Source organism: Vidua chalybeata, chromosome 1 (genome assembly GCF_026979565.1).
Source record: "Vidua chalybeata isolate OUT-0048 chromosome 1, bVidCha1 merged haplotype, whole genome shotgun sequence".
In the NCBI taxonomy this organism is placed as follows: Eukaryota; Metazoa; Chordata; class Aves; order Passeriformes; family Viduidae; genus Vidua; species Vidua chalybeata.
This window is the reverse complement of record NC_071530.1, coordinates 13,166,327-14,226,482: the sequence shown is the minus strand read 5'-3', so window position 1 is coordinate 14,226,482 and position 1,060,156 is coordinate 13,166,327. Positions and strand designations below refer to the sequence as shown.

General features: G+C 38.7%; 7 protein-coding genes and 1 long non-coding RNA gene across 49 annotated transcripts; 4 read left to right on the top strand and 4 right to left on the bottom strand.

Annotated features, from left to right (window-relative positions):
* Positions 1 to 289,450: 289,450 nt before the first annotated feature.
* On the bottom strand, positions 289,451 to 776,875 carry PARD3 (par-3 family cell polarity regulator). Of its 24 annotated transcripts, none has more exons than XM_053935524.1 (27): positions 715,476 to 715,547; positions 695,942 to 695,985; positions 693,147 to 693,293; positions 685,195 to 685,296; positions 584,862 to 585,042; positions 554,765 to 554,943; positions 539,770 to 539,901; positions 506,711 to 506,802; positions 503,670 to 503,753; positions 494,679 to 494,804; positions 492,916 to 493,295; positions 482,662 to 482,801; positions 481,035 to 481,163; positions 477,173 to 477,211; positions 464,628 to 464,816; positions 463,995 to 464,165; positions 453,859 to 454,009; positions 447,081 to 447,270; positions 442,099 to 442,250; positions 441,014 to 441,058; positions 434,516 to 434,743; positions 427,208 to 427,424; positions 405,095 to 405,205; positions 387,375 to 387,629; positions 304,506 to 304,626; positions 295,122 to 295,249; positions 289,451 to 291,733 (listed from the first exon to the last, which is right to left on the bottom strand). In XM_053935524.1, the coding sequence occupies exons 3-27, from the start codon at positions 693,276 to 693,278 to the stop codon at positions 291,340 to 291,342; spliced, it is 4,068 nt and encodes a 1,355-aa protein (XP_053791499.1). In that variant the 5' UTR covers positions 693,279 to 693,293; positions 695,942 to 695,985; positions 715,476 to 715,547; the 3' UTR covers positions 289,451 to 291,339. The 24 variants fall into 24 exon arrangements, 23 of the variants coding, with proteins under 23 accessions (XP_053791499.1, XP_053791509.1, XP_053791519.1 ...); XM_053935534.1 differs by having other exon boundaries at positions 442,102 to 442,250; XM_053935544.1 differs by having other exon boundaries at positions 441,014 to 441,055; positions 442,102 to 442,250.
* LOC128784271 (uncharacterized) lies at positions 617,765 to 622,576 on the top strand. The gene is made up of 3 exons (XR_008429421.1): positions 617,765 to 617,847; positions 622,158 to 622,348; positions 622,426 to 622,576. It is a non-coding gene; the product is annotated as an uncharacterized LOC128784271 (long non-coding RNA).
* Positions 733,671 to 771,261, bottom strand: LOC128796617 (translation initiation factor IF-2-like). The gene is made up of 3 exons (XM_053958464.1): positions 771,126 to 771,261; positions 767,311 to 767,413; positions 733,671 to 734,361 (listed from the first exon to the last, which is right to left on the bottom strand). Exons 1-3 carry the CDS (start codon positions 771,259 to 771,261, stop codon positions 733,671 to 733,673), a joined length of 930 nt encoding a protein of 309 aa, XP_053814439.1.
* A 2,881-nt stretch (positions 776,876 to 779,756) lies between the features above and the next one.
* Positions 779,757 to 821,433, bottom strand: CUL2 (cullin 2). Of its 3 annotated transcripts, none has more exons than XM_053942073.1 (21): positions 821,352 to 821,433; positions 818,013 to 818,151; positions 811,978 to 812,080; positions 810,053 to 810,147; positions 807,300 to 807,405; positions 804,327 to 804,409; positions 799,157 to 799,253; positions 798,950 to 799,060; positions 797,542 to 797,704; positions 796,246 to 796,370; positions 794,573 to 794,680; positions 792,466 to 792,525; positions 791,958 to 792,086; positions 791,765 to 791,851; positions 791,090 to 791,242; positions 790,602 to 790,679; positions 788,814 to 788,880; positions 787,533 to 787,735; positions 784,936 to 785,037; positions 784,113 to 784,229; positions 779,757 to 780,363 (listed from the first exon to the last, which is right to left on the bottom strand). In XM_053942073.1, exons 2-21 carry the CDS (start codon positions 818,129 to 818,131, stop codon positions 780,232 to 780,234), a joined length of 2,238 nt encoding a protein of 745 aa, XP_053798048.1. In that variant the 5' UTR covers positions 818,132 to 818,151; positions 821,352 to 821,433; the 3' UTR covers positions 779,757 to 780,231. The 3 variants fall into 3 exon arrangements, with proteins under 3 accessions (XP_053798048.1, XP_053798041.1, XP_053798031.1); XM_053942066.1 differs by lacking the exon at positions 821,352 to 821,433 and adding an exon at positions 821,016 to 821,102; XM_053942056.1 differs by lacking the exon at positions 821,352 to 821,433 and adding an exon at positions 820,807 to 820,931.
* A 10,793-nt stretch (positions 821,434 to 832,226) lies between these two features.
* Positions 832,227 to 866,236, top strand: CREM (cAMP responsive element modulator). Of its 12 annotated transcripts, none has more exons than XM_053940613.1 (11): positions 832,227 to 832,417; positions 835,353 to 835,432; positions 837,241 to 837,353; positions 837,903 to 838,020; positions 845,234 to 845,380; positions 850,112 to 850,203; positions 850,346 to 850,434; positions 855,765 to 855,908; positions 863,291 to 863,475; positions 863,771 to 863,927; positions 866,021 to 866,189. In XM_053940613.1, the coding sequence occupies exons 3-10, from the start codon at positions 837,313 to 837,315 to the stop codon at positions 863,909 to 863,911; spliced, it is 957 nt and encodes a 318-aa protein (XP_053796588.1). In that variant the 5' UTR covers positions 832,227 to 832,417; positions 835,353 to 835,432; positions 837,241 to 837,312; the 3' UTR covers positions 863,912 to 863,927; positions 866,021 to 866,189. The 12 variants fall into 12 exon arrangements, with proteins under 12 accessions (XP_053796588.1, XP_053796550.1, XP_053796557.1 ...); XM_053940575.1 differs by having other exon boundaries at positions 850,346 to 850,491; XM_053940582.1 differs by lacking the exon at positions 866,021 to 866,189 and adding an exon at positions 865,620 to 865,705 and having other exon boundaries at positions 850,346 to 850,491.
* Positions 866,237 to 891,921: 25,685 nt separating this feature from the next.
* Positions 891,922 to 1,012,153, top strand: CCNY (cyclin Y). 6 transcript variants are annotated; one of them, XM_053940532.1, is made up of 10 exons: positions 891,922 to 892,237; positions 965,058 to 965,132; positions 970,814 to 970,848; positions 981,559 to 981,659; positions 984,682 to 984,717; positions 988,481 to 988,538; positions 988,642 to 988,761; positions 999,756 to 999,922; positions 1,003,204 to 1,003,366; positions 1,005,439 to 1,005,536. In XM_053940532.1, exons 1-10 carry the CDS (start codon positions 892,084 to 892,086, stop codon positions 1,005,445 to 1,005,447), a joined length of 918 nt encoding a protein of 305 aa, XP_053796507.1. In that variant the 5' UTR covers positions 891,922 to 892,083; the 3' UTR covers positions 1,005,448 to 1,005,536. The 6 variants fall into 6 exon arrangements, with proteins under 6 accessions (XP_053796507.1, XP_053796497.1, XP_053796520.1 ...); XM_053940522.1 differs by lacking the exon at positions 1,005,439 to 1,005,536 and adding an exon at positions 1,009,070 to 1,012,153 and having other exon boundaries at positions 891,923 to 892,237; XM_053940545.1 differs by lacking the exons at positions 891,922 to 892,237; positions 1,005,439 to 1,005,536 and adding exons at positions 912,378 to 912,396; positions 1,009,070 to 1,012,153.
* Positions 1,012,154 to 1,026,472: 14,319 nt separating this feature from the next.
* On the top strand, positions 1,026,473 to 1,030,417 carry GJD4 (gap junction protein delta 4). Its single transcript, XM_053940510.1, has 2 exons — positions 1,026,473 to 1,026,536; positions 1,029,234 to 1,030,417. The coding sequence occupies exons 1-2, from the start codon at positions 1,026,473 to 1,026,475 to the stop codon at positions 1,030,415 to 1,030,417; spliced, it is 1,248 nt and encodes a 415-aa protein (XP_053796485.1).
* A 17,441-nt stretch (positions 1,030,418 to 1,047,858) lies between these two features.
* FZD8 (frizzled class receptor 8) lies at positions 1,047,859 to 1,051,133 on the bottom strand. The gene has a single exon (XM_053940499.1). The coding sequence runs from the start codon at positions 1,050,515 to 1,050,517 to the stop codon at positions 1,048,499 to 1,048,501; it is 2,019 nt and encodes a 672-aa protein (XP_053796474.1). The 5' UTR covers positions 1,050,518 to 1,051,133; the 3' UTR covers positions 1,047,859 to 1,048,498.
* Positions 1,051,134 to 1,060,156: the final 9,023 nt, after the last annotated feature.

Genomic DNA, 1,060,156 nt, shown 5'->3' with positions numbered 1-1,060,156 from the left:
CTATTATACTCTCTGTACACTTAATTCTTTCCTTTTTCAGATTCTGCTTCTGCCCCTGTCCATGCCCCTGCTTCTGCCCATGCCTGTGTCTGCAGGCAGACTAGAAACAGGCAGGCTGGAACTAGTCAGATTGAGTTATTGGGCTCAGTCTCATTTCCCCATCTTTAGGCAGTCTCTGGATCATCATTTGCAATACTTATGCATTTTCCTGATTGATTGGGATGTATATTTTATGGGTAGCACATTAAGCCCCCTTTATTTTTTCTTTTAGAGACATTCCCAGAACACGGGGGAAGGGGAGAGTTAACAGTGCTTTCTGATTATTAAAACTCATTCTGCTGGACCGTCCTTGAGATAAATGGGTTCTGAGCTGATCATAGTTTGACTGTTTGAGCAGTATAGCTTCTAAAATAAAGTAAATCTATTTTTGAAAACAGAAATTATCTGCTGATAGTTGCTTACTAAGGGTTTGCAGAAATATATACATGTTTGCTTTAAAACCTGTTTCAGAAACCAAGATTAATTCTCTAAGTGACAGATACCCAGAAAGCATGTACATCAAAAACATACACTTACTGCATGACAGTGATGGCCCTCTTGCTTTGGGATTAGCGTTGTCTGTCAGGTGATTTCTAGGAATCTGCAGAAAGGAAATAAGCATTGCCAGCTGTGTGCTGTAAAGATGCTACCAACCAACCAACCAACCAACCAACTAACCAACCAACCACTTGTTTCATCCATTTTTTTCCTATCTGATTAATAAGTTGCTTTTTGCAGATGGAGACATAGATTTTTTTTAGTAGCTAGTGAATTTTACACTCCTTTCCCTGGAAGAAAACACTTAAATGCAGACAGAACATGTACATTAGGGAAGATGGTACAATGTGATAAATTGTAAGATAATGATGAAAGTTGTTTTTATCACCTGAGCCTAGCCTGTAATCACTAATCCATATACCAAGGTTTATTTCAACATGCTAATGCTCAAATATCAGTGCTTCCTCTTCTTGCAGAAAGAGAGATGTGCAACAGGCTGCAAAGACAGCTGAACAGGAATGGCCTCTGTTGGGGCTAACATGGCCCGCAGAAGAAGATTTCTGCCCTTCCTCAGCACTGAGTTCAGGGATTTTGGATTCCACAATAGGACTTTATTTATTTATTTATTTATTTTCCTGTTGATGTTTCAAGGCCTAGCAAATATACCAGAGCCTGGTATATTAATGTCCTTCCCTATCATAACATGAATGACACTACTCTAATTTTTCCACCCATCTTTTTCTCTCTAGTTCATGGATATAAGCACAATTTTCTTCTATGTATGAATTGCCCTGGAATGACGAGTGAAGACATTCTATCCTTGGTTTACGTGTATTTACCTGAAAATGTTTAATCTTTAATAATCTTGAATATAAACTGACATCAAATGAAACATTCAGAAGTCTCTTTTTATAATCCACTTCTCATATTTTAGTCACGGAATTTTAGGTCCTGATCCTGCAACTGCTTACACATTTGTTCAGCTCTCCATTTTCACATCAGTAATGGGATTTTATAGCAATGATGAGTTAGTCTGAATCCAATGTATGTAAAAGTTAATGGAGTGGCTAGCTTTGGGGTTTGGGTTCAGGCCCATCTTTGCTTCATAATTTGACTTGGTGTTTATAATACTTTTTTGAAGATTGTCTACAGTTCTGTTATAAACCTGTTTCTCAAGAAGTTTATAATTCAGTCATAAAAAATATTTGCCTTGGGCTAAATAATGTAATATAAAACTTAGAATTCCAAAGGAAAAAAGCATTTTTCCCATTTTAACAATAGCAAAATGGAGCAACTTTGATGTTTGTTCCTTTATGTACTCACATAGCACATTTAATTAAAAACTAAGTTTGGCAAATGATTAATCAATGGCTGAAGACACCTTTCTTTGGTATTATTTTGAAAAAGAAACACAACAAATTAAACTCATCCATAATATTAAAAGCCTGAAAATGGAGACTTCCTATGAGTATTTAGTGCAGAATAAAAATATGTTTGCTTTATGACTGTGTCTACTAATATCTTTATATACAGTCTGATGCTCATTTATATCCTTTTCTCTAGTGTTCTCCTTTTTTTTTTTTTTTTTTTTTTTTTTCACTTATCTTCCCCAATAATCTGTCCAAAACTAGGCTTTTGTGTCATCTCCTGTCTGTTGTTTTGGCCATATGAATCACTACTTGACTTCCTGTTGCTTACTGTACTGAACCAAAGCTATTTACCCTTATCTTTAAGATCAGACATACATTTTACCTTGTCTATATCTCTCCTCTCTCAGCCCTTTTATCTCCTGCATCTTTTATCCTCCTACTCAGTCTCTCACACCCAATGCTTTTTTACCCTGTCCTCTCACATTACACCTCTTTTCCACACACAGCCACACACATCTAAATGATCCGACTTCTTTCACTGCACATTTTAGCTTTCTCTAAAGAACCACTGCAAATACATTTATTTTCATAAATTGTGCTATCTGATTTATACTTTATTTAAATTTGCATATGGCCATGTGTTGCAATGTACACTCATATCCTAGACTCCATTGGTTAGAGATCAGATTCATTTGCTTTTACATCATCTCCACACTGACTACATTGTTAGGGTCAGATTCATTTCACAAATATCTTACCAAACTCTTTGGAATCACAACTATGCCATGACATAAATGCCTTATCAATGTCCATCATCCTGTCTAAACACATTCTACTCCAAAAAATTAGCACAGCCCCAGGCTTTATTAGCTGATTATCTGATCATCAGAAGTCCAATGTTTTCATTTGTGTCACAGGCAAATTATCTCACATATCATTATACTCCCATTTTCAATTTGACAACAAGCTCATCAGGTCTCTCCACAGCCTAATTCTTCTATTGCTTGCATTGCTATAGCTGCCAAAATCTAGATACAGTCACCATGTTCCTCCAAATTGTCCCACTCCTCTTTTTTTTTTTTAATTTTCTTTTTTTTTTCTTCAGTAATATTTGTATATTCTCAGAGTAATCTGCTTTTATCTGAAATAGGAAGTAGACAGCATATACAACATATGATTTACAGTTATGTTTTTAATAATAATGCCTGACCAACTCAAGGGGTTCTGAAGTAGCTGTTTCTATGATTAAGGAAGTATTACATAGCAAATTCACCATATGGACTAAATATCTGACTATATTTCCATTGGTGGCAATGACAAAATCCCACTGACTTCAAAGGAGAAAAGCAGACCCTGTGTGATGATAATGGACCCTTAGATTATAAACTTGTTTTTATCAGCTTCAGTTGTTTCCATTTGCTTGCATAATGGGTATATCAGTGTCTATGTTTACACTAAGATAACTGCTGCAAAAAAACAAAAATAGCAGTTCTTTCAAAGTAAGGTTTTGCCAGACTGAAGGTTTATAATCATTAAGAAGTAGGTAAAAAACAGTGTTAGATGTACCTTTGTATTTCTTGTCTTGCTCTATTTTTGTCTGGAAAATTAGTGTCTTGCTCATATCATCTATTCATCCGTAAAGGTCCATGTAATTATATAATATTATTGAGAATTATGTGCACTACTTTATACCTGCCTCATCTGATAGAATAATACTAGGAAGGGTGCAATGTTATTAGGGGAATGGAAGCTGTCACAGCAACACTGCATGGTTGTCATGCATCCCCTTTAGCGACAGTGCAGCAATCGCCGTAAACAAGCAGTAGAACTGCGTTCGTTACAGATCAGATTCCCTTTCTCTGCCCTCTCTCATCATCTTCAAGAGATGCTCTCTATCATAATTTTCTTTGTCACTTATTACAGCTGATGTTAAATGGCTTTTCAGCTAAATGCTTGTTTGGGTTATTTATTAACGAGGGAACATTTACATTGGCAGACTTTGATGTTAAACATGCAATGGAGAACCCATTTGTAGGCTATAGTGGATTAACTAGAAATTCAGGGAATCGCATTCGGAGGGATTAACTCTTAGCCAGTGGATTACCTCCAGTCAGTTAGCTTCATTGGAGGAGATGGAAACAACCACACAGCACACAGATCTTTATTCAGGTGATTACATACAATGGTAGGAGTATTATTCAAACAAATAGAATAAACTTAGTTTATATGTCTGCTGCTCTTGTTCTTGCAGAGCAAGAATTTGGACTGAGATCTAGAAGGAGCTCTTGGGCTCTGCATGGGTAAATTTTGTTTTATATCAGTGCTTGGAAGTGTAAAACGAGAAATATACTGGTCTGATCTACAGGGTTCATTTCCAAAATGTTGGTTTCTTTCAGTATTTTCTCCTTGTTGCTATGTTTGTAGGAATATTGCTCTTAAATACCATGTTTCATAAAATTTCTTTGAAAAAAAATCCCACCACAATGTGGAATTTTGTTTTGTTACTTTATCAGGAAGATACAGTCAAAACAGAAAGACATTTTTGGTATGGAATACATGCAGAAATTTTTTTAAAACTGAATTTACAGGGGGCAGTAGCGAGATATCAGAGAGACACAATGAGAGTGTTAGAAAATTGGATTGGTAAACTCCCTGGTATAGAATTAGAAAAAGAAATTAAAAGACAGTCTGAACAAAGAATAGGAAATTATATTTTAAAAGGCCTAACATCTATTGGATATTTGTTGTGTTTGTCTTTTTTTTTTTTCCAAGCCTCATTTTTCTTAAAATATTTTGTTCATCTTTTTTCTCCATCCTGTCTTTTCTACTTTATTTTTTCACTGTGTTGAGACCACTTTGTTGCCAATAAAGTCATCTGAAGAACTCCTGTTTTGAGCTTTACCTACTTTGCTGGGGAAAAAAAAAGTTTGTAAAAGAAGCATCAAAGCAATAACCAAATCAGTTTTCAACATCCTTACAATCTTCTCAATCTTATTTCATGAAAAGGGTAACAGAATCGTTGTATTAGGTTTTTTTTTTTTTTTTGTCATCTTCCAGGTATAGCTTAGCATTTCTTACAGACCTTTCTGTAATCTATTTTTCATTGTGGGTTCATGACTTTATATAATTCAGACAGGTTGCCATGAGGAGAAACATAGTCGTTCAGGTTGTCATAGCAGTTAAAACTTTCTTTTTTGTGAAATCGTCACCAGGCCTTTGGCTTCTTGTAACCAAATCACCAGAAACATTATTAGTTTAATGAAGAAGCTCTCCAACAGGCTGTTTCCAAATCTGTAAGTTATCTGTCCAACAAGTATGTCACTGCTGTGTGCAGTATTTTATTCACAAAGGCCATCTGGACAGCCTTGACAAAGGATTCATATCATTTGCCAGAGAACATCTTGTTTGCTGTGAAAAAAAAATTAAATTCAATGTTATTTTAAATCTATCCAGAGACATTGCTTTTTTTTTTTGTTCTCAACTGTTCTGTTTGCTTTACCATGTTGAAGCTTCTTTGTCATCATTGCAGAATTTATAATCATGACATAGTCTCTTTTTTCATCCCTGTAGTTAAAGTCTTACACACACCTTTGTTCTTTAAGATCATTTCAGACTCTGATTAGTAACAGTCCTTGATTTATTCTAGTGAGATTTGTGTTTGGATGTAAACTCTCTGACATTTATATGCTATGTTGTTTTTGAAATTTCCTTCATGGTTTGTTCATCATGCCATAGCATATAAAACCTTCAATTATTTTCTACTCCTTTGGGGTAAATTCTTCCATCACAAAGATCTTAATGAGTAATAAACAGACAAAAACCAGGTACCACATATAGGCTAGAAAAAGGTCAAAGCCCACTTTAACAGCTTGGCAATTGCATGTAGTGAATCCAAAAGGTGCTTGGGTTTTATTGACTGGAATGAAGATGATTTCAGCTAGGCAGAAAATAGCATGCTGTGACCAATGGCCAAGAACCCCACTTCAAATTAATCCTGCAAGATACTGAGCAATCTTATAAAAGAGTGAGTAACCTGAGCTGTCATTCAACACCGAATAGTAGCTGATGTTTTTTCAGCTCCTTAGTACAACACTGAGCACGTTGCTGGAGAGCTCTGCATCCTTCATGCAGAAAGTTCACGTGTTAATGTAAATTCAAATGTTCTTTCACCCAATTACCCATAATTAGAAAAGGGCTTCCAGACCTTTGTGATGCAGTATCTGGCTGAAACATGAGAAAATTAATGAAGTTGATTTTTTGACATGTGCAGTATCTCTCCCTGAATCTAATTGAAATAACATTTTTGAGAACGACGAGAACTTACTGGATTTATTGAAAGGGCTTCTTTTTTATTTGTTGCCTTGATTTTTGTCTTTCAAGATAATTTTGTGGCACACATATATGATCCTGTTGCAATCAGTGAATAAATAACACATTTTGCATCCATTCTTATATTCAGGATCTCTCCAAGGCTCCATTGAAGTAAAGTATAGACACATTATTTTGAAGAGTTTAAGGTGAATTAAAATTTAGAACAAAAGTGTATAAATGGTTCTTAATTATGTAAATGTAGTACCTGAAGAAAAAAAAAATATTAAGTTCATCATGAGACGGTGGTAATAAACAATTTCTGCTTTTAAATGTAATTTTTTTTTTAATGGCTAAAGAAGATCAGAGACATGCCAGAGCTCATTTTTCCAAAGGCCCACACTTTTGCAGATGAAATGAGAAGATTTTCTGCATTGACTGCTTTAAAAAAGAAAAAAAGGTAGCTTAAAAGTTTGGTATCCCTAGACACAGTGACAAGATTGCCTGTAGATGCTAAAATCCAGCAGAAAGGCAGCAACAGGTATTTAGAGAGGCTGGGGATATTTGAGTGTAATATCTCCCTAGGTGAAAGGGGAGTGTTGAGTGGTGAAGCTCACTATTATGGTCTGTGGCTGCGTTCTGGCCCAGGCTGCTGCTCTGCCAAGAGACGCTCAGGGTCTTTAGCAAGACATTAACCTATTGACCCACTGCCTCAGGATGAGAATGCTGCCAGCCGTAGTTGGCTCTCATCTTAGAGTAAGGTATTGCAAAAAATGAAAAGAAACAATTCCTTGGCAACTAATCAGAAGATTTACCTAAGAAACACTCACTGAACTAAGTCAATCTTTCTGAGACTCTGCTGCTTGCCCATGCCCCATGGAAAATTGTCTTCTTCAAACTCAAATTCCTATGTATTAAAACCGATTAGGTTAATTTTATTCAGTTGCTAACCTGTTTTCCAGTCCAAAGAAAAGTTTCTTTGTCTAAAGGATAAATCAAGGATAGAGTGTTGCTCTGTAACTTGCAGTCATTCCAATCCCTACTTATGTCAACCTGAAGTAGCTTCATATTTCAGAATTAAGCAGGCCATAGTTAAACTGATACACTGATGAGGGTGTGGGGTGGATCTGAGCACTGCTGATAATTGTCATCGTGATTTCAGTGTGGTTTAATTCTGAGAGCTAGTGCATGCAGGCAGCGCCTAGGGGAATCAACACAGGTCAGGAACCATTCCCCAGAGGAAGTCTGGATGAAGCTGTCCTGCAGAAAGGAGGCTGAGTTAGTTGCCATCAGGCCAGGGCACAATCTCTAATCCATTCAGTCAACAAATATAGACACAGCTCTAGTAGCTGCACAGAAAATTACTACATCTTTGCAAAAACTGATCCTGTCCAGTAAATAGAAAACTAGTAATGTGAGAGTTAACCAAAATGAAGGGCTAGTTTAGATGAACATATTTTTGGTATGGAGAGGAAGCATTCAAAGTGAAGGGTGACCCTACATACTTGTTGCTCAGCTGCCCACTGTGGAGAGCAGTCCCTCTGCTGATACCTCCAGGAAGGGTTTCTACGAGGGTTTTGAGCATGAGGACATACAAAAGATTCATCTACCGTCCCCTTCCTATTATTCATCTACTAGGTGATAGCTCAGATTTCTGCGTAAAAACCAGGGTGCACAAGGCTTTTGGCTGCTCTGGCTGACAGGTCTAGGAAGCATTTCAGTATTCCACAGTGTGAGATCTTGCTCTTTGGCCAGGGGAGTGGGTACAGTGTCTGTTACTTCAAATGCTGGAGGGAGGAGGGTGTCTTTGAGAGGGACAGAGGGCACCACCCAGTGTTGCTCTGCTGATCTGTTCCCCACCACATCCAGGAGTGAATCTTATGCTTTCTAGAAGAGAGGCCTGCATATGTTACCACCCCCCTGTAGAAGACCCTCTGTGTGGTGGCAAGTTCTGAGAAAACACTGAAGGCAGTGGTAAATGACCCTTCTCATGCCATACCTCCTGGCTTCCTCTTCCAGGTCTCAGGCCTGTCCAGCACAGTGCCCATCCTGTGCCCGTTTGCTGGATGCTCACAGATATTCCCTATGCTTTGTGTAAGGCCTGCCTACATCCTTTGAAGCTCATCTGGGACAACTGTGAATGAGTTAAGTGCTGAAGTGTGAATAGGTATCAGGAAACTGTGTAAGGGGAAGGCAAGGAATGACTTTTGGATATCGCTGTTGGGATACTCTTGGGGTAACTACTGTTTTTTGAACTCATGTGGTGCTATTGGTATGGCCTGTGAATGGTGCAATACCCTGATGATTCCTTTGGGGCATCTGGCTGGCTCTCCCATCCTGGGCTTTCCTTTTGCACGCTGAAAGGAGGGTTGCTGTCTCTGTGAGGCCCAGGCTGGCTCCACAGTGTTCCTCAGTCATTTGTTGACATGGTGTTAACAGCACTTGTCGTCGGGCTGGGTCCACAGGCCAGGCTGCTAATGAGGAAACCGCCTTACAGCCTCAAGAGTGGGATTTTAATAAGTGTGAAGTGGAGAGTATACACATGCCCTGGAGTGTTGTGTGAATATTTTGGGTTGCATGTGAGAGTAAGAGGTCTTCTGGGTTAATGTTGGAGGATGGTGACAGATGGAGACAGCTAAACACAGTATGGCCTCATCCATGCTGCTCCTTGGTGGAAGCTAACCTCGGGATGAACCCAAGCTTCATGTTGAAGAGATGTAAAGGGAATAGTCCAAACCACTATGAAAGCGAATGCAGAGCAGACATCAAGGGCTGAGTGCTCAAGCTTGCACCCTCAGCCTCTTTGATTTCACAGGATATGGATATGTGCTGTCAGTCCTCCCTGGAACTACTGCTTTGACTTGGTAGGAAACATAACTCTATTGATTTAATAAATTACAGTATTATTTCTATCAGGCTAGAAACACCTTCTTAAAACAATTGAATTAAAAAAATCTTACGACATTGCCTATGATCCACCTCTGTGTACTGACACAAGAGGGTGTCTGAATTTCAAAGCTGGTGTTTGACTCACATCCTGGTGAACCACAGTCCCTATCGCTGCTGTATACCATGTTCTGATTGCTGTTTTGCAAAGACATTAATGAGTTTCCCAGATCAAAGCCGGCTCTTTCTCAGCATAGTTTAACATATATAAACAAAATCTGTTGCAGTAACTGTGAAATCATTTGCATTCATAATTATAGTGTTTTTTCTCATAAATTGCAATCATGTCCAAGAAAACATATAAAAATAGAAATACATTACTTATGCTTTATTGTTCAAAATGGGCTTCTGTTTTATCAAGCTGCAATGATAAAAAAAAAATACATTTACTCAAAACAAGAAACCTGGAATATCATACTGTGGCAAGGTGGTGACAGATCAAAATAAAGAGTAGTGCAGTTATCTCTTAAAAAAGAGCTAGAACCTTTGAAATCACTATCACTGCAGCATTAAAAGCCCCCAAATAAAAACAACACCATGCCATGTAGACATGAGATGACATTATTCTAACTGAGGGCCTCAACTGAACCAAAACATTTGAATTTTTTATAAGGTTTTACATTTTTGATGAAAATATCTTAGTAAGGAACTGTTAGTAGATTCAAAAATATGTCTGTCAGATAGATATTCAGGTCTGTTGTGTTGTGAAAGCTCTTGGAAGTGATGGCGAATGTGCAGTTGATCAAAAGTCTCAACCGATTTAAAATGCTCAGTAAAATCCAATTAAGCAAAGCAAAGACTGAGGAATCAAAATGTCTGCTTTTTCCATCCAAGCACCTGCATATCTTTAGGAATTTAAATTATTACTGGCATATGTAGTCCATATAGGAAGTAATGAAATATTTTTCCTTCCAAGAATTATAAATTACATCTAAATCCCATTTACTCAAAGTATTTGAGACAGAGACATTGTATTCAGATAACAATGTCTGAACTGGTCAGCTGGAGTAATGGAGGAAGGAATTAGATTCTTGGATTTATTATCATAAAAAACAGATCCTGCCACTGTTACTCTCATAAAGTCATAGCTCAGTCCTGAGTATCTTACACCATTTTGGCAGTTTCACTGCTGATGGAGAATAGCATTATCTGACGTGGATACAGATAACAATATTTGTCTAATAAAAAATGTTTCAGTATTCTGCATTAGATGGATTGTAGTAAAACTTCTGACAGGGGTATTCTGCTTAAACTGTCCCCTGTAATGGATGATTTGGCTGCAATAAGAAATGACAGGCTTTTCCTATCTTAAGACTAAACAAAAAGGTCTTCTGGAATTTGAGAGGAGTTTTTTAATGTTATAAGAATTTCTTTCTGTAGGTCCTGGTTTTAGCAAGAATTAGAAAAAGTAAGTGTTGAAATGTAATAAATAAGGCTACTCTCTTGAGCTTTCCAAATGACTTTGCTGACCCAAGAGGCAGGTCAGAAAAATATTGAATCCTGAAAGTGCTTATCTGAACCACACATTTTGAGGGGCAATGGGTCACGGATGGAATCTCTAAAATAAGAATCCAAAGTTCAAGCTCTTGGTGTCAGTTTAGTATAATTTCATGGGGAGTCCATAACTCCAGTGCAGTATTAATGATGTTGTTAAAAAGCTCATGAATACAGAGGCAATTACTACAGGATTCTCAAACCAGTCCATTGTGATAAGTGTGATGATAATCCAAAGCTAGGGAAAAGTGAAGGGTCATTTACTGTGCCAAGCTTAACACATTTTGGTCTCTGTTGGAGTAGTTGGGGAAGCCAATTTTGAAGCTGAGAGCTGTTTGTTTTAAAAGCCTTGCTACTGCCTCCTATTTGTTTAAATCTAGAGCTCTAACATTATACTGTCAGAAATTGCTTTGAGACTTCACTTGGCAGGAAATGTTTTTTCAAGAAGATAGGACCCAGGTCATTTAACACTAATTCAGTGTAGGAGCCAGTTTCAGCAGGGAGAGAACCATTCCTTTGATGGTGAGGAAAACAGAACTTTTGCCAGAGAAGCTATCTAGTATGTGCTCAGTGGTTCTCATTGCCAGCCAGGCAAGCAGCTGGTTTCAGCACGCACTATTGTTTCCAGTTGGTCCTCATCTGTAGCCCCATATAGAGCACATCACAATAATTAAGTCTGGAATTTAAAAAGGCATGGATTAGAGATGGCACTGTCCAAAGCCAAGAAGAAAGGTGATAGATGTCTAACTGAAGCAGATATGAAAATCTGTCTTGGGCCCTCAAAGCCACCAGCAATTTCAAATAGCAATAGGAATCCAAACGCACTCCAGGTCAAAATCCTCTCAAATGGGAAGTGGGAAAGAAATGAGATCACACCCATTTTCCCTTACACAATAGCCCCTCCTCCATCTTGTCCAAATGAAGCTTCTGTCGGCTTGCCCTTATCTAAGTATCAATCTCTGCCAGGCGCAGGCAAAGCAAAGATGCTGCACCATCTGGTTTTGATGAAAATGAGGCATAGAGCAGCGTGTCACCTGCATCTTGAAAGCACAACAGTCCAAACTGTGTTATTATCTCTCTCAGCATCACATAGAAGAGGTGCACTAAAGTATAGCCTTGCAGAACCTGTGTGAAAGTGTTCTTTGGGCAGATGAGCAATTGATCAAAATCACTTTCTTTCATCTCCTGGGGCCCAAACCTGTTTTAGTTGAAGCCTAAAGCAGTTTTGCAGTTGAGTTCAGTGGGAACTGGAGTTGGCGTTTAGAGAGGAAAGAACAAAATCACTCAAGTGAGTGATAGCATAAAAGCTGTGCTGTTTATCACAACCAAGGGTCATGGGTATCAAACACCATTGACTGATCTAAGAAATTACAACAGACATCTAAGATTTTGTCCACTGCTAAGGAGAAACCACCAATCAGTGAGACTAGAGCATCCTCTGTACTATTCTCCTAACACAAATGGACCTGAAAAAAAAGTTGAAGGACTCATTAAGGTTCCAAACTGGTTTGTTTATCCCCATCTTCCTTCTTGAAGATCCACAGAAAAGAGATTGTGGAGCAATCTAATAGCAGCAGAATTGCAAGGGCTGAGACATGCATTGTTTAAGACAACTAATGGTTATATAGTCTTGCGAAAATGCTGTCTTTAGGTCTTATGAGGAATCAGAAATATCAGGTCTATTGCATTTGTGCTCAACTCAGTTCCAAAATCCAGGCTGCAAAATTAAGTTGTTCCTCAGACTTCCAAGCTGCTGCTTAAACTGGCTGACATATTGCCAGAGAAGAAGTCACATTTATCTATTGCAGTCCCAGTGTGACCACAGGTGGATACACTGCCTGTCTTGGAGAGCACTGAGGGTGAAGGGTTATTTGTCCATCTCCTTTCCCCCAGGTAATCAATTACAGTGAAGTAGATTGGCTTGGCTTCCTCTGTAGGGTCACCTTTATTCTTCTGAATGGAAACCCAGCTTTCACTATCCTTCAGTGTCTGCACAGCTTAAAAGCCTTATGTATTTAACCTAGACTGACACTCAAAATGTGTATAAAAATGAGTGCTAGATACATACAACATGAAGAAATAGCTGCTTGTAACCAGATTTCCTCAGGTCTTACTTTTTTGTTAACCACAGCATGCAAGGTGTGCAAATGTCCTGCTGGAGTGAACACACATGTACTGCAGATCATGCTTTACATGAGTCTGAACGTTATGTCCTTTGAATGAGATAAAAGGTTCTCTTCTCAGCAGCCTGGCTTACAGGCTCACATGGGTTGAAAGGAAATCTTTGTGGTATTTTAATCCTAGCAATTTTCTGGAAATTTGTGAGGGGAAAAAAGATTCAGATTAAAAACTTAAGCTCTTATACTAGTTAAGAAAACCCAGCATTCTAACATGATTAACATTAATAAGTAGCGATTTTAAAAGTAGCAGAAGTGGCTAAGCCACAGTAGAACTGCATTTTAGGAATTTTAAGATAATAATTTCAGTATTAAACTGTGAAAAATCGGTCTGTACCAAGAAGGAAGCAGCAGGTTTGATAACTAATGCAGAACATGAAGAGGACAGAATCCTTTTCAGAAGTGATAATTTAATGTAATAATGATGTGGGGACATTCATTAAAAGTATGTACCAAAACAGCTATGACAGAAATGGCTATTTTAGAAAACAACTAGTTTTCATCTGATCCCTGAGAGATAAAGTATTAAAAGAATGAAAGAGAAAAGGATACTTTAACTCATGCTAATATATCTTTTTAATTTAAAAACAATTTTATGATAAGAACTACTTTCTTGGAGCTGTAATGGTATTTAAAAAAGAGTATGCACATTAGCTTTTATGGTGTCATCATGACCTGTAAGTATTCAAATGAAGAAAACATCCTAGTTTTGTAATTGTAGAAAGCAAAATCATTTAATAGCTATGGAGAGTAAAAATCATTAGATTTTGTATAGGAGGTAGCAGAAAGTCCTGGGTGTTATCTTCCTTGTGTTGCCATTCTTTTCAAAACTTTTTTTTTTTTTTTTTTTTTTTTTTTTTTTAAATTTTTAAACTCAGTAAATACCTGGAGCTGTAAGAAATAACACCAATAAATGAGATTTGTTTTTCACAAAATGATCCACTTTTGCGTTGGTGCAATTTTTATGATGTGATATGTTTCTTATGATTTTAGGCTTAGCTGTGCAGGCTGTATTCAATATACTTACATTAAGATTTTGATGACACAAAAGTCCAGAGTTCATTTTGCCTAAAGCATTCTTTCTCTATTGAGATTTCAGTGAAGAACAGTTAAATGTGACCAGAATAACCAAGTAATGACCAACCCCCTAAGTTATCAGAAAGATAAAAAGGATTAAAGTGGTACTTTGAAATATAGTTCAGAGTGTGGAACATGCTGAAGAAAACATTTTTGAAGAGAGAAAAGACTTTATAAACTACATAGAGATTAGCAAACTGCTGTTAAAGAGGTGGTTGAAAGGTGAGCTCAGTCCTGTCAAGAAAGGAAATAAACAGAGAAAAACAAGTCTTTCATAATTTGAAAACCTATATATGATCCATGCATACTTATAGTTTGTATAAATTAAGCATGTGGTTGTATAACATTGATGGAGAAACGCATCATACAAATTAGAAGCATTTTCTAGCCAAAAAACATTTTAAGGAAGATAACAGATCTCCTATCCTTCTCCTCTCACTGGAGTAAAATTAATTATGTCTGGCTGGAACCTACGAATAGTGAAAAAAACATTTAATCCAGGGATAAAATCAATTCCTCCAAATTTTAGTGCTTACATAGATGCTTTTTGTATTTTATTCTAGTAGTAGGTATATAAAATGCCTTTTCTTGGAACATTCAGTAACGTGAAGGGTACATGGTTGTTTCCAAAGGATTTAGATGTCTTACTGATGGGACTAGGCTGCAGGTGCCCTCCATATACTGGGATCTAAAGATGACAATTTAGAGTGAGGCAGGTGTAGGGGGAATTAAAAGGAATATTTGGAATCATTGTTCTTGTAATTACGTGGTCAGCATGCATATAGACATAATTACTTCTATCTGTGCATAATTTTCTCTTTTGAAATTGCCTAGAGCAGAAAAATATGAGAATTAGTTTGGATGAACAAATCTGGCATTTCTGCCCATCCTTCCCTAAAGAACCCTGTGTTGTAGGTGGGTTGAAACACACCTAGCACACTGGCAATACTGACATCCACACCACATGATGTTCACAACAAATGTGGGTGGCAGGTTACTAGAAACAGTTCATACAAAAGCCTGTTGAATAGCAGTCTACTCAGAAATTAAAGACCTGAACTTTGGGCATGGAGAAAACACCTTCTTTTCATATTTGAACTAGTCCCAGAGCTAGAGGTGAGCATCAAACCATGGCTTTATGCTGATATCCTGCTCAGGAAAGAGAGGTAAGAGCTGTGAATTTGAGATGCTCTGACCTCCAACAGCACAGGACAGGAGCCATCTCTGTGGTGGCATTCTGCAGGTGTTAGTGCACCTCTGGTGCTGAACAGTGTCAGGAGGAGATCAACACAGTGATCAGCAAAGTGACCAGGAATCCCATTTCGAATGTACTCAAGGCATAATGAACAGCAAGTTCTTCCTTCCAGCCTCAAATACTGGAAATCCCTGTCTTTTACAAAAAGAAATAATGAATTGGTTATGAGGTTATGAGAGGGCTGCCATAAGGTGTCTCTGACAACAGTTACTGAGATCAGTTCTACTTTGTCTCTGAGTATTCATTAATGTTTAAAAATCGGATTTCTGTAACTGTGTTTACTCACTGACCATGTTTACCTTCTACATACATGAAGTACATCTTGGGAGAAACATTCACAAAACAGTGAGAAAATGGTCTGAACTTCTGCGAATTCCATTTCATTCTGGTAGTGCCTGTTTTCTCTTCCACAGGAATTCTAGTTCAAGCAGTTTTAAGTTAATTTTGAAGAATTTATGATAACAAAAATGAAAAAAATAAAATCAAGTACACTCACATAAAAAAGGACATAGTGGTATCTATGTTATCAAAAAAAAAAAATTAGGATAACCTGCATATAAATTATTTTTCCACTATAATTTTGAATTGTAATGATCAAAGATACGCAATTAATTGTTCACAGATGAGTTACATACCAAAAATTATTTGACAAATAACTCAAAACAATGGTTACATTGAAGGAAGTTGTTACCTCTTCGTAGACATAAAAGAAAAGGCCAAATTATTCAAATAAATTATGCATTGTAAATCAACATCTCAGCTCTTATGATATCCCACCCCTTTACTGTAGCTCCATCTTTCACCATATGGAGAAATAAAATGCATTTCTAATTTGTTTTCTAATAAGTACTAATTAGTTCAGGCCTTTGAGATCCTTAAGGAAATAAAGTGTGTCCTTGTAGCCTTCCAAATAAAGCTCTAAAGCTGCAGCTGGTACAGTCCCACATTGCTCTTCCTTCCATCTTCCAAGTAAAAACTGAAATCATCCCTTATTTAGATTTTAATGTGAGATTAATTTAAAATCAAACTGACTGAAGTAGCAGCAGTCATTTAGTCAATGGGCAATGTATGGAAGCTACTCCTTTGTGGTGATGTAAAAGATGATGATCTGAAGGAAAACACACAGAAAATGTTAAAGTAGAAAGAAGCAAATTATTTTAAACTGCTTTTGTCAGATGCCATAATTAGCAGAAGTAATTTAATGGGTAAAGCCCATTTTGCTGTGCAGAACCACTCTGAAGCAGTGATTTGTGGGGCATGGGGAGCACCTCCCAGGAGTCACGCCTGGAGTGACCTGGGCATTCCTGGAGTCCATCCCCCTTGACCCACTGGAGAATTTCATCATGTATCCTTCAGCAAACTTTCAACTAAATTTTGTTATAAACCTGACTCTTTCTTTGAACTGTGGACACTTTTGTAAGGAATAATAATGTACTTGGATACTTCAACTTTTCCTCTTCTTCCAGTACTGGGCTGCTTTCTGGGGTATGTACTCTGGTGTATTTTTAAGGGTTTATCATGTCATACTGCGAATCTCTGCAAATGTACTCATGGTGTGCGAGAAAAAAAAAAAAGGAAGTGTTTTATCATATCCACTACTTCCTCTGCCTCCTTCAGCCAATTTTTTGGGGTCTCCACCTTGTGAGGTGGAAAGCTGAGAAAGGATGAAAAAGTTGAAAAAACACTTTATGATTTTTGCCTGCTCCACTCTGTATTGTTTTCTAGTACCTGTTCTGATTCACATGATCCCTCCAGCTATTCCCTCCAAAGTTTTGTTTGTTTCTTACTTCAAATGTTTCCTAAAAATCTCTTTTTGATCCAGGGAAAAATAACTGCTCATTAGTCCATTGTACAGAAACTGTATAGAGAAAGCTTATTTAACCTTTTAGAAAATTTTAAGATTTTAATAGTTTTTTTCCCCAGCATTAATTCAGAAAACAAAACAAAACTCGATGTGAAAACAAATCCACTTCTGCTGAAACTTTCATTTTTTAGAAGTCAGCAAGTTCTGAGGCAAAAATACTTCCCTGACACTTCTGTGACCTTAGGAAGGGTGGCTGTATCTGCGGGGTCCTGGGCGAGCACTCCCCATGGCACGAAGCAGTGCTCAGTAGTTGCCGGTGTGGTGGCACCAGTGTGTTGGTCTGTGGGGCACGAGATGCTCTGCTCTCCCATCCCTGCTGAAACTGGGCTCTGCCCCACTCAGCTGAGCATTAAGCACGTGCTAAACAGAAGCATGTGAGTCATCCTGCTGACATGAACTTGAGCTGATGAACAGCAAGTAGGAGAAAAGAAATAACAAATACTTTTCTTCATGCATGAAGCCCTTTGGTTGTGCAGGGATGCTGTTATCTGTGTGAGTAATACCATATCCAGCAATGTTTGTCTGAATGCCTGAGGAGAAATGGAAAAAGGGCAGGGTACTGATACCACAGAATTGTAGCTCTTGGAAATTTTACAGTTAAGGTCATTGACAAATACTTTTGTTACTTGGTCATCTCTTGTAAGGACCATCAATAACATTTTCTGGCATGCCTGATTTCTTTGACTTTACATTCCAAACTGGTCTAAGCCCAGTTTCTACTTCCACCTTCTTAGTATTATAAGTGCACCTTTAGTTGTTTTTCTTTGGTGGCACTAAACTTTTCTAGGTGCAGCCCCAAGAGCATTAGGGAGACTGTGATATGGACATCCAGTGTTTGTCAGTCTGGACATTCACAGCAATGAATAAACCCTAGGTCATCTAATTAATAACCTAAAGTATTACCATATGTTTATTTGTTAGAAGATTATTTGCCACCATTTCTGAAGAGTGTCTTTGTTTGCTGAGACCCTCATTCCATGCTCCAAAGGAAATTTAGATGGCTAAATATCTACTTCTACAGATATTATTGATAGAATTTTGCAGGAAGTAAAATTTGAATATGTAGAAATAGATGTCTGGAGGCACAGAGGGAGCTTTGTGAAAAAATAAATCTCTAAGAAATTCTGTCTGCTTTTGGGTTAGGTAGTGACCAGGGAAAAAGAATTTAGAATAGCATTTAGTGTTAAGGCTACTCAAGCCCCATTGTGTACACCTACATCATTTGCTGTATCTAGCCTGTGGGGATGTGCCAAATTTCATTTTACAGTCACTTTTGTTTTCCTCTTCTCTTTCTGAGGATGATAGTTTTTAAAAAGAACACTGGATGTCATAACCATTTTTGGTACATGGGATCTTAAAGGAGATAGACTGTGATGTGAATTCCTAAAAACTGGTTGTGATCCAAGTTCATGTTCTTTGCTTGTTTTTCATTTTTGCTGGTACCTATTTGGCTTCTAGCTGGTGTGTTACTTTTTCTGCTCATTTCCATAAATAAAATATTCTTTCTTTGCCATGTTGCTGTTCCCCCTGATTATTTCCTGCTGTGGCCTTGGTGTAATAGTGTTTCTTCTTTTACTTAAAACAGCATGCAATTGCATTTTGAGTTAAGTTAATGGGGGATGGAAAGGATGTAGCCAAATCTCTGCAGGGCTCCCTGAGTCTCACCACAGCATCTCTACAAAACCTTTCTATGGGCCTGGCTCAGTTTTTCTGCTGGTTTCTGTTGGCTTTGTTTATTACCAACCAGTGTAGAACATTTTGCATGTCACTTGCTATTTAATTAAATACCCTGCAGTAAGTTGGATTTCTAGTATTAGCTTCCAGGAAACCAGTAAGAGTCCAGTTATTGTTACTGCTATTAGGGGTGTATTGGTTCTTTGCCATCATTAAAAGAATGAAGTATTACATCTGCTAGGCTTGCATTACAAAGCAGCTTCATAAAGCTCAATGTGAGCTTTATTATCTGTTGGACTTCCCATAATGTCTAGCATACAATACAGTGCACCTATTTAGCAAAAAGGTTCCCTCTGCAATTGAACCTTCTCTTAGAAATAGAAAAGGATTTTCAGGCTGTGAATCTGCAGGTAGTAATTTTAATAGCCGCTAATGTGAATTAATAATTCTAATAGCCTCATTTCTGATGCATTATCAGAATACTGGAGAGTGGGTTGCCATGGCTGCTATATTTTATCACTCACAGCTGTGTAAACTCTTTTAGGCCAGCCTTTTTTTTTTTTTTTTTTTTTTTTTTTTTTTTTTTTTTTTGTCTAAGAAACCATTTGTGTGACTTCTTACTTTTAGAGCCCTCATTCAACACGGACTAACATGGCTCCTAGGAAAGTGTTTTATTCCCCTCTGGGAGGCTGAGCCATATTATTATCGGCTTAGAAAAAAATCACTATCAAGGGAAATGTTCAAGGTAAAACCAGTTGTCATCATGCTGGCATATTTATCATTAGGAATGCATGGTCTGCCTAATACTCTTCAAGAAATTCAGTTGTGCAGTGAAATAACCAGTGAGACAGAGAATATACTCTCCATTTCCCAGAATGCAGACAGCTTCAAAAAATACAACACATTCCTTGATTTGCAAAACTGTTATATGTGGATAAATTTGCATGGATATAAATTTTGCATTCTTTGTCTAATAGCAGGACAAATATTTAATTATGTGAATAACCTCATTCCTGCTTGGCAAAGCACTTGAGCATATGGAACTTAAGTCCTTGCTTAAAGTAAGCCCTTAATTGCTGTTTGTATGAGTTGCTCATCTGAGGTAAAAAAGTGAAAGCTTAGGAGGCACAGCACTCAGTTCACAGGCCTTTTTATCTCTGACATTTTATTTATCAAAATAAAATTATTTCTGTGCCATTTGTGGGCAACTCAGTGGTAGTGTTGATTTAGGGAGCATCTTAATCATGTTGGCTGGCATCACCAGTCCATTCATATTTATAAATCTCTTGAAAGCACTGCTGCAAACTCTCATGTCAAGGACATCCAACCAAATTTGTATGATAGTTATACTTCAATGTACTTCAACAGTCTAACCTGTTAATGGATAGACCTTAGAGTGGAGATTTGCATCTGGTAATGAGACAAACTTTCAATTCCTTATCTGAAGAACATCCAGATCTCTGCAGTCAGCAAAACATCTCCAAATCTTACAGCAACAGACTTTTTAGAGATAACGATGGTATTTCCCAGAAGGGCAAGAGTGGTCTTTTTCACAGAATTTTGGCACTGCTATTTCTGGCTCTGGACTTAAGAACAAAAAGGGAGGGGAAATTTTAAAAATATAATTCACTCTTTAAAACATTCCCTTTGTTTCTGTTTTGGTTCTACAAATAGGCACAGGGAGAGGAAGGGACTCACTCTCATATGCTTTCTATACACCCAAACCTACTTTACCTCAAGATTTTTAGTGAAGAGTTTTCAGGCAAATCTCTTTTCCTGTGCTGCAATTTCTGCTTATCTGAGGATGGGTTGCATTCTTAGAAACCTCTCTGCAGGTTTCTGCTATTTTGAGGCAGTGGAAGAAGACTTTTTTCTACAGCTCAGGGCTCTGTTATGCCGACTGCACTGCCCCCAGTCAATACTCCAGTTTGCTTCCCAGCCTCTCTGCTCTCATTTACAGCATATTCACCTTCACATGATGACTCATTTGCTTTCACAGTTGTTAAGAGTCACCTCAGGTTTTTTATGCACAGTTACAGTACATTTTGTACCCTTAAAACCCTCAAAGGATGACCATGGCAAAGCAGGGATTAAAAATGTTTGATGGATGACACCCTTCCTCTTCACAGAAAGCATTTTGTCTATTTTATATTAAGAAAGTCAGACAAAATAACATCTCTAAATGTCCCAGACTATGCCCTTTGTTACCATGAATCACACCAGCTACATAAGGCAGGCAGCACAGCACGAAAACAGATCCTCACAACACATCTAAGCAACTCTGCCTCCACTCACTTGGACTCCAAAAGACTATTTAATGTAATATAGATATAATGTACAAAAGACATGTACACATACGTACAGTTAATTTGAAATATAAACTAATATAAGCATACTCTATTTTTTAACTGTGGAAAAATTCCTTAGGTTTTTATTTTTGTGACTCATTCTGCTTCTTGAAAAAGAGTTGATAACTGAATCCTTTTAGATGACAAAAAAGGATCTTTTATAGCAAATATAGATGCCCACACACTGTCCCTCAAGAAATAAGTATATAATCGGATTAGAAGATATTTCAGATTTGGACAACTCTAATTAAATTACTTCTAACTTTTACTAGCCTCTGTGGATCAATCTCTTCTTGACCTTCACAGTCTGTCAATATAAGCAAAAGCAAAGCAAAAAAAGTCTTCTATCTGAAAAAAAAGTGTGCCTTTTTCTTATTTAAAAAAAATCCTTTAGTTGGCTGGATTTCTTTGGAACTTGACCTCATCATGCATTAACTTTAGCTTAAAAAACCCACACCTACTTTCTTTTCATTGAATTTATTCCATGGCACAATCCCTGTGTAAAGAAATTTCTTGTGCAATCTCGTTTTCTTTTGCATACATCATTTACCATCTTTCAAGGTAAGGAATTTAAATGTATGCTGATACCTTTATCATCTTGACAGTTTAAGGATAAAAGTTCTGTCCAATGTGATGAAGAAAAGACTTTTTCCCTTAAATGTATAAAGTAGAAGACATTTTCTTTAAATCTCTTAGAAGATTAAATGACACATAATATTTTGCATAACATTTAGGAAATCTTTTACTTGAGAAGCCCAGAGTATATGTCTTTGAGGTCCTATTCTGATCCTTTGCATTTACATCGTGTAATGGTAATCTGATCGTGCATCTCCTCACTTGCCACAGTAATGAATGAGGACATACTCCACTGGAATTCTGTCCTTTTGATGTAAATTATGTGCCTCAACAGTAGCCAATTTAAGGGGTCTGGAGGTAGGACTGCATATTTAGTTCCTTGGCTCCTGCTGTGACTGCATGTGCTTAAATTTTTCAATTTTAGCATTTGTATAGAAACAAAAGTAAATTAAAAGTTTTTTAAAGTTAGCTTTGTTTTATGAATTCAATTTAATTACATTGATGCCAGTATGCATTAAAGTGAATGTTGCTGCTATGAAACCACACAGCCAGAATCAAAACAATTCTTAGTCAACAATGTACAACCACTATATCAAATTTAATCTTGAAGTAAGCACAAGCCATCTCAATTAGAGATGTGATGTTCTGCCTGTCTCAAGGCTAATTTTTTTCCCACCAATTTTTGTGCAATGTAATGAGTGTATCTGGAAGAAAAATGCAGTCTCATGCCTTTGTCCTGTGTATAGAAATTATTAATCATATTCTTCACACTGTTAGTGCTGAGGATTGTGTATTGACCTTGGATGACCCTCATTCAGAAGGATGACCCATCTTCTAAAGTTGAGAAGTGTTCATTGTGTCACATTTAAGAATGTACAAAATATTATTTTGGACTGATAAAAAAATATGCAAGGTTCTGTGAAGTTTTGAAACTTCACTGAAAATGAAAACTACTTTTTTGCTAAAAACCAAAAAGGTATTTGTAAATATCTTTTTTTTACTGGTCTGAAAGATGAAGCTTGATTGTAAAATGAGATTTTCCACCGAAGTTCAAAGCCAGAACATTTATTATTTATTTTTTTCCACATTTGTAACTTGTTGGAGAAAAAAATCTTTAGTTGCTAGGAGAAATGTTACTGTTTTTCCTTCACAAAATGAAAAATGGCAAATCAGGCAAACTTGAGGTTTTTTACAACAGAGACTTCACAAAGACACATAACTTGGAGAAATAAAAGATAAATAAATAATTCCTTCACTTCTGTTGCTCACACTTTTCTTCTTCCCTAAATGCTAGTCTACACTTAGCTGTAGACTAGCTGTCTTCTTTCTCCAGATATTTTTTCTTCTTTTCTAGTCTCTTCTTTCTCACCAGGCAACTGAAAACATCTTTACTTGTTGCCCTGAGGGAATGCAGCCATTTAACATAAAATTACCCAAGGATTCTCCAAATGGAATGTAAGGGACATTTCCTGAAATACCAAGTGAACACTTTCTCTGCTGGTGAGTTGAGAAAAGAGACAGTTCCTGATCAGTTCCAAAACTCATCCAGGTACAGTATGATGGATATTGGGTTCATGAAGCCTCCGATGCCTTCCAAACCACTTATTCTTTAAACTTCTCTCTTCCTTTTTCTCTTAAATGATCACTATTATTGTAAAATCTAACTACACACATACACCATCCTTCTGCTGTCTGTACCACTCCTCATGAAGCTTCTGTTCTTCCTAATTTTAATCTAAGCAGGGTTAACACAAAAGGAGTTTTTCAGCAGTGACCATAATGACTGTAGAATTAACCCCCATGGGCCAGTTAGTTGCAGCACAACTTTGCAGCCCATTTGTGCTGGGGCTCTCCTGCAAGCTGTCTCTTGGGCAGCCTTGCTAACAAGCCACATAGCAGTCTGGGAATGTCACCAAATGCCTTTTCCTTTGTTTCAAAGACCCAATTGGTAAAGTATTCTCCATAAAATAATAGTAAACAGTGATGTGGGAGTAGTGGGGAAAATCCGCTATAAAACTTCCATTAGTTAATGAAAGTGGCTGTCACAATCATGTGAAAAGTTCAAGGAGACAATCTTGTTAAACAGCCATTTTGCATAGAGAAATTTATATTGCTATAGACCTTTTCAAATAACTTTGAGGTTTTCCAGAACAATTTATGAATGCTGAGCTTTGAAAGAAGAACAATCAATTCCACCACAAAATAAAGTTGGCTAGCAATGGACATTTGGTCCCAGCTCAGACACTCTATGTTCATTTATAATATATTTCTATACAACTCAGTAGGGATTTTTCTCTGCTGAAGAGCTCTACAAGCTTCAACTTCATTTTGTATTGGAAGTTGTTTTAAAACATCTCTGCAATCACATTAAATGCTCAAGCATCAAGCCAGAGTTCCTAACACTGATGACAAATTACTCTTAAATGAATAGCACCAAAGCTGATGGCCTCACCATCACTGTGTTTTCATTTGTATCGCCCTCTGAACCTGTCAAATCTGTCCTTGTCTTGAGGCGACCAGTCTTCTGAGGTTAACATTCTTACTTAGGACTCAAATTCTTGACCTACACAGACACAAAAACTGCAGACTTCAAAGAAGAAGTACAAAACCCAGAGTTTAATCAATTTTTCCAGCCACTCATCTCCCATACATCTAAATTTAACAGTTACTCCTCAAAAGTAACCAGCCAAACCAGCCCAATTCAATTAACAAAATGTTAACTCAAACACCCCAACACAGGTCCCTTTAAAGTTTTGACTTAGACAGTCTTTACCATGTAGTGGGCATATGTGGCTCTGAAATACAGGGTGAGGGCAACCAGTTGCTCTCATGGCAGTGTTATAATAAACACACCTTAAAACGAGCCTGTGTGTGGCACCTGTTATAGGTACAGCTTGATTACACTGGTACACATCTGTATCAGTGGGTAACTGTAATGCCTGTCTGGTCTTTGGTCCCCTCCTCTTCCTGCATTCAAGGATGTCTGGTACCTGGCTTTCTGAGGGTCCCTGCTGCACTGTTAGGATTGCTTTCTTCTACGTTGGTCCTGTTCACGTTTCAAACACCTTTCATTACAGAGATATTTTCAGGTAACTGTGGTCTTTTGATTCAGCTGCCTAACCCATGCATTCTCAAAGCTGCATTGACTGGTTGTTGCTGTGTGCCTGCTGCTTGGACAGCATTGTGAATGCTTTGGTCTTGCCTCAGCAGATACTGACATTTTGATAATTATTTGCAAATAAAATCACTGTAATATGCAAAAGTTTTTGATAAATGTTTTAATATTATAATGATACCTAGAAGATTCCCAACCCCTATTACAAAAAATGCAGTAAGTGGATGAAATAAGACATACAGTAGTTTAGATGCTGTGGAACTGCAAAATATATAATCCTATAAAAACATTGCTAATTGTTTCAAATTTTAATGCCCATGTTTTAACATTTTCCTGGATTTATTGAAGGTTCCCTTATTTTTGTTGGAATTCTATTACTGAATAGTTCATTATAGATGTAGGTATAAGGTTTTTTTCATAATTTCTTCCATCCATTGGCTCAGTTGGAGTAGTTTTAAATGAGCTTAAAGCCAGTGTGTTATTTTCAATTACAACAATGGCAAGTGTGAAAGTTTTATTATGCACTTGAAGCCATCTGACTGAGAGCACAGAGCACCAAACATCTTTGGATAAAGTTTGGTTTTCAATTACAAAGTGTGATCCAACTGCCAAGATACCACATGACAAAGTACATAAAGTGAGTGTTTTTTCCAGACTGAAAAAGATAACTTTTGCATTGAGTGATTCTTCATGGTGATGGATATTTGCTGTTATTCTCCCGAAGCAATAGAACAAATGTTGGACATTTCTAAAGCTACTTGATTAGTTCCTTGAAAACAAAAGAATCTTTCTACTAAATTAGTACATGCTTGCACGTACAGATTTCTAGTATTTTCATTATTGGTATATCTTCACAGTTAAAGAATTTATGGCCTCTACCATTTCTTAGTATTTCTTAAGACAAACACAAGGCCTTCAACTTGCACATATTTATTATAAAATATTCCCAATACAACAGTACAGAAACTGGTTTTGATCACAAATATAATGTTGTAAAGCTTCATGTAATGGTGTGCAGCCTTTTGAAATAGAACTTACTGAAGCCACCTTTTTTTCATTTTTACTCTTTTTAAATTTTGTAAAATTATCTTTTGTAACAAGGTTTGCATACCAGTTCATCACACAGGCCAGGTAACAATCCAGATAGATTCTTATGCAGTGTATATACCACTTGAAACTAATGAAAAGTAGATGTTGGAAAGAACATGGGCCTACTTTGTAATGTCTTAGAATGTGTAAACTTCTATTTTCCCATATAGGTGCTTTCATAATGTCATTGCCCATCAAAGATAAATGCAAATACATTAGATAAGTCCGGCAGCACGTCACTTTTCCTGCCCCGACCGGCTCCCGAGAATGCTGCTTGGCACCTCAGCTCCTCGTCAGGGTCCATGCCGTCGCTACTTTCGGGTGCTTCTGTGGCTGCACTCCGGGTGGGCTGGCCACGCTTCATCGTCGGCATGAGGGAAGGAAATGAAGAGGCAGGGAATTGTCCAAACCTGTCCGCATCGTGGCTGGGCGCTTTATTGGTCACAGGAGCTGCAATGGAGAAGCCGTGGCTGCTCCCAGCCTTCCTTGGACGAATCTGGCCCCAAGGCTGGGGTGCCGCGGAGGGATATAGGGGTGGGACAGGGGAGGACAGGAGCTCTCCGCCCAATGAACACAGACGCCGTGGTTGTGATGTTGCCACAACGGCCAATGGGCACATGACGGGGGCGGACACGGGGAATGGGGTGGGACCACGGAATGAGGTGACGAGCACGGAACTGCGGGGGACCGGACAGGGAGTGGTCACAGGAGTGGCATGGAAGAAGACCCAATGGCCGGCAGCCTGGGGCTAACTTCCATTGGGGATGGAAGACAGAGGGGACACAAGAGGATACATGGAACCGGTAAGCTAACAAAGACCAGAACCCCAAATCTGAACCCAAAACCCAGGCTGCAACAGATAAGCATGTGAAATCTATACTATTTAATGTCCCACTTACTACCCACACAATTCTCAATAAAGTACTTAGGTATCTGTATTTCCATCACACTCATGTATTTTTAAAATCCACTGTCTGCATGGATTTAACCCAAAATATGTTGCAGCTGATAACTCAAAAAATTGTGATCAAAGGAATATTTAAGTTGATTTGTGCAAAATGCAAGTATTTAAATTTGAAAAACCTTTCAGTTTTCCATGGATGCTTCAAATATGTAGGCTTCTCTCCATGGATTTCACATATGTCTGAGAATAACAATAAAACACTGAATTCCTCTCTTTTTGCCATTGCATGCTTTTGTCTGCATCTTTTAGGACCAGGCTAATACTTTCACTCTGTTTGCTGGATACACAGCTGCATCCATTACAGTCTTATCCATGATTCTCTTCACCTGTGAAATCTCTTAGACCCCTTTAGACATTGATTAGAGAAGACTACCACTTGAATAATATTGCACCCTTCCTCCCCACTTGTTTACTTGGTAGGATTTTGACTCTCACATTGTTCTCGTAAAATTTCTTCAGCTCTTCACATAATATCTACAAAATTCTCGAATTTCATGGTCGCTGGATTTATTGAGCTTCGTTGTCTCTTCAGCCTGCTTCAGTGCTTCATGTATGACTAGTGTGAAACCCTCTTTATAAATATCCACCAATGTTCTCAGTAACTAAACGCTGGCTCTGGTACCAAATAATTTATTTTCTTGTGTGTATCCATTGGTGATTTTAATTTGATCTTTATTCTGAGGGTGAAAAAATGTACCAACAATTTACCAGCACCTTAAATGAACTATCAAACCTATCAAGTTCCCTTACTTAATACACTTTTACCTTTTGGGTTACTTTGCAATTCTGAGTAAGTAAAGCCCAGCTAAAATTTGTTGGGGCTGGTTGATCAATTAAAGATTCATCTTCACTGTTTAGCCCTGCATATTCCTCCAGTGCTACTACCCAACTTGTACAGTTTTCCTATTTAAGGATCCTATGTCCTTTTTTGGTTGTTCTAACATGATCACTATCTAATTCTGCTGCAATAGTGACTTGTTAATTTGTCCTTGACTTGGAAATTAATTTGGTGATCATTAGTTTTGCTATTTCTTTTTTTATGTTTTAATGTTACTAATTTGCATACTCTTGTCAATGAAGAGAGTGTATGATATTCTTGTGGATTTACACTAAGTTCTATGAAATTTGGGTCATACAACATATTTCTATTCAAGTTGCTCTTCCTCACTTGTACAGCTGTTGCAATATCTATTTTTTATGCTTATGCTTTTAAGTTGATATTTTAAAAAATGCTTTCAGACTTTCATATTTCCTGGTAACACAGCATGTGATCATATTTCTCCTCTGATTCTGCTTTTTATCTTCCAGCACAACTTGAAAGTAGCCTGGGCGTCACTCAATTTTGGTTTAGTTCTTGCTTCCTCTTACAAGGATTGGTTATTCATTTTTATTATGGTATGTTACTTTTTCTAGAAACCTCAGCATTACTGCTTCTCACAGTCCTTTTCTGCTACATTGTCTGCATTCATTTTTTTCTACCTCCTGTTTCAATTTCCATAGTTCACCTTCTGGTCTTTGATTCTAATTATTTTTTAATCTTCTTTTGTTTAATATTCGCCTTCTTTGTTCTACATTGTTGGTGCTCTTTAATCCTTTTTTTTGGCCTTACTGTCTGTGGTTTTATTTTCAGTGTCTTCTACCTCTGGTTCCTCCTCCTGTACACTGTGATATCCAAATGTCTCATCTTTTGAACGCATTGTAACTGAATTTCTCATTTCATGTTAACACTTAGACATCAAGAACTCATACTGCATTTTCTAATGACCCATGGAAAACATCCTCCATTTGTGTGTTGGGAAAACATCCTCCATTGTGAGATCCATGATTCTAGCTGAGAATTCATTTTCCCCATTCCAACAGATGACAAGACAAAGCTTGTAATCATTTCAATCCATGGCTCAATTTTTGCTGTTATGGGTATGTTACAGAATCTGGTACTGATTCCTAATTTCATAGGATGTTTGGATACCTAAAACTGTTAGTACCTAATGGTAAAGGTGGAAAGTCAAATGTTTCAGTAGGGTACTTGGGCTGTGGGACTGAACTGCAGCTAGATCATGCAAGCAAGATAGAGGATGTTTCTGTCCTCATGTCATATTTTCAGTATTGCTTGGTTTCCTACTTGTCTACATCCTCCACCAATTGCTGCAAGCAGAGTTAAGTCAGGACCCAAGAGGAGTTGATCAGATCAGTCATGCATAATCAGGAATAACCAGGCATAAACAGTTATGTTTATGGCAGTAAGACAGTAATACCCTAGTACTAAACACTGTCATGCCACTACCACAGCATTAAGACAGGAGTTGAGGATAGGGTCTGAGCCATAATCGCACACCTGATTCTGAAGTACAGCATAAACACAAAAAATTGCTTTTGTTTCTGTTGTATTGATAAATCTTAAGGATACTCTACCTGTGCTACCCTTAAGGGCATCTACATATCTGTTTTAATCACCATCCCTGTGTCTGTCTGCTGGGTCTCTGGCCCCCTTTTCTTACTGTAGTTCCAAGGTCGTTGCTCTTCAGTTTTGTGGTTCTTTCTGTTGCCTACACTCTTATCCAAGAGCCACTGGTAGTTTTCTCTGTCTGACCATGGTGTTACAAAGCACATATGTATGTGCATATGCAATGCTTCCTTGACTTGTCATTGATATCTAATTCTGGTAATGTTATTATTGCAGATTTGGATTTGGTTCTTTTCAGGTTGTAACACCCAGAAGAGTAAGCACAGAATATTTACAGTAAAAATGAACAGTGTGGAACTGTGACAGATGGGCATTAATCTGTCATCAATTACATCGGACACAGAACAGAACAATGTTGGGAAGCTGTAAGAAAATATGAACCCTATATTTCTTAAAGGAAAAATGAACTGGACACAGACTGAAACCTCTAATCAGAATAAGTAGACTGTAAATCCTGATCTTTTTAAAGGGAGGATCCTGATGCAGATGTGGAAGCCAGCTCTAAAGAAAAGGCTTTATCCTTGCTCAGAGTCCTGTGACACAGGAGAAAAAATCCAGGATCAAAAATTCCCCATGTAACTGTGAGACTGTTGGTAGCATTTTCAGAGACTTTTTATATAACTGCATTTGAGGGCTGAGATAATGGAGGCAGAAAAAATTCATACTAAAGAGCATGACTGGACTTACCAAAAGAATGTGAGGTGGCAGTTAACCAATAGCATCTGTACCAGTGGTTATAGTAGTGCTGAGGTGCCTTTGTGACCAAAACACCAAACATAAATTAAGAAGTTGGGCCATAAGGGACTCTCTGTTCTTGCAGATTTTCTCTCACAGGGTTAATGTTTGCACTGTGTGAGTTGGGTGCAACCATAGTTTATTTTACTTTCCTTTTCCTGTCTTATTCATAGTAAATATTGTATTTCTGCAGTGTTTGAGGCTTGTGACTGTCATAATAGAATTGTCTACACATATAGACATATAAAACATATAAAAACATATAAAATCTTCCTGTCTACCTGTGTGTTTTGAATGATATTGTGTTTCTATCACTTGCCTAGCAGTTGTTGCTCAGAGAAACACAGAGTGAGCTCTACTCAGCCTAGGATACTTCACTGTGAAGTCTGGGAGTTGGCAGGTGAATGCACTATGTCCTGAGCTCAGCGGAGAGCTGAGCTTACAAGATTATAAAGGGACAAAACTGTATTTTGTCATATGTGTAAAACATATGATTCATACCTGCAATTACCTGGATAGATGTTTGCACTGATTTACCCCATGCATTTGTTTTTTCTCATATAAATTCGGGACTATCCTTACATTTAATGATAATTGTTTATAGGCTCACTGTAAAACTCTACCATTTTTGTAGACAGAAGGAACTCCAGGGTAATTATCAGTTCACATAAAAACATAAACAGATGCCCCATAGCAACACATATTTTATTGCTGAGAATGTAGATTTTATAAAAATATCCGGAGACAGCGCTGTGAGTAAGCAAGACTTGTGTGACTAGAATTCCAGATGCCCTCATGATATGGGCACTGCATCTGATTTTCAACAATAATAAAGTTTCTACTGAATTTACAGGGAGATTTGGAAACCTGGAGAATCTGGACTTTCAGAAACTCAGTCTGCTTCTTTTGTGGATCAAAATGTGGCACCATTTTTGCCAGAGTAAAAGCTCTTCTGGGTGAGGCTGTTATTGCTGAGCCACTTTGGGTGCAGCATTTGGAGCGGTGCTGAGCTCTGGCTGGTCACACAGCAGAGAAGCAGAGCTGGTTCCCTCAGGCACAGAACAACATTAATGTAATTATGCAGCTTTTAGGACTAGAGCTAATATTTCCAACAGAAATCAGAGCTGTGTTATACCAGATTGGCCAGTACTAACCCAAGGATCTCGTTGTGAGAGAGGATAAAGTCTATTCTGATGGATACAGGGATATCTTTCTTGTTTGTGCCAACACCTGATGCTAAGCAATTATATCACTGATATTGATGCTATCAGCAGATATCTATCACTGCAAGTGTTAAACATAGGACAGAAATCTCTCTTTTTAATAAAAAATAGGATTAGATTGAAACTAACTCCATTATATGATTCTGAAAGGTAAGACTGGAGGCATATTGCTAGGCCTGAGTCAGTAAGAACTATTTTTGCAGTATTACCTGTGCAAGAAGGGTACCCAATTACCTGTTAAAATTATCATCAGAGACAGAGGAAAGGAACAAATCCCTAAGGGGTAGAATACCTTTCTGAAAATACAAGCTCTGTATTTTTTGTCATGAGTGTATCCTCATACATCTTGTTCCACTGAAAAGAAAAAAATAAAGGAACATCTCTCATGAGTAACACAGCAAGACAGAGTTATATAGCACAGGTTAGCACAGCTAATTTTAGAGTCATCAAACTGAACAAAGCCTCTTTACTAAGCTTGAACTATCAAACTTATTTCGTTGTTGGCTTTGTACCATCATATCCCAATTATTGATTTATTTCTGGGGGATCCTTTTCAGATAGTGTCTGAGATATTTTGTGCAATGTTTCCACTGCACCACAAAGGGTTTGCCAGGTCAAGCAACACATACATTTTCCTGTCAAACAAAGAGATGTGTCCATCTGTTCAACCTTTAAAGGCATACTCTATCTGATCTTCACCTAATACCTGAGGCCTTGGAAGCATTTCAGAGATAAGGAGTTAAATAAGAAGTAGACTGTTTTTTTCACCAGGACTTCACAGTATGAAGTTCTGGTTCAGGCCACTTCTATTCTGCTCATGCCTGCATGGATAGAATGCATCTCCATCTGTCCTTGCCAAGCTGAAAGCAGCACACTATTTTGCCCTACTTTCTAAGCAATGATTTTTTTGGATACTCTTTAGCCACAGTAAATCTTTGTAGTGATAGGCAGGATCCTGGTGCATAGGACTTTTTTTTATAAATTCCATGTACAGGTGATGTCTGTATCTCCAGTAATTTTAACTAACTGGTAAGTGGCAGTGAAAATGCAGTAATGCAAAAGCCACTTACATTTATACAACATCTTTCAATCACAGAGCTGTAGATTTGTAACATTACAAAGCAGTGTGGAGTTTTCATTTAGTCTGTCCCTGCCCAAAGACCACATTGATCATATTTGCCATTCTTGGCAGGTGTCTTATCATTTAAACACTCCAGTGAAAAACATTATCCTTAAGAAATCTCTTACACTTCCCTGTTTGTGTATCGCTAGAATGTTGTTTATGCACGTGTTCAGTCTCCTTTTGTCTTTCACCTGGAGGTTGTTATTATGTGGCACCACAGACTTCCCTGGCTTTAGGCTGTACATTCCCTCTTCTGTCAATCTTTCCTGATAGCTCATATTTTTTGTTCCTCTGATTGTTTTTGTTCCTCTCCTCAGGGCTTCCACACAAAGTCCACAGGTGGTTTTTGGAGTGTAGTAGCCAAAACTAGTAGAAATATTTCTTGTAAATCCCTGTCATTGTTGAAGAGAAGTGACAGATTACTTAGTATATCCTATAGGCTACATTTCCACTTACAAATTCGCATCCTAGCAAAATGCATACAGTTTGGAGACATGACTCTACAGAATACAATATGGAGCATTCACTAAATCAAGCTGCAGCTACGTGATGCATAACAACATTGCGGTTTTTATTTTAAAGTTATGTTGTTAAATATCTTGTCCAGTTGTTACACCGTGAATCAATACCAACAGCATTCCAAGAGTTTTGCTTCTTATTAGCCAAAGGTAGATTTACATCACACTACAAATGACAAGCCTGGTCATTATTAATTCTGAGCACCCCTCAGTCGTACAACCTGTTCTCCTGCAGTCAGTGAGATTCTTCACACACAGAGGATGACTAAAGGAGGTAGCCAAAGGATTAACACTCTTTAGTTTTGAATGGATACCAACCTTTGTGAAAACTGAGGAAGAAAAAATGCCAAAATAACCAGTGGTGGCAAATTATGCAGTATTTTCTATGTGATGTGCTGATATCTCTCCTCTGTAATTGAAAATCAAGGATTTAACATGCAGTGTCTGACTGAAGCTTTCAAAGACCATGAATGCAGCTTTACTGCCATTGGGTTTTTATGCAATCTGAGTCTCTAAGCCAATACAGAGGTCCTTGCCTTAACTGGAGGCTTGGTGGTTATTGATAAGATGTTAGGAGAGAGCAGACATTAATTATCTGTGTTCATAATTCAAATTCATTCTTTAAACACTGCAGCATTTTGTCATTAAAAATATAGATGCTGAATGATTGGAGCCTAGACCCCCACAGAACTCATCAGCAGATTCCACAGTAGCTATTCCCTTTGGAATCAATTAAAAATATCTTCTACAAATCCATTTCTTCTTATCCACATTTAAAAGGAATGCACAAACAGTGTTGTAGGAAAAAAGGCTTTAACATCAATTATATCAAATTAGGTAAAGATTCTCCAATAAATTGCTATGCTTGGCACTCTATGAACATACTTAACTGAAACCTTAACTTGATATAATCAAAATATTCACTGTGTGTCATGAAAATAATTTTAATGGGTTTGCCATTAAGACTTCCACTGTTTTAGGAATGAAAAATGGACTTAATATTGAAATCAGTCCTTCAGACCCACTTTTTATGCCATATTTAGAGGTGACTACAAGCAAAATATCTGATTCTGCAAGTGTTTGAGCATTTCAGCATCTTAATTTCTGTGACTAATGGAACTCAAAGGTTATTTGTTTGCCTGGATGTTTATGGTCTTATGTCTGTTCAGACCGAGGTCATCAGGACTATTCTGGGCCTCTTCTGCTTTAACTAAGCTGTAATTGTATCTGAGTGTAAGTAATCAGTGAAATAATGATACTTCACTACTTTTTGCTTGAGAGACTACAACTTATTTTTCCCTTGCAAGTGGCAATATGTGCCATTAACTGCAGATGAATGCAAAGGCCTCTCTTCTGAGACAACTGAGGAATGGAGCAATGCCCTGGCACCAATCAACTTCTTCTCAGGCCTCTGTGCAACCTCAACATAAACAGGGTGAGAGATTGCCCCATTGGTCCTTTGTCCTACCCCTGTGTTTGGGGGCAACTGAAGTAGTTTCCCTTATTGGCTTCAGTTTCAAGACAGTGACTCCAAGTTCAGGGTAGTGTTCCCCCAAAGCATGTCTGATTTCTGTAGAACTGTCCTGGCTTTATGGACTTGAAATCCAGGCCCTCAGGGAAGTCTGCTCCAAAAAGAACAAAGTTTATCTTTGTTAGGTAATTAGACTATGAAGCATAGAATTGAATAAATTACTCCCATAAATAAAGAATCAGTTTTAACAAGAAATGGATATTACGGCAAAAAAGATAAATGGAGAATTATATTGTAGCAAAATTGTGTGTTGAAAGCTATGTTGAAGTTCCAGCGTATTTGTCTCATTAGTACAATGAATTTAAATAGTTGCTAACCTTACATATGTTTGTGTAACATGAAAAAAAAAATGTGACAAAATGTTTTTCAAGAAAAAAAATGCATCCTAAGCCTGACAATTCCAACCATTCATTAAATCAAGATTTATGACTAATATCATAGTTTAGTATACTTTAGGACTAGGAAAAAGCCCTTCAGTACAAAATCTCTGAAAATATTTTCTCTTAAAAGAGAAAAAAATCCCCCAACCTTGTCGATACTCTCCTATTCAAAGTTCTCTTGGAATAGACATGCTTTCCCCTTGCTGCCCCTTTTCCTCTTCTCAAGGGACTGCTGAAGACATTCCTTCCTGTCTACACCGAGGATAAGGAATATGACCTGGAAAGCAGAGACACAGAAGACTCTCTCATGGGAAAAAGTGCAAAAGGAATCTCTAAAGAGTTGTGAGACTTAAATATAAATGCCACATCATATTGGCCAGTTTTGTCCAGATCTGAACTGTGGATGCCAGCTCTAGGCATCTGGGAATACTTCCAGTACTTCTGCCCACAGCTCAGGGCAAAATCATTGATGATCAGATATATGCATTTCACAGCTTCCACACTTGTGCGTGCTTGGATTTCTGTCTGACCAGCAGGTCTCACAAGCCGTGTGTGTGGCTGTACGAGTTCAGAGAGCAGAGACTCATGGCAAGGCAATGAACTGGACAGTAAAAAGGAGACTGTTGCTTCTCAGAGCTGTGCTAAAAGGCTTCTGTATCTGGCAAAGTATAGAAACTGGTGTGCCAAACATTTCACAGAGTCACTGCTCACCAGAGCAGAGTGGGAAGTCAGGAGATTGAGGCCTTTGGTTAAATCTTATCACTGATCCTTACCTTTATATTTTCTAAACCTTAAACTATGAAGTGAAGAAAGGACACAAAATACTTTTAAACCTGGTTTGGGATTGAGTGGTAAAAAAATATATGTATCAGGAGACAAGAAGATATATGAAGTGTTCTAATATTTATAAATATCATGCAACCCAAAAAATTGTGTTTGTGATTGAAATACAAATTAATATTTTTTATACCTTCCCATGCTTTGATGATCCTTCAGATATTAAATATCATACACTATTCTCACACAACCAAATGTATAACCACTTTTTTTGTCAAAATAATTACCTTTTTCATATTACTTTCCAGCACTTATGTTTCTTATTTTCTTTGCTATTGAATGTCAAGAAAAAAAGGCACTCACATTCAGTTCTGTATACAGAGTCAATAAAAAATTGTGTATGCACAACTGGGGAAATCAGAATATTGTAACTGTCTTGATTACAGTTTTGATGCAGATATTAAAAATAAAAAATAGCATAGGCATGGTGTGCTTCCCATTGAGATATTCCTCATGGAGAGATTAACCTGTCTAAACAGAGACGTCCATTTGAGACACCATCTGGGGTGTCCAGGACAGTTCTAAGAGCCAGCATACACAGACCAAAATCTGCAGATACTTACACCCTCTTGGAGTGGCAACTGGAAACTGGGCAGTACACCCTGGTGTAAACTTCTTTCACATATGTGTCTTAAAACTGAGGTGTTTTTGACTCTGAAAATCTTTATAGGAAGGATAATAAATACAGTTCACATGTAACACTTCACATGAGAAAGACACTTCCAATCCTTCAAACATTCTTACCATATATTTCTTCTGTAAGACAGAAACATACATCAATTAACAATCCCTGAAATATGGATCCAAGTCAAGGTCTCACAAAATGTGTTGTTAACAACACATATTGGTAGTGTATTTCCATTGCACCAATTGTTTTAGTGATAAATAACCCTCACAAAGTGGAATGACTTGTTGACAGGCAAAAGCACCATCTAACAATGGACTATTTAGACTTGCAAATAACAGAACTTAATTATTCCAAAATAACATTTCCCTGTTAAACTATGATCATTAAATCCATCATCTTTCAGTTTATATGCATGAAACATTTATCATGTCTTCTACAAACAGGAGTCAGTCATCTCAATATAGATTTTTGGACCATTCATTTCATCATGGCATTTCATCGAAAGCCCAGGATTTCATTTATTTTCAGTAACAGAGATAAAGTGTTTGTAAATGATGTGATAAGACCATAAAGAAAAGTGAAGTGAAATTCTGCTCCATACAAAGATGATAAATACAATACCTACTTTGAACACTGGGATTATTGTGTGAGAAAAATGAGATATTGGAAGTCGGTAGCTATGTTTAAGATAAGAAATTTTTTGCCTGTGAATTTTTTCATTAAAGTCAGGGGCAAATAAAGAATTATCTGAATGATTCAATTTTTTTTTAATGGCCATTACAGACCTTAAACTAAAAAAAAACGCTACAAAATGTAGAACAACTGGAAGTAAAAGGAAGCAATTTCTGTGGTCCTTTACTTCTTGTATTGTGAAATTACTAAAGGACAGTTTTTCAGTTTAAAAAAAACCAAAAACATTTCTATTGCATTAACATGTTCTCTGGTGAGATGTGTGATTTTCAATGCTCATTCTAAACAATGAAGCTAGAATCCCTTTTTCCAAACAATATCTAATCTCTGTGTTTCTGGGAGTTTCCAGCAGAAGCCTGAACTTTCAGTTCAAAACCTTATTTGGGCAGTTTGCTGACACACACATTTGGGACATTCATAAGAGCATTTAATCTGTACCTCTTGGCATTTTGGCTTTACCTTTGCATGATTTCATTTTGGCAGGATTTATTTCTTTCATTGCCCCCACCCCTTTCCTCTCTTTTTCTATTTGGCAGAGTGGCAGCTTCACTCCAAATCACTGCACCCGAGCCTCTTTGAATGATTGTTTTTACTTTTGTAATGCAATCTAAATCATAACTCCCATAATGAGAATGTGCTTGCATAATTCCTGTGGGACTTATTTTGCACAGACTGCACATTGGAGAACATTTTTATTTTATTTGCCAAGGTAACAAAAGTAGTGTTTTCTATGCTTTTTCTTACTGCAACTATATACCAGATTAACCTTTTTCCTCTTTCTACCTGTGTTTTTTCTTAAAAAAAGAAAAGACCTAAAGAAGGAAACAAAATAAATAATGGATGTACAGAATGTTCTTGGCTTCTGTGTATGCCTACAGGTGTCCTTTCATCATATTCATTTGGCTGGCAAAGTGGAAAAGTGCTTGCAGCCTGAGGGTTAGCTTGCAAAACAAGCAAAATTCAAAATATGTTAGAGAAAGTGAAGAAAACATTAGCTTTGGTATATAGTTTCTTTTTGGGAGGAGAAGGGGAATCTAGAAATTAAACATGTATGTCTATCATACCAAATATTATATTGAGATTGTTAGAATTATAGAATGGTTGAGGTTGCAAGGGACCTCTGTAGGCCATCTTATCAAACCCTTTTAACAGAGACAAGGATTGAAAAGTGAGGGATTACTAGTTTTTAAGTGGGTCTGTGTAACCTTGTCTTTGCCCTCAGCATGCATTTAAACAGAACTTTGATTACGTGTGTTAAACTTATTTTTTTGCCCTCATATTATTTAATGCACTGGATTCAGAGAGCTCTCAAAAGAGGAATTAGATGTTGATGTTTTTTTAAGCTGACTCAGTTCACTTTGTGATGTGTCTAAGCCTTTGCTTTTAATACACGCTACTCAAACCTTTATCACTAACAAAAATCATTACACTTCCTCTTGTGTGTTTATATCATGATCAGAGGGTGGGAGCTCATTAGGATATTTTGGCCTCTAGTCCTCATTTTCAGTGCTTACAGAAGTGTAGATTTCTACCTCACTTGCACACTCTGGAGCTCTTGAAACGACAATGTTAATTCAAGCACTTTATCACTTCTGAATCCTTCAGAAGTTAATAACACTTCTATATGTCAATTCTCACCCTTTTTCCCATGGCTTCCTTAAATTTGTTTGTAAAGCACCCTGTGAGCAATATCCAATCCCTCCAGTGGGTTCAGCAAAGCTCAGGTCAAAGCAGTTGGCTGTTGTGGTCATAGGGACTGAACAGGGCAGCCCTCTGTGGTTTTGGGCGTGGCCCCTTTGAGACACGAGGCATTAGATACCTCGTGGGTTCACTGTGAGGTAAGTCTTGATGTAGGCTTAAGCATCCTAATTCATGATGCAGGTGTTTCCTGGTCGTTGTTGGAAGTGGTGCTGTCCTCATGGCTGTAACTAAAATCATCTCCATAGTCCCTGAGAAAGGCTGAACTCTAATGCAGTGGATAGATGGGTCTATAGGGCTATCATTCCTGGTATATGCAATGAGTACAAATGACAGGGACATATTTTTATATACATATATGTATGGATTTTTATATACATATATGTATGGATATTCTCCACAGAGAAAGCAAATATACGCTACGTCTCAGATGTCACAGTTGTATGAAAAGACAGCATGCTTACTGCAAATAGAGTATTTGGAGAATTTACATTTTAACAGAATATGAGTGTGTGAGAATTTAGTTTTTTAGGAGATTACAGCTGGATCAGATTTTCACAGGAGTGACAGAAGATAAGTCTTGACATCAAAGTAATTTCCTTACAGAGTTTCAAACTTCAGCTCCAAAAGTTAGACATGCTAGAGTCTCTCAATATGATGGTTGCAAGAGTTCTTAACATGACTAAAAGGATGTATTTTTATTATCTGTGTTCTTGGAATTATCTGAGCCATTTTAGTCAAGACTTTCCAAACCCAATTCAGTTAGAGACAGATACCCACCATGGAAAATTTAAGCTGTAACAGTTAAATTTTGGCAAACTGTATAAGAAATTGAAAGTAAGTTATTACAAATGAGCATTAGGCAATCTTAGCTAAAGGCATTAGTTTTCCTATTATGTATAAACATACATGAATAACTAATACATTTACTCCTGCTATGCAAGTACATATACATTATATATGCATATGTATAACAGGGAATAAGTGTAATAGATTTTAATGCAGCTGACAGTCAGGGAGAGACGGCTTTATGTGGAGCAGTGGCTTGTACTCTATAGGCAGAATCCTGAGGTTATTCACTAACTTCCAAAGCCTCCAAATTTTTAACGTAAGTTTAAAGTTCATGAAAAGTGTCAGCCCAATGCTTGTTAAGAAGGAAGTTCTTTGTTTGGGTACAGCTCAGGGCAGCAAGGAGAGCAGAAGCCCAAGCTTCCTATGTAGCTCTATCAGATATCTCATCCCTGACCTGGAATGCAGCGGGGGATGTGAAAGGTTAGTCCATTCTTCATGCTCATTCAATACTTCACTTCTCTGTTGAGTGCCAAAAGAGTATCAATTACTGCCAGTTGTGTGTTGCTTTTTGTAATGTGGACTTATGTCCATTAAGAATTGGACTGAGTCCACGAAACCATCTCATTGAGACTGTTGGAAAGTCATCTTGATGGCGATGGCTCTTCCATCATTTCCACAATTGTTGAATTTGAAACAGGTACCTGGATTTAATGTACTTCATTACTTGAGTCATACAGCTTCCCAACTTTTCATTTGTGTTTGGAGAGGAGATGTCAGGGCAGGAACTCTCTCTACTAATACTGATAAAATAGAATGGTAATTGCAATCTTTCAGTACAGCCAGGATGCCGGGTAAATCTATGCTTTTTTAGTCAGGACCTTTTTGTAAGAAAGGTCACAAAACATTATTCAGATAAAATTGCTCTAGTCAGGCAGTGTATGCACATTCTTGGTACTCCCTGCAACAACCTAATTTATGGGATACTGCAGTGAGAAACAGGCTGTGATGGTGCTAGTGTAACAGTATCTTAGCAGCAAATAAACACAGTGTGAGAAATTCTTCCTTTTAAAAACAATGTAAAGGAAAGACATTCAATCCCTCGGGCAATTTCTTTTCAAAGTGCTTGAATTCTACAATACCAGAGAGAGATTCTCAGTGTATCACATGGGGGATATGGACAAATGCCATCTATAAATTAATTAGTTTTACATATGCATTTCACAGACATAATTTCAAATACTTTGCCCTTACTTTCACTACTTTTTGGTCTGTGTGCATGTAATTAATCCTAAAACGGCAGAACTGCAGTTATAAGTGACAACTTTATCTAAGCAAGAATGCTGTACTAATTGAAGTCCAACCATTTTCTAACTGGCCATTGTTTCATTTCTGTATAATGCTATCAGGGATATCCTAGAGCACGGGATTTTAATCTTTCCAAGCACAGACTTTCTGCAGCCACTCCTGTTTTTCTCTCTTTGTTCTTCCCCATGATCCCTGTTTCAGACCTGCCCGTCTCAGATCTCTCACGTGCACATAGCAGCACTGAGATTTTACAAGCTCTCCCTTCCAAATGTTTGCCTCGGGAGTAGGAGGACCAGGAAAGCAATAGGTAATCCAGAAGAGAATGGCTGGTGCTAACAAAGAAAATTCTCTGGCAATGCAAAGACTCCACCCCAGCATGCTGCTGAAGATGGGGAGCTGTGCTGGGGGAATACTGCTGTGTTCACCCTGTTTCTGTACTCTTTTGTAGGCAATGGCTGTAGGACAGTATCAGAGCCAGGACACTGCTCAGGAGCCCTGTGTTTCAATCCTGACAATGTTGGCAGCAAATATTGAGCCTCTTTCTAAGCATGAGTACAGCTTGTTAAAGCACAGCACACGATCAGAGGTTGAAACTTTGGCCTGCTAATCAGCAAGGGCCTCAAATTGTGGGGCTCAAATCTGGATCCAAGCTCCTCTGGATTTTCAAGTTATTCAGGTCTATGGTTTTGGCTCTGGCTCATCTGTCCTAAAAACAAAGTGAAGTTGACAAATGTCTCTCTTAGGCAGCTGCCCCAAAGGACTGAATATCATTACAAAAAAGACATTAAAATACAAAAGGCCTTAGCAATTTGTATAGGGCCTCGTTTCCAGTAATGTTGTAAGAAGCCTGCCAGCATTTTGGTGAAAAGGGACTGGAGCACAAATCTTGTTAACCAAACTGAATGAGGAACAAAACAGCCTCGCTATGCACTCCCAGTGAAGTCAGTGGCAGAACTCCCACTGGCCGTGGCGGTGCATGATCCAGCCTTTTCAGTATGGAATACAAGCACTTTCCTTTTATTACCTGGTCAATAAGTTACCAAGGATTTTTCATTCTAAAAAGCAACTCCATTTACTGCCCTATTTATGAACCACATTTGGGATGAACCACATATGAACCACATATGATCTGAAATATAAATAGATACAAACCTGGTATTTTTTCTGAACATGAATCTCTGTGAATAGCAGTACAAAGTATAATGAATTAAAAGTGTGATTCAATCCAGGATCTGGTCATCTTCATAAAAGACTAACCATGCTGTATTCCAATGTGAAAATTATAGAATACTTTCCACTTAGCACTGAGTCTTCATGAAGAAGGGTGAAGCAAGTTTTACTCCTCTCTCAAAAGCAAGTAGTTACCTTACTAATTGCTTACTAACTGCTGGATCCACTGAGGTATTTAGGAACCAAAATCTTGCTAGCCTCAGTGAATCTGTGTGTGATAACAACATCCATTGAGAAGGTGAGAGAGATGTATTTGTTGCGCTCTAAATTCATGACCTAGATTACTATTAGTGACGTGATGGAGCAGAGTTATTGTTGATTGTGTTGATGGTCAGTACTGCTGGTTCTTACTGCAGGTAAGTGCCACCTCACTACTGTCACAGCAGCGCACCATGGGCTACAGACAATGCTGGAGAGAACTAATTTTTTTCCAGGTTTCTCTCAGATTGTGCTGATTAAAAAAAAAAAATGAACATGATTTCAATCAAAATTTTGACATTAATGAATCAATTAAAAGAACATCCTGTCCTGGATTCTGAGTTATTTTCATTGAAAAATGCAATTTACTCTATACTGATGATTAATTTTATTTATTTTGCTCTTTTTTAGTTCAATGATCTTCTAAAAGCTTTTCATTCTCTCCAGTCTTCTTCCACTGCCAACATAGCTCAGTATAACCCAGACTTCTTAGCAAACATTACTACACATGCCAGTATTCTGTCTAATTTTAACTAAACATTCAATAATACTGAGCTATTTTAATACCTTGGGCCCACATTCTCCAAGGTATTTAAGCACAGAACTCCTGTGAGGATCTTGGCTTTGTTGCTTTCTAAAAATGCTAGAATACATGCTAACAGGTCAGTGGTAAATGAACAACTAATTCTGCTGCTGTATTTACATAAACCTTTCAGTGTAGAACATGATTATTAATCATCCCATTCAGTTCTGTGTAATATGCAACTAAATAAGGAACACAGTGGACCCTTTGTAATTACTTACCCTAACTTCACTTTTAAAGCCAAACACATTGTGACATTATACTGATTTGGGGTTTATTAAACAGACTTCTATATTATATGAAAGAAAAGAGAAGGAAATGTTTACATAAGATTTTTTGACATTTATTAACCCCTCAAAATCTCTCTCCTATAGTAGTCAGTAAAACGTGCTGGGTGTACATATGGGCACAGTAATTAGCACGTATGTCAGAGTAACAAATGAACTCTTCTGTCAACACAGAAAAGGCCAGGAGAAGGGTAAATCAAGATTATTCTCTACTTATGTGGAATCCAGATAATTAAAAATAATCTGCTGTACTTAAATGCTACAAATTATTGAAAGCACTGAAATATTCAGGTTTATCTTCATGATTGTTCACTAAATTATTACCTCCCGAAGCTGTCAAACTGCTGACCTATTTCTCCCCTTCCACTGCCTGCTCCCCAAATCTGTTGCATTGCCTAATTTTCTCTTTCTTAATTAACATTGGCACTAAATTTAGAATTGTCAGAGCCTGAAAGGACAATTTACGATCTTTGCATTCCTGTATTAGCACTAATGGAAATAGAGCTTGGGGAAGTATTAATCTAAATTTGAACATTAGTTTAGGGTCATATTTTTCTCTGTCCTGCCTGGTATACTTGCAAGTAGATGACATGGCCATGCAGATAATAGACTTCAGATGAGAGACTTTCATCCACAGGAGCTCTAAAGCATTGGTTTGCATACAGAAGTATCATGCTTTGACTGGGTCAGTCAGGGGTATTTACAGCAGTTACAGCCAGGGGAATGCAGGAAGTTGTACTGACCTAGGAAAAAAAGCCAGGGCTCTTGGTGTTACACTTTCTGGAGGGCTACAATACAGCTTCATAAACAGTGCTGATGACTAAAGCAGAGAAACCTGCACCTCCTCTGCTCTGAGGCCCACTGAGGTGGGAAGCAGGAGAGTGCAATCCCTGTTTGGCTCTGCCAGCACCCAGCTGCAGGAGGGGAGAGATGCTGTGCCTGCGTTCCCCCCACACTGCTTGCCCAAACATAGCTCTCCTGTAGTCTGGCCCATAAAACACTTTTTTTGAGAATCTGCCCCATCTCTTGAACTATCTTGAGAGAATTGAGCTTTCTGGGGTTCAGCATCTAATAAATCCTGCCCCTAGGCAAGGAAGTGAATGGCCATTTCATGTTTTCTGCAGCTGCCCAGCCCGTGTATGCAGAGCAACATGAGGTGGGAGAGACAAGTACAAGAAGCAAATGATGATATAGGGAGAAGAGGGTTTATGCTTTTAAAATAGTGGACCAAATGAGGAGCTGAAAGGTGTCTATAGGCCTAAGAAGGAAGGGCCATTCAAACAGTAGGGGAGATGTGGGAGAATGAGAATCCTGGAAATTCGGAGTCGTACAAGTACCCTGAAAAAAAGAAAAGTGGGGGATGATGGGAAAAATGTGATGGAGAGATTAAATCCTGGAAGCAGATTTAGAAATAGTGATGTTAGTGAGGGATCAATAGGAGAAGCAGTGAGCAAAATTTAAAAATAATGTGGACCAAGAAGGGCTGTGCACAGAGCAGAGAGGAGCTGCTGTGGGAAGTACAAATAGGTTTCATGCAGGGAAATCCAGGAATCACCACCAAGGATCGTGTCTTGGAGGGCTTCCTGTGAGGCACTGAAGACATAAATCTGTGGTTTCTTTTAACTTTGTTGGTGTCACTGGTTGGGTTTTTTTTGTGTGTGTGTATGTGTGTGTGTTTGTTTGTTTGTTTTATTTTTTTTTATTTCCTCTGACATTAGTAGTTTCATGAAACATAATTGAGAATTTCAATAACTTTCTGTGAAAGGCATCAAAATGATTGAAAGGTAAAGCTTTCAGAAAATGTAGAAAGTCTTCAGGTGTCCTGCTAGGGGTTCAAATATTTTTCCAGGGAACATATTTTTTCTTAGAAAAAATGTATGCTTTCAGTCTTGTCAGAAAAATAAGTGAGCATCTAGCTTGATAGCCTGTTTAGTTGCCAGTGAGCAACAGTTCTCATGGACTACCTACAACTGTGTGTGGCTGGAAAGTCCACTCAAAAGAAAGGAGTTAAATTTGTCTCAGATATCTTCAAATTTGATGTGTTCTTCCAAAGAGCAATGCTTTGAGATGTATGTGGATATCATTAGCACAGCCTCCCACATAGAGGTTACTTGGACTTACAACAGCCGAGTAGATAAAAATAGTCTTCTTTGATACAAATTCTAAGTAATTAAAGTCTGTTTGCCATTACAGCAAGACAACTCTATCATTGGGCTACTTCTTTTTTATGCATTTTTGATCACTACTTATTATGCATGGGAAACATGTTCATGCTAAAAAACTACATTATCTTCTGCTTCAATGGCCTGTGGTCAAATGTATTTAAAAGCCCAACACTTATAATATATATCCTCTTCTTTTTTTGCCCTGATAGGTAACCTTAGGAAATGTTCTGAAATTTTTCAGATAATTTTGCCTCAGGAGAAAGCAATGTTCATTGAATACTGTTGGCTGAACTCATTTGGGTATGCCACTGTTTCTCATCTCACTGTCCCTGAGATAATACAACTTCATACTCCTTTGGTTTTCTGAGTCTGACAAAAGGCTTTTGATATTTCTTATGAATTTAGATTCTGCATCTCAATCATGTAGTAGCTGAATAGCCAGAAGTTTGAAAGATACCAACTATTAGTCACCATGACTAATTTTTTTAAAAAAGAGCTTTATGCCACATATGAGTGACTCCTTATCTGCAGTTTGCAGGAGGAAAAAAAAAAAGTACAGAGAAGTAAACATAGTGATCTGTTAAATTATGGATAAAGAATGCACTATTTTATGACTATTTATAAAAATAAAGAGCAAAGCATCAAAGAAACTTTGTCTTTGAATTCTAATGAAGAAGACATTATTTCCTTCCATTTTCCCCTATCACAATACACACAGAAAGAGGGACAAAGAATGCAAACCGTAAGAACAACTTACGGATTTTCAAGAACTTCTCCACAAATTGACGCAAGAGTTGCTACAAATGTTTGGATTTATGTATGGATATTAACCAAACTTTGGACAGTAGGAATACATGTCATGCATGGAGAGGGAAAGACTCATCTGATAATGTGAGCAATGAAGGCAAATGGTGAACTGCATATGAAGTATAAGCTAAACAAAACCACCATGTCAAATTTTTGTCTGCTTTTCTCTGCTCAGCAACAAGCACAGATAAAGACAGCTTAAACTATTCTTTGAAGATTTGTGGTTACTGATTTTATTATCTTTTATTATTCCACTGGAAATGGATTTCTGTTTGGAAAGGGGTCTTCACTGCCCATGTCAGTATATTTTATAATTTCCTTTACAGTAGTTTCTACACGTCTTCTAAATTTATGGGGTTAGCAGGTGCTTGTAGACTAAAACTATGTCACTACTGGGCATGAAATGAGTACACAGAAGCTTGGTAAGTTCAAAAGAGAAAAAGAGCAAGTTTTATTCAAACATCTGGTATTTATAGAATTCCAAAGGTGACTGTGGATTGGAGGATGGAATTACCACCTCTCCAACCACACTGGTCCAAAGATCAATCAATCATTTCTCTCCACCCACAGAGAAATATGTAAACTATTCTATTTATACATGAAATTGTGTGGGAACTCTGACTCTCAAATATGTAAACATTATCAGAAGGCTAAAGAAGTTTTATGAGAACTTTAAAACTTTCAAAATAACTATAAAAGAAAAACTAACACTTTTAAAAATCAGGGCAACAAAACTGGAAATCTATAAAAATAGCATTTGGAAGCATGGTGATCCACATCCAAATGGATATTGTCTGAACTCAACATTTTCACTGGATATTGTCCTAACTCAGCATTTTCACGATGCCTGCAGATAACTGATAGAAGAGTGTTGAAGTCTTTACAAAAAAGTTGATGGGTGAGGGTCTTTAGGAGAAATGGGTGTTAATGTCTTTGAAATGGGTCTTAATGCTCTGCCCAGTCAAATCCCACACATTTGTTACAGAACTCAAGACAGTTTGACTACAGTTTGAACTCCTGAACTTCAGGGTAATTGACAAATGGGTCCATGGAAAGCCTTTTGCAGAACCCAGACAATCGGAACTTCTGGTGGATCCACAGAACCCAGACAGCCTGAACTTCTGAGCTTTGGGGCAAAATGATATCGTCAAGGGGGGATATATATGGTAGGCGGTTCAGGAAGGCTGTACCTTCCTAGTACCTCAGCCAGTGGGAAAGAAAGAGGGCAACATGCAACCCAGAGTTCAGCATTTAAGGAGGCTGTGTCCTCTGAAACCTCAAAAGAGAAACCCCACAGGGGTATGCCCCAGTAGACTCTCTCCCGTTATTCAAATAAAGTTGAGGACTCCATTTTCTCCTTCATGGACATTGGCTTTTGACAGTGTGAGTCTCCACACAATACTGACGGTAGGTGCAGTAGCTCCAATAACAGACATGCAGGAGTAGAATAATGCTGGCTGAAAAGGATGGATGATTTGGATAAGGAGCCAAACCAGAGTATGTGCCTCTATTCATTAAATGACTGAATTTCTGCTACACATTTGTCCTATGTGTCAATGGAAGGCAAAACCTCCCACTCTTCTATATCTTCTTGCTAGAAGTCGGAATCAGTGGCTTCTTCCCAACCTAAAATTTAGCCTTGGCTAAGGATGTAATGAGCACCTCAATTCATTGTTGGTGAAATTTCCTGTATCTGGGACACTGCATGAAAACACTTCAGAGGCTATATTCAGGTTACTGCTGCTATGGGCTACAAAGAGCACATCACTGCAGCCTCAGCACTGCTCAGCATTACTCTCCCTTGGCCTTGATCCTGAAGCTGCTGCCAACTCCAGTTGCTGCTATCTCAGAGACTGACTGCCTGTCCATATCCCATGGTATCCATGGGGATCCCATAGCTTTGCAGATGTTATCCGAGGAGTGTCTGGCAAGTGATCACAAAGGGTTTTCTTCATGTGTGTGCTGAATGTGGTCTGGAGAGCCACAGCAGATCCCAAGTGGTCTTGCAGTATTGTTTTCTCCCTTTGAGTGGAGAGCCTACAAGCTAATCCTGGGCCATCAAGCACCACGGCCACTTGCACATTGCAGTCAAAGACTCTGTGAACACTCAGCAAAGCTCAATCTCCAAAGCAATTATGGAAAGTGAAAGGATACAGCACACCTGATGGGAGCCCATTAATAAAGCCACAACCTTTTTATTTTCCCTTTTTTTTTTTTTTTTTTTTTTTTTCAGCTTGGATGTTTGTGGCATAAAAGATATTCAAGAAGTGAGGTTTTTCCCTTACAGCACAGACAACCAGGTGGTTTCCCCAAGGCTCAGCATCAGTTGTGAAAGGGGCTGGTGATGAATACCAATCTGATGGCAATAAGGGGCAGATGATTTCAGCCAAGGCAACCCTGCCATGTTAATGTTATTGCCAGAGAATGGAGAGATTTGGTAAATCCATTGCTTATATGGCAAAATGCATTGCTAAAATAGTACAGCAGTATTTACAACAGGAAGTTTATTTGTCCCCAAATTGCTTTTGTTTTGCTATGCCATTACTATAATATTTCTTCTGCTTCCTTTCAACATGATTGTTTTTCAAATCCTAAACAAAAGAATAAGGCAAATTATTCTGCAGCAGTATATGAGTTGGCATAGAGTAACAGAAGGAGCTATTATGATCTGTCAGACAACTACTTATTTAGGGACTTTTGAAACTACTGATAATTGACTTAGTAGAATAAAACAGCTTTTCTGGAACTGATGGAGCCTATTGTTTAAGTACTTAACACATTTTCTGAAAGTCATTTAAAAATACTATTGACCCTGTTTAAACTACTACAGACATGAAGGAATGGTGAAAATGTGAGGTGCAGTGGTGCTATTTTAATATCATCTTACTAAACTGACTGCATAAAAAAGATTTGAAGTGTAAGGTGGTCACAAATTTAAACCCCAGTGGCAGAGTCAGTAAGAGTCAGCTGGAGACTGGAAGAAACAGATAATAATATGCAAGGCACTCGGCTGTGTCAGCCTGACAGCCTCTCTGTCTGCTCCACAGGACTCCTGTGAAGGTTGCCATGGGCTCAGATCCATGTGTCCCTGATGCATATTCAATACCAGACCCCATCTCACTCTCCGGAGTGAGAGGTAAGTTGTGCAGACATAGAAGACTGACACATGCATATAAGCAGTCACATCAGCTGGAGCAGGGAACTGGATGCTTAGTGATATCCAAGGACCTGTGGGAATCAGTCCCCTAGGTCCCTTGGAAGCACAGAAAACCTGAGAAGGCATTTGTAAATCTAAATCTTAAAATCTGGGCATCTTGTCAAACCATGCTGCATAGTCTCGTGGCAGCAGTTGCTGCTCATGGAGACAGATGTGGGCTTGCTTTAATGCAACCCAGCATAACTGGGAGATGCATTAAGGAGCTCAGAGGTTCCTCATTTCTATTTCTATGGTTAGGACACCCGTCTGGGAGGTGCAAAATAGGAGTCTGGATAATCTCCACCTGAGAAAGACACTGAACAAAGTCTCCCACATCACATGCTCCGCTCTCTGACAATTTTCATGCAAAAGATTCTGGTGGGAACTGCCTGTGCTTTGCACTAGAGAGGATAACAGGAGCAGTTCCCAATGAGAGGCCCTTGCTTTGCTTCATTAATGAGGGGGATGCAGGTAAGGACTCGCCGGCGTATTCTTTTCTATGTTTTCTCAGACAGGATGAAGTTCACAAGCCCAGCAGGTCCTGGCAGCCTCTGATCTATGTGGTTTACACTCATGTGCTCCCACAACCATTCAGTATGTTTGTGAGAGGTGCAGTGCTCTCTGCATTCTTTCTGAGCATTTGCTGTCCTCTTGATCCCCATACAAGCTGTTGCTCTGTTGCTGCTCTGATTTGATTGTTGGGCAAATCTTGTTTCTAATATAATCATGTGCACAGTCCTCAAATTCTACTTGAGCAAAATTTCTAGCTGCAAAAAAGTTCCTGTGTCTGCCAAAATATAGATTTAAAAAGCTTAAAAACACTAACAAAATTCTTGGGGAATTGTAAAAAAAAAAAAAAAATGCAAACCCTTTGTGGCTATTACAATGGTGAAATATTTTGGAACAAAAAACTCAGCACGCTTTGTCAATTTCAGGTTCCAATACTAATATGGACATCTTACCTGAAGCATGAAAATGTTTATGGGGGTGCATGTTTGTTGAAGGTGCTGTCAGTTACCACTAAGAAAAACAGAGACCCATCTTTTCCAAGTTGGGTATATATAGCATGGCATTGGGTATAGCAATGAAGAAATTATGAGTTCTGAATTTATCTTTACTGTGCTTGCACAAATCTGACTCACTTCAGTGGAATTACTCTAGATTTACACTGATATGAGAAGAGAATTTACCTAGCCTAGATTTTTACCTACACAAAACAAAATAAAGGCCAGTCTCAAACTCTGGATGCCCTTGACTCTGTTTGAAGAATATTAAATAAAACTGACTGGCTCCAGCAATTATCTCCAAATCATGATACTTCAGTACAGCATAAATTTAGCAAAAATTTAATTAGTCACACCAACAAAATCACTAACTTTTTTGCTTGCTAAAAGTGAAATATCTCTCTTCTCTATGACAATGTCAATGTTATGGGTAAGACTTGGATTCTTGTTGTAGATGAAAGCAATATTTATGGAAGAGGCCATTTATCAGCTGAAGACAATAAACACCATGATTAAATTCATAGGCTGAGACAGAGAAAACAGTACAGTTTTTATGAGCATTTTTGCAGGACTGTACATATATATTATGCTGACACTCTATGGATATATTTACCTACATGAAAATAAACATACATCTAAATCTAAAAATTGGATGTAAGGCAAAGGAAAGGAGTATTAAGAACATGAAACTTGGAGTATTAAGAACATGAAACTTGGAGCACTTTTTTTTCCCAAGTGAAAACCTGAGGAAAGGGCTAAGAGAAACTGGCCTACTGGGAAAACAGGTCACATCCCTATTTTTCAGGAACAGTCTGAGTGATTCACCTGAAATCTTTTGGAAAGAAGCTTACCTGACAGGAAAATCTATTCTGCAGCAAGCACCAGTCACTGACCATCAGGCATAATCAACCTTCTTCAAAGCAATTCCACGATTCCCTTAGGAGGTCAGTATGTCCACCTTTGATAAGGGATCTCCAAATGTATGAAGTGGTGAGGTATGGGGGCACTGTATTACATTTCCATCATGAGCCATCAGTGCTCATGCCTTTAGACCTGTTGTTTTTAGCCTGTTCTCTGGTTCAAATCTGGGTTGTGGGCATCTTTCTGGAAAGTGGCCCTTCCCTGCAGGAGGAAAAAAGCTGTGATCAGAAAAGCTGTTCACATGCAGCTCTTAGGACCTATTCCTGCCAGCTTTCACTACAGGCTGTTGTAATGAGCTTGGCTTTTCTGAGATGCTCTTTTCTCTTCTCACTATTCTTGTGGTTACCCAGGAATGTCAACATGTTCTCATGCTGAAATTGCAACAACAGTGTAAAAGCTCTTTCAAATCAAGGAGTGAGAATGAAACAGAAGGAAGAAAATAAGAGAGAAGAAAAAAGGAAAGAGAAAAAAAAATTAAAAAGAGAAGTTGTATCTGTTTTCATGTCTTTGTTTGGTTTTGTTTGTTTATTTGTTTGTTGTATTTTCCTGGAAAGAATATTCACTTAAAGAAGAACTTTGTTTAGAATTGGTGAATAGTGGTGAAAATCCATCCGTTTCTAGTAACATGCCAGGTACATTTTAGTCCATTTTAAGCTACAAATTATTTGGTCTGGAATGGATTTTTGTATGTTCCTTATTAAATCATTCTCAGAATGGACAGAATTAATTTGTAAACAAAATATTCTGTGAAAGAATATTGCATAAGTTTTACAATACATAACTTTCTCTTTGTCTTGTCTTTTTTCTTTTGTCATTAAATACAGCTTTTACCTACTATTTTCAGTTAAGTCTTATTAACAAGTACTGGGTTTTACAGTGTATTTGTAAGACAACTTATGTATGTGAATACATTTAGATGTACATGCAAATTCAACACAACCCTTAGGCTGTCAGAGTGGTAGATGTTGTATTTTGCTGCACAAAAGGCTAAGGACCTCTGGCTCAGAGGGAATTTTTATAGATGGGTAGTATAGGATACTAGCATTATCCTAAGTGGTGTTACTCCATAATGTTGCTCATGATTATTTCTTAGCATTAATTAGGGAGTGACAGATTAGTTTGGAAAAACCACAAGTGCAAGTTAAAGTAGAAATTTTAACCTTGTGCTCTTATAACTGCCCTGGTGAGAGTAATTTTCTGACTCCGCCTTCCACAACTGACTTACCCTCCCACCCAGACTTTTCCCTTGACATTTGACCCTTCTGTGGAAGAGCCATGCAAGCAATCAGCTCTTGGCTGTCTGCTGATGTCCAATGTTACATGCACTGTGATCTAGGGAAAAAAAAATATACAGGTTCAATATTATTATTCAGACTTTGCAGCATCTCTTACTGTCACATGGACAGTACAGTGGGACAAAAATGAGACGCTCTGTGGGGTTTGTCTGAAGACATATGAGGTTAAGGTAAAAGAGAAGCCTTTAAAGAGGGTAGGAAAGGTCTGAAAGACCCTACATGAGTCAGCCAAAATGCTTATTGAATTTACAATTCCACCAATAGACACAGCTGTTTGCAAGGTCAATGCAAAGTCAAAAAAGACAAAGACTACTGCTCAAAGACAATCTTCCTTAAAAGATTTGTGTGACAGAAGAGAATAGTTAGTAGAAGAACCAGAAAAATACTGGGACACACTCAGGGAATCTTATCGTTCCTGAAAAACAAGATTGCTCAACTGTTTGAAGTTTTCATCCCTAAAAATTATATGAATATTAACCTTAATAATACAAAATTGAAAAAAAAATCTCCTTTGTAGGTAGTAATTAAAGAGCAATATATTGCATGCTGGCTGCTAAATATTGTCAGGGATATAGGGAATCTATTTAATCTAAGAAAGCATTTTATCTGTTAGTTATAATAATTCTTCCAAAGTTTTATCACATGTGAGCAGACTGTAAATTATACAGAAAGCTATAGAAACCTGATTATTTTAGTAGTCTTTGGTGAATGGGAAAACCAGGAATAAGTAAGGTTCCCCTCTTAAAGCTATCAATCAGGTGGCATAAAAAATGGCTTGACTCTTAAATTTCATCTCAGAGATTTAAGTTTTGTTAGTGAGATTTTAAGGCCACCTACTGTTAATTCATTTCATAAGTGTATTAAAATATTATTTAAAGGTACTCCATTCATACCTGAAGACATAGAGAATAAACCTGTTGATGGTGTGATCTCTGTTCAGGTAAAAGGATCTCTTCTCTTGAAGAAATTGTCTATATTCATATTTCATATGTAAAAGAGAAAGAGTTCTCCCCCATCTCCTAAATTTTTAGGTAAAGTGGAATTTTTTTTAAAAAAGACAACTAAAGGAAATGTTTTAAAAATTAATTAAAAAAGAAAGAAGAAAACTAGAGTGAAGGAAAAACAAGAAAGTGCAAGTATATGGGCAAATTCTGGAATAAGTCTAAAAATCAAAATGTGATAAAGATATCCAGGAAAGAAGGTTAAAAAGGACCATAATCCTTGACAAGTTAAAACCAAAATCACAAAAAAAAAAAAACAAAAAACAAAAAAAAAAAAACCCAAACAAACAAACAAACAAACAAAAAAACACCCAAACCCCCCCCCCCCAAAAAAAACCAAAAAAAAAAAAAACCACCAAAATTTTGGAGAAGGAGAAAATAATCTTTAGTGAAGAGAAGCTACTTCTTATTCAAACCTATCAAAAAAAGAAAGCTAGCCTAGTTCCAAGATATTGTTAAAAAAGACTATTTTTCTAACAGGTAGTGATTGCAGTCAGGCTGACTGGATCATTCCTATATCACGATCATTCTATAAAGGGAATGAGCCTGAGGAAATGTTTCAGACTGATCTGTCAATGAAAGAGTTTTAAAATAAGTTAGCACACTTAAGAGTAACAAATCACTAAAACTTAGTAGCACTGTCTCTAGACTTCTTAAAAAAGGTAAATATAAAATTGTTGAGCTGCTAATTAACACTTGAGATTATTGTTTATATCTGTCTTATTGTCAGAGAAAAGAACATGAGAAACATGTCATCAAGCTTTAAAGTAAAGCTTCACTCATGATTCTGGGAAATATGAATCAGTAAATCTGATTTCTACAAAACCATTGAAATTAAATGACCTGATAATGAATAAATTTAGTAATGTAGTGAGGAATATGACATATTTGGGAATAGGCTTTTTGGTGAAAGTTTTATTACAGTTGAGAAAAGAATAAATGAACATTTGGATATGACTGATCCAAAGGACACAATGTATGTGAATTTTCAAAAGGCATTTGACATTATGTCTTTTAAAGAAACTAAGCACTCCTGGGATAACAGAGGAATTTTTCTTATGGATTAATGGGTGATCAAAGAAGGTTAGAAACAAATGTTTATACACTGGAGAAATGGAGAAGGCTTATGTACTCAAAAATTTGCAAAATCTTCTTAAGATCAGTACTGGGACATATGTAAGTTCAACATAGCCTGGAACTGAAAATGAGGATGAATCTGTTGTCAGTGACTTGTAAGTCTCTTCAGCACACAGACATTTTGGTATAGTCTGTCTTGAAGCTGACTCTGAAGAGTTACAAAAGGTTCTCACAGCCATGAAAAACTAGAGAATAACTTATCAAACTAAATTCAATGTCAGTGAAAGCAGGGAAGTGTGCATAAAAAAAGTAAGTTTTGCTCCAGGTACACTGTCAAGAGTTATAAACATATTTTTATGAGATACAATAATTGTGGGTAGTTCAACCTAATAGTAAATGACAGTAAAAAAGGTAAAAAGAAGACTGAGCAAATAAAATTTGTGGAAAAGTCTTTCTCTTTAAGTTGGCCAAATTACACCATTTTTTTAAAAAAAGGGATTAAAACTATCTGGAACACATCAGGTCACCAAATTCAAAGCTGCTTATCTAAAGAAAAACAGCATAGCAAAAGACATGCCAATCATTAGTTAATAATACCACAAAATGATAGAAATGTACTCACTGAACTGAGAGGTTTGGTTTCAAAAGAATTCTGCCTGCCCAATCATTCCTTGTCTTGGGGATGCATGCTTTCTAATGTGCACTAAGGTTATCTGTTTTCCAAAGTGTTTTTCCAAATTCTGACTGAAGCCAGCCAGCCCCTGAGAGTGTCTCCCCCCTCTGAAATGGGATGTTTGTAGATGCTCCTCAAAGCTGTCTCAAAGCTGACACTGGGCTGAGCATTGGCCTTTGGGGAGTTTGGGTTTTCACTCCCCTGTCTCCTTTCTGCTGGTATTCCACCTAGAAATAGTTGTTCTAAAGACAAATAACACAATCATACTTTTTAATATTTTTTTTTTCTCTGTAATGAGCAAGCTTTTGTACCATCAGGGCCCTGAGGGCACCCACAGGCCTTCACATCTGCCCTGGCCCTCCCTCAGCCTGTCCTGCCCCACCCATGGGATGCTGTCCCCAGCCCTGCCACAGCTGTGCCCTGCCCGGCCTCCTGCCCCGGGGAGCTCCCAGGGCTGATGTCCCACCCAGCCTTGGCCCCCCCATCCCCACCGAGCCTGTCCTGTCCCCTGCTCTCTGGGCTGGTTCTCTCTGCCCACTCCTGGGGAGCTGTGGAGCCCCAGCCCCTCTCCAGGCATGCCACAGCTCCCCAACACCTACATGTACTTCCTCATCCATGTACGTAAAACAAAGCGAGTCTGGAAAACAGGGTAAATGTCACTACCCTGACAAAAAAAAAAAAATCATATTCTCCAGCCTAAGTCCAACCAGAAGTCCCAAGCAGTGGTGGCCTGGGAGCATCTGAGCCTGAACCTTATTTAGATGGCAGCCAGCAGGCAGAAGAAAGCAGACAAAAGCAGGTTTTTGTTGTAAGAGGGAGAGTTGGGTCCTCAGTTTATTACTCTGCTGTGTAGCAGCACTGTGCCTTGTTGAACAATAGCTTTGTCTTTACACAGAAAGTGGCTATTATTTGTCAAAAGGGACATAGTGATTTCTGTGCAGAAGTGTGTATTTTTGTGCAGCATTTTTAAATTTTGAAGTTTTATTTTAATAAGTAACAATTCATAAACATTGCAACTCACTAGCAAGCCCTGAAACAATCATTACACCTAAACCATAATTAAAAAGAGGAAAAGTTAACTTGCTACCACTCCAGTTTTCTATTTGCATAATACAATTAAAGTTAAAAAGATTCTTCCCAGTGCATGTCAGGACCTATGCTTTCTTTCTTTATAGGAAATAGTGATACTCTTAAACTTCCCTGCCTATTTCACTTTAGAAGACCGAACTATGGAAAAGCAATGACCAATCAAACAACTGTTTAAGGTACTTATGGATCATGTTTTGTAAATAATTTTCATGGTTTTATATAGAGAAATCATCTAAGAGACAATATACTGAATTCCAAAGTGGGACTCTCACCACAGGTAGCAGGAGACTAAGATATAAACATTGATATAAGTAATTCTACTAATACCCTGAAATTCAAAGGCTTGCATTCTAATTGGGGATTCTAAATATTATTTCTTTAAAATAAAAGACAACTTGGCAATGTGGTTTGCAATGTATTGTGGCCTATTTAATAAATAAACACAGAAATCACTGATTGAAGATATTTAGTTAATTAGTGGAAAAGAGCTTTGACAAATGCCAGGAAATAATTTCACAGCCGAAGCATAGTTCTATCTCTGTTTTGAATAATTCATAGAAAATACTGCTCTAAAATGCCAAATATTTTATTCCTGGATAAAGCTGACTGCCTTATTGTCTACTTTGTAAGTCAGTTATAGATTATGTGTACTTTTTAATTCCCAGAAGGAAATGACATATTTTCATCCCCTTAAAGATTAACATTCACTTTGACCCTGTACTTTATGAAAATAAATTTAAAATGTTACATTTTTTGATAGCACTACAGCTCTAAATTTGCTGATTAATATCCATGGGCATATGCAACTCAGGCTACAAGCTAGTTAAAATAAAAAAGTGCTCCTTGTGCTTTGGTTGCAGCTCAGAGAATAGCAGGTGGCCACTGTTTACCCTGCTAAAGGAAGCCATTCGGTGAGAGAAAGCTCATTTTGGACCAAAGCTGAATGCCACGCCTGAGTGATTCTACTCCTAATAAAGCAGCCCAGAGTCTCATTCACGTTGTTTCATTTGAATGAGAATTAGCTACTGGCGGTGGCATGTCCAGGAGCTGCTATTTTAAAATGGTTCCCAGACATGTTTATTAGACTTTCAGCCTAAGAATTTGAGAGTAATCTGTTAATGAGTCCACACTTTCCAGGTTTGACTTTGCCTGTGAAAGTCACACAAATGCAGCTCAGGAAGGAGCAGGGGGAGTGGGGACAGACTGTCCTCTCCCAGTGACAGCCACCCTTGCTTCCTGGTGGGCACCATGGAGGTGGGGGGCTATATATTTTCATTAGGTAAAGGAAATGTATCTGCTCAGTGTGATTCCAGTGAAACTAGACAGGAACTCGTGCTCAGAGAGCACAGTGTCAATGCAATCACCATACATAACACCATGATCACTGCCAGATCTCGGGCAAAATGTAGAAACAAGCTGAGACACGAATGCTTTTATTTTTGTAGGCAACAGGTTCTCCTACAAGCATTTGAAGAAATCTGTCCTAGAAAGGCTGCTGGCTTTTGCCTGGTAGACCTTTGCAGGGCAGGAGAGTTTCACCCTACATCTCTGAGGCCTTATAAGAAGAGAGTCTGAGATGTCTCCTCTTGTGTGCATAGAATGTCAGAGGTCCTCCAAAACAGCAGTTCACATGCTCTAATCATGAGTGGCATACTTCTCTAACCAGTCCATGGCAAAATGAAAACTACTGGGGTCTAATTTCACTTTCTCACAGGCTACCAAAACAAGCTAAAAATTCTGCATGCCTCATGAACTCACCTTTTCAATTTGGATTACTATTTTTATTTTCTGTAATTTTTTTTCCTTCCATATAAAATATGGAATTAAAAATTATAAGATATTTAGACTGATGCAGTTGGTTAACTAACAAGAATCTCGGAAGTTATTGACTGTAGGGAAAATGGGAAAATGGTAAAACCCCTTATTTGATTTCATTCTAGGTACCTATGATATACAGGTCATCAGAAATAATGTTAAGTAGCTTCTACCCATGCAAACTAAATAGAAGGGAGGTTAAAAATTCAACTCTCCTAGCAGGTTTGAAGTGGTTTAGTTGATATCTTCAATCCAAAATAGAAGATTTTTTTTTAAATAACACGTGCATCTATGATCACAATTGAAAACACCAAAGTACTTTTAAACAGACTTGAATTTTGAGAACAGTCCAGATTGTGTGACAGCAACTAGTATTTGAAATCCTCTTAGAATTTGCAGCTTTTCAATCAGGCTGATGGCTAAAAGAAATGGATTGACCTTTAGCACATGCAATATTTATCTAAAAATTTCTGAAACATTGAGAATGTTTATTTCTCTTCCCCAATGTTTTTCTTTTTAAACATTTCTTCAATACTAAATTAATTTAGTCAAAGACTTCTTAGAGTCTTTGACAGTTTCCTGCCATTTAAGAAATGTTACAATCTTAGTTAACATGCTTATCATTGCAAGAACAGCACAATCTAATCAATCAAAGGCAAATATGGAAACTCGTTTGTGTGTTTTCTTTTAGTTTAGATCACATGACACTGACTGCTCTGTAGCTCTTGTAATGTCTTATCAATAAAGATTCACATCTTTTTTAGATTATTTTTTGCTTCAATTTAACAACAGAAGAATACTTAACTCCTTGGTAAAACAGTCTCTGATTAAATGATGAAAAATGCTTTGTGAGAATTAGGTATTACTGAACCAAGGGCCAAAATAATGATGGGTACAAAGAATCTCTGGCTTATTATGCTGTCAAAACTTGAAATCCTTCCATTGACTTCCAATCAAATTCTTTATTAACATTAAAAGTTTGCTTGATAACTCAGACATTTTCTTGGGTTCACATGTTTTAGAACTGCTGGAGCGACACACTCCATTTCTCCCTCTCTGATCTGCTGACTCATTCATTTCCTCTTATCAGTGAAGATAAGAGGAAGACTGCTGGGTAGAGCTTTTACTGTTCTTGTCCTATGCATTTGGCACTCTTTCCTTTAGAGATTAGACTATTTCCAGCTGGGGAATTTTTAAAATAGCAAATTAAAATCTCTTTTTGCTTAATAAAGTATTTGATTACTGAAACAATAGGATGAGGTATAGCCTCAAAATTATTGTAAAAGTTTCTTTCCTCTCCTTTAATATTTCATTTTTATTCACCCTTGAAAGAAATGAACATCATTTGTTTCCAGAATATATACACTGCCAAATTCCTTGATCTTTTCTGCTGCTCCCCTTCTGAAGATTTTTGCTTTTGCAATTAGAAATGGAGACACTTTCCCCTCTCACAGGTCTTTATGATAACTTAAACATACACCAACAATAGAACTTTCAACAGTGTATATATTCACAGAGGTTTTGACCTTCTTTCCAGATTAGCAAGTGACAAAAAAAATCATGGCTCTTAAAAAAAAATACCACCCACTGTGAAAACTATTGAAGGGCTCTTTAAAATGATTGGCAGGATTGAGGATTTTCTGCAGCATTTTTCAGAGAGATGACTCACAGCAGAAGGTGTTGGGTGGCCAGCTCTGCTGCCTGTGTGTGACAGGTAGGGAATAAAAAGCAAGATGCCAAGAGTGCAGGAGGAAAAGCACAGCTTGACAGGTGGCTGGGGATTCTTTCAGTCTCTGCAGAGGGGGAGCCAGAGGAAAAAGGGGATGTGAGTTGGGGAGTGTTCTGTTTCAGTGCAGGGCTTTCTGGCAGAGTTAGCGGCTGTTTGGAGCCTCAAGAATTATTGAGCTGTTTGATCTGAGATCACATTTGGACACTGATTGGGCTGGTAATCAGAAATGTGGTCATCACTCTATTGTTAACATTGGACTCCTGTTTTGATGGCTTCTTCTAACAGATGAAACTCTTGCTTGGACCCTGAGGAAGATAATTTCTCCTTCTATTGGCACTTTATTGATGGATTTTGACCCAGAGTTGGCTCCAAGATAACCCCTGCTGTGGCATTTCCCTTGGAGATCACACTGATTGCAGTCATCCAGAGCAGCTCCAGAGGCCCAGAAAGCAGGAGGATTGTCAAGCAAAGGTCACCTGACTGCAGCAAAAATATGGTAGAAATTCTAACACCCTTCACAACATTGGAACCAAAGAAGAAATTTCTTTCCCAAAGGATTTACTAAATCCCCCAGTTGTTTTAGGTTGCAGATATCTAGTAGGAAAATTTTACCTGGCTGTAGTCCATGACTGACATGAGGTACTTGAGAGAAAAATCAGACAGCTTTCAGATGGACTTTGCCACTGTGGAGTTAGTGCAATATTTCCCCAGCAGAAATGCTACAATATTTCTGCCTATTTTTTTTTTCTTGTCATGCTCTGTGTAGTAGGGAAGACATTGGTGACATTTGGGTCATGACTTAGAGGCTGAAACCATGAGTTTCACAGCTATTGAATCCTAGCAGGAGGCACTAGGTCCCATGTAAATGAAATAGTTACTTCAAGAGCCCAGGTCAGTAACTTAGCTTAAAACAGCAGTGATATGGCTGGTGAAGCTTGTATGGATATAAAGCTTATTGGCAAGGTCACAGTGAGACAAAAATTACAGGTTTTATCTCTGTATACTCTCACATATACAAATGCAATATATGCATATATATGTAATCAAAGCTTGTCATGGCATAATGTGAAGGCTGACTTTTGTTGGGCTGGCAAATGACTTTCCTTCTTCTAATGGATGAAGTCAGAGCAGTTCTACGTATCCCCTTGGCTATTCATGGGGTACTGTTAATATGTCTATAAACCTGAGTGGTGTGCACTGCTCTGCTCTTATTCTTTACCCAGAGAAAATCCTTGTGAGTAACCTCAGCAGCTGCTTTCTCTCCTTTGAGAACTATTGTGAAAGAGTTTATCCTGCTCTGTTTCCCTTGCTCAGCTTGAAAACAAGCTTTTGAAAGTGCTGGTGTGAAGTCCTGGTTAGCTGCCTTCATTGAACAGACACACATCAGCTTTTATCTTTTCTCTTCTCTGCTCCAGATGGCCCAGTTAAATTTTTGTTCCTGGGTCTGGTTGGTGTTGCCACGTGGTTATTTGAAACTTAATTGAGCCTTGTGTTGGATGATGATTGCTCTACTGGTATCTTCACAACTATACGTATCTTCCCTTAAGAGAGTGGTTGGGAGATGTGGGGCTTGAGGGAAGGGGAGGTGGTTCTTCCTCATCAGGCCTCTGAGCATGTTTGGACACAGTGATGAAGAGAGTGCAGGATGAACCTGGCAAAGGAACAGGGAGATGGAAGGCCAGTGCTGGGAAAAGCCAGCCCGCGCTCAGAGGCGAGGAAAATAACTCGTCTAGGACCCAAAGTGTACAGGGAAGAGTTTGTTTCTACTCCACAGTAAAGAAGCTTCCTGGAAGCAAAGATATAGTGGATGAGGAAAAAGATTATGTACAAAAAGCAATTCTATTCATTTGTGCTTGGTTACTTAATTTTCCTTATTTGAACAGTTGCATTAATATTTTTTTCCAAATAAAATTTGTTTGTTTTGTCTTTGGTCTTTCTTAAGGATTTCTTAGTATAGCAATGGTCCAGACCCTAGACCCTTAGTATAGCAATGGTCTAGTCCTATTGTAGTCAGTTTGGCATCATGTCACTATGCTCAAACCAGATTAAAAAAAATGGGATTATTATGAGGAATATATCTTTCTGTTGGATTGCAGGTGTTTTACAGTGATTTGATCTTTTGATTTACCAGTGAATAGACTGATTCAATTCTCAATTATTCCATGATTGTCATAGTAACAGCTGGAAAACCTTTCTTTACCTTTGTATGTGGACAAGTACAATCTTCCTGCATAGGTGCAAACCCACACTAAAATGATCTATGTAAACTCTGCTTCTTAAATCTGTTGGAATAATTTTGCTAGAACAGAGAAAAGGACTCCAGCTATTCACTGGAGAAATGTCGAGATTATTATATTTTGGGTGCCCTGTGATTTACATTGATTGTTTATTGATTTTTGGGTGGAGTTTAGTGTGTTGGTTTGGATTTACAATATACTAACTGGTTTCATTTGTCCCTTGAAACTACTTTCTGTCTGTGTGCATTACTGCTGCAGCAGAAATCTGTGCAGATGCATATTTTATCTTCTGAGCTCCATAAAACAGGAGCTGGTGAGTGGATGTTTATGGTTCATGAGGGGCTCTGTGTTCAGAACTTACTCATCTTCTATAAGGCGACTTCTAAGAAAGCCTGATTTTAAGATGTCCATTCAAAGCCTGGCATTTTGGGTGCGATTTTGAGGAAGAATTTATTCGTTGAGGAATGGTGTTCCACTTCAGGTTTGTGTGTTGGAAAGATTAACTTGCTTGTATTCAAACCTATGGTTCCACTAAGTCTGAGTATTTCAAGCCCAAAGCTAAGCTGGGGCTCAGCAAACAGCATATAGAAATAAAACAGGCTCATTTGCTTAGTTTTTGAGATAAAAAGAGGCTCAAGGTTATCAGAGAAGATAGTGGAAATTAGGAGATATTCATTGTTTGAATAATGTATCAGAAGTCCAGGACAAAAATTACAAACAAATATCAGAAGGTAGGAACAATGATAAAGGTGAAGAATGTATACAAATATACATGGACATTATAGGACTCAGAAGATAACACCATCTTATTGGATTTCTCTATTTCCCCACTGTGATAGCAGGTGAAATGTTATTTGCTGTATATTAATTTTCCATGCTTTTATGCATTTTCATTAAATGTATAAGTAAGCCATTACACATACAAAAACATGAAAAAAATGAAACTTCAGAAATAAATGGACAGAAAACAATGTTCACAGGTGAAATACAACATGAAAAAGAAACTACTAGCTCTTGATAAAATGCATAATATTTATATTAAAATATTAGTAAAAAATAACATTTTAAACACTTTATAATTCCTGCTTGAACAATAGACTCTTTTACAGGATAAGCATTATGGGTCAAATTATGACATCCCCTATTCTGCTGTACAGAAAGGACTGTAAAAAGCATCCCTGGCTGGGCAGTTGGAGATTCTCTTGGCACACAGGTGCATTGTGACATCCAAGGGATTGCACTGGAGGATGTGCTACAGGTACATTTGGAAAAGGAAGCAGGACCAGCTGTGAAATTCTTCTTCAGGACATCTCAGTCCCAGACCACACCAGAGTCCCTGGGGGGATGTTGATCTGTTCCCCAGATCATATTGTACCGCTGTTGCACCCAGCTTTCACAAAACTCTCTGTAGCAGGATTCCTCATGCTCCTCTCACAATGAACTCATGTGCTGGTTTGGCCAGATTGAAAAATCATGCCTTTATTAATGCATTGTAATGGAGAATATTTAAGGAGCCAAAAACATTTAGCTTTTTGCTCATAATCTGTCTGCCTATGTAAAGGAATGGTTTAGTCTGAAAATGTACAGTGGATTTCCAGCTGCTCTTTTCTGCAGTGATTGGGAAGCCATTGGGAAGACAGAGTCCTTAATAAGGAGCAGGTAACTGAGTCATCCTTGCATGCATTTGCAAGCACTCTGTTATGGGCCTAGCTCTCCAAGGCAGATCCATGACTTATTGCAAAAGGAATTCTATATCCCGCAAGAAAGAAGGCCTAGAGGCCCTCAAAAAGAACAGGTAACCTGAAATGAAAGTCATACTGACCCTTTAACTAGCAGAGGCATCACCACACAGCCTGCTACAAATGAAAACTGACAAATTCTCTTAGCAAGATACAGGCGTTCAATTTGCTGTGGTCTCACATTTTAGCAAGTCCAAGCTACAAGGATGACACATGCAATTGACATCTGTTACGGATGGACCTGTCCAAGGCAGGTGTGGGTTCAGCTGGAGAAAGAGAAGAAGTGGGGCTCCTGATTTTGCCATTCACTGGCAATAGAAGTCTTGTACATTCTTTTTTCCTGCTCTGGGAAAAGACCAGGAAAGTGTTTGGGAAGCTGAGAGCATAGAGATGTTATAATTAGCATGAGTTCTTTTGCCAGACATTCAAATTCCAGAAAGTGAGCCCCTCTAGGTCCACTTGGAAAAGTTTGCACACTCTTTTCTGTTTTTCTCTTAGATTCAAGGGGGAAAGCAGGTCTGAAAGCTGCCAGTACTTCTTTATTGGAATCAGCTGTTTTAGCTGAATCTGAGCCCAGCCATATAAACAAAGAAAGAAAAAGAGTTTTGTGAAAGCAAAACCAAAAATAGCTTCTTTGAAATATTCTTCTCTCCTTTTCTCTCTCTCTGCCTCCTTCAACTGATTTAACTTAATTAGGATCTATTTGCTCTCACAGATTAAAAAAAAAACAAACCAACCATCACCACCAAAAAAATAGACATGTAAAATAGTAAGAGATGATTTGCAATACTGGGTTTAGGTTTACTGGGTTTTGTTTGCCAAGATAAGCCTCAAGAGAGACAGCACCTCATTTTCACAAATATCCCTGGAGACAGCAGGTGCTTTCCAAATTGTCCACATTTGCATCTGTTGAGTTCAAACAGCCAAATTAGTCAAAGCAGTACTTATCCACTAAATCAAATATCTAAGATCCTTTCCTGTTATGTCCCACACTAGAAAATGTCATGGAAATGGACAGCTGTCCAACTGCAATTCCATTTGAAAGCATTGGATGTGAACAAAAATCTGTTCAAGCTGAAGGAACAATTCCCATTAATTATGCTTTATCTGTTTCACTGCAAAATGGGATATTTTCCTAAGTGTTGATGGGGTATTTGAAGATGTCTAACCAGAAATCTTCAAGATTAAGGGGCCAAGCTAGAGATTTCTGAAACATTCAATTTACCATTTGCATCCTTTTCTGGAAGGATGATAGCAATCTGCCCAAAGATATGAACGTAAACAGACACCTAATGAAGATAGCTTGCATTGATATTCTCTCCGGTCTGCTCAGGATACAGAAAATAAAGGTGGATTTGTTGGAAGAGATTGCACTGCAAACAAACACATTCACAGTCATCTCACTTAATCTTAGTTATCCACAGAGCAGACATCTGCATCCATACTGCTCACCCCAGGCTTCCATAAAACTAGATACACTAACCAGATACCAGATACTAGGGATAACCTGGGTAACAGTCACACTTGCATTTAGCAGAGAAATTCCCCTTACAGTCTCTGACACTGTTGATGAGCATCACAGTTAAGAAGAGCTCCTTTATGTATGGACTTGAGGCTGAAGCCCCACAGACTGGCTGGCATAAACTTTTTGAAAGCCACAATGCTTTCAATTACAAAATATGAGCAGTCATAATTAAAAAAAAGTAGTTTTGCCTGTCAAAAAAAACAGGCAATAAATTATAATGATCTTGGCACACATTGTTAATTATTGTGGATGTCTTTTGCTATTCTAACTCCCTTGTTACTCAATTAATTTTTAATTATTGACCTTTCCCCATGTGAAATTTGTGGCTGCTGTAGGTGAACTCCTTTGTTTGCCAGCAACCCAAGTACATTTGGTCGGTCTGCCACAGATGAACAGGCCACATGGAAACCCCCTTCATCAGATAATTTCTGTAGATACTGAGTCAAATGAGCAAAAAGTTGTTGATCTCTCAACCATTTCCTTTTCTTCATACTCACAAATATTTCTTATTTGGAGGATTGATGACTGGGAGCTCTTTTCTGCCATAACAGCTGGTGTTCTGGAGAGACACCCTGAAGCCCCTGACATTTCACAGTGTGGGATGCACACTGCTTTGTGAACGATGCTCTTTCATGAGAGAAAAAGAGAAGAGAATTTCCAAGTGGTTACGGATCTTTAACAGGGGTGGTGTAGGCAGGCTGACTGCACTAGAATCATGCAGGAGATTGGCTGCACAAGACCACACATAATTCTTCTTATAACTGCCATGCTCCAGGTCAGTGTGGCAAAAGGACCTCTTTGCAAACATTTTCCTTGCTTTGATTAGACTGATGCCACCAGACCTCTTGCAGAGCTGAAAAAGGAATGTTGCTAATTCAGGAACTGGGGACAGGCCAGGCATCCCTACAAACATTGTTTGGCCAAAGCACTTCCTGTGCCTCAGCCTCCAACTTATCTCCCCAGCAAACATGACCCAGCACTGTCAGATTGCAAGTGCTTATCTGCAGGGAGTGATGACTAACTGTGTTTTTACTCTCCTAAACAAGTTATTTTGGGCTTTGGCAGGGGAAGGGTCAGCATCACATGGGCATTCTCTCAAAGAGAGGGCCTATGTTTGCTCTCTCCAATGCTTATGGAATGCTCAGTCTCATCGCCGTGACTCCTCCAGGAACCCTGGTGGGTATTGCTATGATAAACAGTTGGACTCTGGATAATTGAAAACTCGGTTTTGGAGTTTTACAGCCTGGAGAAGTCAGGGGGAGGTTGAGAGGAGAAGGAGTGCACAAAACATGGATGGTTCTTGGCATGAATGCTGAAAACTTTGAAGTCTGAAGGGACTTGGGTGTCTGCCTAAGCCAGATAACAAGTCTGGGAGAAGGGAAGAGAGTTTTGTATGCAGATTTGGCCAACAGCTTCTATGTGAGGAGAAGACCAGTGGAAAAGAAAGTAAGAAGCCAAAGGAAGGTAAAGGAACATTTTCTCACATCCGACAACAATAATCTAAGTGGTTCCAGCTGTTAGTGTGTTGGCAGGAAGGAGCATCTACTGGTTGTACAGGATCAGGATGCAAAAAACGACTGCTGACTGGCAAAGTCCTAGTTCCTGAGGATCCACACACACTCTTTTTTCCCAGTTTTACCCAAGTCAGGTGCAAAATCTGCAGTACAATATGATTTGAAATTATGCCTTTGTAATCTGTACCAGCTTGTTGTTTGAAAGCAGTGGTGGCACCTTCAGCACTGAAATGATGATTAGTATCTCTTACCCACCTCAGAACTCATCTAAGTCCTTGCCCAAAGACTTCTGGCATCTCCCTGGAGTGCAATAGGTTTAGCAAATCCCACATTTTAAGGCCTGCTAGGCCTTTGCTTTCCTCCTAGCAAAGGAGTGAGTTTGAAAATCTTTACAGGTGTCCTGAAGGGATAAATTAGAGATTCACAGTTATCAGGGAGGTAAAGATATAGGTGGGATCGCAGAGTCCCCATCACTGGAATGTCTGTGGAGATGGAAAATGTGCTTCTGTGCCAGAATATGAAGTAGAAAATGACAGTCTCTGAGACATTAGAGTGTTAGAAATGTTAGAGAGCAGAAATTGACTAAGTAGGCCTGTGCTGAAAGGGTGCAAAGGAGTGGAGAAATTATGATGAAAATCATTAGGTGAATTAGAAGGGGACCATGTATAAGCACAATAGAAAGTACTATATTTTAAAGTGGTAAATTTGTTCCTGATGCAACTGGGAGTAAGTTTGCTACTATGGCTTTGTAAAACTAATTCACACCTTTTTTTGTTTCAGATTACTTGCTTTTAAACGGACCATCAACAATTTCCTAGTCGAAGGCCTGAAAAACATCACCATGACAGACATGATCACCAGGACCATTCCTCTCTTCCTAGAGAGGAAGAGGTTTCTATTGAAAAGCTGCAGATGAGGAAAATCCTCAACCAGGAGACCTGGGCAGAGAACTCAGGTTAATGTTTTAGGTTTCTACTAGTTTTTGTTCTGCGGTTTTTTCATATAACTAAGCTGATAATTTCAATGTTTTGTCTATCTCACCTTGCAAAACAACACATAAAAGACAAAGTTAAATGCTTGGCAGCAATCCTGTGGCACTACCCCGCAGCAGTGCTTCCTTACGCTGAACCACAAAGCACTCTTCCTGCTTCTGTGCGCCCGGTGGTTGCTGAGGTCTTGCCACGAAGCAGATCAATGAATTAATCTAGTTTGGTCCAGCTGAGGGCTTTTCGTTGCCTGCCCCCCCACCTCCAAATTATTTCCTTTGCTTCGTTCAGTCTGTAGCACCACAAAGACTGGTGGTGGTAACACTGGGCTAAGGGCTGGAGAAAGAATCCAGCCCTAAGGACTGTAATGGAGCCCCAGGGGAGAGCCAGTTCCAGTGGTTCAGCTGAGCTCTGTTAACCCAGTCATAAACAGCTCTGTGGCCAGATGTATAATACTCCTCTACACTTTACACTCCTTTCCTGCTGTTTACCACTCTTTACTGGTTTCATTTTGTCAACACTAAGGGGCTTTAAATTCCAAGTGAGACCACACCTGGGGAAGAATTTTCAGTGACAAGGTGTCTTCAATGTAGAACAAGCAGGTACAAAATTCTGCAGACTTTTGTTTCCAAGCAATGGATCTTGTTATCCTTTCCCTTAGATTAAAGAGACTTTTAATACCGAAAACATTCTCTGCACACAGCCTCTAAACCAATCAGGGTGTAATGTTTAAAGGTGCTAATGGCCTGCCATTAAAGGTCACTGATGTATACACATGCAGACCCTAATTAAAGGGACTGTGTAGCTAAAAGAGAGTCTTTTGTCTGACAATTAAAGCTCAGAGGTTCCTTTGTATTGCAAAGTGGCACAAGGGGAGAGCTGATATTCAGATCTCACCTTTGAAGGTCACAAGTTTCCAGCAGTTTTTAGGTGAAGGGCTTTTACAAGGGGACAGGAAGTTCTTGTCGACGTCTTCGATTTAGTGTGAAATTTTAGAAGAGATAAGAAACTTCAGGCAGTTGCCTGCTTGGGCAAATCAGTGAGGTCTGTGGTCTCTGTGAGCGGCAGGCTGCCATTTGTTAGCCCTGTTCACAATCTGCTCCTCCCCACAGAGGTGTGCCGATGAATATAATAAACTAATCACATCACAAAAATGGCTCTTTTAATAATGCCAAAAGGCCCCCCTGATTTATGATTTAAGCTATTGTTTAGGTAAAGCTACTATTGAGCTACAAAGCAGTAAGAGTATTAACAGTACTGGAAGAAAAAAGCACAAAACATTTAAATCTGTCTTTAGATGCAGTACAGGTTTTATATGTAACTTTAAAATTTCCAGCTACTGTGGAGCTGAGGGTAATTATCTTCATTTTAAAAGGTGGAAGGCAGAGGGGCTAATTTCTACCTTTTGAAGGCTTAGCACAAAAAAATGAGGTGCTTATGGCTGTATACAAAAACTATCCAGATTGATTAATTCTTAGAGTACTACAAGGAAAAGCTTTCTTGCATGATCCATGAAACTTTCAACTTTTGCTGGACTTGAGTTCAGAGCTATGAAAAATTATTGTTTAGGTAATATACTGAGCTAAGGTGGATTAACATTGGAGATAAGATAATTTAATATATTAGATAATTTAATATATTAGAAAACAAAACAGAGGAAAAAAAGAAGAGCAAATTGAAAAGTATACAGTCCATGTGCTTTACCAGAAAATTGAGATTATGATAATCTGTTGTCACAAGAACACTTTTTAGAAAATCTGTTTGATATCCTAATTTGATCAACGCTACATACTCGTAATATTCTGAGGATTTTCTTTTGAAGAGTTATATGTTGTTCACTTGCCATAAAATTTCTTTTGAAAGTGCATCAAAGACTAAAAAACTATATTAAAGATATCAAGCAATCCAGGTTCCAAGCCTTTCCTATCAGTTTGGAGAATAAGAATTACAGAATAAGAGAATAAGACATAAATGCAAACACCCAACTGAAAAAAACCTTGGGAAAAGTTTTGAAGGTAGGTCAGTAGACATCCTCAAGCGTGACATTCCAGCTCTGATGTTGCTCAGCTGCTCAGAGCTTCTGAATGAAGGTAAACTCAGGCCTAATTAGCACATTTTATGTCTGCCCCCACCAACCTTTGCTTCTAGGTGATTTTTTCATTGAAGTAGTTTTAAAAGCAAACCCACTCTGATGATGCCTAACTTAGGGCTGTCCTAGACTGGTATTTTGTATCTTCATGCTGATACAAAGAGTGCTGTTCTAAGAGCAGTCTAGACTGTAAAAGAATTGGCTGCTGTTGAAATAGTGATCTCCCCGCTGATTTCTTCCCCTACCCTGTTCCTAGTCCTGTGACCCTGCTTTCTCCTTCATACTTGCTGTGTCCTTTTCCATATGTGTCCCTGCTTTAACTCACTGAGCCAACAGAAATCTAACACTCTTCTCGTCCTGTCCCATCTTTTTCTCACCCTCTTTGAATTAGTTTCCTGCCAAAGTAGTGAATTAAACCAGCCCGGGTAAGGGAGGAGGGCTACCAAACCTGTGCCCCAACTAGCCCTAAACAGGAGGTAGTGGAGTAGAGTGGGATCTACCATTGTTGGTAGCAGTGAATTTTACTTCATACTACAAGACTATCTAGAAATTATTTTAGTGCTAAGAAATGTATGCCACTAACTTCTTGTAAGGTAATAAAATATATATAAATTGTGATTCCACACTTCTCATAATTTTGAACTATTCAACACCCCCTTTCCCTCCGTCTTCCCCACTTGGTGACCACTGGCTGAATAATCCCTCACATGCAAATCTCACACAGGGTCACCCTATCTGCTGGGACAGAGGCAGAGCAGAATATGAAGCTGGCCAAAGCAGGGATTTAAGAGTGCTCTTCTTCAAGGACTGATCTGATGGAAGTCTGTGCCATTCCCATGGCATTGGGCAGATCCTGGCAAAGACCAGGCCTCAGCACACCAACATACTATTCCTAAGCTGCCAGACCAAAATTCAGTTTGTGGTTAGTCTGTGATTTATAAATCAACATAAAGCCATGCATAATAAGAGAAAATGAAACTGAACTGCACATTTCCTAAGCAGAAAAGATGTGGAGTTAAAAACATGGGGAGAAGCAACTGTTGCAGCAAGGGGGAAGCAGTTCTCCTGGTGAAGATTTCTTTGGCATTAACTCTTCCTTCTCCCTTCCCAGAGGTGGAGAAGCTAGCAACTACTTGAGAAGAATTGCTAAAAGGATGGAAGGAAGTGTTCTGCTTTGCCTGTGATGTTCCCATCTGTAGGAAATGATGGACGCTAATTATGCAGATTTCCTTAGTGAATCATCTCTCTTCACTTTCTCTTACAGGAAATAATAGAAAGTAACAGTGTTCATTAAGTTGGGCTGCTATCCTTGGAGACTAAAATCTCCCTGGAATGTCTCATGTGGTACATACAGTGCAAGCTCTCCACATTAGCATGCTTCAGCCCTCCACAATTCACTCTGGACAGCCACAGGAGAAAAGTGCAATTTAGCACATGGAAGTGCACACATATTATTCCAGGAAACCCACATCTGTCCGTGGGGAAAAGAAAAACCACCCAGAAAAAACTGCCCAGATGGCACAGCCCCTTGGCCTGAGGTGAAACTCTGAGCTCAAGGGACTCCAATGTGCATCATTTCTCCCCAGAACAGTGACCTTTGTGTGTGTTTGTGTTTGTGCATGTGTGTGTGTGCAAGGCAGTTACTTTGTGATCGCTCCCCTCAGTTTGTGCCAGGTGATTTCCTGTCCTGGGCTACCTCTGTCTGGTGGGACAGAACCATGGGAACACTTTTCCATCAAGGACAAACGGCTTTCACCCTGGGCCCTGACTCCTCTTTTGCTCCATCCATCTGTCCTGGTACCTCAGCCCACTGCTCTTTGCACTCCTACAGCCTTCAGCATGCAAAAGAGACTGAAAGGGCTGGGAAGGGGAGGGAGAAATCTCAGCAATATAAGGGATGACAATGCAAGGAGCTTGTGGTGCAAATCCCGTGTGTGGCTGGAGATGATGGAAAACCTTGCTGCCAGTGGGCCTGAGGGGAGCTGGCTGCCTCCCTGCCCTCTCACACATCTCCCTTGCTTCTCCCTTCAGGCCTGTGAAACCATTTCTCTTACAGACCTGATTATTACCAAATGCCAATTAGCAATGGCTGTTTTCTGATTTTGACTAACACAGCCAAGAGTCAGAAGAGGCAGATCTGGGTACAGAGGCATCAGATGAGTTGTAGGAAGTCACTGGATGTCAATACCTGAACTGCTTGGTATCTAAAAGTAGATGTGTAGAGTACACATCTACTAATATGTGATAAACCCTCCTGCTTTTCTGTCTTTTGATTCAAGAGAAATGACAGTGGTGACATTTTTGGTCATATTCAAAGTTGAGGCTGTGACGTGTTGAGGGGAGGGGAACAATATCCTGAGAACTCAGTCTTCTGTGAAACACAAAGTTTCTATTCAGAATGATGGATTTAAAACCTTGGCATGTTTTTGATCTCATAAATACTGGCATAGCATACTTACAATATCTGAGGAGAACGTCTGGAATTCAGATTGTTTTATGTAGTGTTTAATATCGTTGGGGTAGATGTGGAGCACTGTGGGACACCATAATTTTCCACATGGAGTATTGTTGCAGGATGCTTCTAAAACACTCTGACTTCATCACCATCATATTATACTTGTGAAATAGAAGACATTAAATAGAAACAAGTGATTGCCCAGTGAGGGCAGGACGGATGGTACTTTTCATTTTGACACAACATCCAAAAAAGTGCATCCTGTCTGAGTGCTGCAAAGACTGTTAGAGTACAAGTGTTTGTTATTCAAGTGAGGCTGACATTAATCCCCAAAGTCAGTGTTATCCATTCCAGGCTGTGGGACTGCGTAGTGAACAGATGTGCCAGTGCATATGTGCAATCCTTATGTGAAAATACAAACCACTTGTATTTTGGAGGAGCAGGGCTCTGGTATTGGCATTCTCCCCTTGCCTTAGACAGACAGTCTTTCTAGATTAAAAGACATCTGCAAACTGTTTCTGTGGTAGTGGGGCAGGAAACATTTTATAGGCATTACATGACTGTACGGTATGAATATTCAAGCTACATTTTATTAAAGTACATAACTCCTCTGACATAACTGGGTTATTTCTTCCTCTAAATTTAGTATACAGCAACACTTATTTGCTTAATAAGGAGCAATATTTAAGGTTCCCACAATATTTACTTTGGGACCCAAATCAGTTTCTGATGACTTCAGTGGTGATTGGGTCAAATTCTTCCTTATTTTTGTGAAAAAAGATAGGACCTCTCTCACCATTTTTCCTTTCCAACTTAGAGAATACATATCAAAAGCAGATGTCCAAAAAGTGCTGCAGAAAGATTAAATAGGGAGGAGGTAACCTGGAGAGTAGATACTTTTATAATTGCTACATAGAGTTCATAGCCAGTTTTCCATACTGAGCTTATTATGAGAGTTCCCAGAAGATAGAAACCAATTAACTCTTTATTTTGTCAGTGATCATTCTAGGTGTTCTTTAATGGGCATTATTCTTGCTAAATTATGGATGAGCTTTATAGTAAGACAAATGCCATTATCAGAGTTATTTATTCATGGGCTGTCATCCATAACATCCCCACACTAGTTTTTTCTCAAAGTTTAGTATCGATCATTTGCTTTAATCAGATGCATCAAGGGACACTCAAAGAATCAGCAACTGCAACTTTGGATATCAGCATCTCTCTCTGGGTCTTTGCCATATCTATCAGCACTGAGGCCATGTCAAACATTAGGTAACAAGGGCAGTAAGTGGGAGCTTACTCTCCTTTCGTTAGGGTAAGTGTCTGTGTGTCCCCCAAACTTTAACTTGACTGATGATGAATCACAGTGTGCTGACATGCCCATTACTCTGCTTTTCCACTTTAGTCTCAGATCCCTCAGGGCTATGCAGGGACTGTGCCCTGAAGAATTGCTGGGAGTGCAGAAGGGTCTTGCTCACCCTAATGGTATTGACTGGTGTTTGTTCTGTCTCGCCAGGTAAAATCTTTTAAGACGAGAGTAAATATTCTCTGCTCCTTGGTAGCTAGGAGGTTCAAAACAGTCTAAAATCAGCATTACATTCGATGAGGCAATTTAAAATGATACAATGTCTATTACTGTTTATACTGCTTACAGAGCAGACAGGAGAAAAGCATGGTGTCAGCATCTGGCCTGTCTTAGTGAGTGCTTGCTTCTGCATCGATCTACATGTGTCAGAGACTGCCTTATTTTCACTCTTTATTTCTTTACTTGGAGATTCAGCTTTACCAGATACTAAATCCAAGCACATGCAGTAAGAAATCTAACCTTTTTCTTTCTTCATTGATTAATATACATGGGATCCCCAGAACACTCTGGTTAGCAGACATTTCACTTTAGGCATGAGAAAGTCAAAGTCTAGATCTGAATGAGTGACTTTAGATTTTTTCCAAACTCAATGAGAAGGAACAGGCATCTTAGGTGTCAGTTTTTCTAAGAAGGGCATTTAAGAGGCAGCAGATATACTTAAGCACTAGGATCATTTTTACACTACTAAACTGAGCCAGGCAATTGCACAGCCCTGTGCACCAGTGCATGACCATCCATATGGTCAGATTGTGAGCACCATCAGCAGCAGCCCAGCACTCTCCCAGACAGTGCCCACACACAGTTTGGGGCTCAGCATGGGCTGACACATCCTCAAAAAGCATGTTAAATGTGGACAGGCTGCTTTACAGGCTAAGAGAGTTTAATCACGTGGATGTGAAAAAAGCCCAGAGTGAAGCGCAGAGATTGGAGAATGGGTCCAATCCCGTGTAATTTTCTAATACAGAGTGTATCTTTAGAAGTCTGTAGCCAAAGATGAGCTGAATCCTACATAAGTGTAATTTTCAGTCTTGTGGAAGACACTATGGTACATCTGTGATATAGTGGTATGACTTCCTCTCAGAGCAGTATAAAGCAATCCTAAAGCCCTGAAACATGCACTTAGGATGGAGATTTGCTGTATTGGAATCAGATCAATATGACAGGAAGTTATCCTTTGAGGATAATTCTATTTTCATTTATCAGAGTACAGATCTAGAGCAATTTCACTGAGGTCCAAAAAGTTACCCTGGTGTAAAAAAATGCTGGAGACTCAGGCCTACTGACTTTTGAGTTTGATCCTTACACCAGCAAATGTCTTTCAGACTCAGGAAATCCCAACGACAAATTTCAAATTCAGCTCCATACTTGGACCTTATTTGTAAAATAGGACATTTCTCTGCTTTCCACATAGTTCACTTGACTTGTCCAGTATATGAAAAAAAAAACAAAAAAAACCCCCAAAGTTTGTTTCTACTTATAATTATTACCAGGATAATTAGCCCTGTATAAATTATCTATACATGGTATTTTTGTAAATATCTTCTATTGTTACTACTAAAGGCTTCAGCATGTTTTAAAATCATGGTTTACCACAGCTCATTGTATTTCAGTACAGCCTGACCTCCTTATCTTCTTGCTGGAAAATATAGTAAGAGACAGAGTGTACATATTCCTTTTAAAATGAGATACACAATTCCCTCTTTCCCTTGCCACTAACACACTTTTTTGAATTCCAAAGTCCCATCGTTTTGCGCAGATCCATCTGCTTCTATTTTGAGGCAACTATTCCTTTGGCTCTGGAGTGCTGGGTAGCACTCCTGCTAAAGTCTGTCACTGTCTCTGGTTAATCAGCTGGAGAAGCTGCTGCTGCTATCTCTGCAGCACTCGGTGCCCATGACAGCCTGGGGAACAAGAGGGTTGGAAGAGAACCTGTTTCTCCCACATGCTGGTGGAGAACAGATCACTTGGGTGCCAGTATTTTTTTCCCCACTTCCATGTATTTTTTTCTGTAGCAAATAATAGTCTTGATAGAGATGCACAGGAATTTAAGGTACAGCCATAAAAAAGGATTATGTATTATTTTTAAATAATTCAAACTTGAAATATCCAAGGCAAATGTAGACAGTAAAATGGCAGAGGCACTTAGGAGGCAAGGCTGTGTAGTTAATCAGAATACTAATTTTTTCTGGTTAATGGAATATATATTTTGAAGACACTTTAGTGTCTTCTACCCTTGTGCACACGCATGTAGAAATCCTACCAAAACAAAACTAAAGTTTTGAGCTGGATAAAACATTTGACTCCCCAGCCTTTCTAGGAGAAAAAAACCACATTTGGGGAAGAATGCCAAGCTTCACCGTGAGTCACTGGTGACAGGTCCAAGTGCGGATGGCCTGGGTTGGACCAGGCTGCTCTCAGCTCTCTGCCAGGCTGCCCTGCGTGGGTGGCTGCTCCTTTTCGGAGCCAGCTGCCTGTCTGCAGCACAGAGGAGCCCATGGTCAGGAGGAAGCTGTCTCCAGTTCCAGTTTGTTTAGCAGCACCACAGTGTCAGGCCCTGGTGCACAAACAGAGCAGCTGCCCATGCACTTGAGGTGCAGCAGGCTGCCAGAGGCATTATCCACAGCCAGAGTTTTGGGCTTAATTTTTCGTTCATACAAACCCCTCTTGCATGGATTCCACCTGGGTCCAGGAGAAGATCTATTTGCTCCAAAATTGCACTCTCTGGTTCACATCCATGACTTTTAGCATCTCCTTCCTGAACATGTGTTTAATAGGCATCTATACCACGTAAAACTAGGTTTGCAGTTCTAAAGCAGGCACACACTGTGGAAAATGTCATCTGCTTTCTTCAGCTTTGTGTTTTAAACTTCAACATGAACAGAGCCTTTTACATCATCAACGTCAAAATGGAAGCCCTATATTTTCATAAAAAGGAATTTTGTCATTTTCAGTGGTCATTTTTATTGATTTGTTTTCTGGATGTGTAGCAAACTTGTTCTTTTCTACTTCATTTTCTGCTTCCTGGGCTTTGCCAGGGCTCAGAATACTTTTCTTGTATAGTGTAGATAACATTTGATGAATCAAATGTTTGACAACATATTTCTGCTTGTCAGAAAAGGCATTCAGAGGACTGTTTTTATAAGACCAAATACAGCAGTAGCTGAACTTTCCTCTGTAACCTGCATATGATGGCTCTGCCTTCCTTCCTGCATTCTAATCTCTGGGCATATTCAGTGATGAAATTTCATGTATGCCATTTACACCTTTATTCTAAACGAGCTGCCGAAAACAGCCTTATCACCCTAGTGCTATTTTTCCTTTCAGAGCTTGAAATGCAATGTGTTAATTGCCAGCTATTACTTATTTATGATTATTGCACCACATTTGCTTTTTTTGTGATTCTAAAATCATGTTCTGGACCATTACTGTTATTATTGCAACAACTGTTATTTATTGTTCTTATAAATGGTGTAAATTATACTTTTCAACAAAAATTAGGAATCTTTTCTAGCTTTGATATATTTAGGCATTATTATTGCCGAAATAATGGCAATAATAATTTTAACACGCACACACCTTTAAACACAGAAAGATTGCTGACTGTGAAGTTTGGTGAAAGTACAGTTAGGGGAAAATTTTCAAGATACAAAGGGATTTGTGCATGCATCCCACTTGCACTAGTGGGAGCTTCACCAATAAATCCCTTGGGATGAATGTGAGCCTACATTCTTCAATGCTAGTAGAACAGACCTTCAGCAATCATTTTATTTCCACACTTTAATGTTCCCATTCTATACTGCAGCTCTCTATAATTTAAAAAAAAAAAAAAATTTATCAGTCTTGATCAAGTGTGTTACTTGATAAATGGTTGAGAGGCACAGACTACAAGGAAAGATGCAATGAGTCATGCTGTCTCCTAGAAACCAGCCAGCAAATAGCTTTCAACAACTATTTCAGCCTCCCCAAGTACCCTCCACTCCAGTGCTCTCTCAAGATCTAATACAGGCTTCCACACTACCTGGATGTTCACCTGCTCAGGAAAACTTGGGAGACAACTGTAATGAAACAACGTGGAGTCCTTCGATACCCACCCAGAGGAATGAAGCTTCTGGTAAAAGAAAACAAGAGAATGGTGACAAAACAGGTTGGTGAGGGAACTATTTCCTCAACCGTTTATCCCAGTCTGAATGTGGGTTTCTGCCAAATGCCGCAGTTCAGCTCTTCCCTTGTGCTCTGACCACACAGTCCCTTCCCTTAGGACTAGCTGTCATATCATCAACTGTGTGAATAAGCTGATTTGTCTGAAAAACTTACAGGAAAAAGAAAGAGATCTGTTTTCTGTGTTGGGAGGCTCTGTAATTGCTACTGCCAGCACAAGAGATTCTTCAAGAACATAAGGCAGGAAGCATGGGGCAAAGACTGCTTTAGGCTACAGTGCGGTCACAGGTTGTTCACTGTGAGAAACAACATCCTCAGCTAGAGTGGTTTATTTGAAGGAATAATTTTTAAATTTTACTAAAGAGTCTATCTGTGCCTAGAGGGCTGCAAGAGCAATCCCAGGGACCTTCCTGCTGTCCCCACGTGCTGCCCTGGTGCACAGGTATTGCACAAGATGTAGGATAGGACTGAGGATTTGTGGACTGACTTTTCTCAGATCCATCACTTGGTGAAGAGTCAGGATCTGCTGGGTGACACTCAGTTATTGCTGTAAGACACAAGCTGGGAAAGGTCCTTAGGCTGTGGGCATGCAAGGACTCCATAGGCCTGAGTCTAGCAGAGACGTTAAACCTCATTGAAAAGTGATTCCAAAAGCACTTGTGTTGTCTTCTCCAGTTGTCTGTCTGCACAAAAAAAGGCTTCCTCCTAGGATTCCAGTGATAAATTGCAATTTCTATTCCCATATAGCAGGTAGAAAATAAGGAAAAAACATAAATAATTTGCCTAAAAAATGGAGTAAAGCTTCACAAGAATTAATGTTACTGGACTCAAGAGGCCGAGACCCTCATTTCCATGGCCTTATGATCTGGCCATGTCTCTCTAGATCCTGTAGCAATAGTTTCTATGGCAATGACCTACAAGAAAAAAGTTATATTTGCATATGCCTTTACTGATCTTGCATTTCCTTCAAATTCTATTCGAACAGATTAGCAATAAAGGATAAATATTGGAAGAGCCCTGTGTGGAAATTATGAAGAGGAGCACCAAACCCTTCCTCCTTTTCTAGCTGCAGTACTCCTGTGAGCACTGGCATCAACTCCAAAGCTGCAGTGACTCTCAGGGGTCTCAGTCAGCCATAGCATGAACACACCAAGCATCTTGAGGTGCTCTCCTCTTCCCTCTTACTGAAGCAACTGTAACTAAAGCAAGAGTAGTACTGCGGTACCACTGACACCTGCCTGTGACCCACTGGGTCCCTGAACTCTTCAGGTGTAAGTGCCCTGCAGCAATTCCCATAGGAGACCCTTCACAGAGGTGTCAACAGTAATATGGCCAAGAAAAACCTTGTGGTACATTCTACAAAGATGAAATAAAAAAAAATATAAAATAGGCAGATGATAGAGGCTGAATTGAACTTCCTTTGTATAAACACATTTTATACATGTGGATTCTAGCTAGTTTACCTTGGCTGGTAGGAATGTGTTTTTACACTCATTACAAAAGAGATATTTTTCTGTGTTTTCCCTAAGAATTTGTTCTAAAAAGCTTTGCATCCTTATCTGACCTTTGGGTTTTTTTTGTTTGTTTGTTTTTGTTTTGTTTTTCATTGCTTGTTTGTTTGCTTGTTTTTGTGGGGTGGGGGTGTTACAGGGATGGGGTAGATATGAAGGGAGTCTTCAGTAGGTTCTTGACACTGAAGATGAGGTTACTAAGACACAGCAATCTGGAATCCAATCTCAGGTTTCCAGGACATGGGTAAGCCTGATCTTGAAAGGTCTGGGAGAATGATCTATTCATCTTCCCTGAGGATGTTTTGTTTCTCACGGAACCAATCTCTTTTTTCTGTTTGCTCCTACTTTGAGGTCGTAATCCCCTGTTTGTGATACCAGCAGGATTCCCACAGCAACAGATTATGATGCCACAAGCAGAGATTTATGAAGGCATAGGACAGACAAACAGGAAGAAGGGCTCTGTTGTGATACTGCCCTGTCTGCAAACTCCTTTTGTAGTAAAGTGAGAGGAAACCCATGTCACAGAAGTTATATTTTAACCTTCTAAGTGGCTGGTTATCAAAGTGTGACTGAGCATAGATATTCAGCAGCAGGTTTTCTGCTTTAGAGCCTGTTCATAAATCCTGACTAAATACACTAAAATCCTGCGAGGTAATTTCACAAATATCACAAACAAAATGAGGAAAATACATTGGCATGGACAACAACAATATAAAATGTCTCTGTAAAATGAAGGAAGAGACATTGGGAGCCAGAGAAGGCTGCTTAAGGAATATCTTGAGCTGTGACCATGCCAGAGATAGCCCCAGCTGGTTCATAGCCTCATGGCAAGCGGGGAAGTTTCCCCTTTTTCTGAAAAAAACATTACTTCTCCATGAATACTTCCTTGACTCTGTTTCAGCTGGGCTGCCTCACTTTGGCACTTCTCAGTGCCTATTGCAGACACATTCATGAGACAAGGACTCTAACAGGGCTCTGCAGGATTTCCTCCACCAGTGAATGAGTAACAGAGCTTCAGGTCTTGTGAGTGGTCAGCCACATGCTGTGGTGTAGGGCTCAGCTATGAAATTCAGCCTTTCTTGTCACAGGTCCCACCTCTGTCCTGAACAGAGATGATGGAAGATTTGTCTGTCCAGCTGGGCCTACCTAGCACCTGGCTCACAGATCAGGAAAGCTGTGTAGTTGAAAGGAGTCTGTTTTCCCATGTACATTTTGGGAACTGAGTGTGTGTTTACTCTCAGTGTGTGACCCTTGCCTGCCCTCCACAATCTTCCCTAACTTGTCCTTCTTTGACCCTACCTCAAAGTAACCAGAATATTGTTTTGAATCTAACTTGCACAGTAACTGGCAGGCGTTTGATCTGGCATTTTACTGAGATGTAACCAAATGTGACTTGTAGAAAAATTCCTCAACAATGGCACTTGTGCCCTTTTAGTGGTATTTTATTCCAAGTTCTGGACCTCAGCTTTCCCTGTGGTTTAGCTTTGGGTTGAATTCAAACAAGAAGGAACGTGTTTTCTGGATCAAAATCAGGTGCTGTAAAGAATTAGCTGAGTTTCCACAAGGACATCTGAAACACATAATTGACTTTGTCTTGCATATGAGATTTCTACCAGGCCAATACAACTGAGACCTCCTTTGATTTAAAAAATGCAAAAGAAGTCTATTTTCTTTCCAATTTGTTTCAAGAAAAAAAAAAAAAACAAAAAAACAAAGCCCTTATGAAAATCACATTAAAACTGTACATTGGTGTCAAGTCATTCTGTCGATAGGACCTCATTGCTGACTTTCCCTGGAGTTACAAACCATGCAATAAAAATAAAAAGGTGCATCTTGTAGTCATTCCAGTCACATAAACTACACATTCATAAAAACAATGCTTTTCTTCTCCTGCAGACGTAGGCTGCATTTTTGCACTGACACAAGTGAGTGCTGTCACTGAGAAGTCCCAATATCCTTTTAAATCTGCTGTTCATCACTATCTCCCCCAGGTCTTTCTGTAAATCTGGCAAAACCATTCTTCTGAACACTCTTATGAACTTGATCAGAGAAATCATAGAGTAATAGAACTACTTAGGTTAAAAAATAAGGCCTTTTTAATACCTGTGATGCTTTTGACTCTGTCCCACACTTACCCTTATCTCCAAATTGGACAAACAAGGATATGAAGGGTGGATGATTTGGTGGATAAGGAATTGTTGGATGGACACAGCCAGAGTCCATTGTGATCAATGTCTCTGCGTCCAGGCGAGGGCCAGTCATGTGTCTTGGTCTGTCTTGGTGACCTCAGCTGCTCCTCATATGGCTTCCCCTCAAGGCCCTTCACCATCTTCGTAGCCCTGTTCTGGGTGGTCTCTAATAGCTTTAAATCTTTGCTATGTTTTGGTGCTCAAAACTGCATAGAGTGGTCAAGGTGAGGCCACACCAGCGCATACAGTGGGACGTTCTGCTCATATCACTGCCTGTACTGGTCATATATCTATGATACTAAAATTTACCTGGAGTTTTTACAGACCTGCCCCAAAATTCTAGTCCTGGAACCAGCTACATCTTGATTTCAGTCTCAGATCTTTACTCCACATCCACTCCAGGTTAGACATGACCTGAACAACCACCATTTGACCTCAAGCCAGCCTTTGACCTTCATACGTGTAGAGTAAACCCAGGTAGAAGAGAAAAGGGTTTGGTGACTGCTGGTACACTTTTAAGATAATTCTGATTATGATACTTGATTCAGTGCTTCTTGTTGCAATTGGAGAGACATTCTGATTATGAACAAGCACTAAACAGCTGTGGCACTAAAAGAGATGGGCAGACACAGCAGGCAGAACCAACACATGGTGCTTGATGTAATTCTCTAAGATTGTTCTTGATACATGTTTTCGTGTCATTTACTTTAAGAAGGTCATTCTAAAAACCACTATTTTAAAAACTGTAGAGAATTAAGTAACCATTATACTGATATTTTTTGGAGTTCCTCTTTTCTTGAAAAACAAGTTGTCATGTTATTTTAATTTCATCACAAGTACAACCAGTAAGTAAATATAAAAAAAAACCCTTAAAGAGTATATTAATTTGTGCTCAAATTTCCAAAGTTTGTGGATTTTTACTTTGCTTATTTAAAACTTGTCTAACTTTCAAGAACTACTGCATCCTCAGTCACAGAAAAAAAACACTACAAATGTTAAAAATTATTCATTTCTAAATATTTTGAATGCCAAGAGGGAAATGAATAATGAAACAAAGAAAGTGTGTTTCTCGAACATGACTTATATTAGGCTTACACCCACACTTTCCTTAAATAACTCCTATAGTGCAACTCTAGCTATTTACTTTGCATATCTTTCAGCCCACACTAATGGTTCTTAGGACCCATAAAGTCCTATTTGAGGATGTGAGGTGACTTTACAAATATGATCAGATCATAATGAGTAGATAGATTTCATGATCTCCATTTCAGACATGTGGGTTCTGAGGCACAGAAGTTTAAGTGACATTCCCAAGGACACAGAGGAAGACAGTGAGAGAGATGAGAAGCCCAGAGTTCCTGACCTCTCTGTCCTGCTCACTAATCACAAAACCGCATGTCTTCTGCATACCTTAGAGATTTTTCCATTGCTGCTGAGGAACTGACTGTTCAGACACATCTGTGTACTTGATTCTTTCATCAAAATTCCCTATATAGCAAGTTTAATCTAACAAAGTTTTTAAGGGAAAAAGTGAAAGACCAGAATCAAATTTCTGCCACTTTAGCCTTAGGAAATTCAAGAGCACATTTCTTCTGAGTGGGTCTCTGACAGGTACATGTCACAGCAGCAGGTGTCCTTCTCCTTTGCAACAGCCCAGGGCAGGTACCTGGGAGAAGTAAAGATCTGTTATGGCTGAGAGTCCCGTGCTCCAGCACTAATTTTCTTGCTGAGTATAGAAACCAGCTAGACTGTATGCACTTCAGTGGTTACAGAAGTGCCAGAGTTGATGTACCTTTTGACAAATCACAAAGGATATGGCCCCCTGGGAATTAGTTCATAAAATCTACAAAGCCCTCTCCATCCCCTGATGAACACAAGCAGTCAGATTGTCCAATCCTTTCCATAAATTTAAAGTCCTTTTAAAAACTCCTTATCCTTTTTTAGTCATCTTTAGAAAGATGATCCGTAACTTTATGATTTTAATGGTTCTCTTTAATTTCTTAATGGCAATCACTCTTATTAATTTAGAATATTGTGAAAATGCTTGAGCTAATTTTAAACAAAGAGTCTTTGGAGCAATCTTGCTGAGCAGTAAGGCTCAGCAAGTGGTATCTTAGTTCTAATATCTAAGGTAAACCTCCTGACATAACTTCATGCCGTTCCCTTGGGTCCTGTCACTGGTCATCAGAGAGAAGAGATCTGTGCCTGTCCTACCACTTTCCCTCATGAGGAATCTCCCATTGAGCTTCCTTTAGTGGCAGGAGCTCACCAGAAGAGCTTTTGTCACATGTTCTAGACTAATTTAATCTGAAAGAAATCCATCTGATGCCTTCTATAACCATTTTGTGAGGTGAAGCAATCAGAGCAGGAGATCTGCTTCAAAATCAATCTGAATCCAAACACTGATGTTAACATACCTTTGCTTTCTTAGGCTAAATGGGCCACATGCATCTGTGTGTAATACAAATAAAACCACCCTTGCCATGCTCTGAGTAGGACAGATCTGACTCATCTGTAGTATGGAAGTGGAGTGCTGTGATCTGACTATTGTACCCTAAGGAGAGCTTAAGTCTGTCTCTATCTCTCACTTTGTCTTGTTCTCAGTCTCTTCTAAAATGAAACCCATTCTCCATGCAAAACTGGGAGCAATTTTCCTGGCCTGCACCAAATTTAATGTGTCTTTTTTGGAACAGGGATAAACAGAACTGGACATGCTACTCCAGATGTGGCTGGTGTTTGGAGCTTGTCACTTAGCTTCTGCAAATGCTGGTAGACATCACTGCATCAATTACAGGCAGTTCCCATTTCAAGGCTATTTCAGCAATTGTAAAAGAGAGAAATTTAGCCATCAGCTACAAATAAGGCAGGCAGACAATGCAGACCCAAAATAAAAGAATTGCAGTATTCTGTACTGCAGCTCATCAGCCTGCTCTGACCAGCATCCAGGCAAAATTATATGTATAGTTAGAATGATCCATAGTTAAGATCACATGAAATAGCCAGGACATATTTTCTATGAGCTATAACTATTCATCTGAAAGATGCTACAGAGGGTGAAAAAAAAAGCACAATGGGATAAGCACATGAATCTGATGTTATTTCCCCTAAAAGGTATTACTGGGACAGATTTTCTTTCCAACTGTTCAGATCTCAACACTCCTGCAGTTCAAAATGAACAATTGACAAGCCACTTAGGACTATGATGGGGCAATTAGGTTGATGAAAATGAATATTATAGGATTGCACATTTTCATCAAATTTCTGTTGTCTAATGGTCAACATAACCCTTCCTAGTATTTTGTAACCAGTATTTTGTATTTACACACACCAGGCAGAAAACTTAACTATCAGTAGGAGCAAATATGCCTAGTTGTGAGATAAAGGCTAGAAAGGACAAAGAATAATGGAAAAACTTCTATTTTTGACAGCCATACATCTTAAATACATAAAAAACTTAAAAGTTGGAAGGCAGCAGACTCCCAAACACTTCACAGTTGCTGTCATTGGGTGCTTTTTTTCAGAAATATGATTCTGACTGACATTTGTGGGAGTAGCATTCGCAGGAAGGATTGTACTGAACAGTAGCTTGAATTTGGCATATCTATATTGAACCATACAGTACATTATAGATATTCCTAAGCTGTTTTCTCATCTGTTTTCAGGATAATGTTGTGTCTTTGATAATTAGCCATGTTAAGGGGCAGAGTTATTTTGTTAGGATCCTGTGCTAAGTAAACGTACTTCTTCTGCCTCTAGTACCTGAGCTAGGATGTCAATATCAGGATTCTTTTGCTTACAATGGATTTAGGCAATAGCCAAAGGTGTAGTATTGCACTGGCAGGTGTGGAGGTGTCCTCAGCTGGTGATGCTGCAGAGAATGAAATATATCTGCACCACTTTCCCCAGTCTTTTCTTCCTATTTCTTCATTCAATATAAGGAGGACCTTTGGTGTACAGATGGTTTTACCTAATTTTAACCTAACTCAAACACTTCAGGTTCAAAAGTTTACTTTCAGTGTGACTGGCTTCATTTTCTAACAGGCTGAAACTGGGGTAGAAGACTCACAAAGCATAATTTCATATTAAAAAAAAAAAGAAACAAAAAAAGAAACAGGAATGAGCAAGGATGATACAGAATTATGAACAAACTTTGAGATTATTCTACACCTACCCAAAGAGATTCTACCTGAGATTCTACTACAACCTGTAAAGAGGTGATAGTGAAGTGGGACTTTGTCTGTTCTCCCAGGCAGTAAGTGACAGGACAAGAAACAATGACCTCAGATTGTGCCTGGGAAGATTTAGGCTGGATATTAGGAAAAAAAATATTGTTTGAAAGGTTGGTCAGGCACTGGAACAGACTGCCCAGAGAAGGAGAACAGACTCTCCTTGGAAGTGCTCAAAAAGCATGTGGGTGTGGCACCCGGGGTTGTGGTTTATTGGTGAATACGATGATGCTAACTTATTGGAACCAATGATCTTGGAGGTCTTTTTCAACCTTAGTCATTCTGTGATTCTATGAGTAGAATGAGAAAAAAGAAAAAATTGGAAAAGTAATACAATAGATATGGCCACAATCCATATGGCCACAGCAAGGTACAACCTGGCTTTAAAGACAGTCTCCTGCTGCTGACTTTTTTTAATCCTGTGTTGTGTGTCGATGTGGGTTTTTTTAATTGAGTAATTGAATCATTATGGAAACAAAATAGGGAGACTAGCAACCTGACAGCTCTCAGCAAATAGTTTTAGAGTGTCACAAAAATCTCTGTCATTCTTTCTTTGATTTCTAGCCGCCTCCTCGAAACTTTATTCCCACACTGTCGGATGGGTGAGAGCCCAGGGCTTATACACTCCGAGTTGGACTGCGGCCAGTGGTATTTAAACTGCACTTACTCTTTGCCAGATCTGCTGAGAACCTGTGACGACATTTTTGGAAGGGCAAGATGTCTCTCAGAGTTCAGGGAACGGGTAGATTATCTGTCACTGTAAGTGCATATGTGATCTAAATAATTGCTTGACTTCAGTTTGCAGTCTGGGCTAAGGTGCTGCTTCATTGCTCTGATCTCTGAACCAGGGAGTCTATCTCCAGAGCTCGGCACATGCCCTGCTTCTGTTCACCATACCTTCACAATAATTTTCTGAGTTGAAGGGAAGCTCTTAAAAATAAAAATATTTAGATGCTTTGTAGTTGTCTGTACCATAAAATGAATGAAACTTCCATGACCTTCTGGGTCTTCTACAAAGACCCTTGAAGTAGGGTTAGCCTGAGGCGTGGGTTAGCTGGTTGGCTGCCCAGCATGCTTAGGAGTAGAGTGCACAACTGAAATTCTAGGTTAATGTTTATCCCCAATCAATTAGCGTCTTGGAAAGGCATGAAATTCTGGCTTGCCCTGGGCACTGTTTGACTGAAGGCCAGCCACGGCTGGGAGCCCCAGAAGGTTGCAGATTTTGGCTCCGTGGGAGGCCTGGCTATACAGCGGCAAACAAGCTTTCCTCCAAAGACCCTCAGTGCTCTGTTCAAAAGAATTTTTCATTTTCCACCTGTGGCCATGAAAGAGGGTTGACAGATGGGCTGTTGTAATGGGCTATTGTGTAAATAGCATGCATTTAGCAGAAATGCTGAGGGTGTGTATTTACAGGGGACTTACATGGATTTTCACTGTAGATGAGGAGGGCTCCAGAAGAGCCATTGCAGGCCTGCTGCATTAATTCCCTACACAGAGTAAAGTATTTTGTTTTTCCTTATTAGATTCTGTCAGAAACAAAAAACAGCAGCTCAGGGAGGGAGGAAAGGAGTTGCTTTTAAATAACCTTTGGTCTGTATATTCATGGTTACTTTTTTAAAAGCTGGCCTCAGACTTACAACGGCATTTGTACTAATATACAAAAGTTTTGGGTGATTCTACCTCATCTCTGTCCTCCTCATTCCTGTGCAGAATATTCAGGAATAAAATAGACTGGGAAATCTGGAGCAACAGAGTGGAGAGGACTGTAAAGTGTGTATTGATGGGATAGAAGAAAAGATAAAGTAATGTGTGCAGGTGAGCTATAAAACTGGCTGCAGAGGGTTAGGAAGTTTGGAAGTGGAATCTGAGAAAAAACAGAGAAAATTAGAATGAGAAGAAGATGAGAAGAAAGAAAATATATTATTTTCCTCACAAAGCAGTGAGGAGCAGGAAGAAGATGATCCCAAATAAAAATGGACAAAAATAGAGGTGAGCTGGAGTAGCAGCAGTACTGGAAGGACTTGTCTGAAGGACACTAATGAAAAAGCAGGAGAGGTGACAAGTGCTGGTCCCTGAGTGACCCAAGAGGCAGGCAGGGACGGCTGGCCACCCTCTCCATTGCTGGCCTCAGCAGTGTGTCAGCTGGCAGGGCTGGGAGCTGGCAATACAGCACTGACAGGGGGATGAGCAACACATGGTTTCACTGGCAAAGGATCGCTGTTCCCAAGGGACTTCAAAAGTTTTGATATATATAGAAGCAGGTCTGGCTCTCAGGCATAAGGCCAACAAGTGAGGAAAGAGCCAGTACACATGTCCTTGTTAGTACTCCTTTCGAATGGAGACCCAGTCTCTGTGAAAACTCCCACTCTCAGGTCTGCCTAGAGCAGCTCCTGATTGCCATCAAGCAAGTTCAGTGTCAGGCCATCAGAGATTAAAGCATCTCCCAACTTTTCTCCAAACCCTGCAATAAGCCCACATTCTGTTTCCAGCTCAAGATTATGTACTCTGTCTGGCAGTGCAGAACAATCGCAGCCAACCAGGCAGCACCATGACAGTCCACAGGGATATTTTTGGAGGGTGGGAAAGTTTGCTGGAATCTATGCCAAATACCAATGGGTTCAGCCAGCAGGGAAATTTAGTGCCGCTCATCTCAGGTGCGTCAACTTTTCCAAGCCTTCACTGCTGATGTTTAGCACAGCAAAGGGTCGTCTCTGTGTGAAATATTTAGAGGGTGTGTTAATGTCCTTCTCGTGCTGTTCTCTGTGCTGACAGCAGAGCAGCCCTGTATTCTGGGAAGGTGGGAAAAGCTTTATGGAGAAGATCCCCCTTGCTGTCCCCAGACATAGAAGTTGTGTGAATTGATGGGGCACTGAATTGGTTTTGACTGGGTGGGGGATGAGTCATATCTTGTAACTCCCATCAAATTAGCAGAGAATCAGGATATCCAGGTCCTGTAGAAGAAAGGAAAAGGTCAGCTTTAGCTGATGTCTCAAGACTAGGCCTAAGGTTGTCTTCCTGGGCACTGGATTGCAGTTCCATTGCCACTCCCAAATGAAGGAATAGTGTACCTATTAAAGACAGTTGTACTTCCATGCCATTTAGTGAGCAATTTGTGCCTTCCAAAAACATGCAAAAAAGTACAGTTTTGTTGTTAATTTTTCTTTTCTGAATCCAGTCAATTGTTAATAATAATGTTGTCATTTTTTTAAAGAGTTGGCACCAAAACTTCATTCATTCCACATAGAAAGTACTACCACCAACTTATTACAAAGCCCGTGATTATCTCACAAAGTCATATTCTTGACATCTGTTAAGTAAAGGTTTATTTTACACTTCAAAAGTCAATCTGCACGGCTGACTAAACTTCTTCAGTAAAGTCTGCTCCTGTAAAATATTTGGGAAAATAACAGTTAGTTTAAGGAAATATTTGTTTTAGTTCAAAAAGGAGTCGCCTTCTTTTTTTCTGTATATGGGAAAACATGACTTTCCTTTGGAATTGAAGAAGGGAGTGGAAGAAAGATGAAACATTTCCTAAGTACTGTATGTGATTTTATCAGAACCAGACAATGACAGCTGAATCAGTTCATTGTACATTTAATTTCAGCTCTGCATTTTTAATTTTTTAGTTATAACATAATGTAATGTTGATGGGGATCAAGATAGGCTCCTGGATTATTTGCAGAGAAAGTTCTTGAAAATACTTGGTTCAGGAAATCTGTGATTTGCAATCAACTCTATGTCACAGGGCAATTTGGGCTTGGCTGTCAGACTTGGTAATGTCATTAATCCAGGTGCAACAATCTAATGTGTACCATTATAGGCCTTGGAAAGGATCCTTAGAAACACAAAAGTGACCTTAAATGTCATCTAGTTCCAACCCCCTGCCACAGGCAGAGACACCTTCCACTGCACCAGATTACTCAATCCACACCAGCCTCATCTTGAACACTTCCAGGGATGGGGAGTCCACATACTCTCCGGACAACATATTCAAGTTTCTTACCACCCTCACAGTAAAGAATTTCTTTCTAATATTTAATCGAAACCTACTCCCTTTCAGCTTAAAGCCATTCCTCTTTGTTTTATGTCCACATGGCCGTGTGCAAAGTCCTTCTCTAGCCATCTTGTAAGCTCCTTTCATGTACAGGAAGGCTGCTATAGGGTCTCCTTGGAATCTTTAAGCTTTTCCAGGACCTGATCCTAACCTATTTATTTTTCTTTATCCCTAGTTCTGGCCATGCATGTATGGTACTTGCTGGACAGACTTGACACTATTGAGAGCAATGACAATTGCTGCTGCAGACAACTCAGGTATTTTTTTTACCATCTCAGAACACACCTCTACAACATAGTGAAATATGTGCATGAGTATTTTTTTGCTCCAGATTGTACCTTTTTGACAACCTTGGCTGCAATGTGTAATTTTTAGAGAAAAGAAAAATCAGTTCCTGAACTAAAGAAATACACATTATTTGGGAATGCTTTTTCAGAATAATTTATTAAATTAAAATTAAATTTAAGCAAAATAAAAAATGTTCATTTCAGTTTTATTCCACTCTCTCACAGAAAAAAAAAATAATCTTGGGTTCTCTCAAAATGCAGGAGATCTGGAGAATTGACATTCCAGATATCTCTCATCTGTGCAGTCACTCTCTATGGTCACTTGTTGCAAGCAGGGAAGGAATCAATTTATCAGTCAGTGGCCAGCAGTCAGAGCAGATACATTTCTGATGATCACTGAGATAACACACGGATTCAGAAAATTCAGTTAATACGTGGCTATCTTCAATACAAAGAAATTTTGATTGGTTCTAGCCAGGTAGTCTTGAACCTTATCTTATGCCTTCAGGTCAGCTTTGGGTCAATGATATTGATAATGAATTGGAGCTTAGTAAAGTACATTACATCTGGCACAAATAAGCACAGCTTATCAGTGGAGTTAGGCCCTGAAAAGAACATTTTCTTGGGATTATACTGGTAGAGTCAAAGAGAAAAGTACAGGGAAGGCATGTGGACAGAAAAGAGGAGCTGCACTTCATATATCTTGCTGGAGTTGCAAGGTGAATTCTAAAGGGAAGATTTTGAATTTCTGTGAAAAATAAAAGAACAAGATTTTATTTTGCTTCAGTCCAGCCACAACAGATTGGAGCATAACCAGGAATGTTAAATGGGATTGGTCATTGCAGGTACTTAGATCTACAAATTAGCTCCACAACTCTTTCAGTAGTTCCTTAAACCTGAAGTGCATCTGTGATTTCAAGAGCAGGATTCATTTTGCCTTAACAGAGCCATTAAAAATGAGACATCTAATCTGAGTGGGTTGTTCATTCCCCTTCTATTGTCACTGGAGCAAACCAGGTATATTAGCAAGGTGTCGTTTATACAATAGCTGTAATGACTTGCTCTCTCAAAGAATACATTTCTTCAGGGCATTACAGAGCAATCCTAGACAATGTATATTAAACACGTTGCATGTTAGTAATTTCAAAGTTGGTGAGATTAAACCTCCTTGGTTCTCTTGAATTCCCACTCTAGACAGACTTGCAAAACAGTTCAAGACCTGTCCCTGGCCTAAATCTTGCCATAACTCACATGGATTCTTCCATCAGTATCAGTGTCTTCTAGAGTAAATCCTAACTGATCTGCTGCTAGGAATAATAAAACCAGGGAACAGGAATACAGCTAATGACTTTTTTCATCAGGACACCAATCCAGGAGAGAAGTTCAGCTTCTCCCTAGGTCAACTGGATTTTAGCCTTCATCTCCTGTCTCCTGGAATGTGTCTTCACCCCTAACCTGAGTGGGAAGGTGTGGACACCCTCATTCTCCCATATCTCAAAGCTCCTCTGCTTTATAGAAGCAACTTAAACATTCACTGAGAAGGACAGAAAGCAAGTACCAAGTAAAAGAGTTTGATCTAGGGAACTCTTCTATATACTATACTTTCAGTGGTCACTTCAGTGTCTATACTTTCAGTGGTCACTTCAGGTACCAATATCTAAACTTGACCACTGATTGGTTTGACCCAACTTTCTTAAAAAAAATTCACTTCTATGTCAAACCACGACATTATTATAATGTTTTACTATTACACAGTCCTGTGAGCAATTTAAACCCTGGGATTTAGAGTCAGATTGTTCTTTTTCAATTTGTTGTTTAAATGGGTCACATAAAATGGAAGAACTCCAGTATGAGGGAACAAAAACAACACTTCACAAACCTCTAAAGCCCTTCTTAACTAATATAGTGCCTTAGGTAGTTAGAATAACAGGGTTTAAATTAATTAGACAGAGAAGGGAGTTGAACTCAGAATGCTAGTCTCTAGATGACTGCTCCAGCCCCTGGAAGTTCTGTAAAACAGAGGTGAGGAATAATAGCATTTCCTTCTCCAGATGATTTTTAAAAGAACCCATTATAGAAACAGCTCTTTGCCTAGTTTTTGGAGAGAAATCAGCACAGCAATTGGAGGAATGTGTGCACAGACTTGGGGATCAAGAAGAAAGGGTGTGGTACTCATGTTTTTATTGTAATTTCTTAAAAAATCTCCAGTTAAGCAGACCACATTGTTTTCGGTAGAACTTCTTACAGGATTATCCATTACTTACAAAACCATTGCTTTGGCTACATAGCAATATATATGTATAAATAATTTATACATAGCATAAATTAAAGACTAGAGGCTACAAATCTAATCTAAAGTGCAATGGTCTTATTGACTTAATCTTAGGATTCCAGAATGCCAGGAAATCCTAGATAGTAATTTTGCATCAATTTATTTTGAATTTGATTTAAGGTTGAAGTTTTACCCTAGAATCCACTACCGATTTCTGTCCAAACCCATTCAATCTGAACTTTGGGTATTTTGACTACATTTCATGTTATTACACTTCTGTCCATTGCAGTTCAGCTCCTCAATATTGATTATAATTTCTGCTGCCCTTATGAAATTTGGGAGTAAAGTATTTTATAAAAAATGATGGGAATTTTCCATATCTACTAGTAAAGTGCTAGCACTGGGACATAAACTTTGTGTAAATTCAAGTGTTTTAGGTTTATTGCATCCTTTTATATACAGACCTATGTTATCATAATTTATTTAATGTATTTTTAAAACACAGTTGCATAGACTGTGCATCAAAGAGCTTTTCTTGCATGAGAAGATTGATTTTCTGAAAGCCTAAGGCTCAAATATGACTACCTGCTTAGTTTAATTTCTTGTGAAGTGTTGGCACTCTTATCCCACTCTTTGCACTTGTGTGAGGCAGCCCCTTTGCAGTGGTGATTGCATTATAGTATATGACAAAAGGCTGAGAGAGGTTTAATATAAGTTAGGATCAAGTAAATACAAAATGACCCACAGAATTTCCACAGGGACAGAACCTCATCCTTCAACAGCTGATAGAATAATTCCTTATGAAATGATAACATTTGGGATACCACAACTTCCAGTAGAGCATAATATATTAAATGTCAATCAACACGAGTTTATGAAAATAGCTCTTGTCAAACCAACCAGATGTCTCTCTCTGGTGGGATTACGAGCTGGGTTAATAAAGGTAAATAACATTGATATAATATACATGGATTTATGTCAAGCATTCATCTGAGTACCCAGCAAGCATTTCTTTAAGAAACTCTAATGACTAAAAATCAACACAGAACACATTGAGTTTATTAGAACTGACTAACTGTTAGGTCTCCAAATATAAACAGGGAATCTTAACTGAACAAATATGGTTTTGTGATGCTTGGAGTACTGAGGAGAAGTTGGGCCGCTATATCTTTATATTTTGTGTGGTTGTGACAACATTGATATGCTCAGTTCTGGGTTCACTATCTTATGTAGTTGCCTGCAAACTTGGGAGGGGAGGTGAGCAATCTGGAGGAGAAGTACAGGAATGGTTAGAGGACAAGAAAACAAGGTTTGCAAATTCAATGAGTTCAATCTGTTTAGTTTATCAAAGGAAAGGTTAACAGATGACATAATCACAGTTTATAAGTATCTCCATGGAGAAAATACATTTGATAATTAGGGGTTCTTCAGTTCAACAGACAAAGACATAACAAAATGTGGTAGATGGATGCTGAAGCTGGAAAAATTCCAATTTAGAGGCATTATTTTTATGAAGAGGATGATTAACCTCTGGAACAATTTAACAAGGATTACAGCAAAACTCTGTCTCTGGAAATCTGTAACTCAGAACAGTATGTCTTTTAGAAAGACTGAGTTAGATTAGCACAGTGGTTCCTCACAGTTTTATAATCTAAGAAATACTTGGGCGACTTAGCTATTCAGTCTGCTTATGTTTAAATGGATATTTCCCATTTATATCTTCACTATTTTGTACTGACTCAACAGTGGTAGCATGGACCAAGACTCCTCTTTCAGATGAGAATGTGTTTATACGCTGGTGCACTTTGTGGGCTGCCATAAAACTTAAACTACTTTTTAAAAGTAGTTTCAAATGAAATACAGTCTCTGGCAGCAGCAGGATGTACACAGCTGTAGCATGTGTGCCTGTCATGTCATACCCCTAGCAAACATTCAGATCCTGGCATGCATTTTCTTAACATAAATAGTTTAGAATACATGCTCACACTCTGAGAGAGAAAAAAACTGCTCAATCTACTGCAGTAGCCCTGACCAATGTGTGTTTAATGCTCTCCTTAGAGAAGCTGTCTCAGTAACACAACTCTACTGCCTTGGTCTTTCATTGACAGCTCTCAGAAGCAGCTCAATGGCCTGGTCACAATTTGGACTAAAGCTGCCCAAAGATAAAACCAGACTGTGTGCCATGTGAGGAGAGTATACAATCACTGAGGAGAATGAGACTTAAGGGTGTATTTTAATCACAGAATCACAGAATCTGGTTTATGTTTAGTGGCTAAGGCAACCCTTGTTGGTGCTTCTCCTCTCTTGTGGCCGGGCTGTTGGCAGCTCTGACACAGGGAAGGGAAGGGAAGGAAGAGGGCCTCATTCAGGCAACTGGCAGTGCTCATTCCCACAGCCTCACACCTGAATACTCCAACCTGTGCTTTGTTAGCAGGTTATGCATCTATGACTCTTCTTGTTGTCAAGTGGTTAAAGAGAAAACATGTGTATTGTGTTTTTTTGAGATTATTCCTGGCCTTTTGGCCATATTCTAACTTACATGCAATGGCATTTTCCCTCTACATTCTTCATTGAGTTTCAGTTGGTTTCAGTATTTCTTCATATTTGTTTCCTAATAATGCACAGCTACAACATGTAGAAAAAGCTCATTGATATTAAAAAAAAAAAAAAAGGACTAGCCATTTTATGAATTATTAGGGTAACTGTGGTTTCTCCAGGACATAAATCAATCCACATTCTTCAGAATATAAATCATGCACTAAATGGCTGAGACTTAAAGGAGAAACTTCCCTTCTGAACATGTTGTTGCATAATTGCCTATTATGGAAGTTTTATGTCTTCCTCTGAAGCATCTGGTACTGGTACCATTAGTTTGATCTGGAATGATAATTCCTGTGTGCCTCTGTGGAGCATTCCTATGACACTTTAGCAGCTGCTTGATTCCATCTTGTACAGGGCAACCAGATGTCCCACAGCTTTAAGGTTATCCCACTTTTCAGCATCCTATTCTGTTTCCTTTGCTTGCCTTAAGGAAAGGCAGCTTACCTTGTATTTGGACACACTATCTAATGCCTTTCACATTTGGAAATAAAGCTACCCACAATGTGACTGCAATGCAGGAGGAAACTCATCACAGCCAAGGAATTTTTTGAAATCTGGCACTCAGGAAAACACATAGAATAAGTTTTGCTTTCCAACTAATTCCATATTCTGTTTTATGTCTTACTACAAGCAGAGGTATGTGCTGTAAATCACAATCATGGCAACAATGATCACTGTAATTAATTTTGTATAATGTTTTCCATCCTGGACCTTTGTTTTCAGTAGTTCATAAATTTCTAAATCTTTTACTTATTGATTTTGATCAAGGGAAGGAAATTTTAAAAACTCAAAGAAAACAACCTATATTTTTTTCTCTGTTACTAAACAATTTTGGTCACTGTTTTCAAATGCTGCTCAAATGGTTGTGGGCAAACAGCTGAGATGGCTGTATCCATTTGAAAGTAGATTTTTAATTTTTTTTTTTTTAACTTGGAGCTCATGCTAGAAATTCTGAGCAGAGGATAAGTGTGATAAGTGAAGAAAAATTGCACATATTATTCGTGATGTCTGTCTTGGTTGACCTAAGATGAGTGAGATGACCTGGGGAGTCTTCCTGAGAAATTGTCCAAAGGTTTAAGCCAAGGTGTTTAAACTTTAGTTCCAATGAATGGATATCATCCTATACATTATTTAACTATTTCTAGACATGAACAAGGTGGACAGACTGAAGGTGAGGTCCAAAACAGCAGAACATGTCTACTTCTGACTAATTTTCCAAAATTCTTTATAGTTAGTGGTGATATAATCAATACAGTCATTGAAATTCTTTCTAATGTAGGTAAGTGAAAGATATTTTATTAATTGTTTCCTAAAAATACCCATCTTTGTTGGCTGAAGGGAGATTGGAATTAAGAGCTTTGGTGTCTACAATAGGATGCCCAATGTTTAAAGATATGCTCAAATCATACTAATTTTAATCCACATTACTTTTATCTTCTTCATGAGATTTCTTGGTTAACATTTCTACAGAGTTTGGTTAGTGGCCTACTCTTTTTTTTTTTTTTTTTTTTTTTTTTAAACTAGAGTGTCTTATGACAGTGATTAATCCAAGTAGGATACATTTACCTGTTCTTCTTTTCCCTATGCTTTGTCTTATTCATCATCTGGAACTCTATGTACACACTGGCCATGAAAGTTTATGTGTTGAGTGTTGCATTTAAAGTTGATATTTGAAATAGGGGAAAGCTTTAAATAGGCTAAGATTGTTCATTTACCTCAGCACTGGGGAAGTAGACGAATAAGCTGCCATATTCCTGCCTTCCCATTTAAAAATGGTCCAGTATAAAAAACTGCAGGTCATGTTCCTGATCCAGGTCACTGTGTCACCTCAGCCCAGGTCGTGGACAGCTATTCCAACCGTGCTGAGGGTGTGCAGCAGGTACCAACTGGTTAAACCAGCACTGCCTCAGAGAAAAATGTCAAAATTACCTGAAAAAGAAAGTAGGCAGTAAAATAAGAAAACATGCTGATGGCACAAAGTTATTCAGACCTGTAGGACAAGGGCAGACTGTGAAGTATTTCAAAGACTGAGTGACTGGGCAGTAAAATGATAGATGAAATGCAATGTAGATATATGTAAAGTGATGCATATAAGGAACAGCAGTCCCAGCTCTACTTATAAAATGGTCTCTGGGGTGTATTAGGATTTAAAAGGTCCACAAAAGGGCAACAAGGATGTTTCCTTTTTTTTCAGAAATGTTTTCTACATGAACAGCAGCTTCATAGGCTGGAGATCCTCAGCCTTGAAAAGAAACTTAAGGGTAATTTGGTGAAGCTCAATATAGTTATGGGTGACATGAAGATTGTCAGTGCATTTTATTTGCCTAAAATGAGAACTGAGGCCATCATGTTCAGACACAAGGGGCAGGTTCATAACTAACTAAAGAGGGTGGTTCTCCATATGATGAGTGATGGACTTGTGGGAGAGCTTGCTGGAAGACATTGTGCATAAAATTTACATGATATCAATAGGCAGTCTGGACAAATACTTGCAAGAATTGCCCTCTGGAGATGACTAGGAAAATCTGATTAAGATAAGGAATCCTTGAGCTGAAAATAGTAACAGTCTGAATATGCAAAGGACTACATATTCTTGCTCTTGTCTTGGATTATTACCTGTGGATACTGATGAACAGAAGATACTCAGCAAGCTGGAGTGTTGGCCTAAGTCAAAACAGCTGGTATTGTATTCATCTAACTATGGCCTTGTGAGTAGGAATTTTCCCTTTTGTTGTGTTTTGCAGCAGTCAGTCTGCTGGCTGTCATACAAATATGGAGTCAAGAGATAGTCCTTATCCCAAAAATCTTATCTTAATGGCAAGATATAACCTGTAGGGGTACATGGGAACAAGCCTAACCAAGAAACCAGTTCAGCAGGTTGTTCCACTTTACCATGTATGAATGTGTGAACAGGAGTATGAAGATAAATAGGTGTTAGTAGTTGTGTTTTGTTGAAGAGTTCTTAATGAATTTATTATTTCTAAGTCTTTTTACATCATTCTTAAATATCCCTATGAAAAATTTCATGCTCCAAAAAGTTTGCTGATAAGTTTGGGATGAGATGAAAAAGCATTCTAATGGAAGGCAAATATGTATGCTTTTAGGAGATACACCACCTCCAACTACCCAGAAAGACTGTCTCTGTATTATTCTCAGAAGCACCATATTCTGGCAGGAGTAAACTGTGAAAATTATTAAAAACTAGTGATGCTAAGACTAAAAGATTTCTAGGTAGATCAATGTATATTATATAGTGTATGTCACATATAATGTCATATGATTAACAAGGAATGCAAAAATGTATGCCTGAGCTAATACTCCTGTATGACTATAGGAATGTCTGTGTGAGTTGATCTGTTTGCATATATTTAGGTATTATTTTTATACTGACAAAGAATGCATATGTGTGAGCACTCGTGTTCCTACATATGGCTGAGCTACACCATTTTTTATTTTCTTTTCTTCCTCTAAAATTTAATTTACCTTCTGCTTCTCTCATATACAACGTTTTTTTTTTCTTTTTTATCAAAAAAAAAGGCAAAAAATCTTTTCTTCTTTTCAAGTCATATAGGATTTTCTTTCCAGAACACTACGGGAAAAATAATCAGCCATATAATTTCATGCAACTTAAAACCCCCGATATCAAAATAAACGTGAAAGAAACTGAATGGGGAAGGAAAACAGTACTGCAACTTTTGTCCTCTGATCAGCATTTTTGCTGTTCAAGACTTCCTGAGTGGTAAAATAGCTCAGCCACCCATGCTGTTAAGTCAGAGGGCAGAAAATTTTTATATTACTCAGATTTCCTCAAGGGGATGACCACGCTGTGACCTTTTTGCATTCTGCAAAGCTCTGTGACTCAGAAACGTTATGATGCTTCTATTTTAAAGAGTTTCTCCAGTGAACATGTAGGCTTTCCTTTGTGACACTTTTCAGCTCGAGGTGGGTAAAAGCATCTTGCCATATCTGGTAACCTGAGGTCATTCCTGGACTCCCAGTATTAACATTTCATTAGCTGCAATAGTCTCTGTTGCTGTCCAAACTGTGCTTTCTTTATGCAGCTTGACGCACTTGAGCAGCCCCACACATTTCAAGCTCTGATGTAAATGAATGACTCTACTTACAGAGTCATCCCATCTGTTTTTTTTCTAGTACAAGCCTGGTAAGCCTTTTTTAATTAATCTAAAAAAAAAATCCTTTAAGGCTTGTAAAATAGCAACATGTTCCTGTTAGGAAAAAAAAAAAAAAAAAAAGGGAAGAAAAAAAGATATTTCTAGAGCCAGATATAGGCTTCAGATATATTAAACAAAACCCAAAACAACAAAACAAGCAGTGAGATAGGTGAACTAACTTACCTTAAATTTATTCCCATTTCCAGGACTGAAGATTAAAGCATCCTAGGATTAAAGTAATTAAACAAATGTAAATGTGAATTTCAAGCTGAGATTTCCTTGTGACAAGTGCTGTAAGTTAAAATGAACAATTTTTCAGTATTGTCCTGATGTACTTCATTCTGTTGCCTTCTATTTTCATGGGTTTGTTACTTAACAAACATAGATATACACATTAAAGAGAGCATTTTAAAATCTACAGCAGATTTTTCTTATAATCATATGTATCCAAAATGTGAGTAGCAGAAGAAACCATTCCCATAGTTTAAGAAGCAGGACAATTAATATAGCTTTTGCAGCTTGATGCCATATATTAAAGTGATGATGGAGCAGTTTATGAGGAAATTGAAGTAGATACTGTGCACAGTATATGAACAAATTGAGAAATATTTGTTCAATCAGCTCATTGTGACACTTTTTCTGCTTTGCAAGGCTGCTTTAGCACTGATTGCATTGTAGCTTGTCAAAAGGAGTTGGTAAGGAAAACAAGAAACTCTCAATACATGCAGAAAAATAAGTGAGAGACGAGGAATAAGAAATAACCTGAGTATTTCCCATAACTTGCATGTCTCACAAGCTGTGGTCAGGTGGAAGACAGGTAGTATCCCACTGTTTTTCCTACATTCCAAAGAGCATGGAGCCAGGGTGAGACCTGCAATTGCATTTTCTTCTCACTTCCCTGTCAACCTCTATTCTGGACTTTGTGGACCTGGTGGTGCATAAACATAGAGAGGCAACAGTGCAAATGTCATTACAGCACAGGAAGAAATGTCACCGTCTCATACTTGAAACTGTGTGATCCTTCCATATTATTATGGGTTGTTTGTTGTAATATGTAAGAGCTAAGTACAATCTCTAGCATTTCTTAGACATGTTACGGATTTTAAATTAAAAAAATAAAATAAATCTAGATCATGGTATTGAGCATCTCACCAAAACACAGGCAAGAGGAGACATTAAAGAGTAGTTATTCAATAACATTGGTAAAATGCTTCCTTTGTCAAAAAAACCACCAATTCATTCGCCCATGTAATGACATCTAGTTTGATTTTATGCAACTCAGAATATGCTGGACACCAGTGCAGTTATGGTACAGGACCTAGGACAGACCCACAGCTTTCTGGAGAGGCCTTTGGAGGCCACACAGGATACTGGGTGTTTCTAACATCATCCTGCTGATTCCCCTTCATGTGTCTTCCAAAGGCTCATCATCTGGTTTCCAACCACTGTTAGTCATCTCTGTTATTCCAGGTGAGAACATCTTAATAGAGATGAATTTTCCTTCTTCTCATTATGGGAACCTAGATGATTAAGTAGAATAGTCCCTGATATGGTAAAGGGTAGGAGATGTCAATCTTGCTCCCTGTGCTAGAATGTTATTCAGTGTTGCCAAATCTGTATATGAGTTTGTCACTATGCAGTTCAGCTCGGTCATCAGTCATCCCATCAGACCATGGTTATAGCCCTGCTCTGACTGCCTGAACAGACAGGAGCAGGCTCAGCTTCTGCTCTGCTTGTGGCTCTCACAGGTAACTGCAAACATTGAAAGCAGGGAGGATCTGGTCCTGACACTGTCTTTCTGGGGCTGTCCAAAAGTAGTTAAGCCAGGTTTCTAAAGCTTAACTTCAAAGCTGGTTGATTATTTTATTTTGGTACACAGACATGGAGTTTCAGGTTAAAAAAATGCAGACACACCTCAGTTTATTGCCAATGAATGGGACTAAAAAATACCTGGAGGTTTAAGAAAGGGAAGACAACAGTTTGAAGAGAATATGTTTTCCAGTCAACTTTTATGGTGAAGCAGAGAAAGAAAATGATACTGAATATTTCCGAAGAAGAGAATCACAGATTCTGCTGAATTTTCTTGTCAATGATTCTGCTAAATCAGTCTCTGACTGATTGAATTATCCATTGCAAATAGTGTTTGTTGCTAATTTGGCCGTTTTGCAGTTCATGAATCATTCTGGAAACAATCCTGATTTCTACAACCACATTTGTTGTTTGTAAGTACTCATTGAACAGTTTTATATGAACAGATTTCAGCCTATTTTTTTGTTCTCAAATAGTTGCATCTATTCAGTATTTGAAGTGTTTGACTGGTCAACCAAATCACATACTATTGTCTGCACTTCCTGATTAGGTAACTGAGACTTATAAATACAAGTATAATGAATAGCAAATGATGAATAGCAAATAGGGTATAACAAACATTGGATAATCTGAAATTTCATGTTAGAAATACAGAATTAATGTAACATTTAGGACTGAAACATTTCCCTGAATACCTGGCAACTTCCTGAAGATCCTGAAACTAAGAGTAATACCTGTCAGAAATATCAGCAATTATGCCCTCCATTTTATTAGCATAACACTCAAAAATCAGGATGTCCATGGGTAAAGAAATGTTGAACCTAATGGCAAGAGTGCATTTATCTGCATTTTGAATGTAGATGTAATTCTACTACTCTTTTCCACCAATAATCTAAATATTTTGTTAAAGTAAGACTGTATGAACCTAGCACATGGCACTTTTCAACCAATAACAGGACGTGACTTCTTGGTATATACCAAAATGGAATAGAGGAAATGAGCAGGGACAGGGAATGTGTTTTAAATTGAGATTTGATGAGGCAGAAGGAAACAGTTCCAGATTTAAGGAGCTTCATGAAACGTTTTCAACTAACAACCTGTTTTAACATTGTTCTTAAATACTTGGTTTCTTTTTGAGGTCTTATATTTTGTTTTTAATCTTTTGTTTATTTTTAATTAAAATATGAATATTGTCTGAATTACTGATCATTTATTCTGTCTTTAGACACAAAGTTGCCACATATTTATGAATACACTCTGGCACAGTGAGATTTAATAACTAACTGATTATTAATGCTACCAGTAATTGTTTTGAAGGAGAAAATGCAAAGAAAAACAAGTGATGGTTAGTTATCTAACAATTCTTCATGGTTTAGATACAGAATGTCAATGTACTTAGTGCTGTGACCCAGTGGCCAGGAGGATGTTTTGGCTGGAAAAGGAAATTGCAATGGATAACTTCAGCAAGTTCAGTCTCCTCTCTTGAGATCCCAGGAGGTGAGTGAAAGGGTCTGTCTCTGCTAAATATAACTGAATGTTGTGTATGTAATACAGATACAACCAAAACAGCAGTCTGCTATTTCAATCCTTCATCCAATGTTTGGGTTCTCTTTTACTTTGGTCAGATCCAATCTTGTGTGAGAGTAAAAACATTTTCTCTAATTATATGAAAGGAAGGCTTGGAGACTAACTAAATATACAAACATTTTTAAAAACTCTATACACAAGTATGAAGTACAGTACTGCTGTCACGATCTGTTGATTATTTTAAGGCTATCAGTTAAAAGCACTGTATAAGATCAAAGTTGCATGGCTGTTAAACCTTTTGGCATGGCCCCTTACCCAAATGCCAGCAGCCTTGCTTTCTGTTTCAAGGACAAAGAGAAGGAAAACTGCTTGGATGTGTTCTTCAGTCCATCTTCATTTTGAAAGACCACAGGATCTTTCCTGGAGCTCTCTAGCTATAAACTGCCACTCTTCTGATAAGAAATTCCCCAGCCTTTCTTTCTACCAATTCCCATAACAAAACAATATTTCCTTCATTTCATTTGGCCACACCCATGGCACCTTCTCTCACTTTGATGGCTTTATATTCATATTTTCTGTTGAAATACCTGTCCAAAACTTGCCATGCCAGCCTTGTGTCCCTGCAGTTATAACCAGTCAGCCTCTGAGGCCACAGGTTGCAGCTTTTGATCAAGTCTTGTTGCTTCTAGGAATCTCACTAAATGTAGTTTAATTACTTCTTTCCTTGAGGATGAAGGATGGGTGTTTAACATGACCGTGGCTAAACCAGTTCAATAATTGTCTGGAGACCAAACAGTCACTCAAGAGCAGTCACTAATTTTTTCCAGGATAACAATATTATTATTTCCTGGCCTTGCCATATGAGTTGCATAGGAGTGGGACACAGCCAATTAACTGAGGCAAAGGTTTAACTTAAAGCAATAACGAGAGTGCATTTAGTGCACTTTGGAGCCATGGTTATTATTACTGAATTATAAATATTAATAACAGTTAAACACATAGTCAATGGTGCAGCCATTAAACATCTGCTGCCTCTGTTACATGGTGCTTTTTAGCTGGAGTGAAATCTCTACTTTGGGGCGTGTGGAAGTACATTGATATTTGTGACTCAATGCAACCCAGAATTCTGGTGTCTCTATGCTGGCATTTTTGACTACAAAATGGCTAAAATCACACATATGCTTCTCAGGAGTATCTGTTTTTCCTGACACTTGATGAGAATTGTTATTCTCAATGACAGTAGAAGCACTAGACAGGAACCATTGTTGCTTGCGTTGCAGGCTCAGGGCTTCAGGCACAAGGGCTGTGCCAATAGGATTTGGGCACCAAACTCCCTCTGCAGGAATAGAACACTTATCTTCTCCTCATCTATGCACTGTGGTACTATGAGGAATAGTATCTGTGCCTCAGAGTGGCCCACAAATGAGTTCCTTTAACGAAAACAATAATCTCATTTTTTTATCTAATAACATTTTGGAGGATGTTCTTGTATTCTCTCAGAATCTGATTTGCTTGATATCCACAAAAATGTCCTGAGCAAAAATTGTCAAATACAGATTATTCTGAGAGGAATCATTTATTTATAATCTTTCTTTCAGGAGTGAACACTTCAAACATTTTCTTTAATCTCTGAACACATAAATGAACATAAAACTGTGCATAATGCTTAGGAAGTGGAACAGCAAGAAAGAAACTTTACTCTGACAGATTTTATTTTTATAAGGGTTTCATTTGGTGCTTTTAACACAGGTAAATGTACCTTGACAATATGCCAGAAAAAGAAATAAAATAATTTCAGCTGCTGGATATTTTTCTCAAAATTACTTTGTTCCAAATCTAAGGCGTAGTGGGGAAGAAGTGATTAACTCCCAAGGCCATTTAAGCATCAAATTGTACTTCTGGCAATAAAAAAAGCCCTCTTAGAAGGAACATTCTCAAAAGAACATCTCATTCTGAGAGCAGGTGTAATCAGAATTTTGTAAAAGTGGAAAGAGAGGAAGCTGGGAAAGAAAGAAGTAAGGTATCTGCAGTCCTCCAAATTTTATAGGAGGCAGAGAACAAACCAGGCTCCAGGTCATAGGCAAGACATTATGTGAATGTATATTGTGCTGAATTGATTGCAGATCCAGAAGGAACAATCTATTCTGGTGGTCAAGTAAAAAATTAAGAGGTAGCTTTATCTAAAAGAAAGAGGCTATCTTATAGTGAATTCTTAAATTCAGAGGATGAAGTTCTGATAAGATAACACCAAAGCACTGGAAATGTTAGCTAGAGATGAAACATTTTTAATATGCAGTGGAAGCAGCTACTATAATAACTACCAATTATCAGAATCCAAAACCTTTATTAAGAAAATAATCAAGTGACCATGCAATATTTTTATACTAAGGACTCAAGGAAGTTTTATTGATTTGAATTTAAACACAGGCACATTTTGGATTCAGCTTTGAATCTCACTGTAAGCCAATTCTGCTACAAGCACTACATCTTTAGTGAATCACCAAGGACTTTTGGAGGTAATGATACTTACACATTTCTAATATCTTAGTTCTTGATTTACATCAAAATCCTATTAGTTAGTTCCCATGTATATCCAACGAAAAAGAAGAGTATCATTCAATATGCAATATTCATTTGAAGTGTAATCGAATCAATGGCATTAAATGTACAGATTAATTTAGCCACTACAGGATTATGGATAAAAACATATTTAGCAGAAGCAATAAAATGACAATTTAACATATTAAAGGGCAAGCAGCAATTTTTCAGAAATAAACCAGGACAAGAACAGATCCCAGCAGAAGCAGAAAGTGGAAATTGTGAAGTAAACTGTCTGGTTAAACGAGACATCACTACACAACAACACTGTATGTTACCAATGCAGAGCTCAGTTGAAGGTGTCACAGTGGAAATGTCAGGTCTAAAAAGATTTTGTATAATCTGGAAATTCATTGCAGTGATGTTAAGCAATTTTAAAGTAAATTGACAGAGTCGTATATGACCCATAGAAGGGTAAGTGTTCACCATACTTCAGTGGAGGTAAATGCCCTGAGAATATTAACTTAGACTTTGATTGTCTCCTAATATGTTTGGTTGCTTCTTGCAGTGATTTCTGTTTAGAACACAGGGGACTGAGAAAACTTCTAACTTAAAAAACAAAAAAAAACCCAAACCAAAAAAAAAAAAACCAAAAAAACAAAAACCCCAAAACCCCCCCCACAAAAAAAAAAAAAAAGATTAATGGAGGACTCTGTCCCCAATTTTCCGAATCATTCTTGATATCCAGGTAAACTGAGCAACTGTTTAACATCCACTATGATTTAGAGTTCACATTAAATGTTTCTTTGTACAGCATTTTGTAGTTGCCAACATTTGAAAGCCAAATCCAGCAATGATTTTGGCTAGAAAATAAGAGCATACTTCTGTATGTATTGGTTTGGTGGGTTTTTGGCAGGATGGGATGATGAATTGCTCCTGTGAGTGCACACCCAGGAGGTGTGTTACAAACTGCTTGCTGACCTTGCTTTGTCTTGAACTAGAAATTCTTGCACCATGAGTATCAAGTGGAAAGTTAGAAAAAAAAGGAACCACACTCTCACTGTGTTGATAAGAAGCATTACCCTGTGATACTTGCTAAAGGATTTAGTGCCACTAAATTCAGTCTAAAACTAGCTTGAGGATAATCTGATAAAGTTAAATTCACTCAATTTATAAACATTTGCATGTTATTTATTCATATCGTTTACATGTGTTTGCCCTGATAACACGAGCCTATGTGAAACAGCTGTCAGCAGCCACCAGAATTTGCTTGTTCACTGCTTTTTGCTGGAAGCCAAAAACAACTGCCCAGGCCCCATGAATGCATGCAGTTCATTTATTCCAATTAGAAACTAATTTCAGGCAAGTGCCACTAACCAAGAACAATGTGAGACAGAACAAGAGAAATTATCTACAGCAGTGCAGTAAAAGAAGAAAGAAATAACAAATGAATATTGAGATATTCCATAGAAAATAGAAAGTGATGGTTTTTATATTGCAAGTTACAGATAATATGTTTTTCTGGTACTGTGGTCTATATTATCTGTGCAGACACATCAGGCTCATATTATGAATGGAGCTGGAGTGTTGTTTCTGTGTTTGCAAAACTCAGGTGGGAGTCTTGCATGAAAATGCTTTCTCCTCTACCTGCATTCATAAACACCATGGGAATAGCCCACTGTCACACTGACCTCCTGCACTTGGCCAGCAAATCTAAGTCCTAAAACATTTAAGAGTTTCAAAACCACCTAATGTTTCTTTCTAGTTTGGACTGAGATTCTAGGAACCAGCCTCAATGGATGGCTGGTTCTTATCGCTAAGTTAAATCTGAGTGCCTAGACACACCTGATCCAGAGTTTGACCAACTGTGATTTCCTTTTTATTGCTTCTTTTAGTGCTGATCATAAGCTGTGATATATATTGAAAAGGCCAAGATCATCCAGCCTCTTATGCAGACATGTAAACTAAGTGAATGACAAAGCACAGATTTGACAGCTACTGCCATTCTACCACCATACAAACTTCCCTGTCAGGTTAGTAGGAATTCCACACATTTTTCCTTGTCTTTTTTTTTTTTTTTTAATTGTTTACAATTTTGCATAAAATGTTAGCAGCAGCAGTGTAGAATTATGGTACATCAGACAAAAACAGAGCAAAAGAGGTAAGAGAAGGCTGAGAAAGGAGAGGACCTGCCCCTGGTCACAGAGGGTTGGGTTGGAGATTGGATAGGCAGACTAAACACCCCTAAATCCTTGGGCCTTGATGGGATGCACCCACAGGTACTGAGGGGGCTGGCAGATGTTTTTGCTCTGCTGCTCTCCATTATCTTTGAAAAATCATGGAGAAATCCTAACAATTCTGTGATTCTGTGACTTAATTTCACATAATTTTAAAAATACCTACAAACATCCATTAATTGGTTCTAATTGAAATGCATCACCTTTTCAGGGACACAGTGTCACCCATGTGTATTATAATGAAACCATTTGACACTTTAAATTTCATTACAACACACATTCTAATGTAGCACATAAGTTATTCAGGGTATAATTTAGAGTAACAGTACTTTTATTAATATTAAAATATGTAACAAAGGATATTGAAAATATTACCAATCTTGTAAATACTACCAAACTTGTATACTATTTGACTTATTCTATAAATGAAACTGGTTTTTTGTCAGCCATTTCACTATAGGATAAATGAGAGATTCTAATCTGGAAAAGATGCTGAAGTATAATGAAAGTAAGTACAGCTCATACTAATTTTTAAAATACTATGCTAAGAAATGATGATATACCGCGCCACGACACCATAAACTAAGTAAATACAATCAAAGAATATGAAAAGAAAGTAAAATTCTAATTTTTCACTTAGTACAATTGTTTTGAAATTCTGTATGTGGAACATTTACTATTTTTCTGATTTGAAAAAAAAAAACCAACCAGGATCTCAAAAACACATTAAAAGTGGACTTCCAAATCTTGATCGTGTCCAATGGTAAGTGTACAAATTCTATTAGAAATAGAAGTTATCTTGGTCAAAACCAAACAAAATGTAAATAAATTTCCAGTAGCTTTTCAGTGCAAAACCTTGAGACAAATAATATTATAGCAGGCAAGGTAGCTACCACTAGACTATCAAAAAAAAAAAGATTAAAGTATTCATGAGACCTTCAAAAGTGTGTCCTGCTTCACAAGTATAGTTTGAATTTCAAATAACATGAACTAAGTAGATGCTACAGATCACTGCACTTGCCTGTCAGTGTTACATGTGATGCTTAGCAATTAGTTCTAGGACTTAAATTTGCAGGAAGAGATAATTATGTACAATAAAACTTAGGAATCCTTATTTGACATTGATGGCATGAGTGAAATGAATGAATGAAAATTAGGTTTTGTCCATCTTCCTTCCTTTCTTCCTTGCTTCCTTCCTTCCTACCCTCCCTCTCTTTCTTTTCTTTACTTCTCTCCCTTTCCCTCCCTTTTTTTCCAAAGCAGTATGCTTTACAAGCTTTTAGGGTAAGACAACTGGAAAGCAAAGTTAAAACACTTCTGACACCATCAGTATGCATCAATATATCAGCTTTATACAGCATTTAATAAATTCACTTGGTTATTTTCAAATATACTTTATGTCTTGCAAATAGGTACCTTACATACTCATTAGGGACAAAACTGGGTTGAAATGAGTTGTGCAATGTCATTTTTGTGTTATATAATTATTCATATATAATGAATGATGTATATTTTCAAAACAATTATGTGGCTCACTACTGACACAGAAATTACAGATGGCCTGTGTTAAATATTCTTTTTTTAAATTATGCATGAGGCTTATCCAAAAATCTTGAGCAGTGTCAGAATGAGATTCAAACAAAACTTTGTAGTATCATAATAGTCTCTCATTGCAAATGATACATTCTGTTTCCTAGTTTAGACAAAGGATACTAAGGTAAAGATAAAACGGTTTTGTTACTTGGTTGGCTGTACTAAAAGAATTGGAAAAAAAGAAGAATTGAAACTGAAGGTACAAGCTGCAGAACCACATAATGTTATTCCCAGGGTCAGGAATTAGCATGTCCTCAGTTCCCTTATGCTTTCTCCAGTGTCTTCTAGCCATCAAATCCTGGTTCTGTAACTCCAGACTTCAGGATTTTATAGTTGTTGTTGTTTGTTTGTTTGTTTGTTTGTTTAATGCTTTGGACATCATAAATACTAAAATATACTTTGATTTTCAGTGCTAAGATTTTGGAGGAGAAAGTTCATGTTCCATGAAATTGCACCAATGCCTTTATTAATTACCTCTTGTTTACACATCAAGGTCACATTGGAAACTGATTTCCTTTACTTAAAAAAGTGTAACATAGGCAGTGTTGATTGTTCAGATATTATTGGCTTCTAAGTTCAATTTCAGACCCATTCTTACATGACTGAGCACAGTACTCCAAGCCTCTGCTCTTGTCATGGTGAGTTTATGAACATTTTACAGTGAGATTTCTGTTAACCCTGAGGCTTTCAAACAGTATTTAAGATAAACCAGCACCTGATCACCACTGAACATTTGCCTACTTATAAAGAACAAAAGAGGAAACAGCAACAACAACAAAAATAAAATAATTAACAACTACTTCGTTCTCACACAGCAAAAACTAGATGTTAACTGATCAGTTCTTTATGCTTGCATATGCTTTTAAAATTATCTTTTTTTCAACAGCTATCCCCATCAGAACATGTTCTACAGTTGTAAATCAGTGCCAGTGAATTAAATTTTGCTCAGGGCATTGTGTACAGTTGCAATATGGCTATTAATGCAGGGAAAATAAACAAGGAAAAAATGCTTAACATGACACAACATCTGACTTATTAACTGATTCAGTATAAATGAATGTCAAGTAAATGACAGCCCTAGGATCCATCCAACACAAAGTGTTTGAAAAAGCATTTCGACAATAGCTTAGAATATGTTATTCTTTCATTCAGTTGCCTGTACTTCCAAGGGAGATAAACATACCTTCATCCAAAAAAAGAAAAAAAAGAAAAGAAACACACCACTTCTAGTAAAATATTCCATAAAAGAGAATTTCTATTTCAGAGGGTCAGGCTAAAGACAATGATTAACAGGAGAGAATGTCTGACTGAAGGGAAGGAAAGGAAGACTTCTTTTTAAAAAAGGGAATTGCTGAAGATGAGAAGCATGAAAAGCCCATTGCTATGGTGCTGGATGTGTTGTTGTTTCTTTTTGACCTCACCTTGTCCAGTCAAGATGACTAAAAGCCTTACTTTGTTATTTACTAGCTTTTAAGCATATAGTTTTTGACAGTCTTCATTATTCTTTAATAAGTTTCTTTTGTAGTGGAGCTCACCCTTTAGAAACTCAGTTAAGGAATTGAATTGAATGTTTCATCTAGAGCAGGTTCATTTTAATTTATTTAAATATGTAAAGACATTCTGTTTTGTTTTGTGGGTTTTCTAAAATACCCGTGGGCTTGCAGGCAGAGAGGTATATAGCCTTATCTCTGAGTGAAAATTCAGCTCCCAGTTCCCTGCAAACTTTTCCTTGCTCAAATTAGGGCATCTCAATGCAAGAGCTTGTTAAAGTTTCATGTTATAAGGGATGGGTTTGCCTTGGCAGATTAATTTAACAGCAGGAAAATCTACTTCTGTTTTTCTTAATGCCAAGTTTTAAGCCTGCTTACTTTGTGGGTGGTGTGATTCAAGAGGAAGCAGGGTAGCCACAGGCATGGGATCAGAGCTTCGTCCTTATGCAGGAGTGGGTGTGTGGGTGTGAGAGAAAAGGTATGAGGTTTCTATCCTTCCTCCTTGCACTCCAATCACTCCCTGGGCATCTCGGGCTGCTATGCATGTTTGTGACCAGACACACTGGGCCAGGGGGCTTCCCTCCACTTCTACTGGGCTGGGAAGCTTGCAGAACAAACAGGCTCCTGGGTTTGAACCAAGAGGACACAGAGGAAGCCATGTGAGCAGGCAGGAGCCTTACAGTCCTAAGGAGGCCACACAAAGCCCAGAGTGAATTCCACTGTGCCACACCACGGCTGCAGGATGGGACATGGGGTTCCCACCCAGCCAGGCCAGCACGTGCAGGGGAACAGCTCCCAAAGGCCCACGGGACACATGGTTTCCCAAAGGGCCAATATCACAGCCGACCCCACACAGTGCAGGCCTTTTCCCTTTTCCCATGCGCACCTATTTGGAAAGAGCTGTCAAATTAAAATGAGCCCTTTTGTATGTGCTGAGGCTAATTGTTAATGTAATAAAACTCAACAGCGTTCACAACATGAGCTGTGTGGAACCACGGAGCCAGAGTTTGTGGGCTTCTCCCCACCTGGTTTTCATATAGGTGTAATGATCAAAAGAGGCAAGTTAATAATGAGCCAGGCAGTGATACAAACAAACTTCATGCACACCAAAAGGAACCACAGTACCTTCACCCAGCACCTTCACCCAGCACAGGCAAAATCAGCTTTCCTTTGGGCCAGGATGTTGCCGTTTTAATTAATGGCAGGGGCTTGGTCAAGGTGTATACTCAGGCAACACTTTAGGTTGCTGCAGGTCCTGCTGACATATCTGGATGAAATTTTAAATCAGCTCTAGTGTTTTACAGAATCCACTCAGGGTCATCCCTGTGCTGCTGCCACTGTAGGTGCTGTGCTAGCTGCCCCCAGCCTGGACAGTCCAAAGGCACCTGGCATGTCTCAAGTCATGTTGCAACATGGAAACTCTCGGAGATATTCCTTTAAACCATAATAACTTGCTTTTACCTCTCCTAAGACTACCAGAGGCAAACATTAGGTAGTGTCTGGTTTAACAGTTTAATGGATCCCATTTGGCAGTTCTGACCACTATCAAATTTGAAATCATTAACCTGGACCTTTAGCCATGACAAGAAGAGGACAGAGACTCTTTTCTAGCTCTTAAGACCCAGAGACAGTAAGAAATAAGGCCCAGTGACCTTTGATGTCTAGTAGCCTGTTTACTGTAAGGAGAAGCTATAGGACTCCATTTACTGCATTGGTAAGAGAAAAAATCAGTTAGAATATAGCCTTCTTTGTTCAGCTTAGGTCACAATTTTCTGGTTTTTGCTAAAGCAGGATGAGAGTGGAATCCCTGACAGTAAAACTTGTCTTCTAGTTGCCTTTGCACACCTGTGACCACATATATATCTTACTTTTGCACTCAATTTTCTCTAATTTTTTTTTCCCAAGAAGCAGTCTCTTTCTAAAAATATCAATACAGGAGCATGGGGAGGACAGCAGAGAGCCCATTCAGTTCCAGCTTCTCCACTGGCCTGCACTGTGAGCTGTTTTGCTGCTCACAAGCTGAAGTTTTTCTCACCTTTTCCATCTTCTTCTACTTCGTCTAACTCCAGCCCCTGCACCTGCTACTGCAGGATATTGCCATCTCTAGCTTTCCAACACTTCATATGCTGATGAATAGTTGGCTTCTGGTTGCTTCAGCAAAAGTCCCCAACTGCTGCTGAATTCACTCTCCAAGTCCAGAACAGAAGGGACCTTTATTTACTGTAATGGGCTCTGAGGATTAACACTGCAGACAGTCAGGTGCCTGACTGTCTCCTCATACTGATTTCTGCCCTTGCTTTCATGACCTCTGGCTGGCAAAGAATTTATGCTCAAGGTGCTTGGATCTGTAAAGCATGATGTTCTTGGCTAACTGCAATATTAGGAAATTCCACAGGAAAATAAACTGTCCTATCTCTTATACAGATATCACTTAAAAATTCTCTCAAGAGAATCCCATAGTGACAGAGTAAAATGGACAGAATTTAGAGCAACAGAGCCTTCCATAGCAAAATGCTTAGAAATTAATTGTAAATAAATAAAAATTAAATCTATTAATTTTTAAATCCAGCAAAAATGCACTATCCTTTTCCAACACTGTCCACAGCTTAATTACTGTTAAGTCCTTTTTTTTTTTTAGTGGTGAATTTGCAGGTTGCTGTGCTAATACTACACAGCATTCCTTTAAGGCTTAAGCACATACATTTAAAAGCTGATAACATTTTTCCATTAGAAGAGCTTAAGTTCTTTTATGATATGTTCAGGAATCAAGTTTCACAAATTCAGTATTCAAGCCAACTAAAGTCAGATGTCCTAGTACCACAAAGCTTAATGAGTGAACTTTTGCCTCACTAAGGTCTGGAAGATAAGAAGAGATGAATACTTTAAAATAAAGGCAAACATTTGCTCCAACATGTAAATGTATTTGTTCAGACTGTAAATTAAATTCAATTAAGTTCAGAGAGTAGTATCTTAAGCATTTTGCTAATTATAGTTGTGTGTTTCAACTCATTAAACTCAGATAGTACATTTAAGAAAAGAGAATCTGCCAGGAAACTGCCCATTACACGGGCTGGTTATTTCATTTCCATTAAAGCACCACTAAAACTTTGAGATGTGCCTTCAAGACACTCCACAGGCGAAGAAGAGGAGAGAACCAAGGGTGTTTTTGCCAACAATAGCAAAACAAGATGAGCTGCAGAAAGGAATTTGTATTTTCTGGGTGTACAAAACCTATAGCTGCACGTCCAAGAATACTCTCATCCATGTGACTGCTGTCCTCAGGAGTCAGTTTGTGGTGCTGCCCACCTTGACAAACCCCTGCGACTGGCTGATGTCTCTCTGGTTAGAATCACACCTCTGCTCAAAAGAGAAAACTCATTTGAAAAAGCTACATTTTTCAGCAAATTAGGGCCAAATAAATACTCACTTTTGTAAAAAGTGCTAGCCTGGCCAGAACTTCAAGGCTTGATTTTGGTGTCATTTGGTCTAAAACATGAACAAAACTATGCCAGCAAGGAAGAAAATAAGAAGAGGAACTGGGGTCAAACTGTAAGTCTGATATAGGGTAGGAAAGGGCATGAGAACTGTAACTGGGGCACATGTAACCAAAACAGCATGAAGAGAAGATGGGAGAGTCCAGAAGAATGTAGTGGGAGCCTGCATGTTCTCCAATCAAGGGAGAAAACAGTATAAAGTGGAAGGAAACGGAATCTTTTCGAGTCCCTGGCATAAAGAAGCAAGAAGTAGGCATTGAAGGGAACTGGAAAAGTAAAAATCAACAGGAGGTTGACACATCAGGAGAGAGACAGGGAGGATTGCAGCCTCTGGAGACTAAGCCAAGAACATGGCTTACAGAAGCTGCAAAATGTGCAACCAAGTGTTTTCATAGAGGGACTAGCTAGTGTTGGCACAAGACAGCAAGTGTTAGCACTGGAAGACAGAAGAAGTGCTCAGTGTGTGACAGTGATGAAGTCCCACGCAGCCCTGCGAAAGTATGTCTGAGCTGCATAAACCACGAGCTCGCTTTGAGCTAGTTAGCCAAGCCTCAGAAGCAGTCTGTGCATGTTAACATTGCTTTAATTAATTTAACTGGGCTAATACCCCTAATTTGTTGGAGGTATCTGTAAACTGCACTTTGCAGGGTTAGGCAGACACGGTGTTCCTTTGTTAGAAAGAGTCACTCCAGAGACAGCAAAATAGGTCAGACCTTTACAAACCCATTCAAACCCTTAATTTCCCTACTGCATGTCCTTGGTCAGTGATTAGACTGAGCAGAGACTCCCAACAAGCTCAGGCTGCTGAATGCTGACCTCTCTTAACTGCTGCCAAAGCTAACAGCCACGGTTATGCTCGCACCAGGTGGTCTTCCTTTAAGAAAATGCTCTTTCACTTTTCTTCTTTGCTTAAAAAACATTTTATTGTATGATAGAGAAAATTTGCCCCAATGCATGCCATTTGCAGCAGACAAAAAGTGCTGCTTATATGATTTTTTGTGCGTTGTGTTTTCATACTGCTCTAAACCTTTTGGCTGGGTTTGAACTCCTGCCAACATTTTAGCATAGCAACTTGCTTTCTTCATGACATTCAGCAAGTGGTTTTGCCTCCTCAAAGACTTGGGCTGCAACCCAGGGAGAATTTTACATTATGGAAGAATGAAAAGTTGGTTAGAGCAGGAGCAGCAAAAGCCACACACCTCCTTCCCTCTGACCGCAGACTAACCCAGCACACTGTCTCTATGGTCTGGGTATGTGATATTATGACTGTGATCATGTGGGTCCAGCAGACAGGGGAACATAACTTGTTTTATGGAGCAGAGGCTATTCACAGAGCTACTGTGTGCTTGCTGCTACATGCATGGTTTTCATATGCTCCTGCTTACGTGTCTGACTTTGCACGCATTGCAGAGTAGAATAACACAGGTAGGAACTAGACATCCTGAAAAAGTGGGAAACCAGAAAGGCACATCTTCCTCTGTAGCCACCCAGCCTACCTGCTCCTGGCTGCCCTCTTCCCAAATCATGGGAATCACATGAAGAGGAGGGAACATTTTCCCAGGGGAAAAGGGAGGTTTGGGCAGGCCATGACCTAGATAAATTATCCTAGCAGCCTGTGGATGGTTGCAGAGTGTAGGTTAAACAATTCTGATATGCACAAGTACTGTGAGAGCCAAACCCCCTGAAACCAACAGAAAGCTTTCCATTTGCTTTAGGGAGTATTGGAACAAACATTATAGACAGGCAAAAGTGAAAATAAGAGACCTCTGTGTGTTGTTGGCACACTGACTGTAAATACCATTGGAACAGACACAACCACAGGATACCCCGAGGCTGCATGAGTGTTGCTGTCCAGTGATTGGATTTTATTTGTTCCCTACCTCAGTGGAGCTGCTCTACACCACTGGGTAAACCTGACCCTTACTCTTTGCTCAGGAAGGTTTCAGTCTAGTTACTTTCATCACTGGGCACAGGGTGCTCACGGTGCAGATTACACCAGGTAACAGGAGCAAAGTAACTTTAGGTAATTGTGCCAGCATGGGGAACAAAAGAAAGCATTCTCATAAAACTGATAGGCAAGACAAACTTGAAAACATTATTCCTGAGCCGGAAATAGAGATTCCTCTTCCAATAGTTGGTTTCCTGTTGGCTAGACTCAATGAGATAGCATTTGCAGGAAGGAACAGAGTCCTTCAGAGAAAGTTGTGCATATGACTCTTGATGCTGCATTGCTTTAGGCAGATTATCATTCTGTCCCTTCTTTTAAGCATCAGCTAGTGACAAGTTAGTGGTGATTTTATTAGCATCAGTTGTTGGGAATGGTGCCTTAATTTATGGGGATTTAATTTATGGGGACAGCAGGATAGAGTCTAAGCTTCTACTTCCTTTGGTGTATCTATTTCCACCTAATTCCCAAGACTGTCTTGTCCCCACTTCTTTGTCTACATAAAAAGCTAACATTAACCTGGTTTAAATAAATACAAAAAAGCCACCCCTCTTAATAATCTACTCCTTCTCTTGCATTCACTGTGTAAGAGCAAAATTTCAAGCTTCACCCAAGGCCTATGAGGATAAATTTCAAGAAGGGCAGGACCTTCCATTTTAAATAGCAAGATAGCTTTAATTTTAAAAACAAGAAATCTATACATTATTTTCATTCATTGGAATTTTGTGCCAGTTGCAAAATCAATCATTTTATTATTAAAGCACTTACATTCCCAGTAAAACACTTTGTGACATAGAATCTACATTAAGATAGAGCTGGACCATGCTCCCGGGAAGCCAGCAACTTTTATTGTAATCACAGATTTTGCATAGTAAATAGGAGAGTGAGTTTCAACTCCTGGAATTCCTTTTGAAGGAGCAGTGGGCCTGTAGCTTGGGCTACCTTCAGGAACACTGCAAGTGTGGGCAGTTTTGTACAGAGAAAATTGGACCTAGGACATGTAATTAAGATCTTCCCAGACCATAACAGAAAGTAATTTAATGCCTCTTGGCAAAGTCTGACATAACAAAAACACAAGATTCTGCAGAGGGAAGGGACAGTCTGACCAGATTTACTGTGATCAGGCCTGTATAGTGATGAAAAAGAAAGGTAGGGAGTCAAATAAAAGGCCAGGAATTTGGTTTGCACCAGAGTTTTGGTTTGGTTCTTATCTCTACTGAAAGTGATTGCTCTATTTAGTTTTGAATAACTGCTCTGCAAGTGGGATTAAATTTTCTTCTCTCCCTTGGTTTAATGTTGCAGCAGAGACAGTCTGTATTATACAGTGGCATAACACATGTCTTTTCGAAAAAAACTCTGACAACATGAAATTCCCATAGGTGCTATGCTCACAAAAAAATAGCATAATGATGCTAGGGAGAGGTCTTTGCTCTTATAGAAACTGTATCTGTCAGGGTCTTACATATAGGTTGCTGCAAACACTATAGAAATGAGAAACGAAACTGACACAATACAATTCTTTCAGTGATTGAGCAAAAATGTTTGAAATTGAGAAACTAAATTTCTTCCACTAGTATAGTTATATTTTTACTATGGCATTGCACAACTAAAGAAAGAATCAGAAAATAGAGATGGAAATTATAGGTCAGTGCCATATTACTATGAGACACTTTAAGGCCTAATTCAAATCCTTCTGAAGCCAGTGTTATATGTATCAGGTTTAATATTTATAATAACAGTAATAATGGTTGTTCTTAATAATTAAGGCTGATTATGAGGCACTTAGGGTAATGCTGCTATTTGCTTTCACCACCCATGTATTTGCTTATGTGGGAATAGATTCAACTGTGATGAACAGCTACAGTTGTGCATGTTCAGTTTTGATGACTGGAAAGTGCTAATTGATTCTCCTTGAGCTTTTTTCCTTGAGGCTCTTTTGACCTCCATCTTGTTCAGGATTTTGGCTCACAGACTGAGTTTTATCATCATACATCAGGATGGAATGGACTTTTCCCCCATTTATTGAAAAAAGATTCTGCAAGCTTCAAGGGATGAATTCAGCATGCAATCCAACTGGATTTTAGCAGAAAGAAAGAAAGGTCCCCTCCAGGGATGAAGAGCATCCGTGCTGCTTGCCCACCTCTGCACTGTCTGAGATCTTACCAAGAGAGCTACAGCATGGGTGCTTTTTTAGAGGATGAAGACCTGGGCCTCCAATCTGACCATGCCTGGATCCCAGTGAAGGCAGAACCATCCTGTTCTAAAATACAGCACCTGTGCACGCACAGAGCCCATCAAGGATTGCAGACATTATGACAGGCTGATAAAAGACAGCCACTGTACTGAGGAGGAGTCACAAGCCAAACACAAGATCTAGAGGACAGAGAGGGCTGTCATCTGCCAAGAACAAAGGACCAGGATAATTCTTTTAAAAAGGACTGATTATTTTTTCCCTGAGTTTTATTGTGTATAATGAACATGGCCACTGAAGGAAGAGGAGCGGGAAGAGGAAGATTAATAGATCACTTGCAGGTTAGTGTTATGAAGCTCTTTTACGGTATTGAACCACTGCTATCCATATAGAGAGGCATTCTAGTCTGAAATTAATGTCCCCCAGAGTAGATGGGGAAGAGATAGGGACATTCTTCTACAGTTCTACAGTCAGTGTCCCAGACATACATCCCCATTAATTCCCCAGTGGATTTCCCAGAGAAAATCAGAACATTTACAAGAAAGGTTTTCTCTGGCTCAAAGTTTCATGGAAAATTTTGATCCCATGGTTTATTCATTGGGGATTTCCCACAGTTCCGAGGGAAACCAAGAGACAAGGCTCTAAGGGAAAAGGTTCTTTTGCTTTCATCTATCCCACAGATCAGCCAGTTCTACATCTTCCTATGAGCTGTTGCTCATAAAGAGATATGGGCTTGAGGGACTATGAAATAATTCTTTGTTTTATTGATGAGTCTTTGTTTTAATTAACTCATTACATGAAGAATTAAATTAGAGGTGAAAGAAGAAAACCTTTCCTCAGCTGGACTTTTCTTGATGAGTTTTGTGAGTACATAGGTTCTGCTTACTGAGAAGGAAGGCCCTGAAAAAAGGTGCCTGTAAGTATGAAAGCCTTGGTCCAGGCACAAGTGCAACAATGCCATGAGCCTCCACTCCTACTCCTTTTATCCCTAGATCCCTTAAAAACTTTGACAAAGCAAGCCTCAATAAAGTAGCTTTATACCTTAATCCAAAGTATATTATATTCATAAACAATTTCCATCATTCTCTCTTCTTCTCCCTTTTGAGACAGAATAATGTACTACTAAAATAGGATTTCTGCTTTCCTGTTGAGAACATTAGGAGCAAGAAAATAAATAGTTATCTTCATTACCAAAGTCTCAGAGGAATGCAAACGGAGAAGAAGGAGCAAACATAAAACCTATTTCCAAGGTGTTCTGGAGTAATGCATCAGCCTCTGATCTTCAGATACACATCAGTAAATCCAGACTTTGATCTACAAAGCACTTAAGTACTTGCATAACTTGGAGCATATGAGTAGCCTCATCACTTGAGATTAGCATGTGGTTGGGTGCTTTTCTGTACTGTGGTTTTTCAAAGGAGTGTGCGGCTTCGTTATTATATATTTTCTAATGTGGGAAGTGGTGGGAGGAAGGCAGTTCGGAAGGCAGTTCTGAAGGCAGTTCGGAAGGAAGGAAGGAAGGCAGTTCGGAAGGAAGGAAGGCAGTTCGGAAGGAAGGAAGGAAGGCAGTTCGGAAGGAAGGAAGGAAGGCAGTTCGGAAGGAAGGAAGGCAGTTCGGAAGGAAGGAAGGCAGTTCGGAAGGAAGGAAGGAAGGCAGTTCGGAAGGAAGGCAGTTCGGAAGGAAGGCAGTTCGGAAGGAAGGAAGGAAGGCAGTTCGGAAGGCAGTTCGGAAGGAAGGCAGTTCGGAAGGAAGGAAGGAAGGAAGGCAGTTCGGAAGGCAGTTCGGAAGGAAGGCAGTTCGGAAGGAAGGAAGGAAGGAAGGCAGTTCGGAAGGAAGGAAGGCAGTTCGGAAGGAAGGAAGGCAGTTCGGAAGGAAGGAAGGAAGGAAGGCAGTTCGGAAGGAAGGAAGGAAGGAAGGAAGGAAGGCAGTTCGGAAGGAAGGAAGGAAGGAAGGCAGTTCGGAAGGAAGGAAGGCAGTTCGGAAGGAAGGAAGGAAGGAAGGAAGGCAGTTCGGAAGGAAGGAAGGAAGGAAGGAAGGAAGGAAGGAAGGAAGGAAGGCAGTTCGGAAGGAAGGAAGGAAGGCAGTTCGGAAGGCAGTTCGGAAGGCAGTTCGGAAGGCAGTTCGGAAGGCAGTTCGGAAGGCAGTTCGGAAGGAAGGAAGGAAGGAAGGCAGTTCGGAAGGAAGGAAGGAAGGAAGGCAGTTCGGAAGGAAGGAAGGCAGTTCGGAAGGCAGTTCGGAAGGCAGGAAGGCAGGAAGGCAGGAAGGCAGGAAGGCAGGAAGGAAGGAAGGAAGGAAGGAAGGAAGGAAGGAAGGGAGGGATAAAGGAACTTGGCTGAAGTTAGAAAACAACAAACCAAACTGAGTTTCCCAGCAGATCATAAGCCTGCTGATTTAGACAAAATAAAAACTAGATGTTTAATACATTGTAAAACATTTCAGAGCCTCTTGGCCTTATATTTAAACCATGACACTGATACATCCAGGAAAATTAAACTTTTATGAGAGAAAGAGGATGCCCACTGAGTACTTGGAGCTTCAGGACTATGTGGGATCAATTTTATTTACATGTCTTTCTTGGTCTGCCCTGCTTCATTAGCCATTTTACCAGAAATCCTGTCCCTCACAGCCTTCAGATGAGATGATTATATGGCATGCAGATTCTTTATTTTGGTCTAAACAATTTGAACTCATTTAAATTTAAGACCTGAGCTTGACCCTTTTTAAATTGAACAGGTTAGGGAGACTTAGCTCATATACTCAGCTTATGGATTATGCCCAACTCATATGAGCAGATGAATTGGCACACTGGAAGCAGAGATGGCCATGTGAAAACTGCCCGTAGATAAGGATGAAGGAGTTTCATGTCATGCAGTTAATTAGGCAGGGCCAGGGGACATTCCCAAGCACTGGAGCTTGATTATTTATACTATGAAATTGTTAGGATGATGTCTGGCATGTTTTTGGCAAAGGTACAAACATTCCATCTAACAGAATGCCAAGCAATTCCCAGGAACAGCATGGAGAAGAAATCCTTCTCCATAGGCAGTTTATATTCAGCCACCCTGTTCTGGAGGGTAAGTTAATTCAATAGTACAAATTCAGGCTGTTCTGCATCAGTTTGCCTCAGTGCCAGCAACTGTTCCTGGGCATGCTTAATTTACTCATAAATATGTAGCCATAGGTCCTATTCATGGACACAGGGCTGATTCAGTTGACTTCCCACTCTATTAAAATTGAGAAAGAGTTTGATTCATTGCAAGCAAGATAAATATTTAGAAATGCAGTAGAGGTGAAACCAGCAGGAGCCTGGGAAAAAAGTCCAGCTGCAGGAGGATCTGCTTTGAGAATAAACAGTAATAAAAATACACTGGCTACAGATATAAGTTCATCTAAGGAAACAAAATGAGAATGTGTTGGGCTGGCACAAGAAAACAATTATGTTGGTGAGCCATAGAATTAATGAAGTCTGATTTGCTATGATTTGTGTTTCTCAGTTGGTTGACATTGTGCAGCAGGAAAGCTATGATATAGTTGCCATCACAGAAGCAGGGTGGGATGACTCACACAACTGAGTGCTGCAAGGGTTGGCTATGAACTCTTCAGGAGGGACAGACAAGGAAGGAGATGTGGTGGGGTAGCCCTGGTATAACATGGTATGTGTTTGGGACAGTTTTGATTGCCTAGAACTAAATGATAGTGGCACTAGGGTTGAGTGTTTATGAATGTGAGTCACAGGGAAGGCCAACAGGGAATATCCTGGTGGGAACCTCTTACAGACCACCCAACCAAGATGAAGATGCAGACAAAATGTTCTATAAGAAGCTGACAGTAGATTCATACTCACTGGCCCTTGGTCTCATGCAGGACTTCAGCTTGCCACATCTCAGTTGGAATTACAGTGCAGCAGAGAGGAAACAGTCTTGGAAGCTCCTAGAGTATGTGGAAGATAACTTCCTGACACAGCTGGTGAGTGAGCCTCGGGAAGGACCTGCTATTTGTGAACAGAGAAGGACTGGTGGGTGATGTGGTGGTCAGAGCATGGTTTGGGCGTAGGAGAACCAAGGAGGGCAAGTAAGCAGAACTGCTACGTGGTCTTCCTGAGGAGAGACTTTGGCCTGTTAAGGATCCTGGTTCACAGAGTTCACAGAGTCTCTCGGGAGACAGTCCTAGAGGGCAAATAAAAGCCAATGGAGAAGAAAGCAGGCCTGACTGAACAAAAAGCTTGACTGGAATTCAAGGGGGAACAAAGGAGAGTTTATGATCTTTGGAAGAAGAGTCAGGTCACTCAGGAGGACTACAATACTGTCATGACGTTATGCAGAGACAAAATTAGAAGGACGAAAGTCAATCTAGAACTGAAATCTGCCTACTGCCATAAAAGACAATGAAATATTTTGATAAATAAATCAGCCATAAAAGAAGGGCTAAGGAGGGTTAAGGTTGGTCTGGCATTGAAACAGGCTGTCCAGGGAATTGGTGGATTCACCATCCTTGGAGGTATTTAAGAAATGTGTAGGTGTGGCACTTCAGAAGATGGTTTAGCGATGGACTTTGCAGTGCTGGTTTAACATCTACACTCAATGATCTAAGAGGTCTTTTGCAACCTGAACAATTCTATGTTTCTATGACTCTGGTTTTCAAGAAGATTTGAATAAAGGTCTCTTCTATCTTTGTATGGTCTCTCTTCTGCTTGGATTCTCTGAAGTTGGGTCACATGTGCTTATATAATGTTCCTTTCCTTCTGTCAAGTTCCTTAGAAGATCTCTCTGTATGTGGTGACTTGTTTTATTAAAGCTTGTAAGAACTTGGTTATCGTTGAGACATCTACCTCTCTGTCAAAATCAGTCAACATCTCCAAAATTTAGAGGAGTACAAGCCCAAGAGCTGACTGCAGAATCCTTGTTTCCATAAAAAATGGGACTGCAGAACCATGGTGCATTAGGATACAGCTCATGCTCTTAGCATAGAAACAAAGAGACAGCATGGAAACTCAGGTGGGGAAAATGTCAAAACCAATACATGGCAATTTGGTTATCAGAATTCACTAATACATGAATTTTTTAAGTTTCAAACACTTTTTCATTAATTTCTGATTCATTAACTCCTAGAAGCAGCACCCATACTGTTCAAAACATCTTTCCAAATGTACTGCCAAGGCCTTGAAAAGATTTAGTTTTACCAACACCAGAAAAAAAATATCTGGAAGAATAATAAAAAATGGATTAAAGAGAACAGAAATAATTTATCAACTGCAGACATACAGGAATAGAAAAAGATGACTACAAAAGACTCCTCAAAAAAATCAAGGAAAGAAAAGGAATTAAGTACAACTATCTTACACTAACAATACATCTGTGTGTCTTTGTCATTGTCACTGACAAGTTGCCTCTGTGCCTGTTGGTATGACAAGCTATTACACAACATAAAGAGTATAAGGCAGAGTGCTTCATTGGAAACGTGCAGATTTTTTTCAGATCAGATATCTAACAGGGTTGGATTCTTCTCATTTACATTGCATGAAACAGGAATAGCTCAGTCTAATTTCAGTATTTCAAAACCTGAAGAAATAGGAAGAAAAGAAGTTACCTTTTTATTTAAAACTTGTGCAGGGCAGGAAATGTATAGGACAACAGACCTGAAAAGTGTCCTTGGGACAGATGTACATTTGACTTCCCCGAGGCCCTCTTCTACCACTCTGTATATGTTTTTCTAAAATCAATCTCCTATTTATCCATTTCAATTTTTATTGGCTGTGCCTTTTCTTTCCAAACACTAGGTTTCCAGTTTGCGCTGGAATAAGAATGATGTGCTTGTCAGAGTACCGGTGACCATTATTGTTCTACATTAGAGAACTAAATTGCTTATCTGAGGCTACTCAGAGAAAGTTATTGGAAGAGCGTGAAGTCAAATTTGAGCTTTATGCTTCTGCCATTGGAGCTTGTGGACTTTAATAGAATTTCTCCCAACTAAGGAGTTAAAATGCTTGTTCTTGACAAATAGTGAGGCTGATCTCAGACTGTTCCCTTTGTAGATGCATATCACTTAACCTCTGTCTCAGCTTATTCTGCTTTAGGGCTGAATTATAATGTGATTAACATGGATATTTATGTTTATGTGTCTTTTTGATGAGACAAAGCACAAAATTATTCTCAACAACCTTAGATGAAAGTGGGAGAACCTCTCTTCATTCCTCCAGACAAAGGCCTTGATTGCTATAATGCTCCTGGGCTTATATTCAGTCTGATTTAACATAACTGTGGGAATAAGCAGGAACAACCTCACTCTCCCATGGGAAGGCATGCTTGGAGGCAGCAATGTGGCCCTGTGTGTACAAGATCACAGTATTTCCCAGCCTATGGAATATATTCCACATAGTGGAACAGATTTTGTCGAACTTACCATGATGTAGGCTCAGTGGTTCACTCAAATCCATTTCATTTTCTCACTTTATCTACCTCCTCTCTCATCTGTACACCCACTGGTTTCTTTATGATCCTGCCACTATGGACTACAGGTATAGAGGGCAAGAAAACCAAACCTCCTCCTCCAGCAGCATGTTATGTCAGACTGTCAGTTTAACTCACGGAACTGCAATGAACCATTGCAATGAACCAACAGACTGTTTTCTGCTGTTTTCTGCTGTGTTGGTTTCACATCACTTTCAAGCTTGTTCCAGCTTATCTTGGGTCAAAAGAGCATAAGAAGAACCATAGGGGAAGGCTGTGTATGCTAGGAGTCTGGAGGACAAGAGTAAGACTAGCCCTTGGGTGGTAGCCTGTTAGCAGGCAGAAGCAGCTGTCTCAGGGGATTGGGAGTCATTCTCTCAGTCTCCTCACCAGGGAGAGTCAGTCTGGTGTCACCCAGAGTGTGACGAGATTAAATTGGTGATAGCAGCAGGAAGACAGAGAGAAGAAGGAGGGAAGTCTCACCAAGACAAAAATAAGGAAGATTAACTGGAAGGAAGAAGGAAGCCAAGGGGAAACAGATTGAGAGTTGCAGGAGTTCAGTGCCAGCAGATGTTCAAAATCGGATGGGCTGAAGGAGCTCCATAGGGAAATGAGGGTTGGAAGGGAAATGCATAGGAGAACGGCAGGAACCCAGAGGGAATTGCTGCCAGGTTAGAAAAGGGAGCAGGTTGTGCTGACAGGCTTCTCTTAAGCTGCTTTTCTCCCACTCTGTCAGTCTGATTTGTTTATTTTGCCCCAGAATTCTTCAAGTCATTCTACAGTAAGGTTTAAGCAGAAAGAAAGGATAAGCTTCCGGCAGACCCATGCGTTTGACCCACAGTTCAGGATATATGCAGCTAAAAGCTGTTGCATCTATCACTTTTCAGGTATTTCATTATCTCTGAGTAGAAAGCCTGCATGTAATTTGGAAAATACCAGCAAGCCCTTAACCCCAGTAAAACAGTGGCAGAACAACTAAACCAGACAGACCCTTCAGTAACCCCTGAGTGTGTAAGGCAGAGTAAATGACATCTACATAGCACCCTGCAGCCACTCTGTACAACAGTAAGGGAATTTAATTTATTTCTGAAACCTCTGAAGTCCAGTGCAATGCATATTTATGGATTGTAAATGTACTCCCTTGCCTCTGTTTCACTGACAAAGATGCAGATTGTGCATGGTGGATGCTCCTTTCTCAAACATTGGAAGTACTGGAAACTAACTCAGTTTGGAGTTTTTCCTTCTATCCAACTCCATCTGGTTTTGTGTGGTGGTAAGTTTGAATAGCCCTTTTCCCATGCTCAAACCATGGATATCTAAGTGAAGAGAGCTGTGGAATCCAAAGATGATACAGCAATTTTTTTTTCCTGTTTTCAAATACAAATTTATAACCTTTATTATAAACTAAAACTAACCATCTAGAACTATTTATCGCTCCTTCAATTAATCATTCATTATGTAGCTCAGTTGTTGCAACATTGTCATAATTTCAACTTCACCTTTAAACACTATTTTGATTGAAAGGAAGGAGACAGACATCTTCTTTCATTCTTTCTTCTGGGCTCATTTTTACTCTTGGGTCTTAAAATTGAAAAAAAAAATTCCCATTCTGAGTACCTGGTGCAACTTGGATTGTACTATCATATCATGTTATGAAAGAGCTGTAGGTGCAGGATTTCCCAGATTAATTGTTAACTACATTTTGCAGGCTGAAGAAAATTGAGACAAGAGAGATAATTTTAAATTATATGACAGCCAGTGGAAAGAAAATTAAAAATATTACTTTAAAAAAGAAAAAAATTAATTAGTGTGATAATGTGCCCATCTAAATAAAATGAGTAGCATGGAATTTATTTCCCTTCTATGATGATTCTGTGGGTAGACAATCTTGTCCCAGATAATGTGAAATTATGTTCAGATTAAGCATGAAAATCAGAAACACTGAGAAAAACCTAGGATGAAAGCAAATTATGTTATTCAGACCCCCTAAATTTACACATTCTTAAAAGCAAGGCCAAGGCTGATATTTCTCTTGAGCTCCTTTTATTTACAGGGTAGATAATACCCAGGCAGTACTAATTTTCACAGCACTACAGGGATATCATGATCAACGACATCTTCCATGAGGAGTTTCTCTAATGAGTTAGTCACAAGCACATTTGTATTCCTCAGCACTCTGTGCCTCTTGTGCCCATTACATGAATCTCAGATTCCACCACATTTGTATTTTTAAACAAGTGCTCAAACGGTTAGTCATGTTCTAGAAAAAATATCAGTAACAATGAGCCAACTTTACTGCATCCCAGTTGTAAATAAAACGCAATTAACTCTGGAAATCTAAAGATAAGGCATCCTTTAGTCTGATTTTCTTTCTGAATAAAAATTAAATCAAGAGAGCTGTTCAATCAAAAATAAAATACTGGTCAAGAATAAGGTTGTTCTTGTGGATAAGCCAATGAAGAAGTTGCCACAAATTCTTTGAATGCCCTTGAAAAAGGCCACAAAAGTCTCCAAGCCTTAATCTTCCATTACTAAAGTAAGACTTATGTTACTTTATTTTTTCCATTCTTAACCTTTCTGGCCTATTTTTGAATATAAATAACCAAGAAGTAGGCACTACCTTATGGAATCAAAGACATCAAATGAAATTCCTTCCCTCTGGCAGTGACTAAGGGCAGATCTTCGTAAGACAGTAGAAGATACTCCAGGGAAAGGAGTGGAAGCATAATCTATACTTCTGAAAGATTCACTTTAATCCCTAGAAATTAGAGATTGACCTAAACCATGAAGCATGAAGTTTTCTGTCAGAACAAGTTTATTTTAGATACTATAAGATGCTCTTTTATTCATATCCATACCAAATTGTCTTCTAAATGCTGCTAAATAATGTGGGAATGCATTCTGCTGGATGGTTCTCAATGTCTGTCTGAATTATATCTATGCTATGGGGTGGCTGGGACTTTAGGTTGTTCATAAAAATATAAGTACTGGTAGGGAAGCAGTCAGGGGAGAGAATGGAGATAGTTCTTTCATATAGTTTTAAACTTCCTGTTCTTTGTATGCTGGCAAAAATTTAGTCATTAAAGAAAATGCTGAGTTGTGCATTTTGCAATGGAGTTCTTTGCTAAACTATATCAAACAAATGAGTTGGCTCTTTTGTATCCTCTTTCTAATTTGAGATGACTCTGAGACAGCTTTGCTTTAAGAAAAACAGGAAGTTTGGGGATTCCTTTCCTCTAAAGCTGACATTTTTTGATTTCTAAAACTGTCAGGATGAAGGATAAAACACCACTATCACCCAGTGTGGATTTTGTTCTGCCTTCATTTTGTCTGTGCAAGCACCTATGGTCAGTGCCAGGACCCCTAATTACTCACCCCATGTCTGGGACTGCAAGCTGGGCATCTTTGTGGGTACAAACCCCCAGGAAGAAGAACAGGTCAAACCTTTTCTCTCCTTCAAATGGTGTAAAGCAAGTCAAAGCCTTGTTTTCTTTCAAGAATTGAGCCTCTTCAAAAGCCTGCTTATGTGTGTAAAGTCTGCTTGTTTTTGTGGCTTCCTGGCCCCTGGAAGGAGGCAGGAGTAGGTTTAGATGTTGACAGAGCCTTTGGCAGCAGTGGCTCAGTACTGGGATGCAGCCCCAGGCACAGCACAGGGAGGGGACTGCACTCCCCGCTGCCACACACCCGAGATGAGGAAAAGCAATTTCAATCCACAGCATAAGGCTTACAAAATAAATTGCTCTGCACCACCCCAGATAATTTGCAGGGTATTAAATGGAATCCTTTTAACAGGAAAGGCTCATATCCTAGGAAAGAGCAGCAAGTGGGACTGGGGGATTGCCAGCCTTGCTTACAGGTACCGCAGGACAAAGATAAACTTTAAATGGATTCAGCAATTGAAATGAGGGCCAGGCAAAAGCCGCTGAGAGAAGGAGGGTATCTTCTACCTTCCTCCTATTGAGCATTCATCCAGGTCTCAATTTATTCCTCATCACACTATCTGGAAAAGGATTGTGAAAGAGCAGCAGCAGCCTAATGTTGGCCATCTCCAGCTGTTCCCCATTTGTCCCAGCCCTGTGTTTGGCATGGGCAGCATGGCAGACTGGGAAATGGTTTTTACTTGGCACATCACCAGGGCAAGGTGGAGAGGTGTCACCCTCAAGGGAGGCAGGGAGAGAAAACAGGTCTGTTAGGGCTCCTTGCTGCAAGCCAAGGGCAGTAAGGAGCGGAGACAAGGGGGAATTGCCCCATGAAGGGTAGATGGAAGTATTACATGGTTATATTGGATTAATATTCTTAGTGAAATTAGGTGAAGCAGTTAAATATTCAAAGAGCCGGGGAAAAGAGAGCAGACATAATGGAGCATCATAGACTTGGCTAAACTGGGAAGGCACCTTTGAAGGTCAGGAGCAGATTACTCAGGAGCACATCCAGTCAGGTACTTACCCAGCCCAATGACACCACAACCTCTGCTGCAGTGCCCAAAGAGTCCTTAAACTGGCTGTGCTGGCTAATATTGCAGTCTGCTGAGCAAATATTCTGGATAGTAATCTTGCAGGAGCTGGCTCACCCATGCTTATACGCACCTCAGTGACTGCTGCATAGAAACACCCTGGAGGATCTTTGGTCTTTCGGACAGACCAGGGTCATTGCCTTTATCAGGAGCCTGACCAGGTTATAGGCCAAGTGGGCCTAATAATGAAAGACCTAGAATGTTATTTAAAAAATAGCCTTTTAATGTGGCTTGGCCTATTGCAAAACATTGACAATTATTACGATTTGTTCAAAACCCTGGATGTAATCACTATTGCAGAGACTTATCTTTATGTTGTTTGTATAAATGTTTCAATCCACAATCCAAACATGTAAAAGGAAAAGCAGTGTAGAAAACAAGATATTGAAACATTTTATGTTTTCTTTATGTTGTTTTTAATGAAAGACCTACCGGGCCTACCTCTTTAACCGGTGAATATTTGAGTGAAAATGCTTCTGTTTAAAACTGCTTTCAGTAAACTGCAGCTCTATTTTTTTCAGGAGTGAGAAAACTCTCTGTCAAAGGACAGGGTTGCATTTCCATTACAATCTTAAAATCCAATTTATGTGCTGTGGTTGGCTTAAATGCACCCATGTTTCATTTGGATTTCTTCCTGAGTGAAAGGTGCGAAATCTATGTTCAGCTTGCATTTTTGAAAAGAGTTAACAAAAACATAAGTACAGATGAGTACAGCAGCTCTCTCTCCCATGAGAAAAAAAAAGAAATAAAGTGTTTAGTGAATATCTTTCCCATGTGAATTAAAAGGAAGATATATGTAAAACTGCTTTTAGTATGCAAACTCATAAATTCAAAAGGAAATTGTTAAGGATCTGAGCAGCTTTCACACATACTGATTTCAATAAAAATTGAGAAGACTCAGGGGAAAATACCATCATGCCCTTAAATTCACCGTTTTAAAACCTCTTGAACTTATATTCTGAGCACAGCTCAGAGCATTTTATCCATGCAAAATGGACAGTGACTGCTGCTAGCCTCCTACTGCCAGGGACTGGCCAGGAGAGCTAAACAACATCGTGCAAAGATAACCTGGCATAATTCTAGTGTTCACTTCTTAGGGGAAAAAAAGCTATGAAGTCTCCACTCTGATATCTTTCCAATCTTTTTTTGCAGCTATTCACAGATTAGTTCCATTCACAGCGACAGACTTCAGCAATATTAGACTAATGCCTATGTAAAGGGTATGAGAAACCACATCTTTTAATATACTTTATTGCAAGCTTTCTCTGCAGTTTACATGCAACACAACAAGTTAAAGACCTTTAGAGAAAATACCTTTGTCATCTAGATACTTTTCTAAGAGATAAAGTTATGAGATAAATAGGACAATACCAACAACACAGCGTTAAGGCCATTCCTAATGGCCTTAGCAAACTTAAGCAAATCCTTTTCACAATTCTGACACCATAAATGAAGTGTTTGAGATGGTATCTCCAGCATTTGAAAGAGCAACTCTGACACATACTTTGATTAGGGAAGCTGACATTTCTGTTAAAGTTCAGCAAGTCACAGAATCCTCTTAACATATGGCCAAATATTGCAATGTTCTCTTCTGAAAAAGGTGAGTGTGATTGCAGATCTCAAAAGTTTCGAAGGCAAAAACAAAACTTATTGCATCTGATTCACTTTTTCATTCTCAGAAAAACAAAGAAAGATGGGGAGACAGATAAAATACCAAAGCAGAATAATGATAATAATAAATCCCACAAATGTTTTGAAGACTTAGAGAAGACAAGAAAGCAATGTAAATTTTGCTATTATACAAATATTATGGTACTGAAATTGCTGAGATAGAAGTTGAAGTATATTTAGCATGATATTATCACTCTTCTGGTTTGATGACAAACAAGCCTCAAACCTAGAGATGGGACTCAAGCCATGGTGTGAGATTTACCCGCCAGTTTGGCCCATAGCTCAGATTACCTCCATCCATATCTCAAGATCTGAATGTCCAAAATATTTCTGCAAATTTAGAACATATGGAGTGGAAACTAGTAGAAATCCTGCAACCACAGAGCCTCCTGAAGTGTTGCAGTATTGCTGGGTTGTGACTAGATAGGTGCACTAACAGATTGCTCATCACAGGATTTGTTTCAACGAGAAAGTAGAATGCAAACTCTTTTATGTAAACATGTAAAAGGATTCAAAGTTTTTTTCAGTTTGAGTTCTGGGTAATGGATCTGGTCAGTTCACATTTATTTAAAGCAGTTAACCCAATTCTCTGCTTTGTTCTTCATCTGTCCAAAAAACATAAAAAGAGGGTTTCTGCAGGAAATAAAAAGAGGCATTGAAGTGTAGCATAAAGAAGAAGTATTTACACAGGGCTTACAAACAGGGTATCTTGAAGAGGAGGATTTATACCATTTATACCATCCACTAGCAAGCTGTCTATATAACTACACATCCTAAATCATGAGAATAAGGACCAATCTTTAGAATTGTTTAAAAGGTTTATAGATGCTTTTATTGAAATAAATGTACTGAAAATAACAGAATCACGAAACAGTCTGAAGACTATAAAGTTTGCATAAAGAAGCCATTATGAAGGTATGCCAATAGAATAATTGACATTGTATTACCAGTGCATCTTTTTTGTTGCTGTTGTTGCTATTGTTTGTTTTTGTTGTTGTTTAAAGATTAATTTTATCCAATGGCTTTTCCATTTAAAGAAAGAAATGCAAGAACTATTTCCTGAGATGCAAAGTGGAAATTTTCAAAATAAATACAAAAAATCTAATCAAGATTAGGCATCAGTCTGAAATGTGGCTGGCCTTTTTATTGGGATTTACCTTCACTCTTTGCCATCTCAGCTGCACTACCAGACTTGCCTCTCATGACATTTTCATTTTAGATACCATATGGAACCTGGAAATAGAGACAACATAAAAACCAGAAAAAAAGGACCCTGTAAATTAAAAATTTCTGATGATTTCAGATTAAGGAAAAGGGTTTGGCCTCTTTTATGATGATTCACAAGCCAAAGTGTCTATCAGGATGTCGGTCTTGGAGGAGGACTGCCCTGGATATACAGTAATGGATTGTACAAACACTTTACAAATATTTGCTGTTTTCTGGATAACTCAGAGCTGTGTCACCCTAAGCCCTTGGGATATTCTATCCAAATTTCTTGAGTGGATGCTGTAAATACTAATCAGAAAGACAACTGGCATTTTTGCCTCTTTCTATTTCCCGGTGTTGCTCTCAATGTCAGTATTCATACTGGAGAATCTGAGGATGATCCTAAACAAAGTATAAAGAGGAGGCAGAAAGGCAAAAAGCCACTTCTCCTTTCCTTTGTGCACTCACCTGCAAACCACCCTTTAACAAGATGACGTTTCAGCATTCAAGGGGAAAAAAAAAGCTGCCTGTAACTTACTGAGAGTAACAAGTAACTGTCTGCAAACATGTGAAACAGAATGATAACATCTTTTGATCATCACACCACAAAGCATAAAATACCTTGTATTCTCTGTAATTTATTACCTTTGGATTTTTTTTTTTTTTTTTTTTTTGAAACAAATGTTTTGTGAAAGATCCTAGGCTGGCAGATCTTCAAAGAAACTTCTTAACATGGGAGTCATGGCTCACTCCCTTATTTCCCCTCCCAGGCTCTGACAACTGTCATCCCAGTGGCCTTGCTGATGACACTGCTCACAGGGAAGGGGCAAAGGGGGCAATTAACACTCAGCCTCAGCATGGGCCCTTATAATATTTCTGGTGAGGGCCATGACTTGCTCCTTAGGTGAAAAATCTTTAACTGCCCCTGAAGATCAGGGCTAATGACATCATTTAAAATTCTTTGCTAGAATGTTCAGTGCCATATTGACTTTGATCTTCAAATTCTTTTTATAAATTCAGCTGTTGATCAATTTCTCCAAGACAAGTTCACAGTCACAGTTATTGGGGCTCTGAAGGGCCAGCAGCTGAAGGCTGGGCAACCAGCTCTGCTCTGTTGTGCTCTGGGGAATTCTGGGGAACAAGTGAGACTACCAACTCATCCTGATCCTTCAGCATCTGAGAGGAACACTTTGAAAGGAATAACAATGCAGCCAAGAGGATTGCTAGAGTAAAGAGGTAATGCAAATGCAGGATATGTTTGGGAGAGGGATCAGTACATGAAACATTCAGCTTCCTTTAATAAGCATTTTGCCTGACATTTTGCCTTCATAGTAATCTCCTGATTCCTAAGCATATTTCATATGAGATGCAGTGCAGGTAACCGTGTGCTCTGATGGCTTTCACTTTAACCTCTTTCTTGTACCAAAAATCTGTGGGACATTCTTGGCACAAGCTATCTGGCTCATACTGCGAGCAGGACAAATGTCTTTCTCAAGTTCTCTATTGCAAATGAACTGTAATCCCTTGATTTCTAGAGCTTGGGACTAAGTCTGTAATAAAACCACTTCTTCCAGTCCTCAGATGCTATTTTAGACTAACGCCCACAGGAAGTTTGACTTCCTCCATTAGGTTTGGACATGCAGAGGAATGTGAGCAGGAAAATCTACTAGAAATGGAAATACTGTTTCTGAGAACCAAGCAAAAGGGCCTGACAGCATTCCTCTGCTCACAAAAGTGAGGTCAGTATCGAGTCAGCACTGAATTTTAGGGTGCCTTAAGAAGAAGGGAATTTTCAAGAGCAGTAGAAAGGCAGCCAAAGTAACAGGCCAAAGTCTTACTCAGAGGAAACTCCCCCTAAGCTCAAAGGGAGTTTCCCTTGAGAAAGGGCAGCAAGGTTTAGCTCATAAACCCTGCATATGGATTTAGCAAAAAAAGGATTTGTCTGTTCAGATTGGAGGAAAAAAAGTTTATTCTCTTATGAACAAACTATACATATGGACCTTGTTAATTACTGGGAGTTCCATAGGATTTATCTTCTCACCAGCATATTTATTTCTCCTAACATCTAATGTACCTTTGACCTTTAATATAGTATCAATATTGAAAAATTAAACCAATAAAATAGCATGGTTACCAGAACTTATGAGTTTCTATTGTATTGTCAAAATACTCTCTTTGCAGTCTCACTCATTTCCTGTCAGGAGAGTTTGGCTCCAGTCTCCAGTACATAAACAAGCCCAGGAGCTGGCCCAAGCCAGACATTTTGGGCAGCTAACTACGGAAGATGCTTTAGAATAAAGAAAAAATAATTGTCCCCAAAGGACCTGATCTCTTTTTGGGTGTCCTATATCCCTTTGCCTGGCTATTTAAACATCCCCCTCTCTCCTTCTGGTTAACAGCCAATCAAAAGCAATTAGAAGGCTTATTATTTTGTTCTGCATTTCTAATGAATTCTTCAATTGACTCTAAAGACAGTTTCCTGATATGCATATGATAGTTCCTGATGCAAATGAGGCACTGGAATTGTCGTTCTTTTGCAGCTTGTGAAAGGACATTGGGGTGCAGCTCCTTGGGGGGACATATGCATTAGTTCAGGTAGTGAGGAAAGCCCATCTCCAAATTAATATTTGCCATTAGCAGAGTGTTGTGTCTTTATTGATGCATTGGGGATTTGAGGTAGGTTGTGGAGGGAGAATCAACCTTTGCTCCACAGCACACCATTTTCTCCTGTGGACATACCCATGCCAATGTCTAAGCCTGAGTCAGAAAGAAAATAAATTGCTCCAATAGCTTTTTCTCTTGAGTGCTCACTACAGAATAATCCTTTCCTCCCTATAAACTTTTATCTTTAATTGGTTTTTAGGGACTCTTATCCATCTACTTTTTATTCTTTGTGTGAATAATTCTGCCTTTCTCTTCTATGTTGCACCTCAGACCTACAGTCCAATTTGCTTTGTTTTCTGGGTTGGTCTTTAAGTAATGTGAGTTTAATGCTGATACTGCATTCATGATCAATCAAACCTGTGCCAAGAGCACACACTAAATAAATAAATAAATAACCCCTCTGGTATATTTTGATGTGCCTTTGAAAGGAGGAAAATTCCTTTCACATGGCCTCTTGTCCCTAGAAATCTACAAGTTTCTTTGTCTTGGCAAATAGCCAAGCAGCACGGTGATGTACCATTTTTCTTGGCCAGTGTTTTTAGGTCTTTTGAAACCGGACCAAGTGTTCACATGGTATTTCTTCATTTAACAGCTGCAAGACAGTGACCACAGCTGCATGTGCAGCTTCCATCTATAGCAAGGGACGCTGTGGGCTTGTTCTGAGATAGCTGACTAAACGAATTCAAACTCAGAACTGATACAGGCAGTGCTGTGGCTTCCTATGAAGCCATTTTACTCTACCTATGAAGCTCAGGGTTTCAGAAAGCACAGCCAGAGAGAGGCCTTTGCAGGGTGATTGTGTATAAACATGCTAATTTTCTGCATGCATAGGAACAAATTAGCATCTCCCAAGGTGAACACCATGAAGTGGACTGAATCTGAACATCTGTAGTCCACCTGGCAGCAATCTTTGGGAGCCCACACTGCTTGGTGCTTTCCCTCAACCCACTCCAAGTCCCTTGAGGTTACAGACTTGGCTGTCTGTTTAAATTGACCCTGTTTGGAGTGGTCCCTTATATAATTTAATTTTATAAGGTATAAACTAAACTATTTGTGGGATTGGCCTAAGTTGCTTGCTGACAAAATGCAATGATGCTTGTAAAAAAGGGGGAAAAAAAGAGAAAGGGGAAAAAAACCGTCAAAACACAGTTCATGTGTAAGGCAAAGTCAGCCAGGAAACATTTATGACGGATCCTGAATGATCAGACATTCTGGAAGTGGAAAGGAGGAACAAATGTTTCCTTGACTGCTTGTTAGGTGTTTCTGTGGTGTTCCAGTGAAGAGTAGTGAGGTTTATGTGGGGTTAAGATATCTGAAACTAAGCCTGGCAGGATGGAATGATTCTGCCTATGCTAAAAAAGAGACTGTGCCTTTGTGCACTAAAACATGCTGGTTTAAGACCATAATAATAATATTATTAACCAGTTGGTGGTGGTTTGAACATGAACTGAGAATGGAACAAACCCATTTTAAGAGACACAATAAAAACAGTATCCCAAAACATCTCAGGAAAAACTCCTGAGGAGTTTAATTTTTTTCCAAGACTAGAGGACTGGGGTACTAGTCAGTTGGGTGGATGTGGCTGCTTGATAGATTTGTTTATGTACAAGGATGTGTGTTAGGTTTTTATCCACTTGTTTAGGAATTGCAATGACCACATTGTGAAAGCAGAATTCCTGCCCAAGAGGTAATTTAATCTACACACAGTAAGAAATAGATAGATGGGACAAACTGACAAAGACTGCGTGAGATAACAGCTAAGGTCAGCAAAGCAATCGCAGTTTTCCTTTTGTCCAATTTATTTTCTGTTTTTGTTCTTGTAGAATAGCAGCGGCTGAAGCATCGGGAGTGTGGCTCCCCTACTGTGGTCCAGCGTGGGAGAAGCAGGGCAATGGCATGGGCAGGTCTGTGAGGGAACTCCACTGCTGTGTGAGGCAATCACAGGCAAGGAGGCTGGAATTGCCACTGGGGGTGGGGCACTGGGGAAGTGAGCAGTCACTGCAGACCACCCTGGCTCAGCTGTGACAGCAGGGCCCTGGGGAGCAGTTAGTGTTTCCTGCCTCTGAAACTCTCCTGGAGGTCCCTTTCCTTTTGGGTCTCTGAGGTGTGCGCTTCATGGCTCTCAGCCACAGAAAGATTTGGGCACATGGCTCGTAGGGTCAAAAGGAATGGCCACCCTTGTAGCAAAAATGAAGCTCATCTGTGTTTGTTGAATTCTTTTGGTGTGTTTCTTTTACTGAGGAGAAGCCTTCTCATGCTGTCAGCTCTCCCAGTGCAGGACACGGCACAGTTGCTCGACTCCTCCTGCAAACACACAGTATTCCCTCTGTTGGTTGTTTTTGCACTTATGGTTTTGCAAACTTGTCTAATAATGTGCTACCATTTTAAGCTTTGAAAGCAATAGATGGACAAAAATGAAAGAAAAAAAGATTACATGTTCTATAAGGATCTAGTTACAAAACACATTCAAAGTTTTGCTAACAATTCTATAGTCGTTTCAGGGTATGAGCACTCCAATGGGTCAACAGGTTGCTTTTATCCCTCCCTAACAAGAGCACCTTATACTGGTATGTTTATATCCGGCTGTGGCATAGCCCCTTGTGCCTATTATGTATTCAGACATTATTAATAATTGATTAACCCTTTACAAACCACTTAGATGTGGAGACTCTATCTGAAGTGGAAACAGGAGCTGATCAGAGAGGTACTTGTCAAAGAGGCTATTAGACAACATCCTTCCTGCCTGAAAAAGACCCACACTAATAAACTAACACATGAATTCAGGTTAATTCTGTTCCATTTTTATCTGGAGTTTCCTTCTGTGAATTCAATTCCTTCTTTGGCTCTTTCTCTGTTTACTCAAAAAAGATTTCAAGTACTCTAGGGGATTTGGGCTGTATTTTCTGTGAAAACATTTTCTTCCTGTGTCATTTATTAATTCACCAATCCTATATGGTCTTCTTTCCTCATGACACACCAGGAATTATGCACATGCACTGAGGGGTGAGTGGGCTGTAATGATTTCCCCATGTAAGGCTGCCAATATGTTTGTTGTTGAAATGTGCTACTATACAAAAACCCTGAGGAAAAAACATGTGTGTAAGTTGGATGAGTGGTTTTGTTTGAAGTTCTGTAACTATAAATGAATTGAATATATTTATGGGTTTATAGAATCATAGAATAATTTGGGTTGGAAAGGACTTTTAAAGATCATTTAGTTCCAACGCCACCACTCCCCCTCCTTCCATGGACAGGGACACCTTTCACACTAACAGATTGATCAGTGCTCCATCCACACTGACATTGAATATTCCAGGAAAGGGGCATCCACAGCTTCTCCAGGCAACCCATTCCAGCCTCCCCAACCTCATGGCAAAGAATTTCTTCCTTATGTCTAAACTAAAGCTATCCTCTTTTCCTTTAGAAGTTTTACACCTTGTCCTATCACTACAAGCTTTTCTCCATTTTTAATGACCTCCTGTAAATATTGAAAGGCAGAAATAAGGTGTCTCCAGAGCCTCCTCTTCTCCAGGCTGAAAAGTCCCAATTGTCTCAGCCTGTCTTGATAGGTGAGGTCGTATCCTTCTGATCATTTTTGTGCCACTCCTCTGCACCCACTCTAACAGGTTTATATCCTTCCAGAGATCACAGAAGTCACAAATGTGTCTGCCAGTGGCCAGGGCTTTGGTTTCAACATCCACACTGAACCTAGGGAGGTTATAATTCTTCCCACCTCTCCTCACAGGCTTCAATGAAAGGATCTCTCTTGTCCTCTCCCAGGCAATCTGCTGTAGCCTGCTGTTACAACCCATGCTGAAGCAGGGTAACAGACTTCTGTTAATAAATCCCTTGGGGTGAATTAGAGTGAAATGACACTAAATGACCAGTGTATACATGAGGCAAATTTATTTTAAAACAATTTAAATGCAGTGCAAAAGAAGTATGTGACCATCTTAGTTCTTTTCAATAAAAGTATAAAATTTTCAAAAAGAAAACACTCAAGGAAAAGATAGAGAAAGAAAGAAAAAGAGTAGATAGTGGAGAGAAAAGATATTACTAGTCATGGATCCCACAACAAGACCTGATTGCTTCTATTTCACTGCAGTAATGGTTACAGTCTTGATCCATTGCAAGTGTGGCCCACGAAACCAAAAGTTTGTCAGGTTACACAAAATCTAGATGGCATGGCAGCACCCAGATCCCTCCTCAGGAAGGAAATTCTTTGTTTCTGATGCAACACTATGGGGCATGTGTAGTCTTCTGATGGAGAGTTACCAGAAAGAGTCTGAGGGTGCTCTGGGGCCCTTGATGTCCCACCGGTCCCTCCAGGGACTGCTGTTTGACCCTGCTTCTTGCAACTGTGCAGCTGTGTCTTATGATGAAAAAGGGGACGTTGACATCAAAAAAGCATTGCCCCACCTCCACAGGATCTGCTTCTTACCAGCCATTCCCCTTAGCTGGTTTGAAACAGCTTCCTGAAGACCCCAGTTCCCAAGTGTCCTGGATGAAGATGACCAAGCAGCCAAGAGACAGTGGTTAAGCTGCCACGCTGCAGTGGCAGAGAAAGGACAAGCATCCATGATTTGCAGTAAATTCTGATGGAATACACTTGATGGCTCAAAAGCTTTCTATATAAGAATATTAATTCCTACTGACTCCCAACCAAGCCTTTTTTCCAGTTAAGAAGAACCAGCATGTGAGCTTGGAGGCACTGAAGTGACTTAGCTTGACAACAGAGGCTGAGTTCCACAATTGAAAGGTATTGCTGACAGCACACTCAGGGGATTCACTGTGGAGTTTCATAAATTTAAAATAAAGCACCAGCTTCTATGTTGAGTCCTCTATTTCTGTACTACTGTATGATCCTTTGAAACCAAAGATATTGATATATTTTGTGCTTCAGGGGAATCAATAGAAACTTTAATCACAAAATTAAATAAACCAAATCTACTGGCATTACATGCTAACACTTTTGGAAGGAGCAACATGACGTTTTATAGTCCTTCTGCAATTTGGCTTATTATTTACAAAAAAAAAAAAAAAAAAGGAACAATTCAATAGCTTCTTCAGAGCTATTGTGACAGAGAAAAAAAGACCTTCCCATCATTTTGAGGTGACATCTCAGTGGGCTTTAATTCAGTTTCAGAGGAATAGTAAGACATGTTCCTCTGTGATACAAATATTTTTGACAGAAGGAATTTGTTACCTCTTAGATCTTCATTGCCATCTCTGAATTCCCTTAAAAGATCTGTGCCACCCTCCTATCCCATTCATCCTTCATACACTTCCCAGGCCCAGCTGTGAAAAAACAGGTAGGGACTTGCCTGTGAAGCAGCAAGGTACTCTGTAGAGGCCCACTTGAATGACACATACAAGGATATGCACCTGAAGTTCCTACATTCTATCAAGCAAAATGAATCTAGAAATTAGTTTTGTCAGTTCTCAAGAATTCTGCAGAATGATAAGTAAACATAAAACTTAAAAATCCTTATTTGTAAAAAACAATAAATTCTTGTATGTGTAAAAAGTTTAAAGCTAAGAATTTCTTCAGCAAAGGTACCTGTTTTGAAACTAATTCTATTTCCCGGAAAAATGTTGCAAAAGTGAAGAATGAAGTCCTTTCACTTATTAAGTCATTTTCTGAAGAGAATAAGTATACATATAGTGGGAGCTTCCAAGTGGAAAGGCATGAAACCTCTTAATTCTATGTCAAAAATAAAGATTCTACATTCATGTTCTTCCTGGAAATTCATAGACAAATTCCACTTTGGGATTTTCTCTTTCCAGGGCAAATGTTTCAAAATGTGAACTATTTCTTTATAGAATTAAAAAAAAAAAAAAGGCAAAAAACAAACAACAACAACAACAAAACAAAACCACCAACAACAAAACAAAACCAACAACAAAACCCCACAAAAAAAAACAAACAAAAAACCAAACCAAATAAACTTTAAAATAAATAAAAGACGTATTTGTAAATAATTCTACTAGAACCATCTCAGATTTTTCATGTCAAATTTTGCAAGAAGTCAATTACTTTATGTATAAACAGATTTTTCATTTATAATCTTCATATTTCTTGGCATTATGGCTATTATTTGTGATAGAAGGAAAAAACATTGATTCATCTGAAAATGGTTAGAAGTTTTACACAACGAATAAATACATAATCTACAATAACAGAAGCATATAACTAGTGTTCTGTGAATCTGTAGTAGTTCATCCCACTTCTGAACTAATGGAAACTTGTGGAATAGGGATAAAAGAATTTTTATCTATAACCCAGGCAGAAGCAGGTCTTTTTTCCCTCTTAAATGAGCTGAAATATTCAGTTTTGTGGCATGGGTGCTGGGTGCTCACCAAGTTGCTCTATCAGCCCCTTCTCACAGGACAGGGAGAAATTATGAGGAAAAGCTCATAGGCTGATATTGGATCTAGACAAGGACAGGCAAATCATTTGCCAATTACCATCATGGGCAAAACGGGTTCAATTTAAGGGAAATTAGTTTAAGATATAGAGAATAAAACAGAATAGGATAATGAGAAATATGACTAAATTGTAAACCACCTTCTCAACCCCCTCCCATCATCCCAGGCTGAATTTTCTTCCTATCTCTTTCACCTGCTCCCTCCCAAGCACAGCAGGATGATGGGGAATGGGAAGGTTTGTCAGTTCCTTATGTTTCATCTCTGCTCTTCTTTACTCCTCATGCTCTTCCCTGCTCCAGCGTGGGAAGCTCTCACAGGATACAAGCCTTCACCAACTGCCCCAGGGAGTGTCCTTCCCATGGGCTGCAGTTCTTCTAAGGCTGCTCCAGCATGATTCCTGTCCATAGGGACCTGTCCATAGGGACCAAGTGCTCCACTGTGGGTTCCCTGTGGGGTAACAGGAACAGACTTCAGAACACAAAACTTTGTTTTAAATCCATTTTGGATTTATTCTGGAATGATGGACGGTTCCATAGCTTTTCGCATGGCTGGGACCTTTAACAACACGTTTCATGATCCAAGTCAAGAAGGAGACTTGTGCAACTCTCCTAGATAACCTTGCTTAATTCCTCGTTCACACCCATTTATTCTGAATATATCCAGAGACACTGTTCCCTTTTCCAAATTATCACAATATTCTGCAAAGTGATTCTCTGCAGGACTAACTTTGAATTCAGGAATAAAGAAGAGGCACCACCTGTTGAAAGATGTGTCCATGGAGTCATTTCCAGGATAGAGACTGGCTTCCTGAATGTTGTTTTTCATGGAAGTAACCTTAAGGGCAGAATTTATGTAAGAATCCATTAGGGACAGACACAATTGGATCTATCATAGCATATAATGACTTTCTGGGCCACATGTCACTTTGCTTTGCATCTTGCAGGCAATTTGTGAATGGCAGCTGGTGAGACAAAATCTGCTATTATATCTTTACAGTAGAATATTGAACGTGACACAATAAAGTCTGATTTTAATCTCAGGATAAATAATAAAAATAACATAGAAAAGCTGTTAGTCAATACTGTAAAAGGAAGTGCTTGAGGGTGTTTTCTGATAGTGTAGTTATTTATAAAACTCTCCTTCCCACATGCTAAAAGACTCATTAAGTATGGGGAATCTGGATAACAGCAATAGAGTGCAATGTGCAGTGGATAGCATGCAGTAAATATTCAAAAGGCACTGGAGAGTCCTTGTTCAGGGACCAAGCTCGGGAAGTGATGTAAACTCTTCACAGAGCACTTAATTTGATTCTCTCAGAGATTTATTTCAGCATGTGATTGATGGAAACTGACTAAGTGGTAGTGTGGCAAAAGTACAAAAGCTATTGAACTATTAATGTTATTTATAAGGACAGGACTAACCATGATAAGCAAGGACCAATATGAAATGTTTGTTTACTTATTTGGTGTGAAAACCCTTCTTTTTTGAGGAGCCAGCAAGACTGAACTCAGCAAGGCTGAGCAGAATGCAAAGACAAGTGCTGGCCTCCCAGAGCCATCATAGGCTCAGCTCCACTTACAGTGGTGTGGGAAGCAGGTTAGGGCTGAGAGCTTTTACAGCAGATTTTGGAAGCACTTTGTGCAAAATAAAGTATAAACACAAAGGCCCTGAACTTCCTTGGATTCAGAAAATGTTGTTCTTCATCTCTGACCTGTCAGCTGCACCGGGATTTGCCATTTCATCTCTCTTGTTAAGGACATCAGAAATGGGTAAGCAAAGTGGAGTAGCAATCAGTATTCTTTGTATTTGACAACCATTTCACCTCCCAAAGAAATCACCCCTTTCTTGGGTCCACATTTCCTGAGTGCTTGGAAATCACCACAACATAAATATATGCCAATCAAGTGGTTAACATAATAGTATATTGTGAAATTATATGTAAACATCAAACTACATTGATTGGGCAATTTCCTATCCAGTTATTCTTGAATTACCACTTCCCCGAATATGTCTTTTAGGAATGTCTCAGCTAGAAAGCTGTCTGCAATGTTTTATTCTCTTTAGACCTAGTTTATTCAAAATATTCCAACTCCCACACATTGGCCAATATATTGCAGGCCCCTGGGCCAGCAATAACAATACAAATGGGTAAGTTATTGGCCAGGTACAGAATGCATGGAGGAATATGGGTAATTGACCTGTAAATATTTGTCTGAAATAATTCAAGAACCTCTTGCTTGTCATTTGCTGCATGAGCTCAACCTCTAACCCATTTAATGCCATTATCCTGAACTCAAGCAGAGGGATTAGACACACCAAGATTCCAGTACAGGAATCCCTGTGGTACCATTTAACTTGGAGGAGGAAGGAAGGGTTGGATTTGCAGGTGGCCTTGCAATTCTTGGGAAACATCCTGCTTCACATGAAGGTTTCCTCAGTAACTATGCAAAGCCAACCAATGTGTCAATCAAATTGTAGTGAGTAGTCAGTCCAAACATCTGTCTTTTTTGTCTGGTTTCCCTGGGTGTTCTGCCTGGATTTTGTAGCATAGAAATACTTGACATGAAAACATTTGCTCAGTTCACAGAGAAAGGCACAGCAGCTTCTTGGACTCCTGTCTTATTTGCTTTAGCCAACCAGTCATCTGCATGACAGAGGACTGTTTTAATTTGATGCTGGTGCACTGATTAACAGTGCAGGTTCCTTAGACTTGCCAATCAGAAAGATTAGATAGTGAGCTTGTAAAAATTTACTTATGAAAAGTGACATCCTCCTATCAGTTCATGCTGGCATCTATGTGCTAAAAGAAAAATTAAACCAAATATTTTGTGTCATACAAATTAAAGTAGGAAAGAATTGGAGGAATGTGTGGCATTTTTTTTCCAGTGCATCATGCAGTTTTTTCCTAGATAATTATTAGATCTCTTTCATTTATTGATATTTTAGGCAGGATTTATGCAAAAAAATAAGCTTCTGAAGTAACATGTTATTCAAGATCTGCTTTCAATTTTATTCCAAGTTCATAAAGGCCAAGGAAAGTTTTGTCTTAACAGAGCTTTGAATCAGGAGTTGTTTTGCTCTAGGAAGCCTCTTAGCCACTCTTCAGTTATCTGCAAGATGTGTGATTTTTTTCTTGTGAGAACAGGCCTTCTGAAAGATCTTGTGGGTCAACAGGTCTAAATAACATCTGAATATCTCCCAACTGCCTGTGTTCTAATTCTGACCAGAATCAGGTTATATAGAAATTTCATTTTCACACAAATTTTGCTAAGGTATTTTTCAGAAGCGTACACACAAAAAGTGCTGGGCTTTTAGTTTAGACCAAACATTATCTCATCTGTCCTTGCAACCACATACCCTTCAAGGGTCTCTAGAAGTTAGGGAGAATACTTATGATAGATGATAGAATTATAAGCAGGAGTTCAGGTGAACCTTGAACTCACATTGCCCCCCCTTAGGTTCATATGGTCTAAATGCCAAGTGCCAGCTTGGCCACTGCAATCTTTGGCCATGTCTGCTCTATCAGAAGAATGAAACAATACCTAACAAAGCAGCATGACTATGCTCTTTCCTCCCTGATTCTCGGCTCTACCTGGGTTATCAGCTGGCCTCAGTGGGCTGCCCAGTGCCTGAGAAGATTTCAGATCCCCTGCTATTGGGCTGCTCTGGGTGTGTCCAGCCCTGTCCATACCCAACACACCCAGCATGTGAACAGGAGGCTGAACTCTGCTCGTCCCCAAACCTGCCTGGGCTGAGCAGACCAGCCCCAGCAGCTCACCAGGACAGACTTCACCGGGAGGCTCCATGGGGCCTGGGACTGTGACATCCATGTGACAGTGGGGACATTTGTCTGTGTGTCTTAATGAAGCAATTAAGAGCCAGGACCAGGGCACGGGTCATGACTGACCCCTCTGCTCACCTTTACAGGCTCCCAGGAGATGCTCAGACTCGTACAACAGCAGGAAGGGGCCAGGCACTGGTACCATCCCTGATGTCTCACCTGCAGGTGGGTTGGGGGGGGACATCTGGCTTTGGGAAAAGTCATTGTCCCTAGTTATGTATCAGCTCAAGACACCACCTGTTGCTGCTTATGTACGTGTATATAGCAAAACTTTATTGCATGATGTCTGAAATACTGGTTTAATACTGGTCTTTCTTGTCTGGTCCATACATTAATTTGACCGGGCATATTTTGCTCCTTTCAATCAGACAATCTTGAGTTTCTGTTACAGTGATAAAATGTCTCATGTGCTCTGCCAGAAACTGTCATATTCCCATTGTTTACTGATTCCAGGCAAGCTGAGTCATAGTGGCACTACAAAAAAAACCCTTGAAAAATAAGTTAGAATAGGAGATAACAATGATAGAACTGTCTTAGGACTTTAAGATTTCTATAATTTATCCTTCTCTGAAAAATATGCATTTTTTTTCTTCAAGTTCTGGATTCTGTGTTGTTTGTTGAGGGTTGCAGCTACTGCCTTCTGTCTTGGCTTTTTAATTTTTCTAATTGGTGAGGCAATAATACAGGGAAGATGGAATGTGCTATGCAAGTGCAAAACAAAATCCAGGCTCTGGTGGATTTTGGTGGAAATTTTATGCTTCTATAGCACATTCCATCTTCCACACTTTTCCATTTATGGGATAATGTCACTGGAGAGAATACTTCACATATACTTCTGTATTATTTAGCCATGTAATGTGTTAGTGATAAGATCAAGATGTTTGGCACTAAAATCCCAACTGTTTCAGCAAGTGCTTCATGGTTAGTTGGGGTGTCATATCTCTTAACAAGCTTGTTCATCATCTTTGCTTTTTTCTTGTGAAACAAGTAATGAGTGGTAACTCGTGTATCTCTTTCTCCAGTTATTCACTTCCCTGTTAAAGAAACAGTTGTCTTTCATCGGATAACAATAAATCTTTCCTTATATTTGGTATTTTGTTTATTGGGTTTGGGTTTGGTTTTTTGGGTTTGATTTGGTTGGGGGTTTTTTGTTGGTTTGTTGCTGTTGTTGTGGTTTTGAGTTTTTTTTCTTCATGTTAAATCTATAGACTAATTCACATAAGAGATTTTTTGCAGAACTTCAAAACTTGAAATGAAAAACTGTCTGGTGATTAAATAAAGGACAGGTTGGACTACCTGGTCTGATATAGACTATTATAATCATGGACCACTCACTTTACCAGTCTCTTTTTCCTAAAGATGGGGACAATCTAATATTTATCCTCTTTATGTAGTGGTAATGTTTCGTGACTTAGGAAATGTTTATAGCACAACACTGTTATTAGCATAGCATTGTTTACTTCTGCAAATGTTGATTAAAGACACTAAAATTATCTGGATGATAAGAATAAGGTACAAAAGGAAATGAAAATGAGGCTTTAATCACTCTCTCAGTGTATAAAGGAACACAGATAAGACCATTCCCAAACACAAGCTATAAATAGGAAATTACCCAGTGAGTATAATTTTGTCACATGTTTTCTCTCTGGGGATTGCATGTCAGCAGAACTGTGTCTTTGCTACCTGCTGACACAGGCTGTTAGCTTGGAACCATGATCTCAAATATGGTGAAAGGATAAAGACAATTAATGGCCACAACAGCTCGCATAGGTCTCACTTCCACAGATTTGCTTACCTTGAGGAGACCTTCTTTCAGTGGCATGCTGTGGCTTCAATTACATGGTTGCTGCTGTGTTACTGTTTTGCCTTCTGACACTAAGATATTGCCAGGATCCATACTGGCTCCTGAAGGTTTGCACCGAGTCAACTTCATGTACAAATCTAAGAGTGATGAAAATTTCTTCTGGATTAAACCAGTTAACATCGCTCTTGCTGACTCAAGCAATGGGAGAATCTTTTGTGATTCACTTACTAGAAATGCAGCTTTTGTCTTCCACTACTCAGGAGGCACAGCTTCAGCTCTCTGCTTCTTCTAATTTGGTTAGTCTCTACCTCAGCTTGCTATGATGCTTGCACATCCACCCATGTGTGTCTTTTCTTTGGTGAGCAACTCTGTTGCAGACTACATAAGTGACCAAATTCCAGCCACTACCCCCATTTTCATTTTTTTCTTGACAAATTCAAAAATTCTCAGAAAAGTCAAAAAATCATGGTGAAATCAACAAAAAGTTGTGACACAGTATCCATGATGCCTGTATGAGCTTTGAACAATTATATATTTACTTCACTAGTATTTTAAAACTTCACAGTTCATCACTGTTTCTTTCATAAGACGGGTTTTTCCTCACATCTCCTTCTCGTTAGGTTTTTGACTTTGGGTGTCTTGCACGTGCACACCAGCTGTGCACACACAACATACACTTTATGCAGAGCAGATGAGAAAGCAGCTTTAAGTGAGTACCAAGTATCTCATTCAGCGTCTGCCCTCATCAGAATTTCCCTACTGGAGCACAGGTAGGGCAGAGGAAAGAAAGAGATTTGTTGTGGATTCGCCCCTAGTTTCCTACTCAAATATCCAGTTACTACTCTAGCCCTCTGCCAAAATTATTGTTTGTAGTCCTTAATGATAAATTTAGGATGACCTAATCTATCACAGGATTAACAGTCTCTAACTCCATGAAATATAAACCACTCATCCACCCAGACTTCAGCAGTCCATTTACTGGAGCTGGTAGTTGAATTTGGCTTTCCTCCCCATGCCCTACAACCCTTCCTGGGACCGCACAGTTACCCCATTGCCAGTAAATCGAGTAAGGTCACGGTGCGTCCTAAGCACTGGCACAGCACTGCCCATGCTATAAAGCCATAAGAAAGGTACATGACGTGTCTTTGGACCAGACAATCCAGTACCCTTCCAGACAAGTAGTGGATGTGGCTCAGGTATCAGCACGGACTAGAATTCACAGCTTAGGTATAGTTGCCCTGCCTAGGAATTAGAGAAATGTTAGTTAGACATGAACTCTGCTGTATCAACTGGCTACAGGTGCATACACCTCAGTGTTTTAATTTAGATCAGACATATTTATTAAAAACTTGTTTCCTCATTGGTTCCCAGTTCCCCACAATCCTACTTGGAGTAGAAAAAAGACTTCAAATATCCTGTCACCTAGGGCAGTACTTCACCATGAAATAAAATTGTTGCAAGTATACTACCCTGCATAATTCCTAAACTACTATACAAAATGTTACTGTTTAAAAAAAAAGTATTTCAGAGTCTTGATATAGCTTTGAACACTGGATGTAACTTCAATAACAACATTGGACCTTATGACTCAAATATGACACCAGCTATTCCTTTTTCTTTGTGTTTCTGTAACACCAGTATCCTATGTAACAGTCTACTTCGTACAGGGTTTATCTAAAGACTCACAGCTCAAAGCACTGTCTTTGTGCCCAAAACCCATTGAGATTTATCCACAATCAAAAGCTGTCCTAGGTTAGTTCTGCAAAAGGTGCAGCAAGATCAACATGTGGACCATAATTCTTACTTGGCCACAAATATCAGGCAGTATTTAACTGCAAGTTTGCAATGATTTTATGGTCCTAGATGTTACTGCAACCTTTCTTCTAGTCAGGTATTTGTGGGATCTTCTTCTTAAAGGAAAATGCTGAAGAAGAATTGGAAAATGTGATGTCTTTTTCAGTTGTTATTTCCAATTTGCTCAGTTATCTGAAGTCCCAGAGAATATCTGTTAGGTTGTCTGATTTTTTTTCATTGAAATGTGGCCACTGTACTTTGAAAAACAGACAACAATAGCCTAAAATTCAGGCTGAAAAAGGAAGCCTATTTAGAGTAGGACTAGAGGAGTAGGTATCTACCAAAATCTTTGGTTAGTTTTAAGGACACGTACCATGATTTTCTATGCACAGCGTGGGTAACAAATTGATTCAAGGGCATATCTTGGGAAGGTCATTGTAGAACTTTGCAGGATGATCTGGACTGGCATTGAGATCAATGAGACTGTGCCAAGTGCTTTATATCAAATGATGCCCATCTTCCACATTTCTACAGTTCTTATTTTGCCACTCCTCACATGCCCTCACAAAGGCAAGCAAACAAGCAAATGGGAGTATGGAAATAAGTGCTAGAAGATAAGAGAGATTTAATCCAACAGATGCAGAAAAAGATTGCCTTGAACATGTTTGTAAAACAAGTTATTGTTTTGTATCGTGCAAGGATTAGATATCTTGGGATAATCTGTACTCTGAGGAATTACCACTTTGCTCCAGCCCTGGATCACATGTACATGAGACTATGAGAAATCCTCTTCTGGCTGTTCCTCTGTCCAGCAGATGGACGTGATAGATATGGGATATTTTTTTAAATTTAATTTTTTCCCTTTTTGTCTCTTTTCCTAAGTCCAGTTGGCATATCTTGTAATTTGCTGTGTTGACCCTTCCAGGGGCTTGATATTGAACCTGCCATCTGGCTAATAACAAGGCCAGCTGGACAATAACACCAAGATTCAGTCCCAGACTCACATCTTCTTCATCTGGCTTCTTTTTTATCTGTTCGTTCTAGTTATGTCTGAACCCAATTGACATCATGTTGTGCAAAGTCACACAAAGTTCTTAGCCAACTTTTAGTTTCTGGGTACACTTTATGATGGCAGGGGTGTTATTTTTCTGACCACTTAGGCAACATTTTATTGTTGTATGTGGACCATATAGGGTGACAAAAAGAGAAAATCCTGATGAAACTGCTCCCACTGTTAATAATCAGCAAGGTTTGCTGGTTGCAGCAATAGGTTCAAATAAATCACTGGATCATTTCCCTCGGAGTTTAATTGAACCGCTGCTCTTACTCACCAGTTTGATTGATGTGACAGCGTACACAGATTCTTGATTCATAAGTAAACATTTTTCTGTGGTTAAATTAGAGATTGTCCTCTAGGACATTCAGAACAATTGAATCTGATGAAGACTCTTGGTACACTGGACGTTATTGGGTCCACCTTAGTGGGACTGGCTGTCACAGACTAATATTTGTATGCTACATAAGCTTGCTTCGGGACTCCACCGTGTCTGCTTAGGTCATGTCATTACTGGCAGTCAAATGAGAGTTAGAGGATCTAGGTGTCTTTGCTGGACACAAACAATTGATCATACAGTCAAAGGGGTCTTTCTTACACTGCTGTTTAAGGAAAGGTGAGGCAGGAGCTGAGACAGCAGCAGAGCAGGCTGGGCTCACCAGCACAGCATCCCAGCAATGCAAGCAGAGCAGGTCCCAGTGACAGCAGCTACCTTCAGCCTAGAGCCAGGCTTGGCAGACAAGTCTGTAGGGATGAGGCAGGTTTGAATCCAAGCCAGGGAGCCAAGCCTGCTTGTCAGGGTCAGAACTCACATCAATGGGGTATATGGGCAGGCATAGCTGGAAATCTGCTGTGATAAGGACCAAGGCTTTTGTGAGACATGCTTAACAGCTCCTGCCAAAACACACAGGGTGAGAAGAATCAAATCTATTATATTTGTAAGTTTCGTTTTGGTAAGGCAACATAACAGACATCTCACTTTTGTAAGAGTATGAAGTAGCTATCCTTTTTTCATGAATATACTGAAAGGCATCCTCTTTATTACTTCACAGACAAGTGTTTATTAACATGACTTTGCAGACACTTTATCCATGAGAGGCTGAAAAGTCAATGTCCATGCTGTGATATCCTTGCTCCTATCCAATAACATGCCAGTGCTATATCTTCATGTAAGAAAGAGATCATTCTTCCCCAAGGGGAGAATCTTGCTCAACATCTACTTTATGTCTTCTGCAGCTCCTGCTGTTGCCTCTTATACAGAAAGGACCACTTTCAAGTGTAAAGACCCATTTTGAAAATGATCTGTTTCTTGCCAGCTGTTAAATGAAGTGCAGTGAAAGAACAATCCTTCACATGACCATGGAGATAAGTTAATGATACTATGCCAATCAGGTGTGTGTTGTCCCCATTTACCAAGCCTTACAAGGTGTATACCAAGGTTTGTTCTCCCTGAATCCTCTGAAGCTTGTAGTAGCAGATCATTGATTTATGCTGTTGTTGCCTTAGAAAGCACAGAAGGGTTCATGTTGCCAGGGATGTGGGATCAATCCTGTAATTACAGTCCATTAGCAGGGAAGCCACTGTTAGGGCTCTCTTGCATTAGAAATAGACCATCATTCCTAAAACTGTCTAAAACAATGAGGTCTATGAAAATAGCTCCCAGTTGTGAGGAAGAGGATTGTACAATCAGCTGGAGAGGTAATTGCACTGGAGCACAGGTCAGCACAGAAGGGAGATGGTCCTTGTCTCTGTGCATTAAAGGCAGTCCACTACGGTCTCAGAGTGATTTTTCAAGGCCACATTTGAAATCAATCTGCCTCCAGGTGGTTTTCTCCAGAAAGATTTCCCATTAGATTTCTACTTAGTGTTTTGCACCCTGCCTTCTGCTTCATCTGGGAAAACTCTAAGGAATTGCTTTCAGATTCACCATTTAGTTTCTTGTAGAACTCTTGTAGAGACACTTCCAGGCCTCCGCCTTACTGGTCTACATCTGTGACTTGAATTTTGAACCAGTGCACAGTCACTTGTCTCTTCTCCTATCCAAAACTCTGTTGATGAACTTGCTGTTGGAATTTTCCTCTGTTTAATACCAAAAGCTGAAGTACAGCTGTAGCTGAATGTGATGCTATTCATGGTCACATTGTCAAGAGCCAATTGCTGTTCCACAGTGTAATATACTGTTCCACAGTATAATATACTGTTTTGTGAGAAAAGGTGCCAGCCAGCTGACACAGGGTGCTGGGTGCTTGCAAGCTCAAACAGACAGGTTATTAAAATATTTTTAAAAGGAAAAGCTGGCTCTCAGTCATAAACGTGGCTGACACAGGCTGCCCAGCATGGCCAGACATTCAGAATGTTAAGGAGGAGATATGGCTGTTGGTAAATGATATAGCTCTAATTATATCAGTTCTAATCTTTACTGTTGACAGCAACCAAGCTGTCTTTATTCTGCTTCTACCCACTCAGAGAAATAGCAGACTGGGGACCTTCTACTCTTGTCCAAGGCTCCAAACCAGGGCCTGCAGTGAGATCGTATCTTGCATTTCTGAATTTGATCTTTTTCATATCACCTCCTGTCCTGTGCATTGACTGAAATGCAGCACTATTCCTCTGAATGTGCATTCAATGCTGCCTTCACCAACTCCTTTTTCTTTCTTCACCAAAGAACAAGAGAAAGTCTCGGAGAGAGAAATCTAGAGATTATTAATAGTGCCTTTTTACCTAGATCCCCTTTTACCCTACATAATAATTTAGTTATGACTCTACTTATCCAATCAGGCCAATCCATCTTTTCTTCTGTCAGTTCCCTGTCCAAGTGTCAGCAGTGTGAGGTACAGTGATGCTCAAGTCCCCAGGCTAGGTGGGCTCCAGCAATATATCCTCTGTTACTGGAATAGTTTATGCCAATATAGCTCTCTGGATTTCAGTCCACAGGCTGAACATGAAAAAAACTGAGATCAGCACTCTCTAGTCTCTAATTCCTAGCTTAGTCTCTGCACACTTATTGTAATCTTCCTGAGCAGTTCTAAAGGAAGGGCAATCTCACTCACTGACCTACAGCTTTTTTTCCCCTTTCAGCCAGGTCAGCAAGCAGCCTTAGCCAAGAAAGTGTTTAACCCCTTAGCGGCAAGAATGGCACTGGGTGACATTTCCCTGGCTCTTCTAGAGGAACAATGTCAATGACCGTTAAGATCATCATTAATGATTATTTGTTTAAAAACTCAATAATGTGAATTTCTTGGCATAGAAATACAGCTCAGACCTTTGGGAAATTCAGATCCACTTACATAACTTCATCCTTGCAATCTCCCAGTAATGTAGAGATTTGTACCACAAGTAGATTTAGGGGAGTTTGGAATTCTTTGAAGGTTTTGATCCAAATTTAATAATCTGAGCCTGCTTTGGATGGTACTTGAGAAGTACCTTGAGGAGCACTGTCTCCTTGAAGCACTGTATGGTAATTACAGCAGCTCTCTTTTTTGCCCAATATGTTGCACGTAGTAGTTCAAGGTATTTTCTTTCCCTGGTTATGGTACAAAATAATATTAAAATAAAAACCTAACCAAGAACCAAGAAGCTGTTCTGAAAAGTTAACAACTACTCCTCATTTTGTTGCTTCTATCACCCTCTGTGTAAAAAATTGCTCAGTTACACTCTAAATAATTGTATTTTTCTCCTGTTTCATATTTCTTTTCTTGCCCCAAGTGACCTGTTCAATTCTTGCTGTAGTTCATTTTTGAAAAAGCAAAATCTACATAAGGTATCAGCAACAGTCAATATTTAAGGGACATCGTCAAATATCACAAACTGCTGTATGTAGATTTAGGAGCTCTCTCTTATCACCTGTCTGAGCAGCACATAGCACAGGTAGTGCTGCTGTGCTGTCTACAGAAGAGAAATGAGTAACAAGTAGGTTCATAAATCCAGGGGAATAATGTGCTGAGTTACTGCTGGGGCTCAGAGAAGGTTCCTCCAGGGTCTCATTCCCCAGCTGGACCAGCAGCTGTCTTTCCCATCAGATGGCTGCACAGGACAGACTTTTCTTCCCATGGTCATGGTATATCTGCTGTCCTGGCTCCAAAGAAGGAGATGGCTGATAGAGAAACGTGGGTGCAGACCCTGAGCCAGTAACAGAACAGTTGTCAGGGTGGTGCTGTGGGACAGCTGGCAGCCAGCTGAGAGGACATCGGGGTGCTGAATGCACCTTCCTGCAGGCAAAGCTGGTGCATATCCAGAGGAACCTTCCTCCACTCTGCACCCTTCACAAGAGCATGGACACAAAGCTTCTCCAGGCACAGAACAAACCTGAGCCCTTTGCTTCTCTTCCCCCATGCTCTCTTGGCTCAAGATGTAATCTGTGAGTGACTGGGACAGCACAACCTTACCTTGGGGATCTGTGCACTGAGACATCTGATCTTTCTCAATGAGTTATGAGTGGGGAGTCTGAAACTGCAGCATGACAAGCTTGTAGCACAGAGCCTTGGCCACCTGTGCTGTGCAGGGTAAGAGGAGCTACAGCCAGTGGTCTGAGTAGGTGCTGCCATAACCTCCCTTCAGATCTGGAGCCTTTTCAGTGAGCTCTGGTGCAGTATGTGTAAAGAGTAATGCAGTGTTGCAGCTAAATACCTCCTTTCAATCAAGGTAAGGCCAATTTTGAATCCCTCAGACAAAGGCAGAAATTTTAAAGAGAAACCTATGGCAATTATGGGAGAATCTTTTCTAATATTTCTCTTCACTGGCTGCTGCACAAGCACAGAGAGCTCCATCCTAAAATGCTTCCTTTCCAGGGGAAAAGACAGAGCAAGTACAGAGAACTAGCTAGAAATTACCAGGGAACAGCTAGAAAACTGGTCAGCATGACAAATACTAGTTTCAGCACAGCAGCAGCAGTTGTGATATCTTTTGCATCCATCACAGCAAGAGAGAATTTTTTAAATGGATTTGAAAGAGGGGCAGCAACCACAAAGGTGCTTGTTTGAAAATTGAGAAAGGGAATGCAGAAAAAAATTACAAATAGTAATTGAAGTCCAGAATGACTGAGTGGTCTTGGCTTTTGTTCCTGAGACTGAGGTGTTTTGGGTTGCTGGGTGGTGGAGGGGGCATGGAGGGGAGAGAGAATCTTTTCCAGTATGTGAAAATACACATGCACACAGACACACACAAAACATTTCCCTCTTAACATGCTTCCATTGCCTACATCTCAGAGCCTTTGTTACGGTTACATTTGGTTCTCATTTAATCCGTGCTGCCCCCCTGGTGCCTCTGTCTCGCATCCTCTATTGTTTAGCTGAGGCTCCTTTCAAGCAGGCTCATGCCAGTCTTTCTTCTCTTTCCCTCTCAGCATTGTTTTTCTCTACCTCTCCAGCATTGCCAGCATTCACTCTTATTTTAAGCCTTCATTTTTCTATTATTATTTTCTTCCACTATTATTCCTCCCTGTCATTCTCCCTCTGTCTCTTTTTCTGACATTTTCTTCTCCCCTGAATTATACATGCCCTTTACCTTTATTTATCCTCTAGATCAATTCCAGCCTGTGTCTTTTTTAATATTTTTTTTCTTTCCTCCCTTCTGGTTGTTTCATTCCCCTTCTCTCTTTCTGATCCTCCTTTTCATGCTCTCTTTTCCCCCGAGAGCTGGTTGGTATTTAAGTAGCTCTTCAGTGTGTAATATTTGTTTATTGCCAGACCAAGATTTAAAGTCCACCTTGACAAAGAAGATATCTCCACTGACTTTGGTGGGTCTACCCGAGTGCTGTAACTTACATGATTTGTTTTCTTACAGAAATTGAGTTTCTGAAGGCTTTTGTTACAAACGGAACTCTCTACATAATAAATGTGTTTGTGGCCAGAATTTGAGCTCAGTGTAGTATACAGGTGTCACATAAGTTACAATAAACATCTTCTTTGTTACTTATTTATTTCTTACTTAAAACATGTGAAATTGTGTTAGAAAAAATATGGTTCCTTTTCTGTTTCAAAGGAAATACTTTCCTGATGCAAGTGATGCTACAACAACTCTATCATTGTGAATCAGTAGCTGCTATCAATGTGAAAAAAAAAAAAAACAAAATTTTGATGTTAGCTTTTGGGATATTCTAAACTCTGTCTGCTATGATGCTCTGACTTTATCTTCACTGAGTGAAAACACCGGGACATCTGAGTTTTATTCCATCAAACAGAAAAATCTAAATCACATCTAAAGACACTATTTTAATACTTTCATGTCTTCTGCAGTTTAAATAGTTTCTTTTTTTTTTTTTTCCTTTCTTTTTTCACTTTTTTCACTGTTGAAGAGAAGTACAGATCCAGAAGAGGACAGATGGGCTGAATATGGGGGAAGTAGTCAGGGTGATCTTAATGTGGAAGGTCAGAAATCCTCTTTATTATCCATATGAGTTTTACGGGTTGTAAAAGGAACCATCAAATTCAAGTCAGGTTCCTTGAATTGCAGGAACTATGCAGTTTCGCCATTCTGGATGGTTAAACAAAATGAAAAACATGAAAAAAAATACATGGGTAAGGCAGTCAGAAGAGTTACTCAGTTTAATATGTTTTTAATTAAATCTTAGCTCTTAATGTGAATTTTCATCCTGTATGAAGAGATGCATCAGGAAACTTTTTAGTGCTATCACACTCTGGTTAAATTCTTGCCTATTTCTGATCAATGGTTTATTTCCCTGCTAAAAAATGTTCATCATCATCATTTCCCCCTCGCTACTTTCACAATGTTATTTCTTTTCAGCATCTTTTCTTTTTCAGTCACAACCAGACAAATTCCCCTCACAGCTACATAAGTGTTCCCCTCTTCCACTTTCATCTCTTGTGTTGCAGGAACCATTTCCTCTTCCGCTGCCATTATCTGCAATGGGCTTCTCCATATCAGTGACTCTTTCATCTCATTTCAAACATCAAGAGCATCACTCAATCTGTCCCCTGGATAGCCTGTTTAGGCCTCCTGTCACTTTTACATTGAAACTATAGTTTAAAATATAGCCTCATTGTGTAAGCATTTAGGGGCTATCATTTGCACAGATGACTATAATGAGGAAGACTGGTTCCATCTTATAAAGCAGCCAAAGTGCACAGCTTGCAGACTTGTTTAGCCCATATCTCAGCCTGATAAAAATAAATAAATAAATAAAAGAATTACTTGGAAGAGGGGTCAGAAAGATGAGTCAGTGTCCTGCCACCTGTGGGAAAGATGCTGCCAGTGTAGACCCAAACTCTCCTTGCTTTTGATATCTCAAATCATCTCACTGATTAAAAATCAGGAATCCTAGCCCACCTCCATAGCTAAATCAGAAATCAAGGCATCAGATCTGAGGTGACAGATAATCTCTGAAGTTCCCTTCACCTATAGTTGAGGACAGCCTACTTAAAGCCTCGGGTGCCTGAAAATGAGATGGATCTGGAGCCCAGGTCCTTGCCTGAGGTGTTGATTTAGAAAAGGTCATGAAAATACCTGCAGGATTTCCTTCTCCACATAGACCAGTTCAAAAAATACAGTGGGCAGCTTCAGTATGAAGGCATCCACATGAGCTGCAGATTATCTGTATGAGCACTGAGTGAGCAGGACCTTTGCACCTGCCCTTTGGAGCTCACCTTAACATGGCTTCTGCCTGATGCATTTTCTTCAGAACTCTCTGGGTGCTGTGCTCATGTCTGAGCTCTACAGCAGCAATGCCACAAGCCACAACATTCCTGTGCTCTGCACACCTCTGGCACAGCAGTGCCTTTCTTGCCTGAGTCTTCCTCTGAGCTCTGTTATAGCTCTTTACAGGCAGAACTCAGTCCAAAGCATAATTGTGTGAAATTGCAAGAACAGGTAAGAACACATCTTATATACCCATAAGACAGCCTTGAAATTAAAACCTGGTATAACAGACAACTATTCTCAGATCTAGCTGCAAACGGTAAATAAATCCAGCTTGTAACTTAATGATCCTTGTGTTTGCAACCAGCAGTGAAAACTGCCTGGGGAACAAAAGCTGGAACTGTGCATGGAAGACAGAATGAAGTAATTGGCAATCATATACAGAAAGCACCTGGATTTTATCATTCCAACCTGGAGATGTAGTCATGTTAGTTCTGGCCAGAAATCACTCCATTAGTGAGGGCTGCACTTCAGGATCAGTCTCCTGGATATAAGATCTGTGCTGCTGCTCATTTCACATTCATACCCCACATTAGACACCCTGCACTGCACAGAACCTTCGTTACATTATCCCTCCAGTCCCTCCAGCTCCCTCCTCCCACAGCTTGGACCACAATCATCTGCCTTTCTTGGAATTCATTTCAAAACAGATTCATGTGGCACCTGCTATTCCCCAACAAACAAATAAATTAGCTGCTGTGATATGGAAATTTGCATGATTCACTGTACTTAAAAACTGTTAGCTGTGAACTTATTAATTGAAAACCACAGGACAATAATCAGTGTGTCCTTCAGTCTGAACATGAGTCCCTTGTTATAATGAATTTGTAAAGCAATAAAAATGTGTTTTTCAAGGAAAATTCCACTGCTTCAGGATGACTGAGTCTTGGTCATGCTCTCAGGAGACAGATGTGCTCTCATGGAGGGGAGCACAGGGCTCCCTGCCAAACCTGTGGCACTCCAACTGCAGGGCATGGGCAAGACACAGGGGACCTCAGGGACAGCTCTGCTAGCTTTGCCTCTCCTGCCCCTCTCCAGCAATCCTACCTTCACCTTTGGGATGCTTTCCCCCACTCCTTCCCCACAGCTGGGGTGCAGGGAGGTGGCTTTCATCTCCCTCCTGCACAGCTGCCCCAGGGGCTCTCTGTGCTCCTCCCTCCTCTGTTGTCCCCACATATTGGTGGGGAGAAATGATTTAGCCCTGGTGTAACATCACCTTTCAGCTGACTCTGCTTTCCTTGCAGAAAACCGTGACTATTGATCTATTTGCTCTGCCTTGGTCATAGGTACCTACACGGGCTTCCTTGTGCCTTGTACTTATTGCAGACAAAGTATTTCTCCCATCTTTTACTGGAAAAATTCATAAGCAAACTGCATTTATTTTGCAAATAAATGTTGTAAACTCTAAAAATTAGCAAGCCTATGTTTTCCTTAGTGTGTACTGCAAGATAACTCCCATATATAACAAGTTCCCCATCTGCATTTGCATGTCTAATCCATGGAGTCTGTGACCACTTCTACCCTGAGTCACGATCTGCAATCCCAGCAAAGCCAATACTAATTTCTGGTCTGACTAGAATATTGTACCATATATTTTTGTACACATTGTGATTTTCAAACAGGAAACCATTAATTCAATCCGCATTGACAAAGCATGGCAATATTTGGGATGAATCCTGGCAAAATCATTCATTGTTTTGTTTTCTGTATTTTTCCATCTTTGTTTTCTTCATTTATTCAGGAAGAACGAAAGAAAAAGACTGCCTCTAGTGCTTGAATTTTAATTCTTTGCTGCACTGTCCTTGGGCAGAACTGTGTTTCTAAGAGGTGTAACACAATGTACAGCAAAAGCATGGATGTACTGCCAGTGGTTCTAATGCCAGGATTCGTCGTTGCTTTCCTTAACAACTATTATAGATTATTTTTGAAATATATTGAAAATACTGATAGTTAATCTAACTTGTAAATTACAGCCTTCAGACAAATACAGAAGCAGCTGTCAAATAACCATTGCATTTGTGGGATTTAATTCAAACACAGTTTTATATTTCTGTTGTTTTTGATGACAATAGTAAACTACTACTTGCATTGCAAAGCAAGGGATTGATGTTTTCAGAAAAATGGAGTAACCATGTGAACCTCATGCCAATATTGGCTCAGAAAGTAGCCCATATGCATTGCAGAAGATACAGTCTTGTGAAAGATCCAGCTCATGGAATAGGACTAGGTCATAAAGCAAGGAACCGATACTTTCATTGTCAGAAAAAACTGAAAAAAATACAACTCAATTTAGAAACAAAGTTTTCATTTATCTGCCCTATAAAACCAAATTGTTCTTGCCCCACTTTCAGGCTTTTCTCATTTACCTGGTATTTCTCAGTCCAAAATGTTCTACTGGTCTGATTTTTTGATCCAGTGTTAACACAAATATATGACTGCAGTGGCCCAGCCAGCAAAGCCAGGTCTGTGAGGGGCTGAGCAGCCATGCGTCACCCCGGGATCTTCAAAGAGGACTTCAGATCACTCAATTTTTGCTACTGTCTGCAGAGTCATACCCATCACTATTACTTTATTTTCAGCAAAATAAAATGAAATCCGACTAACATCTCAGGCTAATTAAAACATTCTTTTCCAGCTTACTCTTAATTTTATATCCCTTAGCCATTTTGCATCTTGTGTCAAAACCACAAGCTTGGTATTTGAAAGCTCACCCACTCTCACTAATCTTTCACAGAGGGGAATGATGATATTTTTTGCTCTGAAATGTAGGACAGAGTATCTGCAAGAGATCTAGCCACTGGGTAAAAACACTAGACCTCAAAACCTGCTGTAGGAACAATTGATTTCAACTTGTAGTCCACCAACTTAATCATAAGAACATTACAAAAAAACAAGCTCAGTGTCATCTCTATCAGCATCCTCACTTTAACAAAAAATTAAAAATCTGACTCAAAAGAAGTCAGGAGTATAGCAATCAAATGTATGAAAAAATAAAACTAGTCTGTAAAATTTTGATTCTTGTTAACAGAGACTACTTGTCTAAAGGACACCTTTTAAAAAGGCATAATTTAAACAGAAAGGCAGGAAAATTATTTGAGTTCACTAAATGAATGCACATGACTAAAACATGAAAAAATCAAGCTTGACATTCAAGATACATCTGAAGTTAAAGGGCATGAAAATCCAATAAATCAGAACGTTTTTTAATTATAAAAGCACAAAAATGTCTTCCATGTCTTTCAGTCACAGAAGCATGGCTTATGTTATGTTTTTCTATTTAAACTAAGTAATATCTCATAGTTCTACAGTTCAGAAAAAAATTGGCGATGTTAGACTTATGGGCAAGAACATGAACTGCCCAACTTTTAAGACACCTTTATTAGATGATCCTTAATGCCTGATTCTGGTTACTCAATACAAATTTAAGAATGTCTTAGTGAAGTGGAAAGGCAAGTCATGCAATGAATAGATAAAAGAGGAATCCAGAGAGACACAAGCCTAGATTCAGATCAAAACCACAAATATTAAAATAATGTCTCTCTTTGAAGCATTTTACCTCATCAGCATTATCATATTTTATCTTTCCAAATGGCCTATCTGACAATGTATTAATCTTTCACTACCATTAAGAAGTTGAGAGGAAAAAAATCAGCGGGGAAAAAAATAGAATAAAAAAAAAAAAGGGTCAAAATTTGGCCCCTACATATCTTGCTCTTAGGCAAGCTGCAAGGTATTAATATTTTTTTTTAATACAAAAAGATGGAAAATAGTTTTTACATCAATTAAAAATATGTACATTAGGTTTTGCATGTATCAAAACTATCTTCTCACACTACCAACTACAGTATTGCTACTTCTTAACACTTTCTTAAGCAGTATAAAGAAAACAGCTAACAAAATAGAAAGGAATCAAACTTCATTTTAAAAAACCTGCAAAACTTCTCAGATATTTAACATGTCAGAAATAAATGGCTACAACATGACCAGGGTCTCACTGGATTGTATAAGCTGGGCTTCAATGTTCACTTTATGAATCAAATTTTGAGGCTGCAATTTAAACCTTGATAGGAAAGAAGTGGTAACATTTTGCTCCCAGGAATGTCAGAGGTGCCCTTTTGTCCTGGCCTGTCAAAGGCCGAACTGGACTAGTCAGAGGGGAGATGGATGTGAGCATCACATGTTCTTCACTGCTGGGCAGAAAGTGAAAAGGACTCAGCATCCCACCCGGACAGACTGTCCCTGTCAGCTCCTTAGGTTAAGGACAGCCGTCCCAGACTGCAGGGCTGCTGTGCTGCAGCTGCAGCTAATCAGCATTTCCTTGCCTTGGGCAGGCAGTCCATGGGCCACACTCCGAGCTGGCCAAAGGCACCTGTGGGGACAGAGTTCTCTGATAACAGAGATGTCTCCTTGCAGTGGGGCTGAGGCACTAAGGCTGATTTGTCGCTTCACAGATATTTGCTCAGTTTAAGCCAACAGATGAAAACTAAGCAAATTTGTGTGTGTGTGTGTGTGTGTGTGTGTGTGTGTGTGTGTATCTCCAGCTAAGCAGAAATTGACCTTTCAGAGAAGACTTGTGCCACTGTCCTCTCACTGTAGTTGTCTTTAAACCACTGTGCTACTAATACACTACATTAATAGCAAGACATCTACTTGGATGCTTGAGTCATGTACTCTTTGAGACTTGTGGGCTCCCTTTCTTCTGAATCACAGCAAGTTTATCCTGGGATAGGGCATACTCCTCCCTACAGGGACCAAAAAGTGGTGAGGAGAGGAATAAAATGGCTTAGATTAAGAGAACAAATCTCCGAAAACAGATGATGTAGTCAATGACCTTTGTTCCCTTTTTCTTTCCTCACAAAATTAAGAAGCCAAGTGAAGAAATTTCAATGTTCACACTAAAGAGAGTTTACAAATTGTATCCCACATCTACACAGAGAGCATTGTGCTTTTGGAAACACAAAACAATCCACTGGTTCTCTCTCAGATCAGCTTAGTGCATCCTCATCACCTGCATATTTAATGTCCAATAATAAGTAGCATTAGGAGAACAACAAGAGGCAAGAAGCTCTGCTTTGTTTAACCTGAGAATTGCTATATGCTTATCCAAACTTTATCCACATCCTCCTACAAATATGTGAACCTCTGGGTATGAGAAATATTTAGACACCTGCTACTTAAATTAATGGGAGCTGCAAGCACAGAATTCCCAGGACAATCAGATATCTTAAGTCTACAAAATTAGGTTGAAAACCTCCCAGGAACAATTTTTCTCTCTCATCATATTTACTACTTCTCACCAGGAAGGACATGTTTGAAGTACAGGCTCATTTGTAGTATGCTGGTAATCCTGATTTACTTTTTTTATGGAAAGCAGCCAGGAGACAGGGCATTATAACAACAACAAAAAGAAGAAACAGACAAAAATAGTGGAAAGGATTCAGCATCTGAAAATGGGATTGTCTCAAGATTCCTAGTGGATTTTCAGTTGGTTATAATTTTCATCCCAGCAGATTAAGCTTTCTGTGATAAAAGGGAGGTTTCTCTAAAAAGTGCAAGGGAAATGGCTTCTTAGGCCCCTTCTTACAATGCAAAACACATGGGTGTGCTGCTAAGCCCATGCACTGCTTTTTTGAATTCAACGGCCCCTTTGCAGATGCAAGAGTTTTGGGAAAGAATGAGGATTGTGGCTTTCAGCCTGGTAGGATCAGGATACCATTTTACACACTCTAAATCATGAGAAGAGGGTTCTTTTCCATTTAAGTACTCCCTTCAGGAAAAATGGCTTTAGGATGGCTTCTGCAGTTTCTAAAGCTTAAAATGATCCCCTGGAGAAAAAGGATATGGTTATGAGGAAGAATAGGTACTGTAAAACAGCTTGCTGCAAAGGTCTATAGCAGATGAGAGGAACTGGCTGGTTTACTTGTAATTTTGCCTTGTTCAGCTTTATGGCCTTGGTTGCAATTTAAAAATAAAGCCAAATTTGTCGTTTGATTGGCTGTTTCCAACACTGAACAAGTACTGCAAGATAAAAAAGGGCACACACATTTTAGTGGAATGAAAATATATCTAATCCCACTGAATACCTTCTTTGTAGTCATCCTCCACAAGTATTCATGAGAACTATTATTGGCTTTTCCCTGCCCACAAGAAAAAAAAAAAAAAAAAAAACAAAAAAAAAACCACCAAAAAAACAAAACAAAACAAAACAAAACAACACCAAAAAAAAAACCACCCAAAAAAACCAAAAAAAAAACCCCCAAAAAACCACATTCACAGCAGTCAGGTCTCTCACAGCTGATGACAGGATGACAGAGCTGGGTTCACATGGACCACAGAACTCCTAGTTACAATGAAAGACCTGTACTCCCACAAAGAAGGGCTGCTATATTACAGTTCTTACAAGTTTGTGGGTTGCTGGACATTTTGTGAGGCACCACTGTGTGATCCAGTCCATTGGTGTCATGGTGAGTGAAGCTACAGATCTGGAGTGAGGTCTTTCCTCCTCCGATCCTCTCCATTAGCCGAATGTGGTGCCAAACATGAATTCTTCTACACATTGATATGGGCAATTCAAAAGGTGGTCCAACATATTATAATCCTGAGGGGCCATCTTGAACATCATCTGTTGGAAGCAGAAGCTGAGATGAGCTTGGGTTCATCCTGCAGAAAAACTTGGGCACTGACCCATCAGCTAAAATTCAAATTTTGGAAGTTGTGGCTGTGGAAATTAACCACAATCTTTCCAAATGCCACTACTGCATTGCCTTGGGGTTAATGTAGCATTTCCTGTCCCAGCCTCTGCTGGGGCCGTGTGGGCTAGAAGTGACTTTGGGGAAATGAGTTACTTGCTTCTGTAGTCACAGCAATCTCCCCAGGTATGTTTCTGTGGTGCTGACTACATTTGGAGACTCTGCAGGAGCAGCTGTCTCTCCCTTGTTGCCCTCCACCTGCATCCAGCAGTCATTTGAACTAAACCAGGTCTGAGTACTTCAAACAAGCTTTCATGTGTCCCTTACTTTTGAGACTTAACGACATCCTGCCTAAGTGGTACTGGGAAAGAGAGGTGCCCAAAAGCAGCTTCTGCTTTTGCAACATGAGAATTTGTAGCACAGTTATCCATCTGCCTTTGTAACCTGGCTGGTTATCACCTGAGTGTCCCCATAAGGTTGCCTTTTTTTAACTGTTGGGGGTTTCATGTCTCAAAAACCCCTTTGCAGCAACGATGGCAATGAATTCCTCACCAACCCAGTCCCCTAGACAGGGAATCTTCAGAATGAGTGGGGCTCTTTGTGTTCTTCACATCTGCAGGAGATCAAGGGTCTGACTTTTAATGTACGTGCAAAGCGACTTGACAGTGCACCAGCACAGTGAGATGAGATCCTCTTATAACACATGGCTAAGCTATGGAATGCAGAGTTGCAGGCTGTTGGGGGTGACAGGTATTTCTGGGCTTAGAAAAGTTTTTAGAAAAGTGCTTACTGGGCAACATCAAGGCCTATCAAGAAGGAAGAAATCTTCTTTGGTTCAGGGCTGCCCTGACCTACGGATTGTTGGAGAGTTGAAAAATGTACTAGGGAAAAATGTACTTTATCACAGAATCAGGTTGGAAAAGACCTCTGAGATCACCAAGCCCAACCTATGACCAAATACCACCTTGTCAACCAGACCATGGCCCTGACTCCCTGGTCCAGTATTTCCTTCAACACCTCCAGGGACAGTGACTCCACCACTTCCCTGCACATCCCATTCCAATGTCCAATCACACTTCCTGTGAAGAAAAGGGTGATTGCTCACCTTTGTCTAACATTTTCATCTCTCCTGGACATCAGCCATCGGCCACCCCTTGCTGAAATGCTAACTAGGAAAGGCAGATATTTAACCTGACTCTTTGTAGACATTCTCACATTCTTTCTCTTTTGAATTGCTTTGCTCTGTGTGTGTGTGTGAGTGTGAGTGTGCGTGTGTGTGTGTGTGGTTTTTTTCCAGACAGGGATTGGAGTGTGGAGGGAAAGGAGGGGAAGGTGGGGAGCAAACAAAGCATCTCAAGGAGTAGAAGAAATTCCTGCTATAGGCTAAACTCTTCTTAGATTTTCAGGTTTTATACAGAAGTAGGCATGAGTCAAAATCCCAGGTCTGAAGAGCCCAAAGCTGAGATTTAAGATTTCATGGGCTTATTATGCATGTAATCATTTTCTCATACTGCCTTCAGGAAGGCTTGTTAGAGAGTAAGATTTTCATTTTCTTCCAGTAGGCTGCAAAAATGCATTTGGCAGTGTGTAAATTAGCTGATGTAGCCATCCCTTCAGCTCCACTGACCACTACACTCACCTCACAGACTAGAAATTTCCTGCTGAAGCATCACCACATCTCCTTGAACCAGAGATGCTATGCTAATGTATAGATACTCTGCCTATAATAAGCTCCACTTTCCATGTGCTAATAATTCTGGAGTGCTTGTAAGGGTGCTTAATAATATAAAAAAGTACAAAAGAGTGGGAAGCAAATGCACATGGGGTGGATGGACGTAAGAAAGAAGGTGCTATTGCCTATCTTTCACTATTAAATGTAAGATATATGGGAGGTCTGAACAAATCTCTCTGGCTTTCTGTCACGTAAAGGTAGGCTCCAGTTTCCCATTTTAAAGATGAGTTTAATAACGTGAACGATAGAGCTGGATTAATTTTGTTTTCATCTGTAGGTATTATACCAGTGGGAAATGCCATCTGATAAAGGGTCTGATTCAGCTACCAACCTTTCTTGAAAAAGCGTAACAGAATAAAAGCTATCTTCAAAGGACATTGATGTATTTATGTACTGAAATTAAAAAGATACTTCTGTCTTTGCTAAAGCTGACTGAGTATATCCCACATTCCTTCAGCAGTCCAGCACCTTGGCTTGGTGTGAATACTGCTCTGGTTTTGTGTCTCTCAATCAGTGACCCTGCCTGTTATTCCTGAAGCCTTTTTCTTTTTTACATGTAATAAACTATGTGAGTTACCAGATAAGTTCTGCATAAGGAGAAGAGCGTTGTTCCCAGGGAAAGAAGAGACTATTTTGAAGCTGAGGAAATAAAAGGCAGTGAAGTGTCTTTATTTTCATTCCAGTCTAGCAAAGCTCACTGCTGGCAAGCTCAAACCTAGGTGGAATATCTACCTTTGACAGTCTTGGGATATCAGCAAAATTAAAACTCTGAGCACAGAGGGTTTTTCTTTTAATTGGGCTTACTGCCTCCACTAACAAATTGCAAACATACACTGAGCATAGATGTAAACAAAAACCAGCATGTAGAACCCCTTGCACTGTACAAATAGACATCAAAAGCCTTCTCAGCATAAATGCTCTTCCTGCACTAACTCCTGCATTCTTTCTACATATATACAAACATACAAACAGAACCACATATTTTCATTTGCTTTCTTTTAGCATTAGAAAGCATAGGCATTTATCCCCACCAGACTGTTTATAATGATGCTCTAGGTTTAGCTGCATTTCCCCTTTGGCTGTTCTCCTGAAGCAGAGAAGCATTTGCACAGAGCACACCAGGTGTTACTTTCATATCCTCAGACATACTGGAATATATTAACACAAACACTAAATCAAAACACAGCAAAATTAATGATCACTGCTAGGCTAGAGAAACCAAACTCCTTATTACCAAACAAGACTTGCGTGTATTGTTTCTGTTATCTTAGTTCCTGATTAATATAAAATCAGATACCAATAGCTAATTAGCTGTTCTAATTATTGGTTTGAGCTTGCATAAATTATGCTGAAATGCCCAACTTTCTCTTGCTTTAATCAATATAATATGTCAAAAAGTCGCTTGGGGTTGTAAGATAATGAGATAACTAAAGCAGTATCCTGTACATTTCATGATTATAAGCTTCAGTCAAAAGAAATATCAGTATTTCCAAATTATCCCCACTTAAAGTATGCAGTCTGAAGCCTAGTGCTCATCAAGCAACTGCTCATCAGCCCTGTTACTCTTGTAACTACTGCCTGACAATCACACTATCAAATAAAATGTAGATTGAATAATGTAAATGGTTGCATCTTTTCCAGAACCCGCAATGTCCTGAACAATACAAACTGCACCATTTTTCCAATGTGTGGCTTTAATCTTTGTCTGACTTGGCCTCTTGAGAGTAACATGTTATCCTCTGAGGGCACAATTTTGGCAAAAACTAATTCTCATTCAGACATGACCCTACTACAATCCAAGTTCACTTCCAGGGCACTGTGGCCTGCTCATGCTTGTAATGCTAATCCTTTAATGCAGGGGTTGCTTCTATAAGCACCATGGTCATTTGCAAATGAAGTAAATTCTTTAATTTCCTAAAAAGCTGACTGCTATCTCTCACTTTCATCTGCTGCTTTAAAGCCCTTGATTATGAATAGATTCAAATTATTTTAGTAGAAAATAAAATTTTATGTATTAATCGCATAAGTGAAGGATAAGAAGAGAAATATCACTGCAGTGAAAGAAGTAGAAACAAGCACAATGAAAGTGAGCTTTATGGCTCATATATTTTCACATTATAATCTTCATAGTGTTAGGCAACACTACTCTTCAGCTGTACAAATAAAACAACTATTCGTCCCAAATCTTGCCAAATTACTTAAATATCTAAAAGGTGATTTCACTTGAACTTGGGCATCTAAGTACAAAACAGTGATTATGGTAATGTTTATTTGAATTGGTGCCAATAAAGTTCCCTAAGAGACAAAGGTTTTGCAGGTGTTCACAGTCCCTTCCACCTTGGCTACCATAAGCAGTCTGTCACTTAGGCCCTGCTTGAACGTATTCAAAGTCTACCCTTAAGCATTCCCCAACAAGTTTCTAAAAGGGAGAGATCCCATCACCATGTACTGAGCATGGACTGGAAAAAAAACATGTTCTCCACATAATATAGAGGCACTGGCTATTGATGCCATCTGTTAAGATTAAGATAGGATGAATTTAAGACCCAGCTAGGCGAGAGCAGGTAAAAAAATCCTCTCTTTGGTGAGAGGAAGGTTTCTTTACTTGAGAAACTGGGGACTTGGCTGTCACACAAGACAGTGATCTGCCTGGTTTGAATTCCCCTGAAGGGTTCCCACCCTTGCTCCAGCAGCAACAGAAGTTCAACTTGATCTTTCACTCCACACAAAGGACCAAGTACTTATGATGCTTGTGGTCACAGAAAACAACACAAAACTGGTTAAACCCTGGATTCTGAATGATGCTTTGTCATCACAAGGGACCAAAGACTAGCTTACAAGTCCAGATCAAAAGTTCACACCTGCTGCATATTTACTTAGGGCAAGAATTTCCTCATATGTTTCTCATGTTATTAAGCCATTAAAATGAGAAGACTATTGGAAGAAAGGTGGAAATGAGGATCCAGATTTAAAATTTGATTATTCTAGTAACAAAAGCATTTATTTCTTAAAACAATAAATAGTATTTTTGCTTTTAGAAAGAATGTAAATCGAAGAATTCCTTTTCATAGGAAGATCAAGGGACAGGATGTAGTCCTGGTTGGCAGTGGAACTGAAAATAAGCTTATCCATTTAAGGAGTACAATGGAAATAGTTGCTACATAACACCTTCAGCTGTGACCTTGAAGAGCAATCCTTCTGGATGCAAAGGACATTCTTTCACAATGAAAAACCTGGAGACAGTTATGGTTAACTATGGAAGAGCACAAATATAAGAACTATGATCAGTATGGGTGCTGTGGGAGAAAGCCTGGGTCTTTTCTTTAAAGAAGGTGAGGATACTGTTGAAATAAATACAATAATTAGTGCTTTATCATGGGGCTCGTGGAGGGGGCTGGGTGGCAGATGTCAGAAACACATGGACATCTCCCAAGTGAGCAGCAAGAGATATTAAAAAAGAAAAACAATTGAGGGTCATAACCTGACAGGTAATCAAGAAATTGAAATGTCTGAAGAATGACAAAACTTTGAGACCAGATGGGATCCAGCATTCTGGAAAAATATGGCATTCAGAGACATGGGGGAAAGAATAATCACTTTAGTGCCCTGCAGATTTATAATGTATATCCATAACAGCAGCACCTGTGTATGCAAGCGCACTGTACAAATTAATTTCATCATTTATGACTTCTGAGTGCATAGCAAATTTACTTTTCTTTTACTTTTATTTCAAGACAAAAAAATTATGTTATTTGGATTCTTTTAAAGTTGCTTTTCTTTCTCTGGCTCTTCATCATTTCAGTCTGAGCTTTGTTGCCCTTGTCTTTTGTTCTGACTGCCACTTCACAATTGAACAGCAAATGAATCCACTTACAGCCTCTTTATTTTTTCATTGGTACAGAAAGTGTACAAAACTAACACTTACCATTATCTTCCTCCTGAAGCCACAGCCCTCCATGGTAAATTGTTCCCAATCAGAATGTCTGTGATGATAGCCAGAGTAATTCTTTGTTCTGAAGTACCCAAACAATTCCTCAACCCATTTGTTTCATGAACACCTTCATGTGTTTCAGTAAAAAATTGGGTTTTCTGTAGCAGGTTTAAAATTGTGTCATTAAAATCAAAATGGAATAAAACAAAAGACACTTCTTGTGTACTGTACAATGTATGCAGGGTTGAATGCATCTGAGATATGAGATGAGGATGCAGAGCTTGCAGCTGCTTCCCCATTATAGGATCAGAATTACACACTGTGCTAGCAATGCTAATCCTTTGCCCATGTCTGGCAAATTCTCTCCCGGTTGTACATGTTGAAATTTTGAGTTTGAGAATCAAGACAGAATCCATGACTCCAAGAATAGAGCACTTTCAGGTGTTATCTGAAAAAGTCAAAATTTTACCTCAATTCAACCAGCCCATCTGCAAAATAGCATAACAATGTTATGCATTGCTAGTGAAGGAATCTAATTTTTTTTCCTAGGGTTTTTTGGTGTGTGGTTTTTTTTGTAGTAAGAAACTGGAGACAGGATGTCCTGCCAGAGGAATGCTAGCTGTGGAGTGAGTGCATATGAGTGAATGTGATACAACAGCAGGCACAATGTTTTTTGTTGTTTTTTCTTTTCTTCTTCTGCAGCCAGAGTCCTTTTGTTACCACAGTATTGTGGAGCTTTCTGAAAACCAGCCAGGAAGGTAGTGAGGATCTCCAGCTTGAAAGGAAAAGGCATTTGCTTCATCTTCCTCCAGAGGTTGGTAGGCAGGGAGCAGGAGCCAACTCCAAGGGCTGTAGAAACGTACCCCAACAGTGTGGTGGCCACCAGCAGCTCCCTGCTCAGCTCAGATGCTGCAGGCACATCTCTGCAAAGATATCTTCAGTTATAATGGAGCCACAGCAGTGCCTCTTCCTCAGCCAGCTCTGTTTAAAAATGCTGAACTCACTGCTACAGCCAGTCGGGTGATGTAAATTTGGGCCTGGTGCCTCAAAAGTATTTGCTTAGGTGTCTAATTCCTGTTATAGTTAGACATCCACCACCTTTGAGTGGTGGATGAATTACATCTTCAACCAAGACCATTCAATAAAGAAATGCTATATTGTAATGAAAATAATGTAATAGTTTTTTTTTTTTTTTCATGCATCTCAGCACCTCACATTTATCTGTGCAGGCCTCCTGAATGATAGGAAATTATTGTCTCTGCTCAGAAACATGGCATTAGTTCATGTAGTAGGTTAGGTCTGTTGCCTAAATTCACACAGGCAACCTGCATCTTAGCTTGGTTTAAATCCAGGTCTCCAGAGTCCCAGCCCAGTGCACTGGATAGGCTGTCTTCTTCCTCTGGAAAGGTGACTGGAAAGGCTCTGAAACAAGAAATGTGCAGTGATTGTCTAACTGCAGCAGTAGGAAAAAAATTTAAATACTACTCAGAGTCAGGCTTGGGGAAATTCTGATTTAATTATGAAAAGTCAGCATGAATTCACAAAAGCAAGCCTGTGCTTATGACCCTGCTGATGGGATTTTTTCTGGGTGGATAATAAAAATATCAGATAACAGGAATCCATACATTCTGTTTAACTAGATTTTTCTGTAGAAAAGTCAGGTTCTTTGTGTTAAATGTCTAACTTTGGGAAGCAAAGGGATGCAAAAGAAATCCCCTTTTAACTTCTGCCTATGACAGCTTTCCATTAGAAAGTACAAAGACTTCTCTCTCACATCACAGAGACAGGGATGAGGAGACAGCTTTAAACCTCTGGGAGCTTCGAAACAAGATCAGGAACATTCTAAAGAGGAAATTGCTCATGGGGCCACTCACATTGGGACTCACCACGCTGATGCAAGTCTGTCAGTGGCTGCTGGCAGCCCCAGAACATATCCTTCAGCAGCCCCTCCCCCTCACAGAGAGTTTGCTGAGGAGGTGCTTGCAGCCACAGGAGGTCTGGAGACCCCTGGCCAACTCCTGCCCCATGGGGGAAGACCAATGGCTTTCAGATACACCCCCTTTTTTACTATTCTGGTTCTCTGAATTTGCAATGTCAGCCTTCTTGGGATTTTTAATTTCAATAAGCCATGAACTAGCTCAAATATTTTTTCAAGAGGTACCATGTATGCTAACGGTTCAACATGTAAGGATGTGACAAAGAGAGTCTCAAGGATTAGTGTGAGGATCAATTCTCTTCACTTTATATTTCAATGACCTGGAAGAAAGAAGATGCAGTAAGTGGATTACACTTGCTGATGATATAAACTGAAGGGGCAGACAAAACAAAGAAGGAGGGGCAACAGAATTCAGAATGTATAGTTTAGGATTTGGAAACAGCTATGTATCTTCTAAGTTTTGAAGTATGTAAGATAATGAGTCTGGTAATAAAGAAACAGAAGGAGAGAATATCCGCTCAACAGCCACACATTACAAAACATTACAGAAGTGCAGTGTATGGGGTTAGTGGCAGAGAAAGCTCTAACAGCAGAAGCAAAAGTGCTGAACAGGAGAAACTGGAAAAAAAATCTCAAAACTGCAAGATAGAGAAAGGTAACTGTAAAGCAGGAAAAATATTCAAATGCTGTAAATGAGACTAGTTTTATGACAAAATATTGCATATTTCTGACTAGCTATGAAAAATATGTTGTGGGAAAAAATGGTAGAACAGGCCTCTGCCAGAAACTGACAGCTGTTGAAATATCTTGATTATCCAGGGACTGGAGATGAAATCCAGGTTTGTATGGCTGAGGTTAGATTAAAGGAGTCCCTGGCGCAGCACCCACAATCCTAAAAGGAAAAGAGAGGAGAAAGGACAGGAGCCTCTGAGGGCTGTGACACTGCCAAGGGCAGGGAGGCATGGACATCAGTGGAGAATGGGCGCCAGGCAGGACTTGTCTGCTCAGGGAATGGATTCACCTGCCGGAGCAAAGGCAGAACAGGCACCAGAAGCACAGAGAATTTAAAAAGTGGTTTGGCGTGTGCGGTCCAGCCCCCGCAGGGATCGGTCACAGCCTGGCGCGGCTGCTCTTCCGCACGGGTGTCCGCGCCCTATCGGAGGCCCACAGGGATGGACAGGGATCTCTGTGCTGGCCGCAGCGAGGGCTGGATGGGATCCCACGTGGAGAGCGGCTTTCCTGTCGCTGTGATGTTCCTTCCAGCAGCCACTAATGAGCTCGGTAGTGCCCCTGCGCCGCTGGGGCGCGGTGCCGGCGCTGGGGCGGCTGCCCGCGGCTCTGTCGGAAGCGCACACTGCCCCGGCCGCCCCCGGCCCTCCCCTTTTCCTTTCCTCTCTGTGTGATGTGCGCTTGCTGCTCATTTGTCACAGCCTTTAAGTCGTGTCGCTCCTTCCTCCCCCTACTGCCGGCGTTGTTGCCCTCCCGGGTCGCCCCCGTGCTGCCGGAGCCTCCGTCCGTGCCTCGCCGCCTCCGCCGGCGCCCGAGCGCGGCCCCGACCCCGCATTGCTGCACTGCCCGCTGGCATCTCTCCGGTCTCACTGGGTAACTGCTGTCGCTGAACGGGACCTTCTGGGCCCCTCTGACACAAATCACACTCGGCCGACTCTTGACATCTGTTGCCAGCTGCGTGCAGACCTGCGGCTCCCTCGGTGCTCCGCCACTGGCCCAGGGCAAGGCAGGCAAGGAGGGTCAGTGCATGCCCACTGCCTCACCTGTTGCTGCTACAGAAAAAGACCCCACTACACAGATTTCATTATTTTTCTGTCCTAGAAGGATTTCCTGAGCCAAATGTCTGAGTGGGTTAGAATTTTCAGTAGTGTTTTCCTCTCAGCCTTGAAATAAATGTTAACTGAATTGTGAAAAGCAAACTATTGACCCTGTTTGTCAGAACATATTTGTGCTAACAATATTCAGCCTTGCCCTATCCCATGTGTTTCTTTGCTTCAAAACATTTTGGATTCAAATCCTTTAGATGATATTCCATGATCAATTTTGCTTTTGCAAGACTTGGTAATAATTCTGAGCTAATAATTCCAGATCTGTCCTGCAGTACGAATGCCCATCCACAGCCCTCACCATGACCAGCCCAATGAAATCAAGCCTTCACACAGCTTGCAGAAAGGACTCAGAAACCCTACAGTGTCCTATGCAATGCAAAAGGAAACAGATGGGGAGTCCTGGTCCTTTGCCCAGCTCAGGTACAGACCCAGCTTGCTCCCTTCCAGCATCTTCTCACTCAGTCTGAATGTATCACAAGCCATGGAGTCACAAACTGTATTTGATTCGTTGTAATACTAAAATTAATGGAATCATTTGGGTTGTGTGACTTTCCCTATGACAGATAAAGCCAGAAGCAGCAACTTCCCTAGTGGGTATATATGATTAATGTATGATGAATTTATAATATTTTTGCTTTTGACAGACATTCAGAAGAAACTGAGACCTGTTCTGCTATCACACTTTCTAAATAAAAATGCACTTTTACTTTTTCTGTCAGAAAACTTGCTGATAATCCAGAAAAGATCAGAGAAATAGACGCATTTGGGAGAAGATTTTACATTATTATTGGGTCTTTGTTCCAAGCAATTTCTGCATCTTGGGGATCAAGGTGAGCCTCCCATAATGCACCTGCTGGTAAGCAGGTATTAAAAGGAAGTCTTTCTAGGCATTTATCTGTGAGACATCAGACTGTAAGATGAAAAGATGACCTAGGGATTTGCTGACCATCACAGGCAATGCTTGCTATGATTAAAGCTATGTATGTTACCTGGACATAGCTACATCAAAGTGCTAATTAGGGAACATGTACTTCTAACTGGTACCCTCTGAGGCTAATATGCTTTCATTTGTGTTAAAAACCATGACTGATGCAGAGAATCAGTGTGAGCTAGAAAGATATATCTATATAATGGACAGTATTACTGTACTCTCATCTTTTCTGTGATATATTATCTTTATGCAGAGAAAGAAAATCTGTGTTTATCTCACAGGGCTGAGACATCCAATTAAAGAACCTTGTCCTACAAAACCATCTTTCTGAAAGTAAAAATGAAAGAAAATTGGTTTGATTCACTTATTCCTGATGATAAGTACTTAACTATCAGTTTTCAGGAGAGTCTAATACTATAATATTCCCCAAAGGCTTGCTGTAATGGGGATAGACCACACTTAGAAGAAGGGAAAAACATCACCCACACATTGTGCAAGAATATAGATGATTTTTAAAAACTGATTTACCAAGGCAAGCAATTGATAGCTAACAGATGAAGTAGTTCATAGAAAAAACTTTATATATTGGCAATGAAGCAGCCAGGATGCAGCGTGTGCTGTATGTGAGAGGTGCTGCCTGGTTTGAAGCACCTCGTGCTCTGAATGCCCCTCTGGTTGTGGCAGGTCTGTTGGGAAGAAAGCAGTGCCTCTGCCTGGGGGGATTTTTGTCTTCCAGAACTGACACATAACAGACAGGGATACAACAAATCAAGTCATACCAAAGTAGGGAGGGACATTATTCACCCTCTCGAAAAAAAGCATCTAGCTATTCTCCTACTGAGTCATAAAACTGCATACACTTATGTGTAAAAGAAACCAGACCTATCTCTTCAAGTCAGACTGGTTTTGATAGTCTTTTATCTAAGGAACAACAGAATCCAATTGTTTCTTGGTTGGGCATAGACCATTTGGAGGCCATATGGACATCCAGGTTTTTATTGCACATGCAAAGGATATTTTACAGTAACAAGTTACACTCTCAGTGCTTCTTCACTGGGTGAGGCTGCAGGGAGATCAAGTAAGCTTTTCTTTAAAGAAAACACAATAGGACTAATGCGACTAAGTGCATTACATTTACTTTCCACTTCATCTGGTATAGGTAAGGATAGAAAAGGTCTATTGAAATGCCTGCAAAGGTGACAAGCCTTCAGAAACTCAGCTGCTTTCATTTATTACTTACTTGAAGAAGTAATTAGGGTTCTCACTTCTTGGCTAATACCTGCTAATGGTCACTTTATTCTTGAAAATTTTACAGTACTTTGACAGCTGGAAGGTAATTGTGTAAAAATGTTTATCAGGAATGGCCCAATAAAAATATTTTCTTTCAGGCTACAAAGGCCTATGCCTATCTTTTTCTGCAGAGAAGTAGAATGGAATAACTTGTGTCATAGTGTGCAGAAAATAGAGGTAGGCAATGGGAACACATAATGGTAATCCAGCCCAAGTGCTATGAATGTGAAAGGCCATTCTGGCCAAACAATGCTCTGCCAATATGACATCTTGATTTTTCTTCAGATGTTTCTCATGGAGAGCAGAGTTTCTTTCATCCTTTATACAAAGTATTTTTAATTTGTATTTCAGAAATCTAGAGGCAGCACTCTCTGCTATTCGCTTACCCACACACTGCTTCCACTGCAGAGGTGTTGATCAAAGATGTGGGTGTGTGAACAGCTCTGGAGTGTCCAGCCACGGCAGGAATGCACACAGATCTCCCAGAGGTGCCAGGACTAGGGGGCGTCAGGCAGAAAACAGTCCTTCTTTTGTCAGTAAAAACTCAGCTGGATTGAAGCAGTACTGGCCTGGCTAGGAAAGGAATTATAGGTGAGGAAGGGTTTCAGTACTTGGCCCATCTCTTGTCTAACAGAAATGTCATCAGAATCAGAAATGCATCATTTTCAGTGCAGGCGTATCAGAAATCCTTGGGTTGTCTATTATGGCTGATTCCCTACTTCCATTGACAAAGCAAATGCAGACTTTATATCCACAGGCTCCTGACTCAGCATCATCAATAATTGAGTTGTTAAAGCAGTTCCTTCTTGTTGAATGGCACTTTGTTCCCAACTAGAGCCTGTTGCATGAAGACCATTTTTCTTTTAAAAGCTGGACTGTTCTATACTAAAATTCTCCCAATATAAACATGCTTTTCAAACCTCTTATTGGCTTTGTCCATGTGTAAAATCCCATTTTTTCCACATATTCACAATAATTCAAACTTAGGTGTCAATCACTTTTTCATTCCCAGGAAACAATTTTGTACCATGGAATATATTCCACTCCTGTCATGGTACAAAGTGAACTACTAGAAAAGGATAAATAATACTTAAGGAAATATATTTTTCCCTGCTTTTGCCATATTGTTTTTAAAATTCTATTTCCTATTGTATTTTCTGCTACAACCTGGCTTTGTGATGATGCTGTTTGCATGCAGAAGCTATTTAAGTGGAACGTTGCACCTCACTTGTTCAGAGCTTATAATGAAGAAAAATGTGCAAAAGCATTACTTCACAAAAAACAGATAAGTAAGCATACTGCCTGTCAAATTTTGTCACCCATGCTGGGCAGACAAAAAAATAAACAACTGCATAAGCCTGGTACAAGAGTCTGCAATCCACAGGGCGTGAAATGTCTTGGGGACTAAGTTTGCATTCTGCATTTCTTCATACGTCTCACTAATTCTCTATTTCTTTTCCTAGGCTACAAAATCTGCAATTTATTGCAAAGCAGTAGCTGTGAGACCCCTTAAATGTATCTGGGATCAATTCCTTAGGAGGTATTATCTCATTAATACTGGCCCAAACACCAGCCTGCTCAGTGATATTTAGATTTCTACATCAAGCTGATAGAAGGAAAAGAAGCCTTACACCAAGGCATTCAGCACAGAGTATGCATTGCTACATAACAAAAAACCAATAAACAACAGCAACAAAACAACAACAACAACAAAAAAAAAAAAAAAAAAAAGGAAAGGCTTTTTTTAGCTTATCTGCTTTCATAAACAGCCAGAGGTAAGAAAATTGCTATTAAAACTATTAAGCTACTCTTCCCCAATATCTGTCTCACACTAGTTCTCTGTGTTACTCATGGCATCTGGCAGTGTTTTCACTTAAAACAGGTTGCTGTTTGTTTTTCTTGCCAGCTCTGCAATCCAGATCTGCTTTTATTTGGGGAAAGTGAGACTGTTTGGTGATGCTCCTGACAGAAAGACAATAAGCAGTTTGTATGCATCCCATGTACGTGGGCTCACTGCTCCACTGGGTAAAGACACTCTGCTGCAGGAGAGGAAGGCAGAACTGTGGCTGTGCCCTGCAGCCACTCCTGAAAAGCTGAAGCCAGGACAGAAGGAGCCCTGTGCTCCAGGCCCAGCCTCCAAAAGGGTAGCACACATATATTTTCCACCATCCAAAAGCCACTGAGAGTAGTGGCTCCTCTGGCTTTCTGCTTTCCTGATCTGACATCCCCTGTGTCCAGAGATGGAGAAAAGGTGCCTTAAAGCACAAAAGGGGGATTCTCAACCTAAAACCTCATTTAAAGGAGAAGCTAACTTGCAGTGTAATAGTGAACAACAACACTCTCCTGCTTGGGAGGGCTCAGAGGGGGAGCAGAGAGGTGTGTGAGATGTTTCACTAACAAAAGGAAGCAATTAGGCTTTTCTGTTAGCAGCTAATTTTTCTGAGTAACAGGGCAAATCATAGGTACAATTCTTGAGTTCCCTCCCTACCTGGCCATGGAGAAATAGCAATGTGAAGCTCATGAATCATGACGATAAGCATGATACAGAGCAACCGATTTGACAAAATATTTCCTCAAATTCCGTCTAAATGCAATGATAAGTTCTCCCTTCCTATGGCTGTCTGAGCACGAGATGTGACAGCCCCAGGGTGAGAAGAGATAACAGAAAGTGTAGAAAATAAATTAATCCTGTTCTAAGCATATGAAAGTACACAAAGCACAGAGCAGAGCTTGAAGAGGAGAGCATTTTGCTTTGTAAATTCAAATCTGAGGAGCAGATATTTTCTGCTTTCAAGAACACTGCAATACCCCTCATCTTCCAAAGCAGGCTGAAAACCAGCATGAGGGGAAGAAACGAGGACCAAAACTAAAACAAAAGCTTGTAGCACCCAGATGCTCGAGGGAGAGAAATTTCTCCTTAATTATGAAGTTGCTAGTATAAGTTTTGTAATAGAAATGCTGCTCCATCAAAAAAAAGGCTAGGTTTCCATGCCAGTATTTTCCAGATTTGTCCTTCCAACACTAACTTAATTCCATGAAGAAACTGGACGATCTGGTTTTTCATTAACTATTCTTCAAGTGTCCTGAACCTAGGATGTCAATGATCAGAAGTTAGACCAGATAATAACTGTCTGCTTTAAAGTATGTCTCTCCTTATAGCAACTTTCCATGACTATGAGAAAGTCAATTACGTAAATATGTGAAAATAGGAGTGTTTTCTTTTTTACTAGTTGAATTTTAGTTAACTAGTCTCAGGGAAAAAATGGTCAAGTATAGTATAATATTTGGAGTTGCTCCTTTCTTCATGATTTTCAGAGAGGTTACTTGCAGGTGCAGAATAGAGATTTTATCCTAACACTCTCTTGTGCTATAGCATGCTTTAGCATGTATGCCTGAACTACTTGTGGGATATAAAATATTTTAGGGAAGGAAAAACAGGGTTCTGCCATTATGACTTTCTATGATATACCTATTGAAAAGAATGGGGAATATTAGCTGTACTGACTGGAACAGCTAGTTAATTTGCTGAAAAAAAAATCTCCAATTATATGAAGTCTTTAAAGATTTTTCTTATGGGTCAACATTACCCACTGCACAGTATGTGCCAATATTCCTTTGTTGCTTATTTACAAACAGTATGTTGCTAATATTCAATAGTCAACATTTTTTCCTATGTACTATTTGCTTAGAATCAAAGTTTAAGGGCTTGACAAAATTGTCTTCCAGGAAACTTATTTGTACATGCCTTATGAAAAAGGAGCTCTGACACAAATGATGGTAATACACTCATAAAGGTGGATATGACTGTGAGCATCTGCACCTACTACACCACCTGTAGTAGTAAAATACTAGAAATTTAAAATCCCAAATTACTGAAAAATTTGTACTTCTGCCTGCATCAGCAAGCAGGTCATCTTTCTGTATGTAACTGTTTTTCACCAGCAGAAGACCTTTACAGTGCAATAGGCTGAGTCCTGGGGAAATTTCCTTTCATTTCATACAATTTTCCCCACAAGTGTATGAGTGAGATACCTTGAATTAATGATGTCATTTCAGTGCCAGGCTCTTCAGTGGCAATTACCAAAAGGGAAAAAAAAAAAAAAAAAGAATGAATTCCCTGGGTGCTTTTGTTAGTTTTTCATTATCTTCTCTTTGAAAATTATTCTTCCACACTTCATCTCGAGCTGCCTTTTTTCAAGCTGAATAACCCTATTGCTTGTGCTGAATACACGGACATGACCACCCACACTTAGAAAAACCTTACCTCTTGCTGAGCTCCTCTGACATAGCAGGCAGCAGGGCTCATGCAGCAATAAAACTTCATGATCACAGGGGAAGGAAATAGCGCAAGGCTAGGAATCCTCCTGCTGTTTCCATGTGATTTCCTAATTTCAAAATAAGCTGAGAAATAATAGGGGGGAAGTATATTGTGAGAATTTCCTCTGTGCTCTTCTGTGATTTCCCACCTAGGCTGTCATGAGTGCAAGGAACTCTATTAAACTGCTACCCCAAAATCAGCAGCTTGGCAGCCAGTCTAACAAGCAGGAAAACTTTATTCTCCAATTTTGTAAAAGGAAGTTTTCCTCTTGGACTAAGGAAGTAGAACCATAGAGGGTTACACATTCTGGCTTGTATTTTTTTTTCCTGCCTCCCAGCAAGCATGAAATCTCGATCTGGAGCACCTGAAAGGTTATACTTGTTTACACCTAGCCCTTGGTTTGGTCCTATATTAAGGTGAGATCCAGCTGTGATGATTTCTAAACATGTCCACACAGATGGTCAGAACAACCCAGGCAGGTTGGGGACTGGGATTCAAACACAGTGCTGGTTTATCACGAAGAATATCTACCAGGTAGTACCTGGTAGTACATGGAAGGTATACTGTAAATGTATATGGAATAAGGCATTTCGTGGCTGCAGCTGTTCATTTTACTCTTTCACTCCTTTCCTTCCCCATAAGCCTATTCCTGTAACAGATCAATCTGTCCATTGATAACTCAGTCTAAATTACCATATTTTCAATTAGAGCTTCATCTAGAGTAATAATTTTAGGGATACAGACTGAAAGGTAGGTAGAGTTTGTTTCATACTACAAATACCACATTGGTGGCAAAGTTACTTAGAAAAATAAAGATTTGGGTTTTTTAAAAAATAGCTAAAATAGAAAGTGTTATAAAACATTTTGATTATGATAACCAGGGCAAGGCCAGATTTACTCCTCCACCCAGAGGATTGTCAGCTTTACACTGCATTATGAACAACAGAAGAAAATCAGCCAAGAACTATATTGCAGGGTGTATCCTATGGACATTTGAAATATCTCTATTCCAATGCACCATTTTTCTGTACACCTTGGTACAGTAAGCTCTCTCAAGTCACCTCATCACAAATAATTTTTGGGTTGGCTCTTTTTGTTTGTTTTCATTGGTTGGTTTGGCTTTTGTTTTCTTTTACTTCAAAAAATCCTATAACATTATTTGAACATGCATTTTTTGTGGTTTTCTTTTCCTTTCTCTGTCCCTAAATTAATTGTTTAAAGACTAACCCCCTGAAGAAAGCAAATGAAAATTGACGTCATATTGTGTCAGATGATAAAGTATTCGAGAATTTTAATTTCAAAATACAGTGGATTAGAGTACTTTAGACAGTGGATTTTTACTGTGCTACCACCTAATGAGAGCACATGTGGTCTTCAGAACTGAAGTCACAGGGGGGCACTGCTTTTAAATCCCATTAATTTTCTGGTAGACTTGTTATTTGCTTTTCTCTTTCCTTCCCCAGAGTTTCAGCACCTTTGAACATCTCAGAAGAAGTGCTAATGCTTTAACTCACAGAAGATGTCCTAGGTACAAATCAGCCTGCTACAACAGCAGCCAGAGTACCACTGCACTCTGCTACCGGTCTTGCTTCCCTATTTATTTAAAGCCTGTTATGAGAGCAAATTGCCAAAAAAAAAAAAAAGGCCAGGAGAATGGGGAAAATATGTACTTGAGGGATCACAGCTGCTGGGAAGTGGAGGTCAGCTGTGCCAGACCCCTCTGGTGCCTCTCCTGGTGCTCCAATCTCTCACTCTCTGGGTAGGTTGGGCTCTCCCACTGTACATTAGCACAGGCTGAATCCCATAGTGGGACTGTTGCTCAGCAACAGTGGCGAGAACAGTTTGGTTTTGGACCATTCAGAAGATGATTACATTTGCAGCATGTTCCTCCCCACCTCCCCTCCCCTTCCCAGTACCTATTCCTGGATATTGTAAATATTCATCTGAGTTTTGCATATACAGTAGTTTCCCCTCTAGGTAAAAACCATACCATCCAAATGAGCTTTTAAGAGTACTTTACTCTAATGCATGCCTACATTTCCTCTCATTCAGTAGGTATAATATTGCACATGAAATGGCATTGTTGGGCTTCTGGGGGGTTTATTTGTTTTGTCTATGTCAGACAAATTTCAGCTGGAGCGAAACTGGGCTCTTTATGACAGTGCTGCTTCATTGCTTTTTTTGAGACACATAAAACAAGTGAAGTATTTAAATAGTTGTGAACACCTGAATGACTTTAAAGCATCTGAGTAAGAGATAGGTTTAGATCTCTAGATTTCCAATTTCCTTCCTAATTGTTTCTTTATCTACACATCTTTCAGCATCCCATTAGAAAATCAGTCCTACGTGCTCAACTTAAAAGAATTTGTCTAGTGACTATAATGCAATATTTAAATATTTGTCATACATTTCCCTCAGCTTTCACTCTCAGTAGTAATTTATTCTGAACCTTCCAGTCTCCTTTCTGTTGACACATATGTAACTGTTGCAAGGGTAACTCTCCAGGTCAGCCACCCTGATTCACCCACCCTTTTGGCAAGGCCTTCCACCGCTGCTACACAGCAGACAGAACACTCCTGGTCCTTTTGTCTTCAGTGCCTCCTTCATGACCTGCAGAACAGCGTACAGTCACCCACCCATCTGTGCCACGATCACAGAAACTAGCTTGGATATCCTATTTGCAAACATCACATGCAACCTTCCCCTTATTTCTCTCCCCCAGATATTATGGAAAACAAGAAGGGAGGGAGGAAAAAAAAAATAATTCAGAAATCAATTTTTACCCTCTAAGACCAATATGGATGTGTGTGTGTGTGTTTGTTTTCAGTAACACTGGGTCCCAGCCCACTGAATCACATCAACATGTTACTAATTTAAATATATAAGATCAGCAATTTCATTATTGTTCTTTCAGTGAGATATGTGTTTGTGTACCTTACCAGCTCAATCAAGCATAGGTAGTTCTCTTCTGGTGTAGATATAAAACAGAAATCTGGTATTTTTGCACAACTCCTGCTACATCTTCCCTCTCTCATCTTATTTCTGCCCTTGACAGTCCTCTGAGGCAGTGAAGTGACCCACTGTGAGCTGCCAGCTTACAGGGAAGGGAAAAGGAAGAAAGAGGCAAATCTGGAATTTCTCACAGTTTTTCAAGAGCACTTTGTTGTGCCTTGGCTGTGTCCTGACACAGGGGCACAGAGGCTGGCAGGAACTGTGACACAGACCCACCTTGCCCCCCAGACCCTGCAACACCAGAGCCTGGAGCTAATCCCTCTCCACAGGACAGATCCCCACTCGTGCAGCCTTGTCCTGGAACCTCTGGTGGGGATCCACACTGCACACAAGAAATCTCTCATAGACTGCAGCCTCAAGATGTTCTTGCAGATAGTACACACACACACACAGTCAAATGGCACTGGGACTGCCATTTGGGAGCCCTGATTCAGACTCCCCTTCATGCATGCCCAATAACAAAATACTTTTTTCCTCCCTAATAAGCTGTATTAGAACAAACCCTAATACAAGGTTGACCTAAATACAAAATTGGGTGGGTTTTCTCACTTTCCTCTGTGCAGGCTTTATTTATCATATAAGTGCACATTTTTGGATTTTAAGCATTTCTCTTTTTAAAATGCAAGTTAAATGTTAATCAGTAAAGTAATCTTCATAAAAATTACTAGGTATCAATGTTCAGTTCCAACCAGATATTTCCTCATTATATTGAAGGAACAAATTACCAACTCCTGTTGCAATGAACTCCTTGATACAACATGCATTTATCCAGGCCCCATGGGGGTCATTACAATGAGATTCACCACTGTGTGTGTGCGCATGTATATATTTAAAAATAACCCCTTCAAATCTCTCCTTTGGTCTTTCAGTGGGGAACATATCAAACAGCTACAGCAAGTCTCATACACACATCAATATCCTGCTAACATTGTTGAGTTTCACTGAACCTTGTGCCAAATTAACTTTTACAGGGCAATTACAAAATCTTATAATCATGCAAATTAGTAGTTAGCAGCTTACATCTTCCAATTAAATTGCCTCCTGCTATTCCAAGATCCAAGTTAGCCACAATAAACTTCTCTTTTTTCTTTTTTAAAGAGAGACTCTTTATGTGGAGAGTCATCAGTGTATGGATTAGCCTTCTCAGGGACAGTGGTCCAACTTGAAGCAATCACAGGCAGGTTATTTCAGCAAAAGAATAAAACCCAAACCATAGTGTGAAGATAAAAGGGCATTAACCCTGGAGTTATTATCAAATTTGAGTGGCCAGGTGCACTCCTAAGCTCAGGGTCACATCCTGTCTGGAGTATAATCCCATACCCAGACAAGATCCAGGCATCATCTACTCCCTCTCATTTTCTCTCTCCCTCTTCCACCCTGTGTGAAGAAGAAAAGCCATTACTACGTGGGCCAGGGTTGGCCTCTGACTCCTGGAGATTGACACAGATTGAACATTGAGTGTTCCCCAGCACAGTGATCCTCTTTCTGCTTGGTCCACAAACAGCCAGGTGTCCTGCACATTCTTCCCTACAGAATGAACACATGGTGCATTTCAAAGTTTTCTTCCAGCTCCCTGCAAGGTAGGGAGCAGGATGGAGTCATCTGTGGATGTAATTTACTTTAACATAAGGCAAGAAGATGAGGCTATTTACTCAATTTACAGGGGAAAAAATGGGGCTTTAAAGAGTCAAACTCCTGAGTTTAGCACAGCAAAAACATCGTTGTTTGTTACTTATGAAGTACAGATTTTGTAGGAAAGGTTTTTGTTTGTTGGATTTTTTGGGGGTTTTTGGTTTTGGTTTTTTTTTTTTGCTAAAAGCAGGCAGAAGAAGAACATACAGCTTGGGCTCCTAAAACAGCAAAGGTGTCAAAGTGCACTGTAGCCTACAGAACTAACTTTGGTGATGAAAATCAAATACCTCAGTAGAAAAGTCAGGACAAAACACAGCAGACAGTGAGAACCAGTGTCAACTCTGGAATATGTTGCAGAATTAAATTCTTCTTTCTTTACCATTTTCTCTCCTTCACCTTGCTGCCCCTCAAAGGACACCCACAAGGCTGGGACAGGATTTATCCACACCTAAGGCAGCACTGCCTTCAGTTTGCAGGAGGTCAGTTGTGAGTGGTTTGTAACCATCCCTGCTGCTCTTCAAAATCAGTGTAGCTGACATCTGTCCTGATGGTGTTAGACTTGGACAGAAAGATACAGAGGGCTGAAGCTTCTCAAGTTTTTGAGGCATCATTAGTAACTTGCAGCCAGCAGCACAGGTTCTTCTGAGGGGCAGCTTTTCAGGCCAGCTTGGTGGGTGCCCCCAGGTACTGAGCACTCCCACAGCCAGACTCCAGTGCTGAGTGTGCTGCTGTCATGGCAGCATGAATTTGGTGGCTCGTTTGGAGTGACTCCTCACTTACTCGGCCCAGTTAAAACTGCTCTTTTCTGACTCATAAAATTCCTTGTAACTGAAAGGAATTGAGGTTTGCTTTTGTTGTTTTAAGTGAAAACTAAACTTCTGAAGAGAAAAAAATAAACAGCTACTGAGCTGTAAAAATGGACTTCTATTATTTCTGCCACCAGTCTCACTGCAGCTGTTCATAACCACAGCCATACAGCCAAATCAAGCATAGGACATGAGTATATCCCTAAAAAAGGTAACAGAAACTATAGATGTCTTCATTCAGAGTATGCTGTCCACTATCTTTTCTCTCTTCCTAGATATAATAAATGCAGCATTATCAGAGGATATGTAGATTAGACTTTTTGTCTTTGGAAACACCAGTGTTTAAAACCTCTGAATATTTAAGAAGCATCTCATTGTCAAGGATTTGCCAATGGAGTTTCAGCATGACTGAGATTTTGATTCCTGCCTGAAAACAGCTTTTTTGTTGTTGTTGTTGTTACAAAACTAGTTTAGATTGAATATCAGAATATCAAACAGCTATAGAAATTCCTCTTGCCTTCCTCTCATAGCCCAGAAGTTCTATGGATAAGGCAATATATTTGCAACCAGTAGCAGTGGTAGTTTGTTTACAATCAGTGTATCAAAGCACCTTTTTCATACTTGGAAACGGGGAGAGAAAAAAAATCGTGGTTTTTGTGCCAGATAGAAGTGAAAGATTACACAGCTGCAGTGTCTTGAGGTTACAAAGCTGCCAGTTTAACAAGCAAGATAAGCAGCAATGCTGATGTATTTATAGCAGTTTAGACATTTATAGTGCATTTTAAAAGAAATGTAATTAACCAATCCATAAATAGTATGGGGATCACAGGTTTATTGCTGCCTTAGTGTAACAGAACCTTATGATACAAAAACATGTCAATAAGAACCTTCTGTGGTAATGGCATTGGCAATAAACTCTTTGGGGCAGGGCCTGCCCTGCTGGTGAGCAGACCTGGGCAGAGGGTAGCACAAGGCAACACTCATCTGGTGAGACCTTGAGCTGCCATTGTAATGTAAATATTAGAAAATAACAACGGGAGATCTGAAAGCTACAACAGCCTCTGACAGGAAACAGATCATTATCTTGAACAATATGTTCAATTAAAATTTGTTTAATAGTTGGGACCTAATCTGGATCTCTTGTATGGATGTCAATAGATTTTGGAGCATGTCCTTGGACATGGCATATTGCAAATGTGCTGGATGAAGCAGCTCAAGTCTATAAGCTGTTTCACAGGAAAAAGTAGAAAATCACAAGGATCTGCCAGCTCATTAGACTTTAAGGTAGTGAGATTTTTTTTATTTAATTTAAGAAAAGGTATGTCAAGCAATAAATTAAATTCCTGCTTCTCAATATGTACATCCAAAAAGCAATTTGCTCTGTCTGCTTTATTGATTGGCAAAACAAAAAAGACATAGAATTTACTACTGTAAAATCCTTTTACTGTCCCTAGTCATATGTAAATGGCAAACATTTTCATTTTCTAGTGCTGTCATACATTACCAAGTGGGGCAACTTTTTCTACATGTCAAAGTGGCTTTGCACCATTTCTGTGATAAGGAGAGTGCTGAGACAACTCTGAGCTGTCATCACTGAATTCTCACCCATCTCCACGTCACACAGTGCTGTTCAAGGATAGAGTTGTTGGTTTCTCCCCTTGACCAGCCTAGACCTTTATAGCATAAGTGAACAACATACCACGGGTTAAAAGTGATTTCCCTGCCAAAAACACTTTTCTGACTGGGAACTTCCTGTAAAAATTCTGACTCCAAGAGAAAAGTAGAAGAGGGTATGCTAAATACTTTACTACTTAATTTTGAAAGTGGTGACGCTCTCCAAAATAAATACTGGAGAGGTTCTTAAGCAATATATGCTTTGGACTGTAGCTGTAGGCTGGCACTCAGCCACAGTTAGGTGGTGTTTGGTTCTGGTTTCCCAGCCAACCTCTCATGAGTGAGTGTTAAAATGTGCGGTGAAAGAGTGATGAGGAAGAAGTGATGAGAGAGGAGTTGAGATTACCTCTCTGTCACAAATTGCCCTGCTAAGGTCAAAGTCAATGTTATTAGCAGGGAAAGCTGATCAGAATTCAATACTAAATGTAACCTAGTGACATGAAGTTTCCTCTTTGAAACTTTCAAGCCTGCATGGAGATGAGTGTCACACCTCCTAAAATGCTCTTGTTTATAAATCCACTGCTCCTCAGACAACCCCTCTTCATGATGGAAGCTCCTAGTTTTCAGTTTTCAGTCCTCTGATTTCCTACAAAGTTGCAGACACTTTCCCTACAAATACTGCCTGGTACCACTGGCACAACTATGTGAGAGTCTCACTCAGCATTGCTGCCTCTCTGTTACATCCATCTCTGAACACAAGCCCGGGATCCCCGAGATGCCACTGCTGTTACATCTGCATGGGACTTTCAGATTGCTGTACATCAGTGCACATGTGTTTGTTTTCAAAGTCAACAACAAATGTAACATTAAACACCCTTGACTGCTCCAATGAGCAGCCTTGTCTGCTTCATGTTGCAAAACAGACCTAATTCTTATTGTAGCTGGTTTGTGATTGAACTAATGGTGCATGCAGAATCATAATTCAGCAAAGTGAATTAAATTATCAAAGAGTCTTTTACACTCAACATTTATCACTGTCTATCCAAAAACCAAACTGCCTACTTGTGGGAGGGCAAATTTTTTCAGAGAGCTTGAAAGGAGGTGGATGGCCAGCTGTTGGCAAAAAGGAGGCAGAGACACAATTCACAGAAGCATTGAGGGGCTGGAAATATGCAAATGACAAATCTAAGCAAGTCAACAATCCTCCAAAGGAAAAGCATCAGAGGATTACAGGAATAATTTATTCTTACAGATCCCATTTGTAAGGCCCTGACTGTCATTCATAACCCCTACGGTTTAACAAGGGACATGAATTACTTGTTTAGGATTATTTTCCCCTTCTGGAGGAGGGTCCTCAGGTATTTGGTCTTTCGGGGTAAGGTAAAATTTGTCACTTAATTATTTTCCAAATAAGAACCTGAGTAAAGGTCTCTGCATGGCAAGAGAAATTATTTTTCAAATCTAAAGGAGCCATCTGTAGCTAGTGTCCCCAGTGTACTTCAAACCGGCTTGTACTGTCACCGGGTCCAAATGCCTTTGTGGCAGCGTAGCTCCAGTTTACCTGACTTACCAGATCACACCTTCACCTGACCAAGGAGAACTGCTAACTTTCAGGACCATGCAGAAAGGCAAGTTTATGTGGCCTTTTCTTTCTACCCTAAGGAAGCTATTTGAAGACTGCTGTGAAGTTTTTTGTTTGTTTGTTTGACTGTGTTATTTTACTTCACTTGGTAGGGAATTTATTTTCCTTACAAGGATGCACTTTGAATAACCTTTAGAGCTAGAACACATCCTAGAAGATGCTGAGCTGACCCATCCCAAATAAGACTGAGACCAAGATAAGCACTAATCCACTACTGGTTTTGGATTGCAAAGGAGAGTTTTGGCTTAGCAGGTAAGATACTTCTCTTATAGAAAGTCATCACTGTAAAGTGTCTAGCCAATCTCATTATTTTTATAAGCTCAAAAAATCAGCAAATTATGTAGATCTTGGTTAAGTAGGGGAACAGAAGGTGTAAGAGAGGAAGATGCCACTTTTCCCTCCTATCTCTGCAGTAACAGAGGCTATCTCATAACTCTTAAATAAATAACAGTGGCAGGTCCCACAAATCAGTTTCTTTCTTCTTGGAAGATCAATCTCTTTATCAAATTTTAATTCATTTCAGATATTCTGTTTATTTTCAACAGTTTTCAAGCTGGACTTGGAGGAGCACTGGTGGGTTGCAGTTTCACTGAAGGAAAGCTGCTGTTCAGGAATGTTGTTGAGACCATGGCCGTTTTACTCCAGCTTGGAAGGATCAGAAAGTTGGAGATTCCCAAAGCAAGATCAGTTGTAAATGTGTCCTCTCTGAAAGCTATATGAAGGATGTAGCTTTCATTCTTCATACTTCTAATTCTTACAGATCTGTACAGCTATGTTTCACTGCCTCTGCACACTGCCTTTTTCTTTCCTGTCTGTACAATCTGAGAGCTTTTCCAAATGTCCAGTCCCATTTTTCAATATAATTCAACCTATTTCTTCATGTCCAAAACACAAGACTATGTTAACTTCTCCCAGCACTAGCATTTCACATGCCTAGGTGATTATTACTGTTTTCCTCTCCATTATCCCTTGTTCACACTAGTTATCACCTGTTAATTCAATCAATCCAACCAGCTAGATTTTCTAAATCTCTGTTCATTCTGTGTTCTTTTATTCTGGACTATCTCCCTTTGCTCACCATCCTTCTCAAAATGCCCCAAACTGGGCTGTGTTCAGCAGAAAATCAGCTTCACCTGTCTTTCCAGCAGTGCTTGCTTGTAGATTCCTGCAAAGAAGAAGAACATGGGACAACAGATTGAGATTATTGATTCAAGTTACCATGCTGATTCACTGAACCTCCTGCTCTTCCGAGCTGCCTGGTGCAGGTGATGTGTTTGTGCAGATGATTAGCTCTGCCTAGGTGTGCTACCCAGTACTTCCCCCAGACTGGCTCCAGCTTGTCAAGATTGTTTTGTATTCAAGGGCTGCCCTGCCTTTTTGAGTTTCTATCATCTGTATAATCTCTATTCCAACATCTGTTAATGAAAACACAAGCTAAACACAGCCTCTGTGGAGCCCCATTTGATGTGTCCTTCCATTTTTAGCCAGCTTTTGGGATTCAGATCTGATCAGTATTTTGTTGACCCAGTGCAGATGCCTGGGCAGGAGAGAACGATTTTACATAAAATTCTGACACAACCCCTATTTTTTTCTGCTTCTATTGTGTCCTATAACACAGCTAATAATAAGGCAATGAAATCATTGCCTCCAGCTGTTTCCCAATAGAATTTACCAAAAGGGTAGTGAAATGATCTCATTTAAATCTCATTCCACACAAAGCAGTGAACTGTACCAGCCAACACCAACACTGGTTCCAGTGTGGTCATAGTGCAATTTCCTTGACAGTCCTGAACAGTTTCAGGGAGATTACAGATGGATGGGGCCCATTTGGTTCCAGCTGGACTGAAGTGCAGATGGATCCCAAATGTCAGAAAATGGATCCTTACAGCTGAAATACTTGTGGATACTCAAATTCCCTTGGAAAGTGACAGTTCTGGAAATAACATTTTCAGTACCAGTAAATTAGTCCCAGAATGGCATTTCCTGGCATGTCCACAGTCTGGATGTGGTTAGCTTGAAAGAGACACAGAAAAAATGTTGAAGCGAAGATACTATTGTGCTCAGAGGTGCCCCATGGGAAAATATCTAGGCTTGTTCTCTCACATTTTAAAGCTCTTCCTTTTTATTTAAATAGTGTTAAGATTGATACAGGTAATGAAACTCAGGAAGGCTGCTGGCTTGTTTGAAAAATAGGGCAGCTATTTGGATGTGTGAAGGCAGCTCAGACAGACAGCTAACATAATCTACTGTGAATATTTTATTTCCTTGCTGTGGAAGGATAAGTCTATCTGGACAAAACTGTTCAGCTTCAAGCTCCAGTGGTGGAACATGGTAGGAGCACTGCAAAGATGCAAATATCCAGCTAAAGCCCTGTGACGGCTGACAGTGCTCAGGACTTAGCAGAATTGGACAACAGCTGGTGGGGAAAAATATTTCAAAGTGAAGTGTTAAGATTTCAAGAATATAATCAAGTATGTTTTCCTAAAAACCAAACAGAGCTCCAACGCCCTGAAGGACCTGGAGCTTGCATTGCTGCCAGGACAACAACCACAGGCTGAGAAACCTGGTTTCCCTGGGATGCTCCTGAGCGACTACAAAACCACCCAGCAGATTCCAGCACGAACAACAGCAGCCACAAGCACAGCAGGTTCAAGCATGGCAGGATCTTATCCATGCAGGCAGAGAAGAAAGGAAACTCTGCTAAAATTCCTGCTGATTTCAAAGGGGAATCCTCAGAGATATCTGCCAGTTAGCTCATTCTGTACTGTCCCTTTCTATACTGGAGGCAGGAACAGAGATATCCATCAAATATAGACCAGCTGCTCAGAAGTGCATGCAGATACCAACCCTTTAATTCCTTTTATGTACATTCCCAGTAGGGACTGTAGGCTGGACTGTAATTTTGAATGAAAGATCTCAAATTCAAGATTGGTTTTGAATATGTGTGGGAGAGAAAACAAAAGAAATCTCCTTTATGTGCTGTCCAAATTATTTATATTTGGAGTGAGTGATCTGCAGAGCAGATGGCTGAATGATTTCTGAGCTTCTAATAGGAAGCTGAGTCCTTTGTATTTGCAGGTATGCACAATAGATACAGTTAATCTTGCTCTACCTTTGTGCTTATTGTGAGATGTTTCCGTAGGTTTATAGGGTGCACAGAGGTCATCTTTGCATCCTAGCTCCAGAAGATTTCCCTGGGCCTTCTGCATAATAAACCAACCAGTGAAATTGTTTACCCCACAGAAAATAAAAATATTTCAGTCTAAAAATTGATGACCTGATACAATATGTGAACCGTGCTACTCTAAGATGTGCTGCATGCTTTGCTTTAAGTTCTTACAAATGTCAGTGGATATTTAAAAGATTTAACTTTTTTTTCTCTTTAAACTGAATGAAGGGAACGCTTTTCTTCCTTCTCATTTTAAATATGAACATTGAGTGACATTTCCTCTAATTTGGAAATAAAATATGGCAGTAACATTACTCAATCTGTGCATGAGAAAATGGATGCCTTGTTCCTGTTACAGAGATAAACCTGGCTGTTGGGCCATCCCAGTAATAAATTATAGAGAATACAACCCTCCTGAAGTAATCTGCTTACATCTTTCTGGTTTTTCTCCCATGACTACTGCTACAAGACTGGAAAGTAATGAAACTGGTAGAAATCACTGTTTGTTGGACTTGTCTTCAACTTTTCTTATTAGATTTTACAAAACTTGGGGATTTTTATAGCATCAGAAGCATCTTGTTTAAAAATGGGGTATAGCACATGTGAGGTGATTATGCTTTGGATTTCAGAATCTAGCAAGTGCTGCACTAGGTCCTACAGTCCTTTTACAGCAGTAAAGTACCCCATCCCTCTACCCATTAAAGGCTAGACTTGTTTTACAAGAGACATTTCAATATTTTACAGTCAGACTGCCTTATTGAAAATGTGTGTTGACTCAACTTTTTTTTTTATTAATAATCTATGTATTTTTCTTCCTCCTAGAAGGGATTATTTGCAGATGTTAACATATTTATTTTTCCTCAAATCTTCAAAGAGTTAGCTTTGGGGTTTGTATTCATTTTTTTTGAACCTGAATTTCCATGGCTAATTCCATGAACATGATTGCGACAACATGTACTCCAGTTTTAGCTGCTTGTTTTCTTTTAACATTTTCATTAATAGAGCATTTCCATCTTACAGAAGTGGTGTCCTCCTTATACCTTTTGTAACCTGAAATGCATCCTATCAGAGAGCAACTTCTCCACCCTTTTATGCCTCTAGAAACATGCTGTCCGTGTTATAAATATCAATAAAACTGGAAGGATGTAACATCAAAATCTCCAAGATAACACACAAAGATACAACAAGGCAAAGGCAAAATAGTGATGGTTTGATTAGACTTTTAAATAGGATATTAAAATGAGGTTTGTAGTTAAATACAATGTCTCTCTGAATTTGGCAGGAAAATCATTAACTGAATGATGTTAAATTTGCACAGATTGTTGAATAAATGAGTAAGACTTGCTTTAGATGGCAGCAGACCAGCCAAGAAACATACATACAAAGACTTGCTGCTAGTCCACATGAACAAATAAATGTCTTACACGAGGATAAGAGTATTTTTTAAAGGACCGGTAACTGAACAGGTACTATTATCATTAGCTAGTCCTCCGTATGGAGTAACCCTCTTAGAGTCTGTACAGGTGGAGGAGTTAGGGGGGTATGGACACATGTTCTTGTGTAACAATATGATGTTTCTTGCTTGATTGCAGAATGGGCGCTGCTAGTTGTGTTGGTATTAATCAAAGTTTGTAGCTATACATTCAAGACATCTAAAAGCTGTGTAACTTTAAATACTCACTTATTATTTTGGTATGTCTTTTGTGCTTCCTAGGATACATCCAGAGAAATCCAGGTAGCTGGAAGCACAGAGATAAACAATGCAAGGATTTTTCTGAAAAACTGGATCATTTAACAGAACATTTACAGCTCAATTTATGATTTGGCTTTAGCTACTGCTAGCAATAAATTTCCAGAATATATTTATAAACTGTCCTGTGATTTCTTCCTCTTAATGAAGAATTTGTTTTCTGAAATCGACCAACTCCTGGATAGTCATCACCCGGAGTAATAGTTTAATACACAGTAAGTGTGCGTGAAAAAGCCAGAATAAACAACATCAAGGTATAACCTTTCTCCCAAAGGTGAAATGTAATTTAAATTAAGACTTAAAAGTAGGATTATTTGTTACCATGTTTTTATTGGTACTCATTTGATTAACATTATACTGAAGGCAGGGAAAAAAGGCAGTCCTTCATCAGCAGGTGCAGTCTACAACTGAAATGAGATCCTGGTTCTTATCTCACCACATGTGGTTGTTACTTACAGGGTAGTCTCTGTCCAGGTCATCATTTCCCAGTCAGAACAGGAAAATTGTAATCAAACCCTCTAGAATTACAAATCAGCTGCATCACTGCTAATATGTCAGACAGCTCGGGATAGCAAGGGGCACGTGACAGTTTGTGTGAACAAGGCAGCATTCCTTCCTCCTTGAAGTTGTTGGACCCTTCTGCCCGCTGGGAGCCATCACTGTCCCAAGCTGTGTGTGGCAAAAGCAACCCCGCAATTAAACAATATCAACAACTGTGGATGCACAATTCCCTGGTATAGGCATGGCTGAAATAGGCAGGAGTGGGAGATGGTGATGACAGATAAGCATCAGTTCAAGTTCAGACCTGAAAAAAGGGCCCTTGGTGGGTGGACTGATGAACTTACTTGTAAACAGTGATCCATGGGGCAACAGATTTCATTTGGGAACTAGAAATTAAAAAAAGAAGTGTCAGCTAAAGCTAAAGTTGGCTGAGTGGAGGGAAAGGAGGACAGTCCAAGAAGCTGTAGGCCAGACTTAGAGGTGGGTGGGATATGCAGCACAGAACCACATTTAAAATAACAAGGTAATTCTCAGAAGCGATTTCCCCCAAGTATTTTGAGCAATGAAATAACCACACTGGTCAATGCCTATGATATGATCTCATCCCCAGAAGTACAGTTCCAGTTTCAAATACCCTTATAAAGTGATCACATCAGAGAGATGCTTCCAATTTTACTATTGAAAAGACGCAAAATACAACCTCTCTACCAACACAGGCTAATGCAGCATATTGGAGAAAAGACCCTCCCTACTCATTAATAGAACAAACATAATGCCCCTAGAGGAATTAAAGGACTTTGGTGTTATGGTTAGATTTGTGCAATATTGAAAGGCATTGATATTTCCACTCCAAGGACTGCAGCACATCCACTTACAATACATAGGTTCACAAGGCAATTCAATAAAGCAGTTCAACTCCAGTGAGTTCAGTGGAGTTGTGCCAACTGTGGATTCAGCCTCCTGATTGTAAAATACAGACTGTGATGGTGTGAATTATATGAAGTTTCAGATCCAAGTAAATATCAGACAACAGCAACTATACTCCATTTATTTCAGAGCTCACCTGGGGACTTTGCAAGAAGACTTCTTTCTATTTGAACAATACTGGGATAATTGTAATACCTTAATATTAGAAAGAAAGGAGCCACATAAATTGCTAAATAGTGTGAGAAAGACAAACCATGCTAGAAAAATTATACAATGGGCCAAATTTATTGAACAATGCATAATAATATGAGAATCTGACATTTATTTTCAGTGTTGAATATGCAGGATGCATTTAATATGCTCAAGATGCACTATTCAATCTGCAGCAGATGTCTTTGTACAGAATATTGCAGAAGAATCAAAAGGAGAAACATACAGTGAAACAACCACACCAGGCACCTTGCTCTGTCCCTGCTAGCTGTCACAACATTCCTTCCTTCTATTCAAATACAGCATATAGCTGAGATTTTCCCAAAGAACGGTGTTAAGTGTTTCACAGGAAAGAAAAGACAAACAAAGGAGAGTAACCCATTTGTGTGAAATGATCTGTATCCACCAATATTTCCGCATGGAGAAACAACTATTTGTTGTTAAACTATCAGCTCAAAACTATGTCATATCAAGGATTCAAACCTAAGTGAATTGTTAGGTAACTTTCCCAAGAAGCTGGATCCTTTTCAGAACTAGATCTGTACTGACACCCTGCTTCTGGAAAGCTTCATTATTCATTTATATTTTGCCTTCCTGGAACAGGAACGGATGTAAGCCTGAGCTTCTGTGACTTAGAAGAATAAACTATTATCACACAGGCCACAACATGTAGAAAAAAGGGAAAAGATGCTATTGCTGCTGGTCATTTGTCACTAGATCTGTTTTTGGTTGCACTGCATCTGAGGAGAAACAACATTCTTTCCAGTCCTTTGTTTCTTTTAGTGCTCTCACGATGCCCTATCCATGTGACATCTTAACCATTTGTTCCATTTCTGCAGTAATTTTTTTAGTTTGCCTCTGCCTCCTCTAGTCCCATTGGATGCATATGCCTGTTCATATTCCTGCCTGTCCCATTTTAAAGTCAGGAAACATGAACCAGTGGTCAGACTACGTCTCAGGTTTTCCAGGTAGCTTTTTTCTGCTCCTGCCACCCTGCTGTTCTGTTTCAATCTGCTATATTTTATGCTCATCACTGCTAAGGCTGTTGTTAAACTGAAATGCAATGCTTGTTTACAGGGAGACATACAGGAAAATTATGTACAGATTAATCAAAGCAATGCTTGTTTACAGGGAGACGTGGGGGGAAATTAGACACAGATTGGCCAAAGCAACAGAGATATACTTCTGGAGGCAGCCGTGCAGATGCGGCAGCTCCCAATGGCTCCCAGCTGGTGGTCAGAAATAATCATCCTGCCCAAGGAAAATGGGATGTGAAGTCTGTTTAACACATTTAAATGCAGATCAGATGGGTTGTCTCACCTTCAGGAAAATGTCATCTTTCCCAGAGCATTTGATTTAGTGTGCACAAACCCAAGAGTTTCCAAACCTAACTCTAAACTGGAAGATGAAAGTTGGGGGGCCACAAGTGGAGAGAGGCTGGAGCCTCCCTAAAGACCTGGGTGTGCACATAGGAGTTGGACCCTGAAAGGCAACAGGTATTAAGCATCAGGTAATGGATGGTTATAGCTGAATCAGGCTACCACTGGACCTTATCTGGTGGGATGAACTTATTAACCCCTCCCTTGATGACATGAGCTTACTGTGAAGACTTCTGTTCTCCATGGGAACCATGTGTTAATGCATGCCAGGTTTGGTTTGTGAGTGGGGTTTTTTTTGTTTGTTTGTTGTTTTGTTTTGTTTTGTTTTTTTTTTCAGAGGGGAGTACAACAGAAGCCTCCTTGCTTCTTTTGCTCTGGGTTGGAAGGAACTTTGCAGAAGAGTAAGGTCCTGTCCTCTGATGAAACAACGGAGCATAGTGAGGTACAGGGAAAGGGATTTTTCTGGGTGTAAGGTGAGCATGGGGGACTCAGCAGAGGACAAGAGAGCCCTGGAGCACTGAGATAGACCTCTGAGAAGTGTGGGAAACACAGGGTCAACAGAGATCACAGAAAGAAAGAATTTTTGTGGAGTAACCAAAACAAACTGTAAATTTTGTCACAACCCAGAACAACCCTGAGTTACTGATATTCAGAGCAACACTGTCAGAATGTCCCTGTCTTGGCAGGACATTCACAGTGCAGGAGAAAGTTCATTTGCAAACTCTCAAGTCCTTCTAGACTTTCTCCATAATAACTTTATTCCTTTAGCTATTACTCAAATAAAACCCAGTTTCCAAGTTTATAAAGTGTCTTTAGTAGTTTGGGCTGCTGGCTGCAAGGTTGTGCAGGCTGCAAAGCTCTGGTGAACCTGTGATAGTTTCAACCCTGAGTGACTTTGGATTGAATTTAGAAGTGCACTCAAACATTTTGTCTGGCAGATGAAGAGCAGCAAAGAGCTGAGGGAGTGTTCATCTTTTTCTGCCAGACCCCTGTGATGCCTCTGTGACCTAAATTGCTTTCAAATTCTGTGTGGACTTCCTCATTCAGCTTGCTGGCTTCCCAAATGCTCCAAGTAAATTACATGAGTAATGTCATATCTGGTCTAATGTTGAATTTGTGTACCCATGCAATAATTTGATGTTTAGAATGTTAACTAATCCTCTGGATGTTTTTGGTTTTCTTTTGCTGTGGGTTTTTTGTTTTGTTTTGGTTAATTTTGGTTAATTACTTTGTAGTTTCAGTTATTGTGGGCAAAAGCAAAAACAAGCAAAAGTTTGATTTCTTTTTGTGTATCAATATTTTAGAAGCCGCAATTTTGTTTTCAGCTTTTTCAGAACCAATATGAATAAAATAATGATTCTGCAGCATTTTCACTTATTTCTAATGAATTTCAGCTGGTGCATTTTTATACAGAGCTACAGAAAATGCAGCATCTCATCCTTCATTGTGAGGAAAAAATTGCCAAGCTACTTTAGATTTGCTGAAGCTCTAGCCTTTATGACACATAAATGACTGACACAGTAAAAGGAGACAGCACAAAATTTCACTGAATTTCGACAGAAGGGCAGATTTATCCATGGACATAACTCAAGGAAAGTTAAGAGAAGAGTCTGGCTTGGAGACTCCCAAATGGATTTCTACAATTTATGGTTTACAAATCCACTCTAATCCTTGTTCTTCCTATCTGTTATGGGCTACTCGCAGGCAATAAGTATCTGTCACATTGCCAAAGAACAGTTGTTTATCTAGTTTTAAGTGAGTATGGGAGCCCATTTGTTTGTTTCCACAGGAGGTATGATGGATGCAATTACAGGGGCAGTAATATGCATGGTTACAGTGTAACTGCTCTGCAGATCAGACAACAAAAACCATCCATCTTCCATGCATGCAGCCATCACAGCTCCTACCTTCAGCTGAATGAGAGCTCTCCAAAATGTGCAGAAACTTTTCCAAAGTTCAGGGTAAAACCAAATAAAATCATTCCCCCTAGTGCCCGTAGTGTTAGCATGGCAGGAAGGGAGACTAAATTTCTACATAATTAGGGCATGATTTGTGTCTGGGAAACGCTCTCAGCTTCCCCCTTGTCTCTGCTTGGACACAAATGTTATCAATACTGGCTCCCTGACTGGGTGGAGGCTGCTGCTGTCCTCCATCATGATAAGATTCAATATTTAAGCAATCAGAACTGGTTCTTCTGAATCAAGCAACAAACTAATTTTGCTCTTATTTCTGCACACTCACTGTATACACAGAAGATGAATTTCCCCCATGCACCTCGCTCCCCTAGAAGACGTACTGTACTGGACACTCTTTCACTACAAGTGTGCAAATCCTAATTTGTCTTGTCTTCATTGATATATTCTCTCTCCCAGCACTTTTAGGGCCTGCAACCTTTTCTTCTGTCTAGACTCTATCGTTTGATTTATTCCCCAATTTGATTTCGTCTCTGATTTAATAGCTCTCTTGCTTGCACCTGCCCTTTTATTTTGTTGTGTTTTTTTTTTTTTCCTCACTTCTTTACTATATGACCTTTCCTAGACCTTATTTAAAAGATGTATATTGCCCTTTCTATTGCCATATTGTTCTTTTTGGCCTTTTTCCCCAGCCCCTCTTTGACCTCTTAGTTCACTCAAAGGGGGAAGGGGTGAATGGAAAGTAAAAAGTAAAACAAAGCTGACACTGATTTGGCCCACTAGAGTCTTGAAAAACAGCTGAAATTTGCTTGGACAAAATTTGGAAAGTTATGAGAGACCACAAAATCCTAGGATCTTAGCCCAGGAATATTGCAGTGCGCATATTTATAATCACCTTTGCATTCTTCTTATATTATCTGATCAACTTCTAAGGGTTTTCTGAGTCACACTATACTACATAATACCATTTATTAAAGACTGCAAACATAAGACTTCATGCAGGTTATGGGGATAGATGTCAGGATTTGACCCACTGTTGAAAAAGAAAAGATTTTTACAATCAAAAAATAAGCTTCACCCTGAAGACATCCTACCCCATTTAGGAAATTCCTATTCTCAGTGCAAGCCCTGCTAAGGCAGCAGAGCAGCATGAATGGAGCAGCCTGTCACAGACAAGAACAGCATTGTACACAGACAGAACTGGGAAAAAATGCTCTTACTGTGATAGATTTGTGTAGTAACAACCAAGGATGATAAATTTTAGAAGTTGGTCAGGGTTAAACTGGTAAATCATGCAATCAGTTATGGGTTAAATATTAACAGAAGATATTCTCCAAAAAAAAAAAAAAAAGACAAAGTTGATTACATTCTTTCAAATGACTCCCAGATGTTAAAAAGTGCCTTCCAATGAAAATAGTTATATAATCTACAAACCTGAACACCATGTTAAAGGAATGGTAGTGAAAATTACTGAGTTAACAATTTAGGCCCATGGCCATTTTGTCTCTCTAAAGACACAGAAGAAAACTTCATATGTACTGAGAGCTGTTGAAGTGAAAAATTCTGAATTTAATAGATTTCAGACTTAGTGCATTAACAAGAATCTTTTCACTTCAGGCTAAAATGCAGTCATTTTTGCACTTTTTGTGACACTGATTTATTTGTAAGAAGTGTTTCCTTTTTTTATGTCTTGCAGTGGAATTATGGAGCAGGCTCTCAAAGCCATTTAACTCTGTGACTGCAAATGCCAGTGACAATGAGGAAATATCCCTTACCTGCATAATGCTGTAGAGGAGTTTGTCCCTGTTTAACATTCCCTTCTGGTTCATTACTTTTTGGTTTTCTTTGAAGTGCCCAAAACCATTCAGTTTACCAGTTCCTCCTTCATAGTCTAAATATAGCATATAAACTTTTAGACTAAGAATAACTGTAGGGCTCTTTTTACTTAGATTCTATAATTTAGAATTCTTGAGATGCTACTCCTGGTTTCAGTCCTTTCTTCTTTGCTCTTCTAACTTTTCCAAATTAGTGGTGAAATCTAATGCCAAGCTAGGATTTTCAGAAAAATATCAAATGAATGGAGCTTCTGAGGACTGGTATTATCACAACACCCTCAAAGTGGAATTAAAATACACACATTGTCATTCGATAGCTTCCATATTAAAACTGTAAGAAGTGCTGTTTAACTAATTAATAGACACATAGGTAAATGTTTGTTGAACAGTTGTCCCTGATTACTTTTCTTTTTTTTTTTTTCTTCTTGTAACAGTTATATGAACTTCAGAGTTACTTCTCAATAATGAATCTTGCTGGCAAATGTACTTTTTCATTATTTGCTTGAGATACACATAAAGATCATGTTTTGGATGAGGAGCCCACTCAGTGGCTGAGCATATGCAAAGCTGTGATGGGTGCTCAAAACTATTAGGGGAACAATGAAGGGATTTAACTTCCAAAACCAATTACAAATTATTTGTAGAAATTAATGGTCCCATCAGTAGTGGAGACCAGATTTCAAACATAAGTCATCCCTGAGGCAAGAACACCACCAATTTTCACCTCTAAAATATTTCCTATTGTGTTTTTTTGTCTTTGTAGACATTTTGCTCTTGATGATACTGTTGTAACAGTTTCTAATGCCAAGAATAAGTCAAGAAAAGACATAGAAATATAAACTCTGATTTTAAAAGTTTAGATTGCTCTTCTCAGGAATGTAGTTTGCTAAGGGAGCATGCATTGTTCCAATACTTCATACTCACCATAGGGTAGATCATCTAACTTCAAATATCCAAAAGTTAACCATCAAAATCAGTGCCATTGACCCCGTGACATAGTTACAGTACAAAACTAAAACAGCCACCATCAGACAACCATACTGGACTTGGCTTTGGTGTCTAGGATGCCTCAGATCTTTGGGAATTCATGAATTGTAGGAGTCTCCCTCTTGAGGTGCTTTTAAAGGCACCTATGATTAATGTAGGCAAATTTTATGCTTACATTAGGGAAAATTACCCAAAATCCCATCTGTAGCTACAGGGAAGATCTCCATGCATGCTTAGAGTTTCAGGTTGCCCCGAAGGCCGGGGGTCTCTGCTGCCACTGGAAGGTTACTGGAGAACTGGTTTCTGAGGGCCTGAGAGCCCTGTGGAGAAATTCTTGCTAGCTAAAATATCAACTAATACACCAGCTTCACCTTGTAGTGAGGAACAACTCATGCTCTAACTGATGCATTCAAATGAACAGATACATTACTGGTGGTGCTTTTGAAGTAGTATCATCCTTACCAATCTTAAAAATTCTGTTAGCTACCTGACAGAGCAGCTTATATTTTTCATTAAATGCTGACAAATATATTTTCTAACTGAGATCAAAATGGCATTATTTTCCCCTGAGTGCACTAATGTTTTATTTATATATATTTATTTTTAAAAAATCTCTCTGATATTTACGGAGTTTATGAGTTTTGCTTTGGGTTTGTTTTTTTCTTAGTAAAGGTTTCTTTTAATCAAATGTGAGTATTAACTATTTATTAGCTATGGTCAAAAATAAACTTTCAGATCTGGAAGGCAAACACATTGTAAAGCTCTCACAGTTTAATCCTGGATTATGCAAACACTCAAATACTGGGAAGCTCATTTAAGCGAGAGGAGCAGTCAGCCTGGGAGGGCTTGGGGCAGTGTTCTCTCAGCTCCGTTCCCAGGCACCTGCAAAGCTGGATCTGTGCTTAGGCAATCAGTGCCCAACCTTTTGCAGATCAAGAGCCAAGAAATAAAACACAAAAAGAGCCTTGGTTCCATCACTGGCACAAGTGCTGGGCCTTTGTGCCAGGATGAGAAAGCTCTGCCCCAAGTGTTTCCAGTGTTGTCCGTCTTTGTCTTCCACTAAATGCATTCTCTCCCCCAGCTCAGATCCCTCCTCCTCCTCCCCCAGCACCTCACTGCCTCCTGACTCACTCCATGCTGTGAATTTTCCAGCTCCAAGAGCAAGTTTTGATGCCGTGCTCTTACCAAGTAGCCACAAAGATGTCTGGGGAAATGTCTTCACTTCCAGATTTAAGTGGTAGATACCTGTGTTGAAAAACTTGTTGTGCTTCAGAAAAAGAGGATTCATTAACCAGTCATGCCTTCAGTGTTCACACCTTTGAAAACATCTGAGCCATGATTATTTATGGCTCCCAGGATCTTCTATCAAATTTGATGCTTCACCAGTTTATTTTTAAACAAAGTCAGTTTTTTTTCTTTCTTGCCGTAACTTGTAAAGGATCTTAGAGGAACTGGTGATAAAATGTTTACTTTCAAATGGACACAGCTATTGAAGAATATATTGTTCATAGTTGCCAAGAGTAATACAGAAAAACAAAGCAGAGTGACATATTCCTTAAATGCATGCTGAAGTGAAAAATAAACTTCCAGTGATCCAGACTGTAGAAATGCAAGACAAGAGACTTGCCATTGAAAATAGTGTTTTATTAAATTAAGATGCTACTAGATGTCATTGTGACTCTGTGGGTAGCATGTCTGTCTCACAGCCAACTACTTGTGGGTTCAAGTCCCATACTGGGACTTTGGCTCCCATCCAGTGTGCTGCAGTAATAAGCAGCGTGTGGCACTTTTAGAGGTGTCATCCTTCAGAGGAAATGTTAAACCTACTGTCCTTCTGCCAGCTCTCCAGTTGGAAATTAAAGATCCCAAGTACCCTTTGAATACAGTGAGTAATAACCTTGGGGCCCTGGCCAAGATTCTCTCTCTCAATAAAAGAATTTGTAATTCACAGGGCATATTTCACAAAATAGCAGAAGTCATAGAAACCAATTGAAAAGCCTCATTAAAATTGTCATGATTCCTTTATGTATTTTTCAACATAGCAAGTCACCTAATTGATGAAGCTTCAATGGCATTTTTAAGCAGCTGCCATAAATTGCCCATACAGGGACGTTCAAAAGAACAAAGAACAACTTCCACTACACATCTTTGAGAAACAGCTAACTCCCATAGACACCTTTGAAAAACTCAGCCCAGGTTCAGGAAAGGTCCTTGAAAAATGTTTGACAAGACTCCACTTCAGAGCAAACCTTTAGTGCAGTGCAATACAGCAACATTCATGGCCTGTTGAGCTGGAAGATGCAGAGGAGTCTCCCAGCAGCCTCATGTGCTGTTCCACTTGCTAAGTGCCAAGAGCTGATACACTCATGTTTCCAAAGGTATTCTTGCACTGAAGATTTAACCTGGCCAGCTGGTGTTTGCATGCCATTAAATATGATTTTGAGACATTTTCCACATGGCAGGAATCATAGCAAAGTTATTTAATGGCAGTGGGCAAATATCCTGCTGGTGGCATATATACATATGTACATAATTGTGGAAGAGATTTCTAGCTTCCCTTGTGTGGGTTGGGTGAAGCAGAACACACATGCTCTGAGCTAAATCCTCTATCTGCCACTGGCCCTGGGCAGGTAATCTGAAATACTTTCGTTTGCTCATCAGGAAACTATTTCGGAAGAGCTGGAATTGCATCTCATAACGTGCCCAGCAGCTTTCACCTGCTTCCCCCTCCCCTGTTTACTAAATGCAAAAGGTTCCAGGTCCATATAACAGCTTGGCGATGCCACTTTTGGTAAGTCACGTGCCCTGGGAAACTAAAATGTAGCAGTCTGTTTTTCAGCCACCTTAAGTTCACAGGCAGCAAACAGGGATTAAGTACATCTAGATAACATTTCATCTCCTGGAGATCTCTCACGTAAGAAAGATCAGAGGAATTTTTTTTCCTTGACAGCTGAGGAAACGGGAGTGCCTTGTGCAGATGTGGACCTCAGACAAAGGAATTCAATACTTCCATACCTAAATCCTTCTTATTTCAGGCAAGGGCATCCTGCCTATGCAGTGCGAGGAAAGCTGAGGCTGCCAGAACACAGCAGCCTGCAATGTTGGATAGAATCTTTGTGGACTACATCAATAATATTTTTTTACTACTTTATAAACACAGAATGTACCACAAATTTCCAAAACCTCAGGTATGTTATAGAGAAACCTCTGTAGTGTCAGAATCTTCTGATTTTGTTTTAGTTTTTGTGGCATTTATCCCTCATGCAGACAACAAAATGAGCTCCCCTGATGGTGCCCAGGTGCAGCAGCAGTCCCACGAGTACCGCTTAGATGTGTGCCAAAGATTTCCCATCACTGCCCACTCACTCCCATGACTACATTTTTAATGCAGTTTTATAGGATGTGTTGTTATGGTTTCTTGCTCCTGAAGAAGTTTCCCCTCCCTCTGCTCACTAGCCTCTGAAGAAATAAATGGTAGGAAAAGAAAATGGCTTCTGTCTCTATTATACCTTTCTCATTTCAGTTCTGTTGTTCGTTTCTCATAGCTCCATTCTCAAGCGCTCTTCTGAACTCTTCACTCCAGTGACCGCCTTTCTTAATTTAATCTGGACAAAGCACCAAGTTCATTTCAAGTCATAAAGCTTGATTTGCTGTGTGCTCTTGGCAAATGTGAATAAGCTCCCTGGCTCCTTTTAATCAGCTATCATAATCATTTCTCTTTTTTTGAAAGCTGCAGCAATTAGGTCACCAAAGCAAGTAGTCTCTTGTGTTCTATTGAGAATAAATCCGTCCTTCTCTGACTTGCTGCATCATTTAATTATTAAAGCTTGATATAATTTTGGTTTCCATGTAAGGCAACCCCATAAGAGCGATTATATCCTTTGGAAGGCAAGGTTACTACCCCTAGAACCAGTGCTCAGAGGGCCTGGTACTGCGCTGTATATGGTAACGTTACTACTTCCTACCACTCACATTGCAACATTTCTCTACCTACCCAGCCAACAATAGCACTCTGCTGGCTTCCTCTGCATGAATCTGCACTGAGCTAGCATGTGCAGGATCTGGTATCAATTAGTTAATAATTTAGCAATGGTTTGAAGATGTAAAACAGCTGCTAAAAGCTAAGCCTTATTATTATGCTAACAAAAATTTTTTCTTTCACCTTTTTGTTTTTTTTCTTCAGAAAATATTATTGTACTGTTAATTGTGTTTAGCACCTCCTAGTTCTGACATTTAAATGTCTAAAATGTTTTGGTGTAATTACTTTATTTTGTATCACAATACCGAAGATGTTCAGTTCTTCATGAAAATTTACATAGCTAGATTTTGGTTTAAGAACAGTAACTGTTTCTGTTCACTGCTTTCCAGAAGACAAGAAGATTGTGTGGTATAATATTTTACCCATCTGACTGGAGAAGCCTACCAGATTAGATTATTTATAAAATTTGTAAAAAAGTTTTGGTCACTGGGTTGATTTTAATTTTCAAACTCTGTTTTTCCTGGTTCCCTCTCAGTTCCTTTCACCACCCCAGGAGTATCAGATACTTCTGGTGCATCTGGGAGAAATCTCTCCTCAGTCACATGTTTTAAGGATCTGATTGGCACTCTAAGGGGGCTGCTGGGCACAAGTAGAAATCCTGTATTTCAAGAAAGACTTGTAGTACCCACATGTAGCTGGGAATCTAAGAGACACAACAGTAAATGGTTCAGTAAATGGTGCCAAATGTTGTTGGTCAGAAGAACAAAGTATCTTCGCACTCACCTTAATACACTGTGCAAATTGCTCAAACACAAACACGTTTTGTCTGACTCATGCAGACAGAACAAGATCCAACTGCAGCATGCTGAGAATAATGGGTCCTTGCCACTAAGTTTGTGTGGGTGTTGCACTGCACATGATAATCAATAGCAATTATTCTAAAACATCAATTAGAACAACTGTACCATCTTATTAAAATGTCAATTTCCACTTTTTTTGCAGGACTGAGTGTTGCAACCAAAACAGTTTGAACTTGGAGATATTGTCCTACTCCAACTATAGGAAGTTGCTTAAAGGCTAAGATGACATGCAACATCGTTTTCTCTTGAATTTAGTTTAAATTACAGTAAACCTCACTAAAGAAACTTAAAATGATCTGTCTCATAAACTTCACAGCCTTTCTGGGTGGAATATATCAAAATTCTTCTAGTGTTATAAATCATTAAATACCTTCAGTCCTGTCAGAAACACACCATTTATGTAACAACACTTCAGTTACTTATGGAACAACTAATTAAATGTCCCTTTTACATACTTGCCTTGTCCTGCCTGTAGCTATTAGGACACATCATGCATTTTCAGTCAGTGTGAGGGCACTGGAGTTAGCTTCCTGGAATTCCATCAGGATAAAAATAAAGTTGTTCTTAATATGTGACACATCATTCAGTATGGCTTGTTCCAGACATTCTGGGAGAGGAAAATAATGCATGCTTTGTCACTCAGGGCTATGTTTTGCCATGTGGAACTATTTTAGCGCTCCGTGCTTTTGATGGGGACAGCAGCTAATCCCATTCTCAGGTACCCACACTGGAGGAGCATGACTAATGTGCAATTCATACACAAAACCTGTGAGCTAGCTTGGGCAGAAAATCTTCACAAGCCTTGCTGCCACAAACAGGTGAAGCTGTTCTGCTCAGCCATACCTGGAGGCAGCTGAGCAGGCAATGCACAGCGGAGCTCTCTGCCTTTGTCCACAATCCAGGAGGTCCAAACTGTTCCATCGGGAAGCACAGACTCAACCTTGAGCTCAAATACTGGCAAAGTCTGCACTTTCTGCCATGCCTGTCAGTGTGGCAGAGCTGGGCATGCTCTGCAGAAACACCTGGGCAACTTTCTGGCTTCTCCTGAGCAATTGAGCAACAATGTCTGGTGATGTGCTCCAGCTGGTGGCCAGTAAGAAGTCAATTGGGAAATGGGTCTTTAGCACAGTCCCCAACAAGATAGCATGAACCAGCCATGTGCTCCTGCAGCAAAGAAGGTTAATGTTATCCTGGGCTGCATTGGGCAAAGTATGGCCAGCAGGCTGGGTAGGTGACCCTTTCTATTTTGTCAAAACAGGTGAGGTCATAGCTGGAGTACTGTGTCCAGTTCTGGGCTCCCCAGTACAAGAGACATGGGAATCATGGGGAGAAAGAAGGACTCAGGAAGGAAAAAGAAGCTGAGCTGCCCAGGTTCCTTAAATTGCTAATATGAAACTGAGTAAAATCAGCTAAATTTGTGTATACCGGGGATGTTAATGACCAGATAGATAAAACTGAATCACAGAGAGATTTATCTCAGTATAATACTGTATATAAGTATATATATAAGACAGCATATAATATCCCACATCCTTTATTGCCTTGTTTGTGTCTGTCTTGGTATTCCCTTTCGGACTTATTCCTTTCCCCAAGGCTTCTTCCAGGTGCCAGGGGCTCTGCACAGCCTCCTCAGGTTCTTTGCAGTCAGTGCCACCACATCCTGCCATGAACCTGCCACTCTCCTTCAGTGTCAGCAGCAAGAGCTGCAGCCAGCAGGATTCAAGGATATTTGACCTCTCATCCAGTCCGTGTATCAATTCTGCTTCAAGATCATTCTCCAGCCTGTGCTGGGACTTCAAAGCCACAGTCTGATGCACTGCATTGATTTTGCCTCCAGAGACTATGAGAATATTTGCTTTCTCTGGGAATACTCTTTTTTTTTTTTTTTTTTTGCTGTGGCAGAAAATCAGACATAGACATCTATAAACAAAGAGCTTTGAAAGAACATCTGGGACAGCAAGTGTCCAACAGAGACATATCCTGGCCTGTTTCCACTCTTTTGCCACTTGAAACTCATCCCTAGAGTCATAAACAAAGTAAAGAACAAGAGCATCAACGTTTTTCAAGGAACTCTCATCCCGCATCTCAAAGTAATTGCTACGTGCCTTTGCCTGCAACCTTATTTTGTGCAGAACCTTCATTTGCCCTTAGACATCAAACACTCCCCAACTTTGAAGAAGTTTGAACACAGATCTGGTCTTTGCAGTCGAAGCACACCTCTAGCATAATGATGAAGAAAAGAGGGAATGTATTGAAGCAGAACACAGACAAACTTCTTCCAGAAGTCACTCTAATCAAGCAGCTGCTTCCAGCATGAGGTCATGTCAAAATGTTCCTCGACATGGCGAATACAGTTCTGACGTGATTTTTTGAAAAGACTAACTATATTAAGCTCATAACACTACTAGATGCCTACACTGGCCTCTTAAGGCAAGCATGAGTGTGTTAAGACACTGGTTTATTCCATAGACACAGTCAGAGGATAATACTCTTATTCATTTATTTCTGCCTCACCATGGGAAAGCAAATTGTAATCAGTTATATATAGAAAAGGCAGATACAATTTTTTTTCCTTGTACAGTGAATCAACTATACACTTTGCATTCCAGTAGTTGCTCAAACAAGTTCTAATGTACTGGTTGGTAAATTTTAAAGGAATATATCTGGCATTTGAACCTCAAACATCTTGTAAAAATTTTATTCTAGTGGTGTTCTTATCCAGACTTCTTAATCACAGATTATAAATCGAGTGGTTTAGGTAATGCTATAAATATATAACAAAGAAGATGGCATGACATAAACAGTAATAGAATTCTACATGAAAATACATGGTACAGTAGTGCATGATACACCAGTATTCTTCTCCATTGTGATCCATTAATACTAACCTAGCTTAGTTGTAAAGGCTGAAACATTTGGCTATAAAAGGTCAGGGGTGTCCTTGAGGTATGGATCTGAAATATATAGGGGAGTAAAGCTCAGTGGAAAGAGAAAGGGGACCCTTCTGAGGTTGATTTGCACGAGTTTCTTACAACAGGAATTCTTAAAGAGCATCAGATTTTTATCATGTCTGGGGCACAAGGGCAGAAGCAATGGGACTAATTATAATAGCAACAACTATGATAACAATAAGACGAGAACAATGCAACAAAAAGATAAGCAACTTTTGTTCAGCAAATGGGTTCATTTTAACAGAAGCTTGTTTAAACTCTCGGGCAATGAGAGAAAGTGGTTATTAGTGTACTTGAAATGTTTTCTCTCATTGTTGTGATGCATCTTTTTTCAACAATGCAAAGTTTCTAGCATTACAGGTGAAGAATTATTTAGGAGAAAAAATAAATTTTCTGTTATCTAATCCAAGCCTTTACACTTGTCAGGTCTTCTCACAAGTTCCTGTCCCCCTTCAGCTGGAGAACTACTTATGGGTTCAAAGTTCAGAGTGTTTTCCTCCATGTGCCTTGTGTTTCTCAGATGTAATTTAACTACTGGTCATTCAGAATTAGTCATGTATCTGTCTGAACAGAGTATACAATTTGTCCTTCCAACAATCTCAAAGATATCCTTGTCTATAGCCAGGCGAGGCAGGTAGGTGCTGTAATTACACTTTCAGATGACAACACTATCATATTTACTCTCATCTTTTACTCATCCTTTGATAGCTTTTTATGATTGCTCTCTGGCTTTTGGCTTGCAGCCATTTCCCATCCCATAGGCAATGACAGTCACAAATAGAAAGAAAAAAGGAAAAGATGACAGGAAGAAAACAGTCAAGTAAAACAGAAAGAAATTCTGGAGGGTAAGAGTGAAGGTTTAAAAGAAAAATGTAACACATCAGAACAAAATAAAATGCCTAAGACACATTGGTTTGAAGATAAATGCAAAACCTTTCCTTTAGACACTTAAGAAATACAGTGACACAGTAGCAGAGAAAGAAGAAAGGGGAAGTATAGCAATGGAGAAATTGTGTTACAATTGTGTCACAAGCTTTTTTCACATTCTGAATCCACACTTTAAGGGTGGCTGGTTGTGATTCATAAAATAAATATCAGAAAACATACCCATTTTTGAGTGGAGAGAGTAAGAAAATCTCTCAGCCCAAAGTCTCTTAGGAGACGTATCTCAGCCAGAGCATGTTTGCTAAAACTATAAAGGGGTGCTTGACAGAAATTTTGAAGCACATTTTTTGAATCAATGAAAAAAGGTTAATTTAAAACTTTTTTTTTTCCTTAAAATGCTTATAACCATTAAAAAGTGTGGAGTTTCTGTTGAAAAGTACCAGAAAGTACCATGTTCTCTAAGGCAAGTATCTCATGATCTGAAGGAGAATAATCTGGCCCTTTGCTTATGCCAAATTGGGATGGGTGAGGAGCTTCTTTCATACCACATTTTAATAGCCTCTAGGTTCACCTGATCTTGAACAGGAACAGCTTTGAAATCAAGAAACCTTTTACAAGATATGAAAAATATTTCCTGCCCAGCTCTAGCATGAAGATTTTTATATCACCAAATAAAATACTCTATAATGGCTAAAATAGCTTTGTTAGTTCAGTTTATTGTTGTGTAAATTGTAGAAAAGGCATGGAACTCAAATATGCAAAGGTGGCAATTCCATTGCCTACTTTCCAGCACAACATATGTTTTCAATTTAAGCAAATTTTACCGTTTCCCAACTGCAAATTGGATGACATACAACAAAAACTGTGTTTTAACAGCTTTAGCATTTTATAGACATTACAGCCACGCACCAATCCTTTACCTTAGGAAAAATTAAGAATTACAAAGAGCTTGCTATAAAAACACCTAATCACCAGCAGCCAGCTGGAAGCTGTATGGCCTACTGCATAGTAAGCTCTACTAAGGCACAGAACACACAAGATCCTGGCCTTGAAAAAGATGCTTTTCCCTTTTTGTTTCCATGTCTAAAAAATGGGGCAATAGTACTTACCTGCTATGTAATTGAGTACTTTAGAGACAAGAGCTTGGTTTTTTTTGCAAAAAGGAGGTCACTTGATATTGCTAATAGTATGATTAATAATAATGCAACATGGAAAATGCAGTAGAAAATATTTAAGCACCCTTCAATGAATCAACTCAAAACTTCTAGTTTATTTACTCAAAACTTCTAGTTTAGTTTATTGCCATTAGATTTTTTTGTTCAAATAAAGCACGACAGTAGTCTTTGTTCATGGCAAAAATATTCCACTAGATTGAGACTTTAGTTACAAAACCAGCTACATCTTCCTTAGCCAGAGTATGTTTTCCAAGCCCTGTTAACATAAGGCCTGATGTTTTTATGCACTTTTGGAGCTCATCTCTAGCAAACTGGCAGAATACTAAGTAGTATACTAAGATCACAGAATCACAGAATCACACAGAAAAGGTGAGGTTGGAAGGGACCACAGTGGGTCTTCTGTTCCAACCTCCCTGGTCAAGCAGGGCCATCACAGGGTACATGACTGTGTCCAGATGGTTCTTGAACAAATCCAGTGAGGGAGACTCCACAACTTCTTGATCACTCACACAGGGAAGGAGTTCTTCCTCATATTCAGGGTCTCATATCACGTTGCCTCCTGTGCTCTTGCTTGGCACTACCAAAAAGAGCCTGGCTCCATCCTGTGACACCCTCCCTCCAGATACTGATAGACAGTCAGGAGGTCCCCTCTCAGTCATCTCTTCTTGAGGCTGAACATACCCAACTCTCAGTCTATCCTTGTAAGAGAGATGCTCCATCCCTTAATCATTTTCATTGCCTTTCACTAGACATTGGCAAAATGCTACCAATAAAAGAATGCCAAGATTTTTAACTTTTTTATAGCAATACATAAATAAGTTGCATATTAAAATACTTCTTGTAAAAGCCTGAAAAATCACTCCTTTATTCCAGATCATCTATAAAATCTGGGCTTCACTTCAGTCTGTTGGAATTTTGCCATTGATTCGGCAGGGTACAGATTTCAGAATGGACTTTGAAACAATTAGATTAGAAACAGCTACTTTCCTGATTTCCCATATTTCACAGTGGAAGCTGAGAAAGGACATTTTGAATATTGAAGTAATTTAAGCCAGCCAAGAAGGATGCAGTCAGTAAACTTGTTACTTTGCTAAAAGATTGACTGTCTGGAAAATGTTACAAAGCTGGACACTTATTATTTTTGCATTAGTTCTCAGAGATCTGAGACACAATCTACGAAATTAATCAAACGTGTGTATGTGCACGCTATAGTCAGTGTGGTACCAGTTTTCTGTTTATCACATGCTCATGAACTCTTATAGCCATATGCTCATACACACTTTTATACAGCAGAGTTTCATATGGCTTAAACTGATTGTATGCTGACAACTGCACAGAAAACAAAGAAACTCAAAAAATTTATGAGAGTGCTTTCTATATTTACTATCTGGACATAATATTCTTCAACACTTTAATTCTTACATCTGTCATATATTTTTCTTAGTACTGTAGACCTAGGGAGTATTTTTGTTTTGGTAGCACCGATGAAACAAACCAGTGTTTTTCACTTCAGTGTATTCTACTTTTCTGCTTCCATTTTTCCCCAAGACCAATATAAATACTCTCTTGCCCAATAGTTCAAATCTGGGGACTGCCAATTATGTGTCCAAAGGACCTTGTTTCTCTTTTTGCTTTCTCTCAAGACCACAGGGTCAGTATGTTCCTGTTTTTGTTAAGCCACTTTCTGTTCACCTTCTCCTTCTGTACTCATGTAATTGAAGCAATGTTTATTTCCCATTCAGGAAATGTCTCCTTCTTCTCCTTTAGTCAAGGCCTGCCCCAAGGACAGTGATTTGGACAGTAGCATCTATTGTTTCAGCTGTCTTCTTCCAGGGAGGATCTTAATTGGTTCTCCCACCTGCATGGCAGAGTTTGCTTACTCATCACCATGGCCCATGACTGTCCAGGGACCAAAACCACTTCTGTTGCACTTAACCATATTTTGCTACCCTCTACCACATTACTTTGACCCTGTGGACTGAAGTCAGCCTTTATGCACATATTCTTTTCTGACAATAATCAGAAGCTATACTGTCCTATCAAGAGATTATTTTTGAGAGGCCAGCAACTGATACATAGAATTGCTACATAGAATTGCTACTACTTGTATAAGCTCTATCCAGTAAATTGGAAAGACCTCAAAAGACCTACAAAATTTTATTTCACACACAGGCACATGTATACACACTTGTATTCAAGAAAAAAAGATAATGAAAAATATTAAAATGATCTTTGCAATCAAATACTCTCACACAACTCAGTTTCTCTACAATATCAGCCTCTATTGTACAAGTACCCTGTTGCACTAAACTTTTTTTTTCAAGTGCCCAAAACTATTTAGAATAATGGTCCACCTGTTCACCGAGTTGTGTTCTTCAGAAAGGCTGATTGGGATAATTGGTTGAGGGGGCTGATGAAGGGGGTGGGAAGATGAGGTCAGTTAATTGCTGCCTGGGGAAGAGGCTGTAGGAGGTCTCTTTTGTTCCAGGCCAAGGGCCCACTTGTAATAAATGACATGCAACAGAGATGCTCAGTAGACACTCTTTTAAGATCCCTCCCACAAGGGAATAGCAGATGTTCTTTGTGATTTATGGGTCTGGGTTTTGGGGTCTAATACTGTAAAATGTCTGTGCAATCTGGACTAAGCATCACAAACAAGTGCAAACAAATATATCATGACATTTTATCTTCCTATGCATTAACAGAATAAAATGACAAGCACCAGAACTGGGTAAAATACCTTTCAGTTCTCCTTTTACATAACTGAAATGTGTGCAGACCTCACACACTTTGAGAATTTCCACAGCCAATGCTTTCTGGAAGGAAACAGCCCTCGTCCTGAACATTGCTGTCCCATGGGTTCCCTGCCTTTAGATTATGGGAGATCTCACATCTGTTCTCAGACTTGCCAACTCTAATAAAATGTATTTATTTCAAGCTTCGTTGATGGTTACAAAAAAAAACCTTAATAACTATTGAAATGGAAATCAACAACTGTTCCAGGTCACAGTAAATGGATTTGAGGACTTGGTAACCTGGCACCCCTGAAAATGTCTTCTACATAATGCCAGACAAAATGAGCATATTTGTGAACATTTGGTTAGCTCTCATGGATGCATACTCCATTGCTGAACAAACACAATGTATCTTTCTTATTTCTTCCCTTTTCTTATCCTCTCTAGAGTAATAAAAATACAGGAGCCCTAATACAATATTTTCTATCTTTTCTTCTGCCTCTATCAAGTGTCTTTGATGCAGCTGTGATTTACAGTGTTGAGGATGACAAATCATCCATACTCCACACAGTGTTGCTTCAAGTGAGGACAAGGAGTTTTAGAACAGCACAGTCTTAAAGCAAATAATGTTGCTTGACAAAGGCATGAGCAAAATAACCTGTTATAACTTTGGTATTGAAACATATGCATTTTCTTCTCCAGCCCTTAATGGCTGTTTGAAGAAAAAAAATCAGATTAATTGTCTTTGAAATTTGGCTGGGAGAGTATTTAACACGTTTTCACTTATGCCATTTCAGATGCCATGGCTAGAAAATAGTATTTGTGTTGGTATTCATAAGCCATACCTCTCACTTGCCTGCCAAATGTCTCTCATTGTAAAGGGGTTTATATGGGAAATATCTCGGTTTATCTAAAACGCCAAGAAAAAAAATATTTTTAGATCTATTTTCCTCCCTCCCCCACCTCCATTCTCACATGCATAATTAACCAGCAATCAGGTATAATAGCTAGACATGTAAATGCCTTTAGTTTCACGCAGGTGCAAAAACCCAAGGTTATACACAAAATCAAGCCTTAAGGATTAGTCTTTCAGTATAGGACACAAAGGCTGCCTTCCCCCTCTCCTCTCAACTGATTCCTCAAATACAGATACTTCTTTCATGTATAAAATCTAATAATGTAATCACATCCTGACCCCTATAATGTATAATGCAAAAACAATGTTGAGTGAGCATCTATTATGAGTCAGTTTTGGCACCAGTTTTGGCAATCTGAAGATAGCAATACAGTGAAGAGAAAATTAACTCTGTAAGATGGAGCAATTACCAGGAGATCAGCTGAAAAAATGGAGATTTACTTCAAGAAAAACTTGGAAAACAGATTCTTTTCTGACTTAGAGGCACTAAGCTCTTTTTTCAGTTACAAGAAAAGGAAAAGATAGGGCCTTGGGAATAATGTCTGTGTGTATAAGAATATACATAAAATGTGAAATGGGGAACAGTCTGTAGGGATTCCTTGTTTTCCCATAGTTAGTGTACAGGATACTTACCTTTATCTTCCACTAAAGCTGGATTAGCATTTTGAACTTTAGAGATGAAAATCTTCTCCTAGGCATATAGGGTTTTCTAAAGGTGGTAAATAATGATTCAGAAACATCTTCCCTCCTAGATAATTTGTTAATATTCAAAACTAAAATCTTGAGTGAGACAAATGTTTCAAGGTACAAAATCAGACCTTCCCCAAGGGGTAGTAATATGGCATTTGTTAAAACCCACCTAATTCTGCAGCTGACAGTGTGTAGGGCTGTGGTTTATGAGGAAGAAAAGAGGTTTTTGAGGTGGCTGAATAGCTGGGTTAAAAGGTTTGTCAGCACAAAAAAACAACCCAAAATCATCCTTATTGTGGCCATAAAATAAATACAAAATGCAGGCACTGTGAGTAGGTCTGGGTATATGGTCAGAGAGGTCACTAAATTTTTCTTCATAGTCACAGGTCATTAATTAGAACTAACTTTCCTGAGGAGCCATGGAGTGTCCTCATAATCAAGGAGAGGATCAGTTTTACAGAAGCAAGAAACAAATTAGTATCACGCAACAAATAATCTTTTCTGCCAGTTTTCAGATTTGAGCAGATGAAATTCTCCCCTCTGTGCAGATGCATTTTTGCAGAGTGGAAGCAAGCTCTAACTTGCTCATCACTAAGCCAAACAAGTGAAGGAAGGCCAGATGCCTGTAAGATCTGGCATGCCTGTATTTAATGATGTGTTTGGATAGCAGTGATTGCAGCCTGTCCTGTTGCTCTCTACTCTGGCCAGAGAACCAGAGCAGCTCCAGAAGCAAAAGGGAGCCCTGAGTACCCAGCAAGAAAGCAAACAGTGAAAGCATGCCTCAGCCTGCAGTCTAATCTAACCCAGCTGGTACTGGGACAGATGAGCAGGCTTTACACAGCACATTCATCTGGCACTGCTGGCCCCACAGCAGCAGGGCACAGCCCCACTCCCAGCCCAGGGAGAGGCCTCAGCTCTCTGGGCATTGGAGAGTTTGCACTGCAGTTTTTAGCCTCTCCGACTGACTCTTTTTTGTCTACAAGAAAAGTCAAACTGTCTCAACGTATGAGATTTAGCTCAGCATTAAGCCACAAATCCTAAGCCTAGAAGTGCTTTTCTGTAGCAACCTGAAGTTTCTGCCCTGCCATCCCATATTATGTCAGCTTTTCATGTCGCAGCTCTTTCCTCAGCATTCTTCTAACATAATTTTCATACTGCTTCTGGAGCAAAGTGCCCTCATGTCATGTGCCAGAGATTACATCCCTCACTGGGAGACCTAGGCACATCCTGAAAGAGCTTGTAAACTAAAAAATTGTGCAAGAAGTCCCAGAAACTGCACCCTTGAAATGACAACACATACTGTCACAGACATTTGGTGCCTCTCAGATTATTCTGTGCTCTACATTGAAATACAGTGTTTTTCCCACTAAGACTGGCAGCTTGGAGGCAGTGCCAGGCTCTTTGGAAGAGCACTCTGCAAACACCTCCGTAAGTCACCTCTGCTCCCCCAGCGCTCCTTGCCCTGCCTGCATTGTGTACTTTCCTCCCTCTGCCACTGATGAGGCTCTCCCTTCTTGAGAGCCAAAAAGCCACCCACTGTGGCTTTCTCCATTAGGCCATAAATGCTCTTGAGCTGCTGGAATCTATTTTGTAAATAGACAATTAAAATGAAGAAGGAAAAAATCTCTGCTCACTTTGCATAGTCAGAGCCCAAAGACAGCTGTCTTGAGGGGCTCAATCCTGCACATCATCGGAAGGTTCTGAAGAGTGCTGAGTACCTTAATCTCTAAAGAGCTTAACTGGGGACAGGGGTAGCAAAGCACCTTCAGCACCCCACTGGATGAAGCCACATGTTGTTGGGACTCCCACTGATTTCTGTCATTAGAGCAATTGGTTTTGAGAATAAGCAAGGAAAAAATCTCCCACTGACATCCGTGGGAATCCTTGGCACATACAAGGAACAAAACGTTATGGTTGAGATCTCTGGATATGGGAGCAGTCTTTTATTCTGCTTATGCAAATTATTTATACAAATTATGCAAATAATAACCAAGTCATTCTGGTAACTGTATGATAATAACAATAATAATTATTGTAATTACTAATGTTGATGTTTGTCACTATTGTTGTTATTCACATTTATTGTGATTGTGCCTTAGGGCCAGCCAAGAGCAGTGTCCATTAGGGCTGTACTCAAATGAGCAGCCACTGCCCCAAAGAGTTTATAAACTGAAGAAGCCCCATGGATAGAAGGAGAGGGAGGGACAGTGGGAGGGGATGATGCAGTCAGTGGATTTAGGATTGGGGATGGGGAAGGAGCAGGGCAGGGAGTCATAGCAGGATCAGTATGGGCAAACTGTGGGGAAGGGAGACATTTGTGGATTCCCTTTATGCTTTTCTTTCAGGACCTTACAGGTGTTAGCATTATGCCAGTGTGTGAGACAGATACACCCACTCCTCAGATCTGAGTGTGCAAGAGGTCTGTGGGAAGTGTGGGTTCCATGAAGTTACATTTTACCTACTCTTGACCAGTACAGAAATCCCTCAGCTGCCATCCTCCTTTTTGGATATACTGGGATTCTGAGGTGCTGTTTCTCTGCCTTGAGGTACACAATGTCTGTTTCAGCCTTCCAACCCACCCCCAAGGAAACTGCACTGATAATGGGTTTTCTCTTAGCCTACTGTGTTCACACCTAAAAAGGTGGAGAAAAAAAACCCAAACCAACAATTAATGAAAGTGAGACCTGGCCTAACTTAACCATTTTCACTCCTCATCAGATGTTTTCCAGTGCTTACTGATAGGGAGAAAGATTTCTTGCCAACCACTGCTCCCTTCCCAAAGTGGTTGCATTTCATTTCCCTCCCATGACCTTGAGTAACTTCACCAACTACTCCTATATAAAACAAGCTGGGGCTGGTTCTCCAAGCTTTGTGCCAGGTGGCAGGAACTACCTAAACCCTCACAGCTAAACCCCTGTGAAGAAGTGACCTTCACCCAGCTGTGTGCCAGGACCTGGCCCCCGCCCACGCCGCGCCTGGCAGAGCAGGGGGAAGGGGCAGAGCTGCCTCCAGCCAGTGCCTGTGCCTAAGCTCTGGCCTTGATCAGTTTATTAATAGAGCAACTTAATGTGTTGTTTTTGCCAGATCCCTGCTGCTGTTTCTCCTTCCTGACATTTTCAGAGTGTTTGTTCATTGTTACTTGAAATAAATGAAAGAAAAACTCCTACAAATTACTTCTTCCCTGAAAAATGCAAGGAATAGTCTCATTATTCGTGTTGTAGAGATAACCCATCAGCCCTCTTGCATTTTTGGAAATAGTATATGTAACATCTCATGGCTCTTCACCAACAAGACTTTCAATTACAAGAACATAAATTCAGTCAAATTTCACTGAAGTCAAGTCTTTTATTCTTGATTTACTCCCTTATAATTTAAAGCACTGTAGCTGTATTGTGCTCGAAAAAATAGAGGAACTTTTCAAATCTCAGAAGTCTGAATTTCTCAAAATGACATATGTGGCTATGATTTCCTGTGTGAAATACAAATTATCAGGAATGTTTCTGCAGAGCTGAGAGATGCCAGAAACTGCTTTTTTGGTCTACATTTCAACAGTTATTCTTATCCTGTTTTAACTTTTGTGTAAGTAATAAGGATGGATGAACGTTCTTCCCTTCATTTTTCAGTCTCTGTATTTTCACTTTTCATTAGGTTTTGTCTCCTCTGTTCTCTCCCCCTTTCCCACAATCTCTTATTAGTGGAATATGAGGTCATTTATTATCAGCCTGAACCAAACTTTCAAAACTACGATGTTCAAGTGGCTCCTACATTAGGCATAAGCTAGGCCTATTCAAAATGCATAACATGTCATCATTTTGGCGCCTAATATTATCTTGCATGACAGAAATGTGTAACAGCATTTTTCTGACAAGGCTTCTTATAATCAGAGAACATCTAATCTATTTATTTATATTGGGTACGATGTGGGGAGTTCAAAGTTGCACATAGTAACCTGTCATTCACAAAAGTCTCAGACTTTTTTTGGAGGACTGACTGTCGTGGGAGGGATAAGACAGATGAATGTGAGGAAATAGTTGAAAGGTTCAGCTTCCACTAGAATAAATATGAATAGCCTTGAGCTGACAGATGTAAAAGGACAATTGTTTAACAACTTCCTTTCTACCAGGAGACAATATTCCAAGCCCCTGTAAAATACAATGCACTATACAATATAAACACAATGCAAGTGTGCTTAGCAAATTAAATAGTTGGGGTAAGAATATTTGGATAGCTGGACTTATTTTCTTGATTTCTAATTTTCCAAAAATTTTGGCTAGATTTCGGTTTACAGTTGTCTTAGTTAATTTAAATTTCCAGTCCTATTATCCCTTTCTGAACCTCCTGGTAAGCTGAGTAGGTTTCATAGTTCCACAGAATAGTTTTGCTTAGTGGAACGGTATTTATCTTGGCCATTTTAAAGTTCTCTGTTCAGCAGGATTTCTCAGATTAAAAAAATTCAAAACTTGAAAGAAAGACTGCAGAAAACAGTCCCTTAAATAAAATCAGCAGAAGCATTTCTGGATTTTTAGATCCCCACAAAACAGGGAAATACCCACATTCTGTAAATGGGTAGAACGAAATACCCACATTCTGTAAATTTCTGTGGATAAAAGGTACCTTCAGCCCATTGTCCCAGGTTTCCTCAATACCTGTTTGTACCCAGTGATAAGGAAAAGAGGCAGAGAAGGTCAGTAGTGCTCAATATCTGTATGATCAAGCTGATCCGTCTCCAGCTCTCACTGTGGTCAGGGAGTGTCTTGGCTGCGTGGCTTGGTGCCATTTTCATCTCCTCTGCTACTCCCAGTAGTATTGTTGGGTTGAAACAGAATGAATTTAGGGACAGGATAGGAAGGAGCATCAGCACAGGAAATCCATTGTGATGTCACTTCTATTCTAGTCCCACATGCAGAAGGCCAGAGGTAGAGGCGCAGCCCTTTCCTTTAGCCCTTTCCTTCAGATCCAGGTTGTTGGGATTCTGCAGAGGATTGTGTTACAGCCATGGACATGAACAACTGCCCTGGGTAAGTTAGAGCAGTCAGTCTGCTACCACTCCCCAGACATTCACATCCAGTGCTGGCTGCCTCAGGTACTGACTCTGCTAACACCCCACAGCCTAAGGCAACAAGTTTCTCTATCCTTATCCCTTTTTGCACCTCACCGGATCCTGATGAGCTGGTGAAACCATTACATTTACTTCTGCCCCACTATCGTCAAACAGTATGTACAACAGAAATCAAAGAAGTCTCATTTGCCCCCTCAAATGGCTCTATTTCTATAAACCATAAAAAGGAGCTGTTTCTATTTATTGAGGCATTGCTCTACCCTTAGATAAGGAATGTCACAAGCTCATTGTAATTATTAGCCTGGAATAGGGCTAATTCTGAAATAGAAAGGAAAAAAATTCTCAAAGTACTGATGACTAAATTAATTGTGCAACTTTTGTGATGAGATGCTTTATTGTAAAACTGGCAGGAAAACTGAGAGGGGTACTCACAGGAACTGTGGCATGTAGCTGGTAAGTTTTAAGGTCAATTACAAATCACAGTCTATAGATTTGCATATTGTATGGTGGCTGAAAATGGATGTGCTATTGTGAGCATCTATTTAAGATCCCCACGCTCCAACTGGCTCTGCCTGCTCCATTTCACTATAGTGTCTGGTAATAGAATTATACTGTGAACAGTATACATGCTGAAGAATAATAGGTTGAAATTAATTCCCCCAGTGGTGTTTTCACTGCACCTTCACCTTCTTGGCAACTGTGAATATCTGTAGCTTATCTTAGACACTACACCAGGAACAGACATTTAAATTAATTTTAAGCAGTTTGAATTAAAAAAAAAAAAGTTCTCTATTCTTTTTAAAGTTGTCTCTATTCTACTGCTCTCAGCTGTTCTACTTTTTTTCAAAAGTACTCACATATACTTGAAACAATAATTTTTTACCCTAAAGCATTTTCTCAAGATTAATAACATAACCAAACATCATACCATTTTTCTTGGCAAAAATCAGGACCTCATTTCATCCCTGAAGTTTATCAGTTCAGTTCAATTCAGCAGGAATTTATTTTTTACATTTAAAAAAATATACAAAGATTCTCAAGCTGTAAAGAGACAGACACCCTCAGGTACCTGTCACAGGTAATCAGAAATCATACTCAGAATGGGTATTTCCCTTGTACATCCATTTGTCAGGAAGTCCAGTCTTGGACACAGATCACTGCTTTGTAAATGGATCATCTGTTGTCTAAAATGCTGAAGTGGAAATAAATCTTATGACATATCCTGAGCCTTTCTTCTGTTGATTTTTTTTCCTAGACTGGAATAAATTGAGGGATTATATCTTGTATTTCATATCTAGAGAGCTTAAAGAAAAGGACTTAGATATGTAATGAATAAAGATACCTCCTGGGAAAGAAACAAAGAAAATAAAGAGTCAATGAATGAAATATTTGCATGGATAAACAGAAAGATCTTCCTGAACCCACAAAAGGATGACAAAGAAATGAAACAAAGCTCACCAATGGAAATAAGAGCAAAAAATTCCTGGATTTTGCTAGATCAAATGCACCACTGTTCAAACTGGATCAGTTCTAAAATAAATAACAGTGAGGAATAGACATGATCCATTGATTTTTTGCTCCAGACAAACATTCTCCCAGCAGGCAACACATTTTATTATAGCAGAGGTAAGCTTCAGTAGCCACTCTTATTATCTTCCATAGCTGATACATTTCAAATGCACATTTGAGTTCAGGTTTATGTACTGACTTTAGCAACACTTTTAGTTTTAAGTGTCTTCTATTCTTGGTTGGTTGTTTTCTTTTTTTGTGTTTTTTTTTTTTTTTCCTGAGGGTAAAGAAATACTTTGTGTGGTCACACTGGTCACACTGTACAGCAAAAAAAAAAAAAAAAACCAAAAAAAAAAAAAAAAAAAAACCAAAAAAAAAAAAAAACACCTGACATCAAGAGGAAACACTAGAAAAGCCTGAATTTTAAGCAACACATAAACACCAGCTTAGTTCTTATCTTTCAGGAAAGAGAACATCTTTCTAGACAGGTACATTTGACAGTTCTTATTCACTAGCCCTCCCATGCCCACTATGAGGAGGTTCAGTTAATGGTCCTGATAACTGCATGGGTGCAATGCTAGCAGCTTTATCAACATGTGAGTGTCTGTGATGAGGATACAACTGACCTTAATTCCACTTTCAGACTTTTACAGTGACTTGCTATATGACCTTCAGCAAGGAACTTCTCTGCACACTGTTATTCTCAACGGGATAAAGAGATAATGATGTCTATCCACCTGGTAATGAGATTTGAGGGCTGCTGATAAAGTGCAGACCAAATTCTTGGTATTATCAGAACTTATGTGACTTCAGCAGCATCAGTCAGTTAGCCTTTGCAGGGAGCAGGAGCTGGGTTGGGAAGCAGTAATTGGAAGTAAAAGCAATTGATAGAGAGGTCTGCTTAATGTGGCATTCTGGGCATTGACTGGTATCATGGTGGGGTTTATATGCACCTTGTGTACCTCATGTCTCAGAAGAAAAGAGAAGGCTAGCAGCTTACTGCAGAAAAATGCCTTTTCTTCAAAGTTTTGCTTTGCAAGTGAACTTCTGTACCTGCTTTGATTGGGATGGTGGACCAGACAACTTCCAGAGCTCACTTTCAACCCAAAATCCTCTTCCATCCCAGCTGGCTGCTGTTGCCTTAATTTCCTTCACCCCTCTATTGCTGTTTTTCATATGATGCACTGTTTTCCTTCAAAATCTTTCATTCCCTCTTTGATCTAGTTCCTCAATATTTTTCACTTGACCCAACTAGGAGCCAAGAGAAAGTTATAAACATAGTTACTTTTAATACTAGGTCATCCTTGTCAGCAAAATGTACCCCATGCACAGCACCTAGGAAAAGGTACTGGATGTACCAGTTAAAGGTCAAAGTTGTTCTGACAATGCAAATGCCAAGAAAATAAAGTTCTCTTTCAAGTTTCATTTCTATTTATCCATTGCATATTGCCAGTGGAAACTGAAGAGTATCCCACCTGCTTCCTCATTATTGTCCATAATCACACCAACCGTTTTCACTTCGAGCACAGATTCCTATCCAAGTTCATAAATTACTTTTTACAAGCTTTGACTTGCTCAGTATAAAAATGCAGAAACACTTTCATGCCAGAAAGGGGGAAGCTCCATACCCACTGCATCTGACCCCAGCATTCAGCTGTCTTTGTAAAGATTTTGAATGCTGGAACTAGATCTGAGGGGAAAAATATTGTTTTGTTTTAAAAGGGTGTAAACAAGTGATTGTAACAGGTGCAATTCTTACTTCTGCAAAAATATTGTGGTCATTTCAGCAGGAGAGGAGGCCTTTCTCTAGATGTTAGACCATCTCTTTTTTTATTGCAAAAGTGTTGAACTGGTACAACTTTTTTTACAACAAAATACCAGAGAGTTTACTTATATGAAAAAGAAATTCTAAGGAAAATTAATAGGATATTGCTACAGTAGTCTACATGGCAGAACTTGTACAGTTCCCAACTCTAAGGAAGTCTGTGAAATTTTGCATTTTTTGTCATTTTTTGTTATTTGCAGTGTTCTCATGAATACAGATATTCTCCTTTTAGATAGGAAAAAGCATACATTGAAATGGATAAAACCCCAAAATGTTTTGATATACTTTTATTTATCATTTTTATTGCATGTGATACAATTATTAAAATGTGAAACAGAAGCAGAAAGGAAGATGTTTCACACTAAAGAAATCAGACATTAATTCAGGGAACACAGTTTTTTCCCCACCCCTTTTTTTCTAGCACACTTTTAATCCTGCCTAGCCAGAAAGAAGGAAAAGTTGAAAAATGGTGACAGAAGCTTATACAAAGACAAGTTTTCCTGTCAATATCCCTCATGTCCATGGGAGTATGGAGGATTTTGGGCACTGGTTTCCAGTTGTCACCATGGCAGCGTGGAGGGACAGGCTGCAGCTCATCATAACACAGGCCAAGCAGCTCCAACCAACAGGGATTCCATAAATGCACTGGCATTTCAAAAGCAAATACATCCAATAATTGGAAAGGACATTTGTCATCTTTTTAGAAGTTTAATTAGACTCGAGTCAAATAAAGTAACTATACACCTAGAGACTGGGAAGCACAACCAACCATACCTCTTGTGACTGTTTTAATGACTCAAAACTCTTTAGTAGGAGGGAGTGGCCCATCAGACAGTGGACAGCATACACATTTTATCAACTATAACTAGTTGCAACCAACTCATTCCCAGGGTATTTTGGCAACAGATACAAAAGTTAATGGCTTCACACTCTGTCTCAGTTCTAACATTAAGACATGACTCATTAGGCTTTTTGTTCAATATTGTCCAAATTGAATGTTAACATGGGAAAGCACCAATTTAAAACATTAGGCGCAAATTTCCTGTCAGAATCAGTGACAGCTTTGTGAGTATTTTATCCTAAAAAGGATTTGGCCAAGCTGGGAAGGAAAAGTATGTCGAAGTTTTGCTAAATTTTATTTTCTGTTTGAATTCTCAGATAGCCTAACACATAGAACAAGTTTTCTTTCCTGCAAAATAATCTGAGTGCATAAGGCCCCAACATATAAAAAGAAAAACATAAAGATGATCAGTGTCAGAGCAGTGATGAGGGAAGAACTGGGGGCTAGCCATGCAGTGCAGAGTGCAGGGATACATGGGGAAGAGAGACAGACTAGTGGAAATCGGTGTTCTCATCCGTGCGTTACGTTAGATGCATTGACAGGAGCAGACATGATTATTTATCTGGGAGAAAATAGCCTGGTAGTAGATACAGAACTCAACTTCATTAAGATAGAGATGCATAAGATATCCTTGAGGCAGACAATGCTGAATATAAAATGGAGCTGGAAGAAGCACTGTCAAGTCATGTTTAAAGGCCTTAAAAAAAAAAAAAAGATGCAATTGAAAATACTTTGATAGAACAGAGATTTGATAATGTGACCCTTCAGGTTTAAAGGTATTAAAATATGGTCTAAGATGTATTAGTTCTTTGTGTTAGCAAACCCAAAAGGATTACACTTATTCATTAGATATTCCAGCAGATGTAGTGAATGCAAACTTACTGGGCCCTTTGAAGAAGGATCTGACAGGATGGGTTTTCTTGTTTCCCAAGAAAATCACTTGGAGACAGAAAAACCAAGACTGATGGCTCATCACCCATTGGATAACAGCACCATTGACCCCAAAGTGGTATCACAGAGATGACACTAGGCAGGGAAGAAGGGAAGAGGAATGCAGTTTGATAAAAATTAGCTCATTCTGGAATGTATGATGAGAGTCACAAGCTGTTTTAGACTATTGTCTATGTACATTAAGGGTTAACTTCTTTCTGCAGCTACTGGTTGAAATGAGGAGAATAAAGTTGCTTCTGAAAAGATTATGACTGATGAGCATTGACCTTTGATGTTTGACTGATTTGATTGTTTCCTGATATTTATTATTTAGCATTTATTGACCAGAAGAGCTAAGAAAAAATGCCTCATTGCTATCTCAAATTAGTGAACACTCTGAACTTCAGAAGATATAAAATTTTGTGGAAAATTATCAGGCTTTGGGCAATATTAGTAGATTTTCATGTCAAACTTTTTTTCTTTTTTTTTTTTTTTTTTTTGAAAAGAAGCAGATTAATATGGAGCAGGCATTATGCAGTTTAAAAATAAATTTCCTGTTATTAGAGTAGGTCACTATTACAGGATGTTTGCTATGTAGAATAAACCTTTGGGGATAGCAATCATATTGGACAGAGAGCAGATTGTGACAGCAATAATAAAGTGAACAGCACAACAGTGTGGGAAAGGCAGAAGAAAGAAAAAACTACTGAACTATTCATAACAGAGATTCACATTGAGATATAGGCTTAAATAATTATAAGAACTGAAAATATTTTCTCTTCTTTTACATTTATTTCCCTAGTCTGCTAGAATACAAAAAAAGAAAGCACACTACTATGGATTAATTTCATTGTACTTTTTTTTCCTGATCCATACAAGACTCAGAATCCATGTGCAGCAATGACAACCACTACATGTCATGCTATTGATCAGTACTAGCATATAAACCCACCAAGTCAACAAACTAAATACCAAGCCCCTTCTGAGAAAGTCTGAGAGGAAAGCTGAGCTGTATGCCAGACCCTGAAAACATCTTATTTGCTCTTGTTGAACATAGAAGACAAGACCATGAGTGCTCCACACAGCCTTGCTGCCCCCAGCAACAAAATAAGAGCACATATCTCAGCTGGCTTTTAATATCACTGCAAGATTTTTAGGCTGAGGCAGTCACAGCAGAGCAGGACTCCATCCATGCAGGACTTTAGAGAGCTATCTCAGCAGCTTGACTTGAAGCCAGATGCAAACAGGAAACCGGTACAGCTGTTTGTGTCTGCTGGTGTACTTATTTTCTTTATCTGGGGTTTTATTTTACGTTCATCACCCCAGTATCAGGGCACTTTTATTCACAGCATCTAAAACAATCATGTGCACCAACTCAGGTTTCCAAAGGGCTCTCAGAGGTATCTTAGAAAAAGCACCATGCAGTAGTCAGGGCTGAGATCCTGCAAAATTGAGACAAAGATTGCCCAGTGTCACAGTTTTTATGTGACAGTTGTAAATGAAAGGGTCCAGCTGCAGTGCCAAAGCTATCTTCAACACACAACCTTTGGACCTGCTGTGGAACATCCAACACTTCCATCATTCAGTGACACACTTGTGAAATTTAATCACCCCCCACCTTCTAGTACAGTGTTGATACCATAAACACTTTGAGAAAGTGAATTTGGCCTTTATTAATGAAGACACAGGGGTTAGTGTAGTGCAGGACACTGGATGAAAGTTTTGGGGTTCAGCAATAAAACTTAATCAGGAAGGATTGTGTTTGTCTTCTGCGGTGTGAGTTTCTGTCACCACAGAATACCTTAAGCAAATAGGGAAGGAAGGCACTGGTCATCACAGAGGTTCAATTAAAAAATTATGCAGCTCCATATTTCCTGACTGAGAAGCACTTAATAACTTCATTATCTCCCTTGACATCTTAATTTTGAAGTAGCACTGTTTGGGCAAATGGAGCCCTATATTTGTAAGACTGGATGAAGACTGGTCAATGGACAGGTGTTTAAAGTGAATGAAGACCTTCTAGATCAAACCTGAGCTCCTTGGCTGTGGCCAGATTCAGCTATATGGATACTACTCATTCCAAGGAGGAGATGGAGGAGCCATGTTCTTCTGATGTTCCAGTGTCGTTATTTCAGACACTCTGAGCTGAACAAGACAGCCTTAATGACCCAACACATCTATTCCAAACCAAGAAAGAGCCGCTGCACACACTTAGTCTGTCATCCTAGGGTTGTCTCCTGTTATTGCCAAACACTTCATTGTGTTTTCTTGACAAAGAGTTTAGTGCTTGCACTAATGAAACATAATCTCCCCTTTTCCAGGAAACATTCTCAGAGCAGCAGGGTGAAACCAGCATCATTGATTTTATACTAGACCAGTAATACCATTTTAAGAGATGAATCCCTTGATGACTGCGACACATCGAAGTGCTGATGCAAGGGCAGGGGTCAGTGGGTTGGATTCTCCAGTCCATCCATGGTACTCAGTTATTTTCTAGTACTGCATGAAAGCTGTAACTCGTTACTTGGCTTTAGTTCCCTCTGTAGGGTCCAGATGCACGCTCCCTGGTTGTCCCTGGGGCATCACCAGGAGGGGGAGGACTGGTCATGAGCTCCATGCCTACCTTCTTCCCAGCTGCCTAAGCCAGCTGTGCTAGTGATTCCTCATCACTATAAAACAGTTTGAAGCATCTTTTGCTTTATGCCAAGGACTGGCGTAGGCAGTGCCCAGCACAGACAGAATAAAACACTGACCTTTGCCATTCTGTTCTCATAACTTGCAAATGAGCACAGCTTAGCTGGTCCAGGACCCTGGCCAGCATGTGACAAAAGAGAATGAGGAGTTAAGTGTTCCCTTCCTCTCCCAACTATCTGAAATTCATTTGGCCACTCCATGGCTGGAAGCCACTGCACCTGTGAGTATATCCCAGGGGGTCACTGCGGCCTGTCTGCCTTAAATGTCAAAAAATTCGGCAAATCCTACAGTGGGAAAATGAAGAATAACAAAGTCTGCACCACTGGATTTTCATTTTGGATAGTAAAACACTATTTATTTTCCTTTCATTATAGAGCAATCATGCTTCTCTGAAATAAGGCTTTCAGATTTCACTAAAACTTCTCTCTTAATTGGATGTTTGTGAATGTAAAGGTTTCTACCATGACTTGTAAAATGAAACAAAAACATAATTTCTACATTAATTTAATTCTTCTATTTCCAACCATTTTCTCACAATCAGGTTTCCTTGATATGCTTAATCTTTTGCAATGGTTTCCATGGCAACTCCTCTTCAATGTGGTGACACCAAGGACTCCAGTAATCATGAAGCCAAACTTTGCCAAGGGATTGGCTTTTGCTTTTTTTCCCGCTGGCTCTGCCACGGCAGCCCTTGCCTGCTTCCTCCTGTGTGCCCCACCTTCCCAACAGGCACACTGACAGGCACGGGTAGGAAACACTCAATGGGACGTTACCAAGGTTTTATGATTAGTGCTACAGGCAAGGCTCCCTTTGCAATTCCCGTTATACATTGCTGTTTACTGCTGCATTCCCAGTAAATCCCCAACAGAAAGGTGAGGTTCTCATAGCTGTTCATCCTCAGAAATATAAAATGTTATCCTGGCTGTGGAGTCCAGCCCTGCAAAGCAGCACAGCCTTTCTCCAGAGCACAGCATCACTGTGCCTGGTGTTCAGTTACACAAAGCAGCCTCCTCTGCTCAGCACAGCACAGTGCCTCAGCCGTGGGGCACAGCGCGAGTTACCCCGCACTGCGCTGCCCACATCCATCCCAGCATTACACAGACACACTGGCTAACTCCTGCCATACAGCACAAACCCACGGCTGCCTTTTGCAGCTGTGTGAAAATTGCTGACACCAGACTGAGGTGGCTCCAGCAGCGTTTGGTTATACACTGCAAGAGCTGTACTTGTTGCTCCAATTTCCTTCCTACAGTTTACCTCCCCCTCCTCCAGACCAACCAGCTCTGAGGAATGGACTATGTGACTGGCAAATCAAACATTATTATTAATCGCTGTAATTACTTTTCTTGGCCCAATTGCAGAGCCTGGGAAGCTAACCACAGTCTCTAGAGTGCAACCTTAACTACAACATGTTTCTGAGCCACCATTACCTCATTGTTAGTCATGTTTAACCAGAGAGAATTGTGAATTTTTTTTTCCCTGAACCCTCTCAAATCACGTATGCTGCACAGATCAGTGTGAGAATCTCTACATATATTTCTCTGTGCTTCCATCTAACCACTGACTTTGCCAAAACCCCAAGTGTCTGGTTCAGGCTGAGGGATAGACAAGTATTCTTTCTTCCCCTAGTCACAAGTGGTGTGAATGGTGTAAAAACAGCAATGATATAATTTTCTATCTTTGAATGCCCACAGAAGGAAAAATGTCCTCTTCTGAAAGGCATTGGTTACAGGGTAATTCACTGATGACTGTGAGGTCAATGAACAGAAAATGTATTGATAAGCACTGTGCCTCTCAGCACACTCGCTGCTTCTCACATCCATCACCAGCTCCTCGTGTTCAGTGTGAGAGGCCAGGGCATGATCCCAGCACTTGTTACTTGTCCCATGTATCCCTGCCCGACCCATGCATCATTTTGCACAAGCATGTAACTATGCCAAAACCTGGGGTTTTTTTAAGGTTTACCTGTTTCTTGACCCAGTGAGTTGATCTCACCTTGCCACCATACAGGTGCAAGTATCAGCAAGAGGCAAGGAGCAGGAGTAAGTTCAGGTGAGAGTGAGGTGGAGGAGACCTTTTGTTTCAGACCTCATTTTATGCATTGTTTTTCTTACATATTTACTATACTGTGTATTACTTAAAAGTAAATGTACAATAAAAAGGAAAACTTTTGTGGCTGCACCTTCTACCCCTAGGACATCAGAATCTTTTCTTAGATCAATCTCATTTTCTTTCTGAAGGGACTCACAAAACTATTTTACAGCTAGGAATGAACCTATGTTTTTTACTGCACAATATGACCTGAGACAGATTAAACACTCAAACCTGCCTTTGGCTTGAGCTAAAATTGTACCTGAGGTTGTCCACATTAAAACAGAAAAATTACAGACATGTGGTAACATCACAGCTGTTCTCAGCCACCCAATCAATGTGGTTGCCATATGGCTATGAAAGTGACTGGCATTTTTCAACCTCTGCTCTTCTGCTAAGAGCTACTTTGCAGCCTGAGTGAAAAGGGCCGATGATTATAGAGCCAGATGGGTGAGAGAGAGGGAGGGAACAGCTCAGACACATTTTAGCCAAAGTTTCTTCAACATCAAGCAGAAAGAATGCTGGTTCTCATTGTCTTTGTACAAGCAGGGGTAGGCAGCTTAATGCTAATTGCCAGCTACCTGTGAACACTCAAATTAAAACTCAGCAGCCACTCTTGGGTTTTTCAGACTTGAGTGAAATGGCAGGAGAATGCTGCAGAGGCAGAGGACTGCTTGCTGTCCATGGGTAAAATCAACTGACAGGAGGGCAGAGAAACACCCTGGCCAAAGCAGCAAGGCAAGAACAGCTTAGTCCTTCCTGTTGCACTGCCTTGCACCCATGGCCAACCACCCTGAGGGAAAAACCTGGGGCTTTGCAATTGTTTGAATGGCAGAAGAGCTACACCTTCAGCTTTAGGGCTAATCTGTATGAGAAATGCAGCCGCCATCACCAAAGAGTTGTGAGCAGAAAAGGCACAGGGTTCTGTGCTCAGTACAGTGAACTCACTCATGCACTTGCTAAAGGTGCCTCTGTCGGGGACTCTCAACTCAGTGCAAAAGGTTGTTACTGTTTCCCCAGTTACAGAGAGCTCTCCTGAGCAATCAGATATTCAAAATAACTCGTTCTGCCATGCCTGTGTACTCTGCCAGGCACAAATGATGCCATGGTGGCATGTGATGTATGTGAAAGTAGTGGACAATCATCCCTGCATAAGGAAGTTGTATCCATAGCAGAGAGAGAGCAGCAGTTGTTCCTGTGTTCATAAGGGACACTGAAAAGACTTGGATTAATTATTACCAAAGAGCAGGTAACTGACAATAGTGAGAATTTTCATGACTACTTAAATGGGACAAGAAAATGTGCTAGTTTGACCTTTTGCAAAAGACAACGTAGACCTGAAAGTCTAGTAAAGGTCCTTCTGACCTTGACCTTTTTTTTAGAGGTGTAAATATTACTATTTCATTTCTAAAACTTGAATTAAAACACTGTGATTGCTTACAGGAAAAATCTGTTTGTAATTATTTACAGGCAGGAAATTTTATATGCAAGAAGAGAACTTAATGATGAAAATCTGGCCCTAGAAAAATTAGTAATGAATGCTCCAGTCTATATTTCCCAAACATTTCTCTGCTGCAATGTTGGCCAAGCTTTTCTGTTTTAACAGTTGCATTTTGGTCAGGCACATGTAAAAGTACATTTTGCACTAAAATGGAACTTTTGCTAAAGTGCAGCAGAAGAAACCAGCTCTGACATTTTTATGATCCCCAAACACAGACAGCCATTCAGACTACAGATACAGGAGTCATCATTCATATAGTCCTAGCTGCTGTTTTGGTTTGGTTTTCTGCCACAACTGTAAGGGGATCTTGCTTTTAGCAAGTTACCCATCTAACAAGATTCCCAGTCAAGACCTGGTTGGGAGAGCACTTTGTGTTCAGGCACCTCTGATTTGAAGAATGCTGTTGTAAATTCACAGTATCCAATTCTTGTGGATTTTTTGTTTTGTTTTGTTTTGTTTTGTTTTTATTTTTGTGGGGTTTTTTTTTGTTTGGTTTTTTTTTGTTTTGTTTTGGTTTTGTTTTTTGTTTTTTTGTTTTTTTTTTTTTTGTTTTTGTTTTTTTTTTGCTCTTCCTAAATCCTGACTCTCAGTGAAAGGATATGCACATACACCTGGTGCAAGCCTTGAGGAAGCTTTCTGTCAATTTCCCTTGAAATTCCTACTAAGGTAAGTCAGTGGGAAGACTGACAGCAGAGCACACCACCAGAAAAGACTCTTCTTTGTTCTTCCCTCCAGTCATGTTGGCTGTCCTCAGTGTCTCCAGTCAAGGCACAAGGGAAGCTGCAGACACCTTATGCTGCAAGTTCTCCTTTCCTCCAAGGACTGTCACTTTCAGCAGTCCCCTGCAAGGAAGGAATACAGCCTATTAACTAATTTATCAACATTTACATTGCAAATATTATCTAATTAAATAACACCACTTCTTTAGCACTTACTGTATATCTCTAGCAAGAGTTTACTAGCTGGATAAAATATCCCAAAGAAGCTTAGGAGTTTAGCTTTCCAGTCACTCATTCCATTTGGTGTTATCTATGTTTATTTTTTTTCTCCTCCACCTACAGATACACAAAGCAATGAAAACAAGCTGCAAATCCACATACTTGCCTTTGGAGTCTCTGATCCTTAAGACAAATGTACAGTTATTAAAACAGTTATCAGACACTTACAATCTAAGTGTTGCTAATGGATTTTTTTTCTCCTTTTCCTTTCCACTCTTCATAATAATGCAATATTTGCTCACAGAAGTGCAGATCTGGCTGATGCAGCAGCATAAGGAAACCAACTTACCTGAAGCAAAATAATAACAGATCTTTGGGGAAATCCCACCATGAAAGGAGCCAAGAGTAAGAAAAGCAGAAGTTTAGAAAGCTGGACTGAAATGAATCCAAGGAAAACATGCATACACCATCTACTTTGTTTCAAAGGAGGCAGGTGGCAGGCTTACATCCTCCTGTTCTTCAGCTCCCCATTTCCTTTTGTGGTCATTTTTCATATGAGTCTCTTCCTTTTCTTGCAAGGCAAAACCTGAATATATTCTTTCTGTACTGTGCTTGCAGTTTCCAACTCAGCTTACACATAAAATAATTTAACCGCAGCTTCCTACATTCCAAGTTTATCTTGCTTCTGCAATCACTTTCCTCTCCTCTCTTTTGGATACTTCAGCATCAGGAGGATGTGGGCAAATCAAAGGGAACTGAGAGAAAACAAGCTGAAGGAATTAGGAGACTGAAGGCACATTAAAATCTGGGTAATTTATGACATAAGGAAATGGAATATCTGTCCAACATTCATGTATTTGTCATGAATCAATAATTGAAAGATTCTATCCTAGACTCTCAGTGTCTTAGCATGCTGTTAGTAGCACAACTCAATCACAGATGTATTGAAAAATCAGTTCAGGAGAGTTCAGTCAGTCAAGCACACATAAAAACCTTCTGCTTTTCCAGTGCTAGGAAATACATGCTTATTTACTTATTATTTTTAAAATTCTATCAAGAAGTCTTCTATGTGGCCTGAGGTGACCAATTTCCACTTATTTGAGACCATAGGAAAATGAAATGTACTGGCATTTAAATATTGCAAGAATTCAGGAGGGAGAACAAATACTGAAAGTATAAGTGAATGTAGAGCTTGGGCTGGACTAAAGGAAAAGAATGTCACATAAGGATATTAGAAGCTCAAATCTTAATAATGAGATAATCATTTAGAAAATATGTAATTTGTTGTTAAAATATTTTAAACCTGAATATTCCGAACTGGAAATACATAAATTATAAATACAATGCAGGATTTGCTATTACTTTATTATTATTTCTATTGTTTTTAAGAGTACAAAGAAAGGGCAGGGTTGACACAGAGTGATTATTCAAATGACTGCTTCATATGCAATAAAAAATAAGGTCCACAATTTGCCAAAGGATAAATTCAATGCTTTAAAAGTTGTTCTTAGTTCTAGGGGGTCTTTTGCTTTAGTACGACTGCATAATAGCACGGGCAGAAATGGATGAGGCTCCTGTCTTCAGACAGAGCACACATATTTTGGATATATATGTTCATCTCTGAGGACAAGGAAGCTATGATGTTATTGTAATTATGGGTTATGTTAGCCTTGTTCAGCTTTATGATACACAATATGCACTTATGTAGTGGGATAATAAAAAGTTGTGTCTTATTTGTGATAAACAGCTTTTGCTTTAGCCTAGAGAGGTATTCACAAGAACATCCTCTCAGGTGTTTTTGCAAGTATTCATGCTGCATCTCAGTGGACAGCTCCTGCTGCATTAGAGCTTAAGGCAGTGCCATTTCAGCACAGAAATCTCAAGGAAGAAATGAGTCATACCTAAAAAAAGCAAACCAAACCCAACCGATCCATGTGTTGCCCAGCTAGTGAAGCCTTGTTGCTGTTGGATTTGTATCCTGTGTTCTCCAGTATCACCAGTAACTCTACATTTCTTCCTAATCTCACAGCTTCACATCCCTAAATCTTCCCCACAAGTGCAAGCCCAAACCACTAGTGTGTGGTATCTCCCAGCACTTCCATGATGTGTTCCTTCATTAGCTGCAGCTGCCTTCAATGTCCCTGCACCCACTGAGCTCTCTGGTGCTTCCAGAAGCTTTCCTCATCCTCTCTGCTCCCCATGATGCTGCTCTCTTGCCTCATAAAGTGGGGATTTCCCACTACAACAGCCTGAGACATATCCTTTTATCACTAAGGACCCTTTGGCAGATCTTGCAATGATCCCCTTTGGCAGGAGATGGAGGGATTGATAGTTCAGGGCTTCATTCTCATTCACTGTCAGCACCTCTGTGGCCAGAAGCCCAGACAGGCAGGATGGATCTCTCACTGCTGCAGCTGAGCTGTGAGCAGGCTGATCTGGACTGAACTGTCTCTTCTGAATTGGATCTTTCTGCATTGGTAAACATCAAATTTGAATACACTCGATATCTCTGCGACATTTAATCCTTTGTCAAATTTGCTAAACTTTCATCAGAACTTCTAAAATTTCTGGGTGAAGACATGAATAGATAGACAGACAAAGACAAACAGCTCTGTTTGCACATCTCATCACATTTCATTAGAAAACTAGGGTAAGAAACTAAAAATTTGCCTCTATCTCACCAAAGCAGCTACTGAAACAATATAGGGTTTGTCACCCCTGTTTCTCAGAAAACAGGCTTACTTCCATAATTAGTTCTATGCTTGCTGGACCAAAGCATGAAATCATATTTTTCTGATCCAACTTATCTGGACATCATTGTCTCCTAATTTTCTTTTTCTAATTTTCTCTGTTGAGGGAACTCAGATACATACACACACGCACACACACCGAAAATGCCTATGTCTCACTTGCTTGGTCAGTAATTTAGCGTAGTTATCTAAGAACTAATTGGAAATTATTTTTTTTTCCTCAGGAAAGCAAAACTATTTTCAACATCATAAAATTTTTAAATAATCCAGGTTGGCAATTTAAAGTTATTACTGGATTCATTAGAGCTTCAATATCCTACTTACTGCTGAGCTGCTGACAGGACAAGATTTAGCTGAAATCAGTGGATCCAATTAGAGCCAGGGGTTCACACATTGAGCACTTCCAGAGTACAAATTATTGGTGACATTTTTAAACAGTGATTGACACTGAAGCCAGCCCAGGTTTCCTATACGGCAATGGAATATTATGAAAAGGACTGAACTTTATAACGTTTCCATGGTACTGGCAAAAAAAAAAAAAAAATCAACTTCCACTTATTTGTTATCCTTTATTTTTCAGCATAGACTTTTTTTTCCAGAACAATTTGACAGTCTCAATATAAATAAGGATTCTAAGCTGTATTACAATTATCAAGGCTATGGTTGCAAAGGGCCACCTTCAGACATGGGGATTGTTAGATTTACCTCTGTGCAGAAAAATCAACCTACTACACAGATACTAATAGTTGCTTAAGTCTCCATTATCAACCCACTATTGTGAATAAGAATGGGTGAGATGGTCTGTGTATACTCATTTTCATCTCTTATACAATGATTTCTTTGGAATGTTTTTCTAATCTAATTAAAATTCATTTTGGTATGTCATTTATTAGCCCAGCTGATTCCCAATTATATCTCCCTGTAAACCTTGTCTCTGTTAGAATATTGTTAGTGCATTCCAAATATAAATAATTAATAAGACAAGCGTGCTTTTCTTATCATGGCTTGCATGTTATCAACAGACTCACAATTCACATTTGGTGCTGCAATCACTTTGCTTCCAGCAGCCACTCAAGTATCAGTCCTTCTGGCTGCTATTGCAAAGGAAGAGATTTAACCATCTTGGATGTTCTACATGGTAAGATAAGGAGGCATGCATGTGTGAGAAGTCAAGGTCAATTATCTCAGTATGGTTTTTCTGTTATTGGTATAAAAAATTGTCAAAAACTTAGGCCCTGATCCTGTAATTATTTTGTGTGCAAAAATCATACGGATATCAAAGTGAATTAGTTCAGCACAGAGAGGAGTGCAAGACCAGGCATCCAGCAAAATACTTAATATTTCAAGTGTAACATTCTTCACAATACTGCTCTGTCAAAGTAAATGAAGCAGAGTAATGTACATTGGGGAAAAAAAATCAACCAATTCCATTTCTGCCTTTCCCATATAAATAAATACTAAAGATTCCAAGACATGAAAGAAAGCCCTGAGGAATAAAACCTGATTGGTAAAATTTTGCCTAAGGTGTTGTAATAGACACCACAAAATACATGTTCAGTCACTGAGTTTCCACTACATTCCTCATTATAACTTCAACTGGCTGAATTATTCATTAGAGATAACACACCCTGTGAATTTATCATAATATTATTTATACAATAGAAATAATCAGCTAAAGCTGGTGGCATTTGTTTATGTTTTGCACTATATGGCCAAAACTTGGTATAGCAGGGGCACATTTCTCATTTGCAAACTGGCCAACAACAACTACAACAAAAATATTAATAATAATAACAACCATAATAATAATACTTTCTGCTCTAATCTGCAAATAAAGTCTCATTCTGTCTGAATCCATGAAAACATCACACTTCATGAGTTAAGCAAAGCAAAAAGTGGTTCTAAGTTGTATCAATTGCTAGTGTATTGCAACAGAAACTCAAGGTAAGAAGCCACTACCAAAGACATAATTGAAAACCGGACAGAAAGGCTCAATCAACCTGAACATGCAATGCTGCTGCCAGTTGTTTACCCCAAAGGAAGCTGTGTCCTTCACGTGCAATAGAGCTGAGGAACATCTGTCAGTCACGCATAGGAGTCTCCATCTTCCCTGTCTTCCCTGTGTAGTCTGCAGTACTACAAAATAGGTTTCAGAAACTTCCATTGGTCTGCTCCTAAAACACCTGTATTAGTCCTATAGTGTTCTCAAAGTTTCAGCACAGCTGTTCTGGATCAGCCAGAGCAATGATCCTGTCAGTGGAACAGCAATATTGATCAGGGATCTAAGATGAGGTGGTTGGGTTCATATTTAGCTAAAGCCCAGGTTCATCACTTTCTTCCCCCTTTTTGTAGCTCAGAGGCTTGATCCCTCTGACCTAGTGGGTCTCACAAAATTGTGTTTTCTTCAATATCTTCTCCATAATTGTTTCTATTACAGCCTTCAAATACGTCAGAGAAAATACCTTTGGTTTTGTCTTCAAGCTTTTTGCAAATTTGACTAATTCCCAGTTCTCTCCTTCAACATTGATGTATTTTTTTCCTTATTTCCTTAAAGGCTATTATGTCCACGCATTCCTAGTTCACAGACCCTGGCTACAAAGATCTCTCACATGATAATTGACTGTAATCTTCTATATAGAAATATCCTGAGAGAAAACAGAGGGGGGGCCCCCAGGATGCTATTGCTCAATATCAACCATTCCATCTGGGATGCATAAAATTCCTCAAACATTTGTTTAGTTGCCTAAAGATGCTTCCAATCTTCCTAGCTGTAGCTGCATGACTGAACAAACAAGTTCTTTACTGCCAAAAAGCCCAGCCAAAAGTAACTGTCCCACAGACTCTTGGTTGAACTTGGACCAAACAGTGGCCTGAGAACTCTACCACAGAACTCTGCAACATCTGACCACTGCTGCAACTTTCAGAGGTTGTGTCTGTTAGATTATGTTTCCCTTCTCAAATCCCAATAAAATGCACACATTTAAAATACACGTCCTTGTTACAAACTACCCTTACACCAGGTTATGTTACCCCCCCGCCTATTGCTGCTCAACAATTACTAAGCCTAGAAGAAAGATCTGCCAAGGCAGAGGTTTCTCAGGTTTGCTCAGGCTTGCACACAGAAGACAATAAGGAAAGGGAGAAAATAGCCTTTGCTGGCTCACTTCCTTCCCCTAACACATTCCAGACCCCACCATTTTCATTTTAGCAGCTCCTCCTTTCTCCTGATCCAGGCAATGGAAATAGCTGCTGGAGCTTTCACTTTCCTCTGGAGGCCTCTGCACCAAGGCTTCATGCACAGAAAGAAAATTCCACTCCAGGATAGAAGTCAAGTCTGCAGGGCCAAAGGGATGTTCTGCTTGTCCAGCTTCTCTACATTCTCAAAACACTTGGCCAGTCTTCATCTCCTAGATTATCTTTCTCCTTCCAGCATGAGAGTTCATCTTCCCAGGTCACATACAGGAAAGCTCTGCTTACACCACAGAGACACTGTTACTGCTCCCATGGCTATGTTCTGTAGTCTTCTGAGAACAGATAGGAGCTCACAGTGTACTCCAAGGCAGCAGCTGGTTTTTTTTATAGCAGAATGTATTTGCTGGGCTTTGGCACAGGACTAGCCACATCCTCAAAGCTTACAATCATTTTGGAGCAAAAGCAGAGTTTGTTCCCACAGACCTGCAGTAGATATTCTGGAAATATCCTTCTGATCTACTCATTCTCCCATGATGTGTTTTCCTCAGTCTGTGTTTTTTTTCTGACAGTTTCATAATTCTTTTGTGGGAAACCTCCCAAGTCCGGAGACCTTGATTGCAGCTCCAGTATTTTTCCCAGATATAGTACAAACTAATGCCACAGTAAATTGGTTTGTGAAAGTCCAAAGACTTTCCTGCACTTCCTTGTTCTAGGAAATATATAAAAAATAAAATCCATTTCTCCCTGGATCTCCATCAGTGCTTAAAGTTTCAGAGGATTTCAGTGACCAGAGCTTCAGAGCTGCCCTTCTCTCCCTTTAAAGGAAAGCAGAAAATTGACATGAAAAAACTGTAGTCCTTTGTTATAAGTCTGTCACATCCATAATACCTACCCATCCAAAGAATCTGATATTACTACACCTTTAACTGTGGTCATGGATAGCCCTCTCCTTTCCAGATCTGTTTCCCTTAGCTGTTAATCCAATAGCATCACACTCTGATGTGCTCAGTTCCCTCTCATCTTCACTCTCCCAGGCCACTTTCTGGACCTGTAAAGGACAGCATTTCCATGGCCCAGAGATTAGAAGACCCTTGAAGGGTACTTAGAGTCCTCTGGTTCAGGAAGAAGGAATTAAGGAATTAATTAGGAATTAAACTTTTCCTCCTTGTAATTTCATTATGAGTACAGCCACTTTTCCCTATGAATAGTATTTCTAATCATACAATCATAGAATATCCTGAATTGGAAGAGACCCACAAGGATCATCAAAGTCCAACTCCAATAATTTCCTTTTAGGAAGGTACCACTTACATGGACAATCTTTTATTCAGTGATCTTTGCTAGGTGTGTGATGGAAGTCTCTCTCTAGTCATTGCACACAAAAATAAGTATGCTGTTCAGACCAGTATGTTAACAGAACTTTCATATTCAGGAGTTCTGGCAGGCAGCAGACTCTTGTAAACACTGACATGACTCAATAATTAGGCAGCATATTGAGTTAGCCAAAGAAAACCAGCAGTGTTGTGGGGGCTTTGTGAGTTAAATAGTCTCATTGAAGAGTCCAGAGGCGCCAAAGCTGGTGCAAACTGGAGAAGAAGAAAGAAGGATGCGCAAGGCACGGGAGCAAGAAACAGGGAGAACAGGGGAGAAGGCAGGGAAATGACCTGTCCCTCTTGTAGCAGCAGGAGATAAGTCAGGCAGCTCTGTTGTCCTCTTATCTTACCCTCGAGATGCATTTTCAGTGTGTTCACCACCAAGCCTCACTGGCTGAGGCATTGGGATGGGGTATTTGTGGAAGACTACGGCTGGTTAAGACAAAAGAAGTGTCCTTATAATCTAGCTGTGAGGTGGTCATTCAGCTGCCAAGAAATACCATTTCAGATGTTTTGATTCACTATTCATTAAAGCACTTGAAGAAAATGCCTGCTTCTGAAGTTGTAAGTGAAGTTTCCTTCTGGGCAAGGGGCTCGACTTCACTTAGTTTGGACATGTTGAGGTAGGTGACTTGAGAAATGCATTCACACCCCTCTTCAGTGAGCTGTAGTTAGGCAGTAATTGTGCCATGTGTTGTGGAGATGACTGGCCCTCCACCACAAACAGCCAGTAAACAGATTGCACAGCAGGATATTTCATTTTATTGGAAAAGACTTCTGAATAACAAATACATTAATGGAATCCAGAATCAGATCTTAACTTGCAATAAGGCAAAAAAGCTACATTTTCTGGGTAGTTTATTTCCAATAAATAATTTAACCTTTTCCAATAAAAAGTTCTGCCTTCTGAAATAGAGAATTGGCTTTGCAGAAATTATTCCTGGTGCAGCATTTGTTCAAAGTCATCCCTACTGGATTCTGGAGGGCAGTATAAGTTTTAGGAGAATAGTTCAGCTGTCCTGCAAAATGTTAGTTGCAAAATCTCAGCTGCAAAATCTCCTCTGCTCTCTGAGCTCAAGCTGTACATAAAATAATGAGAGCTTCAGGCATCTCCTTCTCTCAAAGCTGTAATTTATGTCAATAGATAGGAGGGAATTAGTGCAAAGCATAAATTATCCTTTCACTACACTACTGCTTTCCAAAATTTATATTTCAACAATCCCAGTACAGAGCTCGACAAAATGAAAGTCTTTAAAATTATATTGATCAACAAGTGATAAAAGAATCCTCAAAAAATCACAGCATAAACCCAGTGTGTTTAAAATATCCACAGGAAAGCACAAGCCTTCTGAATATATGCTTAGTCTTTCCAAGATTTATTTTTCCTTTGTCCTTAAAGAAATTCAAATTAATTATAAAAATGAGGACATTCCTAATGGGATTTTACTGAAATGTTACAAGGCTTAATTTGTGTGAAAGTACCAACAAGTTTATTCATTTTGTAGGAGTGTGGAATTTGCTTCACGTAATACTCAGGACTTAGCTACAGCTTTGATAGAAATGTTATTTGGTAATTATCTGCTCTTCCCTTGGGGGCAAAGTAATTAATTCTGTTCTGCAGTTCACAGCATATTCTGTTTTCACACACATATGAAGGATGAATTTTGGAAGATTATGATCAATACTTACTTTATTGACAACCAATAACTCATCAGCCTGACAGCTCCTTGACTTTTAAAGAAAATTCGGGAACACAGAAGTCAAACTTCACTTCTTAACCTTTTTATTTGTATATGGAGCGGGGAGGGGAGACAATAAATCTAAAGGAAAATAAAAATTTAAAATTAGGTTCCATGAAAGAATTAGATGACATTTTGTACACAAACAAAGAAAATAGCTGCCCAAAATTTATATTTTTAGTAAGTCACAGCTAAGGTAAAGCCCATATGTTTTCCCTTATTTGTTGAAACTTTATTTTTTTCCTTTAGAGTAGAGAATAATTTAAAGTTAAATACATAATTTAAAAGCTTAAATACAAGTTTGAAGAATGAATTTTAGGCATAGGTAAGGAGCTGAACTTCCCCTAAGGTACAGTTAAAGGCACATGACTTCTTAGTCCATTACAGAGCAGCTCTGTGTGTTTGGAGTTAAGGTGTTCATCACAGCCTACCCTTAATCAGTGTGGTGTGTTTCATACTTTGAAAGAACATGCACAGAAGAAGCACATACCAGCTGCTAAAAACCCAAATACAGAGATCCTGGAAATGCTGTCTTTGTGAAGAGGAAGACAAAAATGTTCCTTCCTCAAATATTACGTTGTGGAAGGCACTGCTTTCAAGAAAAAATACTTTTAGTAATTGCTTTTGCAGACAGTTTTTGCCTGCAACAAGGGAAGTCCTAGTTCAGCAGGGCTATGGGAGAAAGGGATTCTTACATAAGATCTGACTCATTTCCTATCCCAGATACCACAGCCTGGGCAAGGCATTTTGGCTAGAGAGTTATGTTTTCCTCCATGTATTTTTTATGAACAAAATCTTCTGGTACAGATGCAAACATACAGCACAGAATTCCCCTTTTTCAGTCTAGCCTATCCCTTGACAGGTCCAACGAAAAGTTCATCACAAACAGCACTCCTGTATAAACAACTGTCCCCTCCAGGAAAGGTGACATCTTCTCCTGCTTGTAATGTATTCTGTAATATAAATATGACTATCATTTCTTGGGGTTCTGTTTTCCCAATTAAAAATTATTGATAATGATTAGGATAATAGTATTTTCTACCCAACAGGAAAGTTGTGTCAACGAATATATTAAAATTGTCCAAAAATGGAGCTATAGGAACACAAATACTGATACCATAGCAAGGAACTAGGAACTTACTGTTCTTAAGTTTTCACTGTCCAAAACCAGTCAGCTCTAAAACTGAAATTCTCATTTATTCTATCAGCAACTAAGGGACTTGGCACCAGCCACTTAATTAGTGCTGGCCTTAGTCAGTTTTAAAAAAGCTCATGCATGTAATCTGCCAATAAGCCAACAGTTAGATGTTTTACAGGAAACTATTCCATTGACAAAAATTAAGTTTAGGAAGAAGGAGTTGGAGGACTGGAACTGGCTGTATTTCACAACAGTGCTGGTAATAAATCTTGAAAATAAAAGGGAATTAATTACTTAAGCCAGAAAAGTGAAATCACTAAAAATAAAACTAGAGACAAATTACATTCATCTCCCAGATCTCATTCGAATATCTGACTGGAAAAATTTCCTACCACAATAGCTGCAGCATCCCAAGAGATCTGCCTCTGCCTTCACCCATGCAACTCTGCCAATCCAGAAGACAAATAATGAGTGGTGTTCCTTTCCTCATTATGTGTCCTTCAGCTTGTGGCCAAGATAGAACTTTCAGTGTGGATAAGTAAACAGTAGTTATGTCCAGCAAAGATGCCCCTCAAGGATGCTGTCCAGACTCAGAGCAACATTAGTGAAAGAAAGAAAACCAACAAACCAACAAACAAACCAGAAATACCAGAACATCAAAGGTCTGAAAAAAACCCTTCCAAGCCCAGACCACAGGACGCCTCTGTTTTTCCGCACACGGCATAGGCTGGCTCTGGCAGTGTGAACACCCACTCTTGTTTCAGACAGCCAGGGACTCAGGATGTGAGTAGTCCTTGTGCTCATCCCATGAGTATTAACACCTTTGGGTAAAACAAGCCTGGTTCTTTCATCACAACCAGGAAATAAACGTTGTGCCAATCAACAGGAGAAACAGAGAATCAGCCAGCCTCCCTTTCTTTCCCCCGTCTTCTGCCTGTCATATCACATATCTCACTCAAGGTCAAAGCACATACTTGCATTAAGATTGCAGCATGAAAGTGGCCACAGTCTTCCTTTTCCTACTTTATCACTCCTTCTCCTGAACATGAGGTACCATGAAGTTTCTTCAAGGACAGGCTCTCCTGCAGCATCCTGGCACACACATTGCCCAGGATACATACATCCTGCTGTGTGCTGGATCTCACTGTGCTGAGCTCACCCAGTTAACACCACAGGATCTGATCCCCACAGAGCAGCCCAGCACAAAGCCAGTGTTTCACTTGGTTCACACAGGAGCTTCCTCAGGATTAGTTATCCCTGCACTCAGCCTCATTAACATTCCCTTCCTTGCCATTGAGAAGCAGGGCTAATTACTGAGGAAGCAATGTTGGCTGATAAAGTCCAAGTGTCTCGCTGTTCTGGTACTATTTTAGTTGATACTAGTCTGAGATTATCCACAGCACCCTATACTGAGTACAGTGAGTGAAATGAGGAATAATGAGGTGAAAAAAACTCCCTTTGCCTATTTTCATACTTCAGCAAAGGTTTGGGTCATACCTGATTTCAATACAGGTTGAAGGTTGGGGTCAAGTTTCACTGGGGACAGCTCAACTCTTCCTATCCTAATTGCTCAAGCCTACTTTTCATGATTAATTCTCTCATCAGTGCTTCAAGGTCTTCTGGGATTTTGGCAAAGATGACAGTGTTATCAGCTGATCTAATGTGGCTTAGGTGTTCCCATTTATCATGATGCCCTTTCCCTCTCTATTCAAGGTTTTTATAAACTTTTCCAAGCATGAGGTGAATTGTTCCAGTGTGACAATATCTTTTTGTCGATTCTATTCTTTCATTTGATCTCTTCACTTTTCTTGTCAATGCCTAAATGTCACTGCAACACACTGTTCACGTGCTCTGGGATTCTGAGAAATCCTTCTTCCTATTCAGTGTTTCTCATGCTGACTGTGTCCAGGCTTTTTGTGTGTACACCATTTCCATTACACACCTCATTAGGGGCGTGCACCTGCTCCCATCAAAGCCAATGGCAAAATTCCCACTTACTTCAGTAAAAGCAGGTTTGGACCCAGTGGTATGCCAACTGATAAATTAACTTTCATACAAAACCCAAAGAGGTAGGAAATTTTCCAGAATTATGTTTTGCCATTTGAACAAAGGGAGATTTTTTGTAATTGAAGTTGTCAATAAATTTTCTGTATATAAAAAATAGCTCCTTTAGCCACTACTGAAGACCTGAGTGAAAATAGACTCTCTAACAATGTTAATACGTAAAATAAAATAGAGTCCAATAGCTTTTTCATAAAGTGAACTACATTAATGTAGACACCATTAACACTGTAGACTACAATTGCTTAAGATGGAAAGTGGTGCCTGCTTTTTGAAATTAATTGAAGCCCATTGCCAAATGACCAATACAGGATATTCTTCAAGTAATGTTGCTGCAGTAAATGGCAACTAAATACAATAAAAGAACATAAGGAGAAACATAAAATATTATTTTGGTCTCTGTGGCAATAATCAAAGAAAGCATGTATTATTTTTTTTGAGAGGTTAGGAACATGGAATGAAAAATCAGGGTTGATATGCCTTTAATATTATTCTACCATGATTACTATTTTGACATTGTGGAGATGTTTCTTCTATGAGAGATAGAGTGAGATTGTAGCATGCAGCAGTTTAAAATAGAAGATAAGTTTCATCTTCCTTTACAGTCAACATCAGTCTCTTATTTCTGTGACCTAGGGTATCTTTCCCCAAGCATTCAAACAACTCAGGGCATGTTTAAAGTTGGTTTATGAAATAAAACACATGATTATCTACATTCTTTCTAAATTGGAGTTATTGTATTAAGTCAACATTTTCAGTAAATCAATATCTGATTAGAATTTTCTGAAAGTCAAAAAAATTTTGTACTAGTTCTTGTTTGACCCACAACTGGCTATATTGTCCATTTTTGATCCCAAACACAGATTTCTACTTTCACTGGCTGCAGAACTGTAATATAGATTAATGTCCACTAAGCTATAGTTTGAGATGAAATTAATCTCTCTCATGATGTAAACCAAATTTCAGTCCTAGCCTCCAGAAATTGTTCTGTTAATGAATTTCTTCACTAGTCCTTCATCAGAAATAACGAACCCAGTCTGAAAATCTTTAATCCGATTCCCATGGAGCTCATTAAAAAATGGAAGTTTCTCTAAGTGAACTATAGAATCAAATATATTCTTTGTATCACTGCTACTGCAGTGAGTTTGATCCATCAGCTTGTAGCTCCTTTGTGTTGATGATACCTATGTGTTGCCCAGAGCATACCATGCACAGGAGGAAAAAAAGCAGCAGAGGTAGAACTGAAGGAAATTCTGCTTGGCGTTCAGCAAGTATCAGATAAAGCAGCATAATCTTACTCCTTGTCAGCATTGTACCACCCCCAGGCTGCCCTCCACCAGGGAACCTTTCCCTCCAGACTGGGAGGTCAGTTGCCATAACTGCACATCATATACCTTTTCTACTCAATATCATGCTTCATAGTGTTTATTATGGAGTGACTCAGATATCAATTGCACCAGGTAAAAAGTCCGAATCTTAGTCTTGATGATTTGAGAGGTAATACTCGTGAAAAGTATGAAACAGATCTTCACCCCCCTTGCTAGTAATACCTTTCATTAATGACTTGATCAGTGCTCTGGGAGAGTAAAGGCTTTCAGAAGACTACAGCCCAGCTTCCTTAATTTCGTTTTCATAACAAAAGTCACAGAAGCCTCATTGTCTTTTCTGACAGATTCTTGTGGGACATTAAAAACATGAAAGTCCCATGGATCCCCTCTGTAATGCTCTCCACTGTAAGGTTATGTTCCATATGAGGTTATTCACTTTGGCTATCAGCTGCACTCATCTTCCTGAGCAATGCAGTCAATTTTACCCTGCACTTGACACACAATACACTGATTCCTTGGCTCCTGAGAACAGGCTAATTGAGAGGGTGTGCTGTATTACAGAACATGATTTGCTTAAAAAGATTACCATCTAGCTCATTAATTTTACATTACCATACCATGCTTCTATTGACGTTATCACAATGCTTTCTACAACTACTTACAGTGATCAGAAAAATGCACAGAGATCACATAGCCATTAAAGTGATGAAAAGATTTTTAGAGCTGTTATTATTTATTTATGTTATATCAATCCCTCCTGGTCTTGGTCCATACTGGGGCTCACTGTGCCAACCCAGAAAATGTGTTCCCCTTCCTGAAAAACTTGGAGTCTAATTACTCCTGGGAGTAACAAAGATGACACAAACAAATAGGAATAGGGAAAAAAGTAGTACTTATGACTTGCATTTAAACAAACCAAATATTTTCACAACTGGAGACCTTATGTTCATTTTATAAATATACATTATAGAACAGGACTGAGCAACAACAGAGCAGAAGTGATTGGCAAGGGGACAACTAAAAGAAGACTGAGCTGGCAGAGAATTTTCATCCTGAAAGGATAGCCTGGGATGGTATTTGAAGGAAAAAAATTCAAATCGATCAGATAAAATCTGATCTCGTCAGTGAAGCCAGTGCTGCACTGTTAGCATAATTAGATATAATATTTCTGACCAGTAATGGCAATATTACAATAATTTGTGAAGTATCTTAGATAAGGAACCAGATTAAAGGAGTATGAAACAGTGTATGTGAGCATCAATATTCTCAGGATTTTCCTGGGAGAAGCCAACGTGATTCTATCAGCAGAGAGCTAAAGGGGCCAGAAGATATTCAGGTCTCTTCAAATGCCAATGTTGACCTGGTCTAAATTAACTGCTTCCATTTTACACAGAATTCTGAAATTCCAAGTAACACAGCCTTTCATTTCAGAATGAAAAGTTAAGTAGAAAATGCTGATGAAAATTAATTGTAATAAGATTCTTCTTGAAAGAATTAAAACATTTCATTGAAAGAAAATGATGGCAAATTCTGCAGCACAACCATATGTGCCCAGTACCATCTGAGACACCCACAACAACATTTGGAAGAAGCACAAGCTGTGAGGTACCTGGCATGGCTCTTTTGACTGCAGGAAGTTATAGGAGTGCTGCAATTTACAGCTGAGTTCGGCAAACTGCTGCCTCCTCTTCCACAGCAACGGGTTTGAAGCCATGAGATCGCTGGCTCGGAGAGGAACCTACGAAGCTGCCAAACACACTGTTGCAGGAGTGGAAAACAGAGCTGGAGTCCTCAGGCTGTGTGCTGCAGAGGCAGGACACTACAGCAGCAAGGTTTACCTTTCCCCAGTTCATCACAGTAATCCTTCACAGTGTGTTAGAATCTCCCTGTTATTCCCAGTTTCATCTTTTCCCACTGGTTGTAACAATATCCAAAGGCTGATGGGCAGCACAACAGCTTTGAGCTTGGTTGTTGACTGTCAGGTTAGCATGGGAGAGCAGCACTGATGCAGAGGTGGTGCTCCTGGGGCTCCCGGGATCCCCAGTTCATGCTAGGAAGCACTGCGTGCTGGAGAATCTCAGCTGAAAAGGAAGATGAGCCCAGACTGCAGATCTCACCTGTAAAGCTGATCCAAAGTCCTTGTGGTTCATGTGTGCATGGCGAGGACTCTGCAGACTCACAGGAAATTCAGCCCCAGGGCATCAGCATGACAGAGTTGGTCAAAATGGCAGACTCCGCACAACACGGTTGCTTTGAAGCCTCTGGAAGCCCGTAAGATGAGCTGGCAAGAACTCAAGCATGTTGCTATCAGAAATCCACCTGTGTTTCTCCTGTAGTTCATCAGAAACTACATATTTCCAGAACACAATCTGGATTTCATAATAGAACTCAGCTGGAAATACCCAATACACTCAAACAGGAAGGTCAAGCAATGAAGATAGGAGATAAGGAAAAATTAGACCACTTAATCAGCTTTCCCCTGTGGCTAGATATAAGCAATAAAAATACAATGAAATAACCTGTAAAGGTTTCCAACAGAAAGGAAATACATATATTTAAAACTACTATTCATCCTTACAGCTTTTTATACTTAGAAAAAACAGCTTTATAGTTCTACCATAAATTCTTCCTGCAGTACAATCTGGGGCATTACACAGCGCTAGCTTACCCACAATACCTTATATTGGGTTTTATTTTCCCCTTGCTAATATGGTTTCTACTCAAAAGTGATGCAGCTGTAGTGATGCTCCTAAAGCCCTCTGCCTCACAGACATGGTTTGAATTAAGTTTAATTACAGCCACTGCAGTTTCAGACCAAAGTCTACTTCACACCATGGGTAGCTTCTGTTGCAGGACAGCTCAAATCTGAAAGCTCTACAAGAACAAAAAATCTGCTGCCACTCCAATAGTATTATTTGCAGTCACAATGGGTAAGTTTCCAAGTCTTCTTTTTTTTTAGCACTATTTGAGGCTTATTTGGGGCTTCACTGCTGCAACCTGTAAGCAAGGAAAAAGATGGAAAGAGTAAAAGATGAAAGCAGATCTCCTGAGGCAGACTTTTATCATGAATCTCACCATCTCTGGTGCTGTTTTGGAAACCCCAGTTCCTGCTGTCAGCTGATTATAAAGATCAGATTCCTTTTATCTTAAAAAAAAAAAAGTTATTATCACTGACAATTACCGAGAAAAGTCACAAAAAACATGACTGAAGTGTTCCTGCAGGGCTCCAAGGAGGAGGCAAAGGAAAAGAGTTGAGAAATTATTTCTCTGACAACCTTATTCTAAGTAAAACTCAAGGTTTTGGAAGGACTTTGGACTGGAAATAGGCATCTACAAAGAATGAAGCAAAGTGTAAATCTCATGCCTAAAAGCTTAAGAGTAGGGAGAGTCAATCCTTTAGTGTTGAAAACAGAGGGTGTGACACAGATGCTGGTACAGTCATGGTTGATTTGTGCATCTCTTAGTCTGCTCCAAGCTTAACTTCTGCACAGTAACCAGCTTGAGGCAAGGCTTGGTACTCTGGGTACTACCAGGTTTTATTCTCACCCCAGAACTTTTTGTTCGGAACCCAAAACCTGCTGGGATGGATTATGTGGATGTTGTGCTCTAACTCTGTGCTCAAACACAGAAAATGGCATGCAAAAATCTGTGAAGGGAATGCAAATCCACCTCCTGAATAGGCCAGACACATGGCACCCTATTAGGAGCTCTATTTCTCAGGCATCAGACAAGTCATTTTTTTAATTTGTTGATGCCGTGCACAGGATCCATATAAAGCCAGGCACAGAATCCAAGAACAAACTGAAAAGGAAAAACAAGCAGCATTTGCTCCCAGCAGCAATTGCAGCCACATGGCAATCTTGGCTGGTCTGCAGAAAACATTCATTAGCCTATTTAACCAAAATTAACTATGAAAATGTACTCTGCATTTTCTTCCCTCATGTTGGTAAGGTGTCTTTTAACATAAGTGTTTTCTAACCAATTTAAAGCAATTTTTTCCTGTAAATGGTATCATTATTATCATTATGTTGGGAAAGGTTAGGTCATGATTTTTCTCAGAATCACATTTTACTTGCTAAAATGCCAGAAAAAAACTCATACTTTAGATTCACTGAGATGCAGTAAATTAACATCAAGAAATAAAGCAGAGAGCATCCTAATGGACAAAACAGAAGCAATAAACTGTAGTTATAGATAAATACTCCCAGAAATGTCTTTCTTCTCAGTGAAATCAAATCAATATCCCTGGCCCAACAGCAAATATTTCCAATGGCCTGACCTGACCGTGTCTCACAGCATGGCCTTGGCTTCCCCAAAAATAGAAACAAAGGTGTTGTGAGTTGCAATCCTGAGTTTAGGTCACTGAATCAAAGTACCTCTATGCCAGTGTTTACACACTTCCTCTCCAGCTCTAAAATGTGATCAATGAATTAATCTCTCCTAGGGAGACTTAAAATCTATATGTAAAACTGCATTTACCACCCTATGTACACTTCAGTTGCAAATATATACATACTTGAATAATGCCATGCTGTAAAAAGAGCCGTTGAATGACTTTTGTTTCACAACCCTGCTGAAGAATGTTGAGATTTTTTGTTTCAACAGTTGGGGCTTCATCCTTTCCACTTGGACACCCCTCCTGTGTCATAAGAGAACGCAAAAACACTTGTGCAGAACCAGCCTGATGGTTCATCTAGCTCAGCATCTTTTATCTAGCAGTGTAACAACAAGGCAAGCACAAAGTGACACTTGCCCAAAATACAATCCAGCAATTTGGAACACACAGCTTCCTGAGCAGATGATGTCTTTGAACTTACTAGCCCTCTCACTATATATTTTTGTACTTGCTTTTTGAACTCCATAAACTTTTATCATCTGCAATATCCCATGGCAAGAAATTCCATAGCTTACATACATGCCATGGGGACCTTCTCTTTTATGTTGAACTTTTCAACTACTGACTTGTAGGTATAGATGCTCTCCTAATGCTGGTGCTTCAAGAGATCCACCTTTTCTATGCCTCTCAGGATTCTATACACATTTGTCATAGTCAATCTGAAGTGGCCTTATTGCCACTCAAAGTGTTACAGGGATTGGATACTTTGTTTAAACTTAAATGGGGGAGCTGAGATTGTACATATTATTCAAGGAGCAGATAAAAAATGAATTTATATAGTAAAGCAATATTTTCTGGGGTTTTTTTCTCTTTCTCCTAGGATTTCTTAACACTAGATTTGGTTTTACTACTAATGAACACTGAGTTCATACCCCACAAGTTCATTCTTAAATTGTTTTAACTCTCAGAGTTTATAATGAAGTTAGATTTTTTTTTGTCCATCACTTTACATTAACTATATTGAATTCTTGTGCCATTTTATTGTCTAATCATTCAGTATCATGAGGTCCTTCTGTGACACTTTGTCTATGTGGGCTGTCATTTCTACTACCCTGAATAACAGCCCCATCAACAAGCTTTATCACCCCACACTACTTCCTCACTAACTGCTTATTGTTTAATCTCTACTGCTTGCAGTTTCAAGTGGTAAGTGGCATGAGTTGTGCATGATAACAACACAGCACATCAGAAAGGAAAGATTTAGAAGAATTATTGCACAATATTTCTATTCCTTTTACCACCTTTTCCTCTTTTCCATCTGTCCTATATTCTCCCTGTTTGCAACACTCTGCAGAGAAAAAATACATGCTGTTCAAGGAAATTGTTCTCTGAAAAGAACATTTGGATAATTAAAAGGAAAAATTTTTTTTTTCTTCAGCCTTTTCTAACTGAGATAGAACCAGGGGTAACTCTGAAAAAGAAGTTTGAATGTACATGTAGGGAGAATCATCACTTTCTTCATTTAGTGTGATGTTCTGACAGAATCAACTGCAGTTTTCTTCTTACTGACAAGAAATCTCTCCAAGGCTAGAACAAAGAATGCTCCAGGGATCTGACAGCACACAGGATTTATGTAGCAGCAGACCATCATCCTATTCAGAAGCATTTAGCAGAGAAGTTTGCCTTGCCTCTACATCCAATTTCCATCAGTGAGAAATGTCTAGGGACCAGAAGGACTTAAGAGCAGAGGGTAACCTTTGTTTGTGGGTTGTTTTATTCATTCATGACATGCAGGAAGTATGAGTATGTACTTAAGAAGGCAGAGGAAAATATAAAAAGTTGTTTTCAAATCTGACTGAAAACAAATTGTTGAAAGAAGTATCTTAATTAGAATCCTAAAAAATATGATTCAGGATTCCTGTTTTCTCTAGGACCAATGACAATCAAAATGTTCCTCTTACATTTTGTCCTCCAAAGTCCTCCTTCTAAGCATGGGATTTTGACTAAACTTTAATCAGACAGAAAATCTGATGATGCTACAATTAAGACAATTCATGGGACTCATTTTAGCACTCATCAGAGTTTGAAGAAAATGGTGTCTGTCCTTCCTTATTTAACATGCAAAGATTTAATTTCTTTTGGGTTTTTTGAGTTTTTTTACAAAGTCTTTGCTATCACTTTAAGCTGATTTTCTTCCAGTGAATCACATGTATTGAATGACTCCAAAGTTTTCTAAGAAACAATCATTAATTATCCTACATGAATCTAGCCAGGATAAGGTCATTCCCTTCTTGTATAAGGGTTGTGTAAGCTTCATGTAAATAAGGCTGTATATGTACATATTATAAAGCCAGTTTATATTTGGAATAGTTAGATGTTTTATGTGACCAAAGTCTTACTATAATTTATTATCTAGTGACTAAATTATTCACATTTTCTAAGAACAAGCACCTTCACCTCAGTCACACTCCACCTAACTGGATAATGAATGTTTATGTTATCAAAATTGAGAGAGACATCCCAGGAATTTCACTTGGTTGTGCAGTTTCGTCAGCAGTTATTCACAGATACTGAGAACCTTGTGCTTTCCTTGAACATTCCTATGAATACTTACTGTAGCCTACAGATCTTCATTGGAAACAAAGGCTGTGGATATCAGAGTTGAAAGCCTGAATTTTTTATTCATAAGAAGTTTTTGTAGTCAATGTTGAGCCTGAAAATGATGCTATTTGCCTTGAGAGCAGAAAATAGCAATTTAAGCAAAATCACTGACTGTCATGCACAAAAAAAACAAGTTAGAAATATATTTGCATGAATAGTCAATGAACTGAAAGATTTCTCTTTTCATGCATTAGACTTCTCAAAAATTGCCTAACAAAGATTATATTGATTCCTTTTTTAAAATTAGGAATAGATGCGTTTCAAAAAATAGCATTGCTGTGTTCCTTTGCCTATAATATTTCTTGACCACAGGACTCTGCAGCTACATCTTTACCATTTCAGCAGTCATCACATTTTAAATTTATTTTCCATCCAAGAAACGTCACTTGAGGAATAATTCCGTCAAAAATATTATTAAATTCACAAAAAGATATCTCTAAGTATGTATATGGGACTATGTAGAATAAACCCTGAAACTCATCTTTGTGTTACAAAATCTCACTGTTTTTTGCAGGTGGATGGACTAGACTTTTCCTTCTCTCTTTGAGGACAACAAGAAAAAAAATGGCATCTGTACCTAGCACAAGGATTGCCATCTGTATGCATTAGAGTAAGCCAATTTAATTCTTAGGATAATAGGGCTTTCAAGTTTCCAAAGCTACAGGCAAAAAAGAATATATTCCATTTTGTTTTCTCAGATCCTAAACATGATTTTCCCCCAGACTGAAAGGATTGCCTTAATGGTAAGTATTGATATTTGTATTTTTTTTTTGGGAGCACAAGTTTTAAAACAATATTTGAATAAAAAAAATCTGAAAAGGAAATAATGAAAGACAAGTAAGGTCATGTGTCACTTTTCAGCTCTAGAAAAACATACAGTTCTCAGAAAGTCAGCTTCTGTATTAAAAATGTGCACAAGAAAATGAAAGAGTGAGAGAGAAAAATTAGGGGGACAGCTACTTTGTGTTTCATTTTGATAGGAAAAAATGTGTCAACCAAATAAGGTTTTTTGCTGCAACATAATTCAGATGAGTCATAATGTTGATTCTTAAACCAAATGCATCAGAGTCTATGAGATAGGAAGCTCAAACCCATAATTGAAAGAATTATTTATCAGTCTGAGTTGAATAAGACATCATTCATTTAACAGAAATTAGAAGTAGCTGCCTTGGCAGAGTTTGCCTGTGGAATTTCAAGAGGATGGGCAAGAATTCTTATAAAGCTGAAGAAGTCTGTTTACTGACTTGAGCAGACTTTGAAGGGAGTCTCTTTGCATTCTGCATGCAGTGCTCTGTGCACAGAGTTATCCTTATCTTTAAATGAACAAATGCTGAAAATCTTCTACCCTACCAGTCTGTCTCAGCAGAGCAGGATAAACGTGCTCAGCTGAATGCACAGTTAACTCTCTGCACCAGGGCTTTACATGTGGACCATTATTTTTGTCTTTATTTTTAATGATTTGTTTCAGTTTGAAATTCTGGTTGCCTTCAGAGGGATCTTAACTTTTAGTACTCTCCCTTTAGCTTTTTTAAATCCAGATTAAAGAATACATCCTTATTAAAAAGTAAACTATGCTTTATTCTGTCCAGTGTAAAATTCCCATTTTAAATGGCTGCAATCATAAGTCACTTTTAAAACATGTAAGACTGAATTTGCTTTGTGACTGTTGCTACTTTTATTCCCCATGAAAATATTATTCAGAAAAGAGCTATATATCCTGGGCAGATAAACACATGTTTTCATTTTATGGCGGTAGAAATGGTGTTCATGGCAGTAGAAATTATATTTGAAATTTTAGTCAGGCCTCTAATAAAATTCATTGTTTACCTCATTCATATTTTTTTGGAAAAAAGACCCTGAGGAGTTGATAATCTTAATGCCTCCATTAAAACTTTTCCTAAGAAGCATCCTTTCTTCCATTTTAAATGATGTATTTGTTATTTTAACATAGCTTAAGCTACTCTTGGATAAGCAATAAAATTATAACCAGTGTACAAAACACTTCTAAATTTAATATATTATTAGTCATAAGTAAAGTAGCTCTTTAAGTCCAAATTGCAGAAAAATGGTTGAAAACAACATGATGAATTAAAAATAAACAAATCATGAATGAAGAGTTTTAGATAAGGATCAGCATATCATTCTTATCAATAACATTAGTTTTAGCACCAATAACACCTATTTGTTCTACCAATGTGCTTTGGACTCAGGTCAGGAGACGAGACAAGATCTTAATGAGGATGCTCCACATCCATTAGGCATTGGAGTCCATCTGTTTCTGCTGCTGTTGCTGTTAATCACTATCTTTATTATTTTGCATTTCAAGCCACAGATGTGCCAAAAATAGCAAAACCAATCTCATAACTTCATTGTTCCTCACTTGCCTTCTTCCTCTGGTGGCTCACTGTGCAAGTGAAAGAGATGTAACTTACCCAGAGAGAGACACAAGCCCAGCTGCAGGTCAAACATCCCTCCTCTCCCTCTTGGCCCGTCGGCCCCCAGGACAGCTGGCGGCGATGCCAGCAATGCCCACAGCCACAGGGGGACAGAGAGGGGACACCAGGGGCAGAAAATGGCTACAAAGAGGAAGTCAGCAAAAAGGGAAGAGGAAGGAATAGAGTAGAAAAATGAGAAAGTGAGAACAAAACAGGCTGTGGTAATTACTCAGGACATAGAAACAGCTCTCCTGCTAAAATGAAAGAAGAATAAAAGGAGATGCTGGGTTAACAGGAATGGACATGAGAGTTTCATCCTAATACATACCGAGAGCAGTAGCTTTGTCAAAGCTCTTTATACACTGCAAGGAAACAATGTATCCTCCCTTCAAGGGTGCTGAAACACAGCTCAAAGCTCAGATTTTGTTTTAAAAAATAATGTAGTGGGGCAAGAAGTACAAGAGCACTGAAAGCAGAAGGAAATACCCTTATTGTGTCAATCCCAGCCATAATATTCCACTATGCTCCTTTAATAATACTTGAGCTCAGGTTGCAATCTGCTACCACTTATTCAAACAAGGCAGCTATTTCATCAGTGAAATCAGTAAAGAAGAAGCAAGACAAATCCCAAAATGTCAGACTAAAAATCCTCTTCTCTCTCAGTCACTCAACATTCACTTCCCTGGTCCTGGCAAGGTCAATATATCCCTAAGGTAGCTCCTGGGCAGGCAAGCCAACAAAAAGACCGGATTTTAGGCATTAAATGCAGTTGTGAGAAAAAAAAAAATACCTCAGTGAAAGCAGAACAGGGTCCTTGGGTTTGTTTTTACATCAGACATCATCTCTTTATATCTACCAGCCACCTCTTTACTTGTTAAAGAGGTCTGATCTTAAGAACTCATCCCAGTCTTATACCATGTCTCTATAATTATCATTCATCTATTTTGACCAAATTATGGATAACTACGTATTATTTTTTGTAAGCAGTAGCTTTCTCACCTGGGTAATTTTGACTAAAATTATAGGAACTAATGGAACACATGATTCTGAAATAATAAAATTACATTCATATACTTAAACTATTCACTTCTAACAAGGGGTCATCATATGTGATTCAAACTAAACATGACATATCTTTTTCTATTTAATATTTGTTTTCTATCCAGCATAAAAGAAAAATGTTACTTGGCTATAAGCATCTTTCAGAGCGGGCTAAGAAAGAAGACAACTTGGATCTTTGCTTCTCATAGTTGAATTTTGGTGCAAAATTGCATATGTTACCAAATTTTTCCAATGAGAGATTGCTGATAATCAGGCTGTTCAGCATAATATGGAGATATTTTAAACAACTGAATGAACTTTCCTATCAAAAGCAACTTCATTTTTGCAGGCTAATCAAAAGGACATTGTCAAGGTTGTTAAGTATTAAAATTTCCATAAATTGGCAGTTGTTCCATTTGAAAGTACTTACCTTAAAGAGACACTATCAGCCTAAAAAGAGACACATTTAAACTTGATCTGAATGCAGTGTGCTTTTAATCAGTGAGTTTAAAGAGCTTAGAGATAATGTTTTATTTTCCTTTAATTTCTGGGAGGAACTGCAAGGCTTGTTTGCTTTCCTGGCTTTTGTGATAGATCATCTTGTAAAGTTTTCAAACGTCTAACTAGCAAGAGTGTAATCCTTTCTAAAGCAACTTCAGACATGTTTTTCAAAGGTAATTTTTCACTTGAAGATTCAGATTTCAGTGGCAGTGGAATGGGTGCCTTTTGAAATGGCTGGAGGTGCTTATCTAAATTTTAGCTTTCTAAATACTTCTGCAAATTGGGTCATTGAGTGTATAAGAAACTGTGCCACTGACAGACAGTGGGATTCATATTCCTGAATTCTTTCAGTGTCTGTAAAGTTTTGTTCTCCTGAAAAATTCTTTTCCCCATCACACTGTTGCACCAGTGACTAAGATTTGACTGCTTCTGTGAGCAGTTACAGGCTATTTCTATTTCACTTACACTGGCAGTTTTATAAGACCTAGACCTTAAGTATTCAATTTTTAAAAAGATACACACTAGGCAGTGCTACAAACTAGCTCTATCATACACCAAAATACATTGAAATAAAATTTTCCCTAATAAAATATGCCAAAAATATGCCAAACTAAAATATGAGTCACATTCCCAAATCCTTTTCCCGTGAAAAGTTTAACAAATTGGATGCTGGCTTAAAAAGTAAAGTACATGCTAAGATAAATGGTCTCTTCAAATTACTTGTGCCTCTATTACACCCCACTGTGTAGATTCTCACAGAATTTTAGTTTGTGTTGACATTATTTCAAAGGAAGCTGATGCACACTGATGGCCATTGATGACAGGCTTTTTTGTGGCCAACGACACCTATGAGAATTTCTGACATCTATTAACAATCATGAGATTACAGTAGGTAATTTAGGAGCTGAATGAATGCACCAGTTATTCTTTGTAGCTAGGAGTGGCTGACAGTTGTCTACATCTGCCCTTTACCAAGTGATGTTGTAGTTCTGGGAGACATTCTGTTAAATTACTTAAGAGGGAGTTACAGCAGAGGAGATGAAATTCATACAATATGAACCCCAGCATATAGCTGGTTTGATGCCAGCTCTCCCAACAACCGTTTACAGTTTCCCTTTTAGTCCCCTTTGGTATATTCTGTCCCTTTGTGCAGCTTTGCATTATCAGAGTCATTCCATTGCCTTTAGTGCCTGTGAGCTACTGTTGGTCAGCAAAGTCACCAAGCCCATCCAGAAAAGGCTGCCATGCAAGCAGTTCTACTTGCAATAGCACAAGTCTCCTGTTTGACATGAATACTAGACTCAGGCTACCTAGCATCAATTTTCTGCATATCTCTAGCTTATTTTGGAAGGAATCTGTTGTTTAGATGGCTACCAGCTCAGGACCTTCTATGCTATCTTAGTAGTACTGCTGAATTTAACTAGTTGGGCTGTTTATTATCCCATAGATGCCTTGCAAGGCTTAGCATGACAACAAACAGCACTGAGGAAACAGAATTAAAAATCGTTGACTGTCAGCTCATTGTGCTTCAAAAAATTACTGCTGTTTCTGACATGGGTTTTGATGTTTTACTGAGCAGAGTCATACACCTGGTGTTTATCTACCCACTGCAGGAGAAATGTGGGCATATTGTAAGACTCTCTCATTTTCAGGGTAAATATTTCTCAAAGGACTATCTAGTAACAATACATCAGGTTTTTAAGCTAGACAGTTTTTCTGTCTCACACTCATGCTTTAAAATATATTTTTCACATCAAAAGTGTTACCATACTGTCCTTATTCCTGTTGATATATTATCTTCACTTCTCTCAGAATGAGGGACCTTATAAATGATCAGCATCATCTCATATCTTCTAATAGTAATGTATGTTTCATTTGCCATGTTGGAACAGAATTACCTCAACCCACTTCATCAAATCTCTTTGGAGAATCTGATTTTAACCTGACATGTTGGGTCCATTAGAGACTGTAATTATTTAGGGTTAATTATACAGGTGTGGAAGTAGGAAGGATATTTTGAGTTGTGACAGATAGTATCAGGGTCAGACTTGAGGTTAAAAGAAGGAGGGTGTGCAGCATTTCTTCTCCCCTTTAATAGAACAATTAACACTTAGCCCAATCAATCTTCCATTTTTGAATGTTCTGCTGGTAGGTCGTGCACCATTACATCAGCATGTGAGAGATGGCCAATGCAAATAGGTCACTCAGTATCATCATCTCAATGGCAGCTTGCTGTAAATCTAATATGGTTTAAATGCAACAGAAGAGCAGCAAGATGAACAATAGAGGAAGACTCACAGATTCAGAAAACTTTATTAGCTAAAAAGAATGTTTTCTTAAGCAGGATAAGCAGAACAGCATTGACCTTACCACTGATTCTGGGTACTGATATAGCTGGAGGTCTCTAAATCTAATAATAACTGTAGAAATATCTTTAGACACCAAATCTCATTTTGCAGCTTGCTGTCCATGGGTTAACAGAGGTTTTTCCCCTTTATTAAAGAATGAAGAGACAGCAAGCCCAGCTTTATTTGTTCAGACATTACTGGGTGGTGAATTTAAATGATGATCTTTTTGCACAGACACAGGTTCTTTGCTTCTCCATTCTTTCTGATGGAACAATATGAGAAAAGTCCACCCTTGTGGTTGAGGTGTGACTGTAAAGAACACGATCTGTTCCCAGTCAGGGCACAGGTATCCTGGCACATGGCTGCACCTGTGTAAGGAAGGCTGTGGGTCTGCAGTGTACTCAGGACCCAAGAGAAACCCCTGAGTGCACAGTCTTATTTCACAGTGACCTGCTGTGAATGCAAAACGATTTCTCATGTCCCTATCCCACTGTGAGTCCCTCAAGGGTGACACTAGTTTCAGTGTTGAGCCTCAACAAGTGTGTGCCTCCTGTCCCCAGCACTTGCAAGATTTTTTGTTCACCATATGCTTCTTCAATCATTAAATGGCTAATTGATGCATGTAATAATTAAATTTTGCTGCAGAGTGGGTTTTCTCCACTGTTTCACTCTATCTCAGGGCATACTGCTCTACAGTGATCTCTCCTGTCTCCATCCATACAGCGCCCACCATGGCACCCACTTCTCATGTGCCACCTCATGTGCCTGAGCAATTCGAGTACTCTCAGCTGAAAGGCAGCAAGATCACACATTACCCACTCTGCTGTTAGGTCCTCAATTAAGATCAAGATGCATGCCCTTATAATGGGTTTAGGAAAGTAACAAATTCCCAAAAGTTCAGAAAGAGCCTAACCAACTGAAGTGTGCATTATTCGCAACTCTAAAGTTCAGCTTCAGAATGAGAACATTCAGAACTGCATCTTATGCTGTAATTTTAGTTTCCTTCATTGCCATCACATGGAGGGACACGTTTGTCAGCTGCATCATTCATTAAGAGTATTGCAAAATCTTTTATAGCTGAAATGTTCAAAGCTTAAAATTCCCGTTCTGTATGATTTAAAATTTTTTTTAGCTAAAGCCAAATCCCTACATTTCATCCAGAATGGAATAACAATCCTTAAAATTTTCCAGGGAAATGAAAACCTGGTCTCCTGGCTCCCATATCTCCTCACCATGTTCCAGAAATCATGCAGGAGCATCAAACACTCACACACTGCCTGGCTCTGAGGTTGCTTGGAGGCTCCCACCTCAGACCATCTGTTCAGACAGGTCACTTAAGACTTGAGACTTTCACCTCTCCTTTGCTGTGGGAACATCAGGGTCTGATGCAAGAGCAGGCTGCAATATAGGACCCAGGCCTCCGGATTGGATTTCGGAAGTCAGGGGTTCAAACAGCCTCCCAGGTGTCTGAGAGAACTTCCATGTCATTCTGTTGTTGGGATTTTTCACAAAACGTTTTGGTATTTCAGGTTATTCCTGTTCTTAAGAATTGGGAAGTTTTTAGGGAAATATGCTTTTCCCATTTGTCTCTGGAAAAAAAATGGATGAGTTGCATGTGCAGCTTCCATTCCCTCAATGTGCCAATCTTGAACTCCACTCAGAGGTTGAATTGGTTCCTCTCTTTTCATTTATTATCATCCTCTGAAGAACACTTCTAATAACAACAGGCTATCTGCAGTGTCTCTGATTTAAGTAGTGACTATTGATTGACTAGTTAGAACTTCCGTGCTTTATGAATTGTTCTCTAGAGGTGACGAAATGGGGAAATCAATGCATCAATCTGCTTTTATATTCCAACCCCTAGTGCAAGTTAAACCTTTTCTAAGCAAACTTCAGAAGGTGAAGGAATATTTTAAAGTACAAGCAGATTTTGTAGGTGCAGAAGGGGAAAACATATAATCAGACATTTAGTTCATTAAACATGGTAATTGCAACAACAACAAAAAAAAAAAGCTTAGGCCAGAGACATAACTTACTCCAACTAGAGTTCTTTATTGAAGAAATAGACCATTTTATCCTATCTAAAATTATTTTAATTTTTTAAAGGCTCAAAACTGAATAGTTTGAATGGGTGGAGAAATACTCTTGTTACTGTGACTGACCAAAAAAAAAGTAGCAATGCAAAATTTTCACTCCCTGATTGCTATTATTGCCATAGCCACAGTGGTTTACTCTATCAGCCTAAATTTATGCAGGGGGAAAAAAGTATGGGTTTACATAGATTTTCAGTAAAAATACAATGGAAAGTCATGATGTATAGGTGTAGAAGCTGTTATTATTTGAGTCTCTATAACATTTTCTGGGAGCCAGAATAGTACCACATGATAATTCACCTACCTTATCACAGCAGAAAACCTTTTTACACTGAGAATCAAGTACAGGACAGGTTAATCTTAATGGCTCATGTTGATAGATTAAGTGCATATGTTTGCCCATGCATCAGTTCTGAATTCAAAGAAACAGCTACAGGCTATTAATTTTGTACATTTTGTAATAGAGTAGGTACTACATATGTTCAATACATTAACAAAAATATGCCATGCATCGTTTTCTGTCAGAAATGAAAACAATGCACTTTGAGGTTTCTACATATTGCCAAGAATGTTTGGAATAAATGGACCTTCAACTTTATGAAATACAGCTTCAGCTAAAATAAGAGACATGTATGAATAATGGCCATACCAGGTAGAAGAACATTATTATTCTGGTTTTAGAATAGCCATAAAGTAATGATAATTTCCATATTTCTGAAAACAAAATATCGGGGAGATTGGTAATATGCACACAGCCATTATTTCAGCCGATGGGGAATATTATATTCATGGGTCAGATCTAACACTAATGAAAAAAGTGTCTCCATCAGCTTTAAACACCTAGTTACATGACTTTTAAGGTACTGTTTATCCTGAAAGATCAATAATTTAATCAGATGCTCATTATTGTAATGATTAATATGAAAAACATTTCCAGGTCTTGCTTAAATGAACACACCTTCTATTTATATCTGTGCTTATTCCAAGGAGTGTAAATGTTGGATATACTAATGAAGGAGCAGGACTCTAAAAATCTTTGCCATAAATCAAAAACTTAATAAGCTACCAAAACAAGAATTAAAATTATAAAATTTAAATGGTACAAGCAAAGAGGGCATTTTAAAAAGCAAAATGAAAAAAAAATGCTCAGCATGAATTACCTGAGAAGCGATATTGGACAATAAATACTGTGGGCAATAAAAAAACCAGCATTTCCTTCTCCCCTGCCCAGTTTAGCTCAGAACTAATAATTACAATTTCAGCTGCTATCATAAAAAAGTGTCCTTGCTGAAAAAACCCAGGATGTTGTATTCATAGCCAAAGCTAAATAGCAAATCTGTGCATTGCTGGATCCATAGGCCAGGACCAAAGCTCACCAGATGTAGCTTCAGTTCCTGCCATGTACTTCTGATATAACCTTGAGAGGCTTAGACTCATATGCATAACTCCCTCTCCAAGCACTGAATCCCAGGACAGGTAGGGTAGTGAAATGGTCTTGTTTCACAAGGAATATAAAAAAGGTGAGATAAATTCCACAAATTAGAATAAGCCTAATTTTCTCATGTGACCTCTCCAGAAATCAGATGTATATTCAAAGAACCATCTGCCCCCACAAGCAACCAGAGAGATTTGTCTTGTCTGTAGGGGGGTGTCAAGTAAGAAACCTAAAGCCAAGAAGGGTTCCCAGACATGTCCATATCCTTAAGAGATTAAAAACACTCTGCTTGTATTGTGCTTAGATTTTTTTTTTAAAGTTGCAAGAAGGCAAGGTGTCAGCTTCTCTTCTATGTGCCAAGAGTGTCTAGCCAATGGCTCATGGCTTGATTTTATTTTGCACCACGGGCATGTGGAAAAAAACTGTCCTCATGCTTGGGAGAGCAAACCACTCAAACCATTCTGAGAAGCTACATAATTATTCAAAAGAGTGCAATACAAGCCCAGCATGACTGGCTTTAAGGTCATTCTTATCACTTTGCATGGTTGCTTAGGCACAGTGCCTCACCTCTCCTGCCAGGGCTTCTGACCAGGTGCAGAAGCCTCTGCCATGGTGCCTGAGGAAACTTTTCTGGCTCCATAGTATGTAGCTTTAGTAGACCAGGCACTTTCAGGCTTTATGCAGAATGTTAGAGAGCAGTTTGAATTTTCCCTTAGTATTTCAGCTAAACTGCTGTCACAGATCTGTCTAGCACCTTCGGTGGGTGCCCACTCTCAGATGCTGCTCCGAAAGGTTATCAGATCTCTCACAGGTGCCACATCTATAGCACTGTCTGATAACATACGGGATGCCTGTGCTTAGCACTGAGCCAATGAAGTGTGATTAAATCTCGATTTAATTGGAATTTAGTCATGTGAATGAGAACAATAATTCCCAAACTGTAAGGAGGATTTGAGAATAAGCTCACTGGTTCATTCTCCAAAACTAGAGTGAGACAGACAGTCACAGAAAACGGTTCTCTATTAATTTCACACATTATCTAACAAATCTTCATAGGATCCTGGTGAAACCAGAATTATGATTAATCTATTTTTATCCTTATACGGTTACTAAGGCAGAAAATATTAGCCCAACATGTTTAAATTGGTTGCTAAAAATGTTATCCATTTATTTGTCCTTGCAAGCACATATTTTGCATGCGTCTAATGATAGCATTTTAGGTACCTTTGTTAGAAATGTTTGGAGTAAGAAACCTGCTCACAATCACATGGCTGACTGAAATACTGGATTCTCATGGAATATGCTGACAACCCATGAGGCTGGGCTAATTACCAACCTGTACACTTCTACACTGGTCATCGTGATGGTATACAGAGTAAATGCAGAAGAATATCTTGCAGTAGCTCCTGAAGCTAAGACAGTAGAAAGATGAAAAGACAACATAAAAATAGGGGAGCAAAAGATGCTGAAGTTACACAAACTTTTTTCTATGATGTAGGAACATGCTCTTTCTCCAAGGAGCTTATTACCTATGTTTTGATCCCAGTGCTGTTATTACTGAGCCTGGGGAAAAAGGGGATTTGAGAGACTCGGGTAACTATCTCCATTAGAGCTAAACATGTTTTAGGGTGCTTGTTTCTATTACAGAAACAAAAAGAGGGGTTGTTTTGTCACATGGGAGGTGTTGAAAGGCAGGTCTGGTGGAACATGCCAAGTTGTATTTATGCCTACAGCTGGTCTGATGCTCTGCTGAGGAAGGCACAGGGAGCTGCAGCAGAGGCAGTGGAGCTGAGCTGTCTGTACAGCTGAGAAAGGCTCCTGAGCATGTCTCCTGTTTTATTAGGATTCAAGCATACAGGTAAGTTTTTTTGCCCTCTCATAGAAGTACTGGGTTTAAGATCATGTGGTTCATGAAACAACAAAATGTTGTTTCCAGTCAGTTTCCAGGGGCACTTTTTTTTTTTTTTCCCCACAAGCAAAGAAAAATATTAATGGAACAAGATAAATTTTCAGGCTCAAGTGTTGCAGAGGCATGAGGCCAGGCACCCCTTACATCTGGTCCTACAGGAGTGATCCCCTTGTCAAGCCCAGATATGCCACTCTCATGGTACATCTCAGGGCTGGGGGACCCACATGTTTCACTTGCTGAGAATGGCAGGTTCAGAATCCAACATCTCACAGAGTAAAATCAGCTGCCAAAGGGTTTATGATTCACTTTTAATGCTCCCTTCTTTTTCTATGACCTCCATTACCATCAGTAGTTTAGTGGTTATGTTCAGTGCTGCTCTCTAACAGCAAGAGATTAATTGCCCACTAAGACACCTGAACAAGGAGCCACAGACTTCAGTACAAGAACAACATCTGCAGTGAAAAGCACATCCTCCCCCATCTCTGTTCTTCCCAGTCTCTTCCCTCCTTCCCACTCTCTGTCACTGTAAGATTTTGCACAGCCAGGTAATCTGCTCAGCTGCCTCTGCTTTAAAGTACTGAGGGTGGTATAGCAGAAGGAGGGCAGGCTATCTTTTAGCACATGACTATAGTCCAGCAGTGATAATCATTTCAAACTACCTAGGAAAAAATAAGCAATATAATAATGTTAGTCAGGTAGCTTTTTCTACCTTATCAACACCTGCAGACACAAACCTGCACTGACAAATGCTACACCAGAGGGTAGGATAAGTGGAATTAGAAAATATTACCTTCAGGAGCTATTGGGCTCCCAAATGCGATATGCAATAGTAATGTAGATAACATGGAAAAACAGACAATAAGTACAGCTTTGAATTCAAACATGACCTTCAGAGAGCTTTTTCTTAGAACACAGAGTAAAAGCACCAAACCTTTGAAAGAGCATGACCAAACAATAAGCCCCCAACTTCATGTACACCTCTGAGAATTCATTCTCAATAATGGACTCTCAGAAGTCTTTTATCACTATTTTAAAGACTTTATTTATCAAATTTGAAAGATATCTTCTCTTTACCCCATTTTTATCACAGTCTCAAGGTATCTTATCAATATTCACTCAGCGAGCACAAGCACATTTCTAAGTGACAGTACAGAACAGTATGTGACAAACTGGAACATTTTCGCAGCTCAGACCAATGTGCAAGATAAAAGCATATAGGCTCCTGCAAGAGCAGCAGGGCTTTGGCTGAAATGTCAGAAGCAACTATTTTGTGGGAAATGATTCATTAAGCTGGCACTTCAAAAACTGGAGGAGCTGTTCTAGTGCTCCAAGTTAAGTTTGAAAAATCTAGACTGCCTTGAACTATAGGTTCAAAACTGGCAAGAGACTACTAACCCTACTCTTATGCTTCCAAGTCAGAAAAATTGTGCTTTGGGAAGCCTAGTACATGATGTTTCATAGGCAAGATCTTCTGTAAAATGGAATTGTGTTTGCAATTCACAGACAACAAAGGCCATTACACTTTCTATTAGGGAAACATATGTTTCCAGACTTTCTTAGTCAAAGCTGAAAAACGATTATTCTCTTTCAACACTGAATTTTGAGAGTGGATGAAGAAAATTCCTTTCTTAATGCAATTTGTGAATTCCTTAGCATGAAGAGTGCTTTAGGAGAGAAAAACAATCATTAAATGCATCCTTTATTAAGCAGATAATTCAAGTAAACATATGAAGCTTTTAAAATGAAATAAACTACCCAAAAGATTTTGCAAATATAGCTTCAATATAGGAATTGTATAGTTGGTTCAAAAATTATTACATTTGTAGTGAAACTTCATTGCCTTGGGCACCTACTGTGTGAATGCATATGAGCCATATAAAACATTTGTAGCCTGCATATGAGACAAATGAAAAAGCTTGGAAGATGACCAAAATAAAAAAAAAAAAAAAAGAAACCCAACCTGTGAATAAGCTATCATAAAACCATGTTGAAAAGACAAATCAAACTATGTAAGGCCTTGTTAGTGACCAAATATTAAAATCAGCCTGGTAATTAATCCCACAGTGAATAAGGTATAGAGGAATAATGCTCTGTTCCCTCTTAGTTTACAATAATATTCCACAATGGCTAGACAAACAGCCAATCCAAGAAATGTAGTACCAACAGTGAATTCTTCAAAGTGGATGAAGTTTTACCTTGTATTAAAGCAGCAGACATTTTTCTGATTTAAATATTCTTTTTGTTTATCTGTTACATAATAAAGGCAGACTATTACAAAATTGATCTAAGGCACATCATAAATGAGTAAAATAATTATTTTTGAATTCATTTTTTTGTTTATTACTCTTATTAAATTACTGTGTGCTTCAAATGATAGAAATTATATGTGTATTGACCAAAGAAAACAAGAACTATCCAAAGGCATATTATAGAACTAAAACTTGACTTTGAAATATATTTAATCCTTTACAGTCAAGTATTAGACAGTGTGTTTAAGTGTTTTGTCTATCATTAATGTGCTGGAAATAGCAGTGGTGTAACTCCTCTTGGCCTCATCAAAGTTAAGGATTAGTCCTCGATCCAATTACATAGTGCTAAACAGCTCCAAGTCCCCTGCTGAGATGATATACAATATTTTTCCCTGGTAGTGTGTATTTTCTAAACATAATGCAAAATGTACAGCATCGACGGATCACAGAACTTGTGGGGCTTTCTTATTCTGAGAAAAACTCCAGCTATCACCTGTGAGCAGAAAAAGCCTGTTTACTGCAAGCCTGTTAAATGCAGGGGTTAACTCCTGTTCTTGGGAAACCTGGGGGTGGGGAGGAGGTGGCTCACTGGCAGTGGCAGGGCTGACCAATCTCTAAAAATCAATTCATGTCATCAGCTTTAGAAAGGTAATCAAGTGTTACATCTACATTCCCCTAACCAGTTCTAATCTACTGGAGGTTTAACTACAGTTGATTTAATGAGGCTGCTCTGAGAACTGGAAGGAAGTTTGGGGATTTTACTTAAGAAACAGTAGATGCAGGAGCAGACACTTGGGATTTGATAAGTGAGGATGAGAAGCCCTTGTTAATCATGTCTTGCTAGAAGTCAATAATTAAAATCTCATTTTTTCCTAAAGGAATTCTTACTTCACTGTGTCTACAAACACAGTCCCTGGCAATTGTCATATGACTTTTGAGTTAAATGTTTAGTCTCTAGGACAATTATTTAATAGGTATTTTATTCTTTCGAAGTCTTCCAAATTAATTAATAGAGCTACATGAAGAGGGACATTTACTGCAACATAAACCTGCTATAAACTTGTTATGTTGGATTTAACTCTCTCAGAGTGAAAAAGTGCTCTGTTCTTGCACACCAACATTTTAGAAAGGGGCAGGAAGAATATCAGAATAGTCCAGCAAGTTTTAGTTTGGGCAATACATTGGCCTATGGGTTTTGGTGACTTTGTGCAAACTCCTCTTTCAGAGAGCAAAACACAAAACACACAAGAAAGAGTGGTATAATGTATAACTTGAGTTTAGTGAGACTATTTCCTGTAGAAATGTTTCCCATGTGAATTTCACCTTTCTTAACCTGTTAGATATGTAAACAATTTTTTCTGGTGTGAGAGAAAGCAATAAAGATGACTGAACCATCCAAGCACTGCACATACATGACAATGGTTCACACTGTTTACCAGGACACAACAAATAGTTTAAAGACATTTTTTCTTCTTGCTCTTATCTTAAAATTTGTCAGCTGTAGGAAGAAACAACAGGGAACAGTTTACCCAGCACTCTCTTGAAACTGTCCTGGGTTCTTATTGTAATAGAGCTCACCCCTGAGATGATGCCCAGGAACCAATATAATTACAACATGAAGATTAAAACAAATAAAATAATAAAACAAATAACAAATCAGTTCCCCATGGGGAGCAATAAGCAAATGTCTTTGTGCTATTTGAGATTCACTCATCATATCAGTCTGTGATATTGAAGGCTACTTTTGCTGGTAATAAAGACAAGTCAAGCCAAGTTCCTTTTCTCATAAAGTCTGTTCTAAGCTTCTTTTGGTTATCTGTGCAGGAAATAAAAATTCAATTAAAAAAAAAAAAAAAAAAAAAAAAGGAAGGCCAACCAAAGCAAACAGACACATTTTATTTTCCATTTCTCTTCTCACTTGTCATTTATTTCCCTTTATGGAGGCCACCAAGGTTTTTAATGTATTTCAATCTCAAGAGTCCTCCAAGGTCATTAACCATTGAGGATTCATCTACTTCTATTCTCATACTGAATATGATAATGCACATGTAGATTTCTGGTACTATCATTTCAACTTCTCTTTCAAACACACACCTGAAAACTAATACATAAAATACCCATCACCCCCATTAGGACAAATATACTAATCCAATACATTTACTTCCCCCCTAGAGAAACTCTGGAGCATGCTGCATTAGATTCTTAGGCCTTCCACTTCCTAAATGTTTTTTTTTTTTTTTTTTTATACATATTTATTCTTTTAATTGTTTTTTTAATAGTACCTCTGACTTGTACTTAGCTGGGATAGACTTAACTGGCTGCTACAGTACTGCATTTTTTGTATTTAGTATGAGAATAAGGTTGATAACCACTGATGGTTTAGTTACTGTCGAGCAGTGCTTGCAGTACGTCAAGGACTTTTTAGTGTCTCATGCTCTGCCAGCAAAGAGGTGCACAAAGAAGCTGGAAGCCCATAGCCAGGAAAGCTGACCCAAACTATCCAAAAGGATATTTCATACCACAGGAAGTCATACTCTGTATATAAACTTTGGGAAGTTGGCAAGGAGATGCCAATTGCTGCTCAAGAACCATCCGGGCATCAATCAGCAGGCAGTGAAAAACTGTGCCTCACTTGTCTTCCTTGGGTTTTATCTCCTTCCCCCTCTCTCTCTCTCTCTTCCCCCCACCTCCTCTTCACTGAATCACTTTTCATTACATTACGATTTTATAATCATTAATATTACATTTCAATTATTAAACTGTTCTTATCTCAACCCATGGCTTTTACCTTTTTTTCCAATTCTCCTCCCCATCCCTTAGGGGCAGGGGAACAGGGTACTTAGTTGCTGGCTGTGATTAAACCATGACAACTTCCATCAAGAAAATAGCTTATATTGTAAGGATTAATGTCTCCCAATAATAAGAACAGTTAATTTCCCAAAAGAATATTTAATGTATTCACATCAGCACATACAGTGGGAAGTGTGTGACCAATAAATACATGCGAGTAATACACACTAGTTTTGATGATCTCAAAGCCAGATATTCAGCTGGTGTTCATTGGAATGCATCTCCACTTCCTTCTGTGAAGCAATAACAAGGTATATCAGTTGAAAAATTGGCCTTTCAGATTCTTTCTTTTACAAAGTCAGAGCAGAAATATCTAGAATCAATTCCTGGTAAACTTTTAATCTCAGTGATATTAAATTTGATTTCTTATAACCAGATGCTTTATGAATTCCAGATACTTAATCTTTGCTAAATAGTTTTTCATCAGTAAATTCTAATGGCTTTGTGAAGCGAGTAAGAAGATGAAAAAAATATGTTCTTGCAAAGAGAAAGATGTGCATGTAACACCAAATAAATGAATCTCTTATAATGATTCCTAACTTTTGAATTTTAAGAATTAAGATAGGTACATGCCTTCTGCCTAGTCTGGAGGGAGAGAGCTATAGAGAGAGCTATATTTAGCCCAAAAAGTGATTTTTCAGTTAAGGCATACTTTGCAAAGAAGGCATTTTGGGCACTCTGAGTCATTCACAGCACACTTCAGATTACCTCTGGAATATTTAGAGGGTTTTTTTTCTTCTAGCTTAGGGAATTTCATGTGTATAAGGCAGAGTGAAAATTAGTCTTGACTGTGAGATCCTACTTCTGTGGAACCTCAAGAAGCAGCTGTTGCAGGCTCCAGTGCTTCACAACATTGAAATACTTGCAGTCAGGAGAAATGGAAACTGTGGCATGCAGAAATGTAGAAGACAAAGTAAATGTGTTATTGAGCTATTTTTCTTTAAACCTTGGCGGTTTTGAAGAGGATCTCATTGGTGCTGCTACAACTCTGGAAAAAAAAAAGACATGGGAAATTATGAAAAAATGAATAGTGAGCAGTAACTGCTGGTCCATGTTAGGTACCACCTAAGTACAGATGACGTGGCAAAAGCCATTGGAGCCAATAAGAAAGTGGGAAACCAACTAACAGTGCCAAAAAGCTCTGGAATGACAAATTTAAAATAAATCTCAGAGCAGAACCTCATATCACCCCAAAATGTTGAGAAAAAAAGTTGATTATGACCTTAGTCTGAATTCCCACAAAGAAATATTACCTTATCAATTCTGCTTTAACCTGAATTCATGGAAACAACTTGAATTCAACCAAGATATGACTTAGAAACCATTAGTTTGCTCTTGGGTTGTGAGCTTGAAAGTAAAATACTTGCTTTTAATGTGTTGCAGTTGGAGACAGGCTACAAACATAATGAGGGAAAGTGAAGAGAGGAGTTCAAGATTTTCAAGAGAGATCTTATTCAGGTTAAAAGGTTTCAGAAATACAAGCAGATTCTGTGTGAATAAGCACAAAAACTGCAGAGTGTTTGCAGCCACATCATAGAGGAGCTGGGTACTCTACACAAAATTGCAGTCTTCAAACCAAAAAATATCTTCACCTCTGAAGTGCTCACTGACTATTTACAAAAACTTACTCATGAACAAGAGTATGTCATTTACTCCTGTAGATAAATTGACTTAGCCACAAAACTGCCCTTTGGCTGTATTTAGTCATCATTATTGAAGGTACAGACATGGCAGGTGTCATGCATTTCAAGCAAGTACATTTAAGTAACAAGAAAGTGAACTAGTGCTGAATATTACTACTGAGTTATGCTATAAAACAAAAAACAATGATTCAAAGGATAAAAGAAATCAGAGAAGATAGTTGGGTGGGTGGATGGGTATAGTACACCAATAATCCCATCCTGCTACAGTAAAAAGATGGGATGGTCTAAATAGAAGATCTAGATAGAAACTCAATTTCACCTTCAAGAGGACAAAGGCTTTGGAAATCTTATATTTAGCCCCTTCACAGTATAAATATAAGACAATTTTCTTAAAACACACTGAATGTTTAACATGTTCCATAAACATGTTGAAAAGATAGTGCTTCTTCCTTTACTCTGAAGTTTTAACTCTTGAGGTGAATGTTCTCCTTGATGTTTCGACTTGGAGAGAGAGAATGATGTAGCAGATATTATCCTTCTAAAGACAAAGAGATAGAAATGAGAGAATATAAAACCATTTATTACTAATGCCTGATCAGTTTGTTCAGGTATTATTTAGCTTTTGAATAACTGTTTAATGTGGCAGTTTTTCCTGTTTATTTGCATGACTAATGATGTTAGCATGACAGTCTCCAACATCCAGAGATGGCATTAACCACATCGACACACTGTTTTGAGCCAGATTGCTTTTCAAAAGGTTGTTTCCTTGGGGAAAAAAATTGTATTTGCTTTTTTGAAGTGCTCAAGTGACTGATGAAATTCATTTAAAATAAAGTTACAAAGGTTCAGGAGAATTTGCAAGATTAAACGTGCCTTTTGTTAAGTACTGAAAGCAGAGCAAACCATGTAAAGATGGGAGAAGCTTATCCAGATCAGCCTTAAGGTATCTTAATAAAGCTTGAGCTGCTGCAAATGATTAAGCTAAATTCATGCCAACATACTAATGGGTCTGCATATTAGCAATGTTACCTACTCACAAGATTGAGGAGGGATTATTAACTGACATTTTCATGTCCTTCCTGAACTCCAGAGTATGACAGTTTGACTTAAAAGAAAGTTATCTCTGTCAGGAGAGGATGAAATAGAAGTGACAAATACTTAATCAAGCCAGAACCTGGGATGCTGAATTGGGGCTGAAGGTGATTATAGTCACTGGTGATGGAATGTTACCCACCTATGTGAAAAATATATCAGTGTAAAATAATAAGTTATTAGTTTGAAATTTGTGAAGTGATTCTTTCAAGAATTTTGCATTATGATGACAGAGGAGAGATTTTACTGTATTTCTATTAGAAAAAGGTTAAACATCTCTGCTTGGACTCGGGAAAGCATTTTAACAAGAGATAGGAAGAGATAATGAGTTGAGAGGACATTCAAAAGCAGACCCTGGAGTTCAGGTTCAAACTGAATCAGGACAAACATACAGATTGCAAAATCTTTGCAAGCTCTTTCAAATTGCCTTGGCAAAAGTCCTATCTGATGAACTGATCATATGTTTTCTACATCTCTTAATTAGCAGCAATCATATGAAATCAAGGAGTTTTTTGAGGTTTCCCACATTTAATAAGAAACATCTCAAGAGAATGGCTACTCCACTACATCTGAGCTAGAAAGTAGGTATCTTGTTTCTGGATCCAGTTATGAACACAAAAAAGATCTGTAGTTTTTAATGAAGTGCTGGATATTAGAAATAAACAAATAAATGCCTTTGTGGATCTCTCCCCCCCCCATTTATTAGTAATTTCCTATAAATCTGCAGAATAAGAAATATCTGAGGCATCCTTCCCATGTATTAAAATTCTATATGTCTGTGTTTGGGTAATAAAGATCATATATATATATATATATATATATATGTGTGTGTGTGTGTGTGTGTGTGTGTGTGTGTGTGTGTGTATATGTATGCATATATATAAAAGATATAAGATAGGTAGATATATATATAATTTTTTTGGGGGGGGGCGATAAAGATCATATATTCCTATGTCTGACTAGCTAATGAACACTGAGGCTGGCACAAACAGCATTTGTTTCATGTCTTGTCTTCCCCTCAAATATGCCCATCAGGATTTTCTAACCTGACTTTTTTCCTTAATCCTGCCAAAAAATGCAACTCCTGTGGCTCACAGGAAATCCTGAGTGGTATATTCTGACACAAAACTCCAGCTGTAGGAAGTGGGTGACCTCTCCCATGTAGCTGGAGTGCTGCTGACCAGATGACTCACGGAGGAAACACAATGTTGACACAGACATGCAATGCTGTTGAAAAGATTTTGTTTAGCAATTGTTTATTTACTCAGGAACTTGGTACCACATTAGCACCTTTGTTCTGACTTGGGATTCACTGATTATTTCCAGAAACTCTGACTGCTACCAGAGTAACACCCTTAGAAATGCTTAAAAACAAACATGCATTACAGAATCCCATATACAGAGTATCCATATACAGCTGTGTTGGCTGCTGGATAATTCTGCCAGTGCTGCATTTTTAAAGAGAAAATGAAGCTGGGAAAAAGTCCAGGAGTTCAAAACATTTGAGCCACAAGATTTTTATTGTCTTATCCACCAGTAAACACCTCCATCTAAACTTATCTACTGTGTCACTTTGTTGACCGTAATTTGGCACAAGAGTGTAGGTGCAATAAAGTCCCTATTCACCAAGTGATAATTTGTGAGTCAGTAATTGAAAGGCTGTGTGTTTTAAACCATTCAGTTTTCTTTCTAGTGAGGTGTAGGTGTTCCATGTGTTCTCACAGCATTTGGAAATAAACCATGAGACATAGATGAAGGAAGTCAGAGAGGGAGTCTAGTAGGATATTGTAAATACTGTGCCTCCCACTCGAGGATGCTTGTATGTGTCACTATGGGAAGAAATATTTCATTGGTATTCTGCAGGCATTGCAGGAAAATGCTACTATTACAAAAGCCTGGATCATAAATATGGAAGGGGAGGGAGATAAGGGTTTAGTTCTCACTCTAAGTCTAAAGGATGTTTCTAAACAAAACTAAGCAATAAGGAAATACTGGTCTGATTAAAGCCTATTGATGTGAACAGAAAGATTTCCATTTGTGTCAAATTATGTTGGCCCTGTTCTTCTGTGATTCTGTGCTGCTGTTTGCAATTTTTTTTTTCTGGAACACAACAGCAAAATCATCTTTCCATTTGAAAAGCATTCCTCTATCATATTCTAGAAAACATGGGGTTCAAGCCACAGAGGCACAGTATTTCACCTTACCTAGAAGGCGCCCAGGGCAAAATGAAGGCACAGTGCCCAAGACAAGCAGTAGTAGCTTCTTATCATTGAGTTTTGACTGTCCAGCAAAGCATGAATACTCAATTTTATTTATTAATGTGAAATTTTAACAAGGAAAAAGAAAAACCAGACTGAGCCTTCCTCAGGGGTATGAAATTAACCTATGGAATGATCACATGGCCATTTATGTGCTTGTACAACTAAAATTAATGTGGCACAACATACTTCTTTCCTCTTCTGCTTGGCTGAATTTTATTTTCATAGCAAACATCAATTAAATATGAAAGATCAAGCCAATAAACTGTATCTAGCACACTCTGTGATTATTTGTAGAATTCAGTATTTTCCCTATAGCAAAGTGTCACTTTCTAAAGACACAGCAGAACTCAAGGTTTCTCAAAATAAGAAAGTTGCAGACAGAAAATTCTATAGCATTATTACTTCTTTTTGTACATGTAAGTTATCTAAGGGAAAGACCTCATATTTCATGCTACATGGGCAAGACTTAAACCAGTGAAACTTATATTTTCTCAGTCTAAGTAAAGAAGGTAACACTGCCTGGGTTTTTTCCTCCTATCATTTTTTCCATGGCTACATTCTCTTGAGGCTGGGAATGCTATCCTCAACTGGGGCTCTCTTTTTCTACAGAGGCTTCAAGTTAGGGCACAACTGCCTTATGCCAGAGGCATACTCCAAGGTAAATAACTTGGAAGAGTCAGATTGATAGCTTTTAAACATGTTATGTTAATTATACCACTGAAAAGGAAAGACATCAGGCAAAGTTAAAGAAGTTGTGTGCACTAAACTCATTGCCATCAATGAGTGCCTTCAAATAATGGAATAAGTCATCAGTGAAACAGAATAAAATGAGGATGGAACACGTAGGAAATGTCCACAGACCTTCTGGTTTCCTTGAGCATTTCTGTGGAGATAAGATTAAATACCAGTTCCCCAAGTATCTTGATGACAAACCCTCTTCAATTTGTCTACTGAAATCTAGAGATCTAGGTTAAAAGACTGCTCAATATCATAATTACCACTTAAGACATTATTACAAATATCTTCAAATGAGACTTGATGCTATTCTGCTGAATTGGATCTGTGTGTGCCAGAAGAAGCCACAGCATGGGCCATCTACTTATGTCAGTTTAAGATGTGCCTGTAAAGCCACAAGCTCATGATAAATGGATTTGCTGAATGTTAAATATAAGCCCATCTACAACCTGCCCCCGTCTAACTGAACTGAATTAAGACAAATTAGTCTGACTTGTGTCTAGTCACAGGCTCCAAACACAAAGGCAACTGTGTATGCAGTGGAGCAACAGCCACCAGTGACCTGGCAGATTTCTTGGTCTGCTCCGAAGGAGCAGCCATCCTGTTGATCAACCTAGGTAGCCAAAGTTTTATTAGTGAGAGCTGGGGGAAGAGTCTAATGACAATCAGTGTCTTGATCTGCAGTTATTTATTGGAATTTTGAGCTGGATCTTCCTTGAATAATTTTAATTGTTGAATGTCTTGTGTGAAGACTGGGAATGTCTGCAGGACACACTGCTAGCTTCCTTAATAGCCCATTGAATACTTTTTTTTTTTAATGATACACCTAAAATTAAACAGACAAGAAAAATAGATGGATTTTTGTTTGTTTGCTTTTAAAGGCAAGAATGAGCCTACAAAATGCAAAATTAAAATGTTTCCCTGTCTTTAGTGATTACCATGGTCTGATCTACAATTACAAAGAGAATCAATGCAGGCTCCCTCCAGCAGTACTCCTGCAGGAAGATATCCCTTTCCAAAGCATCTGGATCTACTATATAGCTATAAAGAATTACACAACTTGCCAATAGATATGAAATTTCTGTTGGCATGCCTTGTTCTATTAGATGCAAATAGGTTTTCCATTTACTGGGCACAATGAGATGAGATGAGATAAGGAGAGATTTGCAGACACTAAATCCCCTCACTGTTGGGAGGTTAAAGCAGACAGTGGGCATTTCAATATAACTTTTTGGAACAAAAGGCTTTATTTGATTTTTCTTTTTTTAACATGGTTTCCTGCTGGACTTGTGCAATTTCTCCCACTGGGGCTGCATGGTTTTTCAGGCTGGTAATTATTTATGTTGGTTTTCTATCTCCCCCATAATACATCAGTAGCAAATATGATTAGTAAGCTTTCAATATTAACTTTTAAAGTGTTTGTTATTAATAAACAGGGAGATTTTCATATCTTCCACCTAGGAACCATTTAACAAACATTAATTACATTTTCAAAGTACCAGAGTTGTGAGGTAGATAAAGATCAGGAATTTGCCAAAAAGCAAGGAGACTTGTTTTTTTCTCCCACTCAGCACTAACCAGTGCAGCCCTTGCTAGTGTCGCATGGGACACAGAGAAGAGTATTCATCTGGATCAGGGGTCTCAGGGACTTTAGTGTGCTTTCCTCTTGAAATATGAGAAAGAAATTCTCTTAAAGAGGCATGTAAAGGACACACCCTCATCCCACTGAAATATGAAGGAATCTTGGTTTAAATTTAAGTAGGACAAGATTTTGAGATTAAAAGGGTGGAATTCATCACACCTATCTTCAATATTCTAAAATTTAGCTGTCAATCATATAGGCTTTCCTTAAGGCTAGGTCAGCCAGTTTTGAACCCTTTTTTTAGGGCAGACAGAAATTCTTAGTGTAGGCAGTTCTCCCTCAGCTGACTCAGAAATACATTTATATGAGTAACTTACCGTACACATTTTTGACTAACTCAAGTTAGAGAATGTACATCCCACCCCGAATGGAGTGCACATGATAGACACACCTCCTAGCAAGCAGCATGGCTGGGATAGGAATTTATGATTTCCTTTTTCTCAGTCTTACATTCAGTAAAATGTATTATGAGGCACTAAATTCTTACATTAAAGATAATAGAGAAACTGCATTATTTTATTCCTTTCCATTCTCTATTAAAAAAAAAATTCATACTGAACCACCGGAAATGTAAAAGAAAAAAAGAAATCAATGTAACACAAGACCACAGATTCATGTTATTTCAGTCAGTGGGTTCCTGGTAGCAGCCCCAGCTCTGGGAGACCCCCAGGCCTCTCTGACCTGCTTTGTTTACCCTGCTTGAGGCTGGCTGAGCTCACAGCAGCCTTGGGAAGGGGCTTCAGGAAGGGAGGAGGGCAGGAAGGAACGAACTCCATCAGCTCCTTGCTGCAAAGCTCCTGTGCCGTAAAGCCACATCCAAGTGCCGCTGGTATTTCCTCAGCCACCAGCTGCTTTTACCTCATAAAGGGCCTTGATTGCTTTGTTCCCGTAGCCCGGCCGATTGCTTGGCACGCCCATTATTTTTAACGAGGATTGTTATTTTCTTCGGAGCCAGAACATCCCTGTTGGCAGCCACTAACACCTTTCAGCCTAACTGTATCACACGTAGCTTTAAGCACCTGTAGGTGTAACAGGCGAGCACAATCCTTTCCTCAAAATGCACCCTCACCAGTAAAGGGTACGAAAATCTGCGTGCGGCTCACACCCGGCTCAGGACGGCAGGAACGAGCACAGAAAGCGTGAGCACATGCCCGGCTCCTCCAGTCTCAGGGGTGCCGCAGAAAGGCAGGAATCCATGTGTGCTCTGGGCCTCTCGAAAATGAACATTCAAAGAGACTTGCAGAGGTCAAGCTTCAGGGCAGGCGAGTTCACAGAGATCGCAGAGCTTACATGTGCTGTGTTAGAGAGTGCTTTCTTAACATTTCAAACCTTTCTCACCCCTGTCCCAGGGCCAAACCAAAACCAGCCAGAGAGGCTGAGGGACTGAATGTGCACCCAGAAGTTGGGTGTTTGTTGCAATACAATTTAAATGGAGGCCAGAGGAGAGAGTGCCTGGCCCAGTTTTGGCCAGACAGCAGCTCTGGGGTTTGGGCACTACTTCAGCTGAGAGCAGGGACTTGCACTACCACATCTTGGAAGTGCTGTAAGTCCTGGGCTATTGATTATTCTGCAGGCTTTATCCTCACTGTAAAGTTTTCCTTTTGACAGATGGGTTTTTTCTTTATGATGAAAGCCTCTCTGTCAAAAAACTCCCCACTAGTTCTTTCACTAAGACAATCAGTGACTCAAGTCAAAAGAACTGCAATAACCCCAAACCTTAGGACTGAATTGCCTTAATTATATATTACACTTGATAGAGCAATCAGAGTTGCTTTGATTTCGGTTATGAATAGATAAGATCTATGTGAAAGACTTAAAAAGTCACTCTGTGACTCTTTTTCCCCCTTTCTCTCTTTTTTTTTTTTTTTTTAATTGACATTACCTTGACATGCTCATGTAAAGTATCATATTCTCTGCCTGGCGTGACTGAACTCTGCTGCTCACAGTTTTATCACTGCAATGGCAAATATTCTTCTTAGTTTAGAGAAAAAATCTTGGCAGCAAAGAAAAGGAAAAAATGGATTTGGAGTACTGGCTCTGCTTTATGCATTTATCTTGACTTTAATCTTCAAGCTGAAGTTCCTGTTCTCCTTTTTGTCCTCAGAAGAAAAAAAAATATTAGAATACAAAATATTTATATTTGGTTTTCAAATCAAATTTAGATTTTCAGTTACCAGATACATTGCTTTCTTTGAAAACAGCTTTAGTCAGATCCTATGATTTGACTACAAAAGGATATGAGAATGCCTCTGTTCAATAGGGAAAATAAGATTAAAGCCTTTTACGAGAGGATGGTGGGTTCAAGGTGACAATGCATCATGATTTTATATCAAACAGAAAAAGCATTATCTCTAGGTCACAGTACTGACTAGCAGCCTGCAAACCATCTCTTTGATACACAAGCCTGGTTTTAGTTACAGAAACATCAAACCCCTCCCCTCAAAATAAAACATTAAAAAGAAGATATTGAAGCATCAAGAGAAGGTTAACCTGACAGCAGCCAATATCTTGAAAGTGTATTTCTTAGTTGTGATATTTACAGGCCAGATTTTCAAAATTGGTCTCTATTTTTGACTGGGTCCAGTTTGCAGGTGGAAGTTCAGCATGTGACATAATTCTCAGCTTTGCCTTTCCTCTCTCTCCCTCCTCTTGTACCACCTGAATGCTCATTCTTCCATGATCAGAATTTCTGAGACACAAGACTCATGTTTCTCATTTGGAACCAAGGTCTTACTGAGTCATGTTCAGGGTGTAAAATTATGTCTGTCTTTTTGCCTTTAACTGAGCAAACAAAAAGGCACAGCAAGATCATTAAAGATGAAGTTTGCTGACTTCAGACTGACATTAACATAAATTTATATCAGTACAAGCAATTAAAAACTAAGGACATTGCCAAAGGATGTGGCAAATTCTCTGCCTCTTATCATCTTAAATATAAACTGGATGTCTTTCTGGAAGATTTTCTTGATTTCAACCACAAACTGGGTTTGATGCAGGAAGTATTGAACGACATTCTACAGTCGGTGTTAAAAAGGAAGTTCAGTAATAAACTAGATTATTATAGCAGTCTCTTCTGACCTCAGAATCTCCCCAGAATCTATCTCTACCTTCAGGAGTAATTTATTAAAAGCCTGGCTGGCTGTTGCGGGCAATGAAGTACTGCAATACTTCAGGGGTTCTGTGAAAAAGGACTGTTGCCAACATTGCTGACTGCAGTCAGCATTTTCTGAAGATCACAGGAAGTGAAAATACAAAATAAGCATCCTTCTGATTCATGTACATTTTCCCCAAAATGCTTGCTTCCAAGTATTTTTCATTATCCAGCAACTGCACACCTTAAAATTTGAAATAAAATATTAAAAATTAATAACTTCCACTAGTTTATGATGTTTCTTCTCTGTCACATAAACTAGATGTCTAAGAAATATTACTTCTGCACACTAAGTAGGGATGCAACTCTGGCTGTGAAGAACTTGTCTATAAAAGTCTGCTTGCCAAGTAGCACAGCCTAATCGGAAAATACTAAAAGAATTTGCCAATTAGAAAGCTATCAGTACTATAAATTTGAATTTTCATTGAGTTCAAAAATAAAAAAAAGTAACTCAAGGCTCCAGGGCCTGATGCCAAGACACAGTTGGTTAACTTATTAGACAGATCTAGTGCTAACACCATACATGGGACAGTCTGCTGCTTGCTGCTGGGTTTGGTACCTCGCTCATAGGCTGACTTCTGTAATTTTCACATTGTGCTAATAAATAGGACAAATGGCATTTCTTATTTTTGGAGCCTCAGAATGTCTGCTACAAAAGGTACCACTTTTTATCCTCCTCGGGCAAAGTGGTTGGGTAGGTAACCAACTTCACACCTCTGTGAAAGAAAAGAACAAAAAATATAAAAGCAATTCCAGATTTTTTTTTTTGAGATGTCCTTTTTAAAAGAGCAGAAAATCTATTGTTAAAATAAGTCAGCTCAGTACTTAATCCTTACTAAAACACCTAGAAATCTGGGACGACTGTGGAGAAGTTCTATACTGCAACCTTATGAAAAAACCTTGAGAGGACTCCTCATAGGAATTTTCCTGCTTTCTAAGCTGAGAGACAAATCGACCATAGAGATTTGTGGGGCCTGCCAGGGCACCTGCTCTGGGACCCCTTTTGGTAGCACAGTTATCCTGGAGGTGTGAAATCAGCCCTTCTGTTTTCCCTTACCAATCCACAAAAAAGAATATTATGTCTATGTTGAGCTGTGCTGCTTTTTTGACTCAGTTAAGAGGGGAAAAAGGGAAACATACTGTATGGAAAAGCATTTAAAAGCAATCTCTCCCTCATTCTTTACAAAATCTAGAGTGGCTCTAAGGAACAGAGTTTAAGTTTAGACTTTGCAACAGGAGAATGTGCCCTTTTGGCACCTTGTATGACTTTCTCTGAACTTTGCCGAGCGTTAATCTACTGAGCGCATAGTAATGTATTTGGAGGGGGAAAAGAAAAAAAATAAAGTTTTTTTCAGTGGTGACTGCGTGGGACTATATTTAAGGAAAACTCAGTAGTTCTTTCCATATGTTGAATGACATTCAAGATCCAAATGAGCAGTCATTTTTACCTTAGACATTCATCAAGAATGTGCTGGCAAATATCACAGGCAGAAAAATTGCTGGAAAAACTGGGCAGGTATTTCTATTATTCAATATGCTTTCACTCTTCTTTGCTGTGCTCTTCAAATTAAATGCTATTTCTTTGGCATCAGGGTGCTCCAATTTTACTAGAAATCATGACACTAAATATGCCATATATACTGTAAGGGCACAATCTAAAACGTATTAGCTCAGCGGTTGTATCCTTAAATGTCTACAAGTTACAATGTGTCAGGAAATCTGGGTTAAAAGGGTGCCAGAACTGAAGCCTAGTCAAAGGGAAACAGCAAGAGAGTGCCTGCTCTGACAGGCCACTGGATTTTGATTACGCAGTCAGATGTGGTATTCATCCCCTTGATAATGAAAGTTGGGTGGCTGGCTGGAAAGAAAAGGCACGGAAGATGGCTTTTGGTCATTGTCTGAGCTATTTCTGGTAATCCTCCTTACTGTCTAACTCGTGTGTTCAGGAAGGATTTGGGCCCGTGGGGTAAATGGAATTGAAATCTCTCAAGAGGAAAAAACGATAAGGAAACAATATGTACTTGCCAGCATTTTTAGGAGGAGATGTTTAACAAAAGAAGAAGCCTGTGTTCTGCATTAGGTTACTGCATTGCCAGCTCTACTGCTTTCATTGCTGCCTCAAAATGCCAGCTTAAGACAATAGAAAGGCTCTTGCTGTTCTCTCAGATCTTTGCTGAAACTGTATCAGCTGGATCCGAATATCACTTATCAAATGTCATAATATTGCAAATTACTCACAATTTAATAAATATACATAGTATTTAGAGGGAGATTAACCCTTAATCACATTTCAATTACGATTTAGTGTGGACTGGGACAACATTCATGGGGACATTAGGAGATAAATCAGTTGTTCTGTAACTTATTTTTTTTTTAAATATCTTCAGAGCTGCAAGTCAGATTTCCAGATGCTCCTTCCCAGCCTGAGTCCAGCATCTTAAACTTTGTGCAGCAGAAGACACTACTGTGAAATTCAGAGCACACCAGTTAATTCAAGAGAAATGTAACAGCTAAGTAACTAACATTACTGCAAAGGTTTCTTCTGTGGTAATGTATCCCTAACACACAGAGAGGGAAAGATAGTTCCCTTCCCTGCTTTCCTCCATCCTGTTTGAAGGAAATGTAGCCAGCTTTTGAGTCAAAGCTTCTAAGAAGCAACTGTGATGGTGCTGTTGGCACAGAGTGGTGGGACAGAATTTTGTATCCACTCTCAGCAAATTAAGAAAAAACACAACCCAACTGCCCACCTATGGACAAACACAGCTGAGTTAGGAAATAAAGTGGGCCAGCCAAGGTACAAATGGCTCCCTTGTACTCAGAAGGGGCAAACGTGCTTCAAGCTCATGCTCACCTTGGTCCTGCACCCTCCACTTTCTCTCACCTCCTTTCCAAAGGGGTGGCACCAGGTTCACAAGGTTGCACTTGTCCTGCAAAGCCAGAGGTAAAATATCAGAATGTACTTCCACATGGCAGTGTGTGGAGTGCTGTTTGCCATTTGTATTTATCTGCACAAACCTTCCCAACCAGTTTTACAGTTTAGCTCAAATCACTGTAGACTGTGACATTTATATCAAATGCTCTTCCAACATTCCCACATTAATAAACACAAACAGTGAATCCTCTCTCTGTTGTAATCATGATTTCTGGCAGCATTTAAAAGTGCATATTATTATGACAGTATTAAGAATTGGTACAGCTTCATGCAATTCTGGAATATATATCCAAAAACTAATTTACTTGAGTTGTAATGTTAGGATTATCCTTCTGTCTTTCACGACTGATGCTTCATCTGGAGAATGCTTAATGTTTTCTTGTCAATGAGTGTTAACTCAAATGAATTATTCCAATCTGTTTGCTTTGTCCCTTTCTAACAAATGCAAATTATAATTAAAAAGGAAAAAGAAAAGGAAAATGCAAACAGCATTGAAAACCTGGTATGACAACACTGTGTAGATTTCTCTACTCTTAAGTCCACATCAATAAGCAATTTAACAATAGAACTCTTAATGGGAGACCAACAAATGAAATTGTTGTAGAGCAGATCCTTGGATGGAATTTTTTCTTTGCCCACATAATTGCATGCAGCCATCCTTGTGTGAAATCCCCCATCAGATGACAGGGTTTGTTGTATGTAAATTGAAGACTAAATGCTTGGTAGCACCTTTCAGCTCTGCAATGCTGGAAATGAGTTTTTTTAATAGGAAATTAGATTAGTAATATTTTAGTCAACAAAAACGCAGAAAATTTCTGCATAAAGATGAGAAAATTATTCATGTAAACTGACTTTAAAAAAAGAATGAACAATTGTTAAATTCTGTACACTACTATTCATAAAGAATTCTGTGCATTATTTTGTAAAAAAAGAATGAGATGTGCAAAGACAAATTATTTCTACTTTGCTGGCTATAGTATTGGCTGAGTTTTTGACTTGCAACAAGTTGCATAATTTAGTGGTTTCAGTTTTTAATATTATGTTATTCAGTTCTCAAAGTGAGGAACAATATGTGGAAATTTGCAATTAACTCAGTCCAGATTATAAACCAGATTTTTGCAAATCATCAACCAGGCACTAAAACAAGACATTGCCATTTTCAGTCCCTGGTAGGCTGAAGTGGATTATATTAACCTTCAGTGAGTTTCAGAAGCCAAAGTGAGAAAAGACTTCTCAGCCTTAAACTTCCTTTGCAAATGGAAGAGTGGTTCCTCACGTGTAGATCTGCCTTCCTTTACAGCTGATAGCCCAGAAAACAACGGATCCCATAGTAATAAATTATCATTATTATTATTTATAAACAATTATTAAAATGCTCTTGCAGTTGAGGCTGGACCACAGAGCAGAGCCTGAATGTGCCACACAGGAAACAACAGACGGTTGGTAGAATGAAGCAAAACGCACATCATCACCATTAGATGCAAAGTTTTAGGCAAAGACATTCCTGTTCGTTAGAACCTACTGGATTTTAATAGCCTGCCTACATTTGAACTCTCACAAAACTTTGCATTTGCTCCTAAGGAAGATATAAAATGTGATGGGTACCCAGAAGGGGGTCTCAGACTTCAGCATATTCTAAGTGGGAATAAGAATTACATTGGTGTAGCAGTGAAAACTGGTGTCTTCTCAAGATTTCTGAACACAGGTGATAATGGTTTTGGGCTCCTGGCAGAAAGCTGCAGCTCCTGAAAATCTCTTAAAATCCCTCTAGATAGTTTGCAGTCTTCAAACAGTGACTTCGGGAATGTGTCTCCTATTTCCACAAGAAATTTCTTTCACTCTCTCTAAAAGCTTTAAAGAAGTGGTGCCTTAGATAAATTAAGAGACCTGAGAAAATAATTTTAACTGTAGCAAAGAGCCCTGCAATATGGTCTGTACTTATAAATGAGAATATAATTGCGACTAAGAATACATCGTGCACCCGCTGCAAAATTCCATATATACCAACTTTAAAAAACTCTTTTCACATCAACTCTCCCTCTGCCACCAATGATCCACTAGCTTCTATTTCCAACAATACCATTCTATTCTATAGATAAAAAATAAACACAGGTCCTTGTCCCAAGGACTGACAATCTAAACACACCCCAGGGAAACCCACAGAGGAAATAACAAGGGGACAGTAACATTTGTTGCCTTGTTAATGCGCTACACAATAAAGTGACTCTCTAGGAGAGTAGTGAGTTTTGTGCTGAGGTTACTGCTATCTAGTTTATTCCTTTTTATGCCTTTGGGGCAAAAAGGAGAAGAAAAGGGAACCAAATCCCAGTGGCTGTAACAGTGAAAAGAGTGTAGGGTAAGTGGAGAACCTTTTTATTCACATTTTACACCTCTCTCTCACTCTTCATTTCTTTCCTTAATTTTCTAAGACAAGGATTACACCAACAAGCAGATTATAATCGAACACCTGAAGCTATTATCACCTGTGGCTGTCATCTCTCCCTCCCTGACAGATGTCACTGCAGCCACTACACTGAGAGCTCAATTTGTGAATGTAAGCTCATTCTAGACTTCAGCTGCTGCAAGATGTGCATCTGAAAACAGAATTTTGGGAGCCTGTTCGCAAGGGAAGCTGGTCCTGGCATCCTCTGGAATGGTGCAAGCGGCTTCCTCTTCCATCCATCTGCCTTTAAACCAGTCATGTCAGCTTGAGCTCTGAAACCATCAGTCAGGCAGACCGATACATCTAAAGAATTTTGGTTTTTTTTCACAGTAGACAGAACACAATGGGCATAAATATCTTCCAAACTTCCCCTATTTTTTTTTCTTATAAAGATGGCTTGATGTTTTTCTTCATCTCATTCAGAGAGTATTCTGTCCAGTCCCTGTAAATGCCTAGGAAGTGTGCATTGCACACAGAATAGAAATCAAAGCCATATTCTTTAGTCTGCTTTTGTGCAATCCCAACTCAAGCTTCCAGTCTCAATTTTTAAAATTGATTAAAGTGTAAATTACAAAAGATAATACTACTCCTAAGGAGAGAAAAATATTAAAATAGGTTTACAAATCTAAGATAGGAAAATCAATTGCTGGCAAGAAGTAGCCTAGGATATGAATGAATTGCATGTCATTCAGAGAAACAAATAAATGCAACAGAATTAATTAGCAGATGTAAAAGAGAGAGTGTGATGCAGATACAAAATAGAAGAGAATACAAGGAGGCATGAAAAAATGACCATATGCATCAAATCATAGTTGCTTTCTGCACAGATAGGACAAACACTGAAGAAAGGCTGCAAGTTATTTTTTGAAAAGGGACATGAATTAAAATAACCCAGTCTGTGCCTCTCCCATGTACACACATGCACACACATGCACACACACAAACCCTACTTTCACAAAGTCAGCCCCCTTTGTGGATTTCTGACGCTCACCCTTTCTCTGCCATGCTAAAGTCAAATTTTAAATTGAGTCTGGAAGGCTAGGATGGAGTGGTACAACAGCAGCATAAGAAATAGATGAGGTTTTTTTCTGCATTTGCATTCCTGACAGATTCCTTTCAATGCTTATTATTAACTAGACTGACGGCTTGGGAGAGAAAGATGTAGAAACAGTCAGGCACAGCAAATAGAATTAGGAAATATTTTGAAAACAGTCTTGCAAGCCAGGACATGCAATAGCCAAATTCACTTTAAGTCTCAACAACTGAAGTTCAAAGGTTTGAATTACTCAAGAATATCCTATGTTTAGCCAACACTGCTAATCTGGCACATCTCTTCCTTGTCTGGCCAAACCCTTCCCTTCTGAAAATACCCAGAACAGATAAATGCAGTATTACAGATACCCATTAACAGAGAGAACGTGACCGAAACAACAGTGCAGCTTTGAAAGGCAGGCCATATATCTACAGTCATGGCCACATATCTACAGTCATGATGGGCTTAAATTTTGTTTTGTTGTTCTTCCAGCTGTTTGCCAGCAATAAATGGCAATTGTACTTTCCAACCATGTTCAGCTGGGCTCTATGCCATTTTTCACTGTTTTTGATGGCAGAGTTCTCAAAGACGTGCATTAAACTATCTGGCCCATGCAATAACTCACTAGGGTTGCACTCATGCTTCCAAGGAGGCCCATAAGAAGAGGGGAAATAGGTTTTTTGAGAAAGGCAGCAGTATTCTGCATTACTAATATTAAACTTTCCCAAGGAATTTCAATAGCATTAACAAATTATTTTGATAAAATACAGGAGGCTTTGCAGATGGTTTTTTCAGGGTTTCAACAGAGCAAAATGTGCAAGCTGTACACCCACTCCTCGATGTTGTGAGATCCCTTACAGTCTGTCCTATGACCATTCTCAAACTTACTAATGTTACAGACTTAATCTCATAATGGTAATGCGTCCACAAACAAATTACTGCAGTAATGCTGTTAGCTCAATTAACTTTTGAAATCTATTCACTAGGCAGAACTAAAGGTCATTTGCTATTAAAATATCTTCCTCCCACTTCCTTATCACCCTTTGCAACTTATGGGAGTTAATATTAGAAATCCTGTCTACACTATGTCAGGAAGAAGACAGGGTGACAAAGCCAGAAAAAGACCTTATTCTTTACTAACATAACACAGACACGGCCCAAAGAGAACATCTGCCTTCTTTCATGAACACATCTAATTATGGTAAATTGTTAACACCTTGAAGAGGAGTTTCATAGAAGAGTAAACTTTAACATATGCCATCCTCACACATAAAACATCCTGTACTTCATACTTTTCCAAACACATGCCCTTTTTCCTACAACAGTTTATCAAAGGCCTTGTTTTGAAAAGGACTTCAACCTGGTTTCTATTCCTGTGGATGCATTTTTTTAGCTTTTGCAATTATTTGCCAGTGCAAATAAATCCATAGAAATGTCAAACTATGTAATCTGGGAATGCAGTCAGGAGATGAGACAGCAAGGCCTGCAAAACTGCAAATTCAATTTCCCCACGCCCAAATGCAAGACACTCACTACAATTTAAGTCTTTTGGAAAATCCTGCCTTTACTTTATTTGGGCACTGAAAGCTGCCTGTCCACCCTACAGCTCCTGTTGCTCTTCCCCTTGAGATCCCACACGAAAGTCACAGTGAATAATTTGACACTATTATTGCCATGGCAACACCTTGATGTCATGCATACACAGAATCATGATTGACATTCCTGCAGTAACCAACAAAATGAGAAATGAGGGGAAGAAGGAGAAAACCAGACTCAGCTCCAATACTCATGGGGGAAACAGAGGATCATTGGCACTGTAAATATTGCTTTATTCATAAATCTGCCTTCTGCCATTTTTCACGATGCCAACATTCCTGTGAAGGGCTCTCATCAGACCCCAAAACACACACAAAGTGCAGAGGGGGTTCCTAACACGTGCCTGGATTTGGCCAGATTGCAGTGGGTGTCCTTCTGACAGTGCTCTCCTTGGGCAAAGGACTCCATGATACAGCACAGAAGATATTTGCTGCAGAGGCAAATTTTAGTCTTAAAAATGTGCCTCTTAAATGTCATAGGTATGGCCTAAAATAACACAACACATTAAACCATGTGGGTTTTGACTCTGAGGACAGTCTTCAGGTGCTCAGCTGGGTTGTAAACTCCTTTTCTTTCTTTTCTTTTCTTTTCTTTTCTTTCTTTTCTTTTCTTTTCTTTTCTTTTCTTTTCTTTTCTTTTCTTTTCTTTCTTTTCTTTTCTTTTCTTTTCTTTTCTTTTCTTTTTTTCTTTTCTTTTCTTTTCTTTTCTTTTCTTTTCTTTTCTTTTCTTTTCTTTTCTTTCTTTTCTCTTCTCTTCTCTTCTCTTCTCTTCTCTTCTCTTCTCTTCTCTTCTCTTCTCTTCTCTTCTCTTCTCTTCTTCTCTTTCTCTTCTCTTTTTATAAATGTTCACAGGATGACACACACAAACCATTAGAAATAGTATAAAACAACATCTGTTAGGAATTTTTTAAACTCAAGGTCTGCAGCAATTTTCATAGGGGTCTACAGGCAATACCAAGACAAGGATGGAAACAGCCTTTTATTCTAAATTTCATATGTACAAGGAAAGCCATTTTACACAGTTTTGTAAATTCTGTGTAAAAAAGCTATTGTCATCCAACGTCACTGTGCTTACACTAATAAGAACTTTTAAACATGGAGTACATTATTAACAACAAAAACTGTTAACAAACAGGCATAAAAGACACAGATATGTGTGCTGATATTTCACATACATTCTAGAAATGAGTTGGCGCAAAAATAAAATGTGCCAGTAAAAAAAAATAGGCTTTTTTTTTTTAAAATCACGCAACACATGATTTTTTTTCTTGCTTTCTCTCTTTTTTTTACACAATATGCTGAGATCCATTCTCAAGCCTTTTCACATCAGGATTTGCAGGCACTTCAGCAACCCAGCTATATTTTTTACAATACATGAAGTTCAGACCAACAAACAGAAAAACAGCTGCTGCAAAAGAAATTCTCATATCCCATATGCACATTCAAATATTACTCTCTGCTAGAGCAATCATTTTGCTTTAGTAATTTTTGGATACTGACATGTTTTCAGGACAATGTGTAACAGTTTGTCTCCATTTATCTCTCATTCATGTACTTAAAGGTTTCTTTTTAATGTAGCATCACGATGCAACAATATGGTATATGGAAGCACAAAGGAAATTGTCCACAAAGCTTCACAATGTCTAAAAAGAGGGAATTGTTCTCTTTACAGTATTTGATCCAAAGAAAAACTTTGATTTCCTCTGCTCTTGCTTGGAGCTATCTCCAAAATTTGTCCAAAGACTACTGTGCATCAAATGAGCTGACATGACACCCTCCCTAGTTCTCTTCCTAGATACCAGTGTCATATGACCAAATTTATTTAGAACCAAAGCAAAGCAGAATTCAATTGCATGTGTGTTCATAATTTTCTATCTTTAATAAAATAGTAAAATATACTTATCAAAGGTTTCCCTGTGTCTGTATAAATAATCTCTCTCCAGTTATTTCATTTGTAATGGACTGTGCATTAAGATTATAAGGCAATTGGAACAGGATTCTCAGGATAACTGAAAGCTTAATATTGTTTTCCTCATGAGTCAGGATAAAGGCTTTTTTAATAAGCTCAGAGTGGGGAGAGAGAAAAAAAAGAGTGCTTATGTGCATAATAGAAGAAGGATAGTTTTTCAGCATATAGACACTTAAATATTGATCAACAAAGACTGGTAATGACTCCACCATAAAACGTATCAGAACTCCAACTGCAATTCACAGTAGAGCTCAGCCTTATCCACTCAAGAGTGATATGTACACCTCCTTCTGACCCGACAGAAATAATAAAGGACATGTCAATGCTTCCTTCAACCTCAAATTCATTAATTTTATGCCACAAAGCTGCGTGTTTGTGTAATAAGTCACTGCAAAGTGAAACACATTACAACAAATCCTAGCAAAAAGCCATTGACAGCTACGGGACTGGGCTACGGGACTGGGAAGGCAGGGGCGGCGCTGCTCGCTTCCGCTATGATTGTCAAATGGTGGAACGCCCTTCCATGGATTCAACACTCGGGACAAAACGGCAAACACGTAAGGCCCACCAATGCTTTGCCCAGATTTTCAAAGGCACTGAAATAGAAAACGGATATATTCCTTAGTACCATCAGCGTATAAAGTTTTCAAAATATAAGTCTTTATATGAAAATGTTCCTTATTGCATGGTAAGTTGACCCTCTTTTTCTTCACCTCAAGAATAAAACGGTCTTCCCTTTTCCGGTGTTTGCAATCTGTTCAGCCTCGCTACCTGAGATGGTGAAGGTGGTACATCTTGTCTGAAAGGACCTTTAGGAGGGGTATAATTAGGGTCCTGAATTTTCTTATATGAGTCATAGTTGCTAGGCCCTTCAGAAGAAGTTTTTTTTTTCAGTTGTTGTTCTTTCCGCCTCTGCTCTTGACGGAGCAGTTCTTGTGTTTCTAGCATCACCCTGGCATTAAAGCCATGTCCCCCCATATAACCATTCCTGGATCCCTGGTAGCTGGAATATCTGGGATTTTCCTTCGCAGTCTGGAACCCTTCTCCAGGAGAATAACTCTGCTCCCAGGAGTCTTGAGATACAGAACTGGCATTTTTCCTGCTTTGCCTGAAAAGAAAAACGAAAAAGGTTTTTAAGACAAATGTTCTGGTTCACCTTCGACAGTTATCGACAACAATCACTGGAAAGAAGGCAGCTTCTGCCATGCCATCAGCTTTTGCCCAGAGGCATTCTCTAGAAGTCACTTTTGAAAGTCACAGCTCTCTTCTGCCCCAAAATGATGTCTCTTTTGTTGGGAGAACAGTTCCTAGAGAGCAGAACCATATTTCTAGGCCTCTGCAGGAGGAATATGCTGTAAAAACCCATCCAGCTACAATTACCCTCATGTTCCCATGAAAAAAGTGTTACAATTCAGTTGCAGACTAGGAAAGACCATAGGTGTTTCTGTGCTTCCTAAGAATGCAGGTAACAGTCAGCAGTTGTAAAGTCACTCATGAAATATTTGAATCTAGACTGACACTTGATTAAATATGTAACAGGCAGACACTTAAAACACTCACCCTAACACTGCACAAGTCAGAAGATAAAGCTCATTACTGAGAGGTAGTTCCAGTTTTTTCCTCCCATGTCCATAACTAAGGAATTTTGTGCTATAAGGAGTGTTTCCCAGTCTGCTATAGCTTTCATAAAAGAAGAGGCAGAGACAACATTTTTTGCTCATTTTTTGGCTCCAGGGAGTAGATAAATAGGCCAAATACACATAGGAATTACAAATTCTTATCTCTTTTCACAATAAATCACCATATTATTTTGAAGACAGATTATGGTTTTGAAATAACTTTAATTTACTATCAAACTGCTAGATGCTTGTATGAATTTAAAATAAGATTGGTGGTGATAAAGTAAAACAATTTTGTGCTGCAGCAAAAGAGATACCCACTTTGAGATTAAAATTAGAGTATGAGAATCAAGCAATAAAATAAAATATATTGCGACATAAATCAATCAGAAAATAATTTAGATGTTTATATATGGCTTGGTTTTTCATGTCATCACATATGATGACAGTGTGGCCTCATCCAATGAATATGCAGTGGAGAGACAGGAGAACTGGAAAATTTTTCTACCATTGCTAAAAGTAAAAGTCACCTAATGTTTTGCAATCTTCCTTCCACATATATAATTTGAAAATTACCATATCTACCATATATCATAACTGATTCTGAGATCTCTGGATGAAAAATATTATGCAAGATAAATGTGACTTATTGCAGAAAAAGTTACAACATAATGTAAATTCTTACAAAAATTTTATAGTTGTTATTGGTAATCTCATATCCAACTTTGCCAAAGCAACAATGCTTCTGAGTCATGTTTTATCCCTCCCTGGAACAAGAGCAAATTGAAGAAACCTCTGTAGGCTACGAAACTGTCAGGTTCCTGATCTAGAGCAAGATAAATTTTAAGTAATAGAAAATTAACATGGAGTCAAACCTTGCTCTTACAGTTTCACATGGGACAGAGGATGACTAGTTGAACCAATTTAATTTACTGACTGTGTCCTGGTACTTGTTCAAAATTAGTTGGCACTCTTTCCCTGTCTTTCTGGGAAGTTCCTTTAAAATTGACTCGAGTTTATTTGCCTTCAGTACTACAGATTTGAATGTGCAAAGGGGAAAAAATAGGAGGCTCTCAGAGAATTCACAGGATGAAAGGCAACAAAGCTCAATAATGAAGCCAGTGTACAAACTTCAATCATTACAAAGTCATGGCTGCAACACTGAGCTTGGGACCTAGGTTTCAGAGTAACAGTAAGATTTCTTTAAAGATCAGTCACAGTGTTAGCAACAGTTTGTAAAGCTGGAGAACTCGATGCCCCAGGTTGTTATAGGAGTATTTTGGTATTTACAGTGCTGAACATTAGCCCTGCAGTTCCGTCTGCTCTCAGCACAGCTGAAACACCCAGAGAGCTCAAACCAATCCATTAAATTATCATTAATTACACAGTAACATGCATTGCTAGATTGCTAGCCATTTCTCATGTTGAAAACCACCTTGAGTAAAGTTCTCAGTAATTCTTTTCAAAACAAGCATTTCTATGAGCTGTTCTATGATCTATTTTTCATATTTCTTGTTGATTAATTTTATTGTAGATTAATTTTCACCTTAAGAGTTCCCTTTTAATTTCTGCCACTGAACAGCACTGCAACTGATTCCAACTTTTAAATGCTAGCAGCAATTGTGAAGAGTGGAAGCAATTTTTAAAATTATAAATGAACATGATTGAGTGGGGCTAGCATAACTGAAAGAGAATTTCTCAGGAGAAACAATATGGCATTAATAGGTGTGGTCACTTCCAAAGGAAGGCAGAGATGAAAAGAAGAGGGGATACAAAGATTTTCAAGATGAGAAATTAACAATCTCAGAAAACACAAGAACTTTACATTTCCCTTTTCCAACTTCCAAACTTAACAGAAAAATTCTACACTGAAAGGTGTTAAAGCATTTGAAAGTCTGAAACTGTTTTATTTTCAAAGATGCTGCTAAGATATGAGTTCATGGCTAGATAACTTTGCTATAAGGCTTATATTTGTTTCCATAAAAAGAGTTATAATATACCTGGTAAAACATATCTTGTCACAACATTTTTTTTTCCCCACATCATTTCCACACAAGTCATGAAAAATAATACAGCCTTATTGGAAAGCAATTTGACACCAAGCTCTGTGCAAATTATTCTTCATTCAACCATTGCTGATATTTCAAAATGCAAAGAGTATTTGCATAATGTTTAATGATGAGAGTTAATTTGTAATACAAGCTGGTTAAACTTCTATTGATTCTTAAAACTAAATTTCAAGTAAAAGCCATTTTGCCCAAACAACTAGTCCTTTAAAACACTAACTATTTAAAAAAAAACATAGGTTTGTTTACCTTAAAAATGTATTAATTTTCAGCATTCTATATCTATTAAAAAATCTATATATGCAGACTTGAAGACCTCTGATTTCTTGGATAATTTTCTCAGTTCCATATTTTTTTGTTGGAGGTCTTGACATTTTTTTCCCTTTTAATTCTTTTCCATAGTAACATCTCAAAGATAGAATTTCTACCCAGTAAGGAATTAGGCAACAGAAAAAAAATCATCTGACATATAAAAATGGGACACCTCATGTCATGCTCAGGAGACTTTTGTAATTGCAGAAAATTAAACTGGATGGTGTCCCACAAAGAATAGGTTTGTTTTAATATTTCAATTCTTTTGGGTGCTGAATGTCATCAAATTCCCCTGAAATCAGCTCTGAAGAAATTCTCTGAAGCAATTCTCAGCTACCACATGCTTTCACTTAAGAAATTCTATGCCTCTTCCACAGTGAATACATTCCACCTGATATCAAGACTGAACAAAAGTGTCTGCACGAAGTATGACATTTTCCTTCACAAATGAAGTTAGCTGCAGGCTCCCAGGCACGAGCAGCTTCAGAAGTTCCCATACCTGGGCAAGGAGCTGTACTGGCGCTGGGCTTGCTGGAAACTCTCTCGTTCCTCCTGCCGCTGCCGCTGCATCTGGACCTCTACGGACACGGAGTGCCTGCCACTCTGTGAGTACGTCTTGGTGTTTGGCTACAAAACAAAAATAAAGTGTCTCAAACAAAGCAGAAAAACACCCACAAAAGAGCTAAAAGAGCTATCATTTAAGCTGCTATTGTACAAATACAGCGATACTTGTTTTAACATGCAGTTCAAGCAGCTCTTACACAATTTATTAGGTTAAATTCTGACCTGTAATAGTGGCCTGTGCTACAATTCTGTTTCTGACTTACTATTTCTGAGATGTGTGAGCAAACAACCATCCAGAATGGGTTATGCTTTTATGGTGACGCTGTAATTTAAATTAAGTCAGTGGAACAGATTTTCAGACTCTAAGTTGGCCTAGCCATACTAATGCTAAGTTCTACACCCCTCTAAGGATTTGAGTGGGGAAGGAGCACAGCAGCTCCTTTGAACTTCACCAATACACTCAAGTGATGCTCTGCCTTAGTGGAACCATCCTATTTGGCAATTGGCCCAGAGACTGGGAAAACATTTTCTGGTTCAATATGATCAAGTAGATAAATTCAGAAAGTCTCTTGTGGACAGCGAGGACTCCTGTATCTCTGAGTAGAGTCTTAATGAGGTGACAATTTGAAACATTGCAGCCAATACCAAGAGCAAGTATAAATGGATGGTCTTTCTGACAATAGAGAGTATTACAGGTCGAGATCTGACAGAATGGCTGGATTCAAACTTTGGAACATGGAAAAGTTTATTTTTGTAGAGATACCTATCACTTTCTTCAGATTTTGTGATTTCATATTGCAAAATAGAGTGTCACAAAAATCAAAGAATGCTATGGGCTTTTCTTGTTGTTTTACTAATAAGGTTTTGCCTACAAAGAAACAGAGCATTATTTTTTTTCTCCTTAAAATTACCATTACTATTCAAAATATGCAAGTTTAAATATGAGGAAGTTAGGGAGCATAACCACTTGTCTGAGCCTGGGACTAAAACAGCTTGTCTCAGACTTACTTTTAAAAGCATGTTTTGCCTTTTTATCTCTGCTTTTCCTCAAAACAAACATCTCTTGTTTTTTTTTTCCATTATAATTTCTGCAGCAGAAAGAGATCTTAATGGCTCACAAATATATGCAAGAGAAAAGGCTGTCCAAAAGTTTTGCATATAGAAGACAAGTTTTAGCAACTAGAGTTGTCATTTGTGACGTGTCTTACTATAGTCATGTACCTGCAGGTAGCCAGAAACAACAAGTTTTAAACAGATGTACAACTTTTAGAAACTTTGTTACCAATGAGAATGCACTTCAGACAGAGTATCAGTCTCAGATCAGAATTTAACAGCTATAATTTTCCCATTAAAAGAAGATTACTGGCTGAAAGAATCAGAATGCGAAAGCACAGACTAGGAATAACAGTGAACTGATTTAAGAGAATCCTGAATGTAACAGTAATGTCTATTTCAGAATAGGTTACTTTTTACTCTGTAAAAACCTCAGTAAAACAGCATTTCTAATGAAAAATGCTTTAGGAATGGTGAGATGAAGCAACAAATTGAGAAAACAGAATCATGTGTCAGCCTTTTGGGAAATTTTCTTGGATATGAATAAGCTGTACATATGTATGTCCAAACCAACAACCCCCACAGAGATTTCCTACTATATTAAATAAGGGCTACACATACAGAGCAGCATTTCAGTTATTGCATATGTCAACATTTCTAACTTTCTTGACTTTATTGAGTCTTCTGACATTTGGTATTTTATTGAAGGGCTCAACTTATGGAAGGGAGTGATTACCTGAAAATCATAGGGTTTATTTGTGAATTCTCTCCTGTGTGGTTATAAGCAGCTTACAGCAAAACAGAGGGAAACTCAAAAGTCCCCTTATCAACTTCCCCATAAAGAATAAAAACATTTAAACTAAGATTTTACAGCCAATCTCCTAATTTCATGGGTTTCACTTCAACAACATTGGAAAGCTTGCAGCTACATTATGTCATATGTGAGAAAGTATTTATCACAGATAAGACATGAAATCAGAATCACTTCTCTTTATTTGAAAACAGTTTCACTTTTTTTTCAGTTGTCTGTAAATATAATGGGTTAAAGAATTTGACAGTACAGAGAATGGTTAAATCACCAAAAAGTTGGAGATAGTATTGAGCTGGTGCTCAGTTTAGGTTTATACAGGACAATAAAATGCATCACCTAGAAAGCACACACACATGTGAGGAGAGATGAAGTTCCCACAAAAGCCCGCACTGAAGTGACAGAGGCTCTGAAAATCATAATGGAGTATGAACAGACTAAGATCAAAATGTAACTTCAGAGGATTTCTTTTTAATGCACAGAGGAACCAATGGTTCAATAGAGGCAGGAGCTGTGACTCCTGTCTGCCTGCTGTAGTGCCTGCCCAGAATGACAGGATCTGAGGAGTCAGGTCTGGATTCTCTGCAGTTCACAAAGAATTTCATCTAATGGATGACATTTAAAATTTGATGGGTCTAAAGGCAAACATCTCAAATCCATTATCTGATTTACTGAAGGTATGAGTATCTGTATGCCCTGTTAAACTAAGAGGATTTGCAATACTTAGCTAATCTGGAAAGGACATATATTTAGTCTGAATGTTGTTCACATCTACAATAAGCTCTTCATATAATTGAATCTATTATCTCATTTCAAGTATCCAAAAATATGTCAATGAGACACAAAAATGCAATTTTTGTATGCAATTATATATTCCATCTCATAACATATATACAGAGATAGGTGCATTCAACCATCTTATTAATGAGAAGGCCTTTATTTTCAAAACTTTTCATTCAAAACCTCAGTGATACCATTGTGAATGCCCTTGATATATGGTCATGATGATATAAAGACTTAATATAATCCATTTTGGACCCTTAACTTGCTCAGTAAAATGCAAATCTCCATACAGTGATATAACTTTTCCATGTGCTGTTGATTAAAGTTACTAAACAAAAAAAATATATAATAAGTAATTTTGCTCTTCAAAAACTAATTGTTAATTTTGTCTCAGTTCTCATAGTATGCTTTTATACATATATATTTTAATAAAATCCATTCCTAAACACACATCTATATAAATACCCAGTCCATTTATGTTAGCATAAAATGGAGAAAATTAAGGAAAAAAATGTTGCACTATTTTCAAATCTTTCAACAGAGCAAAAAAATGTATATAAGGAACACACATAACACAGTAATTATAACACTGATATCAACACAAGGCTAAGTACAATTATAACAACCTGAAACCATCCAACAAAGCTGGCAACAACTCAGTCCTCACAGAAGAGATTGATAAGAACTCTGGCCTTGCTTGCAATGAGATGTATGACAAGCACTGACCTTTTAAATTAGGATGCGGTCAAGGCCACAATAACAACCAAGGCTGAGTTATACAAATAAATGTATGTTCATGTCTTCCATAATACATTTAAGTGGCAATGATAGTGCATTAAGCATTGTTAAACAATATTCAGCATATAAAACTGTGCTTTAAGATAGATGAAATTACACAGCTCTCTTCCCAAAGATGCATTAATTTAAAACCAGGGCTGCAAAGTTAAAAGTGTCCACTTTATGTAAAAAACATTTTTTGTTACATGTTCTGTTACAGAGAGTAGCTTTGTAACAGAACATGTAACCCTCGTGACTCAAGTTGCAGTGACCATTATCAGCAGTCTAGGGCAAGATCTTTTAGGGACAAAGGTCCCTCCTCTCTTTTCCTACCTATCCCAGGGGCTGCCCACACAGCTTCTGTCCCTGCACAGTGGCATTTCTACCCACACAGGGTAGTTCTCCTGGTGGCAGCAGGGATCCCTCAGGAATGGCACAGATCAAAGCTGCCATCAAATTACAGAGAGCAGATCATGGGGCCATCCAGGGCACTGGATTTTTAGGGAGACCCAACCAGTTCAGATGACAGAAGATCTACCAATGACAGGGACATACCTATCTGACGGTCTAGAGCCACAAACCCTTTGGGTTGATAAAGAGATAGTTAACAAGGAGATTATTAAAGGATATTAAAAAAGACCACTATTTTATTAAAATAAATGTGGATTGTTTTTGTTTTTTTTTTTCCAGATTAGGCTCTGTGTTTAACCAAGAAGTTTCAAGTTCACCTGGGAACTTGGCAGGCACAAGGCCCTCCAAAAGTCTGTGGTTCTCATAGTGCAGCACTAATTAGAAATAGATAAGATTAAATGACCTTGCCTGCTTTATGTGTAAATGTACTTGGCACAGATGACAGACAATCCAGTAACTGTGTATATCAAAATTCAGAATGATAAAAAACATTCAGTGTCTCTGGGAGATGTCCTTGAAAACTATTTTTACTTCCATCTTTGTGTTTATGTTGCTATGGTGAACAGAACATATAGCAGCATGTCTTTTAAAAATTGCCAGCAGGTGCATGTATTAACTCAAGCAACATGTAATAAGAAAATCCCATCCCCTTCTGTACCTTTCTATGGTGTATATGTAGGAAGTTGAGCAGAATGGAACAATGATTTCTGTTTTGTGTTAGGAGCAGCAGAAGGAAAATTTTCAGTATGGCAGAAACAAACCACTAAGCCCTGAAATTCTGCTTGAGGTATTTATGCTGTGAGCTATAAATATGGTTTTTATAAATATTTTTTACTAACCAAAATGACTTAATTTAATTTTAAAATCTTATATCATAAATTTTTAATTTCAAATATATCAGGAGATTAAAGCTAGTCAGTAAAAAAAGTTAAAAATTAAAAAATGTTAAAGTTAGAGCCTAAACCTTAGCAAAAAATACTGGTGTTTTATTAAATCCTTTGCAGATTTGATATATAAAATGGATATTAACTACACAGGTAAAGAGAAATTACCTGTGGAGACACTTTCCTAAAAGTTTTTATAATAATAATTTTGGTTTCCTCTCTGAAACAGATTGTGGGATAGGAGAAACTGCAATTTAGCTTCTAAGGTTTTTATCTACTGCAATACTCTGTTAGATATTGCCTAATAGCTTGCATAAAATATCTTAAAATAGATGCTTGAAATGGATGAATAATAGAAAGAATTATTACAATACTTCTCTTTCTCATTAATGTGTTGAGTAATTCTACATAATTTACAGACTGATATAAACTTTACAGTGTTTGTATTGAATAAAGTCTGTTATTCAGTTTTTTTCAGGTAATATTAATATGCTATGGTCAAAGTTAAAGCAATTAAAAATTTTCCTCAAGTATTTTAGACTATTTAAAAGTTAGTATGGCTTTGAGAAGGTCAAGGACTTGAGTACAGGGATAAGAAATAAGTATCTTAAAAAAAAAAATTATTTTCTATAGAGACAAGACCTGCATACCAACAAACAGCAGAAAACACCCGGGCAAAAAAAAAACCCAGATCTTCTGAGCCTTTAGTTGTCAGGCCATGTATAAATATGTTGTTAGGACTCCTGGAGTCTTTCCTCTATGAAAATCATGTAATTATTTACTTTTCACAAATTTGTGCATGTAATTAAAGCTATACACAGACAAGTCAGGTAGTGTATATATTATGACCCAGTTAGCTGTTATCTTTAGAAAATAAAGTATATTTTTATTTGACTCCTAAATATTTAAAGTACAATTTGCTCAGCTGCTCTCTCAACACCAGTTTCCTGGATCCATCACTCAAATAGATCCAGGATGACTGGAGATGAATGTATTTGTGAATGGAATTTGTCACTTCCCATTTTCAGCACCAATTATTGTATTGAATATGATGAAATAAAGCATCACTTTTGTCCCTCAAGTATCTTTGTGGGCTTTTTTGGATCACTGGTGTGCTTCCACAAGCAGGACTGGCAAGCAGCTGTAGTGTTTTCCATGGATTTAAAATGCTATTTTAAAAAATTGGATTGTTCACTCCCATGGCATTTAGGGCTACAGAGCTGTGGTTTTGTTATTGAAGGGGTGGGTGTGTCTGTTAATCAAGATGTGACTAGGCAAAAATACGAGATGTGGAACAAATTACAACAAAGTCCCCCAAAGTCTGGAACTGGTACAAGGTAAGCCTCAGCAGACCTAACACAATCCAGAAAAGCACAGAATACAGAGGCTCAGCTTTGGTACAAAACAGAAAAATCAGCCCCAAAAGAATCCTCATTGGTATAAAAGTGTCATAGCAACACCAAGGGCCTTAAATATTAGCAGACACACTGTAATTCCATGCAATTCTGCATGTCCAGATACGTATTTATGCACTTTGACTGGAATTAATACCAGCAGGATTAAAATGGATTAATTAAATTTCATGTTATTTTTTATCTTTTTTTCCATGCAGCATCAGGCCTATAGTATTGCCCTTTAAAGCCTCTTGTACCTCACTATTTGAAATATAAACATATAAAAAGGGCCACATAATAGTAAAAAAAGAGAAAAGCTATGATGCCTGAGAAAGTAATCCAGAAATAAACAAATGCAAAAATCCCTTCCATAAAGCTTTGACTCAGCTTACAGAACCAGTGAATTTTAGAAATGGCTCAATGTTGCAACATTTAGGCAATTATTTAAACCCTCACATTGTGTCATTCAAATGGCCTTGAGCAGAAATGTTATGCTGCTTAATAGACAGTGTCATCTCATTCCAGCACTATCACTTTTTGTGTCTGCTAAGCTGCCTGATGCTGTTGAACACTCGCAGGCAGTCAAGTACTTTGTTTACGGGCAGGACAAACACAGTGGGGCAAAAAGTCCAGCACTGCTGCATTGCTCAAGTACAGAGAAATGACCTTCACCTGATGGGCCTCAGAAAGCAGAAAGGGATGGGCCAGGCTCCCCCAGGTACACTCAGAGCCAGCGTGATGTTGTGCTCCATGGAATGAGATCTGCCTCCCACCCAGGGAGGAGACTGAAGGTATCTGTCACAGGTAACTGGACTCCTGTGCCACAAGCCATTAACAATCTGGGAGGAATTGGAGTTGGTGAGGTTTACAGGACCATTTTTATAATATAGTAGTGGGTTTCTGAGGCACTGAGCTCCTCTGAATATCCTCAGAGCTGCCAGATTTCCATCAGCATCCATTACTTCCAGTGCAAACTCCATGTTCATTTATACTTCCTTAAAGTAACCAATAGTCCCCCATCACATCAGCACTTCATTCCCTATCCTCAACCATCCCATCAGCTTGGTAATGAGAAATGCAAACTACTTATCACCTTGTAGCACACACTTCTCCAAGGATGGGTTTTTCCTCTCTTTCTATCCAAACCAGGTCAGAGTTGGCTGCTGTCTTGAGGCTCAGAGGCTTCTCTGTATGCAAAGCCTTTTGTTTATGTAGGCTGCACAACCCATCTCCCTCAGCTGAAAGCACTCTTTTCAACAATGGCCCACGTACAGTTGCACTTTGCACTGCTGTGGTTTGGAACCAACAGCTTACAGATGGAGAAGACTGAAAAGACACTGATGAATGTATCTAAGTATTTTCCTACATGTGTATTATAAACCAATTCTGCATTTTTTTTGGTGTCATTGGTATTTAATAATACATCTGGATCTGTTTTGAGAGGTTGTCTTAAGAGAGCCCATCATTTTAGACTAACATGTTAAAGTAGTACAACACACTCCTTAAAAAAAGAGGGTTATAGCTCTTTAAAACTGAAATAACTGTGAAGTGCTGAAATGGATGAGATCATTGCTTTATCCTTTCCAAGCATTGTGATCTTGAAATGCTGGAGTACACGATGGAAAAATAAAATTGTAAGTCTAATAGACTATGGGCAACATTTTTTTTAAAGTACTTATCTAAAATAAAACATTTGGTTACCTATGTATTTAACAAAAGAGCAGCTCCTATAAAAGCAACAATAAGCTTCAAAACTAAGATTAATACATTAAGCTCAATTAGTCACTTTGAGCTCATTTGCATGATCTGTAGAAGGGGAGTAAACACAGATACCATTTGTTTGAATAAGAGAAAATAGAAAGGTCAATGTTCTGACCCAGAATTTAGGAAATTATTCCATTCCTAAGGTAATCAGTCTGTCATCCAAATAATTCCCTTCTTGTTCATTACAAGAAAGTATAATAAAAGCCAAGTTGACTGTCTGAAGTTGCTATGGCATTTTGATATACAACAATTTGGCCCATGACCTTCAGTAGTTAAGTTCCCAAGTCTTCAAGAGTGCAAGCTTTTCTCATAGACAGTTTTCCCAAGAATGTTGCTGAAATCTCTCATTTGGAAACCAAACAGTAGCTGATATGGGTAACAGAAGGTTTCAACTACACCCAGCCCCAATCTACCCCAAAAAGCTAAAGTATCCCTGTGATGAGCTAGCACATCATCTTCCCCACATCAAACTGAAAGCATCTGCTCATAAAAAAAAGTTATATTATTTATTCAATTTCAGAGGAAGTTTGATGTTTTCCAATACAAGAAAAGAGAAGCCTATATCCTGATGTTGTTCTCAGTGACTTCATACACAGACATGGTGGCTCTTTGGCTATTCTCACCTTGGCCTCGTGTACATGGCACTGCTGAGCAACAATAACTCACCACCCTCACCTGCTTCAGAGGAAGCTGAGAGATTCTACTGTTGTCATCACACAGTTCCCACTTTTTTGGGAACACAAACAAGTTGTTCACTGTCTTTATAATGGAATTTTCAGGCAAAAATTACAGTTTTTGCCTCATATTTAAAGGATCCTAATTTAGGATATGTAATTCATTAAAAAGCAGCACTAATTCATTCAATTATGTTAATCAAGATAAGCACATATATTTAAATAATTGTATCACATTACTGGATCAGTTTGAATAGGGTTTAAAAGATCAATTAGGACATGCATCTCAATACAGAACTGTCTCAGCTAATGTAAGTGTCAGAGTGGTACTACTGTAAAGCAGGCATGTCTTTCTTTTACTGTGAAAAGACATATGTTATTTTATGAAAATAACTAAACACAGTGATATGGCTTCAGAGAAAATAGGATTTACAAGGTTACATCTTCCATTTTTTATTGTTAGTATGTATTTTATTCTGGTTTTCCTAGAAAATTTCAGATCAATGGATACTGCCTTTGATACTAATCCAAGCAGTAACTCCTAGAGTCAAGGGTCTAACCACAGAGCAAATGATGCTGTCTGCACCCATGACAGATGGCTGATGAAGTTTAGAACTGAAGTAAACATCAATGAACCAAAAATGGGGATCACAGCAAGGGCACAAGTATAGAGGCAGAGCACCCTGCCTCCGTTTTGGTCTGCTCCCAACCCACCCAGGAACAGCAGGAGCCAGCCAAACTTCCCAGCTCTGGCAGGCCATGCACACTCACCCATGGCTGCTCAAAACTGTAAGTGCGTCTCCTGTCCTCCACGTCCTCGTCTTGCTTTGCCTGCTGGAACTCCTGTCGCAGGCGCTGTATCCGGTCGTGATTGTTGGGGGTCGATCTGTTGCTAAAAGAGGAAGGATGGAAAGGATCAATATACTTGGGAACTGCCACCTGGGACTGGGACTGGGACTGCTACTGCAGTGCAGGACTACAGACATGAAAATAATTGAAAAGCATTTAGTCCAAAGATCTTTAGGTTTTCAAAAATTATTAATGCTGTTTGTATTATAAATTTCACATGTTGCAAGGACAAGACAAATAAGAATATTTCTAAAAAATTATCATAAATTGTTGGCAACTTTTCAGTATATGTAGAGAATGAAGAAGAATAGATATAGTAGTGTTAGACTTAACATAAAGAGAAATTAAAAGTCCTAACGATCTCTGCTACTGAATAAACAAGAAAGATACTCTTCCCCGATCAATAAACTGTAGTACTATCTGATCTTTATTCACATCAAATTAATTACGTCTGGAGGCTCTACCTATATAAAATTTGGTTATTTTCCCCAATCAATAAGAGCCTGTCATCCCCTAGTTCTGTTTTTAACAAGTCTTTTAAATTGATCAGTCTGAAAGCATTAAAAGGCTTGGGGGCCAGTAAAAAGCCATCCATTTGACAGGGCCATAGGCAGGAATGGATCTGGGCAGCAGATGAGAGCTGACTTCACTTGGCCCCACAGACACTGATGGTGGGGAGGGCTCAGTCCCAGAGGTACTGATAGAAACCAGCACACCCAGAACCTTCAATCCTTCAAAACCATCAATTTTTCCACAATGCCCAGTAATCCATGCTCAACGGCACAGGTGTACATGAAACCATAATGAAATATGCACAGAAATGGCTTATTTCATGAAGAAGGAGGAAAGTGGGTATTTATTAATCTTGTTGACATTTTTCCAGCTGTGCAGTTCCTACCTGACCCTACAACCCCCCTCTTTCAAACATGTTAATGTGGGAACCACAGAAAGCCTGACAAACAAATATGCTCTATCAAGACTAACCAGAAGCATTTTAATCTATTCTTGTGAGCTTGTGCTTGCATTTCATTGTTTACTTCAAAAGAGCTGATGAGGAATAGACAGCTATTACTTTGTTTCAAAAGAGAAATCTGTAGAGAGACAACGGAAAGCAATTCCATAGATTTCCTTTCTTGGACACAGGGTACAATAAAACACAGAGAATTTATATCCTGTGTCTTCTTTTGTATGAAAAGAGACAATTCCAGAGTCCATTTGTGACTGTTTTCCATGTCTTTTGGGACTGGTAGGTGCAGGGGATTGGAGGTTGTAGACGTTTGAGACATTACCTCCCACTCTTTTCAGTGCCAATAAATAGAGTTTATCAGTGCTTGGTTGGCCAGACAGAAAAATTAGTATGGTTCTGGCAAAGGCTAATTTTTGAAGTGGTTCAGGTTGATTTATTTTTAGAATTTATTTGAAACCCAAGGCAAAGAAAAGGAAGGAATTTAGAGAAGTGTTTTCTTTCATGATTTTTTTAAACCCAAATGGGAGCTTTAGGAAATGCTTTATTTGTAGGGTAAGTCAATTTCTATGTGCAAATTACCGTTTTGAAAAGTACAATTAAAAGAAAGCTTAATTTAGAACAGGTGGAAATGAAACACTGGTATTTTCAAGATTTCCACTCCATTGTAGGTGTGTTCCTAATTTTATTTCCTTAATTCAGCTTCATTTTGTGAAACAGCTTATCTCCACTTACAGTTTTATTTTATGTAAATTTATTCCTTATTGTCAAATTCAGCCCAGCCTTACTATACAACCACTTGTTTTTTTCCCATGCATTGCTATACACTTCACATTGTAAAGGGATTCATCACAATCCAATATAAGACAAGACACTTCTAAATGGTCTGTTGATTTTTAAAACTGGTATTGTTAATCCAACAAACAAGTAGTCCACTGCTTTCTATACAGACAAATGTTTCCTACATGATAAATTGCACTTAAAAAAGCAAAAATACAGTAAAAATTAAAATTTCAGGCATAAGAATGTATGTTTGAAAAAGTCATTGAATTTCTGTGCAAAAATTACTAGAAAAATGCCATCCATAGACCCCTTGTAGTAGTCAAGATGAGGGGTAAATAATCAATGTTCTGTAATCAAGGTTGTTTCAGATTTTAGGGATCACAGTGCAGAAGTGACACTGAAGCAGTTTATCCAATGGCAAACAGAAGGTAAACTCCAAAAGTACTGCACTACACCTTCTAAATTATACAGGATGCACTGCACCAGCCCCAAAATGGGCTACTGGAAGGGTTATTAGAGATCTGAGGCTTCTGTATATTTTGTGATAATTATTCATTAAAACAATTACCTTATCAGAGGAATAGCAATAAAATGAATGCATAGTGTCCATGCCATGAAGCCAAAATGTCTCTTTTCCCAAACAGCAAATGCATGAACTTGACACTCTCTACACTGCAGAGACGAGTAACAAAGGACAAGGAGGATCCTGGAATTTATGATCAAATTGTCTCCAGACCTAAGAACTTATTTTAATGCCAAAAAACCCTTACAAAAAATGAAAAGAAAAAAGAAGTCAAGGTGATTTAAGAAAACTTATTCAAACTTATTAAAAGTTTGATAATGGCAGAGAAGATAAATCTTTTAGCAGTATTTCTATTTTATCTGAAAAGCAAGGGACACGACTCAGATTTAGAAAACTGCAAAAGAAAGAACTATTTCACAGAAGAAAAAAGAGCAAAATTAGAAAAAGGCATTTCTGTATCTCCTCAAACTTTTTCGATCTCAAAAAGTCTCCAAGAAACAGAAAGTGAGATCAAGTCAGTGGGTTAATAATAAAAATAAAAAATATTTTTATTTAGAAGAGGAAAAGGCAGACAGCTAAGGAGGCACTAAGACACATTTCTTAAAAGATTATTTGAGGGCTTAGACAATATCTTAGATTCACCACCTTTGGTTTCCATTTTCATTTCAACCTTGTTCTGATTCTATAGGTTAAACTATAGCTGCCTTAATCTTCTCACCATTGAGGGCTTGCACATGTCTGTCCTGGCCTGCCATGCTGTCACCTCTTTCTTTTCGTGCCTTTCTTCATCCAGTTACTCTTATCATCAGTGCTTTTTTGCTGATTTTGATGTCTCCCACTGCACTAACTCTGCACTCAGGGAACACTTGGTACACCCACTTGGTATCTCTTTCAACTCCCAATTAGTACTTCTAGAAGGAGGAAAATGTAAAAATTATCATCACAAGGGAAAACTGTCACCAATAAAATTTTGGAGTCAACAGCACAAACCTAACTTTATTCCTTTTCAGATCCTGAGATGTTCTGCTTTATCCAAAAATCTTTATGTAAGTCACATCATTATCCCTTGGGGCAGAGCTAAACAAATCTTATCCCATGTGAAGTGTTCTTAGCCAGTCTAAAGCAAAATAAATTTTGACTTATTGGATGAATTGACCCAAGAAAGATAGGGTCATATCAACAGACTACTAGGATGCAGGCTGCAGGTGTTCTGGCTGCTTAAATTCCCATTGTGGGTGTATGGGGCAAGTCCTCAAAAGTTCAATTAAATGTGCCATGTTTTGTTTGAGTCCTTCATTCAAATTCACTGAAAATCTGAAGGCAGATCCACCTCAAAGAATTCAGGACTATTAGCAGGAATAGTCTATTTCATTTACCTTGAAATCTATCCAAAGTTTATTGAAGATTTAACCTATGCTAGCTTTAAAATTTTTAGCAAAACTGGAATTACAAATCTCTACAGTAACCACAGCTTGCCCAGACAGCCTTCCCTTATGCCTACTTAATAACAGGGTGGCTGTGAATTTACAGAAGACAATTAGCACCTCCTAGCATCACATACCAGTGATGTTCTTCTATCAAAGTGCTCTCAATGTTAAATGTTCTTAAAATAAATAAAATTCAAGGAAAGGCTTTTAGGGCCAAAGTTTACTCGGGTTGCAAAGCATCTGTGCTTTCTTGTATCAGAGCTCTACTTGGCACCCCATTGCCTTCCATCTGCAGATGGCACATTTCACAATCAGTTGTTTTTTGAGTGCTGCTTCAAAACACACCACCAGCAGCACAGATTAAAAATGCAATGGTAAGCAAGACTTAGATAGGCCAGGGCTGTCATATATTTCCAGGAACAAGCAGTTGCAGCAATGGCCATCAGGGTCTCAGATCATTAAGCAATGTCTCAGTGTGATGTCATGCACTGATGTGCAGAGCTGTATTCCTTTCAAAACAGTCAGATTTTCAGTGTGATAAAGTAGATACAAACATGCCACTGAACAGGCATGACTGAAGCTTTGGGAAACAATTTATTGGCCTGAAAAAGCATGGAAAAGGGTCTTAACAACACCACCAGGCAGTTGCAACTTGACTAGAATAACCAAAAGGTTAGTAAACAAACAGTGTTCTTTACACCTTGAAATCTTCTATCACACAGTTGAGCTGCCGGGGCCTCGCTGGCCTGACCGGCTGCTTAGATCTCTGGATAGCAGTAATAAAACACAGATGGGTTCTTATTTGCTTCAAGCTGGCAAATAACTATCACCCATTTGTATGATATAAATTCCTTTTCATTTGAACAGATTACCTGTGTCATATTAAAAATTAAGGTCTGAATTTGTATCTACCTCTGTTTACACACAGAGAGGAGCAGGAAACAAATTTATTTCCATCACACTGAAGATTGACAATGTGGCCACACCATGGCTGGTGGCACACATCCTTACCAAAGTACAGGACTAACTGAATGCCTAAAAATTTGCCCCTTTCTTCATCACTTGAGCAGGATGAAACAGCCCAACAGAAAGCAGAGTGGTGATAATCTAATATAAAAACTTCTGCTACATTTACTGGAACTTGAGCACCCTCTCTCCACAGTGCTTCACCCCAAGCAGATGAATTTGTCTGTTTCAGATGGCCCTTGAGGGTGAATAAGCAGAAACTGTCAGGTTATTTCAAAAAGTCATGGGCATAAAATAAAATGAAAGTGTGCCCTTTACCAGCCTTAAAGTTACCACCACGTCCCAATGCACAGCCTGCTGGTTTGTTCACTTGAAGCAGATTTGTTAATTATCAGTGACACAGAAGACTGTGCCCACACAGCGCAGGGCGGTGAGGGCTGAGCAGCAGCACAGTTTGTACCATCTCCTTCCTGCCACCAGCTTGCCAGAGCAGGTTGGTCTTTTCCTATTTTGTTCTGTGGTTTATTTTTTGACATCTAAATGCCACTCCTCAGGCTAAAGTTAGTGTAACCAATTTGGCTGGTCCTCTCCTTCCATAGTGCCCTACATATGGTCCTTCTCTGAGACATCAGGGAATAGATTTTTCATGAACACATGGATATTAACACATACAGACATGGTACACAAACAGGAGCAACCATGGACAGTGCCTTATAAAAGAGCTGTTACATGATTACAGAATTGCTACAGTCATCTGAGGAAAAAAATTAGCTGAGCAAGAGATCAAATTTGTTAGACTACAAATGTACTGTGGTTGTAACCTGGAAAGAGGCATAAAAAGCCTTATTCCACACTATTTTTGTTTTTCTTAACTGTCAAAGAATTTATTGGGAATAAGGCATAAAAAGGTAGGGGAGAGGTGTTAAAATCCAAAAAATGTATGAATTACAAAACTGCAAATAAAAATAGTTTCTCTGCACAAGCTTCATTAAGTTTTATCAGCTAGTATCTTGGGTTTTTACACTCAAACCACAGGTCATAAATTCACAGTAAATCCCCCATATGTTCACCAAACACCTGAATTAAATTTCTCTTCTAGTTGTAAGAAACGAAATGTGCAGCTCAAATTAATTATGCATGCAAAGTTAGTTTCTAACAAGGGCAGCTTCTTGCATGCTGAAGGATATACATTCTACCAGAATTTTCTCCTCCAGATCTCTTTCAATTTTGGCTTATTTCTACTGTTCACAGAGTTATAAAACTCATCCTCTTTTGCCATTTTGTATTTGCTAAATGAACACCGAGCATTATATATCCTTTAAAGTCTGCAGATTTTAAAGGCAACTAAATTCAGGGATTGGCTTAATGTGACAGGCAAGACATAGCATGTTACCTTAGACATACCTATACATTTCAGCATAGTAATTCCATCAAAACAGGATTTAAACTTTAGGATTTATGTCAATATGTATGCATGGGAAATCAGCTCATTGGGAATTTTAGTGTCATTCCAGTTTACCTTCACAGTGGAAGTTCATCAACTGCAATACCATGAAGTACATAAGTCTCCAAATGCACTCACTTTCTTCTTCAGTGAATAAAATTCACTGAATAAAAAGGAAATAATTCAAAATTAAAATATACACCTCTCTCCTCCAGATTAAAAAGGTAACCTCAAATGCTCAAAATTCAGCACTTGCTTCTGATGTGATGGCCGTAAACAACGTGGAAAGGTGGGGCTGATGGGGAGGTCACTTCACCACAACAGTCTCTTCAAACTTTCCAGACTAGATTTCACTTTGAGTTCCTCTGTGGCCCTTCTGTAGCAGGGTCATCATTTTACAACCAGTGAAATACGAAGAATGCACCCAAGACCCTTTTATTGCCACCATCACTCTTCCTTATTAGGCTGTCAGAGCCTGCACACCGGAGACTGAAACCCAGTCTTACTTTTCAGTGAAATTCTTCTACTAAAAGGAAAAGCAGAGATTTTAGGAGCTTGCTATAAACATCTGAAAACAGATACTCAGCTACTGGGTTATCACACAGTCTAAGCCTTACTTTAGAGCTGTTAGATTCTGCAGATATAAGCCAAGCCAATTTTCAGCCACACACAACCTGTTACAGCTGTTTTCATAAGGTATTGCACTTTCTGAGTTAGAAAAAAACCCCAAAAAACAAAAAAGGAAAAGAAAAAAGAGAATGCCACAAAACCTAAAAGAAAACATAAGACATCTCATTGTGAATTTCTTATGAGAATGTTAAAGAAATAGCAGAAATACACAGGGAAAGATTTAATGAATTATGAAAATAAGAAAACGAAAAAAATACTAGTGATCAAGCAAGGGAGAAATATGCAGTTTTGATTAAAAAAAAAAAAAACCCAAATTACTTCAAAGTCAGGTGGTGAGAAATGGGCTCTGACCTAAGCATCTTCCTATCCTAATTGGAACAGACAGTGATGGCTCCGGCGCTGTTAGGTCTGATGAACACCCACAATTGGACATCACAGGCTTCTCTGTGCCAATGTGAGAGTTGCCTGGCACAGCAATACAAAGACATTTAACAAAGACCACAGAGAAGAAATCCCCTCCTGGACCTAGCTGGCCATTCCTGTGCCAGCAGAAGGGATCATCCAGAAGATCCCTAGCAGGCTTCAGGCCATGTCAGCCTTTGTTTCCATTTAAGCTAATCCAGCTGCTTTGCTAGAAGCTGTTTAGAGAGAGCTCCCTCTGATCTCTCAGGATGAGACACAGGGCAGAAGCCTTCAGCAGAGGGGCAGCAGAAGCAGCTAGGGAGCAGTCACTTCTTAAAGCACAGCAGGATTTGCAAAAAGGAACATCTGTTCATGGCCAGCAGCACCTGTGAGGTGTGAATGTTGTGACGTAGGAACAGCCCAGCTCCCTCCAGCACATCTTACACCACTCGCCACTCTGTGCTGACACCGTGCTCTACGCTCTAAAATCTGATTCAGAGCCCAACTCTAGCCGGCAATGATGGGTCTAACAACATTGAAAAATAGAAAAAAAAAGAAAAAATAAACCCTGATTGCACCATTTGAAGGACAAACCTATTAAAATTATTCAAATTATTCAAATTTTTCAAATTTCCAAATTTGAAAACAGATTTGGAAAAAAGGGTTTATTTAAATAATGCACCATTGAAAAATATAGTGTAAAAGGCGAAATTAAACTCTGTTTCAATGAAAAACCTCACTTTAAAAGTATTTAGATCTTGCTTAATGCATTGACATAAGTTATACTGGAAACCCAAAAAATATTTTATGTTGTTTATTTCTCTTTAATTGGAGAAAACACTTAGTAAACAGTACCAGGGTGTTGCAACTAACAAAACAAAATAGAATGTTTTTGACTCTTGTGAACTTACCCTTAATAAAAATGACATCTTGTTTTAAAGTATTCATGAAACTACAGTATTAAGCAATACATTGCCAGACAAACACTGATCTATGGACTAAGACATCTCTTTAAAATGCCTTTAAAATGCCTGAACATTAAAAAAAATAATACCTTACACGAAGTTCACATGTCTTCCCCTGTCCTTACCAGCCTTTAACATAATTATAGTATAATTATTTCTGTACTTTGACAGAGGGGCTATTGCCTTATAAATCTTCAAATAATATTTTGATTGGTTTTACATTATATCTTACTTTAACTATAGGTTAATTTCAAACTGCAGAATGAGAAATTTTCCATTAAAAACAAACAAACAAAAATGCCTTGGCCTAAAGATACCAAATCTAGGTGAAAGTTGAGGAGACTCCCTTTGGTAGCAGTAGATTAGAAACTGTATAAAACACAGAAAATTGTGGGATCATTGTTTTATTTTTCAAACTAGATAACTTGCAATCTGTAAACTAAACTTTATATCAGAACTTACTGTTAAGCATTTCATCATTCAGTGCCTGTGCACACAATATGAATCAACCAAGAAAAAAATAAAATCAAAGCTAAGATTGATTACTTGAATTGATGCCTAAATTCACCCGACTGTTGCGTTCTTATGAAGTTTATCACTAAGATTTACACTGATTAGCATAAAAACTAATTAAGATTTTTAAATTAAATATTGTATGCATATGGAGAGTAGAAAAAAATCTCAGCATTATACCTTGCAAAACAAATGATTTCTGGATAAATCCTTTCAGCATTGTACTTTAAAAATGAAGATTTTAGTAAATAGATGTTTTAATCATGGTTTGCCACCACATTTCTTGATTGACTTTAAAACTATAAATTGCTGTGAAATTACAGTTGCATTTAAAAAATAATCAATTCCAGATAAGGATAGAAAAAAACAGCAATTACCTTTTATTCAAAAATTCACTTGGTTATTTAGCGAGTTAAGTGGAACTCAGCTTTTACTACTTGAGATATTTTGAAGTTATTTAACTTATTTTTCCTCTTGGAAACGCTAAATATGCCTTTTCCTCAGGAATTCTTTTCCAGATGTATTATGCAGGATGCCCAGTAATTGCTGAGGGTTTTGCTATGATTTGAAACACTGGATTAGAAATCCTGAATTCTAATATTTCCTGCCATTGGGCTGTTTAGTCTCAACCCAAGTGCAGATTTCAGAAACCCAAAAGCATGTATCTCTCATACTGCAGACAAAATACAACATTGACTTGTAACACCAATATTTTGCCATGACAATTAGCCTGATAAAGGTTATAGTAAAGGTAATTTATTTACCAGGAGAAGATAAGAATGTAATCTTTTTGCAACAAATGTAATCATTTAAAAGGCAAGTATGTAGTTCAAACTACTCACCTGGACCCTTTCTACAGGAAATACAGAGAAATAAGTTATTCTAGAGGGCAATCACAGTACCTGTCTTTGGATGCAATTATTACTCTCAAGAGCTCATTACTTTTTTCATTGACAAAGAAGAGTAGAGGGACAAGCTCAGGACAGTTTTAGACAATTGTATTAGGGCAGATGAATCCACTCTAGATGACTAAATTGTGCTCAAGGTAGGTAGAAAATGAATCATTCTAAGAAATCTGGTATTAGGAATGCCTGGTAGGAGGTGATGGTCAACTGGCATAACAGTATAACACTTTAATCTTTTGGCAGAAAAACTCATTAGAACAAAATCAAGTTGCTCAGCCTCTCCATGTTTGCATTCACATAACCACATATGGACAGGAGCCTTTTTTAAAGCCCTGTATAAAGTTCATACAATAAACAGATCTCATTTACCTTAGTATAATTTTAAGGTTTCTTTACAGAGTACACTATGCTACTGTTTGTAATTCTCTTTTATGAAAAAGAAAAAAAAAAACAAAACCCCTTAAATTTCTTAGTTTCTGAAGCATATAGAAGTGTATAGGCATGCCTGAGATAAGCCAAGGACTGCAACACAACAGTTTTTGTGGTCAAGGTCTCATCAGTATGACTAATTTGTATTTCAATTTTTACATTACTTCAGTAAATGCTATGCAAATAGTATAAGGTTTTCTTGGGTAACATAATTGCCATATGCTTTTTAGTAAACAGGAAGAAATGAAACATACATAGTAAGCAATTCCACTTAGCACATCAAATTTATTTTGCATGATATTGGCAGTACAAAGTTACAATAGTATTATTTCTCGTTGTTATTCTTGTAGTCTTAGGTTGATAACGTTTCATTTTGACACCATAATGGTGTCTCTGGGGATTTTGATGACAATGTGTTTTGACATCCTGTTAAAAATATATCCAAACTGATATCACTTTATTTTGTCATCATTACCTAGTTGGATTTCTAAGATACTGCTTTTTTCTGACATCTTTAATCAGAAATATTTCAGTCCAAGTGGCAAGTACTGAAAAAAAAAGTTCTGCAGATATCAAACATGACTGTGTGGCACAACACTACTGCTGCTCAAACTTGCACTGGCCAGATACCCCAAAATGTAACAGACTAGTCACACAGCTCAGGGCCTCAGATCATAAAACATGAAAATGCCTTTTCTTCTACAGCATGATAATAATATAATAAATTGTACTGTAATTCTATTTCAGATGCTTGAGGCAGGAGGCCCAGCAGCAAAAACGCTGCTGTAAACCAGAACCTTCTGCTGCCGTTGGAGTGTCTGACGTGCACTCGCTTCATGGGTCCCTGTATAGAAACCAGAAATATTTCCTGAACGCTATTAAAAAAGTGAGAGCTCTAATTTGTGAGCTTTGCTGAAATGGAAATTGCTACATATGTGATTCTAACTAAAGAACAGCAATGCCAGTTCCTGTACAGAGCTCTAAAATGCATCTCTGGGCTTGAGCTTTAGCTACTGCAAACCCACTCAAAACCCACTGTCTAGACCCACTGAATCCAACAGAGCTTTCAGAATTTATGGACATGAGATCTGACCAAGATTTTGGGGGAAGAAATAATGAATAATTTTCAGCTCTAAGCTTCTTATTACCAGTATGAAATTCAGGGATTAATTCTGAAACAATTTGCTATAGAAAATATCTGGTAAGCTCTCCCTGGCTGCCAGAAAGATGCACATCATACCAATTGGAACATGTCCACTTACAGCTATATCATTCAGTTTCTTCTTTTTGTTATTTACTATTTCTTCATTCTTTCTCTACAATGAATTACAGAGCAACTCCAGGGAAATCAACACATTACATGTACTGAGAAGTATATTTATTCAGCACAGCAGCTAAAGTTCTACTTACTAAAATGATTGCTGATAAAATCTCGAATTTTAAGCATTAATGCATAAGATTTTACTGCCATTCAAATCTGATCAAAGAGATTAAAGAACATTTTCTTTTCCCTGCACTCTCCTAAACCATAATACTTAACAGAAATTGCTTGTATTATCTTATTTCAGAGAGCAGGCTAGAACTGAGACAATCCCTTGATCCCAGTTCATGAATAAAGCATTTAATGGACTGCACTTGTCAAAGGACACACTAAGCATTTGATCTATGCAGTAAACAAATATCTATGAAAAGCAACCCCCCCCCCCAAAAAAATTGCCATCGCAACTCATTATTTAAGATATTTTCCTTCCCTCCTCTCTTGTTTCAGGATTAAGACTCTGAAGTCATTGATGAGATGACAGAATAGCATTGAGATAAAAACAGTTTTTCAAACAACTGATGGCAACAATTTATATTCCAGGAAAATAGCTAATCAGGCCACCTATAGTTCATATACAACCACTCTCCAATAGGAGGAATTAGTTGTTACAACACTAGAAAATGTGTAATTATTAAACAAGTGACAGAAGACTAAGTTGTACCCTGACATTCCAACACTCTCCACATCTTTTTTAAGAGTTTCCTTTGGGAATTTCCAGCAAAGGAGAACTTCTGCCAGCAGAAGAAAATTAAACTAAAAAACTGTGAGCCTACATAACTATGAACCCAACTGACCTGAAGAATTTGACACATATCTACAAAATCCTCTTTCATGCTCTCAGAAGACAAGATGAAATATTATAAGCAAGTAACTGAAGCTATTACCATAAGCAATACTGCACAGCCAGTTCCATTTAAATGCGAATTATAGACTTGTTTCTACTGGCATCGACCGTTCCTCACTAGGCAAAACCCTAGTAGGCTGAAATGTCTGAGAGAAACATATACAAGACTATGTCAATTTTAACAAATACATTTATTTTAAAAAAGTATTAAAACTATTTTTTCTACTACATTTTTTCTACCTCAATTTTAAAACTCAGTGTAGCTTCTTCAATTATCTTAAAAATAAGAATTGCAATTAATTTCTTAAAAATCTTTTTCAATACAATGAGGCTTATTAATGCAATGAGCTGTTAAATGACGGACTAATGAAACATCAGCACAAAACTGCACTGGTATTTAAGAATAATCTTGGAAATAAGCTCATAATGTAGTACTGCCTTTGTAATTCAAGGGTTATATTGTATCAGGTCACACTATTTTTTTTTTCATGTGTGACTGCCATGAGAGAGAAGCAGTACCAGACATTGTACATCATTTGTGTAAGCTCCAGCCTTCTTTACTTCTCCCATAAAAATGGTAAGAGAAACTCCATGAGTATCTACTGTAATTTTCAAAAAAAACTAAGGCAAGACATAGCTTCCAGAGAGCAGTTTATGTTGCTATGCTGCTAGCTCAGATTAAGTTCAGTTCCCACGAATTTTCCCATTTGAGCTACACAGTAATTTGCTTTCCAGGGAAACCAAAACCAGGAATTAGAGTCTATGTAAGGAAAGAATGATAAATACCCATAGTAAGGAGGACTCACAAAGATCTGATTTTGCTGCACTTTTGCTATTTACTTTTTATTATTTTTGCCAGATTTCTGCATCATTAAGCATTACTCAAATAGCAGGACCCCTATCTGCAGCAGACACTGCACAGACTGCCTACAACCAGACCTTAGCCAAAGATTTCACAGTTTAAGAACAGATTTGCTCTTGCACAATGGAGGCACACACACATTTGTGAAATGTTCATTTCCCCCAGAACAAATGCATACAGTGAGGGCTCAGCTCAGTGACTGACTGACTGCAAAAGGAGCCAAGCTATACAGGACTACCCTGGAGACACCTAAAACCAGATGAATTAGATATTAGAGCAGGCTGCTGAAGTCAGAATACCTGAATTTAGTACTTAGAAATGAGACTTGAAGAAATTCTGTGGGATTTAGGTGTCATCCAAACTAATGGAGATGGTCACGTCAAAGTTGCTCACTAGGTCAGGAGCTGACTAGCACACAAGATGGTGATGGTATCTACCCTGATTATGAAAAGAGCTGGCAGAAAAAAACTGTGAGTGAGGTAACTTCAAACTCATTTTTCCTACGTTGAAGTTGAGTAGATGCTTTTTACAATCCATCATGATTGATAAAAAGGAGACAGTTCAATCCCTTCCTGTCTTCACAGTAGGCAAAACTTACTTCAGCCACCCCTACACACATGGGAAGGGAGGTCAAGGAAGTCACAGCACCTGGGAATTTACTTCATTTGCATCATTTTTAATGCCACTCTGATTAAGAGACAATGTAGAAGTATAAGCAACTCCCAGAAACCATTCTGGGCATTTTTTAAATCAAATGATACTTCCCTTTGTTGTGTACAGCTGAATGCTTCTTTTCCAGCTGTAAAAGCTGGTACTGAGAGAACAATACAACTCTTTAACTCATGGTACTTACTTAAAACAAACCAAATGGCATGTCATATTGTAGCTATGGCTCTATTATTAGTGACCAATTCCTGTTGCACTTTTCCAGTTACATCACTCCTAGTAAATTACTTGATATAGACCAGGCATAAAATGAGCAGAAAACAAAACTTTGGCCATTTTAATTTAAATTCTCATAATGGCAGGTCAAATTTATGTGAACTCCTTGGTGAATTGGTTCCTTTATTAGTACCCAGTTTAATTCAAATCAGAGTCTTCTACAGAAGATTAATTAAATATTAATCAAAAGTCCAGGGCAGTCTAAGCTTCTGTTCCATTAACCTAAATGTGACTCAACACAGAACCACAATGCCTTTTCTTCCCCCTGCTCTGTTTTAAAGAAGGCTTTTAGTTTTTTTCTCATTGTGGTGCAACTCCTTGTAAATGCAGACATGCTATTCGCAATGTATGTTTAAAGGTCATGATTCTTTTTCCTTTTCCAATTAAAGCTGCTCTTAATCACAATTATGCTTTCATGAAACAATTAACAGAAGTCAAAACTTCTTTCCATCAATATGTTTAAGACACGTACAGTGTATACCCCCTATTACCACTGGTGTCACTGAACTAATTATGTGATGTTAAGGTTCACCTTCTTGGGTGTAAATTTTGGGTTGAGTTGACACTAAAAAGAAACATCAAGGAGATAAAACTTGTTCCACAGAAATGGAACAGCTGTGTATATAAATTTATTGCAGCTTAATGTTCTCACACATAAAGCAATTAGAGCTTTCTGACAGACAGACTTGCTAAGTATAGTGTGGAGCATATAGTAATATGCAGTTACAGGCACAACATACTTAAGAGTGATCATATATATTCTGTAGAGTAATATCAATTTCTCAAGTCTTCCAATTCTAGATGTGTCCTTAATTAACATAAACGCATGCTTATAACCATGTGAAATTTTCCTTTTCTGAGGAGGAACCTTTTCATGCCACGTCATTTTATTCAGAGACACCTCTTGTGCTTAATTTGGCTTCTCCTTCTGCAGGAATAGATACAGCCTAGGGCTGGTTCCTTTAGGTGGGCAATTGTTTCAAGGCAATAATGCTGTCATGAGACTGCTTAAAAGAAGATCCAAAAGTAAAACCATATACATGGTGTTTGGGATAAGTACTTTTATTTCTGGAACCATAAAATATGAACTCATGGAACAAGCTGAGTTCATCTAGCATCATTTCCTCTCATCATCTGCTCCCAGCTAGCTGTCGTTGCCTTCAAACAGATTCCAGGATATTTTTCCTTCCTATCTTTCCTATAGGACAATTATATTTAACTTAAGCTAAGGATTGTGGTTTTAAGGCTATTGATCAGCAAGACTAGCAATGGAAACTGAGCATTATGAACCAGTTGTGATCCCAACTAATGGTATTTGATACATTTTTGTAGCATATTGGAAGCTTGAGAAATATTAGATCTTAGACAAGGATACATGGGTAATTGAGATGATAATCTTCCAGCTGATGGGCTAAGTGGTTAGACTAAATGGAGTTTTTCAAAAGATAGTCCTGAAAAAAACCTCAGAATTTCACTATGTGTAGGGGTACAGACGTTGGTTTCTACAGGATCAAATTAAGTGACAGAAGATTATTACTATAAAATAATCCCATTATTTTATTTAGGCTAAGATTCTCAAAACTGTTTAAGAAAATTGCAGTGTGTTTCACTCTTTCTTTGAACTGATGTTGAAGTTCTGCTCTCTGAGCAGAATGTTCCTGTCCCAACCTTTGAGCCACAAAGCACTCATGAAATTACAGTTATCCAAATCAAAGAGCTGAACGAAAAATCATGTTATTTCCTCTTTCTTTTCTATTCTTTTCTTCAAATGGGCTTGCTTTCAGGTAGATCAGTGCCCTGATCCCTCTGTGAGCTCTACCACAGTCAGGGACATACAATATGGGGCAGAGAAAAAGGCAGGAGTATGGCTTTTTCACTGGAAATTTGTCCCTAGGGTGTCCTGCACTAATTGTGTATTAACACAAGAAGTATTTAGATCCTCAGGCAGCCTTAAGGAAACCAGGGTAAGGTAGAAGAGGAACCTAAGAAAGTACCTCTGCAATGAGAGTCTGGAAATCCACTTACTCACATGAGGAAGACAAATCAGTGGTGAGATGCTCAGAGTCCTTCTCAAATTGAAACATTAAGAGCTGAAGCAAAAATTTATGAACAAAGAAGATAGGCAGGCATGTACTTTTTACCCATTTTATAGCTCAAAGGGATGTGGTCATCCTCTGCCAAAAAAGCAGCATGAAACCCCCTCTAAAATGAGGGAAACTGCACAACTATACAGGTGACAACTTAAGCTTTGATGGTGCTGCTATCGTTAGACCATCAGAAATGCGTAAGTGGTGCCAAGACACCCAGCATTTTCATTTCACTGTCTTTTCTGCTTTTGTCTTTGAGATATGACATGGGTCAGTGAATCTGACCACAGTGCATAAGCCAGGAATTCTTAACTCTCACCACTTTGGAAAAGCAATTCTTAACCTGTCTCTGCTGCAGGTGCAGAAAACACTATCTGAAAAATTCAACAATATTTAACTTCAGCAAAGCACTGACTAGTGCTTCTGGAAGAATCCTGAAGATAAAAAAAGTCAACAACCTAACAAACTATTCTCCATTTTGGAATCTTTGCAGCATACTAATTGAAGGTAACTGGCAAATAAAAAAAATGTTATTTTTAGTACTGTTGTTAAAAACAAAATTTGAGCTACTACTGAAATTTAAATCCCTTATAAAAAGACTCTTCCCAGTAATTAAACATTTGTGCAGTTCCAGACTATTTCGTTCAGGGAATAATTTATTCTTAACAAACTTTAAAAGAACACCCTATCTCCTATTTCTTTCATTATATACTTAAAAACCTAAATTATGGAGCAGTGGTGGGGTTTTTTTCTGTTTCTATTTTTTTTTTTGGAAAACCATCACCTATCTACCACACTAAATAGATTCCTTTCCACTGTGCTGACAGCTGTTTCCCAGGTAACCAACCTAGCTAGAAGTTGACTTCAAGCAGTGCAGGGGAACCAGTACTCACATCCCTTCATTTACATGTTTTGAGGAGCCCTTTTTAACAGCTGCAGTGTCCCCAGTGCCCCCAGCAGTCAACAGGAGCTGGGAGTATCCAGGAAGTAATTGAATAAAGCTCATCAGCAGTCAAAAATACCAGCTAAGGGCAATTTTATATACAGAACAGTAAATGCCATTGGCAGTTGGAAATTAAAACTATCCTCAGTGGTAAACCAGCAGGATTAGACTTCACACGAGCTGTCACTTTTCACGGGTTCTGCCTGATTCCTCCCTTCTCCATAAGGGAACTGGGAGAAAAGCTGCAGGCGTTCTGTTGCTTCCTTCTATAATCAGGAGTCATTGTCCCCTCAACTTCTGAAAGCAGCTGTTTAATACACCTTATTTCAGAAGTCAGATTTCATCTGTGGTCAGCCAGCATTCTCCTGGATTTCATGGTGACTGAAGTACGTGCAATTCCAGTAATTTTTTTGTCCACCTGCACTTTGGTGCTGTGTATTAATTGAAAACTGAATTACTCTGTAAGGCACTGGCTACATTTGAAAGTATCTGTTACACTTCTCTGTTGTTCTGGTTCAGGCAATTACTTTTTAGATCCACAGCATCCAATGCTGCAGTGTAGAGAGCTGACAGAAAAGATTATATATTGAACAATTGAACAGTGCACTAAAGGAGCAGGATTTACCCAATAAGCATACAGTTTTTATTTCCCTAAGATAATGAAAAAGCTGTATCTTTGGGAAATTCAGTGCCAGATGTAAGTGGGTAGTATTGCTGATCAGTCAGCTCCTAATAATGCTTGTTAAGGAAACTCTACTGAGCTTAGGTAGGTTTATTTTTATGAAGAGAGGAATACACTTCTTTCAGTTCTCCCACCCCCTGAGAGACTCCCCTTTTATTATGCTGCAGTATGGGGTTACAGATCCAACAAATGGGATGATCTCAACAATTATGTAGGAAATGCACAATGCCATACATGAATGAGCATATGCACACCTGGCCTGTCACATGAAGACAGCTGAAAGTCTTGAACAATTATTGCGCTCTGTTTTAAAATAAAATCAGGCTTTGGCATGTGGAACACAAAGTTATTTGCTCACATTGTGCTCAACTGTTCAGATATTCAGTCATCCAAGAATTTCCTATTCACAATTTCATTTCAGACACTGCTTTTTTTCCAATGTTAACACAATGGTCCCTTACAGTTAGCTGCAATTTTATGTTCTTGTTCTCCTAGTTTGGATTTGACTGCTGTCCAAATAGACCTGCTTTGAAAATTGACATTGTCTTCTCCCTTTAATACTCCATGAAAGACAGACCGACCACTTTGCACAGTAAAACAAATGTCATCACAACTATTCCAGTTTCAGCTAGAAAGACTCAATGGTGCCTCTTATCCAAATAAGCATATCTAGCAAATAATCTACCACGCTCTCAAATTCCTGCTTTGCCACAAGCTCTGAGGTCAGACCTCCTCAGCCAGGGTCCAAGAAGCAAACAGTGATGAATGGAACCAGCCTGTTTTATGGTTTCTTAGTGCCTGTGGTGGAAGATACACCAGGACACCCTGAATCTGGCCCATTTCCCTGTGGAACACAGTGAGTCTCTGTGAGACAGTCACTGCCACCCTGGAGCAGTACAAATAGGAGCAGCAAGAGGAAGAGAGTAAGAAATTCTTTCTGTTTTATGTCCTCACATGGGCATGGAAGAGGGCAGAATACAATGTATTTCAGTACTGTCCCACAGTTTCTTCATCCAACATCTATTATGTTGGTATAATAATTTCAGGGAACTTCTAATCAAGTTTCTTAAAATGACATTGTGTTAAGAGCAGATCACACCATTTTCCTAAAGACAGTGATTTTAATGTATTTCCTGCCTCAGAAATATGCACTGGAGGTTACTGATTTCTAAGACCAGTTAAGAATTGGAATTTCTATGAAGTACAAAATCCAGAGTCAGGTGAAAAGTCAAATACTAAATTCTTCCATGAAAGAAGCAGCTTTGGAAAAAGCTAGGATGCAGAAATGGAGCTACAGGCTCTCATGGACTGCAAATGAAGCAGTTATTCTCCAATACTGGATTTTTCAGTAAAATGAGGTATTTCATGATGTACACCACAAAAATTCAAGCAGAAGTAAGAATATACTGACTTATGAGAGACAACATTCAGTAATAAGTTGCCACAGAAGACCATATCCACGCTACATGGTGGTATCAACATGAAAAAAATTGTTAAACACATGAAAATATTTTATCATGGATTGAATTGCCTGATCTGCAATTACAATATGTTACAATTACATGTTCATAATGAAATATTTTTAATACAGAAAAATTAAAACATATCTTTTGGGAGGTTCCAAGCGTTTACTAAACTTTCCTCATCAACAAATTTTATTATAAAATAATTAAGTTTAAAATTAAAGAAAAAAATTGTGAGAAATAAAAATAAATAATTTATTCATTTGTTTTATAAATCTGTGGCAGCCATCTAAAAATCCACTGGAAAAGCATCCACTTTCAATATCACTGGTGAAAAAATCCCAGTCCTCTTCAGAAATAATGGGCAATTTATGCTTTCTGAAATTAGCTACTGCAGCATAATTGCTGGGTGAGGCATACAGCATTTTACAGGCTGAGTTTTTCCTCAGAACGAGATCCTGAGACCGGTTATAAAGGTGTCATCTTCTGTAATCACTTCTAGTGCTCAAAGCAATTACTTTTCAATGGGAAAAGCAAGTAAGAGAACAATAGTATACAAGAACAGAGTTCAGTGGTTTGTAAACCTTGACACTTCATATAATTCATTTATTGACCAAATTGATAAAAGAAGTGTGTTATGATTAAAGGACTACAACGCTCATCTCAGATGGCACATAGAGCACTGTGAAGCTGGTGGCTGGTAAGCAGAATTTAGAGAAGAAGCTTGTTTAAGATCTGATCCCTTCACAAGGACCTTTCCCTCCTCTGTTCAAACAATGTGAGAGTTTTGTACGGGTATGATCATGTAAGGGAGATGAGAAACAAGAAAGAAACACTTCACCTCCTGCTTCATTCTCCACTAGCAAGCAAAGGGTGTCTGAGATGAAGGGGGAATGAGGCAGAGATGATTAGGAGTATTCATAGGAAGTCTGGGAGAGGCAGGTGCTGCTCCTGCAACCGTGGTGTTTAAAGTCAAGAAAATAAACTGCCGAGTAAAAACATATGGTAGTAGACCAAATTTGCTAAATGGAATGTACATTTTTCCCCTACCTACTCTCTCCCAGAGACTTTGGTTTTATGTGTCAGAGACTTTAAACAATAATAGGCCACTGCAGGAAGCAAATGGTAATGACCATAGTGTGAAAGAGCTGTTTCTGAGTAAAGGAAAAGGATTTCTAGAGGTTTTAGGCTATTACTGCAGGTCAGTACACACATCTGCTCTTCAAGAGTGTAGCTCCATGGTTTTTCCTTTCAGGGCATCCAACCACCTGCCTTCTGCAGGAAGAAAGTCAACGGAACTGGGTTGTGAGGATGCTGGGGAGGGGGAAAAGCGAGGAGAGCAGAGCAGTGAAAACCAGCTGAGTACTCCTTAATCCTGTTTTAGCTGGCACAAAAGAAAGAAAGAAAGAAGACATTATCCAAGACAACTCTGCCTCTCAGCTCTTATTTTCTTCTGCAGATCACCTATTACAGAAATGAAGTGAAAAAGACTGTGGAGAACTCATATGGGAGAAACCAATTTTTTGAGAAGCAAATTTAAAATAGAGGAGACTTAAGGGAACTTCAGGGAGGGAAGAAGGGGAACAAACATATGTTTATGGAGATACCAGGAGATTTAAAGGTTGATGAAATACTTATGCATAAATCTGAAGGGGAGACAGAGAATAGCATAATAAAATGTGACAATATTACTGGAGAAGGTACTGGGAAAATATGGAAAAAAGAATGGGGTTTAGGGATTCTATAAAGAAGCTATAAATAATAATGTGAGAATCATCTCACTTAAATTTCAGACATCTAAAGATAAATTTCTGAGTGAAACCTTGTCAGTTTTTATTCTAAGGACAAAAATCAGTACACAGAGACTATGAATGATGGGTGTAAAATTTACCTTAGATACTTAAGGATCCCATAGGACATGACCCCTAGAGAGGTTTCTTTCTACTTGATATAAGAGGACTTTGGAAGAAGTCAAACTTCAGAAAAGACTCGAAGTCTATGAGAACAAGACTAAAAAGGTGAAGACAAATGTTTTAACTGAGTGAGAACCAGACTAAGGTAAGTGAAGGCAGAAGTAGAGAGGAGACAAACCACTGGACAAATCACACAAGTGTGCAGCGATGGAAAGCTAACAGAGGAAAGAAACACTTGAGGAGCAGAGATCTAATAGAAAGTTGGTTTCATTCAATTTTTGAATGTGCAATGAAATAAAGAAAGTTTCACCTCCGAGATCACAGCCTTCATACTTGGAAATACAGTGTTCCTTTGGTTTTAGTCTGAAAACAGTATGTGCATAAAAGCAGTTTTTCCTTTTCAGAAGACTAACATCTAACAGCATAGGACTGGAAGTTCAGGAAAATCCACCAACCCCTGCACCCTGTAGCCTCAGGCTTAGCAAGACTACTCCAGAAAAATCCTCCTTTTCCACCTCCTAGCCGGGAACAGTGTAAAGCTAGAGAAAAAAATTAAAACTCTCCATACAAAAAGACAGTAAAAGTATATGAAACTCATTGTACCACAGATAGAGACTATAGGCATCAGCAAGACAGGCTACATAAAACGTCTACGTGGGTGCTTTGAGAACTACACTTCACATTACAATGAAAACAAACCTTTCCCTTTCACATAGAGGTCTCCAACAATAAGACATTAGGAAAATGTGTCTTGACTTCAAAAGGGGTGTCCAGGCCATCCTTGAGTTTTAGTGGGAAGTATCCGAGCAGTGTTTGTCAATGCAATGAGGAGCATCAGCATTTCCCAAGAGGTGATTAAGCTCTGAAACTTCAGACAAAAGCCCTGTCCCCAAACACCTGCCTTGAAAAGTCAAAGTAATTCTGGCCTTTTCAGGTGACTAATGGATGACATGAAGCATGGGATTAATTAAATACACCATAAATTCAGAACAACAGATAAAACAACAAACTGTGATCTTGTCTGCTTTCAACTTCCTCTTGGCAATACCAACAAATCAAAGACCCAAAGGTTAATATCACATACTTTATTTTCAAGACAACAGCATGGAAAATGGGCAGTCACAGGAAAAGTAAACTAGATATGATTAAAGAAATGTTATGACCTTTGTGAGACTTTGAGGACTGCTGAGCAGCCTACGAGTTAATGTGACAGATGAGAGAGATTGGTGTTTGTTTACAGCATGTCTAAATGCAATAAAAGAACCTACAGAGGAAGAAAGTAACAAAGAACAATTCTCCCCAGCTGAGTGTCCCTTCCCCGAGTCAGCTTCCCTGTTTTTAAGAGAGAAAACGCAATGCATCCATGCTCTGAGCCCCTGAGTCACGTATTTATAATTTATTAAGAGGTCAAAAGTGGCATTTGCTGGGCCTCAGTGTTCAAAACTCCTTGAATTGCTCTAAGAACCGAGACTCTGTTTAAATTCAATAACTAGAGCTTATTGAACACATCCATTATGACAGGAAGTTCACCTGCAGCAAAACTACAAATTCTTACCCAGTCTGTGCTGCACATTGTTCGAGACCCAGGATCAGATTCTCTACAAGAAGCTTCAGCATTAGGTATTTCAGGGCAGTCATACCAGGAGACATGAGCTCAGAGAATGCACTTAAATGCTCTTTGATCCAGTTTTCTCTTTTTCTCTCTTTCCTTTTATCCATGTACAGTATTCTAAACAGGCTTTGCCAAAATATGAAGTACTTTGCATATCTTTTGTGTTTGACTGGTCTTCTTAGATTAAAATAAAAGCTTAATGAAAGTCGACAAAGAACAGCCTGTAACATTTTAAAAGATACGTTCAAACATTAAGTGATTCATCCTCACTGGCTCATTAAGAAGAGGAAATTGCGGCAGAATTCAGTGTTAAAACCACTCAAGGAGTAGATGACAGATCCAGGATCAGTTCTTATAAATCACTGTCTCTCACCCTCACTCTCAGTCCCAGCCCTGCAATAAACCTCTGTGGGAAAGTTTCCTGGGCCAGCTCGGAGCCATCACGTACTCAGAATTGGCTGTCACAAGTTGAGAAATATGCTCATCCTTTCTTCTTAGCATTTCACCAAAGTCTCAGCCCTTTCAAACACCACTTATGATTTCAATAATCCACCACGGTAAAAGTCATTTGTGGAATTAGATATATTGCTAGCTATTGAAGTATCTTCTATTACCTATTAGTGCACTGTGGAGCACATCAATACGGAGCCCAGATATTACAGCAAGGGACACCCTGGAAATGCCTAAGCAGACTGATCAATTTAATCTCTGTTGCAATACAGTGCATTAGTGGGATGGCTAATTTTTTTTTCTTTTTTCTTGGCATAGCTTAGGGAGCTCAGAATTAGGACAAATATTCTCTTTTCTCCTCAACAAATGCTTAACAAATGACAAAAGTGACAGCTTTGAAAGATTGATTTTTTAAAAATGAGGTTCTGTATGGTAGCTTATGAAAGCACTTCAATTTAGAATGATTATTAATCAACCATCCGTTCAGATAATTTTCTAATTTAGGGGAAAAAAATCTATATTCTGTCTCTTACATCCCCATCAGGTACTAAAGTATGAATGTCAGCACTTATTAACAAACACAAATAAGAGAGCATTATCTGATGCAGAGAGACAGAGTTAATGCTGAGATGTAATACTTCTACCTGACAGAAGATGTTCTGAATTTTCGTACAGAAGAGTTATAATCTGAACTTTAAATATTTTATTATATTGCAGTCATAAATACCATACATGTATGAAATGGCAAACCTATTCTGACAAACTGGAAAATAATTGCATACTCTGGATGCTCTCTCTGGTTAATTCTACATAGAACAGAGACCTAATTTCCTATTAAAAAAAACATGAGATAATAAAGTAGCAAGTGCAACTAAGGACAAAAAGATAAGAGTACAATACCAACAGCAGAACTGGAAAATAAAATTTTAAACCTGAAGAATTAAAATATATTTTGACTGACACATTTATAAGACTGTCCTTACACTGATTTATTGTTGTGTGGTCTATCTGCTTTGTTTGCCCAGCATGAATACTGTGAAAATTGGAAATATAATGTGAATATTTATCACCACAACATTATTCTGAAACAACCCAAAGCACTCAAGTAGTATGCAAATACCATAAATTAGTTTTCTAAACGAAGTGAATTTAAAACTCAGTCCAGAGGAGTTATGTGGCTAAATCAGATGAGAACAGAAAAGTATCTACAAAGTATCCTCAGTTTCCTGGCCAGCTTTTCCAACTGACTGACTGTCAAGGCAAAGAGGAATGCTACCCTTGCTGCAGCCATGCTTAACAGAATAAAACCTGACTTAAAAACAATAGTTGCATGTCTGGGGGACTGTTCTCCTTTGAATTGCATAGGAAGTTTCAGAAGGAAAACTAAAATAAATGTAAAACTCCAACAATATATTCTTGGAGGCAGACACTTTTAACTTGGAGGCTACATAATTTTCAGGAGTGACTCCTAATCCTTTCTAAATGGACCTTGGAATCATGTCTGGTTGAAAAATCCAAGTTTATTGTGACATATATATACATAGGCATAATTTATGAAGGAAGACAGGCAAACACAGTTGTAACACAAAATATGTGGCAAGGGAGTCATTTACTAGTCTTTCATACAAAATACAAATTTATTACTAAATGTCTATGCCTAAAACTCAGTATGTAGTACATCATATTTTAAATTATTAACATCTCTGCTGGAGAAGCTTCCTTCATAAAATATTTACACAGCACGTCTCAGGACTCTGTATTTTGCCAGCAGTTACTCAAAGTGTAAGATAAATATAGTTAGCAGGTCATTCTTTCCCTTGATAAGCTATTCTTTTCAATAAAAAAAAAAACAGCCAAATGTTTAAGCTATGCTACTGCTATGGCCTTTGTTATGAAATACTGCACTCCAATATAATGATATATTTTGACCTCTGAGAGCCGTCAGGGTCAGAGGGCATCACTTTTGCTAATGACAGGGCATGGCTGTAAAACACAAGAAGCAGGCATGTTCCAATTACTTTCCCAATTAGCAGCAACAATCAATGCAGCTGCAAAAAGCCTTAAGGAAACTGGCAAAATGTTGCAAAGTATGGATATGATTCTCCTTTCAGGAACAAGCTCAAGAACAATAAAAGTATTAGGAGTCCCTTGATTTTTTTTCAATACTACAAGAGCATTATTACCCTTTATTTCAAACCAGGCAATCTGGAAGTGTTGCCTTTTCAAAATCCAGATAGCTCTCCAAAGCAAACAAGAATTACATAACTTATTCTTTTCTAACCTAGGCAAGAAGAAAGCTTCATGGTCATTTTGCTAGGGAAAGGAAATAGAATTTATGATGCAAAATTCAAATATGTTGGACTTATACTTAAAACTAAAAATAATTATGCTCTAATTTTTCAGAGTGTGAAAATGTCCTGTTCAATGGAAAAAGAGTCTCCAGCATTTCAAACTCTTGGCAAACAGTTGCCTGGTCTGCTAAAAATCTTCTGAACACAGTATGAGAATTCTCTTGGCATTTGTACGTTCAGTTTGTCAATGTCAAAACAAAATTTAAAAGAAGATGTAAGACACCAGAAAAACAGAACTTCAGCGTTAAATGTATTTTAAAACAAAATAGACTCAACTGTACCCAAGACACATGCATTTTGAAATACAGAAGATGCTACTGTTACCAAATGTTGGGCAACATAATTTCAAAATGCATTTGAACCACTTTTTTCATGTTCATAGTTTTCTTTAGGATATGAATTTACAACTATTTGGATCAGTTTTGTATTAAAGTTAATTGAAATACAGGAAAATCATGATGAAGTAGCATTAATTTTAAATTTCACAATATACAAACATCACTTTCTACTGTGGGCTAAGTATTCCACAGCAATATCTTTCATATCCCAAACTCATGGAAGAATAGAAAAGCGAATTCTGTCATCATTCCATTTAATTTTTGTATTAAATTATAGAAAAGAGACATCTTTTTAATTTAAAAAATTACAGACCATAGAAGAAATGAAAATTATCTTCATGTCCCTTACTCACAGAAATTATTAGCAATAATGCAAAGGAATTTTTTTTTTTTTAATATTTGGTGAGAAAGAATGCTGTCAATTGAATAGCAAATAAGATTATTGAAGAGTAAACACCTACATCATTTTTTTTTCAAATTTGCAAGAGTAGATTATTTGTGGTTTACAAATTCTAAGAGATGGTCTGAGGGTTTTCTCTGGATAAGTACTTTGAAGTGTAATATCTACTGTAAAACAGCAGAAATTCTAAAATCTATAAAAAACACAATGTGCCAACATTTCAAGGAAATAAATGGGATCATCTCAACATGACTTCATTGTAAGGAAAAATTGTGAAAATAGTGTTAAAAGAGGCAATCAGTCGGATTGAGTGGTAGCGTGATTAATACCAATCAACACTGTTTAATAGAAAACAGGTCTTCTTGGGAAATTTCATACCATTTTGTGATGATATTACAAATTCAGTAGATAAAGATAACTTTTGAAAATACTTGCTTTAATTTCTGTATAAATTTCTCTCCCTTTATCTCTCTGATGAAAAAGTAGCACGGCACAAAATCAACATGGCTCATTTATTAAACATGTTAAAGAACACTGAGAATCTGAAAAACAACTTGTTACTCGGGAACCTCTTTGGTGACACTGTAAAGATGTGCATTATGAAGAACCAACAAGACTGAGCAGCAAACTCAAGGTATGTATGGAAACCTTCAGAACAAAATTCTGGCCAAAAGTGATGACTAAAAATATCTTAGTAATCCCAATAAACAACCAACAGAAAATGGATTCTTACATGGCAACTCTGAGCTTGTGTATTCAGTGGATTCTTGCACCTGGATGTGCAACGAAGGAGCAGAAAAGTCACATATATCTGCATGTGACATTGATAACATTAAAAGAAAGCAATTTGCAATTTCTGTCACCACACTTTCAACTGAATGTCTATTAGAAGAACAGAATATACATTAAGAGTGACAAACCTTTGGAATAATTTACAGTATATGCAGTTATTTTTTCTCTCATCTGAAACCCAAAATTGAAATTAGATGGATTAGAAATACCACGTTGAAGAAGGAAAAGAGAAATTGATTAAGAAAACTCAGACCAGCAAACCTTTTTTTGCACAGGGAATATATTTTTGCACAAAGAAAAATATCCTTTCAGTGTTGATAATGCTTTTGTAGTTCACAGGAGGTGTGTAACTGAAATAAATTTTAATGCTCTTTGTAAAATTATTTCAATGCAAAAAACAAGAGAATAAACACATGTTCTTCTATGTTTACTGATTCTATCTCCTGCATTTCAATATTATTCATTAGTTCTATTGTGTTTTAAATTAGACTATTTCGAACTATGGTTCAAACCACCACTGACATTATCAGGGACCAATGCAGCCTGCAGGCTCAATGAGAGACGGAAACCCAAATTGTAAACAAGATTGTAACAATAGGAACAAGCCTGCATCAGCTCTGTGTAACAGTGAACAAAGCAACTTTCACCTTCAAAAAATCACCTGGTTCAGACCAGGCCCAGAGTTCCCAGCTACAACAGATAAATCCTAACATAGAATTTCTGAAGCCAAAGAGACACTTGACTATGCAAGTACCTACTTTATTTACTTCACCTATGAATCAATCAAGAGCAGTAGTAAGGTGAGAATTAATTTTTCTTGCTGAAAGATTTGCTAATAGTTGTGGAATCTGCATAATACCCCCTCATTGCAAAAAGTAATACATGTATTATTTTAGATGAGCAAATGAGCTCCAGATAGGAAAACTTAAAAAAAAAGAAAAATTTTTTGTTTGCTATGCCTTGTAGTTGCTTTCCTCAGCATGTATGTGTTTGGCTGTGTATTTGTACACACACAATTAGGTCTGTGCAACTGCAGGAGCACTGCAGAGTTCCCTTTAGAATCAAAGCTCTCTAGCTGACATGAGGCAGATCTCTAGCTCTATTCCATTTTGTACTGGACAGCAGTAAATTGAAATTATGTCTAGTGTGGCAGATTCCTCAGCAAGTCAAACTGCTTAGGCTGTCACTCCCTTTGAACTTCTCTCCTCAGGTGAGAATGCTGGGGAGAGGAAAGGAGGGAGGAAAGCATCCCTCGGTCTCAGCTGTCTCAGGGACACAGGATTACAGCTGGTCCCAAGAAAGTCTTACCTGTTTTTTACCGATTGCAATCTCAGAAAAATAAAAAAATGACCCACAGATAGATAGAAACAACTTCTTGAACTTGACCACAGAACCTTCCCCATGGCTTTGCTAAAAATCGTGTCTTGCACATGAAGGTGGCATTGTAATTCAGGAACACAAAGAATTAGAGAAGGGTAAAGAATTAGAGAAAGGCCCCTCAGATGCTAAGCAAAAGCTACTTCAGCAAATAGAGCAGAGTATCCTTCCTTAAAATTATTCACTATACATTTCCTGATCTTTTGTGATATCAGTGATGATCCCCCTTTCCACCCACCTCTTTTTGCTCTCATTTCTCATATACAGACCCTGCCAGCACAAGCAGAAAGGATGAAAGGTAGACTGAAATATGCTTCCATATGGCAATGCATTGACCTCTGAAACACTGCTCCGGATTCACACTTGCAAATAGGTCTAAAGAATTTCCCCTTTGAAGAGCAGACAGAGCAGCCCCTCTCTGCAAATTACTGAGCTGGGGAAGTCGAGCATTCAAGCACTGCAGTATTTCATGCTACATGATTGAGGAATTGCTCAAATTTTAAGACATTACTAACAACTATCAGTTTCACATTAGCAGAAGATTAAAGTTGAAATATTGCAAAAAAACCCAAAATCCTAAACATTTTTTAAAAATCGTTTTTATGTGATGAGTGAGAATCTTAAAGAGAAATTTTGTTCGTCACACATGCCCTAGGTCTGCATTGTGCTTGTGCTTTCCAAAGCTCTTAAATTACCAAACAAAAAACAGGTGTTTTAGTTCTTATGGTACATCTGTCAAATTCATGCCACATTGTTTTTTCCCATTGAATTTAAGCACTAATGTAAATATGATCTCTGTTAGTTCAGTGATAAAGAACACCATAAGATAGTGGTACAGGTGCTTGCAATGGACTAAGTAATCAGTGTTTCTGGCTAACGCTCAGTACATTATAAATAATTCTTTACTGTAACAGTTGATTCTTTTTGTACCTTCTTTTAATAACTTCTCCTTACCAAAAATTAAACCTTCCATTATGTAAACTAAACATTGTGATAAATAAGGCAACACACCCTGTCATTTCACCTACTGCAGGAACAGCAAGTAATGAATGATTCTGTCTCATGGCTCTTGGACTGAGTGAGAAAAGCTGCAGTAGAGGTTGCTTTTAAAGTTTTTCATGGTTTTATACACTGATCTAGCTTTATTTTATTTTTAAGGTCAAGGGGTGCTATTAAATCACTTGACAAATGGCATAACATATGTTCAGAGGAAAGAAGCAGAAAACCTAGGAAGACATCACAAAGTTCCACATTATTGTAGAAAATACACCGAACAGTAGAAATACCACAAAGTTACCATATAATAGACGTCAGTAAACCTATTAATTAGAACACTGTGGACATAATGATAAAGGGATAAAAAAGATAAATTATGTTCTTGTTAGAAAAGCCCCCATGTTTATCCACTAGCATGTACAATTAGCATTTAAAATTGCTGATGCAGGAAGTGGTACAATTTTTCATTGCTGCCACTTCTGGGAAAGGTGCAGTTACGTATTTTCAGGCAAAATAATAGGCACAGAGGTGATGTGCTTTCTCTCAGGGGCAAAGCTTGCCACCTGCACAGCTGTTTAGCACCCTAGGCTTGCCAATCAGTACCAACAGTGAGCTCAGAGGAGACTTTCACTTTGAACTCATCAAGAGGATAAAGGTGTTGGTATGGCCTAGTGGGAAGGAACTAAATTTTCTTTAAACCACCTGTAAAGGCTAACTTGGAGCAAAGATTTATTTCCTGACTGACTGGTGCTCCTGTGCATGAATTTTAGATGTTGGTAAAAGAAATAAAAGCTAACTTCCAGCAATTAAATTCACAGAGCTTTCTGTGATTATAAAATCACCAATATGAAGTGAATAGCAATGCTGGGGGAGAGCAGAGGCTGTTTACTCTCCTAATTAAAGTCCCCTGTCTGGAGTTTCCACCTCAACTTCCATTTAGTTGCTGCAGCTTTATCATGCCTATGTAATAGGCAGTTTTGCTTCTTCCTGCCAATAGTCTGCCATGGTAAATAGGAAAAATGTTCTCAAAACTGCACAGCCCGATCACACATTTTATATCTGAAAAATTAGATCAGTTTATGAGCAGAACAGTTCTGTTATCCAAGTCTCACAATTTAATCCTTACTCTTATGACATTTATGTATTTTCCCAAAGCGCCAAGTGATGGAAGTTACACATCCCTCGCATTTTTAATCTAGTTGCCTACGAAAAGGAAGTTTTTATGATCATGCTGGTCTGTATTTCAAACTATGAATTTCTTACCAACTACAGCCTGATTTAAGATACAATTAGGGATAAAAGTATAAAAAATAATTAAGTTCCTTAAAGTTTTATACAAATCACTGTCTGGGTCAAGGACAGAAACTGAAATTGGTGGCCTCTCCATTGGGACTGTGGTCACAGCTCAGCCCTCAGACAGTGCTGTGGAGCTGCCAGCTGGTTAACCAACATGCTTATCCTGGCTACTCAGCACATGTGTAGCTTTAGACTTGCTGAACTTTGTACAACTGGTGCCTGTTTTTTCAGGTGGGAGTATAATAGGAAGGGAGCTGGTATCTTTCTGGAAAAAAAGAGTTTAGAAAATACAGGACAAAAATCGGTAGGACATAAGACTTTCAGTTCTGCTACTCAAAAAAATAATTTTTTCTCCTTTGAAGTAAGACCTACTCACACGACTGGTGCAGAAAAGCCTGCAAACAGAAGCCACTAAATCTCTAAAGGCTCAAAAATCAATAACATGCATCTAAAGAACAGAAAAATTTTAATCTCAAGACTTCTTTAGAGCACCCTCATGATCGTGGAATGGTAAGCATCGATAACATGATGTAAGAAATAACATCAAAAAGATGACAGTGCCAAATCCTTGTTTAAAATGGAACACATCTGAGATGCAATGCTCGAAGAAACACAGAAGGAGAATTTCCCCATAGAGAACATAAACAAGGAATTGAGAATGGGGTCTGAATTGCCCCCATTTACTATGCCTTCATTCACTGCGAAACACACTGGAAATCAGAAAGATACCTGCTTTGCTGGTCAGAACAGATGGGACAAGGACTTGCATTGCTTACGCACAACTTTTGATAGAATTATTTTGTAATTTTCATGAATCTATGCCTGAGAACCTTATAGGGCATTTACAGAAAGAATGAACCTCCACAGACTCATATTGAACTGTTCTTTAGAAAATTTCACATCTGCACAGAAGAGCTGAAGCTATTGAGGGGTTAATAGAAAGAAGATACTAAAACATTACTTTAAAATATTTCATTCCACCTCATTTTAAAGTTTGCATGCTGATATAATACTGCCATTACCATATTAAATCTGAGCTCTCCACAGCTACGGATACGTCATTATAAATAATTGAATATTGGTTGCTGAAGCAGAAAAATAAATCCATGATAGAAACTGACTCTTGTTTTTTGTCTTATGTATTCTAAAAAAATTAAAAATACCAGATAGTTTTTAATTCAGGCAAAATGATTAAAAGCTCCCAAAGTCACTTCTCCTCTACTAATTCTGATCTTTCCTCTTCTGCCTATCTATTTTCTGCAAGCTTTAATCCATTGGAAAAATAAACTGCCCCCTGCATTAACCTGCAATCTAGCTATTACCTACTTAGTAGCATGTTATGAACAACAAAATCCCTCTAAAATTGCAAGAAGTCAGTCTGCTGAATGGAACACCAGAGGTACTTTGGTAGCCCCTCTCTGCCCTCAGAGGGACACATTCAGACTATTTACACTTCTGTCCTGAGCTACACTAACCCTTTTTTAACTGCCTCGGGATAAGGAAGGCATGATGCAGAAGCAGGAACATATTCCTGTTCCTCAGCAGGCTGGTCTCAATGGAGGAGAAAACAGGCTTTTAGGGAAGCAAAATTCTTTCTCTACTGAGTAAACAGCTGAGGAAGACTAACCTCTGTGTAGTATTCAATACTGAAAGGTAAGGATGAAGAATTGCCCCATGTGTTACAATGAAGCTCTGGTTACCTTTCTAATGGGCATGGGAAGCATGCACTTCTGTGCACAGCTCACATTTCTGCTGCATAAAAGCTCTCCTTTCAAAAACATAAAATGTCCTGTTTTGTAGTCTGGTTTGACTCTGTCAGAAATACAAGGTGTAAAAATAAAAATATGAGGGGCTGCAACCTTTGCAGTTTCTCACATCTTCTTTTACAGGAGCGTCATTTCAGGCTTGAATAAAGTAACATGCAAAGCTCTAGTGAAGTGATTCGGGTTCAGTTACTTCCTCTTAAAACTGAGATATAATTGAGGGATGTCCCTGCACTAAAATTAGCAGCTCTGCTCTTCTACAAAATATTATCACTTAACCAGCCACAGGAAAACACTACTCAGTAATTTCAACTGGATTTGGGAAGATCTTCATACAGACAAATCAACTGAACAAAAGAAAGGTATGGGAGAAGGAGAAAAAAATTAAATAACGCAAAATGCAAATCTCTGGGGCTCTAAGGTAGCTGATGAACAAACTTCAAAACAATAACTGGGTTTTCTTGGAAATCCATTATTAAGAGCTTACCATTAAGAGCATGGCTGGGAAATGGTGATGCACTTTTTTGATACTGATGGTTATGATTAAACATCCTAAGACATCCTTTGCTCAGCAGAGACAGTTCCTAAACAGAACTTTGTTTTTAGCATGGCTTGGACTTGGACAAACTCCAGAGTATGCCAAATTTCTGTTTTATTTGAAAAGAGTAAATATAATTAATTTCCTAAATCAGGTGTCAATTATCACGTGTCAATGAAACACTTGACTAGCTCATCATTTCCAGAACAGAAGCCATTAAATGTACAGAAATGGACAGCTAAAGATACCATAAATCTTCTACTATTCATATAGCTACCACATGATTTTGGCACAGTTTTGTATTCTGCTGCTCTGGTTTTACAACAGTGTAAAAGTGTCAGCAGTACACAGACCACATCAGTCTTTCTCTGTGCAGAAAGATCAGGCCTATAAAGTCAACTGGCATCTGCAAGAGAAGAGTTGTGCCCAAATTTATCAACAACAAAATTGTTAATAACTCTACTTAATTACAACCTGTACTATCCAACATAGAATTCCCATGAGTTTTCAATGAGATTTAATTATTTAGAATGTTGAAAGATGTAATAAGCTATTTTTGAGAGAAAAAAAAAAAAAAAGCAAAAGAGAGAGACAAAAGTCAACATTTCAAACTGGTAATTTTTAAATTTTTTAATGATCTGTACTCAAAAGCTGTCAGAAAATATTCTCTCTAATACAATGAAGCAAATCCATTCTTCAAGTCAAGGTAATAGTGAGAAAAACAGGCTTGGTAATAAAAGGAATTGTTTCAATGACTGCAGAAGAGCTACCAGTCCACGGAACTTATTGCCTGAGCAATAAGGACAAATAAATAATACTCTGGACACACAGAGGAAGAAGGTCTTAAATCGGAAACAAAAGTTAACTTTGAAAACAGACCCTACAAAAAATAGGTGGTTTGCACATCACCACAAACACAGAACAGAGCTATTAAATTTCTCAAATAAATTATTAGTGCATAGAAGCTTATGGTGTTCTTGAAAAAGGGACTTAATATCCTGGCAGAATATTATATTTAGAATTGAATTCATAATTTCTCCTGTGATTTTCACCCACATATCATTATTTATATGGGAGCATACGCATACATCATATAGAGAGAGTTGCAGATATGCCACAGTGCACACATTTCTACACCTCCATCTTTGTGCTTAGTCAAACGTCTTGAGGGACCATCAAAACCTTCAGCTAAAGTCTCATTTATATTATCAGTGAGGAAGATATTTTCTCAGCTTTTCCAAGGCTCACTGGATTCCTCTCCTTCCAAACAGTGTTTCATGTTCTCAGTCCTAGAATACAGTAGAAATACGCCAGCTGGCTTAAATGCCAGATTTACAGGGGTTATGCTCAGCAAAGCTGACTAATGTCTGTGTGCTGTACAACTCTGGGAGAGATAAGCAAACTTTGGTTAACCAAGAATTTTGGTCAAGTGATGCTCTGTAAAACAGGGGTCGAATGTGTATTGAAAGTTTTGCTCAAACAGATGTTGTCTAAGCTGCTTGGATGCTGACATTTCAGCTGAATATTGCTTATTACTAGCCTATCCTAATTGCATGTTATTTATGAGCAGCATACCATGCTCATCAGTTATGAGAGTGGTTCATCCTACATCCAGTTAATGAAGGACTTCTGAAATAAGCCATGAGCCTCTGGTCCTGCCCTCCCAAAAAGCAACATGAAGGAGTCATCTCTGGCTGCCTTTATACTACATGATCACCACACATAGTGGGCTCCTTCCTCCTTTTAATACACCAGCAGACATCAGAGATCTAAACAAAGATCTTGGCATGATCTACTTGAAGATATTTCACTGCTCACTGCAAGGGGAGTGGGTTAGATAACCTTTAAAATGTCCCTCCCAACACAAACAATTCTGTGATTTTATGATTACAAAAAAGGCTACAAGCAATAGAAACCTCCAAACTGTAGCACAACAACACACTGTGAGTAAGCAGAAAACTAAAATAAAAAATAAAATCCTCAAATGCTAAGTAAGGTGCAAAAGGAAAAAAATGCTCCTGAGAATATATGCAAGAACAGAAGATAATAACCATGCCTACAACTAAAGCTGTCAAATAAAACTGCTCTGTTTCTTACAAAAAACCTATACTTTCTATATAAATTATATTCAACATCACCAACTCAGATAGATTTGTATTAAGTACAGATTTATCCTCTAGCTAGTTATCTAACACCAACATGACACAGCTCTTAAATTAAGACAGTTTTATGTGAGCTCAAACCTGAAAGCTTAAGCCTGTGGTGAGTACCTATAAAGACATTATAACTGTACTTGCATCATATAACCTGAAAACGTAAACATCATTTTTCTCAAGACCTGGTTTTAATGCCCACTTCTGCATATGATGTTAAATGTATTTGCATTTTTAGTTCAGACTTATTTGTACCCAATGAGCCAAATTAATCAAATTCATTGCAATATGAAAAGTCCAGTGTTTTATATGAGTGCATTATCCATGATTTGAAATTAATAAAAAGTATCTATTTTCAAATATGTTTTAAAACAACACTATGGACTCTTTCCTTACAACAATACCTAGCCTGCCATTGTTTTCATGCATCTCAAAAAACAGAATTCAGACACATAAGAAAACACTCAGTTGGGGAATACAAAATAATTTAGGTTCCCAATCCGGACTTAATTAAATAGATCTGAATTCTGTAATAATGCCTAAAAATACTCTTTAAAAAAATAACAATAGGGTCATTATAGAGAAAACACTGTAGAAAATAGCTGCCTAGCCTCTAGCCTCAAGAAGGATAAAAATTTCTAAAAGCAAAGACACCCTAACATGCAGTTAAATTCTTTAGAACTAAATTGAGAGCCATCCTTCCCTAGTACACTGGAGATGGAAAGACAGATGTTTTATATCTGCAGAGCCTCAATACCACTGTGCTCTGAAGACAGCAGGCAACAGAATGGAAGGAAGAAAGCATCTTGATAGAAAAAAATCCCAGGAGTTAACCTGCTTGATCTTTCACACACAGCAACTTGATTTTACAGTGCTTCGACAGTTCCTCTGCAGTCAGAGGTGCTCGCTATTGTACTTCTGTGTGTGGCAGCCCTACCAGCACACCATCATGATCTCCTGTCCTTTCTTCTAGCCTTAGAACTCTTGAAAAATAGACTTTTCTAAATACACTTCCTGAATAGTCCACTTCTGTTGGAAATTGAACTAAATAGCCTAAAAGAGATCACCTTTACTATATCCAGTAGACAGACTATCTGGTGTTGGAGATAATCACCTTAAAAAAAAAAATATATAGTTAAACCAGACAGGTTAAAAAACGATTGATTTGGCTACATGAACACATCTTCTTCATCTGTTTTCTCATAGGGCAGACGATATAGCACTGCTTCCAATCCCAGGTTTTTAAAAGCTGTTCTTCAAACAGGCTATTGAGCAGAAAATAGAAAGACCATTAACTGAACTGAAAGGAAAAAAATCTGGTTGATTTGAACCAGGTCAGAATTCTCATTAATAACTTTAGTTACATATACTAATGCAAAAGTTCAGATTACAGGCATCGTTACAGAGGAAAACAAAAGAGCTGCTATGTCTGCAGAAGGGGAGATAGCATACAGACTCTCAGACACCAAACAAGAGCAGCAAATATGTCTAAAGTCTGACCTCCCTCTTACTCCTACAGAAATCTTGATCTCAGATCAAGCCACTGACAACATTAATTATCAACTTGAAATGAGCAGAGGTTTATTCTAATATTCACATTCTTATTGCTTCTGTCTGTCTCAAACGAATCATAATTTAAAGTATGATCGTCTGTCACAGGCTCTTAGCAGGAATGTACACACTACCATAGCATTCCTTCCAGGACATCCTCTGGGAGGTCATTCAGAGCCCGTCATGCTGTCAGATATAGGAATTAGCATCAAGTAAAATACATTTTTACACCCTCAAGCAAACTCACTCCTTCCTTTCCGATTGCCTGGATAACAAAGTTACCTGCTAGAAGCTATCGAGCAAGCAGATCTCCCAGTAGATCAGACAGTAAATAAGGTACTCAGCATCTAACAGGATAAAATTCAAAAACCCTGCTTCTACAACACTTACATTTGAAGATCAAGGCTCAGAAATGAAGGACATGATGTTTTCCATATGCACAGTACTTAATGATGTAAAAGTAAACATATGTACAAGTGCTTCAGTAATTGGGTCCTCAGACTGTAGTGCTGTCTCTTTATTATTGGCTTCTTTAAAAATCTTACAAGTACATTACTAACATCCTCCAAGGAATCTTCTTAAGGAATGTTTCCAGCAAAATACAACCCTAAGATCTAAACTTTCCTACTTTGAAGATACATAGCTTTTCTGGTATACCAAGCAAAAAAAAAAAAAAAATCCTGTACTATTCCAAGGGAACAAACAATTCATCTCTTGCAGCTTTATAGAAAGCCATGAGAACTGCGAAACAATTCCTAAAATCTCACTGATTTCATTAATATAATCTCATTGAAATGAGATTATAATCTCATCTCATAATGAACTATAATCTCATTGAAATCAAACTGGATGTTTATGATTATATGTTCATTGTCCAATTTGGGAGAAATACAAGAAATGCAATAAAGAATGGATATATAATCAAAAATTAACTTCAGGCCATTTCAAGAACACACGTAAACTCCTTTTATTGTTAGAGGCAGAAACCCTTCCCCTGGAACTTTCAGGGCAACCCACCCCAGATCCCAAAGAGCCAGCATAAGACTGTCTGCAGGTTGAAGTCCTAGGTCTGTGCGAATCCACTGGCATTTGATCCATTTGTTCACAAGACTCTTTTCAAGTTTCCCTGTTAGGCCTATGAAGGGTATTTGAGAGAAGTGTTTGTACTGGTGGTGTTGAAATGCAACGTATCATGAACATGAGTGGAATTGTACCACACTCTTTATTCTAATGATTTTTCATGACAACAGATGGCTCCATAACCTTACGCCTCAGCCCAAGTGCAAATTACTTTGAAAGGCTGTATTGACATGCTCATGGACACGGCACAAATGCTCCTTCAGACTCACAATAATATTTACAGGCATATTAAAGCACATAAATATAAATATAATGAGAGAGTAATGCATATTTCAGGAATTTAATATTCACTGCAAATGAATTAATGATTTCACCTTTTGTCCTGTAATGTTTCAAACCTCTGCCTAAGTTCTGGCATCACACTATCATTTCAAATTAACTGTAATTTTCCACTGCTATGCTTGCTATGAATGAGAAAACATCTAAAGAAATTACAAATGTGCTGACACATTCACAAAAAAAACCAACCAAACCAACAAACCCAATCAACTGTTTTCTCATCTGGAAAAAGTTATATTTTTATTTCATTTTGCACATTATTTAATTTCCAATGTTAGAGTTTAATCGTAGTGTTTTCAGTATTGAACTGAAAATTTCTGAGACTAAATAACTTGAAATAGAGAATTAGTGTATTTCTGAGGATAGCAAGGTACAGCCAGCAGAAGGATTATATCACAATGGGACAATGAATTAAAAAAAAAAAAAAAACCAAACAAAAAAAAAAAAAAAAACCAAAAAAAACCCCCAAAAAAACACCCAAAAAACCAAACCAAACCAAACCAAACCAAAACAAACCAAAACAACAAAAAAAAAAAAACCAAAAAAACCACCCAACCTAAACCCCCCCCCAAAACGGAATACAGCTCTTCAGATAATTAAAGTGCTTTAGACCACTAGCCAATTGATTTTCTCCTTGTAAAGGTAGTTCAATTGAAATGTTCAGAATAAATCATGTGTTAAAATTATCTTCTAAAGTAAGAGCTGAGTGCATATTGATTAATAATTATTTGCACTAACGGACTGAACTAAAAAAATACCATCAATTACTTAAAAAAAACTCTTAAGATCAATCATGATGGAATCAATCATTCAAAGATTCCTTACACTTTGCCCAATATTTCGGAAGTGTCCATCAAATGACTTTCTAGAGATACCCTGGTTTCCTGTTTCTAGAGCTACGGAAATTTGCTTTAAATGCCAATTATTACTAGGTATTTCAACTGCATAATACAGCTCTCACCCTTCAGTTACAGGGGAGTTCTGCAAGAAGAGCGAACATTTTCCACAATAAGTATGAGGCATGAGGGGGCACTTTCACCAGGGAAGTTTAGTTAATATTTCATACTTATGCTCCCACAGCAAAGGAAATGCAAACAGCCCAAATTAATGACCAGAAAAGATGATTTACATAGAGCTCCCATCCAAAGATGGGGGATATTCAGTACAAATTAACTCTGTTTTACACACTAATGAATCCTACTCACTGAATTTGGCCAGGCAGCACAATAAAATTCCAATAATTCTCTAAAAATTGCATTTTAGTTTGCCTCGTTATAAATAGCACAGAGATCGTTATCCCATACAGCACCACAGGCATTACTCAAGTCTGGTATCTTATTGAAAATCAAGCAGAATTTTCCTTTCTCACGCTGGATAGCCCCATTAGAGTTGGGTGGGGAGTCTGCAGGCTGTAGAACCAGGTTTTACACAGGTCTGAATGAAAAAGAAAATTTTCTGTGGTTCTGATTTTCAAGGTTTCTTTTCCACTAGGTTTCAGGTTTATCCACTGCAGAAGTGTTAACTAGAAAGGCAGACAAAAACAAGTCATGAAAGGCAGACAAAAACAGGTCACGAAAACTTAGTTCATACTTGGGTGGAAAGCATTCAAAATCGCAGTGCTGACCTCTGAGTTATTTCCTAGTTTCTTGTTTGATTATTTGTTTGGTTGTTTTGTTAGGTTGGCTGACAAAGGGCTAACTCCCATATACACTAATAGGTCTTCAGAAGGTAACAAAATTTCTGTACACTTCTTCTGTAATGCACAAAAAAGCATTTTATTACCTGAAACAATAAAACCCTAAACTTAAATATTTAAGTTTAAACATTCTTTACATGAGATGCACAGCTCTGTCTGAACACCTTAATTTTATGCATTTTTATACTTCTAAGCAACTTAGTAGTGAGGGCTGCTTATTTGCATTCATTTACATACAATTTGCACAAAAAGCTGAAAAAGGGTAGTAAGGAAATCCATCATTTTGACTTTAAATGAAAATATTATTTCTGTAAAAAACATGTTGAATGCTTATTTTATCTTACTTATGACATTGCTTTTAATATCTTCAAAAATATCAAATGGCACTTCTCAGAAATGGTGACTTTTTTTTCACCTAGTAGGTTTAAGAAAATAATCCAGCAACATTTTTGATGTAGAGACATGAAAAATGCAACCTTTTCCCCCCTAAGAGAATTTAATTTCTTAACACAGTGAATCACCATTCTGATATATTCTGGGTGTTCTCTGAATTTTTATTCTATTAATTCTCTAAGCCTCAGTCTTTGCCAGATTCAGGAGGGGAAAAGTACAGATTCCCTAATGAAAAAATGGTGTAACATGCATGTACAAATTTAAGTGATCTTAAGTCCTGTGCTGTCTGTGGATTATCTCTTAGATGATGTTAAAATGTGTTCAAATAAATTCTCTGTAATTTCACACTTACATTCAGCATATTTTCTTAGTCTTGTAAAGATACCATTTGATATGCAGCCACAGCCCTTCTGGCTGCCAGCTGTACCCCTAATCAGCTGGTACTAAACCATATCAGCTCTCAGCATTAAGATGGCCAGTGGCTTCTCATTCCTTTGAGATGGCACACAGTTTAACTCTTTTAGTTTATTTCTCCATCACATTCAACCTGTGTCCTCTCTTACACCACCATGCCTCTGCAACACGCAAGTAAAATCAGGAACTGCAGAAAAGGCAAAGAAAGATAAAACCATGGAGCAGATGCTATCCTACAGCTGAGCTTTCTAAGGCAGCACATTAGGAAATTCTGTAGTGCAAAAGTGGTCTCTGGAAATAATCATGGGTTGGATTTGCTAAACATGCTACTGTCAGCCACAGCGACACTTTTATCAGCTTTCACCATATCCCTGGTGTCAGTAACCCACAGCGCAGTATCAGGGATAACTCACCCCTCAAGGGCTTCAACTCAGCTCAAGTGAAGGCAGCAGAAGCGTGTGCTTGGCACATCCTGCAGTGACCCCATTCCTGGGGTGGCCAGGCGAGGGTGACACCCCTGAGGCAGCGCTCAAACCTCTGCAGGGTGCCTTGGGGCACTCCAGCTCTGCAGGGCAGAGGCAACAGAGGCAAAACCCAGGGTTACTGTGAACACAAATATCCTAGAAGCAGGGCTGCCTCAAGCTAACAGTAAAAGGGAAGATACTTTATACATTCTGCTTCAACTAAACCCAAACACATAAGTGCTAGGAAACAAAATGTGTGTTTTCAGGCTCTCATGATCATTGCTCAAGATTCCTCCCACTCTTTTTTCTTATATGTGTGCTTTTCTATGTTTCATCCAAGTTGCTCCTGGGTGATTCAAGATACGCATTTCTTAAGTTTGACTTACATGATTTCAACTCCTAAATATTTTTAAAAATAATTTTGTACTCATTTTCATCAGGTCAGTAATATACTACTTTTTATTATATTGCCTTTATAACACATTTGAAACTCACAAGTCTCTACTATATACTTCTAATCATGTTGAAATGTGAAAAAAATGAGATTTTACTTGTGCAAATTAAAAGATGGTACAAGTATATTAATTTTCATAATCAGATTAAAGTGTTGCAATAAAACCGTCAGTGACTCAAGGGAAAGATTGCTTGAGACAGCAAAGTGTAATTAAGCAAAACTAGTGTATCTGTATCATTAAAGGTAATTTGAGTCTAGGGATCAGCACCTCAAACCTTCCCTAACCCTACCCTTAACCCACAACCTAACTTTGTGGTGTAAGCACTTTTTGTCAACAGCAGCCCAGAGGCCTCATGAAATGAATTAAGTATGCTATCTCTTTACAATGGAAACAAACCCATCCACATGCTGTTTGCATTTCTGGCATGATCGGCATTTGTTCCTGAAGTCACCGGCATCAGCAGCTGGGAAGCACAAGACTGAGCTCTCTTTCACTTCTTTTGTCTTCTCCTACAACTTTTAGATTCACACATTAATTCTGGCAGTCCACAGGTGTTGGTCTTATAAAGAAGGTACATCCCCTACTGCAAAAATTTATTGTTCTTAGCACAAGAAAGAAAAAGCCCCCCAAAATGCTGAGAGAAATCTTTTGTCCTTAAAGTCTTTATACTCTCCCTTAAAAAAACCCCATGTGAGTCACAAGTGGGAGGACTGCAAGGAGGCAAGGATGCATTTGCTTTGCCATCATGTAGCAGCTGTCAACACTTCCATGCCAATGACAGACGTGAAACTGCATGAGAATTTGGAAATCCAATATGGCACAAAAGAAGGAGATGCCAGGAAAAGGTTAGTCCGTGCTTCCATGCTGATACAGCCTCCACAAGCAACTGAGTGGACCCATGTGCTCTGTCATTACATGGAAACAATGGCAAGATGGCAAATAGGTCTGTGGCATCACCAGAGACGGGGTTCTCAGCTTCAAGGCAGATGCTCCAGGCAGCCTCCCAGAGATCTGTGGCAGTTGTGCCAATTATCCCATGGATCCTCCAGCTCTACGCATTTATCAAACTGCATCAGCAGCCCAACACAAAGACAAGACACCACAAACCCCACAGAAGCCTTATTATTCACCCAGCGGTCGTATGAGCACCGGCCCATTGATGACCATCTATATAATCATTATTCTCACTCTACAGAATGGGGTCTGAGGTTGTAACTTGGTTTGTTTCATAAACAGAAGATTAATTTCCCCCTGCTTGACCATGAGATGAAGGTTTTAAAAGCAGCAGAAGACTCTAAAGATCCAGAAGAAAGTTACTGAGCACAGCTCAACCGTTCGTTGTTTTACTCTCTTGTAAATAAATTACATGTGTTTTTACATTCCCTAAGTTAACATGAAATATATTGACCAAAAGGTTGCAATGGTCTCTGATTTTACAAGGTTCACTTTTGCCTTAAGAAAAGCTGGTTGGCGATTTTAAAGTGAGACTTTAAAATGGAATAACCAATGGCATTTAGTGGATGGATAAATGATTTTTGACAACTTGTTTACACTCCTGCAGAACCGTAACAGAATCCCAGATCTCTGTAATCATCAATATGTTATTTATGTAGGACAATCATGTGATTGACAGTGCACACATCAGTGAGAATAGCTGTAGTGCCAAAACACACACATGTAAGATTATTTGCTCTTAACATTGGTAAAAAAAATGCTGGCCAAAAGCCATTAACCTACACCTCTGAAATGCTGCTCTTGGATCTTGTCTTCAATTTGAATACACTCTAGCCAAAACAGGAGGAGTTTCAGTTTAATATTTTACATCCACTGATGAAGCAAATACTTCAAATGTCATGCCAGCAATTAAAATGTGTCTAGATTTTTTGGCTACTGTGGTAGTTGAACTTAGGACCTTCACAGTGAGTCACCACAGTCACACCATAACTGAGATATTATATCCTGCAAGTACAAAGATGGGAATTTTTCCAGATTGTCCGCCAAGATTCACTGCACCTAGGATACAGCAAGTGTCATAAATAGAATTTGCCACAGCAAGCCTTGCAATAACTGCCAGAGAAACGCAACAGACCTCCTGTGGTCTGATTTAACATAAACAAGCCAAGACACAGAAAAAGTAAAAACACTGCCCTGCAGTCACTGCTTAATAGCTTTTCCAATTGAGCATGGAGAAGTCTGACGTATTGAGAATGTCTCTCTATCCAGCGTACGACTGTTCCTCACGCGCTGCAGCTTCTGCCACATCGCAGGGAACCTTCCATTCCTGCTTGGAGGATAGCAAATTTATGTTCAGAAAGAGCTGAATTTAGAGTCTGCTGCGCATGTATATGTGAATATTTGCTTTTACTGCTTCCCCACCCTGAAACAGCAAAACAAACCCCATGCATGCTAAAACATATGGCTTGGGAGCGGAATCAGTAAATGCAAAGTGCCTTTATTTCCTCACTGAGTCTCACTTTATAGCTGCTTGTGCAATCCAGATCACGCATCTTCCTGAGAACATTTTACAAAAATAAGTTTTCCTCATGAAAACACAAGAACCCTGAAGTTTTCTTATTGCCTATTACATTTTTATTCATAGAATATTATTTAACTTTTATTCCTAAAATGAATTACCTATAAAGAAAAGATTTTTCCATTCTTTCATAATACATAACTCAAAAAACTACTCTTCCTCCCATAGGACACCCTTTAAAGATCAGAATGTTAAAACACAATTAAGAGAACAAATTAGTAAACAATTACTTCAATTGTTATCACCATATTGTAACAAACATTACCAAGGGTATTACTTGTAAGCATTGTGACTGAATAATGGACTGAATAGAACTCTACTTGTAATTTCTACATAATAAGCTTTAGACTGCAGTTATGGTATGTTCCAGAGTACTGGAGGAGTCAATAGAACAAAGGAATAAAGAAATTTTATCTTTAACAACTGTATTAAAAAGGTAACACTACCTTTAAAGAAAAACATTGGTCAATTAGTTGGAAAGGGCAAACTCTTATTTTCCTTCCTCTTCATCTTGCCACAAAGAAACACCATCCTGGGAAAGGTCACGGTGCATTATGGAGAAATTAGGGAAATAGATTGCTGGGAACTTAGTCCTACTCTTCTGTGGCAAAGTGCAAAACCCTGCAGTTATAAAAACAGTCTAGAGATAATGGCTTATCAATGAAGAAGTAAAATTGTAAATGACTCCATCATGAGAGCTTCAGGCAAAACGTTAGCACGAACAGCACTGTCATATGTGCAATTCTTCCATGTCTTTAGAACAGCACAAATTTTCCTCTTAAGAAACAATTCCATTTCAAATGGAAGAAAAATCACTAAAAATTATTTTGATAGAACTTAAAAGTTGTAGGATTTCCTAAATAGAGGTTTACAATCAAATTGATTGAATAAAAGAATTTTTTTATACTGTGAAAATGGCACTGGATTTCAAGTCTTACATATAATAAACCAGAGATCTAAGGAGAAATATAAAGATTTTATTTCAGTTTAAAGCTCTGGTCACATGAAACTAATGAGAAGAAAATGTAAATAATTTCAGGAGTGTTTATTGTAATTGTAATTATTTAGTGAATTATAAATTAATTTTCAAATTAATTTCATAAAATCCAGTGATTTACTAAAACACTACTTAAGTTTTTACAATACATTCCTTTGTGATGCTGAGAGCCCTGATACTATTTGGCAGTTTGTCATCTGGAAAACCTCAAAAAGATTTAATTTACTTTATACGTAGCTAGGAAAACAATGTTAAATATAGGAAAATAATAATTTTATGTGGTTTTTTCCTTACTATTATATTGGAATGACACCAATATATCACTAGCATCATGAAAAGAGAAAGTGCATCCACCCTGTGGCATATGTGAGCTATTTATCACACTACTACAGGTACCTCACATATAACTGAAGACATTGTGGCTTCTGGATCTTACCCTAACACAGGAGAATTTAGAAACTATGAAAAATCTGTGACATAAAAACGTGGTCTGTAAGGCTGAACTGGAAATATTCTGCTGATATGGGTGACAGCTCATCTGACAGCATCTGCAGAACCATTTCTATCCTTTTCTAATTTGCCTGGGTTTTACACTGCTTTCTGGTGGCTTTTAGTGGCTTGATATGTCTTTACTCTGTAAGAGTTCATTTTGTAATATCAATACCATCAAAGAGACACAACTGCAGAGCTATAGCAAGGTCTGTTGTCATCTAGGTATCTGCAACTCAACACTCAAAAGATTTATTTTGTCCAAATCTCCTTATTCTTAGCTTGCTTTTCAATCAAAGCATGACACAAATGCAACTGTTCTTCACGTAACATGAGCTCACTTTCAGTGGGAATCCAACACTTGTTTTTCTAATTTTTTTTTTTGTGTAAAATGAGCTAAACTACAACCAGTGGCAGTCTGTGATAAAGCTGTGTTGGACCTTAAAAAAACATGTTTTTTTGATGTCTCCAGACATTGATTTGTGTCACTCCACATCACTTTCCCATAGTTCCTTGTTACTATATGGCTATGCTAGACAATGTACAGATATGCTAGAGAGTGTTCATAGTTAAATACATATATGCTACAACCAATTCACTTCCCATACAATTTTAGCAGCCACAAAGAGTAACTGAAATGGGTATTATTCATTTGTTCTTTGTTTTAATTCCCAGGGTATGAGCTTATCTACTTTTAAACTATTACTTTCATGTTTTTCTAGGCTAAAAATGTTAGAATTCTTTCTTTACAACTAGAAGCAACTCTGGGGCAAGTCATCATGTTGTACACAGTACTGCAAGCTGAGCCTCTCAAGCAATCAGCAGCACTGGCCCCCTGCACCAGGTGCTGATTTCCCCTATAACAATAGGCACAATTAAGTCAAAGCCAACCCGATTAACTCTGCTCCAGGCTAACCCCTGCATGCTCACTGGTTCCCTTGATTAACTGTACAGGACTGAGGGACAGGAAGGTGTCAGGAAAACTCCTGAAGAATTAGCAAGCCTGCAAGGAGACTCTGCAGGAGGGAGAAGGTACAAGAAAGAAAGAGCAGAAAGGTGGCAGTTTAAAACACTTATTAAAGGAGTTAACAAAATAAAAGGATGTAATTTAAATCACTAAATGACAGAAACCTATTGTGATGAGGCAGTGCAGTGTCTGAAAGTGGATACTCCCCATAAAGATCACACATGTACCTGCACAATAGCATTAGATGAGGATGGAATTATAAACCTCAGTGACATAGGACTTTTTGGGTTCAGCCTCCTTGCAATAATTGGAATAGGTTTTGTATTGATAGTTATAATCTTCAGCAATATAAAGTATTTATTAGTGCCCACCTGCTGGTAGTACTTTAGTGCCCCTTATGCATTGCCAACAAGAACATCAATCAGCAACTCATTAAAATAAAACTCAAAAATATGCCAGTGAAATGCTAAAACATACTTGAAATATGTTCTGTTAGCTTTCCCATATTCCTATATTAATTTATAGCATCAAGGTATGAGCCAATATACAGAAGCTCAGATGTTGTTGCAATTTTAGCATAGGGCAATGTTAATTATAGCATGTCAAGACATTTTAAAATTAATAAAAAGAGACAATTCTGTTTTTTGTCACATACCAGTTAGAACTACTTCGGTTCATCAGAGCTGACTGCTGTATCTTTTTGGACTTTTATAGCACTGTGCTCTTTGTGGAAGTTGTGCCCTCCCCCACTTTAATGGCAGTAGACTGCTGGGAGATTGTTCAAAGATAAAAATATGTACCACCAAGTCCCTAAAATGTCATGATAAATGAACTCAAATGTCACTATTAAAATATTTCCTTTCATCAGTTTCACAGCACAGATCTCCCATCACAATGCCAGAACTGACACAACTTTGCTCATACTTCTATGGGAATACTGAATTTCTTTTTGAAGGTTGATTTTAAGACAATAGAAATGTGTGTGGCATAAAACTGAAATAGCCACCTGTAAAGTGACTTAAAAGGTGCACCCTGGAGAAAACCTCTTTTGCATGACCCTCTTCCAGAGGAAAAAAAATCCAGGTTGAGTTAATCACAAGCAGACCCCTGAAACAATTCTCTACAGGCTTCTTTAAATGTGAAAAGCATCATTTTGCTTCTAACTGATTCTGTTAACAGTCTCTGAGAAAGAGAAAAAAGTCATACAGTATAAGAAAGAACTGCTTATGAAAAAAACAGAACAGTAAATGAGAAATTCAAGGGTACCAGATTTTTTTTTCCTTTTTGCTGCTGTTATTCAATGCTGTGTTCCTAAATAGCAAGGAAAAAAAATTAAAAGAAAGAATACCTTTACTGCAATACCAGAATCAATATGACCATGAAAATTTTGTTTGTTTATTATGGGTATTTTCTATAACATTTCATGCCTTTCTCCCTCATGTGTAAGCATTTTCTATTCAAATATCCAGGTGATGCTTTGGAACTTTTAACAAAGGACTGATAGGAAGTGAAGGCTAACGAACAATGCGTGTTTATAATGAGAACCAAACTGCTACCTGCAGAGAATAATACAGGATGATCTCTCTTTTGAGAGGGGGAAAAAAATCAACAACATAAACGGAACACTGTCAAATTTATAAGCAGCAATTTAGACAGCAAATATGTTGCTTGGGTTTCAGCAGTCTTAAACACTGTGAGCGGCTTAACCTTATCTCCCAGTGCCACTGCCTTCCTGGAGTAATTGATGCTCGGAGTCCCCCAATTTCACATAAACCAGGCCACTGTGTTATTGTACACAGCAATCTAACTGCTAGCAGAGACAGGAAACGGCGCTGAACCCAGATCAATAGACATGTCAACAGTAAGCTGCTTAATCTAATTCTGCCTATCTCATCTTGGAACACAGAGTTTGCAATTTTACTGCTAGGTCCCTCTGGCAGGAAATGGCTTGGAAAGTTTAGTCTTAAGAAGTTTAAGCGATATGCTTATCCTTCAGGCTCTTGAATGTTTATTCAGCAGAATAGCTGCTTTAAATGTTTTATAAATGGTAGCAATGTAAACAAGGCACTCCTGAATTCCTTCCCATATGAAAGCCATAACGGTGATTTCCTCACAGTGGACAGGGAGCTCAGCACAACAGCCAACTACACTTAAAGGTAAATTGCATTTGTACAGATGTACCAAACTCAAATAAACTTTGGTGATCAGAATAATTTTCCCAAAAACTCTTCCTTCACTCTGATGATGCTCCCACATGGAAACACTTCTCTTTTAGCAATTATGTTGCTCCCTCCTCCTTCACAGCATTTTCAATGCTTTCCCTGCAAAAATACAGACATACATATAGATAGAATTCACAGTTCACTGGTGCCTGTTCCATGTCCCAAAACACTCCGAGTTTTCAATTTCAGCTGAACTATGACAAAGTCATGGTGCATCCCCAGGGGGTTTGTGGTGCCCGTAATTCAAGTGGCCAATGGCCACTGCCAGCAGAGGGGAAATTTAAGCTCCTAGTTAACTTTGGAATCACAGCTGATGTTTTCCAACCATGACAGACCTTTAAACCACTTTGACTGTCTATTTGTCATTGGAAAACAAGTGCAAACTTGTTTAGAGAGGAAAGATGTTGTTTCGCTCAAGGTGCTGGAGAGGGAATTAGACAATACAGGTTCTTTCCTCAACTCTGCTACAAAGTGCAAGTGTGATTGTGCCAGCCAGTTTTTAAGTGCTTCAACTCCCCATCCATAAAATAAAACTTTCCCAACTGTGCTGGAGTGCTGAGATACTCAAAGCATTAGTGTCTGTGAGGTGTTCAGACACCACAGTGCTGAGCATTACAGAAAAGTCAATAAATGAACTCCATAAATAAAATGTTACAAAAGCCTGCTCAAGTCTTTCAGCTTAAAATCATGGGACTGCTCCCATGAGTTAGTGTCTTGGAAATAAATTTAGCAAGGATTCCAGGAACAATACAGCTGAGGCTAAGATTGAGAAATAGCAAAAGAAACAATTATTATTTAGATACTTGTACATTACTTAACAAACAAGTTGTTTACAACTGGAACACACAACACACTGCATACCTCAGATGAGGAAATGAAGATTTTTTGAGCAAAATTTTTAAAAGTCAACTCAATATCTGTCGGCTTTTTTATGAACAAAACTCTCTTGAACAAAGAGTTAAAAGGAAAGAGTTTGCATGCATGGCCTAAAATCTCTTCAAACCTGCCTTCTTTCAGTTTATAAAAGTTTTGTTCTTGTGCTCTGAAAGCCTAAACTACAGATATTATTCCAAAGATCAACAGCATACCATGAATAATCAAAGGCAAAGTTGAAGAGATTCTTTTGTCAACAATACATGGACTCAACAACAGCCATTTCTAATAAGGAGCAATTTAGTAAAAATAATAAAAATCAGGAGACAGACTATACATTAATGTAAAACCCAGTAATTTAGTTCAATTAGTTCACTTCAAATAGAAACTTACGGCATGCTAGTCTATTTTGGTTTCATACTTATCCCACCCCCGGTCCACATTTTCAAAGCTATAGTATATTCCAAATGCTAATTAACTACCATTCCTTTTAAACTCATGAATATCCCTACAACTCTGACAGTGTGGAGGTTTTACAAGGAGGTAAGACTAAGAAATTACATTCTCATTAAAATGCAAGCAAATCACTTTACTTTAATCCCTAATACACCATTACCTGTCTCAGCAGAGACCATCATACCCAAAGGCAGCTAAGAACAGGAACATGTTTCTTATCTTAGTGACCTACTCATGGAGATCTCCATTTGTGGATTTCTCAGTGTTAGTAATTTCAACTTTATTCTAATGACATCTTCTCTTTTTCTAGATTAAACTGTGGGTTTTCATCCCTCACTGTTCACTCAACTTCTCCTAAAAAGAATGCCACTATAGTGGTAAACAGTAATTAGCCAATTAACAATGCCACAAGATGGAAATAATCCAGTTTACCAGCTCATATATTAAAAAAAAAAAGTAACCTGATTCTTTTCAATCATCAGTTTCAGCAACAGTGAAAATGATACAGTCATCACTATTTTCCACATTTACGTGACACTTCTCAATATAAATGAATATGTTATCTCTGTGGAGAGGGGACTCTGTTTTCACATGCATTTCTTTTACCTACAAGTGAAGTCACTGATCATTTGTGCAATGCAAATAAATGATTATTCCCCTGATCTGTAAGAAAAATCTTTCCTATTCTAACATCAAATTGCAAAACAAGAGCATGCATAGAATCCTGCTGTCAAATGGCAACAAGTCTACTTGACAAAAAAGGGAGAGCACATCTCGCAGTTTTGAGTGGAATAATTAATGATAAATAATTTTAAAAGCTTGGCTTTATGAGAGAAAAGAACACAGAAAACAGATAAATGAGTATTTAAGGCTTTCTGTATAAAAAATTATGGAGAACCTTATAAATAAATAATAATTAAAATATAATTATTGTGGTGCCATACTTGGTACATGTATACAAAAAATACTCTATAATTCAGGATACAACCCAGCTATCTGGACATTTAAGTGGTGGACCACTTTTATTAAAATTAGACTAGATCATAGTAGGTCCCAAAGTTTGGGTTCCCCACCCCGAATCTCAGGAATTCAATTTTTTACTTGGAAACATTTTCAAGAGTGTTGTACAAACTGCATAATACCATGAAGACAGAGAGTTACAAAAATGGTTTTAAAGTATTGTGCCAAAAAATTGAAATACATGTAGCACATTTGCGGCAAAATTTGAAATGTACATGTTCAGGAGACGGAGGCACAACTGTTCAGCTGAGAAGTTATGTATACAAACGCCACATGAATTTTTATGATGTCCTGATCTTTTGTAACAGAAACCAAAACCACACTCCTTTTTTAAAAACTCCCACACAACCAACATGAAGATGTCACTTTTTATGTTACCCTGGCTTATATGAGACCAGATAGAGATTCAGACCCTGCAGGTCAGTAGGCAAGAAACCTGAACATGGGTGCTTACCAGTTTTTTGAAAGTATGTGAAGCTTTGAATTGGTATCTAATTCCCTCTGAGATCAGTAACTTTTAGGTGCCTAACCTCTTAAGCACTTCTAAAAACTCTACTGCCTGCTTAGAATATTGCTTTGGCTAGTCTGGAATACTCATAAGACTGCTACATTTCCACAGCCACAGTCACCATCCGTTCATGACTTCACTGACTGGTGAAATGGCAGGCAGTCTTTCCAAAAGGACTAAGTCAGATTGATGCTTAGGCGTCTTTCTGGCCCTTGTGTTTAACAAATGTATTGGTTGCTTTCTACCCAGACTTAGATAAATGAGTAACAAATTAAAAGAAACGTTTTATGATTCACCGCAGTAGCTTGCTTTTTGTGCTCTTCTCTTTTCTGATACAAGGTTAAAAGTGACTGGTAAACCTTTTAAGGTTATTGAAACTAAATTATTAACACTGTGTTTCACCTTCCTTTTGTCCTCTTCATGGCATTTTCCCTGATTGCTTACTGGTACTCCACTCCTACAAGTTGTAAATCAAATGAAAAGCCTTTAAAGTACAAAACCATCTGATTAAAATTTTCATCCACAAGGGAACCACAGATATGACAAGACGCCACATTATGCAGTTTTTACATTTAAAACATCTGACAGTCTTTTTTTTTTTTTTTTTTTTTTTTTATGTGTGTGAAAATTGAGCGCTTTCATCTTTGTAAGCAACAAAAAGGATGATTCTCACTCATAAAACCCATTTGCAACCTTCAAAACATCTTTGATATTCTTCTCCATTGCATAACTGCATTTGGTGCAGTGTATGCAGGCATAAAGTGCCGTGACACATGGCTAGTCTGGTCACACCTGAACTTCTCCCAGCTCTAACCTGTGTAGTTCACAGGACTCCTGAGATTACCCATCAAACTCAGCACCAGATCCTTCACAGAGAGCCCACACCCTCTGGGCAGCTGGAAACATAAAGGAAGACATGGTAAACTATGATCAAGGGTCTAATAAAAACCTATAGTGAGTACTTCTAAGGGAAAAGACATACCTTTAAGGAATGAGCTCTGTCTAGAAGGAAGTAAAATCTAATTTACATTTTAGTGAGGTTTCTAATGCAATTCCTATCTTAGATAAGATATGGGTTTATTTGACAGCACACTTCAGAAAAGTTGGCAAACAACAACTTTCTTAATGCTGCTTTTCAGCAGCAGAGTACGGGATGATGCATCACCAAGTTTTCAAGATCTGAGCTCCTGATACTCCAAAAGAGAATAAACCAAGCAAATTACTTCATTTCAGTTTTCATTTGATTTTGTAGCTGCTACACATTTATGGTCTGCTAGGCTGGCATACAGTTACTGCATATATGCCACAGCAGTAAGAGGTTTGTTTGTCCAGCAGTGGAATCCCTGCACTGGAGTTAAAACATCAGCCTGAACCATGAACAGGCTTTGAAGAAAGACTGTGATGCTAACAATACACTATTTAATATCTGATATTAATGATATCTGATATCAATGTCTGATAGCACATATGGAGATATGATGTTTCAGGGAAGCACTGAGCTCTCAATAAATGGTAGCACTGTCTGCTGGACCAGCTCCTCATTTATCTCATGGATGCACTATTTAAATGTTACTGCATGAACAAGGTGTCCTGTAAGCCAATTGTTACAGGTCCAAACTGAGTATTTGTTACACTATATTAAAAGTCAAAATCACATAAATGCTCCTTCCTAATCCCAACGCATGTGATGTGCGCATTGCTTTTCTGGGGTACACGGTCAGTGACAGGGCATTGAAGAGCTCTGTCAGGAAAGGATGCTGAGCAGGAAAACCTTAATATGTGGCAAGCTTCAGGAAAGTATCCCAAGAGCTCCAGGAGAATCATCAAAATGACTACCTGAGATAGCACATTTGGGTGAATAATGCTAATCAACAGAGATTTCTTCATGAGGAGAGGATCTCAAAGATGTTTGCTTTCCTTTGTTTAGGATGCAAGGTACCAGTTCCATTTACTGTTTCATACAGAAAAAAAGCATTATCTCAGCAGGAGTGGAAAGCACTGATGGCAAACTTTGCATGGGAAAACATAGTGTGCTGAGATGGGTAGAAAGGACTACCCTGGGAGCAGTGGCTGAAGACAGTGACTGGGTCTCTGAGCCAGAAGACAGCAACATGTGGGCATTTGTGCTGTATTTGATCTGGCACTCTCACTATTCCCTACAGATTAAAATCTGTATTGCCATTTCCTACTGGCAAGATTTTCTCATGGAAACCTGAGCAAGCAGCATACAGAATGAAGGAGCTCTTAGGGCTTGTATTTATTGAACAGCTTGTTTTCTCAGATGTCAGTTTTTCTTCCTTTCCCCCCACCTTTTTCTTCCTGCTTTTGTTTTGGTGTTGAGACACCTAGACTCTCACAATCAATCACAGCAAACTAGCTTCCATAAACCTGCTTAGAGGAAAACAATTTCTTCCTCAGGCCTCCAACCATTCCGTAGAAACCAGCTGTTTCTCTAAATATACAAGGCAACAGCACCTGAAAAACTGAGTATCACATTACATGACAAGAGAAATCATTTCAGCTCTGCCATCCCATGGCTTTGTAGAACTGGGATTCATATAATAAAAGATATAGTTCAAACAATTTGGAGATCCATTTATACAATATACATTAAAAGAGTCACCAGCCAGAATAAAAAAAAAGGCAAGGGCATAAACAGCTGGGAATCCTCAGCAAGACCTCATACACTTCAGGGAAAGAAGAGTCTTCTGTCCCAGGGAATTTTTTTGTTCTACAATGGCACAGTTGTGACAAAGGAAGAAATGAGGCACAAAAAGGTGAAAAACAATTTCCCATCTTTCATTTGCTAAATGCTGTTGTACCCACTCTGGTGTCAGATGATGAGCTTGGCTCCCCTTTGTTTCAGCAGCCACCGCAACACGTTGTGCGAGGCCTCCAGCTGAGTCAGTGCTCGCTCGCTGTGCTCCGCGCACACAGATGGGAGTAGGCAGAGAAATGTCAAGCTACTTGGATTAGCTCGGCTTTGGTCACGCACAGAAGCAGAGCTCAGGGCACCGAACAATCCCAAATTAAACATGAAGCCTCCTCCCCAGTCCAGGCACCTCGTTTTTCAGGCATTAGTCATTAAGGAAATTCCAAGCTGGTAGGTCTTGCTGTGGCTTTAAGTGATTGCTTTCATAGCTCTACATGCTGGCAGTAATGGGACCTTGCCCTGGCAATGAGATAAAGCCATCACATAAAAAAATGTGCTGTGACGTTTTAAGTTCTTAAATCACTTGGAATGCATGAATGTAGTTAACTTTTACTGTTATTGTTGCCAATCCCCTTGAGAGAAAAGCAATCTTCCTATTCCCCTCATTCTATGTATGGCATCTTTTTTGTCTGACATCTTTCAGTAATTGGGCATGTTTATTCCTCAGCTAGTTCTAACTCAACCAGTAGAGGATGCATTTTGAATCTATGAGAGCAAGCTGGCAAGTGCCAGGGAAAAAAATTAACATTTCCAAAGTATGCAACACATGGATGAATGTTACTCAGCCTGATGGGATGCACAATTTTTAAATCTCATACAGATATCTGTGCATTATTCCACCACTTCTCTCTGTGAACACTCTTGGTTGAAGGCTATTTCCAGTTCAGACTCTTTTTCTTCAGCATTTCTCCTGTCTTTTCTACCTGCTATAACACCCATTACTGACTCTCACTCTCTACAGGGATTTGTTTCACTGCATTCCTTTCCATTTTCTTTGTACTAATTCTGTCCCCTGGTCTCCTCTCTGACTTCAGGCAAAAAGCAGGTCCAGTTCTTCCTCTACACACAATCTACAGGAATATGTAGTACAAATGGGTGAGATTTTGGCAATTTCACTTTTTGAACAGAGATGAAGCCTTTTGCACTATACTTCTGTTTGTCAATGCTAAATCAACTACAAAAGCAGGCCTTCTCAACCAGGTATTAAAAAAGAGTTCCACCACAAATTCTCCTTTATAAATTTCCAATTGATTATGAGGGTTGCATCATAGATTAAAGGTGCCACCATGTTTGGAGTGCTCAAACATGAAAAACAGCGGAAAGGGCAGTACTATCATGGCATCAGCATATTTTTTCTTCTTACCACTTTTAGCCCAAACCTTCATGATTCTCCTTGCTCCTCACCCAACTGTAACAGGCAAAGGATATATAGGAAACACTCAAACATGGAACAAAATAACTTTAGAGAGCTGCTACCATATTGCTGAACAGCAGTTCATTGTTTCCTTGCCTTGGATAGTTTTAGGCCTCTATTTTACTCAAAGATCTCTTACTTACCAATGCCCTGACCTTGGCATCTGTGCTACTCTCTTAAAGCTAATGTGATCTGCTCACACAAAGCAGACTATTGCCAAGGAGCATAAGCAGCCCTAGTGATGTCACGGAACTCATTAAAGATATAGTTGACTTCTTGCCCCTAGAAAACCTAATTATTAAATGTAACCTTAGCTGAAAACAGTAGTGGTTGTTGATAAGCAAAGTAAAACAAAAGGTGTTTTGTTCAAACATAAATATAGTACTTGACCAATAAATAAGAGTTCCTGCTTTATAACTGTGGCAAACTGTAGTTAACCATGAAATTCCTGAGATAATTGATATAAAAAAAGAACAGAGTATTCTGAAATACAATCACGTGCATAGTTTGAAAATCTAATTCCTAATGCAATTCATAACATTAACACCAGGTCTAGAAAACTTACTGGTTCATTTTAATAAACAGCAAATGCTGCACATTCTCACTCTGAGGACCCATTAGGAAGCTAACCCTGATATAAAACTGTGATAATCTATCTTCTGAGAATTATTTTAAAATATACCTTTTATAGCAAATGTAAAACATAATAACTGTGTTGTAAATGTGACTGCTATATTTATTTGTTGCTATAGCTATGGATTGCAAATTTAGAAAGGAAAAATACACTTCAAATACAATCACAGACAATAAGAGCCTTATGCTTCTACACAATATTAAACATGCCACCTCCCACTGGTGATACATAAATCACAGCACTGTTAAATCAGCGTCTTTCTTTGAGCAAACTTACTTCTTGAAATTTCTCAGATTTTTTTGTAAGATATAATGTTCTTATTTTATGTTCTTTTATCTATCCAAGGGCCAAAAAGTACGGACGATTTATGTGTCACTGCAGTCCATCCATAAAATTTACACAAACGGCTAAATCAGAGAAACCAATATCCTTGAAATACAAGTGACTAAAGGAGCAGTTAAAAAAATGAGATTTTAAGAGTATATTCTCAAGGATCAAGACACTGTCTTAAGACTGGAATATGCCTAGAATATTTACAGACATCATTCCCTCTCCTCTGTGACTGCAAAACAATTCTCTCTAAACACTAACAGGCTACACTGAACAGAATGTACAAGTCTATCCACTGAAGCCAGAAATAATTTCAATGGGATTGGTGCAGCTTTGCAGGTATTGTGCTGACTTATAAAATAAGCCAGATACAGTCATCGTCAAAAAATCAGGTGGTTCACATGCATTTTATTATGCAGAAATTTTCTTAGGATGAGAATGGATATTCCATTATTTGAGGCATTAAATTTTAAGTCATTTAAAGTTAGCCTGGTAATACTGGTATGGAGAACAATGCTGCAGAGGCAACATTCATCTGCCACAGAAACTAATACAATCCCCTCAAATTTCCTTATAGGTATTGCAGTCTCGTTTTGGACAATTTTCTCTCCTCCTTGCTGTTTCAGGATTTCATGAGAAATTTTTGTGTGAGGTCTGTTCAACCTCCATGTAAAAGCTACGATTAAAGCATCACTCTAGGTTTCAAGACTATCTGCTGAAGGCATTGAGGAATCAGTGTGAAATATGACTTCTCAGACCAAAATTATTCAAAAAGAAAAGAATATTCATATACATCATATGTAGAATTTTAGCACACAGGAAAATACACTCAAATATATGTGGATGGCTTTAAAAAACAGCAGTTAAAATATAAAGTAACCAGGGGAAGTAGTTTTAAGGGAAGTAAAATCACATACACATATGTGAGCTCCAAAATGCCTCTCGCCGCTCCCTCCCCCCCAGCTGTTTTTTTTTTTTGGTGGGGGCGTGTGTGAGAGAGGATATCTGACAGATGTCAAGGTCAAATCACAGAGCCTTTAGAGCTAACACAAACTATACAGCACTCCACATGTATGTGTCACAAAAAATGCATGTGATTTTAAACTCTTAACCACAGATTACAGGCTGGCTTCCTGTGACTTTTTAAAACATATGGTCAGAAGCGAGGATGGAAAAAAGCATTTTTGTGTGATCTGTCATTGATCTGAGAATGCAATCTTTGTTTTATTTAAGTGCCACAGCTTGCTACAGTAATGAGCTGAATAGAATATTTTAAAGAGTTAAGCTTTGGAAATGAGCAGATTCAGGAAAGGGCACAGTAGCATCTTTACCCCTAACAAGTCAGTAAACACTGCACATACTGAAGGCCTTACTGTTTAAGGTCTTTCTTAAAAAAAAAAAAAAGGTATAAATCTCAAAGCACTAATTTTAATGTCAGATTTGGCATCATTGCTGTATAATTATCTAATGCCTAATATGTCCTTGAACGAACAAAATGTATCACATAATCACACCCCATAATTACAAAATACATAGAATCCCTATTTATATACTCACATTCTTTAGTATAAAATATGCTGTTATAATCTTCCACCAAGTGAACTCTGCTAAAAATTGTAACTATCTGATATTTTTCCTTCTCTCTCATTCTGGCTTTACTCTTGCTTCTGTCTCACCCTAACTATAAGCAGCAAGGGGTCAAAATTAGTTATTTGCTATACAGATACACCCAAAACACTGGAGCTTGAACTACATGGAGCTTCTCCAATATCCATGTTAAACAGTAGCAAGGTTTAGGCAAAGGCATTCAAAAAAAGGATCATTCAGGTCTCCCTGAGGATCCCATGAACTCAGGGAAGTCTCTACTAGGATATGAAGACCCAATGTAGTAAATTTACTGCTCAATTTCTCAGCATCTTTTCCTCTCCAGAAGCCCTTCTTATCTGGAGTCAGGTACCCTCACACCTGATACACTATATCTGACCTTCAAAATACACTGACATTACATTCATTGCTGTGCTGCAGCACCCCACATAACACTCTGTTCACTAGCATACCAGAAATACATTTTATATTTGCTTTTGCCAATGATACTGCAAGGCAGGGTGCAAATTAACTGAAATAGAAATACAATTTTGTAAGAAATTACTATAATTTTTGAAAAAATAGTGTTTTTATAAAGTGGATCATAACCTCCCAACTTCAAAATTTAAGGATGTCATGAAAGAGTTCCTTAAACATTTCTATAGGCACTGGGTTTAATGTTAATGCAAGGAATGTGCTTATTTTTTTCAATGACTAAAGATGAAAAAGGAATCTGTCTAATCCTGTAAAACAAATGGTTTTAAATGTCAAGACTCTGACCACTGAATTCTTGCCAGGTAACTTAATCCCATTGCTTTCAAATTAAAAATGGAATTTGAACTATTGCTTCTCTGTTCTAAACAATGCTGTTTCAAACAGCAGAGTAAAGGAAACCAAGCAATTAGAATAAAAGAATAAAAACATGTCAGCTACATTCACATTAGTTTTGTGCATCTACACCATGGACACTGCCATTCCTGAGCAGAAGCCAGGTGTGAAAGTAAAAACATCTGCTCTGCCTGAGCAACCCAGGCTCAGGTGTCCAAAATCTTCCTTTTAGATCTCCTCCCACTGGGGTCACTGACATCGCTCGGGCTTCCCTTCTTTGTCTGGAGTATCAATAACCTCTTCACCCTTTTCAGAGCTCTCTTCTAGTCATTCTGTCAAAGCTGATCCTCATATTTTCATTTTACTGCTATTGTGCTCAGATTTCAGAAGATTCATGATTGGTTACTACACTATTTCTTTCCATGTAATCTCATTTTCTCTTTTCATATTATCCACTTTCACAAATGCTAAGAACACCTTTTGTTCACCTTAGATAAACATGTGTCTGTATGTATTAAACTTGGTCTAATCTTGACTATGTAGTCAACATTTTCCAAGGATGAGATCTCCTCTTAGGCACCAAATTTAAAATGCAGAAAACCTCAGGTACATGTTTCAAAATCATAGATAATCATTGAAAATAAAACATAGTGGATCACAGAAAATGGATGTCAGTCCAAATTTAAGCACCTAAACTGAAAAATGTTGTTCTAAACATAGAGTTCTTAAATTGAAATGGTGAAACAAGCCTCATAAGATGGCTATTTTGTCAATTACAGTAATGACAGAGAATGAATCACAGACTTGCTGAGTATTCTGAGTTGCCAAGGACCCACAGGGATCACTGAGTCCAACTTTTAAGTGAATGGTCTGTACAAGGATCAAGCCCACAACCTTAGTGTTACTCGCATCCTGCTCTAACCAACTGAGCTAATCATCCCTACCAAAATCCTAGCAAAAACCTGCAAAACTTTACAGGATTTAAAACACTGTTACTTTGTACTTTACTTCAGGGTCAGCTATGCACATAACAAAGTTAGTACAAATATCATAGAACTATTATAGAGAGAAGCCAAATCTGATTCCTGTCTGTGAAACTCTTTGTATCATTCTAGGTTTGAAGGGGGAAAGGCACAGCACGACACACATCCACCTTAAACTGCCAGTTGACAAAAAGGTGATGCCATCCAAGTACACAGAATTACAGTTTGTGCCTCTTCCATGAGCATTTCTTCCCTCTCCCACACCCATCCTCATAAACTAACACCATTTTCACCAGTTCTGGTGATCACCAGGCACTTTGTGAGACTAGTTTGTGCCTCAGGCTCAGCAGAAAATTATCCTGGGTAGAAAAGAGTTTTCTGTGCAGCCAGTGAGCATATCTGGCTCAGCAAATGGTTCTGTGATTCCTGACCTGCCACTGGGAGGAGGTCAGACCATCCAAAATGGAGGAAACTGGAAAGGCAACAAAACATTCCTCTCTTTGGTGAGACACCACAGCAGCCCAGTTGTTTACAGTAGCAGAGCACCAGAGCTCTGGGAAAAGGAAGTGGATCTGTATGGAAATATTAACATCAGTAGTGACATTCTCAGGTTCACTTTGTCAACAACACAATACTTCTGCATACAAAATCTTTTAGCAACTTGGAAAAACTGCAAAATCAAGAAAACATCCAAACCTGCAGCAGTCAAGAAGCTTCATAAGTTAACAAGCCTTTCCAGCAAAGTATCTAAGATTCTGAACTAAAAATTTATTGTTGAAATTTTGTGTTGAGAAGAGAAAATCACCAGATAAATAGAATGACATGAACAAAACCACTCAGAAATGTAGCAACTAACCATATATCTCTAAACAAGTAGAGAATTCCCTCTTCTGTCTGTTTGGAAGACTTTAAACTAGCAAACTTGTGATCACTCAGCTAAAGCCAAATGAATTCACGGGCACATTTTGCAAAATCTGATATACTAGAACTCTGCACATATGGATGAAACACAAATAATTAAAATTAAAGGAAAAAGCACCCTCGGGTCATAAAAGAATCTTGAGAGAGAAAGAGTGACACTGCAACAACAACAACAACCACTGCAAGCTAGAATATCTACGTCCATAGCCATCTACATATTAAAAGCAATGCATATTCATATTCCCTAAGCAATGTCCCTCTGCTCTTCCAAAGTCAAAGGAACTCTTCTCTAAGCAGATAAAATCTTTCTCACTATGTTTTTCAGCAGCTGTCTTTGATGGTTTCTAATCAAAGTTTATGATAACTGACTTTGGCAACAGACTGCAGTTTCCCAGATGAGTAAGCAAACAAAGAGTTTATTTTTTCCCCTCTTCCACTGAACTTGAGATGCATTTTCTGTCTTAAGAGGGAATTGATGACTTCCATAATCTGGTCAACACCTCAAATACATTTAATGAAGGAACATCAGGGGTCTGTGGTATTTGTATACTTCAAAATATGGACAGCTACAAGACAAAGATAAATGCCAGCCTGGAAAACAAAAATCTGGACTGTAGCAATTTATAAGAGTAGAAAATGAGAAACCTTTAGACAGTAATTTATTTAGATTTGACTGAGAAACAGACATAAGAAGAGAAAGTAAATTGACATATCATAAAAAATCTTCACTTGGGTTATTCTTAAGTATTCTTTAAATTGGAGAGGGGGGGAGCTCATGACAACAACATTGACTGAAAGATATTGATTTACAAGGCAGAGCCTGAGGGATGTCAAACCAGAAAATCACTATAATCAACTACAAAGGAAATTCATCATGACAAAAAAGGAAGTGGGTGGATAAGCAAAGCTCATGGACGAAAAACAGCATTGCCTGCTGTTAAATACGTGATTAAAAAAAGTGAATGTTATAATGATCCCTGTTCATTTAATATGAGAAATCTAATAGATAGATATCAATACATTAGGGTAGAGGATGTATTGTCTTGAAGAGACACTGCAGAGCTCCATAAGGAAATGTGCCTTGCCACTACTGAAAGACAAATTGTAGGTTGAAGATTAAAAATCTGAATATTTAAAAACATAAAACTTATATTGCTTAGAAAGACTGCATAAAAAGAGAGAAAATGTATGCTAAACCCACAGTTCTAATTTACTTTTCTATAATGAAACAGAAGAGTATTGAATGAAGTCCAGCAGAAGCCAATATGTTGATAACTGACAAAGCAGACAACTTCAAACATCCTAGGACAAAAAAGATTAAGTTTAATATGTCTCAAATGTGTGATTTTAAAATAATTTCATTCAACATTTGTTCTCAGTCTTGAATAGGAGAGAAGGAAGAGGGGAGATTAAATGGCAGGTGAATTGAATGTTTCTTTTGATGATAATAAAATCTAGAGCACTGATGGAATGTAATTTAATCTAAAGCAGCACAAACCACTTATGTGCGTGACACAGACCTGATCCTGATCTGGAAGCAGGAACAGCAACACACCCAGCTCAAAGCTACACTTTGCACATGGGATGTGCTCAGCACTGGGATCCCAAGGCAGCCTTCACACCACGATCTGACAGCAAATTCAGGGAAAAAGATTCAGATGTGGTTGATGTTTTGGAATGCAAGTGGTGCAAGCAGTAGAAAATGAGGCTAGAGAAGTTTAATATAAAGCAGTCAGAAAACTAAAGTGAACAATATTTGGCCACAAAAATTTAGTATACAAGCTGCATAATTCACATTCCCCTCCACAGCCCTAAACAATGTTACACTAAGCAGTAAGTGAGGTGCTAAAAAATAGTAGACATCTTGCAAGTGGTGGTATTTTTTACCACAGCTGCTGAAATTGGTCACCCCCATAGCCAACCCCAAACTCCATCTTCATCTTCTACCACCCATCTTCATTTGTGTTTTAATAAAAACACCTCACTCAACATCCCCAAGAATAAAACTTGGGTACTTGCATGGTAACTTAACTACATGCAGTTCTAGGGCATGTAGCTACCATGAAGTACCATCTGTTTTCTCACCACTGTCAGTGAAGAGCACATTGTCTCAGATTGAAATAGCAACTTCATGAGTACCTGGAGTCAGACAGAGAGTGGGATTCACCTAATAAAACAGAGACATCTGTAATAAAACTTGTAGGTTAACACACAAAGTGCCTGCAAGTGAATTCAAGAAGTCAGTGAGTCAGCGAACTGCATATGCAAATGAGTTCACAAAACGATAGCTTTCTTATTTATGCCCTTTTTTGGTGTTTTTTTTTTTTTTTTTTTACCTAATTATTTGCCACCTTAAAGAAACAAAAACACTTGTACTGGATCACAGAAAAGGTCCATCTACTTACTCCATGTCTTGTAACAGCAAATATCCAGGGAGGAGTACAAATGTATAAAGAAGCCTCTCTGATACACACCTCCCATCAATGCAATGTGCATTACTGACTGCTTTTTCTGGGTTGATTTTTTTTTAAGGCAGCAATAGCAACACACAGGGCTCCAACAGCAATTGTCTGTGCGATGCTTCAGAGCAGCAAAGCACGTTACAAGTGCTAAGTATGACTATTCAATGTGTTCACTTTTATTAGAGATTTGATGATGAAATGCGCAGATTTAATATGCCTATTACTTGTATGAGCACAAAATAATTCATCCAAAGCCTGAAGCCTATTAGCTGCCAAGTAGTATGCCAATTTACATGATTTTCTGATTAAAAGCACCCTGAAGATCACTGCAGTAATAATGAGGTGTTTCTTAAAGAAGCCAAAGCAATATACTTATTTAAAAATATTTATTATAACAGCAGTTTAAACACAGTAGTTATAGTTTTCTTTTTCAGACACACAAAAAGTAAACATTTGACTCTCTTGCAAAGATACTTTTGTACAGATTTTCAAAGCATTAGCTTTGAACTTCCAAGTTCCTATAACATATTGAGCTTATGTCAAGGCCAGGTAATTTTCTATATTTTGAACTATTTAGCACAAAGGATCATGCTTTTCTTTTCTTTTCTGGTCCTCTTAGTCCTAGCAAAACATTCTCTCAAACTTCTATGTACATACTACTAGTAAATAACAATAATATTAATAACATTATTAATAATAAAACCTAACAGCATGCCACAAAAAATTATTTTACCAGGACAAATATTCCTAAACAAATCACAAAATCTTACATGACTAACAGAAAAAGAATAATATCCTTATCTAAAAAAATATCAAATCATTAAGTTTACATTGGGGCCTCTATAAAACACCATATAATAGATTTCAAAAAAATGCTCAGTGAATTCAAATGGTTTTCCCTGGCTGAAAGAGACCTGAAAGTCCTGCTCTCATAAAATGAGCTTTAGCTGGCTATTCCAATCTCACGTGACCATAAAGACTTCTGATGTTGGAGAAATCTATAGTCTTGACAAGTAATCTACTTCCTGTGCTTCATCCTCTTTCTCACTAGATAAAAATATCTTTTTGACTTCCCCTGTAAATCCAGTATTTTTGTCCTGTCCACTGCAAACAGGGAGAATAAGCTATTTCCTTTTTTTTAAAAAACCTATTACATCATATGAAGAGGTCTCTCAGAGTTGGACAGCAGTAAAGATCACCTCTTGAAAAGATGTGTCTCCTTTTGAAAATCATTTATGAAACATCTTTCCATTAATAATTATTGCCTATGAAGTTAAACAACATCTGTTTGCACAGTCTAATGTAAAGGAAGTCCTTTATCATGCTGGCACTGCCAACATAAATTTTTTTAAATGTTTTACTTATAAAAACTTAAAAATGTTTTACTTATTAAAATTTGAGCCAATTATAATAATCAAGTGAGAAAAAATCCATTACAAATATTAAAATAATCTATTATTGCATTTTAAGGGACTGACTACATAATGCCATGTCTTCTTAAGCAATATAGCAGTTGCTGAGACATCAAAATTCTTATATGCTTTTTCAAATTATTCTTTGAACAATGTCTCCCCCAATCTATCATATATTATCAACATAAACCAAAAAGTTTTATAGTCTGACAGATTCTCAAAATACATTACAAAACTGGTTTTTGTCTTGCTTGAGTAAATGGTATTAATGGAACATGTAAAAGTAGATGACTGTATACAATTGGTTTTTTGTCCCTGAAAGGCAAATTCTTCTCTAGCAGCCAAATTAGAGCTATCACATGCAACTGAAAATGCTGAGGAAATTTCTGTAAACAGCATTTAGTTTTTAAATTCATCTTCACATATGTAGAGATTGCACAGGAGAGTTTACTCAAAAACTACAAATAGACACTATCCAACAATTCAGGCATTATTTTCCCTGAAACATATAAAATTTTATAGTACAATATGGAAACAATACCTTTCTTAAAAAGAAAACCCCAGTTATTTATCAATTTGGTAATCATATCTATGGCTCTGTGATATTTAAATACCCATCAAAAAGAGACAGCTAGTTAGAGATAACAAATATCCATGCATTTAAGTCATGTTACAAGAAAAAATGAGCTTTGAAATAGGAAACAGGCAGTTTAGTTAACAATATTAGAGTCTCCAGAAGAATATAAGCCCAGAAACATTCTAAAACTGGCCAGATTCAGTGAGCTCAATCTTCACTGCTTTTTGTCTTGCATATAGCATATAGTCTTGTCTCAGAAAACACTTCATGATGAAAGGAAATAGATGCAAGTACTTGATTATTATAGTCCTATAAATTAATTCCTTTATATAGTATTTTATTTACATACAAATATTTAGAATTTACATGTATTTAAATCTTGTAACATTTAAGCACATTGGAGTATTTGAAAGTACACAATAGCTGTCCAGACACTGTCAAATTCAGACATAATACTTTGCCTTTTCATGCACAGGAATGAGGACAGACACTGATCTAACCAACAGGAAAGGGCAGGAAGGTGGAGAGGTTTTAAGCTTGATCTTGCATGTATATGAATCAGGGTTAAGTTCCCCCCTGACTACTGTAATCGTAGCTACAAGTCACTTGATGAGTATCATCAACTCAGATGCCTAAACATGGAAATCTAAGTGTCATTTTAGTGACCCAAAGACTTATTTCCATTGAAGTGGCAAATATGAAATGGCCCTACAGCAGCTGAAGATCCTTCTTGACTGGAGCTATAGGCTGGATTTGTGACCTTTAGGACATCTAAAGTTGCTCCAAGTATTTACATTTAGGCATTGCATCTGCCTTTCATGGGATAGTCACACATCTAGTTTTCAGAACACGTGTTATGCAAGTCAGATGTCCCAGGCATTAGAGAAAGGCATGTTCCTAGAGTGCTTTGATTTTCCCTGTGGAGGTTATCTCTATGCACTATATAGATTTGTCTCTCCCAATACCCATACTGCGTGTGAACATCCTCCTCAGTGCCTCCATTTAATGAGAATGCCAAGATTGTAAAGGCAGATGCAAAAGTGATGCTGATTCACCACAACATCAGGATCATAAAACATCATCAGAGCAAACCAGACAATGCCCTGGAGAGCTACGGATGGCCAAGACTTCCCTGAATGGACTTTCATTTGAACCATGCCCAGAGAGGAAGCATGGTTGACTCTGGACTTTAAGAGTTCATATCAACTTGGTAACTAAATGACCTCAGGGCAGGATTAATATGTATGGGTAGGGAGCATTTGCAACTCTGCCTAAAGCTATCTCACTCAGATGCTTGGAATTGCACTCCTGAGGATACCAGCTCTCTCCTTTGGCTATATAGATAGCTTGGCTTTCTAATTTAGGTATGAATAAGCTCCTTTACAAAACTTTGAATTATTCTTTTGTGGAGCCTGCTTAGCTTTGGCTAGGACACATCCTGACAGATTTAGGCCCAATTGAACCACATTAAATCAGAGTATTTCAGAGATATCCATTCATCCTCCAGGAGCTAAGAGTAGAATTTAGAATGAAAAATTTTGGATCTAAACATACCAGTGGCACGTCTTTAAGTTCTCTATATTTCACAAACATTTTCTCTTTAGCTCTGTGAAATTTTCTAATTTGACAGCTAGATCCATAAACCATCATGACGATCAACACTTTTAAGTGCAGTATGAAAGCTCAGTTCATTGAACCATCAAATAATATGACATAAGACTTAGTCCTGTTAATTATCTCATATATATATATATATACATATATACACAGAGAGAGAGAGAGAGAGAGAGAGAGAGAGAAGCATATGTAATCCATTGTACATTCAGGCTGTCAAAATGTTTTAATTATTCAGTCAGAACAGTATGACTGCATGAATCATTTCAGTGCTCACCACAGAGCAAGTTGGAAAATGGTCCTGATAAAGAACTGCATAGAAATTTTTAAAACTCTTACTTTTAAATAAAATTTGAGGTATAAGTAAGGAAGGCATAAGCAGGTGTAAGTCAGGTCTAGGACTGCTCAGAAAACATCATTTTTTCTGCCCCCTCTGCTAAGCCCTTTCCAGTTCAGATAATGTTTCCATTCTGCTGCAGGCTTCTCTCAGGAAATTAATTTCTTAGCTTGATGTCACCTGAGGAAGTCCAAATGAACCACCTACCATCTCTGTAGCCTCCTTTCTTTCTAATGCTGTGTTACATCTTAACATTTCACATAACAACTGTAAGACAAACAACCTGATCTTAATATAAACTCTACAAAATACTGCACCACACTCTATGGAATTGTACAAATAAAAGTAAGATAACATCACCCTTGAGAATTTTTTTGTGCTATAAATGTACTCTTTCACAGGGCAATGTACTGGGCAAAACTGAAGGTTTTGGACAACAGGAAACAAGACTGGACGAGGACTGATTTCCTCTCCTTTTCATTCTTTTATAGGATATTCTTTATTTCATTCCCTTAATAATGGGAATTATTAATTCCCATTCTACCCCTAATGTTGCAGGAGGAAAAGGGATGGATTTTGTCTAGAGGGGATAATTGCAGGAGATATTTATCAGAATAGGGTGAGTTACTAAACTATTAGACAGGACCCTTTCTTATCTGGTATGTTTGCAGAGGAATGTATTAAACAGAAGTCCTTTAAGGTACATTAAACTTGACAGTTGTCTTTCCTCTGTTGTGAGTTCGGCACGTGTGACTGCTGTGAGACAAGGATCCAGGCTGCCACTGACTCTCATTTTAATGCCAGCTCAACCCTGACGTTCTCCAGTATCTAGTGAATTTTTAGTGAGATATTCTGAAGAAGTTTTCCTTTTCCCTCAGATTTTCAAAAGAACTTAATATAGTGTAAAGTGAGAGTTTATGATCCCAGAGAGAGATATACCATACAGACTAGCACAGCATAAAAAGTATCAGGATAGGCTTTGCAGCATCCCCCAGTGTCTCAACTCTGAGCCAAAGGGACTATTTACTAATCAAAAGTCCTCATATTTTTCATTCTTTGCTCCTGTTTTGATAACAGAAGGCCCAGACAAACAGAAGCAAATAGAAACTCTATTCTGCTGTTCATGCAAGCCTGTTCACCAAATGCCTCCCATAGGCTGCATTCCACCAGCCCTGCTATTTCATTTAATCCCTTCAGTCCTGAAGAAAGATCAACTTAGGCAATTAGACAAGGGATGTGGGCTCTGAGGATAATTGGATGACTTGCATGCAATAAACTCCTTGCACAGTTTCTTCACTTTTTTCTTTTGGTCTCTTTGCTCATCCCTTTGTTTCTCATCATTAATTTTTTTAATCAAGTTTGCAACACCCTTGCAGTTACAGCGAGATACTAATGTGGCCAAGCAGCAAGAACCTGAACACCTACATTGCAGCTCCTGCTGTTTTATGCCTCCTTAAATCGTTCTGATGTGGTACCAAACGGGATGCAGCAGTCAAGGCTTCATTTTTGTATCTGCAGCACTGCTGAAGTTGCAGGGTGGGAATAAACGAGCTCAGGTATCTTTGCCTAATCTCAGGTGAATCCTGGAAGAGAGCTCATATGGGGGGAAAAATTATAACAACAGAATTTAATTGCATTCTGGTCAATTGTGTGTGAATTATATCATAGCCAAGGACCTTCCTGACATACATTAAATATTGCTGGAATGTAATTATTACCTTTCTTTACCCCCTATAGCCATCTTCATCCCACCTTCTTGTCATGTCTAAGTCCAAAGTCTGGGAGCTCTTTTTGCCTTGGGCACACAACCTCACTCTCATCCTTAGTCCTCAGCATGATGCTTCTAACTTTCATTTCCTCCTATTTTGACATGTTCCTCTCACATCAACACTTCCCTCATGTCATCCTTCCTAATACTGTATTTATTTACTGTATAAAATTGCCTTCCTCTGCTCACATGAGTTTTAACTTCTCTTCGTTCCTTTTATTTCCTATACACTAGCACAATTTGTCAGACTGGATATACAGCAATTTAAAATCACATAAAAGTTTCAACATTTCCCTCTAACATTACAATATAATTCTCTTTTATAATAAATTCCAGTGAAATATTAATGATCATTATATTATCAATCATAAAAACCAATAACAACAAAAAAAAATCTGATCTTACACTGCCTAGCTTGAATGCTAGATTGTGTACCCAGCTGCTGAATGTGCAGAAGTCCTTTTCAGTGCTTGTCTGTAAGGAATAAAATATTGCAGCCACAGCTACCAAGACTTGGCTCAATCTGTAGGAATGACAGTTTTCCTTCTGTATGTCCACATTCAGCCTCATATGACAAACAGACACAATGTCCTGTAGGCCTCCTCTGAAAAGATGCTCAGGTAACACTGACAGGCATAATATGAAATCAGGACAGACTGCAGAAACTACTGAAATGCTGTAGGCCTTTTACAAATGAAAAACACCCATCAAGAACAAGGTCAAGAGCAGAACAAAATTTATTTCTCCTCCTACTAGAGAGATATGTATTCAAGAGATAGCTACCTTCAGATAAAAGTAGGGAGGATTTTAAGATGGGATGAATACCTGACAGAAGAAATCTGAAACCACTTTTCAGAGTTCTTGAATGACTTGAGGTAGCTCTGCTCTCAGTACTGCCTCAGTGAAGAGAAGATTTGAGTAGCTCAGGCAGAACGATGAAGGATATGACTACTGAGTTGCTTGAAATGGCACTCCTGTGTTCTACCCAGAGAATATAAATTGACTGAAGATGGAATAATGACAAAGAGAGTGAAATATGAAAAATATGATTAAACTAAGCACACAAAAGGAGTGATGTTGCATTTGTCTACAAACAAAGAAGGAAAGGAAGATGATAATGCTTTGTGTCTTTTCTGGTGAGATGTGGTGATAGCTGAGCTTTATTCAGTTCTCAGCAGCAGTTAACTTGCTGTTTTGTGACTGAGGAACACACATCAAAATAATTTTTTCCTCCTTTCTTAGTATCTCAAGAGACACTCTCAGGTACTGTGAATCTCAGGTGGTTTATGTCTTTCTGCTGTAGACCTTAGTACATTCAGAGACAATAAAACAAAAAAAATAGATTAAATATTAGGCAATTGTCTTCTCAAACAAGACCTGTAAGAGAATGAGCCCACATAATGCTGTTGAACACATCCCATTTCAATGTGCACTACACAAGTGGTAGAATATACCACGGTAGGAACCAGTTTTGTGTACAGAGGAGATCAGACCAAGTGACTAACAGGGTCTTCTCTGTAACTCTGTAGAAAATGGTTTCTGGAAGAATATCAACAGGCAGTTCTCACCAGCATACAGGTGTTAACCTCGGTGCCCTGGCCATGTTTCAGCCCAGGTAATTACATTTTACACTTAAATTCTCCTTCCATACTGTTCTGGCTTGTCTCCACTCTCTGGCCCTGATTTATGTGCAATTAAAGAACAGCAGTGTGTTACTGCACAGGTGTCAGTGCAGGGAGTGGTGAGGGGATCAGCTGAGGGGTGAAGGTGTAGTTATATTAACTACAAGTCTCATTAAAGGTTATGGAGTTCCTCAGGCTCCTTGCAAATATACTCTCTAGTTGAAAGATAACCCTGCACAGACCATCCTATTCCCCACCTGTGCTTACAAGAAGGGCAGTTGATTTTTCTATTATTTTTTTTCTGCAGGTGAGAGGATAGCTGGCTCCCCTTTGTCCCAGCAAGCTCAGCAGGTAGCTTCCTCTCCCTAATCTCCATCCTGCAGCACTCCTGATCTCCACAGGAGAATTGCTTCATTTCCCCCTCTGTCCTCTGGTGTGGCCCTTCAGCTCCACAGGTCTCCTGAGCCTCCATTCCTGCAATGCATTCACCATCTGCAAATTCTAGCCCAGAATGAACATAGCAAGCAGGACTTTGAGAAATGCTCAGAAGCCTCTGTTTCAGAATTCACTGCCAACACAGTATCATTTCTTTGGGAGTTATGATCTCTTTTTGTCCAGGAAATTGTGCAGATGAGCTGCAGAACCTCAGTGTTAAAAGAGAAACACAGAAAATCCTTTAGCAAAAGCAAGGCTGTCAGAGCCACACGTCCCACACTGCAGCAATCCTGCCCTAGCAGAACTAAGTGTGTATAAGAAGCAATCCAACAACACACATAGTTCTGAGTCATTTTAAGGGTACTTTAAGATGCATCATTTTTGGTGGAGCTGAAGCATAATACAAAACCTGTGAATTAAAGGACAAAAGGCAACTTTCTATGCAGCTTCCTTTATTTAAAGATGAATCAAGAGTTATACTGTGTTCTAAGACTTATTATTCAAGTTTTGAGAGTGCAGTAGAGAAAAAAAATACGTTTTCAAAATAATTTGGGAGAAACAAGACGTAGTCAAGTGTATTCAGAAATATGAAAATACAATAGGTAAAAAAGCCAACATTGACAATTATTCAAGGAGAACTTCAATGATAACAATTATTTTATAAGGTAATCCTTATTATTTTAAGATTTCTTTTGATGCCTGAAAATTTTGAATCTCTTGTTTCATATTCCAAATAGTACATTAAGTGATTCATTAATTTTGGTTGGGGTTTTTAGCTTATTTTTTACACACACACCAGACTCCTCTCTGAGTTGCACAGCATCAGAATGAGAGAAAATGGACACAAACAGCAGCACAGGAAATTCTAACATAAAAAGCTTTTTCTCTTTGTCTTTGTTTTTCTAGCTAGCATGAAGCTGATCAAATACTAGAACAGGCACCCAGGGAGCTAAATGAAATCTCCATCCTCAGAGTTATTCAGGACACAACTGCAGCCCTGAGCAACTTGACCTGAACAAACCCACTCTGAGCAGGGGGTTGGACTAGATGACTTCTGGAGGTCACTTCCTCTGGAGCAGAGGAAATTTTAGAGATTTTCTAAACACAAAAACATACAGATAGACATAAGCACATGCACATAAAAATTCTGTCACAGCTAAACACATCCTTGTATCTGCATTTCATTCTGCACATGGGCATGTGCTCTACTGAATGTGGACACACACATATGACACGCTACGTAAAAAGATGGAGGCATCTGAGCCATGAGATAAATAAAAAATGTAAGTGTGAGCTCCAATAAAGCAGGATTATTTCTGACACTGAATGGTAAGTTGGCGTTACGTATTTTCCTGCTAAATTCTGACATCTTGAGCTGCAGCAATTTTAACTACAGCAGAGCAGTGCAACTAATGAAAGCTAATGAAATTCAGTCTGCATGAACTGTTCAGTGTGGCTTCACAGGACAAACAACTTAGCTCTGGCCATCTAAGCAAGACGTAGAGGACGCTCCTGAAATTCTAATTAGACTGAATTGAGGTAAATGGCCTCATGGAAGAAAAGAAAAAGATGGCCCTTCTCTAATTCACTGTGCCTTCACAGAATCAGCACCCACCCACTGTGACACATTTCACAACTGAGATGAGCAAAGGAAAATGAAGACTGTGACGGTTTTCCAGCCACTCACAGAAAAGGATCAGGATACAGCCCATGGCACCTGGACTGCTCCAACCCACTATGCTGAGTAACCAGCCCCTTGTTGTTCTAGCAAGGCACCCAAATGGAAAGTTTTCCGGATAGATCTCTGTAGGGAAATCTTCCAAGAAGAAACAGGTTATGAAGCTCAACTTAAAATAGTAACAGAAGTGCATTTGGGGACTAGAAATTACCAGAGTATGATAACGTAGACAAAACTTAGATGAACAGCCCTGCTAAAGCGAAAGGAGCAATTTCTTTTAATTGTACATCCTTTCACAAAATGCCTTTGCATAAATTCCCATAATTGCTCTTCTTCATGATCCCCCAAAGATTTAGACAAAAAAACATTACTTACAGCACTGTTTTAATACCAAGTTAGTTCTAGATGAACTACAAAGGCCTAACGTAGTAACTACATAATCTTAATAACTCTACCAACTCTTTTAAATTCCCTCTGTCATGTCTCCAATATTTTTGCCTCACTTGCCATATATAAAACCATAAAAGTCCTCAATTTTCAATATCTGTTTGAGAACTTTTATCAGATGTAGAGATTGAAAAAAGCAAATGCTTGGAAAATTGTTTCCAGAGAAAAGAAGCCTCTGTCTTAAGTACAGTTTTAAAAAAAGTTGGATCAATTAGCAATCTGTGAATGTTAGAAACATCTTAACAATGTCTCAAAGATGAAAGAGCATATCACAGAATGAGGAGAGGAGAAAAAATTAAATTATGTCTGCAGTCCTAATGAATCAAAGCCCAGAAGGTGGTCTCCAAATCAGCAGGTTTTGATGAAATATTAAGAAAAATTATTATTGATGAAAAATGAATAAGCTCTTTTTGATTTTAGCAACCTTTAAATCACACTTTGCTAATTAAAATAGCTTCAGCACAACCCTCCATTCCTTGATGGGCATTTAGCAATCCTAAAAACGGGTGGGTTAATTTGACATTTTAGCCAATATGCATAGAGTTTATCTTAAGCTGGCAGATAGAGCACAGTTTAAGATGATGTACAAAATAATACACAGCTAAATCTTCTTTTTCTCCTTTTTTCTTTCTTTTTTTTTCACACTACATCTACTAACACAATCACAAAGTAACAACATGCAACTTCTGCTTGTTTTCTCTGCAGCATAGTAACATATACTACCACTGTTAATGAGCCATGAACTATGTCTTGGGAAATAAAAACCGATGCTGATATTTTCTGTCTTCTTTGTTTGCCAGGTCAGAGCTCTTCTCATCCCAAAGATAAGTGGAAATGAAAAGTCTGAAGGACATTAGTTCTCATATCCCTTGAAGTCTAACTATAATTGTTTTTTTAAAATGTTGGGAGTAGAAATTATGTGTTGCCTTTTCATCCCAGTTTGCACTGTGTTTCCTTTTAAATGGAAACCGAGGAATGAGGGAAGGCTGCATTAAACAATGAATTGTTGCACACAGAAGACATTTCGTTACAGAAAGCAATACAGCTCAGGCATGCCATGCATTGTTACAAAACTGTGCACACAAATTAAAATGAAGCAAAATCTGCTCCTCTGCTTTTTCTTTCATAAATTAAGTCTTATGTGTTATATCACTGTCTAAACTCCGGGTAGATGAAATTACCTATCCATTACAAATATGCCATCTATTTACTATAACATTTGATATATCCATCATGTGAGAAAGAGTGCTATGAATACATCAAATTGAAAAGCTATTTAAATGCCACTAGTATTTTAAAGAATGAAAAAAATTTCATAGCAAGTAAGTCTGATTTTAGAAATAAGTCTGATGTTCTTCAGAAATACCTAATCATATAAAACAGGTCATGCAAGAAACCTTTCAATGTTTCACATCACAGTGTTTGAGCCTTAAGGAACAAGATTTCTAACACCTTATAAACCAATTCTTTAACAATATATCATGAAGTACAAGGCTGCAGGAATATACACTGTTTTCTGAGTGATGAGTGGAAAAGCACTGTTTTTCAGCTTTCCAACCAAGAACAAACTGAAATGAGATCTTTCAGCAATTTCTCAGTTTCCAGGGTTGCCAGTGTGGTATGTTTCATTCAATGAGTTTACAATATGTTAAAAGGAATTAACCACTTCCCCCTGCAACCTATATGAAGTGATGCTATTTTCCTTCCTGAAGTTCACTGCAGAGGATTCCTCCCCACAATTAGACTCCACCACTTCCTCCAGTGACAAAGTACTTTGACCATAAGCGGGATGATTTGTGGGTCACATAAACAAACAAGACAGGCCATAAGGATAAACAGTGTAGTTAAATATAGTTTGTCCCATCTGTGAAGGAGGTATCATTCAAAAAAATAGAAAAGAAGGAAAATGCTTTCAAACCCTCCAACATTAGAAGAACATTTTACTGTTCATCCATTAAACTACATTAAAGATCTAACTTCAAATTGCATATTTAATTTAAGCAAGTAAAAAGCCAAGATTTCATGGAAACACAGGACTCTCTTCAAGCTCTTACTGTGCAGCCCTCTCCCATAACCAGACAAATCTAAAATAAAAACCCCTAGCTCTTCAAATGCTTGGAAAGTAGAAGCCTGAATCCTTCACCAAAGAGGAACAGATGGGTTGACTGGAGGGACATAAAAGACAAAAAGATCATAAATTTGTATTCTATTTAGAAAGGGCCACATTAAACAGCAACAACAAATTAAACTGATTAAATTATGGTGTTCAAGTGAGGCACAACATCAGTTTGCAATCCTAATTTTGGTTAGTAGGACTTGCAAAGAACAGATTTTAGCAGTTTACACCAGTAGGATCAAAACACTTGATTTAATGAATGGGAGAGCCTTTGCTTTTTCAGCTTTGTGTACTCAAATATTCCCCATAATTTTCTCAGGATGAAGAACTTCAAGTTGCATTGATGGCATTAGTGGGAAAAAAAGGTGTGCATGTTATGCACACAGCTGGGTTTTTGGACTGCAATCTCAAGCCATACAACCATTTGATGCCCGAGACATGGCCTTTTCTAGCTTTTGCATCATACTTTTTCATACTGGGATATATAATTATAGCTTTCTTTTTCCTTTTTTTTAAACATTTAAATATTAACTTCTACCATCTGAAAAAGTAAAGGTTTTTTCTTTTTTAATCCAAGCAACAAAACACCCAACTGATCTATATCTGTGTGCAAATTGTACTAATACACCAACAAAAAATACTATGCAAAATTCAGTTACAACGTATTTAAATTACTAATATATTGTACTGAAGTGACAGGTTTTGACCCCCCCCCCCCCTTTTATAAATAGTCTCTCAACTGCACTTAAAGGAATTGAAAATCACCCAGCTATGCAGATACTGCCAGCTTCCAGCACTGCAGTCTCCCAGAGCAGGGGCACCAAGGGCACGTTTGGGCGGGCCCCTCTTCACCTCCTGGTCCTGTAACCCAGAGAGGGAAGTTCACCTCTCTTATCTCTCTGTGCATTTGCCCACTGCAAAACCATTTGTAGAGGTACTAACCCTAGCTGCTTTTGTGAAAACAAACAAATAGCTGTCACACTTCAGATTGCACGGCAAGCCGGTCGGAGGAGAGGGGAAGAGAAACCTCCGGGGTTTCAGCGAGGCTGTGGCTGTGGTAAATGAAGAGAGTCGTGGTTCTCACAACAGTATCAGTGCTTGGTATCTATTCAGAGAGAGACCAGGACTTCCAAGTAATTAAAATGGGAGACCTGAATAGAGTTCACTGTAAGTCTGCCATTTATTCCACCAAAGTGGTAACCCAAACAGGAGAATGCAGTTGCATACTTTCACAATAGGGAGCCTACATAAATCCTCATGAATTTATATTAAAACTTGTCTTATATTCTATCAAGATGGAAGAACAAAAGAAAACAACCAAGCTAAGATAATAAAATGCCAATGCTAATAGTGTCTATTGGGTTCTAAATATATGGGTCTATGAGAGACCAAGCTAATTTTTAGGCAGTCCTGGGGGCAAGGATTACTGGCTTATAGGATGAAGGGTAGAGAAACAAAAAACCCCAATGTGTTAGCACTAAAGTGAAATTAAACCCCATGAAGAGTCTCACAGAGGCTCTAACTAATCCTTCTCTGGGCTATAACAGACAAGGAGGAAAAATACCACAATGACTTCCAAGTATTATTTTCAGTTTTACACATTAGAGAACTGCAAATAGTTCATTAACCCACTGCTCTCCAGGCAGGCTGCCTTGGAGAGTCTGATTATTCCAAAATAGCATATGTGCCATTTCCTAGGCCAGGAAAGTCTTTCCAGAAGTCAGATTCTCACAGGAATGAAGCTTTGTAATGCCACAAAAGAGTGACACTGACTGGAAGGTAAGGATTTAAAACCCGTGACTATTAATTTCTGAAACATTACTGATTACTTACGGAGTTTGCAAAACATTTTGGAGCCCTGCTCCAAAATGCTTGCCACTTGAGTATTCTCAGCATATTCACCTGCATGAGTGGTACCTTCCCCTGTAGCATGGTATCTGCAGGGGTCTGATGGCAGAGGGTGATAAAAGGGAAGAACATGGGATCCAGGAGATAGGAAAACACTTCCTGATCAGCAAAGAGAAGTAAACAGAGGTAGGAGGGAAGAGCTTACTCATAATCTTATTCAATATAGGTTGTTAGCCCTCTGCACAGCTCTGCAGGTTTTAAATGTCACTGGATAGATGGTTTGCAGTGCTGTGGCCTTTCCCTTCTTGGAAGTGCTCTTCAAGTCAACTTCCAGAACCACCAAAAAATCTCTTCATCTGAGAAACATCCCAGCATTTACAGGATGCATCACCCTAAGTAGTAACTCCTATCTCTATCTCTGGTGGGCCTGGCAGTAAGCTCCAATTCCCACGCATAAACGATCCCGCAGACTTAAGAACACTCCTGTGACTGACACTACTAATAAAGAAGTTTAATACAGCTGCACAAGAGCCTGCTTTTTAAACAAATATTTATCCAAGCACAGCAATATAGTATTTCATAGCTTTCATGACCATTCTGCTATTGCTAAGAATTATTTTATATATACTAGAAAGACAAGGTCTGCTTATTTCACTTTTTACATATTCTTTTATTATATCAGAGTGTTTCTATGCAGTTTCCAGGTTTCATTACTCTCATGCCAATTTACGCACAAAGATATTACAGAGAGAATCAAAGTTAACAACTTCATAAAATGTTCTCCTTTTCTTTTTGGAAAAGCAGCAAAGAAAGTATGTGACCCGACCTGAAAAAAAACAATCTTGCCTCTTTGCACTGAGCAGATGACAGTTAAAGGAAGTGGGGTTATTTTCAGTTTCCAGATATTCCTTTGACATAACTTGATTCCACTCCTGATAGAAAATAAAGCAGTTCATAAAGGTCTCCCTTCTAAAATGAAGGTTTTTTCTTTTAATGGCAAAATGCATGCAAAAAGCATATGATTATGGTATTTATGTTTCCATTAAAATGTCCTCAGCAAGCTGGAGGAGTCTAACCTACTATTTTCAAGCTATTTAGATTTACAGCAGCACAGTGCCTATTTTATTTCAATTTTATTTCAGGACAATGCACTCTTGGTGGGAAATGATTAAAGAGTGACAGCCATTAGGAGTTGTCTTTCTACATCGTGCTCAGCTATGGATGTCAGGTGATTACCATAAAGCCCCACTGTATGGCATCCTTGTCATCTACATGAAAAGCAGTATTGATCAGTTGTTCAGCTTCTCTTCTGTGTCATGCAAAACATACTAGAGACATTTTTCAGCTAAGCTGAAAGCCTTATTCTCAAGCACTATGTTCTTGAGACACCTCTTTCCCGACTAGTAAAATAAACATAGATTATACATTCCACCTCTGCTTCACTCCATCAATGCCTAACACAGAAGTGAAAAACTTCTTAGCAGCCCGTCTCTATTTGCTGTCAGTGCAGTGGAGGGAGCTGATGTCACAAGGGCAATTCATGTATATGGAGCTAGGCTGATCATCAATCTCTTCCAACATATTTATTTATTTGTTTACTTATTTATTGCTAGAGCTTCCTTTCTTCTGAGCAATAAACTCCTCTGTTAAGAAAACTATCTGCTTTGATTCTCTAGGATAAAGAACAGAAAACAACTTTCTTTAGTGTTTCATCTGTAACTGATATAATCACTGAAAAACCAACCAACCAAGCAACACTTTCCACTCTAAACTCCACCAATATACATTAATGATTGAACTCTGATGCAATACAAATCTGCATTAAGGTAGTTCTAAACCAGTTTCAAGTCCTGTAAGGATATATTTGAGCAGCATTTACTATTTACAGGCTCGGTTTTTTTAATAGCCATTGCTGGTAAAATTGGGTAAAACACTGTAACTTACACACATCCAGCTGTGCATGTCTCCAATGAGTGAGTTAATATCTTTTTCTCCTTTGCTGTATTTTGACATTATATGATCTACTTTCTATTTAGAGAAATGAAAAGAAAAAAATTTAAGGAATAACCAGGTGCTTCCTACCGTTTTGTACTATCTGTCTACACTGATGAGCAATTTACATACTTGTCCTCCACTTTGCTATTCACTCTTTGCCATGATATAGTTAAACTTACAACAGTTGGTGGTATGTGTTGATGAAAGTAATAGAGAAGTTGAGGGAATATTAAAGGAAAACAAACCCTGACAAGGCCTCACACACAGCCAAAGTAATTCTCTTGCAAGTTGCAAAAAAAAAATTGTCATAAGTGTTCAGCAATGGTATGCAAACTATTATGGGACATTTTGTTATAGGCTCCTTCGTAACAGACTTTTAAATAACCTTTTGGACATACTTAAATGTCAAATTTTGTTTGGCACTAAGCACCAAACTTCAATAGAAATAACATTTCCCATATAAACAATGCTGCTTTTAATATGAACGTGCTAAAGATTTGAGACAGCCTGGCCATTACCAGCTCCTGGCAGTTCAGCACAAGGGTGATTTCCCTTTCCAGGGAGTTCAGCACTGAGTTATTTCCCTTTCCAGGCAGTTCAGCACTGAGTGATTTCCCTTACCATCCACAATGGCTAGAAGCAGTTACTTGGGTAACCTCTGAAACATCCAGAAGAAAGGAAAGGATGGGAGGGAGAAGAAGTATAACACACTGAAAATAACACTTATCACGGGTGAACACTCATGTACACAATATTTTAAGGATGGAGAACTGCAACCAACTATTTCTCATCAAATTTCTTGTAGCTTTATCAGAATAAATCAGACTGCAAAGAGAGATGGAGAAGAGCCTTGAGCAGAGGAACTTGGATGCTTGGTGTCAAAAGGGGCATCACACGCAATGCCAAGTTAAAGAGGAAGGTGTCACTGCTGGAAAGGGATAGCAAGAAAGAGGCTGCAATGCACACGAGGTGAGGAGATGGGTATTCTACAGACAAGGAAACAAAGAGTTAACAAGCACCTCAGGTCCACAGAGTCACAACTGATTCTTAGAAAAATGCTCAGATGATGCTTTCTTAGTATATCTACGATAAAGCCCGTAAAAGACAGAGCAGCCTTTGGGAAGGCACCTCAGCCATAATCCAGGCTCTCACACTGAACATTACAAAGGTCAAGCTCCCAGACATCCCTCACACACCTCAAGGATGACTGAAAGCTGCTCCCTCACAGCTGTTACACCTCCTCCATGCCCAACCTAGTGATCTTTAAAATCTCTTCCAATCCAAACTATTTGTTATATGATTCTGTGACACACTCTCTCATCACTAGGCCCAAAGTACAGACTCAGCTTCTGGGAGAGGTAATTTTGAGCCTGAGACTGTACACATCACTGCAACATTCCCCAGAAGGTCTCCTGGAAGCAGGGGGGATTCACCATCTCCACAGCTCGCTTGTTGATAAAGATGTGAGGAGAGAGAGGAAAGAAAACCCTATACACCAGATCTTCATGCCTCAAACCCCTGAAGAGGTATTTCAGAGTACATTTATAACAAATAATAATATTTTTACATTTGAATTCAATATTTCTTTCTGGGTGTTTCTTGTCAAATGTGGCCCCCTTTATCACAGGACTTGGGTTGCCCTTTCATGCCCCATTTCTGGTACCCTACCTGCATTTTATCCCTTTGCTCAGGCCCATTGTGTGTGCTGGGTCTTTCCTTTTGTCACAGCATGATCCAGATGTGAGAGACGGGACCCTCGTGCTCCAGGAGCAGCCTGAATGTACAAAACTACTGCACTGCTCTTCAGTCCTACCCACCTGATTAACATCAGATTCCCCTGGTACTCCATTATCTTCCACTTTACTCACTCTCTCCTGGCTCTTTTATCAGCCACCACACAGAGTTAACCGGGTCACGCAGGTCTCCTATTTTGCTGTGCCAGGTTTGTATCAAAGAACTTTTTTTTTTGTTGATGTGACATTGATGCCATTCAACTCCAGCATGAAACACTGCCTTTGGTCTAACAAAAACAGCCATGAGAGTCACCACGTGGCAGACATATCCAACCAAGCTATCTTGATTTCCAAAGGCACAAAAGTGTTGAAATGTCAGGCACCTGGGTATACTAGTGCCAGCCAATATAAGGCTAAGGAATGCAAAATTCCAAGGACACAGATGCTGTCATCTTTTAACATTATTTTGCTTCTTTCACTGAAATAATGTACATACATCCGCGATATATAAATTATTTACTATAGAAAGTAGACCTTTTACACAATGCAAGGGAACAGTTGATTATGAAAATAAAAAGGCAGCTGTGCAACTGATTTTTAGTAAAAATGTACACATTCCACAATGCAGCTGAGATTTTATTTGTCATATTAGAGGATGTATATTTATCAATATTATTTAAAGAAGCATTCCAAAATAGATCAAGTGGAGGGTCAAATACAATACTCTCAGTCTTCAAAGAGTTTTAGATATTTAGCTGAAATATAAATTACTCCATTACCACCTAGAACAGAATATGCAAGGCGAATGCCACTGCTCATGTAGAAGCTATACAGATCTCAAACACTGCACACGAAGACATTGCTTTGCTGATTTTACTGAAAATTCAGTATTTTTCTGCTGGAAAGAATGAGGTAGAAAACAAAATTAATGGATTTACTATGAACTAAATAAATAACTTCCAAATGAGTGAATATGTCTTGCACTAGGATTTTAGTGTTAATTTTTGTAATGCTGAGAAAATGCAGAAATATAAGTTTACAATAGTAAGCCAAGAAAACAGGTATTTTCACCGTTACAGCACAAATAAACCCTGTGAATTCTGCCTTTCACTATTTTTACTTTATGTTAGTTTACATTCCTGTTTTAGCTTCAGGTTTTCAAATGAACTCAGAACTCCATCAACAGAAACCAGAATTTTGCCCAGTTTCAGCATAAAAACAAGCAAGACACAGTTTAGATAATGTAACTGCAGGAAGAGTACAACTCATAAGCTACAACCCAATGAGTAACTCATGAGTGAAGCTTAGAATTTGCTCACTTGGTCTATACTTAATCAAAAATCTCAACCTGATAGACTGAAGTTCAGGACCATAGTAGGACTAGAATGCACGTAAGCTTTAACACATTTTTGCTATAACAACAGTAACCTTTTAGAGATTTTGTAACAGCTGTAAATAGATTGGAAATGCCGTATTCCACAAACATACCTGCTAGAGCTTTGAGAAATAAACCTGATTACATTGAAAATTTGAATTTAATTCTAATGATATCCAACAGTGATTCCAAAATTCCAAACCATCTGAAGAAGGAGAAGAAATGTAGTTGCTCTGCAGAAAACAACTTTCCTATCCCATTCTGTAACAGGTTTATTTGAGTGAGTTCAAGACTCTTCTACATAAAAGCTTTAAAAAGCCATTAATAAAAGTGCAGCTCTGCCTTTCCAACTGATGTGGACAACCATCTCCCATGACAAAAGCAATACAAGGGCAGATTTTGAGAGGGTGTATTGATTGATGTGTGGCGCCTACCTGTCTACAGGTGACGACTTCGAATTCCGTGGCTTCTTCACTTGGGCGTACAAAGCTTCCACCGTCTGCCCTTCCCTCGGGCTCTGCGGTCGGGCACTCAGCGTTATTGTGCCGCTGTTTGGAGAGTCATAGGCAGCGATCCCAGCGTACATTGGATCCGCATCACAGCCAAACGTCCGGTTGAAATCCTGGATCTCTGCGTAGTCACGTTCCCGAGCTTGCCTCTCTCGAAATTCTCGAGTTTTCGCTTGGATTCTGAAAAATTAAAAGGAGGCTGAAACCGATGGATGTCTCCCCTGAGAAATTTGAATGCAGCAGTTAGCAGACACTTTAGGTAGCCTATTTTAATGGAAACCAGTGAAGGTTTCCAGTTTCAGTTTGCCATGAGGTCTCAAGTCTACCTTGGACATTGAAGCCTAGATTGAAACAATGCTAACAATCAACATTTAAGGAGTACATCTGATTATCCACTGTCTTTTGTTTCATTATTAGCTAAATAATGACTAGCCATAGCTGCTGGCAAACAGAGTTAATCTATAGTTTCATGCTTCTTATGTTGCCTGTGCTATTACCTGGCCTGACACCATTCATATTATATTGTACTTCATCAAAACTTACCAGATTTAATGGTTCTAACGCATGCATTTAGAGAGGAATTTTAATGTACTTTCTTAGTTTAATACTACAAAAATCTTTTTTTTTCAGAATTTAAAAACTGTGTAGGGGTAGGAGAGGGATGGACATATTTATGTTTGCATGCATGCAGTAAACAGCAGAAGCAGATTTTTGTATGATTCCTTTGAGATGTACATGCTTTTTAAAAAATATAAACAAACTGAATCTGGCATCTCTCAAAAGCAGGCTGCATCTTCTCAGAAAGTAAAAACATGTGCCTTGTGTTAAAGTTAAAAATGAAAGGTAATGCTGGGCAGGGTTTATATCTATGTGCACTAATTTAGCTGTAGGATAAAAAGTGATATATAGAAAGAGATGACATTTAGGAATCTGACAAGCACAAATCGAGCAGAGGTCATATTTTCAAAAGCACATAAAGCTATTACAAAATTTGATCTGGGCTTCGAAGTCTCTTTGGTATTTTATAAAATTTGATGTACTGCACACACATATGCACAGCGAACTGACCACACCCCCCCTTTACACTGTCACCCCAGACCAGTTTAATGCTCTGTCATCATTGCAAAATGAAGCTGTCTCCTCCCTTCCATTAGTAAAATGTGCTCCTTTTTCATCTAATACAGCCATGGCTACAGTGTGACAGCATCCATCCATGCAGACTACAGCTCTATGAATCTCTGTTGTGTGCCTTTTCCAAAGACATCTTGTTTGCCAACTTTCAACAAGAGTAGGCTATTCAAAGCATCTGTCTCTTTTGAAAGCAAGCCTCGAATCTTCTGAAAATAGAAAAGCCTTAAAGTTAGGTAACTTTGACATTCTTGGAAATTTTAAAATGGCCCCTTCAAGATTAGATTTGCAAAAACAAAAAGGGATACACAAAGAGTGGGATTCAGACTGCAGATAAAGACATGAAATCCTAGTGCCAGCAGTAGGTGAGCTCAGAGCAGCCACATGTGCAGGCTCTCCTTACACTGGCCAGGAGCTGTTGGCAGCAGACTCCAGGGTCAGGAACCATCCATGTGTCAGAGAATGAAAGAAGTCACTCTAGAGACACTCTTGATGCTGTTGCTCAGGTCTTCCTTGGGAGCTTGGATACCCAGCCTTGACTGAGCTGCTCAAACATAAGCAGCTCTGGCCACCTGCCATCCCCAGGTAATCTTGATGGACTTGTGGCTGCTGGGCAAGGACTCCCCCAGGTCATGCTGAAGTCCCAGAGACTGTGACAGTCCAAATGACACAAGTCATCTGTGTTCAAGCATGTGAATCCAGCCCTGAGCTGGTATGTGAATATCAGAAATGCCTTTTCCTCAGACTGAGTCCCGGGCAAATTGTACCTTTACACTAACAAAGATCACCAAAAAAAATAAGGGAATACAGAGATGCCATGGATACACAGACATGCTTTCCCCCACAAATCCTGGAAGTATTGACCATAGATAGTGATTTGGGATACAACTCATTGACTGAATTACCTTCAACACACACTGATGGTTCAATGATCCATTTACATGCCCCATGGTCAGTCACAGTGAAAAGAAAAAAAATTTAAGAAGTTCATTTTAAACGAACATATCTTTTTAATATTGCAAATATTAAAATTATTTTCTTTATTGGTTGCTTTTTATTTTAATAGGGAAAAATGGAAGTGAAAACTGTAACACTATAGACTAAACTATAAAGCTATAACTATATAGTGAACTGAGAGAATTTTCCTCTACAATTTCAGCAATATTAGATTCGAATTGTTTTTTGTTTAATTTACAGTGAAGAGGGACTTAAATTTAAATGCAAAACTAATTTCAAACTTAAACAGGGTTTCTGCAGGTCTATTTTAAAATAAAAACATGTATTTTACCATTCTCCAAAAACTCAAAGCTGTTAATTCAGAAGTGTTACAGCCTTAATCATTTGGAAGGTATGAGGAGGTATGCTTTTCCTCCTATATAGGAGGAAAAGCAGGTCTGAAAATCACCTGTGCATGTTGATTCCTCTCACTGTAGTTTACCTCCCAATCTGTAGTCCAGTATTAATTACTCTGTGTAGAAATGTATTTATCTACTGATATTTGTCCTCTGAATGGGAGAAGCAAAGGAAATCAGAAATTTTTAGACAATGATAGCTTTAATTTTCCTTTAAATGGATAATTTATCATCACATACGGGAACACTATCTGACACCAATTTGAAGGAAACAAATCCATGTATTTTAGATAACCAAAATTCAGTGCATGAAATCAGACAGTATAACAATAATGTGGCATAGAGTAATTTAATCAGAAGAAAACATTGTTACCTGAAGTGCTTATAAAACAGAATTATCTGGTGGTTACAGGTGATATCTGCCTTTGTTACACAAACTATTATGGGAGAGGGCAGTGACCCTCTGTGACTTTTGACCATGAAGATCACATCACTCCCCACAGGTGCAGACGTGAGTGTTCCCTGTTTCATGTGAACCACCTTTTCTCCTGCATCTGCTTATTGGCTCTTTAATAGCTTGTATGCTGAGCCATTTGCAGCCAGAGCATTCAGGTTTTTCCACGCATGGCTCCATGAGGGATACTTATTCCAATTCAAGTGGGAAAGAACCGGTTGATGAAGCGTTATGCAAGTAATTATGTTCACATCCACCAGGAAATTTTTTAGAGTATTTTCTAAAATTGCTAATACAATGTATTAATACACATATATAGTATTAAAAATGAGAGTCTAAACACATTAAACTTCCGGTTAACTATAAACAAAGTACCCAGTAACTGTTTGCAATAACATTTAACAAAGGATAACACTAAAATTAAAGGTATAAGGTGTCCGACTAAACTGAAACCCAAAATGTTCAGATTTTTTTCTCTTAATTATTCTTTTGTGCTTTACATTTAAGTCAGTGTGAAAATGCTACCACTTTCACATGACAAAAATATACGTACTTCAATCGCTTAACTTATTTTTGAGTATTGTTTAAACTATGTTTGGGTTTGCCTTTTCAAGGATATACCACATTTAAACATTATGTCTTTTGGCTTGAAGGAACCAAACGACTAGGGAAAAATATGTAGGCATATTCTTGAAAAGAGTAAGAGCTCTCAGCTGAATACTGCACTATCCCTTTTGAATTTTAATAGCTTTTAACTCTGAATATATTTTTATATAAGGACTTGAACTTAATGTGATGCTATATTTTATGCTGGCCCCTCTGTGTATTCATGTGTGTATATGCTTGATGTGCCCTAAATCATTTGTGAGCACATACCATATCAAGTATGCATATGGGAAATGCCAGTGCAGACTGTTGTGGGGAAAATTAAAATGGTTATGTAAACACACTGGGCAGCACAGATGAGAACCTGAACTTCACTCTCTGCTTCAGCCCTAATCAGCAACACCCTCATTAATGAAATCCAATATCTGGAGAAGTGTTTGACCACAGTGCTTTGGTTTCATAATGTGGATAACTGTCTTCACTGAATTGTATTCCTTCATGACATGGCACAATAAAAACGCACATGTCTGAGATTTCAAATCAGCTAATTTTGAGGATTTATGGCCATCCTAAGGATTTTGTGGTGGCTTGATAACAATAATAATAATACTAATGCTTAACATTCACGTAACTCTTTTCATTGTCAAAGACTTTTTGCAGAAACTGCTAATCAATTTTTCAGTATTTAAACTGAACTTTAAAAAATACAAAAGCTATCCCAAGGAGTTTCTAAACCCTTCCTGCTGAAGTGTTAACACAGAAAATGTCAACAATGCACTGTCATACTTTTGAGAATCAAATTATAATGTTCAGTATAAACTATCCTCATGCATTTATGTGCCATTCAATTCAAAAGCTAATGATAACTGCCTCAAATGACAATATTGTTAGCTGCAGAACTTCCCATAATTGTTAGAAGAGCTTTTCATTGCAAGCTAATCCAGTAATGATAGACATACCCATTGTACAGCAATTCCTATGCACATGAAATGGTGGTCGCAAAAAGAAGGTAAAAGCTTTTGCATGGCTGTCCCCAGGAAACAGCAGCTACCTCATTCCCTTCTTATAAACTGTGAGCAATATTCAGCTTTCAGATGAAGGCAACTACCATTTTAGACACCTAAATTTAGATATCAAGGTATGTTTTGAACTCCCAGGAGAGCTGGTCAAGATTCAGTCACATCAGGCAGCTGCTGCATGGCCCAGCACACAGTTCAGTCGAACATCTGTAACATGGACATTTTAAGGTGAAGCCAAACCCTTCTCCAGGCTCTACCAATTGTGTTGAATAGCTCTTCCTTGACCACAAAGGGCATTTAGCCATGTAACTCGTATGTGGGTACTAAGTAATCATATTAATGTAGGATTCAATTACACCCTGAGCTAAATGTTTACTGCAGTTCTCTGAACTATACTTTTAACTTTTTTCAGCAACAGAAAAGTCAAATCCGTGGAGCTGGATGAGCTATTGCTGGTAAAAGTGAATAAGCAAAGCTGTCAAAAGAAATCAACCCTAATTTCATATAAAGTTAAGAGTAAAATATAAATATATCCCAAATCCCCTGGGACCTTCAGTCTCCTTTATCAGGATTTTTTCGTATTAGTGATTTAGGTCCTTGCAAAAAAACCATTACTTAATTGATGAACGTAGCATGGGAAAGATATTCATGGCTAGCACATTCCATTTGCCATTGCAATGGCAGCAATGTCCTCCCCTAAGAGCAGAAAAAAAGTTGGCTGCTGTTTCTGGTGTGCAATTGCTTGGTCAATTCAATTAATCCTCCTGCTGCTGCCAGGATTCAGCTATTGCCCAAGTGATAATCCACACCCTCGTCTTTTCCACCGAGACTCACTCATTTACAAAATCAGTATTGAACGCTTGCAGTTCCACATATGTGAGATGGCTGACAATGTTTATTAAGGATAGAAACAGCATTGTGTAAGGACAGAAGCTTAATGACAAGCCATTCACGGCTGCCAGTTCTCAGTTCTTCTACCATCAGACTGGCATGCGCTGGGATGATGGATTGGAAACAGAGAAAAACAACAACATGTTTATAAAGCCAGTCAGCTTGTTCAAGTTAGTCCAGCGGGATGAACACATTCAGTCCGATTTTTGCCAGATATCGTTTCTAATAAAGAGGTCAGAAAGTGCATTGGCCAGCAGCCAGATCTTGTCAAATCTGTCCCCTCCTTCTTTGCTAGTGAAAAATACCTTGCAGGCACAGCACACCAGGTCTCGCTGTTCCTCCCCCAACCTTCTCAACTGCCTTCAGGGCTTTAATGGCCCTTTTTCTAATTTTTGGCAATCAAATCAATATGGGAGTTTGTCCTCTCCTGTATTTTTCTTTGACCTTTGTCTGGAGCCAAGCAGAATTTTTCTGACAACTACCCTTCTAATGAGGGTACCTTGATTATAGGCATTACTGTGATTTCACTCTGAACCAGCATATGACACTTAGCTTTTCTTGCCATGATTAGAGCTAGTCAGTTATCACAGTTATAACCACCCCTCAGCAGAGCCATCTGCTTTCCTGGGAAAATCATTCCGAAGGATCACTGTGCACAATGGATAATCCTGGCCACCAACAGCCACAGCTTGGAAATAAGAAAGACATCTCCTCTTCCTCATTTCCCCCCATCTCATTCAAAACTTAAAAACATTTTTTAAAAAGTCAGAAAATACTGCTATGTAAATATAATTTTTAAATTGAAAGCCTAGAGACCCAACTTCTTCAAGTCATTAAAAGATAAATATTAAGACTTCTGCCTTATCTGCTGTAGATATACATGTGTGGCCAGTTGACTGAAATATGATCATCCTCGGACCTCAGACACATGAGGAAACATGCAAAATGTAGTCAGTTTGCACAAGCATATGGGGACAAAATCAGAAAGGCCAAAGTATAATGTGAAATAAAAGTAGCAGGGAGCTTTAAAGATGACAATAAATCATTGAGTAATTGCATTAGCAGTAAAAGGAAGAGCAAAGAAAAGGTTGCTCCCCTGCATGGCAGAGAGGGAAGGATATTGACAGATGATGCTGAGGAAACCTAAGGCTTAATGGTTTTTCCCTTTGCATCTGTCTTCACTGAAATGGTTGACTGCAAGCAGATGCAGCATAATTGACTACCACCAATAACAAAAATATTTTCAATATACCAGCAAAAAAATAGCTAGAAACTGGTTAAGGTAGTTGAAGTTCATCTGACACACTCAACTGTCTGAGGCAGCCTCAGACTTTTTCAGCAACTAGGAGAACTTGTTGAGGACAGCTAAAATATTGAAAAACTAGGAAAAGTCAATACCTCAGAGAAGAAGAAGAATTAAAGACTCATGAGTTTAACTTCAATCCCTTCTTAAGTAAACTACTCGTAAGCACAGAGGAGATAATGGGACAAGCAGTAGCCACCGTAGAGTTATCAAGAACAGATGTGGTTAAGTCAGTCAGATTCCCTTCCAAAACACGGGAAATGGCCTTGTGAACAGAGAACAGAGAACAGTCCCAGGCTAAGAAAAACAGCTATGGGATGGATGCAATAGGTTGAGCAAGGCTGTTCCTACAGACTATCCAAAGAATAGATTCACAGTCACAAGACTGGACAGATTGAGATATTTTCTATGTGGATCACTCTGAATTTACTCAGGGTTTTTCATTATTAATTAGGACACTGTTGAATCTGCAGAAAACCCAAATGAAGGAACTTTGGAGGAAAGGATTAAAATTTCAAATGTTTTTGAAAAAAATAGAATTAACTTAAATAACAGCAACTAGAAGGTAATTTACACAGTTCAAATAAATAAACAATCAATTAAAAGTAGAGAAAAAATCTGTGAGTTGCTTTTTCAAGAATGGATCTGGAAGTTCTACTGGGTAACATATAGGAGTCAGCAACATCAAGCTGTTTGGGGAAGAAAAAGACAGAGAGGGGACATAACAGCAGTCTGCAAACACCAGAGGAAAAGAATAATGTGTTAGGTATTTAACTGAAGCAAGAATAATTAAGATACTGTGAGCAGGGCAACTTCCTAAACAAAAGGTAGTGGAAAAGACTGCCATAGGAAGCTGTAGAGTTTTTTGTAAACTAAGGAAAACAAAACAAAACCAAAAAAAAAAAAAAAACAACAACAAAAAAACATAAAAAATAGGATGAAGCAAACATCTTGCAGGAATGGCATACCCTGCAGATACTACCTTGAAAAAGTGATATGGTCTCTCTTAAAAGATCTATAATTCTGCACTAATACTGAAATTTTACATAATGTATTTCCTACATATTGGTTCTACAACAGCTGAGAAATATTACTAGGACTACATTTTTTTTTAAAAAGGCTGCCCATCATCTCTAAATTAAAGAAATGTATCTACATAATCAGACAGTCTTAATTTTCTTTCTCCTTCAACAATCACAGCCTATCTGCCAATTAGAATATGTGATAGTACTTACTGTCTTTCTCAAGATCCCCCCTCCTCAAATCAGAAGAGATGCATGAGAATTTCAAAAACGTTTAATGAGCTACAACCCAGGAGGGCTGCAGTTAAAAAAGAAAAAAAGGTGAAGGATAAAGGTGATAAGGTGATTACTTTAAGTGCCCTAATATATTAAGGAGAGAACATTATGCTCATTTTTATAAGGAGTTATATTAAAGAAGGCTATTAAAGAAGGCAGCAAAATACAAATGAAGACGTAAAGAATGAAAAAATGCAGGAGAGAAAGTAAATATTATGCATATGAGCAGGTGAAGTGCAAACACCAATTTGAAATCAAGTGACATTGATGAAACTAAAGGAGACATTAAAATTATTTCCTCTAACCTTGTGGAATCTCTCATATATTTCACCCCCATCCTTCCTTATCACCTGACCTTCTTGATTCACCCTTTGTCTTTACAAAGTGAAGACACGTCTGTGTCAGCAGGTTTGTCAGTATCTCAAACCTGCTTTCTCGGATGTTGCAGTGAACAAGTGAAAATCCTTGCTTACTTTGGGTTAAAAAATCTGCAAATTATCTTACTTACGCTTCAATGGAGCTTTCAGCCTACTTTGCAGTTAACAGTCTGCCACATTTTAGGGTGGAGGGTTTGCCTGCTGTGCTTTTTTTAAAGAATATGTTTCAGCCAAAGGCGAATGTTGCAGGTACACAGGCAGCATAGGTCCTCCTGTCTCCAAAACAAATACTACCTCCACTGAAATGTTCTGTCCTTATTTTCATGTCTGATCCAAGGATCACTGACCCCAGCAGTGGAGGATCACCCAAATGAGCAAATGAGACTGCTTCCCTGCTGGGAACCATGTTGCATCAAAGAACATCATTGCTGTCTGAAAGTAAAAGGGAAATTAGTTTTTCTTTTGCATAACAAAACTGGCCAGAAAGGCTGATATTTACACCTATGACAACAGGCTGCTCATCAATAGATTATCTTAAGTCTAATCTCCAATTTAGCTCTTCTGCTGGACTGAAGTAGAAAGGAAAAGATCATTATATTCAACTACTGCTGAAACATGACATTGCTGAAACAGAAGCTCCTGCTTTCCTCCCTCCTCACTTTAGGGGCTCTGGTTTCCTCCTTCATGCAGACTTGCTTGGACCATTTTTTCCCATACATTTTTTTCCCCCAATTGGAGAACAATTTCAGAAAGCAGCACTGGTGGGTAACATCAGAATTCTGCAGTTAGATGTGTAAGGAGCAGCTGCTCCTGTGTGTGCAAGAAGCAAATTACACAGGCATACCACTTTTCAAATGGTACCATACCTCATATCATGAATCAAATCAGTCATTCCCAGATACTGCAGGCAGCAACTGGAGGTCGAGCTACAATACTCTTATCAGTTGGTTGAACTGAGCCTATCCACCAGTCATGCTCCTCCAGCTGAGGTCTAGTAACAAAAGTGGGCACAAAATTCTGCTGCTAGCTCTATTTCAGGTCCATTGTTCTGTGTTTCTAGAGTACTATATATAAAATAGCCTAATCTGGAAGTTGGAAAATGAAACAGCATGAAGTGACAAAAAAAAAGCAATGAAAAATCTCACAACAAAGCAAAGATTATGTGAATCTCATACACTGAAGATGAAAGAAAAGGTAAAGAAAAAAAAAACCAAACCAATAAAGAATATAGCTTATAAGTCAGTATCTTAGCTCAGGACCCTCAAATTCACACCTACAACACTTCTGAGGATGCACTTGTAAAACCTTACTGGGTCACAGTACTGAGAGCACAAATCTCTAGCATGGCCAGAAACAGAGCCAGCTGTCTCATAACTCATAAAAGGTTTCTTCTGGTAAATGGTTACAAAATAAAGTTTGCAGCTGTGGTGTGGAGGGAGGATGGATCTGCCTGTTACAAATGCATCATCAGGTGTCTTTCTGGCTAGTCAAATACTTGGTGCTACATTTAAGTATTAGAAAAAGGAGTAGGATTAGTGCCTTGTTTTACTGTCAAAGAGAGTCCTGTAGTACAGTGTGGAAAACCTGATAGGTTTTGAGTTCTGTTCAATTCAGCAAGAGTAAGTTCAGTAAGTTAGTAACTATGGTATAGCTATTTTAATTCTCAAATAAGTCTTTGCCCCAGTAACTCTGCCACTAAAGGAGAATTCATATGACATCAGAAGACATGCTGCTGCCTTAGCCTAAAGTACTTGGCATTCTAAAATGAAACATTTTAGTGCTCTTACTTTGAACTGATATGTCTAAGAGAGTACTGAATTTATATGATCTACAAGACACCTTAAACTAATTTATAACACAGAATATTATAAAGACCGCCTAAATTATCTTTTTTCAATCTATTGCAAGGGACTTGGCTAGATCTTGCCCAGTGCAATGTGTTGAATCACTACAGAAAAATAATAGAGAAAATATACTTTTAGCATGATGTCTTAAAATCTCCATAATTACAATATGTAGCTATGTGGTGTTTTGCTTGAAAAACTACTCCAGTAACTATCATTCTACAAAGGCTTCAATTTACATAGCTCCCAAAGTCAGTATTTTTATGAAGTGGAACTGGCCTGAAAAACAATGCTACAAATCTCCATGAAACTGAGACAAGCAGACCCCATCACAAAATAAGTGAGAATGAGAAACATATTGCTCTGATTTTCTGATCACTGAGGAATTATTCCTCTCCTCTGTTATGGGATGGGAAGAAGGTGAAAGTTTTAACAGAAAACTTTACAAATTACTTATATTCCAAATGTTTGTAGTAATAATAGTTTCAGAGGAAACAGTTTTTCTGAAAGCTTTTAAGTGGCATCAAAATACAGCAGCAACAAAAGTAAAGTTGAATCTTTGAGTTATTTCGGAAACACAGATAATTCTTAGACATTGTAAGAAACAAAAATCCTTTCCTTATCCCAGTATGTTGTCTTTTTTCCTTAAAGTAAGATGAAACTGCTCGATGAAAATATTTTGCTTAAGGAAGAAAAAAGTTGGGGTTTTCCAATAAAAATATTATGGTCTCTCTGGGAAATCTGGAAAGACACCAAGAGTGTCCTGCTGTTCAGCCCCCTACTCCATCTGATACTTTAACAGTTCCAGATGGCCTTTACTACAGGATGACCTTCCCTCTATTCTTTTATTATGACCTTTGGGTCACAAATTATCTATAGGATGCTGCTGTCATTCTGTAAGACACTGCTGTACTCTTTCATCTAAAGAATAAAGATGCTTAACATTAAAACTCATCTTTGTTAGGCTGACCTTCCAATGATGATCAAACCAGACAGTTATTCCAATCAATGTCATTGCTGAAGAAAATATGTTTCATTTTTTGCAACACTGACATTAAGAAACTAAGGCACGGTTTTAAATCAAATCACTTTTGCAATTCTACTTGGTTAGAGAGCATAGCCTGTTATATTCATCTAAAATATCAAAAATATTGCTGCAACAGTTTTGATGAGTTACAATGATTAGAAGGATGTGGTGGGTTTGTTTTTGGTAAATTATTGATGTGGTTTTCATCCCAATGTCATTGATAGGAAGTAATAAAACTCTACGTAGGTTTTATTAATTATTTGTCTTTCTCTATCATCATTAACAGAACACATTGAACTTACACAGGAAAGTATAATAAATAGTCCCAATGTAGTAAATAAAGTAATAAGGTTAATTTCTTTCCTGCTGTCAGTAAATTCATGTTAGCAGTCTCTCGTCAGCTTGACATCAATTAATGATTTTAATTCCAGACTCTTGTCACAGTACTCACCACCCTTTCGTCTAATTAAAATGGATGATGCATGATGAAGGGAAAACACAAGACTTCTGTTCTTGTTGTAACATTTCTATTCATTACTATACTTTTACAACAAAGGGCTTGTGGCTTTAATGGTACTAGAGAAGGATGAAGAGAAGTTTATTACATGTGAGAGATAAAGACCCATATACCCTTAGGAAAATATAATACAGGAAGCATTTTATGGAATAACCGAATCCTTTGGGGGGGGGGGGGGGGGGAAATCAGTCTTATTTTAACTATTAATGAACAGGCAGAATGTTTCCCTCTAAATTTAGGACAAATAATGCACGAACGACACCCACTCTACTCGCAGTCTTGTTTACATCCGCACAAAAAAAAAAAGAGTGTTGTCAGCCTATTGACTGAGCTCCAAAAGTAACAGCAAATCCGCCAGTGCAGGACAGACGCCTGACCCGCCTCCCCGGGCAGCGCCTCCGCGCTGCGCCCTCGCCGCCGTGCGCCGCCAGCATCGCCTCCTGCCCGGCCGCCCAAAGCCATCGCCGGCCGCCCAAAGCCATCCCCGCGGCTCAGCACGGCTGTCCCCAGCTGACACCGGCGCCGGGCGCGGCCGCACGGAGCGATCCCGGCGGAGCCGGGCCGGGCCGGGCCGGCAGCGCCGAGCCCGCAGCTCCCCCTCCCGGCCCCGCCGCTTCCCAGGCACCTCCCGGGCGGGGAACTGGCGGCTCTCGGGGCACAGCGACGGCAGAATCGTGTACATGTAGCTCCCTTTGTAACCCAGAGGAACAAAAGGTCATGTTTCCCGAATCAGAAAGGGGGGAAACCAGTCCAGCAGGAGGCTTCTGGTCCAGACGGGAGCTATTCTCAAGCACGTAGCCCGCGTTAACTGTCCTGCAGCACGCACAGCACAGGCTGCGACTGTCCAGCGGCTGCGACAGAGCAGAGCGAGCCCCCGGCTCCACAGGCCCCCATCTGACCGCTCTATCACCCTCCCAGCATCTCCGAAGCCTTTGTCACAGCACTCCCAGCAGCACAACACTTTAATTCTCTCCCAAAAGGTTTCTCCTTATCTCCTCAAGACTGATCCTCCCAACACAGGTGTTTAATGAAGCACTTGATTTTGCATCCATTTCAGTGGAAGTTGAGGAAGAATACAATACTGAGATTAAAACACTTTTATGGTAACACAGAGGTTTATAGAACATTAGTAAAGCTCTTAAATCTGTGTATTAACCAAACAGAGAAAATATCCTCTAGACTTTGCTTCCAAGAGGAGAAGTGCCTCTAGAGGCGGATTACAGCATAAGCACTGTTTGCCCGTAGATGGATCACGAACTCTGAATCATGAGATTACATGAGAATTGCAACTTTCATCTTTTAAGCATTATCCAGCATTGAAGCATGCTGGATTCAGATGAATTTCTTAAAAACTTCACATTTAATTCATTCCTCTGTTATCTACTACTCGGGTACAAAGAGTAAAGTTGTTCAGGTCAGGGAGAACTTTCTTTGCTAAAGGAAGTCAGTCCAAGGCTGAAGATCGCAGGCACATAGAGCCTTGCCATGTGTGCCAAGAATTGCACATGCCTGCGCTAAAGAAGGAAAGACCGCAGGGAAAGGTTTTGGATTTGCTGACAATATATTTTGTAATGAACACAAAGTTGAAATGGAAAGAAAAAGAAGGGAAAAAAAAAAAAAAAGCCCAAAACAAAAAAAGCCCAAAAAATTAAACTGAAGGGAAAATGCAAGGGTGTGGAAGAGGAAGAAACAAAGGTTTCAGAACCTGCTGTTTGGAAAGATGTCCCTCTCCAGTAAAGACTACCAATAACAACCGGAAGACAAAAGCAGTAGATTCTTTGAGCAATTCTGTCTTCATATCTCCTAAGAAAGAGACTCTACTAAAGAGCCTTGAAGAATTCAGAAAACATTTCACGGCAATCAGGTTGCAGGATATCAATGGACACACTGGCTAAATATTGGGCAAACCTACTCTGGGAGGCCCTCAAAGACTAGATGTAGGGAGTTTCTAGACTGGAAAGGTCTGTGGGCTTCCAGAGGTTTAGATGCAGCAGCACTGCACAAGGTGACCATCCATATGAACTGATTCCTCTTGGTCACTGACAAAAGTTTCAAAATCTCCTTTTAAGTCTATCCAACATTGTAATGCCTGTGTAAAACTATAAGCATTTGGAAGCATCTCTAAAAGCTCAAGACATGCTACACATCTCCAGTCTGCAAAATCCAAGAGATCTTAGGAAAATGTGCAAACTACAGGTACATCAGGAGACTCTGGAGTCAATAAAAGACCTTCCATAACAAAACCACAAAGACCCAGGGCTGTTTTCTCAGCCTATCCATGTGAATGTAGCATCTCAGTGGTACTCAGTTTGAGCAGTCTAGTGATAGACAGACAAGATGACCACACAGCAACAAGGGGCTCCAAATTAGCATATATGTAAAACAGCTGTGATCTGGCACAGGACCAGACCTAACTGAACTTGGCTCTTATTCAGCTTCCTCAAGACTGCAGTATGGACTCTTTCTTAGGAGTCTCAAGGCCACAGTCAGAAAGTTTATTGCCCAGTCTTGCCTCAAGTTTTTGACTGATGCCACTGCTGGGGAGAACCCTTTCTAACAGCACAGCAGAGCCCAGCCAGATTTTAAGACGAGTGCTTGGCAGATACTCAAGGATAATGCAAGCAGACTTGTTTTTGTGCAGTAAACCAGTGTAAAAGCATAGTGCCATGGGGCAATGTTCTATGGCCTTGGATGAACTGTTGTTCCAACATTTGGAGGATTTACAAATAACAAGTATTTTACAGAATTTTTGGTAAGACTAGTGGGTGGTCTCATCAAGTACACCTCTAATTGTTCCAGTATTCCTTGTTATTGAAAGCTGGCTGTATTTTCAACTAGATAACTTCCTTTTTCATTCAAAATTACTTTAAGATTGTCAGTAAACACGTACCATGTACATATATATCCAACATATATACGATGTAGCTTAAGAGATACACAGCTTAAGAGAGACACTCCTTAATCAAAGAATCACAGAATCAAGAAATTATTATTAATAATATATTTATGAAAGGCCATTTTATTAATTTCATCATGGTAAACTGAAATGCATTAATTTTCTAATTTGTCTCATAATCCATATGAATGCTAGGTTTTAAAGAAAATACTACTGTAAGCACAATACTATTAAAATTAATAATTCCATAAAATTGTGGGCATGATTGATTTTTTAATGGGCTGTTCACTTGTTCTCTGACCCCCCTAAGGATTTTTGCTCCTAGCTTCTCATACATAGTAAATTCATTAAATCCAACCTATTTCCCCAAAGCATTGCATCATTTTAGAGGTATATAGTATCAAATACCAAGTAAAATAGAACAAGTGAATTGCACTGTTAAAAAAATTTAGAAGACAAAAACCCACAGAAAACAAAGTTAAAATAGCAGCCATTATGAGCCAACACTGACAGTAATATTTTACTGTGTCTCCTAGTAAACATTTTGAGGGATTGTTCAGTTAATCTGCAAGAGTACTCTTCATTAACAGCATGTATCTAACATCATTATTTTACAGGATCAAAAGGAAACTGCAATCTAACTGCAAAAACATTCAGTCTCTATGGACCAAATCAACATGTGAATTTTTTAGAAACATAAGGAACCACCTCACACATTCGGTTGCTATTTTATTATCTTTTATTAGTTGTACATGCGACTACCCCAAAGAAGTTGCATTCTCTTATAGACATAACACAAAGGAAAGCAAATACACAGGGGAAAGAGAATAATGGGAGGATAAGGACCCATGTTACTATAACATCAAGCTGTTATGAAGTTCTGGCACATGCATTTTCTGCAGTTTCAGTGAACATATAAAATTGTTTTTATGACACATGAGGAGTGAGATTCCAGGAAAGATTCAAATTTGTTAGCGTAACTTGATGGACAGGGATTAGGATTTGCTCCATGCATTGGGGGCTATACAAATAATTTCATAATTCTACCTTGGTACCCAGCGTGACTATTGCAACCTCTCTTACATCATCACATGGACAGTCTATACTCTGACCATTCTTACTGAGAGAGACAGAGAGACACAGAGAGACACAAGAGAGAGAATGAAGAGAGAGAAAACGTTACCAACTGAGGCGTCAAGTTCTTCTTTTTATAAATGTATACAGCTGATTTTCTGGGAACCTAATGTTACTAAGAAACCCTAAGGGCCAGCTAGGGCTCAGCAATCTGTGAAGCCAGGACACAGTGTGGTGCTTGTCTGGCCAACCATCCCCCTGCACTGAGCTGGGCAGGGCAACCAAGGCAGCTTTCCATGGCTCTGCACCCCTGGCTTGAGCTCTGTGGCTGCTTCATCCATGAGAAGGGAAGCTGGCTGCACAAACACCCTCATCACTTATTTCCTTCAATTCTAGCCTTCTTCTTTACCATTTAAACTGCAAGCACTTTACTTTTAAAAACAGCAACAAATTTAATGACTCTGCCTCACTTTTGTTAAAAAATAAAAAATAAAAACCAATCAGACTAGCAAAAAACATCCAGGCACTGTAATCCAGCCACCTTCTACAATCAGAATGGATGGACAAGAAAAAAATTTTACATCAATTTATGACAGTATATCTGCTAAAGAGTAAAAAAATTCCCAAATGGTCACAAATGATAAAGTTTCTGTGTTTAACAAGTTAAACCAATAAACACACACTCCCACCCTGTCTTTACTGTAAATCACTCAACCCTAAAAGAACTGAAAGCAAACCATTTTAGGTTTAACTGAGGAGTCTACACAAGAGTTACAGTGGCTCTCTATTATACAGTGGCTCTGATATTCTCTGTTGAGCTGTTAATGATGAAGCCACCATTCATGAACTTTTGTTCTTATTTGAAGAGGACCAAGGTGCATAGAGATGGCAATTAAAGAGATCATTATGACTAATTGGTGATATCTCCTCTACAAGGATAAGAAAATTTCCCTCCAGAGTTTCTGCATCAATCCTAAATTTATGGTGAGCTATAGCTTGATTTTTAGATAAATAATTCTAATGCATAGTTCACTTTCACTGCTAAATGTGTCTAAATCTATTTACCATTCAGCAATCAAACTTCGTAAAGTTTGTCTCCTTACTAAAGTGATGTCTACTCAAAGACGTTGTCTCTCAACTCACATCTCCCAGCATAAGTTAATTGATAACCTATGCTTTTCAAGATTTTGACTAAATTGATCTGAGAGACACCATAGTCTACGCCCCAAATATCTAGGACTACAAGAGATAGGATGAAAAGTAGACTGGAAATATTGAGAAGAGCATATGACATATATATTATATAGATTTTTTATGTTAAGGGAAGCTGGCAAGGAAAAATAGAGGTGCTCACCACTCATTTTTACAATTAGCAGTTTAATAAATATATATATATATATATATCATTCCATAAACAGACTGCATGGCACATAAATAGACTAAAGTCCAGTGACAAATATACTGGTAAGCATAATTTTTATGTTTCTCCTAAATTTATCAATGAAAAATCTAGATATACAAAACTCTGAAGAAAAATACAAAACATACTTCATTCTATATAAATATGTGTTTTCTGAAAATGTCAATAAAATCAGTTATAGAATATATAGAGAAAGCAATTCATTTTATTACTTCAGTCTCCTCAATAAGAAAGGGAGCTCTACATCTATAAAAGATGCTTAACACAGCCAAAGGAGCTGTTCATACTAATGTCCAAAATAAATCCAGCTTTGTCTTGTTATTTAAAGTAATAAACATATCAACATGTGGAAAATTTCATCAGTGAAAATTGAACTTCAGTTATTTAATTTAAAAAACAAACTCTCTCTATCAAGGTTTAAGCAAATACTGAAGTCTACCTCTCCTGTTCTTGCTTCATTCGTATTCTCTCCTCTTCTGAAGTAAGAGCTTCCTGCACTTTTATTTTACCAGTTTTCTCACTCTTGTCATCTTTGCGATGTTTGCCAAACCTGTTAATAACACACAAAAAAAGAATCTAACTTGTGACATGAACAAAACTGTATTTTCCTTCTTCCATGACAAAGAGAGTTCTCCAAGAAGGGCTTCTGGGAAACCAGGAAGTGAAAGTGCAAAGATCTCAGAATCTCAATTTTTAGTATTTTCAGGCTGCTTCCAGGTTGTTAGTTTTTTTACGTAAGTTTTTTCATTTTTATTTTCATTTCACTTAAAAGTTTATAGAATTCCTCACTGAAGAACACAACAAACAAAAAAAAATAATAATTGGACCACATTTCTCTTTTATGCCAGGATTTTGGGGCCGCTATTCTTAAACAGACAGTCAAACAATGTTTTAGAACAGCATCTCTGCCCAAGGACACAGCTCAACTTTGCATTAAGCAAAGTCTTCCCCACCTTGGAGAGGAGAGAGGGAGCCGCAGGTCTGACAGCTCCCGGGGCAGCACAGCCCCCTGCACCCCGCAGGGCCATTTCACCACACAGAGGACACCATTCAAAACTGCCAATTTATTCTTTTTCAGCATCAGGGGTTCTTATTTAAACTTTATTACTCATGACTCTTTCCCCAAGGGTGTTCCACTGTGGGAGGATGAATGGAGGGGTGGAGCTGTCTGGGCTGCCGTAGACAGAGACAGGTGCTGCCAACCCAGGGTTTGCCCTCTTCACATCTCCTCTTCCCCTCTAAAGGCTATATTTCAAATATATTAGGTTTCTTCCATATTTGTACATTCCACTGTTTTCTTTAAACTTTCAGGGAGTGAAGAATTTGGCATTTGAGATAGTCAGTTATTATTAGGACAAAATTATTCTTATTTCTTAAGGCATTTCTGACCTATTCTGGAAGGAATAACTTTCGTATAGAGCGAACCAAACAAACACTTCAATTTAACCTTTAAATAGATCTAAACTTAATATGAGAATTTTCTATTTAAGGCAGAAGGGCTAACACGTATCTGTTAAACAGTATATATACCAATTAAATGTGGCATCATTTATCACACCAAAAGCAGCAAGAATTCTACTTTTTTTTTATACCAAATGCTGATCTGAGAGCTGACTGAGTCTGTGGCACTTCACACTCAGGTTCACATCAAAAGTGAAATTAAAGCACTGAGACTTGCAATCAAACATGTCTAGCAATAGTGCCAACAGGACACCACAAATGCTCATGGACAGTAAAATAAACCACAGAGTTCTTAAAGCTTCCTTCTGACCTGTTAATGTAACATCTTTAAAATATTTTGAGTTCAGCAGGTATTTATAATATTTTCCCATTTGATTCTAGGTTCCTTTTGATTCTAGGACAAAGACATTATGTGGTTTGAAGATACACCACACAGCCACCCTGCAGAATGATTAATTTCTGGCCATTCAATCAAGAGATAATATTTATATTATGTAATCATGGCTCTAAGGACAGCTCTTTAAAACCAAAACACAAAAATACAGCATAGGAGCATGTACATAAGCTTTGAACTGTTTGCCTGTTCTCCACACAGATTGCTCCTTTCCAAAGTAATTCAGGCATCTGAAAACTAAAACTGTTTATTAATAACCACCTGAAAAGGGAATAGGCAGAGGACATGATGGGGTTAAGAAATGCAAAATAAGGCATAAAGTTAAAGTCTCTGATTTCATAATGTTATATGTGAAACCTAAATTCAAAACACCAACATGTATCTTTTAAAACATCCACCTATTTATTAGAGAGTAATCAAAACCATTATACAAAGCATTTACACATATGACACAAGAGATTCAAATCAAGTCCTGGATGTTGTACACCTGACAAAAGAGATTGTTTAATTTAAAATAGCCCTAAAACCTCTAGCCCAGAGAGGAGTTTTGGCAGAAAAACAGTGGAACTGAGCCACTCTACCCTGATACACAGAGAGTGCCTGAGGTGGCAGCATGGGTCTGACCAATAGAACATGCAGAGCTGTGAGGAGACAAGCAACATATGTGTCACTCTAGCAGAGCATCTCTGGGATGCTCACATTTGCTTCAGTCTCCTGTCCTTCCTCAACCCATTTAAAATGTCAGGAAAAGTAAAGGAATCAAACTCTGGAGTACCAAGTTTATTTCTGAAAAGAAATAATTGTTTAAAAAAAATGGGGAAGAAGGGGGAAGAAAAAATTGAATTAGTTACTGCCCATTAGGTTTTGGCAGCAAAACAGAATTTCTGCCACCATAAATCAAATCATTGCAAGTATGAACAGATATATAGTGAAATCAATACCTTATTAAAAACAATAAAGTACACAGGAAATTTCTAATAATCCTTGTAAGCAATCTAGTAAATGTCTGGTCAGGCTGCATGATTGTGAGGAGAGCATTTCTAATGTTAACATGTAATGCAAACCTAGCAGAATTCAATGGTTTGAATTTGCAGATCCAACCACGCAGGTACAGAGCACACAGAGCTCATGTGCATTCCCACAGAGGCAGAGGTGGGCACCACACATGGAGCACGTGGAGCAGCACCAGGGCTCAGTTTGCTTTGATCATGAGCAAGTTGTGGCAACAACCCTTCTTCTCTTTCAGGGTTTTCTTCCAATCGTCCAGGAATTAATGTTCCTTCTGCCCCTGAGGACCATCCTGATCAAAGTCTCTGGAAGACAGCTCTGGTTCTTTCCCAGGCATTTCAGAAGGTGGCCACACTGTTCCCACTCTGACCGGAGACTTCCCAGTGCCCATCTCTGACAAGCTCAGTGGTCATCCCAGCAGTGGACAGCCTGGCAGAGTATGAACCATGGTGGTCTTGCACAGGTGCCTTCTCTGGACTTTGTCACCCGCAGAAGTGATCTATCTGCCATAATCACCACTGCCTGTAACAAGTGTAGCAATGTTAACCACACTGTGCCTACCCTGGAACCCGGAAAAACAAACACCATTCTCCCCCCTCCCTGATTGTGGCTTCATGTTTCTAGCACAATGCACAGTTGTGTTAATTGTGGCTTAACAGTCACAAATCTTTGAGAAGCTGCTAAGACAGCATCTCAAGAAGATGCTGAAGAGCCACCAAGCAATAGAGAAAGGTGCTGAAAAGAACTGTGATGGAGATACATTTGTACACCCCCACACACCTCCTTTATTTCTGTAGGGGCAGTCAATACTTCCCACTACAAACATCACTCTAAGTCTTTGGTAAGATTATGCTTGCTAGCAATAAATGTGTTTGTTATTTACTTCTATTAAAAGTGTTTGCTTCATGAAGTATGATTTACAGTCATAATGAATCCCACAGCCCAAGTCAGCATCCTCTCCACCAAATTTATAGCAGACATTTATAAATTATTTATTTAACAGTCATAATCAAGCTAAGTTTAACTACAGAAATGCAACATTCAGCAATGCTAAGGCACACCATTAAAGCCAGCTGTTAAAACTCTCTCAGCTGTACTGTGGTGTGACTACACTGGTGTCAAGATATTGAAAATCACCTGTCCTAATTTCTTCAGGTAAATGTTTCCTACTCATATAAACGATGCTTCCTTTTCATGAATATTAACCGAAACAGGACACTTAGAAATAAGACTATTCAGACCACTGAAACTCAAGCAGTCTATGCAATATCCCTACAAAACTCAAAAATTCAAGCAGTCTCTATGCAATATCCCTACCAAAAACACATCCCACAGTTACTGTGCACTGTCTCCACAGCCAGAGGTAAAGCCCTTTCTGCTGCTGTTTGTTGGCCCTTGTTTAGCTGTGTGAGTCAAAAGTCTGGGTCAGGTCTCCAGAATCACTCCCAGTACGTACAACAGCCTGAATTGAATGCATTGGCTCAATGCAAAGATCTGGCTTACCTATGTGAAAGTTCCACCTCCTTACAGTGCAACTCCTCTAGTCCCTGACCTGCCCCATGAACATTGTGTTTGACACCTTCCCTGCAAGCCACTGGGCTTTGCATCATTGTGAATCTTCCCTCTTTACTGCTCAAGTACTCAAAAGGAAGGAGAGATGGAATGAGGATCTATGTCTCATACATGACCCACGGCAAATGTGGAACCTTACTGCTTCCAATACTACTTTTCCCATAATCCCTTTGTTGAAAGGCCTGGCACACCCACGTAATAAGTTCTCCCACTGAAGTGACTGCTCACTCACTGAGAACAGCCTAAGACTGAAAGTTGCAAAGTGCAATCAAAGGTATCTCCCTTGTAAAGCAGAAATCACCATCCATTTGTGCTGTGTCACACAGACTCCAGACTTTTGCAAGGCCTTGAGGACACAGCCGAGCGCTGTGATCCCGGCCCTCGCTGCTCCCTCCCCAGATGCAGCAGCAGTTCTCTGCTGTGTGCAGCCGGTTACAGAGTGCCTCAAGCACTTTGCGAGTTTCAGGCGCTTGTCTGAACCTGAGATGGTCTCATTCTCACTGCTGGGGGCTGGCTGCTGGGATACTTGTTGCAGCTCTTACAAATGCAAATGAAATGAAAACTTTCCTTCTGATACAGACATGAAAACTCCATCGCTCAGCATCTGCACAGCAAGGCTCCTTGCATTACTGAAAAGGAGGACAGTGCTTAAAAACAAAGGTAGAAACTACTGATTTTGGAATTAAAACCCAAAACCATGCAAAAAAAGATCATCTGTGGCACTGATGTTCACACAGTCTTGAGAATCTAATCCCAAACTCTTTTCTTTTGCAATGTTTGGTGCCAACAATTTGACCGCGAGCTATAAAAGCCCAGCCTAAATCACAGCACAAGATACCAATGCAGAGACACAGGCCACTACATGATGTGCAGCCAAATGACACACATGACTGCCTCACCAAGTCACCACACTCATGAGGAAAACAGGTCTGTTGCTAAAGCTGGAGCTATACCATATATACCTATACTATATACTCTGAAACACCTGCAGCTACAGAAGCACAACACTGACCTGTGGGCACCACTTGCCTCAATCTCAATCTTAGAAGCAGAGCACAGATGATTATTACTCAGAGTAGAAAATAAAAGACAAAAAAACAAGTGCACATTTTCCTCCAAAACCCGAGTAATGAAAAACATACCATTCTGTTCATAAATATTCTTTAAGATATAGCTTAATACTTCATTCAGGACATGAACTGTATGATTATAGAAAAATCTCTCCCTAACACTAACAATGTTTACTTCATGTAACAGCTTGTTTATTCAGCAGCTCTCTCATTTAAACCCTGTTATAAAAAGTAGAGCTAAAAAGTAGTTTAATTTTATTTTGTAGCTGCAAAAGCAAAGAAAAACTTCTATGACTAATTGAAATACAGGTTGTAAATTAAAAATACCCTGTCTGTCCAAGAGTGTGAGAAATTGATGAAAGAGAGCAGCTGAAATCTTGTTCACTCTAATTGCCAAGCTACTCCAGAGTTCTACTTAATTTATATGTTCTTAATTCTCCTTTTACATTAAGGTTTGGAGAAAGTTTCAAGATAAGTGTTAATGCTCAAAGTCATATTCACAGATCCACAGACTTAACCCTTAAATTCAGTCAACAACAGGAATCACAGTAAGTGAAGAAATTAAAAATTGTAAGAGGACTATCATCTAAACATATGATCTCTAGTACATAACAGCCAAGTCATATCAGAGGAAATGACCATCCTCAGAGCCCATGATACTGGTTTGTCACATTATTATTAATGAAAAGATGAGAACATAGACCTGTATGTCGTAAGCTTGACCCTCAAATAGGAAATCGCATGAACTTTGGATAATCTAATCAAGCCAAAATGAATACCCAAACCTCTCTGTCAGCTGGCTCACTTTCAAGCTTACTTGCTTGAATGACTGCCACCAACTAGGAGGTGACCTAATCCAAAGTCTGTCATGCTGAACAGAGAGGCACTGACTAACAAGTGCCTTCAGTGGCTTTGGGCCAGTGCATCAGAGCAACTGAACAGTATGAGGCTTAACAGAGAAGACAGCTTAGCAGAACATTTAAAGAACAGGCTCAAGCTACAACATGATGCCATATATATAAAAAAATATGTGAAATGTACATAAAGTACACATGTAGACATAAAGAATATGTAAATGATTTTGCATAAATTGATATAAATACATATAGGACAAGTGAAGCAAGAAGGATACACAAGTAACTACAGAAACTCCACATTTACAAGTTATCTCAAAAGTAGATTCCGTTTAAAAGAATATATATCAGCATCCCTGATACAACAAATATAATACACATGTAATTTGCTAAAAGGATTTTACTCTGATGCGTTACTGATGAGATCATTGTCGTCTGCCAAATCATCCACGTATTTCATTAAAATAAAGAGCTACAGAAGAAAAATGCATTAGTTGATTAATGAAAAAAAACACAAAAATTGATTGAGACAAGTTCAGTAGCATTATGTCACTTAATAGAAAAAAGACCATCATTAAAAATTAACAATCGGTAAGTGTCTTGAGCTATTTTGTCAGTGTTTTCTAGCTTCAAGGCATGCTCTTTTCCCCTTTGTAGCAAACAGTATTCACACACACAGACACACACATAATGTAAACACTGCTTGAACGATTCTGCAATGATTTCTTTTTCACCCTGATGTATCAGCAAAATCATAAGATTTATATTGCAACATATTATTGGGACACACAAAGCCATTCTGTTGCTAAAACAAAAACATAGCACACAAACAAAAGCCACCCTCTTTAGTGATGACCTGAAGCTTTAGAAGCCTTCCATTCCAAGCAAAATTGTGCAAGTGCTATTTTTAAAAACACATTTTTACGTGTAAACATTTACATATTGGCAGTAGATTTCTAGAAATAGCCTGTTATCACATGTTACTAATCAAATTAGTAGATCCAATTCTACTTGTTGGGAGGGAGTGGAATGACTGCTGGAGTGACTCAGCAGCAGCACTGTCCTGAGATGACACAAAAGCACTGATGTGCAGGCACCTTGATGCAGGAGCTTGTGGGCATAATTAAAACAGACATTGATAACTTCATTTTCCATGGATCTCCTTGCCAATGTTAAAACTGATAAAGCAGCAATCCTTCTGGTGCAACATCCAGCAGAGGACCCCTGCCAGGAGGGTTCCTGGAGAAGTCTGCTGTCACAAACCAAGAAAAGCACATTACAAAAGGCCATAGGTAACTAATGAAAATTAAGAATACTCTAAAAAGGTACCCCTGCATCTCTTCAGGCCAGCGATACTTGCCTTCAAGCAATAAACAAACTCACAAGCTCAGCCACAAACATAGATATTTAAAGCACTAGAACCAAAGTGGCTATTACTGCAAAATATCAGCCCTTTGAAGTGCCTACCCTGGGCCTGAATACTGTAAAGCATGTGAAGGTCTTCAGTGTTCTATTCACATATTTTCTCCCAGCAGCCTCCATATCACTTTCCAACATGAAAAAAACATTTTTCAGCCCCATTCAAGGGGGTGTTCTAGTACATCTCACCAAACTAAGTTTACTCAAAAAGAACAGACAGGACGGTGCAACGCTTCACGTACAACAGCACCGGTGATTCCCACAACAACCTCCTGGAAAGAAGTGCAAACAACATATGTGATCCATAACTGCTTCCAGCCAGTGAAACGTAGTCTGCCTGGCTTTGTGAACCAGTATCCCAACTTCGAAGAAAATGGGTATGATGCCAAACTAGAGACATGTCATGAGGTTTCATTCAATTATTTTCCTAAACAGTTTTGATAACATTTCCTGAAAGGCATGACACAACAGGCAGAATATTATTCACACCAAGTCACTCTCTTTTCACAACTTAAGCATTTGTAATATTTACTTCCAGCATAAAATGGTGGAACTTTTAAAAACAGATTTCTTTTATGGAAAGACCATCTGTTTGCAAATTTCTAAACAGAAGATAATCTTCTTGCATTGCTACTTGTGATTGCCTGAAGCTAGCTGAAGCCATGGACAGCTCTAATAAATAAATAAATAAAACACAAGAAATCAGAAAAAAGCCCTAGCTACTTCAAACTACTGTAGTTGAAAAGCAGGCTGAGAAGTTCAAAGAAAGTATCAAAAATGGTTGACAATGATGCTATTGGAAAGAAGGCAGCAAGACAGCAGAGATGTCCAAATCTACTCAGTAAGCAACACCACAATATAGTAAAAGTAACCATAAATAATTCATATTCATGGTGGTCAGACAAAATCTGTTAAACTGGGGATTGTGGTATCCCTGAAGGAGTCAGGAATAAAAAAAAAATCTTCTGCTTAGCTACAATTTTGTTAACAGTCATCAGTGATGAGAGCAACCACAGAAGTAGTACATGACATTTTAATGGACATTTCATAACAGTCTAAGCATTTTAAAGTTTGTGACCAAAGCTCTTTAATGTCATGTATGTATTCAAAAAAGAGAGTAGTTATTGGCCACAGTTACTTGCCCCAAGCTTAAATTTGATACACTGTGTGCTACTTGTCATTGAAGAAAATAGCTCATACATGTGACCCAACCAAGCTAATCCAATATTTTTATATAATATGTATTTTATAAATATATAATCTCAGTTGGCAACATATCTTTTTATACTGTGATTTAATGTACTTAGAAATTCTCCTGTCACCCCTCTCACACAGAATGTGCCCTTCAAGACTGCAGTGCCCTGTTCTAAAATGCAACACTGGGCAGTAAGATTCTAAATAGCAATTGAAAGACCGTAAATACAAATTGCAAAAAGCAAAATAAAGCCTCACATACAGAGTAAAGAGCAGGCTCCTGAAAAAACCTGAGTGAAGGCCTGCAGTATGTTAAATCACAGACTGCATATATAAAAACACACATACAACTCTCTACTTTGCAATACATAATAGCATACATAGGGATAACAAAAATTTCCCAAATTCTCAGCAGCAACCGCTGCCACTATTAACAAGTTCCTGACAATCTAAAGTACAATGTAGTCATTCTTCTATAACATAAACAATTTTTGTATGAAGAAGTAAAATCTTACATCCCAGTGCTGCTGGGTGCCAGGTTCAGCCCCCCATCTCTGGCTCAAACTGTGCCAAACAGGTGACACCACCTTACCCCAGCACTCCCCACCTGCCCACAGCTGCCCTGCAGCCACGCAGCAAGGTGGGCAACCTCTGCTGTTCCATTTGTCACACTCCACAGAGGAGTTTAAAAATTGTGGACCCTTTTAGGTATGAACAATACTACATTGTGTGCCTCTAATTACTGGTGTCTACTAAGGATCCTTAGAGACAGCATTTAAACCATGGCTACTCCGCAACACGTTCTCTCCACAACTATCCTTCTAATTCCTGCTCTGTTCATTTTAATGCATTATTGTTTCCAAATACAATGCTTCAAATTGCAAATTATGTCTGGCTCAAGGGCTGATTAAGGGAAACACTAGCACTTCTGCCTCTGTGTGAATAACTCTGATAATAATGAGTGATTGACTGAGCTCCAAGAAGTCCAAATGATGAGAAGGGTCAATTTGAACATTTTTATTAGCTTCTTTTGTTAAATCTAACACTTTGCCAGGCCAGAGACAAATACTGCATCTGGTTACCATGATTTTTTGCAACCCTACAGAAGTACAATTTAGAAAATGGGTACCGGTCTAAAGGCAGACCTTATAAGAAATGCTAATGAAAGCTAAAAACCCACTCATTTTACTGGCACTCAAGAGGTGGCCAAAGAAAAAGAATAAAAAGAAAAAGTTGCAAGGGAAATTTGCTTCAACACTTTCCTGCCAGAAAAGGGAAAAAAATATCCCTTGGTAATACTAAGAGGCATCACAGCTCCACTTTACAACCAAAACGCTTTGCTTAATAGGCCTGCCATAGGTAAACATGAGCTACAGCATGAAAATCACTAAAAATGCTCACTAAGCACATACAACAGCAGAGAAATTAGGACAAAAATGTAATAAACAAGCTAGTTAGACCAGGAAATTGCAGTTACATTATTCCAAGAACTTAAGTCTTGCAGTCATGCAATTACACTATACAAAATCAGCAAAAGTTAACTAATCAAACTAGTTGCAGTTCATCCAGAACCTTCCAAAGATTAAATTTTCCCTACAGATCTCATTACCTAGAAATGTTAATACATCAGTCAGCACTTTTTCTGTCAGTTACTAGAGATCTTTGTTGATACACACCTCCTAGAAAATAACCTCTGCATGGTAAATTAAGTAATAGGTGATGCCTCTGTATCGTTAGGCTCATTCACATATTTACACTTACAGGAGGTAGAGAAGCCACAGACAATTTCCAGCAGAAGACCACAGTCAACACTGTAGGACTTGTGAGACAAGTCTAAACAAAATATTCCTAAAACCAAACAACTGTGCATCTGTCATTCTCTTCTCTACAACACCAAAAAGCAATTCCCCTCGCTGAGCCGTAGCACCCAATGCTGATGGCTGCAGGTTACAGTTTAGGGTCTCCTGTCTCATTCTGGGGTTCACAGTGCCACTCAAGTCTCCTTGTGGCTAAAAAATAAAGTTTAACTCTATAACCAAATTAATAATGTCAACAGGACATCTTTACAAGCAACCCTGGAGCACAATTCATTTAAGTCCTTGAAGTCTTCAAGACTAGGTTGGATGGGATTTTGAGCAACCTGATCTAGTGGAAGATATGCCCACTTAGTAAGGGGTCTAGTAGAACTAGACGGTCTTTAAGTTTCAACTTAACCCATTCTGTGATTCTATCAATCTACATTATCATAGAAAGCAGAGAGCAAAGAATAACAGGCACATTATTTTGAAAGTTTGCTACAAAGATAGGGCTATGGCACAGGGACTTAGCCTGAACCAAGGCTCTGGGTAATAAATATTAATATGCCACTGCTGGCTTCACATACCTCTGTCTCTTCTATCAGCTGATATTCTGCCCTGCAGCAGGAAAATTTAGTTTACACATGCTGTATCTTCTGGGTGGAGAATGCAGAGCAAGGCTTTGCAGCACCAGAACAAACCATCTCTGGAGAAGATGCAATGAGACTCAGGTGGATCATTGTTGGGACAGCAGTCTGACAGCAGGTCCCTGCAGCAGCTGCTTCCAGGGCTTGCCCAGAGCTACCTGGAGCCCTGGAGATGCCTGGCATCCTGTAGCTGCCAGCAGTCAGAGCTTAAGCTCTCTTCATGGTAAGAATTCGAAAGCAGTTGAAATAACTATATCAATAGTGATTTACACTGCTGATTATTTTAGGGCAAAACTGTGAGCTGAGATTTTTTTCAGATTCAAAAGATGTACAAAGCAGGACTTGCTCAGGACTAATTACAGGCAAGAGATGTGGGATAGTGAGTTGGGGTGGTTTGTTTTTTCGGTTTGGTTTCACGTTTTTTTTTCCAACCCACATAAATAAGCTACTAGCACAGAACATCTCAGACCTGGACCAGCCCCCTACACACTGACATTTTTGTTCTCATTTCTACATGCTCAGGTACTTTAGGAAGGAAATGACTAGGCCTGTATTTATTTAGAAACCCAGAGAGATTATGTTTAAAATAAATCCAGACTTGACTTCAAAGATATCTGGCTCTTGATATGTTCTTGAAATTATAACAGCTCTGCTCACGCTCAGTGTTGTACACAGTACACAGCAATTATCACTGCCATTTCACTATTTCTTCTGAATATATAGCCTAAAATAAATATAAAGAAAAAAAAAAACCCCAACAATGAAAATGGTACTGATTCTTCCTTCACGTTTCCTTTAATTTACACAAGCAGTTTTCTTCCTTTGAGGTTATAAAAGGCAAATAGAACTAGCAAAGTATTTGGAGCTCTACAGATGACACCAGGAATCCTAATGGTTACAGATTATAATACTGTAGGTATCATTACCTGCTCAGCAACATCGGAGAAAAGAAATACTTTAATTGTCACACAACATCTGAAACTCCTGCTTGTGCCAGCATGTTGTGCTCTGAATTTCAGGATTTTAGCACTATGTGTTAAAGACAATTATAGCATCTATAACAACATTGTGAAATATTTGAGATTTATTTGTGGTATGCTGCTGTTGAAATGTGTAATAGCAGTTCAGCTTGCATACTAAACACACCTGGTGTTGAAAATGCTAGAGGCGCTTGCAATTGGTGTAAAAATACACTACTTTTATTATTGTGGTACTCAAAATTGCTGATAATTATAAGATTTTAGATGTATTTTTGTTATTTAATATTCTTTTTCAGGTCCTTTAAAAGCTTTCAGGTCCTTTAAAGCTAATTCATAAACTTTGACACTGATTAGACTGTTTTTTACCAAGCACTACTTATAACAGCATAGCATGAAAAAGGAAATTACATACATTTTCAGTGATTCATCTATCCAACATCCATCCAGCATTCATCCACCTTCAAACTACACTCAACACCAGTATCTGGGAGCTCTAGCATAGGTTTTTAGCATACATTTCACATTTATACAATACAGGAAACATCACAGGACATCAAAATGCCTGGAGACACTAGCATGGACAAGGTACTATCCTATTTTTAAAATGAGAAAATAGTTCCTCTTGAAAGTTTAAGCAGCTTGCCAAACTCCAAGAGTTTTTGTACTGGAAGTCCAAAAAACATTAGGACTAACTATGCAGATTTCATTGACAAAGGTAAATCTATGAAGTCAATACTCAGTTAACATTGACTGAACTAGTTATTTATTTACAACAGAGAATTTCTCTACCAATACAGCATTTCCAACATACTTTCAACATAAAATACAAACTCTTTAAAACAGTCTATCAGTAGTACGCTGTTATATTTATTGAAATTAGTCAAGTTCACCAAGTAGTTTCATGAGACTATACTGTGCTCTTTTTCCTTTTCGGACTAGGAGCTACAAGACTGATAGCAACAAAGTCCTGAAAGAAGTGTTAACATTTGTAGAAAATAAGAATTTGTCTTCTGCAAAAGCAAACATTTCAAAATTTACTGTTAACCACATCATCAGCTAGACCAAACATACACTGTAAAACTAGTTCTTGAATTCATTCCAGTAGGGTCTATTTTATAAACATCTATAGCCCTTTCTTGCACTTCTGCTTATTGTAAGTTTGCCCAGAACTGGTAAAATTTAATACATGGTGGAACACTACATTAACTACTGAAATGTTATTGCACATCAAAAAGGTTTACTGCTACTTTGTAAACATTCTTACCTGAGTGCCATAAAATGCTGACATAATGAGTCAGATCGACTGCGGTGCACTGCAATCAGGTCTGTGCACTTGAAATGCAAAAGCAGCTCCTTGATACAAAAGTCATTTACACAATCTCTAAAAGACATTTTTGTATATGGCACACTTCAAATTTTGTAGTATTTTGGAACTAGGCAAATACACCCCGAATTATCAGTAACAGGACAAATTGCCCAGAACAGAATATGTGTACACATTGTATTTTGTACTTGAGCACAAGGGCAGTGTCTCAAGAAACCTCCGAGCTACAAATCACTGAAGTCTGGAAGACAGGCCTGGCAAGACCCAGTTCTGCTATCCCAGCCTTGGGAGCTACAACTGCTCAGTGTCAAAGTACTGGGATACAGGGACTTCCTGGGTACCATTTAACTCTTGTGTTACCAAATTCTTATGCTCTTATGTTAAATCCTAAGGAACCAACCAAACATAAGTGGAATTAAAAAGAACTCTTCCTCCCTCTCCAAAAGTAAAATAAACTTCCTCCTTTTATGATTGGCTGAACTACAAATGCCTGAGGTTTTACTTGATATATGTACTTTGGGATGAAAATGGAAAAGTATCAGCATTAATACAACACTAATTTTAGGTATTTAATTAAAAACAGGTGACATTTCTTGGTGTAGCATGAAATAGTAGAAAGAAAGATTTCTGTCAACTGTTTCTTCCTCAGTTGAAAATAATCACCTTTTCTAGCTCAGTGGATTATATAAGACACTATTTCCACATCAGACAATCAGCTCAGTATCCTAATAGTTGCCAGTCCAAGACAATTTGGAGTAAGATGCTTGGAAGCACAATGGAAAAAAAACCCTCTTTATAGATAAATAATTCCTTAGCACTTAGCATGTCATGAATGTAAGGAGTCTTAAATACAGGCTCAGGTATACTCTTGGGGTCCTGTGAGGGCAGCAATCCTTCAGGGTAACACTGTATCACAAAGGTCCTTTAAGATGTCCATTTTTTGCATGAAAATCTTACTGTACATCCACATGTTCTTGATTCATGAGAAGCATAAGTACATGCTGATTGATTCACAAATTTTGTACCAGCAATTATTCGGTGTCTCATTCCTGTCTTACCAAGGACAAACACTTTTCACCAGGAGAGTGGTTAAGCATTGGAACAGGCTGCTGAAAGAGGCTGCTGACTCTCCATCCTTGGAGATATTTGAAAATAAACTGGCCATGACACTCAGCTGATGAGAAGTTGAAGCTGGGCTGCTGTGAGTAGGAGATGAACCAAGCAGAAAACCTTTCTTGCTCAAATCACTAGAAGTGCAGTACTCTGAATATCTCTTCAGTTCCTTATAATTATTTTTTTCCTCCAGAAGTCATCAACAGATTCGAAGTGGGGGAAATATTACTTCTATACCCCGTTGCCACTGTGTTTCTAATATTTCCTTCTCTCTTATTCTTTCTAAAAACTTTCATTCCTCTTAGTTTTTCCTGAAGTAACAATTTAAAAGCTTAAATGAGACCTCTGAAAGCCTTATACCTACTATTTTCCTACTGCATTCAGGGCAACACAGGTGCTCACCAATTATTTCTGTGCCGGTGTATTCTATTCCAGAAATTATACACTGGTTTAATCCCATTTTGCCATTTTCACTGAAGGGTTGCATAATTATGTCTTTAATGATTATTTCTTTGCACAATAGTAGGACAAGTTAACATCTTAACAGGAGGCATCAGCCTGCCAACACAGCACAAATACAGATCATTGCTCCTGGGAACTGAAATGCAGTAGTAAGTTAGAGCTTTGCCTTTTAGAAAAGGATCAGCTGTCCTGCAGCTGCCAACTTCAGAACCTTAAGAAAATGTACTTAACCACCTATGTCATCCCAGATACAAAGCTATATTAAGTTACATTCATTTTCCTCTAAGTCAACACTCCTACTCCTGTTTTTAAAAAGAATTTTCAAAGATGACTCTGCTTTAAAAACATAATCTACAGCATCCACAAATATATACCAATGTACAGGTGATATCAGTAGTGAATTAAACCTCTAAAGAAGCTTTCCAAGAGATAACAAAACAAATGTCATTAATAGAGCTTTTCACCTAACAAATACTTCATGTCTCAAGACAGTATTTATTGAAGATGTTTTGTTATGGACTAGGGCCCTGCCTGTTTAGTCTTCAATTATCACATGAGGTGGAAGAAAAAAATCCCATTTCTATATGAGCTTAAACTGAAATTGACTTTGAATCTCTGAACTGTCAACAAATTCTTCCCTGAAAAGGCTGGCTTTGCAGAGATTATAAAGAAGGTGTCATCCTTGACACTTGTGTTCTATATTCATCCAGCAGGCCTGGAAGAGAAGTGTGCAGAACACCGGGCAGGATGGCGGAGGGCTCAGCTGTCACCCTGCCTGCCTCCCTCACTTACTTTGCAGGCAAAGACAGCACTGAAGGTGTCAAAGGTTCTCTATTTAAAGTCTCTGACAAGCAAAGGAAGAACACTGGGAGAATATGTTAGCAGACACTATGAACTCATCTCTAGTAACAAGTCATCCTGACACTTACTTCTGGATGTTAGAAACAAGAGCCCTGATTCTATTGAAATTAAAAAAAAAAAAACCAAAACAAAAAAAAAAAAAAAACAAAAAAAAACAAAAAAAAAAAAAAACCAAAACAAAACAACCAAACCCCCATACACTACACCACCATCAGATTTATAAATTCGAGATTTACTCTGGGAAAATCCAGTGTAAAGAACACATAGAGCAAAATCCCTGCTTTCTGTCAGAGTGACAAACCAGAAAGTCACATACGATTATGTTAATCTCCCACTTCAAATCTCCCTTGCACAATTGCATACCACTGCTTTCTGTGTTTCGTTTAAAAGTCATAGAGTTTACTAACCACTTATGAAGCCGCATTCCTTAAATCCCTGACAGATTATGTGAACTTGTTTGGTTTAGAAACATAAATTTGCCATTCCACTACCCCCGGCCCCAACAACATCTTAGTCTAAAGCGGGTGTGCTTGGGGCTGCAGGCAATGAAACACACCTCTCCTCAAAGCAACTGCCTCCATCGAGAGCAGGAAACAGTAAGGCAGAGAAATGCACGGAGGAAGGAAGGAGCACTGCTTGCCTTTCCAAAAAAGAGAAGTTATTTCCAACCAAGCTTATCTCTTTCAGTACCTTATTTAGTTTTAATTGGAAAGAAGGAAGTGAAGAATATGAAAATGCTTTGAAAGACCCTTGTAAGAGTCCTGGGTAATCATCTGCATCGAAGATGACAATTTGCTGCATGGCTGATTTCATTTGAAAGGCTTTTCTGATGCTGTGTGTCACAGTGGCCAGCTGAAACTTTGAAAATGGATCAGGACAAAGTAGCCATAGGAGCACAGAAAAGGTGCATCAACAGTATTCAACTTGCAGACAGGATGAGGCCGGTGTTCCTCCTCTAAAGTGAAAGGATATCCTGCTTAGACCCTGCATCCAGGATTATACTAGGCCATGCATTTTCTAGCTGGTGGCAGAAGGGGGGAAGCAGATGTGGACTTAATGACAGTTGTGCCAGCTGGCTTGTAATAGCAGCAGGCAAAAACCAGAGCACGAACGGCCCCAGATTCCATTTACCTGACCAACAACCCAGCGCAGCGTTTCTGATGGAAGTCTCAGCACAAGCACCACAAGCTGTCAGCAACGTTCTCCTGTGAGCATTAGCAAACCCAGGCACAATTCAGTGTGCACACAATGAGCTTCCAAGTTTGAAACGATGCAGCTGACGGGTGTTTAAGCACTAACCTCCTCCTCTGTGTTCCAAGGCTCAAGATTTATGGCGTTTTGTTCCATGAGCACTAAAGAAAAAAAACCTCTAACTTTCAGAGCTCATTCCCATGTTTTCTATTAAACCCATATATCAGTAAGTGTCATTCACCAACACAAAGTCCTGTTAGTCATGGTTCCAAGGAAAATGTCATTATTGCTGCTTCTTAAGCTACTGAATGATAGAAATCAGACCACAGATTTTGTTTTATCAAGTTTGAGGTATTTGCCAGTCCTGCTGATTAGGATATAATTCACCAGTATTTTACACAACTCTGACATGTTTTAGATATTGTGCCTAGTTAAAAGTCTGAAAATTGCTATTAAATGAAAGAGAAAGAAGGTTATTACTAAATCAGCGGTGTAACCTTTGTGAGCTGCTTTTCATCTCCTCACAGACATTACAATGAGAAAACTTAAATGAAAACCAGAATAGGCAATACAAGGAAGTCATGTAACAAGCAACAGTAAACCACATAGGTTATTCTCCCAAATGCCTCGTCAGTGGTCTCAGATAGCTCATGTGGTTGAAATGTGTAATTCAGAGCTACAAATAGTATGTTTATAAATCTGGACAGGTCCAGTGCACCTTGGAAACAGCTGTGTGGGGGAAAAAATAGCCAGCAGTATATCTGATTTCAGCTAAACAAGATTGCAAACTGAATTATCTATTTCCTCTCACTGAACTGGAAGATACAACACTGCAAGGCTCCCAGTAATCACTTTAAATGCAATTAAATCTAATTAGGATTAGATTTTAATGGTAATCTAGGGATATTACATTTGCATTGGTTATTCAGTGCATTGATTTACCCACCTATATGCTACAACACTCAAAATGGGAATTAAGGATCAGCTACCCTACATTATGACTTTACATCTCCATCAACAGGCCAGATCTTAAAATATGCATACTCTGATACAAAAAACATCTATGCATATGATTAATTTTGAGCATACAGTCTTGCTCTGTGAAACTCAAAACACAGTGCTTATGTTCTCCATTGAAAAGTCAAGTTTATGTGGGACTCGGGTATTAATTCCTATAGTAGAAAATTTATTTACTTCATATAACATACTTATCCAAAGGTGCTGCAAATTGCATTACATCTATTCCATAAATAATCTCCAAAACCAATGCAGATATTGCTTGCTTAAACCCCAGGTTAAGGTACAAGTCATATCCCCCATCTTTTGTTCTCATCATCTGTTCCCCACACAAATCTAAACATACCATATGAATTTTCAAAGCCATTTTTCTCCAATCATATCAAGGGTTAACTGTTTCAGTAGGTTTGGGGTTTCTTATCAGGCAATGAGTGACTGTCCCTAGATATTTTCAGCAAGACATGACTAGCTAGCTTGGCCTCCCTACTATTCCCTTTCCTGCCTCTGGAAACCCAGAGCCGCTTCTTTTTCCTCATTATTCTCAACGTCTTGGAGGTTCATTTTTACCTAAAGATGTTATTCCTCAGACACATCCTTTCCTGAGACTGACCACTTGCTGGACATACTTTACATCATCAGTTCAGTTACCCATCTAATAACTGTATCCAAGCTTGCACACTGGGAAGAAGCATGAATTAAGTAAAGGGATTGTAAGTGAGCAGCAGCACCACAGCAGATGTGTCATTGCATCATCATCATCCAAAGCCTTCAAATATAACATCTCAAATCTTCCTCTCTCATATCCTATGGGGATCCATTTTTATAAAAATACTCTGTATAGGACAGGGGTAAAAGGAAGGGGAAAAATGTACCATATACCATTTTTCTCTCTCAGGAGAGGAATGTCAAAGAATTGCACAACACAGAGACCCATTAAATTAATGTACATCTACCAGCACTATTTACAGGCACACTTTGAAACTGTGAAGACTCTTTCTTAAGGCAGCACTACAATAACTTTTTCAACTATTGATTGTTTTGTCAGGTTAATTTTTATCAAGAAACAAAATCTCTACTTAAAAATAAAATCAGACTCAAAATAAGTAAACATACTTCATATTGCATCTGAAGAAGCATACAGATTTTTATAAACTTCTGATGTCAAATCTACTGAAGGCTTCTCAGCAGTGAAACAAGAAACTAGTAGAACTTCATATCAGCTTCCCAAAAACTATTTGCTCAGCTGGCAGTGGCCACCCAGGCACCCTCTAACTGGAGAAGGAGGAACTGCACAGCTTTTCACTGGCCACAGCATTTGGCACATGATCCTCTTGAAAGGCTAAGACAAGAATGAGTCCAATACTCAGATAAAAAAAATAGATTCAGGTATAAGCAAAGCACTGCAGCACCTGCCTCTCCTCCAATAGACCAAAATTTCTGCTCAACACTTTGCTACGCTAACTTCTGTCCTCTTCTCATCTGTGAGGAGAATTCTCAGCCAAATGGCATAATTAATCTGTTGTGTGTTGATTTGAAAAAAGAAATACACACATGTTCAGACATATTTATGTCACAGTCAGAAGGGTGAACTTCCAGCCTAATGCTGGAAAAAGGTCTTCTGGGAATAATGGGACTTGTGTGTGTCACAGTCACACAGTTTTGCAGTTTTCAGTTTGCAGCTCTCCGCCAAGGTTATGTCAATCCTCTTTACTATGTTTGACAGCAGTAAAACAATGGAGGTGTTTAGAAGATTTTAACTTCTTATCTGAATCATCCAGAGATTTCTTGGAAATGATGCTGAAGGATAAAGGTAACTTAGGGTTCTCTAGTGGGACTTTGCATCTCACAGTAGAGTTTAATGAAGATTCCAGTAGCAAATCCTAAGATTTTAACTGAACACAAGGAGACTTATTTTTATACATCACACAGACTCTTCTTTATGAGATGCCAGTTTGCATATACGTAACAAAATGACCTTTGGCTAAATACAGACATTGGAATAAAGCGTCAGTTAATAGCAACTTCATCCTACAAGTGTTTTTGACCATACAACCTAATGAAGAAAGATTATTTAAAGATTAGAGCACTGAAAAGGAAGAAAAAAGTGGAAAAGGAGAAAAAGATCGACAAAGAAATTACAATGTTGTACAGAACTAAAACATCCAATTATGCTTTGATCCTGGTTTGAATTTTAAATGTTACTGTCATCACTATTTTCTATCACACAACTTCTTTCAGTGATTACTTGATATCTATGATATATGTCAAATGTACAGAAAAACAAAACATGTTATAGGTAGAAGTAGTAGCTTATTTTGCAGACATAACAAAGCCCATCTCTCAAACATTATTGAGAAGCCTGTCAACAAGGCAAATCAAGCACCAAGTGGAAATGAGGCACAATGCTTAATTCTCTCAATCAGCATTTTCTTGCTTGCCAGGAACACCTCTCCTGTGTGGGCTGACAAGGTGCAAGCTAATTTACAGATCCAGGAGGAGTCAGCTATATCCAGACAGCACTGCTCTCACATTAATTAAGAGGAGACTGAAAAGTAAAGTTCACTCAGAAATGGTAGTGAAGGAAAAAAACTCAAGAAAATGTTGACTGTTATGAAGAGCAAACAACAAAGCATTGGATCATCCTATCACTCAAATTAATGTTGTTTCCAAATTGGAGAGTTCAGAAGTGTTATATCAAGCACACAGGAAAGGTTACCTTGCCTGGCCCATGGAGCTGCCCAAGCTTTCTAGATGCTGTAAACAATTTCTGACTGAACTCACAAGACAACACTCAAGGTATCCAAGATGCTACTACTTAGAGCCTAAAGAATTTATCATGCATATTGTGCCTCAATTTTACTTGTCATTTATGCTGTTTAAAAATGACAGAGCGCAGAAAAGAGCCAGTCAGCATTTCACATCTCCTGCCTTACACACTCTTCCACAGTGGGGTGCAATGCTCTGCTCCAGGCTTGAACTGACACAGGCAAATGTCCAGAGGATGAGGGCATCCCCATGGGCTTCACAGGCTGCAGGACCCTCTTCCTACCTGACATGTGCGACTATCTCCTATAATTCTTCTTCTGTTCTATGGCATACACTGTCTAAGAGCCTGGTATTATTTACTGTTTTCTAAAGCAGATTTCAAAACAATATTTTCTAATTAACTACATTTTTTCCCTAATTAACCACTTTTTCTACTTACTACTCTCCTAACATCATTCTCAGTCACAGAACAATTCTCAAGAACCTGTGCAGTTACCACACATGTTAAACTAATATTTTACAGGATAAAGAAAGTAATGGGGTGAAAGCTAACTGAAGCTCCCCTTATATGTTTTCAGAGCAGAATCATTAATAAATAATTAAAATAATACCAGTACCTCACTTTAAAATTAAGTAACAAAACAAACGCTGCTTTAATATTGCTTTTTCTTTGAAATGTGTTTATTTACTCTAGCTGGTTAAAAGAAGGACTGGTTTTCTTGCTCTCTCACCCCTTTCCACAAGTGATCAAAGATGTTTGTCATGTTACAACATTTACCCACAACAGCAGGGAGTACCTCAGCAGTGAGCTCCTTTCAGATCACTTATGTCTGCTGGAGAGATGGCTCCTTTAAAAAGAACTCAGTGTTTGGGTCTTTCACTGACCCGTTCTCTTTGGATTCTCAGAGCACACAACCTTAGATACTGTCTTCCTTGAGAGAAGGATGCTGTTTCTCAGTCTCAGACTGATTAATCTCTTTCACATCATGCCTCCATGATACCAATAGTCTTAATAGCAAAGCAAAGAAAAACATTCATTTAGCAACACATAAGCTTTGGGTATAGCATTAAAGAAGAAAAATAAAACAAAACCACAAATGTTTTGAGTTGTCAAAGGATATGTGCATGACTTAGACATCTCCAAAGACTCTTTCAAAACCAAGCAGTCTGTGGCTTAAAATTACTTTTTCCTTTGCCTTGCCTTTCCTTTGGCCTGCCAGGCATCTCCTTTGCTTTCATTCTGAGCTGCTTCCCTTTTATGACACCACCCATAGGCTCAAAAATTGAGAGATCAGCCTATATACATTGTGTATGGATCTGCATAGTAAAATATGGCCTCAGCAAGAATTTACAATATAATGACTAATTAGAAAAAGAAACTTCTTTTTATAATTCATTCTACATTTGATTGCAAAGTACCTACCTGAACATGTCTCCTAAGCCTTTCAGCATTCCTTTCTTTGCCTTAATCTTATCCTTCTCTTTATCTCGATCTTTCTTCTTTTCCTTTCCAGTTTTTTTTCTGTCACCTTTATCTTGGCTTCCATTCATGTGTCTCTCTAATGAGTGGGATGGTTGGTCACTTGCTGTGGACACAGATTCTCTACCAGATCTTGAGCTCTCCTCTGTGTCTTCCTCCACTGAAAGCACATATTAAGAAACATCAGTGACATAAGAACAAACAAAAAGGGCAGACTTTTTGGTATATTCCATAATGTATTTTGAAGCAAGATATATGCAAAACCACAATAAACTCTTTTTTTTTTTTTAATCAGTATCTGCTTACATGGTTTTCTGAGAGTGTTCATTAGAAGTATTAAACTCATAAAAGCCAGGAATTCACCTTTGCAGACCACTCTGCAAAACACAATTTGCACTTTATGGGTACTCTGGATAATGTATGGATTAATAAAGAGGATTAGCAAAGTGATATTAATTGGCCCATTTTGTTTCAGTATCTAAATCAGTTGAGGAGAGATTTAGAAATATCTGCAAGAAGTAACAACATCAGTGCAGCATGCCTTGTCCATAAATTCTTAGTAATATTCTCATAAAAATATGAAAGTCATTAGGGAGTGTTAACCCTCAACACAAGCCATAATAGACTTTTTTTTCTTCTGCAAGCAGCATAATAGTTTTGTTATGCTTCTTCATTTCCTGAAGCCATTTAGAACACATCATGCACAATGATTGTTATTTTTGGTATTATTATTGGTTGAGATGGGGCAGCCTGGGAGGTTGAGGTGGGGAGATTTCACCCAGTGGAACGAGTAAAATACTTTAAACGCAGATAACATGTTCCTTCTCTGTTTCTAATTCAAGACCGGGAGTACTAAAGCACACCCAAGGTTAGATTTAACACTCCACATGTATTTCAGAAAGTTTGAAAGAAAAATTACTAAAAGAAAAAAAATCCACTGAAAACCTGAAAACTGCTTCAGTAGTTTAATAAGAAAGAAATAAAACACTTCAAGCTGGTGGGTCAGAACACAGCACTGCATGCCTTGTGACGCTGGGACGTTCCATGAGCTCTAACATTTTATATCATCACATTTAAGGAGGGCTCCAACCATCTCCCAGCTTTCCAACAGACTGCACAAAGCAGCAATTAAGATCACAGATGCATACTTAGAATTGCCTCCTGTAGTTCCAATGAATACAAAGGCTCCAAACAACTTTTGGCAGTAAAATTTGAAAAAATACAATCTTGCTTTATATATACACAGTCTATGGAAAAAAAAAATGGTACTCTATAAGATTTTGAAATGGTCAATGCTTATAGAAGGGGAAAAAAAGTTTTTTAGTTTCAGCTCTGTTTACTACTTCTTAATACTCTGCTAATATTGCTCAAGATCTCAGCAACTCTTCTACAGCCACCAGAAGAGTGTAATTCTTCAGAAATTTTTCATCTATAGACTACTGTAGAATATAAACTTGCTTTTCTTAGTCATCATTCATCTTCACCTTACAGGTAAATCATTGAACCTGAAAAGTCTACAAATCACTGACTGAAAGCCATTCAATACGACGTCTTCTCTCTCTTAGAAACTTGCTTTCAAAATACTCTTTATTCCTTAATATCAGATGTGTCTAATAGACTTTGCACTTATTCACCAAGTATCAAGTTTTCTATAAATATTCTCCAGCCCTGGATGATCACACAGACATATTTCAAGAAAAATATACCATGTCAGATACATCTCAACATTATTAACTATTTTTGAATCTTAACTGGCACTCTGAAGTACAAACCACCAGAGTGGCCGGGCCTTGGCATTTAATTCAGGACTGCTATGAGTAAAGCAGATCATACAGCTTCTCAACGGTAGAAACTGTTTTAATATTCATGTTATTGTATTTTAGGAAACTAATAGTTCCTACACATGCCTCTGTACTAGCTGTTCTTGTACTTTTTTTGGTCCCAGCACTTTTTAATCAGTGTCTGGAATGATATTTGGTTATTATTAAAAGAATTGTGGAAAAACACTTTGGAATAGAAATGTTAATTTTTTACATGTTAATTTATAGCTACAATCTGTTCTAACTAGACATTTAAAAGACTGTACTTGCAAATGAATATAATTAGCAAAAAAAAAAAAAACTGTATGAAATTTCTGACAAATTTTGAGATCAACTGTTTACTTAGAATTTCACTAGTAGAATTTTAAAGATGAATCAGTTTTGACCTATGTTTGTTCATACTCACATAACAATACATTAAATAAATGATAAATATATATGTATTGTTTACTGTGCTGTGCTGAGCTGTGGAACAACTTGTCATAACAGTGTGTTGTGGTTTAGGAAGGGTACTCCCCAGCGTGGTACTCCTGCTCAGACTCTCCAAAACATGTGCCACCCACTCGCTCCCCCTCCCTTCCCTTTGCCCCTGCAGCAGGATGGAGAGGACAGCTGGAGGCACAAAAGGTAAAGATCAGGGGTTGAGATGAGAACAGTTTACAGGAAACAGCAACAAGAAAACCAACAGTAACACTATGAATGAAAGAGCACACAAAGAAAGAATTGGCATGCAAATTCTCACCCGTGACAGCACCCAACTGGTTCCTCCACTACTCTACAGCACCTGGTCCCCGTCCCTGGAAAATGATGTGAGGTGGTGCAGAATAACCTCTGGGTCCTGGCCATGCCCCCTCCTGGCTACTGCAAAAGTCAGCCCTGTCCTGGCCAGAAGTAGGACTATTTTTGAACAAAGCTTTCACTTACTATTAATTTTGCACATTCCATGAAGAACATTGTCTCATTTCTACATTAGTGTTGCAATTAATATTTGTCTATCATACACAGTTTGCTTGCAATTAACCCAGTAGCTCAGACTGAGGCCTGTAAACTGGGATACCTGTTCTCCTGGAGTAAACACTGGTCTCTCTATTAGACTAAATAGATTTCCAGATCTCTTAAAAGGACCCAACATGAAGAAGCTTGTTTCACTTCTATGCAGTGCAGTCATCCTGCAATTAACATACATATAATTACTAGTGTTTAGAACAAATGCAAATGCTGCTCAATTAAAATTCAAACCCAGGCTACAAATGAAACTTCTAATTTTTGTTATGTTGCAGTAATGACATTAGGTTACTGCAAAACGCAGGATGTATTTGTTTTGGTGCTGTTATTTCCTTTTTTTCCTGAAACCTCCTGCTTCCCAATTCAGGATGCTGAAGCCAAAAAATTAAATTGGAGTATACTTTAAACATCAATTAAACTGAACACTAGTGTCATTTCATGAACCACACTGCAGTATGGAGAACTACACAAACAGGTATTATGAAGCTGTTCTCCTAATTAGCCCATAAAATGGAAAAGATGCACATGAGGAATCAAAGCTACTTAATGTGAAACTATTTTGCCACTAAGCTTCTAGGCCTCTTATTGTGATATTTAATACAGCCCTAGATTCCAGCAATTAAGATTCAGCAAAAGATTAGAAAGCTTTGTTGATCTCTCCCAATCAAAATGCCTTGCTCTTCTTCGTGCCACTAAAGATAAACATTTTGCTTCTAGTCAGCTATTTCAAGTATTAAAGAAAAAACAAAAAAAGAAACAAACAAAAAAAAAAAAACAAAAACAAAAAAAAAACGGAAAAATTATCTGCAAAAGCTGAACACCCACACCTCTTTCCACAAATGTTCCTTCTTTACCGCCACTAAAACTCACACGCATCTTCTCAAATACTTAAAATGTTACCTCAGAACCAGTCAGTGTCATCTGATTTTAATCCTACGTTTAGTAATTTAATAGCATGTTGTTCCAAAGACATTTAGAAGAGTCAGCCCCTTTGTCATATATGCTACCTGTATTCTTTATGGCTTTTGTGTATGGAATGATGACATGTTAGGAACTCCTCTATACAATACACTGCAGCGCTATTATTTGCTAATCCAAAGCAGGTCACTGTCTGGAAGACAAAGAAACACTTCTAGCACTGAAACACTTGGAGAAAGGCAAAAAAATTCAAGTAAGACAAATGGATCCAACCTCATTTGGTGATGCCTTGGGGCATCACCAAACTGACCACCAGCATGTTTGTCTGGGTTTTATAATGAGGGAAAGTCACATTCTAATTTCAAACAATTATGGAATAATTAAATACAATTTCAAAAAAACTTAGGCAACATCGTTATGGCAGCAGTGAGGCATTAGTTACATTAGATCCAGATTGTTAAACTCCTACATATTCGTATGTGCTCAAACTTTGTCCAGCTGAAGACACCATTTGGTAAATTCCCTGGAAGCCTAAGTCCATATAGAATTGACACAAAGTGGAGCAGACTGCAGTGTTTGAGGTTTAGTGCAGATACAGACGTTTTCATGAAGACAGGTGACATAAGGCTGGAACAGCTCTTAAGCTCCCACAGTCACCAGAAGAAGCAAAAATCCTCAAGAGTAGGATCATATTTACAGAAAAATGCACATGTACTAAAGGAACCAGCTGAACCTTCTGGAGCTAAAGAATGAAGTCATTTTTGTGGATAAAAAAGCTGATGTTGCAGGAAGAAAAAAGAAGCAGAAAAGTTGCTGGCAAACATGGGTTTGAGTAAAATGACGCTTACAGCATCTACCAATTAGATTAAGAAAAAGATGTGTGCTTGCCTCATAAACAAAGTAGAGCTACCAATCAAGAGATGCGTGGACTAAGTGGAGCTACCAATCAAACAATGCATGACCGTGTAGACCACAATAAGAAGTAAATATAAACAGTGTTTAGAAGCACAAAAAATGGCTTTTGCTTGATTCATATTGAATCACACAGGAGTCCTTTGTTTTCTCTCCTCACTCAAGGCCTGAATTCTGTCCAATCAACTTATTATATTTGCCTTGCTACTCATCTGCTTCTATGAATCTGGCACTTCAGACTTCTGGAATGTTTCTTAGATGTTTTATTACCATATGTGGAAGCTATTAGAACACAACAAAATGCATAGTTCTACACATATAGCTTGGTCACACTTTGCTGATCCTTACTTTACCATGTGGGATCTGACTATCTGTGGGATCCTTGCTATTGCTCTCTCGTGAGCTGGCTCTTGGTCCAGTGCTGCAAGACAACTTCATCCAGAGATGAGGGCTAAGACTCACCCCATGACATTTTGATTTCAGCCAGCAGGCTTTGTCTGGTCCCTGCTTGTGCTGGTTTTGGCTGGCATAGGGTTATTTTTCTTCACAGTGGCTTTTATGGGGCTGTTTTGGATTTGTGCTGAACACAGGGTTGATAAAATAGAAGTGTTTTTGTTATTGCAGAGCAGGGCTTACACAGAGCCAAGGTCTTTTCTGCTTTTTGTATGGCCACAGTGGTGAGGAAGTTGAGGATGTATAGATTGGGAGGAGACACAGTCAGGACAGGTGGCCCCAGCTGACCAAAGGATATTCCAGACCACATGGCATCGTGCTCAGTATATTAAGTTGCGGGTAGAAGGAGGAAGTCGGGGACATTTGGAGTGATGTCTTGATGGTGTTTGTCTTCCCTAGTAACAGTACACATGATGGGGCACAGTTCTCCTGGGGATGGCTGAGCACTTGCCTGCCCATGGGTAGCAGTGAATTAATTGTTTTGCTTTTCTTGTGTCTGTGGCTTTTGCTTTCCTATAAAGCTGACTATATCTCAATCCACAAGTTTTCCAGCTTTCACCCTTCCAATTCTCTCCCCAGTCCCACTGGTGGGGGAGTGAGCACGCAGCTGCCTCGGGTTTGGCTGCTGCAGGAGTTAAGCCACAACACTGCTGCTCCCATGTGAAGGATCCAAAGGGCTCCAAGTAATTCCTTGCTACTCTCTATGCATTGCATCAACAAGCTTAAAAACCCTTACCAGAATCTCATAAACCTATACTCACCTCATGACAACTGTTTCGCTATATTTTTGATCAATTGAGGTTTAACCATCTGTAACTTCTGGATAAACCTTGGATATCTGAAGCCTCAAACCAGGATATTGCTATCAGTGGGCTCACACCAACAAGGTCTTCTATAAAAACATGGTCTTATGTCCCAAAAGAACACAGGCACGCAATTTGTAAGAATAAGCAGGATCATCACACATTTTCTCACACCTGTTCTTCTACTGGCCAGAAATAGACTGACAGCCAGCAGCACCACACCAGCATTTAGCCTCACTACTGTGTGAAATTGTTAGGTGCTGGAAAAGCAAAGCAGAATTAATTCCATCTGTAGCTACCTTTAAGAAAAGTGACTAGCAAATTTATCTCCCTTGCAGCCTCAGAACACTCTTAAAAAGAGGCAGATTAAAAAAAAAAAAAAAAAAAAGGCCAAGAGTTTTTAAAAAATAAGAGTGGTTACAGAAGTAACTTATAAAAGAGTAATAGGGAATGATGCTTATGAAACAGAATTTCTGAAACTAAAAAACTTTAAAAAGAGTGAAAATTCCTTTTCAAGCCTTCATTAAATTCAGACTAAATACTTTACTACTTCAACCTCCCCATCATCATCTTCATTCATAAACTTCTAACTAGCTGCAGGTTGATTAAAAAAAAATTCTGCTGGTGTGTGACAAGTTGAAAGTAGTACAACATGAAGGTTAAAAATTCAATGATTTTAATACAACCCCTGATTGAGGTAATTTACCATTCATACTATTTTCATTCAATATGAGTTGTCATTTTACCAGCCCATTCTTACATAGTTCAATAATGATAAGGTTAGCTTTGAAGTGATTCTTTTATGTTAATGACATTCTCCACATGTTGGGTCATACTTCGGGTTAAAGAACTGAAAATGTAAATGAATGCCCATTAGGGTGGGTAATAGCTGATCATTAACTTTATATTTTATTAGATCTGCCAACCTCACTCACTCTAATTAAAGGACAGTGATTTCTTTTTATCCCCCCCCAACACTACAAACGTACTATTTCAAAGTTAGATGCCTATATTTTTGTAACACAAATTTAGTGGGTTTGCCCTTCTACCTATATTTTTTTCTAGTTTACATTAGTACATTAATTAGCCGTCTTACAGAATATTTTCACAGTAATTTAAGTAAACACATTCCCAATAATCTTATTCTCTTATTTTAGAAAGGAAGAAAGCTGCAGAGTGCAGCGATCCGTTAAAGCAAATGAAGGGAAAAAGCCTAAATATTGATGAAGTTTGTTCTATTCTTTTAAAATTCTAAAATTATGTTCTACTACTTTAGTCACTTTCTAAAGGAATGAACCTATGCCACTAACACTCATTATGCAAAACAACAGTTTACTTACAAGTTTCCATGCCTTCATCATCATCATCTGCTACAGGTTTATCGTATGATTTGTCTATGGCAGCTCTGAAGCTTTCGTTGCAGCCTCGTCCTCGGATAATTCGTGGGCGTGGGCGGTGGAAAGGAATGTCACCATTCAGAGTCACCTCAGCAACGGCTGTCTGCAAGCTTTCTAAGGAGCTGGATTTCTTCAGACCTAATGAAGGCCCCACATCTCTGGTTGGGGAACCTTAGTGATTTAAAGGGGGAAAAAAAGTAATTAGAATTAGTATTGAGAACAGCATGCTTGATTATGCATATCCATCCTGAAAGTCTTTGGGGACACACTTAACATTATTCACATCATCTCTCAATAATCTGTAGGGAATTCTCCACAGATTTGTTGGTCTCAGAAGCAAATGAGTATGTCAAGTCACAGTCAACGGAACTGACAATGTTAGCAATGTCTGGCTTTTCAAATCAGTGAAGAGAGACCAACATCCATTACGATTATTTTACACAATTTAAATGACAAAGAAATCACAGGGCTTTAAAAACTTAGCTCATACAACGAGCACAGATGCATATCTAACAGCATCTTACAAAACAATTAACTGTTTTTGGTTTGAGCAGAAAATTTCCTCTGTACTAGCAACTGATGAACAGAGAGCAGATTATGGGCATGAATCCTACCATGTTTAGTGTAACAGTCATGCAAAGTAGCCTGACCTCTAGCTTCAAGGAACATGCTGTTTGTCTGAGCTTTAAAGACTTGCATCAAATTGCTAACAATTTCATAATTAAATGCTTCTGAGAAGTATCAGCTGACTTGCCCAGATTATGTGAAATTGCTTAACAAAAATCTGTGGAAAGGACCCAGTAAAATGGGCAATACCAGTTATCCAGTTGGAAAATAAACACACTCCTGGCAGTCATGACGCGTGACTGTTAGGGCAGCACTACTACAGCTGGGGCTGAGGGCAGCTCTTATCACTGATAAGAGGGCAGCATGTCCAGAGATGTGCCAAGGAAGCCTCAGACAGTGTTCTGCAACAGCCTTTCTCCATCCAGACTTCACTTCTCAGGTTTGTGGGTTAAATGTAGAGCCTTTGTTCTTAGACTACCACTCGCACTGCAAATCACCTCACAACTGCACAATGAGACCTCATACTAAAGTTAAAACTAGGAAGAATCTTTCAGGGGAAAAAAAATCAAAACACACCCCATTTTATTGATTTTATTCAAAAGTGCAAGTACAGTCTTAGCTAGATTTTCCACAGGACTTGGGAGTGGAAAACAAGATGAGGTGGGACAACATCATCATGGCTACATTTCCTAAAATTATGAGACCAGAGCCTTCATTTGTAATATGAAATTTGCACTTTTTCTCCACCCAAAGGGAGCACAGAAGAGAACTGTTATGGCACCACAACAGTCCCAGGTGGTAGGCTGTTACCTAGTTGACATCAGCATCCTTATCTGGCAAAAATAAATTTCACAGCCAGCCACCACTGAGAGCCAGAGCCAAGGCCTGAATCCCCAGGAATACCGAAATTCTTAACAGTACATTAGTAAGCATAGGTGTGAATAAAGGTGTAATAAAGGAAAACTACCTCTTTTAAGCATTCAGCTCAGAATAATACCGAGTTCTGAAGATGGTCCCTATTCTGGTAGATACTAGGAGACAGCATCTGTCACTGCTCTTCATGAAAGGTATGTGAAGTTACCTTAAATTGGGGAAAACTGCTACTGCACTACTAAAACTATTCAGTATTAGTTGGGGAGGAAGGGGGGTGTCTGTCCCCCACAGAAGAGATGCTGAACAGCAGCATGGCAAATTTTCTCCACATCATTTGTTACCTTGGTATGAGATGAAGCAAGGCAGTGAATGCTGTCAATTTCTATTCAGCTATTAAAAGTCTGAGCAATTACATTAAACTGAAATCCCTCAGATCAAATAAATTCAAACAGCAGCTGTCAAAGTATTTCCCTTCAGCTGCCCTACTGATAAGATTAACTTGTAAACAGAAACAAATGAAAAATCTACCCTCCCAGGTCTACACAACTCCTGCAGTTTGGTTCCCCCGAAGTCTGTAGTCCTGCTGCTTGGACCCTTGGTCAGAAATAAATGCACCCCAACAAATGAGAAATGTTTTCTTCATGAATTCCCACCTCCCAGAAGAAGCCACCCTCTCACACACAGTCTGTACTTATTAGAGGGCTGAGGGTTGTGAGGATGGTTGGGCAGAGCACAGGGCCAGCTGGGACCAGAGAGGGTCGGTGGCTTCCCAGCTGTGCAAACAAGCTGCAGTCTGGAATTGCCAAACTTCTGAAAATGGCCTGAAGTCTAAGGTGAGCATTTTACAGAACATTCTCTCTGCCAAGTAAAAGCACTCCAAATTAGACAGTGCCCTATAAAACTGTCCACTTTCTAGTCCATGGTCAAATCTGCTATTCCTCCACTAATGCCTGCAGTATACAAGAAATGAGACTTTAATTTGCTTTTTATTTTTCAAGATTGTATTTTTTTTTAATTGTCTATGAGACAGAAAGAAAAAAAAAGGATGTAACATCTTGGAGGAAAAAAAAAAGAGGAAATGGGACAATCATATATAAACCAGCTGTTTGACAGATCCAATTTCATACACAAAAGGAAAGGGTGTCCTCTTACATAGCAACTTACTGTAAACTTCCTTATTCCACATTCTGCTTTGTAACATTTCAAATGAAATGCTCATATATCTCTTCCTAATCAGAGTGGCTCTTTTTGTAAACAGTAATTACAAAGAAGGCATTTATGTGCCCATTTGTGTTCATAAAGAACATTAAAAAAAGTTCAATTTCCTGACACCCAATATAGACCTTTGTGAGAACTCTATTTATGTAAGCTGTGTTTTCCCAAAGGATGTCCCATCTGGGATATGACCTAATGTTGAGTACCATAAAACTAATAATGGATTACATAAATGATAAGAATATTTATTGAACTTGGGTGGCCATGAACACAAATGTGAACAGGTTGCAGAATCTGAAATGGGGAAATCTCCTCTCACAAGCAATTTTATCAGTGTGATCACAGAGCTATGTATCTTTTAATACCTTCACTATCTCCTATGGCTACTTCATAGCAAATCTTACTATTCTAAAAATAGTTTGGTGTCCCTGTAAATAGTGTGTTATGAATTTATTACTGGAATTCACCAGTCAGAAAGTGAGTCGTTTACCTATAATCTGGTAAACACCAGCAAACTTTCTTTAAAATGGATTCTGTTTAAAATTTATGAGTCACATCAAAACGCTGTTTTCTAAATACAAAAATGTCAGCATTTTCTTCCAGCCTTTACAGCACTGGTGGTAATCATCAGAAGCGTTATCTGCTCAGAATGAGCTCTACTCCTATTTTGACACCAGAATTTAAAGTAGAAAAAAGGAGAGGAAAAGACACATCTACCTAAAGCATATTTATATGACTGAAGATGAAAGGGATTCTTTTATCATTTTTAAAATTTGAAGTTTATCAAAATCTCCCTTTCCAATGATTTTCTTAACAAATACCCTTTGAGGCAGATTCATTCCTCTGTATCCCAGCAGCCCTCCTGCCGTGACTGCCACCATGCATCCTCCTCACAGCTTGGCAGTGCCCACACCCTGTCCTTCTCCCAAGGGCTTTGTGACCTGCCAAGTACAGCCCCTGTCCCCCACACATGTCCCTCCACTCCCTGTGTCCCCAGCTGGCCAGTCCTTGGGGACAAGGACCAAGCCTTGCCCTCCCAGCCATGCAGCCACCCCTTGTTCATGCGTGACTGCGCAGGTGCCTCTCCCACGGCACACACACCTAGGAGACACTGAGTACACAGACATCGCACAAAGCCTGTGCGCTGCTCCCTATCCCAAGTCCTTTGTTTCTCCCTTGTGCTGACACTGTTTAACAACTCACTGTGCCTCCCCTTATCTCACCCTAAGGTAATTATTTATACAGTGACACCAATCCGCTTGGGTGATTTGCAAAGGCAGAGCCCACAATGTCAAGGGATATATTATGTTTTGTCCAGTGGCTAATTTTAGTCTATAAAGCAAATTTTTCATCAGCACGTTCTTTTAAATCATTTAAAATAACAATTTTTTTTTCTTTCTGAAAAATTAGTTTTATGACCTGTCAAGTCAAATGCTACCTGCAACTGATGCCAAAAACTTCTCTGGATTTCATTAAACCAGTTTTGCAAAGGCATAAAGTCTACTTTCTAAACACCTTCTTGAAGGACATTATCAGTGAGTCTATTTACTTAGTAATATCTGCTCCATTACATGTGATAAATTTTTCCATTTCTAGTTCAGTTCAGACACTAAGAGATTAACACTACATCTGGGGAAGGCAAGAGAGGAATAAAGCAAGAAATTGCATAAAAACCAGTTTAATTTTGATTCTGTTTAATAAAAGTTTAATTAAAAAGCATTGTGTAGGAATAAATCAATAAATAATTTAAATAAATGTTATTTGATTTTTTTCTTTTTCATTTTCATAACATATATGGAAAAATAACCACCTAGAGCTATAGTATGCTTGGGACCCTATAAATGAGCCATGCTCAATTGCTACTGAATATACTTCTAACCTCTAGGATGAACTGTAAACACTACAAGGATTAGGTACTTCAAGTGAACTATAGAAAGAAAAATAATTAAAAAACTATTACAGTAACTAGAGCTGGGGAGTTCTATGCTCTCCTTTTCAGCCAATACTATTAAATCCAACTGTGACAGTAACAGAGTTTGTTTTTATCTTTTCTAAAGTAAATAATTGCTGAAGTTTTCTGGCTTCTAGAGTTCATTAAAGCATAGTTCACCACACATTTGAAGCTTTTTTCTTAGAACCAGACAATTTTTAAGCCAAACTACAGTAAGTGGTTTGTTTAACAGCTACATCCATCTTCAGTAACGGGAGATATCCAGTGTTTATATACAAAACCTGGTTAAAAGCACGCAAAATAAATAAAATAAAAGTACAGCAAAAGGTGTTTTCCTTTTTTCCAGCCACTGAATTTTTTTTCCAGCACATTTGCTGTGCACGAAATATGTAACTGCCTAGTCCAGACAGCATGGTCATGCTCTTTCACCCAAGTTGTCCAACTTGTCTCCTTCTTTTGGAATTTAATCCAGGTGTTACACATAAAGGAAAACTACACTCCATTCATACCACCCTTTACTGATACCACCAAAACCACTATGCATCTTTAATAACTGAGTATTGTATTTTTCTAAAACACATGGGTTTTACACCATTCTAATCACATCCCATTCAACTACACAGGTTAATAAGAAAATGAAAAATAATTTACAATAATTTTGAGTTTGGGCTTTAACTTGTTTTTATGTGAATAATGCTTAGAGGTGAAGACAGTTCCTAAGCACCAATTATTACCACAACCATTAACACTATTCATACATTCACACTCTGATGGCTTTAATCCTCTAAACATTCATACATTTTGATTTTGTTTACTCATTCTTTTTTTGCAAAGCTGCAAGTCTATGGCCATATTCTGCAATGTTTTAAAAGCTAGAAGACTTATCTGTTCAAATAGAAATTATAGTTTTATCACTTGATTACTTACAGCTTTTGAGTATTCCTACTCATGTTATACAGTCCAGTTAAACAGAGATGCAGTTGTGAATTAGTAAATGTAAATTCTCTATTGAATGCACTACTCCTCAAATCATGCTAAAATAAATAATATTTTCAGGTTAAAAAGGTGAATTGTTCCTAATTAGAGCTAAGTAATGTTATGGTATCCTCTGGATCTAGCCTAATTAAATAGCATTCTATGGGTCAGAAGCTAACTTATATTAATAAATCATAAAGGTTCATAATTGCAGTTGGTGCATTATTTTAATTACTAATAAAAAATATGCCTTGAAAGCTATTTCTCATTATCATTTTGTGAAACATTACAATGAATGGTATGTGGAAAAGATTCTATTTACATATTCTTTTGTTCTGTTACGATGCTCATGTTTCAGCTCCAAAAGCAAATCAACTTGCACAAAAAATCTTCAACTCAATGCACAACATGTATGTGATGACCACTTAAGGAAAAGGCAGCAGTTTTCTAATTAAAATAATTAGTTTCAAGCACTGTGTTAGCACTGTAATAGCCAAACACTCGACTATTCTAAATCATCTCTCTGTGCACTACAGTTTGAAGCTAGGAGGAGATTTTCCAAGATATTTTTTTGAAAGGACAAAAAATCCCAAACAACTCTGAATATTTATGAGTTTAAAGTGTAGAAACAGGTGTCTGCCTACAATCACATGCATGACCTGGCTGAATATGCTACCCTAAATACTTATCTCTATAGAAAAATTTCCTTTTTCTGTACGACTTGATTATTCACAATAGAAAGCAGCCATGCAAGTACTGGAATATTCATGTTTTCATGCAATTTGACTGGCAGTTCTGTAATTGTGGTAAGCTGCTTTGACCAAGGTTTCTATAGCAACAGCCTTACTGTCAATTCTTACCTGTTTTCTGGTCATCCATTGTACTGAGCTTAGTCTCGTCAGCTACTGTTAAAAGGTAAATGCATAACGGTTAGCCCAGTTAGTGCCCATGCCCCACATGCACTCAACATTCCTCCTGGTTTGCATATTTTCTTTTCAAGTTAGGGGACCTTAGAAATGTCCTACTTCATGCAAATAAACTGCAAGAGTAAGCAAACATTCTGGGTAGAAGTGGCAGCAAACTAGTAACCTTCATGCAGTCAGTCATTCACATCACAGGCAGGTACAGTATGTTATTGACACGTTAGCACACGCCACTAGTCAAGACAAGTCAACACCTCCAATCTGACTGCAGCCTGAGGATGTTTGTGAATTAGGGATTGTAGGCAAGACACTCACAACTATTGTAAAGGAGGGAATTGCATTATATTTTATTATCCTGAGTAGGGAATTCTGTGTGTTTAAGCCATCAAAACTCACTGTTTGAGGTTACTAGAGTCTGTACTTCAGAATCTAAATTCAGTGGCAGAAAAATTGATGGGCTTGTTAGCAATTACTTATTCTCAGTTGGTTTATCAGTTAAAATGATCACTGTGATTGCCTGTCTTAGCCACTGCTACTTTATAGGGCTTCTGATATAAATATTAAAACTTGGGTCTCAAACAGATGTCAAACCATTTTCTAATTCTGAATTCATCTACAAAATGAGAGACTATGAAAGATCTTTAAGGCTAACTGCATTATAATAATGGACTGAGAATAAACCCGGCTACCCAGAACCACAGTGTGGTACAGTTTTATACAATCATTCTCTATGAATTGGCAAATGCATTTTTCACCTCCTTTTTAATAAATACTGTTTACTGCATTTAGGTATAACCACATATCCAGAGGACTATGATATTTGAATGTATGGACATTTACAAACAACAAACAACACCCAGGCCACTTGGCCATTCAAGTTAGTACTTTACTACCCACAAGTAGACATTGTGTGCAATACTACTGCACATACACAATCTGTTTGGAATTATAAAATCTATATACTTACAACATGAAAATCAGGTTCAAATTAAAAAAAACAAAATTGAAAAAACATCACTCACTACCTAGATCCATGCTTTTGGATTTTCGTGTTTTAACAAACTCCAACTGACTGGCATCTGAAAATTGCTTTGTACGCTTTTCTGACATGCTCTGGCGTCCAAAACCCTCTCGCTGGAAGGCAAGTACTGGATCAACATCTGGACTAAGAGTGCTGTAGGAAGGGAAAAAAATCATGCGAACATTTATCAAGATCACGCAACCTTTCACTCTTCAGAGAAAACCATTTATTTAGCACGTGACTTCTACCAACGATTAAGTTCACAGTTTTAAATACACCACTGCAAGTATTCAGTTACACACACAATGGATTTGTTTTACTGCATTAAGCAATTCTAGTTAAAAAGTACCAAGAATTTCACTTACACTTTTAACAAAAGATATACACATCTGGTGTACTATACATATTCTATCAGAACATAAAGTCCAACACAGGAATAATTTGCAGGAGAATAAAACAGTTCTTTTTTTCTTCCTGAGAAACAAATTTATTCTATTGATAGAAATTTATCTGGTTTGTCTTTATCAGAAAATGTTTTTACTAAAGCATAAATAGAAACTGTGCTGCCTGAAGCCCACAAAGCTTGAAACTTCGTAATTTAAAAATTCTGCATTAAAATTTCTCTCCATATGTGAAATTTCTTGTAGATTTTTCATAGCTTCTCTTGCTTTTAGCCTGGTTATGACAAACAACCATATATTTACTCATTGCTTCCCCATAGAGCAAGTATTTGCCACAGTAGATCCACCCCCTAATCAGAAAAGGGGAGAACTGTATTTGTTTTTTGTTTCTTCTGTGGGTTTCTAAACTGACTTCAGCTCAGGGAGTCAGGTTTTCAGCGAGCTGCCTCAGAAACATGCTGAAGATAGATTTATTAATGGTGCTCGAAGACTGGCAAAATCATGAGTGCAAGAATGAAGGCAAAATTTGGTGCACAAGCTAAAAACATTTTTTCAAAAGGCAAGATTGCATACTGCTAATAAACAATACGAAAGGAAATTTACAAAAAGATCTTCTGGCTCCTAGAAAAGGGGATAGTAATATAGATCTCTACTTCAGCTGGCACAAAAAGAAATCAAAAGCATAAAATACTGAAAAAAATCAGTGTTTTAGACCATTGTTATCTATCCTATACGTAAATGATCCCTCAAAATCCCCTCTTTGAACGCTGTTGTACATCAAGATAAAAAAAGTTAAATATTTTGTCACTGAGATCTCTAAATAGATCTCTAAATACCACTCAAGATATTTTGTTTAGTACCATCTTACTGTTTAGTACCATGTTTCTAAAGAATTGTTTTTACTGTAAGGGCTAAGTATAATACACATCTCATTCCTAGTGAGAAACAGGCAAATGGTGAATTTTTGCAAAAAAAACAAATTATACTTTTAAATTCTGTAACATGCACATGTTTATGTATGCCATGTACTCTAATTTACAAAAGTATCTTTGATCAAGAAACACCTGGGTATTAGGCAAAACAGAGAAAAAGAGGTAAGGAAAGTGTCCAAAGGCATAAAATACTATAAAAGATGAAAATCACTATCCTCATTGCCAGACAGCCAAAAAGAAATTCAGTCTAGTAATGGCAGATTTACAAATAATAAGATATGTGCTTGTGACTGGCATATAATACTTCAGTGTGAGCAGGATCAGAGCTTATGTGAATAAAGCCAATGTCAAGTGCCTTTTGACTTTAATGTTTCTGGCTCAGGCTCATAATGTTTTACATTTAATTACTGTAACTATTTCAGAGATGTCTGCGCAATTTAGCAATGTTCTCAAGCATATGCTTAAAAGCTCTGATGAATCAGAGACCATACTCAAAAATAACTATTTAGTCCTAACATTCACTCCCACAAAATAGGGAAAAAATTATCTCCTCATGATAGAAAGATAAAACAGACAAGGCCAATATACACTTCTAGCATTTATAGCAGTGCAACATGTAGCTGAGTAAGAACCATCTAAATCTGAAAAGGTCCTCCAAAGTGACTCCAACTGAACTTACAGGGTTTCAACACCTTTCATAATCAGATCATAATTGACTTTACCAAGGCCACACATAAGTTTTTGGCTCCCTGCTAGTCAGCCCTGTCTCTGAAGGCCAGAAAAATGTGGTTTTACTAAGTGAGAATTTTTTTCCAGCAACATCTGTTAGCACAGGCTCACGTTTGTTAAAGTGATTGGCTTCATCTTGCCGAACAAAATGTATCTTGTGACACTTTCTTCAGAAAAAGTGAACTTATAAAATTATTTGTTTTGGCTCTGTGCTTCTTTTCTCATACAAGCTTGCTTTGATCCACCTATATAAAACTTCTAGTAGAGTAAAATATTATTTCCATGTAAACACAGCACACACTTATATGTTGAACTTTAAGTCCTAAGAACAGACTAGAACTCCAGTTCAAATATAACTTGAAAAGGACACCACAGGTCCCAGAGAGAGCAGTAGGGTCTGCACATGGCATCAGCAACTGGAAATTTGGGAGGCTGGAATCCAGCATTTCCACTGATACCACTTTTAAAGACTTTCTGCTTCCCTTATCTGGCCTTGTTACACCTCCCTTCCACACATACTTATTAAGGGAATTATTATTACACGTTTGCATAGTATCCTGCACCCTAAAGGTGCTACTTAGTGCCTTTATTTGAGCCCTACGTAGAGTTCTGAATTTTTAAGTCTTGTTTTACTTCTATTATTAAGAACCCATGAGTGTGTTTCAGTAATTAAGGAAGGAGTGGATCACAGGAGTCTGAATGCATGTACATTGTCTAAAAGTATTCAAAAGTCCCCAAGAAGAGCCACAACTGCAAAAGCCAATGAGCACAGAGGAGGAATTAATGTCCCTAAAAATGCCTCATTTTAATATTTTTCAACTACATCAATAACAGACAGAGGTGAATTTATTGCAAGTCATTAAGCAATGCCAAATGCAATTTACTATATTCTAGAATACTTAACAAATAAGATTTCTGGAATGACAGCTGATCCTTAAAAGAATGTAACCGTCTTCTGACCCTCAATGTTATTAAAATTCCATTTATTAATCCTGTCTTATTGGCCTTTTGTTTTCATAACATTTTCATCAAGGATTAGGGAGATATTGTGAGCCTGAAAAAGCTTACATTTTCTTCTGTGATTCAGAACAGCTGCCATTCTTGTTTGGATAACCCTTCATCCATATTCTTAGTTTTACCCTTTGTGCCTTCCAGCAAAATCATACAATGCACCTTCATTTTACAAGTCTTCCTTCATCCATTAGCAACAGGAAATTGTAGCAACAATCTAATTCTATTGCCATTTACTTTTATTTACAAATAGAATACATTAGATACTAAAGCACAACACTGCTTTAAGTGCCTCAACTCTTTTAAGTGCCATTGTATCTGAAGACCTTTACAGTTTCTCATACACAAACTTAATTTTTTTTGAGTGTGATCAATTCTACAATATCTAATACCTGTTTTCTTTACTGTTACTTAATTTACAAAGAAGTGTATGAATAGCAAGACACACTGTAGAATTCAAAGTAAAAGCTTCTGCAGTTTTCAAATGGGTTTTAACTTTATTTCATAGGATTTTGCTCACATTCAGCTAAAAATACTCCCTCAGAAATAAGCTATTATGTGCAGGCTTGAGGACGATTCTATTTAAATGTCTCAGATTCTCAGCTTTTACAAAAGACAAATGGACTTTTCATGAACCCAGATTACAGGTATGACTAGTCCATAAGAAGAACTGCAACATCAAAAAAAAAAAAAAAAAAAAAAAAAAAAGGTAAATGACAATGAAAAAATGACATTTTCATACAATCATTAAAACAGAGCTTAAAATACAGAATTCAATTCCTGGACATAAGATAAAATAAACTAGTTTAAAGCAGAGAAGAAGCTGACAGGTGCATATCAGCCAGCAGGTGCTATTGCTGTTCTATTAAGATATTGCTGACACATTCATAACAGGCTCAAGAGACAAGAAAAACAAGAAAATTCTAGTACTTCACACCATTTGTGGTAATTATCCAGCTTCAAGAAGTAGCAGCGTACAGAGGTGGGCTTTTATTTTGCTATTACTATAGATAATTACAGGACTTGTAAATTAAATCTTAGATCAGTATTAATTGTACTAACTAAGCAATAAACAGTATTTCTTTGCCAGGAACTTAAGCAAGTCAATAATGGAGCTCAATGCATTTCTCATTAAGGCACTTATGTTAAAACGTGTTAAAGTAATCGGAGAGTCAACCTAAGACTCACAAACGTTGTTTTTACTATGGATTAAATATATAAAGTTACTTTCCATATCTTTAAATGCGGAACTGTTACTTTCTGTATATTTAAATTCAGAGCTATTACAGTACATTGTCTTTGCAAATCATCTAACAGTATGAATAGTAGTTCCTCACACGTAATGAAGAAATCTTAACTAGCTCTTTTTGCATAAGCATTAGACAGAGGCAAATCAAAGAGCTGTGACCTCTAAGTAGATTTAAAAGATTTGTACATTATTAGGAAAAGCAAAGAAGTATACAGAAGTATTGAGATGCTCCTAGATATACAATGGAATATAAAAATAAAATCTTTGTTTTATAAACTTTGAAATATTTACAGTGATGTTTATAAACTACAATTTCCAATGAGTCTTTCATCTTTCATAAACTCAAATGTTTAAATTTTGGTAAGTTATTTTTTTAAAAAGCTAGGTCAGGTAGCAATTAAATTAAAGTCAGATCATCAAAATAACATAGCTATATACTAAGTAACATTTCCACAAATATGCTTTAACACAGCACAAAACTGCAACCAAAGGTATTTGTATAGACTTCCTCCCTGAAACAGGGACAATTACCAGTTTGAAAATAGTAAAATCTAAATGTGACAAAAAAAGAATTAAAATTAGCAGTAGCCAAAAATGTAACTAAAGGAAAAGATGCAACTACAGCTCTCTCTTTTTTTCTTCCACTAATCCATGCTCTTACCAGTCTGTTGACTCATTAATTGCAGCTTTAGCCCATCCACCAGTATCAACAGTGCCAAACCCGACATCATCATGGGAACTGGATGATGACTGGTCAGAGAGATGAGGAGGAAGGACTGACAGCCTGTCATCTTCAATAATGACAGTGTCATCCTGGGGCATGTTCACTGTTGGAGACAGCTGATATTTACCTGGACATAAGGGAGAAAAAAACCCAAAACTAAATAACAGCAGCATGCAGAGAGTGCCTTGAAAAATATTTCATCACAGATGATAAAAGGTTATGTCAAACTGCAGTGCTACTGATAAGAGTGACACAATGCAGATAATAAAATTAACTATAGCTCACTTTGTACCCATCTTCCTGTGCAGAGGTCTGAAAAGTGATGCACACCAGTTGTTTCTGTGGCCTACTGCAAGACCACAAGGTCATAGAAGGGTTGAAGTTTGGAAGAGACTTCTCTTCTGGTCCAACCCTTTCCAGTCAAGCAGAGACACCTACAGCCATGTACCCAGGACCCCAAACAAATTGCTTCTGAGTAGTGCTTCTGCACCACCTCCCTGAGCACTCTGTGCCATTGCATGGTCATCCTCACCCTGAAAAAGCGTTTCCTGATGTTCAGAGGAATCTCCCATGTTTCTGTCTGTGCCCACAGTCTCAAGCCCTGGCTGAGGAGCTGCTCAAAAGCACCTCCCCCAGAAGACAGTATCTCCTCTTGTATCACCTTGTTAACAAAGAATGTGTTCCACAAGGACTAACAGAGGCCATCACTTTTCCTGATGAGTCTGACCCTCATGAAATGAGAAATTATTAAGTGATGCTGGGAAGTGGGCACATGCAAAATTTGGAGAAAAAAAATTACCAAATTCTATTATCAACAAATTCAAGTAAGTTTTAACACTTTTGTTAAAATGCTTAAACAAGAACCATCACATACATGATAGGGACTACATCAAGGCTCAACATGAGTATGTTCAGTGGCAGACTTCATCAGGTAAATTTGTGAGAGTACAAGTTAAAAGATGGCATGATCTTACTAAAACAATTTGTAAAATTGTCACATCTCATGAGAAGAAACACACTAGCTTAATCAACCATTAATCTGACAACAAACTGAAAATTATTCTAAAACTATGATGCACCAGTGTAATATATCAAAAACTTCTACTTCCATATTTTAAACTGCTTCTATGGCCACATCAATTATTTCCATACTTTACTTTCACTATCGGTATGGAAAAAATGTGAACAATTTGGGGAAAATAAGATTTTCCTCTTCTCTGTAAAGGTTTCAGTTACCATCACTACCTTTGCATGCAATTATTAATAAACAAATAAACACACCCCTATGTGTAAAGAGCTAGTAAAAATCCTCACTGCACTAGATAATACATATAGTAATCTTTCCAAAGAGGGGAAAACTGGTTACAAAGGGATCATTAAAGAAGGCTGAAAAAGTGCTGGAAGAAAAAGGTACTGATATTTCATCACTGTCAAACTGAAATGAATGTATGCAGTTTGCATAACAGCTGATTCTGCCCAGCAATAGTTCCTTTGATGGACAGGTTAATGTTTAGCCTGGTAATGTACTTCTTTCCAAACATAATGCCTACAAGACTGTTAACTCTGTAGTTAATAATGTCTCCAAAGAATTGATTGTGAATAGGTATAACCTTATGGCACTCGGCAGATTGAACTTCCCATTTGAGAGGCTACAGTAATTCAGTAACACTTTTAACTTTTCACTACCCTTCTTTATATCTGACAAGGGTGAAGACTGACATTTTAACAGCTGCTTTAGAATTAAGGAGAAAACCCATCTGACATGCCTGTGCTTTTCATTGCAGATGAAGCTAAAAACAGGTGAAAGGTTTCACCTCCAGCAGATGGTTGGACAAACCTCAGCACTGGACTCAAAACATGCCTTGTAGAGAACTCAGCTGAAAATACCCCTGGAGAATTAATTCCACAAGTGTTGTGAGAAACCTTACAAGGAAACATCAAAGAAACTTCAAACCCAGTAATCTTCAGTATATTTGACTGATCTACAAATCTAATGCATTGCTCAACCTTTCTACAAACCTCTTCAAGGAAATAATTTTCCCTTGGGCTGGAAAAGTGCTATTTAGACTCTGAAATTTAGACTCTGACTACACTTCAAGTCCAGTTTTGCATATATTAATTCAACTTCAGTGAGGTAATCCGTAATAACATAAAGTATTTTGGACACTGTACTAAGCAAGGTAAAACAATCTCCCTTTCAAATGTTTCTCATCTCAGAACAATGATGCTCAAATTTCTTGGACAAGTTACCAATCTAAAGAAGCACAGCCTGAGGACTACACCAAACTATTGGGTAAAAAGGGTTCCCATCTGTCTGTGCAGAAAAAGAAGGCTCAGAACTCCAGTACCAAATGGCTGGTCTCCTGGTCTATGAGGATTTTCATCCTACAAGGAAAAATATGCCAAGCAGCATATTTCAAAAAATATTATACACCTTCAAACCTATTATACACCTATAATACAGCAGAAAATAAATTGTACCTGAATTAAACCACCAACATAGAGCCCTCGAAAAAATCTCTGATCACACACAGTACATAGTATGAATAGCAAGTTTATTCATGAAGAACTAAACTGCTCCATGTCCTTTCGAATCTTGAAATTCCCTGAAGTTAGGTTAATATCTTTGCTGGGATAACTTGGCTCCCATACTGACACTGCATTGTCATGGAACTGTTTCTGGCTTGATCCTTGGGCTTTTGCTGTTGCTTTCTCTTTAAAGGACGGTCTACAAAATCTGCTGAACACTCTCACCGTATGTTCAAAACCCAGCATTACCTTATGAATGACTCATGAGCATGTTGATACTGTGGGATTCAGACCAAGAGTACAATGAATGCCTAGAGAATGACTAACAACAAAGATTTCTCCACTGTATAAAGGCCTTGGATTTCAAAAAAGTGCTCAGATCTGTCAACTATTGTAGAAGAGCATCACATTTTGATGAGATTCCTGGCCAAGGAACTACATTCTGATTGTAAAGGGTTATTTTCATTTCACTGAGACACTCACTCTACATCTCTAGCCAAATTTTTGTTACTAGTGCTTCCTTCTGATTCTACCCTTAAGACAGCAATTATTTATGTAGAGAACAGAGTATTTCTTGTTGTGTAGGAACCATCAAACTTCACAAAGTTCTGAGGGATCTTTCAGGATGAAAAGCAGATTCAGTGCAAGCGATTGTTATTCTGTGTACCCCCCGAAAAATATCTTCTGTTTAGTCACCGTTAGCAACAAAACCCACCACGTTCATAAAAAAATAATCAGCAACTAGAAAAAGGAGATGAAAGAGGACTTTGTACTAAGCTGTTTGTTGAATAAGAATAATTTATATAGTCAGCAGCTATGTGTTTGTATATTGCAAAACTCAGGAGCATAATGCATGATATACAAGACCGGTATGTCAGAAGAAGACTTGAATTTTTAATTATAGAGCCAAGGAAACCAGTATAACACAGTTGTTTTACTGAATAACATGCACCCTGGAAATAAAATAAATAAATATAAGGGTTTCTTACAGCCATCTAATTCTTAAAAAACCCAATTTATATAAATAAAATATCCCATCTCCTCCAAACCTGAATACAGAAAGTTGTATCTTTTCTCCATCAGAAATTTTCAGTGAAATATTATCAAATGAAAAAGCATAAGGAAATCTGTAATAGCAATAACCACCTAGAAAAGTAGATCAACATGAGAATCATCAGAAACATGAAAAGATTCACGTAGCCTTATTGCAGTAAGCAAACATTATTTTACATAATTTAAATCACTTCCTAAAATTGGTATTTTATTCCCACTCTCACAGCAAGGCTCTGACAGCCAGTTCTTGCTTGTCAGTTATAAAGGAGTAAGGAAGTTTTCTTGAATACCTTTCCTGAAATTACATTAATGGTATTTAAAAGAACAAAACACTCTCGAAATCTCTGTTCCAACTTTAAGCAATGACTAAAACAAGCAGGCACTTTCCAGACTTTGAAATTGTCACTTTTGAATAGTTTAACTTAGGAAGGAAGAAAACTCAAACCCATCCAAGAGCAAAAGCAGCAGGAAGACCTACTCCTTCCATGAAAACAAACTGTCATCTCCTCACTAAAAAGTACTGAGTACTAAAAGTTTACACAGTTAAATCTATTGAGGGGGAAAACAAAAGACATCAGATGATTCAGAGAGCTCATCAGAGGGGTTCTTGATATGGGGAGAGCACTCAAGGGAAGCAGCACTGCATAAAGCACTCCTTTGGGCTTGTTTTCATGGGCAGGACTGGTGTGGGAAGGTATAGACCTCCAGTGTTCTTCAGCCAGATTGTTCTCAGGACTAATCCTCACTTTTAGGCCAATTTTCAAGAGAGAGAGTCATGTAACACCAAACAAACATTCTCAGGAAAATAAAAAAAGCCCTGCTTTTTTTCTCATTACCAGTTTCAAAAAAGACAGGGATTCCACTGCATGAAAGTGACTGAGTCTTTAAAATGTTAGCTATTCTGAAACAAGTAACTGTGCCTATCTCTCCCAACAGGCAATACCTCTCTGTTGTATGGCACTGCAAGAAAACTTGCATGCAAAAGATTATGAACACTGCAGTTTTAATTTAGTGGTACTGATTAATTCAGAAAAAACAGTCTTATTAGAAAACTGACCATTCCCCAAAAACTGGGTTTAAACATCACAGGTCTGTGAAGCTGCTGTGATTGCAGAAGGGAACAGTCCAACCCTGGAAAGACCAGTTTTTAGTTACACACCGCTAGATCACATTTGCTATGAGGTTCAGGCACAATTTGATTTTCCACTAACGTGCTTCCATGAAAGATTCAGTGAATTAAAGTCACAACCAACCAATTTTTTACATAGTTCCTGGTCCCTGAAAACAATCCAGAAAAGCAATGACGCACAGGAAATCAAAACATTAATGTCAGGTTATAAGAAACTTAGAAAATGAAGGATAGAATTTTTTTTTCTATGTATACAATGCAAAGGTATCTAAAAGTATTAGATGTTAACAGCTTTGGAAATACTTTTTTTGTTTTTTTGTGGTTTAAACATTAATTACTGGCTACTGCTAATAGTAGACTGATGAACTACTAGTTCAATTTGGCATGGCAAGTCTTGTGCTCCTCTGATGTGGAAGTAAACTGCATTGCTGATACATGTGCACTTTCTCAGGGCTCCCTCTCCAATCAACAGACAACGTGTTTAAGTGATAATTTGTTTATATGAGCTCTGTGTGTAAATCCTCTGCAGCACTGATGGAAAAAGCAGAAGGCAGTACTTTGCAAATGTTTTATCTAAAGCTCTGACACCACAAGAACTAGTTCTTTCTATGGGAGAGTAGTGCTAAAGACTTCAAATTATTTTATCACTCCTTAAATTTGTTGACAAACAAATACAATTTTTTCTAAATTTTTTCTCTTTAAGAGCATATGACTTGGGGTGACATGGTTTCACACTGCCTTGATTTTCATGTGCACATTTTTTCTTCCAAGCTGCACAAAATGAAATGCAATAGAACAGAATATGATATGTTTCTAATTACTTTTGCCCAAATGCACAAAAAAGGGCAAAAGACTTAGAAGAAGGTATTTAGGTATTTCTTAGAAGAAATACCCTAAATAGCAAACTTGTGGATTTTCAGAGAGTTAACAACAGTCCTATTTTGCTACCACAAAGAAAATGCAAAATCCAAAATCCAGGAATTATTTAAAAAAGAAAATGTGGGTAAAAAAAAAAAACCCAAACCCAACCAAAATGAAAAAAATATAGGGTGAAAAATATATACAAACTGTTGACCGAAAAGCCTAAGTGGTAGACTAATTTTCTAAGGCCAAAAACTAATCTACAGCAGTTGAAAACTAAGTTATGCCTTGTTTCATATCAAGTTTATAGCAGCATCCTCTAATATATTCTGTGTATCTAATATGCTAAAGAAGTCCTAGATTTAATAGCCATGTCTTCTTTTTAAAACTTGCAACTCAAGCGAGCAATCGTCACGTCTTCTGTCAGGTGTTATTTTCATCAAGCTGCTTTTTGTGTTTAAACTTGAAAATCATTTCAAACTAATCCCATCCTAGTCAGTAAATCCAGCCACTCCTGTGGCAAGGCAAGTCTTTATTACCTAGCTCTGTACATCAGAAGTTGAATTGCTGCAAAGCAAGTGCTAATAACCTCATTATCCACTGGGACAATGCAGATGGCAGGGCACAGAATCTACACAAGGGATGCTTATAATTAGTTATGAGGTTTTAAAATTGGTGTCCTACAAAGCAAATATTCAAATAAATTAATAAGTCCCCTAATAAGCATAAATGGATGCAAGTTTGCCTATTTGCTTTTGTATTTTAGTACAACTGAAACAGAGGAGAAGGAATGTTGAAAAAAAATTATGAATTTCCATGAGTCACTGACTTTGATGCAACATGAAGCCTAGACCGACCAATAATTTATTGTCCCAAACCAGACACTGAAAGACCATTTTAAATGCTACTATTATTCATTTTATGACCTGTCACAGGATGCAAAATTTACTTTAGAATCCCACTTTACCTTCTTCCTCACATTACGTATCCAGAAGGCTTGCACAGAAGAATCTTAAGGCACATTTTAAGTTGGTCAGTGCAACCTCCATGTTCCCAATTCCCACATAACACATTGATCACCCTTCAATGAATCACAGAGAGAAATAAAATCATGCCCTGTTTAGCAGAGCTGCTTTGACTCACCCATTATCCTGCCCAATGCCATGTTCTTTGTGGGAGACTCGCTGAGACCCTCGATCCCGCCGTAGAGGGAGTGGGAAATCCTCCGCTCCCGGTCATCCAGCAGAGTCTCTATGGGCAGCTCTGGCCCAGAGGGGCTCCCAGGTGATTCCAACTGCAAAGAGAGGGGGAAATTAGTGCCTGGAGTCCCCTTAACCACATGGGAGAACTGTAACAAATTGCCTAAGGCCTAGACCTGTCTGAGCACCAAATGAGCTAGAACTTCTCATCCTGGACAGTGATAATTTGCAATGACAGCTCTGCCTAATGACCAACTTTCTAACCCCTTTACACTGCACCCCCCATGGTGCCCTGTCAAATTGAAATCCTTCAGCAGAAAATTGGCAAAAAAAAAAACCATTCCATTTTGGTGTCTCTTTGTTGGATAATTTCTTAAACAGACAGTTGGGCTGTTTCCAATACCATCAGCAGACAGCTGGGCCATCTTCTGCACACTGACAGCTGAACAACACACAACAAGGCCTTTGTCAGGAGCATGGAACAGGAACTCTCATTTGGAATTGCACTGCTGCTGCCACAGTGGTGCAACTTGCTTTCAAATGAAATCATCACACTCCAAAGTTTTGTACTTAAAAACAAAAGAAAAAACACAAAAGTTGTCATACTTCACCATAATTTTATTTTTCATTTGAGTTCTTTGCTCTGTCTTTTCTGACTGCAGAGTAAAGAGGTCATACATGCTTCATTCAGCCTGGAAGCTCCTCTAATCTTTTGCTGCAGCATCCAGGCAGAGACACAAAAAACGGCACTGGCAAGACCTGAGGTGCTCTACACCCCAGCCCTCAAACCCCTGGAGCTGCCAGGTCCCTGCCCACCACAACTGAGGCCAAACTCTCCAGGGCATCACAAGACAGATGAAGTATGTGTGGAAGTGATGGACACAGGCTGCTTGGCCTCGTGCACAGGAAAGAGAAAGGCTGCATATACAGCTTCCTGCCCACCCCGGCTGCTCTCCTTCAGAAGACTGCCTGGGTATCTTCCCAGCCCAGTCTTTGCTTGCAGAAGCTGGTCATCCCTTGTTTTCCTACAGCTGCCTCTCAGATTTTTCAAGAGGACAGGAAAAAGTCAAGTTCCCCTTGGTGAGCCCCAGAGAATTAGAGCTCAGGGGAACGCAGCACCCATGAGAGGCAAAGAAAATAATTTAGTATCATCTACCTGGATTTAGCAACCCCATCAGCCACAGCTCTGCTGTCAGCACAGCCCCTTGCAAATGAGAAGAATGAGTACCTGTACATTCACAGGTCACTGTGGAAGCCCCATGTAGCAGGGCCCAGTTGCCCCCTGCAGAGATAAGAGACCCCCACACCATGGCCCAATCCTCACACCATCCAGCCTTCCTGCTGCCCCTAAAGGTCTTGGTTCACCTGGGCTCCAGCACCCTGCTGTCCTCTCAGTAATGCTACCAGGGTGCATTGCCAAGGCCATTAAACCAATTCACCTGAACATTTTGAGCTGAATTCAGCTCTATCAAAAAGTAAACAACTATTAAAAAATAGATGTATTTTGTAGAAAAGTAGTATGAACTCAGATATCAAAGCAATAGCTCTTCTAACCAACACGCCTCTTCATATTGAAGCATATAGGTAAATCTTAAAAAGAGTGTCCTTACACAAATCCCACAGCATTTATTTCATACATATCGAAATACAGCGGGGACCAGATACTCAAAGATACCAAGCATGCTGCAAACTATTTGAAACCCCTGGAAATGCTTGTTCCAAGTACTGACTGATCTCCAAACAAGCACGAGAGGAGGAGTTCATAGTTTCAGGAATTACAATAACAAGCAACATGTTGGTTGTTTTTTCTTTTTGAAACAGCTGCCCATTATTAATCACTCCACCCGCACTCCCCAGACGACTAAGAAATGTATGCTATGAAAGAGTTTTAAAAAAATCTGCTTCAAGGGCTACAAAGCCCTGGCCTTTCTCCCCAGCAGAGGCTTTGAAGTGAGCCCGATGGACGGACGACTTCTGACACGCGGGCGCTGGCGCGACGCCTGGGGTGCGGGGGCGGAGGGTTGCGAAACGCCGCATTACAGTCAAGGAGACCACGATTGGGAGGTCACAGACTCTGTAAAAATTATTATTTCTGTTCAAAGCCATCATCTGTTTAATATAAATGAGATATTTAATGAAGTTCCAAACTGTAGACTTATCTCTCCCAGTTTGATAAGCACCGGGGAGATTTACTGCATCGGAGGGTCAACACAATTACAATTGGAGGCACGTCAAGCTGCAGGAGAATAATAAACTTGCAGTGCAAGTGAATTAGACTCAATAAGGTTTAAATTGTGAAATGAGGATTTATTAGTTTTTTTAAATTGCGGATCACAACTGACAGCTTTACTGAAAAGTAAATTAAACAATATTTGTAGACTCTGTTATAAAGAAATCTAAGGCCCATTTGAAAAGAAATGTTAACTTCTGAAACACTTCACAAAAAAAAGAGCATAGCAACATTAGACTGCTTGAGAGCTTGGACTTGCACAATGAAAGTACTAAATTATGGTACCCTTTATTTCACTGCCTTTAAATAAGGTGTGAAAATATCAAAGTACTTTGGGATTTCTTCTCCCAGCGCTATATTGATGACTTTATGTAACAAGTGTCCAGCTTTTAGTAAGCCATATCACACAGTCCTTTGTGTGACAAGCCATCAACTTTCAGACTCATTTGTAGAAAGATCTCAAGAGATTTTCAGAAAGACACTGACAAGAAGATGGTTCAGAAGCAAAGAAATATATAAAAATTCACTCCTGGTAATAAAGTAAAGTACAGGGTAAATAAAGTAATAGCAGGAGCGTTGCATTTATATGGCCATGTTTTGTAAAGTGAATCACATATTTTATAATTTCCGAGAGTCAAACTTTCTGTATTTCTAATTAGCACCTTGAAAGATGGGTTTAAACAAAGGCATTGACAGCCAGCTACACAAATATTTTGCAGAAGATACAATGCCTTTTATAAACCACCAAAATTTAGACAACTGGCTGTCACAAAAAAAAACCCAAAACACCTTTTCCTTACATTGTTAACAGAAAGTTTGTGTAAGAAAAAAAGCACAGAATTTGGAAACTGTGTGGTGGGCAAGACAAACACTCCAACAGTCCAAAGCAAAACTGCAGTTCAAATAGACTTGATCTTCGTGATGCATTTCTAATAAAGAGCTGGAATTACACATTCTAGTTCCTTCTCTTAAGCAGTCTCAGTGCTATTTGGTATCATTTTATTTGATTGACTGATAAACAGTGGGTAATATAAACAAAGTTGTACAAATTCCTAGCTTCATTAAAGGCCTGGCAAGGAAAGAAATCCGTGTGGCAAATGGCCCCCTATCAAGAGCTGCTGGAGAACCCCTTGGTGTGCCAGTTCAGAGTCACAGACCAACTGAGGGTGGATGAAACCACAGGAGATTATCTAATCCAACCTCTTACCCAAAGCAAGGTCTGCAAGAGCAGGTTGCACAGTCCCCCGCCCAGTTGGGTTTTGAATATCTCCAAGATCAGAGACTCCTCAGCCTCTCAGGGCAAGTTGTGCCAGTGTTGACCTCTAAGAGGGACCTTTTTTTTCTTATGTGTAAAGAAATTTCTTGTATTTTGGTTTGTGCCTGTTGCTTCTGTTGCTTCTTGTCCTGGCACTGGGCAGCCCTGAAAGAATCTGTATCAGTATTCTTTATTACTTCTTTATTACTTTTATCCATTATTTATAAACACTGACTGGTAAAAATCCCCCAATCTTTCTTCTCTCTAGACTGAAAAGAGAGAGTTCCCTTTCTGGATCCTAGCACTGATCTATACTAAATGATCATATTTGTAAAAATGCAATAAAACCTCCCATGCTACAGATTGCCTGTAGCTCCTTTTCTATCCAGTCTCTTAAATTAAAAAGAGAAGCAAGATTAAATTTTTTTTAAATTAAAAAAAGGCTCTACCCTGACCCTTTGTCATTCAGATAAAAACCAGCTGTTTGCTAAAGTACCGTCTGTACTAGCTAGCCCAGCTGCTGCTTATCTAGATGATAAAAGGACAAATAATGCAGTCCCTTTTACTTAAACACCACCATACATCCTATTTGAAGTTATGTACATAAATATGAAAAAGGTTTATGCACAAGAAGAGTGCCAAAATATTCAAAGCATAAACAAACTTTTTTTTTGTAATGAAACAAGAATCAGACTCCCTTTTTCCTTCAGAAAATAAATTGTCCAAATACAGGAATGCAAGCATTATGGGTGCTAAAGAAGTTGGTATACAAATTTGCTATATATGACACTGCATCCAGAATGCTGAAGCTCTCCAGGCTTATTCTCTCCACAATTATTCTCCAGGCTTTCTTTTTTCCTTCTTATCTGTGTACTGTGGTTAAGATGTCCAAAATACTACAGCTTCATTTTCCAACATAGATACTTTTAAAATACTACTAGTCTATATCAAGGCATCAATATCAAAGGCACTAAAGAAACTAGGTTTTCATAGGATTGGACTAAATTTTCATTTTCTGGGTTGAAAACTGGCTGAAGAATTGGACACAAAGATTGATCTTCAGGATGGAGAAGAGCTGTAGATTCCCCTAGGAATCAGAGCTGGGAATAGCTTAAGTTGATAAACAGCTTTATCAATGAGTTGGAGATGGGAATGAACAGCGAAATCACTGTGTTTGGAGAAGATGCTAAAGACTTTTTGACAGTTAAATTCCAAAAGGTCATCACAAGACTAATCTAGTGAGAAAGAAAAACAAACCTGTCACCTAAATTTCAATGTAGGTAACTCAGTAATGCATGCAGGGGAAAATGATGCTGAATATTTTATACTTGCACACACACTGGAAAAGAAAAGATGCTTGCTTGTTTCTTTTATAATGAAGCCACTCATTTGCAAAGTCTCACTGATCTATCAGTCAATTTATTTCATGAATGATGAGGTCTTTATACGGTCTGGAATCAGGACTTTGCTTCACAGTTTGCCGATTTTCAACAGGAGAAAAAATAAACAGACATGCATGAAGAAATCTGGGGATCGACAAATCATTTGCAAAGTTTCATTTCAGGCAGGTTTGGCAAAATATTCATTCTGTCAAATAAAAAAACAAAAGAGGTCTAAACAATAAAAACCCTTGAAATTTCTCATTTTGAGGAAAATGGTGACGCTCTCTCACTTAATGGCAGACAAGTGCTGCCTGCCTGCGACATGAACAGAGTGCAGACAAGCAATCTGTGTCTCTAAGCTGTCCAGATTGCAGGACTGAAAAGCACAGGGTTCCAAAGGTAACAATTACCTTTATTTTCTTGAATCAGCACACGGAGCCACCAGCTGCAGGGAAGTGCCTGGCAGTTGTGCCCGAGTGCTGAGCACGTTCTGGCAATGCAGCCTCCAGCTGTTTGCCCATAAAGGCTAATCACAATAGCATCACTAATTAACAGAATACAGCACAGGGAACTCCATTTCTCCTTAAATGTGAGCAATTTAAAAAAATTCAGCCTTGAGTTAAAGATCTAAAAAGCTGATAGCCACCTCTTCTGAAAAATGAGGTGTTAAAAACTGGCCATATATGAATATCAAGTCAATATTATTGTTATTCTCTCCATTTTTCCCACTGTTTTCATAGCTTTGGAAATGTGTCTTAAAGAATCTCTCTATGCTTATGTAGGAAACATGATGAGTTAACACTCAAGGCTGGAAGCTGAAAATATAGAACAGAACAGAATGTTTAACTTTTTTAAAACAGGGGGCAAGGGAAACTCAGATATAGCCAAATCCCAAATTAAATGCTTTTGTTACACTAACCTAACAGTGGCCATCAATTCAGTGTGATTTTGTAGTGTGTGTGTGATTTTGTCCGGAGTGGCTGAGATATTAAACACAGTTTTGCAAGGTTTGTAGTAGTGCAGCTTGCAGAATTCTACATTGCTGTACTCTGTACAGACATGATGCAAACAGGAGAAAAACTCAGATGCACAGCTTTGGCTTAGAGTTCATTCATAGCTAACACTCCAGGCTTATATCAATATTTACTACAAGACAATTCACTTGAAAACCTGGATGGATTACACATTATCTTCTGTTGAGTCAATGAAAATTCTTTCTGCAGGCAAATCTTCAGCAAAACCACAGCAGCACAAAATCTCTTTTTACCTTCTGAGAAGTTTGTGGTCTCTTTTGACTCTACAGTTATAGAAGAGATGGTGATAGAAATTATCTCCTCCCTGCCTCTCTGAAGTCAAGATAATCCTCTTATGGTGTTTATGTACATTTACATTGTTACTACAATTTCTCTGAAGGCTTAGATTACAAGAAGAGAATTTGTGAAGCTGTTTGAGAATAATGATGACATGGGAAAAGAGTATCCGAGGTCACTTCACAAAGTTTTAAAATAGTTTCATGTTCAAGAAGCCAAAGAAAACTCTTTGACAAAAGACAGTGCCTCTGCAGCAGATGAGAAGCAACTCTTCTGCCTCTCTCAATCCAGGACAACAGAGGTTCTGTCACTCACTTCTAGACAGCAAACAAAATACAAAAAGTACACAAAAATCCTAGTCTAAATTGAAACATGCAGAAACAACAATCTGCAGAATTGTGCTGCAAAATTAATTCTCCCTCCTCAGCAATTCTGAGGGCTAATTATGAAAATTGACATTAAAACCAAAAGAACAGTTTCATACCACTAACTGCCTTAAAAGTTCAATTCAAACTCAGTTTTACCAAAGAAAGAAACAGACTATGTAGTCTATCCCAAAGGAAGTCAGTTTGACTTTGCAAATGCAAAACAATTGCTGGACTTGAAGGCCAGGGGGAAAGGGTTTTTTTTGTTCTTTTTGCTGTTATTTTGTTCTGGGATTTTTTTTATCATCCAAGAGCAACTGCTTTTATCATCCAGATGTTTAGCACAATTATTTTTGCATTGGCGTTATCATCCCTCACACGGATTTCCCTTCTGAGACACTTGTGGGTGCTCCATGGTGTGGCAGGGAATCAGCCAAGACCTGAGCTCGCAGGACTGACCATGCCCTCGAGCAGAGTGAACACTGTTCTTGGTGACACACAAAAGGGAATAACACCAAACTAGTTCCACTTAACTGTAGTTCAGACTAACAAGAAACAAAGCTACGTTTTTGTCTACAAAGTGGGCACATACAATGCTGAATCAACAAAGGAAAGAATCAGTTGAACAGGATATTTTTATCTGCTGTTTTTTTATGGTGACTCCTTTGAAGAACAAGAAGAGGGAGAAGAGCATAGATAACACCAGGAAATACTTTCTCAAAAGTCGAACATTTCTTTTTATATTTGATTAATCCAGTAAACCCCCATTTCTGAGGAGCTGGGGGGTGTTTAGCCTGGAACAAAGAGAAGGCTAAGGAGAGCTTTTTGCTGTCTACAACTGCCTAAAAGAAGGATTTACACAGGTGGGGGTTGGTGCCTTCTCCCAGGTAAAAAGTGATAGGACAAGAGCAAACAGTCACCAGTTGTGCCAGGGAAGATTCAGACTGGATATTAGGTAAAATATTTCATGAAAAGTATAGTCAAGCTTTGGAACAGGATGCCAAGGGAAACGGCTGAGTCACCATCCCTGCAGGTCTTTAAAACATGTATAGATGTGGCACTTGGCAATATAGTTCAGGAGTGGACTTGGCAGTGCTGGGCTAATGATTGGAGTCAATAATCTTCAGTCTAAAGGATTCTGTGCTTCTATGGTGATAAGAGGTGGGAGTTATTAAGATAAGGGTGTGCCTTTTTAATGCTTTTGCTTCTAATCTGCAAGCTCCTGAATTTGCTGCCAGTAAAATGTAATTTCTTTTTGTGTTCTAATACTAAAAATCGTTCCTGGTGGCTGTTACTGGAATGTTCCAAGGGGAAAATTTGTATACCAGCATGTCTAAGCAATCTGTGTTGCTGAATTAAGCACAATACAGCCAAGACATGGCCAGCCACTGAGGCAATGCTGTCACCAGCCAGTTCTCAGGCCCCACAGCTACTAATGAGGGACTGAGCTGACTGAATACCACACTCATATATGGTATTCCTGCAACATTCAGAAATAACATTATCACAGCTTATCAGTGTTACATCAGCTTAATAACATCTAAAGCTTAAATTGGTCACATTCTTGAAGGAGGATATAGGGTTTAATTGCAAAATACCAAGAAAAAAAAACTCTCTTTGCTTTTCATTTCATTGAAGTCTGGGCATTGCAAGACTTCCAGAAAAGTGACTTCTTCCATACTGCCAGCTCAGCAAGTAAACAGCTTTATATCCATGCAAGTCATCCTTTCATCATATTAAAATATGCAAACGGTACTGACATCATATTTCCTTTGGATAAGTGTGATAAAAGCAATCATTCCTAGGAAAAACTACTTACAAAAGTTACTTTGTAACTTTCTGATTACTACAGCAATAGTGACATATCAATGCTTTCCTAATCATTACAGCTCATCTTGCCATCTTCTTACAGAGTTAGGAAAATGCACAAAAACTGTAAAGGAGGCCCAGAAAGACAGGGCATATCCTGTCCTCGTGCAGGTATTTTTCAGAGTATCTAAATCTATTTCCACAATCAGTTCTTTTATCTTGAAGCACATTTACTGCAGTCAGCTGTGCTGCTTTTGGCACATGATTCCTGCAAAATAAATTGTACTAAATGTCAAGCAGATACAGGGGACCAAGCTGTTCTTAAGTGAGTAAAAATTGTGTTGGATTCAAGGAGAAATGTCTTTGTTTCATCACTGCTGGATTACCTCCCTTGTGTTTACAAACAACTTTCATTAGGAGAAAAGGGATCATCTTCTACATCCTTTTAGAAAAAAAAAAAAAAAAACTAAACACAGAAATAATCTAAAATATTTCACCCTTTTTATGTAGTAGCATGTAGTAGAGTCTGAAATTGGTTAAGAATAAGGAACGGTCTCCAAAGGACAGGCTGAATTAGGGCTAGATAAGGACATCACTACATACAAAAAGGTCAGAATTCCTTCAACACTAAGCAAGACACACCGTGCATCCAAGCTGGCTTTCTAGCAGTGTGCATATATAAACATGCAGAGTACAAAACCTTTGTATAAGCAGTTAATCAAGAGGAGCTTAACACTTTAAAATGCCTAGTGCCTTTTTCAGACATGATTTTATAATACACTATGGACTATTTTTTTTCTAAAGATTAGATTTATGCATTAAAAAGTAAACCATTCTTTTTTCCCCTAGGCAGGAGCAGTGATACTAAACCAATTTGTGCAAATAGTTTTTGAAGCATGATGATCAAGAAATAACATTCCTGATAAGGCCTTAGTATTAGCAAGAATGAAAGAATTGACTTTTAGATTTCTAAAGAAGAGATGCTTTTCTGACATGCCATTCAGCTGTATCCTATTTAACTGTTCTTTCTCCAATTTGTTCTGAAGTCTAATTCAGTCCTCCCCAACATCTACAGTCCTTCTCATTATATGTCCATATATTCCTGGTATATAGCATTACTTACTTTAAACAGAAGATAAGCTATTAGAAATAATTAATATATTGCAAAACATCAACATATTAACATTGCACTAGAGAAGACAAAAGTTGCAAATCATCAGAAGAATCATCACTTCACCCTGAATTCAGTAGTTCAACCTCCCCCACAATTAAAGCCAAGACAAAGTTTTGTAGAATCCATACATGAAACTTTTGTTTAGATAAAATATAATAATGAAACAGAAGAGCTCTACTCTTACTTAAAAAAAACTGGAAGTGACAAAGAAACAAGTCAGTTAACAAAAAAGTCTATAAATGAAAGATCTAATAGACCTCCATAAAAAACTCCGCTGAACAAAAGTCACGTAAACAGTGAGATCCAATTACAAAATCAATATAGTTTTATTCAGTGTTTCCCGTTTTCATTGACAAAAATACTTGAAAGAAAAACTTTATTGATCAGTAATAATGTTAGCATGTCTAACACTGAAATTCAGATAATTCTGTAGTTCTCTCTTTCTTTAGCTTCTCAGATATTATTTTTCAAGTCCCAGAGGAAACATGACATCTCCTGTAAACACAAATACCTCAAAAGTGAAAATTGTCAATCCCGTTATCAAAAGCTTATTACCTCATTGCATTTACTTATTCGCCTCGCCACAATAAGCTGAATCATTCCTCGTTTGTTTCCTTCAGTGGACATGGACCTCCTTAAGGTTTCCATAGCATCTTGATTTGTTTTGCCCAATAATGATTCTCCATTAACTGCTATTAGTTGATCATTCACTCGAAGTCTGCCATCCTGGAAAAGTAAAAATTATAGATAGTTACATAAAACACACACAAAGGAAGCTTTGTCTACTGGAGAGAATAAAAAAAAAAAAGAAAAAAAAAAAAAAAAAAAAAATCAAAAGAAAAATATTCAACCAACTACACTTGGTCCTAAGGGTTTATGGCGAAATGAACACTGCAATAATAGCTTCCATTGCAGCCACTATAGGAAATGTCTATTCCAATTACAGATTTGCACTGAAAGCTATTATCATAATCTGTTTGCTCAAATAGCATACTAATGGAACTGTACCAGAGACAGCTCGTTCCTTCCCGAATCTGTTAGGGCTGTTTAAATCCTGGAACGTGCAAACATGTGAGTAGAAATCTAAATGTTATCTCTGATGGCATAATTGGTGAACATTACAGATCTCATTCTGCTTCGATCTATGGATATTTTCAAAATAACTTATTATGGAAAACTCCCTCTTACCTTGGATGCTGCTCCGCCGTTAATAATGGACTTGACAAAGATTCCTAAATCGGCATGGTTTTCTTTTGACCGGTTACCTTTGACACTCACACCAAGCCCAGCTGACCCAGAGTCATTCAGTGGAACTTCAAAAGTGAGGAATTCCCTGGTGCCATCAGGTGTGAGGACAAGCTCCTCTTCTTCTGCTTTCTGTTGGGGAGATTAGCATGGGATTATAGAATAGCATTTCTCTGGGAATTCTCTTCCCCCTACAGCTATTAGCATTCAAAACTCTCTGCTTTCTACTACAATGCCACAATATTTTCCACAGTAATTATGTGAAGAAATGTGTAGAAATAGTGTATTTTCAATCACCTCCAGTTGACGCCTAGGTTCAGAAATATCTTAAATTTGTGTCTAAGTGCTTCTCTCTCTAGTAAAGTAATTGCATCACATGTCATTACTGAATCATCAATACTAACTCACACATAAGCTGCTATTTCATTAGCCAAAAGAGAGCTTTATCAGAAATATTTTCCTACTTGCAAACCTACAGAATTTTTTAAGTACCATCATCATCTATGGAGGTTTGCAGTCTTAGGGAGAAACTAAGTGCAAGAAAATTAAATTCAAAAATTACTTGTTCACCTCATTTTATTTAAAATTATCTGCGTTAGGAAAAACCAGAAAACTACACAGCTGAGATCTGCAACAGCACATGTCTCTGCTATTGCCAGGCTTATCATCAAATTCAGCTCTAAGTGCCAATTTTCCTATTTTTCCCAGCTCAGCCCTTCACCTCTGTCCTCTTACCCACCATCTTTCTGGATCTTTGTTGTCCTCAATACCCAGTCTTAGCCTGGCTGGGAAAATCCCAGGTTTTAAGCACCCCGAATTACAGTCACAGCCTGCCACAGTTGCCAGCAAGGAGCTGCTCAGTGACACCTTTCCATGCATCCAAAAGCCATACAAGTACAGGTGACCAGCCTCATGCTTCACCTCCTGCCAAATTCAGGGTGGCAGTAGGCTGGGACCAGAGGCCTTGCAGTGTCCCCACAGAGCAGTGACACTCCTGGGGCAGCAGCATGAGCACAACAGCCAGGAATGAAAATGGCCACGCCCTGAGGAGCAGTGCTCATGTCCAAGAGACTTCTGCCAAAGGGAGGAATGGGAGGGACAGGCTGTTCACCAGCCCTATCTCTTACAGTAGATGCTGTTCACTTGTTTCTAATCCTCTTTCAAATCTAACAAAGCAGATATAACCATTTTTGGTTATAACTTTATCAATTAAAGAAAAAAGTTATGCCCTTAAAGGCAATTCTCTGCTTGTGAACCCAACTGTGCTAGGGATTTTTCACCCACATAAAAGAGAAAGAGAACATACAGCAGAAGGTGCACACTAATGTCCAGCATCAGCAGTTCTTCTCTGGAAGAATTAATCTGGCCAAATTTTCATAATCTCAGGAACATGCCACCTCTGTTTCTGACAGTGATTTTATACCAACTTTTCCCACATCACTGATCTATTTGCTAAGCTCATTCATATGAGTGAGAAGACGTATGAGAGAAGTTAACACGTGCCTGCTGAGCTGTCCCTGTTTCTTAAGTTTTCAGGAAATGCAAACACAGCCTATGGCAAAGATAGATGTGAAAGCCATGTGGAGTACAGCAGACTGAGATGATCAATTTGGGCACAAGCATGCTAGTTGTGTCACCACTGACCTAGAAATGCAGTGCAAAAATGTCACATGGGAAGGCAGTCAGACTGCTGAGAGAGCTGCAACAGCTGAGGGAAGAAAAACAGGAGCTCTATCTTTTCCCACTTGGTTAAAAGCGTGAACCTTCATGTGTTCACGAGCCCTCCCCTTTGCACTAGACTCCTTTTGCTTATAACTAAGCACAATGGTTCATCAAAAAAAAAACACCAATAAACCCCCCAAAAATTAAAAAAAAAAACATCTCCTATCAACGTGCCATAGCTAGGCACTAGCTATTCACGTTGTGAATCCCACTATTCAAACACATCTCTTGGCCACACGAAACAGCATGACCAACGCTAGCTGTGAGGAATGGAAAGGTGTATTGTGACCATTGAAAAACACTCTATCTAAAAGGTGTTTCCCAAATTATGGGAAAATTACCCCCCTAATTTTACTGCTTGGCTCACAGAAGCACTAGCTTTAGCATACATGTGAATCCACATTTTGTCGAGCAGCTGCAGAATAAAACAATCTGACACAGATGCATGTTACCTTATAGTTTCTGTAACACTGATCACTTTCACATTCCTTAATAAATAGTAGCAGGAATAAACCTTGTGAGCCAAAAGAGAAATAAAGCCAAGGTAGGATGTATGACTTATCCAGGAAAGCAGATATGCTTATTGAATTTTTCTTTATTACTCTTAACATAAATTTAGAATCAATTTCCCTCTTCCTTCAGTATTTTCTAATCTTCAAACAATCCACCAAAACTTCAGGCAAAGCAGTCTCCCAGGCCTGTCAGGTGCATTTCTAAATGACAAAGGGTCAATTGGAGTGAGTATCTCACAAGAATCCCCAAAGACTTGGCTAATGGCCTCTACCCTACTTCTCTTCAGTGAGACCAAAGAGATGCATTATCAGTTCAGCACTGGTTTTAATGTGAGGTTTATGCTCACTTGTTTCCTGCAATCTTGAATAAGGAAATAAGGCAATATTAGGCTACATACACCTGAGTGTGCAGCCGAAATGTGAGGCCAAAACCTGGAACAAACTACACTGTAGCAGCTGTACATGAGCGAGCAGATCATGCTTATGAAAAAATGAGAAACAGCAGCCTCAGCACTAGATCAGAAGTGCTGAAAGCATGAGAAAATTGCTCAAATCACTTAAGGAAGAAAATTACCATTACTAGGCTATGGCTAAATTTCTTGAGGGACTTCATAGGGTATCTACAGTTTTTCCCACCTAAGCACACTTCATAAAGGAGCCAGTCACAGAGAATGACTGTGAGCAGGAAGATTTTTAGCCTGCTACTATAATATTTTGAACCAAAGTTATAAAGATGAAAACAAAACAAAAAAGCCCCAGCAAAATCTCATAATGACTGAATCCTTTGTTCTCTAAAGCCCTTTAGAGTACAGAAACATTACATGTTCAGCAACTCTCCCCAATCAATATAAAAACAGCTATTATAAAAGAGTAAACTTTGCACTGAAATTGTGTTGAACATTAAGTATTTAAATGTAACAAATCACAGAAATTCCCTAATATGTCCATGAGACAGCATTAAAATGCACAAAAATCTAAAATGCAGCATTAAAAATTTTCAGCTGAGAACACATCACTTCTTAATTGCAGTAGCTTCCATTTGATCTTGTTACTCTCTAAATTAACAGCTTCGCTATGTCAATCAAACACCTCAACACTATTTTCATGATTAGTTGATCTGTAGGAGAAATTTATTCCGTCATGTATTTTGACATGCCAGCAGTAAACATGCAAGCAAAATTATGTACTGTGAACCCTGAATAACAAAATTCAACTCCCTTAAGATTTTTCACACACTATGTCCAAAACAATTAACAGCAGAACAATATTCTGTTCAGACAGAGGCTGCTGAGGAAAAGGTCATCTGAAATGACTTCAGTTGGATGAATGAAGCTGCTCAAGTATGTAATTTATAATAAAAATTTGATTGGTGATAAAATATGTAGGTGACTTTTTTGGCTTCAACATCGTACTTGCATCAATTTATGCTAAACAACATTTGAGATAAGTTTTTCACTTTTTATATACAACATAAATATATTGTAAATTTAAAGATAAACTTCCTGACTAGAGCAAACTTACAGCAGTGTTTTGATATATACAGATTTTAAAAAGCCGTAAGATAAATGGGGGGGGAATTGTTTTTCTCTCCCACATAACATTATTGTCTACATAAGTTCTGATCTGATCATAAAATCAGATTTAATTTTATAAACAACATTAAAATAGATTTCAACAGTTACAGTGCCATTAGTTTTCTCATCATACTACTAACAGCATCTCCTCTTTATCCTTGTATCACAGAATTACAGAATATGTTGACTTGGAAGGGACCTCAAAGATCATCAAGTCAAACTCCTGGCCCTGTACAGGACACCCCAAGAGTCACACCCTGTGCCTGAGAGCATTGTCCAAACGCTTCTGGAACTCTGTCAGGCCGCTGCTGTGACAACTTCCCTGGAGAGCCTGTTCCAGTGTCCAACCACCCTCTGGGTGACTGATACCCAGCCTAAACCTCCCCTGACACAGCTTAAGGCCATTCCCTTAGGTCCTGTCACAGATCACCACAGAGAAGAGATTCGTGTCTGCCCCTCCTCTTCCCCTCATCAGGATGTTGAAGACCACAATGAGGTCTCCCCTTGGTCTCCTCTTCTCCAGGCTGAACAGACCAAGTGACCTCAGCTGCTCCTCACACACCTTTCCCTCAAGGCCCTTCACTATTCTTGTTGCTCTCCTTTGGACACTCTCTAATAGCTTCAGAACTTTCTTATCCTGCAGTGCCCAGAACTTCACACAATTTCCAAGGTGAGGCCACACCAGTGAGGAGCAGAGCACCTCTCTCGACCCGCTGGGGGCTCATGTTTTACACACTATTGCTTGGGACTTCCTCCATTTGCAGGACCTCATCAGGGTTCAGCTGGTGAGTAAGCAGCATGAGATGGGTGAAAACAGAAACTGAACAGCAAAGAAAACCTTCCTCCCACCTAACAGGGGAAGCAATTTGCAGTCAAGTTAGGACAGGTTTCCTAAGTGACTTGCTGCTGCTACAAGTCTGGCAGCCTCTCCAGTGAAGTGCATTCTCTTGCAAGCTTAGACCTGCTGCCTTCTCAGCAGTTATTCAGTCACTGAAACTTGTCTGCACGTTACTTTGTGACTATGTATACAAAAATGTGCTCCTGTTCCCCTTCACAGAGCAAGCAATAAAGCTCTGCCTCTCCAGTTATATATATGAACACATGCACAGGAAAACTTTTACAAGCTTGAATGCACATGTATATGCATGTACACATACAACACACCCTTACATGTGTGTATATATATACACCACAACGATGAGATTCATATGACTAATTAACTACAGCACAAACACTACCTAATAACTTGAATGACCCCATTCACTATTCAATTTACCTGTCTCAAGTTCCGTTGTGTCCAGCCTTCTAACATTACAGTCCTGTTAGCCACTGTTTAAATACTATTTTGTTAATCTATCAACCTTTTGTCTCACAAACGTGTCTTCTCTCTTTACAATTTATCCAGATGGAAAACCTGAAGTTCTCAAAAGATGAGTTTGGTGCATATAAGAGCTCTCTAGGAAGTGTAGGCTGTAATACTACTGGAAATTTCAAAATCCCAAGTTTAGTCATTGGGTTCCAATAATAGGGAATTCCAACCTAACATAACAGCTTTTCCCAAAATATTTTCAGTCTTTAGAAGATTTTAATAGAGCATCCATTATTTAATTATTTCTTATAAGGTACCCACAATACTAAGGAATCATGAGCCCTATAGTTTGGGAAACCAGTAAAACTTGTCTCTGTATTATTGTAACAAAACAGAATGCAGCAGGATATATGCAAGAGAGGAGATTTCACTTAGCTATTGTGCAAAGACATTCTTAACATCAGGGGTGACTCAAACTGTTTTGTCCTTCAAGTTAAGTGGGTGACACTGCTGTCTTACCAGGCCACCCTCTAAACTGAGGTACACAAAAAAATCATGACTCACTCTCATCCTATGCCATGATATATACAAATGTAGAACACATTAAACAAACACCTCTAAGGAAAAAAAACAGCTTCTTTGGTCAACAACTGTTTTGTGGGGGTGATGTTTAGTACTTATAAAAATGTACTGTATTACTGCTGGAGGTACTGAAAACAGAGCAATGTAGGTGGCCTGAAACACACCTTCCCAACAACAGCTGAGGGATCTCCTTGGGAGGAGTAACGGAGAGCTGGTGCATTCCACCATGGGTAGGCATTAAAGAAAAATATAATTAGAGCAACTCCATCAGCAGAGAAAATCCAGCCTACTGATCCAATAGTGGCATGCACAGTCCAACCCAGTTTTCTCCTGAAATACAAGACCATTTATCTTTTTTCTTTTTTTTTTATCAAACGGTTGTGTTGCATTATAGGTTTTGAGGACCTAAATGACTACTTACCGGATTATAAAATTATACAGGGCTCAAGCCAACTAAACAACCAGAATTCTTATGCTTGCTTTCTTTTCCTTTCACTTCCTAGACTAAGAATTTTAATATCTGTCATATGTTAGATAAACACTAATGAATCTTATTTGCTCATATACAGGGACTCATTATTCATATTAGTAAAGTTAATATGTCACATCTGGCAAAGATTGCATTCATTCAAATCAAACACCAGCTGCTAGATATCAAAAACTAGATCTGAATTCTGAGATTTTATGGGAAATGTGCTCTGCTTTAATCTTAATCCCATCAAGGAAGAGTTTTTTGTGTATTAGATATGGATTAACTTTAGTGAGTATTTATAGGCAAAAATGCTAGTTCATGAAAGTACTGTAAAACAGCCCCACTGCATTTCCTGTTATGTCCATTTTAAGGATTTAATTTAATATCAAAAAAGATGTTCCACATGCAAAAAATAACTTCAGTTTAAAAGTTTGGATGGATTAAGATATGATTTAGGAAGAAATTAAATGCTTTTTCAAAGCACAAAAAATTCTAGCATGTGATTTTCATTTAGAATGGAAATCAAAGCTCTGTAAAAGCCCATTTTTAAGCACATCCACATGTTTGTTACTTTTCCCTATAACAAGTCCATTGCTTGTCTATTCTTACATTACTCTCCCTAATGCCAACACTCTGATCTGGGCTGTCATAGAAACTGGTTTAATCAAATGAGATTCCACATTTCAAAAACTGATACACCATTAAAATTACATTCTATTGGTTCTTAATCTCAGAACTTTTCACAGGCACCAGTCTGTTGCAGGTACCATAATGACTGTACTTTATTTAGGCCAACATACTATGTTCAAAACTGCTGTTCTATTCAAACTTCGTGTTCCTACTGTATGTCCTGAAACAAAAACATATGATTGTAATGCTAACCCCATTTCTTTACACTTTGCTTATCCTAGAGAAGTGAAAACCAAGGGATTAGGTACACAGTAGGTGTCTGTTCTGCCAAAGAAACCTATAAAGTTACAGCTCTCTGCAGTATCCCTTCTTCAAGAAAAACTTCAATGCCCAACACACTAATGACAGAGATCCCTAAAAATCCTTATACTTCTCTCACTGGCCTATCGGATTTACAAGACCTGAAAGACTAAAGAAAGAGATAGTGTCTGGAAAAGACAGATAGGAAGAACAAGCTGAAAAAGAAATAATGCCTTTGTAGAAATCCATGGCAGGAAACACATTCCCCATGAAGTAATGCCAGTATGGAGCACCTCAGGGGGATCTGTGTCTCACATCTATTTCTGCTGCAAACTTTCAGGCAACTATGGCAAACCATTTAATCTCACTATTTTCCCTGCATTTAATATCAAGGGAGAATCAACACAAAGAGTCTAATGGCAATGATGCAATAAAACTAGGTTTGCTCCAAATCAACAAGTTTGTACACACAGGTGTGGCTTCTGGATGACTCTGCAATGGTGGCACTAAGACAACCCTGTCACAGTGGAGGGACATGTTATGTTGTCTCAGATGAAACTGAGAATTTTTCAGCAAGTGTCTTCAATGCCAGTCTTCAGAAGGCAGCCACAGGCTCCCTATGGTGCTGCACAAAGCCAGTTTAAGCGTGCCACAGCACATCTCAGGTAAATCACCAGCTGCCAACAGTCAAAACTGAGCCTGAGGGTCAGTACTAAGTACTGCATTATGCAGAAGCTTATGTGGCTTATCACTGAATGTTCCAGGAAATTCAGACTGGTCAAAAAGCATTCATGATCAGAGCCACTTAACTGTTATATTAATTATTCAGTAGGAATTAATGTCTTATCACAAGTCATAAATGTGCCAGAACATGCTATTTAATACTAGAGTATCTCCTATGGTAAAAGATTGAAACTACAACAGTACCTTGCAGAAATCACACATTCACTACCTATTTCTTTCATATGGGCAGTGATCTAAATCTTGATTAAAATTATTAGCTGAAACCACTCAAAATTGCATTAAAAATGCTTTTAAAACATTGTAATCACCCTTGTGCCTCATACCATTAGAAGGTAAAAAGGTACAAAAATATATGCATTCCTACAGCATTCCTAAGCATCAAGGAGGAAATAACAGCATCAGCTTAATCATCAGTCAGACATATCCTCTTTCAATAAAATCATTCTGTAGCTATTGATAACAACACTGCTGGTGGTATAGTCTGACATTAGTCCATCTATGATCTTGGCTCAATGTTCAGACATTTGAACCACCAAGCTGAAGTTCTATATAGGTACTAAATAGGAAGTGGTGGGAACTTATTACAGCTTTTAAAAAATATCTCTGGATGCATCCCCAGTGACTAGGTATCTTGAAGTAATACAAACAGCTTCTGAGCAAAAGACAAACACACACGCACTCAGAATACATCCTCTTAAAGCTCAACACTGACTGTGATTTTTTTCCACATGAATTTTGTATCTAATAATCAATACAAATAATGTATTTCTAGGCATTTTCCTAGTATTGCCTCTCATACTCACAATATGAAAACTTATGAACAAAAAGCATACAAAAGTAACTATTCATTAGTTCTGACAAAATGCCTCTGACCAGCATCACCCCTTTCCTACAGGCAAGGAATTCTTGCATAAAAAGGGTAGCTAGCTAATTTACTCAGAATAACACAGAGAAGAATATGGCAAGAACAGCAATTGGATCTGAAAAAACACAGTGATCAAAATGAAATTTAGATAGTAACTGGAATATCAAATGTTTGAGTTCAGAAGAAAATAAAAAGCAATCCCATTTGCAATTTCTATCAGTGCTGCTAATCATTTATATATTGTTCCAACACACCAGCCACTCTTGTTATGTCACTGTTACGAATCCTGCACTCACTTAAATTCATAACATTCTGCTCACTTACAGCAATTTGACAGAAAAACAAATGAGAAAAGAAAACTGAAGCTTTTCCATGATGCTGAGTGCAATAATCATTAAATGAAATCCTGAATTCTAACTCTGAATCTCTTCTTATCAATAGACAACACTCCTTAGAAAATACTTACTCATATGATAATTATTATTTTTCTAGCATTATGCTTAACAGGAAAGTTAACTTGCTGGTTCTGAATTCAGAAAACTAAGAGTGAATGACAATTGTAAAAGCAAAATATTACTGAAACACTATCAACCTTCAAAGAGTATGAGGAAAAAATTAATTGGCAGATGTTTTACATAGCATAATTAACAGTTCATTTCAATGCACTGTAACAGGATTAAGATAATTATGCTTAGAAACAGAAATGTAATAATGATAAATTACTAGTTTTTTCATATTACAGGCAATCTCCTACATTCTAAATAATCACCCTGTTTAGCAATAGGTGCATCTGTTCCATGCTGTCATCAGCTATACAAATGGCACAAACTCATGGCTGGGTGAAACAACCTTTCAACCAAGATACAGGAGATTTCCTCGTTTCATGAGGAAGCAGAGCGATGGCTCTGTCCATAAGCAAAGAAGAAAGTAAAAACACCAGTCCTGTTTTCACCAGGGAACAGTTACTGGATAGAGGCTGAAGCTGCATCAGCAATTTGCATTTCTTTTGTAAAACTGGAGAGCAGAGCTTAAATTGTGTGAGCCTCTCAAATTACAAGATCTTCTTATATGGAAGTTTAAGATTGAGAATCTGTATTCTGTGATGGTGCATAAAAAAACTGAATTCATATGCTTTCTTATATGGGCTGTAAAGGATAACTCTGTCAAGGATTTCAGGCCACAAATTACGAAAAAAAATTATCTTCAAGATTTTCTTTTATTACCTCTCTGAGGACTAACTACTGCATCCAAGTGCCACAATATTCATGCAAACCATTTCAAAGTAACAGTTACATGAAGGTAACCCCTTAGTAAAGAATGATAAGTTGGGCTTGATATTTTGTGATTTTATTTCAGGCCTTCTTCTTTCAAAGGAGTTCTTTTTTTCCATTTTTTTTTTTCAAAGGTGCATTTTCCTTCTATTTCTCCACAAAGACATAACAACAACAAAAAAAAAAAAAAAAAAAAACCACAACCACTTTGCCTTCAAATGAAAAACAGACTTGCATTCCACCTCTCTCATTTCTGTAGCTTCACTGCCTTCATCATGCTCTTTTGTTGGTTTTGGTTTTTTTTGCTTTGCTTTCAACTATCAAGTCCTTGACACTTGGGAGACTAAAACCTCACTACTAACAGGACAAAGATCAGAGCAGGCACAGAAACAGAAATTGCGAGATTAGAAATCTCAAAAACCTGAAAAGTAGACAGAGGAGAAATAAATAGGTATCGAAGCAGGACCAAGGAGAATAAAGGAAAGCAAAGAGAAATACTTTCAAAAATAATAATAAAGAATGTGTGACTGTATTATTAATGTGCCGCTCAGGAAAATGATTTCTGTAAAATTGAAGTATCACACTTATCCAAAGCTAAGTAGATTGGAACAAGGGACATAAGTGCAAAAGCATTGTGCATTACAAATACCCAGCCAAACCTTTCACATTTTGTCCCTTTTTTTATTCACATACTGGAGTCGGTAAATATAAAGAGACCTGGTGTTCCTACTATCAAGCACGGTTGTTCTGAGCCTTTAAATAACTAACAAAAAATCCCAACGCATAAAGAATGAAAAACACAAGACATTAGCCAAATTTTTTTGTATTGAACAAGTTTCTAGCTTCATTCCCTCAGTAACCATATGTTACTCAGTCTTCATATGTTTTCCAATTCACTTCCATATTTTCAAGGCTTGCTAAGGCTTTCTAGCTGTTTTTTCCAGAAATCTCTAGCTACTCATACACCCCCTGTCCCTCCTGCAATCTCCTGATTAACAAGCATTTTTTACACCACATCTAAAGACAGCAAATGGGAGATACCTATTTTATTTTGTTCTTTCCTTAGATGAAGTTAGAGTGCTGGTTCCAAGAATGCCAAAGAAGGGGTTTCACCACGGAATTTGCTACAAAACATTAACTTTGCAACAGATGAGCAACTGATTTCTACAAACACCTTGTAGGCAATCTGCTTTATCTTAATGAGCTTTCAGGGTGGAATTTCAACTCCTAAAACCAGGATATTATAAGGCTGCACCCACAAATTATGGTATTCGATTCTCAATGGTATTCAATTACAGATAGAAGTAGTATCCTGGGCTTTGATCTTTGATCTCCTTACCTATCAGCAGTACGTGGTAAGAAAATATCAAGGTAAAAATATACATCCTCTAATGAGATGCAGTAAAGAGATACCGCAAGGCGTGTCTGAAACAGTGATACACCCACAGTTTTGGAGAGCCCTTAAGCAGATGTTTTTTAGAGAGGACACTAAAATCCAGAAGGATAGAAGTGAATATTGCCAACATTTAACTCAATTTCCCATTTTTACAGTTACATTCCATTGGCCAGAAAAATTAATACTATCAACCAACATACCCCTGATTACCTCACTGAGTTGGCTCTTATGTATCTTTACCTAGTCCTGACTTTCTTTTAATTCCAGACACCATCTTACCATTGCTAGTAATAACATTCTGAATTATCTAGACAAGCTCTTTTTGTTTTTCAGCAGCCTAACTCGTTTCAAATCCCAACATGAATCTTCTAAATTTCTCCATAACCTGATTTATTATTTAATTTTAAAATAGGTACCTAACTGAATGGAGTTTCTTGAATCACGTTTTTAACTAAGATCCAGTATATCTTTAAGGTAATATATTATTGTTATATTCTCTGTTGATATTTCATAAAGTATACCTTTTATTTTAGACAAACTTGTTAGAGGTATTAGTGTATTGTATATTGGACTGATCATGTTCCACTGATTAAAATGAGATATATTAATATTACACAACCTCGATCTAGAGCCTCACTGGAATATCACCTGTTGCAGCCCTAAAAATGTTAAATTTAATACTACTTCCATATAGTTTCTTAAAAATAGGTAACAATGGTTTGCTATGAGGATACAATTAAGACTTAAATCCCACTTGACTAATTTCTGTGTTTGTATCTCAGATTTCTGTCATATAATCATGATTTAAACAATTAGCTTCAATATGTAACCCAAGCTAAAGTCTACTCTTATCATTTAGCTTTCGGCCTTTGGCTGTATGTAAGAGATGTAATTTTAAATAGCACTTGAACATATGTAGTAAGAGAATTGTGTATAATTTTCAAACAGTATTTGAAATTACATTAAAAAATGCATTTAAAATGTAAAGCTACAGAGAGCCATCTACAGTATATAAGGTGAAAGAAGAATCTGTAGAACTTTGATGGAGAAGTGCCATATCAATTTGAAAACATTTGGGAGTCTTCCAGTATGGAAAAGACAAAGCTCTTACCGTTTCCTTTGGAATTTGTGACTGGCTTTGTTCTGCATTCTAAAGGAAGTAAAAAAAATAAATAAGAACACAACTACATACGACACATACTATCTAACAGCAAGGGGATAAACAAAGATCTCTAATTCTGAAGTGAAGTGGTAATAAAAAATGAAGCATGTTCGTCACACCCCTGACTGAAATTTGTATAAACAATCACTACATGAGAAGTGAACAGAAATAATTCCAGGGTCCTTATGGTACATGCACCTGACTCTACCTGGCTGTGAGGGTGGTGACTGTCTGGCCCAGGAAGAACCACAACTGCTTGCACCATTTTCTGGCTGGTGGAAAGTTCTCATTCAGGGAAGTTCCCCCCTGGCTTTTCCCTTCTACTTTGAAGTTTTCAGAGAATGACCTCAGCAGTCCAGATGAACCCTTCCAAATATTTTAAATAAGTACCTATTTTTAAAAAAATCTCATTAGGAAGGGATTCCCCTTTTGAGCATGTTTGGATGAACTAGAACCGCAGCTCTGCATACCCCAGGAGAGGAGGATGTATTCAGTTCACCAGAGAAGGGACCCTCCTGTACTTTGCATTCCCCACCTGTGTCTCAGGGCACATAAGGCAAACACACACCATTGGAAAATGCATCCCACAACCAATTCTGGAAACACATATAAGGAACTATGGCTCTTCCAAGCCCACACCCACCTATATTAAAACCCATTTGAGAACTCAGGAGACACCTTAATACTGGCTGATCACTTTTGGGCTAACCAGCTATTTCTTTCTATTCTGCTGGGCCCTAATGAAATGCTAGGGTTTACTGGACATTTTTGTTTTTGGCTGTTTTGCAGGACAATCAAATGATAAAGCACAAAAATGCAGTGGCAAAGCAGTAAAACAATTTTACATAATAGCTTCAACCTGAAGCCAACAACCAGTAAGAAAAAAATGAAGACATCTACAAGGAAAATGTAAAGGTCCCACATGTACCAATGGGCATATTAATTCTTAGGGTACTGGAGACTAATGCTGCCAGCCAGTATCTGCTGGCACTGAGAATATAGCTCAAAAGCTAAATAACCTAAGTCAATCCTTCAGAGGATTCATACAGTCAGTAGCAGCTCTAAGTGTGAGGTAACCACAGTGCTCCAGGAGCTCTACTAAACGAGAATAATCCTTGGCCCTTTTATAAAAAGAGGGGGCAGGGAGGAAAGGCTGTTAGGAGATAATGTGTCTCTAGCTCATGTCAGTGTGGACAAGCCCTAATACATTACCTATCTGGCATTAGGTAACTGTGGAAGGAATAAAATGCCCAGTATTCTGGAGAAACATGGTCATTCTTCCAGATCTCACTAATTACAAAAGCTGACTTCTTCCAACTTGATTTTATTCCCTGCTTCCACATTTCCTCACTTTTATCATGCTCTGCTGCACTGGATCATCACACACACATACCTGACCTGATCCACACAAGTTTCAGAGATCCCATACCAACCTAAACGGGCTCAGCTTAACAATCCCCTAAGTTTTAGCTAAAATTACACATTTTCATAATAACAGCAATATTAAACTCCTTAACTTTCCTGAAGTTTATTACCTTCACTTAAAATGAAACCCTAAGATGTTTAATTTTTTTTCAAAAGTCATTCAAGCCATAACCCAAAACATAAAACATAAAATCCAAACACCTGTTTTATTGAGGTTATTATCTATACAAACGTTGGCAAATAAAAATGGTTTTAATAGTGAATGTTCTCAGTAAGCAACAGCAAGTCCTGCCCTTAATAAGATGGATAACATCAAATAACATGATTTTCTACATATGGTTTCTGAGACACATCTCATTCACTTAATATTTTAAAGCACACAAATGTAGAAAATATAAGAGAAATAGGGGATGGATGCAAAGACAAATTGCTCTTAAGTGGCCAGAGAAGGTCAGCATGTGAAAAAGATGAATGGACATGATTTCAGCTCATTCTCCTCCCTACTTCAAAATTAATGTCCTTTCTTTTTTTCTTAGCTTTTTTGTTTGGTTGATTGGGTTTTTTTTATTTGTTTTGGGTTTTTTCAATAAGCCAGTAAAAGTCAGTGAGAGGAGCTGGTTGAAAAGACTTGCTTTATTTTTTTTAAGGATTATTTCTTACCAGAGAAGAAAGAACAGCCTTTATGATGACTTTTAGTTCAACACCTTCCCCAGCAATTCTGCTCCTGCTCTTTGACAGCAGTCAGCAGTGCATACCTAAGAGTTCCTCATGTCAGAATGCAAACAAACAAATCCTTATGCAACAGAGGATCATTAGATACATGTACTGTCAGATCCTCACAATACCATTTGTTCAACTGGAGCTGCAGAAAAACACACCAGTTCTGATCTGATCTCATTACACAGTGCAAAGCTACCTGACACAGCCACAGCAAGGTTTGGCTTCCCCATGCTGGACTTTGCCAAAGTAGTTGACAGGCTATTGCCTGAGCCACAGCAGGGAGGCTGCTGAGCTTGAACTCCTTCAAAGGGGCTGACTTCTTGTTATTTTAAAACTAGATAATGTATTGCTATTAAATCTCTGCATTACTTACACCATATATTTGTTTACAATTATTTAAACAAAATCTCATGTCAAAATATGCATTAAAACTTCCTCATTTTACAACAGAAATAATATACACAAAATTAAGATATTTTCTTACTTCTAAGTTTATTTAGAAATCTCAAAAAACATTTTCATTCACCTTTATGGAAGATAGCAATGCCATGGAAATTGTACCACAGGAACTTATAAACAGATTGCTTTCACTGTTACAGTGATAAGGAAGGGTGTAATAGGATTTCAAATTTTTATTTCTCTTCACTTTATGACAGCTTTCACTTCAGTACTTGAAGGCATGTTCCAAGAATTTTAAGGTAAAAGTTGGTTCATTTTCAACCTTCCCTGACACTTTGACTTCCTAAGTTTAATGGCAGTTTTGAAAAGTAAAAGGCTAATGTTTTGTATCTTGAAATGGCTAAACAAAAATTCATTTTCTTTGCATTCAAACTAACACAAATCCAATAGAAAAATGAAGTTATTAATTCATTGTACTTATATTTGTCTGTCTTCTCACAATAATGCAGCCAAGTAAGTTATTTTAGAGTTGTATAAAGCTACAATAATACAAATAATAAATAACTTCAGCAGTTTAACTGAGTACAGAACAAAGTGAGACTGCTACCATTCAGAGTCTACCTTTTCATAACAGAAGCTATCTTGAGTAATTATCAGAGAAATATAAATATACACTAGCAAGTGGAGCAGGTACAGTATGAAACATCATTTCATTCCTATTTAATGTAAATTCCTTAGAAACATCTTCTGAATTGCCTGCTAAATTAATAACGGCAGGGTTTCCATTCCACAGAGATTGCATTTATATTCAAAAAAGGCTACTACTTCTTATATTTTCCACTTTTTGATAGAAAGGTATTTACATATCCTATTTTGGGATAATATTATATGTTTGAGAACATATTAGTGAGCAGGTAGTGGGACAAATGGCAGGCTTTCAAACATAGATTTGTCCTTATGAAAGATATGGAATAATCTACTTGTCTGCATGCATCTAAATAAAGTCTATGCAATAGCTTCTCCTATAATAAACATTTTCACTCAAAATAAAGCTCTCACTTATACATTATCAACAAATACTTAATTCCAATAGCAGATCTTGAAGAAAATAAAAAACATGCATGTAAAATGTTCAAAATAAAGCAAAATAGCTTTTTTCTTTTTTCTTATATTCAGTGCTGGCCATGCATGTTTACTAACAGGAGACGAGATCAAATCAGTTGCTCATACTCATCTAAATCTCTTAGATGCTCTCTATTTTACGCACCAGTTCCCTTGGATGGAATGTTTCTTCCTGTCGAAAAATCAAAAGGGCAACGGTTCCTCCCATCTTGGTACTTCGCAGCAAGGACACAACTTCTTCTTGAGTTTTGCCTGTTAAATCAACTCCATTTACCTGTAACAAAGGAAATGTTAAGACATCAGGAAGACTCCAAAACAGAGAAACCAGCAGACACTTGCAGCAAAAAGTCATGTGAATCATAATATGGGTATTAAAAAACTCTCATTGGAGCAATCTGCTTATTAGCTCACATTACAGCTTTCATTTAATAGAACTAATTAAATGGTCATCCTTGCCATACAAATACAAATAAGCCAGACATTTATGCTTCCCTCCTTTTCAGCAGCTACGGTATAGTCCAGCACACTGTAAAGCCAACTAATCCCATTTACTGGTATTTCTTACAAGAACCTCTGCCAAAATATGCTTCAGCAAAATCAACGTATGATCCCAAACTGGTCCTGTTTCCGCGTGTCTTGGTGCTATATATACCTTCCAAATATATTTAGCACAACAAATTGCAACAAAAGTAGAAAGCAATTGTTTCCCTGTATAACCTTGGCGTTGCTACTCTTGCCTCTGTTCAGTGGTCCAATCCCTTGGCCTCCACATGCCACTGATCAGCACAGGCAGGTAATGGAACACATGCAGCATTTCCCACTGTATGAGCTAATTTCAGTAAGGGAGAAGCCAGAGAAAGAACGAATAATCTCAGGCTTGCCTGCTCAGAAACATTTTGGAAATGAAGGCAAAACAACTAACAGTGTTAAGCAAGGGAGTATGGTGCTCAGAAGTCAGCAAAACATCTTTTTTTCCTCCCCTCATACGAGAGCACAGCTCACACAGTTGAGATGCCATAGCTGTCATCTTAAATGCATCTCAGTCCCCTTCTACCCAAGTCATCTGGGTTACCTTGAATTACAGTAATTACAGGGGGCTATCCTCCAGCAACAATTCAAGATGACTTGGCCAATTTTGCAGTAAAGTGAAGTTAGAGCCCTGAGAGGCAGTTACAGACTCAGCTGTACCTCCGGTGTCATTTGGCTTAGGGACAGTAATGAAGAGCTGTGGGTGGTAACGCATCACTCTAGCTAGATTTGCAGAAAGCTCTCTGCAGTGCACCTATCTAAGAGAAATTTAGTTCCCTTGAGGACATCCTTACTTCAGGAGGGAAGTGGCCTTGATTCTCAGTAGGACTCCCCTCCTCTTATGTCTCTTTCAGTTAATTCACTAAACCTTTCAGGGTATTGCCTCCTATCCTTGGCAACATCTTCAATAATTTCTGGTCTGTCACTCCATGCTGATTTAATTCTACTTACTAGGTAACAATTGCTTTGCTTCAATATATTCCTAAACAGCAAAGCAAGACTATGACACTATATTCACATAAGGACATGTAAAATTATGGTTTTGTAGTATGTCTAGGTCCAGCTCTTCAAACAGTTATGTACTGAAAATGCCCAGCAACTTAATGCCTTACCAAAAAAAAAAGCCAAAAAAAAGGAAAAGAGAGAAAAAGTCCTGTGTAACATAAAATACTATAAGCCTCAAAGTGATATAGTGTGTGGACTCATGCCAAAACACAGACAAGGAACATGTAATATTTCCTCACCTCAATTAATCGGTCTCCAGCTTTTAATCTCCCATCTTGAATAGCTGCACCTCTTGGAAGGATGTTTTTCACATAAATTGGAGCAGAGCCACCAATTGGGACATCTCTTGAAGTAATGCTAAATCCCAAGCCTTCTGTACCTGCATAAGGAATGTACATTACTAGTTAAAATGCACATTTTATATTACATATTATTTTTACCAAGCAGAATGCATGTATACCTCACTGATACAATCCACAAAAATACATATAAGATGCAAGAATTACTTCATGACAAAAAAAGAAAACAAAATATCTACAAGAAAGCTGTAGCTGAAGCACTGAGTCTGGGCACAGGTGGCTCAGCAGGCACTCCCTGCAACTTGCTGTTCTGATGACTTCCAAGTCATTGCCATATTTCTGACTTTCTATTTCAGATGAGCTGAGTGACAAGGAATCAGAACAAAGCATATCTGATATCCTATCACTGTCTTCCCCCTTGTCAATCTGGATCTCATCAATGATCCTTCCTTTTTCCTTTGCAGCTCTTTCAATGGCAACAGTCAGCCGATGCTGCTGGGCATGGGGCTCTGTCAGCTCACTTGTGGACACTGGCAGGTGACAGTACTGGAGCTCAGTGGTCTCATTTCTCCTGTTCTGGGGACCTCAGGCTGTTTTCAGTCAACAGCTCCTCTGCCCCCAGGCTTCACCTCAGCTCTGACTGGGCTCCACCCCACTGTCTGTCCTGCAGGCAGAGAGCAAACCCAGGCTGCCACTTCTGAGGTCCTGCTGCACCTGGATAGGTGACTGACTACATTTGGCCAAGACAGACTGAAGCAAAACAGAGGCACTTAAAATGACCTGGAGAAATGCAGAGTGGGAATCCAGTCAATACAGCAAATGAGGCTTGTGTGTATGTCAGAGAAACTAGTTATACCATCAGTTCTGGGATTCACAAGCTGAGGACAAACAGAAGCCTTTCCTAGCACACAGAAAACCCCTTTGTGATCCTCTTTTAGATACAATCTATCCAATGTTACCAACAACCCCTGAAATGCTACAAAAACCTGCCAATTCGCCCCTCAACATTACACATCAAGCCTATTCAGGACACTTAATGCAGCGTGAAAATAGCTGGCCATCCAGCGGAGAGCCCCTCAACACAGTGTCAGCACCCACAGCTCGCATTTGAAACTTCTCAGAGGCTGTCAAGGCACGTCTACAGTCCAAGTTGCCTTCCTAGGCATACACAGGCCCAGCCTACATTTAAGATGACCTACAGTGGCAACCGGCAGTTAGGACTCAGCAATATCAGGTAGGTCCCTAAAAGCTACAGAGCACACACCTTTGTAAAATCTCATGGGGACAGAAACAAAACTTTTCTGAAACAGCTGCCAGCTACGAACCCTGGGAAGCTTAACACACCCAGTGTGAAAGACACACAACTACTGAACCACTTGAGGTGTTAATGTATTTAAGAAGGAAAAAAAACCAACTGTGCAACAGCAGCCAGAGAGGCGAGTGAGCAAGAGAGCTCTGAAGATCCCAAGGTCAATGCAAAAGAAAAGGAAAGAGGTGCTCCAGCTGCTGGAGCAGAGATTTCCCTGCAGCCCACAGAGAAGATGATGGAGAGGCAGCTGTCCCCCTGCAGTCCATGTAGGTCCCTGGTGGAACAGCCTGTGGAGGACTCCACACCAGAGCAGGAAAATGCCCAAAGGAGTCTGCTCCCTATGGGAAGCCTGCACTGGAGAAGGCTCCTGGCAGGCAGCTGTGGACCCATAGAGAGGAGCCCATGCTGGAGCAGGTTTGCTGGTGGGATCTGTGACCCTGTGGGGGACTGACGCTGGAGCAACCCATTCCTGAAGGACTGACCCCATGAAAGGGACCCACACTGAAACAGTTCTTGGAGACCTGCAGCCTGTGGGTAAGGTTCACCTTGGAAGGACTGTCTCCCATAGAAAGGACCCCACTCTGGAGCAACACAGATTGTTGATTGTGAGAAGTCCTCCCTCTGAGGAGAAAGGAGTAGCAGAGACAACGTGCAATGAACTGACTGCAGCTCCCATTCCCCGTCCCTGTGCACTGCTGGGAGGAGGAGGTAGAGAATTCATGAGTAAAGATGAGTCCAGGAGGAAGAGAGGGGTCAGGGGAACATGTTTTAAGATTTGGTTTTATTTCTCATTACCCTACTCTGATTTGATTGGCAATAAATTAAATTAATTTCCCCAAGTCAAGTTGGTTTCACCCATGACAGTAACTGGTGAGTGATCTCTCCCTGGTCTTATCTCAACCCACAAGCTTTTTGCTGTGTTTCACTTCCCTTGTCCAGCTGAGGAGGGTGAGTGATAAGAGCTGCTTGGTGAGCACCTTGTGTCCATCCATGGTCAACTCACCACAGTGTTACTTAATTTCTGTAAATTAACTAATTTCTGTTGCCTATGTTCAATTGCTAAACCTACTTTCCTAGAGAGCAGATTAATATTCACATGAAAAGAAAGCAGGAGTCAAATATAGTAACCAGTACTCAACATACAGACTTCTGAAATCTGCACAATTGCATTTGATTAAAATTTAGTACAATATATTTCACTATCAAGACAGAAGTCATGCTAAGAAGTAAACTGACACAGGTGACACGACTGGGCGTGACACAAGCTTTTAAAATCTTCATCTTGAACATAACTAAGTGTTCCTGTATATACAGTAAGGACATGTAAATCTTATTGTTTAGGAAATATGGATCAGTTTCTCTAGCCTAATTATTCTGAGACAACTTCCCTTCCTTCTGCAGCATTCAAGACAGATGACATTTTATTTGAAAGTCTTCATCCACTTTGAGGCAAAGATAAAATTTATCTGCGCTGTTACACAGAGATAAAAAAATACTAGATCTCGTAACATCCATATTTTACTTAGGAGACCTCCCAATTTTAATGATGCTTCAAACATTCATAGAGCTCTTTAATCCCCTGCAATATGTGAAGATGATCTGAATAAGGTTTATTTAAGTCACATCTCAGCTTTTTATGGAATTTATCTTTATTCTTATTATAAGGATCAGTGTTGAATACTTCTCTTTGAGTACAGGTTTTGTCTGCTAAAATTTCTAAAGTAATATCAGAACACGAGTGCACTCCCAGGACAATATTTCATTATTAATAAGCTTAATCCCCATTGCCTGATTACAGCATCATTACAGATGTCTGGTTCACACACAGCTCTTCAAACCTCCACGGAAAAAACAGAAGTTGAAATGTTCACATTACAAATGCACACAAGATATAAATTTGGACTGTGGCATTTTCTGCTGTCAAACCTCCAGAAAGTCTTTACCAAATCCTGCAGATCGTCACAAATCCACACTGAGCCCAGATATTAGCAGAAGAAAATTCTAATTACTTATTTCTGTAGAAAGAAGGGGCATCAACTGGGCTGTGTTTTACTGTGCTGCTCTGTACAGCTTTGCATGAGGCAGCTTTTGGGTGCAATTTTCCTTCTACCATTTCTCTGCTTCAGTTGGCCATTCACACCCCATAGCTGCTCTTCCCAGGCTGATACAGCTGCATAAACTACTATGCTTATTATATATAAATTAGATGTTCACAACACTGGGAAATAAATGGATACATCCAACTGAGAACAAAAATAAATATGACTTCTGTGACTGAATTGATTTTAATTTTTTTCTTTTTTTATACACATAACTGATTTAGTTCTCTCCACTCCATTCATTTTGATTCTCCTGTTGATACAAATATATATAAGATCTTAATATCTTCCTGCTGCTAAAATGTTTTCAGTTCTTAGGGTGAAAAACTGCATTATAATAATGAGTGCACTGTGCAAACGTATTGTAGCCTCCTCTGATTTATGCTAGTAATACAGGAGATGCTGGACACACACACAGGCAGAACCACAATGAATAGAAAAGAGAAGAAATTTCCCTATTGTAGAAAAACAGGAGTCACCCTACACAAAGCTAGGAGCTTTACTTTGCAATGTTTAGATTTTTTTGAGCTATGTTCACCTTAATCTCTTCTGGATTTTAAAAAGGATAAATTTTTGAAAGGGTAGAAAACATTTTCTTCCTTCTATAGCTGTCAACTCTGACAATGATCAAATTACACCAAGTGATAATAACATTTAAAAATTACCCACTAATTTGTGTAATTCAAATTCTTAGGCTTCTTTGATAAATCAGCAGCTCTTTCGACAAGTTAGAGTTTACCTTTTTTCTTGAATGTGATGCTGAACACACCTTCTAAAGTCTCATTACCCTCAAGAGCTCAACCAGCTCTGAGCTGAAGACAAAGTAGTTTTAAATTAATAAAAAGGGCAGTTACAATGGTAAAAGATCTATTTTGTACAAACAGAAAAGTGACAGATTTGATGTGTCAGTTGCTGTTTTGGAAGAAAAAATTCCAGTAGCTTTAAGGTAAGGGGGAGAGGAAATCCATTCCTATAATTTAATTAAACATATTTTCAAAATGAACATCATAATTTCATTTGGAAGCAGTCTGATCATAAACTGACAGAATGTTAAAAATTTTATTAAGTTTTACTACAGGTGACTAGACTCTTTTATCTCCCAGAGAAGAAGTGTTTAATTTCTCACTAGCGCTGGGATTACCTTCTTGATTGTGGAAAGAATGTGTTTGACATACCATTTCTCTCTTTCTAAGGCTATCCTTTACAAAAAGTTGTGGGCTCCTCATTCAGCACCAACCACAGGTCTAAATTCTCAGCAGTAAAATGTGCTCCTGGGTAGAAATACAGACCGGATACGATACAAAAAGCCAGGATTACCTCTGCAGTGTTTTCATCCTCTCAAAAGGACACTGGTTCAGAGACCAGTAAAGAACAACTGAAGGACCTACACTGTCAACATCTTGTGATACTTCTCTTACAGCTGTCTTGCCTTTCAGCACTGTAAGCAGTGCTAAAAGTAAATCATGCTCTTCCTTCAAGTCTCATTTAAGAAAATGCATATGAGTTCTCAGGGAGTTCAATACAGATCTCTCTAAATTTTAAACAAAAAACCTACAAACAAAAAATAACAACAAGAAACACTGAAAACTTCACTTCTAAAACAATAGAAAACATCTAAAAACTGGTAATTGAGCACCACATTTTTCGTAGTTATGCAAGAAAGGTAGAGAACATTTCTGTGCAACTTTAACAAGGACAATTCATGTGGGTGAACAGTCCTCAGACTAAAGGACTGTTAGGGGAAAGTGTAGGTTTTTCGTGCAAGACAAAGAACACACTCTCCCTTTTCTGAAACAATAAGCAAGGTTGGTTGCAGATAGAAAACGTGTGTGACACAAAATCCCAAAAAAAAATTTGAAATACAGCATTGCCAGTTAACGAAAGGAGTAGATTATACTGGGATGGAGAATAAGGAGAGAGGTAACATTATAATAAAATGAAGCAGAAGGGCCAAATATTTTCTAATAATAGTCAGAGCAGACACTGCCCTTCCAAGCACTTCAACCCCCTTATTTTTTCACAGGAGATTCTTCCTAAAGATCCAGATACAGATGGATGACTGCTGAACTAATTATCCTAGTGTTCCACATTGGAAACCAGGGTTTTTTTTTTTAAGGACTGAACCTCATGTAAGACTTGAACAGCAAATATGTTCTTACTGTAAGGGGCATCACTAAACTTACCAAGATCATTTTATTGTTCCTAGTTTAAGCCCCATATTTTCAGAATTTGTGCACATGTAGTCAGGCTTAATGTACATGCAAATGACTGCTTAGAAGGCTGACTGCTCAGCTGTCTACAAAATTTCTGCAGTCACATACACAATCAAGACTAATTGCATGCTCATTTTTATGTAGTTGAGTGATTTGGAACAAGTGAGGTTTTTTTTTCCATGTAAAGCTCAGACCACTCAAGAAGATCTTTGATCAACCTAATAGAAATGTTCTTTTCCCCTTATGCTCCAGCCTGCTAATGGTGATCAGAAGTGGTTTTAAAAAATGGAAAGATGAAACCGATGCAGTTTATGCTTCTTCAGTGACTAATAATGCTCAAAATTATTTGCTTCACTTTTGAATCTCGTTTCTCAAGGTCACTGAAGTAATTTAGGCATCTACACGCTTCATTTCAAAAGTGACAAACACTCTGCATCTGAACAGGAGTTTCAAGAGAACATATCACTTCAAAAGAAATTTTAAACAAAAATTTAAAATGTCAGTTCAAAGTCTGGCTTAAGAATCTGTGTGGGGAAAACAGGAGAGTATAATGAAAAATGCATATAAATCTGTACACTTCAGATCCATGATGCAGGATATCTTACAAACAAGTTCAGTCCTGTCTTGAACACTCTCTTGTACGAACCCAAGCAAAGCAAGTAATTGTCCATAGATGTGCTCCGCTCCAGAGCAAATACAACGCCATTTCAAATTAGCATACTCCCAAACTATCTACGCCAACTTATTTGTGTCTCTAACGACTTCTTGCAGAAGGAACTTGGGTGCAGCAGGGCTGAGTCTCACTGTGCCATGGCACTGAATGCCCAGTCCCCTGGTGGGACTTGCAGAGTTTCAGGTAAGCTCAATATGCATGATGTAGCATTATTAACCTCAGCGAGGCCAGCAAGCCAAACAGGAACACAAGGAACTCTGAAGAGCAAAGTCCCATAATCCTGCTCACATCTACAGTTTCACCATTTTTCTCTCCTGCACTGTGCAGAGGTGCCTCCTTTGTTTCAGGACTCATCTTCTAGAACAGAGCTGCTGTGTCCTGTTTGTGATGGATGTGGTAACTGCTACACCTTTCCCGACAGTTCTGTCACTCATTTCTTCCCCTTTCTTTTTCTTGTTTTGCAAGAAAGAGGCCAAGAAGGAAGAGATAATCACAACTCCCACGGTCGGTGGTTAAGTCACCCTCTGGAAGTGGGGAGATGTGGACTCAAGTCCTGATGCATTGAATACTTCAGACAAAAAATTAGCAAAATATTTCGTGGAACTAAGACCAACTTCAGAAACATGAGGTCAGTGCTGACATTTTACTTCCAGAATTTTATATTTAATTTAGCTATACAAACACGTAGTTATAGATAGAAATCATATGACGCAATGAGCATTATACTGAAGGGCAAACGAATAAGATTAAGCTAATTTCCAGACTGAGTACTTCAGTCTTGTCTTAGTACAGCAGTATCAAAAGCAGCAGATATGAAATCTGAGTAGCACAATGTCCAATGGAAAAGCAGTCTTCTGAATGCTTTAGTGAATATCAGGCTAAATGCTGTGAGTTACTAAGTGCTCAAAGACTGAGCCTTAGAGCCATTTGCTATATAATTGGTTATTTATTATTTACAAGTGTTGGACTAAATTCCTCCCAGTTGCATTGGCTCAAACACTTGCAGCCAAAGAAGGAACACTCTGGGAGTGTCCTGGTGCATATGAGGTCAAAGCTTGTCCTAATACTCCGGGTGTTGTATCAGCGGTCTTATTTTCTTTATTCATTAGCTGCAAAGAACTATTTTTATTTATTTATACTTCCTGTGTATCAGTTTACACCAAAATGTATATAAACATGGGATCACTGTCATGTCTTGCATTATCTTAATTTGCTATCACAAATAGCTTAATTTGTGTAAGCTATTAAGCTACACTGCTATACAGCCTTAATGGCATTAGAATATCAGCAATAACCCCTACATCTATATGCTAAAAGTTCAGGCCTTGACCTTTTAGGCAAGATAAACAGATATCCATTTTCATTTAGAAAAGCCAGCAAATATTCCACATTGACTGAAACATATGACTGACCTTCTCTTCTGACTTTATTAAAGAGCTAAATCCTATGAAAATTCAGGTTATTTTAAAATGCCGCAATAAATATTAAGAAATCATAATTACAGAAGCATATATTGTAGGTTTTTTCTATGATTGTCACCCTATATCATAAAGCTTATACAACATATAAAAATACAGCTGTAATAAACAAGGTCTGTCTGTATTGAAAAAGAGTCAATTCTCATACACTACATCCATTATCAGTATATGTACAGGTTAAATGAAAACTGAATTTCAAGATGACACTTTGCATGCCTTAATGTAACCCACTATGAGTTTTTAAAGTAATGATGCAAACTGGGGAAACAACTGCTGCCTGTCAGCAGCTGTTAAATTTGTTAAATATCTACAAAGGCTGTATTATTACAGCATCCTTCCTTAGAAATAATCATCAAAAACAATCAACATCCCTACTGAACTCATATTTACAACAAAATACTTGAGCCATCCTTAAGCATACTGCTGCATTCGTTGCTCCATATGTGTGTTCTCAGAGTGATCAAATGTAAGTCAAAATGGGAAGGCATGCTTCTTTCCACAGTGGATATTAACAAATGAAAGACAGCAATGATAAAAAGGCATCTTTCCTTATGGACATATTTTTTTTATTTTTACCATGCATAAAACACAATTTCTACCTTTATCTATAGCCTGAGCTAGATGCCATTCCACCATAAGAAGTATTCTCAAATAAGCCAATTTGTTAGAAACAAATATTCCCTTTAAATTTCTGAAATATATTCTAAATATATTTTGAAGTTTTTACTACTGTAAGAGCCTTCAAACTCCTCTGGTATGAATAGATGTTAAAGCATCTTAGAGATCACTTTTCATCAATAGGTAGTATGCATCTTCTTTACTCCAAACCCACCTAAGATATTAGTGCCAGCAAGGATAAATTACATTATAGCCTTGGAGGGAGTATTTCTGGAATAGCATGCAGTGCAAGATGACCAAATAGAACATCATATCACAGTCAAAAATCCGTAACACACCAAAATTATATTCTTGCATCTTATGAGGAGTTGTAACACCATATTTGTTTAATGCAAAAATATTGTGGTCCCCAAATTATATATTTATTTGTTAGTGCTTTTTAATTATTTGAAATGCTTATTTCCATGTCTTGTTGAGAATTCTTTGATGTACTGTCCGAGTAATACTTCTAAAGACTTCCACAAACACGAAAAACCCAGGTAAAAATCACTGTAGTGACTGAGAGCATATTTATAAGCACACTGATTCCTTACTCAACCAATAACAGCAAGTTTTTCCAAGTAGGCTGATCTGAGCTGATGGCCTAGAGAAATTCTTGAAGGAGCATCAACAACAGAAGCAAACTGTCAACTCAACCTTATGTCATCCAAGTTTGTAGAGCTTAAAATTCAGCAACCAGAAAGAAGCAATCTGGTGGTTCATGCGAAGTTCATAGAAAGGAAAGCATAATGATAATGTGACCAGTAGCCTGGTACCTGTGAAACTGTAAAATCTCTACCATTCATTGCACTGTCTTCAGTGTCTTTCAATAAAAAGATTAATTAATAAATATTATTATCATTAAGCACATAGAGTATCTTAAGGGGAATGTAGCCCAAGTTCATGGAGAATACTGTCATATGAGTAAACTTTCTGCTGTACAATGTAAATACTGTTCTTGTTGCTAGAGATCAAATTATAGCTAATCTTAAACATGCTCATTTGAATACCATAAAGGGTACACCATGTATAATCTTTTAAAAAAATCATTTCCCAAGAGCTAAGAATACTGGCATCTAAATGTCATTTTATTATACTTCCAACTATCTTAAAACCATCTACACATTAACTACAAAAAAATACCGAATTTTCTCACATCATAAAACTTTCATGGATGTACCAGGGCATCTACATGTGCACATATAACACAGATGTTGAGATAAGCACACACTACTTTAAATAGCATCTCTCACCCCCATTCAAATTATATTAGCATAAGGGCCAAGACAGGAAATACCACATTACATCTCAACCAAAGGTTTTAACATCTCAGTGGAAAAAAATGAAAGCTTTAGCTGGAAATTAGAATGTCCAATTTACCAACTGGATTCAAAACACTCTTAAAATCTAAAGGTAAAACTCAGTTTGAAAAGTCTTAACTGTGAAGTACTGAACATGGGCCATTTTTGCTTAGTTGTTTATATTAAATAGTTCACCACTCCCTGGGTCTTGGCTAACAGAATTTGAGGCATTTACTGCACTACTTTATTAGCTGAGAAACAAAAAAAAAAGTTAAAGCACTCTTTTAAATGGCCTTTTGCAAGCATGCTGCACACGCTGAAGGCAGGGTGGGTCTCCTGGGCCTGCTCTCAGGGACAACTCAGTGCCTTGGCTGCAAAAATGAACCCATTGCAGTGGCACTGGGCACACACGCATACCCTACAAGCACATCTCCTACTGCATGAGGAGCATACTGGTGCCTTACCTTTCCTTAGCTGTATACTGAGCCTCTTCCCTATCTTTTTGGTGTTATAGCCACTGTTGGCAGTGGAGGTGAGAACTTTCTGAGGTGACGGTACCAGGCCGGAGGGTGGTTTCCCTGATGAGTTCACACTATGAGGTAGCTGTGAGTAGGAGTCTGTCTGGTCAGAGTGGTTACCCGCTCGAGACATTCTCTGTAACGTGTGGAGTCCAGAATTGTTCATGCTTTTCCCATCAGCATACTGGGAATCGGGGCTGAAGCGGCTGGAGTAGAACACGCTCTCGCTCTGGGACAACTGCTCGTACTGCTCCTTGTTCGCCGCAGGGACCACGTGGAACCAAATGAACGGCGTACGCATGGCTTGGCGAAACATATGCTGTGCTCTAGGTTTTAAAGGGAACAGAAAATTAGCAAATTAGGACTGGCAGACTACGAGACATTATAAGCATAATTACTGATGTTAATTAAGCAACATGAGCTGACAGACACATTGCACTCAAGCATAAACCATAAAACTTGAATCTGTTCACTCGCCTATTTGATCTGCTTTTCGCTAAGGTTTACTGCTTTAGGGCAACACTATGGTTAAATATGCTTAACGACTAATGTAGCAAATACTGGATTCAGAAAAGCAAAAATTTTAACCACAGTCGTGAAATGCAGACAGTTCTATAGCAGGACTGCAGTGTCCTTTTGTTTTGAACCTTGATAATTGCAATAATTGCGATAACTGTTACCACAGTGACAACAGAATTATTAGAATGAAAATGACTAATTATAAAAGACTATGTATTCCACAATTTTCTGATTATATGGAGTCTTGCAACCAGTCTAGCTTACAATTCAATTTTTTTCAGCTGGTAGTGTATCAGACTACAACATTAAAAAATAGGAAAAGAATGCTCAATCCTGTACAGACAGACACTGGGCTTCAAGGTCACATCCAAAGTATACAAAGACAACAAGGTCTCTTCACAGACTTTACAAACTGCGATTCAGAACCTTAGAAGAAGCAGAGACAAGCTGCTTTCAACCATATGGTACAGGGTGATGTTTCAATTCAGGTTAGAGTCAAAGAAATTAAAACCACATTTCAAATATATATTAAGTATAAGATGATCAGAACAAATGATATTTGGCCCTCAGTGTGTTACGGATTTCAGAACAGTATTATCATCCATGAAATCATTCATTACCTGCATACCTCTTTTCTATTTTTCTCTTTCTCTTACCTGAGTGTGAACTACAATCCCCTCTTAAAAGTCTTTCTGATTCATTTAGAGATTCTACCAAGTCCAGACAACCACTAAACAAATATTTGTCTCTCAAACTTCTCTAGAAAGTTTCTTTTCACTTAGGTTACAGCACCTTTAGTTCTCACACAATCAAGAAACTACGTATTTTTAAAATGTTAAAAATAAAGGCCTCATGTTATCCATTTATATTGAATATGGGGCATTGCAAATGTGAGAGAAAAAGTCATATGGGAATTTCAAGAAAAACAGATTACCAATATAAGAAGAAAAAAAATCTATCATGTATAAAAAAAAAAAATCAAATGAGAATTGCATATACTCTAACAACAATAATTATCCTGTTTTTTTTTTTTTTTTTTAGTCTGGCTATATAAAAACCACTTATGTCCCTAAGTGTATCTTTTCTCTATTAGAAAAGCAAGCTTAGAGGTTTTTTTCTTACCTTCCTCAAATTATTCCAAGCGGCTAAAGATCAAATAATGCAATGTAACGTGTGGTAAGGACACTTACTGTTCAAATCTCCTGTTCCGCAGGTCTCCGTCATTAATCCTGACAATACAATCGTTCTCACGGAAAAGGTTTTCTTGTTCAGCTTTTCCACCCTTCTCCAATCGCTTCACCAGCAGCCCCAGGGTTCTGGAACATTAAGATTACAAATTATTACTGTCTGAATAATTTGCAACATAGAAAATCCTATTGATTTAATATTTTATCATGATCACTACAGAAACTATATTTCAAACCATCTTTACCTTGAAGTAGGATAGCACAGTGTCAAATAACTTTAAGAACTACCTGATTTATTATCCCTTTTCCATAAAACAAAAGGCCTAGGTGTATCAAACATGTCAAAAGTAAGAATGAACAGGCTGTGGGATGACAGCACATCCATTCTTGAAAAAGGCCAAGATTTCTCTGTAGTAAAAACTCCAAGAACCACCACACATCTGAGAAAAGATATCTTTTCTGCTAGTTAACTGAAGCTGAATAGGTTTAACTTAAAATTTGAATTTCTGAATTAGAAGAGAATGCCACAGCCTTCACCACTCCTTCTGTGCAAGTGAAACATGGGGTCATCTCATGTAATAAGCAGCCTGTAATAAGGGGATGGATAGAGAATTCAATAATTTCATGTGGACTAAATGTTTTTATTTCTACATCTTGACATTTTTTAATAAATCAAAAAAGATAAAATAAAAAATGTAAATGCTCTTTCTAAATTCAGAATCTTATCTTAAATTAATTGACTGAAGACAATTTCCATTTGATAGCCTCTGTCCAATGAGTCCCCTCTGTTTCGTGCTTACCCACGGTATCATCTTAAGGACATATTTAAAGAGACAAATATTCAACCTGAAATTATGCAAAAGGATCCTGAAGAAAGGACTTCTGAGGTACTTTGCTATGTTTCTATACCTGAACTCTCTACCCAAAGGAGAAGTCAATCTTCAGGATTATTCTTACATCAACACTGCACTTGATTTTTTTTTTTTTTTTTTTTAAAGAAGATCAGCTTCACAGTGAAATCCCACAGGATGTATCAGTGGGTCAAACTCACTTCAACCAAGTTGACAGCATTACTTTTCTCAGAATTCATTTCAGGGCATGGCATGAAAAATACTTGGTCCAAATCAGCAGGAATTGGAAGACCACACAGGTCTTTTAAGCAAAAACCTTTCAGTGATCACAGCACTTCCTTTCACACATAATACCTCAAAGTAAATGAGCAGTCAATGGTGCTTAAAAGGACTCCTCATGTGCTCAAAAGTTACATATGCACTTAAGCACTTCATTAAACAGTTCAAAAAAGCAAAATTAACTTCTTTCTTCCACTTTCAATTCTTCATTTACCAATTTATCGCCAGCATAAGCAAATAATGCATTTTTTTTACAGAACAGTCATCCCTTTTCTCCTACAAGATAGATGAAGGAGTAGGAGGAATGATCCTAGCAGTATTTACATTTTGGAACCACGTAGAGACATTAAGATATGAGGTTGAAAGGAGCTATACATGTAAACAGACCATGAGGAGAAAAACAACATAAATTCTAACAACACACATCATCAAATGAAGCTTGAGTCAGACATTTGCATGACAAAAAACTCTACAAGTCCACAACAGTGGCCCACTAACCTAATGACCATGTTGCACTACAATTTTCTGATCATTATTACGTTATGTAGTCACAGGAAGGAAAACAAAACAAAATTTAAAATATTTATTCAATCCCTTTTTTCCTTCTGATCACTAAAAAAATGTATTGAAAGCAGTCTCAGATTTGTAAAACTGATAAATAATTATAAAGAAATTATGGATGGTTCGATAGTTCCATGAAGAACCAGTTATATTAATAGTAAAAAGGAAAAATGCTTATATGGCTTCACTACATTATTTTTATCAGAATTATAATTTTGACACATAGAAAACTGATATGTTAGAAAACAAGTCTGTGACTTCTTCACTTGTGAGTTGATGACTTTCTTTTGGAGAGATTGTCTTTGAGCCACAAAGGGCAGCTACTGAAAAGCATAACTCTAAATGGGGAGGAGATAGGCAAAGGGTATTATAAAATAGGGAATGTTATATTTACAAGAAAATCAACAAAATACTTGAGCAGGAAAGAAAGGAGTTGTGTCTACTCTTCCTTTTCTTTCACTTGATGCCCACCAGCTCTTTGATGCAGGTGCTCTCCTCTCAATGCCCAAAGACAATTCAGAATTTGGATGTGCATGCAATGCTTGCACAAGAGCATACATAGAAACAGCAACAGGTGTTTGGTTTATATGGTTAACTATAAACTATAAAAAACACCAAAATATCAAAACAATATCTACACAAAGTACAACAATCTAAGTTAATACAATGACAATACATGATACAAAATAATGTAGTTATTTCATACCAGTGTCTCAATGTACTTATGATTACAAAATAATTGTTCTACCAATAGTTTTGACATAGCATTTTTCTTGAAATGTTGCTTTCTACTGTCCACATTCTGAATTTATATCAAATTTTTAATGCAAGATGCACCTTTATGCATGGTTTGACAGTTCTTAAATTTATTCCACTTAGGCTTTCAAATCTGTAAAAATATTACTAATCCTAACCAATAGTAGAATAATGTAACAGATAAATAAACTACCAGTCAAAATTGTAAATAATCTCTTTAAATAAAGGCAGTAAGTTCTGCTAATGAAAGACTGCTCATCTCTAACATGGCACATGGTGCTCATGAGGACTTTGCTTTTTAACAAATGTTAGATTGAGGTTAACCAAGGCATATAAAGCTAAAGTCACTGAGAGGAAATTCAAGGCTGGATGAACAGACTGAGTCAAACCTGAAACCAGGCTTCTCACAGTGCCTTTCAATTTATTTAATTTTTTATATAAACACATGGCACAAAAGATCCCTCTAGACACAATTTCAGAAACAATTTCCCAAATGAGGGTTTGCATAGCAGAGAAAACTAGAACTATGGAAAATGCATGTTCTTCAAAAATTAACAAAAGCCTACCAATTTCCTACAATATTTCTTCAGCATATTATGGTTAAATGTAAGAATGTGACTCTGAAAAAGACTTTCTGGGAATTCATGTTTGTTGTTGCAGCAACTGGAGACAAACAGAGTAGACCTGATACTGCAAATATGCAGTAACCTAAAAACAAATTGGATTTTTTTGCCTTCCATATGACACCATCATTAATCCGCAAAGTGGAGTTATACTACAGCTTCAATATTATGTTTTCTACATTAGGAAGACATAAATTTTGAAAGCATCTAAACTCATCTGGTATCAAGTACCAAAGTCAGTATACACATTTTTTTAAAAAAAAACAACCATGTAGCATACAAATGTATGGGTATATTTGACTTTGCTTGATTTTGTCCAGTTAAAATAAGTCAACACAGTTTCTAATACAAATTCTTTCATTACAAAACTTTTAAACTCCCAACTTTTTCAAGAATAAGATCAAGTATCACATGAACCTTCCTGAAACACTCTGCAAGTCTACAATCCTGTTGAAACAATAATTATAAATAAAAATTTGGTACCTGTGCTGTTTTAGACTAACATTAGCTGACGCAGAAACAGAAGGGAAACTGCCAAAGCACAGAGCTCAATCTTTGTATTTGTTTTAAATACCTAATTGGGAATGTAAGCAGCTGAGATTATATTAGCATTTGCACCACTGTATTTCCACAAGGTTCATTACTCTAATTATACTATTAAAATAAACTCAGCTACATGTGTTAACATTTCAGTTCTCAGTATAAATTACAACCAATGATAAAACTAGAAATAAGCAGCAATTTTTTTATTGACATCTAAATTGCCTGACTTAGTTGGGATAGTTTGTGAAAGGTGAATTCTCCACATGCCATCCAGATGTATGAAAATGATGATAATTTTTCTTAATAAGAACTGACAGTGTAAGTAAAAATAAAAACTGACATTGAGTATGTAGAATATGATTTGCCCATCACGGTCCATTGTATGTACACATTGAAGTTATTTATCTATTTACCTGCAAGCTAACCGTAATGTAATCAAATCAGACAGAACAGAAAATAGCCAATTTAAATGTTTACATAAAGTCACTAACATGAAAAGGCAAAAACTAGATTAAGGTACAAAAATAAGGATTGATTGAAAAACTGATGTGCAGTGGTTTCATGCTTAGAAAGATCTCTGAAAAGTTCCACAAGACCATAAACACAGTAAAAAATTCCTAGATTCAGAGGTCAGAGTAGGCAAACTGGCTTGTTTGTTCAAGTTAAATTATTGGGGCTACTCAATGTTAAATTGCACATAAACTCCTTTAGCCAATATTGACATCACAGCACTGCTGTGGAGGCAGTTAAATTTCATGCCTGAAGTCCAGAACCAATTCCCAATCTTTAGTAACCACTCCTCAGCTTTTTAGCTTGACTAATACTTCAAATTATGCTTATAAAACTTAAAGGCTGAGATCACACAGTTTGAATTCAGATACAAGAGTGAGGGAATGGTACATTAACTCCACAGAGAGTTTTTTCCCATACATATGTTTTTGAAAGCCATGGCTACCTTTGAGACTTAAAAGGCTGGAAATGCAGAAGAATAAATGGAGAGGCAGACAACATGGACCTCCTACTTGATCAAAGAGAATATGATCATTAGAGAGGCACCTTGAAGGCAATATTATGGACTCTCACTATAGACAATGGCCATTACATATTACTTTAGTTTTCTTTGTACCTTGAATACAAGACTAAAATTTTTTTACAGTGACACATGAGGTGAATTTATAAACTGTAGAAAATGAAGGATATTTCCAATTAAAATAAAACCAGAAAGAGTATAAAAAAATTTCAAATTTCTAGATTTCTAGTAAGGGTAGTTAGGGTTTGTGTATGTTTAAACGCTCACCTCCATTTGAGGTTTTTCTTTCTTTTTAATAAAACCTGCTAAATTTGTCATTTAAACTGACAAAAATTCTCTTTTTTTCCTTTCTTTTGAGACTTCCTAATATTGTAAGACATTTAGGATATATAACAAAAATCATTTTTAGCTGCAGGTTTTAGATGTACAGTTAATCATGGATTTTGTGGTATACTTCAACAGAAGAACAGCTGGCAGAGCTGTGCATACCTGTCTGTATCAAACATGTCTGATACTTATTAGTGGATGTTCATTGTGGGGTTTTCAGATGAATATCCAAATCCTTTTCAGTTCTGCTTTACTAAGTAGACTTCAGAGTAGTCTTGGGACTATGGGACTCTGATTTCCATATCATTATTCACAGAGATTTCTGATGTTCTCTCATATATTCCTTGTGTCAATTGAATCTCTTTCCAAAGACAGACATAGCAGGATTTCAGAAACGCAGCTAGGGTATAGAGCTTGAGAAGATTTCAAAAGCAGAAGAGGCCAGATAATGGTAAATTATGCTATAATTACTGTTGAGCTTTAAGAGAACTTGGTGCATCCTCACTTAAACATCAACAGAACATCCCACATCATCCAGGCTGCTCAAATGAGATTCTTAAAGGACCGTTTGCCCCTGTCTCTGAGCGCCTAATAAGAAGGAAGGATTGGTAGTATGGAAATTTTGCACAGAGTTATAATTTTCTTTCCTTTCATATTTTTCTGTCATTCATTTCCTCTTTTTTCTACTCTTATCTGAATGCTTTGGTACTTGCCTTCTCTTCTTCCTTCATCCTACTTTCATTTTCATGCTTCCTTTTCTGCTCAATGCTGCATCTATGCCATTACAAAAATGTGCCAGCAGGTTTGCAAACAAAACTTTTATCCTTAAAAAATGCACAACCATAAGGTGATGAATATGTATACCCTCCTCCCTTTTGATAAGGTGAACAAAATCTGCTAACAAATCATATGATCAAATAGGCCAATAAAGACAGATACATTTCTAGAGGCAAAACCAGAAAGATAACAAGGAAACATATACATTAAAGTATCACCATGTCTTTACAAATCAGTAATAGATTTCCCAGAGAAATACAGGTTTTTTATTTAAAAAGTCTCAGTTTTACTAGGAACAGAATAATTTGTAGCATCTATATAGATGAGGCAGAGACCTTTACAGATTTTGTTCAAGATCAAAAGCCAGTACTCAAAAGATTCTAATTCCAAACCCTTCAAAGACCATGAAAAAGTCAAATATTTTCTCAATAGAAGTAAAGACCAGAGTTATGGCACGTAATTTTTATAGTTTTGGAGTGTTTCTTTAGAGAGGGATTTTCTGGTGTGAATTTTTTGGTGGGAGAAGGCTCCTGCTTATTGCATAGGGGAAGAAAGGTGAACTGCATAGTATTTTTTTACACTTTTTCAAGCTATTGATTTAATAACCATTGACTATTGAGTAATATTTTCAAAAGCAAGAGAAAGGAAGTACAAGAAAAGTAATTGAAAACACAGCATAACTGGAATTGAACAGCAAGCAAATATAAAACAACTATGGGACAGTGAACTAAATATGACACACATGAGATCTTTTATTTTTGGACATCCCTCAAAGTCTTCACTCAGTCCTGTGTTTGGTTTTCTATAATTAGGTTTCTACTAAGCACATCCCCTGATTAAGTTATTATAAGCAGGGAGTTGTAGGTTGATTGTAGCAGGGAGAATTATTTTTTGCAGCCAGAGGAGGAACAAAGAGCAGCCATGTGCTACAGTGAGAAATAAGTAGGAAGCAGAAGATCCCTGCCATGCTTCTGCTCTCCCTCTGAATCTAGCAAAGGAGAAACAAGTGTGTCTTATCTGCTCCAAAGAAGTGGGAAACCAGGAGGGGAAAAAATTAACCAGATTCCCACCAATTGCTTCAAACCTGAACCTGGGTGTGTTCCTTTCCCTGTCCATACTGGAGGCAGCTGGAGAAAAATGTGTTTATCCTACCTGAAAGCATGCAGAGGCGTGGGTATGCAGACAGTAAAGCAGCAGCACAACACAAGCACTTAGAATCAATCCCAAGCAATGAACTCTGCTTTTCCTTCATTAGAACACACAGGACATGGCAAAAAAAACTTTTGGAAATGTTGTAGATCCTCCCAACACTTTCAAGACATGGGACCAAATGTCTCCCCTCTTCAGCAGATTATTTTGTGGAGGGTCAAAAAAACTCAGCAATTGCACATATGGTCCATTTTTCAAAGAAGTGAGTTCTAGTAGTATGAAGAAAAAGGGGATATATTTTAATATAAAAATTATTTCCCTTGTAATAGAATATGCTTTTCCAGTATGTGCTGATTTGAAACATCTGTATTTAAAATTGGCTTTCTTGAATTAAAAGTTTATCATATAATTTTCTATGACATAGTTAAATTTCTTTTTTAAAAGTTACATATTTTACTTCTGTGTTTATGGCTTTTTTCTTTAACATGGTCTCATTATGTAAGAACAGTTTAAGCTTTGCCTCAGACTTGACAACCACATTCACAGGCTGGAACCAAATTTTACTCAAGTTAAATTTTTTATCCAAAATGTCAAAATACGTATTTTAACATTAGCTTTATTAAACAAGTACTTAGTAGGCAGCTGACATTCTTAAACCAGTCTCTTTCTTGGCCTTCACGCTGTCAAAATCCCAGATAATTGTGTGAACATTTCAACCATGCCTAACTCTATCGGATTTACTTCTGAGTTATGTTTGAAGTACTGTTCACTCATGCCCTTTCCATCCCCACTCTGAATTTACTGAATTTCAGATTATGAAGAGAAGAATTCACCACTTAACAGAAGTTTGCTCTTAATACTTGTAGTCCCTAGAAAAAGTAGCTTTAAAGTAAAACAAATTACATTTTCTCATAATACATGTCAGTGTATGAACAGTTCATACTGTTCAGATTATGAAAGCACTGGGTCTTAAGTAACAACTGCAAATAAAGCTCTTATACTGTGTTTAAAATCCCATGAAGATATTTGGTATAGAAGGAGAAATACCTAAAATATTCTAGTATTTCTGAAAATAGCATATTAATATTTGAGAGAAACTCTTGTATAGCAAATTATTTTGGTTAATTTGTTAGTTTTTTAATTATAAAACTGAAATTGCTACTGGAACAACAGACATGAGAACACAACACCCCTTTTCATATATAAAGATTACTTTTAAGATATATATATATATATATATGTTCCCCTTTTTCTTTAAGAGAGAAAGTACAGTATGTACTTAGAATATGGAACACCAGTATAAAATTTGCATATATCGCTGAGAAATTATCATTTTTCAAGGTATTTAAAAGTTTCAAATCCATCACTAATTAATACAAAAGTTTAGCTTTTTTTCCTGAGATTATCTTCAAGACCCTAAATATTAAAATTCTGCATTAGAGAATTAGAGATTTTCTATTGTGTTTATTAATAACATTCCCCACATTATATTTTTTTATATAAACTACTTTCTTTACACCTTTTTTGGTTTTTTGGGGGGTAGACAATCAAACTTCAGGTGTTTCAGTCTGTAAAACAGGTCCACTTTTTCCCAAAACCAGAATGTTTCAACTGGTTTTGCTACTTCATTGTAACCCTAACAGATGGGGTAACATGAAATTTTGAAAGTGTGGCAATTGTTTTCTCTCCTACTCTTAAGAAGCAAAAGCGTAGGACGCCTCTGGTTTAGACTCCTGCTGTTCTTTGGAAATGTGCGGTTTAAACAGTACACAGGGAAATGATGCACTAATATCCACCTGAATTAGGGCAGAAGTTTATACATTTTAGGAAACCAAAGGGAAATGTCTTTATCCTTCAATTTGCCCCGAGATTACAGCACCAAATTCTAACTCCTTCTAAGCAGAGCCTTTGAACTATGGAATCCATTCCAAGCACAGGGTCAGTAAACTTGCACTTCTTCCTTTCCTAATCAGTGAGACTGCCTCTTGAAAAACAGACAATATTCTACAGAGGGCAAAGGCACACAACACATAAAATAACACAACCAAGATAAGGCACAGCAAATTACAATGAAATAAAATCCTACACGATACGTTACCTTCCGCCTCGGGCACTGAAAGGCACTACATGGATTCCCAAAGGCCCGCCGTCATTGGAGACTTCGACGAGCTTTACCATATCACTGTGAGACAATGACCAATGAGGGAATATGAACATGTACCGTGAAGGAACCAAAAAACCCCACACAAACATACACAGAAAAACAAAACCATTCCAGAAACCAAGTCATGGTGATGAAAGCATTGCTGAATACTACATACCTGAAGATTAATCTGATGGCATGAAAGGAGATCAATCATCAAAAAAACTTCAATTAATAGAACCAAGAAAAATATAATTTTTTTTTAATTTAGCTGAACACATAAAAATAGGTCTCATCATCATCACTGCATGCATATTGCTTTATTTCTTTCTTATTCTAAAGGTAATTGACCATTGAGTAGAAATACCTTAAATACCTCACACAATTTTTCCTCAGAAACCTAAAAGCTCATCATAGGACTAGCATGCTTTACTTTATCTTAGAACCAATGCTAATTTTTTTACATTAGCTTTCCCATAACTACCTCATAATCAAATGAGAATTATTAAATTTTTAATTGGCTAAATCCTTCCAGTTTTAATACACATTAATCTGTTTTATTGTAATTGCATTTCTTTTACTGGAAGATTCCTGCATCTCCTTACTAAGCAAAGTTTCCAAAGTAAGTTTTAACTGTAACATTCAAAACCAACCAGACGTCCCCTGAAGCAACCCTGCATCTAGTTTTCAATTATAAATTTTGCTGTAGTGAGGAAAAAAGCAGCAGAAGAAAATACAGGTTCAGAAAGAGACATGCAAAAATTGTAGAAATAGATTTAGACCAAATCTATTAATGCGTTTGAAACATGCCCACATCTGGAAAGGTGGAATATAGCCCATGAACTATAAAGAGCTATAAATACATAAATGAGAAAATAATATGCAAAAGCCAAACCTCTCAGTACAACTGGAAGTGAGAGATCGGAACAGAAGCCACAATCTAAATTTGTGGCTTATGCCTCTCTCTAGTATTACATACTTTTTCCATATTTCCTGGCACTAGATATATATAAAAACAGATAATTGAAAAGCTTGCTCCTCATAAGAATACAAATAAAATTTAATCTCAAAATGGAGCAAAGAGCAAGACAAATGCCCTGTCATAGCAGTAAAAGATTTTCTACTTCCTTCAATAAGCTCTTGATCATATGGTGGCCCATCATGAAAGCTTGCAGCTCTTAATCTGTAACTTGAGAATAACCAGACCACATATGGTTGGAAAGTCAACACAAATCATGGGTTACAGTTCATTTTATGTTTGTCCTACATTAAATTTTCTAAATGTGTTTTTAAGGTAGCCTTTACATTTGCTGTATGCCTCAATTGGTATCTGAATTTTTACCTTGAATTTTAAACAACATGAATGGAAGGTCTCCAACCTTATTGTCACTGTTAGCTCAAGAAAGTAGTGCAACACCAGGAGAGCTGAAAAACTTCAGCCAAAAACCTGTTATTCTTCAAACATAGACCAATGTTTTAAGACTGAGATCAATACAGCATTTCATACTGTTCCATGTGCAATTTCTGTATAGGCTGACCTCATTTCCTTCTCACTGTATGTTAAGGCTAAGTTTTCATTAACTAGTGTGCAAAGCAGCTCACAGGATTCGAGTAACTCCTCCAATCTCCAAAAGGAACTCTAAAAGACATTGTTTGCTATTGGTAGGCCTGTGATCAACTTTTTCTGACTTTGCTGTTAGCTTAGAAGAAAATTAAGGGTTAAGAGAGAGAACAAGTGAGAATCTGTGTGATGCACCTGTAACTGCCTAAGTGGAAGCAAGGCTTAATTTTCTTTTTTTTTTAAACCACTTGTTTTCCATATCCAACATATACCATTTAGCTTGTTCTAGTGCTTGAGTCAGTTGTTATTCATTTGTTCAAAATGCACATTTAACATCTTTCCACTCATTTTTCTTATACTTTTTCTTTAAAAAAAAAAATAAAATTCTATCCCAAATTCAAATGTTAAATTCTGTAAAACAGAAAAAAGAGGAAACAATAGCTCCCTAGGAGAGATTCTTTCAATCTGGCTTTCTGATTTTCTCAGAAGTTTGGGCCAACTGCTTCAAACAAACACACAAAGATCGAAACAAAACATAAATGAAATAGCATATGATGAGAAGCCAATAAGTTACTTAAAAGCAACACCAGGAAGCATTACATTTGACAGAAGTTCTGCAAATTCTATTTAGGAAACAGCATTTGGAATTTACAATGTAACAGATTTTGTAAATGGAACCGAGTAAAATGCATGTTCTACAGCCTAATAGATGTCACCATGATCTTTATCTAACATTTAAAACCTCTGTCCCTAATTCATAATTTAATTCAAAAATAACAGGAGCAGAAGATTTAATTTTATCTAAAATTTAAGTTAATAAATTTAAAAGATTTAAGGCTAGAAGGGATATTTTCTCATTAACTCTATAACAAGGTATGGATCAGTTCTTTCCAATGAAATGCAAAAGGTCAAGTTTGCTGTACCTTTTGACAACATAAAATATCATTCAGTGAATGTATTTTTAAATTAGGTAGAGCTAACAAAACACCAGTTTTGATCCATTCAGAAGTATGAGGTTTTTGACCACATAACTTGTGACTGTGACACATCTTCCTAGAGACTGTGAACTATTGGAATTAAGATTTTCCCCTTTAAATTCTTGCCTGTTGATCTATTTGTACTAGCACTGACCCTATTCCTTCTGTCAAGTTTTCAAAGTTCCATCAAATAAGCATCTTCTTTGAGGCAGAAAATCTACTGTAGCATCAGCACTTATAAATGTCAAGTTTCCAATGCTCATCTTTAATACAAGCTTTTTAAACTGTTTAAAATATGTTTTTAAAAGATCAATTTTTTAAAACCAAAATGACATATGACCTAAAAAAGATTGCCCCATTTTCTTAAGAGTAGTATCACTCACATTATTCTGAGTACTTCACTAGTCTGTGTTCAATCTTAAGACTTCTTAAAACAATATGTTCTGCCAGTAACTTACTCCAGGGAAAAATTGGTAGCATTCTCCAAACCAGTGTCTGCATGTCCAACAGGCTCAACTCTGCTGTTGTCCTCCTCTGTTCGATCTTCATCCTAGATATTAAAAAAAATAATAATAAATCTACATTTAATTTTATTAACTCATTTTAGTAATGATATTTTACCATTCTCAGATTATTGGGGTTACCACATGTGAGTGGAAATGCTGTGCTTCCACAACTGTCTGAAACTGTTCTAAATTGGTTTTTGTCACTTTAAACATTTTTGCAATGATATATATAGTTTGGCCAGTGTTATATCATAATTCTGCTACAGTTATAAAAGCCATGCTACAGGAGCTATCACAGTCAGCATTTTTTTAGAAGGTTGACAAGCAAAAGCACAAAATCAGCAATGTTTGGGGAAACTCCTCCCAGGCTCTCTGTGGGCAGGGGGCTTGACTGAACACACAAGGCAGATCACTGAGGCTCATTTGCAAAGACTTAAAAATAGTATAAGAAAATGCAGCTTCTGTAATTCCATGAAGTACCAAGAGCTTTTTAAACATTTTATCACGGCCTTTATTAATAGCTTGCCAGAGAAGGCTGACATCAAAGAGCTACGTGAGGCTCTAATGCTAACCAATTGATTTTATTTTTAATTTCTCTTTCCAAAAAGTACATACGTTATTCACCAAATGTATAACTTTAATGTCAAAGTTGTGAATGCTGTACTTTCAAATTTAGATCAGGGTAATTCAAGGACTTCCAGTAAGAAGCTCTAAACCCATTCTTATGTGTATGTTAATTATTAGAAGCTTATACTTTTAAATACCCATGTACTCAAACAGAAAATATTACAGTGTGAACAGTAGGTTTCAAACACAGACAGAGCCAGAGCAATCAGGTCAGCGAAATAATACATGACAGGTTATGAGTTTAGCACAAAGAGTCAGACAACTTATTAAAGTATTGAAGAGATATTAAAGGCAGGCAGAGACAGTTGGTAATGTCCAATTGAGATTTCCACAGGGAATCTGCAAAAGCAGGAGGCTGGATGCACCAGGCTTCCATGGGCTATGGATATGCCTTCTGCACCCTGGAAAGCAGCATGCTTTGTGAGGCCAAGCTACTTGGGATATTGATGATCCTGTGTCTCAAGAGGCATTAATATGCACCTGCTTGTCATCTCCCTCTGTTAAGCAGAAGGTAAGTAATACATTTCAAAGGTTAACCAGCATCTTGAACCTGCCTAGAAATGTGTATTTACTGATTTCAGTTGAAGCTTTATATGCATCTCTGCATAAAGTTTAAAATTAAATAAATATTCAAATCTCCATGCCAATTCTAATGTCACATGGAGAAAGGTTTATAAAGAAAAATCAGAACATTTGGAGCTGTTTCATACTGAAAAGAGGTATTCCACACCTTGTTTCATACAGCATCTTGCAAATCACTGTCACCATGGGTTTTCTGGTTTGAAGTTAAAGACCGTGCTGGTTGTAGAAAACTATGTATTTTTATTGCAATGAAGCTATTACTAGCCTAAAGAGATATGCCTTTGCCAAAAAATAAATGTCTGGCTTTACGCTGTGTCATTTTAGCAGACATCTATATATATGCAATGTAAACATCATTCATTTAGTAACACTTCATCACTTTTAGCCCCAAAAGCTTTTCTCTTGACTACTTTTAAGTTTGTAAATAAAACTCCCCTTGCCCCACTCAGTGTTTGCAGCAGTTGTTTGAGCTTGCTCTTGATAGCCATGCCTTCAGTGCCCTCCTGGGACACAGCCCCCTGTACAACACTTGAGCTAAATCCTTGTACAAACCCTTCTTCCCACCCTTCCCAGCCCTGAGAGTATCTTTGCTCTTGCTCCCACCAGACCTAGGCCTCTCCATTTGTTGGACATTCTGGTTCCTTCCTTTCTGTCCCAGCTGGTGGTCTGGAGGCTTTTCCTGCCAAGGAGAGGAGCATCCCTCTGCCTGACCTCGAGTGCAGCCGGGTCGAAGGAAACAGCCAACTTAGCTGCCTCCTGTCTCTATGCACCTGCCAATCTTGGGGTATAACAAATCAGAAACTGCAAATCAAAAGCTACGTAAAACAGATGCTATCTGGCACCATCACATCTACATTTTGTGCCTTTTGTTTCGAGAATCATAAACACAGCAAGTTTTGGAACCACACTGACTGTCAGTTATCCAAGCAATTAAGAAACAGCAGCTCCCACACGCCTCTGTCTGGCTTTTCCTGGACAGCAGACAGATCCGTATCAGAAACATGCATGTGCCCATAAATAGGTGCTTAGAGGAGCAATCATAATCCTAATGAAAGCACTACTGCCATGATCAACAGATGTATGATGTACCCTTTTAAAAATCTTTAATATTACAGTAATCAGACTCTCTTTTCTTCTCAAAATAACACAGATTTTGATTTACACTGAAGTGAACAGAGAGAAAAATTGGACACCTGCAGAGGGATTTGACTTAAAATTCTGATTTACTATGAAAAGTAACTAACTAGCTGTGAAAATCTTTGCATCAAGGAATTATTTCTTTATTTAGAAAGCAGTTTTCTTCTGAAAGGCAAATTCGACCTGGATGAGGTAAACAAGGAAAAGGACATTTAACAGATCAAGAAAGTTTCTGTGAGCCCACTTGGATATTACTGCAGATATTTCTCAGAAATAACTGATTTGAGCAAGCTCCCAAAAGTCTAAAGTTTATTTTCTCTACATAAAAACACTGATATCTGCTATATCAAAAAATACAGCTTTTAATGTACAGCTACTAAAGACAGAATGTGGTTTTTTCCCAAAATTGAAATCAGAGTAATTAAAAGATCCTTTCATCTTTACAGCACAGAGGAAAATTTTAAGCATCTCTTCCAATGTACTTCTCCATATCATGATGTGCTCAGTGTAAAATTTCCCACTGTTTGAAAAATAAAGAGAAATCATTATTTTTCTAAGTTCTGTAATAAAATTAATGACTCAAAAACTGAAAAATTATCTTAACTGCTCAAAATGGACTATTAGTGCTAGAAGTTCTACCTATAAAAAGGTCCATTTCACAGTTCATCTGCACAGTGTTAATGAAATACATATGAAAAGTTGCAAATTGGGTTTTTATTTTTGAAGACAGACTCTCTATCACCACTTAGGATTAAAGCAGAGTAAAGGAATGTCAGCAGTATTCTTGCCAACAGAATTTTATCCAATATATATGAACCCAAACAGTTATTTTAATTACATTTTCTTAGAAAATTTCTGAATGAAATCTGCCTAGTGTAATTTCCAAAGCTCAAAACCAGCCACGCTTTCCCTGTCTTACTGGAAATTTTAATGTCCATTACCAAAATATCAGTTCCTGCCTCCAATTAATCCACAACTTCATCTTCAAAGAAGCACTTTCCCACTTGATCTCTGTTCAATCCTCCAAGAATGTAACCGATTTAAACTTCAGATATTATTGAGCTGATACAATACTGATAAGCTGTGATAATGTTATTTCTGTATCTTCTATTAATACCATATATGAGTATGGTATTCAGTCAGTTCAGTCCCTCAGTAGTGGCTGTGGGATCTGAGACCCTGCATTGCCTCAGTGAGCATCACAGTGAGATTCACCTTCCCAGGAAGCATCAGTCACTGGCTTGTTGGTTTTCTACCATTTAATTTCTTTACATTTTAGCATAGTGAGTGTAAGTCCTGTAAACACCAAACTGAAAGGATCAAACACCCAACAGGTGCTTTAGATTTTACTGCAGAGAAGGAAAGATTATCTATAATGATAAGCTCCTGACAATATTTTATTCCTCAGCCAAGACGCAAATAAAATAAAGCTTTTGCTATTAAAATATGCCCTTCTGTTCATATTTCCCCTTTCAGTCTCTTGCACTTCTCTGTAATGATTATGGAAGAAGAGACATATTCACTATTAGTCTCCTGGCAGCTGTGCTTCATAAATGTTTGTTTGGTTCTTGCAACATAAAGTAGGTTCTCTCTCTCTCTGTATGATCACACTTGATGGGAAACAGCTCCTAAGAGACCTCTTTTCCTGTGTCTTAACTAGCACAAATACACCAGCATCAGGCTTTTGTGCTAATGTTCTCACTTTTTGATTAACCGGCCAAATCTCCAGAGAATGGCAATTTCCAATCAAATCTGAAGAGCAGTTACAAAGACAACATGGGGAAAACCCAAAAAATATTGAATACAAAAAATAGGCTATGTTCCCTCTTGAACATACATATATATGCACAAATAATTAGGTGAGAGCTTTGTGTAATTCACAACAGCCCTGTACTTGGTGCACTGCTATTATCAGTAATCCAGGAAGAGAGAAATCTTACATGAAATCATCATCCACTTAAACACAAAAAAAGTATGCAAAAATTATTTAATCTTATGTGTATACACACACACACACACACACACACACACACAAGTTAATATTCTCTTTACATCTCAATAATCCCTATGTTACTCACGTCCTTCTGCAGGATGGTCACCCTGCAATTGGAAATGACAATAGTCACATAGTTTTTATATGCCTCACTACTCTAAAATGAAATTTGCCTTGCTCAGTCAAATCAGTGAATAGGTATCATATAGACATAGAGGATTGCAGAATGGAAGGGATTTCTCAGGTCTCTGATGAATATCAAATTCATTCCCTGCTATCACAGGCAATCATCTCTTATTTCCCATTTATTAAACTGATCAAGCGGAGCCTTAAGCCTGGTTGGCTTTATAATGGCACTATTTCTGTTTTGAAGTGCCTTAAAAGGAAATGTTTTTACAGATTTAAAGAGAGATGAATTTGATTTCATACTGTCCAAAAAACAGAACACCAGAGAGCCAATGAATATAATTTGATACAACCTTCCTTTGGCAAACATATGTGACAATTCATTAAATTCTGAATAACTAGAATTTTTTTCATTCATAATGACTTCTTAAAACACGTAAGAAAAGCCTGGCAATACTAATAACAGCTGAACAAGTCCTGTGGTATCCCAGTTATTCTGTAGTGTGTACCAATTTAGAGGTTCACTGAAGTCAGTGGTCTTTGGGGTTTCAACAACCTGTGATGCATCATTGAAATGACACACATATGTTCTGTAATGATTTGGTGGCACACACCTTTATCACACAGCAAACCAGGCTGGTGGCAGGTGCACAACACAAATACTGCTTGGCCACGTAGCAGAGCATCCAGTAAAAAAGATTTTTACTAGATTATGCTGCAGTTAATTCTTTTTTACAGTAGGAATTGCAGACAGCACAGAAAAGTATGAGAGCCTTTTAAGAGCTTTAGTATGTTAGGTTTTCCTGCTAGTGAATTTAACTTGAGACATTTTGCTGCTTTTGCTTCTTCATAGTCAAGAAAATCCTGTGTCTGTCCTTACAGTGATAGCTTACCAACAAACAGCAAGAAATGCATTAAAAGTCAAAAGGTTTTTTTGTTGTTGATCAAACGTGCTTCTTAATTCATGCAGCTGAATAGTCTCTGCCTACCAGCAGAGAAAATAGTATTGAGGAAAAGGGAAAAAATTATTAGCCAAAAATTGCAAACACTCATGCAACTTGGCAACCCCATACAAGGAAAACAGCACCAAATGGGATCCGACAGAAAAAAGCCCATCAGTAAGGTCTAAAGCACCACTGATTCTCCAGCATTTCACAGTGCACATTGTAATCGTATTTCACAGACTATATTTGCTGTTTGCCTGAAAACCACAGGGTTTTTTGTTGTTTTTTTTTTTTCCCAGACTGAGGTCATCCCACTCTGGATTGTTTCAATGACTTCTCCAGCACCACTGACAGTCCAGGGTGGGAAGCAGAGGAAGGAGATGTGCTGCAAAGTGATAGCTACCAGAACAAATCCATACATCTAGGTTCCTCTACAGATGGCAAGTATCAAGTGGGTAACAAAAATATGTAGCTGTTCCCACCAGATCATATTTAAAAGACATTTTAGAGAAGACTCAAGTATTACTGGAGCACAAAACTCTTTCTGCGGTCATTTTGCAACAGCCCTAAGTCCACATATAATACGCACCACTACAACATTCATAGCACATTACAAAATAATATAATGATAACAAAACAGTGCCCTAAGTTTCTGATCACTGGAAAATGGGTAAAGGTTGCCAAACTGAACTTTAAAAAGTACCTTAATGATATATTTATTATATTAAAGAGGGACTTAAAATGAAGGCAATATTGGGTCCTTTCTGATTTCCTACACTGACTTCCTATATGATAGTGGCAAAAATCACTCAAAAGTGCATTTCCTTATTAACATGTTGGGGATAATATTACATGCTTGCAAAGGCAAATATAAGACTCTTGGATGTGACACTTTGAAAAGCAGAAATATTAAAATGGATCTCAAATGTCTCAGCAGCAGCTTAGGATCCTAAGCCACAAAACGCTTCTTGTTCAAAGATACCAGATGTGTTTCATCTCTTCCTTTTCTTAGCACCTAGTAACACCTGCACTGCATAACCTATTTTTTAAACATTTTATTAGATGCCAAGTATATGAAGAACTAGAAAACTCAAGGCATTTCATCACATAATTTGTCAGACCACTTCCAGAGCAGCTTGTAAGTAAAACCAACCACAGCTAACAAGAATAGCTTTTTAGAAAAGATTTGGCAGGACCAGACAAGGCTTCCCAGCACTTATAGTGCTGCCTGTTGGGGAGCCCACTAAAATTAATCTTTAAAACCAAATGCAGTGATAAAATCAACCAAAAGATTAGATGCAACAATAAAGCACTGACCTCTCATGTGCGACATATCTGAAATATATAAAGCATGGATTGTCACATTTTTAATATTAAGAGAAGCATCCAAAGAGCTTTCTGAAGATCTAATCAATAGCCAATTATAGATGTGTCCATAGTATTACAAAGAGAAGTAACTCTCTCACAGACCCATGTACAACTATAACAAATTACCTCAAATTGATTGTTGCCTTAAAAATGGGTTCATTTTGTGTAACTGCCTAGTTACAGTCTTTATTCCATTTTCTGTTTTTCCTCGGGACTCAAAACGTATCTGTTTCACAGGTGTAAGTCTGCTCTTTGTTTGTTTTAAATAAGGCTTATCTACAAAATATTTCCATGTTCAAATCTCTGAAATTTTATACCCTTTTCATATGATCCACAGACTGACGTACAGACCACCAAGATCTGCCAGTGTGAAACAAATATTAGGGTTCATATTAAATACAGATTCAGTCTTACTTAGATGTCAGAATCATGGGAAGTATCTTTAAAGGAAATAGTTATCAGTTTTACAAGGCTACAATTATAGGTCAATGTATAATCAAATTCCCCTGCAAAGTTCAGCCCAAAGGCCAGGCCTGGTTATCATCTACCTTGCATGATGCAGGAATTACCTCAATTACAGTGACATCCCCATATGGTGAACCAACATAAGTGTAGCACTTGGCATGTAACAAACGCACTCTGGTTGATGTATTCATACACAATTTATTTTCCCTTTTATTGTGGTAACTGATACATACACTGCTCCTATAGATGACCCCTTGATAATTCATGTAATACCTGCCCACAGAGGGGAAACTGCCCCTGCTTTGGTAGAGGGCACTTCACTTGAATTTCTTCACAAAAGGGGTGACTTTGGCTAAATGAAGTCTAATTTTCTTTTAGAACTTGAATTCTTCCTATTCCACAATGCCAGGTAATAAAGTTCTGGGATTTCAGGACCAGAAGCATTCATTTGATATGGAGAAGTTAAAAAAACTCCATAATATACTCCTAACATGGATTGTTACTATGGCATCCAGGAAATAAACACATATAGATATATAGATATAGATACAGATTAGATATAGATAGATATGCTTCTAAATATACATCTGTATTTAGAAGGCCACAGGAACAAAGACATCATTTTGTTCTTAAGGTAGGAAAAAAACAGATTACATGGCAGTGCTACAACTACATTGTGTTTGTTTTTTTCTGTTGAGTAGTCTAAAGTAGGTCAAGTTAGGCACATCCATTAGTTCTCCTATAAATAGATCCACACTAAATTCACCTGCTTGTAACTAATGTAGAGCAATAGAATTTTAAATACTTTTCCCTTTAATCTGACAAGTTAGTTCATTCTGTATACAGACACCAGGAAAAAAAAAGAAGTTATTAAGTCCTGCGTGATTTTTAAATGCCAAAAAATATGACAATGGAAACATGAAATTGGGACACACTTTCCCTGCAGAAAAAACAAGTGTACCTGCCTCCACCTATAAGTTTGGAGATCTAAAAGACTTCTGCAGAGATGTATTATAGAGAAGTGACATAGTTTCCCCTTGATATTGAGACAAAGGAAAGGAGACAATTCTGTATTAATCACTTTACTTTCTCCCTGTAACATTCCTGAATATATTATTATTCACCTCACATTTTCAAAGACCGTGATTTTCTTCTGAGGATTTTTTTCAAAAGCATACAAAAAGCATTTCTTATTTAGCAACTTGAATTTGTCATTAGGCAATTTTCAAACAGGTCTCATAGCTCTTTTATCCTTATTCATTTCTTTTTTTTTTTTTTTTTTTTTTGTGAAATGGTCCCTTGTTGCTTGATTTGCAGATCTGTATCAGCATGCAAGGATTTCGCTAGCTTCAGCCAAGTACAGAACAGTTCAATCCCCTGGAGCACTGAACGTAAGAGTCAATTTAGAAGCAAGGTAAAAGTATAGCACTCTGTTCCCCATCACACAAAACATCATTTTACTCACACAGGCATCTTAATAACAAAATTCAATTCCGGGTATTTTTCTCAGCATGGCTCAGGACCGTTCAGAAATTACATCAGAAAGCTCGCTGAAGACTTGGCTCTTTAAAAATTTGATTAAAATATCTGTTTTCCAGTAAGGCAAAAGTCTATACATTGGTGGGAGTTTAAACTTAGGACATATTCTTTGAGTTCTGTCTCCTTTAGAAAATGCAACTTTGAAAGCTTTTGGTTTTGTGTTACTAACAATCCCCTTGTTAGTTTTGCCAAAGAACCATAAAAAACATGGAATGGTTTTGTTTGAAATGGTCCTTTAAGTTCATCTAGTTAAAATCCCTTGCCATGGGCAGGAACACCTGTAACTAGATCAGGCTACTCAGAGCCCTATCCAGCCTGGCCTTGAGCACTTCCAGGGATGGAGCACCCACTTCTCTAGATGTTCCAGTGCCTCACCACCCTGACAATAAAGAATTTCCTTCTAATATCTAACCTACCATCTTTCAGTTTGAAGCAATTCCCCCTTCTCCTACACTATATGCCCTTGTAAAAAGTCCCTCTCCAGCTTTACTGTAAGCCCCTTTAAGTACTAGGAGGTGCTATAATGTTTCCCCAGAGCCTTCTCTTCTCCAGGCTAAACAGCCCCAACTCTCTGGCACTGTCTTCATAGCAGAGGTGCTCCAGCTCTCTGGTCATTTTCACGGCCTCCTCTGGACTCGCCCCATCAGGGCTGCATCTTTCTTATGATGTGAGGCCCCAGAGCTGATGCAGTGCTCCAAGAGGGATCTCACCAGAGCAGAGAAGAGGGGCAGAATCACTTCCTTCTCGCTGCTGCCCACGGTGCTTTGGATGCAGCTTAGAACATGTGTGGCCTTCTGAGCTGCAAATGCACATTTTCAGGTCATGTTCAGCTCCTCCTTAACCAACATCCCCAAGTCCTTCTCCTCGGGGCTGCTCTCAAATCACTCTTCACCCAGCCAGTATTTTGTGCTTGGGATTGCCCCAGTCCAGGCTCAGGATCTTCACCTGCCCTTGTTGAACTTCATGAGGTTTGCATGTGCCCACGTTTCAAGCCCATCCAATTCCCTCCAGATGGCATCCCTTCCCTCCAGAGTGTCAACCACACCACATGGCTTGGGGTCATCAGCAAACTCAACGAGGATGTCCTCGATTCCACTGGTATTTTAATATCTTATCATCTTGCTTCAAGAAAAATCCATGGCTTTCTTCTCATTTAGACAGTGACTTACCTCCACTTCTCATTTGCTAGGATTTGCTAACATATAGCTTTGGTTTATGACTTTTTAAATTTATATTCATACTGATTAAAAGTAAAAACACCCACATATCTGTTTCAAAAAGTCTTTTGTGTTACACATCAAAGTAGATGGACAAACACACCTGAGCTAAAGGAGCCCTAACATGCTCTTAACGTTAGGTCTTACTGTTTCAGCTCTTCCTTCCCTAAAAGAACAAACCAGGCAAGGTTCCAGCCCCAAGGCCCAGAGAAGGAAGACCCAGAAGGGAGCACCAGCACTGTGATGGTGATGCAGGACACCTGGCCTTGATGCAGAGGGACAAGGCACCCAAGCCTGCTCTCAGCTCCTATGAAATTTTGAGTAATGAGACTTCACCATTTTGCAGTTCCATCTTTTACTTCTCTTTTGCTGAATTCACAGTTGCATTCCACCTTTTTCTTCCATCTCATTCCACTGAAAAACTCCACTAAAATTGCTTCAATTGAGTTTCCCTCTTATGCAGTAAAATTTTCTTTTTCAGTCTTTTGCACAACATGGATTTTACCTTAGGCACCAAACAAATTCACTATTTTAATAACAGAAAATGCTATAGCATTTTTCATTGTCCTTTGCTCAATTTGTTTTGTTGAAATCAACATGAAAAACAATTTCAAACTTCTCAGTAAATGCTTCATTTACAAATGCTCCATTCCAAGTGCCTACAGGGTTACAATCTGGTCTATGACAATTTTATTCATTTTTTAATCAAAAGCATTAAATCAAATTTAAAATAAATACTACTCAGTACTTCTGTAGTGCCTTTCAGCACAGTATGGCAAAAGCAGTTGATGGACAATAATGACTTTAGCTTCACTGCACCCACAGGAAGAAGATTAGAGGTTATTCTCCAAATTATTTATTCAAGGAAACTGAGGCACCAGATTTTTCTCCCAATTTTTGAGGTTCATCTCCAGCCTTAAATGCTTTCAGTTTTGGGTGATGTCTCTGGGATACACAGAGCCTCAGTTTAAGAAAAATGTAAATGTACATGTAATCCTGAACTTAACCAAGAAGGCCCCCTCACCTCTTGGAGGGTGAGCTGGAGAAAGGCTGGGAACAGCACCCTTGGAGCAGTTTGGTCCTGGGCCTGCACCAGCACATGTGCATTGCTCACTGCTGTGCAAAACCCTTACACAACATGTGATGAAACACAAAACTTCATCATCACCACCTCACTAAGCTATCCAGGGACCATCAAAGACAATCTCTTTGTCTAAAATGTCCCAAGGAACAAAGTGTAGAACATCACACAACTGCTACAAGCACAGCTCCAGAAGCTCTTCACAAACTACCTGCTACAAAAATGACGGCATTTCAAGAAATAACTCATTTATTATAATTTGCGGCAACAGAAGAGATCCCAGCTCCTCAATAAAATTAGTCCTTTTTAAACTTCTTCTCAGAGATCTTATTTCCATTCGCGATTCTTTCCCTTCATTTTCCACATCAAGTCAGAGCAGTTGGGACTGAATTCAGTATACATGATGGTGGTACAGTATTTCCAAGCAATTGTATTTCCATCCTGCAGCCCATAAAAACACCTCAGCCTTGCATTTCATTACCCTGCAAGGCCAGCACAAACCACAGATGTGGGTTGTTGAAAGCAGCAGTCTCCTTTTCTCCCCTCCCCAGATGGTCATGTCTGGCACTGGATTCCTCTGTCCACCTTCTCCTTTCAGTTTATTCAAGCATTTGTATCATTATACAAAAGATCTAAATTAAAATTAATGTTTAATAAAAACAATTTTAATTGGTTACATTTCCCAGGCTGGTCCAGTTCAGTCTAATTAACAGCCTCATAAAAGCTTAGGGAGACACAAGGGAGGAAGCAAAGCATGGCCAAGACTGCTTCTTTCAGCAGCAGATGACTGAAAATGTCTTTACTGCTGTGGCCTCAGACTGTTGTTTGAAAGGATACTGCTCATCTGCAGTCCCAAAAGCAGCTCAAGGCACTTGTTTCAACATTCAATAATTTGCACTATGTCCATCTCTCTTTTAATATCATCCCTCTTTTATTACCTCCTTCAAACACTACCTATTTTCAACTAATCTAAATAATTGTGTCTTGTTCACTGAACTCACTACATCAGCAACTCCCTCTCTTTCAAAACGAGCAAGCTTTCCAGGAATAAATCCCTCTTGCCCTTGCACACTGCTGACCTATTTTCCATAATTTGTTTTTTCCCTGCAAGTTTCTAATCTACAGCAGAACTTTATCTGTCACCACATAAGCAGTTACTAAACAACCATACGAATTACTAAAATTCTACCATCTTCCTTAGAGGAGACCAAATTAAGACAGAGGCACCACTATGCTTTTAAATTCTATTTCTTGAATGTATTAAAAGTTATGATGCATGAACAGAAAGGGAAAAAAAACACATCTTGTGGTCCAATTCCTCTTCATCCATCCCACCCAAAACCAGGTGAAAATAAAGAAGTCATAAGACATATTAGAGAAACATGTACCTGAGTGCTTCTCATCAGTCATAGCACTTTATGCATAGATGTCTACATAAACACTTTTTGAAGGTAAACAGTAGCATTTGGGGGAGCAAAATTCAGTAAGGAACCAGAAAAGTGTTTGTTGATTAGGATTAAGAAAGCATAGACACTGCTAAATCCCAAAAGCATAAATACTGTTAAACTCCCCATTTAAGCATTCTGATTTTGACACAAGGTTTTCTTAGTTGTCACTTAATCAGTTACAAACTAGCTAAAGCCAGGTTGAAGGTTTCAAGACCTACAGGAACTTTTCAATTTCCCATAAAATCACATTTGAATCCTAGATGAGCCAATCAATTGCCACTGCCTACTGGCGCCCAGGCTAGCTCTCAGATGTCCCGGAGCAGTGACGAGAGAGAGGAACTGCCCCGGCTGGGGTAAAGCCATGGACAGAACTTTAGAGCTATCACAGCTCTAGCCCAAGAAGCAGTGCTCCAAGACAGCAAGCCAGGGTAAAGAGGGCAGAAGAGATTCTCCAGGTCTTGAAGTTCCTCCTGGTTTATTGAAGGGGTCATCATGCAGAGAGAGCACCAAGGTCAAAGGGGCCAAGGTGAGACCACATCTTGAGCGCTGGGTCCAGTTCTGGGCCCCTCAGTTTAGGAAGAACATTGAGATGCTTGAGCGCATCCAGAGGAGGGCAACAAGGCTGGTGAGGGGCTTGGAACACAAGCCCCTTGTGTGAGGAACATTTGAAGGAGCTGGGGTTGTTTAGCCTGGAGAAGAGGAGATTTAGAGGTGACTTTATTGCTCTCTACAACTTCCTGAAGGGAGGCTGTAGACAGGTGGGGGATGGTCTCTTTCACCAGGCAGGAACTGACAGAGCAAGAGGACACAGTCTCTCAAGCTACATCAGGGAAGGTACAGGTTGGATATTAGGAAGAAATTTTTCACCAAAAGAATAATAAAGAACTGGAATTGTCTTCCCAGGGATGTGGTAGAATCACCATCTCTGGATGTGTTTAAAAAAAGACTGGACATGGCACTTGGTGCTATAGTTTAGTTGAGGTGTTAGGGCATAGGTTGGACTTGATGATCTTAGAGGGCTCTTCCAACCTCATTATTCTGTGATTCTGTGATTCTGTGGTTCTGTGATTTACAGGCTCAGAATGATTCCTTAGTATTAATACTTAGAATCTTTTTGCAGTTTGGTTAAAATAAAAACAAAGAACAAACTTAAATCTCTTGCACACATGTATTCCAAAGAGTGGAAAAGTTAAGTTAAAACAAAGTGATGAAATTTGCCAGTAAAATACAACTTAGGTTTAAAACAATCTTTTAAAACATGATCAATGAGTTTTGTGAGACTTCACTATATTACATTGGTGGACTGAGAATCCTGATGACTGAGGAAATTGAAACAAGGATAAATGCAAGATAAAGATTTCTGAGAAATACAATCTAGCCTAAGCTTCAAAAGGAAGAATCCTGGAAAAAGGAGCACCTCTCAAAAACAAAAACCAATAAACCACCAAAAAACTCAAGAAAAATAACCATACATTAAATAATTAGTCTGTGATAATACTGACGTATATTTAATATATCTGATTTTAACTGCAGTATGAAATAATTTTGCATCAAATTTAGCTCTAAAAGTAATTTCAAATAGCAATTCCCTTTAGTCTTTTGCCCTCTTGGGGTAGTATGGATGAATATTAATGTAATAAGTACTTCTTTATACTGTAGATGAATAAAACGAAAGAAAATGGGCAACAGTATGACATCAAATATTAATGAAGAAAATTAGTCAAAAAGCGTAAGTAGCAGTGAAAACAACAGATTACTGGAAAGATTACATTACTTCTCTGTCTTATTTACCAGCTCCACAACAACACTGGAGAAAGCAGACACGGAGTGGGCCAATGATGCAATATATAGGCAGGTAACCCATAGTCCCACCGTTTGCAAAAATAGCATATTTTATTTGTTTTAAACTAATTTCTGGTCTGCCTGACCTACATGTAGCACAGAGTTTCAAATGCCTGAATTGGAGAAGACAACTGCATTTCCACTTGTATGTCTCTCTGGATATGACTAAAAATATTTCTCTTTATGGAGGAAAATCCATGTAGGAAGAAAGGATTTAGAAACAGCAAATTTCCAGAGTGGAAAGCGTGCAACCTGTGGATGTGGAGGGGAACAGAGATACCAATGCTCATCCACGGTCAGCCTGGCCACACAAGGAGGACAGACAGAGAAGGGACTTCTGCTGACTTGTAGCAAGGATGAAGGACATCTCTCCAGCTTTAAGAGAAAAAAAACTACATCTTCCCACTCACCAGAGACCACTGTGAACATCAGGCAGAGCGAGGCACAGATGCACACAGAAGAACCACCCATCCAGTGGTGCATATGCTGCAGCTAACAGTTAAACATGAGAAAGTTGGAAGCTTTCTGTCTATGCAGTTAAGGTAATCTAAATAGTAGCTGAATACAAGGGAGTTTCCTGCCAAAAATGAGGTAGTAAAGAAGAACAAAGGATGTATTTATAAACCTGCTTTTCTCCATAAGAAAATCCTATGTGAAATACGCAAATACTGAGCTGTCATATTCTACACAGGTAAATAAGTAGGATTAAATGCTGGATAGGGAAAAAGATAAGAACAGAACTTCCATGTGGTACAAATCCATGTAGCTGGAAGAAAGAAGGTAAAATGAGGCTAAATATCAGGAAAAATCCTTAATGGAGTGATATATCAGATTTCTAAAGTCTCCCAAGGGAAGAAGCAGAATCCCCACTGCTCAACACTTGTAAAAGCAGCATGGACAAAGAACTACAAGATAGGCTACAGGGAATAACTCAATACATAGCAAGAGGATGGCTCAGATGACCTAATAATATAACAGGATTTAAAATGAGTAGATAATTCTATTATCATTAGCCACATTCGCAGTAGTACAAGCTAAAACACTGTTGCTATGGCAATCAATCCTTATGCATCGTTGCAGAAAATGACTGAGATACAAGGGATGGAAATAAAGTGAACCAGCCCTTCCCATTCTCAATTAATTCAACGTACCAGTCAGCTGGGAAACTACCTAAGACAAAAGTTTACATCGAGCTTCCCACAAGCCTTGTAAAATATACAGTAAAGTACAGCTGAGTGTCTGGCATTCAAATGTAGGTTATCCTTAGATTTACACAGTTAGTTAAAATTCAAGGTAAGAGCAAGGCTCCAGTTCAGAGGGGATGCTGCTGGAAACAGATGGATTACTCTCATCATTGCATTTGGAATACTTAATACTACTTGAATTCTCTCAGCCCAAAGTAAACTGACCCTATGGAAAGACCAGTGCATGCATGGTTCTGCTCTCATGGTATAACAGCTCCATCTCATGAGAATATGAGACAACTTGCTTTCCATGTAAAGGCAAGAAAAAACAGACAGCAGAGGGGACTGGCACTTTCAAACAGACCATAGTACTGAAAGCATCCTACTTCTTATTCTTACTTTATACTCACAACTGAAAACACAAATTTTTAAGAGTCAAGCCACAGGATAACAAATAATCAGCAGTCTCTTGATTACATATTATCAACTCTAAATCAACTCCCTGTTTTTACAGAGTAGTAAAAACACGCACATCTTTCAGTAGACCAGGAAATGGATAACAGTTTGCTCACTCAGCTTTTCTCTTTACTTACAATAACAAAGTATTTGTCAGGAAATTGGGAATTTAAACTTGGCAGTAATAAAATCCTTAGAGCCGAGGAAAATTTTTGAATTCAAATTTGGAAAAATGTAATTTAAATAATTTCTGGTACCAATCAAATACAGTGTGAATCTCTACTAGCAAATATGGAAAATACCACTATGTTTTTTAATGACAACTGATAATTAAAAATAAGCACTAACAATACTCTTCATCTAAAAAAAAAAAAAAAAAAAAAAAATTGAGTAGGAATGAAAGCTCAAATACCCAGAGGAAAACCACCATGCCCTTCCAGTTCTGGAACACAGTGAAATGTGGTTACACTATTTTTAAGAAAAGCTAGAGGCGTATGCAGACAGAACAGAAGACAGAATCACAGAATAATGAGGTTGGAAGAGCCCTCTAAGATCATCAAGTCCAACCTATGCCCTAACACCTCAACTAGACTATAGCACCAAGTGCCATGTCCAGTCTTTTTTTAAACACATCCAGAGATGGTGATTCTACCACCTCCCTGGGAAGATAATTCCAGTTCTTTATTATTCTTTTGGTGAAAAATTTCTTCCTAATATCCAACCTGTACCTTCCCTGATGTAGCTTGAGAGACTGTGTCCTCTTGCTCCGTCAGTTCCTGCCTGGTGAAAGAGACCGACCCCCACCTGTCTACAGCCTCCCTTCAGGAAGTTGTAGAGAGCAATAAAGTCACCTCTAAATCTCCTCTTCTCCAGGCTAAACAACCCCAGCTCCTTCAAACGTTCCTCACACAAGGGGCTCGTGTTCTAAGCCCCTCACCAACCTCATTGCCCTCCTCTGGACGCGCTCAAGCATCTCAATGTTCTTCCTAAACTGAGGGGCCCAGAACTGGACACAGCACTCAAGATGTGGTCTCACCAACGCCGAGTAAAGGGGAAGAATGACCTCCCTGCTCCTGCTGCTCACACAATTCCTAATGCAGGCCAGGATGCCATTGGCTCTCTTGGCCACCAAGGCACATTGCTGGCTCATACTCAACCGGCTGTCGACCAGCACCCCCAGGTCCCTTTCCGCCTGAACACTGTCCAGCCACCCTGTCCCCAGCTTGTAACATTGTAGGGGATTTTTGTGGCCAAAATGTAGAACTAATATAGAATTAGACTAAGATGTCTAATTCTGCTCCTTGGAAATTCACAGCAAAATTTCCTTTCAAAACAAAAGGTGAACAAACACTTCCGTACTCAGGTAAACAAAGTTGTTGGTATTTTTTTCTTTTTTTTTTGTTTTGTGATAATCTACAGTATTGTTAATAATGCAAAGCAGCCCACACAAAGAGAGGGGGCACTATAGATTATAAGAGACACATATTCAAAAAGGAACATGTTTATACCTGCTTGTGCCAGCATTTTAATGTAATCCTTACTCAGTCTTTTGTGCAGCACTACACAAAATATTCATTAGAAACCAAGGGGGAGGGGGAAAAGATCAAAAGGAAAGCAAGTCCATATTCTGGTTTGAAAATCAACTAAGAGCAAGCAAGTACACCAGGAGGTAAATACAAACTCTAAAATCCTCAGTTACAAATATTTGAAAGAGTCTAAAAAGAAAGTAGCATGCTTTTTAAAAGCTACTAAATTTGACCTTAAGCAATGTATTATATTTTAAATGAGAAGCAAAATACATAAGTCGAGAAAAAGATCAGAGCAGCAGCGGAGTTTTCAATACTCACAAATGCATACAGAAGCAAAACATTTGATAAATGTGCTATACAGTTACCCCTGTACATTAAACATTTATTTACACAATGTAATTTTTTGCAAGAAAATTATCAGGGATAATCAGAGAAAATGACTCAAGTACTATCAGAACATTCTTGAAATGCTAGAACATGCCTGAATTTGTGAGGCATTTATTCAATTGATGAAGATACATAATTTTTATTGAAAACAGCCTGTAACACACTGCATGTATATTTTATTTCTATTTTAATGTATTTGATTAGTATTTTTCTTGGAATTTAAACAAAAACCTTCCCGCCTGTGTGAGCTTCAAGTCATTAGTGCAAGAACTTCAGCCAATGTTTCATGAGAAAATTACTGAATTATGTCTGTTTATGATTATAACACAGATTTCTCAAGAAAATTGTTCCCTCCTGGGCATTAAAAACTAAATGAGTATGAAAGACTAGAATGTGTTGAATGTGATCAAGCTAGTTTTTCCCGCCAAAATGCTTCGATTTAATCCAAAAGTAATTTTTTAAAACTTAAACAAAGTCTAATAAGTTATTTCACTTCCAAAAATGACATGCATTTACTAGGAGACTCAATATAAAGAGATCATTAAAAAAAATCAAAATGTGAAGGCCAAGAATTTTATTATGCAACTGCTGTAAATAATTTCTTTTTTTTTAATGTAAGTTCATAGATGACTCAAAAAGAGCATGTGTGAGAAAGAGAAAGCAATCCCAGTGCAACTGAGAAATTAAACTGAAAAATTAAAGTGAGGAGCCAAAAAACAGATACACAGATGGTAAAAACTGGCAAAAATTAAACGTAAAAATCATGCTCTTAAGTACCAACAGATGCAGTGACTTTAAAATATTACTCCTTGAGGATACACAAAGACAATAAGCCCAGATTGCGATTCCTGGGCCAGTTTACTGCTGTGCTACAGTCCCAAAGTACACTGTACTGTATGGAGAAAAAATGATGTGTCAAGGACAGTGATATCTGCTCTGCCAATCTACTAAAACAGAAGGGAAGCAAGTTAAACTCTCCCACACTGTGAAATTAATGTCTTCAGGGGGGAAAAAAAATTAACTTTGTCACTGAGATTAGAGAGGTGACTTGCAGAATCCATTTACAGATTTATAATACTACAGAACTGAGCATTAACTGGTTATTTGAGCATTTCTGAAACATTCCTTCTTGAAATGATATTCAAGCTTCTTGCTCCAGATGCAAGGAGAACTGTGCTTCCCAGATTCCATGTTGTTAAACAGTGCCACACTAATAGCTCTGCTGACCCCCAATCTTATTTAGGGTCTCTTAGATTTTAATCACCACAATTATCTAAAAGCTATCCCAGTTTAGACTACTGGTATTAAAACAGGGAAACAAAAATAATCCAGGATTTGAAAATCAAGAAATTGATGTGTAAGACCTGTATGTTCGAAGGTCAGCCTTTCCTGAAAGGTCTTCTAAAAAATCTAAACTTGAGTAATTATTATTACTTTAAAAATACATGATCTAAGACCAATTTTCCAGATCATTAAAAGAATTCAGTTGATGTTGGTCTGCGTGACTGAACAAACCCAGCATCTTATGCCATCACTGTCATTTCAGGCTAGCATAACCATAGACATAACCATAAAGACCACTGCTTTTTGCAAGGCCAAAAAACAGAATCAAATTTCTTTTTTAATTATGTTTATTTACTACCTCTTCCAGTATGCACAAGTTTACACTGGACACTTTCTTACCTAAAACATTTACTGACGCTATCAAGATAAGCACAAGATATAAGGAAAATTACTGAAAACTGAGCAACATGAACATTAAAAAAAAAAAAAAAGAATTGCATGAAAAAGCTTTGTCTGCAAGTTTTCGAAGTAATATACGGACACATGTAGACATACAGATGCTGATATATATGTATATATATGCATGTCATCAATGACAACACTTTAAAATAGTATTCCTCAAAGTGAGCAGTTAATGAATTGCTCTGTATTTCTAGTATTCAAATAAATATGGACCTGTACTTCATTTAACTCCAATGTTTATATTGATGAGCAGCAACAAAGTTGAACCACAAAAATGAACGTGAAGGTTTGCTGTGTTCTAACTGGCAAACAAGGATAGCATGACAAATCAAATGAATTTTATCTTTGTAGAGTCTCCTGGCTGAGATGACCCAGAGAGGTTCCGCTTCTCACCAGAACACCCAGCTAGAGCGAGCCCCAGCAGCTGCAGTTTGCTTTGCTGAAACAGCCCCAGGGGTGGTTTCGAAGTGACTCCCACCACCCAGAACAGTCTCAGCTGCACTCAGCAGAGGCAAGCACTGCTCTGGTTTCACCCAAGGTTTCTGAGGTTTGGCTTTGGAGTAAGACAAGTCAAAGCGTGCCTGACACCAATGTGCTCAAAGCCCCAGGGGCCACCATGGGAGGGCACAATTCTTCAACTGCGCCTCCTTTTATTTGATATGCACAAAGTGTCTCAAACACAAGAAGCCATAAAATTAAACAATCATTAAGGAGCTGTGGTGCAATGGTGTAGGTAGATACGTGGGTTCACATTGATTATATTATATCAACTTTTTTTTTTCCTACATATTTCCCAGCCTACATCCCAGCATTTTCTGCTGTCTTCTGACACACCAGTATGGAGCTGAAGTGCCTCCTACCCAATTTCAGTTTTTCAGCAAAGCTGACATTTGTTAATTTAGAGAAAAAATTCATCAGAGTCCTTGAGCTACATTAATTTCACCTACCCACAGTGCTACAATACACACTATCCTACTGAAATATTATGTCTTTTGCATGGAGAACAGTTTTAAAGACCTTCAAGTCACCAGAAAAATCCATCAGTTCTGATGAGAGGATGAGTTAAAAGAGTTTTCATTAAGAGAAAGCTATTTATAGTGGTAAAGTGTAACTACAAGGAAGAACTACTGATAGGCCTGCTTTATGAAGTCTGTGCTTTGTTGTAACAATTATTGCCTAGAAAACGAAGATAAATAAAAAAATCATGATGGAATACTCAATGCAACTTTCAATAATTTTAAACAGAGATGCTCACAGATATGGCTGCTTTCTTTTGGGACATTTAATTTAGTCTGTGCTTTGGATAAATGAGTGGAAATTATAAGCAATCCTGAGTTCCTATACATTGGGAAAGTAAAGATTTTTGAAGACAAATGAGGGTACCGCAAAAGGAAGAGGAAATTAAGCTTTGAAACAAAGTGACTGAATACTGGCTTCCTGCCCAGTATTTTGAAGAAATAGTAAGAGAACCAAAGGTTTTGATCATACTGGCTACCTCACTCCTCATGTGTTTATTTCATAGTCTGTAAAAATGCCTGCAGTACACAAACCAAAGGGTAATTTCTTTTCCCCTCCCATTTTAGAAATAATTTTGTATGTATACTGCCCTGATTTTTAAACTGCGAAAACAAGCAATATTTTCAATGGCAAATGAAAATAATAGCCAACTGATTTTTCTCAAGTTCATAAATAGTCAACTCTTGGCTGGAAAAAGAAGCATAAAAAATCAGTCCAAATGAAGTTGAAGTAACCACATGCAGATGGCATGAAAGTAATACCTTAATATGGAGTCTGGGCAACAATTCCTATTCTTAAAATATCACATTCAAGAGATCAAAATTACAAGTAGTATGTTTTTAAACAGTAAAATCTTTACAGCAGTTTATTACAGAAACTCTTTGGTTCATCCAATCAATTGCTTCTTCATGGAAACACTAGTTGTGCTGGTTTTGCTTTAATTCTGTATATTCTGAATATGGAACCGCCCTCATCCAGAGTAACTGCATCAGTTACACATTGCTGTTCTTTTTATGGCACAGGGATTCAGCAAAAAACCTCACCGGTGCCACAAGGCAGATGGCAGTTAGTTCTTGGGTCTTTTGAAAAGATTTTTAATGATTTATTAAATCAGATAAAATAAAAGTATTTACAAAAAAAGAGAGGTATTTTTGGTTTTTTTTCTGTTTTGTATGTGACATATATAGAATAAATAACTTCTTCATAAAGCCCTCTTTCCTAACCAACTTAATTCCTGTTGTCCCTGCTCACCCCTTCCCTGACCCTGAATAGGAAGTTGACCATTTCATTTGCAACTCCAAGTAGTTTTAAGATCAATTTAGAATGGACTTATTTTCAAATCAGCCATTGAATGAACTGGTGGGGCTGGCCTATTATCTCCTTTTCTCACCCAGTTACACTGAGGAAATAAATTAAAATCTTACGGTATCTCGCATCAACCAGGTCATATTACGTAATTCCATTCACTTAGTTGCTGCACTCTCTAAATCATGCTGTGTCGCTTCATGAGAATCATGACATTTCTCAAAGTATCCTATAAATTACAGTAACCACTTAATACAGCCAGAGAGTACTACATTCAATAATGAAATGCTCATACTTAAGCAATAAAATCAAGATTAAATTTGAAACCCAAAATAAAACAAAAACCCAGACAAATTACTTCCACACAACTCAATTATTAACTCTAAGTTACACAGTATCATTCCCATTTACAGCAAAGTGCAACCATGTCATTAAAATGACCTGTCCACAGAGGATTTTAAAGAGTAAGCACCTTTCCTATTTCCATCTGTGGAAGATAAATTAACTATCACCTGCACAACAGAAAGGACAAATTTGGCCCTTTTCTGAAAACGCCTTCCTCACAATTAGGGGGAAAAAAAATTCATAGAAAGAAAAACTATGAAAATAATCCTGCTATTATTCAATAAATTAGATATGTTTCCCATTCATATAAAATCTTTCTTTTTCCGTTGCCCAAAATAACCACTTTGTCCTTATTTCTGTTCTGCTTGCAGTTAACTGACTTGCAGGTCTCAGCAGTGATTTACCTGAACCTCCCCAGAAAACTCTAAGGAGAAGCCAAGAGCTCTCACATTCATGTTCCAGTCCAGAAAAGTTTATTTTAGTGTAGGAAGTGGTTTTATTTTAGTGTAGGAAGGACTAAAACTTCTACTACAAATTAATAACACAAATATTACTTTAAAATAAGTAACATAAGACATTTGGAAGAAAAATCAGGACAAAAATCAGAGCATTAAAAAAAAAAAAAAAACACCTTATTTTTCCATTTAAGGTAAAGAAAATTCTACAGCATGAATTAAGTTAACTAAAAATTAGGTTTATGTGAAGCTTAAGCTAAGACCAGCCTGGCTTCTAATGCAGACTTATAAAAGCTTGGTTTGACAACAAAACCAAGCAAATTGTTGATCTTGTGTTTTCTTATAAATTGAAAGGAACAATAAAATAATTATTTGAAGGTGACAGAGCACTGGAAAAGGCTGCCCAGAGGGTTTGTGGAGTTTCCTTCTCCAGAGATATTCAAAACCTGCCTGGATATGATCATGTGCAGCCTGCTCTAAGTGAACCTGCTTTAGCAGGTGGCTGGACTACATGGTCTACAGAGGTCCCTTGCAAGCCCAATCATCCTATGATTCAGTGAAAAACCCAAACCCACAGCATCTGGGATAACCTTCTAATTTTGAATGGTGTCTTTCTGATAGAACATAGAAAAAATAGCATCAAGACTGCACAAAATAAAACAGGAAAGGGATTTAGGGAATGGAGTATAGAGATGGCACCTTTTTCCTTCCAAGGAATTGGCTCCTGCCCCATAGCAACTTGTATTACAAACCATTAAGCACATACATAGGAAGAAGAGAAAGGTAGAGCAGAGAAAATAAGAATACAAAATGAAAGGGAAAAAAGGTAAAATATCAATACCACATACTACCAGTACCACCTTCTGAAACAAAAATGCATAATTTCTTTTTAAGCCTCGAAGACACAAGTAATCAGATATTTACACTTTGGTTAAAAGGCTAGAATGCAGAACAAGCATAATGTGAATTTTAAATTAAGAACACTTTACTAGGAAGGGCAAGGGAGAATCCTCTATAGACACAATTAACAAAATTGCTTTAATACACTTAAAAGTTTTAACCTTTGCGGTCTTTGAAGTGATCAGTGGAACTGCATCTATTCCAGGTTTGCACCAAAGGGCTGTACTGCCCTGAAAAGTTTTACAGTGCCGTAAACTAATGAAATAAATTATCTTAATTTGGTTAGATCTATTTTCATTAACTGTATTACTCACCGAGGGAATGAGGACAAATTTTAATTTTACTAATGTATTTCAGTTCTACACTACTGTGGCACTCTGTAATTGAGGCTCCTGCTCAGGGCTGCTCACTCGGCCATCTCGGGGCCACCTCTCCCCGCTCTTTCTCAGGCAGGGAGGGCTGTGCAGGAGCCAAGCTGTGACCATCACCACCCCAAGCTGCCCTGAACAGGACTAACTCCTGCCACATTCCCATCAGGACTGCTGAAGACACAGCACAGTAGCACCAACAAGCACATTATGAAAACAGAGACCATTTTTGTTATAAACAAGTCGTGGGGATATATTATATACACCTGGAATAGAAAGTAAACATATGAGAAGATAAACCTTTTTCCAGCATGAAGGAAACAAACAAGAAAACAGACACATCCTTTGACAAAATCCTTTTCCAGGGCCATGAATGGATTTTCAGATGCTATTACTTGACCTGCTGCCATGGACAGACAGAAGTCTAAAAAGAACGAGGTAATATTGTACCACAAAATATTTAGGAAACAGTAAAAAACCTAACAGCAATAATTAATCGAGAGCTTTCTACAGGATCTCTCTGCAATTTTAGAGAGTATTACTTATACTGCTGCTATGGTACATTCATTACCATAAATTTCCATAACAACAGGATTATTTAAAGAGCTTGGTCCAAAGGGGCAGAAAAATACCAGTCTATGGTTACTAGCAAGTCAGAAGATGCATTTCATGTGTGACAACACTTTCCAAAAAGTTTCTGCAAAACAGAGTGGGTCTTATAGCAGACAGTAGCAGAGACAGAGTTGTGCTATCTCACTCCATTCAGTGCTTGTCAGCCTGCATCTGCAGAACTGCGCCAAATTCTGGCTGCCGTGGCCCATGAAAGGCAAGGATGCCATGGAGAGGGCTCAGAGGAGGCCCATGAAGATGATTAAAGGATTGGTAAGCATGCATTGTGAAGAAGGATTGAGGAAGTCTTTTCTCCCTGGAAAAGGCTCAGGGGGACCTCATCACATTATTTGTGTACTTAAATGGTAGCTACAGAGAGGACAGAGGCTTTTTCTTCACAAAGAGAAGACAAGGGGCTACAGGTACAAGTTACTTCAGGCAAGATTTCATCTTAATACCAGAAAGACTTGGTGGTGGTGGTTTTGTTTGGTTTAGTTTAGTTTTTTGGGGGGATTTTGTCATAATCAGAACAATCAATTACCAGAAGAGCCTCCCTATGAACATGATACATTCCCCATCACTGGAAGTGGTCAGATAGGATTGGACTGGGTACCAGGTAGTCTCACCTAGGTTCTCCTTCCCACAAAAGGTAGGACCAGGTGACCAAGCATTCAAGCATCTTCCAACATGGGCTGTTGATTCTTTACATTTCAGACCAGTCCATCATCTGCCTGCTTATATTTAACATCTTTGAGGGTGAGAGTGTTTGAGTGTGAGGATATACACACCCGAACATGATGCATGTCTTTTGCTGTGATAATTAAAAACCACGAGTATTTTTGTAAAACTGCCATTTCTGGCTTCTTGCTTTTTTTTTTTTTTTTTTAATGTGGACACATATGGAGTTACATTCTGTCACTGAATTCATATCTACACAGCAGCATATAACTGAAAGTAGACTGTAGCCCCCAAGTGCCTCACCTATTTAATACACAGTATGAAATGACATATTATTTTTGAAAGGAGAACAAGATAGATGCCAGCATGAAGCAGTGTTTATAAAAGCATCACCACTACAGCTGTCCCCAAGCAATAAAGCTGTTTATTCCAACCTCCTACCTCATATAAACTGAAATCCTCAGCACTGAAAAACAACTTCAAATCTGTTCATGACTCTAAGACAAATAAGAAGAGTCTTCTCTCTCCAAAATATACACTTATGGTCATGTCCAGAAATGTCCATTTTCTATGAAAGTGCACGGATTTATAAATTCCACATTAATATTTTCTTAACACTAATGCATACTGCATTGGTTGTATCTTGAAATTTGATTCTATCTCTGTACATACTGATGTATTCAGCATAAAAATAAGTCTTTCTCTTTAGGGCTTCTTTGTTTCTGTGCTTATACACAAACATTCAGAGAATATTCAACAAATATCTGTATTAACATATTCACATCTAATGTTTATACAGGAAAACACAGATATTCTTTTGAGTTCAGGAGGCATGAAAACTCTTCTATGGGTGTAGGAATACAGAAAAAATCAGAAAAAAGATCCAAGATAGGATTTAAAAATCAAATTGATTTGAAATATGGAAATTATTATTAGATTTAGAAATCTGGATCTGAATCAAGTCAGATCCAAAGTCAGATTTATACCTAGAACAGATCTGTGATTCTGATTCTCACCACAGAAAAACATGGTAAAATTTTTAACCATAAAAGCAGAAACCATAAATACAGAAACAGAGAACTTACATGCCCATCATAAGAGCTTGTCTCCCCTTCCCTGGCCCTTTTTAAGCATTCTGACATGTAACAGAACCAGCTCTAGCAATTCCCAGATTGAGACATGTCTGTGGGAACTGGGCCCTTCACCAGCAGAGCCTCAGCTGCTTGAAGCAGCTCAGCACATGCAGCCTGGGAGTGACAGCTGAGCTCATGCACACCTCAGCCTGGTGCAGATCCATCCTCCAGTGGTAAACAACAGGAGTTTGCACATGTTTTGTAAGTACTCACATTCTAATCACTGAAATACAGGTTTCTCATTTTAGAGCTCACTACGCATAGCATTTTTTCCTATCTAATAAAAGCAACAGAGGGAGAACACTGAAACAAATCTAGAGAATAATTACTTGTGACCCCATGCAGATCAGTGATACCCCAATACCACAAGAGCCTTATGGGAAGTCAAATGCTAGTAGAAATTGCGTACGAATTTTGACCATATTACATATATAAAATATTCCATAGAGGTGATTAGTCAAAGAAAAAATGAGAAAAAAATAAGGAAAACATTATTAAGCATTTATTTAGTAACAGATCCAAGATATCAAGGTGCTCTTCTGGCAGCCAGACAGGGCATTTGGCTGCCTCAGACCACTGCCCCTACTGAGTTGTAATTGTCTTTGTTCATGCTGAGTGGAGGCTGAGAAGGCAGCACTTGATAGCTTACATTTCATCCGAGCATTTGAGCTCCTATGCTGAAATAGTTCACATCTTGCCAATATAAAGAAATAAAGAGAGCAGTCAATACCTAATTACCTGTAGCAACACCAGCTAAGAGAAAATATTCTTAGGCCAAAACAAGCTTTCCATCAGCTTCACAGTACAAAATCCAGAAGAAACGACTGCTGTAGCAGCCGGGGTGTTGACAGCCCTATCAGAATGAAGCCAGTGTGATCACAAGACCAAGAATCCATCTCAAGTAGTAAAAAAACTTTATTTGCAAGTCAATATGGGACTGGGGATACTTTGAACTCCTGCAGGGGCATCTTGAGGTCTTCCAACCAACTCTTTAATTAACATAAACCTTAAGTAAATCCTCCACCAGTGCACTGGTCACTTCTACCTGCTCCTGGTTACAACTATGCCCAATTACTCAATATTAAATCATGTGCCAAGCCACAAACAAGCAAACACATGACATTTGGTTACATTTACTCCTCCCATGATGAGCCTCAGTGTTCTTGCCTTGTTTCAGAAATGCTGGGCAGCCTCGTGGTTACACACACACAAATACCCTGCATTTCATACAGGACCTCCATTGACAACCCCCCAAAAAGACAGCTCTCTGCACTATGCCTAGAGCTCTGAATATATGCATTTCTCTATTTTTGTGATAGATATCCTTTATAGGGAGAATGATAAGCTTTAAAACTATCTTTGTATTTTATAACGTATATGCTGCCATGTTCCATGTTCATTAAGGTTGTTATCACAATAGACTAATTATGAAGTGCATGGTCCTTGGAGAGAGAGGAAAGCAACAGACTCTACCCAGGCATTTTACAGAGTAATGGATAACCAATTAAAAATGATTTCTCTAACTGAAGCCTAGCTATTCCTTTTTCCAAATCTTAAAGCCCAACTCCTTAAAATGATAACAATTTTTACTGCAGTTTCAACCTCTACATGTGAGGAGTATGAGATAAAAACCTCCACCCCTGAGCCTTTCAGGCCATGAAACAGAATTCACAGACTGCGGTTACTTCCACTGCAGTTACTGTCACAATCAAAGATAAAACCTAGGGAAAAAAAATGAAAGTACATCTGTCAAACAAGGAGAAGCACAAAAGAAGTACACTAGTGAAAACAAAAATATATACATTAGCCATAACATTATGAAATATTTAGCAATAAACAAAATAAATGAACTGCATTGTTGCCTTCTTTCTTAAAGCATGAAATAGAAACAGGTTTTTCATTGTTACACAAAAATTTGACAAATCCACATTAAATTAGTGGTTTAAATTCGCTAACCTACCTCTGAAGCTTTGATTTTTTTTTTCAACTGACAGTGCTGAAACGCATTAATTTATAGTACCCAAATGTTTGAAGAGAGCATATTTAATCATATTAAAAGCAGGCCTTATTTTGCTGAAAATACAAGCTGAAGGCAGGTACTCTACAGCTGGAGATACAAGACCCATATGCTACTGCCACGTCTGATCCTGCTGCAACAGGAACCAGAGAAACTGAACCAGATTACTATGGACAGATGTCATGAACAAAAATAACTTAGGGAAGTTATTTCCACACAGCACACTTCTGCTCAGGAAGACAGCAGTAGTAGCCAGCTTCTCTTGCCATTTCAGAATGCATTTGAGTTGCTCTAGTCTGGCTTTTGCTGGATACCAGAAAGAAACAGGGCACTTAGGAATCAGACATGTTCTTCAGTAATAACTATGAAATTTTACTCCATCTCCTACTTTGTTTTCATGTACCAATAAATACAGATATACACCAAATACATGAATGTATAAAAATATAGATACCTGTATGTATATAGAATTACATATAGTTTTAACTACACTAAACTATAATTACATATAGTTTTAACTACACTAAACTTGTTGTATTTGCAAATCTGATCAATTGCTTCATACTTAAGTGCAACTGTTTTTTGATTTCCTCTCCTGGTATCCTCACACCCATTCCCAACCAGCTGAGCAAGGAATATACTGTTCCAATTCATGGTGTCTTGTTTGCTGTCAGTTCCAATATTTGACTAATAAAACAAAAATGACCATATGAGAGAAAGTTTCTGTGTACCTAAACTTAAGGAATTGGTGAAAACTTTAACTCTTTCACACATTCCCTTTCATGTCTCCCTGGTATGAAACAGCATGAGGCCAGATTTGATCAGGGCCCAAGCAAGTCTTGAGGTGAACTGAGGGAAGAAAGAGTTCTCAAATAAAAGTGACATTACCATATATATGAATAAATTTCAGAGAAAATAAGATTTTTCAACTATTCTTTAAAGTTTGGTTGCTGTGGGGAAAAAGAAAGTGTTGTGGAGGTCAAGGCAAAGAATAAAAACCAACTTTTTCTTTTTTAAGTTATTTCAGAATGAAATTAAAGATTGCACTTTTTTTTTTCCTAGTATTTGACAATCTGTAAAGAAGAATTAATTGAGTGAAAGAGTAAAAACTACAATCATAGAATCACAGAATGATTTGGGTTGGAAGGGACCTTAAAGATCACCTATAGCTCCAACCCCTCTGCCATGGACAGGGACACCTTTCACTAGACCAGGTTGCTCAGAGCCCCGTCCAACATGGCCTTGATGGGACACAACTTCTTAGAGCAACTAGTTTCAGTGCCTCACTGTCCTTCTAATGAAAAATTTCCTTCTTGTATCTAATCTAAACCTATTCTCTGTCAGTTTAAAGCCATACCCCCTTGTCCTATCACTACATGACCTTGTAAAAAGTCCCTTAAAATCCTTACCTTTCTAAAAGTATTCTGAAACTGAATTTGCATTTTTGGCTCCATAGTGGTGAAATCATTTTTTGGTATAGAGTTTCACATTAATTATGTCATGGGCTTGAGAAATACCAGAAGTTACTGAGAAATAAATGGATCATTTACCCTGAACAACCAGAGAGCTCTGGAACTAACTGGGAACAATGGTTAGGCAGATAGAGCTAACCAGCACATACAACCAGAAGACCTTAAGGGACTTGTAAACCAGACAGTCTTTTCCATTTATTTGATGTATCACTCTAACTTACTAGAGCCCAAGTAAAACTCAACAGATGTGAGCAAAAGCGAAATTTTAACAGGCTTCATACATTCCTCCATTTTTAGGCACTAAAACCCAGACAAAGTTTACAGAACTATTTCTCTAACACCTACTTGAACACACCTAATTCTATGCCCTTATTAATCCCTGCCACAGGGGTTTATAATGGTTTCCCAGAAACAATGTCTCTTGTTTCATCTTCAGAATGAGCTGTGATGCTATAGCACTACAGTTTGCTCCCTAGTGCTGTTTATAGGAAATGAGGTGTTGTCCACACAAAAATAACTGTACTTTGGCACATCACGCTTTCAAAATGTAATTCCAAGGAATATTCATTTATGCTAGAAGGTGACAAAGATAACCCCAGATTTCTTTCTTGCCTTATATTCAAAAGAAAGAGATGAAGCCAACTTTGAGAGAAATAATTTGAGCCCAGACAGAAGAGCCTTCATCCAACAAAAAGTCTCAGGAGTCTGCAAGATGAACTCAATGTTTTCCACTACCTTCTCTGAAGTGTCATAAAGGCACATTAGATCAGGACTATTAATACCCCTGGTATCTGTAATGGGTTCTGCCCTACAGGTTTCTTGGCACTGTTGCTGCCTTACCCATGGTGCCAGACCTGCTGTCTGGTACTCTTTATGCACGTCCTGGCGGGTGCAGAGAGCACTCCAGCCCCTCCACAGCTCTGCCAAGCACACAGGAACACAACTGGAAGTTGCTAAATAAATTGATTATGCCAGATTGCAACCTTGTTGGTTGATCTTCCCCTTCTCAGAAGTGAAGGTTTGACCAGTGGGAAACAACATCCCACAGCAGATACTGTCAAAAATGCCAAAAGGTGTGAAAGAATATCTCTGCCTGCAGCTACTCCAACCCCTACCAGGCCCTTCCCTTCTTCCCTATAGTGCATCCCACTCTCCCAACAGATTTCTTCTCCTCTGTGTATCCTGCTAAACAGGTTTCAGTCTAATTATCCTGCTGATATGAAACTGCAAGAGGATCTTGATCTTCCAGGTACAGGCAGAATCATTAACATATTCAAAGAATAAACCATCTCTCTTAAAAAAACACCATTACAAACAAACAAAAACAAAAAGCAGAGAACTTCCTCTAAAGAAACATCATATTTACAATTTCAAACTGTGAACAGTTAACTCTGGTAACAAATATGCTTCCAGTCTACCATTACTGGCAAATTATTTACCTAATTGGTGAACAAATTGAACTAGTTAAGCTGTTCAGAGACTAAAATCAACACAAAACTTAATATGAAACATCATATATTATAATTTCATGTACCCAACATTTTACAAGATGATCACTATTAAGATTTTTAATCCAACTTCTTTTGCTGAGACAACAGTTTCATTAACTGCCATAGTGCAAATCTAATGATGCATGGAAATATACCTCGACAACATCAAACAAGCAGAACTGACACAGGAGGTGCCTTCAAATCTGAGAACTGATTTTCCCTTTCAACACAGGCTGACACAGAGACAGCAGCTCACTTCATCCAACCTAACACTGTATCTTCTGGGAGGAAAACAGCAATGGAAAGAATGCTGGCATTAAACGTGCAGAGGAAAGAAAAGAAAGACCAAAGACAGAATTTTTCTCACAGAACATATAACTAATTTGCAGACAATTACGAGGCATAAAAATAGTTAATAACTCACATTTGGGAGGAGGTTGAGGGTTTTTTTTAATACTCTGTGATATTATTTAAGCTCCTTTTAAACTAAGAATGGGCTTGAATAAAGAATATTTGGAATATGCTAAGATTTGGCAATGCCAAACTTCAAATATCAGTAAGGGATTTGTGGGTGAAGATCAGTCCCAGGACACCAGGGATTGGATTATAAACCTTCCCCACCATTCACATGGTACAGTGCAACAAAGCCTGGGCTGTGTCTAATAGCAAATTTCATTTTGAAGCTCTTTTGTATAAAGCAAATTCTAGTTTTATGTCATATTGCTGTAAAATAAAATATTTGTACGTTTTTGTTCAATGCCGAAATTCGGCATTTTCATGGCATATTGCATAAAGAAAAAAAAAAAATGAGGTAATAATGCTACATATGCACTACCCTACATATGAGTTTGCTGCTGTATTTCCAATTTCCATATTAAAGATGCATTTTCTGTATACATCTGAAGATACTTTGAAAATTTCAGGCATATATAAAGACATGAAGTGACTGCTAGGTAATTTGAATTTCAGACCTTTAAAGCTTTGTGACTACCAGCTTATTAATAAATTAAGAATTAAATAAATAAATTTAAAACAATGACAAATTGGAACTACTAAGTGTCTAAAAAAAGCCTAAGGAAAAAAGCAATATAAATAGACACTAAATAAATATAATACTGTCCTAAAGTTTATAATTAATATGTTTTATGGTGTTAAAAATAACTAGCATTTAAAAGTCCAGTGCCAAAATTAATCCACATTTGGCTACTATGTAGTATTATTGTTGGATTTCAATGGCAGAGTGTTTATCAAAATAATACTAATTAAAATAACCCTGTTGGTATCAGTTGTGAAGAACAGCAGCACTCCATATACTATAGGAATGTGTTTATGAACTCAAAAATGAAATGATTTTCAGGTGTCCATTTTAGTCTAAATGCAGGTTTTTTTGAAGCAGAAGAAATACCATACAAATGTAGTCAACATACTGCTGGTGCTTCTATCATGCTTAAAGAGCCTATGTCAGGTAAGAATACACTTCTTTGTAATAGCTTGGAGTAGGATAAAGATTAGATTGATAAAGTAATATATATATATACACATATATATTACCTGTTCTTGCCTCTCCAGCCACTTGTCCACCATGGGATGACTGGCACTTAACGATGAACGAGCATTGTCTCTCTGAAACTGGTTAGACCAGCTACTAGTATCTCGTGGTAGGCTTCTGTAGTTTTCATCTTTCTAGTTTAAAAGAAACAAAAAAGTGTCTTATAAAAAACAACCAGTCCTTGCACATTAACAATGCAGCTGGTTATGAAACGAATACAGAAGGAAGACTGGACCCAAAGACAGCGTGATTGCTCAGCCAATCAAGGGCAAAAGCTCCCGTTCCTTAATGCCAGGGACACCCAAATAAAGCCTTGGTGGAGTTGTAGATCTTCCACCCATTCATGCTTCCCTTCCTCTTTTCCAACCTCAAACCTCTAGTGCACAGATTCCCAAGTACATACTCAGCAAGGCTTTCGGAACATCACTCGCCTCAGTTCATTCTCACTGACAGCAAATGCACCAAATGAGCCCATTCAGTGACCACTATGGCCACTATATAATTTTCCCAAGTCTCTGCATGTAATCCATTTTACAATCAAAGCAGTCTCACTGCTCCAGGTACTGTCTTTAAAACCAGAATAGCATGCTGTAGAGTTCAAAACCTGAATTTATTATTTCACATAATAATGCTTTGCCTGGTTTGCCTGAAGGTACAAATACAGTCACATTTGTAGAACAACAGCAGATGGAGATTGTGCTGACAGAGATACGATGATCCTACTGAGACTGATAATTTTTCTCTTTCTTTTTAATTGATGAATTTGTCTGCACATCTTTTCTACAAGCTGTACAAATTCTTCAGCTTCTAAAGGTTATTAGTCCTTACCCAGTCTGATCACTGAAAGCCAACAAAAGCACAGAGGCAGATTCTTAATGATGGGAGTTACCTTTAGCCTAAAGTCAGTGTTACTGATAGCTTACATAGCTTAGTTCCTTCCAACTGAAATAATACATGGAGCTAAAATTCTGCTTAGCTTTCCAAAAGAGAATTCTAAACATACCATATATATATATATATATATATATATATATATATATATATAAATAAAAGTATACTTCCTTCAGAAGCAGAGTATTTTTTCCAGTCAATGTTTGTCCATCTTCATGCCAAATCAGATAATTTAGAGATAGTATCTATTTTTAAAACAGGACTGTAGTCCTACATATTTTCCAATATTACCACTTTTAGGAATCTCAAAGCCCTCTAAAATAATAAACAAACATCAGTGCACTTTTGCAGCTAAAAGTTATTATTTTCTTTATTTATACCACACAGCAGATTTTTGACCCCCTCTTAAATCAATATTTCATTCCATCAGCATGAGTATTTCCTTTCCCTGTTTGCCATACTGATATTTCTTTGGCTTGGAACAATACTAGTCCAATATTCTAGATGTGGCATCAATTCTCTTACATTGTCCTTCACAACTTTATTTCTTGTAAATATATGACAGGCTTTGCTAAGAAATTCAGGTCTTGGTATAACTGTGAAATAGAGCAGTTTTCCTGTGCAAAACCAATCTTTTCCCAGGCATATCAAACCTAAGCTTTCTTAATTGATGAGAACTTTTCTTGAAAGACGTTGTAGTATAAAGTCTTCCATTTCAAGACATTGAAGTTTCAATTAATCCAACACAAGATAACCTTGTAAAAATATGTTTGCACAGGTAACCAGCCTAACAAATACCAATATTAATTACTTTCCCTACCACAAATGAGCAAAAGCTTTGTATCTTTCAGCAACTGAAAACAATCCAGTATTCCAGTGCTGCTTAACCACACAGCAAACTAGAAACCTGCTCAGTGTCTTGCTTAGAAAGGGGAAGTCAGCTCTGTACAGCAAACATCATAAAAGCCAGGGAATGGTGTATACAAATTGGTTTTTTTTTCGTGTTGCTTCTCTTATTTAATTCTTCTCTTCAGGTGATAGGGTTGGCACAGTTCCTGTAAGCCAAAACAACAATTTCTCTTGTTCAAAGTGGTGAGCAGGTATAACAATAAAATCAGAATCTGACAAAGAAATAACAAAAAATCATTTTATGCACAAAACCACCCATACAGTTGGGGCGTGCATTATTGTCACCTAACAATAACCCACTACCTGACAGACCATCACCTACTCTGAAGGAGCAGAAATTTCTTCCTATGAAACAAGATGTTTTCTGTATTTCTGTACTTTATAGAGAATTACAGTTTTTATTGATTCCTGCTTACAATGTTCCATAGAAACTTTCTAAAAAGACATTTTTATTTATAAAACACAAAGACCTCTCTCCACACAGTATCCATTATGCTTGCACAGGAGTGTTTAGCAAGTGCAAGAGAGAAGGAAAGATGTTCATCTAGGAATGTGTTGTTCTTCAACCATTTAATCACCAGGTCTCAGAATCACAATAAACAGCCACATTGCACAAAGTTTATATTGGAAATTTGTGCTGTAAAAAAATCTCAAGTATCACAGCACTCAATGTAAGTGAAATTACCTAAGCTAAGAGAGTTCAATTAGGCCTCTGTCTTGTGTATCTATACTAATGTCAAGAATTTTGCCAAGAGTTTATGCCTAATATTATCTGTGCTGACAGAAGAGTACATTCATCCCACCTACCAAATATTTCTGCTTGTAGCCCACTTCTGTAGAAGATTGCCTTTCTCCTGCTAAGACTTAAATCAGCTCATTTTACACAGAAGACATTCAAGTCACTCAGCAATTTTTTGTGACAGCAGAAAACAAAGCTGGAATGGTAGAGAGATGTTGTTTCTGTAACTCTGTTTCTCAGCACTTTCACCTCTCACCTTTCTTCAGAGGCTCAAAATAGTGCTATTATCAGATTGGAATAAAATACCAGTGCTGCAATCACACACACAGTCATGTTGGTGTTAGCCAAATAGTGAAATATGAGAAGACCCACCTGGCACAGACAAGCCCTCCACTCCTTTGTCACTGCTTTCTGGCAAACAACTCTCCCTGTACCCCACGAGTGACAGCACTGAACAAGCACCAAGCTAGAGGAGGAGCAGAGGGATCAGCACCCAGCACTGCCACACACCATCCTTCTCACAGACATCTACACCACACAGCCTTAAGGTGCTCCTGGCTACCTGTAACCCCGTATTTGCAGGGGTTTCCATTACTGCCAGAGCTAATTCAAAGTTAGCTGTGCTAACAAACTACAGAGGTACAGGTGAAAAACATTGCTGCAGCTTAGACATTGGGATTTACTGAGCCAGCTGTGATGCTGCTATTTAAAATAAACATTGGGGATTTTTTTTGTAAAATATTCAATTGCTAATCCAGAAAGCTGTACTTGTCTTCAGCATGATCTAGCTTTAGCACACGTGCTCCCAACATCCAGCTGAAAAAAGTGTATGTCACTTTTAGCTACAATACCATAAAGGAGAAGATTTCATGGTACAGAAGCCATCAGGGTCACCCAGGGAATTCCAGTTTCTTCAGGAAATGCAGCTGTAAGCCCTCCTGGGACCAGGGCTGACATGCATCATCACTTACAATTAAATGCCCTAATTTTTTAAAAATAAGTTTCTTTCCCAAACATCATTGGGGACTATGGGCCATGTCAGCTTTATCACGTTTGAAATGGAAATTGATCAATATAATACTAAAACTGCCAAGTCATAATACCATCACTACACTTAACTGCAACATTTTGGAGTAATTTTAACGAGGATACATAATGTAACACTTTATGATTTAGTTCAGCATGGGGTCCCTGTGGTATTTTGCTAGAGGATTGGGTGAAAGGGGACAGGAAGAATGAAGCAATTTTGCTATACTTTTAATTTCAGATGATTTGCAATATGTAATAAGAGTCTCATCAAAGACTCTGTAGCTTGTAGACACAATTATGCATTAGAATGGTCTGTGTACTTCAGTTACTAGTTGTCATTGCACAAACTCACTTGTGGTTTTAACTTGCAGCTGTACCCCTGCAAACTCCCAGCATCACAACCAAACCAGAACGTTTTCCACGCAGTGTGGTGACAGTTCCACATCTGCAGTGTGGTGACAGTTCCACATCTGCTAAATCATTTGCTACTTTCCAAATAGTGAAGAAACTGGGTTTTTGCTTTGTTTCACCTCCTGAATGGCTCAAGTGTGGCAAATTTTGGTTGCTTATTTAAAGCAAAACTACACTAGACAGCATTACAACAGGGGTAAAATACACTGAAGACCTCTTCAAAGTAATTCTCTGAAAGACAATTAAAAAATGCAAACCAAGTTTGCACTTAAATTATTTCTACAGCAAATAGCCCATGTGTCCTTTAGGACAGTCACTAAGAGAGGTCATTTTTTTCACTGATCGTTTTTTGATATCCAGTCTTTTTCCTTGTAGCCCATGCACTTTGGAAAAGGCTGCTTGTTCATGTGGCTCTAGTTCCTTGTGATAGCCTCAAACTGAGACAGGATTTGTGATGAGAGATGAAGAAAAAGACTTTTGAGGTTGTAATTCCACCTGAAAGACTTTGAGCAAATTCATGTCTATAAGGGCAATTATTGTTGAATCACTATACAGGTTATAAAGGTTGTTCTTCTTCCTTTTAATGCTCCACTATGACCATGTTAGACCCTGAACAATTTGGTGTCTCTCTCAGACAGGATGCTAAAAGCTGTAATTAATTACCAAAACATTCACACAGTTTATGTAAGTAACTCTGTCTGATGGAAACATCTGCTTATAAATGAAATAATATACACACAGATCCATTTTCCATGCTGTCTGATGGTCTAGCAAATAGATTCCTGGAGATTTTTATTTGGATGAGGTTTCACAGTTGCTTTTTAACTGGATTTTAGACAAATACAGGATAAGACCAAATAGATCCCCATTTCTAAAAAAAAAAACCCAAAACCAAAGAACAAAGAAGGCAGCACAAATAATGTCAATTTTATGTGGAAAATACATTACATCTATAAAATTAATTAACCCAAAAGATGCATTGCATGAATAGAAATTCCATTAAAAAAAAAAAAAAAACTACTTACACAGATGTCAGATTTGGAACTGTTCTCTATATTAACACAGCATCTTGTAACAACAATTTCCCCCAAAAATGTCAGTAATTTACCTCCAAACTAATTGTACCACTTCCTATAACAATCCATATATCTTAGTAAAATGACACTACTGCTTGGGTGAGCTTGCTTTTATTCCCGGTAGGTTCAGTTTTCCAAGGTTGCTCTTTTCCTGATGTATACTGAAGAACATGACCCCAGAAGCTGCAGTAATGCAGATACAGCCCAGCCATTTAGTGTAGAGAAGAAGGAATGAGTTACAGTCACCCAGTATCAGAAACCTTTGATCTGAGGCCACTGTCCAAGGAGTAAAGTAGACGAGGACTCCCACATTAAAGAATTACCACAGTTTCATCCCTTCTATCAGCTCTGACCTGGAACATGGGTCATTTCCAACTGGTAAAAACTGATTTGCAGAAGATACAAATATAATAGTCTAATAAAGAACTTGCATGCCCTATCTATGGTGAAAAGAGATGAGAAGAATGACCACTCCATATTTATTTGGATATTTTCAGAATGACTAGTCTCAGAAATTATTCTCTGCTCCATGAAAGGAATTAATGTATTATGCTTCTAGAAGAGCTCATTAGATGCCAACAAGGAAAAAAGCAATTGAAAAGCCAGTGTTCTGCTTAAGTTCTATCACCTTACTTTCAGAAATTTCCAGAGTTGTGCTACTCCAATTTATATATTCCATGTTACCCTTTGGCTGATAAGCAAGGCCTAACCTTGAAAAAAAATCAGTAACTATGGGCCGTGATAATCAGACAGTTCTCTGTGCAAGTGGTATTATATGTAAACATTCAGTGTCAAAGAATATGGGCTAAATTAAGAGTAAATTAAAATCATGATACTGCCTATCCAAGACATTCTGTTGATCTCTCTTATTTACGACACAAAAATGAACAATGTCATGACCTCTGCGCGTTCACATGCAAAGCCAGAAGTTTCCAAACAGTGTGCACTGTTATTTCTCAGATGGAGGGACAGGAAAGAAGCTGCTTCCTCCTTTCACTCTTTACTTATTAATCTCCTAATAAAACTCCACAAGGGATAATGCAAAGCAACTCAAATAACATGCAGCAGTTTATATTCAGTAATTATAATTCAGAAACTGTAAGTGTAACTAAAAAGACATGGCTTTCCATGGTTCCATTTTAGAGCAAAATAAATGAACCAGTTAAGTTAAAGTGTCATGAAGCTACAGCTTTGATTCCTCTACACATTATACTTAGAAAACCATTTCCCCTTCTATTTTTCATTCAAGTAATATTATCTTTTCTTGTGCCACTTTAAAGGCATCTAAAGAGTTTTTTATGTATATCCACTTAGATATAAATCTATATGGGTATTCATCTAAATGCAATAATATAATTATGCACAGTCCTGCCATTTTCACCAGATATTTGCTTTTGTACCCAAATTTATATGTTTTATGCCAATTTGGATTTAGAGAAAATATAATTTGTAAAGTTGTTTATTTTAAGTGTTGATATGATGCATTTAATTCCTTGGGAGAGCCAAGAAATTAAAGAAGGAAAAAAAAGCTGCTAATTAATTAATTTCAAAGCAGCCTCTGAAAATAGGATTTAACAAATAGAATGGCAATATTATATATAGCTGAGAAGCTAAAAGAAAAAGGAAACAAGGGGATACAGGAAACTTCGTCATGACCTTATGTTTAGATCTTGAAATGAAGAACATCTTATAAACCACCACCAGCAGCCTTTAAATGTCGAGTAGATGCTTTTAGTTGGCCATACCACTGAAATGCTGCAACTGGCTGTCTGTATGTTTAGAAACTTGCATCTGATGCTCTGAAATGAAGAAAGGAGGCTGGGTATGAGGTAACCAGTTTCTCTTCTCCAACTAATGGAACTGATTTTCCCCTTTCTTCATTACACTGGGCAGCATGGAGAAGAGCAGGTTTTTAGGGTCAGAAGCACAAAGGCAACGTCCCAAACCCACGGTACCTTCACACACGCCCAGCCAGTCACTCTTCCCTGGTGGCACTCACACACCACTGTCTCCTCCATATGGAATGATATGGACCAGCATCTCCACTGGGCTCCCTGCAAAGCACCCATCACCTCATCCAACTTGCCCATTCACTTCAGACCTCGGCCAGAATTCCTCCCGGGGTCTGTGGAGAAAGGCCCAGAGAGGAACCAGGCCAGGGGCTTGTAGCAGTGTTTCTCTTCTATCTGAGTTTACAGCAGCACACACAGCCTTGGCTCCTTGTAGTCCCACAGCTCTTCCTCACACTGAACAGCTTCCCTTCTTTCTTCTTATTGTTTTAGCTTTTGTCCACATTTAATTGACTTCACATGCTCAGCAGGCAATGGTCTTTAGCTGGACATCTGTACACAAGAGCTGAAGAGCTTGTTTATAAAGAGACAATAAAACTGGATGGCAGCACACAATGATCATCTCATCAGGCTGTGAAACAAAACCACACCAAGTGACAGCCTCGGAATCAGTCATAACAGAAGTAATTGCAAAAGATGACCAGGAATTCCTGTATTTACTGGAGCTGATTTTCCCCACTAACTAAAGCTTAACATCTCCTCCCCAGCCTTACTACTCCTTTGCACTGATTAGTTCCACATATGAGTGAATTTTATTCTAATAAGGCTTGGTTGTCTTGTCTTAATTCATTGCTAGATGAGATAAGTGAATTTAAAAATGCAACAAATTTAGCAAAGCATGATAAAATATTCCCTGTTTAAAACTTGCAGGTTCAGCTCTGAACACTGTTGGGGAGCACAACCTGCAACCTTCTTTTTCTTGCTAGCTATACATTCAGCCAAAAACCAAATGTGCTTTGCACCTATATATAAATTTAATAATCAGAAAGCAAGACAGACAAATATTTTAATCTGCAAAACCTCTTGATTGGCAAGTGTATATGGTTGCATGGTTGTAGGTTACAGCTAAATAGATGAAAGCAGGTCAAAACACAGATCCAGCTATTACCAAGAAAAATATATGTGCTTCTAATCTTTGGAAATAAAAAAATCCACTAAACCTGAACATCTAACCCTTGGGGTTTTTTTTAAACTTACTCAATCTTTTATCAACCTACTCTTTCAGAACTAGTCTTTCACCCTCAAACCAAGGGAGAGCTGCAAAAACATAAAAAATTAAAATCAGTAGAGACAAACACTTAAATATGGGAATTTACAAAGTACACCCTCACTTAGAAAAATGGCAGAGGAAAAGTCAGCAATTATCCTATACCATATACCTGAGAGCTTTCTGTTTTCAGCATAGCTTTCAGTGGCTCTCAGAGAGGTGCTGTACACTGCATTTACCGAAGTGGAAAGACAAACAACCTGTGCACACTCCACCACTCCTTTATCACGAGTAAAAGACTCACTCACCCTGACCCTCCTTGGCACTCCCAGCTCATGATGCAGCACTGAGTCCCCTCAGCAATGGAGCAGACATTGCTCACCCAGACATTGCTCACCCATCACTTGGAGGGAGACATGGGATAGCACAGCACTGGGACACAAATACACACTCTTCCTACATTGCTGATGCAAAACAAAGGCAGTGTGTTTAACAGACTTGCTCAGCCTGAGAGCAGAAGCAGAAAAAACTCACCAGCTCTCAGATCTTGCACTGATATCTTTAGAGGGGCAGAGAGGAGATTTGACAGATGGACATCCACAATTGGATGACTTGGAGCAAAAGGAGGCAAAGCAACAAAGGAGATGGAGAAAATTACACCTTCACTTCAGATTTATTCATTTTGTTGTTGGCTTTTTCCCTGCTTATGTGGTCATGACTGACTTTTGAATGCCAACAGCTGAATCCTGTCCATGTACACAGCCCTCAGCTAATGGAACAGCATAGCATCAAATGATGCACACTGCCTGTTACCTCTGGGCACTAGACAAGGATTTTTCACTTTGTGTCTATTATTCCCAACCTGTTGGTGATGATAAGAAATATTATATTTGTTTTCACATTTTGAAAGTCAGGAATTTTGAACTCTTTAATAGAATTTTCATTGCATTAGACTATCACCAGCTATCATACTAAAGACAGACAATTCTTCATGGTATTCATGAAAGCACCCGAGGCAGAGGGCACATGAAGAAACACAAATTATTCCATCAAAACATAAGAAAACAACTTTCTTATCCTGAGAATGATCAAACACTGGAAGAGGTTGCCCAGAAAGGTGGCACAGGCTCCATCCACGGAGATGTATATTCTCAAAACCTGGCTGGACCCAGACCTGAGTAACCTGCCCTAGCTGCCCCTGCTTTGACCAGGCAGGCTGAACTTGACAATCTCCAGAGAGAGCCTGTCCAACCTCAGCTGAACTGTGATTCTGTGAAAGTCATGAATTTTACACACTACCCAGAACAAAAACAACACATACTATGTTGATATCATATTGTGCTCTCTTTGGATACAATTCCTCTAAATTGTTTAATCACCATGCAACAAGCTGCCAGCAACAAGTTACTATCACAAAGAAAGAAAACTGATGCATGTAACTTCTGTTTTCTTGACTTTCAGGAACGTCTCTCCTGTAACATTTTACATATTAAAACACTTTAGTTCATCACCTGTGGACAACCCATGCTCATTTTCCCTTCCTCTCAGTCTATGCAAAACCACATCTGAAATTACAAAACTCATGACCATCTCATTGAAAATGAAAAGAACTTGCTCAAAAATACCAGGATGAAGAAATATTCACAGCTACTGAATCCCTCAGAACTTCTGTTTAAAACATTGCAGTTTAGGTTAAAAGCAGGAAGCTGTATCCATCATGTGGGGGTTTAAAGCCTCTCATGACAGAGATGCCAGGCTCTTTGCAGATATCCTGAACTTCTCTTAGCAGATTCATCTGTATTACAACACGTTGCCAATACTGCTCACCAGGTACACAGTATCTCCCTTCTGAAGGAGCCAAAACCAGAGGCTAAGGCTCCCAATAAACATCAGCAACACTTTGGTCTCAGGCTCCCAGAATGATGCCCAGTCTTTTAGCCCACAACCTTCCCCAGTTAATTTAATAGATTTACCTCTGCCATTTAGACTTCCTGGCTACAAAATGACACCAACACACAGTTTTAATACAGGGCTCTTCAATTCTCTGAATTATACTTAAATTTTATTGAAATACCATGTCTTTGGTGACAATGACAAAACAATTGTCACTAAGCTGTGTTTAAAAGGACTTCAAGGTAAATGAAACTAATTTTCGCCTTAAATTTGATTTTGAAACTGAAATACCATTTTTGTTGAAGTTTTTCAAAATATGTATACATGCTTTTCTCCTGTCTAAACACGTTCCATTAGAGAAATATTTTTTCATTCTGTTTACAAAGAGGATTAGAATCTTTCCCATAAATATAAAACCCTACAACCCAGCAATCTGAAAATTTGTACTCATCAGTCTCAACCCACAGGAACAGCAAAACTACCTGCATTAGGAGACGTGGGAGACACAAACTGTTTTGCAGCTAAGGTCGTTGATGCTAGATGAGACTTAGAGCACTCACATGAAGTTTCAAATTATTTCTCTGTGGTTTATAGAGCCCAAAAAATTAGGTTTCCAAGTAGGAAGAAAGCATTTTTTCCTAGAAAATATTATTATTCCTATAAGGCACAGTGATATTCCACTTCAAAATACATATATGGACAAACATATTTAACAACAAATAAGCAAAAAATGTGGCTGTCGAATAAACAGCAAAGACAAAAAACAAAGGAAAAAAGCAATTACAAAATGATGTGCCAAGTACACTGAGTTATGTGCTTGCTGTTGCTGAACCACCCCACAGAGTAGACTGTGTGCCATTTGCTTTGCTGCAGGTGGGTGAACCCAACAGCCAGAGGCACAGAAGCCCATGCACAAACATTTTTCTCTCTCTTGAGCTCTCCTTTTTAACCTACATTTTCAATTCTTTCTGCTGTACCAATGTTGTTATCTCTGACAGGGTAACATATGAATCAAAATCAGAAAAGTCACAGTGGGAAGTTTGTCATGAGCCTGTTATCCACAGTGTATCCCTGCATTAAGCAAGGCAGGTTAACCAGATAAGCCTTCAGTCTTTCAGAGTAGCAGGATCAAGGCAGGTAACTAATTTATAATGATAAGCTGTTCCTCACCACAAATGGAATTGTAAATTTAAAAAACCACACTGAAAATATATGGGATAATTAATTTACAGTCATTATAAGATGCAACATAATTGGTTGTTGCATTTACACTCTTCCAATACTGTAACACAACATCTAAGGGGAAAGAAACATGATTTTCATTAATGCTGCTCACATCTATTAAGGACAGCTAGTTGAGCCAATAAGCTTTGGTATTGAATTATTAAGAATGTGATTCAAATCAACAATTACCCAGAAAAAAACAATATCAAAAAGGATTTTACTGAAGTGGCAAAAAGCACATATGATATGCTTCAGCTGTGTACAATCTGTTCACCTGTACAGTTCAATACAATTCAAACAAAAGTACACCTTGCAAATCAGGTATTACTCCAGGCCTCTGAGAAGAGATTTCTATTTAGAGATTTCTTCTTTTTTCATTAGAATGGCTCAAGGAAGCAAGAGCCAGGATTAAGTCAAGCTATGAGTCACTAGGTAGTACAGACATGTCTCTCTCACACACACAAAAGCATCTGAAAATGGTTTTAACATTCAATTAAAAAAAATAAATCCCAAGAAGCACATTTACTAACTAGAGGTGATCAGGAGCCAATTTTGTGAATATTTCACAGATGGGAAAACCTATTCATTTGGTTGAAACCATTCATGGGAAGGATTAGGTCAGGAATTACCTAGCTAAGTACAGTTAACAGCACTACAATAACTTGTAAATACTAAAAAGAAATTCTGCAAATAAATTAGTACCTTGGAACAAAAAACACTTGATTGCCAGTTGCTCTTACAGGTGAAAAACATAGAAAGTAGAAATTATGTGAGATTTCAATTCTAAGGATACAGAATGTATTATGATATCCTGATAATAAAAATATGTTTCTTTATAAGAGATGATTTGAAAAATGGATGAGAATGCACACTCAGTTTTAGGGCAAGGATTTCATATCACAACATCCTACTTACTCTAACAGAAATGCATCTCAAGTTCAACACATATCCAAATCTTTGCAAGACCAATTCAGGCCCCTCCAAAGCATATTCTTGTCTCTCTCTGGTCATTCTCTTTTTAGGGACACAGGAGATCCTGGTGTCTCATTCCATTTATCCCAGTAACTACAGGCAGCACTACAGTTAGAGTAGTAGGATCCTTCAACCAGCCCATATTTTCACTCTTCCCCAGCACCCTTTTCCCTTTCTGTTTGCCCAGAACTACTGGCATATGTCCTGGCTCCTCACAGCCTTCTGTGCACGGCAGCACTCTCACCCCTTCATTTCATCTCAGCTTGGGCATCTGCCCGTTTTCCTGCCATTCCAAATTCTTCATACCCAAAATGAAACAAACACCAACAAGACGTCCTCTCTCATTTGTCCCTGAGAAATAAATCCCTTCTGCCAGACACATGCAGCTTCCTCTGTGCTAATTCCTCCAAAAATTGGACAGGGTTTCTACCTGTCAATTATTTCTCTTTAGAGGTGACGGGCTGAAAGTAATGTCACTTCTTGGAGTCAGTAGGTGGATGAAGCTTTTGGCAACTCTCCCAGAAACCCTTTTCATGTTTCTGCAAGATACTGCTGGGGCAAAGTTGCTAATCTACAACTGTGCTGCAAATCTCAGCCCAAGAACATATGTTCTTGTGCTGTCAAGAAAGAGAACTGCAGTGAAAACATTACATAGTGCCAACCACTCACAAAAGATATATGGGTGCTCAAGCCCAATGTGCTGAGCAGAAAATTAAGACTGTTCTCATTGCTTTTCTCAAAATGTCTGTGTCATCTATAATCAATGAAACAGTCTGGAACAAAGCACAGCCATCTCTTTGTTAGCCGAGTAGCTGAAGAAAACAACCTAACATAAGAAAAGTACTGAGGACTCTTTATAGCTCAAATAACACAAATACATTTGTAAAATTTCATTGTTAGTACTTTGGTAAGAGATTGGTGACAGGAACTTCAAAAATGCCACCATTTAGAATAATAATTCAAATGAAATTGTTGCTAATACTGTGAAAGAAAATGAAAATTCTTAATGCCCATTCCTAAGAGAAAAAGGATTGGCTACAAAATCTTGACTCACATGAAGAAATCAAAGCACTGAAAACAGAAAAAAATCAGTCTAGCATAAATGAAATCAGGATTAACTCATAATACACATAACATAAGCAATTATTTCATTCCAAGTGTTTACTGCAACTCACCTATTAAAAATAGTGATCTGCTCTATTCAAATGATCAATACATAGAATGCTCAAAAATGATAAAAGAATGTATCAGTATCTATTGTACTAACTAATGTAACTTCATTTCTTTCCAATCTTCTTGGTTTAATGTTCTCTGGTGCCTTGCTTCCCATCCCTACATGAGATCATATGCATTCCTTTCCAGTTTGGTCACTGTGCTCCAACAGACATGAAATATTTTCATAAAAATCAAGAGTAAGTACATGCTGAACAACTAATGATGAGACTAGTGTGAAAGATTAGCTACTGTTCAATTCTCTCCAATTTCTGCTAACTTCAGACACTCAAAGAAATCTGATTATGCTGTGTATAGCCCTTCATATCTATGCTTGTGGAGTAAGGAAGTGTCATCTCATTATCATTTCACAAAAATTAACTCAAAATGTTAATACTTCAAATGGATTAGATTATCGTTTTTCTTCTCTGAATCAGAGTAGTATAAAAAACGTATTTACAAAAGGGCACACACTTCTGTGCCACACCAGTACAAGTGACAGAAAACATTTCCTTCCTGAAATCCTGATCAATCCTGATCAGAATCCTAACAATACCAAGCTAAACTGACACCTCTGCATGAACAAGGACCTCAATGCCTATGAGCACTGAGCTTTCATAGATTCTTTTGAAATGACCAAAGGCCCACTGAAAGTAGTTTGGTTCATTAGCAGTGTATAAAGGCTTCTTTATTTGGGGTGTGTGAATCCTTACTGCTGAGACTTAGTTTGCGTTTATACTACACACAGTTAGCAGGAATGAGGGGAAAAAATAAAAGCTATAATAAGCTGCATATTTTCCAAGAGGACTTTGTCCTGTGTAGTCAGAATGGCAACCAAAAGTGCAACATTCTTTTAAAATTACTCATTTCTATTAGAAAATATACATTTTTTTCCTTTTGAGTTTGTCTGCAAGTTATCATCACAATTATGGGCAACATGGGATCTGTACAAAGGGGCATGATTCTTCCAATTTTTCTTAATATTGCACTGAGAAGAGTGGTTCTTGCTGACTTCTTTAGCAAATAATGCAATTCATGTAGAGATATTGAAATCATATTGAAAAAAATGAAGGAAAAATACACCACATTTCACTGTTTTATTTTTAAAACTCTTATCAAGGAGAGAAATAATTTGCAATTTGTGTTTTGTATTACTTCACTAGAGTCTCAGAAAGTACAAATTAGCAATGCTGTGTTAGCCAGACAAACCAGACCAGCTGTGGGCATGCAGATTATTCACTGACATTAGGCCTTCTAATCAGTAAAAATTGTTACAGACATGGCCTACCAGCATTAAGAAAAAGTTGAAAAATAAAAACTTTGCAGAATAGTGAGTAATCATAGATTCAACTACAGCTAAGGGCAAAAATCAAGTTTTTAGAGTCCTTGCTGTGGTTATTATCACCAAGAGTCTGGGAAGGGCAGGACACGAGTAACTCAAACACTTCACTGCTGCTGATGGGGTTTGGTGGACAACATCAGAAAACACAAGTTTAAACCACGAGCAGATGAGAGAAGCAGAAAACAATTCAAGATTCATGCACATTTGTAATTTATTTACTAAAGTGGGAGAGAGAAATATACCTTTCTTTCATGAGCGCTGGGCACGCCAGGGGTGTTCTGCTTGAGGAAGCCCGCTGTTGTGGACCACCTGGTAGGGTTTTTCCGAGAAGGCTCTTCTGAAGGAAAATTTGTGTCACTCACAGAGGTTGAGAGGCCAATCAGTGCAGGGTCACTACTACGTCGGACATGGAGAGGCATATCTGAAGAATAAAACAGACAGTAAATAAACACTGACTAGATTTAAAATCTTTCTGACAAAGGAAAAATATTTTTTCAAGCTCTGGAAGGGTGGCTGCGATCAAATGTGGCTTCACAGAGTAAGGAGTTATTGACCTCAGGGACAAGGTCTGTTCCCTCAAAACCACAGCCTTGCTGCCTGGCTGCACAAGGAGAAAATGAAGGGAAAAGCAACCCCTTTGAACCAAGCACAGCTCAGTGGCTTTCCAAGTACAAAGCTATCTGTTGGGTGTCGTGCAAAATAAAGAGATGCAACATGAACTTGAACAACCAGGAGGTTAAGGTGACATACAGGTATTTTAAAGAGCAAGCAGGCAAAGACTGGTGGCAAGGCAAGGGGTGGACTTGGACAACGTGTCCGCCACCCCACTGCAAGGACTGCAGCCTGGGCACTGCTAGCACAACGTGCTGCCTGGAAGCTGCAGGCAACCAAGGCAGCCTTCTGACCATCTAAAATATACTCTGCATTTCCCTCTCAAAACTTATGGAAGAGAGACTGTTTTCTACTCTGCATTCTTCCTTTGCCTCTTCCTGACAGTTCAAGCAAGATCTGCGCTGATTAACCCTGATTCCCTCAGCCTTCCAGCTGGCATGACTGACAGGAGAAAAATATTTCATTAGTAAAAAATGATGCAGAAGGAAGGTAGACTGATTGGAAAGAGATTTGGTTTCCTTAATATATGTAGAGGTCGCATCCATTCTGGAAACTTTAATGGCACATTAAAGTTAGTTTCTTTTGAAATACAACTTAATTTTTTCCAATTTCATTTCTTATCCTACAGCAAATACCAACACATCTATCGTCTCCTTGACGAAACAGAAGTTTCATTGCCTGAATTTGTGACCTCTTAGTACTCTTCCACTCAGCATCAGAACAGAGAGGCTGTGATTTATCAGTTTTATTTCTCTTTATTGCAGCACTGAGAACTCTGAATGCAAAGTGCAAAGGAAAGAGGTGAAAGCAATGGCACCTAAGCAGTTGAGTCAGTGGGAAAGGCACAATGGACAACAGTTGAGAATAAAAACCAGGACTAGGTTTTAATGCTTCGATGAAACAGTTCCCAAGGAAACTGAGGATGCATGTCTGGCAATACTAACAGGAAAACACAGTGACAGGAGTTGTTTGTTAAATGATTTGTTTCAATCTCGACAATAGCTTCATGTTAATGCTATATTTAATAATATTAAAAAAATCTTATTTTGCAGGGCATTATGAATACACTGAAAAATACACTAAGTCTTGCCACACAATGAAAACATGTGAGGTTTTTTTAATTCACAAGGACTTATGCTGCTGAGATATAAACAAGTGTTACATGACCGAACACCAAAACAGTCAATCTATGTTATGTTCATTCTGGTAAACAAGAATAACAAAGAATTAATGTTTTTTTTCCCCACAACTGTTGTACTATTTCTCTTTGCTTTCATTTTTTTATTTTTAATTTTCATAACAAAAGGTAATTTCCAGCAAATAAAACACTTTATTTTCTAAATATGTATACACTTATTTATAGATATACACGTAAGTGCATAATGGAACTAGAATTAATTAAAGGAATATTTCATGAAAGATCACTAATTATGAAGGGAAGTATTAATGGGCAGAGTTAAGTCTACTAAGAATTTGATTTCTCAGTATATACTCATAGACTCTAATAGAGGGTGTTTCTTTGATTGCCTTGTTTTCAACTACTTCAGCTTTCATGAAGCAGCTGAAGGCAAAGCATCTCCTTTCCCCCTGGATGACAAACACACAAACAGTGCCCTATCAAACCACAGGAGATCTCTGAGCAGAGGTGGCTCAGCTGCAGCCCCAGCCAGTGCCCCAGCACACAGGATGAAGTGACCCCTTCCCAGCAGTGCCCGTGCTGCTGGCACAGCCCCCAACACGCTTTCTCCTTTATTAGATCAGCCTGAGCCAAAAGGGGGCTCTGTAGTATGCAGTGCCACTTAAGAAAAATACCAGTCTATATTTGTTCCAAGCAGCAGCCCGTGCACATTACCATGTTTGCCTTCACTACCCACCCCACAACACAGAATTACAATTTTCAAACATGAGTTCACTTGCTCCTTATGCTTGTACGTCTATATATAAGCATGGTGATAGCAAAATGTTCTTGTATTTTTACACTTCTTCTTCAAATTGCTTGACAAAACAAAAGTTCACTTGGGTGAACTTCTGTAAGAAGAGAAGCCAAACTGCCAACAAAGAAAGAAAGGAAATCAAACCAGCATTTCTGGAGAGGAGCAAGCCATTGTTGCTGCCTTGGCTTTTGCTTTGTAGTGAAAACCTGACAATTTGCACAATGGCGATTACAGACTCTTCAAAATACAGGTAGTCAATCATACAATGGAATTCCCAAATATTAATATGCTCTAGAGAGAACATTAACATGAGAAGCTTCTCTACAAAATCACAGATGAGCCACCTTTAGTATGACTAGTTTCATTTCAGTAAGTTTAGCTATTAAGATGTTTTCATGTTTACGGAACATTTCATCAAATCTTTTTTAAAAAGAGTATTCTGTCAATATGAAGATACAAATGATCTCTTCTAGTCTCTTCTTATGGAAATGGTTCCATACGTAAGAAGTAATTTGCTTTACAAAGCAAACTTTGCAATAAAGTGAATTATAGAAGACAAAAACTGTATGTGTGTTGCATCTGTGTATTTCCCAAGTTAACAAGAAATTTAAACATATGGCATTATTTTTTTTATTACTGGAAGGGGACAGGCACACAGAGCTGGCTCTAACACATGCTGCTTGGCAATGGTCAATAGGTCTTAATCTAAGAACTAAATCTTGTTCACACTATGTTAACCACAAGCTGGAAACATCATCTATCTCCTGCATTCTCTTCAGTTCTGTTTACTCTCCATTAAAACAACAACATAAAAGAATATATTGAACATATTTTTTTAAACCAATATATTGTTGATTACAATCCTCTAGTTTACAGAATTTGACTAGAATTTATAGATTTGAAGAGGATATACTTTGAAATATTAAAAGGAAAATCAAAGGAAAAGAACTTAATAATTAAACCACAAGATAAAGTACGCATGGGACCGATGCAATGTCACCGATTCCAGGATGATGGCTGATACTGTTTGAAGTCTGTGGTTTCTTTGAAGACCGGATAAAACAGCAATGAACTCTAATCACAAGGCTTCAAATTCTCTGTGGCACTAATGCACTGTAAATATTGATTTGCTTCTGCAGCTAAGGTGCCTTTTAAATAAGCACTTGAAATGGTAAATCTAATAATGAATTACAGGAAGTTTTAAAAGTCTAAGGAATAAAGAAAAATTAAATTAAAAATCCTGAAAGTTACCCTACTAACGCAGCTCTTGAGTCACATTCAAGGACTTGAAGTATTCAACCAAGAGTCAACTTCAGAAAGAATTATGTTGACAGAGAATCCCATTAAGTTATGTATATAGCCAGAATTCTGCTAGAAGATGGTTATTTGTAGGATAGATCCAAGCTGTATAACAAAATGCTCACATTCATAATCATGAAATTCTGACTGGAAGTCTCATTTTATTAAAAGCAACAGCAGTTTCACTATAAATTATAAAAACAGCCAATACACATTTTATAACCATCTTTAAATGTAAAGAACACAGAGTTGTACCTTCCCTTCCTGCCAGCAAATCCATTTTTATTTTAAAAGGGTCATCACCTTCTCTGATTTTTAAATATGCTCACGAGCAAAAGTATTTGAGGATCTGGCAAATTTCATCCATAAAGCTGAGTATGTTGCCCCGCGCGCAGGCACTCAGCACAATGGATGGTTGTCCCCCAGAGCAGAGCTAATATATACCTTCCCATCCCAATTTCCTCTTGCATGTCAGCTTGGAGGGCATGACTGGAAAAATACATAGTTATATTTATATAGCATGGCCAAGATAATCTTACTCTGTGAAGGTTTCGGCTCCCCAGTGCGACTGCAGTTTGTGCAATTTGGTTTGCAGTGGATTTAAGGCACAGAAATGAAAAAATGATCTCGGAGTCATTTCTGGCCATCCCACACAGACCATCAGGCTCATGACAGATGAGTAGAGTGGAAGAGGATTTTTTTTTTTCTCTCCACACTCTAGGAGACATCTCTGGGAAAATGATAAATCAGTGAAACCAAAAAACTCTGTGGGAAAGAGTAGCTTTTAACCAAAAAGCTGCTCAGGTTAGACAGAGATCCTGAAAGTGATCCCATAGAAATGTATGTACATCAGCAGGGTGCCCTGTATACACATGATGCACACAGATCCTACATCAGCATTAAAAAAACAGTCTGGGGATGGGAGACAGAAATTGAACAGCCTTGCTGCCTCCACCACCCATCCAGCTCATCATTCTGCTCAAATCCTCATCTGGAGCCCAAGAGAAAGGATGAATCAGGGTCATCCCGGGGCTGAGGAAAGCAGGACTGCTTCTTTCAGCTTGAAGTAGTTGGAACTATAAGCTAAGGCTTTGTCTATACTTAATTGAAATATCTCTTTAAAAATATTTAGATTAGCCTTGAGTTTCACACTCTAGCACAGCTCCTGGAGTTCTGGTTCCAATTTCAGTAGGTTCAGTTCATCTCCTTGTTCCACTCAGTTGGACACAGCAAGAGCCAAACACCCCCTTTATGACATTCAAAAGCTCAAATCCCCATATCAGTTCAACTTTCATATTTGCAAACCTCTAAAGACAAGGTGATGGTAATTTCCAAAGACCACAGAGGCTGTTGTAGACTTGACTATGGATAGAAGAAAAATAGTTGGAGGCAAAAACCAGCTGATTGTGAACTTATCTACAAACTACATTAAACCTTAGCAGGAGCTAACATAAGCCAGGACTTCTCTACAAGATCAACAAAACAGTGCAAATCAAATGTAGATATCTTGAATTAGAAATGAAAGAGAAAAAAAAAAAAAAAAACCCACACATTAAGCCATTCCAAGAGGTGAAGAACCACTGCTGGGAAAACAGCACCATCTGTCCTGCAGAAGAAGACAGGCACACTCTAGGGAGATGGCAGCTGGGAGGGATACAAAACAGGAGCACTGCAAAGCTACCACCAATTGTAGGTCTTTTCAGAAACATACTTTTGAACATCACAGGAAAGGAGGAGGATATACATATACTTATTTATTTATACACACACCAACAACTTTCTCCTCATGGCCCAGAGCAGTATTTTTCTCTCTCCCAGAATCATTAAAAAAATATTCAGCATTTCCAAATGTCGAGATCTCCAAGATTTGTTTATTTGTATTATTCTCCCCATTTATCTTCCTGCCACTATTTACACCTCCCTTCCCTTAAAAAACTCCCTTTTCATATGTCACAGACCTCTCAAATCTCCCCTAAACAGTGCTACACAGCAGATAACCTTTGCCTCTTTGAAGTCACTATTGCTGTTCATTTTTGTAAATATTATTCCAGTCTTAACTTGTTCAGAAGACACCATGAATAGTGTATTTCTTTTATGAAATACCCTCAGTGCTGTTTAAATCCTCCCTGTCATTTTTTGGAACTTTGATGCTAATATATAGTCAACAGTAATCATATTTGGCTGTTTTATTGTCATGGTATCAACCCAGAACATCCAAAGAAATTCTGAAACTTCTTCTGTAGTCTTGCTTCAGCATCTGTCTCGATAATTAAAGTATAAGTTCAGTTTAGATCAATGTTCTTATACATTATCTTCTATTTATTCAGGCTGAATCAAACTGTATTCAGTTGTGTAGTACATATCTGTTGGGTTATATATATCTTTCCTTCACTCACGCTGTTCTATTTTCCCTGTCTATTAACAACTAGGAATTTAATTAACATACTCTTTACAGTACTGATTCTCTTAGATTTAAAGATGGTAAATAAAACCAAAAGTGACAGAAGTCTCATGAACCCTATTGGACAACAATCTCTAGACTGTCTCCAACTTCTGAGATTTCTATGCTGATTTTTAATCCATACTGAAGCATTTATGGTCACATTTCAAAACACTTAAATTTCTTTCAAATGCTTCAACATTTGCAATACTACATGAATTACACAGCAGTCACCTGCAAATGCCAAGTATTCATGGCTTTCCCTTTCTGAATTACAAGAAAGGTGACACAGTCTAAATAATTAGCATTTCTCTACTTGAAAGTATGTTTATGCGTAAAAAGATCAACTTTAAAATAAAATTTTCTACATTCAGAACTCTTGGTTAAATGACAAGACTTCCAATGCTCTTACAGAGAAAAAAAATATTTGTTTCACACAATTCCAGATATTTATAACTACTTCATGTACAAACCAACTGTTTTTAGTTGTTTTTCTAGCAATTCATTGTCAAACAACAGCTTATGTACTTCTCACAGACATATTTTCAATGTTATCAAATATTCTCTGTTTTCTTGTATCTTTAGTTTTAAAATGGCACATTTATAATCATTTGCACATTAAACCATGACAAGTCACCATTAGCCTGTCTTCCTCCCACCACTGCCCCACGCAGTTGGAGCTCTGGCAGACAGCCACACCAGAGGCTGGGACACAGCACTAAAAACACACAGCGTGGTCTGGCAGAAAGCAGAAGAATGCAGTAGGTTGTGTCCCCAGCCATCACATAAATGCAGAGAAAAGACATTTTGCTGTGTAAAACACCAACAAAAGCCCACTGCATGCCAGCACACCTTTAAGAAACATAGAACATTATGTTGGCATGCCTATGATCAAAACTGAAAGAATGGATAACAGAGAAAAGAATGAAAGCAAGCCACCAAAAAGAAATCTTGTTACAAAGCAGAAGAAAGAAGAAAAGTCTTTACTTTTCTGGTATAATTTTCAGTTTTTTCTTTTAATAGAACCTAAGTTTCCCATTTCCCCAACCATGACTGCTGAATGACTTTGAAATTCAGAAATAAAAAAACAACCTGCCACAGTTATATTTTAATAATGAAGTAATGTTAAATCCTTATCTTGAAAGGCCTTTAAAATAACAATCTTCCTTCTCTTTATCTAATATTCTTTCTTCTTACTTTTGAATACTAGGATCCAGGAAGAAAATTATGATTGCACCCTGAAACTCAATTTACTTAGACACTGACTTTTAAAGCTAATTAGAGAAAGATCTTTAAAACTGAAATTAAAATTTAATTACCTTCACCCTCTACGTCTCTTTTCTCTGGGTTCTTTTCTAAAATGCAAATATCTTTATATGCCAAAAGAAAAGACAAAAATGTCAGATTTTACAAATGTTCTACTCATCTCTGTCAAAAAATTGTGTTTCAGTATATTTTAATGAGCTACAGACTCAGGGTTTTGGGTACATTCTTCATGATTTCCTTAAAACATACAGGATTACCTCTTTACCTATTTTCATTCTACTGCTACGCATATAAGAAAAATACACTTTTAGTACCCCAGATGTCAAAATTTTTGCAAAAAATTTATGTCTTTTTCAAACAGTTGCGTGACAGTAGGAAACATCATCAACTTTGCTGCTGTTGACATTATTTTGCTTTCATTAGAGATCATACCTTGCTAATAATACTGTGATTGATATTTAGTTCTATTGTAATGAAGACACTATATTACACATCTTCATTCATCTGCAGTGCAAGCAAGAGTTTACAGTGACAGGAACAAATTCCTGGCTGCTTTAAGTTGATAAAACTTCAGCACTCTGAGACACAGGAAGGAAGTTGGCAGATATTTTTCTTACCACAACTTTGAAACATCCCCTGAAACTTAATGAAAAATTCCTCCTGTTACTAAACATAATGCAGTGCTATGAAAACTGTTGATTTTTTATGGACTAAATGCTTTGGGTAGGCTCAGAAAAGAAGGAAGATGCTTGCAACATTTTCCTGGATAGGAGAGAAAAAACATAGATGCAACAACAGGATTTACACTGTAACTTGAAGAGCTCAGTTGGGAAGAACAAGGAATGTTAAAATGTGTATAATTTATTTCATCAGTGAGTTTCAGTCAGAAAAAACCTAGCTGTTGTTCCAATGTCATGACCCCTTTCTCGTCCCCAGGCCACCACTGTGCTTTTATGTGAGGAGGAAAAGGGGTGGGGAGAAGAGCAGTACCCTGCAGCACCAGGTATTAGGGGCTCAGTACTACTCGTTAGTTTGTCCATTTCTGACTTACCAGAGAATAAAGTTTCTTTCAACATCTGTTGCCAACACAGCCTGGTACATCACTGCCTGACCTCATGTGTGAAGTGAGAACTCCCATGTGGATCATTTACAGATGCCAAAGAGTTAAACATGCTTAATTGCAATTCAGCAGGTATGTGTGTAATTAGCAAGAGATTTGTCACCAACACAAGTCCTTACAAAGCTGGTACTGGAATCTCTCTCCTTCTCTACTCTCCATCAAAAAAACCTAATTCCTCATCCACTGGCTCATGAATTACATCACAAATTGACTTGAACAGAAGTAAAAGCCTGCACTGCCCAGAGGGCTTCAGAACCTGCAGGCTGTCCATCAGCAGCCCCTCTGTGGAAACTGCCCAGTGAAGGAAATCCCACACACCAGCCACTCCCTGGGAAGGAAATGAAAACCTGCAGCATTTCCACCAAGGCTCAGAATGGGAAAAAACTCCCGAACTTCTGGATTAGTAAGACACCACAATGGCACCATCACTAAACATTCTGGTGGTACACAGGGTATGGTAAATTTAGGGTGGAAGATGGGATCCTACTGGTATCTTAATTATGGGAACTATGAACAAGTTACATGTGATGGTTGTTTACATCAGTTATTTTTGAAGCAGTAAGGGAAGAGGTATCTCTTTGCCAGTCATCAGATGAATGCTCAATCTTTGGAGATGTCTGGCTGTTAATCTGCTACTTCTCCATGTTTATGTGGAGCAGTTCCTTGCCACTGAGCAGGCACTTGGCAGCCCTCCTTTTCGGGCTGGATAAGCATGGCTGGCTCCAGCCTTGCTCCACTGCAGAGAAGTTCAGGAGTCATCAAGAATTGAGCTGGGGGGCTTTTTGAGATATAAAAGCAATCCTGTATATCACAGGTCATTGTCAAGCTGCAGAAGTCAACAATTTGGGGATATCAGTGCCTGGAGGTGGATCTGAACCTGAGTTACACAAAATCCAGATAGCTTCATTACAGAAATTATTTAGACAGATTTTTAACTGAAGCAAGAAAACTTGACCACAATAATTTAAAAGGTTAGGGTTTCTGGACAGAAATTATATGTGCATAGCTACATGCACAAAATACAAAAAAAACCCAGAACACACGGGAAGGAATTGCCTCTATGCACTCTACTGAGTTTCCAACACAGCAAACAACATTTACAACTAATGTCTATAATAAGACAGAGTCAGCATAGTCCTGAACTTCTATTAAAAATTACCAACAGTTTCTGCCATTTTAATGGCACTTGCTCCTGTTTCCATGACAGAAACATTTACTAGGATTATTAGAAGCATGTTGGTACATTCATGAAACACGCTCTCATTATCAAATGCTCTCATTATCAACTATCTGTGAGTTAACGTTCCACTGAACTCCTATCTGCTGCTGATGACCAAGAAGAGCAAAAGATCTCAAGCAGAAGTAGGAAAAGGCCACGTCATGCCACCCCATGTGCTCAGATAAACAATATTTAGCAGAAGGCTCTTCTGCACGCAGGGACTAATACAGCTCAGAGGCAAAGCACAGAGCATAAAGATCTCAAGAATATTACTTTCTGTCATTCAGTTGCAAGTATCAAGCTGAATCCCCACAGACAAATGAAACATTTGCGTGTTTAAGTAATGAGATGAAATGCCACCAACCCTCCTCATCCACAGGGGACACACGGCATCAGAGCTGCCATGACCATGACATGGGAGGGCAGATAGTGCTGCTCTCTGCCAGTATATGTGATGTTGAGCCTGACCTTTCATTGGAGGTAGGTCAGAGAACAGTCTGGAAGCTGCAAAGTTTGGTTAACTACACAAAACTAATGGTGACCAAACAAGGTCTTTCCAGCCACGGAGTGGGGAATAAGAAGCTCAGCTTCAACTAAATATGCTAAAATCTTCTTTAACTCTTAACATTAAAGATCACCTTCTGCAGAAAACTCCAGTGTTCCCAGTAGCCAGATAGAACAGCAATCCAGCCTACACTGGAAGATCATTCAGATAATGCCCACAATGAGACAATAACACATAACACCTGCTGGTCTCCACAGAGTGACAGACCAGCAGACATCCTCAATTCTTTTCTAGATACACCCTTACTGTTTAAAACTATGCCTAGTGAACAGTAGGAAATTAGTGCTGCTTGAAGAATGTGCAAAGTTAAGCATCTTTACATGTAGTTTTCCAAGTCCCCTACAACAACAGGGAACATAAATTGTTCTCTTTTGGAAATGAAGAACATTTTCTACACCTTAGAAAAACTTTGGCAACGTCTTTTCTTTTTCTCTTCCTTTTTTTTTTAATTTTTATTTCCCCTCTAGTTTTTTTCCCCCATTCCTCTCCTTCTACAGTGCTGAAAACATGCAGTTACACTGCATGCTTAATTATGTGCCTCTCACTCCATTTTTTAATTTCACATTGCCAAATCTGAAGAGAGTAAAAAAATTATTCCTATAAGTTCAAAATCAAGAATAAGCCAGTAGAAAGAGCTTCAACTGAGGTTCAAAAGGAAATCTTGCTACATGAAAGACAGTTCGTGAATTTCTGGATCAATGACTTTTCATGCTTGCAGTTGCCAAATTTCATTAGAATTTGTGATTGGTTCTAGCCCAGAGATGAAGATCATCTTTCTTAGTGGAGAAACAGCTTTAGCCAGAACTAACAGAAGATATTTACTGAAATACTATGGTATATAATTCATGCCAGAATTTGTCAGATTCCCAGCAGCTAACTTTTCCAAGCTGTTTCCACACCACAAAGCTCCTTCCTTGTCTCATCCTAGAATATGCTACAATAATTTCAAGTATCTGCATGCAGAGAGGGCACATGAGGTAGATAAATTTTATTTTACAAAATCTGTAAATATTTATTTGTATTATTTATTATTATTATTCATTTTATGCTATCAAGGAATTCTCATTTTGTTTCATTCTTCAAAGGAGATGAATAAGGCAGTTATTTTTCTGTAGCCCAAAATATATTGATACCCTGAAATGAGAAAAAGAGCAGTCTACCAGTATATTTTACTTGGTCTTCTTCCATTAGCGTGAGTATTTGGAGGTTGTTGCTTAAACAGGAGGAATGTCAAAAGATTCCCAAGAAAATCAATAGCCCGGGACAGTTTATCCTGGAAATGCCCTGCAAGTAGTCAGCTGGACAAGTCTGCAACTCTGCAAAACCCCTCACACTCTGCACTCTACACTAAGCAGAAGAAAACATGTTGTTCCAACTGGTCTGGCAACCGAATGGCTTCTTCTGCACCTGAACCCAGACAAGCAACTCGTGCACTTGTGCACCCCGCTCTGTCCCAAGACCTCCCTGCAGAAAGATTGCAAGGTAACAAAATCTCTGCTGAGGATGGACAGAAGGAAAACCAGGAAAACAAAGGAACTACAGTTGTTCTAATTCCCATGAGCCCATGGCCAGGGTTGCTTTTCACATGGGCTGATGGACAGAGTGCTCACTTCCCTGAATGCCACACACCCAGACACAGCCCTGCAGCGTCAAGGCTAAGACCTCAGTCCACAGCAAAATGGACCCAGGAGCAAAGCAGGAATATGGAAGGGTCACTCTCCATCCAACTGCCAAGATGAAGATGCAAAGGAAGAGCTACTTTTCTGGCTAAGCACCCCAGCTGCACGGGGATACCAGCCAGGCTGTAAAGGACAGCTCTAAGAGCACTATGGCATCCAGTCCTCAGCAACCACGGGCTTCCCCTACCCACCGTGTACCTGCATAACCATAACATGCTCCTGTTATAACCAAAAATAAAATTCAGTCTAACAATACTTTTAGCTTAAGTTAATTCTTCACAAAGACTCTGTGGAATGCAATTCCTCAAAATTTTCAACTCCTCAAAAGGAAGTTACCTTGCATAACCACAAAAAGAGAGCCACAGAGAAAAGAGAGCCATCTCCTGTACTGATGGAGCTATTTCTTTAACCTACCTGAGAGCAAATGGCTTTGGGGAACAAGTCTTATTATCATAATTTTTATATTGTATTAGAATTTAGAACACTTTCAAGTAGTAAGACCTTCCTATCATATTGATTTTCAATCCATGCACCCTTATATGGCTTGTGCAAAACACCTTGCCATTCACAGAATAAACACAAGGAAGATGCACAAACAACTGTGAGTGGGAGAACACCCACACGTGAGTGGGAGAACACCCACAGGCTCTCACAGATCATCAATTTCTCCGCAGCCAATGTGCTCCCAGTAGGAACCACCTCTGATTTTTGAAGTGCTTACTTAAAAATCTGAACACTCAAAATGTTCTCATTCTACACCATTTTTACATTAAATATGGTGCTTCTGACTAAAACTACATTGCTACTTTTATTAACCAGTAATCTTGTGTTTTTTATAAAATAGAATAAGAAGAAAAATAGGTTAATATTGTTCAGCTACCAATGTTTATACAATCTCTGAAGGCAGAGTATTTTTATAACTATATGAGAGCTAGTGTATTTAATATTTCATATGAGACGTCAAAAATCTACTGCATAAAATAACATCTAAGATACTTACTCATCACTACAAATACAAAGGCTACCTAAAACAGAATTACCTCTTGCAGGTGTTTTTTGAAGTCATTATAGAAAAGTAAACTTGTATTCATACAGATACTGAAACATTATTTTTTATACCATTCACATAAACACGAAAAATACTTCTTAAATGTTTCTGAAAATAAATAGTTTTCTGAGGACAAGTTCATTACTTTGTGTTCTTCTCTGGAATTCTTAGAACTATTTTAAAAGTTATTAATTCATGAGAGAATTCACTTTTTTTTTTTTTTTTTTTGCCAAATGAGATTTTGATTTATGTGTTTTTCAAGTTTTTGAACATACTTCCAAAGGATGTTTAACATTTTCATTCTCAAGTTAGTTAGTTAGGAGAGAAAACTTACCCATTGGTCATGCAACACATTCAAAATGGAAACCTCCTCAACAATTTTAAAAAGGCAAGACTTTGCATATGTGGAAAATGAAGCCTAAATCTTAATAATGGAGGGTGTTCCATCCCCTCCACAACAGAACATTTCCAATGAAAGTGGGGTTTTTTATCATGGAAAAGCCAACAAGACAAAAGACCACACATGGAGGAACAACTCCTGGCTGCAGGTATTAGAAAACCTCAAGAGGAGGACAAATTGGGCTGCATTTTGTTCCATGTCCAGCAACAAGCAGACCTCACTAACCTCCCTCAGTTTTTATCACCTCTTGGAATACAACCATCATCACACCTTTTTGTGTGATTACCATGGCAATTCTAATCTAGGGAAGATTAAAATAAACCAAACAGCCAGATGTGCTTTTTCTGAGATGACCAAAACCATTTGTCAAAGGAAGGCTGCTCCCATGCTCCTCAGAAGCAGCTGGGTTATCTCAAATACAAGTGCTGGACTAAAACCACCAATCAAATGTAAACAGTTTTTTGCTGTTTCTACACAGCTGCTGAGCAGAAAAGCAGTTAAACATCTTGGAGAGCTCTGTTGCTCCTCTTCAGCAGCAACACCTCAGCAGGGCTGGAAATGGGAGTCAAAACTACCCAAGGCCACAGGCATTCAGATGTCCACATTCCTCACTCCTGGCTGGCACAGGGACAGGACTGGGATGCTGGCCCCTTGGCTTGCTAACTCCAGGAGAAAGGAAGAGGCAGAGATCATGAGACTGAGAGATGATTATGTTCAGCACATCCAAAACCTGCAGGCAGGTACATAATATCCCCATGGGGTCACTGGATCCTGTCACAGATCACCATAAAGCAGTCCCCTTTCTGACCACAGACATTTTGCAGTTCTTGTCCCTGTGCTCACTTCATGCTTTAGGAAGTCCTGTGACACAGACTGAGAGGACAGAGTGCCACCTTTTCAGTAAATGTCACTTCCCAGCCCCCTTCCTGAGGGGTTTTTAACTATTTAGTTTGCCTTTTCACACTGCAGGAGAGGAAAAGGAAAGAAGTGGACATCACATGCTTTGAAATCGCATTCTGGTGGGATTCACCTAGAGATGACTGAAGGATAACAAGCTTAATCCACAAAAATATAATACTAAATTCTTTAACAAAATACACTTTAGCAGATTTACTATCAAAGAAAACCAACCTTTCTGTTCCCAAACTGAAGGATGAAAGTCTTTGCATGAACAAAACAAACACAGAAATTCTTGGATCAAAATTCACTCAGCAGCATGAGGCTGAAAAAATTTCCTGCTGATTTACTGCATGGCAGTTTGCTTGTCTAGCCTTTCCAAACAGCAATCTAACATCAGTGTGAGGACAGCAAGAGGGAAAATTGCTGCCTAAGTGGCAGGTTTGTTATTGTTTGACAATTCTAAAGAGTTCACTAGAAACTTCTAAAAAGAGCATCTTTAATTCCCTGAAATTACTGATAATCGGCCAAGTGAATGGAGAACAATTATGAGGAAAATTGAATGCTTCCAAATGCCAATTTGCTGTATTTCCTGAATTAATATTGCATAAGCATTTCTAGTCTCTTGCTGTAAAAGCAAAGGACTAAAATCCTAGGCCCACAGGCAGTCTTACATGGCTCTCCTCACAGATTTCTGTATCATCATTTTTGCATTTTATAATCATACTTAGCATTTATGTGGTGACTTACATATTTAACCTATTTTTCTCTCAAACCCCCCCTCCATATCTGTCAAGTAAACTGTCTTCTGCATTAAATGTTCAACAATAAGCAGTCACACACAACAGCATGAAGCCCCTAATACAGCCAGAGATATAAGCTAGTTTTTCCCACTAATTAAGTCAGAGCACACTTGAAGCCATTGTTGCAAAATACAATCTTCGGAATTTTTTGTAATACAGCTATGCCAGCAGTTGGCCATGGAGTATAGTGAAGAGAATAAATACTCTGGGAAGAAAAGGGCTTAAAACATCCATTTTTTTTTAGCTGAGCCAAACCAGATCAGTTTCTGCTGAAGTGCCAAGAAAGCATTAAAAGTCAATCCAGAATTCTTGTCAGCCTCAGTTTCCTGGGTAGCAGCTGATTTGCTAGCCAGTCCCACAGGAGAACATGACAAGCCCAAGCCATGGTGACTCAACCAGATGCTGTCCATCCTCCTTAATCTGCACTTCATCTGCACCAAGGAGGAGCTGAATCAAAAAACAAATGCAAAACAACCTTTAAAATTAATTTTAAAGCAATGCAAGACAAAACAAACCTAACCAACACACTCCACCTACAAACAAAATATAGGGTATGGATGAAAGGGAAACCTGCCAGCTGGAGGTTTTGCAGGAGCAAAGGAGCAAAGGATATTGGAGCAGTATATAGAGATTTCTGTGGCAGACAGGATGGGAAGACTACAGAATTGGCTGGAATGGACAATGTAAACAACAAGAAAGGGGGAAAAACTGCACCACAAAAAATAAAATGGTAAGAAAACAAATAGAGAAGAATCTTAAAAAGAGAAAAGCATAGGTCCAAATATGCAAAGAATCATCCACTACATGCATTGCAGCGCTACTGTGAGACTCCAAACAAGACTCATAACTCAAATCCTGAAGACACCCTGTGATCATCCTGTCAAACACCTATATAAGCCCAGGTACACCATGCAATAATGTCTGCATTTAGTCTTTTAACTTCTGTTGGAAATACAGAAAAATATTGACTTTAATTTCAAGACTTCAGGAGACAGAGAATCTATCAAAGCCCCAGGACTGTCATTTTTAAAGCTCCGCAATTCACCGAATGTCTTCTATGTCAGACAATCCACAGTTTGTGTTTCAGGAAAGGTAATTCAAGATGTCATCATGCACTTACACAAATCTAACATTACACACTACCATTTTTCATTTTGTGATTAACACTTGAGAAATAACAGAAGTGTATTCATGTGGGATTATCCCTCCTTTTCGTGTCTTTAATTTTTGGTGCTTTTTTCCTTCAGTTTCTGGCATGGACCAGGTCTCAGGTTCTACAGAGAGCTTTGCAAAGAGAAAGGGTGAGTGGGAGGGCAGCAGCAACCTACTCACTTTCTCTCTCATAGTCATACATCATTTACATGGGTCCTAGGCTAACTGTTTATACAGCAAAGTAACATCAAGGAAACAGTTATGTATTTTTATTTGTCCCCAGGGAAGTAAACATTCCCTGCCACTAGCTCCTCTTCCTGTGCTCCCCCCTCCCCTTTTCTGATCCATTCATCTTGGTTCTTTAATTCTTCATGCCTTCTCTTTTCCATTCTCCTTCTGATACAAAGTGTTTGTCTCCTTTCTAAAATTTCCATGAGGCATCAAGTTAACCCAGATGCACTGGGTTCTCAATCTGGAAGTCAGCAAATGGAAACAGAAGGAAGGAGCATCAAGTCACCAACTAACCTTCTCTCGGGTTAAAGCCTCATCCCATCACACGTGCTGAGCATCTCACATTCTGCAGCTTGATAACTACAGACAGAAAGCACTGAGCACACAAAGAGCCTCCAGCAGCAGCCCTACCTTTGACATTTCCTCACTTTTCATTGTTAAAAATGACCCTTCAGGTATCTTACAAACAAATGACAGGAAAAATAGTGAGGGAAAAAATCAAGGAAGGAAACACAGAGCAAACAGTTTACATTGCAGTGAGAGTAATAAAATAGTTATGACTAAAATCAAACAAATGTATTTAATTTGGCTGGTCAAAAGGAAAATAAAACATAATTAACCACTATCTATGGGTGAAAATTATCATCCCTCTAGCTAAAACTATGACTTTAAGAAATTTTTCCAAGGAACGATAAATGAAACACTGTATTTGGTTTAAATGTTACATATACAAGGACTTAAAAAAAAAAAAAAAAAGAAATGCAAAAAAAGCCCCACAAATACAGCTTTCCTTACAAAAGCCATCCCTTTTGATACAGCATAATATGAATTATTTGATTTAATTACTTACTAAACTCACTAAATGCTGCAAAAACATGTGGTCAGTGAAATGCCTTCCTCCCACAGATGTCTGAAACTCTGATCCTTTCTGAGGAAATTCTAACTATGTACCAATCTTATCTGCTTTCATACAGAAAACACTGAAAACCTGCTGTCCTAAAACTCAAGACATCTGCCAGATCTGGGAGGCATAAAGTAGAGAAAAATACAACATTGATTCACAAGGACTCAGTGCCTGTTAAACACAATTGGATTTGCAGAGAAACCTTGAAAGCATAAGTACTGAGAAGATATTTAAAACATCTGGCAAAACCTGGATGAGGGGAGGGTGAAACACAAGCTCATAACACAAAAGCAAATTAAAATACTTCATTAAAAATATTTTTCACCCTTACTAAAACATTCCGACTTTAAAAAAGAAAAATGGAAACAAATAGAGCAAAATCCCAGCCCTGGGAAAACTGAGAAACTGAACATGGGATATGGTTCATACAGCAAAGCACAAATTGCTCAGGATGAGTGAAGCTGATGTACTGCCTTCAGGGTTTGAGGACTAATTTAATATTCAATTCACCCCATAACAGGAATCCCATGCAAAAAATTCACATGCACGAAATCATTCTGGTAAAACACAGAATGAAGATTCCTAGAAGCTGGCTAGTACACCAGCAGCCACCCAGGCGAACAGCACATAAATAGCTGCATTACAATCTACCCTCAAGTGACAGGCACTGGGAATTATATGGAATTCCATATAGCAGTGAAATCACACACACACAGGCACAGCTCTCCTCCCAGAGTTTGTTCTGCTGGGCGTGTACCGGCACCGGGAGCTGCAGCAGGGACACTGCAGGGTCTGAGCCCAGTAAAGGCTCTGAGCCCAGCAAAGGCTCTGAGCCCAGTAAAGGCTCTGAGCCCAGCAAAGGGTCCGAGCCCAGCAAAGGCTCTGAGCCCAGCAAAGGCTCTGAGCCCAGCAAAGGCTCTGAGCCCAGTAAAGGGTCCAAGCCCAGCAAAGGCTCTGAGCCCAGCAAAGGGTCCGAGCCCAGCAAAGGCTCTGAGCCCAGCAAAGGCTCTGAGCCCAGCAAAGGGTCCGAGCCCAGCAAAGGCTCTGAGCCCAGCAAAGGCTCTGAGCCCAGCAAAGGCTCTGAGCCCAGCAAAGGGTCCAAGCCCAGCAAAGGCTCTGAGCCCAGCAAAGCAGGCACTGCCCCGAGTGCTGCTTCCCTGCCTGGGGCCTGGGGCACACTCTGGGTACAGATGACCCACAGCAAACCCAGAGGCTGCACCCTCGGAGGGCAGCTGCTCGCTCCCAGCACCACTGAGGACATGGCTGAAGCATGCAGTGCTTGGGTACCCCATTTTCTACGTATTCTCTGGATTTGCTGCCACCATGACACACTACTGCACTGCAGCTGCCAAGACACGCAGTCTGGGATAAACTCTTCAGCTAACAGAAGAAATACGCAGACCAAGCTCAGTAAACAAACGTCTGTGAGTATTCCTAGCTGCAGTTTCATGGAAGCTTTTTCACCCTTCACTTTTTGGGTGATAGGCTTTTAAACAGTTCTATTTTGTCCTCCTCCTCTCCACTGACTGCTTACACATGGCTTCTCCTCCTCTAGCTCCTGGAGCAGCACCCTGGCAGTGACCTCTCCTCAAGCCTTCAGCTGCCCTGCTCCCCCAGTCACTGCCGAAGCACAAACCAGAAATAATATCTTGATACCAGCACTAATTGCAAACAGATTTTCCCCCTACCCTTTATGGGTGGAAGAACTGAAAATACTTATTACACTGTAATGTTACGTTTTAAGCAACATAACAAAGAGCTATGGGAAAGCAGGATTACAGGAAGACTTTGGCCACTTGTGTTTTATTACTTTAAAGGTGAACTTAAAACAGAGGTAGAGGTAAATCATCTACATGTACAAGACTCACAGAAATATTGCCTACTATGTCAAACTAGAGCAGTAACTTTATTCACTCACTTAATGGATATTTCCCATGGATAAATGTCATGCAGTTCATTTGACAGAGCAGTTTCACTGTTTTTTCACTGCAACAAGACCTTAATTTTTATTTATTTTTCCATGAGTCAAGAACCCAACTAAAATTTTAAATAAAACATTAAGAGATTATACTATGTAAGACCCTTCAGATGGAAATCATTGTGAAAGTCAGGCAGTGTTTGACCTACAATCTCTCTGTCATCTAAAGAAAGTCTTAAACATCAGAGTTCAAAATGGATTGGAATAGAAGCTAACATCATTTTTATATTTGGTGGAGAAAGCTTTCATAGGCAGAAAACCTCCAGAAAGCCCAAAAGCAGAGAGATCAAGTCAGGACTTACTAAAAACACAGAAAGACTTATTTGTGTATTATATAAGGCTGGTTAACAAGGCACATGTGTCCATTTTCCAACTTTTTAGAAACTGGTGAACATAATTTTGTTCTTTTATAATCTACTAAGAAGAACTGCTAGCATTGCTTCAAATGTTATTTCATTTGAAACAGTTTCAGCAGTTGTTGCCCATCGTTATCGTGTCTCTAAACCTGCAAATGCATTTACTTTATTAGCCTATATTAAGGCTATTAAAGGAGGGATGCTCCTTTACACAGCCACCCATTCCAGAGGCTGAGTGTGTATACAGAGAACTCTCCCAAGTGCACGGGGAGCCAGGATACCCTGAACAGCAGGAAAGGCAGGATGGCTGTAACACCCTGCACAGTGTGTGAGAGAATGGGGTACAGAACCACCCAATTGCATAGAGCAGTAAAAACAATTCATATGCTTCAGACTTCATTATGTTCCCATCATGTTTATTCTTCCAGATTTGGGCTGGCTTTCACTGCCACATGGTGGCACCTCTGATGCTTCAACATCTGACAACACATGGCAAGAAAAAACACAGCTGCCCCCTCTGCAGAGGTTTACCTGTTTGGGACCAGCACCACAAAGTGACCAGATACCAGTGTCAGACCCAAGGCAGATGGCACTGTTGGTTTAACCATGAAATTACATGAAAGTGTCTCAAACCCAATCTTACTCTGAAAAAAAATAGAACACGGGACTTTCTGCAATCATGACATACTGTCCACAACCAAAATATACCTCCCAAGCATAAGTGGGGCTGTATAGGAACTTGTGGGGGCCATGCAAAATTGCTCAGTAAGTAAAACTGAGAAGCTGCTTGCTTTGTAAAATGCACTTATCCTTTCTCTTCCAAATTTGAAAATTACCTTTTTTAAGGCAAAAAAGGCAACATCCTACTTAATTTTTTTTTTAATCTTTCATGTAAGAAATTATTTTCATGGTGTGAGTTAAATCACAGGCAGAACAGGATTCTCATACATGTATTTTGGAACTGGCCAACTCCATTTCACTCCCAACAACAGAGATTAACCAGTGCACCTAGTGCAGCCAATTGTTAATACTTTCCCCTGCAGCCCTCTGGAGTCACAAGGCTAGCCCAAATCTGAGAGAGCTTTGGGGGAAAATATTACAGGGTTAAAGCAAAAGACTCCAAAAGAGGCTCTTACCCTTGATGTTGTCCAAGACGTTTATTCCATAGGAGGAAGAGGGAAAGAGGAGGAAAGAGAGAAAGAGAGCAGGCAAAAGTGTGGGCAAGAGAGCGAAGAACGGAGGAGCAGGGCATTATCTACCCTCCTGTTCAGGAAGGGACAATTGGCTCCCAGCCAGTTGGGTCCAGAAAGGAAGGAAGGGTTAAACTAACATGGTTACAGCTACAGGGGTCTCTGGCGAGGGGAAGAACCATTCCCCAGAGCAATGCAACAGCCAATGGTCCATCTCTCTGAAGTAAGTGGCAAAACAGGTCAGATGAACACACCCTAAAGGTGTCCAAGAATGAGAAACTGGGTTGCCTTGAGCATTTAGCTCAGATGCAGAACTTGAAGTCTGTTGGTATCAACCTCATCCATCACACATCTCCTTTGAATCAGCTGTTATCCAGCAATTGCCAAAAGAGTCCAGTTTTCCTTTGAGCTGTGAATATGAACAGTGCTGTACAGAGAACTGAATCAAATCCAATGCCTCAGGATAAGGTTTTAATGGCTGATCACAGTTTGTTTTGAGAAGCCTCATTTCTGACTCACAATATTTGGAAGCTAATGCAAGCTTGCTCTTGCTGTCTTTGTACACCCCTTTACTGTACGCATGCAAGCAGTAGTAACATTTTAACTTAACCTTAAGTGCCACTGTTTGCTTTTGTCTCTAAACCCACATGGTCCCCAACTCCCTGTCTACATATATCATCATTTCTACTTTCTGTCAATCCTAAACTATTGATAGAGTTAGTTGCCTAAATCCATAACAGAGGCTAGAAACAGAGGCCTGGAACACAGCCTGAGCTCACATTCACTCCAACCCCAAACAGCCCAGCTCTGGCATCAGCCCAGGCAGTAAAAGCAAGGTGACAACTGTGTCACACAGGGGGATCCCATCTGTCCTTGCAGTGTCACAGAACAGGAGCTGAGCTGAGGTTCCCTGGCTGCAGAGTACTGGGGACCCTGAGCCAGGCCAAGCTGTGACAGCAGGAGAGCAGGTGCTGCTCAGAACAGCTCCATGGGCTGAAGCCAAGCTAGTCACCTCCACAGCATCCAGTGCCAGGGGTCAAAAAGAGATAAGTTCTTCTAAATACATACACTTTATTCTCACCCCGAATGCTTCATCTGCCCCCATGAACCCACAACGTTCTGAAGCTGGCACTCATCTTAATTACATAATTAACTTAAGATTTACAGCAAGAGATGGGTAGGAAAAACAACAAATTTTATCTTTGTTTCAAGTATGAAATAAAGCAATAAATTAATGGAAAGTTGTTTCTCACCCACTCCTTTATTTCAATATCATGTTTCAGTCCTTTTCAGGGCATGAGGGTAAATAAAAAACAACCCTATTCAACCAGTAGCCATCTGTCTCTCTCTCATCCTTCTCAAAGGAACACGTCAAAAGACACAGAATTTGAAGCAACTTTTTCCCAGTAATCACCCAAAGAGATGGACTATCTCCAAAACACATCCCCATCTAAAAGAGTGTGTTAATATGCTGCAAATGTAATAAGGAAGGGAGCAAGATGATCCCTTGTGAATTACGAACAAAAGCAGGCAACACTGAAGTAAAAGTTTAGCATAATAAAGGATATACTTTAAATGCAATATCTTACTACACTGGGCTTGTGATCAAAAATACCCACATGTTTTTTGGGGAGGGAGACATGCACTAGCTGATGCACTGAACACAGGGTAGCACCACACACAGTGCAGCACAGAGCCCCCAGCACACACCCCTCTTCATAAGCCCTAAAACAACAATCCCACAAGATCAGCCTGCTTAGGACCAAGTGAGTAATGAAATACATTTGATAAAATTTGCATCCTTCTCCTGTTGAAAGATTTTTTTTTTGTCAGTAATTAATGTCAGTTGCCCACCCCCCCATACTCCTTCAAAGACTCATTCCTGTTGCCTCAAAGCAAAGCAAAGCATGACTGGGATGCCAGTTACTGTTGCAGAGTAGTGCCTCTGGATCTTAAGGATGCCTTGAAGCATACTGTTTTATCACATTTCAGAACAAGTATCTATAAATACTGCATAAGGGTTTTAGAAACTGTTGGGTAAAAAAATGTAATATGTACATATGCCTTCACAGAGTAAAAAGCTTCACAGGATGGTTGGCTGTATTGTGAGAAAGCATTCCCTACTCATTTCAGATTCATGTTCTTTTGCCTTCACTGTACTCCTCATTTGCTTATAATGAAATTACAAGAAACAGAGAAGCAATCAAGAAAGTAACTATTTTAAGAGTTATTACACTTACAGATATAATACTTATTGATATGTGGGATGATAAACTCTTTATATAAGCATATATTTTTATCTCAATGGTATTAAACCCATGATACCACAATATGACAGACTTGAGCAGCTACATTGCAACATTTGATTGGATAAAATGGTATCATGCTTTTGCATACATAAAACCAGAGTTCCATTACGGAAAAAGTTGCCTTTCATTTAAAGAAAGGGAAAATAAAACTCAACAACCACCACATGAGTGTTGAAATAGTCTGAGAATACAGCTCTAATTTCCATAATATCTTGTTGTTCAAGTGATCATTAAATCTATTTAAGATGTCAAATTTAGACTAATATCCAAACTTGACTTCTTAACCTGCTCAAATTCAATACTTATATCTTCATAACCCTTCCTTATTATCTTTCTTGTACTATATTCTCTAGCTACCTGATACCTCTAACCAGGTATCAGATACAACACTGTATTTTTACTACTTCTTGTTATTAGTACTTGTAGATAGAAGTCTTCACCATATGGAATAACATCTTGAAATACACTACAATTACTCAGGTTTCCTCCAGAGAATCAGTAAATTCTAAATTTTTTTTTACTTTATTGTTTTCAGGGATTTTTTTAATCCTACTAGGAGCAACAGTATTTTGCTTGCTGGTACACCAAGAAGATTGAAGATATTAAAGGTTAATTTAGAAACTTAAACAGTTTAAAATTCATTTTTTTTTACAAACATGTCACAATCTCATCAAAAACACATGGTTTTTAAACTGCTCAACAATCCCAAATTAACAGCAGAGCACTATGCTTGGAGAAAACACGAACTGGAGATCACTCAAGACAGAACTGTGTTGTACAAAGATCAAATTTAGCCTCATGGAAGAAAGCAGCACCTGGTACTGATTTTTTGATTCAATAACTCTGGCTTTTAAACAATCATATCCCTCACAGAGCTTTAGGGATAAAATGTGATAAGAATTCCTGAACGGCAAGAGCACCAGAAGGTGAGGAAACAGACTCTGCTAAATCTTCTCAAACTCCAATGCATGAGAAACCTTCCTTATTCAGATGCTAACAGAGGTGCAAGCCTCAGTTCAAGGTTCTTTTTGTATTATCCAAACAGTAAAAGAAACCTAGGAGAACCTGACAAGGGAGTAACAGTGGGAATGATGGTTTGGAAATCCTTTGTATTTCATTCCTGGAACTTCACTGGAATCACAGGCATCTGAACATCAGTGAAGGAGACCAAGGAGATGGACCGTGGGAAGCTGAGCTGATCGAAAACTCGACACAGAGAGTGGGAAACATCCCCCTGACCTCAGCAAGCACTGTCTGTAAAGTCCTAATCTTTCATAACAAATGTGGATGATTTTCTCTATATTTTGTATTCGGCTATTTAATCCTAGAGATAACTCAATCTGATAAAGCTCCTAACATCTGGGTTTTGATGAACTCATCTTTCTCTTCCTCCATTTCTGATCTCTCAATTTCTTAGTTCTTCAACATTTGAAAATATCTTTATTTCCATACATAAGGATGACTCAGAGTTGAATTAGGAGTCAAGGAGACATAAACAAGAATGAAAATGTTTCTAGTGGCCATATGTGGGAAAGAGTGCTGAAACAATCATCATTTCTGAGACCAGAACAAATATGAACTCACCTCTGCAGTTCTTTGGCAACACACTAACATGGAGCGCTCCAAATCATGAAACCAAAGCCTTTACCTTATAAATATTTACATAATACTTCTCAGAATATACATTTGGGACTCTAGATAAATACTTGTATCAAAACAGTGAAGTGACATATTTAAAGCAATTTTAAAGTACTTGAAATTCACACATTTGTGTACTCCCATCTTTAAATGGTTTACATAGCACTGAATTTTTTGAAGACTCAAAATTAAGATGCAAAGACATACACACTGTTACAACAGACACAAGATATGGCTCACCTGGGGTCACCAAACAACCCAATGGCTTAGCCAGGAACAGGACAGATTGCCCCCAGAGGCCCCACTGCCTCAGAGCACAGTGCAGACAGTGCTCAGCAGCAGCCAGACCCTGCCTCTGAGCCATTCCCACAAATACTGCCTTGCTAAATGAGGTGTAAACATGTTTTTTAGCCCTATGGGTTACAAAAAATGGCTTTTGCTCAGGAAATGCCAACTCTCCTTCTTTTACCAGACATGAAGAATGAGAAAAATATCAACACATTTCAAGACTTGGATCCTACCAGTTTCTTCCTTTCCTTAATTAAATAAACCAGTCCTACCAATTCATCATAGTCTCCAAAGCAACTTATTCTTGTTGCTCTTTTTTGACTTTCTTCAACTCATTTAGAATTTCTCCACAGCTGGCACCACAACTGGTCACTCCAGATTAAGTCTTCCTGCTCACAAGAGCGAGCCCAGAACAGCATTTGCTTTTGATCTTTTGATGGAAGAGCATAATGCCTGGTTGCAGTGTAATAGTGCACCATATTGCCAGAATCCTTCTAACAGTATTGTGGACTTTGCTGTTCATTAGTACTGCCTTACAAATTACCTTTTTCTTCTCAGATGCACTGGCTGTGCCCATCTCACTGATTTCAAAACACTTAATAAATGTATCAAAAGTCAATGCTGAACTGAAACATTGTACCTGAAACTCCGTCTTAGCTTTTTATGCAGTACTTTCTATTCCAGTTCAGATTTATTAAAATACTTAACAGTCTAAATACTAAATATGAATTAATTATTATTAATTAATTAATAATATTAAAATACTAAACTAAGAGAGCCCTCAGGGACTATACTTGTTATATCCTACTAATTTGTCAGTGAACAACTAAAAACTGCTCAGAAAGCAGAGAAAGAGACAAATTCAAAGGCAAGCAAGGTCAGGAACTTTATTATAGCAATGAATTCCCAGTCAAAGTCTGCATGCATGCTCTTACCCGTGAGGAATAAACTTGTGCTGATTGCAGGGTAAGAGCACACTTGCACACAGGGAACCTTAAAGCAACAGCCATGCTGCTGGGTAAACAATGATGTGAAGCTGCAGCAATTTCTTTGCTTCTCTGCCCTTCTAGCACATCTTCAGAGCCAGCTGTGCACTCACTTCAAAATATTCTTATCTAGACTTTTTTTTTTTCAGAGTCTGGTTCTGTGACCAGAGTACAAAATTGATGCTGAGAGTCCTGCTAAAATATATGATACAGATCACCTGAGCATATAATTCACTGCAGTGCACCAATTCCAGCCAGCTCTCAGCAATTTCTTAGGCTCTCTGGCCAGTGTTCCAGGAGATCTTGACCCTCCAGCCTTTAGGAGAATCTTACAATTATCCCACATCTCCTTTTTAAGGAACTGAAGCACCTACAAGACATCCTGAAAACAAAAGCAGCAGTCCCCCCTGGCAGCTGCTTTGTGTCACACTGGCACGAAGCAGTACCATACAAACGCAGGTGGGAAGCTGTACATGCACAATATGCTTGTACACCTGTCTGCTAAATATGTCACTGTGGACATCATTCACTTTTACAAGCAATAGCTTTGAGAAGCAAATTGTTTACTTTTATTAATTATATTTGCAATCACGAATTACAAAGGTTGGGTGAGATCTCTGGGGGCTATTTGGTTTAATCAGTCCACACAAAAAAGGACCAGGTGGAGCAGGCTGTTCAGAGCCATGTTCAGTCAAGTTCTGTCCATCTCCAAGCATATGGAGATGTCACAATTTCTCTGAGAAACTTGTTTGGCTCTCCAGATGAGAATGGTTTTCCTTATTTCTAACTGGCGTTTTCCTTGTCCATAGCTGTGCTTGTCATCTCCAGTAATAATGTGTCTATGTGAGAAAAATCTGGCTTCATTTTCTCAATACCCTTTCATTAACAGCTGAAGAAAAAAGAAGATCCAAGCCCCCTTATTCCCCTTAAGGGAAAAAACATCAGCTCTCCAAACCTCTCTACCTCTCTTATAATGTTTTCCAAATCATGTTATGTATGAAAACTGTTTTTTCACTGTAACTGCTGAAATATTCAGAGACTTGTTACACATAATCACACCAAGACAAATAACCAAGGGTGGTCTTAGTTCTTGAACAAACTAAATAATTTTAAAGGAAAACAAGACAAAGAGATGACCCTTTTCACAATATCTCATGAAGCTGAAAAGGGATTTTATTTACAATATTTAAATGCAGTACTGTGAAACAAACAACTTGGTTCACAGGCAGTGCACCCGCTGCTGAACTGTCACTGCCTGACATCCTGTCTTATCTGCCAAATTGCTCATTAGGTTTGGCAATTTTCACCTGCGCCGCCAGTTTATATTTCAGCAGGGAATAAACATCAGTCTGCTTTAACAATCTTCTGCAGTGAGCTTCCAACCTCTTCCCAGAAAACACGCAGGCAAAACACAAAAAATGCCTTGTGTACTGTATGCTTAGAAAAAAGATGCAGCTGAAGTGATGAAATACAATAAGAAGTTTAACTTGGGAAACAGAAAAGCAGTAAAAAAGAAAGAGCTAGATAAGAAACATAAATAAATCAACTGCTTGTATCAATGAATTATGTTTTCACACTGCAAAACAACACAGGGGGTATGGGCCAGCCTCATTTTTGCTTCTATGTTTATATGGGAAGATGGAATTTGACACACACACACCCTCTCCAACACACAAAGTACAGGCTGTGTTTGTGCATGGGAAAAGAGGGACTCCAGATGAATACTACTTTTCCAGCTGGACCTGATCTAGCTAACCTTTCCCTTGCTGGGAGAGGAGCGATGGTGTGATCTATAAACAAACAAAAGGGGTAGCATGGCAACCAGAACAAAGAGAGGAGGATCTCAGCAGGCTTTGAGCCCCAGCCTAATGCACGGAGCTGCTGCCTGGGAGCAGAGGATGCAGGTGAGTTGCAGCACGAGGGCACAAAACCGCGCGGGAACGGCCACGGAGCAGAGCCCACTGCGCCAGCAAAAAACACCAGAGATGTAAAACAAAACGGCTCAAATGCTATAAACCAATTTCAGACGGAATACTGTTTTTCATTTGTTAGAAGTAAAATATTCACCGCCAACCCTGCAATTAGCTGGAAAATTACAATAATTACAGCAATTTTGTATCCCATCTCCAATCCAATTAATAGATATATGACCTTGTCAACATGTAATAATCAGGATCTGCATCTACCGCAAAACTGGATGGGTTTTATTTGCTGAATAGAACTTACACAGTAAGAAGATAATTATTTGAAATACTGAGAATACCATTTGTATGCTATGCTTCACTTCACAAGTTATAAAGGAACAACAATAAGGATAGTATTTCCATTTTCAATGTATATTTAAATGAAATTCCTGAAATAGGTATGTTTAATATGGAGTAATATTACTGCATTGGGATTCCAAGTCTGTGGTTTGGAACATTTAAAACCAAAACATATCTGTCAACATTTAAAGAAAGGAATTAGATAGGAGAACATTTCTGATTTCTGATAACATATTTATTACAAATTGTTTCACACACTTTATTTGTGCATGCTTCTACAAAAAGTGTCAAAGAGCTATAATCCTTACTAACAGTTTTTAGAAGTATTCTGTATTTCTAAAGAGCTTTGTATTGAAGGGTCTCAAACTCCTTTTTGGTCATCTTAGCAATCAGTGAACTAGCCAAATGCTTCATGTATTTTCCAGAATGACACCAAAGATAAGTGAGCTGTCCAATATACCACTGAGTTTTATCTGTACTATATGATTTTGGTGCACTAAAATTCACATATTGTATAATATACCAGATAATCACACTAAGGAGAAAATGTGTATGCACTTGCCTGCTCTAACCCCTGTTAAGCTGAGAAGCAAGGAGGACAGTTTTTTGGCTTATGCATGGAAATGAGATGTGCATTTAGCAGTGACACACTCTAGTGACAGCAAAATGGAAGGGTCCTGAAATTCCAGGATACTTCTTTATTCTGCCATTAATCCTTCCCTAATTTAATTCTGTATTGCAATGAAGCATAGTTACAGCTTAAAAAGACACACATTCAGCTCTATGTAAGCTAATTGTTAAATGCTATTCCCGTAATTGTAGAGAAAACATTCTGGTACAAAACCCAGCAAACTTAACAGAGTGGTAACTTCTCCATCTGCATTCTACCTGACTGCTTAAACACTGATTTTATCCATTAATAAAACACCTACACAAAATTAATCTCTTGGAAATTACACATGGTTGTTTCAAACAATGTATCTGTAAAATATCAAAGGACTGATAACACTATCTTCTGCTAAGAATTTTCTGGAGTGGAGTCCCTATTTCAAAAGTTCAAAATTATAGACACTACACATAAAAGGACACAATACCTTATCCACTTTGTTTTGTTTGCATGGTACTTTTAACAACAATGAAAATTATACAGTAAATTTCATTCCATATTTTTCTTCTTAATAAGTTCAAATAGTCAAAGAACCTGCCTGAGCAAGAAATGCAAAAAGTAATTCCTGCTATGTGGTTTTCCAACAAATGTTCATCACAGTGAAATAAACAAAATAAAGGGATGTTTCTGGATGTAGTTTCTGCTTTTTAAAGTGTATTTTTGCAACACAGTAAATGCATATTTTAGCAGGTGTTTTTATGGAAAGGTGACAGCATAACCTAGCAACATTGACAGGTTAAGTGGAAAGAGCTCCTATCTTTAGTTTCTTTTTACCATTTTGTTCATTAAATGAACAAAACCGAAAATTACACCATGCAGCAGCTACATTTGGAGATATTGCTGTGATTTTCAGAGTGAGGACAATTTTAAACTGGCAGCATAGAAGCAGCTTATGACTCCTAAAAGCAATTTATAAATAATTTATTAGGACAGGTTTGTTTACTTGCATGCAAGAAGCATTTATGCAGTTTCTCAGTTCTGATCAGCTTTCGATAAGGACAGATAATGAATCACTTTTCCCAGCAGCATCGATGCTCTTGGCATCTTTGTAAATTTAGACAGAACACATTAAGATACTGAGAACATTTACTCACTTGCACGAAGGACTGATGGCGTGACCTCAATTTCACTTGTTGCTTGGTAAGGCTGAAAGGCCGATGCCGCGTTGGAGCCAAGCTCACTGCCAAAAATCTCCGGGCTCTGCGTGCCTGTCGAGCTGGCGCTGGTGCCATCACCCCCATGGTGTGGATCTTGCTCATCAAACACAGCCACAAGCTGCAAATGACAATTTAATCTACTGTTAAAAAAAGACCTCAGCACCATCAAAGTGCCATTGCAGATCAGCATTTCAACATTTCTTCCCACCAAAGAGCAAGAAGTGTCTATCAACAGAGACTCCAATCAATGCCTAGATCACAACATCATCAGCCAAAGGAAAGGCAGCCATTAACTGGATCCTGCAAAGAGTCAACAGCTCTGGTGGGACACGAAACTCATCATGGTGAGCCAGAGAAAGAATGGCACCAAGTCAGGAAAGCAAGGGTTGCACCTTCCTAAGGAAACCACTTCATCCTACCCAGAAATGCAGAAAACTATCTGAGTGTGGATTGATGCCTGTGCACTGGAATTCAATACGTGTGCTTAGATACCTCTATACACATCATTACTACAGAGTCAAATCATGAGCAAAACCACAGTTTTACAGAATAAAAATATTCAAGAAGAAGTCATGTTTATACACACTGAAAGCTACAGACAAAATGCAAAGCCAAGGGAGTGTTATAATCACAACCAGTCATCATCTATTAAGCTGCCATCTATTATTATTACTTAAGTTGTGGGCTTCTCTTCTAAAATTTCTTTAGTCAGATTTATGGAAATACTCTGTATCTGTTAGCCATCAACTTCTCCAAGACAAGTTTGAAATCTCAACTCCCTTTTAGAACTTTGCCAAGTCATTAATTAAATAAATATTTACTAAATCTGTGTTCACCACTGCAAGAAAAATAGGAAAACATCACAGTGATTTTTGATACACCTGAGATATTTTTTCCACTGTAGATGATTTTATGCACTTATTTGAAAGAAGTAATTTATCCCAATTTATCTTTCATAACATACTGAAAGAGATAACGCCAGCTCTTATACACATTTCATTTTAGAACTTAATTTTCAAGACAGAGAAAAAAGCGTTATGGATAGCAGCACTCTGCAGCCTGCAAATTAATCTATAATATAATATTTGAAAGACATTTCCAAGAAAGTATTACATTCTTCTGTCCAAATTGGTAGGGTAAATGGAGCAAATCAACTTAAACCTATGCTGGTCCCTGCAAATTGTTTATTCTGTTAGCAACACAGCTAAAACTTTATGTAAGCAAAAGGCATCTCTTCTTTTTTTTTTTTTAACTGATTTCAACATCATCTTAGCCAAAAGATTTTAATAATAATCCCTTTACTCAAATTTAACTTACATAAGCATCAATAAAAAATTTTTAAAACTCAACTCTAAGCCCAAGTGGAAACCATTTGGGAATTCAGCTTGTGAAAGTACTCTCAGGCATTTACTCTTTTTCACCAGTCATTTTGAAATTACAAGGAGTAGCAAATTTCTGCCAATAATTCCATATCTAATGCAAATTTAGGTTCAGGCATGCAAAAAACAGAAAGAAGAAACTAATAATGGATAAAGGATCCATGCTCTCTCCAGTGCTGGTTGAAAGGCAGGTAGCAGCAGGAAAACTAGACTGCAGCTGCAGACAGCTGGAACATGTTTTTACCATAAAAGTCATTATTTTATGCTTGAGTAATCTACACACAAAAGAGACGTGACAACACCAAAATGTCAGTAGCTCAAGAGTATTGGAAATTTAATTTTCTAACACAATGTGAAATATCAATGCTTACAAAAATATGCTTCTAAAACTTTACTCATAACTCTCTTACTGTTTTATAGCAAGCTAATTACCAATCTCCAGCAACTGAAAATAAATTAATCCACAAGTGAAGGTCTGTAAGATATTCCAGCAAAAGACAAACAAAGCATTTGAGAATCCTAGCATGAAACAGCAAATCTTTTTGTCCTTCGTATGTCAGGTATCAAGATAAATTCCCCAATTACATTCTGTTCCTCTGAGGCTGATTGAAAAATATTATTCGATGCATGCAGCTACAAGTATTTTATAGATATTATATATATGCAAAAAGGTATGTGCATATAAATCTCTATACATGTTATCTCCTACTCTAAGTTGCCTCCAGCTTTTTGCCTATTCCACACAGTCTACAACCTATAACTTCAGAACATCTAAAAATGAAAGTTTCTTATTCCAAGCTTAGCTTTTGATCTTATCGGGTTTTTTTCAGGTATTCACAGTTTTGACAGCATCAAACCTTCAAAAGGCTTCAGTTCCATTAAAAGGCATACCAAGTTGTAACATTTTTTTCAGCATGAAGAAACACAAGCCATGTTAGTCTTATCCAAATCTAATTAGCATTAGGAACACAGGTTAGGAAGTTCATTGTGAAACAGCACTACAAAGGTACAGTAGCCATCTGGACTACAATAGCTCAGTCCTCCTAATAAGCTAGCAAGTCTTTGGGACTGGAAGATTTATTGCAAATAAACACTCTTGAATCTTGATTTCCAGACCCTGGTATGCCATTCTGCAAGATTATGAGCTTGTGGGAAACAAGGATAGCCAAAACATCTTGGGCTTTATTATAATATCAAGCATTTATCTCTGATTTCTTCAGAGACTCTTTATTTTACATGACCCTTTAAACACCCTTTATTTTAATCAAAAGAGATTATTCAAGGAGAGGAATTGTACTACTAGAGGCCCAGAGATCACATTGACTCCCATCCTTGCAAGAAAAAGAAACAAAACAAAAAACTTTCAGAGACACTTTACTCAACGTGGAAGGAACCACAGGAGTAGGTCACTGGAGCTATGAAGAATCCTTTGCTGCAGGAATCCACAGCCATAAACACTGCTCTGTGCCAGGGAAAAGGCCTCTTGATGAGTCATGTTTAAAGGCCACAGAGATGTTTTTAATTTGGCAAAGAATGGAGCACACGTTCCTAGACGAGCTTCTATCAGCCTTAAAGTCAACGGTTAAGTCTATGGTATTTTGCTGGGTTTTAGATGTCAGATTTACAAGAGTAGAAAATGAACATGACTATCTTTTCTGGAAACATCATGTTTACTGTCAGGAGATTGCTTCCATGTGGATCTTTTTCTTCTTTAATAAGAAATAAATGACTGAACTTACCCTAATCTTTTGAGAATCACTCTGTTATTTCCAACACCTGAGATGAGCTGTGCCTCCTGTTATCTGTCCTTCCATTTTAGATCTCATCACCTGCAGTAACCTGAGAAACTCATCATAATATCCACTCCTATGCAGGAATGAACAGCAGAAGGACTGAATAAGCCATAGTAACGCATTAATAAAGAAAATAGCTTAGCTGTTCAATATTAGACCACTATCAGCTCTTTAAAAGAACTTCCACCAGAATTCAGTGAGTACTGCTGCTATTTAGCTTAATTTTGTTTTTCTTTGTGAAGACAAACCCACACCAAAGACCAAATATCATATCAACAACAGCTAATAAATAATTATAATATATTTTATCCACCCCACGTCCCATGGGACCTCAACTTGAATGCATCAAAGACAAGAGAATATAGTTTAATAGGTTACAGTAGTTTTAATCACCTGAGGCAAGAGGACTCTCTGCATTTCTCAATCACTGAACTAAAAATCTGCAAATAGGAAATAAAATCAAGTAAAAACAAACCACCTTGGCATCCCAAATCAAATTTAATAAATGATAGGCTTAATTTAGATTGGCATGCTTACATTTCTTATAATATGGCAAAAGCAACAGAAAAGTAAGAGGCTTTATTATCACCATTTATCATGGTAAGATGGCATAGGAAGTGTCATCAGTTTAAACAATGTAAGATTTTGGTCCCCAGTGTATGTGTATACAACTTTTTCAAGAAAAAATAAGTTTCAAATATTCATTAACACATTCAGATATAAAAACAGCAGCTTTGTTCAGATCACAACTTTTAGGTTGTTAATTCCATTGCAGCAATGGAATTAGAGTAAGTCTTCAAATGGTCAACTGCATACACTAAAATACTTTTTAAACTCCACAGTAAGAAATACAAGCAATTTTGTGTAAATTATCAACAAAAAATACAAATATTTTAAAAACCAATAGCATTCAGTGTTTGACCAACAGGTTTTCTCTTTTTGGAAATACAAAACTGCAGTAAAACTCAACAATTACCTGAGCTGTAAAAAGCACACTTTTGATCGTTAGTATATTTCAAGAGGTGTAAGGGATTTTTTATTGCCATCCTTATCCTCTGAAGACAAAAGAAATATAGGAGTACTGTAGTAGTAGTAGTAGTTTAAAAACCAGCAACTTGATGCTCTTCTGACTGATAAGTCTTTCCATAGCAGACAGACAATGAAGGGAGAGTAACAGAATTTATTTTTGCTAAATATGTTAGCTTCATCAAGCAAATGCCTTATAAAGAAATTATTTCACAGCCTGAGATATCAAAACAAAGTTTTACTGAGGCACTTTTGGATCTGGGGTAGGAGGAAGGCATTCCAGCCTGTTACTGTATTCAGCCCTCTGTAACACCAGGTTGTACTGAATTAATTACAATCCAACATCTTGTTCTTTCTAAAAGACAGGATAAGCTTCTCTACTGTTCTGTCTGGGACTCAACACATGATGGTAACCAGGTTATATTTACTTAAATAAATAAAAGGCAAGAAGATTGATTTATTTTAATATTGACACAGCAGCAGTCTGCATTCCAACATTAATTATTACAATTTCCGTCTATTCTAAAGTAATTAAAAATTAGTAAACACATATGCAGTCTTAATTAATAGACTAGATTAAGCACTTGAATGTTAATTAACTGGATTAAAAAACTATTTCCACCAGCAATGGCTGTTTACATTTTCATTAAGTATTACTATCATATAAACCAATTCATCACTATCAAATGGTCCAATCATGTCGTCTCTCTTCAGCACCAAACCACAAAACCAGAAATCCTCCACTCCAAAGAAATTCGTAAAGCTAGAAACTTCTGCTGTATTTTTCCACCACTATGACAAGACTGTCAAAAAAATCGCTTGAATTTTGCACATTCCTAGGTGCCTGTCCAAAATTGGCTATTTCTTTAGTGGTATTTATTGATGAATCTGATACTGGCTCATGTGTAGGCACCAGCAGTGATTTCAGATTTATTTTAGTATCAGTGAGGATTACAGCTCCATTCTCCTGCTACAAAGATAGCAACTGATTCTCTGGTTTTCATACCCTCTGGGTTTCACAGAGGTTCCACACTTCTTATCCACTCTTTTTAACACTGAGTGAAACTGAAATCACTCACCTTTTTAGAGTATTAGCAGCCATTTTAAATATCTGGTTTCTTCTCACCAGGACACTTTGGAGATACATTCCTACAAGAACATTCCTAACTTTTCTGGCTGTTCAGTGGCCAGTTGTTCAGTAGTTATTCTGCTGAGCAACTCCAAATGTCTGGATTCCCCTGGCTGAACCCTGCCCTTCCCCTCCTGGTCTATACAGCTTCCAGATGTGGTCTTCCCTTTCACAGCTGCTATGGTCTTCTGGCATTTATGCTGCACAGCTTCTCCTGCAGGATGGTCATCCATGGACAAAACTGCCTTTCACACAAGATGTCATTTTTCTGGCTCCAGGAGAACAAAGAGCATAGACCTTGTGAGACAGCTCCAAGTGATGGAGCAGCTCAACCACACACCTCTGGTGAGGCACCAATGCTGTCAAGGATTCCAGTTCTCAGTTTACGCTTAATAACTGAACCTTTTCTCAGGGGACTTATGGTCCTTGAAAATAGATTTTGATGGTTCAAATAAGACTCTAAAATCTAAACTAGCCTTGTGAAAATATCTTCCCCTACAGTAGCTACTTCAAGCATTTCCTTTAACCTCTGAAGCCAGAGGGTTAAGCCCAGCCCCATCCTGCAGTCTCACTGTGTGTGTCTCTGTCTGAACTCACTGTGACAGCCATGGGCTGCTGATAAGGGAGATTCAACCCCTCTCACAACATAAGGCGCCTTCAGACGTGTGCAGCAAGTGCCTGGGAAGAGGACATGGAGAAGGCTGGCAGAAAATTTAAATATGCACATCACTGGCATCCTTTCCTCAGCAAAAAGCATTTCCAGTCTCAAGCAAGACTGTACAGTGAACTAGCAAGGCACCAACAGAAGTGACTATACACATCCTGTGCAACCAGCACAACTGAGGGAGATTGCAAGAGAATCCAAGCACAGTTCTCTAGCAACTCCTGAGGGTTGGCAAAAACCACTTATACCCAAAGCAGTCTATGTATTACTCAGTCCATGTTACAATGCAGAACTAAGGAGTAGTTTAATAAGGCCCAGCAGTAAATCAAATGTCAGCTAATGGCACCTCAGACTCCATAACATCCCAAAACACAAGTTGCTTGTGAATGAACAGATGAGTATAAGGAAAAAAAAAAAACATAAATTCAGGAAAATCTCTAGCAAGGGAGTAGCCAATTATTATTTAGAAATGAAAGAAACTAAATACAAAATCAATTCGTAGGTTTTCTGATGACTGAACTGACTTTAATAGCCCCATGGCAGACTCAAATTCTTATTATTCCTTGAGCTTCACTTTTCTACATGGCTCATTGAAAACCCATTTAAATATAACTACTGTTTCAATGAGCTAGAAAGAGAAAATACAGAATAGATACTTCCATAATAATACCCTACTGCCCACAGATATAAAAAAAAAAAAAAAAAAAAAACCCAAAAAAAAGCAATTAGTAAAAGAGTAGCATCTAAGAATCATTCTGTGCTGGATGTGATGTGCAACCTGAGCGTCCCCTCTACAGACTTAGACATCACCCAGCAATTCAAAAGGAGAAAAAGGGAAAGCACCATTTCAATTTAGGATAAGCTGTAGCACAAACAACAAACCTCTATAATTTCAAGAAAATCATTACCTGTCCTAATTAATCACTTCAGCCATGAAACCAGAACTAGCTTTTCATAAAACTTTTCAAAGTAAAGTAGCTGGAAGGGAGCCAAACAAAGAACTTTTCATAACTTTACTGCATTGTAGCTTTTGGAAAAATAAGGACATTTAAAGGTTCACATTCCACCATCATATTAATACTTTTTATTCAATTTTCAGTGAATTATACAGAGGTGTAAGCTTGTACAGAATCACAGAATAACCTGAACTGGAAGAGACTTCTAGAGATCAAGTAGTCCAAGCCCATGTTCAAACCAGGGTCAGTGAGAGGAGGGTGCTCAGAGCCACACCCAGTTGCATTTTTTAATAACCTGAAGTATGGACAGTCCACAACCTCTCTAGGCTCTCTCCCAGCATTCGGCCCTCTTGGTCCTTTTCCCCATAGGGAGCTGAAACTTCCCTTGTTACAATGTGTCTCTTATCCCTCACACTACTCCGGGGCACCTTAGAGAAAAGTCCAGTTCCCTCTCCACCATCCCTGACCGAGAGCAGTTACATCAAGACTGTTGTGCCTTAGGGAGCCACACGGTCACAGAGAACCCCTAAAAGGTCCCTTTGCCCTGGGACAGCTTCCAGCCACTAATCCACCCTGATGGGCTCTGGCTGGGCCATCACTGCAATGTCTTCCTTGTATTCAGAAGCCCAAAATATTCCAGAAGCAGAGAGAAATAATCACAGAATCACAGAATGATCTGGGTTAAAAGGGACCTTAGAGATCATCCAGTTCCAACCCCCCTGCCATGGGCAGGGGCACCCTGGGGCATCCACAACTTTCTGGGCAACCTGCTCTAGTGCCTGCCCACCCTCAAAGAATTTTTTCCTAATATGTAATCTAAATCTACTCTCAGTTTGAATCAATTCCCCCTTGCCCTGTAACTGTATGTTCTTGTAAAAAATCCTTCTCCCTCTTTCTTGTGGGTTCCTTTCAGGTACTGGAAGGTTGCAATTAAGTCACCCTGAAGCCTTCTCTTCTCCAGGCTGAACAAATCCCAGTTCTCTCAGCCTTTGCTCACAGGAGACGTGCTCCATCATCCTGGTGGTGTCACTCCAACAGGTCAATGCCCTTCCTGTGCTGGGACCCCAGAGCTGGATGCAGCACTGCAGAGGGGTCTCATCAGAGCAAAGGGGCAGAATCCCCTCCCATGCTGTGCTGCCCACAGGGCTTTGGATGCAGCCCAGGATACAGTTGGCTTTCTGGGCTGTGAGTGCACATTCCCAGCTCAGCCCAGCCTAATCACTTCCCTAAACCTGCTGGCTACAGACTGGGCTCATACAGCTCAGGGTGAAGCTGGTCATCTTTACCACAAGGGCACTGCTGACCCACATTCTTCGGGTTCTCCACCAGGTCTGTCCCTACAGGAAGCAGCCTCCCAGCCCATACTGCTGAGAGGGGTTATTCCAGCCCACATACAGGACTCTGCATTTACCTATGCTGAACATAATCCACCCCCTCGAAAACCCATGAGATAAAATAACCAGTGCTGGAAAATACATCATAGGTCTCAGGGAAAGTCGTTTCCAAATCTGCTGACTAAGTTAGCACCCCTTGTTTTCAAAGCTCAACATAACACACCAAGTTAAATCATATCTGCAAGATCAAAACTCATCTATTGATTTGAAGGACACTTTAATTTTACAGGTAGTTTTAAAATCTTCTGCTTTCATGATTCTTTAAATCTAAGAAATGATTCTGAAATAAATATACAAGCTTTTTATTAAAACATTGCTTTAGATTATTCATTTCCCATGGCACTTTGATCTGAGAAATTCTAGAATCAATATTAAATTGCAATCTAATCCTCTCCCAGTAGGAATTAAATGCAGTTTTAGGTACTATCCTGTAAGTTCCCATGCTATTAAAAATATTTCAAATATATTTAAAATGTTAAAATATTTAAAATACTAATTTCATTTTATGCATATTTAAAAGATTTTTTTTATCTTCTCCCCCTTCCTGCTGAGCAACAGTCAAAAAGCAAGTATGATTTTGGTACCCTGGAAAAGTCATTTGTGTATATTCTGTCTGAATTGCTCTTGACCTGAACTCCATGGTGTAAATCAGGCTGAGGCTTAGCCAAAGAAATAAGACAATAACTGAACAGAGTTGGAATTACTACAAGGACTATTAGCAGTAGCTGATACTGAGCTGCCTGCTTGGTTGGCTAGATTTGGTTCTCCACAACCTCAGCCCCTGACTGTACCAGACGCCACTTCTACATACAATGCACTGTCCGAGAGCTGAACTGCCAGCCCACACGTACACACTGACAGACAGACACAAAGACAGGCAGAGCACACAGATTATCCTGCAAAGCCCTTCTGATGTGCTTACCTAGCTAAACCTACTGCATGGACACGGCAAAACCAACACCAGGGCTGGATCTTGGCCTTCATGTGCAGCTAACATCCAAAGACATCCACACTGGTCAGCTCTTAGGGACAGACCACCCAGAAATGCAGAAACGCCCCCCATTTCATGAAGCTGACAGAACAAGCAGAAGGCCAATGGAGCCAGGAGGTGAGTTTCTCTTCAGCAGGGCATGCTCACCTGGCCAGGAACAGCTCTAGAAGCTGTAGTTTGAATCATGCCTCTGAATGCTGCATTTCTGCTGCTAACTGTAACCATGCTAAGGAACACTACACAAGCTTTTGCAATCAGCTACTGATCCCAGCCTTCCCAGTGCATGCATTCATCAGCCCTGGTGCCCACAGCTGCTCAGCCAAACCTTGCTGAAAGGGTGGGCAGTGCCATCGTTGAAAAGGTGGGCAGTGCCATCACTGAAAAGGTGGGCACTGCCATCACTGAAAGGGTGGGCAGTGCCATCGCTGAAAAGGTGAGCAGTGCCATCACTGAAAAGGTGAGCAGTGCCATCACTGAAAGGGTGGGCAGTGCCATCACTGAAAGGGTGGGCAGTGCCATCACTGAAAGGGTGGGCAGTGCCATCGCTGAAAGGGTGGGCAGTGCCATCACTGAAAAGGTGAGCACTGCCATCACTGAAAGGGTGGGCAGTGCCATCACTGAAAAGGTGAGCACTGCCATCACTGAAAAGGTGAGCACTGCCATCACTGAAAGGGTGGGCAGTGCCATCGCTGAAAAGGTGAGCACTGCCATCACTGAAAGGGTGGGCAGTGCCATCACTGAAAAGGTGAGCACTGCCATCGCTGAAAGGGTGGGCAGTGCCATCGCTGAAAGGGTGGGCAGTGCCATCACTGAAAGGGTGGGCAGTGCCATCACTGAAAAGGTGAGCACTGCCATCGCTGAAAGGGTGGGCAGTGCCATCGCTGAAAGGGTGGGCAGTGCCATCACTGAAAAGGTGAGCACTGCCATCACTGAAAAGGTGAGCACTGCCATCACTGAAAAGGTGAGCACTGCCATCGCTGAAAGGGTGGGCAGTGCCATCACTGAAAAGGTGAGCACTGCCATCACTGAAAGGGTGGGCAGTGCCATCACTGAAAGGGTGGGCAGTGCCATCGCTGCACCCTGATCCAGCCGAGGATGGAGTCAGCCCTGGAAGCCCAAGTATGAGAAATGCTGCAGACACATCTCACTGGTCTGGTTAAGATTATGGGGTAAAGACACTTCCCAGCTTCCAACTAAAACCAGAATTATGGTTAGAAGTGCAAGAAGAACGAACATCATCCCAACTTCTTCTAAATAATTTTGTTTTTCTTTTATTAAGATACTATGCTTAGAGAGAAGTTTGCCTCCCACAATTGTTACAAGCCCTCCATCTGACAGGTACAAAAATGCTTAAATCCATGCTTGTTTGGGCTATGAGAACAGCTGGAGAAAATATCTCTGTCCTAAATAGGACAGTTTTTCAATCACAAGTTTTTTATCACGGTATTTTAAAATAGGTTGTTTCTTCACAAACTCTTCCTTTGAAAACATATGTAATACTTTTCTGTATATACTGCCCTGTTATTTTCTTAAATCCTCAGTTTATACAGAAAAGATTTCTTCTAAAATCCTTTTGTACCAACAGTCTTCTTGTTCACGGCTAAGGACATACTCTGCAAAATTATCACAATATGTGATTTACCACGGTATCTCCTTAGCTCATTTTGAAAAGAAACCGAAAAAGATTATATCCATCCTGGCTTTAAAGTGGTGCATGAAGAAAACATGGTTTCAGAAGAGAGAGTGCTGTGCTTGGGAAGTAGTTGGGGCAGATCTGAGCATGTGAATAAGCCAATTTCATCTCCTCCATTTTTGACTCCTCAGCACAAATGTGTACATGCGAACCACACTGAGGACAATGACATTAGTATTACTTTCAAAACAATTTTACACTTTTAGAGCATGCTATGAAAGTCTGCCTTTTTACAGGACAAGGCTCTAAAGGATACTCTGTATTTCATGCATCTGAGCTTGTGGTATGGGATGACTCTGCAGGGCTGCAGATTTCCAAGTCAAAAGCTCAGACCATACAGGAGTTCAGTATTTTATTTCTGCCACAGAGGTCAGCAGTTAAGCAGTGACGCTATGCAGTAAGTAATCCAGACACTGGGTTATTAGAGGGGCTGGTGTCACATAGCAAGATATATTGCTGAAATAAAAATGTATTAAATCTTAACAGTTGTCTCATCTGTCATTGAGAGCTGCAGTCATTGAGTACTAAGAAAGAAATGGTTTCAAAAACCTCCAAAAAGAAGACTAAGCTTTCCATTCCTCTGCTACAGGATCAAAACAGCAGTGTTAAATTCTAAGATTTTAATTTCAGGTGAGGTACAAAGAGGTAACTAGTTAGTTAAAGCATAGGACAATCTTTGCAAGCTTATTAAACTTCAAGAAAATAGATTTTGCAAAATACAGCTCTTCATTTTATATAGTGTGCGCTGTTCAGTGTAATTTGCATGCAAAAGCCAGGAGAATGTGATTAAAAATACCCATCTAGAGACACAGATGAAAAACTTCAAACATTTTCTGATTCCCTTCTGTTCCACTCATTATTTCAATACCTCACTACAACAAAGGAATAGATAACACTTGTCCTTGACACTAGCCTAAATTATCTTCAGTGTGCAATACAATACCGATTAAATTAGGCTTATTTTAAATAAACGTCAAGGTCTGTTCAAAAGGTAAAACCGTGTGCCTTTTGCCTTTTGTATAACACATCCCCTCCCCAACCCCCAAACTTTTCAGAGGTCTGAAAAACAATGTGATATGGTGCTTTTTTTATCTAACTTCATTATCTAGATTAGAAAAAAAAAATCAGAGAGAATCATTTAACTCTGACATTTAAGGTAACAATAACAGTTTTCTTCATTTTGTGTATAATGACAAAAATAACCAGCACATTAGACAATAATTCTTGCCTCCCTTCTTTAAATAAGGTTCTAAAATAGCCTAAATGCAAATGACTGCTTGTTCCCTCATGACTAACAGTTTTTATTGTTTTAACATGTAACAATAGTGAAAACACTGCAACTTAACTTACAGTAGGGCTACCCTTACAAAATTAAGTATAAAAGGTAGCTGTCTATCAGCACTGGGCTGATTGTAAATGACACATGCCAGGAAATCCACAGAGGTTGTCCCATCCTGTGGCAATCCCCAGACATTGGATCTTGACTCACCACAGTTATTATGTGAACCTATGCCAAATACAGAGCTCTGCTCTTAACCAAAACACACTCCTTAGATAACATTTGGTAGTCCAATAAAGAAGAGAATCTTCCTAAACACCTTTAGGTTTTCTACTGCTAAGAAGACTACAGTGATCTCTGTATGGATTTCAAAAAGCTTGGTTCATCCATATCCAGGTGGATTTTCATTTAGCACACACTTGCTTATTTCCCACAAAATACCAGGTTTAATGACTTAGTAGCACAGCCCCAGGCACATTCACTAAAACCTGGGCTCCCAATTTCCAAAATTATCTTGAGCCACTTTTTCAACAATATTTTGGCAGATAAGGTTGTGGAAGGGCATTCCATGTATTTTTTCCCCCCATAAAAATGCTAGAATCAGATGCTCAGGTATTTCTGAAACTCTGCTTTTAAAAGCCACCCAGTAACTTTTCAAATCTGTCCCCTTAAGTCTTTCTGAACACAAACAGGAAAAAAAAAAAAACACAGGAAGAAATAAGAGTAAGAAGGAAGAACCTCAGAAGGAAACTAGCAGATTAATGTCATCACATCCATTTTGAAAACATATTTGCTGGTAGTCAAGTGCTTTTCTCTCTTTGAAATGCAGGAATAACCAGTAAAGGACACCTCTGATATTACTCTAACAATAATTTTGCATCAGTCTGTGATTCTTGACTACTTGTTGCAGAAGCGTCTGCCTTGCACTGCTTCTTCTTTACATAGGGATGTAGTGCATTATAACCAAAGAAACAGGAACATAAATAGAGACTTCTGATAGAATTATACTCCTAAATCATTTTGTGTGAAAGCTTGAAAGATTCCAGACTTATTTTCAGGACTAATTTTGAAAATTAATTCCCTAAATCACTCTGCAACTGGGAATAATGCAACTACATTGCCTGGATGAATACAAAAAACTTGCAAAAAACAAAAGAAATACCCAAAAGAGAAATTACAGTTATATGCACAATCATTTCAAGCTACCAAACTTGGGACCAGACTATCATTCTTACCTTTTACCTTAACTCACCCCATATCCATAAAATGCATTTTTCAACACATAATAAAAGTGTAGTGCAGCCTAGGGAAGGAGACACAAGCACTGCCAAACCCATCAGCCTCAACCTGTGGATAAGGACTGCTCTGAAAATCTCAAAACAGATCACTTCCATTCTGTAGATCCCCTAATGTTTCCCCATCTTCTCAGGGCTCATCTAGCCTATATTTCTCCTCTTTTCTCTCCTGGAAAAATTAAGGCTATAAAAGTAGCTGACACCTCATACCAGGCCAGCAGGCCCATCCCTGGTTGAAGTATCTATATTTCATAGTGACTTCAAATATTGTTGTAAGGTTATTAAAATCATTCACGATTTTATCTGTGCCAAATGGATCATTACACTGTCAACACTCATCTTTATTATGCAAAAATATGCAGAATTTAACATCTTTTGTCGAGCTGGCAAAACAGTATATTCAGTAGTAACTCTGTTTTTCATTAAATTTTGTACAAGGTTAAAGAGTATGTGGAATCTGATTGCCAAAGTCTCCATTCAAAAACATCACACAAAGCAAGCTGATTGATCGTAGCAAAAGATTATTTATTTATTACCTACAGACAAATATTTTTTTCTGATTAATTTATAGTGTCCTTTCATTTTTACAATTATAAGTTAAAGGTTGCCTTTTTTTTTTTTGGAGGGGGAGGTAAGATCTTTTTTTTCTTTTCTCCTTTTCTCTCTTTTATTCCCCTTGTTCTTCTGCGTGCACCTAACAATCCTGCTTGATAGAAACTGTCCATAAGCTCCAAGGCTACCTCCCATCCTGCCTCCTATCTTCAACTGCTCTCTAAATGTCCTTCAGCAGAAACAGAAGTGAATTCAATCTGGTTACCTCTTGCAAAAGAATAATTTCTTGGGAAGCTCCAGCCATCTTGAAATAGCTTTTCTGAATGTCTCATTAAATCTTCATTTGATTCTTTTTTCTTTGTATTTCTCCTGCCACATTTAATCTTTGCAATTGTATGAATTTTTAGAAAGCCTTTTTGGGGTGCAGTTTGTATTTCAGTGCCACACAAAGCATTGCATAAGGGTAACACAGGTAGCTGGGTAAATTATGCTGTCAAAAGTGATTAACATTTAAAAGGACTAAACAGAGGAAGCAGATAATACCTCCCAGATCTGCTTTTAATTAAAACATCTTAGCAATTATTATTAAAAGGCAAAGACTGAAAATGAGAGACAGCATAGCTTCTAAAGAGAATAGTTTTTATACTTTTCATTAGGGGTCACCTTTTCTCATGTGCAAGACCACTTTTACATTACCTGCCTCACTGGAGACCATTCACTTATTAAGAGAACTTTGCCCACACTGAAACAAAAAAATACACATTTAATCTGAAACATTTATGCATTCATTACTGTTTGAAATGTCCTTGCTTTAGGATAATGTTGCCCCTCACTGAAAGCAAATTGTATTTAAGTCTCTGTGCCTAATTGTTGTATCCCAGATGATTCCTCTACTTTCCAAAATAATTACCAAGCATTATATCACCTACGCTAAAACAGTAAAAGGGTATCACCAATGAACCCCATAGTAGGTGAAATGAATAGCACATACCAGGAAAGTCTAGCACGTGTAGCCTTTGCACATAAATCAAACTGCATTACGCATTCTGACAGCTCCATCTAGCCACAGCTACACAAAAGTAACCTTATCCCAGGCACAATGAATTAATTTACATTCAGCACATACCAGCAATTGCACAAACTTGTGGTCAAAAGTGTCTTTTCCAAAACAACTGCATTGTTTAGCCACTAGATTAACACTTTCATGATCTTATCTGGGTTTCAGAGAAAAACAGAATCAGAAAAGTCATGTTTTTAAAGGCCCCAAAATTAGAGCATCTGGATAATGTCAGGAACAGATGCTGAGATCAGAACTTGGGATGGGAACCTCAAACATCTTGGGGAGAACGCAGAGCAAAATGGGATATAATGCAAAAATGCAGAGTCTGAGACAGGCAGCGTGCAGGCCATGCACATCTGATGGAGCAGATGAGCAAGAAAAATAGCAGAATGGTCAGCTGCCAGAAATGGGGGGAAGAGGAGGGAAGCCTCCTTGCTGTGAAGCTCCAGCACTACCAATGTACAGTTCATGGAGCAGCCTCTGGAAAAGGAGCTAACTACTGTAGGTATCCTGCCCATGTGTGTACATGTAAGTTCAACATATTAAAATAATTTGATGAAAGGAACTGTCATTTCCTTATATGTTCTTATTTTCTATAATGCCAACCACTCTTGACCTGACAGGTGTAAAGATCAGGCAAGGCCCTTAAAAGTGATCCAACTTTCAGACACAAAGAATGGCTAAAACATCTTCCTCAGAAACCACCACAGGGTACTGAAATACACTTTGGTTAGATCTAATTTTAAGCACACATATTTGAAAGCACTGGCTTGAGACTGTACAATGAACAGAGGCAATGCATCTCCTTATATCCATAATCATTATCATTATCAAATTCCTTATGAGAAGTGGCAAATGCTGGAAAAGAATTTTTTTAGCATTTTGAGTTGTAGCCAATACAATTTACAGATCACTGATAAAGCATTTTGTCCTTAAGCTGATCTAAATTTAAATTTTAAATTATGTTAGTTTACCAAGAGTACTTGAGCTGTGCTAAGTCCCTTAAAACTCCAAATGATAAATCCTCAAGTTTCAAACATGCAATATTTCCATGTTACACTTAATTCCAAAATAACTAATGCAGAAGAAAAGAAGATTAGTCTTCAGAGGTGGACTAGTGCAGCTGCCTAAAAAAGCAAACAAATTTAAATCTTTCAGACCACTGTGCTGGTACCAGGACATGCAGAGGCATTAGCTCAGTCCAAACTGAAATTTTAAATTCCCTTCGAAATCACACAGAAAGAAAATGCAGTTCCCACTACATGCCAATTCCCAGAAATGCTCCCTCAGCCTCAGCAAAGTAAAATCAAAAGGCAAAGAGCAGAGGGGCTGCGCATCCCCCAGCCCAGTCCACCCACATGCACTGCCAACCACAATTGTATTTGAAAACTAATATCAATGACAACAACAGCAACAAAAATCTTAGGATGCCGTTATTTCACTGAGCTCCAAAGACTGACTCACTTCTTATCCCACTAAGCATCTACTTTGGATGTTCTGGTACAGATATTTCTGAGATGGGAAAGGCAAACACCACCTGGACTGTCTCCACCATCCTTTCACATTCAGACATCATGGAGAGACAGGAGGAAAAGAGAAGGAAAAGTAGCAAACAACAAACTAGAAAGGAAAGAGAAGATACACTGTACCGGAACATGTCTTTTTTATTTTCACACTGGCAGTTTAGCATTGTCCAATAAAGATATTTTATGATCTCAGATGCCTTGACACTTCTCAAAGGTGAGTGGAGAACAAACATATGTGCATTCACGTAAGGGAAGAATCATGTACGCTTTTGTAAAAAACACAGCTGTATCATGGCTCCCTGCACCAGCCAGTGGACAGGTATGCACTTTTTTCTCTGGAAGTATGTATCTTGGCAGCATTAACAGGTAACAAGGGCCTTCAGGGTGGCAGCAGTGATGCCAAGGCAAAGAGAAGACTCCACTGCAGGAGTGGAGATTTCAGGATCACAGTGGATGCAGTGCTGGAATTAAAGCACATGATTCACATATGCTACCAGCAGAGAATAGATAACAGTGATGTATCTCAGAGCCAGCACATACAAAGCAGCCTCCCCACTCCTTCATGGTGGGATTCAGCAGTCATCAATTTACAGCAGTAATTCAGGAAGTAAATTGTGCTGAGGAGCAAACATGACAGTTGCTTCTTCTGAGGCCACTTAATGCTACCCTCAGCAGCACAACTGTGCCTAATCTCCCCTAACTCTCCCATCACTGCCAGAAAGCTGCAGTCTTTATATATATTCCTGTTCATTCTTTATCTGTTGCCTTGCATGAATAAAGTTTAGTTCATGAGTTTATTTTGGGCCTGTTACCAGCTATATTCCTTCAGTTCTAATTTGGCAAATTGTATCCTGAAAATGCCAGAAGGATCCAATCAGGGCTTTGGTATGTGAAGTATCCTTTGAAAAAACAACTGAGCATCATCATTTTTGGGTTTTCCAACAATCCTTCCCACAAGTAAACTTTAGCTCCACTTGGAGCTATTTACATGCTCATTTCACTCCACTCCCATCCCTAAAACTCATGAGTAAAGGAGCTTTCTTAAGTATCTGAATACGTACAGTCATGGACCAGCAGGTGAACCTACTCATAACTTGGAGAAGAAACTGTGGCAGTGGTGTGAATCACTGCAGAGCTGAAGCACCAGATGTTCAAGAGGACAAGTGTTTCTAAGAACTCATTTTAGTGTTTTGCATTGCTCTTTCAAGCAAGAATACTGTGCATGTCGTTGTCTTCTGGATGCACGTCCTGCATTCTGGATTCACACAATGCACCTTGACACTCCATGCTTCCCAAAACAGGGACCAATGGTACATGCCCAGCCCAGAAGGGCACATACAAGGTTTGTATAAAGAGGACGTTGCTCCTCCTCAGCTGACTGCACAGAAGTGGAAAACCACAGGGAAAGATGGGTGAAGAAATGCAAAGCTCACTCAACTTTCAAAAGCACAGAACAGCTTGGATCACTCACCAAGCCCCTCCAAAAAAATCCAAAAAACTTTTCAGAGTTGTGAGCAAAAGCAATGAACAGTTCAACACTTTGCCGATCCAATGTACTTTTCGATTCAACTTCCAGCAAACATTTCCTATGAGAAAGCCCTGAATTTGAACTGTTAGAACAGTATCTAAATCCTGTAAAATAAAACTATACTGATTTAACAGCATGCTTGCCTTTTCACCATGTCCACTTTGATCCTAGAAATCTAGTAATACAGAAGAATGAAAAAAAATCCAAAACTAAAAAAATCCCATACCTACATACCTTTAAAAAATCACTCAAATAAGGCACTCAAGCTGTGATTAATTCTCATCAGAAACACACATTTGACCCAATTTTTTTCACTTTATAACATCAAACTATGAATGGGGTTTGTTTTTCTAAGAGGTTCACTCAAAGTATATCTTGCATGCAAGTCTGTCAGGTAGAAATAGTTCAAACTGAACTGACAAAGACCAGCTTCCTAGATTCATCCTGCAAGGTTTCTCTGCAGAGCAGTCAGACAAGGAAACAGTACAGGTTTTAGTGTTGGCAAAAGGCATTTGGTGGTGAAACCTAAAGGGATGCGTCTACTTCCTCCTTTCTCTAATCCCTAAATAACTCTTTGGAAAGCTTAGGACATCTGTCATTTTCCGACACCTTTGGTAGAAAAAATAATTTAAGACCAGTGACCAAATTTGGAATGAAAAATTTCAGATCAACATATCATCTCTCTGCTGTGCTCCCTGAAACGTGGGAACTGGTTGGTTAAAAATCCAGAACCGCAACTACTTCCACCATAACCCCTGAAGCTGCGGACAGGGCAACGCTCCTGGAGAAAGGCCATGCAGCATGGAGCCAGTGGACAGTACAGAGCCTACCAGATAACTTCTGGTCTGAGAAAATATGCATACAAATATGCCACAGCTATTGGCTTGGGTAATCTTAGCCAGACAGGAGCCTCCTGACTGCCCAGGGAAGGGCAGGACGCTCACACAGTTCCACTGTGCAGTGATTTGTGCACTGATTCCAGAAGCAAGTGCACCCTTCCAAACCAGTGTAAGGATAGCTGGCCAACATCAGCACCTGCAGAGGCACCACAGCTGGAGAAAGAGGAGGGCTACCTGTTACAACCACAGGCTACTGCTGCTTATAGAGATCCTCTGTATGCTTCTCCTCACACCTCTTTGTCAAGGTCTAATTCATCAAACAAGAAAAGAGAGACTATGCATAAATGTTACATTCTGTGTTACGTAATTTACCTGAAGCAGGCGCCAATACTGGTGGTTACAAACTAAAAGATGCTTTAAAGTTGTAACTATATTCAGGCTATACTGCTTCACCGAGGCACCTCAGTCACCAAAGCCAGCTAACCCCTAGTACTGACTTTGCACATAGATTCTGGAAGATGTTTTTCTGATACCCCAAAGTCTGGGATTTTGCACAGCTGTTAGCAGAACAGTTACCAGCAAGGAGCACCGAGTATTACACTGCTTGGCACCTAGTCAGCAGCCAGACACATTTCCTACAACCTGGGCACCAAACAGTCTCCTACACACTCAGCTCATTTTATTTAGATCCTATCATGCAGCAGATTTAATTCTGAAAATTGACCTTAACATTAAACCATAAAAAAAAATTACTTCAGTAACATTTTTTCCTGGAGAAGCATTGCATAATTTCAGACATGAACCTTAGATTCTTGGTTTGAGAAACCAGTTTCCTCATACCAGCAGGAATTCTGTGTGCCTGATGCTGAATGGCTCTCTGGAGGGTGCAGCTATCTTCCACTAGCAGTATAGACATTAGGATACCAGTTTAACTTCAGCACAATTCTGATGCCTAAAATTAAGAAACGTAAGTAGCCATCTGTGTTACTCAATTGCAAAGTTATATGAAAGTGGAGAGAAGAATATAATAATTAAAAAAAAAAGAACATTGTATAATTCCACTTAAGAGTTGTACTTCCAATTATCAAACTATGAAATATTAACAAATACAAGAACTGCCACCAAATATAATTTATAACATTTATGGATAAATCTACAGAATCTATGTTCAAAGAGGAACAACTATAGTAGTATTGCATGCTGTGCATCATCTTAATCACATGGCTTAAATCAAGGAACAATTGACTAAAAGGCTACGAAAATGTAGCTTATGAGACTGACATAGCTGTTAATACAGTGCTCAGTAGTTGCTTTCCAGACCAAGGCTGATGTTTTAAGCCTAATTTGAAAGCAAGAAACAAAAGGTTACAAAGTGCTCATAACACCATCCATTCTATGATCTGATTTTTATTTTGAAGGAGTAATTCAAACTGCATGGAAATGTCATGATAGGTCATTTTCACATCTTTGACTCAGCAAACTAATAAGAGTTGACTGTGCTGAAGTAAAAAAATGTATGAGAGACAAAAATTTGGATGGTCAGACATCTTTACTCTTGTATATATGGAAAGATCTTAGATTATTCTGACAAGTGTCCAGCTGAATTAGTCAGACAGGCAATCAGTCAAGTGTTTACTGGTGTCACACAGAGGACCATGGAAAGCTACAGCATCATTTTAATTAAAATACTGAAAGCAAGTTCGAAAAATTCCTGTTAAAGGTATTCCTGATCACCAAAACCATCTACATGACATATGTAACCAGAATCACTGAGTGCCTGCAGGTCCTAGTGTGGCCCACAGCAGTGCTAACCCTCAGGAATGACACAGTCTAGACGAGAGCTGAAAATAATGAGAGGCTGCCTGCCCCAGTTTCCCTGAAATTGTCAGCAAGCAGAAAATAAAGTGATGATTTGATTTTTAGCCACTGAGCCCCATGCAACTCTTAGCTGAAACTGCCCCTCACAGGCACTGAGAAAGAACACAGCCCAGTTTTTGTTTGCAGGTCATTGTAGATATGACCCAGTAATGCAACCAAGTATAACTCTGCCTTCTTCAGTAGAATACCTCACTCACTCACACTCTGACAATCAACCAGGAAAGAATTTCTTATCTTAACTAGGGCAGAACCGCCACCACAGCAGCTTTGGGAGACATAAGGGACTGCAAAAGCAGGTGTCTCTTTAGATTTAGGATTCCAGATTTGTCTGTCCATTATTAATGATCCACCTACTGTGTTCTTGTGAAATATGAATCTTTTCAAGCACTTTAAAATCACAAGCATGGGTTATTTTACATTAAAGACTTACAGTCTACAGTATTAGACTAATTACATGACTGAGGTGGAGAACAGATTCAGGCAGCTGGGAGTGACAAAGAAGAAAAGCAATATATACATGGGCAGCAGTTCCTTTCACCACACCACTGCCACCAGGCAAGAAATCAGGAATACATTCTGACTTTCAGCAACTGGACAACAAGCAAACAAAATTAAAATTCGAGTAAGCAAACACAGACTATTCTCCATGTCCCACAGCCCAGCAAGTGCTGAGAAGGACATATCTGCCTTACTGCTAGAGTGCTGTGACCACGATGGAGATGTAGCTTCATCCCTTGAAACAGAATTCCTTGAGTCAGTTTTGTTACACGAGATGTCTCAGGAAGTGTATTTCCCTATTAAAGGCTGTATTTCACTGCAGACTTTTCAATAGTTTGAATCTCCTATGACATGGGTAAGAAAAGGTTCAAACCTCAAAGTACAGGAAACAGGGCAGCATCTCAAAGTGATGGCACCTCCAGAACAAAGTGGGTGTCTGGGTTTGCAAAGAAAGGTGGCTGTGTTTGTTTTGGTTTGTTTTATAGAAACCCCAAGAAATTACCCATGTCCATCTAACCAACAGCTTGCAATGTACCACTGAAAATATATATATTGCTTTTATTTTCCCTAAAATCAACTTAACTAGCTCTCATTCTTCCTGTATTATTTTAGACAGTCAATGTATTTTCCTCCCACTGGACAGAGAATGAACACATTATCTTTCCATCTTACAGGGCCCCTGACAGCCAAATAAAACATGGTTATTACTGTCAAAACTCAAATGAAATATTCTGAACATGGCAAGAAGTTATTAGCCTGATGTTCAGAAGACAAGCTAGAAATGGAAATGGGAAGGAAAAATATTTCCCCTATTTTTATAGGCTTTTGCGGGAAAATTAGGTTATCTTCCTATTGAAATAGGTTTGAGTTGGATTTCGTTTTTGCTGTGTCGAAATATCCTAATTATTCCATTAGGAAGATGCAGGATATTAATTTTTATTAATCAAAATACTGATAAATAAGAGAGCAATTATTGAAAAACATTAATATTACTTTAATATCTTAAATTATACACACTAAATCAGCCAGGTAATGTCATTTCAGTGCACAGTAAATTCACAGCAAGTAAGATTTGCGGTATGATAGATAAACCCAGAAGCACTAAATAAGAGCATTCACCTTTCAAACCTCTTTCCTGCTGCACTTGAAAAACAAGCCGACAACACACACCACGGCTGAAATGCTCCCTATACAGAGATTGCCTACTTTAACTAGGCTCACCTATAATTAGACAGTACAATCTACTCTGCATAATAATTGAGAAATATATAACAATGGAACAGCAGTGAAGAAAAGGGAGATTATTTTTCCTGCACACTCAAGTGGTGGTAGAAACCGCAAAGTGAAAAATCAGTTGAGATGTCATCTCTCCCAGTACACTAGTGAGAGAAGTATTGAGCTGAAAATTGTACTTATTACAATTTTAAAGACACATCCAGTCTGGTTTGAGGCCAATCTCAGCACAGCTGGCTCCCAGGGAGCCCCCAGCACTCGTGCTGCAGCCAGCAGCTGCCAAAGGGACACTTGTCTCCAATGGGTTCCTCTGAGCATCCTTACATCCTAGAGCCACCCAGAGGGATCCATACTGTTTGATCATGGAATCACATCCCTTGATAGCTTGCACATAAAAATGACATTAAAGCAAATTAACTGTGCACTAGCATTCATCAGCAGGGCGTTTTGACACTCAAGCAGTCAAGTCCACTGATACCTTCTATGTATATTAAAGACAGGTCCATGTGGAAAAGCAATTCTCAAATGTTTCTAGAAAATCAGGCATTAACTAAGTAAGTTTTTAAAACTCCACAACACACACACAAAAAAAACCAAACACCCACCAAACACACAGATGTCCTGGATCCACCCATCCCAGTATTCTGCTCTAACAACCTTCAACAGCAGAAGCCATAAGAACAGGGCAAAAATATTTCCAGTCTCTGCTCTCATGACCTGCAACTCAAGGACATCCTACATCACACCATACAGTCCTTCTGCTTAGGCTCTTTAAGCCAAAATTAAATATACATTTATAATACAAATATTTTGTACAAATATTTTGAAAATTATCTAAATCCAGGCCCTGGGATTTAGTGCTATTTATGCCACTTGTTCAGACCTGATCAGATCTGTTCTTTTCAAGCAGTGCATTTCAACTCAAAACTTCCAAATTATAAAACTAAGAGGGTTTCTCACTATTTTTTCCTGCTACAATTTTTATCAAGTTGGTCCACACAAACATCAAAATATGTTTCCAATGAGCCTGAATATCCAGCATGTGTGATATCCTTGGGAATAACTCTAAGAGCCCTATTTAGCTCTAAAGACTTACGGTATTTTCAAATTTAAAGACTATTTACTTACACCAACAAAGTAATTTTTTGCACTGCTTCCTTTTCTGAGTTACAGAAATTCTGAAAGAGCCCTGGATATCAGCATCTCACAGTGTGTGTCATCCATCAGCCAGGTGCAACTGCCACCCAAAGGATCAGCTTCAAAGTTCCCAATATTCACATTTTAATGTTGGTTCTGGTTCTGTAGGAGTGCCAGACTCAATATTCACCCTCATTTTCTCACACTGCAGACCAGGCACAGAGGTTTCCTTCAGAGCTGTGGTTACCCCCAGCCCACAGACCTCTGCAATGTGCTCATCTCGCTCCTCCTGTTAAACTCTCTTGGCCTTTCTGCAAAGTCCCAGTGTGTGTAATGCAAACACTGACAGAAGTAATAAAGAGCTGCTCTGAACTTTGATGGGTTTCTCTGCACTTCAAGGCACATTCAGCAGAAGGGACACAGTTGCCTTCTGTGAAAATAAGTTTTGCACTCGTAAAATGGCAGGATGATCAAGTATTTTCTCCTCATCTGCAAAGTGATACATAGCTTTTTAGCCTTTAACTGTTCAGAGTAAAATAAAACAACAGGACCACAACACTATTATGTTCTGTTTTCCAAGCAATTCTGTTTTTCATTATTTTAAATCATATTATATTGTACTTTATGCTCCTTTCTAGAAAAAAAAAAGATAACTAAATAAGATTTCAAAACAATTTAAATATATCAAAGTACTTTGCAAATAAGGTTTATACGTTCACTTTCTATGACACAATTAGGAATCTTCCTATAAAAGCCAGAAGTTCTGGAACTGTAATTGTATCATGCCTTTCAAACCAGGTACTTCATCTTACATATTAGAATTCATATTTTTATAGGTCTTCATTGCCACAAAAAGGAGGGGGGAGGGATAGGAATCAAATAAGAATTGCAAGCTCCAAACTTATGGTTATTTTAAGTGAAAAATGTACAAGGACCCTGCTCAAAAAGTAACTGAAGGGACCGCAGGAGCAACAAAAGAAAAGAAAAACAGGTACAGAACTTAAATTAGCTTTTATGAAGTTTTTTCATAGTGAGGAAAAATACCAGTATTTGTTCCATTACCTTCCACAGAAGGTATACTTGTGTATACATTTTTTATTAAAATACCTGCATTTATTATTTTTTTTTATAATTTCCAATAATCTGCAACTAAATTTTAAGAGGAAAAAAAAACCCAAAGTATAAAATAGACATGCAGTAGTTATTTCTGTGGTCCTTGTCAGAGGTCATTACTTCTATTAAAGGCATCTTGGATGAGAATCCATAGGGTTTATATAATCTTGTTTTACAAAACCTAAGAATACTATTTAACCAGCATCTTACAAACCTATTCAAACTGAGTTCTCTGAGTTACTTCAGCAATTCAACCAGTGATATAATTAATTTTGATGTAAATCTCTCTCAGGGGCTTTAATGAGCCAAGTCAGGAAAATTCAAATTAAATTATCCAAATTAAATTAAAGAAATGTACACTAGACCTCCGAAGCTCATAAGTAATGATGTTAAAAGTATTTCCCCAACACTACCTAGAAATAGCATATTAATAATAATGTTTAAAATGCAGTTAGTTCTTTAAGAAACAGAGATGTTACTCAAGAAGCCCAGCAAATATTTTTTAAATATTTAGTTCAAGTCAGGATTCTAGGACAATTACATATGATGGTTTTGCCTCTACATTATGCACCTACCTGTCCTACTGTTCAGGAATCAGCACACAAGTGTTGAGTCCAAAGTTCTAGAGGGGGAAATGAGGACACTTGTTTCCAGAGCTCGACTCCCCAGATGAAGTCAAACACTTCTCGCATGGGGCCAGCATGCTCATGGCTACACCAGCCTCCTCCACTGCAGGCTTCTTGGAACAGGACAAGAGGGACAGCTTAGGAACCTAGCAAAGTAACACCCAGCCCAAAAAAAACACTTGCCATTACAAACAGTGCCTCTGCATCACAGCATGCTGAAGGAAAGCAGAGTGAAAGGTAGAACTGAGTGCAAAGGCACCACAGTCAGTTTTCACAACCAGCTACAATTGCTGGTTTTTCCCCAAACCTTACACATGATAAATTAAAAAGCAAGATGAGTAAGGCATCACTGCTCCAGTCTATATAATCAGGGTGACCTCACATACACAAATGTACAATTAATAAATGGAATTGTTTTAAATCTATCTCATAAAGAATGCTCATTCCACCCAAACAGAGTCTCCACACAACCAAGAACAGGGTCTATAAAGCTATACCATGTTTCAGAAGACAGGCCAGACACAAGAACATTAAAAAATTGATAATTCTATTTTAGCAGAGCAGCATGATAGATGGCACTTTTATGCTGTAACCTAATAAAATATCCCCTTTTGTCTCTCCTACTAGAAGAACATTATACTTTAAACTAGATCTAATTAAAAATAGCAGGGGATGAGGTTTGTATCAAAGACTTGCCTCTGCAGATGGTGATCCCCACACAACACCAGACTGCACCTACAGCTGAGAAGAGGTCCCCATGCCTGGCAGCTTCCCACTCATGCCCTCAGGAAAGGTAGGTGATTAATGGACTCTACCTAATGGCAAAGTAAATGAATCAGCACCACTAAGCTCCTCATCTGAAACACCAGAAAGTTTGGTTTCAAAGAGGTGTCCAGGCTTCAGAAAGCTCTGCAAGGAAGGATGCCAGCAGCATGTCTCACCAGCCCTTGGCCCTTTGGCAGGCCAGCAGGAAGAGCGCCCTGCGCGTCCTTCCCGCTCTGTTTGCAAGAACCTGCCTGGAGAGGGTGTGGAATGCCAGCCTGCATCAACGTGGAGCACACACCAAGCCAGCCTACACAGCTCCCATGGGTGCATGGAGGCTGCAGGAGCCCTGAGAGCTGTGGTCACCCAGCAGAGAACCCCACGAGAGCCTAGGAGCTACTGTCAGCATCGCACTGACAACACAAACAAGATTTGCAGGGGAGGAGCTGACAGCACTGTACACTCCTCGCAGCAACAGCTCCCTTCTGCAGCTCCCACGAGGAGGGCATTCAAGAGGAACCTGCCATAGGAGACCCTGGGGCAAGGCTCTTCTTCACCAGCCACCTGCAGGACACAAACATGTACGATTCCCCTGTGAGGCAGCAAAAGCTGCCTGAGCTGAAAGTTTGATTTTTTGAGTAACGTAGTCTTTCCTTTTACGTAGTCTTTCCTTTCTGAAACGCTAAGGAAAATATTCCTCAGACAGACAGTGAAATAAAAGCCAGAGAGCTAAATACTATGTACTTATCCTTTCAGGAAATGCCTAACTTGTGTAGAGGGTTAAACAGATGGAAAACCAGACTATGGAAGTCCACATATTAAGCAGTTTTGAAAACCTGAATTGAAAAGAACCCTTGAAATCTTAAAAAATGAAGATTCAGTAGTAAAATAATCCTGCTAGCTTTGCTATAAAATAGTATCCATAAAAACAACAGTCACACTGAAAGCCATGTAGCAAGTGGAAATCTATGTCTGTTTAGGGCAAACATTACTACAGGTCTAAACAGAAAGGCCTAATAAATTTCTCATATTTACAGGATGGGATTTTCAACACATGTGACTATCGTGAGGGTAAATCTTAACAATAATCTATTTCTACCCTGCAATTCCCCAAAATAATTTCATTAAGGTAGTAGTCTGGAAAAAAACATTGTGCTCTCTTTCTTTGGTTCCTGTCTCTCTCTACTGGCACAAGAGACACAGATGTGGTAAACAGTGACCTTCAAGGATTTCAATACTTTCCTTATCACTGCTTATCTTCCAGGTATGGGGAATGAGCATAGGTGTTCAACTTCATCATCCCCCAAAACTTCCTTGCTATTTTTTCCTCTAAATTGAGATACAAGTAGTCTTAGTCCCTACAATCTACTTATTTCCAACCCCGCAAGTAGCAACATGTACCATGCTGCAGATTTTGCCAATGCTATTAGAAGCTGTGACACTGAGCAGGGGTGACAATCAAAGCAAAAAAACAGTCATTCTAATTTTTTTCCACATTTCTGTGACACTGAAAAAATACTTCCTGCATATATCATTATATCATTAGTTTCCATCGCATGCATAAGTCAGTGTGTGAGGTTGCTTTTTTATTACACGAAACACATTCAAATGAGAGAGAAAGGACAGAAAAGGGCAAGATAGAAATAATAAAATGTAAAAATATGGTTGTAAATTACAACAAAGTCTGCTCAATTTGTAGCAAGTAATTCTTCAGATAAGCAAAAAATTATCCTGAGAACAAACCCACTGTGTATTTCAAACCCTAGAATCTCTTGATTTGGAGCATGCAATTTCTGCCCTCCCTCTCCCCAACAGTACAATTTGATATTTCAGTCCTAAAGCAATAATACATACAAACAGCTTCATTTACTTGTAGAAAACTGATGAGCCTTCATCTATAGTCAAGCTCTTTAGTGCTCAGATTTGACACAGGAGTCTACTTAAAGCTCAACAGGAGTTTGTGAATGGCTCTTTGTGTGACACGCTAGCTCTAGAAAAATCATTTGCTTTTGGTTTTATTCTACTGTTTCCACTTCATGGATGAAGTTAGCAAGAATCTAAGCAGCCATCCTGTTCCAGAACAAACATGATTAAAGGTAAGAAATAACCAGGAATATCTGCATGCGTAGAGAAGCCCCCTGTATTTTTACAAGGGAAATGTCAAAAAAAAAAAAAAAAATCAGCTATTTCTAAATTTCTAAAAGAATATGGGTTTTCTTCAGCAGTTACACCACCTTTCACTGAATTGGCCATTTTAAAGCAACCACTCCTTTCCACAGGTTTTTTGTTTGGGTTTTTTTTTTTTGGTCTTTAAAAAGGGTAAGAGTACTGAAAAACAAGGAACTTTTTCAAATCTCCTATTGTTCTAGATATACTATCCTATAGTCACAGATAAGCAGAGTCAGGAATCTCAAAAAAAAGTTGAAAAATATTTCAAGCAAGCCAAATGGAAATCACATTGTTGCACAGTAGTCAAATAGTCCATCTGTATATACCCATCCTTCCTAGTTAAATTATTTCAACTGTCAGATAAAATGGCATGAATAAAAAGTCTTGAAATCAGAAATCTGATATATCGATCGTGATACACAATCAAAGATAGCAATGTTTTTATGGGAGACAACTTTTGTAAATTGTCAATACATCTTCCCTCTCCTTTTTATTACTCCCTCTTCCCAGAAATAATAAGCCCAGTCATTTTTCTAAAAAGGAAGTATTTCATTTCACAATTCACAGATACTCCTATATCTGCTGAAATGTTATTTGCCAATTACTAACACCCCTACCCATCATGGACTCTGGTATTACCAGGCATTTTTAATGCAGTGAACAGAAACTACTTTTCTCTTAAAACATGGGCTGTGTTAAAATACATAACAAGTGTCATCTAAATATATCTTTCAGTTAAAGAATAGATTTTAATCTCAGTGTAGTGATTTAAAAACAGAAAATTGCCAAGAAATCCAGGGTGAAAGCAGTATTTTATACAAAAGGCAAATGAAAAGTCGATGAATGCAAGATAACCATGAAATGTTGGAAAGTTCAAATAAAAAAATACTTTTTTTTCAAGGACTGTTGCCCTTAATTTAGATGTAATTTGACACATTTGAACTCTGTGTGTCTCTAAAAGAACAAAACAGGAAACAACCACATCCCACTCAATACACTTGAATGAGTCTTATTAAGTTGAATGATGTTTGCTTCGGGCCATAAACAGCAATACAATATTCATCAAAGCTCACCAGATTAAGCTTTTCTCCCACTTGCTTACCTCTGGCCCAGCCGATTTCCCCTAAAAGTAAATCAATTTTGCACTGACAAACGTAAGAGTTGATACAAAGGCTTGCTAACAAACCAAACCAAAGAAACCAGGAAAAGCCACTCCATAGCATGAGAGTATTCAATTCATGTAAATTTATAGAAACAACATTTATAGAGAAAAGTAAACTGCTTTATAAACTAATACAAATCATCTTAGAAAAGACAAACTTCTGGACACATCAGTCCTTCCTTCATCAGTCTTCCACTAACATAAATGTGTATTTTAATGAGTTGATAAATATTAGACCTCTGGAAGTGATGCATTAGCACAGGGTCTTAGCTATCTGTTCACTCTGCTCAACAAAACAACTACGATGTCTCCTGCAGCTACTGGATTAGCCAGTGCTCTCTCATCTCAGGGTCCTACAGGGATGGCACCTGAAGCAGCCAACAGGCTGCACCTCCACAATACTGCCATGATCACAAACGAGTCCTGGAGAGACAAGTCGGAGAAGTGCAGGTGTCTTCAAACTCACCACTTAGCAGCAGGGACAGGCTGCAATACACGGGCAGGTGGGGAAATGGTCCAGACACCTTCCAATGCTGGTGAAGAATCATGGCCTGCAGAATTCAGTCATGCCTGGAGGCCTTACGTGAGCAGTAGCTTCAGCCACCCACAGAAAAAGTGTTTCTCAAGTTTATAAGTCTGTTGGTCTACGTTTATGGAAAATATGTAACTATGGCAATTTCAAAGCAAGATTTTTAGTGTTCAAATCCTTGGCAGAAGCCAACTGTCTTTGTATGTACCATTGCCTGGTTATTGCTTCACACTTCTAATGGAGTGAGCAGTAACAGGAATAATGCAGCAATAAAAATCCCACAGGTTCATGTTTTATTTCGGGTTAGCATGAGGGACAAGCATAGGATTGCTGCTCATTATATGGTACCAACACAGCATTGCTAGGATAGAAAAGAGCTCAACAAAGGAATGATACAGTCTCCCAAAATACTTAAAGAGTACCTTTTACTATAAGGATTTGCTTCCTACGGCACATAACAGAAGAACTGTACTATAATTTAAATTATTATTCTATACTTTTAGAGACTTTCTTACCTATCCACCAGAATATGCAGATAAACAATTTTTTTTAAATTGCTCCCAGAACAGCAGTAAGATTTGACCTTCCTCACTTACTGTAACTAAAAGTACACACATGAACAACAAAAAAGCACTTCTGAAGTAAGTGTTGCTAGCAGAAAAACACAACAGATGCAGATACCATTTAGAAATGTTCCATATGATCCACAATGTGATTTTCTATATTAAAGTACAGCTTTATACCAATTCTGCAGAGAAGTATGGTTTGTAATAGCAGTAATTTTTTTCAGTTTGCTCATATTTCAAAATGCTCTGCTAAAAATCACAGCACCACAGTTTATCTTTATGGTTGACTGAGGATGACAAATTCAGAGGGGGCTATGTATCATTAATGTCACAATAAAAGGACATGCATTAGTGTGTATAATTATTGAAAATGTTTTTATTAAACCAGTGTTTTTTTCTGGTCTCTCTATAAAGAAAAGAAATATGCTAAGGGCTGTAAAACAAAGCAGAAATACACAGTTACTAAACAACAAATATACCATCAGGTACAAGGGTGATGGAAAGCATTCAGAACCTTCACATCCATAGAAAAGCAGCAAGCAATTATCCTTAGCCTAAGCAAGATGACAGAATGTAATTCACATAATGCTTCCCCAGACACAGTCTATATCAACCCCTTCAAGACACCTTCCAAAGATCTTCAGAGCTTAGGTTAAAACTGAAACCAACAAGGAGAAGCAAACATGATGAGGTCCACAGAGCTTGCTAACCACTCAGAGGGTTTGCCTACTATCCAGTTAAAGCTGGCAAACATTGACTTGAGGGGCATTCAAGAAAATAAACAGTTCAGAATATGCTACATGTAAAGCATTATATATACCTTGACTTGCTCTTCCATTCTCCCTACTGGCTGTTTATTAGACCCTGATCATTTTGCTGGAATAAATGTTGAAATAAAAAACCTTTAGTTACTCCATTTCTGATATCACTTTCATGTAAAACATGCACCTTTTTAAGGCGCCAAGAAGAAAAAATTAGGACTTGGATTACATGCTTCCAACATTTTACTAGGTAAATTCAATCCTCATGCCAGACTTACTCTCTTTTAGATAAAAACTGAAGGAAAACAAACATCAAACATTGGCATACATTAATGAAAAATGTTATAGTGAATTTTTGGTTTTAGTTTTTCCGTCAATAAATTCCATTCTATGTTCTCTGTCAATAATGTACAAAATAAAAGTCAAAAGAATACAACATCTTTGAGAATAGGACTTTGTGTGTGTGGCATAAGACTATCTTCCTCCTGTACTTCTGAAAGTCCTCATGTATTTGGCTTTCTCCCATAAGGCATCTTTTGGAGTTCATTTTAAGTCCACCTTCTCTAATAATAAATCTAGTACTTGGAAATCTGCAGCAATACATTTTGGCATGAGAACATGATTAGCTACATGTTTGCACACTGCTGTATTATGACCTTTTCAATATTACAGTTATCAAACACTTTTTAAAACCCTTGGACTTGACATACATGTGTATGCTGATCACCTCATGAAAACATACTAAGATGGAACCTTATTTTTCTCCTTTCATATACTCCAGTCTCCTGACAGCAAAATTACAGACATTTTTTGCTTTAGCAAAACCATAGAAACACTAAAGTACTCAAGAAAAAATGTTAAAACAACGGAATTTCACCTCCAGGTCTGGGACACCTGGTGCTCTGTGAACCACTCCTTAGCCCACAAAAACAAATTATGAAAATCAAAAAGTGTTAATGTTCCAGAAAATGTTCAATGCCAGGAAGTCTGTATTTTCACTAGCACACTCCAAAGGTCTCTGCAAATCGAAGGAAGTGAAAAAATGTTCCAAATGGCTATGACAAAATGCTTGTATAGAAAGGCCTTGCAACTTTGTGTTTGTATCCCCATGTTAAAAAAAAAAAAACACTGTCTAGTTTTCTACTGTCCAATGAATAACCTAACCTGGCAAATCCTGGCAGAACCCATTGCAGCTCAGCTTAGAAACGAAGATACCACAAACACAGTTCTATCTGCTCCTCAATAACTGGAACTGATGTCACACTAGGGTAATTCCACAACTTCACCTCAGTACCAATGGGACACAGACATGGATTGCTGTGGACAGAACCCTAGGGGAGAGACTGAAACTACCAAGATATCTGTTTCATCTTTCTCTTGGACAGGTAGGTTTTAATATAAAATAATTTCATAGTATGTTTGCATCTCCACATATATGTCAAAATTATATTACTTAGCATTCGAAGGCAAGCCAATGCTTCATAGTGCCTGTAACTGGTTATTAATAGACTAAATGCCCATGCAAGTGACTTCAGAAATCTGTAAAACATACAACAGAAACCTACATTCTTCAACTGCAGTCCTACATTTTATTCAGCAGGGAAATCACCTTTCACATTCCTAAAACCACAATTTGAAAAACACTACATGCCCCAGTATGTCAGAAATTTGGTCCCTGCATTTCTTACCCTGTGAAACCATTTCTACCTTCAAGCTGCTCACAATGCTTGCAGAATTCAAATTTTATAAGATGCATACAAAATGCATCCCGAAAAAAGTACAGAAGAATTTGAGTCATTATCTCCAAATCAATATCTTTTATTCCCTGCTGATTTCAAGCAATGAACCCTTTAAGAAGCTTAACTAAAAGGTATTTGATTAAAAAATCATAAGGCCTCTATTAAGATCTGTGAGGAAAATTTAGGACATATTAACTAGAAGAAAGCAAAGCATGTCTCCAAGACAGTTCTTCAGAGTCCACATCCAGAAGAGGGATTGTGTAGAGAGATGAAAAATTTCCTAATATCATCATCACAATATGAACATCATATGAACAGGGGAAACAAAAACCCAAGATTTTTTTCAGAAATTGCAGTAATATAGTTGAAGAAAGTATTTACCACCAGAGCTGATATGAGTATAAAATAAATTTAACTTATGAGAAACTTCTGTTGAAAATGATTACAGAATATTTTTTACTTATAATGTTATAATTAGCTGTTCAAAAATAATTCTTCACAAGATGCTGTTTCATACTTGGCATTATAGTGAAGCCCACAGTCTGCATAAATGATGTCATAGGCACAAAAAGCCCAAAGAAACTCTAATTTGGGCCTCAAGAAGACTTCCTAGGTCAGAATCAGCAAGCAGCAGTAACAGCTAAGCTGCTTTTAGAAATAAACCGTTCTGTTGGCCATATGTATGCAAAGATGGTTTTTATACATAAAATACAGTTAATATGTGCTCTAGATAACAAAGAGGCATCAGCACCAGCCCCAGTCTGCACACATGGCACTCCTGGGACACTCTCAGTATGAGTCTGAACAGTACTTTGGAAACAGACTGATTCAGAATGGTGGTAGTTTTTGTGAGTTGGAATGTATTGCTCTGGTTTCTCTTCAGAGCAGTAAGACACAAGTAAGTGAGGCATTTGTCTCAACAAGAACTGTACCACAGAGATGAAGACTGCCTGAAGGACAGAATTATCCTAAATTGTAGCACTTTGCCTGAAAAATAAAATCCACTTTTTTCTAGTAATATGCCCTCACATAACTACAAAATGAATACCAGACAAAAAGCTAGGGGACAAGTTTGCCAAGACTGGCATCTCCCAAAGACCGTAACTGATTTGGAAACACTATACATCATTTTTCAGCAAAGTCACCGGTGAATGGCAGTTAAAACAACTGCCTTCCTGTTGCCATCAGACACAAGACTTGGCTCATTTCTAGCTTGCCCTAATAAGCATCACATGTTTTACTTGAGCTGGCTGGGTTTCCACATTTGAATGCCAAGAAAACAATGACCAAACATCTCCCAGTTAAATCCCATGTAAAGCCGAGACAAGAATATTTATAGATAGGAGCTAATGCCAACATCAGGGCATATAGCCCAACAGCTCATGGATTGGGCCAATTTTTTATTTTACTTCATAGAATCATAAAGATTGGAAAAGACTTCCAAGATCAATGAGTCCAAACTTTGACTGAACACCATCTTGTCAACTAAACTAGCTCTAAATGTCACATCCAGTCATTTCTTGAACTTTTCCAGAGAAGTGACTCCACCACCCCCCTGGGCAGCCCATTCCAATTCTTTCAGTGAAAAAATTCACCCTAATGTGAATTTTCAGGTCCAACCTGAACATTTCCTATGGCAGCTTGAAGCCATTTCCTCTTGTTCTGTTGCTGATTGCCTGGGAGAAGAGTCCAACCCCCACCTGGCTACAACCTCCTTTCAAGGAATTGTAGAGTGGAAAGGTCACCACTGAGCTTCCTTTTCTCCAGGCTAAACACCTCCAGCTCCCTCAGCTGTTCCTATATGTCTTACTCTCCAGACCCTTCACCAGCTGTGCTGCCCTTCTCCAGACATGCTCCAGTACTTCAATGTCCTTCTTGTAGTGCAGGGTCCAAAGCTGGGCACAGGACTCGAGGTGTGGCCTCACCAGAGCTGAGTACAGAGGGACAATCACTGGTCTGCTTCTGCTGATCACGCCATTTATTATACAAGCCAGAATGCCACTGGCCTTTTTGGCCACCTGGGCACATTGCTGGCTCGTGTTCGCCAGCTGCTGGCGAGCATCCCCAGGCCCTTTTCCACCAGGCAGCTTTCCAGCCACTCTTCGCCAAGCCTGTGGTGCTGCTTGGGGGAGGGCTGCTGTGACCAAGTGCAGGACTCAGCCCTTACATTGCCACGGTCCATAGAGAACACAGAAGGGCTGGCTGAACACTTTCCACCTTAAGTCTGAATTTTCTTCAATAGCTAAGTCTGAATCATGTCCCTCAAACTCCTTATAACAGATTATGGTCTTATATACTCTGAGACAAGACATTAACACCCATATATGAACAGATGTGTGAGTTTCAGCATTACTAGTTCTTTACTTTCAGAATCTCCCTAGAGAGCAAATGTCATTAAGACTAAAAGTAAACTACTGTAATTTAAAGAGAAAACAAACTTTTTAATATTTCAAGAAATACAAGTCCAGTATTCTCAGTAATGTTTAGGAGAAATAAAAACAACTGCAGGTGAGAAAAAATAAATCCAAGAAAAACATACCAAGCAAAATTCCCTGCTGTTTCTCCTGACTCCTTTGAGCTCTCCATGGCAGCTCAAAAGCTCTCCTCTGTCCCACTGACAGAGACAAATGTGAACCCACAGCCTCCACAGGCTGCCCTTGCTTTGCTCCCTGTAACCTTGCAGGCCAGGCACCACCCTTCCACCCCACAGATGGCAATAGTTGGACTCCTCACGGCATTAACTTGTCAGAGATATGGGCAAGAAGGGTCTGCAAAGGTAACTACAAAACACCAGAAAGTTTTTGTTGGGGAGATGCAGCAATATTATTTCTTGCCTTCAGTTATCAAGGCTATGTGTTAAAAGAGCTTCTAGATAACAAAGCCCACTACTGCTGCAAGCAGCAACAAGCTACACAAGACATGTCTTTCATATTTCCATTCTGGTGAGAATATTAGCTTTTCAGAACCCAAGGTTCAGCTCAAAATCTGTAATAATTCCCTCTTGAGAAGACTCACCCATACAAATTGTGACTCACACAAGAGAGTAAGCACAAACTTCCAATCTATGTTGGCACAAAGAATTTTACGTGCCCAGAAAATTCACCTAAGTTCAACAGGACACCTGGCAGAGGTAGCTCCTGGCATGCAAAAAAGGTCAGCAGAGCTGGGGCCTGTGCTTCATATGGCATAGCAACATATCAATCAGATTAAAAGGTTACTTTTCCTACATGTCTTTCATGTAACATCTGTGTGGAAGTATTTCCTCCAAGAGCTACATTATCAGTGCAAAGTGCATGTGGAGGAGCAAGACATCAATGAGAATTTTGCTTGGGAGGGGATATTCTGTTAACCAGAAGACAGAAAAGCAGATTACAAATCACAGAGCTGTCAGAGTATAAGCAAACCTATTCCATTCACAATGGCTCATGTAGCTATATGGAATGCACAGGCTCTCATAATCTCTTAGTTATAAATTAAATTGGCTTATTTCTCCTTTTTTCTAATGAATATGGGAACTGTATGTGCTTAAAGGACAGTAGGTTACGTTTATTATGCAAAATACTTAAAATAGATCTTAATCTCATTTTTAAAACAGCATATTTTCAAAGCATAGGTTAAGCAAGGGGCAAAAATTTAGGTGCATTTTTTAGAAGAATGATCATAGAACAGCAACCATGTGGAACTAGATTGTTTCATGCATTCATTTTTGGGACCCTTAAGTTAGGCAAAAAAAAAAAGAAAACTGAAGAAATATCACAAAATGTTAAAAGATTTCAAGGTCTTAGTTATCTTTCTGAGATGACAGTCCTGCTGGTTCCTCTTTTTAACCTACTTGAAAATGCTAATTTGTATTCTACATAGAATAGAACATAACTTCTCAAAAGATCTCAAAAAACTTCATGAAGTAAGGCATAGTGGCTTTTATTTAGTTCTTTAATCTTTTTCCAAAACAAAAGGTTTACAGTCAGACTGCCTGATCACTCAACAACCTTCCCTCAGCCAACAGTTTTCACTAATCCAGATGAACAAAACCCTTGCAAGTCCAAACTGTGTCAGATCTGCACCAAAGCCCAAAGAGAAATGCATCAGTATTTGGCACCCATGGCATGCACACGTATGGTATCAATCAAGCACTGCTAGAATGAAGGTAAATACCACCAAACTTTACAAAAAGTCTTTGGTTTTTGTTCTTCTCCCTAATCTTTCTGCATTATTTTAATAAAGAAACAGGGCTACAGATACCCTTAATGTGTGCTCAGTGAACTGGAAGGTCACATCCTACAAAACAACACAGACGCTCTGAGATGCCAGGACAGCCACTTACTTATCCCTCAAACAAAGAGTCGCATATTTTTATCTTGATTGCTCATCTACAGAGGAGAAGTTGCTTTCTTCTACTAACTTCAAAGAGATATAAATTTTCCATATTTTTCATTTAAGAATAGTTCAGAGAACCTACACTAAGGTAGGAAAAAACAAGTAAAATACAAAACTGCTAGCGTGTAAGATGTAGGCTATTTATTTCTGTCATACTGGCACAGTACACTGGGATAGCACCAGAATATACACAGACATATATATATATACACACATATATATATGTATCATCATATTCTTATCCAATCTGAAAACATTTCTGAAACTAGTTGTAAATTGTCTCTACAGTACTTTTAGTATGAATCACTGCCCTGATCAGTTTTTAAAACTCAGAACTCTCCTTGTTATTTAACAGAAGCAAAAACATGCAACTAAAGATGTATTATTCTTCCTGAATTATTAAAATATTTCCAGCTCTAGAGCAATATGTCTGCATTGCACTGATACAATTAACTTCTCTGTACATGGCAATGGTAGCACTGGTGCCTACTTGGGGATGAGGGAAGGGAGAAAAAGCTGGAAGCTGAAGATCTTGCAGACAGCATCTCAGAGCTTTTAACATGTATAAATCAACGAGGTTAATGGGATCCTATTACCATTCATTTCATTTTATTTGCAATGGCTTTAGATCAATATAGAATCTGCAACCCACCTAACTAAATCTATACAGTGCTTCCCAAACAGGCCATGAATATATCCCTGCTCACTGAAACTGATTCCCTACACACACACACTCACATGCCCACACAGCACAGAATCAGCATACCTCAATATGGAGAGTATATATAGAACACAAACCATGCCTGCATTACACACTGCCAGCTTCTCACCTGCTCTAAAGCGTGCATTTAATTCCTTAAAGTGACTAAGCTGTCTTTGCCATTTGAGACAATTCTTCTCTTTCAGCATTTTTCTCTACCATTAAGTGGAATTTTCTGACAAGGCTTCTGGGAGAGGCCTGCAGACTGACCTCCCATGGAGCACCTACTCCAACTCAGTAATTAAAAATTTAAATAACATGTTTTTACATCCATTTCCAACTTACTCTAATTTACACTTTACGGTAGTTATCAAATGGACAAACACCATGATCCAATTACACAGCAACAGAAAAAGAAAAGGCTGAACAATTATTATTCCCAGCAGCTTCATTTGGGCAGTAACCTCACAGTATTTAACAGATAAGCCTTGGCACAATATACTTGACATTTACATTTTCAAATGTATGTTCTATCCAACCTCCCTCAACATATTGGTTTAATTAAGATATAGGACATTACTGTTCAGAATCACTTCACTAAAAAGGCATATGTTGAATAGTCCAATAACCAGTATAATATAATTGAGCTCTGTCACCTGGAAAACCATTGCTTAACTAGAAGAAAAATCAATATTCCCTTTTCTCACAATGCTTTCCATTTCACTCTGAAATCAAAGCTGCACCAGAAATGCATACTGAACACAGTCAGCAGTTCCAGAGGAACATAAAGAATACACTCAGATTTACACATGATTTTAGAGCAAGGGGTTTATTGATAATAATTCAACATCTAACATGGCATTTAATCAAGATTTAAACTATTTATCTCTCCCAGTGAACAAAGACAGAAGTTACTGAAAGCTATTATCAATATGAAGAAAAAGCAACACTGATACCCATTAAGCACAAAGAAAGGCAATGACAAAAATGAAGAGAAACTAAAGGTCAGCCTTATAGGACGGAAATCAAAATGCAGAACATGCAAACCAATAATTCCTGGTGCTTTAGGTGCTGAAACAATGCTCTGCAGAAAGTGGCTCAATTCACAGGGTCATATTATAACCATAAATCTTTCTTATAACGAAAAATGCATACAGGGGAAAAATGTGCAAGTTACTATTCCTTTCTGTATGTCAAAGAAATTTTCAGTAAATTTTAGCCCTGTCCTAAACAAGTAGGATAAAAAAAAAAAAATCAGTAACTTTGAGAAAAACAGCAACAATGCGTTGCTGTTGAAATGAAAAACAATTCATTTACCTCAAAAAAAAAAAAAAAAAAGAGTAAAATGTCACAAAACACAAAGTGAATTAAATAACTCTTTGGCAATGAAGGATGTATGTGTTTTGCATAGAGGCAGAGGCCTTTATTTTAATAAAAGCTCCCAAATACCAGCAAAACACAAGCCACTTTCAATTGATATATCGACTGATAATGACACCAAATTAGCCCAGTTAAACAAGCTCAAATTGTGAACTAACTTGGCATTACAGAAAATGAAAAAAAAAGATAGTCTTACTGTGCATTTGATAATGGGAGGTTCTCTAGCACAAATACAAGACTTGGGGGCTCAAGACAATGACTATCTCTGCCTAACAAAGTACAGCCACTTCGATTTAAACATTATAATGCTGCCTTCCAGTTTTAAAATTTATTTAAGACCTTAAAATCTTTCCACCTTACATATGGATTCTCTTGACTTCTACCCTTTAGCAAGAGAGAGAGTTTCTGTACACCCATTTCCTACTGCAGTGTGTTTGAGCTCGCACCAATTGATCCTTCTCGTTCCTGAAACACACAGAACTCTCCCCCATGTACCATCTCCTACCCACCTTCCAGAGGAATTCACAGAAATGATTACTCTAAAAATTCCTACCCTCTGATTTTAGTACAAGGAAAAGCCCCCTAATTTTCTTCACTAAACACGTTGAGAAGGCAGCATTAGAATTAAATGGTGCCTTTGCTATATGTGAGCATTCTAGTCATGAGAAGCTACAAACATACATCTACAACTACATCTTAACTTTCTGAAACTCAGACCAAGAAGAACCAAATGGATAACAAAATCTTGTTCAGGTATATTAAAAATTCTCCTGCAACTTCATTATCAACCACTGTCATACCAAAAACTGAATTCTGCACCTGGTATTCAGCATCTTAGAGGGACTGGTTTATTTGGTTTTACTTGGGGTTTTTGTTGTTGCTTTTTTGCTGGGGTGTTTCTGGGGTTTTTGAGAGTCAGGTTTTTTGGGAGATCAAAAGAGGTGAAAAAGATAACTACCCTAGAGCTATGAAATATTAATTCAAATAATCATTAGGGTGAGTAAAGGGAGGTGAGAACAGCTTTACCTGGATCTTCACTAACAAATAAACAAGAAGAGTCTGTAGTAACAGCCAACTCCATTTTCATCAATACAGCATGTCAATCCCATCCTGCCCCTATCACCCAAACAATCAAGCTGCAATACTGGACCTCATAATCTGGTGTCAAATGCTCTAAAATGATGCAAACAGCTCATAGCAAACAATGCAAAAAGACACATGCTGCACTGCAGCCTGAAGGCAGCAGGCAGAGGCTTGGGCACACTTGCTCTTACAAAATGCTGGTGACTCCTACAGTAAGGAAATGGCAGGACTCATCACAAAGCCAGGAGAAAGAAACAAAGACAAACTCAGAAGAAAATGAGAGCATATTCAACTTGCTTCCCTCTCAATTTTACTCTTGAGAATATTTTTGGCTCTGCTTCCTCATGCCTTTGCCTTACCTGATCTACAGACTCTCCCCTGAGAATTCCTCTTACTAATACATGTAGGAGGTTTTGTATTTTCTGCTGGGATCTCATTCAGAGCACAACTTTGCAGTGAAGTTGCATTAGCAACTACTGACATGGATGGCTTTAATTCTGGATTGTTTTCATGCACAGTCTGAACAACCTGAAGAGTGTAATGAAGAATGCACATTTTACTTTGCCACAGAAATAGATTCATCCATTCTAACACATCAGTACACCTTACCTGCTCTCCTGAAAACTCATCTCCATGGTGTTACTTTCAGGAAAGATTTGGCTCCTTACCATTGCCAAGTTACCTGTCTGACTTTAGGTAGTGTTTTGACTTTGCAGCATTATATGCATGTATTTTCAAAATAATATTTCCTAATAAAAAACTACAGGACTGAAAATTGCCCAGATATAATTGCCCAGATACCTCATCTGTAGCTGTGTTCAAACATACAGCCACCTACTGCATCAACAGAAAGGCAGGAAACCAACTGCACAGACTAGGAAATCAATGCAGAGTCAAATTAAAAATAATATAACGAAGTTATACAATACAAAGTAGAGTTCAACAAAAAAAATATAAAAGGGATTGTGACAGGACAATGTGGGGAAAAGACAGAAGTGTAAAAAGACAAAGACCGTAGTTCTGGGTTCTTGTTTTCTTGTGACCCACACCTGATCTAAAGAGAAGCTATAGGAGACAATGGTGGCACCATAAAGTACTAGAGATATTTCCTCCTTAACATTATACTGTGTTCATCATAAATTAAAGAAAAGAAAGTTTGCCAAATATTTTCCTGTAACTCCAAAGGATGTAGTCATAATAAATTGCTGGTTTATTTTGGGGGTTGTATTGGGTATATTACTAGAGTCTATGATTTATATGAAAAGTCAGACTCAATTACCTTTAAGCATGCAAAAATTTCAGAAAAGGATGCAGCTTAAAAACATCTAAGTCTATGGGCATCAGAATAATTCAATTATTAGCAACACGTAACATGCTTTAATAAATTACATAACTTCATTCTGATTTTTATTAAAATCTTAAGTGAAAACTGAACTGAGAATTAAATTATTTCCTGCTTATTCACACTTGCCATTTTATTGGTTTGTTACTACATCGGCACCACTATAGTTATACTATTAATTTTCTGTTGTGTTACTGTATGAACTATCCACAAGAATTTTATAGCTTTACAGAAGCACTGCTGTGCAACTTTTATCCTGATTTCTTGCTCTTGAGATGTAAAGAGGATCAGTTCAGCACAAAGTAAGGAAAATAAAGCAGAGTCCTGTGTCAACAACCGCCCGATACAACTTGTGTGTTAAAGAGAGAGGTAGGAGCTCAGTGACACAAAAATTTTAAGTCCCCTGAAAATACACTAAAGTCTATTCCAGAGTCACAGGAGGAAATATATGCATTTTCAGCATATTTAATAAGTGTAGTAATTGAAATGCTTAGAAGTTAAGAGTGATTAAAAGCTACATTTATCTTTTCCAGCACATTAGTGTACAATTACAGCTGGTCTAAAAATAGGCAAAGTTACTCAGAGCTGAAAAGATCAAAAATTGTATAACTTGAGCGACTTGGTTTATTTTTAGTCCAGTCTTAAAAAGATCAAGAGTTCCACGAGATTAGGGAAAAATGTAATTGCTGTTGGTAGTCAAGCAGACATATTTTCTTGAACTGAAGACTAAAGCTGAGAACTTACAAAAAATTGTTATAAATAGATCATGAAATAATCTCCAATTTATGCAACTTGTCAATAAAAGACAAGTTGATTAACTCAGCCAAGAATAGTAACACTTTCTTTCTGGAAGTCATGCAAGCAAATTAGAACTGTCATACTTTGAAATGACTGTTTCAAAAAAAGTCGATAGTGTACATTTTCTCACAGTATCTAATAAAACAAAATGTCTGTTTTTCTATATTTAAGCATACTACAGATGAAACAAACTTGCAATGAATTAACATAATCTGCAGAAAAACTCAATTTTCTGCCCTGCATGTGCAGGTGAATACACAGAACAGATTGATATCTCCCATTGCGAGTGTGGCTCAGTGTTTCTAAGCAACCTTGCTCCATCATCTTCTGTGACAAAAACAAGTGAAGAGTTTGAACTGCAGTCTGATAGAGATGTGAATACTAATGACTAACCAAAAAAATAAAAATCTCATCTCTCATTGAATTCTAAACAGAACAAAAAGAAGCCACAATTACAAAAATACTTATTAAACTGAAAATTCAAACAATTAAATAAAATTGTGTCTTCAGTAATTATCTAAGAAACGAGAATTAAGATTTCAAACAACCAAATCAGGTAATTATTTCTTTCATATGTAGCACATAATATCCATGAACATATACATTCTCAAAATCTGCAATCACACAACTAGAGATGGCAACATTTTCTGGACACAGAATTTATTTTAATCCTGTTACCATTTCTGAAAAGCCAACTCATATCAGCAGGAAATTAGCTGCTCTGACCTCACCAGCCAGGTTCATCATGCACCATCACACAATAGTATTGAAAATGCAAATGCTGAAAGTAGCACACTGCTATTGTGCCCCAAAAAGTAGCTTGAAGTTTCATAATTGTTACTCATTTTCAGAAACTGCATTCTGACAGACTTGCAGGAACTACAAGAGAAACAGGTCAGAAATTTGCCTACTATTCCTTGCTCATCCACTCTGAATTTTGTCTAATACATAAGAAATATGTAAGGGGGGAGGAAAACCCCATGTGTCTTTTTGCAATCACTGGGGGGATGGGAGGAAAATGCACATACCAATTCTCAGTAAAACTACGCAATTAGCAATTCAACAAAACAAAACCCTATTCTTTAGAAGAGCAGTAATTATACTGCTTAAGGCACTAAAAAATGTCTCACAAGAAAATGAACATTTTTCCAGAAAATAAAGCAAGCTTTGACAGTTTCCTGCTTACTAGAAATCAGAAGAAAAATCTGACTACTGTCATACCTTCTCAGCCTAAAAGAGATGTATCAGTTACTAATATTTTACCTTTAAAGGACAAAATCTCTGTGTTTGACTTTACCTAAGTTACAGGCTCCACTCTACTACTGTAATTTGTCCAGAACAAAATGAAAACAAACTACACACCACTAGTAGTTTCAGCACTTTCTGAAAAGGAATTTGAAATCTTACTGCCAAATACAGAAAGCAAGAAGAGCAAGAGTTAAATATAACAATTAAGGACACATAATTTTCATTCTTATGCCAGAACACCATGGTGCTGTTGCAGTTCAATTATTGAGAGATGCCTCTGCCCGAGTTATGGCGCAAACAAGACCAAAAGCCACAGTACAGCTTCTATTTAACAGTAAATGTGAGGCAGAGGGACAGAAAGGAATAGCAAAGTGAGGGGAAGGGGGCAAAGGAGGTACCAGAAGGGGAGAAAAAGAAAGGAGAGCAAGAGAGACAGATTAAGCAGAAAGATACAACCACCCATCATGGATCCAGCAGCATCCAGCTGGTCCTTCTTCCACCCTGTGCTTCTCAGTGGTGGCAGTCCCAGAGCTGTTCTTCCATGGGTACCACCCTTATACAGTCCAAGTTCCAGGTATCTACGGAGTGTAGATGCCACTCCCATTCCTTGGAGTGATGGGTGTATAAGCAGTTGCTTCCTTTCCCAGTTTGCCACAGCGGGGAATTTTTGTCCAGATGCATTAACCAGGATGTGCAAACCAAACCTCACCTCTTGTCCGGCTTGGAATTAGCTCCTTTCTGATGCAAATTCCTCTCTTCTGTGCTTATCTCACAGCAAGCTCCTTCTTGTGGCCTTTACAGTGTTGGAGGCAATTGTGATCTTTAATTCTCTGACAGGTGTCCACAGGGTTGACCAGAGCTGACAAGGTGCAAGAACTACTCAGCGAATCAGTGCTACACCTTCCCCTACAAGGACTGGACAGCTGCTTGCAGTTCTTAAGTTTTTGACAGAATACTCTGAGTTGGGACTCACAAGGAATGTCAAGCATATCATACATTTAACTATTTGTACTGGCTGATCTCAAGAAGAGGGGAGAAGGGGAGATCTATATGAAGTTACTTAGTTATAAATGCTAATAACATTTATTAAGAAATTAAGTTTTTTTTCCCCCCACAACCTTTCTTAAGTGTTTTCTGCTTAACTTGATGATGTGAATGTCTCCATGTTAACCTTGCAGACTGAGCCTTTGAGCCTGGCTGCATCTCAGGCACTCTCAGGCAATGCACCAAACACAAGAAGCAGGAAATTTGATGAAATCACAGATGTTGTGCTACAGCTTTTTTAGAGGCTTTGCTTCTGCTCAACTGACATTTTAAGAGACAGGATTTAAGGACAGTCACAAAGTACCCAAAAATGGATTTTGCATACACAAGATTTGCCCATGGCCTGAAAATTCAGTCTACTGTATTATACAAACACACAAGATACAGTCCTAATACTGTCAAGATGCTTTTTTGGAACAACTAATAGATTTTTGTCAGTATATTTTCTACAGCAATATGTAAGACAACAAAGCATTCTGCTGAAGCAACATAATTTCAAATGTATGGTAAACTGAAATGGGAAGCTCTGGAAGAAACATATATATGTAGATCTATATTTATATATATACAATTGCACTAACAAAATTACATATCAAAGACTTACATTAAAAAAATCTTCCTCCATCACAGTATCACTAAAGCGCATATCAAAATACTGTCAAAATGCTTTAAAAGAGCACAAGGCATAAATATCAGCAATTTATGAAAAAGTTCCTTTACAGTTATTAGTTTTATGCAACATTACCTAGAGATTGATATATAAGTTATCATATTGATCTGCTCTCCAAAATTGAAAGCAACACAGACTAGAGAGAGAGGATGCACAATGAATTCATAAACTATGAAATTGCAATCTCACTACCATTTTGCTTTCCCCATACTACACAGGATTGTTCTGATAGCAATAGGGACTCTAGCCAAGGAGCCATAAACCTGGCACTAAGGGTGCAGTCAGGTTTTCTGGGATATAAATGTGAAAGAACAAACTAGTGGCTGACTTCTGAAACACTTCTTTTCCCATAAAACATCTCATGAAGCTGTCTAGAAGAGAAAACTTTGCTAATAAAATTATAAATCACCCTTTTGGTTCCAACAGGGGTCACTCAAAAGGTTCTCCACATCTCTCAGAAGAGACTTACTTCCACAGAAACTGTTATCTTTGACAAAGTGCTGTTAAGATGCATCACTAAAACAAGCTAGTCAGGATTTGAAGTGATAGATAACTTTTATTAGACTACCCCGTTGTTAATAACAACAACAATAATAATAATGATGCTTTAGTGCAGATAAATCCTTCCTCAAGTGTGAAGCAAAACCCAGCTTTTAATAGAATATAGAAAATTGCATAAGTATAAATAATCCTCACTTCTCATTTTTAATTTCTGTGTAGAATAAAGTAGGGATTTTTTTCCATTAGGTAAATTTCATTTCGTAATACTTCATTAGTCCAAATAATGAACAGATCACGCAAGAGTACACACAAAAGCTTTAAAAACTACAGAAACTTTTCCACAAGGGTTTTTTACTTTTCCACACTGAGTTCAAGAAGCGTTTGGACAATACTCTCAGGCACGTGGGGATGGGGCTCTGCAGGGCCAGGAGTTCGACTCTATGATTCTTGAGGGTCCCTTCCAACTGAGCATCTTCTGTGACTTGGGAACACAACCTGGGATCCCTCCCTGCTTCCACAGAACCTTACACTTAGGCAGGAAGTCATCCTCCACCCCAACCATTTCACATCTCTTTGGTGAGGTGCAACTGTCCTTCTCTCCACAATTTGCAGAGCTCTTGGGCATAATTACCCCTGATTGGAAAAATGAAACCACATGGCAGTCCTCTCTCTCCCTGCTCTGCTGTGCCTCACTGTAGATGGCAAGCAAGATAGGATTAACCAAAGAGGCTCAACTATGTCTTGCAGTTAGAAGATAATCACCAATTACTGATTCAGACAAATCTGATTTAGCTTTACTGAAGAAGAAGAATTGTTTGAGGGGGAGAGAAAGGGGGAAAGAGACCCTAGGATTTTGATATAGCAAACTGATTTTCCACTAAGAAAATCAAATTTTATACTTGAAGTGTTCTCTCCTGATTAATACCACTGTATTTTCTAAAGAAATTCTCAACTAAATTGAGTTATTGATCAATTCAGGGTTTTATTTATTTCACTGCTGGCACCCATTTCTCTTTATCTAAGTATTTATATAATAAAAATAATAATAAATGGTCATCACCATGAAAGCTGAGTGCTTTACAAATTCTAAGAGGTATGTAATAAATGACATCCTTGTTTCATTGAAAGTCTTGTCTCAAGCAAGTTTCTCTATAATTAGATGTATAGACAATAAATAAGAAATACACATGAATTTGCACTGTTTGATAAGAAATACCTTGTTTAAAAGTATAGTTTATTTCCATCAAAAAATCACTCAACATTTATTTTAATTTTGCTTAAATTTGACTTTAACTTTTACTGCATATCTTCACATAAAGAACAAAAGGAAAAGCAAGCAATATTTGGGGTATCCTAACATCTACTCTTCATAAGATTTAAATTAAATGTTTAAGGGAAGAATTTACAGATCACTATTATAAGCCAGTTTGTCCAAGTAACTTCCTACAGGTATCACACTTACTTTCAGAGAAGTTATGAATACCTCACTTTTGGGGCAACAGAGAAGTTGTGGATGCTCCATTCCTGAAAGTGTTCTGTGTCAGGTTTAATGGGGCTTTGAGCAACCTGGTCTAGTGAAAGATGTCCCTGTCCATGGCTGCAAGCTGGATTAGATGACCTTTGAAAGTTCTTTCCAGCCTAAATCATTCTATGATTCTATGATATTTTTTAATGACAAGATATTTTCAATTTCTACAACAGCAAGAGCCTTTCAAAACCACTGGCTGTTGACAAAGACTGTAGACCCACCAATCCCATGATGAGAGAAGGAGCAGCGCAATACTGGCCGTCAGCACTGCAGGGTGAAAATTTGGGTCAGCAAAGAAAAGTAACAGTACATATTAAATCTTTAATGAAAGTATATAAAACTTCCACTGTCCATAAAGATGTTCATGTCATCTTCTCCATGTTTACTAAGATCATCCAATGGTGGACTTGGCTTCGCAAAAATAATCCTCCCAGACATAACCAGTAAATTCATTCATCACCAATCAAGCACTGGGCTAAAATTTCCTCGGGAATCATAAACAGTATTATAGTCTTAACAAGCAAAAAATAAGAAGAATGCTTTAAAGAAGAGCATATCATAGAAAACAAGATTCCACAGGTACACCTTTAATTTTATGATGTTCTGACGCAACACGTATTTATGAAATTAGAGGAGGACAAGTACACAGTAGCAGATTCACTGACTGAATGAGATGGGAAGATCTATATGTGGGCAAAATCATCTTCCAATTCTAAAATAAGCTTTAATACACTACTGAATGTATTAATATACATACAAGGTACATAAACCCATTATCATTTTCACCAGACATGTAATTCCTATTTATGATACACAATGTTATGTATCATCTGTAATCACCAATTTAGATTATGAAAACCCTCAAGCAGTGGAACCAGTAAATCATAGAATAGGTTAGAGCTATTAGAAAACATTAATTCTATTCTCAAAGCTAAATTACATTTTGCAATTTCTATCAATGGGTTTGAATGGAACCTTGAAATGATTAATGTTTTATCAGAGATAGCCCGGGCAGTGTACACAGAAGCTGCAATTTAGAATTTAATGCTGGTGATGTGTTAGTGACCTAGTAAAAACTGATAGACTTATCACCAGTCCCAGCACCGCTGAGCACAACAGATTGCAGAAGTAAACCATGGATTTGTAATTAAGTCTGCAAGCTAGAAGGCTCAATATTTGGTGGCTGACGTGAGGTACTGCCAGCCACAACTTCGTAACAGTCCCAATACACTTGTGCCAGAGAAAAATTCCCTTGTAATTTGTATCAGCATAATTGAAATGTATGCATGTAATTCAGGTGTGTGAATCAAGACTCCCTCTGCTGTCAGATGAACTTTTGGGAACAGAAGCTCGGAGCCCACCTCGGCAGTGTTCTCTGTTCACTGTCTGCTCGTGTCCTCACACACCCAAAGTAAGAATAAAAACTGTTAAATCACATTGTGCAATTATTCCTGTTAGAGTTCCTCACCCAAGAGGACAATTGCTTTCTGCCCAAGCATCTGCTACAAGAAGGTAAAGAAGAAGTATTTTAATACAGAAAAAGTGAGGTATCAGTAGCCCAGGCTTGTGGACAACTACATTTATTGTAAATTACTTTAAAATGCAGTAAAATAAAGATCAGAACAGTATCTACATCTTGTGATCTCGTGTATCTACAATGGACCTTTCTTTCCTAAAAGTTGTATTCAAATAGAGCAGCCAAGTTATACAGTGGACAGCAACATGAAAAGAGAGAATGAAAAATAGTCAGGTGTCACAAACAGTGGAGTGTACTTGGAAGGAAAAGGCAAAATTTAAACAGGTGAAAATAAGAAATGTGATCCTGTATCACAGCATTAAAAATAAATTAATGTCTATAAACTCTGAAGTAAACCACCTGAAGAGGAATAAGACATCTCCGAAGAGCTAAGCAACATTTATTTCAAGCTACAATAAAGCATCCAATAATGATTCAAGCCATGGTTCTTTTGCAACCTTTAGAATATGCTGTGAAGGACTCTTTACAACTAATTGGTGGTCTGCTTAGATCATTTAAGGCCAATACAGACAAATGTATATACACAGTATATGTAAATAGAGAAACAGGGTGTTCTGTTAAAGCCATTGGTGGATAAGAGCACTGTTAAGAAAAAAAAAAACTGTATTTTGTTTAAATTTACAATGCTTTCTTCCTTTTCTGCATCAAAACCAAAATTTTCTGTAATGATTGTGTATTACCCCAAATTAATCTGTCACTATTTTTCCTGAAGAAAAAGAAACTGAGTAACATCTAGAAGATCTTTATCAATTTCTCACATACAAGCAACTTGTGTCTATATTACCAATGTATAAATAGCTCTTTAAAATCAGTGGTAAATTTTAACATTCATTTTCTCTCATAACAGAACTTCTCTACATGAAAGTACAGAATGGGCTTTGTTTTGTTTTGTGTTTGCCTAAAACTGGCATAGTTTTAGTTGTTTTGTGTTTTCAGTAAAATTTCTATTAATTCTTTCTCTCCTCAATTGAACTGGAGATTAAATCTTGGCACTTCTCTAAAGCAAAAAGCAAACTGTTCTCAAGCAACGTCTTGACACATGATGCAAAAGACCCTGTTAGGAAAAAACTAAAACGATGCGAAGAGAGAATAATCATGGAAAACATCTTCCCCTTTAAAACAACACTACAGCCGAGTTGATCTTACGACTTCTAAAATTCCTTCTTCAAAGAAGTATTTAAGAAAGCTTATCAGAAATGGTAGCAATAAAGTTTGACTGTGTTCATTACAGAAAGTTTGATTAATTGCTACCACAAGCCAGTGAGAAAAGTCAGATTTTCATTTCCTTGCCCTTTCTAATCTGAAGACAGATATGGGTGAAATGCTTTAATCAGTTGGGACTTACATTTTAATCAAATAAGTGCTACTGTTTTGCTACAAGACAACTTTCAGAAAAGTTAAACCTGTATGAACCATGGAAAGAAGCATGTCTTTTGCCCTTGTCAAGTGCCAGCATTACAGGTCACAACTCAAAAAAAAAGATCACAACACAATCAAATCGCAGTTCAAAAGTGAGGAGGTGTGGATTCCTCCTGAATACTAAGCCCTCCCAGACCAAGGCTCTGTGTCTGAAATACTTTTGATTGAACTACATAATTCTGTTCAATCAGACCACAGTCAAAAATGTACCTATATAAGGATTACTAGTAAAAACAATTCTTTGTACGTTACTGCTTCGTTCATCTACTCCTTGGCTAACAGCCATCCCATAAAATAGTTTAGACAAGAAAAAAGTTTACCCTTTTTTTTTTTTTGGTTGTAGAGGGCTTAAAAGTCCTGCAGTAGTAGGAATCTGATAGTTTGTTTTCCATTATAGGAAAATTAATAGGTATGACAAAGATTATTAAATTATCATTTTCATCAAGATCTGCTACTTTGAATAAGGTTATTACCCTAAATGAGAACAAAGAGGAGAAAAAAACACTTCTGACTAACAAAGGTTTTTGTGAAATCATTGATGCTTTTTCTCACAGTTCTGTGAGAAAGACAAGATTAACTTCTTTTAACTTTTTATTACTGTTTATTTCCACTGCTCCCTTCCCTCAAGTCTTAATTCTTCTTTCATTACCTGATTTCCTCCACTAGTCAAACACACACCCACAGAGGCAGCACCTTCCTTCCCACCCTCGTTCCAGCGCATCTGCTGTTGTACAGCAGCTCAGTAGAAAAAAGTGGTGTAAGTCAGTGTAATTCAGCCCCCACCAGCCCTTCCAGCGCCCACTGTCCCCAGCTCAAGTCCTGCACTGCTAAAACTGGCCAGCTGCCTGCAGCTGAAATAAACATCTGCACACCAGACCTGACCTCCTCCAATCCCCTTTGGTAGGCTGTTACACAGAAACTCAAACTCCAAATCTTTATGCCTAATTTAATGAGAACAACTCCCAAAAGCATTTTTATTGTGAAAACCATAATTTTTTATCCTAGTATGTAATTATGTGGATGTTGCCTCTTTTTTTTTAAGTCCTGTAAGATTAAAGAGCTTATTGCAGTTAAACCCCTCAAACTTGCAAAGTTACCAGAAGGACTGATAGCAAGTTGCAGAGAATCTCTGAGGATGACAGGGAAAAAAAAAAAAAAAAATCCCAACTGAAATAGAGACCCCCCGTCACATCATATATGAATTTTTCTAAATAAGTGGTAACCATCTCTGAAGACCAGAACATCTCTTCTGTTCATAAAAATCAAAGCCTATCCAAAAGAAAACACAGACTTTTGGTGGTTTCAGCAGTATGATTACTTTTGTAAAATGCCTTGTTGCCACTTGTTCCAGTACATTTCATCAAAGTATTAAATAGCTGTACTATACTTGGCATACTAAGCCTATCTGACTTACACTAGTCACATTAATTTAAAAGTAATAAACCCAAGCAGACAAAGTCACATTTCTTTTGTTCAGGAAATAAAAGTGCCTTCAGCAATAGTCAATCCATATAGATTACTTAGTGGAAATCTAACCATAATCTCATTTTACTGTATCTCCTAGAAAGGCTTCAACTTTAAAAGAAAATCAGCTTCCAGGGAACAAGTCAGCCAACAGTTCATGTAAGAATTTAAGAGACAAGAGCCTAAGTTAAAACATACACAGGTGTGAGTATGTATCTGTACAAATTATATATGTACATGTCATATAGACACTATTATCACTTACTTAAAGACGAAGGGGAAACTGTGGAATATATGTAGGAAAACAATTACACAAAACAGGTTTCACTGTTACACATTTTTTTAGCTCAGTTAAAGCTGTTCTTGAAACTGTTAGGAAATCCTCGTTATTAGAAAAGCCAAGAAAGTAAACCATTCAAATACAAGGCAAAAATTTTAAAAAATCATAAAACATATTTAAAGATTAGGAATAAGGAAATTATAATTTGTTTTCCATCGAGTTTCATTAAAGGGAAGTAGAATTGAGACATTTGCAATGCAAAAGAGTCAAGCAGATGTATGAAAAACATCAGTAACACAAAGGTGGAAACAGGATGACAGAAAATAATGAGGTCTTTCTTTTCTTTACCCCCCACAATTAAAATTTAGCAACAATATATAATGAGTGCTTGGTCAAATTATAATTTTGACTGGTAATACCATCACTTCCTGGCAAACCAAAGTCTCCATAAGGTAGAGCTAAGAAGAGTTGGAGACTTAACGATCTGGTCATCCTCAGTGAGGAGAAAATGGGAAAAAAGGAAGCATTTTATCTTGTAAAGTGATTTTACTCCCTCCTTTTTCAAAATCCTCAACAACTAACCACACACAACATTAGCAACACCTCTACAAGCCTGGAAGCCTGGGAAAGTGCCAAGAAGGATCAGTTTCCTGTTGCAATCATTTCATCCCGTTCAAACCCAGACTCCACAAAGCATTTAATACTCAAGGTTAAATTTCAGTTTAAATAGTTGCAATTAAATGAATATAACTGTTCCTTCTTCAAGTTCTTTGTCTAAAGGGAGGAAATCACATATTTTATATATACAGAAATACCTGGAAGTCTTCTTTTAAAAAACAGATGACAGCAGGAGCATGCACAAGTACAGAAACTGCCCATCATTTCAGGGTACCCTCCAAAAGCACCCACCATTACATGAAACAGAAGGCATAAAAGGACCTCTATGTCAATAGTGTGTCAAAACTCAACCACGGTTATGAAGACCAGTCTCATGAATTTGGGCAGAACTATGGCTGCTGAGGCTTAATAACACGCTTTAATTCTATTCAGTTGGGAAATTAACAGTGCCTCATTTACTATGATTAGATAAATAATACTCACTGCACATTTGCTTAGAAAAGACATATTTCTGATAGTGTGTGGCTATACAGGTTGACTAAATGATGGTTTTAATCACAGCAATGCTTTCTTGTTTCCATCTTGTAGTGCAACCTCTCTCAGCTGGGTGACCCACACCTCTGACCCACTCAGCAGCTCAGGAAAGGGGGGGGAGAAATTGCCCCTCTTTAGAGCCCTGCTACTGACACTGCAGCGTTTGAGGCACAAGCAATTTAGAGCGACTCATCTTCAAAGTGAGCCATGAAATAAGACCATTTTGATCATTTTCTGAGGTTGCATAAAGCTACTCACTCCCAAGGAGAAGAGCTGGGACATGTGGCAGGTTCAGTAGTATCTGACACACAGCATGATATTTACATTTTCATACAGACACCAAATAAATAAAGGCAACCCATTTTAGAAGTGGCTCTGTTATGTTTCCAGCTCTGAGAAAGGAAAAATAAACTGTCTTTCCTGATACTAGTCTTTAAAAAAAATCCATATGCTTTGTGGTTTTTAATTATGATTATGCTTTTCTAAAAAACAGTAATTTTTTCTGAGCTAGCTTCTTTAGGAAATATATTTTCATTGCTTAGACTCAAGTGACAGAGTAACAGGGATGTCCTGTAGTGTGTCTGAGGCTGCAAACAGAGGGTGTCCTCTGAAGGCCCTGGGAGCCACCAAAGCTGAGCGCTGCTTGCTAAGGTGGCCACACTACAAGGGACTGTTGGAATGGGGCTCAAAAATGCTTCCTCCAAGCAGAATAGTGCCCCACTCAAGTGTTTGTGTACAGGTCACTCCATTAAAGCCTGCCCAGTGAGTAATGTAGGCCTGGACACCACAGAGCAGGGCCTGATCCTGGAGAGCACACATAAGGCAGCACACCTAGAGAGAAAGATCCCTGACACTGCAAGAGCTTGCATGCTTTTATCAGCTTATTTGCTTGACTCAATAATGTCTGAGAGCACATTTGAATTTAATTTCCTTTGGTTTAAACACTAACATCTTCTAAAAGAAAATCACACTTAGAAAAAGCCCACTGTAGCGGGTGCTCACAGATAAAATCTCAGCTAAGCGCACAAGACGGCTCTACCCGTGACACCGTGGCTTCCCCCCAGCAAGCATCAGTACAATCTCCCTGCAAGTGTTTGATACCCTCCCAACCCCAGCACGGCTCTCAACCAACCCACACAAGGTCACTAAATAACCTTCTCCAAGTAATATCCTGCCTGAGCAGGAAGCCAGGGGGAGGCAGAGCCTTGGATGGCAGAGAACACACACGCAGCCACCAAGTTTAGAGGTCTTTGGAGGTGTATGAACTCCATTATCACCGAGTGGCACCAGGATGGAAGCACAGACACCCAACAAAGCAGCACATAATAAAAGCAATGGTCAAGAGTCGGAAACAGTAGCAGAGGGAAAAGTCACCCAAAAGAACATTCTGTGTGTACATGGGCAGAAATCCACTTGTATGCTACAAGGGTTTTTTTATGCTTTTGTATGGTTGCCTAGGATGCACTCCTTTTTCCTTATGGAAAGGAGAAATATTTAAGCTTATTGCATTTCTAGTTGTCAGAATACACAACAGAATGTTCAGAAACACAGATTTAGGCCCCTACACAAAACAACCTGAGCATACATACCCATTTTGGTTAATTAGGCCTCAAAGAAAAGCATTTGTACAATCCATTTGGATAAAAATGGAATGATACCATGTGAAAGAAATCAAGTTAAGACCTGTCAGCTAATGCTGAGAAAGCTGAAACAGAGGCAATTCTCTTACTATATACTGTATTAAATATTTTCTTCCTCTGAGTTGTCAAGACCTGTCAAAGCATTTTTTTCTTACCAATACCCCACTATAAATTACCTACTAGATATTTACAACAAATAAATATATACACACGCAAGTGAGGCTTTCTATACATCTCTACTGTTCCAGATTTTTCAGTTTTAATGTCTCACATAGCAGACAGATGTACAAACCATTTTTCTTTTGTTGTACAAGCTCAAATATAATAAGTCTTTATGGCCTGAAATATGAGCTTTTAACAACATCTGTGCAGTTAGAAAATATAACTCAGCTTCCTAATCACTGTATGAAGAAAGAGTCTTTTCAAAAGTACTACCTATTGTAAATATATATTAGTGGCACAACGTTAAAATGATTATATTTTTATTTAATTACAATCCACTCTACATGACAGTTCAGGTAGCCTAGATCACAATTCATCTTGATTAGTGAAACCTGCAGCATTGTACTGCTCAGAGTAATCAGAATGATTACACAACATATGATCTTTATGTTTCTGTTTTGTCTCCGCAGTGGTTATCAGATACTTATCAATTTTCTAGCCCGGAAGAAAGGTTAGACAGGATGGCAACACAGGAACCAGCTAACCTGAATACATCTCACTTGGTCTGCAGAAAAGCCATAAAACCAAACAGATTGAATATGCAGAGCTTCTAATGTTTATGTTTTTGAAATCTGACAGAACCTATAGAAATTGATTCTTTAGAAATAACAGCAAGTTTTAGTACACTGTTTAATTTAGATTATAATTTCCCTTAAGTATCATCAGTTGTTGGGGCATGTTGATTTTATTTCCCTCTTATGCCAAGTACAGCAGACACTTTTACTAATGACGGTATCAAATTGATACAACAGGAAAGCAGATAAAAGAAAGATATCTTTTCTAAGGCAAGAAAGTGAGGAAGAGACTAGGACCAGATAATAAATGTAAGAGTAAGAATAAAGAACTTGAACTACATAGATAAAGGAGCCAAGACAAGAGCAAGGCAAGATGGAAGAGGCTGGAAGGGAGCGAGTGGAATATATGTAATTCAGTAGAAAGGGGCAGAAAAATCTTCACCAGCCAACACCTGAGCTCTTCCACAGTCAATACCTGAAAATATTCCTCTTGTCTACAGCACTGGTTAAACATGAGGATTATTTCCTGCTTGCCTGCATGCAAAGGGAGATTGAAGGAAATTCTCAACTTCTACATGCTGAAGCATTAGCAGAGCTTTGGGCAGCAGAACTAAGCTCTCCACAATCAGCTAAAGCCAAATGTGGTTTCCAGTTTGCATTTCACAGCCACAAGAAATTACACTCAAAAAGGAAAAATCTTAAAAACTACTGTGTGGAAGCTTAAAATTTACATTAAATGCTTTAATTCTAGCATTGCATCACGAAAGTGCTTCATTTGGTTACATAATTATTTTTAGTCATATTTTGTAATTATTATCATTCTACCTATTAGTAGCTATGGATTGTTTACACATAAAGGTAGAGACTTCTAAGTTTGTGTGTAGGAGGCAAACAAACAAAAAAGTCGATAGTGAAAGACTTACTTTGCTACAGTCTGATGTTTTTAGGTAGATATAGACATCTATATATATGTGTCATGTATTATGAAAGACAAACACAAATACCTGTTCTTTAAAATAGAGAATAAATATTGAATGTCTATATTCTTTTGTGCCTATATTCCAAATTACCTTTGTGAGCAATATTTTTCCCAGGAACAATTTATATCATCGATGTGAAATGCATCAATAAAATTCTGTATTATTTTTGAACGTGGCCTGACATAAAAACAGCATTAAAAGCTTCTTCTTTCCTGCCCTTAGCTGAACTGCCGAACTTCCAGTAGGACGTTTCTGCATTTATGATCTAATCAGCAGGGTCAACAAGAGCCACTGACCATGAAATGGAAAGCAACGTTTCAGTGGTTATATAATGACACCTTAACGTGCTTCTCGTTAATCAATTACTGCCATTAGCAAGCCTCTGAAGAAGGAAGAATTGCAATGACTCTGCAATTAGGCAGCTAACTACAACTGTCACTATGAAACAAAAAACCAAAAACACAAAAGCAAAAAAAACCCAAACAAACCAAATAACAGCCATCTAAGGAAATAGGGGAAAGAATTAAAAATCACAGAGAAGCAATTACTCCACAGATGTTCAAGTCCCAAGAAGCCTGCTAACTTAAAGCTATGTAACTGTGTTAGCAATTTTAAGTTCCTTGAGAAAACGCTGTAGTAGTGTCACTGCAAGTAATATAAAACAGATGTTAAATATTTTACCAATATATGCATTATTCATTATGTACATCCCCTGAAATTTCATTTTTTAAATCTATCCAATCACAGTATGTCATTTAGCTTTGCTTTATTTTTAGAACTTTTTTTTTACTTCCATCCTACCAGGACAACAGTTTTATCCATATGGGAAATTTAGTGTGTAAATTTTTGTACATTGAACAACTGTTCAATGAGATGGTATAGTCCAGGTCTGTGCACACAAAAAAAATAAAGCACAGACCTGGAGTAGGTTTTTTTTCACTTTTTATCATTTTGCTAATCCTCATTCATCTGCAAGTTACTAAACTAATTCATGTTAATTACATAATTAGAATGAAAACTCCTCTGACCAGGAACTTCATTTCTGTAAAGTGCTGATCTCATTGACTGTGCCCTATAAATGATAATGACAAAGCTTGTCTACAAACAGTGACATCAGAACATCAGAATATTGTGCTCTTCTGGGAATACAGATATCATAGTATATAACATCTTAAATATTGCAATAAATACATCCTCCAGAAAGCAGCCAATTTCTACAAACCTCTGTGACCTCTGCAATAATACAGAAGGTTTCTTTATCCTAGCAGTCAAGGCACCATTTCTCAACCTCTGCTGCACTTACCAGCATTTCCCACTAGCAACAGCCTACACCATCTCCAATCAATAAACTGGAAACCAATGGAAAAATTACAGTTAAGTATGTGTTATTGTCAGACACAGTACTGACAGGAGTTCTCTCTACTATGTCTAAGCAGATACACAGAAACACACACTCAGGCACTTACTACTACTCTCACCACAGCCCTCAGCACAACAGATGTTTTGAAACAAGTTTTCTTCATGTCAACCTTGAATTCAAAATCTGCAAACACTCACAGACAAGACTTGTCTTACTTGCTTTGTAAAAGAGTGCAGCCAAACAGAAACTTTGCAACAGAAGCACTAACTCTAATATTAATTTGACCCAAAAAGCCACGCCGCTCCAGAACACAGCATGCAAGACTGCTGCTCATCTTCCTCTTACGCTGCTCTCCCTGTCACTCTCCTGCTGCTGCCCATTTCATTGCAAGCTACATTTTAGCTCCTACTGAGTTTCAGCAAATTATCCCTTGGGATCCTCCATCTGCCACAGTAGATCTGTGACAAATGCAAGTATTTGAATTGCATAATGACATAAATCAGAGCACCCTCTGATCAAGACTGAAACTCTCTGATCCTTCATAATTTAATTATCTATTGTATTTGGTTTATTCATAGAATATGAAAATAGGAAGCTATTCCCATGCATGTTGTTATTACACCTCCTCGGTGATGAATGATTTTTCAATTTAAGCTCCTGGTTTGAAGTAATTTTTCATAGTGATGTCAGGGCTCCTGAAAAACTGTAGTAAAGATAAAAAGTGAGTTTTAGAAAAGCAGAAACATCATTCAGTACCAGCTACAAAACTCCAGGTTAATATACATAAGGAATATCCAAAATGCCCCAAATCCCTGGTAGAGAAACGCTGATATTCTCTACAAGTAGTAGCACTTTCTGTGTATCTTCCCATGTGTTGCCTTTGTTCTGTGTTAATGAAAGATCCCATGCAAAGATAACAATTTTCACCCCTGGTACCTTAAGGAAAAACCTGCTGCTTTTCTCACATTCTTAAAAGAACACCTAACGTTCTCCCCAAGGGTAGAGTTTTGCTGCTCCGTTATTTTTGCCAACTTCTGAATTGAAAGATGTTCCCTCTTGTTCGTGTGGCTGGGTGGGAAAGGCACACAGCCAAGAGAAATGAAAATATATCCACACCCTCCTCAAAATATAAAGCCATGACATGGATAAAAAGAAGAAGTGAAAAAAAGACATCCAGAAAATTACTATTTTTTTTCTACTAAATTAAAATTCTGTTAAACTCAATTCTCTGTTTTCTAACAATGGAAGCAACAAATATAAAAAAAAAAAGTAATTAATAAATCTTATCATTGAAAAATAAGGTGACCCAACACTTAGGAAACTAAATTGACATTTAAGAGAGCATTAAGGTCAGGAGTTTTGGGGTGTGATTTGCAGCCCTGATCCTTGCACCCAGGTTAGTTCAAACACCCTTGCTCAGCACTGAGGCCAGCTGGCTTCGCACTGAAGCAGGTACGTCCCTACATTATTTCTTCTGCTGGCCAGGGAATTAATAGAGACTGTCATTTCCTAAAGAGCAGCAATAACACAAATGAAAATACTTTCTACAGTGATCAGCTGACCTTTCATTAGCGCTCCAGCTGCAGGCCTATAACAAAAATACTTCATTACCCAATTGGGCTTTTATAAAAGTACACGTCACAAAAGGCCAGATAACACCTAAATAAGGGCACTAGAGGAATTAGAAGTGTACAGATCCCTAAGAATAGGAAGAAGTATGCAAGTATTTAATGTTCAGCATCTCAGGTGACTCATAAATCTTGGTATTAAACCATCTGCTCAGCTCTCATCTCCACTAATTCAGTCCTTATGTCAAATTATACTCCTTGGTTATTTTTGTAAACAAGGAACCAAAATTTTATCCAAAATATTGTAGCACTCCTGGTGTATGTGCTTCCCAGCCTGGAAGAAATGCCATTGGGCATGTGTTTACTGCGGTGGCTCAGAGGAATCAGCGGGGGAACATGAATCTCCACCTCCTGGTGAAGGTTCACAGATGTGTCCACCAAGGCTGGGGCAGACTCTATTGCATTAAGGTAACTGATGGCTTCAAGACCCTGTAAGCCAAAGGAAATACAGCAGTCAACTCATTCCTGTCAGAAAGGTTATGATGCTAAACAGTCATACTTACAATGCTTGATAGCAGGAGGCAGCAGCAGGACAAATAAATTTGGCTGCAAATATGCTACCTCATACCTCAATGCAAATCCATTTAGTACAGACAAGCAGACCAAGAGTATGTACATAGTGCACAGTGGCAGACACTTTCAGAACTGTTTAGCCTTCTAAGAGAAAGTGGCTCTTTTTTGAAGAGAAATTTTTGGGGTTTTTTAGAGATTGCTGCCATAGTATACTACCACAGCCCAGGCCAGACTTAATGCTGAGCTGTTTACTGTCTTAATTTTCACATTAATCACAAATATCAGCCAGTTTTCCTTAGAGCTTTTTGGTTTTGCTTTGTAGGTTTTCAGAAGAAGCTCCAGTTTTCTGATTGTTTTGAAAGTTTAAGAATTCATGGAGTAAGGCAACAAACCTCAAAAGAGAAAATGAGAGAAAAGAAAGAACGCCTTTACATTCACCACTGAGAAAATTAATTTTAGCAGATCAAACCTGTACTCCACACAAAGACATCCCTCCTTTTCCTAGTTTAGCTGATTCCAAATTTTCCCAATGACCTTGCCTAGATTAAATTTACAGTCAAGCAATCTTATCTTTTAAATCAGCAAATTGGATTAGTGATACTCTGAGCTGGGAAGCAGTTTTCACATGCCTACCAACCAAATTTGGACCAAAAAACATTTCCTAATTCTATTCAATTTAGCTAACTACTTGCAACATCCACTTTCAGAAAGATCATAATTAGCTACAAAACCCAAGATGAGACATCATTTGAGAACTGCTACAAAATCTTTATACATACACAGATAAATAAACAAAGACACATCCAAAACAGCAGCAATGAAAATGATGCTTGGTTGTGAAAGGAGAATATGTAATTGCTTGGAAGGTTAACTTCACTTCCAGTTCAGCATCTACATTTGAACAGGTGTAGAAAGCACTCAGCACTATCAAGTGGAACTTCACCTACAAAGAACTAAAACCAACCCAAGCCCAGAGAAGCTGCCATTTTATTTCTTCTTATAACTGGTCCGTATTTCTTCTTATGCAAGGTTATTGCTGGGAAGAATATGAAAGGTTTGCATAGATTTTGAATTCCCCTAGTTTTTTACATATTAAATATTAATATGTGGAAGATCACAAAGACACAAAATGTCAATAACTAATCAAAGTAGAGATAAAATGAAAGATTTTTTTCACTGTTCATCACCATTTCAATATTTTGCATATCAAAGGCCGCTAAAGACCCGGTTTTGAAAGAAACACAGTTTTGTAGAGGGGGAAATGGAAGGAAGCAAGTGTGCAGATTAAGCCTCCTTTTTTTGGAAGTAGCTCCATCACTTTTCTCAACTGCCCTTCAGCTGAATCCTGGGCAGCAGCTGGTCACCAAATAATGGGATGGTGAGGTTCTTATTTTTATCTTTCATCATTTATTTGTAAGCAAGTAAGAATAAATAAGTAACAATAATAATGAATTACTCTCTACATGCATATGGAGAGGAGGAGAATGGGATTACGAACAATTATTTCATGTTGCAGTGCAAACAGTAGCAGCTGGAAGTCACTGCAAGGCCATGTCTCACTAAAGACTGTCAATGATGCGAGACTCTGAAGATGCTCTCTGCCTTACCTATGTTAAAAGACTGCAACAACATGGCTGAGGTTGGGAAAAGGATTCACTTATTTGGATAATCAACCATATTATGACAGTGCTTTGAAGCACACAACTACTGCTGAATTTTGAAGTTTTTTCTTCATTGTTACTTACATATTTGTCTTAGAGCTATGGATATTCACTGAAAAGACTGCAGAATCACACCACAACAATAATAGCTATAAAAATACATTTCAATAAGATAGTTACAAGCTGTTTTTCTATAAAACTTATTCATATCTTAGATGTGTCTAATACACACACTAAAGGCACTAGTTCTAACAAGCAGAACGCTCTTTACCACTAGTGCCATGTATTAAATATTTTCTATGTATTTTTAACAGCAGTGTTAAAATTATATTCCTGTCACAATGTTCTTCTGCATACCTTAGCATGAATAAGATAAACTACTATGATTTTTTATCCATCTTATTCAGAAAAGCCCAACATCATGGCCATTTTCCATAAATACAGCGTAAGTGAAGGGGTTCTATTTTGTTTACCAAATTTGGGAATCAGCCCAGAAAACTGACACACATTTTATCATGAAGTAGAGGATGAGTTGGCAATTTCTGTTTTAATATTTCAAAATGTTCTGATTACTGACAAAGTACATATCTGTATGTAATACATATACGTATGTAAATACATATACGTATTTACACACATATTTAAGCCAGTACTCCTATTGCACTTGGTGTTAGTTGACTTTGTCTCAGTACCCTGCAGAGAAAGGAACAAAGTGAACATCACACCAACAATGCTGTTTTCAGTCCACCCATTTTGAAGCATCAGGACGTTTGCTCTGATCATAGCCATACACACTTGCCTTGTGGTACCTGTTTCCCTCAAAAGGAATGGGAGCTTCATACTCCACCTCCAACTTGCTGGCTACAAACTCCTTCCCACCACATGGGCTCTCCCCAAGGAGGTTACTTGTAACTGCAGGCTGTGTCTGAGTTTCTGAGTCCTTACCAAAGCTGGAGCCACAATTCTTTGTCCTGTAGGGAACAGATCAACCCCTTTGCCACCCATCTTTGCCCCATATGCTTCTTTGAGAATGAGGCATACTCAGAAAACTTCCACTAAGGAGTGCAGGAGGAACACACAAATGCCACTGACCACTACATGTCCTTCCACCCTCAGGACACTCTTTGAGGTCTTTTGGTATTCAAAATATGGTACTATGAGTAAACTGGAGTAGAACAGAAAAACCACAGAGTTACAGAGGCTTGTAACTAATGATACAGTTCCCATTTCTAGCAACCAAAACTGATTGTTTCCAAAGTCATAATTACAGGCATGATTTCCTGAAAGACTCACCATGCTGGGTTTCCAGTTTACTTCACCTCAGTGCAATGACAAAAAATAAAACTGATAAAGCATCAATGTAAAATGATAATATATATGTTTGGACAAAGCTCTGTTTGTTGATCTAACAAAAGACTCCCAGTGTAAATTTCACAAACATCATTTCCACCCTGCAATTTTCCATGCTCAAATAAGCTCCTTCCTGTATTTTCTTGAATGGAATCGGAGCTCCTTGTTCCATCCAAACATGTAGCAACAATCTAACTCTACCTGCTTTCTCTGCTAATCACCTTCTGGAGTCTCCCATGCTTTTACAGTGATAGAGCTGCAGTGGATGCAAAATTGCAAACATCTGTTGGCACTATTTCCATAATAAGATTATACAAGCCCTTGAAGAACTAAGATCAAGTGAAAAATCCAGAAGACTTGAAAGCCTCATTACCTTCTGGTTAATCAGAATCGGAAGTTGTCTTTAGAAGAAGGGGGACTCTTGAGATTTCTCCGAGGACTGTTTTCACAGCTGTAATTAGCAACTGGTAGCAGAAAAACAAAAAGCTTTAAACCAGCATTTTTCAGAAGCTCTAAGCGTGGTTTAGTTTGTTTATAACTTGAAAACATTCTCCAACAGCAGATGAGAACTACTACTATTCCCCCCGTGACAATGGCTGAGTAGAGGGGGAAAACAGCAGCAAAAGGTTATTTTGCTGCCATAAACTTGAAAAGCTTACTGTGATGATGAAGGGAACAAGACCAAACGTACACAGTTGGGAAAACAGACAGAACTCACAGCTGATTTTAATGCTGCCTTTGGTAAGTCAACAAAGCAACAGGAAAACCACGTTTTTTTCTGACTTCATTTTGGGGCTTTTAAGCGCAGGGAAATTGAGATTCAGGAAGGTGTAAAACATTTGCGCAAGGGACAGATACACCTGGCTCTTGGGCAATTGGAGGAGCAACACATTTTAGAAGAAGGAGGAGGAAGAGTGACTTCTACAGAAGTGATCATTTGGATAAATCTTGATAAGTAATACTAAAGATGATTAAATTCTGGACTCATGCCACATTTCTTAAGGCTATTCAGGTTTCTCTGAAATCTTACAATCACCTCCACTTTCTACTTTCACAAAAAAGATATTCCTTAAAATTCATACACTTTCATTTCAAAGCTAATGCAGGCACAAGAATTTCCTAGTCATAATATTAATATTTTCAGTGCTACATTTTGATAAACTGCATTAAAATGTCTCAAGCACAAAGTCACAGTGACCTCTGCTGAACAGTTAGTGCATCTTCCATGCAGAAAATGGAGCTGATACACTGCCAATCCCAGCACATGCAAATTTGTCACACAAGCAGCATTTTGAAAGGATTGTCACTGCTTAAGCTACAAAACCCACAGCTCTGTTTGATATGGAACAGATAAAATTTTATGCAGAATATCAAGAGGAATCTTCTGATAAGCCAAAACAAAAAGATTACGTTTCACCAAAGCCCTATATGTCACTTTGTGAGCTAACTAGTGCTATTGGCTACATCCAGTAATTTCAATTATTCACTAAGGGATTACACTTATTTCAGTAAATTAAACAACAGCAAGCTGCTTTGTGCTTCCAGGGCCTAAATAAAGCCTGTGGTGAGAGCAGCACTGGCTGCCATACACTATGAATACTTTCATCTTATAAATGAGAAAATTCAGAAATCTTTGTCTGACATGGTTTTAAGACTATTGCAAATATTTCTATTTCTCAAAATCCTCTTCTAAGGCCAGGTGCAGTTGTCCAAACCAGCCTTGCCAACACTGGACAGCTGTTTCTCTCCAGCTGTGACCCCCAACAGAGCAGCATAAGCACAGAGCTGCCCTGGGCATCTGACATCAGCCTGGGCTCCACAGTGCACAGCAGGGACAATGGGATGGGATTTCCTCTGCCACTTTCTCCCTGTGCAGTCTCTCACACTGCCTGGTATGTGGGTGAAGCCCAAGTGCTACTCCAAGCCACAGCTGTGTCTATCCAGGAGCAAGGGATAACAGAAAAAGAAAACCAAGTTCAACAAAAATTAAGAACTTCTTCTGGGCTCTGTGACCAAGGTTGGCAGGAGTAATATCACTTCAGCTCTGTTTCCCTCCACAGCTCCCATTTTCTTCGTGTCTTGAGGCACAGCAACCATGTTCTGCTGGTGGACTCCTTTTATCTATTCAGATTTAAGTCATCTTTATTTTTTTCCTTTTTTTTCCTGTTAGAAAATAAATAGTTGAGTCTCTCAGGCCAAACCAACAATATCCCAAAGCATTCACTCCAGGACCCAGAAATAATAGGAGAGGGGTCTCAGGGCACTCATGCCACACAGGGGTACAGAAAAAGTGGTTCCTCTTGGTGTGCATTAAAATATATATACATATATATATATACAGACACACATATATACATATATGTATCTCCTGTGAATATACTGAGGCATCTTCCTACTGAGAGGGATTATCAAAAAACTTTTGGATGAATAAACAGTTGCTTTGCTACTACATCTCTTTTTTATGAAATACAGAGAAAAAAAGCTTGTACACAGAGATATGGTACATTTTATTCACAGCTAGCCAATCTAAATGCATTAAAAATATTCTTCTAGCATAAATAATTTTTGCTAGAAGTCCCACACCTCCCTACTTCCCACTTTTTTACTTCATAGCAGGTGACTGCACTTCTGAATACAGAATGGGAGAAAAGAGCTCATTTACTTGTTTCCACCATCAGAAAGCCATGTACATTTCAGATTTACCAGGGTTTACCAAAATCAAGTTACTATCAGTACTTACAAGAGCCATTTAATCCACTTGTGCACCTCCATATGCGAACTTGCTTTTATTTAAACAATATCCAGTCCAACAAACCATATTAAACTGTGAGACCAACATAAATAGTTTAAGTCTCTATATTGTTTTTAAGTTATTATGCAGAAAACTGGACTAGTTAAAACTGCATCTCAAATTGCATTACACACTATGTTGCCAAGCACATAATTTGCATATTTATGCCACCAAACACTAATACTTCCCTGCGAGCCTTTCAAATTACTCTGTTCATTTATACACAACAGCTCCCAAGGCCATGCTCCTGTATCAAAGCCACCAGACAGCACCTCTGCAGCGCCCTACAGCTCTAAACCATGAAGACTTGTGGGATTCCAGATTTTACTATCCTGACACAGCCTAACCAAGTTTTTTTTTATGATGAGGACGTGACTTTTTATTTTAATCTTAAATACCAAAGTAATTGTGAGATAAGAAATGCAGCAATAGTTGGGAGTATCCCAAAGCTAAGAGCCACAGACTGACCATTTCAGAACAGTATGGAAAGAAAAGATACACATCAAATCCAAGCTGAACCAGGATTCATTCAAGTCCTAACTAAAATTTCAGGATTTTCAGTCCTTAATACTTCATCAGACTCTTGTGATTCTAATCCAGAGTTTCAAAACATAGATGTTAGCTTAAACCCTGAATGCTTCTTTATTTTATGAAGACACATTGTCATCACGACAATGATATTCTCATGATGAACTTCCAACAAATTCCAATGATTTCTAAAATGTAACCTCTTGAATTTTCACTCAAAACATGATCTTTGTACATTCAGAGAGAACAGAACTGAGGCTTCCATGATCTAGCACAGAATTAAGGACAGATTTAGCTTTCATATCTCTAAGCAAAACTAAAGCTCTAAGTTAACAGACAGCAAGTTGTCCACATTATTTCTGTACAGATCCATGTCAAGCTTTGTGATTCTGACACTTCCAGATCTGACATTAAATGCAAGATCATGGCTGTAAACCAATCCTTAATGTATCCTATGGAGCCCATTGAACAGTATTTGGATAGTATAAAATGATATCATATACAATTAGAATGTGTATTATATGCAACTCTTCAGCTGCTGACTCAACAGAAGAGGGTAACTTAAAAATATTTTATAGTATTTTACAGTAACTATAAAACTACAATATGATTTCCTTATTTTTACGACTCTAAATAAAACTCAGATTTGTTTTAAGCAAATGAAAGTGATGCTCCCATAGGAAAATACATCTTTAGTTTTTACAACATTCCATAAAACACAAGATGTACAGAGGGTTTATTTAGCTTCAGAGACATATTTTGACATCATAAAAATTCCCATCTTTGGCAGTTCTGAGTGACTAGAATTAACTTATTTACTCTGAATTAACATAATAACTTAACCAGATGGTATGAGAGTTACAGTTGATTAGATCAATGACAATAATGTCACCAAGTGTGAGCATCTGACCTTGGCAAAACAAATATTGCAATATTTACAGTTAAAGAGGCAGACAAATCTGTAAAGAATGGCTGTTGGTAAATTGTATGAACACAGAGCTCTCCTCATTAAGAGAATATGCTACCAGAGAAAATGAATGTTATCTTGTCACCTATTCTGTGAAGCTTCCTCTGCTGTGAAAAATATTTTTAATATGCATTCCAAGCAGCATTCATTTACTTATATGTACTAATTCTCTCTTTTATTGGTTCACTTCTAGATTTAACAGACATGTAGATAATTGAAATTTTATACAGCACACTAAACAGAATATAAGCCATGCACTGATTTTAACATTTCTATAAACCAAAATTACAATCAGGTAATACACATGCATCTTTTATTTATTGCAAATAGTTAAAAAACTTACTTCATTAATGTATTTTTACCCTAAAGCTTTTTTGAATGTCCAAATAATTTCCCAATTGCATCTCAAAATTAAACCCTTTAGTTTTCATGTCTATACCCCAGGGCTTTACTGCACAACACAACATATTTTAATATGGTTAAATGCTACTGATGTTGCAAAATGTTATTCCTTATTGAAAATGGTCATTAATATCACTTCATACCTCAGAGAGTATGGTAGTAATTTGGCAATAAAACACACTGTTATCATCGTCTTCTAATAACCTGAAAGTGTTGTAATCCTAGGGCCCTAAATGTGTTATGGAATATTATTAGAACGAGCACATTCTGGTCATTATTTAGATGGGAACATTTCCCATGTCTCTCATACCTCATTCAGTAATTGCACACTCCTGCTATAATTAAATCTGCCCATTTAAATTGTCCATAATATTCTGAGGTTCATTTTCTGGTCCTGTGGGACACATCATTGACTCCATTTGGGGAACAACATACTTTTTAATGATGTATTTTAAATTGTTTATTTTTATTTAAGTGACTGTCTAGAATAATAACTTGAAACATCCTGAATTGGATAAAACAGTTTAAAGTGAGGGAAATGAAAAAAGCAGCAGCAGCTTCCTAAGAGTAAATAAAACAAGAGTAAAATACTTCTTCCTCCTTGAAGTGACTTTATTGACTTGTCCAGCACTAAATGTACTGTTTTCCAGGGAAAAATGCTGCTTTGAGATGAGCAGCATTTACTGGATATAGTCAGGTTCATAGGAATATAAATGCTATCTCCAAGGCTTGGCCAGGAGATACCAGAGCCACGTGCACACAGCAGCCACACATTCCATTGCCTTCAATTCAGACTGAGATACATAATATAGCAAAAAAAAAAACCTGAGTGAAGGGCTTAAATTAAGAAAAGCCCAAGGCTGCAATGCAGTATATTTAAACAAACAACTAACCACATCCAAGTGTAAACAGTTTACTGTGAATAAATTTTGAAAATGTGTATGTTTGAAAATGGCTATGTTGCAAAACTGGTGTCATTGATCAGTATTAAGAGCAGCAGCTGTGTGATCTGCTCTGTCCATGAGGCATCTCCATCCTGCCCTGCTGGAGCTTGGACAAGAGCATGGAAGGAAAGCTCGCAGCTTCCACATCTCAGCTGAAAGCAAGCCTTGAGCCATTATGTCCTCATCTAAATAAACCTTCACACACAAATCTCGGAAGGGATCTCCACTGGATTTTGTGCACAAATAAACTGCAAAACTTGTGCACACCAGGCAAATTGTGGGAAACCCATAAGCAAACTGTATCCAGACAAAGCCAACGAGTGAGCCAGCTCATCCACCCAGCACCCTCAGCCCAACCGTGCAGATGGGCCAGGGATACACCATACCAGAAAATCAAAACTCCTCAAAAATGGCACCTGGGTTCACTATCTGTTGTGACAACATAAGTTTAAAAAGTGTGTTTATAGTTAGAAAAAATAATAACAAAGCATATTCCAAGGCCATGTGAAATATATGCAAGCCTGCATGGTGACATATATATCTGTGTCACATATGAAACACTATAAGAAATTAAGAACTAGAAAGCAGACCCCATAATCAAGAAGTATTGTGCTTAATGGAGCAGTTTACTGAAATGGGAAACCAACTAATGCTTATGCCTCTCTACAAGCAACTCTGGTGTTATAAAATGCACAGAAAGATCCAGCAGAAATATTTTGTACTACATTCCTGCTACATCGTAGATAACAAAAATATTTCAGGGCTCAAATAAACTGGAAGGAGAATGAAAATCTTCTTCAGCTACCTGTCAGTAACAAGAAAGCAAAAGCACCCAAGAGCAAAAATTTAAGGATAAAAGGGGGATCAAATTATTGACGGGGCAGCTTTAAACATCGGAGAAGTTATCCTCAAACAAAAACAGGAACTGTTTGGTTTAAACCATATTAAATCATCACAGAGGAGACTGCAGTCAAGCACTCAGAAGTCCCTATACTTGTGATATTTTCCATACATTGTTATTATTTTCCATTCTTATTTACAGCTGGCACTAGATATCCACTGAAAAAAAATGCAATTCCAGCGTTCCAGAGAGCCTATCTTCACATTTTCACACATATGAATGTACAAAAGTTGGACAGAAGACTCCAAATCCAACATTTACACAAACAGCAGAATAGTTCACTCTTTCTCTTATGTGCTATTCTGCAGTTGCAGGAAGTTCTTTGTCACATCACCATGCTCTCAGATATTTATTTAGACAGTTTTACAAATCTGCACCTCTATTGGTTTGGATCAAGTACAGTGTTGGAATTCAAGTAATAAACTTCCACTTGACAACAGTCATGCTCCTGGTACCTTGCTGTTCTGCTGTCAACTAATTTAGAAATAAAGCAGTATTTTTAGCTTTTAAACTGTCTGATTAAGGTGATAAACATGTTATAAAATTATGTTTGCAATTATACTGTTATCACCCCAAATCAGAATTAGTAGTCTTTGTCCTCCAAAAATTATAAAAATTCTAATTATTTTTTTCTTAATTTCAGATTCAAAATAGTTTCATATATCTGATATGTCTCCAATAGCTGGAATAAGTTTGAATAGTTGGAATAAGAAATAGAAAAAAGCAATTCAGAAATTAATAACGGAAAATGTCTAGGAGTCCACAAATCAAGAAGAAGAGCTGTAGGCTGTAACAACATCTTCCTGAAGACAAAAGAGTACTCTGAACTTGCAAGCAATGACATGATTTTGATAGCTTAGATCATACTATAATATGTTATAAAAGCTGTAGCATTATCTGTTCCTTTTACATAAGATAATCACATTTGAATCCTTTAAGACAAAACAGATATACTAGTATTACAAATTAGCTGGCCACATTCTCCATGAACAGTTTTTAAATTTAACAAATATTTCCCAAACACCGTGGAAAAAAAAATATCCAATAGTCACAGTCATCTGTTGGCATTTGCAATACACCTTTTGTTGTCTATTGAACAAATGCTAAAAAATGTATGCCACAAAACTGCACCTATGGTTATTTTATCCATCTTCATTTATAGTGACCTACATGTCTCTGAACAAGTTACAGATTTTGCAACATTTCAATAGAAAATTCAAAAAAACAGCTTTGTAAATTCATATCTTTGATACCTTTAACATATACTAATTTTCATCAATTCAAAATGAAGACCAGCTCTTCCATAACAAGGTTTTCAAAAAAATATGTATCTCACTCAAATGTGAGATACATGTGCCTCAGCTACCTCCCTGCATAAGAGCAAAAAAACTATATGACTATTTTTAATTTTTCAGAAAATTATTTGAAATCTTAATAAAAACTAATAATTGCCCAGCCTTTTTTGGGGAAGGGAAAGAGAGGAAAAAAAGAAAAAAAAAAAAAAAAAAAAAAAAAAAGCCCCTGAGTGTAATTAAGCAGATTGAACACAAGAGGTAGCTCGTGTCTCCATGTTATTCATTCGACTAAGAAACAGAAAAGCAAAGGGAATAGCAAATACAGCTGTCACAACGAAAGATGTGTTTTTAAAAGCAAGATGGACAAAGGGATTTTTCTGGGCTCAAAGAACTCATGGAGAGAGATGAGTGGGTTATTCTGGGTGTACCTCTGAGGAAAGCAGCCTGTTCGCTCTGAGTCATTTCATAGCAAAGCCCTAAGTCCACAGAGAGGAGTTCATTTTCATCCAGGCTGCTTCTTTCTTTCCCCACTGAAAAAGAATGCCATCTGCTTCACATATAACCCAAATATTTTCTTGAGGATCATTATAACTTACCCTAATACTCTTTTTGTATGGCAAAGACACCTTTTTGAAAACACATATTATTGATACTGAAGATGCAATTATAAATGAAGTTTTCATACCTGTTTTCAAATATATTAATTAAAATATGGCACAGTTGCAGGGAAAAAATTGGCTAAAAGGAGTGTGATGTGTATAATACTATCAAGTAGACTACAATTATTTCCTCTTCTTGATAAATATGTTTAGAAAATTAATGCTTCAACACTGCACATCTAATCACTTTAATCATCTTTTAATACAATGGACAAATCCATAAAAATCTACAGAGATTACCTCACTGTTAGGTTGCTAAAAGTGCACACCAGCAACTTCCAAATGTTTCCTAATGACAATAATTAGGCAGCTGGCCACAATGCCCTGTACCTGTCTGTGGCTCACTCTCAAATAGTTTCTCCCATTAATTAAACACATGCAGAGAACCAGAAGAGAATATTCATTATGGACAACTCCAGGATGTAGAAGTCTGAAGCGGGCAGAGCAGCTCCCCACCCCGACTGCTGCACCGCCCTGGCAGCAGCACACTCAGGTGTCAAACCAGGTGCTGCAGAGCAGCTGTGAGAGCACCAAGCCTATGCTCACCTGCCCATATTAAATATGCTGTGAAAAAGAGGCTTTTATAAAGATCTTTTAGGCTTGCCTAAAAATATAGATCACCTTAATTTTCTTACAATTTGTACACTTTACCTATTATTTAAACCCCAAAGGATCAGAAAATAATACCCAGTATCTTTCTAAAGTCACATTTTGTCTTTTGCAAAAGAACAAAAAAACCCTGTATGTAAATGCTACAGGTACAGTTCCTTACTCAACCAAGATACAGTTGCAGGTGAATTTTAAACAAGTAACCTCACACAAACACTAGTAGGATTGAAACTCTCTCTACTCATTAGATGCAACATTCTCCTGTGTGTGTACACAGACAAGCAAACATAAATAAATTTCACATTAGGATCTGTTCTTCAGAGTAGCACCCTTAGGATAGATATGCCCCTGCAATGGCGGGATCTCCGTTTTGGCCAACATTCTTCAAATATATGAATGCACTCAATATTAAAGATCAAATTAGGACCTACCAGTTAACCTTTATCATAAAAACAATGCAAAGAACTTTGCAGAACTCTTTACTTTGAATAAAAGCTGTTCTTATCAACAAGAGATTTCCTATGGAATAAATGGAGTGAGGGAAATGTTGCCAATTGCTAGAGTAATGTGTAATATTCAGTGCCATAACAAATCACATCTTACTGTCATCTCAGTACCCAGTTCCCACTCAGAACTTTTAAGTAACAGATCTCAAAGCTCTCAAATGTTTCATGCTGAAAAGCCATCTATACAAAAACATTTAATGCATGGTACGCAGTGAACTGCACATATGATCTCTACAGTATAAAATTTACCAAAGTGTAAGAAACCACAGATATATAGATGCAGAATATACAGCTGTATATTCCCTTAAATGGGCAAATACTAAAACACTGAAGGAAAAAAATATACTATACACTCTAAGTGTATATTTGAAATAAAATCTCCTTACCACTTTAACTTTGTACCATGTTCTTGAGAAACATATAAATGCAGCTAAAAACTGTACTAGTTCCCAATATTTACTGAAAACAAAAATAAGGATACTATGACCTTAGCTTCAATCCTGATTTACTTTCAGGGCTCATTAGCATCACATAAAAATATGCCATTATTAAAATTTTGAAGGGGAAAGAATATTATAAACTAATATCCGTTTCATAATTTGTAAATCTATTATAGTCTACATTTCTTTTTTCATATACCCATTTCAGGTGCTGTTGAAAACATCTAAAGCAATGATTCATTCCAGAAAACTTTTATTTAAATAACTTAAGTAGACTTAGTGAAATATTTAACCTAAGCAGATCAACACATTTAAGTTCCCACATAGCTGTAGCCGCTCAATGGAAAATACAATTTTCCCAGTTTAATTGAGTGTAAAGTACCTGTGACAGTGTTGGCACTACCTGTGTGAACTGCCAGACTGCTAACAGGGAGAAGCAGGTAATTCACCTAATGCTCTTACCCACCTAACATCCTTAAATGCTGATGTTTATTTGACAAGACAAACCAGAGGAATCCAATCCTGGAACACAGAGAGGCTGAAGGACCAAAGCAGATTAAATATCATCTAGGTCAGCTGGATGCCATTTCATTTTGGCCTGAGCTCAAGTAAAACAGAACACAAGTAACCTGACTGGAAAGCCAACAGAGAAGGTCCAGAGCAACAGGAGCCCTTAGCCAGGATCTGCATCACCCCCCACTTAATTGCATGCTGTTAATGAAAACTGCTTTATTGCATCGCCCAGTTTTAAACAGACTCCTTGGACTCCTTTGCCAACAGAGCCAAAGAGGAGCAAGAGGAGCCACTGAGATGTCCAAGGCCAGGCTCGCTACCAGAGAGGGGTTTGAGAGAGAATCAGACACAGATAACAAGCATGCTCCTACAATTTAATAATTTCTGAGAAACAACTTCTCAGCGCTGCGTAAAATGTCTGGAGTCTGTCAAAGTCAAGGGATTTAGGCACCCAAGACAATTCCTTAAATTGGAGCTCTGACAGCACCAGGACACAAAAGCTTTTGCAGAAGCTGACTTGAGCTCCCCTCCTTAATCTGCTTTATGCTCCCTTGGTGGCCGATACCCAGAGTGGCTCCACCAAAGCATGGCTCGGGGGGCCAAAGGACAGCTGCTTCTCCAGCAGGATCCAGAGACAAAACCTGCCACCCAAAAACAAGGAGAGGAGCCTCACACTAGTCACAGTCAAGTTTCAGGGAGGGACTTCACACACTGATGTGTTACCATCACATTTGTCATTATATGATCAAGGCAAACATATATGAAAAGGTTTTAATAGAATTTGTTTAATTACTAATATTAAGAATTGTTTTGAATACTACAAATTAGGCATATTACAAATCATAAAATCACAGAATGTTAAGGGGTCTGAATGGATCTTTAAGATCATCTAGACCCAACTCACTCTGCCATGTACAGACACTTCTCACTAGGTCAGATTGCTCAAGGTATGACCCAACCTGGCTTTAAAAACTGCCAGGGTTAGGGCAAATATACTGGGTTTTAAATGGACAATGAGGACAGGGAAGTACTTCCTATTGGATCACAAATCCACTTACTCCAATATAATTGCCTAGACTATTTCAGATCTTTCTCAGTTTTAAAAAAAGGAAACTGAATTACTGGAGCCCTCTTTTGTTATTCACTTAGACCACACTATAAATATTCTAGATTAAGAAGTATTCTATAACATTATGGACAGAATACAAATAAATGCTCATACTTACACTCAGTGAATCCATTTCCACGCTGCTACATTACTAGATGGTAGAAACATCTCTCCATCTTACCAATAACAATTAGAATATAGTAAAAGTAGGGAAAAAAAACATTAAAATAGTTATTAAAATATCCACACCACTGTAAACATCAATAAATTTAAAAGTATTATATAAGCTAGTCACTTAATGAAAGTGTGACGAATATAATTCTATACTGTAAATACACAGACAAATAACATCTTTACTTGAGGATGCAAAATACATATCTATAGCCAGATCAGCACTACAATCTTAGAAAAATAGGATTTATGGTTTTAAAAAATAAGCTTATAATTTACAGATTCATCTGCTGATGCCAATACAGAAAGCTAAATATATCTAAAGTACGATTAACAAATGAATTTTTTTCTACAGACAACCTATACAAAGAAGTTACCATTATCATTAAATTTTGTGATGTAAAAAGAAAAAAAAATATTCCACTCTCTGCTATGGATCACAGATATTTTTGTTAAGTTATAAACTGTAAGCACATGATACCTGTCCTTAGTTCCAACAGCTATATCTCAAAGCTCATTACTTTGGATATAAACTTGAAAAGGGGAGAAATAACTCCTCCCTAAAACATCACAACATTTAACTGAACTAATTTCATCTATCATTGTAATGCCCATCACACAGTCTTCTGTTCACCAGCCATGAAAGACTGTGACAGACACCTTCCCTACCATTCCAAACAGTTAAGATCATCCCTCAGTGTTCCCATCGCTTGCTTCCCTCTACAGCTCATTTATAGTTCTGTCTAGGAGTACAAGTCTCAGTCACCTCCAAAAAAAAATGCTGGTGACCTTCTACTGTTGACAATAAAACCTTGATATTCACCCTTCCACTTTATTTCCTACTTTTTTTTTTGTTGTTGTTGTTAGCTATAGACAAACTTTTCCCTTATTCCATGGCTGTTAAGTCTTTAGAGCTTTTGGGGACAGAACTTGTCAAATATCTTTCAGAAATCCAAGTGAAATACCATATGGATAATCCAAATTGCACCAGAGTAACCCAAACAGATTTATGAAATATGACTTATACTAACAAACATATGAGATAGAAAACACGTTGACCCTCCCCACAAGATCAGATTCATAAAAACATCAGGATGTAAGAAGAGCAAGCAATTGCAAAGTCTTCCTTTGTGTTTGTTTCTTTGTCAACTCAGACTCCGCTCCTGCTTGCAAGCAGTTGTATTGTATAACAAAATCTGAGCTGGCTGTGCCACATTCCTTCTCCTCATTAGCAAGGTGTACCATAACAACAATTTCTCTAAAACAGACTTGCCCAAAGTCATACAGGATATTTGTGACAGAGTCAAAACACAGCCAGCTACACGAGGAGTGGAAAAATCAGTTCTTCCCCAGAGATCCTCCAGTTGTTCTGCTGACGCCCAGAAGACAAATATGTCCATCCTCTCTCCTTCCACAGTCAGATCACTGGGATTTCTGTGTATTCTGCTTATATGCTGTACTGGAATGCTCTTCTTTAAAATCTGGAGACTTCCTGCTTTTTTTTACCATCTACCATCTAAAAAGTTTTCATTTTTAAAAAAATATATAGGTCCTGTCTTAATTCCATCTACACTGAAGCTCGTTGCCATATCACTAATTTACTCCTTCCAAACTTTTTCTATTAAATTAATTCACTGTGTTACAGATGTTGCTATTGATTTATCTACTGAACTAATCACATAATGAAGCAGAAAGTAAAACCATAATGAAGCAGAAAGTAAAACCAGCAAAAAATTTTTGCTTTTTTTCTCTTATTAATTTTGTCATGGCTCCAAGAATAATTCCCTCAACAGCAAGAAAAAACCATGTGCTTTTCCATTTCAGTCTGTCTGTAAAACCAGCTTTCTAGCAGCAGAATTAAGAAAATAAGTAGTGATGAAAATAAACTTGAAAACAAACAAAAAGGAGAAGTTACTTAAAAATTCAGGCTGCATTTTAGAAATTAATATGACTAGAAATTTTTTTTTAAGGGACAATTTTCCTCCAATTATGATTTCTGTGGTACAATTGTAGGATTATAACAGAGAAACTTGAATCAAAATCAGTAAGCCTAAAGGTATTTTTTTGTTTGATCAAAGCATGAGATACAGCTGCTCCATTTTATGAGTCCAACCCAAATGCTGATCTAAACAGTATGAGCAAAGACAAGCTAGGTTCAAATTTGCAACAGATTTTCAATTTCAGGGTATGAGAATCATGAAGTGTTTACTAAAATGCAGCAGAAGATTAATGTGTTAATCTCTGCAAGTTACCAAAACATCAATTCACTGAATGCATCAATAAGTACCTATCAACTTTTGGAGTGATTTAAAAGGAGCCTATCTGAGCTCCATGTCACCAAACTGTGACATTTGGAAATTATTAAGAACAGGTAAGCACAGTTTCAAGTATTTGTTTAACCTGGATTCAATATCCATACAGTAACTAGGAGGTCCTATGGAAATCTGAAGGAAACACCGCCCTTTCCATAAGATGGATGCAATACATTCAGAGGGGCTAAACAAGCACTTTACTTTCCAATAAAAGTAAAGTGAATGTACACATAACAGCCCTTTTTTTTTTTTTTTTGGCAGATGAAAATACAGTTGCTTTTTGTAAGATATAAAAAGGAAAGGGGTGGGGAAGGGAATGAACAGGTATATCAAGATGGTAATCCTGGATCTTTGCACCAGCAAGCATCATACAACATCTCTGTAACACCTTTACAGAACAAACTTTCACCTTATTAGCAATTACCCTTACTCTTTTGCATTTGATGGCCACTCAGAAGACTGATAATGGGAATTAAGAGAACAGTGCCAAGATGCAGAGGGCTAGACAGAAATGCCTTGAAGACCTACCCTGCTCAGGTTGGACCCTGCTGCCTACAGTCACAAACCTTTAACTTGCAAGCTAGTTAAGCAAGGAAGACTCCATATCCAAAGATTTAAATAGTTTATTACAGAGTTTATTTGCTTATTAAACCACCACTTTATGACTTGGAAGGACTAAAGTCTTACATTTTGACTAATTAGTAGATGTCAGCTATTATTCTTTTAAGATGTATAACAGGGGGGGGGGGAAAGTTTATTTCCCTGTTCTGTATTCCACATGTAGTTGTTCAGATGCCTAAATCCCAACTCCAAGACATTAGGCCAAAGGCAATGCTCGAGTTATTTAGTTCATTTGCATCTGAGTTAAGTGTCTGTATTCAGTCCATCTAACTTCTGATGGAGCATGGAAGGAGGAAGAAAAATGAATTCACTATATTTCAGTAATTGAACATATTTTTACATGTACAGAACTGAAGTTCAGTGAATTGTTTTGTAGCAGCAAGCATCAACATTCATAATAATTCAGGAAATCATTGTCATTCTAAGAAGACAAACTATTACACCACTGTCTGCATCTGTTTCCCCCAATGCAAATCTTCCCATGTCTGTGAGCAAGCACCAGTGCCAATGCTCCATCACTTGTCTGTGGAGCAAACAGGTGCAGGGGCTGATAGGGAAGAGTTGGGAGTCTCAGTTTGCATCTGCAACACTGGGATTGTGCCTCAACAATGTCAAAAAGTGAAAAAAACACTGCCCGGTGTCATTCATCAAAGCATTGGGATGGTGTCAAGAAAAGAAATATGTTCTCTGCTGTCAACTTGTTTTAATGAAAATGCATTGCAGTATTTAAAAAGTTTTCAAAGCTGACTTCTATTTCTGACAGCTGACAGATTTATGAAAGCTATTTTTGATGAAAAATGAGCAACAAGATTAACAATATTCAAAACAAAGAAATCAATGTAGTCTGCCTGAACATGCCAAAGTACTAATAGAGGAAGAGAAAGTAACTCAGTAAAGCGAGGTCTGTAGAGGAGAACCTAAGGCAGTTTAACAGCAATGTTTAAAGTTCACATTATTTTAAAAATTGGAACAGCCCTTAATGAACAAATTGACCTCAACTGTGACAGATTGTGGAACACTGTGGTTCTCTCAAGCACGAACACTTCATGTTTGATCTTGCTCTCAATAAAACCAGAATGAAAGCAATGAAAGACAAATGGTAGAGTTATTGCCACCTCAATTTTCTTCGGTATTCTTTTCAGGAAACAATTCTGTGGAATTTCTTTGGTTTTGTGAGGTTTCTCTTTAGTGTTTTTTTTTTGTTTTGGTTTATTTTTTTTTCCCCAAAGAATTAGCAAATGAAGTAGAAAACTACATTATGAAATTTTTCCATAACTCATTTTAAACATGATCAGCACAGGAAAAACTAAAGCATTTTTAAGTTTATAGTAACCTTTCTAACCATCTCTTTAATATATATAGCATAGAGCAGATCTAAGTTCAAGAGGCTGTGTACATTTTTTTTCTGACCAGTAGGAATAACCATAACCATCATCCTATTCTGCAATACCTCTTTCCAACTTTTGGTCATGACTTCTATCCTATACTTCAGAAACCACTCAAGGAAAGATTTTTGAAACCACTTTCATTCCTACAAAAGTTATGGCTCTACTTGAATATAAAAACAAGAGGAGATAAAAGCATTGGTGCAGGAGGAAAGCTGTCATATTTGCCATCATGGAAACAACTCACACAACTGCAAGGGCTGACCATAAACTCTTCAGAAGGGACAAGCAAGGAAGGAGAAGTCGGGTAGCCCTGTATATGTTAGGAACAGTTTTGTTTGCTTAGAGCTAAATGATGGTGATGCTAGAGCTGAGTGTTTATGGGGAAGAATCAGGGAGAAGGCCAACAGGGCAGATATCCTGGTGGGAATCTGTCACAGACCACCTAACCAGAATCAAGTTGCAGAGGAAATATTTTATAAGCAGCTGACAGAAAACTCACAGTTGCTGGCCCTTGTTCTCATGGAAGACTTCAACTTACCAGATGTCTTCTGGAAATACAGCAGAGAAACAGTCCAGGAGCCACCTGCAGATTATGGAAGGTGACTTTCCTGACACAGCTTGTGAGGAAGTCACCTAGGGAATGTGCCTGTTGGTCCTGTTATCTGTAAACAGACAAGGACTGATGGGTGATGTGATGGTTGGAGGCAGTCTCAGGCACTGAGTTCACAAGTTTTTGATTCTTGAAGTATGAAAGAGGCAGAACTGCTACAGGCAGCATAACTGTGACCTTGGACTTCCAGAGGGCAGACTTTGGCATGTTTAGGAAGCTGGGTGACAAGAGTCCCTTGGTAAGCAGTACTGAAGGACAAAGGGAGTCCAGGAAGGCTGAACATTCTTTAAGAAAGAAACTGTAGAGGCACAGGAGCACAATAGCCCCACATGCTGAAAGACAAGTCACTGGGGAGAAATATGGGCCTGTCTGAACAGAGAGCTTTGGCTGAATTCAGGGGGAAAGAAGGAGAGCTTATGACTTTTGGAAGAAGAGACAGGTCACACAGGAGGACTACAAGGATGTCGTGAGATTATGCAGTCAGAAAATTTGAAGGACCAAAGCCAAACTGGCTCTGGAACTTAAATTGGGCTATTGCCATGAAAGACAATAAAAATGTTTCTATAAATACATTAGCAACAAAGTGATGGCTAAGGAGTATCTCCATTCCTTACTGTATGCAGAGGGACGCACAGTGACAAAGGATGAGGGAAAGGCCAATGAACTTAATGCCTTCTTTGCCACAATCTTATATTAAATAGCAGTTCTACAGGTACCTAGTCCCTGAGCTGGAAGACGAGGATGAGAGGAGAATGAAACCACCATAATCCAAAGGAAGCAACCTGCTACACCACTTGGACACACTCAAGTCTATGGAGCCAGGTGGGATCCACCCAAGGGCACCGAAGGAGCTGGGGGAAATGCTCATTGAGCCATTTTCCATCATTCATTAGCAGCCATGGCTAACCAGGGAGGTCCTGGAAGATCCAGGAAACTCCAGGCCTGTCAGCATGACCTCAGAGCTGGGAAAGGCCATGGAGCAGGTGATCCTGAATGCCACTACCCAGCACATCCAGGACAACCAGGGAATCAGGCCCAACCAGCATTAGTTTATAAAAAGCAGGTCCTGCTTGACCAACCTGATCTCATTCTATGACAAGGTGAACACTTACTGGGTGAGGGAAAGGCTGTGGATGTGTCTGCCTAGACTTTACTAAAGCCTTTGACACCATTTCCCAGAGCATTCTCCTGGAGAAAGTGGCTGCTTATGGCTTGGATAGGTGTGCTCTTTGTTGGGTAAAAGACCAGCTGAGCAGCAAGGTCCCAGTGGTGGTAAATGGAGTTACACCCAGCTGGCAGTCCATCACCAGTGGTGCCCCCCAGGGCTCAGTATTATCTCTGTTATCTGTTTAATATTGTTATCACTGATCTGGATAAGGAGATTGAGGGCACCTTCAGCCAGTTTGCAGGGAACAAGAAGCTGGGCAAGTGTTGATCTGCTGGAGGGCAGGAGGGCTCTGCAGAGGGATCTGGACAGGCTGGATCAGTGAACTGAGGCCAGTGGTCTGAGGTTCAACAAGGTAAAGTGCAGGATGCTGCACTTGGGTCACAACAACCCCTGCAACACTCCAGGCTGGGGGAAGAGTGGCTGGAAAAATGCCTTGAGGAAAGGGACCTGGGAGTGCTGAATATGACCCAGCCTGTGCCTAAGTGGCCAAGAAGGCCAGTGACATTCTGGTTTGGATCAGCAATAGCATGGCCAGCAGGACCAGAGCAGTGATTGTTCCCTGTACTCAGCATTGGTGAATCTTGAGTCTTGTTTCCAGTTCTGGGCCCCTCACCACAAGAAGGACACTGAGGTGCTGGAGGGTGCCCAGAGAAAAGGAACAGAGCTGGTGAAGGGTCTGGAGCACAAGTCTTAGGAGAAGAAGCTGAGGGAACTGGACTTGGTGCTTAGCCTGGAGAGAAGGAGGCTCAGGGGAGACCTCATCACTCACTGCAACCACCTGAAAGGAGGTCGTAGCAAAGTGGGGGTCCGTCTCTTACCCCACTAACAAGTGCTAGAACAGAAGGAAATGGACTCAAGTTAGGCCAGAGGAGCTTTAGATTGGATCTTAGGAAAGATTTCTTTACAGAAAGGGTTATCAAGCATGAGAACAGGCTGCCCAGAGGAGTGATTGAGTCACCATCCCTGGAGGTATTTAAAAAGAAGTGTGTATGTGGCACTTAGGGACACAGTTTTATAGTGGCTTTGGCAGTGCTGGGTTAACAGTTGGACTGATGATCTTAGAGGCTTTTTTCAACCTATTCTTTGATTCTATGATTCTAAATCTATAGTACACTATTTTTGCTATTTTTTTTTTCATTTCTTGACTACATCTAATTCATCTGAAAGGTAATTTTCCTGAGATTGACAAGGAAACTAAGATCTTGATTTTTCAGTTTTAAACTTAGACCACATGAGACATCTCACTATTTCTGACCCTACTGAAAACTAGAGTAATAAAGCCTGTGGGAGAAAAGAGAAAATTAAAACAACATTGATTTTTCACAAAGAAAGTACCCTAGCAGGAAACCTGTCAGTCACAGATGATAAGAAGCCAGTTACAGCAGAAGCATGAAATGTGAGCATCACTCTCTCACTACTTTCTGTTTATTTTAAATAACAGATGAACAGTCATTCATATTTACTGTATTTCAAATTAGTCAGATAACACAATATTCAGCCTGAAATCAGATTAGGCAGCAGCTGGTTAGATGGATGTCATCTGTCAGGGGCTGTTCTTCTAAAAGCCACTAATACTGTCAGTGAAAATTACAGTCTACAAATCAAAAGAACGTTAAGTGTTTGAACTGAAACACATATGAAATCAGACAGTTCCCACTGGATTTTCCCCATGTGCTATTACCTCCATGATCAATTCACACTTCAACTGACAGAAATTGCTGAGAAAGCAAAACAAGCTTTCTGGCTGAGAAGTATACTTTGAGCAGGGAGATATATTTTTAGATAATTAAAAATAATTTTCTTTCCTTTTCATCAAGAAATATTAAAATCAAGCTGCTGTAAAGCACAATGCTCACTCACTCTTGTACAGGACAACAGAGGGCAAAACTTTGTTGCTATTATAAAAGTGACAACATCTTAGTTGGAAATGAGATAAAATCCTTTTCCATTAGGAAATTCTGTAACATTAAAATGCAACTTCTTCTTATAGTATTAAAATGAATACAAAGACCATTCACTCAGAACTTCAGTGGCTGTTCAAAATACACGTTAAAATATTGCTTATACAGCACAAAAATCTCCCGCAAGTTTTATACCATGCAAGGATCATCATTCCAGAAAAACAGTGGCATAGCACTTAAAATGTACTTTTAAGTACTGAAGGGTACTAAAACAGTAGTTTTCTGTTAGTTAACTAACTAACTGTTTCTGCTAAAGTGCTGAGAATATGAGCATTTTGAAATGGAGTGTTATGATACATTTATCCAGAAATCATTCTTCTTTTTTTTTTTTTTTTTTGTCCCATCTAGTTTGTATTTGGCAAGCTTTTCCCCCCTTAACTGGAACAAAATGGCTAAACCTAGAAAGGCATTATTGCAGCTGACAACAATGTCTTTTGAAGTGCATCATCCCCATTTTGAGGATATAATCCTGCACCATAAGCAGAAGAGAAAAAAAAAAAAAAAAAAAAAAAAAAAAAAAAGCAAGCATGCATGCCACTTCCTTGCTAATCAGGGAATGTGACCAAGAATTTTAAATTAATAATCAGTGTGCAGCAGTAGTGGCTGGGTGCCAGCAGGATGCTGAGTTTGTACAGAAGGGTGGGCAGATCCCTACTGGGCAGCACTTGGAAGGCAGGAGTGTATCATCGTAGTGAAGGCAGCTCCTGCAGACCAGGCTGTGACAGCAGGAGGGTAGCTGGAATGTCCTGTCACAGTCACCAGCACAATGGAGGCTGGACCGTAGGATCTGCAAGGAGATGCCAAGAAAGCTGGGCTTAGTCAGTTTAAAGAGGAGGCTAAAAGAGAAGATTGTTGCTGTCATCTGTGACCTAATAGGTGGGAAGAAAGAAAACAGAGCTGGGATCTTCTGAGAGGTGACCCAGAAGTGGGAGGAGATGCAACAGTCACACTAATTGCAACACCAGGAAGTCAGATGAGGCTTTGGAAACAATTTTTCACCTTGTCAGCAAACACTGAAACAGGTGCACAGCTGTGCAATCTGCAGCCTTGGAGATGCTCACATTCAGACTGCGCAGGACCTGTTTGCAGCAAGGAGTTGGACTTGATGCCTCCAGAGGTCCCTTCCAGCCTCAACCACTATAGCTCTGTAACTCTGTTTTGTTTCTTACTCTCCTCAGTGCCTACATTGCAACAGCAGATCAAAAGCATTTAGTCGAGGCAGGGTGAGTATTTGCTGCTGAGAGAAGTTTGGTGAATACACTCAGAACCCACCAGCTCAGCACACTGCATTTGGCCAAACTTAACCCAGTGTTCTGTGGGACACCACCAGCCCTTTGTGGGCACAAGCAAGAACAAGGACCTGCCTTCTCTTGCACCTCCTCTCTAGGCACGGGTAACATCATACCCTGTCAAATGGAATGGCCAACTGGCCATTGTGCTCCCTTGGCTAGCAGGGTCGGACCCCTGAATGCCTTTTTCACCCAGCTTTGCTAAGGGAGACTCATTCTCTCCTGTAATATCCAGAGCTTTGCTGACAGCAAAGCTGCTCCCAGCACCAGACTGCTCCTTGCAGCAGAGGCCATTGTATTACCCCTTCTCCTCTGACCTGTCCTTTTTTTCTGGCAGAGTAATCAGCACACTGACCCCACTCGCCACAACCAACAATTGCCAGTGCTGAAGCCAGGGAGAGATGGGAAGCATTGCCATGGCCAGGGAAGGTGGGAGGTCACACATCTGCAGCACCACCAACAGTCTTAGATCAGCTAAAATCTGCCACAAAGCCACACTATCAGAAACCAAAAATCATGTCAGCTTTTACGTGAGCTATAACAATTACTCAAACAGAATTAAAAATAATAGCTCAATTTAGATCAGATGAACCTCTAAATTGTCAAAATAAAGCCTAGTGTTTTGCTTGCATTAAAGAAATCACCAACTAAATTTGAAAACCTCCTGGGAACATGATGTTATTTTAACACTACAGCAAAGTATTTCTTGAGATGGTGAGTAATACCGTAATAACTTCCAGGACAAGACACCAGGAGAAGGAGCCCACGACTCTGGAATAAGACAACTCCTCTCTCAGTGCACTGAAAATCAGTAGCAAGGAGAGCACTAACCAACAGCACCACAGCAAATGCCATCAAGGCACAATGATTTACACTGCTGTAGGGAGCACTCCAATACACACATCTACCACAATTTCCATGAACAAGCCTCAGTAAGAAAAGGAGAACATGAATTCGAGACTCACCATGGCCAAACCTCTCACTATCATTCCACTCTGCTTCGATTTTACTCTGTTTAGCTGAAGGTGAGCCTACTTCACCAGCTACAACCCACCTCACCCTGCTGCGACCACAGCTTTAATAATAACAGCCAACCACTATGGTTGACAGTGTGCCAGGCTCCACAGGGAATGAGTTTTGCTCAACTTTCTACTAACAAGCCAGCTGCCAGAGGAACCTACACACTCTTATCTCCCAGCGCTCTGATACACATATCACATGCTTTTCCTCTTTACACGCTTGTCTGGTTTCATTTAAAAAAAAATAGGATCAAATTTTTCACAACAAATCCTCAGGCTCACACTTAAAGCTGATTTCCCTGTCCCCAAAGAAGGCATTCAAGATTCCCCAGAGAATTCAAAACAAACTCTTGCAAAAGATAGGAAGAAAATCACTAGATGAAAAGTAATCATAGATCATGGCTTTCAAAAATAACATCTGAAGATTAAATGAGATTAATTAATTTTTCTTTACTGCTTAGTTATCTTTAGTGATTACAAACCATTTGCTGGTAGCTGGTGCTATTGCTTTTTGTTCACCAGACCTGTCACACACCAATAGTCCTGGTCCTGGCACATCTACTACATATTGATGTGGAAAACCCTTTTGGGCAACCCCCTTCCCTCACATCACCAACCTTCCCAGTGTTTTTTCCCTTTTTCTCCTCAGTGTTTCTTCCCAATAAGACAGCAGAAAGTGTAACTCGTAGGCCTTTGCCTGCTCTCAGATGCTTATAACAAGGGATCTGGAAAACTTGTATTAACTGAGTCATATTTAAACACAGGGACTGGAAAATTTTCTAACAACACCCTCTTTGTATGTATTGCCTTGCATCTGGGATAGCGGGCAGTGAACCCCACATGGTTCAGGAATTACAGAGCTTAAAAGAAAAGGGAAAAAAAAGTTTGTCATCTCAATTCTGTAGCATTCCATGGAAGAAAAATAGGAATATTAGTCAATAAACCACAAATCAGCAGTCTGTGCAAGCCTTGTATGAGCATGGAACTTTGCCAGGCTCCAAAATGCTGTATGCAACACATAAGTAGTTATCAGGAAAACAGTTTCAGATCTTAATTAATCCACTGAGGCTGCAGCCCATGTCCCAGTAATCAGTCAGCTGGCGATGACAAAGAGAAATAAGACTTGGGAGGCTCTCACAAAACAGCTAAAAATAAAACTGAATCTATTTTTTATGGTACCCTGCACATAAGGATTTTGCTCTCAAAATTTTTCTTATTTATAGTTTATACTTCATGCAACTGACTTTGTTCTTCATTCAAAACACAACAAGAGACAACCACTTCTCTTAAAACTATCAAATATTTTATACATTATGTTGCATAATACTCGTACACCAAAGAAGACCAGCCTACATATTTCTGGAATGTGATTTCTATCCATATCAACCAATATGACAACATCAGCAGCCAGTGAATGTAACTACCATCAGATTTTTTACCTCAGAACAGATAAGCCTAGGGAAAACAACAGAATAAAGAAGTGATCTGTACTAATAAACAATTTGATGGGAAGATTATCTTGAAAGAAGTTCATTGCTACATGAGATAGTACATTTGATATTGTTGGGTTTGAACACTTCATGATTTTCCATTTCTATTAAGTTAGCTAAGCTAACAAAAAAGCCCACCAAACAGCAAGAGATGCGCAGCAATTTGCCTTAACATTTTCTTACATCAGTGTAATTCAGAAAATGTAAAAAATGTTTTGTTAAAAATGTTCTCAGATTCTTATTACTATTTTACCAGTAATTTAATAGTTTTCATTAGGGAGGAGGTCAAAATGAAATTTTACCACAAAAAAGAAAAATAAGAAATTAAACTGCAAAAAAAAGGAGGTCAGTGATACTCAGGCCAAAAAAGCAGAAAAAGATTTTGCAACATACTGTGATTTTGAGAGACTTTGATTGATATCAATCTACCAAAACATTTAAAAAATAATTCTGGCTTGCCTGCCTGTATAAGCAGAAGCAGAGTATTGTTCCTCCAGGAAACCACCCAAGTAAAACCACATATATTGTGAGCAGTAAAGTCTACTATTGTCTCCTAAAACAGCAAAGACCAAAGCATAGTTTTAAATATTCTCAGATGTCAAACATCTATTAGAAAAATGTTTTTTTAAAAATCAGAAAGAAAGTCAATCAACAAAGAAAAGCATTTTTAAGTATCATTTTTCCTGGTGCTGTAACTGAACTTCTGCTCACTCAGTAACCCAGGCCTGGAAGGAGTCTGTGTGACCACCAGTGACACTGTGCTGAGCACAGTTAGGACTGGCTGCTTGAAAATTGATCAGATTCTGGTAACTTCAAACCCATCATTTTTAAAGTTCAACAGTAACAAATGCAGTTGTGCTGTGTGTTCAACATCATTCCTCATACACAAAGAAGTGGCTGCCCTTGTGGGAAGAGGGGGAGGGCAGGGAGGAGGTAAGAATGGTTCTGTCTCACATAATTATAATGATCTGAAGATTGAAACAAGACCAAGCTTGTAGGAAAAATTAACTTTTCTTACAGTTAACTGGAGCATTTAGAAGTGGAAAAAGATGTTCTTGAGTCAGAATAGCCCTTATTTAGATCTTTCCAATACACAAAAGTTATCAAAATGGACCTTGGTCAAGTGTGCTTCATTTCAGATGTATCACCCACTAACATAATGTAACCCCAAAGTAGTAACAGTCTCTTAAAACTACTCCCATAATTCTGCATCTATGAGTACTGGAGTTCAGACACACAACCCTATCAATACGAATTTTTAGCAAAGCACTTTTTCTGGAACTAACACCATAAAAGATTTAGCTAAAGCAGATAATGATTTTTCTTTTCAATAAAAGTAGAATTTAGAAGATCAAATAATTAAACCAACAAAAGTACACATTCAGGACTTGTTCAAGCAACAGCCTGAATTCAGTAATTGAGCATATTTTTCATTAACCACTAGAGGTCACACAGTAACCATGGCAGACATCCAAAAGATGAGTGGACTCAAGAACCTTATGGTCTGTTAAAATCAAAATACAGGGGTACTCAATGATTTGCACCCACAAATGAAATTCTGAAATTAATGTGAGTAGCCTAGTTCCCCAAAAGATTCAATGAACTTGTATGTTCACAGATGTCATTTAGTATTTTACATTTTCATAAAACTGAGATATATTATTTTGACTTCTACAAAGCATATCAAATAATGGGTGGGGGGTGCAGCAGGATTGTCAGAGCTTGAAGCACTTTTGAAGGTTTTCCTGATTTCTTCAAATATTCCCTCATTTGAACTTTTGGAACTTCAATTTAAGAAAAACATCTTTAGCTATGCCTATAATTAACACTAAAGAATCCCAATAAGCTGGAATATTCTAATATTTTACTAGTGAATTTCTTGCTATGTAAATAGACATTTTAACATTCCAAGAACAAGAGAAATAGTAATAAAACCAAATATGATCCCACACACACACCAAAGTTCACACTTTAATCTCATACCAAGGTTTGAGACACAATAACTTACATTCTTTTAAATCTGAATGGATATATGCCCTCAAAATTTAGATGCAGTTGGAATAGTCAGGGTCTGAAAACTACTTCCTTGCAAGAAATTCACTTTAGTTCTATTGAATATCTAGTCTATTTCAAAACACTTTAAAAAACACTATTTACAAAGTGTTAAGCATTTTATGTTGTACACAGCTAATTAAAAATTCCCTGTAAAGTTCATTTAAACCTTTCAAGAAGGTGCACACAAGTGCAGAGCAAGAGATGGATCAGTCAGTGATCCCGTACTCCTTCCATATCAGATTAAATTTTAGGGATCAGTATACAAAGGTATTTCATGAACTGACTCACTTTTTATTCCATTTACAACAGTTCACACTGCATCTTTTCTTGGGAGAAATTTCATTTAATTAGATCCCAGCAACAAAATATAAAGAAATATGAAAGTGTATGTGTATGAAAGCCTTTTACTATGGCAGAGCAGCATTGCCAAGGCATTAAACTGCCCTCTAACCCAAGAACTGGTCCCACCAGAACAGGTGCTTCTTTTGACTTGCATTACCTGTTCTGGAATAAGTAAGATATTTCACTCCCTAAAGCTCTCAGTCTGGTACATTTCAACATTAAAAAAAAATAATAACAATGAAGAGCAGTGGAAGAGCTGTAATCTGAATAATAATTTCAAAAGTTTCAGCACCCATCATGTTTTTCAGCACAACAAACAACACTACCAAAGCTCACAGGTCACATATTGCACTATAGGAGCAATTCCTTGAGACCAAACAGAACTTATAAATCACATCTTAAAAGCAGAAAAGATGCAGACTTTTCTCAGCATAAAATTAACACCATAAACCTATCTAGCTCTTAAGAAACATTACAGAAAAAAAAATCCAGCTTTACTTGCACACATGCTTGTATGTAAACACATACCTACAGAAACACAGATTGCAAGTCAGCAGAGATTGCTTTCCGCTTCATTCTAACACAACAAGATTTACAAACTCCACAAAAATTTAGAAGGCAAGAATTTTTTTTGAGGAATATCCAAATACAAACCTGCTTTTTCTGTGCCTGCCTTTTCTGAGCACCCAATGTAGCAGACTTAAAGCTAAGAGACTTGGACTGTCTCCTAACTTTCACTGAATCTCTCCGGCGATCATATGAAAAAGACGACGACTTCTTTGTAATTTTCCTCTTAGGTGTGTCTGCCATTTCATCCAAAGTATGGTTACCTTCAAGTAAACAGCATCCCAAGAAAGTAAAAACTCAGTATCATCAAGCTCCCACCAAGCTTGTATTAAACAGTCCTCAATCCTACAGTAAATCTAGCACCCTGCAAGGAATGGAGCCCACAGAAGAACAGTTTCAGTTCTTCCAACAGGTTGTAAAAATGAAAGAAGCCGATGGTCCTGCAATGCTGAATGTCACTGAGGAGCAGGCAGAACTCCTTCTTGCTGTTTAAACTCAGACAGGCTTCAGCGGTGATGCTAATCTGAAAACGTAGTGACTATGCTGCTGAGCACGCTAAAGGTGAACGGGAGGTAGTTCCCTGCACACCAACAGGGTGTGGAAGTACACCAACAGGGTGTGGGGATGAAGCAGAAGACTTTGGGTTCAAAGCATCTTCTTAACTCCTTCCTCTCTGGGCTACTGCTGGGAAGTCAAGTGAAAAGTCAGACTGGTGAAAGCTCCCCAAAAAAAGACAGCATTATTTTCCTCTCTTTGGATCCAAGGCCCTTTCTGAAGAAAGCTTCAGCATGAAGTAACCTCCCCATTAAATGCATTAGGGGCCCTATTTTAATCTAATTTAAATATTCCCTGTTCTCTCCTTGTCAATAAGGCTATTCACACCACAAATCTAGGAGATACTTCAACTTCTAAGTCAACTAGAAAATAAAGTACCTGACTCTGAACCTTACTGTCCTTCCTTGGAAACAACTATGGAGTTACAACAGTCTCTTAAGACCTGTTGGTATCAATGGGTAAGAGGGTAATGAATTCTCACCCTAGTGACCATGTGGGAATCTTATCAGACAGCTGAGATTGCAACTTTTGTACCAGGACTGTGTTTAGGTAGGAATGTTTCTCTTGCATAAGGTATTAGTCAAGGAACTCTACAAGGGTGTAGAGCCCCGAGAGTTATTGCTACTGATTTCCATTAAACAAAACACATCCGAAGGGCCAAGCTCTACAAATCATTCATTCCATGTTGAAAGACAAGGAGGAAAACTACCTTTTGACAAAATTGGACATTGACCAGGGTCTTTTCTGGAAGCTTTTCCTTATTTTATTCATGATGTTACTTTGCGTACAAAGCAAATATGAATAATTTATAGTTGCAGGATTATCCATTACTATAATTAAGCTCTAATATGGGTCAGTCCTCTGGTGTAAGAGTATCACTACCTCTGTTAGGAAATATCTGTGAAGTTGGAACAGCATTTCTTTTAAGATCTGCTGATATCAAGGAGTAAGAGAGTAGTGTTAATGAATCCCCATAACCAACCTTTCCTGCAACTTCTTCCTTTGTTGTAGGATGAATAATATACCTCTAGGACACAGTGATATTGCTAAAATTAGCCAAAAGCTGTCAGAATGTTAAGTATTTCTTAGCCATAATGGCCTAATTCTAGATTCACTGCACATTTTTTGTGGAGATTTACACTGTGAAGGATTAGAAAGCATAGCTTTATATTATCTACAGCTATATCTAACCACTGAATCTGCAATTATTACAAGATATAGAAAAAATCCATTATTAAATATTTTTAGTACAAAGTCTCTCTTAATTGTGATGTGTTTATAATACTGTAGTAGTCATTATCTGTAGCCACATACCGACCCTTCAGTGTTACTAATATTTGACACTGAGACCACCATCATTTCAACAGTCTGTGGTTTGCACCAAAGTTGAGACTAAAGAAACTTTTTCTCACAAACTGAAATCCTACTTAAATTACCAGTTTCCATTATTTACAAGCATCACCTTTTTGAAGAGTTAAAATAAGCAGAGAATTCATTATTATGTGCTTGCAAATGATATCTCCAGAAAAATCATATCCTCCAAAACTTCGTGAAGTATCTATGACATTTGATAAACATCACAGGTATTCTGATGAAAATTAAGATCAAGGAAAGCTAGAAAACCTTTTGCAGACAGCTACTCTTATGACAGTTTCACTTGATGCCCCAGAGCTTGCCTTGAAAAAAACAAAGAACCACTTCTCAATACCACCTCTGATTCTACAGCCAGCTATGGTTTGCTTCTTACAACGTCTTTTCAAGGCTGAGATCCTGGTCCATTTAGACATTGCTGGTGGAGGACGTTAATCTGTACCTGGTGTCAATGTTGACATTTGCTCTGGGCTCTTTGCTATTTCTAAAAAATCATTTTCGGTTGCTCGGTTTGGTGCTGGAGGAAGCAGAGGACTCACCACCAGCACACACAGCAGAGAGATCCCTCTCACCCGAGATCACTCCAGCAGCTCCACGGCCACCACTGAAAAGCAAGGTCTCAGCCCAGTCATGTTCCCATTCTTCCTTTTCTTCCTTCATACCTCAACCACTCCCAGCTGCCAAGTCCCCTCCCTTTCCTCCTCAGCTTGCCCAGGTCCTTTGGTAAACTTACAATATTCATGAAATAGCATAGAAATACTCAGTTTTGCAAGGAAGAGTCTTCTGTCACTTGAGTGAACAAATCTGCTATGAGATGGGGTCCAAAGAGTGACAGAGCCCTCATGAGCCAAGCAGCAGGACTGGTATGAAAATACTGGGGAGAGGCAGAGACAGGACAAACTGCTAGAAGCTTTCTGAGACCTGGTTATGTACCTTGCACATAAACCACTGGGTCCAGAGGTCTATTGCAAAATCAGAAACATTTTCCCAAACATAAGAGCTAGCTCAGAACTCATTAGTTTGTGTATTCAGTTAAAGCAGTCTCTCTCCAAAAGCACATCACCTTTGCCAAAATGATATTGTATCCACCATGTTATTGTCTACTCTCTGAATGCTTCTGCAACTCTTCATGACCAGCATTCACCATCCATGCGTGGTTTCACACACAATAATGGAATGTGTCACTCCAGTATTCAAATCTCCCTTCTCTTCTCTCAGAACAATTGCAAATATATTGAATACATGCTCTATTTTCCATCTTCTAACCAGTTACACATCCATAAAACCCTTCCTCTTATTCCATGCCAATTCTGTGGCTTTTTGACTGCACTAATTCAGTCACTGTTGCTCAGGTCTGTCTTTCTAGTGAGAATACAGACATAATATTGTGAGATATTACTTTCTTGACAATACTGTCACAATCTTCCCCAGTATATCACATTCATGCATTGGCCTGCTATTCCTCAGAGAACAGTTTTAACCAAAATATTCAATTTTCAGAAGTCAGATTTACCTGCAGCTCTTCAGATCTCCATGGAAACTGATTTATGGATTTACAAATGTCAGTCCTCTCCTGTGTGGGAGTTCTTAGTGCATCGATACAGCTGTTTCAGCATTACAGGAAAGGAATTGCAATATTTCAATTTATCTCAAAAATACACAGCAAATCATGAATGGAAATGCTGTCACCACATAGCTAGAAAAAATAAGTGGTGATGATGAGATTAACAATTTGAAGAAAAGTGCTGAAAGAGGTGAAAACCTAAGAACTACAGTTAGGAGATAACATTTAGTTACATCTAATATCTCCTAGGGATTGAAAAATGCATGTTCCAATATTCATGTATTATGACCTTTATTTCCTCACTTCCATGGATATATGATTATATATTAGTCTCATCCACAAACACTGTGCATTAAAATTTAGTTCACTATTAGAAACACTACAAGCATTTAAATTCCATTCTTTGACTGAAGATAGTATTTATATTTTGAGTAAGTTATTTTCAAATATGTTTTCATTAAATAGCAGCTGGGAATAAAGGCTGTGCAAATACTTTGTTTTCTACTTCAGATTCATCAGCAAGACAGACCTAAAAATCACCATGTGGCCATCCCAGCATTGAGTCAATAGTGTTAATGCAAAAACACCTGGTTTAAATGGACACATTCTGTTTTTAGCGATTTTTCAGAATTTCACTAATACAAAATGTCAATCTCTAAAAGCATAATTAAAATAAAAACCACTGCCAAACAGTAGATGACATCAAGAGCCCTTTGTTCAAAAAAATGAAGTTTTTTAACAGAAAATAATCATGGGATTGTTATATGATGGGTTTCTTTCCCAGTATCAATACTTTCCCAAGCTTGGTGGCTCAAGCTGTTATTTTAAGCTGTTACAAGAAAGGAATGCCTTATGCTCAAAATGTGTTTTGCCAAGTCACTTGTGAGTAACAACAAATTGTTTCAAGGTCATCTGTTTTCCTGGGATACTGGGAATGAATACACAAAGCAAGAAGAGAGAAGCTGCACAGTGTGGCAGAAGATAATCATGGCAATAGTTGGAAATCAATTTGATAAAAAGGTTTTGAGGGGGGAAAAGGGTATACCAATCATGATATGGTAAATACTGTGAATCATATTTCTGAGTACTTTTTTGGGCATTTTAAGGTTTTGCTGTCAGATTTGCTGCATGGGCCCTGGAAAAGATGCTTCTTCATTCACTCCAGGGTGTTAATCTGTTAATGGCAGAAACAAGAAGCACAAAAAGTTGTTGTTCTCTACTCATGCTTTTAGGGTTAAATTCTTAACTTGCAGAATCAAAGAGAAATCACATGTAAATTCCGCTGCAAGTTTGCATAAATGAGGCAGAGACACCCAAAATTTAGAATAAACAACACTACTTTGAGTATTCTGATTATGTAATGATAGAAATCTAAAGATAACACAACTTTATCTGCACAGGTTTCATTGACTTCAAAAGCTTTTTAAGACTTCTGAGTAAATGAACAGGCACAGGGTTACCAGAATCTCATTCTTTCTAACAGCATCCTGCTGTCACTGGCCTACCCTGAATTTACTACAAAAATGGGGTCTTGCATAACTGGCCCGAAAAATAAGTGAGAGAGCAAGAATCAATAGCAGCAGGATATTGTAATCACAGCCCTTCAGTCCCTAGCTAGCCTTTAACCTTAACATTATAATGCATTTGCTCAAAATAGCCTTATTTCTGTGTAGCTTTCCAGTTAATATTTGGTACAAACAAAATAGAGTCATCCTTTCCAAACCACATTTTGTGTATCACATGCCTCTCTAACTCAACAGAGCTTTCCAAGAGGAAGTAAACAAAACAACAGTATTATTTAGAATTGACCATCTGTTTTAACACAAAACCCAAAAGTTCATTTCCTTTCCACTACACTGGGAAAAGGTCCTATTATGCATTCACATTATGTGAAGCAGCTGCCCAATGACTTTTTCCCACTAGAAGTCTTCACACTTCAAGCAAGCAGACACAAACTTAATAATAATATTAATAGAATCTCTGTAGGTCTCTTAAAAGCAGATAAAAATGAAGCACAATTGATTTCACTGAATTTCAGCTGCAGTTTGCTTACTTAACACAGTTAACTCTAACTCATGAATGTTTACAAATTCTGTTTCAGGACAGATCCATGAAATTAATCTCCATCCCATTCTCACCAGAAGTATTCCACTCAAACCAGCAACTTCTTGTGTGTCTTTCTGGGAGGTTCAAAGTTTGTCTAAGCAGCACTAAGCACCAACATCACCTTGAACTTCCAGTGACCTGGGCCAGATTGAGCACCACACACACAAACACTGTGGGAAGCATGAGACTTCACTCCAGACAGGACCAAACCATATTCCTCTGGTTTTTATCGCTGCACTCAGTGGGCATAAGCATGAATTATGCACGGTGAAGAGCTGACTGAATATTTGAAAATGTTAAGTCAAGCAAAGAAAGCCCATGCCTGCCTTAGTTTAGAGAAATAAAGCCAGGCTGTAAATTTAAGTATATACCAAATTACTGTGGTAATTTTGAAGAAGCAGTGATGAATTTATCAGTGATAAAGGAATTTATAAGATGCCAAGGCCTTTAGGATTTACACACTGTTAATCCCAAACTAATTTGGCAAAAAATAAGTATATTGGAGCAAATGAATTTACGAATAATTGACATTAGGTTCATACCTACATTGATTCAAAGTAGCCCTATTTGCTCAGCTGATCACCACATCCAGTGGCTGCTAATGGCAGATCCTTTTTGTTCTCTCAGGAAGAAAAAATTGATTTTTCAGCACTATAGCTACACCAAACATAGACATCTTGATCTCTAAAGCTTTCCACTGAGCAACAGTCTGAGCATTTCTGTTCATAAAAAAATTACATATAATTGCAAACAAAACTTTTTTCAAGTTGTTCAAAATATAAATTACTAGTTCACTGAGAATTCAAATGGGAACAAGTTATATTCATACACATACTTTGGGTTCGTTGGTTGCTTTTTTTTAAAATGAGATTACACCACGGTTTTCTCAATATTTTTTTATGGATAAACAAGGGTCTATGAGATCTCAGAATAGGCACTTCCGTATTACACCCAAAGTGTGAGAATTACCAAAGTGTCTACGTGCTTCAGTCTAGCTGAAGAAAACACAGTTAAGAATGGTTGGGTTCTGAGCTTTTTCTGCAGTTGGTTTTTTTTGTTTGTTTTGGTTTTTGTTAGTTTTTTTTTTTTTTTTGCTTCTGAGAACGTCTGCCTACTAAAAACTGAACTGAGGTCATCAAGTTGGAAACTTATCAAGATGACATATGTTTCTTGAGAGTCTTCATAGAGAGGGCTACTTTTGCAAGTTACAGAAATCTGAACAAAACAGGTTATTAACCTATCTTTAAAATATTGGTCTAATCACTAAATGCACAAGAAACCTGTATTTTTAAAAAAATGGAAATAGGTTAGACAGCTGACTAAATGCTAGCTGAAAATGGGATCTTGTTTCTTTAGCCAAATATTTTTCAAAAACAGTAACAAGTCTGCCCATTTGTATTCATGTATACACAGAGATATATAAATGTAAAAAACACTGACATGTTTCCACTGAAAACTATCCATATTCCCATAGTAAAATCTGGAAAAAATACATTTCAATAAATTATTAAAAGTTTTCTTAAAAAAAATTACTCAAATGAGCATTTCTTAATTTTTTGATTATAAGGTTATTACCATTAATGTATTAACCAAGCAACTTCACATGCAGTGATATGTGCAATATAAATGTCCATATCTTATGCTGGCTAAGTTAGAGTGTTTTATGCCCTTTCTCAATGAACTATGTTAAAGGGCTTAAGTAAAGCTGTTTCAGAAAGGAACAAAGGAACAAACAGCTTAGCAAAATCAGTTTTTCCATGTAGTTTGTTTCATGTTTTACTCCTTTTTCTATTTATGGAGGAACAACACTGAGCATCACAAATTATTCCAGAAAGCAACTGGCGAACCCTTACTCATCCATTCTGTTTTAGTAAGTGACAAGCGAATAACAAAATATAGGGACAGAAGAAGCTAAATAAAGTCACTCTAGCATGCTGCATTTTAATGTGAAGGATGCCATCAAAGATACTTCTCTCATTCCATTCAGAACAGCTGTTCTAAGGGTCTTTGTATTTGTTATAGGACAGAACATTTTCTCCATGGAGACAGTGGAATAGGAGTAAATATATTCTTCACATCACTTAAGTGTTTTATTTTACTACGGCAGTTGACTATACAGAGCAATAAATCCATCAAGAGGACAAGTGGTCCTTAGCTGCTCTGCATTTTGTATTGTGCTGATGTGGCACTGCACAGTTATAGCAGTAATACATAAAAGCACCACCAAAGACAAAAATTACATTTATCACTGATCCTTAAGTCTAAAGAACCATGGTAAGAGCAAACTGATTTCAAATATACAGATATCAGGTAGTAAGTAACATAACAAACTTCTCTTCAAGAATGTAAGGAAGTTCCTTGTAAAAATGAACACTAAAACATTAATTGTTCAGCTTTCCAATATCCTAGACATTTTTGTCCCAATTTTAAAAAAGAGAGATATAGGTAAATGTTTGATTTTAAGCACAGCTAATCCTACAGACTTCAGTAATCATTTAGTAACATGTTTAGACACCATCTGTTTAAATACTTTTTTACAAGGTATGCTTAAGTGTACAGATAAGATACAAAATATCCCTAACTGGAGATATATTCCAAACCTCACATTAATGAGTTGTGTATTAGGCTCTAGCAACACAAAACCAGTTGATACACTTGCTATGGAGGCAAAGTAACAGCCCAAAACTAAAGGGAGCCAGGAAGGTCAGCTGTTAAACACACTACAGGAAACTAAAAAACAATGACTAATGACCAGAATACTTGAAAAGATCTAAACGTGAAGGTCAAGTGAGAATGACTAATTCAAGGATATAAACCAGTATAGCACAGTGCATGTTTATATTGCACCCTCCTAATCAATGCTGCAAGGTTCTTTTAAAAAAGGAAATTTAACTCATAGGTGCCATCAGTAGAGATGAGCTTGGTGAATGCAGAGGTAAATACTACTAATTGCTAAGTATCTTGTCCATCTCTATACAAAAACAATATTGTAATAATGACTTTGCTTGGTTCAATTGCAGTCAGAGTTTTTCAGCTATTAGTCATGCACATAAAAACACCCACAGAGTTTCACTGTGAGGAATTACCCCACTTGAAGGCAGCAAGGCAAGGTAACAGCCAAAGAATGAGGTCTTAAAGTCACCAGGATTCTAACTTCTCAGGGGAAGAGCACATGAGGAGCTAAGAAGTGCATTTTTCAAATAAGTCTCTGTGTGTGTGTATATATATATTTATATTTAGTGACAACTTGCACCAGCCTCCCTGAAGCCTGTAAGCAAAAGCTAAACTAATCACACAGCTGAGCACTTCAATATGAGATAACCAACTAGAGGTTTTAATTAGCTTTTCATGAAATCTTATCTGGGCACTATTTTTATGGAAGAAATTCCTGAAAACTCAGCACTGTTACTCTATACAGCTTGAGTAATCCCAACATTTCAGACAGTGAGGAGTCTTCATGTCCCAAGACTCCTCACATAATTTTTCTTTGTAAAGTCCTGGTTGAAATAATCATGTCAATTAAGTTTTGTCACAAGAAATAACTACAGGCAAAGTATCTATTTCTGAAAAATTAGCCTAAGAGTCATCATTTGGCCAGTTTTCAAGGAGCCTTGACAGTGCCTGTTCCAACAGAGGCAATTAAGGATACTGTCTGTGAAGGAGTATGGTCCTGAAACATGTTTCCAGACTGAAGTCTGTCAGATGCTTTCAAGAGCTTCAGCTTTCCAGAGAAAGTGGCATATTGACATGACTTTACAGTTTGCCACAGTGTTTCTTACCCACATATACTTGTATCTATAACTTCAAACAAATAGCCAATAAACAAAAGGTCTCTGAGTTGACTGTGATCTAAATCTCTACTTAAAAAAGAATAAAAGCATTCAAGGCTCAGCAGTGTATAATTATTGTCTCAAGTTCTGTGTAACTAGCAATTCCTCCAAAAACTATTTTTGAAAAAAAAAAAAAAAACAAAAAAAAAAAACAAAACAACACTCAACAGTTTAAAACCAGCATGATTTTTTGCACATATTCAACTGGTAACACAAAGCTACAACATCAACTTACAGATGCTTTTTTTTTTTTTTGCACATTAATTTTCCAACACTTGAGGTATTTTCATCCTTGCAGCCTCCTTTTCCTATTTGAACTGTTAAAGAACCAGAAAGAATGGAAACCCCATGATTTCAATTAAAAGAAAAACTGACAGTAATCAATTTCTCACATCTGTCAGGCAAACTACATAAAAAATATCTAAAATCTCTGTGCTGGCTCCCACTTTGGGACACATGCAGGAAACACACACCACTGATGCACTGTGCCACACTGCTTTCATAGCCATGTGTACTTACACGGTCTTTGTCATCAGCTACATCACAAAGAATGTCATCCAGATCCAAAATCCCACCATCCCCGTGCTCCAGTCGATGGACTTGTATCCAGTAGTTTGGATCCTGCATAAAGAAGAAGAAAATAGTATCAGATTATCACATTGCCAACAGGAAAATGTTATTCCACCATATAGTCAGCATCGCAGTCCTACAAATTCTTGACATCAAACATGTATTTAGGTCATATATCTGTAAATAAATGTGAAGTGAGATGTAAAGCCCAAGTTCTTTATTTTAAATTGCCTCAGACTAGATATGTAGTCTTCCTTCTTCTATCAGATCTGAATGAGTCACAATCCCACCACTGACACACAGGACTCTAACATATTCCAAATATTACTGCACATTACATTCTCAATATTCCTTCCATAAAAGGAAAATACACTGTTCTCAAAATAAAGTATGCCAGACAGTGGTCAACAGGCACAAAAGGTTACATGCAGCTGTAAAAGGTGTGAGGGTTTTACAGAACAGCTATAAAAGGCACAAACCAACATTTAAACACCATCTAAATGCTTTCTACCGGTCCTTTGCTAGAGGTGGTAAATGGAATATCTAAAACTTATACTGAGAACACTTTCCACATTTGAAATAAAAAATTATATATACACACAAATACACATACACACACATATATGCATACAAATGTGTGCATGTGGCTTTGTGTTTATACAGGTGTCTAGCAGTAACTGGGAAGACTGGCTTTACAGTCTTTATTACTACTTTTGATAGCAAAGGAAGCACAGGGACTAAGGTTGTGTCCACAAAAGTGTTTTCAGCATATGACCCAAGTGCTGGTTAGCACTCGACATGCTATTCTTAAAGGATTTGTTTCCTAATGGGGGAAAGTTGCCCAGTAAACACCTGGCCTGATCATGCTACATAATCCTGCTTCTCAAATACACCCCCCAACGCCCCGGGCTGCTGTTCAGTGTCTCACAGTAAAAGAGCTCCCTTGCTTTTCCCTGAGAAGGTATGGCTGCACAAAGTTTCTGCCAGGAGGACCATCAAAATATTGCATCAACTCGTAAAGTTCCTGACTTCCTAAAAATGGCAATCAGCATGAGCCTTTTTAGGTATGGTGTCTAGAAGTGACAAAATGAACAAACAAAAAGAATAAAAACATCACACCAAAGCCAAACCTGAACTGAACAGAAAACCACCCACACTAAAAACATCAGTCATAAATAAATAAATAACCTCCACCCTAAAAGGCTTGAAAATATTTTGATTTCTCAAAGATGGAACAGGGTAAGAAATGGGACTAGCAGAATTCCTCTAAGTCCATATATGTATTTAAATCCTGACAGAACATGCTGCACAAAAGAACATAAACAGATATTCATCTTGGCTTTAATATCCTAGAACTCTATGTATTTGCATATGATATATATGCATAGGTCAAATAATTTGGAGATATTTGGTACTATGAAACTTACTTCATTGTTTGTGTAAGTACATTCTCCTTAAATACTGCTGCAAGTCATCATCATTAGATGATCAGATTTCAGAATTACATTTCACAGTCATTAGGTTAGTCATTTCAAAAATTAAATTACAGACTTTTTTCCCTGATTTCTCTAAGTATTAAATATCATTACCTTCCATTTCTTCTAAGCAAGCACTTATTATACAATTAGCTGGATTTCTAGTATGTGGGTTTTCTTACAACAGACTTACTGTTGTAGCATATTACAGGAGATACCTTAGCATACATTTTTTAAAGTAAAGATTTGGGAATAATTAAAAATGGCATTATATTATTCACACTGTCATGCATGCAGAGGTGAGCTACTTAATACACAAACCTGCTCTGCAAAAGAGGTACATAATGCAAACATTAGGATAAACTTGTAAGTTTGAATACTCCACTAACACACACAGAGCTGGACAAAGTCACCTGTGTACACCAGAAATCTCTCAACATTTCTTAACAAATACATACAAAGGGAAGTCTTTGCAAACTCTGCTCTCAGATTAAAAGGATAAAAAGATCCTTCCACATCCTCCAGCCCATTAAAAAAATCTCCTCTGCCTCTCATATCTATACCAAAGACTGAAACACATTTGCAAAGATCAAGACTTAGAAGACACAATCAAACAGCCAAGCTGTGAAGCACCTTGCAGTCCCTGAAGGACTTGACTCAGGTTTCCTCTACTGAGAGTCTGAGATCCTCTCAAAGCTAAGCTAGAATTGAACCATAAGCCAGCCTTCACTGCAAAATCATAGACAGAAAGCTTAGTTTGGGCTTTAAGAGAGCCTGATCCCTTACACGTCACCCAACTCACCATTTTTGTTTAATTAATCTTCTTACTGAAGAATGGAAACATTAAAAACCGGTAACTGCAATACTGGCTCAGTGACCTGACTACATCCATCAAAACAAACAGCACCCAAGCTGAAACTACAACTTCAATATCCATGTATCCTTGTTTTTTTGCTTCCTACCACAACTGTTTCCTACCTCCAAGGCAAATGTAAAGAAACATTCACAATTACAGAATCAATAGCAGAAACACCCATTTCTAAATAACTATTGTGCTATTTCAGCATGCACAATCTACTTAAAAATAGCTTTGATATATAAGCTGCTTCTACTAATTACTTCCTTTAAAAGTTTCTCAATATTGCATAAGAAGTTTTAGATAGACTTCATTTTTACTGCACCACCTATTAGTACTGCCATAGCCTGAACTGCTCTGGTTGCTTTTCCTGTCAGACAAGGTCCTGATACAAAACAATACGTGAGCAAGACCAGACAAGAAATATATAAAACTAGTTTGGCAAGAATTTACTCTGGCGGGATTTGGTAAGTAAATATGAAATAACAATGTAACTTTTCATTAAAGCCCTCTCCAAACATCAGAACAGTCTTCTCTTGAGGCCCTTTTACTCTATTAAAGTTTTGCATAAATCAAGGATTTGGTGGGGGAGGACTGGGAGGGAAGAGAGGTCTAGGAGGGAAGGGAGTACTCACATTGTACAGAGATTAGTTACACCATACTGGGGGGGAAAAAAGAAACCAAAAAAAAAAGAAAACAACATTGAAACTAGTGATTTTACCAAGCTATGAAAATCCACAGCCATTTGTGGTTCCAAGTTTTAGCAATTATTTCTATATATTATTCAACCAAACAACATGAGAAAACCAGACTGCATAAATGTTCACATTTAAATTCCTATTCTGTGATCTGTTTAAAATGAACATAATGTTGTACTGCAGTCAGCTCGTATGCACTATCTGCTAAATACAAACGAAATTGAACCAGACTCGATGCAGACTGGAATTTAAGTACTCCTACATGGATGTTACAAGTGCATCTGTATTCCTGGCTTGGTCAAGTTGCATTTCTCAATCTCAGCCAGTAAACAGATATTCACAGTTCCCTATGCAATAGCAGTAGTACAGTCCTCAAACATTTTCTGAAGCACTCAAATACAGTGCTTTGGCTTAGACCAGTTCCTAAAGTGGAAATTGGCTATTTCCAGAGTTTACTGGAGTTGACATAACTTCATCTGTGGGGCAAAGTGATCCAGTCACTCCTTCAGGACACCTGAACACCTTTGGGATCACCCTCTCCGGGTAGCAGTGCAGGGCTCTCAAGTGAGATGTCAAAAACGAGGGACTGCCATCAGCACTTACCCACAGCGATCTGCACAGGGCACCTGCAACAGGGTGTTTACACAAGTTAAAGGAAAATGTCTTTGATTTATTAAACAGGAAAAGAAAAAATGTTAAGTAAATCAAGTTTATAAAGTCAAGTTTCTGTAAAAAAAAGGAAAAAAGGAAAAAAAAAAAAGGAAATACCACAATTTTTTACATCTCCCACAAGTTTTTCAAGAAACCTGCTTCAGAGTTACCATTTAGTCAGACATGATGCTGTTCTTTCAAAATCTGAATTTGTATAGTAGAATCAGATTTTCATATTTTGTCAATATAACAAAGCTACATTTATATTCTTTCACTGCTATGATTGTGTAAAAGGGTACTGCACTCTCCAAATCTGCAATGCATTTAGACAGAAAAACAAGTGGTGATAGAGAACTCATTAGCTTCGCTGCTCCACCAATGTGTAAGTTAGCAAAGTACAATTAGTTTGAAAAAGCTGCATAGATGCCTTTGTCACTAGTTCATGCAGAAGAACCAGCAAGTTCAGTTCATTGAATACAAGGATAGAAGTAACGCTAAACCTGATTTATAATATCTTCATTTAAATATTGCATCACTCAGCTCAAGTCTAAGCAAGTCGTATCTCCTGTTTCCTGTCTACACCCATTTAACTCTTCAACTTGATGATGATTATAAAGGTACTCGTAATTTGAGCTCATGAACACCACGTTTTCTAATCCTCAGCAATGGAAGTTAAATATTTGCTAAGTGAACATCAGCACTGAGACTGGAAGCAAGAGCACATTACAAAGGCATCAAGAATGCAGCCATTCACATTCTGTTTATTACATAAAATGACTTCTAAAAAGCACAAAGGAAAAACTGAGAAAACCATTAGTTTAAGTAGTATCATTCAGTGTTCTATAGCTAACAATTTCATGTTCCCACATAATGGAAACAAGGACCATATGTGGAAAACAGTATCTAGAAATCAGAATGGAAACAGCAATGTGTTCTTATTAATGGCATAGGGACATTTCTTATTCCTTTACATCTAAATAGGTGTCTTGGTTTTCACAAATGTACCCTTTCCAAAAATATATTGAAATATTTGACATTAAAAGTAACAGTAAATAAAATGATTCTTTAAAATACTTTGTCCCTATCTTACAAGAAGACAGCACCACTAACCTCTGAGAGGTAGCAATCTATTTAACAGAAAGCAGAAAATCAGGCTCCTAAAAGCCTGATGAACAATGCTTAGTGTTTACTAATTGTGCCCACTACTGTGATTTAATCTCACCTGTCACCAGCAGGATGTCCTGAAGCATCAGAAAAACGACAATAATCTGCCTGGCTACAATTACGTACTTGGAGCTGGCATGGCAGAGGAGTGTGTGTGTGTAATTTCTTGTGTGCTGTTTGAAGCCCATGCAGAGAACACTACTGAGGGAGGACACCACGCTCTCCCCAAGGTCTTTGTACTTCTTAACTTTGCCCACATTTCCCAACTGCACTTGCCTTCAGCTGGGTGCAGACCAGCTGCCACTACAATGTTTTACATATCTGGAAATCAAGTAAGACAGGTATTTTTCTCCACACACTCCTATATTTTCTGATCTGTTCTTGCCCAAATAGGAAGTGTATTTTTTACCACAGAACACTCCTGGGAAATGGATTGGCTTTGCCAAGCTGAGCTTCCAGAGGCTCTCCATTGCCTATCAAGACCAACTGAAATTATTTAAATTTAGATATAATTTATAGCTTTTTGCTTTAACACAGATCATTACATGATTTTTAAAAACCACTATCAGCTGAACAGTTATGCACAGGTATTTCAGTGTAACTCTCAAAGGAAAACAGACTCGTCAGGACAAAGGACAAAGAAGAAGCATATCCAAGTATGTAAATATAACTTCTCAATTATAAATGGGGAGATAAAGGGAAAGTGAGTATATATTATTCGTTTCTGCTTCAAACCATCTGGAATTCAAGATTATAAGGCCATGTGTGTAGCTATCTTCACTGGATTGAGTTTTTTGAGAACAGATATAGCCTTTGTGGCAAGAATACACACAGATAAAAGCAACTAAATCACCAAGCTGGGGTGTGTACTGGACTTGTCTGTTCAGCAGCATATGGCACTTAGGCGTGTTAAACACTGTCTGAAAGGAAACTATGGTTAATAAAAAACTAATACATCTGAAAATTTGCCAGTGAATTCATTCATTTCCCTGTCTAGCTCTGTGCTGCAGGCGGAAACCATCCAAACAAGCGTCAGGTGCCAAAAGACAGCCATGAAGGCTTGCAACGTCAGCTGGCTTCCAGTTACGTTCCACAGCCTGAGAAGCCAGCAAGTACAAGTCCCTGGGTTTAAATTGCATCTCCATCCCATCATCTGTCTCCTAGAATTTCAGGCACGAAGATCTGCTGCACAACACACAGGAGCAGCAGTGGGAGAATCAGCCCCAAAGCCGACTGTGCTCTCTAAAGAACATTGATGCTGCAGCGCGGATGGTTGGCAACACTGGTACAACAGAAGTGCATTCACTGTCTCAGCGAGGGCACAAGCCACAAAAATACTTAACATAAATGAAAGCAGCCCAGTAAGGCTCAGAAAGCAAGTGATATGTGTAGCAACTCTTAAGTTACCAGTGATGAGATGAAGGGACAGTTATCTTTTTAAATTCTGACCTCACTCCACCTGCAATCACTCCCCTCACATGAATTTTAAAGCACATTCACATACATTTGCCCTGTATCCCACAAAGTTCAGAAAAAAAGGGCTACAAACTACAACAGAAAATAGCTGACTGCTGTACAGCAGAAAATAAGTCTTATCCCTTTCATCTTTTGGATCCTTAACCTGTAAAACTGCTCTTTGTTCTGAAGATGCACCACACTAAAGCTAATTTCTTGCCATTCTGTTTTACTATGAAAGAGGAATACACATTCAGAAAGGTTACACTTCATGCTGTAACGAGAGGATTCGGTCTAGGATTCGATTTTTTTCAAACAGATTATACCTAATGTCTTCAACCAAGGGATGCACACTGATTTGATATGAACCAGTATGAAAAAGAGATAAACATAGAAATCTGATCACTGAAGCATCTTGTTCCACTTTTGCACTCACCAATGCTTTCCCAGTCTTGCTAAAAGTGCTTTAGCTAACCAGAAATCCATCCAAGACAAAATCTGAACATATGGCAAATATCACTCTTCCTGACACACTGAAATGTTAGAAATGGTATTTAAGAAGCAAAAAAAAAAGTAATATTGGGCTTTGAATGCATCCTGTATGTCCAGTTTCAACAACTATTTACTTAAAAATTGATCATATTACACTATCAATGTCAGTCCTCAGTAGAAGTCTGATAGCCAAAAAAATGAGCCAAATAGTCATCCGCTTCAGCAATTAAATACCTCATAAAACCCATTAAATCAAACTAATATGGTTGGTAAACTGCTGGAACACTACTACATATTGAGTTGTGCTGCATTAATACTGGAATACAAACAGAAGCATCAAGGAACTACTTAATCTTGCTTCAAGTGCCAAAAGGTTTGTATTAGAAATGGTAAATTTGGCTGTTAGCCACTTCACAGTTTACATAAACTTTCAAATATGTATATGAAATCCTTGCTTTTCTGAAATGAAGTGGTAATTTCCTCATCTGTAAGGAAAGTAGTCCAAGGTCTCCTGTAGCAGTAAACTTCCTGTTTTCCTACCCTACAAGGATATGCAAGTTCTTTCTATTAATACATTATCCCCCATGCAACATGAAAGCCTGGAATTTTTATTGAACTCATCCACTTTACCTAGAAGCAATCTATACCAATCCACGAGAAATCATATCACTAATTGCTTTAAATCAACTCTCCTATGTACTGCATAATTTCATTACCTATTAAATATTATAGAATCTCTATATGCTCCAATAGCTTAATGTCAAGGAATAATTCAGATTGGAAGGGACCTGAGGACATCCCAGAATTGGACAGGGACCATGCTGAGCAGAGGGGGGATGATCTCTTCCTTTGTCTCCTGGATGTGCCCTGCTGACACTGCCTGCTGCCAGTGTGCAGGGCTGGCTCCTGCCCACTCACTGTCCCCATCCCCAGCCTGTGGCACTGCATGAGACTCCTTCTTCTCTAGTGCAGGACTGTGCACAGAATCACAGAATTGCTTAGGTTGGAAAAAAAACCCTGAGATCATCAGGTTCAACTGTTAACCCAGTACTGCCAAGTTGACCACAAAACCACGTCTCTAAGTGATACATCTACATGTCTTTTAAATACCTCCAGGGATGCTGACTCAATCACTCCTCTGGGCAGCCTCTTTTCGTGCTTGATAACCCCTTCTGTGAAGAAACCTTTCCCAAGATCCAGTTTCAAGCTTCCTTGTTGCAATTTGAGGACATTTCTTCCCATGCCATCACTTGTTACCTGGGAGAAAAGACAGGCCCCCACTTTGCTACAACCTCCTTTAGAGACTTGTAGAGAACAGTAAGGCCTCTAATGAGCCTCCTTTTCTGCAAGCTAAATAACCCTCAGCTGCTCCTCCTAGGACTTGTGTTCCAGACCCCTCACCAGCTCTGTTCCCTTTCTCTGGACCCCTCAGGGTCTTTCTTGCAGTGAGGGGCCCAAAGCAGGACACAGGCAAGGTGTCCTGCACTCACCAGTGCCCAGTACAGGGGACAATCACCGCCCTGGTCCTGCTAGCCACTGTATCACTATTGCTGACACAGGCCAGGATGTCACTGGCCTTTTTAGCCACCTGGGCACACACACTGGCCCATGGTCAGCCCAGCTGCTGGATCAACACCCCCAGGTCTTGGGGTTCTGGCTACATTTCACATGTCTCCTGGCAGCCTGTTCCAAAAATATGGCACTGAAAACATTGCTCACTGTCAAAACTAATGACATGATGACATTTCTTCACAGCACACAGCCTTGTAACCACTAGGAGGTGCCACCACCAAAGGGCAGGTCCAGGTCAGCACCTGGACTCTGTTACTAGCACCAAGTCAGGCACCCGCAAAAAAGGAAAACTTACTTTGTGCTACCACTAGAATGCATGTGGCAACCAAATTTGATAATCATTAAATGAAGAATAAAGCTTTACATTTAGCTATGAAAGACAAACTTTTCACCATAACTACTGATAGTTAACACTGTGAGTAACTATGTTCTGTTTGCTAAGGGGAAGAAGTTAAATATGACACTGCATCTCTAAACTCCATTATGGCCATGCTGTGGAGCACCAAATAACACTGTCCTGCCCAAACCGCAAAATAAAGTTTTTACACGGGATTTATTTCAATCCCATGTAAAGAAAATCCAAGACATCTGTTGAAGCACTGCCACAAACTCCAACTGCGGTAAATCCGCAAGTAAGGAAAGATAAATGTGCCCTTTTCAGCTTATTTTGCTGTAATACAGAGCTTACTTCATAATCTGCATCGAAATGCAACAAGTAATGCAACAAAACTGTTTCTTGATTACAATTTTGAATTATTAGTGTTAGCTTCAGATGATAGATATGAATTACAGTAATCAAATCCATAGCTCATGAATATGCAGGGAAATGTACTGTTTATAATGGTGCACAATCTTGTATGCACCAGGATTAGATTTAGAATTTGGGCAACAATGCTGAAGAAATGCAGAACATTCTAGGATTGCAGCTTGACAATTGAACCATAAGTGAATCTGATGAAAGAAGTGCTTTCTGTTTCTTCCAAGAGTTTATTTACCTCCACCCATCATTGTAGCATTACTTGGATTTAAGCAGTTCATTGTTTTTTTCAGCCATCACAACAGCTCTTCAAATACACTACTAGATTTAGACCAGAATTATGGGTTTTACTGGAATAACCAACCACATATATGTCTGTACATACAGACCTCTATGTTGTAGACCAATACGTGTTACTCCTCATAGACATTGATTAAACAAAACAAAACAAAAAAAAAGTGAGTCTGGTAAAATGTTTCAAGAGAAAATTTAAAAGGGTAGAGTTGTCTACCCAAGTGACATCCAGCTTAAGAGGAAGACCCTAATTTATTTCAGAAATGTACTTGAAATAAGATTTTCATTTGGGGGCCATTAATCTCAAGTACCATAAAGATAGAAACAATCACTTCTGATATATGTTACCAAATTGGCACAGTCAATTAATCGTGTAGTATGTGAACTCTAAACAATGATTAATATACAGAGAGCTGCAAAATCATTATTACATCCACTGCCTCACATTTCCAACACACTGTAAGTATAAAGTTAAGACAAAATATTAAATCCCACTCTCTGTCCTCATGGCTGTATTATTCCTTGGGGAACTTCAAGGGTTGGTGGGCAGGACTTTGCAATATAAACAGCTTTGCTGAACCATGTGGAAGGAACGCACAAGTTACATGAATCACAGAAAAATTAATCTCAGTTTAGGTCAGCTATGATATTGCATATCTTTGACAGGATTTAGAACTTTAGCATCCCTGGTGCTTTACACCCTGTCATTCATGCGCAGGGGTACTCATGAGCCTTACAGCCCCTTATAGCCCCTCTGCAGTTGCTGTAAGCAGGGTGCATGTGGGAGGACATCCCCCACACTCCCTGCATCGCAGCACACACAGGCAGCAGGTGCTTGGGCACTGCCTGCTGCCAGCACAGCAATTCCCTGTCTGCTTTAGAGAAGGAGCAACATGTCACCTATGGCTGCTGGATCAATCTGGTAAATGATACAAATAAAAGTGGCAAAATAACATATGCTGAAAAACACCTACAAATCAACACCAAAATAGATATATGGAGTATTTCTACTGATTTGCCTTGTAGGAAAACCCTGCTAATAGTGAAAGGTTCAGGAGTTTCCCCTGTGCTCTATAAAATTGTTCCCAAGACTATATTCCCCATCTTTGTCCTCCTTTCCTGAGTGCACATTCTAGCTCATGGACAGAGCTTTCTACACTGCCTAAGTAGGCTGACACAAGGCCAGGACCCCCACAGTCCACCACTCCACCATCTCGCCTCCAAGGGACACCCATGGAACAGTATCTGTGGTTAGCACACTTCTGGACACACGAGCAGGTACCTCCAGGTCAAACCCTCCAAGGAAAACTGGTTTCCAGTAAGCATCTGCAAAAGCAATGTGGAAATAATAATGGTATCCTGTTAATTTATCTCTTAAATACTTTTCAAGATACTTTAACCAAAGCAGGCCTTATTTTCATCTCCAGGGAACAATTTGTAGCAATAATATTTAGCTATTACTTTTCCAAATTGCTCAATCTTTTTTGAAGGAGTGTAATTTCAATTCCTTCTAGTGGCACTGATTTAAGTATGTAGTCACTCTTTTCTAAACAAGCCTAATGCTTCTCTGGAACTTCAAGAACAATCACTATATAAATTCAACTATTATAATCATGCTTATTTTATAAGGTTAAATAAAACAGATCTACAATTCTCTTTGAATTCAAGGTTCTGATTGCTGCTAACCCAGGGCACAAACTGCAATCCAGCCTTTCATGTTAGTGTGAAGGAGAGGAAGTACCTTAAAACTAAACTTCTATAAAAACAATACTCTCAAGGATTATTTGGGGTTTTTTCAAGTGTATTCATTACTTTGGAAGATATTTTTTTTTTAACTGACACTAAGGTTTAATATGGCTGTAGTCCTACTGACTGAGCATGCTGTAGGGTATTCACATGTTTAAGATGAAAAAAACTAGCACAATATCTGGCTGGAGACCTCACCAGGAAAATAAAGGCAGAACTAATGCTAACTGGTACCAGCTCCACATTTTATTTTTCCTGCCATTTTACTTCACATCCATGTTTTGTTCAGAGATCAACAGTAATAGTTCCTCCTCACAAATCAGCAGTAATCATCTTTTTCAAATCAGTAACTAAGCTCAGGTCTAAGCTTGAGGCTAGCCCCAGTATAATTGGAATCCCAGTGCCACACTCTTGAGCCCATAACAGAAAACCCTAATGAAGGAACCTTACTCATGACTTAATGAGGACTCTTTTCATTTTCAAACTCCTCCCTCAATCTCACTTCCAGTTCCAGAATTTGGTATAAATACAAATAAATCACCCACCAGCTGCAGCTGTCAGGTGCACCACAACCTCCCCTCTCACTCTGGCTTCTCAAAACCCACTCTTCTCCTCCATCACCTACATTTGCTTGTTACTCTCCATCACTTCCATACCTGGCCAGCAGCAGAAAATAGAAGGCATTCCAAGAGGTTAAAGCAAATACAGATGACAGCTATTGGAAACCACTTATTTAAAAGCACATCCCTTCCATTTACCACAGCAGCATTCCTTCCAACCAGGCACTGCAATCCCCTCCCAGACCCAACTGCACCAGCACCCATCAACATAAGCAAAGCTTGCCACACTAAGCCCTGAGAATGGATCCACTAACGCAGGAAGATGGTGATCAGCACTAAAAACCTCCTTTTACTTCCTTAGTTATCTTCTCCCAGAGACAGGGAGCAGCTAACAGCAGTACATTGAACTCCAGAGTTTGAGTCTTTCAAAATCGCTCAAATCTCTAACGGCATGTCTGCACTCGTCCAAATTCAAGCAGAAGACTTTATTAAGAGAGAAGCAAAACCAGCTAGTCTTCTTGACCAGAAAAGAAAGCAATAAAAAATAACTATTAAATCAGTGAAGCAATGCCAAGCCCTATTTTGAACAAGAGGTAAACCTTCAAGTCTTTTCAGCTGAGTTGTAAGTATATCACACATAAAATTGTAAAAACTATTTAATTTTTTGAGCTCAGAGCACTCCAATTTGCATCTCCAGAAGTTTTGATTAATATAAGAATGATACGACAGGGGTGTTTTCAGTCATAACTTATACTGTGGTCTAAATTAGAAATTCTCATCTTCGTAACAAGCCAATTTTGGCAGAAGGTACAGAGAAATTACTACAATTGCATGCACAGGGACAATGTTAGAAATATACTCAAGCACAGCATAATATTCCACCTAGAATTTCAAGCCTGATAAAACCCAAGTAATTATCTTCCTTCTCTTCTGCTAGAGAAATTAGAGACTATCTTCTACTTAGTCAAACCTGAGTTTGAAACCTCCAGTTGCTAGTTCCTTATGTACTTTCAGGGCCTTATTAAAAATGTTTTCAATGTAACAGCCTAATTATATTGTATACATGCATAGAATCTAAGAATTATTCATAATTCATGGCAAAAATAAGTTTCACACAGGACTGATTAAAAATTAAATAAAATAGAAAAAAATATGTGTCATGTGTTCATTTAGGTGCAGCTCATTTGTTCATAGAAAAGTGGTATTTTTAAAAATACTGCAACTTCTGTTTTCTGTGATTAACTCCTATAAAATACATATAGTATGCTTGACTAAGAAGAATAAGCAACAAACCTAATAAGATGTAGAGAGGGAAAAAAACCTAACAGTTTCTTAGAAACTGCACACCTTTTCTTTCAGAAAACCTGTTGATTTTAAGCACCTGGGATCTCTCCAAGAAGTTTCCAACCCAAATGCAGATAGAAGAAGGGGAATGTATTATTTCTTGCTAGCTTTGAATCATCAGAGTACAACCAAGGCTACAGGCAGGTATATGGAGATAGTGTCTTGAACTGCATTACAGAGAAAAATCTGCATGTTGTTCTGTAACAGAGTAGAGAAAAAAGAAAATACGATCAATAGAAAGAGACTAAAATATGGCATGTTTTTTTGACTGGTTTAGCGTACAGTTTAGATAGCATACACTAACAATTCCCCAGTCACGGCTGCATCAAGCCTATCAAAGTTTTAAACCATTTCATCTAAACACAAGGCTCCATCCATGTATTTCTGTAAAACACTTCAAATAAATTAATTTAACTTCGCCAGTTTTCCTGCAGCAACCAACAGGCCTTTGTTTTGTCTCTTCTATATTAATAGCAACTGCACTGTTAAAAATACAGTGGAAGTTTCAATAACTTAAAAGAATTTTTTTTTTATAAACCCCTCATATTTTTTTTTAAATATTGAGATGTCTGGACTGATAGAAGCTTGCAAGCATCAAAATAACAATAACAACCTTGTGTGTATACCTACATATATATACACACACACACTCTTGTATATGAAACCTTGAAGCCAAAAATACTGTTTGAAGAAGTCTACCTCAAAGCCCTTGTATCTGGATTCTCAGACTGTTCTTGTACTCTATTTTGATTCAGAAGAAAAATTATTGTATACTTACCCAATTGAAAATATTCCATTAAATAACATCCTTTTTATTTTCCAGAAACAGGGGGGTTTGCTTTCTAAAGGAGAAATCCTCAGCTTGCCAGAGACTCTTATAGCTGTTTTCACAGGCTTTTTCCTAGAGAAACATAACTCCCAGCCATGTACAGATTAAAGCCCCAGCACAGAAGAGTGGGACAAACAACTGCACACACAAATTGGCCACACACAGCACCTGCACCTGGGCACTGAGCTGCTCCACCAGACAGGCTGCTAGGAGAATTCCCAGGGAAGATCCTGGTCTATATATAGTGAGCTGCACAGATACACAGAGGTCATGAACTTTCATTGGTTAAGACACAGAGCAAGATGCACCAGCTGCAAGAGACTGATAAAGCCAGCCAGGGCCTTTGCTGTCCCCCAAACAGGCAGCATTTCCAACACACAGCATTTCCAACTCCTCTAAAATGAAATCAAAGCTTTGCTGTATTTTCACACACTAGTGATGGAGAAAAGGGAGAGGCAAGAAACCTAGTCATGTAGGCCTCAATTTAAAAACCAGACTGTAGATATAATAAACCCCATGACTATAAGGTAGGTGATGGGACACAAACACAGCGCACACAGGGAGGGACTGGACTCTCCCAGCTGTTGGAAGTCAGACACTGACTCACAGCAACACCGTAAGCTTGGCCAAACTTCTGTTCCAAGTCCACATGTGTGGACTTCATCAGGAGGTTTGCATCATACAGTGAAATTTAGCCTTAATAACATTTTATTTCACTGGATGACTCACACACCTTCTACTCTTCTGATTTTTTAAAGGCTGATGTCATTTCACACTGTTCTTCTACACGCATTGCAGGTTGCTACATTAGGAATGCAATTCCCTTTCATCAAGAAAGACAAAGTAAAAATAAAAAAATTAGCAATAAAGTAGAATTTTGCCATTTGAAAAAAGAAACATTTTAGCCAGCTTAGAGATGTTGGGAATCCTCCTCACCCTGAGGAGAAAGCTTTCTTAAATGCCAGCTTTGTGCAAACCAAGCTTAAAGTAAAAATGTCAACTTACTCAAAGCTTTTCTTTGATCCAAAGCTTTTCTAGAAAAGACTTCAGTGTCAGCGATTAAGACACCCAACGTGTGTTGGAAAAGCGGCAGGTTTATGGAAAGCTCTGCAGAGTATGACCTTGCTGCCAGTCCTTCCTCCTCCCAGCTGAGCATCCCTGTCCCATGGAGACTTCCTCTCTCTCAAACGGCCCCCACAGGCATTTTAGGAAGTATTTTTCACAAAAGCTATCCCTTTCACTCGTACTTTGGGGGAAAAAAAATTCTTACTTACTTTCACACAACAAAAAATGTGTTCACTAGCTAGTTCTATTACTTGAAACCACAGTTGTTTCAAAATTCATTTAGCTTAAGGAAAAAAAAAAAACATTAAACTGCCTTGGACTCAAAAACTTCTAGAGTCATAAAGCTTGTATTAAACATTCTTTTTGGACTATCTACATCAGATGAGATCAAACATAATACTGTACCAGCCAAACAATCTCCTAAAATATAAAGACAAGGAAAAAACATTCTCTGGAACTCTGGAAATTTTCATCCTTCCTATGAGAAGTACAATCTTGTTGCACAATACAATGGTACATATTCAAGCTGTTCTCCTCACTGGTCTGTAAAGTAAGAGTAAAAGCAGCCACATTTATGCTGATAATTCAGAACAATACACATCTTCTAAATTAAATCAATTTCAATTTAGCACACTGATGTTTTAAAATGGTAATTTATAACCTCATATGATAACTCTAACAAAATTCCTTAAACTTTGAATTTTATATCAGTCTTTCCTGGATAACTGGGGTGGTTTTTTATTATTAAAAATAAGACTTCCTTGAAATTTTTTGTAGTTTAGCACTTGCCTTTTGATAAGCTACAAGCCACCTTCAAGATTCACAGAAAAAAAGGTCATATTTTCAAAACAGCTATTTTTCCAAACACCAAACTAACAAAAAAGACTGTGCTTAAGCTTTCATTCTCAGTTGTGTTTAGAAGACAAATGTTCCACTGAAACAATTAAGTCAATATACAAATGACAGATATCAGAAACAGTTCCATAAATAGTTACAACTGCATATATCACTCTGCACAGAGATATATATTCAGGATGAAAAATCTGGACATTGGAGACAACCAAAAAGGTGTATGTATTTTTATTCACACCACCATGACAATCCAATAGGGTAAAAAAGAAAAGTTATATTTTCTTTAGGATTTTCAGACCTCAGACATTAGACATGTAGATGCAAAGCTTTATTTTGAGCTCACCTTTTCTATGAGCATCAAAGCCAGGTGAGGCTATAGGTACTTATTGAAAAAAGTGAAGAGAAGCAGAGCTGGGTGGGGAGTGCAGAGCACGCCCAGCTCAGCGCTGCTGGCAGCAGAACTGCGGGGCAGCAGCGCGCGGCTGATGCGGTGACACACAGGGGAAGCTCCCTGCCATCTCCTCCTCCACCCCACCTTATTTCTGACATTAACACAGAAGCCAGAGATTTCAGCAGGAACCAGAATCCTGCTTAGCCAGAGATGGACCATCTGCTTCAGAAAACTTACAGTTCATAGCTGATCCAGTTCAAATTTTGCTTATGTACTTCAGTGGATTTCCTAAAATTAATTTTATTATTTCCAGAGAGAAGTGTGGACAGGGGTGCTCCATAAGTAGGAGGTAGCCATAAGTTGTCAGTGCTAATTTAGCTAGTTTTAATTCTGGAACAGCCAGCCTATTTTGGTGCAAGTCCAATTCAATAAGAAGCACTTTCCACTTCTCTGATAGGAGTGAAGTACAGCCTTCATGCCTGTTACACTGCTTGCGTCACGTGGCAGAAGGGCTCCTCTCCTTTGCCTCTCTCTGCCTGGTTGCTTCTGAAGCCAAAAAAAAGAATATAAAAGGGGGATTCAGACCAGAAATAAACTTTAGTATACTCTAACCAGCAGCAAAATAATCTTTGGGAAGATTACACAAATGCCTTAGAGACTCTGGGCCTTGTCCCACACCAAAAAGGCTCAAGAGTCTAAATTATATGGATGAAGCATTGGTTAGCTATGACCTCCTGCTAGCTATTGGCAAGCTGGAGGGAGGGCACAGGATCAGTTCAGTGGGTGATGTTCATCCATCTTTTGAAGATATGCAGGAGAAGGTCTAAGCACAGCACAGTTCAAACTTTCACAGGGCAGCCCAGAAACAGTGGAATAATAAGCATTTTGTGCAATTACTTTGTATTTAGCTTTAGATTATTTCTGCCTACATAAGTCTCTCTTGTTTCAGCCTTACAGGCAAAATGAAAAGGTTATTTGAGACTTCTGTTTCTGACATTCTCTTTTGATTACAGACTAAATCCAAAAGAGACTACCCTGAAAGGCCAAGACAAACGTGCAACCACATAATTGGTCTGGCTCAAATGGCACTGAAATCAGGAGAAAGCGTCCCCAACTCCAGAGAGCTTCAGTCTGTGCTGAAAGCCACATTAAACTTTGTTTACTGTTTGCCTGAAAAGCCATATACATATGCTACAGGAATGTTTTGCCAAGCTTGAGCTGTGATGGTAGATATGCTATAAAAAGCCCTAGTCTTCTGCCAAGATGTGTATAGCACATCTGCATTATTTTTCTTGCTCACTCTCAGAACTTGGCATAGAGCATCACATTTTATTCTAGTGAAATTCTTGCAAGAAGCACTTGGGAAGTAAAGCAAATAAATGAAGTTCAGAAATATATTTGATTCCTAACCATGAAATGTGCAAAGAGGAAAATTGTCATTTTGCTATAAAGCAGGCACTGTGCTATGACACAGGGCAGTTGGCACATATGCATATATAGTGAAAGTGTGTCATTATATGAAAGATGTCCATACAACAGCCAGCCCATTAGTTTATATGACCCCCTCCTTCAGCAGACGAGAGCAGATTTGGTTTATATCAGAGAACAACTAAAAGAAAATTCTCAAACATATTGCCCATGACTTCAAGGAAAGAAAGGATAAATAAAGGAATTTCAGTGTGTCATCATTACTAGAAGTTTTGTTCAGCTACAACATGCAGGACAGAAACAGCTGGAGGTCATATATTTTATTCCCCAGCACAAACAGTACTTCCTGCCCCTGAAAAAACACCACTGCCAAGATCTAAGCCACCCATCCATTAAGGTTTTTTTATATACATTTTTGTTGCTTATTCTGTTCCTGCTTATGTCAATAGAAGTGTTTCATTTACTGTAGTTAAATTAATATTGGTAAATGTTTCATTTTCAAGAAAACAAAATCTAGACTAAAATTATTTTGTAATTCATTATACAGATTTTTTTTTCAGCTGCTTTGGAAAAGAAGGGAGAACTAAGGCATGCTTAATAATCTAGTATTTATCTATTCAGTTTTCAAAACAAAATTCTAATGCTGGCATACCTGGAGCAATCTCTTCATGCCCTGCCACCACCTGCAGAAGTCTGGCCTTCAGCAGCATGGGTGACTGCAGGGATGGCGTAGAGGAACAGGACTGCCCCAAGCCAGAGGCGCGGCAGAGGCGCCTGAGAGGCCAGACTGGGAATCCCATTCCCCTTGGGACAGCAGGGTACCAGCAAGGCACAAAAGACCAGCCAGAGCTTGATGGGACACAGCTCTCCACCCACCTGATGCTGACCCACAGCCAGTGTGACTTACCCAGGGATGCTGTGACCAGTGGCCCCAGCCAATTAAGCACATTAAGCAAGTTCATATCCCCAGGCCTCCCCAAGCTCTCTCCTACACCCCTCAGTACAGCCTGGGTCTTTCTTTTTGCTATTTCTTCTCTCCTTCATTGGCTTTCACAAGGTTTCCAAGTAAGCAGCTCCCAAATGCTGTCTCTGCAGCAATGCAAAGCACAGCAGGGAAAACAGGGTGGGGAAAGAAATGCCAGCAGTAGCACTGGCTCATGTTAGCAGCTATAAAATAGCCTCAAATTCAACTCACGGGCACTTTGGCCAGCAGTATCAACAGCCCTTGGTCTGCTGGACAGCGACTGCTACTCCTCTCACCAGAGCCTGTACCTGGCACCTCAGCTGAACAAAACCTACGAGGCACAGCGACCTCCTCCAGTTCACCAAGGACTATCACTGAAGACACAGGGGAGGAAGGCAGGCTCACTAGACAAATTCACTGTAGGTTGGCAAAGGATAACAAGTTCCTTCACAGCTTCCTCACCTTTCCTACTGGGAGGAAAAAAAAAGAAAAAAGTTATGTAGGTTTTCCAAGCCTTCTGCCAAGCAAGGATAACAACCACACAAACCAAGGAAAAGATACCATAGCAGAAATCACATATGCATACTATCTATCTCTGAGGGAGGAAAAAGCCTTTATGCCACAGCTACCATAAACCAGCAAACCACAGGTAACCAGGCCACAAACAGTCTTCAACATCCTCACAAATACACTGCCCAAACACTAAGCTGCTGCTGAGCAGCCATTTCTGTACATTAAATCCCCACTGTTGATATGAGAGAACAAGAGGAGTTAATCCCAGCATAATGCACTGTTGAGGCTTGTAGCATTGACCAGCTCCTCACATATCATTACTGGAAGGCCAGAAATGCAGAGAGGAAGGCAGTCCTCCTGTGGCTTAAGGAAGCTCATGCTGCAGTCATGTGCACCCAGTTATTTCAATGATCCTTAAGACAAAGCATCCCCCAACCACCCGAACTCCAAAATTCCCTCTCCTGCCAACACCACTGCCCAAACCATTCACACCTGCAACAGTACCTTGGCATTCACCACATACACACCAAAGTGCTCCAGCACCAGTGTCACTTCACACCAAGCCCTTCACACACTCTGACCAGCTGCTGTGAAGCCTTCACCATCTGGCAAACAGGCATTACATAAAAAAAAAAAAACCCTATACATTTTGCAAGATGTCTTGCAGGAGAACACTAACTTTCTCTGGTAACTTACTCATTTTGTTGATATTGAACCTTCTTAGATAGTAAGGAAAATTAAAATGTACAAAATCATAAATAGCAGCCACTTCTACAAAATGATGCATCTGTCCTCCAAGAAATATAGGAATTTTTTGTTAGTTTTGTTTTGGGTTTTTTTAAATTTTTTTTATCGTTGTTTGTAATTGTTTGTTTGGGGTTCTTTGGTAAAGGTATTAGAAAGCAAGAAAATCAACTGTCAAATGACGACAATGGGAAGTGACACTGTGGACAAAGCAAGTAAAATACTCTGCTTTGCTTCAATTTTTAAGAGTATTACTAACATGGCTTTCTCTCTACACACAAGTTATGGAGCTAATTACACAAAATGCTTAGCAAAAAATATTTGATTTATTGCAGTCTTTAAAATAGGAAATGTTAGCTGGAGAAATAGCTATTGGCACATTAAAATGTAGGTACTGCTGCACAGTGTAGATAGCTGCTCCATACCAAATAATTTAGCTGTTACATCATGTTGTACAGAAACCATAACAAAAATTACAAAAACCAAAACTAATATAAACCAGTTTCTTTGATTATCTGAGTTCACTGCTTAAAAAGTCATATTCCATTGAAAATTACTTTGTAACACCCAGAGTTGGTGGACTGTGAATACAAACATATTTCACTGCAAATGCAGACTGAAGTATGGCAGCAAGGATGGGTAAACTAAATTAAAATACAGGTGACAGTAAGTTGTTCTGTTCTTCCAATTCCCTTCTGTTCCCCCAGATACTTTCTTTAAGATAAAATTATTCCTTTGATTAAAAATCTGGTGCATCCATATATCATAGTTACATTTATAAGCCTTCCAGTACATCTTGACTCAGGTTTGTTTTCACTAGCTTGACTTTTAAACAAGCTCAGCTGTTTTGTTTTTTTTAAAGCTTATGATTAAGCAATTCTTCTTACAGGAATCAATGCTGTGCATTACACCTAAGTGGGCTAAAGGTTTCCCTTCCTGATGTCCCTCAGTGTACATTTATACTTTCCAAAGTATTATTTCCAGTGCAGAGCTTTAGGAAAGGAAGCTCACTCTGAAACACAGACAGACTGTGTTCAGAATTGGTGCCAGAAACCTTCCACGATGCACTGCAAAAAAGACTCTGCAACAGCCATATACATTCTGCTCTCTCTCCCATTTTCTGCATATTCCTGCCTCCCTTAAAAAACACATCACGCACTTCAGAACACACTGAAGTACATGCAAACAATTTGCTTTCTCAGCATTATCTTTTTTTTTTTTTCATTTATTTAGACTGAAAGAAGTTCATACTTCTAAAAGAAAAATTATGGGCAAGCCTCACCCATCTTGTCTGGAAAGAATATAGTTCCTTCATTTGAGAGGGAAAATAAAATACGAGTACAGTGGGAACAGAGGCAGAGGAAGAGGGTATGGGCAATACATGTGGGGAGGGCTGTTGGGGTTTCTTTCAGGTGTTGTTTATTTTGTTTGTGCTTTTCTTTTACCTCCTGTTGTTGTTCTGTTGGAAAGATTTTTTTTAACTTCACAGCTATCCTGAAGTATCAGAAGATTTAGGAGCAAAACAGATTTTCTCTGCAAGAGCAGTACTTGAACAGCAGACTTGGGAATACCTGCTTTTCATTTCAAAGAACATTTAGCATAATGCTGTATTTATACAGTAAGAATCACCTCTCAAGAACTCTAGAGAGCTCTGCTCTAACAAAATGCACAGGATGCTTAGTGCCTTCTGTAGTTACAGGGTGTGTTGGGAATACTGCTGCTGGAAAATTTGGAGCAAGACTCTGACTTTTAGGACCTCAAGTGAGAATTTTGCAATATAAGCAAAATATCGCAAAGCAATTTTTCATGAAATCCTGTGCCTACAAAAGCTTCCATTCTTATAAATAGTGTTTATCTTCTCTGTTAATGACATGGGCATGGTTACTGAACAGATATGGTACCAGTGCAGAAGCACAAGTGATGCTCACAACACATTACAAACTTTAAAAGGACACCAAAGCCACCTGCCACAAATACCAATACTCTTCAGTGTTGTGGTGGCTCCCAGCAGCACAGCCCAGCCAGCAGCTGCTCTGGGCACCAAATATCAAACATATCTGCAAATGCAGCTCAGGTGGCAACACTCTGAATAGTCCCAACACTCAGCTCAGGATGCTGCAGGGAGATGGGGTGCAATCCAATACAGGGTGAAGGGTAAGGGAGCACTGCTGGGACTATGACTGCCCAACACGCTGTGCCCAGGGAAGCTGGAGGAGCCACAGCCACAACTGGACTACTGCAGGTGCACAGGACCCCAGAGAACACAAGGTACCACTTACCATGCCTTGCCAGTAAACCTGAGCCTCTGCAAGCATCTATGTTGCAATACAGTTCTTTGTCAGTCACTGGGAAGTTAAGGGAAATCCATGGTGCAGTGGGGTCACTGGCACAGGACTCTCCATCAAGGTGCCCACAACAAAGCAGTGAAGCACACACAAGGGCAACCTTCACACCTTCAATATCTGCCCCCACGGGACTCAAATGAGCTTCTGTAACTACCTGTAAAGCTTGACATACAGTAAAACTTCTGGTAAAACAAACCATACTACTCCAAGGAAAGGATTTACCAATTTTTGGTTTTTTTCCTGAATAAAAAGAAAATTAAAAATACAGAAAATTGTCTCAAAGTTTTTCAGTGGTTGAAACAGTAATCTCCTCCCAGACTAAGGTAACTACAGATTTCACTGTGAAAAAAATATCACATCAGAAAAGTCTTTTTACAACAGCTGATTGTATACTAAAATATTTTATTAACAAGATCTTGGAAGTTTTCATGAGCAGCAGAAACCCCTGCAGGTAACTACGCAAATAGTGAGACTGGCTTGAAGAAATTAACAGTGAAACTGAATGTAATTGTTCACACTTAAATGCCCCTGTCAATAAACAAAGAAAATAATAAATCAAGTTAACAAACACCTGAGCATTCATTAATTGAGAGGAAGGCAAAGCATCACAGTTCCAGGCAGGATGGGGAGAGGCCCCATCTTTCAGATGCTGTGTGTGCATTTCAGTGGGACCATGCAATGAAACCCCATCTCCCCCCTTTGAGAGGGGCAGTGACACTACCATGCACTGCTGAGAGATGGGCAACACCCACCTGGAAAACAGCAGATTTTAACATCATAGCACACCTATTTACAGAACCAGCAATGACACATTTTGGTGTCATTTGTTGAGTTGAGTTTGATAGGCAGCAGCACAAATAGTGGAAGAGAGATTTCTGCAGCTGCATATCCTCTGCACTGTCCCTTCAGTACCTCTCCTTCCATTTTCAGCCATATCATTTAGGTAACATAATACCTGTAGCAAAATAAAACATTTTGTCTCTGTCCTTCATGATTTTATTTTTAAATCAATTTACAAAGCAGGAAGAAGGGAACATGGAAGCTAAGTCAAAGCAGCAATGAAAAAGCAATGAGATATTCACCTCAGGGAAATTGCTTTCTACTGAAACAAGACACAAGCATCTTTTTGTTGTCGTCAAAGAATTAACTAGAGAACATGCCAATAATTTATAAGGAAGTAGACTTGTGTATAAGTGATGGGAGGAGGGGAAGATCTACTAGCTTCTGTGCTGCAGAAAGGCAGAAGACAGTGGTAGACAAAAAACAGGAATTTTTACTCCAATGTTTCTTAAAATTATAGATGGGTAACACACAGCTCTGACTCAGAAAAACCTTCATATATTCCTCCTGTGGATTTCACTGGAGCCTGTAGGTGCACAGTATTTGAAGTAAGAGTCTCAGCATTCTGCTGCCCCAGTTTTTCCTTTGTGCAGAAAAAGGAATGTGAATATCAAGAATTCTTATGAACTAGGGGAGGGGAAATAAGAGTGCATGTGTTTAAACATAGAAAAATGTTGCCACCATGCATTAGGTGTTACTAAAGCCCTCACTACTAAAATGTGAATCAAATGAAACAGAGGTGCCTGCAGGGAAGGACAGTCTTTCTTAATGGTAGTTTCTGGGTCATTAATTTTTTTGAGTTACCCCCAGCAGTACCAGCATGGCAACCCCTTCAAAGCTCAAGCAGGACTTGAATTGACTGCATGCTGCCTTCAACTACAAGTTCACCCTGATGTCTAGCCAGGCAACTTCTGCTGTCTTCCAGCTCTCCCATGATTACAAACACACTTGCTGTTTTCAAACATTTCTCTTCCTGGTTCCTATCTCTCCTTTCATACACAACACAAATGCTTCTTCAGTCCCACTCCTTGAAGACAGACTGCTCTCCCTTCCCCCAGCTCTCTCCAGTGAATTCTTAAGCAAAAGCAAAAATTTAAAAAAATTCTTCCACAATTGTTTTTTTCACTAATTTTGTCCAAAGGCTACAGAAGTTTCTGGTCCACTTCAAAGTGTTGCTGGCAGGGCCATAACTGAACTTTCTTCCCTCTTCAGTACAGGCATTACCAGAAGGATGATTATCCTTGGCCTTATTATTCCTTGCCTCTGGCTACCCTTCTCCATTTGGGAGCTAACCTACTTGCTCATCAGGTTCTTCCCCATTCTTGCTACTGCTGACATTTTCCAAAGCTTCTCCCAGAGCGACCACTTACTTGCCTCACCCAAAAAGTTCCATTTTGGCTCCAACGTATTCCCAGCAGAAGGCTCTTCCCCTCCTTGCGAGCAATGTCCCCACAGCCCTGGGGGACAGCCATGCACAAGCTCCTCCCCACCCCCATTAAGGAGGGAAGCGCTGCTGCTTCTACAAGAGTCAACATCTTAACTTGCAATAGGCTCCAAACACAAGTGAAAAGTCAACATGTGTCTTGTTTTAGGATCAAAAAACATGTTTAGGATGACAAATGCATACAGCCTAAAACTGCTATTGATTTCACCATCACTGATAGCATCCAAAAGTAAAAAAGGAAAAAAAAAAACCACCCACAAAAAACCCACAAAAATAAAAATAAAATTAAAAAAAATACAAAAAGAACTACTAACCACTATTCAAAACCCTGGCTATAGGGCTGAGAAGACACAAGATCATTCCAAATAAAGAGGAATGGTAGGAATGAGAAAGACAAAGCTTTTGGTCATTACATGCAATTGTACACTAACCTCCCTGATGAAGGGTAAAATTACTCCTAACAGCTTTTCAGAATTTCCCCATGTTGTTTTTTCCCAAAAAAATATTTTATGTTGCAGCAGAATAAGAAAAATATTTTAAGTTGCAGTAGAATAAGAATTGCTTATTCTACTTATTCCACTGCAATTGAAGGAGATAATATATTTTCCTTGGAAGAATTCCTTCTTCTGACCAGTGCTGATACTAGTATATATTTTTACAGTGTTAGATACCCCTATTTCTTTCACTCAGATACCAGCACCTAATGAACACAGATATTCTAAATAATTCACAGTAAAATTCTATGTTGAACATCCACACCATGCAGAACACAAAAGATTTTAGAGCAGTCTAGTTTAAGGCTAGGAATTGCTAATTTGAATACCTCATTTCAAACCACTATTAACATCAGGGTGTTCAAAGCCCACTTGTATCAGCCTGGCAATGTTGGCACATTGAAAAGCAAGACTTTCAAGAACCTCAAATTTGTGCAAATGTCTGAAGTAAATACTCTGACAAATTAAAAACTTCAAGGAAGTAAGTAATAAACTTGAAATTTTAGGATTCACCTGGTGTGAACTCTCACACTAGCAAGGCCTGGCCAGGCAAGCTTTGTGCACTGAAAAGGTGCTTGGTTTTTTGTCCTGAAGACCCAACACACCAACCCAACTGCTTCACAGGTCACTGCAGATGACAAAAGATCTTCTACCTTTCAACAGAATTTGGCTGAACCAATGGATTCTCTGATACTTCATCACTAACTCACTACATCCAGATTTACTGTTTCATGGAAACTGTTATTCATAATATTTTCTATTTGTTCACACTAAGCAGAGGTAAAATTGTGAGAATTCCCATCTGGATTCACAGAAACAGGATTTCCCAGCTGTGAAGCATCTTTTTAAGGTACAAGAGCAGCTCCAAATTAAAAAACTAATGGTGTCATCACCACATAAGCAGATCCTCTGGCTTCACAACATGTTAACAATACTATACCTGAATTTTAGTACATGCAAATGTAAGTATCAGTGTTCACCAGGAAAGGTTGGGAAAATGCCACATGGAAAATGAGGAAGAACTAGCAAAGCTCACAGGGTTCTGCACTGAGAAGCAGATTTGCTTTACTGGGCACTCTACTCCTGAGTGCCCAGTGCCCATGAGGACCTGCCCTTCATCTGCCAACCCAACTAACACCTAAATACTGCAGGGAAAAACACTGGGTAAGACCCACACTGGGAAAAACAGTAAAAATAGCAATAATAAACCAGTGATACACAGCAGGGAATTACTAAGATTACAGTGAGAAGCAGTGCAGAAACAAAAAGAAGGCTCCCTGGTAAGATACCAGTACCCAGTCCTGAGAAAGAAGCTGGATCTTGTGGAAGTTTCTCCTAATAAAAGTCTTTCTAAACAGATTTTATGATCACTAGGCTAAGAAACACCAGTTGGGAGAAAAGTTTTTTTTCACTGCTCACATAAATGAAGACAAGACTTGCAAAACAACTAAGAGAAATAATATTTTCACATTCCATATGAATATTCCATATTCCTCTAACTTCAGCACAAAACAGCTCTGGCAGTTAAAACTGTTTCAGCAGAAGAATTAGGTTTCCAGCCTTGAAACAATTCTAAGTATTTTGCTGAGCAATGGCAAGCAATAAATATTATAACAATAGGGGTTACAAAAATCTCAGTTCAAGAACACCAGAAGTGGTACGAAGCTCCTGATGCCTGCCCATCCTGAACTAGAAACATCACCCTTCAGGACTGCAAATGAGCATTCTACCTCTCAGTACATCTGCATCCAACATATTGAGACAACCTGTTTGTGTGTGATAGTGTTCATGCTATGAAATGAACTGGAAAAAGTTTTATTGCCAAATTTACCAACACTAGCAAGCTGTTAACTTCAACTTTACTCCAAAACAGTGCAAGTAAGTGCCTGCAAATTTTAGACTTGCTTATCTTTGTAAGAGGCTGTCTGTAGATTAGGGTTACCTGACACTGACGACCTCCATAAGGGCATTCCACTACAAACTTCATTTTTTAAACTACATTATATAAATTGCCAAACAATACACTTTGTTTGCCCCAACACATTATATAACAACTCCCTACTTGAAGGAACAACTGTTTTCTGCTTATACTTTTTAACTAGAGTTACAAAATGTTTACAGTAGAAGGAACAATGGCCCTGATTTCTTTTCAAACAGCTTCTAGATGTGCTGCAACATGCCTTTGTATCTGATTGACACCACTTTTCACTACACAGAAATGGTCATACAATCCTGGTACTTCTCTTGCACTTTTTCCAAGGTTCCTAATATTTATACCTCACATCTCATCTGCAAGAGTAAGGCATCTGCAAAACCTATCTGATTCTATGTGATGACCACTTAGCCATCTGCTTTCAAAGTTGCAGAAGGCAGGGATACTGATCTTGAAATGCAATTATTTGGTTGAAATAATAAATTTTAAATTATGTACTGTAACATGTAAAAAGCGTGAAGTTTTATACAACTAGGAAGCAGTAACAGGGAAATAATTAGATTATAGATATGAATGGGGTCTTGTGTTCCTTTTCTTTAAATCTGTGGGTTTGGAAAGTTTATCTGAGCTTATTTAGAAAAATATAGATTTTTCCAAGCAACTTGAAGTTGTTTTAATTGCTGACCTTAAAAAAAAAAAATCATGAAGTTATTGATGGAATAAGAGTAAATGCCTTAAGTGGGAGAAGCTGGAGTGCACCAATTCCTCCTCCCAAGAACAGATACAAAGAAGCCTTTCTCAACATGGCTCAGCTCCACGGAGTTAAGTAGTCCCCAGAGTAGAGGGAAGTCTGTTCTTCAGGAATGAGTAAATATGCACAATCTCATACAGACATTGTCTAGCCCTCACAATATCCTGCAAGGCATCAACATTTCTACCCCATGGAAAGACAGTGCAACCTACCTATGGGCACACAGTGAGCTAGCAGCTATTTCCAGGGAGGTAGCTGTGCTTTTTCCATGCCTATATTTACTTTTACACACAGCAGCCATTCAGCAAGATCACACCCTAGTGTAAAAGCGGCCTGTGACAAATGGACACATGGAATGATTGGGGCTCACCTGAGCCACCTGGACTGGAAATGTGTGTGCCAAAGTGATTGCAGCATGCTGCAGCCAGCTCCTGCACTCTAAAAACTGAGCTATTTCCCATAGCTACTTCAGGACAGGTGAATCACATCTTAAAGACATTTATTTCTCCGCACTGCCTCTAAACAGAGTTTATGCAGACTCCAATCTTGTAGATTAACAGTTAGGCTACATAAACACTGCCCTACACATCAAACTGAACCAAGGTGAAGGAGATGAAGACAGCCTAAGTATGAGGGTATCAATTTGTAGTATCAACAGGAGCTGCAATTAGAGATTTGTGCGTAGTCTCTGTGTAAAACAACAGCATTTAATACAAGAAATTATGCTACAAAAGTGTCTTAAATCATCCACAAGAAGCTGACACAGAACAACCCATGTAAGTCTCCCAAACTGGGTTTTAATTCTCAGTATAGAACATGAAACAAAACCAAGGGTAAGGGTTTTGGAGATAGCAGCATACACATCAAGAAGCAACAGCTCTCAGACACTCTGACATTAACTCTCATAGTGGCAAACACTCTCTGTGGCTAAACCCTGACAAGCACAAGCCTTTTCAATGAAAAATTCAACATTTTTATTCTCCTTGTTCATGTAAATGTGACCTTTGTTTTCTTCCTCACAGACACCTTGGTACACACCTCCACCTCAATGTAAGTATCTGAGTTCAACATATTCTCTCAATGCACACCTGAAGCTTCAACACACCCTTGCTGTGCTCGGAGTCCAGGCACACACTCCATCATGTGAGCAGGGCGGCTGCCTGACTCAGCTGTCATCCCAGCTGATTCACCACATCATTTATTGCTCCAACTGCAAAGAGACACCTTTAACCAGCACTGCACAGAAAAGATCATGAGATATGACAGAATTGATTACCATAAATGATATCAAAGCTTGTTCTACCACATTTTTTAGCTTGTGAATGCTAAAAAAGCATCATTTCTTGTATGAAAAATGATTGTCAAACAACAAAAAAAATCATGCTCAGATTTTCTGTTATTTCTTTTGCCCCTGAAAATAGGTATCTGAATCACTAACACCATTCACCAGTGAATGGGCTACTCTCAAAGAGTTTTAGTATTTGTAAGCCCCAAGCCACAAAGGCAAAGACACTTCAGAGTGTACATGCATTGCTCAGGAGCATGAACAACGTTCAGCAGAACTGCAGAAAACAAAACTCTAAAGATAAGTTACTGCTTTCCATCATTGTGGTTTTCTTTTGCTAGAAAAGAATCCAGCAGATCCTTACACTCATGCAATTTATCAGCAACTGAAGAGCAGCCCCCTCACTTGGGAACCACATTCCCCAGACTGCCAGACAGCTGAAATCTCAACATTTGCCCATGAGGGGAAGCAGGTTACCTACAGCAACTAATGTCTGCTCACTCCAAAATGAAACTTCATGCTCATCCCAAACTACTACAGCGGAGCAGAGGGACTTCTGAATAATTGAGTGCTTCCATGTACCCCCAGCCAAAGGGAAATGCTACCCATGCAGAGCTTTTCTGCCACAGGAAAGCATTTCAGAGGGCCACTCCAAACACATTCTGGAAACTTTGGGGGTTTTTGAAGACAAAACCCAAATTCTTTCTTGATAAAACAGCAACTAAACTCTACTTCAGAACAATCTTTATGTGTGTGAGAGAGACAATAAAAGAAATATCAAAACAAATACAAACCTATAAAAGTTCCACCTCTGAACAAAAATTAAGCTAACTTAAGTAACTCCTCAAAATGCCAGTAACCTGACTCTCAGGATACACACTTAACTCCTTAATTATGGACTCTGTTCCTGTAACTGAAATCCAATGAAATTCAATCCCTGTGGTTATCCAGAAGATAAACCATTGCAAGATCAAATGTAGTCTCTTACTACTTTACCCCTTTTTCTCTTCAGCTTTCCGTATCAATTATTTTTTAGTTCAAAATATTTATCCAGAACAGGAAGGATGATTGTCATCACAGAGCCTGCCATTATCCATAGGTAAAGAAAAATATGATTCATGGGGATCTCCAATGCCACCAGAAAAATTCAAAGATAATCTACTCCTGAAAACCCAACACCCACCACATTGGCTTCAACATACAAGGCCAAAAAGTCATGTTCTGTATTCAGACTGAAATTACAGTGCACATCCTCAACAGCAGGAGAATCACTCAGCCAGGCATTTACCTATCAATGCATTGGCTTCAGCTTCACTTGAGGTCCTTCAAAGGCCAGCAGAACCTCTGTGGCAGGAGGGGCTGTCACTCACTCATGGCAACTTTGGGAAGGGTAATGACACAGGATAACACAGCAGTTCCCTCTGTCCCTGGATGTCACAATCACCCATGAAGCAATTCCCTCCACGGGTACTACTGCAGAGTGACCCAAACAAGTGACACCGGTGACATTCACCACTTCCAAAGAGCAGGCTTAAAAACATGAACTGTCCAACACAAATACACCCTTTTGCTTTCTCTCCTTCCCACCCCCATTCCCTACTGTAATCCCCAGTGATCCAGTCATTCCAAAGCACCAGCCTTGATCAGAGCTGGGAACTGCACAGGTCACTCTTGGGAACAAGGCCACCCCTTCTCATGGTGGGGAGCTGCATTGCACAGATTTCATGACACTATACACATCCAATTGCAGGGCTGCTACCCGGAAAAACTGCAAGTCACAAATTCCTAAATGGGTATCATTGGGATTTTAGCTCCAGAATTTTACAAGTAGCTGTACTGGCAGATCCCTTTGCCTGGACACAGTTCTGCTGATTTCAGGGTACTTCTACCCAGTTTCTAACCAAACCTGATCACGTAACACACCACAATAAAGTAACCATTACCCTGAGAGGCCTGGTACTATATATGCTCATTCCAAGATTCTAAAGTATACTTACTTAGCATGGCATTCTCACAGAGTACTGCAAAAGAAGGGTTGAGACCATTTTCTTTTTCAGATGCTCTGTCTTCCAGATTTCATAGGTAAATATCAAATTCCAGACACACAGCATACTATTTTCTCCATTGATTCATACAGCACAAACTACAGGATGCTGGCAAAATTTTTATACTTTGTAGATGAGATACAGGGAAAAACGTGAACAAGCTTTTTAATAAGAACAGAAAAGCAGATAAGGTATTTCAGTGGCCAGTAGAGCTGGGATGACTCCTATTTATTCTTTTGTACAAATACAGCTGAATGTTAACAACCATGCCCATGCACTGTGCAAGTGTAATAAAAAGGAGGTAACATAAAAAAAATAGATTGAACAGTTTGCCCTGGACTGATAAAGCAGCAAGCAAATATCACAATTGTATGAAAGCGTGCTTGGTTTGTGAAAGCACAGTGCCCACTGCTACAATCAATTCCAGATGAGGGGGAAAAAAAAGTAGTATAAAAGAGAGGACGGAGAAAAATTAGAACATTTCACTTTCTGCCTGGAAACACAAGATTCAAAAAAAGTGCCCATCAGGGTTTCTGATCCTCAGGATATGCTAGTTTCCCCTAGGAAAATAATTCAGTTGACTCAGATCACAGTCATGTTTCAGCAATCTGTAAATCAATGAACATGTCTCATTTTATAGGCTTTGTACTTCCGTGAAAAGTATATAGATATATAGTACAGACAATTATCAATTTCCATTTTTAACCAAATTATTTCCTCTATTTCACATTGCTCAATTCAGGTTTTTTTTTTCCTAATATTGATTCTGTATCCAGCTTGCTTGGTAATAAGCTCATCCAATGCATTTTGTTTCTGTTGTTGATGAAATGCTGACTATACACTCTCTTAACATTAAGTAAAAGTGTTCACATGAAAAAAGTATCACTAGCTCTTAAATAAATATTTGAAAGTTATTTAATGGTGTACAAATTCAATATAAATGCAACCTGGAATTGAACAGAAACAGGAATTGCCTTTTAAGTCATTATCAGAACAATCTTCATTTGGAAACATATCCCACTTACAAAGTACAGGACAAACAAAAAAAGCAACATCTGAATTTGTAGACCCTACCACCATACATCCATTCATCACTACTAATTGCAATTCAATTGCTTTCAATAAAACTCAACTTTTTGTTAAAAGTCCTGACTCAGTAGCATTTGCAGGACTCCCATGACAGTATTGCTGGTAGCTTAAAAATCTGTCCATGTGAATCCTCCTCACGGGGTGAGCTCAGGCATATGAAGAGAGTGCAGGAGAGAGTCTAGAGCAAAAGCACGTTGCCGTGACCATTCCTGCACAATAGCCATTCCTTCTGCTGGGACCATTCCTGCACAGCAGCCACTCCTGCTGGGACCATTCCTGCACAGCAGCCACCCCTTCTGCTGGGACCATTCCTGCACAGCAGCCACCCCTTCTGTTTGCTACTGCATGCCTTAAGGAACAACTCATCTAATCAGGTAATCAGCAAGATTAATAGGACAGTATAGAATTCTTTGATTACTGTTCTGGTATAGGGAATAGCCTGAGTTTAAAACAGGTAAAAAAGAAGCTCCAACACAGCCTAAAAGACAGCTAGTGCACAGCCTAAAATAAAATAAACAAATACTAGTTTCCAAAGTATCATTATTTCTTTCCATAGCATCATTATATAACTCAGAAATGCAGGACGAGGAAACCTTCTAAACTAAAATCTTTGGTGTACATGCAGCACATTCAAGAAAAAAGGGGAAACTGCTGTGCAAAAATCATTTGTAAGAATCAGAAACAACACCAGAAGAAAACAATAGAGACCAGAATGTAGTAGAACAGAATGAACTTTTCTGAAAAAGCCAGGAACAGAGATGCCATTGGACAGGTCAGGAATAGTTGTTTCCAAAGGCAGCAAAGGAAGCAAAGCATCAGCACTGTTATCCTCAGGACTGTTAAATCTAAATACAAGCAGCATTTCTTTTCTCAGGGGCTTTCTACTGGAGAAAGCTGTCTAAAATAAGAGGGATATGTCAAAATAACAAGAAACACAAAATAATTCATGTAAATCGTTAAGAGATACATTCTACAAGATTTCATGGAAATCTCTCAGGCTCTCCATGCCTAGTAACAGCATGTTTATCAAAGCTGTACAGAGTCACTTGAAAATACAGGTTCTAGAGGAAAAAGATGAAAAACAGTTATAATGTCATCTAAAATTATTTCATAAATTCCCCCAGCTGTATAGTCTACCAGCCACATTTTTGCAGAATGCTGGAGGTAAGACAGTGACTATTACAGCTGTTAATAAAACCTGAAGGCTGCAACAAAAGCAGTATTAATAAATGGCAGTTATGCTGTAGCATGTTTTTAAAATACAAAAGCTAAACCATTTGCTAAATTCAAATCAATCATTCTGAAAGAACTAGTTTAGAGTGGAATTATGACTTGCAAAACCCCCATTTTCAGGGTTTGGTATTATTATTATTTAATTTGTACTACAGCAAGAACTCTCCTGTTTGCTGTGTCTGGCCCTATTGCAGCCCCGCACATTTGCTTATTCATAATATAGAGATCCATCCTAATATAACATTATAATATAGATATCCTAATATGACACACCTAACAAGGGGAAAACATGCTTTCTTCAGCACTGTGTGGAGAAAGGATAAAAAAGTTCTGGTAGATTGAGTTCCTTTTAAATCAGCATCTGTAGCACAATAGTAAACAAGCTGAGACCAAGCTAAGTTGAGACTCATCAATCTAAAAAAATGCATAACCATGAAAACTATTCTTTCTTACCAGCATCAGCTGAACACTATTAGAGCACTTATCAACTACCCACATGGCCATGTCCACCTTTATTTACAGCACTTCTGTATTAGGAGACTATTACAGAACTTCTATGAGGAAAAAAACTGAAATACTGATTTAAATTCTACTATTATGGATTAACATTCTCCCTTCTCCAATTTTCTCATATTTAAAGCAAATACATCACTGACAGACCTCCTCTGGCTTCCGTGTGTCACTTACACTTAAAAAAAAATCACTACTCATAAATCCTTTTAGATAGCTATACTGAAGTCAAACATAAGCATTTCCTTTACTTACATCCTAAGTTACAAACATTTAAACAATACTAGTATCAACATCCTACACTGTCAGGGACAGATACTATATGAAAATTTCAACCCAAGTTAAAAAAATTCCTTAAGAAACAGACATTATTAAGCAGTTTAACATGATGGACTCCACAGTTTTCTGAAACTAAGAGACTTTCTTTTCAACAGCTAATTACCACAAGCTTGGGAAGCTTGGTGTGTCTTTTCATAGTGTCTGAGCTACAGGATCGGAGAAGGACCAAGCACAGCAATATTTTACCACATCCTTACTAGAGAGGAAAGTCAGTCCTGCAGTGAGGGAGTCAGCAGGTCAGCACTTTATTTCCAGCTTGGTTCCGAACTGCTCGTGTGGTCCTGGATCAGCCAGTGACCTCCTGTGCCTTCTTTCTCTACGCACCCTGGAGGGATAAATCCATACTTGCCCATCTCATGCTATGACATTTGCTTGCCGATTTTGTTTTTGAAGGGAAAGGTGGCAAAGCAAAGAAGAAAACTGCCCTGCTAAGAGGAGTAGGTGCTGAAGAGCCACCTCCTTGCAGATAATTTGGGTGTTGCATGCTGTTACAGCTGATAGGTGCATCACAGCTTTGCTGCAGCACAAGCAACCCATACAGCAAAGTACATTTCTCTTTCCTGAGGTCAAAGAAAGACGCAGAGAAAACCACAGAAGGACTTTGTGCCAGTACTCACTTGCTGCAATTAACATCGTGCTGTTGTGAAATGCATGTGTTAACGAGGTCCTTGCAGAGAATGAGCCACAGGAATACACAATGCTGCTCCCAGGTGAGCAATCCCATACTCCATCATTTGTGTTTGGAATAAACCTACACAACTTCCCAGCTAATGCAGGCCTGTCTTGGTAAGCAGTGATAAAAAGGAGCCCAATCCTACTCTGTGCCCCTCTTTCACACCTGAAGAAGTAGGGCATTGATACATAGATTTCCCTTTTCAAATCACAGCATCAGGAAAGCAAAACTAACCAGACATTTCCTGTATCTTCACCGCAAGATTCAGCCAACGTTTCTGAAAGGAACCAAAAGACACTAACTGTTCCTTAAATCTGAACCACAGCACTTTTAGTCTCTCCTGTTCACTTCCACATATATCTCTTTCTATAACTCAAGCGCCTGTGCAGCAGGAAACTTGCTAAAATGGAATAAGTAACAGTTTTCACAAAAAAAGTACCACTCATTTTTTTACTGTATATTACTGAAGCCACATTAAACTTCTCTGAAGATGCTCTGACTTCTGAATTAGAACAGACTTAGTGAATCTTTTAACTGTCTAGGGACACAAAATGTTCAGTCTTTTCTAACAACTTGCACAACCTGTACGCATAACCCTACCTCCATGTTAAAAATTAGGCAATTTGAAGTAGCTCATTGTATAATGAAAGTAAGTTATAGAAACTGTCCATCTACTAGTGAGGAATATACCATGGCAGCCCAACCACACAGCAAATCAGAGCCTCTGCTCGCCTTGCAGTAACAGAGCTGGTGCCTGCAAGGGACACAGCAAGTGCAACCCAGCACCAGTGAGTCTGGATACAGATGTGGAAATTCAGCACCCTGGCAATGACCAGGGCAACTTTGTAAGTCCTGACACAAAGGGGAAGGTTTTATTTGTGGAGTTCTATACCAAGCATAATATGTATTAAAATCCATGCCATTAAAAAAAAAAAAAAAAAAGGCAGATTTTATTAGTTTACTTTATCCTTCTGCATATTTACTTTATTTTTTTTATTCAAAATTACTCTATTATTTTGTTTCTCCCTTGTCTATTTAACAAAACTCCCAAACAAGTAGAGCCTATCAAAGCTAAAACCTTGTCCTGCTGCTGGTGTACCACAAACATATGTTAGGAGCACTTAAATTGCAAGGCTTCAATCTGTTCTCTGAAGGAGGCTGGTAGCAGGTGTGACAGTCTGATCAGCAGAATGAACTATATATAAAGATGCAAGCAGTGGGGGGGAGGACTCCACAGCTTTGCTTTTACATATCATGCTCTATTTGTAGTCCTACTTATTCAGAAAGAGGGAGAGGGGAGCCACAAAGTTAAAACAGACAGACTTTGGCATCTCTGAGCTCAGTGTTTGATCTCCCAGCCCCTCTCTCTCTCTCGACAAAGCAGGCTGTCTCTGATTTGCTGCTCATGCTGAGAAATGCACAATTTGCAATTGCAAAGAACCAACCCTCTTATTTATTGCATCTAGGCACAGTGTACAAACCCAAAGCCATGTGGTCTTCCCCAAAGGCTGGCTTCCCTAGCAGCCCATCAGGTGAAAGGCAGGCTGCAAAGGGCTGTTGATTATAAACTGAGTTTAGATCTCTGCTTCCTATCTCAACTTCTACCTTACACTGAAGAGTAACACAAAACACAAAGTGAATTATCACACTCCACACTTCAGAAGGAGCAGCTCACTTTTTGAAAAAAGTGACAGGAAAATTCTGAATGATAAACAGCATGTTTCTAAAACATTAATTACAGAAAAAACTTTTTTTTTTTTAATTTCAGTATCACACACGACTTTAAATCCTCAAGAGTGATCAAGAAAAAAATGTGGACTCATTGTGTCTTAATTCTCTCTATTCACCATGTCTCTGGCATCCACCAGCCTTTGGAAACAAAGTCTTTCAGAAGGCAACAAAACACTGGCTCACTGAATCAGAAGCAGCTTGTGAAGGCTGCTAGAGTTAAAGCAGTCTTTACACACTGTCTAATCACAGACATAATACATGGTTTTATAAAGGGTAACACAGACCACCCATAAAACCCATAAAATCTGCATCTTCTCTGCTGCCCAGAGAAGCTGCAGGTGCCCCATTCCTGGAAGTGTTCAAGGCCAGGTTGGATCAGGCTTTGAATAACCTGGTCTAATGGAAAGTGTCCTTGCCTATGACAAGGGCATTGGAAGCAGGTGACCTTATAAGTTAGAAAAAAAAGGTCATTAAAGTCCCTTCCACTCTATGATTCTATGAAAACAAAACATACATCTTAGCTATCATATTATGACATACAAAATTAGCTATTATGATTTAAAGATTCCAAACAGTTTACTAACTTTCACGTCAAGCAAATTTTAAAAGCCTTTTTATTTTGTTCTGAGACCAAGCAAGTGCTGAACTATGAAACTGAGACCATGTCATACTAATTGGACTCAAGTTCAGTGGATGGCTATGATAAATATTGAGACTTTTTTTTTTTAATTGAGAAGAGTAGTATGCATGCATAAGCATTTACAGGTCCACCTTGACAGTATTTTTAGAAAGGGAACAACTATGTGGATCTGTCTGATCACTCTGAACAGCCCACAGGACAACACTAGCGCTTTGCCCAAACCTTTCCTCAACCATTTAGCTCAGCACTTCTCCCACAGGTCACTGGCCACTGGGAAAATACCACCACAAAAAGCAGATTTAGTCAAGTCTGAAATACACAACTGTAAAACCATTTTGGAAGTAGATTTAGGATACAGTTCCCTTCAGCAGATTGTTTAGACTTTTCCAGATGCTAAAAGGTAAACAGCAGCACATTCAAACTAATTACCTCATATTCAAATATCACAAGAATATTTAACTCAGCACGAATTAGCTTTTCATACAAGCTAGCTCCCCTTCACTGCTGCTTCCATTCCCCAGCTAGGGAATTTCACCAGCAAAAGAAACTTCTTACCTCCACAGAAACAGGGTAAGGACCAGGAGCCTTTTCAGCTAAATACTTCATAAACACCAAAAGATACAATACAGGATGTTCACTACCTGTGGCTTCCAATTTAGCAGAGGCTTCAAGCTAACAACAGCTATTTTATGGCAACACTAAAGCAACAAAAGGGTCATCAGGAATTTACTTCAAACAGCTATACTAATAATGGAGAGACTTTTAAGACACTGATTACAGTAACATTTCACACACATTAACATCTGGGTTTAGTTTACCAAAGCATTGTGTTTCTGAGTGATCACTGGATACAGGGTGAGGAGACTACTCCATTGCCTAACATAACCACAAGTTAAATATGCTGTTTTACATACATAACATTTTCTTTTAGACGAGGTTCGTTAAGTCCAGAAAATACAGAAGGTTTTCTCTTCAAATGGAAGCTCTTAAACATACAAATATTTTGCATACAGTTATAGCAAACATACAAATATTTTGCATACAGTTATAGTCATTTAAAATCACATTCACTAGCCTTTTTACAAAGAGAGCCTATACTAATAGAGTATTCTGAATTTTAAAGCATTATATTTCAGCCAGTCCACTTTTTATTGATATTTCTTCATTCAAACATCAAATTATCCAGAACTATTACTGACAGCATTTATTTATGCTATTTTTCATTTGAAGAAAAACTAGAAAGAGCAATTAAAGCTGCTGTTAAAAAAACTCAATGAGAGAAAAAGTTATCAAACCTATCTTCTCAAATCCGTATTCTTAATGACATCAAAAAAAATGCTCAATAGAGGATTTGGCAACAATGCTCTGAACTTGCCCCATCAGGGTAAGGACTCAGTTTGACTGAGGGTGGAGAAGTCTCTTGTGCTGGATCTTTTCCTTTCCCCCATCCCCAGTTACCTCGTTCCTACAATGCCACAAGAGAAGCAGCAGCTTTGGCAGCGTTTGGGGTTAACCCAGGGCACACCCTCACCCTGATTCAAACCTGACCTGCTGCCTCGCTGAGCCCCTCACACACACACACACACCTCGCAGGAGCCCTGCAAAGCTGGGCTTTCCCCACTGCAGGAAAGCCACAGCCACTGCTGGGCTACCTCCCCTCATCTCCCTGCAAAAGCAGCAGCATTTCTTCTCTTACCCAGCACTCATCTGTATAATAAAAACCAGAAACACCCAGCAGAATAAGTGAGGTGTATAGAGATGACTAGTTTCTCCTATTGTAATACTCTCCAAATTACTATAATTGCATAATACTTTTTAACTTTTAGCAAGCCTAACACTTCAGGCTAGCAGTCTTCCAGCAGCCTGCTACTGCCAGAGACAAATTCAAGGTGAGTAAAATCCCTTCCCTCTTCAGGCTGCACACAGTGCTGAGGCCAGAGCTCATTCATCAGGAATGGATGGCCACCACAGCTTGGCACCACAGCCTTGCTGCCTAAATTCTTCTTCTTTTGGTACCTGGTAGCTGGCTGCTTTCCTGGTGCTCACGGCTGCAGGCACAGGTTCTTCACAGGAAGATAGAGGGGCAAACTGACAGCACAAACAAATGCACACTTAAAACAACACAAATAACATATGGTCCAACAGGTTCCTGGAGAGGTCAAATTAAATCAAGCTTTGTTATTTCACTTAGCAGCTTATTAAAGAAGCAAAAGGTTCTGAAGCTTCCAATTTATTGGGGTTTTTCAACTGTCATTTAAGTTGTTAGAGCAACAAAACCTTCAGCTGTGTGGTCTCAGAGACACTCCAGCAACCTCAGAAGTAATTTTTCCAATATTTACTCAGTTCAGCTCTTTCCTGTTCAGGTCCTTAAGAACTTGGAACAAAGTTGTTCATTATATGCGCAAAGATGTATATTGCTGCAAGGTTCTCACAAGTAAGATATTGCTTCTGACATTTAACAGAAGAGAAAAAAGCATTATGTGGCCTTTGCCTAGGGGGAAGATAGAGTAACCCAACAACTTTGAAAGCACATGCAAAAAAGATGGGGTAAGGTGAAACTACTTTTCCATTTAGTAAGTGTGGCTACCTTTCTTCAAACAAATGAAAACACATAAGTGGGTGCACACATAAACATACAGGCACTCCCAGAAGTTCTATCTCCATTTAAAATACTTTATACCCACGTAACTTTTTGTTTTTTCCAGTAATACACATCAACACCAGAAACATTTTAAATTGCTATTCTGAGTCTGTAAAGACATGCACATGCAGAAAAAAAAAATCCTATAAATGTTGCCACTTAAAAAGAAAACTGCCAATGATGTATCATCTTGCTCCTCCTGTAACAAATTCATAATTTCACTGCATCAGCAGCAGGCTGAGTATGAGCAAATGTGGAGAGTATGGCCAAAAAAAGTGACACTGCTTTTCCAAAACAGAGTCTATTTTCCCTACCAAATCAGGGATACGCTACTTTCGCTAAGCTTATTGCCCAGAAAGAAAAGCTTCCTATAATAAATTCCACAGGTTGGTTTTAAAAAGAAAGCCTTTGAGTGACATCTGCTGCACCACTGAGGTCAATTTTTCATCCTCTTGCTAAATGGACCGCTTGCCTCCAGGGTACCAAGTTAACCCATTTCTTCCCATCTTTGGCATTTTCTGTTTGTGTGTACTTCATGTACTGCATTAGTGTCTTGCTTCCCTGCAAACTCCCATTTCCCACTCACATGAAAAGAAAAAGCAATGGGAGTCATATCTATCTATCCTTCAAAAGCATTTCCTTTCACCAAACCCCAAGGACATCCCATTCTTTTTTCCACCCCCACAGCAGATCATCCTTCTCCCCACAGTCATTTCCCTTCTGCCAGCCCTATTTCTGTCACCACAGAAGTCCTGAGAAGCTGGAGGCACAACAATCTAGGAGGCAACACCAGCCAACACCACCAAAACATGGTCTCTGGCTGGAGCACAGCAGCACGCCAGGGCCCAGCTCCAGGGGATGCTCATCTCTGCTCCTGGGCAGCAAGGATCAACCCCTTGCACAGAAACTCTCTTGGTCTTCACTCCTTCTCTCCTGCACCAGAGACCCCAGCCTTGAGATGTAAGGTGTGGGATGCAGTCCAAGAGTTTTAGTAGGAGAGTAGGAATGCATTTCTCCTTTTTTGGGGGGCACTAAATAGGTGATTAATGTGCATCACTTTGCCACAGGAAACTGAAGTAGAAAATAAGTTACCACCAAGTACCTGCTACCTAATTAAAAAAAAAAAAAAAGAACAAAAGTAAATACTGCAACAAAATAGTTATTAAAATTATTTCAAATTTAACAAATACTTGGGAACAACTTGAGAAAATAACTAAGGATACCTATAGGAAAACAAAAACCTGACACTGCTGAGGTATTGTAGCAAGTAAAACTAATGTGATTCTCTCAAAAAACAAAAAGGCTTTAATATTTGCTGTTAATTTAAAATTATTTTCCCCAATTTAAAATTTGACTAATTTCTCTTTCACTAGCAATATTAGTCATTTTGACAAGTATTATGTATGTCTGTGCTGCTGTTTTCCTTTTTACTTTCTTGGTTTTTTAAACAGCCCCACTGGATTATGTAACTTAGCTCAAAGGCAGTTTGGTTTTTGGTGGTTTTTTTATCCATTTTCCAGTACCAGACTTCTGAGCATTACATCAAAATGACCTCAAAGAAACAAAGAAAACATATAATGCATATTAAAAAGGAGGGGGAAAAAATAAAGCACAGATGCCCTAAAGTATCTTCCAGAATTTTTTAATACTTTTTGCTTCACTTTTTATTTTCTTACTGCTCAGAAAATATTTCTGAGTGAGAACATCTGTGCTATAATCTGGACTGATGTTAGAAGAATTCCACTTTATTTTCAATATACATAAGTACTGGTTCAGCATTGTTGCATGTTTTATCCATTCAATTTATATTTGGATGAAACGGTTTGTTTTCCTTTGAAGAACCAGGAAATTGTTTTAAATCTACATTAACCATATTCTGTGTAACTAAGATCACCAGCATTTCTCCCCCATTTACTCTGTCTTATTTTACCAGATTAAATGTGCCACAACCAAAAGATGTCACAGTCTGGTACAACTGAGAAAGTGTTACTTCCAGTGGTGTTTTTGTAACAGAACTAAAACATCTGTGAGTGTTATAAATGAAGTTAAAGTGTAAAAAGCTATGAGAATCAGATGGCTTTCCACTGGTGGAAGGCTATATTGCCCAGGAGAAGAAAGGCTGGCAACTCCCTAAACCCCAGATTGCCTCCAGGAACCGTTCCCCAAATGCGCTGAGCACTTTCACAGGCTCCTCCACAGTCCTCCCCTGTGAGCTACAGGAATTGCTCAGAAGCTGAATGGTGTTTTGCTCAAAGGGAAATCACTCTCCACACACTTCATTTTGCCACTCTTCCACAAACACAAACTTCACTTTGATCACTGTTAAGTAACAGTGAAACACTGAAAAACCACATAGTGGCAAACTGAAATCCGTGGTGCATCCCGTCCAGCTGGAGATAGGTGCTTCTCACACCAGCCAGCCTCAGCAGTACCACACACATCCTTCACTGAAAGCACCTTCAAAGCTGAAGGGTTTACATGCTGTCCACTTCTCAAGACTCTCTTCTTAAACACTACAGAATTCAGTCTTCTTCATTAGCTTTGAATAATCCCAAGTCCCTGCTTGCTTAAGTCACAGGGCTACAGCCCCAGCGTGGCTCTCAGGCCTTTTTAAGACAAGCCTCCTTCCTTGTTGTACAGGTGGCTCAGAACAAAGGCAAGAGCTGGCAGAGAGGGCATGGCAGGGCTTGTGCAGCTCCCTGTCTTGCAAGCCACAGGTCCCCTCGGGCACAGCACTGCTGTACAGCAACGTCCCCATGCAAGGGACCTCTGCAGCCACTGCCACACTCGCTCCAAAGGTTCATTTCTACCTTCACCCTGTAACTTCTCTTGCCATGTGCAAGAGCCACCTGTATTTACAGATGAGCCAATGACAGGAAAACATTGATGTGGCCGAAAACACTGAGGGAATTGGAGAGAAGACATTAAAAGGAAGTTTTCCATAATGACCAGAGAGAATTTATCACTATAGCCTTGCATTTCCAGCACCAAACCTGCAGGATCCCACAGCAGCTTTCTAAATGTGAAGCAATCATGACCCATTTCAGTACTTATCTTCCTTAAATTAGCATCTCTCCACTGCTGTTCACCAAGCCTCAGCAGAATCACGTTCCCTAACAGCTGGGATCCCCAACAGCTGGGTTTCACTGCACTGTTGGGAGCCTGATGTCAGTGAAGAGGTCAAGAGCCAGCTAAAAAACTGCCCAGAGCCCCACAGAATCCTGGCTGGCCTCAGGTAAATCATTGGAATACTACCCAGCCAACACAGAATGCAGAACCCAGAAACATCATCCTGGGGTGTCAGCTAGAACTAAACTGATAGCCAACTGAGCAGCAGGGGTGACAGGCATTTTTTTAGCATTTTGGTTCCCTTTTGGGGTTGAGAAGATTCCTGTGCATTCTGGAAATCACCTGTAAGATTTCATTCTACTTAAAAAAGGCTTGAGATTTGCACATATAGAAAAATGAAATCCAAGTAAAAAAAAAAATTAAAAAAAAAATAAAAACCATACACACTCAAAAAGAACTTTACAATTTTTTATGCTAAATTTAGCCACTACTGCCCTTGAGTATTGCCAAAGGGGTCACTGAATGGGCATTGTGGAAAATCCATTTAAGCCTGTGGCAAAAACCTAGTGGTCTGGCTCAAGGAGGGAATGTGCCAAGCACAATACAAAGCCCAAGCAAAATCAGCAGATTTTCATACCAACCCACCCATGTGTTAGGCTCTACAAATGATGCCCCAGTGACACAGTCATGAGGAACTGTGCAACTGTTTGCTCTACAGAACACAACTTGCATCAAAGCTGCCGTTGTGTACCTGGCAGAGAAGCGGCTGCCTGAGAACTGACTTTTAAGCAAATAATCCCCGTTAGCTGGCACTGGGGGGATAAAATCAAAAGCAGAAAAAAAAGTAAGTTTCACAGCCACAATCACTCAAGCTTTAACCTTCATCCCTCACAATTCCCTGCTGATGAATGTCAGACCTACAAATGAGATGGAGCTTTAAGCTTTGGGTGGCCTAAGCCCCCAGTGTACAAATTACACGAGAATATGGTCATCTGACACCTGTTACCTTTGCTTACACTGCCAACTCTCCTGGAGTTCTGGTCTCTTATCAGCAACAGCCTCTAACACTATCAAAGAGCAGATTACAATTTCTTTTCACAAATATTAGTGCACTGCAGTTTTCAAATTAACAATTGAAGTATTGTTCCATGCAACATCAAAACCCCCACAAAACTTCATCTCCTACAGCATTTGGCATGGGAGAGGGGAAAGGTGTCTCAAGATTTCTATTAAAAAACTTTTTGATTCAGCAGGAAAACTGTTAATTTACTTATTTTAACTGGAAAATGAGGATTATATATAAAGTCTAGGAACACCACTACAAGCTCATGATATGCAGGGCATCAGCCTGAACTATCATGGAGACCAAATAATCCCTCCAGGGACTCAACATGACACTGAACAACTTGAGTAAATCTACAATTTCCTATTTCATTTTCTTGCTTACCATGCTTGCTTAACATTTACATCGCTTTTTTTTTTAATCTACCCTTTACTTAAGCACACCTATTTTTACTTGCAAGAAAAAGAAGATAAAATGCTTACAATATCCTCCCCAAAAATCAAAGCACAAGAGATTATGCTGACAGTCAAAAAGTCAACAAAAAAAGTCAGAAACATCTAGATCAAGCCAAAGTTACAAGATGCACAATTACCTCCTTTCAGTAGTTGCTCGATACATCATTTTTATAATAATTTTCCACCTTTTAACACTGGTTCAATATTTGGTAATCATGTTTCATCTCAACTGCCTGTCTGCCTTCTCCCTTTTGGTGCAGGCCATCATCTCTTGCCATCAATGTAAAACCACTCAGATGTGGCTGACCTCCCCTCTTAAATCACCCTTACCTTCTTTCAAGTTTTTAACCATTAAATTAATTGCTAGGACTACACCAATTCCAAATCTGCACAGCCCTTGACCAGCAGGGTCTGGAAAACGCAGCTACCATTCCTCAGGCCAGGAATGTCCCCTGTCCCCTGCCCAAGTTGTACTCCTTTAAGACTCAAGCAGAGATGGTGCCAGAGGCTGCATCACTCCATCCAGCCACACAAAAGTGCACCATTAGCCTGCCCCCATGAAAACTGGGTTTCATTTAACATGATCGATTTTGCTGACTCCACTTGCCCTGAACAAGGTGGACATTTCAAAGATCTCTTATCATTTGCTTGTTCATTTCCCACAAACACAACCTGCAGAAAGAATGCATCATGTTTCAGATACAAAGCTTCTCTTGGAATAAAAGCAAAAGAACAGAAAAATTTATACACACTACATAGACCAGCCTTTAAAAACAGCCTGTCATATTAATAACTAATTCCATACACAAAGACTTAGTATTGACAGCAGTGTTAATCTATAATAAATTTTTAGATATTTATGAATTCTGATCAAAGACATAGCACCCAGAACTAACTGCAGTTATCTGCAGTTATATTATCTGTATGTTTTGAACTCCTAAAATTTCTACAGAGAGGAGAACTGTACTATTATGTGGATTGTTCTCCATAAGTACTTTTTCTATTCTCAACATGTCTCCTCAACCTAAATAATACCAAGCCAGAACACCGAGGTCAAATTTTGAAGCTATTCACTCCTGGCACTCTGCAAGCATGGTTTTGGGCTGCCTCCTATGACTGCACAGGGACATCATAAGTGCACTGCTAATCACAACTGGGAAATCATGACAAAGTGGGGGGGAAATCTGGGAAGGGCTGACAACTCAGTTCTCAAGGAGTTCTCCTGAAGAACTGCTGCATATAGTAGACACACACATTCTTGCAGGATGAGAAATGCTGCTTTTCCTGTAAGTATGAAAACCATAAACTTCATTCAAATATTTTGAATAATCTTCCACCAGATATGCTTATTTCCATACAAACATTGTGGTGGTGAAAGTAGATTTCAGTGTCAGTTTGATACCAGCTGCCAGACTGTAAGTTCATATGGGCACATATACTTTGATCCTCTCAGTCAGGAATTACTTTGTCCCCTTTCTTGTCTCCTTATGAAGTGAAGACTTGCTCATCTGCTACACTAGCACAGAAAGGAGCCATCTAACTGCTACAAAAATAGAGTCATCTGTGGAATTCTACCATCCAAACCATACAATTACTATGTTACTCTATTGCAAGCACAGCAAACAGCACTATACACCTACTTACAAAACTTACTTACTGTAAGATCCGGTTCCCTCCCACTTAAACATCACCACAGAAAATCGTCAGCAAATTCAAGTTAAAAGTAAGGTTTGACAGTGACCATATAAATCACTCAGAGAAAGCCCATGGACACCGCTACTGTTTTCAACCACAGAATTTCCATCTAATAGAAACAATCTCAGTAATTGCAGCTACCTCAAGTCTATACCAGTGGCATTTAGCATAACCACCATAAAAATACTAATAAATAAAACCACCATGTCATTTCAACCCAGGATGCAGAGCTTTTAATACCAGGGACCAGTCAAAGTCTGGCTGCCCCTCTGCAAACCATCTCTTTAATAAGTACATGGCCATAGTCAAGAGTTACTTTTTTTCCCTCCCATGCTTCCACAGGTGGGCCACTTTTTTTTCTGAAATGAAATTTGCAATGATGTAACCTTTTCCTGGTGACTGTCTTGTGTCTCCCCTGTGCTTACAACTTCAATCCCTCCCAGGTTTAACATTATGCTGCAGAATGCAACTGCCACCCCTTAATACAGCTTAATATTTGGAAGCCAGGATGCAGCCCATTGCCACAGGAGTTACACGGGGCACAGTTTTGGAAAAAAAAACACAGCAAAGTAATTATTTTTATTAATGCTGTAACACTGATGAACAAATGCTGCAAACACTTCTCATCTGAATGGTCCAATGAGGCATTCAGCATTCCACAAACAGTCTCACTTTATTGTTTGCTGCTTTACCTTAACCAGAGAGGTACTTTCAGCCCTAGTCTCCTATATGCAAGTAGACTGCCTGCTGTATATGAATGACAGCAGGTATGCAGCCACAGCCATATCCTCAGGAATCATTTCTCTCTTTTTCTAGACAGAATCAGAATATGTTTGCTGTCTTCAAAACCAGGTTCTTCAGGTGGGGAGGTGATAGGAAACTCAGTTACTTTTCTCCTCCCAGCATCTGGAATTCTCTATGAAAAAACTGATTTTAAAAATTTTCTCAGGAATCACTTCAAACCAATCAATGAACTGGTCACAATATTCCTTCTATTGCATGTTTCAGGACAGGCTAGCAGTCTGCATTTGCCAAAGTAAAACTTCCAGGATCAGAAGTGTAAAATGTCTCAGGAGGGATAAGGGGGAGAAACACACTAAAACTTCTTGGATCGATAAGGCAGAGGAAAGGGGAAGGGCACTGCTGAAGTTCTCAGCCAACGATGGTCATACTGCCCAACAAACCAGTTGATTAAAAAGAAGTTTGCAGCAACAAGAAAGCACGGGGTGGGGGAGGGGGAAAGGGAGGAGGAGAGGAAAGAGAGAAAGAAAAATAGAAAAAAAAAAAAAAAAGGGAAGAAACTCAAAACCCAACAAGTTGCCCACGGAGGGAAAGCCAAGTCTGCAACTGCCTGCACACGCACAGCCAGGGATTTCAACATGGGGCTGCGGGAGGCCGGCGCGGGCGGCCGTCGGGCTCCGCCGCGGGCCGGGCCGGCGCCCCCCGCACCCCGGGGCACCGCGGAGCGTCCCGCAGGCGCGGAGCGTCCCCCGCGGGGCGGCGGGCGCGGAGGTGCCGCGGGCGGCCGCGCTGCCGCGGGCCCCTCGGAGCCTCGCCCGGCGCGGGGGGTGGCCGGCGGGGCGCCACCGGACGCCCCTGCGGCGGGGTCCCCTCGCACCGCCCTCACCGCCGGGCCTGGAGGGCCGGGAAGCCTGGAGCTGGATTTCCAGCCCTCCGCGGCGCCTCGGCCCCGCCACCCGCCCCGGGGCAGACCCGGCACCGCCGGCCCCCGCGCTGCTCTGCCGGCCGGGTTCGGGCGGCTCCCGCACCGACACCCCCGGGGGCCGCCAGGCACCGGCGAACAAAGGGCCGAGGCCCTCCAGGCGCCCGCGGGGAGCCGCGGAGGAGCCGCGCTGGCCGCTGCGGAGGGGCCGAGCCCCCCCCGCTCCCCGCGGCGGCGCCGGGCACACGGCTCCCCGCAGGCTCCGCTGCCGCCGCCGGCCGCCCCCGGCCCCGCTCCCGCCGCTTCCCCCGGCGGGGCAGCCCGGACTTTCCCCCTCGCTTCCCTCCCCACTCCGGGAAGCGCCATATTGATCGCGGGCGCCGCTCCCCGCGCCCCTCACCTTGGCGATCGCTTTCTTGTACCGGGTCACCGCTTGCTGGATCAAGCTGAAAACTTTCATGTTCCCGTCCCCGCAGGGCACGACCACCCGCGTCCTCCCGAAGCACACCGTGACTTTCATCCTGTGCGGCCGGGGGGCTCCCGCGTCCCTCCGGCCCCGCGCAGCCTTCCTCCTCCTCCTCCTCCTCCTCTTCCCCTCCGCCCTCCGCCACGGCCGCCCCCCGGCGGGGCGCGGCGCTCAGCCCCCGGCCGCCGCCGGGCTGCCGCTGCGGGCGCCCTGCCTCCGCCCCGGCTTCGCGGCCGGCCCGGCGAGGCGCGGGGAAGGGAGGGCACCGCAGGACGGAGGCCGGTGCTGCCTTCCCGAGGGCCGGGGGCCGCTCACATGCCGCGGCGCTGCCCGCGGCCACCTGCTCGGCTCCTGCCCCGGCGCGCAGCGGCGGCGGGCGGGGCGGCGGCGCTGGCTCCCGCTCCGGAGGCGTGGGGCGGTGCGGCGGGGCGGGGGCAGCCGGCCGGCTCCGCGGGGCGCCGGCAGCGCGGACGGGGCGGGGGAGCCGGCGGGCCCCGCACACGGTCGGAGCGAGTGTTCCGAGCGAGCCCGAGGTAGTGCGGCTGCCCCCGCCTCGCTCTGCCCCGCCGGGAACCGGGGATGTGGAGCCGGGGTCTCGCCGGCACAAGGAGCCTCGCGAAATCCTGGTCCCTCGGCCCCGGAGGGGTGCACGGGGGGAAACGGGCACCGCCGCTGCTCCTTCTCGGGGCGCTGCCTGCTGCCGCCCTGCCTCAGGTACGCGGGTCCGGGGAAAGCAAGGCACGGCACCGCAGAGAAGGTGCGCGGCAGGACACCGCGGTGGTCTCCTGTTCCTCCCGGTGTCCGGGGGATACAGCCACCGCTCACGGCCGAAATCAGATGGCCTTCCTCGTCTTTCGGGCATCTGTTAACGCAACAGGACCAACACTGTGCAAAACCTCCTGCATCATCAGTAACACCAGCATCAAATGGAACCGCTGAGCAATCTCCTCCGCAAAGCCATCATAGGGGTTTATAGATGTCGTTCACTTTTTTCCACGGATTTCATTGAGGACAATGGAATTGCACAGTTCATTGGTCATTCAGTGTGGCCTGACAATATATATCTTTTGTCTAGAAATGGTAAAACAATTTAACTAGAGTGAAAGCAGAGTTTGGAGGACAAGAAGACAGTAAAAAAAAAAAACCAAAACTTTCTTCTTTTCTTTTTTTTTTTTTTTTTTCCTGAACACACAGCACTAAAGATGTGAAATTCAAGTAAGCTTTGTAGCACATAATGTCAACATCCTTCTACAACACCGGACAACTCAGCACGTGTCCTCTGGTGCTCCCTGCCCGGCAGCTGTCCCAGCTGGCAGTCTGCTCTTGTTCCCTTAGCAATAGTATTAGTAAATTTAAGAACTTCAAACCTGGTACAAATGGCAAAACTGTCTGCGGTTTAGTAGGTACAGAGGTAAGGAGCAGAATTAATGATGTTTTTAAAACATCAAAGGTAGAATTATTGCCCTGTTAAGTCAAGGGTGAGAATGGCATCCCTAACCCTTCGCATTCTAGTTAGGAGTTTCCAGTATAGAAAATGGAGGAGTCAGTTTATATTAATTTGGTTCCATGCATAATGTCCAATTTCATTCAAATCCATAGAACCTTTTCTATTAATTTCAGTTTTGGAAAGCATTGGGGCACTCACAAGATCAAAGAATCCATTTGCTGACCTACAGATAATTTTTAACTTAGATGCCAGTTTTATTAGTTACCCACCTGAGTTATCTGGACTAATATATCTGAATTTAAATGAGAAATAGTCTGTCTTTTAAAGCAGGAAACTAGCACACCTGCCATGTTATATTTTGTCATATCCCCAGTGTTCACTTGTGTGGAATAAAGGCAGCATGCATGAGTTCAGAAAGGCAAAAATAAAATGAAACTGGTGTAAACAGTTTACAGCTCATGACTGAGACAACTGACTACACTCTGCAGTTTTATGGCCATAGCTCATCAAGTTCATTATTGGAAAAAGATGAAAATGTCCTCTAACCTACTACTTCTGTGCTTTGTAAGTGATCATAAGAGCTGCTGGGAAGGGATGAAAGAGCAACAAATCCTTGGTTTAATATACATCACCTAAGAAACTTGCAGAAAGGACTGTGAAAATGTGAACTCAATAGAGGCTCTTTCCAGGCTGTTTTTAACAAGAATTTTACAATGTCATAGACTTTGTAATGTTTCACATTCGGTTGTCATTTGCATTTATCTGCTAAAACATAATGTTGCATATTAGAAGCTTTACCACACTGCTCTAAAACTTGATATTTATAAGGCTTAATGCTGTTGCTGGTCGACAGTAACTATTTCACTGTTCAGACACAGCTACAGGTTTTTCATGTTTTTCTGTGATTTAATTCCTGCTCCTACTGTCTTTAACAAGTTGCTTGGCAGTTTTCCCAGCTGTTCTAACAGTCTCCTGGAAAAAAACTCCAACAGTTTAGAAAGAAATATTGATAGTTTTTTCCATTAAATGTGTGAAATGGGAAAATTCAGTAATGAAGGACAAGAAAACAAGTCTATCCTGGGATCTGATTTAAGGCCAAAACTTAAGGACTTGCACATGAATAGTGATAGACCTAACAGGAATGAGATCCTCCAAGATTTGAGTTTCTTCCCCATTAGATACACACACAAGTTATACATACATCATTCTGAAAACATTTTTAATAAAATTTACCACATATAGTGTTTGTTTTGTTCTTCCTTAAAAGCAAGAATGAACTTTAAAAAACAAATATAACAAGGCTGTGAGATTGTATGAGGCCTAATTATGTAAGGTAAATGAAGTATAAAACATTATTATAAGAGATTATGAGAAAAGGATTATACTAATCAGGAGACGAATTGGCAAGAGTTGCTGGTTTACAAAAATTACAACTATTATCCCCGCTGCAATATGGGTGGCACATATATGGTTCTGGATGTTGAACTTTCCTGAGCTAACATGCCACAGAATCTGTCAATTCATTTATTAACAGTACATTGCTGGAGGATTTCCATGAAGACATCATCTGTCTTGCAGGAAGAAATAGGTGGTGGAGCATGGGATGGAGGGAATCAAAGCTTGCAACTACTAATGATCACTAGTCAAGTTTTGTTCAAAACAGCCAACCAGTTGAAAGCCCCTGCACAGGCACTGCAAACATGCAAGGAGTGAGAATCTTGCAATTAAATGCAATTATCCAAAACCTTTTTTATGTGATTGTTAAAATATTCAGACAGTGGAATGACGCTGATTTCCGGAGTTATATCACAGTTTATCCCGTCTTTATACTCTACATCAGAGAATTTTTATGGAATAATTCTAGATGTGTTCAGGTTTAGTAGTCTGTTCATGGCATACAGATATTCCCTGGTTTCATAAGAAAACACCAACTCCAGGTACAGTATGTTTTAAATTCGCTCTATTTTAAATACAGATATTTCCTTAAGCCCATTAAAGTTCATTCAGTACTGTAGAAAGACCAGTGTCAAACTGAACAGCAAGAGTATTGCTTGAAGAATTACAGGTTTTTTTAAAAAGTGCCATTTGTGAAAATGCCTTAGGGATATACCAAGCAGTACTAGGTTTTAATGATTTAAGAGAGCTACCTGCTCTAACACTCCTGCTGAGTTATAAGGTAAAGCCTTAACTTCCTTTTCAAAATTCTGAATTTAAAGTTCTGAATCATTTACATTTTACTCTGAGGTAGAAATTTAATCAAAGTAAACATGTCTGTGACTGAGATCTTTCCATGGATAACCTTTCAGCTATAGGAGTGGGTTGATTTCTCAGCTGTTATATTTTGTGACTTTTTTCCTGCCATACTGATGGTTCTTCTACAAAGAAGTGAGGGAGTGTTTCCCATAATTTTCTTTTATGAATGAGAAAATCATTAAAGCTTCTTAAATAATTGTGGCTAGCCTTGGTCTGAAAAAAAGAAAAAAAGAAAAGAAACTGAATAAAAAAACTTATTTTCTACAACTTCTCAAAAGGGTCTGGGATTTCAGGACTGAAAAGCCCTCAAACCAGTAAAAGGTAGTTACAGAATCACACATATATTAGTGTTAGACTTAGGGGATACAGACACACAAATTTGGGAAGACAAGAACTTTCCTTGTGGTACAATAGAAGAAGGAAATTGTAGCAAAGACCAATGTATGGTTTTCAAGAAAAGCCACAAGATTGTTTCCTTTTCCAGGAGCTCCAACCTGTGTCTCAAGCAACTTTGGGTAGTGGGAAGATGTTTAGGGCTAAAGAATGAGTATAGGTTAATTCACTACTCTTTTTTCCTGAATCTATACTGGTCTTTTGCTGTTTTAAAAATAATTATGTTCAAGGATTTTGAATAGTTTTCTTGATAATACTCGGGTGGTTTTCAGCCATCATGGAACTGTTTAAATGGAATTGCTTTCTCTAACTTATATCAACTAATGGCTTATTGAGCTGAGATCTGGGAAGGCCTGAACTAAAATATATTGAGTTACTTCTTGGTGTGGGCCCTTAAAGGCAATCCACAGGTAAGGAAGCAGAATCATTAGAGGTCTGAAAAGTGAAAAACATGAGCTGTATGAAAAGAGTGAAGTCACTGGAGGTGTCCAGAGCACACAAGGGGGCTTTGCCAGGAGATACCAAAATAGTTTTTGTGTGTGCGAGAGCTATGGAATGTCATAAGGAAAACATTCACACCAATTGTTTTAGTCTGCTCTCATACCACACACTGTATTTATGCTGTGGGCTGAACAGAATTATGTTCACATAATGATACATAGGTAGGGTTCTGAACGTCCCTGTACTGCAAAGCACATATCTAAGTCACACATTGGAGCTGGCCAGCTCCTTTTATTTGCCCTTAGGGCTATGGGGAGTTTGTAAGCCTGTGCCTGCCATGAGGGACACCCACCACAGGGACTGCACTGGGAGGATAATGATCTGTCACCTTCTCTCATGCCACAGAGCTGTTCTGCAACCACTGAGGCTGTTCTGCAGGATCCAGCCACCGTAGGGTTTGCTTTGGGAATATGAGGTTAGTTATACCCAAAGTCCATCATCAGTTATAGTTTCAGCAAGTTTTACAGAGGAAAGGAAAAGGGAGAACAGGAACACTGAATGTCAGCAGCTGAGACCAGAAAATCCCTGCATAATTTCACAGGACAAAGAAGAAGCACATATACAGATTTGGAATTTTATCCCTGACCCGTTTCAAAGGGCAGCTGCATTCATTCAGGCATCAAAGCTTCCTAACACCTAAAATTGAAAAACTAAACACTATATTTTCCACCATGGAAAATACTAGATAATCTAAGTAGAGGGGTCATTGCTGCCTAGCTCTATAATATTTAACACAAAGATATAAGCATGTCATCAGCAAAATTAAATTTGTAGCAACTTTTCAACTACCAGCAACTATTAAAAATTGTAAAAATAAAGCTGTTAAAAATAGCAGGATTTAAGAGATTTAAAAGCAGCATCAGAAATCTAGGTGAACCTGTTTAATATACAGAAGACTGAACTAAAGGGTACTTATAGAATATATGATATTGAGACTCTAGGATGCTAGGATGTCCATTTCAGTTTTGTCTTAAAGCTTTTAGAAGCCTGGTACTTCCTTGAAAATGTCAGAAGTTACTTCACTTTTAAGCCTCACCTGTAAAACGTACTTGGAGGCATTTTGTTTCTGATGAGATTTTTTTTTTTTTTGTTCTGCCTGTCCAGAAGTTTGCTCTTTGCATTTCTTCCAGCCTTTCAGTTATTGATGAAGTTCTTGGCACAGATTTCCAAGCTCTGAAAAACAGAATAGAGAATTCCAGTGACTAAAAAAGGCTTGTGGAGTCTTTTCACTGACTTCTGTGGGCTTTGGATCAAGCCCTTGGGCCTTATCTACTCTACCCAAATAACGAATAAAAAATATCAACACAGAGCTACAGTACTGGGTTCATTTGTCAAGTACTTGCCAGAGGTGGAACAAATTCAGATACTGCCAGAGGAACCCATTTGCTGAAGAGAAGCTATGCCAAATTATTTGCCACTATCAGGTTTTATCTATTGATGAGCATTCCTGAAAAAATACCTTCCTGTGACATGAAGAGGAACACCCACGGGATATGTTAGTCAAAAGGCCTATCAAAACATGATGGAACATATATTCCACCACACAAATTATTCATGTGGTTTATAAACATACTAAGGATATATTTCTCAGCTGGTGTTCCTCTTTAGGAATCTCTGTTTAATTTCACATCCTGTTCTCATCCTCATTGGACTGAAAGTGAACGGGAGAGTGGCATGGCTTTCAAAAACATGTTATCTTGATATTTGCAGGAAAACATTGATAAAGTCTGAAGGGAAATATATCCCTTGCTCAGCTTCTCCCTGTGTTGATGGTAACAGGGAGGACTGCATGGGGTAAGGATATTACAGCAGAGACTTTCCAATTTGCACAGGAATTTAGAGGGATAAAAATACAGACATGCACTTGGAACACATTCATCTCTGTTACACATGGAGTTAAATACACTCCCGATGCAAACACATGTTATCACTCCTGCATAAATATTTGCTCCTGAGCAAAGTCCCATGGCACCTGCAGAAAGCCTTTTCTAGGGCACAGGCCAGCAGTCAAGTGTCAAAGCATGAAGGACCAGCAGGGGATGTGTTACACATTTCCTTGCAGGGAGTGTGACCAGGATATACACAGTCACCTTCACTGCTGCTGCAGAGCTACTCACTGAAAACTTCCAAAAATTCCCAAATACATGCTATGACCAGAATCAAGTACTTGAAAGAGGAATGGGGCAAAAGCAGACAGCTGAAATTTGAACACTGCTTTTAAGATAGTTCTTGACTTAGAGGAGACAAAATAAGGAAAAAATAATCAGAAAGAGGTGACACATGATCTGTTTCACTCTATGATTTCTCTTGTTTTCCTTTCATTAACCTCAAAATCTTCTTTCTTCCCCTCCTCTTTCTCTATTTTATTCTCTTTTCCATACTCAGTCCAACTTCTCTTTCCATCTCACATCCTTTTATTGCCTTCCCTTCTTGTTGTCTTGCTTAAAAGTATTTGCAGCTGCTGAAATCAGTAAAAAGGAAGACTCACATGAAATAGGAGAATCCCCAAGAGCTAAAATACATGACAGATTGTGACATGCCACCAGTAATCTATCTAACTCAAGACTGAAAAGATTATGACAGCAAATGGGTAGGTTTTCCAAAATTCAGTACAGTGTTATACAGCATAAGGATGTTTTAATTCCTCACAGAAGAAGCCCAACAGCTTAAATTGATCTGCAAAGATTCAAAATGTGTAATCTGCAAAGATTCAAAATGTCTTCTCCAATGCAAAGTCAACTAACTAGCCCTGGCAGAGGTAGGATATCAGGCCCATCAAGGTGCAACAGGTGAGTAGAGCTGAAAGCAATGACAGCAAAATCACTTGATAAGAACATCTTTTGGGTTTTAATCTGTTGTTGACTGTGATAGCACCTGGACTAGAGCACGCTGCAGGAGTGTGTCTGTGGAGAGCAGCAGTAGAACAGCTTGAGAACCACTGCTCAGTGCCAAAAAGAAGTCTTCACTCAGGTCTGATCTTGTTTCACTGGGCAAAAAGGCCCTTCAGCACTGACATTCCAGGGCTCAAGGAAACACTTAGGAGTGTCTTTAAAAACCAAGATTTCCCACACGTTATAATTACAGAATGGTCTTCAAGACCACACCTGAGCACGGGTCCTGCTACCGTCAGCAGGGGCTGTGTGCTCAGATTTGAGAGAAGAATTTAAAGCAAATTAATTCATACATCCAAACCAAAACAGATAGATCAGATGGACAAGATTATCTCTACCAATCTTCCTGCAGCCAGAATTAGCAACTCAGGAACCTTCTAATTTGACAAAGTTCACACTATGGCTCCACACTAATCCAGCTGACACTGCACCTCCATTTATCATGTCATCTGTTCTAGGATTTCAGTTTATTTTAGGTTTAAAAACTGTTCCTTCATATGGAATAAGTGTGCATTATATATACCTAAGTAAGTTATCTAAAGTTTATATTCTCTTTTGGAAAAAAATTATTACAAATAAATTACTAATAACTTAAATTATGTCTCAGATTGATGAGTTGAAGTACAGAGAGTCACTAGTATAGGATACTGCTTCATACAAAAAGACACTGGAAATAAAATACTGATTCTGGTATGCAAGTGCATTATACCCAAAGAAACTATAATTGCACTCAAAGACTCAAAAATTGTCTTTCTCACACAACAGAAATTACAATTTCACCTGTTTCCAGCACAAATCCAAAACATAGCCACATACCAGCTACTATGAAGAAAATTAACTCTACCCCAGCCAAAACCAGCACACAGGAAAGCCAACAAAGAGTTTAATTATGTATAGGGTCTTGCAAGAGTCCAATCATTTAAATCTGCTGGGGTGAAAGAATTATATTTTATTTTAACGATTTCTTCTTAAGCTGTTAAACTGGTAACATGGTAGGTGATTTGTTTGACATAGGGTTTTGCAAATGTGTTTTCTTTCTTGCACGATTTATCAATACAATGCTAAAGTTTTTCAACATTTCTCCTGCAGATTCCAATACTTATCCAGCTCACAGCTTCAAATAAGAATGCAATGAATGCTGTTTTCTCTATCCTTTTTCCACCTGAAATAGAGTTCAAAGTCTAAAGCTACTGAGCAGGGATGTGGAGGGAGCCCATGTCTTTCAGTTCTTACTGTTGCAAAGTGCAGCTGCGATGGACACAGGTACCTTAAAGTTGGAGAGGAACAGTTTATCCTGCCTGGGGATTTCTCCACCTGGCTCCTGCAGGTCACTGACCTCACAGCCAGATGACACCCTCTGAATCACTCACTGTGTCCCATCACTACCTGAAATGGCCAACGCACAGTAAAATCCCCGTGACTAAACTGGAGCAGCTCAAGAGCTGCTTTTTGTCTTGCTGACTTATCCTTGTCCATGGCAGGACACAGAGCAGTCTCTAGTTACAGCTTTGGGCTGCCTGTTCCATGAGAGTGTCCCTTCTGTGAGGCATCTAGTTTTGTCTTCCAAGATTAATAGCTCTGATATTTCACCCTGCTTCTTTCAGCACTGTGGGGAGCCATTACAGACAGGCACCCTGTCCAGGACAGAGCCTTTCACACCCTTTGAATTGCATGGTTCAGACAAAGGAGAAGGTGTTAGCAATGATTGAGAGTCATCTATGCAAGTCTATCAATCAAAATTTTCTGAAACACTAAATATTTACCACTTCCCAGCTGCAGATCTCAACCTGGTTTAGATCTAGAAGGAATTTTTTAGCATATTTAGTGCGTACTTGACTTCTGCTTCACCTGTTTTCTTAGATTTCCTTTAATTTTTTTCTCAACTGCAAGCAACATATGTGAACATTTCTTTTTTTCCTATTAGCAATGCTCTATAAATGTCTTATTTTTTTTACAGTGTATTAATTCTGGAAAGTAACTGTCTCTGCATATTTTCATATACTTTGATCTCTACCTGTGCTTAAAGCACCTAGGTTGTATAAAAAATTGAAAAAAATGTATTATACAAATTTACCTTATAATTTGATGGTTTTTAGCTCAATCACATAAGCACTGAAATTCACAGTAAAACAACTGATTTGAATGCCATGTACATGGGCAAATTGGTAAAGGCAAGGTAGTCAATATGACTGCCCATACATTATGTGACTTAGGTCAGTACTTAAACTCCTAATATTTGCATAGGATTACACCTCTGCCACAAGGCCCACTGGTTAAATAACAGCCTTATCAGAGAGCTGTGTGCAGGGAGTGATTTTTTTTCCTGAGAAATTTTTGGTTTGATCTCATCCTCTCCATCTTCGGTCAGATCCTTCTATTCATGCACCTGTTCAAGACTGGGTTTTTTTCAGACAAGAAACATCTAGGTGTAGATCTCTTCCTTATTCCATACTGCCTGGCACCCTGTTTTGCATATAGCAATTACCTGAACTTGTTCTTCTCTTGTGATGACTACAAATTTGGATTCCATTGTTCATCATGAAAATATTTTATATATTTTGCCCACCTTTACAGGACAGTTCATATTCATGGCATCTTTTTGCAGTTTTAATTACTATGCACTGAATATACTTTCTTGTCTCTTTTAATGTCTCAAGCTTTTAGGATATGATAACTTCTAACTTTTTCTAGTTGCGTATTTCTCTGTTTCATCAGATCCTAACTTCACCTATTCCTTTTGACATTTTTTCAGCTTTTTTGTATTGCTTATGCAATATTGATATTCCTTTTTCTATTTTTGTTTTCTCTTTATGTATAGTGATCCATGATATATTCAATAATTCACAGCTGCTTACTAAGTAAGTCTTTTCATCCCTAATGCAAACACAAACACATACCCAGCTGAGGGATTTGAGAGCTGTGTATGTAAAGCCCTTGCAGGAGCTTCTTTTTGCTAACATTGCAGCTACGGTCTGCCATCACTACCAGGATTTCTCTTTCTGTTCATCTTTTTAAATGCAGCCTTCTTCTCCTTTGGCAGTTTTTTCCACTCTAAATATTTCTTGAAACTAATCACCAGAGCTGAGAAATAGCCACCCCTGCAGCAAGCCACAGTCCTCTGTGGTCTCAAATTTCTTCAACTACTAAAGAAGAGGTAAAGCTCCCCTTTAATCACAGTGCCCATAGAAAGGACACAAAACCAAATATCCAGACACATGGGCTGAGCGAGACCTTTCCCTGAGGCTGCACAAGTGGAAGCAGGAAGGATCCAACCCTTTCTCTGCAAATACAGAAGGATAAACTCGGCTGTAGTTGCTGGCATCGTTAGGAGACTCTTCTCACTGGCACTTGTGGAACTAATTGTAAAGCCCTGTTTAGTGCGTGGGAGGCTGGAGATAATTTTAGTGATGGTGAAAAGTGCCAGACTTATCAGATATGGGAGATGTTGCTCTAGATTTCCCTTGTGTAGTGCTTTATGTCTACTCTAACTCAGTGGAACAAAACATTACTGGTTTGACTGGAGGGGGGTTGATTTAATAATTGTTAGCACACTTGTTTTGCAGCACTAATGACTAGGCCAAGTTTTCTCTTCACAGAACCAGTACTGTATAGGCAGAAGGATCAAGAGCATCGTTTTACTGGTGTCTGCCTATTCTGCTGTGCAGTTAGCACTTCCATGCACACAAAATTATTCAATATATCTTCAGTACCACAGCTAAGGAAATTAATAAGCTTTTTTATACATCAAACCAGGAAAGCCATTAACTTCTTATTGTAGGGCACAAACTCAGCTCTGAATAGTCTTCTGTTGTACTTTCTTGAACACAAATACATTTTTTTAGTATTTACAAACTCTGGAAAGGCTTAGGGAAAAGTGCATATCATGTTACCTTACTAACCAGACAGGATAGTTATTTGAAACATAATTTTTGGCTTTCCCCACAGTGTTTGGATAACTGTAGTGAGAAATTTAAACAAATAGATGAAGTGCAGTATATTTTTGTATCATTGAACTCTGGGGATTTTATTGAAGGATGTAAGAAGAATATATGGGTTTTTGCCATGGAGCTTCCACTGGTCAAAGAACACCATCCAGCCATTGGCTCTGTTTGGAAGTGTCAGCCAAAGCTTTTCTGATGTGAAATATAAGACCTATCAGAGCTACCAGTTTTCAGCCACAGCAGAGAGTGTTGGTGGTCATTTTCAGTAAAGGTGTCCCCATGACAAAGCCATCAGTCCAGCAACCTTCACTTACAAGAGAGAACATTTCCAACTGATCTTTAGCATCCACAGTGGAGTGGAGTGGATCCATCATGAATCTGCCTTCACACTGCAGGAAAATTTGGCTCACTGTCATGAAGCTCAGGCTCGTATTCATATTTGAATATCTGCTCCAAGGATTACACTGCCTACCCAGGAGTAACTCACACATCCAGGTAGTCCTGCCCTCCCTGGGGGCAGATGTTCCTCTGGACTCCTGAGCTTTGTTCCACGAGCTGCCTAATCCAGTTTACTCTTCCAGCTTCCAGCAGTGCAGATATTCTCTGCAGTTATTTTATAGATGCATTTCACCTGATGATGAAAGACACCTGGTAAGGCACCACTGTCCTCTAGAAAATACAGCCAAACACCTCTCTCTGGCCAAAATCTTCTCTCGCCAAAAGCAACTTGGACACAGGCTTTGGACTGTCTGTCCTACCTGTCTGCTCTAACCTTTCCCTAGAAATGCAATGGTTTCCCATCTGACCATGTTGATATCTGTAATCAAGTGGGCTGAATAGGAAGAGGAGCTGCAACTTTGCTTTATGACACACAGCTTCCATTCCATGTATCACTACCAAAATAGAGACACATTTAAAAGGACTAGTTTCTTTAGCATTATTTTGTATTGTTGGATGAAGAGGAACTGGAAGTTCATAAAGCTGAGAGAACAAGCAATGGAAACATATAAGAATGTATGGACCTGAGAAAAAGCCTCACAAATAGGCTTGAGTAAGCCTGAAATAGGATTTAGATCTGAAAAACTGTGCTGCTTAAGATCTACCCTATAGTAGTGGAAAACAAGGCTTTGATTATAAATAAACAGGACTGTGCCACAGACACACCTTATTTCATCACCAGTTTCTCATCAGACTATGAAATAACCCACTGCATTGAACTTGACTGTTCATGTCAACCAGAAGAGTCCAGCATGTTTAAAAGACAGATAACTGCAAATAGTAGAGATCCTTAGCAGTAACCTGAATTCACACAGTTTTAGTAACTACTTCACTCAGCCTGCTTTTAGATCCAAGCAGAGCTGGCAGAAGAGAAAAATACCTCAGCTCTGGAAGCCAAGGGCAAAGAAACAATGTGGGGAACAAAATGAAAGTTACCTGAATGGCAAGTTTTGGCTTGCTTCTGACTGCGGTAATAAGAAGGCAAAGTGACTCACTCTGGCAAAGTTTTCCAGCTTGAGGAGCTTGAAATAATACGACCGCCCACCACAACCTGCTGGCTGTGAGTGAGCTCAGGGAAGGGCCAAGAGCAGCCTGAGAGTTTTGGGGTGATATGAGAAAAGTATAAATGGAAAGCTCATCTTCAGCGGGGTAGAGATAAATGTTGGCCTGCTGGGGAGGAGGGAAGAGAGGTAGGAGCAATGGCATTGCATTCTTGTAAAAACAAAATTGAGTTCTGTGAAAGAAAAATCGTTCTGCTCTTTCACAGAGGTCGGGAGATAAATGTTCATGTGTGCCACGTGGCACTGCACCTTGAAGGAATTGCCAGGTCACCATATAAAGTCTTCCTTTTGTCAGCTGCTGAAGGAAGGTCTATATATATATGTGTATATATATATATATATATATATATATATATATATATTAGAGGTGGGTAGGAAGGGTGGCATGACCTACCTGTGGCAGGCTAGTCACAGAGTGAAAAAGAAACCAAAATAAAGTCGATATTGATTTTCTGCCTGAGAGTGGTTAATATTTATCTAGATGTTCAGACTGGATCAGGCTGCAGCTTATAAAAACTTGGCCAATCACAGCAAGATTTTTCAACAAACCTGTTAACATTTTTCAAGTACAGACAGGCTGATACAACTTAAAAGAAAGGTACAGAATTGCAAGTCTCATTACTGTCACTTAAATAAAACCTCCAAGACAATTAATTATGTGTGCATACTTCTAACTTTGTCAAAATGTATGCAATAGATAATAAATTTTATTTTCTTAACCTATATTTAGGTGGGCACAGCAAAGGTTTTTTTTTTTTTTTTTTTATTATTACTTCCAAATCACTTATCACCAAAATCGTACTTTGGCCCCAGGCATTTTCCTCATTTCTTTCTATTCTGTAATTCAGTGACCACAAAATTACATGAGGTTAACTACAGAAAGATTAATTTTAGGTTGTAACCATTTCATCTTGCTTGGGTGTTTCTCTCTGTGGGCCATATGTGCTTGATAGCTTGATCCTCACAGTCCATTTGCCTTTCTTTAGGGAACTTATGTTTAGTGGCTTCAGTCCCTTTCAGTGGGCAGACCCCAAACAACTATCAATGGGTCTTTTGATGCTTCCATTAAAATTTAGAGCCTATTGACAGTAAGTGGGGAGTTTTTTACCTGCTGCTTCTTAGTGGTAGCACCTCAGAGGTCCATGGACCACAAACCTAAATATACCAAGAGCCTCTGTGACTTGCAGAGTTACTCCACCTGTTCTGCAAAGGAGCCTGACTTTAACCTTATTAATGAACAACACTAAAGTTGTGGGCAATGTATGAACTGCATGGGATGTGAAATGCATCAGCCATTTGAAATATGAGATCAAAAATGGTATATAGGCTCTTGTATAATACAGGTATGAAGAAATGCCAAGGTCCATGGTTGTATCCAAAACCCATGTTTCTAGTTCCTTCCTTCCTGTACATCTATAGGAAGAACTGCCTATATTTGGGCCTAAGAGTTCATTGAGAGCCATTTTACAGCCTGGGTGTGTGAAACTTCACTGCAGCGTGGTAGGACAAGCTCATGGAAGAGAGTCTTCCTCCTCCTCCTGCAGCCTGCCTAACCCTCCAGCCCTGAACAAGGGTTTTCCCCAAGGGTTGCTTGAGCCCCAGGAAGAGAGAACTCAGAATGAGTAATGGATAATTGAATGAGCACAGCCTCATTAAAAAAAAAAAAAAAAAAAAAAGACTAGAAAAACTGAAAATGCTTTAAAAGGTCCTGGTCACTGGGATGGAAGTTTTTCTCCTCTGATCATGTTCCTCTCTGATTTGTTTTTATAAGGCAGCTCTCCGCTGGTACAGCTGCTGCCGGAGTCCTGCCAGAGGAACCATAATTTCTTAATAGCCTCCACCAATGAGCTGTCCTGTTAACAAAACAGAAGAGAAAACATAGTTGTAGAGCAGGCAGATGTAACCTCAGGCTAAGGAGGCAGCCACTCGTAGCACCGTCTCTAACATGACCCCAGAGGAAACCTGGAACTGGTGCACCCAGGAGCAGGTGGGATGTGACCCTCCCTCCTGAAACCACCAGGTTTCTGTCCACCTACTTAGACATGTAAAGCCAAGCTTCAGCTGTGCACCAAAGCAGGCAAACAAACCCAGGAGATTTCACGTGTCCCACTCACTTCTGAAGAGGGGCCTGACAGTAACACATTGACAAGCCAGGCCATCAGCTATTCAAGATGATCAAGAGCAGTGACATTTCCACATTTTCAGAGCTCTCAACAAACATAGCTAATTAAGTCTTGCATCATCTCCGCAGTTAAACACAAGTAAGTATTCATCTCCCCTTTTGACAGAGGAGGAAGCTGAAGTCTGGGGGGTATTTAGGGCCATGGAGTGAGTCACTGGCAGAGCCAGAGATATTTTAAGAGCTGTAAGTTCCATGATCACTGCCTTTTCATTTAAGTTATTAGACTCAAAAATGCCTCCTCTCCATGTGAGTTATAAGGAAGATATTCTCCCATTGTCAGTAAGAACTGGATGACCTCTTCCTCAGTGTGACACCAGTCCTGGAAGTATTGTGACTTATTTGCAGTACACAGAATATTTCTCATTGTATGTACTATTCAGGTAGGAAAAATAAGAAGAGGTGATAGGAAGGCCCTGGGTCTCCTAGGCATGGCTGGCATACAAGACAGGGAGGGTTCATAAAGTGCCCTACTTTCCTGCCAGCCCCTTCTCTGGCTGCCTCCTGCCCTGCAGACAGTAGTGTCTGTGGCTCAAGATGAGCAGCTGCACTGGGTGCATTTCAAAGTCTATAGAAATAATTCCTGCCACGTAAGTGGTACAAGAAGACACAACAGGTGGATGAAAGAGAGAACTGTAGAAGTTATCAGTAAAATCAGCCTCTCTCAGGCCTTTTTTTCAACCTTAAAAAAAAAACCAAGCTCATTTCCAAATATAACGTGGACACACAATTTCATTCAAATTTACTAAATGTATGTCATAATTAGGATTCAGAGTAATCTAATGTACATATAATTATTTATGGACAAAGCAGTAGGTGTGTGCATGGGCGTCTGAAGGCAATGACTTCTCAAAGCAAGTGTTGCCTAAACTAACCTGCCCCAACTTGTAACCACGCTTTTTCCAAAGCAGAGCAGAGGGCCAGCTTGTTGGGCGTAGCACAACAGGAGGCTGCAAGTCAGAGATTGGAAAGGTGACATGAGGAGCACTTTTCTATCACTCTAATCTTTAGATAATTTTCTGAATCTCCTTTTTCCTTTGGCTCTGAGAATGTCTCAGTGCTATAAACCCAAAAGGTGCTCAGGAGCAGCATCCTGGGAAGGCATCTCCCTGAGCAGTTCCAAGTATCTCTGCTCCCGCTCCCTGACTCAGCCAGGAGCAGCAGGTAACAAAGAATCAACAGTACTCAGGACCAAAATTCCTACAGGACATTCTTCCCAAAGAAGAGCCTTTCCAGGAGCAAATAAATCAACTTTGTGGATAAATAGGATATCTATATTGTATCAGATTACATGGTTTTATGTAAGTTGAGTGATATCATTTTAGACAAATTTTGCTCTCCTTTATTTCCTGGGGAAATAAAAAGTACACAGGAAATTCTGAAAAGCTGGTCAGCAGACTTGCTAGCAAACCATAACAGAAGTTGACATTTTTACTTTAATGAAGTACTATAAACATTTGGATTACTAAATATTACAGATAAATGCACATGCTGACAGTTACGTTTCTGTTTTTAGAACACTTATCTAAGCTGGGCATCTTTCTCATCAGCTGAATTTCATCAATGGCTGTGATCTGGTGTGTTACTAGTTCTAAACTTGCCAATTCAAAAGTAATTTTGGGTGTTATTCTGTTCCCAGCAGCACCATCTCTATATTTGTATTGCAATTAGAATCCTTGTTTACTGGGTTAATACCAGGAGTACAAGCAGAGTGTGGCCCAGGCTACAAGAACACATACTACATGAGTCTATAAATACCACCTAGATTCAAATACAATAAACAGTAAAATAATGTTTCTCAGTCAAAATACACCTTTGACTACCAAGTTATATTCATGAATGTGTTGCACACATCCTTTCTGTTAACACTTAAATAACAATTTTATGCTGGATCCTCATCCTCCAATCCACACATTTTGCTCACTCTTCCTTTGGTAACTCATAAGCACTTTGGAAATACACCACTGCCACAAGCCAGACTAAGCCAACACATATGTGTAAGGACATGAAACCTGCCATACTGTGTCAAGAACCACGATCCATCTAGCTCACTATTGTAACCTCAGAACTAGGAGCAGATGTTTTTGGGAAGACTACAGAAGACAGAGTATTTCTAGTGTGAATCTCCACATGGCATTTCTTCAGAGCTTCCAGCACCACACTAAATATTTATATGACTGATGTAATATTACATATTTCCATGTTTCCAGATCCCCCAGTGCTAGAGGATAAAAAGAAACTTCTAGTGCAGACTTAAAGCCTCCAGGCTAATCAGAATTAGTCCATCCACTGTAATTCTCATCACCAAACTCCGCACTGTCACACTCATTATCTTTAGTCCATTGAAGCAATTTGATTAAGAGACTGGATAAGTGTCCATGGAACACTGGGAAAACCATGGTAAAGAGGGCATAGTCACAGTTACTGCATTATTTATACATGCAAACCTCCCAGCACGCAGACATCTCTTTCCAAGTACCAGCCCAATGACCTTCTGCTCAAGGGCCCCAGAGATTAAATCCTTGGCTGGTTTGTATTTAGCCCTCAGTTAAAGTTTGTGTTTCTGTCTCAGGGCACTGAAGTTTAGCCTGTGGGCATAAAGCTGTGTTGCATTCAAGAAAATACTGTTGACCCCATAGAGGAAAACAAAGGAATTGAGCCAGCATATAACCATGTATTTGTTTGTAATGGCACATTTTTAGGAACATGCTGGCTTACAGCAGCACAGCACAAATCCCAGTAATTAAAAGAGCTACAGTGAAGGGGAATTGCAAATCACGTTTTCCAAGCCCCCTGGTTTCTTTGTGGGAGCAATGCTTTCAGCTCCACCCAGCAGCAAAGTGCAAGCATATGACACAGTGACAACCTCTCTACCACCAGATGCTGGGACAAAAGCTTGGTGCTACCAGAACAGCTCAGCTCCCTCAGGGTGAGGGGGACACCCCACACCTTCCTATTCCATAAAAACAGATACTGAAATTATCTCCTAAAGAAATGAAAGCATGAAATGAAACAGCTCCTGTCTTCTGGGCTGATTGTCTAAAATTTTCTAACATTGTCCATTACTTTATAAAACCTCTGCTAGACCCTGGTTGAACATCAGTGATTTGTTGTATATAAAAGTTTTACAAGTTGTAAAATCAGACGGAAACAAATACTTTTCTGAAACTAATGGAAAGTCCTACCTTTCTGTGGGGATTTGTCTCTAAAAGAGGATGCCATGTGCACACTTTTCTTGGAACAGATGGTCTGGTGGTTTCTTTTCCCAGCTGGGTTTTCTTTCTCACTCTTTCTCATGTATCACCATCCTCTCTACTGCCTGTCTTCCATTTCAGCAAATGGGCTTTCTTAAAAAGTTTTCTCTTTTGCAGCTTTTGTTACCAGGAGAAGATTTCCATCATGCTGCTAATATCCCATCTCACACTGAGATCTTCTTAAAGATAGTTTTCCCCCACTGTTTCATACAGCAGGACCTAATGCCTCCTCTGTCACTATTACTTGTCACACCTTACTGCACACTTTTTGCTGTAAATCATACTCTGATGAATTTAAAGAAACACAAAAATATTCCTTCATCTCTAGATTTTCTGTGCTCCTACTTTTTATTATTAGTTTCCTGTAAAGTTGCATGTTCTCCCTTGTTTTGCTGTGCAGCCCTGCACTCCTAAGGCAGACCAGGACACATCAATTTCCCAGCCACACAGCTTCTGCTGACACACAAACACATGGAAGGGCCTTAGGGGTGATGAATGACAACCTTGGACTGTTTTTCCACCTAAATCTCCTTTGAATAGGACAGGATTGTGTCTTTATAATACTCTCATGTAGTCAGAACCAGTAGCAACAGCAGACACTGGGAGGAATCTGGAGAGGACTAACAAGCCCCAGCAGGTTGAAGAGCAACAGGAACAGCTTGGGTGGACACAGTGGCAGCCCAAGGCCAGGACAGTGCCCAGGAGCTGCCAAAGCTGTTCCCCAGCCCCACTCTGCCCAGGGCTGACTGGGAACACTTGGAGCAGAGAAAGGAAGGGACCCTGCACAGGAAGGTTGGAAATACACAGGTTCTAAATATTCTCAGCTGCATCTGTCCTGCCAAGCACAGAGTATCTGATGATCATTGACCAAAAAATTTCTCAGGAACTTCTTAAAAAAAAAAAAATACAGCTTTTTGTTAATACTGTGAAGGTTTAAAAAAATCTGACAGAAGCAGAGTATGGACATTACAGTAGTCTTCTTTCAGAATAAAAACAAGAAATATTAGTAAGTTCCTTTTAGGAACAAACTAGCCAAAATGAGAAAAACTACTGCATCAGGTAGTTGTTGCAGTGTTTGGAAATTTTAAAATGTAGGTGGTGGTGAGGAACACTGTAGAAAGGAGATTAAGTCTATGGCTTTGTGGGAATGTTCTGGGAAAAGCAAAAAAGGCAGCAAAAAGGCCAAAATGAAACAAGATCGAAGCTCTTTACTTAGAACATAAAAAAGGCTACAAAAGTCCATATTGACCCCTCCCAGAGGGCTGGGAGGACAAATACTGAGATACTGAGACTGTGAAAAGGAGCCACCTCCTGTTGTTTTATCCCTACTGTCTTCCAGATAACAGAATTTTAGACATTATTTCCATAAACATAAAATTGTATCACAAATTTATGTAGTGTATTTTACTTTCCAATAAAAGTAATAAGACTAAGTAAATATAGACTATATATAGCATATATATAAAATATATGGAAATATATATACATAAGTATATATAAAATACAAATATAAAAACAAAAGTAATAAAACTAAGGACTTGGCTATTGGCTATGCACTTCACAGGCTGCTAAAGAAATTAAGTTGATCTCCTTCTCATCCACTGGAAGTAAATCCCTAATTCCATATAACAGTAAAAATATCACCAATCAACACATTCTGAGCCAAAATTCTTGACTGGTTCATGTAATTTCAGGCAGGTTTGCAGCCAGGCTGTGAGCACAGCAACATTAGTGTATATCTGAAGAACCCCATTAGAACTGGCAGATTTCTCAGTTTCACATCTCTAATGCCCTGGGGGTTATCGTATGTTGGATTTGGGGTGTTTTTTGCCCATAAAGAAGCAGCAGAGATAAATGAGCCCCCCTAGGCCTTTTTTCTTGGGTAAAAACTACCCTTCAAAGAACTTGCATTATTCTCAGAATGCTGCACTCTCCTTTTCCCATGCCCAGCTCCTGCAGAAGCCTGACCCTGCCCATCCTTGGCTGCTGGTGAAACTCTCTCCCCATCCACCTCCTCTATACATGACCACCAGACATATTTACATATATAATGTAAAAAACAAACAGTGACACAGACAAACATTTCTGCTTCTAAAATTTCATGCTTTCACTTAGCTCAATTGAGCAATAATTTGTATTCTTATGGTTTAATCTTTTATTTGTTTCCATTAACCTGAACTCATTTCAACTCCAAAGTGTCCATATTTCCTTCTCTAATATCTCTTTTTTTTGCTGAAGAAGCATTAAGTCATTTCACAGTGTCTTGCCCATTGAGTGTATATGCCATATTAGGTATAACTGGTAGCCACAGAATGATAAATTTGTAAACAACAAGTCCAGGAACTTCACAAGCAGGAAATTTATTTTGTCTTTCCCAATTAATGAATCTGCTTGAAAAGTCCTAAAATACATAATACAAATTATATGGTTTATATGCACTGCTTTAGGTTTTTCCTCAAAGTTGCTTCACCAGCATTTGCAGATTGGGATGGAAGTGCTCACTGAGGCAGCATGAATTACCCACTGCAAGAATCACAAGAGTCTGCTCTCAGGGCAATCCCTTGTGATTTAATACTGGAATCAAATCAATCACAGATACAGTAAGCACAAATTTTGTCTGTTGGTTTTGAGGGTTTGGATTTTTGGGGGGCTTTTTGTGTGTGTCTGTGTAACCTCACAATTTTGCACTGAGCTGCCCAGCTCTTGGCAAACATTTGCTCTGAAAAACTTCCTCTGAAGGACAGGCCTTCAAATGTGGTTGGCAGCTCACTATGGTTTACAAAAAAAAAGCCTGCATACATGTGCAGACCTTTTAAAAATAAAATAATTAAATGCCAAGTAATTATTGTGCTGCATAATCACTTCTATGCTATGTCTTCACTACAAAGAACTTGTGCTTTTCTGCCAAGCTCCCACTCCTGTTATAAAACACTAATGCAGACCCAATGTGACCCGTTCCAGTGACCAGTTCCAGGTGCCCCAGCTACGCTACATCTCTTGTGGCTTCTACCCCAAGTCTGATTATGTCAGTATGAAGACACACCTGGTCTGAAAGACACAGCTGAAGGAAGGACAGAGGTTGATCTGGTGCTGCTGCCAAGTGAACTCCATGTCACCCTTTCATGGCAGGATACTCAGTACTGATCCTCATATATCTCAGATATAATCCTTTTAATTACTCTCAGAGGACAATTCATTATTTGATTAAAATAAACATGCAAAACCTACAGTAATTTGACATTAAGACAATTTTCTATATGGACACAAATATTTTAATAAATATTTCTTTCTACAGGAAACATCACAGTCACCTATGGAAACAAAACTTCTGCATGAAATTTACTTTCCACTGCTACTCCCTTGCCAATAAATTTTACAGGGACCTCAGCGAGAACCAGCTGCTCCCTTCAACTATGTTACAAATATATTCTCCAGTGGTGAATAAGCACCATCGTCATCCTGCATTACAGAAACAGACCCCATGGAATGACCCTGGTGAGCACAGCAACAGCAGGAAAACCACTTGCAATGCCTCACCAGGATGAGTTCTGCTGCTGCCTGCTGCTTTGACAGGCCAGCTGCTGCTTGAAGGGCAGCACAAGATCCCCCTCTGAGTTTAAAAATACAAGAAATAACTTCTAAATGCCTGTGTAGCCTTTGGTGAGATGCTAAAGGAAACTGCTGGTTAGGTTGTTACATGATCCTCATGTCTTGATTAAGCAAGAGTTCTGGCTTGCCATTAAAAAAAAAAAAAAAAAGGCGGATGTAGATCTATCAAAGGAGCTTCCCTGCCTCTAGCAGCTGTGATCCCAGGAGCTGTGTCCAAGGAACCTGGTGGAGCCAGGACAGCTGCACCTGTCCATGCTGGGACAGGTGCTGCCGCTGCCTCCTCCGCGCTCTGCCCGCTGCTCCAGCCATCACTTTATAGAGAATTCAGCCAAGCACAGACAGGGGAAGTGGAGCATGACAGTTCAGATAAGCAGATCAATTATTTAGTGATTCTCTCCTGAAAGGCTTCACTCAGCCCAAAATACCACAGTGCATTGGCAGGAAGTCTGCCTCAATCTCTGTAAGGTTTGACTGTGTGAGCGCTACGTGTCCACATCTTTAGTAACCAACAAGTCAGAGAGAAGAAAATGTCAACAATGTGGCACAATATGGAAATACTGATTTTAAATACATATATTATTAAATACAAACTAGGGGCACTGCCAAAACCACTAGACAACTATTAGAAAACTTAATTAATAAATATTTTAAATTATTAATAGTAACATCTTCTGCTACTATTAATGGGACTACTAACTATAATTGTTATTAATGCTAACATCTTGTAACTACAGTACTAAAAGACAATTTTTAATCTTGAGATACTTATAGTATATATCTAAATTCTTCAGGTTTTGAATTTTATGTTACTTAGCAATTAAATCTCACTTTTGAATTTGGTCCACTCTTATCAAGCCAGTTTCATTCTCTGCATTCAGCAACAGAAACAGCAGTAGTGTCTGAGATGAAAGTTTAAATTTAAAATTCTTTTGCTAAAACTTCACCAAAAAGTGTCAAAGCAACTTTCTTGCTGTGCAGTCAATGAGCTTCTTCCCCAGCATAAATCCACCAGCATTATTAGCAAAATATACAGAAGAAAATACAGACTGTCAATGCTAGCTTACGAGAAGCAACGAAGAAAAAGCATCACACACAACAGTGTTGAATCAGAATTTCTCCTTCTCAAGCCTGTAATTGCTCATCTTGTATGTACTTGATATTCCCTCCTTCTAACTTGCTATTTCCTGAAATTTGAAAACTAGAGAGTCATAGCTATTTTTTCTACGTGATTTAAGAAGACATAAGGATTGAATTTAGTTAGGTAGTTTCATTTAATGTTTTTCACAACATACTGCTCTACTATTCTTTAATCACTTGCTTGAGCTGCTAGGGCTTTCTTTTATGCTGCAAGAGACACTTTATTTGCAATATGCATCCCATATTAATAGATTATACTGAAAGAAGTTTAAAAACCCCTTTGAAAGGATATCCATGCCACATTTGATACAGTGACCTTGTGTGCACTATGATTATTATTTCAAATTGTTTCTCTTTGTCTTGGTTTTGCTCAGGTTGAGATGAAGAGGCCCTTGTCCCAAAGCAGACCCAGTGCAGAGATGTGGCCATGGGGGACAGGGATGGGCAGCCAGGGCTGGGCTGGAATTTTTTATGGAGCTCTTAATGCAGACAGGGTTGAAACTCTGTACATAAGTGCTGGTAGACAGCATTTTAGAAAAACAAAATTATCTTCATAAAATTAAGGAAACCATGAAGGCAGAAGGTTTTATAGACAAGGTGGGAGCTGGGGATGACATAAAGTTCAAGGGGTGAAGAGGAATTAGGAAGGGCTCCCACCACTAGGCACAACAGCTTAAAACCACGACAAGAACTTTTCTTTCTGCAGTGAACAAAGTTTTTTTCCTTCTAATCCTTCAGGCTCCCAGTCAGATGTGGTGACAGCTGCTCATGCTATGATGCAGGGTCAAAAGAATTTTAAATATGTCTTTTTTTTAACTCTGAAAAAAGCCCCTGCTCTTGAAGGAGCTTTCCTTTCTGGACACCTGAAACGGTTGGTTGCTGCACAATTTGCACAGCTGTGAAGGTCTCAATTTTAAACACATTTAAGATAACCACCCACTCTGAGGGGGCAGAAATAGAGGAAGCAAAGAATTTTGAAGAAAACAAATGATGATAACCTTCAGCTTATACTTTTCACATCTTACACCAGTACTTTGGCTTAAATACCACTAAAACTGATAGGCATAAAGGCTACCTTCATGTCAGAGCACGAGAAATATAAGAAGTAATTAGGCTCAATCTCTATCAAACATCACATAGAGTAACAAAACTCCCATTAACAAGACACTTCTGTTTGTCACATACTGCCTCAAACTGGCAGTCACATGGAAGAGAAAAACAGCCTGTTAAGGAAGAAAGGCATCCTTGACACATCTTTCTCCAGAATCCAATCTCAGAGGATTGAATACAACCACATCTTGCCAGAATCAGAAATGCAAAAGCTGCCAGCCTGCCCCCAGAAGGTCTACAAGAAACACTCCTAATTCCTCAGCCATCAGACTTTACAGCCAGCATGTGATGCACATCGTGCAGCGTGCCAGAGGTCCTTGGAGAGCATACAGGGGTGAAACCTGTCAACCTCTACGTGCCAAAACAAACTCATGAATATTACAAATAAAAAGCAGAGTTATCATTTACCCCTCCCCAAGACATATCACAAAAGAGTAATTCCTCACATCTGACTTTGAAGGGAGACTTACAAAACATTTAGGTTTAAATATGACTATAAAATGATGCAGTATTGAATAGAACAGAATAAATAAGGACATAAAGTTTATGTTCATTGCAATTCTCTCAGCATCTCATGACTGTTGTCTTATTCCTGTGCTGCAAATGCTTTTTCTTCATTTCAATCTATCAGCTTTCCTGATACTGAAACTCACTGGTAAAATCACTTCTCCAACAAACAAACTAATTCATTAACATAATTACAAATTACTTTTTCTTTTGTTTGGTTACTTCAAAATGACTTGCAGAGCTTCACTGGCTTTATAGTATAGTCCCATTCTGAGGGAACAGTCAATGCAGGAATGGGGGAGGAATGAGAAGCTCTAGAAGGGTGAAGGACTCTGAGATGTTTTGCTGCTCCAACAGATGTATTCAGCAGCCTGGGAATAATGGTTTTCCAATGTTATCTGCATCAGACTTGTTGAAATGCATGCAAACTGGGAAGCTTGACCACATTTTATATCAGCTGATCTAATCACACATATTTCTTGCAGTTCTTTTACAAGTCTAACTATCAGAGTTAGAACACAAGTGGTATAAGATAGTGAAAAATAAAAAGTACATTGCACAGGCACCAGAAGACAAATAGTGGGCTCCATTGGTGGGCTGTCAGGAAGAAGGGAACAGAGTGGGCAGCTGCCTGCTGGCACTCTATTCCTACCTTGCTCAGGGAAAGAAGCTGATGGATAGTCTCAAATATTTGACCCCCCACACACTCAATTACCCAGTGAAAGTCATACAAAAGACCCCTGCTGCTAGACAGAGCATACTACAGTACATTGGGATACATAAAAGACTGCCATGGAATTTACTCAACCTATTAAGGTGACCCAATCCCTGCTCAGAAGCACTGACAGCCTCAGAGATGAGCACTGTGAATGGAAGCTTCCACACTTCAACTTCTGCTCATACTTCTGCTGCTGTGACCCTCATGAAGGCCACATCAAATCTGAATTTACCTGAATGCTGCCCATCTTTTCTTTTGTGTCTGTACTTTTTTTCAAAATTCTTGACAAAATTATTTTCAACATTTTTGACAACCGCCCATGCTTTGATCTGTGATACACACTGAAAAATGTATTTTATATAACAAGTAATGGAACAAGGCATCAGTGAGGGGTTTCTCTGGCAACCACCACCTCTCCTAAATGAGAAGCTGAAGATACTCTCCAGAGCATTGCCAACAAAGGCCACATCATCAAGAAGGTGACAGCTGGAATTCCTGTGGCATTTCTATTTTGAAAACTTGTCTGATGGGAACACCTCCACTGCTGCCAGCACAGGCTGCTGCTGCTGCTTAGGTTAGGCAAAAAAAACAACAAAAACCCAATAAAATGCACAATAATTTTTCAGAAAAGCCAAACATTAAAAAACACTTTCAATGATTTTCTGTTTTCAAGCATGGAAGACAAGTGTCATTTTATTTGACTTACTTCATTTATATTTGTTGTTATGAAATATTTCTGCTTGGGTACAGCATTAGAGTCAGGTCCCTACTGTGTCCCAAAAATACATGCAACACACAACCCCTGTTGCACAAAAGTGACTCTTTAAGATAAAAGAGATTTGAGGAGAGTGACTGAGTATTTAAACTAAATAATCATTACAGTCCTTACTCATCTGAACCATAAAAAGTAGCTTCTTTCATTTGTCCTACATTATGGTTATTAATTATTTTCATATAAAGAAGCATATTTTGGGGAGAGAATTGTCATCTTGCTGATGAGCTGCGAAGGGATGTCTGCACATTTAGGCAAATATGAAACAAATGTGTGTGCATATATATGCATACACACGTCTCTATATAAAAAAAGGCAAGTGGTGGAAAACAAAACTATTATTGGTAAAATAAAGGTTATGGGTTAGGACAGGAGAAGACAACAGAGAAAAGCAGAACTCTGAAGGCATTCGAGGTGAAGACAAGAAGGTTAAACTTTGTATGCTGAAACAAAAAGAAACATTAAGAAGGAATGTGCCTAAAGTGACAGGCAAGGAGATAAGCTTGGAAACTACACACCATGAGGATTGTGCAAGGCCTCCATGAGTCAGTGGAGGCTGAAGGTAAAGCTCAAAGCAGAGTTCTAGCTGGGCTCATAATCCTCAGTCTGAAAACATTCTTCCACTTTGCACAGTCTCATTCCTTGCTGCTGGCCCTTCTTTGCCTTGGCTCTAGTGCTTGTTGGACCCCACGGCCAGAATATTCAACTCCCTAAACAGGCAGAAAACTAATTGAGCACAAGCAGTAGAAAGCTTTCTGTCAGGCTGAACCCAGGGTCTGGCAGGGGGCAAAATGGGAAGGAGAAGGAATCAGGGTGAGAGCAGACAGGAGAAAAACTTCCCCATTTTGGTGCTGAAGAGATTAAGACTAACTTAGCAGTCAGACATAAACTCCATCCTGGGGGAAGGAAGGGTACAGGACTTAAGACAAGATGCTCAGATAAAAATTTTGGTAGTTTGGGCACAAAGAAAAGAAGGAAATTTGTACATATCCACCAAATTAATTGATGATTGATTGATGTATACCTTCAAGAGCAGCAAGAAGACAAAGATCACACCTAGACTCCTGAAACAAAGTTGACAGCAGAGATGCCAACAGCAGCAGCTTAGTTTTGACTCTCAAATTTCAATAATAGTAAGAGATTATGAAAAGAAGCCAGAGAGAGAACTTGGGGTAACTGATAAAAAGATGACTAGTGAAAGTCATGATTAGAATAGGGAAAAAAAAAGATGATAATGAGACAATCAGGAACTGGTTTTTCTGACTGCTTTTACATTGTCTGTCATTTCAACACCTCAGCTGGAAATCAGAGGAGCGCTGAAACCACTATGGACAAGATTCCTACTTCCATGGGTTGCAGCACCACACAGAAGTGGGTGGGTTTTAAAATTATAACCTTGTATACAGCAATTGAAGGTATTCCTATAACTGCAGATAATTTGGAGCAAAGGAGGTGTACACCTGCATATTTGTTTACTACTGGTTCTGAATTGTGAGTGCACCAGTGTATTATTACCAGAATGATTAACTATGTTCCCCTTGATCAATCAGTGCAGGCTGTGATGAACTCAAGCCCACAGCCAGCTGTCACCTGCAACAACACCTTGCTGGTATTTCCTCTCGTCCTGCCAGGCAGCACCAAGTACCCAACGCTGTGTGGCCCTTTGGTTTAAACAGAAGACTTCAGCTACCAAGTGTGTAGCTTCAAGAGTCTCCCCTAGAGAAGTGCACTTCCAAAAACAACCTTCTCTTGACTTACACCCTGCACACAGCAACTGGTGAACCACAGGTCTAGGGTACCCACACACAGCGTGTGGCAGACCTGCAAAAAATGACAGTCTAGAGACAGAAAGATACAAATTACATGAAAATAAATTATCTGGCTGACAACATGTTTACCTTCAAACTAATCACATATCTACATTTGAGTATTTTGAATAAATGTTTTCAGCATATCAGGATCATCAGATGAGCTGAATGGCAGCTTCAGGATCTCTGCTGAGGAATTCCAGACTATCTCATGGAGCATGACTGCAGGGGCAGCAGGTGAATTACAGCACCCTCTGCTTTCCATTTGTATTTGATATAAGATCTTTTTATGACTTCTAAACACTGAGACTTCAGTGCTGCATAAGCAGAATGACACCAGCAGATAGAATTCCAAAACTAAATATTTTTGAGTAATCACTGAACCTGTACTGCCTAACTGCAGACAGGTTTTATGGTTTATTTGTGTGACTATATCCAAAACGTCTCATCTCCCACAAGAGGGTTGCCCTGCTACAACTTATCTGCTATAAGTTTTTCTTGTTTGCTTACTGTAGTGCTTTCAGGGCTTGTTTTAATGTTCTTTTGTTTTTCAAACACAGAGGACATCTTGAGGTCAGTCCCAGATGCTCCTGGCACCAAACTTGTGCTGGTGAGGAGTCTGTGCTTCCCTGTCAGTGAGCAGGATGCACTCCAGATAGAAATACTTCTGACAGCAAGATATGGATCAGAAAGCCAATGTCCCTCCACCAGATTGCATCACTTCAGCCTAGAGTAAAACCCAATAGCTCAGTGATAATCCTACTGAGATTTTAGGGGTCTGCTTAAGCAGGTTTGTGAGGTTTTTAGGAATGTTCAACTCATGTCTTTTGGTTTTGTTTTCTTGTGTTTCTTAAAATTATTTGGACTAAGCATGAACCTCATCCTGTGGCTGTGCAGCAAAACAAGAAAATAAGGCAAAGAGTAACAGGTGGGTGGTGAGGAGGAATTAAAGCAATGGTTCAGTGGACCAAGCAATCTCATTTCTTGACCTTAAATCTGTTTTTGTTATGTCAACTTGTCTGATATAATTGTATGAAGAAAAACAAAGTCTGTGAGAAAGTAAGAGCTCTGCAGGGTACACAGAGGTCTCACAAGATCATGGCATCTGTTAAATCTCTGGGCAGCAAGTCCATTGCTTTCCATGGGCCTCAGAGGAAAAGAGTATGGAGTGGAGTTTATGCTATACATGGCATCTACAACAGTCTCACTGATTGCTACTTCAAAACCAGGAAAAACAGCAGTCCAAAAACTATGAAGATGAATAGAAACTTTTTACCATATTGATTGAAACTGCTGTTGCTAGAGAATCAATTTGAAAAAAAAAAAAAGAGTAATTTTCTCACTCATCTTCAAAAATTTGGAATAATTCTAATCCTTTCAGTAATACATTCAGCTGACTTTAAAACTATGCATCATGTCTATTTTTGACAGCCAAAAAGACAAGCCAGATTTTTTCAAAAGTTATTTTCAGGAATTTATAGCTAATTGGCCCAGTACTCACAAACTAAATAAAGTGCAAGAGCAAATAACACAAATGGGAGCCTTAAACACAGAGATTTGAAGTTCAATCTGCATGAATGTGTCACCCTGCATCACCTGGGGGTTTGCATTCCTGCAGAGAGGACACTGGAGGAGCAGCAGTACTGGGAGCAGGCTCCTGCAACTCACACCAGCACAGCACTGCAGGGACCAACCTCAATTTTCATCCTGGCTTTCTGCTGTCACACCAAAGGCATTTTACTCTGGAGATTAGTCAGCTCACCCTACACATTCCCTGCTAATTTTAGCATACACTGACCAGGCAGAAAGTGTTCTCCACCAGGAAAAGGAGAAATGAACATTTGCTTTCCAGGACAGCAGTTGGTCTTTACTTCTCCTTGCCTGATTTCCAGACTGAGTAATGTAACACTGCCTGTGGGAGTGAGTGCTGAGGAGTGCCAGCAGGTTGTGACAAAGCTCAGGGCACACACTCTGCTGAAACCTTCCCTACACAGGGTAATTTTTCCAGGTATCAGTCACCACTGGTATGTTATTACCTGCTGCCACCAAGGACAAAAGCTCATTGCACTCTTTGAGGATAGCTTTTAACTCATGACAAGTATAGGTTTGGTTTGGCTTCTTGTGGTTTATTTCTTTCTGACTTGGGTATACTCACACTGCCCATGCATTTACACAGCTCCTCTTACTGCTAAAATCAATACCTTTCCATTTCAACAGTAAGAGCACCGTCACTCCCATAAAAGAGGTATTTTAAATCCCTAAAGGCTTCTCTGAGAAAAGCCCTCTGCATACCCATGCCCATGGGAAGGACAGTGCTTTTCTCAAGGTGCCATTTCAAATGCCTGTACAATGTTCATTTCTGAAAGGTGGCAGAGGGAATAAAATGTAACTGTACTGTCACAAAAAAGGACAAATGCAAGTAGAACTGAGACTGACAACCACATGGTGATCTTGTCACAGGATTCCTGAGGCATCAAATGCTTATTATCTCACTAAAGAGACATTCACTACAGGGCCCCAAGCCTTCCTTACACTGCACTAGCTGTCTTTGCACCAGGCATGGTATTAGCGAATCATTTATAAAAACTTTGTGAATATTGGCTTTTCTTCTCAATAACCCTGAGCTGAGCAGATAAAATTACCCATTTCTCAGAGAGTCTGTGAAGCAGAGGATGACAAAGGCCAAAACTGCTGAGACTATGCTGATTTTTAGATTCCCAACCAGAAATTCAAGCAGCTCACTGCCAGTGAATTTTGCACTTCTTAGAGGATTTGCCCATCCAAAACAGACATCCCAGGGACTGCAGTGCTTTGTGTGAGTGCCCAGCATCTCTTTTACAAGGGATCAAATCTGAACATTCAGAAACAGTTACATTTTGAGACAACGGCCTGGGATTTTACAATTGTAGTTGCATAACAACAATTACACACCATAGTCGAAATATTAAAAACAGATCTTCCAACTCAGCTCTTCCCACCATGAAAACAGATTAACGATACAGATTTGACAGATTTTTGCTTCATCCTAGGCAGTGTGCTGTAGCCATGCTATCAGCCCTCATTTCCCATGGATTTATGTCCATCTCTACACTCTACCACCCTGTTTTCCCCATGGAGATGGCAATAGGAGTCCCAGTAGGCAGGATAGAAAGCCAAAGGCTGTAGATGCAAACATTGCTTTGTAATAATAATGTAAACAGCTCTTTGTAGCTTATTTTGGAAAACAAGATGAAAGTCTGACCTCAGCAAGTTAAATTTACTTTTGCATCTTCTAAAGTACAAAAACAGATCTCCCAGAAGTGCTTTGGCATGAATAAGATTTTTTTTAATGAGTTTGTTCCCCTGAGATGAATATCTCATTTTAAAAATAAATATAAGTAAAGCCAGCAAAACAAATAATTATTATAACATGACAGGAAAAGAAAACATGGTTCTATAGTATGAAGAATATGCTAAGTTGCTCTGGAAAAAAGTTACCAAATTAAGGAAGATTAAATAATTTTCTGGAGGTGAGAGAACACTTAACAGTGGTTGCACAAGTCAGCACTAAGGTCCCTCTGTAACCCAGTACCTTCACTCCTTAAGCACTAGCCCAGATAGGAGTGTGAGGATATGTACTTCTGCCAATATTGTCCCTGTCTCCAGGCCTTTTCAGGGATTTCTTGGCTAAATGTGGCTTCTTTGGTATTAGTAGCCCTTCACAGAGTTCCATAAACTTGTCTGGTTTCCTCCTGAGCCACAAGAACTTTCAGCAGTCACAACATCCTTTAGGCAAAGTGTCTAACCACTCAATTACCCATCCTATGAAAATCCACTTCACTATTTATTGCTTTTAGCCTGGCTCCTGCTTGCTTCATTTGGTGCCCCACAGTTTTTGTTGAAAAGAACTTAATCCCTGCTCATCATTTCCACACCATTCACAGCTATGACCTCTGTGAAGTTCTCCTCTGCTCCCACCTCTTCCCTAATCCCTGTCCACAGATCTCTCCTTCCCAGCCCAGAGCCATGGGCAGGTACAACATGGTGTCCCTCCAGCACAGCAAGGCTTGGTCAGGCAGGTTCTACACCTCTCACAAGTGTTTCTTTTTCATTATCAACCAGACCTTTAAATGATAAGAGTTTATGAGCAGTGCCTTGTCCTAATTGCATTATTCCATTAGCTCAAAGAACAGAGCTTTATCTCTCAGTAATCGAGGCGGCAGCAGCAGCCTGGGCTTTGTGAAAGATTACTGCCTTGAGCCCTGGGAGGAGCAGGCTGTGTCTGCCAGCTCATGTCTCCTTCTGCCTGTCCAACCCCCACAACCAAAGCCAATCACAATAAGCCCCCTCTTCTTACAGCATCCTGATAATTGATTTCCCACAGCTGCTCCTGGGTCTTGTTTCAACCCTAAACATTCCCAAATGCTCAGAGAAATTGCAGTCTTTTCTAAGTTTTGGGCCCAGCCTTGTTTTTGCCCTCATAGCATTCCGCGTGGCCAAGCTTGCAGCTCAGCATTAATCTACATAAATGTAAGTGTCTGTGTGTAGCCTATTCATTCAGCACTCCTCTCACCATGGTAGAGATCCACTCAGGAGCATCTCTGGAGCATTTATTCTCTGAAAGGAGCCAGAACAGCTCAGAGGAAAGCACAAAGTACATACTTTTTCCTATTGACTATACAAGAATAGAAGATGAGTAACTCAGGTGCAAACCTTTACACTCTAGACTTCTGAAGTTAGACATCTCCTGACATCAAAAAAGGGTTATACATGCTGTAAAAATAATGGATTTTTTTTTCTGGATAAAAGGTTATATTAATTCAACAAACACAAATTTAAATGATTCCTACACATTGAGTTTCAAAGTTTGTTATTAAATGCAAAACTGTGTATGATTATAAACTGTCTACTCAATAAAACAAAACCTAACTAATTAAAGGAGAGGCTTTTGCTTTCAGTAGAGATTTAGGAAAGAACTGAATTCTCTAAATAGCTGCAACTATTCTGTAGCCTATTTAGAAAGACGCAAACAAGGGTAATTTTATTTAAGACAATGAATCTAATTTCTTTTTGATCTTGCCTGTAATATCTGCAAAGGACAAAGAATAAAGCTTCTCAGAGCTCTGTGGATGTTCTCCCGCAGCATCTCAGTCAAAATATATTAGAAATGGTAGAGATCTAGTTCACTGAACTCTGCCAAATGCCTCTCTTGAGTTGCATTTTTACTGTTCATTACATTCTAGGTCTAAGTATCCAAAATGTTGGAATGCTGTTGCATAGTTAGAAATTGTAGTAAGGAAGGTTTTCTTCATGTTCTTCATGTTGAAATTTTCTTTGGGTTCACCCAACCACCATCCCTTGCTGTAGCTTTTTTATGTCCCCAGATTGTTCATGCATTGTTTATGCCCCTCCCCCTCTCCTTGTTCATATTTATCCTTCAAATATTTTTAAATCAAAGTATATCATTCAAAACCCTGAGGTGCTCAAGGAGACTCTCTACAGTCCTACAGCTCTTCTACCAAGTAGGTCAGAGCTCAGGGACCAGCCTCTCGCGTTCTTGTAGCTGACAGTCACAGCAGCAGAGCCACGAGGAGCTCTCCCTGGCAAGGCTGCACCAAAGGAATATCCAACACACAGCCAAGCCAGGGAGAGAGCTTTGGCTCACATTAATGGTATGTTACCAGTGGTTCTAAACCCAGGATGGGCTCAGGTATCACCATGGACTCTTCATCCGCAGTTAAGAATTAGCATACTCATTGTCTGGGGTTTTTGCACGCTGGCAGCAGATCCAAGAGGCCAGGCCTGAGTCATTGCCACCTTCTCCAGCTGGGCAGCCACCGTGGCTTCCTTCTGCTCCTGGAAACATCCAGAGTAAAGACACTCAGGGATTGCCACCATGCTCCAAGCCACCAGCAGGTATGTGGCAGAGCAAGGTCATTCATTATTGCAGCACCTGATAGATGTTTCTTATCAAATCTTCATGATTTGCCTAACGAGTTTCTGATTAAAGCCTGGAGGCCAAACTCTCTCCTCTACCTATCCATTTCCTTTTGGGAAAGAGAATGCACATGAACCTGGCCTGGCAAATCGAATGGTATTCATTCTGCCATTCAGCTTCATTCTCTCTATTTTCCCTTTAGCTCCTCTCTCCTAGGATTTTATATTCTCATGCAATTTTATGCATGCTCATTTCATTACACTATATTTCATCTTCTGAATATAATCACTGGCCTCAGCCCCATAAGCAGGATGCAATTTCTACAAAATTAAAGTAATTCCTCACCTGTAAGGTTTCACACAGCACAGTGGAAAGTAACATTAATGGGAACAGCCCAAAATGTGAACTATGCAGTCCCATCCCACCATGTGTTCTCAGACAGCTTCATACAACTTCAGCAATCTAATCTCCCACTGTGGAACCTACTGTTATTAATGCACCATTTTTGTTGAAAAGGTTTGCAGGTGCCTTTGAACAGCTTCTAAAGAAAGGAGCCAGAAAATAAGGTTGTACTCCTAAAGACTTCTTAATCTATTTCTAAAAGTCTGCAGTAATGCTAGCTGGACTCTGGTCTCTTGGTAGTGCTAAAAGCGTGTGTACACAGAAGGTCAGTGCAAGCAAGCAAGATGTCCAAGAGAGAATGCTAATCCTCTGGAATCCACAGACATGGATACAGCTGTAGATGACAAAGGATATTTGCGTGGAAAGGCCGAGAAATTCACCTCGTGAGGGTTAGGAAGAAATGAGCATGAGGTTTCTTAATAACCTGAAGGGAAAAAAGAGGGAACATGTGACTAGAGAGGGGTAGTGCTGAGAGCTAGAAGGTAGCTGGGATCAGCTGTGGAACGAGAAAGGGGCCAACAGACTCATGGTCAGCTCCTCCACAGAGACTTACAAGCAGTCCTGGGATATTTGCTTTGTTACAGCTTCCATCTAATATCAAACAAAGCATCCAACTAGAACAGGCTGTGCTCTTGCCAGTTCCCTGTGGCACCCCAGTCTAAGACTTTGCTAGTTTCATGTTTGTGTGTGTTTTTGTTTTAATAATCATATAAGAGGATTTCAGATATTTTTCCCCTGGTGCTTTCACTCCATTTAGCATTGTGAAAATCTCCTCTGCTTTGTAGTTTAGCTCTGCCTAGGGTTTGTGTTTTGCACGCTCTGATTGAATGAGGGCACTAATCCAACAATGGAGTTGCCCATGAAAATATGTTCAACCTTTGCTTCAAGTTATATAAAAAAAAAAAATCCCTGCTTCTCATAGAAATGGAGATTGACTTTATTAGGTCAAAGATTATTCAAAATTAAAATATTGAACCACATTATCAAGCTAAACCCAAAAGTGACAAGAACAGTGATCCTGAAATTTCAGACACAGACGCACCTTACTTTTGATTTCCAGACGTTCCGGATAGGTGATGTCTCACCTCTGTGCATGCCCAGAACTGCCTCAGTCTCAGCAGGGCCCAACAGCTCAGCACTGCAGCCTGAGCAGGCTCCAGAACCCAATGTCCCCTAAGGGGCTCTGTCTGAAGGGTGTTTTCAGAACACACAAGATTAAGCGCCCCATGAAGTGCACTGATGGCAGATACTTCCTTTTAAAATAGAGCCAAAGGAAGCCAGCAACCTTCTCACCTATCCTTTCTATTTAATAGCCTGGGGGTGAGAGCACACTCCCAGGAAGAAGACCCAGGCTCAGTTCTCTACACTGAGCCCAAGGTAATCCAAAGCACCCTCTTAGGGGCACCTTGCTAAGGTTCACCTGGGAACGAGGCCTCTCCAACCCTGCTACTGAAGCTGCCAAACACAAGGGAATTCAGAACTCCACCAGGGCAGACTGAAAGCACACTCTAATGTCCTGGCTACCTGGGGCAAATTTTGGCTTCTGCTCCCAGATGAGTCGTCACATTTCTTCAGAACCATAGCACCACCTACCATGGTGATAAATCTATGAATACAAGTATTCCATAATATAAAAAGGTTAAAATATCTAAATCTTCTCACTATCGGGTTGCCCTATCTATTCCAACTAGATTACTATATCCAAGCATCTAAAAATCCTTTCTTAATATTTGTTTCTGCTACAATAAAATAGGAAAAAAACCACAAACCCATAAAGACTTTGGAAAAAAAAAATAAAGGCAAACAGCTTTCAGGCAGAAAATCTCAAAACAAGTAAGAAGGCATTAAGTGGTGCAGGTCCAGCCTTCAAATAACAGGATTTATTATACCCATTTTCTCCTGTCACACCTCCCCCTTCCCCAATTAGCTGCAGCCTGTTTCAAATGGTAAGACAAGTATAGATTTCTGGCTCCATTCCCAATCCATTTCTCTGCTTCAGGGCTTCTCCCATTCTCTCCTGCTCACTTGGAACTCACATAACAGCATTGCTAAGCCATTTCAAAAGGTTGGGAAAGAAAGTTTGGTATCTGCACCTCTAACTCTCATTGCTTTCACTATTTCCAGCTTCTTCCTTAAGCCAAGTTTAAATCCCCCGTTTAACTCTCATGTGACATCCTCAGATGAGGAGCCCTTTATTTTCAATAAGGCTTCAGAAACTCACACCATTAGATAATCCACACAAACTCAAAGAAAGAAGGTTTGGGGTTGAGGAAGCAGCTAACAGGAACATAAGGAATTAGGATATTAAGAGAGGAGTAAATTATGGAGCATGAAGACATGAAGCTTCTAATTGGTTACTAGTTGTGCATAAAAACTACCCAGCTGGTGAATTGTAGGTTAGGGATTTCTCCTGAGACAAAATTATGCACCACACATCAAACACACAACATATTCCTGCACTGTTATCTCTGCATCTGCCTATTCTTTCATTCCATACACATTTAAACCCCAAAACTGTGTCTTTCCCCACTTTTCTAGGGTCCTTCTACTCTGATTTGTCTGTGAACAGTTTCACATCTATCTTGTTTCTTAGCCCTTCTCTCTCTGGTCTTGGCAAGAGGATGATCAACACCTTTCAAAAGCTGCAGTACTCCCTCAGCCTCCTCTTCCTACAACAACAAATGGTTACATCTACCCAGGATTCCAGTGGAAAAGCAAAGTACATTTTTCTGCAGTATGTGTTGTCTTGCATGGAGAAGGCACTTGATGGAGGTGCAAAGCACCTTCCCTTTCCCCCTCCCCACCCAAATTTGCTAAAAGGTTGCAGCTGTCTCAGCAGAAATGCATGACAGTGAGTTTTAATATTCATTAGGAACATTGAAATCACAGAATATCCTGAGCTGGAAGGGCCCCACAAGGATCACTGAAGTCCAGTTCCTGGCTCTGCACAGGACAGTCCAATACGAACCCCATTACCCAAAATCTTAAGAGCATGGCAGCAGTAAGAGTTTGTCTTTCCAGCTTCCAAAGGTGTGTGCACAAGTTTCACTCTGTTCGTCTCCTGAGCCCTCCAAGATCTCCCTGCTGGGTCCCGGACAGCTCACCTTGCTGCAGCAGCTGCTAAATTCTGGGTCCATAACGGAGAGCGTTTCCTCTCCTGGAACACAGTTAGGAAAAGCCGCAGGAGCGAGCGAGGCTCCCTGTGCCCAGCTCAGCCGCCGCAGCTACCTCTGCTGGCAGGAGGCTGCAGCTCCACGAACAGGCTCGGGCACCCCGAACGCCTCAATCGGACCAGGGAGAAGCAATACAATTCCATTTCTGCATATCTGTCTTCCCAATATTCGACCTTTTCAGCAGAATGCATGGCCACACTGGTCCCCACACTGGTCACTAGGGCTGGAAAGTCCTTAAACCAGTAGAGATTCTGCTGTAACACTTCGAGGAAAGCACCCACGTTTCCCACAGCCACAATGAATTCTGCTGCTCGGAGCCAGCAGGGGAATCACATTGCAGTAGCGGCTCCAGGGGAGATGAGAACTGCTAAAAGCAGGTTTGATAGCTTTCTGTCACCTTCCCCAAATTTTCGCAATCGACCAACATCCCTGTTGAGTAAAGAACAGTCTCATTGTGCAAAACCAGAACAGTGGAAGGTTATTTCCCCTCCATGCTGTAACATAAGCTAGAAATATTGATTTTAGAGCAGTTGTCACCAAATGCAACTGCTCTAAAATTTCTGAAAGCCTTTGTAGCCTCCAGCAGAGTCTGAATACAGAGATGTTCTGTCACAGTTGCTTCCTCCATTACCGCAGGTGATAGCTTGAAAAGGAATTTGCATTTATGTTGTCCATACTTTAAGTAGCACATAGCTAAGTGGAAGTTTTCACAAGCAATTTATACACTCACAAATGAACAATATATCCCACAAAGGATTTCTAAGAACAACAAAAAGTTAATTCAAAATACTACTCTAGCACATGAAGCACTAAATGCTGGTTTTCAGTGCTTTGTAGGAGTAGTGTTAAACCTTTAGTCTGTATGGACAGGGTTTAATGGGATTTTTAGTTTCATAATTAAAAAACCTGACACAACTATCGCAAACTCCTGAAGAAAACCTGGTTTAAGTATCCAAGGGCACACGTAAACGACAGTAATAAAACCACATTCTAAGGAAGGTCAAACCACTTGCTACAGAAGCAAACAGAGGAGTAGAAACTTGTGACATACCTTTATAGGCACAGATTTTAAAGAAGTGCTAAGGTGCTATGTACAAGTGTCACATACAAAATGTTCTATGTACAATTGTCATGTACAAAATGTACTATGTAGGCACTAGGGTCTAGAAGGTATGGCACAAAAGGAGCTAGTGACAAAGAGAAATAACTTTCCCATGTCTGGAGCTCAGGCAGCCACTGCTGCAGAGGTGCAACAGCACAATGGCCATTTCAGACAGTGCAGAAGGGAATTCTGAAGGATGCAAAGCCCAGAGTGCACATTGACAGGAAATGTGGATTAAAAATTCCACAAAAACCTCTTTCAAAACAAACTTCTTGAAGATCTTTTCAAAAGCCTGTATTTTATTTTACAAAAGGATTTATTAACCAACAACCAAAAAAAAAAAAAAGGTAAAAAAGTCAAAGGCAAATCTGAGCATAAACCAGCTATTTTACCTGTCATATTTTCATCTTTGTCATTGCAAATGACCCACATAACCTACAGTTTCCTGAGCCACCTCAGTTAATACATGATTAAGAAATTTATCCCATGCTTCCTGGCGTTTTTATGCACAGAGTTTCTGATCTTTGTCCCTATATTAAAATTAAGTCCATGCAGACCACAGCCTCCTTTGCCACCTGCAAATCCCCAGGGCCGCGTCCCAGCCAGCCCTGCACCTTCCCCCGCTGCCCAAAGGGTGACGGTGCTCCCGCTCTCCATGGGCTCTGCTGGCAAAGCCAGGCTTGTTCCGACACGCGGCCCTTACGCGCACGGGAACTGTACCAGGAAGGGAAGGAGCAGATATTCCAGCTCTGCCTGTCAAGTCTGTATTTCAAAGGATGTGCCTGGGTGTGGGAAAGAATAAAGAGGGTCTGCCAGTCCACATGCAAAGCTCCACGCTCTGCTGCCCCAACTGCCAGGCTGTCGCTCGGGGCTGGAGCATGTCCCCACCCGTCCCCCCCCACCACGGTAATACCAGGTGTGCTCACTGGCACAAGCTCAGTTTCTTTCCCATCTAATCTGCCAATCTACACATGTCCTTTAAAAGACACATTTTAAAAAACTGAATGATCAGTGCTCTGAAAGAGAGAGAGCATCCAAAACAGGCAAGGCTACTACCTTGAGGAAAGAGGGTTGAGGAGCAGCTAGTGGAGTTTCTCAATTACATAATTCAACAATATTAGAATGGTTTTGTTTGAAAATGACCTTAAAGATCACCTAGTTCCAGTCCCACTGCCATGGGCAGGGACACCTTCCACTACACCAGGCTGCTCAGAGCCCCATCCAGTCTATCCTTGAACTCTTCCAGGATGGATGACAGGTATTAATTTGTGGGGTCTTCTCCACGGATAGAGGTCTTTTAATGCTAGAGCCTATTTTCATGCAGATGGATGGTTTTCTTAGCCCAAAATCAGACTTCTGCTGTTCCCAAGAAGAATGCTACATCTTCCCCAATCTCTTTCATCAGCTGCAACGGACACATCTCTGATTCATAGACATGACTCAGATTTTAATCAGGGAATGTTTTCTGGGTGTACATCTATTCTCTTCAATTTGTGGCTACAGTAAGGCTTAGATACACCATTACCAGCACACTAAAACATGTGCCAGCAGACACCCACTTGGGGGAAGGGAGAATTTCACTTGGAACCTCTGAGACAAGGCTACAGATGAGGTTCACATGACTCCTTTTCATGGCTTCAGATGGCAGTCAGGCAGAACATACAGGCAAACTCGTAAATGTCATTTTGAAAGCCCAATTTCCAAGTCTTTTGAGTCACCAGATGGTGAGATGACCTCTAAACTTAAATGTTCAAATATTCATTACTACTATCTAGATTACTAGCTATCACTTAAGTCTATTATGAACATCAACCAGCACAGAGGATGAAGATTGCATACAGAATTCTGGCCACTGCTACTTTCCTACTGCACCGAGAAGCAGATGGTTCTTCAGTTACTAACCCACTGATGGGAACCCACACCCCCAGCCCCAGCTCCCACAGGAATATATTAATGACTAAATTACAAGTCCCTTGTCTAAATTATTGTTTTCTAGTTCCTCGAATATTACAATGAAAAACACAGAAAAAGCCATGGGAAGCAGGTAAGAGCTCACCCTTTTTGATTTACCTTCAAGCCCAGTTTAATTTTGTACACATGCAAGAGAGATGACAAGTCTTGCTTGCCTTATTGGTTAAGACTGGGCACTCTGCTGGTCAAGGAAAGAATGAGAACAGACTCAAAAAGGCCAAGTCTCATGTTTCTTGAATGCCCACTAGCATCACCACTTGTGCCTCTCTTTAAAAGAGAACAAACCCTGAAGAGAGCATGTGATGTGCTGGATTCTGTGCACTACATCAACTTTCAAAGCATAAGGATCAGAGGATTGTTCATACCCTCCCATTGACAGCCTCCTCTTGATCAGCTCCAGGCAGCACCTCACTCTATGTATCTCACCACTCTGAAGGAGTCAATTGCCTGGCATTTCTTAAAACAAATCTCATAAAACATCCTGAAGTGGCTTCAAATATACAAATTAGTACATAGTATCACAAGTTTCAGACTTTTTTTTTATTCTCTCAAACTCAGGTTTTGATGATCACAAATTCTATTAACCTGGTGACTGGCAAGAAGAAATGAAAATGGACCCATGAGTAGAGTTCTTAACAGACCAAGTACATCTTATGAAACTCAACTGAAACTGTTCAATGTAATGTGAAATACTACCAGAGGAGTACTGCACTTTTAATCATATATACCTAGTAGGCTATAAATTATATAATCAACATTAAAAGACAGGCAACAGCAATCTGCCAAGTTTTAAGACTGCCCTCAAATCACTCGTCTTTACTAACTGTTGACAGCAACAGTGCTACTGTTCTCAGCTGCTGGAAAAAGCCAGTCTGACACACATCAGAGCCACCAGCTTCCACCAAAAGGTGATAATTACAGTGTTTGCCATTCAGTGGTTATGTTAAGAACAAGGCCTCTTTCACATGAAAACATGCCAAACAATCTCCTTACGTATCCATTGGTCCTGTAAACACCAATATATCAAATGTTTGGTTGGATAAGGGTCAGACTGAAAGAACTGATGCCTTGGCTATATGGACATTGGCAAGTATTTTGTCCTACATTACATAATTACATTTAGTCCTAAAATACGTAATTTAGTCCTAAAATACATAATTTTCTGTTCATGGTATACAACTGCATCAAAGATTTGGAGAGCAAATTTTACAGAACACCAGTGTGTGATTTTATTTACCTCAGTGGAAGAATGGAAGAAAGGACACACAAAGCTAGTATAGCCCTTCTCTTTAAAATATCAGAGGTTTCCAGCTAGTCCAGAAGATCTAGAAAAGGGTTCACATACACCAAGTTTGCCAGCGGTTCAAGTGTACTTTGTACCTGTACTGTAACAAACTAGTAATGCATGCACCCAGCACTGCACCCAGCTGAGGAGGAAGAACTTATGATGGTGTTAATGCCAGCTGCTTGTTACTCCAGCCAAAACAACCAAATAAGTGAGTATTTCAGTTTTGCTTAAATCACCACTCAGCTTTCAGTCACAGGGATTCTAAAGAGAGTAGACATGAATGGTGGAAGTATTTCCCTAAATTACTAGAACTGTTTTAGAAGTGACCAACAATACCTTTAGGCTTGCTCTGTACTACTGAGGCTTAGTCCTTCACTTCCCAGATGCATTTACAAGGCTGGGCTTACTGGGGAGACTAAGGGAGCTTTGATGTCTTGTGCTGTACTCCTGGGACAGCTGGTGGGAGCAGCACCAACACGACTGCCAGATGCCAACCAGCCAGCCTCTTATCTACCTCTTTGCCTTTGCTGCCTGTTATGTTCTTCCTTATTGATGCAATTGTAAACTCCACAGAATGGAGGTAAGAACAAATGCACATCCAAGCATCTATATGTATATGGATATGTTTTGTTACTTTTACCATCATATTTACTCACTCCCCTTGTTGGAAAATCCCAGTTCTGAAGATATGGGGCAATTGAGAGGCGTTTTGAAAGATTTTATTCTGTCTTCAGTCTCATAGAAGGGTAAGACATAAGAGATGTAAAACTCGATGCCATTCTATTAGAAGACAACTTATTTCCTGGTTACAATACCTTATAAATGTTTCTCAGCCTGTTAGCTTTTGCCACACAATGCTGCTAATACTTCTAACACCGATCACCTATTATTTTACCTCATGCCGTCCTGCTACAATGCATCTTTCACTGTTCTAATTCCCCAAAATATCTGGTCTTTTTGCAAAGCCATCGTTTGAAACTTGTTTCTAGTTCAATGTCTCTCTTAACAATGTCATTTCTATTCCATAGCCTTTCTAAGTCAGCACACCTTTTGTCAGAGTTTACATACAGATGTACAAGACTGTGTGAGTTTTCAGTCAGGTTTTAAGAATCCTTTACAAATCTATTTCTCACACCCTCCTCTTTAAAACCACACACATGTGTTTATCAAAGTCTTGCACGGTTTTAAACTTATTATACGCAAACACTTTTTTGACCCTTCCTCTTCTTTTCCCTGACAAAATTGAAAAATGGCATTTTCTTACCAGCTCAGAAGCACAGTACAACTTAGTATAAACAAGTAAAGACAAATCCAGATTTGTAGTAAGAGAAAATAATCACTGTAATAACAATTGTTTCTGGAGAATATGTTTTCATACATCGTGATAGCTTAGATTAGTTAACTCTAAGTACTTACCATATTTGTAAAGCATGGACAGTCCTAAAATATCTGTCCTAGGGTACAAAGAATTTATATTTATTATTAGAATTTGCTCAATATCAATACTATGTTGCAGTAGTTATTTTTAAAATTACCTTTTTTTAAGGATAAGAAATGTCTTTCTAAGCATAACTGAAAGATATCAGTTCATAAAATTTATTTCTCCACTGACCAATTTCTGTACTCTGTTTATTTGGAAAGATGATGTATTCATTGAAAGTAATGATACTCGCTGCTTTGCAAACAGTTCATGTTATGGTGATGAAATATCTTTCTTAGCTCTGGCTGCCTTGTGTGTATAAACACACAAAAATGCAGGTACACTTTTCTTTCCTAGAACTAGACAAGAAACACCTTTTCAGTTAGTGTAAGAATGATCAGTAGTACTCAATACCAGAGGTAAAATGGATTTGATATTAGGCATGTATGGGATGTATGAAACCATTAAGTTTCCACTCAGCTGTATGGCTTCCTATACACCAGCAGGTCATACGTGTCAATAGGCATATAACAAACAAACAAAAAAAAGCAGTACAGTTATACCAGTTTCTTCTAGTAAAAAAATAAAACTGTATGACATTTTTGGCTCTTTTCCCTTTCTTACAATTTGCCGCCCTGTTAATACCCATTAGCACTTTCTATTTTGAACCTGCACTTGCCAAAGGTGTTGGTTGCCAGTCTGAAGCTCCACACTATAAACTGCATCCCTGTGTGCCAGCAATGATTTCAGTGACATAACCCAGCTACAGGGTCTGAATTTACCTTTTTCCTGAGGGGGAAGGTGTGATTTATAAAGTAAAATTCAAAATGTTTCCCAGCTATAATAACATTTCCTAAGAGGCACTGAAAAGACTAAGTTTGTGTGTAATTATGAAAGACATTATCTGGGGATGCCAACTGCACTGAAATAGATGAATGTTTTAAACTCACTAAACATGTCTCAACTCAGTGGCATGCTTACCTAAAACCCAAAATGATGATTTAGGTATGCAAAAATTGAGAGATAAGGTAATGTTAAAACCTTGCACGTTTGGGCTAGAGCAGTGAAGTTCTTGTGTTGCCTATGAAATGAGTCTGAAAATAAATTTGGTCAAGCCTTCTTCAAACTCAGCCTTAAAATTTTGTTACTGGAATCTATATTTAAATAAAGCTTTTATTAACCCTTTTATGAACAAGTTTAAAATATGTTGACTCACATACAGAAACTTCAATGTCAGTGTTAGTTTGTTTTCTGGAGAAAGGATGCTAATTCAGCATTCAGGAACTTTTTTTTTTTTTTTTTTTGGTGTTATCTAATAGAATATTGCCCCTAGGTTTTGTCTGTAGATGTAATTAATTATTTTTTTATAAAGCACAGAAATGCTCCACACTGAAATAGATTAGAAGTCATTCCAGTCAAAATCTATGCTGACGTGCCTCCTGTTTACTACGGCTGGTGACAGCATAAGCACCTGTGCTGTCTCCCACCACACAGAGACAACTCTAACACTTTAGAAAATTATCTACAGCACCATATTACAATTAGTTAAAAAAATTCACTTCTTGAAGACATAAATCCACATTAAAAATTTAGATCTTAGCATAGTGTGATAAAACACCATAAATATGGAAGGAATGTTTATTGCACTTTATTGTTTATTGCCCTTTATTCATCCTTAGCAAAATCCACATCAGAAAAACATAGCACCACTTCTTGATGCATTTCCTAGTTAACCATAGAAAGTTTCCTATACCCTCTAGATAGTATATGAACATAATACCATTTAAGAAATAAGAGACAGCAACAATCTGAGAGTTGGAGAGAAGCCTTTCATACAGTGAAGAACTAGAAAAGGAAAAAAAAAGAATAAAAAGAAGAACTAGAAAAAAGAAAAAGAGTAAAAAGCTCCCTCCAAAGGTTTGCTTTTCTTTAAAATTAGTTCTTGATGTGTGGATTTTTAGTAGTAGATACTACAGAATCTAAAAAAATACTGCAAATAGTATATATCTACATATGTATTTTTATATGCACGTAAATAAATCTGGCAAAAATAGAACATTTAAACTTAATATTTATCCTGTCAATCATAATTGCAGGCATAGCCATGAGGAAACTCTTGTGCAGCAGGCATTCAGTGTGTTCAAACTCTCAATGCTCTTAAATTCCATTCACTTCCAGTGGTAGAGTTGGTACCTTTTAAAATTATAGTTTGCTTGTTTAAGAGTGAACAGTCACCATGCCAACCCTGATGAACAACACAGAACATGAAATAGCCTGTGGATTTCTTGTCTCACCCTAACAGCTGGAAATCTAATTGGGGCAGAGGAAAACAAAACATGATGAAAACAACCATAGGAGTCAGGAGGGAAAACAAGAAACAAGCAGTATGAGTTTATGTGGAAACAAACATAGACACCCATCCATGTACTGTTTCTACCCAATACATTAGAGAAAAAACATTTTTCAGTTACCAGCCTGCTGCTATATGCTTTCCCATTAAGAAGGTGGTTTCACAAGCCACTGAACTCTATCTTTGATGTTCATAACTATTCCTAAGTGTTTGTGAACTACACCATTTAAATCCCCTCAAACATCAGTTTATTTTCTCTTGTATCATATTCCTACAGTGTAGGATTAACAGACACAGCAGAGGCCTTCAGGCACTGAGAATGTAAATTAGCCTAATCTCAAGAAAACAAGATGTGCACTTAACCATAAATATTTTTTATAATCACATCAAACATGACAAACCTGGTATTCAGTTTTATATAAATTTGTTGTTATGTCAGACCTACTTCTGAGGTTATCCAAAACCCAAACACATAACATTATTTCTACTCTTCAGGCCTGAATAGTATTTACAGACATTAATACTATATCCAGCTCTACAATCATTCGAGACACATTATATAACTTTATTTTTTTATTTGACAAGCAGCAGTATCATGTTCGTCATTTTTTTTTACATTTTAATGTAGATACAATTATTAGGTTATCTGTCATATTACAATATTTAGGTTTTTTGTGTGATTTTTTTTTTTACTTTGTCTTAAGATACATTAAAAAACATCAACTGCAAACGTGAAAGGGGAGGGGGGAAAAAAAAAAGCATGGTACCCAACCAATTCTCCACATTTCAGCAATACTTCACTCATTCTTTTAGTAAAGTTTTAAGAAATGTCATAATGACATGAGCTTGAAATATCTATAGGCATTTTCATTGACGCTCATGACATGGCACTGGTGATGTTGTAAACAGCAGAAAAACAGGGGCTGCCAAGTGACCAATTATGGAGGCACAGGCCTGCCTCTTCCCACAGGAACACACCAAACAGTGACAGCAATGATCTCCTTACAATCATACCTGCAGGATAGCAACATCATGCTACATAACTGTATTCGTCTGCAGAGGCCTGGCTTCGCTCTATGTACTGTTTGTCTATCAGGACTTCAATACACTTCTTAATCATGCTGATACTTGGGTTAAACCTAGCTCTTGATTGGCTAATTACCTGCAAAAGAAAGACACAGTTTTTGTGTTATTTTTATTTTTCACAGTTACAAATGTCATCTAACTATTTGCTAAAGGCCTTAAGGCAAATTCAGTATATTTTTTTTTTTAAAGATGGGATTAAATAACCCTGGAATAGTTAATTTATAACAAACAAGAAAGTATCTCTATGTATAAGTGTCAGGACACTGAAACTGACTGGTCAGCTCACTGGTTACTTTGGCCACATGTTCCCCAGAACTCCTCATTCCTCTCACTTGTTTCATTTGTCACAGTACAAATGAAGACAAATATCCATGTTAAAAATTAATCTAATATTAACACATTTCTTCACTGCTATCACAGCAGAGTTCCCCTACCACTAACCTCCTTTTCTATACAATTGGAGAAAATCAGGATGAACTTCTCCTTCTTTAGTCACTGAAGACAGACCTACAATTTAGTGAGTTCCATCTGGCTATGCTGGAACTTTTTAATACATGCAGTAAGGAGCTATTTATTGTAAAAACAAATTTATATTTGCATTGTGGAAGAAATTGCCACTCCAGGCAAAACTTTAGATGTCTCTTAGAAGCTCTCAGTTTTGCCCATTCTCTTGTAAAGAAGGGGAAGAAACTGTGTGCATCAACAGCATGTACAAATCTGTAAGTAGGAAAATTTTTCAAACAAAAGATACTACTAAAGTGTCACAATATATTTTGCCTGTAGTTTCTTATTTGTTCTGTAAAGAAAATTATTTTTATTTCAGCTGAATTTTCAGTTTTCTTTACAACTTCTCATGGCTGGCTTTGTCCCAGCTCCAGAGTTTGCTGGGGCCCTCTGTGAGCCAACAGAACTCTCCAGGTGGAACTCACCCAGCAAAGCAAACAAAAACCTCAAAAGAGTGAGTTTTGCTGGGCTAACAGCCATGGGTCTGGTATGTTCCACAGCAGCACAAGTGAGGAGAAACTGGGTGCTAACAAGCTGATAGATCTGCTCAGATTTCACCCAACTTAGCCCTCCACTGAAGCTGATTGTCATCACCACACTTCATGTATTTACTTAAGACAGAGAAAACAAAAGAGAGAATTTTGTATTGGCATGAGTTTTCTTGTTGTTGTTGCTTTTTTAAATCAAAGATAGTACAAGTAAGAAGGATAGACAGAAATATCTGATGGCCAGAATAAAAATTTTCTGGGAATGACTGCTCTGATGTCTCCCCTCCACTATTCTTCCAGTCTTACTCATTTTATAGGAAAAGCTACCTTGCCCTGCAGGGGACTGCAACACTGAGCTAGAATTGAAACTATCAGGACATATCTAACACAATTAACAATTCCACAAAGACCACATGCTGACATATACAGGTCTACCAAGGGCCTGGAGTATTTTCTTGGACACCTTAATCTAAATGAAATGTGTGGTGCTGTAGTGTTAGAATCAGAGCTAACTACATTAGGGTTAGGAGTCTCTCAAATGTGTATTTCTCTAACAATATAATCCTGCCCTTATAGCTAAGAAAAAATACTAAAAAGGTGAGAAAATATTAACTGTTCATAGTAAAGAGACTCCTTTCAAAAATATTCCTTCTTACTCAAGAAGTCAAACAGCACATTTTAATTGATACATTATATATAAGAATATAAACAGCATCATAAAAATAAAAATAGCACCAGAATTAGTAACAATATCAGAACTACACTCTCTACTTAGTTTTTAACTGAGTAATCATGAAAATATCCACCATTTTTTGCAAAGCTGAAGAAAAAGGTCCTACTGTTACTACTCTGCAAGAGCCCTGCAAGAGTAAAACACAGCAGGGGCATATAAGTGGCCCTTCCATTACACAAAGGAAAAAGCAACCAGAAAGGATTTGTTTCCAAAACATAAAAATTTGCAATCTATTTCATTCTTATAAACTGGTGTCAGGCAAAATACATTTCAAGAAATTTTTCTAATAATTTAACAGTGGGCAGAAGAAAGTATTCTCAAACACAAAAGGCCTTGCCTATCATTTTCTAGTTTTAATTGCAAATTCTTACATGATTTCATAATAATTGCATGGATTATTCAAATAATGGGACACCAAAAAAACAAAGATTCTGAAAAAAACCAGGACCTATGCTGCCTCATCTTTTAGATATTCAAAATCAGATTTCTCAAATTAAGCTTGCTTTCAGACTATCTGTGTATTAACACTTCTTCAATACCCAAAACCTTTAAGAGGTCTCACACTGCATCTTCTGCTTACAAACTCCCTGTTGCTGCTCGGTTATTTTTAAGAAATAAAAATTAAGGAGTGGGTGTGGTAAACTGTTTCCTCCATCACCATAAATTACTCAATGTCTCTCTACACTCAAAATGGCTGAATAAAACAGGAATCTCAATTCCCCCTCCCACCAGTCTTCCCTGAGGCCATCCAGCAAGACTCAGAGATGCAAGAATGAATTGAACTGAAGAGCGAGCTTTGGAACGTTGAGAAAAGTAAAACTGGCAACTGGTTGGAAGAAGCAAATGTTAGGCTGGAATGGGAAATACAATTAGGCAGGCAACCAGCAGATGGGAAAGTGGGAGAAAAACTAAAGAAATAGCACTTCCTTCCAAGAGAGCCTGTGACAGTTCACAGGTCATTAATCTGGAACCTAAAAAATCTAGAGAACTGTACTGCTTTGTGGAAAAGGGAGATTAAAAAGTGCATGTCTCCATGCTCAGACAACTTTTAAAATTTAAACCATGAGTTATAATAAAATAATGATTACAGCACAGAATTGGCTAAGTGCTTCTGTGGAAATTGTATACTAGGATATCCCTATTCAGGTTTTCAACTGAACCCATAGCTCTGGCAATGATTTTTATAAGATACAACATCTCTTGGCATAGAACCAGCTAACAGGAAAGAGCAAGAACTTAATGCTTTGGTGCTAAGACACATTTATGAGATTGAGGGATCCCAGCCAGTGCTCCAGTACTGCAGTTCAAAACAGACTCCAGGGAAATTCTCACTAATTTCGCTGGAGTACTGGTTTCCACATGGTGGAGTTTTGTAGTCTGATGTTTGTGAGTTTGCTGGCCCCAAGTTGGGCAACTCCCTTGGGGCTCCCCTGGCAGGGGAGACTTTCCTGGAGCAGTTCTGTGTCAGGAACGAGAGATGCATTGGACGTTTTCAGTCTTCAGCTTCTGTTTATTGTTATCAAAACTTCAGCACGCTGTTTGCACCAGACTCTGAGTGCAGGAAAAACAGCACAAAAATGGCTAACAACCTCTTGTTACAAGGCCTTTCAAGTCTAATCAAAAACTAAGCTACCCAATTAAGAAGTGATACCTAAATTATTTTCCTTTCTAACCCAATAAGTGACCCCTAAAGACCCGCAATGCAGATTTTTCTACCCAATCACAAGACACCACCTAAACCTAAGAAGAAAGAGGAAGAAGAAGAAAGAAGAAAGGAACTTGAGACAACACCCTATATCCTCCATCTTGAACCCATCTATAACATACTAAAAATCCTAAAACCTAAATTTCTCACCCATTTGACATACTATACTACTATCTACAATCTCTACAATCTATTTCACACTTTTGTGGTTTCTAGTTTACCTTGAGGCTTTAGAAGTTTTCTCCATGAATGAGGGTCAAAGTCAGTGCTCCCCTGGGGGTCAGGACACCCCAAAGCAGACAGAGAAATATTCCCAGTGCCCTGGGTTTCCACAGATGTTCTACCCTACTATCCTGAAGACTTTAATGAAATCAAGCTCAAGGACTTTCTCTTACCTCCTGAATAAGAGCATTATGTCGCAGCACTTTACGTGCCTTCATGATACGGACTATAGCAGCTTGAAGATACATTTTCCTGTCTTCATCTACAGCGCTTCGGGTCTGCTCCATCTCCTGCCATACAGGAAGAACAGTAATGCTCAAAATACAATAAGACCAATAAAGACTACATGAAAGTATATTGAATCTCTACTTTTTACTTTACTAAAAGTGGTGAACCAATACAAAAATGCAGGTGTAGTTTAATTCCAGTAAAAGTATGTCCATAAATCAAGGCTATGAGGTTTCACGAAAGTCAGTCGGAAGGTAGGAGAGAGGCATCTAAAACAACAGTTTTGCTAGGGAGAAAAGCAAGCAGAATTGACTATACTGTATTGCATTTGGAGCACATACCTATCTTGTACAAAATCCTGTGTCTTAGGAGATACACTGAGAACATGGATTAACAACACCTTGATTTTAGTTGCCAAAGGACACAAAACCACAGGAAAATAGTTGATTGGTTCTGCTGTTCTTGCAGTAAGTTGCTTTTATAAACACCAGCAACAAAAAAGTCTCACAACATAGACTAAACATCAGTACCATTTGGTATTACCATTTTGTTTCTCTTTTTCTTCTACTTCTTGTTCCCTATTTCATCTTCCCTTGCCTATATTTTAAGCACAAAAAATTGCATTGCTTAAGCTTTAAACCTACAAAATTTCTTTTGTAAATCTTATGGAATCTGAAATCTGCTTACACCAAACTAACACAGTAAATTCCATTTTAGAAAAATAAGCTTTCTAAGCTATTCAGGCTAAAAACACCAAAGAATACTTGCCTGTGGCGTGTCTTTCTGCATTGATGTGGTAATTTTAAACTTTGTTCGTTTACTGCTGAAGTTCATATTTAATGAAAACGTAGACTCTGTCTCTATATCTTCCTGAAATAGAGAATAGTTTTTAAAAATCAGGAATGGAACCAGAAAATAGTAAGAATTTACTTTGAAAAGTCACATTTACTTTGAAAAGTCTTGCATACACAGAAAAAAATTCAGATTTGTAGGTGGAAATTCTAAAATGCCACTTGAACCGGGTCAGTTTTAAAGCTAGTTTAACCGACCTAGGAAGCAAATCTATTTCAGAAAACACTACTGAAGAACTCTGCCATACAAGAATTTCGTTAGCAAGCAATTTCTCTTTTAATACTTTGATACCGTATCTTAGTTGCAAACACTCTACATTTAAAGTCATTTTCTCCCTGCAAAGAAAGTAGGATTTGCATTTATCTATGACAGGACCTCAAAGGGGAGCTGCTGCTTTCGTAATTTTTACAAATGTTGTCTTCCAAAATTTAAGGAAAAGCATCTAAACATTTTGTTATGTTATAGTAGAAATAGCTGACAGACTGCAACTTCTACAATGCACATCTATCTGCAGATTTTGAATTCTTTCCTGTCAGAATCTCAATTCTTTTCCACATATATATGTGTGTATATATATATATATATATGTGTGTGTGTGTGTGTGTGTATAAAATTATTCTTATTATTATTTCAATTTTTTTCCCTACAGTAAAAACACCTTTACATTCAACACAGCATGACTGGACAGATCTCTGCAGTTTCCAGGCATGAGTCTGTACAAGTATTACCAATTTCCAGCAGAATAAAGTTACTGGGATTCTGAGACATTGGAATCTTGCCAAACTGTCTAAAACACAAGCATTTTAGTAAAAACAGAAAATATTTATCTAAATATGCACTCAAACCAATATTAATTCCAATTTTATATCTTGCAACAAATAGTCTTTGTTACAATAGATATAAAAACCAGGATACCAGGCATAGTATAGAAAATACAACATGAAAAGGGAAAGACCAAGAGCTCTGAAAATAATAAGCTAACAGAAAATAGGCTAGCATTAACTTTTTGCATTATTCTGCTGACATGGTTGAACATAAACCAAAATAAATTGTGTAGTGAGCATGAACTTAAAAAGTATGATTCTAATGAACCAAGATTTTGAAATGAAGCTTCTCATGCTCTTTCCCCCACACTCGTTCAAAAAATGAACAAACAAGCAAAAGCAAACTACGACATTTACTACACTGTACTTTTCTGTTTGGCTCAGATACAGGTAAAGAGAAGTTTATGTATTGAATTCCACTGCTTAAACCACTAAAGCTCTCTTGTTTATTTAATAAGTAAGCTGATAGACTGTCTACAGATCTGCTATCACATTGCTGGATGGAGTGCAAAGAAAACAGAAATAGTAATATTTCTTAAATACAGTAGTCTGGAAGGTATAGAACTGGAAAATGCAGTGGTAAACATTAAAACGTAAAAGGGGTGGAAAGATGTATTATTCCTTCTTCTATGACATAAGCTTTAAGAAACTGGGTGAACCTTATACAATGGACATAAATGTAAATCCTTTAAATAACAGGCAATGTTCTAAGATTATTAAAGGTCTCATTGTTTCCTGTAATAGCTCCCAGTGTTTTATCTGACCCAGATAAAACAGTCATCTTCCCAGCAATTGTTCCAACCTGAGCTCTTTTCTAGATATCGGAAGCATGTCCTATGCTTCAGCCAAGCACCAGATCTTCCTTGTGATCTCACTTTCCATTTTCTAAAATTTCCCTGGTTAAAAACAAAAGCTGCTGTCAGAGCAGCTTTGGATTTCTTCTTGTAAGCAAATTGAACAGCTTATCTCAGTTTCTTCTGTCTGATACTGTCTGCATAGTGGGCTTCCTGGGTGAGCTGGAAGCACATGCTGTGTCTGTATGGGATGCACGGGCTCTTCTGCAGTATTTCTTACTTAACTGAGTAAAGTCTGTGCCCTTTGCTGTACTGGAAAAACGATTTCACAAAGGCTATACAGAAGGATGAGAGAGTAGGAAAAAGAAGTATCAACCACTGCCTTAATGAAAAACAAAGCTCAGATATTACTGGAATTCCAAGAAACTCATGGAATGACAAGTCTGGCAAATTGCAGCAAAAATCCTCTCAAAGAAGTCCTCCCTGCTTCTCCTTCTTGCTCCTGTAATCTGTCAGCAAGGAAGAACATGGTTGCTCTTTCTTTCAGTCTCTTAATCCCATAAATATTTTTTTAGGATCACTGTAGAACTCTGGTTTAATACTTGGGTTCCTTCCCATGATTCAGTACAACTTTGAAAGCAAGGCAACAGAAACAATAAAGAGTCCCTGCATTTTTACCTTTTCATGTTGCTATAGGCACAGAAAGCCTATAGGACAGGCACTCTACTTCCTCCTGTCTCTTTCCTTATAAGTAGAGATTTACAATTTTTTACAAGGGTCAAAAATAAAGCTTAGAAAAATAAAAGTAAACAATGGATATTTTAAAAAAGTCCTCAACAAATATCAGAATGACAAGACTGAAAACATGAAACGTTTTTATATCATTATGGCATACCTTGTCTGAGTCATGGTTGATCATTTTGACATCAAGCAAAGATTTGATGGTTTTTGTCAGCTCCTTCTCATTCATTTGTGTACTGTCCTGAAGCTCCTTGTAACTGACAGTCTCACTGTTGTTGAAGGCAAGCAACACTGCCATTTGGTATGTTGTGACCATGGCTACATAAGGTTTGCACAAATAATTCATTTTTACTTCACCTGTAATGACACAAGTAGTATTTTTTAAACTGATGAAAGGTGCTGAAAACTCATCTGAAGCCTAACTACCAGAGCTCCTCATACATTTCCAGACATGCAATTCAAGTCTGTATTTAACACTTGAAATGGAACAATGACAACTGATGCTGTGAATTTACACATATACAGTGTGGCCTACAACAATCGCCCTGATTAACTATGAATACTAGACAAATAGTGCAATATATAGTAATAACAAATATAATAATAGTAATAAAAACAAAGAAATTCCAAGTAGCCTCAACACATTGCAATGCATAAACTTCAATTAACACCTTATACAGCATCTCAGAATATTGATTAATGAGGAAGCTGATTAAAGGGAATATTTAAAAACAAAGTAAAATACTTGTCCATCAAAATTTTTTCATATTCTTACATTTTTTAAATTCCCATGAAAAGCAAAAAGCACTGAAGAAATCTACCTGAAAGCAGATTTAGATTTTTTGTGTGAAGCTGAGTGTGAGTTAACAGCAACCTTCTGCTACCAGAACTAGATTTTCATTATATTACATTGTTGTGGGTTATGGTTTTCATCTCCATGTGATCTGTTGAAGTGCTCAGTTGTTAAAGCCTGAGACTGAAAGCACTTAAAATAAAACATGATTGACTGGCATTTACTAAAATAAATACTTAATAATAATAATAATAAATACTAGATACTTAAAAGTATGTATTTATGTAGATACATACCTGAGTAAAATAGTATAATACACATTCTTAAACAAAGTATTTTGTATTTATGTAAGGAACATCTATACTACAGAAACAATTCCAGGGAAACTATTATTAACTCAACAGTTCTGCAGTGCTTTTCTGCAGTTAAGAACATACAACTCTAGTTTTACTTGGATTTAATAAATCACAAGTTTACAAGACATAGATTTTGGAAATTCTAAGTACTAAATATTAATTTATAACACAAAATATATCCATTGACTTTATATGCAAAATAATGTTCCCCATGTTTTTGTCATTTGAAAAGAACTTTTAGCAAGTAACTGTTAGATCATAAGTTGAGCAAAGCACTTATTTTTACCTGTACAAAGATAATGTAACCAAGTAAGCTTCCTTCCACTAAAATGCTGACTGTAAAATAATTCAAACTGCAAAACAAAATGAACATCAGTTAGTCACACATATAACTACTCACAATAGTTTATCATCACCCTACCACCCTAATGAAGAAATACTGGCTTTATGTCCATGACACTGGATGGAAATGTTGCAGATCCATTCACAACAGCATTTTCCTTTAGAAGATGAGTGATGACTGAATCTTAATTTAAGGTCTATCTCTGGTAATGAGAATAACTTCAGATTCAAAGAACCTTTCCCTAAAATGAGATCAAACTCCCTAAACCCCACAATGCCACACACACCAATTTGGCTTATTCTGATTTGGTCTGGAAACTCTGATTAATGTTGAAGGAGAACATAAAAACTCTTTAGGAATTAGGTGTTTCTCCACCCACAAGCTTGCACAGTATGAAAAATAGTATTTGTACACCACTCAGATAAATACATATTTACAGGAAGCTTCATCAGTCTCAGAAAAAGCTGCTGAAGAGGTTGCCCAGTTACACAAGTACTCACAAACTTGGGAGTGCAATTGCAATACTTTTCTTTCTAAATCCTTTCCAGAATCCTAAGAGAACTCTCTCCATGGGTCAAATGATCAAATTGGACAGTAAATAAAGACATTGTCAGACAATTTTCAAAGACTCCCCCCTCATGGTAATGTTCTGTTTCTTTAGGGAATTCTAATTTAAAGCACTGCTCTCTACCTAGGTGACACATGAATTTGCTCCTTTAAAATGGCAAAATGGTGAAATTAGGCAAGCAACACAGACTCTGAGCTGCTTCTGATACACAATTCTGTACCATTTTTCCAACTGAGGCACAATCAACAATACTCCTATTTTAACCCACAAAGACAGCAAAATCTCATCAGACTTGATCCTGTAGTCTAGGTCAGAAACTATTATATTGCTAAAACCAAGTGCCACTTAAATGGAAATTAAAGCTGAATAAGTAGTCCAAATATTCAGCAGTAATACAAGAAAAAGATCCTTCACCACAGAAAAAAGACATTTGCCATTATACCTTACATCAAATAACAATTTAAGGCATAAAATCTGCTATAAAAATCTCTCATGTCCAATAATACAAAATTTGTATTGCCTAAATGGTACTTCACCATCAACTATAACTTAGCAAAGGTCAACACAAATATTTTGTTTTTCAACAAACATTGTACAGGTAACATTTAGAATACAGTAATATAATCAAAAGCAACAAAATACCTTTACAAAGCAGAAACAATCACATAAGAAGAAAATATTTGGCTAAAGCAAAACCTTTACTGCTTTGAGAAATCATAAAATGAGTTTTAGAGAAGTTTGCACGAAGCTTGACTTTGAACAGTTTCTCTGAAACAGGAAACAAGAAACCTGTATTTGCATCTTAATCTGCTATTAAGACTGTTTAGATTTAATATTAGAAACAGAATATTCTTTTAGCTAACTATTAAGAGTTGGTTTTGAAGCAAAGAACTAACCTAGTTAATTTGATTGCATTTATTAGCATCTCTCTCAGCAATCACAAAGTGTAGAAGAGAGATGTGAAAAAGCTACACAAATACATACATAAATTTAGTAAGGTATTTGGGTGATCCTTCCATATTGCATATGGACTGGAAACATCATAGCCAGAATTTACAATCAAAATGAAGCAGCTTAAGGTTTTCTCTGCTAGATTGATGGTTTTCCTTTTGGAGTTATTTTACATTTTCCACATGTTTACAGGAAGCCTCCTACTAACCTACCATCTGTACACTTTTTTCCAGTTCCTGAGGAATTGCAAATGTAGAAGAAGGAGCCTGAGTTAGAGGCCATGCACCAGCCTAAAAGTATTGGGAAAAATAAGAGCATTAACATTTTCATACATCATATATATTAAGAAAAAAAAAATAACACTCTTAAGTGGATGTATAGTGTACATTATGTCATAATACAATCAATTCACTCAGGAAGTTTTACTGACCACTTTTTACTGCACCTTCTACACACCCCACCAAGGTATCAATTGAGACTGAAATTTTATATCACTACTGTTTAGGGACCTCAGTATTGTTTAGGGACCTAGTGGGTTGATTTTACAAAGAAACACTAGGAAAGTAAGTAACTCCACAATGATCACAGACCATCAATTTCCATATAAAGTAGTATTTATAATTAGAAAAATGGTATATTTGTTATCAGAACATATAAAATAAGTACAAATAACTCAGCAGCAATAAACATACATTAGTACCTGTAGAACATATATCTGAAAACTAATTCCCAAATCAATGATTGTGTCCTGGTTTTTGATAAAGTTGTTGAATTTATTGTTGAGATCAGCACTAACACTCATGTCCGTATACATTCGATGGAGCTTGCTGGTAAATTCATAACCACAGGCTTGCTGTGAAGAAATATTGTAACAGGTTTCAAAGTGGAAACAGCACTCGTCATATAAATGATGTTCCCTCACTAATACAATATGAAAATCTAGTCAGCAGAAGTGTTGTTATATTTACAGAAAACACTAGTTACAATAAAAAAAACCCACTTAAAATAAAATTATATTTATCTTAGTTTTACCTTATATACACTAATCTCTTTGAAAAATACTGTTTTATAAAGTCAAAAGATAGACATGTTTATGAAAGACTTTGGTACTTTTTTAATGTTAACATGAATGACTTGAACACAGTTAATAAAATTATCCAAAACCTCATAAAAATCTCAAATGCTTAGGAGATATTCAATCTTTTATCTTTCATAGACTACCAAAACACTAGGTTTTCCTTTCAGCTATTGGAAACAGATTTACCAATTGCTAAGTTACCTCTGGCACCCTCTGCTGCTCCCTCTCAACACTACTACTTTTCCCTCTCAATACTCCTACTTTTGTTCATTCTGTGTTAGAAGAATATTTCCTTACCTTTAGTTTATTTATCATTGCCTCTTCAGAATCCATAGACATAGACAAACCATGAATTAATCTTTTTGCCAACATCCTGGCATAGAACTGCATTAAAAAAAAAACAGAGATGAGGATTTAAAGAAGCATAACCACATTCTTCAAGTAGGCTTTAAATGTGACATTTTAACCATTACTGAATAGGAAAAGTTACCTTTTGGAATACATCTTTGTCATCAATGTATTTGAAAACAGTAATGAAACTGGTAAGCTTGTCTTCTACTTCATTCTCTGTCATTCCTTTTGCTGATTTCTTTAACAAGTTGTCACAGTATTTGGCCAGCTCAAATTAAAAAAAGAAAAATCAAACCCAAAACTACTTGTCAAGATTGAGAACAAATGTATGCCAAAGTATTTCCAGATTTCTACAATAGCTCAAACACAAAATAAGTCACAGTCTACTGTCTCACATTCTATACAAAGGCTGCATTCATGAGCAAACGATACATTCTACACCCACAGAAAATACAATCTATACCAAAAATTAGAACCATAGCAATTTTGCACACTCACAAAAGGTGCGTGCAGCTTAAGCTGTTACTACTAAAATACACACCTGAGTGTGACCCAGTGTGAGAGCTGGACATGCATGTGAAGGACCCTACTGCAATTCATATGATGGTTATATACAAGATTTATTACTTTCTGTGTGCATCACTTACCAACTCAGGTGCTTTGCAGATTGACTTGGGCTCCCGATAGTTAACTACTGATGTCAAAGCCTACATAAAACATAGAGCAAAGAGAAAAATTGTCAGTGACCTAAACTCTTTTCTTTTATGAAATTTGAAGAAATCAAAAAAATCCTCAGGGCAAAGACCATCTGAGATCCTATGAAACTGAACTACACAAAAGGGGATAAAAAAAGAAATAACTCATAAAAAGGTTAAATTACTGCTCTATCTATGAGAAATTCTATTACTGCTCAAATCTATGAGAATTTGGTTGTTAAACATTTTCAAGTTGAGAATTAAGTAAAAGTAGAAAGAGTAGAAGAAGAAAAATAATTACAGAAAAACAAAGAATAAATTAAGTTCTGATTAGAAACTTCACAAAAGTATTATGATTTTGGTACACAGCAATATTATGGTCCAAAAGCATGCATGGAAAGAAACTTAGATGTGCAGATAAAGTAGATGTGAGCAGCAGCACAACAACAGCATGTATGTTGAGCTGAAAAACTTATATGATTTGTTCACAACAGTAAGAAATCAAAGTGCTTTTGGTTGTTGGATTTTTTCATACACTGAAAAGGAGAAAAATATATTGTTGAGAGTGGAAATTTGAAGTAGTAGAATACAAACAATATGGTGGCTGAAGAAAACCTGAGTATGATGAAAAAGGAAAGAGATAATGGCAGCTTAGAAGTGGAAAAAAGATTATCAGAATAATGGAGTTTCTAAACTACATGTCACATTTAAATTACTGTTGTAAACTAATAGTGAATCAAAAATACTGCATGACCATAGTTCCCAAGAATTATAGTTCCTCTGAAGAAGGAAAATATTGTTATTTTTATAAAGACAAACTGACAAGGAACTCTTCTATACAATACCTCAAGATTGCAAAATTTCTCATAGGTCCCTAGCATTCCTCTGAGAAAAGAATTCATGACTTGCCAAGAAATAGGAAACTCTTTAAAGCTTGGAGCAGTCTTTTGCAATAATACTGGAGGCAGCAATAGTGATTTTGATATCCACCATCAAAAATTAACAGCAAATCAATTTTTTACATATTTACTGTAAGAAAGATCAACGAAGTGAAGAACTGATGTATTTTAAAAAAATTACATTGCCTATGTGCCAGCAAATGAAGTTGTCAGTCTCATGTTACTCCACCTTCTGGTACATGACATTAATTGCAATGGAGAGAGAAAAGTATTTGGTATTGAAGTATTTGTTTTAAAATGCTAAATAATTATTTCGTCAATGTCACAAATACAGATGGGTAATTACTATTGGTACCATCACTGGTACCTTCTCCATTATTCCTTTTCAGGTTAACCTTGACTGATAATTGTCAAAGCTTAGACTCTGACATTAATTACAAATTGCAACTACTGCATACAGCACAAAAGAGCAATGAACTGTATGTGTGCATCCTCTGAGAGGAAATTAAAGAAAGAAAATATATTTATTAGTTTTAATTGATAATGATTAATATTAAAATTTATTATAATTAGAACTGTTATCTTGAATACCTGCATGGCTATGCATTTCAAATAAAACAGCAGCAAGCCTCTTTTCCTATACTTATTATTTAAATTCAAGTGCAGCTCTCTCCTGGAAAAAGCTACCTATCGTGGCAGTGATTGAAGTAAGTTTCCAGATATTCTTTGCAGTCAACTTGAAAAATCTAAGTAAAAATTCCGTGGAAGTAATACTAAGAGCATTCAGAGATAAACATTATCTCAGCAAGCAAATTCAAGTTCAAATGCATGGAAGAATTACCAAACCTCCCAAACCCCACCAGTTGCCTATTTATTATCTGCATTTATATTTGCACTGAATGGATCAGCACCATTTTTGTGTTTTGAAATATGACGAAAAGAAAGGTCTTTCTTTCAGAAAACAAGTATTAAAATGGTCTCCTTTAATTTATCTTTTCCCTTACACTGGATTGCCTTTTGCTCCATTGCATTTCTAAACTAGAAAGACTACATATGAACTATCATTGACCATGTGTTGATGCCATGAAGAGTTTTGGTGAGCCTGAATTAGGGTCCTGGATTTTGTTTTCCAATGCTTTGATTACTTAAGTAAAAATTACCTTGTCAAGGGCACTCATAAAGTGCTGATCACCATTCAAAACAGTGTTGATCAGTTGAACAAATTTACTATGTACTTCCAAAACTGACTCCACAAACTGAGTTGGCATCTAAAGAGGGTAGATAAAACAGAAAGCAAGTTAGCAAGAAAAGTAGTATCTAAAACAAACATATCTACATTAGTTATAGATTTTTTACTAATTACTCTTTTTTGAGAAAGTTAATACTGCAGTGATTTTTGAGAGGATGGGTTCTGCTGTACTCTCACACTATGATGCTAGAGCATGTCTTGGAAATAAGAAGTCTAGGCTACATTTACAGTCCTGCTATCCAACCTAGATTTGAGTCTATGCTACTTTCATGCCATCGAATTTTTCCCTAAAATCCTTTATTAGCCTTTTCAAAAATGATTAATGCTAACACAAATACAGCAATCAAGCAATTGATATAATAAACTGCTGCTTCTCCTACACAGTAACTTCAGAGACAGAAGATCTGAATGATCCCTTTACATTTTCCTACATAGGGCAGTTACCAATTGAATTTCATGCCCTACATTCCAGCATCATATTCTGCATAGAAATGACTGACATGAGCTGGAGGAGTCCCTACACAGACAAGCTGGCAGGCACAAGTGCAACAATGTGAAAGGCATTGGCTCTGTAGCATAGCTCCCCAAGTACTGTCTCAGGCCACACATTAAAAATGTTTCAAAGTACATAATTTATACAACAAGTATTTCACACTTTGAAATTATCTTCATAAAGCTGTGAATTGTCACCACCCTCATCGGTCTGTATTTTTTCTCTGTGTAGACACTATTAGTTTGAAAGAATAAGTTCAATAAGGCTAAAAATAATTGGAAAGCAAACTATATTACTAAAGACTTCAGTCCCTTTTCAGTATGCACACTGAAGTCACAGTGGAGTCACAGAATAGTAAGCATCCCTGTGCAGTCAGTAACAGAGTGAATGTACAACAGCTTGTGTTTATGTATTGTTATAGACAGAAACACTGGAGAGCTAAAGTCACCATCCTAAAGTGAGCACAGATCTAGACAGCAAGATCTGTGCTTGTACATATGCACAAATACAATGTCAAATGAAAGCTTGTAGTTTGTCTCTGAACAGCAATGCTGGAGAAACAAAAATGGAATTGAGTAATTTAAACAGACATAAAGAGGAAAAAAAGTTTAACACACATTAATAAAATAAATAAGAATATTTTCAGAAATTACATGACCATATAAAGCAAAATGACTACAAAGCTATTATGAAAACCACCAGACTGAAATCAGGACAGGATGTCAGGTCTTTACAAAATGGCTTCTAATATACCAAAATAGCAAATGCCACTGAATTAAGAGAAATTCAGAAAAAAAAAAATGCATATGTGGAACAAAAGGACCTACTTGCCTGGCAGTATTAAGCAAACAACAATGAGAAATATCTAGCTGCAGTTGTTTCTCGTTAGATCACAGCAATTGCAACAATCAGCTCTCAGGATAGATACTGTGGCAGAGCTAACCATGCTGATGTGAAGTTACAGCTTATCCATCACGTTCCAAACCAATTTTATGTAGGCAAAATTTAAAAAAAACAACTAAGAGGAAAAGGCAAACACTTAATCAAGAATGTTAATCAAACAGTCAATTCAGTTGCCTAAGGAAACTCACATTTTCCTGAGAAAGATTGCTGGTTGCTCTAAGGCCCTCATCATGGATATGGTTTTGTAGTTCCTGAATCATATGAGGTAAACCACTTGACACAGCACGAAGTAGGGTATACATATTTGCCATGTCTGTAACAGAGATACATTTTTATAGAGTAAACTTAGAAACACTAAAAATTAACACTTAATATAGTACCATAATTTCCAACAGAACTTTTTAAAGACTAAAACAAGACCAACTGGTTTGGAAGAAAAAATTAACATACACTGGATCACTGACAAAAGAAAAAACGAAGGAGTAGGCCTATTATCAGTGTTTACTGAGTCCTGCCATTGTGACTACCTCACCTTTCCAATACAGCTTCTTTAAGAGAGACTCTAAGAAGAGAGGTGGGCTAGTGTGGAGAAAAGTCTGCCAGTTTATTTTAAACCCTGGCCTTCCTTAATATCCCTTAGCAGCAGCTGACTAAAATCAGTTTAGATAGCTTCTTGACTTTTTATTTGCCTCCAGTGGTAGCTTGAATTTTTTCTCAGGTGAGAAAAGCTCTTAAACAAGCAACTGCTATTTTTATTATACTTTGCCTCTCTGCACCCCCAAAAAGAAACCAAATCAAACAAAGATCTAAACTCTGATCAAACTTGAAAAATTGCCTGGAAACTGATCAGACCATTATTAAATACAATTTGAGTTTGACTGTGAAAAATAATTTGTTTCACATAAGAGATACCATCTTTCATGCAAGAATAAGCATTCTTTCAAAGGTAAGAGGCATGTAGTCATCGGGAAGCATTTTTTTTTAGTCAGGCAGGGAATATAACTACAAGAGCATCTCCTTCTGTAAAAAGGATTTGGGATGAGAGGTCACAAAAGATTCAGGACAATAAAAAGTGGCTATGAAAAGATGTCAAAATATTTTATAAGCCTGACCTATTAAGTGATGATGAAGAAATCTCTTAAGACAGAGCCATTGGTTTACAAAGGTAAACACAAGCATAAAATATGATCAATTCTACAGAACACAGGACTTCAGTGTGTTTTTAAGATGACTAAGACAAGGAAAGAGCATTAGCTAAAAGAAGCAGTAAAAAGAAGGTTTTGACTATATACTTGGAAGAATAAAAATTAGTTACATGCTAAAAGAGAAATGTCATTCAGGGTTTAATGGGGATTTCTAGATTAGTAACATTAGTTGAAAATGTCTATATGCACAGTAGGTTATTGAAAAAAGATAGGAAATTGCAATGCTACGTGAATAAAACAAAAAACCATTTCAGTCTTTTTGTGACCAGTGAGACTTACCACTTCTTTTCTCTTGTCTGATAATATTGTGACATTCTGCATGTAGAAACTGCAAGTGATCAGCTACCATCCTCTGCTGGCATTCATGAGTTACTTTGCCATATGAGCTGGGATTCAAGTACTTCCGACATCGCATTTCTTCATCTTTTAATCTACCTAAAACCTAAACAGAAGAGTTTAAACTGCAAGCTGAAGAAACACTGGCAACCTATATAGTACCAGAATATACAACAGTGTATGTATGTAGAGTGAGAAACAAGAATAAGTAATAAGAGTTACAAAAGAACTTGTGCAGGATGAAAAATTAAATTTGTTCTTCTGAATCAGGCTATTACTGAATGAACATAATCTAGTCTGAGTACTAACTAGGCTACTACTAACTAGTCACTACTAGATGTCTACCAGCATTCCATAGTTTTCATCTTGAAATTTCTTGTTCCCTTTAACCTCGTGACTAGTCTTCCCCAATTTCTCTTACCATACTTCTTATTCCTTTTACCACAATACCTAACAAAAAGAAAACTCCCAAGAATCACTTTACTATTCCAAGTCCATCTCCTTAAAACATTTGCTCAATAGGTACAGGAGTACATCTGAGCTATTAATAAAAGCTCTTTTTATAACTCAATGAAGGAAATAGGCTTAATCATAAGTTATATGAATACTGCCAAGTCATATGAATACTGCCATAAAAGCACTTACACCCTGTGAATATGAAGGGGGTCTAGGGAGAGTAGTGCAGCAGCAGACTGCTAATGATAGGCAGAACTCCTTTTGGTTTAGTTGAAGTCTTAGCATGTCCCTGAATTTCAATACAGGTGTGTAACCATCAGCTTAAAAGCAATTTCACAGCCCTCTTCTCAACTCTTCTATCTTGGTACTGGGGACAGTACAGGACCAAGAACTGACTCCTAGTGTTGTATTAGTCTTTGTTTTCTCAAACTAGGTATAAGAATTACAAGTAATTTAACCACAACATAACTTCATACACCACAAAGCAAAATGAAAGAAAATCCACCACAGAGTATGTAATTTTTAATAATGTTTTGTAACAACTTGTCTTTCCTAACCATATATTGCTAAAACTTTATTGTTACCCTACTCTAAACTGAAAGAAAATAAAGATGTGAGGAAGTAATACTAATCAATCTGATATGTTTTATTTTTCTGACTTTTCTTTTCACTTTTCCTGCCATTGAGTCATCATTTATTAAGAAATATTTTGATACTGACTGTCCATCCATAGCAAGGTTTGTAGTTTATGTTCAGATTAACCATGTCACTAAAAAGTATGACTTAAATTACATGAAAGCATAACACGAAGAATAACTGTGAGAACTGTAGAGGACAACATGTATCATCAGTAAAATTATTTTAATTATTGCATGTGCACTGAAGAATCTCTTACCTTCTCCATGTACTGTGAGCAATTTGACTCTTGCAATAAGTTCGAAGCTTCTTGTTTATAATATTCCCCCGTTTCATTCAGAAAAGGACACTCAAAAATTTCCTGATAAAACTAGAAAAGAGATTTTTTTTTATTATAAGGACAAATAATGTATATACTAAATTGACATTTCAGATTAAAAATACATAATCAGAAATGTGTATCTACCTTTAGGGGGAATTTTTTCTTATACTGTTCAACATGAACAAAGGAGTTAATAACCCCATGGATTACTTTCTGGTTTGGGTCCTCTCCACAGCGATCACTGAAATAGACAAAGAAAACATTTATGAGAATGCAGGTTTCTGGTGTAACTCTTCTATAGCCAAATGAAATAAAATTGGATGAAAACATTTTCCAGTAAACTCCCCTGATCAGATTGGCAAAATTAAAGGAGATTAATCTTAAAATAAAAAATGCACTTCTTTCTCTCATATACATTTAAATAGTTGAGTTACTCATAAACTGTTCAAAAGCATTTAAAGGTCATGAAATTTCCAAATATTTGCTAAGGATCTAAGTATTCCAAATTATATATTCTATGCAAGTAGTTTAAAAGCTACAGTAATTTCCATTTTGTATTTGTTGCCTTTATTACATAGACTACCTTCACACTCTTGCCCCTTCCATAAAAAACCATCCTTTTTACCAGCACCACTAGAAGAAGCACGGTGTTTTCTTTTCTGAATATCTACTATTCAACATGTAGATTTCAAGTGGAATAAATAACGCACCTGGCCCATTATGTCACAATATTTAATCATACAGCAAAGGAAAACCTTACATCTTCCAGTCAAGTTCTTAGCTTCAAATGAAGGAGTTGAACCGAAGAAAATGATGTCTTTAGTTCCATTCAGGTGAAAATAGAAGTAATTAAAATTAGTGTTTTGCATGCTAAAAAGACTAGTGTTCAGTCCTTTGCAAAGACTGGGAAATAACCAGCACTCAAAACAGCAGAGACTTCCTCTTAAGACATGAAAAGTTCTAAATAATTTCCATTTTTCATATGTACTTTGCAACCAAGTAAAAAATATTCTCTAACTCCTAAGGCATTAAATAGGACTAAAATACGATTTACAAAAGGGTATTTATGATTAAGCATCAAAGACAAGCATTACCATATACCCACCTAGGCTGGGGTGAAATGGGAGAGAAGTAATTTTACTAATGTCATTTATTTTGGTTTGTAATCAGGAAAAATTCCAGAGGATCCCATGAGCTGTGGAGGTTTACCAGGATATCCACACCAGCAGTCATTATATTATGCACATCAGACCACCTTCATGTATTCACAACACTGTTAATCATGGATATTGCTTTCAAACACTACTGTTTTCTCAGTTCTGAAAACTTAAGCTCATGATGGGTGTAAAGAATTAGCTCTCTTAACAGATAATGAACAGTCACTGTATGGTTTATGCAGCTTTATTATCCATTACAAATGAACTGAACTGATGGGTTCCATCAGGGATGGTCTGATTTTTATTATCCATTACAAATCCAGTTAAGTACATTGATAAAGTAACATCTGAAAGAAGAATTTGTGGCTCTGCTTCCCTACCTTTTCCACTACAAAGTAAGAAAGCTACTTTTATATGCAATAATTGACTACAGTGTTGGTTATCAACTCTACATACTGTTGTATGCTACACAAACTTCCTGCCTAGAAGTAGTTCCAACTGTCCCATCTACACTAATTTATTTTTTTTAAAGCATTGCAATAAATTGAACCATGCATAAACAACTACTGTGAGGAAGGCATAGAAGAGATTTTAAGCATATACATGTATTAGCAATTTTATTAAAATTGTTAAGTTATATTATTCCCATGCATATTCTTGCATGTCTGACAGATATAACTTGTGGATATCCACCTTGTTTAATCCCTGAATTACTGAACTCAACGCTAAAAGACATTTAAGTCACTTGCAACAGTGTCTTTAAATCTGCCTCTTAAAAGCTGTACTGACCACTGAAATTACAGCAAAGAACAGCAACAAGCCTATTGTTACATGCAAAGGCCATCCTCAGAATCCCCACAGGAAGCACTGCATTTCATGACAGCAGGAAAAAAACAGCTACAAGAAGTGGTTCTCTCTTATGTAATTCATTAAATGATACACAGATCACAAAGTGGGTAGAAGAAACTTAATATGAATTGTTGGATGTATATTTTGAGAAGCAGAACTGAATTAACTTCTCTGAGATCACGCAAAAGACTCCCTAATAAAAAAATGGGGAAAAAGGAAATCCGAATCCAACCATTAGAGATAATGACCAAAGCTTTATTTCAAAGTTTCCAAATAGTTTATTAACAAATACTTTCTACTTGTTACAGTCTCAAGATCGAATGTCTCTGAAACACTGCCTCCCAGTGACAGGCTTGATCTAAACACCCTGGGGAGGTTTGCAATCCCCCTCAAGCAAAATACAGACCATTATTTTAAGGGGCATCAGATGTCTGTTGAATGTTCTTCACCATGAATTAGGGAAATCTCCATTTAGTAAAAATAGTTCGAGTAAAAATGGATAAAGCACTATTATGTCCTGGTTACAAAGGAACCATGATTCAACAAGGGGAAGCAAATAAATCACAGAATAATGAGGTTGGAAGAGATCTCTAAGATCATCAAGTCCAACCTATGCCCTAACACCTCAACTAGACTATAGCACCAAGTGCCATGTCCAGTCTTTTTTTAAACACATCCAGAGATGGTGATTCTACCACCTCCCTGGGAAGACAATTCCAGTACTTCATTATTCTTTCGGTGAAAAATTTCTTCCTAATATCCAACCTGTACCTTCCCTGATGTAGCTTGAGAGACTGTGTCCTCTTGTTCTGTCAGTTCCTGCCTGGTGAAAGAGACCGACCCCCACCTGTCTACAGCCTCCCTTCAGGAAGTTGTAGAGAGCAATAAGGTCACCTCTAAATCTCCTCTTCTCCAGGCTAAACAACCCCAACTCCTTCAAACGTTCCTCATAGGGCTTGTGTTCCAAGCCCCTCACCAACCTCATTGCCCTCCTCTGGACGCGCTCAAGCATCTCAACGTCCTTCCTAAACTGAGGGGCCCAGAACTGGACACAGCACTCAAGATGTGGTCTTACCAGCGCCGAGTACAGGGGCAGAATGACCTCCCTACTCCTGCTGGTCACAAAATTCCTAATGCAGGCCAGGATGCCATTGGCTCTCTTGGCCACCAAGGCACATTGCTGGCTCATACTCAACCGGCTGTCGACCAGCACCCTCAGGTCCCTTTCCGCCTGAACACTGTCCAGCCACACTGTCCCCAGCTTGTAACACTGTAGGGGATTTTTGTGGCCAAAATGTAGAACTCAGCACTTAGACTTCTTAAATTTCATGCTGTTGGACTCTGCCCATCCATCCAACTGATCTAAGTCTCTCTGCAGAGCCCTCCTTCCTTCCAATAGATCAACACAAGCTCCCAGCTTAGTGTTGTCTGCAAATTTAGTAATGAAGGATTTGATGCCCTCATCCATATTGTCTATAAAAATATTAAACAGAACTGGTCCCAGTACAGACCCCTGAGGGACACCATTGGTGACTGTCCCCAGCTGGATGCAGCACCGCTCACCAGCACTCTCTGGGCCTGGCCATCCAGCCAGTTCCTAACCCAGCGAAGAGTGCTCCTGTCCAAGCCGTGGGCTGCAGCTTTTCCAGGAATCTGCTGTGGGAGACAGTATCAAAGGCCTTGCTGAAGTCTAAGTAGACAACATCCACAGCCTTTCCTGCATCCACCAGACGGGTCACCTGATCATAGAAGGAGATCAGGTTGGTCAGACATGACCTACCCTTCGTAGTGTAAGTGCTGTGTGATAGCACTCAGTATGAACTGCTCCATTATCTTACCTGGTACTGAGGTCAGGCTAACTGGCCTGTAATTACCAGGCTTCTCCTTCCTACCTTTTTTATTAACAGGTGTCACATTGGCCAGTTTCCAATCATCTGGGACTTCATCAGTGAGCCACGACTCTTGATAAATGATGGAGAGTGGCTTCGCAAGCTCATCTGCCAGCTCCCTCATCACCCTAAGGTGGATCCCATCTGGTCCCATTGATTTATAAATATCCAAGTGTCCCAGCAGTTCTCTGACCGCCTCCTTCTGGATAACAGGGGGACCATTCTGCTCCCTGGCATCACCTACCGACCCCTGAGGACAGTTGTCTTGAGGACAAGCTGTCTTACCACTAAAGACTGAGGCAAAGAAGGCATTAAGCATTTCTGCCTTTTCCTCATCTTTAGTTACTAGGTTGCCTGCCTCATCCAATAAGGAACAGAGGTCAGTTATACCCTTCCTTTTACTATTAATACTTCCTGGCTTCAGAAATGCCATTCAAAAGAGACATTATATCCATTACTTTGTTGTCAAATATTTAATTCAGGAATAAAAAATACAAATAAACTATTAAAATTAGGTTTTTAATGCCATACAGATTTTTTTCTGACCAAGTGCATGTTCAAGGAACTTCAATCTGCCAAAATACCTCTCTCCCTCAGTTTACCTAACCAGTCTGGTCACCTGAGTAATCACTTAAAAAAACCCTAGTGTTATCCTAAACAGTGGTAGAAGCGCAGAAACGGATGAAACTTACAACTACACACAAGATCTGTATTAGACTGCAAAAATTTGTTTATTCATAAATTAGAAGCTTCTTTAGAAGTTAAATAAAATTTTTAAATCAAAGCTTTAAAAGTCCCAAGATCTTTGGTTTTGTTTAGAAGTAGAAAAAAAAAAGATATTCAGAAATAAAGTAATAACTTTCCCTCAAACTACAAAAAAAAAATTATCTTCATTTCATTCAAGCTGAACACCAAAAATGTTAAGTGAAGGTATTGATCTCAAAAACAGAAACCCAGAAGCTTTGTCACTTGCAAGAATTGCTCTGGGTTCCATGCAAACATAGCTTCTCTGGCTTTGACAAATCTTTGCCCAAGGCCTGGTCCTTAACTTGACTGACAGCACAGAAGCTAAAGGCAGTCAGCATCAGGTGGAGAAAAAGTTAAAATGCATCCTATGGGACCTGGACAGTTATTCTAACTCCTCTCTTATCCCATTAATAAGAAGGGTTGCTGAAACAGAAAGATCACTACTGTGTGCTTACAGGGAATTCACTGCCTTTTTCTACACATGAAAGCCACAAACACACAGCTACAACAAGAAAAGCTGATTGACCATCATAATCAGAAAAGAAGTTACCTTAAAAAAACCAGACATAAAATAATTCTGTGAAAGTCCACAGATTTTCAAAGTGAAAAAAAAAAAAAAAAAAGTACAAAACCCCCACATTATGTTAAAGCAAGAAACAATCAAACACTCACTTTTTTATTTCTCGGAGGAGCATCCGAATAAGGATGGCCTGCAGCGGCTCAATCATTAATTTTCTCCACATATCAAGAGCTAGCTGTCAGGACACAACACAAGTTTATATCAATAAAAAGTACATTAATAAAAAACCCTAAAAACCACCACACCAAACCCAGAACAGTACCAAAGATGACACAATTCCCCATTGAGGATTTTTAAAATTCAGTTGTTCCATAACCTCTTCTTTCCCTACTCAGGCAATATATGAATGCTGGCTTCCCAGCCTGCATTCTTCCTACACATCTCATAGAACGGATTCATTCCTTGGTTCTACTCCAAGTACTCTCAAATGCATGTAAGGACTCCAAGCAAGTTGGTTACAAGGGCAGATTTTGAGACTACACATAAACAAAACATCTGCACAGTAATAGGTAAGTAACATACCTTTCTAATCAAAGTGTCTGAATGTGTACAAACACCAGTATTTCTAACAATGATTGCAAAATAAGCCTCAGCAGACAAAAGGGAATTTCTTTTGGCCAATTTGTCAGAGGTCACAGTCAAAGATATAGAATCCTTTCATCCAACACACAAAGAACATCTCCAAACTAAGATACCTACATCTTTAAGCAAAGTCACTGGTAAGCTAACATTTGGCTTCTAATGGAATTCAAATCAGTTCAGGAATTCATCAATTCTTACAAGTGAAGCAGTTGCTCCCAAGATACACCATTTTAAAAAACACAATTTCAAGAGTTCAAACGAGTTTTTACACTTGAATCAAAGTCAGATTTAAAGCCCAAAAGGGATAATGTGATCCCTTATACACAGAGAATAACTGCACATAGGAGACCTCCAAAAACACCTGCCAGGAAGTAGTAGACTGGGAAAAAATGAAACTGCGCAGTTCAGTAAGGACAGAGGGAATATTGCTTCTAAGAAAGCTTTGACACAACTAACAGGTCATTAGATTTAAAAATTAAACAATCAATCAGGTATGTCTTAACTGAAAGCAGGCACATAGCTATCTGACCCACTCTGTGAAATGAATCTCCTTTTTATAAAGCAGGCAAATGAACGTGCTCCAGTTGTCACAGCTATTCAGCAGCACCCATGCTGCAATACAGGGTTAAGAAAGTAAACCTGACACAACTGCACCATAAGCAGATTAAAGGAGAGGTAAAGGTTTGCTTATAAATCCAAAGACAGATCATGTTTTGAAAGAAAATTGTCTTAGGAGTGATTTTCACTGTCATGCCTTGTGGAGAGCAGTTGGAGAACAGTTAAGTTTCTGTAAGACAACAGGAACTCCAGTACAGAATGAAAGAAGCCAGCTGAAAGAAGCCACCTCTGGAGAAGGAAGAAAGGGAGGGAAAAAAAAAAGAACTGATACCTTTTGTGACTATGAGGTAAAGAGAAACAAGCTCAAGTAGATCTCTTCTGAATGTGGTCTCTAGCATGGTCCTTCTCACATATGAGCTACCAGTGGGAAGCAAAGTCAAGTCACCTATTGGAATTTTCTTGTCAAATAAACTACAGACAGATCAATCCAGCAACTTGATGTATTAGTTCAAGACAGTTTTTCCTACTTGAGGATAGGGACTGATCTTCTCCAACTAGACTGGCAATACTGAATGTGGCAGTTTTCTCCATTTTCCAGAATCTGTTTCTGGGGGGAAAAACCCCAGAAGGCACATCTTAAATACCTTCTAGCTCAGGGCTCCCACAGAGCCATTGAAAACTCAGGAGCTTGAAATCAGTGATAGGAGCTCAACTCAGAAAAGCAGTCTCCTTCACCATGCATTCATAACATACAGAGAAGAAAAAAGTAATCTCTTGCAAGCACTGGCAGACTATTTTCATTAACTTATCTCATCCTGTGTATTTCCTAGTACAACAATTACTGAATGTCTGGAACACTTGTGGGGATGAAGAGCTGTTTGAAGTTGTGCCCACACACCTCACACACACACCTCTGCCCTCATGTACAGACCTACTGTTACACACCTCAGAAGAGCTGAGCAAGAATGGACTTGTTCATTGATTACTGAAAAGCTCCCTAAGTTTTGTTACCACACAAGAGTGATGTTGAGGCAGAAACTTCAGAACAGAGAGTGCAGTTTTGCTTCTAAAAATACTGGGCATTATTTCTGTAACTTCATGCTGAGACTGAAGAGAACTATACATAAAATAAACATGTTTGCCCTTGGGTAGATAAAGGCCAGATCATTTCAGTCATCTAAAATGGCATAAATGGTAGTTCCTTCCATTTTAAAGTGATAAACAACAAGTAATTTGACTTCTGCCAGAGCCCTTGTACAATCTAAAGAATAAAAGACAGAATCCTACAGGAACCATAATGAAAGAGAAATGCTTTCAAAACAAAGACTTGATAAACTTGCCAAGTTTAGGTCAAGAAATAGAGCTTGCCTTGTAGGTCAAGAAATGGAGCAATGAATTCACCTAAATAATGCTGCAATTTAATATATGAATGTAGAACTCAAGTCTCCATTACTTTTCAGGACAAAGGAGTGACTGCTATAAACCTAATCCTGCACAAGTCATGAACAGATATTAACTTCACTGCCTTGAGATTCTTAAGAAAAGCTTTTATACTTTGTCACATCAAGAAATAGAAGCCTAAAAACTAATATTTCAAGGGCTTCTGAAAACAAAAGTATACTGCTTCTTCAATATGTTTTCTAGATAGCAATATCACTTAAAAATCTAAAGGTCATTTGCAAAGTGTTTCTATTACCACATTTTAAACCCAAGTTTTCCAACCGTTTCCATATTTGTTTTTTTTTCCCTGCCAGGTCACTCTTATTTTTCTACACCAAAATTGTAATCTCATTTTACAAGGGGAACAGTGCTTATATCTACAATATTTCTGTGACATAAAAGAGCAAAAAATTTCAAAGGACAAAGCTGAACTCATAGCGTTCTGAATACTGTTTATCTCCAACCCCACTTTCAGAGATACCTACCTCTCCAATTTCCATCAAAGGTTCATTCATATCCACCCCTCCATAACCATACTGAAGATCAGCTTCAGTCAATTTGTTCTTCTTAATAAACTGTGTGTTGAGGTACCTATAGAAATAAGGATATCCTCATCAAAACAGGCAAAACTAAAAGACTTTTTAATTAGGTTCAGAACTGTGAAATGTCTTCCACACCACAAAATATAGCCTCCTTTAACTAGTGCTATTGTTATTTGTAGAAAAATATTACAATACAAATGACATTGAAAGAATGTACATCACATTAAAACAGTAGTGCTGGTAACAGAGATCAAACAGGAACCTGAAATATCACTGTCAGCATTTTCTTGGTGAGCATCTTACTTGTGTAAGAATCCAACCTTCCAACATGCACTGCTTTTACATAGATACATATATGTATCTGTTACCCATACACACATATATGTGCAAAATAACTCCTAAACTCACTGATTAGTATTAGAGTGCTAGTAGTTTATTTTAATGATAGAAAAACACTCCTACTATCAGATATTTTTAAGTTAAGAGTATTTCCTTCTACCTGGACTGTTTATTCTTCTGTTTCTCTCACACTGAAACACAGAAGTACTGCTCATTTTAACAGGGCAAACTTTTGTCTGTTATGATCCCTTATTTAGGTCATGATAACTAGCTAACAGCCAGATTACAAATTTTAAAGAGAAGAATTTTCAGAAATTATTTTAAGTTAACAGTTATAGAGAAGAAATGCTATAAATGCTATTTTTAAATTCAGTATTTACTACTGTATGCATAGTTTTTAATCAAGAACACAAAATGGATTCTATGCAAGACCTGCTAAAACATCCCTCTTGACTCTCAGTATTCCCACAGAACAAATATTGTAACATTTTAAAACTGAACCAATCTCTCCTTTCCCAGATAACTAGGAAAAAAAATTGAATATATTTCCCAACTACATTATTTCTTATATTAGAAATGCTTAAATGAGCCAACTAAAGAGGTTTTTTAAATTTCTGATCTAAGCAGAAGTTTTGAGATGCTCAGTTTCAGACACTGAAAAGAGCCAGGTTACTGAAGCACTTTAAGAGCCTCAGAGGCTGCACCTGACCAGAGATGTCTGAACACTCTTGACAAGAAGGCAAAAGCCAAGCAAAGGAGAAAAGGAAGAACACACTGTGAAATCCTGTGAACTTGAAAGAATTTAGGACACCACAGAGTCCAAAGAAGGAAGACATGTCGTAGTGCAGTGATGACAAACTGGAGTACAGCAGCTACTTTCACACTCTTACAGAGTACTGTAACCTGTGCTACCATCGATACCAACCACAAACTATAAATGCAGGTCCCTCTAGAAGGCTCCAGGCTCTCCATGTCATATAAAACCTGGGAGGACATTAGGAACACCTCGAACACCAGCCTTAAGCAGGCTCCTTGGTGGCATTTTCCCATCTTCCCCCATGTGAACAAAGCCAACAGTTGCCAATCTGCTTTTTCTTGTTAAACTTGCTAAGAAGGAAAGCCCTACACTCTCCTCACTTACCCCCTCTCTCTTCCATCAGTACATACAGCAAGAGTAGCATGTAAAACTAAAAATTGCTACACCATGACATGCTGGTATTATTACAAATATTTCAAAGACAAAACAGAACAAAGCAAAAGCTGCACCGTGTGTGTTTAGTTTTCAGGATTTTATTATGAAAAATTGTAATACTTCTTTCTCTTTTTTTCCTTTAACTGCCTTTATTTCAAATTGCTGAAAACTCTCCCAATCACTTGAAATTAAAGTAGGCAGACCAGATTTTTTAAAGCACCTATGAAACCAGCTACAGCACCAAGACACTGGTAAGGCCTAACGTCCAGCATTGGTTTTATCTATTATTTTTACCATCATAACTAACAAGAACAACAACCAAAGACGTTTCTTTCAGTGTTCCTTATTCCATCAGTTTTATCACCTTACTTTTCAAACAGAATCCAAATTTGTTTTCCTAGCAAAACACACCAAGGAGGAAGGGTAAAAAAAAAAAAAAAAATCAAACCAACCAAAATCAACACTGAAGAAAGAAAAGATTGAACTCATTTTCCAATGACATCATCAATCTCACATTTTAGGAATTTTACTCATAAGTGTCTCACATTTGAGCAGTGCTTCAAATATTGCCTATCAGGTTAGAAGCAGAGATGCAAGCCTAATTAAATTTTAAGGGAATCTATTTTAAGGTAACTTTCAGATTACCACCTGTAAACATTAATCCATTTTCATTGCTGCAAGAATTATACATACTAGAACCTGGAATACAACAGAGTCAACTAAATTATGGTACTTTTTTCAGAGTAGGCATGCAATAAGAAAAGAACACCAACTAATTCATAAAAAGTAGAATATCTTAAAGCTTTGACTCAAACCATGCTGGTTCAACTGCAAACTGCAGTACAGTGCCATCCTTGTAGAAGAACTCCTAGGATTATGAGTTTATACACTGCAGGTTTGATTAGCACCAACACATTTGACACTGCAACATCAAGCAGAATATATTAGTAATGAAAGAACTTTTGAAACTGTCTTGGATACTTACCTGTTGAGGCATTATTCCTTTTTTCTCATGTTCTGCTACCATAACTATATTCTCTCCAAAATTAACCTGAGGCATATTCATCTAATGCTCTCTTTAATCAACACTCTTCAACTTAACCTGCAGGTCATGTTAAATTTCATGTTAATTTCAAAGGTTTAACAACTCTTTTGCAAAGCTTACCTGTATAAACAGTCCATATAGTCTGCCCCTTTGCTATACTCTTCCCAGTATCTGTGATACATAACCAGTACTTGTTCTTCAGCTTCCAGAACTCTCTGTGAAGGCACACACACCCCACACACTAGAATTAGTATGAAAATAGCACACATACTTAGGAAGTTATCACAGGATTATAATTTTGGAACAGTATTTGCATATTCAGAATTGTGGCAATGACCAAAAAGCTTACACATCTTAATACTACCAAGTTTTGGTATGCCAGCTAGAACACCTGGACTTGCTTTATTTTGTATTTAAAAATAACAATCTGTATTGTTTTGTATTGATCTTTTCAGAAGTACCTGCTTGAATAAGCCTGGTTCATATTCTCACATCAAACTGGTGGGATAACTCACAGAACCATTCTCTCAGTGACACAGATCCATTTTATATTCACACAGCCACATGCACTGCACACCAGAAGAACTGACCAACTATAAAACCACTATGCTTTACTGGATAGACAAGTCCTTATATGTACCAAGAATCACAGAATAAAACAAGTTTAACAAAGCACAGATACATGTAAATGAAAAAAAAGCATTAAAGTTTTTCAAATCTAGGCCCAAATCTTTTGAAATTTAAGCAAATCATCATCTGAAAAGCTACTGAACTTCTCAAAATAGATTCATACTTCAGAGAAGTAAGTTCAACCATTTAAACTAATTAGTATGATTTGTGAGGGAGGACAAGATCCTAGGAATTCAACTTTAATTCTCTCCAGAGTTTGTAATTTTAAAATCTGGCTCAAGCAGCAAAGAAGCTCATGCAAAAAAATGCAAAAAAGGGTAAAAAAAATATGAAAGAGGAAAGTTAGTAGACAAAACAGAATTGAGAACACTTTACTCTGCTGTATGCATTTTGCAAAGGTTTTCCATCATTATTTCAGAGACAAGTGGTAGATAGCCAATTTAAAAACTGGATGTATGCTTTCCACTACTTCTCAAAGCTTCCACTGTGCTGGCACCTGCCTGATTATCCTAAGTGAGCTCATTCAGCTCATTAAATAAATGAAGAACTTATTTGGCAGAGTTCTCTAGTTTAGTGAACTGATTTAGTCTATCAGAGCGCCAGAATTGGCCTCTCTGTAGCCAGTGGAACTGCCCATTAAGACACACAGTCTATCTTGTCAAATACTCAGGTACCTAAGCATGAAGCCATTAAGCAGCACTATGCAGAATTTGCAATGCTTTACCCCCTGTAAAGACACTGATAAGCATCTTATTTAAATCTACTTCTCTTTTTACTGATATAGATGGAGGCACCATTCATGTGTCCTATCTACAAAACATGATGAATCATAATTCTAATGAAATTTGCTGTCTTAGCTGATGGAACACAAGTTAACTCACAGCTATACAGACAAACAAATATTGTTGTCATAATAAATAATTTGCCATTATTTCCTCTCCTCCCAAGTATTTATTTCCCACACATTTCAGAAGGTTTTTGTTTATTTTTAACAGAGTATATACAATCAGTTTCCAAGACACTAAAGCAGATACATTTCTCTTGAAACAGAAGGCTAATGACAAACTACAGAACATTTGCAAAATGAAGATGTTTTTCTAACTTGTTTGATTATAAACATTCAATGTAAAAGAAAGAACTTGCTTTTCAAACCAATGAATATATTGCATAAACCACAACTGTTGGCTTAAAATGAAAATTATTTCTTTTGTGTTGCATATCAATAGGTATCTATAATACCTGCCTACATTTGTGTACATGTTGTGACATGTGTTACATATTTCTTACATACAAGTATTGTGTCTCTGCAACTCTGTCACCTGTGATTTAGTCGCATAAAGGCCTATAAAAAGTCAAAAAAAAAAAAAAAAAGGATGAAGAACACCTACATGGACATCAGTAACTGTACAGGTTACCTTGTGCAAATGGCGTACATGATTCTCCAAAAAAATTTTAGTCTCAGTATAAAGTCTCTCTCCAAGAGGTTCAGGATAGGCTACACACAAAGCATAAATGTCCCTGGGCTCAAAGTCAAGGTTTGTATTAAAGTGTGAAAACATATCAACAAAGTTTATGATTTACAGAACCCTTTCTCCTACCCACATGCAGTTTAGGTTTTGGGTTTTTTTTTTACATCGAGCAAAAAAGGTAAAATGGATCATTTTCTGAAATTAGCGTAAGTATTGGCTTGTGCAGAATCCAAGTTTACAGCATCAATATTAAATTTTAAATACTGAATGCTGAGGCAATGTTAGAGCTAAGATCTTGAAACTTCTGATAGCTCCATACTGATGTGGTTTCTACCCTTTATTTGCCATGTATAATATACAATAATCTCAAGGTGAAAAAGCAGCTTTCATGCACCATTCTTCTGTATTTGCAGCCAGCATGAACTGAAACTCTTCTCATATAATGAAAAGGAGCACTAATTAGATTAAGAACATGATTAGTCAAGTACAGAGCAGAGCAAACACATGGTGAAGCAGACTTCAAGTTTTCCTTCCTGGAGTCCGAAATAACTTATTGTCCCTGAATTTTGCCCTCACTCCACAGGTAAAAACAATTTCAGGGGACACTGAAAATTAAAGAATCACAATGGTGGTCTGGATAAAAAAAAAAAAGTTTATATTCTTTTTAACCATTATGATAATTTCAGTAATCCTGTTTATATCACAGCCACAAAAATCAGTTGTACTTGCTAACTTAAAGGGGCAGCAACAACCTGTTAAGCCACCCTTAAGGTGGTTTTGTCCCCAAACTACCTTGCAGAGCTATACCTTTGGTTTGTATCAAGTTTTAAGAGTAACTTGAGGAAGAGGAATTATTACTGAGAACTTTGCTTTCAGGAAAGTCAAGCAAGGATTAGGTCAAGCTTCACATGAACAACTGTGGGAAATAAACTAATCCTGCAAAAATTACTTTAAAACATGGCTTAACCACTAAGCCTAAGCACTTTATAGAGCCAGCCATGGAAGAAATCCATAATTTAGCATATCACTTCAATCAAGGGAAGACACAAGATCTGCTAGTCTACCCTAAAAAAGCACAAGCCTGTGTGAAAGGAGGTAGAAGACAGACAGTTGAAGAGTCACCTGCTTAATCTACGGAACAGTGTAAAGCTCTCATCACACAGCTTGTCCAAATGCATGTTTCATTTTTTTATACAAAATTACTACTCAAAACAAAGAAGATTCTGATGCAGGAGAGCTAATTAGGAAAAAAAACCCTTTATACAGCAACTGGAATCTCAGAGACCCCCAGCCAGAATCTAATCTTGAGTACAATATTTCACCCACATAGATCATCTTTGCTAGAATTCTCCTCAGAACAGCAAAAAGTGTTAAATGGAAACACTGTGAAACAAAACAGGCAACATCCACTGCTTTGTAACAGTAGCTACCAATGCAATACACCATCCTGTAAAGTAATGACCCATAAAATATCAAAACAAACTTAAATAGAGAAGAATGAAATATTCTATTAAAGAGATGGTGAAGAATAATTGATTTTTACACTTTCCCCTCCCCAACAGATTTTCTCAGTCTAAGGACGGTGAATAGTCAAATGCATCCTCAATATAATTCAAGCCACAAGCCTCTTCACTATACCAAGATATTTCTGAAAAATTAAACTCAGAATTAGAAATCTTCATAATTTGCTCACAAGAAAAAGGGATATGAGTTTTTTCTCTTTCGATCCACAATTACACTACCTGAATCACCAAAATCTACAGATCTCTACTACAAGAACTTACAAATTCAGAGGAAAGAGGCAGTCTTCACCATAGCAGCACAAGAATATAGCAATGACAGTTTATTTGATGAAAGCAGCAAACAAATATCTCTGATTTTATCTTGTGAACAAGTTTCTTAGTTTTAATAAACCTATTTATGAATGAAAATGGTATCTTTACTCCTTCATGAAAATGCACATCTTCCAAACATGCCTTTCCTTATTCTAGAGAACAAATTTTCTTACAAATGAAGAAAGCTGAATCTAGTATTCTTCCTTGACGTTTGCCACTGTGTTTAATATCAGCAGATACACAAACTAAGAGCTTAATCACAGAAGCACTTGAACAGGCACCTCACCCTCCTGTATCAACCAAATACTACTTGCTGGATATCAAGTTTCTCTGGAATTATACAAAAGAAAAGCTATCATGAGATTGAAATATATTTGACTGTTACAAAACTGTTCTTTCTTGCTCAATTTGTAATTGTTTCTTAATCAATTTTATCTTTAAGTCCAGAATCCACATTTGAGGGTCATATTCAAAGTGTTGTGACTCTCTTAACAAAAACAAAACAAAAAAAAAAACAAAAACAAAAACAAAACAAAACAAAAAATCTCTGACGTGAAATTAATCACTAATCATCACTGGTATTTCACTCCGTAAACTTAAAGCCTATGTTTCCTGTGCCGCTGTCCCATAGAACAGGAAGAAGCCTTTACTGTTCAATAATTTATCTTTAATGGTGAAAGTCATCTGTTCTTCCAGTTCAGCATGCAGTTTTGCAGGGTGAGAAAGGCCAGAGGAAGCTGCAGCCAACCTGCTGCCTAGGGGCCTTCGCTCTGTATTGAGAACAAGAACATCAAAACCCTTCTGTGACTTAAGTGCTTTGGTAGCTGCTATTTGAGTGGCAACCCAGCAATGGCAAACTGAAGCACTTCCAAACTAAGAAGGAACAACAAAAAAATTACTATCAACAAGAAAATACTATATCCAAGGCTATAAAAACTCACAAATATTATCCTCAGGGTTAAAAAAGCACTTAGTTAAGACTTCTCTAGGCAACCAGTGTAGAACTTTGGGAAAATTTATATTCATCAATCTTCTGTAACAGAAACAAAATTTGCAGAGAATTTCAGGACTCAGAAAGAATCATGACCATATGAACTTTATTTACTCTTCCTTCTTGGCCAATTGTTTTTAAAGATATATGTTTAAGTTTCTGGTTCATCATAGGGTCCTTGCAAAACAGTTCATTAGAGGAAGGAGAACAAATGTCGGGAAAAAAATGGTGAAAAAAAGCAGGTGGCCATGCTCCATACTTTTAAAATAATTATGTTTGAAGCACAGCTGTCCCTGGGTACTGTTGATCTTATTTTAACTTACTGGGTAGAAGTCCCAAGACAACAACAGGAAGAGTCTGATGTTCTACCTATTCAAAAAAGTTCTAGGTAAAACGCAGTTACTAAAGTACAGAGGAACTACTGACCACTCTCTAACCAAGCCTTAACTTAAAAGCACTCCTATGCCTACTGAACAGTCTTGAAAGTGATACAATGTATTCACAATAACACCTCAAACAGAGATGTATCTGTCACTCATTTACCAGACAATGAAACAAGTTCATACACATTTCTTTCTAGAGAGAATCTTAAAAGGAAATCTGAAGGTCAAAGGTGGTTCAGGATGACTCACATTCTAAATAAAAGGACATATGGTCTTTCAGATGATCTTTTCCAGAAGATTTTAACTCTTACACCATTGTGGTTCCCAGCTCATTGCCATTCTACCATTTCAAGTATGAGGTAAAACATTTATTTAAAGATAAGCCATGTTTAACAATAAAATTACCATAAGTTACAAAGGAAACACTGTATTAAAGACAAACAAGTTCTGGGAACTAGTGGGGCAAAAATTAGTTCTAGAAGTGGAGTATGTGCAGTACAAACCTGTCATCCCTAAAATACTGTCAGTTTCCATAATCCACTGGATCTCAGCTGCCCCAAAACAGCACAAGGGAAAGGTAACACTTAGAATACAGATGCAGATTGAAACAGTGATTGCTTGCTGTATCTTATCCTTTGTTTCCACATCACTGTGTCAACTATACAGTACAAAGATCAACTGATACTATAATCAATGAAATTTTATTTATTGGGTTTTATTGAAACAGTTCAAATAATTTGCCATCTTTCTATTGTGCTGATTAAGCAATAAGAAAAAGAGTTAATAGAACATTTCCTTTAGAATTGCTGTAGATGTTTAGAAACATTACTCTAATTAAACTGAATTTAAGAGAGAATAAAAAGTTAACAAGGAACAAGACGACGTATTTTTTAAATGCCAATTAAAAAAAAATCTTTAATACTTTAGTCTTCTTTATGTATAAAACCTGGAAAAAGCTTTTATTCCAGCTGTATAGAACTACCAGTTCCACCAAGTTGTTGAGCACTCACTGAGCACCTTGTGTTAAAACACAAAGTCTGGTTACAGGAAGCAGAACTACTCAACAACCAACATTCAAGCTGGAAGTTACACAAACTCCTTGGGCCATTCAGCCACAGAAAATAAGCCAAAAGGCTCATGCCCGTGCCAAATCAGACACTAACAGTGCCACTTTCCAAGGAATGTAATTAAGAGATGATACTAAGTAAGGTCTTAAGAATTACATGCCGAATGATTATTCCAAGACTGCTTCCTGAGTATGCTATACATAAGCAATCCTTTTCTGATGTTCAATCAACTGGACTAAATCCCAAAAGAGGATCAACAGCAAATGTGTGTGCAAGGTCTCCACATATGAAGTTGTGAGCAAAACAGTGTGACAAGGAATCAATACAACATCTCATGCAACAATTATTATTTTGTATTTAAATCTATTTTAGATACTCTTGTTCAAAAGTTTTAAGCTACAGAATTTAACCACTTGATAAAGACTGACTTGTGTAATCCTCAAAAACTGCTTAGAAAGAATGACTGCAGAACAACTTCTCAGCATGTAAGTACCCACCTAATTAGTTCAATTTTTAAAAAAATTCTAGAGTCACTTAAACTTGACTTCAGTACAAGGTCATGCCCCCAGAAATTAATTACAAATTTTTTAAATGAAAGAGCTCTTAAAGATTATTACGCCACAAAACGTCTCCACAAGAACTAGGAGCTACGTACATATACACATGCACAAACTCAAAACACAGCCACGTGGGAAAGCAATTCTGAGAAATGGTTAACATGTTCAGAATTAGATGAGATTTAGAGTCAAGCTCCTACCCACAAAATAAACTTATGTTGTAAAAACTTATGTATAAGGATCTTCTCAGGTACTTCTTTTTTCACCCACGAGAATTAACAAATCAATAAGTAAGTCTAAATGATTCTTCCCCCTCATAGTTAAACCAAACTGTGACCAACCCCTGCAGAAGAGGTGCAAAGCCTCCTAAAATTCTCCAATTATTCACCACAATGTAATGGCTAATGAATACATGGGCACAGTATAACTGGTTAGAAATGTTATACTTCAAAAATGAGCCCTGAACCTGAAACTTAAAACTTGTAAAATATTACAGATGCATTTTACATGTAAAACGTAAACCTTTCCACTACATCAATGTATGTACAGCTGTGACTTGAACAGCAAGACCATATGAATGCAGACAGAGTAGTTATTCTTAACCATAGCTTAACTGTCATGAGCAATAAGGCAATAGCAGTGGAGGGAAAGGAAGAAGGCTTTTTAATAAATCCTTGCTTGGAAATGTCTAATATGCTAGTTATCAGTACAGTTAGAAATGCAAAGAGGGAGAAATCTTTACACAGAACAACCTCATCATCTCTCACATCTCAAATTTAAAGATGTGCACTCTCTGTCCTGGGTATTTCCCCTGCTACACATAAACACTTAAATATACAAGAAAATCTCATTGTCAGAGTAGAAGACACTCAATACCTGTAAGAGCAGCTTTAGCATAAGCTAAGTATTAGAGCTACCAAAAGTGACTAAAGCTGAGACTAATTTACTTTTTATCAGCATGGTGATTTTCACATAGAATACTTCCCAAATATGCAGAATTTCCCATCCCTTTCCACTTATTCACAGTCCTAATAACAGGTACAACCTAACAACAAGCTGCCCAGGATCACTGTTATATAACACAGGTTTACCCTGTGCTAAACACATCACACAAACACATTAAGTCAGATTTTTCACTTAAAGGATACGAGAAGCGATCATTCCACGTTGCTCTTTCAACATAATCCAACATCACAACAGCTTTAATCGTTGTTAAAAGTTTGTTCCATGTTTCATCAAAGTCAACTACTCGTGGTTTCAAGGACATTGTGGGGCTTTAGTGTTAATCTGTAGAAGAATTAAACATGTCAGACAACATTGCACAATCATTAAAAAAAAATATACACTTCCTTTGAATTTTTCAATTTAAACTTTGTACACTGTTGCACCACTATGATAGAGCGACACAAAGAACACCCACCCCCTCCAAAATGAAGCTCACAATTCCTAATTTTAATGTTTTGGAATGGAACATTAATGTTGTATGAGTAGCCTATAACATAACATCAATTAATCTAACAGCATCATGCTTTGTGAAGTTCATTATCTCACCAAACTATGCATTTAAGAGTGTCACATGAAGAAAACAACTTTGCTGTAAATTTTGATTTGTTTACTTTTATTCAAAGACTGTGTCAACTGTATCTAAGAAAGTCTGGGGTAAGAACAAACTAAACTATTACCAGAGTATCTGAAATCCCTACTGTCAGTTTGTAGCCTATGCTTACCTCAGGCTTTCATGAGACATTTTTGGTGTTACATTTGAAAAGCCACAAAACCCGAAAGCTTTGATTGGGATGAGAAAAAGAAAACACAGGGCAATACGTAGAGCTTGTGCAGCTTACTGCACTATGCAATACGACAAACAGTGACATCTTTCAAGTAAGACATGGCATGAAAATACAGAAGCTGTGCTAGTAATATCCTATCAAAAATAGCAGAAGAGATTTATTGCAAAAAAAAAAAAAACCCACTCAACATTAAATTATCTAAATAAAACTAGGGGGAAAATAAGGTGATTTAAAAAAGAGACAACTGTGAAAGCCTCATTTCCACTAAAATCTAGAAAGAACCTGATGTGTGACATTCCAAAGCAAGTCTAGTTCCTGCTAAGAAACATGACATTTTAAGACTACAATAAAAAGTGGAAAGAATACTTTTATTTTGATTTCAAACAGATGGACAAGTGACTCTTGTCTTCCCAAAATTTCAAGGTCAGAAGGGAAAGTAGAAAGCTAGTGACATACTTTGAGTACAAGAGGCAGACCTCTGTAAGGGAAAAAAATCAAATGTCATACTAAAAAACTATTTAGCAACCAGCTTACTACCTTAACCACTACTGGCTCTTACAGGATATATCACTTCTCAGTTTAAGAAAAGAAACAATAAAATCAGATGCAACTTTTAGCATGCATGCATACAACCCGCCCCCCTGACTAACCAACCAAGCTCTTCAACTGCTGTAAATGTTGTGATATTTGCAAAATGGTTATTAATTCAATCCATTTATGTCAGCAGGAGTTTACACAGAAAAATCAGTGAGAATTGACAAAACAAATATCCATCAAAGAAAGTAAGCTGAAAAACACACTGATGTATGTCTCACAGAAACATGAACCTCAGCAGAGGCAGACAACAGCTCACTTCCAGGATGGGAGAGGGGGAAGTGGTAATCTTCAAAAAGCCCAAATACCCCTCTTATGGAAAACAGAAGATCATTTCCAGCTGACCCCAAGAAAAAATAATCATGGTCCACAAAAGACACTAAGAATCATAATAAGTGCTTGTGGTAATGAAGCTGTACTTGTGCTATATTAGAAGTCGCTGTCTTGGAAACACAGGTGGTACATCCAAGAGAAAAGAGCCCTTTCTTCAAAGAGACACAAAACCGAGGGGAAGAAGGAAGGGTGAAGAAAAAGTCCTCCCCACAGTACATCCCAAGGTCGTTAATCAGTAACACCGTGTTCATGATGATTAAAACCTATTACTGTGTAAAGTAAAAGTAAAATGGTTATCCAAGTATTCTGGAGTTAAATAGTTTATAATAACAGTTATTTGGCATTCTCTTACAACTTTCATGGAAATATGAATTTAAGTGTGTTTTAGAGACATTTTAACAAGTATGGTATAACTTTTACTATAAGACACTGGGCTTTTTGGGGTATGCTATGCTCCAGTGTCAGCAATGCAAAAGCTCACCAACTTCGATTATTAAATGTCTTGTATTGATCACGGTAAGAACTCTAGGAGGGCAGAATACCTACCCTGGGGTTTAGACTATTCAGGGCGTGGGAAGCCATACCTGTTTGATAAGCCCTAAGGTAAACAGATGTTATTGAAACATATTTACTCAGTAGGATAATGAAAAGATGCCACTTCCATCGCCTCATTCTTTAAAACATACCGCTGTCATACTGCATCTATTTGTTCACACAAATAAACATAGCATTCTGTCCAGTATCAAAGAATGCCCTAAATTTCCAAGCTGTTTTACCACCTCGATGAGCAGTATTACAAGCCCGTGGCGGGTGCGCAGACAGAGGCAGGACCACTCGCGTCAAACAGGTGACCAGTGCTGCCTACTCCCGCCCCGCGCCCCGCTCCCCGCTCCCCACCTTCTCCCTCCACCAAAACAAAAGCGAAACTGGCTGAGGGCGCAGCCAGCGGATAATGAGCGGCCCCGCCGGAGAGGCCGCACCGCGCCCTCCCCGCGGGGCAAGGGCAGGACCCGGGGCAGGACGCGGCGGGCGGGCGCTGCCGCCCAGACACCGCCGGGGGATGGGGGCCCGGGGCGAGGGGCAGCGGCGGGGCCGGGGCCGGCTGGGGGGCAGGGCCCGATCGCCCCCGCGCACAGCCGGCGGGGTCGGGACCGCCACCTCCCCGCGAGCGCGGCGCTCCCTCCCCTCAGCGCGGCGGGCGGGCTGGGCCGGGCGAGGGCGTTACCTGGCGGCCCGGGGCCCGAGTCAGCGACCCCCGCCCGGCCTCCCTCGCTCCTGCCCTCGGCCGCGGTCGCTGCCCCGTTCCGTCCTCACAGCGCTGCCATTACCCAAAGCCGCTCGCGCCCCGCCCCTCCGCCGGCGCCGCCACTGCCGGGGTCGGGGAGCGGCCCCGCAGCCCCGCTCGGTGCTGTTGCCGCCGCGCCGCCGCCTCACCCGCGGTGCCTCCGCCCCCGGGTTCTGCCCGCTGGGCTTTTTCCGCCGGCCGCAGGATGAGCTGGGAACGACGGGTCCCGGCGCTCCGTCACTTTCCGATCGCACCCTCCCCCGCCGGAGCAGCGGGGTTTGGTACAGCCCGCACTGTACGGCGAGCGCGGGCGGCCACACTTCCCAGCGGCGGGGCGGTCGCCGCGCACGCGTCACTCTGCCTCCATGGCGGGACCGTTCTCGTCCCGCGCCTTCCCGACATGGAGTCGCGGGAGACGGGGACTGGAATGGGCCTCTCCCGTGGGCGCGGCGTTCCCGGGCTTCGTGTGAGGACGTCGCCGTTACCTCAGAAGTTGGAAGTGTCCCCGTCCCGCCGCCGGCCCCCAGCAGGGAATTTCCCCAGCTTCCAGCGCCCTGCGCCGGTACGGGACGCCCCGGGCAGTGCCCCGGCTGCCTCGGCAGAGCGCCCGCCGTACCCTTGGGGGCCTCGGCGGGAAGCGGCAACACAAAGTTGTTGGGTGGAAGTAACAAAGTAGAGTCGCTGCGGAGACCAAGTAGCCGGGCGTGCTCACGTGCCCCGGGCGCACGTGCGCGCTGTGGGAGCCCCCGGGCCCCGCTTCGCCCCGCGCACAGCGCGCCCGGGCTCGGGGCGCTCGCAACTGAACGCAGCAGCTCTCTTCTAAAAAAAGCTAAAAAAATAAATAAAGGAATCACTTAGAGCACATAGTGCAGCTCTCCGTAGGAGACAATAGTCTTCTGGAAAACAGACATTTATTTCTGAAAATTCTCTATTGTTCAAACTACTCAAAACTCACGCCAAAACAATTTGCTTTCCCTGTTTAAAAATCAAGCAATTGTCCATTTCATTTCCAGTGCTTGCAGCTTTATCATCAAGCCTTAATGTTTTCCTTTGTGTTCTCTTTTAAAATTACTTTTATTAGCTCCTTCTAGACATTTTAAACACTATTTCAACTTTCTCTGTTTTCACCGTAAACCCCTTTATTTTTCTATTCTGCTAGTTTAACAGAAACTAGCAGAGTTTAAAGCTCTTCTATTTGCTGGGGGGGGGGAAGTAGGTTGTAACTTTAAGCTTTTGGGTGCTTGTTATTTTCTGCAAGTGTTGGATTCTATCTGGGGCACTTTCTCATTTTCTAAAGGACTGAAGGCTCTTTTTTTAGTGGTAGCGTTAGCCACAAGTTTGTGAGCTAAACTCTTAGAAGTTCAAATATATGCTGGCACAATTTAATTATGCTATTTAACCATGCTGTGTGAATGTATTAATTGTACAAGATCACATATCACAAGATAGACGGTCGTTAATGAAAAACAATCTTATCTATACACTACCCAAACATTACACAGTACATATTTTCTAAATTTTTGTTATATAAGGAAGTTTAATCCTGAGTTAACTGGATTATACTGAGTTAACTGTTATAAACTGGAAACATAGATATAGGAAAGGAGGAATTTTCAAAACTAATAATTTGGTTGTTCAGCGTGGAAGAATCATGTAGCAATTTTCTGAAATTATGAATATTCACAATAAGCACAGACTTTAATTAGGTACCACATCCTCAACTATTCTGCACACTGTTCTACAAGTTGAGGAAGCACAATTAGGGAGTCATAATTCAGAGGAAGAACATGAACATTCATTACTGCTTTTATGTAAGGTATCTAAAAATTGTTCTTGGATTTAAATTTATTTAGGAAATAACAATTCTTACTTAAGTCACAAAACTTTAAAATCTCAATATCCTTTTCATCATGTTTCTTTGTCAATGGTGTCCAGAGAATTACCACCTGAAAACACCGAACAGGTGTTCACAGAATGGGGTATTGCAGGAGTCTGAGATGAGCAAGCAGAGAGCATTACTGTGTGTGTTGCTGAGCTCATCTCGCCACTCCCACAGCGCTGCCTGCACTTCCAAAAGAACAACGGTTCTCATACAGTCTATTAAGAAATAATTATAATGTATCTGCCAAGAGCAAGACTAAAACTTGTGTGTATACACCAATGCTTTATGTGAGTGGATACGTGATTTATGAATCAGTGAGTTCACTTCCGTGCTAGCTCTGTGGTGGGGCTGCTCCTACCTGCTGAAGCCCAGATGTTGATCATCTGAATTAAACTGCTGTGCAGATGTGCCCAAAACAGCCAGCAATGAATGTTGCCATTTGGCAAAGCGTGACCAATTAATGGTGTCCTCAGCTGGCTCAGTCATGTCTTGATGCATTTCTTGATGACAGCAGATGTGCAGACCTACTTTAAATCCTGTTTGACTAAGGCTTAGTGTTGTCTTTCAGCAGTTGTAGACAGAGAAGACACAGATGGGGAACAGATGGAAATTCTGGGAGTTTTTGCAGGATAGTCCTATGGAGAAGTCAACTTCTTCCCAGTAAATTCTTACTGGTTCTTTATATATTGTTGATTACAGTAGTGAGTGACACAGGTTATTTTCTACTACATGCACATACCACCTTAAAACTTTGCCACCACATACACAAATTTATGTTTCTTTGATTACATCTGCTATCAAATCTGCTCACTGTCCTACCCAGTACTGCAGTATTTCCTAAGTTCCCCCGTTGTTTATATGCAGTTTTCTCTTACCTGATCCTTCTGTTTCTCTGTCTGTTTGCATTAACTTGTTTTCTTTACTCTTATGTAATTAATTCCTTGGGAAGGAGCTGTCTATTTTGTTTATGTTGATGCTACAACTAACACTGTATTATTCTGGTACAGAACTAGGAATCCCACAGCCCTGAGGTAAAACAATCACTGTATTAAATGTGCCACTATATCACCTAATGCTTTATTTAAAAGTTGGTTTAGACTGCAGTCTGAACTGATACTGAGTATCCCCATTCCCCACCACCATCACCTCATCTGCAAATGCTTTCCATGTTACTATCTGCTCTTCTTGTCTTTGATTTAAAATCCTATTTTTAGAGTAACATATTCATTAGCCTTTTTCATGTATAAAATTAGAATATTGACTGGATTATTTATGTTACATTCATGTTATATTCAATTTACTAGATAAGTTAGTCTGCATTATTGATGCAGATAATAATACAAAAATTTTTAAATAATATTTTGCCTCTGAAAACAAGATAAATGAAAGCAAAAATTGACCTTTATTTCATTACAGCTATTTTAATCTAGACTTTTATTGTGGGTATTTGTCTTTCATATGGTAATGTGCAAAATATATGTATAAACTGAACAAATCCTTTGTGATTATAAAAATACACTGTAATTAATTATTATTATTATATTTTTTAAGTTTATGAAGAATTTAAAATGTGTGATTATTTAATCTGCTTTAACCCCTTTAATTTTCATTAAGAAGCAGATGCTCACTTCACTCCTGGCCACAAGATGTCAGTACTGAATAGATTAAAAAATAGCAGTTCAGGAGTTTCAACTTGCACAACCTACCACAAAACTAACAAAACCCACACCTTTTTGTCCATGAAATAGGAAAACTAACAAAAGTTGAACTCTCTCAAACAACATTTATTTGTTAGCCATCAAGTGTTTAGTTCAACTCCCAGATTTATTCTGTCCTTCCACAGGATTGCTTGGAAAAAAATTTGCAAATGTAATTTTTTTTCCATCTATTATTAAAAAGGGGCACAAATGTATTTTCATGTCATTGTAGCTAAGAAGTTATCTGTCTGATCAAATCTAGTTAGTTTTTCTTTCCTTTTTATTTTCCCAAAAAATTGCTAAAAAATATTCTACAACATTATTGACAAGCAAAATTGTGTATTTAGGACTTGTATTTAGATATCAATGAGCTGCCAAGACTTTATGATGCAGTAACTGAGCCTAAATGATTCTACTTACAGGAATTTTCAGATATTAGACAGCTTTATATATGAGGTATCAAAAGAGTAAAAGATTTTGGAGCTTTTGTGTGTTCAATTACAAGGTTGTAAATCCTTTCTGTTCAGTAAGTGCATCAGATGCCAACGGCTCGGGTACTTGCTATGGGCTGGGTGAACCAGATATAACAATTTACCAACAAACAAGCAACCTGGCATGAAAGAGGTTTCAGTGTTTCTATTTATTATATTGCTTACCTAAGCATTTGGGAAAAGAATGCAAAAAGCTTCTAAAGAAGCTATTAGGTGGCTTTATTTTCTGAATTGTTAAAAATGAAGGAGTCCTGGCTGAGACATCATCTGGCTGGGTTTGTGTTAATTACTGGGATTTTGCTTTCAGGTTTAATTTGGATATGAAACTACCCCTGAAATTTACTCTAGTAAATAAGCTAGTTTGTAGTTTTCATGCTTTACCTAATATACATAAAATCCCAAAGCTAGTACAAGTTAGGGAAGTGGGGTGACACAGCTGAGGACATGGAACTGTTCAAACATCATTGCTTACCCCTGCTGGTGGAAATGAGAGAGAGAGAGAGCCATGAAAGGATGCCTCCACAGGGGAAGGGAAGCTGCAGTTCCAAGAAAGTTCTGTTACCAGGTCATGAGCCAGGAATAGATTTTTTTATAGTACCAGCAATGAACCAAACAATATTATTCTAAATGTCTCCCCTTTTGATTCAGAAATTATGCAATTGTCTTTAGAAAGTGGCTCAAGTCCCTTTTTAGCAGTGCCTTTTTATAAAAGGCCCATAGATCATGTGCACCACTGTACAATCATTTTTAAAAATCATAGTGAAATAATCCTTTCATGGAGATGCAGCAACACAGTGAAAAGACATTGCTCAACATCTCGAGTGCTGTGTCCAGTTCTGGGCCTGCCACTTCAAGACATTGAGGTGCTGGCACATGTTTGGAGAAGGGGAATGAAGCTGGTGAAGTGTACAGAAAATTAAGTCATATGAGAATGCAGCTGGGGGAGCTGGGGTGTTTAGCCTTGAGGAATTTCAGGGGAGACCTTATTTCTCCCTCCAACTCCTTGAAAGGAGATTGTAGCCAGGTGGGGGTCAACCTCTTCTCCCAGGCAACCAGACAGGATGAGAGGAAGTGGCCTCAAGTTGTGACTGGAGATGTTCAGGTTGGAAGAATCTCTTCACTCAAAGGGTTGTCAGCTATTGGAACAGACTGCCCAGGGAGGTGGTGCAGTCACCATCCTGGGAGGTGTTCAAGAAACAACTGGATGTGGCACTTAGTGCTATGGTTTATTTGACAAGGTGGTGTTCAGCGACAGGTTGGACTCCATGACCTTGGAGGTCTTTTCCAACCTCCTATAATCCTATGACTTTATGAGCAGATGCTGTGAGAGGAAGGCAGCTGCTGCTTTTTGTTTGCTAGGCACAATGTTTTGGAGAAAATAGTCATGTAAATCTTGAGTGATTCTACCACTATACTAAAAATGGTAGCATACAGCTCTATGGCATCTGTGTGTACAGTACATATAAATATACACACAGATGGAAGAAAAACACCTGAACTTGGTGACTGCAGAACCCATAGTGATGACTCTTAGGCAACATAACTTAATGTTGAGACAAGGCTGAATTTGCAGAGCTGTGGTTTCCAAAAAAAAAAAAAAAGGTGGGGGGGGAGGGAAAGAGCAAATAGTATATGTCTCTACTAAAATATGATAAATGGGACATGTCTAGTATCCGTTTCTAACATGTCATTTTCCAAATTAAACTAGGCATCATTCAATGTCCTTAGGTTTTCTTGAGAAATTATTTTATAAAAGTATATATATTTGTCTCTCAAATGATCCAGTAAAATGCATATTTCATACTTAATGGAGATGGAAACCTCCTGTAATGTGCAAAAGTACTAGACAAATAGAATGACAAAAAACAGCTCATAACTAAACCAGCTGACAAAATAGCATCATCAAAGAGATAAATGAGTTGAGCTAGCATTTGATGAAAGATATATCCTTTTCAGAAAAATATGTTTCTTTAGCCATTTATCTGTATCACTGGTAGATTAAGAACTAACAATTCTTGACATGAAAGAAATACAGAAGCTCACATAAACACATTGCAAATAGCCTGACAGTCTTCTGTTATACAGAAAACTCTTCCATTTAGTTATTTTTCATTTGTACCTCTTCCTTCTCGTTATAGCTCCCAGACACCTTTACATTGCTCCATTTATTCAGCAGCTTTTGCTTTTCATTTTATGTTCTGCATTCTTGCTCTTCACTGTAAATTACAACCATTTACCACCCACAAAACAACCTGCTCCCCCATCAAAAACAACCTACAGTTGTTAGAAAATCTAGTCTACAGCCACTGTGTTAACCAAATGAAAATTCTTTTTATATATATTTTTTTTTCACTGAATATTTTTAATAAATATGAACTCTTTGTATATGTTTGGCTTTTACTACATAATCTGAATGTTTCATGTCACTCACATTTGTGTGAGGTAGTTCCTCAATGTCCTATTAGTGCTGGCCACATTCCTGCACTGGCTTACTCGGCCTTACAGGGTACATCTTTTTCAAGGCACGAGTGTATGCCAACTGTTTGGGATATCCATATTCCTGTGGCACAGTATATTCACATTCAACTAGAAACTGTTTTCTGTGTGCTTAACACAGCCTATTCAGAAAACTTTTAACAGTAAAATTTTATGTATTTAAATTTTAAATACAACTCAAGCAGTTATTGGGAAATTTAATATCCATGCTATAAGTACAAAATAATGCTTTATACAAATCTGGTACTTTTCACCTGAAAAGTTCAAAGATCTCTACAAACAGTAATAAATTGTAAATGGTTATGAATTCTATGAAGTACATGTTATATACATGTTATGAGGAAGGTGTTATATAAGAAAAGTTTATTGTTCAGCACAGCAAATGAAAATTTCATGTAGTAGATCTAAGTTAGCATTCTTTTTTCTGCTGCAACAGAAATATCATTATGCATATATCTTGAAGTCACCAGTCAATCCTTTAAACATTTCAGATGCCTTTTATAGTTCCCTAGTCAGAATAGTATTTTCCCATTATAATAATTTCTCTCATTAAATGAATATGCAACAAATGAGTATGCAGAAATTTATACAATGTCAAGTTATTTGCCAGACTATAGGTTTCTCCATTGTTTTGTTTGTTCTGGCTCCAGCCTGTAGGGAGACAACAGTGCTGGAGACTTAACCTAGGACTGGTAGATTAGGAAACAGTCTGAATCCTGTCAATTCTCCTCATGACTTACAAACACCATACCAGGCATCTAACTATACATTCACAAATCATTTTAGCCATTTGTGTTGTTGTTCAAGCAGTGATTAATAAAGTGATCACAGTTTAGCTGCTAGTGTACTCTGATTTGCTTTGCTATGTTCTGGTGCCTCAGTAAGCACCTCCTTTCAAACTGCAGGACATACCAGACAGTAGCATATGACTTGGGATACCTGTTCTGTATTTAAAAATTTCAATTTCTTGTTACAAATCTTAAAAAAGTAAAAAAAAAAAAAAAAAAAAAAGCAAACAAAACAAACACAAACCATACTAAAATATTGTATTTCATCTTTGGAGTGTAAAATATTATCACATTACTGCAACTTATTATCCAAAATCAAATTACAAACCCAAGAAAATCAAAGTAATAATAATTTAAAAAATGGACCTAGAATAGTACTTGATACCTCCTTCCCCAATAATAATGTCAAACCCTTCCAAATAAAGAAAGCCTACCATTTACATAGCACAAGGCAAACTAGATCTAGCTGAGGTACTGCAAAACCTCACAGCTGTTAGGCCAGGCTTCTAAGCCAGACCTGGGACTCCTCAAGGCTATTCCTTCCTGTGCTTCTGGCTTATACAACCCACAAACGTCAAGGCAGTGCCTTAGCACAGCACTAATTTAGGCAGTATTGATTTTCAGTGGTTCCAGTGATGGCAATAGCAAATAATAAGAATAAAAGGATCATCAATTTGCTCTTGTACTACTCGTACTACTCAGTTTTATTTCCAACTTGACACAGTTTAGGGAAGGAGATATTACAAAATATTTCTAATTCTACAGATGTGTTAACTTAAAAAAAAAACAACTATATACATTCAAAAAATATTTACAAACCTTTTACCTTTTACAATATAGTTCAATATTTGCCTTTCTAAGGGTGTGCCATTTCTGTTTCTATTTGTTAGCTAATGGAAATCCATATTTTTCTTGCATTGCTAGGAGTTTAGAAAAGAATAGGTAAAATAAATTATTAGTCTTGTATTTTACACTCATTAAAGTGTACTTGCCTAATCTGTTCTCTCTTTCAGACTGATCAGGATTCTGTTGCAGCATGCAGATATTGGCTACTTCTGACTTTCATCACATTCACGAAATAAATTGTGAAAACAGTGGCTATGTGTTGACTGCAATTTCCTGTGACCACTCTGCAAGATCTGCACTTGTCCCTCTGTTTCCTTGCAGGCAATGAAAGAGTAGAGGGTTATTCAATGATCAGCTGAAATTGGAGTGGTCCATGAGGAGACTTGTGGTGATATTATTAATCAGTAAGTATCAGTATTATTCCAAATAGGATACCAGTCTATTTTTTTTCTGTCAGTTTTACCTGTATTATCTTCAGATGTCTGGATTCTAATTAAAGATAAATTGACAACTAAGCTAGGTAGCATATCCATTTTGCTGTCATTGTTTATGCCAATCCATGAACTTTTTAAGAAGAAAACTAAACAGGTGTTTCATAAGATTAGAACTGAAATGCACAAAATTATTTCAATCCCCTTAAAAAATCTATTTAAAAGATAACTTTGAGATCCATATGTAGAATCAGTTGTCTGAAAATTACAGAGATAGCACTCCTACTGATGTAATGTGCATTGGTGGAATATTTATGTTCTCTGCAAACAGCACCATGTTTCTTTTTGGTTCCAAATGAAGTTGCTCCAACTCCCTGTTCATCTATTACCCTCCCTGGTTAAGGTAATACTTCTCTCTGTGTGATGGTGGAGTGGATCAGACTTAAGAATTGATCCAGGTTGAAAGAAACTTACTGCCCACCGAAGTTTAAAAAAAAAGAAAAAAGCAATGGACATTTCGAGATAGAGAGAAAAGATGACTCAGGCGGTCATTCTGATAGCAGCAAAGAGCCTGGATTTCAAGTTTATGTTCTTACATAAATGATGAAAATCACAACAAATTAAATGGGTTCACATCAGGCATTGATCCCAATTTAAAGAGAACTGTTGTTAGTCGAAGTGAGCACTTTTGTGGCACAGGTGGGTCTGGCCTCAGGTAACAAACATGGTACCCCAGCCCTGCTGTGGGGTAAGAACACAACACAAGTCCCTTTTCATTCTCTTCCTCTTCCAGCCCAACAACTTCAGCGAGCTGCATCAAGAGCCAAATCTGGTTAGTCATCCTTGTATCACCAAGGTCTAAGGCCCTCTGGCAGTTCACTTATGCCTCTGACACACTTCACTACGAGAAAAATGGTATAAATAGTAATAAATTCTTAGTTAAACATTTCAAAGTGTTTACGGCTTGCTTGAAAACGAATAAAAAATAACTGTTTGTCCAAATCCAGGCCCTAAGAGTTCATGGAAATTCTCATTTTGTTTACAGGTAACTCACTCTAGTGGTTTCCATTATTTAACACTCTCATTTGAAATTTCTTCCTGTTTGTCATAAGACCTTCAAAAATATTTTTGAGGTGCTGCTAATATCATAAGAGCCATTTTTGGCTTTTTGAGTACACAAAACTGGAATTTCTTCCAAAGGTTTCAGCAGAGTAATTCTCAGTAGTTTAACACTTGTCTGTTCATTTGATTATCTTACTATTCTAACAAATATTTTTAATTGACAAGAGAAAACATATCTTTTAATGAATGAGCATAGCAATAGTGTACGTAATGGGTGAGATCTTAAAGCAGAAATAATTACAGGAAGAGAAACTCCTATTTAAAAACCCAGAACAGACACATAATATATATGCAACAAACAAAGGGAGGGAAACAGAATGCAAAACAGGAAGGGGGTGTTCAATATTTCAACAAATATTTCAATAGGATGAAAACTGAAAACTTCTACAAGCAAGAGTGGTAATTGAAGATTCTGTATTTTTTCCACTAGATTGTGATTTTGATAGCTGTGTTAAGTAACTCCTGTGAAGCAAACTAAAGAACTAAATGCTTAAAAGCAAAACCTTTGCAAATAAATATGATTCATCTCTTATGAAGTCAGAGATAAGAGTTATTTGTTTTTGTTTTTTTTTTTTAACACAGGAAATCAATACGCAGGTTCTCTCCATGCCATGAATAAGACTGAGTGTTTGACCTGTGTGGACCTATCACCAATCCTGACACACACATCCTCCAATTCTTCAATCATAATGAATTATGTGAAATTAACTTAGGTTTTCCATGTTTATATAGCACATTGAGTAGATTCTTACAGTAAAAAAAAAAAAACCTATAAAAATGGGTAAATACATTACATAACTTCAGAATATATGTGCAGTGATGTATATAATTTGAAATTAACTGCAGTATAACCCCTTGTAACACTATTTTGTAAAATACTGATCAGCAATAAACATATGATGTTCAAACACCCATAGCAGCAAAGTTTATGGCTTACGCATTTATAGCATTTTAACATTATTAACCCTGAGCCGACGGGCCCTGCGCTTCCGGCAAAGGACGTGCTTACACCTACGGCACAAACCCAACATGACTCAGGGTATTTGGGCGTAATCCCGTGGCAGCGAGCGAAGAAACACGCACGTCGCTCCCTCTTGTTGCCTCTTGGCATTTTCTGATTTACTTAGCCAAATAAATGTAAAATACTATGTCATACTATGAATGACTGATGTAAGGAACGTGCTTTTACTAAGCAGAATTACAAAACAACCTGCGGGGAGCATCTCGGCGGGGCGGCCTCTGGGCAGGTTTCCGTGTCCGTCAAGGCTCCGGCACCGCCCAAGGGGCAACCAGGGCTTGTGCCGCGTCCCTTCCCTAGGTCAGCGCGGGGACGGGCGGGGCTGGACCCTGCGATGGAGCCCAGCCAACCGCCCTTATCGGCGGGGCCCGGCCGGCGTGGCGAGCGGCCGGCACCGCCCCGCTATCGCACGCCCGGAGCGCGGCGGGCCCGCGGCTGCCCCGGCTGTTACCGGCCGCCCCCGCCCCCGGCAGCGCGGGGCCGCCCCGCCCGCACCGCGGCGCGTCCCGCCCCGGCCAATGGGCGGCGCCGGCGGGGCCCCGCGGCGGCGGTTGGTCAGCGCCGCGGCCGTTGCGCCCCGCGGCCGCCCGGCACCGCCGCCCGCGCGCGGCTCCGCCTCCCGCCGCGGCCGCTGGCGCTGGGAGGCCCCACAGACGCCATTTCCTCGGCGCCCCCGCGGCGGCGCGGCTGCATCAGCGCTGACGTGAGGCCGACGTGCGGCTCCGCCCGGCCCGATCCCCCCCACCCCCTGTGACGGGGGCAGCACGTACAGGGCGGCGGGTGAGTGCGGGAGGGGGCGGGGACACGTGTGCGCGCAGCCCGACCCCCCGCAGGCCGGGAGCGGGGCAGCGCGGAGGGCAGCGGGCGGCGCGGCGGGCAGGGACGGGCAGGGCAGGCGGGAGGCGCTGTGCCGCGCTCGGCTCAGCCCCGCCGCGGGAGCGCGCGGGAGGCGGCGGGGGCGCGTTCCCGTCGGCAGCCGGGGGCGCGCTGCGCTCAGGGACGGCAGCGCAAAGCCCGCACGGCGCTGTGGGGCTGCCCCGAGGCGGCTGTACATCCCGGGAGTTACGGAAAGGCTGCGCGGAGCGCCGGCTCCGGTACCGTCCGGGAGCCACGGCGCTCGCCGGGCTCCGGCAGGCGGTGGCTCCAGCGCTTGCTCGGGACGCCGGCTCGGCTCGCCCGGCGTTGCGGCTCGGAGCGGGGTCAGCGCCTGCCTGCGGGCAGAGCGCCCCGGACGGGCCGTGCTGGGGTCTCCGCGGGGCTGCCCCGGCCGAGGGGAGCGTGGGTGCCCGGTGGCGTTTGTGCCTTAGTCCGTTACTCCCGGTTATAACCTTGCCCACAGAGCTTTCGGAGCTGGGTCAGAGCAAGTGGGGAGGGATCACAGTGGGCTTCGTGAGTCCGAAGTCTTTCTTGAAACTTTTGTCTGCATCCCCCACTGCTGTGATAGCATCATTTTTGGTGCTGAGTGCAACCGCGTGTTAAGTGATTCCACGGGGACTGATGCTTGCTTGATTGATCCTCTGGCCTACCCAGGGGCTGGTTGGGCCCCTCTGAACAGGGCCGTGTGTCCGCTCACAGCCGGCTCTGCGCTGCACTGGCAGCATGGTTGAGGTGGCAGGTGCCGAGTGGCCAGGTAGCATTGCCTGTGCTCAGAGTAATGGCACGTTGGGGTTTTAAGATTTTGGGGTTTGGGGAAGAAAACAGGGAAATAAGACTGTAGGAGACACAAGAACCTTAGTGATGAAGCTTCTGGTGATACTGAAAAGTTTCAGACCGAACAGTTCTGCAAACTGTTCGGTCTGTTGTGCTGCTGCACATTTCACTTGACTGAATTTACTTGACTGAATTCTGTGGTCACCTTATCAGCTGGTGTCCTTCATGCCACCAGCATGGTAAAACAGTTATTAGAGAGTTGATACAAAACACAATCCTCTTCTGAAACGAGTGTATTCTGAGAGTTTCCACACTAACTGTGGGGTTATCAATAAATGCAAAACAGGTGTTTGTAAATTCACATTCTTGCTTTCTAGTAACTTCCCTGTGAATAAAGGCCTTCAAAGAGATTTGGAGCAAGGGCTGAAGCATAGTTTGTAGCCCCTTACGATTGATTGCCTTTGTATCAAACCACATTTGTAAACAGTCCCTGATGTATTAAGGATGGTTGAAATAAAAAAGTTGTTTTTAAAAATGTCTGTGGGTATTTATTTAGACAGTCACACACTTCTAGTTATGCAAAATACTGTAGCAATCTGCTTTTGCAGTATAATTTCACTAATAGACATTAAATATTATGTTGATATGCAGAGATGTAAAGCAAACAGCAGTACTGGGAGGAGTGAAAGGATTTCTTGTGCTTTTTATTGCAAAAGAACATGTATTGCTAGGGCTGCTGTCCTTCATCTCTTACCTATGGGCAAAAATATAAAGAATTCACATCTTTAGCTGTAAATTGCTAAAATTTTCTAGGAAAAATTTTCTGTTTTCGTTTAGCTGATTCCATCTGTCAGATTTCTCCTGTCAGGGGTGGTTCATCTGATCGCAGTTGAAGAAGCTTTTGATGTGCACTTTTGATGCATCATCTTAATCAGTGTTTATCTGCTACTGATCACTGACCTGCTGTCCATTAGTCTCAGTGACTACAGTAAACATGTGCTTATGTATATTGAAATGTTGCTGGTTTGGTAACAGTTAAACTTCCTGCCACATCCTGAAGATCTCTTTGCAATGTTGTAGGAAGAAGCAAGTATCTTTGCTTCATTATGGAAAACCATTTTTGCCCCCTTTTTATGTGTGTGCAGAGGTATAACTTGTTTATTAATTTAAAAATCCAGACTAGTATTTAAAATTATTGTTCAGTCTTTGTAAGTAACTAAGATTAAAAATGTAAGAAAAAGATGTATTAATAATGAGTATAACACTAAAACTTGTATGTAATTAGTCATACATTGAAGAAAAACAATATAATGTTAAACAGGACCCAAGACCACTTACTTTAAGCTATTTGCTTAGTTTTCCCTTAAAAATAGAAGGAAGGTTATGTAAACTTTTAAGTGTACTGATAGACTTTTATAAAGGATTGTAAAGGCTTGGTGGAAAATTCTGTTTTTCTTTCTTGGAAACTTAATAGCAATGAATATGTTAATATTTGCTTGCAATGCAGACAGATTGAGTGTGATATGTGTGGAAACTGTTTTCTGAATTGGATTAGTAATACTTTCATACCTGAGTCTGTATTACTGATGTTTTAGAAACAGCATAATTATAGTATTGCTCAGTATTTTTTCTGTGTATTTATTAAAAAGTTTGATGTATTCATGTTGACATGATATGTAGTATGGGGAAATAAAAACCCTGTACAGCTGAGGTTATGAGAGTGCTTTGAAGACAGTGACAGCCTAATCTGAAATGCAGAAGTTCCTTGGCGTGCCTGGTCTTGAGCTGTGTACAAGCCCACATGAACTGGCACAGCTCAGTGTGACTGTGCCACCGCTGACCCTGTGGGCTCAAATGACTGCAGCTGACCTGCTCCTGCCAGGACAGCGATCCCGTGGCTGTGTCTGTCAAAGATTCCTAATCTTGTAACATGTCTGAATTGTGATACTAATGTGCTAGTTTGTCTTAAGTCATCGTTCTCACTGAAGTTTTATGCCAAGATAGCTCATGTATCTTTTAAAATTACTCATATACTTCATTTTTTTTTTTTTTTTTTTTTTTTTAGGCTGTGATTGGATCTTTATATTTGGATGTTGTTATAAGTCAAGTCACTATTTGGTCACAGAGATTGTCAAAACGAAGCAGGTTTGAGCTTATCTAGGAAAAGTATTTTGCTGTGTTTCAGAGTAGTGATTGCATTTTATGGCAGTCAAATTTTCAGATTTTACTCCACCCTGCTAAAGTTTTCAATTAAGCAATCATTTGTATTGAGAGTCAGCATAGACGCAATTATAGATGGAAAATCTATAAATTTTGGAGTTTTCCATGTATATCATAAATCTTAATTATGTTTGTCACTCCATTGACATATATGGTTCTTGCTGTTTTTCTAATTAGAGATAAATAATCAAAAAATACACCCCTTACTCTGTACTGCATTTCCCAAAATACAGGGAATAGCTTTGTTAGATTTTCTGCTGCACTGATGTTCTTTTTGTAGCTTTTTGCTAAATTAGTTAATGCAGCACTGCAGATGAAAAGTCTTGGGGAGAAAAATCCTGATAAAGTAGTATAAATAAATACATTTTAATACTGTTCTGTGATCAGTACGAAATTAAGCTAAAAATCAGGAACTAAATTTTTTCCAAGATGAAAAATGGCACTTTCTGGGTAGAAATTCTATGAAATGCATTCAGTGGGAATAAAAGTACTTAGGTTTTTTTGTTTGTTTGTTTGTTTTGGGTGGATTTTTTTTTTGGTTTTCTGTGACAGATGGCTCTGGATACAAAAATACTTCAGGGCCTTCATAAAGTGAATTAATTCTGACTATATTCCCATCTTTAGGAAGAGATTACAATGAATATGTTGCCAGTACCTAGGCATTTTTTATTCTTGGTGTGTGAGCTGTTCTGAAGCTTATTCTTACTAGAACCCCATAGACCTTCCATATTTGAGACTTTATGGGTGGCCCTAGTTTACAAAGGAAGAACTTTTTTTCCCTGTTTTATTATTGTTATTATATTGCACATATATAAAACCAGAATATTTTATTTTGGCAACATCTTATAGAAAATTATGATGAAAAGCTTGGTAAAAACATTTTCCCCAGAGCTGTTAGACTTTGGTAAATTTCAGTAGATATTTCATTAGATTGTATCTAAACAAAAAGGTAATTAGTGGTAACTTGCAAGAGAAAAATGTAGAAAGAGTTTAGGTGTAAAATAGCTCCCTGTGATTCTAATCTGAATTGATACTGTCATGGGGTATGTGATTTCTCTGAGTAGAAATAATCATGTTAACCCATAAAATGGTGAATTGTTTTGCAGCTTTGTTACTATTAGCTATAGAAGTGTTAAGTCTGGTCAGTAGAGTACCATTTGAGGCATAGAAATACGCTTCTCTACATCATTTGACTGGGTATCTTTTCATATTTTTATGCCTTTATTTTGGGCAAAAAATTGGTTTTTAAACAACTAATAAATATTGTTCTCTTCAAAGATTGTGGAACGTTCTCTAAAATAGTGCCACAAAAGGAGTTTGGTTACATTTAATTTCTTTAATGTCTTTAACTTATAAGAGGGACTAAATTCCAGAGCCTCAGAGTGAGGTGGGTAGCAGTCCTTGCCTACCTCTTGCATCTCTCGGTGCAAGTCCTGAGAAGAAACCAAAGTAATTATCAGCCAGTTGAAATAATTGAACTTTGGCCTCAGTCACGCTTGTCATCCCCTAGTTACAGAAACTGAACCTGGGGAACTGAGATTTGCCACCTCTTGAATCCCACAACTAATATCATGTCTTCCTTTTGAGGCTGTCAATTGGTTGTGTAGGTGGGAGCGTGCCTGCAGGGTGTCCTGCCTGCCTCTGCCTGACCCTATCCTGTCTGTGTTCTGTTTGTAAACTGACCTGTTGCCATGGCAATGTTTGACATCACCTGTTCAATGTTACACCTTCAGTGCAGGGTTTGGTAGGAGAGAAAGGGAGCCGAAGAGATCCAAGCTCTTGTTTTAAATCTCACACCTTCCATTATGACTAAGTGTGCCAAGAAATATCGAAAAGGAGCTGTCAGGTAATTGCATTTTTATATAGCAGATATGTAGCAGATTTGGAAGTTTTCTCTATGAAGTTTAAACTCTTAGTTTGCATTGAGGATCAGCAAGTTCTTAGTTTTCAATGAAATCTATCCTACTTTAAACCTGTAAAGTGAGAAGAATTGTTGTGGCTCTTGAGCCATGAGTAGTTTACAGACAATTCAAGTGTAGATGCCAGCAGGGAGTAGGCATCTTGGAAGGTTCAGGAGGGCTGTAGCAGCCCATGAGGCTGAAGGGACCTTTTGTGGGCAGCACTGCATGGGACCGTGGCACTCTGCTTGTCCCTTCCCTGAGAACCATCTCCAGAACTGCCTCTCCCTGCAGCTTTCCAAAATACTTGTTTTAGAGCTCCTGGCTATATGAGTGAATATTTTAATGCAGAGGAATGAAGAAAGGACTTCATTTTGACAGAAACATACTTATTTTCTGTCTGCTCCAAATATAAAATAGTTTGGAATTACTCTCCCTAGCTGCCTGATATGCCTCCCTGTACTGAGTTATTTAAATGTGTATGTACTTACTTTTAGACTGATGACCATGGAAATGGTTGAACAAGATGACAATGCAGTGGATTCTCTGACAGAGAGAAGTGCTGGTCCCCTTCAGAGTCAGCCAGGCCAGAATCAGATTTCCTCAGGATCTGAGGTAAGTTGAAATGTGGAAAGATGAAAAGAATCAATGAAGTGATACTCAGAACTGCTATGATTTTTAAACTATAAATCTTCATGGTATTCTCATGTTTTATAAGTCTTGGTGTTAAATAGGAAAAATATAGCAAAGATACACTGGAAACTATGCCTTCAGTAGTTAACAAAGGACTAATACAACATCAGGTCTGTTATAAGGTAACATTTTTAGGAGCCCTTTCAGACAAGAGTGATCAGTAAACCAAAGGGATTTTTTTCATTTTATTTTCACAAGGTGATTGTTAAAAGAGGAGCTACAGTCTTAAAGAGTGGAGGTGGCTACAACATCAAACATATCTAAACCATTTGTGTATCTTGAAGATGTGTTGTATAACAAAAATGGAAACACGAATAAAAATAGCTGTAGTTCTCTCCTAGTTCCATTTTTTGTACAGAATATATTTCATCTAATTGCAATTACATTTTTAATGTGTGCTTGTTTTGTTTCATCCCTCTGCATCCAATGTCAGTGTCTGGACTTTTAAAAGCATACTTTACATGTTTTTCTATGGTTGCTCTACTTCGATTATAGTTTGGTAGTTAATGGATAAAAGATTATATAGTAGCAATTCTCAAGCATTAAAAATATGTACTGTAATATTCAGCACTTGAGAGAAATAGTGTTCCTGACAGTACTAAGATTTATAGCTTCAGAAAAGTGTATGGACCACTTAAAAGGATTTTCAAAGGCCCTCTGTTAAATAAAAGAATTGATTTTCAAAAATGTCTTGCAGAATTTTTTCATCATTGGAAGTTTGAAGCTATTTGCTAAGATTTGATGCCTCATATTTATGTTAGATACTTGATTTACATTATAGATACATTTTAAAAACTGAAAGCAGCTGCTCTTTTTGTCAGATCTTCAGGCACAAAGTAGACGGCAAAATATTTATCAACCTTTTTTTGTTGGTTTTGATGCATGCAGCATTGGGAATATTGCTTGTTTTTTTTCTTTAAGGATTTTATTTGGTTTGCTCTGTTGATGTCATCACCTCATTTTTTCTTTAGTAGTTCTGTTCAAATTTTCATATGATGATTGATGTGTAAAATCTATTGGCTTGTGCAATAGTCTCTGGAGGAGACATCTATGAATTCTGTCACTTGGGTTTTTTAGTGTTGATCCAGAGACAAAGGTGTCACTAATGCTGTAGGAGAGTTTTTGCACTCCTATATTGTGCAATGTATAACACTTTCTATATTTGTCTGCATTTAATGCTTGAGTACTGTGCTTGAAGGTTCAGCTGTATGGGGTATGGGTCTCATACCTTCCAGTTAAAATGAGTAACTCTGAAGTATTGATGAATCTCCTTCAGTTAACACTGAACCAAGACGTGTACTCTGTTTGAAGGCTGAGTGTAACAGTCTGGAGTGGAGTCCCTGTTTTTGGTCGGACGGCTCAGAGCTGTCCTGGAGCTGGCAGAGCTGCTCGGCGCAGGTGGCTGGAGCTGCCGTCCCTCTCCTGAGCTCCCAGGCAAGCGGGGCTGGTGCTGCTGCACCGCCCCGAGGGCTCCGGGCCTGCGCCCATCTCCTCAGCCGCCGGCTCCCTCCCGGGGCCTGCAGCCCTCACACACCCTCAGTGCCTTCAGGCTGCTCTGCCACAGCATTTGTTGTGGTGAAACTGCCCAGACAGAACACTTACTGCTGACAGGCCTTTTGAGACGCTCCTTTGGCTTAAGATGAGTAGGATTTTCTTAGCCTGTGTTCCTACCTGGCTGGCTTGGAAGGTGAGGCACTTTGTCATGGGGAGTTGGGCCTGAGTGTTGAGGAGTTAAAGCCTGCTGGAGGCCCCTGTATGGGACATCTGACTGGTTTTGTGGTGGTCCAGATGGGAAATTTGTGTGTTTCTGAGGAGTTCATGGCTGTGCCTGTGTATTTTGACTATTACAGAGGAGCACAGATCCCTTCTCCCTCTTTGGTGTGTGGAGGAGTGCAGTTACGAGAAGACAACCACTACAAGTGACTGAAACATCTTGTGCCAACTTCAGTCATCCCTCTTACTTATTTTGTTGCAAATATGCAGAAATAGTAGAAAAGAATGACTTTGATTCTTACTGATAGTGAAAATTCCTGGTCACTGAAACTGAGGGCTCCTTTTCAAATATCTCCAAGGGAGTGGGGAGATGGCACCTATGTGGGTTTTTTTAGCAACATATTTGTTCAACCTTGGTTTTGGTCAGTCAGAAGTAAAACATTTTAATACACTGTGTTTTAATTTGTGGTTTTCTGTGTATTATCAAAGACTTAATCGTAGAAGTGTCAAACTTGGGAGGAACCTTTTAAGATTATCTAATCTGACCTTCCTGTGCAAGCAGTGTCAGCCAGAACTGTGTCTGCCTGGGATGTAAATATCCCCAAGGATGGAGTCTCTAGAACCTCTCTGGGCATCTGAACCAGCAAGTGACTGCCCTTCCAGTAAAACACGTGGAGTTTTTATGTCCAGATGGAATGTAATGGTTTTTAATGTGCTTGATATTTAATTGAATTATGACTTTGACCAGGGAGTGACTAGCAAAATGCTGAGGGATACAACTGCATAGGAGGTGGGAACATTTTTTTCTCTTCTTCTTGGGGGACAGCTGACTTATTTTCCCTTCCTCTATAGGCTTTTTAAAGAAATACCTGCCATTTAGTTTTAAAAGGATGGACCAGGTACTTCATAAGATGCTAATCTTTAGAGGGCAGAGATTGGTTTGTGCTGAAGCATTTTTAATGTCTCCCCTGTTGGGAGAGAGAGGAGACATTAAGAATGTGTGGGCTGGAGCACTGTGGTGTGATGGGATGACCTTCAATGCTAAGAAGGGTGTATTATACATTATTTGTAGAGGAAAAAATAGTGCTTGCATTTTTTTCTTAGCTTGTATCATAGATACTGCTGTATTCTCCTGCAATTTTTTTCCTGCTGAAAGTAAAATTACTTTTTCTACTAAAGCAAAAATGAGTAAATTTGAAACTAGCGAAGATGAGATGCACTTTTTGTCCATTAAATGGTTATTTTTTTAATAAAATGTCCTACTATAGAATCAGCTTATAGTTTCATTTCTGGCATCTGTCACTGTTGATTAATTGACATGGTAATGTCAATTAATTAAAAGCCAGTTGATTAATTGACGTGGTAATGTTTTTGTGATCCAGCTACCAGAATAAATAGGTAAGAAAGTGAAATTATTGGTGGCTGTCTTTAGAAGCTGTTGAAAATGTGCTGAACACCTTTACAAAAGCTTTATGTCTTTGAGGGAAGAGCAGAGGCTTGAGATGGAAAACTTCTCAACCTGTTTTGAGATGAGCTCCATGCGTTGTCTCACATGCATAGATCATCTGTTGCTACATATAGAGCTGTACTTGCAAAGAAGTTAACTTGTATTGGAATGTTCTGATAGTGTTGATGATAGTCAAACTTACATCTTCGAAGACTTAAATCTGCAATGGTATTCAAAGAGAAATTAGATGTTCCTTTTGCAGGATTTCTAAAAGCCATACTGCATTCTTTGTTGCTCTGTGCTCAGCTACACTAAATATAACTGTAACAATGTAAGATCGATGTACTTTAGCCCTTCTCAGATTTGATAAAACACTTTCAGTTGTCTATTTTCTTTAATCCTACATCTTGATGGGTTCCTCTTTGATTCACTTTTTGTTAACCTTGTCATGTTGTCTATCATTAGGGCTGTTTGCTGACCTTGTCTGAGATAACATCTGTCAACCTCTTGCTGCTGGCCCTGAATTAGACATATGTCAGGATTTACAATGTGAGAACTGCTGTCAGAAAGCATAAGTATATTTTCAGGGAGATTTTTAGAGCCTGGAGTGCATAGCTACTACAAGCTGGGACCATTCAAATTTAGCAGTTTGGGGGGTTGTCCTTGTGGGCTCTTGACATCAAAGAGTGTTAAATCTCACTCCCTAGAGATTGAGACCTATGGGAGTTTGCTAGGCTGTTTTAAGTAAGGCTCTAAAACCAGCCTGCCAAATGCAAATGCTGGCCATTTATCAAAGTTGATGTTAGAGGATTATAAATGTGCAGCTATGTCATCATTTTGTGCTTCCTTGAAGAGTATGGTGGCACCAAATGTCTGGAGTCAGCCTAACCTTATTTTCCTTAAAAGTAGGTGCTTGCAGGTCCTTTGATCATTTATTAGGTGAAGCCAGTGTGGATTTGCCTTGACTTTTCCAGAATTGCTTTTCACTTCTAGAGTCCTTGTAGTATTTAGAGTCTGCAGCAGGGGCAGAAATCAGATGGGCCTGTGTCCTGCGTTCTTCATTTGGCAATGTTGAAGGTATGAGGGGTTGAATGTGAAGGTAACCTCTCTAGTACTTGGCAGGGAAAGGATATCTGACATTCACAGGATATCCAGGATAACTGTATAGATGGACCATGTATCTTGAAGTTAAATGATGGGCAGCCTCTTTCGCTGCAAGAGTGTGTGCCTCAGTAGGAAGGTAGTACCTGGTCATTCTTGCTGGCTACTTTTCTCTCCCCACGTAGAAGAGGGAGCACTTACATTTCCAAATACCTGAAATACGGGACCATACTATTATGGTTTGCATGGTTAATATTTATTGAAGCTATTGGATGTGACTGTTGCATGCCTAGGAGCACAGAACCCATACAATGTGTTAAGCCTCCCCTCAGCCTCTGTGTTCTTGACTTGCTTCTGTGGATTGTTTTCAGCTGCTGTGCCAGACAGTCCTTGAAGTAATGATGTTAAAGGTAGCATTGCTCATCACTGATGTCAGAAATAAATTTCTTTGCCAAGTTTGTTTTAGTCAGGATTTACACATGATAGCATGAAAATGTTCTAGTATTTCAGTTGACACAGGAATATTCAGTTTGAAAACTGTTAAGAGAAATCTGAATCAAAATTCAGATTTATTACTATCAAAAATACATATTTATTATTATCAAAATAATAATTTCCAATAGCTATAAATGTGATGCAGAATATGAACGTTGAAAATTTTATAATTCTACCCTTCCCTTAGCACTTAAACCTCTTCATTTAATCTCTTGTCTGAATTAATGGGAACAAAACTTCTCCTTTAAACTTTAGTCCAAAAAAGTATTAGCTGAATTAAGTTTTCTTTTTTTTTTCCCCTGTGGGGTTATACTGAATAAGGAGCTTTAAAATGAATGTAGTTTCTTAATCTCAAGTACTGGATTATTTCCTGATTATGTGTGACGGACCCATTGTGTACCAAAAAGAAATTTTAAACTGTTCACCTTTTACTGTTTTATGGCTGTTGTACTCAGAAAGTTCTTTCTTACACACTGAGTATTGTATCAAATTGCAATTCTCACAAAGAGAGCAGTAAATAGAAAGGTTTGGTGGAATTGCCTTTATAATGTTTTGAAAAGTTAGCATGCTTTGTAAACATTTAGACTGCTCTATGATCCCTGCTTGAAGCTTGAGTTTAGGATGTAAGCTTTGCCACGAAATAGATATTATTCTTCAGATCTTTGAGACTTTCTGGAGCTTAATCTCAAATACCTATTTCTGAAAAATTTCTCATAATATTAATATTTATTGAATAGGTTGGGAAGGTTTGTATGTCCTATTTCCCTGTTACTATTTCATGCCATTTAAGGAATGATTTAAGGAACTCATTTCAGGGTTAAAAATGCCCTCAATTGTTTTGTTTTCTGAAAAGTGGTTCAGTTTCCTACAACATTGAACAATTGCATAGTGAATGTTGACAAGATCCTGTCTTTGTTTCCTAGAAACATTGTTTCTTCAAGGTAATTTGAACCAACATTAGGACTTTTTGATAGCAGTGCATTTTAATAGTAGTTAAAATTTTTAACTTCCTTCAAGAAGGGATTTTTTCCTAGACAAGCAATATCTTATGGATCAGGAATGAAAACTGCTTTTATATTCGGGTTAAAAAAACACCTCAGTGTAATTATATAAAAACTATAAAAGTTTCTTTAACTGTTTTTTTTTTTTAATATTCAGCATTCTTCATGTTTTTCTTCTTACTCTCATCTCATTTTATGTTTACTGCTCATACCAGATACCTTTGGAGCTGTGAACAAAGGAAGGGAATAATAATAATAGAATTTTATATTTGAGTCTGATTTTATTGTTGAATGTGCAGAATATATAAGACTTTTCAGTTCAGTTTAATTGAAAAACAGCATTTCTTTTTATGATATGGTTTATGTTTCTCATTGTCTTCCTTTTCTAAGTTTAGAGATGTTTTATCACACAAGTTGAGATCAATCATAGTGTTTTCCCTTTGCATCACTGCTTGTTTCTGTTAATAGATTTAACAGTAACAGAAGAAATATTGAACTATTTCTTAGCCCATAGGTGTTAAGCTGTTTCTCACCCATTTGTCCTCAGCACTGAGAGTCACAGGCTGGGGAAAGCTGTTCTATGGCTGTGCTAGACTCAGAGAAGATTCAGCTGTTTTTTATTGTTGTTGTTGTTTAAAGCACTGATACACTCCAACTCTCTTTTTCTTGATATATAAAATTATATATATAGCAGGAGTCTGTTAAACTAAATCCGTTTACAAATCCTTGTATGGCTTTATTTAACAGGGAAATTTTTCGCTATCTGAAGAGTTCTCATGTCTCTTGAGACATCCATCCAAAAAGCATAATTTCTTACCTAATAAACAAAGCAAAACTAAAGCAGTTCTAAATTTTTTTCTTCCTAAGAACATTCTGCCCTTTATGTTGCAGTGACATTCCACTCCAGTGAATATACATGAGTTTTGTTACATTTCTGGAGGTTCTTCCTAACTTTCATGCTGGCAACAGCAGATCTGGTGATCTGGTGTGTGATGGCTGAGGGTTGGGTTGGTTTTTTTTGTTTTTGGGGTTTTTTTGGGTGTGGTTTTTTTTTTTGGTTTTTTTTTTTTGTTTTTGTTTGTTTTGTTTTTTTTTTTTTTTGATTGAGAAGAAAATACAAAATCTCTGGAGGGAAAAAAACCCAAATAATTGCAGTTTGTTAGGGTACAGTTTTAAGCTTTCCAGACCATTTGGAAAGGTACACGCCTTTGGTAGTTTTATTAGTAAAATAATTTAATTTTGTGTGTTTGATAATTATCTACATCTAAGCTATTTTAGATGTGGCAACAAAATCAGTCTGTTTTAGTTATCACTTCTAAAAGCATTTGGTGAAGTCTTAAGGCATCTTACTTACACATGATGATTGTAATTTTTGCAGGTTTCTGTAGCTGCTTCCAGTGCTGGAAGAGGATCTCCAGCTGTAACTCTAGTGCAGTTGCCTTCTGGTCAAACTGTTCATGTCCAGGGTGTCATTCAAGCCACACAGCCCTCAGTCATTCAGTCACCACACATGCAAGCTGTTCAGGTTAGCTTTTTTATTGTTACATTTTCATGAATATTTGGTACCTCATAAATCTTTTCCCAACCCATCTTCAGTTTCTCTTCATCCCAACCAGTGCTGCAAGATTTATTCAGATGGCACAGGAAACAGCAGGGGGAAAAGTGGCAAACATCCAACCAGCAGCAGCTTTACAAGCATTGTGTAGCAATTCTTTAATGCTTCCTGTTTATCTTATAAGAAATTGTCTGGGAACTTGTGTCTGAACTTCTGCAATAGCAAATTTGTGTTATAACATGGCCTTACTTCAGTGTATCCTGCAGTTTTTAATCATCTTGTATTGCTTTTTGTGGATGTGGATACCAAAAATACAAGCAGCCTCAAAACACACATTTATGTGGCAAATGTTCATGTGTTTGAAGTTGCTGGAACTAGAAAACAGGGATTGGTGCAAAACGTGTAAGATTTTTCAAAGTTTTTAAAAAGTAGTAAAGGCAAGAAAGAATGAATTTGCAGTGTTTTGAAAATTTCTTGGCCTCCCACTGGTATTTTTTTTTTGTTGCTAGGAAGGCCTCTGCTCTAGTTTTTTAAAATCTGTTTGGGAAATGTCAGCTGAATTGCTTTTATATATATATATGCTTAAATACAATTGGTAAGAGAGGGAGGGAAGGGTTTTACTTGTGGCCATTGCAACCCATTAAGGAAAAGCCATATGTCATCGGTCTTGAGAAGCCATCTTTAATGTTAGAGGCTTCTTAGTAACTTTCCAGTATAATAAACAAAAAGACATATATAAGTAGGATTTATATTTGAGAAAAATAATAAAACCATGATCAGATAATGAATATTTTATTATTGAGCAGTAGATGCAGATGATGGGACCTCAAGGTTTTGAAATCCTAGATCACTGTGGAAAGAGGTGCGATAGGTGCCAATACTTGATCAAACTTGAAGTCAGAACAGAGTATTCAAAGTAAATACTTTTTTTCATTGGAATTCTTTCCAACTGTAATTTTCCTGAGTAACCTCTATTCGGTAAGCACATTAGGAATTCCCAGTTTCTGTTCCTTTAGTCAGTGTAGTCAGGACATACATGCAAATATAGAGGACTTTTTTCAAAGCTCAGAAGGAGAAATTTCTCAGGAATCTCTTGCCAGCTGCTGCTGTGTCATCATAGGAGAGTGGAAGTTGACTATTTGTTGTATTGAGTGAACTCTGGCTGCCCACCCTTTCTCAAAGGAGTAGAAACAGGAAAGTTTTGTCCCAATTAATACTGACTAGTTAGTTCTGGGGTTATGCTTTGGTTTCATCTGGGTAAGAAAGAGCTTGAAGATGCCATAGAAGAATCCATTACAGAGGGTGTTCAGCCCTTCTGTGATCCTTTTCAGTACACTGTCCTGCCACCTGGCATTTCCTCCAGATCATTTTGCTTTAACTTGCTACCTTATCTCTGCCAGACAGTGGGGAACTTGGGAAATTATATCAGTTTAAAAAAGAAATCAAGAAGTATGCTGAAGGTTGGTGTTGAAGTTTGCATGACCTCTCCCTCAAACATCTGCCATTTTCAACTGGAAAGTGCTCAGAAGTTTTTCTCATAATGCTGTTGTTTTTTAGATGAAAAAATATGTTTATAACATTCCTTATTGTCTGGTTAAAGGTTGTTTTATTTGTAGGAAGATTTAAATTGTTATTTGACTTATTGCTTGTTCCCCCCTGTAGTGTATCAGGTCTTGGAAACACTTAACATGAGTTTGAAGTTAAATTTGTTCAAATGCAGATGAAGCTGAAATAGGTAAAGTTGAAATCGGAACTGTGTCCAGGAAAAAATTAAAATTGATTGTTCGTTAACATTATGGACATGTTTTTTTGCAATTAGAGTGATCTGAAGTGTTTGTTTCTCTCTTTGTCATGATGAAAATTAAAACGTTTGAAATTTCTTGTAGAAAATGTCCTCTTTCACATTGTGGTGGTTTGACATTGGCCAAATTCCAGGCCCCCATGAAAGTTGTTCACTCACCCTCCCTGGCTACAGCTGGGTGGAGGAGAGAAAATTTAACAAAGGGTTTCATGAGTTGAGATAATGACCAGGAGAAAACACTCCAACAGCAAAACAGGCTCAACTTAAAGATAAAAAGTGAATTTATAACTAACAAAATCAGAGCAGGATAATGAGAAGTAAAATAAGCCTTTGAGGACACCTTTTTTCCTCCAGCCCCTCCCTCCTTTCCACTGACAGTTCAGGGAGACAAAATGTGTGCATTTTGGTCAGTTCATCACCCAAGGTTTTCCTCTGCTGCACAGGGAGAGAAGTTGTTCCCCAGTGAGACTGTGGGGTCCCTCCCACAGGAGACAGTTCTCCATTAACTTCTCCAGCATGGCTTCAATCTCTTGAGCAGCAGTCCTCCCAAAACTGCTGCAATGTGAGTCCCTTCCATGGGCAAACCATGCTCCCAAAACTGCTGTAGCATGGGTTGTTCTTCCACGGGGTGTAGTTCTCCAAGGACAGGCTGTTCCAAATTGGGAGAAAGACCTGTCTCTCCATGGGTTTCCTGCTGGACCACAGCCTCCTCCAGGCATCCACCTACTTTGGCATGGGCACCTCCCCCACAGGCTGCAGGGGGATCTCTGCACCCCCATGGATCCCCATGGGCTGCAAGGGCACAGCTGCTTCACTGTGGTCTCACCATGGCCTGCAGAAGAATTTTGGCTCCAGCATCTAGTGCATCTCCTCCACTGACCTTGGTGTCTCCATGTTGTTTCCCTCACATGTCTTACCTCCTCTTTTCTAACTAGAATTTAAACTATGCCCCCAACCTATGTTTTGATTTCTTCCTAAATATGTTAACACAGAGGCATTACCATCATCTCTAATTGGTCTGGGCTTGGCCAGTGGTACATCCATCTGTAGAGCCATCAGGGATTGGCTCTGCTGGACATCATAGAAGCTTCTAGCAGCTTCTCACAGAAGCCACTTCTGCGTCCCCTCTGCTACCAAAAACCATGCTGTGCAAAACCAATACACACATTAAAATGATTAAATCATCTTGTAATTTTCTTACCTTCTTCCTAAAGTATGACTGCTCCCAACTTCTTCAGCCATCTTCACAAACTAGGGGGTCTATTGGTAGCTGTTAGGGTAACATGACAATTTAAAGACAATTGAGGTCTTGTTTTTGAGCTAATTGTCCTGGGACAAATAGATTATTTATTAACCCCCAGGCCCCAGCAGAATGAAAATTCTGTTTTGAGTTATGGTGCCTAGGCTCTTTCTTGGCTGTGCAATACTATCTTACTTCTGAAGAATTATGCCAGAGGCTTGAAGGTCAATCCATGAGGAGATTGCTGAAGGTATATTGGGAGGGAAGTGTCTTTCAGGATCTCTCTCTGCTGCTCAGCATTGGTCTCTCCTGCAAAAGGAGGACTACAAATTTCTTGAAGTAGCTGTATCTCTGCAGTCAGCTCTGATGTCTGGTTTTGAGCTATACATCTGTACACATGCAGAAGTAATTCTCACCACCTAGGTGGCAGATGTAGAGTTCTAATGATGTTTGTTGCATATTACCCAGCCAAATGAGGCTACATTAAATACTTTTACACAGAAGTGTAATGTAATAAAATTAACAAGTGAAGAGATAATTTTGTTCTGCAACAACCTGCAGTTCCTTCAAGGTGGAGTTCTTGAGGTGACCCAGACCTATAACTTATACAGGTTTGAGTTGAGGTGACCCAGACCTATAAATTTCCAGAACCTTCCAGACAGTTCTTTTTCTATTGAGGTCAGGCAGGTTTTGTTTCTGGTACCAAACACTGAGGACTGGGAGATGCATTAATTCCAGAGCTCTTCCTTGTATTCCCTGAGTTTCCACTGCAGCTGGTTCAAACACTTGAAGTCTTCTAGTCTCTTACATCATGTTTTCCCAGATGTTAGTCTTCACTGTTAGTTTAACAAAGTGCTTAATCTGAAACTGGAGTCTGGTCTGTCTTTATGTGAAAAGGTTTTCACACTATTTCAATTTGGAAATCTCAGCACAGCAGTAGTTCTGAGTAGTTGAAAGAATCTAAGAAAATAAAGCCTTTTCCTTGTTCAATAATGACTTTCAGTTCTATGTAGTAAGATAGGTGCTGGTCAAAAGTGTGATTCAGCCCTAGGCCTTAATGTTGTCTGCAGTAATTTTAAGAAGAATATATGAAAATACTAAAGGTCTGAGAAAATGAGATACTGTGGATTTCTCAGGCACTTCCAAAGCTCGTACAACATTGCTAAGCAATGCCTTTGTATTTGTGAATGTGTTAGTAAGTCTAATAAATGTATATATTTAAAGAAAGTTATTTTTAAAATAGCTCTGGTGTGGTAGAGGAAACTTACATGTTTTATGCTATTATTTAAAGCACATTAGTGCAGTATTCTGTATTTTAGATATTTGACTTCACTTTAAGAGCTAATTAAATTGTATAATTTTTTATGTTTAAAGAAATCTGTTTCCAGTACTTTGTCTAAGTGTCATTCACAGAAAAGTAACCTGGATTTTATATTGACTTTTTCCTTTTTCAAATGGAAGATGTTATCTGAGTGGCTATGTCTGGGTAACTTCAGAATTGGTGATTTGTATTGGAAAAAGTCATCTAAAATAATATGATTAGTGATAAATAAGTCAACAAACTTCCCATAGGTAAACATGGAAGGGATTTAAAAAAAATTTTACTCTGCTGCTAATTTTTTTAATGAAGTTATGAATTTCAGGAACTTTGCTATTACAGGTAGCATCGATTGCAGATGAAGCTGCACAATCAGAAGTGATAATTGATTCTCAAAAGCGTAGGGAAATACTTTCAAGAAGGCCTTCATACCGGTAAGGACTTTTAATTTTGGTTTTGCTGGTTTTAAAGGCAGCTTATTTATTACAACAAAACTGTCTGATAAAAGTCAGTTCTTTGATTTTCTTATGGGTACGGATCTTCAAGTACATAAAATTACTTACATTCTCTTTTTAGAAAAATTTTGAATGAGCTCTCATCAGATGCACCTGCAGTAGCGAAGATTGAAGAAGAAGAGAAGTCAGAAGATGAAGGAACGCCTTCTGGTATTTCCGCAATGGCCATGCCAACCAGCCTGTATCATACTAACACAGGGCAATACCGTATGTTTGCAAATGTACTATGTGATGATGCAGAACAGAGATAGCAAAGCTTTGTTTCTAGGAGTTGTGTAATGCAGTAGATGATGTTTGATTTTGATGAAGAAGAATAAGAGATTCTGTATTTCTAAGTAATTGTTATTAATCTTTTCTAACATGGGGATTATAGACTTTTAATCTATCAGTATTTGTTGGCTGCTAGATTTAGTCATTCTAGAGCTTCTATGCATTAAAATATGGAGGTGAGGCTGAGCTGAAATGAAAAATGTTGACACTTTTATGTGAATGTTTAATGATACAAATCATTGCAGATTCAAATTCTTGTGATTTGCTATGTATTAGTGCTATTCATTATATGAAATGGCAAATAGAGTTTTTTGAAATGTAAGGTTGCAGTATTAAATTACTTGTTAAGTTCCCGTTTTCTTTTTTAGAAGAACTGTGTCTTTTTGTCACCAGCTTTTAAGTATCTACACTTTCACCACAGAATTAACCTAAGGCATGGTTTCCAACATAGGATACATCATCCAAATGCAAGTTAAAAGTTAGATTCACAGTTCTGTTCTATAGGCTTGTTTTTGGATATTTTTATTCCTGTGTTTATAGGAGAAGTATTGCATATCTTGAACTCTGTGGCTTCTTTGGACATAATCAGATAAGCAGTTATCAATTTGAATAACTTTGTAATAACAACTCTTTAAAATTATGTGTTTTATAAAGCTTCACTTCTACAGTTTGTAGGGGTTTTTAATGACTTTTTGTAAGTAGACACACTGAAGTGCAGGTGTTTTTCCTTTGATATAATGACAGGAAGATTGCATAAGAAATGTTCTGGAGATTTTTTCCTGAAATGAGAAAACAGAGGAAGTCTATTAAAACACTGCAGTAGCATATAAAAGAGGATAGAATGGCTCTAATTGTGTTCTAGTCACCCCTAGAATTCTTCAGTTATTTTTAATTTATGTAACTAAGCTAATTATTAATGGTGAGAAGACAGAATTTTCCTGTACTATCTATCCTTTCAGCATAGAAAGTAATTTTGCTTATGCCCCTAGGCTGCTTTTCTTACCCTTTCTGTAAGCTCTAGACATAAATAAATAAATGTTTGCTGTGTGATGTCCAGCATCTGAAGTGTTCTTTTCTGTGGAAAAGAATATCATCATCCGAAATTACAACTATTCAGTACAGAATCTGGCATGTATTAATGTATTCTTGTATTCTAAGAAAAATTAAATATTTTTCTTCAATTTTTGAATTGTATTTTTGATTTTGCTTAGGTTTAATTAAGAATATATATATTTGCCATTTCAAGACTTAAAAAAAAAGTGTTCTAATGTCTGTGTATTACCTAGTGAGCCTGTAAACCTATAGGATTTCTAAGAAATTGCAGAGCTTAGGTTTAATCATGGCTTCCTCTGGGAAGCCGTAGCTGTACTGTACCACAGTGTCTTGCAGGAGGTGATTCTTAGGGGAATACATTTTCATTTGTACACACTATAAACAATAATGATAGGGAAGTGTTTAAGTGAATAACAAAATTCAAAGGTTTTGGTTTCTTGTTCAATCAGACATTTACTTCTGAAAATTAAGCAACAGAGAGCAGCACTGACAATGTGAGAACAGAATCCACAAAAATTTAATTAAATCTAATGTGTTTTAATTTAAACTTGGCTATAAGCCAAGCATGGGATATTTCTGTTCTTTGCTGTTTTTTCTTCGAGTAAGTTACAATTGTAGCATAAAACATGTACTGTATAATTAAGGTTCTCATCTTAATAGGGCATTGCTTCAAAATACGATGTCAGCCTTCATGGACTCTCTTGGTTTTGGCTCAAAAACTTTGTTTTGAGAGCTTTTTCTTTTTGGAAATAGTCTTTCTTGCTGAATTTATTAGTTCATTAATTTGATTTTTTTTCTGAAGTTCACTTTTGTAAGTCAAAATATCTTTTGCCTCAGCAAAGTCTGTGTATTTTAATTAGGCCAGGTGGTAGCAAGGATGGTCACTTCCTTATAATAAAGGGGGTCTTAATTTGGAAATTACTGAAGAGAGCTTAACTGTTGACCCCTGGTCTTTACATACATGAAGCACAGATCTGAAGCATTTCTGAGCCTTCCTGTTGGTTACCTGTAATCCTCAGGAACTGCAGTTAGCTAAAACCAGGAACACTGGGTGTGAATGTAGCAAATCCAGCCAGTGTTGATTTTAGACTGGATATGATGCAGAGGATCACTCTATGTACCTCCTTTATCTTTTATGCTTCCTGTCAATAACTCTGTGCTTCTACCTGTCGTTTCTGTGCCTGAGGACTCCTCTCTGCCTGGCCAGCATGGGCTGCACATGTTCTCCTGTGCAGGCACTCAGTAGTTTATGCATTAAGTTTGTGCAGTGTCCGTGGCAATGAAGAGCTGGCCTTGTGGTGTCACTGTGGCCATCTGTACTGTGGCCTGATTTAAAAGAGGTGTTATGTTATTACATTTGCTGGTTCCTTTTTTTCTCTACTATTCTCTCTATTCCTGCAAAGGAAGGGCAATTTTAGTCGAAAAGATCATTTTGACTGTGTGTTTATGTCTCAATGTCTGGCATGACTCTTTTTGGAAGAACTTGATAAGTAAATTTTTCTGGAAAAGAAATATGTTTTTGTCTATTAGCAGCATTGATGGCTCTTCTCTGCTTACTTTTCACCAGGCAAAATGGTATGTTGCCATGGTTTCCCAATACCCTTTTCCTTGGAGTTTCTTGGCTTTGGCTTACGGAAGCAGACAGACTGGCATGACCAGATAAAATGTCTTTGCCAGCTACCTCCATCAACATATGTGTGATCTTTCCGCTAGGCAAATGGGTAGTTTTGCACAAGGTGCTGTCTTGTGTAGGAGCCTTGTATTCTTATCTGACTACAGATAAGAATTGGCTGTAGTTCTGTCATGTTGGTTATTTAATACTGAAAAAAATTTACTTCATCACCTGTGGTAGTGGTTTAATGTGTAAGAGTTGTTTGTTCAGTTAGGAGTGTGTGAACCAGTGTCTCCACCCCCCTGCCTCCTTGTGTATATCATGATGATCTGCACAAAAAAAATGCAGAGGGAATGAAAATTGTTAGATCTTTTGCTGTTTGGGTTACTTGCTGTCTTAGAATAGACTCTTAACAATTGGAGAATTAAGCAGTCTTTTGGGAAATACTAACTTTAGTTCCATTTTCAGTTTTGGAAGGGAAAAAGATCTGGGTTTTTTCTGAATACCACTCAGAATGGTATTACTACTGTCCTCACTCCTAGTTGGAAGAGGAGATGCCGGTTGCATCCATCCACCTGCATGCCATTCAGCTACAGGGACTGTCCAGGGAAGTCCTGTACTCATTATAAAAGGCTCAATTTTCAGTAGAGTTCCAGCACAACAAAGTGTGTGCAGTGGTTGAGATCAGGACAGTGAATGGGGGGGACGGGCAGTGTGTTGTTCGGGGAATATGGCAGGAATCGGTCCTGTAAGGGAGGCAGTTACTGGAGTTAATTCACTTTTGTTTATAAAGAACTGGATTGGGATCTGAATTAATAATTGCTGGTCAGCTGTGACATAATTGTTTACCCAGGTTCACTGTGGAGCCAAGAGCTTTGTGCTGTAAACATCTGTGCTGATGTTTTACTGCTTAGGAAGCCAAACTGACTGGGGTTTCTGTGGTATGGTTCTGTGATGGTGTAGATGTACCACCATTCCTGGTGCTAACTCTGAGAGGCCGAATTTGGCTCTTTATAACTTGTCTGGGAGGTAGAGTAGACAAATCTTGTTGCTCTTGTCCTGGACTTTGTGAAGAGTAGAGGATACAATGCTTTACTTTTCTTGGTTCTCTCTCTTTTGTCCTGCCCTAAAATGGGGCACTTTCTGTTTTGGAAGCCAGACTTGCACTCTACACCCTGGCACAACTCTTCCTCTTCTCCTCAATGCCTTACAGAGCCTGTGTGCAGCATCCAACTAATTCCTATGTTACATAATCCTCATTCCAAGGGCAGGACTCGAGGTCCATGCTGAACCCTGTTTGAGTATTGCAGATGAGGCTCTGAACTTCATTAATCATGAGAGGAGTTCCATGTTTTCCCCAAAAGAAGCTAATTCAAGTGTTGGGATTTGGCAATCTCAGTCTCCTTCCAGTGTTTCTATCTGAAGTTGAGCTTTTGAGATAACCTGCTGTTGCCAAAACCGAACATTTGAAATCAGCAATCTCTAAAATTCACATAGGTATCTAACAAATCCTCTACTGAGATAAGCAGAGCTGAACCTTCAAGGATGGCGTCAAATACTGTAATCTGACAATGAATTCAGAGGAGTTGGCAAGCCTGAATCTTTTTCTGTGTCTGACTTTTATAACATCTCAGATCACTTTAAATACAATGTTTATAGTTTAAATATCTTTTGGGGGAGAAAAGATTTTTTACTTCTTGGGCATTGGATTCTCAGCTGAAAGTTTTGGGATTGTTTTAATTAACATAGGAGATGTGGGTTTGGCTGGTGAATCACTTGGTAGATAAGGAATTGGCTCAAAGAGGTCCAGTCAATAGCTTGATGTTCAGGTGGAGGCCAGTGATGAGTGGTGTCCTTCAGAGATAATGCTAATTTCAAAAGGAATATACAATTAATAATATCTCAAGGGAATTTCATTTTTATGAATACTTGATTATGGCAAGAATGCAGTATGATTTTTTTTTTAATGGGGAAAGTATATTTTTTTCTTATTGCTGCTACATTGAGGGAAGAACCCTACTTTGTTCTGTTTCTCTTTTTGCATGAGTATTGGGCTCTGTACAACTGTGTACAACCTGGTTAAATCTTATGCTAAACTTTTTCTTACACTAAGGAAAAGATTGTTAATGTTGGACATCTTTCTCTTCCTTTGTCTTGGTGTCCTGGGTTTTGTTTACTGAGAGTCAATAAACAGCTTTTCTTAAGAATTTTTTAATAACTTTTATGTTAGTATTTATAACATCACTTTTATATGGCTAGGAGCTACTATGTTTTCCCCAGTATTTGAACTGTTTTTGTAGAGTTAATATTTCTGGAAACATAGAGATAAAATGTGTCGACCACTGCTTTTTGTCGTCATATGCATGGCATATACTGCACAACAGGCTTTATATTTGTGGAAATCTAAGTTTTATCATACAATTGATCCTTAAGCAAGGAGAGGACCAGGACTCCTATAGAACAATGTTTATTTCATGTTTTTAGCATGTGTTATGTCTTTCTATTGCCTAACTTACCTTTTTTTTTTTTTTTTTTTTCTGTTTAGTTACCATATCTCAAGGTGGTACAATTCAGACTGTGACAAATTCAGGTGCTCCTCAGCCAGGCGCTACCATTGTGCAATATGCAGCACAGTCATCTGATGGCACACAACAGTTTTTTGTTCCTGGAAGCCAAGTTGTTGTTCAAGGTATATTCTAATAGTCTTCTCCATTTTCATTTTTTTGTATTAAACAGTTTTTTTTAAAAGATTTCTTATTTTGTGTTGACATTATTGCACTATTAGGTAAAATACTCATAGCAAGATGAAGGAGTCTTAGGAAGGGATTCAGGTTCTCTGCTTAGTAGGGCAGCTACTACGTTTGGTTAAAAAGAATGAAATAGCAGTCTAACATCACTTTCTGCTTTGGATTGTCTTGTCCAGATTTTGAGACATGTTTAATTGGAATAAAGGTACTCTTGCAGGTTGAAGTGAGAAGGTGCTGAAGGTGCACATCATTTAATATATGAATTTGTTTTAATATAAAATTTGTTTTAATAAATGAATTTGTTTAATATATAATTTGTTTTTTTCAGCAGTTAATAAAACACAAATTCTGAAGATTCTGGCATATGTTTAGGGCAGAATTTCCTTTCAACTTACGGCTCTTGCAGTTACTAGAAAGCAGATCCTTTACTGAAGCTAGTTTTCTCTGAGAGGAACACTTTGAAGGTCCTATCAAGTGCACACATGATGTGATGAAAACCTTTAAAAATGGGAGAAAAACCATTGAAAATGGGAGATAGATTTCTCTATGGAGACACTAAATTAATAGCTATGTAGTATATAAGAATTTTTTAAAAACCTTTTTTTTAACAAATTTTCTAAAAATTTTCTTAAGCTAAAACAGCTATCTGAAATAAGCCATGAGAAGAGCTTGGAAGGATTTAGATATGTATTCATGGAGTGGATGAGGGTCATTAAATAAATGCTGAAATACATTGTTGTCCCAAGACTTTCCAGAAGCATTTCAAGTGCTTTAAGACTATAAGATGAAAACACCTTAGGACTCAAATTTGGCTGCCCCCCAAACCAATTTCCCACACTAGTACTGCATGTTTTTCTGAGTATAAGTCTAATATGTTTTCTATGTGTGTGCCTTACACATCCCTTAAGTCAGAGGCTGCCTCCATCTCTCCAGGTACAATAATTGATTGTAGTATTTTATAGGTACTGCTTTGATTCTTCAGAGCTTTGGTGTCAGAGGCAGAAAGAATAACTCCTTAGCTGCTTCCTAAGACTTCCCAAGTCTGTGAAGAAGCACAGCATTTGAAGATTTTATTTGGCAGCATTTCAGTCGTTGGGAATTCCATTTGACTGATTTTCCTTTACAGGCTCTCCATTACAGCCCTGTTCTCTGACAGGGCTACTCAGTCTCAGCAATGGGCTCCACAAGATGGAATTGTCCATTAAGTGTTTTGCCTGTGATGGAAACTTTCAAAATGGATTCAGAGACAGTAACTGAATACCTTCTACATCATGTTTTTGGAAGCATTTGGATTCTTTTAACTAAATTGATTTGCTCTCTGTCCATGATCAGAGAAGTTTGTTTCCTGGAATTCTCTATTCCTTTGGTTCAAAGTCCAATGCTTTAGTGAGCCTCATAGATGTTAACATAGAAGAAAAATGTGACATAACATACAGGGAAAAGTACAAAGCAAACAGTAAATGAGCATTAACATGGAGATGACAAGAAGATAAAAGGCTTCAACTTATTCTACATGCTATTGATGTTAGAAAATCTTTAGAAAAAACAACATCTATAGTACAAAAAGAGATGTATAAAAATAGTGTGAAAGCACTTGAAGATGTTTATAGTAATACAGCTGTATGTAGGTGGCAAACCTGAGTTAATCACAATGGAGTGAGACAATGGAGTAAGTTGAATATACAAGTGTCTGAAATGTCCTTATTATGGGTCATCTTGCCTATGCTAGAAAGTCTGTTGGAATACAGATTATGAACATTTGTCATTTATGTGCACTTTGTAGTTGACTGTTTACCTAATGTTGTGATAACATAGATTATAACAGAAAAATTATTCTGCTTAGTAATCTTACAACTTTTTAAAAAAATTTTTATATAATGTATTTTTATAATGATTTTCGGTAGGCAGCATATATTTTTTTTCTTTATCACAGAAGAAGAAAAGAATATAACAATGCCTGGAAACAGAAAATATCTATTTCAGATTCTGTTTCAGAATCTTTCAGATAGCATATATATTGATATTTTTTCTAAAGTATTTGTTAATGAATCTCATGTAATAATGGATAAGATCACATAAACCATGTGTTTGGTATTTTCTGATAACCTGTGCTGTGGAAAAATACTAGGATAAAAGTGCCAAATATATTGATCCAATTGAGTGACATTGTATTTGCTACAAGTTTACATTTGTAGGCAAAAGAAGAGGCAGTTCTAGTGTATGAGCAGTTTCCTAATACATTAAGGGTTAAGGATTTTTTTGCTAGCTGCAGAAGGAAGTGTTTTGACTATTTGTGAAAGTGAGTGTAGAAAAGTTATATAAAAATCATTCTGTTAGGATCTATGTGTGTTTTCATTATATTGTTAATGATATTTGAAATCTCTGGCTTGAATTTCTTGTGCTTTAGTGCTGATCTTCTGTACATATGATCCTGAAGTGATCCTGCAATTTACAGGTTTAGAGAACACTCCTGTAAGCACAGGATGTAAAACACAGAACATCAATACAAACATTGATGCTTCCATTGCTGCCATCCAGCACAGTTTCACAGTTGATAAATTACCAGTCTGAATTTGTTTAGTGCAAAGACCTTAGAAGTTTGCTGTGCCCTACATACAAACCAGTGCTTGGACTCTTGGTCTGAAACTAATTTCATTTCCATTGATGTAAATAAGGAGTAACTCTCTTAGAACTGAGTTGTTGTTTTTGTAATTTTAAAAAAGAGTCAGCCAGATCTCTTGGACATATTTTGAAAAAGGAGAGAAGGGGGAAGCAGTAGCCTTTACCCAGAGTTACTGTTGTGCTTGTTACAGCATCTGAAACCACTGGCTTTAGGTTAACTTACTTCGTTGGAGTGTTCCTTAATAATTTCTGAAGCTTTTAACTGAAATTAAATGAGTGGGTTGTGGGTTTTCCTGCAAAGTGAGGAGCTCTAGCCTTTCATTTACCTATTTGTTACAGCTTATTAAGCTTTCCTGTCTTGCATGTCTGTCCAACAGAGTTCTCTGCCTTTTACTGGAACTGTTCCAATGAAAACAACTGCATGTCTGTTTTAAATTTCCTTATTTTCTATCCAATCATGACTTTATCATTTGGATTCATTCATGAATGCTAGAACCACGTTTTAATTTCTGTCAGTCAGTGCTGTGAATTTTCAGGTCTTAACAGCCTGCTTTGTGGTGAGTGCTTTCTGTAGCTTTATGAATAATTCAGGGAGAAAGAACAAAGCTAGGATTATAGCAATATGGAAGAGGAAAAAAAAAAAACAGGTTTACTGGAAAAGGAATTCTTTGGGCTGCAGTTTCAGTGAGCTGTTCCAGTGATGGAGCATGTTAATGACAGCGGTAAGCAAGTGAGGTCATTGTGATGTCAGTGCTCTTGCTTGTAATCCTGCACATGCTTGGTAGTTTGGAACAGTTCATGCTGAGCTCTGGTAGAGGAGCAGCAGAATTGTGTGTGCAGAAGTTGATCATGGCTGTTACAGGAGATGAAACAGGTAAAAATTTTGTTAGCCTCTGACACGGTATTTTTGTATGTCTGTGCAGTGTTTAGTTAATATTTGTGACATTTTCTTTTGAACCTGTTGCTGTAGTTCTTTCATCTCTCTAAAGTCATACAAATAGCTTCTAATTCTGTCTACTTAGTGTAGGATTCCAGAGCAATTTTAACAGTTTTGTTTGGGGGGAAAAACTAAAAATCACTGTTAGTGCATGAGTTCTTGCACAGATTGATTCAATAACTGTTCTTTATTATTTGATGCAGGATTTTGCTGAAAACAATCTACCACTCTACTTATGCATTTTTCTTTATTGTGGTGATAGTCATATATGTTACTGTGTTTATAATTGCTTTTTGCTTTGTAAAAATGACAACTGCCTTTTTTATTGAGCAATAGACGCTACAAATTTGATAGCCAAGGGCTTCAACCTAGCTTTATAGAGATTGTTTCGGCAGTGTAAATCAATCCTATGCTTCCAGTATTAAAAAAACACTGAATGGAAACAAATTTGAGGGCAATAATTGAAGTATTGTAAAGCCTGCTTGTTTTCTCCTCCACTGTTAAAATGGTCTGTTCCTCAGCTAATTGAGTTCAAAAGGCTGACGTCATTAGATTTCCTGGAATCGTGTTGCAGTAGGGAACTGGAAAAGTTAAACTCCAAACAAGGTACACATTGACGTCAGCTCCAAGTCATGCTGCGATTTAGTCAGTTCCTTTCTGCCTCGTCAATTGCCTCCGGCAGCTTGGTAACATTAACTACTTCCCTGCCGGCTCCTACGTGCTGCTGCTCAGTGCTGGCGCACATTGTTTCATTAATCCAAAGATAAGTATCTTCTCCGGGTCGATTTTAATGCTCAGAGGAATAATGATTCATGCCTTGTGTAGCCTGTTTAATGGTGAAGTTAAAAACCCCTTGATAATCAAGTCCCACCATTATGACTCACAGAGGGGGAGAATAGGCATCCAAATACATCGGGCATTTTTTCTCCTGGGTAGTCACTGAAAGAACTGAGTGCAGGGATGCTCTCTAGTGTTCAGCAAGTTACTTTTTCCAAGAGGTGGTTGCTTTTTTAATTTTTTGGTTTTTTTAAATGCATGTTTGTTGTTTTTTTCACTAGCTGTGTTTTGGCTTTCTTAATTTTCTTTTTGTAAGTCACAACTTCAGGTTTTCAGTGATTTTTTACTCCCTTGCATTTTAAGGAGTAAAAAGAAAAAAAAAATTACCTGAGGCAATGCAATAGGGAAAAGCACCAACTCGAGGTTTGTTGCTTTGTTAACACTCTCAGTTCTACTTCTGGTACCTTAGGAATGACATTAAATCTTTGTGAAGTGTCATTAGGAACAGCCACAGAAGTTTGGCAGTCTGGATGAAGTGTGTGTGACATTTGTCTCAGATGCTGAAATGGAAGGTATGCTTCATTCTAATATAGATACATAACTAGGCTTAAAATAACTTTGAAAAAAATGAAGTTTATCCTACTGTGTTTAGAACCCATTTCATCATTCCAAAGGTCGTTTTTCTGGGGAAGTCAGTTACATTGTAATTTCTTGAGCTAATATACAAAACATTTTTTAGTCTTCCAAATATTTTTTGCAATGATATATCATAAAACATATATTATTGCTCAGCTAAAAGATACTTTGTCAATGCTGTGCTATGCTTTTTTCTTGTTTCTAAACAGTGCTATCAGGATTGGCAAGGTGGTACCACAAGAATAGTTATTTATCTCTCTTCCTGTGCTGGCAGATTTATAAGTGAGACAACGGTCAGGCAGAGACTGCCACTACTGGGACCTGCTCAGACTAGAATACTTACCAGTGGTGTTTGCTGATCCCAGCTTGAGATAGGGACTTGCTTTTGTTAAGTCTTGCTGGAGGTACATGATCACACTGAGTCCTCTGCAGAAAAGCTGCAGTAAGTCCTGTTTGCTGCCATCTGAGCATAAGTCAGACACAGACAATAAAGCAGTTGGTCTTGCCAGGCTGAGATGATCTGGGTTGTGGAGGTTTCCCCCATGACTTCATCTATAAAATGGTTTGCTTGGATTTCTAATTCATTGTAGCTAAGGCAAATCAAGATAATTTAATAACTAGTGATGAGATAGAAAAAGGTAGTTCTTACCATAGAGTCTACAAGATATGTTATGTAGCCAGCATAAAGGTGAGCCTGAAGAGTTGCTAAAATTCCATTTTTATAGTTAGCTGAGGTATCATTCCATTGACGTGACTGGGACTGCTAAGAAATGTGGAGGACTTAAAGGGTTAAGCAATTCCCCTGTAGATGTACCAGACGACCAAGCCCTGTGTTCAGGCAGCTGCCTGTCATTGCTCAGAGGGCTGTTTCGGGGCTGATTTCTCCCTCCCTCCCACATCCCCGGGGGATTATCCAGGTCAGTTCACTGGTCCAGTTCATCTTGTAATTCCACAAACACTTTTACCCTCAGGACTGAGAAGCAGGGGGAGGTGCACAGGGTTTAAGCTGATAATGATTTCAGGACATGGCTGTGGAATTGTAGTCTAAATACAGCTTGATTCTATCTTTTTGTTTTGAATTAGTGAAACACTTGCATTAATATAGTAAGAATAATAGTATATTTTTATTAAGTTTATTTCCCCCCCTATAGTTAACTGTTGTTTTTTAACTACTCAATTTGTCAGCCTCCCCAAGATGTTTTTGTCTACCTTTTATTTTTCCAAGTTGTCCTACTGCCAGTTGGGATAGAGTTAATTTTCTTCCTATTAGCTGGTACAGTGTTGTTTTTCGGTTTAGGATGAGAGAGATGTTGATAACTCACTCATGGTTTGGTTGTTGCCCAGCAGTTGTTGCACTTTCCAGATTCTCATGCTCTTCCAGTGAGTGGGCTGGGGGTGCACTCAAAGCTGTGAGGGATCACAGCCAGAGCAGCTGACCCCAGATAGCCAAAAGGGATATTCCATACCATAAGGCATCATGTTCAGTATATAAACTGTAGGGAAAGCTGGCCTGGGGCCTGCTGCTCAGCAACAGGCTGGACATCAGTTGGTGAATGGTAAACAATTGCTTTTAATTTGCATTTTTTTTTGTTTATTTCTCTTTCTTTTTGTTATTTTCCTTTTCATTACATTTTATTTTATTTCCATCAAACTGTTCCCATCTCAACCTATGAATTTTCTCTACCTCATCCAGCTGGGGAGCTGTGTGGGTGGAGTGAACGAATGACTGTGTGGTGCTTAGTTGCAGGCTGGGGTTAAACTGTGAGGCATGTTTTTCCATTATTTGAATAATGCTTTAAAGAACTGAAGTATAAGCTAAGTGTAACAATAGCCTCTGAAACATCAGCTATATACATTTGCTTTAATTACAAAATTAGAAGTTTTGTTCTATCATAATATAAATTACTTATGGAAAGAAATAGGTAAATACTTGCTTAGAATGTAAAGAGGAATAAATTTTTTGTTTGGTTTTGTTTTCTGTCAGACAAGACACAAGTACTTAGGACTTCCCCCGTGTTTTTAAGTTGAGTACATCACGTAGGGACAAGTACATCTGAAACAAAGAAATGATGTGAGACTGTAAGAAAGGTGTTGGTTTCAAGTCACATCAGATCAGCATTTGGCTTGGGGAGGGCACAGAACTGCTAAGCTCAGGAGCTGAATCTGAACTTTTGCCCTCTGATTTACTGTGCAGCTACACTCCTTCCTGTGCAACCACCACTCCTCCTTGCTTGCTAGTGCTGCAGCATCCCATGTGTGTCCTTCTTGCCCAGGGAGCAAATGCCTGTACATCCTGAACAGTTGTCTGTTCCTTTTCATTGTAGCAACAGCAGCTCTCATTCATTTTCCAAGGTTGCCAAACTGCTGTTTTAAGAGGAGGAGAGGCTGTAAAGCTGGTACTGTTGCTATCTCAAGGAAGGAGGAGAAATTTGTCTTCTGAAGCAAATAGCGTCCTGTACAGGGAGAACAGGGTAGCATATCAACCTCAGTGGCTGCAGCAGCAGGACCCTCTTTTTGTGGGATTGTGCAAACAGGAAGTAAGTGTCACTGCTTGAACTGTTTCTCAAACTGCTTTCCGCATGGTGTCTGAAGAAAGCCATGTGGAAGCTTTCAGTCCAGCTGGCTAGTGGGGCCACATGCTAGAGCAATTCAGATAGTTTACAGAGTGGAAATAAATGCTATTAAGATAAAAAATATAGTTGTGTTATTACAGACCTGTGAAATCATTCATGTATCTGGGATCCTGGATAAATCATTGCCAGAAATCTGTTATTTGCAGATATACCTCTTTTTTTTTTACCATACATTTTAAAATATGTTTCTTTTATACAGCTGCCACTGGAGACATGCCAGCTTACCAGATTCGAACTCCCACTACTACCTTACCTCAGGGAGTGGTTATGGCAGCTTCACCAGGGACTTTGCACAGCCCTCAGCAAATGGCAGAAGAGGCAACACGCAAGAGAGAGCTAAGACTTTTGAAAAATAGGTAAGACTATATAGTAATTCATAGTCAGTGTTGCAAACCACTCTCCCTCCCCCACAAACATTATAACAAAGTTTTCTCCTTAAGGTCATGAGTACTGCCTATAATTGATGAAAGGAAGGCAGGAAATTCTTTGTCAGTCATCCCATGTCCTTCTAGCATAGAGTATTGGTTGTTAACTCCGGAAGATTAGAGTTGACCTTATAGCCATGGATTTTTAGTTTGAAAATATTAGGTGATTCAGAAATCAGTATCAGATAATTTTTGTGATAATCCAGAGTTACACTTTTCGTTGAATTTTACTTCCTGTCCTCTCCCACTACTGACAGTAAAATGACCAATAGGGCCTTTTTAATTTTAAAGCATCCCAGCAAAGAATTGGTTAGGAAAATAGCTGAGGATCTCATTAGCAGCTGTCCATTAATGATGCTGTGAAGAGGACTTATTCAAAGATGGAATGATAATTATAGACTTTGCTAAATAGTTGACTGCTGGGATGAGATACTTTGCAGTGGCCCTGTCATTTTGTGAGGTATATTGTGTGAAGTTGCTGTATATTTTTTAATTAGTTGTCATGGACTTGACTGAATGTTGTAAATGTCAGTCTTTCTCTGTGCATTCTTCTTACTGTTCCTAGGGGAGTCTGTCTTTTTAAAATGTGTAGCCACCTCTGTCACTGGCAGATTAATAGTAGAAATAGTCTGCTCTGCAGATCTCTAATACACTGCTTAGCCACTTGTCTTATAATTGAATTAATGGTATTGCTTTGCTCTCATGCCTGTCCTTTATTTTAAATTACTTATGAGGATTGCTGCATTGTTGTGCCTCCTTTTTGTTTCTTCTCTCTTCAGTTTTAAAACTAGTGCCTATGCTATAGCTCATAATTTGCTAGAATGTTAGCCTCTCACAATTTGATCGTTTATCATGTTCCAAGGTGGTAAAGGAGAACTCCCAGTATTTTTAATATTTCTTCTGGAATTGAATGCTTGTTTAGTCACATGCTTCTGACCCCACTAGCCAAAGTGTTTAGCTCAAATATTAGAGACTTTTGAGCAGAACTACAAAAATGGCTTCAGGCTATCATTTGCCAGCAACAAAATCCACAGACTCATGTGGCTGAAATGTGCTCAGGCAGCCAGTTCTGAAATGCTAATCAATTTTATTTGTTTGGACTTAAATTGTACTGTACATTGTTACAGCATGCTGTAAGTTTTTATCTTCATGTAAGCTTGGCATCTAGTTTTTATCTGAAGAGAGTAGTGTTATGTTTGTGTTTTTCTGAAACTATATTCTCTGGGTTTGGTTTTGAGATTTTGATGGCAGAAGACAGTGCTCCTGATAAACACAAAGTAGAATGTGACTGGAAGAAAAAATGCTGCTTTCCATCCTAATGTTTAGTACAATACAAATCAATACATCATCATTTACTCCCTGTTTTTCTCAATTCTTTTGTGTATTGGTTCCATCTTTGTATTTGGTGATGCTGGATGTGTTTCAAGTTCTAGATGTTTTGGATTATATTTTAACTATGTTACTGCTTTTGGCTGTTATCCGATGTTCTGTTTGTGCAATCCAGCAGTTGTTGGTGGTGGTGGTTGTTACTGTAGAACCACAGGGATTGCAGGTAATTGCATTTATCCAGTCTTTGCCATATTGTGGCTGTTCCTGTAGTTATTTGCCTTGTATTGGTTCCAGGGAAGCTGCCAGAGAATGTCGCAGAAAGAAGAAAGAATATGTCAAATGTCTTGAAAATCGTGTGGCTGTGCTTGAAAACCAAAACAAGACTCTCATTGAGGAACTCAAGGCCCTCAAAGATCTTTATTGTCATAAAGCAGAATAACTGTCTTTCATTTGGACCTCCTTTATTATGAACTTTAATCAAGGCATGAGAGGAAGCAATTCTACAGATTGCCATATGAACTTGAGAAAGAGACACTTGAGGCCCTTGTGGAACCCAGTTTTGCTTAGTGTTTTCAGACTGATTTGGGAGATATTCCAAAATTTGGAATTCTGTCATAGTCTCCATACTCTGCTGAGCTTTCTAATGGCATGCAAATGGCTTTTTTGTTTGCACTTTTTACTTCTGCTTTTTGCAGGGAAGCTGCTAAAGAATGTCGACGTCGGAAGAAAGAATACATAAAATGTCTGGAGAGTCGTGTTGCAGTGCTAGAAGTTCAGAACAAGAAACTTATACAGGAGCTTGAAACCCTAAAAGACATTTGCTCTTCCAAAACAGATTAGTAAAAATATTTATTATACTGTGAACTAAGATATGTCCAGTTGCTTTGTAAGACAATACATAGCCAACATGACTTACGGCTTTCTCTTTGTGTCATTTATAATATATTCCAACTCCTAACATTCCTGAATGCTTTCCTGCTTTTTGTCAATTCATAGCTCTAATTTCAGGTTTTTCATGCACCATCGTTCTGTCTCCCAAGGAGCCAAATGCTAAAAAATATAACAAAGTAAAAAAGTGCATAATTTCTAAGAGCTGTTTCTTTGCCATATATTTACATATTACTTTTTACATGTTACTGAGTGTCCTGCACATTCAAAATATTTTGCAATTGTTTTAAATGAATCATAAAGATACTGCATCCAGTAATACAAGAAAATCAAACAACCCAAGGTATCTCAGGAAAGAGTTTATAAAAGAATGTTATGATTATATGTATGTACTAGCATACTAGCCTACAGATGATTTTATGGCATATTTTTATATTAGTTGCTTTGTGGAAAAAAGTATTGTATTGCTGTCACTGAGTGCCATGGTTGAAGATAGTTTTTAATAGAACCATGTTGTTTAACCTGTGTAGTGTCTGATTTCCTTTAAAAACCTGGTTGAGATGCTTTAAAATCCATGAGTATCTGAAAGAAGACAAAGGGAAAAAAGCACAACTAAGCTCATGACATGATGCTAAGTATATTGTAAATACCTGTAAGAAGTTCTCTGTTATGTGGCTGCTATTTACTTAAATTTTCTGTAATCTGCAGAATACTTGATTCACTGGAGGTCTATATGTCAAAATTTAAATATTCATCCTGAATACTTCCCATTCTAGACCTGTAGATAGTTGCCTGTAGAGAATGAAGATTGAGTTCTTTCCACAATTTCAGCAAACTACTGAGTGGTGGTCAAGGTGTCCTAAGGAAGGAAGCTTTCCAATAAGTGACTATTTGCTGATTGACTGAGTTCTGGAGTAGCCTACAGATGAGATCTGAAGAGTTTTAATATAAACCCATGTTTAAACCAGATTACAGCTCTCATAAATGCAGTATGTGCCAACTTTCCATTGTGCTTTGAAAAAACTAGTGTATATGCAAAGTTGCTTCTGGGTACTTTTTAAATTCAGGAGTGACCTAATTGTTTGGCCAGTACAGTCTATGAGCAGAGTATTTGGGAGCTTTGTTGGAACAAATAGCTTTACTGATGTGGTAGGAAGAGAGGCCTGTTTCCTACTTAACTGGCTTTACTGAGGGTGTGTGTGTGTGAGAGTGTGAGTGTGTGGAAGGGGAGGAAGGATGGAATCATACCGAAGTCATTGAGACTTCCTAATTTAATTTAAACTCAATTTGCATTTAACCCTCTTCACTCTGACCCTGTTGGGTGGGTTGATTTATGTATCTGGTTTTTTCTTCTTTCCTAAATTTCTTGAAATACACAGGATAATTTCCTTGAATATTTTGAAAATCCCACTAAGTACCTAAGTTGACACCATTTGTAAGAAGAGGTATTCTCTCTCACTTCCTGCAGCCACATCAGTTGATTGAAGGAGGTAACAAGATACCTCTGGCCTCTAAGGCTCTGATGTAGGTTTGGAACAAAAGTAAAGTAAACTTTGAAATACCTTCTTCACTGTGAAAATACATCTGAAGTGCTAAGGTCAGCAGAAGTCAAAGGTTCTGTTCAGGTTGGACAGGCTGAATGCAGTCTGCAGGTCCATGTTGCAGCCTCTGTAGTGCAACAAGTAAGTTGTTGTGGCTCTGTCACTCTGTCACATGCAAAGTCAGTTTTCTGTTACAGGTAGGCATTGCTTCTGACTAACAAGGGATTTGGAAACTTAAATAGAGAGAAAATTGTGTGTGTGTGTGTGTGTGTGTGGTAGATATGTCTCCAGTAAAAAGTCCCCTTTATCTTCACAATAGTATCTGGTACTAACTACAGTTAGAAATTTGATGGGAGGAATCCTTGTCTATTCCACTGTGTAGTTTATACTCATTTCTTTACTAGTGGAATCATAGAATGGTTTGGGTTGGAAGGAACCTTTAAGATCATCTGGTTCCAAACCCCCATGCCATAGGCAGGGATGCCACTCACTACTAACATGTTGCTTACAGCTCCATCCAACCTGGCCTTGAATGCTTCCAGAGATGGAGCAACCACATCTTCACTGAGACACTTGTTGAGTGCTAATTTCTGAGTAAAGATTTCTTTCCTAATATCTAATGTGAATCTCTCCTCTTTATAACAATTGCCCCTTGTCCTGTCATTGTCTACCTGTGTAAAAAATTCTCTCCTTCTTCCCTAGCCTCCTGTTAAGTACTGAAGGGCTCAGTGAGATCTCCCTGGAGCTTTCTTTTCTCCAGGATGAAATAGCCTAGCCATCTCAGGCAGTTCTCATTGCAGAGGCGCTCCTACTCTGTGATTATGTTTGTGGCGCTCCACCAAACCTGCTCTAACAGGTCCATGGCTTTCCCGTGCTGGGGCCCCCGGAGCTGGATGCAGCACTGCAGGGGGAGCCCTGCCAGAGCAGAGCAAAGGGGCAGAATCCTCTCCCTGACCTGCTGACCACCCTGCTTTGGATGCAGCCCAGGATGGACTTGGCCTTCGGGGCAGCAGGCACATACTGAAACACTGATGGATGTGTTGCAGGAAAAAGGCCTTTTCAATACAATATTATTCTTTATAAAGAAACAGCAAGTGAATCTCAGTTGGTTTATTACAAGAGAATTTGAGCACTGCCCAAGTTTTGATTTGGCAGAGCTAAGAGTTTTGTTTTTTCATTATCAAGAAAACAGGCCAAAAAAAAAGGTGTTTTTTTCCTTCCTGTTAGAAAACTGCATTTCTATTGTATGAAACTCCTTTCTTGCTGGAACCACACAACTGCAAATTTCAAGATAAGACAGCTAGAGGATTGGCCTTGGAGTGAAAGTGTGTGTACACAGGCCTGCATGGATTTAATTTTTTTTTCAAAATAGATTTTCATGTAGCTCAGGTAAAATAGTCTCTTGGAAAATATCTTCAGCTTCCTAGACTTGTGGGTGGTGAGGAATGTAATAGTCAACTTCCTCTTAAGGTACAGCTTTGAGTCATAGCTGTTTCCCTCTTTAAGCAGATGTGCAAAAAGAAATCTCTATAGACTACCCAGACAGATCTCTCTGGACTCTCTAGAACAGCTTCAGCTGTTTTGGCCAGTGAAGAAAGGGATTAAAATAAGTATGTTGTATGAGTGGGTGTGGATTTAGCTTCTTTGGGAGGACTTTTTGATTGTTATTCCCACAGATTTTGCTGTTTGCAAGAATAATTGCAGATTTTTTTTTTCTGCACTTATGCAGTCCTGAGGAGTGCAAGTTGTCTTCTGCTTGGTTTTCCTTCTGTTCTTGTCACACGTAATTGCTGATCTGTACTGGTACCCTGCAGACATCAGTGTAATAGCTAAATTCAGTGTGATCTTTTTCTGAATTAAATATCACTTCAAAGAAAACTAAGGGGTCTGCTCAGCTTCTAGTTTGGATTGACTCATTTTGCCCACAGTTTTTTCCTGTTTCATCCCCTTGGTATTTAGTGTGTGGGTGTGTACAAGGCAAGACTGTATTGAGTGTTGAGCTGTTAAGCAGCTGACAGAAGTAACTGCCTTTTGGTTGTCAGCCTTTTTGTAGAAAACATTGTCATGTGGGGAGAGGGTCTAGGTTTTTTTGAGATTTTTCTTAAGGCACTATGAGGCCCTTGTGGATGAGAATAACAGTGATCTCATTATTCCAGCAAAAGTGTTCTAGTATTTGCTTGATTTAATAATTGAGGAAAATAATTTAGGTAAATTCTAGAGCAATTTGATAGTCTGTCATGCCAACTGGAAATGGCAGGTAGCAAAAATCAAATTATTCTTCTGTGTCTAATGAATTTCTAGTCTACTTTCTCAGGTTTCTATTTTTTTCTTAATTCTGAGTTAGAACTTCCTTCTTGCAACAGGGTTGCTCTATACAGTATGAAGCAAAAGCTGTGTATATGCACAAAGTCTGAGAGAGAGTAGTGTGTGAGTTGAGTGCTGCATGTAGACAGAGGCAAAAAAAACTTCATTGTATTCTGTGTGACTTGAATGGAAAAAACAGTGAAGGAAGTGTCTTTGTTATGGTAACTGCTGAGCTTTTTCCTCTCTTTTAATAGCCTTTGTCAGTGAAATCAGGTGTGATTAATACATCTCTTGAATGGAGTTATGGCTATAAAAATGTCACAATTCAAAAATCTGGTTATCTAGCCAGGTCATTGTTTTTGTTTTGTGGCTTCAAAAATACAATTTCGAAACAACCTTGAATGAGGCTCTTAATATTCTCACTTTCGTGATTCTCCCCTCCACTCCTTCCCAATGTAGTTGTACTCACACCAGGTAAAAGCTGCTGCAGAGTTGTTTAACAAGCTCTGTCTGGACCAAGGGGGTTGTTTTTTTCTAAAATAATTCTCTTAAGGATTTTTTTTCCCCTAAGCAAAGTATTTATCACATTTCTAGCTTCCATTAATTCTTACAGAAGTGAGAGAACTGAAAACACATTTTTAAGTTTAATGCATACTGAGGTGTTTTGCTTGATGAAGTTGATTCTGAAGATCTAGATTCTCCAGGATCCTGGTTATGTGAACTAACAGCTTTCTGAAGTTTGTCAGTTGGCATACAAACAAAAAGATGCTGAAATCCTTGACACCTCTGCATTTTTACCAGTGAAGTTGTCAGTTACTTCAAAGATCCAGACACGGGCCTGGAGCTGCAGCATTCATGACAAGTGAGCGGCCCAAATCTGTTTAGATCTTCAAAGCAGACATTGTTCTTTTTTTCTCATTTGAGGCCTGATCTAATTAGCTTTTCTGAAGTGTGTCTATTGGAAATGGTCCTAAATGAAATACAGCCACAGAAAAACAGGGAAAGTTAGGATAGATTGAACAAAGTGTTTGAAAACAGTGCTGTTACAGAGTATAACACAAGCAGCTATTTTAAGTTTGGATGTGTTGCTGTTTATTTTTTTAATTTCTGTATTTTTTGTGTAAAAGCCCCATTGGTCTATGTAGGAATCAGAGCTCTGCAGCAGTGAACACAGGATGAAAAGTGTTAACATTTCAAAATCAGTTCCACTTTCTTTTGTTGTATCTTCTGTAAATTTTTATCTACAGCTCTCTCCCTCGTACTATCAGACCTGTTCCATACATTCTTTGTTCTTTCTCATTGATGATTTTCATTTTCCTGAAATACTAATATTGTTTCCTGTGAAATGACAGTTGCTCATGTTTGTATCGCATTTCTTCTAGTATGTTTTGAATCTGGTGGTCAACAGCAATTAAAGTTCATAGATGTGTCAAAGATCTCTCAAAAGTTCTTGAAAATAGGGAGTTAGCAATGGAGGCATGGGCTTAGTACAGGAGAAGTTGGAATGTAAGTCTTTTTAGATTCAAGAAAACTTTCTGGGAATTCTTTCCTATTAGCTTCCAGAGAATTAATTCACTGATTGCCCATGAACCATAGAAAGTGAAGTTTTGTTGCTAACAACTATTTGTATTTTTTGGAGGATATTTGAATGTCTGTAGATTGTACTATATTTGTTTAAAAGCACAGTTTGTTTATAGACAAAATGTATTTTATTAAAAAGCTTGAATACCTTCCAGACCTAAGTTGTTGGGTCTGACATTGTTTTCTGTGTCTTCAACGAGACAGTGGTAGTTGAATAAAGGAGAGTACAATGTATCCTGATAAAATACTTGCTGGATGCTCCCCCAGATTGAAACAGTTACTGACACACTTTATTTTTTTTCTCTTACCCACACTTCAGCTAGGCAAATATGTTAAAAATAGATTGATTTTGAAGTACACTCTTTGCAAGAAAAAATATCCACTGGCTATACTGTTACATTGAGTAGAATATGATAATTCTACTGAGTAGAATATAATTCAGTCTTAAATTTGAAATGCTGGTGATTTCTGACCTTCTGGGTAAAGTTCAAAGCAAAAAAGACACGATTTTTTTCCAGCTGTTTTAGAGTGACACCTTGTGGAGTATAAATGTCTGGACTTTATTTTCAAACTGATAAAGCAGCCAAAGGATGTTCAAAAAGTAGGCAATTTCTTGTATCCTATGGGGGAGATTTGGTGGGGGGTGGGGTGTTGTGTGGCTGTTGTGGACAGAAACTCATTTTTCCTGCTGTTCCTGTGTTAACATGTATTTAGAAATAAGTGATTTAAAATGTGATAGCCTTTCAAGAGGAAAAAAATTATATTGACAGTTTTTCAATTTATAGTCTCTCTGATTAATAGTCCCATTTAATGAAAGACAAAATGGGAATTATTTAATTTTGATTTATAATAATAATAATACTTATCTAAATGCTATTGCAAATACTGCTTTTGAGGCACAGTTGTTATTAATTCTAGATCACAGAAATTAAATACAGTAAAAAAGCTAAGTATCTTTTGAGATATAGTGATGTGAAGGGAAAATGAAATAATGCAGCTTTAATCCTGGCATAAGGAAATATTCTGGAAATGGAAGGGAGAAGTAAAAAGGGGGAATGTAGAACACAGGAAAAGGTAAAGACAAAGTAATGAAGAAAATAATTCTTCAGGATAGATAGATTCTACTTTTCTAATAAATTGCACAGTTCTGCATTACCAGCATGACTATATAGCATTCTGTCTCCCACAGACACATCTGCAAGTGGCCATGTGGACAGTTCATATGTGTGTTTTTCCACAGCACCTGTGAAGTGGGTGAACTGAGCACCTAAACAGAATTTTTTTTGACTCTTTCAAGAGAATTAGCCAAATACATGAGATGTGATGTCAAGATCTAGAACAACAAATGCTTTTGCATATGGTAAGTTTATAGGCCTATTCTATGAAAAATGAAAATATATGTGGTTTGGGAACTGTTGTTATTAAGAGATTAAATTAAATATTTATATAATTTGACAATTAAGCCAGCTACAAATGCCATGCAAATTTTTCTCCCAGACCAAAATATTAACTTGGTAACAGTTAAGTTTGTGTTTTAACAGAGACAGTCTGAAGGGGGTCAGTATCCACTTTTACTGTAGTGTATGACTGCAAAGCTTATAAAACTGATTTGCTCTCCCAGCTGTTTTCAGTGTAGCTGTTTTGGCCAGTGTTAGATCTCGTTGTGTATCTCTTCCCCAGACTGGAGCATTCCTGAGGGGACAAACATTATGCTCAAACAACATCTCATGCTGTTCGAATAGATCAGTTGGTTTCACAAAAAGTCCTTCTGTTTCCAATTTATACACACCCTCACACCACCCCACTTCCAAGAAGGAAAGAAAGAAATGTTACATTTCTTTAGCCAGTATTTTAGCCCTGGAAAAATCCTTAGGTCTTCTGTTTGGTCTCCCACTTGGCCATTAGTTCCCTAAGGATCAGAAATGGATTTGCTGTCATAACCCAGCTGCATACTTTTACGAACAGCAGAGGTCCCATTGTGCAGCTTGGAAAGGTATGAGCAGAGAACAGAAAGAACTCATGCAAATATGCACAGCAGCAAATATGCACTCGTGCAAATATGCACACCTGCAGGCTCAGGTCAAGAGACATCTCTAGAGATACATTTCTACCAAATCTCCTTTGTAAATGACTGGCAAAAGAACCTCTGCTTTCTACTGCTCATGTGCCCAGAACCACATATAGGAGAATTTGCTCAAGTTATTAATATTTCTGGAAGTATCACTTTTTATTGGCTCCTTTTAGTTTGTTTTTCAAAGTGTTTTTTTTTCTCAGAGCAATGACTCTTCTAGCAGAGCCTAGCTGCCTCTGGGTAACAAAGTTCAAGTTTGATTTTTTCTCTAGCAAGATGGTCAGCTTCCACCTGTGGCAAGGGAACTTGTTATTCTTTTTAATGCACACTAAGGGAACAGCTATAGAAATGTCCAAGAGCTTTTTCAAGTGTACCAAGGAAAAATAAAGGCATATGCTCAAACTTGAAGGAAGGAAAAGCTTCCTTCAAGCAAGAAGAGGGCACTCCCATAATAAAATTATCAAAGCTCTACTCTGAAGTTTCATAAAAAACTTTAAGTCTGGCCAAAGCATTTCCTCACATACTCCTCTGCCCCCTGCAAAGGTTTTGAAAATACAAAATATAACTGTCCAGCCAGTCTAAAGAATCTGAAAGATTCAGTTTACAGCAGATTATGTAAAAAATCTGATTCTGATGCCTGCCTCCACTGAAATTGTAAGTAAATAAACCTAGTGCTTTCATGGTTTCATTATGCACTGCAGAACAACTATATTTAGGACAAAGGAAAGCATGACTAACAGTGTCCACATAAATTTTGATTAGGATATGGGGTAGTCTTGTCTGTCTGAATTACTCTTGGAAAAATCTTCATAGCTAAAATTACTTAAGTACAAGGATTTATGCAATTGCATGAGAGAAATTATGTATAGATCAAACAGAAAATATGAGTCATTAGTGTCACTTATGAATGGGACAATGGTTAAGTATGTAGGTCACTTTTTAGAGATTAGTTATCTGGGATCTTGAACAGATGCCCAGCAAAATGAAACAGACTAAATGGAATTCCTTATATAAAATAATCCTATTAAAATACAATATTAGTTTTGCAATAATGCAGAGAAGTGGTGTCAGGACAGCAGCTTTGTTTTAAAATACATACTTGATAAGGAAATAAGCCTGTCAAATGAATAGAATCATAAGGACAGTGGCTAAATACATTTTAAATGTGGTTAAAGGTTTTATTCCTAATTAATTCATCTACTTTGAATCTTTAGCAACATAAAGTATGATGAAAAATATTCAAAAATATCAGCTACAAGGAATGTAGCTGATACGTGATCAGGTATGACATTTAGGCCAAATGAGCAGGTTTTGTTTGCTCAAGTCAGTCAATAATTGTAGTAGAAAGCATAACTAGACCTTGTAGCATATAAACTACCCAAAAAAACCCACTAAGCCAGTAGATAACTGAGGCAAAATGAAGGAATATACTGCAACAAAGGGGCTGGAAAAAATAGTTGTGCCTACTGTCTTAGCTCAGTACTCCGTAGTAGTGGTACTAAATGAGTCTGGAGTGCTACAGCTGGTTCTACTTCAACGTTCCTGAAACTGAGTATGCCCTGTGATGAGAGAAGCAGACTTGCCTGAAGAGCAGAGTTGGTGCACAGCCAGAACTAGGCCTGCAGATTTACTTGTGCCTCATCACTGCAGAAGTGCTAGAGGGTGAAAACCTTGAAGAGTATCCCACATTGATGGTACCCAGGGGAACTGCAGTGGCATTTGTGAACCTGCTATGGGAAACAGCCCTATCTTAAGGACCAGATACTAAATGGTCCTGTAAATTGTTGCATGTCTAAACTTCAGATATCTGGTAATTTGATGTGTACAGTGTGTACAAGTTCTCGACACAATACATGACCACTTATATTAAATAGAGAAGTTCATATGAGTTAGATGTAGAAAGTTCCTCTCCTTTCTCCTGATTGCTTGAAGTGATACTTGTCTTACCTAACAATGATAATCTAAACTCAGGTATTTCTCTGCAGACTAGTTCTGTATTTCAGTGTGATGGCAGGCAGCATTTCCATAATGCAGTCCATAACTCTGAGGATGGAGTTACTTGCTCTTGCTGAAGTCCCTTTCCTTCCACTAATTAACAAACAGTTCGAGGGCAGCTAGGAATAGAGGACTGGGGTTTTTTTTGTTGCAGTTAAGCAAGATACACTCAACCCCAATGTTATAAATTCCTGATCCTTCCCAAGACAGATTAACTTTTATCTTGAAGAAAAAGTCCTCAGAGAAACAACTGTGGTAAGGAAGGGGAGATGGTATTATCAGAATAATGGTGTACAGACAGCAGACCCTGACCAGCATGGTACCTGAAGACTTCCCAGGAGAGGCGAGACTGAATGCTCTTTGGCAGAGGAGGAGTTTGATACATCTCCTACACATCGGGGACAGTGATCCTGATTCTGTGCCATAGAAGATGTGCCATGAGCATCTCAGGCATGGATTATGTCATTTTAAAGGGTAGTAATAGTTTTGTTGGCTTCATATGTCAAGTTTGATCTGAAAGTATGAAGTAGGTTTTGCAGCTAACTGAAAACCCTAATGGTATCAGGTTGTGTTAGGCATTCAGGTTAGGTTGACTGTAAGCAGCAGTTCTGTGAGCACTGAAAAAATTGTAGCTCTTAACAGGAGCAAAACTGTAGCCACGTCAGGAGCTCTTAAGACCGAGATATCCAAGTTCATTCACATCCCATTTTAAACAGCAAAACCTTGACTTCAGCAAAATCTGGCCTTGTTGCAGTATGCTTAGTCAAATATCATGTTCTCATTAATATTTCTATTTTGGTGAATTTGGATATAATTAAGCTTGAAGTACAGAGATAATCATGACCATTAAATACTAGATAAGGATTATTTTGTTTCTCTTTACTCTTCCTTATCAACTAGTATATTTTAACTTATTTAGCATTAAGTAAAAAATTATTTCTGAGTAGTTCCTAACCTTTTGAATGTATTGTAGAAATATTTTATAGATATTTACAGAGCTGAACAATTGTATAAGAATACAAGAAGGGCTTAAGCTAATGTGTGCCTCTGCAACTCTTGGGAATGAGTCAGCTATTCATTTGGAATTGAAAATACACAATCCCAGGAGGATATTATAAAGTGTTGTGGAGCTATTTTGTTAAAATTCATTGGATTTTTGTCAATAGTTAATTTTCAGCATTGTTATGTAAATGAGAATTCACTGTTACCTGTGAAGCAGTCTCAGAATAAAAACCCAAAATTCTTCACAAGATTTGTTTTTTCTTTTTCTTTGTTAGGGAGGTTTAAATTTGAACATTGTATATTGCAATAAAGTTCCCTGACCCAAATTTCTAGTCTAACCTAGATAGTTATTTAGTTTATGTGGGTTCCCAATGTCAACTTCAAAAGTTATGTTATTCAGATGAACAACATAAATTAATAATCAGTGCATATCTGAAAATGTTTGAAGATATTTTTGTCTTCATTTGCAGTACCATGTGCCACTGGTACTGGCTGACAGCTTTAGGACGTGTGATTTGTTCTCTGTGCAGACAGAAGAACAAATTTTTTGTTCTGTATATATGCTTTCATTCTTACCAGTACCTCACCAAAAAATCCTGATTTAAAGGGTTATGTTATATTATGGATCTTGCTTCTCCAGTTCTCTACACCTGGCCTGTTCAATCCCATCTGGAAACCAGTGGTTGCCTTAAGCTCCTGCAGTTTCTGTGCACCTTACCATTCCCTTTATGTAAATTGATTTCCATTAGGAGGTAGCATAGCAAAAGCTTTTAATTTTAATTCAACAGATCAGCTTGTTGAAATAGGACTGTTAAAATAATTATCCCTAAAAATGTGTGGTCCATATAGTTAAATTGCATATGTAATAGGGTTCCAACGCATATGTGCAGTAACTATAGACTTCAGGCTACTCAGATCAATGGTGAAAATAACAGTGGCATAAAGAGTTGCAAAACTGAGATCCTTATTTGCCAAAAAAGAGATGGAGATATATATTCCTTTCTCAGAAAATTGAACACAGATACTGAGTTAGTCTCCTCTGGCAACCTATCAGTACCTCAATACTTTCTTTAGCAATGTTTTTCCCTTTATTATATAAAGGAAATTGGTTAGTGATGAAGGCACTTGTCTCCTGCTATGGCCGGCTAAAAATACTTGGTCTGCAATGGAGTAATGTTTCAGTTCTTTTCTTATACTAAAAAAAAAAAAAAAAAACCCTAAACTCAAATTCAATATAAAACATCAGTGAAGGCTTCCTTCTTGACAGCCCAGGAGTGTGAAACCCCAGAAGGATTAGAACAACATTAAAGTTCACTGTGATATGTTCCACTGGTCTCTTCAGATCTGAAAAGACCAGTGGGTGCCATTTAACTTATATCCATGATGCCCATAATACAAGAAGAGAAGGTGCTTAGAATGCCTGCTCCTATATAATAATTCCTATACTCCCCATGGATATGTGATGAAGGAACAGGACTAAGCAATTCAAATGCATTTCAAAATAAGAGAATGAGCAAAACAGAATATCTCATGTGCACTTCTCTGTGCAATATACATTAAATGCTTGGAGCTTAGAGTAAATGTGTGTTTGATAATGCTTAGTTAATGGCATAATGCATCTCTCATGTTTACTTCTGTGACTTCAGAATCTCAAATCTTTGAACCTGTAACCTATTTCCTATTTCTACTATAGCCAATAAGATAAGGAATAAGATCTAAATACTACGCCAGTGGTGAAATCCTGATACTTCAGTCTGCTGCCTAAGTTTCCTGTCCAATGCTTGGGGATGACAGTCTTGCAAAGGAAATTCTGTAAATCACATTGGAGCTCTGCTGAGTTGGGTGGTTAGTGAAGATAGCACAGCTTTATTGTGCAGATGTTTGAGCTGAAAACAGCATTAGTTCCAGATCTTGTGTAGCAATACAATCTGAAAAAATGGAATCCCAGTTGTGCAACATTTCTCTTTCAAGCCTCATTAGAGAACTGGGTTTTGTGTTTATTCAGGCTTAGTGTTTTAATCCACTTGTTCTACAGGCAGATAAGGTCTTGCACCACTGGGGTCTGAGGGTTTGCATGCTATTCGTTATTTGTAAAAAATGCATTTTTACTTTGTAGGAGTGACTTAATTTTGCTTTCTTTGACTTTGTGCTGGCTTTGGCTGGGGTAGAGTTAATTTTCTTCACAGTAACTGGTATGTGGCTGTGCCTCAGACTTGTGGTGAGAGCAGTGCTGATAACACAGAGATGTTTCAGCTATTGCTGAGCAGTGCTGATACAGCATTGAAGCCTTTTCTGCTTCTTGTGAGGAAGATGGGGTGACACAAGAAACTGACCCCAGCTGACTGAAGATGTACATGCTGATACCATGACTCCACAGGGTGCCATTCTCTGCATGTAAAGCTGGGGGAAAAAGGGAGGGGTGGATGTTCAGAGCAATGGTGCTTGTCTTTCCAAGTCACCATCAGGTGTGATGGAGCCCTGCTGTCCTGGGGATGCCTGAAAAGCTGCCTCCCCATGGGAAGTGGTGAATTAATTCCTTGTCTGCTTTGCTTGCATGCACAGCTTTGGCTTTACCTGTTAAACTGTATTTATCTCAACCCATAAGGTTTTTTCACTTTTACTCTTCAAATTTGTCCTGTATCCCAACATGAGGAGAGTGAGGCTGCATGGAGCTGAGCTGTGGGTTGGGTTTAAACCATGACAGACTTGTTAGCTAAGTACAGAAATGAGGCAAAGCTCACTTTAAATGTGTATTCCCCAGAGAGCTGCCCTAAAAACAGGATGAAGACCGGAGGTGGTGGACTCCCATGCATACAGGAAAGGACTGGGATATGCCTGAGTCAGGATTTATGTCCCAGGGCTGTTGGCAATCCTGTGCCTTATGCAGATTCCAAGTTCTGCAGCAGAAGCTTGACAGTGGAGGTAGGAATTGTTTCTCTATTAAGTTACATTTATAGACATTCCAAAATTACACTTGCAAATGGACAATTTTTTTCTTGAGTATACAGATACAATAACTAAGACAGCCACTACTCATCACTGTATGTATTGCAGGTGAGAGAAGCTTCAAAGATGTAAATGATTCTCAAATGCATAAAATAGAGGTACTAAAAAGGGCCTGTGTCCCTCATTTGAAAATGAAAAGTGTCCCTGGAATGCCTTGACAGAGAAAAGAATGTAGGATTTCCCAGACTTCAGGAGCAAGAAAAAGCAAGAATACTTGATATACACAGCGAATATAAAATGCTGTAAACTTTACAGGAAATGTGAAAAATCAATGTACATAGAGATAGCAGCCATATGACATGGGCAATGCATTAGTCCAATAGGAACATATCTGGATCTAGAAATCATGGACACAATCTGAAAAACTTTGGCCTCTGCCTATAAAAATATTTCCAGCTGAAGTTCCAGATATGTACAGTAAAAGGTAAAAGAAATGTTTCTGTAAATAAAAGTATTAATGAGATATGTGGAACAATACACAAGTACCTTTATCTCAAAAATGCTCAGAACTAAAACTGCCCATTCCTAACCTAGACTTCAAGAAATTAAGGAATATTTTTTCTTTTATTTCAGAGAGAATTCAGTAAACTTTGAGACAGCTGCAAGGAAGCTAAGACTTAATTCTTCCAGGTTATGCTTGTTCTCCAAATGTGTAAAAGTTAGTTTCCCAGGACCCTCATGCCAGTGCTTCACATATAAATAATACTCTATAATCTCAAAGGTGTTAGGAAGCACCGAGAGAGCCTTGCATTTGTAGGCCCTTCCTCAAAGGGTAAATCACCTCAAATTTATTATAATTTGTTATATCCTGATGTAACATACTTTTGTTGGTTTTGTGAAGGTAACAGCCAGATAAAATCCTTCTCAATCTTTCTCTATTAGCTCCTCTTATGTTCAAGTAGATTGCTAGAAGTCAAGATTAGCATGACATCACAGCTTTGGAAGTAGAATCACATAGCTTGCAGTTTTCACATGTCTAACTAATAGTAAGTTGGAGTGGGTGAGTGATTGTGCAATAACTGTTAATATTTTCTTTTTGAGAAGCGGCATGAAAAGAGATTAAGTTTCACTTGGCTATATAGCCTCATTTCCATGAAAATTGTTATTTTGTCAAAAAATATATAACTCCTCCTTTGACAGAACATTACAATTCTAATTTTCCTTTGGCACAGCAGAAAACTTTGCATCTGTTTCTTAAAAATATATTTCAAGTATTGCACCAGCAGAGACCCAGCAACTGTGCTTGTGAAATGAGGTAATTAAAAATTATTATTTCCAGCATGATAGGTAAATGTAACAGATTAATAAAAAGCCAGTGCTGGTTTTAGTATCTGTATTACATATTTCTGGTTCTTGGTCTGTGCTCAGCAATGCTGTCTGATGTTCTAGGTTCTTGAAGTGGAAGCAAATGATATAACCAAAACAAAGAGAAGAGCACAGTGGAAGATTTCAGATAAAACTGCTGAAGCTACAGTTGTCTGGCACTAGTCAAATTCACATGATTAAAAATCCCCTCCTGCTTTTATTTCAGCATCTTAGAAAAAACATTGAAATGTCCTGCAAAAGCAACTGGCAATATAGGAGTAGTGATAGGGGGGATTCATGAAGAATACATTTGCTCTTGGAGATGATTCCCAAATTTAGGCTGCTGTCTCAGTCACTTAAGCCCCTTGAGTGAGCCCATGACCCAGAAAAACAGTCCTATCTTTCCCCAGTCACGTATTTCCACTGCTTCTCCTGAGCCGGTAAGAATGTTAGCACAATTACATGGTAAGCTGGGTTAGAGAGTAGCTGAAAACTTTGCCTGATTAACTTCAAGCAGAACAGGCTGATTGAGTTTCCTCTATGGCCATACAAATAATGATGTGGGCAGGGGGGAACAGACATGATCCTGCATGTGGGAGATCAGGACAGCTGGTTTTATCACAGTGAACACATGATTCAGAATGAGTGTCAATATATCTTGTGGTTTTGAGGACAGGAATATAAAAATTGGAAAACTATCATTAGGGGCAGCAAAAGTTCCCAACTGAGGTGCATAGCGAAGGAATTGCAGACAAGGCTTTTCCTTCCTCTGGTTATGTGCTGATCCCATGGAAAGGAAAGGGGGACAGTTTTTTGTCTTTCAGTGTTGGCCATTTTGAAATACTTTGTGTACCATTAGTAGGATCTGGAAGAAGTTCTGCATATTGGATGCATCTGTGGTAAACTGAGATTTTCAGTGGTGCAAGTGAAAATTAGACTGTTGGATCTTGTTTACTTTCACTGGAAAGGAGGCCTTTACCTCCAAAGCTCAGAGTGGCAAGAAACCCTTCTGAAATTATTCTTGTACATTTGTTCAAGTGTTGCAGTCATTGGGCCAAAGTGATTTGACTCTCCTTGGGATAGACTCTACTGTGCAGTTTTTAGTGATGCTCTATTCTGCAGGGGCCACTGACACATTTACTGCTTTGATGGCACCTGCAAAATTGTACATTAAGTTTAAGCACATCTAAAAGCAGGATATTTTCAAGAGTGAGCACTTGCAGTGAGACAGTTAACTCAGTGGTTGTATTTCTGCTTCTCCCAGTGGTTGTTCTGGGAAGTTTTGTTCTGCAGAGCTGGTTTAGGTTTTTTGTTTTGTTTTTGGCACTTTTAAAAACTCTTATCAATGGGATTGTGCATGATTAAGAGTATAGATCTAATTCAAAGAGTCTGTGGGCCCTAATGCTCTAGATGAATGATAGAAAATTTATTTTGCATTATGTAATGTATAATTTTTTTTCTCCTTTTGTTTGCTACATTGTGGCCAGCAGCATGATTTATCCTGAACCTAAACACTTTGCCAACACATACTTGATTAGAAATATTAGACAAGACACATATTTTAGCTATGTAGGCAATCCCATACCAGCTGTGAATTCTTAAGATAACTCAGTCTGAAGAACTGGGAAAATTATGAAACCAATTAACAGGCTCAGACAAAATACTGTATTATGCTTATGGATAATCCACAATATTAAACAGTGAGATGTATCTTTGTCTTATTTTGGACAAAGACAATTAAGGTTGAGGTTAGAGACTTTGTAAGCTTGAATACATAATTAGAGTCCAAACATTGCATTTCACTGGTCTTTAAGGGGCAGCTGCAAATATCTGACCTGAATTGCCTAAGCACTCCAAATAAGGAAGTTTGCTTTGTAATATTGTTGCATCCCGGAGTTTGGGTTTAGATTAGGGTTTTTAATTTATGTTAAAATAAGTCAAGTGCTGTAATCCCGCGTTTCCCCCGCGTTGTTCCCCCCCGCGGTTTCTGGCCCCATGTTGCCCGCTGCCGGCTCTTACCCCTGTGCCGCTCCTGTAACCACCCTGCCGTCCGGCCCCGGGAAACCCCGTGCTGGCCGCCCCGAGCCACACGGTCCCGCTCAGCCCAAGGCTCGGTGCCCGCCCCTGCGGGGTTCTCTGGTTGGTCGCTGTTGCTGACGTCACCGCCACGGCAGCCGCCCCTATTGGCCGGCAGGCCGTGGATCCTCTCGCCCCGCCCCTCTATAAAGCCCTATCCCGCCGGCAGTCAGGCGCCATTTGCTCCCATGCGAGTGCCGGGAGCGGTCGCGTCTTTCCATCGAACCGCGCCACGTGACCAATAAACCGTTCCTGCCAAGCACGGAGTAAATGGACAAATTCCTTCCTCTTTGCCGGATCCCTAGCGCACGGTAACAGAGACTGGTCAGCCCACGCGCCCGAGACACGGAGCCGTGTCCGGGAACCCGCGGCAGCAAACCCCGGCAGCACGTGGAAGCTACGCCACAGCCGGGCTCCCAAGAGCCGCGTGCAGCCGGGGAGAGCAAAAACCCACGCCGCATAATATAGTACCAAATTTTAAAATTCATGTAACTCACCCAGCATTAGAAATTATTTTAAATGAGAGATTACAGAAACAAGTATTTTTCAATGTGTTTTTGTCATTTATTGGAAAGGTCATGCTGCAATTTTAGGAGTTTTACTACAAAATTTGAAGAAAATGTGCATATGCTTTTAGACAGCTATTCTGTGTTACACAAGATACTTTTCTGGTTTTCAAAATGAATTTGAGGAGGTCTTTCTTTTCTGTTTGGAGCTAAGCTTATCTAGAGGGCTACAATTTATAGTCATATCTTGTTATATGCTTTTATGTATTCTTTAGACCTTAATTGTCAAATAATGTGACAGTTCAAAGTTCCTGGAATGTAAAATTCTGGTGTCTCTAAATAATTTCTAGTTAAGTAGCTTTAAAGTAAAGAGACACTCATCACTGAATTAATCGGTGTTATAGAAATGTCACATGCATGAGCACAACAGAAATACGCTGCAATAAACCTGGTGATGCAGTGAGCTGGACCCAAGAAAATACCTGTTTTAATGCACTCACTTTATTTCCTGAAGCAGTCCCTAATGGGCATTTTTTGAGTGACAGCAGAGGACACTTGGGCGAAGTGTTAGCTGAAGAGTTCCAGCACTGAAGGGTAGCATTAACTTTGAATGAAAAACAGCAAGCTAGTTCCTTACTTGAGATAAAAATGTCTTCATTAATTATATTCTCTTTAATTTGAAGTATAATTCAAATTGACTAGATTCTTCCCAATGTTAGTCAGCAGTTTCCTACAGAAATGGCTGTGCTGAGTTCCCTGTTTAACCATACATTGCCAGATGCAACTGCAGGTCATGGGGCCTGCTGGCTGGTCAGCTCCTGAAATTCCAGAGCTGCCACAAGGGCTGCAGGACACCGAAAACATATAATAATTATTTCTTCATTAAAAGTTTAAAAAGTATGGCTCATTTTGCCTTTTGATTATTTAGAATACTTGTACGATAGTATAGTTGTATTTTTATTAGTTGCACTTGGTTTTATTTTCATGTTTGCCACGACACTTTATTCTTTATTTCACCATAAAGTCCTGCTTCTTTAGCTGCTTTAATTCTTGTCACTTTTAACTGTGTGAAATGGATTCCCAGACAGCCAACAGGAAGTGTTTTTAGGTCAGCAGCTAATTTTCCCAGGCCTGTTTTGCAGACTCTTGTGATTTATACCAACTCTATTTATAGAGGAAAGACTTTTTTTAACCTATGAACTTGCTATCCTCACATTGGCATTTTTTCTCTCAGCTGATGTATCTGCTTGTTGAGGGATGGTGACAGCAAAATTAATAAGCTACACAAGTGGAAAAATGTATTACAACAGACAAGAATTTAATAATTTAAAGATGATCTTGGCAATGCCTGCATCCTGCAGTGTTAGTGTGCATGTCAGAAGCACCATGGAAGGAGGACAGCACATCTGTGATTACAGAGTAATCTCTATTTTATTTACTTGGTCCCCTTTCCTGTAACACATCAACAACTTGCTGTTTTAAAGATTTTAGTCTTAAGAAACCCCTTTCATATTGTAAATTTTATGATTCCCATTCACTGAAAGGGATATGAGATATGAGGGTTAAGTGGTTTTCGAAAGTCTTGCACAGTCTGCAATGGAGCAGAAAAATGAATTTGAGTTCCTTGACTGTGGGCAAATCTCTGGGTGGTTATTCTCAAAAATAAAACAATCATTAGTCCTGTCTCTCTGGTTTCATAGTTTAAAATGATAACAAAAACCCATGAGTTTCACCTGATTAAAGAAAAAACTTTCTTCTTCCCCTCCCTTTCCCCAGATAATGGAAACTTAATCTAAGGATCATGCCAGGTTTTGCTGTATTTGAGGGGAAATTTTTAAATGTTGACAGGAAAGCCTCAATTTCATTTCTGTTGGCTTGCTAATGCCCTGGATACTTTTCATTGAGAGGGAAAGAACTCTGGAATACAAAGAGGTAATGTTTTTATTACTTTCATTGATTTTGTAGCCTTTCTACTCAAAGGACATTGATATCAATGACCACTGATAGTGGCCAGAATTCACAAGAAAAGCTGTTGGCCTGTTTTCATGTATAGATTTCAATCTTGCATTGTTCTTCAAAAGAAAATGTCCTGCCACATAGGACCTGAGGAAGTGGAACAAAATCTGTAAGAAGTACACACTCAAAATGACATATCAGTTGCTAATTTGTTAAGTACATTAATTAATTTTTGGTTCTTTAAGATCCATATTTCCATTTTCTGTATTTCCAGACATATACATGGGGGTTTTTGGCCTCTCTGCATTTCCAGTTGAGTTCCTACAGGTATTCACAATTGTAGTACCTTGCTAAAAATCAAAAAGGCTCATTCCTGGACACTTTTCTATTGAAAACTTTGATGCTTCAATTTAATTTTCATACTTCTTTTAAAAAAAAAAATTCTTACTTTTTAATTTCACCTCTTGATTTGGAAATCAACTGAGTAAAGTCTGTTTTCACTCAAGACAGATGTTAATACTTAGGGGAACATAGCTTGAGAATGTGTTTCACAGGAATAATTCTTGAGATTCATCTGTACAGCTCACCATATTTAGCTTGATTCCTGTCTCTGAAACCTCTAACTTTTCTTCAGATCTATCCTTCAAACAAAGCACTTTTTTTTATTCTACTTTAAAAGGATGGTCTTCTGGGGAGCTGTAAGATAAAGCAATAAACTTCCTTCATATTCTTCTTCATGCAGAGAGCTCAGCCTGACACATGATAGACACATGATCTTCTGGTGAGCCATGTTTCGAAAGACTTCAGTTACTTGCATATTACCCTTTATTAGCTCATATTACAGGACTTGTAAGCTCATACTACACAAAAACGTTTTTAACTGTGAGCTGCCACAACTGATACTCAAAATTATGAGGTATTGACAGTGGGTAAAAGTAGGGGATGTTATTTTTTCAAGATGAATTTGAGAGAAGATGGCTTTGTATGAACATGCTGTCCCAAATTGCTGGGCCTGGTTCAGTTCTTATTCTTGGTGGAAATTAGGCACAGCTACATTGAAACTAAAGAAGTTGTATTTGCCTAGACTTGTATGAAATAAGAAGAGACTAACACATATGCCTTCATAGAATGGGATCTTTCACAGGCAGGACAGATTAAAACACAGTTGGCTCTTATTCATAATCCATATAGACTCTCTAGCTAGCAAAGTGCTTTGTGGCAGCACTGCCTGGTTTTACACATTTTGTTTTGTTTAGTTAGGCTTTTCTCTACAAGGGGTTTTATTGTTCAAGAGGGGGCACTCCCACCCTTGCTCATAGTCGAGTCATGGAGTAATTACTGCTCTTTACATGCCAAGATCTCAGACCAAGAAAAGGCAGCCAATCCTGATACAGGAAGACACACACTGGCACAAAAAAAACTAACTAGGGAGACAATGAAGAGAGGAAAACACAGAGTGAGCCTGTATGGGATTGTGCTCTATCTGCCTGTGACAGTAGCATCAGGGGCAATGTTGTTTTTCCCCAGTAGCTTTCCAATATGGTTACTCCATTCACTGATGAATTGAGAGTATGTGAAACTGTGCCAAAGCTAATCAAATCAAATTCCACCCAGCTGGTTAAATCCAATTGCCTGTGCCTTCCTCCACAATGCAAGGGCATCCATGGAACACTCTGCTGACCTGCCTCCTCCCTCCCAAAGCTCACTGCAGGTCTGTGCAGTGTGGGTGATCTTGCCCCATAAGCGCAATGCATGGGTTTCTGGCTGCTTCTGAATGCAGATCTTATCTCGTTCAGTCGCTGAAGAAACAATAAATAAAAAAAAAAAAAACAGTTACATATATATATGTGTGTGTATATATGTATATATATAGGTAAAAATATTCTAGCACCGTTGTTCTTCAAGTGTTTCCCCTAAAACAATGAACAATCTTCCCCTACTTGTGGGGAAACTGCCTCTTTCTGCAGTGATTTCAAGCTGAGAAACATGGCACTAATAAAAAAGATTGTAATATAAAATAATATGCACTTATCTGGGCTATGGATGTTTCGGGAAGTACTCCAACACTTGCTCTCTGGTGTATCACCTTCCTTCTTGAAGCAACTGTTTCGTCCTGTATAGTAAGTGGCAATAGGCAGAGTCCTCTGGTTGCCACACACTTCAGAGTAGGAGTGTGACTTAGGGCTTTGCATTGTTGCCTAGAATAGTATTTCCTCATGGGCTAGCATGAGACTAATATCCCAATTTATGCACTAAAGTCGAATACATTAATCAAATAGCCCCAATTTCTGCCTTGATCTTCAAAAGAAATCTTTATTTACTCTTTCCCCATTTCTCACTGATTCCAGTAAGGCACTTGATTCCTGAAAAACAAATGTGCCATTCACCAGAGGAATAACTCCACTGATATCATTTGTGTATTTTTAAACCGGGTCATATCTCTTACACACTCCTTGTTAGGTCTGGGTGTCTTTCCTGTGAGCAGTAGCTGCAGCTATCTGCCATGCACAGAAACCTCCACCTCTCTCTGGCGATGGCTCAGCGCTTGGGGCTGGCAGATAACTTGTGTCAGGGCTGAAAGGATGTCTTCTGGCAGGCACTGGATTTCTACCTCCAAGAAAGAGAATACTGTCTTAACCCTGGAAGAAGCAACACCTTCAGCAAAGAGGAAATCTGCCATAGGAGTAGTCTATGCAAATACTTGTGGGAGGGAATCTAAGACATGATCCATGGATGCATTCCCTTGAGGAGCAGCACAGTAAAAGGCCATACAGCCTGGGTCAGAATCAAGTGTGATGCATTCTGAACTTGCCTTCAGGAAGGAAGTCTGCTAATACGACTGAATTCATGCTTATAACAATAAATGCAAATATTAACAATAAGAATTGTCAGAGGGATAATAACATTCCTCAGGTGTGTTCATGACTGGTTTTAACTGATTTGGAATTTATTACTATCATAAAAAAAAATTAGCTATTAACAATCAACAAAGTCTAGGGTATGATTCAGTTGACCAGGCTGAACACTTTGTACATGGGAATGTTAATTTTAAGCTTTTGCTTATACTCCAGACGATGATTAGCTCTGTGAGAAAACTGACACAATGGCATTTTAGAGTGGCTGTACACCCAAACTGCGAGTACAACTCCAACTAAACATCAGATGGCGGTGTGGGGAAGGTATTGTGTGACGTGAATTTCTCAGCCTGTATTTGAAAGATGAGCAGAACCAAAAGATCTGGTTATCACCACTCATCTATCTTAAGGTCATTTTTGGACAATGTTCCAGGAAGATTTTAATCACAAAATTTAATGGGTCACATAATTAATTTTAGCCTGTTAAAATCCATTGTCTTTTCTATAGTGAAGTATCTTCTATACAGTGGAGATGCTACAGATTTAAAATATTTTTGTGCAGGAATAGGCACTTTTTAAACAAAGGTATGTCAGCACTGACCAATCGTGAAAGCCTTGGCCTTAGTTTAGGGAGCTTTATGGTGTTCCCCAGCTGATGCAGTTGCTCTAGAGGGCAAACCCATAAAAATACATAAATCATAAATCTCAAGAACAGAATAATCTCTAATCAAAGAAGGACATACATTGATTTCTAAGCATGTCAGTAAGATACAGTGAGTTGTACCTGCTTTACTGTATGAATATTTATTAAATAATGCAGTTACATTTGCATCATGCACTTCAGATAGCTGAAATAAAATAATCATAATCAAACCTCAAATATGTTTCCATGGTATAAATTTCACCTGTTCTCAGCTCTTACATACCAGCAGGATACCATTACCCTAGAGGAGCATCCCTTTTCTTTGATTTGAAATATGTATTGTAGCACCTTTGTCATTATAATAACTTCAGCAAGCTCCCAGAGTGAAAAGAGGAGGAATATAGGTAAAAATTTAGAATGAAAGGCTCCAAGTAAGAAAATAGGTATCTATACAGAATAATAGAATTATGGATAGAATATAGAATGGTTTGGGTTGGAAGGGACCTTAAAGGGCATCCATCTAGTGATCACATAGTCACATCTAGTGATTAGTGGCCACAGCCAATGATCACAAATTTTAAATACATTAAAGCAATTACAATATTTAGTTTTATAATATTAGTTTTAAATAAAACACAAAGTTTAAATCAATCATTTCTGACAAAGAAAACATGTCTTTTTAAGCTCTACTTACACATTTAGAGAAGCAAACTTTGTAATTAACCCATCTCCATCATTATGTGGCCTGTTTTGTTTCAAAGCTTATGAAAATTGTGGAGTAGTATAAACTGCAAGTTTTGTCTAAGATTTTGCTACAATAGATTTACAACTGTTACAAGTTTCTAAATAATTAGGGGTTATGAAATGTTTATGAAAAAATGTAGTGGGATTGATACTGCAAGATAACAGTTGCCCAGTTAGCATTACCCAAAAAGTACTTAAAAGACAATGGCACTGGTGCCCTAGGAGTAGTGACACGTGAAGTTGTGACACATGGAGTTGAAAAGGCCACAAATGAGCACATGTCCCTGATTCCCACAGGAAGGTGGAATTTAACAGGGCAGGTCAGATAAGTCTTCCACAGAGATCTCACTAGCTTGAGGTCCTCTTGTAAGATGTGGTAAGCCAGGCATTTCAGGAACATCTTACTGTTCTGTTGTATATATACTGAGATGATTTGATTCTTTAAAAACTGTGTTGAGATTTTCTGATTGTTGCTTATGCCCGTTTGAGATTTAACCTAGCCTGCTGCCAGGTTAAGGTCAGGCCTGGTCTGAGCAGGCTCAGGCTCAGCTGGAGAACAGGTGAGCTCCAGTGGAGGGGCTGAGGTGCCCTCAGCAAGTGATGACATGGTGGTAGAAGACACTGGTGGAGGCACTAGTTAGCATGACATCCTCCTAGACAGCATTTCTAAACCAGAGCTCAGCAAAGATCTTCCTTTTATCTGGATGCAAACTACTGAAGACACTAATACAAAAAAAAAAAAAAAAAAAAAAAAAAAAAAAAAAAAAAAAAAAAGCTAACCTTAATTTTTGAGGTACTCAAACACAACGGGACAATGTAACTCCAAATCTATTGCCCATCCATGTTTGGGGAGGGGAGTGTCACAAAACTAGTTAGAGGAGACATCCCCGAAACAGTTTGATTTTGAAAAAACCTCAAATTCTTTTTCTTTCTTCTTGATTCTTTGTACCCCACTAGAGTACATTTGCATCAATAAACATTCAAAAGGTAGTTGAAAATAACAAATTAATTTTCTTTACAATGTGTGATCTGAAAAAAAAAATAGGATAAAAATTTACAAGTCTTTCATGTAATCATCTGTCTTGAGCAGATCTTGTGAAAACATCAGATACTATGAGATGCCTGATAGATTAAGTAATGGCTTCCTGGACACAGGGCTGTAAGTCAAAGCATCTTTTATAAACACATAAAAGTGCTTTTCTCTTGTCAAATTATCAGTGTACCCATTCAACTACCATGACTCAGACCTCCAGCAGTCAAGAGATTTGCTTAGATTACAAAAATTTAAAGAAAAAAAAAAAAACAACAAGAAAACCCAACAAAAAAGACTAATGAGAGCCATGCACTATCCCCATCTTTAACATTACTTTGAATAGGGCAAAAGTGGATTTTGACTGGGAAAGCCCTAAACACGGGGAAGGTGCTACAAAGGGGCACTTAACACCTCTCATTTCTCTGTGGCCTGTTACCTTTGGAACGGTGAGTCCACAGGAGAGTTTAACAAGTTCTCAAAGAACTCGTGCAGTGCCTGCAAATCTCTGGGACACCAGTGACTCTCCGGTTGGATGCGGGTCCCCACGGCGGGGGCAGGGCTCCGGCCTAGGTCCGGGCGGCCCGCGGGGTCCCCGGCGGGGACGGGAGCACGGGGGGGGTTCCCGAGGAGCCCCCGGGCCAGCGGCGTGGCCTCGGCCCGGCGCGGCCCCCGCGGGGAGGGGAGCGCCCGGCGCCGGGACGATCGAGCGAGGAGGGCCGGGGACCTAGGGGCCAGCGCGCCGGGAGCCCCTCGGCCGAGCCGGGCTCCGCCGCCGCTCCCGCAGCCCGCCCGGCGGGAGGCGTCACCGCCCGCTTGAACCGGAACCGGTTCGCGGGGGCCGCCCGGGGCGGCTGCTGCTGCCGCCGCCGCTGCTGCTGCTGCTGCGGTGTCGCTGCCGCGGAGGCTGCGACGCTGCCGCGTGGGTGCGTGCGCGGAGCGGGCCCGGCGGCTGCGCGGGGGCGGGGGAGGATGGGGCTGTGCCCCGGCGGGCCCCGCGCTGCCCGCCCGCGGAGGAGGGCGGCTTAGCTGCCGCAGCCCACGCCGGCGGGCCGCGCTGCGGGGCCGCCTCCGCGGATGAGCCGCCGGGGGGAACCGCCGGCGAGTGCAGCCGCAGGGCGCCGCAGCCGCCGCCTCCTCCCCCGCCGCCGCTCCCTCTTGTCGCCGCTGCCGCCCATGGCTTCCCGCCACCCCCGCTGACCGGCCGCCCCTCGCCTCCTCCCGAGCCGGGCCGGGCCGGGGCCGGGCAGAGAAGATGGGGAACACCACGTCCTGCTGCGTCTCCTCCAGCCCCAAGCTGCGCCGGAATGCCCACTCTCGGCTGGAGTCGTATCGCCCCGAGGCCGAGCTGAGCCGGGAGGACACGGGCTGCAACCTGCAGCACATCAGCGACCGGGAGAACATCGACGGTGAGCTCGGGCGGGCGTCCCGGGTAGCCCCCGCAGTCCTTTCCCTCCCCTCCGCTCCCTGCGGCGGGCACGGCTCTGCCCCGGCCGCTCCCCCGCGGGTGGGGCCGGGCCGGCCGGTCCCGCTGCCCCGGCACCGTGTCCCTCCGGGCCGCCGCGGTCTGTGCTGGTCACCGTGCCCGCTCCCGCGGGGCTCACGGGGACGCCGCGGTACATGCCGCCTCCAGAGCTGCTCGTGTCCCCGGGGAGAGCTGTGCGGGACCCTTCTAGCGGGGGCTGGGAGCATCCTCGCACCGCGCCGCATCCTCTGGCAGGGTGCAGTTTTGCAGCCCCGGGTCTGCGCTGCCGAGACCCTTCGCCCTTCAGAGTATCGTGAGGTGACATTACGGGCAGTCCCGGCGGGCTCGGACACCCGGGGCTCGGCTGTGGCCCAGGGGAGCGTCCCTCGCCCTTGGCAGGGCTGTCTGTGCCGAGCTCACGTCACCTGCCGGGATGTCACCTGCCAGGCCTCTGCAGGGGTGAGCGTTTAAAGGACAAACCCTGCCAGCGATAAAAGTGGGAGAAATGTTTCCCATGACAACCTTCTCTTCCAGTGACTTTTTCTTCCGTTACTGTCATGGTGAGGCGCAGTGCTCATCGTGAATACTGCCTTGCCCTCTCTTTCTCTGCAGAGGTATTAAAAAAGCCACATTCCTGTTGGTTTAGTCGTGACTGAATGTGGTGCTGTTTGGCTGGCCAGAATACAGCTTTATTTTAAAGATGTGGGCTGAGTTAATGTATACATGTAATTTAGTTTTTGATTAGCTGAAGTATTTAGTCCTAAAACTTTACTTGCTAAAAGGTCAGCTATCTCATGGGTTTGTTCACATGAACTGCTTTTGGTAGAAAGCCAGAAAGTAGGACTTTGGTGCCCTTCAGTTTGCCTTCTACATTTTTTTCACAGCTTATTACATTGTGTTATTAGTGCAGAATTCAATGTTCAGTCACTTCTTGACACTGTTAAAGTTGTGAATCCCATGGAAGCATATAGGTACCCTCACTGGTTTCTTTCAGTGAGGTACATTCTAGAAACAGGAATGTTTTTCAGATATCTTTGCTACATGCAGCTGAAAAATGGAGTGTAACAGGATCAGTAGGTGGAAAAAAATACATAATGGTCTGATCTGAGAAAGCCAGGGAGATGAAAGAACCAATTGTTGATCTGTGAATGATTAATTCTTCCAGCAATCAGTGGTGTACAGTGTAGCAGGATGCAGCTCTCTCTGATGGTACGGATTTCTCCATCTATAGCAGCACAGGCTGCAGTAAAGTTTTTGGTCAGAGGTGTGTGGATTTTGTGCCTTGTTCTCAGTGTGTTTTTTGTGCTTTTTTTTTTTTTTTAATGGATGGGAATAAAGGCTTCGATGGAAATAAAGTGCATGAGTACTTGTTAAAATGTGCATGCAATCCAGATAAGTTCCTGCATCTTACTAGTTATTTGCAAAAAAACCCAGATCTTTATTGGTGGGTTGTTTCATTTGTTGTGTCAAGGTACATGTGTGTTCTGTCTCTCTTCTCCTTTAAACTGTGGCATGTGTCAAGTGTAGAGTTGTAACCTGTTGTTGGAACACAGAAAACACCTCATGCATTATTTATTTTTACATTTTGTTGGTTTTCATCTGGGGCCATTGTCAGTGCAATGCCACAGTTTCAAATGGGCAACCTGTCCAAATTTGTGAATGAACAGTTACGGGTTTCCTTTTTATGTTTTATTCTGCTCTTGGCCCTTTTTGTGGATAGAGTCTGAGAACTAATTTTTCACTGGGGAGACTGATGGGTAATAGATGTCTGTACATTCAAAACAACTGGGCAGACTGGGATAAAACAACTTTGAAGCGTGCTTTGTTGCAGGTCTGTTACCCTGGAGTCACGCTCATTGACGGTCTCTTGGTTAAAGATAATGACTGAGTATTAAATGTAATAGGGTGATTGTTTGTTTCTGAAATTTTATTTTGTATTAGACTAACTATTATGTTTTTGTTGTTAGATTGTTTGAAGTTGTATGGCATACAGATGTTATGGATGTGACATTGGGGTAGGAAAAACCCTTCACAGTAGAGAACTCTGAAGATGTTTTTGCCATTTTAGAATGAAAGAACAATAGTCTGGTTATCTCTGTTGTGAAGAGAGAATGCTGGATGTTTATTCCTTAGTGTTCCTGCAAGTCATAAGGTTTCTCAAATTGGTAGTGTTGCCAAATGTGCCTTTTTTTAAATTAAATAAATAATGACAAAGACTAATGTACTGAAAGGAAGCTTTTTTGACACTTCAGATTTATTTCTCACTGTTCTTCAAGTGAGAGCCCTTCTATCCTGCTTGGGTATATGTGTCAGTGACAGGTCTCAAAGTGCAAATTCGTGTCTCTAACAAGCATTTACTTTGTCACTGGTACTTTTAGGAATTGTAAAAATCATGTCATGCGGTGGCTTAGTTACTGTGTTTTGTGGGGCAATTGTTTTCATGCTCATATTGATGGAAATTCAGGAAGCATTTTATTTTTTGAAGTGGGTAAAGCTACTTGAATAAATCAAGAACTTTTAGAACCTTTAAATCAGCTGTGGGCTATTTTAAGCTTTTAAGAGATGCGTGGTTTTCACTGTTCCAGGCCCTGTTTCTGGCAGTATGAGAGAGAGAAAAAAAAAGAGGGAGGGATGTCAAATCTTAAAGAGTAATTTAACTGGAAATTTTAGTACTAGTGGAACTGTTTGACGTCTGCCTGTCTTGGATACTTCATAAGGAAATACTCATAAAATGTGCCTTCAAAATCATGCTTTTGAATTCTTTAATTCAAGTTCCATACCCAATGCACTAGTAGTTTTTCAAAGAACAGGTGGAGAAATTATTTTCCAGTAGGAATTGGTTTTATAACAAAATACCTCTACATCACTGGTACTTTGCAAGAAAAATCTCAATTTCTGTAATATTTTACAACTGTTTATAAATTGGTATCTGAAGGAGAAGGGGAATTTTGAAAGAGTTTTGATGAGGAGGAATTTATCAAGATATTTTTCCAGAGAATCATAAAGTTGAATTTACCTCTCTTCCTCTTTTTTCTTCTCCTCAAATTTCTAAGAAGGTAGTGGACTTCTACAAAAATCCACACATGCAAAATTGCCTCTCTGAATGTTGTGCACTCACCAGAATGCTTTGTTTTTGTTTGTTTCTGAATGCTTTTTTGTTTATTTAGTGTTAGTTTCTACAGGCCCATGATAATGAAGAACACTTAACAGATTGTTAATGTTTTTCTCTTTTGAGGAAGAGCAAGAAGGTAACTGTAACATACAGAGGTTACCTTCTGGTCTTGATGATTATTTATTGCTTAGGGTGAGCTTCCACATTTTTCAGTGCCTCACTTTTAGAAGTTTACTTTTAAAAAAATTGTGGCAGTGGATTCATAACTTGTAGATTCCTGCATCTGTTTGCCATCAAGACCTCTTTTACAGCAGTTTATGGCAGCCATAAGTAATCATGGTCAAGACCTTTATGTGCCAGATCCTTTATGTATCTCTTTGGATGCAAACTTTTGCCTGTGCAAGCCGTGTAAGCACCTTGGTGTATGGATCGTGTAAGTCTGCACTGGCTGGGCTGCCACAGCCCAGGCTCCCCTGGCTCTTTACATCAGCAAGGCACAATCAGAGCCAGTGGTGGTTTAACTTGGGAAAAGGCAGCATGTGCTCAGGTGTGATTCCTCTGTTTGAAGCATCATTTCTACAGTCAGCTTTTCAAGTATGGAGCTGTAGTGAGGAGGGTGAAAGGGAATGTCTTACCACAAATATGATGGTGTGAAGCAAAGATGATACCATACAATGAAATTGGCCGAAAGGCTGTTCTTGAAACAGAGACTAGATGGAGATGCTATGCTATTTCAAGAAAAGATGGTTCTTAATGTTCAGCTTCTTCCTTTTTTTTCCCTTCATCCTACAAAAATCAGATTTATTTTTTCCCTTCTTTGTAAACTTCTGCTAATCATGCATTGCTAGCTCAGATAATGTCCTGTGCAGCTGTGCATCACTGATAAACCTTTCAGCCCTTTCCACGATGGGTCAATGTTAATTTTTTTGCTGCTTAATGCACGGGCTCCTAAGAATTGACTGTTTTTTAAAAAGCTATTTATTTGTTGATTTATGTATTTTTCATTCCTCCAGCTTCTTGGAACTGGCGCAAGATGGTCTCTGACATGGGATTAATTACTATTTGTGTATTGTATGCTGGGTTTTGTAAGAATGATGAGATTTTAGCAAAATACAAGGAAGTTTTAAAATGTCTGCCCCATATACCTAATGGAATTTTGCTGAAAGGGAATACTGGTGTTTTCAAGAGCTAGGGCATGATGGGTTGCACATTGTGAAGGAACTGACCTACTTCACAAAAGTCAAGACATAAGCATTTCGGAAGCAAATTAAACATCCAGTGTGCTGCACACAGACATTCCTGCTAAAACACAGATTGTAAAAGGATAGCCCTTCTTTAAAAACAAAGCCTATTTGGTTTACAGAAAATTCTCTTTCAAAAAGTGTTCATGTTCCTTTAGCCAGAACTCCAGCACAGAGGTGATCTATGTGTTTTTCAGTACTACTGTTTAGGTATTTGGCATTATCTGCCTAAGCATTTGTCAGAGGTCACGTATCAATGTACCCCTGTATTCTGATGCATCAAAAAATTAAAAAAATTAAAAATGCAGCCTGCTGTGGCCTACATTGGTGAACCTAGGCCTATATTGCACCTTGCTAATGATGCCTCCTGCACAGCTTTCTTTTTTCTTCTGTTATCACCCTCATCTGGTTATTCTGACTGTGCCCTTCTTCTCCTAAGAGACACCATCGTGTCGTACAGAACCTTCCTAAAACCTCATTTTTACATTGTTTACATCAAACCAATAAATTTACACCCTGTATGAAGTCAGTATTTTCATATTTAGCTGCAGAAGCTTTCAGAAGTGCACATACTAAGACTAGTCATATCTGAATTTACCTCTGAGAAATTTTATTAGTGCACTGCCATCTGATTAATATTTTCTTTGAAAGTGAGTTACACAGTCTTGACTGGGTAAATTGGTACTTGAAACAGAAGGATAAAACTTAAAATTATAGGTCTTAGAAAATGGAAGGACTACTGTATTTTGAGTTGTTTTGGATATTTTTTAATTTATATTGGTTTTTTTTTCCCCTTGGGTTTTATAATAAGAATAATGTATTTAAAAGGAATGAAAACTTCTTCACTTTGTGTTCATAGCTGGTTTGCCTAATTTTATGTGCTTACTGAAGGTTTTTCAGACTTCCAGTTTACTGCGTCTTCAGGCCTTACTCAGGTCAGATGATACAAAAACCAGTCCTGGTGGGACACCATACAGCAGCTTACTGACATCATGAATGCTTTTTTCTAGCTGCTCGCATATCCTGAGGCTGGAAGGGGAATAAGTGAGCAATGTTTAGCAATACCTGGTAGCTGTCCTTGTCCTTGTCCTGCCAACCAGCTGCACGTCACACATAGTCTAAATATCTTCCTTGCTTAACATCTTTGCAAGAATATGAAATATACTTTGCAAACTGAAAACATATATATAGCCTTTCTCTGAGCTTTCCATGTAGAAATCAATCAACATTACTTTTGCTTCTTTTCCATTCTTTGGACTTGGATAAATAGAACTTTTAAAATTTATTAATTTTCTGTATGCATTCTGACATATGGATTGATCTTTTTCACTTCATCCTGCAGAATATTTAATATATGTGCCATACCTCTCTGAAATGTATGTGAAGAGCTAGTAAGCATTAATAAATCTTTTAAATCTATGACTATGGATGGACTAGATGGCCGATTCCAAGCAATGTGCATAGGTGGTGCCTTCACTGGAGTAGTTACTACTTCCTGTATCTTCTGTAAGAAGAACGAGCAGTTTGTAAGGAGTTTTTATCTCCTTACAAACCAACTTTAAAAGCAAATATTCCAGAATTTCTGAAATGGACTGTTGGGATGTTAATTTCCTTAGCTGAAACCTTTTGCAAAATTGACCAAAATTCAGAGATGGTTTTACTGAGCTCAGCTTAAACTTGCTTTTGTTGCTGATTTTGTAAGCCCCAGTAGGAGCATCACCAACCCTTGTGCTGCTTTTGGAAGGACTGGTTTTAAATTTGGAGTGCTCAGTAGCCTGAACTGGGTTGAGAAAGAACTTAGTCTTCAGGCTAAAGCTCCTGCTTCTAATCCTTAACTAGTATAGAAGCTGGCTAAAGAGCCATGGTTGGCAATAATGGAAAATTACTAATTAAAGCGGGTTGGAGAATTTGCACAAAATCCTGGTTTTCCCCCCTTTTGTTTTAATTTGTTTGTTTCCTTTCTCATCATGCTTATAACATTTTGGGCCTGCAAATTGGAAAGGATTTTTTAGGTCATTCAGCTACGACAAGATTCTCAGATCATCAAGATTCACATTTTCCTTGAACTGGTGTTAGAATCATAGAACATTCTGAGTTGGAAGGGACCCACAAGGATCATTGAGGTCCAACTCTTATTTTTTTACTTCTCCCTTTATTTCTTTGGAAATGAATACTGTTTCTTTTAAGTCAGGGTAATGCTGTGACCACGTTGCTGAAATACCTTTGGTATGCCACCAATAGGTGCAGTTTGCACTTGAAAACTGTGTCCTCCTTCTGTAGCTTATGGTGGTTTGAACAAAATGTATCAATAAAATCAATGTTTTTAGTGCTGTGAGTGGCACTTTATTACTGTTTTTGTTGGTGTGAAAATGTTGCAGAAAACTGCAATAGTTGAATGCTCAGACACGGTTATGGAATAGAGCTAATCCCAAGACTAAAAGCAAATTTTCATCCACCTTATGTAACATTTCCCATGCTCTTTTTTGCTGTGATTCTTAGAGGGAGAATCTGTAAAATCCTTCTCTCTTCAATAAGAAGAGTCAGCCTTCAACTACTGACACCTAATTTTCTTTTAAATAAAACTCCACCCAGCCTTAGTTAAAAAAGTTGTAGCTCAGACTTCTGGTTTGCTTATCTTTTTTTTGTCTGCAAAATGATTCTTAGCTGTGGCTGAGATCCAGAAGATATCAGATGGGAAGTGAAAGTATTTACTTTCAACAATATTGAAACCAATATGAGAATGTGTTGAAATTTTAAAAGATTGTTTTCTTTGCTGTGTTGGTATTTCATTAAGAGTGGGAATGGATGAATTGTTCCTTCATCTGAAAGTTGGATTGTAAGGAGACAAAACTTACATAGATACAGCTACAGAGTACTCCAGGGCTTTGTAAAGTCAGACTGCACAAAGTGACGTGATAAAAGTGCAGTGTCACTAAATGAAGATGCAAGACTTAATGGTACAGGGGTTCTTTTCTTGATTCAGGATTGAATCCAGAATTCAGAATTACTGGCATGCTTGAAATTATTTCTGTTCTGCATTTTATCCCTGCACATCAGTATTCCAGGAAGTGGTACCTTTTTGTTGCCATGTTGTTATTTATTTTATGACATCTTAAGGGATACTTCCAACTGAAAAAGATACTTATTACCATCTTTGTTCCTAGAAAAAATACATTCATTTCAGATATTGAAAGTAGTACTGCATGGGAAAGAAACTGTGCTTGGTCAGCAAAGATATTTTACATTGCTATCCTACACTTTTTCACTTCTATACAAGCTCTCTATGAAGGGGGTAATTTAGGAATTGTCAGCAGATGAGGCTGTGTATGTGAAATGACTGGCATTAGTTATGCTTTTATGCTATTTATTAATAGTTTCATTTTAAAGCTAAGTATATGGTGATTTCTTTATCCTCCTTCCTGGCCTTCCTATCGAAGGACAATGTGTTAGATTAGAAGATCCAAAGTTTGGGAATTGTAGCTGATAAGAACACAGCAGACCATGCTTCCCTGCTTTGACTAAAAGAAGTTTTCAGGCTGTGGTTAGTGGGCTTTACAAGCAGTAATTACGTCTCTGAAGTACTTGGTGAGCTGTGTTGTGCTGTAAAGTAATGCAAGTGATCTAAAGACCTTGAAGAAGGTCTTTCAACATTTGAAATTAATTAGATCTCTTCATTCCTAGGCTCATATTAGGTGTTTTAGACCTCATCTGTTTTTCTAGTTTGAAAGAAGTTGACTCTGTCTTATATATGCAGTTTTCATTCAGTAAACTGTAGTCTCTACTAATTTGGTGTGGGTCTTCCCCCACTTCCTCCTCTTCAAAGAAAGCTGTTAGAATAACCATTGTGAAATACAGGTTGGAAAAAGAAGAAGTTACAATTGAGAACATACAGATAATTCTAAAAGAAATTTTGGGTTCCAGACAGTTGGTTTGCTTATTATAGAACTGCAGTTTCCACGTGTTTGGGAGGTAGAACCACAGCTATTAGGAATTGGGATCTTAAAAGTCGCTTTTTATTCCTGTTTTTGTTTTCTCTTTATTTTGGAGAACTTTGAAAGACTCATTTTGTTTTTATTAATTAAGTTTATGAAATATAGAAATGAAATCAACTGAGTTAAAATTCATAATAATAAGTCCAGTGGCAGAATATTTTGCCTAACAATTCATAGCATTATTCTGCTTTGTATGTAATTAGGGAAAAAACAGTTTCAGATTTTATTAGAAAGAATATTATTTCTAGTTGCTGGCAAAGTTTCAGCTGCTGCTATATGCAGAATCTTAAATCTGCTATATGCAGAATCTTAAATCCAAACTCAGTAAAATCTGTTGAGGATGATCTTTAATGTGAAGTTCTCTGCCCTGTTCACTATCACTTTTAAAATAAAGTTTGTAATTAACCACTTCACACAGTTGTTCATACATGTGGTTTGAAATCCTAGGGTTTCAGTTTTTAAACAGTAGTCAGTGATTGATTTATTTGCTTTTATTTGCTATTTTCAGTTCCTGAAAAGGGATTCTAAAATTAAGATACATGAACTTTTTTCTGGTTAGTATTATATTTCTTGTTAAAAGCATGTGCAGAAGATTTCAAAGTTCAGATAGTAAAATAAACATCAAGGTAAAATCCAGTTACAAAAGTGAACAGCAAGATCTTTTGCATGTGCCTGTGCTCTGAGCTGTGTGTCAGTCCCACCTGATGCTCCCTGTGATTGCACAGCTCTCAGTGGCATCTCCTTGGAGCTGGTTGTTGTGACTATTCCTGGCTGGCAGAAATCCATATGCATTTTTTCAGTCAGTCAGTGGAGGCTGAAAGTGTGTGAAGAGTTTGGAAGTGCAATTGTGTTTTAAGCTTTCAAATCACACTTCGTGCAGCTAAATGTCCTCCTTTCTTCTAGGATAACTCACTTGGGGTAAGTGTCTAGAATGCTGCATTCACAATATACAGTTACTCCCTCTGTGTCAGACATAGAAATTGGAATTGTAATTGTATGGAGGATTTTCTGTACTTTTTCATGGGATTAGGGACAGGAAGGATTCCTGTAACTGAGATGGTCTTAGAGATCAAGTCTGTGATAAAAAGAATAAGGAGATATTTAACTGTTTGTTTCATGGAGAAAAAGAAACCAATATGGCCTTTGAAAGCTAAAAGAAACAAAAAATAATTCAAAATTCCATATATAAACAGTGATGCAAATTATAAATCTAGAAACTAATTTCCCCTGGGCAAAAATGGATATTTAAGTGAAGGAGACAGTGCCAAGTTAAACTGGACTGGAAATTAATGTTTTGTGAAAAGTAAGCTCTCGACATTAAATCACTTTTCTTTAAAAATATTATGGTAAAGAATTATTTTTGTAACAAGTATTTGAGTCACTGTGTGTGCAATCCAAACGATGAGGTTTTATATTACTACATGAGAACCTGAACTTATATTGTACAACTGCTCTCATATTTTCACATATTTGGTTGTGGGGTTTTTTTTTTTTTTTTTTTTTTTTTTTTTTTTTTTTTTTTCTCCTTACTGCATGTTTTAATTTTTGAATATAAATTTGCAGTTCAACAGCAGTGAAATTATGTATGTATGATTGTGGTAGAAAAGGAGAAAAGAACATAAGGAAGCACTTCTGTAGTTCTTTTGTCTCTGATTTTGTGATGAATATCTCAAAATGGGCTCCCATGGATGTACCAATGTATTTGTTAAGGTAGGGAAAAAGCAAGTGTACTCATACTGACTGTACAGGGTGGTTATTCAGGTGAGGAATGGTGCTGGCACTGCGGCAGCTGCCAGGCCTTGGTGCTGCAGAGAAGGCGCTGGCAGTGGCATCCCTGCACCAAGGAAGGGTTTGTACAGCATGGCCTGGCCATGGCCCCTGTGCCCAGGTGTCCTCCTGCCCCTGTGCCCAGGTGTCCTCCTGCCCGTGTGCCCAGGTGTCCTCCTGCCCCTGTGCCAGGTGTCCTCCTGCCTCTGTGCCCAGGTGTCCTCCTGCCCCTGTGCCAGGTGTCCTCCTGCCCCCGTGCCCAGGTGTCCTCCTGCCTCTGTGCCCAGGTGTCCTCCTGCCCCTGTGCCAGGTGTCCTCCTGCCTCTGTGCCCAGGTGTCCTCCTGCCCCTGTGCCAGGTGTCCTCCTGCCCCTGTGCCCAGGTGTCCTCCTGCCCCGGAGGCCAAGGTCAGCTCAGGGCCTGCTCTGCTGCTGCGTAACTGATGCAAACCCAGTGTGCCATTTGTCCTTGGGATATCTGTGAGCTTCCTCCATCCTTGTTGCTTAACCAAGACTGACTGATTTTTATCTCCTTTCCCCTCTTCCCCTTTGTTTTGTGTCACTCTGTCATAATCTGCCTTACTTGCCTCCTGCCTGTGCTCAGCCCAACCTTCTTCTACCCACACCACACAGACATCCTGATCCTGGTCTCATCTCCTCTTACTCGACCCCTTCTGTTTTGTGGTTCTTTTTGAGTGGTGAGAAGTGCACAACAATTTCAATTTGTCCTAGAGCAGGGTCAGTGAAGATTCCAGGGTGGCATCATAACTGTCAACACTGAATTCATAGCCCTGTATTATCTTACATCATGTTTTCACTTCAACATTTGCTCCACATTCCTACTTTCCTCCCTCTCCTACATGTTTTACAAACAAGCAAATAGTTATCTCGAATCTATATGATGGTTATCCACAAATTGGTAAGATTTCTGTGTTTCTGCACTGTCTTCGGACTTCCAAGTGCATTTTAATCTCTATAATTTTCTTCATATCTTTTGGAGATGTGTGTTTTATGATGAATGTTTGTCCTGAATTACAGTTTGGGATAAATAAACCATGGTGCATGAGTTTTAATTCTTAAAACAGGCTGTGAAGCTGTGTATGTTTTTTCTTTTTAAAGACTGTGGAATGCATATACACTGCTTTCTTTTGAATAAAAAGCTGAAAAGAGAGTTAGTCAGTAGGAGTCTTAAGATCTGCATTTCATGGAAGAAATTTCCTGGTAATTACCATCTTTGTAATTGATACTCTGCCCATTATTCAATGTGTCCAGCTGTATGTAAATCTTCTCTAACCATGTGTTTTTGCATTTCTTTCCTCATGCAAATGAAGAACCTGCTTGGTTTCTATTAGGGGACTCAAATCTGACTAGTTTGCTGTGTCCTAATTGAAAGACAGGGTCTCTTTCTTGAAAAGGTTTTCTTTCTATTGAAGGAGTGGGAATGTGCTCGAGCTCAGCATTGCCCAGTGGGATTGGTTGCTGGCCTCTTCTAGCCAGGGTTACCTGGCAGAGCAGGTGGCACCCTGAGGGGCTGGAAGGGCAGTTGTGCTGTCACTGTGGGTTCCTGAAGTCCAGCCCAGTCCTGTCCTGCCAGGTAGTGGTGGGACCACGTCTGGTACTCTTCCTCCTCTTGGTTTTGTTAGTCTGGGCTCTTGTTTTGTAGGTCAGAAGAGCTCTCTATCCCTGCCGGCTACTTCTGGAAAGTGTTTTGCAAAAGGCTGCTGCCATGGTCATGAGTGCTTGCTGTGCTCCCCTTGCTGGTCATGCAATCATCTCCACCTTCACACTGGTGATGCTGTGCTAATCAAAGCTGGGGGGAATGTCACATGCTAAGTCAGCACACTGTCAAATGTGGCTGTAGCTGTATAACTTGTCTTATTTATGCAATAAAAATTATATTTTACTGCAACTAGATTTCATGAGAATGTGCTGACTTGCTTGAGCCATTTTCAGTTCTTACAGGGTGTGGTATTCACATTCTCTGAACAGAGAGAGACACGATTCTTTCTCCCAGGATTTTTCCTGGGAAGCTGTCCGAGGCAGTGTGAAAGCTCAGAGAAAAGAAAACAATTCTTATCTCTATTCTCTGCTCCTGTTGTTTGGCACATGTGGAATGTGTTATGGAGATTGTTTACTGAAGAGTGATTTGTTAATTGGACACTGGTGATGGTTGTTTGGATTGATTGGCCAATTGGGTCAAAGCTGTGTTGTGACTGTCTGGAGACAGTCACTGGTTTTTCTTTAGTATCTTTTTAGTATGATATAGTTCTAGTATAGTATAGTATTAATATAATATAATTTAGCTTAATAAAAGCAATTTGTTCAGCCTTCTGCAACACGGAGTCAGAGCACGTTATTCCCCTTTCAAGGGTCACTGCTTCGGTAACAGGGAGGTTTTAATCCTGGTTTTCATTGAGGTAAAACAGTTTTAATGCAGGAATACCAGAAATAAGCTGTTACAGGTAACTATCAAATGGGGGGGTGGGATAATTCACATTGAAAACGTTTTGGCAGGGGTGCAGCAGTATATAATTAAGTGTGAAGCTTCAGTTCAGCAGTGCATGTAAACTGTATACTCAAGTGCACTGCTGGCTGTAAAACACATTTGCAATGATACTAAAGCATTGAAGCTTGTTGTTATCAAACAGTTAATTCCTATGGTAAATTTTCTAACCAGGGCCCATGTGAGAATAAGTCTTGTTGAAGTTATTCAGAACATGGAACTTGCTCTTGCAAGACTCTTAGTATTCAGCAAGGCAGTTGTTGAAAGAGGATATAGCATCTGATTTCTAAATAGTCCTATTAGTCCTATTGCTTGCTGCAGTTCTCTTTCCTCAAAGAGAAACTAAGGTACTTTTTTCTTTGTATCTGATAGAAAATAATATGCATATTGCATGCAAGTATGCACTGATAAAACTTTATTATTGATGTCTTCTAGAGAGTTGGTAATTGTAACCTGGAAAATAAATTTTACCCAGGAACCTGACTGATCTCTGGAAAGTTCTCTGGCATCTTTCAAGTAAGATTTGACAGTATTTACTTATTGTTTGGAGAGAAACCCAAGACTTGGTTTGAAAAAGCAGTTTTATGCCATTGAAAAGTGGCATTACTTGTCTATCTTGCTGTTTGGATCTGGTGGTCTTTTTTCATAATCTAAATTTTGCTTGCATCCTTTTCTTTTGTCTTCTGTCTATCCCTTTTTGGCAGGGTTTATTGTTTTGCCACACGTAAGCTTTCTTATCATAGCAAGCTGAAGTTATTATCCCGGACTCAGTCATGATAGCATTTTTTGGTGCCATAACTAAACTTGGGATGAATGTATTTTCTTAATGGAATTTAAAATAGGTAGGAGGAAAAAGAGTTTCCTTGGTAATATATAGCAGCTGCATCCAGGCACATGCCTTTGTGTTTTAAATAAATAGCTAGTATGTTGGTAGTTAGCATTAATTATTTCCATTAGCTTCATTCCTTTGATTAAAAGGGATCATTGTCATCTCCATGGTGGTACATTGACGTAGTAAACAATGGAGAATCAGAAATTACTTGCAAATGAAGGTTGTTGTGATGAACAACACTTTATGTGTTCATGCTTGTGCTTATTAATATAATATATTAATGCTGGGTAACTTATTTGTTTTCAAGCTGAGACAGCAGTAAGAAATGTCCTTGGCTCTCTATCAGAAAAATGAAATTTAGAAACCCCAAAAAGATTGGTTATATGAACAAAGAAAGCTGAAAACTATTTGAATATTAAATAATTTGCAAATACTGTGACTGACTCTTGGGAACAGAATTTATTTTTAAGTTAATAGATGTCCTCTTCCCCTTAATGGGAATTCTTTTATTTCCCTGATACTAAATATTTTTTAAAGACAATATCCTGATGCTGCATGCTAGAATTAAAAATATCAATTGGCATCTTTCAAGCAAAGCAATCTCCATGTCAACGAATAATATTTGTGAGAGAATGAAAAGCCCTTAAAAGATGCTAGAAGACTTAAAGTGGGTGGGGAAATAATTGCTTTATTCACTGGAACTGCAGGCTGTAGTAGAAGTTGCAGCATCCCTAATTTGCTTGTTCCAATAACCTTCTCAGGGAATTTAGTAGAATCACATTTAGGAAAATTTGTCTCTTTATTTTCCAAGGTGATGTATCAAGGAAGCTCTTGAAGTTAGATCTGAGGTTTGGCAGTTCCTTCAGTGTGTGGAATTTTTCAGAGGCGTGCATGAAGAGAAATTGAGAGATTTTCTGCCAGTTTAGACCAAAGAAAAAGTTAATCTAGTTCTTGTAGTAAAATTGTTTCCTTGAATATAAAGTAAAAAAAATAAAGTAAGATTTGGAATAGATTTTGTTTTAGTTATGGTGCTATTTGGGGTTTGTTTTTGGTTTTTTTTTGTGTACATGTACATATGTATACATGTATTTATGTGCATGTATATAAAAACCCTCACAACTAAAACATTTTGTTAAAGAAAATTCAGGGTTCTGTGTGACTGTAGAAATTCTAGGGACATAGATTCCTGCCAGGAATGTGTAAATTAAATAAAGCTGATAACAGCCAAAGACTTACTTTGCTAATTCCTTTATGACTCTGTATACTGTACAATAGCTCTTCTTGACTTCTATTGTTTGTTCTCAAAAAAAAAAAAAAAAAAAGAGGGGAAAAAAAGATGAAAAATAACCTCCTTGTTTGCAGTCAAAACCAAGGTATCCTTTTGGGGTTTGGTCCTTAGTTCCTGGCTCATATAGGAGTTCTTTATTCTCACCAGTCCTGGCTGAAAATACCTTCTTCTGTACTGATTGTTAAGATGTAAAGGACACACATCGAGAGGTGCCCGATGGGACCTGCAAGGTGAACAGCATGTGGTGGGCTCACTTGGCTGAGATGTAGCTTGACAAGAGCAGCAACTTTGGTCTTCCTTTGAAGATTAAGTTGGCATTAAATTATACATTTGACTTGCAGTTTTCTTTTAGAGTGAAGTTCAGTTCATCTCTACTTGGAGTTTAATTTATAGCTATTTTGATAATAGCTAGAACCTTGAGCTGTGGAAAAAAATCCTTTCTACCTTTTCAACCACCTGGGTTTTAGCAAAGGACAGATTTTTTACTATCTCAAATATTTTCTCAGTGAAAGTGTATTTAACAGGTAGCTGACCAACTGGTCTTCTGTCTCCCTCCCTGTCTTCAGACTAGGGGTCCATTCCTGCCTCTGTCATTTTCTGATGAGTGTTTGCTATGTGTATATTATGTTAAGATACTCACTAAATGAGACTAACTTCTAGAAAGCCAAACCTCTTGATTACTCAATAAAGTTAAAAAATAAATGCAGAATAAGCCTTCATTAAATTTTATTTCCTTCCAAAAAGTGCCTTACGTACTTGTGTTCAAGTGTGTTCACATATAGCAGAGAATTTGAGAAATCCCAGTTGGCCAAGACAATGTCTCTGACAGCAGCAGCTGCTCAGAGGAAGTGCATAGGACCATCTGCACTGTGCTGTATTAGAAGAGCTTTACAGAACTGGAGAATACCTGTAAACATTTAACACAGAGGCAAGAATTACAACTTTCTTTAGATGTGACTCTTTTTTTAAAGGGAGGATAGTACTAGCCTTAAAAAAAAAAAAAAAAGTTTCTTGTTTATAAACCTCTGTATTAGATTTGGATTGCTTCTGGTACAGGAAAGTTAGTTTGTCTGTGGGATTGTTTTGGAATGCCTGTATTTCCCAGGCAGAAGGGCACGTGCTGGAGTCCTACAGAGCTGTGCTGGTATGTGAGCAGCAGGCATCCCTATGTATTTGACACTTTAATTTCATAAGGCCTAGGCTACATTGATGGTCTAGGAGCACACAGTGACAAGTTTTCAGAGTTGACTAGAATGCTAAAATGTACTAATTATTTATTGTTTACTTAATTTTGTACTTAAAAAAAAATTACATGTTTTCTAAGGATGTTCGAGTCAAGTTGAATTTTCAGTGTGAAATATGATTTTAGTGCTTGTGCTGCACAGTTGCATGGCCATAAAGGCTGATGTTTGATTTGGACTTAAAGGGAGGAGCAAGGGGGCATGTTTCTCAGTCAGCTATGGAACTAGGATAGGCTTTCTAAAACTCAGTAATTAGTGTATTCTAGCCTTGGCCTCCTGATTTCTGAAGGAGCTGTACACAGACTTATGGTTTCTTTAGGTCTCAACTTTTTTGCATAGACTGCTGGGAGTGATTTGAGTATTGCATGTCCTATAATTACACTTTGGTAGGAATGCAGTGGAGTCATCAGCTGGTGCTTCCCTGTCTGGGTTTTCCTTGCCTAAGCAGTGTGTGAAGGGGAAAAGAAACTGGAAACATGAAACTTCCGTTAACAGTTACTGTTTTGCTGCTCTGTGTATTGGGGAGCATTGTTAGCATACACTAAAAAGAAAACTGGATTTATGTTGGGAAATACATTGCTACTGGATAAAAGGAAGCATTTTCTTCCAGAATATACTGTACTTGGTTATATAGGCATCTTTAGTAATTGCAAGAATTACATACTTGAATGGTAATTAAAAGTTAGAGGTCAAACTAAAGTTGAGGACTAGCCACTGAGTTGTGTTATCAAGTCTGATGATGCCTTAAACAATAGATTAAGAGGAAAAAAAATTCTGTTGCTCCCCTCCCCCACCTCCGAATTCCATACTGCACTTTTTCACAAGATAGATATTCAAGGAGGAAGCAATATTGCAATTTGAAACCACAGTCAAGTGCTCATACATTTGTGGTGTTACTGTTTCAGTTCCCCTTCATTTCCAATGAATAGAAAAAACTCCTGAAAGATTGTATTTCACAGAAGATTAGTGTTCAGAATATTCACTTTATGGTAGTCAACAGGTGACAGTCTACTCCTTAATTTTTATGGATTTTATCTAAAGCCTATCCAGAACACTGATTAAGAAAATACTTTTACCGTGGCAATTTTTGTTCAGTTAAATAGATTTAAATTTTGTACATCTGTTTGCATATCTTGATTTGAAACCTAATGAGGAACACGTCAGATAAAACCTATAAAATGTAGGTATCAGTATTTTCAAACTGTGCCGTACCCAGTTCATTTTCTGAGGTTTGAAATCTTGTCCATTTTTAATCTGTTCTGCCACCATTTAAAAGCAGTTTCCAGTCATTACTGAAATTCCAGGAAAGTCTCTATATTGTCTGATGCTTGCAAAGTCTGGATATAAAAGTAAATAGACAGAAGGTGGTATTATTCTGTGATCTGTTATTGCTATTATCTATTTGTAGTCACCGCCTGTGACTTCACTGATGTCTCAGATGCTGACTTCTGTTTGTTTCCTAAATGTAAATGTTTTTAAACATGTAATAACCAATTGTTTGGCTTTTTGCCCTTTATTGTATCTAGAGATAAGAGAGAACCCACTGATCAGTACCTCCAGTGCAGGTGTACAGTGTGACATGGGGTATTATATATGGAAAATGGGCATTTTAGCAGTGTCCCTGCCCAGGGCTGTTCCCTGGGGTGGATTCTCTGTCTTGCTTTCTTTAGATGTGTGCAGCAGTGGCAGCTGTGCTGGGGACAAGGTACAGCAGCACATGTTGTGTTTCTGCCTGGAAGTGGCTATATTTAATTGATGGATGAACAGAGTCCACTATTGGCAGGAGTCCTATTATTGTTTTTTAACCAGAAATTGTTCAGTGATGGGCATTGAAATTCCAGTGAGGCAGATGGAAAGGCAGCAGAAAGCTTTTAGATTTAATAAAATTGAAGTCTTTGCTTTGGCAAATCTCTCAGTTCTTTTTTCTGTTTTAACTTTGTCATTAGGGAGGGGAAGAATGTTGCTCTAGTTAAAGAAATTAATTGCAAACAGGTGCTAATATTGTTAATTCTGGTTTGTGTTGATCCTTTCAGCTGTATCTGCTAACAAAGCCAGCTTCTCTGTGAGGCTGCTCTTCTGTCATTTTGATGAGATTAACTTATCTCTTTGATTATTAGTATGTAATTCCAGTTTTAATTGTATTGCTCTTGAAATATTATTGATGTATTCATCATAGATTTTCATGCTTAAAAGAAAAAGTTCTGTTACTCATGAACACTCTTGTTTTCTATTTCAGCTGGAATGCCTTACCTCATTCTGACTGCTGTGTAGAAAGTCCTATAGACTACTAAAGAATTGCCAGCTTTCTGGATGACTGTTCTTATTTCTACCTTGTTCTGAATAGTTAAAATATTCTGGTTTTGAAATTAATATATTTCCAGAAGCTTCTTGTTGCAGTTGAAATCCTATTAATTTGCTTCCAGTGTTTTCCATGTCAAGTGAATCCTTTATAGTCCTCTTGATTATGTACTTTCAGTTTATCTTTTCTCTATTGTTGTGAGGAAAATGCCCTTTTGCATAAGGTAATTCCACTACGTGATGCTGTGCTCATTCTTTAAAAAAAAAATTACACAATCCTTCTAGTAACAATGACAATCCCTACATATTCCTGCTTGTGTATATTCTTAAAATAATGGAGAATGGTTTGGGAGTTTTGGTCATTTATACACTGCAGGATATTGAGAACTAAAGGATGCATGTAAATACAGCAAGAGGCCAAAAATATGGTTGTAGGGATTCTAAGCAGATACAGTGTCTCTGTCCCTCCCTCTCTGTTTCTGTATTACCATTGCTTATTAAATGGTTGATATAGGAAGTTAACATGGATGAATATTTAGAAAATAGATGCATCACCTTGAAATGTAAATGTGCTAGGAAGTGAGACCAATAATGTTTAATTAATGTTTTAATGTTTCTTAAACTGATCTAAACTAAGAAATAGATATTTTATAGTAATTTTGATTTAGGAATTGATGCCTAATCATGCAAATTAACTTTTTTCACAAATACGCATCTGCTGGTTTTCTTTACCATAAATGTGATTTATTAGTTATTAGTTATCTGAAACTAAAACTTCTATAAATAATTTAAGTATATTCCCAAAATTTCCCTGGAAGGAGTGCAAGAACAATGACAGTCTGGATTGTGTACAAAAGTTAGAGAGGACCTGCTGTGCTTATTATTCTGTTTAAGTAACTTGCTGGGACAGCACTGTGAAATCAAGATACAGGTACCAAATCTTTAAAACCTCTGTTACAGCATTTAAGTGTGTGAAAGATTTGACTGAGTTATTTTCTTGTCCCCTTTGAAGAAAGCAAATGATTCAGTAGGCTTCAAGCATATGATTGAATGGCCTTTTTTTCCCAGGAAATTTGAGATATGTTATATTTAGGGGAACACCAAATCGCATCTGTATGCCTTAGCATTTAAAATACTAGTTTTGTATTGGTTAACAAAATTGCTGGAAACTGCTTTTTTATCACAAAGAAGTGGAGCTTCTTTTTTAAGGTTGCTTTAACCTGTTGCTGGATGCTGTAATGCAGAGCTTGTTCCTTTTCTAGCTAAACTGAAGTCAGAACAGAATTGCAGTATGCTGAGAGCAAAACAGCTTTAGGGTTAACCCTGGTCCCTGTGGATACACTGATCCCTTGGAAGGGAGTGTCTGTATGTGTTCTGTCTCTTTCTAATCTTTGCTTCTTCAGTGGAGAAACGCAACTGCCATGTAATTAAGTGATTTTTTGACAGATTGTTTTCCTTCACTGGATTAATTTATTTACAGATTTTAAACATTCTAAATTCTCGAAAGTCCCAAATTCTGATGCTAATTCCAGCTAAACCTGTGACACCTGTGCTTATTTATCTCAACCATGCAATCCCTTTTAAGGGCTTGAATTTTCCTTTCTAATCTGCCAGCTCAGATCACAGTGTCTCCTTTCAAAGCAACTCATGTGTGCTCTGAAGTTGAACACTGATATCATCTGGGGCTGTGGCAGGCTGGAGCCCCATGGGTTTTATCTCTGTCTGCCATAATGTGCCTATAGTAGGCAAATTTCTGGTATGATTATATTTTGTTTGCTTTCTGAAAAGACTGTGTCAGTTGGTTTATTTCTAGGACACAGTTAACCAACAGGTAACCAATAGAAAACTATAATATTAAAATGTTTCTTGTGCAGTTGGTACAAGGCTGCCATGTGAATACCAGCCTTCAGAAATGTGTGAAGGACTTCAAATTTTACATTTGGGAATTTGAGAAATGACTGTGGTGTTTATCAAGCAGTGGTACTGTGGGACATAAAATGTACAACGTGCTTTGATTTTAACTTGGGGAATACTTGTAAATTGTATATTTGTTTCCAGAGTTTCATATAAATGAGACAGTGAGCTTGAAATCTGCTGCTTCATGAAGAATTCCCTGCCTCAAAGCAGAAATGCACCAAATTTGCATCCTATGTGTTAGTCCTGCTTCTTGGAGATTTAATTTAAAGGCCTTTCAGTGCCTAGAAATATTAATTATCAGAGCTGGCTTTGAGCTCTTGGCATAATTACATGGGGATTCCAGCATGCTTTAAGAGAGAAATTGGATAGTCTTTCCTTACTTTGCAGTTGAAAGCTCCTTTGTGTTTTGTCTGTGAAGTCACTGTGTCACTGTTGCAGGAAAAGGGCAATTAGGCTGGGTTTTTTACCACTATGAATTGAGTTATTGCTTCTTCCCTCCGGGAATCAGTTGGGGATGAGCTTGAAATGGAGCTACTATGAAGCTCTAACTGTCGGGCTTCCCATATCTGAGTCTTTATCATAAGAGAATTGGGTAGGTTCTAAAGTTCCTGTAAAGCAAGAACAAATCCTAACCCAATTATGTCTCTTCAGAAAGGTGAATGGATGACTACTAGAGGCTGTATTTTATAGAGGCTGTATTTAATTTTGCATAACAACAGTCTTGACAGTCAGAGGGTGAAAAAATTGTTTGAAACAGACATACAGCTTTGAGATAGCAAGGAATTGCAGTGTCCTGTCTAGACGCAAAAGTAGATATTAACCATTAAAATATACAGCAGATATAATAACCAATGTATTAAAAACTCATAAAACATTATACTGGGTTTGAGTCTCTTAAACCTTTTTTGTTTGTGTTTTTGTTGTTTTTCTGTTGTGGGAGTTGTGAAAACGGAAGGATTCCAAAACCTTCTGAATTAGCAGCCGCATATGCCTTTTCCAAAGAGGAGATTTGGTTTGCACTTCTGTATATATTTTTGTCTTCCATGTGTTAGAAATATTTTCGGAGGCCTTTCCCAAAGCTATAGAACACCTGCAATTTTTTTACCCAGAACAATCAATACATTGTTAAACATAAGCAGCCAGCTGAGTTTGTGGTTCCTGTAACTTCCAATCTGATTTGTGGGGTTAGCTTGTTTCATACATACTTGTTTAGTTCTGAGATATTTCAGGAACAGATCCCCATTAGTGTTTCAGTTTCAACATCAATACATTTTTTAATGGTTTGATTGACCATTCATATATTATGTTATGTCACTTGCTGAGAGGGCTGAAGTATTAAGTATTAATAATAATAAAGTTTTTTCCCCCATTCTGTCTTCTGAAAACAAGAGTGCTGTGTAATTGGACTTGAGGAGTCATCTGGTGGAGGACTCTGCATAGCTTATTCTTTAAATCTGACAAGGTTGTTGTAATTTTTAAGAATGAGCAAATTGCAGCTAGGAACTGTTGGGAAACTTTTGCAACTAGAAACTGTTTCCCATAGGATGGGAGAAAAGGGATCCAAATTCATACTTTTTGTTGAATTTATGTTTTCCACATGTTTTTATGACTGGGGAAGAATAATTTTAACTTACTTTCTCTTTGCGGAAATGCTCATCTTCTTTCTGTAAATTAGTTTAGCATTTTACCAGGTGACTTTGAATAGGCTTCCTCCTTCTCTCCCTGTCCTCAAATAGCCCCTCTTTCAAGTTTGGTGCATTTTAGCTTCATTTTTGCTATTGAGGTTTGTAATTAATATTATTTATTTCAGTGCTAAAGGGACACTACTTGCTGGTCATGCTTCCCCTTGGCTGAGCACTTTGTGATGGGAAAGAAAACCTTCATGTCTGTGCCTGGCTGATCCAATGTGGACCCATGGCCTGAGCAAGCCAATATTCTCCTTTTTCTTAGGGATGTGCTCAGTGCTGATGCAAGCCTTGTAGGCTTCTATTATGGGCTAACATTTGGTAACATCCTAAGGATATATGGGTGGCCAGTGGCATGTTACAGACACATGGAAGGTTGTCACTTAATTGTTTGTTCATAGGGAAAAGTATCTTGTAAGAGAGATGTTTGCTGAAGAAGTGTTTGTCTGGACAGCTCCCTTGCTTCAGCAGATTTCTTCAGATGTCTGACCATTTTTGCCTGCAAGTGGTCACCCTTCCCAGTGTTTGCTCTTCCATCTGTAGAAGTTTGTCTTTCTTTTGGGTTGAAATAAAACAAGTGTTGATTTGGCTCTGGCTATCTTTTCATTACAAGTTCTTTTGAGTTTGTTCTCTCCGCTGTTTCCTGTATACAATTTCAGCAATAGTGTGATGTTGGAGGAAAAAGACAAAAATATAACATTGCTTGCATTTTTTGTCTCTTATCGCTTAATTCTCTGGTTGATCTCATTGTTGATTGTGGATCAAGAACTTTTTCCTTCTTTGTCAGGGTAACGTGACAAAACAGGAATAGAAATGAATGAACTAAGATTTACCATTTTCTAGTATGGTAAAGTTTAAAACAAAGGAGGAATACATTTGTACTAGGAGGTGGAAGTGAAGGACTTACCCTTACATCATCTCTAAGGATGTATTTTACTGATAAGCAATGAGGTATGCCTGTAGCTCGAGGGTCGTATATAACATAATTAAGCATACATACATATTTCAGTGGATGCCAACTAGTGGAAACCTCTGTCAGACAACATCAGAAGTAGAATGCTGAATGTACTGTGTAATACATTAAGCAGAGACTTCTGTTTCTTCTTGGTCGTAGCTGAACCAGTCTTAGGTATAGATTTGGTTCAAGCGTGGCTCCACTGCGTGCAGACGTTCTCCCATGAGCCAACTACATTTTAGTTTTTGTGGTTAAACCACAAAGTGTGTGGTAAACGGAACTATTTATCTTGGTTTCCTTCATACTTATGGAAATGTACAATGAGGATTTTACTACGTAAAAAGGAGATTGCAAATTAAGAGGTGTGTTATTCCCCAAACCTTTCCTGTTCCCCTCAAATGGGAAGTATTTTGTAGGGTTATGTTTAAATCCTGTCTGAAAAGTAAAAATAAATCCATGCAAATGTCAATGTCTCCTGCCCCATCTCGAGTGGGAAAATGGAACAAATTTGAAGTCTTGTTTATCATCTGTCTGAGTTCGAATGAAGGACTGTTAAGAGAGAGTCACAGCCCAGTAAATAGTCACAGAGATAATGACAAGTTTTCATAGCTGGTTGAAAATAATTTTCCATTTGACACAAGTTTTGGTATTTACTCTTAATTCCTGCTGCTTTCCCATATGCAGTTTAACTGAAGTGGTGTTAATTATGATGCTAGATCATGAACATCCTGCAGGCAATGGGATGGTTGTTCTCTGTTCCTTAAACTAGCACAAATGGAGACTTCTCCAGCTTTTGGCTGTGCTGTGAAGTTTTATTTTCCTCCTGCCAATGTTGTTCAGAGAAACAGTTTCTTCTCACATGTCCTACTGGGAAGGCAGCTGGTCCAGATTAAATGAGATGAATTTTGGTCATATGTGGACTTGGGCTTTTGACTTGCACCGAGACCACACGCGTTTTACCTTAGACTTGCAAGTAAACTCTCAAATATCTTTCAACCCATACAGCTCCCACCATATGGATCAATAACATTGTGGTTTTTGATTATTAGGTTAATTCAGAGGAGCTAGTTCCACTAATTTTTCTCTTTCAAATGACTGTATTTCTGTATTTAGGGTTGCAAACTGAGTACTAACATACTTTAATATCACAAACTGTTCTTCAAGCTTGAAGGTACTTCTCTAACATTTACTTTGGTAAACTTAGTATTTGGGGTTAGTAATTCAAGGTTATATCAGGGGGGTAGATGCTCCTTAGTGACATCTTTCTTTTTATTCCTCTGTGGCAAATATGATGAGTACAGAGAGTTTGTGTCGTACCAGAGAGTAGAAAACATGGTACATATATATGATGAATGGTTTGATTTAGTGTTTTCCAACAGTCTTCCATCTCTTCCTTCTGGTTTCATTCCTTCTTCTCTGTAGATTCTGTTGTTGTCAGATCCTGTATTTGCTTTTAGTATTGCTTTTGCTAGTGTAAGAGGGAAGCCAGTTGGGTATTAATAAAAACAGAGATTCATGCTTCGAGGCCAGGTGCGTGAAATTAATCTCTTAAATTAAAGGAGCCCAATTCTTAATGTGTGTGCTGAGTGTATAGAATTTCTGTGGAAATTGTATATGACCAGTATTCTGTCCCTCTTTGATTTAGGATACTAATCTTAGGGAAGTTCAACTTTGAAACAACTTGTTATGCTTATGTTTTAATAATATTGAATGGCAAACACATTTTTGTTGCTATTTTTAAAAGGCATAAATATGACAAAAGCGAAGCTTTAAAGCAATTTAAAACTCTCTGTGATGAGGCTTTCAGTCATTTCCCTTACTTCACCTAGATTTGATAACTAATCTCTGGGGTGTTTGGTAGAATTTGCTTAAATGTTAATGTGCAGCAGCAGCAATATGCGTAAACTGTTAAAAATGGATAATTTAATTGCAGACTAAGTCAGGAAAGCACAGACCAGATTCGCTGAATGGGACCAGGATGTCACCTTCTGTTCTTAGTCTGCTCTTTTTGTGTTTCAGGCAGGTGGCTGGCAATGTCTTTGGTAAGTGGTCTGCCCTCAAGATTGCAACATAAATAACTCCATTAAGACAAAAGGAGGAATAGAATTACAGCATCTTCCGTCTATTCACAGTAACGTAATTTGGGTGTTACAGTTCTTTCTTAGTGTACAGTCAGCTAGGAAAGTCTCCTAATGCCCTCTGCAGCCTGGGAATTTTATCTCCTGTCTTTTCTCATAGATTAATGGAAATGGGCTTTCCAAGAGCTGTGAAACAGATGTGAAAATTGCAGCAGAGAGCAGTGACAAACTTTGCCTCCTCTGTTTCTTGTTATCGTTGGATCTCAGCATGGTTTCAAAGCAGGATGAAAGGAGCCACATCAATATAGCAATTCCTTTTGCTTGTGGTGGATGTTTATTTTAAGTGTTGGCTTCAGAATATTTTTGGTACATTCAGAAATCTGTCTGTTAGAACAGCAGGAGAGATTTGGTTTGGGTACGTAGCTGCAGTGTGCTAGGGAGTCTCATGCCTTACTATTGCTAATGTCCATGGTAACGTGTAAGAAATCAAAATGCTGTCTGCAGTTCTCCAGCTTTCCTTTCTCCTTGGCTCTGGAAATTAAAAAAAAAAGTTTTGGAAACTTTTAAAAAGAACTTAGTTCTTAATTAGCTTACATTTTTAATGTTTATTAAAAGCTGTAATACAATTCCTCCCTCCCCCACTAACAAAGGGATTTGTTAGTCTGGAAGTTTGCAGTTTGGAAAACGTGCAGAGGTAAAAACTGCTGCCGGTTTTGTTACTGTTAGAGAATGTTTTTTCCCTACAGTTTCTGCAGTCTAGTCTGTTCTGTACATATTATTCTGAAGCTAATGTTTTTAGGGCTTGGGAAAGAGGAAGATACCACCATAGAAAGACTGTGAAATAAAAACAGGCTTAGAAAATATTCACAAAGTGTGTTCTGTTGTGAATAGCCTGAATTTGTATAGTGCCTTGATTCATAGAACATCTAAACATATGGTGCAGTTATGGACTAGGTTAATGAAAGGTGTTTTTATCCTCGTGTCAATATTCAGCGTCTTGTTTCTCTTAATAGTATCAGAATGGGTGAGTTGTTACACTGAAGGTGTAGCTAAATCGAGCATTCCTGCAGCTGCTCAGTTGTTTCATTATGTTCTAGCCAAAGGCAATTCCATTGCAATTTTATTTCTTTGCTATGACTTTGTTCATACTTAAAATTTTTTCCATTATTTTAAATTAAGATGTAAGATTTTCTGAGGCTGTATGGCTTTTTTTTTTTTTTTTTTTTTTTTGGTATTTTTATCAGTCTGAGCAGGCAAGGACTCTTAAGGAGTGCTATGTTCAATGGAGATTAGATTGACGTTAATTTACCAAGAAGAAAAAAAAATTACCAAGAAGAATTTACCGCCCATGCTTACTCTTTTGGCCTTTAACTGAAAGAGAACCATGCTACTAATATGTTTGCAAAAGTTTTCAGACAGCCTGCAGATAAATACTGGATGATTGAACAGGTTGTTACTTGTGTCATGGATGTCAGTGCCCCTGTATTGACAGTGAAGCAGGTGCCCCGTTTCTACAAATAAAATAAAAAATCAATTTGAATTTACAGTATAAAGGATTGTTTATATCCATTACTTGATTTTTTTTATTAGTTTCTAAATTCCTGCCTTAAGAAATAAGATTTTGAACCCATGTGGCACAGTGAAATAGGTCAGTGGCAAATGCATTGGAAGAAAACTAAAAATGTCTCATTGCTGTCTTGCTGTTGTATTTCTGAAATTTTGAAGTCACCCCTGCTTAGTCTTCCCTCCAGGGGGTTTCACATTGAGATGCTTCAGTGATTCACCGATGCTATGCAAATGGCTCAAATATTTTGAGGCACTTTTCCTTCAGGCATCCCATGCTGTGTGGCAGGTTACAATGTTTTGAGACTATAGAAAGTCTCCCCTCAGCTGAGTGGTCAACAAAAATCTATGTTGTCCCCAGGTACACTTCTCTAATCTGCAGTTACAATTATAATACAGGAAAGTACTTCTAAATTCACATTCTCAGATGGAGAAAGATTTTGTGAAAACACTGTTTTCAGGTCACTCCAGAGAATTTTATATTGCTCAGATAAAATGATTTATTTCAGTACTGGGCAAATCCAAACATGTATTCTCATATATTAATTTTTTTTTTTTTTTGTTATAGCAACTTAAACTGATGAAAGTATTTACTCTTAAAGTATAAAAACATTTAACTTCAATTTGAAGACTGTAGTGAGTTGACCTTGGCTGGATGCCAGACACCCACCAAAGCCTCTGTGTCACTCTCCTCTGCAGCTGGACTGGGGAGAGAAAATATAACAAAGGGTTTGTTGGTTGAGATAAGGACAGAGAGAGGTCACTCACCACCATCATGGGCAAAACAGGCTAGAATTAGAGATATTAATTGAATTTACTAGTAACAAAATCATAGCAGGACAATGAGAAGTAAAAACAGACCGTAAGAACACCTTCCCCCCTCCCCTCCCTCCTTCCCAGCTCTACTGTCTCTGCCAGTGGCTCAGGGAGATGGGAATTGGGGCTATGGTCAGTTCATCACACCTTTCTCAGGCTGCTCAGGGAGAGGAGCCCTTCCCCTGCTCCAGCCTGGGGTCCCTCCCAGAGGAGACAGTTCCCCATGAACTTTTCCAACATGAGTCCATCTCATGGGCAGCAGTTCTCCACAAACTGGGTCACTTTTCCACAGGGTACAGTCCTTCAAGAACAGGCTGCTCCAGCATGAGTCCCCCATGGGGGTCACAAGTCCCACCAGGAAACCTGCTTCAGTGTGGGCTGTGTTCTCCATGGTTCTATAGGTCCCTGCCAGGAGCCTCCTATGGGGTCAGAGCCTCCTCTCAGGCACCCACCTGCACTGGCATAGGTCTCCTCTGTGGGCTGCAGGTGGATCTCTGCAGCCCTGTGGCCTTGTCCAGCAGCTCATCCATGTTGGAGCCAACTGGGATTTGCTCTGTTGGACATGGAGGAAGCTCCTAGCAGCTTCTCACAGAATCCACCACTGTAGCCACTCCTGCTACCAAAACCCAGCCATACAAACCCCATACAAACACTTAGAAGAATCACCACAATAAATAAAATGTTGAAGATTAATGATCCTCCCAGGTAAATGTGAGTTTTATCTAAATGTATTTATCACTGTTTCCAACTATTAGATTTTATTATGGCTTTAATAATACATTCTATTGTATCTACTATGTATCTGTGCAATTTTTTTTCTTAAGAATTTTTTTTCTTAAGAATTTAACACTCATCAAAATACTGCTTTTAGTGGTTTTTGGGCTCTGACCTTTCTCACATACTCCTCTGACTGATAAATTTAATCATTGCCAGAGTGGTAAATTACATTTTTATTTATAGTCTTTTATTCCACTAAATAATCAATGATAAATTTGAAGTCAAATCAGTAGTCTTCTCCATCTAGCCCTTTTATTCAACCACTGTTTTTCCCCACTCTTCCAGAGGAGCTGTGTTTTGCTGTTTTTCTGTCCTGTTTGTTGCTGCTCTGATGATAACGATGGGAAGTTGTCCATCATACAGCCTCTGGGACATAATTTAGCCATAGTAGGGCTTGTCTATACTATAGCTCATGACAGCCTGCCCTTGGTGTTGGTGCCTTATGTGTGCCAGGTGTGCGATAAACCAGCAGAACCTGTGAGATCTGTGACAGCAAGAATCCACTCCCTTACTTTCCAGTTTGTAAAATAAAGGGAGCTGAAGACAATTTTCTAGAAGGTGGCTTGTAAATGGGTTTGGAGGGATTGTGGAGGTTGTGTATGTGGCACAGATGTGAGCAGGCAGCTGGAGTGAGCAGTCTGTGGGCTGCCCACTGGGCCTGGCTCCTGCCCAGCCTGGCTGGGAGGGCTGGCACCGCGCTTTTGACTCCTCTTTGCCACATGCAGAACTCCTGTCTCCCAGGAGATGCCTGGTCATGGGCAGGCACTGCACACCTGGTGAGCCCTCAGCAGCAGGGCCCTGCCTGGGGTGCAGTGGGGAAGGGAGGAGTTGTGCCTCTGCCCCTTGGGGAGTTGTCAGCTCCGTTCAAGCCATAAACACCAAAATTTCAGATGACTTGGCAAAGTGAGCTGCCAAAGACAAGCCAGGTCAGTTACACCCCTCAAGGGCCTGCAGCCATCCACGATGTGTCCTGTTCTCCCCTTCCAGCAGCACTCGGGGAGTGCAGGTGGCTGGGGATGCTGCCCAGCGCGTTCCACCCGCTGGGTGTGCGTGCCGCCGTCCTGCGAGGGAATCGCGGGCAGCGGCTCTTCCTCTGCGCTTAGGCATTCACACAGTTAGGAGGAAATCCAGACACTTGGATCTGTTTTCTGGCAAACTGCCCTGCAGGGAAGTTTGGTATTTTAATGGTGTTTCTGCCTTAATTTGGAGGGAGGTTATATTTTTATCTGCTTTAGTGGTCAGGTGGGAATTATTGTACAGTTAAATGCAGCAATATTAAGATTACATGGCTTTTTTAAAAAAGAAGAGTAAAAAAATACATGCAGTGTTAATGTAACTTCTATTTTCTTGAGTGGGAGGTTTTTTCCTTGTTAGGCTTTCATTCAATTTTTTTTTTTTTTTCCTAATGGACTTTGGTATATGAAGAGTATGCAGCATAGGCAAGCTCAAAGCTTCTTGCTTTTCCTAACCCTGTACAAGCTTCTACTATGCCTTGATAGACCTTTGGGATTAATTAGTTTTCTTAAAAAAAAAAATTAGCTATGCTTATTACACTAGGCTTGAATTTTGCACTGAGGTTTCATTTTAATAAGGTGACTGAGGTGTAGGAGGAAAACATCTGTGACGTCTGTCCCAGCTATGTTTTCTGTAAATACAGTTTTTATAGGGCTAAGCTGTAGATCAATGCAATATGCAAGTTGAATCTGCTGTATCAGCTATATTGTTTTTTTAAAAAATAATTTAAACAAAAGCTATGTTTTTTCTTAAAATTTGAAGCAAGCTTCTGTATTCTGAACATGCTTTTATTTTTCTGTTTAATTTTGATACTTTACTGTTATGTGATTCTGTGATCTCTTTAATATGATGCTAATTTGGGCCAGTGGTGTTGATGTTTTTAAGATGTACATTAACTGCAAATGGTGGTTGGTAATTGTGGTTTCTCTTACTTGCCTTGCAAATGTCACCTGAATCGGGATTCTTCCTTGTGATTTCTTAGTGTCACTGCTGTTGCACTGCAGGTGAGAAGAGTGAGGAGTGCTACTTCTCTAGCACAGCAAATTTCTGTCCTACTTTTTTGACAGCATGCCTGAGACTAAGGAAGTACCTACATTTTGAAAAATGTTTGTCTCCTCTTCTGAAAATATTAAGACTCTAGTACATAATGTTCTCTCAGCAGTTGCCTTTCTGATAGATAAAAATAAGCAGTGATTCCTGAGGAGGACAAAAGCTATCATAAATTCCATTAAGATCTGAACAAATGCTTCTAAGTGTTCTTGGAAGTAATAATGCAAAAAAAAAAGCCCTCCGTTACTTACCATATGGCACTGCTTTAGATCTTATTGGGAGGTCTTGACTGTTTTATTTTAATGGTTGCATAACCTCTCACTTCAGAAGCTTGTTCACATTAATAACTGGCTAAGGAAAGCCTGGACCTTTATCTTCTTTACAATGTATGGACTTCAAGTTTTAGCTTTAGCAGGATTCACTGCAGGAATTCAAACTAGCTTTCCTTCTCAGCTTTGTTGTTGGAAGCACGAGGACTCTTCATGTGACTAAGCAATAGTTGATTTCTGGATTTTTTTCCTTTTTTATTTTTCTTTCTCCTCCCTAATCAACAGTGGATTTATTTTAAGAAAAATTCAGGGTCTGAGACTGCAGTTTGTTTTTTTTTTTTTTCTTAAAAAGTGCAATGGTTTGCGTGGGGAACAGTTGACATGAGGAATGGTTGACAGTCTCTAAGGACTGAAATTTAAAAGGATGAGAGATCAGAATGACATTTGTAGAAAATACTGTTACTTGCTAATTTTCTACTTTGCATGTTTTTGGATTATTTTATATAGAGCCTAATTACTGGTGTTTTGACAAGAACTGCTAATAAAGGGGGTTTTGATGTTGGGTTTTTCTTCCCAAACTCTCCAGTTCAGGTTTTTAAATCTCTCAGGCAGTGGCATGCTCCCTTTCCCTTGGGAGCTTGTTGTAATTTTGAAGCATGGCCAGTGTTATGTTTCTTTAAAGATTACCCCCTGACATCTTTTCTCCAGCTTTTCCTCTACATACATCTTCTCTGATTTAAATAGTGTTAGGAGTTGCCTTCAAGATTTTTTTGCATACAGTGTAGGAGAAAATGGACTCCAGGAAATTACTGCATCTCTCTATGCTCTTAATTGTACTGGAAGGACTGTGAGATGTTATTTCAAAATCTCAGAAGACACCACACTAATTGTATTTTTTACTTTTAGACAGATTGGTGCAGTGAAATGCAGACAAGGTGATTGGGAGTGGGGCATTATGGGCTGCTGTCTATGTGATTTGTACTTGGGTGACATTTAGGATCATTTCTTTTTGTTGAGGGATGACTCCTTTGCTTCCAAAACACAAATGCACATCAAAGCAGTGTTCTCAGAAGTGCACTTATTGTATTCTTGATTTTTTTGTTGTCGGATTTTTTGTATGTGTAAAATATCTAGCAGTGTAGGTATATAATATATTTTTTCCTTGCAAGGTTGGTAAATCTGCCACTCTGACTCTTGTTGAATAATTTTCTCAGTAAGTGTAACTTTTTAATTTAGCTTATACAGTTTATTTGGTAGAAATACTTGCACTGTAAAATACTTTCTGACATGATTAAACTTGCAGAAAATAAATCCAATAAGCTATTAGATGCACCCTTTCTTATATGGGGAAGATATTTCCTACAGTTCCTCTCCTACTGTCACACCTGCTTTTATTATTGTAATTTATCCATTTCTGTAATGCAGTTTCATGATTGAAATTGTTGTGGAATTACACATTATGTCAGTAGGGATCTCTTCACCTCAATTACTGCCAGCTACTACAAGCCTTTTCCCTGATGAAAAGCACTAGCTATGGCACAGACACCAATAACAAAACAGTTTAAAGATTTGAGTGGATGTACCATGGACTTCTAAGGTTGCGTGACTGGAATTTTTAGCCCAGTACTAAATCTATGCTTCCTTTTATGTCTAGTAACAAAATTATATCAAGTAACAAATTACATTATAGTCTTCTTTGGCCACCATCTTAGACCTAGATTTAATGCAGGAGCATGTGTAGATGGAAGATTGATTTTGAAATTAATGAATTGAGCTTCTCCACTCCAAAGTGAGACCAAGTAAATGTGTAGTACTTGTTCATTGCTGTTTTTTAACCCTGGGACTAAAATCTGTACTTACTTCCCCAGGAAGCTTCATGTTTCCTGCATCTTCAGGCATGAGTTGTTTGAGCTTCTGGTGTACACACCATTAATGTGTCATCTTTTGTATCTTATGTCTCAAGAAACTATTTGCCCTGCCTGCTCTGTGGAAGACCTGTAGCTTTGTGTGTTGGACCTTGATGTTTGCTGACAAAGTTTCAGTCTGTGAATATTGCCACTGTATTTGTCTTAGGCCTCCAAGTATATCGAGTCACCTAAGTACTCCTGATGTGGAGATATATCTATTTTAGCTGAGTTACACAAAATCTTCAGTAGGTCTTCAATCTAAGTAAGATGATTTTCTTTTAAAATGCTGGATTGTGAAGAAAAATCAACAGAGGCAACCATTGTGCCAGCATCCTGTCTTGTAGACCAGGAGGATTCTTCAAAACATTCCTTTGAATATACAAATACCTTTAATGATACTTTGTGGCTTCCTGTGCTTCAGCATGAAGTGCAGGTAAGTATAAAAACATTATATTTGTTTTTGTAAGACAAACCTTAACTCTGTGTTTTGCAATCCAATTATTTTCTCCTTCCAGAAGAGTTATTCAGGCAACTAATCCTTCTTTCCTCCTCTGTGTTCAAAAATGAGTTTAATGCTGGGTGAAACAGACTGTGTAATGGGCTGCCTGTGCATCCTGAAGCTTACTTGAACTCACTCTTCTCAGCAGGTATTTACTATTATTATTATTTTAAAGAAAGAACAAGAATCGGAGGATTAAAAATATATACCGTATTTGGGTATGGAATCTACTAATCTAAAGAAAATGGACTTAATAGCAAGATAATGATATTAACTTGGTGATATTTAGAAATAATAAATTACAGTGGAAATAATCAAAATAATCCTTTTTTTTTCTCTCATATCTTTTTGGACAGTTAAGTTCAAAGCTGTTCATTTATTTCTAGCTATGTTCTAATTTTATGTTTAGTTTAGTTTACCCTGACTACATCACATCAGGAAGTACTGCTTTCCCAAAAATAAATATTTTTTCCTGACATCTATAAATAAATATTTTATATATTAAATAGGTAGATAGGCCCATTGGCTTTTGTGCATTAGTGGTAATTGGGCTGTAGAGTTGCCTGGGTAGTGTCAGTGCACTGCCAAGGACCACTACCAAAAGTGGACCTGAGGGGGTCGTGAACTTAGCTGAACTTGTGTAAGTTATCCTGTGAATTGTTGTTTTCTCTCCTTTAACAGAAGTATTTATGTTGTATAGAATGCATAGGAAAAGAAAGAAATGTGGGGACTCAACAGGCTTCCCAAATCTTTACTTCTGTCATTTGGTTTTCAAAATAAGCTTTTCTTGTTAATGGCGAAGAAGTGAGTTGCAGCAAATGTGTCTTGTGTCCCTGTGAGTCTGTGTGCACGGGTGTGCCAGAGCCAGTGTGGGCTGGCACAAACTGCTTTCTGCATCTGCCTTGGCAGCAGCAAGGAAGGAGTGATGTTCAGTCTCCAGGAATGCACTTTGGGGTTTTGGGTGTGGGGTTTTGGTTTTTTTATAGTCTCCAGCTCCTTCCTGGATAGAGGTGTGCCTGTTGTGCATTTCTAGCAATTGTTTCCTATAAATACTTTTAAAAAGTTGTGTGCAAACAGTGCCCTTTTTATAGCTGCTCTTCATTCTTTGTCTGTGGCAAAAACTTGCTAATCTGTTTTGCCTTTGGTTTGCTATTTGCCCCCATATCTTCTTGAAAAATTAATTAAGTGGTGTTGATGGAATTGGGTAGGCTTTGCCTTGGGGCTATGAATTTGGGGTGCTAGAGATGGTATCTGTATTTCTGTTCAGCATGGGTTCCTTGCAGAAGTGTTCCTGGGGAGTTGTCCTCCCGGAGGGGCCGTGTTTGGGCACTGCTGCAGGAGGCACTCACCTTCAGGGAGAGGCTATATAATCTGGTAAATGACCATGCTGCTGGAATGAGCAAAAAGCACTCAAGTTCCTTATTGTGGCAGGTTATTGGAAAATTTTTAAACAAACCAACAAACCCCAGACCAACTAAACCACCCACAGTGTTTTTGCCATCATTGTTTTGAAGTCTCTTGAGTGTATTCCTGGTCATTTCTAGCAGGAGAAGACCACAGATGGAAGTGTTCCTTCAGGGCAGCAAAAAGCCTCTGGAACATCAGTCTCCAATTGCCCCTCTGTGCAGGAACCTCCCAGCAGCTTCAGAAGGAGTGTCCATTTTCCAGTCTTTATTTTATTTTTTTTTTCCTGGCTGCTTTTTCCTTTTATCTGTGTGGCTGGGCAGTTCTTTTTATCTCCCATTCTCTATTTTTCCATGGGTGCTCCCAGCTCTCTGGAGGGGAGGGCTCAGCAGAGGTGGCTGCAGAGAACAGTGTGGGTGTTGGCTCTCTGCAGCTTATTGCCACAAACACTTTTTGAAACGTGCTTTCCTCTGCATTCTGGGTTTGATTCCCTTGGGCATTTTTCCATTATTAGAATGGTAATGGAAAATAGTTTCTGTCCTCTCCTGATGAAATTGGTGTATCTTGAAGGAGCTATTAATGTCTTTCCTTCTTCAGGTTTTAGTAATTAAAGGCTTAAAGTCTCTTACATCGTGCTTCTCAACAAATTTTTTTGTGCTGCCTTTCTCTGATTTTCTTTAGATTTCCCTTGGTACCGTTCACTCCTTTGTTTTGGTAATGTACCTCCATTTTAGCTGGAAAGTGATCTCTCCTACCAATAGCCCCAGATGTTTTCATCTACATTTATTTTTTTGAGAAGGGAGCCTTGATTCTTGTGTGAAGGTTATTTGTAAAAACCACCAGATTTCTTTGGATAGATTTGTTTGATTTCTTGCTTTCAGCAAGAATTCAATTCTACTTGAATAAAATGAGAAACATTTTATGCTTTAGCGTTACTCTCTTTTGTTATATTTTCTGTTATGCAAGGCTCAATATTTTACTTCAAAAACCTATCCGACAAGCATTGTGTATTTTTTCTGTCTTATATTCAAGGATGCTTCTTATTCTGAGTCATTTAGCTAGAGAAAAATTACCTTATATATTTGTGACATATGTAAAATCACCATACATATATATTTGTGACAAAGATCTGTTTGGTTTATGCCAAGTGTGGTGTCCTATCGAATGGGCCATGATGCTTGTCAGGTGGCAGAGACACACAGAGGTTAGTGGTTCTTAAGATGGAATATATTAAAAATATTTAAATATATTAAATATTTAAAAAAATAAATGCTTCTGCTCCTGGACAGGAAAATGATGCAACTAGAACAAGAGGCATTGCTAGTGGGGATAATAGATCTTTTTCTTATCCTGCCTTATATAAACAAGGGCTACTCCCTGGAGTTCATGTCTGGTGTATGAAGTGCATGGAATGTGCACCTGAGGTCTTGATTTGATTTTTGCCTTTTCTTTGGTCAGTATAGGTCTCATCAAAGTCGTGGCATCCTTCTGAAGTACTGCAGAGGGACAAGCTGGGTTGATTTAGGTATTCCAAATTTGTCATCTGCTTTTTTTTTTTTTTTGTATCTGGTATGAAATGTTTCCTTCCTGTCTTTTAAATTTAGTATTCCATTTTCATCTGAAAAACTTTCAAAGTCCTTTTGGGCATCATGAAACAACTGAGCTAATTAAATTTGTTTTCACTCAACTTTAGAGGCACTCTTAGCTCATCAGGAATATTTTTCAGAGGTTTCACATAGTGGTTAATTTTGTTGTCTTGCTCTGTTTTAAGCAGCCAGTATACAGAATGTGCATTTAGAGTAACATTGGTTCTTACCTTCTAGGACATAATGTTTTGTGGCTTAGTAGTTCATCTCCACAGACTGGCAAATTTGCCATTTCTAAGTGAAGCTTATTATAAGGACAAAGTTAAAGGAGTAGATTAAAAGAGAGAAAACCAAGTTGTTTTCTTTTGTTCAATGAGGCAATAGAAATGATGTTTTAAAAATGCTTCAGAAAGGACTTGGCTGAACTTCAGCACACTGAAAGCTAAAGATAGCTCTCTGAAGCAGTAAATTTGTCCTCTGTTCATGCATTTCACTACTTGGTCAACCCTGAGAGCAGGCAGCCTGGCTTTTGTAAGGAAAACTAAAGATTAAAGACTGGTGACATGCAAAGTAGTTACAGATGATGGAAGGAATTAAGTCAGAACAGTTCAAACAAGGTATTAACAGAAACTTTTTTTTTTTCAAAATATGGTCTGCAAAATGCCTACTTTCAAGGCTTCTGTTTTTCTATGTTTATTTTAACTGTCTTCTTGAAGTGTTTAGTGAGATGAAGTTTTTAGCTCAGTTTATGGGACACAGCTGTCACTAAAATGTTCTGCCACCCCCAGCAGAGAGGTAACATTCTTTAATCTTGGCATGTTGAATTGCTGCTCTGAAAGGTAAAAGGTTGCATTGAAATTACTGAAAAATATATTTGATGTTACAAAGTAGTATTCTATATCAGGTGGAAATTCTTTGCATGACCAGGTAACATTTGATCAATTTATTAAAATGTCATTGGCTGCTGTTCAAGGCAAACTACAACAATAACCAAGCTTATTATAGTAGTGATACTGGCTTACAGTGCTGTATTTTCATTTTCTTAAGGTATATTGTTGCATTTATCTAGCATTTCCTCTCATATTATGACCTTCATCTGCCCTGTGGAAGGTTTTCCTTGCTTTTCCCCCCTTTCATTTCTTTTTTTGTGCAAATTCCCAGCTGTGGCTAGGCACCCCTACTTGCCCATCTGCAGTGTGTGGGGTGGTGGAGAGCCCTTACTGCTCTCCTAGTTTGTGTATGGGCTGTGTTTGTAGGGGTGCCAGGTTCTGGCTTATAGACCTTGCTAAACAGGCATGTTCTGACCCTAATCAGTCTGTGATTCTGTGAAATGCCTGATTTGATTTCACTGCTCAGGCCCCTGGGTGTTATCCTTCAGTTGGCAGTAGTTGGTCGTGGTGCCCATCACTGCCACCAGGACCAGCCCTCACGATGGGGTGGCAGAGCTGTGTCTGAATTACCCGTGTGCCTTCAGTCTTCTGCTAAGCTTCCACACTGTTGTAGGCCAAGTCTGCATGTGTACTGCCCCTCTATTCAAGTGAAAATGAAATTTGGAATTTCCTGGAGTCTTTTTTGCTGGATTGTGACTCCCTCCAGAAGCAGAGACTGAGTGTCTCATGGAAGGGTCTCCTGGTGCTCATAAAGGGAACAGTTAAAAACACATTGTTAAGCCTGAGGAGGAGAACAGGGACATTTTCTTTTTCTTTATGATTACCTGTTAATGCATTTAATTTGTTTGCCAACAAGCTGTTACACAGCCACATTTCCAGTTTTCTTAATTTCTTGAGCAATATGTGTTGTGGATAAACTTGGTCCAGGTTTACTGTGCCTTGAACTACTGTGGGTCATTTGGGTCTGAGGTTTCCAGCTAGTGTTTTCTTTTTGCAGTTTTCCACCAGTGCTGCTGTCCAGGTAAGGTCAAGTGGTGAAGGCTGGTTTGGGAAGGCATCATGTGTCCTGACACACTGTTCATGTGCCTGTCGAGGGCAGTTATATAAAACCCCTCAATAAGCAGGCATGACTTCTGACGCAGCCTTTTGCAGCCCAGGAGGAAGAATGTAGAATAAGGCTGATCTTAGGCTTCTGGAAGTATGTTATAAACTGCATAAATGTACCTCTAGCAAAAAAAAAAAAAACCAACAGAGGGATTCTGGAGCTGTCAGCTCTTCCTCACAGCCTCAGGGTCACTTTGGGCTTGCTCTGCATTTTTCCCACTGACCCACGGTGGATTCTGCTTCTCTGTGTAGGAGAATACCTGTGGGACAGCACTGTCTCTCACTTCCCACCTCTGTCAGTAAACTGGTAACAGAGAAGCCACTAGGCAATTTTCAGTTGGTGATTTTTTTTCCATAGGGATACTTTATTCTTGAAATTCCTTGTGCGGCTTCATTTTAACTCACTGGCTGAATAAACAGCCGCCTTTGCAGTGTATATGGCATAACACAGAAGTAGTCCTGCTGCTGTGGATGCTTTCATTTCATCAGGGCTGCTGACCAGCTGCTACACAGTTTATAATTGGGATTAAATGGGAATAAAAGCCGTAAAAGTCTTTATTTCCCTCATAACTGGGTAAGAAAAAAAAAAAGTTTTGTTTTAGAAGAAGATCCGTAAAGGCTGGATTTTTTTGGTGTTTGGTTTGTTTTCCTTGTAGCAGAAGTTCTGCCCTATTTAGTGCAAAAATGCAGTTGACATTTATGTGCTTGTAAATATATCTTTTAAATACCTTATTCTGAAATGAATGACAGGTAAATCTTCAGCTTTTATGCCTTTATCTACCCTGCATAATGCGAAACTTGTCTGTTCTGTGGTCAGCAACTTGAGTCATAGGCTAAAAATGGTGTAGAACAGTAATTCCTTTTGCAGGTCTTAAGCATACCTCTTTTAATACAGTGTTAAACATTGTAAGAAAGCTCTTATTATATTGCATTGAGATAAAAATTCATTACCGTCTGCTTAAAATAAATTGTGGAAAATATCCTTGTAGAGATCATAAGTCCTGAATTCATCCACCCTGATGAGGTTGCACAAGGGCCTCCATCATCCACAGCATTATTTATTTTTAAATACACATCTATCTTATTCAGAGTCTTTCTCACCTCCCTTTATTTTATCGAGCAGCTGTTTCAGTCTGCAGAACCTTTGCTGTTTTTATAAGTAACAAACAATTATGTAGCTTCTACATACATCTCTTAAAAATTTAACTACTGATTTAATAATGAATATTGCCTTATGAAGATATGTACTTTTTCTGATAAAGGTATTATGACCCGTTTTAGCCATTTGGAGGAGTGTCAGTGTAAAAAATTTTATTTTCTTAAAGAGTAAATAAAATTCAAACTACATATTTGTGTATTGCAGTAGTTATTTCCTTGGGAATACTAAGGTCAGTCCCAGAAGAGCTTTAAACATCACTAAGGTACTTGTTCTCATGTCTTTAAAGTGATGTTTAATAAGAGCCTGTAAATGCTTAGTTTGTTTTTTTTCCACTAGCAAACACATTACAGAGTGGTTGCAAGTTCATAGATGGCACATGTGATGCTTAATCCCTCATGTAAAGCCTAGATAATACATGTATAGCATGCAGAAGTGATAGCAAAAGGCTTATCCTCAACACTTGAGTTTCTTAATTTGTTCTTCTGATTAAAGATTTTGGCCTGAAATATCCTGCCCAAGCTTAAGTTTTCATTCTGTGTGTGTTCCATGGTACAGAACAGGAGACAGTTTCTGGAGCTTTGTAATAAACCTAGGCCTGTTGTAAATCAGGGCTGAATGTTGCTTGCCCTACAATTAGTTTAGAACCCTTGTAGGTGTAGACCTCTGTACTGTTTTCTTTCCCAAAGCAATTAGTTGAGTACACATGCCTTATGAATGTGCCCCTGATGAGTTCACAGGCTGTATGCATGTGGTTCTGTCTTGTTTGTACCAGTCATTTGTGCCCAGAGCAAAGAAGACACAGTAACATAATGACTTGAAGGATTTTTCTATGCCTACGTTTATGTGGCAATTTATTTTTTTCCACCTTCTGTTTGACTGTTTGTTCCAGCACTGAAAAGGGAAGTCTTTGGGGACTTAAATAGAATGAAGCTTTTTTGTCAGAACATCCCACAGTGATAAATGCCTTAGAAATGTTGATAGGTATTCTGAAAAACTGCCTATCACTGAAACAACCATTTAGTTCTGCTCATTCAGTGGTGTGTAAACACCCTTAATTTAGCCTGATATTTGCACACATTCCTTGAATATAGGATGCTGGGAAATACTATTGCTTCAACTTAGTGCTAAGAAAATTGTGGGGGGGAAGGATAGTTCTGATAAGATGACCAAGTTGCAGTGAGTTGAAAATGGACAGAATTTTTGACAGGAATATGATCTAGTGTTTTACTGTTTGACATAATTTTTAACTTGAGTGATGCCTGTGGAGGTGAGAACCTACATTAGCCTAGTCTTTTATTTATTTCTTCTCTCTTTTGTCTACCTCTTTTCAGCTTCCTCTGAAATTTTTAGTGCTAGTGTCTCCAAGATCAAAGTCTTGGTGTAAGTGGGAGTGTATCTGATGGTATATAGCAGCTACCGTCCTTAGGCTCAGATATGTAAGGAGGGGACAAGCACCTGAAGTGTTTCCTAAACCGGCTGTGTGAAGTGCTTGCCAAGAGAGGAGACAGATAATAAAATTTATATAATCAGTTTATAATAATTTTGATGCTTGTCTCCAATTGTGTGAGATATATGAATTATATAAAGAATATATGCATAACAGATGCACTGTTAAATCAGATATGCAGTGTGCCATCCTAATGAAATATCCTTCTGTCTCTTTTTCACATGTGCTTCTGTTTGAGGTGCTGTGCAGAACGTGTGAAGGAGATGCACACGTTTGGTGGGTGTGTTCTAGCTTGCCAGGTATCCATAGTAGGACTGCAGGCAGTGTGGGAAGACTCAGAGCTTGCTAGAGAAATCAGAGATGGAGGAGGCAAGGATCAGTCACTTCTGCTGGGAAGAAAAATGAAGGTGCTGCCAGCTTTCCAGGAGGAATTCAGCCATTTGAAAGGTAGTGAGCATGAGGAGGTCAGAAAAGCTGCAGACCATGCGTGAGAGAGAACAGTATGCTTAGACAGGTTGGAGAGCAGATCCCATTCCCAACCTGTAGCTGGAACTATTTTTCTCCTCACCTAAAATTCAGTTAAGGCAAACCCAGGGCACAGCCACATGCTATCACAGTTTTCAATGTGATTTTGCAGATTTACTCACCATCTTTCTGCTGTTTGTTCTATGGATGCACCAAAATAATGTAGTGCTTTAATTCCACGTTAGTGAATTTTTTTTTTTTGTGTTGGTTTGGTTTTTTTGAGGTAATTCTTCTCCAAATTGAATCGATTTCCCTATTCCATGTTGAAATATCCCCAGAATAACACATAGGCAATAAATTAATCTCTGTCAACTGTGGCAGGAGCCTGAGGTGACTAGCCCATAATTTAAGGTTTATTTAGCAAGACAGGTTAACTGTGAGCCTAGAAAAATTATTTTGTTCTTTTTTTGGGGGGAAAATTAGTAATATTTAAATGCAATTTAGTATTGTAGTATATTCTCTGGTCTCATGTAAGTTCTTGCTGTTCTCATGCAAACCCCTTGAATCATCCCTCCTTTAAGCTGCTTTATTCTACAGCACACTTACCCTACATAGCAGTTTTCTATTTTAGCAACTGAATTTCTTGTATTGAAAACATAAACATAGTGTGTCCTTTGCATGTGAGAAAATTGATAACACTTCCCTTGTCCCAGCTGCAGCATCTATGTGGCTCTCCAAAGTTCCAAATGCTCCTGTTTTTCAGTAACTCATGGTATCCTGGGTCATCTCTTCTCCTTCACACTGAACCTTTTCTGGCTGCCTGAAGCCACATGGCCCCTTCACTGGAGCATTGCCTGTGGACTGAGTGAACACATGGGTGCCTCAGAAGTCTTTGTCACCTCACCTCTTACATACTGAAACTGTTTCTCTGTTTTCTACAGCGCTGGAGCCCTTGAGTGAGCTCTGCCAATTTATTTCAGACTCTGATTTTGATATTGGAGGTCCAGGTAGCTCAGCTGCTGCAGAGTGGACAGCCACTGGTGCAGCTGCTTTGACTTTGTTTGGTGCTGCATGTGTTTCTGAATGGATGGAAGTGGGTAAAGAAAATGTAGGAAGTAAATGAACCTAGTGAAGAAATAGCTGAGTGCTCAGTGTTGATGTCAGGGGAGGAGAGAGAAGTAAAGTTGTCTTTATTTCTCTTCTGCTAAGGAAGAGAAAAGAAGATACAAACATAAAAACCAAAGCCCCGGGGCAAGAGAAATAAATCCAAAAGAGGGAGAAGATAAATTATGTAACTTCGAAAAATTTTGGGAGGAAAAAATTGAACTCTGGGGCCATGGAGTGGAAAACCTAGGATCAGAAAAAGAGATGTACAAATAGATAATGCTCTATGCTACTGGGGCATTACAGTTGCTTTTGAAAAAGAACATCTGGAAAGTGTAGGAAAATTCACTTACCAAATTCATAGCACCAAGAACAGGTTAATGGACATGGGGTGGTGCGATGTCCTGGTTGGTGATACAAAAGTAATTTATGCTGTGTACCAGCAATAGGGCACTGACACAGAGGAAAACCAGATGCTGTTAGTTAAGATCTCCCATGTCTTTGCTTCTCATTGCATCTGGAGATTTGGTTAAACACAGATCACCTTTATGTCCTTGTTCCTACAGGATATGAGAATAACCATGAAATTGCTGTTCAGAAGGAACATTTGTATTAAATAGCCTAATGCAATTTGCCTCAATTTTTCTAATTTGATCGGAACATAATTTAGCTTTCATCATAAAATTATTAGTGCCAGGGGACATATTTTAAAGATTGTGGGGAGCACTTAGGATAATTTTAATCAGATATGGATAAGTCCCATTAAACAATTGAGCTAATCTTCCTTCCAAGACAGAGCATAGTGTGCTATATGCAGATGTATGTAGTGTTTCATGAGGAGCAAGTTCAATGAAGTTTCTCTGTTAAATTTAATTAATTTTTTTCTTAATAGTTGCTTGTAACTTGTGTGCTATGCTGCTCTGCCCCACTTCCCCCCATTTTCCTGTCTTTGAATGGACACAAGTGCTATCTCTGGGCTGGAAATGGCAAGTTGCTGGCCAGCCACCATGTCTTGGGATGAACTATCCCTACCTCCTTCCTTTTAACAAGGTCTTTGATACACTGCCTTCCATATACCAGCCTGCCAGCTTTCCCAAAGTATGCAGGCACGTTGTTCCTTTGAGTTACTGAGCCTTTTACAGAATTTGTCGGAGTAGGTTTTGCGCTCAGAAATTTTCAGGGCAGAGGGCTGAGTGCTAGCACAGTTAGATATGCCTGATTTCCTTAGGAAGTTAGCTAAAAATAGTGTTATGCTTGGATATTTATCTACAAGCCAAAACACTGACATCATCTATTGTCTGCGAGCCCTGTTTGAGAACAACAGAAATGAGCAAGTGTGGCACTTCTGTAGGTGTCACTTTAGAAAAGAGAGAGCTGAAATTTCCTAACCTGGATAGTAAGATTCTCAGTACTTTCCTATTTAATTTTTTAGCAACATGCATCCTATAGTTTCCTTTTTTTTGTTTTTTGTTTTTCTTTTTCCCTTTTTCCTCTTCTTTTTCCCCCTTTCGTTTTCTTTTTTTTTTTTTTTAATAAATGACAACTGTTTTGATTCAGTCAAGTGCATAGGAAAATTGTTGCATATATAAATACTCTGTAATCATTATTTCATTTTTTGGTAGACTTCGTGGGCTTTGGGTAAGGTAGTGTGTTCTGTGTGCCAAGAAATACTTTGCCAAGTGACCTGAGTTTCACTGAGTTTTGATGAAAGTGTCTCTTTGGAAGCCATTTTTAGAATGAAAAAATAATAATAACAACAACAATAATGCATAACAGTAATAATAGTAATGATAAAAACTGTCTGCAGATAGTTCATACCTCTCCCTGTTTGCTTTGCCCAAATCCAGAGCCACTTTGTGTACATACCTACTCTGTTGCCAAGATGGATAAAGACAGTTGCTTTTTGAGCAACAGTGCTTGTACAAATGCTTAGATTTTCATATAATTAGACTTTTTATCCAATATCTTCTATGAAATACCTGCTAGTTAACAAACAATTGAACAATTTTTCTCTTCAAGGGCAGTTCGTGTGAAATGTAGCACTTAGTGGAATAAGCACTAATGAAATACTGTGTCAGAGACAGATAATTTGGGTGGTTATTTTTATGCCCTGAATATTACCTTCATTTGTTGTTCCAATTTTCCTGTTTTTTCTTCTGTCTTTTCTATGTGGGTAAGCATTGTTTTAAGTGGAAAAAACCTCACAGGGAATTGAGTACTGATTGCTATTTAATGAAGAACTGGAGATTAACAAGACTAACAGCTAAGCTACTTTATTTACTTGGTAAACACCCCACGGTGTAAGAGAGCACGCATTAGTGAATTTGAAGAGGCAGCATAAAAAACTGTTCTGGCAGCATCATATGTTTTGTTCTTTGTGCAGACCAAATGACACTGGTTGAACATTTCCCTATCTCGGTTGATGCTAAGACTTGACTTAAGTAGTGTTTATTCAGAGTAAGAGTCTGTGTAGTTATGTACTAACAGTATGCTTTCCCATTTACAAACAATTTGCAATTATTATAAAGGACTGTGTCATTTATTTTATTTTTGGGAAGCTGACAAGCAAGTAACTTTGTGGCTGTCATGTGTTCTACACTTGAATTGTAAAGCAGGAACCACTCATTCTCTTGAACATCTTACTGTCCCCGACAGTAAAATATATATGTTTATTAATTCTTGCCTTCTGGAGGCAATGAACAGATAATCTAGAAAGAAATAAAATTTTAAAAGTTCTTACAGTGTTGCACTTGTAATGAAGAATTTCAAATTCAGAGTAGTTATTTAAAAAGTTATTTAATTTGTTAATAATACTTGCTACATTTTTTCCCATAGTTCAGTGGGGATTTATTTATTTGTTTGTTTATTTTCATTTTTGGCTAAGAGTCTTTTACTTCAGATGACTACTTCAGCAGAAGAATGCTAAACTGGAAAACCAGAAGAGAAGAACCTGGTTTTAAAATTATATAGTGGTCAGTTGTGAAGCACAGTTCCTGTTCCTTTAAATTTTTTCTGTAAAGGAAGTTCAATATAACATTTCTTGAACATGTTTTGAAGCTGATGGGCAGTGGGCATCCTCTGTATGAATTGTATTATAAATAATGCAATTATTTAGGAATAATTATTATTATAATAATAGGAACTATCAAGAGTTCAAGTTGCCTTTAAATCTTAATTCATCTTGTTATACCCCTCTTGTTATGCAGAATCCAGAAGTGTGGACACTTTCTTGTCTTATTCAGTAGCATTGGTCACCTAATGGGCTGCTTTTCAGCATCTTTCTCATTTGTTTGTCACAGACCCAGGTCTCCTACTAATCAAATCTTGTTCCAAGGTAAGTTACACAGTAGTGCTTGTGGACACAAGCATTTTTACTTGTCTTCCAGGAGTTTTATCAGATTTATCCTTATACTGCAGATGGAGAGCTGATATACAGAATAATTTTGAAAGGCCTGCTAATTTGGTCTTGTTTCTAAGTGCCGAGGAACTCGGTTTACAGGTTCTGTGTGTTATGTTGCAGTTCATGCTCTTAGCAAAGCCGCTGTTGTTGGTTGAGAGTTGCTACTTATGAAGAGTTGGAATCCTTTTAATCCTTTCCTTCCTAATGAAATTTAGGAATCCTTTAGGTTGCACTAGACTTCTAAGATCATTGAGTCCAACCGTTAATCTAATGTTGCCAAGTCCAGACATGCAGCACATAAGAAACTTGCAGCTGTAGATTGCCTCTGTAAAGTTTGGGCTTTGCCTGGCAGCAAACAAGCTCTGTCTGGAGGCAGAGGAACCTTTTTTCTGTCATCACTAGAGACTGGTTTCTCTTTACACAGTCCACTGCACATCTTGTTTTCTGTGACACGAGGAAGAGATCCTTGCACTAGCTGCTATCTTCATTTGGTGCTGCAGGTTTGTTTCTACAGCTGCCTCTTTTGTGTGTGGTGCCTCTGTAACCACAGGGGAAGGGCAAGTGTGCACCTGGGGTAAGTAAGGGCTGTCAAAGTGAAGGAAGCCTGACGAAGGCTGCACGCAGATCAGACTACTTTGGCTGAACTTCCCAAAGTCTTGGGACTTTGCTGAAAGTTTTCTGGTCACTTTTTCCAAAGTTTTCCGAAGTTGTAATAGGGCAAAATCTGCATATTGGAAACATAAGCTTATCAGCTGAGTGTGCTGAAGACTATTAGCCTTGCCAAATACATTTTTTTTCAGAATTCAGTACAATGAAATACTCATACATTAACATTGCCTTGTGTATTTATTTCAGTTGTGGAACAGTACCTTGAACAAGTTATAAGAGTTTGCTTATTCTGACAAATAGGAGCATGATATCTCAGGATATTTATGGGAATAATTAGGGTAATTATTCAGGTTACTTCAGAATAATAGAAACTGGCTACACTTTAAGTCCTCTGTCCAGGTCTGGGCCCCTCAGTTCAGGAAGGACATTGACATACTGGAGCAAGTCCAGAGAAAGGCAACCGAGCTGGTGAAGGGTCTGGAGAATAAGTGATATGAGAAGCAGCTGAGGGAGCTGGGAGTGCTTATCCTGGAGAAGGCTCATGGATGATCTTATCACTCTCTGTAACTCCCTGAAAAGAGGTTGTAGCCTGCAGATGGGGGTCAGTCTCTTCTCCCAGGTCAGCCTCTCCTCCCAGGGAATCAGGATGACAGGATAGTCTTAAGCTGCACTGGGGCAGGTTTAGGTTGGAAATTAGGAGGAATTTATTTGCAGGAGGGGTGATTAGATGCCTGGAGAGGTGGTGGAGTCAATGTCCATGGAGGTGTTTAGGGAAAGACTGGATGTGGCACTCAGTGATGCTGTCTGGATGATATAGTGGTGTTCAGGCAAAGGTTGGACTCAGTCTCAGAGTTCTATCCCAGCCTGTTTGACTCTGTGATTCTTTGATGCGTACTTAACACCTTTCAGTGTAACTTGCATAAAATTGTATTTTCTCATGCAAATTATTTATATTATTTTAGGTTTTCTTGGCTACTTTCAGAGAGAGGAGACTGTTGTGCCATGTGTTCTGATCTGCAAGCACAGAAGAACCACATGAGGACAGCCTCAAAGAGGTAGTTCATGTGGAAGGGGCAGGCACTGATCTCCTCTCTCTGGTGACCAGTGACAGGACCTGAGGGAATGGCATGCAGCTGTGTCAGGGAAGGTTTAAGACTGTTATTAGGGAAAGGACTGTTATTAGGAAAAGGTTCTTCACCCTTTTGAAGAGGGTGGTTGGGCACTGGAACAGGCTCCCCAGGGAAGTGATCACAGCACTGAGCCAGCCAGAGTTCAAGAAGTGTTTGGACAATCTTCTCAGACACATAGTTTGATTCTTAGGGTTGTTTTGTGTCTTCAGTAGTGCATCACTGGCACTCTGATTGCCGCATTTGTGACCAAAATTTGCTGTACTTCATCATATCACTGTTCTGCAGCTTGGGAACTCTTCTTTTGCAGTGTCCACTTGGTACTTTGGGGTTCAGAGCAGAATAACTCTGTGGTAGAATACCTGACAAGTCAAGGGCTTAATCCAGCTCTCCTGGATTAATGTCCTGTACTGAGGTGCTGGCATTTCCAGCATAACATTCCTAACCATAAATGTTACTAGCATTCAAGGTATTATATCTGCCTGAGTTGTGTACTGCATTCATTTAATTTAGTAGAAAATATGCCCATGTAGTGACTATGTCATACATTAAGAGGATAAATGGTGTTAGAAATTTTGTTTCAGAAGCAAATATTAAATGTGATTGTAAAATTACCCTCATGGGCTGTATAAAATGACAGACAAGCTTGCTTTTTTTTTTTTTTTACAAGGGAAATTGAAATTGGTTTCATGTACTTACAAAGATCACAAAATATATCTGGAAAACTCAGATAATACTGTAGATATTTCTGCTTCTAAAGGCACAAAGGATACAGGTTCTCTCTATGAAAGTGTAGGAAAAAATGGAATAATTTCCTTTGACTTATCAACTGTATCTCTCATTGCAGAACAGAACTTTATTTTCTTTTGCAGGTATAATACAAAGTAAAACAGGTGCAATCTGGGAGAAATGCAGATGGTTTAATCAAACCAGTCTGGTGTGCTCTACCAGTAACATTTATTTGTTTTACTATGGAATACAAAAACATTGAGTTTGCCCTGCTTCATGCTAAGCGTCTCAAGGTATTAAAATGATTCTGAATAAACAATTTACATTGCCTTACAATATTTTAGGAATAAGGAAAACAAAAATGTTAAAAAAATGGTGAGTTTTATTCAAAATATTCTTAAGCTGTTAAACTTTTATGTCTCTTATGGAGTTCAAAATTACTGCGACAATAGCGATGTAATGTATCTCTGTGCAATCTAGAAAGTTGTTTCATCCTATGTATTTAAGAAGTATTTTCCTGGTTTGGCAGGAAGGAAAAAGTGTTGCTGTCTGCCTTACAGTTGAAAGTAGGAGGGTAGCAGCTAAAAGAAACAAAAGAACCAAGCTGCTTTTAGAGGAGCCAAACCAGCTGACTGTTTATTAATTATTCATGACGAATATGTTCATGTGAAGTCCTTCATTGTCTGAAGTGTCAGGCTTCCTGATGAAATTTAATAAACCTCTTGGTGAAAGGTTTCTATTTATATACCTTCAAGCTCCAGAAGGGATGATTGTGGTAAATAAGACCCTGCATATTTTTGAATGCCTGATTTGTTATTTTTCTGAAATCTGTTTTGTAACTGTTTTCCCTGATGTTGTTTTAGTTTTTTGATCTTCCACCTAATCAACCAAATCTGTATAAATGTAGAATGACTGAGTGATAAAAATCTTTAGTGTAAATTTTTTTCCTAATGGCCAAAAGTTTTTTGTTCTCTCTTTTCCTTAAAAACAGACAACCCCTTTATGAAAATGAAATCATATTGCAGGCTTTTTGTGCAATGTCCATTAGAGTGTTAATTTTTAGTATTTTTTCCTCTCACTTTTGTAATATTTTATTTATTAGCATCTTCAACAGTTCGTTTCTTTTAACATTAAAAATAATCAGGTCAAATCAGCTCTGTTATCGGTACCTATCACCATGTCATACAAAAAAAAAGATCAAGGAAGAAGATAAAGAAGGATGAGAGGGGAATTATTATGGACTTTCAAGTTTACGCCTTTCCTGAGTGGCTGACTACCCCAGTTGCTGAGTTACCTCAAAATTCTACCTCCTTTTTCTCTTTTCATTCTTAGTTTCTGCTCCCTGTTGATTTTGTTCCTCCTGCTGTTTCTGTACATTGCAGGTATCTGTCATAATTTTCTGCTTGAGCTGTCTTTGGGGAAAGCTAGACTTGTGGGAATTCAAGCAAGATGAAAAAGAGAACATCTACAGGAGGGCTATATTGTTTTTAATTAAAAATCTTCCTGAATTAATTCCAAGGTCTAAGGACAATCCCATTCAAAAAAAAAAAAAAAAAAAAAAAGAACATCTTTCACAAGCACCTAAAGTGTCTAAAACATTTTGGCAAGGGAAAAAATGAAAACAGATCAAGGTATCAAAGCTGGAAATGGAGAGAGTGTGAGATTCATACTCACTTTCACTAATCGTTGGTGACATCTCCCTTTGACATAATAAGCATGAATTTGCTTGTGGAATAAGCAGCATATGTTTTTGTGGTTTAAAACTAGATCTGTTTGCCAGTCTGGTGACACAGTCATTCATGCCATTGGTCATTGTAGCTTTGAACCAACAGCTCTTCTCCAGGCAGTGTTGTAGTATGGCAGGATGATGGTAGAACATCCATTCATTTGATGCATAACAGGGAATTTAACTGTGTAGTATCAGCTGTAATGCATGATAAATTCAAAGGTGCAGTGCAAGAAATATGATCCTAAATGGAAGGCCTTACTTTATATTTTCAACTATTAGTAGAAACTTGATTTTGGAGCAGTTTGGCAGCAAGCTGTCCATTCCAGCAGCAGTTGTAGGATAGGCTGAATCTGTTCTATATAGGAATGTTTTTTATTAAGCAGAGAAGAAAGATCTATGGGTTAGATAAGCAATGGTATTTAATTAAAGATTAAACTGTATACAGGTTCAATCTTTATATTTGCTGTTAGATGCTAAATGATACCTTTTTTATTTACATGATGATGAAGGTCCCCAAATATATGTCACCACTAACAATATGCAAACTGCTTCAAAATGATAAGCTGTCTGATAGTAGTAGTGTCTAGTGGCATTTTGTGCTGCCTTTCAAAAGTGCCAGGAATGATAGTTGTCTTGATAAAAGTATACACTTGAAACTGTGCTAACATGTGGCTCACTTTAAATGTGATGTGTCAGGCTCTCTTTGCTGGGATGTAGCTGCTAGTGTAAAGTACACTGTATTTGTTCCAAATACAGTCATCTACTGTTGTGTGGCACCCTCTGGCCATCTTGAAAATGTGTTTTATACCAACTTGGTAACTGGTTTATTTTTCTTAAGGTTTTGCCCTATACATTGATGCCTAAAGTTGAGGCCCGGGGCCTTTTGAAGTGCACATATTCCACTTTTCAGGAGTAGTAACTTCTGGCTAAGATTTTGTAACCTATTGTGGTCTGGAGACTATTTAGAGAGAGATTATCCAAATGTTTTATTAGCCAGTAAGATGTGATCAGAAGAACATTGAAAGCCTGGCAGCATTGGAAATCATTGTGAAAGGATGTACTAGAGCATATGCTTAGATGGAATGGGACATGCATAAGAGCGGGGAACAGTCAAATAAGTGATAGATGATCATCACCTGCTACTAATTAGGCAGACTTAGTTATATTTGGAGATGGGGAAATTGTCATATCTATTGTAGAAGGGCTTACTTTTGATGGCCTGGGTAAGATAATTCTATTTAAATTTTTTGTTTGGTTTACTGAAGCCCAAGGAAGTAATGAAATCCAGTTTGAAGGGTAATTTATCCAAAACATGTTGCAAAGTTCAATTCTGTGCTTCTGAGAGCAGAAGAGTTAATTTTTCCAACAGTGTAATAATATTTTTAGTTCCCAAAATAATGTGTATATACAAATGTCTCAATTAAGAGACTAATATTCTCCTCAAGAAAACAGAGCAGACCCTCAGATGGAAGATAACAACTGGGTGGACACCAGGCTGCATCTGTAGTGTTGAGAATATAAATATTTGCAGGAGATATTGGAGTGAACTAGAAGGAAGGTATTCCATAGCAAGAGATTTCTTCAACCTCTGCTTTAGGTCTGAGTAGAAATCAAATACTAATGGCACAATAGGTTCCTCTTTTAATTTAAGTTTCATCGAGGACCTTTACCAATAAGCTGTATGAATCTTCATCTGCCTACAAATAACAAAGGCTTGAGGTCACTGATCATGGTGGAGTTCCATGCTCTGTGCACTGGTCTATCGTTTCTTAGGCCTTTACTACTCTTCCTTTTATGAATAGAAGATAAATGAAGATTGGGAGTTGCCAATGTGGAAATGAGAAAGTTAGAAATTAAGTGAGCCAGTGAGAAATAGGGGTTAGATTCTGTGAGTACACTAGAGACTAGGGCAGCCTGGATTGCTGTGAAATGTCATATACATAAATTGACAGTGCTAACTGCCTTATAGGCCTCTGCAATGCATTTGCTCATGTGTTAATTTGTAAGTTTTAAAAACTTCTGTTGAGAGTTTTGTTCAACAGAAAAGCATATGCCATAAGGAAAATTAGCACTGAATCAACCATCTGCCTGTAAATGGTGAAAATATGTGATAATGCAGAGGTTATACATAGCTGGCAAAAATTTGCATTCATTTGCTTTTTTTTCATCTCAGGCAATAGGAAGGTGGCTTTAAAAATGCTCTTGGTGCTGTTAATTTTCTTTTGTCTTTGAGAAATCCAATAAGGAAAAAATGATGTTGGTAAAAGAAAGAGAGGCAAATAAACATATTTTGAAAGCTTCTGTTCTAGTAATTTTGTTTTATTTTTTATTGCTTATTGGTTTCAGTGGGGGGATTGAAGGGAACAATTTTCCACTTGATTGTATGTGTGTTACTTTATGACAGTTGCAGACATACTAATTCATTACAGAATGGCTATGAAATTTTTCTAGTGATGAGAAGTGGGAGAGAGGGCAGAGAGAGATTTTTCTTATGACAGTTAAAAATAATATGAAAAATTTTCATGTGGAAAAAGCATTTAAACAGAAATTTTACACCTATTTGGAGAACAAATTCTCTTTATTTCAGTCATCTTGGAGTCAGAAGTGAACAAAGCTGTGTTTTAAAAAGGATGCCCTCTGTAAAAATATGATTCTTCTGACACCAATGTGACCAACTTGGAACAAAAAGTGAGAAAACAAGCTTATGGCCTACCAGAAGAAAAAGGTGCAATCCTATCCAATTTTCTGGGAAATACATAATAGTTTTCTGCTGTTTTCAGGTTTTTCAGGTTTAAAAAAATAGGAGTAGGCCAACATGGATTGCCTGTATAGTGTCCTAAAGCTCAAGAGTAGCTCTTTGTGTGCTTGCTTTTTGCAGTGTCAGTAAGTGGAAACTTACTCAGGATTGATGGATTCACCCAATGGCAGAAATGCAGGAATTTTGATTTGTAGTGTGCTGTCTTTTCCAGAGTTGATCTGACTGGTCAGATTGGTGTAACTTACACTAAATGACTTGAACACTCCTCAGTCTCAGAATTTCAGCAGTTCTGGGACCTCTACTATGCTTTCTGTATCTCAGGAAGCATTTGTATTGTTTCTTTCTTGGCACATCTGAAAGATTTCCTGGTTTTAGACCTGTTCTTAACCTGTCCCAAAATAGACAGGGTAACACCCCAACTGCCTTCAGCTCTCAGATCTCTGCTAACTACCAGGATATTTGCAGCCTAAATACAACAGTTTCCCAGATCTCCATCCATATAGATTTTCTGAGATAACCCATGCGTGTGTAGGAGTGTGTTATGTGTCACCCTAAACTTTTGAACTATTTTAAGACTTCAGTGCTTTTTAGTTACTAGTACAAATTACACACAGATTAGGCAAAAGTCTCTACCCTCTGGTCTGTTTCCACTTCTGGAACTCTGCTTTGGCTCAGGAGGAAGATCCACAATTCTTCTGTAAATGCACCAATATTCTTCCCTTCCCCATCTCAAACTTGTCCACAGCCTGCCTGTGCCAGCTTTGTCCTCTTGGCTCATTTGGTATCGTCCAGTCCCCAGACTCATTTTCTTAGCTAAGAAAAGTTTTTCAACCATTCTCATTAGTTCTTCAAATACCTGGTTCAAGTTTGGATGTTTTAGTCAGTCCTCTTAGTTTGATAGGTACATACTAAAGTCTGCTCTAGAAAGGATAGAGCAGAGCATGCCAGGATATGGTGACTTAGTAGCAACTTCTGAAAATCAGAAAGTTGTCATAAGCTCTACATAAGCTCTTCCTCTGAATCACTGCACATGACTATTGATTTGAAATTACTTTGTATTGCTGTAGTGCAGATAGTCCCTTGTAGCATGCTACATGAACCTTGAGAAGCTAAATGGCATTCTTAGAGCAAGAAACAGCTGTTCTTCCGAAAGGCTTGAAAGTGTCAGCAGTTGAGTCATTAGGAATCCATGAGAGAGTTGAATGCTTGCCCTGAATCTCAGGACTCACAGCCTTTTGCCTCAACTGCAGTGACAATCTTCCTGTTGCTGTGCTGAAGAAAAGACAGTACTGGAAATGCTGGTAGCTGATGGCCTGTGGGCCTGGAACATGGTGTGTGTGCCTAAAGCATGAGGCACGTGGCAGACTTTTGAGATGACTGTCTCAAAAATTGCTCCTGTCTCTTCAGTTGTCCTGGTATTTTGAAGAACTGAAGTACTGTGAACTTTCAGAATATGTTATCATATTATGTTGATCAGAATAACTTATGGCATCTCTTGTCATTGTTGGTAAAAAGTGACTAAGATCTCAAAAAGATTGCAGGACTATCAGCTATTTTCAACATATTTATATGGGAGCAAATTGGTGACCAGTTGTGGAAGTTTCATTTGCATATCTTAAAGAAGAAATGTAAGGTAAAAAAAGGTCAAAATGAAAACATTCATAAAGTGGCTTTCAGTATGCAGATATAATCATATTGAGGACAAATAGTTTTCTGCTTTTGAAGTCATACGGATTGGAGACAGCATCAAGTTTTAAAGCCTGAGAAAGAGAAAGCAAAGATGATGCTAATGATTTTTCAAAGGCTGATACATTTCAGCTGGATTCAGCTTGCTAGTGCTTGTGCTGTAAAGATATGTCGAATTGAACCTTCTCTCTTTTCTATGCTTTTCTTCAGTTCTTTGAGTCTTCAAACAGAATAATATGAACTTTTCTTTAGACTGCAAAAGTGAACGTAATAACTTCTTCTGTGGTATTTTTCAAACTCTTAGCCGATCAATGAAAACAGACTGACTTTATTGGCAACTGAAAAATTGCCATTTGCCTGAAGACCAGGGCACATGGAAGAGTGATAGATAAAGGGAGAAGACCTTTGTAACACTTCTGTCACTGGGACTGCTGGTGTGGTACATGCCTGAGTGCTTATTGGAAAAAGGCTATGGTTCAGCTGGTCCACAGATTTCAGAAAAAGCTGCCAGCAACAGTGACGTCAATGTCAGTTCTGGTGACTGTATTTTACAGTGGCTGATCTGCTGGTATTTGGACTAAAACCACTGAAGTTATTGTGGATAGTGTTAGTGTAAATTAGTGTAATTCCATTAACTTTTTTTAATTTGTTCTTATTTATGGCAGGACCAAGCTCATTTTTAAAAAAAAATTCCCCTCTTGCCTTTTTGGCTTTTGGTTTCTTGGTAGCTTTTTGATGATATAGAGTGAAGGAAATCAATTGTGATTTCACCTACATAGATGTGTACTTTGGAGAAACATGCTGTTGAGCTTTTGAAAGCATAAGAAGTGCAGGTTTTCAGGCAAGCCTCCAAATCCCTCCCACATATCTGGAGATTATATAATCAAATTGTATGTGTGTGTTTCATGTTGCTAGGACAAAGTAGAAACAGCAAATTGAAATTCTCATTTTGTATAAGGAGGCTGTGAGGTGTCAAATTTTGCAGCATTATTACAGCAAAAGTAGCAGGGAATTTTTTGAGGGGATTGCAAAGATGAAGTACAGATTGGATCCAGAATGGTCACAGGCAATAGGTAAAGCTGGTCAGTCAAGCCATTTTTCTTCACAACTCAGATGTGAATGAGGGGCAGGCGGAGAAAGACATCGTTGTTGCCTTCTAGGCAAGAGAGTTTTCGTCTGGAAGTTCTCAGAGCCCACTTGTGTAATCCAAATCATAATACAGCACTGTAAGGCAGTGAGGGAACATATAAACATCATGGTTTGAGGATTTTTTTTGCTTTGTTACGTTCCATTTCTAATTTGCTTCTCTAGCTGGCAATGATCGTGATTTACAAAGTGTGGGAAATATCTTTTCAAAAATGTGTGTCAGAATGCAAGCCTTACATTGAACGTTTTTCTGTATCTAATTTTTAGAATCACGAACTTGTGGTATTTTGGAAAACATTGGCAAAAATTATTTCACCAGGGTCTTGGGATGTTTAAAAAACAGTAGCAGTTTTGATCTGCATTTACTGAAGTGTTAAAAATTTATCTGTGTCTCACTGAGCAGTGCTGTTCTTTAGGTGTGTCAGGCAGTGGTGTAGGCACTTGGTGAAGTCAGGATCCAGTCCCTCCATGCAGACAAAGCTTTGTTGAAATTTCACTTTGTTGTATAGATGCATTATAAGCTGTACACTGAATAACATGTGTAATAAATATCATTAAAAGTGTTCAGCAAGAGCTTTTAGATACTAACTAGAGTTAGCCTATGATTTGGCACCTGCTTTACCCATTGCTGGGTCGGCTTTCACATGATAATAACCCAGATGGAAACTGAAATTTTGTTTCTTTCATAGGTTGGAAGGGCCTACAAAATGCTCTGCATTTAATCCATTTTCAAGAAGAAAAAAAAAGCAACTCAAAATACGAAACACAAAACCTAAAGCCTCTCTTCCTCTCTACCCAAAAGTAATTTTTTTTTAAGAACTTAAGAAATCTAGTCATTGTTTTACAAATGTTTAATCTATGGCTTCAGGGTAGATCTATACCAGTAGGAAAAAGAAGGTTCATTATGAATTCCTCTTGGGCTTGTCCAGATCCTTAGGCAATTTGCAGTGGATGAACATGTATTTAGTGAGAGATGGTATGTGAGCATTGTTCCAAGCAGAAAAACTGCAGCATGGCAGGGCACTGACCTCAGAGGTAACTGGGTCAGTAACATGGCCTGTAGCAGATCAATAATTGAGCCCTTACTGAACATTTGGTTTGGACTTCTTTCACGTCTGACTACTGTTTTGATTCCTGCAGCTGATGTATAAGACAAGCAGTACTTCCCTTTCCTGCTGCTTTCCAGAACTACCAGAAGGACAAATGCTTCTGAGGATGAAGAGCACAAAGGTTCTCTGAGGGTGGAAGTCCATATGCTGCCATAAATCTGATGCTGGCTGGACAAGCAGTCTGATTCAGTGGAGACAAGTTAGTTAATGTTAAACTGCAAAGCGGTGACAGCTTTGCTCCTTGCTTGCCTAGTAAATTCCCAGCTTTGGGTTTAGGTAATTCACATGTTTTGGTAGCTCTCAACAATAAAGGATCTATTTGGTTTAATTGAAGATGTTTATTTTACTGGTTTATCAGATTGCAATATACCAGGATTTTAATGTGACTGCTGCCTAAAGTTCTGCCTGGCCTTCTCACCTGTCTCCTCTCTGAGCCAGTGGCAGAATAATAAAACAGGAACATAACAATATTTGCCTTAAGACTCCACCCTGGGAATTCCCTGAGGTGTTACTATGCACTTTCCAAATATTAGTGAATTTGTCTTCTAGGAACCTCTTTAATCCCTTTTGAACCATTGGTACTGTAAGAACTTCAGTGGTGTATGAAAAGTTGTTACACAGCATTAATGTTGCTGAGGAGCTTCCTCATTTTGTTTGATTGAGTATGCTCATATCTGATTGCTTTTTTTCCCAATTCCTACAACATATTTCCTGAGAAGGAATATTCAAAGCTCATAATATTGAAGAGGAATTGTGAATGTGTTTTCCTGTCTGCCCCAATTTTTGCATTTATTTACATCTATCATTTTGTCAACTAGCAACTAAGATATTTTTCACAGTTGATGCTGTTTGTGATGTTATGTCCTGTCATCTGCAGACTTTGCCATCTCATTAAAATAATTTCATGGTTTTGAATGTATTGAAAAATGACAGAGAGCAGTTGTTGAAACGTGACAACTTTATCCTGTGCTTCCTTTCCCATAGTTTTTGCAATTTGTGCCTGGCTTTTTTGAGCACTCAGTGTTTGCTTAGTTTTAGAAGCAAGTGGCCTTGTTAATGCCTTTTGTTAGTCTTAAGGTTTAGGTTGGACATTAGAAGGATTTTTTTTTTCAGAAAGGATGATTAGACATTGGAATGGGCTGCCCAGGGAGTTGGTAGAGTATTTAAGGAAAGACTGGACATGGCACTCAGTGGTCGGTTATAGGTTGGATTTGATGACCTCAGAGGTCTTTTCCAAACTAATTGATTCTGTGATTCTGTATATCTGCCAAATCTCCCTTATGCAAATGTTTTTTATCCCATTAAGGATAGGGCTTAAGAAAATCTGAGAGATGTAACTTTCCATTGCAAAAGCCTGCTCAATTTTCCCACTCTGTATCTGGATATTTTCAGTATCAGGACATCATTGTTAAAAATAGGTTCTTCAGAAGAGTAGGACCTCCAGGTAAATATCACATGTTAATTTTTCCGGTGACTCCTGAATATATGAAATTGGATTTTTTTTCACTTTTAAAGTGTAGTCAGAGTTGGATTTGGTACCTGCTTCTGTACATTCAACACATGCCAGTAAAACCTCTCCTGTGATGTGAACTGACATGTTTTAATGAAAAAACCTCTGATAATAATTGAGATGAGGAACTGCTGTCCTGAGTAAAATGGCTCACTGTATTTAATTTTCTTACTGGCAGATTAGACATAGACCTTTGAATTGGAAAAAATTCATGTCTGCTTAGCAATTGCTTAAACATTTAATCTATGGTGTGGCTAGATGCGTTCCTGACAGCTGTACAAATCGCTCATGATGTGGTTATTCTTCCCTGTCAGTAGATTCCCTCGGTAGACTGTCTTGGAGGACACTTGATGAAATCAGTCTGATTAGCATGCTGCATTAGGCATTCTCTTTTCTGATTTAATACATTATCTTTCTGATTCTCTTGTCTCATAGCAACTCTTAAAGCAGAGTTCTAGGCTCACGTGTGGTGGTTTTAGCTGTTCTGTGGTAGCAATTCACTGTTGCTGCTTTCAGTGTGTCTAGTAGGTTGAGCACAGGTCTGAATTTGGCAGTGAACGTTGGAACACACTGAGCTATTTAAGGCAAACAAAAAGGCTCAGAAGAATTGAACTTGGTGAGTTAAATTAGCATTTCCCTGGCAGGCAATAATAGGAAATGTTTGTTCAAAAATGTTGCATTACATATGGCCTGACATTTGGATGTATCTTTCCAGTAGCCTTGGTACCTGGAACAGTTCCTGTAATCTGGAAATAAGATACTGCTTAATAAGTAAGCAACACATGGTGTCAATGTCAATAGTTAGAAGCATGACTGGGTTAGTATAGTGCATTATTATATATATTTTTAATTAATTTCCTGGTATGTTTGTCAATAAATTTATCAGAAAGATAAGGGAGGTCTGACAGTGTCCATCTCTGTGCCTGAGGAAGAACAGAGACCAAACTGTTTGATGATATTACTTGACATTTTAGTAGGTCCCGGAAGGCTTCTGGGGGCAACAGGTTTTTCTGAAAAAAGGATCCAGATGTTCAACCTACCTAATGTGTACTCATGGTTTTGAGAAAAGGCTTAAAAGATTAATGAAGATAAACTGATTCTGGAACTTTCAAGATTAGACAGAATCAAAGAAATTTATTCAGTCTTTCCCAGATTTCTTATATGCCCATATGCTGTTTTTCAACAGGATTCCTGTCCTGCCTTATGCTGTATTGAGAATGGACTGGTCCAAGTAATGCATCAGTCAGTGCAGTGGAGGCTTGTCTGTAGGAATGCAGTGTGATTTGTTGGTGAAATAAAGATTGTATATGGAGGACATCAAGAGAGAGTGGGATGTGAGGACAAAGAGTCCACCTTCATTCATAATGCATAGTGAGCAGTCAGCAGCCTGTCCTGGGTGACACAGACAAATCAGAAATCTCTAGGTTTATAACCAAGAGTAGAGTAATTTGTGTCAACCTTAGCTGGCTGAGTTTGTTACCACTGGTTCATGTATAGACGGTGTATAAGGACCAGTATGTCCAGAGTATGATGTGTCTGTTCTATCCCAAACATTTGTTTTAGGATTTTGTGAAATAGCTGCTAAACAAATGCACTTTTAGAAGTGCATACTTTGTTTATTGGGGGGCAACTGGATGACTAGCTCTGAGTTAGACATCTAAAAAGTAACTATAAAGTTTGGACAAGATAGTCCTGTGATGCCTTAAGTATGTGCTCTTCTTTTTCTGGCTGCCTAGATTGATGCTTGGAGTCTGATTTACAGAGCTATGGGCTAAGTGCAGAATGGCATTGGGATTTTAATGGGGCATTGACTTTATTCCTTTACCTCAGTTCTTAATCTGTAATGGAAGTAGCAGTAGCCCTTCAACTTTTTTGCCCATGCTGCACATAATTTAACCTTGCTTTGTGACTTTTCCTCGGAGTTCTGTTCCACAGTGCCTTTCCTCTGTTTTACCAATGGCACAGGTATTCCTGTTTTGGGTTTGATCTGTAAGGTTTTATCTGCCTAGATTTAGAATGACTGCATTATTTGATCAGGTCAGCCTCAAGACTTGAGTTGTACATGTGATGGCACCTGACTGGGGAAAAAAAAACCAGACAAATATGAAATTGCTTTTATCAAGAGCTGGAGAGCTGCAAGATATTGAATCTGAAACTAGTTGCTGCACTGTGGCTGGGTGTTACTAGTCCTGGCATTGAGCCAGTGTAATCTCAGAAGTAATTTCATGTTTGGGACAAGGACAGAACATTTCTGTAGGGTTTTAACTTAAAAGTAAATTCAAGGCTTTTCTGTGGTTGTTTAGAGCTATTCAGATATTCAGATTAATATGTTAAATCATGATGAAGATAGACGGCAATGTTTGAGGTTGCTATAAATTCGCAGCAAATTACAAAATACCAATATACTGCTTTTTATCTCACTGGAAATGGTAGCTCCTATAGTGACAATTCATAACATTCAATTGTTGTAAGGAGCTTCCTCAAGATCAGCACTTAATGGCTCTGAGCTGACTCTTCTGAGAGCAGATGTTTATTAAAGAACTGAAAGCCTTAAAATAAATGTCTATTAAAGATCTATATCTCTTTTCTTTATCGTTCAATTATCAATTTCCTTTTTCTTGCTCTTTTTTGTGTGCCTGATACATGAGTGTGGCACTTACAGGGGTTCAGGTTTTAGAGGGTGTAGTGTCTGGAGTCTGGGTAATAATGACACGGCAGCATCAGAAGCAGATACGTGTTCAGGAATCAGTGGTACCTGGTCTGCCACCAGCTTTCAATGGGACTGAGCCTTCTGGGCATGGGGCAGCACAACAGCTGTACATACACATGCACATGTGCTTTAACTGTATGTTTATGGGCCTTTGCATACATTGACAGATGTAGAGATTCACTGATAAGAGAGGTTTGTAATATCAGTTGACTTTCAGTTTTAGGTGATAATTTGTATGTATGATTTTGATGCTGTGTCTTGGTAGCTTGGTGATTTGGTTGCCATGTGAATACAAATCTGCAGGGGAAAAATTGAAAGCCTGTTATTGTAGTTTGCCAAATATCCTGGAGTCCTCCTCAGAAAAGATTACAAGTTCTATTTTTGCATATTAAAAAAGCAGCTGCTGTCCTTTAAGTCAGAAATGTACCTTTGCAAGTGTTGTATAATGCACTTGCACTAAATTTCCTGAGAAACCAGGGTCAATATTTTTCTCGTTGTATTTCACAGATTACCTACTTACTTTAACTTTGGGTCACACAGCTCAGTAGGGATGTGAAAGAAAAGAAGAGAGCCTGGAAAGATGCTATTTTCACTGGCACTTTTCAAAATAATTTCTGTAAGGGAATGAGGAAGGGTAAACTTGTCCTATCCTGCTGGGCTGGTGTGAGAGCTCCTCAGAGCTTCAAACAGTATCATAAGATGCCTTTTTCCAGATGCAGAGTTGAGCTGCAGCTCAGGCTCCTGTGCCCTGGTTTGCAGAATATATAATGAATCTTTAAAGTCATGCATTTTCTTACTGAGTTGTGTGGCAATGTCTGTGTTTTAGGAAAAGGTGAAATGCATGCACCTTGGTGCAAAGCTGCAGATAATGCTTCAATCTAAGATTCAGACTCATAATGTCAGCTGTGAAATGATGATAATGCTGCTAACTTTTTATTGATCTTTGTCTTCAAGTAAAATTGCTTCACTTTGCTGTAGGTTAACCCAACACTTCCGCTGACTGGTATTGTGTGTTTGGCTCAGTGACAAAAATCCCCTACCAGCTGCTAACCTCTAGGTTAAATTTGTGGCAAGAGCAGCTGGGTTTGCAGCCAGCCTCTTTCGGGGCATGAATGGCTTGATGTCTCTTGGTGAGAGAGCATGGTAATACTGTTTGAAACAACTGAAATAATTTGGTGTGGCATCAGCTGGTGTAATTTGTTTAGGTCCATAATGATACTGTGTTCAAAGGATTTTACATTTGTCAAGTAAAGTAGGTATCATAATGACTGGTAACTGAATCATAATGTAATTTTTTTCTGATACATTTATGTGAAGAAAAATAACTTGGTATTTTAAAAAATATTAAATTTTTAAAAAGTCTTTCACAATGCTTTATGTTCCCTTCTGTCTGCCTTTGAACCTAATAGGGCAGAAAAAATAATTTAAAATTGGTGTATAAGTTAAGTGTGTTAGGGAGAAAGCATTTATAGTGCTCAGTGTAACAGGGACGTTAAAGAAATGCATACATTTAAATTTGGAGTTAATAGGACAGTGGCTTAGTTCCTTTTGTTGCTATGTGTGCCTAAGTGGGGCGCGAGTGATGTTGACAAAACAGGCAATAGTTAAGGTGTTGATAAATCCTGCTGGAAACAGGTGATGGAGCAGTTCAGGTGGTGACATTCTGCTGCTTTATGTAGATATGCACTTGGAGTGGCAAGACACCAACCTGTATTCCTGAAGGTGGACACAGTGATAGGATCACATCCAGTGTGCTCTAGCTGGCTCCATGGCATTTAATCAAGGAAGGTTAGTGAACTTGAGTACTGTGTTCTCAAGTGCCCACAAGTGTAGTCTAGTAACAAAATGAGAAGGTTATCAGTGAGAAAATGAGCAGCAATGGGCGATGTGCAGCAAAGCCCAGGAGTGCAAAGCAAGATGCTGTTAAAATGGGCACTGGTGTTTTTCTCCCCAGCCTACATTACTTGAAGGCAACTATATCATATATGATTACTGGGGGGGGGAGGGGGGAAGATTTTTGTGGAAGTGTTCTTGTCTATATTACTTGTAATATTTAGAGTGGGCCATGCTTCTGAAAAAATGAGAGCAAGCCTCTGTTTGTATTCTTACAGCAGAACTGAAATGCCACACGCATTCCTTGCCTTTTGGTGAGAAGTGTTTAGAGCAGTTTTGCTTGGCTTCAGCTGTGTGTCCATGACAGTGTGTTCACCCAGATGAATTGAGGCAGGTGGCTGTTTGCAGTTCTGAGACCTTTGAGGGAGGCTGCTGCACCTGCTGGGTCTGGCTTGGGCCACCCATATCTGCTGGGCTGAAACCTGCTCAGTGCCAAGGAGTCAGAAGCAATGGGAGCTCTTGTGTGTGATGGACTCGCAGGACTCCACTTGCTGTCCCAGTATAAGCTTTTCATTCCAAAAGCCATATTACACAATATCAGTATCACGAAAACTATGTTTCAGAGTGAATTTTTTGTCCATGAAAAACTGTAATGTCCTAGGGAATGTTTTTCCTCAGCTCTGGAGTCAGTTTGTGTGTATTCCAGCATGCCTGCTTGATATCCCTGCATATGCACAACTTTTGGGCCCAGTTGTGATTCTTGGACTAGGTTCTGTTGAACTCTTCTTTAAAATATATATATATAAGTTCTTTTTACAAGACTGGTGGAAGACTTTCTGTGAGGACAGCTTTCAACTAAAGGGTTATCAGTGTCCTTTATCCTGTAGCATGCCTTGAGCCTGCTGTCAGGAAGGAAGGCGGACCTGTGCTCGTCACCATTCTTACAGGTGACATTAATTTTAACAGGAAACTGAAAGTCTTAAAGATGCCATATTTGAGAAGTTGTTTCACTTTGCTGGCCTTAGATTTTCAGTCAGATAAGTGAAGGGAAAGTGATATTTTTGTATATCAAGATATTTTGATCTAAAGAAGTGGCTTTTAGAATAGACATTGTTCAACATTCCATTATTGTATTTTATTTCTCTTACACTTCAGATATTCTAGGATAATGTAAAATGAATCATGCTTCATGCCATTGAGGTGCTGGAGTGTGTCCAAAGGACAGTGAAGCTTGTGAAGGACTAGAATACAAATCTTAGGGGAAAAGGGCTGAGAGAGCTGGAGGTGTTTGTCCTGGAGGAGAGGAGGCTCAGGGGAAGACCCTTATTGCTCTCTACAACTGCCTGAAAGGAGGCTGTAGCCAGGTGGGAATTGTCCTCTTCTCCCAGACAACCAGTGATAGCACAAGAAGAAATGGCCTCAAGTTGTGTTGGGGGAAGTTTAGATTGGGTATTAGGAAACAATTCTTTACTGAGAGGGTTGTCAGATGTTGGCACAGACTGCCCAGGGAAGTGGTGGAGTCACTGTAGAATCACAGAATGTTGAGAGTTGGAAGGGACCCTAAAGATCATCCAGAACCAACCCCCTGCTATGGGCAGGGACACTTTCCACTAGAGCAGTTTGCTCAAGTCCTTATCTGGCCTGGACTTCAACACTGCCAGGGTTGGGCATGCACATCCTCCCTGGGAAGTCCCAGTTAGGTGCTCCTTTGAGCTATAGACGTGAAGAAAAGGGTCAACCTGTTCGCCTGACTCCAGCCTGCAGTACGTCCTCAGTTATCTTCATGTGTAGGTCCTAGAAGGAAATGACCCTCACTGGGATAGGTCTTCAATTTCTGCTGTGTGCACACCTTGAAACATGTTCCAAAGACTTGGAACAATGCAAAAGGAAAAACTTGAAAATTTTGAACAATTTTTTTCCCTTTCAGTCCTTGTTTCTCTAGGGCTGCTTAAATATGTGCATTCCATTATTCATATAGTTTATTTTTTAAAATAACTGAATAAATTTCAGTGTTTTTTAAGTAAGTCGGTTTTGACTATCAGTTCTTCTTTGGTACAATAAGAAGAAAAAAAGGACCGAGTAGTGCACTTAAATTTCTCTTTTGCCTTTTCATCACTAATTTTTACAGTTACCCAGTCTAAATTTATCTTGCCCAAATTTACTGCTAGGATATTAATACAGGCTGAAAGACTTAAAAAATTTAGTTTTAAAAGCATACTTAGAAATCTTACAAAGCAGGAGCATATATTCTTCCAGCTGGTATTTGTGTTGACATTAGTATTAATCTTAGAATACCTTTTACTTAGATTTTCTCTATGATTTTAACTTCTACAATAAATAATATTTAATGTCTCCATCTTAAGACATTAACATTCAAGAAGTGTTTTTATTCTCTTGGGTGTTTGCTGTGGAACTTAGGTTGCCTGAAGCAACCTAAGTTCATGCAGCTGTATTTGAAGCACTGTCTTTGTAGGCTTCATTGAACTGTGTAGCCTGTCAGTGACAATACAGTCCCTGGAGGTATCTTAAAGACTGTGGTTGTGGCACTTAGGGACATGGCTGGACCATCCAAGTGGTGGACTTGACAGTGCTGGGTTGATAATCCTAAAAGTCTTTTCCATCCTAAGTAATTCTGTGATTCAGTGATTCTATGTTGCACTCAAAAGCCAGAGGAACAGTATTTGAGTGTGATGGAAATACATGTATGTACAGTCTTACGTGTTGTGTTAGACACTTTTTACAGTGGACAGTTGTATTTAAATAAGGGGAATGTTCCTGGTTTAATAATAGCACAGAATTGTTGCTCTCTTCAGTCCTTGCTGAATTCTGCATGTGATAGGGAGAAATAGTCTTTTGCTTTCTATTTTCCTGTGGGGAAGGGAATGGAGAGGTATTTGCATTAGTAATTTTTTTTTCTTGTCCTCTTCTGTCTTACATATTAATAAAACTTTTAAAATTATTCTTGGTTACTGCAAGCAGTTACTGCAAGCAGTAACCAAGTTCAGTTAAAGCAAAAACTACTAAGTGAAGTACTGGAATGTCTGAAAAACTTCCATGAGATGAGCTTGAGAGGAAAAAGATTTATTAATTGCTATCTTTCATGTTCTAAATGTAAGGAAACATTAAACAAGAGACTTTTGTATCTGTCATGTCAGATCATTTAATTTGCTCTTGAATTGTGTCTAGTTAGTTGGGAGAGACTGCTGTGTAAGGGAAAGCAAATCCTGATAAGTGATACAAAACTAAAAATCCTGGATATAAACCTTGTATTTCACTGTGTAGAAAGTTATATCTGTGACTTGCTTCTAGAAGAGAAAATAAATATAGCTGTCCCCATAAGAACTGCTCTGGGCTGTCACTTGTCTGACTGGTCAGGCATAACTGTACAGAAATGAGCATTATTTGCCACAGAAGGTTTCTTTTATTGATGAACTCTCTCTGCCTCCCTTGAAAACTGAGATCAGAGCAGAGCCTGGAACAGAGTCACCATGTAATTAGAACTTGCTGAGAAATGTCGTGCCCGTTGTCTGCTTGGAATGGTAGGCAGAGAATACCATAGCTCCAGGGTAGCAAAGATCACATCCAAGTTTTTCCAGCAACCTAGCCAAACCTGAAGGAGTTTACCCTTCCAGCCAATTGGCTCTTGAAAGCCTTCCAATTTCCAGCTTTCTTTTCTTTTAATAAACCATGTTAAAGTGTACTGGAACATGATCACAAACATTTGTTCTTGCAAGAATACTGCATGCAGCTGAGAGGCATTTTCATTTGTGGTAGGTTAGCTGCTGCTTAGATTAGGCTTGAAGCATTGTAGAAGTTATCTTGTGGTCTGATACTGCTGAATCTGTATACTGTGATTGTGTGGTGCTTGAATGACACGAGCTGAAACTTCTACTAAGGGATCTCACATCTTGGAAATTTTAGTGTAAAAGCAGGTGCAGTTACTGTCATTAGCCAGTGAAATCAGCCTATACAATTCAGTCTTGTTTTAGCTTGAAAGTTTTGAAAGCCTCTGAACAGAAAGCACCCCAGTGTTTTATTTATTTATCCCAGCGAATTATTTTAGTCCCAGTGTTTGGTGCATCCCACATTTTGGAGACATTGATGTACAGAAATCTCAAATGGAAGCTTTACTGCTAGATTTAGTCAGAGGGCTTTCCAAATGTCAAGTTGTATCATACCTCTTTTGCATAAATTATGGTGCTTTAAAATAAAATCTAAGGATATGGATAATAATGGTGGGAGATAGCCTTTTTCAATCTTGTTTCTTTGCTCTCTGTTCTATTTTAGTCATTTTTTTTAGCTTCATTTGACTAGAGACAGGTGAGGGAGAGCCTGTTAGCTGAGGTGTCCTTTTAACGCTTACCAACTCCTCAGGGAATGCTAATAACATAATAATGTTTAAGGGAGTATTTTCATTACTGTACTCATGGCTAATTGCTATTAATAGAGGAGAGCAGCCCACCAGAGTAAGAAAGTAGCAGAAAGGCATAAGGTGTAATGAGACTTGTGGAATTTATTTCAGCATTTTTTTCTAGGTTCAGTACTGGGGAAGCTTATCTCCCTGTCTGTGCCTGGAGAATACTGTTTCTGTTTCTCGTCCCACAGATGGCATCAGCTCATTCCTGTGGGCTGGTACAGTGAGAGCAGGAGCACCAACCTCACTCTTTCTGCCAGCTGGACAAATTACCCCTCAGGTCCTGCTGGTGCAGAGGTGGGGCTTGGCCTGGGGAGTCACAGCCGTGCTGGTCCCCATCCATGTCAGGGCACATGGAAAGCTCTGCCTTTGACATCTCTGTGAACGCCGTCCTTTAGCTCAGGTCACCTGTGCTTCCCTTTCCCTTTGCTCTTGTGGTGATTGTTTCTCTTCTGTTCTGACACACTTCCTTCCTGGAAGAGTGTAGGGCTTAGATATTACTCATAGCTTGCATTCTTGTAATTGCTCAATAAGAACCTTTGTGGTGTTTTTGTTGTTTTCCACCCACAGTTACTGTAGTGTCAGGCTGTGGGTGGAGAAAAGATGGCAAAGAAGTAAAGTTATTTGTGTAGTGCCTGGTCAGCTCAATTTCCTCTGCAGCATGCCCTGGACAGGTCTGTTCTGATCAAGTCCCTTTAAATAATTTAAAAAAATGAAGTGTATAAGTGATTAATATGGGGCACTATCTCTTTCCTAAATGGTAATGGTGGCTGTGCAGTGGCAGTGATAGCCTCTGGTGCCAGGGGCAAAGGGAAGGAAGGAGAGAATTTCACGAGGTTATTTCAGAATTGAGCAAGACTAAAAGCAGTGGTTTACTTGGCTTAGACTTTATTCTGTTATCAAATCAGCATCAGAGCTTTGGTGGTGCAAACTTACCTGACTTTCATTGTTCAAAAGGAAGGAAATAACATCTTATTTTTCTAAAAGAATAAACACACTTTCAGACCTGCTCCCTGTGCTGCAGCCCACGTGCACTGTAAGAAAGGCAGTGACTGTTGGTTTTTCCTGTTTGTGTCACGCAGAAGCTTTGATGCATATTGCTCAGAAGTTAGTTGCTACAGCACCCATCCTTAATTCTCTTGTCATGCCCTCTCCTATCACAGTAAGACTCATGAGTTGAAGAAGCAGTTGGGTTTTTTGTTCAAGTTTTGCCACAAAAGATTGTCTCATCCTTTACTGTTTTTATCTTGCATAATATAGTCTAACCAGAAGTTTGAAAATGTACCTCTTTCTGAAGAATTGCAGCAGAGCTTGGTGCAGTTTTAAAAAGTTTACAGATGTGCCACTGGGATTTGCTGAGCTTCTGTGCTTAATAATTAAAATATTGCTATTTCTGAAGATTTTATAGACCTTGGGCTTGAGGCCTAAGGGATCATCTGATCTGACCTGCATATGAATCATAAGCAAGTAACTTGCATAAGTTATTCTTAAATTGAGCCCAAATACTCATGCTCGACTAAAGCCCAAAGATGTTTGGCTGAGGCAATCTTCTCAAAAAGGAAAACATCGAGATAAGTGTAGTGCATGTTCCTTGGGTGTGGAGCTTCACTGCCTAATTGTCCTTCCTCTTTTATCATCCAAGGTCATAATGAAAATTTTTCTTTCTGCTTTTATATTCCACTGGTTTTGTTATATTGTGTGCTAGATTGGAGAGAGCTTTCAGTAGTTATCAAGTTCTATGTGAAAAGCAGACACCTCATAGTTCTCTTTTTTCTTCAGCTATGGTATCAAGACTCCCAATTGAAGGCATTTTCAGCAGTCTGTCACTCTTGTAGCTCACCTCTGCACTCATCTAAATTTTATTCTTACTCTTTGCTCTTTAAAAAGTGCAGACTGAGGCTGTGTTCAGGTTTGTTTTGGTCTCAGTAATGCTTTTTAAGATCTTGTTTTGAGATTTAAAATCTTGCCTGGGCTTTAGCCCAAGTCTGAAACCAAACTGTTTTACAGCTCTCTTCTTTTTATGGCCATATTTGAATGCAGCTGCTGTAGCTTTAGAAATTAAGCTTCTCATAGTGTACAGGGTGAATCTTGGTGGGGTCTTCTGGTGGTTGTCTTTAACTTCAGCACAGTTACGTACTAAATTAAGTTATATGCACAATCTACTCTTTTTTTTTTTTCTCAGAATGATTTTATTTTGATGTGATGCATCAAAATGGCCATTATAAAAACTGTTTATATGGCTGCTGCTAAGCAAATAAGAGAATGCAATCTTAAGTGTATTTGCCTGCATTTGTAACTGTTTTTGTCCAAATCTTCCAAAATTGTGTGAATTCTGTTAGACATACGATATCTTATTTTAAGTGTGCATGAGTCTGACTTTGCTCTGGCTAATCAAAAATTAGGTTTCATTTAAATATGCAACTATCAATCAACTTATAGATATAGATATGTGCCTTTGTACATGTATTCAAAGACACAAACCTTTGGTTCCTAATCTTTAGAAGACAAAAGCCCTGAAATTTTCATGGACCTGTGAAACACCTCCTGTGTTGAGGTGTTCACAGGATGTGGATTATATTTTGCATAATTTAACAGTCCTTTAGTAACAAAAAAAAAAAAAAAAAACAGAACAAACTTGGAAAATATATAGAAAAACATTAAAATTCTGTTTAACAGAAAAGAAAGCTAGAGTGAAAGATTTGGACTATCTACAAGACCATAGGTTTTCTATTTTGAAGTGCTGGATAACTGTTGGAAGAAGTACCCACTGTTATTCTTTCATTTGAAGGCTGTGATGAGTTGCAGAGCAGACTGTTAGTAAGGAAGAGCATTTTTGTACAGGTTTTGAGACTTAAAATTCTGGCTCTCATTTTCCTCTCTTTTGAATAATAGACTATTGTTTATGTGAGTTTAAAGCTCTTCTTATCTTTGACTGTTTCAAAACAAAATGGGTAAACCTTTCCTATTATGGCTGGTCTTCATGGTACTTTTCAAAAACGAAAGAAAGAACTAGTAATAACTAAATAGCTAAAGAAAGAATTAGTAATAACTGAAAGAACTAGTAATAACACAAAAGCAGTATGAATATCCTATTTTCTTTAGGATGGAGTTAACCTTTTTATGGATAATGCCCTTTAGTGATGAATTACTAGCGTTACATATTTGTGTATCATTTTATCTTTCTTCTGTAATGTGTTTTGTAGTGACAAATCTGTCAGGATTTGTAGTCATATTTAGAAAGACATTTGTTTTAAAGCCATGCAATTAATTAAGACATGTAAGAACCACCAGAGAGTGAAATCTTACATGTTGTGAATCATCCATTCTAATACTCCAGTGTGGCAGCAGTGGTGGTCTGGAGTGATGTGGTGTCACAAGTGGGATGCTTGGATTTGCCTAACCCTTTTCCCTGGAGGAGCTGGGAGGGGCCCAGTTGCAGATGCACACCAGAGTGCTTGCTTCTGCCTGCAAGACCTGTGCTGTTCATCAGAGGGGTGTGGGGAGCCAGCCCCTCTCAGCAGTATTTGTCCCCTTCTGGCCACGTTGTGCTGGGTAAAAGAGGCTTTGCCTTTGCCCATACCCATGTTCTCCTCCTCGGAGTTTTGTGCAGGCAGTTTGAGAAGGACAGATGGATGTGTTTGGTTCTTGCTGTTGCCGGGGAGGATGTGAGAGAAGAGATGTGGAGAGAGGAGGATGTGTGCTGCTCTGTAGGGCTCAGTGGTGGGAAGGAGCCACGGTTGTTCCCTGGCTGTGGACCATTGGCTCTGCCGAGAGAATTAAAAATCCCTGGACTGTCCTCTGCAGCTGCTGAGATGGGGTTTTGCTGGCCTTCTTTCAGCTCCTGTCAGAAGAATAACAGTTTTCTGAGACACAGTGCTTTTTGGTAGTTAATGCTTTTTTCAGACAGACTTTTAAGTCCTCTGTTGGTTTACTGCTTCTGCAAAATAGCACCTTGTAACACAGGCATCTCTGGGAGATGCGACTTGACTGTAAGATGTGGCAATTGGTTTTCCTTTCTTTTCAGCCCTGCAAACAAACTGTGAGCCTATACCAGGTTGTTATTTTTGCTCAAACAGATAATTTTCTAGGCTTGAAGGAAAGAAGCTTTTCTGGTTTTCTGTGTTTTGCAAGCTGGATTCAGTTTTGTGTTCCTGACCCTATTTTATTGACTGAATTTGCACTTCTGTACTTTGAAATGGTTGCAGAAAAAAATATCTGTAGTGTTTTAAAAAAGAAAGGGCTTTTTTTTTTTCTGGTGATGTGTTGTGCTGATCAAAGATGAAGAGGTTGATAAAAGATAATATATTTTGCATTTTTAAGTGCTGATTACTCTTCATATAAGGGAAAACATCTTGAATCTAGCTTAACAGAAAAACCATCCTGAATGGAAAACAGTCTATACAGCATTGTCTATGTCAATGCGTGATTATTTTTTCTTCTATGTATCTAAAGTAGATGCATAGAGTAACATGAAAACATTCTAGTTCATAATCCCTTGAAGTCAGAACTCCTAACATAAGATGACATTCTCAGGATCTTCTCTAAACTTGTCTGTGATTTCTGGGACAATCAAAATAGCTTTCCCTTGAACTCCCTAGATTACCTTTCCTTTGTGGCATGGATGATAATAGTAATAAGAAGACCATTTCCAACTGAGAAGTTGCACTTCTGCATTTCTCAGTTCTTCCTTGTAGGAAGAAGATCAATTTTTTTTCCAGAAATTGTGCCCAGGTTTCCAGCAGCATGTCAGGCTGCTCATCTCATGGGCTACAGAATGCAGGGAGGTGAAAAGGAAACCAAGAGAGCATAAAATGGAAAAATACAAATAGAAGGTACATTTGTAAAGATGTGTGTGGTGAGGAGAAAAATGCAGGGAAGTGGAAGACCTAGTAAATTATTAAATAAAAGGGCAAGGAGAGCAGGGAAAGGAAAAGCTACAGGGGAAGCTGTAGACAGAAGAACTTGACCCTGGGGCAAAATGACTTTGTTTTCTTTGCCTAAGACATGGGGCTTAATTTCCAGTTTTACCGAGCTTTCATAAGGATATGAAAGGGGAATGAGAGAATTGTAGAAATGCTGGGATAATCACAGAAGATAAACATATCAGTGCTTCTCTGTAGTCTCACATAAATGCCTGCTTAAAATGCAAGAGAATGTGCATTTGGAGATAGAATGTAAGAGAGCGAAGGTTGAGAAAGCCACATCGGGAAAGCAAGGAAATGCTAAAAAATTATGTACTATTTTAGTAGCATGTTTTCCAGTGGATACAGGCCTGTAAGCTTTAGCAAATAGGTAATAGAATGGAATTTAGGAACAAATAAAATCAATGGATTTTAACATTGATAAGGAAGATCATTCATAGAAGTTGGTATAATATATGATAGATTTGAATTTGTACCTGGTAAATCTTTTAGGACTGGTTTGGGTTTTTTGGGTTCTTTTTTTGTAGTTGTGGAGGTTTGTTTTGTTTTGTTTTGTTTTTTTACAGTTGTTACAGCAAAGAGAGTGTTAATGTGTGGAAGTGCCATGTTTTTCTAATCTTGACCACATAAAACACTCTGGTCTAGATTTTACTTGTTTACATTCAGTTGCAATAACTACTTTTTTATAATCATGTCAAATCTTGGAAACCTGTCAATATGTAGAGAGTTGTGCATTTGTTTGTAATACTTAATTCTTCAATAATTACATATAACAAGCTGTGTTCCTGTGCCAAGCTGTGGCTTTGGGGTGGGAAGAGAGGGATGGTAAGTGGGAAATTCCTGACTTCTTGTGTACCAGCTCCTCAAGCTGCTTTATCTGTTTTAATCCAAAAGCAGCCCTTAGAACTGAAGTCTAATCCCAAAGCTGTGTTGATGCAAATAATTTGTGTGCCAAAAAGAACCACTTGTGCAAAGAAGGATAAAAAAGTGGACCTCAAGATGGATTATGTTTTACAGTAGCTGCTTAAGTATGTAAACTTGGTGTTACTAAAAAGAATGAGAAAATCTGTGTCTGCCATTGAATAATCATAAATGGTTTTTGTGCTGTTCTTTCTTTCCAGATTTGAACATGGAATTCAACCCATCAGATCATCCACGGGCCAGTACGATATTTCTCAGTAAATCACAAACAGATGGTAGGTTACTGAATTTATTACAATTGTTATCTCTAAACCCTTTTTTAGAATGCATGTGATAGTCCTTTAATACGTAATGGCCCCCTCTCCTCCAAAAAGAGGCATTTAGAGGCATCATGTTAGAGTTTTAAGTAGTCACACCTTTAGCTAATTGTCTTGTCAGACCAGTTGTACAAATATGGATGAAGCTTAACATAATTATATTTTAAAAATATTTTCTCTAAATCCAAAATTTTTTTGTGTAACTGTTTCTTGATATTTTTTTTAACTCTTAACATTAGGCTTCTGAAAAATGTGTAGAAAGTATCTTTTTAGAAAATGCCGGTTTATATTACCTGAAAGACATTCCAGGATTTCTCTGATGTAGACGATACTGTAAATGAGTTCAGTACTAGATTTTCTTAACAAAATAACTCCCATCCTACCCAGACATTCTGTCTTCTTCTCCTCTTGTTATGGATTTTATATAACCATGTTTGTCTGGAGTTTAGTTGTTTTTTTTTAATACCTAGACAAAATGACTTCTAAAATTAACGTTGGTTAAACAAGCCTCCTGATAGAGTTAGTAGAATAGAAGCCATTTACTGTGTCTCTTTTGTTCACTATTGGACATGTATGATATGCTGGTTTAGAAATAAATGAATAATGGATACAAAACACATTATTTTCAAAGTAGTTCCTGCATTTTAATTCTGACTGTTCAGCATGAATTCTTTGTCCTCCTTTCTGCTGCCTATAAATGCTGCTTTTGATTTACATAGTAAATTGCAGTGTCAAACACATCACTTGAAAAATAATGTAGTTTTCACTTACTGTATATTTTTTGCTAGTTTTTGAGCATGACTAGAACAAAGAGGGATATACACTTAGACCCTAATTGAAGAGTTGATTATGTGAGTACCTCCTTTGACCTTGAGATTGTCCTTCTGAATTCAGCCCTGGTTCTTTCAATACCTAATTATTTGAGTTTGGATGCCATTTACCATACTAATCTGATTTGGTAGTCTGGCAAATGAATATGGTAGTATTTCCATAGTTGTATTATGAGGATTGATGAGGATTTTATAGTGAATTTGCTGTGTTTTGAAACTGTCTAATCCCAAATGGGTGCTACTTGTTTCTTGTTACAGCTTGTTGAAAGAAAGGACAGACTAGACCCAGGTTCAACAACTAAAATTTTGACCAGACTGGATGATTATTCTTATTTGTAATAAGAGCAGTTAATTTATTGCAATATGGAGTTAATTTTACGGATTTTATAAAAGTATTTATACCCGTGCTAGAGTTGGTCTGTGAAGCTTTTTTCTAATTTAAGTAACGTAGAGAACATATTTTTGAGTAAGAACAATGAATTTAGTGAAATGTTATAGAAATGTTATCATTGGGAGTGTTAAGATCTGTTCAGCTGTCCTTGATGCATTGGAAAAAATACAAAGGCTATTTTGTTTGTATAGAAATAAAAGGATTCTGCAAACATTTGTCTGCTGATATATTGCCAAGGGCCATCATGTTCTGGTGGGACAGCTCCCAGTACTAAGCATTTTGCTAGGCTGTACTTTGTTGAACCAAGTGAGCTGGAGATGTAGGAGTTACCACACTGTTCAAGGATGTTGCCTAGCTAAAATGCAATAAAGTGCTTGTTAAGAGGAAAATAGAGGGATTTTTCAGGGCATTTAGGGCTGTAATCTGAAAGGTAGCTGTGGAATCTAGGGGACCCCCAAGACTTCTTCAGATGATGTAGAAGAGGAGAGCTGAGCTAGCTGTGTTGAAAACACCTAACTTGGACAAATAACTGCTCCATTACTTGAATAGTATTGAGCTGGTAAACCTTCCTGTTAACTGTAAGTGAAAATATTTCTATAGATAAGACCTGTGGACATTTAAAATACACAGAGAGTCAAGTGGCATCAGGATTCAAGGTTTCATCCAGGATCTGGCTCTGGCTGTGAGCATACATCTCACGGTTTTATAGTGGGAAATGGCCAAGTCCATCACTAGGTTCTAGGGTGATTTGGCAATGTTACCTTCAGACAGTTCCATGTTTGGCTTTCTAGTAGGCCTATGCTCTTTGAGCCTCACTGCTTATAGCTTTCTCCTGGCATAGGAGCTGTGCTTGACCTGCTTGTGATCAACATGTGAGCAAAGAGCAACGAAGAAAATGAGGCAGGATGTGGCATCTCAGTTTATTACATGGTTTCTAATTGTCTTTGTTCTGTGAAGCCTGGATGCCATGCTAAGCATATAAATTGTCCTGCCCCTCTTAGTCAGTAGTCTGAATGAACCCTTAATTACTTGAGCATTCAATGAATCTGCAGAAAAGTTAAAGTCACAATAAATATTAATTTGATTCCTAGCTAGATGAGCTTTTCTAAATGTTTCCATCTCTTTTGGGAATTTTCTAGGTGCTGAATCATATGTATGGAATTCTTCCTATTTAGGGAGCTGGTAGAGAATATTGCCTGTTATGTTTTTAACTTCTGTGAGTGCTTTATGCAAGTTCTCCCTAATTTACTGAGCTTGGCCAGTGAGCTGTGGGTGACTGGAAACCCATGCACTATTTAGTGTGTGGGTGTGATTAACCCAGGGTTTCCAAACAGCACTTCAACAATGGAATTGCCTTTTCTTCATGGTAGCAAGAAGGCAATGTTTGCTCCTTCAAGGTGCTGGCAATGTTGTTTTGTGTCAGTGGGTTCCAGCCGTGCCCCTCTCCTAACTTAGATTGGGCTTTATACATTCAATGTACTGGCTAAATTTTGCAGTATCAGTGCAACAATGGGCTTCAGAAAAAAAAGATTTTCAAATTGTATTTATATAGGCAGATAGAAGTGGAGTAAGCTCTTTTTAATGTTAGCTAGGACCAGTCTTCTCAATTAAAACAAAAATAGATGAGTTATCAACAATGGCTGGTAATTCCAACTTCCAAAATGCAAGACATTCTTATAGTTGTAATCCTCAAGAATTTTGTTTTCAATCCTGATATGATTAACATTAAAATAAGTCTATAGAAATGGCGCAGTGAAAGTTTTTATTACAGCACAATGAAAAATACATACATACATGCATGTACACACAGATGCCTCTGTGTGTATTTCCTCACTCCCTTTTAATTTCAGGATACTTTCCTCCTATTGTGAAAGCTCAACAATAACAGTTGAAAGTTTCTGCAGCAGTAGGATTAGGTCATCAATTGTAGAATGCGAAAAACTGAGACAATTTGGCAGCATCTCAGGCTCCACTAGAAGAATTCCATTACAACTTTTAAGTTTTATATTGTTTAAAAAAAGTAGAAATTTAATCGTTTAAACTGACAACTCTAAATCTATTTGGATTCACGTCATCAAAACCCCATATCTGAAACCCAAAATCCTGGAGTTGCAGTTAGGAGTTTATGCTGCAAAGCACTGGTTAATTCTAACATGATGGTCTGGCCTGCTGCAGACAGTACTGAGTTGTGTGAGCAGCAAAGCATTTTTAAACTGACTGAAGGCAAGTGATGGAATGACTCTTTACAGTCATTTTGCCTTGTGTAATAATTGGCTTCCCCTTGTTTAAAATGGGGATTGTGATTATAAAAGAGAATGGTTGTGACAGAATGGATTTCTGCTCTGCCTGACTCCCCACTGGCATGTGTTCTGGAGAGAGTTAAGCCTTACACTATGGCAGAGTGAGCCAGAAGCACAGAAAGAAGCAGCTGCCTTCCTGTAATGCCTCACCTGAGAGGCCAGGCTAACTGAATTTCTGTTATATGGGGAGATGGGGAAAGGAGGTCAGCATGGTGCTTGCAAAGATGTGCACAAGAAGTGCTTGAGCAGGCAAAAGGGAGGGGTGTGTATAAATATGTTAACATATTCTTCTGGAGACTGGAAATAGCAAATAGGATTGAGCTGTGAGTGACATTCTTGCTTTGGATAGTAGGGGATTGTACCTTCTTGGGGAATTGAATAAGGGATACAAACACAGAAGAAAAAAATTAAGGCGACTAAAAATCATTAAACTGGAATTTGAAGTATATGTGCCAGCTGTCTTTGTAGGATTTGAAGAACTTTGAATGTGATATAATTATTTGTGATTAAAACTATGATTAAATACTTAACTGTGTTCAAAATTTCACAGTTAATGGATGTTAACTTTGAGTTAAGCGCTATAGTAGGTTTGCACACAGCTTATCAGAATTGTTTACTGCCTGTACATTGCAATATGTGGTACTAGACAAATACTTCAGCTGTTTTTAGAAGTATTCACCATCATTTTGTTGTTCCCCTGTAGATGTCTTATGTATTTTGCTGGTGATAAATACAGTGTGTGGAACTTAAGTGTAGTGCAGTGTTTTAGCAGGATTTCAAGCTGTTTAACAATTTACTAGATCATCAGAATTTTTCTGCTGTTCCTGTTTTATTCTGTTTCTTATACAATGTCCATAATTGTGGATCTGAGCATATTCTAAGTGACATGGCTAACATCTGTCATGTGTGATTCTCCTTTCTGCTCCCTGGGAGGAAAATTATGTAAGGATTTTTCAAAGTTTTTTCTTATTTTTTTATTTTCATTTTATGTCTGCATTAAACACAATTACTTTACAGTATTCACACATACAGCCTTGTTTATGTGAGATTGCTTGCTTATAATAAATCACAGATAATGGCTTCTCATCCAACAGGGAATGGACAGGCTATCCCACCATTGTGAACACTCTTATTTTGCTAAGTGCGTTGGTTTGCATAGCTTTCAAGTCATGATGCACCAAAGTGCATTTAATCACCTACAGCATGAAACCATTATTATTTTAATCCTGCAGTGTGATTTATGTGGTAGTTGCCTCCAGAGTTGTATCCTAAATGTTGTGTTTTCACTGGAACAGAGCTCTGCAGGCTCTCTATGGGGTGAGTTAATTGGGGAAGTGCTTTAAAAAAATGAAAGAGCATATATAATCAGCTGTAATAAGCATTTTCCTGACAATTTAGACTTCATACATCTATCTCCCTTTTTGTTGCTATTTACTTTCTGACTGTTTTGGCTAATTGTGGCTTTGACTTGCAACCATTGCTTGTGGTGACTGGTTCACACTCACCAAGGAAATAGATTTTCATTGTTACATCCAACATGAGTAATAGTTTCAGGCTTGTGCCTGATCATTATAGAAGGCAGTGGTGTAATCCATATGGTTTCAAGGGTTCTCTGTGGGAGTTAGTGCACAGTAAGTTGTGATGAGAATTTGCTAACTCCATGGTGTAGCTGTTGAGGTGCTTTCATACCTGCAAAGTAGTGTAGACCACTTTGCAGCAAGGTACCTTGGATGAAGGCACTGGTGGCTCACACAGAGTACCTACTCAGAGAGTACCCACAGGAGTACCCACACAGAGAACTGGGGAAGAATGGCCAAGCCACTGCTACCTTGGACTGCAGCTTACTGCATATTAGCTTGCCCATGTGGACCAGCACCTGGTGAAGTATCCAAATGGATGAGAATTTTAACCCATTACCACACTAGTGAGCATAAATGCCTTTCTGCATTCAGATAATGTGTTTCTTCTGTGTTTGCTATATTAATATACTTGGTTAGTGCAAAAGCAATTATAATGTTGCACATAGTCTCCTGTTCTTTTTATTATAAATGGTGTATAAGAAGCTTAATCGGGAAAAATAGTCATGTAATATTTCTATCATATTTTGTGTTTTTGCAGTGAGAGAAAAACGCAAGAGTCTCTATATAAACCACGTAAGTGAAAATGCCTCGCTATGCAGCTTTCTCCTTGTTGTCTATATTATACAGTAAATGAGAGTTATCACACGTGATTTCCACATTGCTGAGAGGGTGCTGATGCTTCACATGTTTGCTCTGCATCAGGATCCTGAAGTATAGGCCTTGGCTATTGAGTTAGAGGAACAAAGCTGTTGGTTTGAAGACAGTATTATGCTCACAACCAGCGCACGTAGGTAACTGGTGTCTGGGAAAAAGAGCTGCACACACTGGTATGATTTTTTTACTATTACTACAGAAACTCTTGAATCTTTAGATTACATTTGTATGCAAGTTTGCATTGGCAGGGAACTACAGCATTGGGTATTTACACGGCTGTTCTGAAGTGTTGATGCAAGGTAAATGTAATTGACATGTGCTACATGCTGAGTACGAAGATGGGGGTCTGATATGCTTATGTACCCTGGGCATTTTTCAATTCAGTTCTCTTTTGTTTGAATCAAATTCTCAGTGAAGCTGAAAGCAAATACCCTGTAGCCTGCTTTGGGTACAGGACCAGGTTCTTCACCTCAGTTAGCATTATTTGTACTGCTGAAGCACCTGGAGCCAGTGTGATTCCAAGTATGTGAAGCCTTGTGCTGAAATAGTGGAGTCATAGCTAGGTAAAATTGAGAAGGGAAAGAACTAACTGTCTACCAAATGCTATTTGCCTTTAAGGTGAATGGGGAGAGGCTCTCAAGTTTTTCTCTATCTTGAAATGTAAGCTGTCATTTTATGGCACTACAGCTGCTGAAACAAACAGGTGTGGTTTATACCCACTTCATTTCTTTGTGCTGAGGTGAACAGTTGTCTAGTTCCAGATAAACTGGATCGGGGCACAAATGCAGGTGGATTCAACTGAATGCTAAAGTGGAGTTCCTAATTGTGATTCACTCCAGGGCTTGCACCTGCAGAAAGGGAGGGAGCCACGAGGGCAGGAATGAACTGCTGTGTGGGGTGGGAGGGCAGGACTGCTTAATTTGTTGATAGAACTGGTTGGTGATGAGTATTTTTGAAACTACTGTATGGCTTTCAAAGCAAGCTGAGATTTTTCAGTTTTCCAAGAGTTAAGATTCTGAGAAGTCATGGCTTCTCAGAATTCTCTGAGGCTTACAAAATTGTTAAAGTTGCCCTCACTAGGTTAGCAGATCTTCTTGGTCCTCATCTTCTATTCCCCTATAAAACATTCCCTATGTTTATAGTGCATGTGAGGGTAGTTTGCAGAGCTGTTGTCTTGTTGTAAAATTACTTGGAAAGCCAGTGTATTGGTTCCTGTAAACTTCATAATGTGTACTTAATACCAACCATTTCATATGTAAAAATTGTGTTGTGAGTTCTGATTCCTCCAGCAGATTATCAAAGATGACTATTACAGATGCTGGAAGCACCCTTGTGCAAACTCTGGTATAAAGTGTTTTTAGGTTAGGCTGGACATATTGCACAAAAGGGAAGGGTGATCCTATCACTGAGGAGTTGTGTTGTTGGGAGCTCAGTATAGTAGCACATGCAGTTGATGTGCTAAGTGCTGTACCTCTTCTTAATTTGTTTTGTTCCCCCCCCCCCAAGTACCATTCAAAATATTGGCTGAGGTTGCAGTAGTGTAAACTTCCCTCAGTGGTTTACTGCTACCTTAAGTCTACTTATAAGTACTTCTTCTGAATTGCAAAGCTAAAAATAACCTTTATGAGGCTGAAGTCCTTACCATGTCTGTGTCTTTACAGGTCAGTTAAGCTTTTTAGGCAATACTCATAGATAAACTGTATTTTCAAACATGTCCTGTAATATTTTAAGTTGTTCCTTCAGCACATCTGTAAGTATTCATTCAGCACCTCCTAAATCTTCAGTGTGCTAAACCTGGTGTACAAACTGGGTAATCATTTTTGTAGGAGTAGCTGTGACTTGTAACTGGAAACTGTGTTTAGATTTTCAGACTGCAGGGAACCATCATGGTTTATCTAGACCACCTTGCTGGAGGAAATGGAAGGAATTAGTTAGATTTAACAGTTGTATGTGACAAATGATAGGTTTTATTTACATGGTACAATGGTTTATGATATACCCTATTGATAGATCAGTTCTTTTCCACTGTTTCTCAATGTGTGCTAACAGGAGCTATTGCTACTCATCTGTTTCCCTGTTGATGTGAAGTTCTGGGGGTCTCCACATCTTCTCTGGAGGAAACATTCCAGAGGACATAAATTTTGTAGTGTTAGTATTTTGCCTTTTTTAAAAAGAACTCCTCACCATAATGCAGCACTTTTTTCTTTTGTGGTTTTTCCATAATGTCATCTTTTTTGTTGTTGTTTTTCATGCTTATTCTCCTTTTGTGATAAATAACCAAGATGAGCAACAAAATATTTTATCTTTTTGTGCAGTATCTGCATAACTGGTTATTTTGCAGGCAGAATTGAATTTCTCCCAAGTGATATGGGGGGCTGGTTAGAAAGAGAAGTGTCAAGAAAAGCTGGGTGTTTTTTTTTTAACTGCTTGCCAAATTCTGTGTAGTAACAGATAAGAATAATAATTTATACAAATGCAGTTTTGAAATATTACTTATGAAAAAAATTAGTATTGACTCTTCCTCGTTTAAAAATGCACTTTCTTAGCATGATCACACCACTGTTCTTTTTCTTTCTCGCTTGCTTTTGTTTGTAGGATATTTTATTTGACTGAATAATTTCCTGTGATCCCCAAACACAAATGGTGGGTTCCTGATTTGGTTTGTTACACTTGGTCAAGAGCTGACAGTTGCCATGTTTCAGATTCACCTTGTCAGTAGGTGTGATGGAAGAAACCAGCAGCTGCTCTTTTTTTGGGGTGGGGAAAGAATGAAAGGAGGGATTGACAGAGTGCTATGGAGGAGCTGCCATCTCTCAGTCTTCCCACAGAGCCCAAGGAGACGCATGACAAGTTGGGAATGATGCTGGAAATTCCCTACCTCCAGTGTACCTGACCTGTTTGCTTTCTTCTAGCCTGTTTTAATTCCTAAGCAGTTGCAGCAGACTCTGCTTCTCTTTCCCATTGCACTGGCAGTCACTGGTTTTTGTTATTTTATGTTTTTGTTATTCTGCCTTGGTGTGCACGTGTCTTTTAATCTGCTTAGTCAAGCTGCTGAGAGGGATAAAGATGCAGACTGAGATAGGGGCGTTTCCTTTCTCAGAGAAGAGAGATTGCATCAGTGTCTCTGCCTGTACAAGGAAAGCAAACAGGAAGACAGACACATTTTGTGTTTTTAGAGGAGGTGGTGGAGAAAGAGTGAATCTTTTGTTATGGTTGCAGTAGGTAGTCCTTTTTACTGTTTACTGCAGTAGGTAGTTCTTTCTACTGAGGGGAGAAAAAAGGTTGTTTACTTTTTCAAGTTTTTCTAGAAATTTTCCCTTTCAGACAAGGAGAAAATGCTCTGTTAGCCCAAGTAATTACTTCTCTTCTAGGCGAGATACACTCTTAAAATGAATCTATGTTTATGAGCAGTAATACCCCTTAAAAATAAGGGATATTTTTCACATATATTTCTGTATTTCTGAAGGAAGATAAAGGGTAGGAAAAGGGAAAGAAAATAAAAGTCAGTAATGTCTCACTTCTGCATATTTTTTATTCTGGAGACTCTTTGCCAGCCTTGTAGCAACAGCATCCCTTCATCATCGTCTTTTTTAGGGATCTGGACTGTCTACTGGCTTGTACTGTCTGCTACCTGGCAACTGGATGTTCAAATTCCAGCAAACAAATACTGTTTTTATCAGTCCAAGTAGAAAAGTTAACATCTGTGTAGAGACCAGAATATTTTTTCTTCATCCTGGGGAAAAGTTACTGGGCTTTGTGACTCATGTCACAACCCTGGTCTTTGTAAGTGACCTTTTGGAGATTCACATCAGGGGAAGCTTCTCCCCAGACACAGTAATGGGGACTTGCAGAGAACAGTTGGGTCTTTTGCTGTAGGTGCTGAGGCAAGAGCAATTTCTATGAGCCTTTTTGCATGCTTGGAGTGATGTATGGCACTTACTCCTATGTAGCTCCCAAACCTTCTCGTCAGATTGAATAAAGAGGCTGTTCTGCTTCTATGTTGTAAAACTACTGGACATGTGACTGATAATCAAACACTTTCAACTAGTGATTAATGAGTAAATAAGATACATGCTGAAATGGGAACATAGTCTAAAAAGTAGTTTAGTCTGTGAAAGCAAAGCACAACATAAAACATGAGATGTTGTTTTCAAGTGGACTGCCTGAGGCTGGCTATTGGAGAGGCTTATAATTGCTGTCCAAATTCCTTAAGATATTTTAATTGTCATTCCTTACTTGAAGAGAAGAACAAGATAAATAGAAAGATAGATTAGAGACTTCTCAGGTGCTCTTGAAGTTCGGCTAGAGATTGCTTAATGTGGCCTTTGCTCCTCTCCATTGCACAATCACAAAAAAGCAGGTCTAGAGGGGCCTTTATAGGCCACCTGGTCCATTTAGCAGATTCCCTACACTGATGCCATTCCTAGTAGATGCAGCTTAAGATTCTTTCCAGGCATCTAGTAAGTTAAAATTAACAGGTTTTCTTTAATGCCTTACCTAAACTTACTGTTTGAAATGTGTTTTTCTGAAGTCTTTTAGTTAGCTTCTTTTCCTGTCTTCTAGGGTAAAGAATTTTACCTCTCCTGTCAGCCTCAAGGCACTAGGATGTATGAAGTGATAAACTTTTTTATGGGGAGGAACAAAAGCTAACTTTGGAGTTAGAATGAGAACATACAGGACAATTCTTTTACAAGGGGCTATGTAATACTTGCTTTGCTGGGAATGTAATAAAGTCCCTCTGGTGAAATTGCACAACAGTAGCAATTACACGCTTTGTAAATATAAGCCTTTGAGCTGATTTTAACAGTCAAAGAAATATTTAATCTTTCACGTTTGTAAAACAGGGTGCTTTATCAGTGGTTAAATAGGGCCTGCATATGCTGCAGAGGAGTTTACTGGTGATTGCTGAACCCCTCAGGAGCTCAGTGGTTTGGTGACATAATTTTCTATAGTTGACATGAGTAAGGACGAGCTTTGAGAGCCAAAAACTTGCAAGTACAGATCTAGTCTAAGCTAGGCTAGTTTTGGACTTCATCAGACATTGGTGAAACATCAGCTGAGGACAAAGGTGAATCATGAGGAACAAGGGATATTACTTAAGAGTAGTTGGACTGGATTTTTTTTTTTTTAAATTGCAGTTGTTGGCAGAGGAAGATGAACATACTGGTGCAGTTTCCTATTACTTTTGTTCTGGTGAATATATCTACACCAAAGGTAGACAATTTTGCTGTATTGGCATTATGCAAGATGAAAATAAGTGCAGAACATTGCAGAGCCATGTAGAGAATGGTGTTGCATGGTTTGCTTGATTTGGGAAGTGCTTTGTTGACCTGTAAAATCGTGTTTCTTCTGTGAAAAAATGTTGTCGAAACGAAATCATGTCCTGAAGCAACAGAAGATCCTCAAGATAGGAACCTCCCTTTTCCAAGTCAGAAGCAGTCCTGGTATTTTTGCTGACTGTTGTTATTTGGCTTCATGTGCACTTTTATGTGCCAGTTTTGCCTTTTAGCATCTTGGCCAGCCTCTACTGCCTGGAAGCTAATGGCCATGTCTGCACAGACGGGTGCAAGCAAGCCTCAGTTTTTCCATGGGGGAAAATATTATTTAATAGGACCTTTTAAAATCATGCACTAACTTACACCTGGTTTGCAGGGAGTAGAGAAACTACTATCATTATTTAGTAGAGAAGCTCCAAATTATCTTTTGATGGACAAGTGCAAAAGAACACTGGAAAAGGCTGAAGCTGCTTTGCCAAACTGGAAGCTGACTGGCTGAGAGCCAGCACTGGTACAAAAGCTGAATAGCTTCATTAGGGGAATGCTGTGCCCAAATAAATGAATCCTGCTGAGCATCAGGGCAGAGAGCCACCTTAGTGCTGCTGAAGAGGCCAGAGCTGGCCCTTCTGGTCAATTTTGAGTGTGGGTTTTGGGCAGTGTGCACCATCCATTAGATGTTTCTACACAAAACCCCTCTGAAGTGCCTACTTTTAACAAAATAAATGGTAACATTTCTTCTTTCCCCACAAATTTAGATTTAATTTCTAAGTGATGTTTCCTGAGAGAAATTAACTCTTTTGTACAGTCTCATTGTGAAAAAGTTAGGAATTCATTATGATCCCTTTCAAAGCAGGTACCTAGAAGCAGTTCTGTAGTGTTTTTATGAATCTGATGGCAAACCAAGCCGTTAGATTTCTGATAAAATGTTTTTATATAAACTTCAAGTAAAAACCTGTAGTTCAAACATCTTAAAACACACAGGATTTGGAAAATTGGAAAGTGTTATAGGATGAAGCTGGAAGAAAATAAAGCAGTGATATTTGCTTAGTACTTGCTGTGCAAGGGGAAAAAACTGCTAGTCTTAAGAGTTAGGAACACCTGCATTATTGGAAACTGAACCTTGATCTCTTAGGGCTTTTTCTGTAACACATTCAAAAACATAGCAAGTCATAAAGCAGAGCTTTCTGTTCTACATATTTTCCTGTTAAGAAAGAAATTCCACAAAACACCTATTTCATATTCATTGTGACCTATAATGTCAGTGTTTCTTAGTGGATGTCTTTGGTTCAAATGAGAAAAATAGCAACTGCTTCTGGAGTAAAGAGCTACAAATCCTCTCCATCAAATGATAGAAGATTGGTCTAGAATTTGTCTCAAAAGCTTGTTCAGTCTGATTTCTTGTCCAGAAGCAGAAGAGAAGCTTGTGTCTAAGCTATTCCTGGCCTGTTTGTTTTATCTCTTTACAACTTTCAGTGATGGAGATTCTATCACTGCTCAAGTCATTTAAGCTGTCCCTACTATTAGAAAAAGGTGATGGCTTAGATGTTTTTGCCATCACCTCTTCTCACACTTTCATGTACAATCTTAATTTTCCATAGTTTAATATAAGCCTGCTCTTTCTTAACCCATCCACAAGGGTAATGGAGAACAACGTCCCCTTCTTTGTAACTTCCTTCAACATGACTTTAAAGCCATTGTTTTTGCTTTGTTCCTGGAGTCAACCTTTCCAGCCTGCCTTTACAGTCCCTTGTAAATCAAGTTTTTCAAATCTCTGACTTATGTTGCTTCTCTGCCCTCCAGACTCTGAAATAAATTCATCTTTCTTGAAATACAGTGTCCAAAACTGGACATAAAATTCCAGTGGAGCAGAGTGGATGGGTGCTCTACTCTGTTGCATACCTGGTAGCTCTATAAAGTCTATTGATATATTGCATTTTTTAAAGAAAAATGTCCTCTGCAAGTTAATCTCAGCTGCAAATGCAATAAAAAAATATTTTGATACTGTGATCAAAGTTGTTGGTCAGTATTTTATGTGGAGTTGACTGGACCTCTGTGGAATGTCCCTTACTTCAACCTTCCAATTTGAAAGTGATCCCTGACTGACCAGAATATAATTTTCCAAGTAGTTTTTACCTGCCACGTTTTCCTTAGTTTGCCCTTTGGGAATTTTATGCGAGATGAAGTTGGAAGTCTTGCTGAAGTTGAGAGGCGTGACATCTACGGAATCTCTTGGCTACAGAAATAGTACTGCAGCTACTGAAAATACATGTAAAATGAATCCCACTTCATATCAGTGAGGTGCTTTGAATTAGTAAATATTTGTAATAGCAGAGGTTGTCAAGGCTTCACATGTGTCCTATGCTCATTTTTGCATACGAAGATTTACAAAAGGAGGTGTACCAGTCTCTTTTTCACTGTGCCAGCTTTATGGTGGGATAGAATTTAAGAAGGATCTCTTTAGATGATTTGGCTAATTTCTCCAAAAGCTCTATAGTCATCCTCAGTTCTTTTTTTTTTTTGTTTGTTTGTTTGGTTTTTTTTTTGGTTTTTTTTTGTTTTTGTTTGTTTGTTTGTTTGGGTTTTTTTTTGTTTTTGTTTTTTTTTTTTTTTTGTTTTTGTTTTTTTTTTGTTTTCTTAATTAGAGACTCTTTGACTTGTCTAATTGGGAGTATTTTTGTGGTCAGCTGTGATGGATTTGAAATACAAAGGTGTTAAACTCTGTACAATTTTGGTCATGGACCTATCCCATTGAAATGGACACAGAAGGGAGTTTGTCTATAGGACAGTGCTGAATTCTGAGCTGATGCTCAGTAACCTCTTCTGTCCTTTGCAAGGATGGAGAAGGTTCCTGTGCAACATTTTATGGAGGCTCAGAAAAGTCTGTTTGACTGAACTGTGGGACTTCAGATGTCTCCCAGCTTAGTCAAGATAAAATATGAAAATGAGGGTGTTTTCCAGCAATTGGAAAAAGCAGAAAAATCTGTTATCTGCTGCATCATATGGCTGCAGTTGGACATCAGAGTAGAAGCTGGGAATGTTGAAGTCCTGACAGGACAGTTATTCACATGGCAGAGGTGTGTGTATATTTACCCAATGATGTAGCTTTATACTTGGCACCATTCTTCTGATTAGGACAGGTTCTCCTTCCTGCCAAGTTGTTGTGAACAGAAAGTGAGGCATGAGACACCACGTATTTTCCTGAGGTGTGAAAAGTTCCAAGCCTAACGAAGTGTGATGTGGGCTGAAAATCCAAGAGGAGTTCTGTGATGTAGTAGTTTCAGAAATAAGGTGCATTGCTCTAATTATTGACGTGTGTCAAATGTTAGAGTGCTGTTTACATAGGCAAATTTAAATCTGATAGTGGTGTTGCTACGGAGTTATTTTCTGGTTTTCAATTGTGCTTCCCTTAAATAAATCCGGTATATTTATCTTAAATTTTATCTAAACCGTTAAAGCATGTTGACACTTATTATGCAGAAAGAAAACTTTCCATGTGTTGGTTTTTTTTAATAACAATGCGGAGATGTGTGTACATCTCCCTTTTTTTCCCCAACCACTAGAGTCTCATTTTTGTTGTTTTCAAGATGCTTTGTCTTTATCGTGCCTGTGGAAGGTACTCAACAGACTAATGCAGAATGTAAACTAAACTGGTAGAATAAGGGCTGTGAAACACCAGTCCCCTAGTAATTCTCTTGTGTGCAGCAATGCTAGATAATAAATTTTATGACATTAATATTCACAGTACTTCTAGTTTTTTCTCTTTCTTGCCTAACATACAGTAGCTTGGAAGGTAGATGGATTGTCAGCTTTCATAGTACTAAAAAGTACCTTTCCAAAGTCCTGAAGTCCTGTAAGATTTTTGAAAAGTGGTATTTTTCATTTTCTCGGTAAACCTTTTTGCTTCCAAGAAAAGCAGTTCAGCCAACAATTTTACTGGTCAAGTGAAGGACCTTGAGAGAATTTGTTGGTAAGCTTTCAGATAATTTGAACATAATGTTTCTACAATTGTGGCAGCTTCAGAAAATGTTGGGTTTTTTTTCTCTTAACAGGAGACTGTGTGGTTTTTCACTCATAGCTGTGAAATACAGAAATATGACTTAGATGTGTGTAGGTTTTACCAGGAATCTGTCTGTGTAGTGAATGCTGCTAAGAAGTCAGCTGCCTATTGAAAAAGGAGCATTGGTGAGCTGATGGATGCTGGCACTTGTAATAATATCTGTTTTGGAAAGTGGGCAGGGGAAGATGTACTGAGGTAGGAGTCACAGGACTGTATCCTGGATACTCAGTTGCTCTGAGTTGGTAAATACCTCTGAATTCCGCTGATGGTATTGACATTGGTCCCTCCACTGAAATGCTGGGAACTACATTAATTGTAAGATGAATTAAAATTTCCATGTTGATACGTCAACTGAATTTTAAACCTATTCTGTTGTGAGTTAAATGTGTAATTTGACTGATCTTCACTTTCCTGACATAGGTTCTTGGTCAAGTTATTTGCTAGTGTAGATGGAATAAGCCAAGATAGAATCAAAGAGGATTAGGGACAGTGAGAGCTATTAGCTGATGTGACTGAAACTGCTCTCTTTAGCCTGGTGGAGTGTTGGCTGCTCTTAGCTGATGGAGAAGCTCTCTCAGCAAAAAAATGTTTAGAAATAAATAGAGTTCTCAAATGCCAATTTTTTGGTTGAATTTTCCAATGTTTTTCTATGGTAGTGCAGAAAAAGGATTGAAATATATTGAAAGCCTTTTCTTTTAAGATGTGGGTTTTTAAAATTTGCTTATACTCTTTTCTTCTGTTCTTTGATCAGTTTTCTTCCTTTCTCATAACAATCTGTTATTAATGAATTCTCCTTATTAATTTTGTAGTTCTACTGTAAAGACCTCTTTCCCTTACTTCATTCTGTTAGCTTTTTTGAGGGTTTTAAATTTTTTTTTTTCAAGCATGGTTTTATATCTGTTGCTAAACTGGTCTTCATTGCTAACACAATTTCTTTTTCACTCTTCCATTTACTCTTTTGGAATGAGGACAAAAATATAGGTCTTATTCATCTTTGCTTTCCAATTGTATGTATGTATTTGAGTAAGCCTGCAGAAAAGTTTTTCATGGTTTTGGGGAAGGAGGGATGCAGGGGATTTGGGACTTGAAAACATTAGCAAGTCTCTGGCAGGGATTTTTGTGACTTTTGCGCTGTTAATTATTTCTGAACTTTCTGAACTGCTTCCAAATGTGATCACATTACTGTGTGTGTCATTATGAGAGACAGAAATTTGTCTTTTTTAAATTCTTACATTTCCTCAAAAAAATGCCTTGCTATTACATAATTGCCATTGTTCTTTTGCATGTTTTTCATAGCATCCTCCTGGGCAGTTGAGAAGGAAATACAGTTCCTGCTCCACTATTTTCCTGGATGACAGCACGGTCAGTCAACCAAACCTCAAGTATACCATCAAATGGTGGGTTTTACAATTTATTTATTTTTGTTAGCACTTACATTTTATGTGTGTATTTATGTATACATATTTATAAACCATTACTAAGCAAGCTTCAGTTTTAGTTTTTGAAGTAATAAATTTATTTCATCAGTCATGCTCCAGACTTACTGGGTGATGTCTTAGATGAGCATTTTAAGTTTCACTGGTGCCTTTTTACTTTTGGAGAGAAATGAAATTCATATTTGTAGAGTATTGTTCTTTACATTTTGTACAGTAAGGGGAAAATAGAGACCAAATGCTCAGGCATTTTGTGCTTTTTGTTAATGGTTGCTGATAGCCTCTCTTGAGTTGTCTGTAGGTTGGTTACCTTGGTGTATGCAAATTCAAAAATTTATTAAGACAGTATCTCTGCTGCAGAGGTGTTTACATGAGAGACAAATCTATTTAGACTACCACATCCAAAGGAGTTTGTAATGTTGGTCACTAAGACGGTCCTTAATTTTTCTGTTACAGGAAAAAGAGGGGAGAGGAGAACAGTTTTGTAGTTAAACTGATGCCTGATTCCTCGTCAGCTCTTTCTGCCTGGAATATAGTCTTTTCTTCAGGTTTCTGTCACTAACTTAAAAATAGTTCTGATTAACACTTCAAAAAGGTTTTGCATTTCTGAGGTGTTTAGGCTTTTTTCCTTGTTGAATCTCATACTCTTCTGCTCTAAAATCCTTTGTATGCAGAATAAGTGCAGCCTTTTGGGTGGCTTTTGGGTCTCTTTTTGTATTGGAACTGCCATGGCTCATGGGAAGAAGACATGGGCTCAGGTGCAGCAGCCAAGACACATTTTCAGGACACAGAAGGACGAGCTGGTGGTGGGGAAAAGGGTGGTGTGTTTGGGAGAGACTCAGGTGCGTGGGCAGAGTTGTGGGGAGCAGAAGAGCTGGAAGAGCCAGTGCTGGGATGGGGCAGGGGTCCTGCAGGGCTGAGACCAGGCTGCCAGCATGGGAAGTTTGGAAGCTGCAAGGGCTGAGAGAGCTTGAAAAGGGACTACAGAGGGTGAGAAACTGAACTCTGGAACGCAAAGTTTCTGCATCTTCTGTCTGGCTGCACATTTAACAGGTTGAAGGGTGAGGACACGGTAGGATTATTGCTTTTGTAGTACAACTTCATTTTTTTCCCCACACCTTGCAGTCTCTGCAGGAAAATAACTATTGCACATAGGTAAATCTAAGAGGGAGGCATTTTGCTCAGCTTATTTATCTCTTCTAGGTCATGTTATGCCTTGATGTGTTTAAAATATTACTGTATCCACTGCAGCATCTGCAGCAGTCGGGGTGGCTGGGATAGGGTGATGGAAAGCTCCATAATCATCATTTCTGCTCTCTCAGTGCCAGCTGAACCAGTGTATGAAAGGCAGAATGAAACTTGGATGAGCCCTGAGAGACTTTCAGATTCTGATACAGATTTCTAAATAGTAAATATTTTCTAAACTTAATTTGACATTTTGTTACAAAAGCAGCCATATGGGCACCAAGCAGAGCTGTGCACATAGGTTCTTGCATCTGCTTTCATTAAGTGAACTGGAACTGCAAGTGTGTTCCTAGGGGCATAATTTAAAATTAAATTTTAGGATTAATTCATTTTGTTAATATCTTTCTGTCAAATCAAAGTCATTCATAAATGTGTGTTTTTCTTGTGTTCAGTAGCAACTGTAGTCTTTAAATGTCCATGGTACACAGTGTCTCTTGATTCCTTAAATATGTGTCTGTAGAAAAAAAAAATTTTAAAAGCATGTATGATCTAAGAACTTCTAATACATGGAATAATAATAATAATAATAGGTAAAACCTCATAAAAATTTAGTAAAAAGTACTTACTTTAACCAAGAAAAATATTTTCTACTGCATGGCTGTTCAAAAAAAAAACCTCAATCAAACCTGAAATATTTTTAAATTCTGCTAGAGTTTTAGCTCAAACATATTATTTTCCTAACATGCAGTATCTCAGTTTTGATGTAAAAATTCTGGAATAAAATCAGAGAGCAATAGATTGACTCTTAAAAGGCCTTTTACGGAAAAGTGGGAAATTTTGCATTAGTATAACACATAAGTGTGTTACAGTGAATTATTGATGAAACAAACTGTCTACAAAGAGAATCAGTGAATTCCCTCCTCCATCCTCTTTCGCCTTTAGCTTAGATTGGTTTTATGCTGCTGCAATAAGTAGGGAGAGTGCTGGCTCGGCTTCGTTCTTCAATAAAAATGTATTGTGAGTAAAGCATGAGCTGGGAGCTGGAAACTGTAGGATAATCTTAAGAATCCATGCTTTAATTTTGTTCCATCTCAAATGGGAATGAGATCAGTTAGTTATGTATGTAATCAAAATCTTAACTTTCTGTGAATACAAGGACACTTTGTGTGCAGAATATAAACAGGGGTGCTTTGGTGTGTGGTTAAGAGTAGGGTAAATGCATAATGCAGTAAGTTATTCAGGGAGTCGTCTTTCCTGAGTTAAAATAAGTAACTTGATGCCATAAAACTGTAGGAGTGTGTTACTGGAGTCTGCTGTTTGAGCAGCTATATAAAGACAGACACAAGCAATGGATTTCAATATACAATCATAAGCCAATGGTGATTAAAACATTTTGTGTTAACCTGGCAGCAAAACTAAAGAGAATGTCCAATGCCCGTGATGCTTTGTCTTCAGCCTTGGAAGTCAGTAGGAGTATAATCATTGGGTTTTGTGGAGTAGGGCATTAAATGGAAAGTATGTGCAACTTGGTACATGAAATATGAAAATAATATGAATATGATGATACTATGAAGTAAAATAATTACTAGTAAAAAGGATGTAGTTGGAGTGTACAAAACAAATATTATAAAATTGCCTGTTTACAGCAGTTTTCCTGACATCTAAGAGTGAGCAAAAGAAAATAGGCTGTTGACCATATACTGTTTGTCATGTTTTGTGCTAAGTTTTGAATTTGCATGCAATATGACAGAAAATATAATTTGGCAGTCCTGAGATATTAACTCTGTATTTTTCTTTACAGTGTAGCTCTTGCAATATATTACCACATCAAAAACAGGTATGTGAATTGTGGAATCTTGTACTGAACATATCTTTTATTGAAACAAGTGAACTGCTCAAACCCTAAAAATCCATGCTTAATTTCTTTCAAAATGTTTTTGGGTAGTAGTTCTCTTAACTTACAGGATAGCAATAAGAACGTATTTCCTATATGTATTATTTTACATAGAAAAATTAAAATTGGAGCATTAAGTGCCATTATAAATGGAAGTACAGCTCAACATTGAAAAGCTCTGATGATACAGTGCTTGGTTTTATATGCAGTGGGCACGTTTGCATTGTTGCATATGTTGCACTTACATGTAAAAAAATATGAATAGTATCTTTCAGTTTTATATTTTTAGTTGCACTTTTGTAAAGTTAACTGTGTATATCAGTAATCAGTTAGGATTTTGAAATAAAATCGATGAATTATATAGTAAGAGTGGCATTGTGAACAGATGTAATTCAAGATGCCTCAGAAACAGAGCCAGTCCTGGCTTATCTCTCCTGGTATAGTATGTTTTAGATCTCTGCTCAGTCAAGTTGATTGAAATTGAATAGAAAAAAGGTTCTCTAAAAAGTAACTTGGCACATATATGAATTTTCTTCATGTTGAATTGTGCTTTTGTATCTTAAATTCCCTGTCCTCATGATACGTCATGGTATCCTAAAATAATATTTCCTGACATTTCTAAGGAGAGGTTATATAAATAATTTAAGTGACTTCAGCGTCCATGGTTTTTCAATTGGCCTTTTCAGAGAACTTGGCTTAGATCTTGATTTATCAAGCCACTTAAATGTTTTTTCTTCTGGACTATAAGAAGTCCAGCTAGAACAAAAGGAATTACTCATGAGTTTAAAGTTCAGCTGGTACGTCATTCAGGACCATGGTTCAGGTCAGTGGAACCCATCACCCTTCTCGAAACAAGGCTGACATCTCAAGAGAATCCTTTAAATGTGCACAAGAGCAGAAAGGCTTAGGGCTTGATTCCTCCTGAAAGCTCTTAGAAGACTTTCTAAGACATCAGTGGGTCTTGGACTGAAACATGGCAATAGATAAATGAAAAGTTGGAGTGAAATCTTCTCTTGAACTTTTAATCTCATTTACCAGGAAATAAGGCATGAGTGGTCATGCTTGGATTACTTGTTTATCCATCTGTGGGTCCTTTCCCCCCTTTTTCCATGGTCCCTGGATTAGTTTGGTTAGCTAGTTGGTTTTTGCTATGCTTGACTAAATAATAGAGATCTCAAAGATAATCAGACTCCAAAGTTTTGTGGAAATAAATTATTAAGTGCTCTGCTAAGTAGCATGGCAGCTGAGTAAAAGGCTTGAGAGAATCAGGCACATTAGAGAGTACAAGGGGTGAGAAACCTCAGTATAAGAGTTTGCAAGTGAGCAGGAAGGATCCAGAGCCAGGGGTATCCAGAGCCACAGTGTGCATGGCCATCTATGCTGATTGCCAGGGAGCTGATCTCTGTCTGCAGTAAATTATGCCCATTCGTGGGCTTGCAGAGCCTGATGCAAATTTGACCTACAACTGGTAGACAGAGAGACCAGACCTTTATAAACTGAAGAGTACTGTGTCAGCATTTTGAAAACAAATGCATTCTGATGTTACTTTCTTGGGAAAATTGTTATCTGTCCTTTCACTTTTGGGATGGAGAGGTGATTGATTCAGGAAACCGCTTGCTGCTGCTTTCCCTGGAATGTGCCTGGGGTGGGGAAGTGATGTGCCTGCACTTGGGACAGACAAGTGATGCTGGAGCCAGGCTCATGTGTCTCAGTTAGAAACTCTGAAATGAGGGGTGTGAAACAACTGCTGGGTCTTGGGTTCTCTCTGATTTGGGAATGGAGGGACAATGTGATAACAGCACTCAGTTGTGCTTGCTGCTGAAACAGCAAGAGCAAAACATATGTTCTGTTTCCTGCTATTATAGGAGAAAAGGAAGTTGTTGATGTATGTGGGAGAGTTTGGTTCATTATGGGGGATGGGGAGTATGAAACCACTGTGACTCTTTGACTTAAGGTTCGTTTTGACAGAAAAAGAGTCAAGCATCTGCTTTTCCAGAGAATTATTCGTTTTAGACAGTATTTAGTTGGTCCTGTTCTCCTGTGTAGCAGACTTAAACCAAAATTATTTCCTAATATTTCAAACCCTCACCAATCTAATGCATGAAATATAATATTTCTTCACATGTTTCTCACACATCGTTTGATTGTAACATTCTAATTATCATTCCTCCCTTTCCCAGTGTCTCCTGTCATGGTTATACTGATCAGTTTTCTTCATGTTTTGTTGTCTTAGCTACTCAACAAGTGATAAAAAACTATACCCATCTTGTTTTTGAAGAAATGCATAAGCATTGGTGAATTTGCTAAAGAAATAAATAAACCCCAGCAAACTAACCATAAAGAATACTTGGGTAATCAGTAGATGGTCCATTTTTGACAGAGCACAATATGAGTTGTACTGAAGACAAAAACCTCTCAAGTTTTTTTTTAAATACATTTTTGAGGACAGTCAGGTATGACTTCATAGCATACAGCAGCTACAATGTGAAGAAATAAAATAGGAAATTGTTTGCATTGTGAAGTGCCATAGTTTACTGTAGCACACCAATTATTTCAGGGAGACTACTTCTGCATTTAAATACTGGTTTTTTTAGGTAGGGTTAAAAGAGTCTGGCCTAGCATCCTTGCTGATAGGAATTTTCTAGTAATTACTCCAGTCACCCAATTTGTTTGTTGGTTTTTGGTTTTAGTTTGTTGTTTGTTTTAATTTAGGTGCTCTTTTTTATATTAAAAATGTGTTTCTTTCCAGTGTTAGCCTCAATTTTAGTAGAAAAAGTGGTGCCTTCAGATGTTGAGTTAATAAATTTATTTTGCAGACATGAGTCCACTGTAAAACTTGTGGTTTGCATGCTCTGAGAGGCACGTGCTGCTAAGTAAAGATAGAAAATATATTCAGCGGTTTGTTTGTTAACTGTATGATCAGAGTACCAGGGATGCTAAAAATAAAGATGGAACTGTAATAAGTAGATCACATTGATGCATCTGTCCAGAAAGTGCCTGTTCTGGTACAGTTATACTTCTTGGTTTTGTGTTTGTTAGTGTCCTTGCCAAAGTTATATAGAGCAAAAATCTTATATTGCATCCTGGATGTTAGGCTTGTGAAGTTGCATCAACGTGCATGCTGATATTGAGCTACAGGGATTTCAGAGAAACTTCTAATAAAACCAATGAATAGGAATATTATTTTGTCTGAATTTTTGTTTGTATGTGTTTCTTTTGGCTTTCAGAATTCATTAGTATAATAGGGTTTTTCAGACAAATTAAAAGTATGTATTAAGTAAAAGATGACTGTAAAAATAGCATTGCATATTAGTAAGCATTTACAATGCTGGTAATAAAGGAGGGAGAAGCAATAATGAGAGATTAAGTTAAAAAACGGAGAAAAGGAGAGTAAGCTGGGCTGATTTTATCAAGTTTGTACTAGTACTTCTTAAGCCTAACAGTAAAGAGCACAACAGTTTTGTATCTTGGCCACAGAAAGCTGAGTGTTTTAGCATGTTTTGTAATATGAATTTCATGTTACACAAGGGCCTTATGGCAGAGTAGGTCCAACCTCTATTTCAAAATTACATTTCATCAGTGGTTCTAAGCACCCCACAGCATGGGAGTGTTGGAGTTTGAATGGTTGGAGTTTGAACTTGTGTCTGTGAGGGTTGTGTGCTGTTGTGTTCAGATAATGACAGTACTTTGGTTTTAATGCTTTTAGGGACACAGACGGAAGAATGCTCTTAGATATTTTTGATGAAAACCTTCATCCCCTTTCGGTAAGTTCATCTGCCTCTCCTTCCCTTTCATGTGAACTGTCTTTTTTTTTTCTGTCTGCTTCATTTTGTTTCAGTCACCTATTTGGAAGTATTTCTTCCTTAGAAATCCGAAGTGCCACCAGACTATGACAAACATGACCCGGAGCAGAAACAGATTTACCGCTTTGTCCGGACGTTGTTCAGTGCTGCTCAACTGACTGCTGAATGTGCCATTGTCACCCTGGTGAGTGTCTGAAGGATGACATCAGCCATCTGACAGACCCAGTTTTGTTCTCAAAACTTGTGTTTGTATGATTTCATAGATCTAGGTGCTGCCAGGGAATTTTTTCTCACTATGGAGACAGAGGAAATTTCTTAATGGGAAGAGATGACATACTTCATTTCATGGGTAGAGTAAGTGAGGAAGAAGAGATTGGGTAACATGTGACACAAAACCTGAGGTCCTGTCCTTCACAGAGTGAGAGTGTTACAGGCCACCAAGGTGACTCATAGAAAATGTAGGTGGCATAGGTGGTCTGAACATGAGGGAACGTTAAAAGCAGAAAGTCTTCAGCTTTTGGGGGGTTTGCTGTGTCTCTCTGCAGCTTCCAGGAGAGACTTAGGAACAGCTGTAGGTGATTTGATAGCACTAATAAGAATTGACTGGCTCATGAAGGATTCAGTAAGTGACTGGGACATGTTGGCTCTCTTCTGCTTCCACTATACTTGTCATGGGATTGAACAATTGTACTCAAGTCTGAAGTTTAGCTGCTTAAAAATAGCACAACACAAAAGAAGGTTCAAATTTTCAGCAGGTGTGGATCAGCATAGCAATGTGGATTAAAAGAGCTAAAGTGATCTCTACCAGCTGGGAATTTCTTAATTTTCTTGAAATTTATATCCTGCCAATTCTGACAAGTCTCTTCAGCTTTCAGTCACAATTTTGGCCATGTTCTTCACTCAGAGATTTTAAAATAACAAAATGGTTTTTTACCACTACAACACGTGGTTTCATGACAGCTTAGTTATGCATTTTAGATGGAAGAAGGGGAAATTGGAGAAGGTGAATTTTGAAGCCCAGGCCTACTAATTTCCTCTGTTAATCTATTTCCCTTGGCTTCTAAGATTAGTTGGCAGGCTTTTCTCCTTCAGAAAGTCAGAATGAGTTGTACTAGCCAGTAAAGAACAGAAATACGAGAGAAATACGGCAAGAAACACCCTCCAGTGTTCCACCCTTCCATTTTGTAGTTTTACTCTACCTAGTTGCTTGACAGCCAATATTTGTTTTCTGAAATGACATTTTGCCTGTCTCTTTTGCAGTACTAAGTAGTACTTAGTACTAAGTGCTTGTCCTTCTTCCTTTTCTTCATAAGTGTTTTCTGCTGGAGACAAGATATGTTGTATGAATCAGTATGTTCTTCTGTAATATAATTAACTCACTGTCAAATACTTTGTTGTATTTATCTGTTATTCAGTCTTAAGTTATTTGATCAGTGAGGGCACTGTTTAGTAGAAAGACGGGGAGCTTTTTTCTCCCTTATTTAATAGCATTACCTTCCTGATACTGCAATGCATGTGAATTTCTTTCCCACAGGTCTTATATAACTACTTCTTTGCCTCTTCTGGTTCTTATGTGGTTCCCTTGCAAGTAATTCTTTTGAAGTATAAATGCTTTTAGTTAATATTTTATATTCCAGAAGCAGTTTCCATAGTTGTTAGTGCTTGAAAACTTAGGTGGGTTTTATTTTTTTACCCAGTATAATGGTAACAGGAAAATGTATCATAGCCAAGTTCTCAGAGCAGCCATGCAGATGTTTAGATGTTTATGGATAGATTTGGTGCAGGTGATCAGTGTTTACCATTTTCTGCTATTCTTGCCTGTGTTGTCAGGATAATAGCACCTGCCTGACCCCCCTTTCCAGAAACCTTCAGAGTTTGTACATAGTGTTTTACAAGTGTGAAATTCTGCTGCTGCTTTTCTCAGTTTCTTCTGTATTTCTAGAAACCATTTCTTTGTGTCATCAGGAGAGGCCCCAGACACAGATTGTGTTTTTGAAATACTCATATGTGGAAACCCATCTGTGAAAAAGCAAGTGACCCTTTCCCCCTTCCCACACTCCTGAAATCTTAATAATGTTGATACTGCTGTTTATGAACCTTGCAAGTGCTTTCAGTTTTGATATCCTGTCTGGAGAAGGAGAGATCAGCATTCCCTGCTGAAGCTTGTGTTTTGCCATAGTCTGGCTGTCCATCAGAGAGCAATCTGATAGCCCTGTCTGCCACTTGTTCCTCCTGGGAGGACTGCCAGAAGGCAAGTGTGAGGATCAGCGACATTTTGAACAAGATGCTACAGTTTTATCTTCCTTTCACTCACTCTAATTATTTTTAAGCAGTTCTAAGCACCGTTTTTTACTGCCCACATTATTAACATGGTCTGAGGTGCGTGGTTGAATGCACCCTCTGTTTGTCTTGGTACATGCATTAACCAGGTAAAAGCAGCAGTAAGAATCAGTTCTACAGCAGTCTGTGTTCAGCACAGGAGCTGAGTAAGTGTGAAACTCCAGACTGAGATAAGCTATTCTGCAGCAAAAAGCTGGCATTGTGTGGCTTCAAGCACTTAATTAAAACATTTCAATTAAAGCCTCCACTGTTACAGCAAAACCGATTTAAAATTAAACTAAAAATTTAATTTTCACATAGCCTCCAGAGCTGCCAAGAGATTTCCCACACTGATAGGTAGAAAATTAAAACCTCAGGTTGAAACAATTAAATGCTAATTCACATTATTTATTCTAAAATAATACCATAAGAATAAAATTAGTTTTAAGAATTGTTTTGCTAATTTAAAGCTTGTGACTAGTGGTTCTAACCCCAATGATCAGCATAACTGTATTCTGTGACCTGACTTATTGAAAAAAGTCTCTTGCCCCAGAGTATTCCCACCTTTGCTAAAACTGAGAAATGCCTGTCTCCTCTTTAGCATCTCTCTCAGTGCAGAGGTGGGAAGTTGTACTTGTGTTAATCTACTAATTGGATGGCAAATAAAAATGTGAACAGGAGTGTTAGCCATATGAACAGGAAAACAATACAGTGTTTGCATGTAAGACAATTAAATATTTATGCATTGTTCTTTTGTTCTGTGAAAACAATCCTATGAACTAGACCTGAAGAGCAGAATGGTTCAAGTTTTCTGCTTTGCCTTGGCATGACTTCCTGAGTTTTTTGCAAATAGGCCAAATTTAAGGCTCTTTTAATATACTTCTGTGTCCGTAGTGGTTTCATTTTGCATTTGCAAGTATGCTGGGTCTGCATGCTGTAGACAGATCAGATACAGTGATATGTAAATACATACAGTACACGAGCAGAATTATTCTGAGAATTTCAGAGGAGCATGCTTTTAGAATACCTTAAAGAGTTCATAGTATGACTGAGGGGATTTGATATTAGCAAATTTGAAATTTGAAGTATGTAAGGATAAATTCTCCTTATGAAAAACAGGGATTTAATTAATCCAGCCAGATGTTCCTGAGATCTTAATGTATTATTTGGTCACATTTTCAGCACTTAGGTAAAGAGAGAATACTGCTGAGCTGTATTGTGAAAATTATTGTATTTGCGGAGAATTTTGTTTTGTTTTCTGGATATTTGGAGGAATGGTGAAAGTTTTTTTTATTGGTTACCTTTCACTGAGATGTTCTTACTTTTGAATGCTGATAAAATACTTTATTTTAAAAGTATATTTCAACTGATGTATAAAAAAACCGATGCTTGTTTAAAAGGAAAGAAAAACACAAAAGGGTCTCCAGAGTCCATAGAGACACTTGATCTGCAGAGGTCCTTTTCTGCTGGCCCAGTGTAACCTCCAACTTTACACAGCTGATGGAAGATGCTGGTTTCCCTGAAGACCTTGGAGTACAATCCAAAGCAGTGCTTGTTGCCTGGTGTGACTGAGGCAGCCTGAGTGTGGCTGGGTGTGAGCAAGGCCAGGCAGTGAAGCCGGGCTCTGTCTTGTGTAAGGAACCCATGAGGAGAGTTGTGTGTATCCGCTGGTGTTGGTGTCCACCTTTGTCTGATCTTCAAGCATTCCTGGGGAGGTGCCAAAGCCCAGCACCTGGCCACATGAGAAGAAGGTCTCCAAAGTGTAGAGAGAAGGTCCCTCGACCTGTGCTGTCGATCCTGAGCTCCTTGGCAGCTGCACATGGCTCAGGGTACACGCTGGAGGAGGCCAGGAGGAACCTGTGCTCTGGGTACTGGTGGGATAAGGATATTCTGGCCCCTGGTTTTAGGGCTAGTCTTATCTTTTGGCTTCGGTCCAATGTACAGCACATGAGTGATTATCAGTTAATACTTACACATCTACTTAGTTCTTGCCTTAGAGTTGCTGGGATATGCACTTAATGAAAAGAGAACAATTGAGGTGGGCATTGAGGGGGAATTCTTTTTAAATTGCAAGGAAAGAGGGCATTCAAAGAGTGTGAATCTGCTGATGCCTCTTGGGCTTCTGCATGGGCAAAGAATGAATAAGATCCCAGTTTGAGACTGGAAAGTCAACATTGCCTAACAGTTGGAGTGTGTTTGACATGGATTATAAGTATTTGTCTTAAAAGGAGTAATTTAAGGGGCAAACCTGCAGATGGGTAACTTTTCTCTCAGTTCCATTTGTGCTTTCTATAAATATCTGTAATGGTACTTTGCAGTTGTTCACCTTTTTTTATAGTTCTGTGACTGCTTTTGTTACTTCTTTTCACCATTTGGTCTCAGAAGTAAAAATGGGATGAATTTGCAAGGACCACAATGATATGATGTCCTTTTCCACCAAATGGGTGGCACCAAACCTTTGTGGAATATTTTAAATGCCCAGCTGGGCAATTGCAAACCATGGTTATTTCTGGAGAGTCGTGGTAGGGAACTGGCTGAGAGCTTAGAACAGAGCATATGGCAGTTTAGGGATTGGATTAGAGCCGTGATTTGGCTGCGTGAGACCCGCTACCAATTATAATCTTTTTCATAAAGATATCATTTCAGTTTCAAGGCATTGTGACACACTTAAGTTTTCTCATTAGAGAGACATCACTCTGTATTTCTTCATAATATGTTGGGATGGAAATGTCTTTGTTACTCTGTGCTCCTGAAATTTACAGTGTGGGTTACCTGATGAGGGAGGGAATGAGGTGTTTGCAAATAAAGGTTAATTTGTAGATTCTCAATTATAGTAATTAAAATAGCAAAGCCATTGTCTCCTTTCTGTCAATGTAAATCAAGTGAGAAATAATTTAAGCCACTAGAGTTTTATTGGTAAAATAAGAGATAGAATTTGACATAAGGCCATATAAAAACTACATGGGAGAAGATAATGTTTTGCTTTTGCTGCTGCCTCAAAATTCAGAATTATTCTGGTCATGTCAGTGACATTCCTCGGTGATTGCCCATTGCTTGAGTGTGCTGAGACTTCCACTCAGCTTCCTTGGGGGCAACACACAATTCCTGACCTCTTAGTGTGGCACCACAGGAAATTCTAGTACTGCATACAAATATAATTGCATAGTAATTTCGGTTGGAAGGGACTTCTAGGGATCATGTCTGGTTTGGCCTTTTCTCAAAGCAAACCAGGCTGATCAGGGCCTGACCAGTTGAGTTTTGAGTTTCTCTGAAGATGAAAAGTTCATAACCTCCCCAAAAAACCTTCTCCATTGCTTTAGGGAAGCCTAAAAAAAGAACTACTGTGTTTTTAGTGTTTAGACTGCAACACCAATGTGATAAGAGATGTCAGTGGAGTATTGGAAGTTAATGTTGAACAGCTTCAAGATTAAGTTACAAAAAGAAGCAAAACTTCTATAAGAACCTCATAGTTTTTTTAAAAATATGAGTGGTTTTTGTGATTGTGAAATACTGAAATGAAATTATTTGACACTTTCACATTTGGTATGTATCCTCCTGAAGAAGGGAAAAAAGGGAAAGAAACTTCTCCAGTATTTTAACTTTCTACTTGAATGTATTATGTAATGTCCAAAGTCTGCTATAATATCCTTTGAGATGGGAAACATGAGATGCTGTTTCACACTAATTAAAAATGAACTCTTCAGTGCTATCTTTAGTTTTCAGTTTCTTCAAACGATTTATGTTGATTGGAATGTTGTGTAACCAGCACTGCTATCCAGGATCATGGGGAGCCTGACATCTTAGGTAACTGGGACAACACAGGATACTGTGGTTGGTTACTATTAAACACTTGGGAAGAGCAGGATGGATTCACCCACCTGCACATCCTGGGGATTAGTTCAAGCTCAGCAGTGGCCCTGCTGGAGCAGCACTGCTGGGCCTTGGATACTGTTGCTGATCCTGGTAGTTTGTGCCATGTTACAGTTCTGTGTTTGGATAAAAAAAGCCCCCCAGGACTAGTGGTTATAATGGATGGCCTAATGCTATTTAGCATGCCACTGCAAGTCCAGGTCCTGGGAGTCAGGATCAGAGGCATCCAAACTAGGTCAGCATGGAGTTGTTTCAGGTCCGGCAGATTTAAGAGCTGAAGGTATGTGCTGAAACAAATCAGTTCTGTACTTCTGCTGGACCTGAAATGGCTTTGGAAACCATTTAACTACATTCCTGTGGTGCTACATCTAAGCTAATGAACCTCTCCAGAGTTCATTGAACTTCCAGCCAATTTGGGATTATCTATACACATGGAGTGGTAATTTTATTTAATTAGTATAAATAAAGTCTTTCATTCAGATAAATGAATTTTTAACAGAGGCAAATCACCAAATAGATTTCACTTATGTTTAAGTAATAATTTGCTGATATAAATATAAAGGTCAGTCATTGTGAAAGCTGGGTGTTAGTCTGTGGGAAGAGATGGAAAATAATAATGCAATATTGCTCCTTTGAAATCTTAACTCTGTGCAGTGTGCATTCTGACGTGTGCTTAGTTATTAAAAGTCTCCAATGAGGTGCAGATGTTGTCCATCAAAGCTTGTTAGACTGACAGTCATGTGAAATCAGGTGATTCATTTCCAAATGCAGAATGTAGACTAATAATGGAGGTACCAGACTCTGAGGTATTGAGTGTGTAAATAAATATATATGGACAGACCAATGGCCATTGGCATTTTCCCAATCAGAATTGTATTTTCGTTTCAGCTAGGATTTGAATTATGGTACAAATGAGTTTTGAATATTGTAGTGTTGTTGTTACTAACACTGAGTTGTATTTGTTCTTTGCCAGCTGGAAAGAATTAAGAAGTGTGTGTTGTTTGACTGAAACCACTCAAAGTTTTTGCTCATGTCACATCAGTAATTTTAATCTGTATAAGCAGTCTTGTTATCATTCTGTAAAAAAATATATATACATACTGTTGGAACTAAGTGAGCTATGATAAATGTGATGAAGATGACTCTTGGATGCTATGAAAGTGCTTGAGCAGAACTAGTTGTTAAATTAAAGCAAAATAAATCTGAGTCTTTTGAGAATCCAGCTTTTTAATGTTTACTAGAGAAGTACTGAAAAGTTCTGTCTCAAAAGCTGACTTTCAGGCACTGCAAGGGATTAAGCAAATTGGAAAAAAGTAACAATGGTGCAACAGCTTCAATTTGTTTTAAGCTTTGGTTCCATTCTTGAGCATGGATACAGCTGTTAAAAGCTGGTGGAAGCAAATAATATTTTAACCTCTAGACTCTAAAAGCTCTTTAGTTCTAGTTCCATAAAAGAACACCTGTCAAAATAATCAAAAAGACAGATAGTTCTTAGACTTATGTTTAAAAAAAGAAAGAAAAATAGCTTTTTTTCACATTGTTTCTTCTGCATTTTTTGTCTTTTGCTATATATGCCAATTTACTCCAGCATTCTGAGGTGGAAGTTGTAATACTCTTTTCTATTGTGACTGTTTAAATTTCAACTTTATTATATTACTTCATAGCAGCTAGTTTTGAAGAAGATGTAGAAAGTGTTTTGCTTTTGAAAATTAGGTCAGTGAAATTCATTACAAGAGAAAAATACACTGAACCACATAGTACACTCAAAATTCCTGTTCGATACAAAACCAGTATTCAAGAAAATGACCCTTGTGTTTAAGACACTGCTTAGACATTATTGCATACAGATGATATTTCCATACCTCACGTTTACCATTACAGGGCCAGCATTTTCAGTCATTTTTTTTTTTAATGAGGTGGAGCATGCCTCCCTGTGTGTGTGTGGGAAGACTGACTGGCTTTTGCCAGCAGAAGCAGGTGGTGTTCTCCCACCCGCAATGAGTTTGTTTGGGATGAGTAGTAGTGATTAACCACCCCACCAGCCTTCCTCTTCAAACAGGCTGAGAGCCACCTGGCTGTTCTCCAAAAGTCTCTCCTGATTCAGCACATCTTTGCAGCAGCCAGAAGCACCCCCTGCAGTAGTGAGTGCATGGCAGACTCTACCTGTCCTACTCTGATGTCCCATCATGGGACATTGTGGGCCGGAACTGTGTCCCGCTAGGGCGTTGTATATTGAAATGCTCTGAAATGAAACCAGCTCCATTTATCAGAAATATTGAACTTTGGGCACATTTACATTGGAGACAGCTCACTTGGCTCTGTGTGTGCTGCTGTTATGAGGTTGCTGTACATCAGCAGGGCAACAGCTCAAGTGTGTACCAGCCTGAATTTCCCAATCTGTGGTCAGTGGGTTCTCTCTGGGAGAGAGACACAGGGAGAGCTAGAAGAAAGACTGTGTGTGTGGCTGGGTGAGCTTGATTAAAAGTTGAAGACCTACACTAATGTCTCCTAAAGGTACACTGATGATGTCACAAATCCTAAATTACAGTGAGTTCTCACACTGACTGAGGACCTTATTAACTTTAACAAGTATTTGCTGCAAGTAGTCTTGTTCTTTTTCTGTCTTCTCTTACTTGAGTATATACTTGAAACCCAAGCTGAGTAAAGGAGGCCACAGCAAGTGAACAAAATAAATGCTTATTTAAGACATGTTCAAGAAAGGAGTTGAAAGCTACACTGAGTGCCTTTCTAATAGGGAGCTGTTTATCATCCTCAGTTTTACTGAAGTATGATAAAGAGCCTCGTTCCAGCAAACAGTGTATCTGGAGTCAAGCCCAAGTTATCACCAGGGAAGCAAGAGTGATTTTTCACAACCCTCAACATGCTATTGGAAGATGCATCAATATGGTAATGAAGTAGGTGTAGGAATAGAGTCTCCTCAAACTCCTGATTAATTTTTAATTCTGATTTCTCAAGTATGTGCTGGTGGGAAAATAGTGGCAAGTTTATGCTGCCTTTTTACTGAGGTGTAATTTCATCTGCTGTGCAGATGTACCTTGACAGGCTTGAGAGGCTGGCCTGTGCAATACTCATGAAGTTCAGCAAGGCCAGCTGAAAGGTCCTGCACGTGGGTCAGGGCAATCCCAAGCACAAAATGCAGAGGATGTAAACAGAGGATGGCTTGAGAGCAGCCCTGCCAAGAAGAGCTTGGACGTGTTGGCTAGGGAGGAGCTGGACGTGGCCTGGCAGTGTGCTCTTGCAGCCCAGAAAGCCAAACGTGTCCTGGGCTGCATCCAAAGCACTGTGGGCAGCAGGTGGAAGGAGTCTGTCCCTCTGCTCTGTTCATCTGAGTGCTGCATCCAGCTTTGGGGTCTCTGACATTAGAAGGGCATGGATCAGCTGGAGCAAGTCCAGAGGAGGGTGATGAAGCTGATCAGTGGGCTGGAGCACCTCTCCCATGACAAGCTGAGAGAGTTGGGGCTTTTCAGCCTGAAGAAGAGAAGGCTCTGGGGATACCTTGCAGAGCCTTCCAATACTTGAAGAAGGCTTACAGGAAAGCTGGAGAGGGTTTCTAGTGATAGAACAGGCTACAAATGGCTTTAACCTGAAAGAGGTTAGATTACGTGTTAGGAAGAAATTCTTTACTGTGAAGGTGGTGAGACACTGGAACAGGTTGTCCAGAGAAGGAGATTCCCCATCCCTGGAAGGGTTCAAGGCCAGGCTGGATGTGACTCTGAGCAACCTGTCTAGTGCAAGATGTTCCTGCCCATGACAGGAGGGTTCAAGCTAGATGGCTTTTAAAGGTCCTTCCAAGCCAAACTATTCTGTGATTCTCTGTCTTTCCTTGCAATATAATTCTTATCTGTTTACGTTTTCTTCTCTAAGTGCCTTTGAATTTCAGCCCCCACAAAATCCTTACTTTGTTGTTTTTCTTTTTTCTCTTTCTAAGCTAGAACTGTACATTAGAAAAGATATATTTTGTGATTTTTGTATGCTCTATTTATCTATATATATATAGATATACTATAAATGTGGAGTATTCATTATAAATCTGCTAAAACTGTATGTGAAAAGTTGAGGTTTAAAAGGTTTGCATTAACAGTAGAGAGTCAAATTCTGCATTGATGAGAAGCAAGTTAAATTCATCTGCTAATTTGAGTGGCATAATATTACAGCTTACATATGCTCTCTGCTTAAGAAGCTCCCAGCATTAGTGTATTGTTTTAAAGAAGTTTTCTGCTTCCCATGGATGACTCCAGGGAATGCTGTATTTTCATTATTTGAGGAGCAGTTTTGCTTGCAAAGTTGACAAATTGCCTTTTGTGATATAGAGTGTAAGGAGCTTGTTTACACAGGCTGTCGGGAAAGCAAAAGACAGTGTTTTGCACAGAACCCCCAGATAGTGCAGACATCAGGGAGATCCATGTGCCACCTTCTTACGGAGCTTTGTGTTTCTGCAGTCTCACCATAACAGATTTTGTACGTCAAAGTCTTTTCAGAATGATCTGCTAAATAAAAAGTCAAACTTCCATCTTCACTAATGGGCTTGACACATAATTTGGAATTTTGTTCTTAAATAAGAGTTTGCCTTCCTTAAGAAGGAAAATAAATTTTTTAGCAATTAGTGATATTTTGTTTTACAGTATTATAACATAACATTAAGATTTTCTTCAGCTTTAGGATGGCAGGCAGGGGGAAATCACAGCTAAATAAGAAATGGTGTATTTTGGAGTCTGGTGTCTGACCTCTTGAAATGGGTAATAGGATCAGAAGGCAAAGGCCAACTAAAGTGGATTTGTCACATCCAGTTTTGAGCCTTGCATTAACATGCCATGCATGTGAAACTACAACTTTTATAATAAAATAATCTTCTTGAAAGCATTTTTAACAGCATACTGTTTTAGAATTGCTAGAATGGGAATCGTTTTCTTTTTCATTTCTACTTCGTAGCAAAATAGATCAAGTCTTGATTTTGATGTGTTTCCACAGGTATATCTTGAAAGACTCTTAACTTATGCAGAGATAGATATTTGTCCAGCAAACTGGAAGCGAATAGTACTGGGGGCAATTCTACTGGCATCTAAAGTTTGGGACGACCAGGCAGTGTGGAACGTGGATTACTGCCAGATCCTGAAGGATATCACAGTCGAAGACATGTGAGTGAAGTTTATTTTTGTCAACGAATGCCAAGATCTGTGTCTGTGAGGGTCATGGGAAGCTCTTTCATCAATTGAACAAAGTTTGTATATTTGTGTTGTATCTAACCATGATGAATGCTGATAGATGGCATGAGGTCAGCTTGACAGCTGCTTACATAGAAGACGTGAATTTTTTTTGTTTTCTGGTTGAAGTCTATTTTACCACTGGACATTCATGCACAATAATGAAATCTACAGAATATTTAAATGTATGGTTTGATAAAATTCCCCACATCCAGTGAGCCTGCATGTATTCACGTCAGCATAATTTACTGTCATGCTAATTCTCCATGCAGATGTAAATGGATATGTAAGGCAGGAAAGGAAATTATCTTAATGATCTTTAGATCATCACCCAGTTATTTATTGCCATTATTTAAAATGGATGCTTTTGGGTTTTGACATTTTCCCCCCTCACCCCTCAGTGTCCTGCTGCATTAGTTTACAAGATGTTAAAAATCCAGACAGAATGAGGTTTCCAAAATAAGAGGGAGATAAGATGGACAAGAACCAAAATCGGGCCCTTGACATTTCTGTGTGCAATATTATTCCATGCAGAATAATTTGCTAATGGTTCCTTAACTGACTAAGTGGAATCTAAGTGATTTTGCAAAGTTAAATTTTTCCCCTTGATCCTTTTCTCCTGCTTTTTGAGTATTCACTAGCACTAAGGGTCTCCCTCCATTCACTTCTCCTCCAAGGCAAATCTGGGTGCTTTTAAGGTGTTCCTGAAGCTGGGACCTGAGCTGCAGTGCTGAACAGCTTGAAGCAGAGTCACAGGTTTCACTGTGCCATATGACAGTATTAATCAGGAATGGTTATAAATGTGAGGTTTGAAATTGATAATTCTCAGGGCTTTTCTTGAAGACAGTGCAAAAGGAAACAGAAAAAGAGATTATTGTTTCTGACAAACACGTGTGATGGTGCTACTGTTAGAAGCTGCCCTTGAGCTATATAACACCAACACTCACATGGCAGACCTGTGCTCACATCAGCCCTTATCTGCACATTCCCTAAGCCAAACTGTGATGAGTCCTTGTCCTCAAGGATTTTCAGTGTCTTATCCTTTCCTTAAAAGATTTTGTGATTCTCAGAAACTGGAAACCCAGAAGCCTCTGGGGAGCCTAAGCTCTCTGTATGTACTTGGTGATGTAGTTCATGGGCTTTGTGTGTAGGGCTCTGTGTGAATCCCCCAGCAAAGATTCTGGAGCTTATGTTCCTGCTGTCAGGTTTTCCAAATTTTGTTTCCCTTCTATCTGCAATGTGGTGAATTTTTTTTTCTTTCTTTCTTATATTTTAGTTAGCTGGGACAGTACAGTGTGATGATTTTGAAGTGTCTGGCTCTAAGCAAGACAGGGCCTTTCATTGTATTAGTAAGGCAGAAGATCTAGGTCAAAATCTTCCATTTGTGTGAATCATTTAGCATAAGTGTATCTTGCAAAGCATCAAGCAGACCTTTCAGGGTTTTATAAGTCAGCATCAGTGCAGTGAACTGTGCCTAAAAGTGAGTGGAGAACTTGGGAGTACTGAAGTGCAGTGGGTATCTGTAGTCATGTATGTGGCATTATATTGAATTTCTGAGGAATGGACCAGGAAAGCACATGCTAAAGCAGTCTGAGGGAGATGTATGAGGTAAGAAGGGTATGGTGGTTAGTTAAATTACATAAGTTCAGTAAGAAATATGTGTATGTTTTTGTCCTATCTGACCTGTAGCTAATCTATTGATCCAACTTTGAAATCTTGTAGATAGGGGATAATAAGAAACTGAGGCTGTGTATTTGAGATTTTTGAGGGTACTCTTCAAATAGGGTACTGACAATGTCTTCTGCCAATAAAATAGGCTTTATATTATCAATTAACATAGAACTTTAGGCTTAGCTTGCAGAATGTACAATCTTGGCAGTATAAAAGGACATGTAAAGGTAATATTTTGATTTTATTTCTAGAATTTTTTTTACTTGGATTTTTAAATTGGAATCTTCAACTGTGAGAATTTAAGCCAAAGTCTCCATATCCAGCTTTTAGTTAGTCTTTTAGTATTAATTAGCATTTATCATTATATAAACATAGAATTTTGGCACAGAGAGTGAGGATAAGGAAGGACAATGCTTATGATGTAAGAATTATATGAGGGTAAAGAGTGAGAAGGAGAAAAATAATTCAGTGTTAAAAAACTACTGTACTAGTACTTTCTATCTTCAGATCCTTCCTCTTCTACTGCCAACTGTGCAACTTTTATTTCATATTCCTTGCACATTTGCACAGCAGTCAAAATGTAACTTAAAGACAACATAATCATCAGTCAATGCCCACTGGAAGCACAGCAGTGCAGTCTCTGGGCTCTTCAACAAACACTGATAGCTTCCACCACCTATTTATTTATTTTTTTTATTTCTCATATTTTGAAATTGCTGTTCTGAATGTATCATATGTCCCTGCATAAGTATTAAGTAGGATATCTGAACAATTAATGAAAATTTCCAGTCCTTAATTTTGTTAGTTGAGTTATTTCTCAATGTACTTTTTAATGTATTGGTGTAGGTAATAATGTATTTGTATACTAAAGTTTTACAGGGTGGGAACTCAAACAGGAGCTGTGTTCCTATCAGGTATTTGGACAAACATGTTTTGTTTAGATGCTGAAAAACATGTGAGCACCACTGTGAATTTCGGTTGCATGTCTAAGGGAAAAATTGCTTTATTCTGTTCATAAAGAGAGTATGATGAAGAATTTGGGTTTCTCATGACTAATTCTAAACAATTGATTATGAAGAGGTGCAGGGAGTAAATATGTTCTTCAGTGATTTATGTGTTAATTTGCAGTGTTTATGAGAGGAGCCTGACAAATTTAGGGCAGGGGTATGTGTGTTGTGGCATAGCTGTGTGTGCAGACCCACCTAGTGGAAGTAAAGCAGAAACTACGAGAAATGTATTTCCCTGCTAGGTTTTCTTTCCAAAACTGTGTTAGCTAAACTGACGAAGGTGCCTTTTCACTAGCAAAACTTTTATCTGCATTTGATTGGCATTGCAGTAGCAGCTGCAAGGTGCAGCATCTCTCCTATTCCTCGGTGTGAGTACACCGATAGAACTTGGTAAAGAAGGTCAAACCTTAGGCTGGGATAATTGCATATGACAAGAATAAAAAATTAACTTGGTTTTTACCATTTGCAATTTAAAGTAAAATCACATTCAGAATGCACAGTCTGAAATATGTGTCCATATTTATCTCCTTTCCACAGGAATGAGCTGGAACGCCAGTTTCTTGAGCTGTTACAGTTCAATATTAATGTTCCCTCCAGTGTTTATGCCAAGTATTATTTTGATTTACGTTCCCTGGCAGAAGCAAATAACCTGAGTTTTCCCTTGGAGCCCCTCAGCAGGGACAGGGCATATAAACTTGAGGTAAGACTCTTTTTAGATTGCTCTGTATTAAATATATAGGGGGATTAGGAATTTCTGTGCTGTTTCTCTCTTCTCCCATCTCTTCCCAGATACTCCCATGAGATATTAGATATCACGAGCCTGAATTTCATAATGGTTTTATTTATGCTTTGAGTATTCATGGCTGTGGGGACAGCTTTTTGACCCAGTTTGCTTCATACCTTACCTTGCTTTCCATTTCTTTTCAGTTGCAGTTGTCTATATTGGCCTTGTGAAAGTACCCACAAGTTTTACAATTATTGTGTTCACAGTCTATTGTTGTTCATTCATTTGGTTTCTTAAAACTGATTATCCACCTTAAATGACAGAATATTAACAAATGTTACTGAAAACAGCTATTCCATGTTCTTCTTCTGCAAGTGCTCAGTTTCATGTGGATCCGCGTTTATCTCCCATGGTGTTTTTCTTAGTAAAGAGAGAACGGAAATGAGCACACGCCTTCAGTGAATAAGTCATGAATGCTTATGAGATGTGGATATCCCATATGCCAGAAGCACTGTTGGGTGGTCTGAACCTGTAAAATGCTGGGCACTGTGAATACCACAGACACAGGAGGGATTTAAATTATCAGCTAATTGTGCGCCCTTTGCAAGACTGCAACATATTTTTCCTAGTTTTTTGGATATATTTTTTAAATATGGGCATTATTGCACTGGGTGTGCATTTTGTTACTAATTTTAAAAATTTTCATTAGATGCTGGCTGCTTCTAAGAGTACATATCTTTAATTATATAACATCTTTGCACTGGAGGTTGTTTGCCTGTGGGTTAGACTGAGCTTTGCATGTTCTGAAATTCCTAGTGCTCCTGTAGAACAGGCAGGCAGTTCTATGCACATTTTTGTGGGGGGAATGGTGCGTGGGAAGGTTAATTGACTTGTTTGTGACTCTAATAGGAGCTAAAAGTGGTGGAGAAAGAATCAAAGAAAATTTCATTTAAGATTTATTTCCCATTCTTTTTAAATATTCTTCCTAAATTGCACAGGTAGCTCCAATAAGAATGTATGGAGTGTGATCTAAATTTGCATCAGATTTTCTTTCTATTAAAGAGAATATTAAAATAAAAATTCATTTGGATTGATTGTAACACCTTGAAAAGAGGTGTTTTACTGAGTTATGGGAGTCTTGATTGTAAGTGCTATTACATATATAAAATTACAGGAATTACTTTTTGATTTAGCCCACAGTTTCTTAAAACTGTCCATCTATATCACACACAATGTATAACAGCAGGTTACAAATGAATGTAACAGTGATAGCTCCTAAAACCTTAGAAGAAAAGAAAAATGGGAAATGACTGTAAATAGCCAGAGAATAGTAGTAATTCTTCTGTACTAGCTAAAGAAAGGGCATATTTAAAAAGAACTAATGGAATATTTTTTCAATAAATCTGTATTATTAAAAATTTCCCCATTGGGCATGCCAGCAGAAGTTGGCTGTAAATAACCCTGCTAGCCAAGGGATGTCTTCAGGGTAGAGGAGGAGTATCTGCTGTGAACCAGCTTGGTCTGCCACCTCCTTGCCTCTATATTCTGTGGCCAGAAGGAAGGGAATTGCCTTGTTCCCTGGCAGTACGTGGTTGTCATTAGAGTGCCCTTGAAAGTACTTGACAGCATAATTTATAGCCCAGTTCCCGGAGCACAGTTAAGCATTTAGCTTGCCAAGAGTCATCAAAATGCATTTGCAGCACTTCTGTAGTCTCTCGTGTGCTGTTCAGACCAGAGTTCTCTGTTTTAAAACAGTTGCCTGGATTGTCAGGTGGAGTAGATGTAGTACCACACAGGCTGTGATATTTTTGATACCGAGAGAAAAGCTGCAGTCTGTGATGAAAGACAACAGCCTCACAGCAAATGTATTCATGCAGTGGAAGGATTTGCCTTGTGTGATAAATTAAAAAGACCTTGCTCAGTGCTAAGATTAAAACAACCTATGGAATTTGAGATCACAAAAGGTGTTGCATAGAGAAATAGCTATATTATAAGATATTTTTGCTATTTTTGCATTTTAAATCTATTTTTTTTTGTATTTAAAACAGAAGCGTTAGATCTGACATGGCAGAATCTGCATTGTGATTTCTGCAAACATCATGAAGTTGACATACCCATGATGATGACAAAACACCCTAAAAAGATCTAAAAGGACAAGGCTAGTAAGAAATGTACCTCACCACAGGGAAGTGCTGGACAAGATCCATCAGCTTAGGGGTGTTACGAGAGATTGCAGTACTTGTTAAAAATTACATCACTTTCTCAAGCATCTGCAGTGGAGGTTTTCTCTTATTTAATGTTCTCAGAATTGACACTTAAAAAGCAGCTTTGTCTTTTAAATGACAAATTGAAAGGAATTTTTTTTTTTTTTTACTTTTTAATTATCTGTGGACTGAAGTGTCCTGGATTTGTTATACCAGTCCACCTAGTAGCTAGAAACCATTTTTATGAACCCTCTTGTTTTTTTTTCTCCTGTTCTATGGAATCAGGCAGGTAAAAAATGGCAAATAAACTTTCATTAGATCATCCACTCTGTCCACCTGCCAATGCTGTTTGTTCCAAACAGCATATGTTATAGTGTGTTTTGTTCTTTCTTTTAATTATGTCAAATGTTAAGGGTTCCTTTGCGTTTCCTGAGACCTGTTTTCTAATATGGGAGAATTTTTTCTGCCAAAAAGGTTGTTGGGTGTCCAGCCTGAATCCACTAGTTCATAATTTCCTACTCGTGCACCTGGTTTTTCTCCCATGTACTGAGCTAAATATGAGTCAGATTCTGCTCTTTGGGTTAAGTAGACAAAACATGTCTGTCCTATTGCTGCTTGTGATCTTAGCACTGTGCTTGTTTCTAGGCTAGATTTTCTGAGAGCACTCATTAGTGCACTCCCAGTTTAACTGATGTTGTCTGAGATCTTTATTGTTAGGATGGTACTTGAGCACATAGCTCAAACCCTTTGAAATATGTGCTGTTTTCCTGACCTGAAAGAGATATAGCCCCATGGTTCAAACAGACAAAACCAGGAGAAAAATATGTAAGTTACAAGCAGAGAAATGTCTTTATATCTCTTCAGCTTTCCAGTGTCACAGTGAATTGACCGCAGTTCTGTGTGTTTGTGTGTTCAGAATCCTCAAAGCCCGCAAGAAAAGGAAGAGCAAAACAGAGCAAAGCTCACCTTTTTGGGTCTTAGGGGTAACCAGTTGTGCTTTTCTCATGCTTTATAAATTAAGGAGGACTACCTGCTGTTTGTCCCTGCTCAGTTTCCTCTGGTTTGTCAGTTTTTGGAGGGTGTGCAGCACTCACAGTGCCTTTGTGCATTCCTGATAATGAGCCCATAACCTGCTGCTTTCCTGCCCTTCACAAACATGCGTGCAGCCAAAATTTGTACTGCTGCTTCTACTACTACTACTACTACTAACTACTATTGTCATTCTCCAGCCTTGTTTCTCCTTATTTGTCCCCTCTTCCAATGATGGAATCTCTACAAGAGTCATATAATTCAGCAAGGGAACTGACTTTAGTTGTGTATGCATGGGTATAATGGAAGAATATATGTGTATGCATTCTAGCTGAATACATACATTACAGCCAAGTCCAACAAAATTTAACATGATGGATTAGTGTTGCTGGGTTTTAGGAATGTTTTGATTTGACATGAGAAATGGTCCCTTGTAACTGTCAAAAATTGGTTTCTTTTTCTAGCAATAAAAGCAACAGAATTATCAGATGATAGAAAGGTGATTATAGCTATTTTGATTTATTTTAACTGAAGGACAATAGTAAATATTTACAATTTTCTGCTTTTCTTGTTTCCCCATATGTTATACTAAAGTTGACTAACTACCTTGCCAAGTAGGCTCCAAATGTTGATTTTCTAACTTACTTGCAGATGAAGAGGCATCTTTAGATACAGAGCTGCTTTAAATGGCAGTGTTTCTTATCCATATGATTCATCAGCATAGCCTAGAGATGCCAAATATTAAGTGCCACTTCCAAGCAACATTTCATTTTGTCTGACCAAGTGCCAGAACAGAAATTTTCCTGTGTCACACAGGCAATTTTGAAGTGATTACCTTCTCTGACTATTGGATGCCTAAGGTAATAGTCTGATTTGGCAGCTAAAAGAAGCTGAGCTCCACCTAAGTTCACCCCTTTATCATGCCTTGGCACAGTATTTCATAGATAAACATTTTTAACCTATTGAATTTTAAATCTGATTCAATTGCAGAAACTCTCTTTGTCCATCAAGTTCCTGGTTAAATTAAATAAGATTTTATTAAGGAGTTTTAAGTGCATGAAGTTACAGTCTAAGAAACAATAAGAATACTTGAAGTTTTCAACTAAAAAGTAGCAACTGTTCTCTTGGTGGTGGTAGGTTTTATGCTGTTATGGGGTTTGAGTTTGTTTTGTTTTGTTAGCTTTGTTTTCTGATTTAGTGATGTTTTGTGGCTGGCTTGACCAGAGCATTAGGTGAACTCAGATGTATGAGTTGTGTGCTTCTGCCATACATGGCCCTGGTCTTTGCAGGACTATTCAAATTAAAGGACTCTTCACTGCTACAATTTGCTGTGCTATAGAGGTAAAGATCAAGAGAGAAAATGATGAACCATGGAGTCAGGATGTTTAATTATTTGTAATGCCTTGTGTTATAATCAAACACTTCTACTGGGTTTGTTTGTACAGTACTCTTTATTAAACATCTTATCTTAAGGCACAACTTGAAAGCATTCCTGAGTAAATAAAAAATGCTGCTTTAGTTTGTCGTATTTTTGAATTTGACCTTGAATACTCCTTGCAGTGAGCTTTCTCTGCAGCGCTGCAGTTTGATTGCCAGAGTTAACATCTCTACTGATGCCAACCACAGCCTGTCCCAGCCATATGAACTCTGATAGGCTATTTTAGGGAACAGTAAATTCATGCATGTGAGGTCCATAATAAATACTATTTTTAAACTTGGCTAAAATCAGTAGAAGAAACATCAAACATTAACTCCAGTATAGCATAAAAGGCATTGAGACTTGAATAATGTTTGTCTCTCTTTTCAAAAGGTTTAAAAATGACTATGTATTTATAACATGAATTAAATTATTCTGAATATGAGTTTCATTTCCCTGTGGGACTATATATGATAGCCTGGTCACATAGAAATGATCATCTGCTTCTGAAAGGTGAGTTAACATCAGCTCAGGAGGCAAAGCAGGGTGAGTGTTCTGCAAGACCATTTCTCAACAGAGAAAAATATAATTACTACAAGATTTTTAGGGAATAAAATATTTAGGAGCCACGCAATTTTTAAATTCTCCAAATACACTTACAGTTTCTATAGTTGTTTTATTAAGTTTTCCACGATTTTTCATCTATGAAGAATGATACACCAATTACCTTGTAGAAATGGATAAGCATTGTCAGCTCCCTCAGTGAGGTTTGTGATGGTTCACCTTCAGAGAAAAGGCTTGAGGTATGCTGAGTCTTTCTGCTGCCATGTGAGGCAATGCAAGCCTTCCTTCCAAGACAAATGAAATGAAAACTAGGATTTGAGGAGAATGTCTTCATATGTTTATGTGTTTTGCTTAATGAAATGACTTTTGTAATTCCACCTGTATGTAGAAATCTGCATTTAGTCTTGCTTTACCTGGACAGCTGTGGGCAGTGCCATTGAGGGTTTTTCATCTTTTCTCTTGCAGGCCATTTCTCGCCTGTGTGAAGATAAATACAAGGACTTCAGGAAAGCTGCAAAGAAGCGGTCGGTCAGTGCTGACAATCTGACTGTGGTTAGATGGTCCCCTGCAATTATCTCCTAACAGAGGAGACTGGAATATTCCTACGGACGTACTGTTTCATCCATCCATTTTTTTCAGAATGGGCTGGGGGCGGGGGGATAAAGAAAAAAAGACTTTTGTTTTTTTTTTATTTTTAAATCTCTCAAGCTGCCTTTACAGTGCCTCCCCATTGTGTAGCACACGAGTGAAATACCTAACGGAAGGAGAAATGGAGAAATCGGTGTTCGGGAGAGAAGATCGGCAACAATTATTTTCTCACTTCCACTAACAGCTTTACACTTTTATGAGGAAACAGCAAATCGGGTGCTTGGAAGAAGAAACAAAAAAATGAAGTAGAGGCAGAAAAATATTTAAGAACTCTGCCATTTTCTATTATACTGTACTCATGACGGGAAATGGCAGCATGAAAAAAAAACATGTAGTCAGATGACTGTGCACTAGAGGAATGACATTGGGAGAGTTCCATCTTAAAGGTTTCTCTTAATATCTTTTTTTGTTGCTGTTGTTGTTTTTTTTGCATTCCTCATTGCTGCTTCCCAGGATAAATTCTTCCCCTTGCACAGCAGGAAATAAAAAGTCGGTATTTGCAGTAGCACAAGCCCCTGAATAAATAGCGTTGGGTTTTTTCACTGCACTTTTCTCTGTAACCTGTCTTATTAGCATTATTCTTCTTAATTATTATGCATATGTTACATTTCTTGTATGCCTTTTATTGTTTTTCAAAAAAGAGAACTTGACCATAGTGCTGAACCAAAAGTGTGTACAGGGATCAGAAGATCTTTGTAATTTCATTATGTGTTTTATTTATAGTATACTTGGGTGCGTGTGCCTTCCTGAGTACTTGGAATCATTTATTTTTCCGCAATATAAAGATACAATTGTTAAAGTCTTGAGATGATGATAAGACTTGGGCCAAATCTCTGAAATTTGCAGCAGATCTTGTGATCCTTTTTGCAGATTTTCATAACGTTAGAAGTTTAGCAGAATTCATTCATTTCGAAGGAGATTTTTTTATTTATGGCCTGACAAGTTCATTCCTTCACCTCCAGGTCCATTGTTGCAAGCAATATTCTCAATTTTTATATGTTTACTTTAAATCAAAGTGAGTCTGTTTGTATAAAATAAAAAATAATAAAAAAAATTGTTCCAATGAGAAGGCCTGTAGAAGAGCAGAATGGAAATCTTAACAAGGTATCTGTCACAAGGAGATTTGATTTGGAATCTAAAATACAAACCCTCATGTTTTTCAGTGTAGGTGCTTATAGAAATTAAAAGTAACTGAACTGTGAATATAATTTCCAACTCAGATTATGAAACTCCTCTGTTGTTATTATTTCGCTCCTACTGTGGCTGTTCCCCACCTTGGCAATTGTAAGAACCTTTTATACAAAATAACTTGTCAGTATAAGCATATTTGCTTCATAACACCACAGGGTGACTTTTTTTCCCAGATTTTTTTTTTTTTTTTTGGTTTTGGTTTTTGGTTTGTGGGTTTTTTTTGATTTTGTTTTGTTTTGTTTGTTTTGGGGTTTTTTTTGGGGTTTTTTTGGGTTTTTTTTTTTTTTTCTGTTTTTTTTTTTTTTGCACAGTTTAGAAAGATACAGCTGAAAGCTCTCAGTTCCCTGAAACCTGTCCTTGTGACTATCACTGAAGGGAATGGCAGCAGATGTCCCTGATTTGTGCACTACTGTTGTAACCCACAAAGATTCCATGTTTCTTTTGTTAAGCCCTATGGGCTTGTAGCTACCTGGGGGCCCAGAGATGCACACTTGGCTCCCAGAGTGATGCTAATCCGGGGCCTCCAGGCAGGGAGGCACCACAGGATGGAAGCAGTGAAACCAAACGGTTTCCTGTTAGCTTTCCAATGTGATTTCTTTAGTTTGAGACATGAAGGCTTTGTCCATAAATTCTCCTGATGTTCTTTGGGCCATTAAAATAATCTAATTCTCATCACTTCTTGTTGTGCCAATGCATCAGAACTGTGAGTATCCAAGTCCATTTTCCCTTGAACATGGAATGTAAGGCAAGTGTTTATAACAAATTACAGCATTTGAAACCTCTTTACAGATAGTATCAAAAGGAACATTTTCAGAGCATTTGAAATTCATCCTTTATAAGCATAAATTTAGGCTTTAAAATATGTAAAATATTTTGATTTATCAACACTTTGCTAAACTATTTTCCATTTAACTTGATATCAGGAATATTGGTTTTATCCATTTCTGGGTGATAGAGATATGAACTTTGGATTATGTAAAGATATCAATGCATCTACTATAATTTTTGTGAAGTTTATTAAACTACTTTAAAGATTGTATAGTCTATTTATTGTATGTATGTACATACAGTCTGATACTTTAAAAAGTGGATTCCGTAAAACCTGGCTCAGTCTTGTTTAGACTATTGAATATCGTTTTAGCCTTGTGCACTGGACTCTACCTCTGTATAGGAGAATTTTCCATATTCTTAATTAGTACTGATTCTGTGATTAACTTGGTTATGTTTCTTGCACTAAGAATTAAAAAAAAATCTGCTCTAAGTGTGGATTTTTTTCTTTAGTTTTACCATATGAATCCTCTACATTTAGATGGATGTTTCTTTCCCTCATGGTTATAGAATGATTCTTTGCTTTTTCTTCTGGTTTGTTCCAGGGTTGCCAAAAAATACAGTACCTGTCAGTAAATCTGAAAAGTGTCTTTTGTTTGCAAGATAGTCTATACCAGGTAATTAAAAATGAATTATTATTTAGGCTTATGTTGTGTTTAGTGTAGTTTTTTCAGCATTACTGTATGGAAAATACCATTGCAAAGTTAGAGAATCACTGGAGATGTAAGAAGGGAGGAGAACCATATAACATTTTGATTAACAGCACAAAGACATTGTGTTTTGCTGTAAATGTTTTCTGGATTAAGGTTTTCATTATTGCATTGGTCACCGGCTCAGAATTGAAAAGGTGTAGGAGATATAATAAACCTGTCCCTTCAAGTATCATTGTCTTAATGAATTATTTTTATATATTGAGCCAGTGGGCCACTTGTTTGGTCATTTACATGTTGATAATTGGATCAATATTTGAAAAAGGCATCTTGTAGTGTTTTAATCATTCATCTGTATGCAGCCCAGAGTTTTGGCCATAATTCCTCTTTCCACCATGCAGCCTCTTAATAATTGATTTGCTGTTTGTATTTCATGGTTTGTCAGTGACATATATCATTCTGACAGACACTGTCATGTGGGACTGGGAGCACTGGAGTCATGGGATGAAGTGCAAAAACAAAATGGTCAAATCACCTTTTTCCACCTTCCACAAATCCAGTCAGCTCTTCAAATGATGCATGTTTTCTATTGCTAAAAATATACAAAATCCTATCCTATAGCAGGGTAATGGTTTTGGTTTGTTAAGGATTTTGGGATTTTTCTTAGATTAACATATATTGCATAATTGCTGTTTACATTTACGGAGTCTGAACTAAGACTTTGTGTTTTAACACCTTTCTCTCCAGCTCCCCTAATGCCAGAAATCTTGGCTATAATATAGAGATTAGAAGTAACAAAAACCTCATCAGAAAAGGGCAATGGTGTAATGGTGGCAGATGACAGAATGACATCTGGTAGTGTTGGCTATATATAAAAATACCAGTATGTGGGAGGAGGGGATAGAGGAACTGAAAGAACAGAAAAAACCCCCGAAATCTTAACACCTGAAGCAACAAATTATTTACAGTCATCCTTAGCTGGTAATGAGCATTTCATTTCCCAGTGACATGTTTAAACTCCTGACTGAAGTGCTGCACATCCTCTGTGGGCTCGTGTTGCTCTCTGCTTCTTTTTGGTCTTCATGTGGAATCCACTCAGCCTAGCTTTTAGTACTTTTCTCACTTCTGTGTAAAACACATTTTTCTGTAATCAGAACTTTTTTTTCTTGAATTGGCAGTTGTTGGCAGCATTTGCCTACTCTGCGGTGAAGTTCCCACTTATCGTCTCAAATGGGTTCTGAGAAATCAGCTCAACTATAAACACAAACATACCTGTGTGAGTTCACCTAGATGTACGTGGAAATGTACTGCACCCAAAGTGCAGTAAGTGTCTTTCTGCTGTTTTTTGTCTTTCTTCTCATCAACTGAACTCCATCTTGAGGAAACCACAGAACTGGTGAGACTGAGCTGCATGAACTGAAGGTAATGATGGCAGATGTGTAGCGACCACTGTTCTGTGAAAATGCTTTAAAAAGGGAAACAAGATTTAGAAGAAAAGCTGCTGCTTATAAGGAAAACAATAGTGATAGCAGATGTAGATTATGATGTTGAAAAGGATTTTTTCATAGTGTGTGTGAACCTGCTTTTCTGGATCTTACGAGAATCCACAAAAAGTAACTGCTGAGTTGCAGAACCACAGCTTGAAAAGGACTGAATGCATTGAGAGCATTGTGGCACTGAAACAGGTTGCTGAGACAAGCTGGAGATGCCCCATCCCTGGAAGTGTTCATGGCAGGAGAATTTAAACTAAATTATCTTTAAGGTCCTTCCCTAATCAAGCTTTTCTATGATTATATCCAAGAAAGCCAGACTCGAGTTTATTTCTTGCCTGGCCTGGATCACTGCACTCTTCCCACTGAAGAAAGAAGCAACAGGATGGCAAATTGAAGAAAGGCAGATGACAGAGCAGGACAAATAGGCTATACTTCTTGTGCTCCTTCTAGAATAGTTGGCCTGATGCAATTTGGTCTGAAAAAAGAGGGTTGTTGTTCCATGTGTAATGTGTTTTGGTATTATCAGCAGAGGCTTTCAGCTGTTACACCTGGAGATATTGTTTGGTGAAGATAAGCTAAGCAAGCTTCTTGGTGTGGTGAAATGTGGCTGTATACCTATGAGCTGCCCAGAACCTTTATTAAGAGTTTGTAAAGCTCAAGATATTAATGGTCCCAACAGATGGAGAACAGCAAACAACAACAAAATGTCAAAAATTGTATTTTATAAAATACAATTTCCCAATGTACTTACATCCTTTACTTAATGTACTTGATTTAATTTCAGACCTTTCTCCTTGCATCTCTGACACATAGACTAGGGTGCTGTGGTAACTAATGCAGTAAAACTTTGAAGCTGGAAAATCTCTGAAAATAGCACTGCCACCCCTTTGAATTCACTGGCAGTGAAGTGAATCCTCAAAAAGCAAATGAAGACTTACTCATGTGACATGAGGGCTTCTCTAAACAGGTATTAGAGTAAGACATCACCTTCATGTAAGAGATTCCACTGCACACTTAAGTATAGAGCTAATTCTTCTCTTAGCTGTAGGTTTCCTTGCTTCACTGCTCTGAGTTTTCATACCCCTATGCTTTAGATGTTAATATAAATTACTCTCCATGGAAACAGTATCTTGGGAACTGGCAGCTGTGATACCCTTGCTGTCTTATATTTAAACAATACAGATTATCCTGTGGCCACATACTTCTCTTTCATGTTTTTCAGGCAAGTGAAGCATTCTGCTGTAGGAAAAGGAGAGGCCAAAAAGATGGGGATTGGTGTGGTGTGCTACAAGGGCTATGAGGCACAATTCAGTGTGTATATTTTAAAAATAGTCCAGGAAATAAAGATGGAGAAATGTATTTGTACTTTCTATGCTCTCAATACCAAAAGGCACTGATACTTTCAGAAGTGTGATGGTGTTAAATCTCTCGGGCAAAGAGTTTAAGGGTTATTCAATGGGACAGGATATGCAGAGTGTTTTTCATTGATCTGGGGAGGAGAAAGACCAGGCTGTACTGAGAAAAATGGTACAGAAGAGTATGTAAAATACATACACTAAATAATCTTGAACATCGAGCATTAGAATGGCAGAACTAGCTTGATGTTGGTACATGATTTCAGTGTTTGGAAAGTATTGGTGGTCACCTTACTTCCATAATAACATCCTTTTCCTTTTGTGGCCTTCCTGTGTAGGCAACAGCTTAGTACACATTGTTAATTATTAGGATATAATCAGTAATACTTGAAGGTAGACTTTACCAAAAAAAAAGTTAAAATAAAAGAAGTAGTAAGAGTTCTTGTTAAGAACAAAAGCTGCCGGGGATAGCCTGATGCTGCTGTGGGGCTTCATCAGTATGAGCATTAAGTAATGAGAGTCTCCTGCTTGTGACAACTCTCAGTACATGTCAGTCCCACTTCTGAAGTCACAGGTTGGGGAGGTGAGAAGAATTGCAGAGAACAGCCTCCTACCCCCTATCCCCTGGTAATAGCAATCCAGCCCCAAGTCCTTTGCAGTTACAGTAGTTTTGCACAGCAGAGTTTTGAACAGAGGTGGAAAATTATCTTCCAACTTACATCATTGCTTTGCACAAAAGTTAGAATGATTTAAATGTGTACATCACCACAAGCATTTATAACTTAAATATTTAACTTATTACTGCCAACAGGTAAGTACCTTACACTCTGCCATAGGGATGAGTCTGAATGTGTTCTCTACCAGTGCTTTATAGGGCACCTATTCTAAGTCTGTCCTCTGAGAAACTAGAGGAATGATTCTCGTAACCTAGGAAAATAGTTGGGTGTATCTTGATAATTTTGAATGCTGTCAGGTAAGGTGATCTTCCAGATTTGCCTGATTGAAGGCTTTGGATCAATGGTTCCTTCAGCTGAACAGAAATAAATACTTCAAAGCATAAAGTGACAGTACTGACTTCATCAAGAGAAACTGTGGTCATGTCACCCTGACACCAAGCTTCAGTGATCGAAGGACTGGCCTGATTCTTCTGCTTCCCCATTTAATCATGAATCCCAGTGAGAACACTGTCGGTGTTTCTGACCTGTGAGAAATCTAGACTGAAATTGTTGCTTTTCTGTGGTGGCCTCTCATTTTTGTACATCAGAAAGGCTTTTTTTGTTCTGGTCTGTTTTGCTGGCATGTGGCAGAATAAAGTTGTTCTGCCCCTTAAAGTGTGCACATAGCTGAACCATATGTTAGCGGAAATTGTGTGCTCAGACATCTGATTCCCAGCTGTGACATTTTCCCTTAACCTTTTCTAAAATAATTTTCTCTTAGAAAAAAGAACCAGGGCAAGCAATCAGTTTTAAGCTTTCTCCAAAATATATAGCAAATCAGCATCTTAATTTTTCTATTTCAGATTTTTTTTATAATTTCAGACTTGAGCTTTTCCTTGACTACTCAGTACAGGTATGCATGTGAGCATTTATTTTTGGTTTTCATTGCATTAGATGAGGAATTTCTATGGCAGTTGCTAATAGAAAAAGCAATTATTTAAAATGTCATTTGAACCTGTTGTTTTCCCGCTAAGGAATGCATTTGTCTTTGACTTACTAAGAATAGGTAAATCCAGTGGTACAAGATTGCAGATTTTTGCCTGTCAGCTTCATCCTGTTACATGAACAAGGAACTTCTAACCATTTTCCAGTATTTGTAAGAAATTTTACATATTTCTAATACTTTCAGTATAAGCTGAGAGCTTCAGAGGATTGGGGGTGCAGAGAACAAAAGAAATCGGTAGCTTTAATTTCTAAAAATTAGAGAAAAAAATTACAGCAGACTCTCTCAGCTTTTCCTAATAAAGTGTCCCTAGAAACAGCCTCGGCATCTGTTGCCGAATGTCCTGTGTTCTCCTGAATGCAGGATTTCTCTGGATTTGAATAGAAAGCCGCAACTCCATCAACCCTTTAAGACCTGAGGTGCATTCCCAGGGAAATCAGGCTGAAATGCAATATAAAATGGTGGGTGATAGAGGAGGGTGGGAGAAGAGGATCTCTTGGGGCAGTGGAAAAGTGCCCTTGAGCTGAGTCAGCACCAGACTGAGGAAGCAGGTGAGGAACTCAGGCTTCCCACCCCACAAGTTCCTTACCCTCATCCTTGCAGCCACAAGCCTGAGCTGCCACTCTGGGCATTGAAATGATTGAATTCTGTGAGTCTGCACTGGTTTGTGTTATTGAGTGGAGGTGTGTGGGACACAGGTAAGTGTAATTGGGTCAGTGTGACTGGGCAGCCCCAGTGCATCTCTCACCTAATGCAGATTTGCAGCTGTTTTTCACTGCATGGATCTCATGCATCAATCTCTGCATCTTCCTAGCCTCCTCCTGTGCTGTACCTGTCACTGTGCCGGTGTCTGGGATCTGCCTGCTGGCAGAGCTCCTGGCACTTTTAAACACACCTGGCTGGGCCTCCTCCCTGCTCCAGTTTGTGATATTTGCACGAGCAGCAATGCCTCTCTTAGTGTTAGATCACACAGATTATTGGTAACCATCACAGAATGGTTCGGGTCAGAAGGGAACCTCAAAGATCACCTCGCTCCAGCCCTGCCACGGGCAGGGACACCTTCCACTAGCCCAGGTTGCTCAGGGTCCCTTCCAGCCTGACCTGGTTTCGTTGGTTCATCTGCACATTCTTCAGCAGTGTATTTAGTGAGGTTTGTGCATTAGATCAGTGGCCAGGCAAGATGGAAGCCTCATCACTTGTGTAAGAACAGCTGCCCTGAGAGCGGAGGCAGAGCTCACCTGAGGGACTGTGGGTTACTTTATCAACATTAGAAGAGTTGAAACCTCTGAACCTGAGGGATGAATCATATAATTGCTGAAGGCAGGAAGGAATGGTAGAGGACCACATTACTTGAACTGAAAATTGCTTTTGCCTATCTGAGCATCACAACCTGGCACAGGAATTCCTGCAGATCAGAAACAGGGGTCTGGGGGATTCTGCCACAAACCTCTAACAGGAGAATTAGTCCATACTAATGAGTCCATGAGTAGCTGTAACATTAAAGTGAAAAACTTTGTCCTTCTGATTCTTTCTATGTGACAAACCACATTATTATTGTGGGGGAATGCATTTTAAGCATGTCCTGAAGCACACATGCTAAATTTCAAAGATGTAAGACCTTCTAAAGTCTATATTTTTGCATATAAATGACTGTGTCCATTGAAAGAAATCATCTTATATATACATAAATACGACATAACTTCCTTTGTCATGTACATAAAAGAATACAGTTTATTCAGGAATGCAGATATATCATATACCATGATTCTGTTTGGTGATTTATTGGATTGAGTCCCTAGAAATGAAAACATCATTGGCAAATTTTGTGGGTTAATGTACTTAAACAACTGCTCTTCGAGGTGTTTCCTAGGAGTTTTTGGATGGCCTAAATATTTTGTTCCCCAAGAAGGGAAGTGAAGGCAGTCAAAAGAGAAAGCAGCAAAATATAAAAAATGTGAGGGGGAAAAAAGAAGAGAAACTGAAATAGTAACAGCAGTTAGGAGGCACAGTACAGGTCACAAGGGAATATATCCATAAATGTCTGTGGCCAGTTGTCCTGGGTTTGCCAGCACTCAGCCCACTACACCAGTTAAAAGAACTAATACAATTTTTAATAGTGTCAGGAACACAGTAATTGGTAGCAATTTTGTAGATTAGATTGAAATGGCAAAGTATCTGTCATAATGCAGAGGAGGCAGAAAGATTGAGCTAATGGCCCTGTTTTGTCTTTTTGTGCTGCGTTTGTGCCTTGCTGTAGTAATAAAATTTTGTTTCTGTTACTGGTACTGAAAGAATTTTCAGTGGAAGCTATTTGATATCTTGGAATGATAAAATCACTTTGCCCAGGTGGTCTGAAAGGTTTGCTGAGGCAAAGGTGGTTGGCTGGAGGTATTTCTCAGTTCTGAGGGGGAACCACCTTTGGAAAAAAGCTTAAGGAGAGCAAGTGAAGAAATGAGAGGTGGTTTATTCTGTGTTTGTGCTGGGCACAGTAAACTGAGAGGCTGAATTGCTGTGCAAGGGATGGGTAAGTAAATGGGGCATAATCAGTAATCCCTGCTCCTTCATGGAAATTAGACTCTCACACTATAATTTAGAAACAAACAGGACCTATATTGGTCTTCTTCCCTCCAGGCACACAGTTTGTGGTAATTGGGAGCAAGACTGTGGCTGAGCCTCATCCCCAGTGGGCACAGCTGTGAGAAGCAGGTGAGCAGCATTGACAGCAATGAGCCATGGAGTGCCCAGGTGTGCTGACCAACCACCAAAGGGAACAGAGGGCACACAGGGGCAATGCAGGAACATGAGGGTATAAAAGGTTGGGCTAAAGAACAGGAAGGGTGGATGCTTGCAGTTTTCTGAAGTGATGAGACGTTACTCTGTATGGTCAGGCACCTGAAGCCTTCTGCTGAGGTAAGGTGTTATTGTGTATGGGTTGAAGCTTTCTGAAGTTGTATGGTGACACTGTGTATTGTGACCATCTTGACTGGGACATGAGCTGTGGCTTATGCTGTGACACTTCCCAATTTCTGCCGTGTTTTACCTTCCTAGCAAAATCCTACTGCTCTCTGCTTTGACCCAGCAGGATGTTTGCCAGTGCATTTATCCATCATGTGAGATTTCTTTGCCTCTGGGTAACACTGGGAGCTGCTCCAAGGTAGGGAGCAGTGCTGTGTGTTCCCAGCCTGCCTTGGGGATGGGTCCTGTGGGGAAATCCACTCTTGATCATTCCTGTCTGTTTTCCTTTGCTCTCTAAAATATTGGAATAAATCCTTCAGGGTCCTTGTTACCCTTTTGATGTTGTGGTAAGAATTTTCAAAGGAATGAATGACAGTGGAGTATTGAACGCCTATTAATTTTACTAAGGACTGAGCCATCAAGCTGAATTTTATGATCCTTTTTTCTTTAAAGCAAAAAATCCTGGTTGATAGAATGCACTGAATGTAAATGTTATTGCAGTTTAATGAGGGAATTCCTTGTGTACTGCCCAGTACATGCTGAGTTCATTAGTAATGATTATTAAAAATGGCTCTTGGAAGAAAACAAAGTAGAAACCATGGAAACTGTAGGCACCTGGTATGGTAGGACTGTATTGTAAAGCAAAGGTTTGGGGCTGAGGGCAAATTCAAATCCTGAAATAAAAATTTGGGGTAATTTTTCCTAATGTTGTGGAGGTTGACCTATCTGAATTTTGTTTAAATAACTTTTTACAAGGCTACAGTAGACTAAAACATACAGACTATTAGCAGGTCACAGTTTAAGGTCAAAACAAACCTCATAAAACCTCATAAGCTGATGTGCATCTCATAAAGGTGAGGTGCAAAAACTCATTTTCGTGTTGTCCTTTAAATGGCCAGATGCACGTAAGTTGTACATCCTGATATCAGTGCAAGAAATCTAGTAACTCTTTTGTCTATTAAGCTGTGAGTAGCAGCTATGAGGAGTATTATATTTTTCCCTTCATTGTTCATTAAACATGGCTGAAGATCAAAATTTCTCATTCTGAAGCAGTATGATAGATGTACACATTCTCTTTAGACAGAAGTACCCTTCTGGATAAGGATTTTATTATGCACAGGATACAGCTTTTATTTATTTAAAGCCATATTTTCAACACACAGATGACATTTAATACAATGTACTTTTTGACTTCTGCATAGGAATGAATTTGACTTGAAAATGACATTTCTTCATGTGTTAGAAGAAATCCACAATTGGGACTGCCTGCAGTGGTTCCTGAAGTTTAAGTTGTATGTGAATTAGAGGGGGAAAATCCCTTTTCTCTTTTCAGCTTCCTCCTTTCATTTAGCATTTTCCCCTGTGCCTGGTTTAATGACCACATAGTTACAGTGCATCTGTCCATGGCACAAGAAAAAGCAGTGTCAGTGTTCAGAAACAACAGTAAAGGGTTTGTTTCTTAAAATGATCAGCCATGAAATACAAGAAGGTGTAAAGAACTCTTGTTTTAAATCCACAGTGGCTGCCTGTATGTTAAATCTAAGATGACAGATTTATTTACTGAAATCCAGAACCAGCACAGTAACTTCTTTTGTTATGCATGGTGCAAACAGGGAAATTTGCCCTCCACAGCTCTAAAAATATTCACACTGAGAAACAAAGTATTAAATTTAAAATATGGTGACCCAAAGATTTTCTTGCCATCTTCTGTTTATAATAAAATCACTTTTCCAATTACCTAAGACCTTTTTCTTATGTAAATTATTTCCGTGGTATCAGCTCACCATGCTTTTTGCCTGCCTGATCATTGCTTGGTGTGGACCTGCTTGAGGGAAGAACTCCTTAGTGCCAGATTTTGGGCACTAATAAAATGTGAAATCACCTGCTTCATCATAAAATACAGGATCCTTAAACATTCCAAACCTTCAGTTCTGTATTTGGCACTGTAACTGTAAAACTAGGTGTTAAATGTTAAGTGCAAAATTTTAAAAAGAGCTGGACTCTCTCTTATACAAGATTTTTTTTATGTTACAGCAGAGCAAATTTCAGTAATAATGTCATGTGCTCATGTAGCTACCAGTTTCAGTGGGAGTTGAGCAGGAACTAATAATGTGCTTTTGAAAATTCAGTGGACTCATTTTGTACTTTTACTACTTAGTAAATTAAATACTTTTGCAGAAATTAACCCTGAGCTCCTGAATGAGAATATATTTTCCATTATTTAATTTTCCTTCATATCTGTCTTGAAGTGTTCAAAATTCTTGGTTGAGTAGCTGTGAAGTTTCTGAGCCAGAGTCTGAGGAAGAGCGGCTTTTTCCATTTGTCTTCCACTTAAAAGCAGGTTCCCTTTAGAAATATGACTGCTGAATACTCAGATGTTTAGAATAAGGGACTCTGTTTGAGACAATGTGGGAGAATGGTCTAAATCCCTAAGAGCACGCAGTAGAACACAGTCTTTTTTTAGGTTTACTAAATTAGTAGAGGAACAGTGAGACAACACATGTGAGGCTCTGAGGCACCAGGCTTTGGCATCCAAGAGGACAGAGCTGGTATGGGAGTCAGCAAGGTCAAATCCAATCAATATGAGCAGTTAAAAAATGAGCTGAACTTCACTGTTCTGGGTGTCCTTCTGGGCTGTTTTAGACACACATGCATTGGCATTTATGTACATTTGAAAATGTCTGCATGCAGCTCCTCCCTGAGAATGGAAGGCAGGAAGGGATGGGGAAGAGGAAGGAGCATTTGTTGGAAGTTTCCTTTCCTTGCACTCAACTCTGCTGCTTCTGGAGACTGATGGGTTAGAGGCTGAGCAGTGGGGAATAGGAACACATTGTTTAAGCTCCCCATGGAATATTTCGTGATGGAAAACTTTCACTGTTCCCCTACCTCAGGGTGTGTAGGATCTGTACCCAAAAGCTGGAGCTGTGATTGCCTTGCCTTCTCCATGGCTGAGTAGCTATGCTGGCTGTTCTGGGCACAGGCTCCTTTTGAACAGCAGCAGCAACACCCAAGTGGCAGCTGGACAGGTCCCAGGGAATGCAAAGTGTGCAGTGCTGCATGTGTCTGTGCAAAGCAAAGGGCTTTCCATGCTGTGCTGGCTCCTTGGCTGTGCGAGTGCTGTGAGGATTTACATACATGTGTGTGTGTAGCACATACGTCTTAAAAAGAGCATTTGTTCTGGACAGCTTTTCCTACTAATTTCTTATAGTCCTTCATGGCTAGTTTGCTTCTTTCTCTCCCCCTTCTGCTGTATTTCACAAATTTTAAAATAAGGTCACCAAGATAAATTGCCTTTTAATGTTTACTGTTCCTTCCAAATAGATTCCCCCCTTCCCCCATTCACAAATCACCTTCAGAAGAGCTAGATTTACTGCAAGGTTCATCACTAACACATAATTTTTGCTAACTAGAAACATTCTAAGTAGATTTTTAACTTAGGCTTTAAAATACGCATCTGTATTTTTTCATTCTTAAATTGCAATACGCCGAAGGACCTGGGCTAAAATTCCAGATCCCTTTGTCTATTAGGGAAGCTGCTATGATGACCTGTTTTGCCTTAACATTAATTAAATTAGTAGAGGAATGTTCCTTCATTGCCAGGTGCAGTCTCCCTCAGTAACTCTCACTTCACTTTGGTGTCACTAATGTCAGTCTTGACTGGGTAAAACAGATGGGTTTGGGATTTGCTACACTGGAGGGATGCTTTTATTTTCTGGGAGATTTTTTGATGTATGATGTAGATTGTGATCTGTCATTTGGGTGACAGATTTGATCCTGAAGTGACTTCCAACTAACTCTGTCTTACCTCTGGCTGTCATTCTGAGCCAAGGACTAGCTGAAGCGTCTTTGCTCTGTGAAGTAACCCAGGTCTAAGCCTGGAGAGGTGGCACAGGTCCACACTGCAGTGAGATGCAGTTCCAGTAGTTCCAAGTGTTTCAGCGGGTCTCTCACAGTGATGGAGTCATATCTGTGAATTTTTGCAGGATCAAGCTCTAGACCTATGATAAGGGGTTATAAATGTGGACAGCAGTTGTGAATTTTAAAATAGATTAAGTTGTGTCTTATGTTTCATAGTTTGTTTCTGAAAGCTTTCCAGTGGCTTTTAGGGCCTTTCCTAAAATCAGATGTGGTGAGGTACTGCTCGGTTTCAAAGTTTAACTTTATCCAGCACCATGTTCGTTTTTTTTTCTACCTGCCTCTCTTTTTAACTAGAATGTAGTGCAAGTTCACAGATTTGGCACCTCTTTAGGTTGGGAAGAGTTGTTTGTGAGATTCTAGAGCTGCAGTGTGTGGAGTGGTGGGGCTGTGCACCACGTGCCCATCATTTGATGTGGGAAATGGTGCCAAACCCACCGGTGGCACTGCAGAGCTGGGGTCCTGTGCTGCTACACCCATGTCTGTAATATGCTCTCCCTATTTCTTTATAGTCCTTACAGGCCATCAGGGAATACAAGGAACAGCTAAAAATAAATAATAAATGAGGGGGATTGTGTGGTGAATATCTTCAGCCATGATGGGGACCCTGGCTTGAAATATAGTGCTGAGCCAAGGGGTGGGGAAATTAAAGCATATGGTTCTGTGGAGACCAAATATTTTACAACAACCACCACAGACTGGAGCCCAAGGTGAACTGGTGGCAGAGGCTTGGGAAGAGGACGCACCACAGAAAGGAGAAGCACTGGATTCAAGTGAGATATGAGCTGTCTAGAAAGGCTAAAATTAAAAAAAGCTAAAGTTGTCTGAAAAAGCTAAAATGTAATTCAAGCTTTCTGACCTAAGCTAAGCTGCACCGTGACTCTGGAGAGTGCCTGCTTTCTTTTGGAAAAAAATGGGCCATCCTATCTCAGTGCACCCATGCTGTGGGATCAGATGTTGTTGCCTGGTATAGTTCCTCAGGCAACGATCTGGGGGCTTAAATTCCTAGCTGTTATCCCTCTTCCACAAATGGTAGAGGTCTCACAGCAACGACAAGCAAGGATATTTTAACCAACAATATTGACAGAGACAATTTATAGCCTATTGTGTGGATGCAGCTGCTGAGCATTCATATCCTGCCACCATCTTGGCATTCCTGACTTTATTTTTGACAAAGGGTGTTTAACCAGGAATACCTTCATACCTCAGTATAATTCATATCTTGGCCGTTTGCATCTTTTCTCTATTGACTTTCTACAGCTTTCCTTCCTTCCCTTACTTCTCTCACACAAACACATCTCTGGTTAAAAAAAAAGAAAAAGCATGTGTTTGTAAGTAAATGAAGCTAAAACCATCATCACTAACCATAAATAAAAGTTGGTAGCAGAAGAAATGGCAGTTTGGCAAGTATTTTACATAATTCAATTCTGAAACCAATAACATTTCTGTATTTACTACTGCAATTAAAAATCTTTTTACACAGGTAACAGACAAAGGGTTTTGAAGGGCCATCTTTTCAAACCCCACTTTTACGGCTTCCTTAGGATGGTGCTTACTACAGAGAGGACACTCTGTGTTCTGCCAAGGTGTTGCAAAACCTGTGAGCAGACAGCTAGGGAGAAAGTCTTTGTGCGGGTATCTTTTACTTTATGTAAGTATTAGTTTTACCTTTTACCTGGGTAAGATGTGCTCAGTCATAAAGCTCAGCCCAGCTGCACTGCCCCCAAGTCATGGAGTATCTCCATACAGCTCCCTCTGAGCTCCCCTTGCTCCCCCAGAGCAGTCATGGGTCGAAGCACACAAGCAGGGCTGCAGTGCCCAGCCTGTGCCAGGCTGTTGGCACCCCACAGGTGTCAGGAAATCACTTTTCTCCCTTGCTATATCACACAGAGTCCTTCTTCAGCTGCTTTTGTAGGGATTGTTACTATTTCCTGACTAGGTTTTCACAGTATGCTTGTCCTTGCCACAGCCCAGGTTAAAAAGGACAGAGCAACATCCCAAATCTGATGCAACAGAGGATGGAAGATGGTGGTAGATTATTTTCCCCAAGGTAACCTGGGTGAAAAGTGAGGCAAAGAACAAAAAGCTGAGAGTCTTATTTTCACCCCTGCTTTTTCCTGGGCTGCAGCATAGTGGCACAGTGTCCAGGACATGCTGTGCAGTTGCCTCCTGCTGAGCCCACAGGCATTCTGCTCCAAGTGGAAATTCTCTCCATCACTGGAGAGAGAGAGCTGCTTGCTGTGAGAATGATGGTCAATCACCCTTAAGATCATTTGAGTGAAGTATTAAGCAGGTTCAGCCAAAATATATAAATTAAATATATATATAAATAATTTTATTTATAAAAATATTTAATATTAATATAAATATATATAAATTAAAAATGAGTGACTCATGGCATCTTGAAAACCAGCCCCACCCTTAGGATTTTTATTTTTTAAAGCTTCTCCTGTTTTTCATCTTGCCTGCGGGGAGGCTCAGCCTGCTGGCTGGCTCAGCACACAGAGGAGAGTTTGGTGTGTCTGTGATTGACAGGGCCATGTCAAGGAGGTTTTGATTTAGAAACCAAGTGGTTTTGGGAAATTTCAATGGAATAGCTTCCAGTGACCTGAACTGAAGTTGTCTTTCAAACACAGGGATGCTCATCCTTTTCTATCCCCTTCTCTTACTCATCTGCAATTCTTGTGGGGAGACAGAGAGGTCTCTGTTATTTCCTGGTCTATGCTATTTTTTCCTCTCTCCCTGTCTTTCACCACTGAAGTATCTCAGCAATGCCAGGAGGCTGGTATGCCCCGGGAGAGTAAGAATAGTCTACAATGGCAGAGATCCCTCCTGTTGTTGTTTGTCCACTTGCAGTTGCCTGGACAGAGGATCCACACAGATGTAGGAGCAATTGGATCTGACAAGCTAGAGCTTTTGTAGGACAACGTGTTAAAGCCTGAAGAAGATCAACATTCAAAACTAACAGTCCTGTTCAAATCATCAAAATAGTCCTTCATCAACACATTGTTTTGGCTGAGTTCCTGATTTCTGTCCTTGACCATCAACAAAAATGTCTTCTTTTTTACTTCCCTTTTTCTCCCCCCTTTCTTCCCTGTCTAGGAATAATCTCCTTTGGAAATGATAAAACTGTTAGGACATCAGGAGCTGGAAGTGTTTTGAGCCTGCTCAAACATGGAGCACTGGGACTCACTGGGATTTTTGATAGTCACACTGAACTATAATGTGACTATTGTAGGTAAGTGCTTTAAAAGGGTTCTCTTCTTTCTTTTGCTGCTTCATATCCTGAAGCCACCAAGCGCCCTACTGATAATCAGCCTTAATTTCAGGCTATGGTAAGTTGTTTTCTTGATACCTGATAGAAGAGGTTAATGTATTTATTTTCTTGTTAAACAGATTACTTCTCTCTGATTTTTCCTAAACATTACATAAAATATTCTGGCAAGGTTTTCAAATTTGGGTCTTCTTGATGACAGGGCTTCCTGTCAGCTGGAAGAAGGGATCATGATAAAACCACACAGAAGTAATGCTGAACTTATACCACATAAAGTGAATGGTAGAATGTATGCAACAGCTTGAGTAACAAATTTAAAAAGTTAAAGAAGAAGACATTCTCTTTTACAGGAAGAATTTTGTGGTTACTACTATTGTGGTTAATTATTGCTTTTCATTCTTTATTTTTATTAACAAATAAGGATCATATGCAATTAAAAAAAAAAACAAACCAAAGCAAAATGCCATTTTTTTTTTCCTTATCTGACTGTTTGCTGTTTATTTTTTACCCCTATTATTTAAATAAGATTCTGTTCCTCTTTCATGGGCTACTTTGAACAAAGTGTGAGCCAGAGAAAAACTTTCAAGGGCCCTTTAAAGAGTCTTTGCCTGCAGCAGTTGCTGTAGTTTCTGCTGTGCACTGCAGGGAGCATCCAGCTGAGCCCCAGCAGGGTTGCAGGAGAGGCTTGTTCTTGTGTGTTAAATCAAAATTGGGTCTTTAGGGACAGGGATGCATGGAGGGGTTATCTCTCAAATGTATGTCACGCTAAACTACTTCCTAAGGAGCCATTGATTTTCCTTAAGCAGTACTCCCTATCGTACATGTTCAAATTAAAAATTGATAGTGAAATAGTGTGTAGTATTTTGAGTCTAATTAACTAATGAGCTTCAAACACTTTGAGGTCCTCACAGGGAAAAAATGCTACCAAAGGATGAAACATGGTTTGCTAAAGATGACAGATTCTGTAGAGCTGGTGTTTCCTATTGACCCATTGTCAAAAAGTGAGTAACAGTACAGCCTGCCAGCAAAGACAGGAAGCTGGAAACACAGCAAAACACAGCAAAACCACCACTACAACTCAGGTGATTAAAGATAAAATGGAAAGGCCTGAATTTATTTACGGTTGGATAATATATTATTTTGCCAGGAGCAGCAGTTTCTCTGATCTCTCATCAACCTTAGATATTCTTCATATTTTTTCACTACAGAGTGCAGTTTTACTGTTCTAGCCCACAATCAAACTACTGGCCACAAATGGTTTTTAGAGGGCACTTGAACTGGATGTTCAGTACAATAACAGGTATCACACGATGTTGTGGAAATATTTTAATATTTTAAATTCACACAAACTACTGGGAAATAGCTTTATGGGAAATACAGAAGAAAATTCTCCAAAGCAACACCCATAAATAGTTGTATATAGAAAAATGCTTTGTGATATGTTTTTTTAAGCTTTTATAGTGTGTATTAGTGCTATTTCACAGATTGCACACAAAACCTTGTGTGCGTGTGAGATGTGCATTCACTATTGACTTGAGCTTTTCAGTACATTTCTCAGCCACTAATTCTGTATAATATACTTCTTTAGTCACTGAGTCTTGCTATTTCTCTGCCTGTGTTAACAATTCATGTCTTAACAATACATTAAAACAGAATTAATCTTATAATTCTTTAATGTTGGTTGCCCCCCCTTTTTTTGTTTTCAAACAATTTTTTTCCTCTTTTCTTGTAGGGGATTATTAAATTAAATTACTTTTTCAAAACTATATAGGGAATTGGTGACAGGATTCAAAAGGAAACATGAGAAATTCAAATGCTAAACTGAACTTCAGATGTTGAATATGTGTTTGTACAGAATGCATTTTTAACTTTTGACAACAGAATGGTATATCTTTAAGCCTTCCTATCCTGACCAGCCAAAGGTTTTAGATTTTCATAGAATCATAGAGTGGTTTGATAGAAAGGAACTTCAGGTCTGAGTGGAGAAAAGCTGCTCACTGAGGTGAATGAAGGTCGGGAATCATGGCCAAGGTGGGGCAACCAAAGAAGCAGCAGAGAGAAATGTCTGGGGTGCACATTTGCACAAATGCATGTTTGTAGAACACTTTGCATGAGTTTGCTAATAATAAAAATAATAACTAATTAATAGCTTTCTAGTAAGTACCATTCTAGACACAACAAAGAGATTTAGTTGGCCAAAGTAAACTTTACATGGCCAAGACTAAGAACAAATACTATGTCATGGACCAATCTTTTCTGTCTAGATGAGTTTCATACTGTGTTACCTGAACTGTATTATTGAACTAGGACAAAATTTAGGTGCAGGAACCCAACAACAAGGAAAAACTGAGTGAAATGGATTGTTTAGTCAGTTTTGATCTCTTTTTATCAGAGTGTTTTCATTAGGTTCCAGTTAGCATGGCTTATTGTACGTTTAACTCCTATGTTGTCAAGTCTAGGTGAAGATTATGGAATATGTCAGCTACACATTTTCACTGGATTTTCAGTCCCAGTCAAAAAAAAGGAAAAAAAAAAAAAAAAAGGGAGCTAATAAGAGGGGAGACTATTTCTTCAAACGCCTCATGTATAGAAAGAGCATCACTGCATGACCTGACTTCCCTCTCGGGATCTGACTTTTTCTTACCTTTCCTTCTCTTGTAGGGAAGATCTGGCTGATGTTAACAATTCTGCTGCGAATGGCAGTGGTGGTGTTAGCAGGCTACCCCCTGTACCAAGATGAGCAGGAGCGCTTTGTCTGCAACACCCTGCAACCAGGATGTGCCAACGTTTGCTATGACTTGTTCTCTCCCGTGTCTCACTTTAGGTTCTGGCTCATTCAGACCGTGTCTGTCCTGCTGCCCTATGCTGCATTCAGCATTTATGTTTTGCACAAGGTAGCTATGTACATTGTGAGAATGCACTGTGTGGTGCATGGGTGCAAGAGGAACAAGGGCTTATCAAGCCCCAAAGATGTGAAGGAGCTCTGTAGAAGTGCAGTTGTCAATAGAGCAGATTGTGATGCAGACAACCTAAGTGTCCTTAATTTTTCAGGGGCATATACCATTCATCTTTTTATTAGGACCCTACTTGAGGTTGCCTTTGCAGCTGTGCAATACTTTCTTTTTGGATTTTTTGTTCCTGACCGCTTTTCATGCTACCACTCACCTTGCACAAGCGCTGTTGACTGTTACATCTCCCGGCCCACTGAGAAATCCATCATGATGATTTTCATCTGGGGGGTCAGCAGTCTGTCCTTTCTGCTCAGCCTTGCTGATCTTGTCTGTGCTCTCCAGAGAATGACAGCAAGAAACCAAAAGAACAAGCTGCTGGCAAACCTCTGCACGGACAAGGAGTGCATGATAGATCTTCCCCCAGTCCAGCACAGTAGCTCCTCTCCACCTCCAAATGGGGATGCCCCAGTAGCAAATAGCTGTCAGACCAGTGATGGCTCCTGCTCGCTTCTCCCTGATGAGGAAGAAGAGGCTGTACTTCATCCTGGAGGTGTCCCTCAGCAAAGTCCCAGCACTAACCTCAGCAGCAGCAATAAGTGCTGTGTATCAGGAGACCTTGCTGTTAAACAACAGAGCACTGAAGAATCCTTGTGTGCCAGTGACCACCAAGGAACTCCCTGCAGCCAAATGAGACCCAGACTTCAGCAAGACCTCATTAAAGATACTGCCCTGGCTTTGAGACCTCAGATTGAGTTTCCCCTTGGAGTTTCTTCCTCTGTTGTTCAGAGCAAGCTTTTAGGGTTCTACCCTTCAGCTGAGCTAAAAAGCCCTGATGCACAATCAAATTATAGCAGCACAAGCTGCCTGAGGTCAAAAAAGTCTGAATGGGTATAGAAACCAGAGTGAACACTACGCTGTGACCTTGACAGGGCAAATCATTGCATCACTGAAGAGGCTTCAGGGTGTTTCAGCTGAAGCCCTTGGCTGTGGTTATGCTGCAGAGACACTCTACTCCATTAGAGAAGAAGCAAAAACTTTGGATATGAGTTTGAAAGGTATTACATTAAGGGACATGTTCTTTAGAAAATGTGACATCTTTGTTTTTCTGCATGTAGACAATTTAAAAAGGCTGTGGATTGTTGCTGATGTGACTGACCCAGTTTTCCAGTATATGTGAACACTTGTTTACTCTAACCTAGTTTTATTGCAAAAGATTGAGCTTAGCAAAGGTATGTTGTCTACTCTCAGAAGCCTAACTTATCTCCTCATACTAAATTCTCAAAGCTCACTCTAAGACAGGATACTCAAGAAGAAGATTAGCCAGTGAATAAAATAAAAACATTGTTTTGTGGAAAAGTGTTAATTTTTAAAACCCCTGGATCCTATTGCTTGAAGGCAATACCTCTCCCAGCTAGCAGTGGCAGGGCAGTACCTTTCTCTGACACTGATGCCAGCTGCAGTCTGCCCACACCTGAGATATTCAACTATAGCACCTTCCAGTACCTAGAGGGGCCTAAAGGAAAGCCAGAGACAGACTTTCTACAAGGGCATGTAGTGATAGGACAAGGAGGAATTGCTTCAAACTGAAGTAGGGTAGGTTTAGATTAGATGCAAAGAGACCTTTTTTTTGTTTGATGGTGGTGAGGCAGTGGAAGAGTTTGCCCAGAGAAACTGTGGGTGTCCTGGATGTCCCATCCCTGGAGGTGTTCAAAGTCAGGTTGGATGGAGCTTTGAGCAATCTGGTTTCGTGGAAAATGTCTCTGCCTATGGCAGAGATCTTTAATGTCCCTTCCACCCCAAACCATTCTATGAAAGGCAATAACCTCCAAAACAGAGTGGCTGCATCCACATTAGCTGTTGGGCATGGTCCTGTGCTTGAGAACTTCTCAGGAGACAACAAGGAGGTGTGAGCTGCAAGGGTGTCAGGGAGTGCTCCAGCAGCTTGACGGGGACTGAGTAGCGATGCCCCTGCTCTGGCTCCACTGACACATCTACAGGGTGTTACTTCTCAGCCTTAAATAGTCACAGTGGGCTCTCAATTTCAGGAGGTGAGAATGAGTCACCTGACTGTTTTAGGGGTCTGTAAAGGTGAGTCACTTTCTAGATATACCTATTTCTCCCACAATATGATTATCTGAGACCTGGGTTTAGGGAAAATGGTTTCTACCCTGAAAGAAGGATATAGTCTCAATGTCTCTATCAAAGTGCTCACCCTCTTTGTCTGACAGACTTATAATGCTAATAATTTGAAAACATGTCTAAATTGAGTGAATCACAGAAGATTTTATTACAATTACACTTTGTGCTTTCCTTGTGTTAATTCTGTTGCATTTGCATAAGCGTGGTCCAGCACTACAGCACTGCAGTGCATGAGATGAATTTTCTTTCAGCTACAAGTCAGCGGGGTTTGACGGTTGCACATACTTGCAGATCATCAGTGGGAGTGGATGTGGACGAGCATGTACCCAGAGAAATGTGCTGGTGGTAGTATCTTATAAAACAAATTATTCCAAGGGTGTCAAGAACTGGTATTTGTAGGTCCTGCTTGGTGCTGGAGCAGCTACGATGCTGTTTAGACCAGGCCCAGGTCTAGTCTTGCTCTTGGGCTGCCATGTAACAAGTTTCAGTAATAACTCAAGGGCTGGCTCCCATGTGCAGGGCATGAAGGGACAACAGCTTTCACAGTCTACCTTTTCTCTCCTATGGGTGCAGAAGTCTTCAAGACAGGCTTATCTCACCTGTGTATTATTGCTCACGTGTATAAGGTAAAGACTAGCAATTATCCCTTCTCTTCTGTATTCCCCCAAAATTAGGCGGCTTAATAGGGAGATAGAACTGCTCTTGGGGTCAGGAGCAAAGTACTTTGGGATCCTGAGGTAGGCTACGGGCATTTTTAACTACTGCCTTCTAAGTAAGTTTTTCCTCTCCATTAGCTCTGTTTGTTTCTTTTATTGTGCATGCTTGTTGTGTGATTTGTCATTTCCAGGGTAGAAGCAGCATTAATTATTAAACTTATCATAGGCAGAAAAACATTAAATATTTAAACTTCTCGTCCTCCAAAGCCTCTTTAATGGGGTCTGTGCTGATTACACATGCCCTGACAAAACATTGCAACAATGAAATATTTTATGATGCATTGCATCTTCTCAGATGTGAGAAGGAATGCAAGGAGCAAAAGTGGATTCAGTCTATTGCATATATCCCACAGTGTGAGATATAAATAGGGCAGGAAAAATAATAAATGCATTGTGGCTGGACACAGTTTGGGTTTTTTTCTCTCTGGTTAGACATTTTTTAATGACTGAAGAGTCTCATTTGAAATTGGAAAGAGCCTCTTTGTGTTTGAAATGGAAAGTGAAATTAGTGGATGTCTTCATTTGTCTGCAGAGACTGTAGCCTTTGGGTTGTGCTGCATCTCTGCAAACCTGGCTGATTTTGGGACTTGTGGGTCCATTGAAACATAATTCAGAGTTAGTGTAATAAGCACTTAATGTGTTTATAAAAACTGCACATTAAAAGAGAAAAATTTGGTATGGAATTTTCCCTGGGGAGTGAATATAAACCTCTGACATCAACAACCTGCTCCTAGGGCAATGACTCAGAGTCTTTTACTACTATTTCTCCAAGTCACATTTATTAATTACAAAGATGCAACAGGGTCAGCTGATTTGTCAGCAAGGAAAGAAGTGTAAAGGAAGTTTGAACTGCTGTGAACTTCCATAGCTCAATGAAATTAAAAGTGATGGTTGGGAGGGACATCCACAGTGGGGAGAAGAAAAAAGTAAAAAAAGATCTGCTTGAAAAAACAAAGAAGATCAGCTGTAATTTCCCCTTGTACTCAATATCACTGAATGTGGTGGTGCTGTAGGCATGTCTAGATGTCTTAGAGTGAGAAAAGAACTGATGGAAGTGATGCAAAGAAGCAGCAAGGCTTTCTGCTTTTAAAACAAAAATTTAGTCTTTTAAACACATGTATTGTTTTGTAAGTCCTTCCAGAAATTATTGCATACTCAGAAAAATGTTACAAAAGGTTCTTATTATGTTTAATGATGTGTCTTTAAATAATTTCTTAACTTATATACTTCAGAAAAGCATTTCAGAGATGGGTTGAAAGCACAATACTCCTCAAACTGCCCTCAGGAAGCTTGTATATAGAAAAATGCTTTGTCTTGTGCTCAAAGTGCAGGTGTCACTTGCCCCCTGAAGTGGCTTTATGGAACAATACAGAAGATATATATTTTTTTTTTTCTCATCCAGCCTCATGTGGTGCTGACCATGAGATTATACAGGAAGAATTGAGCTCCCTCGAAATAAGAGTTGGAACTGATCCAAAAATCTAGGATAAAATAGTTTTCACATAAGAAATAAAAATTTTTTTGGAAAATGATAAAATATCTTAAAAATGTTTTTTTTTTTTCTTAGTACCTTCAGTTGCACTTCAATAGCAATTCTCTTGCTAAATAAGTATGTAGTAGGCAGCTGGAGACAGAGTTTTCATGTTTTTTATGCAGCAAAATAAAGTATCACTGGAAGTTTCTGCAGTATGAACATGATTGAAAGAAAAAAAAATCAATTTTGTTACCTCTAACTAAAGTATATTTAAATTTTTTCTCTAAACATTTTTTTCAATTTTATTTTGTTTTGTAATATATTTTTAAATATCAAAGTAAAAACCAAACTAGTTTAGAAGCCAAGTTTCAGTCAGTTATAATCACTTTATCTTCTTCTTGCACTTTTTAGGTTGGGTCACTTTGATTTACTCTCAGCAGCATAACAGAAAGCTGTGACTCTCTCTATTCTCTTGTGAAAGACACTGTAGACAGGTGTCTAGGGAATGTATAATTTCCTGTCAGCAGCAGTTGTTCTCCATGAATATCTCAGTTCAGCCCAGAATAAGTGTTAAATCTGAAGTTAGCAATGTAGAGATTTCCTCAATGTATTCTTTCAAGTTATTATCTGCCCTCACATGATACATCATTATTTCAATTATTAGCTTTCTAAAATAAATCCTTATAGAGCATATTAATTGGGTATGATATTATTGTAATGTATTTCATTATTAGAGTGGAGAACAGATAAATTGTTACTGTTTGTAGTATTTTAGGACAATAAAGAAATACATCTCAAAAAATAGGCCAGTGGAGTAGTTCAAAAGACTGTTCTTTAACTGCTGTCTTTTGATCTGCTTTTAATAGCCTGATGTTCTTCACTGACAGAGAAGTAATTTTACAACACAATGTCTTACATTGTAATTGAGTTGCTAAAATGTTCTGCAGATTAGATGGTCTCTGCTCACTCATAGCCTGAACTCTTGGCCTGTGATACCCAGCAATGCCAGTTCTGAAAGATGAGTTCACCAAGGCAGAAATCTGATCAGAATGTATCAACTGCATCTCTATGTTAAAATTATCCAGTGTCCATGTAGCTAGATTATAATCACAATCTGCTTCACTAGCTTCTGATTCTCCCACTTTACTGTTTCCTTCCATTTGGTTTGGCAGGCAGGAGGTCCCAGGCCATCTCCACAGCTGTAGTTTATTCATGGAAGTGCACACCCAGTGCTAAGTCCAAGAACAGTTTTAGAATCCTGCGCTGTTCACGCTGCTGTGGAAATGCCAGGAGGTAGAGAGCTGTCTCCAATTCAGTGTCTGCAGGTAACACTTTATGCTGAGTACTGGATTAGCTTTGAAAAGGTTGCACTGATGAGCAATTTACTGAGTGAGGATGATGGGACATTTTGAGCTTGTTGTTAGAAACTGAGGTTTATATATGGTGCTCTCAAGAACAATGGGGGATTTGGGCTCAGCTATCAGAAGTAATTTCCTTCATTTCTGGCTTTCCTATGTGAGTAGCATCTATTTTGCCAGTGAGACTTTTGGCACCACGGCATTTTCTGGCACTGAAAATGTTAGTTTTAGAAAAGAAATAACAATAATGGAAATAAACAGGAGATTTTGACCTAGCAAAATTAATTTTTGCATTTCCCCCTGTGATGACTTGCCTTTTCCTTGCACTGAAGATAGGCGTTTTTGTTTTTTTTTTTAAGAGAAACCAGGATAAGATGCTTTCAGAGCCCCACTTGTCCTGACAAATTAAACACCCACTTAGACACCCACTCCTTCTGCTCATTTCTCTATGAGTCAGTGTGAGTGATTCTTACTTCTGACAGACAATATACAGTGCAATGAGCTCTTTCTTTCTGGCACAAACTTTAAAGCTCTGTGCTATCTTTGGAGGTCTAGTGGAGCTATTCAAAGGTAGGCAGATGAACAACTTGTGTGCATTGGCTAACAAATCCAAGCTTTTTTCTTTTCCAGCAAGCCTCTTTGTAAAGCATTTCTCTGAAACATAAATAAGGAATATCTGTAACACAGTTTACCAATTGTGATGCATTGACAGATACCTGTTTGTCTGGGTTCACCAGAAGCTTTCACATATAACTTGGTGACTTGATGGGACCTAATCTTGGAATGACTGGAGAAAAGCACAGGATTTGTATTGCAGTCCCACTTTGGTCTCCCATCAGTCACTCAGAGCTGATCCCACAGACTATCAACCTTTGAAATTCACAAGGTGACCTGATATTAAGGAATGGTCCAAACATAGATATTTTTTTTGTAATATAGATAGACAGACGTGGTAACAATCCACCTCATGGGCTGGAGTTACATGAAACAGAGTTACTTCAATTTAGAATAAATCAATCCTAATTTTCAGAGTTTATAGCAATAGACTTTGGAATGTGCAGATAAATAGGAAATGTTTTCTTCAAATTACCCATATCTGAGAAATATATTCCATGACTTTTACACAGAAATATTGACAACCCCTTAGAATAATAGTCTTATGTTCCCTATTTACTTAGCCCTCTGTACTTCAGCAAAAATCCTTAAAATAGTATGGTGGGGGGGCAAGAGGGAAGGAGTCAGAGGTTGGTTAAAACATCCAAACAGTTGCTTTATTTATACATGAAGTTCCTGAAATATTCCTACAAGGCTCATTTCCAGAAACAACTTGGCTCAGCACACTTTATCTTCTGAGAAGTTTTCCTACAAATTAAAAGCAAAGGCTTAAACAAAACATTTAGGTTGCTTATTTCTGTTGATATGCTCATTGATATCCATCAATAATATTCTTGTGTAGAACCTGGGATTCAACTCACTAGAGCCTGGACACCAGGTCAGCTGAAATATAGTCCCACACTGCTTCTGACACACAAATTCTATACAAATACTGACCCAATTTGGGAGTATGTGCAGGCATCATAAGAATAGTCCAGCTGGGGCACCAAAATACAGCTTTCATGTCTCTCCAGTCCCTACAGAGCTGCCCTCTGCATCCCTCAGGCAGCCTGCAGGCCCTGCCAATACAGACTGAACACCTTGAACTCTGAGGAGTTCTGCTGATGAGAATTTGGTAGATCACTTGAAGCTAATCCCGTGCTATAGGGTTGCATTGAGAAACTGTGGCAAAGCTAAGGCCAGACAGGGCAACTGTTTATTCCAATTGTAAGCACAAGTCTGTGGCTGCAAAGTTAACTACAGATAAATTTATTTGGACTGAAGGATCATCAGGATCTTCCTCAAAAATGGACTATACAAAGCATATCATGAGGGTGTGAGTGCCTCAGCACCTGACAAGAGCTAACCCACCATCTCAGGGAGCATTGAGCTCTCTTGGTGGAGTGTTCCATGGAATTTCCATGTTAGTGTCCATGTTAATGTTTGCAGGAATTAGTTTGTAAAGAGGAAGTGCTGGTAAGTGCTACTCCCCATTTTGCCAGTGCCTTTATGTTCTCTCTGCCTTGATGCCAGGTGGGCTCTCTTGGTGCAGAAGGCTGTGTTTGTTCAGTGTACCAGCTGTCAGCACACACCTCAGAAAGCAGCAAGGTACAGCCTCCACCATTCACCCAGGAGCACCACTTCCATCGTTTCCAGGATCTTTGGCAGCATGTTTCCAAAATATGAGCTGGGACTTGGTTGGCAGATTGTTTTTGTTGCTGTATCTGACTGATCCAGCCCACCAGCAGAATAGTCCACAAAGCAACGAAGAGGCAAGATCCTGCTAGGAAGGGTGACACAGGAAAGGGGAAAATGTGATAAATGTGTAAATGAAGATGATGTGCATCATCTTTAGCTGCATACAAAGCATTCCTTGCTTTTTTCTCCTCTTTGCCTGACTGGATCCATCTCCTCCTCCATGTTATGCTAGCATGCTGGGACAAGCTGAGCATCCTTGAGGCAATGGAAGACGCCAACTCATGGTAAATCCATTTTCCAGAAAGGACTCTCTTGCTTTGTCATGGCCTTGGCAGTCACTCTTACACTGGTGATAGTTTCTGTCTGTCCAGAACTGTCTCCCAGTATTTTTTGTGACTAACAGAGGTCAGGTGGTGACTTTGGGGAAGGTGGTTCCCATTTGTACCTGGGTACCTGGCAATTTGAAGGGAATGCCGCCAGCACAGGCGGTTGTGGTGATGACATGTAATGCAGGTCACAGGAAACTGAGGAAAAGCTGCTCTGCTTGCAGCCATGGGTCTTTTGCAGCTATGGGGTTGGCTTAATTGACCAGGCTTTTAACTGAGAGAAAAACCTTTGCAAAAGCTGCTTTAGACAGTCAATACAGGCCAAGAAGCTTTACTGGCAGAAAACCTGACCAGCGAGGTCTGGGAACATGAGCATGTTTTTGGAAGCTCTGTTGTATTGGTTTCCCCATTAGAATGAGTTTGCATTGTTAGGACTGTGCCAGCTGTGCGAGCTCTCAGGCAGGCAGCTGTCAGTTGTGCTTGGAGACTGGTCTCAAAGAACAGAGGGACCTTTGTCCTTCTCTTGAAGATTTATGTAGCATTTAGGTCCAAACTCCTGGTGGCTTTAGTCTGAAGAGGTCTGTAGCTGGGAAGACTTTACATTGCCTTGGCTATTTTTCCTAAAATATAAAACAATTGTGGCTCACTGTCAGGCACCAAGTTCCCTTAAGCCCCAGTCAGTGCACACCAGGAGCCAGAGTCCCATCTGTCAAACGCCCACTGATGGACAGGAGGATGGAGAACTTGTGGGTGTTTTTCTGAGAGTGAGTGCTTCCTCTTGGCTGCCAGTGCTGTGTAAAGATGGAAGATTTACAGCCCACAGATCTGGTGCGCATCCAAGTCTGGTCCCTGGCCCAGGCTGAACCCCCGTTGCCTTCCTTCTCCCCTCTGCCATAAGATATTGGTGAGCTGGTGTTGGCTTTTGGAGAAGGTAGGAGGCTTCCACACTAAATACCAGGGCTAGGACAGTTCTCAGACAGTGTCTGAAAATGCCAGGCGCAGGTATAAGACCTTCATTCCTGATAGTTTTTTGCTCTTTAGCAGTACTTAGCAAGCTGAGTTACAAAAGATTTTGTCTCAGGAAACATTAGGTTGAATCATGCTACTATGTTATTTGAACATATTTGCTGCTCTCTAGAGGAGCTGATGGAACTTGCATGATTTAAGGATACATGGTTATGTACATTAAGTGCTCCTAAAATTTGGATAAATGAAGAAAATTTCAAAAAGGAGGAAAACGGAATTAAAAAATAGCCTCTCAAAAAATTTGTCAGGAAATGAAGCAACAGCAAGACAAAACTTAAAGAATAGAGAAGTTAATATACCATAAAGAGGTAGAAGAAAGCATGTGGGGGGACTACCAAAAGACGTGATACTAAAATAACATCTTTTCAATAAATTATGGTTATACTGAATAAATTATTATTATACCAATCAGAGGCCTTACCAAGAATAACACTCCCCTGTCCAAATCCTTAGCAGACAAGGTAGAGAGTGCTTTTAAGGGGTCAAAGAGGTCAGAGCAGTGGCTAAGAAGAAATCTCTCTACAGAACAATCAAAATTATACATTGTGCCAGCTTGTACAAAGACATGAAAGAGCACAGCAAATAATGTAAAACTTGAGCAAATAGCAATTAAAGAACCCTTCAGCAAGAAAATATTGAAATCTTGCAACAGAGATGACAGAAATAATAATCAGCCTCTTTTGGGAGGGTTCAGCTCAAGGTTAAGACACCTATGCTTTATCACATAGCTGTGAGGTCGATGTCAATAGTTCCACCACTCTTTGATGATATCTGGTCAAATCCAGATCTCCACTGCAGTAAGTTGTCCACAAAAGTATCCCATGTTGTTAGAGCAGCCAGAGGGTAACTGAGATATTCACCTCTTTCTTTCAGACATGACAGAAATTACAGGAGACCCATGCTCGTTTGGAGAGGCAGGTAGAGACTGGATAGGAATCTCCAGGATCACCTGGAGCCCATGTCTGAGCAACTGAATTGAGGCTCACAAGTAACTTAGAGTCCAGATTCTGCTTCTATGACCTACTGACAACATTTCTAATACTCCATTGATTACAATAAGAGTTCATAAAATGCCTTACTTTAAAAAAAAACTATACTGAAATATTTACCTTTATTTACACATCCTAGCCTTGAGCTGAACCTCAGCCTTCACCTAAACATGGCACTTGGAGTGAGAGGGGTGGAGGGAGGAGGGAAAAAAAAACATATGATAATGCTGAGAAATATTTAAGCAGTGATAACAGCTAGAGAAGCACTACTCTAGAGGATGTTACCTTTCAACAAACATGATACTGGTTTTTATTCAACAAAAGAGACACAGAAAGCTAAGCTGGGAGAACGGTATTGCTGCTGACCTGGAATAGCATATGATGCCAAACATTTTCACAGTAGAATTATTTAGAAAGAGAGCAAAAAAGACAAAAATCACTCTGGTCATACAATCCATAGATTTCAAAAAGACATTTTGCAAGCCACCACCACAACACTCCAAAATCTTCTAAAATGCAAAAAGAAAAATTGACACTAGAGTCTGACTTCCATAAGTACAGTCAATATGGCCACATGGTCATACAGCTCTTTGAATTCTCATATGCGCTGTTGCGAAAGACTTATTTGAGAGAAGTGCATAAAAGAAGTGTTGTATTTCCAGAGGAATGTGGTAGGAAATATAAATACACAGCTGGAGCAATGCTTCTATAGAAATAAAAAGATTGTCCAGTGTTGACAGAGACAGATGATCTCTTAGTATCAGGAAAACACAGTTGCATCAGAATCTGCCACTTCAGCCATTACTTTAAAAGACAAGACATTTAGAGGTAGACACATTTTATTTTAGCAGATATTATAAAAAAAGTTTGTTCTGCCCAATGTTAGTGGCCATTGTCTGGAAACAAAAAAATGGCAGGTGTTTCTTAAAAGCAATACTCTTACTTTTCTCAAAGACCAAATATATTATCACTAAATGTAAAACAACTTATCACTTTCCTTCCAAGAGACTGAAATTATCTATATAACACCTTATATTCAAAAGCTTCCATAATTTAGTTGAGATGAAACCAACAGAGAGTCTGTAAAAGTTGCTGTATGCACATTATTTACTTTCAGCTTCCACAGATTGTTCACTGTTGGTTTTGGACCTTACAGAAAATTCTATCCAGAATAATTTTCCATTAACTTCTTCTAAGACAAACAGAAATATGCACTTTAAAAAAATATTCTTGTCTACTCTATTTTCCCAGAAGGAGTTATATTTGAAAGCACTGTGTAAATTCATGGGTTAAGCCCTAATTCAGAAAAGCACCCTTGTTCAGGAAAACATTTATGTACATGCTTACTTTAAGTATCTTACAAAATCTCACTGAAATCAATGGGACTTTGGCATGCACTTAAATAGCCCTTACCACCCTACATGCTTATGATCCACTTCTATTCAAGAAAGCAATCAAGCACAAGTTTCTGAATCAGGATCTAAAGGTATTCTGTGAAAACCATTTCTATTCCAAGCTCTACTAATAAATTAGGTTTTTTGTGATTTTGCTTTTTTTTTTTCCATTAAGAATGTATAACGTGAATGTGCTTTGCTTAATTTTAAGCTGCAAAGGCCCATTTTATGTACTGCTTGTTAAATCAGATTCTAATGATTCTTTCCCTCATGCAAATCTTTCCTCTCATTCATGGATTGTATTTAAATTCTGCTCAGCTTGTATTCATGATGCCTTGTCAGTGATTTGCATTGCTCTGATGCATTTGCCCTGGTTGCACCCCTCACTCACTTTGGCTTGAGAACATAGAAGCCATAAATAACTCTTTAGCTGCTAAAAACAACACACACAATTCTTGTACACTAATGAGCTCGAGGATGGCAGCAATGAAACTCCGTGTGGGTCTCCGTGGTTTCCTGATCTGGCTGTTCCTAATGCCCTGCTCTATGTCCTGGAAAACGAAGGTTTTATAACTTATTATAGCAAAATATTCCTTCCCTCTAATATATAGAGTTTTGCGAGAAAGTAACTTCAGTTTAAACCCCACAATGATAAATGTGCTTTCCATCCCACAGTTTTGGAGAGAGAAAGCCCTGCAGAGTGGCTGCAGCTCCGGATGGCAGCGATGTACAGAACACACAGTGCCCAAAGCTGCACAGCCTGCACGGGAAACATTTCCCCCTCCTTTCCTAAAAAATTTCACTCTGTTCCCTCCCTACATCTGGTCAGAAAGCTAAAGCGAGTAATTTGTTTCCTAAGCCAGATGGCTACATTTTCTGATTTACATTGAAAGAGAGCATTTAGATTTCAACCACTGAGAAATTATGAAGGTATCGTGTCTCAAACACATTTTGAATCAAGTCTCTTCGTAGCATGAAAATTATTCTTTCTAATTTCAGAAGATGTGAAAATGGGGCGTTCTGATTGTAAGTTTATTTTTTGAAAAAAAGTCAAGTAGAAAAAGATAATTGCAGACTAACACTTCTTTGTGAAGTATGTCACGTATAATTATCAATGACAGAAGTTTGGAGGTAAGAACTTCTAACTAATGCATTTAAAGCACACCTGAAAGCATCTAACAAGTCACACGTAAGGCAAAACTGATGGGATAAGAGCCCTTTTTTAATGCAACATATTAAAGAAGTCAGTGTTCAAGAGAAATAGCCCAGCTTTCTCCTTTATAATACATTAGGCATCTACAGGAATGTGGGTGCATCTCTCCGACTAAATTTCTCTTTTCTTGGAAAGTTGGATTTTAGGAAAGAGCATCTTAGTTCTATATTCTGCTCTGCTTGTCGCAGCGGTGGTGAGCCCTGCCCAGAGGGTGTCAGCAGTGGTGTGCGGGGTCAGCGCAGGGAGCGGCGGCTGCCATCTCCCCTGCGCGGCCCCGCTGCGCTCCGCGGAGAGGAGAAGCTCCGGAAAGGGGAGCAAAGCGGGAAACCTGCGGGAGCAGGAGCGGTGGAAGGGGCTGGCGCTGGAATTCCCGGTCTCCCCAGCGGAGGGCACTGCGGGATGGCGAGCGCTGGGGCCGCCGGGCTCCCGCATCCCGCTCCCGCCGCTGTGCCCGCACGCCCCTCCGCCTGCCGGATCCCTAGCCCGGTGCAACTCCAGAAGTGCCGTAAACCTTCTTCTCCGTACCCGCCTGTCGTCGGGAATGGGAGGAATGAGCAATTTTCCTCCAGTGTTGTACAAGCCGATTTCGCTCAGCCCTGCTGCATCCATGGCTCCTTGTGTTCGGGCGGCGGCAGATTCGGAGCGTGCCTGGCAAACCCGGGCACCCCGGGCATGGGGCTGTGGCCTCTGGGGGTCTGCGGGGACACAGGTGTGAGAAAGTGCTCGTAAAATGGAGCTGTACTGAGCACACAGAGCAGAGTCAGGAGATCCAGGTTTTTCTCCTAGACTCGCATTTAGGTTTCACTAGCCTGGGTATTATTACTGCAATTTCTGCCTCACAAGAAAAAATTTGGCTATTAAGTCACAAGTGAATGTAAAGTGATTTAAGATCACAGATAAGAGCCTAGTAGGAGTGAAGAAGTGTTATCTCAGCCTTCAAAAAGCTTGGTTCAGCATTTGACCTTAGGAACTAGTTTCTGAGCTGATTTGACTATCCTTAGTCACCTCAGATTGTTGCTCCACATTTTAATACCAGACACTAGTTATTTCCATACCACCATAGCATTTATTATGTGTGATCTTTTCTGCTGAACTAGTGAAACTCATATACCTGATTACAGTAATGATGAGCAGTTATAAAACTTAAATAAATAGAGCTGTCTGAAGATTTCTAATTGAGTTCTCTTCAAGACTGCCTAGAACTCATCATGGCCACATGCTGGGTTTACCTTGTTTAATGTTTTTTTCTTTGGACTGACATTTTCAGATCTCTTTATTCTTCTTAGTCTCATCCTATTGTTTCCAGGGTGACCTTTGTTGCCCAGCCTCTTTAATTCTAGGGAGAGATGTGCTATTCTTTCCATACCATCCAGTTCTGGTATGCAGGACAAAAAAAGAGGGAACATGGCCAGGATGGGTAATGGAGAGACATTGCTCTTCACTCCCTTCCCTGTTGGCCCAGAAGCTGCATTGACCATGGTGTGTGGGAGTGGAAGTGTGTGCCTGGAGAAACACAGGCTGTGTGGCTCTGGAATGGGGTGCAGGAGCAGGGCATGCTACAGGCAGGTTGCAACAGGCACTTTGGAGACTGGCTGTGATTCCACAAGCTGGTTTGACTGGTCCACACTGAGCTTTCCTCCAGCAAGGTGAGTTTTCACTCCAGGAGCATCTTTTGTCATTTTTCAGTGTACATTATTACTAGTTCTCTCTTCCCTCACATTAGGTGGCTATACCATGTAAAATGTTATATTTTTATTGCTTAAGAGGGTTAAATTACTGTGCAGGCTAGGTTTGGCTTTTGCACTGCATGCAGTACTTGTGACATAAGTGTGTGGAGCACCAGCACTGGGATCAAGAAGTGGTGTTGTATTGAATTTTTTATTTCAAAGTAGAGCTGGGATTCTCCCAAGGTCTTTCTTTCTTAGCTAGTGATTCCTTTTTAAATTTGGGCATTTTGCCTTATCTCCCAGTACTGGTTTCCTCTTGTAAAAAACTGCTGTTGCTTTCTTCTACAAGCCACTTTCTGGTGTCTAGAGATGTGTCCTCCTGAGGGAACCTGGAAAAAGCCCAGGCTCTGAAGCTGGGGTGAAAACATTGTGGGTAATGTATGCACAGAGGCACCCCTGCCTCCAGTTTTTCTACCCCACCTGGGACAGCTTTGAGCACCCTAATATTTTAATATTGTGTAAGAAAGGAGAAACACTCCTTATGTGCCAGTCTAAGCCTTCCCAGAAAGCATGGTCACATTTGTGCTATTACAATATATGAGAATTTCCTAATTCCTTCTTTTCTCAAAGCCCTTTCCCAAGCAAATGATTGATTATCAAAGCTTCAGGGACTTCTCCTGCACAGGGAAAACTTTGGAGCACACTTCCAGCTAGCTCCCAGGGACTGAGCAGCAGGGCTCAGGGGATGTACCATGTCCCTGCTGAGGCTCTGCAGCACACCTGCATTGCTGTGCCTCCTTTTAAGAAGCCTACCAAAAGCTAGGCCAGCTCTCTGGGAGGCTGTAGGGTTTTTCAGTTTTTGCAGCAGGAGAAGAAAGATCTGTAAGATTTCCTTTCTGAAGCAGGAGCATGTAAATTAAGGAAAGGTCCTGGAAAAAAAAAAAAAAAGGAGAAAAAAATTAAAAAATGAAGAGAGTTCTCTAAAGGTATCTTGCTTATTAGAGAAGAAAAAAAATCCCAAACCTTGTTTTTCTGATAATTTGGTAATTTTTTCTGCTAATTTGCCTGAAAAGAGAAGTTTGGCCTTTCTGTGGAAGGCTTTCAGCTGCCTTTATCCAGCCCCCCAAATGCTGCCATACAAGTTGTGCTGTGGGCCACATCAGTGACAGTAAAACTTTCCCTTAGCTCTCTGGAGCCAGTGCATGTGGGTGCTGCCCCAGCCCACGGATGAGCCTATGCCAGCAGAGGGATGCTGATGGCACTCCTGCTCTGCAGGCCAGGGCTTGGGCCATGGGTCTCCTTGGGCTGTTTTCAGTACCTCTCTGGCATATTTACGGAGAAGGTAGTTTATCATCAGATCTTGAAAATTAACATGTCATTTCTGTCACCTCACCAATACTTTTTGGATCTTCATTGCAAATTTAACCTTAAAGTTTGATAAAGGGCATCCTAATAATGTGAAGTTCATTGTAGTTGTGGATTTTTATTTTTCATGTACCTAAATGCCTTGCTGTTGGTGTTTCTGATTGTTTTTCCCTATCTACAAATTTTATGCTGACACAAAAATCTGCAGTTCTAAGTTAGCTTCTTTAGCTCCATTTCCTCAGGTTTGTGTCTCTAGCGATTTTAATTTTGCCTCATTTTCATTTGTTTAACCTTTGCATTATTACTCAGTCACTTCCAAAGCAGGCATCTTGCTTACCTGGCTAGCTCTGTGACCCCTTTTTTTTAGTTTACCTGTAGCACCTCTTAGCTCATTCTGGAGGAGGTTAAGCCAAAGGGCTTCTTCTTTCTTTTACTAGAAGTGCTTTTATTTCAGTGCTAGCAAACTGCACCAGCAGCCTGAGAGAGACCTATCTAAATAAATTCTCAGAAAAGAGTTGTGACTACCTCTCCTCTGTCTTCCTTGCTAGAACCCGGTGGAGGGGAAGGAACTCAGATTTTTATCTGCAGAACTGATTGTGCTATGTGGGTCTTCCCCATCAGGAAGACCTGACAGCTGGGAAAAGTGCCACGTTGATTTAATAGCAACCATGAAAAAATGTTTCCAGCAATATAGAAAAATAGTATGGCCCTTTCAACTTACAGCTATGCCAATATTCTGATGCTGGTCAATTGGGGCATAAATAGGTACCATGTATAAATCCCAGTGGAATTTCCTTTGTATTTAAGAAGTTAAAATTATTTTTCCCATTAAAGAATTAGGAGCATTTTAAATTACTCCTTTTCATGTTCCTGGCAACTTTGTAGAAGTGGGGTCTATTAAGTCAGGAAATCTTTGAAAGGGACACCATAATCAAGTCAGTGCTCAATGAAACAAGGTTTTTCCCACAAATCATGACTGATATCTGCGTCATTAGTAGGGTAGCTGCCCATCTCTTATCATGATTGGCAGGTTAATAAGGGACCTGGGGCTATCTTTTCACTGCTAGCACACAACCTAACCAATTGCTTTTAAATGATTGCTAATTTGACAGAATATAAGCAGAAGATGCAAAAATATCTGGAGTAATGTCTAATGCAGTTTTTACTCCTGGTATTCTGAGGGCTCTCATTTTAGAAAACAGATTAGAATGTTAGTTAATAGATTTTAATTTTTTTATTTTGGACACTCAGTAAAGAAAATCTTGTAGTTCTTTGGTTCAATTAGGACCAAAAGAGAAGGGAGTTTTGTAATGCAATTGTCCTGTAAAGGAAAATGTTTTAAATTGGGGAGATTATGTGAGCAGACCACCTGTAGGGCATTCATAGCTCTTTTCTATAATGCTCCAAGCCATGCCTTGCTGCCTGCAGTCTGGCTAACAATGCAGGGAAAAGCTGTTTAAAAGGCTGTTCTCCCTTTTCCCTCTGGTGTTCACTAACTGTTACAAGTCTTCCTCTTAAAATAAAAAAAAAAAAAAAAAAAGTCCCATGTCCCTTTAATTGAAGAACTTTAAGGCTCCATGGTGGCCAATTGGTCTGCAACAAGAGGAACCAGGCAGCAGGGAAAGAAACTTCAGACTATACATCACGTTTGGTGAAGAGAAAAGATCAAAGTTTTCCCAAACTCAAAAGAAACCAAGTTCCCTACAGATTAACCCTATTCATTTAGCTCCTCTTAAAAGAATGATGTTCTGAGCCACTGGGCAGACAGGTAAAAAGTTCAACAATTGCCAAAGCATTCTTCTGTTAATTCAACAGCCTTCTGCTCAAATAAATTAGCTTACTCCTGACAGAAGAACAATACCTTTTCTCTTGAAAAAGGACCATATTTGATATACAAAAGTTAAGATGTTAGTTTAATCTGTTAAGAAGAGATTGATCTAACAAATCTCAACTCACTGTTCCACCATAGTACATGAGCTATGAATTTAAAACATTAACTTTTTACACTTCAGTATGCATCCTAGGAAAGGCAGGTGCTTACAGAAGTGTAGACAACAGATATGAGAGGAGGGTGTGCACATTCCTAAAATAACACCCGTTTTAAAAGGATACTTAACATGCCATGGGAGCCTCTTTTGTAAAGGCTCAAAGACACCATCATCTTTCAAAAAGGAAAGAAGTATGGTAAAGCACCTCCCAGTTTTGGCAAACACTTTTTCAGAACAACTTGTTGAATGATTTGTTTTCTTGTGTCTACACACCTCACTTCTTTAACAGGTAATGACTGGAGCGTGAATGTAATTCAGTTTATGGAACTACCTAAAGATACAGCAGCTGGAATAACAAGGGCAGGGGGAGCAGAAAAGCTTGAAAAAGTCATTTATCAAAAGTCATTTTATTGACAAAATAGAATACTCATATTTGCTCTTACAGGGGTAGCCTCTAAATTTTTACAAAAAAATTTACAGACTGTATAGCTTTGGATATATACATATTTTACACATCTGTACAAGGTAACAAATAATTATATAAATACATCCTTTAATGTAGGAAACCCGTATTTAGCTGGGGTGTATAATTAAGACATTTTTTGATTCAGTCAATATTGTAAGGCATTTGCCTGGTCACCCACATCCCAAAAACCTGCAGTCCCCAGCAGACTCCCACCTCAGGACGGGGGGAGGAAGACCCTCCCTCCCATGAGTAAAGAGCTGCTCTTAGTCCAGAGTGATTCAGAAGCTGCTGTGCCTTGCCCTCTGCAAGACACGGGTGAGCCTCTACCCTCCTCTGCCAGCAAAATAATAAGCTGGCTCCTTGAAGTACATTGCTCCCTGCATATGAATGGAGGGGAAGGAGGAGGGGGTTGGAGCCTGGGGCCTCTGCCAGCTGCATTGTTCTATACAAGCTGTGGCTAATAAGGACCATTAGGGGTTCATTAATGGCACCAAACAGTGAGGAGGCATTTTAGGCAGGCCAGTGTCCCTCAATCCCTAACCTTTGGCCTCTTTCCCCCTCCTCACACTTGAGACAGGGGCATCTGCTTGGGATAGGAGACAGAGCTGGCAGTGCCTGATCTCCACGTCAGGCCGGTGCTGACATCGCTGTAGAGTGAGCCACCACCTCCGGCCCCAAGTCCTCCTGCCGTGGTGATTACTGCCTGTCCACCTGCTCCTGCCCCTGTGCTCCCAGCCACAGCAGCACCTTTGCTGGCCCAGCAGCAGCGAGTGCAGAGGGCCCTCCAGGATTCGAGGGTCTTGCCAGACCAGACCCAGACACCAGAAGTGATGCCCACCACCAGGCACATGAAGTACTTGAGCATGAAGACAGCATAGTCAGGGCGGCGGGCCTGGTCAGGCTGCTGGTCTCGCAGGCAGGGGCAGTTGTGCGTGGCCTCCCAGCGGGGCCGGTTGTGCTGCTCGTAGAAGAGGCAGGCAACCACGCTGGCAGCTGGCACGGTGTAGAGCACAGTGAAGAGTCCCAGGCGTATCATCAGCTTCTCCAACTTGTGGGTCTTGGTGGGGCCACCCTGCTGCTTGATGACGCTGCGGATACGGAAGAGCGAGACGAAGCCAGCGAGCAGGAACATGGAGCCGATGGCCAAGTAGATGAGCAGAGGTGCCAGCACAAAGCCCCGTAAGTTCTCCAGGCTCTGGTTGCCCACGTAGCAGATGCCAGCCACGGGGTCCCCGTCCACAGAACTGAGTGCCAGCACAGCGATGGACTTGACGCTGGGGAGCAGCCAGGCGGCCAGGTGGAAATACTGTGCGTAGCCGGCGATGGCCTCGTTGCCCCATTTCATGCCTGCCGCCAGGAACCAGGTGAGGGAGAGGATGACCCACCAGATGGAGCTGGCCATGCCGAAGAAGTAGACGAGCAGGAAGACCACGGTGCACAGCGCCGGGCCGGTGCTCTCGTACCGCACGTGCTCGGCCACCGCCAGCTCCGGCTGCAGCTCGGCCGCGCCGCCCGCCGCGCCGCGCCCCCCCGCCGCCGCCGCCCCCGCAGCCGCGCCGCCGCCGGCCCCCGCCGCCCCGGCCCCCGCGCCGCCCGCGCCCGCCCCGCCGCTGCACGCCACCTTCTCGTGCCCCGCCACCAGCCGCACCAGGTAGCCCAGGGACACGAAGAGGTAGCAGGCGGCCAGGAAGATGATGGGGCGCTCGGGATACTTGAAGCGCTCCATGTCGATGAGGAAGGTGGAGACGGTGGCGAAGGTGGAGAGGAAGCAGAGCACGGACCAGAGCCCGATCCAGAAGGCGGTGAAGGCGCGCTCGTCGGGGCTGAAGTAGGGGTTGTGGCAGGGCAGGGCGCAGTTGGCGATCTGCCCCGTCTTGACGCGGTTGTAGAGCGGGTGCCGCTCGCTGGACACCGACACCATGGGCGCCCGGCACTGGCAGCCCGGTTCGCAGGGCGGCGGCGGCCGCGGCTTGCGCGGAGCCTCGGCCGGCGGGGCGGCGGCGGCGGGGGGCGCCTTGGCGGGGGTGCCGGGCTTGGAGCCGCGGAACGGGGGCTTGGCGGGCGGCGGCGCGGCCGTGGTGAGGTCCGTGCGGTTGTAGTCCATACAGAGCGTGTCCGGGCTGCCCTGCTCGGGGAGGCGGTCGCAGCGCATCCTGTCGGGCCAGGCGAAGCCGTACTGGCGCATGAGCGGGGCGCAGCCGGCCTTGGCCCGCTCGCAGACGCTGCGGCAGGGCGGCAGCGGCTTCTTGTAGTCCTCCAGGCAGATGGGGGTGTACATGCTGCAGAGGAAGAAGCGCAGGTCGCTGGAGCACTGGATCTCCACCAGCGGCCAGAACTGGTGCACCTCCAGCCCGGCCTCGTCCTGCGTGTCGTGGTTGAACTGGTTGGGCATGTAGGTGTAGTTGTAGCCGATGCCCTTGCAGAGCGGCACGGTGATCTCCTGGCACGACAGCTCCTTTGCCGAGGAGGAGGAGGAGGAGGACGCGGCGGCGGCGGCCGAGGCGGCGGCGCAGCCGGCGCGCTGCAGCAGGGACAGGGCGGCGAGCAGCGAGGTGATTTCCAACAGGTAACTCCACTCCATGCTCGGCGGCGCGCGGGCGGCGGCCCCGGCTCCTCTCCCGTCCCGCTCAGCAGCCGCGGGGAGCGCGGCGCCACAGCACCCCCCCGCCCCGGCTACCCCCGGGGGGGCGGAGGGCGGCCCCCTCCGTGCCGGTCGCAGGTGAGAGGTCTCGCAGCTCCCGCCGGACTCCGTCGTCCGCGGGCACCCGGTGAGGGGGAGACCCCACTCGGCGCCGGAGGATGGGGGTCGGCTCACGGGAGGCCCCTCAGCCGCCGTCGCATCGCTCCCCGCGGGGTCGGTTTCGCAGGGGAAGGCGCAGCTCCTCTCGCCGCTGCTCCAGCGCCGGCCGGGCACGGGGTGGCGGCGGCAGAGAAGTTTCGCCGGCAGCCCCCGGGTGGCGCGGTGAAGAAGGCTGAGGCGTCCCGGGGACCAGGCGGTGCCGGGCTCCTACCGCCCCGAGCGGGCGGGCAGCGGCGGGGCCGGAGCTGGGGAGGCCGGAGCAGCTCCTTCTGCCGCCCGCCCGAGCGCACGGCTCCGCGGGTGACCGCCAGCCGGCCGGTCCTCGCCCTGCGCTGGGTCCCTCTCCGGCTGCCCGGCGCCCCGGCCGCGATCGCGCCACCTGAGCCGCGGGTCGAGCGCGGCAGCGCCTCCGCCAACTTCTCGCTCTCCGGCCCCGGCAGCGGCGCTCCGGCCGCCCCGCTCTCATGAATATTTATAGCGAGTGCCGCCAGGCCCCGCCCCCGCCGCATCGCCCGCCTATCAGCCGCGCTCGGGCGGGACGCGGGGGGCGGGCCCCGGGGCTCCTTAAGGTGGAGCCGGTGCGGACTGTGGCGGTGGTGGGCGCTTCTGGGTCGCAGCGGCTGCGGGGACGTGGCGGTGTTTGTTCGGCCCCTGTCCGTGCGGAGACGCGCGGCTCTGCACCGTGGTGCGCGGGCTGCGGCAGCCATGCACCGACCCGGGCTGCGCAGGGGACCTCTGTCCCTAAAAGGGCTCCCGGCCAAGCCGTAGTCACCGCAGCTGCAGTTTAAGTAGCGCTCGGGGCTGTCTCGGAAGGGGTTTCCTATCACCTCGTTGCTGCCCGAGGGATTCGCCGCCCGTGCCAGTGTGCGCGCTGCCCCATCCCCTTGCACGTGTTGGTGACGGGGGTGGGAGCGCGGCGAAGCCGGGGATCCCGGCAGCACCGCAGCCGACACCCGGCCCCGCCGCCCCGGCTGCCCGCGCCCCCGGCCCCGGCGCGGAGCTCCGAACAACGCGCGGTGCAAGCGCAGCGCTGGATGCTCTGCCCGGGGCCGGGGTCACGGCGTGTGACGGGTGACACGGGGACCCGCGGGGCGCGGACAGCCGCGGGTCGCGGCTCTCGCCGGGGCGTACTCAGGCGGTGCCGTAGGCGCACCCCGGCCGGCGCCGGCAGCTCCCGGTGGGACGGCGGGGAGCAGCCCCGCGCCCCGGCAGGTGGACACTCGGTTCCAAGCTAGGCAAGGACACGGCCGTAGCTCGGCGGCCGGCGCTGGGCGCACGCTACCCGCGGGACGTGGGCCCGCACCGCGGCCGCCGCGGGCCACTGACCCACAGCCCCGGGACAGCGCCGGGAGGCCGGTCCTGGCACGGCCGCGGCTCCCGAGCGCCCGCGCCGGCCCGGCGCCGCGGCGGTGACTCGCCGAGGAGCCGCCTGCAGGCGCCCAGAGCGGCGTGTCCCGCCCGGGCCGGCAGAGGAGCCATCGACGGCTGCATGCCCGCTCGGCCGCCGCTGCCCCGCGCTGTGGAGCTCCCCCCGCCCTCCACTCCGGGGGACCGCGGGGCGGCCGCGAGAGGAGTCGCCGCTTTTCTCCGCTCCTCGGCGGGGAGGGGGCGGGCGGGAGTACCGGTGGCCCCGCCGTAGCCAGACCACCTTAAGGGGAGCGGCGGCGGCGGGAGCGGGCTGCGAGCGCGGCGGGGCCGTCCCGGGGGGTTGTCGCGCTCCCGGGACGGGGCGTTTGTTTGTTAATTGAGGCGCTGCTGCGCCTGGCGCTCGCGCGGCGCTCCCGCTGCGGCCCTAATGACTGGAACCGCGGGAACGCGGCGGGGCCCGTCTGCCGGCGGCGGGAATCGTGTGATTCGCGGGGAGTCACACGGAGAGAAGCGGGGCCGGGGGGGAACGAGCCCGCCCCGGGGGGCGGTGCGGGGCGCCCGAGGAGGAAATGGAACGCGTGAGGCCAAACAAGGAACAATCCCCGGGTTGTTGGCTGAGCCAACAGGCTGCTGTCGCCGTGTGAGCGAACGCGCGGATTACCCCGTTAGGAGGAAATGGGCGATGATGGGGCGATAAACTCGCCCGCTGTGTAATGACAATTGATTTGCAATTGACCGAGCGCCGCTCCCGACCTCGGCGCCCAGCCCAGGTCGCACGGGACTGGGAAGCTCTCGGGGGCCGCGCTCCTCCGCGTGCTCGGATTGTGGAATCGGTCCCGCTGTTACAAACACGGTGCTGTTTCTGACCACAATCAGAACTTTTCCAAAAGTAGCAGGTGGTTATTTTAGCGCTAATTTAGTTAACACCATTGTGAAAAGTGTTGCGAGATCGAACAATGCCCGATGAAGAAAACGTCTGGCACAGGACTCAGTGACGGATAGAGGTTTAAAAAGTCTCCAGTCCTGAATGCGATGCTCCATTTTAAGAAGTGACTCTTTTGCTGGTGGCTGCTTGAAGCGCACCTTATTTAAAAATCTCTACAGAATGTAAAACTGAGTGAGTCTAGTCGAGGGAGCCGGGCGAGTCTGTAAATTACCACTCTGTCAGGATTCCTCTTGCCTGTTACAAAGTACCTTTTTATGCTGAACTTAAACTTTACACTACAGAGACAGCAGATGTGAGGTGATGGCTTCCAAAAGCAACACAGATGCTGTAACATTTCCATTGCTATATTTCAGCGAGGAAGCTCAGGAGACATGCTGAATGCTGCAGTTTAGAATTACACTGTAACTCTCCTAGAAATAAGAGAATACCAAGTTTCCCAACAGTACATTTGGCTTCATTTTTGCTGTCATTCATATGCTCTTGTTTTCTTACAGCGAGAAGAAGAGATGCAGCACAAAGATACTGTGTGTCTTGAAGCTGTTCAGTAATGACAGAATTGGTAATATGGAACGTTATGGCATTTTAGTAATGACTGCATATCCACATTCCCTAGTAAGACCATGATAATTTTTTAAATTGTCTTTCAGGTATATAAAACAGCACAGCTGTGAGGAGGCTGCTTTGCTTTATGTGACTGAAAAGCAGCCTGGTTAGCTCAACACTGTGGAATCAGAGCCCATTGTGTGTTCCTCATATTTGGAGACTTCCCTGAAGTCCCTAGAAGTCCTGTGATGAAGGAATCAAGGGTCAAGTCTTTAAAATGGTTTGTGTGTTTATTCCAGAAAATTCAGCAGCTGCTTTTTCTGAAAAGCTGAACTTTGCTATAGCAATGCAGAATACTTTAGAGCACTTTCCCCCCCTGGGATTTCAAAACAGATGTCCAGTCATCAAATCCTGCAGAAATATAAAGCTGGCAAGAATGTTACAGATATTATAACTTTTTACAGAGTTACAGATTTGACTTGTTGTCAAATCTAGTCACTTTGTGACTAGTCTTTGTCACTACAGATCTTTGTTGCCACAGACACTCACGCCTCTTTTAGTCAAAGAATTAGGTTTGGCACTGGCCCCTCTAACATAAGCCTAATTTTTCTGTGCATCTGAGGCTTTGCATTTGGAATTATATGGATCCCACCAAACCAGGTAATGGTAATGGTAACTACAGGGCATTTTAGTTCAAAATAAGTAAATTTGCCTTTTTTTTTTTTAATGAAATCTTGGATTTAACATGCCATTTTGTTTCTGTAAAAATAGAGATGTTTAGTTTATAAGATTGAAAAAAATTGCTTTTTAATTCCCACTGAATGTTCTCCAGTAAATTTTAGTGTGGCATTGTCTGCATTGGATAGGTCACTGAATGGTGCTTTTATAAATGTGTTTGAAAAGAAGAACTTGGTCCATGGAAATTGTTCAAATAATCTTGTTAGAATGAAGCCTTGACTGAAGGCAGTAATTTCATGGATTAAACCCAGAAGGGCTGGCTAGGCTGATCTCCTTCCTATCACAGGCCACAGAGCTTTATGCAGAGACTGTCTAAGCAAATGCTGGTTAGCTGCAAGACATAGGGGATTTTGCGTGGACAATACATTGAACAACACCATGAAACTGGAAACTTTGGAACTTTTTGAGGACAGGATAAATAGGAGCAGGAAGAAAGGGTATTTTTACAGACCATTTAGTAAACACAGTGAGGTAGAGTTGTTGCATCTAACTATGTTCAGATTTCCCCTAAAAAGTTCAAATTAAAATTAAGGGAGGCTGTTTTTTCCCCCCATTCTATCCTTTTCTCTCACAATGCCAAATGTGGTCCAGAACTGAGCAACATGATGGCACATCCAAGTGTGGGGAGGAATTGCCTGGTTTGTACTTCTGCAAGTCCAAAAAGCACAAATTATGAGCAGAAATCCAGTGTTGTGAAACCTGAAGAGAAATAAGGATAGGAGAATAATTACAGTGTGCATCTCTGTCTTACAGTTTGTGATTGTTCCTTTTACAAAAATAAATAAATAAAAAATAAAGAAATGGAATTCATACATCTTCTGAGCCAGTGTGTACTTTATTGTGATTCATGAGAACTTTTTGTAGGCAAGAACAATGTTCTGCTTACATTTTTTTCAGGCTTGTCAGATCTGATCGGGGATGGGCATAGTACCATGGTGGTGCTACTGTTGTTCAGTGAGATTGAAGAGAGACTTCAGGAAACAAGAAAATAAGCTGAATACAATGTGCTGCAATAGCTACTCCTGGAGTGCAGTGAGCAGGTGACAGAGGAGGAGGAGAAACTTCTGGAAGAGAACTTTGCTGTTACTTTGTCATAAAGGATGATCACAAAGGGATTGATCAGTGCTGTGGTCTGAGTATTGCTCTGATAGTGAAGATGCAAGCTGTGGCCCTGAGTGTGGCTGGAGGATTTTCTGCTGAATATGAGAAGCAGACCATGGTTAGATTTCTTCCCGAGGCTGCTTTGAGTGCATGGGCTTCACTAGAGAAGGAGGATGAGCTGCAGAATGAGTGTAAGGAGCCAGTGGGAACAGCAGTTTAGCATGAGGGCAGTATAAGATGAGCTCATATTGAAGGGCTTTAGCCCTGTTCTCCCACACTGTGCAGTTGGTGATTGGGCTGCAAAGTATTGGCTCTCTCAGTGTAATTGTATATTGCTTCAATTCTCATTAGTGAAGCAATACAGGAGGAAGGAATGCAAGAAAATACAGATGATAAAGATTGTGAAGGAAAATAAGTGTTCTTGAGGTTTTTTTCCAAAATATTGTATTTTTCTTTTCCCACCACTAGTTAGCAAGCTGCATTTATAATCCACCTGTGCTACAGACTGTAATACCTCATGGTGTGGTGTTTCACACATGATAAATCTTGTGACTCGTGAAGACAAATTGCACTGAATTAAACAGTCTGTTGATCCATTGTCACTGTATTTGGAGAACAGCACAAACTTAATGCAGTTGAATTGCTAACCATAATGTATGTAAGGTATGTATGGACAGAGTGAGTAGTGTTGTCTTCCTCTGATTACCCAGGTACCAATGAATTTACTTTTGGGCTACTGCTAGAACATTAGTATGTAAATGCACTCCTGCATCTCAGGAAGGTGATGTGGATTCAGCTTGACAGGGAGAGGTCTGGTCTCTGGGGGTTAATATGAGAGTATAAACATGCACCACTGTCTTCTCAAAGTGAAAGCATGTCCAGGCCTCTGGCACACCAGTGACTCCTGCAGTCATGTTTGTGATTGTCTCCATGCTCCACCAAAATGTAATTAATGCTCATATATCTGCTTGAATGGCAGATTCACCATCACATCCCAGCATGGGCTGGGAACTCCATTTGGCCAGTCTTTAGTTTTGGAGATCTTCGTTTTAACAACTTGGGTATAAACCCCTGCAAAACTTCTGGTAAATATCCACTGCTGTTGCATTGTCCCCTGCCTTACCTGTCTGGGATGGGCAGCTTCAAAATTACAACTTCCACCTGGCCTTAAGATGGTATGACCTGCAGGTACCTGGACTTTGATGTCATAGCTTTGGGGGAATTAAGGGGACTCTATCATTAACTTGACCTCCTTGACTTTGTTACTTAGTCCATGTTTGGGTGATAGCAGATGGGTGAATAGCACATTTAACTCTTACCAACTCTGAGTATTGGTACTGACAGGGTGAAAGGAAGAGCCACAACAGAGGAGGTGGGGAATGCAGGGTTGTCTCTCATGTAGGGTAAGTCAGAGTTGGGATGGCTCAGTTGCCACAGTCACACAGCTGTGGTGGGACTCCTGGGAAGAAATCCAGCCCAGCCTGTGTGCAGCTCTGTGCCAGCTCATCCAGTCTCGTGGAAGAAGGTTGGTGCAGAGACAAAATTAAGCAGTGTAGTCCACTTTGAGCTAAGAACTTCTGCATAAGCTACACGGAGACATTAGCTTGCACATATACCCTCTCACATGCTGTAAATTAGATGAGAAACTAAAGAGGTAATGTGCTTATGAGTAAGAAGTGAACTGATGAAAAAATGACACTTTATTTTGAAAGGCATGGATAAGGCTAAAACCCAGATATAAGAAAGCAAAACTTTGTATAACTGATTTGAAGAGAAACATGTCATTAAATCCTTGAACAATATGAAGTTGGTCATCAATTTTGATGCTACTTTTTTCACCTTGGAGGTCAGTGAAACTATAAGTTAAGGGAATCATGTTTTGCGTATGTTTGAAGTAGACATTTTTTAAGTTTCACTGCTTCCAATCCCAATTTTTTGATGGATGCCCAGTAGTAATTTTTAAAATATTGAGTGAAAAAATCACACTGAAAATTCTTACTGAAATTTTTGTCCAGGAGATAAAATTGAAATAACAAATGTATCTTTCATCACTGATTTTGGATGTTTATTCTTTGTATTTCATTTCTTCTAAATATTTTTTTTATTCTTACAATTAGTCCCTGATTAATTCTTCACTGTACTAATTTTGCTGGCACAACAGTGGTTGGTTATTCCAAATATGAGTAAGGACAGCAAGCTTGGGCTTGTACTAATTTTGATGAATAAATTTGCCTTGAGAATGACAAATTGTGTTAGTACTTTTCACTTTATGACATTAGACAGTCAAAGATGTTAACACTTTGTAGGGAATCAGCATTAGGCAGTGTTTGGAACTGCTCATAGGGAGTGCTCAGGTGCCTGGTCTCAGCAGAAACTGCTAAAAACCTTTCTCTATTTTTATTTTAGTAAAATAATGGTGTGATTGAAAAGCAAGGTGTTGAAAGGAATTTCACTGTAATAGCAAAATGTCCTTCCTTTCATTTTACTCACTGAGTTCTAAACTAAGGTTATTTCTTTGCCAGTTCCTTTGAATTTTCTTAATTCTTAGTTGGCATAATGACTGCAGGAATAGTCCTCTCTGTGTATGGTGAGGGGGAAGAAATAAGTACCCCACTGGCATGAGCTTTTCTGCAGTTCTTTTGTAGGTTCACAACAGTGTTACAAAATTGATTTCTTATCTTTTATTTATTTTCTTTATACATTTATTTTGCAGTTGAGGTGAGGGTATGCAATTGTATGTCAGGAAACAGCCACAAGGGGAGAGAAATACTAGAAATTTAGTTGTAACATTTTTCCTGGTAGTATTAGTTGAGCGTTTCTCTGTCTTGGCCTGGTCAGGGCCTGGTTTTGGATGAAAAGTTTTCAGTTCTTCCAGGGGATTGTGGGGTTCCAAGAAAAGGGATGCTAATAGCCATGTTGGGATAGCTGATACTTTTTATTGTATTAGACTTATTGGATTTATTCCTTCTGGTTTACTTTACTGAAAAGAGAACCCTGAAAGGAAATAATAACTGGAGTATCTAATTTTCTTGCCACTTTGCTAATTTTGCTATACATATTTTTGTATAATAGATTTCTTACTTAGTAAGTGTAGCCATTGTATGAATCTCATCTTCATCCTTTGATTTTGTAAGGTAGGCTGGTTGGTCTTTTATAAGTTAGGGGTCACATGAAGTTATCATATCCATTCAACTCTGTTTGTTTTTGTTTGGGTTTAGCTCTTTGGCTTTTGAACAGTCCTGCTAGCATAACTGTGATAGAAAACTTGAAACATTTTACTGCTGTTTAATTTTTTTCTGATTTGTGGGTGGATGGGTCCAGGTGATATGTTTGAATCTGCAGGTTAATGAGAAAGAAAGACCTTTCTTGACCCATGAAATTTCCTGCATGACTTTTGGATAAAAAAATAAAAAGCTTTTTCTGTTTCTTTTTTGTCTTAATTTTCCAGGAAACACAAAATACTTTGACAGAATTCAGAGGACTTTGGAAGAATTTATCTGAAAACTAAAACTTCTGGATTTGAAAAATGTTACTGTATTCCTCCTCTGTCATCACAACCTGGATGCCTGCTGGCCCTGCTCTGCAAGGCTAAGGCTGCCTTCCACCTTTGACATTTTGCCATGATCTTTCCTCCTTGAAGGGAGTGCTGTTAGTGGGGAATCCCTCAAAGTAATCTGTCCTCAGAATTCTCATTTAAATGGTAAGCCTAGTTGAAAAAGCCACATAAAGCAGGTAAGCAAGAGATACAATGAAATGCTACACTGCCATTTCTTAATAACATACTATGTTTTCAATCAAAATATTTTTGTTGATAAGTTTGGCTTTTTGGTAAGAAAAGTATACTTGCTGAAGCACATATTTAGACATGCCAAAACCCCCCAAACAATCCAACCAGAAAGTGTTTAGCTGAAAGCCTCATTTCCCATCAAAAATAGATGCAGTGGAAAAATTTCAAGCAGCCCTATATTTAACCTCCTTGGATCAGAATTTGGTTGTTGGACTGAGGGAGGCTTACAGAGTTTTTTGGCTGCTTTTGTTAGGGTGTCTGTTTTTTCACTCATGACATCTGCCTGCTTTTCAAGCTATATTCAAGCTTGTTATAACTCTTGCTATTGCAGCATTTTACTGTGTTCAGAATGCTAATTCCCACTGGACTCAACTCACTCGGGTATGTGCAAATTCAGTTTCTTTCAAGGGATGCATCAATCTTGCTTTTTAAATTAAAAAAAAAATAAAATTCTTTTATTTGGCTGTGTTTTACTAAGAAAATATGAGTGCTGTGTACTGACTATGCACAAAACAGTATCACTACAATGCAGTTCCTAGTTCTTTGCCCAGGGTAGCTTTCTTTGACACATTGTGGATACAAAAGTTTATATAAGTTTAAGGGATAATTGGATAAGTGAAAGAGACGGTCCATTGGGCAAGATAAATAGATAAATCACATCAATCTCAGGAATTCTTGAGTGGAATATAGTTGAAGTGCTAGAGAGTTATTCTGGGAAAATACTGTATTTGATCTCTTTGTTCATGCTCTCTTCACTCTGACTTATGGACTGCTTTTGGAAGCATGATGCTGACCTAAATGGACCTTTGATCTGAATTGTCAAAGCCATCCTTGGATGAGGAGAAGTACATTGACAAATGAGTAAGTGGGGGCTTGGGCCATCTGGAATTCAGCAAAATTTATCAAAAATTAATATTTTTTCACCGAGAAAAGTACA

Excerpts from the sequence above, each read along its gene's own strand:
- CCNY (XM_053940522.1), top strand. The coding sequence starts at position 892,084 with ATGGGGAACACCACGTCCTGCTGCGTCTCCTCCAGCCCCAAGCTGCGC. Across the intron at positions 892,238-965,057 it reads CGACCGGGAGAACATCGACG|ATTTGAACATGGAATTCAAC; the intron begins GTGAGCTCGGGC and ends CTTTCTTTCCAG. Across the intron at positions 999,923-1,003,203 it reads GATATCACAGTCGAAGACAT|GAATGAGCTGGAACGCCAGT; the intron begins GTGAGTGAAGTT and ends TCCTTTCCACAG.
- CREM (XM_053940575.1), top strand. The coding sequence starts at position 837,313 with ATGACTAAGTGTGCCAAGAAATATCGAAAAGGAGCTGTCAG. Across the intron at positions 850,492-855,764 it reads TACTAACACAGGGCAATACC|TTACCATATCTCAAGGTGGT; the intron begins GTATGTTTGCAA and ends TTTTCTGTTTAG. Across the intron at positions 863,476-863,770 it reads TGGGATTGTGCAAACAGGAA|CTGCCACTGGAGACATGCCA; the intron begins GTAAGTGTCACT and ends TCTTTTATACAG.
- CUL2 (XM_053942073.1), bottom strand. The coding sequence starts at position 818,131 with ATGTCCTTGAAACCACGAGTAGTTGACTTTGATGAAACATGGAACAAA. Across the intron at positions 794,681-796,245 it reads GCAATCTTTCTCAGGAAAAT|ATGCCAACTCAGTTTGTGGA; the intron begins GTGAGTTTCCTT and ends TACCCTCTTTAG. Across the intron at positions 792,526-794,572 it reads TTATGAGTGCCCTTGACAAG|GCTTTGACATCAGTAGTTAA; the intron begins GTAATTTTTACT and ends TGTTTTATGTAG.
- GJD4 (XM_053940510.1), top strand. The coding sequence starts at position 1,026,473 with ATGGAGCACTGGGACTCACTGGGATTTTTGATAGTCACACTGAACTAT. Across the intron at positions 1,026,537-1,029,233 it reads CTATAATGTGACTATTGTAG|GGAAGATCTGGCTGATGTTA; the intron begins GTAAGTGCTTTA and ends CTTCTCTTGTAG.
- LOC128796617 (XM_053958464.1), bottom strand. The coding sequence starts at position 771,261 with ATGCATTCTGCTGAAAAGGTCGAATATTGGGAAGACAGATATGCAGAA. Across the intron at positions 767,414-771,125 it reads GCAGCCTCCTGCCAGCAGAG|GAGCAGAAGGAAGCCACGGT; the intron begins GTAGCTGCGGCG and ends GGATGTTTCCAG. Across the intron at positions 734,362-767,310 it reads GCAAAAACCCCAGACAATGA|ATGCCCGAAAGACGAGGAAG; the intron begins GTATGCTAATTC and ends TTGCGTTAACAG.
- PARD3 (XM_053935524.1), bottom strand. The coding sequence starts at position 693,278 with ATGGGAAGAAATGTCCTCAAATTGCAACAAGGAAGCTTGAAACTGGAT. Across the intron at positions 539,902-554,764 it reads CCAGCGCTCATGAAAGAAAG|AAAGATGAAAACTACAGAAG; the intron begins GTATATTTCTCT and ends CTTTTAAACTAG. Across the intron at positions 441,059-442,098 it reads CAAAAGCATGGATCTAGGTA|TAGCTGACGAGACTAAGCTC; the intron begins GTGAGTGATGTT and ends ACCTTTTAACAG.
- FZD8 (XM_053940499.1), bottom strand. The coding sequence starts at position 1,050,517 with ATGGAGTGGAGTTACCTGTTGGAAATCACCTCGCTGCTCGCCGCCCTG.